Raw genomic sequence first — 1065419 nt, forward strand, 5'->3', positions numbered from 1 at the left:
AAGCTTAGCCGCGGCTAAGACGCTCGACACTTCTATGTTGAGCGTCTTCTCGGCCTCGTCTCGCGATCGACCTCCATACGAATGCCCCGCGTGACAGTAGAATCCGTAGATACTAATGGCAGGCGACTTCTGTGCGCGCTCTACCAAGCTGTTCAGTGCCGCACTGTTGGCCTCAACGCCTGCTCGGCGCGATCCCACATCGAGCTTGATAAAGACATCCCAGGGCTGCTTGCTTGAAGCCGACTCTTCGAGAAAATCAACCTGTTGCTCATTGTCGACCATGAGCATGATACGTAGTGATTTTCGCAACTCAATCAACCTTGGCAGGATACCAGGATAGACAGGTAGGCCGTACAGACACTGCGGAATATTCAGTACTTCTCATCTTCCTAAATCTTCGGCGAAACTCACCTCTTCCAAGATGCCCTCGTTCACCAGGGGTAAAGCACCTTGGATCTCAGGGATGGTGGAGGCAATGATTCCTCTGTATTTCCCATCCGCCATCATTAACCTTGTCACCTCAAGAGACTGCAGAACATCGGATCAGTTCATAATAAGTCAAATTTTATAGGCGCAACATACCTTCAAAGTCTTGACATGAGGTCTGAAGCCAATGCCGAGCTTCTCAACATCGCGATGTAACGTCTCCACATTCGTCTTGAGAACAGGCAGATTGACAACCAGGGATGGTGTAGGAAGCTCTGAGACGTGCTTTCCGATGTAAGCCTTATGATTCTCCAGTGAATAGTCCATCTTGAAGAGCTGTCTGAGTCGCTTTGGCTCAATGATCAATGTGTTCAACGTGGGGCAAATCCAGCAGTGCGGGGAGTGATGTCGAGCACACTGAGAAGCGTCTGCTCGACTTTATACTTCTTCTGCTTCAGTTGAATCACGGACCCGAGGTATTATTTCACTGATGAGCGGTATTTACAGTGATGACGACCTTACAATTTGAGTATAGATAGATAGTCAAGGTGGTTTCCGCGGCGGGCTCAAGTTCTAGCGCCGATAGTTTTCCGCGGGCAATTACTAACAATAACTGACGATATGCCTCAGCATCAACACAAAGCTTCACCACAAACCTCGAGACCTCGAAATCCTGTATCCTACGATGGAATTCCTTTCTCCCGTATCGATCGAAGTCACAGGTTCTGAGAATCATGCCGTATCTGATTATGAACGTACCCTCAACACCATCTGGCTTATCAAAGTGGAGCCCTGTGATCATCAAGAATGGGGCATCAGGGAGAATGAGACTTCTAACAGTCAACCAAGATGTCAAAGACGAGACTATAGTCCGAAGGCCCTCTAATTCTATCATGAATTTTGCTAATTTGTACTGCAATTGCCTAAATCTTGTGCTTTTCAGGATAGTAGTTAGACGTTTTGCCTCTCTCGAAGAAGTTCAGACCACCAATATCTCAGCTTTCCTAGATGATGGAAGTTCGAAGAATCTTGCGTCTTCGAATGGACATGAAGTCCTAGGTAACATACTCGGGGCGCTTCGTGATATGCTGTAACCCTCGAATTGTTGCAATGGTCACGCCCAGAACTTAGACTGAGGTTAGTTGTAGTCTGCCTCACTCGTTCCTAACTCCAATGCAGTGCCAAGTCCTGTTGGTCGAAACATCATCAAGATGCATAGAACCATTATCGACTTGAAGCAGGCTGAATAATTGGCTTCGTAGAAAGGTAAGATAGTGATTCGATCAGCTTGCTACACCGCCTGCATCGACCCAGCACGGTGAAGACCATGTATGACTTCAAGCTTGCCCAACAGTCTGGGATTTCCAGGAATAAGGCACTGTGTTTATGCCTTTTCTCAACAATTCAAACCTCTAAAAATATATCCACCTTCGATACTTATCCAACAAGTTGAGTCATCCCGCAGTCGGAGTCGGAGAAGAGTGCCGTCTTACAACCAGCCGCCAACTGACACAACTTATACCGGAAATAATATCGTCAGTCTCCATTAGCGAGTCTCCAGATCAATTTCTCCAACCAATCGTAAGGCAAGTTGTACTACAAAGTAGTGGTTGATTTGCTGCAGAGCACACCCTCAAGGGCTGGTGCCGAGTCGGCACCGAAAGATGTGGATTCTAGCACTTGCGATCCAAACAGAATCGAATTCTAGCATTCTACCCTGCTTCTCAGATCGTTATTTATTTCTTCTTAATGTCACTAATTCTTCTTTTTTCTCAATGACTAAAATGACATTGTTCTGCCTCTTCAGTAAAACTTGAAGAGTTATTGGAAGATGAGTGCACCGAAACAAGACGACGACCATATTGGCGATAGCGAGAGCACTCACACTCGTGTATCAGACCAAGATCCCGAAAAACAATCCAATGCGGAAATTGAAGTCCCAGATGCTCCTTATTCAAGCTTCTCACTATGGCAGAAGCGTCTCATTGTTCTGGCTGCTGCTTCGACAGCCCTCTTTTCACCAATGACAGCCCAGATATACTTCCCTGCCCTTCCAGCTATAGCCAACGACTTGGGCGTGACCACATCCCAGATCAACCTTACTGTCACGACTTACATGATCTTCCAGGGTATAACACCCATGTTCATTGGCTCACTAGCTGACAGTGGTGGAAGAAGACCTGCGTACCTGGTATGCTTTACCATTTACATAGCAGCCAACATTGGTCTTGCTCTGGCTCCTAGCTATGGTGCTCTGCTGGGTCTTCGATGTCTTCAATCTGCTGGATCTGCTAGCACTGTTGCTCTATGCTTCGCTGTTGTGGCTGATGTTGTCACCTCAGCCGAAAGAGGTCAGTACATTGGTCTGACAGCTGTTCCATCTGTGCTGGGTCCATCGCTAGGTCCAATTATAGGTGGCGTGCTCGCAGAGTTTCTAGGCTGGAGGTCAATTTTCTGGTTTCTCGCCATCTTCGCCGGTGTAGCCATCGTTCTTCTCGCTTTGTTTTACCCAGAAACATGCCGTGAGATCGTCGGAGATGGCAGTATGAAAGCGCCTTTGGTGTACCGTTCGGTATGGCAGATTCTTGTATCCCGACGGAAGCGGTCTGAGTCGGAGAAGAACGGTCTGAGTCGACAAGGCTCACGAGCTTCGACCGTCAAGAAGTTCAAGTTCAAGTTCCCCAATGTCCTCGACTCGATTTTGATGTTGTTTGAGAAAGAAACCGGTTTCCTTCTCGGCTTCAGCAGTATCTGCTTCGCAGGGTTCTACTGCATAGCCACCGCCATGCCTACCCTATTCAAGGAGATATATGGCTACAACGAACTTGAGATTGGACTAACATTCCTCCCCATGGCAGCTGGATCAGTCATTGCAGCATTCATCGTGGGTGCTTTTACAAATCGCAACTTTAAGCGGCATTGCGAGAAACAGGGCATCCCATACGAGCGAAGTAAGCAGCAAGACCTATCAGGCTTTCCAATTGAGCGTGCTCGTCTGGAAATCGGCTTTCCTCTCCTGATGCTCGCGGCTGCTACGCTCGTCTGTTGGGGATGGGCCGTTCACGCCCGGGCTCATATTGCTGTACCGTGCGTGCTGAGTGGAATCTTGGGCGTAGGAGTCGTTGGTTTTAACAATACAGTCAATTCGCTGCTGATTGACATCCATCCCAGGAAGGCTGGCACGGCAAGCGCTGCGAATAACCTGACGCGCTGCTTGATTGGGGCGGGAGCCAGTGCAGCGATTGTGCCCATGATTGATGCTATGGGTACTGGCTGGGCTTTCACCCTCGTTGGAGGACTCTATGTCCTAGGTTGTCCTATTTTGATCACTGTCATGGTACGTGGAGTTAAATGGCGCGACGAGTTGAGAGTGAAAGAAGAGAAGAAACAAAAGGCCGAGGATGCCCAAGAGTGAAGTTGAATAGAGTTTGCTAAGAAGCGACGAGCACCCAATGCAGGGATCTGATACATGGAATACAATGTAGAGAGTCTCGATCAGACTGGTTATCAACAGAGACAAATTTTAATAGAATAATTAATCTTTAATTTAAGGGTCAAATGATTTGTTGGTAATGAGAGTGTCGAGGTTATTATTGCTGAGAATGTGGGGATCACCTCTTTGACGCTCATCTTTTTACACCTGCAAAATTTGACCTTTCAACTGAATGGTAACACATTGGATCTTGTCAGTCCCGCCCGTTGTGATGATTCGCCCTTAACACAATGCCTTTCTCTTATTTTTTCACCGGGATCCAATCGCTCGGCAGTTTCTTGGCCCAGGTCCTCTCGCGAATAGTTTTTTCGTTATTCATCTTGACGATCACTATCGCCATCTACAGGGTATCTTTCCATCCTCTGGCCCGTGTTCCTGGACCAAGACTGGCGGCGATTTCAAGCTTCTGGCATGCATATAATGCTCGAATGGGGCGTATGGCATATCTTGGGAAGACGCTTCATAGAAAATACGGGCCTGTTGTGCGTGTTGGTCCTAATGAAGTATGGTTCAATAGCAAAGAGGCTTTTCATGCTATTTACAGTTCGTTTCTCACCTCGTGCACGACTGTCGACTGACAGTTTCACTAGGTAGTGGGAGTGGCTATGAAAAGTCCGACTTTTACTGTAATACCAAATTATTCACATAAAATAGCAAAGCGGGAACTGATATCTATCTATAGTGGCAACTGCCTTGAGCAAACCGAACATTGATTGGCATCTCAACCCTGAATTCCAAGATAATCTCGACCTTCTATCAGAGCGAGATGTGAGACGCTACCGTCTTCAGCGTCGACTCATTGGGCCTGTGTACCAGACTTCCAATCTGATTCAATATGAAGCTGCAATCGACGAGGTTCTTGCACGCTCTATCGCCAAGCTAAAGACATTGAACGGTGCTCAGGTTGAACTCAACGAGTGGATGCACATCATCGCTGTCGAATGCCTTGGTGCTGTCGTGCTATCCTGGTCGCCAGGGATGCTAAAGAATGGCACTGATAATGGCTCTGGTGCTCACGCATACCATGGCTGGAGACGAAAGAGTGTCTTTGGTTTGTTCCCGATGGCCGCTAAGTTGGAGTTCTTTTACAAGTCGATCGGGCGACTCTTCAGTACGATTTGGGGCGTAAACTTCCAACCGCCCAAGGACTTCCGGCCATTCTTCCCGGTGAGATAACCTCTCCAACCTCGTAAAATGTTGCGATGCTCATTAGCGTAGGATGTCGGCAAACGAGTCTCAAGACGTGTTAACGCAGCCACGAAGTCCAAGCTCAATAAAGATAATCGTAAAGATCTCCTAGCGGATCTGATCCAGCTGCATAGAACCAAGCCTAACTTTACAGAACTTTACCTGCGCAAGATGGCTGTGACCAACTTCGGTGCTGGGCATGAGACCATGGCATCAACACTTACCTCGATCTTTGCACTACTTGGCTCAAACGAAGAGGTTCAGGAACAAGTATCTCTTGAGATCCTTGGGACGAGTAATCCCGCCGAATACTCCACTGCACCACGCTTACCAGAGACGCAATCGCTCATCAAGGAAGCCAAGCGGCTGTATCCCGTCATCAGCATGTCATTGCCGCGCAAGGTTCCTTCAGAAGGTCTTCATCTCCATGACTACCATTTCCCACCAAACACAACTGTGGGCTGCAATCCCGTAGCTCTACATCGGAATCCAGATATTTTTGGGTCGGATTCGGATATGTTCAACCCAGCCCGTTGGTTGACTGCAGATCCTGACGCAGCACGTGCAATGGAACGTGTCAATCTCAGCTGGGGCGGCGGCTCTCGATCATGTCCGGGACGACATTTAGCAGAGCTGGTAGTATTTAAAGTCGTTCCAGCTTTGGTGAAGGAGTTTAAGATCGAGGTCGACTTGCCTCCCGAAGACAAGAATCGCTCGTATTTCTTGTCAATGCTGATAGGAGTCAAAGCCCGCTTCATTGAACGAGACGCGGAGTTAACATCAGTCGAAGAATGAGTGCTCAATCTTTGCGGTTTGTTTTTCACTATGATGCCCGTCTGGAAGGGTTGCTGGTGTGTCGGCTCCATCACATCTACCATCTGACTCCAGGTACGCCCTTCAGTCGACATACTCCGCATTATTAATGCATTTCTATAAGTACCCAAGAGATGGCTTTTGGATCGCTTTTCAAGCATACAAATTCATGGAACCACAATGGTGATACCAATCGTCACAGAGAACGCCCTGATCAAGGGAAGCCGTGTCGCTTATGGCGTTTACGGCACTGGAAAGCCAGTCGTTCTTATCCACGGCACACCGTCCTCATCCCTCATTTGGCGCAACGTTGTCCCAAAGCTTGTTGATGGTGGCTATAAGGTCCACGTCTTTGACCTTCTTGGCTTCGGCCTTTCAGAACGCCCATGGGACTCAGCCGTTGACACTTCAATGACAGGTCAAGTTGCAATCCTAGAGGGCCTGTTGGAGCTTTGGGGTTTGGAGAAGACTCATATCATTGCCCATGATATTGGGGGCGGTATCGCACAGCGCTTCTCTATATTCTCGCCTGAGAGGGTTTTGTCCCTAACTCTGATCGACGTCGTAAGCTTCGATAGCTACCCCTCGAAGCGAACCAAACAGCAAATGCAGAATGGCCTTGAAGCCCTGATTAAGACAGGCAGCGACCAACATCGAGCTCACTTCAGAGAATGGCTGTTATCCGCCGTCAAGAACCCAAATAAGCTTGAGAAGTCAAGTCTCAATACATATCTGGATTATATCTCGGGACCCATTGGGCAACCTAGTCTGTTTGAGCATCAAGTTCGACACTATGATCCGAAGCACACGTTAGAAGTGGCCCCCCGCCTCGGCGAACTGGAGAAACTATCTGTGCAGCTGATCTGGGGTGCCGATGATGCGTGGCAGGTGGTTGATTGGGCCCACAAGCTTCACAATGCTATTCCTGGATCAGAACTGATAATTGTGGAGGATGCTGGCCATTTCTCTCCTGAGGATCAACCAGAGAAAATATCAGAGCTCCTTATCAGCTATCTAGGGAAACATTGATGCCAACTCGCACTGATTAGACTAGATGGCTGAAATTAACATAATTGAAGGAGCCTTTTATTATCTCTATGTACCTATCTTTCCTCCACCTTAACTCAAACCCTTCTTAAGGCGTCATTTTGTGCTTCTTTAGCACGGTGATGCCATCTTGTACCAGGTGCAAGGAACTCAAATACGTGCGGCACTCCAGGCCAAAGATGAAACTCGACCTCAACATCGTCTTCCAATAGTCTTCTCACAAACTCAAGATCTTCATCCCTGAATAAGTCGAGCGTTCCGACGTCCACATATGTAGATGGTAGCCCGTTGTAGTTCTGAGACCTCGCTGGTGCTGCATACGGTGAAACATCTGCGTCTGGCTTCCCGGCCTTATCTTCACCAACATAAGCCTTCCATGCGAGCTGATTGTGTTGCGAAGTCCAAGTAGCGAGCTTAAGAAACTCGGTATCAGGAGGATGGCAGGTTCTGTCGTCAAGCTCAGGATATATGGCCATTAGCTTTGCAACTGGTGGATCGAGCTCCCTGTCCCTGGCCATGAGTACAGTACCGACAGCTATACCTCCGCCAGCACTATTGCCTTTCACGCATATCCGGGATGGGTCGATATTTAGCTCTTTCGCGTGATCTATGAGATACTTGAGACTTGCAAAGCTATCCTCCACAGCTGCAGGATAGGGATGCTCAGGGGCAAGGCGATAGTCAACCGCGAACACTGGCCTTTCAATTTCGAGCGCTATAGCGGCATTGGTTCCCCCACATATTTCCACAGTACCCGAGACAAAGCCACCGCCATGAATCACTAGAATTGAAGGTTGTGGTTCTTTCGCTCTCAGGACCTTTGGTGTTGCATACCGGCGAAGGAGTATTTGTACGCCATCATAGCTCTCAACCGTATAATCTGTCTGTTCAACGATATCATGAGATGGTGCTTTGGGAAACACTTTTAGAAATAGAGCGTGGTTGTTGTGACGCATTTCGAGGGCTGTCTCAGGAGGAGCTGGAGGTCGGCCGGATTTGATAAGAGCCAGCGCCTCGGCGAATTCAGTATCATATTGAACAGGCATGACAAAGTAGTAGGTATGTAATAATTGTGAGCTGCTGAGTTTTTTCTTTGGCTTGAGAGAACATTTAGGGTTCCTTAGGCCTTTATATACATATCTAGTCTACATGGTATACCGAGGCTGAAGGTTGAGCTGCTGTGAGGGGTACAAAGCAGTTCAACTCTGACACTGCCTGTCTAAGGTCGGCAATGGGGGAATAACATCACTCATCGGAACCATTGACCCGAGCGATTTTGTCATCACGAGCAAAATAAACTCACAGTACACATTAGGTTGAGGTTGAAGATGTCAGAGATTGGTTGTATGATTGGCTGGCTCGTACGGTTTCTCGTTTAGACAAGCTTACTGTAAGATCTCAGGGATGCCTGTAGCGCGCTGGGGTTATAGTTATTGGCTGCATAGACATAAGATTTGATAAGATTAGATCCAAGAGATTGAAAATAGTGCCCTGATTCAGGTTTGGGTCTGAGACATTTCTTTAAGTATCTTCCTTGTTACTGGGCTGTCCTCTGATGTCTCGATGGGATTCAACTGATGTTGCTGCGTTTTCAAAAACATTAATTCCTCATCGGCCTGAATCGTGCAGCATTAAGCCTAGATTAAGTCTCCCGCTGAAAAAGTGCTGAGGCAGCTACTGGTATTGTTGAGAAGGCAATGGAGACTTTTGGAAACAAATGGCGTGCCGTAAGGCCTCACGTGACGCTATCGGTGGATGACAAGCTCCGAGACGCCGGTCCATACCGTACTAAGCGTGGCGTGGGCCAAACCCATCGATTACCTCGACGAAAAGTACAGATCGCGACTTGCAGGTTGCAACCAAGAAATTGGGAAATTTAGCCACTCGGCGGGCAAACAACCGCAAAAACTCGAAGAGAGTCAAATATTCTATCTAATGATATAGTTGAAACTCGAAAATACTCCTCAGATCGAGATACGCCTATCTCGACCCCTTTCGCCCATCATGGCACCCCTCGTCGACAACCCCCAGATCAAGCACGCCGAGCTGCTGCGCCCGTTGTCATTCCATTTCCACGCATACATCTGGCCCTTTACTATTATCTGGCCCATCTTCTTCGCATTTTACTTGAGCCCCGAGCTCTACGAAAAGTACATCGGTGCGGAGGAATGGACTGTTGTCTGGGTTGGAACTATCATCACTCTGCAGTCTCTTGTCTGGCTCAGCACACATTGGAGTGTTGATCTTGAGGGCAAGTTCAAGGCCTCTAAGGCTAAGGATATCGAGAGTGCGGAGTTGATCAAGGTCATCCCTATCGCAAACGCCGGTTCCGCCGAGATTTGCAAGCTTGTTCGCGATAAGGTGGGGAGATTTTGATATTCAGAAACAACTCAAATTACTAACATCGTCGTTGCAGGCTGGTGGCAAGCTCAACACCTCGTTCCTCTTCCAGAAGCGGCGATTCCTCTACGATACCACTACCAAGTCTTTCACTACCCTCAAGTACGATATCGATGTCGAGCCTAAGCCTTCTATCGGCCACTTTCAGACTTCCAAGGGTATCCAAACCCAGACTGAGTTATCGCGAATTGAGCAACACTATGGCAAGAACGCTTTCGATATTCCCGTTCCCACCTTCACCGAGCTCTTCAAGGAGCACGCAGTCGCCCCATTCTTCGTCTTCCAGATCTTCTGTGTTGGGCTTTGGATGCTTGATGAGTACTGGTATTATTCGCTCTTTACTCTCTTCATGCTTGTCGTGTTCGAGAGCACTGTCGTCTGGCAGCGTCAGCGCACACTAAACGAGTTCCGTGGCATGAGCATCAAGCCCTACGATATGTGGGTGTTCCGTCTGGGCAAGTGGACCGAGGTACAGAGCGACGAGCTTCTCCCTGGTGACCTTGCCTCTGTCAACCGAACCAAGGAGGATAGTGGTGTTGCTTGTGATATGCTCTTGGTCGAAGGTACCGCTATTGTTAACGAGGCTATGCTTTCCGGCGAGAGTACTCCTCTCCTCAAGGACTCCATCCAGCTTCGACCCTCCGATGTTCCTCTGGACGCCGAAGGTCTTGACAAGAATGCTTTCTTGTGGGGTGGTACCAAGGTTCTCCAGATCACGCACGGAAACCCTGACCAGGAGAAGCCTAAGCTTTCCTCTGGTGTTCCACCTCCCCCGGATAACGGCGCCATGGCCATCGTCATGAAGACTGGTTTTGAGACTTCCCAGGGTAACCTGGTTCGAACTATGATCTATTCAACTGAACGAGTATCTGCCAACAACGCCGAGGCTCTCTTCTTCATTCTGTTCCTTCTGATCTTCGCCATTGCTGCCGCTTGGTATGTTTGGGATGAGGGTGTTCGCAAGGATCGCAAGCGCTCTAAGCTCATGCTCGACTGTGTCTTGATTGTTACCAGTGTCGTCCCCCCTGAGCTTCCCATGGAGCTTAGTCTTGCCGTCAACACCAGTTTGGCAGCTCTGGCTAAGCTGGCTATCTTCTGTACTGAACCCTTCCGAATCCCTTTCGCTGGCCGTGTTGATGTGGCCTGCTTTGACAAAACAGGTACCCTGACTGGCGAGGATCTTGTCGTAGAGGGTATCGCTGGTCTGGCTCTTGGACACGAAGATGAGATCAAGGACACCAAGGAGGAGGATGGTGCTCACTCTACCATGACTGCTGTCACAGAGGCTTCTCTCGAGACCAAGCTGGTTCTTGCAACCGCCCACGCCCTTGTCAAGCTTGACGAGGGAGACATCGTTGGTGACCCCATGGAGAAGGCTACTCTAACATCTCTTGGCTGGACTCTTGGTCGCAACGATACCCTTATGAGCACCAATAAGGCTGGAAGCACACATGGTACCGTTCAGATCAAGCGCCGATTCCAATTCTCTTCTGCCCTCAAGCGCCAAAGTTCTGTTGCTATGGTTCACGGAAACGATATCAAGACTGGACGCAAGATCAAGGGTACTTTTGCTGGCGTCAAGGGTGCGCCCGAGACCATCCAGAAGATGCTCAAGGTTATCCCCGATGACTATGAGGAGACTTATAAGTACTTCACTCGCAAGGGTTCCCGTGTTCTGGCTCTCGCCTACAAGCAACTTACCATCGATACTGAGCTTGGTTCTGGAAAGATCAATGATCTGAAGCGCGAGAAGGTTGAGTCTGATTTGACATTCGCCGGTTTCCTCGTCCTGCACTGCCCTCTCAAGGATGATGCCAAAGAGGCTGTCCAGATGTTGAACGAGAGCAGCCATCGCGTGGTCATGATTACTGGAGACAACCCCCTTACCGCCGTACATGTCGCTCGTGAGGTTGAGATCGTCGATCGTGACGTCCTTATCCTTGATGCCCCCGAAGATAACTCCAACGGTGACAAGCTCGTCTGGAAGAGTGTTGACGATAAGGTCAGCATCAAGGTCGACCCCACCAAGCCCATTGATCCCGAGATCATTCGCTCCAAGGATATCTGCGTTACCGGTTATGCTCTTGCCAAGTTCAAGGGACAAGTTGCCTGGAATGAGATTCTGCGTCATACCTGGGTCTACGCTCGTGTTTCCCCCAAGCAAAAGGAGGATATTCTTCTTGGTCTCAAGGATATGGGTTACTACACTCTGATGGCTGGTGACGGTACCAACGATGTCGGTGCTTTAAAGCAGGCTCACATTGGTATTGCTCTGTTGAACGGAACACCTGAAGATCTCACTCGTATTGCCGAACATTCCCGAAACACCAAGATGAAGGAGATGTATCAGAAGCAATGTGATCTCATGAAGCGCTTCAACCAACCTAATCCTCCTGTCCCTGCTTTGATTGCCCACCTTTACCCCCCTGGACCTCAGAACCCTCAGTTTCAGAAGGCTATTGAGCGTGAAGCTCAGAAGAAGAACGTCACCCCCGAGGAATACGCCAAGTCGCAAGGCTTCGATTACGAAACCATCACCTCTCCTGGCGCTCAGGCTCTTATGGATGCTGGTCCTCACGCCAACCGTCAAGGCGAGGCTGCTAAGAAGGCCGCCGGTTTCGCTGACAAGCTTGCGTCTGGTATGATGGAGGCTGAATTGGGAGATGACGAGCCCCCTACTCTCAAACTTGGCGATGCCTCAGTTGCTGCACCTTTCACATCCAAACTCCGAAACGTCGTTGCTGTCCCCAACATCATCCGCCAGGGCCGTTGCACTCTTGTTGCCACTATCCAGATGTACAAGATTCTCGCCCTCAACTGTCTTATTACCGCTTATTCCTTGTCCGTCTTGTATCTTGAGGGTATCAAATTTGGTGACACACAGTATACCATCAGTGGTATGCTCATGTCGGTTTGCTTCCTCAGTATTTCTCGCGCTCGTGTCGTCGAGGGCCTTAGCAAGGAACGTCCTCAGCCCAACATCTTCAACGTTTATATCATCGGCTCGATTCTGGGACAGTTTGCTGTTCACATCGTCACTCTGATCTACATCGCCCGACTCTGCGATAGACTTGCCCCGTAAGTTAACGCTCCATTCTACATGACTCTGATATAATAGCTAACATGTTATAGTCGCTCTGAGGATGTTGATCTTGAGGCTGAATTTGCTCCATCTCTGCTCAACTCTGCCGTCTACCTTCTCCAGCTTATCCAGCAAATCTCCACCTTCGCCATCAATTATCAAGGCCGTCCCTTCCGTGAATCTCTCTCCGAGAACAAGGGTATGTTCTATGGTATCGTTGGTGTCTCCGGACTTGCTTTTGCCTGTGCTCTTGAGCTCTTCCCCGACATCAACGAGGGTATGAAGCTTGTTCCTTTCTCGGACGAGTTCAAGACCAACATGACCGCTGTCATGGTCATCGACTACGCTGCTTGCTGGCTTATCGAGGTCAGCTTGAAGAAGTTCTTCAGTGATTACCGACCTCGCGATATTGCCGAGCGACGACCTGAGCAGCTGGAGAGGGAGGCTGTTCGCCGCGCCGCCGCCCAGAAGAAGAAGGACGAGGAAGAGGAGCAGAAGAGACTCGAGAAGGTTGCCGAGTTTGAGCGCAAAGTCGAGGAGCGACGAAGAAAGATTGAGGAGTGGCGAGCTGGAAGAACTTAATAGTCTTACTCAATCATAATGAGATGATTGAGATTTTGGTTTAGATCTCATGAGAGGCTTTAGAGTAAGCATACTATATCATAGACAGGAGGAAATTATTAGGGTTGGGCAGGCTGGGGAAGTTAGGAGCCGGCCAATTTGGAGGTGTATACTATTGATGGGTAGACTTGATCATGAACACAACCGATTATTTTAATTGCATTTGAGGCCTAAAGTGACCATTCGTTTAAACAGCCAAAGGCTATGATTCATTGTAACGATGCAGTTAGTACCACCAAGTCCAGGACTGGTTATTTCTGATTGTAGTACTGGCATTCGCTTGCTAGTCAAATTCAGTCACTAAGGATACAATCTCTTGGGGTATTTTTTTCATTCATTGCTATAGTACAGACACAGACCGGATTTCCAAGTCTATAGAGGTGGTAGAACAATAGGAAGAAAAGCATGGGTATATCAATCGCTCATACACCCCGCCTCTTATTCCCGATCCTCACACGAAAGACATCCGTACTGAGAGTTTACCTCTATCCTTTTTTCTCCTTTTCGCCACAATACCCAGTTCTCTTAATCTAGGTCGTTCTCTAAAAGCTCGAAATGAGCCCAGAGACCATTTATTTGGGAGGGTTGGAGGCAACGAAGGCAACGCCCTTCTCGATGTTCTTCTTGAGGTCGACGAGAGCAGCGTCAACGAGCTTCTCCTCGTTGGCATCGAGCTTGCCGAGAGGGTGAATCTTCTCAACACCCTCGGGGCCGAGCTCAACCTTGGAGCTGAAGAACTCAATACCCTGGTCCTTGTAGAGAGGAGACTCGACGAAAGAGGGCTCAATGACACCCTTCTCGCCCTGGACAGCGCGGAGGATGGAGTCAGCCATGCGGGCACCAGCCATGGCCATGGAAAGAGTGGCAGAGCCAGCGCCGTCCTTGGCCTTGACAACCTCGTCACCACCGAACTGGACACGCTTGACGAGCTCAGCGTTGGAAGAGAGGTCGGGGTGGTTGGACTGAGAGAAGAGAGGAACGATGGTGACACCGGAGTGGCCACCGACAACGGTGATGTTCTCGTCCTTGGGGTCGGTGCCCTTAATCTCGGAAACGAATCGGGAGGCACGGACAACATCGAGGGTGGTGACACCGAAGAGGGTCTTGGGGTTGTAGACACCCTCAGCCTTGAAAACCTCCTTGACGATTGGGACGGTAGAGTTGACGGGGTTGGAGATGATCAGGAGCTTGGCCTTGGGAGCAGCCTGAGCAGCGGCCTTGGCGAGGTCGCGGACGATGGAGGCGTTGGTGTTGAAGAGATCGTCACGGGTCATACCGGGCTTGCGGGGAACACCAGCGGGGATGAGGACAACCTCGGCACCAGAGAGAGCCTCCTTGAGTCCGGCAGCGTTGGGCTCGTAGCCCTTGACGGTGGACTTGGTGTTGACGTGAGAGATGTCAGCAGCAACACCTGCATTTCTCTTGTTAGCTGGTGGTCCAGATCTTGCGAGGTGGCAACAAAGGCGAATTGAGTTAGAGCGAACGTGGTCAACATGATCGTTGCTCGATTCTCGTTTGTGCCAATTTGCAATTGTTTTGACCCCGACCGAAAGAATCTGCTAATGTCGTTACGTACCGGGTCCGCCACGGATATCGTAGAGAGCGAGGTCAGTGACGCGGGGGTTCATCTTGAGCAGAAGAGAGAGAGGCTGGCCAATGCCACCGGCAGCACCGAGAACGGTGACCTTGGAGAGCTATAGAAGGCATGTCAGTACTTGATGGAAGTATTGAAACAATTTCGGCTTTTCTGAAGCTCAAATCTGATCTCATGATGGCCCCCCAACAGCCGGGCCGGTGTCGGTCGGTGAAGAGGAAAAAAACCACAAAAGGCACAAAACGCTGCGCTCATGAGTGAGGGCATTAAACTTACGTCACGGGCGGTGGCCGAGAAAGCACGGCGCTGGATACGAGAAGCGGCGAACATTTTTGCGATTGATTAACTCTTCAATTGGAGAAAAGGGTAAGAAAAGACGGGATGCGGGTGGAAAGAAGAAGAGGTTGGCGATGAGCACTTTAAATACGGGGAGGGAGACCCGGAAGGAGGAGGATGGGAAGCTCCAGTGCGACGCAATTCAAGGCATATTATGCCCCTTCAGGTTTAGCGCATCGAGCTGAGGGGCCGGAGCGGAGGAGGCTCGGAATTTCGATTTTTGAGAAGACACGGAAGACCAGACAAGAACCTCTTGCATGATGAAATACCAGCTATGATCATATAGCAAATCTCTTGAATTTTGAAATATCTGACGGCTACATATACTCTCAGTAAACATAGAGGTCCCAAGGTTATGGCGCTGCCAATCACTTTGTCTAGGCCATCTGATCACTAGATCTTAGGTGGAATATGTCAGTGAATCAAGCAAACCGAGACTGCATTAGTTGAGCATCCTGGTTGTCTGGTTGGCTCGCTTCGACATCATTCACTTATCCATTCATCCGGTACTGTAAGAAGCTTCCCTCGACTTGCACCGAATTGCTGCACTCATGGATCCATGCGCCATGAGCATCCAGCATAAAGCGGATCAATGGCTGTACGCTCGTAGAACCACATGATGGTTCATATCAGATTTCTACGGGTACCTCGGAAAGACAGAAAAGCTGTCATAAAACAATTGCACGTGTACGGTATACGACAAAGAGCCGAGCACTAATGCCATGTTGCATTCATGGTGAATTTATTTCTTAGCTGATTAACCCGGGTAGACAACTGTCAAAGCCAGTCAAAGTTAACTGAAAGGTTATTCCTCAAGGCACCAATGGGTCAAAAGAGAATCTCAAATGTTCAAACGCGGTTGATTTGTTATGAAATGGAAACTCCATCAAGACGGAGGGACTGAAGGGCAAAAGTCGGCGTGTGAGTCAGCAAACAGGACGCTCTTAAACCTCTTGAGGGGCTAAGAGGTTTGGTGGGGGAGCTTCAAGCTATCTTCTTCAACGACGTCAACATTCCGTTTTTAATAACTTTCGCTCTTCACTGTCAGCGAAAAGAAGCCAGTCGCTTAGCCACATTCAAGATCCAGAAAGCTTTAAGGAGCCCCTTATCTCACGAGAACAACGAGACATGTCGATCGCACAGCTGTCGCAGCTGTTACCGCTTCCCGACGAGGAGCTTAAACAGATACTAGATTACGCCTCGACTCTCTCCACAACAGAAGCTGCAGAGCATTTTGGAAACCTCCTAGGAGACTCTCCACAGGCCATCGAGTTTATATCGTCGTTTAACGCCCGACGGCAAACTTCGGCCCCTGGGAGCTCGTCGTACTCCAGTGCCGCTGCACCGCCTGAACCCGAATCACAGAATATCGAGGCTGTACCCAAGGCGAAACGGCAGCCAAAGAAGAAGAAGGCAAATATTCACACACCGCAAGCAAGACAGGTCAACGAATATGCTGCACCTGCGGGTACAACTTACAGCAAGAAGGATCTGAGCCTTGACTACATCCCTCAGCGTTCGAGCGCACCCAGCAGTAACAATGCTTCACGATCGAACACGCCGAAACCAGACCCTAAGCCTGTCGCAAAGCCTCCACCTAAGCAGCATGCATCAGCTGGCTATCTTATAGGGGAAGGGCCATCGAAACCCAAACCTAAATCTACGCCTGTATCAAGAAGTTCTACACCAAAGCCAGCTACAAGCACGAAGATATCTATAGCTGGAGGCATGCCGATGGCTGGAGCTTCGACTGCCATTTCTGATCTCGACGCAGCTATCAGGGCGCTGGAAATCTCAACAAATCCTACACTGGAGAATTCCAAGTCTAGGAAGTGCAACTGTGTCGCTACAAGACACCCTCTTCAAGGCGCTGCGCCAAATTGTCTCTCATGCGGCAAGGTTATATGCATGAAGGAAGGTCTCGGACCTTGCACGTTCTGCGGTAGCCCTCTGTTGACGCCAGATGACGTCCAAGCCATGGTCCGGGAGCTCAAGGATGAGCGAGGCCGCGAGCGAATGGCAGCCAACCGAGACGCCAATCGCCGTGCTGACGTTGCCAAGACTCCAGCGCCGTTTACTCAACCACGCGGCAACGACGGCGCTTCACTAAGCGACGCTGAAGCCAAGGCTCGTGCGCATCGTGACAAGCTTCTCAATTTCCAAGCACAAAATGCCAGGCGAACGACAGTCCGCGATGAGGCTGCTGACTTTGATGTTGGTGGAGCGCTTACAGGGACAGGCAGCATGTGGGCAACTCCTGAGGAGAGAGCGAGAGAATTGAAGCGTCAACAGAAAGTGCTTCGAGAAATGGAGTGGAACGCGCGGCCAGACTACGAGAAGCGAAAGCAGGTTGTGAGCATTGACGTGGTTGGCGGCAAGGTTGTTCGCAAGATGGCAGCTGTCGAAAGACCTGTGACTCCTGAGTCCGACGAGGACCCTGTCGACAACGGCGCACTTGGGGAGACATCAGCGAACAAGAACAGTGGAAGAGGCGGTGGAGCCTTCAGCGGCAATCCTCTCCTGGGAGCGCTGATCAAGCCTGTGTTTGATGCCAAGGGCAAGGGTGCGGAGGTCGAGGGAAGAGAATCGAGAAAGAAGAAGGGATGGCAGAGGGTCCAGCACGATCTGAATAATAATGAGGAAGTGATTTTGGATGGAGGCGTTCAAGGGCATGATAGAAGTGATGAGCCAGCTTGTGGATGATTATGCGGCCATGATGAAACTCATATCTGGGAAAGATAGACATTTTCCATACCATGATAGACGTTCAGTGCAAAGGGTGATCCGCTAAATTACGATAGAATTCATAATTGAAATAGAAGACCTAAAACCCTGATTTTCCAAGAATTCTCCCATTAATGTCGTGTCCCAGACTGTATCTAGGTACCGTTGTAAGTGGACGATCAATGTACTACATACTATCATAATGGTTCTCCGGGAGCAAGAAAACAGCGGACCTTGATACATGATGTCAAAATAAACTTGTCAAAAGTATCCTAAACTCAGGCAAAACTTATACTAAGTTCATGCTAAATTGTCTAAGCCTTTTTGTCATTTGGGGTCAAAGTCCTGAGTTTTCTTTTCACCTTTAGATGGCCTACTATTGCCACGTGATCTCGCGTCATCAACGTCTCTAGCTGGCCCGAGCGTGTCATGGGGTCCCATTGAATGAGGGGGACAGGCGAAGTTGGGGTTACAGGGGTGAGGTCATTGCTGTTGTACTCGTTCGTCTGGATTCAAGCTGAGGTATGATGTCGAAAATGATTTGCTACAGTGTCATGTGCTGCTCTACTCCAATAATCATGTCGTGGATGTTTATACTGATGCCTACGCGCGTTGCGCAAGCTCCTTATTCCATCAGTTCTCAAAAGCCCTCCCAAAACCTTGCAGCGCCACGCGGCTTTTTTGTATTTTCGAGGTGCATGAGTGGGAATGAGGTCTTTAATGGACACCTCAGATCATGGCCCTCCCATCGCACCGTTGAAGGACTCATTAGACTAAACGCTCCCGTGCCTACAGTATCATCCTATCTTCTGTTGTTACATGATTCTAGCACGCGACCTGACTGGCTTGTGCAACTGAAGAGAAGGTAAAGTCAGTGCTGTAACTTCAGCGGATGAACGCCTGCAAGTTGGCCGAGGACAACCCTGCAGCCACTAAAGTTTAGTGTATCTTTAGCAGATTTCGGGTCTGGGCTTGGCTTCTCGGGTCCCATGCAGCCGCACATTTTAAGGTATTTTCTGTGCTCGAGTCAAGTTCAAGTCGCGTATCAGACCGCGTTGAGACCATGCCAAACCGCAAACCACCAGTGGGCAGGTGTTATTAAATGGTAACTTAATTCAGTAGGTTGACTCGCTACAGCTCACATCTATCTTTTTTGGGCTTCTTGCTGAATTTTCACTTCATCACTTTCAAATTCATCTAATTACTGCTCCATGTCGAATCATCGTAAACAAACAAGACAACATTGGATATCGTATCAAATCGTCAAACCCCCAATTATTCCCTAGCTCCCTTGTTGGCCCGGATTTCCCGCCGCGTGGTCAGTCTCAGCATCTGTCTAGACCCTAGACCCTTCTCTCTGGGGCCCTCTAACGTGTACGTCGCCCTCCACTTCAGTTGTCGGTCTGCACTCTCCAGCACCTAACTAAAAGTGAGGGTTCACTTGTACAGCGGATCTACGTGCTAGGCTTACACGTTCTGGAATCCCTCCAATTGTGGTCCCTCTTCAGCGACTTTATCTTCGCCCTAACAACGTTCACAACTCCAAACCCGGAGGCTTCCTATTCCTGTCATGAGTCCAAATCAGCCTCTGGTTGAAATTGCGCTGGATAACAATCGCATTGCGCCTCCTCCCCCGTTCAAGGCGGCAGATACCCGACTGGACGCTCCCGCTGAGACAGTCCCAGCGACGGTTGCGAGAGCGCGACAAGGTGGGGATTTCGCGGTACCACCCCAGGCCGACGCGCTCTCGCGAGCCTCCCACTCAAATCCGATTGCATCGATATCGCCTACGCCTGCCAGCGATATTGCTGTTGATTCAACAGCGGGAACTACAACCGCCCATGCCGTCGTTGTCGCAGCTATCGCCAAAATGCAGCGCACCTCTGTCGACCGCGACGATGGCTCTACGCAGAGCCATCCGCACTCAAACACCGATTCGCAAGAGACCACCATGACCACTTCTACAGATCCCGCATTCACACCTCCAGCCAGCGATGCCAGCAACTGCGCACCCGGCCCGTCAAGTCAGGACAGTCAGTTGTTACAGCTGTCAGAGATTGCTGCTGCTCAGCACAGAATCGCAACAGATCCCACAAATTCACGGAAGCGAATGGCCGATGGAGAGGTTAAAAGCCGGACGGATAGCCAGAGTCCCGTGAAGGGCCATTCAAGAAACCCAAGCGCTGTGAGCAGGACATCAGCAGCAGGTGGCCATATTGGAGAGGTATGTCGAATGCGATCTCCCGAGAACCGCGTCTCCGTTCAAGGACGTGATCAATCGCTTGTGAACCCACGACTAACACGCTTGTTCTAGTTGTCCAACGAGTTAAAGACGCGTCTGTCATATGCCATGATCAAGGTTAACAAGGGTTGGCAATCAAACTCACTTGAAGAAGTCGAGAATATGGCGTCCCAGGCCGCATCTCCAGTTTCAACCACGTCGACAATACATAACCGACAGGGTTCCTCGGCAAGCCCTCGAATACCCATGAGCAACCCACCGTCCTCGTCAGCTCCTCTACCACATCCATACGGCGCTGCTAGCCAACGTCGAAAATCAAATACACCTCCAAGTTCATCTTGGAACAAGCCTGCACTGGCGCCTCCAGCACCCATCAGGCCGTCAGTCCTCGTGCCTAACTCCCATGCGAACCCACGCCGCAACTCCCACCCCAATCGAACTCCGAACATGTTGACACATTCTCATTCCGCTTCACCTCACACGCCTGGTCAACCCTCAACTGTGCCGCATGGGCCCAAATCACGCGTCATGGGCGACCCTGTTCTCATGTCACCGCATCAAAATGTTAGGGAACAAGATGCTATTGAGACTTTGTTGTTCATGAGTAGTCCAGGCAACTCTGCCAATCTGAAGCACGCTTTCTCTCCAGCGGGATCACCGGGGCCAAATGCTGGTATGGCTCGACCCCCTCCCCCGCGACACGCGTTGCCTTCAGGGCCGAGAAAACCGCTTCCCACATCACAGCGGCAACCTCAGCAAACGCGAAAAGCTCCTTATGATAAATCACCCATGGCCCCGCCACCTGGATCACCAATGGACCTGGATTCACCACAGCAACATTATGCTGCACAGAACAGGGCAGCACCTAGAAGGCGAACCATTGGTAGCCGAAGTCAATTAAGAGGGACTCTCTCTTTGCCAAGTGGTATCGGGCTAGGGAGCGGGAAAACAAGAAAACCACTGAGAGATGAGGATATAGAAAGGATGCTGGACAAGGCGAGCGTGGAGGCAGCCGACAGCTCTGATGATGAGGAGATTCTGATTCCAAGACGGGCTGTCGCGGGAGTCGTGCAGTCATAAGGGGACGATATATATGCGTGGCCATAATAGGCGCCGCTTGTTCGGGTTGCCTTACCACCTAGGGGTCTGTTTTTCAGGTATCTTCATGCCGCGTTTCTCGCGACTTGTCATATTATGCCCTTCTGAGAGCCAAGTTACGAAAGTGTAAAGAGCCTATCACTGTCGGTGCAGAATGGCATGAGAGGAGTTACGGCACGGGTGGGCATTTGTGGCCTTGGAGTATTATATCGGTCTGTGTTGCTACAGACCAGCTTGTTTAACTACGGTATGGTGCATCTGACCATGGTTGGATACTCATTTGTGTATAATGGGATAGCAGAGCTTCTTGCATGAAGGCATGAGACGAATCATGTGTCCCGCGATATCGCGAATATCGCCATGACAAAATTGGCGTTTGAGGCAATTGGTTTCATATATAGCGCTGTGGCATCTATCAATACCACACTGCATCCGTGGCCCGACTCCTTCACTGAAGACTTTGCCCAGTCATGCTCAGCATATACCGATTTTTGGCCGCTTGAACGAGGCCCAGTCACGATCGGACTGATCAAAAGAGAAGGTGGTTTATTTTGGTCTTAAGTGTGCGCAGTCGCGCTTGTGGTCAAAAGCCATTTGGGTTTCACCTGGATAACCCTAGCCAGATTTACACTCTGATATTGCATATAACGCCAGCCCAAGAACGCCTAACGAAGATTTCCACTCAGTCATATGTCACATCTCATACTTGGTTTTTGTACTCTGGGGACAGAACCATCACCAAACCCTGCCAGTCTGTGCTGGTCTGATATACTCGGTGATGCTCACAGCAACCGAGCTTGCTGGCCTGGAAGAGTCATATGCACTGCCAGGCAAGCCCAGATAACTATTCTGCGTGCGCCCTGGTCGACCCATGAGAAAATCCGTGCCGCTGATCCTTCGACTCGCAGCTGTTGCTCTGTGCTCGAGCTCAGCCCATGCAGCAGCAGACCTTCGTCGTCGCGCATCAGAGCCAGTCGCAGCGTCGGCCAAGAAAAGAGTATAGTCGTTGGTGCTCTCACTGCTTGATTCGCTCGAGAGGGCGATACTACGTCTGGCAGTAAGGGCATTGAGGGCTTGTTCCCGATGGTCCACGTCGAGCTCATCGTCTGTGCCGAAGCTTCTGGTAGTCCTGTTGGTGCGAAAGTTGTATGAACAGAGAGTTGTCTCATCTGCCTCTGCCATCATGGTGAGGCGGTTGGAAGCTGTCTTTGAGAAGTCGCTTGCAGCGTGTCGGGGAACATAAGCGCCCCCATAGGCGGGATATGTGGGCGATTGAGGCGAAGAGTCATCGTCGTCGAATTGATTGGCAGCTGAGGTAGACCAGAAGCGGGAGGCTCGTCTAGAAAAGCGAGATTGTGTGGGTGGCTGAATCTATGAAGATATGTCAGAAAGGACCGTTGAAAGGGGAACTGGGGGCTTATTACCTCTTGAGGAATCACTTGGACGGTGTCATCATCTTCACTGTCGTCATACAAGCGAACAGAGTCGGCGCGTCGTCTGGAGCTAAGAGAAAGTCGGCGAGAAATGATAGAAAAGAATGATCTCTTGGGCGATTGATTGTTAGGGAGAGACTTGGATCGTTGAGTTCGTCGAGACTTCATCATGGCGATGAATGATTGATGTTGAAGAAAAGGAGTGTGATGTGGTATACAAATTGAAAAAGAGAAAGAAAAATGAAAGAATGTTAAACGTGATGTGTATCAAAGTGAGACACTATCAACCGCGCTCCGTCTTCTCTTCTTCACTCTTGAGAATGGGTTGGGCAAGGCTCGAGTTTATATCCACAAGGCCCCTGTACTGTGCCCATATTCTACGAAGTACGCAACCCTCCCCCCCCATTTCAATAGTTGGTTCGAGAGGATATAAGCTTTAGGCTAGACTCTTTAGACGGGGGGGGATGTGATACGGCTTCGACCGACGCCATGGCCTGTTCTAGGGCGGCATGTTTGTTCGTGCCTGGTTTAGAGTTAAGGGTTTTATTAGGCGCTTTGAAGTGTGTATATTGTTTCTAATTATGAGGTGGTGTTAAACAGATGATTCTGCGTTACGTGCAGCGGTTCTATTGGTGACATGATTCGATGCAGGGCTGCTGATTGTTTCGGATACAGAAATGTCAGGCGTCTTTGGTTTGTTGGTTCGCTTAGACCCTGAGACTTCTGAGACATGTGTGACGCCTCATCCCGACGATCTGGAAGCAAGGGTATTCATCTGGTCGCTTGTATGACGATAATGCAAATTGTTCAGCATGGACCGTTAAACGTTGTATCTAATGCCTTCAATTCGGCGACAATACTCCTGAGTTCTTCTAGCTCCAAGCCTTCAAGGAGAAGAATACTCATCGGGCATAGAAAAGAGGCCCGGGGAGAACTATTCAGTGGGGATATCGAGTTTGACGCCGCATGGTCGAATGCGGAAGTGAACTATTGACGCTTTTGGCGTGGAGGCGGTCTGGGGACTGAAAGGGGAATAATGCGGTTCAAAAGAATGTGTTTTAGGAGACTATCAAGCTTTTTGACAGAATTGCCAATGCCCATCTTTCCGATGTATCGGTAAATCGTTCTATTCTGGAATGTTAGTTGGCCGTTGTGGTGATAATCCTCAAACAGCCATTATCCATCTCTATTCTCTTCCCCCTGTCTCTTCTGCCTCAGGAACCCCCAATAAACTGACTCAAATACACACTCACAGAGGCGTTTCACTTAAGCCCCATCCCTTATAAGCTTACCAGTAAGGCTGTATCCAGCGGCGTCAAAGATAAGACGTGCTGTCACTGCAGATCATATGACCTGTGCCTGGCGTTTAGTTACCGGTTGGTGTTTTACGCTAGGAAACCGGCTCACCCGTCCCTCATTCCTTGCATCTTCGATGGGTCTGCTATCGCCAAGTCGAGACTTTGTAACTTGCACTACTGGAGTTTATGGACTGTGGCTTATGAAATGGATGCAGGAACGGGAACTTTAACTGTTCGAACTTGTAACTAGGGGCTAAATAATGGATGTTGTTCTTCCGTTGCCTCTGATGTGTCAAAGTGAAGCAATGCCGGTGTTGGTGCTGTCGTAGATTGGTGATGATTCACTGATCTTCATCTTAACCGAATAAACTGGCTCTAAGGCACAATAAGCTGTGTATTTTGACACATGTCAGACTACCTTTCCAGGCCTTCCTCTATGTAAGAGTTCTGTTTGAGTCAATCTCCCGTCCGTCCGTCCGTCCGCCTGTAGGTTATTTGTTATGCTGAGACAAGCACTCTTACTTCCCTCTACATTCCTTCCAAACCACACTATCTTCAACACCCTCACTGACGGTATAAGCCTAGACGTTGGCTCGTCGGAGCTTGAATTACCTATTCCAGCCATGACTATGCCTGTGAGGAATGCATAAGTCATTATCGCCACACGTTTCGCGGGGCGCCAACAACATCCACGAAATCAGCCCATCTCTTCTAGAATTATTCCATAACCCTTCTAGAACTTCGCTAGAAGGATGGATGATCTCTCAAGCTGGGTCATATTGAATGCGATAGAGCCCATATACTGCCGCTCTCGGGAGTTTGCTGTCAGCATCGTGAACTTCACTGAAAACTTTGCTACAGAGGGCTCTTATTCACAGGGTCGAAGTTATGATAGCCATGGGTCTCTGCAATTTCGTATATTTCGTACTGAAGAAAATCCATCGCAAAACCCAGAAACCCACTGCACTTCTGGTTTTGACCTCTCCATTCGCATGGCGTTGTGGCGTTGAAGCTTGCACTAACCAGCGACTATACTCTTTTATATCTCGGTCATAAATCGTAATCAGGCAAAAAGAAAGAACAACTCCTGTACAGCTCAACTCCGATGTCTTGCTGACATCGGCCGGCCCCGGATGCCCACAGCACGTCCGGCCGGATCTCATGTGTGAAAGAAATGATGAATCCAAATACTAGCAAGCAGTTTGAAGATACTCCAGCTCAGACCTCAACAGAAACGGGAACAGACACAACCTCGCACGTGTCATTACATGGCATCTGCAACTTGGCGAGAGCGCTGTAGCCACCGCGGATGCACTCTGCCTCAACACCCTTGGCACGAAGGACGCTGTTGGCAACACGAGAGCTGTCACCATCGTAGCACAGTGTCAAGACTCTCTTTCCTCGAAGGATGGACATGAGAGCTGCAGCGCTAGCATTTCGGTTACCGGCCTTGTCCTTGACATTGAAGAGGCTCTCAAGCTCTAGCCAGAGCTCCTCGAGCATGGCGCAGTCATCGGCAGGATTGGCGAATGGACTACCGCTGGAAAGTCCATTTCGAAGTACATCGAGGGGCATATTGACTGAGTTCGGGAGATGGAAAGCATCATAATCTGAGGAACATCGGAAATCGAGAATCTGAGTATTGGCAGAAGGTGTCAAAGCCTTGTCGATCTGGTCTGCGAGTGACAGAACCGTGTCATGAGTACCCAGAGGGTGAATGGTGAAGTAGTTAGATAGAGCAGTCAAAGAGTCGAGCTCCCAGGCATCATCATAGCGGTAAAGATCAACGTTCCTCAAACGCTGAGTCTGTCAGCTTAATCCTCCCCATAATGAAACCATCTGACGTACCTCATTGCGAAGAGGGCTGAATTTCTCAGGACCCAAGTTCTGGAAATACTCATTCAAGTATTGAAAGGGTAGATCGCAACACATAAAAACGCAGTGAATCTCACCATCAGGGCCAGCGAGATTTGATAGTGTGCCCTCTTGCTTGTGCTTTTCAATACGTTGGAACAATCCCTTCAACGTGAAGCCCGATGAGGGGCCACAGACAATACCCTGTCGAGTAAGGTCCAATGAAAGCGAGTATGAGTCTGGCGCGCCAACCTCCTCGAGAGCATCGTGAGATGTGAGGTATGGGAACTCAACCTCACTCATTAACGAATATTCTCGAGGGCCAGGGACACGTTCTCCAGCGTTGGTACAGACGCTATGGACATTAGTTCTCATTCTTGTCCGCTCAGAGCAGTGGACTCACGCAATTCTGTACACAGAAGGCTTGGCTTGCTTGAAATAAGTACCTAGTCCGGTCATAGTGCCTGTACAGATGTTAACTAACGGACTGAATGGGGGGGAAATTGGCCTTACCAGCTGTGCCCATCGACGCGGCGATCACATTGATCTCGGGGAGCTGACGGTGAATCTGAGGACCAGTCCATCGCACATGAGCTTTCCAGTTCTACAAGCTGTTAGTTCTAGTTTTCCATGGCCCAAATTATAGCACAGAACTCACATCGTCGTTGATGTATTGGTTGGGACTGCACACAGACTCAGATTCTGCGTCCTTTCGAGCTGCAGCTCGGATACCACCTCGCTCATCAACAGGTGTAGGCTGAGCAGGTCCGCCGAACAGAGTCCTTCTTATGTGTTAGCAATTGTCTCCAAGGCCATATTTGCTAGGTTTCTTACACGTTGAGGCCAAAGAATTGCATCATGCGCAGCTTTGTCTCGCTTGTCTTGTTGCTGAGATAAGCGTGGACGTCGTCGATGCCATGAAAAGCGCGAGCAACCATGGCCATTGAGATGACAGTTGAACCCGAGCTGCTCTCGACGATTGTCTTTGTCTTACCGGGCTGCACACCCTTTTCTAACAAGTTCATAGCTGCGGGAATCAGTTACATACTCGGTGGTTTTGTGTGAGAATGAAGCACTAACCTGGCATCACCTTGACGTTTGTTGCAGGGTGCATGGTCATCATCTTGGCATATATTCGGACACCATCTTGACGGTATGGGTTGAGGCTATTAGGGATCTCAACAAGGGGCAAAGGTGGTGATTGTTCAGGATCGAAATAGTTGCGAACCGACTCAGGGCCCTTGAAAACATTCAGATGTTCAGAAGCAGTCATTATGGGAGGTCACGTATGGTCTGCAAGGAACAATAGTAACAAATAAACACTGTGAATATGAAGAGGTTACTCAAAGTTTGATGTTGAAAGACACAGAAACAGATGGGCAGATGGGTTGAGGGAGAAAGAAGAGAGAAAAGTTGGATCGAGAATCCGAGCATAGGCCCAAGTTTTTAAGCATACATGGCTCTCGAAACGAGCTGCTGAAATAAAACCCTGCTGGTTTTGCACCCACGCTTCTCTGGGTCTAACAGCGGAGATGTCACATCCACAGCTGACTTCTGGGTGAGCTGGATGCCTGAGCAACTCCGGGGAGAGCATGCACGATAGACAGACGTCCATCTTAATTGGCGTGAAGCCGTGGGTAACAATTAATCCCACGCACACAGCGTGTAAGCTCAAATGAAACGGCTGGGTTAAGATGCATAAGAATTGCGGTATGTAGTTTCTTTGACCAATTGCAAACCCCACGATGAAGCCACCAGTGACCCGAGACCAGGATGAAGAAACTTGTTGACCAATACAGTGAGAGTAGTCTCGACGAGAATCACTAGCGTCTTCGGGTCGTCGTCACTTTCTTCGGACCATCGGCTGTGGAGCTTGAAAGGCCAAAGAATCCTGCAACATGGTGGATATTGGTTGGTGGACTTGACTGCGCACAAATGGGTCTGAGGTGACTCGGGAACGATGAGTTGCACCCTTTGACAGCAAGAGAACAAATCACAGGTTCTTGAGCATCATCACTTGAAGCTAGCGGCGGATGGGGGCGAACAAGGCGGAGTTGATTGAGCGTTCTGAGTCTTGGCTCTCCTCGCCCTGTCAAGAAAGTTGAAGTCTCTGGGCTGAGATCAAAGCGGATAGTTGAGCCGGCCCCTACAGGTGCAGTAGTTTCTATTCATCCATGGTCGATCAAGACTGGTAGACGTCGGAGTTTGCAAGGCTATTAAGCCCGAAGTTATGCGGTATTTTTACGGAACATTGTGTTGGAAATACAAACGGGAGTCTCTGCACAACCTCGGCTTCTGTGGATAATAAGATATCATGACAAGAAGAGCGTGGCGTTGTGTAGCGGGGAGTTCATCGGTCCATCTGGAAATTTTGAGGCTCGATGGTACTCCCCGCTGTTGCTGCCCCGCCTGGAAACACCAGCGACTATCGTCAGGTGATCAGACACGTGAGATCCACTTCCACGAGTGGGGTCGAAAGAAACTCGGTGGAGCCGATACCGGAAGCCGTTAGCATCAACTCAGTCTGCTGAAAAGATCCATTTCATGGCATCATACTCCAGACTATTAACCCAACAACCTCCAAGATAAAGCTATAACTGGACAAACAAGTTGCCTGCACGACTCAGCTATAAACTCTCTTTCCTTCGCTTAGCAAAATTTCCGCTTTCAAATGCTCAATATGCGATTTAATTGCCCTGTTTGGAGTTCAAAGCTCCATATTGTGATGTGCAAGCAACACGAGAAAACGCCTCCCTTTATTATAAACCCGCTTTAATGTGAAGAGATGAAGTTTCAGATCCGCCATTTTTAGCTACTGGACCCCGTTATTATGACGGCATTGCAGCGATCCCCTTATGGTAGTGGAGTTGTTGGTAGCATACAAATTATAGACAATGCCGCGTCGTTTCACAGACCATGTTGTGTTTGTTTCGTCGATCGGAAGGAAGGGTTCTCGCATACAGTTGTTACTGGGAACTTGGAAGAAGGGATAACAATCACTTCATTCGACACACGGCACCTCCCGTCTTTACACCTACACAATAATCTTCTGATCAGTTTTTCACATTACAAGATCCAGTTCTTGCTTTAATACTTTTCTCACACACTGGTTGTGTTAAGTAGGACCATGGTTCCTATGATATTCTTGACAGCCTTGGCCCTGGCTGGTTTCAGTACGGCTAAATTTGTCAAAGTCGAAGATACTTCTGTCCTTCCAGTCGGATGGGAAAAGATCGACCAGGCTGTCGATCCTAGCCATACGTTGCGGCTCTCTATCGCTTTGCGACAGCCTGATATCGACAACCTGAAGACGAACCTACGAAGACGCGATTGTACATCTGGGAAATACACACAGGACCACCTCACCCAAAAAGAGGCACTCGCCCTCCGAGATCCGGATCAAAAAGATGTCGGCCAGGTACTGGGATGGCTGAAGAGTAAAGGAGTCGCAGCAAAGGCAACGTCGGACAAAGATTGGATTCATGTCAAGACAACTGTCAAAGCAGCGGAAGATCTACTCGATACCAAAATTGGCTTTTACAAGTTTGAGGACCAAAAGCCTGTTCTTCGGACAAACCAATATTCGGTACCTGAATCCGTTGCCGATGCCGTCATCTTCATTCACCCGATTGCCAACTTCATGCGACCCAAGAAGGAACTCACCACTCCGGATCCAGCTCTGACACCAAGCATGCTTGAAAGCCTACAGCTCGAGAAGCGTGCCACTCCTTGCAGTCGGGCTGTTACCCCCGACTGTCTCCGTGAGCAATACAACATCAGCTCCCCTGCTTATAATGGTAGCTCTCAAATTCGCTTCGGTATTGCTGGTTTCCTGGAGGAGAACGCCAACTACGAAGACAGCAACGACTTTCTCAGAATCTATGCAAAGCCCCTTTACGAAGCCCGTTACAACTTCTCGGTCCAGTTGATTAATGGTGCGAACAACTCGCAAGAACTTTTTGACTCAGGAAATGAGGCAGCTCTTGATGTTCAATATGGTATGGCCCTGGGCTATCCGACTAACATCACTTACTATCTTGCCGATGGCCGTGGGCCTACCTTGGGCGACGAAGGTGAAGAACTTCCCGAGGAGTATAACGACAATGAACCCTATCTTGAATTCCTCGATTATCTTCTTGATCTCTCTGATGATGAGATCCCTCACGTCCTCTCCATCTCTTATGGCGATAACGAAGTCTCAGTTCCTCGCAAGTACGCCGAGCGTGTTTGCTCCTTGCTCGGTCTTCTGACAGCACGTGGTACAACCATTGTGGCAGCTTCTGGTGATGGTGGTGCAAAGGGAGCAAGCAACTCAACCTGTCGAACCAATGACGGTAGCGACAAGGACGTTACCATGTCTGTATTCCCCGCAACTTGTCCATGGGTCACAAGCGTTGGCGGCGTCACTTCTGGGGTCGAACCCTTTGAAGGTGCTGAGTTCAGTGGAGGCGGCTTCTCTCAGTACTTCCCTCGCGAGAAGTGGCAGGATTCTTCCATCAAGAGCTATGTCAAGGCTCTTGATGGCCATCTCGACGGCCACTATAACGCCAGCAACCGAGGAGTGCCTGACATTTCGATTTCGGCCACTAGTTTCATCACTCGCTTGAAAGGACAGGCAGTTGGTCTTAGAGGCACCAGCGCAAGTGCGCCTGTCGTCGCAGCTATGCTTGCGCTTGTTAACGACGCGCGTGTTCGAAAAGGCAAAGAAGTGTTGGGCTGGCTCAATGAAGTTCTATATTCGGAGGAAGTGCAAGCAGCTCTCCAGGATGTTACCAAAGGAGAGAGCCGATCGTGCGATTTCAGAAAGGGTGGCAGCCCAGGAGGCTGGCCGGCAGCAAAGGGCTGGGATGCGATCACGGGCCTGGGAGTTCCATCTGATTTCCAGAAACTGTTTGACGTGCTGGTCGATATCTGAAGAGAGGTGAATTGTCCGTTTTCGATTCTAAATAGTGTGTTTTTAATAGAATTAGTAGCCCTTTTGAGATACAAGTTGGGTGCTTGCATTAGGTGCTTTAATCGATCTCGTCGCGTGTTTGTTCAGAGGCTCACTGTCAATCAAATCGGCCATCCAATGCTTGGATCAGTGGAACCACTGCCGTGTGATGGGCAGTTCAGCGGTCTAGCGGCAGTCCCGCGTCTACAGTACCGTCAGCAGTTCCCTAGGTAGGTAGGGCCCTTGAACTAAAGACCCATCGGCAGGTCCCTCAGCCCAGCCTTCTGGAAGAGCGCGTCACATAGCAGGGACTCGGACAAAAAGTCCTGAGCTCGCGTTGTGGCAGTTTTCTGGATATCTTTTTCTTTGCTCTGGCACTTGCGGATTGAACAAGCAGCACAAAAAGGCACGGTTCGGGTTCAAGTTAGCTCGTAATAATCTTGTTGTTATCATTGCTTATACCGGCCATTGACGATCGCTCGACTTCGGCGCGGTCCCCTCCCGGTCGCGACCCCGGCTCTGGACCTCTCTAACTCCAAGTCACTTGCCCGCCACAACCTTACTAAGTAAACTTGAACCTCACACCACAAACAACCTCACAGACAATCACGTTCCTGGCGAAACCACCGAACCCGTTACATAATGACGACAGGCTTCTCTCGAACTTCTCTGCTATAAGCTTCACCTGTGATTCTCGTCGTCGGCTTCACGCGATCGCGGCTTAGACCCGCCTGCAATTGTATCGCGACGCGGCCGACTTTCTCTGTTCACATTGCCCACAATGCCGACTATACACGTCTCCAGAGACTCCCAGGACGAACTACAAGACATCGCCAATGGCCTGCTAAAAGCCCGCAAGGTCATCGTAGTAACCGGTGCTGGGATCAGTACAAATTCGGGCATTCCTGTGAGCTCTATCAGACACTCCAGCGCTTGCCAGATGCGCTTTGGAGTGACTTCTTGGTACACTCAATTGTCGGTAATAGCTAATCGGACTAGGACTTTCGTTCTGAAAACGGTCTCTACTCCCTAATAAGCGCTCAATTCGACGCTGCAGCGCAACAAGCGCGTCTGAATGAAGGCTCGAGCGATGATAAATCCACCGACTTGGACATTCGCCGGCCAGCCAAGAGGAGAAGAATAGTTCACGATGTGTCTGCTAAGGTTGAGGAGGGCCCGGTCGTAATGAAGGAAGAAATAGAAGTTCAACTGGAAGATCCCGAACCGGAACAGGAAAAGATCGCAGACACAATCCAGGTCGAAGGCCACCCAGACGATGAAGAGCAGCAGGTCCGCTTAGATGGGATGCCCGTGGTCAATCCCAGGACGACCCGTTCAACAATAGCTGTGGCCCAGCCTCCGAGTTCTCCTCTATCTTCACCTCCGCCCGAGGGTCTAAATATCCCACCACCGTCAGTGTTCCGGAGGACACGGCGCAGTCACTTGGCCGATTCTACGATTCCACCAAGCTCTTCGCCTCTATCATCACCTCCGCCCGTTTTGTTTGATCCATTTTCTTCCGGCACATCCTCAGAAGACGCCCCAAGTCGGCGCAGCAGCACATCGCCATCAGAGGTCGACGATACCCCGCCCTCAAATCCAATCAACTTATCGCAAGCAAGTTTTGGCTCTGGCAAGAATACTTTGCCTAATATGAAAGGAAAGGATATGTTCGACGCGTCAATATGGTCAGATCCTCTCCGAACATCCGTTTTCTACACATTCGCGACCACACTACGCCAGAAGGTTAGGGACGTGGAACCTACAAGTTCACATCGTTTCATCAGTCATTTGAGAGATCGTGGCAAGCTCGTACGCTGCTACACTCAAAATATTGATCAGATCGAAGAAAAGGTTGGACTATCGACATGCCTCCACGATGGCCCTGGAAGCCGTGGGCGCTTTTCAAGAAAGTCGACAGCCAACATAAACCAGCTCAACAGGATGGTTGATGAGGTAAATGCAATGACGGACACAAATTCTTCAGACAAGTCCCAGCAGTCGTCGGATAACGAAGCTAGCCAGCAATCTCAATGCAGTCAGCCGAAATTTGAAAGCACGGTGCCTGCTTCGCAAGCAGAATCCGACCAATGTGCGACAGATGAAGCCCTGACCGCAGTAAAAAATCTGCGTCGCGACCTTCCAAAGTCAGGCGTGGAATGTGTTTTCCTCCACGGATCACTGGAGCTTCTGCGATGTTTCTTGTGCGGTCGAGTGTGCTCGTGGGATGACGACGAACGCCAGCTAGAGACAATGTCAGGCCAGCAGCCTGAATGCCCTCACTGTGTAGGCGCTACGGTTGCTCGAGAAGAACGCGGCAAACGAGCATTGGGTGTCGGAAAGTTAAGGCCCGACATTGTGCTCTACGGCGAGGAGCATCCCAATGCGCACCTGATCAGCCCCATTGTGACACACGACTTGGCTCTATGTCCTGACCTCCTATTAATCCTTGGTACTAGTTTGCGAGTCCATGGGTTGAAGGTTATGGTCAGAGAATTCGCCAAGGCAGTCCACGCAAAGGGTGGTAAAGTCGTCTTCGTTAACTACACCAAGCCCCCAGAGAGTTCATGGGGTGACGTTATTGACTATTGGGTTGAGTGGGACTGCGACGCCTGGGTATCTGATTTACAAGGCAAAATCCCCAAGCTATGGCAAACGCCCGAGCCTCCCAAACTTAAGAAGAAGCGGGAGTCTAGTGGTGTTGCTGAGGACGCTGAAAAGACGGAGACGAAACGCCCTGTTGCAGCTTACCCAGTTGCCCTCCGTGATACAAAAGCTACGGGGGCATATTGGAGCTCGAGAATAGTAAAGGAACTGCACAGAATAACTGGCCACGGCCCCCTAGAATCACCGGTTTTTACGCCACCCGCCATTGTCACCACAACAGAGACGCTACCACCTGCCGACGCGCCTCTGAAGCCACCCCAAGGCAAACCTGATAGAGTCAGAACTAGAGCCCAGCGGTCGCGCAAATCTGCACCAGGTGTTCTAGAGCGAGCCAGTATGCCTCCCTCGACACTCAATCCCAATCATGGGCGAACTCTGCGAAGTGCCGAGACAGGAGCACACCTCTTGGGTGATGAGATGGCGCCTCCGAATGAAATCATTACACCTGAAAGGGTACTTCTCCACGGAAGCTCGATCGCCAGTCTAGTCAAGTCTAGAGCACGAGAACGCAAGCGCAAGAAGATTGATGGTGAGGAAGTGTCTCTTCCCTCCAAGCGAACACTAGGTTCACTACGACTGGCTCCATTGAGGCCTCAGCCATCAGATCCCCGCGATATCATACCTTTCGACCGATTGCCAACAATGGAACTCCCTCCAGATACCCCGGAACCATTCACAGAAACTGGGCAATTGCAATCTATCTCACCGGTGATGCATCATACGGAACCGTTAATGCCTGTTTCGCATAACACGCGAAAGCAGACACATATCCGACGTAGCCAGGCATCTTTCATGCGCGGCCAGGATCTCGCTGCAAGTCCGGCGCCTATGCTGCCGCCAGAGATGTCGCATGGACTGTTGGTATCTTCGCATGACCGGTGCAACCTCGTTATGAAGCATGTTCGCTCACAGAGAGAGGCGGATGCAGCTCTGGCGCTATCTGCGCTGAGCCAGGGCGATGCACGTCCAGCCATCGCCAAAGAGTTCTCCATACCACCGTGTACGGGCGTCGGGATACGAAAGTCGGCAAGGTTGATTCACAGGTCTGGCACGCCTACGAGCACTTAGGGCAGAGGTTGTTGTCTTATGACGGACGATTGCAGAGTTCACATACAAAGAGTCGCAGATTAGCGAGAACATTGGGCCCAAATCCCTCGGAGCATTTATGACAAGGCGTTGGGGATGGCGGATAAGCCAAGTAGCATTACACTACAATTGATTGAATGAAAGTTGACTTTCTTTTTCCAAGACTCACTACTCACATGCTGATTAATTGTTCGCCGCGATCGGCGCATGCCAAGGTGACTCTTGAAGAATTGGAGACCCTCTCCAAGCTCTGGGTATCTCATTTAACTGGCGTTGAGCATTCTCAATGACTCCTGTTGCTCGCCGAAGAGCGCCTTACCACGCCCTGATGCGGGTACCCACGGGGTCGGTCTCGGGTCTGGCGACTAAGGGCGTCGTTGACGTTGAAGATGTGGGGTACTCAGCTCGTACTAGACAGTATCATTTGACTCATGATAGCATGAGCTGAGAATGTATAAGTTGTCGTGTCAAACCCGTTATAGACAACGTTCAGTGGGATGAGCATTCAACCATTGTTTAGCTTCTAACTATACAAAACACACATCATCATCATGGGTTCTATTGGTCAAGGATCTTCTCAGCAGCTTCCTGTGCGGGGCAAGACTAACACCTCAGTCTTTGGAAGCGCTATCAAGAAGGAGTTTCTGTTTGATCCAGAATGGAGAAATCTTAATCACGGTATGAAAGAGTCCAAGCGGGAGTGAGACCTCAAACTGACAGGAGTTATAGGTTCCTTCGGCACATATCCTCAGGCTGTCCGAACAAAATTCCGCGAGTATCAGGATGCGAGGTAAAGACACTCGATCGCCTGATCCTGGTCTTTGGTCTAATAATTGTTAGTGAAGCTCGTCCTGATCCATTCATTCGCTATGAATATCCAAAAATCCTCGATGAGAACCGCGCTGCTGTCGCAAAGCTTCTCAATGCCCCAGTGGACAGTGTTGTGTTTGTCTCCAACGCCACTACCGGCGTTAACACAGTGTATCGAAACATGAAGTGGAATGAAGACGGAAAGGACGTCATCATCAGCTTCTCGACCATCTACGAAGCTTGCGGCAAGGTCGCGGATTATTATGTTGACTACTACAACGAAAAAGTGACTCATCGTGAGATCGAGCTCACATACCCTCTCGATGACGACGAGATCATCAAGAAATTCGAAGATACTGTCAAGAAGATCGAGTCTGAGGGTAAGCGGGTTCGTATCTGTACGTTTGATGTCGTCTCCTCTCGACCAGGTGTTGTATTCCCTTGGGAAGAAATGATCAAGGCTTGTCGCCGTCTCAACGTGCTGAGCATGGTTGATGGCGCTCAGGGCATCGGGATGGTGAAGTTGGACATCTCCGCCGCTGACCCAGACTTCTTCGTGTCCAACTGTCACAAGTGGCTTCACGTACCACGTGGATGCGCCGTCTTCTCCGTACCTAAGCGCAATCAGGCACTTATTCAAACGACACTCGCGACCAGCCACGGGTACGTGCCCAAGCTGGTGAAACGCATCACACCGCTCCCTCCCAGCTCCAAATCTCCCTTCGTCATCAACTTTGAGTTTGTCGGCACGCTTGACAACTCGCCCTATCTTTGTGTAAAAGACGCTATCAAATGGCGAGAGGAAGTTCTCGGCGGAGAAGATGCCATCTTGGAGTATATCTGGGACTTGAACAAGAAAGGCAGCGAGCTGGTAGCTAAGAAGCTAGGCACGACATACATGGAGAACAGCACAGGCACGTTGCGAAATTGTGGAATGGCCAACATTGCGTTGCCCGTTTGGACTGCAGAGGGTAAAGAGGGTGAGGTTGTCATCTCAGCGGAGGAGACACAGACGGCGTTCCAGTGGATTCTGAATACGCTCATTGGTGATTACAAGACGTTTGTGGCGCTGTTTCTACATGGTGGAAGGTTTTGGATCAGGACGAGTGCACAGGTCTATTTGGAGATTGGGGATTATGAGTGGTTGGGTGGTGTGTTGAAGGAGGTTTGTGAGAGGGTCGGTAAGAAGGAGTATCTCAAGTAGAGTGATAGGAACTAGGTGCTTGGGGAAATGTTAGTGGCAGATGAGACTAATTCGGCAGGCTTTGATATCTCATGAGGCACTACAGATATAATCTAGGTGTATTCAGTACCAAGTTACAAATGATCAGGAATCTTCCCCGTGAAGCAGTTGCTTCTGTAAGCGTTGCAATGTTAAAGAGTCCCCAGGGAGAAAAGCTTCAGACTTTGCAAACAGATGCTAGAAGGACCTCATAAAAGAGCCCTGCATCGCACTTTTATCACTTAGGACGGTCTTTAATCCTATTGACTCGGCTAGAATGTTTTGGTGGTCTAGATGTGATGAAGGATGAAGAATCGAGGCGAAGCTTTGCTGAATCAGGATAGGATAACTCGATCTCGGCAATACTTTGCCTTGATCTTGTACGCCCTGCAGATATTCGCAGGCCAGATCGGGAATACGGAATGACAGGGCAGGGATCCTTAGGGGCTGAGGGTGTCAATCAATCGCCCTGTTTGTATGAATACGCTGTGCGCCTCGTGACGCTAGGCATTCAGCTTCCAACGGCCAATCGCCTCAGTAATTCTATAAATACGGATGTTCTAGAAGCTCACCTGCTAAGAAGTAATAATATTTACTACCCCACAGCAAGTCATCTTCACTGCAACGAACACTATCTCGAATAAATTCAGAAGCTTCCTTATCAGCAATACCAACATGGGCAATTCGTCGTCTTCATCATCAAATCCCTCCGAGGAAGCCAAGGACAAGAAGACGTTGTATGAGCGCTTCCAAGCCGGCAAAAAGAGTGTGCCACTCAGCGATGAAGATGTACTGAAGTACACGGGCAAGACTCGCGATGAACTCAGCGCATGGGCTGATACTCAACCCGGCGTCGGAAAGAATCAACTTGCGGGTAGCGTAACAGCTGGACCGATTTCTGGGCTTGGAGGAGTTGCCATGGCCGATGGCCTTGGAGGCTGGGGACCGAGTGCACACCCGAATGATAAGAACAGGGGAATGAAGTTCCCTCCAACAAGGGAGAATGAGGCCAAGGACACTACTGAGGTTACAGAGGTGGTGGAGGATAAGAAGTGATGGTATTGCCAGTGGACGGAATGACGATATCACGACAGCAAGATTAATGTCATTACAGGCAATTATTCAATTTAGTATTGCTTTACTTGGCTTCTCTTCTGAGTGACATTCGACTCTGGGTTCATGTTTTCCAAATTCCAGTCGCTCAGATTAAATGAATGACAAGGTTCCATGCCTCGAATGAGAGACGAGGTCCAGGATCCTGAATTCACATATTCCATTTCCCAGCTATGACCTTCAATGATGTTGCTTACAGATCATTCTGCTTCTTGCGAGTGTCGAAGATCTTGAGAGCTTCCTCGGCAGCCTTAAGACCACTGAGAGCCATGGCACCAAAAGTAGGACCTTATGTATGTTAGACGAGGCAAATACCAGAATTAACATATAAAACTCACCCATGCGGTTGGCACCGTCAACCTCGGAAAGTTCCATTCCACCGACGATAAGACCAGGAACAATCTCACGGGTTCCCTTGACAATGGCATCCTCGGCGAGGTTCATGTCAAGACCACGCATACCACCAAGCTTCTCAATGCGCTGCATGCTGACGAGACGCTTGACACAGAAGGCTCCCATGGGGCCATCGTGGCCAGTGGTGGAGATGATCAAAGGAGCGTTAATAGTGTTGGGGTCCATGCAAGACTGATCATCGTGGTGCATGGAAACAAGAGTCCAGTTGGTGACGACACCGGCAATGCGGACTCCCTCCTCGGAAGGTCGGGTGATGAGATCCTCAACGCAAGTGGCATTGAAGAGCTTGATGTTGGGCATCTGAAGAACCTTGGACATGATGGTCGAGGTGAAGAGGGCGGCGTGCTTGACAACGACGTAGTTACCCTCATCTTCATAAGGGACACCGACCTCGCGGAGGAAAGCATCAGCAGGCTTGCGCATGATCATGGCGGAGAAGAGCTGTCCACCAAGCCAAGCACCACCACCAGGAGACACAGAAGCCTCGATAATGGCGATCTTGAGATCGGGACGCTTCTTGCCAAGAATATAGGCAGCGCTCAGACCGCACGAACCAGCACCAATGATAACAATGTCAGACTCGGCATAGTTATCAAGGTCCTGGAAGTAGCGACGGGTCATGGCGCGGGAGACCTGGCTCTCACGGATGGGAGCAAACTTGAAGTCATCCCACTGACCGAGCATCTCCTCAACGGTCTTGGTGTTGATGTTCTTGCTCATGACTGGGAGCTTGGTAGATGTAGCAAGCTCTGCAGAGCGAGAGGGAGGGGAGACAGCAGCGGGAGGGGCCATTTTGATCTTGCGCCTGTTGTTGTTAGAGTCTGGTGGTCAATAGGGGAGATGACATGATCCTTTCGCTGGTATTATCCAGATCAAGTTTTGCCGTATAATCTCAGCCACATCCCCCTATCATCAACACGACCAGTCTGGACTGATCATGTTGATGAGAAAAGAATGGGCACCGGCTCATGCATGATACTTTACCTGAGAGGTCCCAATCAGGTCTGGACAAGACTACCGCTGAAAGGCTCCATGGCTGCTAAGGTAGCTTAGGAGGGCCGTACAGGTTATGATATCTAGCATGTCATATGTGTCAGAGCAGCCCTTTCATACAATTCAGATACAAACCTTGGGTTTTTTCGAGTTTCTTAGGTCGAGTTGATGAATTGATGAAGAGAAAAGGAAGAAGAGTTGAGAATGGAACGACCTTGATCTTTTTATGCGCGCAGGTGAGGGGTAAAAGTAGCCCGTTGATATCATGACGGAGCAAAGCGGCCGATGCTGGCCAACAGAATGCAATGCCGAGTATTACCTACTATAGACGCGTGTTTTTGATAGGTGAGTGTGTGGGGGTCTCTTGTTAAGTCGAAGATGACTGCCGGGGGGTTGTTGCACATCATGAGCAATATCCCCTCCATCATATCATGTATCATGATGTCAACTCAGTCACTTCAATTGGCCTTCGATTCATCCCCAATCACTCATCGCATACCTAGTAGCTAACAGAGTACCTCATACAATAGAAATATTGAGCAAAATACAAAGACAAGTCCATCTGTTGAGCATGTGAATGTCCTTCAAAGTGGGGGATCCTCATTTCCACTGGATGCGGCTTTTAACCGGCCATGACATGACAGAATGAACATGTCAACAACCCACTCTTTAACTTTGTTGCTGCATCGGAGGTGTAATGCCGAGTCGAATGGCTCTTTGATCAGCCAATCATCCAGTGTGTAATTATCTAGCTCATTGGCGAGGTTCAGGGTTTCGGTGCTGACACGGCACTGTGTTGCATCACCAAGTAATCTGGCAATACCTAGATGGCAGAGTTCATGATATGAAGTTGGGGTCAGCTGTATGAGCTGAGTACGTATTGAATAAGTGTAAAATATCACGATACATCGTAAGCATTCACAAGCAGTCTTGGCTTCTCTTTGAGTTGCACCGCTACATATATGAGCGATATGTATATCACCCATGAACTGCAGAGACATCGGCTGTATTCATTTGCCTCGCAACAGGTGGCATGATCTTTCTCTAAGCGAGCCGACTGCACTCATAACTATCTTAGCCTTGCAGCTTGAATGTCTAATAACATTCATAACCCAATACTGCATGGCGTCCAAATAAGAGTGCCATCGACATGGCTAATAGGAAATGTCGAAAGAGTAGTTATATCTGCCAATTACACTTTTCGACATGTAGTGTCCGCAGTAATCTGTTACCTTAATCGTCATCTTCTTGTTCTCCTCCTTCATTTCCATTTCGCAGTCGCACATTGCGAGTACCAGTGCGCACAGCTTGGCATCGTTTCGAACCCCCGTGAGGCTCAGCATTTCGTACTCCAATTGATGGGTGATGCTCAGATTGGAATTGCCGTATATTGGCAGAGTTCCTCTGGGAATAGATACAACAAGCTCGTGCTCGGGGAATTTGAGCAGTGGCGATATGGATCGTCTTTCGATCTCGAGGCTGTCGCCCTTGAAGCAGGCCAGGATTCTGTATTCCATGTAGTTGATGCCACCTTGAACGAGCAGTTCTCCACGACAATTATCAAGGTTCCGTCGCAGGCGGCTGTTTGAGTTCGGTCCTTGACGGGCTGCAAGACGCTGTGCGATATTGTATGCATCGTAGACTCCAGACAAGTCTTTCAACCAAACCGCAACAATCATGATTCCCTTGCCCCCTCTCTCAATAAGGCGTTTCCTCCAGTTCAAAGCCCTCTCCCATGATCTAAAGAATGAGACGAATGGTGTTCTAATATGCTTCCAAGATAGATGGTCCTCGGCGGCATGCCAGAAGTCGACGACAGATATGCCACAACGAGGCCGAATGCTGCCGAAGTTTATGGAGTGCTGGCTGGCAAAGTCACAGTTTTTGTCGTGGCATTCTACGCGAAATCCTATCAGTGCATCTACGGCCTCTGGCAATTTTCGCGGATAGCTCATGTTGAAGAAAGGAGTTTATTGCTTTGGTTTCGGTTGTGAGTGTTGATCGTTTCCAAGTTATCATTTATGGGGAGAAAAGAGAACTTCATCTGTTGGGTTAGGAGGTTCGCACAGCACAGGTGACTCTGCAGGACGTAATGACACAATCACGTGGTTTTTTTAATAAACAACAGGTCAATGAAATCAAGTTTATTTATAAGAACGAGCCTTTCAACGGTAATATATATATCAAGGAGTTGGATAAGTGACTTCATGAACCTCTAGTGAATATCAACGGTAAGGTAGAAACTCATGAACTTTGGCACCAGATTTGTAAAACACGTTAGAAGCTTTAATACAACGACAATTTGTTATCCAAGTGTTCCTTTCATTTGACAATTACATGTCGGATACCATGGGCTCCCGCAGCTAGGCGTTCTTATGTTTCTGAAGCTGGTGGCATCTTCATTTCCTCCATGTTTGGCATGGTTCAGGATTTCGATCCGGACAGAGCTGTCTCCTCATAAGCGACCAGGACCTGAATGACTCACCAGATGCTGGAATTAATGTAGTGGTCGGGAATGAATACAAAGATCTTCATTTATGACAATATGAGGGTCGGTTGCGTATTGCAGTTTCACTCAGTGATCCATGAGTTGTCTTGACTTGACATCAATTGCACTAGCGACTTTTCATCTCGTGTTTGCATGTAGCACAATCCTGCTTCCATCAATATAGCCGTCCACCACTATACAATATGTTCTTTATTGTTCCATCTTCTCAAAGTGTTGGCCGGCTGTGTCGAGTGATGTTGCATCATTCCATCCTCTAGTTCGAAATGGCACTCTTGATTACCGTTGCGAAAGATCATTTTCTGTTATCCCGTCTCTAAGAGGACGTCCACAGATTGCCCGAACAAGAAGGTAATATTGCCCGTAAGCCAGAACTCCGGTGCGGTGAAATAGCTCGGACGCCAGCCTTTTAGTAATTTCACCTTTTCCGATAACGTCTTCCAGCTCAACTTCTGCAGGCATCAACTCAGACAATAGCATTCGCTTCTCAATAGTAAGTTCTGATATCAGTACCGGCTCATCTTTGCTCTTCTTTCCTCCAAAAGCTGCAAGTATCCTATTCTCGGATGCTGAGATGCCATCCGTAATAAAGATCTCGTCATTATGGAAATACAGCTGTCTTGTTTCCTCGTCGGGTGTGGCTGGGCAGTCCACATAGCCCAGGGACATTGCCATATTTTCTGCATCATAAACTACTCGGTCTTTCAACCAGATTGCTATAATCAGGACGCCGTAAGCTCCCTTTTTGATCAAATAGTCTCGTTGTTAGATGGCACTCTCCCAGGATCGAAAAAGCGAGGTGAAGGGGCTCGGGACTTGTTTCCGGATGTTGCATTCGGTGGTTAAGCTACTACGGCCATTCGTTTCCAGCTGTATCTGCTGTTTGCTGGCATATTTAGGGTCGGAGTCGTGGCATTCCACACGAAAACCGATTAGCACCCTAATGGGCTCTATGGGGTCGAGGGGAGGCGTCATCATTAAAGTGTGAGGGCTTCCTTCTGTAGGTTGTCTCGTGTTTCTTCCCAGGCTGTCTGAGGAGACCCGGACTATTTATATGGCAGCTTGAATGCATTCACTTGATACAAAACAGGCAGCAAGAAGTGTTAACCTGCTAAAGGTCAAACTTGAACCTGGAAGTGACTGATGCATATGAACATGGAGGAGGCGAGAGTATAGTTTACCCAGCCTTTGTAGGTCATCTACTCACAGCTTGAAATGATGCACACTTAGTTCGCGGCAAGTACATATTAGTAAGGGAAACATAAATACACGCATCTCCTTTATAAGAGTTGAGTATTATAAAGAGGAAAATATGTAGTGCTGTTTGACAAAGGCTCCGGTTGTAAGTTAGGCAAAACAGCAGGGCTTTGATCTTGAGCTCCAGCCTATCAAACAGTGAGATAGTGACTTGCAGGTCTATCCGGAGGCCTTCTCTGTCTTTCCTCAAGACTTTTGGACAGTTTGAGTTACCATTTAGCTTTAAATCTCGTGTAATGTCCAGGCCAGGGGTCATGTGGAGGAGAGTTCCAAGAGGGACCAGACATTCACTCATAATTACATCGCAAGACCAAGCTCTACCTCTCATAGGCAACAATCTTATGAATAAGTCTAACTTAACACTGGTCATTTGTTGATACTTTATATGCCGCCTAGTTTAAGAATGGTAAAGGGACTTGTATTCACTCCGACCCAGACTTCAATCCTGTGAAGCAGTACCTGGAAGATTGCGGTGAAGTGTTTTTTATAGCTTCCGAAGGGCAACCCAGGATCACCTCTTTCTTTAATGATAACTCGTTCATCTCTGTTTGTGTCGCGTCATACCAGCCTCATTGCTTGTTCATTCGAGCTTCAGCTCATGGCTTCACAGATGTAAGGGTTGCAACAGAGGTTAAGTGAGAACACACAAAGTTTATTATACATAGGCCCAAGCGGAGTCTTTGAGTCATATCATCGAGTTAACTCTTTAGTTCACGCCCATTAAAGTGTTGCACGAAGTCTGTTGCGAGCCACAGCTTTTCACTTCAGGTGATTACCTTATCGTTATAGAGAGCAAACACGCAACAACGGGGCAAACTTTACACGTACAACCTGGATTATACTACGTCTCAAACAATGTTGAACTACATCTCTTTCTTGGTTTTTTTTGTCTCTCAAGAGTACTAACTACGCATAAAAAACGCTCTTATCGACGATGTCCTTCTTCAGGACTTACCCTATCGCAAGTGTAAGTCAGGCAAACGTAGCTCCGTATCGACAGCTATACTCAAATTCCTATACAATCCAGTCGCATTAAGATACTTAGACATATATGGAGGTCTATATCTTCTTCGTTGATGTTTGACGGAGCTGTCACCTGGCATTTGCCTTGTTCCTATCTATAACTGTGGTGTGCGGCCTATGTCAGGGACGCGCGATAATGGCTTTAGAAACAGGAGTTGAAAGGTAGCACGTCTTCAAACAAATCAGTCTATTAACCCTGGTTAACTCAAGATACAGCTTGTAAGTCTAAACCACTCTTGGGGGCTGTATTTCAAGTGGCTAGCATTCATGAGGATACCATCGGAGAAGGACACATTGAAAAGGAACGAAACTCGATGTTCACTGCATATTGTTCTTTTCATACCGCTAGATTGTTGTACATGCTCTTATGTATTCATTTAATTCGACTACAAGCTCTCTTATGTGATATCTCAAGCGTCTTCAACAGCGTCCTCTCAGCAGCTTCATCAAGCGGCGGAGCATCACAGCTTCACAACTTCACGGCCTCGTTTCCACTGCAAACAACAGACATACACATTATTCAAAGAGGCTTGAACTACCCTACGGTGTTCTCATCGTGTCTAGACAATTTCGATAACAGTCAGTGATGGTGATGTACCGGGTCCACAGTCACAGCCCCTTACTGTTCTCAATCTCACCAGCTTCACGCTCTCGCTCCCGTATTCACGTTCAAGGTTTGGCCTAAGTCAGACTATTGAGCAACACATTCCTGAGCATATGCTCGTCGACAGAAACAGCCACACCGCCAAAGAGCCTCAACATGACATCCAACTGTGCATGGTGACTGACGAATGATGCGCTCTACATCTGCAACAGATGCATGACACCTGCATAGCATGCTCTACGTTTCGTGCCTCATTTCTTCTGCTTAAGTGTCGATTCGAGACTCGTCAACTCTGTAGCGGTGAACAATTGAATGCCTCATGAACAGACGCTCACAAAACAACGTTCACCACGTCTTCCGCAGCGCAGATGCAGGTATCTCTGGTTTGGGAAGTTGACTGCAGACGCAGTAGCATCGTTCTCAAGAGAGGGGAATAGTCATGTGCGCATCAAGCAGAGTCCTCAACAAGAGTAAAAAACTTGCCCATTCGGTGATTGCGCATTTGCCTTCGTTCCATGTGTGAGGCTATAGAACGAACAGGATGCCCTCCTTTCCGCTGTTGAGATGGCGGTGAGCGAAGTCGTTGCATTGTGAATAATCCAATCACAACCGATAGCACGCAATGTCTCACACTGAGGTTAGATCTGCGAGGTTTGATCTTGGAGCATCCTCTTCTCATTTGCATATGGCGAGTGATGCACATGATACCTACCTACATTGAACGGAACCGGGTTTGAAGATTCGACGAGGGGTTAATCTGAGAGACTTGGAGTAACCCCATTGAGAAGTGCAGACTAATTGGGAGACTCGGCAGGCAAAGAATGCAAGTCTGACCATGCAGCCTCGTTCTGTAGATCAGGGCAGATCGAGCATTGCATCCGCCCCATTCGTGCAGTAACTTAGGGTAGCAACACATCCATCCAGTGATCTAATGATTTCGGTCATGTACATTAGATCGAGACTGTTTGGAGTCCATCACAGTACTAAACTCTGTTCAAAATTAGTTTCGACAGGCATACGACAATTAACGCATCGTAATGACCTGGAGGCTAGAGAAGCGAAATAACAGACCCGATCTCAGCGGATACCCCAGTTGACACTCCCGTGTCTCACCAGACTCCAGATGCCGCCCACAAGGCAAGGCAAGACAAGACAAGAGCAGAGTCAGGCAGGGTACTGTAGGTAGACAGGACCGGGAGGGGGCAGCACGGGTCACGGATAGATGATGCCAAGCAAGATTGACGGTCCTGTCGGCCTCTCTTCCTCATCCCCGTCCCCGTCAGCATCCCCTATATCCGTAACCAGCGGTGTCCCCTCCGTCGCCGCACAGCATAGCACAGTATGTACAGTAGGGGACAATATGCAGCAGCCTCAAAAGAGAAATACCGTCAATGCACTCTTCCCGCCCCGGACCAAGGACCTTAGTCCCGCGTAGCGGCATCCAATATCTCCGCTAGACCACATGGCCGTCCCCATTCAGAAGCCTCACCTGAGCCCAGCCTTGTCCATCAGAGCAGTAGCGTGCGGTGGGAGTTGTCTCTTCTCCACAGTCCGATGTGATATGGGTTTTTTTCTTAATACTGTAAGGGCGCGATGGCATTAAAACAAAAGAGACAACAACGGGCTTAGACTAACTGCGACAGATCGGCACGCCATGCGAAATTGCCGGGATCTTCAGACGGATGTAAGCCTATAGGCTTGGGTTTTAATATGCAGACCATACGTAGATGAACATGGTTCTTTTGCTGCAGCTTTTGCTTTTTCGAGAGCTAAAGGCTCATGATTGCTTTTTATTTTTTTTCTTACTGGGCGCGCTCAGGCCCCCCCAGCGGTCATTCAGGATGAGCAGTCTGTTTTCCATTTGCGTTTGACTCGCGTTGAATGTCGGTCTGAAGGATGCACTGTCAAAGCACGATTGAGTTCGTCCAGAAGGATGGCATCCTTGCCCTTGTAGAGCCTCAACATTTCGTTAACCAGCCTGTCAGGCAGTAGATACAATGATATTGCTCAAACTTGCCAAGACGAAAGACTACGGATCAGCCATGGCTACCTACCTTAGACTATCTTCCTGTTGGTGCCCAATCATTGACCGGGAGGCTCCTTGTCAACAGTTGGCAACTACAGAGCAAGGAAGCCCCTTACAGTAGATACTCTATAATTGGTCTTGACCGTTCAGGAATATCGTATTCGTCTTGCTGCCCTGTACCTGCGGGGAGTTGTCCAAAGGCCAGGACTACACCCACAACGTGCTTTGAAAACATCAAGATGATATCCATTGTAAAATTCACAGCAACTCGGTTTCAGATGAACCGGGTCGGTCTTGAGAGCCTGAGAACATTAAAACTTGATAGTCAGATCACCTGGCCGGGTTTGAGATACAGAGATATGGATGTAAGCGCGCATACATGCATACAGAAACAGTGTCAACGAGCCCCGTTAGAAGTCGGTGAATTCATTCAACGTTGGGTTTCATCACGTCAAGGTTTCCCTAGCCGTTCAATACATTACATATTGCCTTCAGGCGGTTCATGTCTAAGTATCACTTCTCAAAAGCATATCATATTCATCTTCATATACCACATGAAAAAGGATAAATCAAGATAGATCACCAAACTGCTACAGTGTCCACTATCAACGAAACAGTTCGAGATTACCGAGAATCAAGAGGTGGCAACCCTACACAATCTCCTGTGCTTGTCTCATCTGAGATTGGGATGCAAGTCAAGATCGTACCTTGCACCAAAGATAATAACTAAGATACGTCATTTCGGAAAATCTCCTGTTTGGAAACTACACAAGCAATTCGCAACGCCCGGAGAGAGCGATTGTTTGCTTTTGTCATTCTTATGATGAAGGACACATACTTGCCACAAGCAAATCCAAATTTGACTTCGTGAATCCTTAATTGTGACAGGTTATAGGTGTGCACTGTGGATATGTAATATTCGATATATCAGAATGACTCCTAGATGGACTGGAGCGATAGGGCCGGCGATCGATAGCCACGCGACATTAGACGTTTTGCGGTTCATCTGCCTGTGGTCAATTGGGTAATGGACGCGCTTCACAGTGGCTTAAGAGCCGGGTCCCATTAGCTTAACAGGGGTCGGCTTAACCACAGAGTTCGTAACCTGGCGCGATCAAGCCAGCTGAGGAACTTTGTCAGATCATTGTTGCCTACGGAGTACAGATCCCTTATCAAATCAGATCAGGTATCAATTCACTGAGGCGGACAGCTGCATACCCGACAACAGGGAGTTGAGGGCCTGGCTACCTGAACAGCTTTTCCCGAGGCTGTGGTTGCGTGAGTTCATCCCTTGTTAGCTCCTGCAAGGAGGCATTGTATCGCTGAGCTATTGAGTTCATTCTCCCTTCAATCTCCTGATATAGAAACTCGGTATAAGTATTCCTTTATCCTGGTTGCGTCTCGTCGGCAAGGGGGATGGTTGGAGTTAAGTCTGTCAACTAACGACTAGAGCTCGATGACTAAAAACAAGCTTGAATCACCAACGCCGAACTGGAAACACTCCCCTCGGATGTATGCTGTAAACCTCAATCCCAACGTTTCGCGGGAGGCTTCACAGGTCGTACAGTACGACATGGAAGACTGCTGAGTGACTGGCCATAGGAGGGGGGCGTGTGATAGACGTTGTAGTAGCGAGACTTTGCTCCAATGTGGGCTCTGGACAGAGCTAGGATCTGGATCTTGAACAGCATCGCCCCCCCACGGGAGGCTACATGTACATCCTATGTACCACCAATAGAGTTGTCGGGCATGGCCGGCTTTTGAAGGGATTAAGATGGGTTATCCAATCGCTTCTCGGTGCGAAGTCCAGTAGCTCAGTTCACTGCTTTTTCTTTTTCTTTCGCCGACTCTGTTGCGGGCTGGACCGTCACCGAAAAACGCGGGCAAGGTTGTTGCTTTTGGCTGCGGTCATCACGTCGAACTTCCAGATTTCGTGCCCCCCGTTTCACCAGCGGTCTAGTGTTTCTGGGTACCATTGACCGCAGTGCGGCACCAATTAGGTACTTTGACAGTATTGTCTCTCACGCACGCGTAAGTAACGAGCTTGGTGTTGGGGTCAGCTTCCGTGAATCAGTCCAGGGTAGCTCTGTAGAAGAAGGAGCTGCAAGAGGTTGTACAACCTTGGGGTTGAAGCAGTACCAATTGCATCAACATGACTTTGGGTGAGAGATTTGAGCAGGAATGGGTCAAAGACCCGAACACCTCTAGCATTCGCTCACGGGCCATCAGTGAGTTACAATAGATTGATAGATGCAACGGCCAAAAATACCAGCATCTGAGACACAATGATAAGTCAAACCCAACAACAAGAGCAAAAATGTAGTGCAAGTATGGTGCACGGGCTCCCTTTCTCTCCAACGTCTTCTGTCGCATCTGTGCTAGGTACCTCAGCAGGTCGAGTCCTTCGTGATGGAATACCACATTGGGAAAACGGAATTGATTGTGTGAAGGCCACAATCATAACCTTAAGCATTGGATGGCAGCAGTCTCAAGATTGATCCTACCTATTTCCCTACGTACTAACCTAGCCTCAGGCAGTCTGATCCTTGGTTTTATTGGATGAGGAAGCATTTTCTGTTGATATCCGGAATTGAGAAGGCGAGATGGAAATTTGGATGCAAATGGGAGAAAGTGGAGCAAGACCTTCCTCTCCCGGCAATACCTGACTCCTTCCAACATCACAACTCTAGTTCCTAAGGGCGAACTCCTTCCTTCCTTATCTTGACTTTAACGCTGAAGTAAAACGTCCTCCTTCAACTTCACAATCATTCTCAATGCCACGAAAACCCTTGCCAATATACCTACTAATTAAGGCCTCCAATTGATGTGAAGTCGCAAACGCGTCCGCAAATGGACCTGATTTGCGACGTTCAATCTCACCCCAGGTATTTACTGGGCTTATCAGCAAACGCCGAGCTTCAGTTCATACCTCCCTCAATTAATAAAAGCTAAAGCTCTATGGGCTTCCGAACTAATATCGGCCTGCAAAGTTGTACAACGCGAACAATGCCGTCCCATTGGTAGCTTGATCGACACACAAGCACGCACTTCTCTAGAGGCGCAGTCATGTACAACCACACCACGCTGTCCAGAACGAGGGAGGTCGCGCGATAGGTCAGGAAGAGGGGAAGAGACGACGTTAGGGAAAGTGCCAGATCTCTAATGTGCGATGTGCGATGCGTGTGCAACATGACCTGCATGATCTCAGAGAACCACCAACCTCATCTGCACCAGTCCTCGCTCGCTTGTTTTCCGCCTGCAATGCACACATCTTGCTCGATTCGCTGATCCAGTTTTACATCAGCCGGTCAACGGATTCTTTTTCTGCCCTACTTCCGAAGAACTTGGTGGTACGACATTGAGCTTGCAGTGCAGAGATGCGGGCATTTGCTTTTTCCTACAAGCAAGGAGTGTCAATGGCGAGGCATGGAGTTTCTGGAGGAATAATGGTACGCGCTTTGTTCCCCTGTATACCTGTCTCAGCTTTTACTACTCAAGCTTTGGCGTGGTTGTTGAGGATACCCTCGGCTTGAGCCGACCAGTTGCAACAAATCCATTGTGCAATACCGCCACCATGGCCCTGTCACTAGTCTGACTTCCCGCGGGCAGGACGAAATCAAATGCCCCTGACCAAGCGTACAACACGAGGTCTTTGTTGTTCCTCCAAAGGCTTTGAACGAGTTCGAAGCATAGCCACATAAGCCATGTATCACTTGGCTGCTTCGAATTTCACCAAAGCTTCGGTTGATGCTTATTCAACTCTGGACTGTCATGGTATACCAGGGCATTGCACCAATCTTGAGGAACGAACGTTAGATCATTGGCGAAGCAAAGAAGCATCCGAGCAATATACCTTACTCATTGTTCTGCAGACTTGACAATCCTTATCACGTGGCCCGAATGCGGCCCCATGCACCTCGAGCTCACTGAGACATGTCCCGGACCTGGAACAGTCTGTGCTGTAGCTGCCTAACCCTGGTCATCGGGATGGTTTCAACTGAGCAGCATGGCAAAATCTCAACACATGGAGCTGATCCCGCCAATGTGCCATCTTATATCAGACAGAGATGGTGAACAACTGGACCAAGAAGCCTCATCTTGCATGCTCGACTTAAAGGATGTGTGACTCAGACCGCGAGTTGGGACAAGCAAATCTGTGAAACGTCGCTGAAGATGTCTTACAGGTCCCCGTGCAACAACTGTGAAGCGAAGTCGTGAGCCATAACTCACTTTGCCCTATAAACTCGCCCGTCCGGGTCGACTTGGTACATGGAAGGCACTCAACCATTGTGACGGAGTGGAATCCGGAGGAACAAGGCGGGGTAGAGAACAAGATTTGTTTCGCCTCCGTGAGTGTCGGGTTGAACGATTCCCTCCCAGTTTTGCTTCGAATAACCGCCTCATGTCGTCAAAATCTAAGCCAAAGGGTTGTCAGCCTAGCTGCCGAGGGATTTTGGCCTTGTGTCTGGAAGTGCTGTCCGAAGATGGTTCTGGAAAGCATAGTCACAGACGACAGCATCTAAAATGATGTTTGAAAGCCAACATTATAACACAACGATGAAATGCCAAGGCATGTTCTCAGGTAATGGCCGATGAGATTCGGGTTCTTGGGCCCCAAAGGTGGGGTGGGGAGCGGGTGCGAGAATTTGACGCTAATCAAGTCCCAACTTCGTTACCTCAAGAGGGCTGTCGTTACAGTTGAGAGGCATGATTGGTCTCCTGAACCAATATTTGAATTGGTTCGCGTCGTCCACCAAGAGCTTGATGACTGCTGTAAGGCGGTTCCCTTGCGAGCGGCCCGCGCGCCATGTCTATCACTAGCATCCCAATAGTACATACATGCTGCAGGATCTCACGACCCAGTTAGGCCAGCCTTGCTTGCTCGCTTGGTCAATCAGTAGGTCTGAGTAAAGCTAGGCGCTACAAGCAAGGACGATCCCTACAGCTACTGTTGCACCCCTGAAGTGATGACCCCGGTTCCCTGTGCAGATCTCACACCCACACCTTTTCACAAGACCATGTCAAGCGTCTTGAGCTCTGAACCTTGATGCTGTAAGTTGTGGGAAACCTCAAGCAGAGGAACCAGTGCGATATTCCCTTGGGTTTTCCGTTGAATGTCTGAGAGCCTTTCAAGAGCCGAGGTGGCGTTCGTTCAAAGGCTTTTGTTCAACCTAGCCCTGGTAATGTCATGCTACATCAATAGCCCACCGGCAACTGGCAACTGGAGCAGAAACAATACTAGATGCTTGCTCTCCATTGCGAGATTGGCAACTGCAATTCGAGCCGCTCAGTTCTTTCATATTGAATCGTCGGGTTTTGGTTTACATGGCTCGCATGTTTGCCTTCCGCGATTCAGGTTATTGATCTGGCGTATGGCTCGCACAGGACACCCCTGCCTGTAGCGTTGCGCGCTTCTGACTGCGGGTATCAGGCAATTACTTGCATATGTGTGCAAATTGCCATGATGGGGACACAAAACCAGTGGCTCTTGTCGATGGCAAGTGACGAGGTTATATAAGATAAGTAGCACTCCCCTTCGATACTTCATGTGCATACTTGCCTTGTTCAGATAGTCAAAACAGTTCGACAGGCGGGAACCTATTATCCTACGAGTCTATTCAATCACCCGATCATATATCCGGCTCTAGTCTCTGCAAGAAATTCAGCCGGACAAGGATCCCATTACTACCAGGGCATACCGAAATAAGGAAGTTAACTTGGAATGGGCATGGCCACCGATGCCATACGCTTGGCTATAGTTATTGACATCTCTCTCAAACAAGGCCGAGTCAGCCATTGTATCTGTTGAAGAACAAGGGGCTATCGCCCTTATCTGGAACCTTCACCTATACTCAAGAGGTATGGCTCAATACGATCTTTCTGGGCTTCTGAGTCCACTACCCTAACCATCGCCATCCTCCTTGATTATTTCTCGTTGTTCTTCCCCGCTTTATAACTCGTATCAACGGTCCATGCCGCTCCTCAGCTTCGTCCAAGAGTCGACTCCAGTGGCGTTTGTGTGCCTCCAAAGTCTTTGGACTGTGAGAGACCGCGGCGCTTGAGTGAGAAACTTCAATGATCACGTCGGCCCATGTATCCCTTTGACTTTCCCATCCTTTTTCCCTTGCCCCACGCTTTCACTCCACCCGATCATATAATTAATTGCACAGTAATTGTTGACCATTTGGCGTCAATTCCTGAGGGTACCAATCTATGAAGAAATGAAATGCCTCCATTAAAACCAGGGGCTTTGACAGAATGTTCACATACGTACAAAAAGTACGGAGTACAAACGAGACTAATTGGAATGGGTTGACAGATTTGACTCAGAAGAGTGCCGACAAGGCGATCACTGATCATCCTACGCCAGCGGACCAGGGTCATATTTTGATCAAGTTTAATCCTTGTCCAGCGACACGGACTCCCAGCACCCCCGGCGAGCAAGAATTAAGCCCGTCCCAACTTCGCTGACGATTACACGCCTAGTCTGCCTGGTGCATCCTCACCTTGGGGTATTGACTGAAGTGGTGGTCGATAAAGTTGATCGCTGACGTGAATACGGTCAATTGATGTGTGGTGGTCAGTTGATTCAAAAGCTTTTGCTCCTTTGGCGACTGATCATCGGGACAGAATTGTTGGAGGCTAAGCTGAACAGCGAGCTCCATCGCAATTTCGCTCCGCGGTGATCTGAAAGATTGAAATTTCAGCGGTCCGCTTCCGAAGATCTCTCTTTCAAGCTTGCTTCCTAAGGTGAGTTGTGTTTGGCTCTGATCTGTTTCCGTATCAACCCTGGTCTGCCGGCTGCAACATCCTGTTCTCGCATGCTGTAAGAACTTTGGGGGTCTATTCTATTGAGGAATATGACCACCCAACGAGTAACTGGGAATTCACAAAGGAGAAAACAAATGGAGACGGGAAGACGGGAGCGGACCCAGTACGGTTAGGACCGCACCTTTCTGGGATAGGACCCTCTTGCTCTCCCTTGAGTCTTTCCTCCCTTGAGGCCCATGGGTTCCACGTCCATTACTGGACAGCGCCCATCAGCCCTTATAAATGATCTTGGCTGGCCCTTGATATCCAGCTGATGCCGCCTGCGCCGTGCACCATGCACTACCGACACCCTTGCACACCACTATCGATTCGCCCGTCCAAGCGTAACCAATCATCGTACCCTTGCTAACGACACTCCTAGGCTTCCCGATAGACTACCGGACGCATTACGCACACATTCCATCGTTCAGGCACGTTACAAACCGTTCTTTTATTTAATTTTGATTCTCAAATTCTTGCCTTTTCTTCTTTTCGGCGCTTTAGCTGAGATGCACAATACCAAGAAAACATATTCTTTTTTGAGGCTAGTGTGTCTCGTCTCCTTGCGTTCATTTGCTGCTTCCTACACCTTTTCTTGGGGTCTCGAGATCACAGAAGGTCACAACGTCTCATCAAAGGGGGTGTATCCAGGTTGTTCGTCGTCAACGCTGCCACGGGTTTGTGGTGTCCCCTTATTGCCGCCATGGTGTACCATGATAACATGGATCCTGGAGACCTCGGGATGCTTGTGGGTAGATGTTAAAACAGCAAAGGCCTTCTCGGGGCAGCACATGATGGATTATATGTGAGCACCAGTCAAGTATCTCAAGTCATGCCTCCTGAGGACTGGCACACAGAAGGAAACCCAGATCGAGCTTCTCCACCATTTCCCGAGCCCATGATACATCCCCTCCCCACCTGTTGACGCTGCCGTCACCCTTGCAGGAGGCTTTGAGACACTTGAGGATCTGGCATAACGGCCAAGGTGGTAGATTGCTAGCCTCCGCAGATGCCACAACCGCGGCGTTTCCTACCAGCATTTCCTAGCTCCTTTACTGTAACCAACGCTGCCGCTACTGCAGACTTGTTCTCTATGCAAGCTCATGGTTGTTCCCTCGTCTCCAAACGCTGCTTTCAAGATAGACGAGTGGGGTGCGGGATCGCCAGACAGGGTCCCGCAGACTCGAGTTAACAATGTCCAAGGCCAAAAGCAACCAGGCGGCGCCTTTTGCTGCTCCCTCCATCCCTTACCCTTGCACTTCGTCTCCATTTCTCATCTAGTCAGGTTGTTCCCCATCTCCATTGGCTTCCGTCAGGAAGGGATGGAATAGATACATCACTCCATAAGCTCAAACTACTCGTCTTGTTTCGCCCTTTCTTCCTTGCCTCCCCGCCCTTCGGCCCAATATCTTTTCGAAAAACATCTGAATCATCACTATCTCCCCTTGATGCAGGGCAATATCTTGCATGCACAAGTCCAACTTCCCACAAGAAATGCTCTCTCATGTTTCATCTCCCTCATCTGCCTCCGACACCTGCACCAACACTGTTTGTCAAGGCTCTTCAATTCCCAAATCTAAGTCAAGTCACTTACCCGCACTGAACCATCTACCCGTCTGTCTGTCTCTCTTCCACGCTCTAGCTTCAATCCGCGCAAGTCAGATACATAGGCTCGCGGGATCTGTCGTGAACACAGCTATGTTCTGAAGCTGAACTGACCAACAACAGCCTCGTACGCCCTTGCAGCTGAACGACGTTTATTACAATTTTGGAGACATTCTTTTGACCCTTAGTCTCAGTTTGTCCCTGTTGATCGCAATTGGAAACTTGTCTACAAGGTACGTAATATGTTAATGCTACGAAGCTGCGTTGCTTGAAGCACAACAACCAAGGCGGCAAGCCCATGCCATCATTCCTCATAATGCACAGCAAAAGACCAAACCTGACGAGTCTCCAGGAACATTCCCCCAACGACCGCCGTTAGCAAGCAGTCCTGGCACTATCTGTTTATTTGTTTTCTTCTATAAGGTGTCTAGACCAACATCGCCACGCATACCTGAGCACCCTGGCCTGAACTTCCCGCGTCAAAGAGTTCACTACCCCAGGTTGTTTATCATTCTCCCTCCACTGAAGGTTCTGCTGCTACTAAGGGCAAGTAAACCTGTCCTCTTGGAATGCCAGTGTCTTTGGACTGGATTGAAATCAAAATTACCCCTCTCACTTCCTCACAACTCTCCAGTAGGATCCCCTCCATTCACATTGACTGTCTCAAAGCGCCACCTCCAGGACGCCGAAGCAATTCAAGGGAGAGCCTGACCGACAACACTAAGCATTCAACGGCATCATCACTGCATATTGCTGCATGCCCTGTGCTAGATCAAATCTCCGAGAGTCAAGACTCGTACATCGATCGTTGTCTTGGTCGTCCCAAACCCACTGCATAAGACCTCGTCGAGACCTAATTTAAACTACGACCGAGACTACTTCTATCCAAGACAACTGGCCAACATTCTTAACTCGCCTCCCTGGACCAAGACTCATTTTCCATCATTCTCCCTTCACGACAGCTTGAATGTCTACTGTCAAGTTCCAGTGTCCTCCCTACAAGCTTTTTGAGGTGAGTCGCAACTTAGACCTTGTTCCAACCCTCTCATGACAACCGAATCCTTTTTGTTCTTGGACGCCGCCCATGAGTCTGCAAAGCGTTTCTCTTTTGTCTCCTCTTATCGGCTTCTGCTGTCTTTCAACGTCTCGCCTTAATAGTGTTTCAAGAGCTCAACACTGACCTCGACAATCCACAGCCTGACTACCATCCGCAAAAGCCCATTATCGTCGGAGTTGACGACAGGCTTGAATCGCCTGACACGATCGCGCTTCGTTACGAAGAAGCTGCTCGAGCAGAGACCGGGGGAGACCCACGAGGGGACTCCCCTCCTAGGCTCTTAGAGATGGCGACTTACACTAAGGCCCAGCTGCCTTCCATGCATGGTAAGTTAACATGCCCGAAGCTCGATAAGACAGCTCATGAGAGGCTGCACTCAATGAAGTGCTGTATTGGAGCCGTCTCAGGAGTGTTGGAGAAACTTTGACAGCGTCCCAACTGAATATTTGCTAACACAATATTAGCTGGTTACGATGTGGCCCGATACCAAGATGCAGGTTACGAGCAGTACTCTACGCAGGCCTACCCGACTCAGCAGCAATCTGACAAGTTTGCTCACTTGAACCAGCAATCTTTTGCATCCAATAGTGCTGCTGTGGCACAGTATATGCCGTCTGGCCCTACAGTTTTATCTTGCCAACCTGCAACGGGTATTTTTGGTACTAAGGTTTACGTCAAACTCTCTTCCCAATACGATTTGTTCTCGTTATCGACACCGATTCCAACGTGGTTCTTGGTGTTCGGGTCTGAGAAGTGCTCTGCCCAAGACGTTTCTCGAGATATACAAGAGGGGTCAGGGTTTATCTACACTTGCAGTGGAGATGCGCCTCAGTTTCTGGTCACAAACTGTGCAAGCAGTAATGTGCCATTGTCACTCGTCCTCGACGGTCCTTCTGGAGAAGAAATTTCTCGCATTCCCGTTGGTACTTTTCAGTATCTTGAAGGGTCCGGGGATGACATCACGAGGTCGACTAAGATGCCTAAGCATGAGGACGCGGCACCTGCCACCACGATCGATCAGCCGAGTACCTCACCCAAAGGTGAGCCTCAGCTACCATCAGAGCCTGGTACAAATACCTATGAATATCCACCTCAGCAAGGACAATATGCCAATACATTCCCACAAGCAAACAGCGACATGATTAGTACTTACAACAGAAGCACGAGCTTCACAGATCCTCACTACCATCGGCGTCCAACGACGGGATGGAGTCCTTATCCGAGCACGTTGGGCAGCACCGGGAGAGGCCCCGGTGGATTGGACACTTCCTTGGTTGGACGCCCGCCTTTGACACCCTTGGGAATGTCTTCTCCGTCTCACTCTAACGGCGCTCCTCAACTTGTCCGAACCAGCACCATCACTGCCAATGCTGGAAACAACACAAGTTACCATCCTATCTCGCTTTATTCTGGCAAGGCGGTTTTGAAGATCTCAGGCAAACTGGAATCAATGGCCGAGAACTGGACATCAGAGGAATGGGCCAACCGTCGTCGGATTGTCCTCTTCCGCAAGACACAAAAGGGATCTACAGTCAACGCTACCTGCCAACCGGTAAGCGTCAATGAGCGACCAACCAACAGCATCTGCATATCATGCATCTGGTGGGCCGAAAAAGGCGAGTGTTATGTCACATCGGTCGACACTATCCACCTTCTCGAGCAACTGGTCGCAGCGCCGAACCGTTTCAGTGTCGAGGAGAAGAACCGCATCCGCCGTAACTTGGAAGGCTTCCATCCGCAGACAGTCTCTAAAGCTAAGCCAGATAGTGAGGAGTTCTTCAAGATCATTATGGGCTTTCCCAACCCCAAACCCCGCAACATTGAGAAGGATGTTAAGGTATTCCCATGGAAAATTCTTGAGTCTGCCCTCAAGAAGATTATCGGCAAGTACAGCGTCAATCCCAGCACGCCAGTTCCTCCCTCAATGATGAGCCAGACCAACGGAGGGTATGCGCCTTTGCCTACGCCTCCTGGACAAAGCATGGCCCCAGCTCATCCTGATGCTCATACGCAATACTCGCTCCCTCAGCATCACGACTCGATACCTTCCCCACGATCACTTTCAGGCTCTCAACCGAGTTGGACACCGTACACTACAGCTCCGGGATACTCTACGGCTGCATCTCGAACGCTGAGCCCTGGTCTTCGTCATCACAGTCCGCAGCAACCGCCTCTGCGTATCAACACAACACCCCTGCCAGCGGTTTCGACTTACGACAGCCGAAGCGGAGGATATGGAACAAGCGGTTTGCATACCCCTCTGAGCCATCACCCACCAACTGCAACTCCTCCTCGATGGGACCCCACGCCTGCAACATACCCAGAAGGCTTTCCCAGCCTGACATCACAGACAGCTCAGCCAGTGTACGGTGCAGCGGGATATGCAGAGCCTCCACCAAGGGCATGAAAGGGCCGTGGCGCTCAGTCGCCTAGGTCATCATCGGATGACCATTGAGTGCCCCGCGGGCCTTCTACCTCGTGTTGATGGCTTGGTTGTGTCGGAAGGTTGTATCAAGCAGCCTCGTGAACCTGGAAGGAGGGTCGTGGGGGATAGTCAGGTGTTGTGGCGCACGCCAATGGCGGAGTTCAACGAGACACCACCTTGTCTCGAAGCAGCCCTCCCAGATCCATGCTCACTCTGAGGTTCCCGTTGATGATGGCGCCATTGGACGTGCAGGTTGTGGCTGGGTGATGTTATCCGCGCCAGGCCCTGCGCCTAAGCTTGACCTAGACCTCAGGTGAAAGAGCAACCAACAAGACGATCCACGGCTCGGGCGTCAACCTCGGGGAATATCGCAACTCTTTGACCCCGATTCCCATCCTCTTTCTTCTAGCGTGTGCCCGCAGGATGGTCATGCGGTCAAAGCACGGCACTCTATAGCACCATTCAATCACACCCTCTTGTTGGCCATGGATCAATGGAGCTAGAGACTGGAGACCCAACCATGACTTGGCGGGTAGATCCGTCGAGCGCAAAGCAGGGATCAGCTGTAGGCCTCTGGCCGCCAAACCAATCACATAACGCCGCACCGCACCATCGACGCCATGCGCCACCTTCACGATACAACATTACGCTAGCGCGACACTGCACTTCAATGCCCAGGCTTGCGCACGACGTTTCTAGGCGTCGTATTCTTTCTTATTCTTCCATCTTGATGCTGCTTGAGCCTTTTTGTCAATCTCGAGTCATGCTTTCTCGGCCTGATAGGCACACTATGACATTTCCTTATCTTTCATACCTTTATCGAGGCAGTGACCTCATTTACTAACATGGGGGGTCATGTATGGTAGCATAGACTTGTCGCCTATTTCATGCTTATCTTTTTCTTGTTTCTTTTTCTGCTATTGGACTGCGTTTGCTCTCAGGTATCTACACCATAGAGGCTCTTACTGGATTGTTTTTGACTGGATTGGATGGACATGGGATAGACGGAATAACGTGACTGGGATTATGGACACGAATGGAATGTTGAATGGAGGCACTATGATGGAATGTCAAGAGGGGATTTATATGGGTTGTTATTATTTATGTCGATTTACCCTAGTCGCAGGGGAATATGGTTTGGATGGACTTTGATCAATAGGCATTATACCCTTGTGTGCATTCCTATGGCCCTTGTTCTATATGGGTATCTCAATCTTCCCTTGTCGGCATCAGCATGGTATCGGTTATGTAGACTGGCGTTTTATAGTGACTGGCTGGGCAGAGGAATGGACATGGTTCTGTGGTCAAATTACCATTAGATAGTGGTTAATCATAATCTTAGATGAGTTTACACGGTCGTGTTGAAACTGGCGTGATTCGATTCCATGGGTATCGAAGGCATGGGAACGTAACATCTGCACGACATTCCCACGCGGAGGTTGCCAGGCCATCATGGGGCATTATTGGGATGTAAAGAATGCTGGGTCTGGGCCTATACGAGGCCAGGAAATGAATGAATCGTTGCTCTGGGAGAGTCGGTGATTCTCGACCGTTGACTAGGCAGATGGTGGTGGAGTAGATCTGTCGAATGGCATGTGTTAAAATTGCGCGTGGACGTTTCAACTGGGGCGTACGAGTGAGTGCCAGTCGGGCGTGTCACAAGGTCCCTGCATAAGAGTTGCATTCGGAGCCTGGAGGTACATATGGTTACTTAATGATAAGCAGTGACCAGTCGATCACTTGGATATGTGTGTCATTTTCCGGATGGTCGGTCTGCCATCAGATTGCTACAGTAGTATTTTATGACGGTGTATTGCATACTGAGGTGCATCTCTTCAGGTCTAGCGTCTTGTGAAACTCTCAACGGCCGGACGGGACGGAACACATTGGATCCATGATTTAGGTTTCGCCTGGCTTGAACGTTGAGTCAGGGACTTTTGGTAAAACGGTAACTTAGCTTTGACGGCTTTGTTCCTTGATTTGAGTTTGAATTACCAATGAGAATTCAGGGTGAATCTTGGTTTGTATTTCTTGCACCATTCATTGTGTTTCTTTGCCTATAACAACCGGCTGAAAGTATTAGATTGATATTCGAACAAAAGATTTAGTGCCCATGGGATTGGGCAAGAGATGTCAAGGTTGGTATATCCGCTTGGCATATGATCTGTTGATCATGACTCAGTTGTATGCGCATGGTAGACAAGTCAGAAGACCATTTGCGAGTGTAGGCATCGAAGCACTCATAGCCCGATATAGATTTACCGTCGCGAAACATATTTTGCAATGTCTAGTTTGTATCTTAACCTGACTTGGCTTGCAGAATACATCATGATATTATGGAAATGGTCTTCGAAATATAGGTGCATCAAACGATTCCATCTAGTGTAGGCCACGCAAATTGGAAGAGGAGCACTCTCATCTCTTCCAGTTGTCCGATTTACATTTGTATCCGGAGAAATTGACGACAAGAGCCTTTATGTGATTTGTAGAGTAGCTTTCTGAAGCCCCTGAATCTGGAGTTGTGCGACCATTGACTGTCAATAATAGTAACAGTGACTCTTGAGTCTCGACAACTGGAAATGGGCAAGCTGGATAACTTCACTTCAATGCATGACCACAACTGCTTCTACATTGAAATATTCTTGACATGCAATAGCCTCGTCTGTTATGTATTTTTATCATGGTAAACAAGAGAAAAATACAAGCAATTTTCAACAGGCTTGCACCACAGGGAAATGTCTTGAATTTCATGCCTCAACGCTATGCCCTACCGATTCCATCGCACAGTTCCATAGCAAGACATAATGTTACCTACTAGATGGCATTAGTATTAATGATGCACCGGGCTCAAACATATTGTTAAGATCACGTCTGTGTGTATGTACGCTTGATACCTTGATATTTGGCAACACAAGCTGCTGCGACTATGAGCCACGATATTAGCATGAATCTGGATAGCTTAGGCATTCTGCTATTATATAGACTCTAAGCACAAGAGTCTATAGATATAGAGATGCCTTAACCTCGTTATGATCTCTATCTATGATCGAGATACTTCATGATGCTACATGGATAGCGCGAGCCAATTGGTCAACTCTGGATGCAATCAATTAAAGCCGCGTCACGTAATTAGCCCCTCTACGCGTTCTGACGCGTCGCCCTGTAACAAGCTCAAGCGCCAGGGATAACCCCACACAGCATCCGTGCCTTTGCCCTGGCAACTAAAATCTCCCCTCGACATTCAACAATCAATTTATCTACCAAGACTCGGTCAATCAAACCATCGCGTGCATCGTCACTTGTCAACTGTCAACCCGGTACAGACGATCACTATAATTCAAGCGCCGCAATGGCTACTCCCTCGAGCGATGCCGGCTTCATGATGTCGGATGCCCCCTCGCGGGCTGCCCCGACCCCTAGACGCAATATGGGCTTCCCCTCGTCTTCCTCAGCACGCCCGCGGGGACCTCCTTCAGAGAATATGGGTGCCCCAAGCGATGATGAGGGCGATGGATTTGCGGATGATCAGGTTCCACGAAGCTCAAGGATCCCGAATTCTACTGAGATCAGTCGTGTTGAGGACAGAATTGGCCTGCTGGTTCAGGAACACTTTGAGTCCTTTATCGAGAAGTGAGTGCATCTACATAGACTCGTCATACCCATGGAACGTTTTCTAACCGTTCTGCGTGGAAAACAGCTTTGCCGAGGACCCTATCAGTGCCCCGACACCCAGCGCCCCGACACCCAGCGCTGTCACTACAGACAAGTACTATGTCGCCCAGATCAAAGGCATGCGCACATACTCGCTCTCGACATTCTACGTCGACTATAGACATTTGGCTGCATGGGAGAATGGCAGTTTGGCGGATGGTGTTATGCGCCAATACTATCGATTCCTCCCCTTTCTCACCGCTGCTTTACACAACATGATTGCAAAGTACGAGCCTATGTACTTCCGCGAGCATCGCCAGCCCACAGCCTCGAGCAATCTCACGACTTCTGCAGCCAGTCATCTCGGCTCTGCCAGCCAGTCCGAGTCGTCACACCGCAAGAATGAGCACCAACAAACCGACAAGCTCTTCTCCATCGCATTCTACAACTTGCCTCTAGTTTCCAGAGTCCGTGCCCTCCGAGCCGCCAACATTGGCCAGCTCCTTTCTATCTCTGGAACAGTCACTAGAACATCCGAAGTCCGTCCCGAGTTGTCTGTCGCCACTTTCAACTGCGAGGCTTGTCGCACAGTTGTGCCAAATGTTGAGCAGACCTTTCGATACACAGAACCTACGCAATGTCCCAACTCGACATGCCAGAACCGTGTGGCCTGGCAACTTGACATTCGTCGCAGTACCTTCGTCGATTGGCAGAAGGTTCGAATTCAGGAGAACAGTTCCGAGATTCCTACAGGCAGCATGCCTCGAACCATGGACGTTATTCTGCGTGGTGAAATTGTTGATCGCGCCAAGGCTGGAGAAAAGTGCATCTTCACTGGTGCTTTGATCGTCGTTCCCGATGTCAGCCAACTCGGCCTTCCAGGAATGCGACCGACTGCTATCCGTGACGACCGCAATGCGCCTAGAGGAGCCGATGCTGGTGGAAGTGGAATCAGCGGTCTCAAGGCTCTGGGTGTACGAGACTTGACATATCGTCTTGCCTTCCTTGCCTGTATGGTTAACCCAGACACTTCGACGTCTGGCCAGTCGGCTGCCAGTGGTGCTGCAGATGTTGTCAATGCTTTGACGCAGAACACAACCAACGAGGGAGAGCAGTCAGTCGAAGATGCCCAAGCTGCTGTTCTAGCATCCATGAACCCCTCTGAAATTGAGGACCTACGAGCAATGGTCCACGGTGATCATATCTATTCCCGTCTTGTGCAGTCTATTGCTCCCATGGTCTACGGCCATGAGGTCGTTAAGAAGGGTCTGCTTCTCCAGCTCATGTCTGGTGTCCCCAAGAGCACGGCTGAGGGTATGCAACTTCGTGGTGATATCAACATTTGCATTGTCGGTGATCCTTCTACTTCTAAGTCTCAGTTCTTGAAATACGTGTGCTCTTTTGCGCCCCGTGCTGTTTACACCAGCGGCAAGGCTTCGTCTGCTGCGGGTCTTACTGCTGCGGTGGTCAAGGACGAAGAAACAGGTGAATTTACCATCGAGGCTGGTGCGCTCATGTTGGCAGACAATGGCGTCTGTGCTATTGATGAGTTCGACAAGATGGATATCGCAGATCAAGTCGCCATCCACGAAGCTATGGAACAGCAGACCATCTCGATCGCAAAGGCCGGTATTCAAGCCACGCTGAATGCCCGAACTAGTATCCTTGCAGCGGCTAACCCTGTTGGTGGTCGTTACAACCGCAAGACGACCCTCCGCTCCAACATCAACATGTCCGCCCCTATCATGTCTCGGTTCGATCTCTTCTTTGTTGTCCTCGACGAGTGTAACGAACAAGTCGACCGCCACTTGGCAGAGCACATTGTTGGTATCCACCAGTTGCGTGACGAGGCTGTTGAGCCCGAGTTCAGCACAGAGCAACTTCAGCGATACATCCGTTTTGCAAAGACTTTCCGACCTGAGTTTACTGAAGAGGCCAAGGATGTCCTGGTGGAGAAGTACAAGGAACTTCGCGCCGACGATGCCCAAGGAGGTGTGGGCAAGAACTCGTACCGAATTACAGTCCGTCAGCTCGAGAGTATGATTCGTCTGTCCGAGGCTATTGCGAAGGTCAACTGTGTGGAAGAGATCAGCACTGAGATGGTTGTCGAGGCTTACAACCTCCTACGACAGAGTATCATTTCCGTTGAGCACGATGATGTTGAGGTGTACGACGAGGAACCCGAAGAAGATAGCGAGACACTTCTCCGAGCCGCCGATGCTGCTTCCGGCCGTGGCCAAGAACAAGACGCAGTCATGGAGGAAAATGACACACAGCCTGGTCGTAGCAGTGTTGCCCCTGAAAGAAGGAAGCAAACAATTACATACGACAACTACATCAAGATGGTGAATATGTTTGTTCAGCATATTACCAATGCTGAGGTCGGCAACCTCGAAGGTGTTAACGGCGATGAATTGGTCAACTGGTACCTGGAGCAGAAGGAGGATGAGCTCCAAGGTGAGGATGATTATCACCGAGAAAAGGCCCTCGCCAACATGGTGCTCAAAAAGATGGTCAAGGTAAGTTATTTACATCTGTTCCCCTTTCCAAGGCTTATACTAACTTGAAATTACAGGAAAACATTCTCATGGCTCTCCGCGGCGAAGGCCTTACCGATGGTGAAGCAAGCTCTTCAACAGATCCCTCACAAATCATGTATATTGTGCATCCCAACTGTGCAGTCGAGGAGGTCTAATTATCTGTCTAAAAATCAACGAGAGAGTATAAATGGAGGAAGGCTAATATGCACGTCATGACTTAACGCCTTGGAAGACGGGCGTTTTAGGAGTTTGTGATACTACATTGTCGACTTGTTTCATCTTATTGTGAGCGACTGTATATCATGCATGGGATGGGTGGAACTTTAGAAGAGGATCTTGTTACAAGGATGTTGAATATGATAGATACCATTAATGTACAAACAATATATGAACGTGGGAAATAAGTGTGGTAAACATGTAGCGATCACATCTCGTCTCACCATGACATCACCACATACAGTGATTTATCAGGGACATTCACTTCATGCACTTATAATTCGCGAAATATATATGATTGATCAATCGTCTGTCTGACAGAGCCTCGTACGCACTCGTTGATTTCATCAAGGCGTAGAAACGCTCATCGCTCCCATCATAATGATCTCTCCCCATAAGTCCGTTGCGGCTGTTTCTGATTTCCAGGTTTATCTGATCCAGCTCCTTCATACAAGAAGTACAAAAATAAGAAGGGGAAAAAACCTAGCACATTCGATTATCGCGAACCCAGTCCCAACCCAAAGTAAAGCAGGTCATCGAACTTGTTACTCAGACGCCGTCCTCCCTTCCCCTGTCATCGAGAACATGGCGCGTATCATTTGATTTGGGTTGTATTTGGCCCTTGAAGAGCCTGTCAAGTCCTCCCTTTCCAGGTGATCCTATCATTTTCACAAAAAGCAATGCCCGCCATGTATGCTTTTATGAAGACAAAACAGAGCCCCAGTGTTATAAAGGGAGATGAAGAAAAAACAGAAAAAAGGTATGGCGTCTTTAACATGTGCATAAGAAGCAAATGCTGGGACGTTGAGAAAGCCTGCAGTATATGGCTGTGCAGACAATGTATGTAGAAGCTCATTCCATGATATCCTGAAGACGGACATCGAAATGGTGGGGTCCGCTATGTACTGGGAAGTGAGACCAATGCATCAGCAGATAGAGCGATAAACACAAGATGCGCTGCGAGTATTATGTAGTAGGCTGAGGACGGTGTCATGCCGGTGTCTCGGGCGGTTTCCTCCAGCTTGCTTTGCTTTCCTAAGCAGCCAAAGAAGCAGGATTACTTGGTGTGCGACCCCAGTCAGAACCTCGACCGCGGTAGCTACCACGGCCTCCTCGACCTGAGCTTGTTGGGGGATGCTCTCCTCGTAAGCTCGACACATCTCGCTTGCCCCCTCTGCGTTCATAGCCGGAGCCCCGGCTTCTAGGACCACCTCGTCCTTGAGAGCCTCGACCACCTCGAGTTGCCGAGAAAGGTATAGTGACAGTTCTGGCTTCTTGCATATTAGGGAACATGATTCTCATAACATTGCCGCCACCAACAACTTCGGCAGAGAAGTAGTATGGTTCCATAACAGTTGGCTGAATTGCAAATTTCTTCGGCAGAGGCTTATTAGGTGCTAATGCCGGCTGCCAAGCGGCTTCGGGGGCCTTGTGTGGAAGTCGAATCTGGGGTAAGGACCCCATCTCTTGCTCTTCAAAACATTCTTCGGCCATAGGCTTGGTGACAGGTGACGAAAGGCCCTGGTCAAAATGGGCGGGAGCTGAAACATTGTTCCTAGGTAGAGAAACAGTGGCAGAGTCGTGGTGAGCAACATGGTCCAGAGCACTCTTGCTTGCAGGGTCGACGCCAATTGACCTTTGAGGTGGAGATCTTGAATTATTACCAAGCAAACTGTTGATTTTGTTCTGCCACTTCTCTTGAGAAGACTCTCCGGCCGTCAATGGTACACGATTAGGGCTCACAGGGCCCCGAACGACATCCTTGAAGGATGGTGGGTGGGCCCAGCCGAACTGTCCACGATTTGAGGAAGGTTGTGAGGCCATCATAGATGGAGGTAGCTTCACCACAGGGTGAGGCTTTGGAAGCGATACATGAGGTTTCATAACATCACCCTCGTAAGCTGGGTGGCCTTCCATTGTAGGTGGCGGGGGGGTTGGCGATTTGGATCGCGATGGCTCATTCTCGTTGGTTCTATCATGCGAGTCTCTCATAGGGAAGAATCGAGATGTGCGGTTCTGTGAAGCTCCGGCTTGGCCCGGCACTCCGCTTCCCACCACTCCAACGTTAGTAGGATCCTCCTTTGCATCATCATCATGGCTCCTCCAGGGGCCAGCTGGCTGTGCTTCTTGAGGACCAATAGCGCGTCTTGTACCATCACCTGGAGCATGAACCTGGCGCCATGTATCTTTGATGACCGGCTGGGCATCCTCAAGGCTAACACCACGTTCAGCAAGTAGGCGATCGCGCTCAACCCGCTCTGCTAATCGACTAGCGCTCAGTTGTTTGTCTTTTTCACCGACGGCAGTAATCCACTTGCTTGCTACATCAGATCCTGCCGGAGGGTGAGGACCAGAAGAGCCGTATCGTGAAGGTCCAGAACCGATTGGCGCTGGAGGTTGAGGTCGAGCTTGAGAAGATTGTCGTTGATTGTTGGGAGGGGCGATAGGGGATGGCCCCTTGTTTCCTTGAGAGCCTGGGCGATTATCCAGAGGCGCACGACCGATATCGGTATTGAATGTGCCGTTACCAAGGCCTCGATCATTATTAGGTGACCCCCAAACATTGTTTCGGGGCTGCGAACCTGTACCCCAATTTGACACGGCTCTATCCTGGCGTGATGCTGCAGCTGCTCCCCAAAGCTCACTAGGCTTTGCTTCTTGGCTGTGAGATACACGCCTCGCCGCTGGCGCTGTGCCTTGAGTGTGTCCAACTTTAGCATCAGAATCTTGAGGATGCTGTCGGGCTGGCGAAGCTGTTACAGAGTGATCACCATCCTGCTGCAATTGTGTAGGAATTTGGTTTGCCAAGCTACTATGCTCACGTTGTTGAATGTGTGTTGGGTGTGAAACATCGTAAGACTTCTCAGCGGGCTCCTTCTTCTCGGTCTTCTTCTCTGGCGCAGGTCCCATAGCATCCAGCTTTTTCTGAATGCGCTCCCGACGTTCAGCTTCCTCACGGGCTTCTTCTTCCTGACGTCGTTTCCTAGCTAACTCGACACGTTCTCGCATGAGCTTCTTCTGATATTCGACCTCCTCACTAGCAGGTTGAAGGGGAGGGGGTGGACCGGCAACTTGCTCAGGAAGAGGTGCAGGGTGGTGTGGTTGTGCAAAGGCAGGATTTGGAGAACTCCGAGGAGGCATCCAGCTAGAATGATGTTGGCCCCTTGTTGGGCCATGCACTGAGGCTGAAAGATTGGGGGAGACGAGGCCATCAACGGAACCAACAAAAGACGGTCTACGGCCTTCCTGTAATTCGTGAGGGGGCATGGGCACTTCGCCTCCCTTATTCATACGCTGCATAAATGAGCCACTTCCGCCACTAACATTAGATGATCCCCGTCTTCTAGCGAAAGGAGGTTCCTGAGAAACTCTATTGGTCTGGAAAGCACCCGAGGGTTCAGCTGGATAGTCTGGTTGGGGTGGTCGCTGTAATAGGGAAGGATGATGTCTTGGGTGCTGTTCCATTCTCATCGAGCCACGCCGATTGTCGTGCACAGGTTCGTAGCGGCCAGAATGGGAGTTAAACAATTCCCGGCCTCCGTGAGATGAACTGTCTTTCCAACGATTGAAATCATCCGCCGCAAATTCTTTTGGAGGCGGCGGAGTCATGCCCTTATGATGTGGCGGTCTAGCAAGACCGGCCGGTTCTGGAATAGGTGAAGCTTTCTCGACCGGAGGTAGAGGCGCCCACGGGGACTTGACGGGTGCCGGAGGAGCTGGAGGTTTGGCAACAAGAGTTGGTTTTTCCTGGGAGCCACTCTTCAAAATCAAACCCTTGCCCTGGGCCAGATTACTCGACTTCGTCAGGGGGGAGCTCACAGCTACAGGTGGAGCTGGAGACCGTGGTTTATCGAGGGGTTTGCCCTTAGACGCAACAGAACCACTGTCTGATGGCGGTGGTGGATGCTCGTCTGGGTGGGGGAGCGTCGTCTTTGTGCCATCTCCCCAAGTAATAGCTTCAGGGGCCCAGTCTTCATCGTCATCGTCGATGTCTGCCCATTTGTTTTGCCCCGGTGCATCATCTTCGTTCAATCGGCTGGCCATATGGATTCCATACTTCTTGAGCTCCTCATCGGTAAACTTTTTGGGTTCAGGCGGCGGCACAGCTACAGTTTCGTTAGTTCATTAAGTTGGCTGATTCAGGATGTTGCACATACGTCGGTTTTTGTTCCAAACTGCATTTGCATCAGGTGCACTACCAGGCTTTCCCCCATTCACACCACCAGAAAATCGAGGCGATGAATCGCGAGTACTGCTGCCGGTCTTTGCTATAAGGCGAGGTCTTGAAGAGGATAAGGCGGCTGATGTCGTCGGGGGCGTGCTGGAACCGGCAGGCTGTTTCTCGGCGGCTTTGGTCGCAGCACTGTTGGCAGTCGCCTTTGCTGCGAGAAATGTTTTATTGACCGAGACAGCCTTGAAGGCAGGCTTCTTGACTGTGGAGCCTGCGCGGCCATGAACTTTCTCTCCATCTTTCGTCTTTGAAGCATCAGCGCGTGATGCCTCTGTATCTGAACCTCCACTGGCACTAGCATCGGCGGAGGTGAGCTGATCTTCGACGTTTGTAATGTGCTTATTTTCATAGTCGTCGTTGCCGGCACTGCCATTCAAATTCGAGCGGACGGGGTCGACATTTTCGGCGTCGGGCGACTAAGTTCATGAGAAAGTCTGTTAGCAAAGCTAGCTGCAGCAGCTCAGCTAACTGAAGCAATAGGTTCAAACAGGCAATGAAGAAGGCCGCAGTGTGCCAATTTCGCCAAAAGCAAAACGGCTGGAATTTTACTTTCGCAAAGCAGGGAAGATGAAACGTACAGGCTGTGACTGAGAGGCAGTGGCATCGGCAGCTTTATCAACGGCAGCCTCTGTTGCCATCATACGTGGTAAGAATGCGCCGGTCGTGTGTTAAGCAAAAGAAGCCCTCTTGATGAGTTTCTCCGCCTAGTCTCGTCGATTTCTGGTCGGACTAGAGTTTAGAGGCAGACGAAACGTCGAATCTCGAGGTCGGATCAGTTGCGACGCCGCGGGGCGGGGAGGGCAAGAGTATCGGTAGTGGGGATCGGAGGATGTGACGGGTATAGAAAGGCGATCTTCGTTCGTCCGATTGTGAGGTATTTGATACGATGCTCGATCCAGGAGTCGGGGGTGGGATATGAGGAGGAGAAATCACCAAACTGCAAGGCGTGTCAGTTGCGAGGTGTAAGGTGAGGTTTCAATGAACCCGGAGTAACTGCGGCTGATGCACTGGTGTTTGTGATGTGGAAGGCCAGACAGACAGACGCCAGTTTTCAGAGACCCGAAAGGGATGCTGGAGGCTGGGCTAGGCTTAGCGGCCAAACGATAAGGGGCTGGGATTGGCCATCCGTACCCGGCCCCTGACTGCCAGTGGCAGGGCTGCCGGGACCAATTCCAGCTGCTAGCTACCAGCTACAAGGCCCGTACGCCCTGGAGCTTAGGGGCATCATCAAATGCCTTGCCATCATGGAGCCGAATGACTCTACCGGCCACTCAGCTGATCAGAAAGGATCTGATCCAATTTTGGATGCAAGGAACCTGATGGCAATATTCATGAGAGTCATTCAGTATCAGTAAATGTCATCCAGCATTTGCTTTTGCACGAAAATAGGTTAATAAGGCAAGCAAGCATCCTATGATAGGCTTTGGCACGCACACTAGGTGTCGTCTAATTGACTTCCTTTGGTGACTCCTCAAATTCTACAAACAATGCAGTTTATACATTATATTTGTCATTGTCCAAATCATCCTGCCAACTCATTCACCTGCTAAATGAGTACATATACGTCTATACCTTATCAAGACTGGATTTATGCTTACTACGGGGACCGGCTGAGTCAACACTGTGACATGATCTGTTGAAAGTTATTAGTGTACACTACAGTGTCGCAGCTTGTGTAGACTTTCAACCCGAAGGACAGCCAAGAGGAATTCTTGACGTGCAGCAACTCAAATATCGGTCGGTCTCTTTGTGCAGAATACGGAAGAGCTTGAGAACGCAGTACCACCCAAAAGCTTGCAATTCTAACAGAGCTACGGATGCACAGAAAGCTCCCGCTCCGGAGGCACAGCATTACGTAGAACCAAAGAACAGCTCATAACCAAAAACGTGATGGCATTGTCACATCACTTGCCTGTTAGAGATACATAGGGAAGCCAAGGCGCGTGCTCGACCGCGAAGTTTCCGGAGTTTATATGTACACGACCCTCGCTCCCTCTCACATAATGATCCATCTTAAGGTATCTAAACGCCATTTTAAGCTGCTTAGTGAGCGTTGTTCTTGTGGTGGCCTAATGATTCCAGCATTAGCAAACAGCTCCCCTTCAACCTTGTGACAGGGAGACTTACGAAGGTGGAAGTAGTAGTTCTGAACGTAACCGATGCTGACAAGGAAGACAATCAGGTGAATGATAGCTATAACACAATCACTGTCAGAATCCAACAACTAAATCCAATCTTGAGAGAGGGTGTCCGTACGCTTGCCAGTGGGGTTCTTGCCGAAGTGCTTGGCCTGGTATCGGCCGAGGAGACCCTTAGCCTTGACCTCGGGGGCAGAACCTCGGGGGAGCTTCTCGTAGAAGCTGACGACACGCTGCATGCGGATAGCATCAGGAGCAGCGCCAATGGCCTGTGGTGGATCGAATTCTGTCAGCCTTCTGAATCTCCATCATGACGGAATTTCCCCCCATTGTCGATCGTCCATAAAAGTCCTCATCCATCCAAAACTCGTCGAGATCGAAAACGAAGTTGCGTAGGATAATAGTTTCATCGTATTCTGCGTACCTTAGGAGAAGCGACCTGTTTTTGAAAACCTGGTGTTAGTACCGGAATCAATCGGAGCACCGGGGATTTGCGCCCATAACCGAAGGGGCTCTCTCTCACCTTGGGGGGGATGAGCGTCGAGAGCGCTCGGCGGGTGACGAAGCTCATGATGTTGGTATTTCGGGCGGTTCGAGTCTCGAGAATTGGTCCGTCGAGGGTCTGCGTGACACTCAATTGCAAGGGCTGGAGTTTGAGGTTCTGTCGAGATGAACGGTCCCGCCCAGGTTCAGGTTCTTGCCGAAAAGCACTCGTTCCGCGACTTCGGCAAAACAACTGATCCGCTCCACCCAATCAGAATCACGCCGTTCAAGCTTCCTTCAACCTCAGAATATCGCCGCAGCAGCCATCACTCACTCAAGAAACGACACGCCCTCATCGCCAATTGAAAGCTACCGCCTTGCACCATGGCCGCCCTCCGATCTCAGAGTGCGGCTCGTATGCTGCGAAGCGCTGCTGCGCCCAGAGTCGCCCTCTCCGCCGCACCCCGACGATTCCAGAGCAACGTCACCCAGGCCAGCGGCACCATCACTGGCCCTGTTACCAGCGAGCCTGACTACAATATCGAAGCTGACAAGGCCACCTCGTACGATTCCTCGAAGCGCGATTGAAAATTTTCAAAAGATAATATCAGTGCTGACTTGATGCCAGCACCTACACACCTGTCCCTCGATCCATCCAGAATGGCACCGAAGAGATCCTTCCCGCTGCTGTGATCTCAGGCGCTCCCATGGAACTCCAGGCCCGAACGGTTCGGTTCGTCTGCCCACATACATGAACTCGAATATCGTCGAAAGCTTCAGCAACTAACAATTACTACAGCATCTACCAGGAAGCTAAGCCTGCGACTCAGTCCGGCGACTGGCGCGGTCGACGCTGGCGAATGGATTGGGATATTCTTCCTAAGGGACATCGATGGGAGAACCCTTTGATCGGTTGGCAATCTTCGGGTGATTTTATGCAAGGCACCCACATCAACTTCTCGAGCAAGGAGGATGCTATTCACTTTGCTGAGAAGCAGGGCTACGAGTACTTTGTTCAGGAGCCAAACTCTCGCAAGTTTGCACCTAAGGCTTATGCCAACAACTTCCTGTACTCTGCCAGAAAGCTTAAGCATATCAGGACGAAATAGATGACTCGGGCCGATCGGCTCCAAGTAAATGTTATAAAGGCTCTTTTAAGTTCAGTGACTTTCAACTACAATAAACCCTTTTCAGACAATGTCACCCATGAACTGCCATGCATGATAAATGAATGATTAACATTGCCTCTAGGATGCTGTCGAGGTCTATAGCCTATTTATGACAGCCTTTTCAGAACGCCCAACAGCCAGCCTTTGTCTTATTCATAATCCTTACCATAAGGATGTCAATCTTATCCCAAACGCCATGCGCTACTTGGACAAACAGCGCCACACAATCAAAACTACTACTCTTCGAACATGCCTCCAGGTCAGGTATCAATGTCACGTTGTAATCATGGGATCATGGCCGTTTCCAGTGTGAGGTCTAGGGCTGTCGGATTCTTCTCCGTTCAAGCCAATATCCAGTCGGTCAGGCAAGTTTTTACGCTTATCCCGAGCAGTATTTTCGGCCCAGACACGCATTCTGACGAGCTGGCGAATAGCTGCTTCACGTCTTCGGGATTGTCTTTCAAGGATGGCCCGATTTACGCTGTCTGCAACTTCTCGTCGCAACTCTGGCTCTAGCAATGCTGCTAACTGGGGCTCGCGCGCGTCAGATGGAATCAAGAGCAATGCCATGGTCCTCTCCAAGTCTTCTAGAAACTTGGGGTTCATGGGTGCTTTGGGGCCCAGTTCCTCAGTGGCGAAAGTGAGGGCTGGTTGAATATCTCCAGTCGCATTACAAGCGCGAATGAGTTCAATGAGTTGAAGCCGTAGCAAGGTAAAATGCAGTGCCTTATCTCCATCTAAGATCTTTGTGTCGAGTTAGCGACAATACATTCCAAAATTTATGAAATGAAGAAGTGAAAAGAAAGACAATCATAAAAAGTGGTTGTTCCTCATCAAAGGCCCGAAGGCTCTATGAGTGGTGCATGTAAAACTCGTGTTCTAATCATATAAAAAATGTGTTCAAGGAAGTGGAAGCGCATACCTGTGGGTCAAACTCATTGAGTGTCGTTATCGCTGTCTTAATATCACCACTGTGAATGCAGTTCTGGATTTCCTGCCTCGCTATAATAAACTGCGTGTCCTGGTGAGGCTCAAGATTGGCTTCCTTGGAAAAGTTTGCTGCCGCATTTGGATAACCTTCCATAGTAAGATAGTCCAGTATTAGAGCGTTGATATCACTTCAAAGACGTTAGCAACTGCTGACAAGAAAGTGCGTACAACGAGATGTATTGTATGGTGGGTTCAGAAAAAGAAGATTGATATCGTGTTTCCGCATTATATGCTAGGAGAGATTCCCATTGATAGTGCGTTCATCACTTGACCAAGGTAGGTGGCATGCTGAAGGGGAAGAGGATCGTACCTTTTGGGGGACTTGACATCGTGGACACGCCGGTCAAAGGCGTGCTTGACGGGAGTAGCTGTAGAAGCAGATGACGTCTGATTCTCGAGTCAGCACCCAGCTATACAAAGCTTGGGCTGAAGCTCGGCTTGTCGACAACAAAGCTCACCATTTTGTCTAACTATCCCAGCACGGGGATCGCTGCGAGTCGAAGCTTGAACGGAGACAGGTTAATCGACGGCACGGTATAGAAGCAATAGCCGGAAGTAGGCGATTCAGCGCATCGAGAATCAGGCCACAATCCAGGCTCGTGATCTCTATGCTACTCGTAGGAAAACTTTCTGTGTTTACCGAACGATGTAAAGAAGAAAGAAGAAAGGAAAAAAGAGAAGAGGTTGACGAAAGATGGAGGAGAAGAAAATATGATTGGGGCTGGAGGAAAAGTAGCGCCGTGTTCGTGGGTCCAAAGCCTGTAGCCTCATTACTAGGCCTGAGAACCAATCATGTCGACGAAAATCTCCACTGAGCTCTGTTCTGTCTGCCTCAGGTCTCCATCAATGACAGCCCCGCCAAATCAAGCTAAGGTCCCTGAGAATGAGCTCCGTTGTATGCCGCGGCTATGCCACTGCTCTCGATGAATCGATTTGGGCTGTGCAAAAACATCCATGGTATGACCCTAATCACAATTTGAGATGTCGATTCGATATTTTCGGTATAGTCCTCCTATTGTAATACAGCTAATGGGCTCTAATCCGGGCATCAAGGAGGGTCATGGTACCCTAACTCATGAGATCGATGTCATGAGCCAAGCCACGAATTACATGCCACAGAGATTGCAGAGGTCGCCATGATCGAGCTAGAGGCGTGATACCTACCTACCTTATAGTAGAACAGGGCTAGACTTACGGAGTATTTACAGTAGCTTATCTCTCTTGATTGTGCGGAGAACGCAATGCGCCTTCGGCCATCGCCGTCTTTCGATATACAGATACGGTATGAGGAGAACCCTGACGAGGACAAGTCGATCGTTAAAACATGGGCAGGGCCAGGGCTGGGCTGCTTTATCTTCTTACACTTCTGCTTTCTGACTCAAACACCAGAATATATCAATATATCTGCTATCACTCTCACTCTCATCTTTTCCTCTGGCCTATAGCTACAGCTGCTAGCAATAGCCCATTTCTTCACTGAAGCTCTCGCCACTGTCCCGCTTCTTCTTGGCCCTCTGTGGATCACACACGCGACGGGACCGTGCTCACTGCTCCACCAACAACGAGCAAGCCAAACCCTCAAGTCGAAACTTTGAAGGCACCATATTCGTACAGCTCGTGGGCATTGCAGGGCTAGTTTTCGGAGAGGAAAGTTTGAGTTCTCCAGTCTCGCCATTCGTTCATTCAATCCTCGTCTTCTTCGCTCCAAATCTCAGGTGACGGTGACCTCATCTCGAGAACTAGCCCACCGCAATGTCCGTCTCTGCAATCCCTGAAGTCAATGGCGGGCTCGAGAGTCATGTCACGGTTCAGAAGCGAGCTTACTATTCACCTCCTTGGGCCGATGTCAGCATTATCGGCGTCGCGGGCAGCTCAGGTTCAGGCAAATCGACCTTGTCCCAGGCTATCGTCAAGAAGTTGAACCTACCCTGGGTCGTTATTTTGTCAATGGCATGAATTCCTGAAACTATACTTCGAACATAAGCTCATATATAACAGGACTCTTTTTATAAGACCTTGACACCTGAACAGTCTAAATTGGCTTTTGCAAATGAATACGACTTCGACTCGCCTGACGTATGCTTCTTGTGATATCGGGTGAACTCCAGAATGGCAACTGATGCTATTCTTATAGGCCATCGATTTCGATGTTCTGGTTGATAAGTTACGGGATCTTAAGGCTGGGTATGTGTAGTTGATGACGGCTCTGGGATTTACACCTCACTAACGTCTCACCATACTTATAGAAAACGGGCCGAAATTCCTGTTTATTCATTCGCCAAACATTCTCGACTGGACCATACAACATCCATCTACTCGCCTCATGTACTTGTCTTGGAGGGCATTTTTGCGCTTTACGACCCTCGAGTGCTCGAGCTACTTGATATGGGTGTATGTTAAAACCGATGCCCTGTTGAAGCGTATGGCTTGGAACCTAACGCTGAATTTAGATCTATTGTGAGGCAGATGCAGATACTTGCCTGTCAAGGAGACGTAAGTCTTAATGTTAGGAAGACCTATGGAAGGGATTTCTGACCAGGTTGGTATAGTTGTCCGTGATGTCCGAGAGCGTGGGCGAGATATCGAGGGCATCATCAAGCAGTGGTTTGGATTTGTCAAGCCAAACTTTGAGAAGGTAAGCTCTCGGTATCAGTCACAGGGAATTCCTTACGAAGGCTAATTGACAAATCCAAGTTCGTCGAGCCCCAACGGAAGGTCGCTGATTTGATCGTACCACGAGGAATCGAGAACAGAGTTGCCCTTGGTGAGTTGTCGTAAGAACTTGAATCCCCGATTAAAATGCTCATGTTTGCAGAAATGATGGTTCAGTTTGTTGAGAAGAAGCTGTTCGAGAAATCAAGACATCACCGAGAGGCACTGTCCCGCTTGGAAGCAGCCAGTAAGGATTCGCCGCTTTCTGAACGGGTCGTGGTCTTGGATGATACACGACAGCTCAAATTCATGAACACCATCCTTCAAGATATTGACACAGATCCTGAGGATTTCATCTTCTACTTTGACAGGCTTGCGAGTCTGATCATTGAACAGTAAGAGATTGAGAGACTGTGAGTATGAAAGACTGCTTGTTCGCTAACACTTTATAGAGCCCTCAACAATGCCCATTTCGAGGCCAAGAATATTGTGACACCCCAAGGATACGAATACAAGGGTCTTGTATCAACGGGTGAGGTCTGCGCCGTTATTGTACTCCGAGGAGGATCGGCGTTTGAGCCGGCGCTTCGAAAGACTATTCCCGATTGCCGAACGGGCCGTCTTCTCATCCAATCCGACTATTCCACGGGAGAGCCGGAACTTCATTACTTGCGACTACCTGACGATATTGCAGACCAAGAAAGCGTCCTACTTTTGGACACCCAGATGGCTACTGGAGGTGCAGCGTTGATGGCGGTGCAAGTCCTGGTCGATCACGGCGTGAAGCAGGATCGTATTGTTCTAGCAACATACTCGGCCGGCAAGGTTGGACTTCACAGACTGACATCTGTTTTCCCAGAGATTACAGTCGTGGTTTGCAACATGCTCGACTACCAACAAGAACGATGGGTCGAGAAGAGGTATTTCCGCTGCTGATGGACCACTCATATATAGCATAGTCTGTCATGATATATGATGGCAGAATCTTGGAAACAACGCAGTGATTGTGGTAGTCAAATCAAGATTGACGATAGGGATTATCGGAATGTCCGGTAATTATATCCGTAAAGGAAGCAAATATACGAATAGCGCTGCCTTTGATTGCTGCGTCAGCTCTTCACAATCTTGAGATCCACCACAATGGGCATCTCATCAGCATCTGTAACGTAACTGACTGGGATCCACGAACGGGACGTCCGAAACCAACAGGATACTTGGAAAAAAAGAGGAGCCACTGTGTGATATTTGACGCAAGCCAGCCAAAGTCATGGGCATGGCGGCCGACGTATCCGAGAGGTCGATATGGCTTCAAATGAATACATGGGTTCGTCTATGTATGGCCTATGGTTCAATGACGATGGAAAATAAGATATTGATGTTTGAAGTGCGATATTGCTGTACAGTAGTGGAGTCGCCGATCTTCGGTTGTCATGGATCGCCAAGAAATTGGTGGTGATGAAGGGGAGAGCTCTGGTAATGACGTAGCTGTACCGTGCTGTAGGTACCGCCTCTGGAAGACTCAGCTGCAACCACCTCACATCCAGCTCATCCCTGATTGAGCTCCGTAAACGGGAAGATCCTTTTTTAGATGCATGCATTACACAATACAATCGAAACTAGAAGACTCTGTTTTCCTCTGCTTCACTCTTGTTCTCTTCCTGCATCATCCATTGAGTGTTCTCTCACTGACATTCTGTGCTTCCGCTCGTGTCATGATCTAGAAAGCACCAAACGGTTTCTTTGACCTCGTTGGCTTATCATTGATTGACGTCGAACATCCCACCAACTCCGCAAAATAATGCCTGTCTCTTCTATGATGGCCGCGCGACTGGCTCGCGCCGGTCAAAACAGGGCCATTACCAGCTCTCGATGCTTCAAACCATCTCTCGCTCCTCGCCCACTATACTCGTCGCAATCGCGAAGCTTCGTCAAGCTCACAGGGGCTTCGCCATCAATCACAAAGGGCTCTCCAGCAACGAGCCGAACCACCCGCCAGCTACCCTCCCAATTCTTCGTGCGCGCCCTTTCAGGAAAACCACTTCCCCAAGGAAAGTCTAAAGTCGTTAATTTTTGCTATCGCCTAGCGGCTTGGGTTGGCATCTCAATATCAGTCATCGGCGTTGGTATTGTTGGCTTCTTCATATACGATGCCAGCACATATTGCGAGCACCCCACTCAGAGCGATATCGATGTCTCAAAGATTGCCCTGCAGCCTCGCAGTGGTGGTGAAAAGAACCTGCCAATCGCCGAGGTGTTCATTGATGATGACGACTCGGAGGAGAAGCGTCGCCTCAAAGACAAGCCACGACTGGTGATTCTTGGTGGCGGATGGGGAGGCGTTGCGCTCCTCAAAGAGCTGAACCCAGAAGATTATCACGTTACTGTTATTTCGCCAACCAATTACTTCCTCTTCACCCCTATGCTTCCCTCAGCTACAGTAGGTACTCTTGAACTGCGATCTCTTGTTGAGCCTATTCGACGAATCCTGAGCCGGGTTAACGGTCACTTCATTCGCGCCAAGGCTGAGGATATCGACTTTTCGCACAAGATGGTAGAAGTGTCACAAGTTGACGCAAACGGCAAGGATATCAAATTCTATGTGCCATACGATAAGCTTGTCGTTGCTGTCGGTTCGACAACCAACCCTCACGGTGTCAAGGGTCTGGAAAATGCCTACTTCCTCAAGGATATCAATGACGCACGCATGATTCGAAACCAGGTCATACAAAACTTCGAGTTGGCCAATTTGCCTACATGTCCAGATGAGGAACGAAAGCGTCTGCTTTCCTTCTGCGTCAGTGGTGGTGGCCCTACAGGTGTCGAGTTCGCTGCTGAGCTTTTTGACCTTCTCAACGAGGATCTGACGAGGCACTTCCCCCGACTTCTACGTAATGAGATCTCAGTCCATCTTATCCAAAGCCGTGGACACATCCTGAACACATACGATGAGACTGTGTCACGGTATGCTGAGGAACGCTTTGCTCGCGACCAAGTTGACGTCCTCACCAACTCTCGTGTCAAGGAGGTCCTCCCTGACAAGATCATCTTCACACAGAAACAGGACGATGGCACAATGATCACCAAGGAGCTGCCTATTGGCTTCTGCCTTTGGTCGACTGGCGTTTCGCAAACTCAGTTCTGTCAAACACTGGCTGCTAAACTGGGCAAATCTCAGACAAACCGGCATGCTCTGGAGACTGACACCCACCTTCGTCTTAATGGCTCCCCGCTGGGCGATGTATACGCCATCGGAGATTGTTCTACAGTCCAGAACAATGTTGCCGACCATGTAGTCACCTTCCTGCGATCCTTGGCCTGGAAGCGTGGCAAGGACCCCGAGACGCTTCAGCTCAGTTTCGCTGACTGGCGAGGTGTTGCTGAAGAAGTCAAGAAACGATTCCCCCAGTCTATCAACCATCTCAAGCGCGTGGACAAGCTATTTGAGGAATTCGATAAGGACAAATCCGGCACACTCGACTTTGATGAGTTGACACAATTGTTAAAACAAGTTGACAACAAGCTCACATCCTTGCCTGCTACTGCCCAGCGCGCTCATCAGCAAGGACAATATCTTGCTCGCAAGTTCAACAAGATGGCACGCATGCATGAGGGCCTGAACGCCAACGACATTCGCGAGGGTGATGTTGATGCTGCTGTTTACAAGGCCTTTGAGTACAAGCACCTAGGCAGCCTCGCTTATGTTGGTAACTCTGCCATCTTTGATCTTGGAGAGGGTCGAAGCTTGGCTGGTGGCCTCTGGGCTGTTTATGCTTGGCGCTCTGTCTACTTTGCGCAGAGCGTAAGTCTGCGAACACGACTATTGATGGCTATGGACTGGACCAAGCGAGGTCTATTTGGACGAGGTTCGTATCCCTTCCCATTCTCACGAACATCTCTGACAATAAACAGATTTAATGAGTTTCTAAATCTATTCTTATAAATGTTTAATATTTGTCATTTCTTTAGATCTTGAGGCGTTGGAGCTTAGTATAGAGGCATAGCAGGACTTGCGAAAAGCACGTTTGTAGACGCGATGTTGCAGAGGAATCGCAAGTCTAATTTGCTTGATGGAGTTATGCTCTATGAGTTACGCTTCTGGGGCCCTTTTTTTTCGCAGCAAAAGTCAAAATATTATTTTTCTCCCTAAAACACCTAGACGCCCATCTATCTTTTATTATATCATGAAGTCCTTGTATGTCCACTTCTCCGTAAACTTGCGCTTGGCCTGTTTGTGGAAAGCAATATGTCTTCTGCTCTCAACCTTGCCACGCACCAACATGCTTCGGTATCTGTCCCGGAGCATGTTGCCCTCGGGCTTGAGACGGCGCAGCGAACTTTCGAGCTCATCTGGAAGGACAAGCTCAAGATCCCGTTCAGGAAGCTTATACTTGCCAAGCTGCTTGCGGCGCAACTTCTCGGCACGAAGCTCATCAATGGGGTCGGATTCGTCGTCTTTTTGCAAGACAAGTGCCTTGTTGCGGTCTCTCTCTTCAATCTCCTCGGCGATCTCCTGAATGCGCTGGGCTTGGCGACGGTGGGCCTTAAGGGCAGCCTTGTGTTTCGCGAGACGCTCCTCTTCCTTGCGGCGCTTGATGCGATTGCGCTGAGCTTGGGTCTTTCTCTGTGGGCGCTTGGCGGATGGCTTATCATCTTCAGCACCACTCTGGAATCCTTCCCATTCGGAATCCTCCTCCCACTCTGAAAGGTTGGCACGAGCCTCTGCGGCCTCAGCCTCAGCCGCTGATCGGGCTGCAGCCTCCTGCTTAATGCGCTCCTGTTCCTCTTTCTCCAGGCGTTTGCGCTCAGCTTCAAGAGCCTTCTCACTCTCTTCTTCCAGACGTTGTGTGTACTCGTCGAAATCAGGGTTGTAGCTATATCCTCCCGTGGGCTTGAGGACAGCAGGAACTTGCTTGCCACTCTCCAACAAAGAAAGGGGCTCCTTCTTCATCGACTTTGGAGCCTTGGGCTTGACCTCCTCTTCCAAGAAGTTTTCGGGATCCTTCGCCTGTGGCTCTGCAGGCATGTCCCAGATATCATAGGTGGCATCTTGTACTTGGACAGTATTCTGATGTTCTCCATCGGCCACTCGCTTTAGTCGCGCCAGCTCCTTGTGTGACACCCAATCAGTCCTTTGGCGTTTCACAGGAAGAATTCCGTTTGTTGTCTTATCACCCGGTCGCTTGCGCATGGAAACGGCGGGCACGGGAGAACGGGCATTGATGATCTCGTCAGCCTTGAGGCCCTTCTTGATGTGCTTGTTGAACTTTTTGGGGAGACCGGCATCGCCCTTAGTATCGAGAGTGAACAAGTCTTCAGAGGACTTCTCCTTGATAACACCACTATATAGATATTAGCAGAGCGAGAAGGAAGTGCTTAGAGTTTAGCTTACCCAGCGATAATCTCCTTGTTCAATTCTTCAAGACCCTTCTGCACCTCGGTTACATCAACATTTTTCCTCCATGCCTTCTTTCCTTTTCGCGAAGGCTGGTTGAACTGTTTGGGAGCATCGCCCCCGGTGGCGTTCTTGGACTGTAACACTGGCATATTTGCGAGACCTCTCTGGAAAAGGATATCGCGTTGTCAATAATGAAGAACGAAAATGCTGCTTGTTGATAGAAGTGGTGGGGGACCGATTTCTTAATTTTTTAGTGGAGCCGGGAGTCTCGACCCGCTACGGATACCTCCATACAAAATACGGAAGCAAATCAATCAAACGCTTAACTTGATGGGGACTCCGTAATGGACGGCAACAGATATGTTCTTATCGGCACGTGCACCTTCCTCGGATTCGTTCAGGGTGGCCTCCATGTCATATGCTCCTGCCAAATCCAGGATCTAGACGCTCCTTTCTCCAGATTCCAGCTGGTAATTAGCCTTTTATCCCTACGATACAAATTGCCACTCTGAGGTTGCATCATTCTGCTGTTCTTCCTTTTCTTGCGTCGCCAAGAAAAGAATCTATTCCTTGAAGAAACCGAGATCGCATCCTATCCTTTCCAGCGGCCTCATATCCATTAGCTTGACAGCTGTCAAATCCACCGTCCCTTACAAGCCTCCGAACGAGACAACAGAACTGCAAAGATGTCGCAAGCTGGCGGATCATACAATAACCCCTTGAAGAAGTTCAAGTGTGTACATTGAGAATTTACGTTCAAATCATTCAGCTAACACATGCTCAGGTTGGTGTTTCTAGGAGAACAGAGCGGTATGTCAATGTCGGACTGCGGAAGCGTCCGAGTCAAAATCACTAACAACCATAACAACAGTCGGAAAGACCTCTTTAATCACACGATTCATGTATGATTCTTTCGACAACATGTATCAAGCGACAATTGGCATTGATTTCCTCTCCAAGGTCAGGACCGTGACAGCCGACCCCTAGGCCAAACTAACATCTGCCCACTTAGACCATGTACCTCGAGGACCGGACGGTGCGACTGCAGCTATGGGATACTGCTGGACAAGAACGATTCCGAAGCTTGATTCCTTCTTACATCCGCGATTCAAGCGTAGCTGTTGTTGTCTATGACATCTCTAGTATGTGCCCCTGATGACCCCACTACCCGGCTACCCCCTCGCCCTCAATGTGGCTATGCACGAGTCGTGCTAACACCGCTCTTCTTATAGACGCTAAGTCATTTCAAAACACCAAGAAGTGGATTGACGACGTACGAGCCGAGCGAGGTAACGATGTTATTATTGTGCTGGTTGGAAACAAGACGGATTTGAACGACAAGCGGGAAGTGACCACACAGCAGGGAGAAGAGGAGGCAAAGAAGAACAACCTCATGTTTGTCGAGACAAGCGCAAAGCTGGGCCACAACGTCAAGAACCTGTTCAAGAGGATAGCACAAGCCTTGCCTGGCATGGAGGGAAGCGATGCCGCGGCGCAAGCTTCCAACCAGAGTGAGTATCTATGCCCGGCAATTCCGAAGGTAACTAACACGATGCTTAGTGATTGATGTCAAGACGAACAACTCGCAGCAGTCGCAAGAAGGCTGCGCATGCTAAATATGCCAGTACCGATTCGGGAATGGAGTACAGGAGTACCTGGGAAAACGCAAGCCGTACTCAATATGCGAAAGAAGCCTGGCTACCTCGCACACAACATAGGATATCAAGCATAGCGTGTGGATCTGAGTGCAGGAGCTTGTATAATACAACCAGGACTACGAGCCTACGATCGTTATATAAGAAACTTTAATGTTGATTCGACTGGCTTGCGCTGGTCAATCATTTCGCTTCTATCTCGTTACACTTTCATCAGCCATGCCGCTTCAGAACATCTTATGAAATGGTAAACGATCCGTTCCCTTTACTTCATTGGAGGTGTTCTCCCCATTTTTTATCGGGCTTGGCAATTATGCGTCAAGAACTGTTGCATCCTCAATGCCCTGTTCCGGTTTGTATTATGAACCGTTCAAGCCGCATTTTGTACTTGCACTTCACCATTGGCGAGGCCGAAATAAGCAGCAATTGGCTTCTGTGCTTGAAGTCGCTTGCCCAAATTCACGGCTTCACTACCGTTAAAGCCATGGAACAGTCCAATTTCAACGATGCCAGGGGTTCGGACCAATTCCTCAGCGAGCGCATTAACTTCCCAGGCACCGTCCTTTCCACGACCATCCCCTTCCGACTTGACATCCTTGGGAAGAAGCAAGGGAGAAAATGGGGCGTCGATAAGCCACATACCGTTGTCTGTCACGCATTCTCCAGCCTTGCTAGGGAGGCCTGAACGCACAACAGGGTTGGCTGAGCCCATTGCTCGAAGACGTGTCAAAACATCAGGGGCAGATAGGGGAAGGACTTCGATGGGAATGGTCTTCCAGGTGGTACATAATCTAGGAGATTGCTTTCGGTAATCTGGTAATTGTCAGTCTGTTTCAAATTTTTCGGGGACAAAACTACTCAGTGCATACCAGCAACGGCAATGAACTTCTTTGCAGCAATTGCTACCAGTTTCTCTTGGAACAGACAAGCACCACCACCCTTGATAAGGTTGAGATCCTCATCAACCTCGTCAGCACCGTCGAAGGCAACATCAAGAGGAACAGGAAGCCCATCCACCACTGGTCTCTCATCAAGATTGACAAGGTTGAGACCAGCAGCGCGAATGAGACCCTTTGACTGGCTCCCAGTAGGAATAAAGGTCATTCCCTTGTAGAACTCAGGACCCTTGCTGACAATGGCGTCGACAACGTAAACAACAGTACTGCCAGAACCAATGCCGACGAATTTGTAAGAAGCATCGAGGTGATCATTGACTGCCTGGTAGGCGGCCAATTTCTTGGCCGATTCGACTAGGTTCGCTGCCGAAGACATGGCTCTCGAATTGGACCTGTAAGTGAGACTGAGACCTTGAGTCGGTTTATAGCTGCGTATGTGGGTTGGTGGGATGTGCAGGACCCCGCGGTGCGGATGACGAGGGGTGGTGGGGAGATATCGTGGAGAAGTGTAGGGTAATTGAGTTAATTGAGTTGAGAAGAACCTAGCACCTCGAGCCAATGTTGTAGTTGAGTGGAAAGTGTGATGTGTAGAAGCTGATGACAGTATGGGTGGTTTCGGGATAATATAGTGTTTCATGAGAGACTTTTTAGGAAGAAAAGATGCAGTTCCGACCAGAGCCGGTGACTCTCTGGTGGAGAGATGTGAAAGCCACTTCATGTAGGAAGACAAATGGACCCTTTTCGCCAAGGGCAATCAATAAGCAAGCTTGGAAAACTACGGCAAATTAGAAAGTCAGGATATCTACCAGGGCACGAATGGGCAGTCGAGAAGGATCACATGTGATCAACTTCCCTCAATCACCCCAACTCGATGGGAGTCAGATCAGGAAGATGTTCTGTCGTGTCTTACGAATCAAGAGCTGTGATTTAGTGGGTCAGCGAAACGAATATCTGAGAGGGATCAAGAGACCCAAATGGGTTTTTCTAAACCTACCGCACTTCACCTAGAAGAGGCAAGCCCAAGCGCAGAAAGATTATCTACAGCTTGGGCGGGTTTGGGGCGGGTTTGGGATTTGGGGTTGCAGCAAGTGACGTGATGGCTTGCTGTCACCACCCTAAAACTCAAAAAGATTAAAGATGATGAGTCAGCATCATGATTGGCTGACAAGTTTCTAACTCAGCCCAGCTTTGTCGGTCACCACGTGATTTAAGATTACACCGGCAGTCTCGGGCGCAAGTTCTTGAGGCAGACCCTGGTTGCATCATTCATTTGTCCCTGTAATTTCGTTCTTCTCCTTCGCGTTTCTTATTCAGTCTCGATATCAACAAACGACGAGGAATAGTTCATTGAGTTCGAAGGTCCCGGAAGGAAAAATCACATTTTCACAAGAGAACGCGCCGCCATGTCTCGGTTTACTCGATCCCTCCGGGTACCCCGGCCTAAGGTAAGGAGGAGCACGCGACTCGATCCTGATATCGTCTCACAAGGATGGCGATGAGGTCAACAAATGCTAACTGAAGTGTTTGCAGAGCCTATTCGGCATCACCAGCCTCCAGACCGGCGTCGAACTCATTGCTTTGGCTCTCGTCTTCAACAAGATCACTGGCGTTTACGGACTCCTGGCCATTCTCACTGGATATCAGCTATCTCTCCTCCAGCTCTCAACATACGTCTACTCTATTGCGGTTCTCGTCGGACTAGCAATTCTTATTCCTCACGTTCGGCGACAAAGCCCCTTTGAATGTTTGGCGCTCGCATGGCTTTACATCATCGACACCGTTATCAATGCAGCATACACCGCAGCCTTTGGCTTGGACTGGTACTTCTCTACTCAACTGAGCGAGACAACCGAATCCAAGAAGACGGATCTCCCTAATTTTGTGGCTGAGGGTATGCAAGGCCTGCGCAAGGAGGCTGCCATGCATGGAAAAGTCGTTCCTCAGGAAACGGCTGCCAGCATGTTGTTGATTGTTGGCGCGACGTTGATCCGTGTGTATTTCAGTTTCATCGTCATGGCGTATGCACAGCAGGTGTTGCAAAAGTATATGCAGCTGATGATTCTGGAAGGCCCTGGCGTTGATGACCAAGAAGGCCCTTTCGCTGAGGATCTTCCTGACGGTGAGGGCCGCCGGGGCCGCCTTGGCCGTTTGATGGTATCATGTGGCAGAGCTTACTGGCTTGACACCCGGGAGTCTGATGAATGGGCTCCCAGCCTGGGAGGACCCAACAAGCCCGTCTCAGCGGGCACGCTCTCTGGCGAGGTTTAAAACCGTTTCATGCGGAATCTGCCGCGCATCACTGGGCGACCCTGATGAATCATTCTCAGGGCTAGAAGTCGGATGAACAATAAGCGGACAGGCCGGGAGGGAGAGTATGTTCTCTTTTTTACATTTCGTGGTGCAACATAGGACCGGTGTTTCAGGTTCAGCAATTCGCATGTTCATGGTCAATGAACAAAGACGATAGACGGAGTTTGTTTAGTAAGAATGTGGCATCTTGAAGATCCAAGAGGAAACAAGCATATGTCCAGTCCAACACGGAAAGCATGCCGATGACTCGGCCGGCACGGAGGAAGGGCGGCATATGCGGCGAAATTGCGGCATGTTGTGGATTCATTGAACGGCCACTGCGGGCTGTCAGAGCGGATGAGCCGACACAAGATGTTGAGTTACGGATTGCGTGATAGGGCCATCCCAGTTCAATGCTGAAAGACGTGAGAGGCACATGATTTTATCTCGTCATTGCACACTGGGTCGTCATGGATCGATGAGCGCAAGGTTCTTCTCTTGTATACTAGAGTTGTTCTGGATTATGAAATGGGTGCATTGAGTACAAAATATTGGGATAATGATAATACTTGCTACGCAGCTTAGCATTTAATACACCTTTTTGTTAGACAATGAAATTGAATACCAAGATCTGTTCTTTCACAAATTGCTATTGTCATCACTGTTTACTTTCATTGTGATATGGTTGTTGATGAGACTGGCCAATGACATTTGAGCAGTTAATCAATCAGTAAGCCTCAGTATAAAATAGCTAGCCTCCGTGCTCGGACACTCCCGCCTACGGAGGCAGCGAGAGGGTATCTTCCGATCCAGATGGCTAATGTCTGTGCTTCTTTGGTGAATCTGATCTTTCCGATGCATGACCTCAGGCATCGTGGGATCGTGAACATAGCCGACAGGATTACCAACTGCCTCCGCCTCAGACATGAATGATGAAATCGTAAAGTAAGCTCATGAGCCTTCAGGGCCTAATGCCATTGGGAGAAGTGAGAAACATACGGACACCGGCCGGTAGTCGGAGTGATCCCTGCAATTCGCAAGTGAATTTTCGTTTCTGGGGTGGTCATGCAATTCTTCGCAGCGATACTGCAGAATCAATCTCTCATCATTTTGGTAATTCTTGCGCGGACCGTCGGTGGCCCAACAGCATCCCTCAGCAGGAACTCGGGGTGGGTCCAAGACGCCATGTACCCCTGTACGTATCTCCTGCCCAATGCCGGTGTTCGCGCGGGGAGCTTTATTGGTTGATCGCATTACATAAGGCCCAGCAGGCCAATTGAACATCAGCTCGAAGCAAATCCAAAGCTTCTCATTCGCTATCGGTGGGCGCGGAGTCGTGCACTGGCCCTTGTTCCAGCGGAAGACGCGACCCTGAGAGAGCACCCCCAAACTGTCGACAGGACGCAGTGAGCCCCGCCGTCCGGGGCATAGCATCCCGCTAATCGATCACGCAATCGAGGGCGAGGATTCATACAAGCCAATCTTGTGGCCATTGAGCGGCGTCTGGATGGAATTTGCAGCTGTTTTTGCAACTAGATTAATGGCGCGGGGAAAAAATCGGCGAATGGAAAAGAAAAAATAAGACGTGCGAATGAGCAAAAGCACAGCCGAGGGACCGGACCCAAAAGACAAGACAAGACCAGACCAGACCAGACGGAACGAGGGGCGTCTCTAAAGTTCAGGCAAAAGGGCGTGTCTCTGCTCGCTCCAGTTTACAAACTTCTTCTCTTTCCTTTGAGCGTTGAGCAGCGGGAAGAAACCTTCTTCTAATTCTATAGAAAAGGAAGAAAACCACTCACAATCCTCGGATCTTGCTTTGCTGAGCGAGCCCGTCATTGAGATTTCTTTCCTTTCTCTCCATCTCTGTCCTCCATCTTCCTCTTATACGCCACTCTCCCTTCTTCGAGTGAAGCGCAAGCAGCTTTGTCTGCTCTGTCTGTTTAAAAGACAGTTCGATCATAATACCCGACGAGCCGAACACGACGACGGAAAGCGACACAATGGACGCTGCTTCACAGCACCAGATCAAGACTCCTGAAGAGGCCGGTGAGTTTTCCTTATCCCATACGTTGGAGGCGGTACCGGGATGCTGCATGAGTTGGAGATAACCTGCTACTCTGCAAAGCAATTGAGCTTTGTCTGCGCAGATATAGTATCTGCAATTCAGAGTGAACAGGCAGTTCTCAATCTCAATCAATCTAGCCTGCCCCGCAACAAGACGAATCGATTGCTAATGCGCTTCTCATAGTGGCTCGAATTGCCTACCTCTCCAGCGATGTCGTTGTTTCTGTCCAACCCGCCATTGGCACCGACTCCGAATTCTCTTCTCACCTGAACCGATACGCCAGCCGCAGGGACAGCAGCTTGGTCGCTCAGAGTGCTGATACAGTTCCTGAGGTTAGTCTACTCAAGGGCCATTTACCCCTCCTAAATGGTCTCCGAAAAATCCCCGATCTCTTTTTTGGAGGATTCTATAAGCCATTCTACTCATAATCCATGAAATGGAAAAGTGAATTGAATGGCTTATGCATAGAATTCGCTGGCCGAGCCATTGCGATGTTGAATCACGTACTTGAATATAGCTGACCATCAAACCAGATCATCCCTGTACGACACAACACGGATCCTCTTCTCTCAGTATACACACCCATTCGAGCTGGCAAGCTCGTCTCAGTCACCACCACATCCAACATCCTTCTCCCATCCGTCTCACACCTATACAAATTGGCCAACTACCCTGTTGTCCTTCACGTCTCTCTTCAGCCCCGGACGTTCCCCGACTACTCGGTTATTACTGCCGTTCGTAACTCAGGATTCACATTTGTTCAGTCTGAGACCCTTCAGGAGGCCCAGGATTTGGCTCTGACTGCTCACGCTCTTGCTGTCCGAACTGGCAAGGGTGTCATTCACTTCTTTGCTCCTTCCACATCATCAAAGGATAAGTCTATTGCCATCGAGGATGCCGCTGTTGTTCGCGACGTTCTCGATATCGAGAGCGTTCGCCGATTTCAGGCTGGCTCTGCCCCCTCTTCACAGACCGGAATCTATGCGGACGATGGCCACATTGCCGTTTCTTCAGACCATGATGCGCCAGCAGTGAACGGTGCCGCCGCGAGTGGAAACCTCACTGTACCCCCTAGCGCGAACGCCTCCAAGGCTCCCTCAGCTGGAACATCGGTCAAGTCCAGCCAAGACAGCGAGGCCAGCACTCCTGTTGCTCCCTCATCAGTCGCCACCACCGTCGAGACTGCCCCCCCTCAGGTTACATCCGAGGATATCTATAAGTCGGCTGGACGTATCTGGGCTCAGCTCAAGGCATCAGTTGGCCGGGAGTACAGCGCCTTCGAGTATTCTGGCCCCCCTGATGCTGAGAACTGTCTCTTCATCTTCGGTTCCGATGCCGGTGCCTTCGCTCAAGCCATCGACGAGGCCCGGCCTGAGGAGATTTTCGCCAACACCGCCATCCTTACTCCCCGCCTCTACCGACCTTGGATCGGCTCTAGACTTGTCGAGGCCATTCCTCGATCGGTCAAGCGAATCGCCGTGTTGGAGCAAATCCACCGCAAGACTACCAAGTGGGGTCCTCTCCTCATTGACGTCTTGACTTCTGTGAAGAGCGGCCCTGGTGGCGTTGAGGCTATTGTTGGCCACCAGCTTGGCTACATTGCCCCCGATGTCGTCGTTCAGGCCCTGCGTGGTGTTCTGCAGAACCTCACTGCCGAGAAGCCTATCCAAAACCTCGAGGTCGGCAAGAAGGAGGTTTGGAAGGAGCCTACTGGTTATGACCTCCAGACTCCTCAGCTCGAGACCGCCTATACCAAGATTCTTGATCAGCTCTTTGGCAAGCGAGCCTACATTGCCAATGCTATCAAGTCTTCTACCACTGGCCTTTCTCCTAACGTTGCTGCTAGCCCTGAGTTTGGCTTCGGTTCCCTCCTGGCTCGCAAGCAACGCCGTGGCCAGTTCGTTTCTCAGGTTAAGGATGCTGCTACCAATGGTAGCTTCACTACCGATGCTCCTAAGAGCTGGTTGGCGCGATGGGCTATGAACGCTGATGATGCCACCAAGTCCACTGAGATTGCCGACGATGTCATTGCTAGACTTGAGACCGATGGCTCTTCGCTGGCTGCTGAGCTCCTCTCTGCCAAGGGTCTTTTCCGAAAGGAGTCCCTCTGGCTGACTGGCTCTGATGCCTGGTCATACGATCTTGGCAACTCCGGTGTTCACCACGTCCTTGCCTCTGGCGAGAATGTTAACATGCTCATCATTGACTCTACTCCTTATTCCGAGAGGGCTGCTGCTGATGCCAACCGCCGCAAGAAAGACATTGGTCTATATGCCATGAACTTTGGCAACGTCTATGTTGCTTCCACGGCTGTCTACAGCTCATACACCCAGGTTCTTCAGGCCCTTCTTGAGGCTGACAAGTTCGAGGGTCCTTCCGTCGTTCTTGCCTACCTCCCATACTTCGGTGAGACCGACTCTCCTCTCACTGTTCTCCAGGAGACCAAGAAGGCTGTTGACACTGGTTACTGGCCTCTGTATCGATGGAACCCCGATAACGAGCAGAAGGGTGAACCCAACTTCTCTCTCGACTCTGAACTGATCAAGCAAGAGCTCAAGAAGTTCCTTGCCCGTGACAACCAGCTCACTCAGTTGGCTGCCAAGGAGCCTAAGTTTGCCGCTGCCCTTGTCAAGGACTTCGGAAGTGAGGTGCGAGCTCAACAAAAGAGGAAGGCTAAGGATGCATACAACCAGCTCCTCGAAGGCCTGTTGGGCGCCCCTCTCACAATTCTATATGCTTCTGACAACGGCAATGCTACTACTCTGGCCAAGCGTTTGGCTAGCCGAGGTCGTGCTCGCGGCTTGAAGACTGCTGTTCTGGCTATGGAGGACTACCCAGTCGAAGATCTCCCTACTGAGGAGAATATCGTTTTCATCACTTCCACCGCTGGTCAGGGTGAGTTCCCCCAGAATGGTCTGCCTTTCTGGGACGCCATTAAGGACAACACTGGTCTCGACCTCGCTGCCGTCAACTACTCTATCTTTGGTCTCGGTGATAGCCACTACTGGCCTCGGAAGGAGGACAAGATCTACTACAACAAGCCTGCCAAGGATCTTGACCGTGTTTTGACCAACCTTGGTGGTAAGCATCTGATCGATATCGGCCTTGGTGATGACCAGGACCCCGATAGCTTCCAGACCGGTTACCAGGAGTGGGAGCCCAAGCTCTGGACCGCCCTCGGTGTCGATAAGGTCGATGGCCTTCCCGATGAGCCCCCGCCTATCACCAACGAGGACATCAAGCTGGCCTCCAACTACCTCCGTGGTACCATTGTTGAGGGCCTCAACGACCCCACAACTCTTGCTATCTCGGCCTCCGACCAGCAGCTCACCAAGTTCCACGGAACATACATGCAAGACGATCGTGATATCAGAGATGAACGAAAGGCCCAAGGTCTTGAGCCCGCCTACTCTTTCATGATTCGATGCCGTCTGCCTGGTGGTATCTCCACTCCCAAGCAGTGGGTTCAGATGGATGACATTGCCAATGAGCTTGGTAATGAGACTATGAAACTCACCACCCGACAAACCTTCCAGTTCCACGGCGTTGTCAAGAGCAAGCTCAAGCCTGCTATGCAAGCTATCAACCGAGCCCTCATGACCACCATTGCTGCCTGTGGTGACGTGAACCGAAACGTCATGTGCAGTTCGCTCCCTACCCAGTCTAAGTACCACCGTCAAGTCTTTGCCTGCTCGCAGCTTATCAGCGACCACCTCTTGCCATCAACCACTGCCTACCACGAGATTTGGTTGACTGATGATGACAACAAGAAGACGCAGGTTGCTGGTGATGCTGTCCAGGACTTCGAGCCTCTCTATGGCCCTACTTATCTGCCTCGAAAGTTCAAGATTACCATTGCGATCCCCCCTCATAACGACACTGATGTGTATGCTCACGACATTGGTCTGATTGCTATCAAGGGAGAGGACGGTAACCTTGCCGGTTTCAACGTTCTTGCTGGTGGTGGTATGGGTGCTACCCACAACAACAAGAAGACATATCCCCAGACCGGTCGCATGTTCGGCTTCTGTAAGACCGAGGATGTGCACATCGTCTGCGAGAAGATCATGCTTGTCCAACGTGACAACGGTGATCGCAAGAACCGAAAGCACGCTCGTCTCAAATATACTATTGACGACATGACTGTGCCTGTCTTCCGCAGCAAGGTTGAGGAGCTCTGGGGCAAGAAGTTCGAGAATGAGCGACCTTTCGAGTTCAAGAGCAATGTTGATACCTTTGGCTGGCAGAAGGATGAGCATGGCCTCAACCACTTCACGTTCTTCATCGAGAACGGTCGTATTGAGGATACCCCTGAGTTCCAGATGAAGACTGGTCTGCGTGAGATTGCCAAGTCTCTCAAGGGTCAGTCTGAGTTCCGTCTCACTGGTAACCAGCATCTCATCCTTAGCAATGTCGCTGATGAGGATCTTGATGATGTCAAGCAACTCATGAAGAAGTACAAGCTCGACAACATTCAATTCTCGGCTCTTCGTCTCAGCTCTTCTGCTTGTGTCGCTTTCCCCACCTGTGGCCTTGCCATGGCTGAGTCTGAGCGATACCTGCCTGTGCTCATTTCCAAGCTTGAGTCATGCCTTGAGGAGAACGGTCTTCGCCAGGACTCTATCGTTATGCGTATGACCGGTTGCCCCAACGGTTGTGCTCGTCCTTGGTTGGCCGAGGTTGCTTTCGTCGGTAAGGCTTATGGTGCTTATAACATGTACCTTGGTGGTGGTTACCACGGCCAGCGCCTCAACAAGCTATATCGTCAGAGCATCAAGGAGGATGAGATCCTCGCCATCATGAAGCCTCTCCTCAAGCGATATGCTCTTGAGCGCAACGAGGGTGAGCGCTTCGGTGACTTCTGTGTCCGCTCTGGTATCATTGTTGCTACCACTGATGGCCAGAACTTCCACGATAACGTAAGTCCCTTCGAGCCCATTATAAGTAACAATAACTAACAGCCATCCAGGTTGCCGAGGAAGAAGAGGACGAGGAGTAAATCACGACTAAAAAAGACTGAACGAAAATTGTGGTTGGCATCAACCGGGACACGAAAAGAATGAAGGATCCGTTGGACGAACCTTGATATCATGATTTGTTGCTTTATTTTGCATAGCTTGATGTGGTATTTACTTGGCCGGCGCAACTGATAGGAACGCATTTTTTCCATGTAGAAACACTTTCGCAATGATTTGAGACTTTGCGTGAATCATCTAGACTGTTGAATTACATAGACTTTTCTTTCAACTCCAAGCTTAAAACTTAAACCTTGCATCACATCCATGAACACGTATAAGATATTATTTTAACAAGCACCATCGTATTGAACCCGGGGTATACACATTTATCCTTTGCTATTTACGCAATTCATACCCCAGAAGCGAATTCCTGACATATGCCCATTAAACAAAACTTTCTGATCAAAACATTCGTTGCCTCGACAATCATGGCCGGCATCATATAATTTCCGAGAACTCATCTGCTCAATCGTCATCCTCCCAGCGAAAAGAGTTGGGGAGAGTTGTTCATTTCCATGCAGATGTAAATGCCAAAACGCCAAACCACGCCAATGCAGATGCCCATTTTCTAAATGCCTAACAAAAAATCAAGCGCAAATACTTCAAGATGATGTGTGCATCAACTGCGTAGGTTGCTCGACACACTGCTCATCTTGTCGTTGACTCTCTCCTTTAGACCGCCCATCCATCGAGGTGCCTTGAGACTCAAGCGGACGCGACCTTCCACTATCATGTTGATCACGTTGAGGACGGCAAACGTGGTGGAGCCGATCGCACGGAAGACGGCGAGAGCGGCGACTGACCAGAGGAGAAAGCGCAAGTAATAGTTGTCGCCAATGCCTCTAGCACTGTAAATCTCCGATACAGCCATACCAAGGATACCGTTGCCGATCATCCATGTGAGAACGAGGTAGGTTCGTACACTCTTGTAGTAATCCTCTTGCAGTTGAGATTCGCTAGGTGGCGACTCAGGAACTTCGAGACGATCACGGAGATTGCGAAGAGCCTCATCATATCCACTGTCAATATCGAGCTGTTCACTGGGCATGTCCAGCTCGACAGTCTCACCCTTACCCACAGCACCACCAAGATCTGTCTTCATGACATTGTCACCCTTGGTACCCCAGGTAACATCGTGTGTGTTACAGAAAGCGTAGACTTGTAAGGTGCAGATGTAGCTAGGAAGAAGGATGAAGTACTGGGCCGAAGATGTGATCATGTGCCATGGATCGAGATACATGATAGACATGATGAAGTACATGCCGATTGTAGACAGGATAGACACAATCATATTCGTAAAGACGTTATCACCCATCTGGATCTTGTCTTTGGACGTGAGTTGGTGAATAATGATGTAAAATGTAGCAAATGTCGTGTAAACCATGATGATACTGTAAATAATCATGCTGATCAGGTACAGCTTCTTGGAGCCTTGAGGTCGATTACCGAGCGAAAGGATGAACTGCGTTGATATGAGAAGCACACAGGCATACCGCAGAATGTGGAAGATGACGGTAGCGATGTTGTGTCCGAACGGGTCGACTTTGGGGTCTGTCAAACCGCCTGCAACGAAGTAGAAGGTGAGGTAGAAGTTGGCCAGCGAGAAGAAGGTGAACATGAGCTGAATGAACTGATACAAGAACTCCATGTGCAGAAGGATTTTACGGGCAAGGGTGTGGTCAGTGAACCAAATCTGCTTGAAGTGGACAAGGGAGTAGACAGCGGCAAAGAAGGCACCATTGAGCCATCGACGACGTTGAGAGATGAATTCGGGAACAGTATCTACACCGAGTTAGTATTGCTTTCATGATCCAAGTAGTGGAATATCTTACCAGGCACATCGGTTTCACCAGTACATCCCTTGACGTACTTGAGAACCCATCTTTCACCACGTTTAGCGACCAACTCCCAGCAAAGGATACGATCTTCAGCGAGGTACATGTTGGCTGTGAAGACATCGGCGTGTTGACCATGCAATGTCTCACCCTTGAAGTACTGACTGAGAGGACCGTGACCAGTCTCGTCATTCTGAAGCGCGTGGTACCGGTACGCACTCAGGGCTCCGGGAAGGACAGTGATGTATCCAAAGACGGATTCAAGAGGTTTATCAAGGATGTTGGACATTTTATACTCAAAGTTCTGAGACGCAACGAGAGGATTGAGCAGGTTAGCGCCCAGTCTGCCCTTCATCGCTTTAATCTCTCCACAAGCACCAGCAACGTTGGAGTCAGTATCGAAGGCCTTCCAGAGATGGTACAGTGAGGTGCCACTAGGACGAGTACCAACATCCAGCAAAATACAGACGTTCGGGTTAAGCGCCTTTCCAAAGGCATTGAAGAACCAACGGTGAGAGTTCAGCTTACGCTGGTTCTTTTCCTTGAGACAGAAAATCATCTGACAAGGAACAATGCCCTTCTCAGCACCCTTGAACTTGAGGTCGGAATCGAGGGAGACCTGGGTTGTGTACTCGTAGACGTGTGCTTGCACAGCGCGGTTGTTGACAAAGTTCTTTGCGATACCGTGCTGGTAGACACCCATGGCAGCGAGCGCATCCAGAGTACGAGGGTGGATCTTCTCTCGACCATCAGAGACAATACAGACGACAATCTTTTGCCATCCAGTCTCACCCCAGGTACGGGAGCGGGTTCGAGAGCAGAAGTGTGAGATGTTCTTCATGACCGCATGCATCGTTCGAGTGAATCCTATTTCATCTTCGTTGTACATGGTGACACAAATGAACAATTCCGTCTCTCGAACAGTCTTGCCAAAGGTTTGTCGCAATGTGTAGCCTCTTTCAACAAAATCATCAGGGTCGCACGTAACAGCGGTGTAGCGCATGTGAGTGAACTCAACCTCACCTCTTCGAGGCAAGAAACTGTACAGAATTGTCGGGATTTTACACTCCAGCACCAGTTCACCGTTGATGAGCTGGACCTCCTTTCTCACCATTTGAGGCGCGCGAACGCCTCTTCTTTCTTGTGCGCCAGTCGGGGCGGGCCCATAATGCTCAACCTTATCGTAGTCTTCCATGTCTCCCTCGTTCAGTGTGTCTTGCGACTCAGAGGACATATATGAGCTGCGGTCAACTGGATGAGGTCGTGCGTCACTCAGGTCGGATTCAGGTGCAAAGACATCGTCGTCATAAGTATCATGCAAAGGAATAGAGATAGTCGCATCATCTGCAATTGGCGGGACAGGTTGCCTTGAGTTTGAAAAGAGAGGTGCCGGAGGAAGTGGACGTCTTGGACTGCCGCCGTATCTCGAGGATGGTGTTCCTGGTCTGGGGCTCCCATTCAGGTCGGAGGGCTCATACATGCCATCTGAAGGAGGAGGCCTTGATAGGTCGGATCTTGTGAATCCGGATACTCGTGACGAGGGCGTCCAGGGTCGCTGGGGAGAGCCATCGTCATGCGTACCATAGGACACATAGGAACCCCCTGGGGGCGCCATTGATGGGGCATCGTCGAAGATGGAACCTGATCTCGATGATCGAACACTCGGCTGATAGTTGAGGTTTCGAGGACTTCGGATACTAGGAAGTTTGTCAGGTGAGTTTACATCCCTTAAGCGGCTCAATGGGCGCGGTGGTACGGGAGGTGTCGTGTCTAATCCAAGGTGCTGTTGTTCCCTGTGAACTCTTCGTCTGTCGCTGATACCGCCGGGAATCTCTGGTAGATCCCGAGGAAGATGCGCAAATGCGACATGGACACTAGTTCTATTCTTGTTCTGCAGCTTTGCAGTCTGGCCGCCGATAAATGGCCTCTTAGGCAATAGGGTCTGGGATTCGGCCATTGAAGAAGCGTATGAAGGGGGATTTGGTGAAGGATGTTCTTGATTCTGGTTGGAGATCTTTCCTCGGGTGTCATCTTGTTGGACAGGGCTGGACCTAAAGGTCCGTTCCCCCCTTTCTGAAGACATGGTGATGCTCACAGGTGAAATTGACAATGGAGGAGGAAACGCTACTGGCGGTTTGAGAGGGGAGGGTGTTGTCTTTGAAGGTGAGGTAGAAGGGGAAACAGAAGGAGATGAGGGAGGGCGTGCAGGAGGTGTCTGTGTGTGATTCTGGCTAGGTGATGAGGGTGGTACATACGTATGAGAGTCGTAGTGTTCTTCGGATGTCAACAGTCTCACAGCAGCGGGACTGTAACCGGTGGGTGTGTGAAGGTCCTCGTCATCATAGGGAGGGAGGCTGTAGTCGGGCGGGCGCGACATATTCGGATCCATAACTGGCGAGAAGAGGCTGGAATGGAATGCAGTGGACACGGGTACTTGCGACAATACGAGCTGAGCTATTCGAGTAACGGTTCAGGGTCTGAAAAGCGAAGGATACTTTGTATCTCGACGGCTGCTGCCGCTGAGACGATCCGAATCGCGTACTAGAGATGGTGAAAGCAGTGTTGGTGTTGATGTTGATTTGCGCCTCCTGTTGGTGGTTCAAACTCTGATATCAACGAGGCGTTGATTGTGTACGAGCTTGTGGTCGGTGTAGGTTTAGATCGTCGTAGAATGGCGGTGGGACAAGACAAAGACAGCAGAGACAAACAACGCGCAGATTGGTATCGCAATGCAAGACAGTGAATGATTCTTCGGAATGTCTCCTTTTTCGTTAGGATGTTGTAGTACAATAGGACAGGTAAAGTATAGTAGAATAAAGTAAAGTACGGAGCGAGCGGAGCTTTGGATCGGGTTTGGTTGCGGGTATGAGAGAGGTGAGGATCCAATGGTGGGGGAGGAGCTTAGCATGGTAAACCAAACAAATTACGTCGCACTGTTGGCATGGCAACGTAGCCCAATTCGGACAGCTCTGTCTTACACCAGGTCTCACAATTTCTGGCGGCCCGCTTTGTTTCAGTGACTGGGAGACCATCAGTGGAGGTTGATTAATTGCTTGCATTTCTTCAACATTCAATTCATTGCTTTTAGTCTCTCGCTTATATTCTCAGTTGCTCAATTGAGAACCATCATGACATTGAGAGCTCTTACTCGACTGTTTACTCTCCCCCCCGAGACACCCGTGGATGAACTACAGCAGGTGTGACGATCACCTAGCAACAGTGACACAGCCTTCCCTGAACCATGGATCATGGCGCTTAGCATCTGAGAGTGGATCCTCCATTCAACGGTCTCGATCCTACTCTGTACCTGATCGGTAAATAACAAGCAATCACAGACGTAAGCTCGGAGTATTTCAAATTCCAATTCATTGGTATAACTAACTTGAGGGCGAGAACAAGAGTAGAGCTAATAGCAGGACTATCAAAGTAGTTTCATCCCCTGATCTCAAGGGTCGAACCTTGGTCAAGCCTCTATGTACACCCTAACCTTGGAAACAAAGCTTTGTTTTCGGACAACCTCGATAACCTTTTCGACGCCACAAATACATGACCAATATTTTGACTTGGATGTGGTTCGTACTTCCAAGGTCAGGGTAGACACATTCTTCTTGAAGCTTGAGCGTCTTGAAGTGAGACTGTGCGTTGATTGACGAGCCATACCCTGGACACGTCAGCCACGAGGCGAGATCACGATCACAAAACAAGCATCCAGCTTAATATAGATACGCGGGCGGGTCACAGCATAAACGAGCTTTAGACTCAATGATGCGATTTTAGAACCGCCACGAGAATTCGAAGCAAGGTATTTATTAATGCGTATCCAGAAAGAACTCCATCACGAAAAAAAAGATTGACAATAAAACTGTGATACAAGACGGTGAGCTGCAGTTCCAAAAATTCCTTGTCATATATGAATAGGCGGTCTTCAAACGGCTCTTAATGAGGCCTTTCTTTTCATGAGTAACCAAGGCTGTTATCGCAACCCCGTTCAAGGTGAACGTTAAATAAACGACGTGGAAACTCTGCATCATCATAACCACTTGCAAATTGAGGGGGAGTCAACGTTCGTGAGCCAACGAAGCCAAGAGAGACGGTACCAAGCTGATGAGCCGACCCGATGCTTCTGATAGCCGAGATCATCAGAAAGAATGGCAAGACCAAAAGGCGAGTTTCTTGTCCTCTTATACCTCGGACCTTGACACGTCAATGGCTTTGAGGAGAAGGCAAAGTTGTCATCGATCCAACCACCACGCTGCATAACATGCTTTCCCCTCAAAGTATCCAGGAAGAACCCCCGAGATGCCACGTGAACTGTTCTTTTAAGAAGAGGTCTCATCCTCGAAAGGGGCTTGAGGAAGTTTGCTCAGTGCTTTTCGAGGTTCTGCTTCCAATGGGTTTGCAAAGTCTGTCATCTCATATCACTCGATCATTACTGCGCAGCCAAAATGGAAACGATTGAAGAAATTCAAGGTGAGCTTCGCTCCGACCCGACACCACAAGATGCCAGACCTCCTGAAGCCAAGATGAGATCAACAACTGCAGTGCTACAAAATCCACTAGCCAACATGACGCAGGACGAACTGGTCGCCGATGCAGAGAACTTCGCCCAGGATAAGGGATTGGACAGCTACAGGTCGTGGTTTTCCAAAGGCGCACTCATAGCCAAAGTCGTCAACACGCCCAAAGGATACGAGGCGATAGAGAAGTTGACAGAAGAGGACAAGCAGCTTCTGAGGGACGAAGATGAACATCGTTGGATGTCTCAGCCAAAGATGCTTTACTTCCTCTGCGCATTGTGTGCGGGCTGCGCTATTGTGCAGGGCATGGATCAGACAGTCATCAATGGTGCACAGGTAAGTCCTCCCTGAGTATCAAGAGGCAAACAGACTGATAATCCAGCACTTCTACTTCGAAGAGTACAACATCAAAGATAGAGCGCTGCAAGGTCTGACAAACGGCGCACCATATGCCTCTGCTGCCCTGATCGGATGCTGGCTCAACGCCCCCTTGAATAGATATTTTGGCCGTCGAGGAACCATCGCCTTTTCCTGTCTTTTGGCTTTCGTCACAGGAATATGGCAAGCTGCTGCTAACAGTTGGATATGTCTCCTCATTGCACGCTTCACCCTCGGACTCGCAGTCGGCGCCAAGTCAAGCACCACTCCCGTATATGCAGCCGAATGTGCACCAAAGGCAATCCGAGGCGCCTTGACCATGATGTGGCAGATGTGGACTGCCTTCGGCATCATGCTCGGCTTTGCTTCCTCTTTAGCTTTCCAGAATCTCAATTGGCCGAACCAGTACGCACCTTGGAGATGGATGGTTGGCTCAACGTCTCTTCCACCATTGATTGTTGGTCTTTTGGTCTTCCTTCTCCCCGAGAGTCCGCGTTGGTATATGGATAGGGGGGATTTTCAGAAGGCATACCTTTCGTTTAGGAAACTTCGTCGGGCTGACCTCCAAGCTGCTCGGGATCTCTATCTCGCTTGGAAGTTCTTGGAGGCTGAGAAAAAGTCCAAAGAAGGCCGGAAAACTTTGAAGGAGCTCTTTGCAGTACGGAGGAACTGGAGAGCTGCGCAATCTTCATGGTTCTGTATGCTCATGCAGCAATTCTGTGGCGGTATGCCCCCGAAAACACCCACGCCTTCAGTACTATGTAACTAACAAGTCTACAGTTAATGTAATCGCCTATTACAGCACAAAGATCTTCACAGATGCAGGATACACTCGATCTCAAGCCCTCCTGGCCTCATTCGGTGGCGGTGCCATCAACTGGATCTTTGCGCTGCCTGCAATTTGGACTATTGATACCTTTGGTCGCCGTAACCTCCTGTTAGTTACGTTCCCCATGATGAGTGCTTGCCTGTACTGGACCGGCTCATGCTTCGGGATTGAAGACAATGGGCTTCGTCTTCCTCTCATCGCCACCAGTATTTACATCTTCATGGCCGTTTACTCACCTGGTCTCGGTCCGGTTCCCTTTACATATAGCGCAGAGGCATTCCCCCTGCATATTCGGGCTCTTGGTATGGCCTCAGCAACATCAATTACCTGGGCATTTAACTTTTTACTCAGCTTTACTTGGCCTATGATGGAAAAAGCATTTAAACCATCGGGCGCCTTTTACTGGTATGCGACGTGGAACATGGTCGGATTCGTGTTTACGTATTTCCTGCTTCCAGAGACGAAGGCACTGTCGTTGGAGGAACTGGATATCGTGTTTAGCGTCCGGAATCGTGATCATGTTCGACACTACTCCAAGCGAATGGGATGGTACGCAAAGAGGCTCATGGGTCGGAGCCCGGATCCCATGCCACCGTTATATGAGTTGGAGAATTCCACGGTTGGATCAGTGTCCGAAGTGGCAGCCAAGCAGACCAATGGCTCATCTGCTTAAGAAGTAGTCATGAGTGATCGATGTAATGTATCAGGACATTCTCTCAGATTAAGGGCTGGGAGTTTCAATTAATGATTAGGGCGCAAGGCTTGGAAAAGGTTCAATTGATGTCTCTATAAAAATCAGGCTCTTTATGATGCGTTTTATGAGAAAGGCCCTAAATGCCGAATGTCATAAGTGTTACCTTTCAGAGCGTTCAACTTGTCTCGATATCCCACCCAGACTTTATTGCATATATCGTTTGAGTAGGAAGATTAAACGAAAGCTCCAAGCGATTATGAATCAATTCTCTTGATTACGGCTACAAACCCTATCGTTGTTCGGGAGGAAGACGATAAACAAAAGTTCCAGAGCACATTTGTCTAAAAGTGTAAGGTGACAATAAGATGAGCACTTCGCCATTGATGAAAGATCGTCAAACAAGACAGTATAGAGCTCAGGCACCGACTCCAAAGAAGCAACATATCAATTCAATTTGCCGTTGACTTCTACGTAGTAATTTCGCAAGATAACGTCGTATCTAGCAAGCTCACAACACCATGACTTTAGACCTACCTAGGCGTCATTCAGTCTGACTGTTGTGTATGAGTTTTATTTGAGGGCAGAGCTTGGGGTCCCCTGTAGCTGTGTTACCCACCGTAGATAGCTCGCCATAGTGGAGACCAATCACTGTGAGATCCCAGCCGAGGCTTGCGAAGCACCTCTTATCACTGAGCGACGAGACGGGATCTTCATTCCAAAGCTCCCATCTCCTCTTTTACCTCTCAAATCTTGTATAGCCCCATCCATTGACATTGCGAAGCTTCACGCCAAGAAGCAACAATGGATGAAAAGGCCCAACTTCCGCCTTACAGCTCCGTTTCGCTCCCAGCGCCAGTTGGCCTTCATCCTGGTCAACAGCGGAACAGACGGTTGTTGCGTCGCTCACGCGGTATCAGACTCTTTGCTCTAGCTTGTTTGACCTTTATTGTCTTTGCTCAATGGCGACAACTCGCACCGCGAAACAAGGCTACTTTGTCTATCGAGAAACTCAATGAAGATCTCGAGACGTGTAAGAAGTTCCGTGTCAAGCCGCAAGACCCGCCTGGTCTCGGCCGAGATAAGAATGCTCGTTATATCGACGGCGGCAAGCCCACTTTGATCAAGAACGCTACTATCTGGATTGGAGAGCCCACCGAGGGAACCAGCCAAGAGGATGCGTATGCCGGCAGGGGCTGGGAGTGGGTGCAGGGAGATGTCTTTCTCGAGAAGGGTCTCATTCAACGCGTTGAGAAGGACATTAAGACTGCTTCGCTACCTGATGACACAATTATCTACGAAGCTCATGGACGCCGCCTGACCAGCGGTATTGTTGACACTCACAGCCACGCTGGCGTCTATCCATTGCCCTCTCTGGAAGGTAACTCAGATGGCAATGAGATGTCAGATAATATCACACCTTGGGCTCGAGCTATCGACTCATTGCTTCCGCTTGATCCTCAAATCGAGGTCATCAAGTCAGGAGGTGTTACAACTTCACTTATCCTTCCTGGTTCCGGCAACAACATCGGCGGAGAGGCCTATGTCATCAAGCACGCAGTTGGCAAACCCGATGGCCGCAAAGAAATCAGTGCCGTGGACTTGCTTGCCGACCCAGACCGTAACTGGCGATACATGAAGATGGCATGTGGTGAAAACGCGAAGCGTGTCCATGGCCGGGTTGGAAACAGGCCGTTCAGCCGTATGGGTGAAAGCTATGAGTTCCGCCACGCCTTTGAGCAAGCAAGAGATTTGATCCAGAAGCAGGATGACTGGTGTGCCAAGGCTGAGTCTCAGGGTGTTGAGTCTTTGGATGAGTATCTTCCTGGAGAGATTGCTTGGGAGGCTCTCACTGCTGCGCTTCGTGGTCAGGTTCATATCAACACACATTGTTACACGATCCCCGACTTGGAGGCTATGGTGGACCACACCAACGAGTTCAAGTTCCCTGTCCGAGCCTTCCATCATGCTCACCAGACCTATCTGGTTCCAGAGGTAAGACCCTGCTGTATTGAAAGGCTTCTTTTACTAATATCTATTAGATCCTCAAGCGAACCTGGGGCGGACGTCCTCCTGCATCTGCTCTTTTCGCCGATAACATGTTCTACAAGACTGAAGCATACATTGGCTCAGAGTATGCTGGAAAGATCCTTCATGAGAATAACCTCACGGTAGTATATGTCAGCGACAACCCTGTGATCAACGCCCAGCATGTCCTTTTTGAAGCAGCCAAGGCTTACCACTACGGGCTTCCTTACCACGTCGCACTGGCCAGTGTGACATCTGCTCCCGCTGAACTGCTCGGTTTGGGCAAGCGTCTAGGAAAGGTCAAGCCTGGTTTTGATGCCGACGTTGCTGTCTGGGATAGTGACCCTCTTAGCGTTGGCGCAACTCCTGTACAAGTCTGGATTGACGGCACAGCTCAGTTCGAGGACCCTATTGAGCTGATGAAGTCACAAGAAGCAGCTGCATTCGTGGAGAAGCCTGCCGAGATTGTTGAGGAGCCAAGCAGGCTCGATACTCTACTCTTCACTGGCGTCAAGAAGGTGTTACTTGAAGATGAGAAGACTTACGAATCTCAAGACAAGCCCGTCAATGTGGTCGTTCAAAACGGCAAGATTTCTTGCATTGGCACTTGCGACCAGGAGTTCCAAGCTGTGGCTGCAACTGGCGCAAAGACCATTGCACTCAAGAATGGTTATTTGACCCGATCTTTCACAGCTGTGGGTGGTACTCTGGGTCTTAGCGAGATTGATGCTGAGGACGCAACTAACAACGGACCCAACCCATTGATCTTCTCTAGGGCTATCGATGGCCTTGCTCTTGACTCCAAGAAGTTGCATGTTGCCTCTCGATATGGAGTTACCAGAGCCGTCTCAGCACCAGTCTTTGTAGGTGGCGCAACCCATTTCGGCACCAGTGTCGGATTCTTGACTTCAGCATTGACGACCCTCGAAGAAGGTGCAGTTTTTGCTCCCGACCTGGCAGTTCACTACACTCTGGACCTGAATGTCAGAGGTTCAACCAGCTACTCAGCCGCTTTTGGTGGATTGAGGAACAAGTTACTCACTGCTGCTACAACACCGGAACCCGCGGGCAATCCGTTCTCAGAAGCGGCCTACCTAAAGAAGGTGATCAGTGGCGAGCAAGTTCTTGCCCTCACCATCAACAGTGCAGATGGCATTGCAACAGCTCTTCGAATCAAGTCCGAGATCGAGGGTGTCCTCACAGCAGCAGACTCAAGCAAGAGAGTCGCGGGTCTCAAACTGGCCATCATTGGTGGTGCTGAGGCTCACCTGGTGGCCAAGGAGCTTGGAGAGGCTGGCGTTGGAGTCATCCTGTCTCCACTGCAGGCAAAGGGTGAAAGCTGGGACTCACGTCGCGCCTTGACCGGTGCACCACTCACCAATGGCACAACCGTTGATGCCTTGGTTGACGCAGGTGTGGTTGCTGCGATTGGGCTGCAAGAAGACTGGGAGCTTCGTGACTTGGGATTTGCAGCTGGCACTGCATTCAAGAATGGTGGTGGACGATTGAATGAGAAGGAGGCTATTGATCTTGTGAGTAGCAACATTTACAAGATTCTTGGGGTAGACGAAAACTCAGCCAAGGATTCTGGTCACTTTATGGTGACAGAAGGTAGCCCTCTTGAGATTGGATCGAGAATTAAGGCTGTGGGACATGGCAGGGGTGATGTATCTGTGTTTATCTAGGGGTAGCTTTTGATAGGGACGAGTCTTCAAGTAATCGAGGAATAGTTGGATGAGTGATATGGGCCTATCTTCAATCCACTATTTGTATAGCCCACATGAAACTTGATACTATGTACAAGACGGTGATAAAATTCCAAGCCTATCTAGACCAGGTTACGCAAAGACGTCATTCTTGTTTCTCTGACCTTACCTAAAATTTACTAAGATCTTCATAATGCTGCAATTTGAGAGTTGAGTGAAGCATATGCTCTTGATAAACCCTTTCTCATCTCCTTTGATATGAATGTTGTTGTAGATTTATAATATGAGTGGCAATCTGCAAATGAGGCCATCGCCAACAGAAATACAGTGGGAGCCGAGCCTTCGGGAAGCGGGGATTACAAACAGTGACGCGCGGGAACAAAGTGGAGCATCGCGCGCGGGTAATGACCAAGAGCGACTCCATTGGCTGAAATCGTGAATCTTGTCGATTTCGGCAGAGGCTTTCGGAAGTAGCAAGCGGAAAACGGAAAATGCTCCACACGCCATGATGGCCCCCGTTATCATGGGACAAGAGGATAAATAGCTTGAGGACCCCGCCATGATGAATGAGCTAGGTACAGTAGAATCATATACAAGATAAAGCACAGTATAACTAGCAGTCAACAAATAGCAGTTCATGTGGAATTGGCCTCTTATTGCAAAACGAACTTTCTCGACCTCCTTATTCAAGTCATTTTCCTTTTCATCTCAGAGACATTCACATTCGTCCACCATGTCAAAGGTTGCCCCTGTAATTGCGCTATCCCATGGCGGTGGTAAGTCAACACCATGTGATCTGCCTCAATCATCGATATAGCTGACACGATTAGGCCCGATGCCTGTTCTTGGCGACCCTAGGCATGAAAGCATTGTCTACTCCCTAAAGAACCGCGTCCCCAAGATCCTCAAGCTTGGCACCCCAGATCAACCCCGAGCCATCATCCTTGTCACCGCCCATTGGTCAACTGCAAAGCCCACCATCTCCTCAGGCGCATCTCATAAGTTACTCTACGACTACTATGGGTTCCCTCGTGAATCATACTCTCTCAAGTACCCAGCACCTGGACATCCAGAGATCGCAAACGAGATCGCCGATGCTCTGCGCGGAGAAGGTCTTACACCTGAATTGGATGACGAGCGAGGATGGGACCACGGAGTCTTTATTCCTCTCTTGCTCGTCAATCCCAAAGCCGACATCCCCGTAGTCCAGGTCTCGGTTCTTGAGTCAGAAGATCCTGAAGAACATCTCCGCATGGGCGCAGCACTGCGAAAACTGCGAGCCAATAATATTGCCGTCGTTGGCTCAGGATTTGCAAGCTTTCATAACATTCGCGCCATGATGATGCTGGGGAGCTCGGGACCTGAACAGCAAGCGCAATTCCGAACCTTGTCTGATGAATGGAACAACACATTGACTGAGGCGGCACTCAAGAAGGATACAGATGAGCGGTGGAAGGCTCTCAAGGGGTGGAGGAAATTTCCATATGCTGATATGATGCACCCGCCTAATGGAGGAGAGCACTTTATGCCATTGCTTGTGTGCGCGGGAGCAGCAAGGGAGGGAGAAGAGACGAGAAAGTACAACGATGAGTATGTTGGAGTTGAAATTAGTACCTTCTATTGGGGATCGGAGGAAGAGAGCAAACTTTAAATGTTTATTGAATTTAGCATTGTTGAATAGAGTATCATGGTTATTTGGTATGCTTGTTGTGAGCCAAGCTTGAGTGTGGGTGCCCCCTCATGTCAGAACCTCAATTGGTAACTCCATCTCACTCCCATTGGAACAGAGACCCCTACCAATCCCCTGATTTACAGGTACAAATACCTCTGACAGCAGGTTACATGCAATAGGAAAGATGTGCATCCCTACCGCAGATGCAGGCAGAACATCAACATCTAAAAGCCGCCTCAAACCCACTATTCGTGACCCGCAGCCGTCATCACTGGCTTGGCTCGCCCAGTTCGCCGTTGCCAGGAGTCTTAGCTGACGTCAAGACGGGAAAAAGATCAAGTCTATAGAATATTAGAGTCCAAGAAAAATCTTGTTGCAATTACATGTGGTAATATTCTGAAAATGTTCAAAACTGGAATTCGGTCGTTGCCCTGCCGTTTAAATACATTCAACGCCGCAAAGCATCTCCCACGCTTCACTGCCCCTCCCAAATCCTGCATACAACATCACATTCGCACACTTACACCATCACCGCCACAAGAGCTCTATACAACAGCGAGCAGCATGGGTCAGCATTACAAGCCCACAATCGACGCAAAAGTCGTCAAAGTCTTTGTTCTCGAGACTGATACTCCTCATCCTCACACTCAGACCGAGCGCGGTTCGTTTGGTGAGATTCTGCATCGCCACTTTTCAGAGGCTGGAAGTAAGCATCATCCTCCGCTGGGCGTTGAGACAGAGCAGATCTTTGTCGTGACAGAAGAGGGCGGCCGCATGCCCAAGGTGGAGGAGTTTGAGGGCTACGATGGACTGCTCATCACGGGCAGTATGTATGACGCGCATGGCGACAACCAGTGGATTCATGACTTGCTCGATCTTTTGAAGCGTGAGTAGCCCGTTATTTCTCTCTTGGAATGTAAACTCAATGTTCCTAGAACTATGGATAAAGCGCCCAGACTTTCACTTCACAGGCGTTTGCTTTGGCCACCAGGTTCTTTCCCGTCTTTTAGGAGGCAAAGTTGGCCCTTCACCTACAAACGACTGGGAACTTGGTCACAATGCAATCACCCTCACACCCGTAGGAAAACGCCTCTTCCGTACACACGATGACAAAGTATACCTCCATCAAATGCACCAAGACCAAGTCCTCGAAGCCCCCACCGTTGAGTCATCAAACGGCCTTCTCGAGCCCGACACCGACGTTCATGTCTGGGGTACGAGTAATCACACATCCATTCAGGGATTGTATATCCCCAACCGACTATTCACAACACAGGCGCATCTGGCGTTTGACGAGGACATGGTCAAGAGACAGATTCAGATGAGAATTGATAGTGGTGGGATCAAGGATCTAGAGCATGCGGATCGGGCGGCTGAGACGGCGGATCTGGACCATGATGGAGAGCAAGTTGCGTCAGCGATTCTGAGGTTGTTTAGGTACGATGATGATGGTATGTCGTGGGACTGAGTTGGTTTAAATAGACCGGAAGATCGATGGAAATAATTGTGGTAGAATGTTCTAAAAGCAGGTCTAATATCATGGTCCTTTTGCCCTCGGCGTGTGAAAGACAAACCCTCAACTCGTTGGTTCTCTTCAGCTATGAGATCCGATAATCAATGTCACTGAATGAACCTTTTCTAATATTATCATCTATGTTTAAATTTACCCTGAATTAAGGAGTTTTCCTACCACGTAGATTAAAACATAGGTTATTAGTTGCCATATTGGCAGAATAAAATAGTGAATTAACAGTTCAAAGGCAAGGAAGGTACAATATATCACATTACTTCCTATAAAGAGTAATAATTCATTGCGTAGAAAGAGCACATGGAGACCAGTATAGGCTTAGCATTTATATCCCAAAATCTTCGTGCATGTTGCTGATACACGTCACTTTGAGTACAAGTCTGTGCTTGAGTCTACAATCTTGAGTCTGAAAACAGAGATCCCGCATAGTTTTACTCCAAGCTGTTCTAGATATCGTGTATCCCTTTCTTGAGAGGTTCAATCTTTTCAATTTCCTCTAGTCTGCTGGCCCAAAGCTATGCACTATGGAGGTCATGGAAACCAAGGCATGATACAAACTTGTAGAATCAAGACCAAGCTCTCAACCAAATGTATACAGGCTTGCTTGTAACATCCCCCTTTGCGGGGATAGATTACTTGGTCTTTGTGCTTTGCAGGGACATTGTTTGTTTTACTATCAGTTTGGCGGTACAAATGTATAAATGCGCATAACATGTGTGAAATATCCGATGGACACATGAACATTATTCACTGGTCACTTACAAGATTGCGAGTTCATGGCAATCGACCAGTTTCCAAGGTTATGATGAGTATAATTATGCATCAATTGGTATTAAGTAAATCTGATTTATGATCGATATAAACTAACGCCTTTCCCAAACTCGCTAATTCAGACTACCAATCCCATTTTTAGCATCAATCATGAAGCCGCAAGCTTCTTCAGCTCCGGCAACGCCCACTGTTTCATCCATCGTGACTCCAGCAGGTCTTTAGCTGTTATCCTATCCTCGGGGCGGAAAGTAATTATCTTCTTCATCATATCAATAAAAGCCTCCTTCTCATCCTTGGACATGGGTTTCATGCCGCTCTCCTTTCGTCCCTGTTGCACACAACGCTCAAAGCGGTCATCCCATGTGAAACCGCCCCGCGTAGTGGCTTGTGTCGACGCCTCTTCTTCGACATCCTCAACCCAGTACTCTGATCGCTTAGCGCCGTAGGCAGACCACTCTTCTGGGATTTCACCAAGAAGATCAATTTGGTCCTGAAGAATGTCATCCTCTGAGAGGGTCCAGGCGTCGAATAGCGGGCGTTGTCCGACGACGTTCCAGAGGAGACAGCCAAGGCTCCAAATATCGGAGCTGAACGAGAGAGGTTGACACACATCGGGGAATTGAGTTTCGGGTGCCCGGTAGCGAATCGGAGCGTTGGAATATTGGCGCTTTTCTTGACTTGGTAAATAGGACTCGCCGAAATCGCCCAGTAAGATCTTTGCATCTGCCAGAGCTACATCCTCGCTCTTTTGGCCCAGCCAGATTGGCAGCACTGCGTTTCGAGGTGCATTTTCGTCAAGAGGAAGTCCGTCGAGTCTTGTGATAGGAACTGTCGTTGGATGATTATGTCGCTCGTGAAGTTGATCAGGCGATAATCGCTTGATTCGGTCCGGAAGCTGGAGTAAGATGTTGTCGAGGTGGAGGTCGCCGTGTACTACACCGCCCTCATGGAGGTACGCGATGGACTGCACAACCTGAGCGGCGATAGCTCGGGCAGTCCGTGGTTGAAAGAGTCTTGTGAAAGAAGCGTCCTTTGCCAGACGCAGCGACATCATGGCTGGATCGTTAACCAGACAGGTGTGTCTTCCATTGGGACCATCGAAGTGAAAGTTATCGGTGACATGTCTAATGAGAGACCTTCCAGGATGTTTCTTCCCAGCTTTGGCTTCCAGACGCTGAAGGACATCGACTTCTGTTGAGTCTTCACCGAAATCTGCTAGTACAATCTTCAATGCGGCATACTTCTGTTTCAAGATGTCCCATGAGAGCCATACAGTTGAGTACCCACCGTGGCCGAGCTTGTTGAGGACCAGGTAGCGGTTGTTGATGGTTTCACCTAGGGACACGGGGTGGAAGCCTCCAAGGCGGTACTGTTCGAGGTTTTCGACATGTTCGATATAGTTGTAGTTGTAGCCCATGTTGATCAGTCTAGTGTTGTGGTCTTCCATCATCATAGCTGGCTGTGTTGGCTGAGCGGTGACGGTAGCCAAACCACGGGTGGCAGCTTTTGAGATGAGGCCATTGAAACGAAAAGACCTCTTCCTCGCTCCAGACATGAGGGTGAGTGATGGTCGCCGCAGCGACTTGAGACTGCAAGTAGCCATTTTCACGAAGAGGTTATCGTCTGTCGGTGTAGGTATTTCTTGTGTCCATGGGCGTATTCAGAAATGGGGCCATTCCGTTATGTTTGTTATTAGGTAGGTGTAGTAGGTATAATAGGTGAGATGCAATTTATTCGATAGGTCAAGAGAACGAGAGACAGAAGATAGATATAGGAAGGGGAGGAATGCAAGAGTTTATGAGTAACACGCAGAAGCCGAAATCCGGGGTAGAATGTGCTAAACTGTTACTCATAGCTCGGAGCTATCATGGGTCACTCTCGGCTCAAGGGAAGTGGATACGGGGGCCGGGCAGAGCCTGAGGCATCGTTTCGGCCAAGTTCCGTGTTACGGTGTGAGACTCTGTTGATATTGATATGATTGATTCCCTGGAACAGTCGCATTGAATCGCCAGTTTCACGCGTTAGCGTTGGCGCTCTCCCGGGATTGTTTGTCGTCCACGGGAGTTGACGGGAGGAAAGACTCTGAAGCTTCTTCTGTATCTTGACCTTGTTTGGTGGGCCGCGGCTAGGAATCGGGCAAGTTTAGTCGAGGAAGCTAGAAAAACCGTCGAGTCGTATGACTCTCTAGACGAGTATCAGGAGTAATTGATAGCCGGCATGTTTAACCAGGGGGGTAATTGGGTGCTTGAGGTGAAGAATTGGGCATTTGCAGCAGCATCGTGATATGATGCCTTACCAGTCATAAGAGCCATTCTTTTCTGTGCCTGATGATAGATGCCGGTTCCGGACACCCGGAGTCTCCACACTCCAGCTACAGCACAGCTACAGCTCCATCTATAGCAACAGCTTCAAAATCCGGGGTAAGCTATTGCTAGATCCTTCAGTTGCTTGGCAACTCCGTCTACAAGTGCCCCCAATAAGTTCATCACTGAGAACATCTTGAGCAATACAATGAAGACCAAGCATCTCCTAGTTAACTATCACATTTGATGTTGTAAGACTCGACTTTGATCAACCATGCCATTACCCAATCAGCATCAGTCACACTTTCTTGACCGCCATCATATGATGCATAAGATCAGCTATAACAACCATGCAACAACTGGCTTATTCGTAGCAAGAGACCATTCAAGTATGCATCGGGGAGCAAGAAAACACAAGACCTTTATTTAGGGTGTCAAAATAAACTCAGTAAAATATATCCTAAACTTAGTAAAGATATTCTAAATTTGTATAAAGTTACCCAAGTCTTTTTGTCATTTAGGATCAAGATCTCCAGTTTTCTTTCCTCCCCTAGGTATGTTACCTTGAGGGCTTTATCAGGAGATCACCTTCTAAAAATGTTCGATATTATGGGTCGACTTACGAGTCCTCGATTCTCAAACCATCCTCAAACAGCTTTTTTGATGCGACCGATGCTGAACCGATGTTCTATCAATAGCTTGCAATCAACTCTGATGATTTGCTACCCGCCCATAATACTACAGTGTTTTAGGCATTGAATTGATCTCGGCATATCTCGGTTTCCGGTTGCCCTGCCTCTTGTATCACATAAGGTAGTGACTTACTTGGAAATATGGGCGCTGGTTATTGTTGACTGAGTGAGCCGCAACCTTGACGATCGCTACTCAAATTATAAGCCTTAAATTCCTTCTGGTTCCTCTCTTCGGTGTAAATTCATTTGTTCTGGTCGATAATAGGAAGTCTTTTAAAACTGCGTCTCTGTAGCTGTGCTCCATGTCATCCACTTGACACAGCATTATTCTTCCCTCAAGATCCGTCTTGCTCTGTAGTCCATTTCCCGTTTCTCATTTTGTTGAACTTTCGGCTTACTCAGAACTGTAGATTGAAGTTGTAATAGGAAGTACAGTGCCATCCGCTAGTTCTCGCGAGTCCATTGTTGTAAAGCCCCCGGGTTCACCAGAAGCCGGAACCAATATAGTTGTCTTATCATAGCGTTTCCGTGCCCTTCTTTAGACATACTTAAATCAATGATGGTATAATAATAGCTCACTGACATGAGGGGGCCTAAGAGCTATAGCTGTATGGGAGATAGACTACTCGACATTTCTTAGCTGGCATTTTGTGTCTTGTATGATTGAGACGACTTACTCAATGTCTCACTCGAGCAGCAATTATATCATCACCTGTACTCTTCCGCAAATTTCCCGATGGCTGTTTACTATCGGCTCGTGTAAGCCTTAGATATCTTTTGTGGACATGATTGATGAACTCTTTCTTTGCGTTATCTTCATCGTATCATGTATCCGGGTGTTTTACAGACATTTCTAAGGCTCACAAGACGACCCTCATCTGTTGCAGCTTACAACATCTCAGTTCATGATCTTCTCAAGATAACTTAGTCGGAAAGTTCGACGAGTTATCCTTCGGCTTGTCAAAGCTATCACCAATTTGACACAGGTATGGTTAACTATCCTAATCGCGGGCTATCTTATGACGGAAACAACCATCCAGAGACTGATACTATAGAAGCTTATGATCTGGCCACATATATTACCATTGCAGAGGGGAGACATTGGCTGTAGAGGGATGCTCGGTGATGCCTTGAGGGGTCTGTCAGGTATATCAATCTCCACCCCGAGATAGTTCACAGATTGGAACTCAAAGTTCTATATTTACGACCCAAATTCACTTTTTATGTATTTACTGGCGCTCAAACCGTATATCAAACCTCTCATAACTATACAACATGGAATTCTACCCAAGTGTTGCAACTGGGCTCTACCCTCCAAATCACTATGTGACCATGTTAGTAACGGATAAATAGACGCCAAAGAACTCTCTTATACAGTTCTTGGCTGGTTAGCATCAACCTGAATGCAATTTTACCGTCTGGTATATGTTTAAATATGCAAAAGGCTATATGTTCCCCAAGCCAAGGTGGTCTAGTAAGAACAATTGTAATGCCAGCGTTTTGAGACGAAATACACAGCCAGTCACTTAAAGAGAAATATTCATATTGCATGGCGTCTTGTCGTATGCGGTATAGGAGAAAATACTTCTTCCAGTGCTTTACACTGAAAGCTAAGAACGAAACATACCTCTTTGTGTTCTTCAAGCTCATCCGATCACGACACCGGCAAATATCTCTGCAAGCAATCTCTAACTCCTAAACCAGTCAAGACAAGCCCCATCGAACAAGCATATTCTTCGCGGATGGCTTGGATAGCTAATCTAACCAAGCTTGTAATTTCTGTTCTTGAGCTTCCACCATCCCGCTAAACATGCACGCCATCACCTCACATGAGATGTGACACACAAGACCGGAAACAAGACCGGACCAAAGCCATAACGGATGCTGCATCCGGGCAATACTTTGAACAAGCCACTGCGCCCTCTTCTGGCAAGTTACACCGGGAGTCCAAGTCCGCACGCCAATGACACAATTGTTGTATGCAGAATCCTGTTGTCTCTGCACGTCGTGTGATCCGTCATGCATCACAGACTGACCACCACTTTTGATGATCAACACTGCATGTTCTTGGTCGACGCGAGAATTCACCCCGCCTTTCAGGCTTAAACTCACATACCAAACTATTCTGTGTAATGTATGCACCACTTTTGCTTGTGACACTGACCTCTTACCCGGCCTATCTTGGCTGAGTGCGGGTTGTTGTCCGCCCGCAAACCCCAGGTTTTTGCTAATCAGACTTCAAGATTGCTTCTGTTTTGGGTTGTAAAAGAGTGCCTCGGTTATCTAACCCCGGACGCCTCATGCTTGGCTGCATCTGACTCACACCACTTATCTTGTTCTAGACCAAGAATCCGGTTGACTACTCTATGCGAGTCAATGAGCAAACAGAAACTGGCTCGTTGCCAAGTAACCAGTAATTCACATGAGAGTATCGCGTCAAGCTTTGAGAGTTGAAATGGTTCATAATTATTCAATGTTTTTAAGCCTGCTTCTTTGGACGGCCTTTCTTCTCATAACTAGATACAGAAGCTTTGATAGCTATACAACACATGGGGCTCTTCCGTCCCTGATATCCAATCCACTGTAACTTTTTGTACTCCAAAACTCCGTTTCAAAAGTCATTTCCCATGTGTTCTGTATTCCCTTTCTTTATAAAGTAGAGGTGGAAGTTACTGAGCCTTCCTATCAACGCTTCTGGGGTATCTTCTTTTCGCAAATCGGATCGCCGCGTGTCTCATGCAGTTGGTAACAAAGGAAAAATGCAAGTATTAAGCAATAAAAGACAAATGTTGAAGCTCATCGATGGCAACTCTATTGGCTGCCATCATCTGATGAGTTGGAAAGACTGCTGAGTCGGTGGGCATCGAGGTGCTCCAGGCTCTCGTACTCAACTGGGGACTCAACGGCAGGGTAGGCAGGGGGGCTAGGAGGCACGTCTTGGTAGACCGGGGGAGCCTCGTTATCCCAGCTGACACCCATGCCAGCATGAGCAGTCATGACAACGCCGTAGTGCATTCGCAAAATGCGGCCGGTGCCGGTTTGGGTAGCCAGTTGAGGCTTACCCTCGGGAGCGTATTCTCGAGATACAACAAGCTCAATGAGGAGTGAATGTGTCACTTCGACGCCCTCAGCAGACTTGGTGTCACAGGCAAACTTGAGCTCCTTGGTGTGAGACTTGTACTGATTGGCAAAGTAATCGAATTCAAGCTCAACCTTGCCATCGGTGCCGCTGAAGTCAGACTTCCAGCCATCGTGGAGGTGCTTCTCGCCCAGGACGCGGACCTCGTTGCGGGGGAGGCTCTTCTTTTCGGTGTCTTCAGCCGCAGGAGCATGTCGGTCGCAAGCAGGGGCCACGGTCTTGATGGTCTCCTCGAGTCTCCATGTGACCTTCTTTAGTCGCCAGAAGTCAATGGTCTTCGCCTTGTCATTGCGGCTCATGAGACCGTCAAGTCGGAGACTGACAGTGTTGGATCCGGTAGGATGGATGATGTTGTTGTAGTGGGCGCTGGCCTTGATGTTGGTAGGAGGGAAGACGCGGACAGAGTGGTGAGGAATTTCGTTCTCGGGAAGAGATCGCTTAACAGGGACAGTTCGCTCGAATCGCACAGGTGTGACGGAGCCACTGGAAGAGTGCACGCTCTTGGTGACATAGGCATCAGCCTTGAACTCATATGAGATGGCGACGAGGGGAGTATCCATGGTAGCGGGGAGGTGGCCATCCAGGAGAATAGAGAAAGGGAATGGGTGACGACCCTTGCGAAGCGTGGTAGGCAGAGCCAGGAATTGCCAGCTCTTGAGCTCAGTGTACTGGTTCTGGCAATCTGTGCAGTGGCTCTGGTAGGGCCTCTTCTGGTAGATGTGAAGCTTGAGAGAAGCTGCAAAACTTCCAACCTCGACAACCTCCTCCTTGACATCGAGGAACATCTGGCCAGTGATGAGAGCGCCAGTGCTCTCCTCGGTGTTGCCGTGGAAAACCACAGGTGGGCTCTCGATGCTCCAGTCAATGGAAACATCTGAGGGCTGTTCCTTGTGGGACTTGCCAAAGGGCAGAGAAATTCGGTGATGCTTCTTGACGGCGTCTGCGAGTTCGGTCATCTTGACAGCGTGGATTTGAGGTCGATCCTCGCCGTCTGATGTGTAGGGGCTGTTTGTGCGTGATCGAGCAACCTTCTTGATCTGAGCAATGTTGCCAGAAGAGGTGCGGATGAAGTTAGCCACGCGGTGGGGCATGGCGGCGGTAGTGAGCGATCCTTTTGTAAGACGCCCTCTTTTGTGGTTGACTTTACGGGCTTTGGATGGTGGGGGTTGGCGGCTAAAAAAGCACTCCGCGTGAACGAGTCGAGTTTTCGCAAAAACTCTTCAGTGTGATGTAATACCGGAAATAGTGCTGTGATGTGGGTGTATGCGGCGGGAGATAGCCAGGGGCAACTGGTCTTCTGACTTTGCAAATGTTGCAAACTGCGTCAATGCGAAGTCGGTAATGACGATGCTGCCACTCAAACCTGTTCCGAGGTGGTGTGCAAGGATTTTTGAGTGCCGGCTGCTAGCTGCGGATGCCGCGAGTAAGTGGTAGATTTGTTTTTCGTTTTTCTCGTAACTTCTGTGAAGAGCGAGCGAGTGAATGAGATATCAATTGGTATCGAGTGTCTTTCTAGATAACCAATTGCTGTAGCTGTAGCTGTCGTTGATCGTTGTCTTGTTTCGTTCGTGTGTAAGTGAACTTTTTTGTAAGTCGATATATCTGGGGACTAACTTTAGTCAAGTGTTGTCAACCCGGGATAGATAGTAGATGTAGATGTGAGTCTGGGGAAGTTGAAGATAGACCAAGATGATTCTGGGGAAGATATGGAGAGTCCTTTCGAGTGGAAAGATCGAGGGCATCACCAAGACTAAATATCTGAACTCAGAGCCTTCGACTCGTGCTCAGTCCCTGGGGGAAACGATGTGTCATAGCCCAAAGATGCCCTGCTATGGCGAGCTTGTTAAGTGGCGCCTTGGTGGATATGCACTGACAGGCGGCTCCCGCCTGACTCTGCCATGGAGTTCTGCTCGCGCCCTGGAAGCCCTGTAACCCCTTTGGGCGTGTGGGTTATGGGTAGGTCTGAGGGCCTGGAGACCGCCGAAGGGCGTGCGACCAACAAGGTGGATTCAAAATCAGCATCAGCATCAGCACAGTCTACGTTAGCCCCTGGCACAGTCCATATGGGTGCAATGCGGTGTTACGGTTGGCCAAGAGAATGTTCCACGAACGGTACGCACCAGGCTAATGCTCCCTTGGCATGCTCCAACGTTTCTGATCTGATGCCCATCAGGGACATAAAGCACAGTGTCGCGCAACGTAGTACATTGCGGGTCATCGAGGAGCATGTTGGATCTTGCGAAGTTCGATCGTGGATCGTAGGACCAGGTTTATTCCCCCATGGGTGGAATAGACCAAGTAAACGACGACGGAGTCCTTTTGCAAAGACGCGTACCGACGCTGACCGGTTGTGGCCGCTGGAAAGTTGAAAAGAGCAATCTGCTACATATAGGAAATCTCTTCATATGAGTCCTGGAATGGAATTATGCTGTGCTGTGTCGTGAACTGTGTTAGTTGAACGAAGTGTAACTTCATGCAGCAACCTAGTCTAGCCAGCCATTGTTTTCTTCTGTCCATGCATGTCCTCCTGATCTGTCTCGGCAAAGCACCCGCAGCTCTTTACTGTCTAGACTGTGCACTGAAGATCAGACGGGCCATGTCTCCGAGTGAGTGAGTCTGTTTCTTTCTAGACGCACACTAGCCTCATGAGTTCTCACTCGTGAGAATCGGCGTAGCAGGCCGAAGACCGGCCCGGTAAGCCACAGGGCCTAGAGGGCGCACAGGGTTGATCAAGGGGGGACCCTTTGATGATTTGATCTCGCTAACCTACCTTGATTCTAAACGACAAAAAAGATGGAGGCAACCTAGCATAAGTTAGGATGTCTTTTGCTGAGATTATTTTGACACGCTTCATCCAGATCCGATGTTTTCTTGCTCCCCTAGCCCAGGTAGGCAGTGCCAGTGTTAGTTTTCCTCGGGAACAACTGACGGAAAGGATCGAAAAGACGAGCCGCAACATCAGAAACAGCATCAGCCCAGCAAAATATGATTCGATGTAGCGGCACATGACGCGGCAGAGCACATCACCAGCCTGTCTTGGGCTGCATACGTCTCGTCAGATGCTGATTCCCAGGCAAGCAATTTGTTGATAATCAATGCCGAACTATGCAATTGCCGCAAATCAACTAACACGATGGGATTTGCTAATGCTCATTTCGTGATGATGTGCTTTCCTCGGTGTTGAGGTCTAGGTATCCTCGGAAATCTGGAAATTTACCCAACCTCGGGAATGGCAAGCACAGTATACCATGGCCACGTGCGGCTGAGCAACAGCGCTGATGGAAGGATTGCCAAAGGGCGGTTAGTGGCCCATAGCGCTGCAAATTTCCAGTTCCAGCGCTAGATTCCACTAAAAAAACTTCTCCGGAGAGCCTTCGGGGAGATTGCACGCCTTAGAGTCGTAGAACCCGGCGGGAACAGGAACGGATGTTTTTTCCTACTCCAAGACTAGTAGGTAATGTGTTGGTTTCTTCTTCGGGATATTTCAAGTGGATGCAAACTTCAGCCAACATGACTCCCTCTGAAGCCTTTATCATAAGCGGTGTATGCGCTCGAATGCCCTGTCGAGAGGAACATCAGGTGCTGTTTTACAAGTAAGAACCCCTGTGGGTGACACTGCTAGCAGAGAGAGAAGAGAAGAGAACCAAACGAAACATATCATCCAATCCCTGTGAGTTGTATTGCCCAGAAAGGGCAATTATAGGCTGAGAGGCCTGGCAGGGCCAACTCCGAATGTCGGCCAACGGAAACGAGCGGCCATGGGCAAATTAACATACGAGTATGCATTGCCTACTTAACTTATTATGCCTGAGAGTTCAGTGAGATCAGCACGGGATCAAGCCTCAGTCGACTCAGAGTTCAAGCTTCGTAACTACCGGTAGATGGAATCGGTACAGTAGCAATAGTACATGATGGACTTATCTGATCAAACTCTAGCTATGTGGCTGATCTACTCGGAGATGCTCTCTCTGCACAGTGGGCTGTGAAATTGGAGCTGGATTGGGGTAAAGAATTGCATTCACTTTTGCATTATGAATCATGTGGACATCATCATTTAGCCATGAAAGTCACTAACCTCGATGTTGTCAGTCTCGTCAGTTACAGGCAAACCAAGGTGTGATGATTTCCATTCCATCTCCGGTCCCGGTCCCACTGAACAAAGCCAGGCCTAGAAGAGAGAAAAAGAGAACATTTTGGAGTTCTTTTGAGCTGGTTCCACAATAAGTCCGATCCATTAAGTAAAAAACGGTATGCGGGTGTCACTGATCAAAGATTTACGTATTGGACGCTGCAATTATTATATCATGAAGTTCCAATGCACACGGTGTGGGCCATCCCTGGAAGGGCTATTCCTACTGCAAAAGAACATCAAAGACACAGTGGGGAAATGTCTCCACAAGATGAAGAATTTTTTCTTACAGTCAAGTGGACGTCGTTGACCGTATGTTAAGGTAAGAGAAGCCAAGAGGTGACCGCGGCTGGAAGTTGGCCAATGAAAAACTTATACGCGACAGGTACGTATCCTAATGTGGATTCTTTCCATAAAGCAAATTCCTTCCGTTCAGCTTCCAACAAGTTCCAGGTTTAACGGTGTCATCGGTACCCCCAAGATCCTGGGAAAATCTCTGAGAGAGCTGACCATCTGCTCCCTGACTCCAAAACTAAACCAACTTGGGCTGTCGTTTCTTGATTCAAAACTTCGATCTGGAAAAGAGACCAAGCTTTTTTTCGGGGATGGGTCAAGCATTAGAAACGGATTTCCTTGGATCTTGTCCACCATGACGCCTAATTGGCTTGGGACCTTAGGGGAGATTCAGATCACACACCCCCAATCAAACCGCCTATTGCGGCATCGTGAAGCAATTTTGATCCATCATCAGGGTTCCTGAAAATGAGTCTTTCTCACCATTGCAGGGTTGGATTCACCTTGTTGGATGTCACCGTTACCTGGTGAGAAACGTTCCGTAATGAATGACTGTATCAGCATCAGTGACTGACTGGTCTTGGTCAATACACGTGGTTGAACCATATTGTTCAGTCTGATACACGGATTATACGGACCTATTTTGATACACCAGCGGCATACACATTGACTTCATCATGTTGAGGCAACTTGCGTCACCCACTGTGTCGATATCAAAATACTCGTAATCGAGAACCTAATCATATCGTGTCAAACTCAGACATGAAACGGAACGGCATCACAGCAATGAAATTACCGTGTAAACCGAGTTCAGGGGATCATATTCCATCTTCCTGAACCCTATTCTTCATCAACAACTCCCGAAATATGATGCATAGACGCATAACAAAGCTTCCGGCGCCCGCTTGTTAGCCGCGGCTACTCCCTGCCCCGAGGAAGCGCCAAAAGACTCCCCGCCTCCAGAATGGAACGCTCGCGGAAGTCTCTAGGGATTGATTCTAGATGCCCTCGTCAGCTCGTGTAGTTGAAAGTGGAGCAGCATCACCACCTTGGCATCAGTGTAAATCGCCACAGTTCGAAGTCCCACACACACTCAAGCTCTCTTACTTACGCAAGAGGTCACTGTTGATTCGTTAACTCGTCTTTCATGCCACGTTCTTGTCTAACACGAGATCACCAAGTGCCACTGTGCACACCACCAAAATCGTCGGCCGAGACCGAAGCAGGAGAGCCTCATCTCAGATGATGCGGCTCTTGACTAAAAATTGATTCGATTTGAGGAGCCTCGCTTCTATGCCAGGGTACAAACATATAACGCATTGCCCGTTCCTGAAGATCATGCATCGGTCTCTAGCCATACAGTGCCTCAGCCATTACCTAAAAGTTGGAGCCCCCCCTGAACAACAAGCCAACATTCAATTCGCAGCCCGTGCCCATCGTGGGAAGTCCTTGCGCGTTCACTACTCAGCCCTGTCAGTGACCATGGTACGTCGACATCTCGGGAAGGGCGCCGTCACGATGGTGCAATCACGGCTCAAACCAGCGCAACGTGTTTTCAGGCCTCAGCTTCCAGAATTTGCCGCTGGTCCTCGTTTCTCAATGGCTGGCCTGCAGCATTTTTCAGGTGCGAACAGTTTCGCGGTTAACCAGAAATATTCGCCATTGCTTGCACCATTTTCGATAGACCGTCGCATCATAGAAAACTATCCAATATCGTTTCTTGGCGACCCTTGAACTCAACTGGGAATAAACATTTGCGTGGTAGAAGTTTCGTGCACGACTGTCCTGCTAATTACACGCCTCTAGAAAATTTTCCTTCATTTGCACAGACAAACGCGTGGGCCAGTTTTGAGCCGCACTGGAACAAGGTGCAAATTTACGCTATAATTATACCATTGGATCCTCCTTTACAATGGGGCATGGAGCATCACAAGACGAGTTGAGACTTCAGGTGGATTCGGAACTCCCTTTACAAGGCCCTTTCCACTTCACGACGACCTGGCGGCCCGTCTTGTTCTCTCAGCGTTCCGATGTGAAGCGTCTCATTCCGACAAACGAAAATGCAAGGAGTGTTTAGTACCTAGCATCACGACTCCTGAAACCAATGAATCGAAGCGGTCAGGATTAGCAGAGTCACAAACATGCAATGGCCTTTAACAAAGACCCATCTGGCATCAACAAAGATAGAAAGTTGGGCTCTTGGGCTCCACGGCAGATGTTTTGACGAGATAATTGCAATAAAGCTTGAGCTTGGCTTCAGCACGGTTGCAACCAAAAGCTGCAACGGTGAGCGATCGACGCCCATTAGTCGATGAGGCTCAATTCGCATGAACTTACATCCAGATCGATCGTCACACTCCAAAATTTGTCTTTCGGCGTTGGTCTGAGCTCGGCCGGCAGGGCGGCAGATGCTGTAACTAAGGTAAGAGGTTCGGTACAGTACCCGACAACATTTTAATATGCGGAACACAACTCCGTGATGTCCACGCCTCGAGGCAGTTGGCTTAAACTTGTCTGCCTTGTGAAGTGCTCTCACTTGTCCTTCCTACAAGAAACCAAGCGATTTGGCGGGTTTGAGGCTCCTCTGTTTTCACACCGTGCTTACGGTACCTTGAACCGTATCCTCGCGATTACACGTACACCCAGGGTTGTTTCTCTGCCAACAGTGACCTCTCTGGATGCCAGGGGCCTGTGCGTCATGTGCCCAAAACCTTCGACCGGCCACGTCCGTGCATCAATCGACTGTTTCTTGGGACACTGATGAGAAACGTGCCATCACAAATAGACTTGTCATATAACACTTACATTTCAATGTCTAGCTTAGCCGACAAGATGATATGAGAACACATACGACTTTTCTATTCGCGATGTTACAGAGAGTGCTTAACTTTAGCCGTGATGCCATTTTAGCAATGGGAATTCACTTCATTGGACACCAGCTGGTTTCAATACAATTCTGATGCCACTGGTCTATTTGTCCGTCCGGGAATAAGGTTGGCCTGTTCTCCGAAAGCCACTTCTTTCTGAGCGTTGAACATGATTCCACATGACATGTTTTATGGCTGCTGTTGACCTGAATCGATACAATCACTTGCATTCGTTTATGCCAGACACCTCGATGGCCTCTGAATAGATGATGCGCATACAAAAACAAGCATGTAGTTGTTTCTACGGCGTGCGAAGCAGGACTCCGATCATGTGACCAACTCTACCTCGCAGGTCAATGTATTGTCTGTCATCTGTATCCCAGAAATGGTCTCAGATCCAAATAGACTATATGTAAGACATGTATGTAGGGATTCCAACAATTGCAGAGATAAGGCAAGTGTATGGCCCAATTGCAGAGCTGCCCGGATTTGAAGAGCATTAGCCTTATCTCTGATCATTCTACCGAGACTCAAACTCTGGGGATTCCGGGGTCGAGAGATAAGTTCCCACGCCGGGGAATGATAACGAGGCTTGGGAGATAAGGAATTGCCAGATCAGGCTGCACAAGAGACATTGATAGGTTGAAGCCATATTGGCACACCTTTGGCGCATGAATATCACGATGCTGAACTAGTGAAATGAATGAGTCAAAGTGAAAACCTCTTTCTCCGACAACGGCCTCATCCGTTCACGATGGTGTTTAGCAAATTTTCAAGCCGAAGATGAGAAAAAAAACCTGTGCCAAGCCCAGGTCCTAGTAAAGCGCCGGACTAACCTCCGGGAATAATGCACAGAGCAACAAATCCCTTCCCTACAAGGCAAGTGGGTAACATATCTTCGATCTTTTTCTACCCCAAACGTCATTTCCGCCAGGTCATTCTACGCCTCAAACCCAGAATGTTCTATTTTTGCTTGTGAGGGAACCTCTTTGAGTTGAGGGGTAGACCGTTTTTAGAAGGTCTAGGGGTATCGAGATCGTCAAAATCGGAATTGACCGGTGCACGGGTTGAACACTAGGAGAAGGTTGCCGTGATGGGATGGAAGCTCGAATTGGAGTTACTTGGGGGTTTGGGGAAACGTTACTACTAGAGATGAAGGGGGCTGTGAAGTTTCTAGCCGCCGCCATGCAATAGCCAGAGTCTGAGGTTCGAGGAAAATGAAGAGTAATACCTGCGTCAGATATCCAATGAATTGGATCTGAGCCTTGCAGTAACCTCCAAAGTTTATGACACCATGGCGATACTCATAATCCTCGGATTGCGTAGCCGTATTCTGTTACAAGGCCATATCATGGCGTTTTCCTTCGCTTGCTTGAGGATGAGGTGACGTTCTGTTTCCTGAGGAAACTAGAATGCTAAGATACCTAGTTATATTCATCTGGGAGATTCTACTTGTCAATCCCATGACGTGTCAAATCTGTTCTGTTCACAGCAGGAGTAGTATTTTAGGAAGAGCTGCATCATTAATGGTCTTTCTTAAGCTATATATGAGCTACACCTCGCAGTACAGCTATTGCTCCCTATCACCGGTTTCTCTGCAAACTTCTAGAAGTTCGGGCTTCTACCATTGGTCCTAATAATGGAGCAACCAAGCGGTATAGTAGCTATAGTACGAGGTATCACATGGTGCCTCTCCGGACTCTGTTTCAAATGATCATTGTCCTTGAACTGCGATTTTCTCTTTTGGGCACCAAACACATTGCTTGGGTTGATCTACTTATTGGTGCAGCTGGGTATGTCAAAGGCACAGGCGGAGGTTGATATGGATAACTTTGAAGGTTGGCATGGTACTATTGAAGGCTATATGGTGTCGCTGACGATTGATACGGCATTGTTGGACGTTGCTCTGATACTGCCGGAGGTGAAAATTCCATCGTAGGGGCTTGTAGAGGCTGATTGTGCTGGAACAGATTTGAATTCAGTGCAGCCCAGGCTGCTGTGTAACTCTGGGGGTCAGAACGATGAGGATAATGTCCCAAGCTCTTGGCTCTACGAAGTGTAGGCCTCTGAGGCGGAAATTTGGTGACAGAAGGAGAGATAAACTCCCCCTTGACTTTCGCTTGCTTGGTTTTGGGTGACGAAAGTGATGATGGCAGAGTCTCTGGATGATCTAGTTGTTAGATCGGATATGAAAGTCGAATGTACTGACCTGAGTGCCGCGCACCATCCCATGGCTTCGCTACTCTCCCCTGCTCCACGCCAAGTCTTGCTGTAAAGATTGCAGGACCAAGCTTGTTAGGCTTTATTGATTCTTGGTGTAGAGTCAATTTGGACGATGTTTATATTGAAGAATAGAGCTCGACCTGTCAATGCTAAGATATGGTCTCAGTTTGCAATGATAGAAGAACGTGACAAATATTGAGATATGGGAACCGCAGCTGCTGTTCTGATCTTGGTTCCCTGAGACACAACGGGAAGAGATTTTGCTCATATAGTTAGGTACCTAGGCTTTGTATCAGCTGGGAAGAGCAGATGCTACTATGTTGGCCAACAACGCTCTAGCAGTTCATGACAAGAGCATCTCTTTTATCCAAACCGCATAGGAGAAGCATTAACTCAAGCTTATAACCTCAATCTTAAATTTCATGAATATCTTACCTACCCACCTATAGAGATATCTCGAAATCTACTAAGTTGCCTATATCACTGACCAACGTCTTTTTGACGTGGAGGATGTGAGCACTAGGTTTTCTCAATCAGATTCCAGTCAACTTTCTTTTTGATCTAATAATGAGATACTTATCTGTCTAGGTACCTGGGTATTTCGATGAATGTTTCTTCTCGGACTGTCTATTTAACCTCCAAGTAGTGGCAAAGCATTTGCCAAGTGACAAGCACTGCCAACTTCGGCTTGAGGTTGTAGCAAACATTGACGCGTCACTACGACAGAAAAACAAAGAAGTGCGAGACTTGTTTCTGGATTTCTCCTCTTCCACCATCTTTTGCCCTGAAGGGGAAAATTGTCGTATTCGATTGATTTCTGAAGTGTTGTAACTTCCGACAGCTCTCGACTGGCCGCTATCCAGATGCAAGATGGAATCAACCCAGCAGGTATGATACATTCAGCTAGACCCAAGTTACTCATCTACACAACCCTATTAACTGCATCGTAAGGTCGAAAAGCAGAGCACACAAGAGACTTCTCCCTCTTCAACTCGCGAAAATGTCGCAGACTTGGTTTTCCCAAACTTGACCTCGCTTTGGCTATCGCAAGAGCCTGAAGATCAGGCGAGCCTCAAGCGACTCAAACAGGTTTGGGACATGTTCTCCTCAGGATGGAGCCCTCAAGACAAGATGCATATCTATCGTCTCCTCCCTGAGGTGCGAACTAACCCTACAAACCGAAAGGTCCCCAGTAAACACAAACTCTACAAACACGACATCACCTTCGGACTCTGGGTTATCCTCCGATGCATATACCCTGATCAGAAACTTCCAGCTCTCAGACTTGCTCTCATGGAAAGGTATCCAGGTATAGATCTCAGTGCCTTCACCGGTCCTATTCCCAAGGTTTCCTGCATGACTCCCCAGGAACGCATCCCCAGGAAGCGCGAGCTCAAGGTTGTGACTCCTTGCCTTGAGAAGAACATGCTTGAGGAAGATGATAAGATTAACCCTAGCGGCTTGTCCCTCAAAGAAGAGGATTGCGCTTTTGGTGAGATATGCCATCCAGGACATGGATAATTTGTTACTAATCTCACATTAGACGATACTGTAATCCTTATCCCGAAATTTGAGCCTCACCTGGACCAGATCCGCTCCTCTAAACCTGACAAACCTTCCGCCCAGCGTTTGAAGGAGGTCGAGTCGAAAATGCGAGGCATGGTTCTTGGAGAACCCCACAGTGCTTCTTACAACAACTTTCTGAAGTCAAAGTCCAGCACTGCGCCAGTAGACGTATCTAATTATGCTCCCGACATCACAAAGCTATGCATCAGTCCTAGCGCTATGCAAAAAGCGGACGTTGCATCTTTGGCGAGCGACGACTCTTCTCCTGAGGATGACTCTGCCCAGACTGTACTTTCAAATAAGCAGTTCCTCGAGTTGAAAAATCTCATCACCAATGTTACAACTGAATCGAAACGAGATGTTTTTAGTGAAATGCGCAAGATGCATACCGAGACGACGAAGCAGATTCAGAACATGCACACCGAGATGATTGACCAGTTCAAGAAGAATAGAAAGACATTGGTCGATATTGGTAAACAAGTTGCCGAGATACGAGCACATATCGAACTTGCACGTATGGATCGGAAGGATCTGGACGAAGTTGAGGCCAGAGCCATCAACCTTGAGCAGTTCATCTTGTCACTTTGAGTGTTTCTGTCAAGGCAGTTGGTGTGATCTCAAAACATTGATACATTCTCCGGCCCTATACTGTGGAGAGTGTCTGGGCTATAGAACCAGGGCAAATTGTCAGAAAACAGAGTTGTTTGTGTACATATATGGAAATTTGATCAATGGAGGGGCCTTTGCGGAATCACAGGAGCCCTGCAATGTAACATGTACGTACTCCATACTACCGGTTTTCTCTGAAGGGGTATCAAAAGGCATTGGGCAGCAAGAGAGCAAGAACGGGCGGGAAGTGAAGGCTCTTTGTTCTGGAACCCTGCAGGGCGTTGTTAATCACAGTGGCGTCTGCTAAAGAAAGCCACTGCCTCATGTCTGAGCTCTCATATTTTGAGTCCGGGGAACGGTGACAAGGCCGAGATTGTCGAATGCAAAGTATTTGCTTATCGCAGTCAATAGCTCTACCCCATCTTTTAATCATCCCAACTTGCTTAGTATATGCCATCTGTGGATAGCGTCATGGCCATGCCTTTTTGAGGCATCGTTCATCCCATCGTCCGGAAGCGGAACTAAGCTATGTTAGCGCGACGTTAGTCGAGAGGTTTAGAAACGGGTTCTCCTACGAAGCCTTATTGCCGGAAAGAGCCAGACAACAGGGACTCGGGACCGAGAAAACTATCGATGATGGGAAAAACCAAGTCTTTGGCATGTGAGGCTGTTGGTAGCCACCGTTGAGAGATGGGGTATGAGTCGTGCAGTTTCGAAAATGAGGATGAGTTGGCACTCGTATCAAACCCCCCGTAAACTAATCCTTGCACAGTCACAATCGGACAATGGGAACTCGTCAGCTGCAGGCGCCAGACGCGGAAGACGCCTTGGATACCCCAGAAAACCCCCCTGATCTGGTGGAGTTGCATCCCCTTCGTCCATCCATCCTTGTCAGGGCTTTGCGGGGACTGCATGAGATCCTCAAAGGGACCTGCAGATGGATGGGGCCAGCTGAAATCCTTCAACAGGGACTTGCCCTGCTCTCTCGCTGTCATAAGCAAGTCGTACATCATTAGTTTTGAAGAGTTTTCACGGTGCATCTGCGAGGTCCCATTAATTGCGTTATATTCTATCGTTGGTACACAGAGGATGAAGCTCCCTCTAATTATATAGGTATATGTTAAGTTCCCAGTATCCAGTGGTCAAATCGCTTATTTCGCATGTTCAATACTATAAGGCTCGTGACGAGCATTCGTAGAGCTCGCCTCGCTGACTGCTCTCTCGTGATGTTCCATGATTTCGTCATCTTCGCTGTTTGGTGATCGAACGACCTCTGTAACGATAGTCTTCTTGATTCCTTCAAGGTTCTCACGATGCTTGAGTTCGATCTCATCTTCTTCGCCAAGTTCGATATGCGTTCGTGTAAGACCGCCTCCAAATCGACTGGCTCCGGCAGGTCGGGTACCAGTTTTGACAGTAGTTCGAGAGCGAGAGCTGTAATCGTGCGTTCCATCTGCCTGGTTGTTGCCGGCTCGGACAACCTTGCCAATAAGGTCTGCCATGTTCATCTCAATGTGGAGTTTGCAGAGATAAACAAGAGGGTGAAACTGGACGTAAACGAAGCTGTTTGGTAAAGACATCATTCCAATAAGAAGAATCTTGAACAAAGTCAGTACAAGGTGGCAAATCGAGTCTGAGAGACGGTAACTTACATCCAAGGCAATCGAGATTGCGACCAGGAACATATTCATATGGTACAAGCGGGTGTACTTTTGAAGACCGTTTGCCACCAAACGCTGTTTAACAACCCAAATGAAATAAAAGTTGAGGGCTGCGTCCATAATGGCGAAGAGGACCTTTTCCATACGGTCCCAGATTTCGTTGACATGTATGTACTTCTCACTAATTTGAAGACGTGCAGGAATCCAGACACAGAAAACGCTGATGTTGATGGACAAGAGGATTCCAAAGCAAGTCCACTTGAGAATAGTTCCATTCCGACGGACAACCATGAGCAGACTGACTCGATTGATGATGATTTGAATTAAGCATTGAACCTGTATCGACCAAAAGACGACTAAGGAGTCAGTATGTGACAAGTGGAAAAGTGTGGATGGCGTACTGATAAAGAAGTAATATTGGAAGCTCGGTTTTATAATCCCACGAAGGTATAACCAGACCATTATTCCAAGAACAGTGCTGGAGCAGACCTCGAGCCAAATAAACATAATATAGAGAGTCAATCGATTCCGCCTTCTGATCGCTGCTTGAGTTTGACGCATGGCTTTTCCGCAGTTGAAGATGGTGACGCCCAGGGATAAACCCCAGATGATCGAAGCAAAATTCATATCGTCGTCAGAAGGAGGCTCCTCCTTGAAGTTTGGAGGGACGAGGAAGCCATTTTCGGTTGCCATAATGGCAATAGAACGAGCTCGAGTGACTTGATCTCGCCGATGTTGGTTGGTTCGTATGAAGAGAGTGAGATCAGGTTAGCCCAGAAAACGGGGACTGTAGAAGTCGATATGAAACACAACACAACATGAGAAATGACCTGTATGAGAGGGATGCAGTAGTTTATATCAATGTCCACTGGAGCAAGATTGAATTCTCAGCAGGAATTAGTCGTGCATCCAATGCTGGTCCAGGCTTGCCGGGTACAAGGGAAGAACCCTGGGGCCTCAGAAAAGCTAGTGGAAGGCGGTGATCCGAGTCGTACAGTACATACAGGCCAAAGCTAGTGGTAGAATGAATCTGCAGTGGCGGAATTTGCATCCGGTGCATTGGTACAATCAACAGGCATGATCCCTACTGACTCCGTCTCTCCACGTCCTTGTTCCATGAGTGATGATGCGCTAGGCACGAGGGCTTCAGTGGCGTTGGATGGCCGCTGAAACTGGACTGCAGAAAGCCACAAAAGCTTCTGTAAGCCAATTCGTCAGTTCAGTGGTAAATTCTGGGGCGCATCTAGAATACAGGGCCTTGCACTTGGTGCATCTAGTCCGGACGAAGAGGATTGTTGGCTGTCGATAGACTTTTCCTCTCCTTTCATTGCTTTTTTTTTTTTTTGGCCCATGATATTACTTACTTACATGCATCGAATCCGGGGAAGATCCCCGTAATTTCCATTTCCCCATGAAATGTCGATCTTTCTGGTGGTTTTTTCCCTCGTCTCCAGACTCAGTTTCAGCAAAGTCGTATCCTGAAGTGAATACTGGTCGTATATAAAACTTCCGTACGTCCGGATAAGATTGCGATGTTAGTTGCTTATGTAGGATCTAGTGCACGAGTCAAGGCCTTGAACAGGGCTGAGATCGACAACTAAAATCGCTTTAGTTAGTCAGTCGTTGGGTCCACAATTGACGGAAGAATGGCTCACATCCCGCTTTGACTTTTGGGTTGCAATTCTGTGCTTCTATCACATTTTGTTGTCTCAGTGACTCGAGAGCCATCCATTGCAAGTGACCCAACGACCTGGTTCAAGAAACAGGGGTACAATGAGGGGGAGAACGACAACATGGCTTTCTCCAGAATCTACAATAGTTCCCGGAACGATGAGACCCCGGATCCCCTAAACTCTATTGTCATGAATCTTTGTCTGTTATTTTGATGCAGGCAGACTCTTGGCGCAGGCTTGGGCTGGTATGCTTAGGTATATGGTTTGCCTTTGATAGTCTCTGAAGATCGATTAACTATTCAATTACGCTATCATCTATTTCTCATATCCCAAAGTTCTGACACTAGAGGCACCACAGGAGGACAGGCCGATATCGTCCAGACGGGCCGTCTTGCAAGCGCCCTACTATTCAAGAGAACAGATACAAACGTCTCGACTCACCGTTGGTCTCCTAGGCACTACGGTCACTTCGGCCAAAAATATATGATCTGCGGCGTGAAAAGCGAGAAGCATCTCATCCTACGGGTTTAGCTTGGCTGGTTATTGCACCTAGCTTCACGACCGTGCGGAACTAGAACCAGGGGCCAGATTGCGCTTCGTCGCCATCCCCAGTCGGAAGCGAGCCTGGGGTTGACAAGCCTTGTAGCAAGATAAGAAACCCGTTAACATTTCGTCGATCGCTAAAATTGCTCCCTCCAAGTGCGAGATTACTCATTACGAAGAGCTATGTTGAGAATCACACAAAGTGCTCCGGAGACGGATATCTATTATCCAGATTCGCCACCCCCTTAGACCAAATTCAAGTATGCGGCTGTAAACCTCCTATGGAGTATGGCCAATGAAGACTCTGGTCTTTAGCAGAATACACCCGAATCTCGTCAGCCTCGACTTCGTCCGACAGCAGCCGCAAGGCATTCCCACGTGGAACAACAGTCTATCAGGCAAGCCATGATTTCATCGTGTCAAAAGCACAGAAACTGAAACCGCTTCCTCTTCATTGAATGGAACAGCTTAGTCCGACATACCAGACGAATCCTTAGGCTCTGCAGGGCGAACTGGTCTACAGCCCGAGTGTAGGTTGGACTCAAGACACTTGATACATCCTTGGAACGAGTCATCTAGATCGGGGTCAGACTTTAGCTATCAGCTCATTGCAAATAAGGCTGAACGGAAGAAATACAACAAGAGTCCGAGCACATCACCATGATCCAATGACCCCTCGATTTGAAGCCAACTTGAAGCTTCAAATGCAGCATGACAGCTACGTCTTGTCTTCCATTGCTTAAAGACAAACGCCCCAAGAATCCGCCGTTGTCAACAGGCCCGTGCCATTCCCATTACAGTGCTATAAAAAGGATAGTAACGGAGAGTCATACGATATTGCCTCACGGGTGCACTAGTAGTTCTTCCCGGGAATTGTGTCGTAGTACTAAGCTAGTTCGTCTGAATATTGCACACCATCAGCGGAGGCTTTATTCCCCCTCATTCACTCCTAAAATCCGCATGATTAAGTCACCACGTGGAATGGCGTTTGGGACGTGAGACACTTCAGCCAAACTCAGGCGAAGCTAGTGATACTTTAGCCATTGCTGGGCGCTGGGGTGCTTCGGTTGGTTGTTCCCCCGAAATGTGCATATCGCTACAACATCAGTGTAGCATCATGCAGCAGAAGTCAGAGCCAAGCCTGTCGACCGTTGTTCTAGTTGATCTCCCGTCTCACACAGTTGTCAATCAGCCCCTATTCCAACCTAGCTGATTTGACATGAAATCTTCAACTTTTCGAGGTGTCCGTCCTACTTCAAGCGTCAACAGTTCCCTTCACCCGACGGACATATTCTTCCTGGTAACGGAAGAAAGCAGGGGAAATGCCGTTTCTACCCCTATATGTGACCTATTACGCCTCACCAAATTCAAGATGAATCATCTAAGCATCATGAATCAGTTATGTCGATCTCTGGGTCTGACCAAGGCATGGCCTAACATAATTGCATCTACCTGCCTCTTTGGATCGCTGCTTGCGAGACTGTCGTAAAATCTTGTTCACATATTTAGCGAAGGCTGAATCAGTCATTAAATGTGACAGATGAGAGATCAGAGTAGCTTCAAGCAGAAGTGGCTCCAGTTCACATGTGTCGTTCTAGTTGGGATAGATCTTGGGCGTCATCTTCATTGTTGCGAATTTCGTGATTCTGTAATAGCCTGGTGCAGTACCTCATCTTAAGGTAAGTAGGTCCCATTCGGATGTTTATTTTTCTTGTGTAATATCATCAATGGTTGGTGATTCCGGGTGTTGTAGCTACAACATTACGTCCAGTCTTGATGTAACTGTGGTGTAGCACGGCCAGAAGCCATTTCGAACTCGAAATCCGAATATCTGTAGACTCAATATGAGTTGGGATCACATTTCTGCTCTTTTCTTTTACCTTCACAAACTATTGGTGAAATATTTTACGATGCTGCTGCTCTCAGTGCTCGACGACAATGTGGTGGGCTGTTTTTCTGTGCTGAAGCAATCACCAGCCCTGCATTAGGGAACGTAAAGACATTATATAGTCAGAAATAACAATCAATATAAGCATATATCTCTGTTTTTGATCAGAATAATCCGAGCCCTTGGCTACAGATGTCATAAATGCTGTTGAGCTGATGGTCCTCAGAGAAGAGGGAGCTGAACCACATTCGCTACACACATTGACACGAGAGGATAACTAAAGATCGTATTTGCGATATTTCAGGTGACTCTGGGTCTCGGAATTACTCAGTAATTCACCTTACACAGCGGTTGCGTACGTTGCTCCGGGTGGTTTCCAGGCAGAGGGTTTTCCCATGACCCTGACACCTCACTTCAGTGTTCTCTGCTACTGATTTCGCAACGCCCTATCCTCCAAAGTAAGTTGTACCTGCGCGACGTCTGTATTAAAATATATATTTAGTTATTTGGCCCTGCTGCATGGAGTCATTTCATCATTCCATTACTCTAGGTATCCTTGATACAGGAGGTGGAGGGTAGGAGGATGCAAAGACGACCATCCAGAAAGAAGTGAGCCAATAAAGATGTATCTCTGGCAGCGATCAAAGGTCGAAGAAATCAGATTTTCCATCGTCCTAATTTCCTATTATTCCATCTGAGCTTCCACTTGGTGGGTAAAGTTGGTGCATTGCCAAGGCTGGCGCCAATAGCAGCAGATGCTTGGATATATACCAAGGCTACACAGTCCTTCTCAACAAATCACATCCGGTGTGGTGTATCGGTTTATCATTCCGCGTTTTCAATTACTTCGTAATCAAATCCGCGGCGAGCGGGGTTCGACTCCCCGCACCGGAGATTCTTTTGCCTTATGAATGATTTTTTTTTTGCAGTTTTTTATTGCTTAGCATCGTATCTGTTTTTAATCACAATACCGAGTCGCAAGCATTGTAGCGTTGTCAATTGGTTGGAGGTTGGCTAAGTACTTTTACTACTCTAGAACTAGCTGAGAGGTAGCTAGAGATTGACATACAATAATACGAGCAGATGGCGACAAGTCTCCGATTTTGTCTGCTTTATATTCTTTTTAAGTTCTGAAATGTTTTATGCCTGTAGTCTACAATCTGGTTTCTTTGTCTTTGCAGTGCAAGCCTGCAACGGTTTGCTGTACCTTGACTAGCTACATGACAAACCAGCTTGCTTTCATGGCATACAGAATAAGCATTGATTGAAATGACTCAAGCATCTCAATTGCGTGATCTAAAGTACCAAAATTGTAATATTCTACCGTGACTCGGAGTAATGTCCTCCAGGTCCAGCTCATTCAAGAGAAGTAGGAGTACAGGGTAGCGATGATGCCAGGTTGCCGACATTTTCCCGCCTCAAGTCAGCCAGACATCAACCTCCGTCATTCATACAATTGTTCAACATCCCGAGTACGTATCGAAACCTTTTGCTTCCGGAGTGACAAGTCGTCACTCTAGGGAGGCATGATAATCGACGCCTGAAATGCGCGAGTTTATGGACTATGTCCACAGCGCCTTCTACGAAGCTACAGGATGGAATCGCGACAACTCGTACGCAGCGTTGAATGTGACCAGTGATGGTATGGAGCCTTTCTCTTCAGTAGCGCTCGCGTCCGTGTATTGACGAGAGGGTTGCAGCTCTTCTGAATTTCGAGACCCCTCGTGGGCTACGACTCACCCTATCTGCCCTCGCGAGCCCCAACTTTGCAACATCCTACCAACTTGGCTCAGTCGGCATCGTTGATGGATCCATCTCGTACCTCTTCTCATCAGTCCCGCTTCGACTTCTTTTGACACCGCAGTCGGAGGCGGTCAATCTACCGGAGCTTCTGCGCTCGTACAGACCTCTCACCGAACTCCCCCACCGAACCAATCCTCTCCTCCAGGCACCAAAAGATAAACCGGAATCGTCACTCCTGTATGGTCGACTCTACCTACCCCAATCGCTACTGGAAGCTCTATTCGTCAAACGACTGTCTCCTGCGCTCCAGGTCCAGCTCAGTTCTGTATCTGCCCAGCACCTTAAGAACGGCGGCACTGTACTAGGCCTGGCGCAATATGACGTAGGGAAATATGCGCTCGAAGGATTGGCGTCTTCAGATGGAGGACTACTCGGGTTCCGGGGCGTGTATAATTTCGGCGGCGATGCCGAGAAGCCGGAGGACCAGGCTGCCAACGACAATGGAAACGCCGACAGGGAAAGGATCTATGGTCGATTCAGCACCGGTGGAGAAATCTATTACGGCACCCTGAACAAGTCGGGTGGAATCAGCGTGGGAACCCGATTTGCAACGTTACCCGCGCACAAGGGAACGCCTTTATCTGCGACATTGACACTGAATCCCTTGATGGGTAATATCAGTGCAAGTTATGCCGTGGTGGCAGGCCGGCATTGTAGTCTTGCTACGCGGATGGAGTTCAACGTGTTCAGCTACGAAAGCGCCTGGGCTATTGGTATGGAGCTCTGGCGGAAACCATTTACCCGACTGGTTCTCGAGGATGAGCCAGTCATTGATGATAAACTGGTTCTTGACGATAAACCAGAGGTGAAGCGGCCAAAGGAGCGCAGCTTTCAAGCCAAGTTGGAATGGCGTCTCGATGATCCCGAACCAGTTATCGTCAAGCCACCACCGCCTCCCCCTTCACCCCCAAAAGAGGAGATAGATCCTGAAAGGCCTGGTGAGGAGAGATATGCAGGCGTACTCAAGACTCGACTTGACCAAAACATGCGAATAGGGGTGTTGTGGGAAGGGCGGGTCAAATCTCTCCTATTCAGTCTCGGAAGTTCGATCGACTTGAATAAACTTGACAAGCCATTCCGAACGCTCGGGTTGGAAATCCAGTTTTCATCATGATCGGATATTAAACACAGGCCCTGTCATCTACGTTGACTACTGCAGGACGGCAATAGCCCACTACTGCAGTCGGCCCGTAGCATCATGTCAGCATGGCCTATGTGGTAGCTCATGTGTGTGATGCAACTGGATTAACGATGGTGCATGGTGCGTATCAACGGGAATAGCGACCCGGATGGTGGCTATAACACTGCAGATGTCGGTGTTTTGTATCGGCTAGGTTGGATGTATTATCATGAGCATCTCAATGGCGTTACCGGTTGGAGGCATTGCTTTTCAAGGGGCATAGATTTGGAATTGGCGATTGGTGGTATAGTACTTCTCCCATTACTACTGTTTATTTGTCAACTCTTCTCGGACAGCATCTAGCATCGGCTCTTGATGACTCTCATGTGACAATCCTTGTATGAATAACCGTTTATGCATAAGTGCAACCAACTCAAGACACACTCATCGTCCAGCTGAACGGTTTGGAGATGCCGTCAGAGCCGATTGCAAGACCTTTTGGCGTTTTTAATTGCGTGGGCGCTTTTGGCTTAGACATGGATCATGCCCGCGCTGCTTGAGAACCTTGATGGTCTCCGCGAGCTGTCCGGAATGTCAAGTGTGGCTGTTGGAGTTAGCGAGCCAATAAGATGTCTGCTGATTGATAACGGGTAATGACGCCACATCTTGAGATTGAGGCTCTTTTAAACATTGATTCCATTCGTGTGACGTTTATTGCAACCTAAAGTGACTCATGATCAGGGGCAGTCATATGGAGGCTGAAGCAATGCTTGACTATCATATGATGCTTTTACTCTAGCAAACACACTCGTGTCACCGTATGAATGTACCTGGAGAATCACTAGCCACAGCTCAGAAACTTCTACAGCCCGAAACGGTACTAGCCGAGTTTTACGAGGCTAACATGGCCATCAAGGTCCTCACCTTAATTCGACCCACTCCCACCTCAAACCACCACGTTCGTCTTTTCCCACGGCTCAAGATTCAACCAGAGACAGAATGTGCTATCACATCTCAGGTCACACATTTTGGTCACAGTGGATCATGGCGGTGATGCCAAGGAATGTGGCAGTTGCCGAGTTCCATGTTCCTGGGACGTGAATAACTAACTCTCCGAGTGTCACACAGAATCGGCCATTGGAGTGAATTATTGAGGAGAGTAGCGAGTGATTAAAACACGGTTTGTGTTAGAGTTCATCCAGCGGCCCTGGGGCCGAAGAGGGTATAATGTAAGACGTTATCAGTTGTGCTGAGTTTTCTAGTCTACTTTTGTTCCAGGACCAGAGTCTAGAAACTTCGCATATACGAATTCTATCGCTTGATGCAACAATGCTTCGCTTTTCTAAGGTCCTCTATTTCTTAACCTTATTACTTTAACTTTAACACTCATCATAAGCATCATAAGCATCATAAGCATATGTTCAAGAGATACCACACCTATCTCGTTAGCAGTAACTATATCTTGTCCCAAGAGACCCCTGTTCCAAGACAACCCACCCTTCACTATCAACCATCCCACGCGCTTGCGGCTCGAACAAATCTAGTCTACAGCCTTCGGCAACTCGCTTCCGTCCGCTGGACCCTCTGTCAAGCTAAACCTGGTCAGCCAGGCCGGTTTGCCCACTTTCTATAAGTCGAGTCTGCGCCATCAAGGTTCGTCGCGAATTTCGACTTCTCTCGTTATTTTGCAGGTCACGCAACGCTCGCAGTATTATAAAACATCGCAACTCGCAGGTATATCGAGAGTTGCAATCAGCTTCAGGCCAAGCAAACAGTTCAACAATTAGCGCGCGTCTTGGCGTTTCGACACCGTTCGAATCATACAGCGCGATTATCCTTGGTCGCTTCCTTTTTGGGGAACAACGCATCTATATAATCCTTGGCTTCGCATCTTTGCGCCTTGGCATTTGGCGACATATTTTCCGACTACAACCTCACATCACCTATCACCTATAGGCCCGCGCCTCTTTTCTGCTTCTCGCGCTTCCTATAAGACCCTGCTCTCTGCATCCTTACCTTTATCCTTCTCGACATCCATTAATTGTCAGAATGGCCGACGCTGATACCTGCAGCGGCGAGGCCGTCGATCTCGGCCGACGAGGTCTTCGAATTGGCTCCATCTTCATCATCATGGCCTCTTCGGCTATCGGCGCACTCCTGCCCATTTTCCTGGCACGCCAAAAGACAATCCCAGTTCCTAAGATGACCTTCTTTATTTGCAAGTTCATCGGTACTGGAGTCATTATAGCGACAGCTTTCATGCACCTGCTTGTTCCCGCTGTCGAGAACTTGACCGACCCCTGTCTCGAAGATAGATTGGGTGGTTACGATTGGGCTGAAGCCATCGCGCTCATGACTGTCATTGTCATGTTCTTTGTCGAAATGCTCGCCGCTCGTCTCAGCAACGCCGACATGGAGCACAACCACTCAATGGAGATTGACCACGAGCTCGATCCTGCTATGGACTTTATCGCCAAGAAGCAGCCCAGCAACCCTGACATCGAGAACGGTGACCGCAGGGGGTCTGGCTATGCCCCTGGTGGTGACAGCCACCTCGCCCACGGCCGTGAGCACAAGGAGGGTGATGCTCAGGGCGGGCTTGCTGGTCAGCTGCTCGCCATCTTCATTCTCGAATTCGGTGTCGTGTTCCACAGTGTCTTCATCGGTCTTACTCTCGGCACGATCGCCTCCGACGAGCTTACCGTTCTCTTGATTGTTCTCGTCTTCCATCAGATGTTCGAGGGTCTCGGTCTCGGTTCTCGTCTGGCCGTCGCTCCTTGGCCCAGTAACCGACAGTGGATGCCCTACCTGCTCGGCTGCATCTTTGCTCTGTCAACTCCCATTGGTATCGCGGCTGGCATAGGAGCCAAGCCCAACAACGCCAACGACCAGAAGCTTACAAACGGTATCTTCGACGCTATCAGTGCAGGTATCCTCATGTACACTGGTCTTGTAGAGCTCCTCGCCCACGAGTTCATGTTCAACCCTTACATGCGCAAGGCCCCTATCAGGATCCTGTTGCTCGCATTTGCATGCGTTGCTTTTGGTGTCACTGTCATGGCCATTCTTGCCAAGTGGGCTTAAAGGAGATTCGTGTGGAAGAAAGTGGTTAAAATGGATATTCTCGAGGTGTATACCCGAACAAGGTTGGGTCATAATAAACTCATTTGGCATTGCGTTAGACGGATAGAATTGATACCTGGTCTGCTTCTTCGACCCTGTTACTATTAGTTATGGCCAGGAAATAGAGCCTTTTTCTTCACTTGAAGTCGTGAATAGTGAATCAACTAGTGTTTGCCTTGTTGGAGATTGTGAACAGCAAGTGACATAGACGAAGTAAAAGTCCCGACGTGGAACCACGTGAGAGTGAATAGTTGCGCAGATGCCACAGATGATCAGGACCCAATCACTTACATGAATATGTGCCTAATTTGGACAGTGGTTCGACTTCAGTGGTGATGTTCAACAAGAGGGCTCCACTGTTATACAGTGCACAGATCTAGACACTGTAAGTCACACAGTACAAATAAATTGTGGGACCCACCAATCAATGCCGAAGATTTGAGAAAAATTCGTGTGTGCTTGCAAAATAGGGCCGTACCAAATTAAGCGACAATAGTTGAGATTTCGATCACGATTCTAGCAAAGTGAGATCTTTGAGCTCAACTATCGCGACGCTTCGACAACCACACCAACGACCAAACTCCCCTTTCACCCACCCAACCCCAACAATACCGCAAAAATGGCCGGCGGAGTTACCGTTCGCGATGTCGATGTAGGTACTCCCTGAAAAACAAAAACCCATCACAGGAAACGAAATACTCTTCGAAAATATCACACGATCTCTACTCGACGACTTGGCGACGCAATCTTCCAAGAGAACCGCTTGCCCGCCATGGCGCTGACGCAGCGCGATGATTATATATGTCTCAAATAATAATTGAAACGCTGTGTCGGCTGCTGTGTTCAAAGGGCTGGGTACGAATGGGATTGAGGAGCAGGCGCGAGGGAGTCGAAAGACTTCTGACGACGGAATCATGCTAATGGGTTTTGTGACTGCAGGCGCAGAAGTTCATCACTGCCTACTCTGCTTTCTTGAAGCGTCAGGGCAAGCTTCCCATCCCCGGTAAGACATTTTGAACTCTTCTGATATCTGCTAAATACTGACTTGTTCTCAGGTTGGGTCGATACCGTCAAGACTGGTCCTGCTAAGGAGCTCCCTCCCCAGGACATTGACTGGTTCTACGTCCGCGCCGCCTCCATCGCCCGCCACGTCTACCTCCGCAAGACCGTCGGTGTTGGCCGTCTCCGCAAGGTCCACGGCACTGCCAAGAACCGTGGCAGCCGCCCCTCCAAGCACGTCGATGCCTCCGGCTCCGTCGACCGAAAGGTCATGCAGGCTCTTGAGAAGATCGGTGTCCTTGAGCAGGACGAGGACAAGGGTGGCCGCCGCATCACCCAGGCCGGACAGCGTGATTTGGACCGAATTGCCCAGACCACCGCTGAGGCCGAGGAGGAGGAGGATGACGAGTAAACTAAAAAAACTGGCGGTTTCCGGTCAAAGTCAAAGGTAGCAATGGCAATGGAATTGGGCGTTGGGTCATAGATTTTGTCATGTATGAATGAGATTCCCCCGGCACTGGGTCATTCGGTTTGGTCAAATTGGACCCTCCCAACTTGTCGTTCATTTTATGGTCGATCTGCCCTTGTGAATGTGTAACTCTAATGTGCTTGTGTGTTTCATGGTCGCAACCTGAATTCGAGTTGTGAAAGAGTTTCCTTTACCCCTCTTTATCCTCTCTTCTCCTCATGATCTCTCCTTGATCTCTTTTCAACAACCACCTCCTGGAGATAGGGTCAAGCAAGGCACATCTTTGCATGCGCTTTTCTCTTTCCCCCCTTCTCTTCATGATTTCTGTTTTATCTCCAACATCTCATGAGATAGTCTCTGATCTCAGGGATCTCTCTTCTCTTAATCTTCGCCAAGTGAGGTTATTGTGAGTCCTCTGATTTTGGCTTCTTTTGAGGCGCCGAGCTTTCTATTTGCAACTCCATTTCTACGTGTTACGAGTCACGAATTACAAGATACGACTAAGCACTCATTCTCTGTTTGATCTCGAAGAATACTCTTATATTGTCAGTCATGGTCCGGCTTTGAAGAGTTGTGCGTGTTCCTCTTAAGAGCACAACTTGTGCAAACCAAATCATCAAATTTAAGTATCCACGTTCATTGAAGCATTCCTGAATCACGATGCATTTTACCCTTCACTCTCTTCACTAAAATCTGCTTCTGGAGTGGAGTGATCTGTAAGTGTGTTAAAACTTCAACTTCAAGTCCTCAACTCCTTCATGAAAGTCACACACCTTTCACTCACAGGCACAACTCCCCTTTCCGAATTTTTAAAATGAACACACCGCAATCAACAGCGTCAAGCTCGGATGAGGTTGAAGGGGTTCTTCCAGTCTTTGTGTCTGCTATCAGCACCCCATCACCCCTTATATACTTCCACCATGTCATCGATCCTGAAACCACAAAGCTTACAGTTCAAGTCCTCGGGGCTAATATCTCCTTCGCCTTTAGCCACCGTCGAGCAAAGACCGTTATAGGGAGATCCAGAATTGAAGCGCAACTCGAAAACAAAACCACAGGGTTCACTTCCATCGTATCTGCAACAACTCAGCGTGTTGTCTTAGCGGCAGCTGAATCAGGTCATGGTCTTGGGAAACACGGTGATTTATTGGACAAGAAGAAAGGCATTCTTCCAAATAGTATTTGGACCAGGCGAGTCGTGTCCATGGGTAAGACCCTTGGTTTGAACATGAGGAGACCGTTTGACAATCCTGGCCGAAGAGTGGGAAACACTGAGGGCATCTTTCTCGGGTCTCATGTTGAAGTCAAACTCGCAGTTCATGGTATTTGTGTTCTTCTTCAGACTTTCGAGATCACAAAGGACTTTAACAACGTCACGATGAACCAACTGAACCAACTTCGACAAGCTCGCTGGGAAGATGGATCGCGTCCAGTTCTCGAGTTGTATTTCTCTCGCAAGTATTGCAAACCTTGCAAGTCTCTTGTGCAGAAACTACAAGATGCCACTGGAGTTACCATCAGGCTTGTATGGAAGCCTCGCCTTGTGATGAAGAAATACATCCTCAGACCAATAGATCGAAACCGAAAACCTGGCGAGCCCCTGGAAGCACAGGAGTTTGAGCCTCAAGATTACGACTTTGGAGATATCCTGCCTGACGATTCTGACATAGAAGTCATATCCGACGACGAGGGTGCCAAAGAAGAGGTTGACAAGATTGACCTTACCCACATTCGATCGACATCACCAATTTCATGGAATCAAGAGATCGATGATTATCTGGATGGTCTCGCTTATAGAGTAGGCCAGATGGAAGACTGCCCAGAAGGTGCCAGATCAGCTATCGTCGAGTTTGCCAGTATCAGAGTCAATGCCAAGAAGTCTCTCGATGCTGCAAAAGTCAGCAAGCCCTTACCAGCGACGCCGGTTATAGAAGCACCAGCAGAATTCCTCGAGGGTGACAATCGACAGCGGCAACGGCATACGTTTCCTCGTGCGCAAAAGAGACTGTTTCGTGGACCACACGATAAGGATGGCTCGAGAGCAAGGAGTGCTTCTCCCAAGCGTCGGGCACAGTCAGTCAGAGACCGCTCACCACGACGATACAACTCGGGACCATTGGGACGCCATTCAACGGAAGCTCCTCAAGGGAGGTCCACGGCTAATGCCACTTCACGATCTCGCTCTATTCGCTGATTCAATGCCATCAATTAATCAAGAGGTGCTCTATGAGAATACTTACAAGATAAAGCACACGGAAACTATTTGAGTGCTGTTGAAGGGCACAGAAATTCTGTCAAGGCGCCACCAGTTTTTGGAAGGCTCAAGCCAACAAAGTCTGTGTGAGATCAAGAATCTACTATAATTCTCAGACCGCGAAACGGGAGGATACTGCATGGATCTATCACGAAAGGGGGAACATTTGTCAGAAGATCACAGCATCGGTGTATCATCACGTTCATGATTTCACAGCACTATCTTAGTTTTGGTAAAACTTGCTATCAACTGTTTACCTTGTATCCATGTGTATTCATTTCTTCTATTATTCATAAGACCTTCTTCGCTTGTGTGCCGCTTCAACCTGCATTACTTCATATCCTTTCCAGCGCTCTCCTGTAGCAGCTTTTTGAACCCATCTGCCAGCTCTTTTATCACCACATCTACATCGGGAGCTTCAGGTCCCTCCTCAGCTTCTTCGATCGCTGCTTGAAGGGCTTCCTCTCTCCCCTTTTCCGTGCCTTCAACTCCAATTTTGCCCATAGTAAGCGCATTCTTGACATCTTTTCCATGCCTGACAGGCCCCTTTGGCTTTTCTGGTGTTATAGCCGTGTCTTCGATTAAACTCTGCCATCGGGAGAGATACATGCCAGGGCCTGACATGTTGCCTGATTCTGAATCGTCTGAGTCAATGATGCGCTGTAGGCGGCAGAGAGAAAGGGCCTCGACTTGCGCAAGATATGCGGCGTGGTTATCCAATGAAATGAGAACATCCTTTTGGGACTTCTCAGGAACCGATTGAAATAGCTTATTCAGTTGGTCGTCCATGGTGCTCACATCAACAGTACCATTGCTCGCCTGATCTCCAGCATCGGCATTGCTCGTCTTTTGAACAGGCTTCCTTTCCTGGCGGAACTTTAGTACGGCATCGTTGGTCCATTTCTTCATCTCTTCCCAAACATCAGGACATGATGCTGCAAACGCATGGACCCATCTATACATGAGCTCTCGGTTTCTCATGAAAAGACCAACGTAATCGTCCACAGTTGGCATGCTACCGTCCTTCTTAGGCTTGCCAACCTTGATAAACTCATCGATGAACAATTGACCCGCTTCGACATGCTCCCGCAAATCTATCTGAGAGTGCACCATGCGGATCATGGGTTCATAGGCGGCAAAGAGATCCTTGATAGTCGCGGTAAAGAGATCAGGAGGTTGACGACAGAAGGCGGTTGTGATACTTTCACGATCGCGCACGGAGAGAAGAGCAGAATAATACTCGAGACACTGCGCGTGTTTCTGATCATCAAGCTGAGTTGCTAACGTGGGATTGGACCCGTTAAAAATAGCAGTGATGATAGACTGAGCATGTTCCTCGCTGGCATTACGAACCGTCTTATGCTCATCACGACTCATGGCGATATACTGACGAATAGCTTCGAGCATCTCGTCACTTGGTCGATCCTTAGCTCTCTCAACCTTGTCAGCACTCTTTCGGAACTCTCCAGCGTCCCACGACAACACTAATGAGATGATCCGCTGCAAGAGGTTCATGCCGTCGTCGGCATTGGCGGTCAAGCCGATCCAGTTGGTGACGCTCGTAACGCTCAACTTTGCAAGGAGTAGGCGCATCATGGCGCTAATCATACTAGCGGCATTGCCCATCCGTAGAGTCTGCTTGACCATCTTGTAGGGGATGAGGTTGTGGACATTTTCGAGGAGTTTGAGAAGATATTGGCCTTCTGGGGACAGGACAAAGATGTGGTGGATGAAGGTAGCGAGGCTTTGGTTTTGTTAGTGGGAGGTAGAGAATATCTCGTGTGGAACTCACTGGATGATGGCATATTCAGCAGCTGCTCCAATGACTGGAGAGTGACTCTCGAGATCTGAAGTTTTGCTGAAATGATCAAACATCTCATCTGCCAAACCTCCATAGACCAAGCCCTCAACAACATCATCCCACGCCTTTACCAGGTCTGCGGCCTTGGTCCGATCATACTCAACCTCTTTATCCGAAGACTTATCGTGTCGATTTGTTTTCTTGACACCGCCAAGAACTCCTCGACCAACCATCTCAAGAAGTCCACTCGACCCAGTCGCAAGCACCTTTCTCGTCCCTAAAGCACCCTTATCATAGCTCTCTGACAGTTCAGCCTCTCCGAGTCTCGTCAACAAGCCCTGCACTCTAACAGACCAAAACTCGCGTGGTAAATCTCGCACGCCCGGAAGTTTTAGAATGAACCGCGTTAACATGGTATGAAGAATAGGTGATGAAGAAGGCTTCTTATCGTCATCGTCGCTAGAAGTTTCTTTGGCGTCTGTCGCAGCTCCTTGCTTTGGCGTTCCTGGTCTTGAGCTCACAGGTGTTCCAGCCCAGCTCCTCCATCCTGTGCTCGGGGGTGCGCTTTGCGTAGTTTGAAGTTCAACCGTTGCTCCTGAGAAAGGATAGCCATAGCCTGTGACTGCATCTGGATACTTGAAGCTCTGTATTTCTGCGTATGTTTCGTGGTGCGTGAGGATATCAAACAAGGCATGCATCTGCTCAGGTGCGAGATTTGTAGACGTCATGATATCTCATGTCACATCGAGGGCGTACGGCGTAGAGAGGAAGAGAGATGGAATCCCAATAAATAGACGTGTGAGATGTGCCTTTTTCAACGGCCTTTGATGGGATGTGATGGGATGCTCCAGTGATCTCAGTGGATATAGTGTCTGCTATGAGCAAGATCCACTGGCTTTTAGTGGAGGATTTACTGTTAAACTTTAGATCAATGAACAAGTGAATGAGGCCTCAGAGGGCAAGAATCACGGAGTGCCTTACCTTCATGGTGTGGTGACGTAGTCTTGAGGCTGTACTCGCTAAACCTTTTCTGTACAACCCCCACTATGGTTGTTGACGTATGATTACGGCTTCATAGGTACCTAGGCATTTACCTCAGTCTCTACATATTGATCAACGGTGAAGTCTTCCATCGCTGATAGGGGCGCTTAAAGGGTTTCAGATGAAACACTCGTCAAAATGTTTGATCGTCGACACCCTTTCAACGCTTATGTTACGATATCACATGAAAGTGAAACAAACACATTAAAGGTAAAGCATCAATTTCAACTATCAACCAATCGTGTATACCCTCGTAACAAAGGAAACGGCCGTCAAATCACTAATTAATAAACCTGTAGTTTTCCCTAACCAAGCACAATCCTCGCATCGTGCTTTATCCACCCATCGTCATTGCTTCCAGTGTGGTATCAAAAACAAAGAGAATAAAGACAACTCAAGTACATGAGCATGGGTATAACGTCAACAATCCTCCACTACTATTTTTCCTGTGCCTAGCTGACAACTCTGTCACATTGGATTTAAACGGGATTGATCTGACCAGTGGTGAGAGGAGCCTGGCTAGTGGGCAGGCCGGTCTGACCATTGGTGTACCCAGCAGGGTGCTTGCCATTAACAGCACCGTTGCCAATCTGGAGACCGTTGCCACCGTTCAACGCACCATTACCGGTGTGGGTGTTGCCTCCAGTAGGGTAGAAGTCGTAGTCAGCGTTGGAAGTGTTCTTAGGTCCAAGATCTGACACGGGGTGAGCCTTGCGCTGGATCTTGGGAGCGGAAGGAATGTCAGTGCTCTTCTTGGCGGAGCCGATAGAGAAGACAGGACTCTCCCACTTGTCACCCTTACGGGCAAGTTCCTTGTACTCGGTAGCCTTGGTGCTGATGCCACCAGGGAGATCGATGTTGGGGAAGATGCTGTCCTCCTTGGTCATGGCGATGTTAGCCTTCTTATCAGAAGCAGCTGCCTCGGCCTTCTTCTTGCCCTTAGTAAACTGTTGCTGGGCAGCAGTGTAGTAACGGTTGTAGATGTTGGGGGCGTTCTCGGGGTTGCTCTTGGCCTCAGCAGCAGCACGATCAGCCTCCTGCTTCACCTGGAATAGCAGCTGGTCGAACTTGTTGCACTGGTCCTTGATAGCCTTCTCAACAGCCTTCTGCAGAGGAGGGCGAATAACCTTGAGCATGAAAGGCTTGAACAAGGAGAATAGCAGCTTATGGTTCGACTTCTTGACCTTGATTTGGAGCTTTTTGAAGTCGACATCAACCTTCTCAACCTTGAAGTAGTTCTGGCGGTCCTTCTTGTCGGCGGTAGACACCTTCATCTTGAAGGAGAAGCCATCACCGGGGAGGATGATGTCAGCAACACCAGTATCGGTGATGGTAGGAAAGCCCTGCTTGCGCTTGATGTGGAAGCTCACATCGCGAAGATCCATCTGGATGCCAGCAACCTTGACCTCAACGGTCTGGTGGTTCTTGTTGGCGATCTTCTTGCGGCCCCATCTGAAGTAGTGCTCGCTGGAGACCTCGAAGATGTTGGGGGCAAAGTTGTCACTCTCGAGGACTAGGTTCTCGATGATAGCATCAACCTGGGAGTCGGTGTACTCAATTCGGGGAATTGGGATGTAGGCAATGTTCTCAAGGGCGGCAGGGAGAATAACATCCCTCAAGTCCTTGAGCAGATGAGGCTTGAAGACAGGCTTGCCATCCTGGTCGTTGCCAAGGTCCTTGAACAGCTTCTGGAGAGATTCGGCAAAAGCGTGGTTCTGAGGGTCCTGGTCGAACTGGTCGGCGAGAAACTTGATCTCATCGACAACACGGTCGGTGTGACCGCGATATTTGTTGCGGAGGAGGTATCGTCCCTTGTCGTAGAGCTGATCCCACTCGCGAGTGGACTCATCCTCGAGGATATAGCCCTGCTGAAGGAGGCATCGGCGGATGTAAGAATCCATGGCCTTGAACCAGTCCTTGAGCTCACGATCGTTATCAGCGTCGCGGTAGATCTGGCCAATGGCCTCCCAAAGATCCTCAGTGGAGGTACCGTTGGCGAATCGCTCAATGATAGTACGGAGGTCACGCTCGGCAGCAGCAAGGCCACCGCGTGCGTCCTTAGCAGTATCGGTAGAGCCCTGGCCAAGAGTGCGGCCGTGGCGGCTGTAATTCTCAGCCAGGCGAAGAAGAGTCTGAATGGCCTGAGAATAGTCCTCGTGCTGCTGGCACTCCAGAATCATCTTCTTGAGACGCCAGATGGTCTGGTCCTTACGCTCCTGAGGCATCTTCTTGTCGAAGTAGTTGCGGGCCTTGCGGCGGTACTCCTCGTTGCGCTGCAGGATGTTCTCCTTGGTCTCGGGATCGACCTTGTTATCGAGCTTCGCCTCAGCAGCCTGCTTAGCGGCACTCTTACCAGCCTGGGGGTTGGTCTGACGAGCGGCATCACGAGCAGCGTCGGTTGAAGCAGGCACATTACCAGTCTCAGTACCGGTGGTGACCTGAGGGTAGGTGCTCTGCTGAGCATTGGACTGCTGGTTCTGCTGGAGTTGTCCGGGAGCGGCAGCGTTAATACCAGCGGAAGCGACGTCCTTGGCATCCTCCTTGGGGTTTCCACTGTAAAAGCCCTTAGCCTGCTGCTTCAGGTTATCCTTGGAAAAGTCGGGAGCCTCATGCCAAACGTTGTCTTGAGCAGGCTCGTCGATCTGTCGGAGCTGCTCCTGAGAGGGGCGGACACGGGCAGCGGCGTTGGTAGCAGCATCGCCAGCCATATCGCGGAAGAGGACTGTAGCATCAGAAAGAAGCTTTCGGAACTGTCCGTTGGTGATGAGAAGCTGGCCCAGAGTTCTCAAACCCTCAAGAGCTTGGTCACCATCCTGCTTGGCAGCGTCCTTGCTGATGGGGGCATTGGGTGTATTGACACTCTTGGGATCAAACTGAGTGGTCTGCCAGATGAAATCCTGAATCAGGTTGCCCTCGTTCTTGGAGAGAAGGAGGTACTTGGCTTGCTTGATGGCGTTGGCAGCATCCTTGACGAGCTCTTGGCCCTCGGCGGAGAGCTTCTCGTGGCGACCAGAGAGGGCGCGAGAGGCGAGGAAACTGCTCAGAGCAACATCGATTTGGTCGTTCTGGAGGAGAATGCATTAGGATGTGAGGAAGAACAGAATGGTGAAGTGAATACTCACTGAAGGAACCTTGCCGTTCTGGAAGGCAGAAATGATACCGTAGACTTGGAGCTTTCGGTTGACATCGGCCTCCTTCGTCTTGATGTCTGTAGGTTTGTTGACGTCTGGGGCACCGGGCATGATGGGCAAAAGTGTATGGGGTATCTCGTTATTAAGTCGTTATGCCACCGGAAAGTATGACGTTAAAAGATGTTAGGACGGTAACTCTTTTTTAGAGTTGAGGTGATGATGTAGTGGATAAGAGACGAAGTAGAAGTCGATCTTATTATGAGAGGGGCAGGAAGCGATGCGTTGCGAAGCGTAGCGTAGACGTAGGTAACAAATGAAGAAGCTGTTGTTTGGTATCCTCTGGTAAGAAGGGATGGGTATCACAAAGCAGTTGGGTATTGTATTAGGTAGGAATTGATATTGGACGGGATATGAAATAGAGAAAGAGCTCCTGGTACGAGGCAGGAGAGAGACAGGATTAGATATACTTTTCTAAGGGAGACCGCCCGTGACAGGTAGGTACGAGAGTTACACGGTAATGGCTGGATCCGGGCAGTGGTTGGCTTGTTCTTGGCTGGGCTGGGCTGGAGAAAGGGAGTGTGGTCAGTGACGTTGACGTTTGCTAAGGGCGACGATGTTGATCGAGGACGTCATCGGTCGATTCACACAAAGATACCCTTCACTGTGTTGACCAGGCCCAGCGCCAATGCACGCTACTGGCCAGGCTATAGACCAATTTTACAATACAGGCACCTCAATGCGCTATCGTTTCTCAACAAGGCACCCGACTCTTTCTGAGCACTGGCATTGGGACTGGCATCGGCATACATTCATTGAATCACTGATTTCTGCTACCCCCCCCTGCTTGGGTATGACACTGAAATCCGGAGCGGATCCTACGGCCAAGCAAGGTACCCTACCAACTTGAGCAGGGGTCGAGCAGATGATCGAGCTGCAAACAAGCGGAAAAAAGGGAAGGGAAAATGTACCAGGGCAGCAGCTGAAGATAACAGGGGTGGGCTCTAGACTCTTTTGCGTTGTGATGATGATGCTGTCTGATCTCCAATTAGAGGCGTTTCGCCGCGTCAGGCAGGGGAGACGGTTAAGCCTCGATGTTTATACCCTTCGCGATGCTATCTCGACGACGATCTAGACCTCTTGACCAGCAACAAGATGACAGCCGTTGATAATCGCAAGCCATGGCTTGCTGTTCGCTGTTGGTGATACTATTCATTGCATTCACTGTCTATATAATTGGCCCATAACGAAGGTTGCCCCAGGCAAATCCATCAAATGTTGCGACATGTCTCACATACCCCTGGCTGGTTCGCTGAATCAAAGCCTGGTAAGACAACACTACGGGCACCAGTCTAGTCAAATGCAAGGTGCATTTTTTTTTTCTCTCTTTCGTCTGCTTGCTCTGCCAAGGATTGGCCGGTGGTGCAGGTCTGACTCTGTACGTCTTGTCTTCCGGTATTCTTGTGTTTTGCGTGATGTTGCTGAATCGAAAAGAGTGACATGGCGTTGGCATTGACTTTGGCATTTGACTCTGACGTTGTATCTTCAAAAATTCGATATCCTCTTATTCCCGAAGTCCTCTCCGGATCGCCAATGTGGATTCCGTCAATGATCTGCCCTGTCCCATGATAATAATTCCCACCTTGCAGGCAGTTCGGAGCTGATGCTGAAGGAATCGACAAGGATGTCAATGAGCCTCCGATATCTTTTCTGCCCGTCAACTAAGAAACAAGGATGCCCATTCTTGGCTGGAATGATGAATTTTAAAACTGGCAGATGAAGCTGGACGAGCTGTTACTGTTTAGCTCGCTCCCCACATTCTCCACTGGCTTTTAACATGATGGCCTCATAGGTAAACCCCAGCTCATGAGCTGCAAATCGTCATAGCTCAATTGCCAGACCCAATGACACGTAATGGCCTAATTTGACGTTTTGTCGATTGAAGTCGACACATCGCGTGCCCTGATTTCCCCCTTCATTTCCTAATTCTCTACGGGTGCTGTACGAGACTGGGCATGGTAGGTTAGACTACTCCGTAATCTCCAGGTTAATTAACTGGCCGCGTGGGCTGATCTTGATCGTGGCCAATGCCGCGATCGTGTCAAAGCTTTCGTTAGCTCAACGTTAAAGTGAGCGCTTCATGACGTCACATCGTAGCTTGAGCTCCCAAGAAAAAAGAGAACCGACGTCAGGTCTGCTAGGGTTTCATCGCAACCCAAAACCGGACAGGATGCCATGAATTAGGAAAATTTCGAAGAGAAGATGGTGTAGAGCTACGGCAAGGATTGCATCGAATCTGGCTGGCATCTGGATACGGCATATCCAACAGCTGGCCCATATCGTCAGCAAGCATCCAATCCATGGAGCTCTTGTCTTCAGTCACATTGGCAGTGCATCAGCGCTGTCGAGGCAATTCCCGCGTAAAACAACCACAACCACAACATGTGATTGAGAGAGAGACTGAGACGTCGATCCGATGAGTTTCGTACCGAACTGTAACCAAGGGTGGCTGACGTCTTGGCCGTGTTTCGTCAGTCAGGTTTAGCTTTGAGCCACTGAACGCATCAATGTGTCCCTCCCATCACACTCTGCCCACACAAGCAGCGTCTCCTTTCAGCTACTTCAATTTACTACTTCGTGTTTCTTGACAGGAAAAAGGACCGACACACGGAAGGAAATGACTCTTTGAATTTGAATTTTATCCTACATAATACCGATTGATCTCCTCAGCCTAAATCACCACGCATCGCTTTTCCCTCTCGGGTTGTCGTGCGCTCGGCTGCTAGGCGATCGTTGCCCAGTCAAGCTCGAACCACAACGTGCTCAGTTCCACAAGCGTAGCATCTAGATTCCTGGAGACTCATCCTCTCCGTCTTTTTGAACTGCCATTGGTAACACTACCGATGGCTGGACGGCGGCACATGGCTACAGGCTATGCAAACTTCCATCTCTTACAGTGACAAAAAGTGTCATCTATAATGCAGTGTCTCATTGTGTTCCTGTCCGTAATATCGTCTGAGGGAGGTATCCCGTTCAGATGAACCATCGATCTCTAGGGTAATTCTCGTTGCTAAGTCGACGTGGTGTCGAATTCGTGACATGCTCTGGCTAGCAAGACTTTGTTTGTGGTCACAATGGATGGGGAATGCCCGAAATATATCTTTCTCCCCATTCTAGTTTTCTTTGATGCGTTAGATAGGTTTAACTGTAACGTGTAATGCGAAAATATCTAATCGTAACTATTGAACATAACCCCGACACCAAGATCAACGGGTATCAAGAAGCACAAACGAATAGCGCTATACTAACCTAATTCAATGAAAGGATCTCCCGGGGTCAACAACGTCACACGTTCTCATCATGATGTGCATGAGAGTATAACTGAAAGCCTAGCTCTTTGTGCTGCCGAGTTTTACCCTTATCCATAAAGTCGGCGATCCTCCACCCACTTATTTTATCCACCTTGCATAGATCTGTGTCTGGGTGAAGCGAAATTTATTAATTAGTGAATAATCAATTGAGGAGGCTATTGACTGGGTAGGCCGTGTTGTAATTTACTGAGTTCTAGGAAGTAGTCATGCCATCGGAAACCCTTTCTTCAGGACACTTGAAGAACAAACACCCAGCTTACCATACTGATTTAATACGGAGGAAGAATGCACTTAAGATTCTAAGCGCAGTTAAAAGTAAATATTGCTGATTTCACCTCTGAACGCCATCTATGCCGAGTCGTTGTGCTACATGCATTCCCATAATCCCATTGTCATTCCTTTTCACGATGTTGATTCTTCAGCCTTTGATCCAAGGTCGTTGAAAACGCTAGCCTTGACCTGATTAGCAACCAGACCAGACCTCTCCTTAGATGCAATGAGGCTGGCTTCCCTTGCCAGCTTGTCCACAGCCTTGTCGGAGCTCTTATGGCTTGTACCCATCATACCTTGTCCATTTCGGCTTCTTGTAATGCCTGTTGTCGCTTCCTTGATCTTGGAGCTCAAATCGAGCATCTGCTTGTTGCCATAGTCGCGGTTGGTGATCAGTGGGTTCTGGCTAAGAGTCTGTACCCAGTACTTATGCCAGAGGAGCTCAAGGAGATGCGAGTCGAGAGAGCTTTTGAAATGGGACACTTCAAGACTGTAGTAACGGTTCGCATGAGCACCAAATTCGGCAGCCTTGGCGAGCGGCACTGCCTGGAAGCCATCAGAGGTGGTTGTGCCATTACCGGCCTGGTGGTCCTCCGGATAGGTTCTGAAAGCGCCGATGTCGACTTTGCCTGAGTTGATAGTACGATCAGGGTCGATAACGACGGCAAGGAAAGGATCTTGCCACTTCTGCTGCATGGCCTCTGTATCGACATCGATACCGCTCAGCCAGCATCCGTAGCCTGGGTGACTGTGGTACCAGCCCACCACGTTCTCCTGTCGACCCTGCGCTCGACATAGATCAAGATACTCGACAAGATATTCATTCGCTTCGCCTTGAGCGTTGACACGAGTCTCTGTTCCTTCAACGGGCAGTCGGAATGCGTCGGTGACGATAAATGTGTCCTGGTGGGTGTAGCCTTGCATCAAGCCCATGACCTCGAGGTTGCCGCCGGATCGCGCGTGCATGGTCATTTTTATAAGAGCAGTAGCGCTTATTCGTACATGCTTGAAGTAATCTGGTGTTTGCTTCCATGCCTTGTCGTTGTTTATGGCCTTCTGAGCATCGGCGTCGAAGTTGTAGAGAGCATCGCGTTTGGGATCGACTAGCTGGACATTGTTGTCCAACTCTGGCACGTATGTTAGCTACAGACTTTTGCAGATTTCAATAGTAAGACATACCCCAGGCCTTCAAAGCAGACGCCTCCATCGTGAAGACTCCGGATGTTTGATAAGGTGCGAAGGTAGGGTGTGAGACACAGCTAGTTGACGTTGGTTCCAGGCAGACAGGATGCCCCGCCTCTTATCGATAAGAGCTCCGTAAAGGTACCTATGTACACTGATATGCATGGAGACGCCCTGGAGTCGATATTGAACAATCTTAGTTTAAAAGTCTTAGTCCCTTACTTAGGTAGGTAGTGAAGAGGTAGCATGATGTGTCTCTGATTTGCTACTTTGTTGTGCTTCATTTCTATATTATTGATGTTACTTGTTACCGCATATGCCTCTCCTCTTCTTTGTCAGGGAGGCAATAGAGAGATACTGCCACCTCATGTAAATGGTATAAATAGACCAGGCGTCTGAATTATGAAAATGAAGACACTTGCTTGCATGCACAACAACAAACGAAACGCAAAAGTCAAATGCGGACCTCAATACCCATCTAAGAGCGGGCAGCTTTGGAGACTTTGTTGTCATCCTGCTGAATGCATTCTATCGGTTCATCACTGGCGCGACTATGTTCAGTGGTAACAGTGATAAACAACTGCCAGCTCAGATGTGAGTGAAGGAGAAAAGTAAATCAAAAGATTTGTGAGTCGCATAGTAGTTATGTGTACACATAAAAAGTATATTTTATAAGGTGATACTACACTGTGCCAGGCAGCAATGTTCCCAAAAGCCTAAGAAGCAATGAGAGCTGATCCGTGGCACGGTATAGTTGACATGGTATTCATTGACTCTCGCTCGGGACGTACAATGAATCAAGAAGGACGGGTTATCCTACTTTCCCTTCTCCATGGCTTCTCCCATTTTCTCCCAGCATCTTGATATGTTCTCTTTACTCCCTGGCTGTTCCATTGCGAACAGGTCTCGCGAACTAATAGTAACAATGAGCTTGAGCACTTCGACTCTTTCGGTTGGCCCTGCTCTCTTGCTCGTTGACTTCACGCAAGGTGCCCGCCCAGGCTTTCCGCTTTCGAGCGAATATGTGAGCCGATTTACAGTGTTGTAAACATTACACGGAACTTCAACTCTCAGTTGAAGGCGGGTGATGATACAGACGATGATCATACTGAGGGTTCAGAGCCCAACGGGGAGATATTGCAAGCGACGGTGCCACTCACTCAGCACAAGCTGACCTGTACCTCTCTTAGGAATTTCCACAAATTTCGCCCAGGATCACTACGAAACCTAGCGAAAACGACATATAAAACACTACCATGACTTCGCGCCTATGTTGATCCAGGTCCCTCTTGATCTCTCAACCAAGCTGGGTACTGCACTAGCAGTGAATGGGTAAAAGATATTTGCAAATCGGTGCATTGGGGACAGGGGCTAAGAAGAAACTAAAAGGTAAGAACTGACTGAATTATTCGTGCCTCAGTGACCACACAAGCGGGCAGGATATAATCCCTCTGTTTTGCGAATCTATCCGTGGATAGGAAAGCTTCACCAGGGTCCCGTGGTCTCATCATAGGCGCAACTGAGTCGAGTGGTAACTATCTCTCGACAAACTACCCGCTTTGCTGGGACATGGAGAAGAAGAAGAAAAAGAAGAAGGAAGAGGGGGAGAGGGGAAAGGAGTAAGTAAGGCCTGAGGTATGGTTAAATGGGGTGTTGCATTTATGGGGGGTTAGAAAACCTGCAACAAGTCGGTGCTCTTGCAAGATATGATAACCTTTCCTCTGTAAAGACTAAATTGCATAAACAAATACAGTGAATGGAAGCAAATAATAATAGAAAATGCTTATTCGTGACGCTAATCTTAGGAAAAGCTGAAACCCTACGGCTCTCTGGAAAACACACCGATTGTCATTGAGTACCAACGAGGTGGGATGTTCCCAATGGAAGGCTCTATTCAATGGATGGATTACGACACCTAGGAATGTCAGACTGATTCTTGTAAATAGCATGAGAAGTATCAGGGCGAGGACAAGATGTGGATTCCCTTGAAGGGGGATGAGCAAGAAGAGAAATAAATAAATGACGTTCACCACAATGGTAACATGTATTATAATTCCTGTGCCTCGATTCCCAGTATAACAAACAGCCCACAGAGTGGGTTGCCTGCTTGGGCATCTCTACCTTGCAGGTTGGATAGCTCCATTGCCATGGGTTCATCATTGGCACGACTGTGTTTGTGTACAAAGGATATAGCCTTGCCTCCTGCTTCGCCAGGTCACTAAAGATGGAACTAAGGGAGAGAATAGCCTCCAAAGCGAGGGGCAGGGCTTTATAAAGGCTGGTGAAACTGTGTTTTGCTTTGCTTCACACCATATAAAGTTTGCGGAATTCGAAGAAATGGAGAGTAGATTAGATATAAACTGATTGCAGGATGATCCATCTTTGATGAATGACAGTGAAGAAAAAAAAGTATACAAGCCAGAATTCCATAATATCCAATTACAATACTTAGACAGCCCCGTTCAACGGAGCAGAAGGATACACAGGTCGTTGAATGCCCATGCGGAATCGAGGAACACGATCCATTCGGTTCAAGGCTGTTGTGGGCATTCTGAGGACAGTTTCGCGATACATAGTCTGAGTCTCCCACTCATAAGAGCACCCAATAGCTCGCTGCATGCCACCCTCGGAAGCACAGAACATGAGAGTGACAGGTGGCCTGACAGCCTCGAACAAGGTCAACTCCATGTTGTACGTATCTACAAGAGTGAAAATCTGTCATTGTTAGTCAACGATCGAAACGCCACAGAAGATAAAGTGACTCACCCTCATGTCGCCTGGGCGAGCTTGCTTGGCTGCCTCAACCTTCATCCTCACCTCGGGATCCTTGTAGGGATCGACGCCCACGCGCTCGCCATCATCGTTAACGACGCTTCGGCTGAGGGGGCTTCCATTGGTGCTCCAGGAGAAGCGACCAAAGTTACCTCCAAAGATGGATCTCTCAATAGTGGGCGCATTGAGATGTCCTTCAAAGCCAAACATCTCGGCTTGAGTATCAGCAAACTTGCCACCGTAGATGACTCGAACCAGGTTCGGTGTGATCAACCAGATCCAGACGAACAGGAGGAGGAAGATGACACCAGGAGCAATCATGGCAGTTCCAGAAGTAGCGGTGGCACCGGTGGAATAACCATACGGGCTGCTAGAGGAAGTACCAGAAGAGCTGCTAGCGGATGCACCACTTGCGATGAGTGCAATTGCAATGACGAAGAAGACTCCGTTCCATTCAACTGCCAATGCTGCGAAGTACCTCTTCCAAGACGGTCCAGTAGACCAGTACACGGGGTAGAAAGTCTTCCAGCGGATAGAGATGCCCCAGGCACCATCGATAATGATGGTATCATTATCGGCGATACCAGCTACCTGACAGTAAGGAGTGATGTCCCAGAGAGATGACTCATAGGCATCCTCCATGTCGTACCATGGCTGATCCTTGTCTCGAGGCAGTGTGCAGATGTACCTCTCGAGGAGCCTGTCAGAGTCGTTTGCCAAAGACAGTCTTGAGAAAGCCTGGAAGGCAGTGTCGGTTCGGTCAACTTGAGGTCGAAGTCTCAAGAGACCCATGAGGGCATAAGCCTGGTCACCAGGGAGATACTCCGTAGTATGTCGGCTGTAAAGACACTTGAGTGCCAGAACAGCTTGCTCCAGACGACTCAGGTTGATTGAGCCGAGATAATGATCAATCAGATGGCGAGCCATATCAGAGTCCATATATGTCCAAACCAGAGCAGCGAACTGGTTCTTGGCAACAACCAGGGGGGACTGGAGGTTTCCGTCACGAGTGTAAACTGAGATAGTTCGGCCTGGGCTCAGTAGAACCTCGGGGAAAGTCCACATTCGACTTCCCCACTCACGAAGAAGAGACTCAGTGTTGGCCTTGCCTGAGTGTCCAGCCTTGGAGCCTTTACCCCTTCCAACAGCAATTACCATCCTGTCTGAACCGCGGAGAACATCTGAGATGCGATAAACATCAGACTCAAGTTCATTCTCATCGCGCATGCAGCTACAAGCGATCCAGTAGGCAGGAAGCTTTGCAGCTCGACAAGCAGTCTCGGCGATGTGATGAAGAGCCATCATGTCCTGCTCAGAGCTATGGCTAAAATGCTCAGTAGAGTAGGCAACGAAGAGATAGGCGAGGTTTGTGTCTTGTCCATCATTGTTCTCCCACTCGACAACACTACGGACATCTACTCCTCTGTTCTCATCGTTGAATGGCTCACGAAGGAAGCAGAGATAGCGAGGTCGCAGCATGCGATAGATCTGGTTGTTGCGAGCCATGAGGGATAGACCCTTGCGGTTCTCGAGCAGGTTGCTCCAGACCTTGGCGTCACCGTGATACCTGTAAAGAACAGGAGCATAAGCGAGGTTTCGCTTGATGACATTAGGCTTGCCATCCCAGAACTGCTGATGTCAGTGTACTTGTCATAATATCTTGTCAATATGCAACTTACAACAAGAGCCATGGCAATAGCAGCCGGGAAAGTTCTCAGCACCATGATACCCCAATCTTCCCAACTCTTGGGGTCGTAGCTAAAGTCAATGATCCATGTAGCAATGCGCACCTTCATCGGAGCGACCTTGCGAACATAAGTTCTCTTCCAAGTCGAAGTCCCAGGGCCTTCATAGATGGAATCAACACATGCAACATACATGTTACGAAGGTAACCATCATTGTGGTGCAGATACCGATCTGAACGAGGCTTGAAGGAGACGCGACCCGCATAGTCTCTATGTCTCAACTTAACCTCACTGTTCGTGTAAGTGTAACCAGGCTTCTGGTACAATACAGGGTTGCGCCATCGGTAGATGGATCGCGAGTCAAAGAAGTGCTTGCTTCCTTTGAGCTTGACAGGAAACTCCTTTTCAGAAACCTGAAAGCATTGTCAGCAAGCACTTGTGATAAAATGGGAGAGTATTCACTTCTTTCTCATTTGGACTGGTCGAAGTCGTGAGAGGCGTGGTAGTTACGGGGACAATGGCACCTTTGTTCTGCTAAGAAATGTTCAATTTAGAGACTAGAAACAAAAACAACCACGGAAGAGCTTTACCATTGGTCCGTCCTGCTGACCACTGCTAGAACCCTGTTGATAGATGACACCCTGTTGACCATTGTAGGCCTGCTCTCTTGTTAGCGGGTGCAACAGTAGAGGATGTGTAGTTACTGACCATAGATGGTTGTTGGTACTGCATTGTATTGTGAGTCTGGGGTTGTCCAAGAGGAACAGACTGTTGGTATCCTAGTGACCCAGGAGAAGCAGGATAGCTGTGGGACTGGGCCGAGAGTGGGCTTGTAGAAGGCGATACAGCTTGTTGATATGGATGAGTGTACGGTTGGTTCTGGTAAGACTGTAAGGCATGAGAGACTGGGAGGGTCATCGAGATATATAGATACTTACAACGACCGAGCTGCCTGGAGTATACGCACCGCCGTGGGCTTGGTGAGGTACAGCAGGGGGTGGTGTCTGATTATACTTGGGCCTTGTTAATACCGGTTCTCTGCAGATGAAAGCGAAGCTGGCTTACATTTCCAACAGAGTTGGGATCCCAGTGCCCTCCGTGTGCCTGTGACAGGTGTCAATGACTGAATGAAGCAAGGGAGAAGACGAGCGGGAAATACCATGGTTCAAATATGCAGAGCTGTGATGGAGAGAAAGTGACAAAACGCAGATGAAGGAAATAGAAAGGGTCAAGTCCTTCAGACCGACAGGTGGTTCTTCTCCGCGCTAATAAACCACAAGCAAGCCCTACGGCATATGTCACAAAGAAGCCGCAGCCTGACTAAAAAGGAGCTGGACATCAAGCTGAAAGGCTGTAACACGAGCATCCTATGAGAACGCAGAGCCTAGGCTCCGATTTGCAACTATATCTTAATATATGTGCTTGATAGCGCCGTTCCTTTTGCCACCGGAGACCTAGACCTTTCAGGAAGTGCAGAGCCCCTTCATTCTTGAGTCCAGAGCCTGCGTCAGGGAGAAGGAAAACTTCTGACATTGAATCAGGGTACTAAAATAAACTGGTCTAAAGGCTCCCTAAGTTATACTAAGACTTACCTAAACTTTTTAATTACTTAGAAAAGAGGTCCTGAGTTTTCCCGCCTCCCCCCTGGCCTGGTATCAAGGGGTGTGAACGTGTGTGACTATTCTTGACCTCCTGCATGCAGCCTCACAATATTGCAACGGTGATAGGCCACTGGTGACAAGTCGAGAGACGGCATATTCCGTGGAGTTGAGGCTCGAGCAGCAAACTATTAGAAGCGGCTGAGTCTCGGTATGTCACTCGCAGCCTCTGCAACTGTGATATGGGCCGTTGGGGGCCGGGGGTTAGGACTATTCAGCCATGGCGTTACCCGCGGCTTTGAGAGTATCACAGCCCCTGACATATTGTCGCAAATGCAGTGTCAGGATAGGACGCCTTGTGAGGTTTGGCGCCATGGAGACGAGCCACAGGGGACCCCTTGACCAAAAGCGGCATGCTGGGCGAGTTGGAAGATGTCTCACCAGGGATTGCCATTGGGCTGTCTCTTCAAGGATTTATTTATCTATCCGAAAACCTCTCCAGGATCACTAATATTCCGTTTGGTTGTGAAACCCACATGATCAGAAGTGTGGGAGTTGTAAACGATAGCGTTGAGGCCGTAGCGAATAGCAACATTGATAACATGAGACCCCTGGTCAGCGAGACTTTCAGCCCTGGGGAACTAGACCGGTCTGAGTGTAACCCAACCCGGGAGGTCGGGAAGCTTGATAATCTAAACTATATTATTTTTACGCGAGAGATGGGCCAATGAGGTGTTGATCTTGTATCTAGACTCGTTGGTGGCCCATTTCCGTTCAGAGACGGGGATATGGCGTTTTGGTGGTTGAAACATGGCTTGGTCTGGACACACCTCAGGGCTGCAAGCTTGCGATATCCCTGAAATAGAAACTAATACATGAAATGATAATGCACAATCACGACGCCATGGTCCTAGATCAAAGGGTTCGGCGCTTGTGCTTAGGAGGAGCAAGGAATACAATTGAGGCCCCCCAGTGTTAGAGACTGAGACCCTGAGGAGGATTTCCCCATCATAAGACAAGCAAAGTAACAGTCCATTTACTCGGTCAAATTGATCTTGGGTCGCAGCTCACACGAGGTATTCACCATGTCCTGGACTCAGAGATCTAATCCTTATGATGCCTTTGCTCAAGAGGCGACGCAAACGCCGCTCGCAGTCGCTTTTCCACAATGGATGCTGAATATCTGGGAAGTAACCCACGGTAAGTGACTGGAATCCTCCCCTTGGAATCTCTCGCTGATCATTTGTAGATCACCCAGAAGGCCGTTGGTACCTGGAGCCTAACGCCCGTTGTCTGCGGCAGAGGGCCAACTTGAGGATTGTGTAAGTTGATCACATCACAGAACAAAACGAGGCCTTTTGTTTTGCATCATCAGAAAATGCAGAGACTTACAACCCCAGATTTGCACCTCTTGATCTTCCCCGTCGAGATGCTCTCTCCCAGTTTGTCGAGCTCTTCAACATCCTCAACATCCCCAGCGACTTCACCAAAGAACGTCTCCAATCTGTTAGTCACAGCTTCGGGCGCTCCACTGACGCTCATGGCTCCAGCTCGTGGTTTCACTTCCTCTGCAAGAACATCGACATCAAGCAAACTCACGGAAATGCCCCCGAAATTGACAACCGTGCTGCAACAATGGGTTATCACATCTCTACCCTCCCGCAGGCCGACTATAGTTGGCATCGCGCAGGCTTCTTTTTGAGAGTTGATAACAATGGTTGTGTTACACTTGTTTGCTTTGGAGTCATGCAGAAGGTGAGGGAGAGGATTAATGAGTTCGTTGCTGCCAAGGCCTGGCAGCATGTTGCGACTGACCCGTATATTCTGTTTGATCTTGTGTTTGAAGCTCTTTACTTTGAGGTTGATAACACTGTTTGGAAGATGAACACTGTTTTTGGTCCTTTGGAACATGTAAGTCACCTACCTCCAATACATCATGCACAACTGACTGATGGATCTAGTTAATCCTCGAGTACGCCAACTCTAAGAACATTCGCAAGATGAGCTCCAAAGTCCCATTCTCTGCAATGCACAATTGCGCCAAGCACATCATCCACATTGCAGAGGCAATTGACTCATGCATCTTGCTTGTTGACGCAACTCTCCACAATGTCGGGAATCACCAATATCCAGAGCAGCCAACTCTGCGAGAACCAATAATCAAACAGTTGCGCGAAACTCTCCAGTATCGGCGCTCGCTATTTATGTCTAGTCAACTCCGCCTCAGCAGTCTCCAGAAACGTATCGATAACGCCATCACGCTATCGTTCAACCTAGTCACTCAGCAAGACTCAATGGTGATGATCCAGGACTCCAACTCCATGAAGGTCATTGCAGCTATTACCATGATCTTTCTACCAACAACTGGTGTAGCCACTGTCGTTGGCTCCCAGCTGTTTACATCTGAGATTCTGAAGGACGGTACAAGCTGGGACGTTAGGCTCACACCGTTATTCTGGACCATGTTGTGGATTTCTATTCCTCTTACTGTATTTGTAGTTCTTTTGGCTATCATCTGGCATTGGTGGGTTCACACTGAGTCTCCCACAGGAGAGGTTGTGCAGGTGGTCAAGAGGGCGGCGACGTTCAGTTCTTCCGGTACGAGAACGCCACCCAATGGCAATGCCAAATAATTTGGCTTACATTCCATCACTTGAGCCTTTGTTTTCTATTATTTCGACTTCGTTATGGTCCTATCTTTTGATGGAAGTGTATTGTCTAGCGCCAAAACCACATGTATTTAATACGAATTGACATATACAGCTACATTGTCCTTGACCTCGGTACTACTGAATGATAAATTTGTGTCCTCGACTGACTCGCAGTCGCAATGATAAGCCCAACTTGTGGGAGGAACTTGACGCTCAGTACAAGTCAATATTTCATTTAGCACTTGAACACGGCAGGACCAGGGATCTTGTAGGTGGTGGCTGTTATCTCTATTAGCAAGACTTAAACTTCAGCTCAGACGGAAGGATACTCACCCTGGTAAGGGCTGTAGGTAACACCGGGGTCAGTGCTGGCATACGCTCCGGGGAAAGCAACAAGGTTTGAAGGAGTTGTGCTACCGGAGCCGGAGACCTTGAGCTGATGGCAGCCAGGGTAGAACTGGGCTCCGGGATATCCTGAGGCGGAGTGAAGAGCAATAAGCTCATGGCGGACAAGGTAATAACCAGGCTTGATGCACTCAGGAATGGTGTAGTTGACACCCGAGTTACCAGACTTCATCAAAGGGGTCTGGTATGACAGCGTTAGTAATCTTAGAACCTCGTATAATGAGGACTTATACTTACGGTAGCCCAGTTGTTGCTGGTTCCGTCACGTCCAGCCTCCTGAATCTTGAACCAGACCTTCTGGGTACCAGGCTCCCAAGTATCACAGCCTGAATCGGGGCAACGAGCCATGTAAGTAATGACGGGTCCAACATGAGACTCGGGCCAGAGGGTCCACTTCAGGTTGACAGTCGAGCCAGCCTTAGCATCGGCATGGAGAGCAGCAGGTGAGCTTCCCTTGATACCTCCAGCAGTGTAGCCGTTGCACTGCATGTCGATGGAGGTGACATCCTCAACAGGTCCGTTGCCTGGAATCGGACGGGAGATGCGCTTGGGAACAGGGTTCATGTAAGGGTCAGTGTAAGGATTGTAGAATTGATATGTCTGTCCATTAATAATGCCTGTTTCGACATATCCATGGGCAGCAGCCAGGCCAGCAGTGGCGAGAAGTGAGTAGAGGAAGTGCATGCTGAATATCTTTAAAGCTATAAGGGTGTATGGAAGAGCTACAAGGTAAAATGAAAGAATGATCTGAGATCTGGGGTGTAGAAGCTTGACGATCACATCCTATCGTGAAAGACCGCCATCTTATATAACGATGAGGACGATGTTGAATAGACACTAACTAACAAGAGCCGGTAGCATGTAGATGAAACACCCCCGAGTATTTCCACCATTCAAACAAATGTTTTCAATACTTTAGTTTTGGAGACTCTCATGATCTAAACGAAAGCCAGGGTGAATTCCCCAATTGGGGAGTGAAAGCTCGGAGCTTCGATGATCATCCCAATTAAGCATCATACCTTATTTTTACTCCGCGACCGAATTGACAGCCACTGGTTCACATCTCGCTAGCCAAGAATAGTTCAAGGATTTAGTTGCAGATTGTCAGCCTTCTTATCATGACCTGTCGATGGAGATATTGAGAAGTCGAGATAATTGTAGACGCCATCATGAGGAGCACGTGATATCAGGATGGCTTACGGGCAATCACTGCATTGAAACACCAAATAATCAACATCCCCATCACCATCACCATCAAAACCCTGCCTATAAATTCGTCCTTAAGCCTGCCAGATACTGTAACAAAATCTAATCGATCGGTTCTCAGCTACCATGCGTTTACCGCTGGAGGTCATGGGACTCATTGCCGAACATGCGGCTCAGCACTTCAGAAATGCATCCCCATTCATCCAACCCACGAATCAAGAAGAGGCAATAAAGGCGCAAGAACACCACCGTGACCTCTCAAACCTAGTCCTCTCATGCAAGACTGTTTACAATCATAGTCGACACCTCCTCTACACCTGTCTAATCCTGGGGAATGCTACCGACATAGTCGCCGCTCTGGCCAATATTGTCAAACATCCACAAGTCGGACCGTCTATCCGTCATATAAGGTGCTGCACGGAGCTTCACTCCGAAACAGAGCGGGATAAGGCTTTACAGCATTGGCTGTTGAACCACTCACACGATGGGGCACTACTCCAAGACACCCTCAAAGCAGAAGCTTTACATCCTCCTTGGTGGAATGAAACAGACATTCCTTGGACATGCTGGGAAGGATTTGTATACGATGACTGTACAGAGTTTGCACTCTTGGCCCTTCTGCATATGGTAACGGAGCTAGAGACGCTTTCTTTCCAACAGCTTGATGCAGACCTCATTACAAATTGGGAAGAAGAGCGAGATCTGCGAGTATCTTTCGCGGAGGCTCGGGCTGGAGCACGACCCTTCTTAGGTTCGTTACGAAGTCTTCACTTTGGTAGTGGGACGTTGGGTGGTATGGAGAACTTTCTTTCCAATCAGCCGCACGAAAATCTAGAAGTCCTGGTCCTCGATGGTATAGGTATTGAAGGCTTCAGCCGATGGTCCCGATACTTTGAGTTCAAAGGTACTCATCTGAAGGAGCTTTACTTGGGAAAAAGAAAAACATCTTCTAAAGCTATTATTGACCCTCTTCTTGCTCAAAGAGAATGGGTCAATGGCAGGTGGGTTACTCCAGGACCAAAAGAGCTGGAAACCCAGTCTGAGGTGTGTGTGGGAGGCGAAGAAGCATGGAGACTCTCGGTTCCAGAAGCCAGGGATACTATGGATTGCCTCAAATACTTCAAGAATCTCAGGGTGTTGGATGTTGTTTTTGACAGACCTCCTGATTGGCCATCTAGGTCGTTGATTGCAATCAAGAACATTGCTTCAGAGTCCTTGGAGGTTTTTAGAGTCGAAGGATACCCTTTCAAAGTTGTTCCAGGAGATTTTGGACCATGTAACACTGCGTATGAACGTGCTTTCGTTCCTAGATTTCATACGGTCGAGTAGGTTAGAGGCTACACTATCTAGCTAAGCACTTTTTCTTCAACTAAATGGCATCAATAACTTTTCTTCTTGAATAAGGTCATTGTACTCCAGTTACTTTAGAGAGATATCTTGAACTATTATATGGTAACTACTGCCATGTTACCATGCCCCTGCTGGATTTCCCACTCCTTGTTTAATTATCTATAAACTTGGGATAAACGCGACCTATTCTTAGTTCCTTTTACCTCCTTTTTAAATAATGTTTACTTTACCAACATCCATAACTCGATCTCAGTCATATATGCCATACAAAAAAATGCCGGATTTTATTAACCTATCTCAGCAGGAACCCACAACGTTCCCACTGAGATTCCCACTTCGGCATTCTAGTAGAATCGAAATCTCCTCTAAACACTCTCCTTAGAACTCTCGAATTTCTTGCAAGCAACTTTCAACTTTCTGTCAACTCGTCTGTAACCACAAGGCGATAAGGCCCCCCATCTTCCAAGATATCACTGGGCTTCTTGAACCAGGAGCAAAAATGTCAAAAAACATACAACAGCGGGGATTCGCTGGTCGTCACCGACCCAACTACTAATCCGCCCCTTATCAGCTTATCTATGGGAGAGCGGACGGGATCCCGAGTTCTCTGATAGGTATGGTCGTATGTGAAAGATCGTGGTGTTGAGTAGTCTCAAGACCAAGAACAACACAAGCACATAGCGTTAATACCAAGTGATTACATCACCAAATAGGATATGGATTTATTAGTGTTATATTAAAACATATTACAAACCTTGAGGCTTCTTCCGACTGAACGGACTATTTAGAAATGTCCACGGTGTTGTTGGTGGCGTCTTTGACCTTATGATATACAGCTGTCATATCGTTGAATCACAGCCGACTTTAACCCTTCTTGGAGAAATTGAGTATTACATACACAGGAAGTTCTGTGTGCATCAGCTGGTTTCTTTGTCTGCTGTTCAACATGGATAGTGTCTAAGTATATGATAATAAGCTTCATACTTGTCGAAATGTTTAAAGACGAGTGCTTATCGTCACCTGCCGAGCAACCAGTGAAGACAAGACGATTGGTTCAGTCCTTCTTACTTGCAGTTTTTTTGAGTTCCTGAACGAGAGACAATGTAGGTACTCAAGTTCATTCTCAGGTTCGTTGGAGAAAGTTGAGTCTTGGTGCTTGTTTCAGGTATTGCTTCTGGCAAGTCATATTCATAGCCGTAACACCGAAGGATGAAACGAATCTAAGGATGATCTATATTAACAATACCGCTGTAATTGTGCCTAAGAGATAGGCAGTTTGGTAAATTCTAGAAGACTGCCATACGTCTCTTTGCAGGCTGGCTATGAGAACCAAGTTGCAGCTCGACAAGGCAACCGGATGAAAAATAAGAAGATATAGAAATACGACTTACCCTGTGGCGATCTGGGGATCAACGAGTGAGTACTCGCCACTTTCGCTGCGGCAGTTGTCTCGCGTCTTCCGTCCTCTATGGAGTATCTTTCAATTCTGTGCGACAAACAACGTCGCTTGCTTCAACGCTCAATTGAGACTCAATGATCATTGCATCACGACAAAAATATGCCGACTCCAATGAATTCGTAAAATTTAAGTAATAGCGTACAATGAGCCTGCCAATGATGTTATACCCGCTCGATGACGGAGTTCGGTAAAGCCACGCCTCTATGATGAGTGTATGGGTCGGACTCGATGCCAATTACCCTGTACAAAAGAAACGATCGTGAGAAAGGAACAGGATAGCTTGGATCTTTGAGGTAACGCGCAAAGAATGATCTTGCAACGCTCGAGCTTGTCATATGACGTCAAGTTTTACTGGTGTCCCCAAGCTTAGGAGTTGTTGTATCAGCTATCAAAACATCTTGTAACCGTGGGTACAAGGCTTGAACTACCCTGTGTTCTGATATGTCGCAGCCTTTTGAAGTGATTTGAATAGTTTGTACGACACCTCAAACCTTGGTGTTGAACTCTTTTGCTCCCTCGGGCGAGATACCCTAGATCGTTAGAACCGTTGTTCACCAGGATCTGACAGAAACCCGAAACAGAAGCAGCCCTTCTGGAAGAATGCGACGGTTACGGCCAAGATGCAGCTTTTCATTCTTTAGGCATCCAGATGTTACCAATCTGCTCCAATACCTTGAAAAGGCCTCCCACCCTCGTCGAGTCGAGTGTAACCATACGTAGTATCAACTGAGATTCAAGATCACGCCACTTTGAAAGCAAGCTGTACCGGCCCATTCCCTTGGAATAATGCGTGCACCCAAGCATGTAACATAAAACATGAGATGTCAGTTTATATCTCATGCCTGATAACTTGGCGAGCAGCTTGAATTTGGTGACATGCACGGTACTGCCGGCAGCTCACCAATGTCGGCGAGATCATCGATATTTGGTTTGTTTTTGTCTCGATTGTTTTGAATTGAGTTCGAGACGAAAGATGGATTTGAGTAACCTAAAAAGTCACGCAGGCTTCCAGAGAAGAGCCTATGGGCATTCAATCATCTTAATGCATTGTGGATTCTTGGATATGGATGCATGCGATAATGCCGCGGCCTTTCCTGGAATAACTCGCTCACCAGGACAATCTGGGTGAAGGATCATAGGTCAATAATAACGGGCCTCACATCCAATGCATCCATGATTTGATGCCGACCGCCGTCAATGTTGATCGAAACGTGCTGATGAGGATGTCTCGGATGTTGTCTTGGTGCTTTTTGGCCGTCCCACAAAGATCAGAATTTCCTTTCAGTATGGCACTTTTGTTGTCAGCACTCGTTGTTTTATGCACCTCAATCGCAGATGAGGCTCGATCAAGTAACTCAATCTCGTTCTTCTTTCTCTTCTGTCTTCAAGGTGATGTCGCTTGGCCATCGTCATGAAGCAGCGGCTAACAGTGGGTTGGGCAACACACTACCTGCACGCTGAACTGCAAGCGGCAACTCAGCAAACTAGTGAAAGTACGTATTCGTTTGACGAAATAAACACCAACATTAGTTATTGGCGATCTGGCGCGGAATATCGCAGGTTGGGGTGAGGCACGGAAGCTGGCGGGCATTAGCCAGTCGAGCGGACTGCAGATCACCGACAGGGCAGTAGAGGGCATGAGAGGACATTAGTCTAGAGCCTAGAGGAAAGCGAGGAGAGGAGCAGCGGACGCTGCACAGCCCAATCTCAAACCTGACAGGTCGCCCAAGGGTCATCTCGTAACTGGTCCCGTGACGAAAACTGACAACGGCTGAGTGAAACATGGCTTCGCGGGAGCCTTAGCCAGGCCTCCGAGCGATCTATTTAGATTTTAGTCTGGTGAGCCTAGGCTGCTCACGAGTTGCGTGGACTAGTACGCGAGCTTTGAATAACACAGTAAGACAGGCCAGCCTCAACACGGCACCCTGGGCTGAATTGCCTATCCAGGAGCAAATGCGAAGAAGCTCAGCAGTTTGAGTTTTATGGCTGAAATCTCGATCTGAGCATCATCTAGATTGCTGGGCAGGACTGTCGCAGTAGCTGGCACACGAACATGCAATAGTTACCCCACAACTCTGCACCACGGCAAAGATGACCAACAAAGATAGATAACAAAGTCAGCGCAACCCCAGATTCACCTTCGAATCAACAAAATTACCAACAGACCCTGCAGCGTGTGGGGGAACAGACCCCGCGTTTTTGGCAAGCCAGTGGATGGGTGATGGGGGGCGCAGGGTCAAAATCTAAGCACGAATAGGGAGGCAGCGATAAGAAAGACACCCAGCGAACTGAGATGGGACTGAGAGCACGAGGGAAGCTCTGGGAGGGGGGGTATTAGAGTTTCGGCCCATGACCAAAACGAGTCGAGAACCACTTCAGCTGTGACAGCTCAATCCTGTTCTCGTGACTCGGTTGGGGCAAGATAGAGAAGACGTTGCCAGTGATGTCACGGCGATCAAGACCAGAGAAAATGGTAACCAAGGAAAAAAAGACAAACAATTTTCGAAACACTGATTATACCAAGGACGCGCAGGGAGATGACTCCGATCAGCAGTGCGAAAAACAGGAGTGCGGTGCTCTCTGCCCCGTAGGAATGAACACCTGGCGATCAACAATGGACTCTTCTCTGACTGAACACTGAGCTTAAGAGAAGGGTTGGGGTTGTGTTCTCGTTACTGTGCGTCACCACTAATCTTCACCCTCCCACCATCTGAAGAACACTGGAATTCAATCGCGGGGAGCAGACTGGCAGACTGGCCAGGCTCAAAAGGGGAGAGCTGACCCGTCGGCACCAAAGACATGGCGTCACTCAAGAAAGCGAATCAATGTCTTGCACAACTGGTCGTCATTCGTGCATCCAAGACCCTGCAGACAATGACAGGAGGAGGGCTTTGAGGCCCCCTGACTTTTGTTTCTTGTACAGCGTGATGCTCATCCCACAAAAAGTCAACCGCAAGAATGCCGTTTTGTACACGTGCTCACAACAATGCAACAAACGAAAAGTATCAGGAATGGCTGGTTCCGGGAAGTACTTACAACAAGCTGGGCTTGATTGATAGTGCAACCGCCGGACGCGGATGGAAATCACGCGGGAACACAAGGAATGGGAAAGTATAGATAAGAGATTCCCGCCCCGAGGCTCCGGCGGTGTTTTTCGGGCGAGGCCCGGAGTAGCTGCTGAAAGACCTCCGGTTCGGCCCTCTCTTCTCTCCACTGACTCGTGGATCGCCACGTTAAGGGCACTCCAAGTGCCGGACGAGTAAGTTGTAGTATCAGTGGTCGAGGCGATGATCAGAGTGAACTCATATAGACATTATTTCGTTCCGTCCTCAACACCGACCATTCCGATCGGGCAAAACAATCTAGATTGCTATCGCAGCTCTAACTGGTGGGTGGGTGGCTGGATGCTTGGTGAGGTGTCTTATCAGCTCGGGCACGCGATAGAGTTCCGAAACGTGACCCCCAACTTGCACTACGAATCATCAAGTACCTACTACCTCAAGTAGGCAGCTAGATTCAAATAGTCTTCGTATCTCGCCCATCAGTTGTGCTCCAGATACTGGCACGTATCTATCATATCATAGGCAGGTGAAGTTGCTGGGTTCTGAGTGGAACAAATCCAAACGGCTCGTTATCTGTTGCGCCAGCTGGCTCCTCTCTATTTGTCCTGTCCTTTCAAAAGGTCTGGTCAGTCCACTGTCACATTGATAAATTGTGCAGCTCATCAATCCCTTTGAGATCCTTGCATGCGACATTGCTCGACGGGACAACCAGCCTGACCAATTCTCACCCATTTTCCTTCCGTGTGGCCGATAAAAGCGTGAGCGAGGCTTTGACACGGTTACTGACTACTACAAGGGCTGTGCTCTTCGTTGGCGCTTCGAGCGGACCTTGGACCCCGAAACACAAGCTTCCTTGTGACTCGCCAGTTTGACCAATATTTGTGGTTTGGCTTTTGAACTGTCGAGCTCAATCTCAGACAATTGCTTGGCACGCTGCCCTGCCCAAGGTCCCGTTATTGCAGTCTGAACACGCCCCTCCCGTGGCCTCGTAGCCATGCGTCGATATTGAATAAATACATCCATTGTTGTCGTTATCACTCACCAGAATACGAAAAGGACCATATCTTTTGCGAACAACAACTTTGTGTTTCTTCTGTCTGCCTGGACGGCAGTTCTGTGTTATTGAAACAATATTGGAAGCCGATATGGACAGCAAGCAAGCTTCTCCGCGGCCCTAAGATCAGCAACCTTGTCTAATTTGATTTGTCAATAACAGACCCCTGCGGCATCTGGATGAAGACACACGAGCATTACACGACAGCAACAAAACCCTTTTCAGCGCTGCAAGGCACGACACGACCCGTTGTTCGCGGTAGCGTAATCCAAACGGCTCGTTCTTTCAACAAACTTCGATTCGAGGAGCCACTTGGCCATCAAAGACGTGATTCGTTCTTCACCTGAGCTCTAGGGCTTTAACGAATTCGCAAGCGTCACGCTTGATCGACGAACCAATCCTGAGCTTCGTGTTTACGTTACTGAAACTGCTCGTTACTGTGCACACAGTTCGCTGGGGACAAGACGGACACGCGGTCATCCCCGGACTGGTCTTCCTTGCTTTGCTTTGCTTTGCTTCACTTCTGCCGCTCCGGTTTCGCGGTGCGGATCTCATACCCGGCACTGGCTGGGCCTGGAATCGAAGCTTGTTGAGCCTAGGCAGGGTCACACAGCTTGATCCGAGAAAAAGGGTCCTTTTAGGGAGGAAAAATCATTAAAAGTCAGGGCAATCAAGATCAGGGGACTGATCGACAAACGAGGGAGGGCCTCAATTTTGGGAAAAAGAAAAGAAAAATAAGTGAGACCTGTGACAAAGCAATCCAGGGCCCAGAAGACAAAAAAAAAAAAGAAGTTCGGGAAACCTTTCAAATCTGCCCCGTCCTCAAGGAGCAAGAAAATATTGGACATTGATATAGGGTGTCAAAATAAACTCAGCAAAAGGTACCCTAAGCTTATGCTAAGTTACCTAAGTCTTTTTGTCATTTAGGATCAAGGTCCTGAGTTTTCTTTCCTCCCCGAGCCCGTCCGCAAAAGGCTGAGGCGTGGAAGTTGACTGCCGCTGCAACAAGGCCCACAGGGCAGTTTTGAAGAGGTGAGGACCTTCTGGCTCCTGCCAAAACCCCCAGGAAGCCAGAGAGCCACCAACAAGACCCACTCCGCTCCGCTATTGCCAGATTGATTGCAGCGCCTGCCCGCCTGCCACCATCCAATTCCCACTGTCCACTCCTGCCAGCACACCAAACCCCCCCTGGCTCTTAGCCCCGAGGGCAGGATCAAAGGTACCGACCCCAAGTCTCACCCTGTCGTGTCGCACTTGCCCTGTCTTGGATCCCGGAATTCGGACTGGGGGGTGGCCACTTCAGGCAGGATGATGACTCCACGCTCTTTCATGCTGGCGCAGCGTCAGAGGGAGAGCCACCATCAGCGCCCTCCTTCCCCTTGTACTACCGGTGCTAGTCATCATAATACTTTGTCTATTCCGACTCCCTCTTTATCTCCTGCCTTCACTCCCATTCCCACACGTTTATTCTCCTCCTCACCCTCACCTTTATCTTCTTCTGTTCTCTTAGATACTTCCTCTCCTCATCACCAAATATCAACACCGATAAACAGTGTACACTATCCATACCAGCCATCACCTACGTTCAATACCAAGTTGGCGACTTCAACAGCAGCGACTTCGAAGTCGACCACATTCCCACTTCCGCGCTGGTCGCCAAACTATGACGATAGCAACAAGAACATTACGGTCACCATATCTTCAGCTCAACCGAACTCCAATGCAACAATGGTTAAACGCAAGGATTGGCGGGAGACTTCAAGTCTTGCCCCTTCGAGCCCACCAAAGACAACAGTTAGTCTGACGATGAGATCAACGACACCTACAAGCCCGGTCAAGATTCCTACCACCAACAACCGATATGGCGCCCATCCTCAAAAGCGTCACTCATCACAGAGGAAACGAAGCAGTGACTCTCGATCTTCGGATAAGCTTTCACCGTCTCTTGTTGCACTCTTGGCTGTTACAGATATTCCTCGACATAAGCAACTTCAAAGGCGCCGCCGCCGTTCCGAGAAGACCCTGACAGTTCAGGAGGTTATTGACTGTCAGCATGCTTCGGAAAAGGAACTGAGCTGGACATTCGGTAGCCCTCTGGACATGCTTCTATCCCCACCCCAGGAAGTTGCCGACGATGATGATAGTGTGAGCGATTGCAACATTGGTTCCGGCATGTCAACAAGAACTTATTCCATCGATTCCATCCCATCACTGGACGAGTCATTCTCTAGCGAATGCCTCTCATCTCTCGGAAGCCCAAGGACACCTAGTCCATGCTCTCGCAGGACTAACTTAACGCCCATGCGAAAGTCGCTGGAGCCTGTCATCTCTCCACCTGGCTCCGTTGACGAACACCCACTGGCTGGGGATGATGTTGACGTCGACGAGCTGGACTTCAGCTCTCTCAGCCAGCCTGAGGAGGCTCAGCCCAAGTCTCAGTTCCTGGAACCGTTCAAACCCTTGAGGTCCGTCTTCAAGTCGAATCTTACCGCTTCACTCCGAGCTCTTCGATCAGCGGCCCGATCTTTCTCGGTTCTAAACCTTCCTTCTATCCCACCGGATGATTACTTGACTCGATCTATTCTCACCATCGACCCCAACGTTCCCTATGCTGATGAGCGTCGGCCACCCGTTTCCGAGGAAATGCCTTCTGCCGCAGTTCGCCGCTATCTGAATCCTACCACTAACGCAAGAATCGAACCGCCAACCAAGACTGTTTTTGCCGGAACTTTTGCTGCATCGATTCAGATGCGAACTTACAAGATCCAGCGCTCCCGAACAGCCCCGGGCTCTACCCGAAACTCTTATCCATCAACATCGCTCCAGTCGCAGCCAGCCCCTGTCCCTCAGCAGCCACAGCCGCAGGTCCCCACTCAATCGGTCCCAGGCATGCGACAGCGGGAAATGCGTGAGAACTCCGACTTCATCCGTATCGCTGTCATGGAAATGGCGATGCGCAAGCGCGGAAAGCTCGACGACCAGCGACCGGGCCGAGCTCGTTTCGCACTTCCCCCACGACAAACCTCAACGAAGCCCTACGAGATGGGAGCAAACGGTGTTCCGGCTCGCTGGATTCCTATCACAGCCTAGGTGTCCATCGCTGTGCCGTACCTAGAATCGACACCACAAATCAAAAGGCTTGAATTTCTCGATTTACGACATGCAACACGTCATGTACCTGGCCATGGTTTCTTTGCATTGCAACGAGGCCGGTTCAGGCAGGACAATCCACGGAAGTGCAGCCGATTTGGGACCCACTTCGTGGACTCATTATGGAGTTTCTGACGTTTAACCATGCCATTGGATGCGATGATGCAAATTTTTTGCCCCCCATCTCAATGGAAGGGTTTTAGAAGCATGCCCACGAGCGATGGTCCCACCACCCGACGATAGGCCCTGGAGAAAGTGCAACACGACTTTTGACGGAACCAGAGCAAAGCGATTGACCTGGTTCTGACTCGGGAAAACCGGGTCGAAATTAGCATCACTCAAGGGGATTGGCCACCGAACACGAACCCGAAACAGCCTGGGCCTCGGCACTCATGGTTATTTCACCATGAGGGCATCGGCCAAACACAACCTGACAACCAATCACAATTTCCATTAGACATGGGAATACTTCATCATTCTAGAAAGCGAGTGGCATTTTCAGGAGTTTCCCGTCATTACACGTTTTTTATTTACTTATTCCCCTTTCTTATCACCGCAAGGTGGAGAAAAAGCGCACAATCACCGGATTGCCAGGAACTTATTTGTCTCTTGTACATTGACCAAAATTTCTCATATTTCTTTTTTCAAACAGGATGTTTCGGCATTTGACCCCCGCCCAAGCGGGATCGGATGCAACTGAATAAAATCCCGCTCAAGGCCGGGCTTATGGACAGCCTTGGGACGCGGTCGGAGAAGACTCGGACAGAGAGGGAGTATTGCATCTGTTGAGAGGAGTTGGCACTTAGGACCGCAGGAACAGAGCATCGAGTCCGGCGAACTGGAAGATGATTTTTTCTTTCTTTTTTTCATAAGCAGGACTGTCATCGGTACATACATATCACATTCACAAAGCAATCGTCTTTTGAGACGAGGAGAGGCATAGGCGCAAGCGGCATGGCACGTCAAGGAAGACATTGAGCGGTGTATTTACTTGGATATCCATTTGTTAACATTTACATATTTTGATCAAGATATTACTCTTATTTTTCGTGTTGCACAATCCACTGGGAATATCCTCCTACATTGGACCCCTCGGCTATTTCTAGCCCGACTTTTTTTTTGTTTTTTTTTGGTAACCATTCAATTCGTGGACCTCTCATTACCTTCGCCAAAAGCGGCAAAGCGACATTTGGGCTGGGCAATGCACGAATGCCCAACCAACCACCTCATCAAAAAAATAATATTGCGCTGGACAGACTACCTTCCTGCACGTTGGGCTGTTGTCTCAGACACCGATTGTTGAGATTGCGTGGTCAACGGTAACTGGATCTCACGACAAGGCCTTGCTGGCAATGTCGGTTATCAAGCGTATTTCACTCCATCAGTCTATGTGCTCGGTTATGGACCTTCTCTTTATGCTTCTCATCCGGGCAAAACTGGAGCGATGATGCTAGCAACAGTGACAGGAGTTCCTCAGATGTGGGACAAAGAACAAAAGAACTTCTAGAAGACCCTTTCCTTCTTGTTGTGGGGGTAAAAGCCGCGACTTGGATTGAGTCAGACGCTAGTCAGGGGTTGGTGAAGAGCAGGGCTACAAGCGCTTTAATTGTCGATGTTTTGACCACGGGAAAAATCGACAACTCCCCGCTTGCGATAAGGGAAATAACGCCAAAAAGGCAAGATTTTCAACAGGGTTCTCTTTGCTGCACTGTCCTTTGTTGTGCAGTAGCTGGCTCCATAATGCCCTCAGGGCCTCAAGGGGCGTGTAGCGGAGACAAATCTCCTATGCCCAGGAGGGCAACAATGTTCTAGACCGCTTGTTACAACATGTTGTTTACTATCTCGTGACTGCAGAGTATATGAAGCCATTTGATCAGGCGGTGTATTAATTCCTATTCTGTGGGGAAACTCCTGTTTGTCCTTCGGATATGTACACCGAGCTGACCGCGATAGGGCATGGTGAGCCCTGATGACGATGGACAGGGTTAGCTCATCCAAGACCACGAGAAACCTACATCAACCTGCACATGTTGGACATATTTACTAGTCTTCGAGTATAAGGAGTATCCTGGATATGAATATGCGAGCATGTGGTCTTTTGTAGGATGCTTGGCAGGATAGTCGGGGGACTAGCCACGACGAGAAGGAGGCAAGACTTTCTGTAACAAGGGCAAAAGGTCCTACGATAGACACCCTCACATAAGTGCCTAGAGATACGAAATACCCTGACTGTGGTTTCTTGACCATGGGGGAGCTATGGGCAGGTGGATGATAGTGATAGTCGCATGTGCGCAGCATGCGAGTGCGATCCATAGATTGGCACTTGGTCCTGATATGACAGTACATATTTGATATGGGTGCACTACTATAAGCAAGAATCTTACAGTTGATTCATTCATTTGAACGAGCATGTTTAGTACATGGTCAGGGCCAAGGGAACCGAAAGTCTGTAGCTACAATAACAACTACTGATGCTAACTGTATGGGTTACCTTCAAAAGCCGAAGGAGCCATATTCCGGGACAAATGATTACTCGAGTTATAATGTGAGACTGCGGTCAGATCAGAAGCATGTCCGCGTGCAACAGTTTGTAGTCCAAGTTGCTGTCTGTCTGGAGAAACACACATCGAGATCGTTGTACCCACCCATACCTAAAGACATTTCAAAGAAGCACGAGAGAGTTGACGTTCCTTTCTGTTGAGCTGGGGATCGTAATGCGCTAACCTGAATGTTGACTTGTGTCAATTCAAGCTTTGTATATTGCGAGCGTTTGCCATATGATCCAACATGATGAACACCCAGAGTCCAATTCCTGTTGATTAAACTCGATTGTCGAGAGAACCTGATGTCGCTCTAGCAAGAGTTCCCAGGAAAGTCGTTGATTGATAATGCGCCGACTATTGGGTGACATTGACGTTGAGCTGGGGAACTCCATGTAGGCTTTATTCCACCACTGTCAATGGGCAAGATACGTTCATATTGAAAGCCTCATGATCATATAAACCAAAAGAATTCATCAAGAAACATTAATGCCGGAGGATAGCATTGGATCCTTCTCTTGAGACCAGCCTGATCTAACAGAACTACACTCGTCAACACTGAGTCTAAATGAATCTTGATATTTGGACAACTGAGCCAACTTAATTATATCCCGCTGGTTATAGAGTCTTATGATGGTGAGCATAAATACGCCCCAAATCTTAGGGATCTTTCGTTCTACAGTGGTCACCTTAGGACCATATCATCACCAGCATGGACGATGCATGTTGTCGGCATGTTTAAAGAAAGGGATGAGTGTATGATTAATACAGGTAGAATAAATAGATTTGAAAATTATGAGAGCGACTCGTGACAGGCAATGAAAACCGGACATCTGTGCCTAAGACCATGGTGTACTAACTGAGTAACTGCCATGACCCTGAGCAATCGGATTTGGAGGTTACTGTCAAGCCATTACCGAACGATTAGAGACGACTATGGTTAGAAGATTCTATACTAAGATGTCTGGTGGGATCAAGTCGAATTTATCGCAGCTCCATGTTTGAGAGGACTGACCGAGTATCATACGAATGAGGTCCAAGCCCTGACTCACGACAGCCAGTAGAGAGATGGTCTAAGGGATTGCATTGTACATGCTGCTTAGAGGGGGTAATGCCGTGACTTAGTGATCGGCTGTGATTTAAGATGAATGCGCAGTGTCGTATGTTCGCCCGGTCAAATGACCAAGCCCCTGAAACAGGTTATTCTCAGCAAGTAAATCAGGTAAGGTGTCACCGAATAACTGCAGTATATGTTATGAAGACATTGCAGGTAGCGTTGAAAGCCCGATAATGGTATCAGGAAATGTATTCTTCCTCCGAGTTGTGTCTGAAGTCTAGGGAGCCGCATGCAACACACCACGATAACTTGACTGAACAATCCCGTAGCTGGACCATGGCGAGCGCCAGATGAACATCATTAAAATCATTATTATGAATATGCTAACCAGCCATGCCAGTTCGTCAATCGCTCCGCCCTCGTCATGGACAGATACGCACTATCCTCAAGCCTATCCTGAAGCTCCTTGAACTTTGGCGTGGGTGCTTTTCTCTCAAACAAGATATCTAATTCGAGGTATGTCAAGTTTCTCGTCTCGGGTAATCTGATATAACACCATATCAGACAGAAGAAGCTCGTTCCTGCGTAGAGGAAACATGACGCGCCGCCAATGTTCCAAGCAGATGGGTTGAGCATCTTGGGCATGATGATGTTGTTGAATATTAAACAGAGGTTATATGTAACCCGTGCGAGAGCAACGGTTTTGACCCGCAGTCGGGTGGAAGGTATTTCGGCTACCACGATATAACAAACGGGGCCGATGGTCATGTCGTAAATAAAAGTCATGGCGATGATCAAACCGCCCAAGGTCCAGTTCGCACCAGTGCGATCGCTCAGCACCACCCATACCACGCCGCCAGCGGTCAACAAGCAGATGGGTGCGAGCAATCCGTATATGTATAGTTTCCGACGACCCACGAAGGGGAGTAGGATCCAGGCAATGATGCCGCCGATGATGCCAACGCCGTAGCAGGCGGTTGAGAGGTTGAAGGATATGGAGGCGCTGAAACCAGCCTGTTCGAAGAAATAAGGTGCATAGGATGTGAGTGACCAGCCGCTGAATGCTTGGCAGACCCAGGCAATACATGAAATCTCTGTTCGTCGACGATTGACTCCTTTGAAGAGATCTCGATAGCTGGCTCCTCCGTAGTTGGAGTCCTTCTCCATCTTGTTGGTGTGCTTCATTAGTGAGATAGTATCCTCTATATCGGTACTATTCTTATTAGTAAGACGAGTCAGAGATTTTCTCGCCTCGTCCGTTCGTTCATGGCGTATTAGCCACCCTGTTTGCCATGTTAGTGGCATTGTGATTAGCAGGGCGAGTTCTCTTACAAGGGCTGTCGGGCGCGAACCACACGCCGAACAACAACGGTATCGCCCACGCCCATTGAAGCGCAAAGGGAAGTCTATAAGACCATTGAGAGGTTTCATGAACGAGAGACCGGAGGATGCCGGTGCCGATGACTTGTCCGACCAGCCAGCACATGTTGATGCTGCTAAGGACAAACGGTCGCAAAGCATTTGGCACGACTTCAGCTGAATAAGTCGCAGCAAGAATTTCGATAACACCCCATGACAGCCCTGAAGACACAGTCAGTATTTTTCGTACGACCAGGGGGTTGTGAACATACCAGAGAGAGCTTGTGAGGTTAATAGGACACCGATACTGTCGGCGAAAAAGGCAGGAAACACAGCGATACACATCCAAAACAAACTGGCAAGCATCATCTTTCGGTACCCAATAAGATCCGTGATGTAGCCGTGTGCCAAAAGTCCAATGATTTCACATGCAATTGCGGCGTTCTGCAGACCCATCTGCCATGACGGCGAGATCTCGTACATCTGATCTTCAGCTGGGGTGTCCTTTGGTAGAATTGGCTCTCCATATTTCTCTCTGAATGCAGGAAAAGCAAAGAGGCCAGTAACAAGTGACTTGTCATAAGCTCTGAGAATGTTTTAGCTGTGCAGTCTGAATATGATATGATTCTAGGACTTACTCCATGACCACTGTCAGGAAGAGCAATAACGACCATCCCACTGCCTTTGGGTACTGCCGACAGCATGAAAAGAAGGTGGCTTCTTTCTCTTCTGCGAAACCGCGATAGACTCGCCTCGTTGTTGAATCAGAGGCATGAGAATGCGGTAGCCATAGTGAATTGGTGAGGTCGTTTGGTAGAGACTCCAGCTCGGGCTCGCTGCTCCTGGGCGAACCTGTCGCGAACTCTGGCAACTCTGGCAGAGGAATGGGGCGTGCATCAGTGGGGATGGGGATAGCTTCACTGGAAGGGCCCATCTTTGAGTTGGTGCTGGTGGATGGTGTTGAATTCCACCAGTGTAGTCTCATGTCGAATTACGCGGGTTTCCAAGGTCGTAAGCGAGTGAGACCATGACTCCCTCTCTCTGTCTCTCGCTCTTTTGATGTCCGGGGTGGGTTATTGACGATTCCCCAGGTGTTTCATGGTTGTAGTTTTGTTTTGTTGAGGGAGAGAGTTTCAGTCTCCAGATCCATCCAAGAGAAAGAGAGAACTCAATGTTGGAACGAACGAACATTACATTGCTTGCATTGCGGGGGCAGCAGATCGATTGGTCAATGGCGATGTAGAGAAGAATCAGCTAGAGGCGAAGATGAGAGCTAAACCTGGTGACCAACACGTCACTTTTGTGCTTGGGGTTCCTGTTCGGGCCGTGGGCCACGGAGTTTGGTGGATATTCAATGGTAATAGTTTGTATAGACTACTGGGGCTGGGTGGGCTGAATAATTGCCCATGGGGGACGGTTTAGAGTCTTTTTCCCCCCCCAGCAGAGGCCCTGTAAATAGGTACGCGATCATACCCAGCCAATGAGAGCTGAAAATTACATTGTCCCATTCAAGATAGTAGTCCATATGATAAACACTTCTTTTCTCTTCAACTCAGTAAATCCCTTGATTAGCAACCCAGGCTCCCCCATCTTATGATTCTCAACCAGGTTCAAGTAAGCTCAAATGTGGAACTGTAAAGAATTTCAACCCACCAACATTCGCGCAAAAATCTGGAGTCGGTCCGATCCCCTTACTCTACCTCGGTCTAGGTTCCCCAATAATTGAATGTTTGGTATCTAATAAAAAGTCTGGCGTGACGGCGGCAACGTTGCCTGTAAAAGTTTGGAGTTTCAGCAGAGTTCTTACAAGCCAAGCCACGAGGGGGAAACCTGAGGGAGAAGATTGGTGTTTCTTGCGAGAACTCCAATCGTACAGTCAGCTCGTGTATGGTCTAATAGTCGTAGTTCTGAGTAATATGCTTCTTTGTACCACCGCAATGTGTTGATAATCATTATTAGTCTGTAACAGCTGCTATATTCCTCTCTCGTTGATGTGAGTGGTTTCTATCTGGGTTTGACTCGGTTTAAGCTTATCAACCACGTTTTGTAGCAATTGACTACAGCCCGCTTATCTATCGCCGATCATCCGCCATTGAACCATTGGATATCCGCTTCCAAGTATCGATGACATCTACTAACATGCCAGGCGACATGAATCGACGTTTTGTGTAGCTTCAAGATATTTGCGATCATTGCGAAGAGTGACTTTGCAATAATGGAACTTAGCTACCTACCTAGGTATGCACAGCTTGTTTCCTCTGTACCACAGGCTGGCTGTAGGCAGGGTCACGTGCCAACTGTTGAATTCTCATCAATGGAACTCAACACCAAAGCACTCTGTGTCCTGTCCCGAGCCTCAACGAATCACAGTCCATCAGCCTTTAGCGGGAAAGCAACGCGGCATTCAAAGACATACTCATGTTCGAGGTCTATGCGAGGCGGTGGGCCTTGCCGAGCATGCTATCGCTAGCTCGGCATCACGCGATAAGGAGCTATTCAGTGAGGCCATCAATCATCATCAAAACCACCACAACCAAAGCCTTCATCAGAAGCGAAACCACCACAACCCACAAGATTCACGTTTGTCCCAGAATCACAGTGGAGACCACTAAGAGACCCAATACACAATTCACAGAAAGACAAGGCAGAAAGATCACGGAGGGGAAAATGGGTTCCCAAGAAACCACCAATATCAAAACAGGGACCGGAACCATCAGAAATGCACCTAAAACAGGACAAACCAGAGTGGGATCAACGGGTTTTGATTGCGAACCTGGAACAGGAAGAGGCTGAGTACAAGGCCAGACGAGCCAGCATGACTTGGAAAGATAGACAGAAGGCATTGGCTGATATGATGGGATGGTCACTCGACATGCCTTATTCAAGAGAGTTGTACCATGCGCCTCAGGATTTCAGGTTGGTCAGGAGGCGCAGAGCAATTGAGCTGATTCGGATGGTATTCGGCTATCAGCTCAGTCCACGCTTGAAAAGAGAGATAGCAGACAGGCTACCATACCGACTTCGAGGCAGTAATATGAGAGACGTCAGACTCATCTGTCTTGACACTGACAAATTCAGGAACCTGTCCGAGGGACAGAAGGGAGCCAAGTCGTTCCATCTCGGTGTGGCTATTCTGGACACCAGGGATCTTCGAGACGTCATCCAGAATGGCTTCAAATTTGATAATCCATCAGACCTCATTCAAACTTATCAGTTTGCCGTCCAGGACCGCGTGCCCAAAGTGGACCGTTTCTGCTTCGGTGACACAGAGGCCATATCTCGAGAGGACTTGAAGCGCAGATTCGTTGAGTGGCAGAAAGGAAGAGATGTGATCGGCGTTGCATACACGCTTCACAACGACCTGGCCCTCTTGAAAGAATTCGAGATCATCCTGACCGCAATCTGCTGGATCGATCTGGCCCTAGCACAATACATTCCACTTCAAAACGCAACTGCACCATCGCTGGCAGTTGTGATGAACAGACTGAGGATCCGCTACGCAGGCAAGCTGCACGAACCGGGAAACGACGCGCATTTCGCCATGAGGGCTCTCCTTGGACTCGCAGTTCTGGATTTCTGGCGCGAGTGGACTCACTGGGGAGATGGGCTCGGTGCTATCCCACGCTGGTACGACCTAGCTACAAAAATAGTTCGGGCTGAAGTCCCATGTCCAGAACGACATGGCTTCACGGATTGAAGTTACGTTGGTTGTGACTGCACATCCACATCAAGACCGGCTGGGTATTGTATTAAAGACAAGTCTCACCACAAGCGGCAACACAAGACTCATCAGAAAGCTCCACAAGGAACGGAGGAATGAGGATTAATGAGGTATGGAAGGAGTTACAATGGTTGATCGAGATGCGAACCATGATTGCAACTGGAGCGATATCACTCGTCGTCGTCGCTAATATGAGCCAGGGAATACTGGCTGACGTGTATGTTAACACCAAGAACGTCTTTCGCTCAGGATCATTTCACAGGACTGGAGGATGATCTGACGAGACCCAAAATATGGCAAAGTCAATTCTGAGCAAAACACCAACACAATCGTCAACTGCAAATCACATGCCGTGGATTACAGGTCCACAGAGACAGACAGAATCAGGCTTCCAAGTTGGTTCCCCATCGTCGGGACTGGGCGTCGCATTTTCGTCCTTGTTCGATGTTATCTGGGGTATGGCACCACTGAGCTGGGTTCAGCAGGTTTGCCACTGACAAGAGACAAGGCCAGGCTGAGCCAAAAGCTGTCACCTTGTGTTGGCTGCTGCTGGTGTTCGGTGGACCCCGCCTTGACGTGGTCAGATGTTCAGAGCCTGAAGACGGAGCATGAGGCCAGGGGTTGATAGAGGTCGACAGTTGCTGAAGGCTTCATTCCGGCAAGGGCCGAATTGCATAGACATATTGGCATAGCAGTCATATCCAGTGTCTGTAGTTGTAGTTGTATACTTTAAGATACATACTTATACAGTATTATATATAGTACAGAGCAGTAAGTCGCAGCCAATGCAAGGCTGTTGGTGCTCCACATAACAAATAAAACATCAACAAACTACAAATCATTAACCCGAATAAAAATGATAATAAGGCACATATTATTATTATTGTCATATTGAAAAATACGTTTCACAATGATCATATCCTCTCCATTCCCCAAGTTTCCAAATCTGGAATGCCCTGGTTCCCCGGAATCGCCCGAATAGGTCAGACAGCCCAGGGGCCAGCACCTACAATCATACCACCATCGACCGACTCTCAATTGGCAATTGAGAATCCTACGGCTCATGATCAACAGCGCAAAAAAAAGCTGACAACAATGTAAATTAGTATAAGAGACTTGGTCCAACTCGTCAAAATGGAGTGATTTCTCATCATCATCAATACAGTCCAGTCCAGTCAAGTCCTGTCTTCTCAGCTCACCATCATCTCAAAAAGTGTCTATATCTTCACTTACACTTACACCAACACCCACTTACACAATGGCCGCCATCGCTAGACCTGCTCTCGCTAAGCCTGCCGCTTACCCCAAGTAAGTCCCCATCCATATCCACCAATATCCCAAAGATCCTAACAATTATTAAAGGGCTCTCCCCGTTGTCGTTGCTGTCGGCAGCTTCGCTCTCGTCGCTAGCTACGTGACCTCCCAACTGGCCACCACATCAGCCAAGTTCGATCGCTCTTTTGCAAAGTACAACACTCCCGAGAGTGAAGCCAACCGGGCAAGGACCTTTGACGGTGCCATCGAGAACCCCAGGACAAGTCTGTTCAACATCCTCGGTCGACGACAGTAGATGGCCTTGTTTGTCTACAAAACTTCATCATAAAGGATCCTACAGATCTGCTTCTGCATACGCATATACAATTTCTTCACGTTAAGCGTTCTTTATTACGTCTACAGCATCGCCTGGTTATACAGGGCGCAGAGACGGACATAGCATTTGGTGGTTGGATAAACTGGAGGTGGCATATACCATGGAAGTCATATAATTTGATCAATGAATAAACAGTTAAAAACTTGACACAGAATCGACCATAATAAATGAGCACGATATATCAATTCTTTTGTATTACATATAAAAATTCCCGCCAGCCCGTCTTTTGCTGAGGTTGCCCTCGTTTCCATAAAGACTGGTCTAGGGCTCATCCCTATCCTGCTCCTAGAACAACACTTATTCCATCCAACTCGCTCACTATGCTATGATATATGTTCTCCATATTCCTCCTTCATATTGGACGTCAAATATGCAAAGGAATGAAAAATGCCACCTCTAGTCCTAGCCAATACGCCTTTTCTTTTACCTAGATTCTATATACTACGCCACCCAAATCAATGCCACTAACAAGTGACTTGGTATCTCCCTATTTTTACCCCGTTTTCATCCTGTTAGGAGTCCAGCTGAGTCGTGACCCCGTGTGGCTTGAAGACCGCCTAGATCTGCTTTTGGGCCCTGCGGGTGTCAGCTGGTCGTCAACGGCCTCCGAATCATCCTCTGGCTGCGACGGGCTGCTGCTCTCTCTGTTGCCAATACGGGATGTGAGCGCGCTAAGCTTGTCTTTGAGATTGCTTGCACCGTTCTTCCTTCGTACCCCAGAATCGTGATTGCTCATGCTCGAGGCAGGTCGTTCGATGCCTGTCGGAATTCTTCTGAATCCGGGCCTGTGCTGTTGGGCGACAGGCACTGGAATGCTGCTGTGAGTGCTGGCGCTGTTTACACTGCTAGCATGGGAATTGCTTGGCGTTATTCCAAATGTCTGGCCCTGCTGGCCATACATGCTGTTGCTCATGCTGTGTATGCTGCTTTGTGGACTTGCGGTAGCTGGCCGCAAAAGCTCCGCGCCGTGATGATGCCTGTCGTTACGATGATGATCATCAATGGGGGTTGGCGGCGTCATCATTAGGAAAGCGGGCACATTAGGGCCAAGGGGAGCTTGAGGGCCATGGCCTGTGCCGCCGTTACGATGTGACCTTCGACTCTTGACACTCGAGCTTCGACTGCGCCGTCGCATAGTAGACCCTGGCCGTACACTACTGTGTGTGCTTCCGGCCCGAATACTTCTAGGAGGTGATCGGGAGAAGTCCACAGGAGATGAGCCATATAGACTGGAGTCGTCGCTGTCGTTCAGACTGCCCGGGTAGTGTTGAGAGCCACCCGAAGAGGACGGCGCAATGAGGACTGAACTGTTGGCCAATACCCGTAGCTTGTCTCGCTGTTCGGCATTGGGTCGATGTTTTGAAAATTTGTTCCCAATAAGTGCACCTGTATGTGAGATCAAGGCCTTCATAACCGCTTTCTTAAGAGCCAGGGCTAGATCGAGATTGGACCATGTCTTATTCTCCCACTCAATGCTGGGCATTCTGAAGACAAAGTCGTGCACATCCTCGATGTTGCGATTGTCTTTGCCACGATAGCTCAGGCAAAGTACCACAGAAGGCATTTTGATTGACGAAAATGTCATGTACTGACTGGCACGGGTCATCATCTTGGTAAGGTCGTCTGACTGCTGCTTCTCGTTGTGATGTTTCTTTCCGAGTCCGAAGCGTGACTTTTTATCGCCGTCCCTTGACTCGCGACCTTCCCTGGAAGAAAGACCTGTGGGAGCACGTACAAGGCCAACTCTTGGACCCATGTTAGATCGGAGAGACTCATGGGATGCCTTCTTAAGCATCGTCTTGGAAGTTCCAGGAGTACGGAAGAGGCGGAAAGAATGACCTTCATTGCCCGTATTGACACTCAAGGCCTTCCCAGGAGGCGCTTCAGCCTTGGTGTTGGATGTCAAAGTAGGTCTAAGTCGAAGCTCAAGAGAACCTGAGCCTGCTGAGAAAGACGACGAGGATGATTGTCGTGTGTACGAAGGTGTCAGGCCGTTGCCGTCTTCGTAATCCTCGTCCTCCTCTCCATCAGCCGTGACCTGCTTCAGCATGAACGGGGAGTCATTCTTGGTGCCGGCCGACTTTTCTCCATTGATACCAGGGAAAATATACTCAAAAAGTCGCTTACCAACTTCTCGCTCTAATTGCACCTTGATTGGGAACAAATTGACCTCGAAGCGGTCCATCACTGGAATGCCTGCTATAGCCTCCAACATGTACCAATACACTCGTATCATCTCCTTGTGCTCACCCTCCTGGGCATGCGGCTTCTCAGGGTCGATGTATGGTGCAATCATCTCAGGGTATGTGGCATCCGGTAACAGGTTGAGGCCAAGGACCTTACCAACACGAATGAGGTTTACATGAGAACCATCGGAGTTGTCTGTGCGGTCATACTCAAGATCCTTGAGCTGCAGCTCCACTAAGGGTTCATTGGAATCTTGCATGAGATGCCAAACAATGTCTCGAATGGTGATGTTCCACTTGAGAAGACCAGTGCTGTCATCCGAATTGACATCATACTTTCTTTGCGACGAGGTAATGGCCTTCATCATGAAGAACAATTCGTCCTCACAAGCTGCCAGATCCTTCTCGAGGTGCATTCTGTCTTGCCAGCCCTTCTTATCGAGATGTTTTGCATAGATCTGGAAATGGTCCTTGATCTCCTCCATCTGCCTGATGCGTTGTTGCAGCTTCTGAACCATAGCCGGAGCACCACTTAAGTCGCTGAAGTCCGAGGCGAGGATGATCTTTTCCAAACGCTCACTACGCGTCTTCTCCATCGGTTCGTTGTACATGAGGAGATCAAGTACAATGACGTATAGTGCATAGTACTGCGATGAATTGCAGAGAGCTCTTGCGGTTGGGAACTCGACCCAAAGATTGTCCATGCGGTTTTCCATATTGACTTGAGAAGCGTTTTCGTTTCCGTCCGTATTCACCTCATCGTTGTACTTCAGGCGCAAGGTATTGAACTTATCATACCGAACCATGGCCGAAGTTTTCTGGACGACGCGCTTGAAACCGAAAGGATCCGCCTGGAAGTCAAAGACCACCTCGATAGGAACCCATGGAGGCCAAGCGGAACCGCTTGGTGCGCCATACTTGCTTCCAACATACATCGACACAAGGCTGGTTTGGAACCACTTGCGATGTGTGACAAAGAATTGGACGCTATCCATATTGACCAAGAACCGGCGCTGAACGAGACCACTGACATTGTCTGAGATTCTCTCCTTCTCCATGACTTCCATAACCTTCAGCTCCATACCCTTAGCAGTTGCAAGCACCACATTTTTTTTGTTCTTGTCGCTCTGGAGTTGGATTTGCGGAGCAATGATTCGAATGTGATAGCTACTTTGGGGAGTGAATTCTTCGGCAATTCCAGTCACCAGATCTTCAATCGATCCATCAACAACACCCTCGGCGTTGGTGCCCCAGGTAGCCGACGTAAACTTGCGACCGTCATTGAGAATGCGTTTAATGCGCTCTTCGATATCCAGAGGTGTTTCGTCATCATGAACGCTAGATGCGCGAGAACTCCTTCTGCCACCTTGGCGACTGTGTGTTGATTTGGCCTTGCCTGGCTTGTTGTTTGACTTGGCTTTGTTCTGCTCCTCGACAATGTCAAGGATAAACTTGATAGCCGGCCGCGAAAGGTAGTAGGTGAAACCACGTCTTTGGCTGTTTTGATGAAGGTATCGAAGGACGATATTTCGCAGGGTGTTGTTCCACTTGAGTTGCAAGTTGTGGATAACAAAGCGATTGTTGAACTCGCTTTCGAACTCGCTGGTGGCTGGGATTTCCATGGTCTCATCCTGGAAAGGGATGGAAGACTCGCCTGATTGCTTGCGGCCGTCATTGCTGCTCCTATTGGTACTTGACGGAGCACGAATCTTGGCCTGGTTCAGCATCGACTCAAGGAATTCCTTCTTCTCTTGCAGCACGTCGGTATGTTTCTGGAAAGCCTTGAATTCTTCCACGGCAACTCGATCCTTTGCATCGCATTTGATAACCCTCAACTCCGCTTCGCCCATCTCACGATCATGAGATTCCATTTGCCTACCCAGCTGGTCAAGGCGATCCTTAATAAGCTGGCCCTGGATTCGACGGGGATCGTCATCGTGTCTCATCACACAGAAATGTGTGGGTTCGCTTCCAAAAGGACTAGTTCGTGTTGGGTCTCCAGCAATAACACCACCAATATCTGTTTGTCGGAAATATGTCAGGCGAGGGGCGTATGCCAGGGGTAAGATCTTGGTGTCAGGGTGAGGCTCCGTGGGTGTTATCCAGTCAAGCTCGACAAAATCATCCATATCGATCCAACTGAAGTCATTGTCCGGAATAGTAAACCGAGACAAGTCAGGCTTCTCGTCAGATTCGCTCATCAATGTTGCGATAGATCCTTTCTTAATAGCCTCTGTGGTAGTTCCCTTCAAGCTTGCTGACACTGCTCGAACATCGGCGCTAACGAGGTCGAGCTGGGCTGCATGAATCTTGATACCTGACGTTTTACTGGTATCGTCACCGTGTTTGCCTTTGCCAAGGGTATTAAACTCTTCTCGGCGTTGATGAAGGTCAAGTGAAAAGCTGTCAAATCGCACCTTCAAACCAGTTGCAGAGACTGCATTTTCAGAATGATCTTCGACATCCTTGTGCTTGTAGATGTGACTGAGGAAAAGTGGCGCGAGCAAAATGTTGTACTTAACAGTTGCAAGATGTCGGCCAAATTTCTTGCTGTTCTTCTCACGGCCAGGGAAGAGACTACCTTGACGAATTGGCAATGACAGCGGCTGTCCGAACAAGCCCCACCAATTGAAGAAGTGGGTGAAGAAACGAGGGGTGAGATGGATAGTGTTGTAGCTTCGGGACGGCTCTGGAGTATCTGACAGCCAGTCACGATCAGCTGGTGCATGGATCGCAATAGAAAGATGGATGTGTCGGCTTCGAAAACCACGCATTGCGTCGTATGGAAGACCATTCGCATCAGGTTTAGCGAAGTGCGGATTTTTGAGGACGATGTCATAATGAGGGCGAAACTCAAAGCTTCTCTGGCCGTCCTCAATAGCTCGTTCGAATATGAGGCCAGCCATGACCTTGACCTTGCCTGACAGCTTCATGACAACCTTCTTAAAGCTCGCCTCGGATTTGTAGTTGTCTTCAGGCAGGTAACCTTCAGCATCGTAAAGTCGCCGGGCCTGGTCTCGAACTTCATGGCTATAATCAGGCACTGCGAGGATGTACTCGCCACTTTCGACTGAGATGAATCGTTTGGGGTCGTCGTCGGCGTTTATGTTCCATCTGATGTCATTTCGCCAGCACATGAGGAAACCGGCTCCATTGCCAGTCATTGCATACGGATCGCGTGTACCCTTGAGAGCCAGATGAACATCTCCATCCCCCTTCCAAGACATGTGTATCCTGGAGTGGAAGTTAAGTCGCAGTTTGTCCCAGAAACCGACACGTTCTGATAGATCGAATTGAGGTTTGGTAAACGATTCAATTACCATCATCATGTCCTGGATGGCAGGCTGGTAACAAGGACCCCAGGTGATCCGCGTAGGAAGAGCACTATTGACATCCATGTAAACATCTGAGTAAGACTTGACGGGCCCTATTGTACGCCTGACTTCGATGGCAAAACTGCCTTCATTTGAGGAACCTGGAAGCGAGCTCCTTGGTGGGACAACATTGACTCGAACCCTCCGCGTCGACTCAATACCCCTGAACTCCTCGGCGACGACGAAATTTGCCTTCAATGACACAGCTTGGATTTTTGCAGATTGTCCATATTTCATCGGTGGAATATGCACCAAAGGCAATGGGTAATCTCGTAGCGTCACCTTAGCCTCGCCCATGGCAATACTGAGATGCATTGGCACCAGTAAGCTATACTGCGTATCCTTTGGCATCCCTTTACCGATCTTATGAAGGAAGTCTGGAAGATCTTTTATGGGGAATGTAGGCTTGTCGATCATAAAGTGCAAGTCACTGATGACGGCGGCCATGAGCGCTGGTCTTGGGGGTACCTCCAGTAGATTTTCGGAGTCTTCCAGGTCTTCGGGGATTTGGTTGGCACCCCAGAACTGGCCCCGAGACTCTTTCATGCTGTCTTGAGACATCTGGTAAGCGCGATCAATCCGCTTCTTCCAGCTCTGGGCATTGAACATATCCAGATGGCTTCGGGCATAGTGTTCAGTAACCTTTGAAACACCGTTGACACGGAGGGATTCGATGTTGGGGTTGTATCGTGGAATTCTTCCATGTTGGGAGTTTGGTCGTGCATCTCTTCCTTCTTCGAAAGCGTCTGCACTCCGACTTCTGCTGCTTGGTCTATCGCCCATTTCAGGCCGTCCTCTGGGAAAGGTTGATCGAGATCGGAATTTGCTGCTGCCTCTTCTTATCTCCTCTTCGCGAACTCTCTTAAGCTTAACCTTGAAGGCATTTTCTCGAGCAAGTCGCTGTGTTTGTTCAACGAGGCCAGTGCGGTAAATCATGCCTAGTTTCCACTCAAATCCGCCATCTTCAAGCTCGAATAAAAAGTTTCGTGTGCGTACTGACACCTTGGGTACCGACTTTGGCCCTTCGGGCTTCTTCTCGAGGATATACTCATTGGTGCCCGTCTTGAAGCGATGGTGGAGCTGCTGAACTGCTTTAATCACATTGACGAAGTTGTCACTCACGCGGCTGACGATGACCTCGTGCGGAACAGCGATACGAACGGCCTCAGTCACAATGTCCACCATTTTCTCGTCAACAACACCCCCATAAGCTGTCTTTCGACGAGATTCTCGGAAATCAAGGCGTCCTGACTTAATGCTGACTAACCTCGCCCAAACGTTGCGCATGCGTGGTGGCTCTGTATAAAGTCGTACAAGCTTTGCTGCAATGTAGGGCGTAGACCATCTCTGGCGGCCTAACTCTAAACCATACATATGTAGCATCATGGCTGGATCGTGAGGCATGTCGGCCTTCAGCTGCACAAGCGCTGCCTTGAAATCGAGAGTAACCAATTCTGGTGTGATAGTGGACGAGCCAGGATCGAAATCAGGAGTTCCTGGAGGCGCCAGTCGGTTGGCGGTAGGAATGATATCAACATAGCTTCCATGTTGTTTCGTTCGCGGAATGTCACGTCCGCTTTGCATGAAAGCTTTGCGTAATGTCATGACAGCAACCCCAATGGCGTAATGCCGATAGAGGGAGTACTTAGCACGGATCGAACGGACACCAACTTGTATATTAAAGGTTGGACCACTGGCATCACTTGCCGCGCTGAGAGAAAGCTCAAGTCTTGGTACACTCAGGAAGGGTTCTGGCTCGAGTGTATCAACGGCATCCATAATCTGTGCCTCGATTCCACTGGCAAAGAGTGTAAGCTTTCGCCCATCACCAATGTTCTGCGGTTTCTTTTTGGGCCGTGGAGAGCTCGAAGGAGGAGTCCACTCCGAGTCGGACTGACTGATAGAACGACTGTTGGCGCGTCTCCTGGAAGCCCGGCGTTGAAGTCCGTCAAGTCGGTGGGCACGGTATTCGGTGGAGACAGTATCCCAATGGAGGAATACTCCACGAGTATCATCTGAGATCTCCTCGTCAATGCCTGCGATCTCCACGTTGAAATCCGACGCATCAAACTGTGCTCTCAATAGCCAGTTGGGCATAGATCGTAAGAAGTTCTGGCCACCCCTGGATCGTGAAACCGTGCCTTTTTCTGGTTCCACATCGATGCGCAACTCCTGAACTATTTGACGAAGTCCATCGATAATCTCGGGTCTGACCATACTGATGGAGGCAGACTGAAGGTTACCAGATACATCAACGTAAACATCTGGTCGAGCGCCTAAGTGTAGTTTCATGTCGAGTGACTCTGTGGTAATCAAGTTAAACCGCTCACCATTATTGGTCTGGTAGTAAAGATCGTGCGATTGAAGTCTGAAGGAGCCATCAAGGGAATAATGCATATCTGCCATAAGGCTATGCGAAGATTCAATGTCGAGTGAGATCGAGGAGATAGAGGAAATGATGAGATCGAAATCATCTGGATCCTCGGCTTTTTGCAAAGGCTGTAGCTTTATACGAACTACAGGTTCGTGCATAGAGAACTTGTAATTCGCTTTGGGTAGTAAGCGCGAGATCAGATGGTGGTTATCATTCTGCGCTCTTGGTGCTCTAGGTTTCGACTTGAATAAGGCGATAAGGAGCGGCAAATGGTGAGGGTCGAGATCTACCGAAGGCGACGTAACGACAGAGTTCGCAAACATGATGTTGGCGTTTCTCTCGTCCACAGTACTGGCCCGCAGAACTTCAACGGTCTTAGAGAGTAGCGTTGTCTTGATCGTCGTCGTGGCCATCGGGACGTATAGAAGGCGTTCAGGTTGACCATGTCCATCATCCAAGCCAACAGATATAGACAGAGCAGCAGCCAATGCCTCGTGCGCAATGGCCTCGGCGGGGAAATACATCCTGTGCGCTGGCGACTTGGAGTCTAGCCTGTGAAGATCTATTCCAACCTCTTTCATAGCTGCGTTCAGCTGGATTGGGGTAGACCCAGGCTTGATAGACTGGACCTTCTTGCTCATACCCAGGAAGCTCACAGCAAATTGAATCTCTTTGATGCCGCGTAGGATAGAACTGAAAAACTCTTTGGAATCGGAAACTGTCCTCATCAAGTCATCGTTCGTTGTTCCAGGTTCATCGATTTCCTGTGCTACCTTGCCCAAGAAGATATCCACGGGCTCCTCCTCTACCCCGGGAGTTTTGACCTCAGCTCTCCTTTGCTTGAGTCGACTCATGCACGTTTGCAGATCATCGAATGGAATATGTAGTCGACCCATCTTGATAGCCACGGCAGCTTCGCGCAAGCCATCCATGGACTTGTATAGATGTCCATGAACGTTGATAAACAATTGGTCAAGAACTTCCATGGATTCACTTCCATCAGCAGTGAACAAGACGCTACGCAACGAGACAGTCCATTCCGCTTGTTGGTCCTTGCCATGGCGATCAGCTAGACGGGCGAAAAAGCGTACACGATCGACCATCTTTCGGCGCGTATCGACCGCGAGAGTGAAGCTTCCAACCTGGACATTTCCCACATCCACGATATTCACTGCTGAGTTTGTCGCGACCACGTCGACCAGCTTGAGCCAGCTGATATTCCTATGCAACCGTTTGATCTTTTCTTTGATATTTGTAAGTTTCTTCCATGTTTCGCTGCGGACAACCGTGCTTGTAGCTCGTCGCGGTAGCTGTGGTTGCTGCCGGGCAGTAGTTTTAGAGTCCGGTTTCTTATCCTTCGACGTTTCGGCATCGCTGTCCTCGGGGCCTACGTCGACCTGCTTGTTTCCTTCCAACTCGTTGATATCCAATGTTACGACGAGCTCGCTCAGAACAACACTGAGCCATGTTGGCTGCGCGAAGGTTGGTCGATGAACGTGGAGCCCTAGGCCCCTAATCTCTATCCTACATCCATCTCGAGGTGTATATGCTAGTCGGCGCAAGGAGAAGTAGCCAATTCTTTGAATAGAGATACCGGTAATGATTCGAAAGATGGCTAGGAGGACGAAGGACGATAGATATAAGAGGACTAGACAGCCGAAGACGAAGGTCGGGTTGAGGAGAGCCATGTTGCGAAGGCCCCCACGAGCCTCTCCCACCAAGTCAACTGCGAAGAGACAAGGAATTAGCTACGAGCGGTGTAAGGTGGCGTGGTATCGCAACTTACGTTTCCTGCTTGTGGAAGAGATATCATGCCTTCACTTTGTATGCACCCGATTAATAGGCGGGCTATGCCATCGCCGCGGGCTTTTGACGAATTAGGTGTCGTTATTGCCGGATTTTGAGTTCCTTGCTGGTACTCCCGTGAGGCTTGACCGAACAGCAACGCGTAAAAGGATGCGCTGTGAGTAGAACGTTGAAAGGTTCAAGTATATATCCTCGCGTCCGGGGCAGGGATGGTTGGCGGAGAGCAGAGCGGAAAGTAAATTCAAAGCTGACTTATGTATTTATCGGGATCGACGGAAAGTATATCGAAACGCGATGCTCTAAGGGGATTCGGGGGAGATTTGTGACGTCAAGGGGGTCTGGATCCACGAGGATCGTAGGTTATTAGGAAAAGGAGTGTTACTCTGCTGCAGGAGTACAAGGCAGGGACGGATGCGAAAAACGGCGATTCCCTTGAAATCGTAACTTTTGGCGGGGGATATGCAAAGTTATTAGGTAGTAGGTAGGTAGGTTTTGAAAGGAAAGGAACGGCTATGGTCCGAGATACGTAGCGTTGAAGATGGACGGATATTGGATGGCGATGGACTAGATTGGTCGCTTAGACTCATGCGTCCGTCTTTGAACGAACTGCTTACATGGAACCCACGAAGCGATAACGAGTACGTACTGCTACCAACTACTGCATGCACCCAAGCTCAGGTTGGATAGATTCGAGAAGGCCTCCACTCAGAGGACTCCAAGCTGAAGCCACGAGCCTCACTTCGTTAGATCAGTTAGGGCAGAAGCACGGGCCTAGCTCATTAGCAGGGAACAAACGACGTCTGCTAGTAGCTATAGTAGGTAGTAATTAAGACATTTTATTTGTTGATGATCACCAATCTCAACAACTCCGCAGTGTTACGACTGTCGACATTAAAGGAGATATTACTTGATTACCAACTCTCATGAGACATTAAAAATGCATCCATCTCCCTTTGCGGCACCGGGTAATGCACCATGCTAAGGATCTCCATACCAGCCTTATCAACAACCGTCTGAGCCGATCTTCCGTTTGAACCGCGTGTACTCTGCTGTACCACATACGAGCGTTAGAATTTTCCCGTGCCTTATCGACAAATCACGACAGTGCTTTCTTTGTCATTGGTTACCCATTCTTCCAGTCAAAGTGCGGGGAATGCATGTCTCTTCGAGTTCCGTGGAGGATCGGACATTCATCTCCTTCAACGTTTTGTAATTGTTTTTATTTAAAGTTTCTCGTAGATATACATACGTACGCAATAAATTTCTCTTATGTGATTTAACCGCACAAGTCATTTTGCTGCACTGACATACTCGTTTGCAGCAAAGTTTCGAGTCTATCTGCAACGTTGTTAGAGTTACCCCGTACTTCGAACTCGGACCGCGTTATCAGACATGCACACATCCCAGAATGCTTTTACTGTAGCAATGGTAGCTTCGTTATCCTAGCGCCACCAAAACGTGCGCACCGCCAGGCATGAATCTCGACAGTCAGGTACAAGAAACAACATCTGACGCTGCCAAGTCACACAGCCTGTCGCTCCGTTGTTCCCCAGGGGAATTGTTGTTTCGTCTACCACAGATTTCGACTTAGTTCCTTCAAGCTGCGTCATTCTTGCTTCATTCCGCTGTGGCAGTGATCCAAGTCGTAATACAGTGGCGTGTCATAGCAGTGTCGTATCATCCCTCATCCCTCCCTAGCAGTTACTCGGTAACAATACTCGTTACGAGGTTGCATCGAACAGTGAAAGTTACTGTGTTATGCGTTGTCAGTCTGAGGGAGTCAAGATTAGTGAAGAATACAAACACGCGAAACTCGTGGTTTGCTCCCTCCAGCTTCTACAATTGATGTCTGGCATGTCAAGGCTCTGAAACAACAGAAATTCCACTGATGTTTGATTAGTCCATGGTTTCACTCAACAATTATCCGCATACCTTGTCAAGGAAGCCGATTAGCATGTTCTGCATCTTGCTAGCTGACTGCATGCCGCTTTCTGACAGTCGCTAGTCCTTTCAGGCCAGCAAGCAGAGGATGGGATTCAACAAGCCACGACAAAATCGGAGGGAATTGAATCAACTTAAACATGAGTATTATTATGTTGATGAGCCTTTGAGTTCTTCTTCTTCGGCCTGCTTTTTTAATTCAGCGATGCGATCATCAATAAGTGCAATATCAGCGTCTATCCTCAGCATCTTTTCTGACATCATATCCCTATACTCCTGATCCGTAAGCTTCTTAAGGGGAGACCATCGGCTCCAAAATGATTCTTTCTCGTCGTGAACCTTCGGTTTTCGAGTTGCCATTCTGTTTGCAATCATTTGGCCACCAGCTCCCACTATCGTGAAGACAAACATAGCGGGGAGAATGTTTTTCGGCCCTCCTGGTCACAGGGTCAGTAAGAGTAAAACCGCGACAGTGTGGTATGACTTACTGATCAAGCCACCCACCGAACCAGCTGCTGTGCCAGCTATTGCGCTGGCAATTGTCTTGTCGCCTTTCCTTAGTTTTTCTTCACCGCCCCATCCCTTAACAATAATACTCCTGGTGACTTGAGAGGTCAGTCCGATGGTAAATGTATGGTTTTAGTGAGAGCTTACACCAGAAGCTTGTTCCCAAAGTAAACCATTGGAATCCAGAAACTGTCCCCCAGATTATTGGATTTGCCTCTTGGAAGATTGAGCCTCCAACACCTGCCAAAACACCTACAGTCCCTGCTTGATGTCAATATGGGGTGTGCGAGGACGCATGAAGCAGCTTACCGGCGTAACCACCGAATTTCAATGGAGGTACCACGAGGTCAACAACCTCGGGAGAAAACAAACCACGAGAGGACTGCCGTTGGCGTACAGAAACCATTTGATTTCTATCGTTGGCCATGATGGCTGTGTCTGAGGCTGGATATGGAGGAGGCGGGCGAGGAGGAGGAGAGAATGGATGTTGGTTACTTCAAATGTGGCATATAATTACAATATTAAGAAGAAAAAAGAATAATGTTACATGGCTCGCTTCGCCGGCTGTTTGTCGAACTTGACTGTGAGGTTGATAAGGCTCTCACTGCATCTGAATCTCAAGTTTTCCTAAGCAGGCAAAGGTCAATCGTAGAGAGCCACCATAAAGTTGGGGATGAAAACCCGTGACATGACATGGGCCGTGGGCCAATTGGGTGGGCTTGAATCGGCACACATAAAAAATGTCTGTGAGGGTCGAGCTGGTATACTTTTTGGGGGGAGTTTGGCTCGTGAAAGGCAAGACATAGTTGAGATGAATATGAACCAATGTGATAACATGCAATGAATTATCCAATTTAGTAAGGACATGAGGGGAATAGCAATTAATAAAAGGCTATTCCATTAATACTGGTTGGCCATGTGTGGAAATTATGAGTCGTCTTGATCTTTACCAATGCATGTAATTGTATGTGCCGCATAAAATACCGTATGCAAGAGATCAGAGTATTTCTGGACTGCGTTCTACGGCTTGATATGTCAGGCCGAGATCTCATAAGCTCGGGCTGTTGAACAAAATCAACTGCTTGAACCACCTCAAAGTGTAACTACGGTTTCTGGGTCTTGTAGGGGCTGTTGTTACTGGTGCTTCTGAGAAGATGCAAGCGAGACATCAATCGAGTAGAGGGGTTGATTGGTGGATCCCGCACTAAAAAGGGCTAGCGCCCACTTCAGACCAGGACTGGAAAATTAAGGCAACCCTCAACTGGCGCCTCCATCATCATTTTTTCCCATACGCCGAGCAAATTTCAACTCGTCAACCCCAGACACGGCAACGTTAGTCGGGGCACATCAACACTCTACAACGCAAGTTTCTCGACAGAAATAATCGACATTCCGGTATTCGGTTCTTCCGTTCCCGGCTACAAAGCGATCCGATCTCGTTATCCTCTCTGAAGCGAAAGCTGAAACCCCGGTCGCCTTCGCCCTTTGCATTCGTGCGCGCATCGGTCCTAGAATCGTTGCGCGTGTTCGCCTAACCGCAATTATGGGTGAGCGCCCCTCTATGACAGTTCAGCATGTCCTGTAAGCAGATGCTAACCTCTCGCCAGCTCCTAAGAAGAAGGAACAGCAGAAGATGTCCCTTGGGGACTTTCTGGCTGACAGTATGTCCCGCCCCTCGCCTGTGCACCCCGCCGCACAGCGGACTTGGCTGCGATGCCCCTCGTTGACCCCATACTGACGACTCGGACTTATAGGTTTTGGTGGAGGCTCATCTTGGGCTGATGAGGTAGAGGAAACCTCTTACGGTAAGCACTTGCACTTTCACTTCAAATCTACATATGTGTCTCATCGCTAACTCATTTCCAGTCACTGGTATGTCCTGTCGCTTTCATACGATGGTTTCGACCCAGGTGGACTGACCATTCTTAGGCACTCAGGCTCTGCCCCCTTCCGACCGCCCTCGGTATAACAACAACGCTGCTTCCAGCTGGCAGGACCGGGGTATGTGTTTATATCGCCGTAATTTGGCTGTCAAAACTAACTGGCGCAGGTTTCTCCGTTCGCGAAGCTGCCCCTCAAACCCTTCCCGACAAGCCTCCTTATACCGCTCACTTGGGCAACCTTTCCTACGATGTTACCAACGATGCCGTGGGTGAATATCTCGCTGACTGCGGTGTCATCAACGTCCGCCTTATCGAGGACCGTGAGCTGCAGCGCCCCAAAGGTTTCGGTTATGTCGAATTCGAGACTCTGGATGGCCTCAAGAAGGCTCTTACCTTTGACGGCGAGAACTTTAATGGCCGAATGATCAAGATCAAGGTCGCCGATCCTCGTAAGATTGCATATCCCTGAACACTCAACCTTTATCTAACCGTCAATTACAGCTCGTGGCGGTGATCCTGGCCGAGGTGACTCTATCCGTGAGATGGGTAACTGGGACCGCAAGGGACCTCTGCCCGATGCCCCTTCAAGGGGTGGTGCTCGTGATTTCGGTGACCGTGAGCGACGGCCTCGTGATCCTGCTTTCGAGTCTCGTCCCCAACGTGAGTTCACTTGGGAGCGACATGGACCCCTGGCTCCTCTCTCTCCTCAAGAGGGTTCCGGATCCCGAGACGGAAGCCGCCCCCGTGCTTCTCCCGATGTGCTTGGTGACCGTAGTGAGTCTTACCGAGGAAACCGCCGGGACTCTCCTGCTTGGGGCGAGGCTCGCGAAGGTGGTTCTCGTCCTCGTCCTGAACGCCCTGAGCGACCTGAGCGAACTGCCACTGCTGCTGAGAAGGACATGCAGTGGCGCGAGAGAATGCGCCCCGATGCTGCTAAGGCTGCCTCTCCCGACGGCAGCGCACCCCCATCTCCCGCCCTTTCTAACGCCGCACCTGCCCAAGGCGGTCGTCCTCGCTTGAACCTCCAGAAGCGAACCGTCTCCGAGGCCCCCGATGCTTCATCAGCATCCCAGGGCTCTGATGCTAAGGCCAGCCCCTTCGGCGCCGCTCGTCCTATTGATACCGCAGCAAGGGAGAAGGAGATTGAGGTCAAGCGCCTGCAGGCTATTCAAGAGAAGAAGGAGGCTGATGAGAAGGCCAAGGAGGAGCGAAAATTGGCAAAGGAGGCTGCTGCCAAGGCTGAGGCTGAGGCTGCTGAAGCTGCTGAAGCCGCTGAAGCCAAGCAAGCTGCCGAAGCTGCCGAAGCTGCCGAGGCGAAAGAGGCCGCTGAGGCCACCCCTGAGGCAACAGAACCCAAGGCTGAAGCTGCTGAGGGCGCCAATGGCGAGCAAAAGGTTCCTATCCGAAACCGCGAGCCCCGAGAGGGTGCTCCCAAGTCAAGAGCAACCGAAGCTTCAAGCTGGCGCTCTGCCTCAAACGATCAGCGAGGACCCCGTGGAGGAGCTGGACCTCGAGGCGGTCGCGGTGGCCGTGGCGGCATTCGGGAGGCACGGGCTGGACCTCTCCGCTCCAACGGATCGGCTGCTCAACAACCCGCGTCTACTGATGCCGAGCCTGCTACACCCACAGCTGACGACGACGGTTGGACTACAGTGCCCAACAAGAAAGGTCGCCAGGGACGTGCGATGGCACCCTAGAATGTGTACCAATCGCCTCGTTTCTCTATGGTTTGACGACTGAGAATGCCTGTTTACAAGATGCGAGTCACCTAGCTCGTAGATAAGAGTAGTGATCATCTTGGACTTTGCTATTTTCTCGTAAATGACACCCATTTTGCACTCGATTGCAAGCGATGGTTTTGAAGCTGGTTCGAAACTTGCTGCCTGCTCTTTTCGTTATCCTCGACAATCTAGTATCACAGGTTGCTCAGGGCATGGAATTGAAATCTCTCCGCCGGTTCTAATCGACCACGGCATCCTGTTTTCCTCGTCTGACCGCCACACGTTGGACTTACTCATGATCAACCTCGACACCCGCTTCACTCGCTCAGGGGGTTTGGAGAGGGCATTTTTGAGCATTTGACCTTTGGCGTTTCGAGACAAAAGCAAAAGAATGGCGGCGAATGGATGGATGAACGGATGGATGAATGGACTGAAACGTGGCATGCATTTGAATGATCACAGCTCTTTTTTTTTTTATTATCTCTTTATGTTTCCCTTTTTGTTTTTTTACTCTTTTTGATTTCCCCCAAAAACGTCTAGGCCGCATGTTGACTTCCTTGATTGATGAATGTGAGGGAGAGGGTGAAAAGCAGGAGAGGGACTGAAAAAGTTTACTTGCTTTGGCTGAACGAACAATGAGGCAAGGCTACTATAGGCAGTTCGTTTTCTCTAGGCTCGGCAAAGATGATGAGACGTCGACTCTTACGATATGAACTCGGATCTGTATGCTAGACGGTTCATGGGATCAATGAAATGTCCTGTTATTTATTCATCTCCGATCGGCGTGGTGTGGTGTGGCGTGTTGTCTTTTGTGTGTCTTCCTGGTTTCTCAACGAGGTCTCGGTGTTTGTTCTTGATGCTTTTAGAAGGGGGTGAGGAATGTGTGTGTGTGACTATAGACGAGTAATGAGCGCATGAAGTCTCCTCTCATGCTGATTTATATCATCACCGCTGATGATTCTTGTTGCTGACCACCTTGGCTCATTTGCTTGCCTCGTTCTCCTCTTTCCACAGTCTGAAGCCTTCGAGGACGTTCCTCTTCACTCCCTCGCTCACAAACTCCAACTTGTTGCCATTCTTGAACTTGTTCTGCAGTGCTTCTTCCTCTGTCACCCACGCAAACTCGACATGTTCATTCTCATCGATCTTGACCTCGTCACAGCTCTCCACCTCGACCCAGACCGTCAACTTTCCCCAGACTCCATCATCTGCACGAAACACAAGCATGTCATACAGAACCTCCAAGTCCTTCTCTAGGGGATCATCAGGCATCGGCTCTGTGCTAGGTGCAATTCCTACCACGGCTTTCACGGCTTTTGCGCGCAGTCCAGCTTCTTCCCATAGTTCACGCACTGCTGCGGCAACGAGGCCATGGTCTGAGTCATCGACACAACCACCGGGGACTTCCCATAGTAGAGGCCAGGAGTCGTGAGCTGCACGGCGAAGAAGAAGGACTTGGCCTTGAGGGTTGGTGACTAGGGCGCCAGCTATGAGGTGCTCAATTGGGGGGTGGGCAGCTCGGAAGACATCTGGAGTAGAGGCGAAGGCCTTGAGAGATGCGGGTTGTGTGTAGGATAGTGGTGGCGAAGGTGAGGTCGGCATTGTGAGGGCTGGTGATGTATGTTGACCTTGTCCTGGTTGTGGTCTTTATAGTCTTGAAGATTTTATATGTTTGATAATCGATACCTGGTTTAGGCTGCGAGTTGAAGATGATTGGTTGGGAAAGAAATACCGCGCATGTATTAACTGTTAAGCACTGGACACTTCTTAAGTGTGAATAGAGCATGTGATAATAAAGCAAGTTCTGCGTAGAAGTACACTAGAGGAGATTGGCTCTTGGGCACTTTGTATCCTCCAAAGTGACTTGCAGTTGAGCCCGTAGCGTTCGTTAGATGTGTGAGTCAACCCCGTCTTATAGCTAACACTCGTGAGACAACCCAGCATCCAACTACTGAGGCTACTGCATATCCCTGCATAAATCACATTCTCAGTCAAGATTTACATGCGGCTGCCATTTTTCTTGGTAAAATTGCAATGTATTGCAGAGCCTGACAAGCCCCTCTACCTGTATCCTTTCTCAGTAGGTATAGTCCTAATCCCTGTGATATACCCAAATTGTACTCTATGTATCAATGCCTCTCATCTCTCAAGAGCCTTGTTGTCCAAACGCCAACCCAGACATGTATCACTCAATCAATCGTATCGTACAGAACATCCACCCGCTTCGCTTATTAAAAAGAATGCTTGCGTGCTAACCCGAACCTCAAAAAACATGGAAACGAACCACCCTCACCTTACTCAGGCAACTACGACATTTTGGCGCCCATCTCTTCCATGCCGTACTCATCCCACTCGTCATCACCTCCGAGTTTTCTGCCTATCCAGATACCAACGGCTGTTATAAGGCTGCCTACTAGGAACCAGCCCTCAAACCAACCATCCACAAATGCGGGACTCAAGGCACCTCGCAACACACTTCCGACTGCCGAGCCCAAGGCAGATGGCAATTGACTGCGGAGGAGAAGTGAAGCTGAGATGACATAGGTCGCAGCGATCTGCCCGACGACCAGCGCCAGATTCGCTTGCGCTTGGCGGAGCAGGCCTGGAGTCCATTTAGCAAACAGGTGGAACGTCTGGACCACACTGTTGGCGCTGGCGAGGAGAATGACACCGCTGAGAGCAAAGCTGATAAGGCGTGCCCATGCTAGTTGATCCAATTTGGGATCCCAATGACGCGCAAGAATACTAAGAAAGCGATTGATGGGATCCGTGTTGGCGAAACTGGATGTGGGTGAATATGCTCGGCGAATAGTTGTGATTGTAGTTGCGCCAATGCGGTACACACAGTACAAGCTGAAGAGCTGCGAGGGAATGAGAAGAATACGTCCAATGGATGTTGAAGCGCGAACTGTAGCAGCCCGGTGACTCTTGAGTAGAGAAACTCCTGAAGCCAGGTTGGCTTCCATCGTCTCGAGACCAGCAATTTCCAGGCGCAGCGATCGCATCTCTGCCTCATCGCCAGTTGGACCACGTAGGGAACCCATGACTTTGCCAACAAGGCCACTACCCTTGGCAGAGGCTCCATTCTGAGGACCAGATGTCTTGCGTTCAAGATATTGCAAGCGGTGACGCTTGGTAAGAAGCATTTCGTTGGCAGTATCCAGCCCAGCTTGCTTTCTCGCTACATCAGCATCTGTGACAGGCCGTTTGCGACGGGTTGTAAGATCCATGAATGCCTGCCACGGTGAAGACACAGCAGCGAAGCCAGACAGTAAAGCCATCAGTGAGATGCCGACGACACCAATACGTTCCAGGCATCCGCGCGTCAACATCTCGGAGAGGCTTCCACTCCCAACGCTCGTCCTGCGCATCGCGCCCTCGGGAACAGCCTGGCCAACGGACCAGAAGGCGAACAACCATCCCATAAACAGAGCAGTTTGTAATCCCCAAGCGACCCGAGGAAGCTTTCCTTTGGCGGTTCTCTGAAAACTCCATCCAGCACTCGAAACAACCGAGCGACACTCCAGCCAGGGCACCAACACGACCAGCAGGAACAGCAAGCTTGGCACCGTTATTCTCAAAGCCAAATTTCTCGAGTCGGTGTTGACAACCTCGATGATTTCGTCCATGATCAGCGCGCCCAATGTAGCAGCCAATCCCACAGTAAGACCAAACGTCCAGGCTGCGCCGCGCCGTCTCCAGCTCTTGGCACCATGTTCAGCGTGAACTTGTCGCAGACACGCTGGTGCATGTGTGGGTAGGACGTGATCTTCGCCGTCGCGAGAGTCGGCATCGCTGCTCAGACGAGGAAAGACATGTCGAACGACGAGGATTGATGTCGAGATGCAGATGAGGAGGAATGGGAGGGCGGCGATGGACGAGGCGAGCGTGACAGGGCGGGGTTGGATTTCGCAGGCGTCTTCGCCGCAGCGAGTAAAGGGCCACATTCTTTGTGAAATTTGAACTTGAATTTGAAATTGAAATTATATCGTTATCGAAGCAGTGCGAGTCGTGGTGATGATCATCGATGTTTGGCGCGGGGCCAGAGGAGTATATCGTTCGTTCTTTGCTCTCAGGTCGTAGGTCGTAGGAATGTCAGAGTCCCTTAGCCTCAGGTAGTTATTTTAATCGGGGTTTGGCGGCGGCGGCGCAGTAAATCCTCCCTTGAGTTTGTACCAGTATCATCAGAGGAGGGGAGACTCGGTACCTATCTAACTGAAATAGACTGAAACGTTGCCAGTAACTCAAAGTGATCCCTTGAGCTTGAGCCCCTCGTAGCGTAGCGAAAACGTAGCGCCGTTGCGACAACTCGTATCAAATAAGAGATGCTGCGCAACGTCACTTCCAGGGTCCTTTCGCCTTTTCCTTGACAACCTTACCTGGCTGAATTCAATCAACAAGTAAGTACAGTTGCTTTCAGCCGTTGTACAGCATTTGAGTTTTCAAGTCGAGGATTGTTTGTTAGACTCGACATATGGAATTAGCCCCTGGGTCTAGAACCTGAGCTGGTCGCACATATAACAGTACCTACAGTACATGAGTGACGTGTTGGTGCCTCAGGTTACATATCCTTATTTATGCCTGCTCAAGGGTCCTTGCTTGCATGCAGCATCATGGCACGACATGACATGCGACAGACCTGCATTACTAAGATATAAATAGTACGGATTCATTAGACACACGTACATGCATATCTACATAGTATCTGAATCACCAACCTCGGCGCACGGCCATTACTTATGATGTCCCAAACTTCATATGAATTTCAACCCTAATACGTATCAGATAGCTAAGAACTGAAACCAGTCTATCGCTGTGTAATCTCATTTCGAAGCGCTGTTAAATTCTACGAGAGCCACCGGATAATCACCAATGCACTTATCATGTCAGACCGTAGGCCTAGCATGGACATATGCATGCCCTGCAGCAACTTCTGAAGCGACTTGCCCACAATAACAACCTGCTGGGACGGGTCCTCGCTTCTGCCACGTTGGGTGGTTCGTTATCTCTTCATCGTTGTTGTTACTGGCGCCATCGCCATCACCATCACCATCGCCATCGCCATCGCTAACGCCATCGCTATCACCATCACTATCACCATCACTATCTCCATCACCATCTCCATCACCATCTCCATCACCATCTCCATCACCATCTCCATCACCATCTTCATCACCATCACTATTACCATCACCGTCACCATCACATCGCCATCACCGTCACCATCACCGTCGCCATCACTGTCGCCATCGCCATCGCCATCACCATCGCCATCACTATCGCCATCACTATTATGCTGGACCTCTTCTCCAGAGTCTCCACTTGAAATTCCATCCGGAGTCGGAGGAAATTCCATGCTCACTTGAGATCTGTAACCCTCCGACTCCTGCGACCCGGTAGATGGGCTTCCGACCAGGGTACTTGATGCTTGGTCTTCTGTGGACGACGTACAAATCTGGCAGCCTGAAGGTACCTGTAGAGTCTTCGTAGCGGCACCTGGCTTTTCGAAGGATAGACTAGAAGGTCCCTCATTGTCCTCAATTTTTGAATTGCTGGGAACTTTGGGATCCTTGTCTTGGATCCGAGAATCTATCGAAACCCCGTGCTTTTGGGGCGCTGTTTCCTACCAAGCTCCACGCGATAATTGAAACCCTATATCAAAGATGGCCATGCACTTTTGTAAATCATCCAGATGTTGCAGTTCGGTCGTGTCGTCCTCTGTTCCCAGAGATGAGAGACCTCCTTTTGCTTCTGAATCTGGCTGAGCAACTTGAGGAAGCTGGTTATTCTCCTGAGAGGATTTGCCGTTGCTTTCGGCAACTTCATCTCCCGTGCTATTCTCACCCTTGATATCGTCTGTTCCTTGTTTCTGCTTGCCCTTCATCTTCTATGATGTGGCTTTCGGGCCTGAGGGGGTATCGTCTTCTTCGTCGAGTTCCTCGTCCACCTTCATCTTGAGCGCTGCTGCCTCACCAACCTCCATCTTATGAAGCTGATCCATCTTCTGCCTGTCCAAAGCTTGTTGCCCGCTCATAACTTCGAACTCTCCAGAGTCATCGTCATCATCGTCATCGTCATCACTCTCAGCGGCGACACTGACATCGTCTTTGGCAGCTCTCTGGTTCTCCGAGGACTCATTGACAGGACCCGCAGTAGCAGTAGGGTCGGGGGACCTGCGACTCGGTATCTGGCTATGGTTGAGGGGCTTGATCGTAGGATCGAAAGATGCAGGCAGTCCTAAAGCACGTGCGACTTGGTGCGCTTCTTCATCGGGCGAGTTATGGACCTCGAGCTCATAGATGCTACTTGCCTCACTATCGGCCTCATGTTTCCCGGCGTTTGCAGCCAACATGCTCACGTAGGTCTGTCGGGCAGAGTCATTGGCACGTTTGGCCTTCTTTTTGATGCGCTTCTCGGTAGGTCGAACCACAACCACTGGGACTGGTGAATATTGGAGACAGTATTTGGAAAACGAGTTGCGGGTGTTAACCAGGCCTTGAAGGCCACCGAGGGTGCGTCCTCTAGTTCCCACAATGAGCATTGCAGGCTGGTACATTTGGATCTGTCATTTTGTCAGCACGAGAATCTGGCAGAGGTGTCTTCTCTGTTCACGTACTAGGACTTGAAAAGTCGTGTGTAACTTGCCCACAGCATATTCAAGGACAATGTTGATGGCTCTGTTATTACCATTCCGAGCAACGATTCCCTTCATAACCGAGTCTGCATCGTCCCTGTACTGCTTGTCCGTAAGTCGCAGTTCTTTGTCGACTACTCGCACGCAAACGACGTCGTCGCCGTCATCGACCAGTTCGTCAAGCAGCCACTGCAACGCATAATCGGAGTAGGTATGCTCGTCAACACCAACCATGAAACACCGCGATCTACGCCTAGCCTGGTAACCCTTGTGTCGAACATTGAGCGTAAATGAGATAGCATTGTTCTTAGTCGGTTCGCCGGTTGTAACATTGTCAAATGCGACATGCTTCTTAAACCTATCGGACGGGGTCTCGGTTAGCGTCGACATTGTCGTGAAAATACCACAAAATGGAGACTGAGAATAACGATGGTTTTGAGGCAATTGGAGGATGCGCGGGGAAGTGATAATGGGGATGAAGGTTAAGAATAGTCAATGACGCCTATGTCGACGGCAAGAGGAGAGTTCTGCGGGAATTTGGGGGCTGACGACTTGTCAGTGGCTGTGATGAAGGATGATGGCCTGACGATCCAGACCAAACGAGCAGGTAATCATAGGTGAAGAGCATTTCCCCACGTCTACTGGAAGCTTTGTCGCAAACGGCGGGGTAACCATAATTGATAGTGGGAGGCCAGTGGTGGAGTCGAAAGGTTATTGCGAGGAATGTTCCAGCCAAGCGACCCAGTTCCACCCAAAGTCCGAGCAGATTTCCATCAATACACCTCCGCAATGAGTTGTCTTCACGATAGGTATTTACTGGTAAACAGTCGATGCCGCTACCGCGATGCTCGTATTCGACCTGGATGGAAATGGCTGACCCATGTGGACCGAATTGATGATTTCGATGGTAACACACAGTCCACGCGACATGTAGCTTGACATGGCGTCACATAGGTTTCCAGCCGGACCAATTTGAACCCTTTTTCGCCGATGTTGGTGTGCAATACGCAGAATAAAATCCGTTGGTAAAATGAAGATTCTTCCAAAACAAAAACAAGAAGTTCCAGTTTGCACCACGGCGATCCACATGGAGACTTTTGGCAGTTTACATGTTGCCGTACCGCGTGTCAGGTTTAATCAGGGCGATAGAAAGTTGCAAGTGCAATCCATTATTGGGTTGGGGAAATTGGCATTCAATCACAGCAAAAGTTTGTGCAACGGGAAGGGGAAAGGATAAATAAAATTGCTACATACCTTGAGTGGTCCGGTGAGCTCGCACGAATGCGACTGTTGCTCATCTGTTGAGGATTTCCTTGGGGAAGTTGAGGGTTTGTCATTCTACGAAAAGAGACAGAGCCGGTGGACGATTTTCTTTGGATCGACGAGTCCTGGCCTGGCGCTGACGCTGCATTTTGGTTGCTTTCACAGCTTGAGCTACGTCGAGGATCTGGTGCGAATGAGATGCTTGACTTCCGAGCAGATGAATCGTCACCATCGCTGGCCCGGACACTAGTATTGGATCCATCGACTGTGTTGGAATCTGGGAAGTAATCGGCCTTTGCGTCTTCTGAAGCTGAGTTCTTGGGAGGGTTCACTGTTCTGGGGGAGACATCGGAGTCGGAACGCTTGGGCGGGTTTGGGTGATTCGTTGCGGTTGTTGCCATGTTGCCTATGATACTGTGTCACGGAAGACACGATCTGGTGGCAAACTGAGTTCAGCTTGTCGTTCGCGCCGGGTCGATATGTTCAATAATGATCGTGTATATCTGGGAACGAATGTGTGTAAGATCTAACGATAATCAAGTTTATCGATGATGAAGCTTGACGGGATAAAATGGACGGATGACGATGAAAAGTCAAGGTCAAAAGAGTTTGTTCTGTAAGGAGTTTCTGGTTGAGGAGAAGGGAAAGAAAGCTTGAGCTTGCACGGAGCTGAGCTTCAGTCAAATATCTTGGTAGTTCCTCCTCAAGGGTATGCGTATTGCCAAGATGCAACTGCCGCCAAGACGGAGAGGCTAACCAGTTAGTTGATAGGTAAGCTTGGCTTGGCTCTTGATCTAGGGAAACACCAAATCACAAGGAGGAGGGAGTGACCGCGGCTGAAGAAAGCGTGGGGCTTAGGAGAGTCAAGTTTGTGAGGTTGAATGACGCGGTTCCGAAGTCAAGAAGGAAGATGGGAGCTCAAGTTGAGATACAGATGCGGGCGCAAGTTGAGACGCGGATCTCGAGCTAAGATGCAACGCCGAGGTCGATCAGATCTGGCGGCGATAGGTAGTAGAAAGTGTGGAGAAGGACCTCTACAATTGATTCATCAATAGACCGAACCGGAGTGGCTGTGAATATAGAAGAAAGGCAAGTGGTCGTAATAACGGAGATGAAAGTTGGTGGTGGCTGTGGTGTTTGTAGTCTGGGCCTTTCTGAGCAAGCGGAGCTGATAGTGGCCGCAGATTACGAAAGGCAGTGGAGGACAGCGAATAAGTAAAAGCACTGAGCAAAGACTCTTGATCTTTGTAAGAGGGTCGAGTGAGTAAAGTCAGAAGACGGTGTGGGCGTTTGCGGTTTGTTTGCAATCAGTTTGTGGTGAAAGAGATGAAGCCACAATCAAGGCATAGGCCAGCCGAGATTCAGCCCAAAACAATAAGATTTTAAGGTTATTGCCAGGGAACGACGAGACCACGTTTTCAGATTGGTTTTTAGGTTTGGGAAAAACCAAGATCACCTAAAGACGGGGGGGTGGGAGAGTGGGAGGTCTAGGTATCCGTAGTTCTCACTATTGTTTCCTTAGGCAGAGAGAGATGTCATGATACAGTACAGTACCCAAGTTAGCGAGGAGGTCGGTAGCTGGATAATATGGGCTTGGTCACATTAAACGAGGGAGACAACGTGAGGAGGCCAAAAAGATGGATGGGATGGAATGAGGGACGGTGCCGAACGGATCGGCCCTTGGTCCACGTCAGGACTGACTGGGTGTAGGCCCGAAAAGGTCTGGGAGGGTTGAAATTAAACTGGGCAGCAACGTCGTCAACAGGAGTGATGTACGCATTATTATCAGCCGAGATTTGAAATTTATGATATATTACAGAAAGCTGCGTGAGAACGTGCGTCGGAAAACACGTCCAAGGGTTAGGATGGCGTGAATCTGCAGAGATCGCCAACAGCTAATAAAAAGAGACTTGAGGTGAAAACAAGGTTGATGATAACGAAAGTGCAAATCGTACAGCTGACGTAAATACGCCAAAGTACTGTAAGCCGTTGCAGTGCCGCTCTCCAGGGATTGGATGGATTACTGTGTGTCGGGTGTGACAATAACTGCAGGCCAAGACACAGCTCGATTTGCATGCGAGAAAGCATGTGTTGACTGGGCTGAACCATTGGCTCACCAGGATGAACCACGGGCAGGGTCTCTATCATTTCTGCAACACAGACACAGAGATAACAGAGAGACCAGAGGCCTCTTGAATTTATCCAGAGAAGAAGGGGAAATGAACGACACGCGAGCAAGGAGACTGGCCACAAGCCCACTCACACTGATACTGGCCCCAGGCTGGCCAGGCCAGGTAAGCAGCACAACTCAACTCAACACAACACAACGCTAGGTATTATGATCCCTGGGAGTTTTTGATCACATGGAAACCCTTTCAACACTCTTTGATGCCACTCCAGCAAGTAGGACAGCTTACCGGCGAATGGATATCCACTTAATAAGGGGCGCTTAGTTTGGCCGTCTTCCCCTCACTAATGCCACCTTGTTTGCTTGGGCAGCCAAAAACACACAATGATCTTCTTGTTGTGAAGGAAGTGAAGCTCGATACACAGCAATAGAAGGCAGCACAAATTTCAGGGAAAGTGTCAATGTCTTGGCCCCGGCAACAATGTCCCGAGTGTGACTCCCACCGGTGGCCGCCAAGAGCACAGGCGTATCACGTAGCAAACTGTATTTGTGCTATGATATGTACTATGGCGGCGTCGGAACCGGTTCTTTGGGCACGATTCGGTACAGGAAGCCCTCCTCTGATCCCGCTGCCCCCGGGCGGAGTCATCTCACGCTCGGGCTTCAGTGGAGAGACACGCACGCTAATGGTGGGGCCGAGCCGACTCAGGCTAGGGGAGGAAAGAAAACTCAAGACCTTGATCCTTGGTGATAAAAGTATTCAAGCACTATGGCCTGAACTGGTGATGACTTTTGCTGAGTTTATTTTGACATTATACATCAAGGTCTGATGTTTTCTTGTCCCCTGAGGGTCCGGACAGAGCCTCTGCAGATGAATTGAGATCCATCATGCCTCCCATACGACAAGCCGAATCAGCTTCGACAGCACTAACCAAACGGTTTTTACTATGGATCAATACCAAGAATTTCTCACTAGGCGGACAACAGACAGTTATCTTATGCAGGGAACCTCAAGCGAGGAACAGTCAGCTCGTCACTCGTCTTTCCTTCGTGCAACTCTTCACCGCATCGTTTCGTTGCACCAGATTAATTATTGAGCCACTACCAAGCACAACGTCTCAGCCAGTGAACTTCCTTATGGAGACCACATGAGGATCCCCTGTTCTTTCAGCTGTCAAAGTCAAATAATCCATCAGCCCTGCCGTTCTCCGACAGAGCATGGAAATGGCAGAGCACCTTGCGGATACTGGTACCTCTCCACACTAGGGCTACCAAAGAACCGGAATTTCGGAAGCTCTCCTGCGCACCATCATGGTGACATGGTCTGACTCGACCACGTATATGTCGTTAAAGACGGCGGTGAAGCTATCTTCATCAGCCACGAGAACACAATGTCTCATTGCTTTTGCCAGCTGAACTAACCTAGGCTCTGGGAATCACAAGCCAATACACCAAGTGGCACAGACTCGGGAACACAAATGCCGAGATACATCTTGAACGTCTCGAGACTTCATATAGCGAGCATACATGGACGCGCTAAAACATTATAGGCATCAGGCGGCAGACTGAGGAGTGTCATCATCAATACTATTCCAGAGCAGACTTGTCACCAACATTTCGTAGGACTTCCTACAAAGTGTTTCTTGAAATGTACATATTACAATAGAACGCTTAGTTGACATTTCTTGGTCTCCCAGAGCGTAACAGATTCTGTACATACGGGTAATAAGTATCCACGACAACTAAAAGTCGTATAACCGTTAGTTCACCAAGCCTACAATCGCTAACACGCCAGGCCTCAAAACTTGAAGGACTGTCCTCGTCGCAACACAACCTTGAATCCTTTTTCTGGCCCATGCCGCGCTAATCGATTATGCCGCTTATTCAACAGCCCTCATCAATGAATCAAAGTGTGCCTCCTTCTGTCCGATACTAGCTGATGACCGAACCTCACAGCCCCGGGAGGGAAGCATTTCGTATAGCTTCTGCCTATGAGTGAGCTACACTTTACGCAGTAAAAAAATCTGAGCCAAGAATAACGGAATATCTGTAAGCTAAGGTATTTGTCAACCAGATTAGGTACTTACGAAATGAGGATTGTTTTGGCATATCACTCTAAGTGGCACAACCCTGGAGCTGACATCAAAGCATAAGTAATATAGATATATAATTTGCTTTCTCCAAATATTCCAATGTCGTATTAATCCAAAGACCTTTGGGTGGTAAGGCATTACAGAGTGAGCTGAGTGGCTAGAGCAAGGTACACAAAGCCCATCACCAATGTTGTGTTAAACTTGAGGAACTGTACCTCACAAGCCCCAAAACAACAGAGGACTTTATGTGACTATGCTTCAAACCTTCGCCATTCGTCAAGGGTAGTGGCTTGATCGGCTTTTCTGGTTTTGTAACCGGTTACTCAATTTCGTCGTGGACCATCATATGATCTTCGCACTATTAGGGTTCCTCGAACATATTTCAAGGCCAGATTCTCACAAATAGACGCCAATTGTTATTTCCACGTTATTGTTAGGTGTGCAACAACGAACGATTCGCATCAAAATTATTCTCAGTTGTACGGGGAGCTCGATTCAAATGGTAACTGCGAAGCCTGTACAAGAACCGGTTTCCAGAACTGACATAATTCATAATGGTGATGTAGACTTTTAGGATCATGATATTTGATTAAACGACTTTTGATTCCTTTTATTCTTCATAGCCTTTTCACAGGCTCTCGTACCTCTAGGGGAAAGTACCATATCTCTGCCGCACATACAGCCAAACTTGAGAAATTCTCAAGCTCTTGCACGAGCATCACCAACTCCAAGACGCCTTTGCCATGCCATGCATCCTATCAAGTCGGCCTGCATAACCCCAGGTATTCTCCTGACCCTGGGTCGTTTGGAGGATTCAACCACAGCGCTCTATGCGCTTGTTTTTGGCTTGAATCGAAGACCCCATGAAATGTGAGAAAAACGACTAGTCAGTTCTCCCTATAGCACCTCAGTTATAGGTGCGGGACAGGTTTCGGAGATACCAGTCCACAAGCTTTCGTCCCACCTTAGCCTCAGAGATGTGAATGAGGTCCTGTAGAATTGTTAGTTTACGTCGAGATACTGGATTGGGCCATGAAACTTACGCCTTGGAGAGCATAGTCAAGGTCGCTGACGTTGACGAGCTCACCCTCAAGCAGACCCTGGTCCTGCCATCGCAATTGCTTAGTTCGCTGCTTGGTAACCAGGAGCCATGATCGAAGCTCCTCGGGCTTCACCTCAAGGAAACCAGCGAGCTTGTCAAGATCCATGGTGGTGTAGAGGCGGAGGTAAGACTTGATGGTGGGGCTCCACATGTTGGTCTTGACCTCGTCCATGAAGACGGCGAGGTGGTGCTCGACGGGGTCGATGTTGGCCTCGGGGTTCTCAAAGTCCGGAGGAACCGGGGAGATGAACTTGGGGCACGCTGCGCGGAAGAGCTCCTCGAAGATGGGGAGAGACTCGGGGCCACCACGCTGGAGCTTGAGGAGCTGATCGCCATACTTCTCACGGAGGGCGCTGTGGATGGTGTCGTCCAGACGAGTGGGCTGGAAAGCGACGCAGATGGCAATAAGAGCGTACATCTGCTCGTTCTTCTTAGTGATAGAGTCGTACTGAGCGCTCTTCTGGAAGTTCTTGGTCCTCGAGACGTAGATGAGGATGTGGCTGAACATGCGGATGGCATCGGCATAGCGGTGCTGCATCATGTAGGAGAAACCCACGTAGTAGTAGGTAGTGAAGTGAGCAGCCATGACGCGGGCGAACATGGCCTTCTTGTTGAGCTCGATATCATCAAGGGTCTTGAGAGCCAGGCTGAAATCTCCGAGGAGACAGTGGACTCGGAGAAGACCGATAATGGAGAAGTAACCCAGCATCTTATAGAGATTCTTTGAACCATATTCACCGGCAACGGCCAGAGGATCCTCGTTACGTTTCATGGCTGCGAGCTGCTCGGTGATCTGGGATCGCTGAATGAGGGAGTACAGGACGTTGAGAACACTGTAGCAGCCCCAGGTGTTGGGGTTCTCGCGGAGAGCCTGGCGCTCCTCCTCGTTGGTTGTTTGCCGGGCAATTCGCATACGGTACGAGGAGAAAGAGTTGAACTGGTAAATGAACTCATCGATAACATCCCAAGCCCAGTAGTACTGCGGAAATTTTTATTAGCCCTGTCCAAACTCAAAATCAAACTTGATGAGACCAACAGAAGGGGGCTCGAGATCGACGGGGCCCTCGGAGTTCAAGATAAAATGAAACAAGCTGCAGTAAGCATCGTAGCTCTGGAACTTGGCCTCGAGAGGCGCCTGGAAATCGAGGGGCTGGGCGGCCTGCACAAGTCGAGCCTGGATATCGTCGGTCTGCGCGGTGAGGTTCAAAGAAGTGGTGCGGCTGAGATCATCACCATCCTCATACTGAACATGCTCCTTGTACTCGGCCACCAGAGCCTCCTCCTCGACATCGCTGTCGTCATCGATGGCACGGGCCGGAGCCACGCCGTTTTGGTAAGTAGCCATCGTGTCTTGTAGAGTCGAGTCGCGCGTCGGTCTCGCTCGTCTCGTCTCGTCGTCGCGGTGAGGGGGGAAATTTTCGATGCAATTTTTGTGGTGGTAGGGCTTCCGTTTGGTTTGCGCGGGGTCACTGCTTAGTCATTCGGATTTAGTGGGGTGCTTCATCTTGTGAGGTGAGTTTGAGAATTCGGCCTTTCAAGGTGTAGCAGCTTTTGCTGGACAAAAAGGTTTGCCTTGATTTTTTTGGTGTCTCAGACTCTTTGAGTATGTACTGGTATGAGTCATTCTTAGTCGATTTGCAGATATACTGAGCCAAAAGTGCCTGATGAAGTCTAAAATTTGCTGACCATCGTGTGCAGTTAAGGATTAGATTAGTCACCACTATGGGTAACGGCCAGGCAAAGTATCACTCAAACAACTACCTACAAAGATCGATATAAGTTTGGGTGCGGAAGATTGAAATTAGAGGCTTTAGGAACTACTGCCTCGCTGGCACAGCAGATTCTTTCTCCCCATATTTACAAATTTTACTTGACATCTCAGACGGCCTCCATTTTGACCCCCACTATCACTTCAACCTACCCTACTCAAATCACTGTCGTCATAATGCCTGTCGTCACTCCAGATAAGCTGGCAAGTCTGCAAAGACAGTCCAGTGATATTCGAAATGTCAGTACAGTCTCTTGAACAAGAGATTACATAGTCTAACATCTTACAGATTTGCATTTTGGCCCACGTTGACCATGGCAAAACTTCACTTACGGATGCCCTCCTTGCCACAAATGGCATCATCTCACCAAAGCTGGCGGGCAAGATCCGATATCTTGACTCTAGACCTGATGAACAGATCCGAGGAATCACAATGGAGTCATCAGCCATCTCTCTCTACTTCGCCATGCGTCGGAAAGCAGCCCCCGATGCTGAGCCCGAGGACAAGGAGTACCTCGTCAACCTGATCGATTCACCTGGTCATATCGATTTCAGCTCAGAAGTCTCAACAGCCTCAAGGTTGTGTGACGGAGCTGTTGTGCTTGTTGATGCTGTCGAGGGAGTCTGCAGTCAAACAGTCACTGTTCTTCGTCAAACATGGACAGAGAAACTAAAGCCCCTGCTCGTCATTAACAAGATCGATCGACTTGTGACAGAACTCAAAATGACACCAGGAGAAGCATATATCCACTTGAATAAGTTACTAGAACAGGTAAACGCTGTGCTAGGAAGTTTCTTTCAGGGCGAGCGTATGGAGGAGGACCTCAACTGGAGGGAAAGAATGGAAGAGCGAGTCAATGCAGCCACAGCGGCCAAGGAATCAGCAATTGCCGATCAAGTCAGCGATACCGGCGAGGTACAATTCGAGGAGAGAGACGACGAAGATATCTACTTTGCCCCCGAGAAGAACAACGTTATTTTCAGCAGCGCCATTGATGGATGGGCTTTCACTTGCCGACAATTCGCTGCCATGTACGAGAAGAAGCTGGGCATTAAGCGAGGAATCATGGAAAAGGTTCTATGGGGCAATTTCTACCTGGACCCCAAGACGAAGAAGATCTTGGGCCCCAAGCACCTTAAGGGAAGAAATCTGAAGCCATTATTTGTGCAATTGGTATTGGAGCCAGTATGGACTGTCTACCAGGCGACAGTGGGAGGTGACAACGGGCAGGGTGATCGAGATCTGCTGGAAAAGGTCACCAAATCCCTCGGAATCAAGATCACCCCTCATATGCTCAAGTCGCGAGACCAGAAGCTTCTTATGACGACAATTTTCGCAAACTGGCTTCCCTTGTCGACAGCACTACTGGTGTCCGTCATTGAATCGTTGCCTTCGCCCCCGGCCGCTCAGGCTGCACGACTTCCCGAGCTGATCGAAGAATCCCCAGGATCTGAGCACATCGACCAGACTATCAAGGACGCCATGATCTCTTTCAAGCATGAAAAGTCTGACCCCGTGGTTGCCTATGTCAGTAAAATGGTTTCTATTCCTGAGAGTGAGCTTCCCGAAAACAAGCGACGTGCTGGAACCCAAATGAGTGGCGAAGAGGCTCGAGAGCTTGCACGCAAGAAGCGAGCTGAAGCCGCTCGAGCCCAGGCTGCGGCTGGTGAGAACGGTGTTGATAGCATGGCGGACTCGATGGATGCCATCAACCTTGACGATTACGCCCCTGAGTTGGAAGAGAAGAAGGTTGATCCTGAGCACCTTATCGGCTTCGCTCGTATTTACTCTGGGACTCTTTCAGTCGGCGGCAAGCTCTACGTCATTCCTCCAAAATGGTCACCTGCTGAGCCAAACGCCGACCCTGAGCCTCAAGAAGTCACAGTTACTGCGCTCTACATGCTCATGGGACGAAACCTCGAGGCTCTCGATTCAGTTCCTGCCGGCTGTGTCTTTGGCATTGGTGGTCTGGAGGGGAAAATTCTCAAATCCGGTACCTTGTGCAGTCGCCGTGACGGCGCCGTCAACCTCGCGGGTGTCACCATGCTAGGCAAGCCCATCGTTCGTGTTGCACTGGAACCTGTGAACCCCGCCGATCTTGACAAGATGATCCATGGCCTCAAGCTTCTCGTTCAGAGCGACCCTTGTGCTGAGTATGAGCTTCTAGACAGTGGTGAGCATGTGTTGTTGACTGCAGGTGAGCTGCATCTTGAGCGATGCTTGACTGATCTCAAGGAGCGATTTGCTCTGTGCGATATTCAACCTGGTGCACCTATTGTTCCCTACCGAGAGACAATTGTCCGAGCTGAAGAGATGCGACCTCCCGCAAACAAGGACCTCGGTCGTGGTGCGGTTGTAGCTACAACAAGCTCAAAGCAAGTGACTATTTCACTCCGTGTGCAGCCAATCCCCGAAAATGTAACAGACTTTTTGGTCAAGAATGGCGACGCTGTCAAGCGAGTCTACGACCGTGGAGCGAAGAAGGATGATGAGGACGAAGAAATCGTGGCTGAAGCTGATGTTGCAGCTGGAAACACTCTATCCGTGGAAGACTTCAAGAAGCAACTCAAGGAGAAGCTTGAAAGTGGAAAGGGTAGAGATATCTGGAAGGACTCTATTGATAAGATTGTGGCTTTCGGACCTCGACGTACTGGACCAAACCTCCTTATCGATGCTACTGCAGATGGTACCTTCTCCAAGGCTTTTGCTACTGAAAAGGCTGTGGAGACTGCACCTCGTGCTGATGAGTCTCTTCATCCTAGCCATCTTACCGACAAGATCTCATACGCCTTCCAACTTGCTACGGCTCAGGGTCCTCTGTGCAGCGAACCACTTCAGGGCGTTGCAGTCTTTATCGAGGATGTCACCCTGAACCTCGCCGAGGATGACTCCTCTGCACGCGACAAACTTGGCCGTCTCACTGGTGAGATCATCAGAACCTTCCAATCTTCTCTTCGCGCAGGTTTCATGGACTGGTCTTCCCGTCTCATGCTTGCCATGTACAGTGTCGAGATTCAAGCATCTACAGAAGTCCTCGGTCGTGTATACGATGTTCTTACCCGTCGTCGCGGTCGTGTCAATGCCGAACTCATGAAAGAGGGTACACCATTCTTCACAATTCAAGCACTAGTTCCCGTAGCGGAGAGTTTCGGTTTTGCCGACGAGATGCGTAAGCGTACCAGTGGTGCGGCCCAGCCACAGCTGATCTTTGCTGGCTTTGAGATTCTGGATGAGGATCCTTTCTGGGTACCTTTCACAGAAGATGACCTCGAGGATCTTGGTGAGTTGGCTGACAAGGAGAACGTGGCGAAGCGATATATGGATGGAGTGAGGAGAAAGAAGGGATTGCTTGTCGAAGGAAGAAATGTTGCCACAGACGCAGAGAAGCAAAAGACACTAAAGAGGTAGATGTGTTTGAGAAGCAATACAATTATGGATGTTATGATATAGGCTGTCGTGACAGGGTAGTTGTAGTGTGCATGCGTTCATCGGCCGCGGTGTAACATGGATTCTTCCACATTGCATAGAGATCAGATGAATCTGTTACAGGCACAACTCCATGGTTTTTCTTGACAGACGTAAGTTTTGAGATGGGTTTGTGGGGGAATTATGGATAGTATGGCTCCCGGCACCTAAGCTGTAACAGCCTTTTTCTACTATAACAAACCAACTGAGTGAACCGGAGACAGTCCTGTTGGTAAAGCCCTAGAGGTAGAACTGCAAAGTGTTCACCCAAGTACTAATTTTGGTAGTTCCTGTGGGCTAAGCTGAGATACTTCCAGGGCATTCCGTGACATTCGTCCCTGACAGACAATGCTGAAAGTCGCTCTCTCCTCCTCGTCCTTCTCTTCGTCTCTATTCTTTTCCTACGCGTATAGAAGTAGTCGATCGAGATCTTCTATTCATTTTTTCCTCTATTCTCATCGAGAATCATGATGACTTGCATCTACATCGTCATCACCTTGTGGTCAGAATCGTCAAAAGCACATCAGGCAGTCGACAGTCTGCAAGTTCCAAGGTTTTTCTCATGCAGGTCCCTGTAGGATTTCATCCACATAGCCATAGAACCCAAACTTCTTTTGGACACCATACCTTACTTAACCAACTATGATATCCCTCCTGCTTTATGTTTAAGACAGGCCAGCCCAATTTTATGTTGTGAGTACACGTTGTACACGGTTTGTTGTGTCTCACCCACAGATCGGATATCCTCCCCTCACATCAACTGGCCGGTGGCTGAGCTGAGCTTCCCTCATCCGATATGAGGTCTCTTATGCAGAGTGCCTGATTTGCCGATACGAGCTGAAACTTGGCGAGAGCCGCGGCTGAGTCTCTCTTCTCCACTACCCTCAGATCAAACGGTGACATGTCAACTGCGAAAAGAGAGACTATCACATTCTGACCCCTGACGGTCTTAACCCTTGCTCCCACACACTCGGCACTTTCTCCACGATTTCGGCAAGCTAACGTTTAGTTAACGAGAACCCGGGCGTCCCCGGTGGATGAACGTTGCTTTTTTGTCTCTGCCACGAAACACGACGGCCCGTTCGACTTTTCCTCGTTTGGTTTGAGGCCATCTGCAGAGACCGAGTTTTTCTTTTTGTAGTAATGATCTAGTAGGTCTTGATTTTTCCGTTGAGGCATGTGAGGGATGAAGAGGCTGGACTCAGAAACATGGAGCAGTTTTACGTGGAGTATTGGAGATGGACCCTAAAAGAAGTAAAAATTGAGGACTAGATTGTCCAGACGCACAAATTCGCCGCTGGCTTCAGAGCAGATATTTCTGATAATCTTATATCACGGGTTTCCTTCCCGAGGGGCTGGTTGTCGTTGCTCTACTACAGATACAAGCTGCAGTTCAATTCATCATGGATCCCCAGACGTCTATTGAAGAAAGTGCTGCAACAATGACAAATATCAATCTCAAAGCCTTCAATATAGAGGCCTTCACGCTACTTGGCATTGCGTTGCTTGTCACCGTGTTGAGGTCGTGTGTGCGGATCAGGACTGTGGGATGCAGGAGCCTCTGGGCAGATGATTATCTCGTCATTTTGGCCGCTGTAAGTGACAAATATCTGGTTCTGGATTCATTACACTAACCTCACTAGGGAATCTACGCTATAGAAACAGGACTGGCATACTCGGTCGGGAATATTGCTCAAGGGCTGGCGAACAACTCGATGACGGACGAGCAACGAGCCTCTTTGCAACCAGAAGATCATGAATATCAGCTTCGGTAGGCCAATGACTCTATATATCTGGTTCTGTGTGCTAATACTTGAAGTATCATTGGCTCAAAGATCCAAATCGTTCTATGGGCGACTTACTCATCCCTCCTCTGGATCCTCAAAGCAGCCATGTGCACTTTCTACTATCGACTTACCAAAGACCTTCAAGGCCACCGAGTTCGGGTCATCATCGGCTTTGGCTTCATCATTTCTTCTTTTGTTGTTGTGCAGATGAATCTTCTTCTCAGTTGTCGCCCATTCGGCCACTGGTGGCAGATCTTCCCTGACCCCGGAGCCTTCTGCCATGCTGCCATTTCGCCTGCTTTGATATGGGCTTGTCTCGCTTTCAACTTGGCCACTGACTTTTACCTCATCATGATTCCTATGCCCATGCTTTGGAAGGCTGCTATGCCTTGGCCTCAAAAAGTCGGACTCATTGCTCTGTTCAGCTGTGGGTTATTTGTCACCATGGCCGCTATCCTTCGAGTTGTGCTGCTTGTATCTGTAAGTGTAACTCAGCCCATAAGTCACACCACATGCATCTAACATCAACAAGGATCCAATCAATGGCCCTCAACTCGCAGCTTCTTGGGCGGTTCGTGAGACCTTTGTCGCCATCATGACAACAAACATCCCCATGTTATTCCCAACATTTAAGAAATGGGCTGTTCCCATTGTTGAAAGAGCTGGGTCCTCTCTGAGTATCTACAGAACTCCGCCAAACACTATCGTGGATTCCAGGCTGTCTGGAGCTCTGTCTCTAGGCAGTTTGCGAAAGAGCCGAGGGTCATCTCGCATTACTTGCATTAGCCCAATGTCGCCCACTGCCAGTGAGACTGAAGCACACATGAACTCAATTGGCCTCATTTATACTATCCCTGACTCAAGCATCAAGAAGCCGAAAGCTTCCAAGACTACACACAAGATTGCGGCCATACGTCTCCCACGCATCGACACCTCAGCCCCTGCTGATCCAGACCCTGCATATGGTCGACTGAGCACGAGAAGTGACAGTTCGGTTGTTTCCTGGTCAGAAACTCTGGTGAACTCGCCTCAATCTGAAGGAACAGAATCTTTGCTGTCAGCCCGTGTTCACCACGGATACAGCAAGCACGTTTAACGCCTTTGTTACGAACATCAATAATGCCTTTGTCTCCTGACACGAAATTACGACAAAGATGATCACATTTTCCATCAACCTACATGATTCATGATTCTACGTTAATTACCGAAAATAGAAAAAAGCTCATAGATTCGTTTCTGCGTTGGTTATGATATTTTATTGCTTTACTTATTATGAGTTCAACATGAGTAGCTTTGGAGGCCCTCCGTGTGTTAGCATGCAGACTACCACGCTTCCGAGTTTCATTCACTTCAACCATTAGAAACACTTAGATACTGTACTTATTACTTAAATATGTCCTTGTTCATCACTTATGAAACGCCATGGTGAAGTATTACCTTCGGTATTACTCCATCGGAACAACTACCAAACCGGCAATATACCCTCAAGAGCTTTAGAGCCTTAACACAACAGGCCTCTGTTGTTTGTTGGAGCTTATTCTCTTTACTATGAGCGCTGTTCTCTTCATTCAGGGGCCTATTTTCAATAAAAGAATGGCCAGCAGAGAGTCGTATTTGTTTGAACTGAATGGGCTCTTTCAATGACAGTGAACAACGTAGCAAAGGATCAAGGAATCACCAAGCCTTTGTTCATCGCTTTGAATATAAGAGGCTCAACATGCTGCATGTGGCAGTTCAACAACACAGAGTTCAAAACATCAACAATCTTATACACAAGTCATCATCATGGCTATCTCACCACCTCGTACTAGATCGAAGACCAAGGAAACTCGAACCGTTTCTGAAGCTTCACTGATGACACCCGCCAGATCAACAGCACCAGAATCACCCATTGCAACACCTATAAAAGCCAAGCCTAAATCTAGACGGACATTACTCCCTACACCACCCAAAAAGCGCAAAAACACATTTCGCGATAGCCCGATCCCACTCAAGCTGCGGAAAACAACCTCAACTTCCAGAGCCGTGACTCGCCCTGAAACTCTCAGCTGGTTGGCAGACCTTGAGGAGGAGGATTTTGAACCTCCTCAGTCTCCGACTCCTGCCGGTTCAGGGGCTGTCGAGGAAGATACCAGCGAAGATGAGGAAGAGAAGGTGTCCAAGCTTGGACCCAAGTCGTTCCAATGCGGAAGTTTTACAAAAAGCTGGGAAGAGATCGGACAGAAACGAAACTTTGAGTTCTTCCAGGCCTATCCTCACGATGAGTTCTCAACCCTCTGCACGGAGCATTTTATGCAACTTGCAGATAGATGGTACTCTCGGCGGAAATCCATGGTGAACCGTCAGATTCAAAAAGTTGTCAGGGGTGGCTTGGCCCAGAAGCCTGATTTCTCAAAACTGGCTCTCCCTGTTTGTGACGAGACCTGGAACGTCAAGAGCCTTGAAGACTTTAAGGCCGAGCTACACCAGCAGATCAATGATGCCAGTGATCGGGTGACGCTCAACCATCGACAAATCCTTGAGGCCACTGGAGAACGACCCATCTGTGAGCTTGGAAACCAGGACCGCCCTCTCAAGTGCTCGTTGTGTACCAACTATGAGTTACCATGTCAGGGTAAGTACATCGAGGTTGATAAGGCATATTGTCGTGTGGATGATCCACCCGATGTCCTGAACCCATATTATGCCACCTTAGACAAGGCTTCCAGCCCTGTCCCCGATTGCTGCCATGAAAAGGCTCTTACAATCCTTATGGGTGACAAAGGTAAAGATTACATGGAGTGCGAGGAATGTTGTTACAGCCAGGCACTCCCTCAGCCACCCCTTCAGAAGCCAAAGACGTATGCCATAAAAGTAGCTGGGATTCGGATCCCAGTCAAAGTTCGCCCCGAGCGGCTTTTTCTAAACAGCAAGCTCGGGCATGTCGATGTTGGAGGCATTCATGTCGTTGTTGACCACTGTGCTGGAGGGCTACGAATGATCAAGTTTCGGTAAGTTTTTATCCCAACCCTTTTGTCGATGATATGTATAGCTAATCTCTTTCCATAGATCAACCCAGTTCTCAAAGGCTCATGAGATGCATGCCTTGGACTTCCACCTGGAGGACGAGATCGACATGCTTGACTTTGAGCTGCCCGAAAAGCATACGTACGATGATCTTGAGTCCGGCGAGGTAGAAGCTGGGTTTCCCGAGCTATACTGGCAAGAGGGTGCTTTTAACGCAATTACTCATTGCTCTAACCTATTTGATAATTGTTCGTGCCACTAAGGGCTTTTTTTTGGAGTTGTTATGGAGAAGTAACATTCAAATTATATACTATTGCTTGAACAAAGAAATAAAAATGACATGCTTGTTATGGCGAATTTCAGTTCCAGACCATCATTATACACAACAAGCTTGATAGCAGTTAAAGAAGATACCTGGTAGTGGATAGACAGGAAAATGCAACGCATGTTAGAGATGACTCGATACCTAAAACGACTGAATGCCTCTATTCACATGACCACTGTAGGGTAGCTCTCCAGGCAACCGTCTGCGGCTGAAAGGAAACCCCCCACGTGCCCAACGTTACGTACCCACCTTGAAAATTCTGACCAGTCAAGATATTTCTTTCAACCTTGGAAAATCTAGGGCATTTATAGTGGGTCTAGCGGCCTCCTCCAGGGGACCTCCTGCAGCGCAAGATGGCCCCGGCTCCAGCTCCCTCCCAGCGCCAGCGCCAGCCCAACCCAGCTGATGTAAGGCTCTGCCGAGTGTCGCCTCGAAACTTGAACTCTGCATAGTTATCTTTAAAGTACCACGATGCGATACTGAATAGTCACGTTACAACAGAGCCTACCCAATACTTTGTCTAATACCGCTTATCTTTTGGAACTTCTCCCCGTACTTCACTTCTCACGTTCCTTTTCTCGTACTCTTCTCTCTTGTTTTTACCATCTTCTTTAATCTAGTCCCACCCCGTTGCGCGACATTGCCGACTCCGGGAGCGACACGCACACGCCACCGCGAACCCCTCCATCCCTGACCTGTGACCCAACTCGAGTCAGACCCCGTCGTCGCTCTACTTTGAAGGACATTTTTGGATTACTAGGACCGGCCTACTATTCACTCATACAGGATGCGTCTCTTCGGTGGAAAGAACAACAAGATCAAGGTCGACCCTCCCAAGATCAGGATCGAAAAGGTTGTCGTCGACCGACCTGCCCAGAAGCCCAAGCCTAAATCCACTTCCGCACTCAGCGGCTCAGCATCGCGCTCCTCCTCTTCTCACCGTCCCTCGCCGAAACCACTGGCACGACAGGCTAGTCACTCGCCGTACCCCTCATCTTCCGACGAGAAGCGACTCGAGCGTAAGCGCAAGGCACCCTCCGTCACCCGTCGATCACCAGCAAGCGACCGTATCGAGTTCGACAAAGACAGTGATGGCGAAGACGATGGGTGGATGACTCTCGATACCAAGAGACAACGCAAAGGCACGGAAGACGGCAGCTTTGTTGACCCTAACCGCAAACTGAGAAGCGTAAGAGCTTTTGAGGATCGGATGGACAGTCGAAGCTTCATCCATGCCGTAGACGTGGCCTCGCTTGAGCACAAGTGTGTGCCTGTGATGGGCGCACAGAAAGAGGATGTGGCTATCCGACTACAATACCCCAGCTTACAACCTCGAGAAAAGTGAGTCTTCCCGGCGACCCCGACCTTCAAAACAAATGCTGACATGATTACAGGTATGAGCTAGTATGGGGAAAAGACAAGATCGATGCCGTTGAAGCTAGCATCAAAGTAGTTCGCCACGTTGCCGAAACATACCTCACCGAAGAGGAAGCAGAGCCTTTCACAAATCCTAACGGTGGTATCATTCGAAGACTGGAAAAGGCCTCCAACCGGAACATCCAGGATTTGATGGGTTTCAAGGCAGCTCTGCGCGAATACAACGAAAAGCTTCGTGCTCTAGTCGAGGACGGTGTAATTGCCAAGAACCTCGATAAGATGCATGAACTCCCCCAGCACCTTGTGGCTTTCATTCTGGATCAAATTTATGACCGAACAGTGGCTCTCAAGGTGGAGCTTCTTTCAAAGTATGAGAACGGAACCGACTATGTCTATGGCGAACTACTCCACCCCTTCATTTCTAAGATCTTGGTAGAGCAGACACGAATGACCTCTGGTCAGGTCTTCGTCGATCTCGGTTCAGGTGTTGGTAATGTAGTTTTGCAAGCGGCCCTCGAGATTGGTTGTGAGAGTTGGGGTTGCGAGATGATGGAGAATGCTTGCAATCTTGCCGAGGAGCAAAAGAAGGAGTTTGATGCCCGATGCATGCTCTGGGGAGTCCGACCTGGTAAGGTTCACCTGGAACGGGGCGATTTCCGCAAGAACTTGCCCATCCATGAGGCCCTCAAGCGGGCAGATGTTGTGCTTGTAAACAACAAGGCCTTCACCTCGCAGCTAAACGATGACTTGGTCCGTATGTTCCTGGATCTTAAATCGGGCTGCAAGATTGTGTCGCTCAAATCCTTTGTCGCGGAAAAAAGCAACAACCACAACATCAACGACGTTGGCAGCACCATCCTGGAGGTGGAAGAGTGCACATACCCTGAGGGTTATGTGAGTTGGACTAATGCAGGAGGATCGTACTTCATTTCGACGCGTAAGTAGACTATAGAGCTTCATAAGCACTCAGTGGCAGAGATTATGGTGTTGGAGAAATAGGGATAGGGCAGACGGTTACATCAGCGTGGGGTATAAGGGTATGTTCGGACTTACAGGATACTCCATATAGCATTTGTTTTTTTCTCGTGACATCGTGGCTCGTTTCTGTTTGACCTGCTTCGTTTGACCTCATGGATCCTTAACTATCGACCCTTTTCGAATATGGGTTCGTTGGCGAGGTTCATAGCATCTGCTTCTTGTGCCATCCTCTTCATCCATCTGTCCACCAGCTCTTTGTTCTCTTTCTTCACCTTATCTCTTTCCTTTTCGGCCATGGACATTTGTAGATCCATCGCAATCATCTCATCTTGTACTTGCTGAATTTTATGAGTAACAATGACGATGAATCGCACCATTTGGGCCACACGTACCTCAAGAAGCTTGCGCTTTTCCCTCAACTCGTGTTCTCGATCCTTTAGTTTGGTGGTAAGGCTATTTCTATCGGCCGTGAGGTCCCGAATTGATTTCGTATCTGCCTTGTGCTTTGCGCGTAGCTGCATCAACTCTTCCTCACTCGTGCGTAATCGCTTTTCGGTAACACCCTTTGATCGAAGGGCTTCGGCGAGATCCTGTTTTAGTTGCGCAATACCAGGATCGTTTGTTGAGGATTCGGTGGGTTGCGCAGTTGGTGTCCCGCTACTTGCGACCAGCGATTCTAGCCCATTCTTCTCGGACTCAAGAGCAGATATGCGATCTGCCATCTGCGAGCCTTGAAATCATTGTCAGTCTGATGAACCTGTCGTATCCTCGCGTGATACTGTCGCATGCTGGAGGAGGGGTTATGTGGGGGTGCTGTTACGAACAAGCCTGAACAAGCTCCATGTTGACGGGATTACTGAGCTCTGCATCCTTAATGGATGAGAGATACTGGTCACGCCAGTTTGGCATTATGAGTGAGTATGGTGTGTGTGATGGTCGACAGATGAAGAAGGGTTGATGAGGATGAAATGAGGTTGAGTAAAAGTGATGGGAGAATGAGTTGGGTCGATAAAGTGACCTGCATGCACTTGCACCGCTCATTCTTTCCCGCCATGTGAGATGATGCAACCGCCGAAAGGAAACTAAAATTAGCGGGACAAGGTGCTACCCGACCGCTAATTCCAGCCGGAGAATAGCCGTGTGCCTGGCAACCTAACCTCCACTTACCTGAGCTACCTACTGTATGATGCAGCACCTAAAGCTCCCAGCTCTCATTCATACTGTACATTTGCCTAGCTGACGAATAACATTCAGCTACAGGCGCGTCTCTTCCCCAACAAATCCAAAAAGATTGGGTTACAATATGAGATAACGCGAGATGGACACACTTCACGCCAGAGCTGACTGGGAGAGTGTCGGGGACAGATGGTTCCGCAAGACACAGCAGTATACAGCTGTGTTTGACCAAGATCTTGACTTGGATAATTATATCGTTGCGGGAGCTCCATATGCAGGAGCCCTAGGTGAGTTCTAGGCCCCCCCAAAAAAACCCTAGGATCATTGAATCATAAGTGTATTGGAAACTTATGATTCACTCAGTGTTGATGTAATTGTAACTGACCACATCCTCAGCACTATGGCGCGACGACACAAAGCTTCTCGCATATCAACCAGGAAGATCAGCAAAACCAGCAATTGACATCTATAGTCTTGCTGGTAAGAAACTCCGAAGTATCCCCTGGGATAATGGTACCATTAAAGGCCTTGGGTGGTCTGAAGATGAGACTCTACTCATTGTTACCACTGACGGTACGGTCCGCTGTTATGATCTGCAAGGAGACTTTACACAATTCTCCCTTGGCCATGGTGCCGATAACTACAGTGTCGAGTCATGTCGGTAGGTGCTTCTTGGTGACATGGTCTACTTCCGCGGCTGACAAGTGGCAGTTTCTACGACCATGGCATGGTAGCACTACTTGGAAACAACTCACTCGTCACAGTCTCATCATATACCGAACCCCGACCCAAAGCTCTTGCTACGATACCAGAAAGCGAGATCCATGCTTGGTCAATCATTTCACCAAACCACACATTATCTAGGTCTGTCGAGGTACTATTAAGCGTCGATAAGACTGTGTACGTCGTCGATGCTACTGATTGCGAAGACCGCTTCCTCGATATTGGGCCTTTCAGCCATATTAGTGTCTCTCCGGATGGTCGCTACGTCAATCTTTATGCTGTGAATGGGAAAGCTCATGTCATATCAAGTGACTTCCAAGAACGGCTATTCGAACATGATTCCGACTCGCAAACACCTCCTCTATATGTTGAATGGTGCGGGTCCGATGCCCTCATTGCCTGGGAGGATGAAGTGCATATTATTGGACCTGGTGACTCTTCATCTTCATATATATACGACAGCACACGTGTGCATGTCATTTCTGGTATGTGCCTTGTTGAACTTCAATGCTAGACTACTAACATTCTTACAGAACACGATGGTGCCCGTCTAATTACAAACGACTTTTGCGAGTTCCTTGAAAGAGTGCCTAGGGACACCCTCGAAGTCTTTGGCCAGTCTTCAGATTCATCTCCTGCTTCAATTCTTCTCGACGCTGTAGGCCAACTGGAGCTTGAGTCTCCAAAAGCCGATGATTACATCCAACTAATACGACCTAATCTTACCGGGGCTGTGGACACTTGTGTCAATGCAGCTGGGCGCGAATTTGATACCCACTGGCAGAAGCGCTTGCTCAAAGCAGCTTCGTTTGGCAAATCTGTACTCGATATATATAACAGTGACGACTTTGTTGACATGTGCGAGACTCTACGCGTGCTCAACGCTGTGCGATATTATGAAGTTGGCATGCCACTGTCTTTTGAACAGTATCACCGCTTGACACCAGAGAGCCTCATTCGACGATTGCTCAATCGACACGAGTATCTTCTTGCCTTGAAGATCGCAGGCTATCTCAAGTTACCAACGGATCGAATCTACGTACACTGGGCGTCTAGCAAGGTCCGTGTAGGTGGCGAGGATGACGATACTATCTGCCGGTTGATCGTGGAGAGACTATCTGGCAAGCCTGGAATTTCCTTTGAGGAAATCGCTCGTGCAGCATATCAAGAAGGCAGGGGCCGACTTGCTACTGAACTGCTCAACCATGAGCCTCGCGGTGGTAGACAGGTTCCTCTTCTCTTGAGTATGGAGGAGGACGAGCTTGCTCTCGACAAAGCTGTTGAGAGTGGTGACACAGACTTAATACTGTCAGTTTTGTTGCAGCTCAAGAAGAAGTTGCCCCTCGCCGCTTTCTTCAGGGTCATCAACGCACGACCGACAGCAACAGCACTGGTGGAAGCTTTGGCCATGGAAGAGGGCGACAACACGCTGCTAAAGGACCTATATTATCAAGATGACCGACGAGAAGATGGTGCCAACGTTTTCATCCGCGAATCATTGAAACAACCTGATGCTCGAACAGCGTCTGACAAATTGGCACTGGCTGCAAAACTATTAGCTGACTCAAAGGAGTCGACGTTCGAGGTTCATGCGTTGAAGGAGGCTACGACACTTCTGCGCATGCAGGAAGCTTTCGACCGGGATTTGACAGACACCTTTACTGGCTTGAGCGTCAATGAAACCATGTTTAAGCTTATTCGACTGGGCTACCACGGACGGGCTAAGAAGATCCAAAGCGAGTTCAAAGTCCCCGAGAAAGTGGCGTGGTGGATTCGGTATGTGGAACTTTTGTCCAACAGGCCCTGGCTTCGGGACGACAACGTTGGACGACGGCTAACTTTTGTTCCTGCAGATTACGAGCACTAGTCGCGAAGCGAGACTGGAACGAGATCGAGGAGATCTCCAAGACAAGGAGGAGTCCCATTGGTTGGGAGGTGAGTTACAGAATGAGAACTCTATGAATCGAGATCTGAGACTGACAGTCGTAGCCCTTCTTCAACCTCACGCTCCAAGCAGGTAACCCACGATTAGCATCTGTATTTGTACCCAAATGCACATCAGTAGAAGCTGGAGAGACGATCACCATGTATGAGAAATGTGGGATGCGGGTGAAGGCCGCGCAAGAAGCCGTGAGACTCAAGGACAGTGAGTCTTGGGAGAGGCTCTTGGAGGCTGCAGGAAAGGGGTCACAAGAGGGAAGAGAGATCGAACGCCTGGGCCAATCCGTATTCAAGAAGTAGAGCCAGCTCTACTATAATTTCTTAAGAGACACATATAGCTCGTTTCACCGTACTTTCATAGCAATAATGTCCACAGACATGCAGCAGCCATGATCGATTATGACTCTCGTCAAGTTACACAATGATACGATCGGAACCGCGTTTAAGGCCAGTCAGCTATAAGCCAAGCCATCTACTGCAGTGGCTGCATAGTTGATGGGACATAAATTGATGAATGCATTTTACGACTGTGTATTGAGCCATGAGAAACAACGCCTCAATACAGCTCCGCACTTACCGACTGGAATGTGAGAGTCTGCAGTTGTTTCGGAAGATATCCTGGACATTCGCGTGATGGTTCCCAGGGTCTCGTGACGAGCCTAGTTGCAAGTCATGTTTCTGTTGGTGTCTCATGATCCGCGATAAAGTGTTTGGCACTCTGACATTAGTCGACATTAAGCGGAACTAGCGGGCATCTAGACGGGACGGAGGGTTTCGCGTGTGAGCTCAAGATAACGTTATGCTTGATCGGGATCTACCGAAACCGTTCCATGGCGAGCAAAGCAGATGATGCCTGTTGGTGGCATGACAGCCGAGGACCCTGTATCGTACTGTACGGTGCTGTAGGTCGAGAAGAGGGAGGGTAGGATGATGATATCATGGGTTACATTTTGGCTCCGATGTGGGGATGACCTCTCGGCATGTACAGAACCAACTGCAAGGTAAGGTAGGCAATAGCTGGGGAACTGTTCAGTGACACTAACTCGGAGACTTCATGTCAGTGAATTTTCATTATCGTGATACCTGAGAGAAACTTCAATCCACCGGTTTAACGTTACCCCCTTTTTCGCCCCCCGAGCATTTTTGTTTGCTTGCTTTGCATCGTAAGCTTAAGCCCTGTTCCTCTTTGGGCTATGGTCTAAGGTCTGGAAGAGTCTGGTGGTGGCGGGATCAGAAACACCAGCACCAAAAGTCCGGAGTGTAACTCAACTTGGGTTTAAGCCTCAACCGAAGGAACTTTGAGAAACGGTTGAGGGAGTCTTCTTTTTCTAGAAGCATGTGAGGCGTCTTGGTTGAGGTGGACTGTTTCTAGATGGGCAATGAGTGGGTATCAGAGATTGGGTAGCGGTTGGGAGATGTTAATTGTGGAAAATGGCCTTCTTTAAGCTGGGGATATCTTGAATGAAAGATGGAGAATGTATGTCATGATGGATCTAGACTGTGGAGCTGCTTGGGGACATGGAGGCATGAAATTCAGGGCAATCGACATTGCATCTTTTAAGGGTCTCTTACCGGCGACCTTTTCTTACCGACATTTGATGACGAAGAACATGTCGTGTAACTGAAGGATTACCACTGATAGTGTCAGCAGGGAGTCCAGAGACTGAGGTCCCAAAGTATTTGGCCACCTCCAAAAAAGGATCCGCGCTCCGTTTCCGATACTGAACCCCTGTTCTACGTATGTGCTATATTTTGCCAAGACGCCTTTTCTCGAGAGTCAGTGAAGCTGAGATGTTCTGGAGCGGCCACCCCGAATCACGTTCTGATTCTGACTGGCAGGCAGATTTGATCACTTGGCTGCGTGCGTGATGTTGCCTGCTTTTCTACTATGTAAGTTAGGGCACTGTTGATTGATATCGCCATGAACCAATTCGCTATTCGTAGATGATCCTTGTAATTGTCTGTTCTTGATGGGCCACTAATGCAATCTTTATTGAGACTAACATGAGTCCTACAGAGGGATTGCCAGCCTGGAGAGAATCAGGTTTCAATGGTTAATAGTGTTGAGTCAGCTACCAAGAATCTTCTCAATGATGAAAGATCCATGAGTTCAACCTTGCAAAATAGTAACCTTTGTTTGTAATTACGTCTGCCAAAACTGTTCGTTCCTTGGCAACCTAGAATTCATGGATCTCACTCTCTACTCGGGCGTTCTTGCTAGGGGACCCATATCCTGATCGATCCCCTCTCTTATTCTGGAGGAGGAGTGCCCCCCCCCTTCACTCGCCTCGGGGAGCAAGAAAACACAAGACCTTTATATAGGGTGCCAAAATAAACTCAGTGAAAGATATCCTAAATTTAGTGTAGATATTCTAAATTTATGTAAAGTTAACTAAGTCTTTTTGTCATTTAGGATCAAGGTCTCGAGTTTTCTTTCCTCCCCTAGACTCGCTAGAACAAATCAAGCTCGATGCCCCTGTCAGCTCAAGAACATGACACCCCCCTGTCTTGATCCCCGGTTCTTGAGGTATGGTGAAAGAAAGCACAGCAGGTTCCGTCACTGATTTAGTGGTCTTCTTTTCTTTCACCCGCTGAATGGGCTCTGTACGAAATACTGTACCGCCGCCACTGTTGTTTCTCTGATCCATCGTATCGCCAAGACCAGGCCGTAAATCAACTCACCAACCTCCCTCTTCCTTTTTCTTCCTCTGCCTCGTACTTCCTCGACTGCTTCTGGTCTTGTTTATTTGCTTTTCCGTTTGTCATCAATCAAGTCTTGCGTCGGAATCAATCCTCCCTCCTCATAGGACTACCTCCCTGCCTCTAACGGAATAACGAACCATCGACCCCAAGTCTAGAACTGATCTGCAAGGCGGAACTGAACCATACGGGACAACAGGAGAAGGCAATTCAACTTCAGCAATTCCCATCAGCGACTACAGTAGGCGAAACGATAAACCTGAGTGATATCGCCTGCTTCATATGCGCACGCCATCCATCATAAGACCCTGTTTCTCTTACCAACGCTCTCGTCATACCGAACACTCTGCAACACCAAAGCCAGCGTCTGTCTCAGTAGAGGTTTCAGTCACATCGCCGTCTGCAGCAAACACAACAAGAAACAAGACAAGACTCTCAAAGCAAGGGTTAGACTGGAAATTAAGCCTCGTCTCTTTCTGCAGTGCAATTCTCTTCACTTCTTGCCTGACCTGATAGTGTCCAAGTCCAGATTGCGCCGCATTCTACGTACTTCTTCTCCCCTTTTCGGTTGGCTCCGTCTGGCTCTGAATTAGAGTTGATCTGATCTGCTCAAATACCTACCAGCGCCTGGCCATTCATTGCATCTGCATTTGTACTTGCATTTGCTTCTGTCCCAGTTCATCCCTTTCCCGTCGTCTTGTCTTTCTTGTCACTCTGCTTGAAAGCTATACCCTTGCAGGCACCCACCTAATACAGGGCCCTGCTCCCTCTTACATACGCCCAGTTACATCTTTGTTTTCCTTTTTCTCAAATCCCCTCCTTCGGGTGCCTGATTTCCCTCCAAATATGTTTACTCAACCAGTGGTTTCCACGCCTACGGGCCCGCCACAATCGTCCTCAACATCCACCTCAAGACCGAGTCGTCTCCGAGGTTTGAGCTACTTGCGCAACTACACACAAAATCATTTATTGTCTCGCGACAACCACCATAACAGCTCCAGCACTGGATCAGCAGGCGGCACAGGCACAGGCACAGCAAGCGCACGAAGCACGTCCCCTAATCGACACGGCTCTAGCCTCACGCGATCCCTCAGCCATTCGCCTACTACAAGTGGACCATCCACTGGAACCCAGAACATCAACCACTTGACACTCGTCAGTTCGACACCCGATCCCGTGAGGAATTTGACATCGGCGACCACCACAACATCGATACCTGCGCTGCCTCCTACTTCTGTTCCTGCTTCCGCTTCCGTTTGCGCTGCTGCAGACGCTGCTACAACAAATTCTACTGAATCACCAAAAGCTTCCTCACAGCATTCTACCGACATCAACGACCCCGCTACCGCTGCAACAGAATTATCAATGGCTGTAGATACTGAGGCCGCAGCCGCAGCCACTGGCGCCGTCGACTCCAACCAGGACCAGCCTACCATGACGAGATCACGATCAGCCACCACTGGCGAAGGGGGCTCGTCGACTCCCGAAACTGTCCCATCAATTCGCTTCTCAGCCTACTACGACCCGCGCTCTACACGCCCGTCCCTGACATTCCCTCCTATTTCCAGAACTCTGCCGACGGGGTCTGAGAAGATTCGTGTTGGTCGTTACTCAGAACGCGATAGTCACTCCATGTCGAATATGCCTGGTAACCAGCCATCAGCTGCACCAGTGGGTTTTAAGAGCAAGGTCGTCAGTCGTCGCCACTGCGAGTTCTGGTACGAGGATGGAAAATGGTACATTAAGGACGTTAAAAGCTCTTCTGGTACATTCTTAAACCATATTCGCTTGAGCCCACCGTCTCAGGAAAGCAAAGCTTTCCCCGTCAACGATGGAGATATCGTTCAACTCGGAATTGACTTTAAAGGTGGAGAAGAGATGATCTTCCGCTGTGTCAAGATGCGACTAGAGTTGAACCGTGGCTGGCAGAACAAGCTTAACACATTTAAGTAAGTTTTTACCTGAGTCTTGAAGTTTTTGAATACTGACATGGTGATTAGCATGGCGGCGCACAAGAGGTTGCAGACCATGGCCTCTAGCGGAGCAGCTGGTACTAACTCTCAAGATTGCTCCATTTGCTTGAGCTCTATTGCTGTGAGCCTTACTTATAACTTTATTCTCCGCCTCATTTTACTGACGACCATATAGCCCTGCCAGTCTTTATTTGTAGCACCCTGCTCTCACACCTGGCATTTCAAGTGTGTAAGATCACTGCTCAACTCCCCGCAATACCCCATTTTCATCTGCCCCAACTGCCGAGCTGGTGCCGATTTAGAGGCCGATGTCGACGAACTGGCCGAAGAATGGCAGCAGCTTAAGAACGAAGCCGAGGCGGAAGCATCAACTCCAGCTCAAGCTGACACTGAGCCTGAGACGGATCCGGTGCCTGCTGCTGCTAACTCGGGAACTTCGACACCGGAGCGATCGCACACAGCCGACATAGACCACATGGATGTTACTGTCAACATCACACCAGAAACACCTCAGCGAAATGAAGTTAGCCATGCTATATCCGAGCCGTTGCCTATTCGAAATGCGGCCTCAGCTCCACGAAGAGTTGGCCAGCTGGGAGATAGTCGAACACCGTCACCTCCAGGCGGCACTGAAGGACCAATCACCCCACGAAATAATGTTGGACCATGGGTTTTTGATGGCAGTGCCGGCCGTACAGTGAGCGCCACAGAAGGCGAAATGACAAGTATAGATGCCGCAGCACAGCCAGATACGAGCGAACACGACATCACGGTTCGATAATGACTTCATTCGAAGCCTAGTTCAAATTACTACATATATACAGACCACTTGACCTTCAAGCGGGGCTTGGGAACGATTACATATATGGCGTTCTGTTGGTTTGTCCTGGCTTTCATGGCAGCAAAGGCGTTGGGGTTTTTTTTAAACTTAGTCATCTGTCGAAAAATACAGAATTGGTTTGCTTGGGCTGGTGCGGCACAGCGTTGTCCTGGTTCATTCGTCTAAGAGATATTTGAGCGAAATTTAGACGCAAGAGAGTGGACGTTTATAAGGGATAGGATGCGAACGGCCAAATATGGGCCTATGAGCAGGAGTTAATGGAATAGACTTGTTCTCATATCATTCCAACTGAGATGCTAAAGATGTCGTGTAGCTTCGCAAGATGGGATGCTGTTTTCATGAAGGCGTTCGTATAACGAACGCCACTGCATACGTAGGCAAATGGACCTTGATGTGCTATCTCCAGCGTCAACACTAGCCTTGGAAAATGGGAATTGTTAATTCATATCCTTTCGTTGATTTCGAAAAGCTTTCATTTGTCTTGTCTTTCTCGCATCTTAACATTATGTCATCACCGTCGTTCCCGGCACCGAGATGATCCGGGCTAATCGCCGAGTGCGGGCGGCCTGTCCGGGGTTGTGCTAAATTTCGACGGGCTTTAGTCGCAAACTCATCCGCCAGCGCCAATACTCTGCCCTTTGCACTTTGCTAGAATAGAATCGAGATTTGTCCTTCTCTTATTCTTGCTAGCAGGCGCATCACAATAATGCTTCGTCCATTTACTCAGTACCTGCCAACAAGGGCCCGGGCATCATGCTCAAGGGTCTTGGGGCAGGCTTCCAAGCTTTCGTTGGCGCGGAAGTCTATGGCTACCGTTCATGTGAAGGGAATTGAGAAGGTATTTTTCATGATGTATGTATTGAAAACACTCAGCTAATGTGTAATAGGATCCTACAGAACTTGACCGAGTCACAACACTTCCCAATGGCCTACGAGTTGCATCAGAAGCCCTCCCCGGATCCTTCGCCGGCGTAGGTGTCTATATCGAAGGCGGTTCTCGATTCGAAAATGACTCTCTCCGCGGTGTATCTCATATCATGGACCGTCTTGCTTTCAAATCGACATCGAAGCGCTCCGCAGACGATATGCTCGAGCAGGTCGAGGCCTTGGGTGGAAATATTCAGTGTGCCTCTTCAAGAGAGAGCATGATGTACCAAGCCGCTACCTTTAACAACGCTGTTCCCCCGACAATCGAACTTCTCGCCGAAACGATTCGCGACCCTCAAATTACGGAGGAGGAGGTAGCAGAGCAGATCGAGACCGCGCGGTATGAAATTCGAGAGATCTGGAGCAAGCCCGAGCTTATCTTGCCCGAGCTGGTGCACACTGCTGCATTTAAGGATAATACGCTTGGAAATCCATTACTGTGCCCGGAAGAGAGGTTAGGCGTTATTGACAGAAATACTGTTTTGGCATACCGAGACCTCTTTTACCGGCCTGAGAGAATGGTTGTAGCGTATGCTGGAGTTGAGCATGGAGAGGCTGTCCGATTAACCGAAAAGTTCTTCGGTGATATGAAGAAGGGTAGCGAACGGGTCCAAGAGATCACTGGCTCTGAGACAAGTGAGAGTGAACTATCAGATAGCGAAGCCAGCTCATCCTCAGCGTCTTCATCACCGAAGTCCTCCTCAGGCCTCCTCTCACGGTTCTTCAAGCACACCCCCTCCGCTTCTCAAAACCTTCAAAATCTCCCCTCTCAAAACGACATCACAAAGCCCTCTAAATACACTGGAGGCTTCCTCTCACTCCCCGCTCAACCAGCTAACCTGAGCGGTCTCCCTACTTTCACACATATTCACCTCGCTTTTGAGGGTCTGCCCGTGGCTTCGGATGATATCTATGCTCTTGCCACACTCCAGACGCTTCTTGGTGGCGGCGGATCTTTCTCCGCTGGTGGACCGGGCAAGGGCATGTACTCTCGTTTGTATACTAATGTGCTGAACCAGCATGGCTGGGTTGAGTCATGTATGGCATTTAACCACTCCTACACTGATTCTGGTCTCTTCGGTATCTCAGCAAGCTGTCTTCCTGGCCGTACCGCCAACATGCTCGACGTTATGTGCCAAGAGCTCCGTGCTCTGACCCTTACAACAGGTTTCTCACGCCTACAAGAGACAGAGGTTGCTCGTGCGAAGAACCAGCTGCGATCCAGTCTCCTAATGAATCTAGAGAGCCGTATGGTTGAGCTTGAAGATCTCGGCCGTTCCATCCAGGTCCATGGCCGCAAGATCCCTGTCAAGGATATGTGTCGTCGCATCGAGAACCTGACTGTTGATGACCTTCGCCGTGTGGCTAAGATGGTTGTTGGCGGCAAGGTGAAGAACCCTGGTGGTGGAAGCGGCGCCCCTACCGTGGTGCTTCAGGAAGCTCAGGCCTATGGCGTGAGCAGCCACTCAATGAGCTGGGACCAGATCCAAGATCGTATCGACAGCTGGAAGCTTGGCAGCACATAGATGCAGCGTACGATTATTCTAAAGAGGCGATGCATGAGATGCATGTCGTTGGTCACGTGCAAGAGATCCTCAAATGATGAACAGTTGTATAATAGAGAGGGTTTGTCAGGTATGTACAGGGCTTAACGGGCATCGGGATGGTTGTAGCATTATCCGGAGCATAGAGGTGATGACCTGGAAGATATGTATTATATGAGCCCACACGATTACTCTACTAGACTCAAAATTCAATGTATACCACTAGAAAAATGCAGACGAATCCGATGAATCTATAGAACTGTTATTCTAGGATTTATTATGAGAAAATATAGTGTTAGCAGATAACTCCTGACTGTATCGTCTTCCCATTCTGGGTATGTATTCGTGCCATCTTCGCAATACGCCATAATTCCTGTTATTCGCCGTCCAGAATTTCTATCAAACAAAATCACATTTTGCACAAATCTGTCAATCAAAGTTTAGATCGGACTGCCTCAAGTCGATACTTGACATCCTTAAGAGCTTTGTTGGTAGGCTTCCAGTCGTCAAATTGCCTAAGCAACTCATCTGCCTCGTTGCTCAACTCGGTTCGCACGAAGTTTTCTTCTAGTAGTCCACGCATGATCCATGGTAAGACGTACGGGTTTTGAGACGTTAGAGGCCCGCCGCGAGGTGAGATTGTGCAGGGTGGTGGTGATGGGCCAGCAGGTGCTGTCTCAAGTGCGTGTGCAATAGCAAGATCGTAAACTGCATCATCATAATAAAGGCGAGAGTGTCCAGCGCCAGAGTAAAGAGATCCGGCCAGAGGCACGGAGAGTTCGCGGATTAAGCCATGATCAGAAACGCCGAGGTTGCGAAGCTTAAGAGCAAAACCCACCAAGTGGGCGATGAAGTCAGGGGCATGGACACGCCCGTCGATGAAGACGGCCCGGTAAATGTAAGGGTGATTTGCTGGCGAATAAATAGCAGACTATTGACGTTAGCTGCCCCGGTCTGAATATGTGCGACGCTTAAGATAGACTTACCTCCATTGGCACGACTTGGTCATCGATGCTGCCAATGAATGTGATACGAGTTCCGTAGTCTACTACCCGCTTGAGAGCTTTCTCGAAACGCTTCGAATTGTCACTCTCTGGGTTACCAAATTCCCACAACTCAGCTGCCGAGCCCATCAACAGACCAGATTTGTAGTCAGGGAATGGTCCCAAAGCCACTCCAGCCATGGCACAGACACCAACTTTTGCATTTGTGATAATGCCAAGGTCAATGAGTTTCTCGAGTAGCATGATGCTCACAGGAACGCCCTGCGAGTGGCAAGCAATCAAAATGAAGTCAGCACTCCGAATGTGGTCAATCCAGTTGAGCATAAGATTCCACAAATTATCGACCCGGTCTCTGATTTTCCCTTCTCCTTCTAAGGCGACCTTTTCAATCTCGCAGTCACCACATCCATGAGACTCGGTCCATCTTCGGATCGCCTCAGCACCAAGCGCTGCGAAACGAAGAGATGTGCCTGTTGGTTGACCAATCATGGGACGTAGGTAAGTCGCAGGAAACAGGCCGTGGACGCCGATTGCAATGGCCTTTCGAATCTTGGGCGGACTGTCCACTCGGAAAACATGGTTCGGGGGAGCTTGTTGTGTACGAAGAAGGAACTGTGTCAATTGCTTTAGGATGGATGGGTTCTCTTTCATGCGGTAAGTACTGGAGAAAGATGGTAGAAGAAGATTTGTAGAAGTTTTCGATGAAGTTTCTGATTCGGCAATGGACGGGCTAGATGAAGCAGCCTTGACTGCCGCTTTGTCGATACCTTGTGTTGCGGGTGCTGTACTGGTAGGGGTTGAAGTGCCAGATACAGACGGTGATGGAGGGTCCAGATCCATCGACTGCGGTCTACCGCGCTTGTTCTTCTTCATCCACCCTGACTTCACCGTCGCCTGGGCCTCTTTCGGTTTCGCATCAGCTTTTGCGCGGTCCTTGGTTGGCGATACGTCGCATTCTGCCATAGGTCGAGGATGAGCCTCTGACCCCTCACCCATGATAGCCACTTCTCCTGACTCCGGCATAGGTGTACTATCCTTTGACTTTGGTGATTCCTTAGACCAAAACACCCAAGTCGATCCAGCCTTGGGCGGTGGCTCATGCTGATGTGGAGGCGGCGCATCCGTCATAGTGACATCCTCAGAGGGTGCATCTGTACTTGGTTGTGGTTGATTGTCCTGTTTATCTTCTGAAGTCTTGGGAGACTCAGCTGCTGTATACCAATAACTGAACCAAGAGGTTGACTGTGGAGCTTTTATGCTTTTAGGTGATGCGACTTGATCTGTAGATGCCGTTTGAGCTGGTGGAGTGACAGGCCTCGGTTCGTCCACTTCCTTGGTGGCCTCGGCTTCAGCTGTTGGTGTACCATTTAGATGGGGCGCTGGAGCAGCCTGTGTCTCTGTGAAAGGTGTTTTCGACCACCATCCAAGCCACCCTGATGATGTTGCTGGACGTTGAGGGTCCGTTTGTGACCCAGCAGCCTCAATACGAGTATCGGGTTGGCCTTGATTATCATCGGTCTTCGACTCGGGTGCCTTGGGTGGCGTCGGTTCTGCAATGACTGTATCTTTTAGTGACTCTCGAGTCTCCATGACCTTGGGCGACTCCCGGGATGGCTCGGGATCTGACTTTTTCTGAGTCTGCGATTCGGCTTGCGCGCTTTCTTCTGTCATAGTCACATCGGACTTCGTCTCGGAAACCTTGGGCATTGTCTTAATCGTTCCGGCCGTACTTCGAATACTAGCGTTGTCGTCGCCTTTCCTCGCTTCGTATCGACTTAGATCTGATGTTTTATTTAACTTGACGGACCCTCCAAAAATGTTTTCCTTTGCGACCGATGTAGATGCCGAGGCTTTGGAGGGTCGTTGCCAGGAACCGTACCAGCTCTTCGTTTTCCGAACCTAGATGTATTGTTAGATATGACGGAATGAACAAGAAAAGGTATCGTAATAGGCAAACCGACGTCTTTGCTCTTATTCTGCGCTGCGGAGCCTGGATCGCCCATGATCTGCTGCGTTGATGGTGCTTTTGCGTTGTTGTTATGATCCGCTTCTACTGCAGGTGATGCCTTTGATGCCTGTGATTGTGACGTAGGGGCCTCTGTTGTTGAGTTGCTGACCGGGGTCTGAGAGTCGTTGTTCGCGGCTGATTCGGCCGGATTGGGGCGTACCTTTTTACGTGGCAACATTATGTATCAAATATGGCGTGAGTATGCCATGGATAACTTAAATTGCGACAAGTTTTGTAGCTATATGTTTTGTTGTTGTTTTATCAGAGTGCTAATTTCCATAGTTTCGTCATGTGTTGATTCAGATGCCCGCGCCTAGACCCAACAGCTATGGCAGTTCTGGACAGCCGCTTGGCCCCCGCCAAAAAGGGTAACTGCACGGAAGTGGACCCGCCTACCTAGACAGCCCCATTATTCGTTATCGATAAGAAAAAGATTTCAGTCCATCCAGCTTCGATGGAGAAAAAGATCTTAAAGAGTGAGAAAGCACAGTTGGTGATGCGCCAACGTCTTTCACAATGAGCAACCTCAAACGAAAAGACGCCCCCGGCGGCAATCCGCCTGCCAAATCGGCAAAGAATACAAAAGAAGCCAGACCTACCAAAAAAGAAAATGTCGGCAAAGATGCGAAGCCCGCTCCCAAGAAGAGTGCTGAGACAGCCGAAAAGGCTCCCGTTGTGTCGCTCCTGAAGGAAGACGAGCCAATGTTCCCTCGAGGCGGTGCTAGCGTCCTCACTCCTCTCGAGCAGAAGAAGATTCAGCTCGAGGCCAAGGCTGATGCCATGCGCGACGAAGAATTCAACACTGGCAACAAGGTCCAAAAGAAGAAGAAGCGGAAGACTGTCCTAAAGGGTGATAAGAAGTCAGACAAGAAGACAGGAGAGGAGGAACAGGCAGTAAGAATTGAGAGCCTGAGCTTCAAGGTAATCTTTAATTATTACGTTCGTTTACGTTGCCTACTGACATTGATGTAGAATCTGGTCAAAGGCTCTCTTGTTCTTGCACAGGTCACACGGATCAATAACCTCGATCTCGAAGTCGCATTACCAAACAACCTTACCGGACACATCTCAATCGTCGCCATTTCTCAACAATTGACGGAACGTCTCGAGAACGAGACTGCAGAGAAGGAGGACGAGGAGGAGGACGAGGCAGAGGATGATGAGGGTATCGACCTCAAGTCTATCTTCTCTGTTGGTCAATACTTGAGAGTGTACGTGGCATCTACTGCCGAGGAGTCTATGGCTGGAAAGAGCAAACGACGCATTGAATTGTCCCTGCGGCCCAATGAGGCCAACGCGGGCCTGTCGAAGGATGATGTTGTTCCCAACACTACTGTCATGGCGTCTATTGTCAGTGTTGAGGATCGTGGTTTTGTGATGGACACCGGTATTGAAAATCTCGGTGCTTTCCTTGCCAAGAGTGAGGTTGATAAGAACATTGACGAGCAAAGATTGCAGCCAGGCGCTGTTTTCTTGTGTCAGGTCACTAGCAAGGGTGCCAATGGTAAGATCGCACAGCTCTCACTTCAACAGAAGAAGATTGGTAACCCCAAGAGCGTCCCCGTCGATGCCACTACCATCAATACCTTCCTCCCTGGTACCATGGCAGATGTTCTCATCTCCAACACCGATCGACGAGGTCTTTCTGGAAAGATCATGGGTCACCTAGACGTGACTGCAGATATCATCCAATCTGGGGCTGGTCCTGCTGGTGTGAGCTTGGACACAGCCTACAAGATTGGCTCAAGAGTCAAGGCCCGAGTAATTTGCAACTTCCCTGGTGCCAGAGAGCCCAAGCTTGGAATTTCCCTTCTTCCACATATTACCGCCCTCGAGAAGAAGCGACCTACCAAGTCAACTGACTCCAAGAAGAACCCAACTCAGGTTCTTCCAATCTCATCTCTTGTTGAGAAATGCACAGTCCGTCATGTTGAGCCTGATATTGGTCTGTTCGTCGATATTGGCATCCCTGGCTTGAGCGGATTTGTCCATATTTCTCGAGTCAAGGATGGCAAGGTGGAGGCTCTTTACGAAGCAAGTGGCCCTTATAAGGCTGGCTCAGAGCACAAGGGCCGTGTTATTGGCTACAATGAAATGGATGGCCTCTTCCAGATATCCTTTGAGAAGTCCGTGCTTGAGCAGCAATATCTCAGACTGGAAGATGTTCCTATTGGTGCCGTCGTAACATGCAATATAGAGAAGGTCCTTATTGATGAGAAGGGTGTCAGCGGTCTCGTCGTCAAGGTTGCTGAGGGAATCACTGGTTTCGTTCCCGAACAACACTTTTCCGATGTGAAACTACAACACCCCGAGAAGAAGTTCCGACAGGGCATGAAGGTCAAGGCTCGAGTTCTTTCAACCAACCTATCCAAGAAGCAAATGCGCCTTACTTTGAAGAAGACACTCGTCAACTCGGAAGCTCCTGTTATCAAGGCTTACGAAGAGGCTAGTGTTGGTATGCAGATTCCTGGTACCATTATCAAGATCCAGTCTTCCGGCGCTATCATCCAATTCTTTGGAGCTGTCCAAGGATTTCTGCCAATCTCAGAGATGAGTGAAGCCTACATCAAGGATCCCAAGGAGCATTTCCGAACTGGCCAAGTTGTCAGTGTACATGTCCTTGACGTCGAGCCTGAGTCTAAGAGACTCGTCGTATCCTGCAAGGACCCTTCTGCTTTTGGCCTGGATAAGCAGAATGCCCTCAAGAAGCTCCAGCTTGGTGACATCGTCTCTGCCAAGGTCACACAAAAGACCGAAGATCAGGTTTTTGTGGAATTGGCCGACGCGCAGCTCAAAGCTATCCTCCCTGTTGGACACCTTACTGATAAGTCAACATCCAAGAACCAATATGCACTCAAACGTATTGCTGTTGGCCAGACCCTCTCTGACTTGGTGATCATCGAGAAGAACGAGAACCGACGTGCTGTTATTCTTAGTCACAAGCCCAGTCTCGTCAGTGCTGGAAAGGACAAGACCTTGCTTACCAGCTTTGAGGATGCTAAGGAAGGCAAGGTTGTTGCTGGATTTGTGAGGAACATTACTGTTACAGCCGTCTTCGTTCAATTTGGCGGAGGCGTGAACGCTCTTCTTCCTAAGGCTCGCCTTGCTGCAGACATTCAGGACCTACCTGACTTTGGCATGCACAAGCACCAGTCAATCGAAGCCAAGATTGTCAACGTTATTCCCGATCACAAGCGTATCGTGGTGGCCCCTGCTGACTTCGATGAGTCTGCCGAGTTAGATAAGAAGGCCAAGGCCAGTGACAAGCCTGCTGCTTCAGACGATATTGAGTTTGGGACTGTGGCTAAGGCTAAGATTACATCCATCAAGGATACACAGCTTAACGTTCAGCTTGTCGACAGCAAGGTTCAGGGCCGAATTGATGTCTCTCAAATTTTCGACAAATGGGAGGATATACCCGACCCCAAGGACCCTCTTGACAAGTATAACAAGAAGCAGACTGTGTCAGTACGCGTGATGGGAGTCCACAGCGCCAAAGACCACCGATTCTTGCCGTTCTCTCACCGATCCCTCCACTCTGTGCTCGAACTTACCGCAAAGCCTAGCGAGCTGAAGGCCAAGACTCTCGAACCCCTTTCTCTTGAGAACCTCAAGGTTGGTGACACCTATGTCGCCTTCGTCAACAACTCTAGCCCCCAACATCTCTGGGTCAATCTTTCTCCCTCTGTTCGTGGCAGAATCTCTGCCATGGAAGCGTCGGATGACCTTTCTCAACTCAACGATCTCGAGGCAAACTTCCCTGTGGGCTCAGCCTTGAAGGTGAGAGTGACTGGTGTCGATGCTCGCAACAAGCGCCTGGACCTCTCTGCTCGCTCTTCCAACTCTTCTGAAACTGTTACTTGGAGTGCTCTCAAGCAAAATATGGTTCTTCCTGGACGAGTCACAAAGGTCAACGAACGCCAGGTTCTCGTCAAGCTGAGCGAGCTTGTGTCAGGACCCGTTCACCTCCCTGACATGGTCGATGACTTTGACACTGTCAACACTCTGAAGCAAAAGAAGGGTGACATTGTTCGCGTTTCTATCGTGGAACTTGACGCAAGCAACAAGAGACTCCGACTATCAACCCGCCCTTCTCGTATCATGAGCTCTACACTCCCAGTCAAGGATAAAGAGATCAGCGATGTTTCTCAATTGGATGCTGGTGATATTGTTCGAGGATTTGTCAAGAATGTTTCAGACAAGGGACTTTTCGTTCTCCTTGGTGGACAAGTCACTGCTCTAGTCAAGATTTCGAACTTGTCGGATCGGTATCTGAAGGAGTGGAAGGATCATTTCCAAATTGACCAGCTTGTCAAGGGCCGAGTCATTGCTGTTGACAAGCAGACTCGCCATGTAGAGTTGAGCTTGAAATCTTCTGTTGTTGACGAGGACTACACCCCTCCCATTACATACAATGATATCAAGGAAGGTCAGGTTGTGACCGGAAAGGTGCGAAAGGTTGAGGAGTTTGGTGCTTTCATCCTGATCGACAACTCCGACAATGTCAGCGGTCTATGCCATCGCAGTCAGATGGCCGAAAACCCTGTCAAGGACGCAACCAAGCTCTACAAGGAGGGTGACGCTGTCAAGGCTCGTGTTCTAGAAGTCGACACCAATAAGAGACGAGTCACCTTTGGACTTAAGCCTTCACTTTTCGAGGATGCTGATACTGATATGGATGACTCGGATGCCGGTGTTGAGCTCGATGACGACGACAGTGACGATGATGTGGACATGGATGATGCCGGAGCGCTTCTCAAAATCCTGGGAACAGATAATGCGGGAGACTCAGGCGAAGATGAAGATGACGAAGACGACGAGGATGAAGATGGGGATGAGGACGACGAGGACGACGACGATGAGGATGTGGAAATGGAGGACCAACCGACTAAGAAGAAGTCCAAGGGTCTCGGTGCAGGAAAGAAGTCTGAGTGGTCAGCCGACCCCTTCGATGAGCTAGAGTCAGAGTCAGAGGAGCAATCAAAGGACAATGAGAAGGCAAAGAAGAAGAGGCGGAACAGAGACGAGATCCAGGTCGACCGAACTGCTGAGCTGGATGCCAATGGCCCCCAGACCTCTAGCGATTACGAGCGATTACTGCTTGGACAGCCTGACTCGTCAGAGCTGTGGATTGCCTACATGGCTTTCCAGATGCAAGTGTCCGAGCTTTCCAAGGCCCGCGAGGTTGCTGAGCGAGCTATCAAGTCTATCAACATCCGTGAAGAGACCGAGAAGCTCAACGTCTGGGTTGCTTACCTCAACTTGGAGGTTGCCTACGGAACTAAGCAGACAGTAGAGGAGGTTTTCAAGCGGGCTTGTCAATACAACGACTCACAAGAGGTCCATGAGCGACTGGCCAGTATCTACATCCAGTCCGAGAAGCTCAAGGTAAGCTACTTCACAATGCATCACACAAGTCATCACGCGCTAACTACATCACAGGACGCCGACGCTTTGTTCGAAACAATGGTCAAGAAGTTCGGTGCCAAGTCTCCCAACGTCTGGCTTAACTATGCCCATTTCTTGCATGCTACCCGCAACACTCCTGACAGAGCTCGTGCTCTTCTGCCCCGAGCTACTCAGCAACTCGGCGACCGTCACAGTCAGACCCTCGTGAGCCGCTTCGCCGCTCTAGAATTCCGATCTCCCAACGGCGAGCCCGAACGTGGTCGCACTATGTTTGCGACTCTCCTGGCTGCCTACCCCAAGAAGGGTGATCTCTGGAGCCAGCTTCTCGATCTCGAGATTGGTCTCTCTGATGCTGACCCCACTGCTATCCGTGACGTTTTCGATAGAAGGACACGGGTTAAGGGCTTGAAGCCCAAGATGGCTGAGAAGTGGTTCAGGCGCTGGGCTGACTGGGAGGAGAAGCTTGACCCCAAGGGCAAGGACAAGGTGATGGCTAAGGCCCAGGAGTGGGCTGTTGCCTTTAAGGCGAAGAAGGAGGCTGATGCTGCGGCTGCGGCTGAGGACGAGGAGATGGAGGAGTAGAATACTCGCTCGTCTTTGTTTCAATAATTTGGGATACCATAGTATACTCCTGGCAGTCAAAAGTTAGTACTAACGATAGAATTATTTTCAGCATATATTGGCATCAACGATCTGTTCCAGGTAAAGGAGTCCAAGTGATAGAATCCCTCCACATACTTCGTGATTTTTGCCCACATCACGGACAAACATCAGCCAAGCATTAACACGAGGTGATCTTCATGGTTCGGGTATCGGCAAGCTATTGGTTGGGGGAATGACGAAGCCATAGCATGTAGTATCCGTACGTACAGTATGGATGTTCATATATGTGCCGGCGGTATAGCAGCCCTTCACAACCTTGTATAACTATAAATGCCTAGGATAATTTATAAAAAGTGGCACTATTCCCCCTGTAATATCTTTGAGCAGGCACTTATATCCGCACTCCAGTCTGGGCATTAACAGATAGTGCGTCATCGTGAGCTGACATAGCGCAAGATGGAAGCGGTAACTAGATTGGCTCATAGAAGCCTCCATCAACTCATACTCACTCATATGTCCACGTACAGCCCCCATTGGGCGGAGAATATAGCATGCACAGCGTCGATCAAGCTCGTATCGGCCTGTGCTAGCCCCCAGTTTCAGATACAGTGCAGCAACGTTGCCTTGGGATTTCAACGGTCAACGCCAAAGAAGATTCTGGCGCAGCCACAAAGAATGCATCAGTTCTAGGTGAGAAGCGGTCAGATCTGCTCCCCCCGAAAGATCCGGGGAAGCATCCAACTTGTTGAATTGCCGAGCTGAAGACCGCATTTTGACTTTGGAGTTGGTAGTGATCGGCACTGGAAATTGATTGGGGCGAGCTATGACGGATGCCATGTCCATGAGCTGTAAATAGATCTTGGCCTTGGATGGGTATGCAAGGGTTTGTGTTGTTTGTATCCATTCACGTTGGACATGCATGAATAATATGATATTAGAGTTGAGTGTTGTCTATGTATATAAAGGATCGCCGACTCTTCAACTGAATCCTTCCTGTTCTCCTATACTCAGCTCAACTCCATCCTACCTATACACAAACACTTCAACTACACAACTCTTGACAACCTTCAACATGCGTTTCTCTATCGCCGCCGCTTCCACCGCTCTCCTCGCTCTCGCTGAGGCCCGCATCACCGGTATCAAGGTCCCCAAGGAGATCGCAGTCGGTGAGCCGTTCGAGGCCATCATCGTTCGCGAGAACTACATCCAGAGCGTCTTCGACTCCTCCATCGTCTTTGGTTATGCTCCTGAGTCTCAATACCCCGGCACCATCGGCCAAGTCGCCGATTCCTTCGCCCTCGGAAAGGGTATGTTTCCCCTCCTTTTATCTTGATCTCATTGCTAATACAACAACCAGCCCAGTCTAACAAGGTCGAGCCTCTGAAGAAGAAGCTCACCATCCCCGAGGGCGCTACCAAGGGCAAGGGCCTCGTCACCGCTGCTCTTCTCAGCATCTACGGTGCTTCTGGAAGCCCTACCATCAGCGAGTACAATGTCACCGTCACTTTTGGTGACAAGACTAGCAAGGAGTATGCTAGCTCATCATGAGTTGTTAGAGTTTGATTACCTACCTGTGTCAGGGGATAAAACCTTGACGTGGTGGTGTTGAATATGGAGACTGGATGGGGGTTGTCTTGTGTAGACAAGTCGAATGTCGAATGTCCCTGGTCTACAAATGAACTGTTTATATCTTCTTGTCACACATTTTGCATATTAGAACATAGACGTTGCTTATAAAAGTATTTGAGGACATGAATCTTGACGCTTATTCTGTACTCTTCTGTGCTTCTTTCTTTGCATCAGCGATGTAATTCACATATTCATCAATGTCAGATTAGATATTAGGGACATAAACAATTGTTTATATAGGCAATAGGCAAGTAGTCTAAATAGGGTATCACTCTATAGAAAAGAACGAATTCGAATTAACCTCCCAGGGGTTCCAGATAAAAACCGGGACACTGTTACCTGTAATCCTCTGCTTAAGTTTCCCGATTTTTATCTGGCCCATCTGCCTCCCTAATGCTTGTGGCCATGTTTCTTGGTCTGTATACCGTTGGCGCTGCCCCAGACACTGTCACTCACTTTGGCTGGGATCTTACGTCCACGAAGGCGTTGGTCGATCAACCACATACCAACAACAAACTCTGCACGTCCCAGAACGCCTCGTCCCTTGCGGTCAACCAGGTCCCATACCTCGGCCAGCTCATCTGCCGGTAGACGGGACCGCTTCCAGATTTCTCGAACAACTGTGTTGAGAACATACTCTGAGGGGTCTCCGTTCATTGCATCCAGAGGCGCGTTGGGCAAGTCAAGGAACAAGCCACGGTTAGAAGCCCAAACTGCTTCATATCGTTTCCGCTCTCGTGGTGTTACTTCTTCTCTCCACTTCTTTCGCGAACCTTCGTGGTGCGCGTGCTTTCCTTTGTGAAGCTTCAACCCCTTCCTTTTGTGTCGATCTGCATCCTCTTCTAGAGGCTTGGGCGGCTGCCGTAAAGTCTGCATCAGACGAGGTGATTTTTGCCTTCGAGGCAATGGGTGCGCTAGACTGCCTCCCGTGTTGTGTGGTGTAAGACGAGCAGACGCGAGTGAACCAGCCACGATGGCGCTCGTGAGAGACTCGAGTGGGAGGCTTGTGGCTGATGAGCTTTGGAACTGGCTGCGTCGAAAATCTCGAGTCGGTGATGGCGGAACACTACCCGTAAAATGCCTCTTTACAGGCATCACCGGAGGAGATTCTCGTACCGGCGACTGAACAGATGATGCAGACACGAAGGTATCGTCCGAAGATACTGTCAGTGCGGATGTCGGCCGTGCTTCTGTAGGAGTAGGCGGCGTTGTCCTTGGACGAGATAGTCGAGGTTCGAGTGGAGGAGCGGCACGTTTTTGTGTGATAGTTGGGGACTTTTCATGTAAGACACTCTTAGACTCTACCTTTGGTTTGCTTGTCCCTCTGGGCTGCGGTGGTGTCGGGGGTCGCTGTTTTGGTTGTTCCCTAGGTTTGGGATTGTGCTTCTGAGGATCCGGCGATGGCGTCGGAATAAGGTTGGTCGCATGACGTGTAACAATCTGAGGAGATGTCTTTGGTCTCCTAAATGAGTTTGGACTCAAAGCTGGGTTTGGACTCAGAGCAGGATTCGGGCTCAGAACTGGCTTGGGAGGAAGTGTTGGCTTAGGTGACAATACCTCGGGAGCTGGTTTGGTGGGCGTCCGAGGCTCCGGTGTCAACGGTTTTGGTTTTGGCTTGGGCTTAGGTTTTGGTTTGGTTTCCAGTGAACGTCTCTCGTCTTGCGTTATCCCCTCTTCCGAGATGCTATCGACCTGTTCTTTAGGCACTTTGACAGGAGTCCTTTTGGGAGAGCTTCGCTTCACAGGGTCACCCGCGCGGCTTTGTTCAAACATTGAGATAAGTGATCCAGTAGGCGCAATAGGCCCTGAATCAACAATCTCACCACTGCTCGACGAACCTTCAATACTCGTCCTCCTCCGCGGTGTTCGAGCCTTGGGACTAGGACTAGCACTCCGACTTGCTGCCAGCGTGGCAGCTATGAAGCTTGCGCTCTTAGGATCTGTGCCTCCCCTAGCTGAACTCGGATGAAGCTGGCCCGGACTATGGCCCAGCTGTCTAAGCCTCGCCGCTATTGATCCCCCATTTTGTCCATATTGTTCGTTGTCGATTGTGCTTCCGCCTGTGCTCTGCGCGCCGAGGTTCTTAGTAGGGCTTCGAGGTCGTCCGGCTGATGTCGCAGCGGTTAAGGCGCCATTGTCCTTCTGCGGAGGTGGAGGAGCAGGTTTGGTCTTGTTGAAGGCGAGTGTTGCGCCCCTGAGGGCAGCGGCAGCATCGGAAGAGCCCGTCGTATGGGCAGCGACGGGAGTCATCACCGTCAAGGCGGCATTGACATTGAAGGTTTTAAGGAATGCGATATGAGGTCATCCAAGGGTTTGTGCAATAGGGGTCGTAATGAGAGGTCGGATATCTAGGATATACTGGAGATTTGAGGTTGATGATTGATGAGGAAAAGGTGAGATGATGGGTAGATCGGATAAGATGTTGTATAGATCACGAGTTGAAAGTTTTGGGTCCCGTTGGGGTCTGAGACTTGAGACTGGCAGGGTTCACGTCAACGTCTCACGTCTCGCTCGCGGCTGCAACGGAACCTCAGTAGAGTTCATTAAGAGCAGCCGCGAATTCCAGGGACCTTAAGCGGGATGTTCCACCTGTAGCACAGAAGTCTCGGGCCCCTCAAGGGCGCTAGAGCCTCTATTGGCTTAGGTTAGCCAACATAAACGGCCGGCAGCGCTGGCAGGACAAAACCCCTGGCTATTTTTGGCAGCGCAAGACCCAGATCACGGGGTCACCAAGGAGACGGACGGGATAGCTGCATGTCATTGAGTCGCTAAGATTCGTAATCGTGCCTACCTAGTAGGTAGGTACGGATAAGTCTAGGTACCTAGGTAGCTAATTCAACCTGTAGAGTACCGAGTAATACGCTGTCAATTCTAACTAAGCCTGCTATTTTTATTCAGCTTCTATTTGCTGTCGAAGAATGGTTTACAGGAATCAGCTCCTAGTTCGGCGTCTTCACTTTCGTAGAACACCGTCATCTTATTCCGATCCATGTAGCCATTGCCTGAGTCCAGTTTCCCCTTCACATTCAGCAATGTCTATTACTTAGAGTCCCAGGGAAGCTAGCAAAACTCAGGACCCATCCTAAGTGACAAAGAAGACCATCTAAAGCCTTCTAAGCCTATTTTGAGTTTACCTAAATCTTTTTATGACTTGGAATAAAGGTCCCGAGTCTTCCTGCTCCCTCAAGAGTCTTCACCTTGATCTGCGATATTGCCACTCAACCACCAGCATCTAGGCCGGGAGTTCTTCATCCAGAGATCTAGACCACTCATCTACAACCCTCCCTTCAAATTATGCTTTTATCTGATCCGAATAAGGCATGTCTATCAAACAACGTCACGAGCTTAACACACACAAGAGTTGAGAAGTGAAACTAGTCGCAGCCATTAATATGAGCTAGTCCAACACAGGACGATACAAGTAAGCACTTAAAACGCCTTCTATCGCTTTCCACCAATCCAAAACAATGCCCTCGCTTTTTCGTATGCTTATTTGTACTTGACGGTTCCATCGCCCATCTCATGAATCTGAGCAGTATTAGAATCAGGAGCTTCAACCAGCACTGGAGCTCCTCCTAGGATGGGAGGTGAAGGGCTCTGTTGCCAACCCTGAGGGGGCGGTGATCCAGTATGCCATTCCTGGTAAGGATGCATGTGTTGTTGTTGAGGGGCCATTCCGTACGGCATTTGTGGCTGCGTGTGTGCTTGGTCTGACATCAATGGCTGAGCTGCTGCTTTCTTCTTGTTGTCTCGTCGACGGATGAAGAAGATGATGAGGCCCACGGCAACGAGAATGGCGACACCTCCAACGACACCGCCAGCGATAGCGCCTACGGGTGTACTGCTTCCACTGTTGTCCTTGTTTTCTTCACCGTCGTCGTTCTGGGGTGCGCCTGTGACTGTTGTGGTCGATGCTGCGGTTGTCGACTTTGATGAGACTTCGGTGGTGGATTCTTCTGTGCTTGATGCCTCGGTGGTGGCCAGAGCTGGGAAGACGTCTACGCCTAGTGTTGACTGTTCGAAGTCGCTTACACCATCTGGGAAGTTCATGCTGCTGAAGCCTGATTGTGTATGGCAAGGGTATTTCTCGATGTTGTTGGGGAAGTAGATGGTGTAACACTCCGTCTTTGTATCGGCAGTACTGTTCAATTGGATCAGCGAATGCCTCATATTGTGAAACTCGGACTTGACTCACCATTTCTGAATGTTTGTGTTCCGTCTACAGTCCACATCACATTTGTCCGGGTTCAAGGCATCGGCACTGTTCATACAGGCCGTCTTGAAGTCCCTCTCACCACAAAACGCAACATTGTACTTGTCATTCTCGTACATACACCTCACACCGCCAGTGCATGTGAAGAAGAAAGATGTGTTTGGCGTGTAAAAACCACAAGTGTTGTCCGGGGCGACAGTGATGCTGAGAGTCTCAGTAGTTGCGTCTGCGCGAGCATATACATGACGGATAGCACGAAGTCTCGCCGGTGAAGTAGGTTCTGGTGCTGAAGGTGGCAGATCAAACTCAAGAGCGCTCGTCTTGTCAAGAGAGAAAGACACCAGAGCTGCCACAGCGAGCCATCTCATCGAGGAACCCATCTCTGAAGTCGATACACGGAGAATTGAACTGAAGCCAAGACTGGAGGGTGTAAGAGAGGAAGAGAGGGAGGTAGTGAGACAATTAGAGAAATTGGATGACAATCCTTAAGAAGGATTGCCTTTCGAATCGACTAGGAAACAGCCCTGCCACCATATCTAGCTCATAAAAGAGCCAATCATTCAAAGTCAGCCCATCTCTCGAAACACAGCCAGCCTTGGCCAACGCCCTTAGCTCATTACAAGTGTGAACGGCTGAGGAGCTAAGAAATTAACCATAAGCGCTTATTGGCGCCATCAACCCGAATTGGGTATGCAGCCCACCTATACCCAAAATATGCTAGTCAAAAGCCAAGTCTCGACCTCTTGATAGGGCTGTGTAGCTTGAGCCTTGGTCAAACATGACCGACCCTCTCATGTCTTGAGTTTTGTGGGTTAAGCTACTCCTTCAAACTCCATCAGTCTCTTGAGCTGAACTTCTAGAGTAGTTCTAAAGACGGGTATTTCTCAGAGATCAGTTCTTGGTCCTGGTCCTGGTGTTGAGGAGGATGTGCTTCAGTTGCAAGGGATGATATTTCTGGCCCCCAAATATCGTCACCGAGATAAATGACAGGCAAGGAAATCCTTCTGTCTCAATCAATCAATCAATCATCGCAGCGCTTCGGGTGGCAATTAGCCGACATCGTATCTTCTGCAGCTAGCTCAGAACTGAACACAAATGATTGTCTACTTGATCCTGATTATCTTGTTTTCGGTCAACTCTTGAAGCTGTTCTCTGACGACATAGACTCACTTCTCGTTACTTGTCACTACCCGTGTCGCTCACTATGCAAGAGACAAGGGGAAAGTCTGCTTGTGTATCACAGCTCACGTTCAAACGAATAAAAAAGGCATAATCATGAAAACACAAGTCTGCATGGGTCAACAAATGCGAGGAATATTTACCAGCCTGGAGATGGAACAAGATATCTCGGTCCCGTCCATCGCTAATTAGAGCTCCGGCGCCCGGTATAATGCTGAGCAATTGGGCTTCTCATCTCCCATTGCTGATCCGCATATTGTTTCAATCATGCTCTATGCCCAATCAGGGAAAATACCCGAATCTACGATCTCAGCCCTGCAAGGAGCGGATGCCATTACCCGTTCACAGCCACAAGTCAGGCCAAATCGACAATGAAAACTCATGAATCCCTCTTCGAGATAAGTATTTCAGTGCTATTTCTGGGTAGCACATTCACAGATGATGATTATTGAGAGACTTTTGAGGATGAATGAGTAGGGTTTATGGTACAGCATTACAGAACATGCGGAACCCAGTGCTACCTTTCTTAGGTAGTTCAACCTATCAGTTATATAACGCCGCTTTGGTAGATATGAAGCCATCTGTGGTGGACAGCGGCTGTATAATGAAATGACTTTGGTTTATAGATCTGGCTATCAACAAACCTCACATGCATCATATCACGGTTAATCATTCTAATTAAGACTACCTAGTTGTGACAAGTAGCGCTGAGCTAAAGTACAACGCCTGGTCTATATAGCATACAAATCATCTTCAGCTATAGTTATAGTTATATTTAGGTATCTCTCGCTCCTTACTACCACTCTCGTCTACACTCCCACATCATCATGAATACATTTCTGTTACATATTGTTTCAAGCCACAAGTCCACTGTATCTCAGTTGCAAAACAGAGGATAACAATTGTCAGCCATCTAGAGTGCACTTCTTTCTTTTTTTTCTTCATGTATAGCACCCTTTCCTAGTTCTTCTCGCGATCCTCCTTCAGTGAAACAATGCGATTGAGCACAATCTTGTCATCTGTGCTATCCGAGTCCATAGCCTGCAGGATTGTTAGTTATATATTTTTGTCCAGGGTGATAGATACTCACAAAGTAGGCAACACGCATGGCCTGGAATCGAACACTCTCGGGGCCGCTAGCCTCGCTCGTCTCTCCAGCAGTGACAGGCCAGGGAGCTCTCTCGCGCACCTCTTTGAAACCCTCCTCTACCAGGGCCTCGGGATAAACAACCTCACTGTTGGGGTTGACATCGTTCAAGAAGCCGCCCTCAACGGCTGTGGGGTCATCAGACTTGAACAGAGCGCTATGCACTCGGGCTTCCAGCTTGATGGAGCCCTCAGGTACCCACTGGATGTAAGTCTTGGGCTTGCTCTCCTTGTCGAACACGGCCTTGATGCTATTAACCTTGCCTGACTCGTCCTTCTCAAATGAAGTGGCCTTAATGGGGTGGGGAGCGTTGAGAAGACCAACAGTCTTCCCAGGGGCGAGTCGGAAGTAGCCCTTGATGTCCTCCTCTCGGAAATCGGAGCGGTCGATGTAAACGGTCTTGGTTAGGCGGACCTTATGTGTACCGAACTTGGGGTCCTTGGGTGAGTAGGGTACCTCGAGCTCCTGGGTCTCTTCCAAATCCTCAATGGTGATGGGGACGGGATCCAGGACAAGCATCAGTCTCGGTACTGTGTTCTCGAGGTATCGGCGGACGGTCTGCTCGAATCGAGCAATCTGGATGATTGTCTTGGCAGTGGTAACACCAAGCTCGTTGATAAAGGCCAAAAGAGCACCAGGAGGGATACCTCTGCGCTTGATGGCAATGAGTGTATACAGTCGAGGGTCATCCCAGCCGCGAACAATCCCACCCTCAACCAGCTTCTTGAGAGCTCGCTTGCTCATAATGGTTCCACTGACGTTAAGTCGGCCTGTTTTCCGTCAGCATTACACACAGACTCAACGCAACGGGGGACTCGTACCAAACTCTCGCTGCATAGGCTCGTAAACCTCGAGAGACTTGTTCAACCACTCGTAGCTTTCACGGGACAGAATGAACTCGGTCGTGCACAGACTGTGAGTGATACCCTCGAAGCTATCACAAAGGCAGTGTGTGAAATCGTAGGTAGGGAAGATCTTCCACTCGGGAGCTCGGTGGTGAGGCTTCTGCTTCTTGGGTATTCTGTAGGCCGCAAGATCCCACATCTGGGGGTTTCCGCTTGTGATGTCCTGCTTCATGCGGAGGAAAGCGGTTTGAGGCTCGTATTTTCCATCGTGCATGTCCTGGAACTTCTGAAGGTTCGTCTCAATATCTTGCTCGGCGTGTTTGCATCGGTAACGGGGTCCCTCCTTTCCTTCCTTTCCACCACGCTGGAGCTTAATCTCGGCCTCGTTACAGTGGCAGACATAGGCCTTCTCCTTCTTGATGAGCTCCTTGGCGAGATCGAAGAGCTTCTGGAAGTTATCACTTGAGTGAGTGATGGCACTGGGCTCGAATCCTGGATTAATATCAGGTTAGAATAAGTCGGTTTCCAAGATCACGAATATAAGGTACCCACCAAGCCATCGGATAATCTTGAGGATCCATTCAAAGTAAACTTCCTCCTCTTCATCGGGGTTCGTGTCGTCGAACCTTCTCTTGTTAGCTAGGGTAAAAGCACTTTTCAGACAGTATCATACCGAAGAATCTACCACATATTAGCACAATGAATCACAACAGCCCACTCCCGAGCTTACCGTCTTGCCACCATGATAGCGAGCAAAGCCAAAGTCAATGGCAATAGCCTTAGCGTGACCCAAATGAAGATATCCGTTCGGCTCGGGGGGGAATCGAGTAACTACAGGCTTCACAGGTCGCTCCTTGTAAACGTCGGCGAGGAAGCCCTGCTTGAACATAGCATCGGGGTCGAGCTGGGTAGGTTCCTGGGCCTTGGGCTTAGGCGCAGCAGGCTTAGGGTTAGCCTCCTGGTTCTTCGCTTTCTCCTCTCGAGAGGCCTGGGCAGCAGCCTTCTTGGCTCGCTTCTGGGTGCGCTTCTTCAACTCATTGCGCGTGACCTGCTCCCCCGTCACCTCGTCAAGCACAAGCTTGACGGTGCCCTCGGTGACCTCAGCGACAGGGTCGGACATGATGTCAATTGGTGTAATATCGTTAACGGGCTTCGTATGGTGTCGTCTCTATCCTTTCTATTTGCTTTAGAAAGTTCTCGGCTGTGTTCGATGTTGAAGCTCGTGGTGGGGTTATTTTTGAAGATGGAAAGTTATCGAGATGTTGGTGGGGGAGGGGTGGAGGGGTCTTTTGGAGGGCTGCAATTGGGCGGCATTGAGTCACAGGGGGAAAGATAAAAAGATAAGAGAGGTCCGATATAACAAAGTGACAAGCATCAACTATTCAAGTTGGAGAACTTGACTCATACTTCTATTTTTGTTCTCGATAATACTAGCCCTGAACAATAGGTCAGAGGATATTGGCCATGCCTAGGTAGGTAGGTTTTGTCGTTGAGCACCGCTCTCCATTGCCGTGCTTTAGGATAACAGGACTGGCCGACAAGCACGATCGTTGTAACTAGAGCTTGAGCATGTGTCTCTGTATATGACCAAAGAGTTCAAGGATGTAAGCGCAAGCGACATCGGGCATAGGGATCTATCATAGATCTTCCACGAGAACAGTTTTTAGTTGTCTTGTTCTTTCACGTACACTTGTTGCGAACATGCGGTTCTTTTCAATCAATGTATTAACCTTAACTTAGGTTCTGTAAATTTGTATCATCTTGAGAAGTTCTGAATGTCAGTTGGTGGAGTCTTCTATTATGAGAAAGCCATATCGTCGATATACTCGAGCAAATCAGCTACCCTGTAGCAACAGCGGAACGTCGATCGGCCATCAATGTTTATGATCGGATCGTCGCTGCTGGATGGGATACCCGATAATTTTTAACACTACATGTCATCCGAGAAACCTAAGGTTATTTAAGTCGTCGTGGCATAGAAGGGATTCATGCTTCCAAGTATGTTGGGGATCAGACTCTAATACGATTTATCACAGAGGCACCCCTGAGTGAACCTGAGTGAACCCAAGCAAGACCAAAAGAGACTGTCATGGTCGGAAAATGGGTGTTGATCCTGGGAAGATCGTGATGGTAACGTGCATGTTCCACTACTTCATCACGTAGGATTCAAGATTTCGAATTCGTGTCTGCCGTTCAGCTGTTGAAACGAACTTTTTCTTGGGAATTTGTAATTCGGCTCAGAGTCGTAGACGCAGTGCAGAGCAACGGGAATATTCATGTGAAAAACGAGTCGTCGCACCAAATTGGAGTGAGTCTGTATTGACGATATTCGTCATCAAGTAGTAGTCTCGCACACTAACTATGGCTCAACTGTGAGAGGCTAGAGAGGCTCAAAGTGTCACAGCGTTAAGTCACTATCACAGCTGCTGCGGGGAAAGTTGCAACGGTTCAATGGCGCAAAGCGGAGTTTGAGTTTCTGCTCAATATTCTCCGTGAGACAAGAAGCTGATGGTGGTTGTCATCATACCAAGAGGCGATGGTGTAGATCTGACGAGAGTGGGGGTTCAAGTATAGGAATCATGAGCAAGTCCAAACTCGAGAGAATTGAGCGGGCGCTTTTACGTATTTAATTACAAGGGACGTGGTAGTAGCCAAGGATTTCCGACATCCGAAGTCCCCGTTCACAGACGTGGGATGCCCTCACTCAGCTCAGCGAACCAAGGCCCATCGCCATCCTCAAGGCCAATGTCGTGATATGGCTGACAGCGGTTACAAGGGCTACTTAACCCACATAGCGCAAGCTTGACCGCAAACTAGGCTCTAACAGGACGCCTAAATCAATCTCCCCGAAGATTTACTGTGGCGTCAATCCACCTGCTGTCGCTGCAGAAGCACCTCCGCTCCACGGGCTGCTAGTGCTAGCCCAGCCCAGCCTCTGATAGCAGAGGGCCCTCGCACGCCATCGGCTGCTCGCCAGCTCGCCATGAGCAGGGCAGGGGAACAACCTGCAGAAGGGAACTCTACAGCGACGACCATGGATGATCTCAACTTGGTTCTTGGACGCAAGACCTCACGGAGTCTTGCTGATAGTGAGAGCCTCGCCAGCGCCAACCGAAGCAGCAGCATGGGTTGTCGAGTCTGTCGCGCGAGAAAGGTAAGTGCCGTATTTTTTTTCTTTCATTTTCAGTGTCTGTCTGATAAGAGATTCATTCAACTCACATGCGATAAACCTCAGGTCAAATGCGACGGTCGGCCCAACGGCTGTCGCAATTGTGAACGTCTCCAACTCGAGTGTGTTGACGATGACGGTTCAAAGCCTGGCAGCCGGCGTGGATCAATTCCTGTGTCCCTCAGGAAGATCAGGACTTATCGATCATGTACCAGTTGTCGCATATCAAAGACTAAATGCGACGGCGACCGCCCGAGATGTTCACGATGTAGCGCCCGCAATCTCGAGTGCCAATATGACGGAGGCTCGGCTCCTCGCTGGGCACGCAACCTCAGCAAGGCACCAACTTCAGGCTCGACTGAAGAAGATTTTGAGTCTTCTCTGGATGCTTCCTCAGTTGCTGGGGAGAGTCTAAGGTCACACAGTCTCATCCAGTCACGGGAGAACGATGTCGCAACGTCTCATCGGTCAAGCACCAGAGATACCAGCAGCATCAATCCACCCATAGATTTTTCCGATGATACCGAGTTGTCTATTCATTCATGGTAAACCGATGCTTCATTCCCGAGGATCCGGGTCAATTCCCAGCTGACTTATTCCTCCTAGGCTTATATCACCAGATCTCCCATCTGGGAACAACATCCGTACCGTAGTCGACCACTATTTTGCCAACATCCATCCTCTCCGATGTTTTGCTTTTGTACATAGACCATCATTTGCTCGTCTGTTAGATAAGGGCTTTGAGTCCGATGACGAAAAGGCACTGCTGCACATTATTTGTGCACAGGGAGCCAAGTATGTCCCCCAATCTGAACTATGTGAACATGGCACTAATTATCCAGATTCTATGCACTGTCTATCAATTTGGAGGATCAAGATGCCAAAGCGAGTTTGATCCGAGCTGCGGGCAACAACTGGGCAAAAAAGGCTGAAATGCTGGTACTCACCAACTTTGGCAAGATTTCAGTCCAAAGACTCATGGTAAATTCTCACGCAATGCTCGAGCTCGCAAATGACTGACACAATGTATTCAGACATGCATATTACTTTACGACTTCCATTTTAGACTAGGCGAATACACCCAAGCTCTGATGCTGAGTGGTCTCGCAGTCCGAATGGCTCACGCACTACAGCTCAACGTCGAGTTCTCACCCGACATTCTCTGCGCAGAGGCCAACGAGTCCTCCCCACCAGCCGTTGAGAAGGAGAGTCGCCGTAGACTCATGTGGGCCTGCTACATCCTAGATGCCTGGACGGGCAGTGGTGTTGATCAATTAACACTACTGCGAGAAGCAGATATCAAAATCCAGTTGCCATGTAACGAACGTAACTTCAGACTTCGGATCCCTTGTGTAACAGAGACGCTCGGCGTAGGACATGTTCTGCAATTCCTCCCTCCTGCGATTGTTCCACGAAGGCCGGCTGCCAACATGGGCATCATGGCTTACTACATCCGAATTGTCACCCTATGGAAACGGGTAGTCAGGTTCGTTTGAAACCCAGAATGCCCTTTAGACGGACACCAGTGTCTAACTGAATACAGATATGTAAAGCATCTGAATACGAGCCCCCCTCCGTGGCTTCCCGAGTCCGACTTTGCAGCTCTTGATGCAGATTTGCGATCATGGGGACGACATCTCCCCGAGTTCATCTCATACTCCACTGACACCATTTACGCACGCCTCGAATCCGATCAGCTCGGATCGCTTGTCTTACTCCATTGCACATATCACCACAATCTCCTGGATCTTTACAGAATATCTATGCCTGACCTTTTCAAGTTGATCAAGCCTTTCTACTTCCCACCTAATCAGCAAGAGTTCCTGCAATCTTTGCAAGCCGATTGCTTTTACCACGCCAAGCAGATCTCTACTATCTTGGCTGAGGCGGTACAACATGGTGCACGATATCTTGCCGACAGTCTCCTCCCCTGCTTTGCTTATGATAGTAGCCGCGTGATGCTGTACTACATTGCAAGGCTGCTTGATTTGAGTAGACCTGATGCAGAAACGATTGTTGTGGACGCAATCAATGCCGTCGAAAGTAATAGCAAGATCCTACGGACAATGGCGGCTCTGTTTCCACTCGCGGATTCTCTAGTATGTGAAATGATAAGTGTGATATTTGTCGTGGATTTTGCTAACTACGGTACTAGGCAACGACGACTGAGAGATGGCTAGCCAAGATTCGCAAGACTTTTGCCCAGGATGAACATATGAGCGACCGTCCTCTACATGGTGACGAGGAAAGGTGCGTAATACAAATCCCTCAATGTAGTTCGATATTAACAAGCATTTTCTAGGTCGCCCATTTTGACTGGGAGCCCTGTCACAAGCAGTCCTGACGAGGCCATGGGAGCTCTTGGCCTGGCTCGTCTTGCGCAAGGCCAAAGCAGTGATATGAAGCCGATAGACCGCGATGCTTGGAACAAGGTGGAAAGCGGCAGCTCAAGTGCAAGCAAAAGAGGAGCTGGATCCGTCTCTGGGGCAAGCAGTCAGCCCGAAGTAACGCCCGCACGATCCAAACTACAGCACGAGCAGCCAGTATCTCAACGGACACCCCCAGGAGCTACGACTTCACACATGGACCACCAGGCAGTAGATCTCAGCGATTTGCAGAACTACCTATCGTGGGATATGTATGGAATCATGGAGATGAACGACAATGGATTGAAGGCTGGTATAGAAGACAACGGCATGCCATCCTGGAGTACCATGTGATCACGGAGCCCGTATACCAAGGACGCTATGATTGCACCAAGCGAACCAGATTCCGACGGTCATTTGAATGACCCGGATGTGGTTTTTATCGATTTACGATGGAAGGAAAATGGTGACACGAGAGACTCCGGACCATCGGTCTCGGAACATCGCCCAATGATTGCAATGACACCAGATGTAATGAGTATCACGCAATGCAGCGACAACCAAATGAGCTCGACAATATGGCAACGGAACATCACGTATTGTCTTTGGCTTCAGCGTCCATTCCAGGAATTTCAAATGCGCAGGGCGTCCTGAAAAGAGCCGATGACTCTAAAGAGCACTTTCGGGTCACCGATGGCCACCACTCTATGCTATTTGCTGCATTGAGGTTTATGGGATCTCCAGCACCTGATTGGAACTCTTTGGATATCCTCGGGGAGCAAGAAAACATACGACCTTAATATAGGGTGTTGAAATAAACTCATCAAAAGGTGTCCTAAACTTAGGCTAAACTTATGCCAGGTTGTTCACCTAAGTCTTTTTGTCATTTAGGATCAAGGTCCTGAGTTTTCTTTCCTCCCCTAGGATATGTCTGTTTAACTTTTCTACAATGTATATGGGGGTTTCTTGTTGGTGTTTGTGCTGCCTGTTCATTGTCAATATGGGGGAAACTTGGCATCGGAGCATTGGAGCATTGGGCACACAGGATGGATGCTTTAATAGATTTTCGATACCCGGTAGATATCAAGGTTGTTCTCAGGTCTTGCTAAAGATCGACAAAGAAATGTGGACAGGATCCAGTGCCTTCAAGGCATCGCGTCTTTTCCCTGGGCGAGCTGAACTTCCCGTTTACGGTACAAATTCGGAGCGAGCGACAGTGAAATACAAGGATTAGATCGATCGACCACGATCTGGACGCACTCCGCTCAAGATGTGGACTCGTGAGAATGACGCAGAAGCACTTTAGCAACTGACAGACTAGCCTGTTTCACTAAATGGTGCGAAAAGCTAACTTAGCGAACAGCTGCTGTACCGTGGGTAATGGTAAGAGTTTTTATGAAGGGAGGAATAGGCGACTCAATGATACGGACGGTTTGATTACAAGAGACAGCCTCGAGCGTTGGCTTAGAGCACGCACCAGGTAATACGTCAAGCGCTGGGACTGGAGGGGGAAGAAGCAATGGCAGATGTCATGGGGAGCTTGGGCCTTACGATAAATGATAGGTAAACAACCTAATCAATTAAACCTCGGAGATCGATTACGGTAAGGTTCGTGGGGCCTCGGCGATGTCTGAGATGTGCTGCAGACGATGGGTAGCTATGGCAATGCCAGGGAACCCGCTGTTATGCTTCTTTGTTTACATGCGGAGTGAGTGGTAGTTTAGGATGTTCAGTGGTGAGATATAACGTCGGAAAGGATTCGAGGTACATAAGCCGGGCTGTAACAAACATCGACTATAGCTGCAGCTGCAGGTGCTCTTCGCCAATCGTAGGCTGAGTTTTGAAACGATTGTTTACGAAAACCATGATTTTTACAAGACCAATCCATGGAAGAAATGGATGGTAACAACAGGTAACCCGGGTAGCTGCTGTGTGTGAACATTAACTTTTTTGTTTTTCTTACCCCGTTACGGCATGGAAAAAAAAACTCTGCTTGCGGCTCAGCTTTTGTTACTTTTCTTGTGATACCAACATCCATGGCCGTTTCGTCTTGTTTTTCTGCTGCTTGCGGAGTCTTGATTCGCTTATCCTGTGAACTAGATATCGCTTCTGCACATGCATGTCAACTCAACTGAACTACTGTATGCAAGGAGTTGGAGTAAGACGCCGAACACACTTGCGTAAGGATGATATACGGACCACTGCGGGTTCATGCTTGTCTTGCTAAGACCTTATGTTTGTGTGATATTGGACCCATGGGGTAAAAACAAGGAACCAACTTTACCTGGGTACATGGACGGAAGCTTTATTACTCCTCAAGGCTTAGTTAGTTAGATAGGCTAGACCGCTGGTTCAGATATTTAAGCGAGAATAGGTACATTTGCTTGCACGTAACACTTTGATCATTCGATCTCTCCGGTGGAAACCGTCCTCAATTAAATGCCATCTTTTTTCCTGGTTCTCGCATCGCGGACGGGCCAAAAGCTGCCCGTCCGTCCCTGGAAATCAGAGGGGCCAAGGGTGCTAGATGGGATTCCCACTCCAGGCCAATCACGGGCACTGACAACTGGAGCTCAGCAGCAACAGGTGATCAGCCCGCGCTTCTACCAAGCTTTCAGTGGCCTCACAGCCCTGGAACATCCCTGCCAAAAGCGAGCTTCAGCGGGGTAAGCTTGCTTGAAACACTGGGGCGCCCCGAAATAGCCCGCCAATTACACATTCCCTGTACCGGAAGGGAGGTTGCTGTAGCAACTCGCCGCTTCCTATCGTTTACCATATTGCGCCAGATGCCGCCGTGAATACTTTCATGTTATGTCGCTAGATCCTCCGTCTTGACCTTGGACTCTCTCTTGTCTCAGCCGCTTTCAAAGTCTCTCTTTTTTTTCTCCAACTCGTAAAACCGACCATCACGAATCCGCTTTTGCGGTGCATGGCATTTGTACTCAATTTTCGCAAACCTACCTCCCCCAACTTCGCTTTGCGCATAGGATGCTATTCCCGCCTCGACGAACTTCACTGCTCGATGACCACATGTGAGAGAAAGTAAACACCAACTGGACACACACGATTGCATTGCACACAACCCAATAAAACCGAGACTGCGAATCACGCTGCACGCATTTTTAAATACATTTTACATACGTTTATTCGCAAGCGCCTTTGTTCACCCCATTGCTTGTATATAGCATCGTTACCGATCACGTTATCCCCTGAACGGCGAAAGTCGCGATACCAAGCAAAATGGTGGACACAAGTTACCTTGCGCAGCAGGTTAACAATAGCATTGCCCAGCTGCACGGTCTCTTCGATGAGATCGGTGTCCCTGATCATGACCGCGAAGCTCGGGAATCTGAGGTATGTTTACTTGGTCGCAAAGCATATCGCAGCTCACTAACTTGAGCAGTTGTTCTCAGCATTGTCTGAAGCACTCAATAGCCAAGTGCGGCTGGTCAATTCGGAAAAGAAGGAGATGGTCGACGAGGCAAAGAAGATCATCACCATGATTCACCAAATGGAGGCATCGTTGGACGATTCAAAACGTCGCCGCGACTACGAAGACGACGACGACTTGACCATCACATATCCTCTGACACAATGTCTCCAACAACTGAAGGAGAAACATATACAAATCAGTCGCCTCCACAAGGAGCGCTTCGATCAAGTCAAGAGTGCGTTTGCAGCTACAACGTTTGTCTTTCACTCACTAATATCTCTTAGAACTCGTCGTGGCCCTTGAATCCTATTCCTCTCACCTTGAGCCCACCTTTGTTCAAATCCCCTTACCGCCCACAGGGCCTAACCAGTCCATCCCTCCCAACTTTGACCTTTCTTCCACCTACGTCGACAAGCTTGACAATGAGTTCACACGAGTATATGAGGAGTATTCTCGTCGCATCGCTACTGTTCAAGCCCTTGCCGACCAGACCATTGGCCTGTGGGCTGAGCTTGGCATTCCCCAAGCGCAACAAGATGGTGCTATCGTCAAGTACTATCGCGATGCTCCTGAGCAACTTGGTCTGCATGAGGAAGACATCAGCCGACTCCGCTCCAAGCGCGACAGACTCTCAGATGAGAAGAAGAACCGCGAGAAGAAGCTCAAGGAGCTCAGATCTTCCGTCGAAGCTCTATGGATCAAGCTTGGTGTCGACGAGAGCGAGACCAAGCCATTCCTTAACGCGAACCGTGGCTGCGGTGTCCGACAGATCAATGAGTTTGAAGACGAGCTCGCACGATTAAACGAGCTCAAGCGTCAAAACCTCCACCTTTTCGTCGAAGATTCCCGCATCAAGCTTCAAGAACTCTGGGATGCGCTATACTTTTGCGAGGATGAGATGCTTGAGTTCACCCCTGCCTTTTCCGATGTCTACAGTGACGCTCTCCTGGAGGCCCATGAGCGTGAAATTGCCCGCCTGGAAGCTCTCAAGGAACAGCGGGCGCCCACATTGGCACTCATCGATAGACACAAGAGTTTGATCCAGGAGCGTGATGATCTCGCTGCCTCCAGTCAGGACGCATCGCGACTCATGGCACGTGGTCAGAAGGGCGAGAAGCGAGATCCTGGCAAACTGCTCCGCGAGGAAAAGATGCGAAAGCGTATCGCCAAAGAACTCCCCAAGATCACTGCCGATTTACGCAAGATACTTTCTAAATGGGAAGACGAATATGGGCGACCTTTCCTCGTGTATGGTGAGAGTTACTTGGACGAGATTGAGGCTTCTGACGGGCCAAAGAAGGGTGCACTACCGCCCCGTTCTAAGACACCCGCTGGTCCGCCTCCCTCGACCATCAAACCACCCAAGTCTGTACCAAACCGAGCTGCAACTAAGTCTGCTCCTCCTCGATCTATGACCAAAACCCCAACCGCTGGCATGCCTCCCAAGCGGCCTGGACACCAAGCTACGGGTTCCATTTCTAGTATACCTGGAAGCCCTGCAAGGAGTCCATCGCGAATTCCTGCTCGAGTTCCGCTGTCAAACATGAAGCACGGAAACAACTCTCCCGAACGGCCTCGTGCTGAGTCGCGAGCTGATACCTTCCGGCCTGGTCCTCCTTTGATGCGGGCACCTCCTCCCAAGATGCGTGACCTGATGGCTCGGGGTGATCTTGAAGCTCCTATGAATCCCTACAAGTCCATGGGCCTCAATTCCAGCATTGTTCGCCATGTTGAGCCTGAGGACGTGTATGATGATCGCCCTAGAACAGCGAGATCCAACTCCAACAATTCTCAGTATAGCAGCCATCCCAGCAACAATTCTCAGTTCAGCAGCCACCCAAGCAATAACTCTCAATACTATAGCGAAGAGAGCTTCCATGACCCATATTCCACCATCCGCTCACAAGGCTATCGTCCGATGGCTCCGCCGAGACAGATCTCTGGCAACTCAATGGCATCAACCAACATCTCTGGATCTGAAAACTGGGAGACATACGACGATAACAGCGAGCCTGAGCTTGACGTTTCAGATGCCTACTACGCCAAGTTAAGGGCGACTCGCAATAAACGGTTCTCACCCGAGCCAGGTCGACCCACGAGCAGTCAATCCAAGCGCATACGCGGCATACCTCCTACGGCATCATACAATGGGCCAGTGATGATTGACCAAGACGGTAACCGCATCATTTCAGGCAGTGAATGGACAGATGAGGATGCCTACTGAGCACTCCCCTGATTAACCTTCACTCAACGTTTACCCATGAATGATGTCAAACGATCGTACCATTCTGAACGATGATGGATTCACGCAAGCTTTTTTCATGATGATGCAGGCATCTCGCGACGATCTTGAGTGAGCAAGCGAACAACAGAACGCCGCAGGACCACGGCCTGTCTAGTCGCAACGTTGATGCACGACTGAATGCCTCTACGATGACGCCAGACAGGTGTCTTGTCACAGTTTCACCTCCTTTGGACATCTTTTGCCAACGAGCTCTTCTTTTCTTTTTTCCTTCCAACTTTGACTTTTCTCGATAGTCACTCCTGACTAAGTTACATCTCGCCGGGCCCGACGCCAGGATTTTTTGTATTCTTTCTTCCTCTTTTCTTTTCTTCTTCTAGCTTGAGCGGGATATCGTACACAGGCTCCCCGCCTACAGAGTGAGGGCTTTCCAAGTGAGTACTTGCTGGCCCTAGGATAATGTGGGATGTGCATAAGGGGGTCGAGGGCGCTGGAAAACTGGATTAGGTAGGGATGGCAGGCGTCCAGGATCATTGGCGTTTAATGTATATCCTGAGTAGGTCGAGCTGCTCGACTATATTCTCAACAATGCTATTTGTCTTGATTTTGAAAGATTGTTCTTTGATGTGTGAAGTTTTAGTATCTGTGATTTTTGTCAAATTGTAGAACTCTCGTCAAGACGTACCGGCACTGGAACCCCTCTCTGATGCCAACTAGGGGCAAAGATACAATCTTGATTTTGATATCTTCTTAGACGTCAGCCTTATTTAAAGCATTCTACCAGCAGCTACGATTTGAAACTTCGTCTTGAGAATCCTAGTGTGCATGCTAGGTGCAGGGAAGCCAGTCCCAACTTCTTACCCTGTAGCAAACGACTTCAGCGAGCTCATAAAGGAACCGGCTTAGAGCATTATTGACACTTACGTCTAGCAGCGCATAGAAACGTATACACAGTAACGATCAGGCTTCTATAGGCCCGTCGCTTCTGTCTAGGAACACGCTAGTCTTCGCCGTCACTGGATAGCTTCCCGGACGTGAAGCGTTGTCACAACAAACCTCGATGTAGGTAGTAAGTAAGGCCTTATTGTCGTTCGCTATAGCCCAAGTTAGTAGGTATCTTGATTTATTATAGGTAGGTACCTAGGTAGGTACCTAGGCTGTTCGTTCTCAACTTAGAGACGTACATTCGCTAGGAGAGGAAAGAGAACCCAGGACCTTGATCCTAAGTGATAAAAAGACTTAGGTAAATTTACATAAATTTAGGATATCCTTTGCTGAGTTTATTTTGATACCCTAAATAAAGGTCCGGTGTTTTCTTGCTCCCCGAGTATTCCTTCTTGACAGACAAGATTAACCTTGATCAGCACGTTAAGTATCCGCCGCTAACTAACGTACCTTACATGTAACGTTGGCGATGATATACCTTCCATCCAGCATCAGATATGGGATCTATATTTACCAACAGGTTATGGACAAAAGGTCCGGATAAGGCAAGTGATATATGATCTGTCTGGTACAAGAGCTGCATCTGGAGAAGTAGCATGGATCTATTTGTTTCAGATTCCGCTGCGAGGTTGAATTCTTCAGCTCTCCATGCCTCAACTCACCGTTTATCTACGGTGGACGAACTATTCCAACAACGGAAGAGCTCGTTTGGTTTGGATGCCACAACTGCGTTTTAGCGCCAGGGGTAAATTTCCGAATTGCCATTACTTTTCACAGCATCCTGATTGGACGTCTCCTTTTTACTGCGTCTTGTTGGTAGGTAGTGGTGAGTGAAGCCTGAATTTAGTGAAGCGTAATGGTTTAATGATAGTATTGTTTAGATCAAGAATAGCCTTCGTCTTACTGTTAATTAATAGAGTAAATAGTCTTGTCAATTAAGCATAATAAGATGCAAGCCAAGTGCTGTTGAGTCATGTGATTGATGGTCGCTGACCTAACAATTCATCGTTCTCCTACCGTCCTCCCTCAACAAGTCAACTTTTCAACAATGATCTAAAACTATTGCTTTAAAAAAATCGAGACTCTCGAAAATCTCGAAATTGCCAAGAGATAGAGAAGTTCTCCCGTTCGATCCAAGCAGATTCATTCTCGGCCGCTTCTTCGGATTTGTTCGTTTCCACCTGAAAAAGGATAATTTCCATCATGTCCCTTCGATCCACCGCAATTCGAGACTTGGCGCCAGGCGCTTGCCTTTGCCTAGCGGGCAATGTTCGCCTCGGTTAACCTTGGACGTCCAATGGGAACAATGTGATTCTCAGCTGAAAGCTTCTCCAGCCTGATCTTGTGGTTGTGCTGTGCGTGCTGTGCTCGCTCGGGTAACCACCAAAAGGAGGCAGAGCATGTTTGTTTGTTGGTGATCGACCTGTATGTGGATACACACGGACGTATCATCTTACACGCAGCTGCATGTACCCCTGGAACTACTGCAGGCGACGAATCGTACATTCACGAGCCAAAGGTTGAACGTTGGATTCAACGGTGAGAGAGAGAGAACAATAACTCGAGACCTCGATGTAAAGCTCTCGTCACAATGGTCAACGTTCCCTACATTTGACAGATGAGCGTGGCATTACACTACCAAGCCCATCTGGTGACATACAATCTCGGGCTCATCCGTCCTAAACCCGCTACCAAGAGATTTGGCCCATCCGGTTTCCGATAGTCTCGCAAGAAAACCAAGTGGTTCAGCCGACGTGAAACTTTTAGACCATTGTTTAATGGGACGAGGCGTCCTGCGTCAACGCCTCAACGCTCTCCACGCACCCGAGGATCCACATACGACCGTGGCATCGACACTACTGACACTGCAAAGATGTTTTCTCTAATTAGATGCAGAGAAAAGAGACAAGTCAGCTTCTCACCGGGAAGAGATTACAACGTCGAGTGGTGTGTGAGCAATTACTACGCACTGACGGTCATATCTACAGGGGACCCCATATTGAGGAGTTCTAGACACATGCCGTCCCGTTGATGAACTGCAGGGTTTATTTAAGCGTCCTTTGTTGGTTTTTGTTTCTCGATCGAGCCCTTCATAGTCTCAGGGCTAGAAAGAAAGCTCTATGGGGAGACCAGGGGCCTGGAATTATCGTGCCGAGAGTTCTCGGCGTCTGGTCAAAGCGACTTGATAGAGGCAATGGAGACTATAGAGGCCTCTGGCATATATATATATACATGATGCTCCCCTCCTGTCTGCTGAGTTCTGTAAGAGGTGAGCTACCATCACTCTACGTTCATTTCTCCTGTCATTCTTTTCATTACACACTCGTTCTTAATCTGCTTCTCATACACTCGCTAGAAGCACCATTCACTCTTTTATCCAAACTTGAATCACTCATTAATATTTCTCACTACCATCGAACTATCTTTCATCGCAACTATGAAGTTTACCGTTCTCATTGCAGCTGCTCTGGCTGCTGCGCCTATCCCAGAGGCTGCTGCTCACCCTGGCATGGGTGAGACCATCAAGGAGATCGAACGAATTGCTGCTCGTAGCTGGGGCAGTGGATGGGGTGGAAACAAGTGGCCAGGACAAGGCAACGGCGGCGGTTCAAGCTCCTGGCCTGGCCAAAGCAATGGCAATGGAGGTGGTTCCAGTTCTTGGCCTGGACAGACCAACAGTGGCGGTTCAAGCTCCTGGCCTGGACAGAGCAGTGGAAATGGAGGAGGATCTAGCTCATGGCCCGGCCAGAGTAGTGGAGGTAGTGGCAGCGGCAGCAACAGTGGCAGTGGCAGTGGCTGGTCCGGAGACAGCTTCGATGCCCACTCCCTCATCGGCGACCTTGCCACCCTCAGCGACAAGTCCCTCACTTCGGTCGGCAGTGACATCAAGAAGATCCTCCAAGGCAATGGTAACCCCACCAGCCGCGAGCGCTACTTTGGCTGCCCTTCCATGAACTCTCAACGTTGCAAGCGTGATACCTGCTGTGTCTGGCAATACATCTCCAACGAACTCGAGGACAAGTTCCGGGGCGAGGCTGGCCGTTGCACACGATGGGCTCGATATGCTGTGCGCATTGGCTTCCACGATGCCGGTACCTGGTCTCTCAAGACCGCTTCCCAAGGCGGTGGTGCCGATGGCTCCATCATTCTCTCCAACGAGCTCACCCGTGGTGAGAACATGGGTCTTCAGCAGATCGGCGAGTACTACCAGACCATCTACGACAAGTACCACACACAGTATGGTTTCGCCCAGGTCACCATGGCTGATCTGATCCAAATGGGCTCCAACATTGCTGCCGTTACCTGTCCTCTCGGCCCCCGTGTCCGCTCTTTCGTTGGACGCAAGGATAGCACCAAGGCCAACCTCGGCGGTCTTCTGCCTAGCGTTCACTCTGATGCTCTCACTCTGATCAACCTCTTCAAGGACAAGACAATTGGCCCCGATGACCTTGTTGCTCTTATCGGCGCGCACACAACCTCTCAGCAGCATCACACCAACATTGATCGTGATGGCGATCCTCAGGACAGCACTCCCGGTGTCTGGGATATTCTCTTCTACCAGCAAACCATTGACCAGAACGCCCCCAAGCGTGTCTACAAGTTCCCCAGTGATGTGGCACTCGCCAACCACCCCCTTACCCAACCTGCCTTTGAGGCCTTTGCCAGCGGCAGCACTGGCCAAGCCGCCTGGAACGTGGTGAGTATTGTTCAAAAATATTTCGTGAAGCAAGCACTGACTTTTCCCAGGACTATGCCCGCGCCTATGTCCGTCTCAGTCTCTTGGGCGTCAACAATATCAACAGCCTCACCGAGTGCACAAAGGTCCTCCCTCAACCCGTCGAGTCCTACCGCCACAAGGACAAGGGCCGATTCAACAAGTGGCTCCAGACCGATGACAACTCGTGGACCTCCAAGAGTGTCTCCAAGGATGTCGATGATGGTTACGAGATCTCTGTCCCTGAAAACAAGATTCCTTCCAGGCGCGGTCCATGGAAGACATGGGCCAGTGGTACATTCAAGTGGTGGTAAGCATGGCTCAACAGCACATCTTCTATATAACAATGGCCACTCGACAATAATATGTTGTTACGTATAAATAGTGAGTCGAAAAGGGGCGTTTTGGGTTCATGAGACAGCGCAAGGGAGACAGGACTTCATCATAGCAGCCAATGCCATTCCCGTGGCCCTTTTAATTTTTAATTCTTTGACTTTAGATTTTATTGTCGAACGAGCTCTTGTGCTAATTATTTCTGCGAATAATGATTCGTTGAAGCCTCATTTTCTCATAAAGACATGCATCTATCATCTTTTCTTTGCGCCCTGACCTCGCTTATAAAAAAGTCCCTTCACGATTCCGCCCAAAGTAGAGAAGTCTTCCAGACCTTAGCTTCCACTCTCGGTAATAATGCACCTGGTCAACTGTCTCCTTCTCTCGGTTTCGCAGAAATATGGCGCCCAAACTGCCTGGAAACCATTTAGGAGAGGAAAGCCTTAGGGTGCAGGTAACGCCTACCAAAAGAAGCACTCTGGGTAGATACCTACCTAGGTAGATCTATGATAACTGGTATCTCTTTCCATCGGTGAAAGGCTTGAGATCTTACCAAATTAGGTAGGTAGTAGGTAGGTAGACGTCCCATACCTAGGTAGGTACTTAGGTAGATTGCTCTGGGTTATCCGACCTTTGAAATATGGCAATAGAAGGAACGTAGAAAGCCTTCAAAACAGCACCCGCTCTACCTAGGTACCTAGTTTTAGTAATAAAGGCACCTCGGATATCTAGACTTTAGAGGTGATGATCTTGAAAGTAGAAAAAGCACTCCGTATCGCCGATCTAGTAGGTAGATAACTTAGTACTCATCATCGTTACATTATGTTTTTGATACAACGGTATATCATGTGCCTAACCCATCTATTCTTAACGTCCATCACATGGAGAATCTTCTCAACGAGCTCACGCCCGCAGGATCTGCAGACCCATAATCATTCATGTGCAGCTCTGGGCCATCTGCCTCTCCGTCCTTCTCGCCCCTGACAAATATCGCGATGCTTGTCCCTTCACGTGTCCGACAAACACCACTTCCCACGGCGGCCTGAATCGCTCGGATCGCGTACGAGTGGACTGTCAACGATATAAAGTCGTCGTCTTTGGCCGTCTCATTAAAGATATCCTCCAAAGCCCTCTGTTTCCTCACAACATGCTCCTCGTCAGTCTCAGGCTCAACTCTGTTGGTGAACTGGTCCTCCTCCTCGAACCCATCTTCGATCTTGTAGCTGGGATAGTTTTGGGCTATCCATGTGCGATCCCTCCTGTAGTCGCAGGTGTGGCGAGTGATGCGCTCTCTGAGGAGTTCTTTGACGATGGGTTGTTGGGGCGGTGATTGTGAGGTCATGAGTGGTGAGAAGACGATGTCCGTTGTCTGAAGACATCTCGCTAGAGGGCTTGTGTAGAAGATTTTGGGCTGTGGTGCGCCTTGCTTTTCGATGAGATCGGTCCAGAAGGAGTTGAGATCATGAGCTTGCTTTTCACCGACTTCGGTGAGAAACGCGTCAAACCAGGTTTCTTCGCCGTCCCCATTTTGGAATGACACTCTTGTCTTCTCATGTTAGTAAATGAAGCAATATTGATATGGCTCAAACGATAATACATACATTCCACGCTTCGGAGCCTACTTGGGCGTGCATCTTATTGTGTACCCCAAGGCCATGTCGCGTGAGGTACAAGACTTTGTATGAGACATTGTCGGAGCTATTCTCATTGAGCCATCTCACATATGCCGCGAGACGAGCCCAGTCCCTTTGATCGGGTGCATCTGGATCATCAGAAGGGTATTTCTGATCTGGAATGAGGCCCAGATTTGGTTGCGTCGTGACTTTTTCTCCAGGATATTCATGGGCAATGTCAGCGAGTTCAACAAAGATGCCAGGTTGGGCCTTGAAGGTCCATTTAGAGGACATGATAGGGTATGAATGTGATGTCCGATGTCCGACGTAGGGGGGGCCCGCTAAATTGATTGATGTACGCGAGTTATAGTATTTGCATGAATTGATTGAGTTGGGTTAAGCTTGAAGATGGTCGGTCTGGTCTGGTCTGGTTTAGGCATGAGTTCGCATGCTAGCGAGTGAGCGAGCGCATAAGTTACCTATAACTTAAGCACTCAAATAATAAAGTTTGGTCAGGCCATGACGTAGTTGGCATAGAAATGGGGCATCTAAATCAACATCATAAAAAAAATAAAAAAAACAATTATTCAACGTCAAATCCACTCTGCTTGTGATGAAAAAATTGAAGCAAATTATTATGGAGTATCTTTGATATAATCGTCTCTACTCGTTTCCCATTGTTTCGCAGCAAGTATCAAGGCTGTGGTTGCATTCAGCCCTGATAGTGGATCTGTTTGCATAACGTATTCTCGTGACGTCAAGATAATGAAGAGGACATTTACAGATTAAGATATAAGGACTGAACCGTCTCAGCTTACAGTAGGCACAAAACTCGAGCCTCTACAACGCTGAATCCAAACACTCAAGCAAGCTCTGCCGGCTTCTTTTCCCCAGGTCCACTATCTGGAAGCTCTTGAGGGATGCTCCCCACGGCCTCACCACCCGCTTCATGAATAGCAGGCTGTTGATGCCCAGCAGGATAGCCTCCAGCTTGTTGATATCCATACTGACCACTTGGGCTTCCATCATAACCCGTGGACGGTGAATTTGGATCGTAGTAGTAGCCACCCTGTTGCTGTTGCTGCTGCTGGTTCCATCCCGTTTTGTCACCTCCAGGTGCTTGTTGGTAGTTCGATGAACTTGAAGCTTTGCTCTTCTTTCTTCGGCGGAGGAAGAAGAACACTGCCACGCCTATGAGAGCGAGTGCTGCTGCACCGCCAACTGTTCCTCCAGCGATTGCGCCTACCGGAGTTCCTGAGCTGCCACTATCTTTGTTTGTCTCGATAGCGGCAGATTGGGATGTTGCTGTTCCTGTCGCTTCGGCATTGACACTGCGTTCAGTTTGCGCCTCCGTCATTTGAGAAAGTAGAGAGCTGTAGTCTCGCTCATTAATGGTGCCGAAATCTCGTGATGTTTGGCCCTTGTAGGTGAGAGCGGCGCTTTGTGCTGTAGAGATATCGAGGTCGTTGCACCAATAATCGAATGTGCTTCCCTCCCATGATACAGTGTTACAGTAAGGAGATGCTGAGTCTGTACTATGGCGTTCGTGAGTATCTATGTCTGATGATATATGATAAGAAGGGAGAGTTACCATTTCAGAGTGTAGTTGTCAACCTCGCAACCACCATCGCATTTACTCGACACAAAGTACTCCTCCGAGTTGATACATGTTGCGTGGTACTGACAAGATGTCTCTCCGCAGCATAAAACACCGCCGTTTGTGAATGATTGGGCTGGCACGGGTGGGAAGAAGTAGCACCAGTCGTTGAGTGGACACGCTCTGCTGGCTCCAAGTCGTTCTGAGATGTATCCACAAGTGTTATCTGGGGCGATTGTGATGGTGATCTCTTCCGTTGTTGTTTGGCTACTAGTTACTGCTCGTTGTTTGAGCGTTCTCGTAGCTGGAGGAGCCGTAGGCCTGGGAATAAGATCGTCGAGGATGCCCATGATGATGCCGCACGGAGTATACTGAGTTTATATGTTGTTTCCCAATAAGTTGAGTTACTTACACTGACAAGCCAAGACTGGGTATCTGGTAGCCTTTGTCGATCTCAAGAGTAACGAGCGTAGGTAGTGAGAGGGTATACAACTTTGTTAGGATGATGCCAACAGCAGCAGTACTTAAAAAGAAAGGGCAGAGCCAAAAGAGCCAAAATCAAGAGAACTCTTCTCAAGGGAAAGTCAGGAGTTCACAGATATATACGACTATAACTGCGCCTTGACAACGCTCGGTCCAGCAAAACTCCACATTCAGCCCTGATTTCCACTTCAGATTCACTCAACCAAGACCTTCGTTTAATCCTTCAAACCCAGACAGGAACCTATTGAATCCTCCAAAGCATCTCTTGGTTTTTCTGATTTTCGTGTAAAAAGCCTGACTTGTATCCATAGTCAGGGGTCAGCTCCCATCAAACTTACCGGTTCTGGTCTGATCCTCCGCAGATGGAGGATCAACCTTGTAGATTTCTGCTTGGCATATCCGCTCGTCAGTCTATTTTCTTACCGCCCTGACATGGAAGGAATATACTAATAAAGCAGTACTTTTTATTCACTGTTGGGTATTGCATTGAGCAATTTGCTTCTTGAGACCATGCACTGGGTGACTTGAGAAGCCCACGGTTATACTGAAGCTATCCCTGTGTGCCTTGACAATGGATGCTCAGGGTTCAAGGTTAATTTGTACCTGTAAAACTTCAATCAAAACTAAACTAATTATCAGGCTTGGGCTTAAACCAGATCATGGAACATGCACAGATCGGCACCAACAAGTCCAATCTCGCATGTTGGTGTTTGGAAGCTGACTCACACAACTCGTTGACCTATGGCATATCTGAGCTAATGGCACACTAATGAATCAAGATTAATCTTATACGGGAATCTACTAATTAATGTAGTATTCTGTATCTTTGCGTAAATAGCTTTGACATATACTGTGACTAGATAGACCCCAGAGCAACTCCGCCTAAAGAGGTTTCATCAAGTGCACAACTCTGTTCCAGATACCTTGAGCTCGGTATGACGAAAAGCTAGAACAGACCGTTCATACAGACTCGCTACCTAGTGCTCACAGAAATTCCACTCAAGATTCTTGAGGTTGGTGTTAAGGGTACCCTGCATACCAGTCCTTTCCGCCATGAGTTCCCCTCGGATCTTCTTAGCATCCTCCAGATCAATAGGGAAATCCAAGTTATCCACCACCATCCGTGTCAGCTCGGGGGGCAAGTTATTGAAGCGATCATTCCTGAGCAACCCCTCCGCCCACCAGTCGCGCTGCTGGGGAGGAACATTGGCAGTTGATATGATAGGAATCTGAGGGTCGACCAAGAAAAGGGCTAGAATCTTGCGGTGGCCGGGACGAGACTTATCAACCAGCTCAAAGGGGCTGACGTGATGCTGATATACGTTGGGGAAGAAGAGCATTCTATCCTGGCGTGTGAGAACGCTGCCAATGTTCTGGAGTGTGTCTGCGCCGGGATCAATCGCGAAAACTCGTTCGATGCTGTCGAAATCGCCCTGCTCGTAACTCAGGTCTAAAGTTTGGTCTTCTCTGTTGGCAACTGTGCGGAAATCAAGGCGAGAATCAGTGATGTTATCGCAGTCATAGTAGTAGAGTGCAGTTGCACATATGTGCTCATTCAACTGGCCTTCGACATGCCATGAACCACCATCGTAGGTTGGCTTCTCAGGGGTGAGGTGAATGTTCGCAAGCTTGACAATGACCTGTACTCGAGAAGCGTTGCCAAAAAAGCCAGAGGTCTTTACGTCTCTAGGGTCGATCTTGACGAGCTCTTCCAATTCAGTCTTAGGGTCCGGAAGTTCTGGAACATGGGTCTCCCTGAACCATTCCTCATCGCGTTTGTTGCGATCAGATTCCTCGTAATCTTCTTCATAGTCCTCGTCTTCTCTACGAGGCTCCTCATCGTCGTCCAGTGGCCGATTTTGGGCTGAACACCACTCATCTCCGCAGATCTCGGGAACTTTACAATCTGGTCGAACATTGTTCGTGAAGACACGTTGGACTTCGAAGTCCTTATGCCATCGATAGATGACATCCCAAGCCGGCAGCGATTTCTCTACGAATTTCTCAATGACGGGATAGAGCTCGGCATGTTTGACCGGGTGCACATTGTTGATGTAGCTGTCGATGCGAGGGTGCTCGCCAGTCAGGTCAACATCGCAAGGGAGCCACTGGAAGCGTTTAGAAAAGGCACTAGGATGCCGCTTGCTGACATCACTGTCGTCGACAGGGATAACGACGCCTTTCCCGCAATGCGGCAGCGCTTCTTCGAGATTAATGCGCTTGTCGGGGAGGATGAGAGATCGCCCATAGACAAGCGGCCACAGCGAAGGGTGGACGATGTCAAGCACCTTGCCATCACTGCCAGGATGCCAGTCTTTGTGTTTCTCGGGAACATTTTCCAAAGGGGAAACGGCAGCTATGAGGGCATCTCGGAGGTCTTTGGGGACCAAGTTATCTGATTTGATGGCTGCAGAAGCGTAATCCATGACCGGAATGAGGCCGGTCTTTTGGTAAATATCTGCCTTTTTGCGCAATTCCCTGATACACTATCGTGGTTTAGCGAGACCATTGTATTTTGGCTGAGAGATGTCACTCACAGCATCGGCCATGGCCTGGGTGAAATCACCGTATACTCGATACTCTCCCCATGGCATCTCCATAGCCTCCTTCTTCCACTTGGCAGTAATTTCATCATCATTGACTTTGATCCACCACTCGGGCTTGTTTGTGAGGTCCTCGATGACTTTGATCATGCAGACTTCTCGAATTGTCAAAGTGCTGGCTCTCCAGTCCCCTTCTCCCTCCCCGTCTTCTGTCCCAAGGACAACTGGAAAATGAGCCCCAGCGTAGCTGATGGGAAGGCCGAAGCCAGGGAGCTGGATTTCTTGAGGCGTTGACATGTTGCTTCTTGTGAAGCGTGCGATGGATGTCGTTATACTCCGAGTGAAAGACTTGAACATGGCCTTATATAGACTGAGGCAGGTTGTTACATAGTAAAGGAAAGAGAGGCAGAATATCGACCCTTGCCAAGCCAATAAGGCACCAGCCTCCGCTAACCTCGTTCAGCTCAGCTTTGGCTGAATAAGGACTTCAGCTGAAAGGTTCAGGCCCACGTGGGCTCTGAAGCGATACCGAGTTCGGTTGAAGTGAAGCATTTGACTCTCGTAAACTCAAGGCAGCAACGCGATGGAGGAAGAAAGAGTGTACGCGAACGTCCACATTCTGTACACGGGTTGGACACGAGGTCACGTTACTCGAAAACTGCCGATATGGAGGTTGTCATGAATACATGAAGTATGTTTAGCAGGTCATCAACTTATCACAAGATGAAAAGTCTAGGAATCTGAGAACAAAACATCCATAATTGTAAGTTGTTGTCGGTCTGACGCAACCACGCAGTGTAATCCATAGTTTGGGTCGGTTCACGACCCGTAGCTCTTGTTTTCTCAAGATTGCATTGCATGTGTTTTACTCGGAAATAGACCCGACAAGTCTCAAACGTTAAGGAAAAGTCAAATTTTGCCTAGTCTATATTATTCTATTATTCCAACTGAAGAATAACTCTCAAGAAAGAATGTCGTAATGCCTCATTTTGGTCACAAAGGAAAGCTTCGGGAGAAAATTGCCTAATCTGGACATTCCACATATCCGGGGCGTTCCGTCGGAGTTCAACGATGAGCCATACTGGGTTTTATTCAAGGCTCAACAGTATAATCAGATATTCGAAAGACCTTCAACAAAGATAATCGAAATACGTACATCGAATACGATAGCTACATTTATCACAATATAGGGAGTATATAAGCGAACGAGCTCTATCCTTTGCTTCATCATCCTTGCCTGTACCGAGCAAATATCTCGGGCCTACGCACGAATCACATTCACCCAACTCCACTACCGAGGCACGGGTCCTTTAAGGATTACGGAGTTTTCACCTGCGGCCTCGGTCAACTCAGCGAAAAGGATAAAGGTACATGGTAGATGTACTGATTGATAAAAATTCATGTCCCCACGTCGTCCCTGAGACCGCTAATAACCTAGGTAAGGCCATACCTACCATACCATGCTTGGTTCTTCATTACATTACTAGTACTTACCTTGACCTCCATTTGCCAAGTTTTTTGTCTTCGGTTATTTTTATTCTATTTTTGTTCTATTTTCTTTTGATATTCTCGATGCTCACCGTGAGCTTCTCCCTCCCTAATCACCCGCCGCCATGACAGAAACAGAAACAGCTGTAGTTGAGTCCCCCGCCGAGGCCATCGTCATTCCCTCAGCGGAGCCCGTCGTCGCCGATGCACCTCCGGCCGAGCCTATCGAAAGGAGCCTCAACTCCAACTCCAACTCCAACTCCAACTCCAACATCAACATCAACATCAACAGCAAAAGCAAAAATGTCGCACAAAAATCTAGTCCTCTCGCGCGACTCCTCAAGTCGCCATCTGCCGTAGATGACTTCGTCGAACATCTCAACCGCGTCATTCAGACGCGAAGAGGCACAGATACTGTCCTCCTCTTCACAACTTATACCGCCCGCTTGATCGGTGCTATTCTCAACATCCTGGGTCGGACTACTCTTCGTCACTCCGCTCGCAAGGTCGTCGAGATGGCTTTCAAGCTACCGCCCTCGACCTCGGTCGTCCTCTCTACCGCGACTGCGCCGCCTCTTGCTACTCTAGCCCTCAACCTGTCCAAGTACATCCAGGGCTTCACCAACATGTTGGGTGAGTGGCGCACCATGAATCGTATGTGGGGTATAATCGGCACATATCTCGAGGCCAAGGATCTGATCCTTCGTCTACGTGGTCAAAAACTCGACGCGAATGGTGCAAAGGTGCCTGCTCCGAACCGAGTCAACACGGCTTTCATGACTGCACAGATCATTTGTAACCTGGTCTACAACGTCGGCGAAGGCGCTTGCTGGCTGACCTGTAAGGGTGCTACCAACCTATCGCCAAAGACGAGCGCCAAGCTAGGTATCATGGCCGCTCGCTCATGGTGCGCGTGGGTTGCCCTCGAGCTCGTCCGTTTGCTGGTTGAACGTGCGCGCCGAGCGACAAGCAGCGATGCCGCCAATGAAGAGGAGTGGAAGAATAACTGGAAAGCTGAGGTCCTTGGTACACTTCCATGGATGCCTCTGTCGGCTCACTGGAGCACTGAAGAAGGGCTGATGCCAGAGCTGATGGTCGCAGCTATTGCTACATGGCCCGCTACCAACATGATGAAGAGTGTGTGGCGCCAGACAGCCTAGAGGGATACGAGACTCAGGGCTGCTAGCGAGTTGCCATGGAGCTGCCCAACACTTAAATCGATTCTGTACTACTGGGTATACAGGGGCTCACTTGTCAGGATTACAAGGCTTAAGGTGATTGATTGCATAGCAGAGTTCACATCTAGAAACACGGCATTGATTGGTATGGGATGTCAAAATATACTCAGCAAAGGTATTTAATTTTAAACTTATGCTAAGATATCTAAGTCTTTTTTGTCATTCAGGATCGGCGTCCTGAGTGTTCCTACCACCACGTTGAAGGCGCGTTAGGCTGACCAGCATAGGTCTGTTGGTAACCATGTGTTGGGTGCAACGTCTGTGACTGGTACTGCATTGGTGAGTACGGCACCTGTGACTGGTATACCTGTTGTTGGTGTACCTGTGGTTGGTGTGCTTGTGGCTGATGCACTTGAGGCGGATGCACTTGCGGCTGATGCACTTGTGGTTGGTGCACTTGTGGCTGGTGCATCTGTGGCTGGTGCATCTGTGACTGGTGCATCTGTGGTTGGTGCATCTGTGGTTGGTGCATCTGTGACTGATGCATCTGTGACTGGTGTTGGAGTGTCGGATAGCCGATAGAGGCAACCATGCTTGGCATGTAGCTGCCGCCCATTGCTTCCTCAACCGGGGCGCGGAAGTTCTGGCCATTCATGAGCTCGGTGCGAGGGACAACGCCGCGGAGTCTGGGGTCGTCCGAAGGACCAGACAACAGACCTGCCTTGACGTCCTCCACATTATAATAGCTAACGAGGTGGTGAGGCACGCCTTGGTAGGTAATGCTGATTGTCTTCTTGACCAGTCCTTGTTCCTTGAAGTCGTACGAGTCGACTAGCGAGCCGACCAGATGGCGCTCATCATCACTGGGCACAGAAGGATACTCATTACCATGTTCGAGGCCTTGTGGGAAAGGGACAGTGTTCCGTTGTCGGGCTTTTGAGATGCCTCCGGATTGCGTGGTTGACTTGCCGTTCCTCCCCCTGGCGCGCTTCTTTTCTCCGGGTGGGAAGGGCTTTTCAAGCTCGCGGTAGAGGAGGTAGTTGCCCAGGATGCGGCTAGGGCTCCATGAGATGCTGTCGGTCCAGCGCTTGATTCCAGAAGCATGCTCTTCGTAGACGAAGATATTGCCACTCTTGATGAGATCCTGACGCTCACGGTCATGTGGTCGCCGAGGAACATGAGAGAGTGTGCCAGAGAGACATGCCTCAAAAATGAGGAGGGCATCAGTAGTGTCCCGGACGAAACCGACGTACGTCGGTCGAAGTGGCATAGTTCCAGCCATGTTGGAAGAGATGCCCTTCAAGGCTAGAGAGGTAGATGGAGAAGGCAGGGATAGTGGAAGGGTGGTTTGAGTGTATGTGAGTGATCTTAAACCCTTGGACTTTAAGTCAGTCTTTAAAGAAGAAAGTTCCAAGTCTTAAGTCTTAAGTCGAGGATGGCCTGGGTTTTATGTACCAGTCTCGAGCCTCCTCCTGGCGAACACTGCCTTATAACAGGTCGCTGCAGCGAATGAGGCGGAAAGCAATTGAACGCCTGATCGAGCGTTGATTCCAGCCACGAAAGGTGATAGGTCCTTTTCTCTTATCGTGAAAGAAGCCGCACCGAACAATGGGGGGGCAGAGTCGACAGCGTAAAATTGCACCGAACAGTGCGTGCAAATGGGTATCACGAGGGCCTTCAACAAAAGGCTATTTGCAAAAGACGAAAGTATTCCAGTTGTGGCAAAAGGGCGGGCGTATTGGAGAGCGTGAGCTGTTTCTTTATTTCACCATAAACTTTCTGGGTGAAGAATATCTGAGAAAATGAGGGCACGACGTAATTGGTTCGAAGCGTGTGTGTATCCTGTTCAAGCGCCAGGTGGCAATGATTGTAAAAGCCAGTTCGTCAAAGTCAACAATAGATGGTCGGCAAAACGAAGAAGAAAATTATAAAGAATAAGAGAGCAATGTGGATGAAATGTGGTGAAGTGAAGTTGAGGTGTAAGTGGATGGCTTGGATGTAATGTAGTCGAATGCAATGCAATGCACTTACCCAAGTAGGCAATCTACACTACAGGGCAGGCTAAAGGCTAGTTGCACTTGCGCTTCCATGGCATAGATGGATGGACTCAAGCTTGGATTTAGGAGAGAGCAGGTAGGTACCTAGTAATTCCCTGGGCTTGAATCTGGGGCCCGGCTGGCCTGGCACTTAGGTTGTTGGCTGGCTCCCGTCTGCGTCAACCACATCCTGGGTAGTGTCTGTATCCGGCCTTTCCCTCAGCTTAGATGCCGTTCCATATCCACGCGTGTCATTCATTCACATTGCCATTGCCATCCATGTCGTTTGGACCTCCTAGGAAGGAGGAAGAGAGAAATGGAACTGCAAGCAGGTAAGGTGTACCTGGTCCTAACCTCCCTACGGTACCCGCGGCCATCTTTCCAGGGATATTGGGGACAGGTCGGGTCAGTGTCAGTCAGTACGGCAGTCCATACAGGTGGTATTGAGTCGGTAGGGCAGCAAAAAGATGTACGGCAGGGTATGAGAAAGGTACGTACCCGCCCGCCCGCCTACGAGGTAGGTGCCTGCCTCCTCCTCGACTCTACCTTACCTTACTAACTTCAGGTACCTAGGGGTCAGGCCCATTGGAAACGTCCTGAATTCACCATTGGGCAGGTACTTCCGCTGACTGAACAGATACCCCAGTAAAGCCCCTACATCGCGCTGTCGGAGCATGTGCCGAAGTACCTCAAGAGCCTGCCTCCCGTATCGGTACGTGCTTGTGGTGGTGGTGTCTCACACCTGCTGTTGAAGTGGGTGGTGGCTTTCCGGATCTACTCTAGAGGTAGTTGCGGGCTGTTTGTATGCGGCCGAGAGACCGCGAGCTGTGTCGAGGTCACTTAGGTACCTTACCTGCCATCATCTTTGGGGTTCCCTCCAGGTCTGTCTGTGTCTCACTCTAGAAGAATTCGATCGCTATTTGTGCAAGGGCTTGGGCGAATCATTCTCTCAAGATGCTTTCTTCAATTCAAAAGAAGCTCTTCACTATCTAAATTCTAAGATTCAGATCTAGCTAGAGCTGTTCAGCCTTTCTCCAAATCGACGGGAAGCTTAATGCAGTGAAAACTTACATCCCCATCCCCCCGTCCCCCCGTCCCATCCCAGCTGGAACTACCTCACCTCGTCCCTGAAGACGGTACCTCTCCTCATGAGAAGTGCTTTGGAGGTGGATCCAGCTTTGATAGAGACACGCCTGGGGACACATCCCTCACCCCTTGCACCCCTCCTCCCTTCTCCCTTCACCCTCCTTAATGCATCAGTGACGCACTATGCCGTTCTGTCTTGAGAATATTCCATCACAATGCCTCTAGCTATGATTTTCGTCTATCTCGATATGTGTGTGGCATGTATGTGATGTGTCTGATTTGGCGCTGCAGAATAATTCAATCCTCCCTCTCTAACAATACCATTATATTCTTTGTTATCATCTTGGACGACATTCTACACCATCATATGCGAACTCGTTTGAGCCGCCTTGTCATTGGATGTTCATCATCACTTTTCGTCTGTGCTGTTTTTGACACTCATTGACCCCTCTTCTTTCTTTTTTGGATGATTTCTGTTATCCACATTGGAGAAGAAGGGCCAAAGCACCACAGCCCCCATAGACAACCATCACAGCTCAATCACATCACTTCTGGGCTGAGCTCCTCTCCTCTCTACAGTCCATGACAGTATCACTCACTCTTGAGTCGGCTCTTCTATTGTTTGGGGGTGTAAGGCAAAAGGCCCCTGACACGAGGTCCGATTTATCCATTTCTCTTGGCTTTGCCCCAATCTTGAGTAGGTAGGTCTGTATCAAAATGAAATCACAGGAAGATGCCGAAGTAGTAGAGGATTAGTTAGTGCGATTAGTTAGTCGGTTCGTGGTTTAGTTGGTGATTCCAGATTTTCTCCTTCGCCCGTTGGATATGCAAATCTCGCTGGTGTTGGGTTGGCTTGGGCTTGGTGTTGGTGTGTGCCTGGCTGATCCCTGTGTTTTGGCCTTGCTCATCTAGTCTTAGACGAGCTGTCTGGATGTCTGGGTCTGGTTGTCTTGCTCGCCTTGCCTTAGCTTAACGTGCCTTATCCTGCCGCGCGTCAATTGAGTTACGGAGTCTGATGCGGACGGATATCATGGCGTATTCCATGTAAAGTCATCTCACATCATGTCACCTCAACTGCCATGCCATGGATGCCCGTGTTTGATGCTCTGCTGTGCCTTATCGGCATTTAGACTAAACACCGTCTCCCGTGTCATGTCGAATCTGCGACGCGACGCTGCTGCCCAGATTGATTAATTGATTCCATAACTGTGGAACGCGCGCGCGCAAGCAGCTCCCCGGACCGACACTGCTACCTTACTCCCGCAAACAGGAACAGAAAAAATAGCAGGAGCCCATGTCTTAGGCATGGACATGGACCTGAAAAATGATGAAAATGAAAACGAACAAGGTCAAGTCCATGGACATGGTATGCAGCGACCTCCGGCATTGGCTTTGGTGCCTGTCTTATGGGTCTCTGGGGCGCTCTTAGTGCTCTCCACCCGTTCCTCTTCCCAGGTACCTTTTGGGGGCTTCTGATTGGCTGTCGCACCTGCCGTACTGCAGGCCATCTCTGCCTTTTACCGTGATTGGCTACTCCGCCCATCACTCTTTCTCCTCTGGGCTGCCACACCCTGGCTACCTGGCCATTTGTCCCTTGTCCTTGCTCTTTGTTCTCTGCTGCTTTTGTCTGGAGGGGGGAAAGGCGACTGGGACTGGGAAAGAACGCACGCACAGGTGGGAGAGCCGACTGACGAGGCGGCACTCAGCCTCCCATTGGGTGGGATCCCCCAATTGGCTTTTGTAATCGTGTGTCATCGCTTGAGACCATTCGCATGGGTTTTACTGTCAGCCCGCCAAGTACCGAGATACCTGGTCCTGGCCTTGATGATTTGATTTGCAAATTCGACCCCAAACCCACAGTTTGAGATACTGATGCTCGTCGTGCTTCCGTCTTCCGTTTGAAATGATCCAACTCCCATCTTGGCATCGGCTGTGCCCTGTCGCATCCCAATCGCATCCCATCGCATCGCCACGATACTAACACTCAGAGAATCAACTCATTACGTCTCCTCATCTCCATCTGTATTCCTGGACCTGGCAAACACCTGGGTCATTAATCCCTAGAGCCATTTGATAGTAATTAAACTAACCACCTTACGGGATATATGGTGGTATCACTATCATCGGTAAACGGGCGTGACCTTGCTATCAACCGGTTCTGTTCACATGCCCGCATCGCAATACCGTTGCGTCGACTGATCAATGATGCCGAATCCGAAACGTGAGCATCTGCAGATTGCCAGATATGTACATACGGCTGATACGGTACTGCGCAGAGGCCAACGCCCATCCAATCCATCTTACAATACCGTAATATCAAACTGAGATGACAGGGTTATTCACAACTGCCGTCCTCAACATCTATCACCTGTTCAGTGCATCTTCTGCCCTTCTTCTTCATCTTTGATCGCTTAGTGCCCCAAAAATGGCTAACAAACGCGCCCTGGTCGATCAGCCCTGCACACTGTAAAACCAGGGCTCTTCACCCTCACCATAGCGTCGACCTGGTCGTCGCATTGGTATTGGGACTGTGCCCTCGAAAACAGCGCCGCTCATCATGTCTGAATCTGCGTGTGCATCTGTGTCCGTGAGCCCTTCCTCCTGTTTCTGTTTCTGATTCTGCTTCTGCATCTGGTAGTGGTGATGATTGTGTTGGCTCGTATCACATCCCTTGTCCGGCTCCGCCGATATCTTCCCCGCCCGCACCGATGACCGTGCCTGGCCCTCTGCCGCCTTGACCTTGGTACTGGAACTGGCACCGGCGCTCGCGCTGGCGCTGGTGCTGAAGCTGGCGGAGACGGTGCTGCTGTTTTTGGGGTTGCTAATTCGCACTACAACACCGCTCTCCCAATTGCGACAACTCATCTTTGGCTGTCCTGTCGCTCGGTCCTTGACAATGCGGCCCCTGTATGGCACAACGTAGCCGCAACCGTCAGCGTTAGATTCATGAGATCGTCACAGTTTCGTGCCAGTCATGCTGAAATTCTCCTCAAGAGGCAGCTAGTAGCGCGCTACACTACCTAAACAACCGCACCATCCCGTTGATGTTCGCTCGCTTGCTGCCTTGTCTCAAGTTTCCCCCATGTCTTACAGAAAAGAGGGGGTTCGATGGGGGCAGGGTCAGGGTCTCACTCACCATGCGCTTTCTGACAGATTTGCGCTGCCAATGTAGACCCAGCCAAGAGACATCTCTTCCGTTTTCGGCTCCGCGGCAGCCGGCCCTGAATCGTGGTGTCGCGGCTCCGGTCGCGTTTGCGGACGCGTTTGCAATTGACTTCCCGCTTGCGTCTGTGATACCATGATCATCTTGCTGTGCATCAGGAGCCCATCTCTGGTGTTAACACAGTCCCGCACCAGCTCAGTGGGGAAGGTTGGCGAGCGCCACCATTTGGGCTGGACACAGATGGTGCCCGCAGCCTGCATCAGCGCGCTCACAAGTTAGCGTTGGCTTTTCATTGCGTCTTTCTTGTCGCATGTGAGGATTCTCCAGTTTATCCAAGATCATCCATCCATGCAATGCCATGCTCCAGGTAAACTTACGTTATGCCCACCACGACTTCTGCCAACTGTCTCATCCGTCGGAAAATATATTCGGAAACGGTCCTTTAGCTTCTTCTGCCACGGGTTTGACGCCTTGCTTTTGGACGCTGCGCCCGTTCGGCCTATTCTCGACTTGTATTCGGCCATGCCATCATCTCCTGCAATTCACCACTCGTCAGTCCACATCTATTACAGGTGAATGACTATGTGTGTGGTAAACAGCAGAGGGGGGTACACAGTATCGACGTCTCCTCACCTTGACATGCATTGTAGATTGCGCCCACCAAGTCGTAGTTTAGCGATCCAAGAGAGGCGCACTGCAGTAAGGCTCATCCGTGGTTAGAATCAATGCTCTTTAGACTGGTATGCGACTTTAATGGTACCCACGATAAAATCCACTTCGATTGGTTCGTCAGTGGCTAGCCCGAGAGCAGCCACAGTGGTGCCCAGCCCGCTGTATCCTACATGACATGAGCCGTTGTTGCACAACATTCATCGAAACTTGCGTCCACTGACCTATTCGCTTCAAGGAATCTCCTTGATGTCCACCAGGGCTAGAATCTAGTATCAGTGCATCGTTCATGCGGGTCAAGCATGATGATCATCAGGCCATGCATGACCCAATCTTCAAGGTCTTGATAGGCTTACATGGTGTACACAAAGCCAAGGTGCTTTGTCTGTGAGAAGTCGTAGTTTGCGAGGCTGCTGACCATGCCCTCACCAACACCAGTTGCTGACAAGAATCGGCCGAGCTCGGTGCTGAATGCGGTTTGCCGATAATTCGCGGGGTCCTTTAAACGAGGGAGGTCGATCACGAAGACCATCTGGAGAACTCATTAGCAATCCCGTCACGGACGGCATCAAATCGCCTCGGTTCAGCTACAGACGTTCTCCATGACGCCAGTCTCCCCCCAATCATAGGGGACGAGATTGGCAGTTGGGACCACAACTCGAAGATACTCAGGGTACTTTAGCAACTGCAGCTTGGAATGCATAGCCCCAGGCCCATTCATTGCCGGAAAGACGAACTTGATTCCCGGTGGCGCATTTGATAGCATCTCTGATTTCTGCGGCAGGTTTCGGCGTCAGCCTCTTAGTCTTGTCTATTTGAGGGGCCCAGCGAGGGATATCCCGAACGAGTCAGGACTGGTCATTGATACACACCTGGGCTTCACTATCGGCGAATGCCAGGAGCAACAGCTTGGTCTTTCTCGGGTCGATTTTGGACATGAGCCATTCATCATCCCACTGATACGAGCTTAGAAGAGCAAGCTCTAACTTGTCCTTCTGAAACACTTCTTCGATCTTGATATCATCGGAAGTCCGCGGATACCCTTTGGCCCAAGTTCTTTTGATAGCACCTTTGGGATAGGGAACGAAGCTCGGTAATACATGTGCCGTTGCCGGTGCGGTTACAGGCCTGGAAGGTTCGGATGGTGTCATCCTCTTTGCCGGCGGGACCTCGTCAACACTTCTTTCGTCCTCTGGCGAGCGGCGCCGCTTGGCTAACCTCTGCAACCTTTCCTCTTCCATCTTCTTGCGATCAAGCGAGAGCAAACCCAAGGAGGCCCCGCCCGAGCCAGTCCCGTTCCGGTGGGATGTCGAGGTTGAGGCGCTCGGGATCTGCGAACTCTGGTCTCCCTGTCCCTCTTGTTCCTGGAGTGAAAGGGCGATAGCATAGCGTAGCGCTTCATCTTCGTCCATGTCGCTCCCCAATTCGACGGGATCCTCTCGGGACCCAGCCATCTTTGCCTTTTGACTCCAGCGGTTTTGAGAACAAGAGTTTGGCCAGATCGACTGAGTTTCGGGTGACGGTTTGAAGTTGATTTCTAAAAATCTGGAGTTATGGTTTAATGTTTTGGGCGTCGTCTGAGTTAAGTTATCGATTTGGTATCCCTGTCTATGATCCTTGTCTCTCCAAGGGACGTGGAAGGTGACAACGCGGGGTCACGTGGGACCGCGTCACATTCTTCGGATTGATCTGCCAGTTCCTCAGCGCTAGCGCTACGCCCTAAACAGTCCGGTCCAGTCCTGTCAATTCGATCTCGACCTTGACTATCAATTCTTTCACGCCGGAGCCATTTTTTGGCAGACGATCCATATCAGTCCCTTCGGCATCTGCGTAGTTCCTTTTGATTTTAGCGGCCAGTCTACGGTCTAATGATTTCGAATAGCTAAGAAGTGGGAACATAGTGACGTCTGTGAAACAGCCACCAGCTTTCCCAGTTGCGCCTCTGGTCAACCCCAACCACCTAGGTACGCTGCGCTATTGTACTACGACGCTGCAGTGCGGGGGACGCCATAATGGTCATGATACGAATTGTACGCCGCCTGCCCGCGACGACTGTAAGTGTTGTGAATAGTCACCGTGGTAATGATCATAGTCGTATTGTAATCTGGAGCGCTCTTCTGAGAAGCCACCGACACGTCTTCATCCAGATTTGGCTGTCCGTACTTACCACGTATTACGGCTATACTCTCTGACCAATCTTCGGGGAGTTCACAATGCCCCCCCCCCCCCCCCCAAAATGTCCAAGTATGAGGACCTCTCGATCCAGCTTTCTATCTCCCGAGAACTGGGCAGTTGGCATGCTCTGTGTCAGCATACACTGGCACTTTAGGGTAGGCCCATGTTTTCCATTCTCTGAACATCTTGAACTGCGCTGCTGTCAATCTCAACTTAAGTTTACAGATGTATCAAGTAAACCCTTAATATGACCTGTGAAACTCTGATTCAGACAGAAAATGCTTAGATACGTTAATTATCCGATTTGCCTTTACTCGTCGCAACCTACAAGTATACTGAAGAGTCTCACAACCAATGATACCGGCTTCGTTACCAACAGGGTTTGAGACAAACTCAAAAACAAGAGGGCCTTGGGATAGTAGCAGACGCTTTAAATATTCATGATATATGATGGTCTGAAATTCATAAAGTCGAATGAATAGATAATTGAGAGTATGAGACTCAACTATATATCATGAGACTCAAGATCGCGAAGTTGGTGGCATCTCGATATTGCCAAATCGTGACATGAGATAAGCGGGGTCCGGGGTTCTAAACGGGGTTTCCCAACTTTGCTCCAACTGCATCGCCAGAATAACCAAGCAAGATTATACCTTCCCGGGAGCAATTGAGCGACTGACGAGAGGGTTTGGGCAGCGCCCGTTTTCGAAAAGGACAAGACAAGCGCAGAGATGAGTCTCTCCGCCAGATTGGCTTGGCGGGCGACGACGAGGTGTACCGCGAGGTCAATACCTGCTCTCGTGAGGTCCGCGCCCAGACCCACGATAGCATCAACCCCACGGTGTCTCTTCTTCACAAAGGCCCAGTCATGGTCGGATCACAAGCCCCAACAGAAAAAGCCAGAGGAGAATCCTACCGGGTGAGTACAGGGTCCAGCTGTACCGATTGACTGCATTGTACTGACCCATTGTACATAGGACTCAACCTGTACACGATAACGATACCAAGCCCTCACGCCCCGCTGCCGTCCTGCACGAAGACATTTACACGCTGCCCAACATATTAACCTTCACACGTCTCGTCGCTGCCCCGGTCATTGGATACCTCGTTCTTCACGATCAGCACGCATGGGCAGTTGGCCTCTTTGCCTATGCCGGTGTAACAGATCTCCTCGATGGATGGATTGCGCGTCGCTGGGACAGCAAGACAGTCGTGGGCACAGTCATTGATCCAATGGCAGATAAAACTCTCATGACGATCCTGACCATTTGTCTGGCAGCCAAGGGCGCATTGCCGAGTGCGTGCATGCTCCCTGTTGACCCGTGATAACTCAAAAGCTAATGTGTAAAAGTTTGGTGCGCTGGCATCATCCTGGGTCGTGATGTCGGCCTCGCTATTTCTGCAATTTACTACCGATGGATTTCTCTCCCTCCACCAAAGACATTTGCCCGCTATTGGGACTTTTCACTTCCATCAGCTGAAGTTCGCCCCACGACTATTAGCAAGTACAACACCTTCTTGCAACTTGCGCTCGTCGGAGTCACGACTGCTGCGCCCCTTTTGAGCACCGACTTGTCATCTGCCCTGACAGTCATGCAGTAAGTTATACCATACTGGCTTTCCATAACTCTCATTCTAAATGTACCCAGATACGTCGTTGCTGCTACCACCATTTGGAGTGGTGCAAGCTACATCTACACAAAGGATGCAGTAAAAATCCTTAATAAGCAGAACTCTAAAAGAGATTGATTTGACATCGCCGTTCAAAGTCTATCAAGCTGCAGACCACGATAGTAACAGAAAAGGCCACAAATTTGGCTTCACCTAACGCGGCCCGAGCCTAGGGTCATACAGAAAGCAGGAAACGCAAGGTTTGAACGAAAAGACAAAATTCGAACAAGACAAAGTTCAGCAAGGCTCCAACAGAACTTTGAGCTTGAGCTTGAGCTAGAACATCCTGCATATACCCCCTTGATGTACAACACTAGCGTCGATGATGATAGAACAAATCTTAAACTGCATATTCGAACTTTCAGTCTCGAATTCTCAATTAGACGATAATGCTGAGAGTGTGGCAGAAATCTTTGACTTTTAAAAGATCTATTTAAAACCTCTCTTGTTCCCCCCCAGATACCTTATTCAATGAAACGCCAGTTATATGCGATTGATCCCAATTAACCTATACACTACCTCGATTCTTATTCGTCCTTTCTGTCTTGCGCCCACGTGAAGCATCATTCTCCAACAAGTATGCTTCAGGCCTTCGACGAACGTGAGCGAGCAAACGTAAACTGCCCGACGGAGTCACGCCTTCGACATGCCTCGCCTGTGCGAGGTTCTCTGGCTTCGCTGCCTTGAGTGCCTCCTTCTCTGACATTGCAAGCCCAGGGATATTGTCATAGTTGAGATCGAGAGGTATCTTGACGCGCTCATCGTTTGTTAGCTGCTTGCGCTCTGACTCGGCGATTTTGATGTACGGGGCATAAAAGGACTCGATTTCAACACGTCGGCGTACGCGAGGCGGAAAGTCCATTACGCCTGGGATGACTGGTGCAAGCCGATCGACGTCGACACGTGTTTCAGGGTTTGAGAGACGGAGGACATTTATACCATCGCGACGCTGAGTGTTGCGCTTCATATGGTACCCCTTCTCGATCCACTGTAGGGGGCTCAATGACACCGACTGTAAGAGTTTGGTAAGGTCATCAATCTGCTGTCTCTCATCACGGAAACGACTCCAGCGCTTCTCCGATATGACGCCCCACCCATAGCCCTTGGATGTCAGTCGAACATCAGCGTTGTCAGCACGTGATGCCATGCGGAATTCACTTCGAGAGGTAAACATCCGATAGGGTTCAGTGACACCTTTCGTGATAAGGTCATCCACCATGATGCCAATGTACCCATCCCCTCTTGAGAGAAAAACCTGTGGAAAGCCCTGAGACGAACGACCGGCGTTAATGCCCGCAAGGACACCTTGGCCAGCAGCCTCCTCATACCCAGTTGTGCCATTAATTTGACCAGCCAAGTAGAGACCGCTGATGGCTTTTGTCTCGAGGGTCGACTTCAGACCACGTGGATCGATGTAGTCATATTCAACACCGTACCCGGGCTGAAGCATTTTTGAGTTCTCGAGACCTGGGATTGTGCGCAAGACCTCCTCCTGCGCCTCAGCAGGAATTGTCATGGACAGGCCATTGGGGTAGATGACAGGGCTGTCCAAACCTTCGGGCTCGAGCCAAACTATGTGTCGTTCCTTGTCGGCGAAGCGAATGACTTTTGACTCGAGAGAGGGGCAGTAGCGTGGGCCTTTGACTGTCTCTCGAATGTGTATGGTCTTATCAAGGTTTTCACGTACTATCCGGTGAGTATCCTCCGTCGTGTACGTAACACTGCAAGTCATCTGCTCCTGAATGGCCACAGTTTCGTTGAGGTAACTGAATGGTGTTGGTGGGTCATCGCCATACTGCTTCTCCAGCACATCATAGTTTATGCTCGCTGCGTCGATTCGGGGGGGTGTGCCAGTCTTGAGGCGTCCCAGCTCGAAGCCCGCATCACGCAGTGACTTGCTCAGCCCGAATGTCGCCGCCTCACCGAGTCGACCAGCTGGATATGCCGTCAGCCCGATGTGTATTTCGCCTCCGAGAAATGTCCCTGTGGCTATGATGACCTTTTTTGTTGGGAGAGTTTGACCGGACTCCAGGCGCACGCCGGCAATGCGACTTGACGCGCCTTCGAACAATTCCTGAGGCTCAGTGACGATATCGGACACGCTGTCGAGTACGATCGACAGATTGGGATACGAAGAGAGTTCGGCCTTCATGTGTTTCTTGTAGAGTTCTCGGTCGATTTGAGCGCGGGGTCCCTGTCGCCGGGTTCATTAGTCACTGATTATTCCAACAACGATTCCCAAGAGTCGACGAACCCAGACAGCAGCGCCTTTTCGCCGATTCAGAGTATGAAACTGTACACCTGATTTGTCTATAATTCTCCCCGCCAATCCATCGAGCGCATCGATCTCTCGGATTATCGTGCCCTTGCCGATGCCGCCGAAACTCGGGTTACAGGAACACGTTCCCAAGTTGTCGATTTTCGGCGTTACCAAGGCTGTTCTTGCGCCAGATCGTGCAGCAGCAGCACATGCTTCAGCGCCCGCATGACCGCCTCCGATTACGACGACATCGTAAGGTCTAGAGCGGGGTGTCAGTGATGGTTTGCGATGCGATGGGTGTCATGACGACGAGATATTGTTTGCTGAGACGTACTGTAAATCACCGGAAACACTCGCAAGGTACCGCCGTCTCGTAATTGTCCATTGATGCCGTAGTGCGGCTGCCCTAGGTCTTAGTAGCGCACGCATTTCATGTTGTTGTCGTCGTAAAATTTGCCCTCATGACGGGATCAAGCTCCAAATTTTGGGTGTTGGCACCAGAAAGTACGGGTTTAGTCAAGGCATTTCATCCAATCAGGTTACAAATTGGCGTTCCCTCACCCACATCAGTACTTCATCATGATACATCCTTGCAACAGACAGGAAGTTTAGGTACAATTCACTGGTAGATCTGTAATTGATCTAAAATGGCTCAAAATAGTCGCTGCAATTGATACTATCTCTCATGTGACTGTAATCTCTACCTCCTACCACGGCTCTCTGGCCATGAACTGACAGCATCATCCACCTCTTCCAAGAATGTCGCCGAGTTGTGAATTGTTGTCCCTCCTAAAACTACTCTGACGCCCGGACTCGACGCGTTCAATTCCGCAATCATCTTGGCTTCCTCATAAGTCGCACCCCCGACGATGAATACTATTATATCCTGAGGTTTGTCCTTGGTCGTGCCACCACCTTCGACGAAGGGGTATTGCTGATCCTTGAGTCGCCCTTTGATCAAGTTCTGGAGGGTAGTCTCCAACAATGGGCTGTGTTGTGTATAGACGTTTTCTACTCCCTTCAGGCCCTTGAAGCGGCTGCCAGTACCGGAGAAAATGCCGGCCGATTCGAAGATTTCTGAAATTCCGCCCTGAGACTGTGACGCTTGAAGGGAGTTGTGATACGCCGTCACCTTGCTGACCAGATCCGCCTCTCGCGGAGATACGTTTCCGGCAGCGACAAGGAGGTCCTGAAGCATGGGCAAAGTGTTGGAAGGATGCTTATGATAGCGGAGAGCATACAAAGCCACAAGGCCAACCTTACTTTCTGGTGTGACGTTCGGTGATTGAATGAGTCGCTGAATATTCTATGAATTGTATTAGCTCATGCCCAAGGTTCATACAAGAGGACAAGTAATACCTTTACGTCAGTCCCGTGGTTGTCGTTGCAAGCCAGACTTTGTTCCAGCTCACTAACCTCTAGGAGGTTATCGGCAGCCACACGCCTGCTAAGTTCTGATACCAGGGTAACATGTTTGCTGACATTGCCGGAGAGTTTTCTGAATTCTGGATATTCTTCAATAAATCGCTTCATATCCGATATTGACTCGATGTTCTCATTGTTCTTGGTTTTCGACTGGAATTGGCCAACGTATTCCTTGATGTTGCCTCCAAGGTCGCCAAAGTTCAGAAACATGTTCTTTTTGAAGAATGGGTCCTGGTCCTGTGATAGAACGATCTCCTTTTGCTCTGGGCTAATATCTGGAACATCGCTTAGATCGACACGCCCATTCTGAATACCCAAGAGATGGTGAACCATGGCCTGATATGTCCACTGTGTGAGCAGTGGCGTCACCGGATCTTCCCGGCGATCCAACACAAGCAGAATGGGAGGAGTATCAACTTTTCGGAAGTCAAACAGTGAATCCTCTTGGGTCATCAAGTACCGGACCTCTGACGCGAGCTTCTTCGCCAGGGGGCTTGTCTTCTGATATCTAATGAGAGGCTTTTTCTTGAGTGAGAGTAATACGGCAACCAAGCCCTCTGAGCATCGCTGTAAAGAGTCGGGATTCCATGTATCAGGACTCCCTGCCCAAATTCTCTGTTGCGGAAGGGTAAAACTGAAAGAAAAGAGATCAGGGTTGATGACATTGTAATCAGCAAAGTGCTCTTGGACCAGTTTGACCACCTCGTGGTCATCAGCCTCAGCCAAGCGTTCCAAGGACGACTTCTTGACAACATTTGTGAAGTACAAGTGATACTCGCCATATTTGGGATCACGAAGCTCATCTATGAGTAGCTGAATTGATTCCGGCGATGGCCGCACAAATGATAGACATCGTAGGTGTCGCATCTTCTCACGCGCAGCATTGTCCAAACGGTCGATGAGATAGACCTCATGGTTGAGAAGAGAAGACTGTGTGACCGCAGTCGAGACGATAGAGACTGTTTCTCTATCGAGTAAGAGAATTTTCATCTTGGCGGACGACGTATCGCTCGTCGTAACCACCTTATTGATGTACCCTGATACTGCTTGGGCGACGTCCATATTGATGGCTGGGGCTCACCGGCGCCGCGTAACGTATTATTCCCGGGCTGCTATATGAGGTCTTTATGAGTGTACGTGTCATGCAGTGAGAGACACCAGGTATTCCAGTAGTATTCAGGGCCGCGATTCAGAGAACTTCTTGTTGTTAATGATTGATGTTGTGAACAGGGAGACCTCTAAGATGCCACTGCCACTGTAGTCTATGTGTTGTAGGTGAGCGCCCCACAGCCTTGGAAGTCTGGCCTGGATGCCTTACATAATACAAGAGCTATCCGCGCTACCAGCCTCAACCTTCATCATGGTAGCTCTTCGTGACATCAATGAGATCATTGCCCACAAGAGCTGAAATGGTATCCATGTCTTCTTAACCATCTAAGCTTGGAGCTTCCAGTATAAACAGAGCGCAGTGGCTTTGAGTAGCATCTAACACCTTATTCTGCTACCATGGAAGCAGATACTTGTCCCCGGCTGATAGAGCCGACGTAAGTGAATCAAAGAACCCTGCATCATGAGAAGTCCTTACCAAAGCTGACTGATGCTCTGATAGTCTATCCTTTACGCAAGGCCTCATAGTCGGACAGCTCTCCGTGGTTCTGGTATTGGCCGCATTCATCAAATTCTTCATCTTCGGCGATCCTCCTTCAGCAGACGTCACAGCTTCGCTACGAGCTACTGAGAGACGGTCAAGAACTCTTGCTCACAAGCGCTCATTACTAAGTGTCAGGAGCCCGGCAAACCGTGGAGATAGATCTCAAGACAGATCTCTTAGCCGTAAGAAGTCCACTGTCCTCAGGAACCCTCCAACACTCACCATTGGATCGATCCTGAGTAAAGCGTACTACAATGTCGACAGCCATCAGCCCGAAAGTCTCGATTGGTTCAATGTTCTTATTGCGCAAACGATTGCTCAGTTTCGAAGTGATGCTCAGCATGACGATGCCATTCTTGATTCACTTACTAAGGCATTGAATGGAGATTCAAGGCCGGATTTCATTGACGAGATTCGGGTTACCGAGTTGAGTCTGGGAGAAGACTTTCCGATCCTGAGCAATTGCCGTATTATCCCTGTCGATGAAGATGGAGTGAGCCTTGCTCCTGGAAAGAAGTTCGATCCGGCAACGGCAGCGAGAGATGGCTTACGTCTCCAGGCGCGTATGGACGTCGATCTGAGCGACATGCTTACTCTGGCCGTGAGGACAAAACTTATCCTTAACTATCCAAAGAAGCTATCTGCGGTTCTACCCGTGGAACTCGCTGTTTCTGTGATCAGATTCAGTGGCACCCTTTCCATCTCCTTCATTCCCAGCAACCCCTCTCAATCGACACCCACGAGGATGATCTTCAATTTCCTGGACGACTACAGACTGGATTTTGAGATTCGGAGCCTTCTCGGTAGTCGCTCCAAACTGCACAACGTACCCAAGATTGCTCAACTTGTCGAAGCTCGCCTTCACCGTTGGTTTGATGAGCGAGCTGTTGAGCCTCGATTCCAGGAAATTGCCCTTCCAAGTCTCTGGCCGAGAAAGAAGAACACAAGAGGTCCCGAGGATGCTTCAACTGAGAGAAGCGAATCTATCGGTCGATCACGGGGTAATGATGCTGGCCGGGATCATCGAGAAGAGGTACGTGGGCGAGGAGGCGACGCAGAGATTAGAGACAGAGGAGCCGGAGGGACGGTTCGGCATCGACGAGGGACGAGAAGCAATGACAGCGATGACTTCTCGATGCCAGGGTCACTGCCTGATTTTCAGGTCGCGGCCTCATAATTAGATACCTACGTATAGTCAGGCTTTGTAAACGAAATAAAAGCTCTACTCATTCCATCCTGAAACAATTTTCGGTCCTCCCGGACTTTAGTAGACCAGATGACGATCTAATTCTGTTGGCTATTCCTTCACCTGACTACTATTTCCATGCACAGACAACGAGGCTACTGTTAGCCCCAGTGCTCATGTAGGTCATTTAGCTTGACATTTCATATGGGGCCGGAGCGTGGTCTGTGAGAGGACCATCTCATTTGTGCATACGATATTCAACAATTCGATTGCGAAATGCATGAATTAGATAATCTTAGAACTTGGCCAGCGCCATCGGTGTCTCGGTCAACAAGTACAAATTCTGCCACCAAGTAACTAAGCCGCCCACCAAAAGTACGTAATAAACCACAGTCCACATCTTTCTAGACGAGGCTACGGACGGATCACCCTCTGGCAGCCAGTGAGGATCAAGCTGGCCCCAAAGACGTGGGAGGCCCATGCAGTTGCAAAAGGTGTGCACGAGCACAACGGCCAGCAAGCTGCCAGTTCTTAGAAATAAGAAAGTGGCATATGCTCCGAACAAGGACGTGTACGACAGCTGGAGCAATGACCGTGCGATAGCCACAGGGAGAGGAGTCCGTGGGTGAGTGACACGGAACTCATAAAAGTGATGAAGGTGAGCCAGGCCGAAGATGAGCGGCGACATGAAGATAGTGCCGGCCAGGCTGGCTCCAGAACGGAGAAGCAGTGGGACACCAGCAGAGCGGAACAAGCATTCTTCGGTAATAGGACCCTTCAGAATAATTAGTCAACATGGATTGCGGAGCGGTGAGATGACGAGGAGGCTCAAGACGAGATGACTGTGGGGATAAGAGATTGACAAGGGGGAATATGAAGGAATCGACAGCGAGATCAAACAGTTTCAGGATGAACGTACCGCTACCATGTTTCTCCAGGTTGGCCAGTCAGTCCACAGATGCCTCAGAGGCTGAAGACGAAGCCATTGATGAGCCGCGCCATCGATGACGAGAGACTCATACAAGGGCCCTGCAAACAGCAGGGCCGTGAGCCAAAGCGCACGCACAGCATCGACGAACCCTGGTGGCCAGTAGCCCATGAAATGCAAGGGCTTCTCAACGGCAATTGCACCGTGAGATGAGAGCAGGTACAGCGTCACGAGGGAGCATGCTGCCGTTGAGAGTGAGACGACAAAGATGCGTGCGCGGATAGCCTCAGGGGCATCTCTGGAGCGAGTGGGCGAAGGCCTTGTCGCGGCTGAGAAGTAGAGAGGGATGACGTAGACGAGACAATAGACAACCTTTGGATACGTATGTTAGCAAATCTCGATGAACTCATGACACGAGGCTGAGTATGAGTTTTATGGAGGTTGTGATGTGATGTGAGGCTCACCAGCAAGGCTACGGCTTGAGGCGGTGCGAACCCCGCAGAGCTCAAGATAGACATGGCAACGATGTCAGAATCGATGGTTCGAGTTTGGGAAAGGATACGAATGCGAATTATCTCACTCGCAAGGGTGAAGAGGTGAGGAAGTCAAGAGCTAAAAAGACACTTGCGGGAATGTTCCATGGGGCAGAGCAAGATGGTGGCTCTTGTCAGAGAAAGAAAGAAGTCATTCGAGGAGTTAACCAAGTAAGACTGCTTTGCTGCTTAAGGAAATAAAAGCCGAAAAAAATGAAGCCCTCACCAGCCACAAACTGGGTAACTCCTATTGTTCAAAACCATTGTTTGTCCTTGTTGGTTGCGTCTTCAGTTTCGCTTACTCAGTAACAATCCAAGAATAGCTGTTTCTTTTACTGGTTGGCTTGGGCACTGAGAAACATCACAAAAACAGAAAAAATTGTGCTGGGCACTTCTCCTCCACAAGGCCTTGCTCGCCTTCATTTTACTCTGTATATCGCTTCATGGGTCGCATGCACTATTACATGCGGTGAGCTGCACGGCACAAGAGTTATTGAACGAAGCGAAATGATGTGGAGATGGTATAAAACATCTCATAACCTTAGAACAAGACACAAATGCAGGGTCAGAACTAGCTCAAACGAACAGACTAAAATGCTGGAGCAATGTTATTTGCTGTGAAAATACAAAATATTCATCGACACTCGTGCATGACTAGAATGCATCAAAGTCTTGAATATCTCGGCCAGTTAAACCTGACTTTTTCCCATGCTCAGCCACGCTCTGGGTAGACACTCCAGGATATATCCCTTTTGTTTGCAGGGCAATGTCATGAATCAAGAGGACCCCCAATGAGCAACGGTACCTGCATTAGCTAGGTCCAGCGGTACTTGGATGCCAAAAACAGAGGAGAGGCGGTGATGGCTCTGGTTGGATCCCCAAGAACGGATGATCGTCTGAAGACGCGATGATCAGAGCTAACATCTACCCGTACCGACTACGAGTGAGCCGGTGACATTGCAGAGGCACATGGAAAAGGAGATGAACCTGCTTTCGCTATCGCAGAAGGGGTCATGGTGAGACCATGGTAACGTTGGCAGTCTCAACTTTTGTTCTCCTTGGACGATAAGAGAAGGTGAAAATGATGAGTATCTCGAAAGTTGACTGCAGTTGTTCGGAAGAGCAACCTCATGCGACCCTCCGAAACTTCAGGAGCCAGTGGCTTCAACCCCTTGTCCCGGAACAGATCGAAGCGGCTCAAAAAGCCCATGTAAGCCGAATGCTAAAGATAACATACATGCACGCGATTCAATAAGCAGACAACGCGAGTTTGACACGTTGAAAAAGGCACATGTGAGATTGCGCGCGCCAACAGCTCAAAGCTTAAAAGGATGTCTGGTTATATTACCGACTGTCTTTGAGGAATGGCTTTCGCTGCCCGAAACGCACGAGTCAAAGAGTTCCGTAGACCTCAAGGCGACCAAGTGGAGAGAACTTGCATGTTTTGACCTTTCTGCGGGTCTTGGTTTCGAGAAGCGCTGTTTCTCTGCTGGTAAACTGGAACTGGCCCAAAGACAGAGCTCCGATCCAGATGAAGGTACACCGACATACACTCAGCTTGTTAGACGAGGGATGTATCTTGCCAGCTCAGAGCAAGTGGAACACTTTAGGTAAAACAAGCGCCTGGAAGAAAACATCATAGGCCGCCGGAATAGTGGCCTTCAAGGACAGCTGTACTTGAGTAACTGCGGTTTTCAGGCGGCACGCTTGATTCCTCCAGAATTTTTATCGGATTGAATGGCTGATGAGAGCCGAACCCGTCCATCAATTCCCAATCGTCTCATATGGAATCTGTACGGAGTACGTGCTTCATCCTATCCAGGATAAACACCACTGATGGCCTGCCACCTGGCAGAGGTGGTCCAGTAATTTCTCCAGGCCATGTCTCTTCCGCAGTGGAGGAGAAAAAGCTGAAGATACTGATCCTAAGCGACAGAAAGCTTGATGTAGATTCATCGTAAGTTAAGGAAACTCCTTGAAGAGTTAATTTTGGCATCTTGTGTCGAGGTACAAAGTTTCCCTGCTGCCCAAAAGCTTGCTCAAGGTATCCAAGTCCTGTCTTGCAGCAAGACAGATACCATTGGTATCTTACGATACAACATAGCCGGAGCTATTGCCAATTGGGCACACAGGAAGAGGCTCCCCGCAATAGCGTCGATAGTGCAGTCCAACCAGTTCCAGTTCACAGATCCGATCCACAACGGCACAACCCCAAGTGCAGTTCTAAAAGTTGAAGGTGTGTTGAGGAGGACAAATCAGAGCTCAGAATAGGTCCTGAAGACAAGTCTCGAGATTGCTCCTTATTCTCACAGATATGGTTCGTCCTTTTCTCTCTTGCTTGAATTATGCTCAAGTTGTGAAAACCTCTGTACATAGGTACTCACTCAACCTTGCTTCGTCAAAGTTGCGGTGTCGTTCCATGCCCTGTTCTTCTTTTTTTTCAGTCCTCAGCGTCAGTCAGAGCGCCCCTATCTCCCTCAGGTCTCCTAGCTTGACCAACAGCCCCTGTCCTCCAACGGTCCCATCGTCGCCGCGCCCCGTCTGCAGGGGCAACCCTGCTGCAGCGAAGGTAATATCCCAAGGCCGCTAGTTGCAGAATGGCGCTTGCAACCACTGGCTGATGTGGTTTTGCCCAGTACACGTCTATGATCCAATACCAATTGCTTGTGTCAAGAGCCTCTGTAAGGGTGAGAGGCTGTGAGGTCTGTGTGCTCGGGTCGTTCCATACCCTCGTTGTTCGTCTGGTCCTGGGCTTTTTAGTCATTATTACCACGAGAGTTAGGCTGTGTCTTGGACAAGGTAGTACTGTTGCTACTGTAAGACCAACAGAACGAGAAGCTGGAATACCCACAGTACAGCTTGTCCACCTTCCAAGGTTCAGGGCAGCCTCCAGGTCAAGTCGGTTTAGCAGGAAGCAGGCACGTAGGCCGCTGCTCCTGCCGCCGTTGGTCGCATGTGGAGGGACCGTTGCTTCCCTTTTAGCTTACTTACCCGCCGTCCCTTCCCCATGATCTTGTCTTTCTCTTTCCGCCTCTCGTTTCGTGCTTTTCCAACCAAACTACATACACTCGCTATAATCGGCCACTGGCCAGTCACTCATTCAAGCCTTTGATATTCAACACACTCTTTATCTGGACTCGTTAGTCGTTAATCGTTAATCGTTGTTCTTGTCTTGCTCTTCTTCTTTTGGTTTCTTTCAATTTTGGTAATTAATCCTTCAATTGCTATATCGAACGAGTCTTTTTTCCTCCCACGGCCGAAACACCAACGATCCACCGCGCGACAACTCGATCTACCCCGGCTCGTTTCGCATTGAATTGCTTGGTCTCTGCTTGGTCCTATTCCTTGGAACATTGGACGCTTCAATAATATCGTCGCTTTTATTTTGGTGGTTTTTAATATCTTTGCTATTGTCCGAGTCCCCCGGCCGTGGCCCTTGTGACGACCTCCGAGTTCATTGACCCACCTCCGGCCCCGACTGAGCTCGACTTCGCCAGCCCGATATTATTCAAGATCGAGATCGTGGACTCAATTGCATTGCATTGCCAATTTCGAGGGCAATCGCTTTTCTTTTGGAAGTTATTCTTGGTCTCCTGATGTCCTGGAAATCACGGTCATTATCGCCTTGTGCATAGAGCATGTCGGTCTCACCGTCGAGCTCTCTGCCGCGCAAGGCATTACATGAGCGTAGTAACTCTCAGAACAACTCTCAGAATAACCGTCTCGGAATTCGGGTCGTCCCTTACAGCCCTCCACGGGTTGCCTCAGATGGTACCGTCACATCAAAGACAATTACTTACGCTGATGCGAGTACCGAGACCGATTCAGAGCTTGCTCAGACACATGGTTCCCCGACACATTCCTCCGACTCTCAGTTTGAAACGCCATCACCATCCCTGCAGCGGGCCCGGACTCGAAGTACAGTGCTTTCTCCATCGCCATTAAAGCGCCCTACTCGATATCCATCCTCCGAATTTGACCAAAACCCTGCACCCTGGTTGCCCCATTATGATACCGATGGTGATGATCATACTTCTTATGCTTCACGCCCACCTTCCCGGGAACCCTCAACTTCACCAAGACCTCCTTCTCGCAAAAGGGTCATTAATGTTCACGCCGATAAGACCTTCTCCATACTTCCTCAAGATGCTTCTATGTCGTCAAGGGTCGAATCTCTCTGGTCTCTCCCCCCATCTTTCACCACCGGTAACACATCTTATGGTCGAGGATCAATGGGTACATACAGTGACGATCGCCAGAGCCGTCCAGCCTCGCCTATGACTCCTCTCACGGAACGAAACGCCAGTTCTCCAGTTATTTCACCTCGGCCTCGAGATCCGTCCACCCCGGACAACTCAAACTCATCTCCATGGAACTATCGTTTGTTTGGGGGTCTCCGTAAAGTACCTAAAACGCCTGACGTGAAGCAAAAACAGCCGCAGACTCAAGACGCTCCACCCGAGTTGCCTCTGCCTACGCTGCCAGAAGCTGATCTGCCTGATCATGAGGCTGGCCCTTCTTCTCAGTGGCTCACTCAAAAGACATCCTTTCAATCTTCGTTATCCGAACAAACCAGATCAACATATTCTGAGAGAACGAATGTGAAAACATACGGATTCAGCTCTCCCATGAACGTAGCAGACCTAAATAGTCTGCCACCCTCATCGATCCATTCCAATATTGAGCTACTCGGGGATCCTTCCTCAGCTGAGGCTTCTTTGCATATCAGCACTCGTCCACATACCGAGGACAGCAACGTTAACGTCGTAACATATGGTGGCCACTCAGCTTCTTCCTCTGTCGTCGCTGTTAGGAACCGCGTGAGACCTGAATTTTCGCAAGAAAGCTTGATTGTTCCCCCATTGCAACCAAGGAAAAGGAGATCCTCAGACAGCTTTGCTCTGGCCAAATCCCGCTCTCGTGAAACTTTACGATCCCGATCTGCATCAATTACCTCGTTATCGACCATCTTCACCCAAGAGGCTACTAGGGCCCTTTTTGTTGGACCCCCAACAATTTTGCAACACGCTGGTCCATCTTGGCCAGACCTTCAGAACCGACCTCAAGCACGCCCTCATCAATGGAGTGGACAGTTGTCAACAGTGATGTCAGAAAGCGAAGGAGGCAGTGAGCCTGCGTCTCGAGCCCTCTCACTCTCTTCCGTCCCAGGTCGACGTGGTAGTGGGGTTGGAAGCAGTCACAGCAAGCATGTGCTAAGTATGGCATCCTCACTTTTCGGTCTTGAGGAGCATATCGAAACCCCGTCCCACTCAAGAAGCAATTCACTCGAAGCTCCTGCAGCGACCTTCGCGCGAAGCATGCCTCGCGATCCAGCAACCGGTACTATTCGACTAGTTCGCGACCACGACGAGGATGGCGATGGTCTGGCTGATTTGGAAGTCTACCATCATCCCTCGTCTCGGTCGCGAATGGGAAGGTTTTTGTCAAGTTATTCTTCTGACCGGAGTCTGCGATCGACTGCTAGCTTCAATGCTGCTGTTCCTGCCTGGGCTAGGTGAGTAAACAAATAAAACCGGCCTGAGATTGTTGTCTAATTGATTGATTGCAGGGTCTACTATGGCAGTGGCGAGCGAAAGTGGCTGGCTGCCCAACCCTCTATGGAGTCCATGTACTCTGAATACAGCCAGAGTCAGCCTCCCGACGGTCAGCTCAGCCGATCGCCGAGTCAGGATGCCAATGCTCCCAACATACGCAACCCTCGACGCCGGCCTCGTGAAGCCTTACCTCCCCAACGTTCAAATACAGGCTCCATGGACATCAGCGCAGCTCCAGCTCACCCCGTGCTTGCTGTCGTGCGTAACATCAAGAAGCAAACCTCTAGCATCTGGTCACCTCACCTGGCTCGAGACCGACGCCCTGTTTCACAAAGCATTTGGCAACCTCCCGCCTCGCAATGGGAAGCACGCAGCGAACTGACTGGCCGACGCAACGCTCAAGTCACTATGTTTGTAGTGGGATTTGTTTTCCCATTAGGTAAGTGCCTGAAATTGAGCATCGAGACTCGGTTCTAACGGAGTTACAGCCTGGATGTTTGCCGCACTCATTCCTATTCAACGGAATAACCAGACAGAAGACATTGAACGGAACAACAGTACATCTGAGCTGGGCAAACGCAACGAAGCCTCAGCTCGGGCAAGCGGCGAAGAGGATGCCGTTTTCACGAGCGCAATTTGGTGGAGGAAGGTCAACCGAGGAATGTCCCTCATCGGTTTACTCATCCTCGGCGCCATCATCACACTCATCGTGGTCGGTGTTAAACAACGTTGGGGACATTGATACCACTTACCAAAAAAGATGATGATGACCCTGGGATCAGAAGGACAGTCCTGATTCCGAAACCTATCATGGAACTTGACGTCATCTCATCAATTTACGACGCATTACGAATTCTTTCCATTTTTGCTCAAACCAATTTGAACTTTGCAAAACTCACGATCTTTATGCACCTTGTCAAAAAGACCTTCAACGACCAACGATTTCTTCTTTCTGAGCGTACCTTTTTCAACGAGACACGATGTTTTGCCTTTACACTTTTCTGTCTCAATATTTCGACGACGTACGACTTTTTTTTCTTCCGGGGCTTCTCATGCAACTACACGCTCTACTGTTCTCTCGAACGTCTTGCAAGTTTGGCCTGAAAGCCTGTAATGGACCTTTGTATAATCAGGAATTGTGGATGATATATACACTTGTACAACTATGTTTGGATTTGGCAGCAATGCTGAGACGAGAAAAAAAGGCCGTCAGCATAGACACTCACTTCACGATACCATGTAATTAATCAGATTAAGGGACATAAACTGGACCTGCAAACCACTACAGATTATCCCAGACATAGATAGATTAATGAACTGATGTATAATCTGCTAAAGATATTGTATAGTTTTGCCAATGAATTCGCCATTACTCCGTATATGACAGAGAATCAGCTCTAAACTCTTTGTCTCCAGACACCTGAAACACACCATCATAACACCGGATGCGTCTTTCACGTTTGAGACTAGAGCTCTCCGTGATGAGTACGACGCTATGGTTAATGACAGACCCGCAGCACATGAAGTCTTAATTAGCCTGTCTGGGCCTTTGCCTTATGCGCCTCAATCTCCGCCTTGACCTTTCGCTGTCTCATCTCCATCTCGGCTTTGATTTCTTCCACAGCCTCGTTGAAGTCACCCTCGATATCCTTGGAAATACCCAAAATGGGCTCCTTGCCCGTTAGACTGTCCGTTGAGATTGAGCGCACCAACTTAGCGCTAGCTCGGCCCTGACGCTTCTCCAGCTGCTGCTTCAGGGCGGCCTTTCCGGGGGAAGAGAAGAAAACGAGTGACAAAAAGGTCCAGATGACAGCGTAGAAGTAGACGCGGGACCAGGCTAGTAGTGAGCCCTGAAGTGTGAGGACTAGGAAAGGTGCTGTGGCAAAGGTGAAGGTGAGTTGTGTGGCGAGATAAGATACGAAATCGTAGTACTTCTTCTTGGGCGAGGGGTTGCCAGTGATGGGTTCTAGGAAGAATGGGCGAACATGACGGCGGTAATCTGGAAACCATTGTCAGTATCATCTATACGTTTCAGCGTAACCAACTTTTAAGATAGACTCACGCTTTGCAGCTGTCTGAATGAAGCTTGCAAGGACAAAGCTAAGGTAGTATCCGGGATAGAAGCCATGCCAAAGAGCACTTGTACCAAAGGTCATGAGACTAGCGCGAAAACCAGGCTTCTTGCCTCTAGGCGTGACACGCAAATAGACGTAGTTCCTCAACCAGTTGCTCGTGTTGATGTTCCAGCCTCCAAGATATCCTCGGGGATTCTGCGCAGTCTCAACAGCCCAGGGATCAATGTTCTGCAATCGGTTCCAGAAGACCTTGCCCGTAACAGGATCAACACCGTTGTAGCCCATGCCCGCGAGGATGCAAGATCCCTCTGTAAGGTACCAGACACCATAGTATTTGAGTCGTGCAGTGAAGCTAACCATGTGCATGATCCAGACACGGCGGAGGAAACCATACTTGATATAAATATCAGAAGTGAGCAGGCTAGGATAGTATGAACCACCTAGAGCCATGAACATCCCAATAAGGAAGAGGCCACTCGCTGCCTTCCAAGCTGCGGGACCACCACTTCGGGGAATCTTTCTCTTCTTCCTCACAGGAGGCTTCTTTGCTGGATCGACATTGGGTGCGTCAAACATGGTTGTGTCAAGCCATTTACGATAGTCGGTGAAGTCGAAAGACGGGCCGGCGAAGAGCGCAGGGAAGAAGAGGACCCAGCCAGCATAGTTGAGAATGGGAGGCAGGTCCTTGAGCATATTCCTCTTCTGGAAATCAGACAGATACTCCTCAGGGAGTTGGCCGTCAGCAACGTTCCAGCAGAATGCACTCAGCTTCATGAGAAGCACCATCTGGGCGCCTGTGACATCAGCCCTTGTTGGGTCGTCGGCGGCTTGACGAGCGATATGGCTTAGGGACATGTGGCCCATGACGAAAGCGAAGCCAATCCATGGCATGTAGGGACTCGTTCGAAGGAATTTGGCGATGCAGTATGTTCCTCCTGCGCTGATGAAGAGGGTTCGGACACCATCCCATAGGTCAAAGAGGCCGACGAGGTAGAAGATTGATACGCTTGGTTGAACATGTTAGTGCGACTGAACATGGATGGGCTGAGAGATCGTTGATGTTGTACCTGATGGCAAAGAGGTTCTTAAGATCTGGTCTAGAGTCGGGGATTCGCTTGAGGAGAGCGGCGAGGGGGAATGATATCAGGAATGAGGTGACGAGTTTGACTGCGGTCGTGTTAGGTAGAGGTCTATTGAGCTTGAGGAAGCTCTAGGGCAGGGGGAGTAACCCACGATCGTCTGGGGCAGCACCAACAGTGTCTGCTAAGGCCACAAAAGCTATGCAAGCAAAATTAGTTAGAAAAACAGAGTCGCCGTTACAAGAAGAATGCAGCTTGAAACTTACGCCTATGCAGAAAGTACAGCATCTTGCTAGCGATTGAGGTAGCTCGGGACACAATCAATACCTGTGGAGTCCAAGTGCTTCCAAACTATAGGCTATACAATCCAAGAGGAAATAAAAGGGAGATAATAGGAATTGTGCGTCGGCCTCAGCTATATCATGGCGTGAGAGAGGCCAGAAGAGACAGCTCTTTTGGGTTGATTGATCAATAGGTGAAGGACGTCATTTCCATCCCTTGCTTTATCTAGAATAGAGTGGAAGACAAGATCCCCAACATTTTTTGGAGAAGAAGCAAAAAAAGCTTGGACATTCCATGGTAGCAGGCACCTAAACTTAGCACCTACCTTACAGAGTGACGTCCTAGGGACCCACGTGGGGCACTTCACGTGTCGATCTTCAAAACTGGACATGACCTTGAGGCTGATCATGAGCCTCGGACTTTATAAGTATTATGTGCCAATGAGGCAGAAGCGTGCTTATGTAGAGCTTTGGTATAGGGCAGTATCGTCTCTAAGCGACTCAAGTTGTGGAAAATTGCCTGTCAACTGGCGTAATCACCAACGCGTCCATCATGACTGAGCTCAGTCAATTATAGGATTCGGACTCAAAAGAAGAATGCATTCAGCGAATAATAACCCCTGCCCGAAACTCCTTCGTCTATTCTCACTAGAAAACAAGTCACCGTCGTGCTCATTACAATAATATACACACCCAAAAACCCTATCCCGGGTTCTGTTCTATAAATCACCCGGGGCCTTTTTATCCCTTGATTCGCAGGAGCCATGTTTATCCACATCATCAACGCCATGCACAGTAGCCTAACCTCTAAAGTTGCGCCTTGCATCGTATCATCTAAGAGTTGGCATCGCGGTTGCTCTTGGCGCTCGCGCTCATCGTAGGCCGCACCGTAGGCAGTGATCCTCCCGAGGACATCGATTGTCGTACACGGGACCAGGCATAGACCAGACCGCTAATGAAGCCGAGGAAGATGGCAGACACACTGCCGAAAGTGACTGGGGCTGAGAAAAAGACCAGGCCGCTAATTGCAATAGGAAGCTTGTTGAGGGCTCCAACCATAGAATATGTTGTCGAGGAGGTGACGCGGATGCACCAAGCAGAGCAGTATGAGATAAAGATAGCTGCAAGGCCAGAGTAGATCATGCCGATAATGATCTTGTTACGGGTATCGTCGGGGAAGTTGCGAGAGAAATTGTAGACGGACCAGTCCTCTGTAAGAAGCGAGCAGACAACTAGAACAGGAATCGTGAGGAGGTTGTTGTAGTACATGGCTACACAATGTTAGCAACAGAGACATTCACACCGACAGTGCATGACTTACTATCCCAGTCCTTAAAGTTCATCTTCTTGATGACCTTGCGCATGCCCAGCACGTAGGCAGCACTGCAGAAAACGTTCATTCCCATCCAGGCATAACCAGCGTTGAGTGTAGAGACAGCAGCAGCCGAGTCGGCAGTACCAAAGTCACCGTTGATGGCACTCTGGATGTCTGCCCACGCTGCGACGATCGAGCTCAGCACCATGAGACCGAAAGAGAGCAGGGCCAGTGGTGTAACACTGCCGCCGAACCAAAGGACCTCGCCGTACGCGATGACAATAATGGTCAAGTTCTTGAAGATCGTATAAACGGGGACCGAGAGGAACTGAAGCGACTTTGTACTGGTGTAAATCATGCCGACGAGGAGAAGAGAGATAGGGAACCCTTTTTTCGTGTTAGCATTAGAAGGTCACAACTTGAGCCTCAATAACGTACATTTTCTTGCTCGATCAGAGTCGAAAGGAGCAAGAACCTTGATCAAGCCCAGTTGTTTGCACAGAGTGATTGCGCCAATACACACGACAGCCTACACGGTCCAATGTCAAAAACGGGTACAATGCCTCGTCATGGAGATTTCCTTGCCTGGACAGTCAAGTAGAAGAAGTTGAGATTCCAGAAACTACCCGACACAACATACTTGTTGACAACTGTCATACTGATTGACGACAAACAATACGCCAAGATAGACAAGGGTGGGCTCTTTTCCAACTGTTCAAGGCCACTGACTGGACTTGATCCATACGCAGCGGGAGGCGGTGATCGCGCCTGGAAAGAAGGCTTCTCATTCTTATCATAGTTGTCATTGCCCATCTGGACGACGTAGTCCTCGTTCTTCTTGTCGGTCATTATGGCAGCGGACGAAACGAAACGAAACGATCGTGGAAGTAAAACGTCGAGATCAGCGCTGGGATGCGGCGGAAGTACCGGGTTTCGCTATCGAGAATCGAAACGAGACGCTATTTGATCGATTCGTTCTAACGTTGGGTGCTATCGTGGTCGCAGATTGTGTAAGAAAAGGAAATTACAGCGCGTTGGACAAAGTGTTCAGCTCTTTAACCCCCGTTGGAGTCCTTTCTCCCTTAAACTAAAGAGCCCTGTAAAAGAAAGTACGAGGTACGAGCCACAGGGTCGAGGGGCTCAAAGGGAGACGTGGAGCTCAAAGGGAGACGTGGAGCAAATGGAACTTGACTTGGATTTGGGGCGCGTTCCTGCTGAGTCATCCAGAAGGACAGGGGTAAACTTTATGGTGTTGAATGGTATGTGACTTGGAGAGTAAGAGAAAGTAAGAGAGTAGAATGTTCAGCCTTTTTCCGGTCCAGATCCGTCTCGATCACACGGCATCTCCTTTCAGGGTCCAGAAATAATGGGTAGTAAGCTCGTAAAAGAATTTGTGTTGTCCTGTATCATAGAATTAGCGTTTAATAGTCACTCCACCCGGTACGAGAAATCCAATTGCGCCTGCGCCTCAGAAGTGCCTCAGCACAGCACCCATAACTAACGACAATGTTCATTTTTCAGGAAGCAGAAGCAGCAGCCTCATTGGTTTCAGGGGCTGCTGCTGCTGCTGCTGTCTCTTCTCCAGCTTCTCTGTCATCGTCTGGTCCAGCTGGAAAGTTGAGGTGTTTCCAATCCTCCAACTCTTCTGTCACAGACCGCATGCGGTCGCGAATGCTCTCAATTGCATAGCTTCCCAATAATAATCGTAGCGGCGGGTACGAGCAGTGTCCGAGTTGCCATACGAGTTCAGCACACTTGATAGCGCTCGTGGGTCGATACTTGTCACCGAGCCACTGAACAATTCTTCGTGCATGTAGGGCTGGGGATGTTGGATGCCCGTATGTCTCGCTGGGTGGCTTCACAAGAAAATGACCCCATGACGTTGGAAGCGACGTATCTTGCATCTCTGGTTCTTCGGGTCTCACATGGCCTGGCTCGATGAGTGTAGCTTTGATGTTGAACGCATCCGTCTCATAGAGCATGGCCTCGATTAGGCCCTCCACCGCATATTTGGTCGCGCAGTAAGGGCCCAGGCCAGGGACGCCCAAAGCGCCAGACGTTGAGCTGAAGATGAGATAGCGGCCTGCATTCTGCCTGCGGAAATACGGCAGCGTAGCGTGAATGATGTGAAGCGTGCCCATGAAGTTGGTCTCGAACTGGTTACGTATGTCATGCTCATCCTGGTCCTCGCAGGCGCCTATGACACCGTAGCCAGAACAATTGACGACAATATCGATACGGCCAAAGCGCTGGAGCGTACGCTCGATGACACGATTCACAGATTCGCGAGCGCGGACGTCGCACAAGGCGCCGAGACAGTTCTCATGGATATTCTCCATGTCTTTAAGACTTGTCTCGAATACGCGGCCAACCGACGTTACCAAATCTCCATGTGAAAGTGCACATTTGACAAGGGAGTGCCCCATCTGACCCGTACCTCCAAAGATCTGTATGTGCATCCAATGGTGAGCATATCGAACGAATGAAAGAGCGTTGTGCTGTGCAGGAGATGAATCATACCACCCAGACTAACTGCTTCACTGGGGTGTTGGGCTGTGGAGGATCACAGCTCGCAGGAAGCTGCGCTATTCGCGGCCTCGACGATGCCTCAGTAACATCCGAGACTTCGGTTCTGGTGTCCATCGTGTGCGTTGAGTCTTGGTATCCCCAATTGAGCTGCAGATTCCCGTTATTCAAGTTTGTTGTTGTTGTTTTTGGCTGAATTGAAGAGAAGGTTTACTTTGAAAGCTGTAAACCATAAAACTCCAGGGTCTCGTGTTATGCTCTGGCGGGGTCCAAAACTGTACGTATCAGTGCTAATCATTAGTTAGTAGGTAATCACAATGCCTCCAATCTGACTGAGAATAAAGCATTATCAGAAGTATCTGAGAAGAGCAACAGTCTTTATCCTGAATTGTAAATTATGCTCTCAGAGAATGAATCTGTGCATGTTATGCCCCGGATATCCCGTTCATGCTCGCTTTCACAGCATTAAAGCTTGCCTGGTCCAGGTCGCTCAAGGCATCTTGAGAATATTCTAGATGCCTCAGACTTGAGCCCAACAAGACAGCTCAAGGTTTGATTCGTCGAGGCACAACTAGATCTTAAGGAGCTGCGCCTTTGCTGCATGCTCTAACTACTACTGCAAGATACTCCCACTTACACGCCCCGCAACGATCCATGAAATACGCTGGAGCCAATGCTATGAGCGGTATTCTTTGCTGACCGTATGATGCGCTCACTCGTAAAAAGTTTGGGACCCTCACATAGAAGAGACATGCACTGCAAATGTTGTAGGAGCTCACAAGCATTTCTGTGAAAACTTCAGTTTGGAACAAGGATGAATAGATATGATATATTCGTATGCTATATGGAACCGGGTTTCTCCAAACTCCCGCTAACTCACCCCCTCAAGAAATAGATCGTAATAAGATACCATATCTGAACGATTGGCAATCGACTTGCTTAGACTGTCACCAATTTGCGACTGAGTTGTTTTCGGTTCAGATCTCACAAAACCGCTCACAAGTCGTATGTTTGTGGTCTGCAACAGACAGACCATGCAAAATGACGTAAAATAGCTCCCAGATCACGTCAACCCTATGCTTTTCCATCACAGCTTCAAGCGGCGCCGTTCATGCTTGACGGTTCTTCAGTTGGACTGGTAATTCGGTCGGTCTCCTGGTACTTAGCACCCTCCACTACTATCAAATACTGGCTTGACTCCCACGTGGGCCTCTTACTGGTTGGGCTCACCCAGGAACTGCTTCACATATTCCTGTCGGTGCTCGTTCTTGTCGACATCGGGGCCTCGGTTCAGAGGCGTCCACTTGGGGTCCTCCTTGAACAGTCTCATGGCATGAACATACTGTGATCGTCAGCCTTTTTGGTTTGCAGCAGAGTACTTCTGTTGACTTACGTTGCTCTCATCAGTAGTGAAGCGGTGGTAAATGCCAGGAGGTAGGATAAGAAGGTCATCCTTCTCGAGCAACACGCGCACCCAGTCGTCATCCTTGCTTCGGACATCAAAGTATCCACGGCCACCACGAATGTATCGAATCTCCTCGTCCTCGTGCAAGTGCTCGGCGAAGAAGGACTTGACCTTGGTTTCGTAGATGTCACCCATGGCTTGGGGAGAGACAGTGATCTCGTCACGGTTCTTGTAGCCACGCTCCTTGGCAAGGTTATCGACCGACTCGAGCTCAGGGAGGTGGTAGTAGTAGACACCGATGTTCATGAGATCGTCAACACTGACGGGCATGCCCGAGTTATGAGGGAGGCGCTGGTCGCCCTGTAATTTTTTGTTAGTGGGATCGTGCAGCAAAAAGAGGTTATACTCACGGGAAGGCCATCATAGAAGTAAGCTCGCATAGTTGTTAATTGATTCGACGTATATAGAGATTATCCGGGAGAGAGAAAAGTACAGTAGGAATGGTATTGCAAGATCAAAAGTGTCAGGAGGTGGAAGCTCTTTTTGAAGCTTTGAAATGGCCGGGGCTCCAAGCTGTTTATGTACCTACCTACATTTTACAGCGTCCCAATGGTTCCATGGCGGGGTCAACCATGGAATGTCCGGCGAAGGCTAGCGACGTCAGCGCATCAGCGCTACACCAAAACGCAAAAGGTAAAGGTCCCTGCTGCGCTGACATCACAAGCACACGCCTTCAAAGGCCGGGCCCTCAATGGACCAGCTCGTAAATCAACCCAGAGGTTGTGCAGGCAGGACTTGTGTCTTATTTGGTGTCCACCCGAACTACAGTGGACGAACGGCACTAGGTACCTTAGCGCTTCCTTGCACTGATACAAATTTACTAACATATCATGAGACAGCATCATGATGCCTAGGTACCTACTTTACCTTATATATCACAAATAACCACCAGTTTTACCAAATGTTCAAAGGCTATTGTTCATTCCAATCTGACAACGCCATAGTAAATCAACGCTATCGGCAATACATCTGTCCAGTGCCATGCTTCCGAAACATACCAATCCTGAACGCCAATTCATAGCAAATATTGAGCATAATGGCTCTATCGTTCCTTGCTGAAACGGATATCCTTCTCTGCAATTGACCCTTCAAAGCTCTCGGGGCGCAGCTTCTCGAGCCCCGGCAACCATGATGTCGTTTGTACTATCATCCGCATCAACTCGAGGTCGAGCCTCAAACAGACGCCTCCACCAGTTAGGAGGGTCGAGGGGGCGAGAACCGTTGTGCAGAGGAGGGTAAACGTCAGAAAAGAAATACCAAACATGTCCAATAACGACACCCATGATCTCATCCTTGGGAACAGTGCCGTGCAGTACAAGGCTGAAACCCATCAATACCCAGGGCAAATAAGGGGCGGTGAACACAAGTAAGCCAAGGAAGCTCAGTCTAGTCTCTGGGTTACGTCGGGACCATATGTAGACCAGCGTCGAGGAAAGCGGGTGACCGAGAAATGGCATGGAAACGAGGGGCGAGAGAGCGATCAAGGAGGCCATTGAATAAAGTAGTAGCCACGAGAAATGAGCAGGCGATCGACCCGATGACTCCTCTAGCAGGCGCGCATAACGTTGAAGGAAGTAGACATGGAAGAGGAGATCGAGCGAGAAGGGGCCAAAGTAGAGAAACGTCGTCAATAGTCGCCAGTACTGTAGGAGATGCAATGTCAGCATAAGCGTTCGCATTTCAACCATTTGTCATAAAATCAAGAAAACAAATGGTTAGGAAGATTACGAACCTGTGATTTCACAAATACCGCGCGAAAGCTGTAGAATAGTTGGAAAGGAGTGACCATCTGGCATTGAACCAGGGCACTAGTCAGAATTGTAGCGGTTGTCCACCAACGAGTGCATGTTGGCATCTCCCAGAACCATTGTTCAAGAGGCAGTCGGCCTCCATCCATGACTTGATCCATCGATGAGAGCTTTGCGCAGTGCTATGTTGATTGGAATATCTTCCTTTCGGTGGTGCTGAGTGGGAACAGCTAAGTGAGCGATGATCGGATATGAACAAGGTAGTCGAGTAATGGATTTATTTTAGGAACGGAAGGAGTAGAGATCGAGTTTAGGTATCAGGCAACACCAACGACTCTTGTTGAGAGCAAGGCGTCAGATGCTGTAAAAGTTCAAGCATGTAAAGTTTTGTTGTTGAACTGAAAGATGACGGAATAGGACGAGCCACGTTGAGAGACTGACGGGTACAGGTAACTTAGGTGTGTCCAGGACCCCCACCATTCCGTCCGGGAATACGTACCTCGCTTGGCCAGTTCATGCTAGATGTGGCCGTGCAGATATGTGGCCGTGCATCAGTTTCGCGACAGAGTGGCTGGAAATCAATTAAATAAAATCGCGGGGCTGGGGGAAGGCGCGCTCGCTCACACGCTCCCCATACTCGCGGTGGTCCTTCCCACCTTGCGATTCCACCACCAACACTCTCGCTTCTCTCCTACAAACTCCTTTTAACGAGAATAGCATTGATCGAACTCGAGCGTTTTGTGCAAGACATTTTGCTTCACTCCTTTTCCGCATGTCACTTCCTTTGCTGTAAAGCTCTTCTCGCAAACCCACAACACACTCTTTGTCCTTTCTCCACGCTCCTTTCAATGCCTCCCAGGAAATCTAAAGCTTCCGGCGCGGGCAAATCGCGGCCGAGTGACGTTCAAGGTATGAATTCCCAGAAACTCAGACTTGTCCTAGTAGCTGTTTTTTACTTACAATGTCATTAGCTGGCGATCCTGTTCCCGTTCGCGCAAAGCGTAGATACCGTCCTGGCACAGTCGCTCTTCGCGAAATTCGACATTACCAAAGTGGCACGAAACTGCTCCTCCGAAAGCTCCCATTTGCGCGCCTTGTCAGTTCCTCGGTGCCTTGGATTCGCTTAGTTGGAAACTAACACTAGGTCAACAGGTTCGAGAAATCGCTTTGACAATGCGCCCACGAGACGAAGGCTTGCGCTGGCAGAGCCAAGCCATCATGGCACTACAAGAAGCTGCTGAAGCTTACATGGTGCATCTGTTCGAAGATACCAACCTATGCGCAATTCACGCCAAGCGTGTTACAATCATGCAGAAGGATATTCAACTAGCAAGGAGGATACGCGGTATCTGGGGTGGGCTGGGTTAGAGAAGGGGATTACGGAAACAAAATGTGAAAAACAAATCAAAAAGAGTCTAGAATCTGCACGGGAACTCACGAGACTTTGGTTTTGGGATTATGGATGGCGTCGGGGCGCTTCGAGATATACCTGCTGGCCTTCTGTGTTGGCTGATTTACTTTGGTTTCTTCTTACCTGCTACTTTGAGGATCTCATCGGCTTCGATACCCGAAGCTGGCAAAAGGAGCCCTTTTCTGTAAATATAATATTTGCGGTCAATCAATTATCATCTTCAAATTTGTTACCGAGGTACCACCAGCTCTTCGTGTCATGTTCAGGGGAGCTGGGATATTCTTTGTTCTCCCCACGCTGAGCAGTCATTGGCTGAGAGCTCATGACTGTTAGACTGTCACTGACGTAATAAGCAATTCAGACTCGAGCTCCCTCTAGCTCTCGACCTACACTTAAAACTTTCCTTTCCCAGTTACATATCACCAATTGGCTCTATCGTTCTCAAAACGAGGTATTTCCACGAACATGTATAGAGCCTTCAACTCTCGAGTAGCCTTGCGGGCCATGGGCCGAGGCATTGCCCCCGCAACTTGCGTAGGAGCTTTCATTGCAACTCGACCCGTCATCCGTTGTGATGCCCCGACACTTGCTACAGGGCCTCCTTCACGCCGACGTCCTCTGGATATTTCCCCTGACACGGTTCGTCAGCTTTCTAGTGGAAGTGTTGCTGGTTGGTCATCCTCACCTTTTGTCATGCGAATTTAAGCTTACAGTCTGTCTTAAGGATTTGGAATTGGTGTTGTAGTAGCCCTCTTTTCCCGCACCCTTGCACTTCTCACTGGATTAATTGCCTTTTCCATCCATGTAAGTCACCCTCTACCAATAGGCTCACCCAGTATCGTCTCACATATTCAGGTCGCGTCTCGCTGGGGTTTGGATATTCCTCGGACTCTTGGTATCGAGAAGCTCCTGAAGAAGAGCTCGGTATGGAACAAGAGCAAGGAACGGCCATTATTCACTGCGTCGTTTCTTGTAACATTTATCCTAGCTACCTTCGTACGTCTATAGTATTGCTCAGGCCGGTTTCGTTACTTCACTCGATGTGCTGGGTCTCCCTCTTGAGCCAGGCCAATGTCACATTGTCTCCCTCAAAATATTCTTGCGTCTTCTCCAGAACCTTGGCGTTGTAAGTGTTGAGCCACTCCTTCTCTTCAGACGTGAGTAGCGTTGTGTCGATCAGGTTCCGGCAGTATGGCACAAGCGTTACGTACTCGAAGCCCAAGAACGGCTTGTCACCAAAGGAGTGCTTGGCTTTAACCTCCTTGACGAGGACCATGTTTTCTATGCGGATGCCGTACTTCCCATCTTCGTAATAGCCTGGCTCGTTTGACAGCACATTTCCTGGAGCCAATGCTACTTCAGCATACTGGACACGAGTGCCAATACCAATGGGTCCTTCGTGGACGTTCAGGAATGAACCAACTCCGTGTCCGGTACCATGTCTGTAGTCCAATCCGTTTTTCTATAGTATATGTTAGAGGCCAAACTTCATAAGTTGCTGCTAATAACATACCCAAAGATGTTGTCTTGCCAGGCTATCGAGTGCAAAGCCTGTGGTTCCCTTAGGGAAAATGGCTTGATCCAAAGAGATGTGACCTTTCAAAACTAAAGTGTACGCCTCCCTCTCTGCTTCTGTGGGCTTTCCAAAGTGCAAGGTACGAGTGGTATCCGTGGTGCCATCGCGGTATTGTGCTCCTGAATCACAAAGGTAAATAGCTTCAGGGTCGATAGTGGCACAGTTGCCACGCTCAGGGCCGTAGTGAATGATTGCAGCGCTGCATTTGATCGTCAGCGAAAGCTTACAACACTTAATGGTCAAGTATCATGAATCTCTCTCATGTCGCTTTATATCGAACTTACTTTGCACCCGTAGAGGAGATGGTGGGGAATGAGAGGCCAACGAAGTCCTTCTTTTCTTTTCGAAGCTCTTCAAGCTTGTCGGCTGCTTGCACTTCGTCAAGTTTAACTTTCTTGTTTACAAGCTGGTCCTCAAGCCAGGCAAAATACTGGATGAGTGCAGCGCCATCTCTCACATGACAGTCTCTCATACCCTTCAATTCAGCCTCAGTCTTGATGGCTTTGGCATCGCCAATTAGACTTCTGATTTCATCGACCGAAGAGTCTCCTCCCAGAGCACGCTTTAGTGCCCATGAGCCCTTGTTAGAAATGAGGAAGTTTCCAGTAGGAACCTTGTCGCCTGACTTGCTCTTTTCAGCATGAGCGGCGTGCAGTGCCTGGGCATCGTCGAAGATAGCTTCGTATGGCTTGATGTCGACTTTGTTCGAGGTGAGGTGCGAGCGGCATTTGTCGTCCAGCTTGGCTCCGTCGATGTAAAGCTTAGCAGCATCAGGGGTAACAGTAGCATACGCGAAGAAGACGGGGTTGTAAGGGATATCGTTACCGCGCAAATTGAACAGCCAGGCGATCTCATCCAGCATGGACACTAAGAAACCAGGAGAGTGCTTCTTTTCCAGCTCCTGGCGGACCTTGGTGAGCTTGTTCAGGACAGACTCTCCTGCAAGCTCGTCAGGCTGGATGATGACTTGTTCCGAGGGACGAGAGGGACGCTCATCTCCCCATACCAGATCGACAAGGTTTCCATCAACAGGTACAAGCTCAGCTCCGCCATTCTTTCGGATTTTCTCGGCAAGGTTCTTGGCCGTTGAACCGGAGATGAGTGTTGGGTCAACGCCAACATTCTTTCCACCAGAAGACTGCTCAGCAGACCAGTCTTGCCATGTAGGAACGTCTTGAAGGCCTTGTTTCAGAAGTGTCCAGTTGCTATCGAGTTGAGATGTGGCCTGGTTGAAGTAACGACCGTCAGTAGCAAGAGCAGCAGACTCGAGTGTAACAACAGCACATCCAGCAGAACCAGTGAACCCAGAGATATAAGCACGTCTGGCATCACAATCTGCGATATATTCAGACGAGTGACTATCCTCAGAAGGGACAACTACAAGCCATTGTTAGTACTGCAGCAGTGAATAGCAAGCGTATATCATGAAATCTCACTGTAAATATGAACATTGCGCTCCTTCATCAAGCCTCTCAGGCGGGTGAGCCTGGAGGTAGTATCGAGCTTGGTCATTGTTTCAGATGAGGCCCAACGGCGAGAGGATATTCGTGAAGCTGCGGCTAATCGTCGTGGAGCTGAACGGAGGAGTGAAGTAGCAGTCTGGAAAAGCATTGACAATCAGACGCAGGCAACAAGACACCTCGGCTGGGGACAAATACACTCGAGGCTTGGAGATAAGCAATAGAGCGAACTGGGAGCTCAGGACTCAAGGTCTTTACAGATAAGAGTCAGTACGGGATCGGTGACAAGAGATATCTTGATGTCTGAGAGGCGGCTGGTGAGATATGGTGAGAGCAGTCTGAGAACTCAGAAGGACATTTCAACAGAGGCTGGAAACATTCACACAAGGGTGAGGTTTGAATATCATGGGGAAGCGTAATTATGAGGACAGCTAATGAGGGGCTTGGAGATGGAGTCATGACCCAGATAAGTTGCATGCTTTGGACGATCTTTTGTTGGTTTGGCTCACTTACCTTGATAGTACAAGTTGGATTGATGGTGCACAGGGAGGAAATACCGCGAACAGAACCACCCACGAACAGAAAGAAACGACGCTGAGGAGGCTAATTCAGTTGTAGCGAATCGAGCTATGAAATCAAAGGTCGATGAGTTCCTCGTCACGAGAGCAGGGAACCTGAGTGAGGTGTTCCATTAGTGCAAGTACGTACCCGCCCTGGCACCTTCCTCCATGAGTGTGGGCAAGCGTGCAAGCGTGGGATGGCGGGGCAGGAGCGGATCTTTGGAATGACCGCTACCCCGAAGCAAGCCGCACCCCAGACTTTGAAGGCATTCAGTTCGTCCCTATTAATATGTTGGCGCTGTTGGGAGGGGATATGTTCCAGGCGAAAGTACCTGTCAATGGATCTGGGAACAACCAGAGACAGGAAATGGTTCCTATGCTGTATGAAAGCTTGACCCAACTACGTCGATCTGTTTCAGTTCTTTAAGTGGTATGGCCCTACAAAAGATGATTGTATCTATTCCTAAGGATATATCATTCACTCTTCCCAAATCAAGAATCAATTGATGCGTTGAATCAACGCTCAACATTGTATTTAGGTCTAATCTCGCGTATGATATACGTTCCAAAGAAACAGGAGGGAATTCTCTCTTCTCCTTCGCCAAACCCCATTCGATCAAGGCTGTTCCATTTTGATACAGGCGCCATAGATACGGCGAGATCAATCTGTCTCTAGATCAGAGGTGCCTCTGTTTGATTCGACTGTATACGTCAAGCTATGATCCCATCATCTGCTGTCAGACCATTCGTCCGTTCAATATATCTTCAATCCTCTCTCTGATAACGCCAAAACTTAGACACAATGCCGCTATACCTTAACCCCTAGACAATGAAAACCGTCCCGCCAAATATCACGTTCCGTTGATGCCGCCTGGGAATTGATGGCAGTTAAAAAGCTATGCAGAAGAGATGCAGGAAAAACGCCGAACGAATAATCACTCCATGACATCAAGTCTTATGAGAACAAACGCTGGTCCGCTCCTGGCGATCCAGTGCTCAAGTCCAGCTTGAGAATACGCCGAAGATCGTTTTCCATAGCTTGGAGGTTGTTTGAGCGGCCATCGCAAGAAGCCGGGACACTAGGGCCACTCCTAACATAGTTGTAGTGTTGAGCAGGGAGAGCGGGTGCGGGTGCAGGTGCAGGTGCAGGTGCAGGTGCAAATCCATTAGGGGCAGATTGAGAGACATTTGTTCCGTTTCCGATAAATAGGAATTTCTTTAGGGCCTCAGTAGGATCTTCAGGTACAACGTTGGGTTTCGGCTGGATGGCGGATAGATCAGCAGGAGATCGAGCAGAGTTAGAGCGAGCAGCCTTAATGCGCTCTTGATAGGGTGTCGAAAATGCCGGCCCCATGGGACGGCCTGGAGTTCCGTCCAGCTCAACACTGTCGATACCACCAGACTGGAAGCGTGTTGGGTTGCGGGCTGTCTGGGGGAGTGTTGCTGGCTTTGGGATACTACCAGGCCCAAAGGGAGACTGGGCAGAGGGTGATTCAGTGACGAGGCCTGAAGGGCGGAAGCTGCTAGTGCTTTCGCTGCGCTGACGTTCCTTCTCTTGACGGTGGGCGCGAAACATGAAATCGAGCGGAGATTCCTGGACATCCGATGCACTCTGGCGCAAAGGAGTTGGCGCTTCAGTATCGGTAGGCGGCGAGGGTTCCTGTAGGATGTTTCGAGATGTCTTGCTTACGCTAGGCGACTCGGTTACCGAACGAGAGACAAAACTGGGAAGAGGTAGGGCAGATGGCGCAGGAGATGCATGGAAAGTGGCTCCGGCAAAGGCAGAGACCGACTTCAGAGATGAAGATTGATGCGGTGGAGTGTGACGACCAGGCCGAGCAGATTCGGGTGAGTGAGGACCATTCTTCCCACGATGTTTGTTGTTGTTGTTGTTATTGTTACTATTGTTTGCATTCCTGGGTCGCTGTTTCGAATTGGTATGGCTCAGCTGCGCATGAGGAGAATCGGTGCCAGCTCCCTTCTGAGGAGTTCGTGGAGCGCGATCGTAACGTGCGGGATCAATTGAGGCGACATCGTTCTCGGAGGCATAAGCCTTCTGAGCAGCAGGACGGCCATTGCCGCGACCGTTACGACGGCGGGCTGGAGTAGTTGTAGGCTGAGATGGGGTCTCACTCATTTCGTCTGTGGCAACAAGTTGAATCGATCAAACACGAGGGAAAAGACAGGACGAGTGTCGGCTGAGGCTAAGACTGAGACTTAGACAACAGTCAAGTCGAATATGCGATGTCCCGTACTTGTTTGGTGTGCAGCTGGCTGGCTGGCTGGTTGATTGATGAGGCGTTCGTTGGTATCTGGCTATGCGACAGGACCAAAGAGGACTCCAAAAGATCGAGCCGGATTAAGATGGTGGTGGGGTGTATGAAAGAGAATATAAAATCGAGGCAGGTGTTACGATTGAGCATAAAGCAACTACTATTCTGGTGAAGAGAGAGTCGACTAATCTGACCATGGCTGTACTGTAGGAGAAAGTGTGATGTGGGTGATTCAAGATCAAGTAATGAGGGGAACAACAAAAGAAGTGAAGGGCGGAAGCGTCTGGGTTAATAAGAGTCAGTCAGGTCAGTCCCGTCAGGTTAAGCGCAAAGCATGGCCAGTCCAAGCAATGACGCGGGCGGATTCCAGGCATTGCCAGCACAAAGAGTGGGTCAGGCCAGCGTTTAGCTCCAGCGCCCGAAGCGGCGGGCGGATCAGATGTCGCATCTCACAGCCTTAGGTTGCTTTCGAGCAAGAGAACCTTATTAATATCCGAGTCACGTATTCCAAGAAACTAAGAGCTTTCGAGATACGTTTAGAATTCAAATTAAATAATGCAAAACTAAAGCAATATAAGAAAAGTATATCATGTGTGTAAGACTCATATGTTTCGTTTCTAGCGAACGGAAGTCCCATCACGACTGATAAGCGATAGGACGTCTGTGATCGACCCCGCCCCGCCACTGTCCCGCCAGACGCAGCCTGAATTAGGTGAGGTGACCTAAGGCTTGAACTCCTCCAGCTGCCTGTCCGCCTACCTAGAGGAGCTCTGTGGCATCCGAAGCCTTTAGAGCAGACGTTCAGAGCCGCATCATCACTTGCTAGGAACCAAATTCACTGTAAGTCCCCTCGCCTTCCTCCCAAATGCACCATCAAGGTACATTTGTTAACAAAATCAACCCATGCCCAAAGCTTCTATTCATTCTCTTCTCATTGCTGACAATTACAAGCATTCACAACTCTGTAGATATTGATCTATCGAGCAGGGAATCCGTACGTCCTCTTACCTTCAACCCGAATCTGCGCGCTACATGTCCCTTTTTCCCGTCCGTGAAGATTACCGGCAAATGGGTAATTCTGACTGCTTCTAGCCAACCAGTGTACCTCGATATCAGTCAACGAAATCAACCATAGCGTGGTCTTGCAGGTTGACCCGCACCGTACGAAACATGGCCGACGTTGAGATGAGCGATGCGCCCGTCGCTAAGAAGGGCGAGGGCTCCGGCAGCAAGAGTGTCGAGGGAAAGAAGAAATTCGAGGTCAAGAAGGTACAGACTTACCAGTCTTGAGCCCCCCAGAGTCATGCTGACCGAAACAAACAGTGGAATGCGGTCGCTCTTTGGGCATGGGACATCGTTGTTGACAACTGTGCCATCTGCCGAAACCACATCATGGATCTATGTACGTTTACTCGGATTCTTATTGGATGTATGTCACCAAGTGCTCACAAATTATTAGGCATCGAATGCCAGGCAAACCAAGCATCTGCGACAAGCGAAGAGTGCACCGTGGCATGGGGAATATGCAACGTGAGACTGCTACACGCCCTTTCTTTTCGTGGCATTCGGCTAACAGAGACACAGCATGCGTTCCACTTTCACTGTATTTCGAGATGGCTCAAGGCTCGATCTGTTTGTCCTTTGGACAACAGGGACTGGGAGTTCCAGAAGTACGGTCGATAAAGATAATGCGGTCGATATCCGAATTTGATGGATTATGAAGAAAAGAACAAGACAACTGCAAGGAAATAGTAGTATTTCGGTGTCATAATCAGCCTCGAGAGCTGCAGAGGTCATGACACAGCGAGGCCTAGTGCACGGCACACAATCTATTGATTTCCTTTGCTTGCAAGATCGTATGCGTACCCGGCTGGAAGCCACTTGACGGGATGTTTGTTGTAGAAGGGCCAGGCCGGCACCACGACGAGGAAGGTTAACGCCGTGCCTCCTAGACCTAGGTAGACCGCGAGCTTGATATCTTGGAGGAAGTAGCCGACAACGAAGGAGATCAGCTAGTTGCAGTCATCAGCCAAACAATCCAGCGAGTTATCAGGCATAGGTTGGAGAGGAAGAAGACGTACGCCAGAAACGACAAGGAGAACTGTCGCGAGGAGCTCGGCAAGCTTCTGTCCTTCAAAGTCCTACAGTGGAGCTTCAGTCAGCTGTTGGTCAGGTAAATCGACGGGCGGGATCATGTACAATTTGGCCATCGACGACGTCTCGGATCTGATCAAGAGCTTGTTCAGCCATAATGGATGATGATCGGGTGGGAGTATTCGTCGTGTGTTTGTACTGTGTCTGGAGATGTTGTTCCGTCGGATTGAGATCGATGTGAATGCGATCGCCAATAGTGTCAAGTTCGGAATTGGTCTCGACACCTGGCTGTTAGGAAACTCATAGACTAGTCCGCTTTCGGTAAACAAGCTTTTGCAGGCTGGAGAAGATTCGATGTCTGAGCGAATGAGGATCAAGATGCCGTAACCATGAATAGATGTGAGTAAGTAATATCCTAATGATCAAATTGTGATATGATCTTCTGAGTGCATTCATCTGGCGCTCTACGAAAGGACAACGTTTACAGTTATTTACCGGGATTAATGCAGTGGTGCTCTGGGGAATCAGTCATTCTGCTGGTCAATCAGCTGAGATGATCAATGTTCCTGATAGCCCCTACCCTACACCACCCGACAGTGGCGAATCGGCTCTCAAAGCTGGACAGGCACAACAGGGAGTTCCTAGGTTCTAAACTAGGCCTGACCAAGGACAAGCCTGATATCTAACACGGACACGGACACCGATGGTCCAGGCCAAGCTCATTCTGCAGAAGCAAGTGTCCCAAGACAGGAAAAGTGGCGGCCTCTCCCCATCTTGTCTGGCCTGTAAGAACCAACGAGTCAACCAGGATGACCTATTTTTTGCTTGTGATAGCACACGGCGATTCGGTACCCGACACTTGATACCACCAAAGACAATTTTTTTCTTCCTAGCCCTTCGGTTCCCACTTATAGTATATTAAGTTCCTCAAACTCCTCTTAAACCCAACTTCACCCTGACATCGTCGCTCTCGACACTAAGACCTCCTTTTGTACCCAACATTACTTGGTTTTCTTATTCATTCATGCTTGTTTTGCCCGTGCACTATTAACCGGGTCTCTGTTCTGTCCAGTAACGAGAAAATTTCTCGTCTGGCTAACCGTGCCAGTATCGAAATTGGCCCTTGACCTTAGTTCCCTCAGACGATAGGCCCTGGCATCGTCACCCTGCCTTTATTCCCTGCCAAGGCCCAAAACAAATTCTGGTTACTACAAATAAACCAGCCTGACTCAACTCCTGAGATCGAAATCCACTTGCACCAACCGAGTACTTTATCGCGAAGCTTCCTTTATCGAACCTTGACCGGCTTCTATTTCAATTGCCTTCAGTACTGTTGGCACCTTCGAGCAACCGCTTACTCTACGCCATCATCCAGTATCGGCGTCTCGCCATTATCCCATACAAGTTTTCAAGTTGGCTCAACTCGCCTTCTCAAACGTTTCCCTCCCTTCGCTCTTCGGTCCCAGCTTCTGGGTCTACAGCGGAGTAAACAAGAAGCCCCCGTAACTGGTCTTTAGATCGCATTACCCGTTCTTCGTCTCCCGCTAGTACATATTTACCCTTAACAATCAGCAGCCATTGGCGACAACCGCCGAGCAGAGCTCAGTTTTGAACAAACTCCAACTCGGCGCGCCCATGCCGCGCCGGGTGCGACGTCTATAACCGCCTATATCAGACGACACTGATTGGAACAACAACAAGCTATGGGACTATAATACCGAGTCCGTAATACACCTTCCGCCCTCCTCGAGACGTATCCATCTACTCTACACGGCCACCGTTAGAGCCAATATAGTCAATATCAAGCTACAAACCTAGCCAAAAGCCAAAAGCCAAAAGCCAAAATGTCAGACCACGAGGAATCCGCTGCCCAGTCTGGGTACGACACTCCCGTCCCGGAGCTCGATGACCACCGTCACCAGTCGGGTTCAACCAGAGTTGAGCGCCCTCGTCGTGGCACATTCGACAGTCTGTATGGTGCCCGACAGCTCGAACCTGAGCCCCCCGCCCCTCCTGCGATTGTAGTTCGCGACTTCGAGGAGGCCATCATCGATGAGGAAGTAGGTGATCTTTCACCCACTGCTCGTCGCAGTCGCCGACCTACTGTGGATTCCACGGATCGATCTGTCTCGCCACCTAACTCGGTCAAGGCGTTCGCCCAGGCTCGCCGTCGAGAGCGTGACATGTCATTCTCGGAACCCAACAAGCCTGATATCGAAGATGTAGCCAGCCGAGCCATGTCTGTCTCAAGCAAGCGCAGCTACCGAAGCAAGCCTCGCACCATCGACAATGATGCTGCTAGCCTCTCAACCAACACAACTGCAGAGGAGGATGTCTGCTTCCCTGTCAAGGAGAGCTATCACAAGGACCACCTGTATATTGACTTTGACTATCTCGAGAACTTCATCAATGAGCAGGCGGCTGAACGCGCGGCTGAGCGAGCGGCTGAGCGTAACGCTGCCGCTGCCGAGAAGCAGAGCTTTGAGGATATGCGAACTCAGCAGAATGAATCGCGCCTTCAGCGGATGGTCACTGTTGATGGTGATATCCTAGAACCCGTCTCGGATGACTCGATGACCCGTGAGAAGACGAACCAGACAGCGCAGACTCATGCCGAGGGGTCAATTGCTGAAAAGCAGCCTGCGCCTATCGACCCTAACCGGTTCAGTTTCTTCTCTTCAGCATGGGAGTCAACTATCCACGCAGCTGATTTTGGCGATTTGGTTCTCCCAGGAGAAGACCTTCGAGGCCTCTTCGAGCTTCCTGATGAAGACGAAGATGGTGTTTGGTGGCTCAATGTTAATGCGGCTTCCAAGGAGGAGGTCCAGAGCATTTGCAAAGCTTTCGGAATCCATCCTCTGACAATTGAGGATATCATCACTCAGGAGGCTCGCGAGAAGATTGAACTCTTCCCGTCGTACTACTTTGCCTGTTTCCGTTCCTTCTCAGTTGTCCAGGAGCCTGATGGCATTGAGTATGAGCCTTTCAACACCTACGTCATCGTGTTTCGTGAGGGCACACTGAGCTTCAGCTTTGAGCCCAACTCGCACGCGGCTCAGGTTCGTAAGCGAATCACTGCCCTCAAGGATTATGTCTCTCTCAGCAGCGACTGGATTTGCTATGCTTTGATGTAAGTTTACCTGTGAATACGACCTGTAGAGTCATACTAATTGCCCACAGTGACGACATTGTTGATTCCTTCGGACCTGTCATTCGCCAGATTGAGCTTGAAGCGGATGCTATTGAAGACGAGGTGTTCGTCATGCGTGAGGATGATTCCAACTCGTTTCTCCGTCGCATTGGCCGGGTTCGCAAGAATTGCCTGGCCCTGCTTCGCCTCCTCGGTGGCAAGGCAGATGTTCTCCGTGGTTTCACGAAGCGATGCAACGAGAACTACAAGGTCACGCCACGGATGGACATCGGCATGTACCTTGGTGACATCCAGGATCACGTTGTGACAATGGCCACCAACTTGGGACACTTCGAAAAGATTTTGTCTCGCGCACACAGCAACTATCTTGCTACGGTTTCCATCAACAGCATCGCCCAAGGAACACACACTAACGAGGTTCTGAGCAAAATCACTTTCTTGGCCTCGATCCTGGTCCCCCTCAACTTGGTCAGTGGTGTGTTTGGAATGAACGTACCAGTTCCGTTTGCAACCGTTGCCGGAAACAACTTGGCTCCTTTCTTCAGTATCATCAGCTTCATGGTTTTCCTATGCATCATTTTTATGGCCTTGGCCCGTTGGAAGCGTTACATCTAGCGAAAGCGATGCATGGATGCTACCTCCGTACATGCATATGTTAGTTCTGAGAACCCAATCGGTCGTTACTATTGTTTCTTTTCCAGTATAGATGGGTGTTACTCGGTGGCATATTCTGGTTAGAGTTGTTACATGAGAATTGTTTTAGAGCGGTATTATGACTACTTATTTGGTATTTATAAATTAGATACTGTTTACAGAGAGCTTCATGGCGCTGAGTTGTCTGTCTTGAGCTGTATGTGATGGTGAAAAGACTCTCAGTATACCTTAGCTATTATAATGCGTCGGATTAATAATTCTTTCTCTGAGTAATCTACAGGGCTGGCAGCGACAGCCATATAAATCAAAACTGCTTGTATCTCTTGGTGAAAAAATGGTAGCGTAAGGCAATAGACACTTATTGTTACTCTCCTGGTGAAAGCTGAGAGTGGGACTACAAGCCCATCCGTGGCCAATTATTGGTCAGTTGATTAGAGTTGCGCATCATCAAAAATCTTGAACTTGTGAGCAGAACCTACACTACTACAACAAACCAACTTCAACCCGCCACCAATCACGACCAATCTCTTGACGATCGCCAAAATGAGTGCTCAACAATTGTCCATCGATAACGCCGACCTCGAGAAGCTCAACGACAAGGATCGCCTCGAGCTCCGCCAGTTCCTCGCCAATGAGCAGCAGCGCTCTCAGATCCAAGCCCGTACGTATAATACCGAGGAAGACATAATGGGATACGGAATCGCTGACGAAATGTCTTTAGAAACACATAGCTTGACCCAAATGTGCTGGACCAAGTGCGTTCCTGGAAACATCAAGAACCCCAAGCTCGACAAGTCCGAGGAGACATGTCTCGCCAACTGCGTCGAGCGATTTCTTGACGTCAACTACCTTACGATGAAGCACCTCAACGGTATGCGCAACTAAGAAACTGATTTCTGAATGGGATCAAGGTTATTTCAGCTATGTATTACGAGATTTTTTTGTATGAATAGACGGGCCGTGGTCATGGTGGAAAATTCAGGCTGTGACCAGGACGGACGACCGAGACTCTGTTGGTCAAAGAGACTGGCAATTGGGCTATGTATATCACGAACGATTTAGAAGAAGAAAAAACAGATCTCAACCTTGATTGTTTAGGAATGGCTCATCTAAAATGGTGATGACTTGTCTTGACTTAACCGGCACATTATTCATGACATGCCACCAAGTCTATTAGCCGTAGTTTCTACGAAACCCAAGACTTGTTAGAAACAAACGCAAAAATTACTTGCGACCCCAAACTACAAATCACATTCACGCATTATCACTCAAATCATATAAAGGCAGCATCTTGGACGACTAAGCGGAGCCGTGTCCCGGGTGGTATTGAATTCATGATCATTTGCACTCTCAACGAGAAGTTCTTTTTACGCCTATTCCGATGCCCATGCCTTGCATTTTCAGCAGGCCAAAAACCAACCCAAAGACACGCCAGAGAAGCCAGAAACCCACAAGCCCGGTGATATTTTTAGACGAGAGAGAGCTTGTTGGCAGCAATGTCGAGAGCATCGACATCGGGGGTCAGGCGGGCGTAAGCCTTCTTGGTGCCATCAGGGCGGATAAGAGTGTTGACCTTGACACAGTCAATGTCGTAGAGCTTCTTGAGAGCAAGCTTGATCTGGGCCCTGTATCGATGTTAGATTCTGATCTGATATCGTTCTTGGAAATACTGACTTGTTGCTCTTGATGTCGACAATGAAGACGAGAGTGTTGTTCTCCTCCATCTTCTTCATCGCGCTCTCAGTGTTGAGAGGGTGGACGATGATCTTGAATGTGGTTAATACAATCGTTTCCCCAGCAGATCTGACTTCAGGTGGGACTAACCTTGTGCTCATCGAGGCGAGGCTGGTGAGGGATGGATCGGCGAGGGTACTTGGGGGCTCGTGAGGTGATCAGGGTCTTGGGGCGGTGGAAGGAGGTGCTGAAGCGAGCCTTGACCTTCTTGTGGGAGTTGGACTATTGACATCAAGTTAGCATATTGGGACGGTGGTCTTGAGCAAAATGTTTTCAACTTACGCCCTTGAGAGCGGCCTTGGCGGCATCCTGGGCCTTCTTGTTACCCTTGCCCTTAGGCTGAACTGTTATTGAAAGCATCAGCATTCGCTCTTATTCAGAACTCGCAAAATCTGCTGTAGCATGATGCGGTAGAGTATGAACTCGGAGGGTGAGAGTCGAAGAGGAGAATCAGAAGATGGATCGAGTCGAAAGGTCGGCGATGTCGAAGCGAACAAGAAGATAACTCAGAAGCGAAGCAGACCGGTCATAGCAGTTGTCGCAATGTATGTAGTTACATCGAGGCGATATAATGATTTGATCTCTCGAGAGTCGCCATATCATTGTCGTTCAATATCTTGCTCAATTTCGCTTTCGCCCGTCCGATTTTCCTCTTTTTCCCTTTCTTCTCTTCCCTCTTTGTTGTTTCATATCATGTCGTACCTTTCTTGTTGGCGGCCATTGCGTCGGTGTTGTCGAGGGCACAAGATTGTCGGGTGTGCTGGTTGTCGTCGGAGTGGTCAAAGGTTCACAAAAAGGTTCGCGGATTTAAAATCTATTTATTTTTGTGATTTTTTGCAATTAGGGCAGGTGCCGGTCCCACTCTTCTACATGATGTGGTTGGTCAGTTCTTAAACCAATCTATCTACCTTAGGTAAGCCAACTGCAAAAAGTCATCGAGAGAATGAATGTCGCACTCAATCACACGGAACTTTTGGGCAATTCGATCGATAAATAGGAATCAAAATGCTCTCCGAGGCCTTATAGATCACTGTAATCTCCTGGGTCTCCCCTGAGGAATTGCTCGATTTGAGAACCGGTGAGTTTCAATGTTAGCCTCCTCTTTACCAAGACTAACATGAAAATCTTCAGATTTCAATGCATTAAGGGGTCAAGAGGTCAACACGCAAGGGTCATTCTCATTGCACTCAGAAAATGGTTTCCAAGAAGCAAATAAGGCTGAAGAGCCTTTCAAGTGGCCGCCCGCCAACTGTCAAGTCCTCACGGTCAATGTCTAGGAAAGCCAGCAGGAGTCTCATCAACACTCATCACCAACTGGAGAAACAACGTCGGCAAGCTGCAGCCAAGGGCGACACGGTCACCGAAACTCGCCTTGCCTCGGAGATTGCCAAGCTGGGTGGTCTTGACCACTATCAGAAGGCCAGTTTGCAAGGTCAGAGTCTCGATAGAGGAGGTGACACGTCAAGAGTGCTTCTGGAATGGCTCCCTGTGGCAGAGCTCAAGAAGCGTGCTCGGCCGTTTCATATGCTGGAGGTTGGGGCATTGAGTACTCGTAACGCATGCTCAACAAGCGGTATCTTTACTATGAAGCATATCGATCTCAACAGCCAGGAGCCAGGCATCACAAAGCAAGATTTTATGGAGCGCCCCCTACCCAAACACGATTCTGAGGTGTTCGATATCATCTCTCTGAGTCTAGTGCTCAACTTCGTGCCCGAGGCCGAGGGGCGTGGACAGATGCTTCTTCGGACTCTCTCCTTTCTTCGGCCTGCAGCTGAACCTGCAATTGGTTCTGACGAACCCTTTCCTTGCCTTTTTGTGGTTCTACCTCGCAGCTGTGTTGACAACTCACGATACTTTACAGAAACTCGCTTCGAGGAGTTGATGACGATTCTCGGCTATGTATGCACCAAGACCAAGATGACTCAGAAATTGGCATATACTCTTTGGAAGAGGATCGGGACCGTCTCCGAAAAGCGGCCGGACTTTACCAAGAAGGAAGTCAATCCAGGACGGACGCGGAACAATTTTGTCATGACGCTCAAAGCTTCAACGAGTCATTCAAACTGAAACGATGAGGGGAGACACGACAACGCGTGGGGCCTCGACGAGCTGCATATGCGGAACTGCCCAACAAACTATCAGCACAGCAAAACATACGGAGTTTTGAGCACGCGACAATAAGCTGGCACGGTACGAATGTTGAACTCTCGATAAGAGGATCCTATCTACACAGTTCTTGGAGAGCGCGTACTGTGCTGTATCGTCTGGATCGACTATCTGCAACTTGCTACGTCGCACGACTGATAAGGTGCATGGTGACACTTATGCAGCTTGGGGACACCAGATCACCAGTAGACAGGATCAGCTGGACGGTGGTCTCAGTTTTTGAGGGGACTAGAATTCCCTAGCGAGCTACTACTCTTGTATCTCCGCACAAAGGTCCCACGCTATTCGACGATTATCATTTCCCCACACCCTGAGCGACCTTTTGCTACAGCCGTCTATCATACTCCCAAAGAAGCGACCTCTGAGTGCTTGAACTCGGTAATGGCGAGCTTGGACAGAGGTTCGTCTGGCGGCAAGGGCGCATTACCAGGACGAACAACGGGCACACTGCGCATACCAGCCCCAACAGCAGCTTTGACCTCGTTGATATTGTCGCTCAGGAAAAGCCATCGGTCGGCGTCCTTGTGCTCCGGGTGCTCAGAAATGATCTTCGCGTAGCTATCAACCTCGGTTTTGGGCCCCGCATTAGTGGTATCAAAGTAGTCTGCGATAAGAGGCGTCATATCTGACTTCCTGGAGTTGGTATGTGAAAAGAGCAACTTCTGCGCAGGGACTGAACCAGATGAATAGATGATGGTCTTCTTTCCAGCTTGGGTGGCCTCGTTGAAGAAGGGCTCAACATCTGGGAAGAGGGGCGCCACGATGTTACCGGACTTGTAGCCTTGCAGCCACAGGTAACCCTGGAGCGACTTGAGATAGGCGATCTTGACATCACGCTTCACGAGGTCGCGGACGTGCGCTTCAAAGTCAGAGCGCGAGTTGCGATACTCCTCGGGGAAGGCATCGCGGTACTTTGCGAACTCTGGGCTATCCCACTCTCGATCCAACACCTTGGGAAGTGCCTCGAGTGCATACGGAAACTAATGACAACAAACAGACCTTGGTCAGCAGGCTGCAGTGTTGTCGACATCGTGCATGCTGTCACGAAACGGGCAAAGTCGGTGAAGAGTGCAAAGGGGGGGCTGGGAAAGAAGTGCTCGGCTTGAATTTTTCAGCTGCACGCGCCCGAGACTTGCACAACTTGGCAGAACTTGGTTCGGCAGCGTGGACACCCGGGATCTGGGTACAAAGGCCGGCAGCTGGACGGAGGACGTCCGGAAGAGGAGGCTGGGACGAAATTTGGTGGTATCCATACGGAGGTCCGGGCCCGGAGGCGGTAAGGGGGACGGACGGAGGTGGTGGTATGTGGGTAAAGGGAGTAAAATCGGAAGGGTTGCGAAGTGAGACAAACAAGAAAACGGGACGACTCACGAGAACGTCCTTGACAAAGGAAATGGGACAAACGGTTCCTTCTGTTATATGTGTTATTCTGGCTATTCTGAGTGTATGATATCCAAGCAAAGCGTGAGTATAAAGTAAGGTACAAAAATATGCCAATACAATAAATGACAACTCAGTCCAAAACAGTCCTTGCAGTCAACAAAACATGCAGTCGCTAACAGCAACTGCGGAGCCAGTTTAATCTTACCAATATCAAACACTAGGACGTCGAATTCATTGAGGTTGAGCGTCATCGTGAAAATGAGTTCTTTTTCGTGAGAAAGCGGTCAAGCCTGAATATTGACACGTCCAATGCGAGAGATGAAACGGGTGAATTAGACCGAAAGTAAGAAAGAAGAGATGACAAGAAAATTCTGTCAGACACCAATTCCGATTCGGGATCCCTGCTACGATCTTGAAGTGTGAGGAAGAGAGCGTGGGAAAAAAACCCAATATCGGCGGTGGCAGCAGAAGGTCCTTGTTCCTGGATCCAAGAGCGGGCCGCTATCTAACTTGGCGCCTTTTGGTGAGGTGATTTCCTTGGAGGTTTAAGATCCTGGACGAGGTATCCGTGTTAAGCTTGATGCAGCTGGGAACGTGGGTTGATAAGATGCAATAGTAGATCGAATCTAATGCGAATGGAGGGTTGGTTTGCAGCCATGTGAGCATTAGAGGAAAGGCGGTCAAGAGGTGAGGTTGGCTGGTTCGAGGTGAACCGACCAATGACGTGTTAGTATTTATTGACTGCAGGGTAAGGAGGACAGCGAAGAGGTCTGCTGTGAAGGAACTAGATAGAAGGACTTGGCTGTGTTACAGGGGTCGGCGGCCAGATCCGAATGAATTGGCTCTGAGAAATACAATGGATCTCTAATTAGAAACCTGTTCACGAAAATGACAACTGGCAGTTCATCTGTCACAGGTCGTGAACTAGATCTCTTCGTATCCAAGGTCTGGTCTGCTCAGCATTGTACACGCCTGGCCTAGTCTATGCCGGCTGTCGCCAAACCCCGTGTCACTGCAGGCTGTGGTCCCGAGGCAAAGCAACCCAAGCTGCAGCTCGATACGGAGCTTTCAACAGATCCCCTGCTGTTCCCGAGCTGAAGTGGCCAGTTCATGCAGCTTCCGGAACGCAGCAGTGAGACAGCCCCTGGCAACGGTGAAAGAAAAAAACATGTGTTGTCCACAGTCACAGCAGGACCCTTTTTCTCTCATCATGTCTGATGGAGTCTCAATTCTTGGCCTCATGGTATGGGGATCCAGTGAGGGTACTTGTGATTGGGCGGCCCCTCCTACCGCTGCACATGTCACTCTGTCGTCCAGTCACTTCAAGATGAATGAAGGGTCTGACCCATCACCTCACTTCAGCTGATGGGTCACAATTTGCTGGAGCTTCAATTCAATCCCATGACTGACAGTACTGTAGCTACCCTGGACAAGAGCTGCAACTCTCACGCGATATCTAGAGAGCGAATCTATTGAGTCAGGAGATCATCTTGGATGATGAGATTCAATCCCTTCAGCGTCTCGGTTTTCCCCTCAATATCCCTTGTTGCCCTCCCCCTCTCCACCCTTGTTGACAAGATCCGCGCATAATAGCATGTTATGTTGTCAATGTAAGTAAATATTGTGTTTCCGATATGACAACGAATCAGAACCGAGGACGACGTGACTTGAGACAACTATACCACGTCCAACCGAAATAGGGAGTCATGTCTAGAACCATTTCAACGTGCAATTGTGCAACATGTAGGCTTAGAGCAAGAGACTTACTCACCTGTGACCATCGTGACATGACCAATGTTCATCATCTCATCTCCGTATTTCATCTTCACTGAGTCACGACTCTAGTAAGTCTCCTGTCCTTGGAACGCCGATATCGAATTCCGTCTCCATATTTGTCCGGACTCCACAAGGGAACAACAAACATCAGATCTCACGAGGCCCGGGGACCCGCACCGAGTGTCAAGTCCGTCCAAACAAACCAGTACACACAGGTACATACGTACATACATACATACGGCACAGTATCTGTCTTGGCTTGAATAATGGAGACTGGAGACTGGAGACTGGAGCAGGTGAGTAATCTCGAAGAATTCCATCATCCGAGATTCGTAATCCCATATTCCCTGAATAATCTCGTGTCCACGTATATTTTGCACCCCGCTCTGATGGAGACGAAATGCCGTCATTTCGTCTGTCGAGTTGAAATTCAAGGTTCGTTGCTCTTTGTTGTCTTTCTTCCCAAAAGGGTATGTAGCATCACAGTGTCCTGGGCAGGCCATTCAGTTGTGCACAGCTGTTTCGTGTCATGGTGATATTTTTGTGAAGATTTGCATAGATTTGTGCATGGCTGAGCAACACGGACCCTTGAAAATCCATCCAGTCACGTTTGATGATTGACGACAGATCGTTACATACACGCAATTCCTGCCTGCCCAGCCCAACAGCCAGCCTTGGAAGCATAGCCTGTTCTGACGCACGCCCCTTTTCTATTTACGGGTGTAAACACCAACACAGCAAGATCTCCTTGGACAATCCCAGTCCCTGACCAATATTTGGAAGCTTCTGGCGTTTGTTGGATGACACATTCACACTCGGCGGCTGAAGAAACCATCTGTTTACTTTTGGCGGCCGAGTCTTATTGTCTGTCTATTAGTTCATCTGGTCCCTGAGACGAAAGGGTCCTCATGGCACCGCAGGCACGCCCACTGGAATGCAGGATCCAGGAGTGCATGACCTAGTGACCACGCTGGGCTAATTCACTGATAACTTAGATTAGCAGACGAGCAAGGGTGTAAGCGTTAAGGCGTTAGAAGGGTGATCGACAAGAGACTGGCGGCAAAAGTTGGAGACTTGGAACTTGATAACCAGCGATAACAAGGGTCTTCTGCAATCGAAGAATTGGCAGGCTTCCAGTCCAGGAACGAGAGAAACATGGCACAAGATCCAATCAGTTTTCTGAATAGTCTAATTGCGTAGTCGCTGATAGCCATTGCCTCAATTCCCCGACTGCAATGTTGGCTGCGCACCGTCCGTCCGTCACTCGGACTGTGACTGTGCCGTGGCGCCGACTATCTATGTAAGAAAAAGCCCGAATTGCGTTTGAGACGGATCAAAACTGTAGACCGAAATAACGATAGAGAAAACGAGACCCTGATTTCGGATTCGGGATAGTCAAGAATGGGCTCACTTTTCCTGTCCACGAGACAGTTCAGTTCAGATTGAGTAGGACATCAGAAGCTGGATTTCCCAGGTTGGATTTCGTTGGGGACAGAGAAGAACCCTTGCAACTGACAGCTCGTTCTCGTCTTGTTTGCGCTGCCGAGCCAAGCCAGTAAAACCTGGGGATAGCATCCCATCGTCGTTGCATGGGATGGATTAACTAGCCCATGGACTACTCTACACTGGTGCCACGCGCACTATGCGCACTATGTGCATTGCTACGCTCCGTCGCTGCAGCCAGTGAACAAGTGCTCCATTCATGCCTCGAGGCCGTACACCATCTTGTCTACGCCCAGCGGTAGCTTGGTTAGCAGTCTGTTGGGATCTACATCAGGCAATACACATGAGCACTGTCCTTGAAACACCAGAGTACAGCGTAAAAGTTACTTTGCTGAAGGGTAGCGGGCGGTGAAGCCGCTATCAGCGTTGCATGGACGGAGGTCCAGATTGCGCGAATCCCATTTCCCAGTGTCTGAGCCCGGCGCTGGAGGGGATTGCTGTAGGTGTACTGTTTGATGAGAGGGGCGCACACTGTATGATCACGCTGACCAACATGTCATTTCCCGCCGACCACCGATAAAAGTAAAAGAAAAAGGCAATGGTGAGTTGGGCTGGCAGCGTCCAGCGGGAGGGACGCCGGCAGAAGCTACTCGAATCGCCACCAAGATTCGGCGCTGGGGCCCCGTACTCGTCCGTATGACTGATGCTGAGCCCCGGCACCGGCCTCTGGATGACTCCCCTATTCCCCCGGTTGACTTTCCAGTCACTGAGTGAGTGATCTGGCTTCTGCTGAGTTTGCCCTGGTTCTGGTTAATGCTCTCCACCCTCAGTGCGCGTGAGGTCTTGTTGACACTGAGCTAGACAGCGCCGGCTCCCTGATAGCACAGTGCTAGATCTGCATTTGGTAAGTCGTCATGTCAGTAGGTATTCCGTCATGTTGCTATTGTGATGTCCGGGGAACGGATAACTTTGATAACGCGGCAATACATGGAAAGTGAACCAGTTATACAAGTTATACAACGAATTGGCTGCTTCCAGTATACAGTATGTCGCAACAGTGTCTTGATAACGCTGTATGTATTCATTATTGACCTCATTTCATTTCTGCCGTCATGTTTTGGATTGAACTTGTCTGTCTGGCGTTGCAATGCTTCCTAATCCTGAGACGAAGGGGTATCATCATCACCAATCCTGGGCCATCAATGTTTCTGATCGCTGCTTCTGTTTGATTGACTTCTTTATGCCGCCATTCCCTCCCTTGCCCGTCGTGGTATCGTCCCACAGTAGCGCCATTCCTTCTTTGCTGGCGTCCAAGCCTCCCCCAACATTTGAGGCACCTGAATGGATCGAACGGGACACAGGGTCACAGTGCATCTTGTAATTCCGTGTACCTGACCTGTCCTCTTTGCCGTCGTTGTCGTAGTTGTCGTTACGTTGCCATGTGTGCCGTCTGCATCCATTGCTGTGTACAGTCGGTACAGTGCAGCACAGTAATTGGCTTGCATATCCCCTGTGCCTATGTACCTCCTCCTGCGTCCTGCTAACCCCGGCTAGCCCGGTACAAGCAACAACGCAGCACGCAAGGTACGACAGCATGTCTTTAGCTAGTGGGTCCGGCCCTCTCTAATCCTGGGGCCTGGGCAGGTGGAGCTGCAGCGCTGTAGCAGGCAACTCCAAGTACACCCCCGTCAATTCTAGACCTGGCCCTCAGTCGCTGTCTCGCCTGCCTTGGAAGGGGTCGGCCTTGGAAATGGGTGTGCTGGACAGTATGAACAATCATCCACCCTCACTAATCCAACCTGTCCTGGCCCTCCACCATCCACCATCCGCCATCTATCCATCCCTCTCCACTTGGTTCCATCACCGCCTTTCCCTTCTCACTCACCCTCTCTCTTCTCTTGTCTTCTTTCCCCTGCTTTCTTATCATCATCTCTCCACCTCTCTTTCCCTTCATTTGTACGCTTTCCGCATCTTCAAAGGCCTTCTTTCTTCTCGAGCTTGCCACTCTTCTCTCACTATCTCATCTCTTCTGTCTATTCCTATCTAATCCAACGCATCCCAACTCACATCACACCACGTCAGTCACCGTTCTTCTCACTGAACGAATCCGCTCCGCCTCGCCTCGCCATCGCCACCTTATCTCCCGAAGCAAGCACTCAATCCCAACGCTTATCGCGGTGATTCATCAACAGCCAACCACTCAATCACCAACCGATCACGCAAAGCTTGAGCTATACAATCCATAACGAGAAGAAGAAGCGTCCTTGACTTGTGTTGTCTGCCGCTGCATTAGACCAAGTCCTTGTTCGCCTAGACCTCCTATTACATTGCTCCGTTACCGCATCCCTTGAGCTGCATACCACGAGCCTCGGTTAGCAATCAAAAGCGCTTATACAGTCGGTCACGTCACATAGAAGGATCCTCTTGTGCTGCATTGAGTCGACGAGGGTTTCCTCATTGACTTGCGTTTTACTTTCCGGTCTTTCACTCAACACCGCAACTCGGCCTAGTTGGCCCTCGTGACTCAACCGTTACCGGCCGAGCATTAGGAACTCCGCCCCGGGCGAGTTCGCTCCCCTATCCCCCGGTGCCAGTCTGACTGGTCCGACACGTCGTTATATCGGCATCGTCGAATCCGGTTCCCTCTCTATTAATACGACTTCACCTGGTCTTGACCAAAACTCAATTCTCCGGTCGACCTCGTCCCAAGTCGACTTCATCACCTCTCATCGTCAGAGTCATTCTTTTTTCAAGTTACAAAAAAACGTACCCATGTTACTATAACGAATTTCATTTTCCTTGTCTTTAACTTCTTCGGCCGCTTCGGTCTTCGAAACTCACCGTAACGACAATTCGATAATCATTTCTTTTGTTAAGCCTATCGAATACCCTCAAATGAGCCTCTGAATACCAACGAACAACTACATCACCATCAACAACTCGAATTTGCTCAACTCTGCTTTCATCATTACGACACTGTACATTGCTTATATACCGCGAACATCAATTTTCTTCCATCGGCTCAAGCGTTTTTAACGAGCTTCAACATCGTTCTCTGGACTTCCTACATTCCCGGCTATTGACAAACACCAAAAAATCGTTTGTACGACTATTCCCATTTTATTTCTATTCTTTTTTTGAACATTTTATTTCTTCTTCGCCATGGAATGCCTCAAGGACAAGTTCGTTGGCGGTGCCCTTCTCAAGGGACGTTATCAGACCATCTCCCCTCTCAATCATGGATCTTTTGGTATGGTGTTTAAGGCCCAGGATCTTGTAACCAATGAGCCTGTTGCTATCAAGTGCCTCACCAAGAGAAGTGCCTGCCCCGATGCCGATTCCGATTTTGCTATCGATGAGAAGTCGGAGGAACAGGCCCTCCACAGCCGCCTCGGAACCCACAGAAACATCGTCAACCTCATTGATTCGTTCGAGACCGATTCTCACATCTATCTTGTCCTCGAGTTTTGTGGTCAGGGCGATCTTTACGAAGCAATCCGAAAAGGTCACGGTCCTCTCGAGACGGAGCATGTTCGCCAATTCATGATCGAGCTCATCGATGCCGTTGATTACATGCACTCTAAGGGGGTCTACCATCGCGATATCAAGCCCGAGAACATCTTCCTCACCCAGGATGGTGCCATGAAGCTTGGCGATTTCGGTCTGGCAACTACAGAGAAGTGGTCTTACGAGATGACTGTTGGCAGTGATCGTTACATGGCTCCTGAACAGTTCGACTCGGCCGGCGCCGGTTACTCGCCTGCCGAAGCGGATATCTGGGCCATTGGTATCTGCCTTCTCAACATCCTTTTCTCTCGCAACCCTTTCACCACCCCTACCGAGGCTGATCCTCTGTTCCTCGACTACTCTCGGGACAAGCAGTCCTTGTTCGACGTCTTCCCCTCCATGTCTCAGGACACGTATGAGGTCCTCGTGCAGTGCATGAACCTTGACCCCAGGCGACGCTCACTAGAGGGTGCCCGTGAAGCTCTGCTCCGCGTGGTCACTTTCACCACCGATGACGAGGATGATGATGAGTACTGTGGTGCCGAGTCCCCCAACGTGGCCACCGCCAACCGCGAGCCCCTCCGTACCCCATCAATTCAGTCTCCCGCCGTCGATACCGGTGCTTTTCCCTGGGCCAAGGCTCTCCATGGTACCACTCATCTTGGTCGCCAACTCAGTGTCATCCCCGATGACGAGAGCTACACCGAGGAGCTGTTCCCTAAGTCAGAGGCGACTACCACCGACTGGTGCTCTGCCAACATGCAGACCCCCATGTCGTCTGTTTACGACTCTCACCTGGGCGCATCCATGAAGTCTCTTGCCATCAAGCCCACTGCCCGATTCAATCGATCTTCGGCAACTGCTGGCTCCCTCCCAATCAACATGGCCAAGCCAATGCCAGCTATGTCCATGGTCTTTGGTCGACGCCAGGAAACTGTGTCTAAGAGCTGGAGTGACATGTGGGACGAGGATGAGGAAGAGGAGGAAATGGAACAACAGCGACAGATGCTCCAGGAGCTCAATGCCAGGACTTGGAGCCAGGAGAGTAAGGAGGAGAAGAAGGTAGTGGAGGAGGAGGAGGAACAGGTCATGAAGGTCGACACTGTACAGCCTGAGTCCGAGCCGGCGTCGCACACTCACGACATCAAGGGTGATGTGGATGATGACTTGGTCGCTGATGGCTTCTTCTTCCAGGAAGCCCCAACCCCCAAGCCTCAACAAATCACCATCACTCCTCACTATTCGCACTCGCCCATGAGCAAACCGAAAAGTTCTCTGGACAAATGGGCGGCATTGGGTGAGCGACGCCGCGGTCAAACCGCTGCTTTGGATTCTATTAAGTCGGTGGACTTTTCTAAGCCACGACGACACAATTTTGGTTTTGGATACAACAAATCTTATGAAGCGGGCGTTTGGGATCATTCTAATTATCACCACAAATTTGGGGCCGCTAAAGAACGGTCTAACAGCAAGGAATGTCCCTGGAACAAGGGCAGAGATTGGAACTGGCGTCGGGATCGACGCACCGATCTTGGAGACGTTGAGTGGGTTGGAGGTTGGTAAATGGGATTGATTCCCATCAGCCTTCAAATGTAGTTTGGCCGTCTTGAGTCCCTGGCGCGATACTCGAAGATATTTCGGGCGTTGCTTGGATTATGATGAGAGCCTTACTCGCTTTCTGTGTATAGGATATTCTATAATAATGCAAATACCAGAAGTACCTACTCAAACACCATTTGTTTATCTTGTCTATGTGAAGTCTTTGTTCCTTTTCACCATACTAATTCACATCTACCATCTGCTGGACTTGGTTACCTCAATTCTCAGTTGTCTGATGCTTTACTGAGTAGAGACAATACGTGCCATCTCACTCAACACTCGGCACAACGTCATGCCCAGCTTTTGCCTCCTGAACCTGCGCAACGCAGCATGGCACGATACTAATGCCGCTCCAGAACCAAGACAGGTTTACTACTCCCTAAGTTATTAACTAATAGTGATTAAGATGAAGCTACGCTCAACACATTTCTAAACCAAAATAGGTATACGACTCGCAACCCACCCCCAGACGGCCCGATCGGCCTGTTTCCTCGGGACTTGTCAATTTCTCCTATCCATTGTTACCGCTTCTCTCGTTTCTCGGAAGGTCGGATTGGATGAGAGCGAACGAAACCATGGCGTGACGAAACAAGTTGAGAGAGGGGTCGGGGCTGGGGTATGGCATGTCATGGGAGCGGCAGTTGGGGGATCAGCGGCGGGGTGAAGCACTGCAGAGATGAACTTGGGAGAGACAGGAGACATTGACGAGGTGGTCTTGATTGTACTTGGAAGTATGTATCGACAATGATGGTTAGGTACGCTCATTACGTCTCGAGAGACTCAATTCTCAAGTATTGTCTGACCATCAGGAATATGAGTAGGTTCACTGATGACGCTGCCACTCACACAAGCCAAGATATGGATAAAAAGGACATGAAAGTAAATGGATATGCACACTGTGGTGCCGCCATGCGTGATGTAAGTGTGTGAAGTTAATAGCGGTGAAACATCACATATGTATCTCACAACAAAAAGGTCGAGGGGTCAAAGGCGCATTTTGCGACAAAAAGTGTTGGTAAAGTAGCCAGAACAAATAGAGCTAGGAAGCTCATTGGTAACGTGTTATTCATAGTCCTATATCCTTTCTCGTAAACAACGATTCGATTCCTTGGGACATAGCCCACAAATGCTTGACAACTCCAGTAGATGCCTTTCATACTCAAACAAACACAGTCTAGTCAGCGCCAATCAGATGCTTGGGCAAGAATGTCCAGATTGTTCCCAAAGTGCCAAGGATGGCAAATACAACCAGTAGAATAGCAGAAACAATCCTTTCGCGCACTGTTACGTCCTGCCAGTATAATTTCAAGTAGAATGAGATGGGCAGGATGATAGAAATAAGTGTGCAAAGGGCCGCACCGAGGAATGCACACACAGAGTCGAATGCCGGGAAGACAATAGAGATGAACAATAAAAGAATGACCACGAAAACGCGCACGAGACCTCGTACTGCCTTTGTGACCAGAACCGAGGAACGAGTGGGCTGGCTGTGAGGCTGGTCATGATGGTGATGGTGTTGATCGTGAACTCCACAGATGACGTCCAAAGTTGTGATGATAGGGCGAGCGTTGAGAGGGATCTTTGTCAAAGGAATGATAGCAATGAAGATTGACATGATGATCTTCAGAGCGTCAGGATAGCCCTTCGATTTGAGAATGTTGGAGGTGATGGCATCCTTGATACCATCGCCAAACATTAGGAGACCAATGACAGCCAGGCATGTGTCCACAATGTACTAAACATGTCAGAGAAGCTTCCAAAATATGAATGTACTATATATACTCACGGAGAAGGAAAAGGTAACATTGACAGCCTTGCCCCATTTGTAAGGGTGACGCATGTCACGATAGATCTGAATTTCTTTAGCTCAAGGGTGTTCAACTTGACTTGACATCAGTATAACTTACGGATGGAAAAACAGAGTGCGCACCCCAAGGGCTTGCGAGGAGACCGTAGGCAAGAGGTACAGCAAGCCAGTTCTCGGGGAAAAGATAGGTTGTTGCTGGCTCTCGCAGTGAACCAGGATAGTGAGGTTTGTACAGGCCGTCAATAATGACAATCACGACAACTATATCATATTTAGCAAATGGATATTGGCGACTGAGAAATGATGATGTACTCACTGCAGAAGGTTGAGAAAATACCAACGACGCTGGTGTAACTTAACAGGCGCAGAGGCAATGCATTCAGGACCAGCACCATGACAGAAGCTACAACCTTCCATGTGTTGACGCTCGCAAGACCCGGAAGCAACAGACTGAGCGAGTCGGCAAAGAGAATAACCAAAGCGACACAGGCTGCTATCAACTCAAGACTGAAAAGGGCAGAGACAATGACCCGCGCTCGGGTTCCAAACGAGATGTACGCCAGGTCGGAATACGTAATGAGACTGGGATCAAAATCCATGCACTTGGCCAGCAGTTTGCCGGTGTACGACGTAACAGCCGCTGTCAGAGTGAGAAGAAACAGGCCAGGGATCCAACCTGTCATCTGCAGGGCCAGTGGGAGACTGAGCAGTCCGACACCGATCAAGGCATTGATCGAGTTAAAGACGGACTGGGGAAGAGTGCTCTGGCCCTCAACAGCAAGTACAACCTTATTGCCCTGCTTAACCTCTTTGACCAGGATGGGCTGGTGTTCGCCATGCGCTGCACCCTCGCCCTCTTCTTCTTCCTCGTCAGCTACGCCCCAGCCGCTGCCCTCACTGAACGAAATGCGATGGCGCGAACTCCTGTCCATAGTTCCAAAAGGAGAAGAGTCTCGGAACGAGCCATAGCTTCCAACGATATCGGGAGCTGCGAGGTGAGGGGGGACGGCGAAGATACTTGATCGGGGTGACCCAACAGGGGATGAGCCAGCTTCGACATCAAGGAGAGGCTTCGTCTCGCCATCACGATGGGGAATCCTCATTGACCTCGGCGAGGACCCAATGGCCGAACTTGACTCGCCATTCGCATGCGAAGACGAGGCATCAAGATGTTGGCGCAAAAGACCCGATTGTTGTTGCGACAATCCTTGGACATGACTGCGACCATACTGAAGGTCTTCTGTATCTTGCTCTGGCGCAAGAACAAAGCTCGGTCGGCGAGGAATAACCTCAGGAAATCCTGCTGCTCGCTGCCAACTCCTGGCGAAAGATCGGAAACTGTTTACACCACCAATGTCTGCGATTGCTGCCAACTGGTAGGTGACGGAAGACCTTAAAGTTATTAGCAACAAGAACCGGTTGATGAATTCTCATAGATTAGACATACCGCCTTCGCGGCCTCGAAAATCCTTCACCATTTTCTTGGTCGCCAGTTTCGTCGCCTTCGTCGTCCACAAGAGCTTGTTCGCGCTCAAGCATGCTGTCGGTCACGCTTCCCCGAGGCGAGGCCCCCCCTTGGTAGTCATCCCAGCTCGTAGGATTCCGCGCCGGAGACATTGTAATTGTGTATCGCCGCCAACTTCACGTTTGTTTATTGGTATGTCCTTCTCGTCGTGTTTCGCGTTGCCTGATTAGATCCAAGAAGTAACTCCGTGGTTCTTAACAATCGTCCTGGACCGCCAAGTGAAGCGTCGGGGTGGCGAAGGCTGCAGAAAAAACTAGAAAGTTGGAAGGATGGTTGCAATCAAGGTCTGCAACGCAACGGCGAGCAGGGTCTGCAGACTCGGCCAAATTGACGAGGTTTCACCAACTGCCGACGAACAGTTGGAAGAGGTGCAGAGGAAAAAAGGAATTGAAAGGAAGCAGACAAGCGGACAAACAAAACAAGAAAGAGGGCAGACTCGGCTCAGGGTCATATGGCACGCGGCTCAACTTGGACCATAGTGGAAGTGGGCGCGCCAACAGACGAAGGACATGACGCTTATCGCAGCCAAGGATAGTTCAAGAACGCCTGTGCCCTGTGCTCACGATAGCCGATGGTCAGCGTCTCCTCGTTTTGGGCTTTGGTTTTGGATTTGAGCTTGTAATTGGGTTGGCAGGGTTGGATGGAACCAACAGGGGGTCAGGTTACTGATAGTACCAAAAAAAACAGTTCAACCAGGCATGATAAGACGTTTATTTGACTAAAGATGCTGTCGTCTCAATCTTCAGGATCCTCGATAGCTGCAGTTGAGCGCCACTAGGTTGATTAGCCTGTTCTCGGGGGTTTGATGGAGGGTCACGTTTGGTAGCAGCACCATAACTGCCGGAAAATACGTCTGAATGATACGACAACGTCCCAAGCGTACAGGCGACAAGCGACAAGCGGCCAATGGCTGAGTAGAATGAGCAACGTCAACACCAAAGGAATGTCTCGTTGTTTCGTAGGACAGCAACGCTCAAAGTCTCACTCATGAGCGCTCTATCATGACTGACTGACGACCTGAGTCAGCAGCTAGGGTTGGCGGTTGTACCCGCTTGAGTGCAGACGCAGAGACATCGTCGTTGCACTGAACCCCACCTGTAATTCAACTTCTGCGCAGCTCTAACAGGCTTGACGGGATATGGCTTCGTTTTGGGTATGGGGTGGTGGACGCTCGACGCTCCATGGTGGAGAAATGTGCTAGGGGCTCACGAGACCAGATGCAAGGCAGTAACTAATATGTAAGAGACTTTCTGCAAGTAACGCGTTGTTTGCGGGCGCAGATGTTATAAGGTAATGTCATGTTTTGCTGATTGTTGATGTTATTAAAAGAGGAGTAATAAAGACCACAGCGTCAATCTTGTTCTGATGTTACATTACGTCCATGCATTGACAACCTGCCTATGCAAACCACAGCAGGAACCAGGTTGAATGCACCTCCCATACAAACATACACCTAACCCATCAACTGGCCTCACCTTGTTCCAACCTACAGCATGCGTGGCCTACTACCTACTAAGGTACGCAAGTCAGAGCAACAAAACTATGCGCAAGAATAAGATTAAGATTCAAGCATATACAATTGAGAAATGACGTTTGTTTAGACTCTTTTTCTCGAAATCATAATTCCAACACCGATCAAATCACTACCGACCTAAGGTAGGTATTTATTCCGCGGTGCTGCTACCTAGCTACCTAGGTACTATAGGTAGGTGAACTCAGATCTTTTCTTATCTTATCACAACTAAGTTGCTGCGACCTCTAAACTTCATCCATCCATCTCCAACAAATTCAACGTCACTCTCCATATTCGGAATCAAATCAGTGAATCTTTCGGCCGAATCTCGGACTTACACAATCTCTCTCCTGGACCTATTATCAATAATGCTCACACATCATCTACCTCCACCATGACAACTCCTCCCGATGCCGCCCTCTTAGCAACGACCAGCGACTCCCTCGCGCCGCTCATCCCCATCCTCAATGGTTTCGCCCATCGTCACAAGAACCAGCATTCTTCCTCGCACTGGTGGTCTTCCTTCTCTGTGCTGCGCCGCGCAGTCCGTAACCTCGTCGACGACCTCAACTCCCGGCCTAGAAAGGTCAAATCTGGCAATGTCAAGCGTGATGTCCATCCTGCTCTCGCGCGTGCAAAATGGATGATGCGCCATGTAGTCCCTGGCGCCTTTGTGTAGGTCAATGACTTTGCTACCATGTCTTCCCGCCATGTAGATAGCTAATTGCATGTTTTTTTTTCCTACCTACAGCACTTTCTCACAACTTGCAGCTGATAACCAGCATGCGCCTCTCGGACTGCTCCTCCTCTCAGTTCTTGCTCGAACCAACACTATACTCTCCCAACTCGTCCCTGACCACGACCACAACCCTCAAATCTCGACTAGTACAAAGACAATGCCTTCGGAGCCAAGCAAGCTTAAGACTTCCGATTCAAGAGCGGAAGACGCACCTGATGCCGGAGTAGACATGGGCGTAGCCATTTCGCGTGACGAGCTTCTGTCAACTCAGTCAACTCAGAGGAAAACGAAAACAGTACCGAGAGTAGACTCCCACTCGAAAGACCTCAAGCTGAAAGAATATGAGACCAAAACGACACATACAGACACCAAGAACATTCCGTCCAAAAGCGACACCATAGACAAATCAAGAAAGAAAACCAAGAACAGTGATGAATTGTCTAGTCTCTTCGGCTCTCTTTCATCGAAAAATGGCACTGCAGATAAGCCCAAAAAGAAAAAGAAGAAAGGCGATGCATTTTCCAGCCTCTTCGACTCTCTATAACGATATTTGCCATTTACTATACATACACAGTTCGAGTTGACCAACAATAACCATGTCAGCAACCACTACAGATACAGCAAACTGTTTCAAGGACTGGTGATTTTCATTATAACACACTGCAAAATTAGAAACAAAAAAATTGCAAACGAGTAGGTATGGTCCACTCTACGTTCATCCTGCTCTCCAAATTCCCCGTATCCCTGTGCGCCTCTTTGGAAGATCATGCTTCGCGCCGTAAGTTGAGCGTATGGAGCTTGATTCCTGTATCCGATATCCAAGTAACAAGAATTTCTGTCGCTCACTCTGTTTAGCCACCACGTGAAAAGCAGAATGCTTCCCCTCAAAGATATCCGTCCCAGTACAGCCACCGCCGCCAAGCACATCACTTTTTCTCCGTCGTGTATCAGTTCGCCCATGTTCGTACCCTATGACCTTCTCTAGGCACAGCATCTAAAAAGCAACCCATTGAGTCGGTTCCTTGTTTAGTCAGGAATAGGGACGGTAAGACCAGATACGAGCCTTCATGTCGCCAGAGCCAGTGGCAAAGTATCTTCCTTGTGGGCTAGGTGCAACACTGATAACGGAGTTCTTATGTCCCTGCAGCATAAGTTGCGTCGTACCCGTTCTAGGGTCCCAGAACTGCACGCCCCGGTCCTTGGAACCAGACAGTACCCAGTTGGCCTCGGGGGTGAGAGCAACTGATAAAACAAAATCGCGGTGGCCCTCGAAGGTTTTGACACACTTGCCACCCTTAGGACCAGGCTGGTTTCCTTGACGAGGGGCGCTGAGCTCCCACATCTTGATAGTCCTATCGAGACTGCCGGAAACAAGGTCCTTACCACTGGGCGAGAAGGCAACCGAGTAGACGCTATCCTTGTGGCCATCAGGTCCTTCCAAACGCTCGACGAGGAAGCCGGAATGGATGTCCCATACACGTACACTCTTGTCGAGTGAGCCTGCAGCAACGAATTGGGTATCGGGAGAGATGGCGACAGTCGTGACGCCATCCTCTATTGTCAGAGTGAGAGTGTTTGTGCCTTGTTCAATATCCCACAGGCGTACAGTTCTATCGCCACTGCCTGAGGCAATTGTTCGACCATCACGAGCAAAGTCGAGCGAGTAAATATCTTGCTCGTGACCAGAAAAGTGATTTCGAATGGTTCGAGTTTGAATATCCCATACCTATCCAATATTAGTAGGATAAACATTTTTGCGTTTCTGATACAACTTACTCGAATCAACTTGTCTTCAGCACCAGTAGCCAGGTAGCGGCCATCGGGACTAAAGCAGACACTGCGAATGTAGAGATCGGCGCTCATATCAGAGGCATTATGGTCCTCGAGCACGCAAACCTTTTCACCAGTTTGAACATCAAAGATCTGGGCAGATCGATTGCAACCAGTTGCAACATATTTGCCATCATGACTGAACCTGACACAGCATACGACACTTTCGTGGTTTAGAGAGTGGACAAGGTCCACATCCAGGACACGCTGGACCTGAGGGTTGAAAATCGCATACCAATCCTGCCCAGTCTTCTTATTATGAGGGGCCACAGAGTCAACTTCAAGGTCTCCAAGAGCGTTGCCAACGGCGGGGGCATGTGGGCCTCCCATTCGACCGTGTTCGGGAGTTGGATGGCTGACTTGAGGGGAGGCTGCACTTCCAGGGTAAGGCACGGGGGTGTTAACCTGGGGTGTAGCAGGTCCGACGGCACCTGGTGGACGACCGATACCCCTTCTACCGGGGCCAGGAGAGGCGGTGCTCTGCGGCTGGGGGCCCATCCCATTGGAAACAGGGCCCGGAGGATAGTTCTGAGAGTAAGGTGCTTGCTGCGCGTTAGGGTGAGGAGGGGGAACGGGAAGTCCAGGAGGCCCTTGGCCCATTTGGTGCTGAGGTCCCAGCGGCTGCTCCTGGGGAGGAGCATGTCCCTGCTGCGTTTGCTGCTGCTGTTGCGCACCCTGAGGCTGGCCCTGCTGACCCTGCTGCTGGCCTGGCTGGGGAGGAACGAGACCTCCCTGGCTACCGCCAGCCATGATGCCACTGAAAAGACCATTGCCAGGAGCGATAGAAGGAGGCTGCTGGGAGGGCGCGGCATGTTGAGGCGGGCCGGGAATGCCAGGTTGGATGCCTCCCTTTCGAGCAGCCTCGAGTTGGTGTCGCAGAGCACTGATCTCATCTTCGTACCTGTGATTCGGGAGGTTAACAGGGACATAAGAAATTAATGGGGCCAAGAGATCGGCTTACTTCTGCTTAAGGCTGAGATGAGTTTGCTCCATCTGATAGACCTTTTCACGGACCAGTTGCATTTCACTGACTTGCGCGGCAACTAAAGATACACATGTGTTAGCTGGGTTGAAGGGGAAAACGCGATATGAGCTATCGCCGTACGAGTAGTGGACATACTCTGATGCTCGTAGTTTTCCGTCGCGCGCATCTGAGTATCAAACTCGACCCTAATCTGTTCGAGCAACTCGTTCAGCCGAGTGGAATTGCCTTGGGGGCCGCCCCCCATGGCGCGATGCGGATACATCGACATTGCGCAAGGCGGGTCTCAGCGATGAGTAAGTAAGTTCGAGAACGGGGCCCTTTAAGACGAAAGTCAATTGCGGCGAGGTCGACGATAAATGAAAGTGTTTATCGCGATATGCTTCGTGTATTCGGCGTCGTCGAGGAGTTGGCGCGCGAGGCTGGGTGCCAAGTCAAGATTGATTAATGATGTTGGCGTTTGCTACCGACGCCAGGCAACTAATTGCAGACGCGAACCAAGGAACGCGAGCTGGACAGATGCCGATAAAATCGAAGCGTGTGGACGCCCTTGAGGAGCAAGGGCCAGCTCAGATAGTCGTAGTATATGATATGCGCCGACGGGTTGGGCAGTTGTCGACGTTTCGGGGAAGATATGATTAATTGTGATGATGTTTTGATGGAAGAGTAAGAGGGAGAAAAAAAGACGAGGCCTGGCCGAGGAGGAAACGGAAGCGAGTGGTGCTGAAGCAAGAACCCGACCCAAAGCATGGACGTAGTGCATGGGTACGGGACCTTAGTAGATATCAGCCTCTAGCGGCTAGCCTCCAAGTGGGTCCCCACCCTCTGAGCCAGGTGGGTGCTAGGCGGTCCGGGGCAATCTGCTGGCTCCATTTGGGCGGGGCTGCCCTGTGGCTGCATTGGTTGGTTTGCTAGGAATACACCTTGCAGCGCCTCAAAGCCTCAACGCCTCCCCTTGAAGTCCCCCTTCTTCTGTCTTGTCATTGCAGTTTTTGGCCCTTTCGCCTGACGCTGTGACACCCTTTTCTCTTTTTCTTCTGACGACAGTCTAAGACGGGTAGTTAGCGCACGCCCGTATCCCTCGTGCTCCCCTCCCTGTCACAAACCTAACCTTGGCACTTTGAGAAGTGCCAAGCTGCAGCAGAACGAACACTACACTACGCCACAGATCACAGAGTGTTTACTGGAAGCGGACTCCTCCAGTCTCACGAGAAACTCGATTGCTGTTGGGGATGTGTGAAAGGATGGGCAAAGAGTTGTTTGTTTGGCTTTTATGCATGGGTATTACGTGAATTCCTACTCGGACCATGATTGGTATCATTCTCGGATCTTTGGCCGAGACTACCTAACCACCCTTGCCCTGATCGTTGACTTTGCGGATCGTTCATATCAACGTCTATTCTCCATCATAAACTGAGTTTATGATAGTGAAGCCGGAGAGTTTATCGTGGCGCAGTTCATACATACTGTTGCCAAAGGTCCGAGTTTCTGGTGTTAAAAGTCAACTAGGTATTGTTTATGGCAACAGATGGAGAACCATGCAGGTTAAAATAAGTTTAGCTCTCTCCTCACAACAACCCTTTCCCACCACATACATGCTGTCCATTTAGCTCGAAGATGCTTCCTCCGAGCCAATTGAGTTGCGAGGAATGGACTGTACTTCTGTGTCTAATAACGTCTGCAGACCTTGCTTGCATCTGTGACAACACAACACAACACAGCGCAGCGCAGCACCACTGAACACAACAGAGCCGCGCCACCTTCAAGTACATAAAACGGATGTGACAGGCAAGTCTCGTCGGTTTTGACCAGTTTTGTGTGACATTCTGTGCGACATTTAATGGAAAGTGACTGGTGCCACATGCCTCATCCTTTCGCGAACATCATGTATCGTTAGTCATTTTCAGAAATGATGAGTTGCGAGTGGGTGATAGAGAACCGTGAGTGGCATCAAGATTCATATTTGAAGACTCATTCGTTCCATTTAATCGAGTAACGTCACCATATTCGGGCATTTTCGATTCTGGCCAGAAAAATTGGTGGGCGATACACGACTCACAATAGCTGAGAAAATGGTGACAAGGCTTAAGTATCTGACTCGGAACATGTTGATAAGTATCGCGCAGCCGGCCTTTGTCATCATACTCGCTCACCTGCGGGGTAGGATGCCTAGGGTAGGAACTCACATAAATCCGATAGTTCGGTGGTTTTCTTTCCGGTTCTCGAAATTGAAACTCTGAGTTTTGTTACCGTTACGCTCTTAATCATAGGTATCAAAATAAAGTTGCCCAACCGAATTCAGATAAAAGTCACTGACGTGGAGCAAACTTCTGAGGCAACAGAATTATGCGTAGATACAGTTCAAAGGGTTGACCCAATGAATCATGATCATAGAATTAGGGTAACCAGAAAGCATGATCCCATTGAAACAAGGGCTGTCAAGGCAGTCAGTTTGAGGACAGCTATTCCCTCTTATAACCGAAATTCCGTAGGTTATTAGGGGTCCAAAGTCAGCATACCACAAGACGTCAGTTCATAACGGTTCCTCGTGTGAGATTTCCAGGGTTTCCCCGACGTATTCGTTTCCGTATCTCCACGCTGTATAGATGAATCGACCATGCATTGTCGAACCATGATATTGACTTCAAGTATTTGGATAAAAAAGAACAAAGTACAATACACACTATGGATATAATTACAATGTGGAATGTGACATGTTGACTGCAAAAACCCTCTTACTGCAGGGCTATGAGGCAATTCATAGTAAACCCTAGAATCATTGCGCAGAATGTCACAGTATATCGATTCACCCAGTATATCACGCTCTCGCAGTATCAGCACGTTCTCGTGACGTAGTGTTGCGGTGAAGATGTACTTTGACAATTTCCCCTTTTAAGGCTGAATTACCCAGAGCTGAATCGTTCGATATCTCGTCTTCGTGATATCGGAAAATAAATGGTCCTCGATTCAGAGTGGAACGTCAATTCCAATTGTAAAAGCCAATTGGTTGACAAGCATTCGGGGCTCTGAGAAGCCGGAACAGACCACTTCAAACAACACAAGAAATGATATTAACCCTTGTTATTTTGTTTCCTGGTGGTTGATGAGGCACTGAAATGGCGCTGAACAGAGCTCTTACTCGCCCGGGCTCGTTCGGAGCTCATCATGCGATTCTCATTCAAAGACGACCGTTACTGGCTCCGGTACTTGACGAATCTAATCTCGAGCATAGGAATTCTCCAATGAGAGCTGTAGAGGTTTCTGTATTCGTATTTACGTTCTGGCGAGAATTCCATCTTTTGAATATCCTTTCACATGCATACAGCGCCTCAATTGACTTGAATGGCAAAGACTCGTCTTGTTCGTCCAAGTCACCAGGAGCTCCTCTTCTCGTACGTCCTACATCATAAGATAAATCTAGAAGCTCTCACTTCCAAGCTCCCCAATTGGCTCAATCGGGCTCTAAAGGCCCTTCCCAGAACTCCACTTGTCTCTGCATCCTTGACAGAAACAACGGCCCCGCCTCGCAAGCCGCCGATGGACCCTTGTAGTATCAGACAATGCGATATCCTTCCCCTTGGTCGATTCATTGATAAAGAAGGCGAGGCCCCTCTGTGAATAGGTTTGGTTTTACAAGTCATTGCATTGCGTCTTGCAGGGGGTTCTCAGTGATTCTTTGTTCCGTTTGGTTGACTCTTAACCTGAGTTCGTGGTGTTTCTCTTGGTCACTTACACCAGTCTTCGCCCCGTCACTTCTACAAGCCCACTCATTTATCTACCCGCGGCTTTATAACTTTGCAACAAACCCAATTGCCGACCATGGACGTCGTCCTCGAGGTTGTCGATACATTCATCGCTGATTACGCATACGCCTACTTTCACCCAAAGCCTCCAGCTCCTTATGATTTCCCGTCGCCCTCAAACTCGACAGATACGTCGGCCAAGGCCTTCTCAACATGGACTTACAAGCCGGCCACTCAATTCATCACACTTGAGCCAGCAGAGGAGGCATACATGAGCGCTTGGGATCGTGACAACCCTCTTCGGCAAGCCCTGACTCTATACCTCATCACTTGGTCAGTTCCATTCTGAGATTCACGGATTTAGCTAACAAGCTTTAGGATCTTTGGGCTTCTCGTCTACTTCATCGTCGCGACACTCTCATACATCTTCATCTTCGACAAGCGAACATTTGACCATCCTCGCTTCATAAAAAACCAAGTCCGTCTTGAAATCATTGCAGCCAACAAGGCCATGCCCGTCATGGCTATCATCACGGCACCCTTCTTCCTCCTCGAAGTACGCGGATACGGCAAGCTCTACGACACCACCGAAGACGGACCCGGGCTCTGGTACGACTTCTTCCAGTTCCCGCTCTTCCTCCTCTTCACCGACTTCTGCATCTACTGGGCTCATCGCTGGCTTCACCACCGCCTGGTCTACAAGTACCTGCACAAGCTTCACCACAAGTGGATCATGCCTACGCCCTTTGCTAGCCATGCTTTCCACCCTCTCGATGGCTTCACCCAGTCATTGCCATACCACATCTTCCCCTTTATCTTCCCGCTCCAGAAAATGGCATATGTGGCGCTCTTCGTGTTCGTGAACCTCTGGTCTGTCATGATTCACGATGGCGAATATCTCACCAACAATCCCGTTGTCAACGGCGCTGCTTGCCACTCCCTCCACCATTCTCGCTTTGAGGTCAATTACGGCCAGTTCTTCACTGGCTTTGACCGCATGGGTGGCACATATCTCATGCCTGAGCAGTGGATGTTCGAGCGTAATATGAAGATGTCAGAGGGTCGATGGAAGAAGGAGATTGAGAAGGTCGATGAGCTTATTGAAGAGATTGAGGGTAAAGACAACCGCACATACGGTTCGTCTAGCACCAAGAAGACTCAATAGATGTGCTTCTGGCTAGTCCTCAAGTCCATTGCCAGTCTGGCAAACTGGGTTCGGTCAATTTCTTGCATTAGGACCCAATCTTGGGCGTTCTCATCAGCAGAACAGGCCCTTGTCAGTAAACGACACTACCAGTTGACAATGTTACCCATCCCCCAGTCTAGCGTTGGGCATTCTCTGTATATAGATTTGACCCTTGTATGTGTATTCACTCACTCACGGCGTTTGGCGGACATCACGATGACATGGAGAATTCATCGATTGCATATGTAGTACTAGCAGATAAGAAAAGTACAATAGTTGACTGGGCAGACAGAGTCTGCTCAGTTAATAATAACCATTTCGCATCCCACCCTAACTCCTTGCCTTGCATATCATAAATGAGTGCAGGCTGCTGATATCAAGTCCTTTATTGAGCAATCCAACAAACGCTGCCGAAACATAGAGGAATAAAAAAAACGAACAAATCAGGGAAACCAAAAAGACTTGAAAGGTATAGGAAATTGCATCTGGTGTGCCAACGTAAAAAGGGTTTCGCGCGTCAAGCAATCTATCGCTTCGACATAGTGTAGTTTTTGGATGATGCGGAAGCATCGAAATTGGTAAAGTAGGAATAGTAATAATAATCTGAGAGTAGAATTCGTAGTCGAATGGCGTCGTAATGCGCTACGTTTCTCGTCGGGTACTTCGCATGCTCACGCAACTCTTATGAAAAGCTCACGAACTTCGGATCCCTCGGTAATCCATCAGCGCCAATACCGTTGGCCTTGAAACGGTTCTCCATGTAGACCTTCCTCGCCTGGTCAAAGTTCATCCGTCTCTTCTTCATGATAGCGAGGACCTCAGCCTTGGCCGCATCGTCAAGACCAGCGCGCGAATCGCCTGACTCGACATTTCCGGAGAGATCGAATGTATTGCTGGAAAGACCGGCCTCGATATCGCCTGCGAAACTGTTCGGGAGTCGCGAGTAGATGTAGTCTGCGCCAGGGAGTCTGGGTCGTAGATGTTGGACGTGGGGGATCCAGTGGGCGCGGGTGAAGAAGAGAACTGTGCCGAGGACGAGGGCGAAGAAGGAGATCGAGTAGAGAAGATACGACATGTTGGGCGAGTTTGTATTAAAGAGAAAGATGGTTGGAAGTAGAGGTCGATCGACAGATTTATGTGCAACGCAGCGATACGATACGATACGATCGGGGTACAAAAGAAAGGAACGGCCAAGTCGCAGGCGTATAAAAGAGGATAGAAGTTCAAAGTTGCATGATAAATAAATAGCCCGTCTCTGGTAAAAGACGGACTATAAAAAGTCGCAAGTGCAGAGTTTATTAGCCGTGGTTGATATTTCTCGCCCTCCGCAAGGCAAAGCAAGGTCCGGATTTGAATAAGTGCAAGTGGAAGTCCAGCAATAAAAGTGAAGAGACGAGCCTCCTTCTCTTTGTCTCAGGAATGAAAGTGCTGACGTGACTCTGTTTGCGAGGCCTCGGGCTCCCTCTCCCAATCAATTAAGCCACGCGTTTTCTGGCTTGGCACAGCCGCTACAGGCACAAGGACACGCAAGTTGGTTCTGAAGCTGTTGTTTGTTGAGAGATGGAGATATATGCTGTAATATAGATTTTTGATCCCTACACCGAGCAATGTGCCCCCCTTCTGTATAGTAGATTATAGACAGGAATGAGCTTTGAATGTCTTATTGTATGACATCAGGGGTCGGTCGTATCAACCATTCGTCTCTCAACTCTGTTCCAATGAATTTACCCACTGACACTCTGGCCCAGTCTTTCGATGCTCCCGCCCCTCGGCCCCCTTTGGTTTGGCCAGTAAAGTCAGCATCGGTGTCTAGCCCTGTTTGGCATGCTAGGCGAGCCCCATAATTTCTCTACGCACAATTCTCGCCGACTTTGGTGAATAGTCTTTGGAACTGGATATCTCGACGACGACAACCTCAAGCTTCACTCTCCCCGGTCAATTTTCACGCCAAAACCTCCATTCACAATGTCTGCCGCCCAGGAGCTCTCCAACATTTCCTCGGATCTGATCTGGGAGATCGTCCGTGAGTCTCCCTTCGACAAATTTCTCATCTGCTATGATATGAATTTTGGCCTACGATATGCGCCTTGATATTTAAGAAGTCAATTACTGAAACGTTTTTGCGATCGCGCAGGTGACAACAACTGCTTCTCCGCCAAGAGCAAGAAGAACGGCGGTGTCCAGTTCTCCCGAGACCCCCTTAACCTGACCAACAAGACTTCCCGCAAGGTACGATTCCGTTCCCGAGTTTTGATACCCTCTTGGATAGTCGTAGGGTCATGGTAGATCGTGTGCGCTAACTCACCTCACAGCACGCTGGTTTCGTCAACGACAAGGTACGGCTACAGCAGCCCCGATGAAGACGCCTCGACTCGATGAACGTACGATGCTAAACAAATCGAATTAACAGGCTCTCGGTATCTCCTCTGGCGAGAAGGGTGCTATTGTTGTCACCTCCAAGAAGGCTCTGCCCAACAAGCCCGCCCAGAACCTTGTCAAGACCTCTTACAGCGGATCCAAGAGCAACCGCAAGTGAGTATTCGACTGCCCACACCGTCGTTGTTATTCGACATTGAGCATTTGCGGAACGGGGCTGACCGTGATTCTTTCGCACAGGACCTACCAGGCTGTTGCCAACCAGGCTGCCAAGAACGGTTACCGTGCTGATCTCCGCTCCGCTGCCGTTGAGCGTGCCTCCGCCCTCAAGAAGTCCAACAAGCCCGTCAAGCCCGAGCCCGAGCAGAAGCTCCGTGGCAACAAGGCCAAGAAGGCCGCCGCTGCTGCTGAGGAGAACTAAGCTGTCTAATACCAAGATAGAAATGTATTGTGAATAAGGCTGGGGCATGAAGCTAAGGGAGGCACGCTGCGTAGCCCACAACTGATAAAAAAGCGATCAGTGTGGGAATAGCACATGGACCGAGGTCTCTGGGTCATTCACTGTTGGAGTTAGTGAGCTCAAAATGAATGAATATCTCGCTGGCAATATCGTCGGCAACCCAAAATTTGTGTCTCAGTATAAGAAAGAAAGTGTATGTTCGTGATTGTATGATGCAGATCATGTCAAGAACCCTCGATGGTCAACTACTCTTTCATGTACCTTCAGTGACGTAGCACAACAAGAGTCTCAGCAACAATTAAATCGTGATTGGCATGGCCGGTCTGGACAAAGCCTGCACCAACCAGTTCTCTGATCATCGGTGGAAGCTCACGATGTTGTCTGGATGTATAAGTGCGAAGCGGTAGAATTCGGGTCATGACTTCGGTACCACGGGATACCGAGGATCATGCCGAGTGTCAAGGCGTCGAGGATCCTCATGAATACGATTCAAGACGTCACTATCCCGGATAAGATCGGAGCAATATTTTGAACAACAAGATCATAAGTCGGAATGTTTTGATGCTCAAGGGCTCATGTAACCACAATCCGGAGTTAGTTTTCTTGAGTTAGACGCACGTTGATTTCCAGACGCTGACCAAGGTGAAGGGCACGAAACATGGTTGGTGCAATAGACGCAAATCATCCACCGAAATCAGTCTCTGAACGACAAATATCCGGCTGCTATACGATTTGAGACATATCAACATCCGGATGCTGGAGGCTACCACCCACGGAGGTATCGGAAAAAGACGAAACTTGTTTGACAAGATATCAATGAAGATTCGTGATGATGTTTCAAATGACTTGGCTCATACTCAAAGTGAGCTAATAACAGCCAACCACCAAGGCTGCAGAGATACATTTGCAAAACTTCCAAATTTGGTAACGGGGAGGGATCAGCCGCCCCCTCATCTTGGTGGCTTGAACACCTGGTTTGTTGATTTTCTGCAAACAGTGAATTCTTGTAACGAGAGGGCATTGTCCACTTATAAGTCACATAACCAGCAAGGCGAGAAACAGATTCAGTAATACACAAGGTGGGGTTTACACGATAGGATTACCAACACTTTTACATGAGCGACTTGTTTGATCGTGCTCGTAGAGCTTGGTTGGACAATTGAGTTTGGATCTGGTGTGCTCACCGGAGTTGGGTCGGGGTAAAGATCGCTCCCAACTCGGGGTTGCGACGGTCAGGCCCGGTGAGTTGTCCAGAGCTGTCGAGTTGGAGGTGCAGGGGAACATCGGTCCCTTGACAGCCTTCCCCACGGGACGCTGGATGTGAGGGTTCAGGTTCCAGAAGCTAACCAGACTCAGGTCCGTGATCGTTAGCATAGTCTGTCAAAACAAGATTGACATCTCGTTGATGTTGGTTTGGTATGAGACCCAATCGAATGTAGCGGACGAGAGGGAATCTGATGCGTGAAGTGGTCAGGGCTTGTCCGTTGCTCCGTTGCTATCGTATGTCGTTCTCCATCGGAATTTATAGTCTATCGTGAGGATCCCCCAAAAAGAGAAAGGGAAGCAGTGTAGGGGGAGGAAGGAAAACTCAGAATCTTGATCATACAGGACAAAAAGACTTAAGTGGCTTAGTATGAGATTAGGATTTCCTTTGCTGAATTTATTTTGACACCCTATATCAAGGTCTGATGTTTTCTTGCTCCCCGACGGCAGCATAGGGCGCTTGCGCACCAGTCTCAGCTCAAGGCCTCGCGCCAAGTATTGCGCCAGGTCTCTGACAACTGGAGCGGATCGCCGTTGCGAGTCAAAGTGGGCGGGCGAGAGGGGAAGAACATCAATGGGTGAAGGGAAAGAAGAAATCCATGATGGTGGAGGCATGAAAGATAGGTACGTAAGAATGTAGGTAGTCTGAGATAATATCATGAGTATTAGCAAAAGCCCATCAGAGGTCTCCGAAACTGTGGGTGATATCAGGACAGCTACGTAATTGTTCGAGATTCAAACTCGTGATAGATGGTAACAAGCAATCAAGAGCTGGCGAAAGAGAGGCGAGATGATGATGCCGCTCCTCTTGGTTCGACTATTCAATAGGCCTGGCAATGGGCAGTGGGTTCTGGACTGTGGATGATGCCCTGCCCCTCAATTGTCGATGATAGCCACTGACCCTTGCAAGGAGGGGTTTCCTCCTGGAACCCCCACTAGAGCTCATAGAGTTGCACAGCTCTTTTCTGCTGCTTTCCCCGCTCGACATCTGGCACCTAGGTAGGCTGTCGCACATGTCTGCGGCAGAAAAGATGGAGGCAAATATAGACGCCTGTGATAATCTCGGACATGTAAATTTGCCAGCCCAGCCCAGCCCAGCCCAGCTCCGTGAATCGCCGTAAAGGTTCCCGGTCAGCTCGGAGAGAATAACTCGGGCACTGTAGTAATGCAATGGATGCAATAGAGCAGTGCTATGATGCCTTAGCAAGGGACTAGGTGACCTTGAGGTACATCCATTAGAATACATACGTCGGGAGTCGGGAGGGTCTAAGCCGGCTTGAAGGGTACCCGTATGGAGAGGCGTACCTACCTTAAGGTACCTTACTGTATGGAGAGCTGCCCTGTACACAATGGATCTGGAACTAACTCACCTTAGTAGAGTACAGCAGGTATCGCCGTGGTGGTTGCCAGTAGCAGCCCAGTCATCGCTTGTTCTCCTCCGTCCCGTCGTGTCGCATTAACAACCCTCGAGGCTCTTCCTCTACATTACTTATTTGAACCCTCTCCCACTTCTTGACCCTCCTCCCACTCTCCTCATTCTTCCCACATCTTGACTCTTCCATCCAAACTCTTCGTCTCTTACCATCTTTTCGCTTTTCTACAAAGTCTCAACAGAGCAACTACCCCTCCTTCAATCCCAATATACCTGTAAAATCAGTCAAAATGGTTAAGGCTGGTACGTACGACCGTCGTCTCACTCACTCCTTCACCTTGATGTCTGCCTATTATATTCGCGCTCTTCGCAGCTCGCTATCGTCTCTCAGCACCTATCAGAGCAATAATTGACGTTTTGTTTAGTTGTTGCTGGCGCCTCTGGTGGCATTGGTCAGGTACGTTGAAACTTGCTCACTCAAATCTTAAAATTACACCAGCTGACAATGATCGTTATACAGCCTCTTTCTCTTCTCCTCAAGACATCTCCTCATATCGATGAGCTCGCTCTTTACGATGTCGTCAACACCCCCGGCGTTGCCACCGATCTCTCCCATATCTCTTCCCGCGCCGTGAGTCGACCCCAGATTTCCCCCAGTCGAACATGCATAATTCCCTTCCACCGAAACACACTATTTGCTCACACCCTCTGCAGAAGACAACTGGCTACCTTCCCGCCAACGATGGCGCTAAGGCTGCTTTCAAGGACGCCGACATTATTGTCATCCCCGCTGGCATTCCCCGTATGTAAAGCTCTTACCCCGGATGTCCGGCGTTGGTCCCCGCGTGTCCGACAGACCCCGGAGCCCCTCCCCCAGGTTTTACTCTACTGACCACATCCCCCGCACAGGCAAGCCTGGTATGACTCGTGACGATCTCTTCAACATCAATGCTGGCATTGTGAAGGGTCTCATCGAGGTTGTCGCCGAGGTCGCCCCCAAGGCCTTCATCCTCGTCATCTCCAACCCCGTCAACTCTACCGTCCCTATCGCTGCTGAGGTCCTCAAGGCCAAGGGCGTCTTCAACCCCCAGCGTCTCTTTGGTGTCACCACCCTCGACATCGTCCGTGCCGAGACCTTCGTTGCCGAGATCACTGGCAGGGCTAACCCCCAAGAGCTGACCATCCCCGTCATTGGTGGGCACTCTGGAGAGACCATCGTCCCTCTTTTCAGCAAGGCCACGCCTGCTGTTGACATCCCCAAGGACAAGTACGATGCTCTCGTGAACCGCGTCCAGTTCGGCGGTGACGAGGTCGTCAAGGCCAAGGATGGTGCTGGCAGCGCCACCCTTTCAATGGCTTACGCTGGTTTCCGGTGGGTTGCCTAACCACTTCATGTTGCTCCACTCAGTAACTAATATGACTGTAGATTTGCCGAGAAGGTCCTCCGTGCCGTGAAGGGAGAGAAGGGACTCGTTGAGCCTAGTTACGTCTACCTTCCAAAAGTCTCTGAAGGTGGTATCCCTGGAGGCGAGGCTATCGCCAAGGTGACTGGCACCGACTTCTTCTCTGTTCCCATTCAGCTCGGCGTAAGTGACAGATTTTTTCGTTTCTAGATGGGATATGTGCTAATATTACATAGCCCGACGGTGCCGAGCAGGCCAACAACCCACTGGAGGGCATTACCGAGCAGGAGAAGGCTCTTCTGGCCAAGGCCACCGAGGGCCTCAAGGGCAACATCTCCAAGGGTGTCAGCTTTGTCCACAACCCTCCCCAAAAGTGAATACCCCCAATTTGATATCTTCCCTAATACCCAGTAAGAGGCTTCCAGAGCAGGCAAGGACACTCCTGAGGATGCCCATAGCTATGGCATTAGACATAGTAATATGAGTCATGAGCACGATCGCTGATGATATGACTTTGCGCAGGCTGTGAAATGTTCCGGGCGATGATTTACGGTCGATGTCTTTATAGCCCCGATGTTGATGAATCTTGGGGACTGCTGCAGGTATGATTGGAGTTTTGGTCAAGAATTGGTCTAAACCATGGCGAAATTTAGCTCTTGCGCGTTCATGGCACTCGTTGGTTGGATGTTTGGTGTGGTGTGCCTAGGCTTGGTAGAAGGGTATCGTGGTATTATAGCTAGACAGACAAATCCCTCAGGGCTTGTTTGGTATGGTTTTAATCTGAAACACGGCACCCGGCAACTCGTTGATTTCAGCTTGGACACTGGTGTTTATTCCAAGGGCAGCCAATGCACCCCGTACGACACCGCATGGGAACCATAAGAACTGCGGGGTATAGCAAGTCAATATAAGAACATATCATGAAGAGACTGATGCTTTCTGGGACAATACCGGTTGTGCGCGAACGATTGCTTGGCCGCCAGCTTCTGTGCTCATGCGCGAGAAGGGTCGGAATAGGTTGTCAGTCAATACGTATACTCCCTGGCTCAATATTAGCGTAATGTTCTCATACCGAACAGAGAAAGAAAACGGACTCTATGATTTGTCTTGAGATTGTCAATATTCTTGCCAAACACTAGCGTCCAAAGATCTTTGCAGAGGAATTTGATAACGTCGAGTGTGTCGTTGAATCGTGGCCGGTCTCTTGAGAATCTGTTACGATGTAAGCCATGACGGCGTAGGGAACTCCAGACATTGATGCGCACCTCTCTACAAGACCCTGCCCTACTCTGTACCCCAACATCTCAAGACGATAGTGCACTGCGTCCATATCCTCTTCCTCATCTTTCCTTGTTGCTGTACCAGCCATTATTCCGGCTGCGCTGGAGCTTACTGCATGGCTAGTTGAGGCGGTATCTGCGGGTGCGCCATTTGATTCTGATGCGATGGAATCTCGCTCATGAGTTACGCGGTAGGCCATAGGAACGAGCTCAATAAGGAGAAAGTCGAGACAGGAGGAGCTGAGGAAGTTGGCAGATGGATCGCTCGAGTTAAAGGGAGGCATGACGGGGTCGAAAGACATGATGGGCGACTTGGTAGATTTCACTTTAGATCATCAATATTAGAGAATGGCCGGAGCTATGAGTGATCTGGAGTATGATTTAATATTCGTGGGTGTGATAAGTGAAGGACGTCGTTTGCGTCAAACTCAAAGGGATACGTACTTCCAAGCTCACCGAAGTGCTCTCCTGGTTGGATTGGACGGGAGCTTCAAGCTCGCTGAGTCAGCGTTATCGATAACGATAAGGTAATGAAAGGCTGGAGGGTCCATACAACGCGGGGCTCAATTGAGGGAAAGAGCAGAGCGCGGGGCAGTTGAAAAGTTAGAAAAAGTTTAGTGTAGGTGCAGAGTCAGTTCGATTCTAGTTCAGTCCACCACCAACTTTTGTCTCTTTACGGAGCTGGTTCCTCTCAAAGGAATCAATTAAGGTAGGTGTCATTTCGAATTCAAGTGTCTGCACGAGATACTGACTATTTGTTCTCTTAGCATCTACAACGATCTTGAGTTGAGAACCTCTGTGGACCGATTCTCGCCCGAATCTCGGAATCGCATTCGTGCCGATTCTTCTCCTCGCACATATTCTCACGAACCAACATGGCGGACCTTCGAATTCTGCTCATCGGCAACGGTGGCCGTGAGCATGCCCTAGCTTGGAAGCTCAGTCAGTCTCCTCGAGTCGAGCAGATCTTTGCTGTCCCCGGTAACGGAGGAACTGCTGGATGCCCCAAGACCTCAAATGTTTCTTCAGTCAAGGCTGAGGATTTCGCTGGTCTTGTCAAGTTCTCTCAGGAGAACGGCGTCAACCTTGTTGTTCCTGGCCCTGAGGCTCCCCTCGTCGACGGCGTTGAGGGATGGTTCCGAAAGGCTGGCATTCCCTGCTTCGGTCCCTCCAAGGAAGCTGCGCGACTTGAGGGCAGCAAGACCTACTCCAAGGATTTCATGAAGAAGTACAACGTTCCTACTGCCGCTTATGAGAATTTCTCCGACTACAACAAGGCCGTTGCATACATCGATAGCGTTGACCATGACGTCGTTATCAAAGCCACTGGTCTCGCTGCTGGAAAGGGTGTTATCCTTCCCCAGACCAAGGAGGAGGCCAAGGCTGCTTTGAAGCAAATTATGGTTGATAAGGAGTTCGGCGACGCTGGCGACGAGGTTGTTATTGAGGAGCTTCTCATTGGTGATGAGCTCAGTGTCCTGACTTTCTGCGACGGCTACGCCATCCGATCTCTGCCTCTTGCTCAGGACCACAAGCGTATCTTCGATGGAGACCAGGGCCCAAACACTGGTGGCATGGGATGCTATGCGCCTACAAACATTGCTACTAAGGAGCTTACTGAGCTCATCGACCGTGAGATTCTCGAGCCCACCATTTCCGGTATGCGACGGGAGCAGCAGCCTTTCCGTGGTGTTCTCTTCACTGGTCTCATGATCACCAGCAAGGGACCTAAGGTTCTTGAGTACAACGTCCGATTCGGTGACCCTGAAACACAAACCGTCCTTCCTCTTCTCTCTGCCGATACTGATTTGGCTGAGATCATGCTTGCTTGTGCCAACGGCTACCTCGACAACTGCAAGCTTACCATTGAGAACAAGTTCAGCGCCACTGTTGTCCTTGCTTCCGGCGGTTACCCCGGTTCTTACCCCAAGGGCAAGGCTATGTCTGTCCAGACGCCTCCTGCTGGCTGCAACATCTTCCACGCTGGTACCATACTCGACAGCACTGGTCTCAAGACTTCTGGTGGCCGTGTCATTGCTATCAACGCTGTTGGCGACTCGCTCCGAGCTGCTGTTGATGCTGCCTATGCCGCTCTTGACAAGAAGGTCATTGATTTTGAGGGTGCTTTCTACCGAAAGGATATCGCTCACCGAGCTTTCCGCTCAACTGCTCAGACCTCCATGACTTATGCCCAGGCTGGTGTCGATATTCAAGCCGGCAACGACTTTGTCGAGAAGATCAAGAAGGCTGTTGCCAGCACCAAGCGACCTGGCGCCGATGCTGAGATTGGTGGCTTTGGTGGCGAGGTTGATCTGTCTCAAGCTGGCTACCCTCAAGCTCCCATTATCGTGGGTGCCATTGATGGTGTTGGCACCAAGCTCATGATTGCCCAGGCAATGAAGAAGCACGACACCGTTGGCATCGATCTGGTTGCCATGAACGTTAATGATCTGGTTGTTCAGGGTGCTACCCCTGTTATGTTCCTCGATTACTACGGCTGCAGCAAGTTGGATCTCTCTACTGCTGCTGACTTCGTTCAGGGCGTTGCTGATGGTTGTCGACAAGCTGGCTGTGCCCTTGTTGGTGGCGAGACTGCTGAGATGCCTGGCATGTACCAGAATGATGATTATGACGCCGCTGGTTGCGCTGTCGGTACCGTTACTGCTGATATCAAGCTTCCTCGCAAGGATGACATGGCTCAAGACGATGTCCTCCTCGGTCTTGGCTCCGCTGGTGTCCACTCCAATGGCTTCTCTCTGGCTCGTCGCATTGTCTCTCGCGCTGGCCTCAGCTACACCGACCCTGCTCCTTGGGACCAGTCCACCACCGTTGGCGAGTCCCTTCTCACCCCTACACGAATCTACGTCAAGTCTCTTTTGCCAGTCCTCTCTCACATCAAGGGTCTTGCTCACATCACCGGTGGTGGCCTCGTAGAGAACGTTCCTCGTATGATCCCCGAGTCTCTCGCTGCTGAGATCGAGTTCGGCTCATGGGAGATCCCTCCTGTATTCAAGTGGATGCGTGAGGCTGGCAACGTCGAGCCCATCGAGATGTGCCGCACCTTCAATTCTGGTGTCGGTATGGTCATTGCTGTCGACCCTGCAAAGGCCGACAGCGTTTCTCAGGCTCTTACCGATGCTGGTGAGAAGGTGTACCGCATCGGTCGTCTCACCCGTCGTGACCAAGGCGAGGCTTGCCTGATCCACAACGTTGACTCGTGGAAGGCTGATACCGCGGTGCCGAGCAAGAGAAAGGACATTGGAGCATAATTGGGTAAAGCGATAAGAAAAAGTATGTGTGATTTACGGAGTCAATTGGGTCATGATGGGATAGGAATTTGGTTTAAAATTAGGGTTGAATGTGATGATTTGAGGGCGAGATAGAAGGCATGCTCGAGATGATATTTCTCTTTGAAGCCAATACATATGAATGAAAATTGATTCGTGCGTTTCTATACTCGCATTTTCCTGTGAAAATACTTTGCAGTCCGCCATGTGACTTCATCGTCATAACATTGGTTCGTGACATGGACAGTCGGCAGACTTTGTACTATTTTCTTTCCATGACGTCCCTATTTGGAATGAGAACATGTAGAAGAGGCTACTTGTCTTTCTATTGCCTCCTTTCATGTTTGAGACTGGACCCTGTCTCACATCTTAAAGTACGTACCGCCTGAACGATCGATCCCCTTTCTTTTGAATACTCCCTTACACCTCGCGAAAAACAACCGTGATAGCAATGCCGGTAATTAGCAGGGGAATCATTTTCCGTCTCCTCCAACGCCGGATCAGAACATGCCAAAGTAAAAGTCATCAACCAACACCCCTAATACCAAGCAGTTATATAGACTGCCCCCCTGGGACATATTTCACTGCCACCAGACTCGTTCTAGAGAGTCTTACGATTCCGTTTATGTTTCTTGCGTCCCTGAGGACGAGCATCCCCCTAAAGATACCCGAGATCACCTGGCGAGATTGGAGAGTTGTTAGGTAGGTTGCCTGAGTATCCGTTCATCGACGTGTTTTGCCTTTTTGGGGGCGGGGGCAGATCATCATCGTCATCGTCAGATAGCGTTAGGTCGATGATAGCGGCCATTGGGCGCTTGGCGCTGGTAGATGCTATGCCCCTTGGTCCAGCAGAAGATGATACATCGCGACCTGCTGTTACTGGCGTACTAATGGTCGGTGTAGAGATTTTGGGCGTCTCTAAACGGCGGTGACCAATAGAATTGACCTCTGATATTACCAGATCGTCATCGTCATCGTCAAAGGCATTTGCGTAAGATGAGTTTCCATTTGTGTGCCCCTGACTACTGTCGTCGGTGCTCTTGAGATGCCATTCGCCATTGGGCTCAATGGTCACAGTTTCCTGACTCTTTGGTGTATTTTCCAGGATGTCTTTGACATATCTGCTCGAGGTTAGAAAAGAAAGACCCTTCATAATCATTGCCTATAAACTCACGCATCAACAGCCAACTGCTCGAAAGTGGCGGACTTGTTGCAAATAGGACATTGCCATTGCGGGCCTTGTTCTTGCAGCTGGAGATAAGAAGTGGCATCAAAACATTGCAAGTGTGTGCAGCTCAACCCACGACAAGGGAGTGCTAGTCGCATGTATGACAATGGACATTTGAGAGATAGCACCTGTGAAGTTGCTACTACATCCGGATCTTGTGCTTTGGCGTTGACTAATTGCATGTCAGTGATAACTCAGGAGCACTGGACGAATAGTGAGTGGCACTTACGTTCTTGCTTTACAGAATCAATCGATATCTTCTTGCCATTGGCAATGCGCTCCGCAAGTTGTTCGACAGATGTTATCTTGCAAACATTTATCACAAGGTAGAAATTCTGTATTCGGTGTCAGACCATGTTTGTAACAACGCTTGTGCACAGTGCTCACCTTGGATGTCAGCGCGTATGTGAACTCAACGTTGTTGGTATATTTCGGACGAAGGCGAAGCGCTTTTGTGATGTCAACCGGTCTAGTAGATCCAGGTTTGTTCTTCAAGCCACGCAAATTGGCCTTGACCTCGCCACCGTTGACCTTGAGTTCTGACTGGTGAGGAAATGCGACATCTTGAATTCCTAAAGTGTCTCCGGCGCAAAAGACCATCACTCGGTACGAAGGGTCGTTAACGCACTTCTGTAAAACAGGATGATCGTCTAGTCTGATGGGATAGGTTATCGTGTTACGGTGCTGCGACATGACTTGACAGGGGTGTTAGTATGAGCAAGTTGGGCAGGGTACACAGAACGACGCGCAAAACGTACCATCGCAAGTCTTTATATCACCAGCAACCGCCTCGATCTGATAAAACGGGCTCGGTTTGAAGGTGAGTGCCACTGACGAGCTGAAGTTAACCACAGGCCGCTGACCATTAGACAGGCTGGCGTGGGTGCTAGGGAACGACATGCTGTGCAACCCAAAAGGTGTTGAGGAAGCATGACCATGTGAAATCGGGTAGTTCGACCGAGAGGGCGAAGATCCGGGTTGAGAGCTCGAGATGGAATTGTGCACGCTCTGGCGAATCTGCTGCAGGCGCACGGGATCGTTGGCGTTGACGGCTTCTTGGATGACTGGTGGCGAAGCGGGCATGATTAGCTATGGTACTGAGGAATTTGGAAGCAGTGATTCACAGCCAAAGAAGCATGCGAAAGAGAGATGAAGCCATCGCGCAGTGCAGACGAAAACAAGAGTGAAATTGTGCATGAGCAGGCCCTAAACTCACGATTATGTATGCGACGCTGTAGCTCAGCCTTGATGCCAGTACTCTTGACTCCGTTCACCTGGCACACAGAAGAGAGTTGGCGATTTAACAAGCGGTTAACTTGTCGCGCAAGAGAACTCGCTTCTGATCGAAGATTTGCGTGAGCACTTGTTGAGTGCGAGGGTGCGGCCGTAGCGGACCCAAAACCTGCGGAAGCCATGTCGAATGGTCGGTCGGTCGTTCCTTCCGTTTATCGGTCGCTAATGTTTGCGTTTTTGGGCCGAGGGAAGGTGTCGTTATCGTTATCGAGGGAGATTATGTGTGGAGGAAGGTGCTGCCAGTGTTGGGCGCGAACAGTGGTTGTGGAAGGCGCGCAACGGCATCCAAGGCAGATGCGCAGGCTGATCGGGTGCAGCCTGTAGGAATGGAATTGGTTGTATCAGACTGAATGGTACCGTGAGAAAGAGTACCTAAGGTAGGTAGGTTGGCAAGGTACGAGTGAGTGGCCGAGTGAATGAACGGAAGCGATATAAAGGTTATATCTAGAAGATGAATGTACAATCGGATTATAAAAGGTAAGGTAATGGGCCCTCCACTCTGACTGACACTGAATATGAGAATCGATCGAACTATCTCTACCACCACGCGTGCTCTAAACTCGTCGTCGTCCTCTCACGCTAGGTATGTCATATTTGCCCAGTCTTTAGAGTGTAGTCGCACCAGAGTCCAAGAGTAGAAGGCGGTCATCCCTGGCACACCCAGGGAGTGGACTAGGATCCCAGCGTCTCCCTCTGTTGATCTTTGCTTTACTAGCCACACACCGCCACAGTTAAACTCACCACTGCCCCTCGGTAGCTTGTCCCAACTTTTTTTTCTTAGCAGCAGGGGACTTTGATAACGACTTTTACTCAAGCATCCATCTTCAACCATATCGACAAAAATGGCAAAGAGCGCACGAGCGAGCACCAGAAAGGCCAACAACAGGCGCCTTGTTAAAAATGTTTTTGGTCCCGCCGAGGCCGCTCGAAATGAGCGTCTCTCTGCTAAGCTCCTTGAGTTGGCCAAGCAGCCCAAGCCTGAGTCTTCAGATGTGAACATGAACAGTGAGTGGCATGGTATAACCACCTCAAAGACGATTAAGCGCTAACATACCTATTCTCAGCACAAGAAGAGGATGCCAACGGCGATGCCAAGGAGGATGTTCAAGACAATGAAGCCACATGTGAGTTTTGAGAAAACCGCCTGTCTCATTCATTTTCACTAACCAGCCATGTCTAGCAATGGATGTGGACTCAAAGAAGCCTTCAAGTGGTCGCATTGAGAAGAAGCGAGTCGACAAGCGCAAGCAAAAGGCTTCCAAGATTGTCTTCAAGTCTTACGGTAGCCGATCCAAGGGCAAGAAGAAGAGCTCTTGAAACTGAACTTGGCGTAAAATTGTTTTCTGGTCTTTATTATGGGGGTTTTTCATCCATTCATCGGCGTTTAGCAGCAAATCTAAATCAATCTGAATCTGTGATACCCAAAATTTCCATCTAGATTTGCCCCTCAGCCTTGTGTGGCTCAACATTCAATTTGAGTTGAGCAGCCAATCACACTACCGCCTTCAACCACCACCTCTTTGGTTCGTCTTGGCAAGGCTATCGTATAGGTTGTCGCGCTCATCTCGACACGTCCATCACTTCCACTCCGTACAGCTGACACATTTTTAACTGTTCCATATAATGATGGCGCATAATTGACGGGTTATTTTCTGTATCAATACGATATCCTGCCTCGTCTTAGTCATTCCTTTGTCCTATTCTATAATTGTCTTTTATAATGGTGTCCTCTCACAATGGCTCGTTACTGCGCACTCTGTTGCTTGTCGCAGCCAATCTTCTAATCCCGGTCTCAATTGTCGTCTTTGCGCTGGGCTTCTTCCCATATAAACCGTTTCTTCCTGGATTGGCTGAATTCGAGTCTCTTGACTTTGGATCGCCTCCCGCTGCGCCATTTGATCGTTTAATCTTTATGGTTGTCGATGCCCTCAGAAGGTAGAGCTTTGATGAACCCCAGATATCTCATTCTGAACTCTCAATTGACATTTCTTGTAGCGACTTTGTGTACTCGGACGCCTCGGGATTTGATTATGTTCAAAGGTATTACATGCCAATTGTATTTAATCTCATCAATACTTGTGCTTATCAAATTCCAGTCTCATCCGAGATGGCAGCGCAATGCCTTTCACAGCCAATGCTCGATCACCCACAGTTACTATGCCGAGAATCAAGTCCATGACAACCGGTTCAATTCCTTCTTTTGTTGATCTTATCTTGAACTTTGACGAGGCAGATACTTCGTCCACACTCGCTTCTCAAGATACTTGGTTAGCTCAGATTAAGGCCAAAGGGATGGGCAAGCTTCTCATGTACGGTGATGACACTTGGCTGAAGTTGTTTCCCAACACTTTCGATCGCGAAGATGGAACATCCAGCTTCTTTGTGGCGGTTTGTGACTCAAAACATGGTTCTCATGTTCAAACCGACTGACATCTTACCAGGACTTCACAGAGGTTGATAACAATGTCACTAGAAACATCGCCCCTGAACTTGAGAACAATGATTGGGGTCTTATGGTGCTTCATTATCTTGGTCTAGATCATATCGGGCATAAGGCTGGACCAAAAAGGTTTGTTTGACTGGCGGTTATTTCTCTCATCATTTCACTAACACGTCAAAAGCTCGAATATGTTTCCCAAGCAGCGGGAAATGGACGGTATTGTCAAGACTCTTTTCGAAGCTATGGAGTCCAAGCCTCATCTGGACTCGACACTTCTCGTCCTTTGTGGTGATCATGGCATGAATGATGCTGGCAACCATGGTGCTTCTTCTCCTGGCGAAACCTCACCAGCCTTGGTTTTCATGTCGCCAAAGCTGAAGAAGGTCTCCCATAAGCTCTCTGCTCCAGCTCAGCCCAAGGATGAATTTGATTATTACTCCATGGTCGAGCAATCTGACTTGGCGCCTACTATTGCCGCCCTTTTGGGTTTCCCCGTTTCCAAGAACAACCTTGGAGCCTTCATCCCTGATTTCCTCCCCTTCTGGCACAAGACCAGTGATCAGATTCAGATTCTAGTTCGAAATGCTAGACAAATCCTCAACATTGTCACAGCCGCTTTTGGAAGTGAGCTCTTTGACGCACAGGGTAGCATTGACCCCTGTGCTCTTGAGCAGACCGAGATCAACGAACTGGCATGTCAATGGCGAAGGATCAACAAGGAGGCACATGTCCTCGCAGCTGGTAACAAGCTGGACCAAAAGTGGCTTGATGACATGTCACAGTGGCTCCGCCGAGCCCAAGATCTCATGAGCAGCATGGCTTCAAACTACGCCATGCCCAAGCTTTACATTGGCCAAGCGATTGCTGCTGTTGCCGCTATTGCAAGCACAGTTGTTCTTGTCAGTCTTGGGACTCATCGAGATGGGCAAATTCTTCCATTCAGCCTGATGACATTATCTTATGGTGCCATGATGTATGCGAGTAGCTATGTTGAGGAGGAACAGCACTTTTGGTACTGGTCTTCTAGCATTTGGCTTGTAATACAAGGAGTGCTTCATATCCGAAGGTATGTGATTGCCGAGTACATAAATGCCTTCTCATACTGACCAAGATACTAGAAGAAACAGCCTTGCTGGCATTGCTTGGGTTTTCATTGCGCTTGTGGCTTTGAGGCTCACCAGGGGCTGGAATCAAACTGGCCAGAAGTTTGCAGGAAGTCCTGACATCGTGAAGAGCTTCATCAACACGCATCCTCAACTCCTCTGGGCTATTGTCACTTTTGGATACATTCTCATGTCATTCCGCTTGCTTGCCCGTCTCAAGAGTCTCCCTTCTCTGGCTAGCACAAGCGCTACCTCAGTTCTGCTCATGTCTGCGTATAGCTTCAAGCTTGACTTCACGAGCGAGGATGCCCCGGAGCTCGTTGTTGGTTTCGCTAGAAGCTTGAACGACATGTTCGTGGGACAGTCATTGCTTTGGAGGGCCAGGACTGCCTTTATTCTTCTCAGCATCTTGTTTGGGTATGGCATCTATCGGTCGTTCACTGGCGGTCGAAATGGCCAGTTACAGTCAGGTAACGTCTCTCATACACACACCATGGGTGCACTATAGCCACTGACACATTACAGCATATCTTTTCCATCATCTCTATACCATCTTTGGCATGACCCAGTCTCGTGCTACAAACATCCCCCTCTTTCTATTATCTGATATCCTCTTCCACGCACTCCAAGCCACCGATCTCTCCGTAACTGGAATCACCATCACGGCTGTTCTTCTTCAACACACCACATTCTTCGCCTTTGGTGGCTCAAATGCCATCTCCTCCGTCGATCTTTCCAGCGCATACAACGGTATCAGTGGCTTCAACTTCTTTGCCGTTGGTATTCTCACCTTAGTCAGCAACTGGGCTGGGCCAATCTTTTGGACATCTGCCGCCAACCTTCTCCTACTGCGCAAATACCACGACGGCCAGCGCAATGTCTTCTGGCAGTACATTACTCTGCAGACTGTCTTTGTCTCTGCGACAGTTGCATTAGTCATGGCGGCTTGCACTTCACTGAGAACTCATCTGTTTATTTGGACAGTTTTCTCACCCAAGTATCTCTACTGTATGGCCTGGAGTCTCGGTCAACACTTGTTGATCAACATTGGCTTTGGTGGTCTCCTATTTTGGTTGGGGACGCATGACTAGCATCATTTAGCTTCTCAGAGATGGGTATCTTCATGTATGAGTATCTGAGAACTTTGTGTAAGCATGACTCCTTGTATCTAAGCAGGAATTCATGGAATAAGCACATCATAATTAGAAACAATAGTAAATCGAGAACACGTCGCCAAAACCAAGATCCCTCCCATAATCGAACCCAAGGTATCCGTCCAACCATCACGATACACCAAATCATCCCAGGTCCCATGTCATTACTTCATCAATCTTTGTCTCTTACACGTCTGTCATCTCTACATCGTCGCCATCTGACAAGAGGTCGTCCACAAGAGATTCTCGTTCATCCTTTTCCTCCTTAGGAACCACAGTGCCATCACTTTCTTCATCCTCCTCCTTGATGCTTGGCTCCTCCATGACCGTCTTCTCCTCCTCAGGTGATTGATGATCTAGGATCACAGAGGTACTTCTGCTGGTACGTCGGTGGGCTGGTTGTTGTTCATCAAGGGCATTCACGATCTTGCCCAAACTGACATGAAGCTTGAAGAGAGCGCTGCGGCTAGTGGCATCAGACAACAAGCCTTCTTCCACTGCGATGCTGACCTCATTATAGGCCTCACGCAGCTTCTCCTCGCTTGATCCAGGGGAAATGTGGAGCTTTCCGAGAAGAGTGCCGATGAGTTTCTTTTCTTCTTCTGTGGATGGGTCAGTATGCGTCGTTGTCAATGCAAATTGTTCACTCACTCGTAATGTTGCCTTGTAATTTCTCCAGGATATCCATGGCAAAATCAAGATGCACGTCACCATTAACCGCCTTCTTGTCAGATTCCAGCAGATTTGTAGATCTGTAGCATTTTCGGGGATCGGTCCAGTCGACGAGGCAAGCTCCGATGGTAGTCATGCTGACCATATCCTCGTCAACATCCACATCATCATCTTCCAGGCTTTCCCGGACATTGAATAGAGCATGGATTGCGTCAAGGGCGATGGACCGCATGAGGTTTTGGTTCTCTTCTCGGGAAAAGCAGAAGACAGGGAGAAAGTAGTTGAGTGCCTGTCGAACAGTCTGGTTGGATGCAGACGAGGGGTCAAAGTACGCAACGACGAGTGACTTGAGCAGATCCTGGCAGGCTTCCTCCTCACTGACGACACGACCGAGCAGCAGCTTTGAGGCAGCAACAGTAGCAGCCGCCTGGACCTCAGGTGACTTGCCACCACCCTTGACAGCTTTGACGTAAATCTTCAGCAGGCCAGGTGTTGACGATAAGAGCTGGGCGCCATGGACATTGAGAATATCGGTGAGAATGTGCAGAGCTGTGATCTGGAGTGCTGTGTGACCCTTGGTGAAAAAATGCATGAACAAGCTAAGGTTCTCCTCGGCAAGTGAGCGATCCTGGAGGGCACAAAGGCCAAGACAAACTAAGCCTCGCTCGCGTACGGGTGCCTCGTGACTTCGGACTGCTGGAACAACGAGGTTATTCAGCATCGCCACAAGATCGGTATTGTCCTGGAGGTTGCTTGCCACATGGGTGAGCATGCACTGGACGATATGCAAGCACTTCATGTTGACAACAATTTCTCTGACTGCCTTCTCACGCGCTTCTTCCTCGCTCAGTTCAGGGGTGCCGCCTCGCTTGCTTCCCTTAGTTGGCGTGCTCTGACCGCTAACCTCTGATCTGGCTGAATGGAAGCTGTCTTCTGCATCATCTGCTGGAAGGTCGTCGACAATTGTGTCATGAACATCTGCCACTGACTCTAAGACAATGCTTATGAATTCTCGCTCTCCAGCAGCATCTGGCGAACAGATACTCTGAAGTGTCTCAACGGCGAGCTTTGTGACCTCGTCTGGTAAATCAGGAATCGAAATAGCCTGTCGAAGCAGGGTGAACATCTTACGTCGTCCAACTTCGTCAGAGTAATCGAGGGTCAGTGCAATTTGGAGTAGTTGTTCAACAATAAACTCCTGCTCTACCGTGTCTTCTTCTTCGTCTTCGTCGTCTGCCTCTGCTACCCTCTTAACGGCAGCCGTTAGGACGTGAAGGTATCGTTCCAAGAAGAAAGCGAGCTTGGTGACCTCGGGGAGTTTCTCTTCCAAGAGGTTCAAGTACTTGCCATCGCCTTCAAGGCGGCAGAAATCATTGAAACTCCTGGCCATGAAGACAGACTCGGCAGATAGGGTCTCCCAAAAGTTGTCATTGAATTCTACTGTTTCACGGTAGTCCGGGCGCCCTTCCCAGAAGCCTTTCATGGCCTCTAGTGCAACGCCGTTCTCAACGCCAGTGTTGATCACGTCAATTCGCTCTAGCAGTTCAAGGAGGCCGTCAAAGTTGGGAGGTGCTGGTTCTGCAGGCACGCCATCCTCTTGAGGTGGTACACCTGCGCAATCCTCAATCCATCGCTCGCGGAACAGTCTACTTGCAGCCTTTCGGACGTTCTCGTCTCTGTCACGAATGCCCCAGCGAAGGAGCTTCTCTCGCATTTTAACAGACAAGTGACGGAAATCACCTAGGGCAGGGAGGAGTCTGGAATAAACAGCCCTTCGAGTTGCTGCATCCTGATCGCGCGCTCGCTCAAGAAGGACTGACAAAGTCTCGGGTAAGATGGGAAGATTGACGAGGAGCGATCTTCGCACATCAGCATTGGGGTCGTTCTGTAGAACTTCCAACAGCTTCTCGAGCAGTCCGGTATCGTCGTCGTCGCTATCATCAGAGTTGGTGCAACCCTCCGTCTGATTTCCTGCAAGACGGCCAAGACCCAGCACCGCTTGAGAGCGGACCATGGCCTCCTTGTCTCGGATCCTCTTAAGTAGCCCATGGCGCAGTTTCTGGAAGAGATCGTCGTCTATCGCGTCGAGCGAGTTAATAATGTGAGAAATGAGCTGCGTCGACCTGAAGCGGACCACCTTATCCTTGGCGGTCAGAAGAGGAAGAATGGCTTCCAGAAGTTGTGAGGTTAGGCGAGTGCTCGGAGTCTCCGGCATGACACTCGCATCTTGGTCAATCTCTCCAAGAAGTTCATTGTCTTTTGCACTTGCGTGCTGTAGAAAGAGGCCGGTGAATTTGATTGACTTTTCTCCCACACTCTCCGACTTCTTGATTGGCATGATTTTGCTAACGCAACGTATAAATTCGTGATTAAAAGCATCCTCGTCGAAATCATCTGCATGAGATTGGTCGGGGTTTGTTGGCTCGTAAGCACAAGACTCCTGGATCTTTCGTAGATTCACAACAAGCTTGCGGTGTGTTGCCGTGGTTCTCTGTGCATCACGAAAGACAGCACATACTTTGGTTCGTAGAGCGTTGTCGGGGGTATCAACTGGTTCGGCGACCGGTGAGACACGAGACGCAGCAGAGCTTCGCGTAGCTGACGTCCTCGAAGAACGGGCGGTTGTTCTTGCAGGCATTTTACGTGTGTCGTTCTATTCCATTGACTGTTGTTAAGAGAGCAATGTTGATAGTTGCTCAAGGAGGTTTCGCATTGTTTGTTTACCAGTATTCCCTTTACGGCCTAGTCGCGACGAGGGACTGAGGGGCTGAGCCGCTCCACTTTAACGGACCACCAGGTGCGGTACGTACCTCCCCAGGTCTTTCCATCGATAAGACCTTATCGAACTTTTTTTTCGCTCTGGTCGCAAAACCGTTCTGTTCTACTTTATTAAACCCCATTTTGCACGACCATATAGCAAGAATGGGCGCATCAAAGAATGACCGAAAGCGTCCTCATACCGAGGCAGAGGAGCTCGATCCCGCTTCTTTCGAAGATCGCGACAATGGAGCGGTAAAGGCCTCCAAGAGAGCCCGAGTCGAAGATCGAAGATCGCTCTTCGTTCGATCACTACCTCCCGGTGCCACAAGCGAAAGTCTTACCGATTTCTTCTCTCAGCATTACCCAGTGAAGCACGCTACTGTTGTTGTCGACCAAAAGACCAAGGAGTCAAGAGGTTACGGGTTCGTCACATTGGCCGACGCTGAGGACGCCGTAGAGGCCAAGAAAGCTCTGAACAACCAAGATTGGAATGGACGCCGAATCCGCATTGATGTTGCTGAGCCAAGACAAAGAAACAATACTACCGGCGAATTGCCTGCTCACAAGATTCGCAAGGAGGAGCTTCAGCGACCCCCTAAGCTCATCGTGCGCAACCTGCCTTGGAGCATTAAGACATCAGAACAATTGAGCCATCTTTTCAGAAGCTTTGGAAAAGTCAAGTTTGCCGATCTCCCTCAAGACAAGGGCAAGCTCAAAGGATTCGGTTTCGTTACCCTCAGGGGAAGGCCGAACGCCGAACGTGCTTTGGAAGCCATCAACGGCAAGGAGATTGACGGAAGAACCCTGGCTGTTGACTGGGCTGTTGACAAGGATACTTGGGAGAAGCAACAACCAAAGGAGGAGGCTAAGCCTAAGAAGGCACCCAAGAAGCAGGAAGTTGATGAGGAAGACGAGGATGACCAAACCTCTTCAGAGGGAAGCGATGATGAGGATGAAGAGGAGGGTGGCGCAGAGGTTAATAGGGATGATCAATTGGATGCTGATCTGAAGAACTTCTTCAAAAATCACATGGAGAACCTCGAGGATGAGGAGGATGATGATGAAGAGGACGACGAAGATGATGAAGCCGACAAGCAGGCTGAGAAGGAGGTGCAGAGCCTGGCTCCGAAAAGGATGACAGATAACACTTCAACTGTCTTTATTCGCAACCTACCATTTACTACCACAGATGAGCAACTCAAAGATTTCTTTGATCATTTTGGCAAGGTTCGATACGCACGAGTGGTCATGGACAAGGTCACAGAGAAACCTGCAGGTACTGGTTTCGTCTGCTTCTACGACGTCGACGACGCCAAAAAGTGCATCAAAGGCGCTCCTCGTCCTGACCCATCTGTTGCAGCTGCCAAGAACTCAATTCTCCAAGACGAGAGTGCTGATCCTGATGGCAAGTACACACTCGACGGACGTCTTCTCCAGGTTGCACAGGCAGTCAACAAGCAAGAGGCAACCAACCTCGCTGACAGCTCCCTCGCCAAGCGTAACGAGAAGGACAAGCGCAAGCTTTTCTTGCTGAACGAGGGTGTGATCGACCGAAGCTCGCCTCTATTTAATCTCCTCACACCCTCAGAAATGCAAGTGCGACAAGCCAGTGCCGCTCAACGAAAGAAGCTTGTGCAGGGTAACCCCAGTCTGCACTTGAGTCTGACTCGGTTGGCTATACGCAACATTCCCCGAAACATGGATTCTAAAGATCTTAAGGAGCTTGCGCGAAAGGCTGTTGTTGAGTTTGCAAAGGAGGTCAAGGCAGGCCGCCGGCAGCCGTTATCAAAGGAAGAGAACGCACGAGATGGAAAGGATGCTAAGGAGAAGGAACACGAGCGCAAGGCGAAGGGCAAGGGTATCATTCGTCAAGCCAAGATCGTGTTTGAGAGTGGACAGGGACAAAAGATGCCAGAGAAGGATGGTGGCAAGAGTCGTGGTTATGGTTTCATTGAGTACACCTCACACCACTGGGCCTTGATGGGACTGCGTTATCTCAACGGCCATCAGCTCGAGAACGAAGCTGGTAAGAAACAGAGACTGGTCGTGGAGTTCGCTATCGAGAATGCCCAAGTTGTTCAACGACGACGTGCCAACGAGGAGAGGTCTAGGCAACTCAACCCAGAACATAACAAGGCTGCAAAGGCTGAGGCTCAGCCCAAGACAAATGCTCAGCATACCAGGGATGATAAGAAGCGCGGACGCAAGGGCGATAGGGGTGATAAGGTCCATAAGGGTGGCAAGGACAGAGGCAGTAAGCAGGCCGAGGAAGAGGATGGCCGGAAGCCAGAGACAGATGCCGAGATGAAGCACAGACTGATTGCGCGGACCAGAGTGATGCGCAAGAAGAAGGCTCTGAGTCGGGGAAAGAAATGAGTGCTAGAGTGTTGATACCTATCTACTTAAAAGTGTTTACATTGAAATCCATGGTTAGGGCTGTATTGCAATTTGAGATCAGCCTATCACTCGATTGACTGGAAGAGCTTGATCTCGAAGCTTCTTTTGTCGTTATAATATTACATTTACCAAATCATACATCATTGAGCTGGGAGCAAATTCTACCTCAAGTTCTCCGTCAAATTCAGAGTACGAAGTCCTTATTTCCAGAGCCAGCCAGTCTTTACCTTTACACTTCCTTCCACCTTGGTGCCAGACTCCTGGCCATCCTTATCCTCGATCTGTGCAAGTTCGTCATCCTTTGGGGCTGGTCGAACAGTGTAATGGCTGTGGCTGCCAATCTCGTTACCATTGTCATCCAGTGTCTTGACCAATGTCTTTGTGTGTAGGTAGCCGAATCGATCCACGTATTCGTCCTTAGTAACGACCTGCTTCTCATCCCTTCCAGGCTTCTGCAGCTGTTTCTCTTCACTGTTAGAAGGTGCCGCGGAATGGTCCTCGGTAATCAGCTTCATAAATGAATCCCAGGGCGATCGGTCGCTAGCAAAGGATGACTGAACTGCAGAGAATAGTTCATCAAAGTCGTTAGGTGCTCTGCACAGGTTGCGGTGCCCATGAAGCTCTGCACGGAGATCCTCCATGTCATACTCAGATTGACTTTCTCTATCCAGACGACTTCTCTCTTCATTGCGTTCTTCACCAGTCGGGACATGATCTCTCGAGGTATTGTTCCTGTCATCCACGCCAAAAGCAGCGCGCCATACTTCTTGACCTCTGCGATCTAATTCTTCGTGCAGTTGGTCCCAATTATTGTTCGCAAGCGATTTCATGAGCTTGGCGGGTCCAGAGTCTTCCAGGAGACCCTGGGATCTCAACCTGTGCAACCAAAAGTACGCAGGCTCACCATTTGGGTACATAGATCGGAGGAGTTTCCGTTGCTCATATCGGGATTTGAGGTCTGGTAGTTCCTTTCCCTGTGACTCAGCAAGGAGATCCTCGAAGGCGTCTTCGAAGGTGAAGATGGAAGTGTCTATGTCGGAGGGTGCATCATTTGGTCTAGGCTGGGGCATATCTCGAAGGGCCAGCGGGGAATAAGAGGAGAAAGCAATGGAGGTCATGCTCTGTTCAGATGGCCAGGCGAAGCCAAGATCCAAAGGTCCCAGCATAGTGGATATGTTTGTGTGTTGTTTGTAGTAGTGAGTTGTGAGTCGGGATGCAGTTGAGACTCAATCAAGTTAGAGCCCAGCTGTTGATGTAGCTTCTGTTCGCAATCAGGTTTCCGTGAGGTATCAGAAACGGCGGAAGATGACTTCGCTGAGAAGCGCCTTTTAGCAGGTCGCGTACATGGACAAGTTTTATTAACTAGATGAGTGATGGTAAGGAACTCTTGGAGAAAGTGCCAGAATTGATGCGAGATTCGTCGTGATTCCAGAATTGGACTGGACTGAGAAAACCATGTGACAATCGAAAGCTCTCGTTCCATTGCGAGTTATGACGGCAAAGTCCAACGCTAGTGGGGGTAGCGGGCAACAACGGGCATCCCCAAGGCATCGAACCAGTGGCTTACAGTCGATCTTTTGATTTTATTGGTCTATTTCAGCGACAAGACCCTGAGCCAGAGACAGGGCTCCACTTTGACACCTCAGTTTCTGCTTAGGTTCTGCCTCGCCTAAAAATGCGAGATGACATTGGATCCCCAGGCTCGCCAAGGCCGTGCCAACCGCGGGCATACATCACCTCCATTACTAACTTGACTCTCGCAAGGCAAGCTTCTTGTCTTGTCTTTTTGAGACATTATTCTTTTGTTTCTTGGTAAATTCTTCCTAGAAAACCTACCGCCATAATCATAAACGCATCATCATCCTCTCCGTCTGCGACGGCTGGCCATGTACTGCACGACGCAGCTTGATACTGACCATACGCTGCCCCCATGATACTCTTAATTACTGACTACCAACAAACCGACACTATCGATTCCTCCACCACGACGTCAATCACGCTTTATCCGTCCAAGCTCGGTCATCTTACTATCCGTTCCTGGTGACCGATCCTCCGAATTTCCCGACGTTTGTCTGAGTGTTGCGCCTTTAATTTCGTTATCGACCGTTGCGAATTTATCCAAAACCTGTTGTTCACCTCTCCCGCCAGATGATGCGGTTGGCCAATGTCGAATCGCCATGGCCATCAATGGTGGTCGATTCTTGGGCGCAAGGCGCCTCCAACAACTCCTCTCATCACGGCCATTCCGGCAAACCCGGCGATAAAATACAGGAGTGGTCCTCACTTATCGGTATCGTCACAGCCATTGTAGGCAACGTACTCATCGCTCTTGCGCTCAATGTTCAGAGATACGCACATATTCGACTTCACAAACAACGGAGTAGGAACCGGAAGAGGGCGAAAGAAGCATTGAAGCACCCTCACCCTGGAGATCATGGTGGCTCATACGGCACAATTGGAGGAGGTAGCGATAGAGCTGGGTATCAAAATGGTCACGGAACAAGTACAAATGATGGAGATCGCATGGACGAGAGCCGTGAAACTGATCCGCTGACCGGGTCCTTTCACTCCGAGGCTTCGCAGAGCACCGATAGCAAAGAGGATGATACGTCGTCATCATACCTCAAGTCTCCGTACTGGTGGTTGGGTCAGGTTCTTATTACTCTTGGTGAGATGGGCAACTTCCTCGCATATGGCTTCGCCCCCGCTTCGATTGTCTCTCCTCTTGGAGTTGTCGCCTTGATATCAAACTGCATCATTGCGCCTGCCATGTTCCACGAGAAGTTCCGACAGCGCGATTTCTGGGGTGTAGTTATCGCTGTTGGAGGTGTTGTTACTGTTGTTCTGAGCGCAAAGCAAGAGGAGACCAAGTTGAACCCCCATGATGTATGGGACGCGATCACTACGTTGGCTTTTGAGATCTATCTCGGCGTGACCATATTCCTTATCCTGGTCTTGATGTGGGCAAGTCCTAGGTACGGAAGACGCACGATTCTTATCGACCTGGGGCTTGTTGGTTTGTTTGGTATGTAACACGGTAGAGAAGCTCGCTGTGCAGACACTGACTATAGCTCTAGGCGGCTACACTGCCCTTGCGACAAAAGGCGTTTCGTCGATGTTGTCTTCCACTCTTTGGCGCGCTTTTGCAACTCCTGTCACTTATGTTCTCATCGTTATTCTCCTTGGGACAGCAGTCATGCAGATTCGCTACGTCAACAAGGCGTTGCAACGTTTCGATTCGACCCAGGTTATTCCAATCCAGTTCGTAATGTTTACGCTGTGTGTGATCATCGGAAGCGCCGTCCTTTACCGCGATTTCGAACGAACGAACGCTGAACAGGCGGCCAAGTTTGTTGGAGGTTGTCTCCTTACCTTCTTCGGCGTTTTTCTCATTACTAGCGGCCGTGAGCAAAGCCATGATGACGATGAGGTCCTGTCTGAAGACGATGATTTTGAGGATACGATAGGCCTTGCGAGCCAGGAAGGGAATGGTACAGCGTCCTACCAAGACGGTCAGGGGTTCTCTACCCCCAAGTCACAGTCACGACGGTCCAGTCACCTATCAGGTCTTAACTACCCTGATACACAGAGAGTCTTGAAAGCAGCGGTTACACCTCATCAGGACAACAACAATCTCCCATCAGCCAAGGCTCTGAGTTCTCAAATGTCCCCTGGTCAGGAGACTATGGCTTCTGGTTTCCCCTGGAACGATTTCGGAGGGCCGTCAACACCACCGGGAAGAGGCGTTAGGGCGTACTCTACAGACTCTGTTCTTGCACCACCGGGGACCGCGGGCTCAGCGGCGTTTGCCTCTCACCCAACAACACCGATGAGAGATGCCCTAGCTGCTGATGGCTCGCTTCTCCCACGGCCTCAAGCTAGTCCTTCGAAGCCCGGGGGTACCGGAAGCCGATCCAGGACCTTCATCTCTCCGTCCCCTCTATCGTCTACGGTTACGGCTGTGGTCAAGGACGCCTTTCTGCGCGCATCTGACGACCCGAGTGTGCGCCAGTCCTCGATGCGTCGTATACGTTCCACCATCCGAGCCGGGCTGTTCTTTAACGAAGACGATGAGAATGCTGATCCCGAGAACAACTCCCGGTCAAACACGCTCCCCGCACAATCAGCAGCGCCGGTATCAGTGGAAAATCTTCCTGGCGCCTTAGACGAGGCTGAGGGGCCTGTAGGTGAGGACGATCTGGTGCGTCGGCGGTCACGTAGTGTTAGTGATACACTAGGCGATTTTTTTGGCGTCCGGCGCAAGAAGCGCCATGATGGCTATTTTGCGAGCGACGTCGAAGATGTGACAATAGGAGGAGCTACCCCAGGTCAAGATCGGACAGATCGTCAAGGGGATTGCCGAGAAGTATAATACGCGGAGCATCTAATAATCATGTTTATGCAAACACATACACATTGCGAGCCGGTGTTGGTTAGCACGTTACTCTTCTTACTGGCACCGGAGTCATTTCGTTGTCCAGGCTTCTAGCGTTGGCGTTTGGGGTCTTGGAGTAGGGGGTGATGAGATTAGCTCAGTTCTGGGATAGCATATGTTTAGCAGCATTTGATTGCTTCCATGTTTAGAATCCAATGGATATTCGCTCGCCTTGCAGTTACAAGCCGGAACCGGAGCTGGACAGGGGAATTTGGTAGCCTCGGGGTGATCAGTGGCGGGGCCTCTCTTCTCTCCCGTCTCTTATCTTGAACCATCGCTTTGCTTGGTGTCTTTAAGCTTGAGGTTCAGTGAGTTAGCGACTGGACGCCTAGTCCTGAAACGAAACAGTCGAGTGCTGCTCTTGTCGATCGTGATGGAAGATGTGACAAGTGCCGTAATTGGCTGAAACATTAGAACTCGCTTCTCGCGTCGCATTGAAAAAGATCGTAAGACTGTGCACTGTGCTATCATGGTACCCTGCTTCAGCTTCGCTTAGGGGTCTCGAGGAGGAACGTCGCGGAGCGAGTGTCCGAGAACAGCGTATATTCAACGCATCTATGCATGCATGTAGCCGTAGCATCTATCTCATATGTAGGTGAGTATAGGCACTGCAGTAGGCAGGTATAATGGGTTGGTTGGTAGCTCTGGTATAGGCAGTGTAGTTCGTGTAACTAGGCGTAATACAAACTGGCGGATATTCGCCGAATGGTGTCTTGTAAGTTGCAAAAGTGTCAAACATTAAGGCCAAGCCACGAGAAGAAAAGGCCCCTTTCCCATTTGGCCTGACAGGGGGAGGTGTTGTATTCTCCGAGGCTACAAGACCCCAATTGGGATACGATCAGCTCCTGTGGCCTGTAGGTTACTCGCAAGCTAAGCTAAGTCGTAGTGCTTCCGAGCTTGTGAACCATGAACGTTGGGCTGCGGTGCCCGGTGGGAGGGAGCACAAGAGCGAGGGGATAGCATGTGTCTGGCTCCAACGTCTTGCGCAACCTCGGAATTGAGTTTGTTAGCGAATGGTTAGCTGTCTGATGTCTGTCTACAAAGAGCTCTAAATCGGGACTGGGGCATATCCGCCGTATGTATGTATGTACATACATACATACTGTGCTTGCTATGTAAATACAGGCATTCATGGATGGGAGACCCAAGAGACTGATTGTTCATTTACCGACAGGTAGGTAGCTCTGATGCCATGCAGCATAGACAGTTAGACTGGCCTGTTTTCAAGGCCCAGACAGATCCCATTATCTTGGACTTGGAGGACCAGGGAAGTAGGTGAGATCCCTGTCCTTGGATTTTTGGGACGTGGCACTTTGAGTTCAGGAACAGACAGGTACAGACTAGCAAAGTTACTAGAGATTGAGCTGCTGGGTACAGGGCCTGAGTATCAGTAGCCAGAGTTGACAAGATCGTCTTCCTTGCAGAATTGGCTTGCAAAGATGCATTGCCAAGATAATGTGACAGCTCCTTTCAAGTGCGGCAATTGAAGCGACCAACATGAGATGCAGTAAAGACACTGAAGGAGCCTAGGTACCCAGGTAGGGAAGAAGAAGAAACAGATTGAGTGAGGCCGATAGACAGACAAAGACCCAGCGACGGAACACGAGAATTGATTCCGCGGCGCTAGACCTCCAACAACCAACAACCGACAGGCCTCTCTAGCGGCGGGAAGGAAGGGCCAGAGGCCCGAGGAGACGACGGGCAGACCAGGAATAAGAGAAATCTCCAGTGAATCCTCCACTGAATATCAACGCCTAGACCTGGAATGCAAGGGTCGAGAGGCTCAACACCCGCCCAACTCTCGTGGAAAGAACTGGGTAATCGGTATCGGATGGGTGAGTGAGCTTAGGTTCCCGATCCCCGCGAAGAGATCGGTGATAATTTGTACAGTCTGTCTACCTACATATTCGCTATTCCCTACTGTAGGCGGGCGGAGGCTGGAGAGATGTCACACTGTATCAAGGTTTGCCGATGGAGGGTTGATGCTTGTTTCCCTTGAGCTCCTCTGTATCCGTACCTACATATGTATTGTTCCACAGTTCTGCATGTTGTATCCGCTTCCACGTACACCAGGTCGTGTTCTGTCGTATCGATATCCATAACACGAACCCTAATGACATCCCTTAGAAGGGAAGGGAAAAATCGCCAATGAGCCGCCCTTACCTGTGTCCCAAGGTTTGACTACGTCTTCAGCTGCAAGGACCGAGGATTCACACGCAGGCATGCGCATGGTCAACAGAGATAGTCACACCGACTTATTATAGAGTCCGGGGTTTGCATGAATTTCGACGTCGTACATTCCGTGGCCGCATATGTACAGCAGCTAAGTTGACTTTGTGTCTGTCTGTCTAGCCGTTGTAAGAGTAGGTGTAGGTATAGGTGTTGGCTGTTGGCTCTGAGAGAATGGATGAATTCGGCCCTTGGAACTGCAACATGCGCATACCCGCGCTGATGTACCGCATGCTCGTGTGCGGTACAGCAAGAGTCCAGCCAGTCTGTACAGCTTTCATTCATCTCGAACCCAGGCTTGAGCCCAAGTCTGTGGGTGGCCGTTGTAAATGGGCAAGGGAGGGTAGTTATCCGCAGTTTTCGGTGGTCTGGTTGGTTCAGTAAAGGTTGTCACAGGGGCTTCTGATGCCGTAAAAGGCACCGCGCGCGAGCTTCCGCAGGGCAGAACAGGGCCAGGGTCGGGTGTAAGACTGCAAGTGATGAAGGTGTCGTAGGCGGCCCATCGCGGCCCTTTCTGCGCCGATTGGCTGCTTTACTTATTGACAGGTACAGTACAGTCAGCAATCCAAGCCAAGCCAGCAAGCATTTCCTCTTTGGACAATGAAGTAATAATTATTCAAAAGCAAAGACCATATGTATGTAGTATTCAGGATGGACTGTTAATATGGGAACCCTTAGTATCAGGAGATTCAAGAGCATAAGCAAGACGTTGTGTTACTGCATCAGGTAGGTATCTCCATCAACAACAACCAACAAATACAAGAATTCGCCGGGGACGTATTCCTTCAGAAGCACGTCTCCTCATCGGTGTACCTTAGTCTATGGGACTGGTGTAGATTTTAGCCAAGTGTGGTAGGTCGGTGATCGTCAGAGAAAGACCTCAATCTCCCCGCGCTGCAGATTCTGTCATTCCGAACTCAATGCTTGACATCCATGATGCCAATGTCAACGAAACCCGGGTCCCTGGTCTGCCAGGTTGAATGTATGTAGGAGACCGCCAAAGCAGTAAAGCTCCCGCCTGCCAGTGAGCGAATTCGTCAATCTCACCAACGATCACTAGAAGAACCTACCTCGTTAGGTAAGGCATCGGGTTGACTTGTTAAGTGGAGGGTAAGCAGCAGCAGAGAATTGTGTTCCTGTTCCTGGCCTTGATCCTGCCACCGTTCCTGACAGCCATCGGCTAAAGTGAAGCAATTGGTTGTGTCAGTGGCGTCAATCTGCTCCGATTATCCGGTGCATGAGGTGTCAAGATGAAATCCCTAACATTCTTCATCGAAGCATGAAGGAATACGGCGCAGTTTAATTTGCCTACTCGGTAATAGGTTAGAGTGTGACTGGTGATTTCAACGCTCGTGACCAATCACTATACTTGTCCTGGCCTGTATGCTTACCTTATACTGAGATGCAGCTTGAGCGCAATTGTCGCAGGGAACTTTTGGGGTCAGTGAGATTCGTTCGAATTATCGTATGCACATGGAAAAGTGTACCCGGAGTCAAAATATCGGGACCAACCGCGTATAGCGATGGGAGACACGACTGCCTCATTGAACATCTCACTGACAGGTACCCAGCTTAACGAGAGATAAGCTCAAACGCACCTTCTCGAATAGTCAGGTAGTTGAGTTGATTAATAGGTACAGGTAGTTTAACAGGTACCTTCCCTTACCTATATGCCTGCGTTAATCGGAAACCCGTAGGGTAGGTACTTACCTTAGAAATTGGGTTGGGCGTGCAGGGGAGGTGAAAGCAAAGTGAGTGGTATAATGGAGGGAAGGAAGGTCCATCTTCGGCATCTACACAGACAGGAACACCTGGGCATGGGCAACTTTTATCAACTCCCCAGTTATCGCATCTCGCCAATGGTTCTCATAATTCCCTTCATCATCAATTAAAATCACTCTACCGTTTTGATCATCGCGTCATTCTGATCGTAATCTACATATTAACTTTCAACAGCAAAACCATATCGTGACGACGTCGAGAATCGAAGGTTCCATCGCGGCTTCTGGCGCCACCTGGCCTCCATCTAGCAGCCTCTAACAGTCTCGAAGCTACCCAAGCCCAGCCTTAGTGTCTCGGGTCATCAAGCCCCCAAAGCAGCTCCTGCAGCCCCAGGGTCAGTGGCGGCAAACATCCGTCTGCCGTTGCCTAGGACGCTCTGTACGTATTTCCTTAGCTCAACAGCTGGCGCAGCTTCTTATGGAGCTCGGGACAGGGGCAAGATGCCACTTGGGTCATCAGCGTGATCAGTTCCTAGGCCCGTGATGAACTAATCGAGACAGAGGGGGCCATATCGCTCCCTACGCACCAACGCGCGATTCAAGCAGGAGTTGGGAAATCAAAGCTCTCCCAAGCCCCAGCTGAGTTCTGTTACACGCACGTTCTTGATGGCCTCAGTGTGTTCGCTCAAGGCCCGGCACTCCACCCCTGACCGCTAACCACAAACGGTAAAGGAATTCTGACCCTGGCGCTACTGCACGTTACTGCAGGGCCCTGGTTCCCTCCGTTATTGACCCCTCCCAGATTGGAACACTAACTCGCAAGCAATTGGAAGAGCCAACAAGGTCGCGGCAATGTCCCAGAAAAAGATTCACCGCGTCTGTTTCGTCGCATCGGCATCAAGCTTTTTGTCTCATCATATTCGCTCATCCGGCTGCCCTTCCGCGTCATCCACGAGCCGATCTTCTTTTCCAAACCCGGATTCTTGGACTGCCCAATGTCTTGCAAAGCCCACCACGCGTCCGTCGTCCCACAGCCCGTCCCAGCGCAGCGGGTCAGGGCAGAACCAAGACGTCTGAGCAACCACTGGTTCCCTTTCTTGTTGATGTTCCTGTTTTACTTACCGTAGGCGTCGGTGCCATTTGTGCACAAAGCTCACCTCAATGCTCAGGCTGGGTGCCACGCCGTCTGTGTGCTGCAACAGCCAGTCTAGCTCAGCCCCTAACCTTGCTTAGCTCCCAGACTCATGATTCTCTCTCCATCTGGCCCTTATCTCTCGTGGGGTAGTTGAGATTTCCACGACATGAGAAAATCTCGTTCCCTGGTCTCATAGGCGTCTAAAAACAGTCCATGAGTATTCTGCCGTCCCTTCCAACAAGGAAATGAAGATGTAGTTTATCAAGACCAAGACTCGTCTTGGCAACACTATGGCGCCTCCAATGAAATGAAATGAGCCAGCAATCTCCTCGTATCGATAGTCTGTGATTCAAGCAACTCAATGGATCTCATGGCTTGGAGAGCATGCTTCGAACTGAAATAATGGCTGCATCGCCAAACGTTATCTGGTCCATGATCACGGAAGTAGGCATTACACACGTTTCAAAGCAGGCTTTATCGTCCAGATCCCACGTGTTTTCTGGGCTGATTACGATAGACATGCTTATACCATGCCTTTAGCTAGATCTTGTTCCATACCATCAGTGGTTATCCTCCACAGCAAGGAAACTCCTTAAACTAGGAGAAGATGAAGCAATCTGCAGATGTGGTCATTGCTCAACCTTGGCCACGGTCTGTATCATCCTCGCCATCCCCGACGCTAAAACGAACCACAAGATGTTTAGTGGGCTTCCAGAGCTCCAGAGCTTGCAACGCCGGACGCGTTCCTTCTGATGACCCACAAAAAAGGGCCTTGAACTAGCCCGTCATCTGTTGCCCTGCTTTCAAGTTCAGTCCTCTCAGTCAAGTTAGGACCATAGCATGGTTCATGAAAGAGCACGCAGCTACTGTGGCATCATTGAGATTGCAAGTCTCGCAGATGAAGGACTATTATTCGAAGGCATGGAAACGGCGCAGCGTAAATGAGAATGAAGAGAATCATCAAACCATGCATGGGAAAGCACGAAGCGAGAGTCCCAAGGGCTCCGAATATACGGATGGAAATGCAGTGGGGTAGAAGGGCTGGGTGAGAAGACCCTTGCAGTTTTCACCGATCCCCTCTCGTCTGGGTCTAATGCATGTCTTTTGTGAAGTGTTGCCATGTCAAGGTCTCAGTAACTAATTTCGAATTTTCATTAGATCCCTCCGATTTTGATGGAAAGGATTCCCCGGTTGCATTCTGTCCATGTCCATTTCTAGATAACGAATCGTTTGATCATAGAGGCGGTTCACTGTGTTCATGTCACACCTCCAGTCTCCGGAACTCCCCACGATGTCAATGGCCGAGTACGTAACCTGCTCTGTGGGTTCATTCGTCATCCGAGCCAAGCGAAGTGGCTATGGCTTCGTTCCTGCATTGCTCATGGAGCTGGCTCCTCCAAAGCTACTGATAAAGCAGAGCTAACAGGGAACAGGCTTTGGTTCTCTGTCGAGCATCGCACTGAGGCCAGCAGGCTTGACGCGGTCTGTCAGTTGTGTGTCACTCTGAAGCTTTGCTAGTATATCTTGAAGAGAAAGTCTATCAAACCGGGCGCCGGAATCCAGTGTCATTATCTGCCACGAGCTCAGTGTGCTGAACTGCAAGTATCGTGTATTGAACGACGCACAGCCGAGAAAGAAATAGAGTCCAGATTCCACGACTTGTTGCTGCGTTGTCATTCCTAACTAACGCAACTGCAGAGACCGACTTTTCCTTCTTTCTTTTTTTGTGCTTTGGCTTTGAGCTCTTGTCGTTGTTTCAAGCTGCATGCAGAGAAAGAAAAACTTGCCCATTGACGCACGCATAACGACCCATCGCATCGTTGTGTCAACATCCACTTATTTATAGTTGCTTCTGTGGATGTGAAAAGTTTTGCAGGTCATTTTTGACTGTTTGGATCTCTTCATTCTCTGCTTGACGGCGTTTCGTCGTGTCTGTGTAACGGCTTGTGTTGTTTCCTCTTGTCTTAACCTGACATACAAGATAACACTCACTTATGGTCAAACATCTTGCACCCACTTGGTCTCTGTCTGGGTAGGCGGTTAGGGCGTCCATGGCACCACCACGGACCTCATGTCGCCTTACGACGAGTCCAGCATCGTCTGAGGTTACGGTTAGGGAAATGGACTCGCACTCACAGACACAGGCACATACACTCAAACTCGCACAGTACGCATTGCGGTACCGACACTCAAGTCTCCCTGATCGATGTATCCTTGCATATATCCAACCTGGACTATCCCGGCCAGAATGGGCCTTGCAGAGAAGGAAAACCCCCCCAGATTCCCGGGGCTTGTGTCCGTCGAGACGGGCCAGGGACAGCCCAACGCAACCCACTCGAAGCCCTGTCGAGGGTCCCCCCTTACCACCGCCCTAGTCTCCCTTAGCCCCAGTTCCTAGGGCCTGTCTAATCTTTGGGAGGGTACAAGCTGCCTTGCCCCAAGATTGCATCAATCTCTCGCTCATCTTGTTAACTTATATGTACATTGCATCCTCGTTGTTATAATCTTGCTGTTTGATCTCCCGATGACCTTTCCCACCCCTCATTTCGATACGTTTTTGAAACCTCGTGGCATCTGATCTGCCCTATCCCAAGTCTCTCTTTAAGGTCTCACTTACTCCATTCCTTACTCTATCCCACTGCCCTGCCTGGTCTAAATCAAGAACAAGAATTTGTGGAATAGTCCAGTTTCGCAAGTCATTGTTTACATACAGGGCACGCTCCGCCGTCGCCCTCCTCTTGGAGGACTTGTGTAATCATGTGGGCTGCTACAATGCCTTATTACTCAGAATACCAGTCGGATCGTTCCAGGCGCGATACAAACCAGAATGCTCAAGCCAGTGCCAGTAATGATGCACATGGCTACCGCGATGTATCCCCCCACACCCGGCACTCGCCCATCGATCTGGATGAATACATGGTGCCAGCCATAGAGGGCCCTCCATCACCCGAGAGAATTCGCCAATTGAGCAAGCAGATGAAACATGCGTCTCACCTTAATCGAGGTCACCGGGCTGTATCGTCTGGGTCTTCGTCGTTTGTGAATAGTGAGCGAGGATGGGAGCAGGGATTCGAAAACATGAGCATTACTCGGCACTCATCCCAACGATCTACGACTAGCGGAACTTCTTCCTCTCGAGACCGACCCGACAGTGTGCAAGTATTGGGCAAGAACATCTTCCATCGCCGTGCAAAGTCGAGCAAGTCAGGACGCTCGAGACGTGAGAGCAGCGCCCAGAGCTCATCGGGAAGTTCATTGTACTCGACTGAATTGAGCAGCGAAACTTCCTTGACCACCTTCAAGGAGGCCATCATGCCCACTATCTTTGCCCGCCGGAAATCATCTCGCGATGAGACGGCCCTCCAGAAGAAGCTTCAGATTTCTGGGCCTTTCAACTTTCAGCATGTGACGCATACTCCACGCGAACAGGTAGCCAACTCAGCATCTCGTACTCCGGGACAGGAGCAACCTCAACCCAACTTCTACTCAGACCGCGTCGTCGAACATGAAGTATCACCCCGTAGTTCAAGAGCCTCTAACCTTCCACGTCGATTGATCAAGCACGCTCGATCCCAGGAGCAGCTCCGTACCAGCCCACCTCGGCCGGTCCGACCCCCAAGACCTCCTCCGCTTGAGCCGCTTCACTCTCCTACTTTGGGTGCCCCTATTCCTCCCCCAAGAGGCTCAAGCCGACAGTCCAGCCTGCAAGATGGTGACCGACTTGCAGTGGCAAGGTTTGATCGTCCGCTGACGAGTGGTGGGTTCCGACACCCTCAGCCTTTTAGCCCTAGTGAGATCATGGAGCGACCTCCAGCAACATCTCATGGTTACGCCATAGCCCCTGAGCAGGCAGTATTGCCAGTAGACGATCACCGATTCTCGCATGCGATCACCACCCCCGATGATGCAGCCTGGCCACTTCCGGTAGCCGCAACTTATGAGCCACCGCTGCCAGATGTGCCAGAGGAGGAAGAACATACAGTAAACATTGGACGATCACCAAAGAGTATCATCAGCACCAGGTCTTCATTGCGTGCTAGCCAATCTGTCCCTCTTCTTCGGGGCTCCCAGACCCTCGAGAATGATGCTGCCCAACACAGTGCTGGACACTACGACGGCCAAGCTCACTCCTTTAGAGAGAGTTGGGAGGATGATATCGACTACTGCTACGAACACGAGGCGGATGCCAACTTCGATTACGAGTGGGAGAGACCGTCGTTGGAAGGTGGACGAGAGCATGCACCTGGAGTTCAAGTGGCTTTGTTTGAAGACGATGAGTTGAGGGAGCTACCGACCATCGGCACCGCTGAGTCGTCTCCCGGTATGCTTTCCGCGTCCCGTTTTGATATGCCGGCTCTAAGCCCAGCTAGTCAAGCTTCGCCGGAGAGTGCCTTCGAGGCCGTCACCCCAAGCACGGGAGTCGCCGTGACCAATAACTTCTCGCTCCCACGCGGTGACAAGGTCCACCGACCGTCCAATCTTGGCCATTGTCGAAACGACTCTCGAGCATCCAGCTTCAAGGAGTCGTATGGCTTCACCCTGTCCCCGTCGCTACTCATCCCTGGTGACTACCATCAACAGATGCTCCTCAATGAGACTGAGAGACAGAGCTATTCGGGTGAGGATGACGTGGTTCATGGTATCGTTGACCCCAGCCACCCCTATGAGGATGTCAGCAACGCTGCCAGTCACACCTCTCTTCAGATGTCTCATCAACGCGCAAGCACTTCCACTACCGCTACCAACTCTACATCTCTCTCTGACTCTACTGGAGAGCGCCATGTCTCTACCAACTCCACCTGGACTAACCTGACTCGTCTCACCAGCAGCACGTCACTGAACAAGTGGGTTGAGTCAAACAACACAATCCGCGAGTCACAGATCATCAAATCACACGATGATAGCGAGGAAGAAGACACTACTCCCCCTGCCTCCACCGAGAAGGACACGGTCCCTGAGCTCACACCATTCCCCTCTGTCCCCGTCACCAAGAAGCCTCACCACAAGAGCCATGCAAGCGAGTCTATCGTCAGGGATGATATCCCTAGCAACACTAAGTCTGTCGAGCTTCCTAGGACCCGACGTCCTCGTGCTAGAACTACAAGTCTCAGCACTCAGGCCCCTCCTGTGGGTCAATATGCCCTATTTCCTCGTACATATGCCAAGGGCAATGGCGATCGTATCTAAAGTGATTTGATCCCTCCGTGTTGATTAGTTACCTGTTGTCGACCTCAACACTTGAGGCAGCTTTCTTTTATTTCTGTCTCATCTCTCTCTCTCTCTCTCCCCCCCCTCCCACACACACACACACACACACACACACATGCGGCATATGTCGCCTTGACACTGCTTTTACACAAGACACTGTGCTCCTGGGCGTGTCAGCCCATGGTTGGATTTCTTTTGTATGGGTTTGAGCTTCGCTGTGAAAGGCATTCTATACTTGGGTCTCTGGTCCTACGGTCCGGCTTTCAGGCCTTGACCTTCAGCGTCGGGCAACCAGGTCATTTAAGGCGTACTTTTGATCTGCAGAAAGCAGTTCAGGGCATTGGGGGAGGTACTCAAAAGCTAAACAAGGCATTGGGTGTGTTTTTATTTTTTCATCTTTACTGCAATGTCTTTTTCGGAGTCGACCACTTGGGGGTCGGCCAATGGGTGAGAACAAGGTCCAGCTCTATGCGAGAGACCTTTGGGAACCAACTGGCGCAATATTTCCAGTTATGATGAGTGATGGATTTATGAACATTTAGACAAAAATCAGCGGCACATAGCAGTAAGCTATCTTGTACAACATACCGGCACCACAGCCAAAAAATGCATTTCTGCCAAGCGCGCTGACTTTGAGACATTTACTTGCTCTTTGTATATATACTAAGTTAAAAATGACTAAAAAAAAATGTTAAAGTTTAACAACCAAGCATTCAATAATTCGCATGCTAAGTGACCAACTTATTTTATTGAACAACTGAAAATTATGATGCATTCTTTGAGATGATGTCTGCCTCTGAATCCCTGCATTGCATGTCATGTCATGCATCAGGGGTCGCGTTGAATGCAATGGTTCACGCAACGCAAGGCGATTCGGGAACCAAGAGTATACGACCACGTCTTGTTCATGCCATCGGCTGATGTAGCTCTCCAGGATAAATTTCGAACTCTTGGATAGTTTCTTCAAGGTAGAGCCAACGTACACTAAAATTAAGGAGGTCAAGCTAAGATGCTTGCCATGCATAATTGTGGAATGAATTTCAAACCGCAACCATAAGTCTATTTCATGAACTTGATTATAGACAGACATGTCTCTGATAAGCCAGTGTCATATAACCCATGCTCAAAAGCCATGTCTATCCATTTCCCATTTTCTAAAGTCTTTCTTTGTTCCTTCTGCCCTCCCGTGCTTGCTCCATGTAAAACACTAAACCGTAGAGCTCCCTCATAGAATGCTTATGCTCCACACCAATGTAGACGAAGAAGATTCAAGTAAGGAGGCGCGGCAACATGATGTAACACAGAACATATGTCCAGTCCAATCAAGTCAAGCCCATGTCTCTATGTGTTGTGTGGGGTGTTGAGGCTTTTGTGTCATGTGAGTCGTAAGTCCATAGAAAGGATGGCACAGGTAATGAGGCAAGGAGGTGTAACAAGGACAATCAAACAACATGTCTAAGTGAGGGAATGTAAAAGGAATATCAAAAACAAACATACAAGGCCAAACAAACCTGCAAGCAAGTACCCATGAAAGGACATAGTCGCTTCCATTCGTGATACTGCCTGAGCGCCACGCCCCTTTTGAATCTGCCACAACTTGAGAACCAAAGCATGAAAACGAATATTAGCAGGGCGTCTGGTAATAGCTCGCATGGGTAAGGAGTGTCCACGTCAAAAAAATCGTCATGGGACCAACATGCTGTGCGAACAAATGAAGCAAGCCAAAGGATAATCAAACAGCAATAGGAATATGAAAAGCGCACGAAGCGGTTAAAGAGAGATGCAAACTTATCAAACATATCTTCGTTTATGAACATGTCGTTTGAGAAGCCTGACTCCTAAAAACTTTGGATGCAGTGTGCCACGCTTGCCTCCCTATACCCATAATATGTTGTTTGTTATGAATCTTCTTTCCCATCCTCCTCCTCCTCATCATCATCCCGCTCCCTCTTGGGATCCTTATTTGTGTCGGGTTCGACAGAGTTCTCTTGTCCTGATGAGGATGTTGCGCTTTCGGAGTTTGATTCTTTGAGTCGTCGTAGGCTGCCATGAAGCTCAAGGTTCTCGAGTTCGAGTTGATTTCTCTCACGTTCTAGTGCTTGAATATGCTTGCGAGCCATTTCAAGCACCTCGCCCTTACTGACACGTCTGTCAGCATCATTTGCATGGTCGGATTCGTTATCCTCGTTTCCATTGCCGGTGCTACTTTCCCCATGGCGGACTTGATCGGGCAGCGCACTGAGGAGAGATTCGAACTGAGCGTTGAGGCGATTTCGATATTGCTTCTCGACAAGATTATGAGAGGCTCGTGTTCGACGGTCTTCGGGAGTATCGTTGGGCTTGTCTCGACTGTTTTTGGATGTCCGAGAAGCACTGCGGAGCTTGCTTTGGCGGCTAGATGCTGTCGATGCCGTCGAGGCCATGGTCACGGATTTGGAGCCAATACTGGCACGGCTGTTCTGCGACGCAGAGCTGGGGCTGGCAGCATCGGATATCGAAGGTGCTGTCCCACCAGTACTGCTACTCATAGCCCCCTGAGAAGCGTCCGATAGTTTGCGAGCCTCTTTCTTTTGTCGTCTCGGTCGAGGAGTCTTTCGTGGACGAGAAGCAGGTGCTGCATTATTGTCTCCTGTATGCTCATCTATCTCGGCCCAGGGGTTGCTGGCAACATGATGAACGGGGGTCCGCACTTTTGGAGTGTTGGCATCATGGCTCATAGAATCGTCCCATTGATTTGGAATGCCGGTATCGAAGTGGGCACTATTTGGGTGAATGCTCGAAGGTGAAACGAGATTGCTTCCGTACGAAAACGAGGCTGGATCTGTCGGCGCATGCGAAAGATGATTCGGATGCCCAACAACGCTCATATGCCCTGAGATATCAAAATCAAACTGAGGGTGATTTAGCTGCAAGTTTGGAGGAACATGGTACATGCTCCAATCCATCGACATTGGGCCAGAAGAGGCGGGAGGGATGTGACTTGCAAACTCAGCGGGCGGAAGGCTCGCTGAACTCTGAGCTGAATGAGCTCCATGGCCATGGCTGTGACCATGAATTCCATGCGCCTGGGGATGCGCACCATGAGAAAGATGGGAACCATGGGGGTGTTGCTGCGCGTGTAAGTCGATATCAAGGTCAATTTCAAGATGAGCGCGTGATTGTGCACGTGACGATTCAGGAACGGTGCCCGGCAGTTGCATTCCGAGTACCGGGCCCGGTAAGGTCACCGGACTCGAGTGATGATTTGCGTTTGGATTCGCGTGGTGGTGGGTCTCGATTTCGGTCGGTTCTGGCCGCGGCGGCGCATCGCGGCTGGTTCGATTCGGCGACGAAATGGGCTGTTGATGTGGAAAATGACCGGGTGGCGCCGGCGCTATCATCTGCTCCAACGGAAACGCCAAATGTTAGACTTTATTCCATCTTCACTGATTGTTCACTCTTCTCTTTCTCCTGTTTTCTGTCTCAAAATTGCCGCTCTGTCTCTTCCTGGTCTCGACTCGCTTCAGCTCTTTTCCCCCGTCGGTTCTTTTGCCCCTGAGCTATTGAATTGCATGCGTCTCGTTTGACGAGGAAACTTTTGCGAAAAATGGCCTCTTCTAAACGAGTTTTTCTGTGGTACCATTGAAAACCAGGGCGCGAGAATAAACCATGATTCAATAGCTCGAGTCATTCTTCGGGAGAGGCGGAATCGAGATAGACACCAGTTGGGTCGAGACTTAGCCACTGGCCTGATGCATGGTGTTGACATGTCTCAGCTGCTTTGCTGCAGCCATGACATGCTATTGAGCATTGACCTCGACAGGATATCTCCAACTGGCCAAACTTACCTCTTCAACTTTAATTCACATCGCACAAGGGGGCAGCTGTACACTCTCCATCCGTCGCCTCGTCGTCAACTAACGTACCTCTGGCTCTTCTATGAGAAAGTCATAGAATGACTGGTCCTCGTTATGATCCCCCGCCATGGTGGGATTGGAGGTCGAAGGCTGCAGCAAATTCAGGATCTGCGTAGCCACTCGAGTGTTCGTCCGGCTCTTGTGTTTAGGTGTCTGGAGGAGTGGGCCGGGTATCGTTTTTGCCTATGCAACTAGGCGTGCCCTGGCTTTCACTTTAATAGCAACTGGTCGTCGATTGTGATCCAAGGATCAAGGTATGATGTTGAGTGAAACTGCGATCGAGCTTCGATCAGTGAACGTCTTGATAAACAACTTCCGTTGATTCAGTCGGCCTGGGCCCGTGGCCGGCACCGTACTTCACCACGGAGGTTGGTAGTTTAAGGGACCCGACAGCTTATACAGCAATCTGAAGCCGCAGACTCCGACGTCACTAGAACCTGCTCAATAGTTCTAGCACCACGGACGCCGATTTGCATCTAACAAGCAAATTAGAAGATCGAGGGCCCTATTCCCATTCCAGAAGGGGCGATGCTGTACGGTAGTCTCGTGCTCCCACCGAACACAAGATAAATGTCACCCCACCGAAGAGATTTCTCGGCACCACGAGACAATCGGTCACCTATTAGGTGACGGATCGAATGTCTTTCCCTGCCCTTAATTCTTTCTTAGATGATGAGCGAATGAGTGGCCGTACCTTTCGTTTCCACTAACGGCATTCGAGGTCTTCCTCACTGCCGCTCCGCGTACCTGCTTCACACCATTGTTAACGTCAGAGCACATGCTGGGTTGGGTGACATTTGCCCAGATCGTCACATCTTTACTCACAGGTTCCCTCTTCAGCCGCACTATCGACTGCGTATCCTCGTGGTGGTCTTTCCTTTTCTCGTACTTCGGCCTCCGGCCCCTTTCCTTCTCCTCCTCCGTCTGTCGCCTCTTCCCCTGAGGCTTTGAGAGTCGAGTGACTAGTCACGGGGACATCCAACGTTGTCCCGAGGCCTGACCGGTATTATGGTTCGAGGCCCTTGATGACTACACTCTGGCGTGCTCACGCATTCGCCCTAGTTATAGGATGTGGTGAGATCTGTTTTGTCAAAAATAACATAGGGCAACCTGATGGTGTTGTGTCAAAGCAGGACAAGCTTCTCGTCCCTTCCCCACGTGAACTATTAGGCTTCCAATAGGAAGATGTGGCTGGTATGAATCCGTGGCCGTGGGAAAGCCAATGCTGAATGATGGAGGAGCCATGTGTGGGTTCAAGTCGACGCCCTGATTGTGTTTGCATTAACTCGACAATCGAATTGGCCAGTGCCCCCGCCTTTACCGCCCAAAGGGGGATTTGGGGACAGCTTCTGGGAAACATGAGCTGGAATTGGACCTGGGAAATAGGTGGACTCCTTTGGGGGGAGGAGACAGGAAACCGGGGCTGGGATTAGGCCCGGGAAGGGGACGGGGACCGACTGTAAGTGGTACTTCGGGCATTCGTGCTCTGTAAAGTGATCGGCATATCGAGACCTTGCCCATCCAGCCTTTATTGGACATCTTGGCTTGAAAAGCCCTACCGCTCACATGTCAAGCGCGGAAGAGTGCATGTTTGAAGCGCCTATATCTTCCCTGTCAGTGTCGTTCTCCAAGTTCTGTCAGTTTGGCGCGATGCCGAATCATGTTGTAGCAACAATTGTGAGCGGTCAGATCTGGATCTTCTTAAACTAGGCTATCCGGCCACTCCACAAGGCTCTTGCCCGTTCTAAACTGGAGAGAGAAGGACGTTATTCATCCGTTATCTCTCATAAAAGCCAAGAGTCCGTTCTGTCAAGTGCCACAGCTCGACTAGTCTAGGTATTCAGGTGGCTCATCGAAAGAAGGACCACTCGTAAGTTGAGAAGCTCACTGGGCATGCTGGGAATAACGACCAGGTGACTGAGGTAAGGCCATCGTGATAGTAGATGATACCACAAGCTTCTTCATTTTGCTATGACTTCGTACGGTGGCCCGGTTGTTTCGGATCCAGCAGCACGGAGATGATAACTGTAACTAGATGGTTCCATTGATTTGGTAATTTTGACAGGAACACTCCAACCAGGTACGGATGGCTTCTGGTCCAAATCAGACCGCGTACTGACCACACAATTCTGTATGTATATGTCTGTATTATGGTGGTCTGATCCAAGTTCGCAACCGAGGAGCGGGGGGGTGGCTGGCTACAACCAGGGGGCAGGGGGCCGCAAGCCTGTAGTCCACCCAACGAAAATGTATGCCATGCCAGGGAAAAGAGGACCCTGGGCTAAAGGGATTCACGTTGGATGATGAAGCTAACACGTTTCGAGTGGAATTGGGGACCAATGGAGCCGGATGTGGTTGTTGGCCGTTGAGCTGATATGTCGTTTTGGGGGGGGCGTCGTTAGGATTGAACATGACGGACGGGAAAGACAACGGTTTTTTGTGGGCTAAACCATGTACATCTATCGCTGCCGTCTTCGTGGCGGTAGTCTTTTTTAGCCCTTTTGTTCGACGTCACTGTTTCTAGGTCTTGTTTCCTCTTTTCGGTGGTGACATCTCTTTTTTTTAAATTTTTTTTTATGGCGCTGAGTTTGCTGCAGAGTGTGAACAAGTTATTGCTCTTCGACCGAGACAGTGCAGACCAGTCGTTGGCCGAAAGCCAACGTTACTTCGGAAAGCAAGAGGAATACATCCCTCTTCACCCTATGCAAGGTGCAGTTAGCCCGGAGCTGCTTCTCCTCTTGTGAAACAGACAATCGATTATGTAGTGGTAGGGTTTGCATAATGGTTTGTGTGGCTTGCTCAGCCCTGGCAATTCATATCGAAAATGTTGTATAGCTCATATTCAGCCCTGATCTACATTTGCAAGTTGGCTGTGAGTACGTTGCCTTGTGAGGGGAGGTTCTTGGGATAGATCAAATAAAGGCGGAATTAGTCAACCATATGAAACAGAGAAAAGAGTCCTTTCGGAAGGCAACCGCACTTTCCTAGGACAATGGAACGAATGGATTGGATGCCACATACACCTCAGATACTTGCTGTGCCTAGGTAACTGCCAACCCTGCGCCTGTCCTGTCCTGCACGGGGAGTAAGGTGTTTGGGAAGGTGCGACGCAGAACGGGTACCTTCTTCATGCCAGCCAGGTATTACACGATGTGCGCGTTGTGTGTGGAGCTGATGAGGAGGAAAGTTGGATGTAGTATAAAGCAAGGTAACGGACAAGAGAATTGTGGTGTTAGTTTCGTTACTCGATGGGAAACCGAAGGAATTGCTCGAAAAGACGAAGGATTTATAGAGATCGTGACAGGTCAACTTCCCTGCCACTTACACAGATTCAGTTCAGGTCCAGCGAGTCATAGTTACGTCTTGAACTCGTGTAAGAAAACGTTTTCTATAACTCAAAAGCTTGTTCTGCAGAAGACAGCGATAGCGAGCGCTCCTAAGAACCCTGGAAGGATCAGATCATGGATATTCGACTCGAACGGACTCCCCCTTCGACTGACGGGGCCTTCTGTTATAGGACCCAGGCATTATTTGTGATACCCTCCAGGCTCCATGCTCAAGGTACCCCTGATCCTCGGTTCTGCAGGCCGAGTAGCCGGTCGTTCAGGTTGTCAGAACCCTCTCGTGCATTATCGTTGATGGGACACAAATATTCATCTGCAGGCTCCCATCCTTCACACGACAATTAGCTAGGCATTTCCAAGGTGACCCTACCAACGGCCCGGCCAATTCAATGCGCTGACTCGGATACGGCCCCCCTCCTGTGAACCCACGTCGGAGCCGGAGTGTGTGAGCTGTCACATACTAATGCGGTAATACATGAAAAATGTTTTCTTCTTCTTCTTTTTCATTAACTGCGCTCCATGTTACGCTGAACTTCGGCAGAAGCAAAACTTCGCTTACACCCCTGGCCCCGGCTGATCTGATCTTTGTCCAAACCTTAAACGACAAGGTCTTGGACCTTTGAATGGCACCTTTTTTCTCCAAATATACCCAATAATACGAGACTTGAATTTTACCCCTCGGATCTCGTTATTATTACCAGAAAGGGCAATTTCTATGACACCAAATCTTGGTGCACTGAGCTGATCAACATCACCACGAGGCTTTGGTATCAGATCACCTTCAAGTATTGCAAGAGTTCTACGTACCTCAGCTTTGCAGTATGTATCTTAGTCTCTTAACCTGCCATCGCTGATCAAGGGCCACCCCTGATCGTCGGAGCCAAACCGAGAGCGTTCAGCAACTCTCCGTCTCCACCTATAGAATCAGCAAGACTCACATTGGGTGTACAGGAACGCACACGAGAGTGCAGGATCGTGATCTACAGTAAGCAGCCAGCCTTCCGGAGAATATCCATCCATGTTTTCTTTTCTTCAACAGAACTGTTAGCTAGGTAGCGTACCTATTTACGCATTTGCCTTGGCGCTCGTACGTTGTTTGCGACTCGTGAGCGCACCATGACAGAGACTGATACGATGGTAATTAGACTGTTCGTTGTAAAGCCGACGATAAGATTTTATGGGGGGCTCTCTTAATAGTCGTCACTAGCTCTTTGCGGCTGACAACTGACGGGCGATCCAAATGTACCCCTCTCCAGGTGTCGAGGACAAGGAATACCCCAGATGGCTTGATCAATTACGAGCCTGCAGTAGATAGGTATGTTACAGGCTAAAGGACATCCCGAGGCTCTTTCAACTCGATGACTTATTATTATTATAGTTTGTTGATGAATAATGTTCCATAATAAGAAACTCAGCGTAAAGCAAGCTTAATTTCATCTAGCCTCAATCGATCTAGTCTGGTCTACTACATGTCAATGCCATGGATGTCATGACCAATGCTCACCGCAAAGTTGTTCTCAACATGAGTCGTGCAGAAAGGCAACTTGCTGGCCAAACTATCAAAGCGGAAATAATTGTAATTGGAAAAATTTACGACTACATGAACCCAGGTGGAAGTGTCAAATCGTCTTTCTAGCCCAAACGCCTTTGGTATCTCAGTCCCCAAGACCAAGAGTTTTCCTAGTCCCGCTCCCATTAAACTGCTCACGCGTCTCACTTCAAAGACACACACGCACTCCGTAACCACATGCCTAGGTATGCTACGTTTAGCCTGTCTTCTTCTTCTTCTTAGGACGCTCCTCTTCAGCGTCCTCGTCATCATCATCCCTTTCTTCATCTTCATCCACATTGCTCTCGTCACTGCCTGAGCCAGAGCTCTCGTGGGCACTATCGTACTCCTCTGCTACATCGCTTTCGCTATCAGTTCGGAAGTCCTCATCCACGCTCTCCTCATCCTCATCAGCGGAGCCACGGTCAGCCTTGGCGGCAACTTCGTCCTCGGAGTCGTCCATCTGCTGATCGAGGGCGGCAGCAAGGAGGTTGGCATCCTCGTCAATCTCGTTCTTGACCCGCAGTCCTTTGAGCTTGAAGAAGCTTTCAAGGGCCTTGAGGTCCTCACGACTGATATTGCTGAACTGGGACGAGCCGGCACCATTCTTTAGAAGAACTGTGATGTCAAATGTCGATAGTGCTGAAACAGCTCCGCTGACACGAGAGAAAGTAACCGATTGTGTCTGTTCGTAAGCGATGTAGACAGCGGGCTTGGGCACAAACATAAAGGCCTTCTCCAGACAGTAGAGGAAACCCTCGCTTGCCTTGATAGAGCACTTGATGCCGTATTGGCTGCGGTGTCTACACGCGGGTCAGTAATCTCATGGCGCAGCAGAAAACAGGGGACATACGTGATGAAGTCCTTAGCAGGGGATGAAATCTTCCTGTTACCCAGACCACGGAAGATCTTGGCGACAACTTGGTGGAGGGGTTCCTCGTAATGAGGTTCCAGCTTGTCTTGATACTTGCTCTTAAGCTCGTCCTCGTTCAAGTTAAGGTCAATAGTGACTTCCTCGTCCTTCTTAAACTGCATCACAACGAAGGGGTATCGCGTTTGACCTTGACGCAGGGGCGGATCCAGACCCATAACAAGCATGTAGTGCACCTCGTCAGGCTTTGGAAGTACCATGAACTTCTTGATGGCCTCGTATTGAATCTTGTAGTCGTAGGTTTTGCCTCGGAGTCGGAAAGAGGCTTCGTACATGTCGATATCGAAACGACCTCTATAGATAATGTATTAGCGTGGGCACAAAACTGGCAGAAAACTGGACATACCTGGGCGTGAGATGTAGGACATCCAGGAAAGTGGCGATAGTATCGCCAGCAGTCTCGCCAATCTCAGCCTTGTCAATGAGAGTCTCATAAAACAGAGTAGCGGCATTCTTTTCCTGCTCGTCGTTACCGGCATCGCTGCCTGCGTCCTCTCCTTCAGCCTCCTTGCGAGTCGTAACACCAGGAATGTAGAATCGCATCTCGACAAGCTGGTCCCGACCAGCGGCAGCCTTGGATCCTTTCGACCTGGCACCACCGAGCTGGGCATTAGCACCTGTATCAGGGAGTGCCATCTCTACTGCCACCTCATTGCGGCCAGCGAGGTTGGTGTTTCCAATTTCCGAGTAGGCCAATTCGAATGCGGGCCGGTTTTGGACGCTGAATGTGAGTTCGGACTTGGAAAATTCGGCTTTGCCCCAGTTCCAGCCTCGCAGTGCATGCTCCTTGCTCTCAAGGACAGTGCTGTACCAGTTCTTGAAGACCTTGGCAAGGCGGTCGTAATCTTCTTGTTGGAAGCCATCGAGCTGGATTATGCCGGATTTGGCGCGCTGTACAATCTTGATCTCATAGCCCTTGGCAGCGCGACTCCATTGTGCAGAGGCGATGTTGTTGTGATCGAGGGTGAAGGTATCGCCGCCGCCCACAGGCTTCCATCCGAAACCGGTCTCTGCGAACCTGCACTTTCCGCTCTCCTTGGAGAGATCCAAGTAGATGTTATCGAAGCTCTCGCTGTGATTTTGATGGCTTTGTTAGCTAGCTGTTGCTGCGGCAATGCTTATGAGGGCCATCAAAGGATCGAGCAACCTCAAGTTCTGTGGCGAGAGAAAAGGGGGAATTATGAGAAATCACATACATAGCAGTCATTTTGGCGACTGATAGAAAGCTTTAGATGCGCGGAAATATGCTGTGACAAGAAGATGCTGTCGTCCTTGTGAGGTGACGATGTGTTACGATTGGATGCAAGGCACGGTTTAGTCTGAAATTTGAGTGCACCCTCAGCTTACTGGTAAGGGTTCAGGTCGCGGTCGGCGCGCGTCTTCACGCGGCCACTCTAAGATGCCCCACTTTAGTTATATGCTACTCCATGTCTCACTGGTTGGGGGCATTAACACAATATCATAGATGCCGAGACTTGAAACCTGATAACGCGGTAACTTATAAGGTAGACAGACAGCTTAAGAGGCCCAGAATTGAATATCGAATGGGGAAGCTGGAATTCAATCTATGTTGTGACATCCAAGTCTCTGTGCATCCTCTTAGCTGTCTGCTCTTGGTAACAGAAGCTAAATTGCTGATGACCTAACCACCCATTGCATGGAACCTTAACTGTCGCTAATGACACCACGAGTAGCTGCAATATCTCTGGATATGGCGTAGAAATCCATAGAATGAGGTAAACAATGCAAGGTAGGTAGGTAGCATGTGAATTCAACCAAATCGACAAAATAGCAAGTCATCGCCGAGTCCTTAGGCCCCGTGCACTATTAGTTCCCCAACATTGCCTATGTCGGCCCTCCATGTGACCCTTTCTCCGGTCTCCAGTCTCCACTTCCAGCGATAAGGTGCATAACATCATAGGCTTGATAACTGTCGCCGCCTTCATCAATCCATCTTCATGATCTACTACTATCAATACCTTTCTCTACTTTCCATCAACCTACTCAACAAACTTCAACTCAAATCGTATATGCGTCTTTTCTTCTGCTCAGTAGGATGGTCAATACCCTCATGACAACAAATCGCCGCTCCCGACTGTCGGGCTCTCGATGCGCCTCGACTGGCCGCGTAACCGCTGCCTTGTTGCTATCATTCCTCGCCTTCTCGCCATCGTCTGCTCACAATAACATCGGCGACCGATTTCACGACGACGTCCTACTACCTCCTGGGCCAGCACTTCCAGTATCGCCAGAAGTTCCTGCACCCGCTGAGCATACCTTCAGCCTCCGGCACATCTACCATCATGGCACACATCTCCACCCAGGCCTCCATCGGAAGCGAGATGTTGTTCATGACGAGTCAAGAGTCTACCTAGCTGCAGAAGACGAATATGGCGAATATGATGTCTCTCAATTAAAAGCCAAGAGCCATCCCCAGACAATCCAGCGTCTAGTAGACCGGAGGCCATCCGTCGTCGACCCTATGGTCGCTGAGTCTCGGCAGAGAGGATACGCGGCTGTGCTTGATGCATCAGCATGGACTATGGATCAGGTTTCTTCACCCGACATCAAAGATAAGGACACTGTTTTGACCTTGGCTATTATGACGGCCAACGCGTACGTCAAAGATGAAACAGAAACCGATTGGGAGGATGTTGGAGAAAGATGGAACCGCAGCGCCGATTTCGGATGGGAGTCTGATGGTCTCCGCGGCCATATTTTTGTTGACGATACGAACTCGACTATTGTCATCGGATTGAAAGGCACGTCGATGGCTGTTTTTGATGGAGAAGGCACCACAACCAATGACAAGGTCAACGACAACCTGTTCTTCAGCTGCTGTTGTGCCCAACAAGGTCAGTGGACCTGGCATCAAGTCTGTGATTGTGCCACAGGCACGTATTCATGTAACAACACTTGTGTTGTCCAGGCTCTAAGGGAAGAGAACCGCTACTATGGCGCTGCCCGCGAGCTATACTCGAATGTCACAGAACTCTATCCTGATGCCCAAGTCTGGCTGACAGGGCACTCGCTTGGTGGCGCCGTCACCTCGATGCTGGGTATGACATATGGTCTTCCCGTCGTTACATTTGAAGCCGTCCCAGAGGCGCTTCCAGCTTCCAGACTAGGTCTGCCTGTCCCTCCTGGTGCTAGTGCCGACTATCCCCAAATGCGCGAGAACACAGGCACATTCCATTTTGGTCACACTGCAGACCCTGTCTATATCGGAACATGCAACGGCGCAACAGCTTCTTGTACCTATGGTGGCTATGCTATGGAAAGCGCATGCCATGCTGGCTACGAATGTGTATACGACGTTGTCGCCGATAAGGGATGGAGGGTCGGAATTGGTACACATCGGATCCGTTCTGTCATTGACGATGTCATCAAGAAATACGATGGTGTTCCCGAGTGCAGACGAACTCCTGAATGTAGGGACTGCGCTCAGTGGAAGATGTACGAAAGTAATGGCACCGAAACCACCACAACCTCATCCTCACCAACCTCGACCTCCATGACTACCCGTACTAGGACCCGCACCTCAACTTGTGAGACGCCCGGCTGGTGGGGTTGTCTTGACAAGACCACACCCGCTTCGACCACGACTTCGACTACGTCGACCTCCACGTCGACCTGCAAGACGCCTGGCTGGTTTGGGTGCAAGGATAAAACGACTACCGAGAGCAGCACTACAACGACCGTAGATGCTACTCCTACGACGACTTGCCATACTCCTGGAAGGTTCTGGGGCTGCCGCGACGAAGTTGAGGCCACAACAACAGCTGAACCTGGCCAGGTTACGAACGTGCCTGTCACAGCTGCGCCCACAGGTACAATGGAAGACGTTCCTAGCACGAGCGTGCCAGAAAGTCAGAGATGTCTCACTCGTAACTGGTTTGGGTTATGCAAGGAGTCGGCTGTTGAAGACATGGAATTTGCCCCAGATGAGATGTAGAGGTCGGCACTGAGGGGTCCAATCCTAGCAGCAATGTGCAGGCCATCTCTCGTATCTCATACATCGATCATTGGTCGAAGCAACACGCACCTCTGCCTGCTACAGCGGCTTGATTTCCGTTTTTCTGTCTCTTGACCGGGCACCTGGCCTGCGATATAGAGGGACCCGCTCAGCGTTTAGCCATGATAAGTTTAGCGTTTTAGATACACTCATGAAAATCATGAGGATGGAGTTTTTGTTTTGTATACTGGAGGATACGGCGTTTGATTAGGTACAAATGACCGGACTACAGTCTTGAACACATGCGATCTACATATGAGACTCGCACATTTAGACGAATGGGATCTATTGAATATCAGAATAAATTTTATTATTAAATCATTCACAATTTATTACTGTTCAACACGTCGCGAACATTGTGTCGCTGGAATGCGCCTATCGTATTACACCGTTCTCATGGAGCAAGAAAACATGAGACCTTAGAGGAGGATGTTAAAAAAAAATGAACTTATTAAAGATTCTCCTAAACTTAGAATAAATTGCCCAAGTCTTTTCATCACTTAGGATCAAGGTCTCAAGTTTTCTTGCCTCTCCCTGACCGTCTGTCGTGATGTCAGCAACCTACTAAAAAAAAAACCCATCCCCAAGTCTACTAGTCTTCTCCCCACCAAAAAACGCGTTCGTCAACCTTGCATCTTCTATCTTTAGCTTCAATCCCACCAGGCGACGAGCCACGGCACAACACCGCTCCATTATATCAACTTGGATATCGTTCAACATACGCAATGTGATAACTTTACGCCCATTTCGTCCCGACAATCGATAACTCGCGATGGAAACGGAATCCAAACCGTCCGATATGGGGACTCCCTTGTCTTCCACGTTATCTAGCCTCAGCGACAGCGACAGTGACGCTGAAGTTTCGAAGGCTGCTGGCCCCAACAACGACACCGATAGCCAGAACAATAACGAAGACACGGTAGAATGGCTGGCTACAACTCGAAAGCGCCGTTCTACCGCGGGCAACAGAATGAAGTCGATGCTCGCCAATGAGGAACCTGATTCAGATCTCGAACTGCTTTTCGCCGAAGACGAGAACGACCAGGGCTTTTCCGATGCTGAAGAGAACGGTTCGGATGTCCAGATGGACTCTTCAGACGATGAAGACGAGAACGACCATAATGATGATGACCTCGAGGGCGAGAAAGAATTGGAAAAGCAGGCCAAGGAACATCGCGCTGCTCAGCGCAAACGAAAGGCGCAAGAAGCCATCCCTGCCAAATTCCGCAAGAAAGTCCGTATAGATCCTACAACGAGAACGCCTGCACCTGTGAAGCCCGCGCCACGACCTAAGAAGAAATCTGAGCGCACTTCATGGCTGCCGTCTGCCGCGGACCTACCGACACGAGCCTCTTCCCGCCAAACGACTCGACTCTCCAAGGAGCAACTGCATCAGCAAATGGTTGAGCGAGAGGCGCGCCGGATAAAACAGCTGGCTCAAATGCAGAAGAAAGCTGCCAAGCTGGAGGCGATGAAGAAACCACCAATGACCCAGGAGGAGCGATTACGAGAGGCAGCCATTGTCGAGAAGCGCAATAGCAAGAGTTTGAATCGCTGGGAAGAGGCTGAGAAACAGCGTGAGGAAGAACGTCGAGCGAAATTGGCGGCACTGCACAACAGAACGTTGAAGGGACCTGTTATTACTTTTTGGAGTGGGATTGGTGAATGGATGGGAAGGCATATGGTGATTGAGGAGCCTGCCAAGGAGAAGAGGAAGAGAGGCGAGAAGGCAAAGGGTAAGGATAAAGACAAAAACAAGGAGAAAGCTGGCCCAATAGAGGACAAGAAGGAGGACGGTCAGAATGGCACGCCAGCTACAAATGGTGAAATCGTCAACGCCAAAGAGGGATCGCAACCTTCACAGGCCATACCACCAAGCATAGCGTCAGCAGAGCCTACAGCAGCATCTGACTCCAAAGACACAAAACCAGCTACTCCTACTAAACCTGTTAAAGATGTCACGAAACCCACAGATGCACCTTCAACTTCAGAGACGAACGGTGCTCCTCCAGCGGTTCCCAAGACTGAAGACATCCCTCCTCCGATGACTATGCCACCACCACCTCAACCGCCGCCTACACCTCCAAGCAGTTTGGCTGCTCCAGCTCATCTACCATCGACCTTCGTGCCAGCTCCAAGCCCTCCTCGATCCCAGCATCCTCCACCAAGTGGTCTCGCTGCACCACCACCGCCTCCACCTACCCCCGCTGAGTCAGTGTCAACGACAAATTCCTTCGTGGCTCCTCCATCAGGGCTATCTCGTCCACCGGATTCTAAACCGTCTGGCGTTCTAGCAGCGCCCATTCTTGCTCCTCCTCCAGGTATTGGTATCAGCGGAAATGCACCCCCCATGATGGGCTTCGGCAATCCCAAATCCAATGTCCTGGCACCACCAAATACGTCTCAAGGGGCCATGCCTCCTACACTCACTGCAGCTGCTCCTCTTCATAACACTCCTCCGTCAACTATCTCACCCCCTCCGTCAAACCCTTCAACAGGAGTCACACCCATATCCTCTACAACGAATATTCAACCCAAAACTATCACGCCCGTTCCCCTAACCAAGTCTACCAGTCCCAACACTCCCGCTATAGCCCAAGCCCCTGACTCTCAAACGCAACCTCCTCAGCCCTCAACCGGAGCCCGCAATGCCATCGTCTTCCAGAACTTCGACGACAACGCCCTCAAGGATCGTAGTATTCAAACGCAGATCATCTTTGGCCGCAAGATGAATAAGCCTTCCAGTAAGTTTGCACGGATGATCTTCAATAAACGTCACGTTCTCTAACCCTGGTCAGAACCTTCTCCTGCGCCTCTTTGCGTAATCACAAATCATCCCGCTCGGTATCGGGATCCGCGTACCGGCCTTCCTTATTACAATGCCTACGCGTATCGGGAGATCCAACGCCTTACCCGAGGCGAGTACCGATGGAGCCACATCCTTGGTGCTTGGGTCGGTAGCGGCACATATGCTGCACGAGGCGTCCCCGAACGCTTCCTGAACCCTGACAAGAAGGGGCCTGAGAAGAAATCTACGCCTGACGAGGGCCTCAAAGGCAAAGATGCTGTCAAGGCCCCGGATCAAGCCCAGGACCCGCAAACAAAAACCCCTGATGTTCCGTCGGGTATCCCGACTACGGGGGACAGGATGACTGGGGTCGAACAAGGGGCTTCCGCACCACCAAACTCTGAGCCTAATCAGACGATACAAACCAAGATGGCGCCGCCGGCAGTCACTCAGCCTACAGAGGCTACGAATGCAACGGCCGCAACACCAGAAGTGCCAAATATTACTCCTGCTCCAATAGCTCAAGCTCCGACAAACCCCCTACCAACTACCGCAGAAAAGCCCCCATCACCACTTCAGACAGCTCAATAATATTCGAGACGAATTGCATGGATCGCTATTATGGTACTTTCGCTGGATAGATAAAGAGCTGTTGAATCGCAGGAATTGGCATGATAACATGACGGCAACTACAATATGTACCACTATGTATGAATACAAAGCATTTTGACAGCATAAAAGCATGGCTGAGATTATTCACCATTTGTCGTGTCAACAGAAGTGTGTAACTGGTAAAACCAGTGTTGTAGGTTGGTTATAATTGTGTCTTATCTCATCTATCAAGATCGCTATGTCATCTACATACGCATGCAGATAAGAGCAAATCACTCCAACCCATAATCCTCGTCTTAGGCCCAAGATTCGTGTTTCGATAACTGCCATGTCGTCCTTCTCGTGAACCATACCACCCTTCCCTCACATACTCCTTTGGAATTCCATTGTTACACGGCCGTCTATTTCGATTCGCCCAGATCCTTTTCTTATTACCCCTTGGGGATTGTTGTACGTTTGACATCTCGTTGAGCTGCCTATGCTTGCGCCATCCCCTCTTATTCCTTTTAAAACTCCAAATGCAAATCCCGCTGTGTTATGTTCATTAAATGTTGAACCCAAATTTTTGAAATCCAGTATTGAACGCCGCCGGAACAATGTTAATCATAGAGTGTGGTAGGCGCTGAAGCCCAAAATTAAGCTGTATCGTATCAGATACTATGTGAGTATGTTGTAGCTGACTAGTTGGCCTTGGAGCCAATAACGTCAACCATCCAGCCCAGCTCGGCCGCAAACTCGTCCAGGCCGGTATCGATAGGCGCACCGAGGAAGTTTCCGCTGTCGCCGCGAGAAAGAAGCGATGTAGAGTTAACCTTGGCGTATGCCGATTGGGACTCGACAATTTTCCGTCCTTGTTCCCGAGACTCCGGGAGACTGTAGCACTCGAAGGAGTCGGTAGTAGGGGCCATGCCAGGAACAGGCTGAAATGCGAGGATGTCACTGTTGCTGCTTGATACAACGTCGTCCTCATCATCGGTAAGATCAAAGAAGTTGTTTCCTTCGTCTTCAGGAAAGTTTGGCGTGGCCGGCGACAAGAAGAAGCTCGTGGCAGGGTTGATTCGAGAGTTAGGAGCCCGAAGAGTCTCCAGCCTAGGTCGCGAAGGAAGCACAGCCGATGCAGGCACACCGCTGACCTCTAATAAGCCCTTCCTAGATGGTTTTGAAGGGATCAGAGGCAGCGTGCTTGAATGAGCGGCATCACTCCTGACTGACTCGGAGGAAATAGTTCGCTTGAAGGGAGGGGGTGAGAGACGAGTGACGTAGGGCTGTCCATCAGATGCTGCTGAAGTAGCGAAGTTATCGTCGTCATCGTTCTCGTTATCCTCTACAACATCTTCAGGGATGACTAGCGATGGTCTTTCACTGAGGTTAGAACCAGGGCGAGGAGGAAGGTCATCCGATAAGAAGCGTCGAAGAGATTCAGGTGAGATATCTCTTGTTCGAGTGCCCTCTGATGGCGTCGTGCAACGTTCGTCCATATCCTCGGCGGGACCGGACAAGTCGTTGCGGATGGGAGATCGCCCACGCTCGCCCTCAGAGTTCACCTTTCGACCAAACAAGCGCTTCCATGCCGCCGGGGCAGGTGATAATGATCGGGACGAAGACTTGTGATTTAGTGATGGAGATGAGCCAACCCGGTAGGGAATGTGGTTGGCTGGTACTGAAGGTGCAGGTCGAGGTGTGATGTACTTGGATCCGGGATTCATGGTCTTGAGATCGGTGGCACGCATAGAGGTGAGAGAAGCACTTCGCTGCCTGAGAGCCTGCTCGACAGGAACGATTAAAGTATTGACAGTTTGACCAGGTAGGTATGGACATGCTGTGGTTGAAGGGAGGCTAGGGTCGTGTGTCTCGACCGAGCCATCTAGCTCATACTGGAAACCCATTGTTAATATAAATGAATGACTGGATTAAATAATAAACAAATAGTGAATGAATGAGTGAATGAAGAATTGAAATAAGTGAGAGAGGCGATGTTGATTAAATGTGTTTAGGTGGTTGGGTAAACGAGTGTTGATGTATGTAGTCGGGTTCACTAGTTTAAGGCAAGGGAGAGGAATGGGTTTGTTATGAGGTGATGTGCAATGCAATGCAATAAGATGGCATATACCGAAAGGGATAGAACAACATACGTAGTAATAATAGGTATGACCCATCTTAAGACCACCGTGCCTCTTGTTGGGATACGAAGGTGCTGTGCCAGTACCTGAGCCTGAGCTTGAGCTTGTTCCAGCGCCTACGCCAGCGCACGTCGCAGAAGCCGAGACGGAAACGTCGTCACAGACAATGTCACGGAAAGAATAGCAACCTCTCCACTGATCACGGCCCCGCCGGATGTCTCGTTGCATGGGGTGAGATTGGCTGAAATTGTCCCACGACCCAATAAGCTGCACGGACTGTGTCGAAGGGGGAGTTTGACTGGGGTGCTTGTCAGCGGCCGTCGTTAAAAGCCATCGGGTGACGGCATGGAAGGGGAATAGAAGCAAAGGAAAAAGGGCAGGGAAATTGCACCAAGCTGCACTGCAGTACGTTACAGCCAGCCACACGCTTTGGAGCCAAGGGGTAGAAGCTGAGAAACAAACTGGTACGATAGCTGGCAATCGTGGGGAGACAAGGGAACCCTTGGATCGATCCCAAGGTAGCTGCAGATAGAGACTGCCATCTGCAATCAAACCCAGCTGTCTTCCCCATTTTGATGCATACAGCATATTAGCAGTACCAAGCACTGCAGCTAGAGGCTGGCCGGACGCTGACTTCAGCTCCGACTTTTTACGCCCTCAATACAAAAGAAAAAGATGCGACTCAAACATTTTGTTTTTTTCCTAAACACGGCGTCCGTCTATGTCTTGAGGCACAGGCCGGGGGGCTGGTCGGGGACGGAGCCAGATTCAGATGATTTTCATGCGAGGGTACAAAAATAAGACAATTGAAGCATACCACGGCAAATAAGACACTTCTAGGTAATGTGTACCGATCCGGGGTAGAGAATGGAATGACAGCGTTCGATAATTGAAACACAAAGGGAATGCTGAGAGATGAAGCTGACGCAGTCGGAGTGAAAGTGGTCCAATTGCTGAAGAGAACGATTGTTGTAAAGATGGATTGGATTGGATATAATGAACCGACTCAACGGTTCCGTAGGAGGCGATCCGCAGAAGTAGCGGATCAATAATCGACCAGCGAGAGGCGAAGTAAGGGAGCAAACAAGCAAATAAACGAAAAGAAAGTAACAAAAGAAAGAAGAAATGGTCCGAACTCACAACAAGAAAGTGAAGAGAGTCGTTGATGGATCCATGACAGGCGACGGGCGACGGGCTCTTACTACAGTTAATATGTAGGCACCCGTTACACAGGTCGCCGTGGGGATAAATGATGAGATTGGTACTAATCTGGGAAACCAGCCAAGATCCACGACAGCGCCTATAGGCTTTGATGCCGGGGATTCGGACAGGTCGAGATTAAGCAATAATAGGAGGCTGATGAAACACCATGAGGTGTTCGTCGCATGTTCAGACAGGCGCGAAGTGGTGTTAGAGACTCTATACTGGTTGTCAACGATTGGATGTGAGTCTCTCAAATTAGAGCGAATTTAGTTGTAGGTGGTTGACAGCCAATGACCTGACGAGGAGCCCTGAAAGGTGATGGGCAGTAAGCGCCGTAATGGTGTCTTGGAACAGCCCTCGAGGAATGTTGACGTGTACCAAGAACTGGGTAAGTAAGGTACGGAATGCGGCACAGGACGGGCGCTTAAGCGCAGGGCGTCAAAGGCAGCGCAAAATGCTAAAGCAAGGCAAGACGAGGATGCTCGGCTATGAGACGAAGCAATGCAACAGTCGGGCACAGCGAAGTACCGTATAGCAAAGGCAGGGCAAGGCCGTACACGAAGAGCCGAGGGCGGCTAGTGAAGCTCTTGCTTGCTTGTTTGCTTGCGACGCTTGAGCAAAAGTCGTGACCTACGAGTGGTCGATGCTGTAAAGCAAAGGTGCGCGCGGACAGTTTGGATAGTACGGTCCCACTAACAAGACAACACAATACGGATGGACGCAAGTCGTGGATAGAACGGACTCTTGCTAGTTTGCTTTTCGGTGGTCTCAGTCGCAGTCGCAGTCGCAGTCTTAGATGAGGAATGAACGGGGGAAAGTAAAGAAGGGAGCCCAAAGATGCAGAATGTTAGATCGAAGAAGAAAAGAGGGTGAGACTTTTCGGAAGGAGAGGAGGACTATTGGATTCGAGATTGCGGAAAGAGCGGGAGAGGACCCAATTCTGACCAAGATGGGGAAATAATGCTCCTTCCTTTCTTCACATTAATTACCCCTAGTCAAAAAGCCAAAGGCCTCGCCAATCTAAGGCCAGCTTTGAATAAGAAATGCCACTGTCATTGGAGAAGACAGGTAATATTTCAGCCGTGGCTGTCAAGTGACAGGTCTGGTTCAGCCCAGCTCAGCCAGGTTTGAATATCGGCCTTTCCAGTTGCGATATCGTTCCGGTTCGCCAGTGAGACTAACCAAACCATGCACGAGGGCGTCAAGGGGGGCGCTCTATGCATCTGGGGGTAGTATTGGCCTATTGGTCTGTTTGAGCATGCGCTATGGAGTATTGCCTTGCTCCTTGAAGTTTCCCGCCTGTTGATCATCGCCAATGAATAGCACAGGCCGCATGCGTCTTGTAAGGATCGGCATCTTCATGTCTCGGTTTGATGGTTGTTGATCAACAACTTGCAGATATCTTAAACACAGTCAAGACAAAGAAAAGGGTAGAGACATTCTGCACATTGTACCACAATCAACAAAGACATAAAGAGACAAAGAATTCAGGGGAACAAGGGCGATCATCTGCACGAGCACGGCATCGCCAAAGACAAGGAACCCAAGTCTCTGGAACATTGATCAGCTGTGATTGGTCCACTAGCCATTCTCTGATCGAACCGAACCTGATCCCCTTAACTCGAATAGGCTCTAGTTCTCAGCCTGAGACCTGGTGGGTCAGCTTGTGGCAGGGGTCTTCGTGGAGCTCCGCCAGGGTTCTGGGAACTCCTTAGCACGAAAGAAGGGCGTCATAAAAGATGGGCCATTTTGTGTCTGACAAAGCTGATGGCTTTGCACGATTTATTCCTGACTGTGAGCTTCGCTAATTATCCTGTCTTGGCAAATCAAAAGGGGAGGGACGGGTGCTGTCAGGATTGGCCAGACACATCTGCACTACAGCTCAGCAAGTTGCCAATAGCCTCCTGCAAGAGATCAGCTGGGATAAACAAACACAGTCTCTGCGTCGCGACATGATGAAGAAATCAAGTCAGGATGTATCATTCTTCAGACAGAATCAAGAAAATGCAGGCTCCAAAACCAATGCTACTCAGCTGTGACCAAGGGGGCGGACAGAGAGGGTGAGCTCCATTCCCGGCCCCCGGGCACTAATACATACTTTGAGTGGAAATTCAGGGTCCTCTTAGCTACGGCCAGTGAAAACCTGCGCTCTGAAACTCGCCTGAGCTGTCTTGAGAAGCGAGCGTTTAGTGCTCAAAGCTCAAGGGAGAGACAAAAAGTCGGCGGGTTCTTGACGAAAAACAGACCAGAACCGGAGAGAATGGGCCGCATGCATCAATTATCCTAGGGAAAGACGAGACAACAAGACGAGACAACGCTGGTTGCGGCTTGCATTGCAGTAGGAATGGCATCAACCACATGATATCTAAGGTATCTATTGGTATCTGGATCAACCACGTCAGTCATCACCGTTGACAACAGCCACAAAATATCGTCAACGTTGAAAACGCCTTCTACGTGCATATGCACAATTAATTACACAACTGACTGACAGAATGCATGCTATCAACTCTATTTGCTTTTTTCTGTCTTATCTTTTGTCTTGTCTCGGATGCATCAAGCCTACATCCGCCCTGCATCATCGTCCCCCCAACCGTATTCATTGTTTTCTTTTTTATCAGTAAATCACGTCACCAAGTTCTCATGTCTGGATCTTTCCAGGGAAGTACCATCGCCAAGTCATGCCCTTTCTTGCTTCTCATCCCGATCTCTACGGATATCTCAGCCTCAATTTCAAGAGACCCGGTTTCTGGTGGGGGAAAGTCTCCCTTCCCACCTCATCAAGCTTCTCCCTGGCCGTGGGTGTGGATACGTCAATATGCCGAGAAAGAAAACATTTAATCAAGAAAATTGACACTTCATCGTGACAGAACGCCAAGACGGAAAACAACAAAGGATCTTCCCTGATTGTGGCTTCGGATGTTGTGAAATTCTCTCTTCCCTCCAACATATGTGTGGCTACCTGTGCAACCACGTACAGAATTTAAGGCCGAAACAATCGTTGAAAATCTCTCCCGGGTTCGCAGGAACTCATCCCGTCCTGTCAATGTGAAGCGTGTCGCAAGAAGACAGACATGCTAAACATCTAATGAACTACCCCAAGCGAATATCGTCATCTCCGATGCCAGCTTCATCAACCGAACCTATCGGTCCGGAACTTGACTTTAGTCCTGGATTCCAAACAAACCAAAAGCGGTGCTTGGTGATCTTCAATGTTTCTAGATTGCCCCCAGCCGCTGTTAGCACTTCGAATCTACTTTCGAGGCTGGTGATTTTGTCATTTCCCCCGCGTAGAGAGCCTCCATCTGATCAAAGCGTTTGTTTCGTTGTTTCGTCGTTAATTGGAAAACACCGCCGTTTGTTACGAGTTATTCCCCTGGCCTATACTAAATTTCCATCAAAGTCTTAGGACTTATTAAGACTGTTTATCGTAGAGCTGAAGTGTGGAGTTTATTTCTGTCGGAGGAAATGATGCTCGTCACGAATTCTCATCACCCTTTCAGTTCGCTGGCTCAGTGCGTATTCTTACACGCCACAAACCCTCAACTAATTTTAACATATCACGTATCACTTGATAGTGAGCAACGATATGCCTTTCTCATCTTGACATGTAAAATTTGGGTCTACGATACATGGCATGCATATGGTTTATCTCTTCATAATATCGGAGACGTCTTTCTTCCTCAACAGGGTTGTTTCTATAGGGTAGGCCGACTGACATGAAGATGGAGCTGGGCAGTCTCGATTTTTGACTATTGCCGAGTGACGCATTACACATCTAGATTCACATGATAACTGGCGCTAATATATGTGATATGGGAAGAGTCCTCCTGCAGCCATAAGTCGAGATCCTGACTGTGGTCTTGCCTCTGTAGTACCTCTCAAATGCTAGATGTTAAAGTACCGTGGCCAATTACTTGCCCAATGACCCTGAATTAATGAATCATTGACCCATCTGCCAATCTAACAATGACCGCAAGAATCGATACTTGATGCCCAAAATATCTAGATGGTTTCATTGATGTCATTCTAGTATTGCCTATAGGCTATAGGCCTCGCCACAGGGGGCTCCCAACCCCATCTCAAACCACACATACAGACTCAGAGTAACCACCAGTGGATAGGATCACGTTGGCATCCAATAGTTATCGACATGGTTACAGAAAGAACTGTTAATATTCCGTTACTGGGGGCTATCCTGAGAACCAAACCGAAATACAGCGTCGTACATCTGCGCAGTTATTCATCTTCTCACTCGGTTTCTTCCTCCTTCTGGCCATACCCGTTTCCGATACACAGGAACAGGGACCCGAGGCCTATCATATCACATACTAATTGTGCGCCGTTAACCAACCCGACTCTGTATCTCATTCTTGACAATAATGTTACAAATCCAGATGAAAAGAAAATAGGCTGGAAGACCCTCGTTTACCCAACACCGCCGTTCTCGGAAGGCCAGCCCTGGCACTGCACTACCAGACCCTTGGATTGTGGCGATGGGGCTGGTGGCAGGATAAGAATGGGAGTTTGTAAGAATAACGAAAGTAGGAAGAACGTATTAGGCCCAAGGAGTTGGTCCATCAGGCGCCTCATTAAAGCCATGAATTAAAGGTTGATAAAAATTACGGCAAGCTTCGAGCCGCGATGATAAGTGTCGATGTTGAAATTGCCGTCATGCCCAAACCGATCCAAAACCATAACAAAAAGCGCCCCCCTTGATAAGATTAAACAACCATATCGCAATCCGGCGATTCCCAATTAATCAAATACTGATGCTTGGTTTTCTTGTTTTGTTGGGACTGTACAATCATGTGCTCCTTATGCTGAAATCCAAAAGTTCATATGCCAATGCCTCAAAATCAAAATCTACTGAGCCTTTTCCTCGACCTTGGCCTTCCTTTGGCTAGGCTTGTTGGTCTTGGAACCCCTGTACTTGGTATCGAGAAGAGTGTCCCAGAAAGTGAAGAAGGGTTGAGCAAAGTTGGTCTTGATGCCCCAGTGTTGGTGGTGAATATCGTGATATTCAGCGTTGTTGCTGGTGACGATCTGGAGAGGGTCCCATGGGAACGCGTAGCCGCAGTGGTCGTCGACTGTCTTGATTGTGGACATTGAGAAGAAGAGGATGCCCTGGCGCAGAGTCATGCGGGTGACCTTGAATGCGGCGGCGGCACCGAGGGTGTCGAGCAGGAATCCCTCAACCGGGTGGTTGTAGAGAGCACCATAAGCATAAGGGACATAAAGACGGTGGTGGCGAGAGTGGAAATGAACTATTGAACAGAGTTAGCGATCGCGTTATTGAAATGAAGCAGCTTTGTTGTGTGGATGGAGCTTACCATACAACCACTTGTTGACATGCATCAATCGGTGGAGGAAGTATTGCCAAGTGTCGATGATAGCAGCGCCAATAAAGTACTGAACAGCAGGGATCAGGAAGTAGTAGATGGTCTTGGCCAATGTCATCTCCCAAGAGGCGAAAGCAGGTTCATTGTTCGCGCCCACCAGCGATGGGTAGTAGCCGCCAGCAACAGCCCCGGCCAGCAGGGGATGAGTGTCAAGGAGACTCTTGGAGATTGCTGTAGCATTGAGGCCGACGAGGCCGAGCACAGTTGGCAGAGCTCGTTGCGCGATACGGATGCGAGTAGCCCAGACTGCAACGTCGAATTCACTCTTTCCAATCATCTCCGGAGGCTCGGACAAGGCGAGAAGAGCGCCGGTGACGACCTGGATGATCTGCTGCAGGATAACATCGCGGGCGACCTCAAAGCGGGAGACGTGGTTGCGTTTGGTGATTTCTTCGGGCGTGTGTAGTCGATATTGGGGGAACCAGTCGTTGACGTCGATTGCATGGAATGTCAGGGACAGGACCCAGTACACAACAACAGGGAGTAACAAATTGAGCCAAAAGTCGGAGACCCAAGGAAAGAGATCAGGCTGGACCTCTAGACTAAATGTTGGCAGCGGTGGCAAAGCTGTTTCGAAGAGCGTATGGTTGAATGAGGTGCCGGGCACGGCCATGGCGGAGCCGTCGGCGAGAATAGAGCTGTCGTTGCCCATGACGGGTTCAGGAATTAAGTTGGCTAAGGTATCGATGCTGCGGTCGCGTTATAACGTTTTAGTTGGTGATGATGTGAAAGAGTGAAAGGAGACAATTTATTCAGTTCCGTACGTGAGGCGAAACTGTAGGCGACAAAACGAAACAAACAATTAATAGAGTCTCGATCAACAAATGAAGGTAGGAAGAGTTGGAGGCTAGACCTGGAGGATACAAGAGATTTAGGAAAAGGGAGCGTCGATGTCGATTGCGATGGCAATGGCAAGTTAATAAAACCCGACTCCAAGGCAAATCGAGGCAAGGCAAGGCAAGGTACATACAGTACCCAAGGTACCTACCTAGGTAGCTAGCTAACTTGATTTGGGGCCAGAAGATTAGATTAAGGCTCGTGTCGTCCAATCGCTCGCACCGCTGGGTCACTTAAAGTGGCAACCCACCTCAGGTACAAGCGAAAAAACACTGATGATACAGTATCTGCAGACACGGAGGCAGCCCTGCGCCCTGCTTTGGTCCGGGAGCTTCGGAGTGCAAAGTAGAATCAATCAGCGGACAGACTCTAGGACTGTACTGTGCAGCTGGGAAGAGGTCCAATTATTCCAAACCCACGCCAAGAGACTAATCAATCTCCTTTTTGTAGACGATACTTTACGAATGCGACATTATCATGCGTTATTTCATGTACAAGTGTCTTTACAGTTCTCACAATCGTCATCTCCTGAAGAGCAATTCCATGAGGTCGCATCATGCCCATGACCGTGGCCGGGAGTGGCGGATCAGCCCACGCGTTAGACAGTCAGTGACTCTGTCAAATCACATGTGTTAATCTAACATCACACTCATCAGCTCTGTGATATCTCTGTTATTAAAGGGGCTTCACGTTCTGTCATTGCTCAATGGACTCAGAAAACGTACGAATATCTTACGCCTGCCCTCCCTGTCAATTCATGTTGGCCTTCCATCGCCTGCTCATTCCTCTAGACACAGGGCAAGCCTTGCGAAGCCTCTCCTGGCTCATACCACTGAAACGTCACCAACAGGTCATATGTCTGCTGTCAAGGCAGAGTGGCTTCTTACAGCTCGTCTGCATGTTGAGATTAACTGAACCGAGAGGCAGATGGATCATGCCAGCCCAGCCAGCCCACCCGTTCTTTCGTAGATTCCCTTTCCCTGAGCATGGCATCGCATGAAGCCGTTCGGTTCCAAATCCGCGTATAAATCCGGGGCAAACACGGAACCCCTGGTTGATCTTGTCAGGCCTTGAAGATCATAGGTCCTCTCGGACTCCGGGTGCAAAGCCTGATTTCGGCTGCTTGGGACTCGGGAAAAATACTCGTTATGGGACATGCAATGCTGGTAATCGGCAGTACATGTATTTTCCATGACGCATGAGATGCAGCTCAGCATTGCCGTCCGCGGTGTAATTCTATTGGGTTAGTGCTGGCCTATTATATTACAGTGTCGTCCGCGGATCAGTCAAAGTTCGCTTCCACCACTCGTCAGCGCATAGCCAATTTGGTGGTCAGCTCAGGTGTAGTTTTCGCTACCGTAGCCAGAGGATCAAAACAAGTACAATCCTTCGTTGCTTACAACTACACCGAAAAGTTTTTTTTTGTTTTGTTTTTCTTAGCTTAATAGCCTCTCGCTAAGAAGCCCACAATGCTAAGATCTATGCTCTGATTTAGCATTTCCCATTTGGCAGTTTAACTCTTCATCCAAAACGTGATATGAGCAGAGAGACCGATTTGGTGTTTTCGAGGCCCACTCCATGAATCTAATTGGTTGACAAGAACCGGCCACGGAAAAATTTTACGGCGTTGTTCAGTGAGCTTTTTCAGTTTGCGTGCCGCTAAGGTACTCGAGCCCCACTACCCCGCCACTGGCTCTAGATTTTTATTATCATCAGGCTCTGTTTCTCCCTTTGGCTTTTGCTCCTCTTTGCCAGTCTCATCAGCTTCATTTTCTCCTCTTCTCCATCCCATCTCATCCTCAAAGGTCTAATCGACTCCAACCGCCAAAATGCTTATCTACAAGGTACGACCACGAACAAATCCGTCTCATCACCTTGAGTAGTACCCCGCCTACTCTTACCCCGCGCTCGATTCTTGTCTTGTTTTGTCTTATTCGCATGATCTGTCGCTGAACCCCGCAACAATAGGATATCCTCACCGGTGACGAGCTCATCTCCGACTCCTACGATCTCAAGGAGGTCGATGGTATCGTCTACGAGGCCGACTGTGCCATGATCGAGGAGGGCGGCGTTAACGTCGGTACGTGACGACCAGCATCAAAGCCCCAGGCTGGTGTAAAACAAGGTTCAATTTTGCCCTAACAACATTATCCACAGACATTGGTGCCAACGCTTCCGCCGAGGAGGCCGCCGAGGATCTCGAGGACCAGGTCGTCAAGGTCAACAACATCGTCAGCTCTTTCCGTCTCCAGGAGACCTCTTTCGACAAGAAGAGCTACCTCACCTACCTCAAGGGTACATAGAAGCCAATCCATCGAAATCCACTATATCAGAAATTGACAATTCCAGGTTACATGAAGGCTGTCAAGGCTGCTCTCCAGGAGAAGGGTGCTTCCGCCGAGGAGATCACTGCCTTCGAGAAGGGTGCCCAGAACTATGTGAAGAACGTCGTCCTTGCCAAGTTCAAGGACTTCGAGTTCCTTACTGGCGAGTCCATGAACCCCGACGGCATGTAAGTTTGCCACTTATTACCGAGTCTGTGGTTTCTAGGAGACTAATTATCTACAGGGTTGTCCTCCTCAACTACCGTGATGATGGTGTCACCCCCTACATCACCGTCTGGAAGCACGGTCTTACCGAGATGAAGGTCTAAAGCGGATGTAGTGACGTGGTGATGTTTTTGGTCTGCCTTGTTTGTGACGACAGACGGACGAGCAGTTATTTAGATTACGAGCCACACGAATCTCGTTCTCGGCGCTTGGTATATCCCCGAGATATTGCGATGAGATGAACAAAAAGAAAGCAGTCATGAGTTCCAACCAATTTGTATTTTTGACCCTTTTGTGTGCAGTGATGAAGGCGATTCTCGATGCAAAGAGAGCAAGAAACATCAAAAACTCCCCTATATGCGCGCCTGGCAATGCTGTGCGTATAACACGGATTCTTGTAACTTAGAATTGTGGCCTGGTTGCCATAGGAATGGGAGGTGGTTCATCGTTGGCGGGAGCAGCTGAAGCACCCAAAAGAGCCGGCTTCTTCTTTGGCGGGGGTGGAGGAGGCTTCTTCTTTCCAACAACGCTGGCCAATCCGGGCGATGCTGGTGCAGAGGGAGTCTCTTCATTTTGACTTTGTGTTTGGTTGCCTTGGAACCTAGAATAAGAATTCTGCGCCTTGTCGAGAAGTCCATACTTTTGATTCAGGTTGTTTGCTGTTTTGGCTCCAGCAGCAACTTGTTCGCCATGACGTTGGCGGAAGTTGTTGGCTGTACTGGCAGCAGCTCGAGCATCGGAGAGAGAGACCGAAGAAGGATCCTTTTGGAATGACGAGGCGGTCTTGAGGGCCGCTTGCTTTTGAGCCCACGTGGTGCCCTCGCTAGGCGGTGGAGGTGGTGCTGTGCTAGCGCTAGATGATGTTCCAAGCTTCGAGAATCGGTTCTGCAGTTCACTCATGTGTGATGCAGCAGGTGCTGGAGGTGGTGACGCGACACCAGGTCGTGGAGGTTGAGGTGGGCTAGGCGAGGCTTCGGCTGCCGGACTGGAACGGCCAATACCAAAGCCAGGAACTGATATCCCCGCTGCACCTAGGCGATTGACTGCTCCTTGGTTCAATAGACCGTTGCCTGTGGGCGCAGGACTAGCAGCGGGTGAGCTTGCAATGGTGCTTCCAGAATTTGTCCTTGGGGGTAGTCGTGGTGGTAAGCTCGGAGGTGCAGCTCTTCCTCCGCCTCCTACACCCGCCATTGCAGATTGATACGAAGGCGGTTGCCCCGAACGTCCGTCAGCGCCATCTCTGCGGCCGGGAGGCTTCGGTAGATTATCTGTTGAAAGACCTGTAGTATTTGTGCGATAAGGACCACGATGTTGGGGTTGTTCCTCATATTCCTCCTCAGGCTCGGCATACACGGGTTCTTGAGGGGCCGGTGCTCTCGGATCCTGGTATTTCGAAGGAGCGGTGATAACCTTTCTAGGTGCCGACTCGGCCTTTGGAGGTGGTGGAAGAAGACCGGAACCGGTACGTTTGGGAGGTGGTGCAAAGCTTGAAGGATCCTTTAGTTGGGACAGCGGAACAGAAACGTGACTACCTCGGTCCTCGTCCTCAGACTTTCCTCTGCCAACGAGTCCTTTCTGCGAGTATGTCAGCCATTGATTTCAGAAGCAGGTAAGAAAGAGAGCGGAGAGGCTGCTTACAACTTGACCTTTCAAGCTGCTGCCGGGCTTTTCAGGATGCCACCCATTTTTCATAATATCCTTGTATTTGGACATGGCGAAGACCTAAAGGTATCGGATTGCTATAGGAATGAAGGAGTGAGGTGAGGTTGGGATAGACGAGCCGCTGAAGGTTTACCCGCAGTTCCATTTGGGTTGGGCCTGAGTCCACTGAGCACGGGAGAGTGACGTACAGTTCGGCCGAGCCACTGAAGCTCCGTCAGTCAGTCAAGCCACAATGTTCGCGGGGTTGTTTTTCTTGACAGCTGAGATTCAGTGCTGACGCCTTGCGATTTAGGTGTCAATTATTTAGACTTGACTTCTCATGATGGGATAGAGAGTCCATGAGTTTACAGCACATCATATCAATTGATATGTGGAAACATTACACAATATTACTGATTCAATTCATGTGCCCTGTTTAAGGAGGACGAGATAGCATTTTAGCAGGCAATTAATTACTGGCGCAGGAATTGAGCATTTCTCAGACGCGTCTCTTCCATTTACGCGTCTAGTCATTTATTGAACTAAAGCACTTCAACACTACAAACTTTGTACACATAGCGGCAAATCGAAATGGCAGCGCAACAAAACTCAGACTATGAGCTCTTAACAGAGCATTTTGGGTACCCTCCAGCTGTAAGTTGGCACTGATAATACACAATATCACCCAACCAGCACTAACGCCTCCCAGTCCCTCCTCGACGACATCATCAACACTGTCAATGTCCTCGCCGACCGTGCCCTCGACTCAGTCGAACGTCTTCTTCTCTCCATTCCACCGCAATCATTAGGCTTCTCCAGTAAACATGCCTCGAAAGATGGAACGCCGGCTCTACCGCCTGGCGAGGCAGCCAAGCTAGAGATTGAACACGGCACACACCAGCTCGAGACTCTTCTCAACGCGTCCATCGACAAGAACTTCGATTTGTTCGAGCTATACACGATGCGCAATATCCTAACTGTGCGACCAGATGACCAACCGTATATGCGTCTGGCACACTACGAGGGCCTGGATTTCTCTGGGTCAGAAGGTCCGGATCGGCCAACGACAGAGTCTGTGACTGCGCTACGGAGGAGATTACATGCTAGCCAGCGACTGCACACAGCGCTCGAATCTGAGAGGGCCCGGAATGATGCGCTGCTTGGCAAACTAAGGTCTGTGCTGGGTGTTGTGCCTGGCAATGTGAAAGCAGAGGAGGGACAGGCTCAGGCGCCAGATGGTTCAGCCTTTGGATTCTTGCGCGACAAGGCGAGTCTTCAGGCCGCTGGAGCCGATAAGCCCATTGCGACGACAACAGAATTCACCCTCTCACAATTACAAGCCCTCCGCGCTCTATCAACATCACTACGCACGCTGCTTCCAGACCTTGGTCCCACGGACGCAGACACCTCAATGGAGGATGCCTCGAGTAGCTCACGTACTTGGAGACGTGAGCGTGTGGAATACGTCGAGGGTGCCTCGCGGAAATATCTCGAGACAGCTAGAGGTCTAGAGCTGGGAGATCAGGGCGAGGTACGCGATGGGGAGTGGCAGGGAGAAGGACGCAAAATCACGAGGAGCGATGTTGAGGGGTTGGAACAAGTGGCTGCTATGCTTGGGCAGAAATCAACGACGACAGACGAAGCTTCTGGTGAAGGAGAACCGATGGATCAGTCATAGGTTGAGAACTGCATCTTTGATATGTCAAGTTGAGTTGGTGATATTGAAAGGCGCTGGGCGAACAAAGAAAACAGTCTATATCATAGTCTTGGCGATGAAAACTTTTGTCATTCAATATACAGAACAGATGCTTCAAGGCATAGTCAGCACAACATCTATCCCAGCGAGGTACATACCTCTAGTACATGTCTAACCCTTGACTGCTAAGTGGTACAATTCTCATCCCATCATGCCTCCTCCTTTTCCCTATGAACGCGCATACTGTCTCAACTTCTGGCTGTCTATCAAACCATTATGCTGAGCCAAATACCAGAAATGATGTCTCCAGTATCTCTCATTCGCACTCTTGCTCTCCCTATCATGAAGCTTATACTTGAGAACAACATCCACGACTCTCTTGGCCGACTCCGTGTCTCCATTCTCGAGAAGCGCTTGCATCAGGTCCTTGAGACACGAGAGCGAGGTGACAGGGCGACCGGAATTAGCGAGATCGTCAAAGATTGACATGGCTTCTCGAACATCACCACCGATGGCGTGGGCGGTCATCACTCGCTCCCACAGGGTCTGGTCGCCGCTGGACACCTTTGTCAGATTGTTGTCTTTGAGCAGAGTGCGGATCTTGTTGATATCAGGAGGATCATGACGAAGGGCGCGCTCAACCAGAATAGTGATCATGTGAGGTGTCAAAACAGAACCAAAGCCGTTGCTGCGCATGTGTTGCTGCAAGGCTGAAATAACGTCATCGGAGCAGTTGGGAAGACCATCAAGAGCGTAAAGCATCTTGCCATATGTCTCGAGATTAGGCTTGAGTCCAGCTTGTTCAATATGGCTGAAGACTTCTTTGATAGCGACAACTTGCTCCTCAGCACTGGCATCTTCCATGCGCCCAATAACAGACTCCAGTAGAATGGTAAACGTAGCAGAGTCAGGCTCGATGCCCTCCTTCTGCATGGACTGTAAGAGCTCGCCGACGTTCTTATGATAGCCCATGCGAATCGTCTCACGGATCAGGATGTTGTAGGTGCGAGTATTTGGAGCGAGACCCTGTCTTCCAGCCCACGCCAACAAATCGTGCGCGGCCTTGGGGTCTGCATTTAACAGACTCTTGAAGGCAGCGTTAACGGCTTCGATAGTAGGCTCAACAGCTTGAGATTGTGTTCCTTGCTTGACTGCACGTTGCCAGTTTTCTACCAACTCCGCGAGTGCCTGTAGACCCATCTGATGCTGACCAAGCTCGATAAGCGCCGACACACGCTCAGTCCAGATGACAGCGTCGAGCTTCATGCCGGACTTGACGAGTTGACCCCATAATGCCTCGATCTTGCCAATATCCTTGCACATCTTCCATCCGTGCATCATGCTTGTGTAAGTTCTGACTGTTGGCTCAACGTCAAGCGAGCGCATTAGGTCTAGAGTCTCCTGAACTCTTGGATAACGGCGGATCGCACACCACACAAAGATCCAAAAATCGAGGAATTCGCGATCGTGAGCCAGCTGGGGTTTGATGCCCGGGTTGTCGCGCAAGGCCCCTAACATGGCGTCCCAGACGGATCCAATGGCACTTTTGTTGCGTGCCCTATAAGCTGCTCGCAATTGCTTATGAAAGTTGTTGAGATTATTTCTTGCCCCCGGATATGGACCCTGAGATGAGGCTTTCACCCAGGCGTGAGATTCACCCATGATCATATCCAATGCAAGAGTCCATTGTTGTGTGACATACTCCTTGAGTGTGGTCAGTGTCTCGGGAGAAATCTTTGAGGATTCTGACACGATAGTATCGATATCAGCCTGTTTGATTTTGTGGTTGGATAGCACCGCTCGGACAAGTATTAGTAAGGGCGACAACTGTGTCTTGTATTCAGAGCCAGAATATCTGTTATCTGAAGTGATAGCGAGGGTAGCCAGTAGTGAAGGGATGACTTCAATGGCTTGGGGCGGCGGCAGCTGAAGAAACAAAGAGGCCAGCGCTCGAGACGCCTGTGTCCCTGCTTGTGCTGGGGCGCCACCCCTGCTATACTCTGCATCCTTCAACACCTCTGTGACGCTGGGTAGTGCGAAGCGTGTCTCCTTGTTGGCTTCACTGGGTCGCTTGAGCTGAGAAATATGCTGCCACATTTTGAGAATCTCCACCCTCATTGCGGTGCGGTCACCGGACGCATTCTTGGGTTGTAAGAACTTAGCGCACATGTTGAGAATGAGATCGTTTCGTAGGCGGAGGCTGTAGTCCCCAAATGCCCGGTACTTCTCAGCTATATCGTGGCTGTTCTTGTATAGACCATTTTGAAACATGTGATTACACTCAGTGCCGAGTAGTTGGGTTACAGCTGTGTAGATATTCTTGGGGAGCTGGCCTTCAAGTCCAACGATACTCGGCCAGATCTCGTCGCGGAAGATGCCGTAGCGCTCATCTGGGTTGAATCCTCTAGACATGACTTCCTTGAGTCTTGCGCTGATTTCGAGCTCAGTGAGGACAGGCATAGGCTCACTGACAGCCTCTTCATGATCGGCGCGGCTCACGATCTCCTTGAAAAGTGCCAATGCCGGGTCCTGGTCTGGCTTCTGTTTGTGTTTGAATGCATTGAATCCTACTCTTGGTCCATTGTGTGACTGCTTTGGCTCTCTGCTGGTGTTGGCTGACTGTGAAGCTGCCCTTGGCCTGGTTCTGGGTGTATCAGGAATATCAGCTGTGGTTGAATACGAAGCTACACTCCCAAGCCGCTTGGCTGAGGCCGGAACTGATCGCAACTGTGATGAGCACCTTGAACAGGCTGTCCGAGATGCGTACATGGCGTAAAGGCCCCAGGAGGGTTTTGGTGAATGACTTGTGATATGTAACTCAGTTGAGGGTCACTTAGTAGGTACTATTTTCATCAAGTTGATGGACCAGAGGTGAGGAGCCAATCAAATGCCTTTTTGCATCCCACCTCGGTAAATTTCGGTGTGGCATGTACCGGGTAAGTCGCTACCTCACCAAGAAGTTACCTTATGCTTGAGAGGTGAGATATAATGCTATTTTCTATATGTCACTTTTGAGATTACCATACTTTGAAAGTACAAAACCATATCTCAATTTATACTTGTTATCTAGTATATCAATACCTCGTTTCTGCCCGGCTGCTCCAAGCTTATTGTCCTGGCCGAAGAGTAGCAGAAAACTCTCCATCAATCTCAACAATCTTCTCTACACTCTTCTTGTAGCCCTCTTCATTCTCAATCAAGTCAATATACTCGGCCACCTTTGGAAACTCTGACTTCCAAGAGCCATTCTCGAAGCTTCCAAATTCGTCAAGATCTTCTTTGGCAGCAATCAATGGGAAGCTCAAGAGAATATCCGCGGCAGTGAGTTGCGGTCCACAGATGTACTTGCCACCTGATGTAGAGAGATGGCCTTCAATCATTTTGAGGTTAATATGCGCATTGGGGAAGATGAAGGCCGAGAAGATGCGGTTGGCGAGGATTGTTGATATGGGGCGGATGAAGAAGGGAACTTGAGGGGACTTGAGGGCTGTATATCGAGTTAGTGATCATAGGTTGAAGAGAGAGAGAGAATGTCAACATACCGCTGACAACGAGGGCCATGACCAGAGGAGGCATGAGAGTACCCTCACAATAGTGAAGATAGTACTGATATCTCATCCAAGCCTCAGTCTCGCCACCAATCTTGCCCTCCATACCCTCTTTCCATCGCTGAGGCACCAGCTTCTTACCCCCAGGCACGTTCTCTGCAAGATACTGAGTAATGAAGCCACTCTCAGCCAGGGTGATGGGCTCAGCGTCTTCAGCGGCACCGGCAGGTTTGATCTGGATCACAGGCGACTTGCCCAGTGGATGCACCTTTTGCAGCTCTGGGGGAGCCATCATGGTCTTCTTGTTGCGGTGGAAGATTTCAAGCTCATAGGGCAGATTGAGCTCCTGGAGCAGCCAGAGGATGCGCTGGGAGCGCGACTTCTCGAGCCTGAATTGGTTAGCATTTGAAGACACAGCACATTGGTGTATATATAAATGAGACATACCAGAAGAGCTTGACGTGGGGTAGTTCGTTTGAAGCCATGGTTAGATACTACAAACGGTGTGAAACGGTGTATCAAGGTGAATCAATTGACAACAATAGGAATTGAGTCTATGACATCTTCACAAAACATCCGGGAGCCTCAAATTTATATGGCCCATTAGTCTCGGCCAAGGTTCCAAATATGGCCGTCCTAAATATGATATGCGACCGTGATGCATCGCTTTTGGTTGGCTAGTCGATGTCGATCCATAAATTAAATAGAGGACCGGGAGCATCACATGTGCCGAGTCCTCGGGTCGATCTATTTATTAGCAAGTATTCATTGATTGTATGTATGTATCTTCTCATTTGTCTTGCCCTTGTCTCATACAAGGCAGAGCCCAGTTTCAGAGCCTCTAATCTAGTTACAGTATTTCTTTCTCTCTATGCTACTCACTCCCAAATGCTGCCGTTTGCCATGTGATGTGATACCATTGGATGCGTTCCGTTCCTCTCCCTCCCCGAACCCCTTCCACAAAAGCAAATATAGGGAACCAAACGCCTTTTGCTCTAAGACTCCTCCAATCCAGGGCTTCGCGCCAAAATCAACACGCTGTGACCATCGCCAAATCCGCTGTAAAAAATCCATCAAGATCCTCTTTCTGGATGCTTTCCTTGTTCCTTTGCTATGCAGTCAATTCGCACATCAGACACCGTTTTGATACGAGACGGATATTACTTCATAAGCAATACACAACTTTCTTCATCGTCGGCGAGACTTTGCTGCTGGGGCTGGAGCGTCGTTAACGGCCTCCCGCTTTCGAGTCTGCTTTCGAGATCTGGGAGGTGGCGGGGGATCACTGTGTAAGTGTCCCAATTCTTCCAGCGCGGTCGTGTTCTCCCACTGGAGGCTGCGGTAGTTGGGTGTCTCCGGCGACTTGTCCCGGATGCGAGTGCTCATTCGCTTGTGGGTCTCCTCTTTCTTATCGCCATCTTCCTCCTTGGAGAGGTAGGCCTTGCGGCTCTCCATATGTTTGGCGATCTTGTCCTTGAAACTTAAGAGCTCCTTTCGAAGCTTGAGTTCGTTGAAACCACGAGGGTCCAGCCATTTGATGAGCTCATCTACATGCGCCGGCTCCGAGATGTAACCCCACTGGTGTGCATTGAAGACGCTGGTGTTGGCTTCTTCCATAGCCTTTCGCTCAGGAACAGTCATATTGAACTTTTCCTTGTACTCTTCCTGGAGTTCAGCAGGCAGGTCGATGTATCCTTCTCGCTCAAGCTCGTCGGGTCCTTGAACCCAGATCAGGCCGTTGGCGTAATCGGCTGATGCGGTCGAGCTATCGGGAAGCCCACCATACGGCATGCCATTTCGTTCGAACCAATAGTACCGGTTCCAGAAGCGATCTTTTCCAAGTACTCGGGTTCGAGGGCAGTCAGCCTCGCGCAGATCGTTTTCGATGACGGCAATCTCCTCCTCACACTTTTTGACGACTTCCTCTTTCTTCTGAATATCTTTCAAAAGTTTGGTGAACTGCTTTGACTGGGCAGGCGGCTTGGGCGTCTTAGTAATCTTGGCAGCCTTCTCCTTCTTGCGAGCCTCTTCTTCCTCTTGTTTACGCTGCTTGGCCGTCTGAGGCCGTCGGCGCTTGCGAGCCGATGGGTCATCTTCCGTCTCTTCGCCGTCTCCTCCTCGCGAGATAATGGAATCTTCGGGATCAGCCATTTTCACGTCTCCATCCTCTTCCTTTGGTGGGGAAGGAGGCATGTTATCTGGTAGGAGGATCTTTTTCTGCTCATTGAGTTGGCGTAGATCTTCAATGCTGCATAGATTGTTAGCATTCGCTGCCAAATGGGAAAGTTTGGCTCTTGACTTACGCTTGCTTACGTTGCCGCTGCCATTCGATCCTCTCCTTGCGGTACGTGGTCATGGTTTCGCTGCAATCTTCCATGTAGCCTCGCATGGCCTTGGTCTCAGTGGTCAGCATGCAGATTATCTGCAAAGCTTTGACACGCTGGTTGACATCGAGTTGGGCGTATCGTTGCTTGACAGTTTCTTGAGTAGCGTCAACTCCAGCAGGCACAAGGAGGTGCAAGAGCTCCTCGCAGACCTCATGTCGACGTTCGTTCTTTGATAACTGATGGAGAAGGCCAACCATGATTCGCTCCCATCCCCCGTTAGTAAAGTCTCGCTTCCGAAGGTGCTCGATCCAGTCGTAATCCTTAAGAAGTTGCTCGGCACGATGCTTAGTCTCCTCCTCGCTTTCCTTCTCGGCGGCCGCAGCCTCAGCTGCCAAACGTTCTGCCTCTGCCTTGGCAAGACTACTGCGGGTAGCTCGTCCAACTGGCCGAGCCTCAGGTTCAGGAGTTGGCAGAGCGCTGGCATCCTCATCGCTGTCTTCGTCGCTATCTTCTTCGTCGACTTCGGGTAAAGTGATGCGAACCTTGCCACCATCGGCTTCGGAGTCCACCAGAATCTTCAATACTGAGCAATGGATCTCGTCAAGCAATTGAATCGGAACATCCTCTGATGCAACGCAGAGGGTCTCAACATAATCGTCAAATGTGAACGAGTCCAGCTTGAACACCTCGCAGTACACATTGAGGGTGTCCCAAGTCTCCAGCAATGGGCCAATCGATTCCATCTCAATCTTGTCGCAATACTCACTCTGAGGCATGTCGTCGTTTTCAATCTTGACAGGTGGGTTTCTGCAGAGAAATTTAAGTGGCGGACGCTTGCGATCATCTCGGGGCTCAAGCTGCAAATCTTCGATGGGATATTTTGGGGGAGGTGGTGGAGGAGGTGGCGGCGTAGGTTCACGCTGGATTGGTGTCTGGATGCCATATTCCGAAGGAGAGCTGAATGGGTTGCTGCCATGAACCGGCATGTTAAGAGGCCACTTGAGACCTTTGGAACCAGAACCCGGCTGACCAGGCTTCGCCTTACTCTTGGGGGCCGGCTTGAGTTCCGGCAGACGCACTGGACCAGAATGAAGTGCAGAAGTCAGATCATGTCCGTTGGTGTCATGGTTGAGGTGGGCTCGCTTCTGGGCCTGGAGCTGTTTACGCTCCATAACCTTGGTGTCGTATCGAAGGTGAGGAGGGACACGAGTATCGATATGATACTGGCTCGCATAGTCATGCTTAACTAACCACGGTGCCCCGTTCCATGCATCGCGGGTGACAGTCTTCTTAATGAAAGATCTGAGCATCGCCTTGGTGAAGATACCCCGGTCGCGACAGATGTGCTCATCGGTTACAATCGTGTCCTGTTCTGTGTCCTTGAGATCCACCAGATAGCGGGTTGTAGGTAAAGAGTGAGTTCCATCAGGAAGAGCGCGGGGACCAAAAGTTGTCTTGTCGCGGACCAATCCGTGAGCGCGATCACCCCCCTTCATGGTCACCGTGACCTCTTCACCAGGGTAATAGTCATGCTTGAACTCGTCGTAGATTTGATCAACGAGGTTATCCAGGCGAGAAACGGTCTGAAACTGCACCTTACGCAGTATAGGACCTTTCAACGCCTCAGGAAACGAAGCTTCGACTTCTTTGCCGCCAGCAAGCTAAGCCATTGTTAGCCGTTGAACGATGAATGAAAGTTTACAAAACAAACCTCGCTCTTTAGAGCTTCAAAGAAAGTCAGACCGGAATGGCCTGTAATCTGATCATTAAAGCGACGCTGCAGGATGGGTAAGCAAGGGATGTCGAGGTGTAAACCAGATATCATGGCTAACCTGTTTATAGAAATCCATTCTAAAAGGTGTGTGAGTAAGGTGTAATATTGAACTCGGGTGGTACATGGCACTTACCGATCAAGATAGTCCTCATATGAGGTAAAGATCTCCCCTGTTTGAGGAATGTGCCAGACCTATTACTGTTCAGCCATTGCGCAAAACCTATAGCTATGTTAAGTTAGCCGTACCTCAGTATTCTCATCTTCAATTTCCTGTGCCGGCAAGAAGCGGACCGGTTTACGTTTGAAGAGGACCTGGTGATACTTATTTAGCAAAGGCGAAGTGGCCGAGAAGCAAGCAAGAGAAGCGCGTACCATGGTCAAGTAATCGAGGCGCAAGCGGCCGAGTCGGATGTGCAATAGAAACCACCTGCAAGGCTAAGGTATAGCCTGCCCCCACTAACAAGATTGAAGGTTGAAAGCGATGCTATATTGCAGCATGAGCACGAGGGTGATTGTGGTGGAAGACGCGACGTTGAAGAACGGTGCTAAGACGAAATTTGGGGTCGCTTCGCTTTGCGTGGGCGGATCGAGGAGAGCGCGGGCGCGTAGGTGGGAAATAGAAATCGGGGGTGGGCTCCTCGAGAGACGGAGTCCGGAGTTGAACGACTTACACGCTCGCAGGCAACGGAGGTCGAGGAAGGGTGAAGAAGCAAGGTATAAGACGCGAAAAAAGATGATATATGAGATATCTCTTGCAATGCGCAGACGTTGTCGAGGCAGAGACAAGCTGCGGGCGTGACTAGAGCGAGGAGAATGATGTAGGAAGAAAAGAAGAATCCAAAGAAGGAAAAGAAGCGGGCTACAAGTACGCGACCTGGGCTGGCGGGAGGGAGTTTAACGGGCAGGTCAGGTCCCGGTAGTACGGTGGGTCACTGGGAGCTGAGAGATACCCGGGCCGCCACTAAGATATGCGCCATGATTCAGTAACTTGCAAGTACAGGTACTTAGAGTCAATGCCGTCCCTGAGGTGCCCTCCACGGCTGGCACCTCATTAGGGTCCGATCCAATGCTTTGATGAAGAATGCGGCTGCAGATACCCGAGGATGAGACTAATACGGTACTAAAAGTGAGAGAAGTGACACATCGACAAGTGTATATATGATATATTACTACATACAATTTACTTGTGTACTGTCCATTACATTATATCCATACTTTGTTGGAGTCAACGTTCTAGGCGCGTCAAAATGTCTTGTCATATCCCAGCTTTTTTTTTTTTAGCTTAGCTCCTCATGGATCCATTCCATCCTCTCCACCTCCAACCCCTGTCGGCCCGTGGCCCTCCTCCTCCTCGTCCAAGATCCATCATTCAACTTTGCCCGCCTATAAAACAAGCCTAACTTAACTTTTTGCCCACGTTCTTGGACTCTTTATAATCCTCACGTCACTCTGCACCCAGAAAACATGGATTCAGAAACAGATAATGCAGATTCTGGAAGCTGTACCTAATATAGCTTAATCTTGAAATTCTCCTGGAGACACTCCAGACCGTCATCTCGGGACGCCAAGTAAGCTTCTGATACCACAATCACTCACGATAATCACCAGCAAAGAGAAGTTCAGAGTCACAGAGCCTCTGGAGATGGCACTCTGTCACTGTAGTAAGATTATATCTAGACTGCCCGGAATTAACGGAGCATCATGACATAGAACAAGAGCCTCTTCAGCCTCTCTGTAAATCGCGTCGTGTAAGTCATATTGGAATTATATACAGCCATACCACTTCATAAATGCCCCCAAACGAAGCTCGGCAGTCAGGCGTAATCTATTTAGACTACATGCAATATCTTTGCACTTTTAGGCACCGGCAAAAGAGCCCTTATGCCACTGCAAGAGCTGGAGCCACAACCTCCTCCAGGGACATAACCTAGCGTTGTGCTCTATGAAGCTCCACATTTGGTATCGCATGCTATTGTGTACTTGCCTGCCACTGCTTCCGCACGCGCGAGGATAAAAAGCACAATAGAATGACAAACTATCGTGAATAGACCCCAAGAAGCCAGCCAGCTTGATTGTGCCCCTGGATAGACTCAGGGTCTCTGAAGCACAGGTCGAGCAGCGATTATTCCTGCTATCAAACTACCAACAGAATGCTACGTTTTACTCAGAAAACATCATGTCAGAGTCTATTATTTTTAGAAGAGATATGAAATCTATTGGGTATCTATCATCAACACTTCATGCTGTGAAATACACAACCATATAACCCAACCAGCTTCCAACCACGCCAATCGCAGTATACGAGCTCGTAAACATCAAAGGAAGGAATTCGTAGCTCTTGCCAAATATGATCTGGTGGAGGAGTGAGCAGTATAAAATGAGTGGGATGCTCACGGCAATGTACAGTGTGCTGAACCGGTCTAGTAGGAAGATCCTGGGCTTGTTGGAAGCAGGGGCAAGGCGGTCAAACGCCATGAGGAAGACAACAAGCCAGGTGATAGTATAGAGTGTCTTGATGGGAAATTCTGCCGGCGTGAATAGCAGGGGGAAGAGTGATACATGACCGGCAACAGCCAGCGGCCGGAAGGCTCCGAGATGACGTCTGTCTCGGAGGGCAATAAGACTAAAGGGGATGATGACAAGAAGAATGGCCTTCTCATGAACATGCCAGCCAAAGAGAAAGGAGGCATAGCCGCACAGGGTGACAGCACCGATGAACGTCTCCCAGGTTGGTTGAGAGAATAGCTTGATCAAAGGTAGGACCTGGAAGAACAGTGTGAGAACGAAACATGTCCTGGGGCTGATTTCAGGCAGAACGGCAAAAGCTGTATCTCCAACTAAGCCACGAGTGACACTCTGCAAGGCGTTCTTGTCGACAGTCCAGCCCACGCGTGGGGCAACTAGATAATGTTAGACCAATGGCTGAGGTAGCTGTTCTGAATCCAGGTAGAACTTACTGTGAATCAAGAGTCGATCCGCAAAAGAGTAAAGAGCCCAGACATTAGGCGCCCAGTAAGCGTGGCATAGACCACGAGAGAAAGGGAATAATCGACTCAGAAGCTGAGGAATCTGATTCATAGCTGCAAATGGTCCAAAAGCAGCTCCAAAGATGGTTCCAATACCCAAACCCAGCTTGATGGAATTCAAGAAGCGAATTCGGAAGATGGATTTAGACGACAGGCAATATGCTCGCAGGAGATACACGAAATAAGCCGGCGCCAAGTACAAGTAAATGTGCTTGAAGCATAGGAGGGCAGCAAAGATGAGCCCACTGGTTAGTAGCTCATTCTTGTCGCGAGCAAGAACAAGAGACATGACAAGAATTCCGTACATGAAGCCATTGTACTGGAAGTGAATATGGTCGATAATGAGAAGTCCAGGAGAAAGGATGATAGATAGAGCCGCGACCTGAGCGGCGCGACGGGACTTTAGAGGCGCATTGTCGATGAAGGTCTGAAGGGCCCAGACCAACACAAGCTCTGTGATGATGACAGAAGTTCGCTGGAAGTAGACCGTTTGCCAGCTCTCGTAATCGAGGTTGTAGACTTTGACCATGAGGGGATCAATCAGACGAGCGACGTGTGCGAGGATCCATTCGAAGTAGGCGAAGAAGGGGGGATAATCCAAGGTCCATTCCGACGTCTTTTCGAAGTACCATTTCTCTAGAGGAAGACTGCTGGTGATAGCGAGCCAATTGCGATGGACTTCGAAGTCGGTCGATTTGCTTTTCGGTGGTGGTGAGCGGCGGCACGCGACGGATATGATGGAACAAGACTCACTATGCGGGGAACAGGAGGATTTTGAAGGCGGCAGCCACAAGCGCAGTCTGCGCAAGTGTTGGGTAATGTTCGCTCATGATGCGCGGTCACTATTTGTGTTGTCGCGGAGCTGGGTATGGCCTCATGACCTTGTTGCTGTGGGATTAATTGAAGTAGATCTTGATACAAGTCATGACAAGAAGGAGATAGGCTCGTGTTCTTTTTTGGACATGAGGTGCTTCGTTCAAGCACACGTCCCCACTAAAACACCCTAGCATGAGTTGACAGCTAAGGGACCGGTACAACAGAGCTTCAAACATTCAGCCCATTTCACCATGTGAGTTGACAGAATTTATAGGCTAATCTCTCAGAGGGCCAATTAACCTTAAACCAAGACTTCTAGGCCGTCAAAGTAACCCAGGCAAGTCTAAAGACGCACAATGGTCTCTATCCAATCTGGGGTCCAGTCAGCGGTAGGTAGAGTTACTTACAGGGGTGTAGCTTTGACTTTATTCTGGCCACAGGCGTCAAAGTCCGAGCAACAGAGGCAGCTCCCAAACTGCCAGTCTTTGCTTTACTTATTACTCAATTCAATTCTTTTACACAATCTCTAAACACCTCGAAAGGGGTTCACCGTATCCTCTTTGAAGCTACCGACGGCCCGAGCTCTTTTCCCCAGTTTCCATCTCGTTACCCAGCTAGCAAATCCACCAATGATGCTCTTTACTGGGCATCATCAAGCCACGCCGCTCCAGTTAGGTTGCGCCACAGAACCCTTTTCAAAGGCTGAGTTTGATGATAGCATGTGGCTTCATTAAGCCAATGCCTGATTCTCTTGTGAGACTTTCCTCTCTCCCTTGTTGGGTTTGTGTGTCAATTGATAGATTCTTTGTTCTTTCATAATCTTAATGCTTAAATTACAGGCCTCGTTATTGTATCCCAGCGTGAATTCTTGGTCTACAGTGAACCCCCGCTCTAAACTCCAACCACCAAGTACGATACGGTATACGCTTGTTCCAGGGGCTGCATAGTGCAAAGTGTCCTTAGACTTCAGCCTTGCCTCCACCAACTCGGCTCATTCCATTCAACTTCCCGAGCTCGTTTTTTCCGTGGCCCGAACTTGGGAAAAAGGAGCGAGCCCGTCTTTGCTTGTCTTGTCTTGTCTGCGGTTGGAATATTGTTCTAACCTTGTTCTTATTTCGTCTTTTGGTCCCATTGGAAGCTCTCTATTCGCATCCATCTTTACGCTGCTATGAAGGTCTCTTTCTCTTTGGCTGCGCTGCTGGCAGCAAGCCTGTCGCAGGCTCAGTATCTCATCAGTGAACTGAGTTTTGGTCATGCTGGAAGGTTTGTTCTACCTTTTTGGTACTTTTGTGGTACTGCACTGTCCGGGATCCCAATGATGCTAACTCACCCTGCGTCTACAGGATAAGCCCAGCCGAAGCCCGTGGACAGATCCCCAACTTTGCTGTCCAAGGCAACCCCAACACGCCCGAGGTTCTCTCAAACCGAATTATCTTGACACCTCTTGCTCCTGGTAATCAACGAGGTGCCGTCTGGGGCCAGCAACCTTTACTTCGAAACCAATGGATCGCCGACGTTGACTTCCGAGCCAACGGCCCTGATCGTGGCCGTGGTAACCTCAACATCTGGCTTGTTCGCAACGGTCCTGCTACGATCGGCTCTGGGAGCATCTACACTGTCGGAAAGTTCGACGGTTTGGCTCTTGTTATTGACACTTCTGGCGGTTCCAGCGGCATGGTTCGAGGTTTCTTGAACGACGGAAACACCGATTACTCGAGGCAAAGCAATGTTGATGAGCTCTCATTCGGACACTGCCCTTACAACTATCGCAACCTTGGTCGACCTTCGCAGGTCAAGCTTCGACAGACCGCCAGGACATTCCGTGTTGAGTTGGATGGCAACCTGTGCTTCGAGTCAGACAAGTTCAGCATTCCCACAGGCTATCAGTTTGGTGTTACTGCTGCTACCCCTGATAACCCTGATTCTTTTGAGATCTTTAAGATGGTTGTTATGGCTGATAACAGCGACAGCGGTCCTGTTCGTGACCCCCCTAAGCAGAACCAAAATCAGGGCCAGAGCCAGAACCAACGTGTTCCACCCGTCAGGGACGCCTCCAACAGTAACAACAAGCGAAACGATGGCGAGTACGCAGATGAAGATCCCGATATCTTCCAGACTTCCAAGGCTCAGTTCATGGATCTGCACAATCGCCTCCAGAACACCAACCACCAGCTCGCCTCCCTGCAGCGCACCTCCTCACGCCACCAGCAGCAGGATGAGAAGCGCCACGAGGACTTGACTGCCCTGATCGGCCAGCTCCGTGCCGATATGCGTAAGCTCGACGATATCACTGCTCTACACAGCCGTGTCTTAGAGCTCGAGAAGGATATCCAGGGTCTCCGAAAGGAACTCAACCGCAAGCTGCAATCCACCGAGCGTACCTTCAAGGACACTCTCTCTGACCACCACAACTCTTTGTCAGAAACCGTCATGGCCAAGACTCCTGGCCACCGCTTCCTTATCTTTGTTTTCCTTGGTACACAAGGTCTTCTCGTTGCGGCTTATGTGGTTTACAAGAAACGGCGTTCATCCATGCCCAAGAAGTATCTGTAGTTTCATGAAGGAGGACTAAAAAGAGGGGGATATGGATTTAAGGGAGAACTTGTGTTTGGATAGTGAGTGTTGACCTCACGCCTTGTTCCTTGGTATTGCAGTGCTTTGTAAATTAGATGCATGAGCCGTGTGTACATGGGAGAGTTTTTATGTTAGCAAAAGAAATGAGTATGATGATTAGAGAAAATCATAAATCAATATTGCAAATCTGAAAGACTATGTATCCGAAACTCATTCTCATTACTTGGACCAGATCCTCAATGTCATTAGACCACTCCTGGACCACCCATAACCATCCACGCACTCAAACACTAAACATTCCAGACTCGCTTGCCTTGCTCACCGACAGTTCCATAGCCAAATGCAAGCATTCATATCGTCATTAAATCTTCTCAAAGCTGCCGTTGATCACATCAAGCATCTCGTCACCCTTGGGGGCAGCAGAGGTCAAGTTCTCATAGCCACCGGGTGTGACAAGGATGTCATCTTCGATGCGAACACCACCAACTGGGTAGTATGTTTCGAGGAGGTCTTTGTTAATGAACTTGGCGTGTGACGGGTTGTTCAGGAAGTACCCCTCAATAAAAGGGCGGCAGAAGTAGCTTCGGTAAATTAGCTCATGGACCTCGGTTTCAGAGAAGGTATAGTACTCACATTCCTGGCTCAATTGTCACAATCATATTGGGTTGAAGAGATTGTCTTGGTTTTGTAGGCGGGGAAGATGAAGCCATACGATGCATGGCCACCAGAGCCGTGGCGGTCACCATCTCACGCTTACCACCCTCGACGTGGAAGTTATCTCTCATCAAGAGACGCTCATAGCCAGTGACATCGTGAACCTCAAGACCAACATGATGACCGAGACCGTGGGGGAAGAAAGCAGCGACGGTTCCCGCCTTTTGGATCTCCTCAAAGTTGCCTTTCAGAAGACCCAACTTGCGCAGGCCTTGGAGAGCTACATCACTAGCATGGAGCTGAAGTTCGTAGTAGACAGTGCCGGGTCGAACGCGTGCTATACACTCTTCTTGCATACGCTGCACAATGGAGTAGATCGCGGAGGCCTCCTTAGAAAAGGAACCACTGACAGGAAGAGTACGGGTGATGTCGCTGGCGTAACATTGGTACTCACAACCAGCGTCGACAACGATTAGTTGCTTACCCTCTAGAGGCTGGTTGTTGGCTCCGTAATGTAGAATCGAAGCATTGACGCCAGCGCCAGCAATAATAGGATAGGCCTGGGCATGAGCACCACGTGAAGTACAAGCGGCAAGGAGAACTGCCTCGACATCTTGCTCATTGCGCATAGTGAGGAGACGTTCGGCCACGGCACGATGAGCAGCGGCAGAGATACGTGAAGCGCGACGGATGAGTGCAACTTCATATTCCGTCTTGATCACACGGGCCTCATCCATGGCAGGTCGCAGCTTGGAGCAGTTGATCTGGGTCTGTCCACGTGGTCGATCAGTCAACTTGGGGGCCTGATCGGAGTGGAGGACATAGAGGGTCTTCTCGGGACGCAGTTGGCCATGAAGGAATTTCGACAGCTGAGCAGTGTATCGAACATCATCGACGTCGTATTTGCGCATAGCCTCTGCTGCGTCAGGAGTTGGGCCGTGATACAAGACCTGTCGCGGCTCAGCGTAAGGGATCCAGAGGGTGAGACGATCCATGGCGATTTCGTAAGTGACGGCACAGTCGGGAAAGTCAACGCCAGTCATGTAATAGAAGCTGTGTTTTTATCAGCAGGGTTTCTTTCATGGGAACTGGGTAGCATACTATCTGCGTTGCTTGAAAGGAGGCGACTGGTCTGAGTCCTCATAGAGGCGTGTAGGCTCCCCAGGAAGATAGATGAGTCCATCAGTAACACCGAGCTCTTTGACGACCTTGCGCGCATGGAGTTTGGCTTCATGGTATGTCAGTACTCGTTTGAATATCGATAACGGGCGAGACAGAGCTTCTTTTAACATACCGGGATACTTGTTACCGCTGCTGCTTTTACCGCCACAGTCATCGTCACTCTTCTTTACCTCAACACATCTACCACGAAGCTCGAGTCAGTGATCTGAGTATTACACCACATCAACAGGGGCATGAGAGTCCAAGATCAACTCACAGCGCATCAAATTCATCCTCAAGCACAAACTCGTAGCTCATCGACCTTCTTTCACGTGCTTGAGGCCTCTGCTCCCCGCAGACGGGCTTCGGCGGCGTTATCGGCGGTGCCATCTGCGTGCACTATAAATACAGTACAGTACAGCCTTGTTTACTCGTACGTAGGATCGAATGAGCGTGTTAAATAGGGCCGAGATGGACAAGGAGAGTTGCTCAAGAATATGTGATGCTTATTGAAAAGAGAGGAAGCTTCAAGTTTCATGTGATAACACATACACTAAAGCCAGGTACTAAGCTACCTCACCTATAGTTACAGTTACAGTTGGAGTTACAGTATCCGTCCGTAATCAGTCAGCCACAGTCTTCCCCGTATCGCTTCCTTGCGGTGCGCATCGGGAGTGGTCACAGCGTATCGTAACCCCCCGATAACGCCCTTACAAGCCTTCTGAGCCCAACTGCACTAATTCATCCATTTCATGACGCAACCAGATCGATAATGAGACGCTTTTAGTCCGCCGCGTGGAATTGTTGAGGAGAAGGTAGGTGGATTAGATTACGGGACGATCCGATCTTGTATCCGCAAATGATTGCTTCAGTGGCTGAGAGATCTCGTATCTCCGAGCCAAGCAGTATATATTGCACAATACTCAGGTCAGCCACTTTCAACATGATATTTCATATGCCTTATGACGAGTCTCATTACAATTGAATGAATCTATACTCAAAGCTGAATTCATTGCAGTGCTAACGAGTAGTCTTCTTCTCCATGATCCTACACCTTTCATTCAGCTTCCCTCCTTTGTTCACATCCACTTCAACTTGAACCTCAACAGACAATCCAATGTTTGTCCAAGTGTACACCAGTCCCAGCCGCCGTCTATGTGCTTTGGCCATATCTAAAAACGCGATCATTCCTTTGCCATCTTCTTCAACCGTGGTATCCTAGCCCCTTTAACAGTCCAAGCACTCCGTTCCAAATCAAAATCGCTCTTCCCATGAAATAAAAATCAAGATCAAAATCACTAGCCGACGCCTCGCGCGCTTGCCGTCCTCCCGTATCATGAGTGGGTATCAAATGTAGCGACCGTTACATTCCTTGGAATCCTCCTCTTCCAGAGCCAAAGAAGCCTCCCCAATCCGCCTGCATGCCCTGTTCCGTAAACATTTGTTGTATTTGCCTTTCTTGATGCCGTTGTGCGTGCGCTCGTCGGTTTGACATGGCGTGCCCTTGGTGAATCGCGTGCGTTTGTGACACTGGTCGCCGTTGTTGCATCATCGGTTGACCGGGCTGCATTCCCATTATGGCTGATGGACTGGCGAACATCGGTTGGTGGCTCGGTGCACTCATCATGGGCTGGCCCTGCTGGTGCATCATGTAGGGCGGTGGTTGTCCAAAGATCTGACTTTCCACGTCGTCGAAAGTTCCAGTCAAGAAGAGTTGCATATCTTGATTTTGGTCTCCCATGGTGGTGGGTTGATCTGTCTTGCCCGGGAATCCCAATTCCATCATAGGTTGGTTTGGATAGGCAAAAGGATCCTCAGACGGGAACATGAGCGAGTCCAGTTTGTTGACAGGGTTGTGCATACCCATTTGCTGTCCTGCGTAGGGGTAGCGCTGAGTACTTGTCGCTGCGCTGCTGGTCGACTCTGGGGTGCTTCGCTGCAAATCGGGAGACATGAAATCACCGAAGTTGGCTGAGAAAGTGTTATCTTGGAAGGCTGTCATGCCTCCTCCGGGCAGATCCATTGTTCCTTGGGACAAAGTTGTAGGATACGAGCTTGTTGACATCTGGCTAGCACGAGTGAAGTCTGTCGTTCCTATTGAGGACATGCTTGCGGGAATTGGAGTATGATGAGATGAAACAGAGGAAGGCCGTCCTGTAGGGGCAGGTCTCTTCTTTGAAGGCGCTTGTCGTATCGCTCCAGCATCCAATTGCTCTGGTAATTGATCAAATAGAGCCTGTTTCAATAATGTCAGTAAAGATTACTAGAGTTCGAATGTAGAGCCATACCTTGAGGGCACCGGTAACTCGCTCAGCCGACATGCTCTTCTCCGCCAGGGCTGCAATCATTTGTCTACCAGCTCGAGCATCTGCTAGAACCTCACCAGAACCGGGTTTCTCGGGGTTTTCTGTAGCATAGAACACAAGTGACAGGACGGCAAAGAACTCAGTGTACAACATGAACCAGTACGGTCCACTGAGAACCCGCTGTTTGCGGATTTCCAATCCAATGTGCACAATGTTACGAGAGACGCTGATGGCTGCGGCTGCACAAGCATATGATAGCTCATCGACCTTGCTTCCTTGACTCAGACGAGGAGAGACGTAGTGCAAGAATGGTCGGTACAGCACAAGTTGAACATGTGCATAGGCAAATCTTAACAAATGACGGATTCTGTCACCTTGGTTAGTAATGCTCTTACAACATCTTCAAATACTTCATTGCCGCACTTACCGAACCGTCTCAATTGGCCCCTCACCGCTTGGGCGCCAATGCTGGGGTAGCCTTTCAAACCAAGAATGAAGCTCAGCTTCTATTTCCTTGATACGGCCATAACTAATTAGATAGGTAGAGGCAGGTTTGTTGTCTTTTGCAGCGGTCTGGCCCAATCCCTTCGTTGGATAGACGTATTTCGTGACCTTTGCTAAGATTTCCATGAGTTCTGAATGGGCGTTGAACGCTTGGAAAAAAGATGGTGATCCAGGCGGTGGTCGTAAAATGCCGGTGTGTGTGATAAATTCGTCATCAACTTCCAAGGGGAATGGCTGATCGATATCGTCCACGTTGAGGAGGAGCGGAAAGCCAAGTAATGTAGAGACGTAGATATCCATTTGTCGAACCACGTAGAATACGCGTTTTCTGACTTCCTGCTCAATCGGATCGATTTTCTCGTGCTGCAAGTGTCGATGAAGGCCTATTCGGAGTGACGAGCGCAGTGCAATACCAACGAAGGAATAGCAGCTGCTGAGATTCGAGGTGGCTTGGAGGAAAAGAATAATGAATAGAAGAGCTTGTAGTGAAATGAGGTCGCGACAATCGGTCACATCGTGTAATACAGATCGCGCAGCATTGTAATATTTGAGGCCCTCTTCCGTCGCATCTTGATAGGGCATGCTTCCTGGGTCATTATCGTCGAGATTGTTGTACATACACCCAAGAGACATGACGGAGAATAATAGTCCAAGATATTGCGTTTCGTCCTTGGTTAGATTGTCCAGTGGTCGTTCGTAGATCTTGTCCATTTGCTCGTAGAAAGTGGGAACGTGAAGGATTCGAACGAGACATGTCGCGCAGCTAAGGGAATAATAACACAGCTTCCGGGCAACATCCTTTGGCGGGAGCTCTGGGTAGCTTGGAGCTGCTGAGAAGGGTGTTCCGACTGAAGATAATGAGGGGGACTCCAGACCAGCCGGTCGTTCGGCACGAGGCAGAAACGGAGCTTTTGAGGACGAACCAAGCATTCCTCGGAAATGATCCTTCATACGTTTCAAGAACACAGCGCCTGAGGAGTTACCGTGAAATTCCAAACTTCCCTTCTCGTCGATATCAAGTTGACCAACGGAGTCGATCATCGAGGTCAGATGGGCTTCATTCTGCTCAGGCTGGGGTGGTGGTGGAGGAGGCTGTCGAGCCTTGGAGGCTTGGGCACGAGCATTTTCGCGATTGCGGAATTCTTGCTGAATTGCTGGATCAAGATTCGGGTCGGCCAGGTCGACATCGGGCATAAATTTGTGAAGTAGAGACTCGGCGCGTTGCAGTCGACTTTCCAGGGCTTCGATGTACTGTGGGGCCGGATTTCTTCTCCTGTTTGAAGGTTTATCGTACGTGCATTCTGCATGTAACGGTCAGCCACCGTGCCGATTTCCAGTATGAGGGTTAAAGTGTATGAGAACAAGCGATTGAGTGATAAATTAGATAGAAGCCGCGTACCATAACTATAGACGGAGCAGTGCGTGCATGGTTGCTTGCCGTCACACTTAATCTTCTTCCGTCGACATTCATCGCATGCGCGCGTTACTCGTCGTCGCTTCTGAATCGGTTGGGATGACGCGCCGGGTTGTGGGTTGCCGTCTTCGTCAAGATCGTTGTCGGACTTGATGCTCGCTGATGGCGACGGAGCGTCATCGTGCCAGTCGTGAGCCGACTGGCCAGCTTCGTTGTCACCGACGTCCGGAGGCATGTCGAACTTGGTTGAATTAGCAAAGGACTATGGAGTTAACTGCTCGACATTGGTGACTTGAGGGGATAAGGCGATCGGGGTATGAAATTTGGAGGGTCTTGGCAAAGGCTAGGGCCCCATCGCCGATTGAACTCGCAGATGGGATGGTTTCCTTGTAAGGATACAGGGCAACGGACAATGTTGATGCGAATGCCAGGTAGAGAAGAGGAGGTGAGTTCGGGGGCACAACGCTGAGGCGCCAAGGAGCAACGAGGGGAGCCGAGGGGCGGGTGATTGATGTTGCAGGTTTTCACTCACCAGTTAATAGGCCTCTTGGCCACGATGAAAAGGGAATAACGAGCTAGGTATTATGATGAGAGAAAAAGAAGAAGGGAAATGTCGTCGTCGTTGTCGCCGCCGCCGTGCGGCAGAACTGGGAATTGATTGAAGCGGGCAGTCAAGAATAGTCGAAGAGAGTCAAAGGGACTACAGAGTGAATGAATTGTAGATGCAGGGTCGCAAGCGTAAGTTGTGAGGCAAGTGGTAGCCCATATCCCAATCGCCCCCAAGACTCACGGCCTAGGCCATCAGCGTTCAAGAGAGTTCAGTTTAAGTTCCCGCGCAGAAAGTGGCAGGGTCAAGAATAGAAATAGAAGAGTAAGGTAAGGTAGGTAGGTAGGTATCCAAGACTGAAATGAGTTGGTGGTGATGGGGGAAGCGCCCTGGTAGAGAGAGTCTGAGAGTGAGTGCCCTGGTGCTGGCACTGGTGTTGGGCAATAGACGGGGGATAGCCTGTCGTAGCAAGTACCGCTCCGTAGCGTGCTGCACTGCACTGACTTGACTTGACGGAGCCTAACTGAACTAAAATGGGTATGGCCTGAGCCAGAAGGGACTAAACTGTTCCAAGTCAAAGAGAAAGGGATGAGTGAGGGAAAGCCCAGTTGTAGCGGGCGGGTTTCGCGACCGAGGCGGGTACAGATGATTCGGTTTGGTTTGGCTTGAGCAACAACAGGAGAGTAACAAGCTTAGTACAAGCAACAATACTACAGCAGCGCACAACAACAGGTACTTAGTTAAACGGGGTGAGCGAACGAGAGAGGGCAGAACAACGAAAGAGTGGAGGTGGAGATGCAGAGACGGTAACTCGAACGGGCTCTCCAAAAGGACCTGAGTCTCAGTCCAGTCTGAGTCTGAGCCTGCCCGAGCCTGGGCTGGTCTTTTGGGGCTTTGGATCGGGGTCCTTCCATGGGCGGAGCCAACTACTACGGTACTTGATACCGTATTATCAGCACGGTACAGTCTGGTACCTCGGGCTTTCGCGCTCATGTCTCAATCTTAGGTGACTAGGGACTTACCTAGTGAGAGGATGCAGATACGACAGGTGAGGCCACCTTTGAGGGTAATATTCAGGTCTCCAAAGAGACGGTAGCAGATGCTAAGATTCTACCAAGACCCAGGGCTGGCAAACAAGAGTTGCCAAAGGGATGATGAGACACAAAGGCTAGGAAATTCTAATGCCAAGCAATACCAAGGCACAAAACATGTCGAGCCAAGAGTTGAAGCCAAGTAAAATCAAACGCCAGTGGATGAATGAGTGGCATGGCTAGCATGGGCACCTGAGGGAGCAGCCCAGCACGAGACGCGCAATGTCATTTCGCCGGACCTCCAATGGCCCAAGAATGACTGTCGCTGTGAAACCGCTGCGCTCTAAGCGATCAGTATGAAAAGGAAGAACGGCAATTGGAGAGATTGCGGACGCGTCAAGAGACTGAAAGCTTGATGTTTTGAATGCGACGTAGAGCAAGGGATAATTGAGTTAAGGTTGCGGGTGTAACAGCCGTGAAATAACCCGTACAGTTAGGCCAGCCAAGAAACAGAAAGCAAGAGAGGTTATTCAGCCATTTCAAAATTTAAAAATACGAATATTAATCTCAGTCGCCATCAACTCACGATGTCGGGTTGAGGAACCTCATTTTGGTGCATCACACATTGCGGCGTTGCGCAATTCTTTCAAGGGGAAATGACCGAGACGGAAGGGTTCAAGGAAAAGACGGTTTCTGAGATGTCACACTGTCCTCTAAAAGTCCTTTTGTTACTGCAGGGGGGATCGTCCTTCAAGTTTACCAGGGCAGGGAGGTGAGGTGACTTTGGATCCAGCGTATACCTTTTAGACAGGTACCAGTTTTTTGAGTTGCTCATTATCACTGACTTACAAAAGAACCCCCCTCGTCTTGAGATAACTACAGTATCTCCATATCTCCATGCCTCGTGTGTTGTTCTGTTTTGTGTTGTGCTGTGCCGTGCTGTGGGCTTCCTTGAGAAACCACGCGCGCAACGTCAATAGTGTCCCATTGCGTCGGTGAAGACTTACAGATGTCGTTGATGGTGCTTGACTACTTACCCAGATTCTCTAGAGACTATCACTTGGCGCATTGCCCAGGTGAGTCAGGTACATGCCCCCAAATAGACTATCATCTCGTAAAACGCGTCGGTGGCTGGTCTACCAGGGCTTTTCTTCGACAATGCTTCTTCTCATCAAACAAGAAGGGATTGGAAACACGAATAACACATTGCAGTACCAACTCGTGCGCAACTACAGCGGGATCACGGCTATGACGGGACGGCGACCTCTAGAAAAGAGAAGCCATCTCCACTACTCAGGGCCCTGCCAGTGGACGGATACATCCATCAACCCCAAAGCCGCGCGGCCGCAAAATAAACTCGCAGTCAGTCTCAGGGACAAACCCCCTTTGCATTTTGGGACCAACCGGCCGCTCAGCGCCGTCGTATGCACAAGCACAAGCTGTTGCACCGGCGGATTCAAGATGGCCAGCGAGTCTTTTCTTTAATGGATGCCGTTAATTGAAGCATTGAAATGAGACCGATACAACTTTCAGGGACTGCGGGCTGCTGGCTGCTGTGGACAACCACTACGCCATTGATTACGCTCTGGTACTGTACCGTTCCAACGCCTCGAGTCGCGAGTACCGGTACCCAGAAGTAATTTTAAGCACCCGCTAATTGGGGGTCGAAGACACTCACTAACTACCTAGGGGCAATGAATGAACCGCCCAAAAACGCAAAACGCTCTGGACCAACCTTGTCGTCAGCTAGATCGCATCCAATCCAATCCACTCTGACGAGACTTGCATGGCCTAGCCCGGGCAGGCTTGTGAGTGGCTGCCCTAGGCAAACCTAAGCCTCAGCGGCATAAACTTGTGGGGATTGATCTTGTTTCCGTGTTATCTGCGCTGGTCAAGCCGTGGCAAGAGTCTCTGGGGGAGAGGCCAAGAGGGTCTCGGAATCGCGAGATAAAGCCTTTGAAGATGGTGTTGACGACAGGAACCAAACGTCATTGCTTGTATCTTGTTTGGGGGTCGATTGACAGCGTTGAAGTTTGCGTGTTGATCAATGAAAATCAGAGTCAACTCTATTCGCAACAGCAGTAGACCGCTCCAACTTTGTTCATACCTTATTGAGAGTCTAGTCTAATGCACCGGCTGAAGTGTGACCCAGGCTGCAGCAACGGAGACAAGCATAAGATAAACCAAACACTAATAGAGGTGCTTTAATCCGTAGCGTTTACGATAAGAAGCAGGGTCCAAAATCAAAATGGTCAGATGCAGAGCGAGTGTTGGTTCTGTCTTGGTAGGTATGTACAGTACCTCCAGTACAAATTGATATTGACTGGATTTAGAAACCACCATTGCATCGGCTCCGGGAGTCACGGAAGCTGACGGACGGGATGATCCCCATTCATGTGGCTTCTGGCCCGCCACGCATGAGAACAAGGCGCCACATGCATGTTGGGTAGTGACCATTATGCAATGTGATTCGAATCCTCTTCACGTACCCGAGAATCGAATTGGGAAGATGATCACGACGACCAGATGAAGAATCTGTGCGTTAGACATGACATCACCCAACTAAAACGAACTTGACACAGAATGTATGGAGATGGATGTATGGATCCTAACCTCAATCTCCGGCTCTCATCCGGGTTTCCTCCGTGCCCTGTCCTGCCTGGGCTCTAGCTCTAAACGGCGCAGCCGAATCAGACAGCACGCCCTCTCGCGTCTTCGCGGTTCTGATTCACTTCAGCTTCGTGGTCTATTGGTGGAAAAGGTGCCGGTGGTTCTATATCGCTCTATGGACCCATCGCTAAGCCGGAATTGTCGTGGCTCTTTGGTCCAAAAATATGCATCTCCTTCGGCCGATAAAGTCGGGTCAGAGAGCGATGAAAATTGTCTGCCGTAGATTTGTGTTGCGACAAGTCTTGGCATTGGTCTTGGCGTTCAAGCTTTGTTTTGACCTCGTCTACAAAGTTTCAATCAAACTTGATCAGGCCTTGCTTGAACCTAATAAACAACGTCTGTTTTTCCAGAAACATCAACTCCTGGACAAAACCAACCTAACTCAACTATAATTGAATAGAGTTAACATGTCCGGAACTAGCATTACCCTGCCAGTCACAGTATCTGCAGCCATGTTCCAGCACATTGTCTAGATTCTCTGATAATTCAGGGTCTGTTGATCGTCGTAACGTTAACTCAATGGTGAAAAGGGCTCACATTGTTCGCAACTAGGCAGGTAGTTATTTCTTGCCCGGGCCTGAATGTCGTATTCACTTTGTCCTCGTGGAGGAGCGGAAATGCTGCATTGGGACACCCATCCATGTGCTCAGCTTCAGAATATTGCTGATGTGCCAACATGCATCTGTGCCTCTGCCATGGCAAGAGAAAACTGTACGTAAAGTCCCCAGTTGAAAGTTACATGATACGTATTAATTGCCAGGAAAAGTCGCAGAACGTCATCACCAAGTCCTGAGTCAAACCTAGGGCTAGCCTTGCTGTAGTCAGAAAAGCTTCTTTTTAATCGTCAGCACTCAGCACCCCAGATGTGATGCTGAGTGTCGTGGGAGACTCGGGACCGAATCGGCTTCCCACACCCAAATCCTCACCTTGGCTCACCGAAATTGACCCATGCTGTCCCGGTCTGGGTCGCCCCTCACCGAGCCTCCCCCACCTTGTCTTACCCCACTGTAGCCTAGCCTAGCAGCAACTGATTGCTATCCACCAAACTACATGTCAAGTTACAGATAGCTCTTTGTAACCATCCCTCATTGTTTAATAGGTGTGTCTGGGTGTGTGTGAGCTATGCGCAGCTTTGAAATGTCCGAATCAAGTCCCTTGGCGGCTTACTTTGCCCACATGAGAAACTCGGGTGGCATCATTGTCCAAGGTTCGTTGAGCTGCTGTCGTCGGCAAAGCCGTGAACATGGGCTTGAACATGCGATTAGAATCATGTGCTGACTTGCATTTTCAGAACAACCAAAGCTCGACCTCGATCTCTATATTCAGAATTACACCGGTCAGTCAATTTGATCCCACTGGTGCCCTCTCGATGTGCCCGCTGACAGCTCATCTAGGGCGAACAAAAATCGATCGCCTCATCCACATCGGAAAGTCCTCCGTATCACTTTGTGTCGACGCGCTCAAGACTGCTATCGCTGAGATCAAGAAAGGCTCAGATGTGGCCCTATACATCGACGCTTGGGGCTGCATTCGCCTTGCCGCTCCTGACGAACCCGACGCCCAGAAAGATCAAGCATGGATCGATAGAGTCGAGCGCGAGAACAAGACGGAAGCTGCACGGCTCGAAACCCAGCTTAAGCAATACAAACACAATTTGATCAAAGAGAGCATTCGAGTGCGTGAAAATCTCAAACCTCTGTGAAAATACAACCTTCTAACTATATTAGATGGGAAACGAAGACTTGGGTTTGCATTTTGAAAAGACAGGATATTTAGAGGCAGCAGCCGAGGCGTACACCCGCATGCGCCAGGACGTAACCACCACCAAACACATTATCGATTGCGGCGTCCACCTCGTGAACGTCTACATCGCTAGACGAGACTGGACCATGGTTCTGAACAATCTGGGTAAAATCGTCGGTGTTCAGAGTGGTGAGGAGGAACGTTTATATCAGCCATACACAAAGCTTGTCTCCGGTATTGCGCTCCTTGGTCTCAAGCACTACAAGGATGCAGCCAACAACTTTCTCCAAGTCGACTTCACCATACCGCCGGCGCAATACAACCACATCGCTAGCCCAAACGACATTGCCGTTTACGGAGGTCTCCTTGCCCTGGCGACTATGGATAGACAGGAACTTCAAAGTCGAGTCTTGGACAACCAGTCGTTCCGCTCGTTCCTAGAACACGAGTCGCACGTTCGCAAGGCCATCAGTCTTTTTGTCAATGGTAGATACTCAAGCTGTCTTGCTATTCTCGAGTCCATTCGAAACGACTGTCTCCTAGACATCTACCTACAGCGCCACGTTCTATCTCTCTACTCACAGATCCGACGAAAATGCATTGTCCAGTACTTCATACCATTCTCATGTGTTACCCTTGAGAGCTTGAACCAAGCATTTGCACAAGATGGAGAGTCAGTTGAGATGGAGCTCGTATCTATGATCCGCGAAGGAATACTCAAGGCCCGTCTAGATATCAAGGAACAGGTAGGCAACTCTTTCTTTTACCACTTGGCCACTTACTGATTCTGTATAGTTGCTCATTGCAGACCAACCCAACCCGAGACTTGATATGCAGAAGCAGGCACTTGAGGTAGCTACCAAGTACGAGGAGGAGGCCAAGGAGAGACTCCGTCGCATCAGCCTCATTGCCGCTGGTCTTGAGGCTGCAGGAAGGGCAAAGGGACCCGGCCTTGGTGGTCGTGGAATAGATGAGCAGTGGTACGGTGAGGGTAGCGCACCGGGACAACCAGGCGCCGTCGAGGCCTAGAAATTTCGGTGTATAATGGTAAAAGATTGTCCGCCTTGGCCCTTGTCAACTGACCCAGTGAAGGAGCAGGGCGAGCGAGCTAGGCATCACAACCTTAACCAAGGGACTGCATATCGCATTACAACCCAGGCGTTAGGAATTCCTAATCACGGTTATCTACTAACGGGTATGGAACTACACTACGGTAGATTAGATGAGGCGTCAGGAGCATTCTTCGAAATCAATCATTCTATCTAATGCTGTTTTTGTGCATGTGTTTCAATTGTTCCTATTCAAGGGGGGTATCATTATTAAGTTCGAGCCCTTGCCTCCGGCTACATACTATTCTTTAGCCCATCAGCTGTCGCAAGTCTGTGGGCGGCCATCGAACTTGCGCAAAGGTCAGGCAGCGTTTGATGCTCTGAAGGTACTTGCGGGTAACCTCATCTCCCATGACATGGCCCTTCTCTCCATCATGCAGCTTCTCACGAGCGCTACGCTCGTGGATGCCTACCATGGTAACACCAATAGGCCACGCTGCCTTGCCGATACTCAGACGTAGATACCCGTCGTTGGCGTCCACGTAACGACGCTCTTGGAGAGCTTGAACGATTTCTGTAACAGGCTTGAGAATGTCGTCATCGAGTTCACCTTGCTCAAATTTGCGGAATAGCTGCAGATTGTTAGTACGCATCTTGTCTGTGGGCAATAAGGATGACTTACTGGTTTCATGTTCTCTCGCGTTTGTACCATAACATTATATGCCGTTTTACTGGCACTTGTATCCCGCTTCTCAGCCTCCATAGCTCGCTCGTACTCTGTAAGAACCATCGTAAAGTAGCTTGCCAGTTGTCGAAACAGCCACTTCCTGCCTTCCTTATCTTTTGGTAACTCGGTGGTCACCTTCATATCCTTCTCGTCTACGAGTTCTAGCGTTGTCGGAATAGGGCCCTTGGTCATGACTGTCGTCAACTTGCGATATCTTCTCAGTTTCGCAGAGTGATTCTCCCCAAACAATACAGCTGGCTCACCCAGCCCCCTCAACTTTTCAACGAGCTCCTCCTCTGGTATATCCTCGCTGGCATGCACACCATCCTCAACGTCTTCGCTCTTGGCCTTGACCAGCTCTGGCAAACCAAGTCGCTTCCTTCGGGCGCGTTCTTCTTCAGCTTCTTGCTCTTCGCGCCTTTTGCGCATGTCCTCAGCAAGTTTGCGACGCTTCTCCTCGCGGGCGGCGTTCTCGGCGGCGGCATCTTCCTCTCGTTTGCGCTTTGCGGCTGCTTTGGCTTCTCGCTCGGCCTCAAGGGCTTTTTGTTCGGCAAGGTATGCTTCTCTTCTTTGCGCTTCTATTTCTGAACGTTTCAGATACTTCTTTTCCTCGCTACCGGAGCTCTTCTTGCTCTTTGAGAGCTCTTTGTTCATGAGCGCTGCGAAATCCATGGCGTGGATTGGATGGCGTTTTTATCGGCGTGTTGATGTTTCCTATAGGAGCGTTGATCCAATGTTCGAATTGGTCTGTTTTTATATCGGGAGATTGCCAAGATTGCGTTGCTCATCAAAATTTGTTGTCGCAGTCTGTAAGTGGTCAGGTCAGAGTTCACAAATTATTGACGGAGCGCGAAGTCATGATGGTTTCAGCGGATATAGATCGGTTAATTTGGATACTTTAGTGATGCCTCTCATCATTCGTAACTTAAACAACAAAGCCTCACCATAATAACAGAGATTCCCAATTTTTCTTTTTCCCTTCTTGTCAGTCTTATAAAATGTCTTCCTCTCCAGAAAAGTCACTACGCGAAGATACAACACCTTTTTTGCTGCATCTCTTCTATCGTACAGGATCTCTTCACAGGTATACATGACCCCATTCAATATAGATGGCCTTAGATCCCAAGAAGTTAACGTTTTACTTATAGGCCAGATGAATTTGAGTCGCATAGTTTGCCGCCACATATACCTGTGTATACATGGTCAGACTGTACTCTGAATGAGTTGGCTCTGGAACTTGCAGGCGCCAAAAAGTCAGCGTTGCCTTCGCCCTCTGTGGGATGTCGTCTCGTATTCCAGTTGGTATTTCCAAACCTTCGAAACACCGCCGCAGTCACAAATGCTCCCCCCAAATACGGGGTTAAGGACCTCGGCAGCATTGTACTGGGTGGTGGTTCCGTAGCAGACACATCTGGTGACATTTCCATGGATGGCACAACAAGAGGCAGTGACGACAAAACCAAGACACTAAGCGATTGTCGATTTGTAGTTGGCGACTACATCACTTGCGCAATATTACCACCACTCTCGGATGGCTCAGTGGCGCCCGCTTCAAGCGTGCGAAGGGAGCAGGCTTCGGGTCCACGTGAAGTTCGAGGAGGTCGAGATAACGGTTCTGGGCGCAGGAACTCGAGAGGAGGACGGGTTGGCCGGAGGGATGATGTCGGGGGAGATTTTCCTATGGGCGATTGGAGAAGAGGCGAAAGATTACCGGACACCTCTGGTGGGCGATCAAGAGGCAGAGGGAGGTGGTAACAGACATCCAGTGCTTGATTTGATGGCGTCACGTCGATGATACCCATTTTCCATTCAATTCATCAGACATGTCACAATCTCGGCGACCATTCGTTCATTGTTGACCTCGGTTCAATTGAATCACCACCATGGGCTCTATCCCAATCAGGGTGCTTTATATGTACACAACTCAACCCTCCAATGCCTGGCAGGTTTATTTCTCGTAAATGAGGTCGCCCTTTCGCTTCGCTCGGAAATCCCAGAGTCCCTTCACTTGTCAGCATTTCGGTCGTCGTCGCGGTTCCTACTTCTTGACTTACGTCGGTCTTGTAGGCGATGTAGCCCATGATGGCGGGGACCACGGCCACGTAAATGAAGGTGAGCCGGGCAGTTCGGGGCGTCCATCGGAAGTAGTGATGGCGCGTCTTCATCATAGCTATTCACATTGTCAGGATGGGCTCGAGTCGAAAGTGTTGCCGTCGAGGACGGGGAGAAGTCACGCACCGGCATATTTGAGGTAGGCCGGGTCCGGCTTGACATCTGCAGGGCAGTGGTTAGCATAGTTCGGAATTATTGGTATCCATTTGACCTACTGAGGTGCGCCATTTTGATCGACGGTGATCTGTGTCGTGCTAAAGTGGTTTGCGGGACGAATTGGCCGTCGTGATGTTCAGTTGAATGATGATAACCTTGGACGATGATTGTAGCTTTGGTGATTACCTAAGTCAGTGTCTGAATTATGGCTGCTATCATTGGACAGTTCCCATCGGGATGGGGCTACCCTGTATCTTGGCCATATCTCGCATGGTAAACTACGGTCTTCTACAAGTACGACTTATTTCAATTTATAAATGATGCATCTATTTGTTTTAAGCTTTTAGAATTCATAGGTTTAATTCTATGTGTCCATTTCTGCTGGCTGTAACAAACCTGTTGGACGCCACAATCATGGCTCATCTGAATGCGAAAAGCAAAGACGACTTATATATGGGTAACATTCGACAAATCTTCACTCATAGAAATCATCGCATAGGTTATTTTTATGAATGACTTGGTATCGAAGTTGAAGCTGTAGGGTTTTCTGACTTCATAATTTTCGCTATAAACTATAAAACAAGTTGGCCTTCCAACTGGAAGCGATAGTTTGGTCGTTTAAACAGAGATAGCGGCATATACAAATAGACAGAAGAATAGATGTGATTGACTCTGAACAGTAAATACTATTACAGCCCAATGGTAGAATACTAGCTAAAATTGCAAATAAGTTGCAGGCACCATGGATTGTATTCAGTATAAACTTCGATCTTCACACCCAAGGTGCGAGAGTCACGTGAATAGACCCACATTGGAGCGCGTCTCAAGACCATGGCCCAGAATTTATCGTGATGAAGGCAACTTTCTCAAAAGCTCCTTACCATCTACCCCTGGTCGTGCTCGCTCAAAATCTGCGCGACCAGCATCAATTTCATCACCAAGCAACCGCGACAAAGCAGCTACTACTAATATTAATACTGATAGCGCTTTGGAACCGGTAGCGTGACTAATCACGCGCAACGGCGCTCAGCCTAATAGCGACAGCTTCACGATTCATTCCTTTCTCCCCAGCGCATCAAGAAACAATCATGTCGCAGCTTCCTCCGCCTCCTCCCCCAGGGTGGGGACCTCCTCCTCCTCCTCCTCCGCCGTCTTCTTCGCTGCCTCCTCCTCCTTCAACCCCAGCTCCGCCTCCTCCAGGTTTTCGGCCTCCAACAGACACCCAGATGGCTAAATTCGCCCAGAAAAAGAACGAATGGGTGAGGTCGCGCCGAAACCGCTTTGGGGAGAAACGCAAGGGTGGGTTTGTGCAGACTCAAAAGGCTGATATGCCTCCCGAACATCTCCGAAAAATCGTCAAGGATATTGGTGATGTCTCACAGAAGAGATTCACAAACGATAAAAGAAGCTATTTAGGGGCACTGAAGTTCATGCCACACGCAGTTTTGAAGCTCCTCGAGAACATGCCGATGCCCTGGGAATCGGCGCGAGAAGTCAAGGTGCTCTATCATGTAAACGGATGCTTGACTTTGGTCAACGAGATCCCGCGTGTTATCGAGCCTGTCTTCTTTGCGCAGTGGGCTATGATGTGGACATTTATGCGCAAAGAAAAGGCCGACAGACGACTATTTAAGCGTATGCGATTCCCACCTTTCGACGACGAAGAGCCTCCCCTGTCGTGGGCCGAAAATTTGGAGGATGTTGAGCCCCTTGAGCCCATTCAAATGGAGTTGGACGAAGAAGATGACGAGGCCGTATATGAATGGTTCTACGATCACAGACCCCTTCTGGACACACCGCACGTCAACGGCCCAAGCTACAAGGCCTGGAACCTCACACTACCTCAGATGGCGACATTATTCCGTCTGAGTCGACCACTTGTTTCTGATGTCGTTGACAAGAACTACTTCTATCTCTTCGACCTTAAGAGCTTGTTAACAGCCAAGGCTCTCAATGTCGCCCTTCCTGGTGGCCCTCGTTTCGAACCACTGTACAAGGATATCGACCCTAACGACGAAGACTTCGGCGAGTTTAATGCGATTGATCGTATCATTTTCCGAAACCCCATTCGAACCGAGTTCAGGGTCGCCTACCCGTACCTCTATAATTCACTACCAAGAAGCGTTCATTTGTCGTGGCACTCACATCCTCAGGTCGTATTCAATCGTGCGGATGACCCTGATCTTCCGACGTTCCATTTCGATCGTCGCATCAACCCCATCTCGTCGCGAACCGTCGCACCCAAGAATGTGGAGATTTCCCACGAGGACGAGATATTTGGCGCTGGTAACATTGAGGAGTCCGAAGACGATGCCTTTGAGCTGCCTGCTGGAGTCGAGCCGTTCCTTGCCGACGAGGATATCGAGAATGAGAACACATCATCTGCTGTCGAACTTTGGTGGGCACCTTACCCATTTGACCGACGATCCGGACGCATGGTTCGAGCACAAGATGTGCCTCTCGTCAAACAGTGGTACCTCGAGCATCCTCCCTCGGATCGACCTCCAGTCAAGGTCCGAGTCTCGTACCAGAAACTCCTCAAAAATTTTGTATTGAATGAATTGCACAAGAAGAAGCCCAAGGCGCAAAACAAGCAGAACTTGATGCGATCACTCAAGCAAACTAAGTTCTTCCAGCAGACAACCATCGATTGGGTCGAGGCTGGTCTGCAGGTTTGTCGCCAGGGTTTCAACATGCTGAACCTCCTTATCCACCGCAAGAACCTGACGTATCTTCACCTCGATTACAATTTTAATTTGAAGCCTGTCAAGACCTTGACTACCAAGGAGCGAAAGAAGTCACGTTTCGGAAACGCTTTCCATCTCATGCGAGAGATCTTGAGACTTACAAAGCTTATCGTTGATGCCCAAGTTCAGTATAGACTTGGAAACATTGACGCCTTCCAACTTGCAGATGGGATCCTGTACGCCTTCAACCACGTTGGTCAGCTGACGGGCATGTACCGATACAAATACAAGCTGATGCATCAGATTCGAACCTGCAAGGATCTGAAGCATCTTATTTACTATCGGTTCAATTCTGGACCTGTCGGTAAGGGTCCTGGATGTGGTTTCTGGGCTCCCGCTTGGAGGGTCTGGCTTTTCTTCATGCGAGGAATTATTCCTTTGCTTGAGAGATGGTTAGGGAACCTTTTGTCTCGTCAATTTGAGGGTCGACACAGTAAGGGAGTTGCAAAGACCGTCACCAAGCAACGTGTGGAGTCTCATTTCGATTTGGAGCTCCGCGCGTCCGTTATGGCTGATCTTATGGACATGATGCCCGAGGGTATCAAGCAGAACAAGGTCAATACCGTGCTTCAGCATTTGTCCGAGGCCTGGAGATGTTGGAAGAGTAACATCCCCTGGAAGGTTCCAGGCTTGCCTGCACCCATTGAGAACATCATTCTTCGATACGTCAAATCCAAGGCCGATTGGTGGATCTCAGTTGCCCACTACAACCGTGAGCGTATTCGACGCGGAGCTACCGTTGATAAGACTGTCGCCAAGAAGAACGTTGGTCGTTTGACTCGACTTTGGCTCAAGGCTGAGCAAGAACGCCAGCATAACCACATGAAGGATGGCCCTTACGTATCCTCCGAAGAAGCCATTGCCATCTACACAACTACCGTGCATTGGCTTGAGTCTCGCAAGTTCTCTCCTATTCCCTTCCCAAGTGTTTCTTATAAGCACGACACCAAGATCCTCATTCTTGCACTTGAGCGCCTCAGGGAGGCATATTCAGTTAAGGGCCGTCTCAACCAGAGTCAACGAGAGGAATTAGCTTTGATTGAGCAAGCATATGATAGCCCTGGAACCACATTGGAGCGAATCAAGCGATTCTTGCTTACCCAGCGAGCTTTCAAGGAAGTCAACATCGATATGAATGACAACTACAGCACCATCAACCCTGTCTATGATATTGAGCCTATCGAGAAGATTAGCGATGCTTACCTGGATCAATATCTGTGGTATCAAGCAGATCAGCGACACCTTTTCCCTGCCTGGATCAAGCCATCAGATTCCGAGGTCCCGCCTTTGCTTGTTTACAAGTGGGCACAGGGTATCAACAACCTCGACCGTGTATGGCAGACTGAGAACGGTGAATGCAATGTCATGATTGAGACGGAACTATCCAAGGTTTACGAAAAGATGGAGCTCACGCTTCTGAACTCTCTTCTCAGACTGATTATGGACCACAATTTGGCGGATTATATCACAGCCAAGAACAATGTCCAGCTCACCTACAAGGACATGAACCATGTCAACAGTTATGGCATGATCCGTGGCTTACAGTTCTCTGCATTCGTGTTCCAATTCTATGGTCTTGTGCTGGATCTTCTGCTTCTGGGTCCTCAGCGAGCCAGCGAGATTGCTGGACCTCCTCAAAGCCCCAACGACTTCTTGCAGTTCCGCGACCGCGAGACTGAGTCCAGTCATCCTATCCGACTCTATACTCGATATATCGACAAGGTTTGGATCTTCCTCCGATTTACTGCTGAGGAGTCTCGAGACCTCATCCAAAGATTCCTTACCGAACAACCCGACCCTAACTTTGAGAACGTTATCGGATACAAGAGTAAGAAGTGCTGGCCAAGAGATTCTCGCATGCGTCTGATGCGTCATGATGTGAACCTCGGACGAGCTGTCTTCTGGGATATGAAGAACCGTCTGCCCCGATCCGTAACAACGATTGAGTGGGATGAAAGCTTTGTCAGCGTTTACAGTCGTGATAACCCGAACTTGCTCTTCTCTATGTGTGGTTTCGAAGTCCGCATTCTCCCCAAGATTCGCAACCAGAATGAAGAATTCCCGGTAAAGGACAGTGTGTGGTCCCTCGTCGACAACACCACAAAGGAGAGGACGGCGCACGCTTTCCTGCAAGTCACCGAGGAGGATATTCAAAAGTTCAACAATCGTATTCGACAGATTCTCATGTCGTCGGGCTCTACAACTTTCACCAAGATTGCGAACAAGTGGAACACGGCGCTGATTGCACTCTTCACTTATTATCGTGAGGCGGCCGTATCGACCGTCGACCTGCTTGATACGATTGTCAAGTGCGAGACCAAGATCCAAACTCGAGTCAAGATTGGTCTGAACTCCAAGATGCCTTCTCGTTTCCCTCCTGCCGTCTTCTACACCCCCAAGGAGCTTGGTGGTCTTGGTATGATTTCGGGCTCACATATTCTTATTCCTGCCAGTGATAAGCGTTGGTCAAAGCAAACCGACACTGGCGTTACTCATTACAGGGCAGGAATGACCCACGATGAGGAGACCCTCATCCCGAATATTTTCCGATACATCATTCCTTGGGAGGCTGAGTTCATCGACTCTCAACGAGTCTGGACAGAATATTCTCAGAAACGTCTTGAAGCCAATCAACAGAACCGTCGTCTTACTCTCGAGGATCTCGAAGATAGTTGGGACCGCGGTCTTCCTCGAATCAACACCCTGTTCCAAAAGGACCGAAGCACCCTGAGCTTCGATAAGGGTTTCCGAGCTCGAGCTGAATTCAAGATCTATCAATTGATGAAGAATAATCCTTTCTGGTGGACTAGTCAACGTCATGATGGAAAATTGTGGAACCTGAATGCTTATCGTACCGATGTGATCCAGGCATTGGGTGGAGTTGAGACCATCCTTGAACACACCCTTTTCAAGGCAACAGGTTTCCCATCATGGGAAGGCCTCTTCTGGGAAAAGGCGAGCGGTTTTGAAGAATCAATGAAGTTCAAGAAGCTCACAAATGCACAAAGAAGCGGTTTGAATCAAATTCCCAACCGTCGCTTCACTTTGTGGTGGTCACCCACCATCAACCGAGCCAACGTCTATGTGGGTTTCCAGGTCCAGCTTGATTTAACGGGCATTTTCTTGCACGGAAAGATTCCTACTCTGAAGATCTCGCTTATCCAGATCTTCCGAGCTCATTTGTGGCAGAAGATCCATGAGTCTGTTGTTATGGATCTTTGCCAGGTATTCGACCAGGAACTGGAATCTCTCGGCATCGAAACAGTTCAGAAAGAGACTATTCATCCTCGAAAATCTTACAAGATGAACAGTTCATGTGCCGATATCCTTCTTTTCTCTAATCACAAGTGGAATGTGACCAGACCTTCACTTCTTTACGATACCAAGGATGTTATTGAACAGACCACTACCAACAAATTCTGGATTGATGTTCAGCTCCGATATGGCGATTACGACTCACACGATATTGAACGGTACACACGTGCCAAGTATCTCGACTATACGACAGATAGTGCCAGTATTTACCCCTCAGCTACTGGTCTCATGATTGGTATTGATCTTGCCTACAACCTCTACTCTGCTTATGGCATGTACTTTCCCGGTCTCAAGGTTCTTGTGCAGCAGGCTATGGCCAAGATCATGAAGGCCAACCCCGCTTTGTACGTTTTGCGCGAGCGTATCCGAAAGGGTCTACAGCTCTACGCTTCTGAGAGTAACCAGGAGTTCTTGAACTCCCAGAACTACTCGGAGTTGTTTAGCAACCAGACACAGTTGTTTATCGATGACACAAACGTCTACCGTGTCACCATTCACAAGACCTTTGAGGGCAACTTGACAACCAAGCCTATCAACGGTGCTATTTTCATCTTCAACCCAAGAACCGGACAGCTCTTCCTGAAGATCATTCACACTAGTGTCTGGGCTGGACAAAAGCGTCTTGGTCAGCTCGCCAAATGGAAGACAGCCGAAGAAGTCGCTGCTCTGATCCGATCATTGCCTGTGGAAGAACAACCCAAGCAGCTCATTGTGACAAGAAAGGGTCTTTTGGACCCTCTCGAGGTCCACTTGCTTGACTTCCCCAATATTTCTATTCGGGCTTCAGAGCTTCAGCTTCCCTTCCAGGCAGCTATGAAGGTGGAGAAGCTTGGAGACATGATTCTGCGTGCCACTGAACCTCAGATGGTGCTTTTCAACCTGTACGACGAGTGGCTGAAGAGTATTTCATCTTACACTGCCTTCTCTCGTCTTGTTCTTATTCTGCGCGCGCTCCACGTCAACCCCGACAAGACCAAGCTCATCCTCCGACCTGACAAGACTGTCATTACACATGAGCACCACATTTGGCCATCACTGTCAGATGAGGATTGGATCAAGGTTGAAACGCAGCTTCGAGATCTTATCCTGAATGATTACGGCAAGAAGAACAATGTCAATGTCTCCAGTTTGACAACCAGTGAAGTGCGAGACATTATCTTGGGTATGGAAATCTCAGCCCCGTCAATGCAACGTCAACAAGCCGCCGAGATTGAGAAGCAACAACAAGAGCAGGCACAGTTGACGGCTGTGACTACCAAGACCCAGAACGTCCATGGCGAAGAGATCATTGTTACTACAACTTCGCAGTTTGAGCAGCAAACGTTTGCCTCCAAGACCGAATGGCGAACACGAGCTATTGCTACATCCAACTTGCGCACACGAGCAAAGAACATTTACGTCTCGTCGGTCGATAATGATCTTGACGATATCACATACGTCATGCCAAACAACATTCTGAAGCGCTTCATCACCATTGCTGACCTCAGAGTTCAAGTGGCCGGCTACCTGTACGGTTCCTCAGCCCCCGACAACGACCAGGTCAAGGAGATCAAGTGTATTGTCATGATCCCCCAGATTGGCGGCCTCCGCAACGTCCAATTACCCCAGCAACTTCCTCAGAGCGAGTTCCTTGAAGGAATGGAGCCTCTGGGTGTGATCCACACCGTCTCTGGCAGCGAACTACCTTACATGTCTGCCATGGATGTGACAGAACACTCAAAGCTCCTCGATGCGCATAATGAGTGGGACAAGACCAACACGGTCACGGTCTCGGTTGCATTCACACCAGGCAGTGTATCTCTATCGGCGTGGGGCCTTACACCAGCAGGCTACAAGTGGGGAGCTGAGAACAAGGACACACAGAGTGATCAACCTCAAGGATTTACTACAACAATGGGCGAGAAGCGAAAGCTGTTGCTGAGCCCAAGGTTCAGGGGATTCTTCTTGGTACCGGATGATGGCAAGTGGAACTACAGCTTTATGGGTAACGCGTTCGCTGGAATGGAGAAGAGGCCTGTCCACGTCAAGCTGGATACGCCACTCCCGTTCTATAGCGACCAGCACAGACCAGTGCATTTCGTTAACTTTGCGGAACTGGAGGATATTTGGGTGGACCGATCGGATAACTTTGCTTAAAGTAGTGGGTAGACGGGCGTTGTTTTATCAAAGAAGGGAGCATTTCATTTTGTAATCAATTAGTTGACCTGGGCAGACTGGGTGTATTCTTTATGCATGTTGTAAAATAGCTATGGTAAAAATGACAAGATGGAGAGATTGAAGCCGAGATAACGCATCACTTGATTTGATTAGTGACGGGATGATTTCCTGGTATGGATGGTGTTGATGACATTGGCAGAGGATTTGGATACACCATCCTCCTGATGAGCTGAACATACTTACCTTGGGTACTCTAACATGGTCGAAATTTAGGATATGTTATCATAAACCCTAAAATTAGATAAAATTAGACTACATTTATTTCTCGTCATAAAGTCATCTAAATAATGTATGTAGAGTTCTCTTGAGATCTAGATCGCACACTTGCACGGGATCTAGTATAGACAGAAATTGGTTTCCTTTCTTTTTTCTTTTTCTCTCTAGGGGGTGCAAAGTCTAAAAAGAAGTCATCGACATCGACCAGCAAAGATGCATGCGGATGTAGATGACGGATGACGGATGGCGACAGGGGTTCGCATAGATGACCCACGTCGATAGCCGGATAATTGACCGTGTCGTTGGGAAGGGAGATGGAATATGGGACATGTTGAACTGTAGGTGGCAGAATTGGGAATAGATTTGTGCAAGGGCCTGTACTGTACCTAAAAGGCGGCTTGACCGAAGGCGTGGAAGCGCGCTGAGCTGTCAGTCAGCTGCGTGGGGTAGTAAAATTGGTCATTTATGCATTCATGCGAATATTCGAAGCGAGGTTATGAAATTCGAAAGCTTGGATAGTTTGATAGTCTGAGTGGCGGAGCAAGTTAAGTTAAGTTGAGTTAGTTGATAGAAGATCTCATGGTAGTTTCGGTAAAGATTTTTCAAATACATAGATAGATCAGCAGAGATTTCCCCCCTCCTATTTAGGTTTTTCGTTTACCTATAGTCACCTATGTTATAACGATATCTTTGGAAATTCAGTGAAGATCTTTTCTCTCTACGTTGTGGGGCGAATGGCATTAGGACGGGCGTATCTTGTTATTTTTGGCCGTTGGGTTTTCAGGGGTTGAGGGCTGGAGATCTACGCGAATTTCGCTGACGTCGATTACTATTCTTGTCAACCCAGGCAAGGTCAGGCCCGGCCATGTCAGGCGAACCCATGTCATTTTACCTCCTTGACAAGTGAAGTGACCCGCATGCCTACATGCCTTAATCTAGGCATTCTGTACCTGCAGTAAGAAGCCTGTAAGGTGAGGTAAGATTTGACTAGGGATGGTTACAAGGTGGTTCGAGCCAAAGATGGCGTCAAAGACCAGGCCCTGGGCTGCCATTGCTCGGTAAGATGGACGATCCCTCCCCAGAATTGGGTCTTGAGGGTTCACGGCAGGCAGACCAGACACGGACGGCCATTCTAGTTTCCGGGCCGTTGAGCTGAGCTAGACTATCACTTGATGAGACAATGCTCCGGCCATGGCTGGCTTATTCAACATCACGTAAAGTGAGCTTTGTTCAATAGTCTTGTCTCATTGTTTAGGGTACCCTAGGTTTGCAGCTGCAGTGTATTGCGTTGTGCTGGTTCAAGCTTGACTGCCAAATCGTCAGCTTGAAATCAGTTGGTTAACCACCAAAAGCTTCATTTATTGAGAATGAACATCATGAGCAAGGAGATTAGATAAGATCAACAGAACAAGACCCGTTCGTGTCAATGTTTCCAATTAATGCTATTAAATCTCGGTATATATCACTGACCTATAGACAATCCTGCCTATATCGATCTGTCAAATCACTATATCTAGTGTATTTAGCGTTTCAAATAGATGATGCAGAACGGCTTGGATTAGCTGCCAACCTAGCTAGAACAATACTATTCGTAGACTAAAAACCTCGATCTATCCATTGACCCACGATCTAGCTTGTCATTTTGGCACCATTTGGCTGTGATGGATTTGTTGATAAAAGTAATATTGAGCTCGGGATATAGCTGAGATTAGGTTGCTGTCATCGTGGGGAAGCGATACTGTTGCATTCTCTAGACCAACCGCTACCTACCATCGCCCGCCGCTTGACATTGATCGATGACATTCGTTCTTTAGTGCCCGCGTACTACGTAAAGCCTCAAGACATTTTCCTGGAAGGCACAGTGACACTTGCTCTTTCTTCGGGTTTGATCCTCAGTCTGCCTTGGTGGCTCTTTCCAAATCTTCAAACAGGTCACATCATGCTCGGGCAACTTCCCCCTGTTCCAACTCCCCCCTCTCAGCCAAGCCTCCATTTTTGCTACTCATCATCCGCCCCCTTTGACAGTATCATCACCTCTTCATTCCAACTTCGAGTAAGCATCACCACTCAAAATTGAGCCCATCCATCGCCGGATACCCCTAAGGAGTTACCGTCCGACAACTTACATCCACTATTGCCCATCTTCAATCACACTCAGAGCGGCGCGTGCTCATTCCGCTCCACCAGCAACTAGGGTCCTCTGCGCTAGCCAAGGTCCCGACTCCCAACAAGGCCCTGTACGCGCTAGAAGGTCCTTCTAGAAGGCCATCCCCGACCTCCTGTTCCTGTTCCTGAACCAGGGCCCTGGAATCCGATCCCCCCATTGACGTCTCTTTCATGACGACAATGGCAGTGACAGAACCCTCGACTCGACTCGACTTGTCACACTCGCACATCAGGAGATGCTTGCTAATGCGCCCCTGCCGCCGGAACACCATCTTGCCGGAATCTCAGGCTGCTTTCGGCCTCAACATCATGCGTGTTTCGACTTCAAAACGCCTGTTACCCTACGCGGTGCACGCCTTCCAAGGGCCGTCTGATTGATTGGCATGAGGCATTGAGCAGCGCAATCTTGGCCACTCCGAACGGAATGTCAATGCCCGCTCAATAGGGCTGTTCCGGCCACACGCACCAGCACCAGCCACTGTCGATAGCGGCTTCGATATGGGGCGTTCGTCCCTTTGACATATCGTCAGGTTTCAAGCCAAGACACATTTTCTATCTTGGTCCCGGCTCAGAACCGGGTAGGTCCAGCCTGATGCAGTATCGCATCGCATACAGCTCCATGCTTCTCAGACAAGCAAGCTGCGCATACGTCTGAGTTCCCATCTTTTTCGGCGTCATGGCCTTTACCAGAAGCTCTCATTTGCATCCATTATCTTGCCAAGGCAGTCACTAACAGACTCATCTCGGTCACCAATTCTGATGTGGATGTCGCTGCCCGTTACCGTTCCTCTCAGCCCTCCCCTATTGAGCGATCCAGATAATCGGTTCGCAGGGTCGATTTTCCCGTTGGCTGGACTAGCCCCATGGTCACGTACCCAGGTGTGCCCTGTCCATGAGCCGCGAGGCCACTTCTGGCTCTAGGCAGTTGTTAGTTGACTGTTGCACGTATCTGGTCCCTGACTTTAGTGCGGGAGCTTGTTCAATCCAGCCACCGTTAACCAGGATGTCGATCTAGCTTGTGCGGAACAACATCATGGCGTGCGCTCACATTGATCAAATCTGGACCAACCCCGACAACCCGGCGTGTACACTCATCCATCCATGATGGGTTTCTCCCTGCTTTACCATCCAGATTTGCCAAACGGAGGTTCCCGGACAGTGGAGAATGGTTCTGCTTGCGATCTAGTCCAATTGATAGACACGATCCCGGTTGAGCCATCTACTATAGCAAACCCTGGGTTTGTTATAACCCTCCGCTCCACACCGTTACTCCTGTCCTGCACCAAGCACCATAACTGTTTTCTCCCTTGTTGCCACGCCATCAGCTCGGCACCCACTCTCTGTGGCTCTTTCTTTGGAAAGGCGGCGAAAAATCTGACAATGGCCGTTTTGCTGCTGTGTTTGTACGGCTGTTCTTGGCCACCTCAGTGTGGTCTAGTCTCACGCTCTTCAAGCGAAGCGCGTTTCAAGTTGGCATTGTGCCCCAATAAGCACCTCCGCCCACCGTCCTTTCTGTGTCATCTTTTCCAGCAGAGGCACATTTCCCTAATTGTTCTATGCGCAGGGGCTTTACAATGGCAAATTGCCATCTAATCGGGAGAGCTTGTCTTCAAAGCAATGCTATTGCATTGTGCTCTTATCCTTGCTAGTCATGATGGATGCCAGGGGTGGCTCTTGTTTCTATATCAGGCACCCTGGAGACCTTGCAATGGACATAAGATCGTCAAATTGACCACCCTCCAGACCCTGGCCTTGGTTAACAGGTAGTCTCCGCAGCCCAGCACTTGTCGGACGGGGATTGTTCTCATACCGGACTGGGCAAAATCTCCAAGTGCTTTAACCTGCAGCATGAACGCAGAGAGGCCAGTGATCCACTCCCTCTGCGACCCTGCTCTAGCTACTCCGTCATCAGACGATATAGGCCTGCCCTGGTACTGGCAACGCTTGCCAGGTTACTAGCCCTTGTGTTAAATACGTTTACTGACCCCAGGCCGGGAGCTAAAAGAGATCTTGTGAGGGGACGAATCCTATCATACAAAACAAAGCATTACCGCTTCCACAAACTCGCCTTCTTATCGACTGCCTTACTCGGTGTAGTAGTGGTATGTCCTGATAGTACTCATCCTAATCAAGTCCTTCTCTTATACCTTCTCTCCAAGACAGCAGCTACGGATTGAATGCGCATTCAACACACTCCTTTGGACTACTCACAACCGTTACGCTATTATAACTCCTGCCTGAACTCACCCCCCCAACACGGCCCTCCAACGCCAGTCACCAGCGTCTCACTCAACTACGGAAACGGGAAAGCCTCTGGCCCGGTACCAATCAGTGAAAATTCAGACAATATATGTGGCAAGCTGCTTAGTAGCTAGTAACGCTATCGACTTACACTTCAGACGCAAAATACAATACCCAGAAGCCTAGCTCGACGCACACAAATCACACCGTTTTGGACACCACTAAATAACCCTTTCTCTTTCTCGCCGTAGCCCGCAAGGGCTTCATCCTGTCAAATTCTTTCCATTCAGAGCCCAGCGGCCGTCCAGAGCGGTTCGCTCTGGAGGACCTCATGTATCGGAGGCACGCTGGCGGGCACCTATCGAGTGGGGGATTATACCGTGGACTACTCGGGTCAGGGCTCACAATCAGGACAGCAAAATCAACATCAGCAAGCGTATGATACGTCACTTCATCAGCGTTCACGACACCAGCAGCCTCGGGCCTCTATTCACCATCCTGGAGGCCCGGCTGCTGGTATTCATGGTACTCCCGACCCGCATCACGGAAACCCTCATGTCCAGCACGCAGCAATGGCTCAACACCATCAGCATCCATCGCCACAGATGGTCATGGACCCGTCTCATCTAGGACATCATCGTCTGGGGCCGCCTCAGTTTGGAGCCCCAGGACAAGTGATGGCCCCTATGTACCAGACTCTTTCGACCCCAACACCACCGAATCACCCTCAGCATTCTGTGCCTCCACCTGGCTCTAAGCGGCCACGACCCAGTGATCTTGATCTATCTGTTACAGGAATGACTGACTTGGACCATTCGGATCTCAGTGGCATGCAACAGACACCTTTAGGAGCAGCATATGCTCACGCTGCCGCCGTGGCAGTTTCACAGCCTCAACACCAACCTATACATCACCACCACCACCTCCCCGACTCGGAGCCACCATCCAAGATGATGCGCCGCGACGACGGCTTAGGGGGAGCCCCAAGCGTTGTGGGACAAATTGGAATGCCGGATCCAGCACCTCGCCCCCGAGGTCCTAAACTGAAGTTCACACCAGAAGATGACCAACTGTTGATCGAACTGAAGGAAAACAAGAACTTGACGTGGAAGCAAATAGCAGACTTCTTTCCAGGACGATCTTCAGGGACATTACAAGTTCGATACTGTACGAAGCTCAAAGCCAAAACAACGAACTGGACCGACGAGACGGTACGTTAACCAGCACTAACCATTGATTACCTTGGTGGTGTGATTGAAGAGTTTTCTGACTTTCTCCCTAGGACCAAAAGCTCCGAACTGCCCTTCAAGACTACGAGAACGAGAAATGGAGAATCGTCGCCAATAAAGTTGGCACGGGCTTTACTCCTGCAGCGTGTCGAGAACGGGCTGAGCAGCTAATGGTTGAGGATCCAGCAACTTTGGCGGCTTTGTCACAGTCATTATCACCAGCTGTAGCCTCAAACGCAGAATCCGAAGAGCCCTTATATTCCCATCATCAGCTTCAATAATAAAAGAAAAATAATTATGCCAGCGGAGGGTTCATTCTATAATCGCGACGCATCAAAAACACCACATTCCCCTTTCAGAACGCTCCTTATTTCTTTACGATCATTCGACCTACGCCTAAACACATTCGCTTTTGCATTTGGCTGCTCTCAGCCAACATAATAACCATTACGACAACTTTATCAACGACCCCAAGGCCTTCTTCCTAGAGTTGTCGACTTGAGCACACCGGTTTCAGCCCAGGTAGGGCACAACGCACCCACGACTTGTTTCTTTTATCCCTGTATTAATTTCTTTTGTTCTGTGCTTACAGGCCTTTCATTATTCTGTCGTATTCGAGACTGGCCTTTTATTGTCACAAACCCTTTTTTTAACATTAATCATACTTCACTTCCCCATTCCCCTTCTCAAAAGATTGTCTTGTATTCCGTTTTGTTACGTCTATGATCTCCTATGTCGTTTTACGAAAAAACTATAGACCTGGGAGCCCCGGAAAAGGAGAAAGAATTATTTACATGCACTTAATATTCCCCATCCTTCAGCCAGGGGAAACCGTCCAATCGCTTGGGATATGTGGCTGATCACACTTTCTTGTCACTTATCACCCTTATCTTATAACTATATTCTACCTCTTAATCATTTATGTACGGGAGCAAAAGCAGGATCATGGGCGGAGCAGGTTTCCTTTTTTGGCGCAGCGTATTTTTCGGGTTTGTGTATGTAGAACGACGGACGAACAGGAGCATATTCTGATGTTTCTTGATACCACAGAAGAGGAAACGGAGCATGTAAGCGTAGAGCACGAAAGGAGAGGCTGGGGCTGGGGTGGCTGGATTCGGGTTCGGGAGACGAAGTCCATTATAGCTATCGGGGTGCCATGATTCAGGAACACTTGGAAGACGAAGGCGCTAGATAATAGAAGACAAGATCTGCTTGATCATCATCAGAATCACGCCATGAGGCTCCTCTCTCTCAGGTCCAGAGTCGTGACGCTAGAAAGACGAGAAAATGGAGCCGGTTCACTTCGACTCCGAACATTGTGATGCCCTATAATTGAAGCCTTGAAACAATATATAACGCCCAAACTGCAAAGGTTCCCTCGGATCTGGCTCAGAGCACCCCCCCTGTATCCTTTGTCTCACCGGAACCGGTCTCCACAGTTGAGCTAGACGAAACGAAAGTGTTTATGCTTTAAATCCCTGCCACACTCCGCGCATCTCGTCTGCCCATGAGATGTAGGCATGTATGTGTATCTATGCATGTATAGGGGGGGGGGGGGGCGCTGCGATCAGTTATGATATAGGTAGGGTAAGGCGGGACCTTGCCACGTAGCTATCTGTACAGACAGTACTGCTGCGGCACAATCGCCATGATTGCCGACTGGCGGGGGCCAACCCTGAAGAAAAGGCTGCCAGTGAGCGGATGGAGCCGATGAAACGGAGGGCAAAGGGCCCTTTGGGTGTCATGTCACCTGTGGCTTTAAGGCGGTCGAGTCCATCCCACCGGTGTCCTCGTGATGTTAATACTTTGTTGACAGGCTATATGACCAGAAGAGTGCAGAAGGCCCGATCTTGGCTGTGATGGGATGGAATGGATTGATGGCGCTTTGCTGTTTGCCTGACTTTGAGAGAGAGACCCGCCTGGTTCTGATTAACTTGCTGCATTACACCGCATGGGATGCGAGTCACGGCGCTAAACGATGGCGTTTTTTGAGCTGGAGCTACGAAGAGTAACGGTTATTTCAAATATGCGGGTGCGCATGCGTACTGGCTCTGTGACGAGCTGCGTGGTGTCTCATTGTGACGTGTTGGGAGGTGAGCAGGAATGGGACAGTACATAAGTATGTATGCATGTGCGAGCGCGCGTCTGTAAGAGACGCGTTGAGCGGTCACACGACGCCAAGTGCAGTCGCACAGCGGTCAAGAGGAGGTAACACAAGATGTAGGTCGCGTAGCTTGCTGTGTTTGGATGATCTTCATGCTCCGGGGTTGAGGTTGTGTCGAGCCACGGCTATCGAGGTCATCTCAGAGCTGAGAGCATGAAAGAGCAGCAGCTGTGCCACATCTCATCACAGGTAGCTAGCTAGGAGGCAAGCAAGCAAGCAAGACAACAGTACCTACATGTCGGAGAGCCGGGGAAGGTAGAGGGTTACCGCCGCTGAAACATGTCTTTCGAAATCTCCGATGTGCAGTCTCTAAGCGAGGCATTATGGCTGGCTGATGTTGTTGACTTGATGTAGGTACTGCATAATATCATAAAGCAGACTGCCCGATCTGTGAAAAACTAGGCCTGAAACTGGCTTCAAGTCCCGGTTGCTACACTGACGATGCGTGATAAAACTTGGGGCACAACACCCCCTTCCAGTCTTGGTCATGGATTTGTCAACCCCCGTCGACCGAGACTTTTTGACCCATCCCAGGGCTATAACGGTCTGAGTTTTCAGGTCACATCGGCGGCCAGAGATGGATAGGAAAGAGAGGAGAGGAGAGGGACTCAGGGAGGTTGGGTCGATGACGGCGGTGTTTGGTGATGATGCATTGCGACGCTGAACTTGGTTAAGATGCCTGCATGTTTCTTTTTCGCCCCACGAGAGAGATGGGCTTTAAAACGTTTGTTTCATCTGGTTGGCAGAGCGGTTTTCGAGAGGGTTAGCGCGAGTCGATAACCACCTGTCTTATGGCCTATATAACTCGGTCTTATAAGTTGGGTTGAGTTTAGACCCTGGTAATCGAGACCGAGGAAGAAACAAACGCAGCCAAACAAAACGAAACGAAACACGCCACTTCCGGGAATTCCCAGTCGCCTTGTCAAATGCGACAGGACATATCCCCCAATGCGGATGTGAGCCTTGTTAATTCATTATCTCGTGCTGGCTTCTTTTGCAAGGATGCAGACGTTGGCCCGGAGCCGATCACAACCCTGGTCAGCCAAAATCTGCCAGGTGCCTATTTGGACAACACTTATGGCCCATGCTCATCCAATGTGTGGAGGGAAGTTGGATTGACCACAACCGATGGCAGGGCACGTCCCCGGATCTCCAGTAGCCATGACTCTGTCATCATTTTCCTGCATCTGTCCCGGAACCGTCGAAGCAACTTCCGAGTTGATCCACATCTAGGGTTCTGCCAGCCTCCACCAGCTCGACCAAGGTGCCGTGGCCCGTAACGTCTAGTCCCGGGTCTAGGAACGCTGCCATCTCAACTAGCCAGCCGTTGAAGTCCCTGATCTCGGTTGATCTGCCGGCACGCACGTCTTGCAGCATGGAGCTTGTGTTCTCCCTAACTTTGTGACCCACTCGATAGATCATGTCCTTCAGCTGAGGATGGGAGAATCTTTCCTGCAGGCTCTTGGGGGAGAGATCGATGATCGTCTCTGGTTCGCCTGGTAAACGTCCTTCCTGCCGTCCAATGATTTCTGCGCTGCTCTCGTGGGCCACTAGAAGTTGGAGCACTTGACTTGCTTCGCTTAGAAGTTGGTCAATGACTCGTGCGAGCACTCCATCTGATTCAGTGAATAGAGCTCCATTTTTGCACCCCAGAATAGCTGTCAAAGGGTTGATTACCGCGTTAACGACGAGCTTTTCCAATTGCAGAATCCATAGTTCTCCCCTAGGCACAGACCTAGCCTCTAGGTAGGGGGCCTCCAGTAGCTGCTTGACTAAGTAAGCTGTTTTCCCGAGCGAAATGGAGTTCGGGAGAACTGCTCCGACGACAACATCAGCTTGGGAGGCATGAAAACTTTTGAATGTTCCCTGGGATGTCACTCCATGTGTTGTAACACAAGCTAAAAAGTTGGGCTCATGGCTGCTATGATAGCGGTGGGAAACGTATAAGGATCCATGAGGAGGCCACAATTTTGACATTCCGTTTTGAGCGAATAACACAGTGCTGTTCCGGTCCAAGTATCCTCGAACTCGATCAACCTGCGGAAGGGCAGCTGAAGCCTTGGTCAAGACGATGAGGTTCTTGAGCTTTTCGCCATCGGCAACCTCTCGCACTGGGCCGAAATCTGGCTCATTCTCTGTCCACCATTCAATATCGAAGTCTTTGTTCTTCTCCAGTTTGCCCTGACGCAAGATTTCAATGCCGTCACTCTCGATCCATTGCTCCAAGAGCTCCTTTCTGTGAACAACCAATGTGATTGGAGGCCTGTCTGGCGCTTGGGCCAGTGAACTTGCGAAGAGGCGGCCTAAGTTACCTACTCCTAGGACGTAGATGCGCTGGTCGGAATCACCAGAAGCAGACGAGGTGGAAGGGTCAGAACCATGGTAAGAAGCAAGGTTTGACAGGTTCCACGCAAAGAGCGTAGGGGTCGGTCTTACGTCATTGCAACAAACTTCCAGCCATGAGGGACTCTGAGAATACATTCTGACTGAAGCGACTGAAGCGAGAGGCCAAATCCGGCGTGGACGGGTAGCAATCTTGAGGCGGTGAGGCTGGTTAAATTTGAAGAGGATAGACCGCATTTTGAACCCTAATAGATTGGAAAGTCTGACTGTATTATACGAGGACCGGTAGTGCCGGCACTTGCAGGAAAAGACGGACTCGTCGTCAGTCGATCAGAGACGCTAGATGTGTCGTATGTTCCTGATGGAGTCGGGCTGTCTGTCATTGGGAAGCTGAAGACGGGACCCAATTGGGAGATATTTATCGGACCGATAGAGAAGACATGGCTTCTATTGAGTTTGGAGAGTGGAATAACCCAGAAAATGATGATTTGTTATGGTTCGACTACATGCAGCTCATTGTGGGTGTAGTTGAAAATAAGGAAGGTGGTGATCTGAACTCAATGCTGGGGCGGGTGGAGTTGGTCTCACAGTGTAGATAACAAAAGTTGGAGATGATTGTACTGTATTTCCAAGACAGCAAGGCACTACCTACCTAACTGGGTAGTAATTGTAATTCAGACTCGGGATCTTCACATACCTAACATGCCTACCTCAGTACCTATAGTAAGTACTAACATAATGTTTGCTATTAAATTAAGAACAAATCACGATCCGAAGTGGCTTTGCAAAACGCTTGAAGCCGTGAAGTGGTCTCAACAGCTCATGCCTGCCTAAGCTGGGCTTAGACTGACTAGAAGAGCCCAACTATGGCTGAAACAAATTTCAGTGTGAGTGAAGGATATAAGAAAAAAGATGTATAACAGTAAGCATATTATAAGGTATATAATTAACTTGGCTGCCTTTCCGCCAATGAAGTTCCTGGGTATCTAGTTATTGCTAGTACATATCTCAGTTGAGATGAGTCGCACATCGATTTCCAATTAACAGTGACCCGCTTGGTGCCTGGATTCCTGTGCGCACCAATCAGCACATGTTTCTCTCGAATTTTAGTGCGCCCTGCAGCCTAGACTCATCTGTCATCTTCACTTCCTCGACGTCATTACAGCCTATTATTTGCGTACAAGGGCGAATTCAACTTTTCGCAACTGATTGATATTATCGTCTCCTCACTTTTCTCTCCAGAAGTTCAGAGTCAGATAAATTTCAGATCTGCTTAGATCCTTCAGCGAAGCTGGAAGCTCTTAATCCAGTGCAACGTAATCCATACAAATTCGGTCCATTCTCATTCACGCACATTTTCAACCTCCTGTCATTATCCCGAAGTTTCAACCCATCTCAGGCTTGCGCTGAATCATGAGGATGAGGACTCACCAGTGCTAACTCACCATACCCGGCTATCTTCTCATTTTGTAAAGCGCAGAGTCGACTGCTCAATTTCTCCTTACCCGAGAGCACAAGAAGCGCACCTTCGTGAACCCCGTAACCAACACGTCGTTCATCATGGCATCTGAAGATACGGTCTCAGATAATCGAGAAGTCGACAAAGCAGCACTTCTTGATCGAATGGTTGCTGCTGCACAACAAAGCGCATCTCAGGATGAAGAAGACAAAGAGGAGCAGCCCAACACCGAAGGTCTCAATGAAGAAGATGCGCTGCGCAATCTGACTGGCACCGTAAGAGATCAGAATGACCTGGAACGCGACATCACACTCCAAGCCAATGCTGCACTAAACGAAGCTGAGGACAAGAAGGATCAAAATCGCATCGAAAAGTTGGAAGCCACCAAGCATCGGCTTCAGCTTCAACTGGACAAAGAGAAGAAGCGCCTAGAGAAAGTTGCTCACAGCAATGTCTACCAAACTCGAAACATCCAAAAGGAAATCGCAAAACTCGATGAAGAAATCAGACAAGTGAGCAATGACATATCTGATTTCCAGGCACGAATAAAGAAGCGTCATGAAGAAAGCTCTGTGGACGATTCAATCAAGTCCAAATCTACTAGGCTTCCTGGTGAAAGCCACCGTGACTTTCTGATTCGGACCGGAAAGATTACACCATTTGCCAGGATTGGAGGACCACGACCTGCCGGAATTCAAGGCCAACTCGCCGATACGATTCTGGATGCAGAAGAAGAGGCAGCAGCTGAACAACTTGGAGGGGAACTTGAAGGACCTGCTTCGCATCAACGACTTCGCAGACCTGGATTTGCTGACGAGCTTGATTCGGAACCCGAACCCCCTCAACCAGCCCCAGCTGTTGAGAGTGAGTTCTCACTAAGGCCAAGGAAAAAACGTCGGATTCAAAAGGAACGTAGCCCGTCTGCGGACTTTGAGCCCGAAGCATCCGGTTCTGAATCTCACGACGATGATGTCTGGAAGCAAGGGAACGAGGATGATCTAATTAGAGAGCAACGCCGTCAGACAAAAGCCAAGACCAAGGCTGCCGATCAAGAGCAGATCGATCTCAGTAAGATCGACGATGGCAATGAAGCCCATTTCAAGGCCCGGTTAAACGACTGGGTGACTCGAAGAAGTCGTGCACGGAGGGCTCGGAAGCAAGCGGTCGACGTGTCTGCTGATACAGGAGAGAGTGATGAAGAAGAGGAAGAATGGTTCAAACCGGCTCCTGACTTTCCCGACTACAACTTTGGTGACGATCTGAAGCTGCCTGGAGATATTCATCCTTCGCTTTTCGGATACCAAAAAACAGGCGTGCAGTGGCTTGCCGAACTTTATAAGCAAAATGTCGGAGGCATCATTGGTGATGAAATGGGCCTGGGAAAGACCGTACAGCTTATTGCCTTCATCGCGGCTCTCCACTACAGCAAAAAGCTACGCCGTCCTGTCATTGTTGTTGCGCCTGCTACACTTCTGCGACAATGGGTGAGTGAATTTCACCGCTGGTGGCCACCACTTCGCGTGTCCATCTTGCACGCTTCTGGTAGTGGTATGATGAACCCCAAGTTCGAAGACGAGTATGATCTGGATCATTTCCAGCCCTTGGCCACCAAGTCAGAAAAGGCTGCTCAAAGAATCGTCAACGGAGTCGTCAAGAGTGGGCATGTCTTGGTAACGACGTACACTGGCCTTCAGACATACGCCGAGACTTTGCTGCCAGTTCAATGGGACTACGCAGTTTTGGATGAAGGACACAAAATCCGCAACCCAAACGCCGAGATTACTGTTACTTGCAAGGAACTCAACACGCCGAACCGTGTTATTCTCTCGGGAACACCAGTCCAGAATAACTTGACCGAACTGTGGTCACTCTTCGACTTTATTTATCCTATGCGGTTGGGAACCCTCGTCAACTTCAGAGCCCAATTCGAGATTCCGATTCGTCAAGGTGGCTATGCCAACGCATCTAATCTGCAGGTCATGACGGCAGAGAAATGCGCAGAAGCATTGAAAGAAACAATCGGAGAATATCTACTTCAGCGTTTGAAGATCGATGTCGCATCCGATCTCCCGGAAAAAACAGAGCAAGTGTTGTTTTGCAAATTGACTGATGGCCAGCATAAGGCGTATGAGACTTTCATCAAATCGGATGAGGTCTCGGCCATCTTGAATCGAAGACGACAATCACTTTACGGCATTGACATATTGCGCAAGATCTGTAACCACCCAGATCTGCTCGACAAGACTCTTGCAAAGAAGGCTGGCTACGATTTTGGGAACCCCAAGCTATCTGCGAAACTGCAGCTCACAAAAGATCTCTTACAAAAGGTCATGATTCCTAACGGACACAAGACGCTCCTCTTCTCGCAAGGTAAACAAATGTTGAACATTATTGAGAAGTGCATTAGCGAATGTGGAATCTCTTACGTGCGAATGGATGGAGAGACACCCGTTGACCAGCGTCAGCCAATGATTGATAGATTCAACGAAAGTCCGGATATTCATGTCTTCCTCATGACAACTCGTACTGGAGGATTGGGAACAAATCTCACTGGTGCTGATCGCATCATCATCTTTGACCCTGACTGGAATCCTTCAACAGATCTCCAAGCTCGAGAAAGAGCATGGAGACTCGGTCAGAAGAAGCCGGTAAAAATCTACAGACTTATGACGGAAGGGACCATCGAAGAGAAGATCTATCATCGCCAGATTTTCAAGCAGTTCATGACGAACAAAGTTCTGAAGGATCCAAAGCAGCGCAGCAGTTATGACCTGTCAGACCTCTACGATCTCTTTAGCTACAACACAGGGGAAGATGCGAGTGCCAACCGAAGCGAGCTCTTCAAGAAAGCAGAAGTTGAACTTCCTTCCGGCGATGGCGAACAGGGGCAAACGTCAGAACCAGCTCAGAATATAGCAGCCAGAGCAGACGTGGAGAGCAAAGAGCTCCGGCAGATGGGCCTGGTAGCTGCTATGGAAGACTTCCGGGAAGACAAGTCTGTCCACGATGAGAAGCGCATGCTGGACGGTATCTTCGCCAAGTCAGTCAACAATGCGTACGACCACGAGGCTATTGTGAACGGGCCCCAGAAAGCAAAGGCGGACATATCTGTTCTGCAACAAGAAGCAAATATGGTAGCCCGCCAGGCTGCAGCACACCTTCGCCAAGCTGGCGCAGAGGCGCGAAGAGTTCCCATAGGCACTGTTACATGGACTGGCGAGGTCGGCCAGGCTGGTCGCCCTGGAGCTAATCGTCGCCGCGGAGGGCCAAGCTCAGCAGCCATCATGAGTAACCTGGCAGATCGCCAGGGTCTTGATACAGGGAGTGGGGGAAGTTCTCGTTCCGGAACTCCTGGCGCAGACAAGAATCTAAAGTCCAAAGACTTTGTGGCCATGATCAAAACATTCATCAACCGCCACAATGGTCGAGTCCCCAGCAAGATGTTGGTAGACCACTTCAACCCCTACTGCCCCGGCAAGAAACAGAGCGACGAGTTCAAAGCTGCTCTGGATAAGGTTGCAGTATTGAACAAAACTGGAGGTGCTGGTAGAGGAATATGGACACTCAAGCCAGGCGTAAAATAAATAACTGGGATGAACAAGGCATGATTTGGCGAGGAGTTCAGGAGACATCAAGATCACATATAGTAGACATAGCGGCTTATAAATGTATACAATTGCTTTTATCTCATGTCATCGAATATGGTCAAGCGTACGGCTGCAAGGTATCACGTCATGGAACAAATCTGACAAGCAGGATGATTCATAGGCCTTCTTCGGGCGAATTCATAACTGTCTACTGCGTCCTAACCCATAACCTGACCAGGCTCTGCAGTGTAGACTGGAGACCAGGCGAAAAAGCCGTTCTCCTCGTGATTCTCAACGCCACAGAGAAACCAGATAGCGAATCTCCTGTCCAATCCAAGCCACCCATGTGCGAGCAGCTTAGAGACGACGACCACGGCGACCACCCTTTCTGCGGGTAGAGTCGGAGGGGGTAGGGGTAACGTCCTCAATTCGGCCAATCTTCATGCCAGCACGGGCGAGGGCACGGAGAGCAGACTGGGCACCGGGACCGGGGGTCTTGGTACCGTTACCTGCATGTGAATTAGAATGACTGTGTAAGTGAGGGGCAGCGGCAATTGAACTTACCACCAGTGGCACGGATCTTGATGTGAAGAGCGTTGATGCCAAGCTCCTTGCAGCGGGCAGCGACGTCCTGGGCAGCCAACATGGCAGCGTAGGGGGAGGACTCGTCACGGTCGGCCTTGACCTTCATACCACCAGTAACACGGGTGATGGTCTCACGGCCACTGGAATCACCCAAGTTAGCCTCAATGAACCATATAACATAGCAAATTTCTCCTCCAAATTTCATGTTCCTTATTCACGGGCTGACCAACCTCAGATCGGTGACATGGACGAAGGTATCGTTGAAGGAGGCAAAGATACGGGCAACGCCGAAGACCAGCTCGCCTGTTGTAATAATTTCGTTAGTCCATGATCTCTCTCTTCCTCGATCTTCAATCTACTCGAAGTTCGTGCAAGGGTGGTCGCATACCATCGCGAACGGAGGGTCCGAGGGAGATGTTCTCCTGGGGAGCGCGGGTGGTGGTCTTCTTGGGAGCCATTTTGAAGGGATGGGCGACTGCTGGTTATTTCGTCACTTGGCGGTTGAGAATGAGGATCTCCAAATGTTATTTGGGTTCGGTGGGTAGAATTGGAAAACCCTACGACCCACCGGCTAGATTGGGTAGGCGGTGCAGTGGGGCAGGAAGGTTTGCCAAACCCTACGCGAAATTTCGGCTGAAAATTTCTGTTAGCAAAAAGGCTGGCGGCTCCTCTCCTCAATCCACGCTTCCGACCGACAACCACTAACCGACCTCTCCAACAGCCGTCGCCGACAAAATGGGTGCTACGTATGTGAATCCTCCCTGAGGACGTGGACAATATGGGCAGATGCCCTGGTTCTCGAGATTTCTTTTGCTTTGCGGATTGCCGTGGTCCTCTCGCTGGAAAGTCACGGTCTCTGAATTGAGTCGTTGACCGCCAGCTCGATCTTTCTCGAGCTTCTCCCTCAATTGTTCTAGGCTTGAAATACAGCTTGGGCATTGAGAGATGTTGCTTGGGGTGTTGGAGATGAAGATGAAATACTCTTCTTTCCCAAAATCATTATCGTCGAATTGCGCGCGGTCGCTGAAATACGCACCACAGACCAATTCTTCGAATATCTTTCTTGAACTTTGTGTTTGAGGCGTTGTCGGATGAGCGGTCAAGGAAATCACCTCGATCCTCGTATCATGGTCTTCCAGCTCACCGATTAAAAACATCTTTCGAGTTAGCCAAGCAGAGAATGCTGCATTGCAACAGTTCTCGCACCGGCGCTCTGTTCCATACCACGTCCTGTGGTATCGTGGACTGCGAGCTAATCTGATTCAATAGCGTTCCTACCAACGACCAGATCCTGGTCCCCGAGACCCTTCTCAAGAAGCGCAAGTCTCAGGAGAAGGCCCGCGCTGAGCGCACCGACGCCGTTGAGAAGAAGAAGGCTGTAAGTACTATCCTCTATTTACTCTGGCACTATGATGGAAAACATACATTCATCAACTAGACTCCGGTCGATGCTGTTGATAGTTAACCTTCTTTCGGGTCTGACATTGCCTGACTGATTCCAATCATTTCTTCATCTACTTGCAAGACATGGACTGACCAGTTTGAAATAGGCCAACAAGGAGAAGCGTCAGGTCATCTTCAAGCGTGCTGAGAAGTACGTCCAGGAGTACCGTGATGCTGAGCGTGAGAAGATCCGTCTTCACCGCGTCGCCAAGGCCGAGGACTCTGCTTTCGTCCCTGCCGAGTCTAAGCTGATCTTCGTTGTCCGCATCAAGGGTATCAACAAGATGCCCCCTAAGCCCCGCAAGATCCTCCAGCTCCTCCGTCTCCTTCAGATTAACAACGGTGTCTTCGTCAAGGTCACCAAGGCCATCACTGAGATGCTCAAGGTCGTCGAGCCCTGGATCGCCTACGGTTACCCCAACCTGAAGACCGTCAAGGAGCTCGTCTACAAGCGCGGTTACGGAAAGGTCAACAAGCAGCGTGTTGCCCTCACCGACAACGCCATCGTTGAGGAGAACCTCGGCAAGTACGGCATTGTCTGTGTTGAGGATCTCATCCACGAGATCTTCACCGTCGGCCCCAACTTCAAGCAGGCCTCCAACTTCCTCTGGCCCTTCAAGCTCTCCAACCCCACTGGTGGCTTCCGCCCCCGCAAGTTCAAGCACTTCATCGAGGGTGGTGACCTTGGCAACCGTGAGGAGGCTATCAACGCTCTCGTCCGCCAGATGAACTAAGCGTTGGTTTCTAATAAAAAATGGCTTTTAAGGGATCGGTCGTTAGGACCTAACGGATTCAAAAAAGATTTGCATTTGACTGCTCGGCGTTCTTATCATGACAGGGGAAATGGCAATTGATACCGTGATTAATGACACCCGAGTTTTCAAATTATTCTATCAGTGATATCCTGTGATGTGAAGCAGCTGTGAAGAGTTTTCTCACGTGCCGTATGCATTCTCGCCATACATGGGAGGGGTATTATTAATGCCAATTATACATGTGGAGAACCACTTTTAAATCTATGGATCTTGAATCTTCATGTCCAAAGATCGGATAGGTATTCTACATCTTGATATCAAAGCTTGTGCCACAACCACAGCTACTGGTAGCAAGTGGGTTATCAATGATCTTGAACTGCGAGCCGATCAACTCCATTGTAAAGTCGACTTTGCTGCCCTTGAGGAGGTCGAGAGACGGCTCGTCGAGAATGATCTTGGGGCCTTCTTCCGAGGTTGTGGCCGGATCAGCATCATCGGGGATGTACTGAAAAATTGTATCGTCCTCGTTCACGATAGATGACCACTCGGCGGCGTCCTTGGCTGGTAAAGTAACAAGGCTCATGAGATATTGGAAGCCATGGCAACCACCACTCTCGACTTGAATCCTTAGGGCAAGGTTCGGGTTGCCATCCTTTTCCATGATCTTGTTTAGACGCTTTGAGAGTCAGCAGTGTCTCCATGGGATCTTTGCTTCTTGTAATTACCTTGGCAGCTCGTTCAGTAATCTCCAGCATCATCTCATTGCCATCCTCATCTTGTTGGGGATTCAGTATAGCCCGCGTCTTCTCTCGGATAGCAGTAGTCGAGAATTGCCTCGTAGCTGTTTCCCTTGATTTGAAGTCCCACGACCGTCTGGGATGAGCATATGTTCTGGATTGCGCAACAGTTATATGAGGGGTTCGTAGTCGAGATGGGGGAGTGCATCGTGGAATTAGGAACTCGAGAGGCGTTGAGGTCTGAGGCGTCGTTGTGTAGCTTCGTCGTGCGAGTTGAATAAAAGAATTGGCAGTCGATTGCGCATTAGCGCAGTGAATACGAGCCATGGTGTAAGTGACAATTTCAAGGGATTGAGGTTGTAAAGATGATGTTGGAGGGAAGTGGAATTACGTAGCGCATCTTTGCTGAGAAATCCATGTCACAGACCGATTCCGCTTGCCTCCCGGAGCTCGAAATTCTTCTACGGGCCGGAGACCGAGAGAACCTGGAGGGCAAGGTCCGGCTCAACGACGGATAAGACTCTTCTACCGCCGTTGTATTCCGAGGCTCAGCGATGAAGACATCTTTATATGACAACATTACGAGAATAGAATACTGTGATACCCTGAATTTTATTACCCTTATGAAGGCTCTGTTAATCCATCATCTCCTCTTGTTAATGATTCATTTTCCTTATGCTGCGGAAAGTTTGTCAAAGAATTTATACCGTTGACAGGTATGAAGGCGGGAGGGCACAGAAGATGGCTGCATACTTTCGGCTGGTTACGCATAACTCTATTCAACAATGTAGCCGCTATTCTCTGATCATAGATAATTCATACCAGATGACATGATGACTATATAGAATACAGTCTCTACTCAGAATTCGTGTCTGTAACTCAGCTTGAAGCTCGTGACTCATGCTATCTCAGCCACTTATACCCAACCTGTGGCTGTGCGCCTATCAGCTCGGTTGCCCCAGCCCCACCCTAACATCCCACACTGAATGAATTTTGTTTTTGGAAGGAACAACCCCGCCCACTGACTTGACTTGAGCCAGGCCAGCCCAACAGACAAGTTTCAGTGTCAAATAATTTGCCCAGCATGTCTCGATTTTTCCGCGGCGGCGACGACAGCTCTAGCGACAGCTCCAGCGACGAGGAGGAGCTCTACTCCGAGGAGGAGGAGGAGGAGGAGCAGCAAGACTCCCAGGAGGATTCTTCCGAGGCCGACAGCGACGACTCGAGCAGCGATGACGAGGGCGGCCGAGGAATCAACAAGTTCTTGAAGGACGCATCCTCCGATAGCGAAGACAGCGACGATGAAGTACGAGCCAAAGTCAAGTCCGCCAAGGACAAGCGCCTGGATGAGTTAGAATCATCCATCAAGCAAATCGAGAACGGTCAAAAGAACGGCGACTGGACACTCATCTCTGCCGGTACGAGAAACACTGTCGAATTCTTTTGTCAATTCTTTGTTCAAAAATACTAATAAAAACGCTCAGAATATGAGAAGCTCAACCGTCAGGTCGCTAAGCTGCCTGGCAGCAGACCCCCCAAGCTTTACATCCGTATCCTCGCCGAGCTAGAGGACTTTATGAATGAGTCTCTCGCTAAGCAGAAGGTTACACCCAAGAAGATGAACGCCATCCAAGCCCGATCTCTCAACGCCGTTAAGCAAAAGGTCAAGAAGACCAACAAGGAGTACCAGACCCAAATCGATGCCTACCGAGCGGACAAGGATGGTTTCATGGAGTCGTCGGACAACGAGCCCGTTGCCCCTGCCCCCAAGCCCAAGAAGGTTTCTCTCCAGGTCGACGCTGCTCCTACTGAGGAGGGCGACGACGATGGTTTCGCTACCGTTGGCAAGGGTGGACGCACACTCCAGTACACCCCCGAGAGCATCTTCAAGCACCTGCGAACCATCATGGAGTCCCGAGGAAAGAAGAACACCGACCGAACAGAGCAGATCAAGACTATGGAGAAGCTCCACGAGATCGCCAACACACCCTACCAAAAGATCCGTGTTCTCCTTACCCTGGTTTCTACTCGCTTCGATGTTGGCTCTGGCGGCGCTGCCGCCATGTCTGTTGAGCACTGGAAGGCTGCTGAGAAGGAGCTCTCAAGCCTTCTCCAAGTTCTCGAGGACAACCACGACTATGTCGTTGTCGAGAACGCTGAGGAGTGGGATGACGACGAGAAGCCCCCTACCCTGCAGGAGGGTGAGAAGCACATCAAGGTCCCTGGCAGCATTGTCTCCTACATCGAGCGTCTTGATGACGAGCTCGTCCGCTCCCTCCAGAGCATCGACCCTCACACCTCCGAGTACATCGAGCGATTGCAAGACGAGGGTGCTCTCTACAACATCATCTTCCGCGGCCTCCTCTACTATGAGTACCTCCGAAAGGATGACTCGCTTGAGATTCCCCAGGATAGTGTGAACCGAATTGTTATGCGCCGCTTGGAACACGTCTACTTCAAGGTAATTTCCCAGTCTTTCCTTCTACCTGTTTTCGCAGTAACTAACATTTCTTCAGCCCGCCCAAGTTGTCAAGACCTTTGAGGAGAACTGCTGGAAGGTCGTTGGCGAGACCGTCGAGTCTGTCATCACCCCCCGCGACCAAGCTCAGAACGCTGGCAACCTCGTCAATGTTCTCTGCAACTACCTCTTCAGCAACAGCGACGGTATTATCCGTGCCCGAGCCATGCTGTGCCAGGTTTACTTCCTCGCCCTCCACGGCGAGTACTACAAGGCTCGTGATATGATGTTGATGTCCCATCTTCAGGAGAACATCCCCAACTTTGATGTGCAGAGCCAAATTCTTTACAACCGTACTCTGGTGCAAGTTGGTCTTTGTGCTTTCCGCAAGGGTCTCGTTTACGAGGCCCAGAACACTCTCCAGGAGATCTGCGGCAGTGGTCGCCAGAAGGAGTTGCTCGCTCAGGGTGTCATGATGCAGCGATACAACCAAGTGTCTCCTGAGCAGGAGCGTCTTGAGAAGCAGCGACAACTGCCCTTCCACATGCACATCAACCTCGAGCTCCTTGAGTGTGTGTACTTGACATGCAGCATGCTCCTCGAGATTCCTCTGCTGGCCCAGACTGGATCATCTCCTGATGTCAAGAAGCGAGTGATCAGCAAGACCTACCGTCGCATGTTGGAGTACCATGAGAGACAAATCTTCACTGGTCCTCCTGAGAACACCCGTGACCACGTGATGCAAGCGTCCAAGGCCTTGGCTGCGGGTGAGTGGAAGAAGTCGATTGACTTCATCCACAGCATCAAGATCTGGGACTTGATGCCCAGCGCTGAGGAGATCAAGACCATGCTCTCCAAGCAGATCCAGGAGGAGGGTCTGCGAACATACCTCTTCACCTACGCCCCCTTCTACGACACCCTCTCCATCGAGACCCTCAGCGCCATGTTCGAGCTTGACTCGACCAAGGTTGCGGCAGTGATCAGCAAGATGATCAGCCACGAGGAGCTCGCTGCCTCGCTGGACCAAGTCACATCCACCGTCATCTTCCGCAAGGGTGTCGAGCTCAGCCGTCTCCAATCGCTTGCCCTCGCGCTATCAGACAAGGCCAGCGCGCTCATCGAGAGCAACGAGCGAACTCTGGAGCAAAAGACACAGGGAACTTCAAATGCATTCGAGAGACAAGGAGGCCGAGGCCGGGGAGGACAGAGACGGGGTGGTGGACAAGGCCGAGGAGGAGCTCGAGCAGGTGGCAACACGCAGCGACAAGCTGGTGGAACACAGTTCACGGGTGGTGCGCTGGGAGCGGCTGTCCGGGGTTAAGAATTGGGGAATGAACGAGATGAGGCGTCTTAGTCGTTTGCATTTTGCATGGGATGGTTTCTTTTAATGAAAAGGGGCGAAGATGCGGAAGCACTCGCTACGTGTCACTAGGTCGAAACGGAATATGGATACATAGAACTCGTCAACATTGCTTGTGCTTGTGCTGGTGCTATGCTGTGAGATGAGATGAGAGATGACAGGAAGAGTAGATCAAAGTCTTTACTGTAGCGAACGAATCCATGAGATGAAAGTTATTTTGAGCTGCATGACCGACTGGTACCGTCTGAAGGTCACAGATAGTAAGGATATGATGTTGAGGTGCTTGACTACCAAACATGTCCACACCAATCATAACCATGAAGGGATGGGGACAAGACCTGATGTATCTGGATGCAATACACCAGTTCCACCTCCGAAACTAGCAACTCTTGCCCGGAGTTTCGGGCTTTGGAGGTTGAGCGAAGCGCGCACTTCAACGAGAGACAGGCGTGATGACTAAGTTGGCGCGCGGATAAGGACCGAGTCCATCAGTCAGCGATTTCCAATCTTGTCGACTTTTTCCATTGCGGATATGGGCGGCTTGTGAGTGGTCCAAAGGGTTCCCAATCTGGAGACATCATGAGATAGACTCTTCTGTTTTTGTGTATTTTAGTGAGATTTTCCATGTCTTTGTTCTTTTTTCCCCTTATGACATTTTGTGTCAATAATGAGAACTATTTGGCGTTTGCAACACTGTAAAAACGTTAAACCTGTAAGCAAGATCAATTCTCAGACGTTGCCACTTGGACTGTCTTCGATACCCTCTTTTCGGTTGGCTATATCCGCGAAATCTCGTATTTCGACTGCTTCTTTCACATCTTCACGTAATCACCAGCAAACAGTCATGTCTGAATCAAAACCTCAAGAAGAGGCAAAGCCTGTCGAGAATGTTGAGACAAAGACGGAGGAGGAGTTACCGCCGCTGTCAGACCATGAGTTTAAGATCTATAACCGAGCGGCCGACCACATGGAATATTTTGTAAGTCTGACTTCATATCTATCATATAAGTCACTTGTCTAATGTGATGCAGCACAACAACTTTCGAAGATCATGGAATCTCCTATGGAATGCCTGTACCAACAACCGTCGACCTCAAGGCATGTCCCTAAAGCAGTTCATCATGGAAGGTCTCCAATTCGCTGAGCATCTCACCATGCACCACAACATCGAGGAGACGTACATCTTCCCCGTGCTAGCCAAGAAGATGCCCGAGTTCAGAGGAGGACGCGCTGAACTTCTCCGCCAGCACAAGCAGATCCACGCGGGATTGGACCACTTTGAGGAGTACCTCAAGAAATGCAGGACAGGGGACGAGGAGTTTGAGCTCAGCGTGCTCAAGACAAAGATGGAGACTTGGGGTGAGGTGCTGTGGAAGCATCTTGACCAAGAGGTTGAGACTTTGGGGGCGAACAACATGAGGAAATATTGGACCAAGGAGGAGGTGATGAGATTGCCCATGTGAGAGAAGCGCATGGCTTATTATTTAGCTGTGCTCTTGATATACGTACCTACATATAAAGAGCAGAATGTGACTTGTGTAGAGGAATGGGGATGTCTATATGAGTGAGATACGAAGATTTTGACACTGAGCCCCTGGAGTCAGGCCAAAGGTATAAGAAGCGACTCGGAAGAAATGTATAAATTAAAGTATTTATTAAAACATTTTAAAATTGACAAGTTGAGAGGATTTCTTTGTTAGTTGTATACACGCGCGCTTAGAGTGTGGATCTTACGACTTTGTACGTGAGTGGGGATAATTGATATTCCATCCGTACACATCTCGAACCAATTTTTGAGCATCATCGTTATCGATCGACGCCCAGCGACAGGCAGGCAAGATGATGCGCCAAAGTATTAGACCCTTGCGGGCTTTCTCGGTATGAAATATACGACAGAACCACTCTCAATTGGTTCTTCAACTAACATTTGTGCCAGTCCGAGGTGTCATGGATTGCCCGCCGAACACAGGCCTCACTGTACGTCCTCCTCGCCGAATATCAACTCGCTAAGACGATCGATTGCACGACCACAGATGTTGACTGATTTAGGGCTAAGCCGGAAGATCTGACCCCAAACAAAGTGGAGGAGTCACAACCAGAAAAAGCTCCTGAACTTCGATACCCTCGCTCCATCCAGGCTCTACACCTCAAGCCTCTAAAGCGCGAGGCCGAGCACGGCATCCCCTCATGCGACCTTCAGCTCCGATCCTACAGCGTCCAGCCTCTCGAATTCTTCTCCGACTTTGCCCTCCGCGCCGCCTACTACCTCGGCCTGCCCGCCTACGGCCCCGTGCCTCTCCCCCGCATCACAGAGCGTTGGACCGTCCCCCGAGACAACTTCATCTTCAAGAAGTCGCAGGAGAACTTTGAGCGAAAGACGCTACGACGGCTTATACAGATCCGCGACGGTAACCCCGAGACGGTGCAGCTGTGGCTGGCGTACCTGCGCAAGCACCAGCTCTACGGCGTGGGAATGAAAGCCAACATGTGGGAGTTTAGCGAGCTGGGCGTCGGTAAGAAGATGGATGCGCTGCCGGAGGCGGAGAAGGGTGAGATTGATGCCAAGTGGTCGCATCTTGGACAGACGAAGACGATTGGCACGGTGGAAAAGGTTGAGGAGTTGCTTAACCAGCGGAGGTTCCGTGAGGCTGCTGGCTTGAGGGTCCCTCCTACGACGAGCGTGTAAGGAGGATTTGGAGACATTGAGAATGAGTTTGAAGTCCTCGTACTGTGGTCCTGAGAAGTGGCCAGCTTGTTTGGCATAGACGGGAGGAGGACTTTATGTGTACAATAGCCCATAGAAGGCTCCAATTATGTAAAATCAACGTTTTGGAATGACAAAAGTAATCTCTTATGATCGAAGGAAGTGGAAGCTTTATCAAGTTCATTGTTTCTCATTTCCATTAGAACATCATTCTGGTGCTTCCGAAAGTCAGATTTGGTGATGTACTTACTGAGGCTATAACCTCACAACACCAGGAGATAAATAATTAATTCAGAACTCCAACCGCACCCTTAAACAGTAACGGATGAAATAATTACTATGTCTCGTATCTTTCGGTAGTTGCCGACAATCTTGAGCCTTTTCACGACATGAAGAAAGACGCCCCGGTAGATGCATATACAATCTCGTACTACTCACGACTCAACCTCAGTCTCAGTCTCAATCTCAGCTTGACTTAGACTCTCTCGACCCGCAGACTCAACTCCTCTCATTAAGCATCACACCAAACATGCTAAAATCAGCAATCACAAAACCTCGAGTGATTTTCTCGGGCATCCAACCAACGGGCATACCTCACCTCGGAAATTATGCAGGCGCACTTCGGCAATGGGTTAAGCTGCAAGAAGGTCATAAAGAAGACAAGCTCATCTACTCTATCGTAGATCTCCACGCTATCACAACACCTCAACCGGCGGATGTGTTAAGGAAGAGTAAGAGGGAGGCATTGGCTGCCTTGTTGGCCATTGGTATTGATCCCGAGAAAGTGACTTTGTTCTATCAGTCTTCTGTGAGAGATCCTACACCACTAACTCGTAATATCGTTACTGATGATGAGGGCAAAGGTGCCCGCTCATTCAGAACTCATGTGGATTCTCAGCTGTACAGCATCCGTTGGATATCTGTCAAGAATGACACAGTGGAAGGTCAGTGTATGTGCCAAAAGATGCCAACGTCAAGGCTAACTCTCATTCAGAGCAAGCTCAATATCAGTGACAAGTCGAACATGAACGATAAAGCAGCCAGCAATCTCAAACTCGGCCTGTTCTCATATCCCGTTCTTCAAGCTGCCGATATTCTTGTACACAGGTTCGTTGTGTAGTTACTCCCAGCACAGCACAGGAAAAGCTGACACTCATCTCTTCAGAGCAACTCATGTTCCCGTTGGTGAAGATCAGAGACAACATCTCGAGTTTGCGCGAGAGTGTGTGACAAACTTCAACGCAGCTTATGGCAACCATCTGGTATCCCCCCAAACTACCACCTGTAAGCCCAGGCTCTCACCATTGATCCTCTGACCTAGACTAATATGCCATGTACAGCTCCTGTGCAACGGGTGATGTCTCTCCAGAACCCAACGGAGAAAATGTCAAAGTCGAGTAAGTCACCGAAATCGCGAATCAGCATCATCGACTCGCCTCAAGAGATCAAGGCCAAAATCAAAGCCGCAACAACAGACTCCATCCCGGGGATAAGTTACAACAGAGAAGAACGACCAGGAATCTCGAATCTGCTTGATATCATGGCTATTTTTGATCCCGAATGTAGAAAGGCCCAAGAGCTTGGAGAGCAATATAGCGACCTTTCACCCAAACAGCTCAAGGAGATGGTTAGCGATACTGTCATTGGTGGTTTAGATGGGATTCGTAATCGGTATATGGAGCTGCTGGACAAGGGGGATGAGTACCTCGATTCGATTGAGGCAATTGGCGCTGAAAAGGCACGAAAAAGTGCAGAGGAAACCATGCAAGTTGTCCGAGGTGCTGTTGGGCTTTAAAAGAATTCATGTAAATCATTTGTACATTAGAAACCGCCTTCTCGGAAACCATGGTTAGGAAATGACGGGTGCTGGTTTTCACAACTCTCGCATAAAGTTTCACATAGATGGGAAAGGACAAGGGCATTTAATGTCATATCAAATCATACTTGGGGAATCGCTGCTAAGAAGAATGAAGTTCGTAGTCCTTGCACACCCATATCCATATCGTTACCGCTTCCAATGCTCCTCCAACTCTTCACTGTACCATTTTCTTTTACCGAATTGTGGAGGAGGTCCGCGGAGCGAATATAACAGCTGTCGAAAAGACAAAGAGTTTTACTGCTCAAATTCTTCGTTGGGCATGTTTGTCTGTTGTGGTGGCATGGCTGAGTAGGGATACATGTCGCCCATGTTGCCGTAGGGATTCATAGTCGGAGGCTGGGCCTGACCGTATGCGGCCTGGGGGTTAGGCACTGATTGGTCGGGATACATATTGGGCTGATTGCGGTAATCTTGATCGGGAGCGAGGCCATGGCCAGCCATGTAATCACCACCCATTGGATGGCCTTGGTTGGGTGCCTGGGCCATCGTGTGTTGTCCTGACATTGGAGCCTGACCAGCAGGTGCCGGCTGAGCAACTGCGGTCTGAGTTCGCTTGGCATGGCTGGATGCTTCTTCGCGGGGGACAATATCAATCAGAAAGTCGAACATGTCGGACTTTGCGAGAGCGGATGCAATGTCTGAACGTTGCAGAGTACGGCGCTTGTTCTCCTCGGCGTGAATCCATGCCCTCATGGTCAACTCTGTGATGAAGATCTCGCAACCCTTAGCGAACAAGATCGGGGCCTCGGCGGATATCATCTTGACCTCGGGATCGGCTTTCATAACTTTCTTGATGCGCGCTAGCGGTAGTTGATGGAGCTTGTAGTCGTGGTTGTCATTTTCGAGGTGGGAGATGGTGTGCTGCCAGTATGTAGTCAAGATGTCCTTGTACTGCCCGGTAAGGCCTTGATGCGCCTGGAGGAGTATCACTCGGTTAGCGCAATCATTACCACCTACAATGGCATGACATGATATGAGATTGTTGACTTACATTTGCCCAAGGACCGGTGTAAAGCTCACTGGGCGCAAAGCCTTGGGTTGCGAGCTGAACAAGTGATTAGCGCCATGTCAAACAGAGGTTGAAGCTATCGCGTCGCGTCGCGACACATCATGAGCAAGCAGGACCAAGGCAAGGAAGGGAGTTGATTTACCAAAGCACTGGCGCCATAATGTCCGCCTTGAGAGGCATCATAAACTGGCCTTGTGCGGCCTGCTGCTGGGTTATCCATGATTGAATGTGGTAGATGATGTGTGAAGAGAGAGAGTGAGCGTACACTACTGTGACGAAAGGTAGGTATATATGTGGGGCTTGGCTTAAGTATCCTAGAAGAAAACTCAGGAACTTGACCTTACGTGATAAAAATGCCTGAGTAAACCTAGCCTAAGCTCACGAGACTCTTTACGAAGTTTATTTTGACACCCCATATACAGGTCTGATGTTTTCTTGCTCCCTGAGGGTACCTTACCTAGGCGTTGATTGGTCAATGATTAATTCATACGCCACACAACGAACTGAGGAGGCAGAATGTCCTACTTACGTGTAAGGCCAGAGGTCATAATTAGAGATGCCTGAATCTTAATACCTGAGTACCTATCTACTATACCTAGGTAACCCTATCATGAAAGCTTGTGGGCAGAAGCTTATACTGGGAAAAAAACACATCGTGTCCTACCAGTAATCATCACATGTGTCCACAGCCCAAAGCTTAACCTTGTCTGTAAGCCAGCAATCAACCACTAGGTACTAAGGTACCTACCTACTAACTTACTAAGGTAGCTCAGTACCACTCAGGGAACAAGAAAACATAAGACTGCTGGCAAAAGAAGATGCTGAAAGAAACTTGATAAAGAGCCCCCTAAGCTTAGGTAGATCATCTAAGTCTATTACTCGGAATAAACAGAGGCCTTAATGGTTTCTTTGCTTTCCCCTATAGTTACGGTATAATCTAGAGCAAATGGAAGCGGCTGGAGTGGGGCTCTTGATCTGTCTCCACTGCATTTTTTCTGCCGTCTCTCAACTATTTCTACGCGCTCGTTTCTCATTCCCTTCACTTCTCTTCTTTTTTCCCTCTCGGTCGACAGCAGACCATGACAGACATCTCAGATGATCAGGTCGATGAGCTGCTGCGCAAGGCTGAGCAGCGTCTGAAAGATGGCTCTGCTTCTGCTTCTGCTTCTGCTATCGTCTCTTACACAACCTCAAATGCTGTAGTCGCTGGCGACGCCGCGACAACAAACCATGTCAAGCAGCAAAACTCTTCCAACAGCAGCAGCAAGAAAGATGGCCTGACTGTTCGAGCACCACCTCAACCGCAATTGGGACTCAAGGCCAAGGAAAAGGTAAGAAGACAAACTCTCTCCAAGCCTATTTCGTTTGCCACTTGCATGAAGAAAATTTATCCCAAACCTTTGTGACATGGGACAGTATCCGTTTTGGATCAAAGGACCATGACAACGTGATCTCTTTATATCATAGTTACTCTGACTTTTACCTCGCGCAAACACTTTAGCCCCAATGCAGGACACCCGCTGCTGAACAAACGTGGCTAACAAGTTTCGCAATAGTCTACCGCAGGCCCTGAGTGGTTCGATCTCCCCAAGACGAACATGACCCCCGAGTTCAAGCGAGAGTGGCAAGTCCTCCGCATGCGAGGCATCCTGGACCCCAAGCACCAGAAGAAGAACCTCCGTGCGACCGCCCCCGAATACTCCCAGGTCGGCGAGATCATCGCCGGACCGACTGAGTTCTTCAGCGCGAGACTAACGCGCAAGGAGAGGAAGAACACTCTCCTCGAGGAGGTCACAAGGGATCTTGATAGTCACAAGTTCACCGACAAGTACGCTGGCATCCAGAAGCAAAAGACCAGCGGAAAGAAGGCATTCTACAAGAACGTTGTAGCGCAACGTCGTAAACGTAATTAAATAATAATACTGTCAAACAATGATGCTTGTCTGAGTGATGTCCCTATTCTTTAACCGTGCCTTGGTGGTGAATGTTGAAGTAATGGCCTAACAATTAAGGATAAAGATGCTGGTAACTCAACTCTGCTTCCTTTCATGGTCATTGTGGCTGCCATTTTTCAACCCCCACCAGCCTTCACTCTTTGGCGGGGCATGCCTCTGGAAGCCCAGTGATCGCATCGCATGCTAGAGCGACCTCCATACACAATCCTTCCAACGATGACCGAAGACCCAGCAGAAGTCGAGAGAGTATGTATAATCGATTCTATTCTGTTCTACGCCTGAACCAATAAAGGAGAAGCTTCTGCTGTCGTGGTGCGCAGCAAATCGCATCGTCTTGACTAACTTTTCTCTCTCTCTGTGTAGCTCATTCTCTCACTGTACCAGCCGAATCCTCCCGAAGTGATCGCTCAGACACAGGCAACTTTATCTCGTCTTCAAGGCACTCCTGAAGCTTGGGGTCTTGCTCGTATCCTATTGGAGAAGCCTGATCAGCAGGTCAGGTTCTTTGGCGCCCTCACCATCGTCATCAAACTCAATAACGAGAGGTACTCATGTCTTTGTTGTTGTTACTGGCCTCTCGCTAACCTTCTCTGAAGTTCATCCCTCTCACCCGAAGATGCCTCTGAGCTGTTATTGTTATTGATAAATCACTACCTGGATACGCTGCGCAGTCGAAGCTCGCCGTTGGTTGCCCGGAAACTCGCATCAGCCCTTGCGACCTTTTACATCAACTTTCACCAACTATGGAGTCGTTTCATCCGCCATCTCCTATTCTGCTTAGTCTCAGGCCAGTCGTGTCTACCAAGTGCCCTCGATGAAGGACCCGATACAGTTTCGCTTATGGAGCGTATGGAACCATCACAGGCACAGGCTGCTCTTTGGGTACTGACCAACGTCTTCGATGAGGTTGCTAAGATCAACTTGAACTCCGTGCAAAAGTATGTACCTGCCGCGCCGCTTCATGATCGACTGTTCTGTCCGCTCGCGGCTAACCTAACGGCAGTATTGGTATCTATGGCTCCATCTTGGAGAATAGCTCTGATGCAGTGGCTTTGATGAGTCGCAGCATGTCACCGCAAACGACAACGGAAGAAGCCCATGAAGACTCAATTCGATGCCTACAGGTAAACAAACACAGCTATCTCCCCTGAAGTTCACTGACGAAACATACAGTCGTGGGTATGGTTCGCTCAAAAGTCATCCTCCAAGGATACAAGGCTCTCGGAACCCATCGGACCCTTGATCACGGCAGTAATCACCTCCTTGACAGTCGACCAACTTTACAGCGTGTCAGTCGAACTAATGGTCGATCTGTTATCCAACTGCCTGATGTTTCTGAGCGATACCCATTTTGACCATCTTGCTCAGCTCTTTGACTCCTCCTGGTCTCAGCGTCGTTATGAGAAATTGGTGCAAGGAGATTTTGAGTTTGACTCTCTACAATATGGCCTACTCTTATTGGCCTTTGGAGAGGCCAAGATTGAGAGATTCATGCAAAGCGGTGACGACAGGAGTGAGAAACTGCTCTCGAATCTATGCGGTCTACTCGCTGCTCGAGGTTATGTTATTGAGGAAGACAAGATCTTTGTCCCAGCTCTCGAGTTCTGGCTGACGTATGCTGAGACCTTGACTGATCTAACGTATTCAGACGAGGAGTCAACTGAAACCTGGGTTCCTCGAGCTCGTGCTCATCTTCTGCAAGCTGTTTCGAACGCATGGCAGAAAATCATATACCCGCCTGCTGAGGAATTCCACTCGTGGGACTCAAGCGAACGGATAAGCTTCCATGACGCAAGAAAGGATGTAGTCGATCTTCTTCAGTCTGTCTTTACATTGGTGGGACCGCAGCTCGTGTCTACCTTTGCGAACTTTGTTCTGAAATCTTTGTCTGACTCGTCGTGGTCTCAGCTCGAAGCGGCGGCCTTCTGTCTGGGTGGACTTGCCGATTGTATCAGCGAGACAAACAGGGGTGACGATGCGCTGTCCGTGGTTTTCAAGTCATCTCTGTTCGCCATCTTGCGTTCAGGCCAGTCCGAAATTCCTCCCAAGGTTCAGCAAACGTGCGTCTCTCTCATTGCCCGCTACACAGAGTACTTCGAGCGCAATGTTTCTGAGCTGCATCCAGTGCTCAACTTCATCTTTGGCGTGGTCGGAGAATATGCAATGGCCAACGCAGCAGCAAAGTCCATTCACAGATTATGCGGTTCCTGTCGCGGATATCTTCATACAGAAGCCAACAGCTTTCTCAACGAGTATCAGAGCCTAGTATCCGGAAGACGACTTGACTGCGGAGCAAGCGAGAAGGTAGTCGGTGGTATTGCATCAGTCATTCAGGCGATGCCTGATTCAAACCAGAAGTATCTAGCGTGCGGTCGCCTTCTCGAGTTTGTTCAGACTGATGTCCAACATTGTCTGGACCTTCTAAGATCCTACGACGGCAGCCCTATGCCATGCTGTATTGTTTACACCTGCTCATATGCTGCCCCCGATGAGACTCCTGCCCTTCACACCGCACTGAAGTCTCTGAGATGTCTGGCCAGCATTGGGAAAGGTCTCCAAGCCCCAGCAGAGTTGTCGATTGATCTGGAGAGTAGCAGGGCCAGCACTCGAGTCGTGGATCCTCATCTTGCTCAGCTCCAAGGAAGCATCATGTCGATGATCAGCCAGATTCAAGAGGCCTTCAACACCAGCGGTGAGGTTGTTGAGCTCATCTGCAGTGTCCTGCGCAGTGGGTTCTCAGAATCTGAACCTGGTCCATTTGTACTGCCACCACAGAGTGTTGCACAGTATTTGACGAACCAGAACCTTCAGACACCAAGAGTTGGCCTGCTCGTCAAGACTGCCTGCTCTTTCGTCAGCTCCCTCGAACATGATGGACTCGACAACCAGCAAGACATGCTCAACTCTGTGCTCCTCTGGGTAATTGGATTGCTTAAACAGCTGCCTAGTAAGTTCTGCCACCAACGCTCAGTACTCGTCTAACCATCAACTTCACAATAGACTGCGAGGTAGACACCGAACTTACACAAAACGGCATTGACTTTGTAACACGCCTTTTGAACAAGCGCCCCATTACTTTACTTCGTCTCCAGCCTTCCGACGCTGCCGAGTTCTTCTTTCTCTTCACCCTTCAGGTATTGGACGGAAAGGAGCCACTCCCGAAAGCAAGCGCCGCAGAGTTCTGGGTAAGACCGGCTGTTGAAAGTTAGACGCCATCACCAAAGCTAACATCAGCAAACAGGCTACCTTTGTCAGCATCAAGTATGAGTCTCAGGAACTCAATGATGTTGCCCAGCAGGCGATGCAAATGCTGGGACCTCTGCTCTCGCGGACTCTTGCTAGGAACCTCGGAGGCAATGCTTCCAGAAGTGAGCTTGACAAGTTGAGTGAGCCCCTGAAGAAGCTGGTATATCGGTACCCCATGGCCAAGAGCTGGCTTGAGGCTGGTCTCGCACATGAGACCTTTCCCAGTACAAAGGTTACTCCTCAGGATAAATCGATGTTCTTGAAGAAGATTATTAGGTACAGCACCCCTCTTTTCTTTCCAAAACGCCCTGCATTAAACCACCCCCACAATTGCCATCTGAACGTCATCCAATTCCGTTATACGGTACTGACCACGTCACAGTCTCAGGGGAGCCAAGGCCACAAATCAGGTCGTTAGAGACTTCTGGCAGTCGGCGCGAGGCTCGAATTTTGCTTACGCCTCATGAATAAAACAGGAGTTAAAATAGGTCAATAGAAGGACAGTTTAAATCAAGCACTAGGATGGTTAGACCAAAATGAGCACATGAAGATACCTTGGGCATGAGAGTTTGGGGACATTGCTTATCCTGCAAATACATATCATAATATGGAACGATGAATCTTCACCAAAGGATGTTATTAACTTCATAACGACCATGGCGTGATCGGTTGGGTCTGTAGATTTATCAGTAGCCTTCTATCTTCTCTTCTGAGTGACACAGCCCGTCTTTTCTTGTTGCTCTGGCTATCATCATTCCCCGTGCCCAAGAACCTCAATGATCTCATCATCGTCGCATTGCTACATCATGTTCGGTTAATACCAAATCGTGAGGAAAAGTTGGCCAGCGGCGCGCTTCTAACGGGGCTCGCGGTAATGGGCGTTAACCTGCAGTTCGTTAGCAACATGAAAGACTGATCGCAATCTGATTTGACTTACTTCTCCAATAACATTGGTCCGTTGAGGGCATCTACACGTCCGTATTTCTTGTTGCGCGTAGAAATGTCAAAGAACTCGTCCTGGTTATCTGTCTGGAGGAGAGCAATGGTCTGTGCCAGCTCATCCAAGTTCTCTCGAAGCATCTGACCGTTCTCTAGACTGCTGACAAACTGGACAAGATAATCTACGTCTTGTGCAAGCGCGGCTACGCCGTTGGGGTTGATGTGCTTTACGTCAGGAGAAAGGGGGAGGGCCTAGAGTGGTCAACAAGTGCATATTTGCAGGAAGAGTAGGGCATACAAGAATCTTTTCAGCTGTGTGACTCAGAGCGTCAAAGTAAATAAGCTCCTTGATCTCTCGGGGTAAACCAAGAAGAGTAGAGTTCATAATGTTGGACAGGTACCGCGTCAAAGTTTGCATATAGTTGCTTGGTTCCTTTTCCACTGTCGATGCGGTCCTAAGACTAGTCAGACCTGCCGCAAAGGATCGGCTCATGAACGTACCATTCATATTCGGCTGTTTCAATCAGATCATCGATCTTGGAGTTGACAAGCTCAAAGATTCGCTTCTCCGCGGTCTTCTTGTTGTTGCGGAACGAGTCAGTGGCTTTAAGCTTGACTGGGCCGCCAGCTGAAGTTGATGAGCGTGCACGAATGAGTAGTTGCTCGAGCTCTTGACAGGCAATCTCAAAGTGCTCCAGGTTAATGAGAATTTGGACGATCTGGCCCAGGTATTGAGAGCTCAGACGCTCTACTAACGACTTACAGACCTTTTCTGTAAGAAGTTCGTCAAGCGACTGTCGAAGTTGTGAGCAATGAACTTTGTGCCAGAAAAGGGCGTCGTACCTTTTTGAGCGTTTCATCAATGACATTGGGATGCTGGAAGTGGTCATCCGAAAAGAAGTAGAACTGATTAAGGAAGTTCCGGATGTCTATACAGCATAAAGGATACATCTGTGAGAATGGGAGTACGCATGGGTACCTGTTTCGTTAGCAGGGGTTGGCTGCAGTCAGGATGAGAGAACCTACGTGAGTTGATCTGTTGGCTTCTCTTGGGTGAACCAACTGACGTTGACAACCTTTTCGTACTCTTCTGGTGTATTGATGGCCATTGGCATGTAGTCATCCGTGGACACTATCTGGTGGCTCGTCAGCGAATGGCAACGATAGGGTTTGTGCAACACTCACCTCCTGGAAGTCTAGGCTAAAGCGATTCTTCAATAGCTCAGCATACTTGTCGAACAGCTTCAGGAGGAAGTTGTCCAGCATTGTTACTGTATATCCCCAGCCCTGTATACGTTAGCAAGACTATGGAAAATTGCGGTTGCCCGCCGAGCATCAAGATTATCGTACCTCCATCGTTTGAATGAAAAGAGCAATGATGGTCTTGATCTTAATCAAGGCCTCAGCATTCTCGATATCACTTAAAGCTTTTGAGGTGAGGTTTATCACAGCAGTGCACATGGATTCCCACAGTTCCTCAACCTTTGTGTCCTGTTAATTCAAGCAACCACATCCAAGACTGTCTCGACTCACATCGTTCGCTGAGCGCAAATGTGGAACCCTCTGCATGGTCGCCTTTTCGATGATGGCGAATCCTGCTATTCCTTCCAGCAAACTACTCAAAGACTGCTCGTCTTCCGCTAAGAGTTCAACAAACCCAGGAAGTAATAGGTCCTTTTGTTGACGTCGAGTCGCACCGTATTCTGATCTGAACTTCTCGAGCTGGCCAAGGGCCTCATGGATATGAAGCGCTTCGAGCAAAGGAGTGAAGTCTACTTGCAACTCCTCGTTATTTAACACATCGAAGTCTTCGTTTTCATCACTGACAAGCTCAATGGCCGAGTTGAGCTTGAAATTGGCTAAGAATGGGTCTTCTTCTATTCTCTTCTTTTGTCGAGTCCTCCTCATTTCAGTATGGTAGAATGCAACCTCGCCCAAGAATTGAGATGTCTCTCGAATACGAAATAGCCATGTATTTAAGTCTGTCATAACAGCTTCCGATATCGCTTTCTGGGACGCGGGTATAGATTTTTGGATGACATCGGCCAGCCGATGCTGTGTAGAATAGCGATTTTGGATGATGGGTACAAGATGTTCATTTTGAAGATCGTCAAGTGATTTGAGGGCAGCATAGTAGTTCTTGCGACGAACTAGTTCGTGGGCATTGTTGACGGCGCGGAGGATGGTAAGGGAGTCGTTCAGGGCGTTGGTCGCATCGGCGATGTTTTGCCTCACAGCTGAAGTGTTGACCAGAGCTTCCTTTTGTATAGCCAGCTTCTTCGTGCTTTCAGCGATGGACTCGTTCAGACTCAAGATCTCTTGCGTCAAGGTCACTGTTTCCGCTCGGACGGTTTGAAGGTGATTGATGGAATCAAGGAACTCCTCATGCCTGGTCAGACCAATGCGCTCGATTTCAGCTTCCCGCTCTTCGTAGTACCGGCTTAAGCATTGAGTCAGAAGAGGTGTTCGGTTCGAGTGTGTGGCGTCTTTAAGGACAGGTATCAACTGGTCGAGGAACTCGGCATCAGAGGATGCGAGGATGACCTGGAGAGGTGGCAGGTTAGCGCATGGTTCTGCTACGATCGTGGGGAGGCGGGAGTTGTACATGCGGAACAGCGGACGCATAATCGTCCACGGCAGGCGGACGTCGCGGCATGCCTATAGCCTTCGTTCGTATGGTTAAAGCTATTAGCGATGAGGGTATCGTCTTAGTCGTCGCGTGTCGCAAGCTGCCCTGAAGCTCCCTCCCACTAAGACCAAGTGACGCTTAGGCTTCAGGATAAGATAAGATAACAACTATCACTGCCACAGCGCCTCACAAGCCCCGTTCCCATTTAAGTAGGCTTACTTAAGCCGACACTCCACTCAGAACTACATGGGATCAGGAGAGCGTATTCGATATGTAGAAGTAGATCATTATCGAAATAACATGTTTCGTACTCATCATGGTACAGCAGAGTTCTGATGTATGTTTTCAAGTCTGTTATTACTCGCAAGAATCATATGTGAGGGTTGTTGATGGAAGTGATTGCACATGCCTGCATATCGAAACATGTTCTTTCACAAAGTCCAGCAAGAATTTGGCTACCCAGCACCAAAACGCAGCTAAATCAGTTTTAAATAATATAAGTAATCCAAAAGCGATAAGAGACAGTATATTTATTATCAAAATAAGGAATGCTTAGAGAAGCGCAGTGTTGACGGAGTTCAGGAAGAAAAGGGTCCAGGGTAAGCCGTATCGTGAAGGAAGTATATTTGCCTGTAATGTTCGAGACGAACTCTTCATCACAATAAGCAAGTTGTTCAACGGTCGAATTTATTTACCATTTTTGCTTTAAGATCATAGGTATAGAAGAGTAGAAATACTATTATTATATTGGTAGAGCATACAACAACTGCACGTTAAGATGATCCTAAGCCGGGAATAATGGGCAGGACAGGGCCATTGAGTGACCTCTTCCTCAAAAGTAATGTCGCAACGATAGGGGAGTTACTTGAACTGTATGTGAGAAGAGACGACTGAAATGTTCGTGTAAGTATGCTTTTAGAATGTGTATGGTAGGAAAACTGATCCGGGGATACAGCAGATTACCTGTCAGTGTTTTGGCACGACCCAAGGAACTTGATGGCCCAGTGTCACAAGCTGAACGGCATTTTCCCATTACTACAGAAGGACATTATCTCATGCCAAGGCCCTGAAGGAACAGATGGTATTCGCGTGTATTAGCAAGCTATAATGTTCTTATAGAGAAAGGTGGAGAGAAACCTGGCGGTAGGTAGCGTGTATATGGTCATCGTCATCTGTTAAATATGCTCCTGGTCAGAGTATGGCACCGGGGACTTGCGCAGATCATCCAAAACCCCCTGGAGCCATCCATCATACAAGTCGAAAGGTGTATTCCCCTTAGAAACGCTGCTGTGACAAAATCAAGAACTAAAAGCCGTCCCTGAGGACACACATCGATGCTAGACCTGCCGTATCCCCTTGCTCTTTCGAATCCCATCACGGATGACCATACTTTGAATCGTTATCATTTTGCAGTACTCAGTTATCCAGAGTGATCCCTGGTGACTGGAAAGATGGATCATGGAGGAAGAACCAAAAGGTTTCGATAGGAACCTTGGCCAAGATTCGCAGGTATTGACCGCTCCGACTGTTCAGAAGGGAGATTAGGGTGACGCAGAGTTCGTACATGAGATAAAGCCTGGATATCTTGAGAAATTATGTTAGTGAAAGAAGATGGCGAGGGATAAGGGAGGCAACGAAACAGGGCAACCCCTTTTCAGGTTTGAAGAGACTCTAGCTCATCTAGATGAAACGAAACACTCCTGAAAAGAAAGACAATCTTCTTAGATATGAATGCACTCAGATATCGAGGAACAAGAAATTCGTAACGACAGGAGCCGGGGGTTATCCTAATCCTACAGCTAGGATAGGCTTTCCAGAGCACAACCCCTGCCCAGCCAACATGAGGCATCTAGGCAAACACAGAAACTAGTCAAATATGAGGCGAAACATCCATCCAGACAGGCGACCGACTAGTGCTCGGTTGAAGGAAGATACCATATCTGCAGTACCGTGTGCTGGCTCTCGTCCAAGGCCGAGCCTGGACAGCCGGTACCGGTGGTGGAAACATTAACAGCAGATTCATCCTCAGATGAGCTTTTCTTAGTTCTTTCCGGAAAAGAAACCGACCTAGCGTCGGAAGAAGCCATGGCGAGGGTTCGTCGTTGCTGCTTATCGAGTCTCGTCCTTTGCCCCTGAGGTAGGCTGGTAGTCTTCACTCACTCTGCATTAGTCAAGGTTCGTGCCAGTAAGCTGATGTGTGGCATGCTTGATCAATAACAGCGCTAGAGATCCTGTGATGGAAAGACCTGGCGTAACCACAGCTTCATTCAGGATGGCGCGGTGTGGTTGCCAAAGATCATGACCCATGAGTGGAAGGTAATACAATAGGAGTGTCGTTGGCAAGCGGCCTTAGAAGACAAGATGACAAGATGGAGAACTGACAAGGTTGAAAGCCCCTGGATGCGTGCCAGCATGTTACAAGGGTCGGAACATGGCCAAAACTTGCGGCGCCACGAGCCCCAGGACAGAAAACACAATGAGCAAAGGTATCAAGGGCCCGGAAGTCGAGTTGCTACCAGGGGTAGAACTCTAGTCGGAAATAGAACAACGTTCGAGAACTTTTGAGCTCAGGGGAAGCTGTTGAGGCGGTTTGAAACACCGATGGACTAATCTGGTGACTAGAGTTATCAGCTACGACTGGAGAATATGAAGAGGAGACAAGAAATGACCAGTATACCTTGAGAAGCCTCAAATCGTGTCAAGGAGCGTGGATCAGTTCCAAGCACGCGAGAATCTATTACATCTAGATACCAGGAATGTGCTCTGACATTGAAGCTGAGCCCCAATATTGAAGGCACGGGAACTTCGCAGATGCAGAATTCGGAGACAGGTAAAGCGTTAAGAGTCTCAAGCCTGTGTGGGAAGTGATGGTTAATTGTGTCAGGCATCGAGTTCCAGGATCCGTGTGGCTACTTTTTCTCTGAGATGAGAGTCTGCTTGTGTTGCTAAGAGGCTGCAAGTAACCAGAAATTGCTTTCTTCGTGCAAGATGAGTGCGGCTAGCGTACGAATTGTGTTGTTTTGCTGGAGTTGGCCACGAACCATCTGGCGAGGCTGGGATAATGTTGGCCAAGCTCGATCACCTATGTATATGATATATTAGAACGGGAGCAAAAGTTGGAGTGGCCTTTCCCGAGGAGTGGCCTTTGACCAAGGCCATTGGCGCTGAAGAGAACGTACCGGGGCTTGCAAGTATCTGAGATTGTTGGATTGACTGCTATGATTGCCTGACCACATCTCACAAAGACTGGCCGGCCACAGGCTGCTGGCCAGGTACTTATAAACAGGCTAGCAAATAAGCCTGGGCCTCGGATGGGCCACCGTTTGTAGGTGGGTAGCTCCGTGTAACAGAAGCAAGTTAGGTGGCCCCGCGGGAGGGACAGGGGATATCCGCTACCGTACCTATGCAGCCAGCCCTGGAACAGTTCTGCCCGGATTGCTGCAGTTCCTGCTCATCTTTGAGTCTTCCATTGATGAAAGACCCACTTGTGACTGCTGAAAACATGGTCTTGCCCAAGAAATCATCGAGTTGTAAACTGCAGGCTTCACTTTGCCATTCCTGGAGTTCTCTTCTTTTGCCTCGCCCATACCATCAGAAACACCAGCCATGCCCCAAGGAAAAATCATCCAATCTTATTATGCTCGGCAGTCTATATCTCACCCTTAGTCTTTCATCGGATCCTGTCCCCGATATCTCATTCCGTTACATTTCGACCCCCCTCACGCTGTCACACATTCCGACTACGCCGACTTCTTGAACTCCCTTTCGTCCTCTCAAGTAAGCCTAACGCGCATTTTGCTTGGGACGAAACACTGAACTGACCTGCCGTAGGCCTCACTTCACTCGCTGCTGCCAACACATCACATCAAGCTCTCATCACTCCTACATGTAAATGTCGAATATTACACCACAAAGCCAATCAGGTGAGAAGAACGCGGATGATCTGAGCTCGTCTCGTCTTCTTCTCAATCTAATCTGAGCAGTATTAGCGGTTACTGACATCTGCCGTGGCACTGAACCAAGCCTCTGCATCGCCAGAAACAGATCAGCACACGAACAGACGAGCCAGGCTTCAAGATGCCCAAGATCCTGATGTTTGGGATCCAACCTGCAGGCACACATACTGTGCAGAAAGCCTTAAAACCATACACTACACACCTCACCTTTAACAGCCCCGAATTCAACGCCACCTTCCTCAACGACAGCCACCCACTGTGCCAATAGTGCTTCCATCCTGAATTCACTACCCAGAAAGCTGCAGCTTCAAGACCCTCCGCTAGCTGTCGGGCTTGGGCACGCCCTGTGTTCGGTACGAGGAAGACATCCTGGTATTCATCCCGCAGGCCGCTAACGTCACTCGCCTAGTAACAGGGACTCGTCTTTCCTCCTGGAAAGGCAAATGTGGCGCCTCAAAGGCCAAGGGGGTCCCTCTTGGCCGGCGAGCCCGGACATGTTCAAGAGCAATGATTATCTGAGCGTCGACCTGGAGCATCCTAAAAAGGCAGCATTAGTACGAGTCTTCGTCGAGTATGCCCTAGCCAGCACTGGAACTGCGTTCAAGTTCGACTGTGTGGATTTTCGAGACTCAGCCGCTGCTAGGAAGTATGTTGCCAATATCAAGCTCAACTGCATTGAGTTGTCGATACCAGCGGACGATTATTTGACATCACATTTGAGCTGCTGTCTACGAATACAACGGCCGCATGATGCAGGAAGGCGGAGATGATACCGTTGCAAGCATGAAGAAAAGTTGAGAGCATTTCGGCGCGATGGGGCGAGCAGACCCCAAGCAGAAACAAATCGACGACACCCGCCAGCGGAGCAGACAAGGTCATTAGCCCCCGGGATGTTCCAAACAAACGACTTCCTCCGTTTCGATCTCGAATATCTCGAACAGGCTGTCACCATATATGAGCCCCCACTACCCCCTGACCACGAAGATGTTCGATACCGACTTTCTTCGGTTCGATCTTGAACATCCTGAGCAGGTTATCCTCATCCCGACCAAATACAACAGTCAGATTCTAATGGAGAGAGATGCCGAAGGAGTTGTTGCAAAGATGAAAGAGAGCTGTGAGTGTTTCGTGGAGATGAGGACAGACAAGATCCTTAACTATGGACACGTTTGAGAAGAATGGTCATCTTCGGTTTGGTCCGGGATATCCACGGCGGGCTGTCAATATCCCAATCAAGAACTGCTGTACTTGGTTGGGATCAGCGCAGACTGTCGTGGGTGTTCCATATCAAACTACAACAGTCGGATCCGCATGGAGAGAGACGTCAAAGAAGTTGTGGCCAAGATGAAAGAGAGCCGCGAGCGTTTTGGGGAAATGGAAAGAGACAAAACTATTTCACATGGACAAGTACGATCCACCATTCTCATACAACTTAAATCGTGGAGTCCAGAAACGTAATCGTCAAACGGCACTGGACATGTTTGAGTTGAACGACTATCTTCGGTTCGACGTAGAGAACCCATGGTAGGCAGCCATTATCATGACTAAATACCACGACCCCTCTATCTTCTCTATACTACTTGGTTTGGATAATGACTGTCTGTCATGGGCTCTAGAGGTCGAACAGCAGCCATCCCGAACCAGATCAAGGCGTACCTCAACCCCAAGCCACGAAAGGTGGTCTCAACCGCTGAGGGCCCTAACAACTAGTAAATCTACACAAAGACCCTTCAGCAATAACTACACAGGAAGGTTGATCAAGGATATATCAGGAGCATTCAATGGAGCACATCCGTGACAGTTCAAGGCATTAACGAAATAGTCACCAAGATGAAAGAAAGCCGTGAGAGCTTTGGTGCATGGCTGAAGGGACGACGACAGGGTTCTGGTATCAACTGCAAGTAACACATCTAGTTCTCAATTCAAACCTGCCCCAAATACTTTGACGGTTTCTGCAATGCCTGTTTCACGAAAACTGGAAGATTGTGAGATGTCCCTAACCTAGGTGAGATGACAAGATAGCAGTGGATAGTGACCCACCTCATGAACTGCTATTCCACAAACAGAGGTCTTTGGAAACTCGCATGTTAAATACCACATTCAATGTCTGAGGAGTCAGTGTCTGAGGAGCCTGATTCTTATGATAGCCAGAATAGTCAAATATTTCAATACACCGCGCTGCTGAAGGTGTCAAGAACAATTCCAAGGCTACAAGAACAGTTTTGATCTTTTTTATCGCAAATTGTTATAAATATGATTGAGATGTTTTTATCATGCTAGAGTCAACAAATTTAGGTGCAGTAGTGATATGCTCGCTATCCGATCGGACTTGTAGTCCGTGGACAAGTATGAGCCTCCGTGTGACTGCCTATGATCCTGCATCTGATGAATAGCGAAGGGAAGGAGGACTGGCCAATTTCAAGTCTGTAAGCACGAGGTCATCCTCTAAGTGTCTTTAACTACTCCTGAATATTAATCTTGGATCGGAGGACAAGCCAGGGTATTACATGTACACTACGCTCAACCCTGGAGAAGTCAGGAGTTTTGAGGGAACATAAACGACAATATATAGAATGTATATGAATGCTTGGATTCCCAGCCCGTCTTCTCTCTCAGCAGCTATTCCAGCATCACCAGATAAAGTGACAATTTCTCAGAAACGCGAATTCTGAATTTTAAGACATGAAAGTTCTGATACTTCTGATTTCAACAACCTGTATGCTTTGTGAAGCCCAACAGAGTCCTGCGCACTTTTGCGTGACAGGGTCTACTAAAGGACCATCCACCTCCTATTACACCCAAGGGTAGCGCTCAACCCCAGTTCCAGAGATATTCGATGTTCTTCTTGTTCATATAAGTATCGATGATAGGGGAAAGCCTTTTGTAAGGTCGACTGCGATACTTGGCGTGTCTTGCGATCGGTGGTGGGTGGGCTCAGGGGTTCAGCGGAAACAGAACCTTGGAATCAACGATGGAAGTCAGCACACTGCATAATTCTTGATGAAATATAAAGTGAAGATAGATATTTGTAATGTGATCATGATTGAACACAAGTCATCCGCATAGGAAATCCCAGAAAAAAAAGCGTCGCGTTTGACGATTCGATGAATCTCAACCAAAAGCTCAAATTCAAACGCCAGACAGCATCCTGTGTGCGAATCAGTTGGCTCCAGGTTTTCAAGCAGCAATCGGTTACCCATAATAATGATTACTTAGAGTCATTGGTGCCCTTGTTCATGGTCAGCCATTGGGGTGTGGGATCTGTGAGCAGCACCAACTTACCCCTTTGAATCTAACACTTGAGTGGGAGCACCTAGTCACTCCTTAATACAGCAGATTACTGTTGAAGCATATAGGACCTCGGGTTTGTCGCTATCAGGCGCGCAACTGTTCGTGGTGGAAGAGGATTTGGCTGTCGGTTCCTGCACTCCGAGTTACCCCTGAACGCCCCTGTAGCCACTTCAGGACCAGCACACTTGATTAGACTGCGAAGGACAAATAAGGACAGACTGAAACAGCTCAAGAAATCTTGGTAAGAGTCATTGAAGGCCAAGGAGTCGAAGAGCCTCCTGGGTCATCTGGTGGCAGCTCTTCACGTCCTTTGGTCGCAGTGTCGTGATTGGTCTCTGGGCAAGGGAAGGAGAGCCAGACGGAAAGAAACAGTTCTGAGTTTCTGAAGAAATCCCTATATATCTCTGAAGGTTTGAGGAGCCGAGCTATCAGTGTGATACCATCTCTCGTGTCTTCGTGGACTTGCCTTCTCATAGACCATACAGGCGCTCAACACAAGCGAGACACTTACGAGCCAAACACCTAGCGGCTTCTTGTCTTGATGCTCTCATTATCTCAGAAAGAATATTGGGAAAGCATAGAAGCGTCCTGTTCCACTCTCTCCGCTTCCTGAGGAGCTCGAGCTGGCCGTCTGGCTCAAGAGCGCCGCGCCCCTGGGCATATTAGCCCTTGTTCCTACATCATCCAATAACTCTGGAGACAGAGAGAAAAGATTGTTTAGAACTCATGATGGCGCTACTGCTGTGATATGTAGGGTTGAGGGTCCGCTGCCGCTGAGGTTGCTGCTTGATCGTTCGTTGGATGTCGTCTCTTGTACCGTCTCACATGGTTTGTTACAAATATCTGCATCTCATGACGGTCAGTACGAGGGAGAAGCTCAGAAAATATGACAGAAGTCTCTCCAGTATGTACCTGAGTTGTTGAGGGCCTCTGTACAGCGTGGGATATGCACGAACGCTGAGACATCAGTCACCACCATCACCGCCAAACATGAATTCCATTATGCGGAAGAAGGACAAGGTAAAGGGAAGTTGTTAGCCGTCGTGCTAGGAAAGTTTGGCTCGTTGGAAAGGTCAGGCATCGTTGATTGTTGCAAGTATCAAAGGAGTACCGGAAATCAGGGACCATAACCCAAAGACTGGGGCAAACACTTTGATATTAGACAAAGACTACAATCCCTGAATAGCATCAAACTTAATGGCATTAGGGCGAAATGGAATGTTATAGGGGGCCTGTACTGGAAATGACGTACGGGCTGCATGGACTTAGTGGAGGGGTAGTTCTGGCGAGTCCCAGGGGCCCAGCGTTGTGAATAACCTCGCTCGCACCGCCAGACACTCGACAACCGAAACATCAGCACAACGTATCTACAATGCAAATATCAGTTTTCAGTATACAATAGAGGTCAGATAACGAGCGAGGATAGTTTATTTCAAAAGTGCACGCATGTTGGAAGCATCATCGTGGAGTAACAGACGAGCATATCTACATGTACAGTATACAGATCACCATCACGAATAGCCCCAACACCACGGAGACATCATGATCAATAGATAGATACGACCTCAAGAGATGCACCAAGGTACCTAGTCAAAGCTTCGGAGTCACGAGCGGGGTTGGCGGGCCCAAGGACCGATCATCGGTCTCAACTTGGGAGTTCAACATCGTGATATCACGAGACCTCATGAGACCAGGCGAAGTACACAACTCGCACACATATTAATTCAGTAAAGGAGAAAGAAATTAGATATGCAGGAATGGCCTCGTGAATCAAGGAGAGGAGAGAAGCCGTTGCCGGGGCAGCAAGAGGTTGAGACGCGTTCGTCGTTGAGATTTAGGTACCGAGCCGCATATATATCAGACGCAATAGGGGGCTAGATGAGTTTACTAGGGGAAATACACTCTTGATATGTCTCTATTACACGTGGGTCCCATCTGCTGAGTCTCTGTAAACCAATAAGTTCGCCTACTACGTCCCTGCAACTTAGGTCCCTGAGGCTAGCTTCTCCTCTACCTTGGCCTGCAACCCACCCGTCTGCTCCTGCCATTATTCCTACCTGCACCCCGCCTATTCTCAACTTGCCCTGAGGCAGCCCCACTCACGCATCTCCCTCCTACTCAAGTCGCTCCCAGCTTTCCTTCCCCTCCTCCCTCTCTTCCTTTCTTCTTCACCCACCTCAACATCATTCCGACTTCACTATCCAACTTGGATGTGGGACAGGATCTTTGGGTTTTGATCTCGGTCGCATTTCTTCTTTCCTTTCAGCTTCTTGAGAAGCACGCATACAAGTCAAACTTCAGATTTCATCTACTCATCATTTTGTTGTGACATCTTGTCTTCCTCCATCGACAACATGTCTTCTCGTGCGGACCATCGTGTCTACGCAAACATGTCTTCTCCTGCTGAGGGAGCTGCTGACTCGATCCAGGGTACCCCCAACACCCAGATCACCGTCTTCTCTCCTGCCGAGAGCTCCCAGGGCACTTCTGTCCAGGGCAACAACTATCTTGGTCAAAGCCAGGCCCCGGAAGACCCGTTCGTTGATAGCAGTGTTTCCCATGGGAGTACTCTGTCTGCTACGGCTTCTTCCTTCGAGCCCCTTGGTCAGAGGTTCAAGGGCAAGAACGCACTCGTATTCTACCCAGAGGGTAGTCCCACTGTCGCTGGAGCTCTAAGCCACGATATGGACATCTCACACCGCATCGAGGTCTGTGACACTCCTGCGCCTTCCATCGTCGAACTCGGCAATTACATCACTGTAAGTACCATTTGTGATCTAGTGAAACGCAAAATGTCCTGACGAGTTTATAGGAGCTTACCCAAAAGGGAGTCAGGTTCCACGGCGGACGCAACCTGGAGACTGACGGAGGACATGTGTACGTCGTCTTCGAAGACCTCCGTGATGCCGCCTGGGCCTTCTACGCCATTCGAAAGGCCCCCAAAGGCTGGTTCACGGCGTACGTGAAGATCCGACCTGAGCGCGTAAGTTTCTTTCCTCATCTCACCTCTTCATTCTTTTGCTAACTACATTGTACAGCTGGACCTTGGCCTTGTACGATTCTCCGAGCTTAGACAGCTCAGCATCGAGGTCAACGTTCTTAACTTTTCCATCATCGATCCAGCTCATGTTGATGAGATCGCCCAGCGAGCCCTGAATGTCTACGGCCAGCTCTTTGCGCTGCTCAGACACTTGAGTTACCCCAACGGAGCCTTCCGCGGTGTCGCCCAGTTCTGCAAGGCTGCCGACGCCTTCATCGCTTTCAAGGCCTTCGGTAACGGCGTTACCACCGGCGTAAGTCTTCTCTCATCAATTTCTCTTCCCATTTTCTAGTATCTCTTCCTCTTGATCTCTTCTCATACATCGCCCCCCTCCTCTCCCAACAAGCTCCGTCTTCAGATCCTTCTTCCTAAGTTGTATTCTCTAACCTGGTCAGGGCGTCGTCATTACCCTGTCTAAGCCAGAGGACGTTGGCAATGCAGCCTCTGTCGACAACCAACTCGCTGGTGCCTTCGGGAATATGACCATCCAGCAAGGTACCCGCGGTGTCGACCGAAGTCGTCACCAAAGCTTCTTCGCGCTCAACGCTCCACAGGGAAACCCATTTGCAGCAGCTGGCGCTGCCAGCATTCCATTTCCCCCGACCCTTCAGCAACAGCCCTTTACTGGGCAGCAGTTTGGGCCCCCCGGCGCGTCCAACACCCTGGCGCTTACTAACCCAAACGGCTTCGGGAGGTTCGACCCGCGTCGAGGTGCTGGCCGGTATGGTCGTGGCTCTCGTGGGCTGAACAACATTGTTGACCTCAACGAGCTCATCGCCGGACGTGACGTGCGAACCACCGCAAGTCCTACTGCCCTCTCTTGCATCACCATCAGCCCTGACATCTCGATAGATAATGCTTCGCAACATTCCGAACAAGGTGGACCAGCCTCTTTTGAAGAAGATCGTGGATGTTTCCTCTTTTGGCCGGTACGACTTTATGTACCTGCGAATTGACTTTGCCAACGATTGCAAGTAAGTACAAACCCCAGTGATACCTGACTCCAATACTGACCATTCCCCAGCGTCGGCTATGCCTTCATCAACTTCGTCAAAGCGGAGTACATCATCGACGTCAGTTACCGCTGAGAATATTCCCACCTTGTTGATATTCTAACTTGAGGGTAGTTCTTCCAGGCACGAGCTAACAAACGCTGGAACTGCTTCCGCTCGGACAAGGTCGCTGAGATCTCCTATGCGAGTAAGCTTTCCTTTCTCTCCTATTGTGCCGCAGTCACTGACATACAGCAGCTATCCAGGGAAAGGACTGCCTTGTGCAGAAGTTTCGCAACTCGTCCGTGATGCTCGAGGCAGAGCACTATCGTCCGAAGGTCAGTGGCCGATGGCTTACTATTCACCTTCAACAACTAATAGATAAAGCTGTTCTATACTATTCACAGTGATGATCCCAGCCTCGTGGGTCGAGAGGAACCGTTCCCTGGCCCGGATAATCAGTCCAAAATGAAGCGCTCGGTTGAGAACGCTGAACACGTTGGTAAGCAGTTCTTCATGATCAACCGCAATGACAAGTCACTGACATACTATAGGACTCTTCACGCCTACAGCTGGGCAATACTTCCGTGACGAGCAGCGTCGTCGTCACTCCCAGTACGATCGCGGCACTCGCTTGGCTGAACTGGAGGAAATCTCCTATGGGTCAGGTGTCATCCCCTACCACGGTCGTGGTCGCTACTAAGCGAGCGCCGGACATCACCCGGAGACTATCTTGATTTTTGATCGTTTTGTTTTCAAAAGTCATCTTGAGCTTTGGAGTGGTTGATCTCTTTTGATTCTCTTTTGAGATCTTGAGGTCTTGGGCATGGCCGTAATTAAATTTTCGAAGACCTTTGAATGGTCTGACTATTCTGCAGGATCTCCTTTGGTACAATCTCCATTGGACTCTACCCCTAAGTAGCAGCAACTGGTAGCATCTTGATGCACGTAGATACCTAGTACTTGGCAAGCGCAGAATAGATTTCATCAGCCAAACCTCGTGATGTGCTTTGTGACAGTAACATTGTAGCAAAGGTCACCAAGCAGACGCTAGATCACGCTAGACACAGATGTTTAGATTTTAACTGCAGTGCTATGACGCTTTTCGTTTATTGATTCTATTTAAGACGTAGCTAACAGTCAACAGTCATGGAGAAGATGGATTCTCGGGTAGCGCTGGTAATGGTTTTCGCGAATTGGTTGGTTGCACGATCGGGCGACGCAACACATTCGGCTTCGCGTCGTGGGAAGGGGGCGATAGATCAGACGACGAAGAAAAGCCTCCAGATGATCTTGGCGTTGGAGGAGGTGAAAGCTGCTCGCATTCAACACGATCATGATGTATCTCGTCGGCAAAAGGCCCTCGTTGTAGTTCAGTAGCACCATCGTCTGCTCTTGATGTAAGAGCATATTGGCTTCTCTGACGGGCTGCCAGTAACGCTGTATCTTCTCCGCCGTATGCACCTCCATGCATGGCTCGAACGCGAGCCGCCGATGATGCACCGTCGTAGGAAGCAAGACCAGCCTGATCCGAAAATGGTGCTAGGTGATGTAGTGGCACGCCTCGGGAGAAGATGACGAGGATCAGACATGACATGAGTAACACGGCTTGTACTATGGCCATGCGTTTCTGAAAGACGACCTCGTCGGCCAGGAGGTTGAGGCGAGCGCTGAGAGCAACTATCTCTCGGTTGGACTGCTCGCGCTGACTCTCCAGAGCCAGGACCGTTGACTGCCAGATCTGATCGTACTGCTCACGAACGGAGCGCAGCTCGGCGAGGACGGTCTTGTTGAGGTTCTCGAGGAACAGTGTCGTTTTTGAAAGTTGCTTCTGCTCTGTGCGGTGCAGAGTCTCGGACATGTGGCGGGCTTGGTCCTCGACGTATTTGAGGGAGAGTGTGAGGTTGGTTTCAACGATTGTAAGGCGCTTGGAGATGGACTTGAAGAACCCTTCTTGAACAGTTGGCGAGGCCGGTGAGCCAGAGGCCGTTCCCGTGGAGCCCTTCTTGGCATTAACAGTATTGGCAGGGGAGGGCTTCTGAGTAGATGATGACGTCGAGGAAGATGGTGTTGCTGTCGTCTTTGTGCCTGCTGCAGAAGTGGTGGAGTTCGAAGGGGATTCGACGTTGGAGGATGAGATGGAGGATGGGCTGGTCGGGGACACAGCGGGCGTGGCGCTTGGAGATGCAGTGGTGGAAGATGATGAGGCCGTGGGCTCTTCACTTGCAGGGTGCTCTGACCGGGGAATGTGTGGTGTTGAAGTCCCCTTTTGTGCCCTCTCGTCAGGGGAGTTGGTTGTGGATGCAGCACTGGTGACTTCAGCAGAGCTGCTGGGGTTTGAGATTGGTTGTGCAGTTTGATTGAGGGAGGCAGAGCAGAACAACGGCTCAAAAAGTAGTTGCGAAGCGGTGTTGACCTCACAGAATGGCATTAATCCCATCGAGCTGGGCTTAGCAGGCTCAGGAGGACTCTCGAGCTCTTGGGATTTGGCAGGCTCTTCTCCTGAAGGGAGAGCTTGAGGAGTCACTTTGGCCTCCTCAGCCTCATTCGTATCATCGTTACGATCTTCGTTGAATGCAGCGAAGAAGCGCGAGCCATGGATTCGCAGTAATGAAACGGGGCAGTAGTACTGTTTTCCGTAATGAGTGAGATAGTCGATGCGGACATACTTGGAGAAGATCTGGGCATTCTCTACCAAGAAGGGCTGAATAGCTCGTGAGTTCTCTGCCTGAAAGACTCCGATCTGTTTCCACTCGTCCCTCTTGACTGGGTACCGGTCACTAACGCTGACAGTAAAAGTTTGGATCATACTAGAAAAGAACTCGAAGTTGGCGAGGACAACGGTATCGATGTAGACATCATCGCTCAGTTCGACAATAAACCACTTCTCCTTGGCACTACACTCGAAGAGTAGGTAAGAGTCTTTGTTCTCGACGAGAATTGCCTTTGCATTCCTTGCGCCGGGGCTCGTCTTGAGAATGGTGGCGCCGGCATCGAAGGACGAGTACGAGAAGCGTTCCTTGCAAGTCTTGCCAGCATCTTTGTTTCTATGGATTGCAACACCACGGCCATCCTTTCCTGATCCCTCGTTCTTAGCTTGTTCGAGATCTGAAGGGCGCTCTTGTTGCTCCCCCGTGTCATCCATGTAGCTGCCAAAGTTCAGGGATATCTCATCTTCCTCGCCGAGACCACCGTAGCCCATATCCGGGGGTGTCCTGTCGCGGGGCTTGGCGTTTCTGTGTAGGTTTTGAGGGTCCTGCCCTGTCTGTTTCAACATCATGGCCTTCCAGTCCTCGAAAGACATGAAAGGCTTTGCATCTACATCTGCAGCGGCGTCTTCCGGGTCATCTTTGGCGGCAGTGGCGGTGGACGCTGACGGTTGGGACTGGGATTGGGAAGGGGACTCGCTTTGTGTGTTTGGGGGTGGCGCATCGCTTTGTGTCGAGTCGGGGGAGGCGTCGGAGGTCGAATTGGCATCTGAAGGGGTTGCGCTAACAGAAGTGCTCGTCCAGGAGCTTGTGAGGCAAGCTTGGGGCAGCGTGTGGGTAATGTAGTTGATGGTTCGGGCATCGCAGGTCAAGTCGATTTGGTCAGGGATGACATTGGGTTCGTGGGACTGGGCCTTGGTCTGGGCTTGTGTCCAGGCTGCGATGAGTGCCAGGGATCGTAGAAGGGCTGAGCCTAGCGAAGGCATCGTGACCTCGAGTGTTGGCGGCACATTGAAGCGTCGCTGAGGTCGAATTAATGGAAATGATGTTGAATTATGGATGGAGGTTGGGTTTGTGTCGTGTCGTTGATCAGCGTCGGACTAGACACGAAGTAGGTGTAGCGTATCCCGTGTACCTTACCCCGTAGCCCAGGCTCGTTTAACTTCAGCGTGGCCCACTGACGTTGTCAGATGCTGATTGGTGCACCAACAGTAAAGTGTGTCTTGTTGATTAGATCCATTTCTTAGATCGAGGTAAAAATAGAAATTGGGCGTTGATGACTTACACACGGAAACACTCGTTCACTATGGCCTCTATAATTCGTAAAAGACTCGAAACTGGGGGCCTGACTAAAGACGCGACCTCGTTGTTGAGGCCAATGCCATGAAACAGGGTGGATTGACATTGGACGAAGTAGATTTGAGAAGAGAGATACCAAGCTGGTGGGCATTCAGCTAATCATGAACTGTGTGTTTGTTGATACTAGGCCCAAAATCTCAGGACAAGAGATACAGAAGCTTAGTAGAGTATACCTTGATTAATGATGGGCATCTGCGGATAATGCGAGTTCTTCACTATACGGTCCTGTGCTTTAGAAAAATGGCTTGGAGGAATAGCATCGCCTTTAGATGACTTGATTTCAGTGTGTTTTGAGGTTCAGAAAAATTACAAAGAATAACCAAGGTATATAGACTCGGGTATCTAGTGTTTGATGAGTCCAGATTGAGACGGTGACTCCCCTTAGGTAGATAGAAGGGCGATGTGAGAATTGACATCCATGTAAATGCCTTTGCTTGATACCGATGAAACGGTTTGCTTTAGAGCAACCTGTGGGGTGACTAAATTGTTTTATTTATTATCAAGTTCATTTCAAGATGTTTTCTATATAAATTTCCCTTCATTTGAGTCACACTTTGTTGCTTACATGGATGCCTACCTCCTTTGTTAGTTACACTTGGCGGTTGTGGCCAAACCTCTACTTTACATAGACCTTTCATCACAATCCAATCCAACATCGCAAACACAACAGGGACCAGCCTAATCGAAGCTCGGATACCCTTAATGCCAGATTTATGTAATATTTCTATTTTCTGCCGTCTGCCTCATCCCTGCGCCGCCGCATGCATTGCGACTTTTGAGGGGGCGCTGGCGTGTATAGCCAGATCCCGGCCTCGTTGCCATTGAACGTCCAAGAGCTCGTTGCTGTTGCTTCCCTGTGAGTAATGAAAGAAGATAATGCGCATAACTTATTGACCAATTGTTTCATTCACCAGCCTTTTCTTCCGTATCCTATCCTCCACGTTCTCGCGCGCGGATCCGTGTCATATCGCGACTTGGCATGAGAAACAAAAATACCTGCCTTTCTACGACAACGGATACGCACCTTTCGGCTCATGATCTCATCCATATTCCCTTCCATATGGAGTCATAACGAAGAAATTATCGACAAGATGTTACATGAAGAATCAAAATCAACATCAACATCGCAAAGACCGCCCCACAAAACCCTCCGGCCTACAGAATTCTCCATCGGGTGCCTGCTTTCCAACCAATTCATACTTCTCATTCCTCGAGGTCGACAATCATGATATTATATGTCATCTTTCGCGATTCACGTCCGGGGCCCAAACCCGTACCGATGGAAACCTTACTCAACGTTGGCTGATCCGAGCCACGCCGCAGTGTTGCGTGTGACAATTTGGCCTGCCAAGAACAAAAGTACCAGAGCCAATTTCATCCTCATTTCTAGGTACTTTCAAATAGCCGTGAGGTCTTGATGAGAAACTCCAAGCCAATTAGGAGATAGGAATTTCCTTGGAAGCATGCACAAACAAAACACCCCTGGCTAAAGGCAACACCCAACTCGCCATCATCTGATCTTGTGCAGCGACTTTTAATTAACGTGGGATTGCCAAGAAGGCTCAACCCTCGTTCAATCCCGTCTTTGCCGCCGCCTAAGATCACCATGAACAGCAATGTGAGGCTGGGCGAGAACCCCCTGATTCTTTTTAATGTTTGGTATATATGATACGTCCGCGCTGAAAAGAAGCCACGATCCCGTCGATCATCAGCCTTACTTACCAGCTAATTATGCGCGCCCTTGACTCATTATGGGTCCCCAAGAGTTTGAACTCAGGTCGGTGGTTACACTCACCAATGATCCAGATCGTGAGCCTCATCGACCACGGCAGTCTTCGAGCTTAGCAAAAGATAAGCAAGTCGTTCGCTACTACAAACGCTCGTTATGGATCTTTGGGTTCTATCTCCTTATTCTCGTCCTACCGTGGATATTCACTTGTGTTTTGATGATCAGGCCCATCAACAAGGAATCATACTTCAACCAGGCGGGATCAATAACCCCCGGAGACATAAATAATTGGCACAGATCGCGTGTTGCTCTCAGGTCTCTCAATGCACTCTCAAGTGTTGTTGGACTCCCGATAGTTTCTGGCCTCCTTGCCCATGGAGCGGTCGTCTACACGCAGCGTCGAAGCCCAGCTCAGAAATTGAGCGTCTTGCAGCTATTTGCGCTGGCAGATAGAGAATGGCTAGACCCGCGATATCTGGTTAAACCTCCAAGCAAGCTTAAAATCACGGAACGGTCACTCTACCTTTGGCTGGCGACTTTCCTCATCCTGATCAGTAAGTCCGGGAACGCCCCCTAATCCTGCACCATATGCCCCCTATACTGACCGTTTCTGAACAGCCGCTATCCAACCACCTATACAAGCCATCCTAGTCCGAGACGAAGAGATTGACGTTTTGACGTGCAAAGGGCATCCCGCGGCGTACCGAGATTACGGTTCGGGAGCTTGCAAGTTTCCTTTCAAGGATTTAAATACTCAGATCATTGCGCGGGACGCGGAGCCCATCGATCTGAACTTCTGCCCACAAGACGTTGTTGTCATGAAGACCAGCCAGAAGCTACTCGGCTCCACTAATAGTGATATCCAAACCAACCTGTGGTCTGATGAGGTTTCTCTTGGAGAGAGCCCAAATTACTATACGGACAACAGACGGACTTTCGACTGGTACTACCAGGAGTCGTCGTACGGTAAGGGCAAACGGCGATATTATGCGTCTTCCGTCCCTAACGGCACCACCACCGGAGTTTATCGACATCACGCAGCCAGGATGGATTCTACAGCAAATTGTTACTTGACCAAAAGCTTTCCGAAACAGTGCAAGGGGGACAAACCATTCGCGCCATCTTTCACAGAAGAGTGGCTGAATGTCGATATTTGTGCTGAGGGAAGTTATGACACTGTGGCTTGGAACACAAGTCGAAACAAACAAGAGCACAACGAGGCTTTGTGGTTGTCTATGAAATGGGATATTCCTGAAGGTCAAGACAGCTCCGGACAATTTCGAAATAATGATAGCTACGTCCTCAGATGCGACAGTGTCTCAAGGAGAGGATGGTTCCAGCTCCCGAACAACGCAAACGGCGGAAAGCCTGGGTCCTTGCGTGACGAGTGGCCTTCATGGCGAGAACTCAAGCATAAGTTCAACGATTATTATATCAATAGCCCTCAGTGGGATCAAACATTTCCAGGTGACAGATATCCAGCAGCAGAGTATGCAGCCCATTCAGTCATGATATCTCTTTGACAGCCCCTGGCTAACCTTTACCGCTGACTAGAATCCCAGACGAAGAACTGCAAAAGTATCGCGGTAAATCGAGCAACACCTACCAAGGGCCCCCTGTGCCAGGTCCACTCATGACCGTGGCTCTGGCTATGTTTGGAAATTCCTCTTTCTTTCAAGCAGCTAGGGTTGCTGATCGTGACACTTACAATCAGACCATCGAAAACATCTGTGACAACTCGTTGTTTCCACTGCTTGGAATGATGCCGCGCGAGTACAACCTGGGCTGGTGCAGTCCATCTGTGAGAAATCCGAAGCATAGTCTGAAAATGCAGGATTTGATTTACTATTATTTCAATGGCCTCAAGAATGAAGAGGCCACCACACAAGCACTCGAAAAGGCCATGTTCTTTGCAAACGAAGCCCTTCTCACCACCGCCGCCTCGCTATTTGAGAAGCGCCCCATCTTCTATAGCCCGGGAACTGCAGTCATAAAGCCCAAAAAGGATTCAGCAGCGGTGATAACTGTCACTGTACTGATATGTCTTCAAGTTATGGGGCTTTTTGCGTTGATGTGGTTCATTCTACGTGCCCCTACGTGGACGGAGACTCTTGATGCTGATGCTTTGGCGCATATAGGAAGTCAGCTTAAGGAGTGGGGGGAGCCCAGACCGGATATGAGGCAGATAAATGGTATTGTGGGAGTTGATGAGATGAGACATCAAGCCGAGGTGGCATCGGTGAGACTGCCGTCAGAGCAGAATACCGCTTCGCAGCCAGGGCCTCTTCATCTGACTCTTGGAGGAGAGGGGTTGATCAACAAAGGTGTGATGAGGAGAATGCAAGCAGATGCGACTACTGTAGTCCAAGCATGATGAATCTATTTGGCAAGCAAGTTTGAAGCGACTTTGACGTTGGGACTCCTTTTCGAAAATCCTATGTTATTCCTAATATCAATAAATTTGATATTACCATGTGCGGTTGGCGTTTGAGAAAGCCGATACACCCAACCATTGTTGAGCTTCGCGCACCATCTGATGAGACTAATCTGCAGAATGGTAGGCAGCATATATTGAAGCTGGGAAATTGGAGGGAAAGCACTTGGTTTGGCACTTGGTCCCCGGGTTGGAGCCAGGTCTTTGGGGAGCAAGAAAACTTCTGATATTGAATCAAGGTGTTGGAATAGAATAGACTGGCCTCAAATCCTACCAAGCTTATCCTAGACTTACTTGAGTTCTGTCATAACTTAGAAAAGAGGTCACAAGTATTCTTGCTTCCTGGACCTCAACTTTGTGTTGAGGTCGAGAAGATTTGGACTTGTCTTGTCTGATGTCCCGTTGCTCTCCTAAGATAGATATAACTGGGGAAGTATCGTTCTCTCCTCGAAGGACAATGACGTTTCTTTTGAAAACGAAGAGGATAATTATGGGTCGTGACTTTGAATGAAAAGGGGTTGCCTTGTTCGGAGGTTATATTGAGAGCCCAGACATGATTTTTCGCTTCCGGGGGCTGGAGGCTCTGTGATGATATTGCCGTGTGTCCAGGATGCCTGAGGTGTTACTTATGAACCTGGAAGGCAGAATAAAAAGTCAGTCGTAAATAGAGAACAAGGAACAGGGTACATAAAGATACTACCGTGGTCCGTCGGGCGTCGTATGCTGTACTGAGCCTTCTTTCCTGTTCGGCCATGGGAAGCCGTTACGGGTCTTGTAAGAGTTGATGCTCTGATAATGAGAAGATCCAATATGAAATCAGAAGTTGAGAGCAGCCAGATAGTTCCTCATCGTCAACAAAACTTGGTAGGGGAGACACAAACCTTTCAACCAACTCAGTAGCCGGGACTGATCATTGAATTCTTCCCAGCCAAGAGGTTGCAGAAGCATATCCCACCTCTTATCGGCTGATGGTCGGCAGTAGCTTGGCAGGACATGAATTGATTTCTTCCATTTGCTGTGCAGTTCCTCAGACGCCGTGGCCAAAGTCCTCGGCATCGTCGCCAAGGCGCCACTTTGATTTTCAACAAAAGATAAAAGAATTCGAAGCTCTCTCAGAGACTGGGAGAGATATTCAGGCCGGTTACTGAGCTTCGACGGGCGGTTGCGGCGGTCTGCAGTGCTGGGAGCGATGAGGGAGTCCGATATCGCTGACGAGTTGGGACGAATCAAGCAGGCAGCTTTGATATCAACACCAGACGAAGAATAAGCATAGTCTTGCAACAGAAACCGTGAGAGATGTCTCAGAATATCAACTAGGCTTTGGCCAAGAAAGAGCAATTGGCTGAGTTACCCAATGGAATAGCTACCACACCAAGTGAGTCCAAGGTCACTCACTTTGCTTCGCAGACGCTGACATTGAGTTAGGCCGGTCAAATGACCCAGCGATTGTCTGTCTTATTTTTGAAACTCAACCCAACCCAAGCCCGAGGAGAGACAAACTTGGCCGGGCACCTTGCGATACTTGCCAAGAAAGGATATTCATTTGTCCCCGGTCAATATTCAAGCCTGTCATATTCTCGACTGCAACGCAAAAAGGCTCTCAGTATCCTGAAGCGAGTTACCTGAAGCACTATGGCCTGGGTGTTTCAATATTCTTCGTCTGATGGCTGCCAAGATGGTTTGTGCAAGTTCACAACTTTGGACGAGTGTCTCACAGCCAAGATTTCAGTCGAGTCGGATATGACATGGACAAATTATCAGATGAAAAATGAGTCCTACGAGATACAGCGAACCTACCGAGAAGGGCCAATTGTCGAAAGCCGCTCTCAGTCTCGATTTACACATCACTCCAGATGTTGATCGGCTGCAAGAGCTTCGTTGAACCCTTGAGATTCAAAAGAGCTCAACACGACTTGATATTCACGGCCGGTTACCCTATGGCAACTTTACTACTCTAGTCCAACTTTTCGGCAGTTCCTCTGAGCAATCCCAACTCGCCGTCTGGTTCTCTGATTCGGTCAAGTGCAAAGTCAAGGATCGGCAATGACAGTTTCCCGTCATCCGTTCGACTAAGGTTCTGAAAGTGTTTCGACGAACTACATCCAATGAGCGACTCTGTATCTTTCGGTGATGGCTCTTCCGTCACAAACCTGAGACGTTTGTTCATCTAGCCGTGTTAATGCCTGCTGACTGATTGACAGGTTGAGACGCCAACCATCCACGCTCTGACAGGGCATGCACCAGACCCCTGTCGATCCAAGAAGCATAAACCCAACCTTAACTTTTTGGAGACAGGAATCTGCAGTGCAAAGTCGAGATCTGAAACTCAGCCTTGGGCTTTATCTGATGTCTCGTATAGTCTCATCGGCTCCGCTCTCTCGTGCAGTCCCCGAAGCTCTGACACTTTCATCCCTGCAAGACCTGAGCGGATGAAAAAGAGCCCAGCTTGGCGTTCCCACTTCCGGGGACATGTTGCATTCTACCACGCCAGATCGATACCATGAGACATTGTATTACGCTTCCGTACGATATCGTCATAGGGCTAGCTCCGGCCTCTGGTGTTGCCGGTGACAAGGAGCCTTTCATGGCGGTTTTGACGTGCTCGGCCAGCACGGCTCCGGGGATGGAATGCTTCCGATCAAGAAACAACGTTGAATCTGAGCTGACAATGTTTGTCAGTAGTTTACCTATAAAGATGGGGAAGAACTCCCGCTGAAATAATTCGAATCTTCATCTCACAATCATCTCCCAGTCCATCCTTCCAAACACCAGTCATTTCCTAAAGAGGTGAGCCATTAACACTATTCCCGACTACAAATATCAAGTTTACTAACACTGAACTCTCCAGCTGTGCTCTTGTCGGCTTTCATTCCTTCCACCGTTTCGCCTTTAGAGCTGTGCTCACAACATTCATATACCCATTTGATATTTACAGTCCAACTCCAACACTCACTCACTCACTCACTCAACACACAACCAAAACCACCTTCTCAATCCTTTCAAGATGAAGTTCTCAGCTTTCTTCGTTATCGCCTCTGCCGCGTTCGCTGCCGCCGCCCCCGGTGTCGCCACTTTCTCTCAAGAACGCGCTGCTCTCAACGAGAGTGCTCCTAGCCGAGACCGCGAGGACGGCCGTGCTGATCTCCGCGAGCCTGGACGAAAGGAGGGCCGTGAGGGCGAGCGCGAGGATGACCGAGAGGACCGTGCTGGCCGTGGTCGCCAGGATGATCGTCTCAACCGAGGCGGCCTCGCCTTTAGCCAAGTCGATCTCAACTACCTTCTCCGGGTCAACCAGCTCAACCTCGGCAAGCTCCAGGTCCTCAGCCAGCGAAACAACTTCAACGTCGTCGTCTTCCAAGATCTCTTCGCCTCTCGGGACTTCAGCCTCCAGTCTCTTCTCCAGCTCCAGCAGCTCTCCACCATGCTTGCTATTGCCGAGACTGGTATCTTTGACCAGTTTGAGCTGTCTCGACTGGACCTTGGCAACCTGAACCTCGGGCTCATCAACGGCATTGCTGGCCTGAATTTGGCTCAGTTCATCGATGCTGCTTTGAAGCCCCAGATCACTATTATCTCTAAAGAGGGTAAGTGATCAAATCGAATCGATTGTTTTCAACAAGTGCTAACTCTTCACTAGTCAACAACAACATCATCATTGCCAAGTAAAGAGGCTGGGAGTCTACTTGATGAGGGGGCAGGTACTCCTGAATATGGGCAGGCTTCGGGTCAAGCCATACCCTTCACGTGTAATGAACTATCAACCCTGGGAATGGATTAGGACTGGGCTCGCTTTCTCATGGTCACTGGATGGCTTGAAGGCGAGGGTTACTATATAATGAATGAATCTAATATTTCAATTATCTCAACTTGCCTAGATCTATCTTGAGACCTTGCATCACTAGAGTGATCAGTGACCCTTCCCTGTTACACATCTCTTTTCCATTCCACCTGAAGTCATAGCTGATGTGACTGACAAACCAGTCTTTGAGACTTGAAAATACGGTTTCTTCACTCCCCAATCGTTGATGCTAAGCAAATGACAAGATGTGCAAGTTGGTGTCGAACAAACACTCACAGCCTATCATACGCTCAATCAAGAGTTGGAAACACAAAGTATACGCGACCTAGCTTCCTCGGAAACCTCGGATAGTCGTATAAATTACGACGCTTTTGTTAATAAGCGCTGTGATAGCATAATCATCGACTCCGAGTTGTCCGCTAAGCGAAAGATAGAGTTTGCAACGGCGTCGAAAAGTTCTATGGACATACTATCCACCAAGCAGAACACAGTATTTCGACTAGGATATCCTAGCATAGCGTCTTTCTAAGGGAAATTACTATGCTCCCTGGATTAGAGTTTCTATTCACAGCCGTGCTCGCCGGCAGTTGAGCATTGACTGGGATGTATTAGCCCATCTCGTATTACAGCTTAGACCACCAGTTGGAATATATAATGCCTCTACAGCCCCTGAAACGTGACTGAAGAAACCAGCAATCGATTCAAAATGTTGTTCAAGCAATTGCTCGCTTTCGGAGCTCTCGCCAACGGTCTGGCTACCCGTCAGGAGAAGCCAATCTGGCTGACTCTCCCACCCACGCCAGACCTACCAGCACCCATCACCCACAAAACAACCCACATCAACAATGTTTCTCTCTGGATGCAGGAGTACAACAAGAAAGCGGATGCTATCCCTATTGTTATGGACCATGGCGGTCTAGGTTACTCTGCATACTTTGGATCCGTCATCTCCCGTCTTATCAAGCACGGATACTATGTCATTGCTGTTGATCGCCGAGGCCACGGTCGTTCAACCTTCAACAAGAACGATATCTTCACTTATGAAGGGTTCGCTCAAGATACGAACGATCTGCTGAAGAGCCATGGCATCTCCGAGTACAACGTCGTTGGCTGGTCCGATGGTGCCATCACAACTCTCGCTGCACTCATCGACCCTGTCATGTCAGAACCCATCAAGAAGGCTTTCATCTTTGGAGGATCAGCCAACCCCGAGCAGACCAACGCCACGTTCTCAAGTACAGATATCTTCTCGGAGTTTGTATCTCGCTGCCGTACTGAGTACGCTGAACTACAGCCTCACGCCAACTTCACCCTCTTCGGCACCAAAGTTGCCACGATGGAGGCTACACTTCCCCAGTTCACGGATGAGCAGCTTGGATCTATCGATGGACCGAGGGTTATCATTGTTGGGGCTGAGCATGAGGAGGCTGTGAATAGAGATGTGCCGGAGAAGTTGCACAAGGCTATCAATGGGAGCCACGTCGAGATTTTGACTGGGGTGAGTCACTTTGCGCCGCTTCAGGATCCTGATCAGTTCACCAAGGCTATCGAGGAATGGTTTGAAGCACCAATCCCTTGAGTCTATGGGTCAGTTGTACTGCAGCAAGAGTTTAGAAATAGAAAAGCTGTGTGAGAAGACTTCTCTTCATCCATATTCACGATAGGAGCTCCTGTTACATAGGAATATGAAATTTTTTCATTCTGATTGTCAAGATGTATCCTTGATTACAGCCTTTTACTATCTTTGAGGTTTACCACGATCTTGCTAACAGAGCTACGATTTAGGGGAAGATCAGACTGGGTACAGTCACATATTCATAACATTTGCTGGAAATACAAGGGCATTTTGTTTGATACAGCAGAAATTGTTTTACCACTTTTTTTTCTTTCTTTTCTGTTTTCTATCTGTCATGTATATGGGCTTGCCGGCTTCACATAATGCCACCTTTGTCATGCTGATATTTCTGATAATTGTGTTAGCAAGCCAACTTACGATGCAGTCCCAGGAGAGGGCTCCAAGTGAATGGTGCAATATTGATTTAGCCAGCAACATTATACTCACTCGGACAAGGCACCTGACCTCGAAATACAATGTAGTTGTTCACGGGTCGAACCACATAGCAAGTAGGTCATGGAACCCAAATAAACCGCAAATGGTACCCCAAAGCCTCTCAGTAACCATCAACACCAGAGCCAGGAAGAAGTAGAACACCACGTAAGCCAACGATCCAACCAGTGTTCCCAGAAACTGACCACTAGTGACAAGAGTGTGCAGAGCGATTATGAGCTTGGTCCACCAAAGACCGAAATAGATATCCCACACGCGACTGTGTATGTGCGTATCATATCATGCATTCATGTTGGCAAAATATCGTCGGGTGTCTTCTCTCCGGTCTCGAGTGGGTTGAAAGTCCCGGGGTTTGTGGAAGATATGCTGTGGGGGTGCTGTGCCGATGATTTTGACAATGAGGAAGAGAAGAGCAGTGAATGCGATAAAGGAATCCATGGTGGTTGTCGATGGGTAGTTCGTTTGGCAGATAAAGGTATTTCTTTGTTGAGATAAGATTGCTGAGATGGAATGTCTTGAAGGAAAAAAGGTGAAGTCAACAGATGAGTCGATGCCTATTTATTGCCTGAAGAGCCCTTTCATCGACCAAGTGTTCTGGTCCAGCTCAAGCTGCAGTTCGAAAAGGGCCGCTGCGCCTTTCTGATACTGGCATTGGTCATATAAAGCGTTGTTGTTCTTTCACCATGAGTCCTGTGAGTTCTGGAAACGACCAGCTAGGTCTGAGGTCTGAGGTAAAATGCGAACACTCGTTGTGCTTCGCGAACAAGACCATGATATAGAAACTGGCATGACGAAAAGAGCAATTCTGCGAACACGGAATGATCCGCACGTTGTGATGGTGTATTTTGATCTCATGATACATTAAATCTACATGCGAGGTATTCTCAACTCAATCATACAAGCCGTCATTGCAAAGCTGATATCCATTCCAAACCTCTTCGCCAAAACACCCGTCCTCATTACAACATCACAGACGCACTACCCGTTTTAACCAACAACACCAGTCTGCCGCCTCGCTTGGCTGTTGCCGCCGGTCTTCTTCTGAGTACCAGGCCGCGCGAGCGTGTATTTGGCGAATGCCCTCGCGAGAGCCTTCTTGCAACTAACTTTCTGGCTGCCCACGAAGCTGTCCACTGTGACGGCGATCGCTCGGTCCATGTCTTGTGATGAGCAGTATTCTGAGAGGCGCATGCGGCAGAAGGCTTCGCTGATACGGATGATGGCTTCAAGATGTCGCACCTAAGTTTGTCAGTTTGAGATGCCACGGTTTTCATGATGTAGGAAGAACTTACTGTGATGGGGTAGGCACCGGTGGCAAGAGACTCTCGTCTCATGTCGGCAAACAGTCGTGCAATCTTGTCCTCGTCGACATGGTACAGCTTTGGGGAACAGTGCTCGCGCGCGTAGAGGATATACTTTCTTAACAACTCCTGAGGAATATCACCCTCGGCCTTGCGGCCACCATTCGTGGCTTGTGTCTCAGCTTGTGTGTCATGTTCAACTTCCATCGAGTCCTGCTGAGCTTGGCTGAGAGGGTGGCTTCGGCTATGTGATCCGACGATGAATCGTGCCAGACGCTCATCCTCCTCGGGCTCAACGGTGTCTCGCACCACACACAGGATATCAAAACGAGACAAGATAGGCTCTGTCAACTCAACATTGGCAGAGAAGGGGGCGGTGGAGTTGTATCGTCCACCGATGGGATTGGCGGCAGCAATGACACCACATCGAGCTTGTAGGGTGGTGACAATACCGGCTTTGGAGATGGAGATGGTCTGCTGTTCCATTGCTTCGTGGATAGACGTTCGATCTTGGTCGTTCATCTTGTCAAACTCGTCAATGAGACAAGTTCCACGGTCAGCCAACACCAGAGCACCACCTTCCAGAGTCCATTCACTGGTGAGAGGATCTCTTCGGACACTGGCCGTCAAACCGACAGCACTGGCACCTTGACCTGTAGCAAACACAGCTCGGTGAGCTGTCTTCTCAGCATACTTGAGAACCTGGGACTTGGCTGTACCTGGATCACCAAGGAGGAGTACGTTGATGTCACCTCGGAGGTGATGAGCACCCTTGGTAACCTTGGCAACACCACCGAAGAGCGACAAAGCCACGGCGGTTTTGATGTCAGTATGGCCGTAGATACTAGGTGCTATCGAGTTGATAATCTTGTCCACAATATTGGGGTCGCGAGACAGCTTGCGGATTGTGTGCTCATCCTCTTCAGTCATTCGGAAACCAGCCAGCTGGTCATGAGACTTGACAACATTGTTTGCTTCGAGGATAGTAGCAAACACAGGGAAGCCGTTGCGGTTGTTGAGCTGAGCATCATAGTTGTTGCGGTAGATTCCAGTCACTTCAATCTCCTCACCAGGCTTTGCCTTGTCGATCAGATCCCAGAGAAGAATAACCTCGCGCGATCGTGGCAATCGACCAGCGGGTACTGTTCCAGGAGATTCTTGGAGGGTGAGTTTTTGGTAGTTTCGGTAGACAGTTTTCTCCGAGTTGAGAGTGAAGGGGCCTCTCGACTGGCAGCTTTGGCAGAATGTGATCTTGACTTCGACGTTTGACTCTTGTTGGAAAGGTCCGAGAGTAACACCGCACTTGCTGCAGTCGAACTTGACGTACTTGAGCTGAGGAAAGACGCCCGATCGTCGGGTAACGACACCGCTGACTCGAACAAGGCAGTTGAGGTGAGACTGGCGGAGTTGTCGTAGTGTGTAGTGCACAGGCAGATCGAAGATACGAACGTGGATCTCGGCGTGAATGCGCTCGTAATCGGGGTAGTGAAGCAGAACAACGTCCATGGCAACCTCGTCGAACAACTTGATCATCTCTTGAGGCGCATTGGCCAAGAAGTAAGCCAGAATGGCCTTGCTTTCGGAGAGGTGTTCGTATGAGACCTCAAGAGACTCGGCGTTGATCTCACCGAGTGTTCGGATTCGGTTACCGTAGACGGATGAACCAGAGCTGTCAGTGTAGGATGTGAGGAAAGCTTTGAACTCGCGTCTGATGGTTCGCTGGACTGAGGGTTGCGACACCCACTCGGTGACGTTGGTAGCCTTTACATCAGCAAGTGCTTCGAGGGAGAGTTCCTCGGCCATGATGTCGGTGTCCATGAAATCGTCGGGATCTTCATCGTAATGGTGACGGCGACGTCGGGGCTGGGCTGTGAGATCAATGTCGCCATCATCTTCATCGCCATCGAGATAGATATTGGGAATTTCCCGTCTGACTGCCTGATCTCTTCGGTTGAGCTGGGCTTCTAGCCGACGTCGATCGGCAAGGTTCATCTCGTCATAATCGCCCTCGTCGTCAATGCCAATGCCTTCGTACATGTCATTCTCTCGTTCTTGGTAATCGGCCTCGTAGCCTTCACGGAACAGATCAACGTCGTCTTCTGCCATTTCGTCGAGCTCATCGATATCGTCTTGGATCTGGGCCTCTTCCTCGATGTCATCGTCGTCCTCAACACCGTGCGCCATGTTGAACTCGGCAGGGGGCGAAGAAGGCATAGGGCTTGAGCCGAAGCCTGCTGGTGAAGGGCCATCGCTTCCTCCTGTTCGCGATCGCTTTCTGTTCGGACGAGCCGAAGAAGGATGTAGCGGGGAACTTCAAGTGGCTGTTAGCTAATTTTCTTTTGCTTGAATGGTGGTGAAGAACACCCTGGAGAGACAAACCTCATGGTTGCAACTCTTCAAAGATATCGATAATTGGTGATATCGTGATAGAGTATCTGAGTAATTCTGGAGACCAAAAGTTTGGTTTGAACTGAAAGTGTCAAGATTGAGGGGCTCAATTCGTGGTCATGGTTGGAAGGGAAACGACAGCATGAAAGTGGGTGCAGTTGACAAGGGGTAATTTCGCGTATCAAGGCGCGGCTCGACGCGTTAATTGATTGGTACTGACGTGCCACGCGTAAAGTGGTTTGCCTCTGCTGACAGAATTACTTGGCCTAAACCTTACAACAAGCTCCCCTATAGATGCCCGCGTTATTATAGCACCCTACGAGCTTCGCAACCTCCAACTCGAGCTGTAGTTAAGGAACTGTCGCACTGTCGATAAGGTAGGACCTTAGCTGACCATTCTCCTCATCTTGTACTTGTACAAGTATCAAACCTTGCATCACCCATCAATTCTGACAAACCTGTCATCCGATCCTTTAATAGTCATCTTTCATCTTTCATCTGTTTCTTTCTTTTCCACATTTATCTTCAATATTCGACAGCCTCTCTCTGATCTCATCAATCGCACTCATGTCTGCAGACGCTGCCTCGGCCTCTGCGCCCGTGCAAGATGCGCCTCAACAACAATCTCGAGAACGCAAGGATAGCTTTTCTGGAAAGTCGCAAACTTCCGAGACATCGCAAACAGCTGCCGAGTAGGATGCCAGTTTCTCTGAACATGTAGTAGCTCTCTAACACCAACTAGGTTTATTCGATCTCAAGAAGCTCTTGAAGCCGATGCCCGCGAGGCACTTCCTTACGTATGTTTCCACTCCACTCTTCTTCCGGTCGCGGCATTGACTTACGATTCTGTAGAGCATTGATACATGCACCAAAATTCTCGGCCCTCTGCGACAAGCTGTCTTTGCTTGCCTGACCTGCAACCCCCCACCAGCGAAAGAAGGCGACGACTGGACCCCCGCAGGTGTCTGCTATGCTTGTTCTATCCAATGTCACGGCGAACATACACTCGTCGAGATTTTCCAGAAGCGCAACTTCACATGCGACTGCGGTACCAAGCGCATCCCATCGACAAGCCCATGTACTCTCCGCCTGAACGAGGCCACCAACACTCGAGGTGGGGTTCACTCCGAAGAGCCCGATGTGAACAACAAGTACAATCACAACTTCCGCAATAGATTCTGCGGCTGCGAGTGCGACTATGATCCGTTCCAACAGAAGGGCACAATGTTCCAGTGTCTTGGTCTGGGAACTACTGAAACAGGTGGATGCGGCGAAGACTGGTATCATCCAGGTTGTCTTGTTGGCATGGGGCCTAACTGGTTCGAGAAGATGGAGAAGCCTAAGAAGGCAGCTAAAGCGAATGCTGACGAAGGCAAGTTGACGACGATCACCGAGGGTAACGAAGAGCAGCAGAATCCGGCCGAGAAGTCTGGGGAGACGAACGGTACTGCCCAGCCTACTACCGAGGAAGAGGAAGAGGATGAAGATGTCCCCATGCCCCCAGGATTTCCAGAGGAGGATGCCTTCGAGGCCTTCCTATGCTACAAGTGTGTCGATGCGCATCCCTGGATCAAGCGCTACGCTGGTACTTCGGGCTTTCTTCCCGCAGTCTTTGTCAACCAGGCCGACTCGGAAGCAAAAGTTGAGGCACCCTCGGTCAAAGAGGAATCTTCTACTGCTACTGAGCAAGCACCTACAGACGGGTCCGCATCAGCCTCGCGAAAGCGCAAGGCCGAAGATGATACCGAGGAGTCTACAGAAGTTAAGCGTGTCAAGAGCGAGTCCCTATCCGAAGATTCGAAGCCCGCAGAGACGTCATTCACCGATACGCTCCCCTGCAAACTGAAGAATTTTCCCCCTGCCCCTCAGGGACAGTTCTCGCTCTTCATGAAGGAAGACTTTCGCGAAGCATTCTGCCGCTGCTCATCCTGCTATCCCAACCTCAACCCCCACCCTCAGCTCCTCGAAGAGGAAGAAGTCTACGAACCACCCCTGTCCGACGATGGCTCCCAAGCAGGCGGCAATGGCGGTGGTTCTCACGGCAGTGGCAGTCTCCTTGAGCGTGGTGAGAGCGCACTTCGCAATGTCGACCGCGTACGAGCCATCGAGGGTGTCATGGCTTACAACCACCTCAAGGAACGACTCAAACCATTCTTCCAGCAGTTTGCCGAGAGCGGACAAGCCATTGGCGCTGAGGATATCAAAGCATATTTTGCCAAGCTTCGAGGTGATGAGCAGGGTATTCAGGAGGCAGCTGCTGGAGCCAAGGATGGTGAGGGTGGTGGTAGTGGCGATGGAGGTTCGCGAAAGGAGCAAAGTGGTTATTAATCATTAAAATGTGAGACATGAACATGAAATCGATGCTATAAGGGTGAGCGGGGAGTTGACCGGACTAGATACACGGTTGGGTTGTTTGGTGTAAGAGTAGTGTACAGTAAAGGCGGCATGCCATAGTTTGATACCGGAAATGGGGATACAAGATAGTGCAAGACGATACTTCATACAATTCTTGATCAGTTTTTCTCTTAATGGCTTCCCTTCATCATCATAAACACTGAATTGGCTAGGCAAGCTACTGCTTCATTCTTCGTGGCTCCTGATGCTTGAGGAACTGAGCAATAGCATGTTTCTTAACACATATAATCCATTTATTCCTATGGTACATATCCATTCATGTCTTGGGTATCGCTAAATCAAAACATTCCCATTTTTCAAGTCGTCTCCCTGCCCTTCAAACACTCCCCCCTACTGTCCCGTCGACCCTGTACTTGACGCCGCGCTCGACGGCCGAGGTGGCAACGCAGGTACACCATGCGAAGCCCCAGAATCTTCCCTTTGCATCGGAATACCTCCCATCATCCCCATCCCGATACCCATACCCGGTAGAGGCAGCTGAGGCGGCGGACCTTGTCCATCACTATCCTCTGCCTGACTGTCCAACTGCTCCTGTGCCGCCTTGAGGTCCAGTTCATGCAACCTTTGCTTTTCAGCCGGGTCGATAATATCATCATCGTCACTCCAGTAAGGATCATCATCGTCGAGTTCAGGCATAGCCATGCGCTTCCAGAATCGCAACTCCTGACGATGCGCTTTCTCATCAACGAGTTTGTTCCAGCGCCCTTCGTCTTCGTCGTACTTGCGCCGGTACTCGCGAAGGCTCTCGTTCGCGCGACCTGCGTGCGCTTGCATCTGCCAGATTTGTTCGCGAAGACGGGCGTTCTCGTCGCGTGCGTCGGCGAGTTGCTTGCGGTAGGAGCGGTGCCAGGCGGCTACATCACTGACGTGCTTGGTCTTGTACTCGTGGAATTGTCGAAGGAGGTTTGCCATGGCGTTGGCGTATTGCGAGAGGAGTTTGGCATTGGAGTCACGGCTGAACTTTGCTTTTTCTAGAGATTCTGTGAGGAGCGATACCAGAGCGTCGATGTTTTGTTCTTGGCCTGGGATAGGTTAGCTGTGGTTCAGTGAGTGTAAGATAGAAGACATACCATTTATATCATCGGCAGCATTTTCAATAACTTGTGAATTGCTAACCCCCTGTGCCCTCGCCCTGTTCCTCACTCTTCCCAACCCATTGACAATATCCTCTGTAACCCTTCGGTTCTCTGCAAGTTGGCGGCTGAGCTCCTCAACCATACCATAGATGTAGTTAAGTTCAGCTTGGTGGCCTGCAGGTGTAGGAACAGGCATCCCGGCAGCCATGTTCGTCCCATTCATACCATTCATCATAGCGATCTGCTGCTGCTGCCACTGATGTTGCGGCTGCGGGGAGTACTGCTGCTGTTGGTACTGTTGTTGTTGTTGTTGCTGCTGCTGGTAATGACGCGCCGTGGATGTTGGAGATGGCGCAGGCGCGGGAGAAGAAGGTGAGGATAGTGATGGGTCGTGGGGGCTCGGGCTTGGAGGCGCTTGAAAGCTCATGTCTTGTCCACTCGGGAACCTGGGCCTCGAGCGTTTGGAGGATGGTGTTGGTTGTCTTAGCCTTGTTTGTGGATGGAGCTGGATGCTTGATTTGGTATAGCCTAGCGGTTCCCCCCTCAGTGTTGCGACACTTCACCGGTGCTCGGAGGGGCGCAAAATTATTTTGCCGACGACAGTGGACCTTGATTGGCAACGATTGAAGAAACCCCCTGAACAAAATGCTCATAGAAGGATCTTTACTCCGTAGTTCTGATAGAAGTAATGGTTCATTGAAGCTTGCTAATTATTTAGCACTTCCAGACAAACTCCAATTGGTCATATCTCTTAACATAGATACTTATATTCAGGAACAAGCTAATACCTGTATAATACAAAAGATGGATCACTTATACCAGCAAGCTCATTTGATTGTCTCTTATTTTGATCATTGACTTTTTGTATCCTTTTACATTTCTCATAACTCCAGTCGGATTGAACTCAATCCGTCCCGTCAGGGTAGTCTTTATGAGAAGTCATCTAAGCGAGTGACTGCTGAGTAAGGTAGCGACTGTCACTACTATAAGAAAGGAAAGCTGTATAAAATCTCAGGTCATTTACTTCGTTTCGTCATATCGTTGAGTGCATTGCACTGATTCGTAACATGGGTCCTGTAGTCAGTCACCAAGCGCCAAATTTTTTCTTTCACTCTGGAGTGTCAACCTCCATCCTGTCTTCTGAAGGCTTTGTGTCCATGATCAGGGATTCTTCCGCCGGCTGTGAGGGTTCAAGTGTCGATGTTGATGTCATAGTCGACTCTTTCTGTTCAAAGACAGGGGGAACAGCTGCGCTGCTGCCACTCGTACCCCCAGTAGCTCCGCCGCTTCCCATACCGTTGCTTGCCGACAACCGGTACTCGCCATCAGGCTTGCGCTCGATGATGCCCTCATCCAGTGCCCACTGGGCCAGAAGGCCATCCACTCCAAGCCTGCCACCTTCGCCCTTCTCCATGTGCCGACCGACATGCTCGGTCCACTCGTCCCAGGACGATGGGCCTTCGAAGACGCTCTGGCAGCCTTGCTTCGGGCATGCTGAGCGCTGAGGTGGTAAGCGACGCTGAACAAGGCACGACACTTGCATCTCCTTCACATGCGTATCCCACTCAGATTGGAGTTTACTATCACCCTTAGCAATCGCTCTCTTGATCTGGAAGGGTGCATGCATGCGTCGCAAGTGTTGGGTGAACAGATCTTTGCGGTTGAACTCGTTGCCCTTGCCCTCGGCCGTGCTCTGAGGGCAGGATGAACAACGATAGTACTGCAGACACAGATGTTGAGATGCAATATGTCGTTTCCATTCGTTCTTGGATCCAAAAGTGCTGGTACATCCAGCGAATGAAAACGCACATGGGAACGGCCTGGTATGGGCCGCAGCAATGTGTTTCCTCAACGAAGACGAGTCCTTAAAAGGGGCATGACTGCAATGGTTGCAGCGAGTGTCCTGCTTGGGGAGGGACCGTCGTGGTGGCTTGGCTGCCGCGTTGGTATTGCGAAGTGTTGCCAAAGGATCATCGTTACCATGCTCCTCAGTCTCGCCATCTGGCCTTATGTCAGGCATCCCGTCAGGAAGGATCGTGCGCGGCCTGTTGATATTTTGGGTCTCGTCGCTGCGATGCCGCACATGGCTCAAGGCCTTCAACTGTTCAGCAGCTTCTTGCATCTCCGCAGAGTCCTCCACTTCGTCTTTGGGCTTGCCATGTCCACCTGCTGGGTTCGCATACGATGGGGCTGAAGGACTTGTTTGTGGAAGATGTTCGTTTCGTTCTACGGAGTTGGGAGTTTCCCTCACGGCCGGGGAATGGAAAGAGATATCGTGACCCTCGTCTCGTCGAACACGTGCAGGTGTCCCATATGCGTGGTCCCTTGCCTCCAGGAGAATTCGGCCATCTTCGACTTCTCTTGCAGAAGGCTTAATACCAGAAGAACCTACAAGTCTGTGATACAAGTGAATCATGTTGTGAGAGCTTATATACCCCAAGAAACAACAAACTTTGTCGTGCTGTACCACGTTCCAGATGGAGTGGGGCATGGAGATAAGAAGCATCGTAGGTGGTCCAAGGAACATGCCTTCCACCGCAATTTTATCGCCCAGGGGAGGCGTGCTTTGTAGCCATTGAGAGAAAAAGGACATATCTGGGCTAGCATCACCAACAAAGGTCGTACAAACGAGGACACGGTGCTCTTCAAACCTAAGGTCAACAACTGACTCTGGGTCAATGAGCTGTTCTTCGCGGTTCCCTTGGCCCTCTGCGTCGACTCCATTCTGTGATTCTGAACGAGATCTTGAGGGCATTGGCGCAAGAGCAATACTATGACCCTTTCCTGGTGTCAATGGCATAAAAACCGGATGATTTGGAGATGAATGTGTATTCGAGGTACTGCCATTCGTTTGCCGGGGAGTCTGAACCAGTTGCTGTTGCTGCTTCAGCGATAACAGTTCCTCGTGGAGCTTCTGTGTCGTAAAGGGACGCCCGCTACTGAGCTTCTGTAAAACCTCAACCAAATTTGACGTAAAGGAGCGTTCTGTACTGTCTGGGCTACGGTCGGATGTGCAGGCTGCTATGGCTTGCTTCACGCCGTGACTACCGGCCATGGGAGGATCCGGTAACGCACATGTGTCCAGCAACAAGAGGATATCGGACTGGGCATCCTCGAACAGGCAACGGACGCCATCCCACTTGAGTTTTGCAGCATCTTCTCGTGCATTACTATGGGAAGGCTGTCAGAGGCAGGAGGAAGAGGACATTTGAGAAATGTTCGACTCACCAAGCCCAGAAAAGCTGGCCATCAGAGCTTACGTAGCCCTGGCCAGCATAGTAGATAATGAGCAGATGATTGGCTCTTGCATTCTCGAGAAAAGAAGCAATCTGAACTCCGAGCTTTATGCTAGGGTTCGGTACCGTGGGAATATGCCATCGCTCAGTTCGGTATTTGTAGTGCTTCTGGAACACTTGCTCGAGTGCAGCCAGGTCTTCATCAACAGACTTGTCTTCTTCCCACCTTAATAGTAACACAGAAACGTCAGTGTAAGGGTGACGTTCGGTCTGTCTCTGGATCAGCATAGCAGCATCCTGTAGATGCCGCGCAAAAGACTCAAAATCATGTCTTTCGGAAAGAGGAGCTGCGACCTCCTGAGCTGGATAATGTTGCTGGGGCTATATCCGAGCCTGGGTTAGCAAGGACACGCAGAAAGCTGGAAAACAAGGCTGACCGATTCGTGAGGGAATTGTGTTGGCGGCGGCGGCTTGCTGGGAGTCGTGTTGACCTTAGGGGCCAGCTTTCGCTTTTTACTCGAAGGTTCCATCGGGCAAGGCTGTGAGTCGATGTAGATGCAGTCGTCAGCAGGTTAAGCCGGAGGAGGTCATTGATCAATCGAGGACGAATCGGCCACGGGATCGAGCACGAAATTTCCTGCTACCTAGTCGGTGGTTAAGAGTCAATATCGTCGCAGTTTCGGTAGTTTCGGTATAATTGACGTCGAAGAGAAGTGAATAGAGACGGCGAAACAAAAATATACGGGCAGGCGAGGGGAATTGAAGTCGAAATCGAACGATGTGCGAACAAAGTCTCGGCTGATGAGGTCAGAAGGAGGGACAAGGTAGAGGCCAATGGCTACAAAAATGTGGAAAGTCAAAGCGCGTCCAGGAGCAAAGAGACACCCAAAGTCGCAAGAGGTAAAAGAAGAAGGAAATGGCAGAGGGAAACAGGTGAGGCTGCCTCGGCGAGGCTATCGTGGCCGACCTAGACCCAGGTCATGGAAGATGGGTACAGTTGGTGCTAGGGGTTCTCCATTGGCTATTAGCCGAGCAGAAATGCCACAGAAGAGGAGAGCCAAACTGAAAGTGGCGGCCTCCGCCTCCACTTCGTCAGCCTCTCACTCGCCAAGAGCAAGGTCAAGTCAACGCGTGCGTGCACCTCAGCGAGAGCTGGGTAAGATGTGGCTGTTTCGCCTTGTACGAGCAACAAGAGCATACTGATTGATTGTCTGATCATGTACTCACTTCTGAACAATTTCCCCAGTATCGGGTTATTTCACCTTCACTTCGCTCAGCAGCAAACTCAGCTGCCTGTCTCAGCAACTCCTGTGAGAAGAGAGAGAAACAAAAGGTAGCTGGAACTACCATGGAGGGGTTGAATGTTGAACTGAGGGGGTTTGGCGAATAGAACCAAAGATGGAAGGCTTCACAAAAGTTCTCAGCTGATAAAAGAAGGAGGAGGAGGCAGGAGAGGAAAAGCCTAGATCAGCATTATTTCCAGCGCCTTACCTACCTTGAGCTTGACCTGCACAAATCATCCATGGCCAGCATAGCTAAAGTTCTCACACAACTTTGAACAACTCCCCCAGCCAATCCGAGCCTCATGCCCCATCCCCCTCTATTCTCACTACACGCTACAGATTCACTGAGACGCCGGGTGGGCTGCGATAAGATTGACACATTGGGGGACGGTCGAGTCAAATCTGGAGTCTTTTTTTTTTGTAGTGAATCACTCTCATTCAGTTGACTTCTCCAAACTCTGATAACGGCCTCTACTAACAACACCCTCATTACCTGACCTACTTTACTTATCTCACCTGCGTCGAGGTACTACAGTGTGTGAATTTATCCCAGTCCGCCTGAACGCTAACTACGACGAGACCAAGAGCACCGAGGGCTGGTCTGGGGTCTGTCCTTTGTGGGCCGCTTGTTGAGACCCTGAGATGTGTTTTGCAGTTGCAGCGTTTTAGCTCAAGCTGATCAGCTTTCAGAGTTTCAACGGCGCAAGCCCCCCTCAATCGTCTACACCCAAACACTTGCTATCGTCCTCGGTTATCATTCGATTCATACTTTAATGTCACCATGGCATAACCAAATCGAAAGTATTGCAGCAATGAGCTCTCGGGGTGGAGAAATGGCGCACCCAACTCAAGCCCCGGACGAGCCGTGTCGACTTGTCAACACGGCTGTGGACAGCCAGCAACAGCTTGCTGCGCCGTGGAGGACGAGTAGGAGAACAGGACACGAAACAGCCGGGTCTCCAACGAATGAATGCAGCAGACGGCGAGAGGGCCGCTCGGCAACCTTGTCCTAAGCATGCACGACGGTAACACTGAGTGCAGAAGCACAGCCTGTGTCGCCAGTCGTTGTAGACCTTGAGCTTGCCGCATTGTGCTCTCTGGCACGGGATCATGCAACCCGAAGCCTCCAGCGTAGATAGTAGATGTCTTGAAACTCAATGGATTGGTCGCTCACATATGAGGCCATTGAGCTGCATAAATGATAAGAATCACTTGCCTCGCAGCCTAGCATCCTGAGGTACGTCTGCAGATAGCAACCACAAAAGCAGAGCCTCGGTGTGGGCAGGGCTGACGCATCCAAACAATCCTATTGTTTGAGATGCAGCACATATCCCTGTTGAGTTCGGCAAAACTCAACTGCTCAAGTTGGATGTGGAGGAGGTTTCGTCTAAACATCGTCTAAGATTAGGTAGTAAAGAATGGAGAAGCCACCATCTATATCACTGAATGCGCGATGCATCCTTCACTTCCTTTCGAATATAATTATACCAACTGGTATAATGAAAGTGGAAGGATGCTGACAGCTTCAGTTGATACTCTGTAGCTGAAATAGATTCAGGTGGGTGTAAGTGGAGGCTGGTAGACTGGAGGGAATCCAGAGCCTGCTGCAGTAAGCGGAGACATTGTATCTCCTCATTCTACCTTAATCAGATCAGTTTGCATTCTTGACATTCCATTCCATCTTTGGGGGTTACAAATACTTACTTAAGGAACATAAGGCTAGAAGGGTTTATTAATATACTTCTATTGTAAGTAACACCTCGCCAATAGGTTGACGAGTACAGTAAACGCGCATTTGATCGGACTTCGTCAGCAAAACTGTTAGCCCAAAGGTTGATTACGAGGTTGAATCCTTAATCCTCGTATCTCAGTCAGAAGATTCCTGACGAAAAGAAAGACCGCGCGTCTCATCAAGAGCTCGTGTAAAGTAAAGATACAGCCTTGGTGCCGTGTGCCGAAGATTGGGAGTAGCGTTCAACTAATCCGTGGATTCCCGTCGAAGCCCAAGAAATCCAGGTACTCCATGTAACTCGATGGAGGCAATTGTGGTTCTCTTGGGTATCACTTGGCTGCCTCATGGAGATTTCAAGAATCGGTATCGAGAAACCCAGCATTCCCAATATGGAGACGAAATCGTTAACGTCCCTGATTCTAATGAGAAACCCTGAAGATAGCGACAACTGACAGCCAAGTGGGTGAGGCTCGGTAGGGGAGGAAAGAAAACTCAGAACCTTGATCCTAAGTGACAAAGGAATTTAGGTAATATAGCCTAAGCTTACGGCGACATTTGCTGAGTTTATTTTGACACCTTCTCTCAAGCTTTGATGTTTTCTCCCCCCAAGGGCTCGGTTGCGGGAGTGTGGCGAGCACAGCCACAGCCTGGAGATCTACACAGCCAATTATAGTTCACAACGGACTAACAATTTCCAACTTCGGTCGTTCTATTTCCGTGACTGTAAATCCCATCCCTTCTTGTGGAAAATGCCACTGATGGGATATGGGCTTTCCGACGGAGCTGCTCATTCCCGTTCATTCGTTTCGTAGATCAAACGCAGGCGATTCATCTCTACGAACCACAGGCCAAGATCATCGAGGCAAAAAAAGCCAAAGCTTTTGGAACCCGCCAAGAACAATCGATGGACCCGTGAACGGGCGGGAGAGCATGGATGGTCGAAAAGAGAAGAGCCAAGCTTACACAGCCACTCTCTAGCCGTCTCGTGTCTGCGAACCACATGGGACGGACGGGATGTAGAGTTTATATGGTATCATCGTTTCAGCCCAGACAACTGGACCTCATGATTTCTACGCGTACTGGACGAGCAGAGAGGGATTCAGCGATCATCATCTGCATCCCCCATGTCCTCTATTAAACGTGCAGTAGCCAGGAGAAATGCCCTGTGTCCAACCACAAGACAAGCCGCTGTCAGGATGTCAAGTGGCGCGTGAGTTTCCAGGCCTGGGCAAGTTCCCGTCGCCTCTGCAGTCAAAGACTCAAAATTTACAGGGGTCGAGGGGCACCATCTCGCTGTTCCCAGCAGAGGCTTCCAAGATTCCTCCACTGACGAGCCTGGCTCCCGCGCAAATCCGAGAGGTCCGCTCACTGTTGCGTCAGGGCTTCCAGGGATGATGGATCCAAAAATGGCTGAGGAGAGGTGCCCTGGGCTTCCCATGAGGCGGGGCGACCTGCGTTACGTTACGTAGTGCCGACTCTTTAGTCTTAGGTTGTTGCTCACTGCCAGCCAAGAACTGCTCTGCTGGGAACTATGACTATGACTGCCTGGGCTGCCCACAATCTGCCTTACTGTACCTACCTCGATCAATCAAATCTTGACGTGAGCTTTCAACTCTTCCAAAACATCAAAGACCACTCATCTTAGCCCACGCGGCGTGATCAGCTTCAACCCTCTCTGAACACAGCCGCCCACCTGATCTCGATAAGCGACAAGAGCCAAGACCTTCTACAGCTCACCAACAGCTTTGCGCGACAGTGACACCTTTACAAACACCCAAATCGCCTGTATCTCAACTTTCTTCACTCGATTGAAGCGCAAGCCACAACACAACTACGCACTCTGCGCCCATGGACTCCGGCGGAGTCAGGAGAAAGGATACCACCAAAGGCCCGCCTCTTCGAGTTCTATCACTCGGTAAGCGCCCGCCAAGATGACGTCTGCTTCATTTGATCCAATGCTAATACGCGCCAGATGGAGGAGGTGTCCGCGGTTACTCCATATTTATTATTATCCAGGAGCTTATGCACCGAACTTTTGTCGAGATCGAAGGCCGCGCTCCCAAGCGACACGAAATTCCCAAGCCATGCGATCATTTCGACCTAATCGTCGGTACTGGCACAGGCGGCTTGATTGCCTTGATGCTGGGTCGATTGCGTCTTGACATCGAGACGTGTAAGGAGCTCTACGTTCGTCTTACGCGCATGGTTTTCCAGACCGACAAGACTATTGCGGGCATTCCTTATAGATCGACTTTGTTCAAGGCCAGCAAACTCGAGGAGGCTATCAAGGCGGCTGTCCAAGAACACACGGTGAAGGAGAGGGAAGGCAACGATGGCTCAGATTCTCCCCTCACCAATCCCCTCAACGCTGCGATGTACTCAAGCGCCGGTGCCCCTCGCCGAAACCAGAGCAACGCAAGCACCGTTAGCTTTAGCGCTCGCAGCCCTGCTTCGCAAATGGCGTATCGACCTGCGTATAACTCAAGATACGGCGATCCTAATGCGCGCCTATACGATCATCGAGAAAACCGCACCAAAACGTGAGTCATACCTCAATTGCTTTCCACCCATGACAGCATCACTAACATATCTTCTAGTGCGGTGACGGCAGTTTATAAGGGTTCTCCTCGAGGCTCACCCGCTGCTCTTTTGCGATCCTACGATTCTCGAAAAGAACCTCCTCCCGAGTTCGACTGCAAGATTTGGCAGGCTGGTCGAGCCACTTGTGCGATCGGATTGGCCTTCAAGCCCATCACCATTGGTCAATCAGTTTTTCACGATGATGGTGTCGGCACTTTCAACCCTAGTCCAGAAGCCCTGGACGAAGCTGTGGTCAACGAGTGGCCCGGTCGCGAAGTGGGTGTTTTTGTTAGCGTCGGTACTGGCAGACGGCCTAAGGGCAGCGATTCGAACTCGCAGATGTGGTATGAAGGCTTCTTGGGCGATTTTGCCGACGCGCGTAGGAAGTTGATCGCCAAGATCGAAGGCTGCGAGAAGATTCACGAGTACATGATGCGCGAGCACCTTGGAAGGCGAAATGTCAGTATTGACGCCTACTACCGTCTTAATGTGGAAGTTGGTGTTGGTGAGTTTGGAATGAATGAGTGGAACCGGCTGGGCGAAATCAGCACTGGTACTCGACGGTATATGTCAAGGGAGGCCGAGCAAAGGATGATCCAGGGCATTTCTTCCAAGCTTGCCAAAATTCACCGAGCCAGGATCCGTCATGCACGAGCTCCGGAAGGAATCCCAGAACTTGTCAAGTCAACTTCAACCACATGGGAGATGCCTATGGCATTTGAGCTTGCAGGCGATATTCCAACTACTGTTCCACTTCCTCACAGTCCCGCGAGCCGGTCTTCGTTCGAGTCGGGCTCGGATAGTTTGCATATCCGCAACAACAACCATAACGGTTCGCCACGAAGCTCAAACGAACGAATGCACGCAGAAACGCATAACGTTCCCAACTCTCCTCCCCTAGGACCCCGAGGTCCTAGCGCCAGCGCTCCCTCTTTACATCCAGAGGATCGTTTGGCAGTATCATCACCTACACCTGCGCAGTATCGCGAAGGTGTGTCGGGCCAAGACTTGATCGCTATTGTGAGCCCAGATGAGTATCCTAGGCCGCCTCCCAACATGGCCGCGCCGCCACCGACACGGATTGAACCGCCGCCGCTGCCCCCCAAGACGCCTCTCCCGGAGAGCCAGCAGCATCAAGGTCGAAGAGTGCCTACAGCCGCGCCTCCTTATCCGTTAGACGATGACGAGCCCCCGCCTGTGAACATGGCCCGAAAGCCGGACTACCGGGGAAGATAAGCATATTTTGATGCCGCTTCGTCATGAGACAATCCTTGCAATTTGAGTTTGGCTATGAAAAATGACGTCTCGAGCTTGACCATGAGCTCGAATCCACGAAAAATCCATGAAACGAGAACTAGAACGATTATAAGACTGGCGTTGAGCGTGGAGGAATCGGTGATGATGATTCTTGTTTCTTTTGCTTCTGCTTCTTCACGACTAGATACCACCTGGTTTTACTTGGATGCGAACCTTTGAATGTACTTGATGCTATGAAATTGATGGAAAGATTCTGGGTTAATAACTATATATCTGTTGGTCAAAGTGGCTGTACTTGTATAATGGAAATTAGCTTTTTATCTATAACGGCTGCCTATCCTCTTCGGAGATATGAAGGTTAATTAAAGCGAAAAATGGGATGTATTGGAATTTTACCGTCTCATTGTTCGATCAGCCTGGGGCTCGGAGGATTTGGGAGCTCTAAGATCGCGGGTAAGCAGATCTTCGATACGACGGACTCGCGGAAGGGTCCGGCCCCCCCACTGATTGTTCCCTGCTGAGGCCTAGGCCTTGATAGATCGTACGGTAGGTAAGAACGTCGTAAATAATCCCTGTTTGCCTCTGGTCCACGGAGACGACGAATATTCATTCCTTCAAGGGATGTCGTAGGACTCTTATACGTTCTCTTAAGATGTAACGCACGGTTCGCTCTTTTCATTATCAGCAACCATCAACTGAGACAATGGACTGATCGAGTCTTAAACACGAGGCAGCTGAAGGCTCGCCTTGGAGCCAAAAATGAGACTCCATTCCCCCGTCCGTCGGTATTCGCGACTATGCTTGACCGGTTTAGGATAGCTTCACGATTTAACCTTCGATTCAGGTTGAGCTCGTCGTCTTTAATTGGAGAGTTTGTAGCAAACGTTTCTGGCTAGGGCATGTTAATCCAAGTTCGAGACTCAGTACGATTAGGCATCACCAAGACAAGAGGTGCATAACAGTTTCAGCACGGCTTCGTTCTCTCTTCCAGGCAACTTCTTCTCTTTTTCCATCACATCCGCTAGAAGGGAGGGAAGAAGAAAAAGCAAGCAAGCGTATCGTCACTGTGATCGGCACCCACGGAGAGACACGCGGGCCCTGGTTCGACATTTCTTTGTTCTGGTTTTGCTTGGCATATTGTTAAACGCCTCTGAAGAATTGGGGGTTTCTGTCATCTTCAACGACGGGGGAAAACAAAATAGGTCTTTTTTATTTTTCTCTTTCGATACTGTGCTGGGGTGACATTGCATCGATATTGGATCCTTCTATCTACAACCCGCATATCCCAAGGAAGAGAAGACAAGAGAAGAGGCGACAGGAAGAGACTCCCTGCGCCCGCGGAACTTTGCGCCAGAGACACGCATACTGCGCTGCAACCAAACAGTCCCTCCCCGGACCAGGCCTTGGAAGAAGGACGCAGGCTACAGCCTACAGCCGCCCGTTGCCGCGTTTGGTCAACAGGCGAAGGACGCTCGGCCTCGCGCTTCAATTGAGATCAGATATATCCCCATCTGCTCTTCTTCTCCCTGGCTCTGTCTCTGTTCCTCTTTGAGGAACAAACATGGCTCTCAATTGAACCCCTACAACATCAGGGCATTTCAGTCATTAAGCCCAAAAACAGAAAAAGACAAGACAGACACACCCATCTTTCTTTTCTCTCCCTGCAGTTTGCACACGCAAACTTGCATCTTCGATTTAGAACCAACAACCACCCGCCGCTGCAATCCTGGTTAACCCCTGGCCTGTCGTTGAACCAACAACCTCACTCAGTGTCTCTGACGGGTTCTCATTTGGGAGTGCTGAGCCAATCAATCGCTTGAGCGACGTCAAGGGGACACCGAGTATTACCGACATAGATCGCCTGTCATTCTCGATTTGGTCATTTTTGGGGGTATTGCAAAGTGAGAGGGGAAAATAGTGAAATCGCTAAAGTTGTTGGTGGAACGATGATGCCGGTACTTGGAGCCACGCCGATGCAAGTCGCACCTCGACAACGAGCTCCGCGACAAACGTCATCGTGCCTTGAATGCCGTCGTCGCAAGCAAAAGGTGAGTTTTATTCATTGACAACTTGTCAATCGAATCGGTATATCTTTGGTCTTTTCAGCCTAATTGTTTGCCACTGTTATATTCAACTACCTACCTACGACCGGCTAAAACCCGACTAACACTCAATGCTTGTAGTGCTCTCAAAGTCAACCATGTACAAATTGCTTTCGTCGGTTTCCCTCACCTGAATGTATATATGAAGTCAAGTCTTCCAAAAGGTCAGTGTATCTGTACTACCGTGGGTGAACTCTTCATCATCGCCCTTCCAGGAGACCTCGTCTACAGCGACTAACATGCCCTAGACATCATCCAATAGCTTCACGGCCTAAACCGCCTCTGGTGGTAGATGTACGAGAAGGTCCTTACTCACATCTCAACCCTGCGTCCATCCAAGACGCTCTCTATTATCTCGAGGATGAAAAATCACCATCTTCCTCGGCAACTAGTCCTAGCACATCCGTCGCCACTTCAGCTACACAACCACGAACTGATCTCTGGTTACCTTACAAGATTCATTCATCAGCAAATGGTGACGACGACGACACGATAGCTCAGTCCGTCCGGATCATCACGGAAAAGAGCACCATAAAAGCCAAACTCAATTATTCCAAGGAACGTGTCACAGAGATCTTGGGGTCTCAAGATCACGATGAGCGGTACAATATCCTTCCGCCAGTTGATGGCTCTGCAGTGCAGCTAGAGTATCTTCCTATGAAACCTACCAAGTTAAACAAGGAGTTAGTACGCATTCGTAAGTCGCGTTTATCATTTCTGTCTACTTGTTCACTAATGCCTGTGGTCTAGACTTGCAATTACTCTCACGCTTCAAATGCGCAGTAGACGGCAATCCAGACCCTGCCAACGAGTTCATGAACTTCTGGATTCCCTGCACATTGCAAGATCCTCTCCTTCTGCAAATCGTCTTATTTACATCGTCATGCTGGCTGTCCGAAACTCGTCATTTTTCCAAGGCTTTACAATACGCACACAAGCACCAGGTTTATCGGATGCTGAATTCTCAGCTCACGGATCAGCAAGCACAGACGAGCGATACTTTAGTTCTTGGTGTTGTCCAGATGATTGCGGACTCTTGGTACTGGGGCGCTACACATGATTTGAAAGCACACCTTAGTGGTCTCCGAGGGATGATCAACCTGAGAGGTGGACTGTCACAGCTAGGTTTGCGTGGTTACTTGGCCAAGATGGTTCTCATGTAAGTTGTTGCATAGCAGCTGCCAATAGAATGTTGCAGCTGCGGTACCTTGACCTTTATTGCACAAGAATCTGACGTGTTACAGTCACGACATCGTCATGGCGCTCGCACATGAGATCAAGCCCTCCATGTATGGGCATCCCGGCTTTGAGTTCCGGGATTCTCGAGCCATGCCTTTCAACACGGCCTTCAACACCCCCTTTATTAGCAACTGGCAATCCTTCAAAGAATGTTCAAATTCTCTACAATTACACCCAAGCACTGCTCAAATACTCGATGACATGAGGGGCTTATTTTCAGCAGTTCTAGCTTTACCGAGAAATCCAAGTTCTGAACACGTCCAAAGGGTTCTCTCAACGGCTCAGTGGTTTCACAAGAGGATCCTGGATTTACCGGAGGACACACCACCTCTTCAATCTCCAAGACCTTCCCAGTCATCTCGAGCAAGCTCGGTCGAGAGCCCAGGCAGCTCTGCGGGATCACTTAGAAGTGACAAGTCTTCATCACCCTCCCTACTTCCAGACATCATGTATCGCGTCATCCGCAAAGTGGCCTTGATCTACTGCCAAGCAATCCTTAATCGTTCCCCAATCAGCTCTGCTTGTTCTGAATCAGACATTCAAGCGATCTGGCTATCGATTTGGCATTCCGGTCTGGCAACTTGGAAATCAGTCCTCGGTATCTTCGCATGGGTCATGATTGCCCTTGTAACAAATTGTCACAAAATTGGTCCTGGCCGCCTCATCAAGACCTTGACCATGTCTACAATGATGTCTATCGGGATGGAGAACTGGGACGTCTTCAATCATATAGCGAAAACAGCCTTCAGACTGCAAAGATGGCTGGCAGGAGGACGAGATCATACAAATGACCTTATGGGAGGAGAGAAAGTGGTGGACAAATACGGCTTTGGGATGATAGGCGCATTACCACCTGTCGATGTACCAGCTGATTCCACATCAGCAGAAGATATTTAAATACGCAGGCCTCGGCTCTGAAAAGTACAAGGCTCCGTCTTCGGTCACATGCAGATACGAGCAATGAATTGTCTCTGAACGCGGAGATCATATCCGTTTACATGCTCAATGACGACATGTCTCAACTGGGAACAACTGTGAGACAATAAAAAATTGTCAAATACTCGCTTTCTCCTCGAATTATGTACAGGCTGCTACTCCCTCTCATGCCGTTTCTTACTACTTAAAGAGGGCAGTCCACAAAGTTGCACGGCATTGAATCTGGTTGTTACGCGGTACCATGTACGACTTCACACCGCTTAGAGACGATATACCTTACGGTAGTGTTCTCTTGCCTGGAGATGAGGGCTATGAGGAAGGGCTGCAAAGATGGAGCGCGGCTTGCGTGAAGAGAGCAGTATGTCAAACGCATCGACTTCCCTCACGATACTCACATAGCGTAGGCAGCTATCGTCTTACCGATTAACTCGCAAGAGGTGTCCACTGCAGTCACATTTGCAGTTTCGAATCAAATACCAATGACTGTATGCGGTGGTGGCCACTCATCCAGTGGTGCCTCATCATCCGAGGGTATGATCATTGACTTGAGAAAGATGCGAAAGGTCAAAGTTAACGCAGAAGCTATGACCGTCGAGTTCGAAGGGGGCTGTCTATGGAAAGATGTTGATACAGCCCTCGAGCGACATGGTCTGGCGACAGTTGGAGGTGTCGTCAATCACACAGGGGTTGGAGGACTTACGCTCGGGGGAGGCCATGGTTTTCTCACACCTAGACACGGTCTTACCATCGACAACCTGTTGAAGGCGGAAGTTGTTCTTGCAGATGGGAAGATCGTCGAAGCGTCTGAAGACACGAATCGGGATCTGTTCTGGGCTATTCGAGGTGCTGGTGCACAGTTTGGAGTCGTAACCCGTTTCTTATCTCGATCTCATCGACAAGACAAAGTCTGGAGTGGAACTTTGGCGTACTCGGCTGATAAGCTACCTGATTTGCTTCGCTTTGCGAATGTGTTGTATAGAGGACCGAACCCAGATGGGCATTGCTTCGCATTGGGCATTGGCTTTGGACCTGATGAGGCAACCCGTGTCGTGTCCGCTATTCCTCTGTTTCACGGCTCAGAAGTTGATGCGAAGCGATACTTCTCTGGTCTCCTCGAGATAGAGGCAATAGCTAATAATACGGAGATGATGACGACGGCGAAGACGAACACGCTCCTCAACTCCGTCATGGACCATGGCATTCGACGACTCATGGGCTCAGGCAACATCACAATGCCCCTTGATATCGAGCCAATGCTACAAACAGCAGAAAATTTCTGGAAATTCTGCGAATCACGCGACGGAATGGGAAAATCTGTCTTGGCTATTGAGTTCTTCCCAACAGACAAGATTCGAGAAGTCCCCCAAGATGCAACAGCCTACGCCAATCGAGGCGATTACTACGACGCCATGACTTCGTTTGCATGGGTGAACCCAGACTACGATTCAGAGATACGGCAATTCAATAGGAGCCTGTGTAAGAGGATCCGAAAGACGAACGGGTATTCAGCTACGGCGGGTGGACACTGGAGCAAGGGGCCTGTGGGGGTTTATATCAATATCGAGGCTGATAGTATATCGCCCAAAGATGCTTGGGGGGTGAATCTGCCGAGGTTGAGGGAGTTGAAGAGGAAGTGTGATCCGGATAATGTGTTTAACAAGTGGCATGGTATTGCTGAAGATGGTGCTGGGACGGTGTAATGAGATTGCAGGGAAGCAATTCGAGACATCATGATTGACGAAATTCAACTACCTTCTAACAATCTGATCTTGAGATTTATTCACATAAGCTGGAAGATAAACTGCATTGCAATCCCTAGAGGAGGTAATCTCTGTTTACAAGGTTGTGTACGTGTGTCGTAATTCTTCAAAAGCTATCGTTTAGTCCATTCGTTGTCGTTATTAACAGAGCCGCACAACACTTATAGCTGTCCGTGCGTGAACAATAGCACTGATATTATATCTGACCAGGCCTGATATCATTATCATTTTGCTTCACTTGCACACACCAAGCTGGTGCCATGGTTGAACATGTCCGTCTCCAGAAAGCTTACCCTAGGCTCCCTCTGTCTCTCAGAAGATGAGTAGTTCGGTGTTGTCTCGTAGTACATTCATACTGTGAACAACATACTATGTACGATGAAAGGAGATATACTATGATTCATAATCATTTAAACAGACTTCAGTTTATTAATCGGAAAACATGCAAAGATTCCGAATTCCATCACAGTACAGGGTAAGTTCCGAGACACGATACGATAATAACACCACCCATGGTGTTTGTAAGACAAGGGATGATTGCGCTGACGGGACGCTGCCGAGAGAACGGAGGCCATTGCCTTCCACATCGGCTGTTTCAACTATGGACGACTCACTTATTGCGCTGCGGAATAGAACCTTGGTTGGAACCAACCGAACGCCCTGCACCGGGCGGCAGCTTGATAGAGTCCGAAAGTCTCACACCTGAAGCGCACCAACCAATAACCAACGTAAGCGAAGTGAAGTGAAGCAAACCTGAAGGGGTTGGATTACAATTGAGTTTCGGCTACGACTTGGAATTTCAAGAATCACTCGGTCACGTTGGTGATGATGGAGGGGACTTTGCTTGGCGACCATTGAGAAACGGGAGACGGCATGCCAGTTCTAGCACCGTACCGTGGGCACGTCGATGATGCCAGTGACGCTAGCGAGTGCGTTCCTGGGCCCGAGTCCCGGAGATAGGAGGGTTTCAAGGTTTAGTTAGTTAGGTCAATGGCACTAGTGAGCGACATACATATGTTATGGCGCGACAAAACGTACGGAAGATGCCGCACAAGTTTACGATATGTCATATCTGTCTGTGAGCTTGGCTTGGAACAAGAGACGCTCTAGGCGATGGAAAATGCCCAAGGGCTGGTATTTTGTGGGGGTTCGTTGAGCAATGCAGAGGGATCTACAGGGGATTTGGTGGAGGTTGAATGTAACGGTATCGCGATGTTGAACCTTGTCTTACAAGTGGTGCCATGTCATGGGAGTGAGTGCATACCTGAGGGTTTGAGTTATTGATCAAGGTGTAGGGAGATGGGATGATGAGGCTCACCGTATACCGAGCCCTAGAAGGAAAAAGCAAAGTGATGAACAGGTACGAAGCAACATGCTACAGATAAGTCGAAGTTAATGCACTGACTGCATCGCATCACATCGCATCCATCACGCACAGGTCCTGCCTGTAGGTGTAAGGAGGCTGTAGCTAGCCTACCTGGATACCTAGTAGGTAGCTGCAGTCTGTAAGGTAAGCCTGGTTGCCTGGCAAGGTAGTGTAGTGTAATAGTGTAGTGTAGCGGATATAGTTGCATGTTACGGTTGTAGTCGATTAGTTAGCTGACAGCCACATAGGCTCTGCGAAGTGAGATCCGCGGCACAGAAGAGGCCAACGGTTGCGATGCTTATGCATACCCGATCAGTACAAGTGCATCGCGGTAGTTGAGCAGGGTCCTCTTCTTTATCTTGTTCTTGTTTTATTGTGTTTCATGGCAGTTGGAGCCAATAATTATGTATGTACGTATGTACTGACAGCCCAGCACATACAACAGAGGAGATTGCAGATGCGGCCGATGCATGCACACGCCCTGCCACACCTGAGCTGCTTTGGGCAGTTATAGCAGGGTTGGATTTTCAGCTTCTCTCATGCGTCTTTTCCCCTTCTATGCATGTTGGCTTGGCACCGGCGGTCAATTCAACTCACTCAGACTTGGCGGACAAGAGTCGGGGGTGGAGTTACATCCCATACAGTAGGTTACAGTATACCGAAAGTGTCCGACGGAATATTTATATTCAGTGACGTCAGGGGTCTGTAGCGGCGGTGAGAGATGCGAGCCATGTTACCATGATGCATGCATTTTTGGTGGGTGAGTTATTTCCGTGGTGGTTTGGACTAGTAACGGTTTCAAGGAGCACAGGGCATTTTCTAGGTTCTGAAGGACAGGGGAGATGGTAACCTCACTTGTATATCATCATGACAATATGATAGAGTTGAAGAGATTTCAACGACATCACGTACATAGAGAGAGAATTGTACATATGGTTATGCTAAACTGAATATGCACCTTGGCCAACATGATTGACAAATCTCTACGTAGACGGGACAGAACAAGGTGGAATCGACAGTGGGGGTTCCATGATGGAGGGGAAACCCCGCCCTTCAAGACATCATAACTCTTGTTCTCTCTATCCTCTCAAGAGAACTGCCGACATATGATAGCAACTCATTACCCCCAGAGATAACAAACAACAACCTCAAAATAGCTCTACCTACAGTACAGTATCAACAATGGCTCCCATCGGCGTAGCATTGATCGGCGGAGGCCTGTTCGCTAAACAGGCACACATGGTGCGAAACCCCCAATACAACCGCCCGCCCAATTACGTATGCAGGATGCTGAACAGAGGCCCGGCAGCCTGCTATCATGAAGGCAGATAACCTCGCCCTCAAGGCCATCTACTCCCGTTCTCTCAAGTCGGCCAAGGAGACGGCTGCCCTGAACACCCGCTCCGGCCAAGACCCGGACTTGTACTCGGCCGATTCGGGATCCGGCAAGTCGTTTGACGACCTTCTTGCTCGCCAGGACATTGAAGCTGTTATCATCGCGTTGCCCATCCCGAGCCAGCCCGAGCACATCAGAGCTGCTCTCGCTGCTGGCAAGCATGTCCTTGCCGAGAAGCCGCTTGCTCCCACCGTAGCTGATGGCAAGAAGTTGATCGAGTACTACCGTGGTCTGGGAGGCAAAGCTACCTTCTCGATTGCAGAGAACTTTCGCTACAAGCCATCGTTCGACTATGCCGCTGCAGAGGCCTCCAAGCTCGGAAAGCTGCAGCACTTCAGTGTACGTGTGTTCTTCTACATGAGCGAGGATTCTCAATGGTACGGCACCGCTTGGCGCGCAAAGCCCGAGTTTCAGGGTGGTTTCCTGCTCGACGGCGGAGTGCACTTCTCTGCAGCGACACGACAGCTCCTCACAGACCCAGCAGTCGATGTGACAGCCTTCACGACTCAGACACAACCTCACCTGGCACCAATCGACACCGTGAACGCAGTGATCCGACTCAAGAGCGGTGTAAGTGGCACGTACCAGCAGTCCTGCGGCTCCAAGATGAGCACCTCAGTATTCCAATTCGGCTACGAGAAGGGCTCCGTGGTGGTCGACGGAGATAAGGTAACCGTTACGCCGTGGGATGGTGAGCCTGCTGTCAAAGAGTTTGAGAGGACCAGCGGTGTGACGGAGGAGGTTGAGGCGTGGGCGAAGGCGTTGGCTGAGGGAAAGCCGGATAAAAGGCAGAGCGTTGAGGAGGCGTTGGCGGATCTCGAGTTTTTGGAGTTGATGTTTGAGAGTGGCCTTAATGGAGGGCAGGCTAAGAAGTATGAGTGTCAGTTGTGAAGGTGAGATTTTGGTGCAAGCAATAGGTCGGTGTGTAAGCCAATGAATAGTAGTAATATTGCGCCAGGAATATGAACAGGCATCATATACAGCAGCTAACAATGATATAAACGAAACATTAGCCGAATAATGCAACTGAATTTTACTGGGTTCGCAAGCCAAGTTTGTGACTTTCTAAATTCGCCGTACTGAGCCTCTTGGCCCTGATGATCCTGGTCTGCAATACTGGCTGGTAGGTGAGTAGCACTAAAGCATTAATTCTCTATTATAGTGGCCCATGTAGGCCAGTTATATGCTTACGTATATCCTTAAAGCTTAGCCTTTCCTTTAATTGCATCGTCACCAACAACCAGCTCCTGTAGTTTCTCACGAAGCGTTGAAGCCATACCGTCCTTTAGCGGTCTATTCGTCTCACGATCAACATACACCTGTATAAACTCCCCTACCGCCTTCACCTCTTCCTTGCCCTTCTCAAAGAGCGCAGTCTCATAGGTGACGCTAGATTTACCTAGCTTGTTGACACGTAGGGCAAGCTCCGCGACGGCAGGGTACGCGATAGACGAGAAATAGTCTGTGTGGGTGTGCACGCACATGCCAAACTGTGGTGCTGTAGGAGGATGGAGACCACAATTCTCAATGAGGTATGCGTTGATGATAGAGTCGAATCTGAGAATTGAGGGTTACTCGCTGGATCTCGAGATCTTAGAGAGATCGTCGCTTTTGATCACACTTACAAAAAGTTGTAAACGGAATTGTTCATGTGGTCATACATATCATTGTCGTTCCTGTTAACAAGGGAGTCAGTCTATCGGAGCGATAAATCATATCCCTTTGACACGTGAGAAATGTCACTGTGACAGTAGACGCATTCCGCAAATCGCAAGGATAAGGTAGGGTCAAAGGATGAGCAATGGTAATAATCCGGAGCAAAGGATACTACTAAGTTAAAGCATCAATGAGGCGCAAACTCACCATCGCGTGCGGTAGTCGAGGAAGAAACGATAGTCTTCTCTCTTGCGGGTCTTAAGCTCCGCTGGTGAAGCCTTGTTACCCATTCCGCGGTTCGATTCTCTGGGGTAGTTAATGGATCCGTAGCGTTCTCGACCGTGGCTTTTTGCTTATGCCCTTTTCACTTTACGAAGGACTTGTTTTGTTGTAGTAAGCAACCGGTAGCGCCGGTCTGCGTGGGTAGAGAGACGTGAAGTCTATTAGGCGAATTGCCAAGAAAATAAAACAAATCAAGCAAGAAATGCGACCGAGGTCAATGAGTCTAGACTAAAGGGACTGAGACTGGTGATATGATCCTTCGACAGTTGCGCGATATGTGAAATACCTTAGTTATGGGGTAGCTTTGTAGTCTGGACCCCTTGTGTCTCCTCGATGGTGTTTATGTTTTCGATGAGGAAACAGCCCCAATGTTTGAGAATCGGGAGCCAAGGGCAAAATCTCAATCTCACGATGAGGCAGAATTGAAATGAATTGAAATGAAATGGAATAAGATGAGATCCGAGAAACAGTGAATTCCTGGGTATTCACTTTTGGATGTGTTTCCGAGGTTCTGGGTTGCCTAATCTCAAAATGGAAAAGCCGAGGTTCGATCCAACTCTTTCTTAGATGTGTTGTCTGAATTGTTTGTTCCCAGCCCCGGGAATTGATGAGGCATTCCCGTCTTCAACAGCGGCGGTTTGTCCGCGCGCGGGGCTGACTTTAGTGGACGGTTGACCTAGATTCCGCGGTCGTGGCAGATAAGGCCGGGCACTCAAATCCCCTAGAGCGCCCGAGAGACAGTGGGTGACGGGGAGGCCTGGCCTGGACTGGGCTGGACGCCTGCAGGCCAGTGCCCCCCAAGCCCTGTTCGTCAGTGGACTCTAGATTGACCTTTTGGGCTTTTGGCGGGGGAATCTTGAAACCATCTGCTAACACGGGCAAATCACGGCTTTGCCTCTGCCCTGGAGAGGAGTCGACTCATCCAAAAAAAGGCCCAGACCGCCCGGGGATTAATTACCTAGAACAGGCGAGGGGTCCATTCCTGCCGTATGTCACCGCTCGTTTCTGCCGTTACCTCAACCCACAGAAAAAGATATCATCAGAATTTCAAAGACAGTGTTTGCCAAGGGAGTATCGCCAATCCCTGGGCCCACGCATACAACGTAGACATCAGTGATAATTTGTCACTGCACATTCTTTCAACCCTTTGTGAAAAAAACGCCCTTCTCTTTCATGCATACCGTTGCCTACCGCACACAAGTTTAAAAAAGCGCCACAAAAAGCGCCGCATCTACTCCTCGACTGCTACTGAGGAATGAGGGCTGCTGCTCTTCGCCTCGGCCCGCACTCCTCCGCATTACGAAGATCTAGGTCCCTGTCCAGGGCCACAGTCAGAGCATCCTCGCTACCCCCTCGTGAAAGGCGCCCCTTTGCAATGGCTACGTCGTCACCGAAGCTCGAGGCTTCGTCTTCCGAAGACAATATCTTTGCGAATTCTTTCCAGGATCTTGATATTCAGAGTGACAAGGGTCTTACACCAAGCCCTGTCCCGAACCAACCAAGCTCCGATCCACCACAAACCGCCACCAACAACAATAAACAACAAAATCAAAGACGTCCAAAGCAAAAGAAGAAGCAAGATCCGCCAAAGGTCTCGGAGTCAGACGAGCCCCTCATTACACCGGTTGGGGACCCCTGGCCTCGGCCGTATCACTTTGAGGGAGATGGATTGCGTCGGGTAGTTCCATACCATTATACTTACAACACACATTGCAAAGAAAGATGGCGGAACAGGCCCCTCCTTGAGATCTATGAATCTGAATTCAGGGACCGACCGCTAGAGTACTATCGGCAGTCGATGATACGGGGAACTATTTTTGTTAACGGTCGGCGAGTCGGCCCCGATTATATTCTTCGGAATGGCGACCTCATTTCTCACACTCTGCACCGTCATGAACCTCCAGTAACAGAAGACCCTGTGCAGATCATCCACGAGGATGAAGATATGATCGTTATCAACAAGCCTGCGGGAGTTCCTGTGCATCCTGCCGGCAGGTACAACTTCAACTCGGTTGTTGAGATTATGAAATCAGACCGCGGCCCAGCATTCTTGCCATACCTTTGCAACCGCCTGGACCGTCTCACAAGTGGTATCATGTTCATTGCAAAGAACCCACCGGCTGCAGAAGCATTGGGTATCAAGATCAAGGACCGCACAGTAAGAAAAGAATACATCGCTCGAGTGATGGGCGAGTTTCCTGATGGAGAGGTCGTTTGCGACCAGCCCATTCTACAAATATCTCCCAAGCTTGGCCTTAACAGGGTGCGCGCGAATGGCAAAACAGCCCGAACTGTGTTTAAGAAGTTGGCCTACTATCCTGCTGAAGGAGAGAACGATGTAAACGAGCGCCCTAAAACTCCCGAACAGGTTCAAGAGGAGAAGCTTCGCCCTTGGGTAAACAAGAAGGGGTATTCCATTGTTCGATGTCTCCCTGTTACCGGTCGCACTCATCAGTTGCGGGTTCACCTTCAACATCTCGGCCATCCTATTCAAAATGATCCTATCTATGCTAACCGGCGGGTCTGGGGCGTTGATCTGGGACAAAACGACGCCGATGCGACTCAGAACACAGACGAAGACATCGTCAGCCGGCTGTCTCGGATGGGCAAAGACGAAGTGGCGGAAGCTGTTGCTTACTACGATGCCATGGTGGACAGATATGAAGAGAAGAGGGCCGAGAAGCTTACGGGCGAGCTCTGCGACATTTGCGAGACACCTCTATACTCAGACCCTGGTGAACATGAGCTATCGCTATGGCTCCACAGTCTTCGGTATGAAGATGCAGGCGGTGCCTGGTCATATGTTAGCCCGTTGCCTCGATGGGCTCTTCCACCGAAGGGAATGAGTGGCCCAACATCGGTGGGTGGGATGGAGGAGTTGGTGGAGGCGGTTAAGGACGAGAACCCTGAGATATCATGATAACTGCCATTCCGTACAACAAGCACCAAGCAACTTTAGATGCCTACACTACATACATATTACGACCATCGCGTGGACAACGCCACCAAATAGAACGAGATGGCAACTCGTAGATACACATGAGCAGCTGAACCATAGCACATCTCGGATGAGAGCTGCAAAGCCGCCGAACCTATCAGACAGGACCAGCTTGATCCCCCGGCGCCAGGGTGAGGATCCGATATCCGGGTCATCATCCTGTGGATCTACTATTCGTGACCAGGGTCGGCCTATCCCCGTCAGTAATACAGGCAGACTATGACTATTTAGCTTATGCATGAGGTTCCTAGCCCGTATACACTGGAGGCTGAGCCAAGATAGGGCTTGGCTTCGAAACCCTTGAACATTCTTCGAAATTGCAAGCCTGGGGTTCGTGTTGTTGTGATGCGAGGCATGCGACCGATATCTGTCTAAGCTATGGCGCTCGGGATACCCTTCACCCGGGAGCGCGGATTTACAACAGATAAGCCCAAAGTTTAAGACAAAGTCAGTGGTTCACGGTGGCTAACAACGGGCACTTACTAGAGGCTTCGTCGACGCCAGAGGCGCAACATGAAGCAACCAGTACGGAAGCCACTGACAGACTAAACTCATCCCTCACCCTCGGAACCCAGTTCTCTGGAGCGGAACCGGGAGGAATCAAGGCCAATGGTTCTCGGAGGGTTGGGTCAATCTAAGCGAAGTACCGTAAGTCTCTAATGGGGCAGCAATCAGCCAATATGGGGCACTCAAAGCTCAAGCTCTCAACGCATTCCACAGTGAACACAAGATCAGAACATACGAAAAGATGGACCCCAGAGTAGAACGCAATGCCCTTGCCAAGAGCTATACCAACCGACAAAGTCCGCCTTGGCTACGAGACTTGCGAGGTAGCTCGAGATAGGGTCGATGATGAGACAGGTCTAGGATTGCTCGACGCTCCGGGGCCGGAGCCAGAGAGTTCACTGGGTTGATAGATGCCAATAGATGGAGAAACAGAACTCCGACTAGGCATCATGGGCCTGGTGTTCGATGTATGGGGTAGAGAGTCATGGGGCCATTGTAGATCCTCACGGGGATCTTGGGTCGAGCATTGATTACGTGCAATTATACGGATTGAAGCCTCACCAGACAACTGCTGGCGACCTTATCCATCACGAGAATGTCAAGACGAGACAAGGCCCCTGACAGGGTTTTGATGAAGTTCATTCAATTGCTTTACCCACTGGACTGGCTAAAACAAAAAAGCCCCAGTCAAGGCGAATCACATCATTATGTATGTACTCCGTATCAACATCGTGAGCTCCACGAAGCATGGGTTTAATCATCGCTGGCAAGGGGTCCATCCTCTAGCACAGCAACGGAATTGTGGCTGGCGAGATATGGATCATAGCACGCAAGCAAGCCATGATCGAAGCCTGCGCTGCGGGTGACCATTTGCGGCTGTTTCTCTTTTTCCCCTATTTTCTGGGGTAAAGAAGACAAGTTCATGATTGGGAATTGCTTGCTTTTTTCTGCGTTGCCCATTCTTTCTCCACGGGTTCGGTTCTCTTCACCCTTGCCAGCAGCAGTTACCAAGTCCCCGGGTCTTGGTTCTTGGTCACAGTTGGGAATGGCAATCAATTCGCGCTGCTAAAGTCTAGTCAAACTGTCAAAGGTCCATCCCGCTCGAGCTGCGCGGGATGAACCTCACGATCAGAGTTTTTCTCATCGTGAATGCAACGCTGAGCAAGATCGAAAAGCAAGATTTGTGTTTGGCGGCGGGAGAAAGATGGCTCTAGTCGGGGGGAGGCCCTGCTGGGATGGGAGCAAGGAACACTTTCAGTGAGACGTCATTGATGCAACGCGGCGTTGGAGAGAGATGCTGAAAACGGTTGAGAATTATGGATTGCTGACGATTTCAGCTGACGGACGCGGATCAAGATCAGCTTAGCTTTTCAACTGCCGAGACACGTTGGTTCATCATTGTCAAGAATAGAATACAATGGAACTTGGTGAAGCAATTGTGAGTTTGAAGGATCTTCGACACACGCAATACAGTACAAACGAACAAACAAAATTCTCAGCAAGCTTACGTTCGAGGTGCCTCACACCACAGAATGACGCCATGCAGGATGTTGTCTGTCGGTCTGTCTCTGTCTAGGTCCCGTGGGACCATGCTCGGGGAACCTGGCAGAGAAGATTCTTTTTTTCCTTCCAAAGTCTCAAAGAGGGAGCTCACCTGCAAGCCCCAAAAACTCAAAGCAGCACAGATGAGCTGTCAGCAGCGGCTCACCACGGCCTTGAGTTTTAGGGGGCCACATCCTTAAAACCGCCCTGTGCTGCTATTCCTCCTGGGGGAGTTACTCCTGGCTGCGCCGCAGCATAGACTTTCAGCCCCGAATTGCGACCGTGGTTTATTAGGTTGTCTTGCTTTTTCCTACGGCGACTGCGAAATGTGCAGCCCATTTGTCCGAGTCTATCAGTGCTTTACGAATTGCCACGCTGAAAAGTGACAGACTGGATGCATGCAGTGGAAATGGCTTTTGCACTTTGAGGGCCGACAACTCCTCAAAGGGGGCATCTTGTCCGCTGGGCACTGAATGCTGGCTCCGTGCGCTGCAGCCAAGTATTTCCTGTACTGTACTGTACCTAGGGGAGGAAAGAAAAACTCAGGACCTTAATCCTAAATGACAAAAGACTTAGGTAACTTGGTACAAGTTTAGGATGCCTTTAGGATACCTTTTGGTGAGTTTATTTTGACACCTCATATCAAGGTCCGGTGTTTTCTTGCCCCCCCGAGGTGTACTTACACGGGGGATCTGCATGGAGTGGATTTCTGTATTGTTTCTTATTAAATGTTGGCGGGGAATCCGAAGACTGCAGAAGAGATATCATTGATACATACAGAGGACCGCAGCGTGGCTCCATCTCCATTGCCATGTGCCCCGGCACCTGATCTGGGGATTGGTTCTTGGCTTTGGACTTGACCGCAAGATGGTCGACGGTACTGTACTCACAGATCAAACGAGCGGCCGTGATGATGCCATATGGGGGCGGGTTTGGATCGACGCCGTCGAGTACAGTAGAGTCAGCATGAAAGGGAGGATCAGTGATACGACTCGGGATAGGCATGGCTTGTGCCGTTTCCACTCCATGGTAACGCTCCACGTTTTGTCCAACTTCTGATACTGTACTAAAGTCAAGGACGAGCGTCTGGTGGTGGTTTACTTTGGCTTACAGTACATACACTCACTTACTGATGGCCCCCCTGGTTCCACGTGCTCCACCACTACACTACGATCCTTGGATCAACTGTGGAAGAGTCCCAGAGTCCTCAGAGAGGTTAGAACCGCGAAGCGCGCTAACTAGGGAGCCGTCACTGGCGACCGACTGGGTCCCCTCACACCCTGACCCCGACTCCGACTACGCCGGATATCGGCTAGGTTAGAGGGATGAAAGTCTAATCCTGCAGGGGTCATAGGCTACGACAGTGCATAGTGGGTAGTGGGGGGAGCGCGGTAGGGATGGGCTCTCGATTCAGTGCTGCAGAGTGTCATCTTGGTGCCCTAGGACTTGTCCATTTTCCACGCTTCTGGGGGAGCTTCCCTGGGGGCCACGCTACGCTACAGTGCACTACACCATGAGTTACAGTACCTTGCTCTATGTTCAGGTTCAAGTTCAAGTTCAAGGTCATGGCCAACAGTAGACTTCCTTCAGGGCCCAATCATCTAAAGGCACCCCGGGCATATAGGCTCTGAGACAACAAAGTACACCCTTGTTTTATCAGGATGGGAGATACTGAGGCACACACAATAGACATGGCCATCGATATTCCATGATTAATCGAGGATGGCATAGCAGAGCACAGCACAAGCCTCGAAGCAAGGCATGGTTGGGAATAATACGCCCGCCGAATGACTCCACCGCTAATTGCAGTGACATTTTACTGCATAGCAAGACAGATGATTGGATTCATCAATTCTCTGGCTCATCTGTAACATGGGCACGGCTATCGGAGATGGCACTGTAGAATCGAAAGCCGCGGCGAACTGGAATACTTCTGACGTGCTAAATGAAATGCAAAAAGACATTCGTTGAAATGTTTCGATGCATCGGAGCCAAAAAGCTAACCGTCCAAGGGAACGGCGACTCTAACTGCTAACGTGCTGTCAAGCGAGGAGCATATTACGATACTTGCCTTACAGTCAGCCGCAGAGCCCACATCGATAACGATTGATGGTTCAGGACACACGGGGGCTCTTCCTGTTGCAGACAATAGAGGCGAGACACGAATTAACTTGACGGTAGAAGCGGCCCTCGAGCGAAGCTCTGTTCAGCTCAGCGCAAGAGAAAGGGTCCGAGAGCTTGCAGTGGAGCGTCAATCAATCTTGGAACCACGACCACGAGGAAGATGGGGACCCGCCGAGTTTACTTGCTGTAGTGTGTTGTGGTGTTATTATCCATTCATTGAAGAATTCATTGCAGACAATTGAGAGGGGGGGGGGGAGGAGGAGGAGGAATTGGTTATTGCGTCAAATCAAGGTCAGGCCAGGTCAGGCCAGACGAGAGCATGCCATTGAATGTCTACGGTCATGTCTAGTTTGTGGATATGAAAAACTGGACATTCTTGCAAATGTTATTCTGAAAGTCTGCCTATCGACGACGTACGTTGAAGAAGAATTGGGTTGGCCGAAGGAGATAATCTGGAAGCAAGAAACGCTCGAGAAGCAGGGATAAGCCACCCCAGACTGAAGAAGAAGACGAAGAAGAGTCTCTCGAAGGAGGATGTACACATTCGATGTCCTCAGTACAAGCTCAAAGTACACTCTCATTCAAACTCAGCCAACCTAACAAGAAGCGTGGCGCACCGGACCGCGCACCAGGGCCAGTACCAGCACCAGCAACAGGGCCAGCTCCATCTATCTCCAGCACGTACCAGAAGGACCCACGCCCTACCAGCCTTGTTGTTGCTGTTCCATTTCCATTGCTCACCCATGGCCCATGAGCCGGACAGACCAACGCTAACACTAATACCAACAGGGAGCATGATGGCCTCCCACTCTAGGGGGTGTGCCTAGCCATGCCTGAAGGGTCCGTCACGACAGTACATACTGTACGTACACGTTGGAGCACGCCTCCTCGTTGGAGATACACCTTCTCCAAGGCGAAAAAAAGAAAAAAGAGGATGGGTTCGTTCGTTGTTCTACGCCAGAGACGCTATAGGGAAAATGGTTATAAACAACACCCCTTGTCCCCTCGTCGATCAAATCTAGTACAGTAGTACGGTAGCTGGGCCGATCTCCATGCGAACACTTACTTGCACGACCTTGACCTTGACCTTGACTTAAGACTACAAGGACTCCACAGACTTCAACAGCATCTACCTACTACGTTGCTACCATCTCATCTCATCCTAACTTTCACCACACCTCACCTCACTTACATATATACACCATCCAGGGACCCTTCCTTTCCTCACCTTGACTTGGAGTTTCATCCTTCATACTTGTATAACATATCCGTCACATACAAGTCTTGGCCTTCTATATATATATACCCACTTCACATCCACATACACACTCTATCTTGTCAACTCACCTCGACTTGACTTGACTTGACTTGACTTGACTTGACATGATCGCATCGCCCACCTCGTCGCCGTCGTCTATGCCTTACTCTTCTTCACCCGACTCTCACACAATCACCTACTCCTCACAAAACAACAACACCGACAACATGGTCCGCTCATCATCAGCCGAGCCCGCAAAGAGCTCTAAGCGAAAGGGTAAGTAAACAAAACCTAACCAGCCACGCGGGACAGAAAAAGCAAAAAACACACATACACTTGCATACATCGCGCCCAGGCAGCAAAGTCAATTCGATTCATACACATACCCATGATCAACACTGACTGACACGCAACAACAACAGGCACACGAAGCGTCTCTACCCTCACACCTTCACAACTCGCGCGCAAGAGAGCCAACGACCGAGAGGCTCAAAGAGCTATCCGGGCGCGAACCAAGGAGCACATTGACCGCCTGGAGCGCGAGCTGGAGGACCTCAAGAGCAAGCAAAGCCGTGATCAGACAGTCCAGGAGCTTCTGCGACGGAACCAGGCGCTTGAGGAGGAGCTTATGCGACTCAAGGAGAACATGGGCGTCTCAATGACCTCGTCGCCTTACTCTGCACCTGGTACGGCTCTCTTAGTCTCCATCCCGACGTCCTCGTCACCGCACAACAGCATTCTGACAAGCCCCTCAGTATACGATGATAACCTCAGCACAGGCAGCGGTGCCATCCCTAGTCCTCGCGGCTCCCCCTTCCCTTCTGGCGACTACAGCCCCATCCCCGACTATGGACAGCAATATGTCCCCCTCCCTAACAACTGCGAGTCATGGGCCAGCACAGTCCCCTGCCCCGTCCCCTCCAACGTCTCAAGCCCTTCCTCATCTGCCGACGACTACAGCGCCGGCTACATTCCCACAAGCGTGCCTACCTCGCTGATGCCCTCAAACAACACAAGCTCCTCCAGCATCAGCGTGGGCCACGCCCACAAGGACGTGATCAAGATGGAGTATGAAGATGTTGACTCTCACGGTACGGTCATCCAGCAGCACCCAGCAATCTCGCTCTCGCTCTCAAGACAGGAGACTAATCACACTCAGTGTCTAGACGCCGGATTCCGCCTCAGCAACCCCTCGCTTCATCCCGTGTCCCATACTTACATGGCTCAACAGCAGCAGCCCGCCTGGAACATGTATCCCGTCTACTACCCCCAGGCTCAGTCCTCGGTCCATTGAAGGGCCAAACTCAACCGGGCTCATCCTGGCCGGGATCTGGGCCCGTTCTCACCACTCCGCCGGCCTGTCGCTTCGATGAGCTCTTAGTCGGCTTCCTCCAGGACTGCCGTCGCATGATCACCACAGAGTCTCTAGCTCACACTCTGGGTCCTCCCCAGATAGACGTGCGCTCACTGTTTCGCGGCCATGATAGCCACGGTCAAATCGCCTGCTCACCTCATCCCATCACCGACCTCATCCGCAGCCTCATCGACACAGCAGGAATGGCACGACTGACTGAGCGCATCGCCATCTTTGCGCCTCTGCAAACCATGATCTGTTGGCTTGCGCAGCCTACTCCAGAGAGACGCGCGCGACTATGCGAAGACTACGTGCCGCGAGAGCGCCAACTGACAACTGCGCACCCCCAATGGCTCGATCTACTCCTCTGGGGCAGTCTGCGCGAGGCCGCCATCGAGCGGCAGGATCTGTACGCTACAGACGAGTTTCAAAGGGTCTACTTCGACGCGCTGCGCCTTGTCAATTGGCCTTATCAGCCGCTAGACGGCCTAGTCACAGATCCGCAGACGGGCCACGTTGGGCTCACGGATACCCTCATGGCCCATGCTATGAACGGTTCCAACTGGCGTCTGGCTGAGACCTTTGCCCAAAGATACCCTGAGCTTTGCGGGCTAGTGGCTCTGGAGTAGAAAGTCTGTCTGATGGGGATCGACCACACCTTTGACTCTGACATGACTCTTCACCTTACCTCACCTTTACTTCACATGATTCGACTCCTGTATCATGGATCACATGCTGCAAGGCATGTCATGACATCGTGGTTAACACGGCACCACAGAACATCGATCCAAAAACTAACCGTGTGCTGGGATCATCCGCCGCGGCAAGTCTCTATCCTACTCCAACCCACGTCGATCATGCCCCATCCCACACATCCACATACATACCTACGTACCTATCTATCTATCTATCTATCAACTACCACTACTACATCGTCATCATCTTCTCACAAAAAAAACAAAAAAAAACACAAAAACACAAATCATGACGTAACATGACAGGAAACTTTTAGAGGAGGAATCAAAGTACCCCACAAGATCTCTAACGGCCATACTATACTTCTTACTGTACTGTTAACATTACATTATGGGAAAACCAATACTGTTATTAGACATGTATACTTGAACATGAAAGGAACGGGACGGAGGCGTGCAATTTGGAACACACACACAAACAAACAAGCATTGGGACAAATCTAAGGAAATTCACCATTGGCGATATGGGGTTCTTGTTTTTAGAGGTGTTTTTGACATACATTACTGGGTGTAAGGATGGTATTACCCATGTTCTTACTAGGCACATTTTTTACGAATCAAGATACACACGTTGGAATCTTCACACTCTGGCCTCAATTCTTCGTCTCATGGATCGTGATTGCAACTTCTACTATGAGTATCTATCTTTCGACTAGCAGGCGGGTCCGATGATGAAAATCCTCTGGTTTCATTTTACCCCATACACTTACATGGTCGATGACATTCCAAAACCCTGCATGGACCCTTGTCCAATTTCGACCTGTAATTGATGGCATATTCCCATATCTACAAGGGTGTGTACGTGTTGCTGTACTGCTGTGTGTATGTATGTATGTAGTGTTGTTGTTGTTATAATTATCCTTCTCTTTTCTTTACTGGTAAGCGTCTTCTACATACGTAGGAGAGTTACATCGACAATGCATCTCCACCGCCATGTTCCCGTCACGCACATGGCTCAGAGTCCCAAAGAGGGAGGGGGAGTGTCGAGCATTGGGCAGTCTGAGGGTCCCCCACTTACAGTGTACGGTTAAACCCATAGACCAGGGAGAGGATATCTGATATGTATCGGTCCAACGCTTATACTGCTAATGGTCTAGTTGATTATCCCCCTATGCACCAAGGGGTAAAAGCTGTCCCAGCGACGACAGGCATGCATGCTGCTGTGCTGTGCTGTTAGTGTTAGTTGGTATCGCACCTTGGAGTTTTGGAGCAGATATACCTGATACCGATGCTAAGTAAGAAATACTCACCGCGTAGCTTACTTTTGTTCTGCCCAAAGACGTCAGTTGTCCACCTTGGCTACAACTACATCATTTCTCAGTTGCGTTGCATCGCACATGTCACTGCTCGAGCCCCTTGCGGTTGCGGGAGATCTCGAGCAGGGAAAATTCGCAACATTGAGCCGCAACAATACCAAGTACAGTGACTTGAGATACCTGCTTTTGCCTCCCACGTTCTCAAGTACAAAGTTTTTCCAATCTTGTAAAAGATCGTGGCGAAACTGCATGGACACGCACGTGGCCCATCCATACCATATGGCCCTTGTCTCGCAATGACAGCTTGACACAATCTCATACGGCCACATGCGTATTCTAAACATGGACTTTTGCGATCCCGAGGGAGCAAGCACAAAGTTTAGTCTCAGGTTAGGCTTGAACGAACTGAGCTCCGAGGTACAGTAAATGTTCCATCCTGTGCTGTGCTGTGCCGTTTCTCTTGTCTCTCTTCTCAAGAGCCGGGGTGGCGTCACGGTCTTGTATGCCCAAAACGGTGATTTCCATATTGTCTATCGGTGCGACACCAATACCGACACACTCAATGAGAGAGAGACACTGAGACAGGCAGACACAGGCTGAGAAGCAGTCGCACACGCACACACACACACACACACACAGCGAGAGAGAGAGAGACAGAGTCTCAGCCCTCCGGAGCTACGTAATGGACATTCTTCGCGGAAGTTCCGTCTAGATTCCGTGAAAAAGGGCGTAAAACAGCCTCAAACGTTATGTTTCGCGGAAACTCTATTTGTTTCCGTGATCCCGTCGAGTCGGACGTTTTTCTCGATTAGCAACACGCAAAAGCAAAGAAGCGATTGTACAACATTGCGGCTCGAGCCTCAATTCGTCAACGGCGGTTTGTACCACCGACCATCGGAAGAAGACGACGGCTGGTCGGAGAGGGCGAAACAGAGGCCTCGTCACGCAATTGCTTGGCTCAAAGTAAAGAAAAGTACCTTGCAGTAATAGACAAACCCAAAAGATACCGACCCGACCGGGTTGTTCCCGCGGGAAACAATGGGCATGGGTGGCACTAAAAAGTTCCCTTCGCATCTGCATCTGACTTTCACCTGAAGCCTCCAGGTAAGGCCTGCACTGACGTTGGGAGTGAAACTGGTGACACTGAAGATCGGCCACTAAACATCCCCCAACTTTCGGTTGGCTATTACCTATCCTCCTCTTCTGAACTGTATTTTTATCATACTGTACTGTACGTAGAATCGCGACTTTTCCCTTCCGAGTATGCACTTCGCCAGCAGAAGGGACGCACAGGCATTTCCCAACCTAGCGGTGCAACGAAGCAACAGTCCCGTGAGACACTGACAGCAGCAACTCAGGGCTTCATTGCGTAGGTGGCTTGGCCTGTTTGAGTCTGAGCCATTCTTCACGCAAAGCGCGGGCATTTAATTGTTTTGTTTCAATTTTCCATCGCAATTCAGACCCCGATGCCGTTAAGGCCGCAAGATCCTGTATGTACAACAATGACCTGCATCTGACGTCTGACGCCCAGTTTGCGGTGAAGACGCCCAGATGTGTGGGATGCACAATGTACAATGCGTTGTGCTGTGCTGTGCTGTATTGTATGTACTGTAATGTCCTGTACACCGCAATATGGGAGCAAATCAGCTCCAGGGCTAGAAAACCTAGAAGGGGCCTGGAAGACTGCTCAGAAGGGTGATCGAAGCCAATGCAAGGCCAATCTGCAGGCGAGAATGGCATCGGCATGTGTTGTGTGGATGCAGAGCCATTCGGGAGGGAGGGTGAAGAGGCTACAGTCCCCCAAAGCGCTTCAAAGTCCTGTACGTACTGTCCTGCTTCCAACTTCATCTGCTGCAAAGCCGTTTCTTCGTGACTGAAAGGTGAAGATGGTTGCGTTGAGTTGGGGAAAATGCGTCTAACTGAAGAGGGCGAAGCGGTCCGAGGTGTGGAGAACTGTTAGACAAATAACGGTATATGACAGGCTGAATTTATCGAGGACCCTAGAGTTGCAGAATCAAGGGGTTCTGTAGGGTCATAGAGTTTGCGCTAGAAGGTTGCTGCAGCTTCTATTCCATGGAAGTCAGAGGTTGAAGTGTGGTGCTGCTGGCTGTGATTGAGGAATCATCGACGCTCCCAAGGGGGGCCTTGGAACTGCAGGATGGGGGCTCTCATGCAGGAGTAACCAACAGTGAGACATGCTACGTCAAAAGAAGATGGAAAGAAGTCCTGCCGAATAAAGGCGTCAGCCTGTTGTCTCCATCTCTTCTCTAATGGTGTCCTCGTCAGCGTCGATTTCCGTCCTGTTACCGTTTCTGTCGTGTCGGCCATGCGACCACACAGACACACATGGCTCAAAACGGACTAACATCAGCCAAATTCTCTTGGGGCTGACTTGAGAGATGCCACAGTCTGTCGAGATTAATCACCGTAATTATACCCTCATATCAATCTGTTGGCTCGTTCGTTACTAGGGGGGGCCTGAGTTGAAGGCTCAAGATTGGGTTTGCCGCGCCAGGGGTTGTTACGGTTCCCCGATCAAGTATAGAGTTGCATTATTTGTGGTTGTCTTCTGCAATGATGACATTCTCCCCTTGAGAACTGGCAAATGCGAGGACAGGAAAAGGGCCTATACCGCTGATTGATCGTCATTCTTATATGTACTGTCTTTTGTACACTGTCATATGCAAAGATACGGCCCTGCTTTTGCCAGCACATCATAAAAAAGTCATTTGACTAATATCGTGGTGTAGAATTGAATATGGCGATCCGCCTCGAGCCGTTGGGATAATCCTGGCTGCAAATTACAGGCCTTGCAACGACCCCTGGGTCGTTCGCCATGGACCCCCGTTCACACTGAGGGGACGTGGCTTGCATGGATTTGTTGACAGGGATTTGGGAGATCATGACGCTAGTAGGGGCCCTAGAATATCTCATTCAATCCATCAGCAAATAACGTCTCGGCATATAACTCATGCGCGGCTGCTTAAAATTGCTAGACGGTGAAGTGATGTGCGGTTAGAAAAAGAAACAACCGTGTGAATAGTTGCGCCAAGACGTATGAGCCGGATATCCATAGAGCCCATGATCTTCAATTAGGCCCAAAGCCAGGGATTAGTCGAGTAGCGGCACGATTTGCGAGTAGAGATGAGGTTGGACGCAGGTGGATCTCCCAACTTCCCATCTCCCTTCCTGAGAAGAACCAAGAGACCAGATCAGTTAGCTCCATCTGTGTACCTAAAAACCACGAGGCAAGCATGGATGGTGCCTCAAGGGACTGAGGTGACAGGAGACACAAGCAGAGTCTGAAGAATGCCCCCTGCGTTGCACAGACATGATGGCTGCAGGAAAAGAGACCGACTGCCGTAAGGAGTACTCATTACTCAATGAAAGGAGAATCCATCGCTTTCGTTCAAGAGGCCCGAGGAGGTGTTGCATTCTCTGTTCATATCTCATACGTAAAAACTTCGATGTTTTATCAAACCCTCATCATGAAATATGTACTTGCTGTGGCTGAGTGTGGCTCACAGCAAGGTTCTTCTCGAACCAAGTGCAGAAGACAATAGAGTTTGTTCTTGCAGCATCTGAAATCTTTGATGCACGCCCTCACTGCTACCAGGCACGTGGCGAGGCGCCAACCATGCGATGCAATGGGGTCGCTCGAATGTAAAAAAGGGGGTCAAGGACAAAGTATCTCAAGTACTCGATACTGGTGTGTCAAAAATCCTCCGTGTCTCCATCTCATCTGCCAAAAGATACGGGGCATTTCGCGAGCTAGACCGACAGAGTTTGACGGTTGTTGCTTGCACAGCGGCAAGCCATGTGGACGTGGTGATACGCGTGCGCGGCAAGGTTCGACGGAACGTACAGAAGCTTCCATTTGCCCTCATCTTGTTTCCGTACACATTTTGACTTTCATCTTATTCTGTTTCCAGTAAGCACCTCGGATGAGGCGTCCACAATCATATTCTCACACGCCGTGACGGTGAGGATAGAACTATGTGGCTGATGACGTTCTTCGAAACGGGTACAGGGTTCACTCGGGGCTTGGTACCCAACGGTATGAATTTGCGCTGGGAGACTGTCTCACCTTGCAACCTCCTTGAGAATTAGTCTTGGCAGTGTTCTTTCCAAACGGATGAACCGCCAAGACATGTGCCATAGTCCTTTTGCAATGTTCTTCGGCCGTAAGGATGAGATTTTCTTTTCCCGTGAGATGATTGTATTCTTCTAGGATGCGCTATTGCCTGTAGGATATGCAAGCTTCCTTGGAAGTGTTGCAATGATAAGCATGCCAGCAAATGAAACCCATGAGTTGGAGGGCTTCATTCTGGTAAGCCGGGATTGGACAGGAAACACGAGCTTTCACACAGGTGTGACTTGGTGGACTGTTGTATCAATTCTGGAAGCGGTCTGAAGGACTCAAGTGTGTACCGTATCCATGACCAAGAATGCATGTCTGTGAAGATCATCGTCAACGCGGTAAGAAACCCAACTGGTCGTGACCCGCGCGACTGAGCCTATCCTCATTATGCTTTACTCATTCAGCTGTGGCTGAAACCTGGCTTCTGTGAGGCTTGCAGAGACAGGAAGGAGCCTGTGCTCTATGAGCTTGTAGCTCAGCCTTGATCAAAGACGGGTTGGTGGTGCTGCCCGTTTCATTCCCAGTCTCCCCGTTCAGGGCACTTCTCTCAGTGATTGGACCTGGGGATACCGAGCAAAGTGTCCGAATACTGGGAAGCGCGCTCCGACTGCAACCCGCCATTTGGGGTCTCCCGGTAGTCTCTGCAACCCTCGAACATGAAGCTCTCGTCGCCAATCATTGTTAGCGGGATAATGATCTATCATGTCCATTCACGGTCTATGGCTTCGACCAAAGACTCTTGGCGTGGGACGGACTCGGTCGTGAGGAACACCGGACTCAAGAGCTATTCGGCGGCCTTGTGGGACTTTATCGTGGGTCTCAGCGCCCGATGTCAAATCAACGGGAGCCGTCGATGATTTGAGCAAGGGTTGTTTCGGGGAGGAGAGATGCCGATATCCAAGCTCCATAACTTCATTCCACGACCCGCTTTAACCATCCATCTCGAATTCGTTCTCATCTTGTCCTGCTCGCTTTCCTAATTTCAGACCCTTTCACTTATTGATAACTAGTCTTATCACTAGACGCCGGCACTCAGGCCAAGAAACGTGCAAGGCGTTGGGGTCACGGATGCATGTAAACATACTTTCGATCCCACAGGGCGGTCCGCATGCCACCCTCGTGGGACAGCGCCAAAAGCGTGTATCAAGGCAGCCCATTGGTGGCAGAACACCCCTAGTCATCAACTGCAACATCAGCCTAGAGACCGTTGCCGTCATTTCGTCGCAGACCCATAGGCCTCACTTTCCAGCTATGCATGTCACTTTAGACCAGATCCTCGAGGCCCGGCCGAGTTTGATCTTCTTCGACAACGAACCCCAGCGAACAGCAACCCTAGCACGACGCGAGATCAAATCGAGTGAGCAATTCGTGATAGAGTGTTGCTGTTTATGCACACCCGTGATACTCTGCAGAGTCATCTGTTTGCTTCAAACTTTATATTCATGACAAGAGTCAAACGAAATCTTGATACCATTGGTACCCTGGGTAACAGCAAGGCAGCCACAAGCGCAACAAATGCCGCTTGTAGCACAAATGGCGGTAGTAATTTAACTCTGTCGCGGCAGGCAGGGCATCCGTCCATTGGTGGTTTTGCGAGAAGGTTTGTCGTGTCAGTCGTCAGTGTCATTGACCCTGAAGCCATGATGCATCACGGTCGGAGCGAAAGCCGAGAAATCATGAGATTGAGACCGGTACTTGGTTTGATCCAGGGTATCCATCCTGCAAGTTGAAAGCAAACCAAGGTTTTAGTTCCACGTTAGTGAATGCCGCGGGGTGATCTGGACTCAGCCTAGTCCCAGGAAACAGGAACCCAAAACTCTGCCACGGCTGGTCTGATCCGGTTTGCACAGCGTAGCAATGGTGTTGGATACACGTGAATGCAGTGAAGCATAAGTCTTGGCATTTCATACGAATCATGATGACAATTCGATCTGCAAAATACGTGATAGTTGGTCAAGATAATCGAGAAGCAATCGAGATGGGGGATGAGAATTCGATTGCCGTGTATGATATGATGGCTGAAGAAGTTTCTTCGTCTCATCTGCTACCATTTACTCGTCATACATAGCGCAGTCGCCGGAAGACACCCGTAACCGGGTATCTTCCGGCCCGAGTCCGAAAAGTTCGGGCCGGGTGCAATCGGCGCCGTCTCTTTCGGATATTCTTCGGGACGGAGAAGCTCTAGCTATTCCCAAAGCTCTCAACTACTGTGGTTCTTTTGTTGAGAGCTCTGTGGACCTGCTACGATTAGGCTCAGCGGAACCACCGCCCCTCCGTTCGTGCCTGGGCCTTGGGGCGGCGACGATACCATGGACTTGGGAGCGAGACAAAGTAAACATGTTGGTCCATTTGCCGGATCGTAACGGACCGCTACGATTAGTGATCGGGTCTTGGCCTGTATCTCTTCTTTGCTGCTAAATCTCGGCCCGTTTAATTTGTTGGTAGTAAGCGTGGAAAAGTACCGTAAAGTAGTCGGATCTTGAAGGATCCATCGGAAAAGGCACGATCTTCGGTGCCGGATTCATCAGGGTCCCTTTGTTAATCCGAGTTTGAGAGGTGGAAATCTCGGGTATTGATCGAGACGAGAATTGCCCCTACCGAGGTGAAGACAAGCTCACCCCCGAGCAGTTCCCCACTTTCCACGAACCTTCCAAAGCCAGCTCCACGTGACTCTTCACATGACCAGTCCATTCGATTCCTTCCATTCATCTATTCAACTCTGGCATCGCGTATCTCATGATATTGAAGACGCAATACGCTGATATCCCCCGCTTCGTATTGTTTTCGCCCGAGGTTTATGAGACGGAATTTCGTCCCGACGAAGCGATAACCTGGAATGAGTTCCTGTCGATACGCTCTATGATTGGAGGAAATTTCGGCTAAACCACGGGTAGAATCTAGAAGCTCATCATCCGTGGGGCTCACCACCAGCTAGATGCTCATCTGGCATCATGAGAATGAATTGGTCTGTTGGACTGGCAAATGATAGAGGAGAACGAGCTTCTTTCTCGCCCGACGGATGCATATGTATCAGGCAGAATAGACACCTGAGTTGCTGCGGGGTTGTCATTTACCCAGGCAGGTTCCCAGCTTGTTCAGGGCCCGAGTATTTATCTGACGATTAGAGGAGCTAATTTCTGTCAATTGATCTACTTTCTCATTATTTTTGCTTTTACCGTGACTCAGGCTCTCTGGAAGTGACGAAAATGGCTGATATAAACGTCGAAGAGGTCCTGAAAAAGCTGTCTCTCGCTGAGAAGGTCTCTCTTCTGGCAGGTTAGTAGCATCACATGAGGGAAACAACAGCACCTAACATTTCCATAGGAATTGACTTCTGGCACACAAAGTCACTCCCAGAGCATGGAGTCCCATCTCTACGCCTATCAGATGGCCCCAACGGTGTGAGAGGCACCAGGTTCTTCAACGGAATCCCAGCAGCATGTTTTCCCTGTGGCACTGGTCTCGGTGCAACATTCAACCAGGAACTGCTCGAGGAAGCAGGAAGGAAGATGGGCGAAGAGGCCATTGGAAAGAGTGCTCATGTAATCCTCGGCCCTACCATCAACATGCAGCGTTCACCTCTTGGAGGACGTGGTTTTGAGTCTATAGGCGAGGACCCCTTTCTCGCTGGTCTGGGTGCCGCTGCGCTTGTCCGTGGAATCCAGAGCACAGGTGTGCAGTCAACAATCAAGCATTTCGTATGCAACGATCAAGAACACAAGCGTATGAGTGTTCAGGCTATTATCACTGAGCGTGCACTCCGAGAGATCTACGCTCTCCCCTTCCAGCTGGTTGTACGAGACTCACAGCCCGGTGCGTTCATGACATCTTACAACGGTGTCAACGGAACTGCTTGCAGCGAGAACAAGAAGCTACTGAACGACATGCTACGCGAAGAATGGGGTTGGGAGGGGCTGATCATGAGTGATTGGTACGGTACGTACAGCGTTACGGATGCCATCAAAGCTGGTCTTGATCTAGAGATGCCTGGTCCTACTCGCTGGCGAGGCGATGTCCTCAACTTTGCAGCTGCTTGTGAGAAGGTTTGGGGGCATGTTATTGATGATCGCGCCCGAGAGGTCCTCAAGTTTGTCAAGAAGTGCGCTGCCTCTGGTGTCGAGGAAAACGGCCCCGAGAAAACACTTGATACACCTGAGACAGCCGCTCTTCTCCGCAAGATAGGAAACGAGAGCATCGTCCTCCTCAAAAATGAGAAGAGCCTGCTTCCATTGGCGAAGGACAAGAAGACCTTGGTCATTGGACCTAACGCCAAGGTTGCGACTTACCATGGTGGTGGCTCTGCCTCTCTAGCCGCCTACTACGCTGTGACACCTTACGATGGTATCGCTGAAAAGCTCGGTAGCCAGCCTGCTTACACTATCGGCGCATACACCCATAAGCTGAGTCCTTTACTGGGAAGCCAGACCAAGGGTGAAGATGGAAAGGCTGGTATGAGCTGGAAGGTGTACAACAAGCCACCCAGCGACTCATCCCGCAAGCCCGTCGACGAGCTGTGGCTCGCCAAGTCGGAAATGCACCTCGTTGACTACTACAACTCTGAGCTCGAAGATCTCTGGTTCGCAAACCTAGAAGGCATTCTAGAAGTCGAGGAAGATTCCACGTACGAGTTTGGCGTCATCGTATGCGGGACTGCCAACCTCTACGTCAACGACGAGCTTGTCGTCGACAACTCGACCAAGCAAATCGCCGGCGACGCATTCTTCGGCACCGCGACACGGGAGGAGCTCGGCTGCAAGGACCTAAAGAAAGGCGAGAAGTACAAGGTCAGAATTGAGTTTGCCTCGGCCCCAAGCTTCACCCTCAAGCTGGACAACCCCGTCGTCGGCCACGGATCGCTTCGCGTCGGCGCATCGAAGGTCATCGATGCGAAGCAGGAAATCGAGCGATCTGTCGCTCTCGCTAAGAAGCATGATCAGGTCATTATCTGTGCTGGTCTCAACTCTGACTGGGAGACGGAGGGCTCCGACCGTGAGAGCATGAAGCTTCCCGGAGCTCTGGATGAGCTCATTTCCGCTGTCGCAGCCGCGAATCCGCAGACGACTGTTGTTATGCAGACCGGTACGCCGGAGGAGATGCCCTGGCTGGATGAAGTCCCTGCTGTGATCCAGGCATGGTATGGTGGTAACGAGACAGGTAACTGCATTGCGGATATTCTCTTCGGTGATGCAAACCCATCTGGCAAGCTATCACTGAGCTTCCCCAAGCGCTTAACCGATGTGCCAGCATTCCTTAATTTCCGAACTGAAGCCGGGCGAACACTTTACGGTGAGGATGTGTATATGGGATACCGATACTACGAGTTTGCCAACCGTGAGGTCAACTTTCCCTTCGGCCACGGTCTCTCATACACCACTTTTGCCTTCTCAGACCTGAATATCTCTTCCAAGGAGGGCAAGCTTACCACAAGTGTTACCATTAAAAACACAGGCTCCATACGTGGTGCAGAAGTTGCGCAGCTTTACGTGCGCCCAATGCAAGCCGCCAAGGTGAACCGTCCCGTCAAGGAGCTCAAGGGTTTCACAAAAGTTGAGCTGGATGCTGGCGAGTCCAAGACAGTGAATATCACTGAGTTGGAGAAATATGCCGCTGCATACTTTGATGAGGAGAAGGACAAGTGGTGTGTTGAGGCTGGTGAGTACGAGGTGATTATTAGTGATAGCAGTGCTGTGACCGATAAGGCGCTCAAGGGCTCGTTCAAGGTCGATGAGACATACTGGTGGTCTGGTATTTGATGTATGAATCATAAACCGTTGGGCAATAACTCGATATAATTTGACCTGTTGATTCACTCGGCTCATTTTGTCAATAGCAGCTTGTGCTTCGTATTAACTACTATAAAGTTGTATGTGATAAGATCGTGTCCTCTCCCTTTCCATGAATTACTGTTCATTCACCTAAAACTATCTCCATCACCATAGAGCGTCTGGTCATCATCAGGGCATACCCACGGCTCCGCATCACCAAGTCTCTGCGCCGTCAACCCAGCATTCCCCGGATCCTTCATGCCGGCATTTTGCTGCCACCTATAAGATACCTTTCGTAATCTCTCGCTCTCAGCAGATGTAAGTCGAAGATACAACTCCGCAGCGATGGTGTGAATGAGCAGAGCAAGCCAGGCACTCGCCCCAAAAGCACTATTGAGACTGGCCGCAATCTCATCGGGGCGTCCACCCGATGTTCCCTTGATGATGACGCGCTGGTCTGGAGTTACACCCGTGTAGAATCCAATGCAGTCGGGGTATAGTGCTTCTACGGCAGGTTTGTTGTGATAGAACATTGAGTCCAACACTGCACATGGTGTAGTAGTATAGTAAGGGTCCATTCGGCTGGTAATCTGGGCCATTATAATCCCGATGAGCCTCATGGTGATAACATGAGTGGCCTTCAAAGTGTTAGCAAGCCAGCTATTGAAGTTCTGTATGAAGACTCACAATAATCCACCCTCGGATCATCCATGCTCGGTGTTGCTCAAGTTGGAGCTTCTTGATGTTGATATAAGCCAACAACATGCATGTAACAAACAATATGCTCGCAGCACCAGTGACAGTCTGCATTTCCAACGTTCCACCAAAAGTGTGTCTAGCGATCATAAAGACTCCAATCATTCCAACTGTTGACAGTAGGAGAACAATATAGCCATTTATTCGATGAACGACGAGTGCTCTATGTCGAATAACCGGCAGAAACTGAAAGACCACCAGGACAGCTGCCGGGAGAATACCTGCTAGATGCATGATTATACCAGCCTTGCCAACACCATGTCGATAATAGTAACATTCTCCGGGAACAGCTCCTCTTGAGCCGTATGGTCTGTTGGTTGGTGGTTCGCTAGGACATAGTCGCCCGTCAAAGTCGAGATATATAAAACGAGATAGTGTAAAAGCAAGAAAGGCTCCGCCGAAGAGGAACCAAAGAACAAAGCTGTACCCCTTGGTGAAGCCAAAGGCGCGGTATATACGCTGTAAGCGGGTAGTGTAAGGTAAAGTTTGAGGCTTGTTAGGGTCCATGTTGTTGAAGTTATATATAAGTGTGTGTGTAAGAATGAGCCTATAGGTAGTAAGATGTTCCATATCCAACCTACCCTCGCGCCGGTATTTATGACCGAGCACGAAGACCCATTCGTGTCTTCTCTGGTAGCATACTTAGATTCACTATCGATATTTACCGTGCACTAGCTCAATGTATTCCCAATCTACAGTGTTTCGACCAAATCATTGATGATTGACGCCGCCATTGTGTGATGAGTAACTGGTAGTTTCTCACACAAACGCAGCACAATAGATCGCCATCAAGCCACTGATACACATCAAGATATCCGTTAGATTCGTCAGAAAGCTGATTGGTTAGAACTAGACGTCTGTTTTGGTTCTCTCTTGAGCTTGTACACTCTCGGGTATTCGACCACGGCTAATCCTTCAACTGGGCACGATATCGTGCGGCAGACGACACTGGAGGAGCACTTGACTAACAAGGACTCTGAATGGACAGTCCGTATGATTCGCTACCGACGAGAGTAGTGATGCAGCAAGGCTAAACAGCGTCTCACGCATTGTCTACACGTGTACGCGAGATGAAAGCTTAGGCTAATGTGTGAGTCAAGGGTAGCACAGGGCACAATTCATTGGGATATATCACTGTAAACCGTATCAGAAGGACAATTCAGTGCCAGAATGGGTACAGAGATCCTGTATTAGCCTCGGCAGTGAGGCCGTTGGTGGTACACAAGCCAAGAGCTCAGTGACTGCGACGTACTAAGAGCACCAAATTCTTAATTATTGACGCTGACCGTCATTGAAGCTCGATATATGACTACGATTATGTCAATGGCTTGGACCACTACCGTTCGTAGGTCTCACCAACTACAAATACCAGCAAGCATCTTAATCATCACCATAAGCGAGAAGGGTCTCTAAAGAACAACCTTTCATGCAATATGAGTGGCTATTTCTTGGACATTGAACCTCGGCGACAATATCCCTTTGTCCAACAACCAGTCGTTTATGAATACATGAGACGTTTTGAAGACTGACTGGCGTCAGTTCCCCTGATCGTAGCCGCTGATTGCGTACTCTTGGTTGCCGCAATTCAAGCCCGACAGTCACTCACTGCCCCGGACGTTCAGCCCGACGGCAGATATAGAAAACCACCCATATCCGAAGCTAGCTACTCTCGTAGTTGGGGGACACTCTGCTTGTCATCATTCTTCCGTGTGATGAGTGGTTCTCACGTGAGGCACCTGGCATCACTTCAGACGGGCGATGACCAGCCAGACCCGACAATGCGAGGTGCGAACTAGTGGGCAAGACTTATCGCGTGGCCTGAGAGTCGCATTCCTCACAGCTCCATATAGCAAGTGAGGCCGATTATCGCTCATCAGCTTGAGAGATTTAGTGTCAATCGTGACCAGATCTCATTCTACACTCATGACGGAAACACTTTATCATCAGCAAGAAACTGATCAACACGTCTCTTCCGTCCTTGTGCAACCATCTCAGTCAAGCTGACTTCCTTCGCCTCACCATTCGGAGCTTCCTCAGGCAGCGACAGCACACGGCCACCAACCCTCGCCAACAAGATTCTCATTCTCTCGAGCTCCTTCTCAACTGGTCCATTTCGAGTGAGTAGATTCTCTTGGATTCCGGCGCCATTTTCATCTGTTTGAAGTGGCTCAACGATAGTCTGAAGGCGCTTTAAGCGCGCAACTTTGTCCCGAAGTTGCTTGCGCTGGTCGTTGAGTTCAGTGAGTTGCTGTACAGCGTCTGCGTAGCGCTTAGCTTCCATGGGATAGTCGTTGATGTCTTTTTCCAAGTGCCATGAAGCGGGCAATGCTTCTATAGACTTATCTTCGGCTACCAAAATCAGTCTCAAGATCTAACATCTGTAGTTGAAGTACTCACTCAAATCAAGCTCTCTGCCGATACCGCCCTCAGTATCAGCTGGACCCCCCACCTTGCGCTCAGCGTCCTTAGTGTAAACATCGTTGATCTGCTCAGCAATACTGCGACTAGCTTGCGGAGGGTACACGCGACGACAGTGCTGCTGGATGGTGTGGTTGAGATTATATAAGACTTCTTGAACGACGCGCTCGGGGATAGCTTCATCTGACGCGTCGTTGGTTTCTTGCCATGAGGGGGATGGAGCGATAGGCTGAGAGAGAAGTGTTGTTTGGCTGGTGATGAAAGACTGCTTCAACGAAGGGATCGTCGGTGCTGCTGGACGAGATGACATGGTGATATTTCTCTGTAGTCTGGATTCTGACAATCGTGAGAGCACTTGGTATTGACGAATTACTGATGTTGATGATGCTTGACCAATCACGTGTAAAGAGATGGACGCTCAGAAGGGTGTCCACTAAGATCAGCACCGATTTAGTGGGTGAGCCCCTAACGGCCCCCACCTAAATGTTTGGTTTCTTCATCCATCAGGTTGGATGATCATAAAGATTAGAGGTCTTGAACAGAATACTCAACATGAGTCAAGTTTCAATGTTTTGTCAGATGTTTTCATGAAAGCAATTAATGAAACTATGGAATCAGTGATTGTTTGGTTGCTAAGACGATAAAAGCCGTAAAGAGAACGGAGTCAGCCATGAATTGAACATCCAATCCGAGAGCCCATCTGGCTATTATGAATGATTTGCTTGGTTATTCAGACGAAAGGCTGGTATTTATGAAATCTGCACCTGAGCAACAATGATTCTTTCGATTTTGCCCATTCCAGAGAATTTCTCATATGTTCTCATCTCATTCGATAGGGCTAGTGTCTTGATTAGATCGACCAGGACAGGTGCTCATCATGACCAACTTCTCTCACCGACATCGATATCCCCATCACCAATAGTCTAAACCATCACTGCCTGATAGTATGTGCTACATCGGAATCAAATAGCTTACTCTAAATCTAGCACAACAAGCAATAAACGCCAGGATCCAGCCAAGAGTCACACACCGGAATCTCGAGTCGCCAATCCCCCGCCTGCCGTATAACAAGAGCTCCACGATGCCCATGCCAACGAAGCACACTCTCGTCAAGCCATGCTCGCTTTCGCTAAGGCAGTATTGCAAGTACACGCAGATGCATCCCCTTAAACGCCAACGTCCAAACTAACCACCTTTCCCTCGTCGTCTTCAGCCGTTGATAGGTTCCCCAAGCGACGAGCGGAACAATACCGCACACGCGAAGGCGCACAAAGTATTGAGCCACTAGTGAGTAAGTAAAATCAACTTGACAACCTCAGCTTCGGGTGCCGACATCTCAAGGATGAGTTGTTTTGTGGTGATTTCTTCGATGCGGAAGTTTCGGGGCTCGGTATTTTCGTTTTCTGGCGCGGAATCCGGTTTCATTTTCTGATGGTAGCGTCATTGACTTTACACAGCCCATGCGTGGGAGTACAACGGGGCGGGTTTTTGTACTTAATAAGTTTGAGGTCCATATTAAAAATACCCTATTATCATGATGCGTTTTGTAAGGAGCCGTGTTTTATTGTTTTGAAGTTGAATGACGACAGTGAAGCTTTAAAGTGGTTATCTTCACTTGCAAGTTCATCATCGGTGCTAACACTGCATTGCGTTGCAAACACCCAACAACACACACAGACAACAGGGTGCACTTTGTTGTGTGTGTAGAGCCAACGCTTTGTTTCTCACTTGGCACATGAGCTGAAATTCATTTCGCGCTTGTTTTATAGACACATCTCTAGAGCATGCCTCTTGTTCTTGCATCTTTGTTTCCCACAAGTCAAACGATACTGTCGCAAACGAAACGAGACACTTTGAGCAAGCAACTGTTTCTCACTTATTAGACATTTTCCTAATAGACTTTAATATGGCGCTCAACGGCCCGGGTGTCTATCATCGCACCCGAGAGCATGAACAAGAAGACTCCTCAAACATCACCAAGAACATCCTCGCCGAATCATGGAAATCGTGGCCCAACGAAGCCGCTGTAATCTCTTTCCTCTCTGATCCAACTACTCCAACTAACATGTCCAGTTTGATCGCCTAGAAGAGCATCGCGGTCCTCTCCTCCTAACCCTCAAAGGCACCATCCCCTCATGGGCCGCTGGTTCTCTCTACCGCACTGGTCCTGGCCAAAGTCGCGTCGAAGACACAGCGCGCGGCACACACTTCACAACTCATTGGTTCGACGGCTTTGCACAGACTCATCGCTTTGATATCATTCCTTCTGAAGATGGCGAGACACAAGTGTGGTACTCATCAAGACGACAGGCTGATGAGTGGATTGCCGATGTGAAGAAGAAAGGATGGCGATCAGGAATGACGTTTGGACAGAAAGCTGATCCTTGTGTTGGGATCTTTGCAAAGGTCATGACTGTCTTTGAACCAAAGTTGGGGAATCATAATGTTGCGCTTTTGGCCAACGTTCCTGGTGTACCGAAGGATGAGAAGACAGAGGTATCAAATGGAGTGACGAGACCTCTTGGGCATCGTGTGAACACGAGCAATCTGTTTGTTTCTACAGACTACACTGGAATACGTCGCATCGACCCTTCAACGCTCCAACCCCTGGCCGAGACCACGCAGTACGATCTACACCCCTCTCTCAGCGGTCCCTGTTCTTGTTCACACGCCCAACGCGACCCCGACTCAGGAGACCTTTTCAACTTCAACCTTGCATTCGGCCGAGTTCCAACATATCGAATCTTCAGAGTCGACGCTACTTCAGGCGAAACAGAGATTCTCGCTACCATCTCCGATCTCAATGTTCCACCGGCCTACATGCACAGTTTTTTCCTCACAGAAAACCACGTTGTGATATGCATACCCGCATCACACTACGCATGGAGAGGACTAAAGACACAATGGGAGGGAAATATTATTGATTCAATGAAGCCATTCGATAAAGAGAGGAAATGCAAGTGGCTAGTTGTCGATCGCCGACACGGAAAGGGGCTTGTCACTACCTTTTCAACGCCGGCTGCTTTCTTCTTCCATAGCATCAATGCATTTGAGAAGAAGGTTAAAGATGAAGATGGCACTGAGTGGACAGATCTGTTCTTCGATTTGGCCAAGTATGACAATATGGATATCATCAAGGGCTTTTACTATGATGTTCTGATGGATCGCGACGACGCTACGAAGAAATACTGGTTCAAGAATGACCGCTACAAGAACTGTGCACCAACTCTCACAAGATACCGCTTCAGACTACCCTCAGAACCGACACCAGACACAACATTCTCCGCCAGCGCAGACCAAGTCCTCGCCATTCCTAGTCCACACGCCGGCGAGCTCCCAACTATCCACCCACTTCGCAACGGCAAATCCTATCGCTACGTCTACAGCGCCTCACTACGCGGTCTAACAACCTCAGTTGATGCTCTGGTAAAGACGGACTTAGATACCAGTGAAGCGTTCATATGGACAGGACCTGAAGGACATACCCCTGGCGAGCCGGTGTTTGTGCCAAGGCCTGGGGCTGTGGAAGAAGATGATGGTATCGTCTTCAGTCTGGTCGTCGATGGAGTTTATGAGAAGGCATATATACTATGCTTAAATGGAAAGACTATGGAGGAGCTGGGGAGGGCAGAGGCTGATTTTGCGATTGGACAGGGATTCCATGGCATTCATTTGCCAGCTGCTTAATTGAGGGTTGCGAATCGAGCGATGCATGCATATAGATACCTAGACATGGGTTTACCAAGAGCGGACGTTTAATCTGATAGAGAGAGACTATCCCCCTTCGCAAATTATAGCACATTGAAGTGATCAAGACCTGCCTTGGTCTCGAATCGTGCTCTTCACCTCAAACCCTCACTTACACCACCGCCCAAATCCTCACCACCTTAAAATTCGATACGGAAACCCCCACAGGCACTCAATTTCCCTCTCCCAGACCCTCGGAACCCAATATCTCAATTCGATCGAGCTACCCCGCGAAATGCAACGGTGGCTTTACTTTTTTGGTGGAAAATGGCCTGATGCTGACGCGCTACGGAGGATTTTTTTTTTCGAGCAGCAACCGGACCTTGCATGAGTTGCGGCAGGGATGAGAGATCTCTTTTTTCTAGATTGGGTGTATATGATGCTGGTACTAGAAGTAACTGGGTTTGCATTCGCGAATTTGAGACTTGGAAGCGAAGTTATTGTACTTGTTGTTTATATGCTGTGGTGGGGTGATTGATAAGGAGTTTTGAGGGTGAATCACGAGATTGGGACTGGGATTGCTTGCTACCGATTGGACGGGGTCTCAGGAATTGGGTTTATGGAGAGATCATCTGGAGATGAGCACAAGTTGAATCAGTTAATCGTGGTGAGCGCTCACTGAACCGATGATGACCCTTATAGACTCCAGACGCAGAAAGCGAGGAGCCTCGGTGACCGAGGCAGGGACCCTGAAAATTGTACGATTGATAACACGAGCCGCATCACAACGACAGCCCATCTCCGCGGAGGCCGATATTCATCACCCCATCAGATAACGGCTTATCAATCTTCACCGACTCACGAACAAACAACAAGACTCGTTCAATCGAAAGCATATGACATTTCGCGCTTGCGCTATTTGATACAGTTGTTCATCTCATTCTACCGACCCCGCTCCAATGTAGACAGACCCCTTCTTCGCCTCATCCCCTGTAAGCCAATCACAACCATAGTGATTTCAGGCAGAAAATAAATAAAGAACCCCTGACTCCCAAATACTGATCCCATAGTGTGTGGATAAAGAAGGGAAAGACTAGTCAGACGTGTTGCGTCAGACAATCCTACTCCAGACCAGATCCAAAGATGACTCCCCCCCTCCTTCGTTGGTGTTCCGAACGACTTTCTTTTTTTCATCCTGCCTCAAAGAGGGTATCATTTCCTAGTTTCCCAAGTATTGTGACATGGCGTAAAAGCAATGCAATATTCGTGTTTTTTTAATGCTGAGATTTTCTTGATGAATTACCACGTTTAAGCAGCAGCGGCGTCGGCCTCGGGGAGCTTCATGCCGGTACCGCTAAGGTTGCTGACCTTGGCGTTGGGGTTCTTGGTGTAGTAATCTGAGATGGCAGACTTGATAGCATCCTCAGCAAGCATGGAGCAGTGCACTATCGAAGATAGTTAGCATCACAGTGTGCAATATACCGCAACTGAGCAAACAGTAAGCGAAATATCAGGGTAGTAAACTTACGCTTGACGGGGGGTAAGCAGAGCTCCTTAGCAATCTCAGTGTTCTTGACCTTGCCGGCATCATCCAGGCTCATGCCGCGCACAAGCTCGGTGAGATAGCTGCTGGAGGCGATGGCGGAGCCGCATCCGAATGTCTTGAACTTGACCTCGGAGATCTTCTGGGTTTCAGGGTCGACGCGGATCTGGAGCTTCATGACATCGCCGCATGCAGGGGCGCCGACGAGACCGGTTCCGACATCACTGTCCTTCTTGTTCATGGAGCCGACATTTCGGGGTCGTGAGTAATGGTCGAGGACCTTCTCGTGGTAGGAGCGGGTAGCGTTGACGGCGACGGCGGGAGAGATCTGGCGGGCAGGGAGGATGGTAGGACGGGCGAGGGGGGCAGCGACAGCAGCTCGCCGCGAGACAGCGCGAATTCCTCTAGCGAACATTGTGATATGTGTAGTAGGTTTTGGTGATATATCGAGGTTTGCCGAATATCAGGTTGTGCGTAGGTCGTGTTGTCAGGATTGTTGTAAGATGCAAGATTGGAAAAGTGATGTGATGCAAAGATCGAGAGTTGAGTTGAGTTGAATGGGAGGCGAAAAGCGATGACGGAGGGAGGATCAAGTCTGGGGGTTTGGCTAAAAAAAAAGATGCTCTTCCTCTTGTTGCGGGCGGGACTTGAGGAGATGGCGATTTCGGGCAATGGCTTGCGGTGGTGTGGAGTAGACCGGGGCCAATCAGTGAGCTTCGATTGCTCGGCCATTACGTCTTTATTAGCTCGGTACTCCTCGGAGAAGAGAGACACAGATTCAAGACCCGCCTATTTCCCACTTCTTTTTTATATTGACGTTTATCTGACTTTGTCTTTACTGTCAACATTTATTTGTGTCTCTAACTGGTCATCTAATTTATTTATTTATTGTTGACCATCATGCTCTCCCGTCCTCAGGAGCAAAGTCAGTCAGTCCGATTGGATTCACAGGTGAGGAGTAAACCGACAGCTTAGGTGTAGGTTGTGGCCGGGGACCCGGACTAGTCTGCATCTGATAAGATGCCAGCCATTGACACCAAAAACATTCATTACTAATGACATGCCGAGGCGAATCACACATCGTCATGGAACATGGAGCGGCAATTTATCCGTTTGATTCTCGATCCTTCAAGCGGTCCATCGGTATTCTTCTCCGTACAGACACTGTAGTCTCAACCCTAAAGTGCAGATCGATTTATTACTGGCCAAATAAGAAGATGCTGATAGTTAATAAAGTCGTGACCTTCGGTGTAAACCCGGCGACATCGGCGTTGGCGTACCGGCACTGGAAATGATTTGTCAACGTGCATGGCTTTGTCCATCTGATAAGGCCAACATCAGATTGATAACTCGACACAGCTTCTCCGTGCACAGTCCGCGGGGTCATAAATTGAGGATGCCTACCTTCGGGTAAGAATGCTATCAATTGGCCCGAGACCGAAAGTAAAATGTCCATTGTCAATGCATGATTCTAATTTGCGACTTTGACTGTCAGATCAAAGACGAATTGCAAGTTGGTGGATCTCGGTCGTTGAAATCCCCGCTCGCTTTTTACACGGAGTCGGGGATATGCTCCCGGGCATTTGGCACCAACGGAAATCACTGAATATGGAAAATAGGTTACATCGATCTGTATGCCGCTACAACAGTGTGACGTTGGCTTAAAATATCACATGTGGCATATTATTATTCACTACAGTCATTTCGTGATGCTTCGGTAATGCGATGGAAGTCTAAAGGTATTGGACCCTGCCCAAATCTCCGGGGCCAACCTCCGACGGTCCGGCGTCGACTATCATAGAAGCTGCTAAGCCATTCCACGAACTAGAACGAGACTATATACAAGTAAATAGATATAATTTCAGACAATGCATTCCGTGAACTACCACAGTGTAGTATAGGGCCTAGCTTAGGTATGCTTTCTTTTACTAATACGGGGACTTTCCTCTACACCTATGAATCAGGGAGCAAGAAAACCTGGGAGCTCTGTCCTAAGGCATGGAAGAAAGCATTTAGGCAAACTTAGTCAATATCTTAAGATCTCTTCAGATTAGCTGCTTCTAAGGTTGGGGTCTGAAGTCTTTTTTGCCCACCCTTCAGGTGGATCTTGTCTCAAATTGCAGGTGCAGATATGGCTGACAATTTGTGGTACAACAAAAAGACATCTATAAGGATGACGAGGAGCTATTGTATTCACAAAGAGGATGATTTCTGATATGTCACGCCGTTAGGTGCTGCAAGATTGAGCTTCCATGTGTTACAGGTCGATCTATGTTGAACACCAGCATTTGCAATTTGATAACACTTTACAGCCGCCTATTATCCAACAATATGCATGCTCATATCCTCCCCGTAGCAGTCTGCCCGTATGATCAGGGTTCTAAGACCTCTGGTTCTTCGGCAAGCAGGATGTCCGTCAATTGGGTCAGTAGTGGAATCCAGCTCTCAAACTGATCACCTCCGCATCGATAAAGCCCAACCCCAAGCTCGATCACCGCCACTTCAAGGTCATGGCGCACCCACCACTGATTAGATTCCATTTTCTTCCGAAGTATGTGATTCCAAGAGCTTGAGAAAGGTTCTGGAATACTGGGATAACTCGACGCCTATCGCTTCATCAGAACAATGCTTGAGGTTAGGAACTTTTAGTGGCAAAGTAGACCTACTCGAATTACCTTCAACAATTCTTTCAGATCATTCGCCCGGTGCCTTGAAATACTTTGTATCAGGCTACGTGAGAGCTTGGGAGGCCCTGCTTCCGCACATGCTTTCCTCCGCTTACCTCGAAGGCGAGCCATGACCTCGATCTTCAACTCCGGGTACGGCTTGGTAGCCAGGTCTTCCATCTCTTTCTTAAGTTCATCGATGCTGATTTGCTCAGCAATATCCCAAAATCGATCGTTGTCGACATCAGAGACTAAATCAGAGTGGCATTTTGTATCGCAAATGTGATGTAGACCAGCTTGATCAAAAGCCATTCGTCGTAGAAGGGCGAGGGAAACTTTCCTAGCCTCTTGTATACCTCTCTGCCTTTCTAATACCTCAAGCCATGCAAATAAACATAGATTTGGTTCTCTCGATAACCATTTAGAACCCGGAACGCATCCACCAACCAAACAATTGCACGCCCGTTCATCATGGGACGAAACTTCGACTCCACTGTCAAGGAGGGCCTGCAATAATTCCAAGATCTTTGGAAAGCTAACTGAGTTACTTAATGCAAGATCTCGAAGCAGCATGTCAAGGATGCGCCAACCCCAGTGTTTGTGCAAATGCATATCACCACCATTCGCAATAGCAAACCGGAACAACGGCAAATCATGCAACGAAGCGATGTGCTCAAGTAAGTCTCCTTCCGTTTGCTTGAATTTGGTGAAGCCCAATTTTATCAACGCTCTCGCCGATCTGACACCGTGGGTCATATGCATCAAGGTCTTGCCATCCTGGAAGGAGAAGTTGGGGCTGCCAAGTTTTGAGATCGCTCGGGACCAGAAGTCTACTAAATCATGTTGACCGTCTACGACGCCGTAAGCTTCTTCGAAATCCCATTCCAATAGGTCTCGAATTAGGCGAGGGGTAAGATCGGGATGGGATGCTGCTGCAAAATCGATGATCCGCCATACCAAAGTCCAGTTCTGCCGTGCAGCAACTGTGCAGATAATCGGAAGGCAATCAACTAGAGTGCTAAATAAGCTGGCACCATTCTCGACAAGCATCATAGCTGTGTCTGGAATATTCATCGCTGCGGCATACAATAAAGGGCTCCTGCCATACTCATCGCTCTGATCAACTGGATGCCCAGCAGCTAGAAGTTGAGCCACACGTGAAGGCTGTTGTACTGCCATGTGAAGTGCCGATTGACCCAAGAAGTTGACAATCGTATCGAATGGTTGTGTGTTTCTCTTAAGGCAAAGCATGAAACTTTCATCCGAGTCAAACAATGTTGAGCTGTGAAGCGGAGGACTGTCTCCAAAATCTTGGACAGGCTCTTATTAGACTGGCCGAACCTTATAATTGTATGCCAGACTCACCTGTATCCATTCTGATAAATGCCTTCATACGCTGGAAATGAAAAGGGTCATCTTCGTAAATGAAGGGTTTTGGCCAAGAGGACAAAGTGGGCACCACATTCTTGAAATCGCATCCAAGAGCAGCGAGAGAGTCAACAGAACCCACATACCCTATTTCCATCAGATCCAGTAGTTGTCTCAAGAGACTGCTACATGTTAACGGCCGCGAACCGGCATAGCAGTGAGAGGGAAGGGGGACCAACCCGGCGCTGTGAGATGTTTCTTTGGTACGGAACGATGAAACGAAAAGCTGGATCAGATTCGTGATAGTTTTAGAGTCTTCACCATTCCTATCAGTATATTCGAAATTACCAGCAGCCACCTACAGCTCACGTTAGCAATACTCCAAACTTGTGTAAGGGGGGACCATCCTCAAGATAGCCACGACCTAAAGGATCAACCTGGTTCACAAATCCAGGGCAAGACTTATATAGACCTTTCAACTCAGTCTCGGCTGTTACCCAGTCTATTTCTTCCAAGGCCAGCTTTTCCAGAATCACAAAGCCAGGTGCATCGAAGTCAACGACAGTTTCGATTTGTAGACATGGTTGAAGAGAATATCGTCCTGGCTCAGTGATGAGATCAAGTCCAAGAGCTGCTTTTAATGGGATCCCGTAGTGATACAACGTCAATCGAAGATCAAAACGGTAACGCCTCACAGAACAGTCCGGATTATCGCAACCTTGGAATATCTCAGCCAGTGGGGAGTATTGCAGACGCCAGAAGGTGCCACTTATTGTGCGCTTCTTGTGGCATGAGCAATCACAGTTACATGACGAATATTGAATGATATCATTTTGATAAGTCGCAGTAGTGCCTAAAGTGTTATCGTGTGGAGAAATCTCTGTTGACAGACCGAAGATTGGGGTCATTGACGATGTACCGTCCGCTGTAACTAAGGAACTTCGGCTGTTACGCATGTATAAGTGTTGCTGAATAATGTAAAGTCTGTAAGTTTGATTGTCAGTTTTACTTCTCACCGCGGATGGAGGAATAGCGTACTGTGATATGTCTTGCTTGAGACCAGTGACAAGGGCCTGAAGTTCGTCAAGCTCACCCTTCCATTGACCCGACCTGAATGTAGTTCGTATGATCTGCCTCCTTGAAGAGTTGACTGGTATATCACCAGCCAGGTTTGCTAAGCGATCTGCCACTCTTGCAGAGCGGTCTCGACATCTCCCATCATGATCGGACCAAGTTGCTCTTGCATGATGTCGTCTGCGCTAGTTTCGAGTTGGATGAGCTGCTTTCCGATGAGTTCGATATCCTCACTCAGCCATAAAATGTTACCTCCAAGGCCTTTGACGTTCTTGTAGCGCTGTCGCAGTTTCTGGCCGCCATCGACTAACTGGAGTGCCAGAGAGGCAAGTCCAGCTCCGCCAGCGACGATGCCCAGAAGCTCTGCCATTTAGTAGAAATATCGGCGATTGTGCTGATGGAGATGTTGTAGGAGAGTTGAAAAGATGACACAGAGCTCGGTTTCTGATGATTGATGGTACATTCTGCACAGCCTGATCAGGCTCTCAGCTGCAAGCTGTTATTGGACGGCAAGGCTTTCTGGGTCCCTCTGCAGGAATACTCAGGAAACTTTCAACAACAATACACACCTAAATCACAAGAGAAAAGCACAAAAATAAGGCAATGACAAGGCATTTTGGGCATGCTGAGTCAACGTGAGGCGTTCTCATGTTATCGGACCCTCCCTCTACTCTACCATACCCGGATAGGACCTTCAGATGATTTTGCGACCAGTATAAAATTCCAATACTCTCGAATACCTTTAATTTTAGGAATGAGAACTCTGAGACTTGAAGCGTCGCCACATACTGAACAGCACAGCGTCATGAGGCCAAGCCAAATTCACAGTTCCCAATAGGAGGCGGGTTCGAGCGAGCGATGCAGGCCATTGCAACACATCTATTAACCTAGACAGCTATCTCCCTGATATATCGGCTTTAGAGTTGAATGCCAGCCTCCCTAAAACATCACTGTCACGCCTGAGTGGCATTCTTATCAATCAGCGACGAGTACTCCTGCAGCGCAACTTCATCCAGTGCACCACGCCACTCAACGACCTTCTCCCCATTAACGCCCCTCCGTCCCTTTTCCATAGCCCGGCGCATAACCAGCGGATCAAAGAACAAAGGTTCATCAGCGCGACCAAGAATGGGCACCACTTCAGCCAGCTTGCCGCGCCAGAAGCCAAAGCGCGCATGAATCCCAACACGCATACGGAAGCGACGGGACCGGTGTCTGATGATGAAAGGCACTACCAAATAGTCTGGCACTCCAGCTTTGTCCACGGAGCTCTCTTCGACCCGGACATGCAACTTGTTCTGTCCCGGACCTTTGTGTGCTACCTTGACCTTGACGGCTCCGGTCTTGGTCCAGGTGCGTGATTCGCCGATGTTGTAGGAAACAGAAGCGGGATTGTAGCCTACTTGCATGCCGATTCCGTGCGTTAATGACACCTCAGCGGATTGTGGTGTACCCTCCCAACCACTGGGACTAGGGAATGCTTTGACGATTGCTGGGTGCGGAAGTTCCTCCTCTTCGAAATCACTGTCACTGCTATCAGAATTCTCCGAAGCATTCTGTGCATCATCTCTCGGTGCGTCTTCTACATGAACATGAATATCAACCGTTTGGATACGGCTGAGCCAGCTTCGATTTCCGCTTGACAGTGACAAGTGCAATCGCAGCTGGACGAGATACGCAGGCTCGTTGAAGTAGGTTCCTGCGAAAACAGGTCGCCCAAGCTCAGCCTGGAGAAATTTGGAAGGGTCTCCAGACGATATAATCTGTCGCGGCTCTGAGAGCTCAGCCGTGGTATTCGTCTGCGGTGCTGAGAGCTGTCCTGCACCATCATCATCGATCGACACAGTCAACGGTAGAAGGACTGGAGACGAATTGGGGTCATCAACATCGCTATCAAACACAGATGACGGGATTGGTGAATTCGATTTGTCAGGGAGTTCCGACATCATGCCCAGACTAATGGAGGCGCTTGTTGTGTGTAAGTGGGATTGAAGTCCTTGATAGAGGGCTAGTGTATGTTGAGCAGTGTTACTGAACAAAATGCCTCTAGGTTCGCATAGCATCAGCCGTGGGATCAGGTGCTGGATCAACACGCATGCACCATGATATATACTATCAGCACTCAGCCTCACTGCAACACATCCATTTTCATTGCGCGCTCTAGAATCAGACTTCCGAATCTAGACCACCACGCCACCGGCGCGTAACAGCTGTTGTAACGTATCTTCAGAAATTTAAGTCGTCCCGAACATCCTTGTCATGCACCTTTATTGCTTTATCTCGCGCATCACACTGGACGCTATCGATTGATACGGTCCAATAGGATCAATGTGACTTCCCCTCAACTCCCAAATTTGAAAGAAGCTGAAACGAGCTGAAAAAGAGCATGTTGGACAAGACGGTAAGTTCGAAGAGCAAAAGAGGAGGAGAGATAATATGAAAGGGATGGTATAATAAGACCGGGTTGGGACTTGTTGTAAGAAGCGATACAGCATTTACAAATACTCAAAGCATCATCTCGATTCTCATGTTATACACTGTTCTCGCTTGCTCTGATCCAAATTGAGCATTTCTAGCATTATTCAAACGTCAGAACTTCAAAATGGATGTTCCATTAGAACAATTGAGTGAGATGTCGATATCTCCTTGCTACTGGGGGATATATACATCCCTGTACAGTTCATTGCCCCCGGAGGCTGTCAAACAGCTCGAGCGTGCCATCTGGCTCAAGATGTCAGGACTCGCCAACGAAGCCAGAGCAATATTCGACAATGAGCTTGGATCTTTTGCAGCAGTTCCGGTTGTCGCTATTGAGCACGCCGACCTCGAGTTGGAGGCGGGCAAATGGGGCCGGGCATGGGGCATCCTAAACTCGGAGCTTTTACGGCTGCGAGAAGCCAAAGACGACCTTGGATCACCCGAACATCGACTCATGCTTTTGACATGGGCCATGCTCGGGACTAGACATCGAGGTGATGTGACGTCGTCAGCTATAGAGATTGAAAGAACCCAGCATTGGCTTGCTGGAGTACCTGTAGAGGAGTATACTGACATCCAGGTATGACTGCTGCCCCCAAACCGTCGAACTTGATATGGTGACTGATCTAACATCGTGTTTAGGCGGGCTGCATTCGCCGATATGTCATCGCAAGTCTGTTCACCAGGCTCTATTCGGGATACAATAATCCAGAGTCAGAGCACATCCCGTTACATGGCAGGGCAGACGCTTCAGGTGAAAGGATACCCTGGGGTGGGCTACAACTACTGCGGCGCTCCCTGACGCAGCGAGGCATGTTCAACGAGGCCAATGCCCTGTTCCGCGCGGAGCTGAATCGCACGCCACCAGAATACCGAGGCCCTGTGGTCAACGAGTTTCTGGAGGCTGTAGCAAGTATTCCTGCGAGCCTGGGCCGGGACTACATCGAGGCGGTGGTTCGTCTTCAGTGGGCAACCACACATATTCAGCTACAAGCGCCAGAAAGCGCCGTTGAGGAGTTCGACAAATCTGAGGCGGCTTTCCAGAGGTTCTGTGATGAATTTGGCATCGGAAATAAGGAGGCTACACCGCATATGCAAGCAATGGCCTACGAGAGGCTGTCATGCATCAACGACCCGATCGACAAATTAGAGCGGACAGAGGAGCTAGCCGCTCATATGGAAGCTGTCGACGGCACGAAGACTGGCTATTGCTTAGCGGCAGCTGCTGATCTCTCGAGGAAATATTACGAAGTCACTGGAATGGAATTGTTCAGGACCACGTATTTTGATGTGCAGAGGCGCCTCGATACGTATGATCAGACTGTATCGGAGGACATTTGCGATCTGGTGCACCATCATGTTGACCTCAATTCTGTTGCGCTCGCGAGCCTAATTGATCGCGATAAGGCTCTCGACTGGATTGATGACTTCTTTAAACAGTATCCGCACTTCGACGCCCCAGTGGTGCGGGCGTTGCTCCTTAGGAGTCAGGCATCACTCCTGCGAAGTCTTCGTCGGCAGGATGAGGCTGGGAGGATCGACGAGGAGGCCAGTCGATTGGAGACATCCACACCATCCGTGGGCAATTGGATGCATTCGAGACAGAGCCGCCGCGATACAACGAAAAGGGGCACCACTCCTTCTGTACAACAAGATACCCAGAATCAGGTTCAGGACGATGATGGGGAGGAGACATTCTATTGGGGCTGGAGCGATGTCATTGGAGACCAGGCAAAAATACAAGAAATGTCCATTCAGCTGGTACTGACATGGCTGCTTAAAGACATCGCCACTGGGAACTCTGCCCTTGAAGAGTTCAAGGATATGAAAGAAGCCGCATTGAAAGCTATCGTCTTCCCCAAAGCCACCGACATCGATGAGCCCACAGAAGAACGGTATACACGTCTCTGTGCATGGCTCGGTAAACCCCCTGTGCATCAAAAGAACCGTCGACTGTTCTGTTTGGTCATGCTCAGATTCGGGAGGCAGATGCACTTTTCTGATCTTCAGCTCTGGGACCTTCGCCTCTCTGAGCTCAAGAGTCTACTCGAGCTCGAAGAAAGCCTCCCCCAGATCATCCGGGACAAGTTTCCAGGTAGCAAGGGCAGTTGGCTGTCCCAAATAGCACTCACTTACATGGCACCGCTAGATTACTCGGCGGATTTCACCAGTGCTGAATCAGGAGAACGATTGTCAAATGCCCAAACATACAACGACCGTGCTCTGGCTGAGTTTCGTCGAAACAAGGACCTCGTTCGGGTGGCTCTTCACCAGCGATCTGGAGCGCAAATCTGCATGTTCATGATCAGGCGGATAAGACAATTGGAGCAGCAAGCAGCGAGCTCCAACGATACCAAAGGCAGAACAGCAGAAAATAGGCCTAAAGAGGCAGAGAACGATACTTATTGCCTTTCAGACTATGCCAAGGCTCAAATCCACGACCTCCGCAACAGAGGGATCAGTCAGGCTGAAGAGGCTGATGAGATATTTTCGATGAGCGAGCTCCATGCGTCCACAAGTTCAGGCCTAGAAGGAATCACACACCGGCAGAGTATCACCGCGGGCAATGCCAATGCATTCACGGTCCTCACAGCCATCGAGCTGCTCCTCGCGGCTCCAGGTGAGCCATCTGATGAGACTATCACCAAGGTATGGCAATGGGTGCAGAAGTTCAAAGCACGGTCACTAGCGCGGACCATCGGAGTGCGTATGTCCGCTCCACCGGAGCTTGTGAGTAAGATCGAGGCATGTCCTGAAACTGCGCGCGGTTACGACGAAATGCTGGAGCTAGAACAGCGTATCGAGAAGGCTGAGGGGATGGCCAAATTCAATCTGCGTCGACAGCTGGACACGCATCGTCGAACCATGAGAGACACACACGACTTGCTGAGGCAACTCCTCGACTTGAAAGAGGCCCAGCCATTCGACTTGTCTGATGTGGCCAGAGTCACAGCCCAGAGTGGTACAAGCATTGTCCTGGTTGACTGGTTCTACCTCCCTCCGTATTTCACGGGCGACTTCGGTAGATTGTTTCTGTTCACAATTAAGGATAGATCCGAACAAAATTTGGGTATAAAACCAACCATGGATGTTCTGAGTACAAAAGTAGGAGATGTGGTTGATTGGCTGAAAACATATCTTATCCCAGAAAAGTTCGAAGTCATACAAGAGGAGAATCTCAACAGGTCAGAGGCACGTGAAGCATTCGACAGCATGTTGGGTGGCCTCATTGCGCCGCTTGCACGCCATATCGAGCCTCATGAGCTAATTGTCCTGTGCCCGTCCTCTTATCTCCATCGACTTCCGCTCCATGCGCTTGCGATCGGAGAGTATGAGGCGCTGATCCACCGGAATCCTGTCGTTTATACACATAGCCAGTCGCTGCTACGCTCCTGCTTCGCGGCTACAGAGTTAGCTCGAGAATCTCCGGAGCTCATCAATGCAAAGTTCATATCAGGCATTCCAGAATCAGAATCCGAGAGGTATGGAGCTGGCCGCACCAGCATCAAGACACTGGCCCGTCGGTTCCGCACAGATCCAATGATCGACCAGACCGCTTCCAAGAAGGAGTTCATGGATGTGGCTGTCAAGTCTCGTCTGCTTCATTTGCATACTCATTGTGGCTGGGGATCGACAGACCCTCTGGATCACCAGGTCGAGTTCCCCATGCCATGTGCGCTATCAGAAGGGCAAACCAAAGTTGAGAGCGTGACAGCCCGAGAAATCTTCGACATCCGTGTCTTGCCAGGCACTCACGTCAACATGATAGCATGTCAAGGGGGCGTCGTGAATGTACCGATCGGAGACGAGGTCTTGGGACTTGTCCCTGCACTGATGTGCTCTGGGGCCAGTTCAACTGTATCGACGTTGTGGAAAATTAGCGATATGCACGGTGCGAAGTTTGAGAAGGTCTTCTTCGACTCATTCCTTAAACAGAGCGCTTCTACCGGTGAAAATACATTAAAAGTCAGTAGCAGTCACTTGGTGAATCTTGCGAAGGCGATGCAGCGAGCCGCCAGGAAGATGGACAAGTTCCCGGCGCATCTCTACGAATGGGCAGGATATGTGCTCCACGGCTGTTGGCAGTTCCCATTTTCGGAACAGGACATCGAGTTGTTGCAAAATAGGTAGTGATAAGGTGAAGGCTCCGGCGGCACTTCATCTCAAGCCAGACGGACTCTTGTCTCACGACAATTTCGAGTATCGATAGGCTAGGCACCTACTACATACGTGATAGGACAGGCCATGGTGGTGAGACCTTTCAAGAGTTGTTTGGACTTGTTCGAATGGTCCAGACGGGCTGATCTATCGTATCGGTATTGCTGGTTGCTGCTTTCAAACCGAGGGAAAAGTGATGAGTTGGGACCGTTCACAAGATACTCAGACTACAAAATCTGCCATTTTAGCTTCGCTGGCGAAGTTGTGACCGTGTCGAAAGCCATAGAGAACTCGGTAAGAGCAGTTTGTAAGGAGAGATAGTGTTTACCAGCATTCCCATTTGAGGCGAATTTAAATCTCATACAACTTAATTGCATCACTGTTAGCAAGACAGAATTTGCAAAGCGACTTGATTATTGGTGAATTCTATGCCGGGTGCTTGTCAGATGTAGATCAATCAGTGTCTTTAGGGTAGGCCATCTGATGTGTTACCCCCCGATGCGAATGAATGAATGCCTTAGACGCACTGCCCACCTTGAAATCCAGGTTGTGGGAATACTAAAGTTCAAGCCCCTGGTTTGCAGTGTTGGCACATAAGTCGAGATCATGTTGTATAACCTCAGGCGGCCTTGTTGGAGTTGCGCGGCTTACAAAGCGATTCAAGATTGTAATGTTTCACCCAGCCAGTGTCAATCGGGGAATATTACAGCCGAATACAGCGTTTTGACCTGTCAACATGCCATTTTCCGACAAAAAGGTCGAAACAGATACTAAACAGCTAAGACTCAACACAACTAAATTACCAATACCACATGGAATCATCACAAGTCTGGACGTGGATATTGAATGGAATCATGAAAGGATTAACGCCACAGCGCCACCAAGCGGGATGAGTGGCTGGTGGAATGCCCCGCCGCCTTACCCCAGTGACGTGTGCCGCCTAAGGTATCACTAAAGCACCTGAAGCTTCCAACTCCAGGCAGTGCTGATTTCAGCTCAAGCTTAATTCCACATCCACTTCTACACATATCACTTCAATCTTCTCTTTTACTTATCCTGACCAAACCTTGGCTTGTAAAAGAGGAAGCCAAACGAAAGCTTCCCCATCATGGCTTGCCAGCATCTCGACTTGATCGGTACGTGAATCTTCAAAATCGACCCCGCCATTTGATCGACCACCAGTCATGATAGTTGCGACAAGCTCGCGGTCGACCTTAGGAGGACTTTGTAGACTGACTATACCGTAGGGCTGACACCCCCTAACCCTTCTCAATCCGTCTATCGCGAAGATTGTACTCAATGTTTCGACTCCATCGTAAGACTCCCGCTTGCTGAGCGCCAAGCCCTCGAAATCCTTGAAGCTTAGCTTACTGACCAAGTTAAACAGGATGATCCTGCTGGGCTCGATGTCTGCCTTCAGTGCTTCAACGGAGGATGCGCTGGCGAACGTAGCCATGATAAACTTCACTATGCGCTGACCCAGCATCCCCTCGCTCTCAACATCCGCCGCACAAGAAAGATTGTCGAACGAGACGAACCACCCGCCAAGATGTCCAAGCTGGCTATCGCTGCTGAAACTGAGGAGGACCGATATGATACAGCGCTGACTGTCAAGTGCCTCGACTGTAACACCGAACTCGACCGATCGCATCCCAAGCTCGCACCGATGGTCGACGGTATTCTCAAGGCGAACACATTTTCTCGAAAGGAAGAGGTTAAGGCATGGGAACAGGAGCTGACCAGCTGCGAGCATATCTTGATGCTTCAGCAAGCGCCTGCTAAGAAGATCGAGCAAAACGACCTGAGCCATTGCTATGCTTGTGACCTAGCAGAGAACCTTTGGCTGTGTATCGAGTGTGGCAACCTGGGATGTGGCCGTAAGCAGATGGGTGGCGTAGACGGAAATTCGCATGCTCTGGCTCATGCCAACGAGTCCGGTCATGGCGTCGCCGTGAAGCTCGGATCTATCACTCCTGAGGGAACCGCCGATATTTACTGCTACAAGTGTGACGACGAACGAGTGGACGATAACCTGGGTGAGCACTTGAACCACTGGGGCATCGTATTGGCGGAGCGTCAGAAGACGGAAAAGAGCTTGACCGAGATGCAGATCGAGCAGAATCTCAAATGGGACTTCAGTATGACGACGGAAGACGGAAAGGAGCTCAAGCCCCTGTTTGGTCCTGGTCTCACTGGTCTGAAGAACCTCGGAAACAGCTGCTACCTTGCCAGTATCATCCAGTGTCTGTTTGACATGCCATCATTCCAGGAGCGATACTTCCGACCCAATGACGACCTACCCATCGTTTCCGAACCAGCTGCGGATATTGAGACCCAGCTCCGAAAGACAGCCGATGGACTGTTGTCTGGACGATACTCTAAACCTGACGCTGATGTTGCTGCAGAGGGAATCACACACCAGAAGGGTCTTGCCCCAGCCATGCTCAAGCACCTCATCGGCCGAGGACATGAAGAGTTTTCTACAATGCGACAGCAGGATGCCCTCGAATTCCTTCAGCACCTATTCAAACTCGTCACTCGATCTCCCCATCCCGATGGAAAGGACCCTACACAACCCTTCCGATTTGTCCTAGAGCAAAGACTTCAATGTTTGGGATGCCACAAGGTGCGGTACAGCAGTAACGAGCAAGACAATATTTTCATCGACGTCCCCCTAGAAAAGTTACCTCGGGAGGAGGGTTCCGAGGGCCCAGATGCTTACAAGCCTGTGTCACTCAAAGAGTGTCTCGATAACTTCACAGGAGCGGAGAAGGTTGAGCTGACTTGCTCAGCTTGCGGAAGCAAGGATGGCTTCACCAAGCGATCGTTGTTCAAGACATTCCCCGATACCCTGGTTGTCAACGCACGAAAGATGACTGTGGTCAACTGGGTTCCTATTAAGGTTGATGTTCCTGTTCTTGTACCGGACGAGCCCTTTAACTTGGACGAATATATGTCCAAGGGACTGCAGCCTGGGGAGGAACAACTGCCAGACGAGCCTGAGGTCAAAGCCCCTGCTTTTGAACCTGATGCTGCCGCTCTCGCTCAGCTCGAAGCCATGGGCTTCCCTCGCAACCGCTGCGAGCGTGCTCTTCATGCCACCGGAAACTCCGATGCCAACGCCGCGATGGAATGGTTGTTCGGACACATGGAGGACCCCGACATTGATGCGCCCCTTGATCTTGGTGCTCAAAGTGGTGGTGCCAACACCGCTGACCCTGAGAAAATTGAGATGCTCGGAGCTATGGGTTTCGGTGCCCCTCAGGCCAAGAAGGCCCTGAAAGAGACAGGTGGCGATGTCGAGCGGGCTGTCGAGTGGCTGTTCAGCCATCCTGACGACCAAGGCACTTTTGATGATGATGCTCCCACCGAAGCAGCTGCTCCTAAGGAACCTGCTGGAAGTGCTGACTTGCCCGCTACTTTCCAACTTCGATCAATCGTGTGCCACAAGGGCACAAGTATCCATGCTGGGTAAGTATTTCTACGCAATTACAGCACACAGCATGCTAATTAGTTATAGACATTACGTTGCTTTCATCCGCAAGGCTCTGGGAGATGCTAATGTTCCAACTTGGGTTCTCTTCAACGATGAGAAGGTCGTTGAAGCCCATGATGTTGATGAGATGCGCAAGTTTGCGTATGTGTACTTTTTCAAGCGAGTTTAGGTCCAGGCTATCGATTGTATAGCAATGGGTGAGGCGCATTTGATTTGAAGACAGGCCGGTTGCATGAGACGGTGAATGGCGCGAGGTTGAAGAGGCGATGGCAGCTATGTCTACGCTGTCATGATTTGGTACCTGGACATTAGAAAAGCAGATGAGACACGCATGTAGAAGTGACTGGGATATTATGCCTGCGAAGATTAGATAACAAGACATCCTGATACGTATCGTACAAATCCATCGCGGTCGTTGAATATTGAATATGGACAAGCAAAGTCCCCAAGGCGCCTTGTAACGCCCCTCAAGATAAATCATTCCTGAGTTATGCCGAAATCCACCAAAAGCAACTCATCCATCACTTTCCCTCCATATACACTCGAGATCCTCCAGCTCAGTCAGTAAATCGATAGCTGACCAAGGTATCAACACGGTGATTCGCCGTGCTGAATCCCCTCAGTTGCACCTTTTCTCCATTCTCAATCTCCTTCGCGTCCGAGTCACCCCACTCAACAGGGACCTCACTATCCGCATCAGCGTAAACGAGGACGTTAAATGTGCAATCGCCGCTGAGCTGAGGTAGAAACGTAACAGATGCGGTGATTTGTCGGAAGATAGCTGCGATTTCGGCTTGGATTTCTGTTTCTGTCTTTTCGGGGGCTGTGGGCGCGGAACCAGCGGGAGCGGCGTTTTCTTGGTCTTTGGAGGAGGATTTGGAGGACTTGGACTTCTTGACGGGTTGGAAGATTTGGACCTGTTTAAGTTAGGGAGTTTGTACAGATAGGGGGAGTGGAAAGGCGTACGTCGAATTGCCAGCGCTCGACGTGCTCGCCTGTGTCTTTGTCTGTGATGACGATGACGAGCTTGGAGATCTTGCCGCCGACCATCCATTTGTCGAGCTGGGACATGATCTTTTTGATGTAGGCTTTTACTTGGTCATCAGCCGAGACTGGATGGTGTTAGTCGCAAGAGTCGCAGAGGGGTGGTTGTGGAGTCAAGGATTGCGGGCTTACCCAGCATGTTGAGGCCATATTTCTTAACGCTGGATTCTGTCAGTTGGTGTTTAGAGACATCGGTTGCAACGAACGTACACTGTAAAGTCCTCAGCGGGATAGACACCTCGTTGAAAGCTATCAAATCGTTAACCAAAATCGCCGACCGATAAAGTGTAGGCTCGCGTACAGAATGCTGTGAATAGAATATTGAAACTGTAAATCCCAACGGTTAGCAAACTCTCGCCCAAGTAGGAAATCAGCTTGTTTCAACGTACAAATTCAGCGACAAGACGAGCGCTGCCCTTGAGGGAGAGCTTATGGACCTTGGACTTATCCTTGTCCTTACTCTTGGAAGCTTCCTTTGAGGACATTTTCGGCGCTACTGGGATATCAATTGGAATGAAGCGTATCTGTGGGCGATTGTGACGGGTTGAGTTTGGGAATTGGTGGTGGTTTTGTTTACTTGCGGTTGCGGGGTGGAAGGGGTCTCAGGGGTCTGTGCGGCGGGGTTCACCGAGGTCACCGAGCTTCACCTTGTTTTGGTGATAAAGATGTATTTATTGCCAATTTACCAACGTGAGAAATGAACTCCCTGTGGCCACTGAATCTGGGCTTGATCACCTTCTGCTGTATTTGAGTAATTGTAGTTATTGTAATCGTTATAATAATCATAGTAATCATCGTAGTCGTACTGGGGATCTTCCTGATCATTTTGGTAAGTAGGGTACGTGTGATAATAGCCAACGACTGGGGAAGAGTTGCTGCTTAATGTGGTCGATGTGGTCGATATATGTGTAGATATAGATGTTGATGAAGAGGACCTTGAAGGAGATCTGCGATGCCTTCGTCCTCCCGACGTATCGTTGGCTCTGCTGGCATAAACAGCCCAAGATCGAAGAAATACTCCAATAGTGAGCATAAGGGGCAATAATTGTGCCACTGTAGTAAATTCGTAAACGCCTTGGATACGGTTCCACTGTATAGGAAGTTCGATCGAGAGAACCAAAAGTGTAAATACTATTAAGCCAGATGTTGCGCGGAGTATTCTGAGTCGCCAGATATTTCTCGACCTGAATATGTTCAGTACTGAAATTGAGTAGCTTGGAACGATCTCACCTCGCTCTCCTATGTCGTGAACTCGACTTGGTGATAGTGCGACAAGCGTTTAAAAAGATGAACCCGCCAATGCCTACAAGAACCCCAATGAAGAATATGGAGCCACCCATGCTATATCCCTGATTTTCCAGACTGACCTTACCAAATAGAAATACCAGGTCACGGCAATCACGGTCCAGTTGAGGGAGAAAGGTCGTGAAGCACCATGTTCCAATAGACACGTTAGCTGAGAGTACTGTAAGACTCATGAGATGATAGAAGTGCCCATGGCTCTCCTTCGAGAGTTGGAACGGGTCAAGGTGAGCTTGACACCTGGTGAGAATACGCCAGATGTATAATGGCATCTGAAATATGTGGAAACCCATGGCTAGAAGAAGCAAGAAGTATATGTCGAGTGGCTCAAGGGAGTTGTAAGCGACTCCAATGACGAGAGATATGGAAGCGGCTGCTGAAGAAAACAGACTGATAAACCGCAAATCTGTAAGGTTCTCCTAAGAGAGGTATTCCATGAGAAGAGAGCCAAGCCATTGTGCGTAAAATGCGGCTCGAATACCGACTCCGTATACGTCAGAACGACCCTCGAGAGAACAAAGCGGCTCGCTCCTAGTATTCATGGTGAAGTCTCATGGGCCGCTGAAGAGACCAATGCGAAACGTGGGGAACACAGTTCATCCTCCATGGTGACTGGGGGCCGGCGTACACTTGTATGCCATCTCTTATTCAAAAACCTATTTGGGACTCTCGAATAGTCATCTAGAGAATGAGACAGACATGCTAGTCAAGCTCTCACAACAGACGCCCAAGGAGATCATGAAGTAGTCCAACAGAGACTATGAAGCTTTTGGCAAAGAGGAGGACAAGCGATGCTTCATGACTTCCCTAGGACTAAATATAACAAACCAAATGTCATATAAACCAGGGCGATCAAATGAAAACCAGAATTGACCCAATCATGACTCTGTTACATCGCCCGGTAAGTGAGGCATCAACGTAACTCCATCCCCAGCTTGACAGAACTGAACGGCAACTTGCATTTTGATAGGTCTTGTGACAGGACTGTAGGGTATGACACCTTAGCATTCGGATACCGACTTGAACGGGAGCATACACGATCGTTACGCATATGAGACTTCAAATGTTGTATATCGTCTAAACCTGAAGGGTTGAAAAGCGAAGACACAACAGGGCACACGTGTCGCCGACTGCTTGAACTGTGGACATAGCTTGGTGTATACGAAGCGACGCATTGCATCGTACAAGACTTAGTTCAATGTCACAACATGAAATGCTATTAAGGCATAATATAGTGATTGTGAAGCGACTTAGAAGCACCTCATGAAATGGTTCAAGAAAGGAATTTGGGTACGTACCTTTTACCGGGGACAGCGGAATGTGGGTCTAAACTGGAAGGCGAACGGTTTTTGTCTTATCGATAAGAGATTTTTTGCGCTCGCTCTGTAAAACATCCCACCCATTTTTACGTCGCAATTTGTTCCCAGCCATTCTGCGATACCCTCGATTGCCATTCGTACGACCGTCCCTTCGGTCGAATACCACATATAATCTTTCACAATGGCTGCTACAAAGCATCTCCTCGCTGATAGCGAGGATGCCGTCGTCGACCGACCTTCCAAGAAGACCAAGGTCACCGACGACGAGAAGGCTCGTTTGAAGAAGGAGCGCAAGGATAAGAAGAAGGACAAGAAGCGCAAGACCGAAGAGCAGGAGACACCTGCTGAAAAGACTGGCGATTCTGAGGCTGAGCGTGCCGAGCGCAAGAAGGCTAAGAAGGAAAAGAAGAAGGCGAAGAAGGCCAAGGCCGCTGAGGAGTCTGCTGAGACTACCGAAGCCACGGAGGAGGCCCCCAAGGAGAAGAAGACTAAGAAGGAGAAGAAAGCCAAGGTCACTTACGAATCTTCTGACGACGGATCCTCCGATGCTGCTTACGTCCAGACCGCAAGCCTCTCCAACGTCCCTCAAGCCCAGATTGACGAATTCCTTTCCAAGAACCAGATCACCATCACCGACCCCAAGACCGAGACCGTCACTCTTCGCCCTGTTTTGGAATTCCACCAGCTCCCTGCCACAAACCTCCTCGAGAAGAAGCCCTCGCCATTCGCCAACTACAAGGCCCCTACACCTATCCAGTCCGCTTCATGGCCTTTCACTCTCTCTGGTCGCGATGTCATCGGTGTCGCTGAGACAGGATCCGGAAAGACCATGGCTTTCGCTCTTCCCTGCGTTGAGGCTGTTTCTGAAATCAAATACAAGGGCACCAAGGCCGTTATTGTTTCGCCTACACGAGAACTCGCCATGCAGACCTATGAGCAGATGGCTTCCGTCGCTGCGCTCAACAAGCTCAAGTGTGTGTGTCTGTACGGTGGTGCTTCCAAGGACGATCAGCGAAACCTTCTCCGATGTGGTGCTGACATTATTGTTGCTACCCCCGGTCGTCTTAAGGACTTCATGTCTGATGGAACCGTTGATCTGAGCCAAGTTACTTTCGCCGTTCTCGACGAGGCTGATCGTATGCTTGACAAGGGTTTCGAGGAGGATATTAAGCAGATCCTTGGTGCTTGCCAACCTCGCGAGAAGCGCCAGACACTCATGTTTACAGCTACATGGCCTCAATCCGTCCAGTCCCTCGCCTCTTCCTTCATGGTCAGCCCTGTCAAGATCGCCATTGGATCTGGCGGTAAGGAGACAGCTGATGGATCCGTTGAGCTGCAAGCCAACTCAAGAATTACACAGCGAGTTGAGGTTCTTGAGCCCAGAGAGAAGGAATTCCGCCTGTTTCAGCTTCTGAAGGAGCACCAGCAGGGCAAGCAGAAGAACGACCGTATCTTGGTCTTCTGTCTGTACAAGAAGGAGGCTACACGTGTGGAGAATACCTTGGCCCGCAAGGGTATTCGTGTTGGTGGTATTCACGGTGATCTGCGACAGGAGCAGCGAACAAGGAGTCTTGAGGCTTTCAAGTCTGGAGCCACTCCTGTTCTTGTTGCCACTGATGTCGCTGCTCGTGGTCTTGATATCCCCGAGGTTAAGCTCGTTATCAACGTTACAGTATGTTCAACCCAAGTTGCCACCCAACATCCGCTAATTTGCCTAGTTCCCTTTGACCATTGAAGATTACGTCCACCGCATTGGCCGAACTGGCCGTGCCGGCAAGACTGGTGAGGCTATCACCTTCTTTACCGTTGAGGATAAGTCGCATTCCGGCTCGTAAGTACCCGACACTTACGCAACTGAATATATACTTACACTCTCAGGCTCGTCAACATTCTCCGAGGTGCCAACCAGCCCGTACCCGAAGATCTCCTCAAGTTCGGCACCACCGTTAAGAAGAAGGCTCACGACATGTACGGCGCTTTCTTCAAGGATGTCGACATGAACGCCAAGTCGACCAAGATCACATTTGATTAAGAGAATTACAACTATTATGTGGAGCACTATTGTTTTGCGGCTTTGCGACCGCGGACCGAGTTTAGACACTCGAGGATAAAATGGCGCTCGAGGACCAGGCTGCGATGATTAGATGCTGTTTTCAAAAAGTTTGCTTTTGGAATTTTGTAGACGTACATTAGAAGCAATAATGGGATAGCGGAGCCAGCGATCTTGACGAGAGATTTGATCGGTTGATCTGCGTTGTCTACGACTTTTAGTTGCTTGAGGAGGATAGCTGTAGCGATTGAGACGCCGAGTGTGCTCTCGGGAATAAGTGATTTGATCTTGAAGTCGGTTCCGTGTGTTTTGAAAAAGCGCTTGATGAATGCTCCGCTCCAGATGATGCGACATCCCATGTTGATGATGTTGGCTAGTACGAGACCGATAGCACCAAGAGGGTAGATTCTCATGAAGAGGAAGGCTGAAGCAGCGAAAATGACAGAGAATGCACCCATCCAAACAGACTGGATATGGACTTCGGCTTCAGTAGCGACTGACGCCACGAATGATTCTGTGAGACCATTAAGACCCATGAAGGGAATGTAGAAACAGTACGCTGCAAGCACATCACCTGCCCCTGAGCCAGCCCATTGCTTGCCTGCCACAATAGCCAGAAGAGGCGGAGCAGCAAAAGGGCCAAGACTGATTATGATTGAAGCCAAAAGGATGTACAGGCGAAGAAGAGTTTGTAGGTTCTGCTTCGCTTCTGACACTTCCTGAACCGGCTTGCCGCCTTGTTTGACGGGTGTTACAGATGACAGCAAGCGAGAGAAGTAACTTCGGCTACTCTCTTCAACAGGCTGGAAGAGAAGACGAGCAAGGAGACTTCCGTAGTTGTTTGCGAGAGCGTATGCGCCTTGCACGCTGGCAGATGCGAGAAAGGAGATGAGGAATGTGTCGCCTTGGGTAAGGAGGTGCTTGACCACGCTCTGGGCCATCATGCTCCCTGCGAGACCAATTGTTGATCGGTCAAACATGGAGGCCCAGAAGCGATTTTCTTTTGAGGCAATTGTTTTGGGGAGCAGTGAGAAGCCGATTGATGAGGCGAGGCGATATCCTGAGATCAAGTAGACGAGGAGTAGTGAGACACCATAGGTAATCTGTCCAAGGGCGAAAGGCAGCACCCCGATATCATTGTGTTTGGATGCCCAGACAGCAGAACCAAACACAATGATACATCTCAGAAACGTAGCAATCGACTCAGCAGCAGCTCGTGTCCCAAACTGCAGCCTTGTCTGCATGAGAACAAAGCACGGCTCTGACAACAACTCCACCATAGCCGCAAACCCATAGAGATACAACGACTCAACCAAATACGGCGTAGCAAGCGTGATCTCATTCGCATACACAAGGTACATCCACCCCAGCCCAAGACTGACGAAACTTCCCAGTCCAATAGCGAGATATCCTAGATTTACCACAGCTTGACTCTCCTCTTTGGCCTGCGATCCCGAGTCTCGGCGTTGAATAGCAACACGAAGACTTTCGCGAGCAAAGAAGAGAACTGAGAGGTAGTAAACCTCAAGTTGTGTTGATAGACCTAGAAGCGGTGCTGTGAGATACCGCAGGAGTAGCTGGTTGGCGATGAAAGTTATGAGGCGCGAGGCGAGCTGGAGGATGATGAGGAGGGAAGCGCCTTTGATCATTGAGGGCGCCGGAGGGCTTTCTTTTTCAGAGGACGGGGGCATTTTGGCGGTTGGGGAAGAAATGAGCGACTGTGGGTGGCGGGAGGATGAGATGAGGTTGAAGATGAAGATATCTCGGGTTGTTTGACACGTGTTGATGGGAAATGCGGATGTCTCAGTGCTCCAGTGGATTACAGTGGGTGCTGGGGGCGCGGGAATGCTAATGCAGGGCGGTCCCGCCAGGTATAGGGTGGAAGAAAACAGACTAATATCAGATATGCTGATATAGAATCATCCGACAGCCCTGAAGTTATGAGAATTTACCTCCTTTTTTTTTTTTAAAGAACCCGAGTTCCATTTCAGCCCTTACATAGCCTTATGTATTTGTTCCTGAATGGAAAGAAGACTTAGGTTAGTAACTTGGCATAAGTTTGGATATCTTTTGCCGAGTTTATCTTGCTTGCCCCCTGAGGGCTGGAGCCGTCAAAAGGCAAGAGACATTCTAATACTACCTACCCTACACTTGGATGTTGAGAAAAGCCTATCAAAGGTTGTCTCGCGTCGTGGTCGAGGGCACTTACCTGTATCTTGAGGCCATGGAGGTCGGGGACTTCTATAAGGTAAGGTCTACCTGTGCCTACCTAGGGGGTGAAAAGAACCCTGGACTTTCCAGGTTGATCTCACATGAGAAAAAGATTTAGGTAACATAGGTAAATTGGCAGGCATGAGTCTAGGATACCTCTTCCCATATTAAGATCTATTGTTTCTTTGCTCCCCTAGGGGAAGACAGAAAATACAGGACCTTGATCCTAAATGATAAAAATATTTAAGTAATTTAGTATAAATTTAAGATATTTCTATTAAATTTAAGGCATTTTCATTAAGCTTAGGATAACCTTTATTAAGTTTATTTTAACACCCTACAGTAAGGTTTGCTGTTTTTTCGCCCCCCAAGGCTCCCTAACGCCCGCAGAGGCTCTACTCACCTCGTGGACTGAGCCTGCCGAATATCAATCATGCTTCCAGTTACTACTTCATTTAGGTATGAGCCAGTTGGGTCATAAATCAGTCCATACAACAACCAAATGTCTTCATTCATCTTCATCTCCATCATCTCCATCTTCATCCACATCCACAACATTCGTTACACACTGCATCCCTTACATCGGCAAATATGGCCAACAGGAACGAGAAAGAAAATGGCGAGCAGCAAGGAGAGAGCAGCAAGAGTGCTGCAGCTTCATCCCAAAAAGACATACAAACAACTCCTGACAGGGTTCCATATCCATTCCCTACCCCATCACCTCCAACGATCACGAGGGCAATGCAAAATCACAAACGAATGGTTTACCATCAACTGAAAGCAAATCTCATCAGCACTGAAGATCAAGAAAGAAGCGTCTCCGAGTTTTTTGTCAGTGCACCAAATGCCTCTGAGCAAGCCGCTATAGCAAGAATCTCTGCCTTCTTCGGTCAAGCTCCCGACAGTAGACCACGTTACGTGTTCTACGACACTATCCGTAGTGAAGACAACGATGACAACATCCGAGCATTGATCCGCAAGGGCCTGCGATCTGGGCGCATTACAGACCATGATTTGAGAGAATTCGTTACCGAGCGAATGGTGCCTCTTGGAGATGCAGGCCTAACAAGCTCCCTTGCTCTTATTTGCATACAGAATTACCTTTTCGAGTGCATGGTACCTTTCTTTTATACCATTGTTGGTCCGGATGGTTCAGACCCTGGGCCTGACGCAACACGCATCATGGCACGGAGGGACACTACCGGTTTGGTCAACTTTGATGAGGCTTCCAGCAAGCACGGATCCAAGACTACCAACGCCAGCAGGGATGGTTCTCAAGCCGGGAGTATGGTCGACTGCCCTGTTCACAAGAACGAAAAGTCTTTTGAGGGGAAAGTTGAAGCTAAAGTTGCAGAGCCTGATCAGCCACAAAAATATCTCACAGTCCCGAAATTCATTCATGCCACTTGCGGCAAATCTCAGGCTCAGAAAAAGGTTGGCCATATACCACCTGTGAGTGGCGTGCTTTCTGAGGAGAAGCCTGATGAGGGCGAGCATGACAAGTCGCCTGTGAGTGGCGAGCCTTCTGAGAATGTTGATGAGGGTGATGGCCATAGATCGCCTGTAGGCGGTGAGCCCTCTGACGAGACGGCTGATGAGGACGATGGCCAAGGTTCTCATGCCCCAGAAACCCCCCAGTTGGACGACCTGAATGATCAAGATACAGACCCTACATCCTGTGGTAGCGAGAACAGGTCGGACACTAACGGCGAGTTGGACTTCGCTGCGTACGAACAGACGACCCTAGCATTGTACGAGGCAGCAGTACAACGATCCAGCCTTGTTAGGCAACGCTCTCGAAATCAGCAACAGCTTGCGACGTTGAAGATTACCCAATGCAACGAGCTTGATCAACTTGTGACAGATCTTAAAAGCTTGGCAAAGCAGATAAGGGAGAAGATGGACCAAATGGTTTAGCACAAACGGAAAATCGAGGATATGGAGGTCGCGATTCCAGAGGACTAGCAGACGCCACACACATATACGGGGTGACAGAGCTCTCGCTCGGGAGGAAAGCGTATATCGATTTCAAGTCTATCATTCATGTGTATATCAGCGGAAGAGGTCATGGGAACTTTCCTTGAGTTGTAATTATAGATTAGTCACATAGACGATACAGAGACGAAGCGATTCAATTCACTCTATCCCGTTTCGCTGGTTGCACATCTGAAAGTGACTGATAATATCTGAAGCGTCAGAGATTTCCATGGGAGGGCCAGTGAGTTGCAATGAAGGATTTGTTTCATGTAAGCGGCGGAGGAAGTTCCCCAGATCCTACGGTGACATGGCCACCCCCGCATACCCAACCACAGAAGGGTAGCGTTATCAAAAAAGTACGGAGTAGGCAGAGCCAATCTACAAATGTTGGAGACGATATGGGGTGCCCATGGAGAAGGATGCAGTCATACAACCTGGGGGTTGTAGTCAAACAATAGCGGGAGGTGTTAAGCATTCAACGGTCCGATAAAAGAGACTAGACTAACGTTAGGAAGGTCGCAGTGATAAACGGACATTGGTTATATTGGTCCAACGGTGATCAGGTATCCCCCTCCCCCGCGGGGATTGTCATGAACCCACGGACGTTGGGGATGGAGAGACATATAGGGATCGACTCCATAATACCGCCGATTCGAAAAAAAGATGAAAGGATTGCACGAGTCGAGTTATCCCTGTTCGCAGCTCGAGGTCTCCATATCGTGATGCCGGTATCCGTGAGAAACGGTGCAGATCTCGGTGCTTCTGTTAACAAGACTTGGCGCTAGGTGGCATTACCGGTCCGACAAGCTAGTGACCAGGGTTGTGTTATTGGGGTGGAGGATTGAGTTTTGGAAATGGACATGATCATCAACTGACAGGCTGGTCTCGCCCCAATATGCGGGGTTTTGGGTGCTAAGCGATGCTGATGCTGATGGCCCCATGGAGTGAGGGTCTGGGGAATCGAGGCATGTGGGAGTCGAGTGGTTTGCTAGTCGAGACGGGACTGTTGAGTTGGTGTTGAAGAATCAGCCGCTGATCAGTCGAGTCGTTGAACGATACCGATACAGCCTTTGACACTAGGAATGGTTCTCAATATATTGTGATTCTTTAACTGAGCTTCTCAAGACCCGTAGCATACTTGAGATCGTGTTCAGTACAACCGAGACCATCAATTGCATATTGCGAGGCTGCAAATCTATGATAGGAACAACAAACAACTCTCTGCATGTATATTGTTGAATACCAGTATAAAGTTAAGGTTAGGGCCTGAACAAGGGTTTCCCATCCTCTTCTCCAACCACAACAACAGCCACTACAAGCTACAGCTCTGCCGCCTCACGCACACACACATCTTCAGCCTTGTAGCGCCAAGCGCCTCATTCTAAGCGAGGCGCGACGCCATTCCGCAATCACAATAACGCATGAGACATGTTTCCACATTCAATGCAGATTTTTATGATATGACAGTGTCGTTATGGTAACTCGTAAACGTGAGCTGAGCTGAACTGAGCTAGAGTTTGGGGTTATTATTAGAGTACTGCGTAGGTAGTCAGTAGATGTGAAAAAAAAAGTGTTGGGCCTGAATGCCCTCATGAAAAGAAAAGAGGCTCTTCCACAATAGGGCCGAAGTGGTTGATGGTCTTTGCGCGCGCTACTCGTGAAGCCGCCGGCTCCGAAAGCGTCACCAGCGAAATTGGACGTCAGCTGCTTCAACACCTTTCTCACAGACTGCTGCAAGCACCATCAGCGAGGTAACACCTTTACTATTGAAAATTACTCTCTCTTTTAGCTGGATATCTCTAGTTTCTACTCCGTAGTCGTGGCAAAAGGATATCGTCAACTAGGCTCGTTCACCAAAGTTAAATTTACTTACCAGAAATGGTAATAGACTCTTCGGCATCTGCGTCGCCGAGCCGGCCTGTCCCGGCTCTTGGCTCGGGGGGAAAGGGTATCCACTCTTTAACTTACAACCCCAGGCCATGGGATATTAGAGTGCATGTACTCCAAATAAACCTGGATGTGGAGATGAGTCCGTTAAGCACGAGGGCGCCGAGGAAAAAAGACCTGGGGAAGATGGAGTTTGTTTGGGGAAGCTTGTTTGCTCTGACGGGTTCTGCAGCGCAAGACGACGAGATAGTTTTACATAGTTGTAATACACTATATATTCTGCCATAGCTATATCATCATATAGAAAAGATCAAAACGCCACCATCTACCCGTCGTTTTAGTACAAGCCGCTCTCCACGGCGAAGGCGTTATATCTCCCTCGCCAGTGACGACACTCGTTGAGGGGGAGGGAAGTATTGCAGAAAACCACCACCACACCAAATCTTTGCTGAACCAATGAAGCGCATGACCTCCTCACCCCCAGCTTAGTCCTTTTTAAACTACACCATCGTAAGTTGATGGTGCGGCTGCTCCGCACTCCACTAGCTCGGACAGGCCGTGGGATATCTAGCTTAGCTTTTTAGCTTCTGGAGGTGGAGGGGAGAGGTCATGTTACGCAAGGTGGTTTCTGGTTATGCAGGCTTTAGTTAAGTATAACAACACAGAAGTTTATGATGCTCGTTTGGGGTTTAAAAGAGACAATCTCCCGCCTTGGTTTTTGGGTTTCGTTCCTCATCTCACACACACATCGCACTTGTTTATACACTATTAGTTCTTATTGCACACTCTTATTTGAGTGTCGATCTTCATTATGAACGCAATTCGAAGGGCATCCCTCAGCAAGCCCGAGGAGGCTGGCAAGGCATGGCCTGCTATCGCCATCGGCTTGTTTGTCGCCTTTGGTGGTGTTCTCTACGGGTAAGTCACTCTGCTTCTCACCTGGAGATTCATCATGAGGCTAACAATCGCAGTTATGACACAGGTACCATCTCTGGTATTTTGGCCATGCCCTACTGGCAGCGACTCTTCAGCACCGGCTACACAGACGCCAAGGGCAACCCCAACATCACAACTGGCCAAGAGTCCAGCATCGTCTCCATCCTCTCAGCCGGCACATTCTTCGGCGCCCTCTCCTCCCCCTTCATGAGTGACTACATCGGTCGTCGTCCCGGTCTCATGATCGCCACTTGGGTCTTCAATCTCGGCGTCGCTCTCCAAACTGCTGCTACTTCTATCCCCATGTTCCTGGCTGGTCGATTCTTCGCCGGTTTTGGTGTCGGTCAAATTTCTGCTATTAGTAAGTTCAAGCTCACCACCACATGAAGTCTTCAGAGTTTCGGTCTCACTAACACGCTTTCTTTTAGTCCCTCTGTACCAGTCTGAGACAGCACCAAAGTGGATTCGAGGTGCCATCGTCGGTGCATACCAATGGGCCATTACAATTGGTCTCCTCCTCGCTGCAATCGTAAACAACGCGACAGGCAAGCGCAATGACACAGGATCATACCGTATCCCCATCGCCGTTCAGTTCGCCTACTCTCTCGTCCTCTTCGGTGGCATGCTCATCCTCCCCGAAACACCTCGATTCCTCATCAAGAAAGACCGTCACGATGATGCTTCCAAAGCTCTCTCCAAAATCCGCCGTCTAAGTCCTGACCACCCTGCTATTCAGGCTGAGCTCAGCGAGATCAAGGCGAACCACGACCATGAGATGAGCCTCGGAACATCTTCGTACCTTGACTGCTTCAAGCCTCCTATTCTTAAGCGCCAGTTCACTGGTTGTGCTCTCCAGGCTCTTCAGCAGCTCACTGGTATCAACTTCATCGTACGTTCCTGTTTCACTATCTCGTGGTTATGAGACATAACTAACATGCTCTAGTTCTACTATGGTACCAAGTACTTCGAGAACTCCGGTATTTCCAGCGGTTTCATCATTTCCATGATTACATCAGCCATCAACGTCGCTTCCACTATCCCTGGAATGTACGCCATTGACAAGTGGGGTCGTCGCCCACTTCTCCTCTGGGGTGCTGTCGGCATGTGTGTCTCCCAGTTCATCGTCGCCATGTCCGGTACCTTCTCCACCGGCCAAGACAGCAATGGAGTCATCTTCGTCAAGAGCTTGGCTGGCCAGAAGGCTGCCGTCTCTTTCGTCTGTATCTACATCTTCTTCTTCGCCTCAACCTGGGGTCCCCTTGCCTGGGTCGTCACTGGCGAGATCTTCCCTCTCCAGACCCGTGCCAAGTCCCTCAGTATGACCACTGCCACCAACTGGCTCTTCAACTGGGCCATCGCCTACTCCACTCCCTACCTCGTCGACTACGGTTCCGGCAAGGCCAACCTCCAGTCCAAGATCTTCTTCATCTGGTTCGGCTGCTGTTTCCTGTGCATCGCCTTCGTCTACTTTTTCATCTACGAGACCAAGGGTCTGACCCTCGAGGAGGTCGACCAGCTCTACGACGAGGTCAGCGTTGCTCGAAAGTCCCTTGACTGGAAGCCCCATGACACCTGGCAGCACCGCAACAGCGTTGCCGGAGCTGGTGGCAAGATGTTCAACGAGGGCCACGAGCAGGGCGAGGTTTCTCACACCGAGAAGAATGATGTCTAAAGAATAGAATCTTGTAAAATATCGATTGAGGAACATGTTGGTTGGGTTACCGAATTTGGAAGTTCTGCTGCCGGTAGACTATGATTATGAGATGAGAAAAATAACTAGCTGATATCCATGAATTTATTACTTTCTTCATTTGATCTCTCTTGATAAGTGACATGAAATGAGATACAAAAATGTGTCGCCCAGAGTGATTTGCCCCGCTAACACTCACATTTGTTCTTAAGAAGAAAGGTTGAAGCACAAACTTTGAGACAAACCAAACACTGTATGTCTCTACCAGTCATTACATATGGTTGTGTCGTAGGTCAAGCAGTCCATTAGGTATAGCACGACGCCCCTCATGTGAGGCCATCTAGCCCTCACGTGCAACGATGAGCTGGGGACTTGTAAAGTGGCAAGGGCAGGCAAGAAAACATAGTGCCTCTCATCTAAGCGACAAAGAGACTTGGGTAAACATGGTAAATGTCATGAGCACTTGAATTTGGTTTACTGTGGTACTCTGAATCAATTTCAGAAGGACCGAAGCTTCTGAGCGGTGGATGGTCATCAAGAAATGCTCACGTTAAAAGGCTTCTGGAGACTGAAACTTATGATAACAATTTCTATGGATACTCCGGGCTTTCGCGAAGCTCAAATATCACGATGTTTGGGGCTACTGACTCAAAACCTATGACCAAAGGATATATTCTAAGATTATGCCCATGCCGAATCTTGCACTCGATATAACACTATCAATAAGCCATGTATCTAAATGCCATTTAATACAACTAGCTGATTTCTACTCTGGGCCGCGAGGCAATATCTGCAATGAAAGTAAATCTAGTCTGGTCCATCTGAACAGATTCATCTCCGACGAGGACTAACATGTCTCTCGTCAAATATAGTAAGCGTCGAGGTAAAAGCAACCAAGGCCGGTTTGTGTGCAGCTCCCAGCTTCTTAGCCTTCTTCTCGGGTGCGGTAGGTTTATAGGTCCTCTCATCCCCATCGTTGTCTTCCGCAATGTCACTCCAATCAGCAGCATCAGATGGATCCTCCTGCGACTTCTATAATCCCCCTTCAGAGAATTTATTAAGTACTAGGGTATTCCAACAGCAGATGATATCCACTTCGTAGTGAGAATCAAGATGATTCCAAGAGAATAAGTCCAAGGGGATATAAGATGAAGAAAATGAAGGTCCGAGAACATGTAGGTCAAAGAAGATAAAGGATCAAGAAGACCTATCACTACTCATGCACCCTTACATTCAACTGCTTCATATGTTAGATAAATGAAGCAGATGGACTGTGTTACAAACTTACCCAAGGGGCTCTTGTCAATCCTGCGACGGAAACTCAGTCTCTGAAAGAGCATGAGATGCATCTGGTCGTAGATTTCATCCACCATGCCGCAAAATTCCTCCTGTTCTTTAACCTGCAAGAATATCGCGTTTTCCCAAGGAATTTATTGTTTCTTCCTCTCTATATAGGCAAGTAATGTGAATTGCAGAATTCAGTGAGCCATCGAATCTTTGGACGCACATTACGTCCGCTAGTATATAGGGAACGTTGTTTATTAGGGCCTGGAGGGAAAGGAGGCGGGAGTACCAAGTGTTGGTGATGGCAGCAGAGTCAGGTTCTGGGTGAGCATCATGGTAGTGGGCATCGTAGTCAGGGGTGATGATTTAAGAGACCCGCAAGGGTCAATGTTGGGCATAAACTCTGGTTGCGGCCATGGATCGAAGATATGTCTAGCCTTATTATCTTTTATACAAGTCCCTGGCACCAAGCCATTAAGGAACTTGTTGACTGATATTAGAGATTTTCTCGTATCCCAAGAATCCTGAGGCGCGCTTATCATCATGAGTAGTTGGTCGAACGTCTACCAATCTTGATTATATAGGCCAAAAGTCGCTTCCTGTCTGCTTCCGACTGGTATTCTGATGGCTTAAGCAGGCTGGACGTGGATCAGCCTTTGAAGTCAAATTATGAGCTCGTTCGACCAGTTGCTTCTCGGAAGTTGTTCGCTCAGATCCTTCGAAACAGGTAAGCCATGACTTACTGTTGCCAGCGTCATGAGCTGCGAAGCCTCAGGGAAGAAGTCTCTTCCAATAAGGGTAAGACGAGATCTGAGCATCGGATGAATATATGCGGAGGAAGTCTGCCTGGGTCATTATCTCGCCCGACGCATCCCAATATCGAAAAGAGGAGTAACGAAGAAAATACTCATAAGGGCTTACTTGAGAACTAGGGAGCGTTTGAGTTGTATGGAGACGCTTTTGTTTGCTTTTGAATGTGGTGAAATGTGAAATGAAAATCTTTGGTGGTATGTGAGCAAAGGAAGTGATGAAGGTTGCAAACAGACGCGACGTAAGGCAGCGAACTTATCTGCCCGGTTATATATTCTTGTTCCGCAATCAGCAGTCTGTATCCTGCGATGTTTTCTATATTACTTCTGCCTTCCTATACGAAGGTCGGTAGATCTGTGATGAATATTGGAGGATGAGAGACATGTCCCTTGTCTCGGGATTATTAGAGAAGATTGGAACCTATCGATTATGCGTTCTCAAAGATCAATGCCAGGTTCTTCGCTTTGGGGAGACGAGAGAAGACCGGCAGGTCCTTCTCCAACGGCATACTGTAGTAGGTTGGAGGGATAGGAGCATTGGATGGCCCAGACTCATCTGATCCGTGGCCGGAACCATCGCTCTGGTTATCTTCATCGGGAGCTAAATACGTTGGCATGCCATTTCAAGATCTCAACTAAGCAGGAATGGGGCATACTGAGGAGCTTGGCTTCGTGGGAGCCAAACAGCGCGTGAGACACTGAGCGCATTCTTCACAGGGAGAGCATGTCGGTTGAGAGACCTGATGGTGGCTTCGGGGGCGGGGATAGAACAGTGAGTTCTTTGTTTTCCGACTCTTTGCTGAGGTGGCCACAGAGATCAGATTCTTTCTGACCAGAACCAATCATGGTATAATTTGAAATGATTCCAAACGAACACGCGGCAAAATCCATGCGGTGTCGATTGGTCCCGCGATCACAGAGAACCCGGACTTCATGCTGTTGTCTGACAATTGCCTAATGCAAAAAGCGGTGTCCCTTCCATCTCAACTAATCCTTTAAGGACTTGCCAATAAGGTGTTTTCGTCAGCCCATTCCTGACTCGCTGCCTCCTCAGCTGCTTTGCGAGCTGCCACTCTGGCTTTGCGTGCCGCTTCTCGAGCCTCCCAATCCGCCAACCAGGATGTTTCGTTTATATAATGTACGTATAGATAATCACAAGACTGAGAGGCCGGATATTATAGATTGTATGCGGCTTTCTTCAACTCTGTCCCGTAAAATCCAAGGACGACAAACTGCGGACCAGCTCCAAGAGGGAGAGATAAATCACTCCTGAACCAGGCTTCTCATTCATGGTATGGCGCGTCCGCGCAAGTTTACGAGCCCATGAGTGCCGTTGCAGCTAGGAGATTGAAATATGGCGAAGAAGAATCAGGAGAAATTTCAGCATTGCGCTTCTTTTCGCTTTTATATGTAGCCTAGGTGGTAACAGGCAGCTCGACGCCTGATACAATAGGCAACGAATCCATCCTCTGTATCCGTCCAAGTGCAGAGGCGAACAATGACCCATATACTTTGGTGAGACTTGTCATCATCAGTTGGTCTTCGATGCTGAGAGGAAACCGGGGGTTATGGTTCTGATATATAATAGAAGTGTGATATTCCGGAGAGTCTCTCGAGAACATATATGTAAATCGAGTAGTATTCTGGAATGAACCTCATCGGCCGATTCTCAAGAGCTGGAGATTCGCGCGATTCATTCCTCCGCAAGAGCCAGGTTTTTCTTCAGCTCGTCGTTTTCGATCGTGAGCTCGCTGTTTCTGTCACAGAGTGGTCATTCGGATCGTTTGCATACTGATTCTCGGTCTCGGTCTGCTCGAAATGGCTCTACTTTAGCCTTGTTCAACCCTGAAGTCCGAAAGCCACATTTAAAGATGGCTGGTGTAGAGACAACCCTACCTCCCCATCCTTCTTTGGCTTGCCTTGCTAACCAGGATAGCCAGAAGCTCTGTGTCGGCTTCGTTCTCCATATTGGTTGACCGGAGGCTATTCCATACAGGCAGTTCCGCGCACCTATCGCGCAACTCATCTCTCTGGAAGCTTGTAAGCCACCAGAGGTCCAGCTGGATCCCCTGAAGGTTTTTCATGACCCAAAACTTCGCCCATGGAACCGGAAAAGGTATTCCAACACCCTCAAATTCCTGCTTCTCCCCCAGCCAAGACAGCAGTCTAAATTCATTTGTCTTACTGGCAACCCAGAGCTGGAATCCGGTCCACTGGCCGCCGAGGAAAACAGAGCCTCGTATATAGCTCTACCAACCATGCTGTGATAAGGTTGAGGGGTCATGGCAGTCAGACATGAGTCGTCATGTCGAAATCACCATGCTCATCATATGTTGACAATGGCAAGGATATATATAAGCACACAAGATCGCCCTTCAACTGTTTTGTTCTGTGTAGAAGACATGCGTGAAGAGAGATGTTGTTGGGGAGGGGGATCGTTGTGTCTTTTCTGAATGCGACTGTAAACGCCTAGCGGCTGTGATGTCGTCCAGGCTGTGACATTCTAGAATCTTTTCGCCCTGCAAGATTGGGGGAAACCTTTCAGGTTCTAAAATTATAACAAAGAAACGGCCAAGATCGGTAACCCTCTCGGTGCTGTTTCATTCTTCTTTTCTCTCCGATTCGCTATGCCATCTTGCTGGCTTTTCAGAGTAAGTTAAAGTGAGCAATTGCTTTAACATATGCTATATCCTACGCAGGCTGACGGTGCGAGACTCAGGGCGCAGTGCCAACTTGAAACAATCGTAAATACACTTACTGGTATGGCAGGCACAAATTCCATTCTGGTGGGCCATTGGAGATGATCAGATGAAGTCCAAAGTATGAATTGATGCTGTTCATAGTCATCCTCGGCAGTATTACTATGTGAATGCCATCGTAACGGGCAGTAAGGATACCGACAGACACGATGAGATCGCTGTCCAGATCCAGAATTTGTCGGGAGGAGAACAACTCAAGTGGTGAAGCGAAAAGTCTTTTTAATAGTTTTGTCGACATCGTGGTAGACAAGGAGCGCCTTCAAGGTGGCACAGGCTGTGAAGTTGTTTACCTGAAGTTGATTTATCATGGAAACTCTGGGCATATGCTTTCGCGAGCATGTCAAACTTGCTGAGAGCGATGGTCTTTAATCCCGGAATCCCGTACTTTTCCTGAATCTGCACGAGTGAGTTGACTGTAATTGTATACTGTTATAAAAACCTATCAGAAGTTGGAAATTGCATTGGTAGTCCATTTGGCTATTAGTCCCTGTCTCATGAGCTGGTGTCCACGGTGCTCGTGTGTGAGACGGTGTCAATGTCCATGGGCTGACTCGTGGCCTGAAGACTAACGGTTAGCTCCTATATTACCTCAAGAATCATTGCCGAGAAATTTCCTCATAATGTCTAAACTTACCAGTTGAATGGCTGACACAGATGCGTCTTAATGATCTCCAACACGCAGATCTCCCGCAGCTCGTCCTGCATCCAATCGGGAAGACCGATTTCAGCAGAGAGTTATGGGATTCACTTGGTGATTGCCAGTCTCTCCATGTTGTCGTGATACGAATCCATAACCTTCAAGAACACCCACTCGACTTGATACATTTGACCAATTCGAACAAGTCGACCGCAGCACTGCATGTTCACCTTCATGTTCAAGTGCCAACAGACAGAGATGCCCTTATGACGGCATTCATGCATGTTCACACCTGCATTCAAATTCGTTGATATCGGCCACGAAGACCTGGATTCCCGAGTGGGGATTATTCTGGGCTTCAAGAATCTCATCCTTATCGCCTTGTTTGGTGGAGAGACGGATTGTGATAACGCCGAGGCCAACAACACTGAGGATGTCCATGACATGCCTGTCAGATTCGCCGGCGTTGCGTGTTGTGGTGCTCTCAGGAATAAGACGCCCCTGGTGATACCTACGGCCAGGATGACCATGTCACGCTGGGCTGTTGTTGGCATTCACCCACCCATATCATCCAACGGGCCAGTATGATGTCTCTTTTCTGTTTTCGATGCTCTTTTGAACGCTGCGGTATACAGGTTATTCCGCGACTGTCACTTGGTTCTCTGGCTGCTGCACTGGAGGATCTCGTCGAGGGCCCGACTCGGCCTCTCCCTCTTTCACTGTCTCCAGTGTTGCCAGGCATTTTCCCCAAGCCTTGTGGGTGAACTGTTCCCTAGTGCTAAGAACCCCAATGATATGTGGCCAATTTTCCAAGTTTAGAGGGCGTTCAGTGAGCTTCGATCACATGGGATATATACTATTGAGTTTCTCTGACTATCGGGCAATCATAACGTGTCGTTGTTCGAGATCCATCTCAGAGGGATCGGAATTGTGTATACTATAACTATGACCAGTCCAAGGCATGGCTAGCGAACACTAGGTCTGAGGGGAACGGCGAGAGTAGCGCCAGTCGAGGCGACGGATGAGTTGAGAGTCTTCAGACCCCACAACATCATTCATCTCTACTTTGAGGAGAGTAATGCTCATCTTCAAGCGTCGCCATGCGAGACCGCGGCGGTCTCTCCATTCCTTGGGTACCGAAACCACAAGATCAGCGCCATTGCCTTCGGCAACATTCCTTCAGAGGCTCGGTCGCAATGGCTCCTGTTAGAAGACCCCGAGCTATTCTTATATATAGGCCTCATGGAGCAGAAGAAATCAGAGGCTCTACTCTAGAATATAAAAATCTAGGTAAGTTTATGATAGACTGAGACAGTTTTGAGATTAGTCATTTTTGATACTCAAGGACAAATATCTCAAGCTCGTTTGCTAACTTGAAAGGTATGTGAGATGCTTTTGTGAGGAAAGAAACTGCGTATTATCCACCCGTCAGACATCAGCAAAGGTCCTTGAGCCATAGGAGTCTTTTGTTTGTCATGGAGTAAGATGTGTATACACCATAGCGTATGGGCGGATGAAGAAGGGATAGTTGAAATACTCATGCATTAACTTGAGATAATATCGCATAATAAAGAAGTCAACAGGAAGAGAAATTCTGGGTAATGCCATCTTGTGCTGCTGTATGACTTGTGGTCTTGTATATAGGCATATTGATGCGTAGACCTGGGATGTTAATTGTCCGCTGTTCGTAGGGGAAACCGAAGCTCATTGTGAACAAGATCGAGGTTTTCGGGTCTATATATAAATTCATGTTCTTGCCAAACACCTCAACTCCAGCTAGAAGAGCTTCACGTACTCAACACGACCAAGATCGTCATCTCTGTCGCTTTCTCGTCGTCAGAGGAAGACAATGCGTAGGGGTTGCCGAACTCTCCGACGCAGTAGCCAATGTCATCATCATAGGTTAGGTCGTACACGCGAATATGCTTATAGCGTAGCCACCAAGTGGGATAAGGTTGACGGTGTAGACTGAATAGCGGGGTGTTCCGTCGGCATTTTGGAGTCCTTTTAGGAAGAGGAGATGGATGTTGAACTCAATATCTTCCATGCCTTGGCTGGTTTATAAAGCTCTGGTACAGACAGACACATATATCGTGTCTGCTGGTAATCGGCCAATGCTTCGTGGTTTGTTCCCACGAGTTTATGCCCTGGGTAGAATACCGGGAAAATGATCTCTAAGCGTAAGGGAAACTTCTTATCTGGTCTAATCCTGGGTAATGTCTGTCGAAATGTTTGGCAAAGCGGAATGCATTGCTCATCACGAGGCAAGACTCCCTTATAGACATCTCATCAGAGTGGCATAGTTGCCCTCAGGTATACCACGCCGAGTCTGAGATTGCTCATCATCTCAGAGGAAGAAGTGCGTCTCGTGGCAGTGTTTGGAAACATAAGTTGGCCATGGTGACTTGGTCATCCCAATTGAGGGAGTTTGGGGCTGTATACATATATGTATTGCTTTCTGGCAGCTGGGAGCTGAGGATGATCTCTCCGTTTTCCGGTCGTCTCTGTGTGTGACAAGGAGCCGGACCTGGAAGATATTATTTTAGTAAAAGTGTTGATAAACAGAAGAGAAGTTGTGTTAACTTACTATGTATAGACGAGGCTGCTCAGTGTTTTCAGGTCGCCGCTGGACATGTGCCAGGCTTAAAAGAATACAAACGAGATACGGAGTGCCTTATCTCATTGAGACGTCTCGGGCTCTATCACCAATCGAGCCCCTCGGATCTTCCATTCTGGGTGCTAGTAGCCTCGTTGGTGAGTTCATGAATCTCAGCCTCGTAGCGCTTCCAAGACTTGAACATCTTGAAGACTGTGCCAGTGCGGATGTGAATGCCGAATTTGGTGCGGTGCATGTGTTGGTTGACGGTTACATCAAAGTTGTGCGTGACCTGTCTTCTGGCCTCTTTTTGGTCATCACATACTCACCCTCATCAACGTCATCGGCGCGGATGGCACGCAAATCCCTCAATATCTATACAAGCGCATAGACGAGCATGTGGTGTTCTTGGCCCTGCTGCTGTAACAACACCGTCTGGCTGCTTAGCTTTTGTCCTCGAGGTGGTCGTAAGGCTTCTACAGAGCGACTCAACAATTGTGAGGGCATGAGAGGACGTGATGGTCTGGATTCGCTATGACGTTGCGGTGCTGTATCAACTTGACACTGCAATGTTCGAAGTTCTGGGTGACCAACTTGTTTATATAGCCCATAATCTCCACAGCCGTATCAGCTGCTGCTCAGATAACAACGGGTAAGTAAATACTCCTTAGTATTCTGGTGTGAGACCTCCTATATTTTGGTTGGCCTTGTGATGCAGCCAGTCGCCGGCATGAAACTGTCGAACAGTTTCTGGTTCACCAGTGATAACTGCTCCATGGTGTCGCGGATTTACTGGTAGCTCTTCTCGGGATATGATCTCTCGGATGATATCTTCCATTCCCTTTCTGCCAGGTTGAGTAAGTCTAGCACCAGATAGCTTCTGCAAATCCTCGAGTTAAATGGTCGATGGGCATTAGCCACTTGAGAAAGGCTATCAGAGTTCGCCACTGGATATTCATAAATGGACTGGGGGTGGTGAAATACTCCAAAGCTAGGTCCCAAACTATGTCCTAATTGTAGAGGGCTGAGGCAACGGCAAACGGGCGGATCCTGGGACACGCTACAGAAGCTGTCAATGTAATTGAATCCACCAAAACACCGCTGGTAAAGATTCTGCCATTGAAGACAAAGCCCACAACCTCGCGGGTGATTGTGAAGAGAGTAACAATGCTGCCTTTGACTGCGAGAAGTGCACTATGGCTGCTTGCTGTTACGCAATCTAGGTAGACTTTCAGCTGTTGATACATCTTGAGGCCTTAACCGGCTTCAACTTCGAGTATGCCGCGGCTCGGGCTGGTGCCAGGCTTGCATATCGCAGTAGTTACTCGCCTTAGAATCCATAGCTCTAGGTTCGCAGTCGAAGGGGCTCTTTGAGCTATATGCGCTCAATGTGGCCGTAGTAGTTTGTCACTTTATACTTCGGAAGGAACAAGTTGATCAATCGACAATGTGTCTTTCCACGATCCGATCGTGTGCAGACCTCTTGAAGTGCCGGGTAGAGCAGTAGTGAGTCTCAGCGTGAATAGTCTCAAGGTCCGGGCAAAGGAACAGAGCTCCTTCGACGCTGCCGTCGGGGTCCATTCGATGGCAAGAATAAACCGTACAAACCCCGGTTACTTGGAGGATTATAGACTTAGAGTCGGTTTCTACGATAGATTATCCGCTTGCGCTTTTGTGTAGCTTCCATGGCGAACCAGTCCCTTAAGGACTGACCTTGCTCTTCTGGCTGCTCCGTCAGGTGAACACCGGGTAAATATAAGGGGCCTGGAGTAACGGAGTATCACATGAGATCTACTTTAGGATTCGGTTGAGCGCAGACTCCATGCGACGTGCATATTCTTTTCCATGCTCTCCCGACGATGTTGTAGGATCCTCGTCCTCCCATTCCTCCCTGACACTGGAATAAGATGGAATTGGTTTGTAGACTCTGCACATTCCTAGATGTCAGGTTGTTTGTTGTGACCGATTGTCAAGAAGACCCCTTTATATCTTGGTGAGGTGGGCGTTTGATTTTGTCTATCCAAATACGTTGGCAGCTATTTTTGGTTATGTCTGGCGCTATACCGTCTGGTGTCGCGTATAGCCGGGCGGCGTAGTCAGCGCCGCGCTGGGAAACGATCGTTGCCAGGGGTCCCTCTTTATGCTCCACCTCTTCGACGGTGATCAAGGCCGGTAACGGGCTGGTTGTTGGAAACTCCGTGGTGCCATCTGGAAGTATCGCCGGGTCTTCATAGTCCGGCGTGTCTGGAGCTGCCTTAGCAGAGGCTTTATAACCTGCTTTCCCAGGTCAACCCCCCACTTGAGGGTCTGAGCGGCTTGTTTAAGTAGGTCCGGGGAAAGAAGCCATGGCTTGAATGTCTTATTGCTTTAGACCCAGGTTTTCCTCATGACTTGAAGAGCCTCCTTGAGAGCTATAGCACGCTTGCGCGCCCCGTCTGCCGGGATTTACCACTTGTTTACCCAGGTCGATGCCCCATTAACTGAGAAAGGGGAAAAGACGTAGGTTGCGTCGCCGATGAGGATTGTACAACCACCACTGAGACCATCCCTAAGAAGCTAGGTTGGTCAAAGCCGTATCATATTATATAGACTTATTATTGAAAGGCGATCTGTAAGGGCGGTGATGCGGTGATGCGGTGCTGCTACCTCTCTTGGTGCTCAAGGCCTGTTTATGTTGACCAGAAAGGCTGACTGGGAAGACAACCACGAGTAGTTGAGGGGACCGTCTAAGAGGACTGGTAAGAGACAAGGGGGCTTGGTCGAAGACGCAGGTTCGCGGGTTTAGAAAATGAGTGTTGAAACTGAAATCGGAGCGTCGAGTGTCGGTATTCTCCAAGGGGCCACCCGGCATGTTCTGAGGAAACACCCATCTCAGTTGGGCATACCTAATATATATACATGTTTCCATGGCTCTTACTGTTGAACCACCCTTTGACTTGTCAGTAATACTAAGTTTATTGTTGGCGGTAAACGCAAGGATATTTAACATATCTTTCCAATATCCATGGATAACACCATTCTTGGTATCGAACTGCTTTCTTGAGTCACCATCGATATCGAGGATATATAAGTTAGTCATGGATGGTATGATGTCTATCGCTTCTGAGACCTGCCATTTCTAGGTGATGGTTGACAGTGCGGGTTGGGGATTGACTTGGTCTTTCCTTGGCAGCAACTGGGGGGTTTTGTGGAACATCGTGACCTCTTGGTTCCCCTCATAGTGGTCGTGTATAGGACTGCCATTGATAGCTTGTTGTTGCTCCAAGTCTTTGGGTTGTCTTAGTCCTTCCGAGCCGATGAACGCGTTGTTTGGTCTTCTTGCTGGTTCATATGTAAGCAGTGTCGCTTAAGCACTGGTTGAGTGAGACATGACTCTGGACATAGTTTTCGGCATTGAGTTGCTCCACTGTCAAGCTGGAGCTGCTTGCTTGGACGTTTGCGGGGTGTTGTCGAACTCCTCGAACACATGATGTGGCATCGTAATGTGAGGTTGAAATACCCAGACGTTGACAACTCCTTTCACATCGTCTTTCCTTCTCCTTCCTGGAGGGGGTCTTTGGTCCATGTAGCAAGGTTCATTCGTGAAGGTCGAGCCTTGGATGATGACTGAACACAATTTCCACAGAGTGCTGGCAGTATGGAAATGTAATGACCAACAGAAAGCTGCCGAATACATATATAAAAGCAGGTACAAATGAGGTCAGGGGCTGACAGGAGCAGGAGAAAGCCCAGAAGTGAAGAAGGCAACCTGCAGCGACAGGCGATTTGACTGAAACGATACTAGGATGGACAGGGTAGGTTGATCGAAAATACTGTATGCTTCTGTTGGTGACAAGACGGTATATAATAATGCCTAGGGTTCGACTGGCTCAGATTTTCCGACTTGAAAGAACTTGTAAACGGTCCATGCCAGAGCAATGATGGTCAAAACCGATAGGATCACTTCGATCCCCGCGGGCGACTCGATAGCAATGTTCACCATATATAGGTACTAGAAAGAAACTCAGCAAAAGTTGTCCTAGACTCATCTTAAGCTCGGGCTAGACTTACCTGATTATTTTCATTGCTTAAGGTCAAGATCCCAAATTTCCTTGACTTCCCAAGTTGACATCTCGCAGTCTTTGTTCAAACAGGAGTTCTCTCTACTGAGACGTTAGCACTGCAAGTAGGCCATTGACAAAGTAATATAGATACCTTGCTATATCCACGAAGTCCGATCATTATGGTGTCGAGGACTATCATGGTCACTTCTTATACTGATACCCTCGTCGGGTGCCAGTTTGAAGGGTCATTCCGGGCAGATATATATGTTTCGAGACCAATCACAACCACTGAGGCGCTGGGAGATCTCAAACAAGAGAAAGAAAAAGGAATATATACACATATATGTTGAAGATGTTGTCTGATGTAACTGAGCTGAGTTGTGGGTTGACTGAGTTCTAGCCCGGGGATATCGGGGTATTTATACTTTTCAGAGACAGGCTTTACATAATCGTGTTTTCACTTGCCCTCATTCCATTTATGTGATGGTCGTGGTGTTTTCAACGATTTGTCCAAGTTTGCTTGCTGCCTAAGCAAAGACCAAGCATTTACTACGGACAAGCTGTTGCGCAATCACTTCTCAGCAAGTCACATTTCAGTGTATTAAAACGAAAACTTTTGTATCAACGATTGGCGACTTGTTGCCTATTGCGTATAGCAATCTATGTCTCACCTGCCTGTTCCATGAAGTCCAAATGCAATGCATTTTCATTCTCCCCACAAACCAAACCAAAACCAAGCATGACGATTCCTGTCTCACCAATCCTGCACCATTTCTCTTTGCTCTTAGCCAAAGGTAAATTCTACCCATGAGGCATCCTCCGTGTCGTTTTCTGGTCAGGTTCACCCAGATTCCTGGTCAACAACCCGTCGTCGTTTCTTAGGACATTCAGTCCCCTTTTCCGGGGATGGGTAAGGAGTGGCTGAAGATTTCTCGAGTTCCTGAGTCAACTCCTTTTCCTTGGAGGCCCAGATCTCATATATTCTCCGCGCTTTGAGAGTCTGTGCATGTAACCGCTGTGCAGCCTTCTTGGAGTCGTTTGATCTTTTCCTGTAGTAGTCTCGCTCGCGTTCCTGAACTTGACGAATTTGTTCATTTGCTTCCTGGAGCTGATTCACAAGATTTTTCTTTACTTCTTCGAGCGAATCCTTCAGCCTTTTTAGTTGTGTCATGTCGGTAATGGTGTCTATGTCTCGAATATTGGGAATTGTGTCCCTCCCTTGCTCCTCTTCATTGTCCTTTTCTCCATTGCCTGCATCATCCTCTGCCGATCTTTCACCATCCCCTTTTGCGTACTCAATCTGTTTCGTTCCCATGAAAAGATCCATTTCTCGCTCTTTGTCATTGAGAATGGGATAATGCCCTGGGCCAAGTGCCATATCAGGGACACCCCAGTACCTGGCAAACGCTTTGGCAATGGATTTGACATGGTTGTTATCGGGCCAGATAGCCTGAAGCACTAGCAGATAGGGATAGAAGTAGAATTCCGGGTCGTCAGTTCGGCCTTTTCCTTTTATCTTGTTGTAGAAGGGATGCATGCTTGGGTACAGGTAACCTCCCCATCGGCGGTGCTTTTCCAAGACCTCAATTGTCTTCTTTGCAGCTTGTCCGCACATACGATCCTTGGCTTTGTGGAAAGCTTTCCAGACCAGGTCATCTTCGTAAGACATCTTGTGATAGTTTATGTTGGCATACGCCCGTAAGAAAGCATCCCTGTTTGGGACGAGGCCGCTTCTCTCACTCATCTTTCATGAGTAAGGGTTTGCGATGGGAACTTTAGGGCTTGGTCGGAGTCGTGTTTAAGTTGCAGAACTTATCGCCGATAGTTTCCACGCATCTCTGGGGGTGTTTGAAAGAGAGAAGTGAGAGGTTGAGACGATGATGAGAAAACGAGAAAGGTTTTAAAAGTGCGAGAGAGATGTTGCCCTGTGTCGAGTGCAAGCAGTGAATCAGAGGCGAGCGGCTCACAGCTCTGTTGATTTATGCATGCGCATTCCCATGCCGAGCTAAAGAGTTAAGCTTGGGTAGAAACTCCCATTCTTCCAAGCTTTTCAAGGGCGATAGAAACAGCACTTCAGACAAAGGTTTAAAGTAGCATCAACAGGATTCTACCTAATTATCCACTACAGTGTCCTGAATATACAACAAAAACTTGCAGATATCATTATTCAACTTGGTGTTTACACCATGAATCTGTATCAATTATACTTCTTGACTTTATTGTAGCTTTCTGAGAAGGTGTTCAGCATCCAATGTCTCACTCTCTCCAAGTCAGAGTACAGTTGATGTTGCAAAGAAAGTATGGACGTTCATTTGCATATTAAGGTCTTTACAAGTCTCCCATCTTCTATTCATTAAGGCTCCAGCTAACATGCACTCACTCGACGAGGCTCTGATCAAACCTCTCAGTATCAAGAGATGTAGACGGGTATATCACTCCCAAACAGACTCCCCTTCTGAACCTGAACATCATCCCGGTGAAAATCATGCAACATGAGCCAACAAATCATCCGCAGAACAAAAGTACACCAAACTTCCTTCGCAGCACGAAGATACGCTGCATACTCAGCCGTCTGGGCCGCTTCCCCCTTGACGACCTGAAACTCAGAATCTGCGTTCTTGAGATTGAAGAATGTCATTGATGCTGACCTCAACACGGCGGGAAGTATTTGCTGGAAGTATGCTTTCATCAGGGTGTCTTCTTTATTACTTGCGTTTGCAGGTGGGAATGCTGAGGCGCTGTTCATCTGGGAGAGAAGTTCTTCAAAATGTGCGCCAATAATTTCCTGCCCGAGAGATGCTCTTTGACTTCCATGCTTTAGCGAATAGTAGTCTTTGAGTGAGTCGTCGAGCTCGTCGAGAACAGAGTGCAGTGCATCCTGTGCTTGCCAACTGTAGTTCTGCGGGGTGTCATCTCCCGGTCGAACACCTGTCTTCTGAGCGAAAATGGTGTTCGCATGAAGTGGTAGCTTTCCGTTTGCCATGTCGGGGTCGTCTTGGATATATCGTTGAAACGAAGCCAGTAATCTAGGGGGGGAGAAGCCTCTTGTGCTCCAGATGCAGTAGCATGGGTTGGGAATATATCTGAAGCAGAGGTCCTTGATGTGAAAGACTTGGCCGATCATGCCTATGAGCTCAAAGGTGACTAGATATGTTAGTACTGTCAGTTTAAAGTGCGAGACGAAAACTTACCTGGAAAGATGTGAGACGTCACAGCTCCATCTCTCAGGAAGTAATTGACTGCCTTGCGTCCACATCCAAACGAAGACAACGTTTCCGCAATCTCCGTCCTACTTCCCAATCCAACATTCGGCCACTCAAATAACGTGTTACCGCCCTTATACCCAGGATGTCCTTCAGTAAATATCGTAGGAAGTTGTCCAAAAGCAAGTCTTGTCACCGCTTCCGTCGGAATCGTTCTATTCCCTTCAAATACAGCCTTCTCCAACGCTTGAAAGTGAAACATGATCCCAAGTCCACTGATCTTGCGACCTTTGACGAGAAATCCGTTTCCTTCAGCTTGATACACGTTGTGGAAGGTGTTGAAGTCTTTCCAGTAGATTCCAAGCATAGCGAGCATTTCTATCAAGCTGCTCATGGTAGTTGTAGCGTATGGGCGGTTAATTGATGGGGGCATGTCATCCCAGCTTTTCTTCTCGCGTTGCAGAGCGGCGTTGAGGGTGTGTTTACCGGCGATGGAAGTGAGTATGGCTGTGGCGCTTGCTGGTCGAGGCCTCAAGCCCATGATCTGCTGCCTCGTCCAATTCTGCGATTCGTTTTCCATCTTTTGCAAGCTCGATAATAACGCAAGCCAAGTCGCGCGCTCATTCTTAATAAAACGCCCTGTCTTGGTGAATGTACCGGTCGATGGTGGCTCGAGATCAGTCCACGTATCATCAAGACTCTTTCTCGTCCCATCAATGAAAAACACATCCGCTCCAACTATAGGTCCCTTCGCAGTCTTCGAAGTAGTTACAAAGATAATGGGAACTTCGAATTGAATCTCTGTTCGAAACTCTTTGGGTCGCCAGGCTTTGGTCCGGGATTGATGCCATCGACCCATGACATTCTCACCACAATTCGGAGGCGATCTGAACTGCTTCAGCGAGAATGGTGCTCCTGGAGGTGGTTCCACTGGAGACTTGACAACACTTCGAGTTGTGATGGTTCTCATGAGATCTCTGGATATGCGTTGATTGCCACTCATTTGTGTGTAAAACTCGGGGTGTTGAAGTTCTGTCCTGCTCATGATTGGAAAAGCTGACAGAATGGATGAGTCGTCGGCAAGACTGAAACTTGTCATCACTGAGCCTGTTATGGAGCGACCATGAGTAGAGTGAATTGAGAAAGCGTCTGTCGAGTTGTACACGCGCTTGTAGACGTCTGTCTTCTCAAGGGTAACTTCAAACTCTCGACGTGGTGGTGAAGTCGCGCCGTTGCTCTCACTCTTCGTCGAAGTTTCCGCTGAAATTGAGCGCTTGAGTTTCGGCATTCCTAATTCTGGGACACTCGATGTCGGGAAGCTGAGTGATCGCTCTGCGCTTGCGTGAAAGCCACCCCATTCGTCTTGGTCGTACTTCCGTGATGTAGCGACTGAATCAGTTTCTGTGGTGTCATCTTCTTTCCAATGATGCAATGTCGGAGCCATAGATGATCGATTCGAGGGGATCAGAGTGGAGTTGTCGGCGATGAACTTATTGAACAGCGCTTCGAGACTTTCGATTCGTCTCTGGGTTGCTTCGCTGCTGTTGAGGACAGCATCAATCTTGAGTTCCAGCGCGCGCTGTGATTCCACGATAACCACGTCAGACTCGCTATCTCTTGTTAGCGCCTTCAATACCAAGGATGAATGAGACCTGCCATTGCAGAATGTTCAAGATGAGAGTAACAGAGCCCTTGTGCGCCTGAAGCTGTCGAATATACTTGACAACATCATCCTGCACCCTCAACCACTTGACCCGATCCCATCTCGTCAGAACAACTTTCCCATCCTTATCCAACGGCTTCAGCGTGGTGATAAGATGATCACACGTCTTGATCAATTCACTGATCGTGACAGTCGCATCGTGAATGCCAACCGACATCTTCGCCGCTTTCGGCACCGAATCTGGATCATCGATCAAACTCTTCAGACGTCTAATCGCCCAATTGATCTCCTTTGTTTCAGCGTGTGCCCAGAATACTGTTCGGGGGCAGTTCTCTATGCTGGTTTTGACGGTGTCGAAGGTTTTGATCACGGCGGCTGAGACTGTGAGAAGGCCTGCTACGCCGCTGGCGATGCTGAGGGGATCCATGGCCGAGTGAGCGAGTTGATGATGAACGACATTGTGAAAATCGTTGCGGAGGTTGGGGGCTATAGATATGGTAGAAGGGTTCAGCTCAAAATCAGGCTGTGGTTGCTTAGCTGCGACAGGGTAGCTGATATGCAGCTGTTGAGCGATATTGTCTTGATGATGTAGTCATTTGCATCTTTGGCTTGGCGAAAAACTGGAGGGTCAGTCTGTCCGGCTGACAAATGAGGGACAGTGAGATCGATCATCGGAAATGTACTTAGCATGGGTCGATTCTCATGCATCTCGTCAGAGTAGGGTAGTGTCTTGTGCGTCTTGTCCTCAGTTTGCTCTCGTCTGTGTGACACTGGCAGAGGATGACAGCAGATGGGTCAAATGAGGGCAAACAGATTATGCGTTACGTACTCACCTGAAATACAAGACGTGTCACATATTGAGGTTAGGAACATGCATGGTCTACAGTAGTTTCATTAGTTTGTCTATGTTTGTGATTGTGCATGTGAATAGTCTAGGGTGGCTTGTTACACCTCATCAACATCCTCAGCTCAACCACAACCTTGAGAGTTGTGATACTACAAAGCAGCTACCCATGTTTACAGACTGAAACATCAAGAGGAAGCCTAAACTCATCGACAATCCTTCAAGATGCACCTTTCACTTGGCATCATCCCAAGACCTTCCAATACAGTATTAACGCCCCGTGCATGCATCCAGCCGCAAAGCACAGGGATCCTCAAGCGTAATCACCAACAACCACTCACAATTCACCTCCCCCTCTTCCCCAGCCCTACAAGCCTAGGTGGGCTGACATGCGGGCACGCTACAGGGGTACTACGGCCCGTGAAAATGGGACTTTTGGGGGCCAAGCTCTATCGTCGTTGGACGCTCACACAGCTACAGAGACGGGCGGGTAACGAGCGACGCCCGTTTCGGTTACATCTTTCTTCTTACCACTCACTCTGTTGCATGGATGAGCGTTGCATCTAGGGGTCTCTTTGATGAGTTGTCCGCTTACAGGGCTGAGAGCTGAGATGTCGTTAAGCGCTGTGTGTTCTAGGCGTGCATGATTGCGTGAGGATAAAAGGTCAGCAAGTTCTCCTCTCCTCCTGTCCTTCTCTTCATTCTCTTTTCATGTCTTTTATGATTGTCGTTGGCTTACTAGTCAAGCAAGATGCCTTCATCTTCTTCCTCTAGTTCTTCCTCCGCAAGCCCGTCGTTTGCCGAGATTGCATCTGGTGTCGCTGATCTCGGCGACAGATCAAAAGTCACGCCTCAGCAAGCGATTGACAAGTTTTGGAAGCAATTCACTACCAAGAATCCCGGCAAAGGTGCTCAATCCCTAGGTAGTCCCCAAATCAAACCAAACATGTACTAACAGACACAGCAACTACTGTCATTCCCTCAAACACTTACACTGATCTCGCCGCCAAGAGAGGCAACCAAGTAACCACCACAACAACCCAAGCATCCTACGAAGACGCCGCAGCAACATGCCGCGCCAAAGTCGAAAAGATCGTCAAGGAGTGCCGTCGCATCAACAAGAAGTATCGTGATCCTCACTTTGACATTGAGGTTGATCTCAAGCTCTACCGCAACGACTGTCTGCACTCTCTCTCTAATGTTGAGAACTACCAGCCTGGTGAAGATCTCCGTCCGCAGAGCGTGAAGCGCGTTGGTGATATCTTTGAAAAGCCTTGTTTTTACATTGATGGCCCTACTGCGAATGATGTTAGGCAGGGACGAGATGGTGATTGCTGGCTCATGGCTGCTCTGTGTACGCTTAGTGAAAAGCCTGGTCTGATTGAACGCCTTTGTGTTGCGCATGATCAAGATGTTGGTGTTTACGGGTTTGTATTTTATCGGGACGGAGCTTGGATTTCCGAGATTGTTGACGATTTCGTAAGTTTCCCGCCTGTTTGTGTGTCGTGATGCAGAACTGACAAACCTTTAGCTGTACCTCATCAAGCCGGACTATGACGAGGGGTACTTTGACAGGATCCTCTTTGACGACGTTGAGCGCGTTGATCCGGATGAAGCATACCGTCGCATCTTCCAGTCAAACAGCAGTGCGCTATACTTTGCCCAGTGTCAGCATCCTCAGGAGACTTGGCTGCCTCTTCTTGAGAAGTGTTACGCCAAGGCTCACGGAGATTACGGTGCGATTGAGGGCGGCTTCGGAGGCGAGGGTATTGAGGATCTTACCGGTGGTGTCACCTCGGAGCTTCTGACAACCGACATTCTTGACAAGGTATGTTCCACAATGTCAATACGTATCACCGTATTAACGAGAGTGTAGGAGTACTTCTGGAAGGAAGAGTTGCTCAAAGTCAACCAAGAGTTCCTCTTTGGCTGTAACACCGGCATCTGGGGCCGTGGCTGGGGTGAGCGCAAGGGTATTGTTGAACTTCACGCCTACTCCATTCAGAAAGCCGTCGAGATTGATGGCAAGCGACTCCTCAAGCTCAAGAACCCTTGGGGCAAGGGTGAATGGACTGGTCCATGGAGTAAGTTATCCTAAATCTTACCACAATGAACAAATGCTGACCAACTACAGGCGATGGCTCAAAGGAATGGACTGCCGAGTGGCTTCAAAAGCTCGACCACCGCTTCGGCGACGACGGAGATTTCTGGATCTCGTATGAAGACCTACTTAGAAAGTACCAGGCCTTTGAGAGAACCCGTCTCTTCACCGACGACTGGCGCGTCAGCCAGCTCTGGACTACACTCTCTGTCCCTTGGGCATTGGACTACCACGACACGCACTTCTCTTTCACCCTCTCCAAGCCTGGTCCCGTCGTTCTTGTCCTCGCTCAGCTCGATGATCGCTACTTTAGAGGTCTCGAGGGCCAGTACATGTTTGAGCTGGGCTTCCGTCTTCACAAGGCTGGTCACTCTGACTACGTCGTACGAAGTCAGACACCATACCGAATGACGCGCTCCGTCAACGTTGAGCTGGAGCTTGAGGCTGGCGACTACGAAGTCCGTGTCAAGATTAACGCCACCCGCAACCAGGATATCTTGCCCATCGAAAAGGTCATCAAAGATAACGCCAAGTCTCGTCGCGAGAAGCTTCTCCGCATCGGTCTCGCCTACGATCTCGGCCACTGCAAGGGCCGTTTCGTCGAGACGCCAGAAGAAAAGGCCGCCCGCAAAGAGCATGAGGCCAAGATCAAGCAGAAGAAGAGAGATAAGATCAAGGCAAAGCTTCTCAAGGAGCGCGAAGAGGCTCACTACCTTGCTACACGACAGTTTGAGCGGGATGAGCATAAGCGACTGAAGAGAAAGGAGAAGCTTGCTCTCAAGAAGGCTGCTAAGAAGGCGAGACAGGAAGCTCGCAAGGCTGAGAGGGCTGCAATTAAAGCTGAAAAGGCGGCGAAGAAGGCTGCTGAAGCTGAAGCCAAGGCTAAGCTTGAGGCAGAAGAGGCTGCGAAGAAAGAGAAGGAGGAAGAGACTGAGGCCGGGAAAGAAGAAAAGGTTGAGGGAGGTGAGGAGAAGGTCGATTCCAAGCCTGAAGAGCCCATGACTCCCGAGTCTACCGCAGACGAGGACTCGAATGAGAAGGAGGAGGCCAAGGAAGCTGAAGCAGCTGAGCCCAAGGCCGATGAGAAGGAAGCTGAAGCCGACGCCGAAGAAGAGGAGGAAGAGCAAGACATCGAGAGCGAACCCGAAACCGACGTCGAAAGCGTCGGCACACTCGCCAACCTCGCCGACCGCGAACTCTGGATCCACGTCGACAACTACACGGGCACCATCTCCTCCGACAGCGACTCGGACAACGAATCGACCACCTCCTCATCCTCATCCGCCTCCGAAGCCGAGAAAGACCCCTGGAACGCCGTCGTAGTAGCCGGCATCCGCATCTTCCACACGGGGCTCGGCGAGGGCGAAGACGACAGCGACATCAACCTGAAAGTGATCCGGCCGATCCCCTTCGGAAAGGATGACGAGGAAGTTGATGTTGAGAAGAAGTGCAGTACCAAGGTGCTAGATGTTGATGATAGTGCCAAGGATGCTACGCTTGTGGGGGATGCGAGTGAGAAGATCCGGTTTATTAAGGGGGATGGGGCGAAGAGAAGGACTGCTACGTCTTTGTTCTGATGAGAATTGGATGGTTTGGATAGGTTATGATAGCGAATGAAACGGATTTGGTACTAAGAATGTGTTTCTATGTGGTGGTCAAGAGTCGCGTGTCAAGTTAAGCTTGAATCTACGCTTACCTCTTTGAGATTATAAGGCTGAAACGACGACGACCGTTTTCTATTCTTTCCACTTGATCAATTACCTAGCTATTGCAAAAGGGCTTTAGAGTTCCTAGTGAGACCGCAAACTTGTCATATGCAGCTCTGCTTACAGGCAAGCTCTAACCACCCAGACACATTTCTCACCAAGCCTGAAAAGAAACATGATACCGATCAATTATTAATTAGTGATCACATCAATCCGATCTCGTACTTCCTCATCTCCATCTAAGGGGAAGAACTTTAGAAGCCAATCCCGTCAGCTCTCAAGCTTATGTATTTATCCTCGAAAGCGTCCTTGATCATCGTCTAAGCCACGATAGTGGACAACACTAACAAGCCTGGGGGGGCCAAGCATCTCAAAATAGCTCCCTAGCTCCCGCGAATTCTCACCTCTACATACAACAGCAGTAATAAAGTCTCCGAAATTATGCTGTAGCATCATCAACAGATCATCAGTTCATCTTTGTAGCACACGACGCAAAGCCTTGGCATGCTGACGGCATTCAAGGCAGGTGCCAGAAATACCCAGTCCAAAGAACCGTTACATTTACCCAAGCCTTTTTGTCACTTGGAACTACCATGTAATAAAAAAGGATCATCTGTGGATACCTCTGTCAGCAACGTCAGGTCCACAATTTAGGGAATCAGAGGCGAGGTGCAGACAGTTACACAGCCCTACCTACCTCTGTCGGTGTCCGGGAGTGAAAGCATGACTTGGATCTGTTCGCGAGGTATCAAATTGAAGCGTTCATCATGATATAACGACGTTGAGATGTGAAACACGCGTGCCGTTCTTTGACGTGGCTGACAATGCCGAGCTAAGATAAGATCTGCAAGCATGATTCGCATTGCATTGCATTCATCTGGGACATTTTTTAAGGGACGGTAACACAACGACGGATACAGACGAAAAGAATTGAGAGACTATTTTTACTGGGAGACTCAGACTTACGGTAACCGAGCCTTGCGATCGATCGTAACTTATCCACTCAGACTTCAGTCAGCCTCCCTTTTAAACCTGAACAAAGCTCAGCCTTACTGCAGCTAAGCTATACACCCTTGTATAGTAAATTGGGTCTGCATCATCTTCTCAGCAATCCTTCATAGCCAACAGTCTTGGCAATTCATTCTTATTTTTCCTCGATGAAGAGCAGAGCTTGACTTGTTTCTTCACTGTAGAGTAGGCTAGCTGAGGCCCAACCGCGCACGAACACGTCCGCAATCCAAGATCATCACTCCTTGCCGATCTCAAACTTGGTGTCTCTCTTTGTGTCTTACATCCCTCAATCTCTATACCGCTTGCGCCACCCTTCGCCCAGCGATCCCTGCCGAAGGAATTGACCCAACCCAACAACACGCATCACAATCTGACAGGATTTAGCATGGGTCCCTCATCCCAGCTTCTCCAGGTCCAATTTTGCAATCCCCTTCCATAAACAAAAACACACAAAAAGAAAAAGGGAACCTCTCTTCTCGCCATGGCCGAGCCAGAGGACATACACGCCCGCAAGCCCTCCGGTATAAACATATTCGGAATCTCTGGCAGCGGCTATCGTCATCTAATGCCCCACGAAATGGCCGATCTTCACAACCCCTCGCCGGAAGCAAAAACGGGGAGCAGTCCTCCCGAGACACCGCATTCCTTTCATAACCTGCTTGGAGGGCACCCGGCGGGGAGTTCTTCTTCCAGTCCCAGAGTCGCTGATTCTCAAGGAACGCCTGAGCCGTACTCTCAGATTTGGGCCCCGTCTATGCCGCGTGGTGATGAGAAGAAGATCGATATGCCTAGGACCATGGAGCGAGAAGTCAAGATGAGTGAGGGCGGGAAACTTCCTAAGATTGTGGAACCGAGGGGGGATGCGATGGATGATGACTTTGATGATGAGATCTTTTATAAAAAGTTTGGTAAGTTTTCTCATTTTGTTGTTGAGGGTGTGAGACTTACTTGAACAGCGGAACCACCAAAGGGTTGTTCAACAACGCGAGATATTCACCAGCCAAGATCAAGCTGGCTCTCAATTACCATTTACGTCCTCTCTGTCTACTCAACAGTCGGCAGTGGAATATGGCTCGTCACAGCCATTCTACAACCAAGATGGGGACACAAAATCGCCTCTGGCGCATCCCTCTCACCATCAACAGCAACAACCCTCGCAGCACTACTAGCAAAGACGATCGAAATGTCCTTCGTCACCGTCTTCGTCTCATGTCTAGGCCAAGTTCTCACTCGCAGGGCATTTATTCGAAAAGCCCATGGCATGTCCCTTGCTGAGATGACGATGAGGAACTGGGTTATTCAGCCTGGATCACTCATCACTCACTTCGAAACACTGCCTTCTTCGTCGTTGACGCTTCTGGGCATGTTGTCGCTTACCGCTACTATTGCAGCTGCGTTTTACACGACTGCTTCTGATGCGATGGTCTCGCCCAAGTTGAAGTCTGGGAGCTGGGAGCATAAGGAGCTTGTTGGATATGTGCGTGCGTCGTATGCTAATGCAGCTTATGTGCGTGAGGATTGCCCGTATCTTTTTAACATCACTGAAGATATCCATGCCGCCGAGTCTTGCATGAATGTTCAATTTTCGGGTCAATCTTACAGGAATTTACTTAACTATATGAACATGTGGACGAACCTCAATCAGAATGGAACCGAAATCTCATCGGATTTGAAGAAGAGACCTGGTGGAACGACACTACTCCACGACAACACCACGATGTATTCTTCCTGGATCGAGACAGAACATGGCGACGTTGAAGCGCACTTTGAGGAAACAGGGCGTATTATCAATAATGTCACTCTGGCCCTTCCTCACCCAGGCGTCTACGGTGCTTCTAAACTCAAAGTGAACGGAATTCTTCAACCTGACGATCTCGCTGGAGTCGGAGAGTACACAGTCCGAGCAGGCGTTGTCTCACCATCTGTCAATGTTTTGTGCGTCGATATGGACAAGAAAGAACTTGCGCCTCTTGTTTATACGACGTGGCCTAATGCCAAGGTCAATGACACTGATATCCCTGGTCAAAAGACTGGCTGGTCTGGTTGGACGGGCGAAGTCCCTCAGCCACTTGATGGCAAGAACAAGGACTATTATCTCAACCGGACTGATGTGGATGATATATTCAGATGGGGACCAAAGTACGAGCGTCGGCCGCCTGTCTTCCAGATGGTAAGTCATCCACACACTTCCCAATGTCGTAGCTAACATGTCGCAGTACCCTTTTGACTTCAATCTTCTCACCAACGCAACCGTCTATGCTGCCGACGCCATCTACACCCTCGGCAAATCAGCCGAGAGCAAAAACTACACCGTCTGCCAACTGCGATCATGGGTATCTCCCAACTGTTCGACCGAATTCAACATCTCCGGTATCGCCGGTGCCAGCATGAAAGCTCACTGCGAAGACAACGCCGACGAGAATGCTTATCGACGATCATTCCCTTCAGACCAAGGCTGGTCTGCTCCCTCTCTTGACTGGAAGGTAAGTTTCACCTCGTCCATTGTATGAACAAGACTGACAACAATAGTGGCTCGCTGATCAATGGCGTTTGTCTATGGATCTTAATGGTGGCTCTGTTAACAACAATGCTTCCAACGCTCGTATCCTTACTCAACTTGCCCTTCATGAACCCAAGATGCCTGCTTCTTATCCTTCGCTTGCCGAAGCTCTCGCTGTGTATTCCAGCTCTCTCATCATGATCAGCGCCATCGATACACCTTTCCGTCACTACTGGGACCAGGACCCTAAAGCATACCCCGAAAACCTCATCCCAGCACCTGGTTTTCCTCAACCCTTTAACGCATCCCTCATCACACAGGAGTACACATCCGGACACACTCAATCATGGCAGAACATCTTTTACGTCGTCCTCGTCCTTGTCTTCGCCATCAATTTGTTCTGTCTGGGCTACTTCATCATGCGCTCCGGGCTAGTAACAGACTTCACCGAACCACAGAATTTATTCTCTCTGGCGATCAACAGTCCGCCAAGTAATTCGTTCCACGGCAGTTGTGGCGGAGGTCCCGAGAAGAGACATCTTGTTGTCCCGTGGAAGGTTGCGTATGCGCCGAGTGCGAACCATTACTTCTTCCAGGACAACTCGCCTGGAAAGGAGAATGAGGGGTTGAGTACGGCGAGGGAGTATGGGGAACCGAGGGTCAGCAGTTACAAGAGACTCAGCATGAGTAGGACTTGGCTGTAGATGGATCTTTGTGGCTCGTTGTTGTATCAGCGAGCGTTCCAAAATGCATGGTTGGGGAGTTATCATATTCAGCAGGGGGTATTACACTACCGCCGCACATACATACATACATATATCTTGAATACCATCTCATCAGATACTCTTTTAATTCCCTGGCTTCTTATATGGTGATCTCATACCAACTGGATGTTCAGTACACCAGCCGCCACTGTCCTAACAGTTTACGGGCTTAATCACACAAGGACATCCTTGGCTCCTGTAACTGCTTATTCTCTGAGATCCGGCAGTGATGTCTTTCAGTGCAGGCTGCATATCCGATATCGGCTAGGCTTTTGCATTAAGTATTCCCAAATCTCAGTGATTCACCTTCAATATAAGCCAGCATATCATATGCAGGCAACATAAATTCAGCAGCTACTCCTTCCAAACGATCTCCTCCTTCTCTCACAACACATTTCAAATTGAAGTCTCTCTTCTGATCTCTTCATTCTCGTCTTCCTTTCATTCCAAACGGCGTGGCCATTTAACAGTAAGGGCATAGGGCATAGCGCTTAACCGCAGAGAGTTCGCTGCCCGATATCTTTAACCAGTAAGTTATATTTATTTTATTTCTTTTCTACAGCCTTAATACTAATAGATACTGCTTCTAAGGTACCCCTTTTCACTATCATCCATCTGATCAAATGCTATGGAGCCTACTGGTGCTGCTTACGTCCTTACTGCCGCCCAGTTTGAGCGGGAGGTCACCCAGCATGGCGGCGATGTTACCTGGCGTCGATTCCAGGTCCAGCTTGTCATTGCTTCTTTTGAAGAGGCAAAAGGGCTTATGTCGAGATATGTGGCAGGAGAAGTCCACAGATACATTGAAAGTGGTAAATGGATTCAGAATTGTACCAGTCTGGGCCAGCACCCGGCCTACAGGAGGTTCGTCGGCACTGATAAACACTACCTAAAATCACTCTACTATCCACACTTTTTCGACGTCCAGGCTATCTTTGTCCTGGGTGGTAGACGAATCGGCAGTGCTGTTGACCGACTTTACGAAGAGCTGTCAGCACATTGGGGGATAACCATCAATCCGGACGAACCCTTTTATCCGCCTCGTCTCGCAGACTCGGAGAAAGAGCGTCGACTTATCTTGGGAAACATTCAAGGACCGAGTGCCCCGAGTGAAAGACAAGCCCCCTCTGAGGACAAACACAGAGAGTTGGGCATCCACCTCAAAGCTGCGGCCCAGCTCTCGGAAAAAATACAGAATGAGGACACCGTCAATCAACGACGCTCTATGGATTTTCAAAAAATCAGAGGTGAGCTGAGACATGCTCAGCAGAGAAACTTGTACCTCGAACGAAAAGCCGAGGAGGAGACTCAGAATCGGCAGAACGCAGAGCGTCAAAAGCAGGCATTGCAGAATCGGCTGGAGGAAAGAGTAGACCAGCTGCAAGATGCACATGCGCAATTACAAGAAACACATCGCCAACTTACTGAGTCCCGACAACATGCTAAGGGGCTCCAAGATCAGCTAAATCAGATGCAAGCCTACGTCACGCATCATCGGCAAATCTCAATGCAAATTGCAGAGATTGAAAAGCAACACAAAGCCTTAAGTGCTAAGAGGCAGCAGTGTATTGACATTATGGCTCAGCAAACCGTTTCCCGGGTCGAGGGGTCTAGGTCGGCGATCAAGCGTCCCGCAGATGGAATCGCACATGGTGAAGAGCCCAAGCGGCCTCGTCAGAATTAAGTTGGCAGAGAGCCAGTTTAGGGGGCCGAGACATGGGGGAAATGTTTTATTGGTGATAAGAATGATCAGCAATAGGTATTAGAAACTGCTGCGTGGGACACAGAATGACCGTTAGGCCCAGTCCCAGGTGAGGCGTCTTAGAGAAAAGCATGAATATATGAGTTTTGTTTACAATTTCTCTTGATAATCCATAGATATCATATCCCTTCTCCTAATAATTATAATATCATTTCAGTACCATTGGTCCCTGGTTAAAGGCATCCTAGTCAGTCAAGAAGTAGACAAGGGCCATGTCTGATAATTTGTTTACTTGCCAGGCGGAAGGAAGTCCTATATTGCTTGGTTCTGGGCCGACCTTAATTACGGCTTACTGCAGCACTAATCGTTTCCAACTGGTAGGCAGACGTTTGCTTCTGCTGGGCTTCAGAATATCACCAGCAAACAGTGCAGACTCTCTAGGCACTCAACCGCAACAGCATCTTTGCTATGTATTGTAAGCGCTATACATGGATGTTATAAGCCTTCTTTTGCTTTGAATTTTGTTTGCCTCTTGGAAGACACTCCCTTCTTTAGGCTGAGTACCTGATTGCAAGAGAGGTCGGCATCCGGATTGCTATCTGCAAGTAGCCGAGAGCTGTTACCTTCTTTTTCCAATTTTTCCCCCAATTTTAATCTCTCTTTTCTTCCTAAATTAAATTCCAGTATTATCTACTTTCTTAAATCATTTCTCTTCGGTCTTTACTCTGATTACCAAAACTTGGCTGATACTATGGCGTCTTACCGTCCCGCTGGGGATGTTGAGTACGCCCTCCCCTATTCATTTCCCGATGAAGAGGACCGGTGTGAGGATCCTGATCAACTCCGAGATCAGATTGCGAGGGTCCGGAATTCATTTGATCAGGCAAAGGCCGTCATGTCTCGACAAGCCATCGCTGAAATTTTCGAGTACCTGAAACAGGGTGAATGGATTCACGAATCAAAGCTTGCCAGCGGCCACCCTGCGTACGCGCGCTTCATGGGGAAAGGCAAATACGAAAAGTCGCTCTACTATCCACAGTTTTTTGCCATTCAGGCAATTTTCATCCCTGATCCTAAAGGCAGAGGTATCCTTGAGTCAGTGGTCAACCTGTATGCGGAGGTGTCTAAGCACTGGGGTATGCAGGCTACTCCGGGTGTCCCATTCTTCCCCCGCCTGGATGATTCTGAGCAAGAGCTCCGACTACTACTGGGCAACCATCGCATGCTCTCTTGGAAGGCGAGGAGATCTACTGTCCCTATTCACCCATCTCCTGCCGCGCCCGTCGTCGCCGACGTATCCCCAGGACCTGGAAGACAAACCGCCGCGTCCCCAACCACCCAGGGCAGCATCACCGCTGCTACACCCGGCCCCAGCACATCCAGCTACAGTCAAGTATCCCTTACGAACACCCCCAGTGTGATGAGCCGCCACGTGGCAGGTATCAACATGAAGTTTCTAGAATACGAGCAACGTGTTGGGGATCTTGAGCGCATGCTTCAGGAGAAAGAACAGCAGCTCAAGGACAAAGACTTCCAGATGAACAATCTCGGGTACAAACAGCGATATGAGCAGGCTGTGGAACAACTGCTAGAGACTCGACGAGAACTTCGCGATACGCAGCAACAATGCCGTGAGTCCCAGATTCTCCTGAGCAAGTACGAAGAGAAGGAGAAGCAGGCCCATCATCACCTCTCACAGTCTCAATCATTCTCCAACCAAGCGCACGAGGCTGCCCACAAGATCCAGAGTCTTCTGACCCTCGGCCAGCAGCAAAAGAGCAAGGTCTTGAATCTCCTAATCGAGCCCATCGAGGAGTTCAATGCTACTGCTGAGAGTCCCAGTCACGCAGCCCAGAATGGTCAACGAGCCAACAAGAGAGCTCGTGAGGACTGAGCTACCTTAAGGATATAAAAAGACTTTTGGATCTAGGAGTAGTTACTGAGGGAGTTTGGGATCAAAGAGAACATCGCCTTTGGCGGAAGGAAGGGCAACCGAACGTAAGAGCTGTTGGTAAAGGGCAAATAAGACGAGACGAATTATGAATTCAGCCATAGAAGAGCTACTTACGGAGAGACTAATGATGTATGAGTTGTGTCAATTTTTAATAACCGAGAGATAATAAACTTGGCAAAAGTTATCCTAAGCTTAGACTATATTACCTAAGTCTTTTTGTCATCTAGGATCGAGGACCTGTGTTTTCTTTCCTCCCCTAGTCTGTGTACTGAAGTCTTTCCTCCCCTAGTCTGTGTACTGAAGCAAATGACGCAGTAGAATTTTATATGGAAATGTAGTACATATTCACTTTGATAGATAACTAAGTATCAATGCTATTCTGGCAGGAATATTGAAAGACATCTGCCATTTGCTGCCATCGACCATTCTTAACATGGATGTACTGGCAGTCAGTGTCAACTCTGCAGGCGCACACGCGTTGGACCTTCTCCTGTCTATCGCGTATGGCAGGCGCGAACCCAAACAGCCTTCTCCTCCTTTATTAGCCCGTGCCTTTTTCTTCTTCTTTCCAACAGAACCAGAAAGAAGACAAACCTCTGGAGTCTCGATTGCCGCCCTTTCACTCCTCGTCTTTGCGCTTTCACTCGCAAGTTACACTCCTCTTCTTTCTCTGCAGCATCTGATACTACTTCAGTTTCTTCCTCTCGCGACGATTATCGCGCTGCCATCAACATGGTGAACACTGATTCCCGCCGAGCGGCCAGTGATGAATACAACCTCACTCGAGATTATTTCTCTTACGAAATTTCAAAGGGAGATCTAGACTGGCGCTCTTCTTAGGTCGATAGTGTCTTGTCATCTTTCGAGGAAGCCAAGAAGGTCATGTCAGCACAAGCCATCCATGAGATCCATAAGTATCTCAAAGCAGGCAGATGGATCAACGATGCCCCCTCTGCCAGTAGACACCCTGCATACAAGCATATAAAAGGACAGTCAAGTGGCCCTAAAAGAGGGGTGCGTCTACTCTACTATCCTCATTTCTTCGTCCTACATGCAATCTTTCCACCCATCTGAGTCTCTCAGAATTGTCTGTGAGGAATTCGGCCGTCACTGGGATCTTCAAGTTGACGTCCATGAACCTTTTTACCCCCGTCTGCAAGACACCGAGAGGGAGATGGAACTCATCATGGGCAAGAATCCACGTCCTCGGGGACAAGTCGGGCGCTCTTCACGGAGCCAGTTTTCCACCGCACTCTTCACTGTAACTCATGGCGGTAACTCGGAGACGGAAGATCAGAAGGACAGCATTCAAGTGGCCACCGACACCGCTCATACCCCCCAGCCAGTACCTGCCAGTGCCCCCGATACCCTTCGTAACTACGACGAACAGCTAGCCAGTATCCGAAGTGACTTTGAGCAACGCCTTGCCGAGTTCCAAGCTCAGATGCAGCAAGACGCTATTAAACCCTAGGAGGATTCAGAGCGACGCGTTCGGGAAGTGCAGGAGAAGGCACAAGAAATCCACCAGCACACGATGATGGCCCAAGAAGCTTTCAAATGGGGTCAGGAGCACGCACTCGCTGCTATCGAGGTCGCCGAAAGTATTGTTGATACTTTCAACGCAGCCAAGCGTCATGTCGTTGTTGTTCCTAATGATGAGGAACGGCCCAGCAAGCGTCTTCGCGAGAACTAAGTCCAGAAGACAAGAAGGATAGCGACTACTGGCTTAGCAGGAACTGCCGCACGGCTATTAAGTGTCTCAGTATTCTTGTCCCCGATGAGTAGCAATCAAACAACCGAGTTTGTGGGAACGGATATGCTTTAGTACAAGGAACGGAGTTACTTTGGTGGAAATCGTGAGATCCTCTTCAGAACATGGGTTTTCCTTCGATTATCCGAGAAATAGGAAGGTGTCAATAAACCTGTCCAGTAATAGCTACGGGAGAGCGGCATATGAGACCCGAAAAGATGTACGGAGATGTTCGACATAGCTATCAATAAGCCAGAAGTCATGTGTAAATGCTCCGAACGACCGTGTGCCGCGTTTGTCTGTATGTATTTGTCAGTCAATCCATGAAAAGTGACATCCTCCACGTAAAGATATTTGAGATGTAGACTCTAAACACCCCTCGTAATCGACCGAAGGAAGGCAAGAAGCCTCCAGATATCGACCCATCCGATGCGATCAAAAGATTTGGGTAAATTTTTGATGCATTCAGACCAGCTTTGGTACTTTGACCCTCGAAGCCATCGCATAACCATCCACCCAGCAACAGCCAAACCTACACCAAACCTACACACAAGCCACATCACATTTCTCAAATATCGAACAAGACAAAGGGACGTTTTATTGCACCACCTGAGAGACAGTAACTATGATAGTATGTTGATCTTTGACAAATGACACCATGTCAACTCGTAAGATAATAAAAAAAGAGTAGTAACCGCAGATAACCAAACCACCATAAAGGGAAAAAGGAAAAGGATGTGACGTCTGTCTTAACAGTAAAAGCAACAACAAAAGACGGCAACAATAAGCGTGGTATGTAATTTTTCGCCGTGAGCTTTAAGGATACACCGGATGAATAAACTTCGACACTTTACACAGATGGGATATCAGCCGCCCTCCCCCCTTTCGTCTCTCATCCTCCATCCTTAAATAAAATCTCCTGAAACTCTTCCAGGATTTTTTCCACCCATGTACCCCAGGTCCGCAAGCAAAATGACGAAGTGTGGTAACAAAAACAAACAACAACAAAAAGACAAGAGAGGAAAGAGACCAAGTAGGACAATGTGAAGTTTCCAAGGAAAGAACCATGTCAGTTGTGTCGAACCTGTTTCAGTCAAACACCGCGAAAGCGTCGGTAACATAAACAAAAAACAAAAAGTGCTCTTTTCCCCTGAAGCCACCACATGAGGGAATTTCACCTCCAGGACCAGATCGCCGAATGACCATGATATAGTTTCCACTCAGAACGCCGTGACAAATGATGCCTGATTAAGTCTGACCCAAGATCGTGTGTGTAATGCCAGCCAACCCAAAGTTTCTCGCAAGTCATTAATCTGCTCCTATCTCATCTCCCATGGGGAATGCTTCCGTAAAATTGAAGGCTGAGTTATCACCATCTTGGTCGTGGAGGAACGAATCAAAGTCAAAGTCATTGAGCACGTCACCCGAGTTGAGGGGGTTGGCCAACTCCATGCCGCCGCCATCAAACTGTAAGCAGAGTTAGTATCTAGTTTCACCACTAAGGAGATTGCACGTACCAATGGGCCAAAGCTGTTATCCATACCCATCATTTGATTGGGGTCGTGCTGAGGAGCTGGTGGCTGAGGAGGAGGAGCGGTTGTTGCAGCTGCGGGAGCATTAGCAGCTGGGCCAGTCGTTGGTTGACCATTCTGACCGGTGTTGCCAGCTTGCCCATTCTTATTGAAGTTGGCAGCATTGGCGTTTTGAATGGGTGTCGCAGGAGCTGGAGTCTCCTGTGATTCATTATTCTCGTTTGAAGGAGTTGCACCAGCATTGTTGAGGTTCTGGTTCGCCTTCTTATTGGCAGCAGCGCGCTTGAACTTGTTAGTACATGCAGAGTATAGTTCACCAGTTAGACCTACCTTATCCTTGGCGGTCTCGCCCTTCTTCTTCTTGGGCGCGGCCTTGTTAGTTTGGCTAGGAGTTGGCGGTGCAGCTGCTGCTTGTTGAGGGGATGCGGTCGTCCTGCTGTTGGCTCCATTTGCGCCAGCGGGCGGTGCTTGGGGAGGAGGCATCGATCGTTGCTGGGGAGTTCCCTGGATCTGAGGACTTTGCTGCTGCATCTGCTGAGGTACCATCTGTCCATTAGGTCCTTGCTGCCACTGCTGAGGATTTCCTTGAGGCCCTTGGCCTGGCTGGCCTTGCTGTTGTCGTGCGGCGGCCATCATCTGTTGCTGGTTCATCTGTCCATTGAAAGGTGCACCAGGGTGAGAGCTAGGGGGTCGCATGCCGCCGTTCATCGGAGGTTGGCCTCCCATGTTGCCATCCATCTGCTGCTTGAAGAAGTGAGGTGCCATGTTGGGATCCATCTGGTTGCCCATGAAGTTCATGGCCGGGTTGGGAGAGCCACGGGATTGACCACCCTCGGGGACCGGTGAAGGAATGCCAGAGTTGTTCATCTGGGGTGTGCCGCGCTTCATCTGCTCAGCAGGGTTGGGCGAGGCACCTGGTCGCATGGCCTGGGGCGAAGTATCCGGGAACTGGCCGTTGGGTCCAGGAGGGCCACCTGGTTGTCCGGGTTGGCCTTCTCGGGGCATGCCATTGCCGCCGACGGTATCTTGCTCTTGGCGGGCCATCATGAGTCGCTTCTTGTTCTGCTGCTCTAGAAGCATTAGCTGCATTTGATAGTCTTGGAGGGCATGGTTGCTTCCCCCTCCGTTTTGGGGACCTCCAGGTCCCGCCCGGATGCCGCCTGGGCCTCCCATCTCGCCTGGGTTGTAGAACGCATTGAGAGCAGTTCCATCGGGACCCTGGGCCATCATTGGGGATCCTTGGCCTTGAGGAACGGCATTGGGCATCTGCTTGCCTCCCATCTGAGTACCATGGTGTTGCTGCAGATTCTGCGAGTAGGTCGCGATCGACTTTTGCTGAGCGGCGGGCGGGGCGGCGGCAAAGTTCTGCAGCTGCTGAGGATGTAACGAGTGAGGATTGATACCATTGGCAAGTAAGGTTTGTTGAGCGGCGGCAGTATTGGCTCCTCCGGGCATCTGCTGGCCTGGCATGCCTTGACCGGGGCGGCCATTAGGCATCATGCCAGGCTGGTTAGGGTTGAACGGTGCGCCGTCGATGCGCTGTCGCTTGGAAGGCGAGGGAGCGTTCTCCCCAGACGCTGGTGAAGAAGGTCTGTTTTGGCCATCCATACCGGAGGGATCTCGCTGCATCTGGTTCTGCTTGGCCTGCTGTAGCATCATTTGAGGGCTGGATATCACTGTTAGGCGAGGGGCTTGTAGTACGATGAGAAATAAGATACTCACTTATTTTGGTTGTTAGCCATGGCGGCGCGGGCAAGATTGCCCTGCTTCATATTCATCATGCCGCCGTTCTGCATGTTGCGCATCATCTGATATTGCTGCGCAGCCATGTCTGGTCTCATCCCTCGCAGAAGTTCCTGCTGTTGATTCTGCTTTAGCCGGGATTGCTGCTACATTGCCACCGAGGGTCAGCATTGGTCACCAGCCAAAGTGGTTACCAAATGTTAGGGGTATGGCAGTCAATCTGACACCATCATCCATTGAGTGGGTGAGATGCCGAATTGGAGTACCCTGGGTGGCAGCATGACAGAAAAAAAAAGATGGCTTACCTGAGTATGTTGAACATATTGATTAATGGTATTGTTTCCGCTCTTGGCGCGCTGCGCGTAGTAAATGTCCCAAAAGACGGAGAACCACTCGTAGAGAAAAGAGGTGTCGGAAGCAGGCATGGGAAGCTTTGGCGGCGGCAAGTCTTCAGGGAGTTTGGAGTCGATGTCGTCCTTCGAATCGGTATCCATGGGGTCGTCGCCAACACCGTTGATGATATTTCCGTTCTCGTCGCGACGACGGTTCGCGCCATCCTTACCGAGGACATTGACCTGTTGATCGCTGGAAAGGAGAGATCGGGCGCAATCGTACATTCCCATGCGGATAAAGTATTCGTAGATGTAGGTGTTGAGAATGCTGCGCTGGTTCTCGTTTGCCTGTTGGCGAGACGCGGCGGCGGCAGCCGCAGCGGCCTGGGGGTTGACGACGCCGTTGTTCATCATGGGCATGGGGGCACCTCCAACAGGGCCACCCATGGGGTTCATGTTGGCCATGTTGACGTTTGGATTCATGGCCATGACAGTTCAGAAGTAACCGGAGAGAAGACAGAGAGAGGCCTATAGGCTCTGCTGCAGCGACGACAGCAGTCGGGGGCTCGTGTAGCCACGGGGGCGTGCCACCAGGCGGAGCAGCGCTGGATAGCGTCCCAACGTGGACGTGACGGGCAGTGAAGCCAAAGGTCGCGAGCGAGGGGATCACCAGCGAAGGAGGCGTGGACGCGGTCCAAGTTGCCAGGCGCGCAGTCGGGCGGGGGGCGAGGATCGCGAGAGCCACGAGACCAGGAGACCAGAATGGGAGGCGAGCCCGAGTAGAGGGAATTGGAGGATCGTGTCAGGCGTCGGCAATCGGCGGAAAGGAATATCGCAGGAAATCAAAAGTGATAAAAGCGTAGCGTGCACTGCAGTGCGATAGTACGCGATGCGATAGTCGACCGATAGTCGATGTCGCGGTGATGAGTTGGAGATAAGAGGTATGGAGGATGAATATGGTGTGGTTGGTTTGGTGTAGGTTGGATTTGGCGGAGTGTCGAGGTAACTGGGAGTGGAAAGTGGGCGCTGGGCTTGTGCTTTCCTGAGGTGATGGACGCTGCCTCAGTTGCTAAGTGTAAAAAAACGAGTGCCTGGGGTTGGGCATTCGCCAGGGGTGGGAGGGTACTTGTGGTTCTGCGGGCAGCTCAGGCAAAGGCCAAGTACCTTGGAGAATTCAACGGAACGCCTCCAAGGACAAGCGGGTACCTCCAGATTATATGCTGAGTGCCCTTCTATCCAAGTACCGACAGCAAACGGAAACGATCCAAACGCCAGACGGACGGGAACAGTGGAGGACGGGGAGAGACCCAGTATAAGGTAGATGCAGTAGGTTGATCAACGTATGTCAAACTCTGGCTGCAATTATCAAACGCGACGGATACCCGCCGTTTGGAGCTCTTCAAAGCAGATGGCACAACGGCCGAGGAGGAATGAGGTGCTTTGTTTGATGGAGGAGGAAAAGGTGTGAGGGCGAGTAAAAGGGAGCAAGACAGAGGTTGTGGGTGAAAAAACGTGGTCGGTCCTTGATTTGGGCGGTGGGAATCCCTCCAGTCAGTGAGTGAAGGAAAAGGAGGAGGACGGTCAAACTTTTCTTCTTCCTTCTTCCCTGTGAATCGCTCCCTGAAACTTTGTCAATTGACAGAGTCTATGAACAACGGCCAATTAATCATGTGAAATGTTTATTTATTTTTACCAAACGTTTCCCAACTACAGCATTGTGATGTAGCCCTCTCTCCGCATATCAGAATTGGTACCAACAGTCAGTGATGCGCCTCCGATGGTTAGATGCATGCAATTTACAAGCACAGCAGACCTTGCTCCAAAACGGTAAAACACAAATTACAAGGCTGGCCGTCTGTCAAAAGCTTAGGTTTCCCTGGGACCTGGAGACAGATCCACCAAATTGGGATGCCTTGACTCCTTGCAGCTAAAAGAAATCGGGACGGTCGATCATAAGAACGAAGGGACGCATATAAGCGAATCCAACGTAAACATTGAAGTCAATTGCGAGACGTTGAAACCCCCTCGAGATTCTGTCAGAATTGACTATTTTAGTCCCTCATTGTTCTCCGTGATCCTCTTCAAAGACATTCGACTTGGCCACAAACTGCCGAGACCGGTTTGATACACATGGAACATGTACAGAAGGGAGGCTGGCTTCTAACCGGGGTTAAGCACAGGGCTGCCAACGTGCCCTGTGAGGCTCAGTAGGCTCAGCGCGTCTCAGCGACGCTCAGCGGCCTAGACCGCAGCTGTAGTGGATGCTCTTCAGGGGCTCTCAACCAAGGTTCGCACGTTAGCGGACCCGAATGATCATAGGTCGCGTCACCCCACACAATGGACCCTTGATCTGAGGGACGCGCCCTGGGGCTAGACGGCCATCCTCGCCATTGGCGCGCTGAGTTTGTCGCGTTACATTCTGGTACGTAAATCTCAGACCAAGGTGCGTAATTTTTGGACTGTTAGTCAAAATGTCGCCAGTCTTGAGACCTCAGGCATGATATCGGAGAAGGCAGCCCCTTTGCCTCAGGCATATGTGTTACCGTCATTATGGTCTGAGCCTGTACCCCATGGAGCAAGAAAACTTCTGACGCTCAGCTAGGATGCCAAAATTATTTGAGCGGAAGCCTGCCGAGAATTACCTGAACTTGCCTGAATCTTTTTATTACCCATGTACAAGGCCCTAGATTTTCTTACCTCCCTTAGGCACTCCACTAACAAATCCCGTTTGACTGTCAATTGATCGTCCGTCGTTTCGCGGGGATTTGACGTTATCAATCTACTAAAATCTGTCCCTTGTGGGATGGAGCTTCAACTGTTCAATGTCCGGCGGGGTTGAGATATCTGCCAACAATCTACGTCGCGTTTGTGGATAGTTGACATTGTGTTTGTGTCGGTTGCTGATTAACTCATAATATAGGTTTGTGGAAGCCGCGAGAAATTAAAAACCAATATCCATGATGCCTCTATACGAAATGAGACGAGGGCCTGGTTGTCTTGGTGCTCTCGCTCTCATTTATTACTGCAGTTGCTCGTAATAAAACAAACTTCAGCTCGCAATATACCAGTTCTCATTGCCCAGTAAAACGAATGCAAAATGTTTCATCCTAATATTCTGGCTCTATCACTATGACATGAGCTCAATCAACCGGCATTTCCAGCCTAGCACGTGGCTGACAGCTGTCTTCCATGGGTATCTACACGTGCCATGATCCCAAGCCAACTCTCGCAAGATTGCTAAAACGAAGTTTGTTCCATAAGTAAGTTTGCTTCCATGCCAATCGTCCTGATCGGCACAATCTTGCCGTCTATGCCGTCGACGATCATTTGGGGGCATCTTCCCCTGAAAATCTAGAATTTCTCATAGCCACCCATCCATCCATCTGTGTCCTGCAATTGCTAAATCGTCGTCACATAATCACATTCATAGGCCCCCCCCTTTGTATCTCTTAGTCATCCTCGGGGGGCAGTTCATCGTCGATGTATCGAATTAGCGATACCCTCATCTCTGTGCTGTCATTGCCTCGCAACACGTCACTGACGAAGTGAGCTTCAACTTGCATTTGCACCATCTCCAGAGCTCCTCGTAGCACTCCGCACAGAATGTTGGAGTACCAAAGTTGATCTTGCGCTCGACCATCGTCGGGGAGCTCGACGAAGTCGGCCAAGGGATTCTCTTCAAATACCAGTGAGAACTGGTCATTTTCGCTTGTCCAATTCATCACCTGGGGCGTAATGTTGAGGAATATCTTGAATCCAACCTGGTTCTCTCGTTAGTCATTGTCTGACGCTGCGCATTATGTCTCCCTACCCTGGAGATCATTTCTGCCGTCTCGCGGAAGTTGGCGCATCGCTTCATGGTGTTGGATTTGGCGAGGTAGTCTTCAATAAGTCGCAGACCAATGTTGTAACCCATCTTGTCGAGCTGCTTGTTCACCTCGGCATAGTCGCTCTCGTAGTCCTTGCATAGCTGTGCGACGATAGTTCCGTAGGTCAAAGTGACGAGCTCAGCGTTGACTTTGTCGATTCGAGTTCTGTTGCTCTGTTAGAGAGGCGTCCCATTGCGGTCTCAAGCGGCAATCGCTTACTTCCAGATTCTAGAACCGGGTTAGTCTTTAGCAATAATTTGGGGACCGAATAGTTGTCATGATGAACTTACTCCTCGCCCACGCGGGACGCTTTGTTGGCCGCCATTATTGCGGCTGTAAGGGAGGGGTTGTGGAGGAGTTCAAACAGCGACCGAGCTCTACAATCAAGATGGCGAGGAGTGAAAAGATCGTAGAAATGGAAGAGACTCCAAAATCATACGCAAACAGAGCTATGTCGATGTAGCTTGAACCAGGGAGGTGAAGCAGTAGCGCCAACACCGCTCTGGAATGTCGGTGCACGGAGGGTTGAAACACCGACCTCAGGAACAATCATCGGCCCGGCCACCAATCAATCGCAGGAGCTCGATTTACTTTGCATGAAGCCCACCACCGCCGTCGTCAAAAAGTGAAGCAACAGGAAGCTCTAAGCTCACTTGACAACCCTCGAACTCGACAAAAGCTGGCGCATTCACATAATCAGCGTCGCATACGATCTTTGTCTTCCTTGATACCCTTTCAACTTCGCCATGTCCGCCGAAAAACGTCCTGCCGATGGGGATCCCAGCTCTTCTCAGTCGCTCGTGAAGCGACAAAATGTCAACCCTTCTACGGGCGCTCTCGCGCGTCTGAACGCGTCAAGCAATGCACTGGTGCAATCTGTACGTTGGAAACTGTCTAATTTCTCAGGTCGCTGTACTGACTGATGCAGGCACCAAGGACAAGCGGGCTTCAAGCTCCTGTCATGCAACTCTCAGGACACTCGGGCGAGATTTTTGCAGCAAAGTTCGATCCTACAGGCAACCTGATTGCTTCTGGTGGAATGGATAGATCACTAAGTGAGCCAAGAACAATACCTTCTAGGCGACAACGAACTGACTGTGGTAGTGCTTTGGAGAACGTATGGCGACTGCGAAAACTACGGAATATTAAATGGTCACCGCGGTGCCATTCTGGACTTACAATGGTCGCGCGACTCGGAAATTCTATACAGTGCTTCGGCCGATATGCACCTTGCGAGCTGGGATTTGACATCGGGCACACGAATCCGCAGATATGTTGGACATGAGGAGGTTATCAACACTGTGGGCATCAGCAGACGAGGAGAGGACATACTCGTCAGTGGTAGCGACGACTCGACAATTGGAATTTGGGACCCCCGATCGAAGAACGCCGTCGACTATATCGATACCATGCTCCCTGTCACCGCCATTGCTGTATCCGAGGCTGGTAACGAGATATACGCTGGCGGCATCGACAACGATATTCGAGTATGGGACTTGCGCAAGAAGTCGGTGATATACTCGATGCTCGGCCATTCAGACACCATCACCTCATTAAGAGTTTCGCCAGATTCTCAGTCACTTGTCTCGTACGCCATGGACTCTACAGTTCGAACATGGGATATCCGACCTTTTGCACCAACAGAACGACAGATTCGAACCTTTGACGGTGCGACAGCGGGCACGGAGAAGAATCTTCTCGGAGCAAGCTGGGACTCAGAAGGCAAGAGAATTGCAGCAGCATCAGGAGATGGAACAGTCATGGTCTGGTCAAGCGAGACAGGCAAGCTCGCTTACAAGCTGCCCGGTCACAAGGGCACAGTCAACTGCGCAGAGTTCTCGCCAAACAAGGAGCCTATTCGTAAGTATTCTGCTGATCCTCTGCGAGGCGGTGAACTAATAAGTTACAGTACTTTCTGCATCGTCAGACCGCACAATGCTACTTGGCGAGTTGAAATGAGGAGGTTAAGCAATAACTCGATATTTAAATCTACTACCCGTACTCTCCCTGACATATTGAACCACGAGATGCGCGCTCCCGTGTCAGGGCTCAGTATTCTGGTAACCTTTATGCCATTGAAGCTTACCATTGAGGGCGTACCAAGGGAGGGGCATCCCCCTCACCCTCACCGTGGCTGAATAGTGTAGCCGTTAGGATGACGCAGGGAGCTTTTTGTAACTAAGTCTCTCCAATATTGCTAGGGAGCATGAATATTCAATCTGGGGAAGCTCTGGAGACGGTTAGAAAAGCGGATTACAGCATGCACAAAGTTCTTGAGATAACATTGGGAAGGGTGAAGGAGGCGTTTATGGCTTGTATCAAAAGATGAGACATGAGCTAGGGGCATGCATAGATGTTTATACTATATGTGCAAATAGTCGATTAATAGTAAGCCCTTGAAGAAACAAGCCACATCAAACACGATCAAAACTCGAGGGAGATGTTATCTTCCAATGAAGTTAGTTGTATGTAACCCTTCCTCAGACACTATCCAATGATTGTGAGGTTACAGCTGCATATAGCCAGAATACTTGGGTTTCAGGTTCATACCCCTGGTTGGCTGTGAGGCGCTCCAAGCAAAATGCGGCGTACTTCAACCCGAGACGTTTAGATGCAACAAGGCAAAAAGGCTCTGAAACTTATAAGTTCATGACATAATAGTTGCAGTTTAAGCATAACACAAAGTAATTGTGAAAATATGTGATAGCATCATCTTGAGCTGAAGGCCGACGGTCGACCTCCAGAGATAAGCCGCATCTCGACTAGCTCTGAAGCTGGTTACCCCTGGATAGAGCTCGGACTGGGTAGCAATTTGTAGATCTCCACTTCCCACGTTTTTCCAACACGCACGGGACGTCCAATCTATTTTGCTAGAGCAACTTATCAACTGTAGCAGGTTAATTTCGTGGAAGCCAACCAAAATCCATCGCCGAAAACAGCCGTAAATTGTACAGCAATCACATCCTCAATCCCTGTTGTTTATGTACATCCTTCAACAGCTGAACCTGGGCTCCTCCTTGTAGAGGGGGGATATCCCTGACGCGGTTTGTCCCTTTCGGAGGACCCGTAGGCTAAGGTTTATGAACATGGGTCCTTGAACCTTTCAGTTCAATCAAGGGGTCGAAAAAGGGAACCTCGTGTGAAAACGACAAGACAAACGACGGGCCATCTGCCCACTAACATAATTAGATCATGACTGAAGCCGGGGCCATTTTTTGCTTTATCGAAACCTGACCCTCTTTTATTGTCTCTCGCTGCCGTCTTCGTTCGGTCCCTTTTGGCGTTTGTTGTCTCAGAAAAAGTCAAGACAGGTTCTTGAACCCTTTTGTTATTTACTTGTTGTATATCTTGTTCCTTCTCTACTAATAATGACCGAGATGGTACAAATTTTCATGTTGAGCGTGTAGTTTTATCGTATGTTCTTTTTTATGTTCTCCCGTGGACTCTGTTGAAAATTCACGATAGCGCCGCCTTAGTCGCTTTTACCTGAGTCGTAACGGATCTATATACTGCCTCGGGTGCCCCCGTCGAAATATGGACTTGAACCGTTCTGACATGGAGAGGCTTCGTGCTGATCTCATACAACGATCAAGGATGGAGCGAGGTGGTAGTCCGAATGGAGGCGACGTCAACCTCGACGTCAATGTTGATGTCGAAGCTCAGCACAATATACAAGAACCTCGTTCGAGTCCTCCGCCCCTGTCACGGTTGCTGAGTCGGAGAGAACCTGCTTCAATGACGGGACAAGCTCATCTCGCCGAGATCGAGAGCGTCAAGTCTCAAGACTCGAATACGAATCGCCCTGGGGGCTCTCGAAGATTTGCTGTACCGGGGTTCCTGCGAATATGGGGACGTAACAACACCACACCACAATCCGACGATATTCGCATTGCCACAGCTTCTCCCGCGCCGCTTCTACCCATCGCTGAACCTCAGTCGCCGACGAGACCGGATCCTGTGGCTGCACCTTCAGAATCGCATCGATCGCGACGTCAAAGACGACAACGAAACCCTCCTCAAGACCCATTGGAAGCACATCTCTCTGAAATCCTGGGTGGATCAACTATTAGAAGGCATCGAAGACGGAGGGAATACCATGAAAGAGAACGTGATCGCCACAGGTCGCGAAGAAGTCATCAGCGACATCCCAAGTTCTTCCTGGGCTGTATACCATGGGTTCGATCGAGGCGCATGAGAGCGCAGATCCTGAGATGTTTGACTTCAGGTCTGTTTCTTATAATTCTCGTCACTGTCTGTAAGTCAAGACCCAATCGTGCCGCCTGTGTAATTGCGATACTGATCAGGAATAGATCTCGCCCTTTCCATGACACACAAGGTCAACACGCGCGAAATGAACATCATGCTCATTCTTGTCGTCTTGTTCGCCGCCGCCTTCTTCTTCCACGGTCTTATTAGACTGTGTCTCCTAATAATAAAAAGTAATCGCGAAGCCGCTGAGCGGGCAAATCGACCTCCTCGGTATCGTGCGCCTCGATATGCCGTACCTCCTGTTCCCATTCCTGTTGTTCTTGCGCAGGATGAGGAAGCTGTCGGTATGGAGAGTGAAGCAACAAAGACACTACCACCAGCCTATGGACGATGGCGTGAGACAGTGGTATGTATCTAGCCTGCAACTTTTGACAGGATGACGCTAACAATTTGCAGCGAGTTGATCCCGATCGTTTGTTCTGGCAGCGCAACGAGGCCGTGGACCTTTCTCAAATAAGACCTAATACTCGAGCTGGTCCCAGGCCACCGTCGTATGTGTCTGAAGATGGTATATCATATGTAGTCGAGGCGCAACCTCGATCAACTGCACCTACAACTGAAGTGCCTCTACCAACACATCCATCGGAGCTTGGTAGAGTGGCTAGGGTACCAACAGAGTAGGAATCATCAAGGGACAATTTCACAGGGCATCATAGCGAGCAATATGCATGGTTTATATGAAAGCGAAGACACATTTGAAGACCCAGAGCCTCTCAGAGGCATTGCCAAATCAGCGTACACGAGTATCTGCACCATTGATATCACATATTAGTGAAGTTTTGCATAGTATTGCTTTTGAAAGGAATTGAGGTTCAGGCTATGAGATACCAGATACCAGATAGGAAAGGCAATACTATAGGCTTGCCCTCAGGTGAAGTTGCTCGTGCCTGTTTATCGGTAATTAGAGACCCAGTCGCAGTGATACTCAGCAGGTGGTGGTTGCTCAATCTCGCGATCAGGTTATCCCTCTCGTCTGAGCACTGAGCAGGGAGTAATTGTCTCGCGGCGAGTCTCGGAAGAGGCGTGGGGTTGCCATGGCCAGGGTTTGACATCACGCGGTTATATCCCATCCCCTGCCAACTGCAGCTGGGCCAGGAAATCAAACTTCCCAAAAGAAGGGTTCAACCAAATTCCAGCTTGGAACAAAGACCGTATTAGAGAGAGCATTCTGTGGGAGCCATCTGCATTTTGCGTTTGCATGATAGGCCAGTTGGAGAATAAGGTTGGTTGTCAGGTTGTCTGTATCACGTGAACACCTTAAGGTGAATCAGTGCTTCATCAATTCGCTTGGCAGGCACAGCGAGGCCAGATGGGAAAGCATCGCTTCCTCCCTAGTGAACTCCCATTCTTTCCTAAAGCAGAGAGGTTCGAGGTGAGATGTGAAGGGCAAGGGTTAGTCCTGATTGGAGCGTGGACTCGACCCCCAGTCAGTGGCTTCTCTGCCCTTTGTCCTTTTAGTTCAGCGCGTTTAGAGCGTGTGTGATGATGGTAAGCGAGGGTTAAGGGAGATTCTGCAGTTGACTGAGTGAGTTTATGAGAATGAGTTGATCTTGGACAGTGACTGAGTTATTCTTAAGCTACTTTATCTGATGCGTATAATCACAAGTCACGCTCTACACTTATTCAGAGCTCATTCAGGCTTGAGGTTCAGCAACTGTTACGCAGCTATATCCATTCCACCGAGGCAATTCAATATGTACCAACTCCATTTCCCCTCCCCCTCCCTGGACTAAAAGTCCGTCCACTTGGCTAACTAATCCCACTTCAGTCGCGCCGCTGGGTGAGCCAACCTGAGCGAGCCTGAGTCGAGGTCGCCCCCTCCCCACATCCCAAACATCCACAATCATCATAATGGATCCCGTTTCCGTTCTGATTCGACTCGTTTGTGGGTGGTAACTCGACTTAGGCCTCGTTAGTGTCAGTCTCGGGGGTCGGGGGTTGTCCAGTCGTATGGTGAAGAAATGGCAGGCAGTGCGTGTCATTCGCTCCTTGCGCTGTGTGTGCCCGCGGTTGGGTGCTCCCCTCATTTTGAAAAAATTTTAATTCGAAAAATTATTCCCATTTTCCCATTCCATTTAGGACAAAACAAAGAACCGAATACTGTTTCTCTTTGGTGTTGAAGTGCCATTTTTCGGTGTCTCGATACCTCTCTACCTATTCATTATTTTTGTTCAACAAAATCCACTTATTGGATCATCGTTATTTTTTACTTTTCCATTTTCCTACTATACCTACCCATCAAGCTCCCTCCGAGTCCATAAAGGTATGTTGATGCTAGAGCGTGCGTTGCTGCATTGCGGTTTTTGGTTTTGTGCTGCTGCTGTGTTTTGCTGCCCCTCCTTTGCGCGACAACAACGCCCATATTCGACATGCCTCGCCTATCGCAAATAGCGAAATACTTGTGGCCCCCGTTCTCGAATTTATCGAATACAAAATCAATATCGAATTTTTGTTGCGATTCAAACCCCGTTTTCTGCTCTCAAATCCGTCGATGCAAGAAATCCCTCGTTTGAAGCTTCGGCCTCACAACAACCCACTTCCAAAAGCCTTCCGTATTTGGCCTCCGTGTACGACCCGATATTCCGGCGCAAGCTCCGGTCTTCAACGGTCCGCGTCCGAACTATATCGCCTTTTATCTCCCGGTTCTCTCGAGAGCTCTGGTCTTGGTGTTGCCCCTCGGCACACTCGAAGTGCGGGGTTGACGATCTGGGATTGTCAGAGCTTATCATATGACTACCAATTGGACAATCACATTGTCCCGGCCTTCAGTATTGGAACCGAGCTCAACAAGAGCTGCGGTAGCCTCAACGGCATTTGCGCCACTACGAAGCTTGTGCGACTTGGAATAAGCCCATGTCGCCGTCGACCTTGGGTCCTCGACGCCTACAAGGGCATATTCGACCTCAATCAATGGACGGATTACCTATCATTCCATGTTGGACCAAAGACACGATGGACCATGCCGCTCTGGTGTACCCTGGAGTTGCGACAAAATATCCATACTGGCGACTAGGCGACAGCAGATACACAGCAGCAGCAGCACCATAATGCACAACTAAACACTGCATTGAATACTGTAACTAACTTTGTTGATTCAGACCTATCTTCAAAATGTCTTCTCTTTCTCGACGTGCTTGCTACAAGTGTGGCAATGTTGGCCACTACGCTGAGGTCTGCTCTTCTGCTGAGCGTCTCTGCTACAACTGCAAGCAGCCTGGTACGTGCCAATGATGTGTCAAGACAGACTTGATCTAATTTCCAAAAGGCCACGAGTCCAACGGATGCCCTCTTCCCCGAACCACTGAGGCCAAGCAGTGCTACCACTGCCAGGGTCTTGGTCACGTCCAGGCTGACTGCCCTACCCTCCGCCTGAGCGGTACCGGCACCAGCGGCCGCTGCTACAACTGTGGCCAGCCCGGTCACCTTGCTGTATGTGATGGCATTACCCTGAATTATGGACATAACTGACTGATATAGCGCGCCTGCCCCAACCCTGTTGGTCCTACTATGGGCCGTGGTGCTCCCATGGGTCGTGGTGGCTTCCCCGGTGGTTACGGCCGGGGTGGTTTCGCCGGTGGTCCTCGCCCTGCCACTTGCTACAAGTGTGGTGGTCCCAACCACTTTGCTCGTGATTGCCAGGCTCAGGCCATGAAGTGCTATGCCTGCGGCAAGCTCGGTCACATTTCTCGGGATTGCACTGCTCCTAACGGCGGTCCTCTCAACACTGCTGGCAAGACTTGCTATCAGTGCGGTGAGGCTGGACACATCTCTCGTGACTGCCCTCAGAAGAACGCTCCCGGTGTTGGCGAGATTCCTCAGGAGGTTGATATCAGCAGCGTTCCTGCTCCTCCCGTTGCTTCTATCGCTCCCGTGGCTTAAACAAACCCTGGAGTTGGCTGTTGGTGTATGCCCCTGGTGGCGTATGTCCCAACAGCGGTTCAGAGCGTCGTTCTGGGATGGCCGACACTTTTGCTTTTCAACAGTTGTTCTTTTTGATGCCGACACGTGAACATATCACTACATCCTTACTCTCAAATTATTTCTTTGTTTTGGTTCTTGTTCTTTGATCCGAAGCATGCATTTGCCAGCATCACTTATCTGGCCTCGACTTGCATGTCATTTTCGGTCCGTCCGAATTCATCTTTCACTTGAGCGATGCCACATTGTTCCAGCGGTGGTACATAGTCGATGCAGCATTGTTGCTATCACGACCCGCGAGGAAATGTCGGTACTTGACAAGGAAAGATTTCTAGCAACGAATTTCCTTTTTCCAACATTCACCTAGACTTGTTTGCGTGGATCCTTGGTTACTAGGGGGTCTCTGAACGGCTTGTCCGTTATCTGGCACCTTTCCTCAGATACAACCTTGGATCATTCACCCAAGGACTACTACTACGATTTGAACGACAGACGCTGTCACGTAGCTCTTAACGACTTTCGAAAATTACGGCACCCTGCGAAGGATATACCCCGCGAGGCGATGTGTTGGTTGTTGAGCTTGGAAAAGAAAAGCGCAGAGACTCAGGCTTTGATCAGTGAAGATGTCCCCGCTAGGATGCGGGTGAGATTAAGCCTCGGGAGAGCTTGTGTTGTCGCCTGGCGGCAGAAAAGACCAGTGGATGCGTGCGTGAGAGTGGTGGGCTGAAGGCCAGATGATCAATGATCATAGGGGATAGGATGCTGTTTCTTGTGGGCAACGGGTTTCTGATTGCGCTGATGCATGAAGAGCTCGTTCGATGCGGAAGATGGCATTCTACAGAACGGCAAACAAACAGACAAGCAACACAGTTTGTGAGGACAGAAGCCTTTGAAGTACTTGAGGCTTCCTTACTAATGGCTGTTTGCTTGTGCTCATTGTTTTGGCGTGGCTGATGGATGAGGAGTGGAGGCTGCAGTGGTGGTTAGTGACAGACGCGCAAGATGCGGCGAGAAGAGTTGTAAATGATTTGATACGCACCCATAACCCCCAATGAAGCGAAGTGGCATCAACGAAGCAGAATGTGTGCGGCGAGATGTGTTGATGACTGAAGATTGTATTGTATGAGTATGAGCATGAGTACTACGACTGGCTTTGTGTTTGTCACGGCAATGCCCTTGTATTGGTACATGGGACAAGAGCATAATGTCTCGGCGTTTGGGATCATCATTTTGGACGGTTGGTACACGATATGTATAACTCGGTAACTAATCCTGTCAGAGTCAGGACTCGACAGGTTGTTTTTGTTAGGTATGGTTTGGTGTAAGGTATATTGATCTGGCACAGATCAGAGGCGTACGCAAAGACAAATTCATCGAGGGCATGGAATGGCAACACTGGTAAGGCTAAAAAGAAGGGAAATTGTCCTTCTAATTAACATTGCTCAAGATTATGAGTATCAACTTAATAGTAAAAAGGCGATTGCAGTTCACTGTAGTATTGTTCATCTATTCCCAACGCTTGCAATGAGTTGATCATATGCATTTACCCTAAATTATCCAATTACTCCCTTACCCAGCCCATCTAATTTGCCTATCAATCATCATTTTCGTCGGTATGAGGTCCTCCTCTAATACTGGCAAATACCACCAATCTCATCGTCCATGGTCCACGACCCAGCAAGACCTTTAATCTCCACATCCTCCGTCAGACTAACATCATCCTGCAACGTCTTCCCCAAGAAGAAATCATTTCTCCCCTCCGTCTGCATCTTCCTCTTCATAAACCGCCTCGTCCACTCCTCAACCGCCGGCTCGCCCGTCTCATCCCTCGCCTGCTTCAAGAACGGAATAAGCGCCGTGCCGCCCGTGCCCTTCTGGTTCTCCTTGTTCTTGCGCGATGCGACTGCGAGGTTGAGCTTGTTGCGGGTTACTTCGGGGCTGCGGGAGCGGCTGCGCGCGCGGACTTGCTTGGAGGGGTTGATGATGTAGCGTGTCACGATGGCGATGTGCTTGTCGCGGAATGCGCTTAGCATGGCGAGACAGGCGTCGTAGGCGAGGCAGAGTTGTTTGTCTGAGTGGTGAGATTCGACGTATTCGCGGATGTTGGCGACGTTGGATACGTCGTTGAGGAAGCGGGCGTGAGGGCCGGGCATGTAGCGTCTCATCTCCATGATGAAGTTGTGTCGGTTTGCAGCACGGCCTCGATCGCTGTCTGAAGAGGGATCGCGAGGCTCGCCTGTCGGACGGTGCTCAATTCCAAGAATGATATCAAAAAATTGAATCAGACTGCTCTGAGCGTTGCTGCCACCGCTGTATTGTCGATATTCCTCAGTGCCGGAACCGTCTTCGTAAATGACACCATTAGGGAGGCCAGCCTCCGCCATGTTCTTGCTTCCAGCAAGGAAAGGTCTAATTCGGTGATAAAAGATGGTAGGATCGCAACTCTCGTGCATCCGCTGAAGAATATTCGTCAAGTCTGTGAGACGCTCTGCGAAAGTGCGCAGACAGCGCGTAACGGCAGCACTGTCTCCATGACGAGCAGCAGCAATGGCCGTCAGCATTAAAGGAATAATTGGCGCGCCACGAGCCTCGATGGCTACTGAAACAAGGTAGAACCATGATTCATCAAGAGCTCCAGTATATGTGTTTAGAGTGGCGAGATTCTCAAGGTTATCGATATCCTCGTCAACAAAGAGGGGTTTAAAGTTCCAGAGACAAACAGCAGCATACGTCGCAACAGGCGGCACTTCCAGATGCTCAGAGATCTCCAGCAGCGGAACGGAAATAGATGCAGGAAGTCTATCTGATGGTGAATCACCACCCCAGATATATCCATGGGCCATGAAGCCTAGTAGTGAATAGGCACGTCGCCACTCAGCGTCATGCTCGAGACCGATTGTCGACAGAACTGGTAATCTGTCGATAACACCACGCAGTCTGCGGCTGAGGATAAGAGCCTGGAGGTTTGCGGCGATGGCCTCCCATTTGTTGTAGTATGGATCCGGGAGACGGGTCAAGGGAAGAGTATCCGGGAGGAAGCCGTGAGTTGGCGAGATGCCGTACTCGGCTAGGACTGGGATAGAGGGAAGCATTTTATGTGAATATTCCCTCTAAAAGTTGTTGAAGGTTGTAAAGAGGAGAAGTCGCAGGCTGAAACAGAGAATCAGCAGATGCGAAAGAGCCGTGTTCCGGGAACCGGAGACGGAATAGTGGGGCCGCTCCGGAAGGATCAGATCAGAGAAGAAATAACAACGGTGCTTTCAAAACTCTGGGGTAGTTGAAGCCAAGGCCGGTAGTTGTGGAATAATGGATATGATGGAGAAACAAAGAAAGAACCAGCTTAAAAAAAAATTAGTTCTGGGGATAGACTACAAGGCCTAATAAATGACTCTTCCTATGTTTTCTCGTGCTAGTTTCTGCGGCGAAACGGTCGAGCAGAGAGCATGATTGGCCGATTCGGATGAGTGGACAGTTACGAGAACCACTGTAAAGAGGGAGGGTTCTAGAACGCCACATGGATGCAGAAAAAAGGTTTAATTAGCGCGCATAATGTGTTTTTCCCTGGTTGTGAACTTGTAAGTGCCAAAGAGGTTGCGGAGGGACCGGGTTGTCTGCGGACGTGAAGCCGGATCTTGCTCCGTCTTCGGCCGATGTGATGGTGCTTGGATTTGTAATTTACATTTACATGTGATGTTTTGTGGCTTGGGATCTGGGGTTTTGATAACGTTGATGGGAGGGCATTATTAATTGATGTTATTGCGAAGGGTGTTGTTGAGTTAGAGTTGAGTCTCTGAATGGTTGGTTTTTGTTACCCTACAGCTAGAGGGAAATGTCTCGGTTTTATTTCCGGCGCGCAGATCACATAACTAGATAGTATTCGATAGAGAATTTGGCTGTTGATGGTTGAGTCACCAACGGCCAAGCGATCTTTTTTTTTTCACTTATGTTTCAGTCATGTTGGTGGAAAGCGACAGGCAAATGGCTTCAACCACCCGAAACTCAATCGTTGTGAGACAGAGGTTATCCAGATTATGCATGGCTCCGATGATGTGGCCTCCTCAGCCTTGTTTAAGAAGTAATTAACTCGGGCAACATAACCATTGATAGCCACTGATACCAGAGTTCGTCTCTTACATATATAACGATAACGAAGACAAATGTGTACTCACTCACCATCTCCCACTTCAATTGCTTCAGTTGGTGTTGAAGTCTTAAAAACCCCCACCCCCACTATCCGCGGCTCGGGTCGATTTTAGGAAGGTGCACGGTACGTACCCCATTACGTCGATTGCATGAGGTCCAACATGGAAGACGCACGAACCACCAACACCGAACCAAGCTACCTCACGACGACCTTCAAGGTCAACCTCAGATGTGAAGAGGCCCATCTTCCTTGATATCTCCATAAAAAACTTGGGTTACTTGGCAAATAACACGATGCCTGTCCAGCAACATGTGCTGAACTGGCTCTACAGCGTTCTCACAAGCGTACGTATCTCCTCCTCCATACTTCCCCCGCTCGTTCAAAAGAGCTGACTTGAACGCGCTACAGGAGTATCACGATGTGAATCGTGCCTACAACGATGTCGCGCAGGCTCTCGACCGATTCCCCTCGCTATCGCCGCGAACCGATGTGCACAGTACGTTCGCATAGAGCTACCAACCAGCTTGCGCTCTAAACTCCAGCTTTGTCGCATTCGGATATTGACCCTCACCAGCGTTCTCGAATGGCGCCAATGCCTTGTTGCTTCATCTCTCGGGGACTCTCCCTGTTAATTTTCGCGGGACGACGTACCGTTTCCCCATTTCGATATGGGTGCCACACGCTTATCCGCGAGAATCACCCATGATATACGTTGTGCCGACTGAGACCATGATGATTCGACCGGGACAGCATATCGATCCGCAGGGTCTGGTGTATCATCCATACTTGGTGGGATGGGCTGAATTCTGGGATGTACGTTGCCCCCAAGCCACAGCTACAATGTGATGTTTTGTTGCTGACAAGATGACCAGAAATCTAACCTAAGGGACTTCCTCAACATCCTAACCGACATCTTCGCAAAAGAACCTCCAGTCGTAGCTCGGCAACCACAGGCCCGACCACCTCCAGCTCAAGCTAACCCGACACCTCCTCCTGTGCCGCCTCTGCCTCCTGGCATGGGATCAACCTCGCGGCCTGCAACACAGGATCCGCATCCCTCAGAACAGCCACGCCCTCCTCCACCACCCCCGAAGGGCCCTCAGACTACATCGCCTGCGCAGACACAATCTCAAAACGGACCGCCTTTGCCCCCAATCCCTGGACGCTCCCCGGCGCAGTCCAACCGCATGTCACGGCACGACTCAGCTCCTCCTCTGCCACCTCAAGTTGGAAGTCCAAATGCACAGGACCCAAGATTGCCTCGCCCTCAGGAGCAGTATGCGACTCGTCATATACCGCCTGCTGGACCGCCAATGGCTGCACAACCTGGATACATGAAAGATACCCAGTCGTTTGCGTCTCCGTCACAACAACAATGGCAAATGCCACCACAGCATCAGCAATATCAACAGCCTCCACAACCTCCGGCATGGACGGCCCAGGCAGCTCCACCACCACAAAGCCCTGCAAAACCACCACCACCTCCTGATCTGCTTGATGAGCCATTGGAGTTAAGTTTGCCAAATAGTACCGTAGCGGCTCCTCCTATCCCGCCCAATCCCGAAAAGGATGCGTTGTTGCGACAGTTAGCTCAGACACTGTATTCGATCAGGATGCGCAGCCGGCAGCAGAACGACTCAAGCATGGCTGGTTTGCAGGCACAAAGAACAGCAATGCTGTCAGCGATACCAGCCTTCCAGGCCGAAGGTGGCCAGTTGACACAATTGTCGAATGTCTTAACGTCAAACTCTAACATTCTACACGATGCTCTTCATAAAGCGGATGCAGTAATCGAAGGATCCAAGAGCCACCCTGTTCCAGATGTTGATGAGCTCCTTGTAGCTCCTACAGTAGTCGCAAACCAGCTATACACACTAGTGGCAGAGGAGAGAGCTATAGGTGACGCCATATTCATGCTTGGACGGGCTGTCGAGCGCGGCCGCATTACACCAGCAGTGTTTGCCAAGACGACAAGAACTCTTGCTAGAGAATGGTATCTGAAAAAAGCACTTGTGCGAAAGATTGGGCAAGGAATGGGCCTGGCCTCATGATGGGATACCATACGAAATTTGGACTGACGCAGCTCCCTTGCCAAGCGGGGGTTTAGTATTATTCTTGCAGCTGGCAGCCAGGAAGAGCTCCAGGATTGGCATCGTGCATGGAGTAGCAGTTACGTGGCGAGGCACTGGGCAAACTACGACAAGTAAGAGGGGGATTGCAACATACTTTTGAAACGAAGCCAAACGATTGAGTCGACCGGCTAGCTGGATGCCCGTGAAGTCTATCTTGCGATCTCAAGCCATCGATACGGCGAACAGCTCCCGATACGGTTGAAAAAGACTGGGCAGATTAAGAGTCAACGATCAACACCAAAGCGGGTAATTAAACTCTTGATATCAAAACGGATCCCATATCAAATCCATTCCCCTTCCCCCCATCCATGACGGCAATTGGCGTGCACGGAGTCAGGAACACGGGGGAAAAGAAACGAATCCGTCGCCTGGACCGTTAGCTCTCGGCCTGTCAAGATATGCACGGATCGATCTTCTGCACCGAACGAGTCTAGCGGGCTCAAAGAACAATACTAAGCCTCAAAACGCCACGAAATGCAAGAACAATACTAAGGCCAACCTCACCCCCACCGACCTTGGCATTCTTGGTTGAATGTGATAACACCCTTTGAATACAAATCCTGTTCCTGGACTACATTATTCCTTGCCGCTGACAATATCTAATTATTGCTTGCCAAGTTAGCTTAACTGTTTGTTCTTCAAGACCGTTCTCGCCTGGTGTGATCTGTTTAACCATGTTGCCACTTTCTCAATTCTCTTCAGCGTTATACAAGACTTCTCTTCTCACTTCACTTCCATTCTACCCTCTCTTATATATATCTTGAAGAGCTCAGACCTCTTAGTTCTCCGTTCGCTCGTGAACTGTATCCATCCATCTTTGCCACGTTGAGATCCGATCAACATCTACCAACAGCCAACTCCCCTTTCACTTACACTTCACTCCTTTCACTGCTGCTTATCAGATCGCAAGCAATGTCGACCTTTGATCCGTTCACGCAGAACGTCACGTTCTTAGCAGCTGATGGAAACACCACCATCAGCATCCCCGTGATGCTCGTTGACGAGATGCGTCGCATGATGGTCAACACCGTCATCAACTATGCCACACAGCTCGGCGCCTGTCTCGTCATGCTCGTCGTTCTCCTCGTAATGGTGCCCTTTTCCAAGTTCAAGAGACCGTTCAACGCTCTTCAGATCCTCAGTCTCGTCATCTGCTCGGTCAGAATGGTGCTGCTTTGTATCTGGAACATCTCCAAGTTTGCCGACTTTTACCCCTTCTGGTCTCATGACTTTAGCCATATTCCTACCAGTGGGTATGCACCTGCCATTGCCGCCAATATCATCTCGCTCTTGCTCGTCATCTCGATCGAGACGATGCTCATGAGCCAGGCTTGGACGATGGTTAAGCTGTGGCCGAATCTGTGGAAGTATATCATCACTGGTCTTTCACTCGTCATTTCTCTCATGACGATTTGTGTGAGGATTGCTTTCACGGCTGTTCAGATCGAGGCAAATCTCGATACCATTCCGCCGTGGCACATGCTCTGGCTCATCAAGTGGACGGTCATCATGAACGTGTCTTCAATCTCATGGTGGTGTGCCATCTTCAACATCAAGCTCATCTGGCATCTCATCTCCAACCGTGGTATCCTGCCATCTTACAAGACACTCAACCCCATGGAGGTCCTTGTCATGACCAACGGTCTCCTGATGATCATCCCAGGCAAGTCTCTCCCTCACAGCCACTCGAATTCCTCACTAACACTCCACAGTCATCTTCGCCTCTCTTGAATGGGCTCACTTCGTCGACTTCGAAGCAGCATCTCTCACCCTCACCTCCGTCGCCGTCATCCTCCCCCTCGGCACCCTCGCCGCACAGCGCATCGCCGCCAGCAACGCCAACAGCGCCAACTCCTCCGGCGCCTCCAGTGGCATCCGCTACGGCGTCAGCGGGCCTAGCTCCTTCACTGGCTTCAAGGCACCCAGCTTCAGCACCAACCGCAGCGGCGCCACCGACAGACCTCACGTCTCAGTGTACGCCCGCTGTGAGGCTGGGACTTCGTCTCGCGATCACATCAACCCCGAGGATGTTGAGCTCGGTAAGATGGACGGTGACCATGTCCGGGTTGACAAAGCCTTCTTGCAACGTGAAGAGCGGATCTAGGCCACCCTCTTCAATTTCAGCTTCCACGAAAAGACTGCTTTTGGGAAATGGTATTACATGTTCATGTTTTCGACCAAAACAAAACTTCTAGCGCGGCGTATCGGCACAAGTTGCTTTCTTCATTTACTGCTTTTCTTAGCAAACAGCTTTCATACCCAATGCGGTGGATGATGCTTGAGATAACTCGCATCCTACATTCTTTAGTTTATGATATCTCTTTTGAATCGACGGCTTTTAATCATGGACGATGCTATCCATGCCTTGCTTCTTTAGTTAAAAGATGGATAAGCGCTCAAGCGCACAATAGCGATGAATACATTCAGATTGCCAACCCTGCCTTACCCACTGTGATGTCCAGTGTTAGTTTCAGAGTGCTATGTTATCAGCTGCAAGGTAAGACAGTCAGAATGTGATGTGAGTGATTGACACTAAATACTGTATAACAGCTACCATCCAGGCCCGAGTCGCACCAAGATGACATAACCAAGCCTACTCCTTCATCTGGAACTCGTGCGATGAGGCATTTATCTACTCGCTGCGGCCTCCTGAAATCCTTCTGACCTTTTCCTTGCACAAACTAACAAGTCGCTTCAGCTCATTTGCGCGTACCGGTCGAGGTTGCTCCAACTCACAGAATACCTTGGAGACAAATGTGTTGTACGCGGGTGCAGTCTGACGATCATTCTCAAGAAGCTCGATGAGTTCCAGTTCCTTTCCAATGTCGGGCAGAGAAAACCGGTTTGCCGCTCGGGAGAGGGCATGCTTGGTGCGAGAGAACCGCCTTTGAGGTTCTGCGAACAAAGGAGGCGGCGCTACACTAAGTCCAGCCTCTCCATCAATGTTGAAGCCTGCCTGGGTGATGGAACTTCTAGGGAGGGACGATGGCTTTCCCAGCGAAAGAGGCGAGATGATTTCGTTGGTGAGAAAAGTTTGACCGAGAACGGGCTGACTGGGGATCGCATCAATTGAATGGGGTGATAGGGGTTCGTCATTTGCAAACTCAGCAGCCTGGCCAAACTGCACCACAGTATCATCATCAGAGCCCCTAAGTGCCTTCTCTTGGGATGGGGTGATATCTCTCGAACTTGTAGTGCTCCATTCTGAGGGTATCCTTCGATAAGATGTAGAAATCTGTCGAAGGGTGCCCTTGAAGGTCCTCAGAGCACCAACAACAGAACTTTTTCGCTTGCTGATTTTGAACATAGGCTGCTTACCAGTATCGATCGGACGGGGAGAATCAAGTAGAGGAACCTGGCGATCAAGGGACTCAAAAAGGTCGATCTTTTGCTTCAACGGTGAAATGTACTTCTCTGTGTTACGCCGACCGACAGGAGTTTGTGGACTTTCCACTGTAGCACGGCTCCCACGAGGAGCATAACTTTTGGACCTGAATTTTGGCGTATTCAATATTTCGGACTCCGAAGAATCGGAATATCCCAAAAGAGGATGCTTCGATGGCGAATAAGGCGCCTTGTTCTTGGTAAGGATTGACTCGCGCTTTTTGGTGTCAAGAGGAGCGACAGGGGCCACTGGCTGATCCTTCAACTGATCAAACTGCTTCCTGAGACTGGAAATCCTAGAACGTGGTAGGCTTGAGCGACTTGGGGTACTTGCTCTCGCGGACCTGAAAGACATGAGACCGCTGTTGTTACTCGCAGGTTGGCTGGGGACATCATGGGATCCACGAGATTTCCTTCGAAGGCTTGAGCCTCCTGCAGCGACTGTATTTGACAATGAAGATGCTATCTTGCGAGCATTTCGCACCCAGCCATTCTGCCGGGTTTCTTCGATTGTGACTTCGTTCTTGTCAACAAAAACATCATTGCGAGTATCATCAAGCTTGAATCGAGTCGTAGATACCGCCTGCACAGATGATGGTGTCATTTCGGTGTACTGAGACTTGATGTAGCTTGGACTCGCATCAGGCGCACTCATGACGAGACTGTTACGCTTGAAAGAGGTCCATGAGTCATCTGGTCGATTCAAAGGAGATCGCCATGTGCCAAAAGGGTCATCAGAAGCCAGGAGTGTCCGCGGTGAGGGGACAATACGAGACGTAGGCGAGAATGGCTTTGCAACGTGCACTGAATTCGGCGTAGTGGGAACATCGTCTGCTCGTGGTTCTGCGGCTGACCGTCTTGTCTTGATCGATTGCCAACTTTTGGAATGAGCCAGCTTTGATGGCGAACGAGGAATAGAGGTACGGGTGGGACTGGAGGCTTCTATTTCTATCAGAGAGTCAATGCTTTCCTACAGAAGATACACCCGAAACACATACGCGCCTGTTGGTCTGCAGCCTCAAACATTATTCGTCTCTCTGCCACAGACTTTTGCCTTGCCTTTGAGTCCGCATTTCTAGTCGATATCACAGGCGACTGGGCACCAAAAGTTTTTACTCGACGGGTACGAGAGGGTTCGTGGCTTGAAGGAACGAAACGACCAGACGAGACATGGCTAGAACCGGTGGAGCCTCTTTCTCGTCTCTTTGTCGATGAATGAGATGATGGCTTCGAGGCGCTTGATGAAGTTTGCTCAATTGTCGAGGTGACCTTGATAACAGAAGTGGGCTTCGTCTTTGATGAAGGAAGAGGAGGGCTGCCAAAGGAGGAGACTGCTTCAAGAACCTCAAACTTTGAGAGAAGCTGGGCGAACTTGCTGTTGGCCAAGCTGCGGGTATCTGAGCTTTCGGAGACGAACTTGCGTGGTGAATTCTTGCGGGAAGACGAATGCGTGCTCATGTTGGCGGCCTCCAAAGACGGGCGAGGCTGTGATATTGATGAAGATCACGTCTTGATGGTATAATATCACGAGAAAGTGTCGAATGTCGATGCCGTCAAAGTCTGTTCAAAAGATGAGGATGAATCTGCCTGGAACAACATTGTAGAATCGACAGAGATGTCATGAGTTTGGCAGCTGGAGACGGCAAGGCCATGATTGCAGATGGAAGGAGCACCCTCGCCCGATCGCATCGCATCTAGAAGGAAGCGCGATATAGATGATGCACATGCCTACCGAGCTACCTAGCACTGGAACCTACGGCAAGGTACATATGCACCGCAAGCCGTATCCTCAGAAATAAATGTCTCCAGTCTGTTGTGGTTAGCATAACAAAGGCGAGTCTTCAGTATTCGACGTAGCCTTAGGAGCCAAACAGGAGTAGGGGAGACGTCTTATCATTTCCAACCCCAGCCATAACGGCCATGTCGATTTCTATACAGCCCATATCATAATGCCCAAGTCAGGCACAGGCCAACCTTGAAATCCCATCGTGCCTAAACGTACACTGGACGCCAACTAATGTACAAAGTATTTCGATTATGTAGTTCATGAGGGATGCGCAATCCCTACTAATAACTTTTTTCCCCTCCTCCAAATTCTTGATCGCGTATCGTTGCGGCGTCATTTACTGGCTGTCGAGGGATCAGTTCATGTTCGTCGAAACTCGCATGCCGGGTCAACTTACGGAGGCAGAAGGATCTCGCCCCAAGAGCTAGACAAGAATGTCACAACAGCCTAATTCCTTCATCAGCACTGGTTCATCTTCAAATTCAAGATCGCAAGACCAAACTTACACCAAAGATGGCAATGCTGCGGACGACAGCGGCGTTGTCGGGAGAGGTAAGAGCGTCATAGGTGGAGCCGATGAAGCCCTTGGGGGCGCGGCGACCACGAGGCTCAACTTGGATGCGCTTGGGAGGCATTGCGATTATATGGTCGGGTATGCGAGGTTTATGAGTTCGTGATGACTCTAAGTCGATAGAAGAAGCGGGCGCGTGGTTGTCGTTGATCTGGTCGTCGAATTGGAGCAAAAATTTCCGGTACAGCTCGCAATGAAGCTTTTCCACTGATAGCGCGATAGCGGCTAAAGTCACATGACGCGCGCTTGTGAGATGCAACTTGGAAGTTCAAAGCCTACAGAAAAGATGGAATGAGTATTATTCCAATCAAGTTCAGTTGGAAGCAGTATTATAGGAAGTCAAACTTATCCCATTTGCTCAAAAGTCTCGACTTGTTATCTCAATCGTACTTGTACTCGTTGATGCTGGTCCAGCTCCCGGGCACTGCAAGAACTGAGTACGTACCGAATCCGGCAGTTACCCCACCATGACTGAGTATCGCCAACACCTTCGTCATCTTTATCGCGGCTTATCTTATTAATTGTGCTTGGAACCGTCGTATATACTTCATCAAATTCACCCACAAAGGATTATACCTGTTTTTTCTAAGTCTTAAACATAATCTCTTGGAGACCCTCTTGATAATAAATAAGTTTCCGTTCTGGCAAAGACAGAGGCAGCAACAGTGCTTCACTTTCACTCTCGGCATTCACCCTTGTGCTCACTCTTCTTTCATCAACCTACCTCAAAACGAACTTTATCGCGCAAAAGAAAAACATCTAAAAATGGAATCGCCAGGCCCTGGTGGCTTCTTGCCAGCACCTGCTGGTGCAAGTCTTCCTTCACCTGCACCCTCATCAGCTTCATCATTCTCAAACATCCAAGGTCTTCCTACACCAAGAACGAAGGCCCTGAAACCCAACTCAAGTAAAGAGTTCATGGTGCGAAGATATGCCGAGGAACAACTTCTACTAGTAACACGGCGATATGTCAAGAAGTTTGGCAATCCAGAACCCGGCGATACAGTGGTGGGATATACTAGATTTGGTGAAGTATGCCGAGATCTCGATAGCATCACCAATATCTTGTGGAAATCAGGCACTCGTAAGTCACTTAAATCCATGGATCGAAGCCTGACACTAATAATGGACAGCATCCCTCCAAATACCCTTCTTGTTACGTCTCACAAGTGACTTCACACGCTATGTCCGCTCATTCCCTCCCGCACCAAAGGCTTCATTCGCAATACTCCGCAAACTAGATCACTGCTTTGCAAGTCTTCTTTCCGGCCAAGACATCGAAACTCACGAGACATTACCTGGATTTGAGAACGGACTACGCGGTGGCATGACAACGACAGAAATGATCCGCTGCCGAAGTTTAGTTGATCAATGTCGCGTTTTGATGGTGGAAGTAATGCGAGATCCAGCTGAAGAGGACGAAGAGGATGAAGAGGCAGAGACGGATACCGACACAGACGCGGAAGAACCGGGGATCAAGGGATGGGGAGGCGTGGAGGACGATGATGAGATGATGCTCCAGCTTGATGCGGCACGGGTCTTTGAGAAGACAATTGTGCAGCTCAACGAGAGACTCGGTGATCTGGAGCCATTGCAGATGTCTGCTGATTGAGGTGTTCTAAATACAGAAGCACTATATTCTGGAGATTCAGGTGCCGCGTTCAATGAGCTGAAGTGACTAGTTTCAGGCGTGATCATGCACAGATATGAGCTGAACCTTTAGACTGGTCACCGTGTGGGGTGAGCATTGATCGTGGTGCTTGGCTGCAGGACCGTCTTGGGACATGCTTTGCGAAGAGAGATGAACCGGCTCTTCTATAACATGGGGATACATAGGGTTTGATAAGGCTGGTAGATCAGTGGGGGATAAAGTGAATGACACCAGCACAGACGGATAGTTGATTGTCGAGATCACGCATGGTGTTAGATATCCGAGAATCGTGGCAAATCTGCGACGGATCAATCTACAATTAACCACGACTCGAGAATTGTTTCTGATCGACTTGCTCAAGCACAGTAATAACGAGACGGCCATTTACTTGACTACACGTTGCTGGGCCGGGAGCTGTCAATTGAGGCTGTGACTGGCCTCACCTGTCAAATCGTGAAACACAAGGCGTCGGAAATTTAATTACCAGTTCTAGACACTACCAAAAAGCCAAGCCTCAGTCAAAACCCCGCTGCTCAATAGATTTGACTTTCCGAATCGTAGATCGTCTTAATGATTGACAGTAGCATAAACTCTAACTGATTGTCTCACGGTAGCCGAGATGCACTTTTCTCAAAATGGCAGTGAACCATTACGACACAAAGAAGCACCTCTCAAAATACAATGACTGAGATGTTCAATATTGAACTATATGCATAATATTGTGTCTTCATGATAAAGATCAGACCGTAGCATGTCCTTGTTAGTCACTCTTCATCCCTGACACCTCCTTTCTTGAGCCGCGTAGGCTGCTTTTCCTCGTTGGTTAATGATTCACACGGTTTTGTTTCATGTACCTGCCAAGATCCAAGCACCATCCATGCCCACCACCAGTAACCGCTCACCAAGTCATTACCTTATTTTCAGAAACAATTTCACAGAATAAAAGGCCTCTTTTCTTTTCGGAGATGAATTTCTTGTCTGGTATGAATGGTCTGGGGTTCATATTGGTCGGCGAAAGCGAAAATGATATCCATATTTTCTCTGACCCCCTGGTTTTATTTCCGATGGCACTAGTTAGCCCCGGTTCATACGCTGCCACGCACGTTTTCTGTGAAGAGAGTTATCTTGAGGTTGTTGAGAATGCATTATCTTGGTCAATGTTAGGCATGAATGCGCTGTACAAGACGAACTTGGCACATCGTGGTTGGTGGTGTACACTAAAGAGAGCATCAACTCCAGACTTGGCTTCTGTAGCTCCATACATATCAAAACTCCTCTCAACAACGAATCAACTCCAGAACAAATCTTCAAAACATAGCGTCTTCTAACCCCTGCCCTCTCGTTTTGTGGCGTACCTATCCCGAAGTGCTAGCTCCATTCCCATAAACCCATCAAGTCAAACCATCCAGTCATGCTCCTCCCGTCCCTGAACATCACCCGCCCGCCCAGCCTTTGATTCATGCAACACAATTCTACCCCATGTTCTCCGTGCCCCTTTGGGCAACTGAGCCCCGAGGTGAACAGGAAACATCCGGTCCTCACATCTCGTTTCTGTCTCCCCTAACATGGAGGACTCCACTCATAAGAGCCGTATATATAGAACAATGCGCTTGTAAACTCGTCTTGTCTTCCTCTCCACACCGGTCTTTCTTTCTGTGTCTTGACGTTCTTTTCTGACCTCTTTGCTTTCGAGATACGTGTATCTCAAGCTTCTTTCGTTCCTTTCATATACATCGCCTTCTCCGGTTTCATTCCTTTAGCCCTGGAGGCATAACATTCCTTACCTGTGACATTTGTTCTCGTCCACTCCTTTAGAATTCAGTATCAAAGACACATTATACAGTTCCGATCAGTTCAACGCCGACTTACACGATGCTCAACTTCATTCCCATCATCGCAGGCCTCGCCTCCCTGGTCTCAGCTACCAGCGCCCCAACCCGCCCCGATCTCAAACTCATCTGGAAAGACGAGTTCACCGGGTGTCAAGGCTGCTCACCCAAGACGAACAACTGGAACACTGCTCTCAACATCAACTCCAACAACGAACTCCAGGTGTACTCCACCTCCAACAAGAACATCCAACTTTCCGGCGGTGACACCCTCCAGCTCGTTCCCTGGAAGGACGGGAAGGGCGAATGGACCTCTGGACGTCTTGAGTCCAAGAAGGCTTTCCACGCAGACAAGAACAAAGCTCTTCGTGTAGAGGCTAGTATTCGCATGGGTGATTCAGCTCGTAAGCAGGGTATCTGGCCTGCGTTTTGGATGCTTGGCGATGCACTCCGCCACGGAACTGGATGGCCCCTTTGTGGCGAGATCGACATCTTCGAGAGAGTTAATGGTGACTTGACTGGTTTCGGTACTGTTCACTGTGGTCATGAGGGCGGCGGTCCCTGCAATGAGCCCGAGGGTCTCGGACAGCGAGTCACTATTCCAGACAACGAATTCCATGCTTGGTCTGTGGTTATCGACCGTCGTGCTAGCAGCTGGCAGGATGAAAAGATCACCTGGCTGCTTGACGGACAGCCCTTCCACAGCATCACGGGCAAGACACTAAATGATGAGGGAACTTGGGCTACTCTGGCTCATTCTCCCATGTACATTCTCCTCAACGTCGCTGTTGGCGGAACCTGGCCTGTAAGTTCCAGCAATTTTAGTGTTTAAAAGTAGCATAAAACTGATCGTATTATGCAGGGCAACCCTAACAAGGCCACCGAAGCCGGCTACAAGAACATGATGGAAGTCGCCTACGTCGCCGTCTACGAAACCACAAACTAGCTACCCTCATAACTCGCAATTCTTTAAAACTCGTTTCAAACTTCTTCTGCCAGTCCTTGCCTGGAACTTTCTTCATTTTCTTCCCACCCTCATCTATCTGAGGGTGTGCGACCATCGAGTCCCTTTGAGACTGGTCTCTCTGTTCGGCTCGACGGTTGTTTGCTGGATTAAACCCAGCTTTGTCTTGTTCCATTTCCGCTGTATAACTTGCGGATACCTGAAGTTCATCATCTGTGCAGCGGATCGGTGTAGATAGATACTTGGATACAAAAACAAGACTCACGACGTTATGACACAAACTTACGCCCAACTCTGCAATGTGACTTCTGTGCTTTTGGCCCGAATGAGACAATCTTTCCTAATCATTTAAACTCTGCAGCTTATTTAGTTCTGTGAATGTATACACTCTAGCAGTTGGCACGATAAGCATCCTGAAAACAAGCTTGTGGGGGAGTTATCGATGGGTTCCAGTGGCATGAAGTCCAGATCCATGTCAACCATGGAATACCATGGAACTGCGTACCCCCCAAGGAGCATGAAAACTCATAGTATTAAGTCGGGGCTGCTAGTGACTGCTAAGATATATTAAACTTATCCAAGTGTTTTCTTACCTCCCTTAACTACCTTTGCTTAAGTGATCGATAGTGCCGAAAAGATCAACCTGATATACTCTCGAGTTCTTTTTATCATCGTCTTTCACGAACGGATGACATCCTTTATGCTCAATCAACTCTACAGCTTACTCGCTTACTCACGTTGGAAGGACATTACGACCGGGACCATGTCATGGAGGAAACTATGTCAATATTGAACAAGCCTGCCAAGTCTTTATAGCCAGTTGTCGCTGACAAGAGGCTATCTATGTGTCTAAATATATACAATGAAGATCTAATATGTACAACAAGGGTCGAACACCTGGTCCAGGATGCCATGCTATACAATGACAAGCCTGCTCATGAGAGGATCCCTTCTGAGACGTTTTATGGTCTCTCCCACAACCGATGGATCTACCATTTAGTTGGGGACGCATTGGGAGTAGTACTCATTCTGCTTGACACACTTGCTTCCAGTAGCGCAAGCGAGGTTGCCGTTGGGATAAGCGGACTTGGAACCACCACACTGGTAATAGGCCGGGACAACGGAGGCCTTTGCGGTAGCGTCAGTCTTGGCCGGGCAGCTTCCCCGGGTTTTGGTTCCACGGACCTTCTGGGTTGTCTTGGGCTTGTTGACGGGTTGAGCGGGCTTGGTAGCAGCAGGCTTGGTGGCGACAGGCTTGTCGGTCTGGGGCTTCTCGGCAGGCTTAGTGGGCTCAGGCTGAGCGGCGGGCTTGGTGGAGGACTTCTGGACAACAGGAGCGGAATCCTTGGTCTTCTGAGGCTGAGCGGCAGCAGCAGCGGAGGTGGTCTTCTTAGCGGAGCTGGAGGGCTGGGGCTTGCTGGCCGAGGTATCACCCTTGAAGGCAGGGAAGCTGGAGTCGTCGTCACGCTTGCATCCACTGATGTCGAGGAGAGCCTTGGGGCACTGGACCTGCTCAAAGGTGAAGTCAGGGTTGTCGGCGTTCTCGAACCAGTCGAATCGCCAGTGGCAACCGTCCTTGAGAAGCTCGGGGAAGCTATCACACTCGCTTCGAGAGGAGATACCGCCGTATTGGGCACCGCCGAGGGCCTTGCCGAACTCAGAGGTGCAGCCGTCGAAGATACCGACACCACCGCCGGGCATCATGAGATCGAAGTGGTTGTCGCCAAGATCACCTCCAGTGTTGGTAGACTGGACGATCATCTTCTTGCCCTTGACGGGACCAGTAGTGAAGGTCAAACTAGAAAGAGTCAGCATGTTGTTAAGATCTATGTGCGAGAGACTGACGCATAGCAAGCACAGCACCAGCTGGCCTCGGAGCCACCGGAGATCTTGGTGGCAGCGAAACCGTAGGCAAGCTCATCGTTGACAGCCCAGGGAGAGTAGTTGGTGCAGGCATAAGCAGAGCCACCACCCTCACAGCCGTTGACAGCGTTGGTGTTGGAGATGGGGTTGTCGTTCTTATCACAGGTCAAAGCAGGGGCGTTGACAGCAGCCTTTCCACTCCAAGAGCAAGAAGGCTTGCAGCAATCCCAGTATCGAGTAGAGTGACCACTTCCAGAAGCAGCACTCACGGCGAGAGGGCCAGCCAGGGCGAGGAGAGTATAAGATCGCATTGTTGCAAAAGTTGTTTTGGTTAAAGAGTGACTTTTTTGAAAGAGAGTGTATGTAATTCTAAAGAATGAATGAAATGAATGAATGAATGAGAAGGCAGTGCTCGAGTGTCCAGCAACCAGAACGTCGGGACGCAGGCTTCATCTTATATACAACCGCCCAACCCGAACTCCCGCGTATTCAGCCTATGCTGCGCCGTGAACAGTCAGATATCATGAGCACATTTCGTCCAAGTGGTCAGTTAGTCTAGGTCAAACTAGCGCAGGTACAAATTCAAGGATCACGAAAAGTCAAGATGACAAGCTGATGGTGGTGCAATGATTGGACCTAGTCAGCATATCGATGCAGGTCGGGAACGGGAAACAGATCCTCCACTAATAAGACGTCTAGGAGCTGGTCTGACGGACAAGGGACGGCAAGGCTGGACCGAACGAGTGAGAAATGAAGTCTAGGAGACTTTGGTTTCAGGAACAGTTGTGGGGAAATTGACAACCGTTGTCCTTTCTCTCGGCCGCCTCTCCCGAGATTGGGCCCGAGTGGCAGGGATAGAGATTGGAGGCTGAACGGAGCAGACAAAGGCGATGGTTCTAGAAGTGGTAAAGACTGCCTGCACGATACAGGTGGTTCATAAGAAGCGATGCCGTTTATACCGTAGACGCTGGAAATAAGATGAGACTCCTTCTAGAATGCTCTGGTGGTTTAGCACTGGGGGGGGCGCCGTTGGTGTAAGTGCCCCTGTGATGGGTGAGCTACTGTAGCGTTGCCGGATGCAACGTTGACGCGAATCGCGCGCCAAGAGGTGAAACAGATAGACTTTGAGATGGCGGATGCGACGGAATGTCGGCACCTTTAAGCACTTATTATGAAGCCGCGATGGCTTCAAGTTGCGGTGCAGTGAAAGTATGTACGGAGCATATCATCTTAGCTCCGGGGTCAAGATTGATTAGCACTGATTTGTAAATACTGAGTGTGGTGGAAGAGCATATACCGATATGCTTCTGGGCTAATCTATGTAAGTTCACAGTGAGGTTCTGATTGACTCTGCTGGGTGTATCATAAGCTTAGTGCATTAGTTTATCTGTTTAGGCTGAACTCTATGTGTTATCGTAGTGCTTAGAGTACACTTAACTCTATCTTCTCAATGTTGGACCTGGTAAATGAACTCGGTATTTCTGTTGTACTTATTCCATGGATTACAACGACTCACCCTGTGTGGCGGAGATTAACCTCGCGATTACCAAGAGGCTATTTAACAGGTTACCGTAATTGAGCTGATGCCGAGGTTGATACTTGAACTGAATAACACCGCAAAAGCGTGCAACTTCTCCTTTCTGTTCATGCACAAGGCAATGGCAGAGTCGGTTCAAGAGAATATGAGCTGTTTTGACCAGGAGTCTGGCTACCCTAGACCAAATGGATCGAGGATTGTCTTTTTATCATGGGGGCATGGGGTCAAAAGTTGATTGAAATTCAGCCACAGATTATGGGGTGGTGAACGCCACACCTCACCCGCTCTTGAACTCAGGATTATTCATCAACGTGGCGCTCTTCACATGACGCTAACCATACCAAGACTAGCTCATTCTGGGCGCGTCTCGTCGCCTCAACCTCAGGCTCCTGAATGCTTAGTGAGGATTCATTGTAACAAATTCATCACCTCTCCACCACGACCCTTCACCTCGCGCATTCCTCAACATCGCTCTATCTCCTGGCTTGAGATTCCTGTCGACCTGTCCAACTCATCGGCAGATGCTCACGGGGTGCATCAGGCGCCAGGTCCAAAACTGACCGCCCTGACTTCGCTGTCGTAGCTCCTTTGTCCTTCTTTGAATAATTTCGACGCAACTGCCTAACGGGCGCATTCCATCGATTTGAGCCGCAACACCTTATCGCCAACCTTTTAATTCCCTGAGAACTCGATCACTGTATTTATAGCGACAAATACCGACATCATGGACGACTACGAGAACGAATCCGACTACGATTATGGCTACGACGAGGGTATCACCCCCGAGGACTGCTGGACCGTAATCTCGTCCTTCTTCGAGACAAAGGGTCTTGCATCGCAACAGACCGACTCCTTTGATGAGTTCACCCAGACAATGGTGCAGGATCTCGTCAATGAGTACTCCACAATCACCCTCGACCAGCACAACCCTCCTGCGCCCCCTGGAGTCAACATCGCTTTGCGACGATATGAAATCAAGTTCGGGAGCGTCATGGTGTCACGTCCCTCTATGAGCGAGACTGATGGAACTGTGACTAACCTCCTACCTTACGAATGTCGTGACCGCAACCTCACCTACGCCGCGCCGACCTACCTCAAAATCACCAAGAAAGTCTCCGTCGCAGTCGACAAGGAGATCCCTCTGCACGAAATGGACGACGAGCAGCAGGCCGAGTACAAGCGAACCGGTGAAAACCCCACAAAGCTGGTATGGGAAGTTGAGGAGGATGCTGGAAGCATAAAAACTGAGGATGAGCCTTCGGAGATGATTTTCATCGGAAAGATGCCCATCATGGTCAAGTCCAAGATTTGCCATCTGAGCAGCCATTCCGACGAAGACCTCTTCATGCTCAATGAATGTCCTTATGATCAGGGCGGTTACTTCGTTATCAACGGTAGTGAGAAGGTCCTGATCGCCCAGGAACGTTCTGCGGCCAACATCGTTCAAGTCTTCAAGAAGGCCCAGCCTAGTCCTTTCACCTACACTGCTGAAATCCGCAGTGCTCTTGAGAAGGGTTCTCGTCTTATCTCGAGTCTTACGATGAAGCTCTACGGCAAGGGAGATTCTGCGCGCGGTGGCTTTGGTCAGACTATCCAGGCTACCTTGCCTTTTGTCAAGGCAGATCTTCCTGTCGCCATCGTCTTCCGAGCTCTTGGTGTTGTGTCTGATGAGGATATTCTGAACCACATTTGCTACGACCGCAACGATAGCCAGATGCTGGAAATGCTTCGCCCTTGTATTGAGGAGGCTTTCTGTGTCCAGGACCGAGAAGTTGCTCTTGACTTTATTGGAAAGCGTGGAAACAGAGACCAGGCTAGTCTGGGTCGTGAGAAGCGTGTTCGTGTTGCAAAGGATATTCTCCAAAAAGAGACCCTGCCCCATATCTCCCAATCAGAGGGTAGCGAGACACGCAAGGCTTTCTTCTTGGGCTACATGGTGCACAAGCTTCTGCAGTGTGCTCTTGGACGTCGTGAGCCCGATGATCGTGATCACTTCGGCAAGAAGCGACTTGATTTGGCCGGTCCTTTACTGGCGAAGCTCTTCCGCGGTATTATTCGAAGGATAAACACTGAACTCTCCAACTACCTCAAGCGATGTGTTGAGAGCAACCGAAACTTCAACCTGACTGTCGCTATCAAGCCATCAACACTTTCCAACGGTCTCAAGTACTCTTTGGCCACTGGTAACTGGGGTGATCAGAAGAAGGCAGCAAGCTCGACAGCTGGTGTCTCTCAGGTGTTGAACAGATATACCTTCGCCTCTACTCTTTCACATTTGCGCCGAACCAATACTCCCATTGGACGAGATGGTAAATTGGCCAAGCCCCGACAGCTTCACAATACTCACTGGGGTTTGGTGTGTCCCGCCGAAACGCCTGAGGGTCAAGCTTGTGGTCTGGTCAAAAACTTGTCTCTGATGTGTTATGTCAGTGTCGGCTCTCCAGCCGATCCTCTCATTGAATTCATGATCAACAGAGGTATGGAAGTCGTTGAGGAGTACGAGCCGACAAGATATCCCCACGCTACAAAGATTTTCGTCAACGGTAGCTGGGTTGGTGTTCACGCCGACCCCAAGCATCTCGTGAATCAGGTTTTGGACACAAGACGAAAGTCGTACGTCCAGTTCGAAGTATCACTTGTTCGTGATATTCGAGACCGTGAATTCAAGATCTTCTCAGATGCTGGTCGTGTCATGAGACCTGTCTTCACAGTCCATCAGGAGGATGACTACGAGAACAACATCACCAAGGGACAACTAGTGTTGACAAAGGAACATGTCAACAGGCTAGCGCAAGAGCAGGCAGAGCCACCTGCCAACCCCGCTGACAAGTTTGGATGGGATGGCTTGATTCGCGAAGGAGCTGTCGAGTATCTCGACGCCGAGGAAGAAGAGACAGCCATGATTTGCATGACGCCAGAGGATCTCGAACTTTACCGTGAGCAAAAGAATGATGAAGCTACACTCACGGAAGAGGAGAAACGGGCCAAGGCTGAGGCAGAGAAGAGGGAACAGGAGGAGGACCGCAACAAGCGATTGAAGACAAAGGTCAACCCCACAACTCACATGTACACACATTGCGAGATTCACCCCAGTATGATTCTCGGTATCTGTGCCAGTATCATTCCTTTCCCCGATCACAACCAGGTATGTATGTCCTATGACCATGCATGGACTCAACTAACAGCAATAGTCTCCTCGTAACACCTACCAATCTGCTATGGGTAAACAAGCCATGGGTTTCTTCTTGACAAATTACTCTCGCCGCATGGACACCATGGCCAACATTCTATACTATCCTCAAAAGCCTCTCGCCACTACCCGATCCATGGAGTTCCTCAAGTTCCGTGAATTGCCAGCTGGTCAAAATGCCATTGTCGCAATTGCTTGCTACTCAGGTTATAACCAGGAAGATTCCGTCATTATGAACCAGAGTAGTATTGATCGAGGTCTGTTCCGAAGTCTGTTCTTCCGATCGTACTCAGATCAAGAGAAGAAGGTCGGTCTCAACTACACTGAGATCTTCGAGAAGCCTTTCCAGCAGACAACACTTCGAATGAAGCATGGAACATACGACAAGCTTGATGAGGACGGTATCGTGGCGCCTGGTGTCCGTGTGTCAGGTGAAGATATCATTATCGGCAAGACTGCACCCATCGACCAAGAAAACCAAGACCTTGGCACAAGAACTCAATCGCACCAGCGTCGTGATATCTCGACACCACTGCGAAGTACTGAGAACGGTATCGTTGATCAGGTCATTCTGACAGTCAACGCCGACAACGTCAAGTACGTCAAGGTTCGAGTACGAACTACCAAGATTCCTCAAATTGGTGACAAGTTTGCTTCTCGTCACGGTCAAAAGGGTACAATCGGTGTTACATATCGACAGGAGGATATGCCTTTCAGCCGAGAAGGTCTCACTCCCGATATCATTATCAACCCTCACGCCATTCCATCGCGAATGACAATTGCCCATTTAATTGAGTGTCTTCTTAGCAAGGTTTCAACGCTGGAAGGTATGGAGGGTGATGCTACACCGTTCACTGATGTCACAGTCGATTCAGTCTCTGAACTTCTGAGGAAGCACGGTTACCAATCTCGAGGTTTCGAGGTCATGTACAATGGTCACACGGGACGAAAGCTCCGTGCCCAGGTTTTCTTCGGACCTACCTACTACCAGCGTCTTCGTCACATGGTAGACGACAAGATTCACGCTCGTGCTCGCGGTCCAGTCCAGATCATGACCCGACAGCCTGTCGAGGGTCGTGCTCGTGATGGTGGTCTCCGATTCGGAGAAATGGAACGTGATTGTATGATTGCTCATGGTGCCGCTGCTTTCCTGAAGGAGCGTCTGTTTGAGGTGTCGGATGCTTTCCGTGTCCACGTCTGCGAGATTTGTGGACTCATGACACCAATTGCGTAAGTTATCCCTATAAACACTGATGAATAAGAGCTAACATGTTTCAGAAACCTGTCCAAACAGTCATTTGAATGCCGACCCTGCAAGAACAAGACCAAGATCGCGCAAATCCATATTCCTTACGCTGCCAAGCTGCTCTTCCAGGAGCTGCAGGCCATGAACATCGCCGCAAGAATGTTTACTAACAGATCTGGAGTTTCAAACCGATAATTTAGATTGCTTACGAAAAAAGATTGATAATGCATAAAATATTGGAGAGGGAAAGCTTTGGCAGCGCTGCAAGCCAGGATCAGCTTGCCTGAGCTTTGTAATGTTTGGGGAGGTTCATGTATAAAATAGCCGATTCGTGAGGAAATACAGCAGAAACAACGAAATGCATTGATGCAACAAAAATCTTTGATGGCGCCGTAGTCGCTAGAGAGGAGTATGCTGATAGTACACTTTTTCCAATTCACTTTTCCGTCCGCTCTTGGTGTTATCGATTCGGAAGACCCTTCTCCGCTGCTTCTATCGAGTCGTGCACTGTTTGCTCGCGCTTGTATTCTGCTTCAAGCTGCTTCTGCAAGTCAAAGTCCAATTGTCTTTCTCGCTTGATTCGTTGCTGTTCCATATCTCGAACGACGCCCTCGTGCATGGCCTGTGATCATGGTTAGTTCGGAGATGTTGGTGATGGATTGGAGGATCAATTGAGCAGTGGAAAACGTACGGCTTGCTCGAACTTTTGCTGGAAATGTACGCCGACGACTGTGCAGACTGTGAGGAGCGATGTACCCAGTAGGGTGAGCTTTGATGCTCGAGACATGGTGACCTCAAGGTCTTCTTCGGGGTTGGAAATGGTGGGTTTATAGATCGCTGGGGGAATTGATCGGTTTGCGACAGGTCAATTGACTCAACTAAAGACAATTTGAGTACAATATTTCTTGTGAAAGATTATGATCAAGTCGCCAAAAGAAGGGACTTTGTCAGCCCATGACGTTTCAAGCGCACAGCGTCTCTGGCGGTTCTCACACGCGCTAAGCGCTGTAGCCCCCCCCAAACAAGTAACGTACCTTACCTAGCGGTACCTGCGAATCAGCTGCCTGAGCTCAGCACCCGACGTAATCCTCCATCAAGTGCTTGTATGCAACCATTCGCAACATCAACTCGCATCAACAACGACGCCATCACGAACACCCCTCGAACCTGATAACACAATAATATCCCCCACCGAGTCGATCGCTTTATCATCACGTTTGATACTACGACATCATGGTTAGATGCTTCGCGAATAGGATGGAGGATGATGGCTAATGATTCGTAGTCTGCCCAGAACTCAGCTGGTATTCAACAGCTGCTCAACGTATGCTGCATCGAGCGCTTTTACTACCATCGAACGGGAAACTAATCTGTGCTGTCAGGCTGAGCAAGATGCCTCTAAGATTGTCCAGAAAGGTGCGCTACAATCTCATCTCCCCGCCTTGTTTATAGCTAAACTGACAACGATTCACAGCCCGAGAATGTAAGCGCCATTTCCTCACGAACCGATGAACCACCTATCTAATAGTACCGAACGATAGATCGTACCAAGCGCGTCAGGGAAGCTCGCGATGAGGCCAAGCAAGAGATAACCGACTACAAGGCCAAGAAGGAAGACGAATATAAGAAATTCGAGGCCGAGGTACGATGCTTCCACCCAAAAGACATACCGTCCATCTGCGTGAGATACGGTCCACGACGATGGAATAATACTGATGGTTGTACAGCACAGCAAGGGCAACGAGCAAGCCGAGGCCGAGGCCAACCAGGAAGCCGAGAAGCAAATCAAGAGCATCCAGGAGGCTGGCAAGAAGGGACAAGCTCAGGTCATCAAGAACCTCCTCAGCGCCGTCTTCGACGTCAACCCCGTCGCCCCCGCCAAGTCCTGAACGACGGAGCACCCGCGCACATGTTTATAATTACGAGCGTTTCAGCTTGACACACGAGGAGAGGAGATGCAAATAGACGAGGAGGATTTGTGTTACAAAGACCAAATTGCGTGGTCCGCCCTGCCAGCGTTTTCCCTTTCTAAAAGGAAACGCACGTTTTGAATTATTAAGTTATTTTTCACTGGACAAACTCGACTAGAGTGCTCAACATGTCCCTCAGATCCTGGTTCTCCTCCGTTGTGTCCAGAGCGTCCAGCTGCTCCTTTAGTGTACGACCGATTACAGAGACCTTTTCGTCGCGCTCGGCGAGGATTTGTCTAATCTTGCGTGCTGCTCCTGTGTCTTCTGCTACTAACCATGCGAGAACTGTGTCGATAGTCTGTAGTGTGAAGAGGCCGGCATCGATTCTACGCGAAAGCCATTCTAGCTCTGCTGCTTCCCGGTCATCTTCTGACGTAGTGGCTTTCTCAGCGTCGTTTTGCTGCTCTGCTAGTGAGACGCGAGCGATGTAGTCTCGTCGGAATTTGACGAGTTTGGAGATCTTTTCGTAGTCCTTTTCCACAAACTTGGCTAGTGTTCGTATCCTCTCCGCGGAATTGGCTGGTAGAAGGCGCAGCATTGAAGCGAAGATCTCAACGAGATGTTCAGCTAATCGATGATCTTGCGTCTTCATGAAGAGCGTAAAAAGACCCTTGAGGCCACCAGCCTCGACAATCTTTTGACAGACGTCCACACCAGCGATACCGCCTGCAGCGTGGTTGAGAAGACGAAGAGCCGGTGGTTTACTCTTCTTTCCCTCCTTCAGCATGATAAGACAGAGCTCTACACCCTCTGCGTCGATGAATTTTGCCTTTCCTGCAGCTTCGTCTGCTAGGCATGTCAGAGATGCAAATATGTTCTCCATATACTCTTCTTCATCGCCGCCCTTGTCGGGATCGCGTCGTCTGTAGGGGGCAATGAGCTGAAGAAGCAAATCAACAGCATCGAGGTTTATCAGTTTCGTGCGATTTGCGACGGAAATTTGGGCGAGAATGGCCAAGATTTCTGCTGCGTATTGCTTATTCTGGGAGACAGTACCTTCCTTTCGTTGAATGCGTTGGAGGAGCCATTGTAGCAGCTTTTCATCCTCTCCTACGCGCTCAGCAACTGATTGTCGAGAGCACAAGTTCTCAATAAGTCCCAAAGCATGGTAGATCCCGTTTCGATCTGACTCATCGTCCTCGTTCAAGCGGGAGAAGTTGGAGACCAGTAAGCTGAGGAGATCTGCCTCCATCATGGCATCTACCAACACATTCCACTGCTCATCCTCCGCCGCGACGTCTTCGTCTGTCAACTCGCCCATAATCTCGATCGCATCGATGGCAATATCGGTATTCTCGTGCGCCAGCAGACCGACAACACTGGCTACGCATTCTAGCCTGACGAACTCTGGGTACAGTTCAGGATGTTCAGACAGCAGCGACAGCCCCTTGATGTCGGCATCTAGATCAGCCTCACTGCCGATAAACTTCTGCGGTTGGTCTTCGAATTTGGCGCGAAGCTCGGCGTTCTTGTTGATGTGCCTCTCCAAGTTGGTCAGCGTTTTTCGCAACCATGCTGCATCGATCTTTTCAGGTGCTCGGCCAGCGTCGGCTTCCTCTACGTAGTCGAGGATCTCCGATTCTTGTTTTGTGATGCCACCGCCGAAGAAGCGACCTTCGTCATCGTCGGGAGGGAGTTCGGGACCGAAGTCTTCGTCGTCGGCGGGTGGAGGCGCTGGGCCAGCCTCCATGTCTTCATCTTCGTCTGGCGCATCGTTGACCTGGGCATGGCGGTTCGAGCCGTTGGCGTTTAATTTTGCTGATTTGTAGATTTCATCTGAAGAATGTAAGTAGACGTTCGCGACAAGGAACGGCTTAGTTGAGGCTTACTTGGGTCTCGAATGGGATCAAGCTTGCGCTTCCCTGAGATCCCTGAGCTCTAGAATTTGTTAGACGGTATTGAACATGGATATTGAAGGCAACAAACCTTGAAAATATCATCAACGCTCGCCATGGCAGAAGAACAGATGGGATTCGTGGACGAAAGAAATAATACAACCGTCTTCGATATCTGTAGGTGATCAAATTATCCGTTCGCGATCGGCGATACCTTTCAGCGACGCGCTCAAGCTGATGATGTCTGATGTCGGTTACTATTATTACATAAGGCAACGAAACGCGCTAAAACTGAAGCACGACAGCGTCGTCCAGGGGGTCCAGGGAGATTCCGCACAGTGCTCCCGCTAGAGGCAAGGCAAGGCAAGGGAACCTAAGGGTCAGACACGCGGCACACACAGGATCCCTAGGATCAGCCGATACCATGGAATACTTGGCCGAAGGGCTGGGGTAGGGAGATGCACAGGTCAACTGCCGGTCACTCGGCATAATGCGCTATCTTGTCACAGATTAGAGACAGAGAGGAACGCATCCCTACAGTAGCCTCGGGGGGCAAGAAAACAGCGAACCTTACTGTGCGGTGTCAAAATAAACTTGGCAAAAGTCATCCTAAACTTAGGCTGTACTACCCTAAGTCTTTTTGTCATCTAGGATCAAGGTCCTGTGTTTTCTTTCCTCCCCTAGAGTAGGTACCTGTACCTTGGGGTGCCGATGGCTCCAAACCACCAACCAAAACCCCGAGATGCAGGTACGGCTCGTCCCCTGACATGGATGGGCTGGGTTATCTGTTTCCTGAGCTGAGCTGACTGGTCGGCTGTCTTCTGGCACGAACTTGAGTTGTTTAATGTTTGACTTGTGTCTTTTTAACTTCTACAACATCCCCTTTTTGTTTCGACAGCGAGTGTTGCATTTTGCATTGCGAATACGAACGATAGAGCGAGATAGAGAGAGAGGCTTATCGACATGAGAAAGCGAATCTGCGACCACATTCAACTTGGGATCTACAACTTTTACGACGAGCAACTTGTACTGTTCTGTTCTGTACCTGAACTAAGTTAATTACGCCGGAAGCGGACCCCATCTCCACGACACCCGACCTCTCACTGAAGCACGAGTCTGTCACTGTCCGCTGTTGCCAATCGCGAGGTGAGGTGGGAAAGGCCCGGGCTTCCACTAACCTCCACTAACCTAAGCCTTAGCAGTCCAAGGTCCCCTAAAATCGCCAACAACTGGAGTACAAGGGAAAGGGGGGAAATTGTTGGCTTTTTGGTGAGGATCCAGTAGTATCGCTGGACTGGACTGGTTCGGATCGGATTGGATTCGTTCGTCTTGGCTTGGCTCCTTTTTAGAAGATCGATTTCATTTTCAAAGAGGATGCACGACGGTCAGATCTCGTCTTCTCCTCAATTTCTCAATCACAATCACCACCACCACCAACGTCCGAGCGCGTCTCCCTCTGGTGCTGCTACCGCCTCCGCAACCGCTACAGTTCCGCCGCCTTGGGCTTTGTCTGCCTATGCGTCCTCCGCTTCCGTATCGACCGACTCTAGACCAGCGACTGGTAGATCACATTATTATCCTCATCGCGACCCGTCGAGATCTGCGCTTTCGCCCTCACCCTCCACCTCGCTAAACGCCAATCCTCATCACAGGGCCCCGGGTCCCCGTCTGCCACGAACTTCCTCACTTCTCCCTCCGCCCCATATCGAACCATCGCCGAGAGCTGTAACTTTCCAGAGATCGGATCGCTTATCGCCCACTCCCACACCTGGCAGCAGCAACGGAAACGGGAACGGCAACGGAATCCCCCACAACGCCGCCGAGAGCTCATGGTTATTGAATCGTCTCTCGTCTTCGACTGTGTCCACGAATTTCAGTCGTGTTTCGGCGCTACCCCCCCGCGCCAACCATACCAATTCGCGACTCGGTAAAAGCCCCAGTATCGATGCGACCACTTTCATTGACAACTCTCCACCGCCTTCCAAACCATCCCCTCGGAAACTCCAGAAGAATCACCGACCAAGTACATCAGTCTCCAACCCCGACTCCTTTGTTTTTAGGCCCTCAGAGGAACGAATCCAGCTACCGCAATCCCTGCCGCTAATCGTAACATTATCGCCCTTGGAGGCGCCCGCTGCGCTAAGCGATATACTCAACGTAAAATCCAAAGGGGCTGGCCCTGGCTCTGGTTCGAGTGAGCCTGGGCGATCAACAGGCGCCCGCCAGGAGGGACAGTCCCTGAAGCAATCCGACAATTCAGACTCTCCAGCGCGATCCGTTACTTCAACGCCGGGCAGTGCACGTTCAATGGCTGCATACCGACCCAATATGCAGTACGATCAGGACCAAGAGGCTTACCCACCTCAAAGGGGGCACTCAAGGAGTCGTTCTGGAAAGGGAAGCAATGATAGGGGGCGCGCCAAACCGCCATCTCAAAAGGCCATGTTACATCGTGCCTTGCAGAAGGCGAATACAGCGGTCCAGTTGGATAATGCACAGAATTTTAAGGGCGCACGAGAAGCTTATGCGGAGGCTTGCGACCTCCTGCAGCAGGTACTACAAAAGACAACTGCCGATGAGGATAAACGCAAGCTCGAAGCAATTGTAAGAACATGTCCAGCCATCGACATCTCATACTAACCTGCATAGCGACGAACTTATACGAGTCGAATTGATGAGTTAGATCAAATGGCACCCTGGCAAGAAGAAGAGACCAAAGCGCTGCCCGCCCGCCCTGAGAGTTTAGCACAGCATTCCGAGTCAGAGTCTGTATTACGATTGGATGATGATGATGATGATGAACCTAATGATACCGCTGTCTTTGACACCGCTACAGCTGCCAGAATAGATAGTCACAGCCCTCAACCTCGAATTGTCAATTCACCGCCACGAGATGATAGCCAAGGTTATAAGAGACGAAGTGCTCAGAACAAGCCGAAACCTATCGTCACAAGTCTTACACCTGAGCCTGGACTTCTTCAGTCATCCTTTTCACGATCACCAGTTCGACTTCGCACTCCTGAGCATTTTCTCCCACAACGGCCCGCGGACCCATACATGCCAGCTCCGCTCTCCCCCAGACGCCCACTATCTCCAGCAAAAGAAGTCAATGACATGGACGAGCCTGTGCGAACCGATTTCTCCATGAGCCATGACCAGCAGAACGACCATGCGCAAGAGCATAACGTGCCGCAAACACATTTCCGGGAAGACAGCATGAACTCTTGGTTGGATCCCATTGACGAATCAGGAGGCTCGACGACATCATCTGTTCATTCGCGCACTTCATCGCTTGGTTTCAGAAGGAAGCACATTCGGGGCGTTAGTGGAGAAACCGAGGCTGAATTCGATACCGCATTGGACGCAGCTATTGAGGCCGCCTATGATGATGGGTATGAGCCAATGAGTCCAATGGACCACAGACGAATGGTGTCAGTGGATGCTGGCGAGGAAGTAGTAGCCAATGCTATGCGCAAGGTTGAACTTGCTCGTCAAAAAGTTAGAGAGACTGAGCAAGAGCTTTATGAGATGGAGAGGGATAACCATTCTCAACAGCAATACCAGTCTTATGAGTACCAAGGGACACCCAACGACTTTTATAACGATAACTCATCCGACGAAGAAGAGAGGATTTTGGATGAGATTGCTCGAGATTACGGTCTCGAATCATATAGACATCGCCCACCACCGCCCCGAGAGTCTGACTCCAGCGGCGTAACCTCACGTACATGGCACAGCTCACAAGGATCGAATCCCCCAACGGGAGCCACTTCGCTCTCTACTGTTACAGAATTACCACCACCTCTAACGCATCTTACCCAGGGCCCAGCTGCCCCTCCACCGACACAGTCTTTACCTGAACTACCTCAACGACCTGGATCTTCTGCTCAAAGTGTGCGAAATAGACGACTGTCAGGACAGAATCCGAAGCAGCTCAAGATCGAAACCTCGAAACTCGCTCTTCCTATGCAGAGTTATGCCGATGCCAACCAGGCCAAGTCTGCTCCTCTGAGCAGTCAGAACGTTGACGCCACAGTTGAGCCGGATACGAAGGCCGCGAGTGCGAATCATAGACAACCCTCACCACCCTTGTTCGAAGCCAGCCCGACGGATATGACAGGATCTCGGCCTACACCATCGCCGTTTGGACAGTTGGGTTCAGAGAAGGGCGATGACGACATCACTGGCTCTCCGAATACACGAAAACTGAGGAAGAACTTTTCGTCCTCGAGTCTTCGAAGTATGAAGAGTCGCAATATGTCATTGACACATCTTGAAGAAGGCTCGGATTTATCTCCTGGAACCCCAGGAAGTAACCCTTTTGGATCTCTCAATGCTCCATCAGTCCCAGCTCTGCCTACACCTCTTGCCACGAGCTTCCGCGAGCGATCGGAAACAAACGCGGCTGGGCTGTCATTGTTCGATGATCATTTCTATTCCCCAACAAGCCCTGGCTCGCCTAACCCACTCATCTCTGATCCTCCGGCTCCTCTTGAGCCCTGCCCTACTGACTTTATGCTGCGACCTTTCTGGCTGATGCGATGTCTTTACCAGACATTGGCTCACCCACGTGGCGGTTACATCAGCAGCAAGCTCTTTGTTTCTAGAGATGTTTGGAGGGTGAAGGGAGTGAAGCTCAAGAACATCGAAGACAAGGTGGCCAACTGCGATTTCCTCACAGCCGCTTTACTCAAGATTGCGAGAGTGGATACCTATGATGCCGATGCAGTCTTGGAAGAGATGCAATCCCTGGAGGGAATTCTAGAACAAGTCCAAACAGCATTGAGTCGCAAGCTTGGCAATGAAGTTGGTGTCCATGGGTCTGGGGCACTGTTCAAGGACGCATCCACCGGCGATGGGGATGCCGCTGCAGGCGTGCCGCGATCAGCGAGTGTTTCTGGGAAATCCTCCTTCTCATGGCGACGTCTTCGTTCGAAGAACTCCGCAGTCGGACTCGGCGGCTCTTACATGAGCCGTGTTAACACGGAAACGTCTAAAGATATACCCAGCATTGCCAGTCTGCCAATGACGCCTACCCCAACGAACCGTCCCCCCAAGCGGGATCTGGCACAGGTCCAATTCACAGGTCCGAACGCAATGTACATGAGCTCATTGGCACGCTTGTTTGATGCAGCTCAAGCCATTGGTAAGCTCACCAGCCCTAGATTATACTTAGTATGCTAACCGGAAGTAGATCAAATAGCCAGACAAGTCGAGGATCCTGGATTGCGACACGCCGACAAGACACAGGTTGGTCTTGAATTATGCACACGACATGCAGCGGAGTTCTTTGGGTTCTACGTGTGTCGATTTGTTCTGTCGGATCTGGGATTGTTGCTAGACAAGTATCTCAAGCGCGGTAGTGAATGGGTTCTGACATGATTGGGACGGGAGATGGACTGGACTCCGTACGTACGAAGCACTTGCACCACAAGAGATGGATGAACCTGCGATGCAGAAGCATGAACCTTGGAACGATGGAGACGGAACAAACTTGAACTTTTGGAATGGGAATGAAATGGGATGGAACGAATGGGTCGTTATAATGCATGGGCAAGGCGTGATGCATTCGGTTTTCTTGTTGGCCAAGTACTTAGATGTATCCCGCGTGACGGGAAAAAGGCTCGATACCCAAGCGATCTATATGTTTCACTGTTGAAGATTAGTTTTATGAAATGGGATTGGATGAATAGCATTGTGATAGGTCCCTTTGGAAGTGTGTATTGACGGGCAGGCATACAATTTGGTGATGTGTGCAGTTGGTGTTTTGTGTGTCCTGCACTATGGCTTGTGTTTGAGTAGACAGCTTGTTAATGACCAAGGACTTAACCTTACTTTTAAGTCTATGAGTTTTCTGCTAAATATTTCCGAAGTAACAATTGTGAGTATGTTTATTTCTGAATCCGAAATCTTAAGATGCTATCCGGCAATATCACGGAAATGGAGTGCGGGACGAGCACACGGGTACGTACCTCTACCACTTCAGAAGGATTTCGTGCATCATGGGGAAATCTTCAATCTCGAATTGCGCCTCAACGACTCCACCATTGACTCTCCCTCAGCCATTGAATTGGCCTGAACCACCGCCTACCTCAAAACCTTGGCCAAATGCGCCCTAGAAAAGTCTAGATGAGCCTGGCTTGGAGCGCTGGCCGTGCCTGGAGTCGGCGATGCCTCTCACAAGCGCCCAGCTTCCTCACACCGAGGGTATACGCAAACCTCCGCCGATACGCTGCGAAGCCTACGCCCGCTGAACTCGAAGCCCGAATTGCCGCCATCCCCATCGAACGGTACCGTAATTTCTGTATCGTGGCGCATATCGATCATGGGAAGAGTACGCTGAGTGATCGGCTGTTGGAGTATACTGGTACGATATCTGCTAGCGATGCGAATAAGCAGATTCTGGATAAGCTCGATGTTGAGCGGGAGCGAGGTATTACCGTCAAGGCGCAGACGTGTACTATGATTCACAAGCACAACGGGCAAGATTATCTGCTTCATTTGGTTGATACACCAGGGCATGTGGACTTTAGAGCTGAAGTTACGAGATCGTATGCTAGTTGTGGTGGAGCATTGCTTCTCGTGGATGCATCGCAGGGTATTCAGGCACAGACTGTGTCAAACTTCCATCTCGCGTTTGCGCAGGATCTGGCTCTTGTTCCAGTGGTCAACAAGATTGACATGCCGGCTGCAGATGTACCGCGGGTGCTACAGCAGATGAAGGACAGTTTTGAGCTTGATCCCAAAGACGCTATTATGCTGAGCGCGAAGACGGGAAAGGGCGTACCGGATGTTTTGCCCGCTGTGATTGAGAGGATCCCTCATCCTGTTGGAGACGAGAAGAAGCCGCTCAAGATGATGTTGGTGGACTCATGGTACGATAACTTCCGCGGTGTAGTGCTGCTGGTGCGGTTATTCGACGGCACGATCAAAGCAGGCGATAATGTTGTTTCTTTGGGGACGGGGATGAAGTACACTGTTGGACAGGTTGGCATTCAGTACCCGCATGCCATACCCCAGGCGACTCTCAGCGCAGGACAAGTCGGCTACGTGTACTTCAACCCGGGCATGAAGAAGATTCAAGACGCCAAACTGGGCGACACATTCACATTCGTCGGGTCCGAAGAAAAAGTCGAGCCGTATCCTGGCTTCGAGGAGCCCAAGCCCATGGTCTTCGTGGCAGCGTTCCCCACTGACCAGAGCGATTACAGCCGTCTGGCAGATAGTATTGGGCAGCTCGTGCTTAACGACCGAAGTGTGACGCTGCAGAAGGATCACTCTGAAGCGCTCGGTGCGGGCTGGCGCTTAGGGTTCTTGGGGAGTCTGCACTGTTCTGTGTTCCAGGATCGGTTGAGGCAGGAACATGGCAAGAGTGTTATTTTGACGGAGCCAACTGTGCCGTCGAAGATTATTTGGCCTGATGGGTCGGAGGAGATAGTGTCGAATCCGGCGCTGTTTCCGGAGACGAGCAATCCCAAGGTGAAGCAGTCGCAGCTATTCGAGCCGTAAGTCTGTCGAGATTATTGTGTTGAGCGTTACTGATTGTATCTGCTAGATATGTCACTGCTACAGTCACCATGCCAGAGGAATATCTCGGCCGTGTGATTGAGCTATGCGAAGCGAATCGTGGAGAACAAAAGAGTCTAGAGTTCTTCCATACAACACAGGTTATTCTACAATATGAGATCCCAACGGCTCAATTAGTCGATGACTTGTTTGGCAAGCTCAAGAGCGTAACGTATGTTTGTATCTCAGGTGTTTTGAGATTGTGCTAATGTGTTTGTAGCAAGGGATATGCGACGCTGGATTATGAAGATGCAGGTTGGCGGGAGAGTAACCTCGTCAAGCTGCAGCTGTTGGTGAACAGACAGCCTGTCGATGCGATCTGCAAGGTCGTTCATTCATCGCAGGTTGACAGGCTTGGAAGACAGTGGGTTACCAAGTTCAAGGAGCATGTTGATCGTCAACATTTCGGTACGTCTTTCCCTTCCCAAGCTCACCCTAGGCTCAGTACTGATGCTCTTCTACAGAGGTCGTGATCCAAGCTACAGCAGGTAATCGAATCGTAGCGCGAGAAACCATCAAGCCCTTCCGTAAGGATGTTCTTGCCAAGTTACATGCTGCTGATGTATCGAGAAGAAGAAAGCTGCTCGAGAAACAAAAGGAGGGTAGGAAGAGGTTACGTGCTGTGGGCAATGTCATTATTGATCAGTCGGCTTTCCAGAGCTTCATGTCGAGATGAGTCTTGGATATAGTGTACTATAGTGTAACATCATGACTGGATGATAGATAAAAGATGAACCGTTCTATGACTCGAGTCCATGTATATGATCTACGTGAAGGCCTTTGACTCAACACCAAGAGCACATTCCATCTACACCTTGACCTCAGCATCATACCCCGGATCCTCCTCCGGCAAATCAAGCCCCAGCTCAACCGGCTCCGTAAACGACAAGCCCATACCTCCCGCGGCCGTCGCCTCCCGTTGTTTAATCCCCTCGTCCTCAAAGTCAAAGACACGATAATCACTATTAAAGAACCAATATCCCGCAACGCCCAATCTCAGGAACCCAGCGTGCGATACCACAAAGATGAGCTTCTCAGGTCTTTTCTTCAGATCCTCTAGTGCGCGCTGACCGCGAGCGAGGATGGATTTCTTGGTGTACCAGTATCGCTCTGCGGATGGGGATGTCTTGTCTGGCCAGAGGGGATCGACGGAGGAGAGGTTTACCTTTGGGAAGGATGGAGAGACGGAGGAGAGGGGACTTCCTGTGTCACAAGGCTTTGAAGAGTTTTCTAATAATCGTGAGTGAGTTTGGGTGTGAGAGGGGAGGATTGGGGAATTACCCTGCCAGTCTGCGTTGCCCTCAATCTTAACACCCCGCTCAACAAGCCAGCCCAACGCAAGCGTAGCAGTCTGCATCGTACGCCGCATGGGGCTGACAACGATAGCTACATCGTCTACATTATCAATCTTATCCGAGAATGTAGAGATGAGGTTCTCTCTTAGGAGAGCGCATTGCTCTTCGCCCTTTTCCGTGAGCGGAGGATCAGGCAGTGACCATTCTTGTACACATTGTCAGTGATGTTCTAGAGATTGTGTAAAGGGAGACTTATGAGCTACATTGTGAAGAGCCTGAGCGTGGCGGATGAGCACAATAGTAGGAGCCATTGCAACTGTAAGTGATGATGTTGAGGTGAAGACGGGAGCGGTGATGGGGTCCGCTTTCGGAGAGGGCGATTGGTCATGACGACGTGAAGCTCAATTGACTTTACAACGTGCATACACCGCAACAACAGCAACAGCTCAGTATATCATAGCATGGAGATAATAATTAGAGATTTATTATTATAATTACTCGTCTTCTATATCCAATTGCAAATGTCTATCGCTTTTTATATGCATTAGATTGCCAAAAGAGCTGCGACGCCGATTATCATGCCCATTAGAGATGCGCCCTTTGACGTGGCTGCGTTGTCTGTTGATGATGGCGCAGCGGCATCTGATGATGCTTCACCAGCTGTAGCTCGACCTTCGGCTAAGGTTGCGTCTGTGGTAGAGCTTGGATCGACCGTGGTGGACGCAGCAGCGGTGGTAGTGGTAGTGTCCTTTGTTGTTGAGACTGTTGAAGCATCCTTTATTGTTGACGCAGCTTCAGTGGTTGACTCAACCTCCTCCTTTGTACTCGTCTCCTTGGCTGTACTCTTCGCCTTTGTACTCGTCTTTGTCGCAGCCGTCGTGGTAGTCGTATCCTCTCCAACCCTCTCCTTCACCCACTCCGCAACATCATCAGTAAACACATCAAAGTAATTAAGATGCGTCTCGACCTCATCACCCTTTGCACAAATTGGATCCGTCTCAACACAGTAATTCCTAAACACATCCCCATAACTCGCCAGATTCTCCAACATGCCCGCCGGTCTAGGAAACAGTCCATCCTTTCCCTTGCCAGAGAGCACATTGTAAGGCTGATCCTTGGTATGTCGCGTATCCCCAAACACCATCGCCGCGACAATCTTGCTCCCCGGTAGTGTCTTTGGACTCAGGCCCTGGAGATCAGGCTCCACGCAGTTCTGGAAGAACACGCCGCCTCCGCCGCCGAGGATGTCGCCGACGACCTGGCCGCCCTGTGAGTAGCCGCTCACGACGAGTTTGGAGTCTGGGCATTTCTTGTTGTACGCTGTGATCTGCTTGATACCATTCTTGACGCCCTCCGTGACAGAATCGCAGAACGGGTCTTCAAGAGCGTTCTGGAACTGGATATCCTCATAGTCGCAGCTCTTTAAGCCACTGCAGATGGCACCGGCGAGTTTTCCCTGTCGTCCTGGGTAGGGTTCATTGTTGCCCTTTGCAAGAAAGATGTGCACGTCTTTACAGTCGTCGCGTATGCCAATGGCACTGACTGTAGTAGCAGCGATGAGTAGAAGTGTAGTAGGGCTGTGCATTTTGATGATGATGTTGAGGGAAAGAAAGTAAACAAAGAAGTAAAAAATTGTCACGATAGAAGAGACAGAATGATAACACGAACCGAGACAAGGAACGAGGTTGCCGGTCACAGAACCTGTTTCATCAGCTGAACAAGGATCCCCTGAAGACGCCCCGGGTTTTAATCTATCTCGCCCACAGCAAGAAAAATATGGGACGAGATCGACTTTGGGCAAATTTGTGCTGCGATAACGGGCTAATCAGGCTAATCACGACACGTCAAAAAGAATGGGGACTCGTTCGTATACTCCGTAAACGAGTCTAATTAATTGTTTTATCCACTTGAGATGTCATTCAGAGACAGTTCAGCTAGAATGATCTGATTCGATGGTGCAGAAAATGTCTCTTAAGCGAGTGTTGACTGAGTCAGTTGAGCGAGAAGCGAGGACTAGGCCAGGCCAACTTCTCACTAGACGGTCTGGGTCTCGTTTAGCGATCAGAGTCTGCCGAGCATGTCTTGGATCATCGCTGCCAAGTTTGATCCCAAATGGAGATGGACTCACCGTGGCCTCGGGTGTCGGAAGACATTAGACACTTGGCTCTGTCTAACCAAATAGCCCGCTGAGTTTATACAGAATTGTCAATTATTGTTTTCTTCAAGGCCAATGGTTAAGCTCTTCCACTTACACTACTCCGGATAGAGTATCTCGCAATCTGTTATTCAGCATTGTGGCTCGAGTAAGTTGTCACAACCCCAGCTGTACGAGTAAAATATACCTGACGTTGACGTTACTTTATGAGTCGTGCGTGCCTTGGCTCCTGTATCAGAAGGCCTCCTCGCTCCTCAACGTCTCCAAGATGTCGTTCTGGGTCTAGTTATTAAGCATCTCATCGCTGTCACCTCAATCACCGAGACTGTCATCGAGTCCCTTCTCTGCTTCGTGAATGCCTGCCCTTACTTACCTTCATCTTATCGCCATACCAGCGAAGCCACTCAACTACTCTTCAAGCTTCCTTAGAATCTCTGCCAAACTGCTAGTGGTTGCTTCGTAGCTGTATAGTGACTACTCGAGGTTAGTGTGGACCGCGACCTTCGTTCTTCCTTCACCGAATGGACCTCGATCTCTACTCTAGACTTTCTTACTCAATGATTAAAGGCTGAGAGATTGACGTAGACTCGTTGCTGAGTTAAATGGCTGAGAGCCGGCATCTTCGTGGTCTCCGAGTGGTCAGTGGGAACTGGTCTGTAGAGACATGCATAAGGGGATGACAACCCAGCACATTCAATGAGTCATGTTATAAGGTTGTGAGGGAATTTAAAGACTTGGGTGAGCTTCGCCGGTCATGGTGGCTAGTGTTGAATCGGGTAGCTTCGAAGTTTCTGAGTGTACCTGGTATTCTTTGATCATAGACAACGAGTATATTGTGCCCAAGAACTGATTGGAAAGACCCCTCTTGGTCAAAACGTATGTCATAGGCCGCCAATTTGCTGTTAGTAAAACTTGCAGCTGGCTTTCAACTTCATATCAAGCTGTACTGGCGTTACTCGGGTCGTAGCAATGCCGAGCGATGGAAAGGAAGACGCATTGGTAGTGATGTTGATATGCGAGAGACTGTTAACTCATTTGAGGTAAACAAGAAAGGGGATTTTTAACAGTCCGATCTGTGTTAAACTCATCCAATGCCTGGGCTATAACTTGGTCTCGTTCGTGGTCTGCATCTGCATCGCCAGCATCCAGTGCCACCGGATCAAAAGGAACTGGATTGATAGGCTTCCAATTGCCCCGATCCTTAGCGAACTAGAGGATATAAATGAGTGCCTTACAGGCTCCAAAATGCCCTCGAAAAGAGGTGGCGCGCTCGTCCATTAGGGGTATCATGCTTGACATCGTCTGCGGTGCGAGGAGCCTGGTCTCTTGGGCATCATGTGGGCTACTCAACGAGAGTTTGAGTAGCCATATGGAGTTTCGGATGTGAATCTTGGTTGAATGTACAGCTCCGTTTCGTTGATAGATGACTCGGAGGTGTCCTGAAGCATCAATGAAGCACAGAGGGAGCCTCCAAGAAGGTAGCGGGGGCGTTCAGAAGCAGGAGTCAAGACCAAACTAGAGTCACGTCTGGTCGGACTGGATCCAGAATAACATAAAAGAGCCATGATCGCTGATAGGCGGCTCAAATTGGTCTTCCGAAGAAGCAATGGCCCCAGGAGAGAACCCCTGAGTCTCATTATACAACGAGGTGGAGGAGGCGCTGAGATGCTAGAGATCAGATCAACTCATGCCAGATTAGCTAAGTCACACAAAATAGAAGTATGCACAAAGATAACAGGCTCAGTGACAGTCAGCAGACCCCAGTCTCCTAGAGAAGCCTCGAGAGGTGAGGGAGCACCGACCCTTCAAGCTAAGGAGGCAGCGCGCTCCTTGGAGATGCAGGTATCGGAACTCTACAACGGCTATGACTTGGTGATGCTAATTTAACTCGGTGCTCTGTTGAACTTTGTTAAGCGGATGAGAACAAGGTGGCGACAGTCGGTGACCGAGTGACGACTAACGTTTCATATGTCACTCAGGGATAACAGGTAACTGAGTTCCATAACTGATTCATAACGATCGTTAATCATTCAAGACTTCTCTGACTAAAGGAAATAAAGCCTATTTCCCCAAAATCTCATCCTTCCTCTTCTGAAGCAAGTAATAATACTCCTGAATAGGGGTACTCTTCGTCGGAACCCTCTCCCCCTCAAACTGGCCCCTTCCATGCCCATTGAAGTGAACCTTCCAAGCTACACATGATTAGCACCCTTACTACACACACGGGGAATCAAAAACTTACTGCTTGCGTCAAAGCCGAGGTATGACCAGCTATCGTTGAGGTAAGCCTTCTCGGTGCCAACCTGGATAGTCTTGACAGTTCCCATCTGTCCAGGCGCAGGTCGAAGCTCCTTGAGGTCGGCGACGAGCTTGATGAGGCCTGTGACGAAGGCGAGGGCGACGTCTTTGGCGATGCATTCGTGTTGGCCGTAGCTGAAGGCTGAGACGTCTTCTTTCTTGCGCTGGGGGTTGAACTTGCCCGCGTCGGGAACTTCCTTAGGATTACGGCCAGCCTCGCCCTGTTCATTGTTAGACATGATACGATTGTGAGGTGAGAGTGTAACTTACGAGCATGAGAACGACGGCGGTGCCAGGTTGGATGGCTTGGCCTTGTACCTCGCCTGGTGCTGTCGCAACACGGACGTTGCGCTGAGAGCTAGTCATGCGCTGAGCTTCAGCGACGTAGGCGTGAAGAGCAGCATCATCGCCCTTCTGAGCAATGGCCTGGACCTCACCCCAGATAGCTTCATTCTCGGGGCGAAGGAAGAACGACAGGACCTCGTAGAACTACACATAATCAGCACATGATCTTCAATCTTGTCACTCAACTTACAGCAGTGACAGGGACACCAATACCACCAAAGGCAGTAAGCCAGAGGTTATCCGTGACCTGATCAACATTATTTCCCTGAGCAAGCAACTCCTCCACAAGCTTGAGACCGCACGATCGCAGTGAGTCCTTCTTGAGGTACGATCTGGCGCCGATCCTGTTAGCAACGGCAGATACCAGTCCAATACCCCGAGGACGTCCAGCGTCAGCCTCCGCGACGATAGTCTTTGTCGTCTCAATCATTCTCTTCGCACCCTCTTGAGCGCGACGACGACGGTTCCATGCCTGTGCGGGATCATTGTTGTTGACGCCCCAGATACGAATGTCGAGAAGACTGCGGTACAGCTCTGCAACACCAAGTTTACCATCTGGATTCTCGTCCGTTCGAAGATCAAAGTAGAACAGGTCAGCGAGAAGCTGTGTGTTGAGAGGGATAGCGACATCGCGAATAATGTCGATCTGGTCAAGACCCTTCTTGAGAGTAAAGGTCTCCTTGTTGATGAGCTTGGTACCCTCGCGCTCAATAAACGCGTGGACTGCATTGTGCATGTTGGGAATCTTGCTCATCGCCTTGGAAAAGTTGGCGCGGTGAGTGTAGTTCTGAGGCTGATCGCCCGCAAGCATGAACCAGCCAAAGTCCTTCTTCCCTGGGAACAGAGTGTTGAGAGGCTTGAGCCAGGGGACGACGTATTGCTTTGTGTTGCTGAGGATCTGCTTGATAGCGGGCCCTGATGTGAGAACGGCGACCTTGGGGGGTGCCTTGGGGTCATCGAGAGTGTACTGGTCAAAAGTACCGATCTCCTTGGCGATCTGCTCGTTGGCCTTCTTGGTGTACATGGGCTGCATGACTGCGACGGAGTTGAAGGGGAACCAGTTTGGTACACCGCGCTGGATGAGCTTGTAGAGCATTGAACCACCGAGAGTCTTGTAGTCCTGCTGGACTTCGTTGTAGCCCCAGGCAGTGAGGTTCGACACGGTGTAGTCAATGGTGTTGAACCTGTCTGAACGAACGAGGGTAACAGCGTCAGACAGAACAGCTCGGCCAACAGAGTAAGTTGGCATGATACCAGAACCAGGGTTGCGCTGGGGCTTGATGTCCTCGATCATGAGACCGGGATACAACTCAACCATATCAGGATCAGTGTACAACTTCTCCAGAATATTCGCAATATCAGGGTTCGAGTTGATCTCGCTGAACGAGTCATAGCGCTTAAGACCAAAGAACTCTCTGAACTCATTCAGCGAAGCACACTGCCACTTGCGGCCCTGAATGATGCCCAGAACCTCAACGACCTTGAGAGCCTTGGGAACCATACGAGCACCGAAAGTTCCAGCAGGATCCTCCATAGCGTCCTTGAGAATGCGGACAAGATCTTCATCCTTGAACGTGCCATCAGCCTGACGCTCAAGACCGTCAAAGGTACGAACGCTAGGATCCTTGGGAGTGTTTTGCTCAAACGTGAGCAGAGCCTGTCCAAGTTCAGTCCAGCTGACGTCTTGGAGATCCTCAGCCTTGCGGCCGGGGAAGAGCTTGAGGAAGAAGTTGTTGATCCATTTCTCGTCTCGCTTGGAGATGCAAGAGTGGAAGCGGTAGAGGAGATTGAACTCAACGCTGACTTGGTTACCAACACCTCGAGGGACACCGTCGCCGTCGAATTGCTTGTCAATCGCAACACGAGGATCGAGAGTCCAGTCACTCGCGGAGTGGTGAGTGTTGGTGATGGCACGAAGATAGTCGTGCAAGCAGATGTTGATGTACAAGCCACCAGTGATCAGACGAGCTACATTGAAGAGATCGTGATCTTGCTTTGCAATAGCCTTTGCCTTTTCTTCTTCAGAAGCGTTAGGTGGCACTGACATTGAGAAGCGCCCATTCTCGTTGATCTTGAGCAGAATGTCAGCCACGTAATTGTGGAAACGACTGTACAGCACAAGCATGACGTTGACACCAGCTGGTTGACCAAGGAGACGCTTCTCGTGAAAGGTATCAGGCTTGAGCTTGCCCTTCTCCATGGTACGGATCTCAAGCTGATCCTTCAGTGAAGAACCATATAGCGGCGCAAGATCAAGATACGACGAGGTATCAGACTTGTTCATATCTGTACGGTTCGTACGGAAGATATCGTGAATGATAATCGCAGCGTGGTAAAACAGCATTGACGAGATGCCCGCTGGATTCTCCTGAAACGTCGTCTCATCTCTCGCCATGAGAAGATCAAACAACAAACCAGGGTCAGGCTTAACACCGTGAAGTCTCTTCTCTGACTTGACAGACTTGGCATACGGTGTACCAGCCCTACCTAGATTGGGCTCAAGGATGTTGTTGAAGCTGCCGTCAGGCATACGGTACTGATGCAGACCATCTGGAGCTTGGGGCACTTGCTCGCGAAGAAGAACATCAGTGCCTGGGACTTTGAACTCAATTGTATCGTAGAGGTCGCAATTGTGCTTGTGGGCTGGTTTATCAGAGTTGACGACATCGTACTTGACATCGCCGCCGACGTAGCTCAATGGCGGGTGCTGAAGATTGCCCCAGAGGGTGTCGATGAGTTTGTTTGTGAGAGCTGTGCGAGCTTTGGAGGATGCAGGAAGGGCAGTGAGGATACCGATGAGGAGTTCAGTAGTTCTACGCTTGTTAGTCGTGCTCTGGGATATGATGTAGATGAGTGACTTACCCCTTCTTGTCATCAAGAGGCTGGCCCTTTTGGAGAAGTTCCTTGACAAGGCCGAGGAGTTGGGCAGGACTAGCTTGGCTTCGAACACCAGCGAAGTCCTTCATGAGGTCCGCAACGAGTTTCTCAGGGTTATTCAGCAGACTCGCCGGATCCTCCTTGGAGTCCCCGTACGACTCACCAGCCTGAAACTTTTCATTGAACGACATGATGAAGAAAAAAGAAGCGTGTGCAAAGAGGAGAAACCAGTTCCAACAATCTCCATGGGCATCTTCATCCCCCCATGCTTTATACCAAACATGTCACTTGTAGCTTCTTTCACGAGGGGTAACCACATCGCGGACCCTGGAGTGTAAGTGGCGTTTGGTACAACGAGAGCTGATAACACAGTCTGTCCAATGCAAGCTCTCGTATTGCCAACGCGGGATGCGAGCTGAGACAATGACGGAAGGTGATAAGCTGGCGTACAGCTGTACCGGGATGAAGCTCTGAGATGAGGGGTTGGCGAGAAGCAATGTATCACAGGCTGTTGTCTTTTGTGAGACCTCTATGCGAGATCTTTCAAGTTTGGAAAAGAGGGTGTGCAGCGGCCTCAAAGATGATCTGACATTTCAATTACCAAGCCTGTACTCTACATTCCTTTGATTTTCTCATGATTCATCAACTGTCCCGTATTCCTCTCTATAAGCGTTCAAGTTGAATTAAGCTACGTTTCCGATCTACGTGACATCTCACCTCATCTAGATAACCTTCTTCCCACCAAAAATCTCCTAGCTTTACCGCCAATGCAGGCGGTCCGTTCCGGCCAACCAGCGCGTCCACAATTGGCTGGAGCTGGATCTGCCGAAGCTAGACATTTGCTGACGGGCGTTTATGCCGTGCAACGCTACGAATGATCGCCATCGGGCCGTCCGGCAAATAGCAGGTGCCGGAGTGAGCTAATGTCTCAGCTGGGGGGATGTTGTCAAGTGAGGGGTTGTGAGACCTGCAGTTCGTGGGTTGTTTGATTTGCTGGGGCTTGGAAATACATGGAGACGAGAAAAAAGGAAAGGGAATCTAGATCTGAATGTTTATGCTGTGAGCTGGGAATCGGAAGACATTGAGAGATATGGGCGAGACAAGTTGTGTACTGATGGTCGAGCTGGGATCATATCATGACATATCTTCAGGCTATTATCGGCTGAATCAAATCAATTGCTTATTTCAAGTTACACAGACCAGAGAAGCTCAAGATCGTCTTGGTATCAACCCCTCACGTCAATCTCTTCTCATCTCAGCTCTCCAGACTCTATCTAACACCGCTTATCTGCACTCTGCAATAACACTCCTTTTATTACATGAATCTCAGTGAGACAAAAGAAGAAGAATCAACCAATACATAACCTCTCTCCAAAACATCAGGGTCCGAGCCAAGTACCTCCATGCAGCTACAACAGTCACCGACTTTCACAAGACCGGAGTCGTGCATATCTCCCCGCCTTTCGACCTCCAACCAACAACAATGGAATTGTGGCGTGTCGAGCATCAACTGCAACAGACCCCAAACAGAAATCAAGTCTCAGCCGCACCGTATCACAACATGCTCACTCAGTTCTCCTCTCTTCCCCCTCCCCGAGCTGTCCCTTGACCTGAAAATTCACCCAACTGAGGAAAAATCGGCATTCTTGTGGCTGGCTGAACCGAAATGCCAAGGACGAATCAATATTCTCCGATTAGCATCCCTTCATTCATTCTCGTAAGGGAGGAGACAACAATGCATGTGAATATCTCACTCTCCGTACCGTATACATCTCTCCCCCCGTTGCAGGTGTGCTATGCTACACGGGCCGGTAACCCAGTGGCACAATCAAAAGCCACGCAAGGAACTTGGTTGTCTCCGCATAAAGGAAGCTTAGCCGGCCCCCAGACACTGAGTTCCCGTCTCGCCTTGGAAACTCCCCCATCATTCTTCTTCCAAAGATGCCTCATGCTGAGAACGAAAGCACCGACTCTACTGAGCCCAAGAAGCTCATCCTGTGCTTTGACGGCACGGGAAACACGTTCAGTGGCTCCAATGCTGATACCAATGTTGTCAAGATCCTTCGAAAGTTGGATCGAAACAACAAGAACCAGTTCCACTACTACCAGAGTAAGATGCTAGCCATTGAGTTGAGATATGGTTATTAACTGTGCATAGCTGGAATTGGTACATATGACATCAATGAGACGTCTGTGAACAAGGGCATCCTTGGTGAATTTGGAAGTAACATCTCAAAGACTATCGACCAAGGCTTTGGCACCACTTTTGACGCTCACGTCATTGCTGGCTATCGTTTTCTCATGCGTTACTATGAAACTGTAAGTCACACCTCCCAATTTCACGCTCGTCAATTGACGTCGTGAAGAACGCAAAAATCTACGTCTTTGGCTTCAGCCGAGGTGCCTACACAGCCAAGTTCCTCGCCAGAATGGTCAACAAGGTCGGCCTTCTCTGCAAAGGCAACGAGGAGATGGTCCCCTTCGCCTACCGTCTTTATCAGCGCTACCTCCAAGGTGAGATAAAAGACAGCGAGCATGCGCAGTGCGCTTCCAAGCACGGCAGCTCAGACACAGAAGAGCCAGCAAATTTCGACACGACACAGCTTCTGGGCACAAAGCCTGAAGATGTCAGTGAAGAGACCCAGGATGCCTCCAACGAGATTGAGGCGTTCAGCCAGACATTCTGTCGCAAGGAGACGAACCGCGCCGGCGAAGAGGAGAACATCAAGGTGTTCTTCCTCGGAATCTGGGACTGCGTCGCATCCGTCGCTGTTCTCGAGCGTAAAGCAAAGATGCCCGTTCCTGTTACAGGTACAGCGACGCATGTTCGTCACGCTGTAGCCGTTGACGAGCGTCGCGTCAAGTTCAAGCCCGCTCTGTTGGCGCAGGACATCAGAGCCGCAGTGCACAGCCACGATGATGAAGAAGACATTAAAGAAGTCTGGTTTCCTGGCAATCACGGCGATGTCGGCGGCGGATGGCCCGCACAGCCTGATGAGCAGGAAGACGAAGCTGAGAAGCCGTCTTTCTGGGGCCGGATCAAGAACGCGTGGCTGACGAGGAAAGCTGGCAAGGCGAGTCAGAATCTGAACAAAGATAGGTTCCAGATGAGTGATATCCCCCTTGAGTGGATGATTCGTGAGGTCAAGAAGTGTGGCGAGATGGATAAGTCGCTGCAGGCGGGAGTGCATTGGTGCCATAGTCTCAAGCCATTTGAGAGGAGTATGGAAGATCCTGCGAAGCGGAGAGAAGCGACGCATGGATTCATGCACGACTGTCTCGCTTTTGGCTACGGAACAGCCTTCTTCAAAGTCCTCATGTGGAAGTTCATGGGTAAGTCTCTCCCAAAGCATCTCAATGCCAGCTAACACGTCCCAGAATGGCTCCCTTTCTTAACGCGCTGGGAACTCGACGACACAACAGACGCCAACGTGAAGCTCCTCGGCTGGAAACCCGTGACATTCCCTCCCAACAAAGGTTCATATCGTGACATTCCGCGCGGCGCAGTCCTCCATCAATCTCTTCTGGACCGACTGCAGGAGTTCTCAAGCTACACGCCTGGAAACAACCATGGCGACAAGTCGAATGCCTGTTTCAAGGGTCGTAACAAGGCTTTGGTGTATAACGAGAAGGAGATTGAGGGTCTGTCTGAGGATGCGAAGGCGCAGAAGTTGGCTGAATCGCACTTCAAGATCCATTCCGAGGGGGATACGTTGATCTGGGAGGATGATAAGAGACATCAGACGTATGACTTCAACCCTCATTTCAAGGGCGCTCTGCATCCTGCAATTGTTCAGTAGTAGAGCTTTGTACGGGACGGGAAAGTTGGCGATACGGTTGCTTGGATGTACGGTATTGAGGGTAATTTGGTTGACAGATGTAACAAGAAGGGAAGATTTTACAATTTCTAGGCTAATATTGTACCAATTTGGGGGATTTCTGTCTTCAATCATCTCGAGAAAAGTGCTAGCCAGCCGTGTCCTTCACCGAATCTCATCTGCGCGTTCTCTTCGTCACTCCAGAGTAGAAGATATCTGGTCAAGGACCTTTCTCGCCACCTTCGTGATGGTTAAGCAGAGCGGCGGTTCATCCGAAGACGAGCAAGCAGACTGATCCGTTGGCGGGCAGTCAGACGCCGTAGGCAGGGTATGCCATCTCGTCTGTCGCTCTTCCAGCCGCTCAATGAACGCGACGAACGACTTGTCGCGATGGTTCTCAATGCCGAATATCTCCGATTTGACAACATTGTACATGAGACTCTTCCACTGTTCGGGCGACACTTCAATCGGCACCAACACTGCATCGACCACGGTGAGTGACTGACCCAGAGGATTGAGCGCGACCTTTAACTCTTCTCCCTTGCGGGTCGCTTCAATTACTCTTGCATCAATCGCCTTGATGAGCCTAACGTAGGACTCGGCGATGCAGACGCATAGAATGCCCAAGATGCCCGCATTTTGCAGCACAGATGCGAAGCGCATTGGGCACTTTGAGCATTCTAGAACATCTGTTGCGCGCTCGAATGTATTTCGAAGAGCAGTTAGATCATCGGGGACAATTAGTTCGGTACGGACTCCGAGGCGATTGAGGAGAAGATAGAGGATCGACAGGCATGCGCATGAAGCGTTGATGTCTGTCTGTGTGAGGATGTCGCTGTGAGATTGCGCACTGCGGAGGGTTAGAAAGCGAAAAGGGCGGCTCTTTCGACAGGTTCTCACGGCGCAAAGCTCTCAAAGTCCGCGAGATATGGCGGTATATCTGTATTAGCTTCGTCGGGGGTCGGTCGCTCTTCTGTAGCGATCGTTATTCGGGGGGTATTCGACTGCACTGGTGACGGCCCGCGATCGTCCTCCCGAGCAGGACTGAACGGCGCGCGCGCTATCACGCTGGGCCTCTTTGGTCTGCCAGCGCGTTTCTGCAAAGAGTAGATACATCCTCGGTTAGAAACGGTGCATTTCGAACACACCGGGTATTCTCCTGAGCATCGGACCTTTCGCGATCCTACGGGTTTGGGTACGGATAAGCCAGCTGGAACCGGCGCTCGACGTCTTGTCACTTACTACAGGGCTCGCAAGAAGCTCTGGCCCGACCAGGAGTAGAAGCTGTAGAGGATATCGCCGGGGATAGCATTTTTGTAAGGAATTCTCGCGATAGACTCGGGGTTATAGACTGCGATGGAGGGAATGATGTATTCCAGGAATGGACCGAGCGGGGATTTAATGTTCCGGGCTAAACCCGCCTCCGGACCATTTACGCCGGTGATCGGTGGTCTTACAAGGACGGTTTCCAGCAGTACTCTCGGGATCATCATTTATTGCTCTTGAGATGCTGTAAAAAATATTTCAGGGTTATAATTAACTATTTTAAATGAATACAATGGTCTAATGATCTGAGTGAACAAAACGCGTGCGTGAGCCTCAACTCTAAAGCGAGGCACACCAAGAACAGAATCGCAACACCAACGTAAAACACCGAAACTAAAACACCAAAATAAATTACGTCAAAACACATTTCCGCTACTCAACGCATATTCAAGAAGCGACAATAGAGTTGCGTGAGAAGTCTATCGTTTCCCCCTCTTGCTGTTTGCCCCTCCTGGCCTGTCGGGCTTTTCTGGCGGCAGTGGACTTTCGCTTCATCGAGACACGACCGGCAGGCTTCTTAAGGGTACGGCCAATGGACTCCTCCTTGCTCGGCTTCGGGGCTTTCCTCCATTTGAAGAGCCCCGGGTCATGTGAAGGATAGTAGTCCAAGTTCCAGGTGCCGCCTTCATCATAGTTGACCAGAGGGAGGAAAGGTCCCTGCATGCCTGGACGAGGACGAAGACTTCTATAGCGCGCTTCGTTGCGCTTTGCAACCAATTCAGTTCCTTTGAGCGGTGGGTTGGCCCGGGCCGCGGAGAGGTTTACCTCTTCGATGATATCCTGGAAACACTTCACGTCCCAAGCTGCCATACTTGTAAAGGTCCAGCTCGGCCGAATCCTGTCCTCGGGGCCGAAAATATGTGGAATCGTCCAGGCGTGGCTCAAGTCACACAGCTGGCCTTCGTAATACTGCTGAGACTTGAGGTCGCGTACGACGATGCCGCATTTGTGGAGCTGGCGAAGATTGCGAAGCATACGTGGTAAATGCTTGATCTGTCTCTGTTCCGCTTCTCGTGTCATTCCACCTGTAGGCGTTCGGTGGTTGGGGATCCAGTCTTTGACGATAGCCATGATGGGTAGATCGACTTCATCGTCCTCCATTTCCATCACTTCTTCTGAAGGGAATATGGCTTCCGGTAAGGAGTTGCGGACCGCCGCTTGGATCTGCTCGTCGATCTGGTGTAAATAGAGGCGCAGGTAGCCGTGCACTTTGACGGCAAGATGCTCCTGACCGAGCTCCTTGAGGCGACCGAAGGCCCGGCACTCGTTGTGGAAGGAAGTTGCATGAAGACGTAGACTGTCGACCACATACTGGGGCATCTTTTCGCTGGCGGTCAGTCGCTCTTTCTCCTCTCTTCCGACGAAATAGCCTTTGTCAATGGGGTCTAGTTCGAAGTTGGGCTCGTGTACATAAACGGGGAAGAACTGAAGGTGAGTTAGCAGCTGGCATGGTGATTCTGTTCACGGTACCTACAAGTTTGATGACGTAGATCTTGCCATCGATCTCGGCCTTAACGACCGCTGAGTGACAGCCAGAGCCGAGATATTCCAGGAACTTGAAGTCGTGCTTGGTGAGATCATCGGTGAAACACTCAAGCTTTGGGCCCTCACAATCCGGTAGCGGTTTCAGTGTAGGCATTGTTAAAGATACAGTGGTGGCGGATGTTGAAACGAAATCGAATAATGAGCAAAGGACAGTTTTTGAAGAGTTCTTGACGTTTGTTTTTTTGTTTTTTTGTTTGGAGGTAAGGATGTTTTGCTGTCTGGTATAGCTGTCATAGTTTCAGGTAGAGGAGGCTTGAAGGGCTTCCTTAGGGTGTTTATTAACTAGGAGCCGACAACACCAAAACACAGGGCGAAAAGTGTGTTCAGGCAGAACAAGCTTCTATCTTTGTTGTTTTCTTTCTGTCGCCAGTTTCGAACATCATCCCGAAAAGGAAAGGAATCCGGAAATAGCATCTCAAAAGGGGGAGGGGGGGTTAGCAACAAACAACTGAACACACAAATCGCGACGCAACGTAGATACCGACCGTGAATTTCTTTGTCGGTGCCAGGGTATTTGCGTTAGGCGGTTTTTCTAATGTCAATAGTGTATTAGCCGTCAGCATGGACCCCCGATCACTGACGGTTCTGCCAGTAGAAAGAGGGTTTCTTTGTTACACCAACTAACATGCCGCAGCAACGCTCCCCTCTCATCAAAATACAGCGCATCTTCGCTTTCTGCAGCAGCCCGTCCCCTGCTTTTCATGCCACAAACTGATGAGCTTGGCGCACCTCAAGCAATCAAGCCGCGGCGCCAGAGCAGCAGGTCTGAGTCTCATATCAAACGTTCGTTGCCTAGCCGTTGTGGCGGTCAGGGTTATTTACGGTAGCTTTTAATGGCGTACATAGCTGATTGCCAGCTGTCCACTGTACTTCTTGGCACTTCCAATACCTCCCAGTAGTCTATCACCAAGTGTTAGGTTCACGGGCTGATGAGTCTGGCAAGAAGAATTCCACGACATTACACCAACAGGCATGGAGTCGTTATCTTAAACCAAACCCTCAAAGATGAGCCGCCTGAATCTATCTCTTCTAAGTAGCGATGGCACGCAGACCTGCTTGCCGTTTGGCAGTGCCCTGTCCTGACTCCCGTTCCGCAATGTCCTGTGTTTGCTCCCGGCTCCGGGGACTGCGGCTCATGGGCTGCCTAATTTCTTCTGAACTTATATGAGAACTGATATTCTGAATTTCGTGGTGTCTCTCTAGGTATCGACGCAGAACTGAGGACGCGTAGGTCAGATAACAGGGCATGTCACATTTCGCTAGCGCTTTTATTGAGAAAACTGCGAAGGGTTCTTCAGGGCCTGTGAACTGTGTCCATCAGTTAAGTATCAAGACCATTTGGACACTTATAAATCCGTCCTGCCCCCAGCTGTGTTGGAACATTCATTTTTCCTTTCGCATCTAAATCTAGACATACTTTCTGGTTCTCACATTATTGCATCTCGTTATTTATCCATACTACATCATCTATCTATTCACGATCTCACGAACTCAACGGGAAACATGAGCCTCCGACCTTTCAAGGCACTCCCGTGCCCGACTTTTCTGTACACATCAAGCGGAGTGTTTCAATCCGATATGCTCTCTCGCAACCAAACCCCGCGCTCCTCGGCGCTGAGCACGCTCCATCATCTACCAGAGGCGACACGACCCGCCATGCTGTCAAGGCCTTGTCCATCTTGAAATGGACCGACTTCAATATTGGGGTCCTAGAAGACCTCTACAAGGACATGCTGAGCCAAATGGTTCAGTCCCCCAGCGGCGCCAAGAGCGGCCCTTTTCATCTCGACAACATCGAAGAAGCCAAAATGATGTTCCTTGAACACCTGGGTCCACGGCTTGAAGACCCCATCGAGCAAGGCGCGGCCCTTCTGGGCAGTCGGTTCGGTCATCAATTCCCTGCGGTCGTGGTCAAGCCCGGACGATCATTCGATAGACAGACTCCTACCCTTTCCTACGTGGCCGGCAACGAGCCTGATGCTCGTACCTTGGTCGTCAACATTTGTTTGCATGCCAACGCATGGCACTCAAGTATGATTGGCGGCAACAAGGCTACGATAGCTAGACGGCCCCTTGATCGTCTTGCTAAATACTGTCTCCTTGCCCGAACTCGTTATGGGTTCCTTATGAGCCCGAAGGAAATCGTTGTCATGCGCATTCGAGGCACAGTGTTCGACACTAGTATGTCTTGCCATGGCGAATGGCAAGCTATTCCATGGTCCGTAAATGGCCCGTACGAACTCACCGCGTGTCTGTCTATCTGGTTTCTGGTAATGCTGAGCCTTGATGACCTGCGCCTGTCAGGCTCTCCCCCACACTACCTCCCACCTCCATACTACCTGCCTGCACCCCGATCTCTGAACGTTTGGACGCGTTACCAGGTCCCTAAAGGGTTCTTCTACCGCCACCCTTCTTCTGGACAACGCGGGGCCGAGCTTCCTGAAGGGGCCGAGTTCGAGGACTCCCCCAATGGGTCTTCCTCTTGAACATCTTGAGCGTCTTTTCGTTGTCGCAGGATTTGCCGACGTCGAACTCAGCATTCCTCCAACGTCGACACCTGGTACAGGCCTCGTCCTCCCGACCTAGGCGCGACCATACAGTGGAGAGGGATGGCGCTTGTTTTTCCATTTCCTTTTTATTTATTTATTTGTCGTGCTGTCTGTCTCTTCCTTCTCTTTTCTTTTCCTTGCGTCTGGCGGGTTAATTGTCGTGGTGCAGCCTTTTCCTTGCTTGTGGTGAGAATCGCCGTAATATGTCAGTCTTTACCTTGGATCCTTGTTGTTTGTCTCTTGTTTTTGTCGCGCACTTTAGAACTTTAGACTAGATACCATAGAAGCAATTTCTCTCTCTCTCTCTCTCTCTCTCTCTCTCACCATTCGCTCAACGATTGTGAGTGTTCGCATTGCACTGGTAAGCTTATGATTCTTCTTTTTTTCTTCCTTCCTGGGCCAATGTAGATTAGCGTCTGTCGCATCTCATCTCATCTCATCTCATAAACTCCATGTCCAAGATTCCGCCGTCCATAAAGCTCATCCCGTCTCCGAAGCCCCGCTCAAGCTCCCCACTCAATCCGACAAACGGTCCGTCCAACCCCACAAACGGCCCCTCAAGCCCCTCAAACATGTCTCCCGCTGGTAAGAAATCCACCTCGTGCACAGCCACATCATCCACGTTCAGCGCCTCAAAGACATCCTTTCCTGATCCTTTCAGCTCCTCTCTATACACCGCCACAGCCGTTTGCGCCCTCTGGCTGAGTTCGCCAACAACGCTTCGCAATGCTCTGAACGCTTCGTCGTCGATTATCTTTAGAAGCTTGTCGAAGAGATCGAGGGCTTTTACTGAGAGGTGCTGATCAATGTGGATTGAGTTGTGGCCGGGGTTGAGGATCATGTTGGCGAGGAGGACGATGAGCGCTGAGAAATGAGAGCAGCTGCATTGCCTGCGCTGGTCAGTAGTCTCCCGAGGCGTTCTGCAACTGACATACCAAATTAGACACTCTGTTGGTGTAGCTTCCTGGAATAACTTCATGCACCCTCTGCTCACTTCCACGCAATGATTCCATCCCTCAGCTAAAGGCGGTGCTTGGTCCTGACACTTTCCAGCACCATCAAACCCCTTATTCTCCAAGTTTCCAACAGAAGTTATCGTAGCTCTACTAAAAGAGCTGATCCTCTTGACCCATTCTGCATTATGGCTGTAAATACCGTGAATCATCACTTCCGTCAGCAGAAAAGCGTGATGCATCTTTGTCATCTGCACAAGCTGGCTTGGTCCCACCGTGGCAGCGACATGCTCGATATGGAAGACGGTTGGAATACGCTCATACCACTGATCGAGCATGGTTTGAAGCCGAGATACCCGTCGTTGTCGCTCTTGGGCTGTCACCTTGCTGGAGCGGTTGGAGTACAAAAGATCGTACACTTTGCCTTGTATGTAAGCTAGTTCCACGCGCCTTCGATGGTAGTTGAAGTGTACTTGGCCGTTTTGCGTCCATATCAAACCAACGCTATCTGGTGGTGCAAGTACAGGGAGACTAATGTCGATGTCTTCATCAAACTGGCATGAAGGTGTTTGCGCACGAAGACAGATGTCCTACTAACATAAGCATTTGAATTTACGCACTCGAACAACTTACCTTGTCAAGAGTGTACGCAATCCAAAACACTCGCGATCTCTGCTCTGCCTCCGCAGCCGGAAACTGCATCGCCGCTTCTTGCGAGTGCAACTTGAGTCTATGCGCCAGCCTAACCGCTGTTCCAATCAAAACACTCGCGGGTTTCGGATCACGACTATTCTGGAACAGCATCACAATACCTAGTAAGATCTGAACGCCGAGTAAATCCTCATCGCGCGTGACAAGTTCCGAAACAACAGTCTGTGCATTCCTCAAACATTGATCTGCCTTTTCAATATGCACTGATTGGCTGTCTCGTAATGAGAGCTGCGGAGTGCGATATCCAATGGCCATGACGGTTTGGATAGCAGCCCACGAAGCTCTGTCGCGAGTTTCGGGTTGTTTATACCATGTCGCTAAAAGCTTCATGAATTCTGGCTGCTGAAAGAGAGGAATGACGCTATTGAATGTTGTGAAGTAGTGGTCTACTATAGGTAGAATCTCATCAAGGGGGGGCAATTCCAAAATGTTTGGTTGAGGTCCTTGGTAAACTGCTGGGTTAACTGGGTCAAATTTCCAAGCAAATCCCCGTTTGGCCATCTCTTCGAAATTTACGGAGTTGTTGAGAACTGATTCCGCTGAGTCACTTGGGCTGGAATGGTCATCTGACTGCGGCCTGGCGTTTTGAGCATCTTTGGCAGCGTTGAGAACAATTTGGAGCTGCTCCTCAATACGAGCTAATCTTGCTTCAAGGCCCTCTTGGCGATTGTTCCTGAAGCAGTTACTAATTTGAACAGCAAAACCAGGAATAGGGGCGTACTCTTCTTGTTGCTTAGCCCCTGATCTAACTCTCGCAGAATTAGGCTTCCTTCTAATGATGCTAGTTCGACAGCTCGTATTATAGAGGATGCAATTCGAACAATCTGGTTTTAGCATGTCACATTTGATCTTTTTTGTGAAGCACAAATCGCATGCTGAGAATTTGTCAGCTGGGACCATATTCATAATTCGAGTTGCTGACCTTTGCGACGATTAGACGGTGTAGGATCTGTCTCAGCAGTAGACATGGCTATAACTGGCGAAATATTTAGCTGTAGACTTGTTTTCGTAAGTTTCAGAGGTTAAAAATGACGGGTACAGCTGATGAAGGTAATGTTGAGAGTTTTGTTGCAGATGCGCAGTGAGATGAAGTGAGGTTGAAGGGCTGACAAATCCTCCGAACGCAGGGTTCCACATAGCCTCATCAGGCTGTCGATCATCAGCCCTAAATTTAGAACCGTTGAATCGCCATGCATGACATGAGTTTGTTTCAGAAAACACAATCAACGACTCGGAATGGATACCCTACACTCTAATAATCATGTCTAAGCTCAATCAACCCATGATCTATCAGGCCTTAACAGTGCCATATGGAACTTGAGGTCCCGAATACTGAATGGCACGAACAAACTCATTCTTGTCCCCATCCTGTACGAGCTTCTCGTACCACGCGCCCATATCCTGGCCAAATGTCTGCACGACTTCAGTATCGCTCGCGTCAAGTGGTTCAAAGCCCTTTGCAATCTGCGCGAACTGAGCCCCAGCGACGCCCATACCCATCCCAAGATCATTCTCAACCATCTCAGTCGGTCGGATGGCGCCCTTGATGCGTCCCTCAATAATATCACCAGCCAAACGCGGTTCTGCTGCCGCAGGCCGTCCAATACTAACGCCATCAACAACATCAAGCGCGTCCACCATGGCGCCCACCGTTCTCAGCCCACCAGCGATAAAGATCTTCATTTTATGCGCTGAATCAAGCGCTTTGGTGATGGTCTCGGCCCACTCAAGAAAGAAACCCTCGCGCTGCTTGGTCGACTCTTTCTCCCACGACAATGCCATGCGCTCATAGGTCCCGCCGCTGAGTTCAACAAAGTCGAATCCCAGTGCTTCAAGCCTTTCGCAGAGCTCCCTCGCCTCGTCGGCTGTCACGCCGCCGTCCTGGAACTCTACGCTGTTGAGCTTTGCGCTGACGATAAATGTCGATGAGACGCGCGCCTTGATGGCGTTTGCTATTTCGGAAATGAGGCGGAGTCTGTTTTCAACCGTCTGAGTGCCGTATTCGTCGGTGCGCTTGTTGGTGGTTCGAGAGAGGAATTGAGAGAGCAGGTAGCCGTGAGCTGCGTGCAGTTCAATGCCGTCGAACCCGGCCTTCTCGAGATACTCGGCGGCGTGGGCGAAGCCGTCGATGATCTGGGCGATTTCCTCCTTTGTTGCGGCGTGCGGCTTGCCAAAGGTCATTCCCATCTTGGGGTCTGTAACAGTCAGTACGTGTTGTTGAAGCGCAGTGAGCGACTCACCGAGTTGAACGTCAGAGGCTGAGATGGCGACTGGGTTGAACTTGTAGGGAACTTGTCGCCCGGGATGGTTCACCTGAGCGAGGAACAGAGAGCCGTCCTTCTTGGCTGCTGCGGCCAATTGCCTGAACTTTTCGAAGCGCTCGCCCTCAAAGGGAGCATCGACAGGAATTCCGGGAGACGCAGCGCCGCCGACGGAGGTGAGATCAATGTCTACATTGCCAGTGACGACGATGCCAAAATTGTTCTTGCCCTCGCCCCATCTAAAACTGTCAGTCTGGGCCATCTATCGACGCCGTTGAACTCACCGTCTGTACAGCTCAATCAGCTCGTCGGTCGGGATTCCTCTCTTGGAGACGATCTCGGGATCCCAGCTCGCAAGCGATTCCGCCATGGGTGACTTGAGAAATCTGTTCTTTGCAACTCGGCCAGAGGGATGGAGGTGAAGCTCTTGGGCCAAGGGCTCAGGGCTGACGTCTTTGGAGGTGTAGCGGACAGGCATTTTGACGATTGTTATTGAAGTAGTGATTGTAATTGAAGTCGTGTAATTAATGAGCTCTTTTACGACGTCTTTCAGTCGCCACTTATATACAGCGACATCCTGAGTACCATGATCTCAATTCCGCATCATTACAAAGCTGAGTACGCAACACCGCGCTGTGGACAGACTCTGTTCCAGTTTGTGCGTATCCGATCCGAGAAGCAGAGTCCGAGCCAAAATAAATGCTCCACGGGCTTTCGATAGCAGGGGATAGCCCCAAGATAATCCATCGTTGTATCCATGGCGTTCCGTAACAGCATGTCTCTATGCGATAAGCGTATAAGCCCGCCCGGATTTGCGGTCCACGGCGTTCCACGGAGTTGAGTCCACTGGGTCGGACCGTTATTCAGCATCCAGCGCGCGCGAATTACAAATGCAACATTAGCAACTAGCAACTAGCAACCTTGAAAATAACAAATTATCAATTTATGGAGTTCTAATACATTTGTATCACTATTTTCTCGGGAAAAAGAGTGCCCCGTGGACTCGAACTTCCTGGCCCCCTTTCGTCTGCTGCCTCGAATCTTAAGATACAACTGAACAATCGACGGCCAGATTAGTAGTACATCAGATCAGGTCACAAGACAAAAGAGCTATAATGAATACAGTCAATGGAAATCCGTTCCAGATTGAGGTTTGGGAAACAGAACTGGTATAGAAACTTCAGGTTGAAAAGGCTGAAGTGAGGTATCGGGCTAAGAGCAAGGAGACTCGCACGCGCCGGCCTGCTCCGGCTAACCACGGCCCCACTCTCCGGATGTCTGTTCAACGCGACGCGAGATGAGCGATTACGAGCCACGCAAGAATACATTTCAACAGCAAAGAAGAACGTTAGAACGAGACTAACAGAAGAGGATAAAAAAGGAAAAGAAAAAAAATTGGTAGCTTCTCTTTGATTGAGCGTGTCATCCTTAGTGCAGGGGCCATGCTAATCTTCTCTAGAGTGATGTTAGTTGGAGTCGAACGAGGATGTTTCGGAATAATTACCTGTATCGTTTCAAATTGACCTGATGGTAGCGGCAGAACCGCTACCGACAGCTTGCGTTAATTTGTAGCTTATATACCCTTAGTTTGTTACAAGCTTTATGACAGGGATCCTGCTCCCACTGACAACAGCAGGCCCCGACCAACGCTCTTTGGTATGTAACCAAAGGCTCTGAACAGAATTCTTTTCTCTATGTTAATTCTGGAGAGTGTTCTCGTCGCTTTTCAGCATTGTAGGGGCCCAACAAAGCCGACCTAGTCCAAGATATCTGGCAATGCCCAAGCGGCAGGGCATTCCACTGAGACAGACTTAACCAACCAAGTCATTCTGCATAATACAGCAATTGAGATATTGCTTCTGCGGTATGCTTGACTCATTTTGCAATTTTTTTGAGGTAAAGTTCTTGTGGCTGTAAAGAATGGCTGGTTTGAGTTTGTGTGCCCTACTGTTGAAGGATGGCGGGGCGCTTGTGACAAAGACTCACCAATTGGAGTTGCTCACGCCAGTCTTGCTGAACTCGTACTCTAGACCATTGGATGGAATGCTATAATAGTTGGCGTTAAGAGAAAGAAAGAGAGGGGGGAAAGAAATAAACACAATCTCATGCGAAGAACACGATATTCCCTTTTTACTAAACTCCTTTGTTACTGCTATTAACAGCAAGCGACCCTGAGGTCGGCAAATACGTCATTTCACTGGGCACAGGGTAATCAACTTCTTCATACTGTTCAACGAGTTGAACTGCCGGAAAATCCGTGGTCCCGGGCGATGCTTATCTTATCGCGCGGTTCCTTATTCGAAGCAAATCCCCTGAATCTGTTGTCTTGCTTCAGTCTTCTCATCAGAACCAATTCAGATTTAAAGTCTCCTAACTCTGAATCTCAAGCAGCTGATCTCATTCCGGCGCACCGAGCTAGTTGTGATATGTACCGCCAAAATGAGCGATTTTAAGAAAGCTCTTATGCGCAAAAGTTATTCATATTGAAGGCGTCAAAACGATCACTCGGGAAGGATGATGGATATTGACAAGTACGAAAGCTCATTGGCTTTCCGGATTCAATTTCTACCTGTCTGAGATTTTGTTGTCGCGGGAAACCGTGTGGCTGCCAGATGGCTTCTAGCCCCCAGCCGGATGAAACCATACGACCCAAACACCCTCCCATAAGACAACCAGAACAGCAACGAAACCAAGAACAAATGAAAACAAGAAGCAATATCGTTCTCTCGGTCACAGTGACCGATGATTCCTCCCTCGAAACAATCACATAAGAAAAAAACACAGCGCGATATCATTACCCGAAACTAAGCCTCACCATCGCCCTCAGGAATCGCCTCTTCGTTCAACTTCTCCCGAATTTCGAGGTATTGGAACACATTGGGTGGAGGTGCAATGGTTTCCACCTCATAATTGATCGGTCGACGGTACAACATGTCGCGTAAATCTTCCCGAGTCTCAACGTTCTCCGTGAATGTGCAATACCACCCCAGCGCAGCTGAAAACGGACATTGGAACAGATCAATGCCATCAATGTTTTTGACTACCCGCCTTTGGGCCACGCAACTTTTGGCCATGCGTACATTGCGATCTGCCACCTAAAAAGCCAAGTATTAATAGACTATAACTTCAGGGAGGTTAGAATCGTATGACTTACCCAGCAAAGATCACATTTTTGCCGTGTTCCAGCTCCCGGAGTTACAATTAAGGCCTGGTCTGGAAGGCTGCCAATATGAACATCCTCACCAAATACTTGTTCAATCAGGTCAGCTGTCTCATCCAGTGTCAATATCTTAGGGCGCGGCTTTGACACATATGGCACGTCAGCCACAACGAGCTGTTGCTTGAAGAAGTCGAATTCGATTGCACGAAGTCGGCAACGATAAGGAACCCAGACTCTCTGAACCAGGATATCCTCGTCTTGCTGCCACCGCCAGTTTAGCAAAGCTCCGATGGTCTTGATAGAATGGAGCCAGCTCAGCTCGAGGAGGTCAATCTCCTCACCGAATTCTCGCGCCTTCATCGATTTAACCCTTGCAGTAAAGGCCATGAAGTGCTCCTGTTTGATGTAACGGGTTTTCCATACACCATCTTCTTCGAATTCAATTCGTATACCCAACCGGAAAGCTTCCTCCCAGCAGTCGAAGGGCCCAGGCTTTGGTAGCTGTATATAAGGAAATGGGTGTCGAGAAGTTGGATCAACGGTGATCTCCATTACAACATTGACAAGAGATCCAGGTCTGAGATTAGTTCCCTCAAAGGGGATATGTGGCCGAAACTTCGGCGGTTGTGTGTTGTTTCCAAGACCTCCGAGTACCGCAATGCGCTTATCTACCATTACTCGCCGGGGATGGGTCCGGAACGTCCACATAGCTGGCATTCCAGTACTAACATCCCCTGAAGTTGTAGTTCGAACAAATAGATTTGTATCGTGAATGATGCCTTCGGCTAAAGGCACAGACCAATTTAAGCCAATGGCAGGGTCCGGAAGACGGAGTCTTCTCAAAGGAGCGTTAGAGCTCTTGATACCGCTTGCTACATCCTGAAGCAGATTTGCGAGAGGTGTACCCGACGTTTGCAGGAGAGAATCCCGCTCGGGTGACCTACCCCATGGAGGGATATCACCAGCAAGAAGTTCCAATGACCCGGACTTATGTAACATCAAGGGATTGAAGGTCTCAAAAAGAACGACTAAGATGGTCTCAGCCCACGACCTGAACAATCTTGAGTTCGGTAGTGTATTCGAAATATATGCAATAGGAAAGAGGCGATAGCTTGCGCCTTGTTCTAACCGTTTCCGAGCCATATGATAGTGAAGTGTTGAATGGCGTTTTGATAGGCCATCAGAGTGTTGCCTATACCGGCGCCAAAGATTGAAGGTTCTCCCGATATAGCACGCAATGTTCATTTCATTGTTCTCATCGTAGTACAGCAACAAGTAGTAATACGTGCCAGCTTTGTTAAACTGAGCGTTCGAAGCAGCAGAGTCGATGTATATGCACTTGGACCAGATCTCCTCAAGCTTAGGCAAGCCATTTTCGAACATAGGCAGTGTTCCACAGTGATCCATACCTGTAAACACATGTTAGATTGAGCAACGGAAAGTCTGTATTAGTGTACTAGGCCACTCACCAATCAAGAGCTCCTTGACAAAAGTGCCGCGCTTGTCCGCCTCGCCCATAATGTCGACAACTCCCTCGGGAACACCGTACAACTTGAGTTGCTTCTGGATGTCTAGGTCGGCCATGGAATTCACGAAGCTCTCGAAAAATCTCTGCAAAGGTGAGGCGTTTTGCTGGAGTTGCAGTTTCAGAGATGGGTTCGCCAGGTTTGCAGCATCGACCAGGTTCACCTCTTCTTTAACAAGAACTCCAATCTCAATGATGGATGAGGGAACTAGGCAAACTCCATTTGGAAAAGGTGTGTCCTTGCGCGGCTTGGGCCCGTTGGGTCCATCTTGGAGAAGCTGAACCTGAGGATAGTGGGCCAGCTCTTCACCGATGAAATTCTTTGTGATATTCGGAATGACCCCAAAGTCTCCAATCTTCAGCGGAATGAATCCTTGGACACCACCGCGGGTTCTGAGAAACTCAATATCTGATGCAGTAAGCTCTTTGGTCACCCGGAAAGTCTTGTATAGAAGCTTTGGTGGCTTGGAGGGTGTTCCGTGCGAGCTCGATGTTGTAGTAGCACGAGGTCGAGACGGGATTCCGCCTCCAGATGCTGGAGAGCCACTCAGAGGTCGGTTAGAAGGACTTCCCGATCCAGGAGTGCCTCTACCGAGGGAGGGAGATCCGGGTAGAGGTCTAGCAGGGGTGCTTGGACTTGCTGATGCGAACTGCGCCGGTCGCGACAAGGGAGAAGCAGGAAGGGCCCCAGAAGAGCTGGTTCTCAATCCAGTAAACTGCCCTGGTGGACTTCTCCCAAGACTCGGACTTGGACCACCTACAGAGCCGATAGTTGGGGCCCGTGGACGAGCAGGTTGTGATTGTGCACCAGATAGGGGAGACCCAGGGAGAGGGCCAGAAGAACTGGTTCTTAGTCCAGTAAAGTGTTCGGATGGACTCTGAGGAGTTGACTGGCCTGGAGGACCAATGGTAGGGGCACGTGGGCGAATGCCTGAGAGGTAACCCGGGGTTGATGGTGAACCAGAATGAAAGCTGGCGGGGCCTCCTTGTGTTGTTCTGGGCGGTCCAGAGGGGCTTCCTCTTCCCGGAGGCGGCGGAGGTACAGAAGGGCTACCTCTTCCCGGAGGCGGCGGAGGTCCTTGTTGATATCCTCTCGCGGTAGGTGGCGGTCCGGCAATGGGAGCAAAATAGCTCCGGATACTTGGGGTACCTTGTCCGGAAAACGTCGTGGCTGGGCGGCCAGGCCTCTGAGGAAAAGATTGAGGATTGGGTGGCTGGTTGGGGTTGGGAGCACTGCCGCGCCCAGCTGAGGGACGGTTTGCGGAGTCTCTCTGGCGGTCAGAAGATCCTCCTCTTCCTGGACCAGACGAGTCTGAAGGACCGGGAGGCCGGTTTGGCGTCGTCATGGTGACGGCGAAGAAGCACTTGCTATTCTTGTCGTTGCAGCGCTGTCTATGAACAGTTAGTGAAAGATCAGTGAAGGTGAGGAGGAGGAGGAGGAGGAGGAGGAAGGATGATTTGAGACTTCCCTATTGGTATGATGGTTGGTTGGTTAAAGGTAAAAGGTCAAAGTCGGTTGTTGATGAAGGTAGTGAAGGTGTGTGAGTGTTGAGAGGTTGAAGAAGAAAGGTTGAAGGGGAAATGGCGAGTTTAAATAGTTAGAGAATCAGGTAGCAGAACGAAAATTCTCTGGTTGTGGGTGTGAAGGAGCAAAGAATAAACAACTCACGGCAGAAGTCTTACAAGCTGTTTCAACAACAGGAAGAAATCCACTTTAACAAGCAATGAATCACAGCTACGGGCAAAGGTGGTGGCCACTGCCGGCTAGCGTTAACAGTCTAGCAGTGAATAATAGACCAATAATACAAACTAAACTTGATTCTTGCGTTCCCAACTCATTGAATGCCATATCAGGCCATTTACTTGGTCACATAAGCGAGTTTGTAGATAGGTAGCATCATAGTAGATTGTTTGGCCGGAAGAAAACACTCTACACAAACACAAACGACAAAAATGTATCGCACTTCCAAACAGTTTGTCTGACTGATTTAAACCAAATACAATTTGATGTCAGAAGCAATTACAATCAGTCTCAATCAAGTTTGCTGTTTATTGTAAACATATTGGTGCTTGTCCATGATTACCATGCAAGCGCAAACACTCACAAGATTTCCGCAAACCCGAGGAAATTGCAGCATATTGGCCAAGTTTATCTCCGTCCACATGGATTTTCCTCTGCTCGTCGAGGTCTCTGAACTTGTTGACAATGTCGGCATGCATTTCACAGAGACTGATGTCATACCTATTTCAGGGTTGTTTTAGTGTAGAGGCCGGTGGTTATACTCACCCAACAGCAGGACTAAAAAAGCTTGGGAATTGATCCTTGATGTGAGTGGTAATTACTTGTGCAAGCTCATCTCAATTGGTCGGGTTTGGTGAGGAATTGATTCCAAATGCCGAAGGTTCACCCATAGCTAAGCTACCAATGCTATGATAAACTCAGTCTGTCGTTACGATGCAACACATTCTAAAGGCTCAATTCCAAAGTGAAGTCCAAGAAAAGCCAGCTTCTTTCAGTACAAAACTCATCAGCGTCAAAAACTGACATGACTGTAAGCATCGAAGACGTCAAGCGGGATCAGAAACATTCAGATATTCATCTCATATGGTTAAATCAGCACATCTAAATACCTCATAAGGTTTTAATTCAGTCTTTCTTTTACTGAAAGAGCGTCCTGAATTGACTTGCTCTGCTGGAACGTGTTCTGTGTGTTGAGCTTCAAGTCAGTGAGGCTGCCAGTGCCAACATCCGTCAGCATGGATGCATCAGCGACCAGCCATGTAGATGAACAAGATGTCTCTCTTTTAGACGCGTCATGCAGAAGACGCGCCGGGCCGCGTTAGGTTCATGCACGCGTGTAAGTCCAGCTTCCCAGTTGGGAAGTCAAGTAGTAAATCTGGATGTGTCGTATCGTGAGGTTCTCCTCAGCCCAACATCATACTACCATTGCCGTTTCGTCGCCGTCCCCGTTCCCATCAATCCTTTTTTTTTTAAAAAAAAAAAAATCTTATTTTTTTTTTATTATATATCAGTGAATCACGGCGCTCGTCTCCCTTTTTTTCGTTTTTTTTTTCGTCCAGTATGTGGGAAGATGAATGGGCTGCCGACATGGGGAGTGATGCCCCCAAGATCAAATGGGGCTGGAACTTTGTTCCAGACGAGGTCTGGCTTCCTCCCGGTAAGTAATCATACTCATAATATATCTCTTGAGCTTGAATGGATACTGATTTCGAGTTCTCTCACTTAGAAACCCCAAGTTCCCTCACTTGTAAGTTCATCCACGTTCCCGTCGCGAAACACCAGCATCCTGACGCGTAACTTAGCAAAGCGTAAGCGAGAAGAAGAAGAGGAGGAGGAGAAGAAGGAAGAGAAGAAGAAGCTCAAGTCCGTGAAGGACTTCTTCGCGCCTCTGGCGCCAGCTACCTTTGGTGCCGTCCCGGCTGCTGTTGCTGCCGCCGCAACTCCGGTATGCTGAACCTCTTTTGGTCTCCTCAACTCCAACTCCAACTCCATTTTCACCTTCACCTTACCTTTGAGCCCCAACGACTTGATTTCTTGCTGTGGGCAATCTTGTTTGACTCTGCAAGCCCATCTTCCCGTTCTTGTCTGAAGCCAGCTTCCGAATACCCCTTTCCCGACAGTCTTTTCCCCATCAGTCTTCTCACTTCCTACACGCCGAGCCTTGGACATTTTACCAATGTCATGAACGCACCCGCTGTACCACCGAAAGAACCTTTTGAAGTATTCCCAATCTTGTTCTTCAACATCCAGACCCCACGTCTTGGTATCTTCCCTAAGAGTTCCGTCCGGCCGTCAACCCCCTGGCTTCAATTGCCCTACCTCTCTCACATCCCACGCCTGTACATCTGTATACAACAGTCACGAAATCTTGGAGTATTGCGGGCCACTCATGTCAAGTTCTTTGGACAATCTTGTCACACCCCGTCCAATCGATCTACCCCTTTTATGAGTATCCCATCTTGTGGCATGGTCACATATCACTGCCTTACCCTTTTCAGGCCCCAACTCATTACAGTTTACGTTCATCACTAACGTATCATATAGCGTCGTAGAACCTAGGAAGAACGGATTGCGGCCGCTGTCGCGGCCTGCCTCAAGAAACGGGCCACCATGCCCAAGTCCAAGTCCAAGCCCAGGCCCAAGAAGCCCAAGACCAAGAAATAATTTTTGATGATTTTATGAGGAGTTTAGGTTCGGGGTGGAGTTTCTTTTTTCGATGGTGAATCACTGGGCCCCGAGGAGTTATTTCTTTCTTTTTTTCCCTTTTTTTGTTACGAATTTTATGAGGAGTTTATGAACCCTGGGATGGGAAGGAATTGACAATTTTTGACACAAACTTAAACACTTGAACTTTACTTGAACGTGAATTTCTTAATTGGATCTGATAAACTGATACTATAGTAGTTACTTGGTCGGATTCTTGTAGATACTTGACATCATGTCATTGTGACCATTCGATGCAATGTCACCATGGCCAGACAAAAGGCAATTTACGAGAGAAACAAACGGTTTCAAGTAAGAGATATGTGTCAGGTCTTCTGGCTGCTCTCATTCTTGAATGAATTGATTGCTACCGACACTATGAGGAAGAGATTCAGTTTGTCAAAGCACGCACAGGTTCCAGAAGTATTCAAGACTACGGCATTCAACTTATCTGTAGAATGGTTGGGCAAGGTTTTGGCGGTGTGACAATTATCTCGGCGACACCAGAATGTTAGACAACTGGCAAAAATGACAGATGGGGCCCCTTTTCGTGAAGATTGGAATCGCCCGCCAATTTTCAGTCATCCACAGCATCATATCCCATTCTCACGAGGATTGTACCAAAATGTTGGTGTTCTAGGGCAGGCCAATCAGGAGTTGAATGCCATCTCGCTTACCATCTCCCCTCTTAGGACTAGTCTTGCCGTAAGCGGTACTGATTGTCGCTGGAAAATGGAGGAAGAGTCAGGTTGATGCTGGGTAATGTTTGGCAAACTGATTGGCTGTTGGGCTGTGATGATGGGTACATTTGCGCAAAGAATTGGGGTTTGTGGGGATAACGGTGGGTGCTTTGCTTCAATTGATGCGATGCCTCGCTTGACGCGACAAGCTCCGCTTCACGACAACAAGTTGAGTCATCGCGGCTGGCGCGGCCAAATTTAATGACAAACTGGTGAGCATCAGGCGAAGCAAGCCATTGTTCCAGAGGCTGTATGTGTTGTTGTGGCAAAAACAAATTGAATATGGAATATTCACTAAAGAATGCCTCATGCGGTCGTCACCAGAGATGGATGTGATGTGTTCAACACGAATTGACGCGATATCCTAAGTGGCAAGCTGACTCTCCCCTCTGCAGTACTCTGTACCGTAACGATAAATCGGAGATACTAGGAGCGGTTCTGAGCAAAGGTATCAGAGGAAATGAGCCATGATTTCGGGTGGTGTCGATGTGCCAATTGAAGCTATCACAGCATATGGTATTGGGCCACCACATATCTGACGGATTGACTGCTCTATGGACAGAATCCTCCCTTGTTGGATACTCTGGCGTAGGGTAATCACTCAATGTGCAGAACCACCATGAATCCAGTACTTACACCATAAATGAATGAGCACTCATCGCCACCACCAAAAGCTTGTTCCTCATTCATCAAATCTCATTAAATGATCATGAAATACCCTCGCCCTAAGCTCATCCTAAATTAATCATAAAATCGTCATAAACTCATCAAAACTCATCAATGCTTGCAGTCCCCGCTCCTATCACAAACCTGCATCTCTTCTTCTTTATAAGCAAAGTCGCCCGCCTCTCGACGGTTGAGCGCGACATCGTGAGCTACAAGCTCATTTACCTGCTAGATTGTAGTACCGCCTCTCCCGAGACGAAGAAGGAATGTATTTGTGAGCGATGATGACAGGCGCAGCTTCAGTGGGAAACGGCAGATGCAGTACTCATCAAACGCGACTTGACGCGACTTGCTTCATAGTATGGAGACTTTTGCGACTTTGAGTATTTTCCGTGGCATGGACCAAGGCGTGTAATTGATGCGAGCATAATATCATATAAGTCATTGCTTCGGAGGGCTTGTGTGCTGTGATGATACGTCACTGTAAAGTGAAGCTATTCAGAGAGGATACCGCGCGTCAACAAGCGGCCATCTCATCCAGGTTTGAGTAAGACTGCTCAATCCGTCTGCAAATAATCTCATATAAAAATTAAACAATTGCTCGAGTGAATCAGCAGTGCGTGCTGCCTTTTGAGATTGCCATCGCGTTCTCTCATGAGTATGTACTCATCCTTCGGATTGAACCACGTCGCTGCAATCCCCAGCTTCTTATCAACACCAAATACCTCTTAATAAACAATAGATCGACATCAACACATAGCAGATAAATTACAACGAAGCACCACCGTGCCTCTCTTTGTTCACTCGTGCATTACAAATACACTTCCCCCGTCCGGACGCCGACACCATAAGCCGGGCTAATCCTCCCGCTGCACCCCACAAAACCTCACCTCTTCGTCCGCTCTTCGTCCGAATTTCGTCCGTGTACATCATCAACACCCTCTCAGATTCTCACCCATCAAACCCCTTCATATTCACACTCTCTACCATCTCATTCCTCTTCGGCCGAATAATTGACTTACAGCCATGTCCGAACCACCCGCCAAGCGCCGCAAAGTTCGAAAGGGAACACGAAGCTGCTGGGAATGTAAATCTCCCCTCCACTCACACAACGTGAGGTGCTTACATGCCCAGGCCGCCGCCGCAAGATAAAATGCCAGTTCTCAAAGGAAGACGATCCAATCTGCATAGGCTGCACACAGCGCGAGACAAGCTGTATATCGCAGGAATATGTCCCCACGCCGCCCGCCGCGCCCCAAGACAAGCGTCTTGCCCAGCGCCTCGGCCGTTTGGAGGAGCTGATGGAGAAGCTGGTCGACAAGCCGCTGCCGTCGCCTGAATCAGAAGACCCCGCGCTGGAGCGGTTCACGCAGCACACGGCTGATGTGTTTGAGTCGTCGGTCGTGGATAATGCGCAGCAGATCCTGGATCAGCCTGACGCTGCGATCGTGACGCACAGGTTCCCAAGCCGCTCTGCAAAGGCGACGCATGTGTCTGCGCAGCTGCACGCGCTTTTCCCGTCGCAGCAGATTCTGTATGCTATTTCGCAGCAGAGTCCGGGGGCGCGTTTTGTCCTGGCCATGTTTTACTCGCAGCAGGATCAGATTGATGGGAAGCCTGAGCCTATATCGTCGCTGGCGCAGATACCGTCCGTTACAAGCCATCCCGCCATTCTCGCCAAGCGTCTTCTACAACTTGCTGTTTGTCTGCAGCAGATGCCTCCATTCTTCGATGGGAGTACCCTCGGGTTGAGTAAATCGCCCCGCGAGACGATGGAAGAGTGGATTGCTGTTACTGGACGTCTAGTCACGTCAGACGACGACTTTGTCGGGTGCTTAGAAGGTCTCGAGTGTCTCATCTTACAGAGCTTCTACCAAAGCGATGCAGGCCATTTGCGAAAAGCGTGGTTGACGGGTCGCCGCGCTCTGAACATGGCGCAGCTCATGGGCATTGATCGCAAGAGTGCCAAGTCAATCAAATCCGTAGACCCATCATTCAGCAACAAGCATCGCCCTTCTCCACCAGTCATTTGGTTCCGCATCAACTGCAACGATCGCTACGTCTCTCTCATTCTCGGGCTGCCTATCGGCTCGCGCGATAATAGCTTCGCAGAAGACAATGCTCTCGTGTCGGATGCACCGAGCGACAAGCTTGGCAAAGTGTATGCGATGATGGCGGGTAAGATCGCGGATAGGAATGAGCTCAAGGGAAGCGAGGCATATGTCCTCACGCAGTCCATTGACATGGAGCTTGAAAAGGCGTACAAGATGATGGATGATGGTCTGTGGTGGAAATTACCCGACATGGCCATATGCTGTGGTACATCCGACGCGTCAGGCGACGGAATGAGCGTGATAAAGCTTCAAATTCGGCACTTCTCGCTTCTCATTCTTCTCCATCTTCCCTATCTTCTTCGCGATCGCGGCCAACGACGATACGAGTACAACCGCGCAACATGCATGCAAGCAAGTCGCGACGTGCTCGATCGATTCCTCGAGTACCGCAATTGCTTTACTACATCTGTATCAGGCCGTCACGTCGATTACTCCGCCCTTGTAGCGGCCATGACACTCCTGCTGGGATACCTCGGGTGGCGCTGGCCAGGCTACGAGACAGAAAAAGAGCACGACAGAGACCTTGCCGAAAGGACACAAGAACGGATGCAAGAAATGGGAGCGCTAAATAATGACCGGCTCTGCATTGAAGCGGCGGAAACAATCCGGCAGCTTCTGCCCATCGTGCAGAGACAATCAGGCACGAGCGGAGAAAATGTCCATCTCAACGTCCCGTTCCTGGGTACGGTGAACATCAACCCCGGCCCAACGCCGCCCGCCTCCACAGCGAGCATGATAGCGTCCAACAGCACCACGCCCAGTGGCAACGTCGACATGTCACAGTTCCCGCTGTCATTCAACTCGCCAAGCTTTGGCTCCGAAAACTGCGACCTATCCACAACGTGCGCCTTCGCGCCTGATGTGTTGGACTCCAACTGGCCCTGCTTCACGGCCGACCCTGAGGATTGGGCACTGCAAGGTGTAGACACTACGTACTGGACTATGCTCAACAGCAGTATAGCATGAGGATAAAGATATGTATGATTATGATATTTATACCCAAGATGAACCAATAAAACACCAAGCGAATGCATACCAACGTGTAAAACAAAGGGACTAGGCTTGTCTAGCCAGGGTATCTCCATCAGGTAACCTCCTCACAAACGCCACAAATGAGATCAACTCCAGTATCTAGGTGAATGTATGTTTGAGCGCATAGGTAGTATTCAGTCCTGTAAGCCTTCTACCAGGGCCTCACGGTCAACATCAACAGTGGTGACCTGAGCGGGCGCGCCCTTTCGTTTCTGAGCAGCCCAGTATTGATGAAAGCCAGGAATCGACCCGGGTTGGTTGATACCCGGAGTCCGGTTAATATTCCTGTCCCTTTCCTTCTCCGCAGGTTTTGGGGGGCCATTTTCACTATTGCCTGAAGCCCAAGGCCTCCAGCCAACCCATTTTCCTATTCCTCCTGCGGGGCTTCCTTGGGGGGTATCCGAAGGAGCTGGAGACGCAGATCTGTTTGACCCAGGCCTGTTAAGTGGGTTGGACACAGTTCTACTAGTGGGAAGACCAGCGAAAGTGTCTCGGAGGGCAGCGGTGCTTCGCTTAGCTGCACCTCTGTAAAGTGTGGGCTGCGCTGTGACGCCCGTAACGACAGCTTCAGCACCACCAAGTGGTCGAAGGGTGAGCTGACTAGGTCGAGCCTTGAGCGTGTGAATGTCAAGGCCGCCTGTAAGAGACATGATGGATTCATGAGAGATAGCTCGATGAATCCTCGGACGCGGCATGTAGTCGTCTCTATTGTCCTCAGAGCTCTCAACGATTGAGCTCTCGTCAATTGACGGGGTGTTGCCGAGATCGGGTGTCTCAGTTCGAGACATGACCTCCTCGCCCTCATCTTCGTCCTCCTCATGTATCACATCATCGTTGAACTGACGCGAATTTTGAGGTGGCGTGCCTGGATCAAGCTGGAGGGAAGGTGCTTGAAGGCTGAAAGCCGAAATGTCAGACGGGCCTTTACGGTGTGTCCGCCAGGTGGGCGACATGGGGTCAAAGCTCGTAGCTGGTGACATTGGATAATCGCTGTCGCCAAAATTCGAGTCAAACATCGAGTTGCGTAGATTCGATCGTGGTGAACTTGGAACGGACGACGCGATTTCAGAGGGTTGCTCTGAGAGCATGGACCACCTCTGTTTGGGCATCGATATAACAGAGTTGGGTTCTTTGGTGCTGATGGAAGCGAGGGCGGGCAGGGCAGGTCCCAAACTCCAGCGAGCAGAAGATTTCGGGGTGGATGTGCCAGAACTTGTCGATGCCGAAAAGATACTAGAGTTCAAGCTCGCACGCTTCCGCCTCATTTTTTGTTTATCGGCCTTGGCTGTAACGTGATAATGGTGGTGGATGTGAAGCTCTTGCGAAATTCGAGGAGTCGTCGGCGGCTCATAAGCCTCGAGTTCGTCTTTGAGAGTCGTACTGCTATCGGTGATGGGCTGGTGGGTGACAAGTTGTTCTCGCAGAGACTGAATCTCGTCGTTCGAATTGAGAAGCATCTCTCGCAACTCAGCCATGCCAAGTTGTAGATTGGCATTGTCTTGAAGAAGATCCCGAACAAAATGATTGACGACGGGATTCCCTGGCTTCGGTTCTTGCAGTGTTTTTGATGCAGCTGCACCTTTTAGACGACCGGCGGCTGTATTGAGCTGTTTCTCAACTTGTCGTTGACGTTCCATTCGCCCAATAACCTCGGCATGTCTTTGCCGCTCCTCTCGAGCTTCCTCTTCCATCCTCTCCAGCTGATCCTGCATGTCCATGATACCGCGTTGCGCCTCCTTGCAACGCTGTGCATGTGTTCGAGCATCTTCTTTCGTAGACCTCAATTCGTGATAAAGATCATCCTGTTCCAATTCCAAGAGGGAAATATGCCTCTCAGCATCTTCGGCTCGCAGGGCAGCAGACTCGAGTCTTCGGACGGCTTGTTGAGACGACAGCAGACTTGCTTCGAGCGCTTTGATCTTTGTATCGGATTCGGAGACGGTGTTGTTGAGCAGTTCAAGCTGGTCGAGGAGGTTACGATTTTCCTCAATTTTCAGGGCATTCTCAGCCTCTAATTCCTGCTTGGCCATTTCCAGACGCTCTATCCTGGAGGAAAGATCAAGACGATCTCTCTCCGCGTCGGCCATATATGCTTCATGTCTGGCGAGTAGAGCCTACAAGGGAGACAGACAAGTCAGCAGTCTGATGGGGCATTGACGTGTCTAGCGGGGACTGGCATGCGGGACACGCGGGTGTTTAGGCGGTGGAAGAAGTGGCAGGCGTATAAAAACAGAGGAATGCCCCAAGATTGAGGATTGGTACCTGACTAACCTGACCAAGTTGTGCCGCGGTATGGACATCTTTTTCGACTGTCTCTAGAATGGAGCAATTTTTCTTGAGGAGAGCGCAGTCGATTCGCCCACAGCAGCAAGTCATCTCAGAGATATGCGGCTCCGGCCCAAAATCCGGCCTCTCCATGATGGGCGGAGCGAAATCGGAGATGGAGAGGCCTTTTGAAGATTTGATTATTGTACAGATAATAGGATAACGAGTTGGCGAAGGGTAACGAGGGCGGCGGAAGATAAGGGATCGGTCGGCAACATGATAATACTGTAGATCGGAGGGGATGAGGAATGATCGAAGGGCGAGATTAGAACATGGTCCGTCGGCAGCGGATATTAAACTCGTGACAAGCCGGAGTCCAGGCGAGGCAAGAAGATGATGGTCGTCTCGTCGGGTTCGAGTCGTTTTGATGGGAACGGCTGGTGTTTACTGTTGAGCCAAACAAAGAGGGTCTTTGTTGTGTATAATTGGCTGAGGTTGTAATTGGTATGTGGGCTCCCGCGCGAGTCTAAGTTGGGTAGGAGTGGAGTTTTGTTCCTGACTTAGCGAGATCGCCGACAGTTGAAGTTTTGGAGTAAACAAAGAGAGTGAAGCAGATAAATATGGACAGACTACAGTGACGACGTGTTTGTATTCGTAGGTGTTGCATTGAGAGAATAAACAAGGCAGATGAGGCCTCAAAAGAGACCAACCTCAGCCACTTGCACAAGCCATGTGATGCAGAGACGGCCAGGGTAATAGGCTGCGAACAGTTCGTACAGGGGATCTCTTTAGGCACTCATCAGGGACGGAGACTCTGGACTTGGTTAGCGCGATAGAGTTGCAGGGAAGACGTGTTGAACGCTCGCGATTCCCTCATTTCCTTTTCGCGTGTGATTGGATGTGGAATTCAAGGCTGTCACACCTCGCTGAATCCGCCATGACGCAGAGTTAGCGCTCAGAGATAAGACGATAAGGCACGTGATGAGTGAACTGACATGGTCCAGGGTAGTCTATCTGATTTGACGAACTCTAAATGCCCTCTAAGCAATCATTACCCTATCATTTTTCGCTTTCATGCTTTTACACCGCCTGCATTCGTTCAATGCCTCGTAAGCCGGCAGTTAATAGTGGCATCATGCTCTATGCGGGGCATTGCTTACGGATACAAATGCAAATCGGAAACGGCTGGATTGTGGTGCAGCCTTAACAAGAGAACGGCTTACAACGTCGGCATGTCGTCATACACAACGTCGCCCGTAAAGCTTCGACCAGTCACATCACTCCCATTGTCATCCCCCACATCATCGTGGGCATGGATGATACGGAGCCTCCGGTGGTGATGCTTGCGTTTTGTTAGGGAGGGACCTTTGCGTGCACTTGCACTTCTCTGCAGCTGCCGTCGAATTGATGGCGCCATGTCCACGTTTCTTCGTTTCCCCCAATTTCGGTCTCCCACTGCTACCTGCCATACCATCCCACAGCTCTCTGTCTCTCTCTCTCTCCCTCTTCTTTAATAAGACGTCTTGATGCGTCCACATCCTAGATTACTTCAAAGCTTTCGCTCAGCTCGGATACAAACACCTCGATTATTTCTAGCAAGGCCTTTCTCCACATACAGACCAATGGCGCAAGAGTACAAGCTCAAGGGCGTTTCATCGCTCGACCTCTCCGCAGGCTCCAAGCAGGAGGTTGAAGTTGAGGGTATTGAGAACGGCAAGGTTCTACTCGTCAACACTGGGGGAAAGACTCAAGCTCTAGGTTCCAAGTGCACTCATTATGGTGCACCTCTCGCAAAAGGTGTATTGACTAGCGATGGCCGCATCACATGCCCATGGCACGGAGGTATGTCCGAATGCAGTCACCCATTTATGCTTGTACTAATTGATCGTAGCTTGCTTCAACGCAAAGACTGGCGATATTGAAGATGCACCCGCCCTCGATCATCTTCCCGTCTTCCAAGTCGCCGAACGTGACGGCGCAGTATACCTCACCGGAGAGGAGAGCGCAATCAAGTCATCCAAGCGACAGCCCAATGTCAAGTGCGCCGAATTTGGAAGTGTCCAGGATGACCATGTCGTTGTCGTCGGTGGTGGTTCGGGAACACTGGGTGTCGTCGAGAGCCTCCGCGAGAATGGATACAAGGGTGGCATCACCGTCATCTCCAACGAGGGCTACTACCCCATCGACCGAACAAAGCTGAGCAAGGCTCTCATGACCGACCTCAGCAAACTGCAATGGCGAAACAAGGATTTCTACGAAGGTGGCTCTATCAAGTTTGTCCAAGGCGAGGTCAACAATGTTGACTTTTCGGGTCACTTCGTTACTACCAGCGAAGGCGAGAAGATTGACTACACCAAGTTGGTCCTTGCTACTGGTGGCACTCCCAGACGACTTCCGCTCGAGGGATTCAAGACCCTCGACAACATCTTTACTCTCCGAAGTGTTCACGACACAAAAAAGATTGTCGACCAGATTGGCGAGAAGGGCAAGAAGATTGTTGTGGTCGGATCTTCATTCATCGGAATTGAATTGGCGGTCGCGACAGCCGGCGATAACGATGTGACCGTCATTGGTATGGAGAATGTTCCTCTTGAGCGCGTCCTCGGCGAAAAGGTTGGTTCGGGCCTCCAGAAGGCGCTTGAAGGTAAAGGTGTCAAGTTTTACATGGGAGCAAGTGTCGACAAGGCTGAGCCCTCTACATCTGACGCTTCCAAGGTTGGCTCAGTATCCCTCAAGGATGGTACCAAGCTGGAGGCGGACCTCGTCGTTCTTGGCGTCGGTGTCGCACCTGCTACTCAGTTCCTCAAGAACAACAGCGGCATCAAACTGGAGGATGATGGTTCTATCAAGACAAACGACGACTACTCTGTTCAAGGTCTGAAGGATGTTTATGCCATCGGCGACATTGCTACTTTCCCGTACCACGGCCCCGGAGGTGAAGGTAAGCACGTGCGAATTGAGCACTGGAACGTTGCTCAAAAGGCGGGCCGCATCGCTGCGAACCACATTGTCAACCCAGGCGGCAAGACTGAGCACTTTATTCCCATTTTCTGGTCTGCCCTGGGAGCTCAACTACGCTACTGCGGCAACACCATGGCCTCTGGCTGGGACGATCTTGTCCTGGACGGTAGTCCGGCCGAGAATAAGTTTGTGGCCTACTACTGCAAGGGCGAAACGGTCGTTGCCATGGCCAGCATGGGAAGGGATCCAGCTATGGCGCAGAGTGCAGAATTAATGCGGGTTAACAAGATGCCCACCAAGACGGAGCTCCAAGAGGGGATTAGTGTAGTGTAAAGCTTGGCGCGGGAGCGATGCGACGGGTCGAACTATGATGAGGCTATGAGCTAAGATCGAGATGACAGGCACAAAATAGGAAATTGTTTCATCGGCATGAAGCTTAGTTGAGCAGATAATTCCGAGCGTCCACTTACATGTCGCGGTGGAAGATAATCCCCGGGTTCGAGAAGTCAATGACGTACAGAGCAGGGATCGTCATGATGGCATCAACTCCACAACAACACACAGTCATGGTGACGATACTACGTATGACGGGTAGAAGATTGTTATATGAAGTCATGATAGATGAATAAATGTTGATAAATACCGCCTTTCGTCGTGCCATCAAGGTTGTTCCAGTCAACAGTACATCACATCAGAACTCTTAAAATGACTACTCAAGCAGCTTACCAGGCCGAAAAGGTCATTGGACACGGCGACAATGCCGTCACAGCACAAGATGTCACTTCATACCGTGAGCCAGGCGCCGGCGAGTCCGGCGAGACTATGAAGGCTCTCGCATGGATTAGCAAGAACAAAGTCCAGATGGGTATGTCAACTCCATTGCACTTACACAATCACCACTAACACAAACAGTCGACGCCCCCAAGCCCAAGATCATTGAGGACCGCGATGTGATCCTCAAAGTAACAGGCAGCACCGTCTGCGGCTCAGACCTGCATCTCCTGCACGGCACAGTCGTGCAGCTCAGCGAGGGCGACATTCTCGGGCATGAGTTCTGCGGCGTGGTCGACCAGGTCGGTTCAGCCGTCAAGGGGATTGACGTTGGAAAGCGCTACGTCGCATCGTTCCAGATCGCGTGTGGCGATTGCTTCTTTTGCAAGCAGAAGCTCTCGTCGCAGTGTGAGAAGACTAACTCGAATACTACTGAGAGGGCCATGTATGGTGGTCGCACGGCGGGTATGTTTGGGTATTCGCATTTCACGGGTGGCTTTGCGGGCGGGCAGGCGGAGTATGTGCGTGTTCCGCTGGGGGATGTGAATCTTTTGGAGATTCCCGATGATGTTCCCGATGAGAAGGGTGAGTACTTGTCTCTGTTGAGCGAGCTATGCTAACACATCTAGCGTTGTACTTGTCTGATGTACTGGCTACATCCTACAACGCTGTCAAGGACACAGCCGTTTATCCCAAGGACTCGGTCGCCATTTTCGGCGCCGGGCCAATCGGTCAAATGGCCGGTGTCTTTGCCATCAAAGAGGGCGCAAGCCAGATCATCTTTGTCGACACTGAACCACGACTGTCGTTCATTCGAGACCACTGGCCCGCTGAGCACAAGGACAAGCTTGAGCTGGTGGATTACAAGCACTTGTCGCACGGCGTAACTAACAAGCCTACTGTCGTCAGCCGTCTCAAGGAACTCACTGGCAACCGCGGACCTGATTGTGCGATCGAGTGCGCGGCCGGTGAGTATGCCAAGGGCTGGATGCACTGGCTTGAGATGGCTGTTGGGATTGAGACGGACACGAGTGAGATTATCAATGAGATGATTGAGGGTGTGCGAAACTATGGACGATGCGGCGTTACTGGTGTTTACGTCGGCTACGTGAGTCTTCCCAATCACTCTCACTGCACGCGACTAACATGGACTAGACCAACCACTTCAACATCGGCTCCCTCATGGAGCGAGGCATTCGCCTCATCGGCAACGGCCAAGCGCCCGTTCACAAATACTGGCATGAGCTTCTCGAGATGATTCAAAAGGGCGAGCTTGATCCCGCTCAGATGCTGTCGCACCGTGTCAGACTCGAGGATCTGGATAAGGTGTACTACAAGTTTGAGAAGCGGGAGGATGGGATGCAGAAGATCTTTGTGGAGACCAAGTTCTCGTTCCCTCAGGACCCTAGCACGCCTAGTCTTACGACTTATTGATGAGATGGACGGATGAAGATAGTGATGAGTTATGAATTGAGTAAATGAATGAGAATGTTACTTTTGGTCAAATTGCCGTGGTGTTTTGTTTTGTCGCGTGGGGAGACGTCACGCACGGACTCATCTGTGGTGATAAGATAAGACGGTCGGAAGAATGTTTTCCTTAATAGTAGGGTCACCTGGTATAAATTAAAGGTTACAAGGTGCTTATTACACTGAATCCCATGTAGGTACGTACGTACCTGTACTCCGTATGTTCCCCGGTTTTCTCATTGGGTTATCTAATCTTATCTGATCATCAGACATCAGCCGCATCTCCATCTCCATCACCTGATTCTCACATCAACAACGTAACCATGACTCTTGTCCCAGTCCCTCTCGAAAGCGCCAGCGCGCATAACTCATGCCAATTCTTATTCCCCACCCGACGAGGCGATTATCTCATTCAAGTATCCTGGCCTCTTTGTTGGAATCATCGCGCACCAGTAAATGATGATACTGTCGTCTCCACTGTGTAAGAAAAGCCTCACCGAGAATACAAACCAGGGATTAATGTGGATTAGGTATGTTGTCGATGGAAATGCGTACTTTTTTACCGCGACGGATATCGCAAGGAGATTGGAGTTTACGCATCAGACGAGAACTGTAATCGTGGCTGTTGGGTATCCTAACAAGACTGGTGTTTTTGACAAGCGGAGGAATGGAGACTTGACGCCGGAGTCTTCGGATGGAGTTTATGATATCCCCCCTGGACCAGATGGGAAACCATCGCTTGGTCCTTTTGGCGGCGCGTCGGACTTTCTGGATATCATCAAGAATGATATCCAGCCGTATATCGAAAACACGCTCTTCCCGAATGTACCTCTCGGATCAGGTCCCAAAGCGCTCTTTGGCCATTCCTACGGCGGCCTCTTCACCCTCAATGCTCTGTTCACCAAGCCAGAGTCTTTCGATACATTCATCGCAGCGAGTCCGTCTATCTGGTTCAACAATTGCAGTATTGTTCGCGACCAGGAACAGCGCTTCAATGAGCGAGAGCCTCTAACTGGACGCGCGCCAAGATTGCTGGTCATGTTTGGTGGAGCGGAGCAGACGTTGATTCAATTGCCTGGCGAGTCGGATGAGAAGTTTGAGAAGAAACAAAAGGGCGCGACGCAGCGAAAGATGAGGGACAATGCTCTAGCGTTGATGGCGAGGATGAAAGAGTCGCGTCATCTGAGAAATGTTTGGTGCTGGGAGTTTGAGGGTGAGGATCATGGTTGCGCGGCACCGTGTGCGCTGCAGAGAGGGCTGTTGAGGTTTCTCATGGATCAACGTGCAGGGCAGTAAGTTCAGAGCATGTTTATTCTATCTACATCAAACATCAAGTGGTACTAAAACATTGCAAGTAGCTAGCAGAATTGAAAACGCAATCATGTCTATCGAGGTGTCTGCACGGCGTGTCACTTCGTCCCTCTCTTCTTTGACGCTTTTCTTGGCGCTCTTCTTTGAGGCGCCTTTGTCTTGGTGACGCGCACGCGCCCGGCGGCACACTTCTTTGTTGTCTTCTGGACAGCCTGCCAGTTGAACTTGGCGGGATCGAAGGGCGGGCGATGCACCATGGGTTGGGGCTTGCTGTCGTAGATGAGCATGGGCAGGAAGGGGCCGTACATCTGAGGTCTGGGCCGGAGGTGATCGTAAACGTCGTCCTTTCTCCATGCGACTTGATTGTGTTTTCGCATACGCGGCACCGTATCGTCGGCCTTTTGATCGAAGAAATCGAGCATGTCCTGAAAGCATTTGAGGTCCCACGCCGCCATGCTCTCAAAGCTCCAACGGGGCCGGAGGCCGCTCTCTGGACCAAAGATGTGCGGGATGGTCCAGGCGAAGCTGAAGTCTGCCAGCTTCCCGTCTAGGTACTGCTGCACCTTGAGATCTCGTACCACGATGCCTGACTTGTGCAGCTCGTGGAGATTTCGGAGGAGTCGGGGCAGGGAGCGCATCTGTTTCTGGGTCAACACAAATGGCATCGACTGGTCTCTGCGAACAGGTATCCATTCTTTGACAATGGCCATCAGCGGTATTTTGAGGTCATAGTGTTGAAAGAGGGTTCGGATCGTGTCTGCAGTGGTGAAATCTTTCTTTCCCTGCGAGAAAAGAGATGGGAGCTCGTTTTCTTCCAGAAAAGGGAGGAATTTCTGCTGCACCCTTTCATCATCGAGATTAAACTCGAGGTAGCCATAGGCTTTGATGGCAAGATGCTCGCGATCTAGCTCCTTCAGTCTCCCAAAGACACGGCATTCGTTGTAGAAGGAGGTCGCGTGGAGCCGGAGGCTATCGATGGTCGACTGGGATAGTTCATCATTTGGCACAAGAGGCTCGGGGTCGTCTTCGCTTTCGGGCATCTTGTCCAAGGCTGTCATGGCAAACCATGGCTCCGTTGCCCCCCAATGGGAGAACTAAATCATGGTTAGACGGCAAAGAAAGTTCGCGGGGGCATTGATCGAATGAAGCACTTACTACCTTGATGGCATAGACTTCCCCATGAATCTCGGCCTTCAAGACTTGTGAATGACATCCACCGCCTGAAATCCCGAGTATCTTAAAGTCGTCGGTAGTGATATCATCGAGGAAGCACTCAAGCTTAGGGCCATCACAGTCCGGGAGCGGCTTTGGACGTGGCATTTTGCAGCGGTGTGTGTAGTTCCAGAGAATTGAGCAAGTGATTGCAGGTATTTGTTCGAATGAATTGACTCGAGTAGAAGAGACGGGGGTCGTTTTATATGCTTCGATTTGTGTGCTGAAACATTGAGCGTGAGTGACCGTGCATCAATTGTTGAGGAAGGAGAGTCTGCGAACCTTGCGGCAATAGACAAAGAAGACAAGTCCCAGGAAGAGTGCAGCAATTCTCAAAGGCGAGAGACTGGGGGCTGTTCCGTGACTGTCAAAGGGGAGAGTGTGCGAAACGTACGGTAATAGACAAAGAAGAACAGTCCAGGAATGGCTCAGCAATTCTCAAAGGGGAGAGCTTGCGGACTGGAGACAATGTTGTGACTGTAAAAGGGAACTGAAAGAGGAACATGCAAGAAATAGCATCGCTGTTCACACAAAGGGAAAGTCTGCCAGCAGTCCTGTAGTGCTGTTGATGAAGAGGGAGAGCTTGGGAACAGCACCGCCACAGCCAAACGGTAGACTCTGGGGACAGAACAGCACCGCGATGGATGAAAGAGGAGAGCCCAGGAACCGAACGAGCAGGAATTCCCCGAGAGGGCGGAGGACGAGTCTGCCCTGCCAGCCGCGCGGTAACTCTGGAAAAGGGGATGGTGACGACACGGTCATGAGACCGATACCCAAGAAGAAGTGAAATATGACAGAGTCCCGCCATGATTGCGTGCCCGCGCAAAATGAGATGCGAGGAGGTGAGAAAAATTGGCGGGATGGCCAGTTGGCTGGGGTCTGGCGGACATTGCCCTCTCCGGTCTGTCTGCGCTTTGTTCAACTACTGTGTTTTACTTTCTATTCGTATTAAGGGTAGGAAGACTGTTCAGCTTGATATTCATTCAAACAAGTAAGTCGAAAGGTGGTGGTCCGTTTCGGTTTGACGCGGAGCTCTGCATATCTTGCTCGTTTCTTCGCCCATCTTTGTGTTTGTCCCTTCCGGGGTCTTGCTATTGCTTGAGTGTGTCGATGACAGCATCATGTCCCTTGAGTCTCCGCACGTTATCCATTTCTTGCTCACCGATTGCATTGCCACCCCTTCTTGATTGGCCATTCAGCCAGAACGGGCTGTTGTGCTACCACATAACACTGGGCGTCCAGGTAGGCTATGGCCGGCCACTAATCAGGGTCTCCGTAGCAGCGGGCAACTGGGAGGGATAGCTGTTTGCAAATTACCGTGAATAAGCCACGGTTTCCGCGATCATTAGCCAATTCGCGTCCGCTATTGCTGGTCACAGGCTTTAGTTTACGACAGAACTGACCTTGGAGCCGATCATCTATCCCCTTGCAGAGCGAGGAACCAGTAGGTGGTTTCCAACGAATGACCAGCTTGTAAAACGTCACTGGTGCACAATTTCATAATTATATTGGCGTTGTCTTGTTTCAGGCACTGGTGAATTCGTTTGGCAATTACTCACGGGACAGGGAGACGGATAGATCATGTCTGCTGGCTTCTGGCCCAATTTTGATCTCCTGGGTCTCGGCTTATGAGGCTGAAAGTACCGTTCTTCATCGTGTACTATCAAATATACCTTGTTTTGGGTTGGTGCCCCACTTCAGCCTATATACATCTGCTATTGCGACTTCTGTTCGGCATAATCCATGCTCAGCACAAACCATCTGCTTCCGCGCCACGTTGAGAACGGGAAGTCCATCATATTGCTCAACGGGGAGCCTTGCAGCCAGCCATCAGTGCCCAATATCGCGGGAAAATTGGCACTAGGCTGCGCAAGAGCCATGCACTACGTTCGCTGGTAGAAGGGGTCCCGGCGCTTGATATCGTCAGCAGTTAAGGTAGTTGACATAAGCTTGACCTAGAACCATGTACTGCGCTTGGCAGTATGGGAGAGTCTTGCGGGTAGCCGCCGGTGCTTTGAATCATAAGCACATTAACGTTGACTTGTCCAACAACCAGGGACTGCATTTAACATCATGGCAGAGCCATGCAGCAAACTGTTCGCCAGGGAGGCCTTTCGCAAAGCCACTGGTCCCCAATGCCATGGCCATATCGCCGTTTGATAATAGGGAGTAGCCTTGCCGTTAACGGCCATTATCTCGTTCCGTGCAGGGTTTCATAAGGTACCTAGTTAGATTGACTTTAGCTTGCTGATGGGGCCAGAGACTGCGTTTGTTGGCTGGCTACACGTCATGCAACGTCTTTCAAAAGTTCATCGATGTTTCTTTTTTGTCAGAATGGCAACTTTAGCTTGCGCACGAACCCATAACCTGCGATCAAGCGATATGGAGGACTTTTACAACTTGCCGCGTGTCCCGGTCGCCGTGACGCACCAATCGTACAGCTCGGCATCCGCCAAGCGAGACATTCAGGAAGCCAGAGATACTAGTTATCATGAGTATATTGACATTAGCTTGTGCAAGAGCCATTCGCTACGTTCGACAATAGGTAGTAGTCCTGTAACTAGCCTGCTTGGCGACGATTGAACAGGGATTGATCTTCTGGACCGCCGTCGCTGCTCTTAGGTTATGCGAGGCTGGCTGTCATGATAGATCAGATTCGCTGCTTTTAGGGTTCTCTCCTGTTTATAAGCTGAACCAGAAACCCAAGCTGGAAAGGGATATATTCCAGAACCTTTCCAAATTACCTCGTTTTTCTCAACTCAAGCTGAAGATTTTGAGCCTCCCTCCTTGATACTTACCGACAAGTGCTTGCCGCACCCCAAACACCTTGCCAATACTATCTACTGCCTTTCCATCCCTCACGTTGTATTTGCAATGACAATTCCGCCCTTTACGGTACCCCAGACTTGGGCGACCCGATCTGTCATGGATACATTGGCGGATCACAATCCGACACTGAACGTCACTGCCAATCCAGCACATATTGTGCCGACCAATGCCGCTGATCTGGCCGTTACCCAGATCGTGCGATGGCAGACTTTCAACCTGGATTGTCTTCGTCAAGCTTACGGCGATATTCTCGACGATTACCCCGTCCCAACTGTCGTTAGTCACCTTGGCCCTCACATGGTCAACGGACTAAATCAATTCAAACAAGTAGTCATAGACTACCTTTTCCCTCGCCTTACCCACCCTCTCCAAACCGGCGCAACCGTGCTCGGGGCCCGCCTCGGAGCTGGGCTACCTAATGTGTCCCTCAAGAAGGATACAATTGTGGACTGGCCTCGTCGCTCTGGGCTATCTCTCATCTCCGATGACGGAACCCATTTTCTCGTCGGTTGTGTTTTGATGGGGTCTCAGTGGGATTCTGCATGGCTCGAAAGATCATACGTCCTGGGAGATGTGAGCCAACCGCTCCGGCGTGTAGCCGCCTATTGCTTGGCTACAGACACCCGCTACGGGTTTGTTCTGACCCCCAAGGAGGTCGTTGTTGTCCGGGTGAGCGGTACAGCCTATGACGCCCGTCAGCCTTGCCGCATCGAGTGGCAGGCAGTCCCTTGGGATGCATCAGGGCCGGACACCCTCACGGTCAATCTATCTTTGTGGTTCATCTCTATGATGAGTCTCAACCCGAACCATCACGGGCTGTGCCCCCCCGGAGCGGCACCGAGTCTTAACCTCTGGTTGAGATACCAAGATCCGGCGGGCTCAATTGCCTATAAGCATCACCTGTCTTTACGACAGGCGTTTTGCCTTCCTACTGGCGCCGAAGCTGAGGGCGCCCATTAAATATACTCACCATCACCTTCGTCATGATTACGGTACATTGAGCGACTCATGAGCCCCCTTTGCGCCTCCTAACCCCTCACGCCTCGCTGTCGCTGTGATAGGAAAGGACGAGTTGTTTGGTTATTGGTCTTTGGAGCTTCTTCTTTCCTTTCCTTTCCTTTCCATTCCTTTTGTCTTTCCTTTTATGTTGAGGTAATCGTCGCGGTGTGTGCTTCACAGTCTCAACCTGGAATCCTTGTTGTTTTTCTTATGTTTTTCTCTTGGTTTTACTGCGCAGATATTATCCAGCATCTCAACGATGCAATTTGACTGGGTGCAAGACTCCCCCACATCAACTCTTAGCGTCGAATCATTTCACCAGACAAGTTGGTGCCTGTTGTCAACACTCGGACTATTCTAGACGGATGATTTCCCAGCTATGTTCAGTAAAGATATCATCAGAAAATGAGCTAGCGTATAAAGGAATGTAACTAAATGGCTCTGAATTGATGTTCTCTAACTATTGCAAAAACCTTTTACTGAAAACGAGGACGAATGCTTTTACGACGGTCCTCATGTCAGCAGGTGTCGTCTCTACAAAAAGATTTCTCATGATATGGCAGAAAGGGCCCAATAATCCGACAAGAAAGTAGACAATCAGGGCGACTCGATGAGTTGCAGTGAAGAGAAAAGCCAACACGTTGTAGCGAAATATGGGTAACTCTAATGTGAAAAACACTGATCTGTCCCAGGATGAGGGACAGATATCTAGCTACAGGGAGGCCTCTCAGTCTTGGATTGTGTTCCGGAACCTCCCCCTGACGATGTGTTATTTGCAGCTGAGACTTGTGGCTGAGATCTTAAATCAGCAGAGAGAGCTTAGTCTACCGGCCTCTGAACGCGCCAGGTACGTCAACACCCCGTCGAATGTCCTCGCCGCCATCGACGTAGTAATGTTTGGCCGATCGTAATCAGTGTATGTATTGTCCGGGATAAAGCCTTTCTGTCCTTACCTGGAGATCCGAGCATTCGCTGTTCATATATGCATCCCAGGGAGCGAGCTCGTGTCCAGCCAGCTGCCTCGAGCTTTTGGGCAGAGTTCTTTGAATAATCTTTCGATCGAAGGATGTGGTCTCGCGATCCCATCATCTAGCACGGAGCCAATCACCAGTTTCTTCTCCGAGTAGCGTTGGAATTTGTCTTCTTTTCAGAGCGCAGGGACAAACTGGGGGTCCAGTGTCTAACACTCAGCCTTGATCACTGCTTTAGAGACCAGAGTCAGTGTGTTGAGTGTTCTTGTCATGGGACCAATAGAGGAAGGTATCTGGTGCTGCCCTTCCTGGGAGATAGGGACATCTTCGTATGAAAAGCTGCCGCTCTGCGATAGTGTAAGCAATCACACATGAAGACAGAAAGGAATAAAATACGCTCGGTTCGAACCGCCACAAGCCATTCATGTTTGCTGGCTCATGGATAGAGCCGCCAATGCTTGCCACAAGAGTTGGGGGTCTTACTTGGCGATGTGAGCGAGGACAATGGCTTCTGCTGTAACTTGTCGGGCTTCCACTAGCTTGGCCAAGTCTGGGATATCTTTTGCGGCAAGAATGCGAGGTCGGCTGGTGCCTCTCCGCCACGAGACTTTGCTCGTTTTCTCATTGCATATCGCCCGCTTCCCTCTCCGCGACAACTAGAATGCCGAATGATACAAAATAGATCCAAGAATCGCTTCTCGTGCTCCTCTCTACCCAGTGCTCGGTGCTATATTCTGGAGGCCGACGGATCTGCTTCCAGGCTCAGCCGATCAGAGCTATGGAACGAGAGATGCCGCGTACGTTGGCTATTATTATCTCAGAGGTCCAAGAAGGACGATCTGGAAGTCAAGCAATTTGTGTCTTCCAGGAAAGGATCAAGCTTTTGATACCATTGTCCAACTCGCACATCACTCCAGCTCGTTCGTCGCTTTAACCTCGTGATTGGCGTCGATCATAGGAGTCAGTTGCCACTGAAACGATACGTGATATTGTCTCCTTTTCTTTTTAGGACAGATGTTTGCTAACACGGTTGATTGAGTGAAAACAGGATGATGCGACAAGTTACACCCTGACTCCGCTCAACGATCCCACCGCAGGTTGACCTGAAAGCCTGGTCCACCAAGCACCTCAAGCCTTCGGAGAAGGTTTGGCAAGAGTGGCCAAACAACGTCAAGGCCAAGTTTGCTGCTGTCGGCTATTGGTGAGACCGCCCTCCCTTAACATCTCCATCTACCCAATATCGCAGAACGAAGCGTAAATTTCATTCCTCGCGGTTTGCCTATACTATCACGAGGAACCAGAACTATCAGCGCAACCGAACACATGGGCGATCATGCCAGTTTCGAAGGCGCATTTGATATCAACAAGGGAAGAATAACTGGAGACACAGGAATTCAATCCACGACCTTATGCGACAAAAGTGATTTGAGAAGGTAACCGAAGACTGACGGTCATGTAGCAACCTAAGAGGATGATCAGGACATGGATATCGAGACTTCCGAGCGAGAGTGTCAGTCTTATGGCCCTTCACCACCTTGAACTACTGTAAGTCATGCAGCCTGCGCCCTTGGCCCTGTATAGGGCTCTGCTCGGACGCTTGACACTAGTAGATGCTCCCACGGTTACAGTATGGCCTTGTGAACAGATCCATCATCAAGTAGTCGAATATTCATGACTACAAGCCAACTACGAAGTGACAGTGGTGATATAGGTTGAAACAAGGATCAAGGTAATGTACCTAGGTGGCCACCACTTTTGGTTAGATTGAATATTATGGCTCCCAGGCTTGGCCTGATATCTCTGCTTGAAGTATTCACTACCTCATGCGAACGCCACCACTAGGTGAGGGGGAGCTTGCAGCGGCGTTATCAGGAGCCTCGAGACGTTTCGGTTAACAGCTCCGGCTAGTAACTGTCCGTGCCAGGGTCGCTCGAGTCTGTTGCCACTGCCGGACTGCAAGTGATCAAGGCCACGCCACGAGCCTAGCCATTCCGACACAATTGCAGACGGGGCTTTATAAGTGTTGAAGCATTCGACAAAGTTGGGCCGATCGCTCTGCCTCTAGCCGACCATTGCTGTCTACTCATGGAACCGGCTTGCCGGGCGAAACCGCCTTGATCTGGTGTAAGTATGCTCCACTGTCAATAATTTGCTAGAGATATAGTTTTCAGGTGAACGGTGGGTCCATCAATGATGATGAACAGATTACACGGCCATTCGCAGGCGAAATAGTCTGGAACAGTTGCAGTAATGTATAGTTTGAGTCAAGAGAGAAAGAGAACAAAGACGGTGATGCTCCACCACAGCGACGACTCTCCGTCTTGGGTCGTGTCTTGAGTCGGACTTCGGCTATTGACAGTGACCCTGGACCTCCGCCTGATGGTGAATTTTGGGCCTGGGCGTCAGGTAAGTTCTTTTATAAATAGGGTTGTATGCAGGAATGACCTATTTGTAGCCATCGCCGGGCATACAGTCACGCTGAACTCATGGTATGTCAAACTTGGATCTTCTGTGCACTATGAGGACTGACGTTCTGTTAGGGGTTACAAAAGCTCCTTTGGCGTCTTCCAGACCCATTACACGGCAAACCTCCATAATTCAGCAAGCCAAATATCCTGGATAGGATCATTCCAAACATCTGCACTGTTCTTTATAGGAACCCTCTCTGGTCGTCTCACAGACGCTGGCTACTTCCGTATCACATTCGCTGCTGGCACGCTACTCACCTGTCTCGGTGTATTCATGACTTCTCTCAGTACGACATTCTGGCAACTCCTCCTCTCACAGGGTCTCTGCACAGGGCTAGGTAACGGTCTGATGTTTACTCCCAGCCTTGCTGTTGTTTCGATCTACTTTAAGCGGGGCCCTCGCCTTTGGTATCACTGCTACTGGAAGTGCCACGGGAGGTCTTAAGTTTCCATCCATGGCTCGTCCGCTTCTTGGGAGTATTGGTTTTGCTTGGACGGTTAGAGCCATGGGGTTGGTGCAGCTTATCACACTGGTCATGGCGAATTTACTTCTCAGACCTCGAATACCACCGAGGCAATCGGGTCCGTGGATTGATCTAGCGCAATTGGGATCTTCTTTGTAAGTATGTGCTATTGGTAAGGCATATGGGCATACTAACGGGAATAGATATTCTAGGCAACATTCTTCCCGTTCTACTACCTCGCCTCTTTTGCAGTTTCACAACTGGGCAAACCCTTGAAGTGCTCAGCCGCATTGAATATCCTTCTCGTCGTCAACAGTGTCGGAATTATCGACCGTTCACTACCAAACGCCATCGCACATCATTTCGGAAGCATCGCAGTCCTCATACCCGTCGTGTTCATCTCATCTACGTGTTTATTCACGTGGTCTGCAGTATCCACAGAAGCTGGCTCGTACGCATGGGCTAGCGTTTACGGCGGTATTGTCGCTGGAGCATCCATGAGTTTGTTCCCTCCAGCTTTGCCAGATTTGACAACGGGTGTGCACAAGACAGGTGTCAGGATGGGCATGATCTTTACGACGAACAGCATTGCAACTCTCACTGGGCCGCCTATCGCTGGTATGATTATTAGGCGGCGTTCTGGTGGTCACTACCTAAGTGCACAGATCTTTGCTGGTGCATCGCTTCCTTTGGGTGAGGTGTCTATCTTTATGGCCAAGCGTTTCAGGAGAGTTGGAGGTCAGTATCGAGCTACATGAAATCAAGGAAAAACTTTAGAAGTAAAGCAACCGATATGATTTGCCACGTAACAGTGATAGAGAGAGATTGTCACCAATGGAATGGGCTTCATGATCAGTCGCATCCAGTAACTAGCCAGTGGTTTCACATCAACAGCAACTATAAATCTCAATTATCGATTCAATGACTTGAAGAGTTATGATCTCAGAGTTAAATATAATAGAACCCGATTAGAACAAGTTTAGTCTGCCGGGGATGATACAAGTTTATTGCTAACTGATCATATTAATATGCTTCTGCGTAACTGCCCAGGGTCAGCCAATAGCCGTTCTAGTTTTACAATTAAGGAATTCATGGCCATGAAGTTGGCGATCGCCCGAAATACCTCAGCCTTGAGTGAGAGTACCCCGTGCTGCCTCAATTACCGCACCTCACGTCCACCGACCCCCCTGTATCACCCAAGACCACCAAAGGAAGCACCGGCATGGTCACCGGAACCCAAAAGCTCAAGCGGGACATGCAAGTGGTGTCAGAAACCATGCTGTCAAGGATACCAGAGCCAGAAGGGCCAAGGCCATCATTAAAACGATGCCAGCAGCGCCTACTTTCAATGAGACGTCTATTGTCACAGTGGACCAGGTGGCCTCGAAGTGGAAAATAGCGGATTCGGTTGAGTTGTCGGTCTTGGCTTCGCCAAAAGAGTTTTGCACAGGCTTCTCGACGCCTTGGTCGTTGGGTGGAGATAGTGCATGACCTTTAGTTGAAGAATTCCCGTTGAAGGTAATAGCCATTTTTGTGTTTCTGAGAAAGGTGACCAAGTATTGGAGTGGATGATGAAAGAGATCAAGTTTGATGGTGTAAGGAAGAGGGGTGCAGGAGTCTTTTATAGATTTTTCCCTGGGAAACCTTGCTCAAGTTCCGGGAGAGGCCATATAAACGGAACACGAAAGTTTGTCTTTAAAATTCTGTTTGCATTACCTTTCTCTAAAACACAAATAGTAAAACGTTGCCGTGAACCCTATACAGCTCTATAGGCGCAAGTGACTCCAAATAAAGTCTTCTGAAGCAATAAGTTTCCTCGTTCCAAGAATAAATCTTCTATGAGAATTAAGCAACATACGCGATTTACAGTAAGGGCCATTGCCTCCTGACTACACAGAACTCAGAGAACTTGAGAGAACATTATTTCCAAAGTAATTACAAGAGCAAGCCACAATGAGCACAAATCCAGGCCATTTAATGAAATCGTTATTATTGACTCGCTCCTCCATGCAACGTATAACGACCGCGGCACTGAATGATCACTTGGCAAAGAGGAATAAGGAATCAAGGCTATAAGTGAAAATGATTTTCCACTCTGGCATCCAATAGGAAGCCGTTACTAAAAACTTCGGTTTCGTGGTCTAGTTGGTTATGGCATCTCGCTCACACCGAGAAGGTCCCCGGTTCGAGCCCGGGCGGAACCATTATTTTGCTCTTTTTAACAACTTTCATCGACTGCATATTATTCTCACGTTCGGGGATGCTGATATGGCCAACTGGATAACATATAATAATTGCTCTGGTGTTCACTTGCTTATAGAAGGCATTTCATGACCTGAATACTTAAGTATAAAAGCAATCAACGAGCAACTAATTGCCAAACAGTTACCTCCTTTTGCTTCTTCTTCTTCTTCTTCTTCTTCTGCTTTTTGTTTGAGGTCCAGAACAAATAGACGTCCTAATCGTTCTATTGGAAATCAGGTCCAAACTCATTGGCATACCTCCCCGCAACCTCCAACTCATTTGTATGGCACCGATCAACCACAACATCGTGAGTCTTGGTAGCCGTTCTCCAAGCCTCCAAAACTTCGTAATTCAAATTAGCCACTCTTTCACGGGTCTCTTGTCGTTGATGATCTTCCTCTTCTGCTGACAAAGGATTTTCCTTTGTCACTACCCTCTCATAGGACTGAAGGACGTTGCAAAATGCGAATGTGAAACTCTTGAGGATCGGCCAGCAAGGATTTTCAATTGTAGGTTGGAACATGGCGATGTCGATGTTTGCAAGAAGGGTGATTTCTTGAATACCGTGTCTCTGGGCAAGTGGTCGCATCGCTTCGGCAAAAGCCTCTCTATTTGACCCAATGGGGATGATGATTGGAGGATTATAAGTCTGGTCTAGAACAATCTCCCGCTGGTAGTCAATAAGCAACGTTTGCACAGACATGGGTATCAAATCCAAAGACTTTACAAGGCCTACAATGCTGTTAGCTGGGACAGGCATCAGTGATAAAGCACTCTTACTGTTTGTGATTAGAGCTTCCCCATAGCCATAATCCCGTATGTTCTCTATTGCCCTCACCCCAAACTTCTCCAACCGTGGCCTTACTCGTAAGTCGACACATATCCCCAGGCGTAAAGGTAGGTGTATCAGTAGATCCGCATGCTCTAAAGACTGATATCATGGGGAGTTCTGGAAAATCCTTCCACGTGTCATAAAGCTGCATATACTGCATCCTTTCTGCGTGAACGTCACGCTAAAATCGCTCCGTGATATCTCAAAGATCATGTCCACGTAGGGCTTCTCTCGACGTGGAAGATCTTTGAGGATCCCAAAAGTCTTGTATACGAAGTCATTGAATTCGATTTCGTTTTTCAGGTGATGTTGACGAAAGTCGCAGTCTCCAGGGCCATGTGTGCCGCTTCAGTCGCTAACATATATGGCTGGCAAGAACGCCTTTGACCTTGACCGTAACTTTTCGAACATATGAGAGCCTTTGTGGTGTCAGGCATGTGACCTGTTTGGATCCAAGGACTTTTTCTATTCTCAAGCGTATGTCTTTAAACAGGATTGGTTCGATGAGCTGCCGCCAGCGCCGTGATACAGTGGCAAGGGCGCTGAGCCTCAGTGTTTTTCCCTATTGTAGTCCACCGTTGCAAGTCGAAGGCTTCAGAGGCCGACATAAGATTTGATATTGAGTGCTGGGTTTGGCAGGGATAGAGCAAACGTGTAAGAGGTTAATGAAATAATCTGCCAATAGATTTGCTTTCATTTTTCTATTTGTGAGAGCCGATTGCCTTTTACGTTAAGTCCCAACGCGTGGATTGGCTCATTAATATGAGGGCTAGATTCGGTTGGTGCGCCAACTCTGTCTGTAGCAGTTTCTTGACCCTCCCTGTCATACTGGAGCCTCCCAATGCTAGTGAAACTTTGCTTATCGCGCTGTTCGGATAGCTCAGCCATTTGTTCAAGCCATGGTCCATCGATATCGAAATTAGCTTGATCAGAAACAAACAATCTTAGTTGTGTCCCGCGCAACGTGCGAGCATGGAGGGTCAATGAGCGAGCCGACGCCATTGTCAGCGAGAAAGAGCGATGATACCGTACAGTACGGGGACTCGACTGCTTGCCATTTGTTGTTTGCGCTATGAGTACCAAGTACTGAGTGACTAGGTGACTTTGTGTGGTCAGCGTCCCTAGGCCTGTCTCTATACTTAAAGTGGCTCTTACGTATCATAGCTAGCCGTGTGAGATGTAGAGGGGAGATGGTCTTAGTTGAAGTTGGCCTATTTATGCATTGGTTCCCCTCTTTGACGAAAAACGAGATAAGCATCCGCCTGGCTTGCAAACAAAGAGAACAACCTGGAGCAAATCCAAGGAATAAAGCCTAGTGCGAAAGGCAGATTCTATTCACACCTTAAGAGCATGATTTAATCATCTGCACATTAGTTGCGATTAACTGACGTTACAATATACAGCTGGTTAAGCCGATTGCGAGCAAAGGGTGAGGATTGCACAGAGTGGATGCGATTCATCCAAGGAAAATAATTCGACACTAATTAGTGAGGAGCATATCGGTGCGATGGAGCGATCTCTGCATGCTCGGCATGTGTCAAGAGGAGCGTTAAGTGTCCCGGCTACCGACAACCAGTCAAATGGTCCGACAAGTACTAGAGGCGGGCGGGAAATGATTCAAAGCCGCAACCAGGGTTGGAGAGCTTTTGGCTGACCTTGGAACAAGAGGCTGCGAAGCTATAAGCTGCGAAGCTATAAGCTGCGATTGCTTCAAACACATCACCATCACCCTAGAGTGTAACAGTTTCGATACCAAGCAACGACTATCCTAATACAGCGTCGCCGGGCGGCACGGACAAGAACATTAACATCCAGGCAACCCCAAACTCATGGCATTGTATGTCTGTGTTTCTATATACTAAATCTTTAATAAAAGAATGCAAAATCTTTCTATCTTATCTCGAAGCGAAACGAAAGCCATTAAGGACTTGCGGATTCAAGGTAGGTTGGTTCAAAGTAGCTGGGGAAAAAGATCAGATAAGATTAGATGCGCCAGAGAGTATCGTGAGTGGAGTCGGATCATAATTTGTGGACGGAAAAAAAGTGGTGTGGCTGATTAGTGATTATGATTGGGTCAATTGAGCCTCAATTGACATTTGAGTTATTCGCTGCTCGTTGGGGAAATACCCCAGATCTTCATTGATCACCATAAAACAACTGCAGTAGTTCGCGAGAATACGGAGTAGTTAACGTGCTTAATTGATCTTGGGTATTCCAGCAATTCGGCCCCTCACAAATACATACCAAACCCTCCCAGCCGCTAGATTAATTACTTGTACTGAACTGCGTCATCCAGCACCCGCCCACCACACGGCTCACGAAGCCGAGTCTCGCCCACATGGTATAAGTGATTGGTGCCTTTTAGTTCCCTGCCTCGAGGCATGTACCTTGCATGTGACGCAGCCATTTGTCTACGGGATGTGTGCAGTGTCGGATAGAGGAATAATTCCCACCATATCCAATCGTCTTGCACATGTGCTTCATCCCTCCCGTGCACGTGGGCCCTTGTTTATCTGCCGTGGGGGCCTTCGTCGATCCTTGTTGTTTTCCCCCTCTAACCCGTATTCAACTAGACCACGACTCGAGGGGGGACCGTGTAGTCTATGAATGCATGCAGCTTCCCGTAGGTGGGCGGGCCTTTTTGGTTCTTAAAAGCCAGGCCATCTGCACCCTGCTGATCTCTGTCTCTTCTCCCCCAGGTCCTATACGTTATTTATTTGCTATACATTATTGCTCAAGTCTCAGGGCTTGGATTCACGACAGTTTTTGTTTTATCGGCAAAGCGGGGAGTCGGGACAGCATGGATCACAAAACATCCCACTTGCCGACATGGCAGGATAACAAAACCGCGAGCGAGAAGGACGGTTTCGCTGGACATGATGAGAAATCGACGCTTTTGAACGACAATACGAAAAATCAACAAATGATGGATATGCAACAAGTCTTCAACAATCGCCTTATGCCCGTCGCGTTCGCTCTCCCGTGGGTGATGGGGATGTTAATTTCGTGGATCCCATTCACCAAGATCTCTCTTTACAACGCCCCCGATTTCCTGTACGTTCATCACCAACGCCTCATCTGACCGTGTCTAACGATTGCAGTATTCTCGCCGCTCTCATCAGCACCCTTGAGGCCCTCAGCATCGTCGCAGTCTTTATCTTCACATCCCTCCGCCCCTCAGCGCTCGACACCGAACCCAGCCCCAGCACGACGACTCTCAAAGAGAAATTCTTCCGCGCCTGGTTCTGGTTTCTGTTCATTAGTCCATTTATCACAGGAACTATGGTCGTTTTGATGGCGAGCGACATTTCATGCGATCCGGAAGATGATCTGGATATGCATCAGCCAATCTGCCAAGTTGGCATTCGTCTCATTAAAGCGACTGCTTTATGTCGCGCTGGAATTATGTACGTCCCCTTCGACTCAATTAAACCTCTTCCGATAAGCTAACATGTCATCAGCGCGACATTTCTCTTTGCTACATCTTCATATTTAGAACAACGACCTACGAAGCGCTGCACCGACTCGGACTCTGCATGATGTTTTGGAAAAATCTATGGCGTCATGATCTTTTGTACAACGATACCCCAGAAAAGCATCAAATACACTGAATAAAAGCCAACCACTTATTAAACAAATAAACTTTATCCCAGTTTCAAGATTCCTCAACCGAAAACTTTCGGCGCCACTTGGTGTTGTTTCTGATGACGTTCTGGTCTGTGTTTAGTGCTGCTTGAGTGCTTTTTAGTGCTATCGTAAGTGCTTGTTTTTTGGTGCTCGGATGTCGCTCATGCGTTATCATTGAATGACGCCACGTCCATGGGGCTTCCAAGCATTCTCCCCTCCCGAGATACCCGCCTCCCGAATCAATTCCCCTTATCGAGCGAATGCGTTGCTTGCATGCGTCGAGAATGAAAATCGCTTGCGTTGCGTTGCGTGCGTGGTGATACAATCCGCATCTCCCACTTTCCGGCAGTTGTCGTAAGCATTTCGCGTCGCACTGCAATCCAATCCAATCCAAACTCTGTTTTAAGCATAGCCAACTTTTCAGCCCTCCGATTTTCATCACGTTACAGTGAGTGCCCGAGCTTTGGCATGCAGCCAGAAAGAATTGATTGCAAGCGGGTGGCTCGCGTGCACTTTTTCTCTACCGAGCTAGACCGATAAAAAAAAGAGAACCCAGCATTGAGCTGTGCCTCTTTGTGACATGTTGAAAATGTCCCTTGACCTTTGCTAACCTCGTTCAAGATGCGAATTCCTCGTCTTGTCTCGTTCGGTTGCTTCCGTGGGCGTAGCCGGCAGGGCGCTACGCCCGATTGAATGTTATCTTCCGTCTTCCGAGGTTAATGCCTTGGCTCGAATCCCTGCCGCACGTCTCATTTTATCAGGGACTGGGGATTGGTTAGACTTTGCAGTCAGCGCTGAATCAGCGCAACTCGGCGTCAATCGACTATACTGTATACAAACATAACCTTGCAGTACGTGAATAAACCCGAACCATGATACCCTATGCCCAGGCTTGAATGAGAACATCATTGCGTTATTTGGTCGTGTCTTACACTTGGCCTACGTAGAACTCACCGTCAATAACTGAATAATTTCTTGTCATGTGCATGGCGATTCCACAAATAATTTACTCGGCGTTATCTGCCTGATTACGAGGACGAATGGGCAATCAAGGAAATACACGTCGCAAGCCAAGAATACTTCTGATAAGGATTCTTTGGTATATGACTGAAAGGCCCCCAATGCGACATGTACGGTCGTCAGAATAGGCATTTCGGGCCGCTCGGTTATGAAATGTCGTTTGTTGAATTTGTACAGAGTATATTGCTTGTGTAACCAGGCTGACCAAATTGGCACTTTAAAAAATAGTGAACTGGAAAGAATTGCCATCCTTGTACTCCATTCTGTATGCAGGTATACGTCCAATCATTGCTTTTATAACAAAGTCGAAAAAGCAAAAAAGACAATACAATCATTTCCCTGGGCCTTTGTAGCATACCATACGCAAATGTAGTTCCCTCTTTATCGCCCCCAATCTTTCATCCAATCACAAAAAACATATCCAGTCGAAACAATGCCCTTCCTACTCCTCACCAACGAACTCTTTTCGTCTGGTCTCGACAACCGTCAAAAACTCTTCAAACGCCTTCCTATCATTCTCCTTCTCCCAGGAACTAACATTCATAAACTCCTTCCCATCACCAGGGCTATCAGTGTAGGTATAGCCTCTACCTTCAACATATTCGATGTACTGGAAGACGGTACCATAATCCCAAATGGCTTCAGATCCATACCGTCGAATACCAGTGCCCGTGGTACAGGGCAAGGGACACTCAAAGTGCTGGTGGCTGGTGTCATGGAAGGGCTGGAAAATAGCCTCGTGGTCTTCTTCGACGTGTTCGTAAAAGTCCCCCTCATAGGTCGGGTCTATTGCTTTCCAAGCACTGCCGGAGTCTAAACCCCAGCCTTGTCCAATTTTGAAGACGCGGAGGTTGGGCATGGTATTTGCCCAGTGCTTAAAGATGTGGTACCAGCGGGTATGTGTATGGTAAGTTGAGTCCTCACGCCAGGCATGATTCCTTATCCGCTGGGCCTCCTCTTGAGAGACCTCAACCGTAGCCCGATTCCATTCCGAGTGCAGAACTGTGCAGTCATCGAGATAAAGCCTCTCCATGCCAAGGGATCCGATCCACTCAACCTGCCACCAATCAGTGAACTCAAAGTGTCCCAAAGCGAGAACCTTGAGATTGCGCAGATCGTCGGCACCGATCAGGTGGCAGTCCTTGTTGGGAGCCCATCCCCAAAACGTTGAAGAATACAAGGACAGGACTTGGAGATTGCTGGCGATGCTAGGGGTGAGCACTGTATCGCGAAGATCGTGGTTGATACCATGTTTTGTAGGGTGGGCTTTGAGGTTATCAAGGTCAGCTATGCTGATGCGCAGGTCCTTCAGAGCTCCCGAGTTCATGACGGCCAAGAAGGCAGGACGCTCTTCGATGCCACTGATATCAGAAATATTCGAGATTGTCAGGGTCTTGATAGGAAGTGTAGCCTCAGCCTGAGCCGCAGCCATGGCATCCCTTTGAAAATAATCATCTATGTTCCAGGTCCCCTCGAGACTGCGAAACAAGGTCTCCAAAAGTCGGGATTGCGTATTATGTGTGATATGAAAGTCATCAGACTCTAGACGTATGTTGAGAGTGTCGAGTCTAGGAAACATAGAGATGAAAGGAACAGCTCGGAGAAACTTGTCTATGTGTTCCCGGCGTTTATATCCGTCACAACGTCCTATCCACGTATCGCAAGTGACTTCTCGAACATGACATCTCAGATGTTCCGCCATGGCGATGTCAGTGAAGCGCTGTGGCTCATCTCTATAAGCGCGGACGCGAATGGCGCGGAAGATGATTGGTGTGATGAGGCGGCAGAAAGTATGACTGACGAGACGAAGGTCGATCAGGGAATATTTGTACATATATCCAAGGATCTGAACCTGAAGCTCCTCAGGGAGGGTAGAGAGAGAAGGTGTTGACATGATGATGACAATGTGAGAGAAGTCAAGATGTGAATTGAAGTTGAGAGTGAGACTGAAATTGAAACTGATGAGTGGTCCGCGGAGATGAGATGACTGAAGTTGGCGTTGAGAGATAAGGCGATTGGTGGGGTCAACTCGAGTCAGGTCCTCGGAAATATAAAAGAGGAAAGGAAAATCTGGGACAACTTCAGAAAGAACACGGGATTTTATAGTCAAGGGAATGACAGAAACTGGCATCTGAGAAAAAGTTTGATTTCTGAGTTCGTGAACGAATGGGAAGATTAAAAGCTTGACAGGCTATGATACGGCCAGTCAACGAGGCGAGCCACAAGGTTTCAAAATCCAAGAGTTATATTTTGAGCAGGATATGAGATACTTAGAGCATGATCATATAGACTTTCATATTGGTGTAGTCATCTGTGAGAGTGGAAGCTTAAAGGTCTCAAGGTTCAGAATAGAGGCTCGGGAGTGGGGTGAGGCTATGAGCCAACCAATAAATTTAACAAGGCCAACCAAAGAAAAGAATAAGAAAATAAACAGAAAACGATAGGCTTCCCTAAAATATAGTTTATAAATATCTGACTTAATGCATGTTTTTAAAACTTTTTATTCGATGACATGTCATGTCCTCATGCAACGATTCTATCATTTCTGATTGGCTTAATCATCTTTCGTCCAATGATACTTAGCAGCAGGATGATCAGCAGGCGGTCTAGCAACACCCTTCTTCCCATAGACATTCTCTCTATACGTGCCTCCATCCACAGCATAATCATCCCAAAACAATCCCCTCTCTCTCAAAACAGGCAACAAATCAGAGATGACCTCCTCAAAACTCGCTGGCATGAGAGCATACGCCAGATTGAATCCATCAACGTCAGCTTCATTGACCCATCGCTCCATCTCATCTGCAATACGCTCTGGTGTTCCTGCGACTGTGGCTCCTAGACCACCGACCTTGATATGATTTGCGACAGTGTGCTTCGTCCATTTCGGAACACCTGGAATCGACTTGGACCATGACTCCACAGCTGAGCGAATCGCATTTGACTCGACATACCGTAATTCCTCATCATCACCATACTGCGCGAGATCAATGCCCGTCCAGCCCCCAAACAGCGCCAACGCACCATCCTCAGAACCATAGCTCACAAGCTCCTTATACTTCGCCTCAGCCTCCTCCTGCGTCTTTCCAATGATCGGACAGAACAGAGCCAAAAACTTGATCGCTTTAGGATCACGGCCGAATTGTTCCTTTGCTAGGGTTCTGATCTCAGCTATGTTCTTCGCCACCGTGACGGGGCTGTGGCCAGCGACGAAAATGGCCTCGGCGTGCTTGGCGGCAAAGTTCTTTCCAGCTTTGGAAGTCCCGGCTTGGAGGATCACGGGGGTGCGTTGAGGGGAGGGCTGGCAGATGTGAGGGCCGGGGACGGTGTAGTATTTTCCTTCGTGGTTGATTAGGCGGACTAGGGAGGGGTCTGTGTAGATGCCCTTTTCACGGTCGAGTTTGACTGCGTCGTCTCGCCATGATGATTGCCTGGATTTGTGAGTGAAAAGTCAAATGACGATGGCGAGTCACGTACCAAAGCTTGTAAGTGACATCGACGTATTCTTCCGCAATGGCATATCTTTCATCGTGGCTCGGCTGCTCAGTGTGTCCGAGATTTCGAGCAGCAGAGTCAAGATATCCAGTCACGATGTTCCAGCCCAGTCTTCCACCAGTGAGATGGTCCACAGTGCTGAGTCTGCGGGCAAGATGATAAGGCTGTTCATAAGTGGTCGCCACGGTTACACCGAAACCGATATTTTTAGTAGCTGCTGCCATGGCTGGCACAGTAGCGAGGGGTTCATTGACAGGCCACTGCGCGCCTGAAATGATGGCGGGATCTGGATTGCGAGGGCCTTTGTATACATCATAAGAACCCTGAAAATGTGAGCGACATGATGTACAATGCAATGAGAGTAACTCACAAGAACATCAGCGATAAAAATACCGTGAAACTTTCCCTTCTCAAGAAGTTGAGCCAATTTCACCCAGTGACTAATATTATTAAAATCCCATGATTTATCATCTGGATGTCTCCAAAGACCAGGCGATTGATGACCACTGCATGATTCAACAAAGGCGTTGATAATGAGCTGCTTCTTAGCCTTGGGGGCGTCTTGTGATTCAGACATTTTGGCTGCAAGTTATCACTCAAAATTGAGTGAATGAGGGGTAAATAATGAGGCAATATTAGTGAATGAGATTTTAGGTGAGTATACTACTCATATAAGTGAATGCGACATATTAAAGTGTTGCGCAATCGACCGACCAGAATCGCGTGCTTGCGGAGATGGTGGGGCATTCGCGTGTACCTTGAGATCTACTTACATCACTTGCCGATATCAGATGGTGTGACGAGACTAAACACTATTTCTCGGATAAATGGATGTGATCAGAAATGCTACTCATATTTCATTTTGTGGCTTAATCGTGTAACCTGACAGCTGTTCAGCTTACTTGAGACAACCGCTGACTTCCACTTTAGAAAATTCTCATGTTCTACCACAGAAACGGGCCAGTGCTTCTTTTATTTTTCCTTTTTCTATGCGAAGTACCGAGGACCGGAGAGTTGGTGGGTGAGTATTTGCCGAGATAAGCGTTGTAGATCACGTCAGTTTGTAGCTGCAGGGTTTGGATATCATATTTCATCATTTTAGGGCGGAACACGCCACAAATTGATACCCCAAACTAACTAGGATCCTGAAGATGAAGCAAGAGAGACAAAAATGTCGATATATATTTGTGTCCAGAGACTATGCCCTACAGCTGTGTAACACAAAGTAAGCACAAGGCTGAGTTTACCTTAGAAAGAAAGTAGGCCACCTCCAAATCCTACCATATACAGCCCATTTATAGGCTGTAGAAAGTAAAAGGGGTCAAATCTTTATTAAGGTCATCAAATGACTAATTAAATAATATTTTGAATTTATAGTCAACGTTGCTAAATATCTTAATCACATCTCTTGGGATACAGCGTCATGGGTTTTGCTCCTATTGAAATTCCTCCGCCTAACCAGTCGCCGACTTTGGGGTCTCCAAATTCATTGTAATTAGACCCGATGTTGAATCTCTCGTCGCTGAAGATGACCCCAGTCCTATGAAACCGCCCGCGAATGCTGCCGTGGGAAACTCGGCGATGCACTCTGAGAAAATATCAGTCTCTAGCGCGTCGTGTTAGTAGATATACTCAAAGGCCGAATCGGATAAAAAGGATGCTGTCACAAGAGACCAGAAATATTATTCACTTGGATGACTTGCCTTCGTATATGTCCCAAGTAAACTGATCAAGTGACATATCTGTATCCCGAGGCGCGTCGGAGGTAGAAGCAGCCAGAGGTTCATCAGTTTCTTGTTCCTGTAACCCTAGTCTGAGGCTCAGATACTCAATCGCCCGCCTAGCTTCTATAGATACTGTGGCAGAGTGCAGCCAGTGGGGATAAGCGTTGCGCAGCAGATCGTGAATCTTTGTCCCTGTGCTGTCTTCTAGCGAAACATCCGGTCGTGACCTGGCCAGCTGTACATAGTAACACAGAATACTCACGCCCAGCAAGAAAACCGCCCTCGGCCGGGAGGACAGGAGCATCCACCTGGCCCACCTTGCAGGATACAGCAGGCCATCTCCTTGTGTCTCATCGAGCACTATCTGCTGAAACTCGAGAATCTTGATCGCCGCTTGGACGCAAGCATTGCGTGAGTATTGAAAGCATGCCTGGGTATACGGTGGTGCGAGATACTTCCGGTGAAGCCAGATTGTTAGTCTTTGTATGGCGAGCTGGAGCAACACGCGGTGCATAACGATCTCGGGTGCCACCATGAAAGCTTGACTAAGGGGCTGCCATTTGAAAATGGGCGGTAGTGATGCCTCAGCTTGTTGCAGCTTCTGGTCCAGGTCCATGATTTCTGTGTACGGATGCTCTTTGGTGTCGTTGACAAGATCGTTGACCAGTCCCATTACCTTATCTATCCTCCCCTTAGCCAAGCTGTATAGCACAGGTGTTACTTCCGTCTCGGGTCGCGAAGGAGGTATTTCAGGGGTATTCTCATCGAAATCCGAGTCTAACAAGTTACGCGGCTCAGCCGTGTCATACTGCTGTGACTTAAGAACACACGGCAATGCCATCTGGTTCGAGAGACGAAGATCCAACTGCACAATGACAGCCCACACGCGCCGCCGCATCTCGCCAGCAAATGGGGAAATGCTTGGGAAGTTGTTGGGGTCCCGATGGTAGCCCTGACTCAGGGCGAGCTGAACAATGAGGCCTTGCACAAGCCACAGCCCAGTCTCATCATTCTGGGACATGAACGACTCAAAGATGAGATAATTAATCAAGGTTTCTATTACGTATTCCCCGCCTTTGGTGTACTGGCCCAATATTAGGCTGTGAAGAGTCTGTTCTCGAAACAAGCGCACTCGTTCTTGAATTTCTGGATCTGTTGGGTCGTCGATCGAGTGTTGACATAGTGTAGCGACGCACATTACGCTGAAAAGGAGTCCAATCCAAGTGCAAGACACTGCTGAGGGGTCCTGCCAGAACTTCTCATACTATTCAAGTGGATCAAACTGTCAGCCAACCTACAAAGAACTCAGGGAATCCATTTCAAAAGGGGGGGGCAGGTGTAGGCTTCGTATTGAACCATAAGATACGACCCGATGCGTAGCAAATTTCATACCTCTTGAAGAAAATGCCCACAGTGAAGTATGCTTGGCACAACGCCTTGTGTGTTGAAATACCTCGCGACCATACGATCCACAACAGGCCGGGGCGGAATAGAGGTAAGAAGATCAGCTTTTGTGGTATGAACCGGCTCATATAGTAGTCTGGGCCCAGGGTTTTGGAGAAGGTCATGATCGTTGGTGGCGAGCATGCGGGCCTCCTCTTCCTCCTCGTAATGGTCTCTAAGCTCTGAAATGCTGTCGAGCACAGCGGCCCAGTGAACGTTTCCGACGTAGCTGGCACCGACACCATGTGAGCTGAGACGCATGCTGCCGGGCTGTGAGGGTGATAGTGCAGAGGCGGGGGATTCAGCACTGCCATTTCTCTGCGGTGGCTTGGTTTGGGATGAATGCCCTCGAATGAGACCATCAGGATCAACATCGGGCGTATTTTGTTGCTGCTGCGCCAGTAGGGAACGAACAAGCTCTTCGAGCTGCTGGATGCGATCACCAACACTAACTTTGCCTTTGCTCTTACTTGGCCCGCCTAACTCATAGGTGCATGATAACCCGATTCCTCTATTCGTGCAGGTTTTACATGGCAGCTGACGGTCACATCGCACTCTGATTAACTACCAATTAGTCTAAAATATGGTGAGAACGATAGCTGGGTGACTCTACTTTCGGTTCCTACAGAAGGTACATGACAACAGCGGCTTTTCCCTCCGACGATCTCGAAGCTGAGGCAGCGAGTCTTTGATTACAGTGCTGGGCTGCTGATGCGGCTGGTTCGGTATATCGGTGTAAGCGGTGGTCTCAAAAGTATCCATGAAATGCAAGCTTTAGCTTTTTGCTATGGAGAATGAGAGTCAGTTGAAAACAAGACTGAAAATTGGCATATGGAGCAATCGACGGAGCAAAGTGATGGTCGGTGTTGAGGAAAGGCGGGGCTATGGCCGGAGCATTTGACGGAGCATTTAATGAACCAGTCAGAGGACCGTAATTGTCGACGCCCCACCTTTTTGCTTCCGGCTTTACATACCAGACAGTTAAGTAGGGCTGATATGTACATAGTAAGGAATATCGTCTGAAAATCACAATTACTTATGTCATGCCTCCTATCGAAGCACTCTAAGATCATTATCGAGAGTTTAATATGTACTACAGATTATTTGAGATTGATAACAGGTATAGTAGGTGTTTATCCTGGTATCCTTTCCTTTGATTTTGATTCGCTGGATGCTCTGTTGCTAATAATACCCAACGGAGCAAATCCGGGGCAAACAGGTTCACGCGGCATGGTCAACTGGCACTTGAGTTTGACCTTAAAAGAACCATGTTTCTTCTCATATGCCAATACGTAACCTGTTTTTCAACACGGTTGCCATAAAAAAAGAGGCAACAAAGCACAAAATCCAAAGATTTCAAAGAGCTTCCCTAGCCATTACACCACACGACCACGGGTATCTGGCAACAATGGCGAAAGGTCAAGCCGAGAGCGGTAACACCGTTTGCAATAATAAAGCAAGCACGGCAGCCGGGGTCGATGCAACGGTTCAAGGCAATACTGGCCATGAAAGGGATTTAAATATCAACAACCAAGAAGAAGCGAGGTGTCATGATACCCTGTCTGAAACTTTAAGCAAAGACACCAAGAAAAGTCCTATTGCATCTCCTACACCAGATCCAAATATCGTCGACTGGTCTGGTCCCAACGACCCCGCAAACCCACGCAACTGGTCCAAAGCCTACAAGTTGACCAACATTATAATCATTAGCTTATCCGTCCTATACACTAATCTCGCAACTACCATGTTCGCCCCCGGCGCCGCTACCATGAAACGAGAATTCGGCTACAAGAGCAACACAGTTGAAGTCCTTACCATCACCATGGCATCACTCGGTTTCGCCCTCGGCCAGTTGTTCATACCCCCTATGTCTGAAGTCTTTGGCCGTATGCCCATCTACCGGACAAGTTCAATTTTTTACATGGGGTTTACGGCTGGTTGTGCGCGTAGCACGAATGTTGCAGAGTTCCTGGTGTTTCGGCTGTTGACGGGCATGGCTGCTGCGTCGTATATGTCTACGGGAGGCGGAACGGTGGCTGACCTTTTGCCGAAGGAGGAGAGAGGTGTTGCCATGGCTATTTTCACGGCTGGACCACTTTTCGGTCCCGTATGTTTCCTTTCGGTGTTCTGGGGAATTGAGTAGGCTGATAGTGAAAACAGGTCCTTGGTCCTATCGTGGGAGGACTCGTTGTTGAGCAGCTCGGATGGAGGTGGTGTTTCTACCTCATTTTGATCCTTGTAAGTCTAAAGCCGTCTACTATTTATCAGAAACATGCTAACAGATGAAATTCCTAATAGGCCGGCGCAGTCACCCTAGTCACCTTCTTATTCATGCACGAAACAAGCTCTATTAACATCCTCAAATCTAAAGCTGCTCGACTTCGTAAAGAAACTGGCAATCCGAACCTCCGCGCCGTTGGTGATAAGCAAACTCCAGTCAAGCAGCTTGTGCTACACGCCCTAACCCGACCGATGAAGTTCCTCGTCACATCACCCATCGTCGCTTTGATTTCACTATATATCGCCTTCAACTTCGGTGTAACCATGCTTCTTTTCGCCACATTTCCTACCGTCTACGAAAATACCTACCACTGGAGCGTCAGTGTTTCCGGGCTGGCGTACATTGGTGTTGGAGTTGGCTGCGCAATAGGCGTCATCACCTTTGCCAAGCTGAGTGATCGCCTTTTGAATGCTAAAGAAGCACAATGCCGCCCTGAACGACGGCTTATCATGATGATGTTTGTATCTCCAATGTTTCCAATCGGTCTGTTTATCTACGGTTGGACCACTGAGTACAAAGTACACTGGGTCGTGCCCATTATCGGTACCGCTATCTGCGGACCTGGAGCCGTCATCATCAATTCATCGTCGCAGACGTACATAATCGACATCTTTGGGCCTCAAGCAGCGGCGTCGGCACTTGCAGCGATTACTCTTCTTCGCAATCTTACGGGTGCTTTTCTGCCCCTTGCCGCTCCGACACTCTATGCCAACCTTGGATTGGGTTGGGGGAATAGTATACTGGCCTTTATCACGGTCGCTTTTATCCCCGTGCCGATTTACTTCTACTTGTACGGTGCTTCCCTTCGAAAAAGGTTTCCTGTCGAGATCTGACGTAGAGGCTTGTGCTGCTGCTACCTTATATGGGAATTTTATTATCTGAGAGGAACCAAATGATCCTGAATCTTTTATAATTCTATCTACAAATGGTTTTAATATGTTATATTCTTTCCTTTTTACTGTATTTGTTTCCTGTCTTTGGTTATTTTGTTTTAGATTGGATTATGGTATAGAACAAGCTGAAGAGATAAAATCATATATTTATTCTAAAATGTCGTATAATGTAAACAGTCATTTCGTCATTGAGTACCCCAAGACATTAACAAACAATCAAGAATAATTGAAATACCTTCATCAAAATGGTGACCATTGAAGTATAGTGCTTAGTCATGCTGGATGGCATGCTCTGTGCCGCTCATCTCATCATTTTAGACCAAAACACGCCAATACCCCAGTCGAACCTTGATGACGCCAATCACGCAATAGAAGATCAGCTCATGGGTGCAAACCTCAGATAACCGCTTTGACATTGACACAATTACTGGAGAATGATCGCCATAGATAAATTGCTCAACTGCCGAGGTTAGCTGGAGCTGCATACAATGTTACCCGTTTGTCCCTGCAGCCATGATAACGACATACCCGAAGCTGTACACGCAATATGAGGAGCCGTGTGCCTATATAGACAGCATGTTTCTCAGACACTATTCTCAGTTTATTATTCTCCATAGAGTGATATTGTCATTATACCAAAACATTTCTCATCATGGCCACCACTTTTGAGAGTTCTGACCCAGCTGTCTACAAGGAGTATGAGGCTCAGTGGTCCACTCTCCCTACGAATGCCGAAGGCTGGATCAAGCGTGCCAAAGATGTCGCTCAAGTCCTAGCAAAAGACGCTCCTGCTCGAGAACGCGCAAACAAGTCTCCCAAGGCCGAAGTCGCTCTTCTCAAGCACTCTGGTCTTCTCAAGATCCTGGGTCCAGCTAAATATGGCGGTGGTGAACAGCCGTGGAGTGTTGGTTTCAGAGCAATTCGCGAGGTTGCCAAGACGGATGGGTGAGTTTTTACCTACATGATAATGAAGGATGGACGCTGATTGATGGTAGATCTGTTGGCATGCTTCTCGGCTACCATCTTGTCTGGTCCACAACCGCCAATGTAGTCGGAACGCCTGAGCAAGCAGACCGCACGCACAAACTAATCATCTCAAACAACTACTTTGTCGGCGGTGCTGTGAACCCTCGCGACAACGATCTGAAGATCACTTCCAATGGAGATAAGCTTGTCTTCAACGGTTTCAAGAACTTTAGCACCGGTGGTGTTATCTCAGACTTGACTGTTCTCGAGGGTGTCTATGGTGAGAAGGAAGAGCACATCTTTGCTATTGTCCCGACGCAGCAGCCTGGAATTCAGTTCAAGCATAACTGGGATAATGTTGGGCTGAGACTTACAGAGTCGGGAGGTGTTAATATTGAGAATGTTGAGGCGCCATGGAGTGATGCCTTGGGATGGGATGTTGAGGCGAAGAAGCCCGATCCTAATATTCTGGCGATCCCCTTCACAAGTCTGTTCTTGCCAACGTAAGTTGTTACTTTTTGTTATTATTCTTCGAATCTTCTAACGTGAGACACAGAATTCAACTCAACTTTGCCAACCTCTATCTCGGAATCGCAGCTGGTGCTCTTGAGTTTGCGAAGGAGTATACTCTCAAGAACACTCGCGCCTGGCCCTTTGGCGGTGATGTAAGTACCAAAGTCTCCCATAACAACATTCTCTAACAAATTTTTAGAACAAGGAGAAAGCAACGGACGAGTTCTACATCCTCTCCACCTACGGCAACTTCTTCGCCCACCTCCGAGCCGCCGAAGCTCTCGCCGAGAAAGCCAACGCTGAAGCTGACTCCCTCTACGCCAAGTACTCACAAGATCGCTCCGCGGTTACAGCCGAGCAACGCGGCGAGTTTGCTGAATGGGTCGCTAGTCTCAAGGTCGTCACTACAGACACTGGTCTCAAGATCACTTCTGGAGTATTTGAAGTTACGGGCTCGAGGTCTACGGCTGCGAAGGTTGGCTTGGATAGATTCTGGAGGGATTTGAGAACGCATACGCTGCATGATCCTGTGGCGTATAAGAACCGGGAGTTGGGAAGATATCTTTTGTTGGGGGAGTATCCCGAGCCTACTTGGTATACTTAATTAGTTTTGGCTATTAGATAGGTCGAATTATATTAAATGAGACTGCTATACCCCGAATAGGACTTGAGACAAAGGACTATTGTATACGAAGGGTTCAATTCGCTGATACTTGGCTCTCTACAGCCAAATCTCTGATACATGGGGACACGAGCCAACAAAAGGCCAGGCCTCGCGTCGCGTAGAATTCCAAATTACCTCCAGATATCTCCGACGTACTATTTCCTAAAAAGATCCCTAGAATAAAAGAGGTCCTTACTTTCGTGAACCAGAAGCTCAGTTCTTTGCCTTGTTAGTCTCTGGACCCGCGTATGCCGCAGTCTGACTAATCTTGGTCCAAGGAGCGAAAGCCTGTTATTTTGGTTAGTTTCTGAGTTATCATTGACTAGGAAGAATACTCACATTCTTAACATTGTGCAGCGTCGCAGCAAGTTCAGGAAAGTGTCGACATAAAACATCCTTCATTGTATTGTTCTGCACCCAATTGATGCCCTCGCGAGTATAAACCTCGGGACACCAGCCATCACCGGCGAGGAAGCGATCGGACTTGATGCGGCGAGTGGCCATGAGGATAAACACACGGAAGGCAGTGTCGCTAAAGCCAAAGCCCTTGGGCAGAGGCTCGCTGAGCGTACCAACTAGAAGATCTACGGCTTCGAGATCGCCGTCGTAAACTTCCTTCAACTCAGCAGCTAGCTTGGCATCACCGCCTGTGAGATCAAGGAAGCTCTTTGCGGGTGCCATGTGAAATAGGCGGCGGAAAGCGTTGTAGCGAGGAACGCCGCGCTCACGATCACGAAGAATGTCAATGGTTCCCAAGTCCAAGTGTCGACCGTGAGGAAAGTCTTTGTCGCCTGGGATATTTAGGTCTCGTAAGAAATTGGGCATGTTGTGGGCTCGAATAGCACCTGGATGGTTGACGCCGAAGGAGTAAAAGACATCAGCGAAAGAGAGACCCAAGCCTGATTTATCTTCGTTGAAGGGCTTGCGGGCTGACTCGAACGCAACCTCTTTGATAGGTAGTGTGCCCTTGTGTTGACCATCTTTAATGCTAAAAAATGCTACGTTGTCGGGGATGAGAGGATGAAGACGGTAGACGGAGACGAATTCTTCTGTGAGGCAGTATGGGACATTGTCGTGATCAACACCTGATCCGGGAATACCAGAAATGACTTCTGACTTGTTATCAAAGACACGGCCAAAGACATGCCAAAGCTATTAAATCCAGTCAGAAATCGATCATAGTAAACAAGGCTAGAAGACATACCTTGTCGCCCAAAAGTCCCCACCAGTTCGCATTCATTCCAATCTGCAGCGCCGGGTGCTGCAGAATACCAGGTGTCCACTCAACAGTATGAATCTTAGCCATAAGCGCACAATTGATCAGTCGAGCAGTATCAAAGATCTGATCACTCGACCAGCTCGGATTCGAAAGATGAAGCTGCGTAGCAATGGCGTTATGCTCAAGCGCGAATAGCGTATGAAGAAGTTCAAGTCCCAACCACCAGTTCTGTCTGAACCCAGTCTCGGGAATGCCATCATTCGATCGAGGGAGGAACTGAACGCCATCTTCGCGCGTAACATGGAGTTGACCGGGATATGATTTATCACACTTCGCTCGGAGAGCTTTCGTCTCAGCTTCAGTGGATCCGTAGATCTGAGAGGCGTCCCACCAATGGGTGCACTCGTTGGTATAAGCTGGTGTCTCGATATCCTGCTGCGAAAGGGCATCGTCTCTCTTTGTTCGAGGGATTTTCATGATGCGCTCAGACCATCTGTCGGCTTTGTCTAGAGGAATCTCGACGTCTTTGTCGCCGTTTGTGACGAGGAAGTGCTGTGCCCAATCATGGACTTGGAACTGGATCCACGCTGCGGCGAGAAGATTGACGATCTCAGCGGGTTTGAACTCGCCTTCCGGTCTAGCCAGAATCTTTTCTGAAATAACTCTGGGGTTGGGAGTGAGCAGCTCCTGTTGAGTTGGCGGTGTGGTGTACTTTCTTGGGACATTTCGACCGAATCTCATACCAGCACAACCCATCTTTGGTTGCGCTAGATCATTGAAATCACCATCTGAGTTCCTGTTCGCGATGAATTTGGAGTTCTTCATGGGGCAATCAGCTGCAGTGCCCTGAAACTCGGCATTGGGGTAGGTGTCGTAAAGGTTCTTTTCGCGGAGTTCATATCGAAGGGCGAGGAGATTGAAAACACCAAGCCACGTGGGGAGTTTGTGCCAGTGGACAAAGATGTTGACAAATTTCCAAAGACGGATGTAAACAGACTTGAAGATGGATTTGAGAGAGATCATGTTGAAATGGGAGAGTCCAATGATTAGTGTAACAATGGATAAAGTAATGGCGAGAGACTCTTTACTGAGTACTGAAGCCATGGTGTGTGTGTCTCTTACATTTCAGCAGGGGATTATGGTCGCTTTATACCCGTAATCACGGGCTGCAAGCTAGGCAGAATACAGGCACATGCAAGTCATCCCTCCTTGTGATCTATCACCCGTTGGGCGAGAGGTGTCGTGCTAGGTATCACAGTATGTGACGAAGCTAGTTTGCTGACTCACGGAGCTGTAACCCCCTCCATTCCATATTCCTCCGAGCCATTTGCCTATCATAAGCAAGATAGGCGGCGGTGCCTAGTAGAAGAGGGAAATGGCGTTCCACAAAGTGTAATATCGGTCACTGCCGAAGCTCAATGTAGGCAGTCACAAGAGTCTCGTCACACACCGTTTGGGCTGTGCATTGCATGTGTTACTCACTGCAAGTGGCCAAATGAGTGCATGAGTATTACGAACATGTGAAATGTGAAGAGGGGAGGCCAGGTCCGTGTGGCGTTTATTCAGCCCTCAATAGTTCAGCCCTGTGGCGGGAGCTAAGCGCGTATAGAACATGCACCATACCAAATCCACAACAGAATATGTGATAGTGTCCCGTAAGATCAATAGCCTATCGGTCTAGAACCAGAAATGGCCTTGTAGCGTCATATTATATCTCGTGGCTGCGGCTGAAGATACCTTAGGTATTTGGTGGTTGAAGCTTGTTTCTCCCGTTACGAAAACGTCGTGTTTGATTGGTTGATAAGGGTTCGAAGGTGAGACATGGCTATGCAGCTGAAAGCTGGACTACGTTTTCGGTAACGGTTCTCCGATTCCTCGTTAGCATCCATGGGCAAGAAGCTAAAAAGGTGTAGTGACACGGATGTAGCTGTTTGATACACCAGTTGATAGTAATATCATCAAATCGCGCATACTCTGCCACAAACTTTACCTTCGAGAGGGGTCTTGGGGTATTTTTATTCAAGAGGTTGCCGGATATCTGGCCAATAGTGGGACAGATTATTAGAACTAAGCAGTGCTGAGTCCTATCGATGCATGTTTCATAAATCTGAACTTTCAATCTCGAGCCGCTGGTGACTCGTTTCGGCTTGCCCTGTCTCTAAGTCTCTAGGTTGAGATGAGGTTAGAACGTCAGTCTCACTACGGCCTGGAAAGGCCAATCCATAATCCCATAAAACAATATTAAGATAGAAACCGCACAAAGAGTTTCGGCCATGTTGGGAGCAACAAGTGCCATAGAGCGAGCACTGCCCAAAGATGACCGCTATAGACTAGGGGAAACGAATTAAATCTCTCTGACTGGGACGCCTGGCAACCGACCGGCTCGTGGCAGGGACCGTAGTAAAGTCAGAAAAAGTAAAACGGGCGGTGTGAGACCTCTGTACTCTGTATAATAGTCAATTTCTTTCTAAGCCCGGCAAGAACCCTATAATGCATGTCTGATTCTAATCATAGCTTGCTTGGCTCGCTCACTCCTAATGAGGAAAATTTCCCGACGAGATCTTTATTATGCTTCTCCTTTATAGTCATGCGAACAACATTAGGGTCCACGAAAGCAACAAGCAGTTTCTCGTCGCCCTTATTGTTTCGCAGTCTATCGTAATAAAACTTGCTTCTTTCTAGGTCGCGAGGCCAGTATCTCTGATCGTCAATATCCTTCATGATCACTCGACCTTCAGGCCAATCGTTGGATCCTTTGAAAACAAAGGTATTTTCCTCAAAAGTGGCATGTGGAGAGATCAGAAAGCGTCAGCGATTGCGGTCGATTTCCTTTGCAATGCGAAGATGAGTCTGGTTTAGCTCTTTGTGCTCTATAGAAGGGAATCCGTTGATTGTGTATATCGATGTGTGGACGAGAGAGCTAATCACCTCTGCCAGCGTCGTTACCTAGAAGCTCTCTGGGAACTTGTCGAGCAGCTGAAATATAAGGTGATTGAACATAATCTGCTTCAAACCAGTCGAGCGACGATGCGAAGGGTGAACCATTGTGAGCCCAGTATGAATGATAGGGTCGTCTGAGCCTGGGATGGGGATAGAGAGAGTGGAAATGAACCCAATGAGATTGTTATCGAGGTGGGCGAGGACAACAATCTTATTCACGAGCCAGTTTGTACCACGAGGATTTTTCGGGACCTGATAATTCGGTATTTCGGGTAGACATTGACTGCATAGATTGCGTAATGATGCTTGGAGGGTTTCTTGCTGAACATCGGAGAGGAGAGTGTCCCGGTGATCAGCTCGAAATGATATTTAGAGCTCATCTTTCCAAACTGAACTAGGCCTGAGCAGCAGCGTTGTGAAGAAATTAAGTGCGTGGAATCAGAAATGTGACCCAGAAAAAAGGCTTGAGCAAGTTAGAGAATGCAGATTTGAGACTGAAAGACGCCAGTATTTATCATTTTAAGACTTCTCTTAGCTTATACCAGTATTATATTATATAGCGATTTAAATGCTAAATTGACAGTGTTCAAAGGTGGAAACTTGGCCTGATGACCCCCAAGCCCCAATCCTCTCTAGATGCCCTAAAACAACAGCCTCAATAATGTCAAAACATGCCCCTTATTACCATCGCGTTGACACACTGACTATTAGCTCTTATATGTTAATATACTTTAGCCTAGAAAGATAAGTTTCTTGCTAAAAACCCTCACTTGTTCTTAATAGGTAAAAGTGAGGCGCAATTATTTACTCCAGAAAGCATAGCATCAAGCCAGTACCAGTCTCGGTCGTTCTGCTCTTAGGTGAATGTCCGGTCCATAAAAGTAAGCAATACAAGTATCAAGATCGGGAACGTGTTTAAGACCTCCTCCACTAACAAAAGTCAAGTAGTCACCATCTTTCAAAGGTGAAGAACTCTTCGTCGCCAACATCATAACAGACAGCGACATCATGAGTCGCTTGTGTTGTTGCATTAGTACCTACCCAAGGTTTCATCCTTGACAACCCAGCTGGGAAAGGGGACGTTTTCCACGCAGCCAACCCGCGCCACGCTTCTTGGGAAACTGCCATATCTCTTCTACTTCGTCGATTTCCTAATCCTAGGGTTTCCTCCGATGATAGCAAAGTCCTCGGGGGATAGACCTGGGTTGTTCTCTTGTCCTTGATACTACACGTGAAAGATGTCGGTTTTCACCAGTGGAGTTACTGGAGACAGACTCAGAAGAGACATCTGATTTCTATTAGTTGTGCTAACACTGCTTGCTCTATTACCCACCTCTCAGCCCGATCATACATCACACAGGACTTTGCATATAGGGCATCTACTATTTACACCATGGCCTTTTGCTCCTTACTCACATCAAAGTTCTATTATTCTTGTTTGCTGTAATAATCACCATAAAGTTATCCCATGGACATCATACACACGCTGTAGCGTAAGCGATAAGCACTGGCATCCTCCTTGTCAACCAAACAGTCCCTGACCAAGACCAGTCTCCCCACCGTTGTCGAGTTTTAATCGAGGATCTACAAGACAGATCCCCATTTGATTCAAGGTTAGTCTTGGACCGCTTCTTGCTTTTGTGTGTATACTCCTGACTCTGCTTTTCCAACAATGGGTTTGTCGACGGCAGGGCTTTGTGTGTGGGTGGAGCGAATGATGTTTGGAATTGGCTGTATTGACTTTATTATGGGCTGTCGCATGGGAATAATCGATCGTACCAATATAGACGTATTTGTTCCTGGATGTATAATGTTTGTCGTTGGTTAAATAGAATTGAAAATGTTAATGTAAAGGAGAGAAGGGAGGAGGTAGCTGACAGCAATAACATTTATTCCACTTAGTGTATCAGTGTAATATTCACTAGTCTTTTAGAGTTGGTTGCTCAATTGTTAAAAGACTAGAACATTACTACTCGTCGGACTCATTAGGATTTTTATCCTTTAGATTTACTCAGAAGATGAGTTGGTCGCTACTCAAGTTCACGATATACGTATTGTTGAGCCCTAGATCACCGATCAGATCCTGCAAATAGCTGTAGTTAAGGCTCTTAAGAATGTTGCCAGAAAATTCTATGAGTCAATTGCACTTGACAGTCGGTTGTGCTATAGTCTGCTCCATTCAATATGTGCTGCGATCACCTGCGGTGCTATACCTTACCTCTCTTCACATTCCGTATAACAATGATAAGTCCGCAACAAAGATCATTTCCCAATAGCATACAAACTTAGTCTGACTCACCTACAGCATGCATTACACCATATTTAAGATAGTCTAGCTGGCAACCTTGTTGTTGGACTCGTGGCTCCTTCCACGACCATCAAACTTTGGCCCATCCCTGGCGGCCCGATGTCCCTGGACCTTCACTCAGATTTTGGTTCAGTTTGTTAGTGCAAGAACACCACACTAGCACTGCAACCACAGATTTAGGATACAATGCGCCACAGTCGCTAGCGAATTGGGGACACATCGCGTAAGAGTCCCTTTGACAAACACAGATCGCGATTTGATAATAACCTAGAGCTGTATCATACTTTTTAATCTACAGTTTATCAGGCATCGGAGTTCTTTCACGCGTGTTTTGCTATTTCGTAATGAGTTTAGTAAATACAACTATCTACCTTATCCGAATTAATTTACTTTGAATGTAAACGGCGAACCCCATATAACTAACATCACTTACGGCCAGGATTGTAGAACGTAGCCTTGTCACCCTCGCAACATCGTATTGCATTCGCCCTCCTACACTACAATGAAAGCCAAGGGTTGGGGGCAACTAAGCTAGGTCTCAACAGTAGCATGGGCAGACTAGACATAGACAGTCTCGGTAGGTTCATATCCACAGGCTCGGTCGAAGTAGTAGAAGCTCATGGGCGAAGAGACAGTGTAAAGCTGCATGCTCGAGACCTCGGCAGTGTAGAAGTAGCAAGTCTTGTACTTGACGTCAAAGCTGACAGCCTTGCATCCACCACGGCAAGCATCAAGACAGTTCTTCATGTTACCCTCAGCCTGGGACTTCTTGTACCAAGGGGTATTCGTGGCTCCGACGTAGCCAGTAGCTCCGCAGGTCTTGCCTACAGCGTCCGCGACGCAAGCTCGGTCGAAGTAGTGGAATGTCATGGGCGAGTTGGTGACCTGGTAAAGGTGCATCTTGGAGACTTCGGCTGTGTAGAAGTAGCAGGTCTTGTACTGGGTGTCGAAGCTGATGGCTTTGCAGCCGCCAGTGCAGGAGTTGAAGCAGCCCTCGATGGTGCCCTCGGCCTGGGACTTCTTGTACCAAGGGGTATTCGTGGCACCGACGTAGCCGTTTCCGCCGCAGATGACGGGTTCAGGTGCACCCGCGAGGCAAGGGGAGGCATTGGAGAAAGCCGCGAGGGCGGTAGCAACGACGGTTGAGAAGCGCATAGTGATGGTTGTTATAGTAGTTGTGTGGATGTTTGTGAAGTTGTTCGAGAGGATGCAGCACCATAAAGCCGGCTCTTGTGGTGCCTTATATAGGAGACTCTGCTTGACCCTCTGACGATTTTTACATCTTTTAAACGCCCTCGCATCCGTTTAGCGATTTCACCGTATGATCCGGAGCGACTCCCACCAACTTCCGAAAGCTGAAAGGCTGAATCAAACTATTGATCCGCCTGCATGATTTTCTAATAGCTTTTGCTTGGCTGCTACGCTGTTTGCTGCTAATTGTGTTTTCATCCTTGGCTTTAACAATCAGAGATATCAGCATGGTATCCCATTGGGCCTGGTCAGCTCTTGGCTGGGGGGTAAAGATAAGCACCAAAATAGCAGGAGTAAAAAGCCACAACTGATGGACTAACGGCTTTTAGCCGGGCAGAGCATGTGTTGTTCTTCGAACATTTGGTAGGCTGTCGTTTTGCCCACAACAGGTGTAACGGTGAATGCAGGAGGGTTTGGAACGCAGAGATGATCGCCAAAATCCGGGGTACTCGAAATGCAGATCTGGCAGAATGATCAGCAGCACCCTCTAATATTGAACGTTGTACATATGTTTCAAAGGCTGCCCATATTCATAATTCCTATGAAGATTTGGCCGCGTCACCCCAAGTGAGATGAGAATTACGAGGTTCGTTTAGAGTTGACAGTCGCCCGAGGCTTTCAATAGTCCAAAGCCACTTTTCTAAGCGAGCATGCGGTTGGATCATGGCGACTTGATAGCCCCGTGTACAGTACCCAATTAATCCTCCGACAACACTCCGGCCTTCTCTTCGTCCCATCAATCTTGGTGTGCTGTTTGAACCAGAGGTCGGCCGCTGTTGACAACGCACTGTATAGCCGCCAATAACTTTGGGACCATCAAGGTCGTAGCAATGTGTCATTGGCTTAGGCTGTCGGCCTTACCAGGATCTTGGGTCCCAGCAGCGGAAGGGTCGGGGAGATGTGCGGAATTGTGTTTCCTGTGCCTTGATGGCTGTGTATCATCGAACAGGTCTAATTGGATGAACTGAATTGCCAAGAAATGGTAGATCCATATTGGGTTGTCAGCTCGCCACGCTTTCTTTGATCAGAACCAACCATGCGATAAGATAGCCGAGTGATAGGATGCAACGTCGGGTTTTGACACCGCTGGACACGGTGAATGAGTGTTTATTTGACCTCTTAGCTCCTCTACTTTCAATAGCCTGATGCTAAGAAACGAGGTGGTTGCATGTAATGTAGAGTTGAGCGACTTCATCCGCAGCGATTGTGAAAGTAAACTCACAGTTTTGATATCATTATTTCCTGCATCTGAAGTAATGATTTGAGCAATTGAGTTGTCAATCTCCTACCTTGCCCAGCCATACTTCATCGTCTAGATCATATGAAGAAACAAGTCACCAGCGCTCAGGGATGGCAAAATAAGCATACGTCATTGGCAAAGGCGCTAACATAAGGAATCCACTCTTAGCTGGGCACCTCTTTTCATATCCTTGTCATATGTATAAAAGTACTCTCCTTGAAGAAAAAGTAGAGTGCTTGTTCTTTAGAGCTGCTGGGGAAGAAACAAGAGGAAAAGGCATTGATGAAACTTGTCTATGAAACGCTGTAGGTTGCACGCGCGTTATGTAGACCATATTCTTTTTATAGCTGGTAAGCAAGCATGCAGAGTCCGCTGATCTCAACGATAATGGTGAACAAGGAGCCTGGGCACGCAGTTTGATCCCACGCACGGGGTACCTAGCCAGCATTGGAAAGCGGATAACATTCACTGACAGGTACGTCGGGAGTACAAAGTTAACCCCCTACATGCAACAAGGCCTGTTGAGCATCCTGTTGGCCCTGTCGATCCTAGCAGGGATGATCTTAGCTCTGACACAAGCTTTGTTATTTCGTGAGGAGCAACAGAGATTGGAACTTCGTGAACACAACTGTCGTGAATGGCCTCCGTATCTTTCATATCAAATGCAACTGAAAGTGTTTTTTGTTTTTTTCTTCATTTGGAGATTAGAAAGCTTCGAGCCCGATTCTCCCAACCTGATCTGTTAAAGGCGAATGTGTAAGGGGGGTGACAAGGACTTGGCTTATGGTCAATGGTGTAAGGGGATGAGCCCCTAATTAGCGCAAGTACCTAATCACAACCCCATTGACAAGACAACTTCGGTATTTTCCTGATGAGTGACGACTAATCCCAGTCATTCGATGTAATCAGTATGTTTTTGTGTTGGAGTGCTCTGCTCTGCTCGCGACTTATTGTCATTGTGCACTGCAGACGACACGTATCGAACCAGGTGTTGTCTGACGGCAAGGCTCAGCGTCCTTTGAATGTATTGGCTAGAAATCCAAGATTTCCCGTACCTCATTTGACGTCCATTCTTATCCAACACCCTAGAACCCCTCATTTTGCTTCCTGTCGCACAGCCACCCTGGAGGTTGAAAATGAACAGACCAAGTCAGCACTCAACAGGCCGGCTGCATCGGGTGAGCAGTATTCTTTGAAAACCCAGCAATCTCGACTTGATCAGACCATAATTATCTGTTTCGAACCCTACAGACGGATCCCAGATGTTGAATGGATCCTCTCAGCATCACCAGCGCCTCAGTCGCGTTGGCCGCCGCTGCCTATAAATGCACGATTGAGGTAAGAAAGATCGTTGGCACGATCGCCGACGCGACCGACTCGCTCTCGGATCTAGCAGAAGAGGCTCAATTAATTCAAGGGGCTCTCCAGGGTGTTGAGGACGCCTTGCGGGACAATCATGAGGTATTCTCGCGATACAAGGTCGAAGAGGTTTTCTCCATTGCAGTCAAGGGCTGCCGCGCGACGTTAGCGTGTATCAAACAGGAGTTTGAGCTGCTTTTTAATCGCAGTGACTGGAAAGCTCGATTCCTGTTTCTGTGGAAGGAGGAGGACATGAAAAGGCTGCTTGGACGACTTGATCGCAAATGAGAAAGCATCCTCCTGTTACTTCAACTTCTGAGCCTCTGAGCCTACCCCAAAGGTCCAATGCGAAACTGTAATACGTAGCTAATTGTATCGATAAAGGAGCTTAGTACGAGAAGTTCAGGCGCTGGTCGCCAAGAAACATAGTGCTTTAACGAATGCGAAAGAAGACATAACGGCTCTTATACCAACCTACTGGACTGACCGTGATATACTTATTGAATCCCTTGATAAGGAAACGGTTGATAGCGTGTGAGGCGCATGATGCAAGCTATCAGCTGTAGGGTCTATTAACTCAAAATAACACTCTAATTAAAGTCAGTCTAGGCAATATACTAGCTACCTAATATAATTACCTAAAATAAGCTTTATAAGCCTATTTAAGAATGATTATTTCTAATATATAAAGAGAACTCTAAATACATTCCTTAGGGGATAAAGTGGCTGCCTTAGTCCCCTATTGTAGCTCTATAACTTAATATTAGCAGAAATACTTGTCAAGATGCAAGCTTCTATCACAAGAACAATCAAAACGGTTGATATCATCTATGCGGTCCGGGAGGATCGAGAGAGCAAGCTGAGTATAACTCAGTTTGACTTTGACTACGAACCTATCAAAACGCAGCCATGAGTTACCACGCAGAGAGCTTGACACAGCGGCCCAGGAATCTAACGTTATTATCATGGAGCCAGTTGAGGATATCACTGACTTGAGCTGTGAACCGAGTGAACAAGCCACCTTGATGCCGCCATTTATCGGCCCTCAGTCCATAGACCTACTAGGTCTGCAGTTCATGCCGATAGCTTCAGACGAGGAGGTAGATAGCCTAGGAGCCTATGAATACAGGATGGATAACCGGCTATTTGAGAGAATCCAGCTTGCCACCTGAAGTCCATCCTGCGGTTGCAGAGGCGAGTCGTATTGTCCTGGCTTCTGACAAGGTTTCGGAGGAGCTACTCGACGGCAGCCCCATGGGGAGTTCCCAAGCCCCAAACATTGGAGAGTTCGGTCTCCAAAAAAGCCTTGCTGACCTTGAAGCTAAGCACGGTCATGCACAGTAACAACGGGCAAGTCCGCGAGGATCCGTTGAGATCTCCGATGAGATACGGAAAGGCAGCGTGACAACAAAAGTACCAGGAAAGAATGCAAACGATTCAAGGTATCAATTTTATGATTCGGTACATATACCCGACGATGAAACAAGACCAAACACGGCCAGAAGATCACGCCCTAGAGCCAAACAAAGCGACTGCAGCAAAAGCACCGATTCCACCAAATTCAATCCAGGGACAGCGCCAGATGAAAAAGGCCCTATGCTGCTCAAAACTGTGGAAGATGCTATACAACGGTTGATTGTACCTGAACTCAATGTAAAACACGAGAAAGCTCAGCTAGGACGCCGTTTCACTGGAGAAGAAGTCTCTCGCTACATGAGCTCTTGCTAAGGCAGATAAAGAAGAGCAAGAGAAGGAACCTGAAAGGCAAGCAAGATGTTCATTACATCGCCAAACAGAATTAATGAGAAATTAAGGGATAGGTTGAATAGAGTATATGAATTGAGGAGATGGAGTTAATATAGTAAACACGACAACACAGAGACTGGGAGAGACGGATCATCAAACGACCGAAAGAAACATACTCATTCTTCACTTAATATGCGACTATTTATGCTTAGTTTCGTTACATGCTAAGAATTTGGATATCCAGCCGTACTCCCCTGCGTCTTTAGATGGTATATCTTATTTAATACATAAGTAATAAACAACTTATGAATGGACCTTTGGGAGAAAGGGACAGTTGTAGAAACAGCTTTAGCCATCTATGCATCGCGCGATGTGTACGAGGTGCTAGTTGTTGGCAGAACTGACTCAATTTATCCTAGCAAATAGCGATGACTTTATCCGAGTCATATCTTGCTGGGCATTGAAACAAATTATGTCATTCCACACCATCAGAGCATTATCGGTAAATAGGCCCGAGGAGCATCAGACTATCTTCCTTTTCTGGAAATCTGGGGTATCGGCCGGAAACGGACTTGAGAGACACTCCGTGGGTAGGATTCACGAAGTGGTGTGTTGTTGGTGAGGTGACATTGTGGAAGGTGGATATTTAGCCGCCGTTGAAGAAATGGGTCGAGGGATCGAATTAAGCATTTCTATTTGCGTATATCCGTATAACCGCCTCGCCTGCAAACATGTCAACTGTTGATCCAAGGATACTGTCTTGTGTTATTTTCTGGCTGGGCATGAAGTAGGTAGACAAGACAGGCACTTAGATTGACAAATTATCTACATATGAGAACCACCTTCCAAGACTCTCGTCGTGTCAACATATTCAAGTCAATCTCACCTAATGCTGAGCAAATACCACCTCACCCATCCTAGCACCCATACACATCACCCAATCTGAAGCTATTCGGGAAGCGGAGACTCGAAAACCCCGTAGACCACTGCACTGACATTAAGCTCACGCCACCAATCCCCTCAAGACAACGCTATGGTTGGCCTGATCTCCTCACGTCAATTGATCACCTGCAACCCTTGAAAAGCGGGCTACTGTATGATTGGGTTCTGGCGGGTGATCCCTGTAAATCACCCCTGTAATGGCTTTGCTGATGGAGGGTCAGATCTGACCGAATAACTCAAAGGCCCCAGGTTTTTTACGTTTTCGCATTTCGGTTTCGCTATGCTAAACGAGAAGACGGGCGTTTGAACAAGTAGGTTTGGATAGAGATTTTATAAGTATCTGATGGTCTTGTATAAAGAGGGATTGAGAGTAGTAATTATCTCTTACCTCAGTAACTGAGACATTGAAAAAGAGAATTGGGTATCGTCATGAATGCAGGCGAGTCGTCCATCAATAACTGCCAAAAGGTCCATCCCCCAAGAAAGACCTCAACGCCCATAAAGACAAAGCCCAATTGCAAAAGAACTGGTCTCAGAAAACCTGAAACTTCATACCAGGAAGACTTCAATGTCAAACAAAGACCGCCCGACCATCCGTGTTTTCATAAAAAATTGATTCGCGAAGAGAATGACTCCCAGGTATCCATCAATTTTCTCTAGTAGGCGACGGCTCTCTGCTTCTCTTCCTTTTCAAATCCTCGCCGTCGTGTAAACTCAAGGGTGACTGCTCGCGCTGATTTGGCGGACTATGCTCTGGCGTTGGAAGTCTTATGCAAGTGCAATGCCTAAGAAGTTCTTCGCATCTCGCAAGCCTTTCCAGAAGATCTTGATTCGGACGCCTGCGCTTCCTTGGCGGAGCTGGCGAACTTGGAGTGCAGACTGTTTTGAGCTGTTGAGCAGTCAGTATCAGGACTATTGGGACTTGTTAGAGCGGGTTACCCTTATGCAATTCGAACACGGACTCTTCCGATCGCATTTCTTTTTCCGCTGTTGGCAGAGCACACACGACAGCACTCTCTTGCCCGCCTTCTTTGGTTCCGAGTCCATCGACGTGTTTGTGACTGTAGGGCTCAAGTCCGTAGGCTCATCTCGATGCGAAGCAGGACTCGACATTTTCGTATGAAATTTACGACAATTATCTTTCTTACAATATTTCAACTTCCATCTCATGAGACGTAGATGTCGACTTTAAAAGCATATAGCTCAAATTCTAACCCTAAAGGACTAGGGTAAAGACGATTGGGTAGCAGATCATGCAACAAATCCATGGCGGGAAATGGGGTGCCACACTCGGGCAGTCGGGCTCGAGACTCATCCCGAGAGCTCCCCACAACTTCCCGAGGTCAGGGGTTGACATACCAGGATATTGGAACCTGGAGATGCGGATAATTCTGGTCAACATGCGACTCGGAAGACGCAATCTGTCAAGAGTCCGCTTGGCCGACTTAAAAGGACTGTGCGGTTGATGTGTTCATTATCACGATACTGAAGTTTTATTCCCAGCAGTTCGTTTCAGTTTGTCGTATTAGAAATTCTTTTGATATGAGAGGCTGCAGCATTGGAGATCAGATCATTATGAGTCCACTCGCATGCAAGTCGCTTGTACTCAATCTCTAGATTTCGGAAGCTCAGCACACTCAACTTATACTGTCTCTATTAAGGAGTCACTGATCGAATACCCATAGCACTCCAGAAAATACACAGTTCAAGCAAATCGATCATGGCATCAACTTATATGGGCGGTACCTCCGTCCAGCCAGCGCCACTACCTGGACTAGGATCAAATGTGACAGCAAACAATCAGACTACTTCTTCAACTCATGAGCCTCATACACCCGTGAATCCAAGTTCAGATACAACCCCTACCAACTATTCTGAAGACCGCGTGGCTTCCAAGGACGAAACACCAGCCAAGTCCACCACAGAAGATGAAGAAGACTCGGAACTCGAGCGCAGACACAGTATTGTCCGCGACTTGGCACGCCAGTATACCAACCAGAGTCAGATGTCTGCTATAAGTGGCAACCCCTTTACAGCCGATGAAAACAGCCCCTTGAACCCCAGAAGCGACAAGTTCAGAGCTTTGGCTTGGGCAAAAGCCATTTCGAAATTGCACAGTGAGACTGGCTTTACTAATCGGAAAGCTGGTGTTTGTTATCAGAACCTCAATGTGTTTGGATATGGTCAGCCAACAGATTATCAGAAGAACGTGGCCAATATCTGGCTTGACGCTGCTTCACTCCCGCGTCAACTGATGGGGTATGGAAAGACGAGGATCGACATCATTCGAGACTTTGATGGAGTTGTAAAGAATGGAGAGATGCTCGTGGTATTAGGACCGCCTGGATCTGGCTGTTCAACATATCTCAAGACGATTTCCGGCGAGACAAGCGGTATCTACATCAACGATGATGCATACTTCAACTACAGGGGTAAGTCACCAAACTCTCCAGATTCTGGACTGGCTGAACATCACCAGGCATAACGGCCCATGAGATGCACACCCGCCATCGCGGAGAAGCAATCTACACCGCAGAAGTAGACGTGCACTTCCCCCACCTCACAGTCGGCGACACCCTCGACTTCGCCGCCCACGCCCGCGCCCCACGCTCTATCCCTGGCGACATCGATCGCGAGACCTTCATCTCGCACTCCCGCGACGTGGTCATGGCCATGTTCGGCATAAGCCACACGGTAAACACAAAAGTTGGAAACGAGTACGTGCGCGGCGTGTCCGGCGGCGAGCGCAAACGCGTCACCATCGCCGAAGCATCCCTCAGCGGCGCACCGCTGCAGTGCTGGGATAATAGCACGAGAGGTCTTGATTCAGCGAATGCGGTCGAGTTTTGTAAGACGTTGAGGCTGCAGACGCAGATGTCTGATACGGCGGCCATGGTCTCGATATATCAGGCTCCACAAGCTGCTTATGATATTTTTGACAAGGTTCTTGTGTTGTATGAGGGCAGGCAGATTTTCTTTGGCGGGACGAAAATGGCGAAGCGGTATTTTGAAGATCTGGGGTTTGAGTGTCCTGCACGACAGACGGTGCCTGACTTTCTGACCTCGATGACAAGTCCGCAAGAGCGAATTACACGAAAGGGGTTTGAAGATCGCGCACCGAGAACTCCAGATGAATTCGCAGCAGCGTGGAAAGCCTCCCACGCCAACGCCCTCCTCCAACGAGAAATCGAAGAGTATAAACGCGACTTTCCGATAAATGGACCTGAAGCAGAAGAGTTTCGAGCGAACCGACGCGCAGCACAGGCTAAGAACCAGCGGAAGAAGAGCCCATACACGTTGAGCTACTGGCAGCAGACAAAGCTCTGTGTCTGGCGGGGCTTTAAGCGCTTGGTTACGGATCCGACTATAACGCTGACGCAGTTGTTTGGGAATTTCATCATGGCGCTGATTGTGGGGAGTGTGTTTTACAATATCAATCAGACGACTTCTAGCTTTTTCCAGAGGGGGGCTTTGCTGTTTCTGGCTTGTTTGTCTAATGCGTTTTCTAGTGCTCTTGAGGTACGCTCATCAATCTCTATCATAATCACAGCCTTGGCTAACAGTTTTAGATTCTTACGTTGTATGCTCAACGACCCATCGTTGAGAAGCACGATCGCTACGCCCTGTATCATCCCTCGTCTGAAGCAGTGGCCTCTATGCTCTGCGACATGCCCTACAAGATCCTGAACGCCTTCACGTACAACCTCACACTCTACTTCATGACCAACCTCCGCCGAGAACCCGGTCCCTTTTTCTTCTTCCTTTTCATCACATTCCTCGTCACGCTCTGCATGTCCATGATTTTCAGAACAATTGCTTCTGCGTCGCGAACACTCTCGCAAGCTATGGTCCCAGCTGCTCTGCTCATCCTCGCATTGGTCACCTTCACAGGCTTCGTTATCCAGATTGATTATATGCTCGGTTGGTGCCGATGGATCAACTACGTCAATCCGCTTGCGTATGCGTTCGAGTCGCTTATGGTGAATGAGTTTCATAACCGCAAGTTTGAGTGCAACTTGTTTATCCCTACGTATCCGGATGCAGCGCCTGAGAACCGCGTTTGTTCGACGGTTGGGGCTGTACAGGGCGAACCTATGGTTTCAGGGGATAGGTATATCAACTTGTCGTTCTCATACTACCATGCGCATAAGTGGCGAAACGTTGGGATCGTCATTGCTTTTACGCTGCTTTTCCTTGCGACTTACATGTTCTTTGCCGAAACTGTCAGCGCAAAGAAGTCAAAGGGAGAAGTTCTTGTTTTCCGTCGAGGACACAGACTTGCCAGGAATAGAGTCGATGCTGAGTCTAGCCCAGCGGGTCGCGTGGCCATTACGGAGAAAGAAGGCTATGGAGAAGGACAGCCGTCAAACTTCAAGTCAACGAGTGTTTTTCACTGGAATAATGTTTGCTACGATGTCAAGATCAAGAGTGAAAACAGGCGTATTCTTGATAACGTAGCCGGATGGGTCAAGCCCGGTACAATGACAGCTCTAATGGTAGGTCCGCAGTCCAACTCATTTCGTCCCATGCTAACAAGCCCAGGGCGTCTCAGGAGCCGGCAAAACAACGCTCCTCGACTGCCTCGCGGACCGCACAAGCATGGGCGTGATCCACGGCGACATCCTCGTCGACGACAAACTCCGCGACGCCTCCTTCCAGCGCAAAACAGGTTACGTTCAGCAACAAGACCTACACCTATCCACAACAACAGTCCGGGAAGCCCTCAACTTCTCCGCTATAATGCGGCAGCCGAAACACATACCGGTGAAGCAGAAGATCGCATACGTTGATGAAGTCATCAAAATGCTGGACATGCAGGACTATTCCGAAGCAGTCGTTGGTGTTTTGGGCGAGGGCTTAAATGTGGAACAGAGAAAACGCTTGACGATCGGTGTTGAACTCGCTGCAAAACCGCCTGTTTTGTTATTCGTCGATGAACCGACTTCGGGATTGGATTCACAGACTTCATGGGCTATTCTGGACCTGTTGGAAAAGCTGGCTCGTAGCGGGCAAGCTATCCTCTGCACTATCCACCAACCATCAGCCATGCTCTTCCAGCGCTTCGATCGCCTACTCTTCCTAGCGAGTGGAGGGAAAACGGTATATTTCGGAGACGTCGGCGATCATTCCCGCACAATGACTCAATATTTCGAATCTCACGGCGCAGAACCATGCCCCCCTGAAGCAAACCCCGCAGAATGGATGCTCGAAGTAATCGGCGCAGCACCCGGCTCCGAGACGGATCTCGACTGGCCGCAGATCTGGAGAGATTCCTCCGAGTTCGCTGAGGTTCAGAAACACTTGAAGGAACTATCTCATCATAGGGTTGAGAAGAGCCAGGATGAAGATCCGCACTTGTACGATGAGTTTGCTGCTACGTTCACGACGCAGTTGAAGTATGTGACCACGCGAGTCTTCGAGCAGTATTGGAGAACGCCTTCGTATATTTACTCCAAGGCGGCTCTGTGTACGCTCGTGGCCTTGTTCATTGGCTTTTCGTTTTATCAAGCGCCTAACACAGCGCTTGGGCTGCAGAATCAGATGTTTGCGATTTTCCAGGTATTGACTGTCTTTGGACAGCTCACACAGCAACAGGTAAGTCAAACTGTCTCAAATCTCACCTGACATGAGTGAGACTAACTGTTTAGATGCCGCACTTTGTCATTCAACGAGATCTGTACGAAGTCAGAGAACGGCCCTCGAAAACGTACAGTTGGCAGGTTTTCATCCTAAGTCAGATCATCGTCGAAATCCCATGGAACACCCTCATGGCTGCGATTATGTACTTCTGCTGGTACTACCCCATCGGTCTTTACCGCAACGCCGAACCCACCGACGCCGTAGCTGAGCGCGGCGCCCTGATGTTTCTTCTGTTCCTCGTCTTCATGCTCTTCACCTGCACCTTCACCGATTTCATAATCGCGGGTTGCAGTTCAGCTGAAACAGGAGGAAACATCGCCAACCTGCTTTTCATGATGTGTCTCATCTTCTGCGGTGTTCTCGCGCCACCGGATAGTTTCCCCAAGTTCTGGATCTGGATGTATCGCGTCAGTCCGTTTACATACCTTATATCAGCCATTTTATCTACCGCTGTGGCGAATACAGAAGCTATCTGTGCACAGAACGAATATGTTGTTTTTCCACCGCCAGAGGGCAAGACATGCGGGGAGTACATGCAGGCGTATATCAAGAGCGCGGGGGGATATCTTGTGGATGAGAGCAGTAACAGTACATGCACGTATTGTACCATTGGGGATAGTAATGTGTTTTTGGCGCGGGTTCAGTCGCACTATGATGAGCGATGGAGGAATTTTGGGTTAATGTGGGTTTATATCATCTTTAATGTTTTTGCGGCTTTGGCGTTGTACTGGCTTGTTAGAGTCCCGAAGAACAAGAAGGGAGAGAAGGAGAAGAAAGAGTGAGAGGCGTTGTTAGGGGATCGACTTTCTTGTTTCTTTGTATCATATGATTACTATTTGAAAGGTTACGGATAGCGCACTTGTCGTAATCGCTACTCCTTCATAATACCAATGTCGGTGGCCTTGTTTAGGTGGTCCTTGATTTCACTCCATACGGTTCACCAGGTACTTGCATCAAGGATTATGCGCCTGTACCTAAGTACGTGTCCGAAGCTCCACGCCCTCCTGAGATACTTGCAGGATGCCATGAAACCGCATTCCGTCAATTCCCGTATGAGGACGCCATTGCTGACGCTGACGAGGTAGTTCAGAGTCGGGTCAAGGTACTGGTACCACTAGAATCCTAGTTGAGAATTGTCGACAGGACAGTCGGGATCATGGCTCGCTGTAGCATCTAGGACTGTCTTGTCACCGGATTTGACATACCGCCGGATGTAATCGTGCCCTCTGTGGCCATTGGCAATGGGAACTGGAGGATAACTCGCGCTAGCAAAACCATGCATGAATGCTCAGTATGTACGGGTATAAGCAGTTTGATTCACCGATAAGCGCTAGCTACCGAGGAATACCACTGACTCTGCCCAGAAACAGTTGGTGGTGGTGCCCTGGCAAAGGCGAGAGCCTCCTAGAACAATGCACGCGGCACTTGATTAAACATGGCGGGGACAGGACAAATGTCTCGGTCATGGTTCAATTCATGGCACTACTACATACGGGTAAATGTGCCCAACTCCATCTACCATGGCAAGATTCTCGATCTTAGCTATCTAGCAACACTTGCCTGTTGTTCATCAACGCAATCTTCACGCGAGAGCATTCCAACATCAGGTTCGCTCCGCCTTGTTGCCAGTAGCAGGCATGACAGCCCACATCGAATCCCCCTCACCAACAATGATCGAGTACGCTACCTGAGCATAATGCTCAGCGACAGGCACCAAGTGCGGGTTGATCTCTTCGTAGCACTCAATCAACTGGAAGAAGAGCCACGGGATGTGATGTTCCATCATTCCCCACTGCTTGACTTCAAAACGAGCCTGTGCACTACCGTCACCTGGCGGAGTTGCGAGAATGACAAAGCCCATGGTCTCAAGAGCCTTGATGAGCATTTCAGCAGCCCCGACAAAATCTTCATCCTGACGGCAGCGAATTCCGACGTAGGCATAAAGTTGGGCGATGCACCAGCGGATCTGCTTGGCGGGTTTGCCAGAGTAGGTCTTCTCGACAACACGCAGAAGCTTAGTGGCCTTGTCAAGGTCGAATTCCTGATCGGAAGGCAGGTGCCTGTAGAATTCTTTGCTGAGCTCTTTACGCTGAACGCGAACAGCCTCGGTGGTCTTAAGTCGGTCCTTGCACAGTTCACAATCACATTTGAATCCCCATTTGGCCAAGCCCTTCTGAACATCCTGGTATGACTCCGAGTCAGTAGATGGGCGGTAAGGGAACGTCAACTCGGTGTCGGCCGGTATATCTCGCGCCGCGCGGATGATGGCCATGTCGCCGATGAATGAGCGGCGGCAGTTGCCAACACAAGAGTGGTTGATGCGAGCGACGAGAAGCCAGACACCGACGGAGGTGAAGAGAGGCCTCTCACGGGTGGAGGCGCAGACTTCGGGGGCTGGGTTGCCGCTCCAGACGTTGTTGCCACAGAAGTCCCGAGTGGATCGTGGGGCACCGAAGGAATTGAGAGAAAGGATCTTCTCGACAAGGAAGCTGCGACACCAGATTAACAAGTGTTCCATCGGGAACTAAAGGAAAATCAACTTACGCATCAACAACAGGACGTCCATCCGTCTCGGTAGCTGTTACCGGTTTGTACTTCCCATGGTGTAGCTCGGTAAAGGCAGAGAGAGCTTCCGGGTCATGGTACAACTTCTGAACAACCTTGGGCCAGAGATTCGCCGATGCACCAGACGTCAGGCGCTTGGTGTTGAAGTTGACCATGTGGGTGCATTTGTCCATCACTCGGGTCTCGTCGATGAATGAATACTCAAAGGCCTTCTCAACGAGGAGTAAGTCGCCCGCCTTGACAGCCTTGGTGGTGAACAGACCGCGACCGCGACCAGGCGACTCCCGAATCTCAACAGGCTTCGAGTAGGTGGCGCAATCAATCAAGGGAGCTCTCTTGGCTGCCTTGGCAGTCTCATACATCTTGTTGAAGTTGTATTTACCCGTGTGCTGCTCTGTCAGTCGTGTCTTGACAGAAAGAAGAGTTGTCTCGGCCGCTTTGCTGTCAGGAAACTTGTCCAGGAGGCCGATGAGCATGGCTTCGCAATCTTCGAACCGGTTCAGTTTGTAGAGGGCGGTGGCATGACGGAACAAAGCCTTCTCGGTAGGCGCCTCGGGGTCATAAGCCTGGGTTGCATCTAGCAGTGCTTGGGCGGGTCGACCAAGCTTGAGGTTGGTGAGGGAGCGGTTGAGGTGGGCCAGCTGCTTGTCTTGGGGAGTCTCGGCGACATCGAGGGCTTCGGAGTACCTGCAGTTCACAATATTAGCTATGAGTGAGTTGAAGGAGGATGGGGAACTAACGAGTGATGAGCTTCTGCCCAATTCTTGTTGCGAAAGGCCTTGTTGCCGTGATCGCGGTGGCCATGACTGGTCTTACCGTCTCGGCATGGGTCAACTTTCCATGCCTCGGGGATTCGCCCATCGCCATGGCGCACGGGAATGATGTCGCCCGGGTGGTCGACTCTCAGCGAGTAGTAAAGCTGGGGGATCTGAGAGAAATTCGGGGAGATGGTGTCATTGACCCGCTGAAAGAAAGGGTTCTTGACGATGCACACGTGATAGTCCAACATGGTCCAGTTGCAGGAGATTTCCTTCTCCAAGGGCTGGTGATACAGCTTGAGCAAGACAGCTGTACCCGCCTGATCCTCAACGATGAACATGATAGCCTCATGACGGTCGATAGTCGACAACTTGTGGAGGAGAACCTTTGATCCCCAATGATGAGTTTCAAGACGCATCTCGGAGATGCTGATCGGCTTGAGATCCTTCTCAGGGATGGTACAAGGTGGATAAGGGGCTTCAACAGTGGTGATGGGGAGAACCTCCATTTGGTCTTCAACAAGCTTGGAGTTGGGGAAAGGGTAGTCACCTCCGCAGACCATTCGGATAAATCCGCCAGAGGGGGATAAGCCAGGCGTGATCAGGGCCTTGCCGAGTGCTCGGATCATGAAGGTTTTGTTGACGGTATCCTTGTCAGGATGGTCGGTCATAAGCTGGCCCTTGTTCTTTTGGGCCTCGGCGAGGGCCGTTTCGGTAGTCTTGACCCATTTGACCAAAGTCGGGTCGAATGAACCGTCGAGGAGATCCATCGTGGCTGCGACGTGATTCCGTGAACAGTATTGGTGATGCGAGGTAAAGAGCAATCGTAGAGGTGAAAGGATAAGAACGAAATTGCTGGTGACGAAAAGAGATGAGGACGGAGAGGTTGCGAGGGAGAGCAAGAGGTGGGGGGGATTAGGTGGTGAAGAGACCTTAGGTGAGGTTAGGAAAGTCGCGGGCTGGGGTTGGACAGAATGGAAGGAGCGCTGAGGTGGTTGTCGGGTGGCAAGGCAACAATCTCTATTCAGGTTGCAATGAATTCTCGCATCTTCCAGGGCAGGTGCATTGTAAGGCCGCAGCTTCTGGCAAACAAACAGCAACTGCCCGCACCAACAAACAGTGTCCGCAACTGCAAGCTGAATGCTTGGTTTTTGGCGTTACACAAACAGGAAGAGTGGAGTCAATCTGGCTGCTGTGTTACTGCTTACCTACAATAGAATAGATGTGCTTGCCCGATTAGACCCATTTTTGCTGCTGTCTCGCCTATGCTTAATTCCTCACGTTGCATCCAATGTTTCATCTGCCACATCCAATCCTGCCCGCTGCATCTCGCTACGGCTATCCGTACACTGCCCAAGAACCATCCAATCCGACTGCATGTGCACCTAGATACTTAGTTATTGTAGAACAAATCAAGCAAGGTGATGGCTGAGGTTGTTCTGGATTGCAGACGTCCTTTGTTATTGTATACGTATTTTGGAGTTATCCAACTACAAACACAGTGATCTGAGCAAACGCAATTGGAAGTAAACTATCATGGTGCATACAGGAACCCAGCGAGTCCATTGCGGTCCGTCCATTGTACATGTCTCCGTAGCCGTAATCAGATGACCCTTGACAATTCAATCTCTGCGGTGAACGCGAACCATGAGCTCAGACTGTGAGAAAATACCGCAATTAAACACAGTCCAAGGCTTGGTTGGATCACAAATCGTAAAGTCAAACCGTCTCAACAACTACACAAAATTAGCCTCATCCTCCCTCATCATCAAAATACTTACCTCAACATAGATCTTGTTCAGCTCCATCAAAGCAACCGGTCTCCCCAAACACTGCCATCTTCCATAACTAAAGATCAACTCCAGCGCACTCTCCATCTCCTTCAACTTCTCACCCTTACTCTCCAGCCATCTCTCCGGCCTAAACTCTCCAGCATCAGAACCCCAGATATCCTCACGGCGGAATATTCCCCACGCGCAGTATCCTATTTTGGTGCCGCCAGGTATGAACTTTCCTTTCCAGGTGTCGCCTTGGGGAGGGACTTGTTTGGACATTAGCCCTGCGACGGGGGGGAATATGCGGAGACCTTCTTTTATGACGGCTTGGAGATAGGGAAGATCACGGCCGATGGAGTCGGGGATGATGGGTTCTGAGAAGTGGGTTTTTGAGATTTCGGAGCGGAGGGTGGTGTATACGAGGGGATTGGTGATGATGTGAAGCATGGTTGAGCGAATGGCTGTAGCTGTGGTATCTGAGCCCGCGACGCTGCGACTGTTAGCCAAGACACCAATTGACTCGAAGCACTTACATCTGCAACAGAATCTCCGACTCTGCTTCTTTCTGTGTAAGGCCATGAGCAACAAAAGACCCAAGCATATCTTTCTGAACCTTTTTATCTGGTCCAAATCGCTCAGCCGTGACCTGTTTCGCAATTCTTCAATCCGTCAGCACCTTCACCCAATTCAATTAAACGTCATCATACTCACCCCATCAACTTTCCAAACCCAAGCCTATCCTTCTCCGACGGCAAAAGGCTTTTGAATAGCGGCGAACTCAAAATCTTGACCAGCCACGGAATCACCGTTGTCACCATGACAGCTGGCAGCGTCTCCTCCGTGATCTGGATATACTTGTACACATCCGAATCCGTCTCCAGAAACCCAAACGGCTCACCAAACGCCAGGTCCGAAATGACATCTAGAGTGAAAAACTGCGCTCGCCGACCAAAATCAACGGGTTTTTTCTCATCGGCGTATGTTCCCAACAAGTTCATGAAGGAGAGTATGTTCTTGTCGATCTTGGGCTCGAGATTCTCTACTTCGCGACCGCCGTAGCCAGCTGACATTTTAGAGCGCAGCTTGAAATGCTCGTCTTCGTTGCGCCATGAGAGAATGTTGTTGTTGCCGGGATCGAAGCGCATGCCGTCGTACCAATCTGATCGACGATACTCGGTTCGTACGTTGAGGATGTGGCGCATTAGTTCTGGATCGTCGGTGAGAAGATCATTGGGTCCGACTCGGGCGATTGAACCTGTTGAGATTGTGAGCTTGCGATGGCGATGCGATTACTGGATAATTTGCCGTATTGTTTTGTCACCTCCCAGAAGTCGAGGTATGCTCTTCCACCACCGACTTTCTTGATTAACCACCATTTTGAGAGGGCTACTAGGCGAGGGCCTTTAAATTCGCGCAGGCGGTTGTACTGTCGCCATGTTGAGAGGGCGGACCAGAGTGTCAGGAAGACTAGAAGCAGCCCTGCGATTGCGACCGATGGGCGAACATCACCAGCCATTTCGCGCAAATGGACCAGAAAAGAATCTGCAGCCATGATGGCACTGCCAAGAACAATCTTCAACAATTCGCGGTGGTTATATCACCAAGCGTTGAAGCTGTTGGTTGGGGCGAACACTTTGGATCAGGGACCAGCGGGCCGAACCCGTGGGGACTTGGCTTTACAAAAAGAAACAATTCTACAGGTCAAGGGGATCATTAATATTCCCTTCCTTTCACTAGCATATGATCGTGCATTACATTGCATCCATCCCCTCGGTAAGACAACGAATGTGAACGAAGCTGTCTTGTGTTCCAGCCCCTCCACAGCAGACTAAACTCAGCGCTAGACCTTCTAGACCACTAAACCCATCCTCTATCGTGCTAGTTTACACGCCATCGACCGCGGAACCCGGGACCTTGATCGCTGGAATCGGAGAGAGGGCATCGTTTAGGGTTGATGATCCGATGATCAAGGTTAGCTGTTGCCCTGAAGGAGAAATATTCCGCAGTCAGTCGAGAAAGTGACTTGTAACATGCCAGCCACAAGCCACGTCAGTTGTGCTTACTGGCTCTGCGCCCGCGACGTTTTATTGCAGTAACGAGGCGCGGCTCAGCACGTTATCTTGTTTATTCAGATGAGGGGACATTCATAATCTTCTTCGTTCACCTTTAATGTCTCCTTGCCGAATTGCAACTCGCAGCGCAACGTCGCATTTCAACTTAGTGGAACCATGACGACCGATACAGAGGCTGAGAAGCAGGCGGGCGATGATGCTGCGGATCTCAAGACCGCTGTAACCCCTTCCGTGACAGAAGCAGAGAGACATGCGCCCACGACTGATGAGAGCGCGCTGCAAGCCGAGGTTCGCGATTGAGGCTGCTGAGGGGAGATTGAATTGAATTGACGAGATTTAGAGTGAGCAGGATTTTCCTGATAATGATTCAGCGATAGGGGTAGGGAACATCCAGGATTGTTTGTAACGTGAGCTGATGTTTGCAGGATGATGCTGCGAGCAGTACAGCGTCAATCAATTCAAGCATCATGGCCTATCGCACCGAGAACGGACGAACATACCACGCTTTCAGAGAATCCAGTACGTAGCCCTCGCTCATGTGAAGCATCATACTAATTACCATAGTCAATTATGTACTCCCAAACGATTCGGTATGAAATTCACGTGTCTTGAATTACCTAGCCAACTAACATCTCGCCTCATCAGTCTGAGCAAGAACGTTTAGGTGAGTGAGCTATACGGGTATTATGAGCATCGGCTGATTGGAGTAGATCTGCAACATCATTTGTTCACGCTCACTCTTGGCGGAAAGCTTTTTCTCAGCCCGATTGGAGATACCAAGCATTTGAGCCGCGTTCTTGATGCAGGAACCGGTACTGGCGTCTGGGCGATTGACTTTGCCGACGCCCATCCCGAAACCGAAGTACAACACCGCATCTCACGTTTCACATCAATACTAACATTCTAGGTCATCGGCATCGATCTCAGCCCCATCCAGCCAAATTTGTACGCCTACAATCTTCAAAGTCCAGCTCATTCTCACTGACAACTACAGCCTCCCCACAAATCTCCAATTCCAAGTCGACGACCTCGAAGACGAATGGACCTTCTCCTACAACTTCGACTTCATCTTCGCCCGCATGATGACCGGCTCAATCGGCGACTTTCCCAAATTCTTTGCCCAATCTTTCAACGCGCTGAGTCCCGGCGGCTGGGTTGAATGTCAGGACATAACATTTCCCGCGCAATGCGACGACGACACTCTCAAGAAGGATTCTTACATCGAGCAGTGGTCCAGCCTCATGATCGAAGCGACGAATAAATTCGGTCGCACGGCGGAGAGTGCGAAATTTTACAAGCAGCAGATGATTGATGCGGGGTTTGTGAATGTTACAGAGGTTGTGTATAAGTGGCCTTCTAATAAATGGCCTGCTGATCCTTATTACAAGGAACTTGGTATGTTTTTTCTGTCACTGTGGGAGAGTTGAGCTGACGATTTAGGGTTTTGGTGTAATCATAATATCGCGGGTGAGCTGTCGGGTCTTTCTATGGTGCTCTTTACGAAAGGGCTTGGGTGGAGTCCTGAGGAGGTAGAGGTGTTTTTGGCAAAGGTTAGGACTGATATGAAGGATAGGCGCATTCACGCTTGGTGGCCTATGTAAGTGATCTTCAAGGTTTTGGAGAGTAGAGTACTAACAGGTTCTAGACACGTTGTGTATGGCCAAAAGCCCAAGGCCCAAGTATGACGGGATGGTTTCTCACAATAACGAATTTAAATGATTTAAGATTGAATTCTAGCGTTCTTTCCTTTCTTGGCCAAGCATTTACTATTCGGCCGTCAAGCCGAATCCTATGGGGAAATGGCCGTCATTTGAGGCTGTGAAATATAGAGGTTGCTACAAAATACTCTTGCTACCCAGATTGAACCAGAGGATTCGCGGTACTGCTGTTTAGTCGTCGGTGTTAGGAACCGGTAGCGGCTTATAAAGATCACAGACAGTCAAACTGAACAAGCCTTGAGACAATAATTGATAAGTATTTGCTGGTCACGAGGTTATATAGTTAACTGCCACCTATAAGGCTATACTTTAGGCTGCTATACGTAATAAAGATACGATACAGATACGTCCTATGATATGGGTCAGATTCACAATTAAGCATTCCAACCCAATATTCCAAGCATGGCGTCATATTCGGTTTAAACTTCGCCCCAGCTGATATTCGTGACAGGGGTATGAGATCACGTTACACCTTGGGAAGAATTTTCTCTCCGTCATACGTTCAATGGGATAGAGCTCGACACTTCTAACATTGCGCTTATTAAGTCCTGCATGTCTCACGTAATGACACCCAAAAACATACTTCCCCCCACTAACTATAGTGCAAGACTTGTTTAGTCCCCATCTGTCGGTGAGTTCAGACCAAAGTCTGGACCTCGCTTCCTCCCAAGTGGAGTATATTTAGTCACCCTGCCTCAGGCATTTTAAACCTCTGCTATTTTTAGCCCGGTTTAATCGGCGGTATGAGAAAAGCCTCCCTCGAAATACTGTAATTTTTTCGACGACAGACAACAACATTCAGACATGGTACAACATCCACTGCCCGATTCATTGATATCAATGGATGAGGCGATGAATTACTGGCAGAACGTCTCCGCTAGCGTCGACGGCATGCTGGGCGGTTTTCCCTCCGTGTCGAGGATCGACTTACAGGGCTCGCGGTCGTTCCTAGCTAAGCTGGGGATTAGCAAGCCCCGGATTTTGAGAGCGCTAGAAGGCGGAGCTGGGTTAGTAGATCTCTTGAAATAGAAGTATATTGACACTAATCATTTTTATGTAGAATTGGTAGAGTCACTAAAGGCTTGCTCCTTGATGTCGCTGAGACGGTGGATATCATTGAACCTGTTGCTAAGTTCACCGCTGGTTTGGTAGATACACCCGGTGTAGGCCAGATTTACAACATTGGATTGCAGGACTGGCAGCCGCAAGACGTCCAGTATGATTTGATCTGGGCGCAATGGTGTGCCTGTCAGATATCCGATGCTCTCCTCGTCAAATACCTCCAGCGCTGCGCTGCTTGTTTGAGTGCCGATGGCGTCGTTGTTTTGAAGGAGAACTTGAGTGATTGTGGGGAGTATACGTATGACGAGGTTGACAGCACGGTAACAAGGTACGTTTTCGAATTCCAGTTTAACTTAAAGATTCATGCTGACGGTAAGATTAGAACGGATGAGGGCTTTAGAGCAGTTTTTGAAAAGGCGGGTTTAGAAATTATACAAGCTGAGTTGCAAAAAGGATTTCCAAAATCTTTGCTCCCAGTTAAAATGTATGCCTTGAAGCCAAAAGGACAATGAACGTTGTGCTGAAACAGCTGTTGGTTGGTTGCGCTTCACATGTAGCCAATCGCTGGTCTAGAAACGCGGTTGTCGCGTTTATGATGTTGGCTTGGCAGAATCTTTGTGGCTTCAGGAACATGGCAAATCAACGTTTGAGACTTGGCCAGCCAATAAAATGCATTCTCAGTTTGCCTTGTGTACCTTAAGTACTCGATTCTGCTCTGGTAGACGCCGACTCCGTGCGCTGAACTGATGTAACCGAGACTTTGCTTTATTGCTCCGGGCGAAGAGCATACATCTTCAACGGGAGTAGTTGACGGTTCTTGACAACCGGGAATCCACGCTGCATATCTGATTTCACCAACTTCAGCCCCGCTCTCTTGAAAAGCTGCTGGAACTTCTCATCCTCCCTGTGACTCGTCAGTTTCTAACCCAAGAACTTCAGCTACAATTCTTACCTTGTGACACTGCCATCAAGCTCATCAAACTTATCCTGACCCCATGTACTCAAGTTCTCCTTAAACACGAGAATACCGTGTTCCTTCTCCAAAACAGATTTGCACCTCTCCAAGAACTGCAGTAGCTGCTCGTCGTTGAGATGTCCTATGCACCATTGGATCCAGATAAGATCGTATACAGCTCCTTCGCTAGGCTCCCATTTTTCAAGACCGACGCTGTGAATTTCTCCTACGCCGGGCTTGCCGCGGAGTGCATCTGTGAATTTCACCACCGGCTCAACGACATCAACCTGATCTGCGAGCTTCAGGAGAAGACCCTCGGTTATCCTGCCAATTCTATAGTCATCCGTTAGCAATTTTGTCCACGGGTATCTTACAGAGACTCACCCCGCTCCACCCTCGAGAACTCTCGGTATCCTCTGTCTACCACTCTTGATTCCTATACCTAATCTGGCAAGGAAGGTTCGCGAGCCTTGGAGATCGATGCGGGAAACGGAGGGCATGACGGATAAAACACCGCCAAGCATTCCATTATTGTCAGAGTCAACGGACTCCCAGTATTCTTTGCATTTTTCTGCTTGTATTAAGCTATCCGGTTGTGAGTTTGCAGGGTTCGACATGATGAGAGAGCTGTGAGTTGGTGTGCACATGAAGAAAACCCGGCTCTGAATTTTGCCTGCATAAAACATTTGTGCTTGATGCTGCGCCACACGTGGCTTGTTCCTACGAGACGTTGGACAATGAATTTCTTCATTATGGAAATTAGCTAGTAGCCTCTAGAAACTTGCAAGGAGAATAATAGTATAAAATCGAGACTTCAATCCTAAGCTTAATTTGCGTTATTGCTTGCTATAGTTAAATACTGCCATGTTGTTGATGGAAAGCCAAGACGCCACAGTAGATGTGCAGGGTAAGTAAATACTCAAGACAACAAAAATTGATATCCCATGGCTACGACAGAAACAGAATGCTCAACTGTAATCCTAGGTTCTTATTGGGCGTGATTTTTATCCCAATCTGGGATAAAAATACATTGGTCAATGCTTTTATTCAGTTGAGCTATTGAAAGTTGCCCACTTGCTGAAATGCACCCTTCCCTGAACCACGCGCTGCAAGAATTCACTTTTATGACAGGATGATTAGATAAGGAGCTTACTTACGAAGCCAACAAGTCTGCTTGACACTCCTTCTTAGCGGAATATGCAGTCCCTAATGCCTAGAAAAAGTGATCTCGGCATGGGAAGTTAAGTGCCGGCTTGGCAATACGCGATTCTTGGTATTGTTTTGTCAATAGAAGGCGCCGAGGCAGTGCACCTTGGCATCTCCTCCCTCTTTGTCATTTAATGATATGATTCCTCTGCCATTGCGGTTTGCAGGAGTAAAAGAAAGGCTGTGATCTTGACCTACAAGAATAGCAATTTTTTTACTATACAATTCGACTTAATCCACTTAGACAGAGCCCATTAACAATATCTTGCCCAGACTAGTCCACGTACGCACCGTCCGTGCACTCTTCTTGGCGAAGCAATTCAGAGCCGAAATCGCCGGATCCTAATTTCTTCTCTCTCAGCCCAGACAATTTTCGCACCGAAGAATAGTGGGGCCATCCAGCACGTCATCCCGATTAAAGGAGTGACTCTTTGTTTTCTTCTCTCCCTTCAAAATAACTTTTCGAGGCGTCAACTAAGAAAACATTTTCAATCTGCCAAAGACGTCATCACGCCCACGGCCGTTGGATTAAAAAGAACCCCGTTATCGACGTTGAAAACGACTTTTTGGAGAGGGAATACCTTTCGGCAACACTTCCGAATCTCGGTCAATATGCCCGACTCTGGTAGCGATAGCCCCGAAGCTGGGGTGAAGGGAGAGACGAAGAGCCCTGTGGCCAGCAGATTCACGACGGAGATTGACACGCGATGGGGTGATATTCTGCTGCTCATTTGTTTCTTCGTGGCTGGTCTCGTTGACAGCGCTGCATTTAACATGTACGGCTGTTTCGTCAGTATGCAAACAGGTCAGTTCATCTCAATTGATACGTCGAAACTCAAACTCACATCCTGTAGGAAACACAATCTTTGTTGGTCTAGGCGTCAGCCATCAGCCTGAAAACCTACCTGGAAAAGCGTGGTCTCGCTGTTTTCTCGCTATTGTCTGCTTCGCTTTTGGAGCGCTCTTCTTCTCCAGCTTCCACCGATTTTTCGGACCTCAGAAGCGCTGGGTCCTTATCACGTCATTCCTTATCCAGGCTCTTCTCACTGGTCTGGTAGCTATCCTCGCTACAACCGGCGCAGTCTATAACCATCCCCATGGTCGGGAAACAGTGCACGAGAATGGCTGGATTATTGAACGAGTCCAGGATTCATTCCCGGCCACCGACTACGCAGCCATCATCATCCTCGCTTTCCAGAGTGCAGGCCAGATTGTCGCCAGTCGTGTCCTCAAGTACAACGCCATGCCGACTATTGTCCTGACAAGTCTGTACTGCGACATGATGAGCGACGCAAAGCTCTTCACTGCGCCCATCAACGACAACGCCGATCGAAACCGAAGAGCCACTGGAGCTGTGCTTCTCTTCGCCGGTGCTGTTTCCGGTGGTTTCCTGTCCAAGTCTTGGGTTGGATTTGCTGGAGCTCTTTGGATCGCTGCGTTCCTCAAGCTGTGCATCACTTTCGCTTGGGTCTTCTGGAAGCCCAAGCCCTCCAACAAATAAACGAATGTAATCTGAGATGGAAGAAAACAGGTCGAATTATGCTTTGCGTTAGAGGGGCGCACTCAGTTCTTAGCGTTGATATCCAATGTCTAAATGTGTTAGATGGTTAGAGGTTTATAGAATTGAATAGAATAGTAATAAATTGGAGATTCTGATATCTGCTTTTGGAAATCGATCCTCGCTCACTGAGTCTATGTACTCTGTTTTTATCCTGCTGCCTAACATTTACGCTGCTGTTCATGTCTCTCTCTGTTGAGTCCTGGGTTGTGTATCAAATTCCACATATTTTGCTATCCAAGCGATGCTCAGGCACTTGATAAAATGGCCGCGAGTCGTCGCAATCAGTATGATTTTACCGAATCATAGAGGCCTTCGGTTAACTTCCTTTCCGGACCACACGACCATGAAGCTCAACGCCATATTCTCAATACAAAATCCTTCAGGCTATAATACTGATGCCTCATCGCCAAATCATGCCATACCAACATGAAAGCTATGTCTCCGATAGCGATGGAGTGAGGCTGCATCGATGTGTCAGTAAACAGCAGGCAGCTATGGGGGCCATTGGGGCTATTATCAATATCAATCAAGAAACACTGCATCATTTGTCTCGGTTAATTGAGTGAGGCTTCATTTTTGAGAAGCGACGCTGACATGGTGTTCCGATCAGCCAATGAGTTTAATCCATGCATCTGTAGGATTCTCAGCTCGTGACCAAAGAAGCAGCTGAATTAACGTTTCTCCAACCTCTCAGTTATCAATCTGTATTTTCAGGCTGTCAAGCGGCACAGCAGCATTGCTGACCCGATCACGTCTTACGTGGACAGCCATTCGACCTGTAGGATTCCGCCTTGCTTACCTATATACATGGTTTATTTGTCTTTACGAAACAACAGCCAATAAGAGCGATTGTACCTCGTGAGGCTCTGGAGACCGTCAGCAGTAAGCATGATATGGTAAAACCTTCCTAATATGGAATACGGTGAAAAATCAGTTCTTTTCTTCTGTTCCGGAGAATCGATTCCGAAACAGTAACCGTGAGCAGTCAGATTCGCGACTTCTGGTGTGATGGTTGTACTGTATTGCACTTCAGACATCCCTTTCAAACCCCTTGTTTCTTGACTCTGCAGTGTAGTCAACAGATTGGCCAGAGTCAATCAGGTGTGACACTGTGCTGCTAGAGTCGTTGGGCTTGGCTTCACATGCGACGCGCAGCTTGCGACATAGATAACAAGGCTCAGTTCCTCGCGTCCATCCGTCTTGATTGTTGCTTCTCATCCTTCAAGCTTTTCAGAGCGACACCAATGATACTTCACTTCTCGGCGATATAGACAATAGTTTCGTCTGTCTATTGCCTTTTATTACAACCTGCGCCGCTGTCGGCGATTCTACCCTCTTCGCATACCTCATCAGTCAGCTTTTACCCTTCCAACCAGACTTCACACAAAACTTACAATGTGCGTCTGGATCATGAACACGAACCACTTTCTATGTGGTCACACAACCCTGACCCGCGCATTCTCGATGAAGACCGGCTGCTGGTTCACCTGTAACGTCATTACCGCCGAGGTTGTAGGTCAGGGCGTTCACAACTGGTCGAAGCCTTGTTCTTCTTGCATCTCGGCTGGGACTTACTGGAAGAGGGGAACTAGATGGTACCATAGAGCATGATCTGGCAAGCCAAAAAGGCTTTCGACAGAGCTCTGTCTTCAAGACAACGGCGGCACTTGTCGCAGTGCTTGCGGTTTATTATGGTCGTGAGAGAGACTGGCCTGCTGTGCTGTTATCTCGTGGCAGCCTTGGGAGTATCGTTGGGCAGAGCGTGTATATTGGTTACGGAAGCTCAGGCTGAATGAGGTGTTTGCCGTATTAACGAAGGTATAGTGTCAAGGACGTGAATAATCCTGAGTATTGAGGAATCTTCGTGTTATCCGAAAGCATGGTTGATCAATGGTTCTATCTGAATACCTTTATGGATTCTTGTAAATAGCTTCTGGAGTTCCCGTAACGGAGGGTAATCGTTATGATCTAAGTATATCATCAGTGCTCCCATTATGACGTGAAGCTTCTTTATCCAAGTCACCAAAAGCAGCCTCCTCCACTGACGGCTCCTTTCTAAACCTCTTATGATGAGGATCCTCATGCTCTAGACTATTCAGTTGATAGCTGTGCGAGGGTCTGGCCCTCCAGTTCCCGCTGGACTTGGATGGACTGTCTCCTTGATGCTTAGACTTGGCTGTGAGACCGAGAAAAGTCAAGACTCTGGGAAGGTATGTTCTGAGAAACGGCTTCAGGCGCATCAGGTTGTTGCATACAATGCCCATGTTGGGTTCGACCAAGGACCATACACCAGCCTCGGCTTGTTTCCGGGTGAAGTCGGGATTTGTGGCCATGATGTGGACGTAAGGAGCTCGGACGATGGACGCGATTAGGACACTGCAGGGGCGGTTAGTATTTTGTTATCTCTTAATCAACCAGTAGATACCTACGCAGAACCAATGGACAGAATACAGCCCACAACAACTTTTTGTCGAAATGGTATTTTAAGATTATGTAACGTGGGAAGCGGTAAAATGATGATGGACAAATCAGTCGCAATGTTCAAGACGACTTGGGAGATGGCGAGATTGTTTAAGCAGACTCCCGACCCAACATCCTTCGGATTGCAAGGCCCTGAAAGTAATACGGTGAAGGTGATGGTATAAACTAATAACGCAATTGCAATGACATAGACCGAGATCTGATAGGCCTCGTGCTGGGCTTATGCGGTAAAGAACGGACAGGATCGAGAGCTTCGCAAGTACTATCATTGTCAGCGGATAACGACTATCTCTAAAAGATCATTATATGTACCTTGTTATACTGAACCATATCTGCGAGAGAGACATCCCAAGCATGCGAGCCCCATCCGTACTTCATCATGAAGCAAACAGAGGTAAAGTATCCCAGCGCGGCGCCCCATGCAAGCGTGATGAGAACGACATCAAGTTCCCATTCCTTGACGACCAGTACGCTTGTGGCATATCGAAGAGCGAGGGAGACCGTGGCGAGGAAGTACGTGACTGCAAAGACCGTGATTGTCGCGAGTTGCACGTCCGAGAGAGGTCTGTCAAAATTGGACTCCTGGCCGATTGGCGGCGGCACAACTGACGTATTGTAGATGTTGGCCCCAGGATCGAGAGTAGCCATGATGCTGAAGACTCGAACTCAGGGTAGAGTGCATTGAGAGAAATGGGAGGGAAGTCACATTAAAGCTGGTCGAGGCATTCACCTCAGCTGGGTTGAATGTTGCATTGTAAGGATTTTTCGTAAAGCCAAGCCCATACAAAGATTCAAGGTCCTCACGCGAGTCAAGTCCATGGATGCATGGTCGTCAGTGCCAAGCCAACACCAATCAGGGGGCAATTTCTTAAGGATATATCGGCATTAGAATGGACATGTTGGGGATGAGTGACTCCTGGATCAGCTGTTGCATTACTGGTATCATGCATCAGCCCTAGCGAGCTGTACTCTGCATGGAGTTAGTTCACTGGCGATCAATAACGGGATCTGGCCACCGTTGAGCCTAATACCCTCCGGGCCAACCCAATCTATTCCCGCGGGCCAACTCTACTGGGGAGGAGATTCAGGTCAATTACCAGATACATGGCTGTCGCTGGAGGTATTTCGAGAATTCCTTAGAAGCTAGGTGTAGGTAGTCACTTAGGTCAAGTCTTGTGAAGCAAATAGCTCAATCGGTGTTAATGACCTGACCTTCCCAAAAGCCAGTCAACGAAAGAGAAATGCAGAAAATCGCATGACTTGATTTCCTGAGCTGACGACAAAGGATTTAGCGTGAACTTAATACCTCGGGCGATGAAACATACTCCATTGAGGAGCTGGCGGATGTAACTCCCAGCCGCATCTTACAAGGGTGAACCAACAATTGTCTGACATACGAGTTACAACAGACCATGTCTCTCACTGGACGGGAAATCTACTTGGCAAGGAGTTGATACCATCATTTATAAGCGAGTTATTGCCCTGCAGATAAGCTTGCTCAAAGCGGGTTGTATGAGGGCCCGACAAGGGCATATAACCTACGTTACTGGCTGGTGCAACAAAAAAAGCAACACCATACATTCTCCCTGTCTCCTCACTCCAAACATAGATCATGATATTCAACTCCCTTGTCACGGGATCTAAAGCCCCGAGGTGTAATCTCAACAGCGAAAGGCCGCTGCCGTTAACCCCGGACGAGGTTACTTCTGAGTGGCTATCGGAAGCTCTTGGCGTTGCTGTGAAGGACTTTAAGATCAGTTCTGTTATACACGGCACCTCGTCCAGAGTCTTTGTGGACCTCGTCTTTGGTGATGGTGTCAAGACTGAGATTCCTAGTAGGGTTGTGCTCAAGGGAGGATTCAATCCAGTGATTCGCGAGACGGTTCCTCAGATGTTACCGACTTACCGCCGTGAGGCTGAGTTTCACTATCATGTCGCTCCGCAGACAACGATGCTTCTCCCAAGGATCTGGTTCGCTGGCACAGATACCGTCAACGGCCAAGGCATATTCATAATGTCAGATGTATCAAGCGAAGCTACCTTTGGCACACCATTGGAGCCCTGGGCACCTGAGCGAGTCGGCGAAGCATTGAAGCAACTCGCTAGTCTGCACGCAAAGACATGGAATACCAAGGAGGAGGAATATCCCTGGCTCTTTGGCAAAGACGGATCAAAGCTGGAGAACCCTGTTCGAAGCATTATCCTTGCGCTGTTGGCGCCTGCACCATGGGGAGCACGCTTCGATGAAAAGGTTCGGCCGCCTGTAGCGAAGGAATTGCTAGATCCTGATCGTATACGCCAGGCTTTCCAAGCTCTGTGGAAACACGGCGATGCGGATCAAAAGTATTACTCGCTGATTCATGGTGACGACCATGTCGGTAATACCCTGATTGCGAATGACGGGACTCCTGGGTTCATCGATTGGCAGGGCCTGCAGTATGGACCGTCGGTTCTTGACTTGGTTTATTTCCTCACGGGTGCTTTGATGGTTGAGGATAGACGGAAGCACGAAGCAAGTCTTGTTGATACATATTTGGAGGCTTTGAATAACGAGGGAGGACCGAAGTTGACAAGGGAGGATCTATGGGATGATTATCGGCGATACAGTTTGCAGGGATTCCTTTGGGCGATAACGCCTCAGACTATGCAGCCGGATGAGGTGGTGTTTGCTATGGCGGAAAGATACTCTGCTTGTATCATTGACCATGGGATTCTTGAGTTACTTGGCGTTTGAGTTAGCAATCGAGAGCAGATATGAATTACTAAAGAACAAACCGTATTTATGTTTGTTGGATGTTCAGGAATCAGATGAGTGACAAATGACAAATCTGGCGGACAAGCTGCATAGTATGGTGAAGGGTAATACATAGAGCCGGCGTAGGACCGTTGAATATGAGTGCCGAAGAAGTTGCTAGATGAATCGACGCTAATTAAAACGGAAAAGACCTATACATATTGTCACAATGGTAAGAGCTTGGATACCCCAAAAATCATTTTATATTTCATCTTTTCTAGACAAATAATCACTAAACCACGACTCAAGCAAATTCCCAAAACCTGTTTACAAAAAACCTAAAGTAAAATCAAGAAATCAATCGCAAACATCAAAATTACTCAGCAGCGATAGCACCGTCAATGCACTTAGTACCCTCAGCGACCTTGGACACAAAAGCCCAGCCTCCATTACAGATACCCCAAGAAGTCTCAGAGAAACAGTGCATCATGCCAGACTTGACATCAGAGGGACAGGCCTGGAACTCACCAGACCAAGCTGGAGCTCCGGCTTCGGGCTTGGCTGAGTCGATTGGGGCGGGAGAATCGGTGGGCTGAGCGGGAGTGCTGGGCATGGTGACCATGCTAGAGGGAGATGCAGGAGCTGAAGGTTGAGCGGGGGCTGAGGGCTGTTCAGGTGCAGGTACAGGGGCAGAGGGTTGTTCGGGAGCGGGTGCAGGGACGCTAGGCTGAACAGGAGCCGAAGGGGCAGCGGGAGCACCCTCTACAGGAGCAGAAGGCTGTTCAGGCGCCGGAGCGGGAGCACTAGGTTGAGCGGGAGCAGGGGAACCAGACTCAGCTGGCTTCTCTGGCCCAGGAGCAGCAGTATCATCCTTGAAGTTGGGCTCAACACCCTTGGCACAAGTACCCTCACTTCCAGGTGTACCCTGCTCGTAAATCTTACCGAAGTCGCCAGGCTCAGGGAAGTTGATGACACTTCCACTAGCACCAGTGGTACACTCCCCAGGAATGTTAGCTCGGAAGATAGCAGGTAGCGTATCAACGTAGCTACTATCATCCTTTCCGCCTACTACTTCAATAGGAGAACAGACCATGTACATCTCGCGATTACCGATCTTGTTGAACCAAGTCCAAGCAAACGTCGCCGGCCCATTCTGCATATCCTTAGGAATAGGAATGTTGAACTGCTTAGTACACTCCTTGCCTGTATTATTCCCACACTCCTTACCGTTCTCCCGGCCATGCGGATCCGTCCCGGTAGAAGCGATGTTACCCTCTGCCTCAGCGGGACAACCGCCGATGATGCTGTAGATGGTGTGCCACTTCTTAGGGTCCTTGGGGGGTTCCTTTCCGTAGGCGACGCTGAACTGGCATGATCCGCCGCCGTGGACGGCGCTGCCCCAGAACTTGACGAGCTGGGTTGTGCCGGCTGTTACCTTTGTGACTTGCTCGGGGTGCTGGGTGCGGCCTTGACAGGGGAAGGGGAGATCTTCGCTGAGAGGCCAGGTTTGGTAGAGGGGTTCGGTGTCGAGGTTGAAGGGGTGGGGTTCAACCATGATGACGTGGGAGGAGACTTGGGTAGCTGTGAGAGCTAGGATGCTGAGGGTTGACAAGAGAGAAGGCATTTTGATGTTGGTAGATGATACTTCTCTATAGAGTGTTGTGTTGTGTGCGTTGATTGTTGAGTTGTGAAAGTTGGTTGTTGTTGTGTTGCAAGATGCAAGATGCAAGATATAAGTGTTTGATGGGATGAAGTAAGAAGAGCGTTGAGAGATATTCTGGTTCATTATATACCGGGTGTTTGACAGTCACATATTTCGATGTTCTTGGCAACAAAGACTAGTAGTAAGTCACCGAACACAATGCTTGTTGCCTGTAGGATAGTGAACGTACTGCAATCAACACCCGAAACCAGAACAAAGAACAATCGACTCACATTAAATGTTCACTATTCACCAAACTGTCTTTGACTTCACCAGTCCTTGGCCAAAAAGCTGACAGGAGACAAGTAAATAAAATCTTCAGCTGATCAAAGACTTAAACAGTGCTAGGATACCTCGGAGAACTCTATGAAAATGTTGATGGGTTCTTGAATCAGTTCACCTTTTTACCCGCCCTGAGACCTGGCGTTTCCCAACGCTCGTACGATCTGAGATGTCTCAAGATACTCATGCGCACACAGCTACACAACTCGATAAACACGTTACGAATGTCGACCTCTTGTTTGTCCTGCCATTTTATACTTTATTTCACTAAGACAAGATTGTTCTGAGAGGAGGTTTCAGAAAGTCAGGAGAACTATGAAGTTAAACCACGTTACAAAACTGACCAGTCTAAAGACTTTGGTGACATGGTGAACTTGTCTACAACATTTTCATACATTTGATAGGTGTCTCCATCCTAAGGGATGACAGGCTTAGCTCCGTTGCCATAAACTTAGGAGACTATTTGACGAGTTTGGGATGAGTTTAGAAGGACCTTTGATGAGTTGACAGTGACGTTTTGCATCAGATCCTGGAGCTTTCATGCTCGCCTCCGCCATCCTTTTCAATTTCGCCACCTTCGCTTTCTGTATCCCAATAGCCCCAACCAACATATGACCCTTCGTCATCCTCGAAATCCCAAGGATAGCCATCAACCTGTCTCCAGAGTGAACACTCAATAAACTCCCAGCTGTGAATCGGACAACCCTCGTTTTCCGGCTCGAGGGTATTGTTCTTCCGCAGCCCCGGCAGGGCGCATGGTCATAGGCACCGATGACCTGCCCATCGTCAATGTTCAGAATTCCTTCATCTTGCATGTCGCGGATCTCTTCCATAATCTCCACCCACGTCTCATCACATATGTCTGGATCTATAGAACAGTATCGGATAATGAGGGTCTTGAGGGTCAGGGAGTGATATAGGAGAAAGCTGAGGAGGAGCTTAGAACTCAGCTCGCTGCAGCTGAACTCGACACTTCGAAGTCGGCTGAATTTGATAGGTGGCATCGCAAAAAATATCGGCACGCCATGTAGCTCGAGGAGAAGATCCTCTAGTTGAGGCATAGATTTAAGAATAGTGGCGACGTGACCCTGGTCCAGTATTCGCATTGCCTCATCACTATCGAAATCATCCTCGTTCTCTTTATGGTCACTCAGGACAAGATGAAACTTGGTCAGGTTGGAGAAAGATGATGTCAGCTTCGGCACAAGCGGCGAGGAGTTACTGTCGAAGAGCAGAACTGAGAGACCCGGCAGGCATAAAGGTTCGTTCTCATCAAGAGGGTCAACGACCTGCAGAGAGGCATCAACCCGGAATTCAGTGAGTCGTATACGCGGGTCCCCGAGGACCTCGAGGGCGACAGATACAGCCCGAGCTTGTCGCCCGATTGTTCGACAGTAATAACCTGGTTCCAGCCAATTGAGGTCAGACCAATCGAATGATTCGGCATGTACTCTCTGATAATTCATGCGATTTCCTGTCTGAAACTTTGTTAGTGATTGGCGCGACATGAGGGAAATGGCTTCCAAGATGTTCGCATCCGTCTGACGCGTGAGTCTGCACTGAAGGCCAAAAGAAAACCTACACTTCACTTTGGACGTTTCTTTTGGCGCACCATATTGACTTACCGCTGGGTATCGGCCGTCTCGGTTGTCTATCAGATGGACTTGACCCTTGGGAGCTGGTAGACCATATCGGTTGATCAGAATGTCCAATCTGTCATGATACCAATCCGGCTGCATCATTTCCGCCCTGACACTGGGGCTATGCTCGTTCCATGGGGTTAACCAATCGCATCTGGGTGGGAAAGGAGGTCGCTCTTGCTTGGAGTCTCCAAGGCGCCTCCACATCTTGACAACTGGGCTGCTCGACTCTTCACTCTGTGCGCCTTCGAAAATACCCTCACAATCATCGGCCGTGCGGTTGCTGATTACGACGCTTCGCAGTGATTTGAAGAGAGGTAGGGCTCGTGTGAGGGCATTGATGTCGGCATGTCTTCGGCGGTTCGTGTGATGGCCTCGGAGAACAGACTTGTAGAGAGCGTGGAAGTCTTTGTCTGGTTCGGTAGACCAGACTCGATCCTCGTTTTCGAATTCATCTCCCCAGCAATACGACATCTTGCGGTCAGGCCAGTTTTCGGGGTACGAGGCTACAGTCTTGTAGACCTCCCAGTTGGCGAGACGAGGAGACAAGGTGGTATCATCGACCACGAGTTCTTTGACGCCACCAATAAGGAGGGGGTTGTTTGCGACAAGTCGGAAGACATCGAGATCGAGCTGGTGGCATGAGAGGTATAGCACAGGGTAGAGGTAGGGTGATGCGATGCTGTTAAGCTTTCGGCAAGTTGCGCGGGTAGCTTTGAGTGCGTCGCCGGGAAGAAGCTCAATCACAGCAACTTGCAACTCGTCGGGTAATCTGAGAATATGACAGGAGTCCATGCTTGCGAGATGCGGCGAGGATGGAGACTTGGTTGGTATGAAAGAGGAGATGAGGATAAGGATGAGGATGAGGATGAAGCGGCCGATGTGGTAGGCAGATGTGGCTGCCTGGATGCCTTAGACAAGTGAATCTGGCACTGTCACTGCCACTGGCAACCGCAATGCTTTTGTGTAACCTCACGATGTGGGCTGCCTCTCTACAGTTGTGGAAGATAACGTGACATGAATCTGTGACATAAACTTAGGTAAGGCTTATGGTTGTGATCTAAGTTTTTTACAACCTTGACAAATAAGTCTAACCTATGAAAACATCATAGAATCTCATCTAAGCTTTAGGATTACAACCTGAGCTCGTCGCTACACAAACAGTAGAATCACCATAGCTGCCGAATCATCGCAAACTGTTCCCTCACGGATCAGGGCCGAAAGCACCACTCAGCAGCATCTCATTGACTGCCTCTTCCTGCGCATTCAGCCAGCGAACCCATTTTCCGCTCTCGTCCTCATCATACTTCCAGATCTGCCCGAGATCCTGCAGTGTCTCATTCCTTCCGCAGTCAGTAATAGGCCCACCATGGAACACGTTGTCAAAGGACCCTGCCTCCAGCTGTAAGATGGCTTGGTCGTGGAACTCGGTCAAATCATCGGTAATCTTCCACCACGGTAGCTCTGAATCATAGGGCCTGAGGCTGCAGTGCTCGATGATAAGGGTTTTTAACGTGAGGCCGTGACGTCGGACGAAGTCGAGGAACATCTGGGGGTGCAAGTGCCCGCAGCTGAACTGAACAGATCGCAGGCGAGCGAATGTCACCTCAGTAGGAAGAATGGAAAAGATGGACATTCCATGTGGCTCCAGGTACAATTCCTCTAGGTGGATCATAGATTCAAAGATGCGGCGGACTCTGCCTTCCTCCACAATCACGTCGCCAACGGTACCGTACGGCAAGTTGCTAAGCGTAAGGTCGAGCTTGGTGATGTTTGTTGCTGCAGAAAATCCGCTTCCAAGTCGTGCGGCGAATGGGGACTGTCGGTCGAAGAGCGTGATGGCCAGGCCGGGTTGATGCCCTCGGGACTGTATGTCGTAAGTCGCATCGACTCGGAACTCAGTCAGTTGAGACTGAAGCTTGGGATCTTCGAGAACGAGGAGCGCGAGAAAGATCGCCCGCGCCTCGCGTGCCAAGACGAGAAGTTCGGAGCTGTCACAATCAAACAGGAATTCGGCGCGGCCTTGTTTGAATGCTTCCTAGTCATCCAACTCATCCTCGCTCTGCTATAAATCAGCGACAGTGGCAGAGGGGGATCAAAGATAGACTTACATCGTCTTGCTGCTCAAGGTAGAGGTCATACGTAGACTGAACTGCAGTCATGTTTGAGACGCTATTTTTCGTGATATCCATCACCAGTCGGTCATCGAGCCAGTCCATAGTGTTGACTGGTGACCTGTCCTGGAGGCCTTGGGTGGTCGGATGCCAATCACACCTCGGGACCAAAGGCAAATATCCCTCTCTTTCGAAGCGCCTCCACACCTTGACCACGGGGCTCGATGAGACGCTGCTTTGAGCGCCTTCCGAGAACCGGTCGTCTGCCATGCGGTTGGTAAGCACGAGGGTCTTGAGATTCTTCAGTCCTGGAAGTGCTTTCTTGAGCGCGTCGAAATCTGCGTGGGCCAGGCGGTTCTCATGATGACCTTGGGCGGTGCTGCTGAAGAGCTCCCAGGCCTCTTCACAGGGTTTGACCTTGGAAGGCTCCCGGTTCATAAAATCAGGGTCAAGGGTCTCGCCTTCGTCAAGTTCCAAATGGTGGCGTCGGTCATCTGCATCCTCTGGGAAGGTGACCACCTTCTGGTACGTTGGCCAGTCGCGGACCGACGGCGGAACAGTGGTATCATCGATAACCAGCTCACGTACACCGCCGATGAGAAGAGGGTTCTTGGAGACCATGCGAAAGACATCGAGATCCAGCTGGTGACAAGAAATATACAAGACCGGGAATAGGTAACGCGATGCGATGCGGTTAAGTCGCTTGGAGGTCAGTCGTGAGGCTTTTATGGCGTTTCCTGGGAGGAGCTTGATGATGCTGTCGACTACCTCGTCTGGGCAGTCAAACAAGCTGACTGGCGCCATATTGTGTCGACAGACGGTGGGCGGTTGTAGGCACAAAACGTGAGACTCTTGTGTGATGGTTTGAAAAGAAATTCTCAGCAGTGAGGAGGGGGAAAAAGGATCGCGATGGCCTCGCCACACGTGACACGCGCAGCTTCGCGTCCGGCTGTGTAACCTCAAATTGCAGTATCTCCTGGCGCCTATCTGACATCCTGAACTAGATGCTATAGTAATGCTAGCGCTTCCTTGTAGTAATATTCTCTAATAAACTTTAAGGTATAAGTTAACTATATAATTACTTAAAGTCTATCTCTTATTAATAATATTTATAAATATATATTATACTTTAGTGCTAGACTAGCCTATTTATACTACCAATTTTATATAAGTTTTATATAAATAAACTGCCTTTATTAAGAACTTTAGTATTACTTAGCATTAGAGGATAAGTGCTAAAATTGGTATATTAAATCCTAAATTGCAATAAAGTACACTATCACCAAAAGGGTAGCAGTATTGGAGGAACCTTTTTGCCAGCTAGATAACATTAAATACAGGTTAGTCACTTCTAGGGGGAACCTTACATAACTTAAGGTTGCTAGAGCCTAAAGCATGTTAATACAACAATTAAGGGACAAATCTGACTAGAAAGACACTAGAATAAACTAATATAGATTTTCTGGTTAGATGACTTCTACGGCCACAATAAGGACTACGCAACCCAAAACTAATATGCCCTAATACGTAAGCAACTCGGCGGCATATCAGGCCAACTTGAATCAATTTCTGTCAAAGTAGGGTCAGGGTACCTGTTTTTACATTAAATGAACGCTCCTGAAGCTCAAAGGAGTCTGGCATGTATCACTGGTAATAGAAAATTGGGGAAAACCTTGGGGCAAAAAATCCCTCTATATTGTATGCCAGAACCCGGCAAAAACCACGTAGCAGCTTCTCTCAACCAATAATGGACGAAGGATGAGTCAGCTTGATGCCGAACTCAGGTCCGTCCCTCTCAATCAGAAGCAGGTGCCCTGAGGGAACTTGTTCACTCCACACATGCACTGCCCCTTTGCATCACGAGGCTCCGAGCTGTACCTAAGACAGCAACGCTGTTGAAAACCGCAACCTTGGCAGTCGGAATAAGTACAGCATGGGCTCCCACCAAAGACCTGGCGCTCTCGACACCTCTTTTCATCAGCTGGATTCATTGACACAGTATCGTTTGCCATTGCAATGCCAGCAACAAGCGTAAGGGCAAGAATCGTGAGCTTCATGGTCTATATAGTGTCAGTGCGCCTTCGTGCAATGCGACCCGGGTAAGTGATTGGATAACTGACGAGCAATTTGTTTCAACTACTTTAATGTATTAGCTCAAAATACTTATTTCTGTCGAGCTTTGTCTAGAAAGCATATATAAAGGGACCAGAGTGACTTACTGGTGACTAGAAGAAGGGTTGGATAAAGATTGCTGGATGAAGGTTGAAGCTTTCCGTGTTTGATGAGGAACAAGTTCCTTATATAGGTACATTAGAAAAAACAATTTTAATTTCCTCAAATAAGGGGTAGCACCAAGGCAACTTACTGATTAATATTTTCAAGACAAACATAACTTGCCTGTCTCATTAACAGAAATGCAGAGGTAAGCCCAATTCCTACTGTTATCTTCCTCAAAATACTTCTAACATGTATAGTAAAGGCCAAGGAAATCTAAAGTACCTCTTTATTCGAGGGAGGACGGTGTCTAAGACTTGTAGTCGGCCCGGACCCACACGGTCAATGTATTTATGAACATTGTCTCAGCCCTGGGACTCTCGACTGCCAGCTATTCCGGAGTCAACTTTCGGTCCGTTTCAGTCCTAGAAACAATACTCTATAGTCTATTATCGGCCCGAATGTCTTCGGAAATTAGTTATACAATTAAGTGTCAGAGCTAGCATTGTCAGATGCTAGTTACCCCAGATTTGATACGCCAGCTTATCTCAGCCATAGAAATAGTTCAAGATACTGTTAATAAATATGAAACGAACTACTTAGTCTCATAAGGGGGAGGCTTCAAAATATTCCAATATCTCAGAAAAGGACAAAGCAAGTGGCTTGTGGAAAAGTGGGAAGTTCTTTTCTACGTGCAAATGCAAGCAGTACCACTGAGCAATGCAGCTCCCTAGTTATCAAGAGGCAATACCAGAAAGTCAATTGGGGCTGTGGGATACCGAGAGGTCGTTAGGATGAAGCATTAAGAGATGCCCTTTAGTTCCAGAGTCATAACCTTGGAGCTACACTTCCTCATTCGTTGTCCCGTCTAATATTTCTATCAACCGGGCTTGCCTGTCCCTTTTTCCTCTAGACATATCTCTGTCCATGGCCAAATCAACCATCTCTCAAGATCCTCACAATCTGGTTCCAAGAGGCCCTGTAAGATTCTGTCTAAGGAGGTTCCAGGTGTAAGTCATGACCTCCTTAGATTACTAGATGAGATACTACATCGACGTATGAATGTATCCAGAAGAAACCCGGCACGTATTTATCCAGCCATGGAGGCGCCGTTTTGTCACACGCTCAGTCAAGGCGTGCACAGCCGCAGGCAGACACCAATGAAAGCCCTTTTTGCAAACGAAGGTCTCGGTAAATTTCTTTCCCTCCCTTGTTCAAAAATCTTCCGTGTGCTTCCCCCTTCTTTTTCGTCCTTTGATCCATACCAGACCCAAAACCAATATAGCCGAGAACCAGACCCTAGTCCCTGACAACGGCATAGTTGTGAAGCCATGCCCCGACTACCTGCTTCGGGGCGACGCTAACGTCCTCGCATTTAGTCAACATATAGCCTCTTACTGAGCTTCGTCGTACTGACTGCCTGTGATCCAGCCTATCGTACACTCTCCATGGCCGAGACAGCAGTGGCTGCACGACACCGCGCAAAAGCCACCACTCTTGATGTTACGTCCTCTAAGCTCGACCGCTACATCGCTGGACACCACCTCGTCATCTTGCTCGTCACATTTACCTACTATGCCGGCATTATTCGCTTTGCGATTGGGGAATTCCTATTTCGTTACTAGGAATGATATGTCTCCCGCTATGCAAGAGCTGAGAGAGGCAGCAAAGGAGGCTGGAATTATCGTCTTGAACAAAGTTGGCATGGATCCAATCATCGATCACCTCTACGCTATCATCACCATCGGAGAATTCACGACAAAGATGGAAAGGTAAGTCGTCGGCACCCTTTGGCCCATGTCGGTCGGGGTAACATGCGGGATTGGCACGCGGGTATTTTTCTCAATAAATTCTCCCCTCTGAACAACCCTGGTGTTTGGGTAACCTACTCCAGCGAAATCTGCAATGCCATCCCAGTCTAGGTCGACGCAGAGGGTGTCAGCCTTGTCGAGAAAATGTATTGACAGTATCGTACGCGATGTCATCAAGCGGGAAGGCACGGAAAGGAAATCTCCATTTGCACCATAACATGCACAGACTGGGTCATATCCATATGAATGGTTCTTTGGCAATTATTTACGTAGTGGATGACTCCTCAGCAGCAGCAGTCGTGGTGGTCTCCTCAACGATGACTTCAGTGGTATGTCATAATGGATTATTAATTGCAGCGAATACGGTATCGAGATGTTTGGGAAAATTGATAGTGCTGACTGGCGAGGCCTGGAATGAGCTGGATAGAGCGTGATGGACTGTAGTTAGTGAGATTGTAGTGGCGGACCACATTATGTGCCTGGTTACAACACTCAGGAAGTTGCCTATAGAAAACCAGGCTTCATTGAATAGATGCGTATCTGTAAAACGTTCCAAGTGGGTAGAACTAAATAATAGACAATCATACAATCTCTACACTGACCTGGAAGTTATCCCAAAAGCTCAGTTCTTGAAATCCCTTGAATCCAGCCATGTAAAAAAGTGAAGTATAGCCGACACGCTCATACATACTCCCTTTGGCACGAAGTAAGATACCCTTCTGATCACTTCCGAGAAGAATGAGGAGAATAAAAAGATCACTATGATCAGTCGGTTCCAGTTCCGGTGCATCATAAGTGAAAAAGGCGCTGAACCGTACCCCTGCGGTTTCAAACTCGTACGAGATGTTGCTATCTCGCCGATACTGGCAAGGCTCGAATTTCAGAAGCGGAGCATTAACATGGAGCGCCCTCTTTTCAAGACCTTGAAAGTCGAGAGGGTTTTGGAAAGCTGGGAACCCTTCCAACCTAACGCACTCCACCCAAGGTTTAGACTGGTCAGCAATAGTAACGCCGCGATCAGATTGGCAAGATGCCCACGACCAGCTTGGGAAGCAATCCAACTTCTTCCGGGCGTCGTCTTCTGGATCAGCCTGCCACATCAGCCCCCAAGAAATATGGCTGCCGAATATCCCACCAAAGTACTCATCCCCGCCTAGGGTTGCAAGCCGGGTTCCAAGTCCATGGACAGCGACGAGACGATCTGTCGCGAATGAGAGGCCTTTAGAACTATACTCTTGTACGTAATGCATCCATGGACTCCAGGGCTGTTTTAATTCCCCCGGAACGGAAATGCCGTGGAAAATGCCCGAGTTAGAAATTCTGGGATCAGTTGAAAAAGTGTCACATCGGCTAGAGAACTCGGACCTGGCTGCCTTATCGCCGACACAGATCCAGAACACGCCGTTTCTAGACCAGTGGAGGGTTCGACGAGCTAGGAGTCGTTCTTGAAAACACCAACCTCGTTTGAGAAGCGGCGCCGCGTCGAATTCATCGACCAGAGCTCTCCGTGGTGCGGGGAGGTGAACATATTCATTGGTGCGTTTGTCGAAGCTGATAACACAGCTGGTAGTGGGATATCGATGTGCTGGACGGGGAGCAAATAATCCCGTGCTGCTGTCCGAGGCGCCGAGCGCCGAGATCAGGCATACCGCGTTGGTATAGTACGCGCCCATCTTGGGCGCTTCAGCTTTGAAGTCGTCTTGGTAGTTGTCTCCAGGGTGAGATTGTACAATGCAGAGGGCGTCAACCCAAAGATATCGAAACCCGAGAAGCCGGGTGAGCTTGATGGTGTCTTGTATGGTCTTTGGTAACACTTTTTCATCGATGTGCTTCAGGCGAGCTGAGAGATTCGCCCGAGTTGTCTTTGCTGGATCATTGCCAGTGCCCCAGCAATAGCTGAGTATCAAGTACTTGATCTGGTCGGCTTGAGAAGGAATTTGACCGAATTCCTCGGACGATATGATGAGCCTAGCATTTGGACCTTGATCATCTCCGACGTCGATCAACCGCTTGGGCATGGCACCTATTCTGTCCATTTTGAACCCTTGCTTGCATTTGCGATGAATTCGATTACCGTTGATACAGTCGTTGAACCATGGTTTTATCGAGTCCTGTACGAGGTTTTTCACATCCTCGTTTACCGTTTCTGGCGAGAAGGCTAAATATCCATTTCATCAGCCAGAATCGACCTAATTGTGATTGGCATTTCATACACCTTGGTGAGGGCGCGGGTCCAGGCGTGCCATCCCACTCTTGAAGCCATGTAGCCGATTTTGACCAAGCCAAGTCTTGGAAGAACTCTTGACGATAGTCGTCACCAATCTGGAAGAAAAGCTCTTTTCCTCTAAAGAACCAGAGCTTGCACAGACCACTGGGTAGCTCGTCCAGGTTTGGTAACCAGTGGAGGACTCGGGCTCTCAGATTGATGCAGAGACCACATCCAGCGGCAGCCGATTCCTCCAAATCAACCGAGGAGTCGTAGTGATTAAGGTGAAGCGACGTGTCGCGCTCCAAGACCGCTTTGCTACGATTTAGAACCCACTCTTCACAATTCCATGGAATGGATCGGCATTTGAGGCATCTCCATTCGCAGGTTTGAATCGGATTCGCATGGTTAGTCATGCTGGCCAGTGTTTTAATTCTCTATGAAGAAACAAACGCTAGAGTGCGAAAGACCCTGCTTATGAACATACCTAACATTTCGATTCAGGCTAGGAGTAGAATTAGTTAAGCGCAACTAAGACCAATAACCGTGGCCAAGTGGGAGCATGTATCAGCGCTAACTCAGCTAATAGGAGGCCTCGGAGGCTCGTAAGCGCTTTGCCTCCAGAAATGAAGCCAATACAAAGTCTCGATATCAGCCTTCTCTCCACTCAGCTGACGTGCATACATCACGGTTAGTTCCTCGTAATAACTGATTGGATGCCAGAATTGTAGGGGTGGTGAATATGCAATGTAAATTGCATATGGCATCTCAGCCTCAAAACGCCAAGGCCAGATTGCACAACTCAAGGACGTCAACAGCGACAACGATTGCGTAGGTAGACCAGTATTTAGGCGGATCAATATCTCTCAGAGAATGTTTCTTTTTTCTCTTTCTTCGATTATACAATCAGAGACTTGAGGCTTTTCAAAAGCTCATTGACAATGGAAGCCACAGCTTGGGATGATGGATACCCAAAGCATAAAGGCTGGGTCCGTTGCGGCTGCGACTACGTTCCACCTGCCGTAAGTTAGCATCCACCATCAGCGAGTAATTGATCAATACTAACCTGATGGTTTCTGTAAACTAACAGTGGGGAGAAGAAAGAGGAGTAAGCATAGCGAACTCTGCAGCGATACGCTCATGACCTGCTAACCAGGTCGCAGTGCGGGTATAATGATTGCGAAGGGGGGTTTCACGGCAGTGATGGAGGTGTTTGGATTGACTGGGAGTTCAAAGGAGGGGCGACAAAGAGGAGATGGTATTGTGACTGGGATTGTGCTACGTGGACAGCTGAACAATTGGTAAGCGCTTCTTTATTGCTTTTGCGAATCTTACTGACTGATTAGTGTGAATGCGACGATTCAGATTGTCTTTGCGGCGGCTAAGCGCCTGAAGGTTCCTGCGTGCTTTCGTTACACTAGGTTGACTGTCGTTTGAGGACCATTTTATGCTACTATACGAATAGACTGGCGAGTTATTTCCATGTCAGAGGCCAGGCCGGGTCATGAAGTCACGGTGTTTGAAACTTATCGACGTCACGCAGTCATATACCTCAAAATTCGTGTATTTGCACGGTATGATAATTATACCAGTAGACCCAAATAAAATTGAACATCATCTTACTTGAGGTAGCCGACTTGAGTACAGCATATTTTGAGCCAGAAATCTGACAGGTGGCGCACCACCTCATTATTCCACCAGAGGCCCGCGTTTGCCGCCAGCCTGATTGTAATTCGTCCACCTCTCAGCTCAGCCCATTTCTGACGTAATAGATCCAGATTTCTATAAGCGCAGTGGAAGCGGAGCTGTTTCAGCTGCTCCAAGAAGGACTGTCCTTGGAAGGCTGACAGTTCTGAGTTAGAAGCCGTGGTTGGACTATGGCTATCGGCGTTTAGGGAGCCGAGTAAGAAGCACGCCGAGGTAGACTTTGACATCAAGAGAGTCGATTCACGCATAAGCCGGATTGCTTTGGTCACCCCAACCACACTCAATTATGATGATGTCTTTGATCCAACCATGCAGTTGAATCTGTGGCGCCAAGTGAGAGCCAATAGCTTGCAATGGCATCGATTAGGAGCAAACTAGTTAAACTCGGGGGGTAAGTTGTGGACTGTAGTTGGTAAGATCAACTAAGCTTTAGGTGGCTTACTTGCTTTTTCGTGACTGGCAAGTATACTGGCAAGACAATACCTTCAATAGACGTCTTCGGAGCTTAAAATAAGGTTAAGTGCACTGGATACTGGCCTACTCCCCCCTCATTACGAACCACGTACTAACAAGTCCTGAAGTCAACTAGCTGTCGTAAGGAATGTGAATCGTTTCTACAATTGTCTTAAGGTTACAGAACCGCCAGAGCTAACCGCCCCAGAGTAAGTAATGCATCCGTCTGACTACAGTAGGAGCGCAAGCCATTGAGCTTAATACAGATGATTATATTAGGCCACTAACAAACTTACTCAATTGAGCAAACTATTCTAAGCATATCTGGTATGATCAGCTACTGCCACAATTCCTGAGTGAACTTTTGTGCGAGTTATCTCCTTCCGACTGAGTTTGCATAAGTGGTACTCGATTACGAGGATCTACAACGACATGGGTGGGCGCTTTGTCGCTTGCCGAGGGATGAAAAGCGACTTTCACGTGCGTATAGATGTCAGGTTCTCTGCATCAAGGGTGCTCTGCGGAGAAGAGAAAGAATTACTTATAAGAGGGGAGAACTCACATTGTCCGCAGTAAGAGCTCCTTAGTCTACAGCAACATCTTCACCCTACCACTGTTTCTCTCACCATATCTTCCTTGCTACAATTACTACTATCATTGCTATATCATATCATTCAAAAGTTGATCTTGCTACCATGCATATCACAAAGTACCTCGGCAAATTTCTCATGGTGGCACTTGTCCCCATTCTAAGCATCCATGTTCAGGCTAGGCCAAACATGATCAACCAAGATCTTACCCGGCCCCAGTATCCTCTTGACCCTGGGGCCAACAGTCTCACTCCAACTCAGTCTCTGGGCCCTCTTGACGGCGGCCCTGATGATCCCGTCCCAAGGCAAAGCTTCGGAGACGCCAAGCCGTTTTATGCAATTGCGCATCGCGTCTTGATGTCCTACGGTGCCAGGTCTGCTGTTATTCATGGTGCCAATGCTTTAGAGATTGATATGTACGCCTGGAAGAAAGGATGGTGGGCAGACCATGATGGATCGCCTTCAAGTTCGGGAGACACAGCTGAGAAAATGTTTCAGACAATTGCTGAACTTCGCGGTGAGGGTATGGCCATCAACTTCGTGTGGTTAGACATCAAGAATCCCGATTGGTGCGACCCTGATGATAACACTTGGAAACATTGCTCTATTGATGCACTTCGCGATCTTGCAAGAAAGTACCTCGAGCCAGTGGGCGTACGCATTCTATATGGATTTTATGGCGCGACCGTCTCAGGAAAGGCATACAAGAGGATTCTCTCGGGTTTGAAGGGCAGTGAAGGCCTCAACATCAATGGGAAGGCAGCTGATGTAGCCAAAGCTTTTCAGGATTACGGATCACCAAGCAAAGCTCGCCGTATTATGTCCTATGGCTACTTTAACCTCCCCTTCCAATTCGGCGATTGTCACGAAGAATCCTTCTATACCTGCACAGAGTTGCGCCAGGGTACCGAGTCGCGCAATTATGGTCAGGTTTATGGGTGGACTCTTGCAACTGGGCAAATCTGGCAGGCTGAGAAGCTCATTGGTACAGCTGGAGTTGACGGTATAATCTACGGCTTCAAGCAGACGCATTACTACGATCACGAGCACACGCGTAATGGGATTAAACTTATTCGTGCCTTGTTGGAAAAGCACTCGGGTGAGCGTTATCTTGCGCGACAGGAAGATCAGCCATGGTAGACTCATAGGAGACTGTAACGTTGAAAGAGAGAAACAAGATGGGCTTGGGGGGAGCGAGCTGATAGGGGCTGCTCTCAAGGAAGAACAAAGGAAGCCGAACTAAGCGCCATGACTACCTGGCCTCCATAGGGAAAACTTTCCAAGATATGTTGGGCTTCAAGTAAATGTCAGGAATAAAGAATCAGTCTTTACAAACCTCAGACCAAGCACACCAGGGCCTTACCATATCTCCAGGCGGGCCTCGAGAATTCTGCCTTGTTGGATACTTCCTGTTTTGGGGTAACTTTTGAATAGCCCGAAGCCTGACTCTTTAACTCTTTTCCTTTGGAAGAGAATTCCTGTTACATCATTTCTTTCATTACCAGCACAATAGGACATACAATGCTTCAGAGATGGTATCACAGCTTCAATCGGAAAACCACAACTCCCCCCAAAGCTAATTCCTGGCCAGGACTTAAGTAACTGCCTGCATTCGGTTATTAAGGTTAGGCTATTAGCCACGGTAGAGTCACGGATAATTGATAAAGCGGGGTGTCAGTATGGATTTCGAGAGATTCTGGTTCCATTCAATAAGTACATTGCAGATAAGGCCTGTCAAGTAAGCGAGCCCATGACATACAATTGGACCGAAACGAAAGACTTGGATTATTTCTCTACACTGCCTCTCATGAACAAATATTCGAGCCCAAGGGCAGAACCGGGAAGTGGAACGAAAGGCTCGTTTATACTTTGCCGATTTCGTTGACAAACACATCAATGCCAATATACTGGATGGTTCTGCTTCCGAGTTTGGCAATAAGCTTGCCGGTTTGGTCGATAGGTTGAAGATACATATGCTGAGCTTTGCGGAATCTCAGAACGGAACTCGGGCCTGATGGTTATACTTCTATACAGGTTTTGAATTACCTTGAGATAGTGATTTAGAAATATGCCAATTTGCTGGCGTGATGTCTCGGAGCTCAATGACAAATTGGGGCTAGATAATTACATGCATGTAAACCTTGGCAGAAGATATCTAAAGAATGAGTCTCATGTGATGTACCAGTCAATACTGGCCATCTAAGATATAAATAAAATCGTAGTACTGTCCATAGCTAGTGATTTGAAAACTGGCTTTGACCAGGGCGGTGCCAAAGAACTGATCGCAGATATTGAGACTGGCAAGAAGGATAGAGTTTCAAGTCTCATAGGTGAACTAGTGACATGTCTGTGTGTAAGATAAGAGATGAGAGAATGTATCTATATAAGTATAAATGTAATTATGAACTATCAAGTGGATGCATATAATATTTAACATATTCTACAAATAAAGGTGGTCGATAGTTTTCGCCCTTTAATGTCTTTTTAATAGTTCGCCTAATAAGAAACCCACATTCTACTTCAGCTAAAATAGGATTGAAAATTGTATCAAAAGATCAGGCTGTCGATGTCCATATGTGTCTTGAGCAACGATGCCTTTCTGGATGTTACTTTCGGCGTATTTGCTTTGCCTATCAGTCCTTGTTATCTGCTTCGCCTATCAGCTCTTTTTCAAGAGCTTCCAGATTGAGAAAAGTACAGAACCTCAAAGTTTCACTGCTTTGTCTCATGACCATGCTCAGTGCTGTTGGTTGTTGTGTTGTTGGTTGTGGTTGTCCCACTTTTGCATGCAGCTAGACAAATCAGGAAACATATCACCAGGCAGGAAATAGGGGGCAGGTTTGGAACAGGTCCTTTGGTGAGCCAAACAAGATTCTCCCACTTAAGATCCATAAAGAAATAGCCGGGCACGCTTTATCTAGTGTGAAATGGCTTGATAGCTTTGTGATAAGTTGCTTGGTTAAGTCTCCCTCCCCCTTAGACTGGTCCAGTTAAATTTAAATTTACCCCAATCAATAAGTAGGCAGCTGGGCCGCAACTAACCCATTTCTGGGCTACTACTGCATGACGATGGAGATGACGATACTGATTAATCTCAACATCCATGCCAGTGTTGGCTCGGACTTTCGAGTCACGAAAGCCATATATGGAGACCATGTGCTGCGGGTACACGCAAAGCTGTTCTTCTTTTGTCGGGGGCAAGGGAAGAATATTCCCTCTGGTCAATACAATTGAATTCGACTTCCAGGCAGGGGCCCGCCTTGAACAGCAACAAGATTGCTCCTAGAACTATTCATATTGCAATCAGCGCAGAGAACTACCCGGATTTTATGCAATGACTCTCCTGACAATGATTGGTCTAGTGCTTACTCTGCTCGCTGCCCTGGGGTCTTGCTACTCCAAATTCGCCCGTCCTCCAGAGTGGGACTCAGAACAAGATGCCGATGGAGACATGTTACTCAACCAACACTACAGCACAGGAGATAAGATTCCGATTCTCTACGAGACAAATTTGAAAAACACCCAACTCTGGATTTGGCAAGTTCTGGACGACTTCCAAGCTGGTGCTCAGCTAGAAAGTACGCTATGAAAGTCTTATTCCACTATTGATTTACTGACTCCACAATACAGTAACAAAAGATTATTGGGAGGCTCAGTACGATATTGCAGATGCATTAAGCAGCGATGAGGACTCTGTTTACTATTTCAGCTTATATGAGCCTGATGATGAAGCTCAACTGGCCAAATCCCAATATGTCAATGTTAGCGCGCCGAAGAGAGACAAAACTGTCACCGCACCAGCATCTCCGTCCAAAACCTTTCCATTCTCGACGCAGGCATCTACACTGCAAACATCGACAATTTCATCTAGTGACAGCAATACTGCACCAACGGATTCAACCTCGAGCGATGAAACCGATTCGTCGTCAGAAACAAAGTCAGGCGCTGGACTCTCTTCGGCAGCGACCGGAGGTGTGGCTGCTGGTGCCGCTATCGGTGGACTTTTGATCTTTGGAGGCATTGGATGGCTGGCTTGGAGAAGGCTTACGAGGGAGAAGAAAGATAGGCCAGTTTCTGAACTTCCTGCTGATCTTCCTCAACAACAACAGCATGAACCTTCTCAGACCAAAGCTGAGCTAACAGGAGACCCCAGCACATATCCTACTGGCTATGCGAGAAGCCCCCCGGGGATCCACGAAGCACCTTAAACAAAGGCCTAATGCGGTAACTCTATACAAGAATCAAGTCTGGGGAGCATTAAGAAATATTTGATTAATATTTAATGAATGTCATAAGAGACGGGCAGGAAATATGATGTACAGGCGCTATAGAAGGCTGCAGAAGACTAATATGACCTGGCGGCTGGAAAGTGCCCATACTACATTTATACGAGCATGAGAGAAAGGCATAATATATCATGATGTATTGCCAGGGCTTTTTGAGGCTGAGATGATTATCCTTGGAAAGATTCTCTTCTCGTATTTCGAAGAACAGACAACGGTGCAATATTGTTCGTCTTAATCAGTCTGGCTGCCGTCATCCGATCATTTGATATTTTGCCACAAGTCCGTCATTGTATTCAGTGCAGAGACAGAATGATAATCAAGCTGGACAGTAAAGTCGCCGAGGGCAATATCGAGATCTTGGTGACGATACAGCACCGCGTCTTGAAATTATTATCGCTGATCAATAACCATACCAGATTCGTCAGCTCGGTGAGTTGGTAGCTGCGTTATAAGTGGATTACATACTACCTAACACCAGTTGGCAAAGTGAGATCTGATCCTTTTTTACCGTTGTCCCTTGTGAATTTGGATACGAGAACCAGTAGCCAGTATTGACTATGTCGATGTCGATGAAAACACGGGTCCAATGCCTGTAGAACAGGCACCATCGGGATGTTTTGATTTATTCCTGTATAGGACCATGCTCTCATAGAAGCTGAGGAAGTCTACCTTGAGCATAAAACTTTCCTCTAAAATCCTGGACAGAGCAGCGGCCATATGGATGACAGAATTGGACAAACGCCCGTGATCCCGAATTGGGTGCAACCAACCCCCTTTCTTACCCAATAGGACGTAGCCAACAAAGCGGTAGGCCTCCCCTAGCGTATGGCTTTCCCCATCAAACCAATGCAGCCAATCAAGCCACCACAAAACCATTAATTACATTTCACAATGCGGCCATCTTGATCAAGCTGAAATGCAAGGGCGACCCACCAAGCCAATGTTCGCCAGTCGCCGGTTTTGGGTCCTGTTTGAAAGTGTAAATATGAATTGCTTCAGAGCCCTGATTCGATCATGGGTAAGACATGCTTATCTGCAGAAATGAGGAAAAACCAGATACAAAAGCCATCGACTGTCATTGAATTCCGATCAAAGATTATCCAACAACATCCTTCCTCTTTACCGTCACAGCAGCTTAGTTGATGAACAACATCGAAAACCTTACTCAGATTGAGGACGAGTCCACAGAAGTAAATTTCGTGGACTCGGACTATCTCCTCGATCGTAAGTACAAAGCCCAAGTTATGATACAGTAGCCACTTGACTGACGTTGTATCTATCGAAATTTCAGTCTCGCCGGCACAGTTCCCGGACTCGTCCATGATGCTGCCTTCTTATGACCCGAATCAGTGGCCCCATCTGGAACACTCGCCACTTGAAAATGCTCCTCCTGTTTCTTCCATGGATCATCTAGACATGTTTGGTCTGGACATGGCCATGGACTCTATGCCCCAGGCCGTCAACAATCTTGATCTCTCACCATCAACGGTAGAAGGCGATTTTCTTTTCAGTTACCCTGATACCTCTTCCTTTGTCATCGCAAGTTCTTCGAATTCGCTGCTCAACTTTCCTGAAACCCAGGACGAAGTATGTCTAGGGGATATGTTGCTTTCTGGTTCACTGGATCTCGACTTCACTCTGTAGAGCGGAGATCCCACGTACAACCAGACAAGTGATTCTGTCTCTGATACATCCTGTCCTCCGTTTGTTGAAACCGGAGCTACAAAAACACACTCATTTTGCAGTACTGTATCTGATCCCCACCATTCCCCCGACGACACGTCTGCGAGTGAAAGTCTAAGCTTGGAGACTATGGATGATCAAAAGTTCAAAGAGTATCCTGTTACTCGTTTGAAAAAGAACGAGTGTATTGAGAATGGAAAGTTCCTTTGCAACAATGCGGCCTGTCAAAAGATCTTTGACAAAAACCGCGACAGGAAGTAAGCCACGACAAGTTCCCAAATTTGCTCTTGCTAATCAATATTGAAAGTAATCATCTTAGAACGCATGAAAAGCCTTTTCATTGTTCCTGGCCGGGGTGTCAGGCCAGGGCTTCATGGAGGAAAGATATCATTCGGCATTATGATAGTCATTCTTTGCAAAAGATCATTCCATGCCTACAATGTGACGAGACTTTCACAAGGCCTGACAACCTCAAGAGACATGTCGAGGAAATCCACGAGGGGAAAAGAAGAAAGCAGAGGTTTTAGCTACGAACTTTCCTTAATAATGCCTATTAAGATAACTATGTGCCTCACTCGTCCATTGATTCATCATTAGCAGCCTTGAGTAGACAGCCCCTTCACTGATCGAGTTCATCCGGGGTATGAGGCAGCAATCATGATAGCCGCTTTGGTTGATACCCTCCCCAGTCAAGTCAGTCAGCCAAACCTACACCTCCATCTGATTCCTCATCACTATCTCCAGACTCATCATCAGTGTTACCAACAGTCTCGCCATCATTGAGATGTGCCAGTGATTCAGAATCTGTGACTGCTTTCTTCGTTAGGATATACTTGAATGCAAATGTGACGGTGATTTTGTGTGAACTAACCGTTACTTTCTCCATCACCGCTTTCAAGCGCTTCTCCAATTTCAGAAAGTGAGACAGATGGCATAGCCGCAGTGATATTTGTCACCGAGTCCGGCTGCCATGGATTTGGTTGTTGTTGGGATATAATTTGCTCCTGTACAAGATTGCTCAGCTCTTTGCTAACATTTGCCAAAACCCGACGCTGGTCTAGCCAGTGTTGACTGTCCCCACCCTCAGGTAGATCGATAGGACGCCAAGTGAGATATGACTTTTGGTGAGATTCAGGCTCAATAAATTTGCCTGGATGCCATTTGAAGTAAAATTTGCAGCACAAGCAAGCAAGCTTGCTACAGGCTATGTAACGATCATTACCCACAAATTTGCGTCGATTGCGATGAAAGTCCTCGAGCATTTGGATCTCTGCATGGACACCATGGTTTGTTTGATCGTCGTCATGCATAGCCCTGATCGCATCTTCAAGCCGTATTGAGCTGTCCAGTTGCCCAAGATACGCTTGCATGTCTTTCAGGCGAGAATCGCCTGCTGGAAGCATTCTCCTGAGTATAGAATCCAGATTTCTCAAGCCATCTGCCATAGGCATCTTCGCTGCAACTGGGGCTTCTACTCTTCTGATTTCGTAGGAGTCCAGAAGAGGTCTCAGTAGACGGGAGTCATTGACGAGATTGATAGGTATACGAATCTTCTCAGCCAGACGGCCAATGAGATGCTTGACAGAGCGAAATGCCTCTGCTGTTCCTTGTGGAGCTACTATCAGCTCCTGTCGCAAAGCCTCTAGGGTTACCATCTGAGGATCGTGGCGAGCATTGTAAGCAGCCTGGCACAGGATCAAAGGGTCGGCTGTAGCAGAGAATTGGGTGAACCAGTCCAGTAAAGCGGTAACTCCTAGTTGCTTATCAGCTAAATGTCTCTTTGCGATCACTTCTGTCTCACCAGGTGTCTCAATAGTGCCTAGATTGGCTGCTAAGTAAGTCTCACAGACACGTATAGACCGATGTAAGATTGCACGTTCTTTTCTCAATCTTGGGGCAGCAAATTCGATGTATCTGGCTGTTAACATCGCTGTTAGTGTTTCTCTTTCTGTGTCCGTCGAGTTTGGTTCTCTTCGTAAAGTCTCTAGGACAGTAGAGAGAAACGCGAGGACGCGGTCATTTGGCGACACGTTGGATGCAATCCAAAATACGACAACACCGTTGTCCAGAAACTCAAGAGCCATTGAAGTTGTTGTTTTGCCGCCTTTTTGGTAATCGCAAATAAAGCACAAACTTGAAAGAAACCTTCGTCTTGTGCTTTGCAGGTCTGTAGGGGGTTGCGAGACGGTATGGGGACCATTGGCTCGTTTGAGGATATGAAAGAGGGCAAGGAACTCAAAGAGTCGAGAGAGAAGTCTCATGTACTTGTCTACACGTGGTGGTCCGACACCCATGTTGATGGCAGGTTTTGTCGTAATAGCCACTGGCAAATCAGGTTATCTTCAAAATGTAAACGTTGTTATAAAAGGAATGAAACCAGCGGGAAGAGAATGTCGAGGAAAGGGCTGCTTTTATACATTTATGAATCTTTTCTACTTCGAGTCTTTGAAGCCCGGTCATGGTTTCTCGCCTGGTTTGGTAGGCTTCCCGCATATGTGGGTAGTCTTACAAGGCGGAGGCTTGAAAATAAAAAATCGGCTAGGGTGGAGAACAAGGGCTTGATGGATGCCTAACCACGTTTTCATTAAGTTTACGACATGGCATCGAGGCAATTGAAATCACGTGCTTTAACATGGCAGGCTTCTACATAGAGGTAATAGTAAGAATATTTCTTTATGAAGTCAGATATCGAAAGATGAGCACAATAAAAAGAGGCTATGATAATAGAGTATTGCCATAAGCAGAGTCGGGAAATAGCCATAGTAAGTCTTGGTAAGAAACTATCGTTCCCTCTTCCATGTTCTCGAAAACACCAGTCCGCCCATTCAGCGTTAGATTCAGTGCGGGGTTGGCCCTTAAAAATGAGTCAGGCATACCTGCAGTGTCCAAGAGGAACTGAAGCAAAGCCATCTATATCATCAAGCCTAATTATGCAGATACAATCCTCAGAGCCTGAATTTTCGTGCCGGGTTAGTTGCTCATTTTCCCCGTAATTTTACAAGTTGGTAGCTAAATGACAGGGATCGGTCGTTAGATATGTCGGAAGACATCTGTCGCCGCCAAGAGATGCTTTGTGATAGGGCATAACGTCAGCGTTTGGAATGTGGAAGTAAATTGGCCTTTGCTCAAAAATGCTTCGCAGAGGCCCCATTTCCAGTCGTCTTGCCAATCTCACACTATGGTGAATTTATTCTCATCCAAACCACCTTCCTTACTAAAGAAACCTTGTCTCAGGAGATTCTGGTGCATATAATGAAGGGATGCATCTGCCGGGATGAAACCTGGTAATCTCCCTTGTGTATTAGTGATTAGTCTATAAGCATAATTTAATGTTGCTCCGTGAGCCGGGCTTTCGCCCCCTTAGACTCTTATATCATACCTGATGGCGTCTAGATGGCATCTCTGGCTCGGTCGTCTCCCCACATTCTTTGTGAGTGCCCGAACACTCTTGTAGCCAAAGATTTGCCATCTTTAGATCAGCCTTGGTTTGCAACGGTCTGTTCGCTCTACGATTGCTGAGACAGCTTCCTAGAGGATGTGAGACTACTGTCACATAGGTTGTGGTGGTGGAGTTGAAGTTGCATACCATATGCAGCTCCGCAAATCTCGCACAGTAGCCCAGACATCGAAAAGAAATAGACGTTTTGGATCCGAGGTGGCCCATGAGCTGTAGAGAAAACATCACACAGCCGCTATTGACAAGTTCGCATACTTGCTTTAGGGTGTACGTCCGCCGAATGTGTGGATTATTGCCTTCTTCTTTGTCTTCAGTATCCTTTACATCGTCAATCATAACGAAATTGCGGCATAGTCTACAATAATGAGACTGAATGCTTCTTGGTAGCTGTAGAATTTGCTACTGAATCTCATTCATTAGGGCAAGCTCAAGGAGGAACCGAAATTATATCGAGCCTTGTATAAAGTGGCGGTTCTCAAGAATATCACATTGGTTCCAGGCATCAAAACAGATGATGTGGCATCTAACTGGCAATCTCGATGCAAATCCTCATATGTGATTGGATTACGCAACATTTGTCACCTCTCTATCTCAACCTGACATGAGGAAGCTGCACGTGAGTTTCATCGGCCAATTGTCTTCTACAGCCCCCGCATCAGTTTCTTCAACTTCAAAAACCTCTCCTCTTCATGATTTGGCGCTGTAATGCATGCTATCATCTATTGATGCTCCGACATGCCTTCCACGACTGGTATCCGCTGTGATAGGTGTAACAAGGGCTTTCGATCACAGCATGCCAAACAGCAACACGTTCAGGACTCTGAAAACCACCATCTTTGTGGTTATTGCCCCAGCCCTACAGACTATGAGACATTGGAAGACCTAGATACCCACTTGGAGGAAGATCACCATATATGCACTACTTGCAATTATCGGCAATTTAGGGACGGCCATCGACTGGCTCAGCATGATATGGACAAGCACAATATATGCAATGTGTGTCGGAGAAGATTCCAAACCGCGCAAAACTTGAAAATGGTTCGCTTTTGCTCCGTCCCGAACTAATTAACCATAAAAGAAGCTGACATGTATGCCGCAGCACAAGCTTGTCCATGCTGAAAGGACCGTTGAATGCGCAGGCTGTAGCAGGATGTTTGTTACTGAATCTGCCATGCTGCTACATCTGGAAACTGGAACATGTACTTCGGGTGCTGATAGATATTCTGTCTTGGATGCAGGGCGACAGTGCTACCGAGCATTTTACTACGTTTCTGACACTCGAGGTTATCCGTTTCAGTGTCCAACCTGTGAGACACCGTTTAGTCTCATGAGTGGCTTGGTCCAGCACGTTGAGAGCGACCATTGTGATGAGTGCCTAGATGAAGATAGACCATTGAGGGTATTTTTAGATCAGTTGAGGTTGAGATTAAGTTGATCACTTCTGCTTGTTGTCGTTGGAAGTGACCGTGGTGGCATTCTTCAACGCTAAGGAGTGGCTGAAGTGTTATAAATGTAGCTGTCGGTGTTTAAATTTATCGAATTATGAATGTCATATATGCTGTTGTCTCGAAAACTTGAAGCCGTCCCTGAAACTGTTTTCTCGGACCCTTTCATATTTACAGTCCTAGTCATTCTATCAAGATGTTCCTTGTGGCAAGTCGCTCATAGAAAAAAGCTTTAGAGGATTTTAAGTCTCAATGATTTTAGAGATTCTTTTCTTGCTTCTCAAATACCCAACTCAGCATATGTCGCTCTCAATGGCCGCACCTCAGGGAGCCATAATCACCCTTCAGAGGGCCCCTCAACTAATTCTGATAACGACTCCTATCACATCCTTGCACTTATGACACTTTTTAGTAGCACCATACCAAGGCCCTAAGCACCTCTTAGGTGGAACCACGCCCGAGAAGTTGGCTAGCGGGTCTGAAGTCTGTGGAGATAAAAGGTCTTTCTTCCATTACAATCCCAAAGCGTGATAGAACCGCGAGCACCTATAAGACCAAATGCTTTCAGCCCAGCTCTTCTCAGGAAATAGTAGGTATATCTGGCAGCCTAGATATTGAAACAACAGGCTTGTCGGGCTTAATGAACGACCGGCTGAGTGTGATGCAAGTCTCGTATTTTACAGTCACGATAACGAAGCAGCTAGACAAAAGAACATAGCCCCCAGTGATATCTGTTATTTTAGGCATCAAGGATTCATTTTTCATGGCCCTTACCCGTGTTGGTGCTTTGGTGCTGTTAATTCCAATATTTAAATTGTCACTTTGGAGCCAGACGCAGCAGATGGGTTCGAGCATGACCGGAGAGCCATATGTGAAAACTTTTTGGCATTATCATAGCCATCGACCGTGATCCTGAGGCTTTGCGAGGTTGCATTTTGCTCAAGCTTGACAAGGACAACAGAAATATCTCTTATAATAAGAGTCTTTGATATTAGTAAGCTCGGCTTCTGTCAATATGGAGAGGTATAACAGCGTATGCCACTCAGTATTACGCTTGATGCAATCAACTAATATAAACCGTGTTTATTAACTGCTTATCACGATTGTGATATCAACGCTGCTTTTCATCATGCTTGAATCATACGACGTGGATCTACAATATACTGAACCCTTTTCTGAACAACATCAAAACGCATATACCCACAACTCTCACTTTCCAGGTGGTTGATCATGGCGGCTAGAGTGGTGAATTCCTTTCTGCAAGAGACTCCCGGGCAATGATAGAGTTTTGACTGATGAGTAGGAGAGCCCAAGTGTTGGTTCAAAGACCCCAGTTTTTCGAAGAGACGATGGCAAAGATAGCATTCATAGGCCTCAGCCTGGTCGTTCCATGCTTTCTTTGTGGCGGCATAGGTTACATTACCTGACCAAGTGAGTAATTTGTTCGAAATAATACCGCCCGGATCCCGCTGGCGGATGGCGGCATATAGTTTATCACGGTTGAGAGGAGCTTTAGAGCAGCTCCCCCTCTCGAGATGATGGGCCAGTCCGGTGGCGGTTCCTAGCATAACTTTGCAGAAGGGACACTGGACTGTAGTTGTGCGATGAGCTTTGCCGCGTAGGTGCTTAGGATTGTAAGTCAAACGGTATAAGAAAACAGGATATCAAGGTCACAAACCTGGCTGATACTATGCCAATCCTGGAATGGGCGATCGCAGACGACACAGTAGAAATGGTCCCGAGCTTCATGGTCGTGTAGCTCATTTTCTTCATCAAACTCGTCGTCGCAATGATCACATTCGTAGACGATGTCCTCCGATTCCTCTGATTCCTCCGATTCGTCCCAGTGATCCAGATCGTTCATGTGCTGTTCAACTGCATTCCGGCTACCGAAGTAGCAGTCGCACGTGTCACACTCAAATGCAGGAGCCTCGTGGCCAGTGGCATTCATATGCTGCTCCCGCGATTGCCAGCCGGCCGGAAACTGTCGCCAGCATGTTCCACAGGTAAACATTATGAGGTCAAAGGTTCTAGTGATCACCGATGAGATTGGTTTGTAGCTGAGAACTAGAAATCAGTAAACTAGCAGGAGGGCAAGAAAGGATCCCAACAAATGCGGGAGGCCCACCAGGGATAAGGCAACAATGTAGACGCTGGTCTCGCGCCATTGCAGCCTAATCTAATGATTGGTTACTTCTTTGCCTGGTTGGTCTGGGACCTCCACAGGTCTGTCTTGTCTCACTGATTTATGCTTTGGTTGGCTGTTCTAAGAGAGAAGAGGAAACAAGAATTGAGGGGAAGAGATAAGGCTGCAAGGGGTTGCAGTGATGATTTCTAGGGGATACCTTCAGCAAAAAGGAGTCGATCCGCATATTGACTTCGAAAAGGAATGTTGTAATTATTTGGAATACGCCTAGATCTAGGTCCTTCTATCAGAAGAGGGAGAGAATCATTTATGGGTAGAAACCACAATACGAGAATTCCTACAAGGAAAGGACTGACTACTATTTGCTAACGCTGCTAGATAGCACTCTCGGAAGTTCCATATAGAATCTGCCCACGACTGCAAAGCCTCAATGTCCCTCTTAAAGATAGTCTAGCGTTGGCTTATGATAGAACATCTAACGAAATCCACTTTTTCTTCTTGTTCTTGTGACAACCCTTTTTAATCTCCTCAATTGGTTCTGGCGCGATTTGATTGCCCCCGGAAGTTTGTGGCGAAAGCGAGCTCCAGAACTTTGCCGAACCCGACGTTGAAAAGGCCACCTGCACGTTCTCTACAGCTTCTGGTCCCTTTTGCTTCCTGTTCACCTTTCCAGCCAAGGGGCTTCCCGCCAACGGTATCTGCCTAGCAGCAGCATCACGAAGGCCCGAAAGTGATGGCTTGGCGGTAAAGAGTCGTTCTATTACCGGCTTGTCGAACCACACAACTCGAGGCTTATTGAAGTCTGCATCACTGCACTGGGCCTTCGAGGCATTTCCTAGGCTGGGAAATGGATCGTTACTGTCAACATCCAGTAGAGTATTGTGCTGTTTCGTTAGGTTTCCACCAGCACTTGTAGTTTTCGGAATTGGTGATGTGAGTTTAGAAGCTCTGAGACGATTACGAGGAGCTGGAGCCTTTTCGAGGCCGGGGGGCGTAAACACCTCACGAACTCGTGAAAGGAGACACATCTTACCAATATCGCGAGCCGTCTCGTGCCGTTCTGATTTGATATCAGCTGACGCACCGTAGTCTGACAGTAACTGTAAGGTTTGAACAATGCGATCTTCTAGCTCAGGGCAGTTTTGATAGACAGCTTCGTGGAGGGGTGTTTTGCCATGAGAGTCAAAGACGTTTGGATCGGCACCGCGCTCTAGTAAGAACCTCACCACTTGTGGCGAAGCAAATCGACAGGCCACATGAAGAGCTGTGCTCTGGCTTGCCTGTATAACGACTAGGTGCTCCGGCTTGACATTGCCTTGTAACAGGCATATGGAGATCTCGGCGTGGTCTTGACTCAAAGCAGAGAATAAAGGGAGATAGCCTTCATCATCGTATAACCCTGAATCTGCTCTATTATTGAGCAGTAGCTCACACATATTCTTGTTGCCACTACTGCAGGAAAAATGAAGGACTCTTGCCCCGCGGTGACTGCAATCTGCTGAGCGCCAGCAGGTATGTTGACAATGATGCATGCGGGACACCGCCGATTTGAGGTTTGGATCCCCTCCGTAGCGGAGCAGATGATGTATAGTGTTGTTCAACATTGATTCCCAGATGGTGTTTGAGTCGTCTCGCATATTTAGGAGATAACAAATTCCCATAAAACCTCGCCATGGGGCCTTTTTCATGGCTGCGAGATGAATAGCAGCCAGCCCGAAACGACTCAACCTATTCGGATCAGCTCCCCTAGCCAGAAGATACTCTGTTGTTCTTGGCAGAGAGTAACCGGAAGCGATTCGAAGGCCAGCATCAAGCAATGCTTTATTCTGTGGTTGCGCTACGGCAAGGCACAGAGGCGTCAGGTCTGGCAAACCTTGTCCAGGCTCCCAAATGTCGGTGCCAAGCTTGATAAGATGACTTGCCACATGGGGGGCATCTCCGGTGATAGACAGGTGAAGATACGTGATGTGTTTGCGCTTAAGCTGAGGCACAAAACTTGACATGTTTGATGTCAGCGAGAGGTACTGAGATAAGAAGAGGGACGAGAGAACTAACCCATTCAGTTGGCTACTCAGTTCATGGTAGATCAGCCATTGCATCATACGCTGCGAATCAAGGCTGATAGCCCGTATTGTGAACTTCTGGTACACCAGTTCACGACGTCGAACTTTACAACGCTCCTCAAAGGTAAAATCGAAGAGCCATTGGGAGGCCCGCCAACAGATGTAGCGAGCGCAACGAGTAAAGGAGCTTAAGTCTCTCGACGGCCCGAGATATTCTAAAATCTGAAGGAAAATCTCCAGCGGGAGGCTTGCAATGTAATCCATCAGGAGATGCTTGCAATATTTGTCGTTTATTTCGAGATGAAATGGCATCTTGGGCATAATGACAATGCTTACCTTGCCCCGCAATGTTGTTGTAGCACGTGATTGGGGTATTTTCAACCCCGAGGCTTTCAAGATACATCAAGATTATTATCGACCAACAGAGGCACGAAGTCCCTCAATATTCTCGTTCAATTCATATGGTGGACGCCCCTTCAATGGTTTACATAACAGCCATGATGTGCTGTCGTTCTACAGTCACAAGGTAATGAGATACTCTCGAACGTGAAGCTGGGCATTCTTCTGAGCTTCCGCCAATCACTGCAGCTTCACTTAATAAGAGCACTTTTTTATTAAGGTATCTATGAAATTGAACCTATGTCCCTTCTGCCTGCCTAACACGGTAAAGATATCCAGGCCTAGGTTCCGTATCCATTCTAATATTGTAACAGACCCAAGAGGGTAATTTGAGTGAGTGTATGTAGATCTCAATAAGACATAAAGAGCGAGACTCTAGCCAGAGTAACCCCAGCGAGGGGCGTTGATGATGATACCACAGATGACACCGGAGATGACACCAGCGACGGGAAGAGTAATGATCCATCCCATGTAGATCCAGGCAACCATGCGCCAGTTGATAGAGCGCCAAGTACCAGAGCAGAGGCCAACACCAACAGTGGCACCAGTAATGCACTGAGTGGTAGACACAGGGAGTTCTGAAGAATCCGTTAGTTACTGGAATGAGTGGTAAGGGTAGAGCAAGCAGGCTTACTAAGACGTGTAGCAAGGATGATGGTGATGGCGGCACCCAACTCCATGGAGAAACCTCGAGAAGGAGAGTGGAGAGTGAGACGGTTACCAAGGTTGCGCATAATGTTGTATCCATAAGTCCAGATACCGAGAGCAATACCGGCACCGCCAAAGCAGCTACTCAAGTTAGTCAATGATCAAAGGGGCATCAAGTAAAGACTTACAGAATCCAAACAGGGACAGAAGACTTGCTACCCTCAAGCCCACCAGTTCTCCAGATCTGGTAGATAGTGGCATAAGGACCAATAGCGTTGGCAACATCGTTGGCACCGTGGGTGAAAGAAGCAGTACAAGCAGTCATGACTTGCATAAAGGTATAGAGGTACTCAGCTCGGTTGTCGTAGTGAGCAACGTGAGCGTGAATCTCATCCAAGTCACCGGTAAGCATGCTCTTCTTTTTCTGCATTGCAATAATATCCTGATCAACACCAGAGAGAAAAGCCTTCTTGAGATACCAGTAGAGGACAGCACCGCTAAACCACTTTCCATCGGGCTTAGGACCGACGAGGCTGCGAGGTGCCTTGGGCTCAACGCGCTCCTCAATGTCAGGAGTGCCCTCGGAAGAGGTCTTCTTGTTCTCAGTAGTGGCCTCCTTACCCTCATTGATGGTCTGGTCTTGAGCGCGCTCGAACTCATCACTACCAGTGCGGCCGGCACGTCGAAGACCATCAAGCTCCTCGCGGGTGAGATGACCCTCGTAGAAATCCTTGATACCGCCAGCAGCACCCTCAGGCTGAGCGGGAGGAGGAGGGCGGCGGAGGAGAAGAGGACCCTGGAAGATGTTCCACCAGCGAAGCTCCCAGTCGTCACAGATGACGAGACGGTAGAGCCAGGGGACGAGGAAGATGGTGATGAGGAGGGCCCAAGCGGCACCGACACCGATGATCATACCAGCGGTCTCAGCATCGTTGAAGGTAACCTTGATGCTACCGCCCTTCCAGACGATAAGCATGGTAAGAAGAGAGGCAGTGATGCCGAAGTAAACGGGAGTGAGGAAAAGACCCTTCCAGACAGGCTTGCTTCGCAGCATGACACCATACTTGGTAATAAGGAAGATGATAGCAGCGAAAGCACCAGACAGACCAGGAGCAATGATCCAAGCAAGAAAGACCGAAACGACACCAGAGCTGATACCCTTATCGAACTCAGCCCAGTGAATACCATCAGCACCGACGAGTGCAATACCCATGCCGATAACACCGCCCATGATGGAGTGAGTCGTGGAGACGGGGAGACCGATGCGGGTACAGAAGGTGAGGTACAGCGAGGATGAGACGATGGCGCACATCATGCCGAGCATGAGGAGGGCAGGGTCGGACTCGAACTGGTCAATGTCGACGACCTTGGTGCGGATGGTGTCTGCGACACGGGCGCCGACACCGACGGAACCAGCGAATTCGAGGATGGAGCCGAGGGTCATGGCTTGGATGTAGCTGATGGATCGGGATGAAACCGACGTAGCCCATGAGTTGGCGACATCGTTGGCACCTAAACTGTCAGTATCTTATCACAAGTTAAGTGCGTGGGAAACTTACCGATGTTCCAGGCATCGAGGAACGAAAAGATGGTGCCTATGGCAAAGATGTAATCATACTGATGAAGCACCATGATCAAGGCAGACCGAAGACTCGGGTTTCTTTTAGTATTCTAAAAGAGAGTGAATTGAAGTGATGTCGAACATTGCAGAAACAGCCCGCTCCCCGACTCCTTATATCACCGTGTCCCTCACCATGGTGTGGAGCGGGTAAGGCTTGGCGAACAAGCTTAATCTTATGCTTGATGGTGCATGCGTCTTTAGTGGCAAGGTCCCTCGGTGAGTCCTTTGGTAGATTTATCGTCTTGGCGGGTGTGCTTGGCACGCGAGCAGGGAGAAGTCGTAACTCGTGCGTGGTTCGTTGGGCAGGGGGAGATCTGGGCGGGGAGAAGGTTGTGGGGGTTGTGATGGTAGGGTCTTGGTATCATGGCGATGAGATCGATATGTCTTGTGATTGAGATCTTCAAGGTAATTCTTTTTACATGAGGATGCTGAAGTTGTTGTTTAGAGGTTGACTGTAAGAGTGACAGGAGTTGATGCTCGTACGCTAAGACCAGAAGAGTTGCTTGCCTGCAGATGGGCTTGCGACATGGCCTCAAAGTTCAAAACAAGGGTGGACAGCACGACCGGACGTATTGAAATCATCAGACTTCGCCGACAATAGCATCAAACAGATCCCCAAAGAAGAATGCACCACCTTAACTGCCAACATCGGAAATAGAGTCTTTACTCGAGCCACTTGACAGAAATACTCAAGCGCATGAAGACTGTATCACTGTGTAATTATTTCCTGCATCTAAAAGGACACTCTTCTCCGTGAAATTCGTTATAGCCGCTCATGAACCCACGTGCATCAACGATTGTCGTTGAGAGCTTAAAAAGAGGCTCTTTGGAACAGGGGGCGGGAGCCAATTAAATGGCTCAGAGCTCCACGTGGAGAAGCTCGTTCGCCCAGAGATAACCTCCCCGGATGCCAAGACATATCAATTACAGGGTTTATCGTGTCACTGCTTGAGACAGGTTTCTGAAGATCAAAAGGTTAACATGAATAAAGTTATTAGACTTGTTCTTTTTCTGCTTCTTTTTATATCCGTACAACGGTTGCGAATATCATCCAGGACTAAGAACGCGTGTATAGATGTCCCGGTGGCTACAGTGATCATGCTTAATCGCCATCTCGAAATTGCAAAGACAAATTGACCTGTATCAGCGAGACTAAAAAGCCAATATTTCACATCGTCTCATCCATCTCAACCCGTCTCTCGCCAAGCACTCGCCAAGAACCGCGCCACGACTCCTTCTCCCTCCCGCTGCAACATGGGCTTCTCGTACAGGCACGTTTCCTCCCCGCCAAGTCTACCGCTGACGATTCGAAGCTTTTTCCATCCTGTTCCTCGGTGCATGTGGTTCTTGGCTTTGAGAGCGGGAAAGTATCCGTGATTCCCATCGCCTGCTTCGCCGACACTCGTTGGGGGTTGGTAGGAAAGGGCCAGTAAAGTTCCAGGACTGACGACTCTGTCTTGGCTGTTAACCTACTTTTGTAATGGTGGTTCAGCTTCCTCGGTGATCGCCCTTTGTGGCCTGTCTGTTCTAGAAGTATCCCCGTCTTGGCTGGTGATATTGAGTTTATTGGGATGGGCTGAGGTTTGGAAAATTCTGCTAGTGTCAGGTTCTGGGAAGATGGCAAAAGATTCTCGATGAAATTCCGAACTTTGGTTATCTGGGTGATTTGCCAACCGTACATCTAACTATTCATGCATGATCCGTTGCTATGGGGCCAGTGTATAGAGTAGTGAAGCGTGATGTATCTTCCAGACACTTTTGTTTGGCTTCCAGTGTAGCAGTCGCCTGTCACCTTCCATAATTCCAGCCCAGTCCGATGGAGACGACGTCAAAGCTTCCTTGTCATTACTCCCCGTTGCTAGTCTGCTACCCAACCACAGGCTTCACTTTTTGGTCCTTACTCATTATCAAGATACCACTCAAAATCCATAAGTTCGTTCGGTCTCTTCAAAAAATACCGGACCATCTTCCACGTTGTTGCCACCTGCTCTACCCAAGAATCGTCGCCTTCTTCGGGAGCCTTCACCTCAATCCAACCGTATTGTGATTGCTCAGCATCTATCGATTCTCCCGGTCGATTGATCCATAGTCGAGCAACAAATTCGTGAGGGATGAATTCAGGAGAGGTAAGGCTTGCCCACCCACTTGATGGGAACATTGTCGTCCAAGGCTGAACCTCTGGCCACGATAATGGCCTAAATTCGATCTTCCTCGTCTCGGTCCAGTATCTAAACCCAGGCCATTTGCCTACACGCTGCAGACCACTTTGACTACTGTATCCATGGGTGCTAATCCAAGGCGTATATCGCCAGTCTTTTGGGCTGACTTCTGGCCCATATTGCTGAAAGCTATCGATATGCCAGTCTGGACCACATACAGCTGAGGTCAAGGTAAACTCCTTGAGCATTGGGGTGCGCGGCCATATAGGTAACGAAGAATCGAATGGCATCTCAGCGAACGTCTGTTCCCTATCCTCTGGGAGAGCGTTACTTGTTTGAAGCACTGTAGTGATGTCAATATCTCTAGTCGGTTTTTGATCCAAGCGCGGGGGACGAACCTGGGGCTCCTCTTGGGTGACTAGGGTCTCCCATCTCGTAGAACATGCGCCGGATAGGAGGGCCTCCTGTTTCAGAGGATTCTGGCCCTTGCTCGAGGGAATAACCAACCCAGGGCTCCATTATCACGAGTATGTCGCGTAGAGGGTCAAATCGACATACTTCTTGTCCACGTGTACATACCACCAAGCATCGTATTCTATCGCATATTGTCTTGATTTCCAAACATGAAGCGCGAACTCGGTTTAAATCTTCCTCATTTACTTGCATAAAGCCATTGTTCAAGATCCATCCGCCAAAACTCTTTTCAAAGCATGCTGGGAGCAAGGGGATAGCAAATCTGATGATCATGATCTTCAGCTCGGTGGGCAATCGTTCAAAAGGGAAAGGATTCATGCCTGGGGTTATATGGCACTCCAATCACAATCTGAAGCGTAGAGAAAGGAAGAAAGGACGACGCAGGTCAAGAAGAGCGGTCAAATGAAGAAAAGCAAAATACTCTCGCTTCCGTTACATAGACTTTTTGAGATTGTGCCTGAAAGTATACTGAAAGCATCGACGCCATTGTCATCAAATTGAACGAAATTTACGTTTCTGGTCCCTAACTGGCTTGTAAATATTTGTATGCTATATGATTCGATCAAAGCCAGTGTCATGAAGTGTAAACAGGGAGCCACATGTATTATTTGCCGTTGAGATTTGTGGCCGGGAGTTTAAAACTATTACACTGAACTCAGCTACTCAAGCTTCCAGAACAAAGTTTAAAGACAAACCCGAATTCTCAAAGCCTCTTACGAATAGGCCCGGGGGAGCCGATTGGTCCGCTTCTGTAGCAACTAAAGTCCGACAGGATAAGGATCGCTATTGGAATATCCCTCTGTGATAGGGTTGAGGGGTCAAAAAGAGGCTTCAGCCTTAAAGCCACAAAGGTAAAGAACACCGAAAAAACACATACGGGCGAAATACTCGTCGCCCTCACTGTTGCCTAGGAGGAATATCCCCCAAACTCCACAATATGCCCCAAAGAAAGCTCAGATGACATCACATGAAGGTGTCACTTTTGCTATAGAACTAGAATAATATATTCTTACTACTTTCTTGTATCTCTAAAGGTTTACCCATGGACTAACAGCTCTAATCTAGATTGTCCACGCTGAAGCCCGGGACAGGCCAGAGGCGACACATCGTTTACCAAGCCAACTTAGCTAATATTCCATGAGGCCATCTTCTGACACCAAACTTGCGAGCCTCATCTAACAAAAGCTGAAAAATACCAAAGGCAAAGGGAAGAAACCAGTGCTCAACTGGTACAGGAGTAGTTCCCAGAACGGGCTGCAGAGGAGGGATGTACAGCCAGAAGATAGCCATGGCAAGCGAAAAGATGATAGCAGGGAACAGGTACCAGTTCTGCGTGTTCGGGTTGAACAAGGGAGGATGCTGGAAGATACTGAGTCGGCGAGTTCTAGTCGCCATCAGATTGAACCACTGCATCACAACAAGGTTGACAAAGTAGATAGACGAGGCCTCATTTGTCTTGGCGAGGTAGTAGTCTGGATCAATACCAGTAGGGAGCTTTCCAAAGCTGAACCAGAGCTCGCTGAAGGGAATACCTTGACGCTGGAGGTACCAGAATGCCATAGCGAAGGAGGCGACTGTTTGGAGGACGCCGTTGACTCCGTAGGCTTGGAGGATGAGCTGCCAGTTCACGAGACGATCTTTCTTGATGTTGCGTGGGGGACGTGTAAGAACGTCGGCTTCGGGCTTTTCGTAGGATAGCATTGTCGCGGCGGCGCAGTCGGTGAAGCAGCTAGCGAAGGTTAGTGCGTGTCTGGATACAGGTAGCAGGGGTACTTACCAGATGATGATCATAAGGAATGAGGACAGGGCTTGGGGCAAGCCAAAGGCGACAAAGGCCATGACGGGCCAGAACTCTGAGAAAGAGCCGGCAGGTAGGAGGTAGGAGATGACCTAGAATCAATGTCAGTCTGTCATCCTTCATGTAGATCTCGCTCGATGCATACCTTCTTGAGATTGTCAAATACAACACGACCATACTGCACAGCAATGATGATAGAAGAGAAAGTATCCAGCAGAACCATATCAGCCGCCTCCATAGCAATATCGGAGCCACTGCCCATCGAGATACCAACATCAGCAGCTCTGAGTGACGGAGCATCATTGACTCCATCACCCGTCATGGCTACAACATTACCCTTCTGGAACTCACGAACAATGCGAAGCTTTTGTTCCGGCGTTGTTCGCGCAAACACAATCTCCTCGTAGTGAGTAAGCGTCGTCCACTGATGCTCGTTGAGAGACATGAGCTCTGGACCGCTGAGGACGATGGCGCCGAGGTGGGAAACAGGTGAATCCTTGGTGTCATCGGGGCTGTAGCGCTGTAGGGCTGTGCTGTCATCGACCGTCTGGGAGGTGACGATGCCGGCTTCGCGGGCGATGGCTAGGGCTGTAAGGGCAAAATCGCCCGTGACCTAGTAACTGTCAGCTTATTTCACAATCGCCAGCGAGAGAGGACTTACCATGGCAATCCGGATACCAGCGCCGCGCAACGTGCTCACAACATGAGGAATGTCATGTCTCAATGGGTCAACGATGGCGACCATTCCAACCAAGGTGAGGCCTGTGTTTGACTCCCGAGTGACTGCATGCTCAAACTCACTCGTGTCCCGATTCTTAGGAAGGTCGCTGCCCTTGACGATCTTGCGAGCAAGCAACAAGCATCGTTTACCTTGTGAAGAGTAAGTGTTCTTCAGCTGCTCCACCGTAGCTCGCATAGCAGCATTGAGAGGAATAGTTTCTCCATGTTCAGAGACATAGTGAGAGCAGCGACCGATAAGAACATCAGGAGCGCCCTTGATGGTCAGGAGGCTAGATACCATCGTTAGAAGGTTCATAATAAGTGTTGCGGTGATTACTCACATATCGTCTGTGTTGAAAGCAGTCTCCTTACTAAGCGTAGCAGCTACAGCCTCTGTTCTGGTGCAGGAAAAGCAACGAATCATGAACTTGTTCTTACTGTTGAAAGCAAGATCATAGATCTTGTTCCAGCAAGCACGCAGGTAATCAACACTGCTGGGATCCACAAACTCTGCGAATCGGAGGACAGCTTGATCAGTCGCATCACCAAAGATCCTTCTGTCTGCCAGTGGGGCGTCCTTTGTAGCAGCATCAAACTCAGATGCGTTACAAAGAGCAGCCAAAGCACGAAGTTGGATGATCGGGTGGGTAGAGGATTTAGACTGGCCAAACTTGCCGCGAGCATTCTCGACGGTCATGTTGAGTCCTCCGACTGCGCAGTCAGAGACAGCCATCTTTGCCTGTAACGTGTTAGCCCAGCTCAGATATGAAGTACAAAGGAGACTTACAGTGGTAAGAGTACCGGTCTTGTCAGAGCAAATTACAGAAACCGATCCCAGTGTCTCTACAGTCTTGAGGGACTTGCAGAGGATCTTGTTCTTCTTCATGAGGTTGGCGGTAATGGTGAGGCCAGCGGTTATGGAGATGGGAAGACCTTCGGGGATGAATGCAATGGCGACGCTGACGCAGTTGACGATGAGGGTTGGTACGTTGATGAAGTCGGGGTGTTTCTTTTTCAGGAATGCGCCCCTGTTGAAGAACGTTAGTGTTGCCATGGGAGGATAGGGTGGTGGATGGGACGTACCAAATTATGCAGACAACAGCGATCATACTAATCATGATACTGGCAATGATGATGACAAAGTACAGAACCTCCTTCTCAAGCGTCGTCATCTGTACCTTGGGCTCGTTCGTCAAACTCGCAATACGTCCAAAGACAGTTCTATCACCAGTAGCAACGACAATACCAGTGCACGAACCAAGGATACAGTGTGTACCTTGCAGACCAATGTTGTGCGTCTCAAGATAGTTGGTATCAGTGTGATCCACAGTACCCGCCACAGGCTTTGACTCTCCTGTAAGAACAGAGCGGTCGAACTTGACGTCGGAAGAAGCCTCGATCAAGCGAATATCAGCAGGGAGCTTGTTCCCCGCTTTGACCTTGATGACATCGCCTGGAACGATATCTGCAGCGTTGAGGTCGACGAGATTACCATCGCGAATAACATGACCCTCCTCAGGGAGCATGTTCTTGATGGAAGACATGGTGCGTGATGTAGACCAGTCTTGAAACATGTTGAAAAGTGCCTGGATGAAGAACACGGCGAGGAGCACAATAGCGAGGGCCTTTTAAAATTAGCAAGTTCAAAAGATAGAGAATGGGAGACTTACAAGATTGGCAACAGCAGGGGGATCACCCAGTGGTTTCCACGAGACAAAGACGAGGATACAGCCAGTGAGAAGAATACTTCCAAAACCACCAAAGAAGTAGAGAAAGATTGTTCTGAACCAGTGTGTCTTGGCGGGAGATGGTGCGTTTCTGCCATATTCACGCTGTCTTCGCTGAGCTTGTTCGGTCGATAGGCCAGCGGTGGACGAAGTAGTAAGGCGTTTCTCAACGTCGAAGGGGGCGATGGTATGCCACTCGAGGTCCGTCAAAGCTACATGCGCAATGGACATTAGTACAAGTCAACTTAGGAGAGCTAAATAAGGATGTCTTGCCTTTTGTAGTGACGTCCTTCGCCTTGGCCAGCTCAGCTTGCTCCTTGCCCTTGGACTCCTCGATGTTGAATGAGCTGTCCAGACATCAGTACAATTGCATCCTTTGTTCTCATTGCGACTTACACTGTGCGATAGGTGACAGGTAGAACAAGCGACGGATCAGCGCGATTCCTCGAGCCCGCTCGATGAATACTCAACGAATCCCTCGAGCGAGAGCGAGACCGTCTACGAGAGCGTCGCTCACCATGACGCGAAACGCGACCAGCTTCGTCGTCATCGTTCCAGTGAATGCGCTCACCGACAAGCGCGGCGTCCTTTTTCTCGTCTTCAATCATGTTGAAGGTGAGAGGACAGGACAGGTTAACCAAGTGAGAACAGAAGAGATGTCAAGGGCAGTAACAGAGTAGAATAAGTGGTAAAACGAGAGGAGAAGCTGGGAGAATGCGAGCCTTGATATTTGTTTTGGTATGTGGGTAGCAGGATAATCGCTCATCATTTCCAGGACGGTTCGCGTTAAGCGACGTCGTAAAGGCTGGTTGAAGTATTTCGTATAAGTGAATCCATAGTAAAGGTACAATCCTCAGCTCCGCCTTTAATCCCACGTTCAAAGCAGGATTAGCGACTTTTCTCTTTTCTCGATCCCTTTTCTCCACAGGACCTGAATCAAGAGGCGTAGGGAACTTAAAAACCGGTGTCGATAAACGAGAAGGATGTGGAGTGCGCCCTCCTTGGTGTCATGATGTTAGACCAGCCCTGGGAGTGTACCAATACGGTGGTTAAGATATCAGTAACTTGGTGTTTCATGCGTATACGATTGACCATTCTAGAGCATGTGGTTGGTCACCATGTGCACTGCCTCGATGGCAACAAGCAAGCTGTTTACGCTTAAACGAGTAATCCATGAGCTATGACGCGAAGGAATCGTGGGGAGTCTCTGTTCCTCGTGCACGAACATGCAGGGTGCGAGTGAGGGAATATCGAGGCACGTTTGACATTGGACGGAATCCTTAGCTGAGGAGGCGCAGCGTCGATCGGTCTAGGTAATCCGGTTCGGCATGTGCCTGAACTGGGCAGTCTCACTAATGATGCAGCACAGACACAATGTGATCAATGCACTCCCACTGACAGAAATAAGCATCGACACACAAAGAGCTAAGAGAAAACAAGCCTTTTCTTTCCGAGCAAGTGGGTGTACGGATATGGATATGGGTTGCAGCAAATGCAGGTTTTTGTCAATGGACCCCTCCCTCTAGCCGGAATCTGGCAGCTCGCTAGCAGTGAGGAAACAAAGCCTGGATGAAATGAGGTATCCGAGATTTGAGACGCTAACAACGGGCGCAGCTGGCAGCCCACTCATGTTGGGACAGGCAGCCCTCATGCCAGATGGACGGATGAAAAGATGGATTGGAGCTTTTTAGAGGCTCGATTTACGACGTCTTGGCTGTGCGAGACAAGCTTTTTAGCGCCGGGTCCTAGCGTTCAGGGTCCCCGCCAGTGCAACGCTGTCACGGTCGTTTCGCAAGCCACTCGATTTTGGATGAGAGATTGCTATTTTATCTTCTGTGTCATATCATATCATGATAAGACTTATCGCGAGATTGAAACCTTAGCCTTGGTTTGCTCGGGGTGCGCTGGTGAACAGGAACAGATGTAATCTTTTGGTAAAGCGCGATTAGCTTCTCGATGACCCAAGACAAACCAGACCAGTGCTTTCAATGCAAACTCCCTGGGGTGCTTCAGAAACCCTCATTTCTTGCTCCTTTTCACAAGTCCTGGAAAAGAAAAGGGTCATCTGGCACATAGCAAAGAGGGGAGTTTCGGCCGTTGGTGGAGGATGAGGCATTTATCTTAGTCGTTGGTTTCTTTACGAGGGCTCGTCAGGTACCATCTTGTCATTTCTGAGCTTTAAGAATAGGGCTGTAGACTACCCCAGTACAAGGCGCTGTTTAGCTCGCGTGGGCTATTTAATCCCCGACTCCATCGCGCTATCCAGATTCAGAGTGTCAGATTTGGCTGGCGGCCTCCAGCAAGCTCCATCCTGCGCAGAAATTACAAACAAAGACCAGTTTCTGACGAGTTTTCTTTCGCAAATCTTGAGTTTGAGAGCGTAATGGTTATGTAATGTGAGTTTTTAGAGGGCATTGAAGCCTGTAAGGCCAGGCAGAGACAATCTCCACGCGAGGTAATGGATCTTTTGGTGCTTGACTAAAAAACCAGAAGGTCGAACTCCCCAGGAGTCGGTGAGCACGGGTAGTGTTCCAAGCATGACTCGATTCGGTGTCAGCTAAGTCCTTTAGAAACAGCTCTTGGATGGAACTCATGCACAGCAAATGGTTTTGCTACCCTAATTGTCCAAAAAAATATATGCTATTAAGTGGCTGCTTTGTATCCCCCCCTTGCTAGGTCTAGGGTAATGCGTTGTAAGGTTTTGAACTGTTCTAGAAAACGAGACCATCAATCAGTTATTCTTTAAATAGTCAAAAAGGACAATATTCTCAGTTCTCCCTATCGTATTTTAGCTAACATTATGCTAGCTCCTCCTGTGAGCAGCCTCGATCAGCTCGCGAAGGTGTCACACGCATTGCCAACTTCGTCTGGGGTTTTTGTGTTGCACTGGACTTCATTATCGATAAGCCTATCTTATCATCAAAATCCCATGCGTGACGTCACATCATAAGGCCCAATCCTCCATCACCAGCTTCACATGATGAGAATACAAAAGGTGCACTCTCGCCCTCATCGTTTCCGTTGAACTCTGCCATCCCGCGGGATTTGGGGTCCGTCCAAGATCCAGCCAATCCCAACTCCCAATTCCTCACTAGATCACCCCCAAAACTCCTCCCTCCCCCACGGCGGGGCTCCTCCGGCCTCGGCTTCAACGTACAAGACGAGCTGTGATTGGCCCTTTTTCTACAAAACGGTCTTCTTTCCGATGTCATCATGTTGCCCATCATGCGCTCATCTCCACGCTTCGGCATCCGTACATATACCTCCCGCTCCCTGCAAACTCCCCTCTCACGTAGATTCATCTCCAATTCCTATTCACAACTGCCCGCCATGAAGCTCCTCTACCCAACATCCCTCAAACTCGACGTCCAGAGCCTCGAGGGCTTCTCCGTCGACCTCTTCCCCTACGACGTCAAGAAGACCATCCCCGAAGAGCACGTCGACGCCGAGATCCTCGTCACCTGGACAAACACACCCGAGAACCTAAAAGACGCGGCAAAGCGCCTCACAAAGCTCCAATGGATCCAATCCCTCGCCGCTGGGCCAAATGATGTTCTGGGTGCTGGGTTCGACGCCTCCAAGATTAAAATCACAACGGGCTCGGGTCTGCACGATCACACTGTCGCTGAGCATGCGCTGGGTCTGCTGCTCAACGCCGCGCGCCGCTTCTACGAGATGCGCGATTATCAACTTCAAGGAAAATGGCCCGGTCATTTAGGCGGTCCTCAGCCCGATAGACCCAAGAATGCATTCACGACACTGCGCGATGCGCGTGTTCTCATCTGGGGCTTCGGCAACATTGCAAAGACCCTCACCCCGCAGCTCGTCGGCCTCGGCGCCGAAGTTCGGGGCATTGCGCGCCGAAAGGGTGTCCGCAACGGAATTGAAGTCTACAGCGAAGACGACCTCGACGCACTCCTCCCCGAGACCGACGCTCTCGTCATGATTCTGCCTGGCTCTGACTCCACGCGCCACGTCCTCAACGCTCAGCGCCTGAAGCAATTGCCCAACCACGCGTGGGTCGTCAACGTGGGGCGCGGTACATCTGTGGACGAGGATGCTCTTGTCGATGCGCTTGAGAAGGGAGAGATTGGCGGTGCGGCGCTGGATGTTTTCGAGACTGAGCCTCTTCCTGAGCCGAGCAGGATCTGGAAGGCTCCTAATACTATTGTGTCACCGCACGCGGCTGGTGGAAGACCTCAGGGTGCCGAGGGGCTTATCGCTGATAACCTAAGACGGTTTAGGGCGAAGCAGGAGCTGAAGAACCTCATTTAAAATAGAATAGAAAATAAAACAAATACTTTGAGTTAATAGCGATTGGTTCTTTAGTGAAGATTTGGTGATCGGAACGTGCATTCTGTAGACAAAGTCCATGATCCAATTGATGAGGGCATTCGCGACAAATCCGCGACCCCACTTTTCTACCATGATGAAGCAATTCTCAGACATTCTTGGCATTACTGGCTGAACATCACTCGACGAGATATTACAAGCTTAATGGGATGTAAAGATTAGCCTTCAAAGTGTCTCGAACTAGGTAGGATAGAATGCAAAAAAAGGTTTGAAGGAGGCTTCAGCATAGCTTGAAGAGGAAAGGTTCAATGAGTGATAGAGAAGAAGACCGTCAGGGTACTTTGGCTCTAATCGCCGTGATACAGGCTGAGTATGAGAACACCAGAGCAATTCAAGCTAGCGTCACATCAAGGTCGGAAGGAAAGGGAATTGAGTGATCGGCCGATCTATTGACTATCGAAAAAAGAATTCAAAGCAAACTGCAAGTCCGAACGAAACGAATGTCTAGTACATGTTCAAATCTCCATCATGATATCCCAGGCTGAGTTATCATGCTCCCCCTATTACTTTTCGTGCTGTGTCATGCCCAGCTCAGATTCTACCATCCAAAGCTGAAACTCGAGCACCCTCCAGTGCTCCTTATACAAGTGCCGGTGAGGAGTTGCCGCTTAGTTGTTCTTGTGTCCGTTGTCGCCAGAGTTCTTGTCCTTGGGGGGTAGGGGAGCCTTGGGCTTGTCACCAACACGGGGCTTGTCCTCAGGCTTGATGCCGCGCTTGTTGTTGGGAGGGTTGACGGGGGCCTTGTTCTTAGGTGGCTTATCACCAGCGTGGTCCTGATCTTTGACTGGAGGCTTGCCCTCAGGCTTGTCGTCCCTCTTGTTGTTGGGAGGGTTGACGGGAGCTTTGCCCTTAGGTGGCTTATCATCAGCAGGGGGTTGGTCCTCGGCAGGAGGCTTTCCCTCAGGCTTGTTGTCCCTCTTGTTGTGAGGGGGGTTCTGAGGAGCCTTGTTCTTAGGCTTGTCACCAGCATGGGGCTCATCCTTGACAGGAGGCTTGCCCTCAAGCTTAACATCCCTCTCAACCCTGACCTTCACCTCACCACGCGGCTTATCCTGCGTAGGCTTGGTGTTTGGTACAGCCTTGTCGGAGCAAGCCTTGTCAAAGACATACAGGTTGTTTCCCTGGTTGGGGACCTGGGCAGCAGGGACAGAGTAGAGCTTGCAGGTAGGAGCCTTGGCGTCAGCGGGGAGACCGAAGAGGAAGCTCTTGCAGGAGGAGTGCTCGGTGCAGAGCTTCTGGCAGGCCTGGGCGGTAGAGGCAGTTGGAGTGGAAAGGGGTTGGATATCGGTGGAGGGAGTGGCGGAGGGAGCGATGTTGCACTGCTGGGAGCGGGTGTCGAAGGGATGGGCGAGGATGGCGGTGGCCATTGAGGCGGTGAGCATGGCGATGGTGGTCTTCATGATGAAAGATGGTTGAAGTTGAAGTTGAAGTTGAAGTGAGTTGAAAGAATGTTGAGAGTGTAAAGATGCTTGATTGAAGTGATTGTGTTGGTGAGGAAAGGTCAGTCTTTGTCGAGATTTCATGATCCCTTTATACCTGCTGAGTCGATCATATTCAAGGATCTCATAGACAGTATTGTTCCGCAACTCATCATGACCGCGTCAGCTATTTCCGTCACGTCGTGAAGATCAGAAGCTTTGGCCTGCTGGAGTTTACAGCATAGCAGTCTCAATGGCAATGCAACTCGAAGTTGGAGCCAGGTCCACACCATGCATGCAAGCAGTGCCGTTGTTGATAGTCCCGAGCTTACGTGCCCCATTATGAGTTCACTAAGGTAAATCTTCTAGAGTTACATGATCATCATACCTACGTGGTACAGAAATCATGATCTTGGGCACCAAGCCAGTAGGACCGTACGGAGTAGGAGTGACCTTACTCACAGCATGACGAATTTCCTGTAATAGTACCAATGCCGTTGCTATGTTTACTACCAGCTCCATTCGTTCAGTCATTAGTGGCCGGCCATTCACTGGACGGAAAGTTCCGTCGTTCATTACGGCTGGGATGAAATGATCGCTGATTGTTGACCAGCATTAGGCCGATCCCCCACATGCCGTTGAAACAAATCGACGTTTCCCTTCGGGACCTTGGTAGGTTTGCGCTAAAAAAAATTGTTTGTAGGTTCAAGGCTTGCAGTAGCCGCGTGGAGTCAACGGCTGAGGCTCCATTGAGGCTCTGCATAAGGAAATGTTCAAGTTATGAATATAACTTGGATACCAGTCACGGTCCAATAATTATCATACTCGAGATATGCAGTTTTCCAAGTTTTTAACAGTTGACTAATTGCTGGTTGTTGATCGCACTCAGCCTGTCAAGTTCACATATACAAGGTATTAGAGCTAGACATCACGCATAGATAATACCCAACCTATTCCAATCTTAATCTCGTTCGCAATACAGCCCAAACTTGATGAACCTCAACCATTAATCAACGGCTCCCGGGTAGTTTTCAACTAATCTTTTAATATTATTATCCCTATTCTATGTGGCTGTGCATTTCCGCTTCCTCGATCCACTCGACGTGAAACATCCAGCGTCTTAACTACTGCGTACAGTGCGCCCCAGAAAACGTTTCTACCGCATAAAAACATCCACGTAATCGGTACCAAAGCTCACCACCTGGTCCGATCTGCCGACACTAGGGGAGGAAAGAAAACTCAGGACCTTGACCCTAATCGATGAAGATCTTTAGGTAAAGTTAGCCTAAACTTAGGGGATTCTTTACTAAATTTATTTTGACACCCCATATCAAGGTCTGACGTTTTCTTGCTCCCTGAGGCGACACTGATACCTACAGTTACTGTTCTTACTTATAACTTAAGCACGCCAATTGGTTTCAAAAACAAAGAGCAGGTCGCATTCTACTACTATTTACTCAAATGAGTCCTCGGCTTCCTTAAATCTGGCTATAATCTCCCTGACGGCTTGCAATGGCAGGGCCTCTACCGTCCGGCCCATATTGCCCGTCATAGTCTCAGCCATACAAAGCGCATTGTATATAGCCTCTTCTGTAGCATCCGCTGCTGCTTCAAACAAGCCGTTGATAGTCTTGTTGTCAGTCGCCTCTACATCAATCAGCTCAGGCTTAAAAGGATCAATGGTCCTCTCCTCGCCAGCGGCTGTCTGCACGGGTATCTCAGCAGCTGTGGAAAACGCAAGAAATAGATCTCCCGAAGGGTTGTGAGCATAGCTGCCCACGCGCGCAAGGCCCATGGTCGCTCGCTTGGCCAGCCGCTTGAGCTGGCCAGGAAGAAGCGGTGCGTCCGTGGCAAGTATGACGATGATGGACCCGTCCTTTTTATCCTTTGCATCGTTGTACGCTTTATCGTGAGCAGCGGCGGCTTCGTCTTTTGCCCTTCTCTTTTGTAGGATCCGTCCGACGGGGACGCCTGAGATGTGCAGATGCTGGAGTCTTCCATAGTTTGCCTGGACAAGGGCGGCCACTGTGTACGACGTGTCGTTTTGCCCAGGCACGATTCTACTGCTGGTCCCGGTGCCACCTTTCCCTCCGTGGCACAGCATACCTGTACCGCCGCCCACGTTGCCCTCGGCAATGGGCCCATCGGAAGCGTTGGTGATAGCGTGCACAACGTGCTCCGGCGTAACTGCGAACTGCCTCAGATCGTTGAGATGCCCGTCAAACGTCTCAGCGACAACTGGCAGTAGGAACCAATCGATTCCCTCCTCGCCTTTTCCGTAATGCTCAATTGCGTACTTGTAGATACCGGTATAACATGGCCCAACGGCAAAGCTATTGGTGATGAGAATGGGCGAGTGCAAGAGACCGCTTTCTTCGATCCAGTGTGTCCCAGTCATTTCTCCAGATCCGTTGAGACGGAAGACGCCGGCATGGCAGGCCTTGTGGAACCAGTCTTTGCGAGGGAGGATGGTGGTTAATCCCGTGTTAATTTGCCCACTCTCATCACGGATAGTGGTCGTATGGGCAAGGACACCGGGAACGTCTGTGATGCCATTTTTCGGACCAGGTGACCAAAACCCAAGATGTGCCTCTGGAATGACATCGCGGAGCCTGCCGCGGGGTTGCTGCTGGGATGTATTGGCTGCCATTATTTTAGACATACGTATTCTGGCGCTTTTATGTAATAATCCACTGAGCCACTATGGAAGTCTTGATACAGGAGTGTAACTGTTTCCCTCTATTTATAAGCTGGATGAAAAAGATATAGAGGTTTTGCTGCGGTGTTTTCTGAATTTCGGCATGAGTCACATCGATCCATTAATCTCCTGCTAACCTTACTTACAGTCCAAAAGAGAAGGTACTAAGGTGTATAATACTACATAGAACCTGGAGCCGGATCACGTGGAGGTTCGTTATTGCGCAGGATTTATTCACCACCACTTTTATTAGAATGTAGGGTGCTAATTAGCAGGGCATTGTGCTCGAAGGAGCTGCCTTTTCTCAAAATGGAAGAGTCATATGATATTTTACCCCTCTTTGAGAGATAAGCTAGATTGCATCGGAAATGCCTCAGCTAGACAGATCAATCAGTCGATCAACGGTTAAACAACTCTTACTCTAACCACCAAGGGAGAGGGGTCTTGACATTCAGCGAACAAGCCGGTCAATGATCATAGCTTTGCTGTTTCCATCCGGCCGGCGGATCATCCCACTTCCCGCTCCAGCATTAGCTTCAGTGACAAGCTTTCGGGATATAAATAGATTTCGGCATTTATCACCAATAGACGCTCTTGAATTGTTTTCGGATGAAACGGAAGAAAGGTTTTACCGAGCTGACTTGTTTAATGTTTCTGTTGGGAGAAATGGATATCAAGATGCAGGGGTTGAGCACGAAGGCCTCAATATTGAGACTAAGAGTGGCTGAATGTTTCAAAACCCGAGTTAAACCATTTATTTTGGGGGAGCATGGAAAAGTGCTTACGAATTCGAAGAGTGGAAGCTGCATATGGCGGAGTAGAAGCCTGCATGAATCTGAATCAATAGTTCACAAGAGAGCCCTTGATGAGTCCACAATGGGTTTGAGAATCTGGGAGAATGAGCTATCGGGAGTGTAGGTGAAGGGGAAATACGTGTGTGTTGGCCGACGAAATGACCAATTTCGGGATCGAGACTAACCTCTCTGGATGAATGATGAGACCATCGAAAGAGCACTCCCGAAGTACTTCTGAGTAACACCAGTCGATACAGGATCTCACGGAAATCAAGCCAAGAGGGTTATCCAGCTGAATGAAGAATATGAGGAGGAGCATCTCATAGTTGGCCCTGAACTCGAGAGTCACTTATCACAAAGAGCGAGTGACACGAGATTGAATTGCAGACCTCATCCTTTCCCATCGGGTCGAGGGGGAAGCTAGCTGTTCCATAAGTCGTCGAGACCCTCATTGACAACGACACTCGAGTCTCAAGGAGCGAATGCAGATTAGATTTCTTCCCATTCGCCGCCATGACCTCTGGTATGATTCCAAAAGATTAGCTAGCCACAAGACTTTTCCATCTTCATCGAAGCTAGATGACGGAACTCCTAAGCCTGGGTCTGCCGACAAGATGCTTTTTCCCACATCACGATTCTCAATCTGAAAAGTTTGGGCCTTAGCTCCCAGACTATCGATTTCGAATTCATGCAGACCTCCATGTTGAAGGTCTTTGTACACAGAATAGCGCGACAAACGCGTCACTCAGAAAGGACTCCTCTCAACTGCATTAACAAACTGCACTAGATGTTCGAATGCTTCGAGGATAAATACTTGACTTCTCTCCCATCAACTTCAAGTTTTCTCATCACAGCATCAAAAATTCTAACACTCTCGTTCATCTTCACTACACTCTTTCAAACACATTCTTTTACCTTTCTCAATCTCTTCAACACTCAGCTCAAAATGAAGTACTCTCTCACTCTCCTTTCCCTCTCCATGGCCTCCGCCATGGCAACCCCCTTTGCCTCCACCACCCCAAAGTGCAACATCGCCCCCAGCGCCTCTTCCAACCGCAAGGTTCAGCCTTACCATACCGGTAAAGCTGACACCGCCATCGACTGCCAGACCTTCTGTGCCTCCGATGACCACTGCAAGAGCTTCGCCTTTGGTCTCGTCAAGGGACACTCGCAGCCTAGCTGTCTCCTCTTCAAGGTCTCGGCTTCCGAGGTTCCTGCTCGCGCGGACGGTCTTCACGTCTTTGATAAGCAGTGTGCTGCTGATCGCGTTCCTACTTCTGCGCCTACTACCTCTGAGCCTTGGGGTACCGTGCACAAGAAGGTTCTTGTTCGCCGATCTTTGAAGTGCAACTGTGCTACTTCTGGCTCTGCTAGCAGTGATGTTGAGCCGTTCAAGACTACCACTGCTGCTACTGCGAAGGACTGCCAGGCTCTTGCTGAGGCGGACTCTTCTTGCCAGAGCTTCTTGTATGGTCTTCCTAGCGGATCAAGCACTCCTGTCTGCAAGCTTTACAAGGTTGCTGCTGCCAAGGTTCCTGCTCGTGCCGACACTCTCTTTGTCTTTGATAAGGGCTGCTCTTCTAAGCAGGTCCCTACTACTCCTCCCACTGAGGACGCTCCCCGCGGTCTCGTCGGTACTGCCAAGGCTACCAAGGTTCAGAAATCTGCGCCCAAGGTCACCAAGGCTGCTAAGGTGAAGGCTGAGAAGCAGACCAACGACGCTTACGAGGTTTCTAACCCCAAGCCAAAGAGCACCAAGGTGCAGAAGCCCAAGGTTAAGGCTACCAAGGTCGCCAAGGTTGAGGACGACAACACCCAGTACGCTCAGGTTGAGGATGACTCTGTTAAGCACCAGGCCAAGGCTACCGAGGTTAAGAACAAGCAACCAAAGGCCACCAAGGTCGCAAAGGTCCAGAAGAACGAGGACAAGGCTGGCAAGACGGAGGCTAAGGTCACCAAGGTTGAGAACAAGCAGCCCAAGGCTACCAAGGTCCAGAACAAGGACGAGACCAAGAACACCAATGACAAGGACTCCACCAACGAGAACAAGAACGTCAAGGCCGACAGCCCCAAGACCCTCGCCACCAAGGTCCGCAACAACGAGCACCAAGCCACCAAGGTCCAGGCCGTTGAGCACCAGGCTACCCAGGCCGAGGGTAAGAAGTCTGCTTGCAAGACCACCAAGGGCTCTGTTACCCAGCCCAAGATCACCCAGGCTTAGGGGGAACCTCTTTGAGGAGGAAGTGGCTATGTCAAGTTTGCTCTAATGAAGAGCCTTCATTTCTTTCTCTGTCTTGATCACATGGTCTCCATTGCTCTGTCTGTTCGTCATTCCCGGTTTCTCGAGCGACGACAGGCTCTGTCTCTGTTGACCATCATTTTCCTTTCGTATCTATCTGCTTCATCTTCTGTACTCTTATAATGGTTACATAGATTCGAGCTATATAGTCTTTCAATAACATACATTTCCTTTTCAACCTTGTCGCGCGCTTTTGATAACAAATTTTGATCATTAGACATTAATTAGGGATGAAGATGCATTTGCATAATGGGCAGTCGACGTGTTGTTCTTTGAACCAAGAGTCCAAGCATCTGGTATGGAATACGTGCTCGCATGTTAAACGACGTACATCTTCCTCGTCCCCTAGAGTCTCAAGACATACGGCACTGCATAGCAATGACTGTTAGAATTACTCCAACTTTGTAGCGTTTTGACGTACCATATCTCTGCTAAGCTGATTTCTGTTGAGCTCACGCTTGATTGCTTTCTAACATCCTTGTACTTGATGGATGGATTCGCTCGGTTTAGTGTCTGTAGGTTATGTCGCTCTATGGGCGTTCGCTGTCTTGGCGGTACGCGAATGACGGTCATCCGAGGATTTCGACGGGGATTACAGCTTCGGAACTTTAATAGGATACTTGAGCAGGTCAACCTCAACTGGCTTGAAAGCTGGTCAGTGTGACCTACATGATAATGGTGAGTATGGCGAGAGTTCCACCAAACAAGAACCAGGGTAGGTGCACGCCCGAAGCCCTGCCATAGTAGTCTTTAGCCCCAAAACCGTACTCCCAGATATGTTTCGCGGATGGAGAGTTCATCAGAGGACTTACATCGAGGGCTCTTTACATGTGAATATCTGCAAAGGTCGACCGCATTCACGATCCGAAACGGGTAGACATGCCTCGGTTAAACAATTTTCGAGCTTTTGACTGATTGTCGGATAAATCTAGAGCGGATATCAAAAGCTAAGGTGTTTCATAAAACAATTGTCTGATGACAGTCCAGACCAGCAAGAGATATGAACAATAAGAACAAGATAACAGTGATGAAAAAGGGCGAGTATGAAGAGAGAGATGCTGTTCAAATCATGCTCAATTGATATGGACATTGCCCATCTTTCAAGGGATGCCGAGAATAAGATCCAACTGACAAGACCAGCCAAGCACAGTAGCACTCTTTTGCACTGCCACTCTCCCACCCTCGCTAAACCCAACCCGGACACTAATCACCAGCCAAGAGCCCATAACCCACGTCGTCATCATCCATCGTAACCCTTCAAAACAGGCCGAAAATAAAGGGTACAGACCCTGAGATCATTCCTTGACGCGTATATTCCAGTTTGTCTAGAACACAAAGTATTGTTTCAGGATTCCATCGTGTGCTCATCGTATGGACTGTTAATATACATATACAAAACATGACTGGGTTCGTCGTATAAATGTGGATCGCCAAGTTCACTCCTGATGATGCCAAGTCGGCTTTGTTCAAGTTATCCGGTAGTTGCGTGTACGCGGTGAACAAATTTTCTCTTTCTCCCTGCTCAATTAGCAAATCAATTGCATACCTTAGAATATGGTTAAGGTTTAAGCATACTGTTCAAACTCTAGGGGCTGGCCGACTTTATCTGACACTGAATTTCAGCTCTGCCCCATTCCCCTCCCCCCTCTCTTTTCCCTTGTCACCATCATCATGGGTCTTGACTTTGGTCAGGCGATTGGCACTGCCTGTGCGACATTCGCCGTCACCAACGTCGACGACATTTTTGTTCTTGTCGCATTCTTCGCTGAGGCTACGACGAGTCGGTCGCTCACGCCTGTCAAGATTGCCATCGGACAATATGTCGGCTTTACGGTAATTGTTGCCATGAGCATGATTGGGTATGGCGCGTCTCTACTCATTCCCGCCGAACCAATTGGATTTCTTGGCCTTTTGCCAATATTGTTGGGTATATGGCGGATTCTGAGCTATATCTTCAGCAAGGATGAGGACGAAGAGGAGGCTCTAGATCAAGAGCTGACGACTGCCGATGGGTTCAAGAGTGTTTTCAAGGTCGCTTCTATTACTGTCATGAACGGCGCCGACAATATCAGCACGTACATTCCGCTCTTTGCAGAAGCAAAAGCTGGAGAGCTGGCGATATATATCGTCGTTTATTACATCATGCTTGGGGTATGGTGCTGCGCAGCATACCTCATCATGCGGCAAAAGCATATTCTACACATTGCTCAGAAATACGCCCGCAGGTTGGTGCCGTTCCTGTATGTTGGCCTCGGAATCTTCATCATCGTCAACTCGGAGTGTTATCCATGGGCTATTGAGGAGATTGACGATGGCATTGCTTCACATCCTGGCAAGATCGTCATGGGAGTCACGACTGCTGGTTTGTTGGCGATCTGCATTAGCGCCATGCTTTGGAGGAAGTTGAGCCAGAGATCGGAGGAAGTTATGGTCGAAGATGTATCATCTGCTGTCGATGGTCAACGGGAAACACAAGAAGGAGGACAAGATACCGCGCAGCAAGTTGGAGAGCAATCTGAAGCTTCCAGAGACACAGGTAAGGCTTAAGACTCTCCTTGTACGCCGGTACTAGAAGTTGACTAACAGGGAACTAGGCGACGTCGACGATCCTACGAACAAAGCCGGAACGCAAGTAAGGAATGTCCCCATCGACGATCCCAGAGAGGGAGGCTCGGCGGTATAAAGACCATTGCAGATAAAGAGATGACTCTAGCGGGAGGTAGCACCTGGTCTGGCATCAAGTTATCCTTAATGATATTTTTTCCCTTCGGGACATCATCATTTACGAAAGCCACTACAAAACGTCCAATCCACCGAACTACCGAGGGTGAACAAGCTCAGCAAAGCTACCGTTATTGTGCAGATTTTCTGCCCTCAAGTGCATTCGCAGAACGCCCCCGTTCGACGCCATGTCGGGCCATATTTCTAGCTTCAGTTTCATCCCGCTTACCATGTCTTAGTGTCAACCTTTGACGAGACTCCCTGTTTTAGATGTCAATGCAATAGGACGGCAACGATGCAAGTTCTGGACATCGCATCAACGCTTATCTGATACACAAACCACCCGGGCACTTGCATTAACAACATACAGTCCGACGCAAACAATTGTATCGATAAGTCACCTCCAAAGTTTGTAATAGTAAGGGTCTAGATTCCGACACCTGACGGGCGTCTGACTCGCCGATCAGCCGGGTTCATCATACTCAGACGACATTGACGAATCGGAATTGATCCTAATATGTCGTTGGACAGAGATACCACTTCAAATCACCGGACTATGCTGAAACGATAAACAAGCTTTGAGGCCCGATTGATAGTGTGCGGCACAACATCCGTCGTCGATCAATCGTCTTTCAGGCTGAATCATGACATAATGCCCCGTGCTTACTCCGCTTTTCAACCAAATTCTTCGACTCCAAATTCCCAAGGCGCCACTGAAACTAACAGCCAACCTTTCCGACATATCAGAATCTCATTTATTAGATACACAAAATGGCTGCATCAAGTAAGAACCCCGAACGTATCGCTGAACTCCGACAGAGTGAGGTGCCAATCCCATGGTGTGACGAGTTTGAGAAGATGATAAGCGGAATGAAGTCAGTCTCATCCACTTCACTCAAGGAATTATCTAACGTGGTTCATGCAGCTTCAACACGGGCAACTCGCTGGAAATGATGGATTACAAATTAGCTACAAAGAAGAAACTGCTCTCTTTTAACGATGAGAGTATTCCAGATGGCAACACCCTCAAATCGTTAAAATCAAGACGCATGGCAATAGCAAAAGAAATCTTTGGAAAGCTAGGCCAAGACGTCACCATCGAGCCCCCCTTCTTTCTCCTCTGGGGCTGCAACATCTTCATCGGAAACGGCGTCTACATGAACAGAGAGTAAGCCTCACAGCCCCCACAAGAACCCCTTTCGCTCAGAACTAAACAGGGTATCGATCCACGACAACGCACTTGTTACTATAGGAGACGGTGTACTTATAGGTCCTGGAGTTTGTATCTGCCCAGGAACTCACGCTGCAGATATGCAAAGCCGGAGAGAAGCGCAGGGTACTTCGTTTGCGCTGCCGATACGTATTGAGGCGGATTGCTGGATAGGAGCTCGGGCTACGATATTGCCAGGTGTTACCATAGGGAGAGGAGCGACTGTTGCAGCGGGGGCGGTTGTTATTAAAGATGTTGAGGCGGAGACATTGGTGGGAGGAGTTCCGGCGAGGCTTATTCGGAGTTTGAAGGTGGATCCAGCATGAAGAGCGACGAATTGGTAGATTTCCCTTTGAGGTTCAGGCTGTCGCGACGTGTCAAAAGAAACCGATCGCATTGATGTCACTAGACCTATCTTGTTTGACCCAAACGCCATGCTTATCTACATCAACCTCCTCCACTCACAGACTATGCACCCGCCACAGCACCTGCTACCTCCCCAACAACCTCATCAATAATCTTCTTCAACTCCTTCGACACCACTGCAGAAAACAACACCATGACCACAAAGAACTCATCCCCCTGCACATAAACACTAAGCTCCTTCTCCCCAAACCTCTTCCAGCCAGCACTCCCATACTTAGCCAGCTTCTTCCCACTCTGATCATACAACTCAAACCCAGTGCCTGTCATCTGATTCACCTTCCACTTGAACTTGCCCATGTGCGTATGAAACCCCCAACTCCCCGTCATGCTGCTGTTCTTGATCACCATTGGCTGGTTGAACACTGACACGTCGATGCGTGATGTGCTGAGATGCATTGTCGCCGATGCTATTATGTTTTCGGGGGCCGCGTGGCCGCGGTGCATGAGGAGGGTTGAGCTGCTGGGACGTTTGTAGATTGTGTACAGGGGAGGAGAGTCTTTGGGTGCGGTTGAGGGGAGGATGGAGAGAAGGTTGTCGTCTTGGGGGTGTGGACGGATGGTGAAGACTTGAGAGCCATTGGAAGAGGAGCCTTGGGGTCCAGATGATCCGTATAATACTGTTTTCAGTAGTTTCTCCATGAGGGCGACTCTTGAGGTGATGGTTGGTTTGTATTGACTGCTGTGTTTTATTATAGGAGAGCTGAACAGGCCAAAAAGGTCGGTGAGGGATCCATTGTCAATTTATATCTGTTTTGCCAAGTGGCGTCAATATATAAGCTCATGTCATTTCCCGTAAAGGGAACTATGCTGCGACAGTGGTTGTCATCAGCAGGTTAGTGCACAGCCCTGTTGGGTTGGTGGCAAGTCAAGATGATTGGTCGGTTCGTTCAAGCGGCGGTTTTACGTGCATGAAACTCCAACGCGGAACTGAGACAAGTGACGACGATTCCGCTGCCATCGCGCATGTTTTGTCAATGCATTTGAATCATTCTAGATACTAGTCGGTCCGAAATTCGGTTCAAGTCTTTGCACCTCGAGGCTTGTAGCTATTCTAGTGCCCAGAAGCAGATACCGTTCAGTTCGTCGATATTACCCACTGTGTTAGATGAAAGCATCATCCAATCAAAACTTGCGGACATTGAGAGAGGCGAAAGATCTTCACTATAGCTCATCGTACAAGGCTGAGTAAGTCTGTTAGAAGTACTGATCCCAGGATAACAAAGGCTTATATACTTTAGATTAATAACTATCTGCCATTTAATTTAATATTGAATAAGTAATGTTAGACTTGATACATTTCAGAGTAAATAAATAAATTGAATATGTTTACTGCTTATATAGATCCCCGATCCAGTCCGCAATCATTGCCACCATCTCCTTGGTACAGCTATGGCCCGTGTTATCCTGTATGAAAATCCTCGCCTTGCTTTTTGCCGCAAACTCCCCATTCATCGCCATCTTCCTCCTCGTGAGCCATGACTCAGAAAAGCTTGTTGGCACAAGCGCATCATGCTTGCCATTGCACATTAGCAACGGAACCGTCCTGGGGAACTCATCTCTGGCCATCCTGTCACCTTCTCTCACCAATTCCGCGAGAGCCCTTGGCCACCTTCGTCTCTGCTCCTCACTCATGACTTTCTCTAGCTCATCATACGGGACCTTGTCAAGCTCGTCTTGATCGACCCCAAAAGCGACTGCATTGAGGCCGAGTCGGGAGAGAAGAAGAGAGGTTAGATTGGGGCAGCCGACCACGATTGCAAATGCTTCAAATTGGCGGGGTGCTACTGAGGCCATGCGCCAGGCTGTATGGCCTCCCAGTGATACACCTAACATGATATTGTGAAAGTTGCGAAATCGAGGCAAATATGCTGGCAAATAGTCCAGGATGAGCTTGAAGTCCTGAGCAGAGCCTGATATCATGGACATCAAATCTATTCTAAGCATAGACAGTTAAACGAATACTTCAACTTGGTGAACGGGTAAATAGACGAATAAATTCGTGCGTTTCACTTACCCGTGATTCTTATTACCATCCGACCAAGTCTGATTCGCTCGTTGATCGATCTGAAGTCTGTTTAGCGGATACCCAGAGTAGATCCATGCACCACAACTTCGTACCTCTCGATCACCATGGTTTCTCATGTTCATTGTCACCGCAATCATGGGCATCCTTTTCCGTCTCCGATCCGTTCTGTAAATGTGCAAGATCTCATGAGCAATGCCCTCAGTGACGAGGTACGTTCTTGTTCGGTTATGAGCAAGATATAAGACAGCTATATCATCGCTAGGCAAGTCATCCAAATCCTCGAGTCCGTACAGGTAGATCTGAACGCCACCTACGACAAGGCAGGATTTGCTGGAGCGCGGAGTGGTAGGTGGTAGTGAAAACCGCGGCTCTAGTCCATCATATGCAGCAGACGATTCCGTAGGCATGTTGTGCTCTGATCGTAGAATAATTTATTTGACCGGCGACAGGGCAGGAAATGGGAGTATTTAGGTGGCATAGACCAGGGACAGGAAATATGACATCAAACTGCCCATATGTAATGCACAAGACTCGTTGTGCAAGCCAACGGCAGCGGGCAGTAATATTGCCTATAGGTGATGAGGCCGAGAGACGGAAAACCGGCACAAAAGGTCATGCTAGGGCCTTTTGATTTTGACTTTTTTTACCGGCGTCAGCATCATTCGGTGAATCGTTTTCGGCTGCTTCTTAGTTCTATTCAAGGGTTCTCGTGTTCCGGTCAGATAATAATTCATAATTTGTGCCGAGAGCATGAATGCCATTGATGCAAGGGAGTAAGTAAAGTCAACTTATCCCTGCATAGTTTAGTCAAGATTTGCCGCATGTGTAAGCGTAGAAAGATGGCGTAACCATTTCGGCAAATTCGGTAAATATGGATGTGTAAGCGGGCTCTTCAACGATCTCCTCCCCACTGGGCACGCTTTGACTCCAGCCGTCTGGGTTCGTTTGTAGAGGTTAGAGAATGAGATATCTTAAATAGGGAGCACGTGGAGCGAGGACTAATTACGCATGTAAGATTCCCGTATGCTCGATTTAAATACACCTATTATTCCATGTTTCTATTTTTTATAATTTGTTCTTAAGTTCCAGTATCTGTCAAACTAGTATTCTATCCAGTGTCTTTGTCGAAGGGTAGCATCCCTAGAATCTCTTAAATAATGAAGCTGCTTAATGTTATGCTTCTCTCAGCGTTGTCCGCCTGTATTGAGGCCGGGCTGGTTCATGGACGTTGTCAAACCCTACCCTCAGGCCAATCCCCGGGCCATGTCTCCAACGTCAGCATCACCAGTAGCGGCAAGGAACGCAGTTTTCTCGTTTTCATTCCCCCAGGTTATAGCAAAGACCAACCAACACCTGCCATACTTTCCTACCATGGGGGCGTTAGGGATGCAGAAGACCAGCTGCACCTCGATCAGCTTACCAGCCCGGACTTCAACCCGGGATCACTTGTCATCTATCCTCAGGGTATCCAGGTAAGATCCCGCTACAAGGTTACACAGAGACTACAGAATATATACTAAGACTCCAGTAGGACACATGGCAAGGTGTTCCTGGTGTCAAGACAGACGATATCAAATTCACCGCAGATATCCTAGATTACGTCGAGTCTCATTACACGGTAGACAAACTTCGCATCTATGCTACAGGAAAGTCTGACGGCGGTGGCTTCACCAACGTCCTAGCCTGTGACGCCGACATGTCTCTCCGCTTTGCAGCGTTCGCACCCGTATCGGGAGCCTTCTACATCGACGCTCCATCATGTAACCCAGATACGGTCTCTGTTCCATGCAATGCACAACGCGATAACATACCCTTCATAGAGTTCCACGGCGGTAACGACACGACCATCCACTATGACGGCGGAGCGCGCAAGAAGGAGTGTTTACCTAGTATTCCCCATTTCATTCAGCAATGGGCTTTGCGTGACGATCTCGGGAGCAGTAACCAAGAAACCCACATCGCACCCAACACGGTTCGTTACCGTTTTGGCAGCGGCTCGACGGCGGGTTTGGTTGAGCACTATTTTGAGTCGGATATTGGCCATGATTGGCCAAGCACGGCGCCAAACGACGACAATCAACGCTCTGGCCACCATGTTGCCAGCTACAACGCTACACCTATCATCGTCGATTTCTTCTCACGGCATTCCTTGTGATTCAGTCTCCAGTTGAGTAGCTTGAAACTGACTTTAGCAGGTTCAGGTCATCTGCACTCATTTATGTATAACCGAGATAAGTGAGATGATCCATGACCTAAGAAGCTGCGTGGTGTGAAATGGACGGGAGTTTTTCTTGGTTTGTCAAATTACGTTGTACAACTTGGTTAAAGTGGCAAGGCTCTTGCTAAATAGAACTCCGAGTAGTTGGTTGAAGAGTATGTAACTATAGGGATGACTGCCGCCTATAAGGTTAACCTTGAGGCTGCAAACACAGGTGATGTATGAGAACACGGTATTTCTTTCCTCAATAAAGAGTATGTAACAAATGAACAATACGGTGGGCCAATTATACATACATACGCGTCTTGGTGAACGAAACAACATGACCAGTAATACATAGGGGCAGCTTGAACTAGTCTGCAGCTGCGCTGGATAACAGGCGAGACTGCTAAATGGGCTGCACCGAGTCTAGCTAGAATGAAATAGTATTGTACAACATGTCATCTACAGGCTCACTCGCTATTAATGACATGTGTTGGCCGTGTACCTCGGCATCGAAATTAGAGAAGAAATGCTGGAAGATATCTTCAGAGAGTGAAAATTTGGGACTAAGGAGCTGGTCCACGTTGCTGAATTGCGGGGAAACCGAGTACCACAGCTGTTCAGTATCTTGGGGCATTGAATTCAAGTCTGTCATCAGAAGGCCGTCTGACTGGCACTGATTGTCCATCAAAGTATGGGCCTGAGGCTCAACTAGACCCGCGTTGGTGCTTTGCTGGGCCGAAGCTGCTAAATGTGGCTGGGGATCCGAAAGGTCAGATGAGCTCGATTGTGAGGCTCTTGTCTTGCCCAGGATTTTTTGAGCCCGATCGAATAACTTGTACATTACATCGGCGCTCCAATATGTCATTCTGAGGTTAGAGAGTACAAGCATGCATAGCTGCATCTTATGGGTTGCAAGAGCATGTATCAGAGCCGTGGTCGACTTGCAGTCCGACAGGTGAATCTGCATGGCGGGGATGATGGCGGTGATTCTGCAGGGCAAGCGAGAAATATGTCAGTGTAACAGTCAGCCAACGATTATATGACAACATACATCATTGGTTTCAAGTACTTTATGGCGTCAAGCTCTATTAGCCTCTGTAACAGGGAATTTGTATTTGCCGCAGCCTCACGAGCACGACGCAAAGCCACTTTGTGCCAGTCTAGAGGCGTCCCTGTAGGTGGAGGCGCAGACTCATTAAGCGCATACGGCCGGTACAGAATCGCTACCGTCGCTCTACTTATTCATTAGCGCTTGAACTAACTAGCCAACACCATGTACGAAGGGAATGTACGAAGGGAATGACGGACTGATAAAACAAGTCGATCTGGTAGGCGTGAATGCTAAGAGTGTCGCACCACTCATCCATAATCCCCGAGTTTGTGGCTGACAATGATTCTATTTGCTGAGCATACTTGTCGATATCATCCATGGTTGGGTCTGGTCCGCTTAAGCGGTAATGAAGTCGCAGTATACCACCGAGAACGTCGCTGATACGGACGAGTCGGAGCCAGAGACTCGTCAAGGCCGCAGAGTCAGCCGGAATGAACCGTCTCTTTGCATCATGGGTGACAGAATCCAGTTCTTGGAGGACATCCTGGGAGGTAGGAAATGGGAGGTCGCAGTCCTCACTATGGATTCGCATGGGGTGCCCCTTGGCCAACGAGACCCAGCGATCTCTAACCACGCACGACCACCAGATACGGCGCCTCAATGCTTGTTCCCGCGGATACATCTGTCCGGCGCGACTACTAGATCGAGGGTTCCGGTGGAGACCGATGCCCTGTGCCAGGGATATGGCGATACCAATCCAGTACCATGCTCCTGTGTGGTCCTGCGGGTCTGTGTACCAGAAGCTTAACAACATAACTGACTGGATCAGTTTCAGCTTCTCGGTGGATCGATCGAGGTCATATAAACACTGGAGATACTCCTTGTCAGTGGTTCACGGCGTTTCCAACAAACGAACGACAACTTTGTCACTGACCTTGGCACGTTCATACATGGCAGTCTTCATAGCTTTCCTGGATGGGAAGTTGAATCGTCTCAGAAGATCGGCATCTGCAAACTACGGCAAATCCAGCAAGTCAGATCTGAGTACCATTCCCCCAAATTGAGCATTGGAAACTTACATTCGTTGCTGCCAACATCATACTCCAGAACAGAAGATCGTGCTTTTTGTGCGGTCCCTGTTGGTGATAGTCATTGAGAAAACCTTCAGCATCCACTATTGGTAGGAAGAAGTGGACATGCTTAAAGTAGGTCCAGATCATGTCATCACAGACATCTGCAGGCAATGTGGTCAAGGCTCCTTCTGAGCGCATGTATTCCACCTGATGTGGCTTGTGCAAAGTATGGAGGGCGTCTTTCGGCGGCAGGTATGGTACGGAGTCCTGTGGGGAGACTGCGTCACATATATCGTACACGGTACAGCGTGGTCCACGTTTGTCTCCTGTAAGTGGTAGGGTGAGCTGATGGGTGTTTTCGCAGCGATTTGAATGGCCTTACCTAGATACGTATCTGGGCTATCATCAGGCAATTTAGGGTCATCCACCACCCCCTTCTCAGCGAACTGGTCATGGTTGTCTTCGCTTCTGGTCAGGCTGTTCACCGGTCTGGATTTCAAGGCAACGCTCAACTCCTCACGTGTGGAACGCGTATCGTATCCAGCATCTCCTATCGCAGAATTGTTACAAGTCTCGTCTGTTGACAAGGCTAGTGGACATACAATCACAGAATCGAGAGGCTGGGTACCCACCTCTGTCTGGAGAAGAAGTCGACTTGGTACGTGGTTGACGAGGTCTAGTATCAGCATCGAATGCACCGTCAGCCGCATGCATCAGCCACGTAGGTAAGCGAGGATGAGTCGTTTTACCGATATTTCTTGCGCGGGAGGACTATGCAGTCTTGGCCGCCACGCTGGCAGTTGGAACAGGGACGGCTGGTTTCAGCGACATCGCACTTGACCTTTCGCTTATTGCAGGCCTGACAGGCAACTCGCGAGCGAATTCGCCGTATGCCAAGTCGTGCCGAGAATGGCATACTGCTGTTATGGTCGCGCGATGTATCCCCGGGCAGAATGCGTTCGGTCAATGTTCTTTTGTCGGCAGGCTGAGCGACAGTAGCATCGGTAAAAAAGATTCACAAGAAGGAGAGGATTGCGAGGCGAGATCATCTCCAATTTGCCGTTCTTTTCGGTTGAAATAATACCAGGCCAAAAGAAGGTAGTCAGTTGACGTTAGTACGAAGTCAGCATGGTCATCACAGGTCATCCATCACAGTCCCCGCTTACAGGATTCCAGACTAACAGATCCGAGACCCGATAGGTACGATTATTGACATCATCAGCATGGCTCTCGGTAAATTCGGCAACAATCCCTCGCATTCTGGAGGGCAGCAGAAACAACGTACCTAGTTAGTAACCCAGATTACCCAGCTAGCAGAGGCGACTCACGCCTCGCATCTGGCATTTCCCCAGAAAAGCGAATATTTAGGTTTCCCCGCAAAGAGCCAAAGCTTCTCCAGGATAACGCAGTCAAGGTTCGTATGCTGGTATTATGTACAGCGTTGCAACGTCAGGTTTTGTTACCGAATTGCCGTTTTATCCAGCGACCTCTAGCGAGCTATAAGAACATCCATATGTACATCCATTAGCAGGACCGTTGCCAACACTCCAGTCGGTTACCAGCAGCTCCAAGCCCAGACCAACACTACCACCTTGTCGAAAATGAGTTCAGCCGACATCAGAGTCCAACAGTCCAAGGCTAGCCTTGCTGGCGATGTTGAAAGGGTTGAAGACATTGATGGCAAGGCGGCCACGACGACTCCCTTTACACCTGAGGAAGAGAAGAAGTATCTCCGGAAGATCGACCTCTGGTAAGAAAGAAAGAGCAATCTCCTTTCTGACTCGTGACTTCTTTTCTGCGAGCCATTGCTGACAGGTCGCACAAAGGATCGTCCCCCTCATGATGATGACCTACACTCTCCAAAGTTATGATAAGGGCGTCATGAGCGCTGCCACGCAATTTGGCTTCAGCACAGACCTGAAGCTGACAGAAATCATAGGCCACGAGAAGAACGGCACTCCCATCACCGACAACAAGAAGTACGCCAACGCCTCCATGATGTTCTACATTGGCTACTTGATCGGCACCTACCCAATGATGTACCTAACGCAGCGCTTTTCCATCTCTCGTGTTGTTGCCTCTGCGACCTTGTTGTGGGGAGCTGTGCTCATGTCTACTGCCGCATGCTACAATTACCCGGGCATCATGGTCAACCGACTATTCCTCGGCATTCTGGAGTCAGCCGTCGCTCCATCGTTCACCGTTCTGGTTACCTTCTGGTGGACTCGGGAGGAGCAGGCTTTGCGAACATCGCTCTGGTATGCCTGCGTCGGTATTGCAACCATGGTCTCGCCCCTCATAAATTACGGCCTTGGCCAGACACATGGATCTCTTCCTTCCTGGAAGCCCATGTTTCTCATTCTCGGCGCCGTTACTATCTTGTGGTCCGCTGTTCTATTCTTTTGCCTCCCTGACAACCCGATGACGTCCAGGCGCTTGACCGACGCCGAGAAAGAGATAGCAAAGTACCGCCTCCAGAGAAACAATGCTGGAGCCATCAGCCACGAATTCAACAAGGCTCAGTTCTTCGAGGCCTTTCGTGATTACAAGGTCTATAGCAGCGCTCTCATTGTTATGCTTACCGGTGTGCCATCTGGCGCCCTTGGAACTTTTGGCACCATGGTCATCAATGGCTTTGGTTTCAATCACTTCGAGTCTCTGGCTTTGACATGCCCTATTGGGGCGGTCACTGCCCTTAGCATTCTTATTGTTGGTACTATCACCCGCAGGTGGCGCAACACCCGATACATATGCATCGTTATCTGCGCCTCTATCTCGATCGGCGGAGCTCTAATCTGCTGGCTGGGACCGAGGGACAATAAGGGTCTCTTATTTGCTGGGATCTTCCTCGTTGCCATTCAAGTCGCTTCCGGTGGTCTGGCCGTTAGTCTGTCGGCATCCAACATTTCAGGTCACACCAGTAAGTCTCCCCATCTCATATCGTGCAAAGGGACCCCTTATTCTAACGCAATCTGCAGAAAAGTCAACTGCCAGTGCTTCGACCTTTGTTGGATATTGTGTTGGAAACGTCATCGGCCCTGTCATCTTTGGCGCATCTCCCGGCCCCGGATATCGTGCAGGGTTTACTGGCAGCTGTATCTGCCTATGTGGCGTGGTTGTCATTGCAGCGGCTACATGCTTTTTGCTGCGCAGGGAGAACACGAAGAGGGACAAGAGAACCGGCCGTCATTCTGATATTCTGCATGATGTTGACGAGGATACTACGGATATGCAGAAGATGGATTTCAGATACGTCCTGTAAAGCTAGTTTTCCTAAGGTTTAAATCTTTGTAGGGTTTTTTTTCTCTCTCTTCTTGTTATCGGGTCAACAGCATCCGTGAGCGAGGTGTTACTCTGATGAACGACCATTCAAAGTCTCATTTCAGTCTATAATTAGGAACTTTTCTGATATAGTAATTAAACTAATAGAGAGGCAAAAGATCTTCACTGCAGCTTATCGTACAAGGAGGCTGAGCAGGTCTGTTAGATGCGCTGATCTCGGGATAATAAAGGCCTGTATGCCTTGGATCAACAGCCCTCAACCATTTAATTCGCCAAGACACCAAATAAGCAAATTTAGAGTCACTAGAATTCGGCGCGAACGAGCAAATCATGTCCAAGTACTTGAGTTAAATCTCGCTCAATTGCTTCCTTTTTTAAAACATGCCAATCCCGTGGCTCATCCAAAGCCCACTATTCCAAATCAGGCAAAATGGCGCGCTCCGTCATCGTTCAAGTGGAGACGAAAACATGTGAGATCCATTTCCAAGGCTGAGACCAACCCAAGCTTACTCCGTGCTTCTCGTCCTTCTCAACGAGCGAGTCTGCGGGGCCTTTAACTATCTCGGGCACTCCCAGCTCGCCTTTCTTGGTCCCATCAATCTTGTCTCTTTTGGGTGAGATATACCGCTCTGGTCAACAATGCCTGGCGTTCCATCTTACAAAGGCTGCGATGCGTGTCGGAAGCAGAAGAAAAAGGTAAGTTGGTGCGATATTGGCATTGGAAGATTGTTGAGGCTAACGAGGGTATAGTGTGATAAAGCTCAGCCCAAGTGCGCGAGGTGTGAAAGGCTTGATATTCCGTGTATCAACGTTGGGAAACAGCGCTACAAGTTCAAAGTCCAGACGCTCGAACCGGGAGACAGTATAAGTCTTCAGAGCATCGACACAGAAGATGACACTACGAGTTCAAGTTCGCGGTCTTCAAAATCGCCTATTTCTTTCACCCAAGCGCTGATCAAAGTCCCGTACAACAAAACAACAATGGTCACCCAAACACTTGTTTCACGGTTAGAGATTACAGATCTGCGATATGACATCACATGCTACGGAGACTTTCTTCGACATATTCCTGCGCGGCTAGGGAGGAACGAAGCTCTCGATGCGTCTGCTGATGCGTTAGCTACAACTTTTTCAACGTTGCATCGACCGCAGGGGTATCAGACTGTTGATGCGCTTACAAAGTATGTGAAAGCGATAAGTTCATTGAGATTATGCTTGGAGGATCCTGCGAAGGCGAGGATGCCGGAGACTATGTGCTCGGTGTACTTGATTATGATCTGTCAGGTGAGTGAATCGTATTGTAGGTTTGATCAAGACTGACAGCTTCAGGGCTGGTTGGGAAGAGATGATGACCCGACTACAAGTCACGGCCAAGGTTTGGCATATCTCCTCAAAGCGGCTGCAAGAGAGAACTGGAAAGCCGGTTTTGAAACAGACATGCTCTTGACGTTCTGCGTTCCAGTGGTATGTCCCCCGACCTCGCTTTCTTTCCAAAAGGTTCATCAGATCAGGCGAGCTAACAATCCCAGATCATAGAAAGTATATCAAACCCCAAGGTCAGGCTAGAAAAATGGTTCTGGGACATGCTCGACAACTTCAAAAAGAACAACCCGCCCTCAACTCCCGAAAGCGCAAAAGCCCAGAAAGACGGCCAAGACGCCGGTGGAATCCCCAGTCTGTCCATCCGAAATCTAGGTCGCTTGCCAGACTTCATAAACGACCCCGAACTCCACCGCATGGAGATAACATGTGCGTACCACAGGCTCTGCCGCGACCTACGCAAGGTCTCCGAGATCGTCAAGGCAGTAACATGGGCGCCCGGCTTCTTCCCAACGCCCATGCAACTCCGCCTCTCACGCTCCTACAACTCAGCCTACTCCGTCCTCCTCACCGTGCTCGTAATAATCGGCCAACTCATGCAAGCCTTCGACCCATACAACCTCGCTCTCGTGGGAGAAGCAGCTTTATGTTCATCAGAGGTCGTGTCCCTCGCACACCGAATAAGCCAGTACAGACCGCTAGGTGCAAGCCATGTTCCGTTGACGCTGGCTATTGCGTGGGCTGCTACGGATGAGCCGGGGATGAAGAGGCAGCTGGAGGAGACGTTGGAGGAGTATCAGCAGGACTGGACTGTGACGCAGTGGATGAAGGTTGGGTATTGGTGGACGGATAAGTTTGCGGAGTTGAGGGGGAGGTTGGCGCCGAGGGTGTCGCAGGAGGAGGAGGAGATGTTGATTAGGAGGGGGGAGGGGTTGGAGCTGAAAGGGAAGCAGCCTGCTGATGAGTGTTGTGTTATGTAGAAACTGGTCTTGTCAACTCACGCAGAGAATTAGTTAAGAAGAGAGCAGGTTCTTTCTCAAGCCTACGGAGTACATGAAAGATCTCCTCAGCGTTACGACGAAGTGTTAGGTCTACTACTGGGCAAACAATCGAAAGCGACCTCGGTCCAGTTGATCTGCAACGAATCGGATGTCTGGGAATGTGTACGGGGCTATCTATCTGACCATAATGCTCACTTTGGAGTACCGTTAAAGGGTTACGCTATCTATTGTGATTACTCGTATTGCCCTGAAACAAAAGAAACAGCCCGCATCTGAGGTTCTCGGTCAGCTCCCAGTGCATGTCAATCAGAAGAGTGCACCTCTTGGTTTCTAAGTTCAGCCCATGTATAATTCACGCCAGGCCATCACATGAAAGCAGCAGCAGTGGTAGCGGCGAACAAATCTAGAACCGACAGCCTATCGCTCGAGTCAGACAACAACCGCTATCAATCAAGAGCACGTGGTCACGGACAGTTATCTGAACTACTCCCGGGCCGACAACCTGTCAGTCCGAAATCAGACTAACTCCGACACTTCAAGAGCCCCTTTCCATCCGGGTCCGCAAGATATCATCCCAATCTCAACTAGCCACTCGCAAACCCCACAGATACAGATAGTCGCGGACAACTCTGGCGTTCTGAAGCGGTTGTATTCATCCACCAAGAGCACGCCGATCAACGGAATTGTGCCGGGGGCGCGGACATCAAAGCTTACCCGTTTGAGGAGTGCGGAATAAACGCATTGATAACCTGTTCGAAGCTATTCTTTGTTGGTGTAAGTTAAGTTTGGGGGGCCTGACTCGTCTAGCCTTGGCACGTCAAAGATGTCATACGACAAGAGCGGTAGGCTAAGCCCAAGACAGGCTGCTTAAGCTTAGCATGAGAACCCCTCAGACGTGCATTGACTGAAGTGAAGCATGGCTGGAAGAAGAATAGTTATTTGTGACGAAAGCTTGTTGATATCGCTTCTGGTGCTATAGGCACGATTCTATCTATACGGGTAAATTATACATCGCTGGGTATTCAGATCCAGGCGTTACCCAAATCATCAAACATTAAATAACAAAAAATGACACAAAATGGTCGCCCATCAAATCTATACGCCGTGATAGACCTTGACAACACCGGCAGCCGATCTTTCAGAGTTGGTCTCTACATCGTCGGTCCGTATGCTATCCTTGCTATGGCTCATCAACTCATCAGGGATGCACCCCACAGGTCCCCTCCTATCCTCAGGACCAGCATCTTCACTCGTGATTTGAATCTCGTGCTTAGCGTAGATCTTGAGCGGTAGAGCGTAAGTGGCGTTGATCTCTTCCTCGCTGTCGACCTGATGCAGGTTATGATCCGCGCGGACCTGGGAGCGCACGACGGAGCGATGGTTGGTGAAGTTGGAGCGGTATGCTTTGGAAGGGTTGTTTGTGCTCTTTCCGTATGTCGAGCCGCTGAACGAGCCGAGCTTGAAGATGCGGCGGAGCAGAGTCCAGATGTAGGGAAGGTTGGCGGTGATGATAGCGGTGGAGGATTCGCGGATGTACCAGAATGTCCAGTTTGAGCCAAAGGGTTCGTTGAAACTGTAGAACTTGTTGAGGATGGCGGAGAGGATCTGTGCGGTGTGAGTTTGGGTTTCAGGTGGGTTGATGTGAGGTTGGAGCTTACAGTGAAGGCACCCAATGCAAAGACGCCGATGAGGACAGCCTTGCGCTTCAATGGCAGCTGGGACTTGAGGAAAATTGGCATTGGGATGAGAATGATCATAATGTCGGACGTAATGTTGATGACGGCGTTGGTGATGAGATGGTTCGTCGCAGCAGAACATTGAGCTGCAACGGTTAGCTTGACTCAATTGAGCACTGACGTAACATACTGTTCTTTGGGGGAACAGCCCAGTACTGGTTAAATGGACGGCACCAAACACCAAGGTACAAGATCTCCATGATGACGAAACCAGCAGTGACATAGGCGGCGACAAACTTGACAGCGAGGTTCTGACTCAAGCTCATCCTGCGACCGTTAGAACCGTAATTGGGCATCGGGGTAAGGCGACATACGTGAGGCGGTTGTACATGAGCAGCAAGCAGTACTTCATGGTCCAAATAGTGACAATCTGCATCTGTTCGACGACCAAGACCCATTTCGATCCGTACTCTCTCGTTCTGATCTCTTGGGCATCGAGGACGACGTGTTCGCTGGGATCGATGAGGTTACTGCTCGTTTGCGAAATAATCGACATTCCGACCATCAACACGGTATCGGTAAACTGCAGCAAGAATAATTAGATTAGGCAATTGTACCGTGGATTGTTGGTGGTGATGATGACGCACCATTGCTACTATCATCAGGTAATCCTCGACTTGTAGCTTCTTGACTGAACCCAGTAACATCCGTCGTGATATCCTGTACCAGGGTCAGCTTCAAACCCAAATGATCCTTGATGAAAATGCCATGTCTTACATTCTCGCAATGACAATTACCCACGATAGACTGTACCAAGTCCATATCTCAGCCTCAAACGCCGTCATGTTGTCGGTCGCACGTAATTAAATTCGTCTACAAATCGGCTTTTCGTGGGGATCGATCGACGACGGGCGATTTCGGAGGTGGGTGCAGTGTCTAATTCGACGTGGAAGGGCTGTCGAGGATGCAACGGCGCATGACTTGAGTTTACTCTGCAACAACAAAAAACGACACTGGAAATAAAAAGAAAGACAACAAGCAACGCGGGGGTGGGTTAAAGGGGGAGGGGATGGAAACCAAGAGCTTGGGTTTAGTATTTTATTATTTCCTCCGAAGGTGGAGTTTTTCGAGATTTGGGAATGAAGACCGTCTCAGGGGATCGGGGGGGGAGGATACGGATAAACCAGTTTTCTTTAGCTTGGGTCTAGAGCTGACATTAGTCCCGTTTTTACGCCGCCACTGATTCTTCAAGCACCGAAGGAAAAGGCGCGGGTGTCGTCGGTTGGAGAAGAGGTGCACATTAGCTGGGACGAGGATCTGATTCGCTCATCATCCTTGTCTCAGTTCGCTGCACGATCGAAGGAATGGCAATGCAGTCTTGCCACGTTTTGCAGGCCATTTGTGATGCAGCCATGGGTGACTGACTGACATCCTTGATGCAAGCTGAGCCAGTAGATCATGTTCCGTCTAGAACACTACTATACCCTGCCCTGAACAAAGCCCTGGAAGGATGGAAGCCCTCTTTTTTCTCCTTCGGTGGCGAACTAATACTGAACTGCGACGGTGGCGCCTCAGCCTTCGCGTAACGTCTTCCCATATCCATTCCTCGGGTGCCTCGCTCAGCGGATCATGCCCGCCGACCCTGTTTTTTATCCCCCCGAATAAGCTAGGCGCTGATTTACAGTGGGCTCATAGTCGCCAATAGACTTTGCTAGTTTCCTGCGCCAAGCGACCGATCGCGTGGGCACCAGGGGACTTGACTCGGTGATCACTCCATGAAAGCCCTCCGCCCCCCCTCCCCAAAAGGCCAAGGGAAGATTGAGCCGGATCGTCAGTAACAGAAGTGTCTCAGCTCCCCTCCTTCTTGTCACTGTTTGCGCTTATCTTGAAGTTGAGACCGAGTTATCCGGGGCACCCAAGATTAGCACACAATTGATGGTCGCGTTAATTACTGCTTCTAGTCCTGTCAAAGAGGAGCACAGATGCCTCCCCACTTACCGAATGAGGCATCTCGAATTACGTGACTCGCGGGAGGCTTTTATCACGCTCGTTTCTTTTTATTTCAAGAGTGACATGTCTCTTTTTACGATTCGATTCAGCTTCCTTTGCATCAAAGCGTTCGCTTCTATGCAAGCCTCTTTTTCTTAGCTATCGATTCTGGGTCACTGTTACCTGCTCTTTATCTCTTAGACCTGGCTTCTCGGCTGCAGTCTTGGCTTTTTAACACGTGGGTATCGGTAAACGATAACCGACCAATCTTTTCAAGTTCCCCGATATTATTCCCCTGAACTATTGCATTAATCACCCTCTCTCGATAGCTTGTGCTTATTCCATCCGGGGCAGAATTCATGGTCTCCGCGATAGCCAAGCAATGGAGCTGTGTACTGTACCCTTATATGGTGGGTTATAAGGTGATTCGGTCTCCGGAGATGATTCCGGATTTACCTTAGCGAATGGCCCCCGTATAACATTGCTCTCTCTCCACTGCGGGAGGCAGCCTTAAGAGGGAGGTGATAATTGACCAAGGGCCGAGACTGGTAACATGTAACATGTTATGCGACGATTGCTGATTGATATTACGTACAGTAGCCCGTGATCGTTGCAGGGTAGTTTTGAGTCTGGTGCATGGTATGCAAGACACCAAAAAAGCAATGCCTAATATCACTTCCTTCTAGAATAATAAGCGGCGCAGTAGAAACCCAGTCAAACGCAAAATGTCAGCTGCAACGTATAATTAACTTCTCTTATATCCGTGGTTGGGGTCATTTGTCAGATGTTACAGCGTCAGGGACGGAGCCTTGATGATTTGCATTTGAGTTATTTTTCTGTCTCGCTAAAACGTTTCTTTGATCTTAATTTGTCCAAGCTCTGCAGCCTCAAATCATGACATAATCTGCTGTGGCTTACACGTGGCTCAGTAATCAACCTTGATGAGGAATCACCAAATTGCGCAACATCACGTGATGTGATTCCCATTTCAAAGCGGCTCTCTGTGATTCTCTCGAGATCCATAAGAAAGCGGAGGCAAAGAGAGAAAAATAACGATATAAACACATCGCTGCCTCAAACAACGCCAGGATTACTCACTTCAACTGCCGAAACTAAATCGAGTCTCATCTCACCGCATCTTAAAAACTCTCTGCCGATCTCTGTAGATCAATACCAGCAAAAAAACACAAAAAATGGTGCATCACATCACTTCAAACGACGAGCTTCAAAAGCTGCTCTCGTCAACAACATACGTCGCCGTCGACTTCTTCGCAGACTGGTGTCCGCCCTGCAAAGCCATCGCCCCCGTCTACGAGCAACTAGCCACCAAGCACAGCGTCGACAACGTCCTCGCCTTTGCAAAAGTCAACGTGGACCACGTCCAAGACGCCGCGCGCCAGTACGGCATCACAGCCATGCCGACGTTCCTCTTCTTCAAGGAGGGGAAGCAGGTCGCTGTCAACGGGCAGGTTGAGATCAAGGGCGCTGACCCACGGAGTCTCGGGGCTGCTGCTGAGAAGTTGGGGGGACTAGCGCAGAAGAGGGTTTCTGGAGCGTAGAAGGGAAAAGGGTTCGGGGATTTTACTCCTGGGGATCGGCCCGTGGAGTTTGGAATTGTTCTTTGGTCTTGACTTTAGCGTGTTGGATTGGAATGCGGCCATTGTGGAGGGAGGGAAAGTTATACTGTGATGCTTTGAGTATGGTTAGCGACGGGACAAGGGAATAACAAACATGTCTGTTTCCGGATATGATGAAACGCGACTACACGTGTATAGCGTCATTCGAGGTTTTTCTGACTCGACGACTTTGAGAACAATGGATAGAGGAATGCTATGAATCAATGTATGACGATGAATTATTATTCGTTGGTTACTAATGTTTCAAGTTACACCGTGATATTGCGATCGTCATGTCAAGACCCGGGGATCAGCACCGGTGTCACACGCAATGACAATTGACAGCGGTTAGTGACCCAATCGCATCCACAAACTCCAGCTAAGAGTCTTTTAACCTTGCAATCCGTTAAGATCAGCGAGATATTTCGAGGGTCTTCCAAGGGTTTGATTTACCGAGTCACCGACAGAATTGTGTCATTTGCTGGGGCTTTTTGTCAATGTTCAGGGTAGGAGGGCTTATGAGACTTGTCTCCATACCGCTCAACTTCATGAGAGAACTATGATGGAATCACAATGAGAACTCAAAAGTAATTAATCAAGATGTAATGAGACACCTAAAATAGAAGTGTTCACTTTGGATTGCCATTTCTAGATATTGAGGAAGGTCGAGGTGATTCATTTATGTTGCTTCGATACATTGGGTTGAAATGGAGGAATATCTTTTCAAAGAGACCATCAAGCCAAGTGGAACCATGCACTGAAGGGCGTCTGGCCACGCAAGATAACTTGCCAACGAGCAATGAAGGAGAAGGACAGTAGGAGGTATTATCCTCTTGGCATGCTATCGCACGAAGCGAACACACTGTATCGAAGAACAGCCTTGGTGAAAAGGACCAAGTTGAATATTGCGCCGACTTTATGCCGCCGGCACCAGAGATGCAGGGCGCCAGTTCGAGGAAGATAGCAAAGGACTTTTATGGTATGGCAATGAGCCGTTCCAAATCAAGTGGATGTAATATCTGCTGTATTGTTTGAAATCGGAGTTGCAGACATGGAGGGTCATGCGCTGATTTCTGTCTTTTTGTGATAAGCCTTTAAAATCTTGAGCCCCTTATGCCCTTGCCTGGACACACTTCATCTATCCCGTCGACAAATATTACCCAAGCAACTTAATGTTGGTTGTTGGGGATAGGATGGAATTGTTGCCACTCAACATTGCATTTCACACGGGGTTAGCCATGGGAACAATTGAACTCGACGCGTGGTGTAAGGGAGTCTGCTTTGATGCCATAATAGTTCTTGCTGTTGTAGTGACTGTCGAAGAATCTTTTCCGACCTCGGCGGATTCTCTGAAGGTTTGTGTCAGTTGAAAAGGGTATAGATATAGCTTTCGGCTACCTCGGCTCACATTTGGCGGATTCTCGAGTCTTTCGTGGAGTCAAGTTGCGTGGGTACCAAGTGCACGCCTTTGCTGTATCGAAGCCGTCAGCAACGATCGTTCCTGTTACGTTCTGATGGAAGTCATAGGCACCCATGAGCTGTAACATATGAAATCGAAGTTTGGATGATGGGGCTAAGTGTCTAGTATTGGGATAATCCCCTTGGGTATCGAGGCCAGGTTCGGAGACTCCAAGGCCACTCGGGCTAACTTCGCTTCCGGTGTTAAGTGTATGCCCAAGAAGGACCCTGTCGTGGTTGAATTTAATGAGTTGCTACTGTCATTGTCGGGGATATTCAGCCTTGTCTTGGTTTCTTTGCTGAAGGGCGGTTGAAAGGTCTTGCATACGACGGTCGAGAATCGATTGGGCCTCGCATTCTAAGAGGCATAGAAATCAACGTTCGTGTCTGAGTAGATAGAGATGAGTCAGAGGGAAACAGACTGTCATACCTGCCTATGTAGATAAAGTCAGCCATTGAGTTACTCCATGTAGGGTTATCTCAAAGATACCCTTTGGCTCAAAAAGAAGAGGTAAAGGCTTGGGAAGTAAAGGATAAGGAGCCACAGACTTGCGGATGGGGACATTGCAGCATGAATACAGTGATGTCAAGGGTGACAGTAGCTCCAATGCCATTGTTGCGTAAGTACAAGAGAACACAAGAATATGGAGTTGACAGGATGTCATCTCTTTCGAGCTCGTCGGGGCCATTGAAGAGTAGAGTGAATGGTCAGGCAACACTTGAGACTGATCGATGGATCAATCACAACGAGACATATTGAGCCAACACTGGGAAGCGGGATGGAGATAGAAACGGCGTAGAGCATGATACCTACCACTGCAGACGAGTTGCACTACTGCGAGCTGACTGTCCAAGTATGCCATCTAGCAACGCGTCCACTGCAAACGCCGCGAAGTTACGCGTTAAGCCCGCCAGTCAGCCATGGGAACAGCCCAGTCACCTAGCTCCTCACTGGTAGCCGCGTCACGACCGTCGACCGTTGGTATGGACAAATGAACAAGACTGCCTATGGCTCACCTTGACCGCTGGAACAGAAACTTCACGGTGCACCTTGCTTACTAGTTTGAACATACGCCTGCTCTTTGGCTTCTGGTTTGGGGCTGGCACTGGCAATCAAGGTCTCCATGTTTCACCTACGTTGTGCCAGTGGCAGTGACGGCGAATGCTCACTCTTCACAACAGCTGTCTACCTCAGCAACCACACCTTTTCCTACCTTGATCATCCCTCCATCTTCCAACCTCAACTCTCAACCTCTCTCAACCTTTCTTCCCTCCAACTCTCCAACTCTCTCTCATCTATCTTCCAAGCCATCAACAAATCTTCCATCCCTCTTCACAACTTGCCTTCTACCAGAACACCGACCATTCTCTCAGGACACTCACTCCTGATATTAATAACGAGGCCCATCACTCACGTCAACTCAAGTCAATCACGTCTACGGAAGGACACATCACCCATTCTACATTTTCTACAGCTGTACTGACTGTCAAACAAGAGAATGCCAACCTTCCCGTTCAATGATCTCCCAACGGAGATGTGCAAGAAGATTGTCTTGCACGCACTCCCATGCGTGACAGTGCCTTTTCGGTACTTGCACAGCAATATCGCACGGGTCCATGACCACCACGAAGAACAAGCCTTCAAGGCTCTGCAGGAGTCGACCGGCGAAATTGCCTCGCTTTCCAATCAAATCCGGTGCTTGGAAGCCATACGCAATAACGGAACCCTAATCATGTCGAGCATTGGGGGGGTTCCTTTCCGAATGGACCCCATCCACGATACGTTCCAGGCGGTTGATATGCGCCTCCCTGCTGTCCGTCCCTCCGCAGCTTGGGACCCTCAATCGACCCCGGCCTACCATCGTCACGCCTTGCCGATTGAAAACGTTGTCAGTCTGTCTCGCACTGTGTGGCTCCCCCGGGGTCAAGCTCGTAAGTATGCCCCATACACTTTGACATAGGATATCTTTTGCTAACAGATCTAGCTCCTGAAGACGACCATAGCGATAGTTCCAGTCACGTATCTGATGAGGCCGGGCCATCAGATGCTCTCCCCCCTGCTACTTACTATGACATGCCGCTGGAGAAAAACCTACCGATCTTCTCTCGCCTCCCCCAGGCGAAGAATCTGTCCATCATCATCGAGAATGCTGGGCGCGAATGGAGCATTGAAGGTTTCCAGATGTTCGGGCCAGATGTCATCGGTCCTCGATTCCACGGCAATGACTGGGGCATGCGACGCGCCGGCGATCACTCTCTTGAAGCTCAGAACCATTTCCTGAGCCGGGGAACACAAGCAGACACACGGACACAATGGAACTTCCAGAATGGATGGGACTACTTGAGTAGTCCCGAAGACGCCTCGCAATATCCTCCTACCGATTCGCGATTCTCACTGCCCAATATCGGGTTCCAGGGCTACAGCCGCGGCAACGTTTCCCTTGGAGGTCATTGGGCCGGATTTCGACTTTGGCTGGCAGAAAAGAAGGTAGAATTCAGCCCCCTATCGTGGTGGGAGGTTGAGCCGCTTATCGGGGATTACTTCTCCATCGAGGAGCGAGGTTACCATACCTGTCACCCAGGCTTTGTGGCACGGGTCTGGGTTATACGATCCGAGAAAGATCTTGCGCCGACCCAACGACCGCACCACCACTGGGAGGAGGTTCGTGAGACTGAGATCGGGGATCCTGCGTCCGTTGAACAGATCTCCACGACGTGGAAGATGGTTCGGCAAATGCTTTCTCGTGTTCGTGGCGCTGTCAGCATCGAAGATGACAACGACCTCAACCTGGCCGACGGAAACTATGCTTTCCAGATGGAACATGTCTAGGGACGGGACGATGATGAGACGAAGGTCTTTAAATGCAAGCTGTCGAAGCAACGTTATGTAGTGAAAGACGACTCGGGAACAGGCGTGGATGAGTGGATTTTGAAGTGGACTCTTCCAGGACATCGACCGTGAGAAAATGTAGCTCTGATGGAGAAGATAGTGAAGACCTGTTTCCCCTAACCCATATCCTCTGAAATTCAGTTGGAAACTTTACAGGTGACCTAGACTGCGCTCTAGGAGCTAATAAGAACTCCATTCATTCGTACCTTTGACGTTCAGAATCCAAGCAATTTCTGCGACTGTCCAGACCAAGTCCTGCATGAGTGATTTTAAGCTCTAGTCACAGCTATATATTCAAAGAACATGAGGGTACCTCGCAGTATTACAACTTGAACAGAGGGGAACGGAATATGCCAAGAATTAGCAAATTGTGTTTGTGTTTGGCAAGGGCCGAAGGATCAGTTTCATTGCATTGTTCGTAGCAAGGGCAAACGATTCAGGTCAGTGATGACATCGGGTTGGAGACTTCAAGCAGACAAGAAGGCTCTTGGTACCTGCTGCAATACGATGTCGGGCCTCAGACCAAGTTACGGGTTCTCTTCCGGTGCACTCCAAATCTAGCCATGCCGCTGAATCAATCCAAGCACACCAAGGAGTAAAAAGATGTCGAAAAGGATTCGTGCCCCGATAAGTATCAGTCAAGGCTTCTCAGCAAAGGAGGCTATGACTTTAGCCCATCTGACCCGTGTACATTTGATCACAATGCGGAAGAGAGGAGAGCATTCTTCCAGGATATTTGAGATAAGGGAGGGTTTCACTTCTGGGCCGAGGCGTATGGAGACCCCCTGGCGAATATTGATGCCAATAGCGAGGCTCATAGCTTCTGGGTGAACAAGATTCGAAGCATGATTAGAGATTTTGTCAAGAGGTAGATGCTTGCGCCAATATCGATGGATGCCGAGGGAAGCGCTGAACTTTCCTGGCGGAATTCCACTGTATGGAGAGTTGTTGACAAGGCTGCTGAGAAGGGATACGATGGAGTTGTATTTGCGTAGGCAGTTCCGTTGACTTGGACAAAATCTCGTATTTTCGTATCTACGGTACCCACTCGCGAGATGATTGACCAATTCCTTTGCGACATTTTGTGAGCACAGCCCTGAATCCTTCATGCAGGATGGCGGCACGACACCCCTGCAGCATTGTCTGCCTGCGCTTAGGCTGATGCCCAAACCAGGAACATATAATAAGCAGTCAGCCCATTCCCATCGTTTCAACTTCAAGCCATCTCATCTGCAACATGAGAAGTAAGGGGGACTTACACAAACTCGTCAATCCCTGAACGAAGATGACTGACACCTTCACAACGACTTTTCCGACTACGCCAAATCCGACATGGACTTTACCGCGTTTCACACCGCCTCCAGAATGTCTTGATACAAAGAGCGTATGGAAATTGGATACGGATTGCTATTCTGGCACGGCGCAGGGGCTTTACAGAACGACACGGACGTGTGATTACCTCTGGCTGGGGTATACCGATTATCCTCACACTACCGGCGGTCTTGGCCATGGATTGAATGGCTTTTGTGGTCCAGGCTGGAGCCATCCAGCAACGGAGTGTCCTGTTGGATATACACCTGCTCATACCGTCGACTACACGCCTGATGCGACCACTTCGAGGGAGATATTGTGTTGCCTAGCGTCCGTAGATCCTCGAGATTTTGTCCGTGCAGAAAGTTGACTGATTCGCAGCGCATATGACTTTGAATGGAGAAGACCGACTTTAACAGATCAAAGCGGCAGTTCAGCGACACCATACGACAGATTCTGCGTTGCATCCACTCTCAAACCATCAGGTACTTCGCCCTTGACTCTAACAGCCTTTGACCTCTCATCAGAGAGCTCTTTACAGACAGATATCCGAGTCTCAACAGCAATAAAGTTCGATCCAGGAAAAGACTTGCTTCTAGCATCAGCAGTCACCATATCTTATCAGATAAACTCAGGCGGAACCACGTGCGTTCCTGACTGTGATGATCCGTATACTGGCGGGCCTTGGCCACGACCTGAACAAACAGTTACTCCAGCTCCCCCGTCACCAAACGATTCTGGTCTGGTAGGACTAGAGAAACTTGCCTGGGTAGGAATTGGGTTTGGAATTGTGGCTGGGCTGGGCATCATAGCTTGTATCGGATGTTGTATACATCGTAGAAGGAAGAGGAAGAGGGTAGTTGCTGCGGAGGGGCCTGCAGCGAACCCAGGAGTAGAAGAGGGTCACAATCAGATGTCGGTAGAGCTGCAAGTATCGAAGGGACAGAAGTCGGAATAACTCTTAATATTAATATATAATTTCTTGAGCTTGTTGTTTCGGTCTGCACTGCCACTCTGCAGATACCTCAATTCGGCAGAGTCTTGGAGTTGAAGCGATATCTATCCTAGCTCGTAGTAAAACCACAACCGGCTAACAACTCCTCTAATGCAGTTACGAAATCCCAAGAGGCCATGAAGAGCGTTCGAACTCATTGTATGACGATTACATTCATGATGCTCCCAATGGAATGCGGTGGTGGCACAGCCTCGTTGAAGATCGGGGCTGTGCTGACAATTTGGCGGTGGACACGGCCAATTTTGACCGAAGAGGCCCAGGGTTGCAGTTGAATGTCACAGCTTCTTATTGGACGTCTAGGCTCACGCGGTCGGTGCTATCACATCTGCTAAACCAGCTTGAGAGAGGTTTGGACATTTTGGCTTACTCTGGCATACCTTTTACAGTGGCTATGCTGCATGTGCCGTGAAGGAATGCATCGTCGGTGAGAATGCAGCACAAAGCTTGATATCACGGATTGTTAGGATAATCGGTATTTGGACTGGCGACATAATATGTTGATTCCCTGACCTATAGAGAACTGATCAGTAGCCTCATCTTACAACTTTCATTGTAAAGCCCTATGACCATTCTTGCATTCATTATTCTACCTCGACTTCAAGATGGGAAGCAGCCGCCTTGACACCTATAGTCGTTTCTCTTCGCTCAATCGAACCAATCCCTCTTCGCAAAATCCCTATGAAGAAAATGACCGAGAGTCGCTTTCCGAGCCGTTCAGTCCGACGGGTTTGCTTGGGGAAAAATATGATCTGCTTAAACAGCAGATGGAGGCTAGATCGCAGATGACCAAACCCAACGACAGTCCATTCAAAAGAGGTCTTTTGGGATCTCTCGCTGAGTCCGAAGGTAGGGGCTGCCGCGCTTCATACGACACCAATAGAGCCCCACGAGGATTGTCTAGGTCAGCATCAACAGCAAGCTCCTCGAACCGTTGCGGTCCAAGACGAACGCCGAATGTCTCATCCGTTAGGACCGACTCGATCTATTGCGCTCAGTCTGGTGTTACACCACCTCCTCTGCTGGATATCTCACCGACACTTCCGCAGCGGCGAGCATCACAGCGGGACCGAAACTCTCAAAGTTTCAGATCACCAACTGGTTGGCCACTGCTGAGTTTGCCCGAGACCTCAAACACACAGTGGAGCAGCCCTCACCTGTCATCACTGGGTCGTAGCCATTCTGTTGCTGTTCGGTCTTCGAGTGGTTCTTGGGGTCCTTCAGGGAGCGGATCTAGCTCACATACAACGCCTGTGTCCTCGACACCAAGCCGCCGTGTTTCCACAGCTACCGCTCCAGCTCGTGCTGAGACATGGTATCAAGGTGATCAAGCTGAACCGAAGCGTCGTGGTACGTTACGGAGGTGCTGAGCCTCATATCAGGGCTCTGTTGTTAGAAGAACAATAACAATTTCACAATAACTTAGTTGTTGGAATATGAATCATGGGGAAATATCATGTTAATATTAATAAATATAATCGACGCGCCACTTGTCTCTCTGCCATGTACGTCTAGACTCAGCTTATCTCTTGTCCACGACACAGTAAACAAACAACCCAGTGGCCACAAAACCAATTAAGGAAAGCAGAGGGGAAGGCCAAAATGCAAAATGCAGCCGCGCATCAGGGGTATCAGAAGAGAGAAAAAGAACAAAATTTGGTCAAGGAGAAGAAGCCGATCGTACGGTTGATGGAGTCGTCTTGGCAATAGGAAATGTGCTGGCGTTGACGTTTGTGCGTAACATCTTCGGATCTTGGCTTTCACTTACTCAAAGATCTAGAAAAAAGCGTAAGTAGACATATTCCCCGCAGAATTATGATTCACTTACCATAAGGCCTCGAAACCTTTACTTCTTTTGATGGTGATGGCCCGTGAACCATTTCTTGAAGTGGAGAGCCAAACTTCCAAAAGGTCTAGAAGACTTCTTTTCAGGTTCTTCTTCGTCAGAGGGCGTTTCATTTTCGGAGAATTCATCTTCGGATGATTCATCGTCGAAGGTAGTTGCCTCTTGCTTGAGCCATTCGATAAGGCGCTCGTTGACTTCGTCGAGGATTTCGGAGGACATCGCTTGCGGGTTATTGCCTGACGGCGTTGGACATTCTTTAGTAGGGCAAGGCATTTTCGCTTGCCTGAACTTGTCGCGATTTAGTCGTGGTTGTTGTTGTCTTGAGTGCCAAGTTGAGTGAGTTTGAGCTGAGATGAGTTTTGCTGTGTTGGGTTGCGTCGAATGAGATAGCTCAGAATCAGGATGTGGGAATAAAGAACAAGTTATCGTCTTTAACTCTAGCAGACATGAATATTAGTTACATCAACTCGTCAGACTCAGTTGTAAGCTTCATGGCACTGGTACCTTTGTGAGCTTTGTTCTTTGTCCAAAATGGCTTGTTCAAGACTTTGAATGCCCTTGTTCAGTGAAACTGAGAGTTCTAGGGGTGTGTTCCGTTTAGCTCGCATGGTTCCAGCCTCAGGCTCCAGCGCCATGCCTACGATGAGTTTGCCAGTGGCAGTGACCGCTCATATACAGGCGTGCGGCTGTATATGGTAGCTCCATTCCTGTGAGCCGTTTCCAATTTTGCGGTATATTGGGCGCCTAGATAAGGTCGAAATCAGCATAAGCTCTCGGTCGTCGACGACAAGCTGCAGAATATTGTATCAGAATGATGAATACATTGGGAGTGAGAGTGACTGGTTTATTTATTGAGAGCATTCGATGTTGAGAACCGTTCGGATGTTCCCCGTCTTCTTCGAACTCGTTTGTGTCGAAACCAGTATTGATAACATTCATAAAGACGAATTCGGGTTGGGGACTTGCGAGAGATCAGCCGTGGATTAGATCCGCCGAACACCTGGACCTCGTCATCTATGGACCGAATTGCCCCACGGTGATCGTGCAAGTCTTCCTTGTTACCACTTTGAGTGCTCCACTGCACCGTAGGCCACAGATTGCTCAGCCTGTTGACTTCCACGGCGATATGATTCATTGGTCCATCCACGACGTATGAGTGAGATCTCTCAATTAATCACGTCAAAGAGCGAACTCCTCGACCGAGGACTCATACTGGAAAGTACAGTGTGATGCTATCGGTAACAGAAATTGGAATCAGTATCCATTCTATCAAGCCTCGCCGTCAAAACCCCTGGAGAAAACTCAGTTATGCATAATTGACATTGGTTTCGACAGATGCCGAGACTAAATGTTGAACTTGTAGGTGGAATGACTCTGAAATTATCGAAAAGCAAGCATTGTTGTCGTTCATGGACGGATACTCTGATCGCTATACCTTGACCCTTATCATATAGTTCCTGCGGTGGAAATTCCACGGTGTCAGGTTGACTTGTGGATACATGGAGTCGACTACCTATATATTCTCGATGATCGATAATATGCTGTAGTCGAAAGTGGTACTGATGCGCTCTACCGTCAGTGGAGGACAGTGGCTCGAAGTTATGCACCCTGCTGAGTTGAAAGCGAAAGCAACGCTCCTTTTGGGTTAGCACTTTCACTCTAATTACACTTTTCAATGTGCTCTGGTTGAGGACTGATGTGCCTTGACTCACAGAGTCACTCCAGCTTGGATTAGGTCCACTGCAAGCATCTTTGCCAAAGCCTGATAGGAAGGCAGGCAAGGAACCTGAGGCAAGCTGCGAGAAACAGGGGAATGCATGAGATCTCGAACTCATGATCCTGTGGGTTAGCCACAGACTACAGTATAGGGGACCTTTGCCCTCGACTATCCATCCTCCAATCTCTCGGCCAAAGGTAGGCCCGGTAGTGGTTTCTTTACCCTCACCTTGCATACTGACCTTCCGATACCGAAGCTCTTCACCTCGAGGAGGATGAATCACATCACGTGACCACCCTCTGCCTATAAAAGAGATCTCTTCAACCGCAACATCTCTTCTTTTTCATTTCCTTTTCATCTACAATCGGCTTGACTGGTTCAATCAGCAGCTTCGTTGCACATTATCCATTCAATTGACTTGTCAACCTTCCATCTCAATCTCATTCAGCCAACGCAACATAAATTACTGCGACCCTGCCCCCCTTTTCTTCCACCTCGCTCATACCTGCCTTGTCACTCAAAGCATAGACGCTTTACTTGACAGCACGGTGCACAGCTAATAGCACTATTCCACAACTAGTTCGTATCGTCCGCTTTTGCCTACGAGTCTGACTTGTCGGCGAAGGACGATAACCCCCTATCTTCGGGCTGTCCATCGTCTTCTGCACGGTCCGCAACCTTAGCATATTCGTCCTCCCTATTCCCTTATTCAGCAACGACTGACTCTCAATCCGCGCCCTTCAAGCCAGTTATTTCGTTATTATCACAAGTTTTCGACCTTCATTCTTACAATTTCGCGCATTATCTTACGATTCATCCCGTCGACCAGCGTCCCAGTGCGATAAAACCAATTCCCAGTCACAGTTTCGCAGGACGATAAACACAATCGTCTGTTCAGCCATTTCACTTCAATCCACCAAATCTCCCCTGTCAGCGAACTTAGGTCTTTCATATCTCAGCTTACGGTCGAAGCCATCGTGCTCTTCTCTATTTTCGGCAATCGTTTCGCTAGGCTGTTCAAGAAACGTACGAATTCTTCATCATGAACTCTAATTTCATTGCACACCAGCCTGAGGCTCCCTTGAGTCCAGAATCAATGCTCTCGGATGTTACTTCAATCCCAATCGCTACGCCAAGCTCAACCGGCCAAAAGCGTAGCCCATCCCCGACCAACGATGAGCCTTCAAAGCGTGCGAAGACAGATGGGGATTCCGCTGAATCTAGCGATGAGGACCGGCAGCTGGACAACGAGAATGAGGAACCTGTAGCCGATGTCGCGGGCCAGGCTGAAGAAGACCTGGAGGTCATCGAGTCCCCCGACAACAACACAGAAGATGCCCCAAGAATCTATCTGCCGTATGGCTTTCCACCTATAGACCCTGCCAAGATGCAGGAGCTTAGGGACTGGCTCGAAAGCCGTGCCAATGTTGAAGGCGACAACCAGGTTGCGGCTGGGCTTCACACACAGCTCTTGAAGTCAATGGAACCTGGACACCAAGACCTGGAAGAGATCTGCCGCATGATGGGCATTGATACCAATGGTATTAACTGGAAAGACGGTATTCATGTTCCGGGAGTCATTGAGTATGGGCTCAAAGCAAGACCTCATCAGATTTCTGGTAAGTTTCAATCTACATCAGTCGCGAGGTTTGGTATTCATTGCTAACACCGGCTGTTTCAGGTGCAAACTGGATCTCGACGACTCTTGAATCGCCCCTTCGGGCTGCACTCTTCGCGGATGAGTGTGGCACTGGAAAGACAGTGCAAATTGGTCTTGCACTGGCCATTCATTATCACCGCATCAAAGCAGAAGTGGAGGCTGGAACTTTCAGGCCTCGGGATGAGAACAGAAGGTTCAAGCCTAGTATCATCCTGTGTCCCGCCGACCTTGCGTACCAAACCTTCAAAGAATGGTCTCGCTGGTTTCCCAGTTTCTTCAAAATCCGGATTTGCCATCGTACAAGGTTTCTCACGCGTGACTACTTCACCAGAATGCACATCATGCCTCACAAGAATGGTCTACAAGATTGGGTCAATGAGAATGCTGCGTCGCATGAAGACATCGAGGTAAGTGATTGTTTCCAGACTCTGATATTTGTTTACTAACATGCATTCACCAGACCCTTCGAAGCATCGCGATCGTCCCCTACTATACAGCAATGCGGCGAATGTTATGGCGCAGAAGACGAGACTGTGATGGCAATGATGAAAATGGCGAGGCCAATGACGAAGATGACGACACCAATGGAGAATATCGCGAGGCCAATAGCGATGACTCTGACGATGAACCAGACACGCAAGCGCAAGTCGGACCTAGGAAAAAGGGACGCAAGACCACCGCAAAGGAGAAGATCAACTTCAAAATTACTGGACAGAGCTACAACTGGGTCATTTGTGACGACGTCTATCCCATTCGGGGACCTCGTCCCTTGACGCATAAGCTGATCCACCAGCTTGAGCATGAGGCGACGCTTGTCTCCTCGGCGACGCCACTCCTCAACCAGCAGGACGACATGTAGGGATATGTCACACTGCTGTGGAAGCGACAGTGGCCGTTTGTCTTTGCCGATACCGAAGGTGGTATCGGTGCTGAGGTGTATTTCACAAGGACGCCTGGCCTACTATCAAAGAAGGGGGAGAGTACGGGGACTTGTCCGTCGATCACATCATTCAACAAGGCCATGAACTTGAACCACCCTCCGCCCGTAACGAGCTCATCAGGGACGAGTATATCAGGTATATACGCGAAAAGACAGGGCCATTATTTCTAATGAATCCCGACCTCTTCCAGAAATTCCGCGAATTCAAGTTCGAGCGACCTGAGCTCGCACGCGAAGCAATTCGACCTCTGTTGGAAATGTTCTGTCTTCGGCGCGGGATGTTGACGCCGGCGATCATGCCCAACGGTACCTCCGTTGTGCCAGGCGAGGGCATCCCCCAGATGCGTATTAGAACAGTGATCCTTCGGTCCTACGATGACCACGACCAGCAGGATCTGTACCAGATTGCCAAGCATCATTATCCAGATCTGACCTCAGCCTCGAACGAAGATGATGAGCACATTGGACATGGCACTATCGACAAGGCTAAACTCACGTGGGTGAACCCAGCTGTCCTACGAACGCTGGCTCTGTCAACAACTAACGTGGAGTTCTGGCCTCTCACCCAGAAGAGAGGCTCGGATGGGAAGACAACGTTCCTCAATTCCAAGCCCATTCAGAAGTTACTCAACAAGCCACCTCACTTCGACAGATTGCAGTCCTTTAGTCTCCCTGGAGCAGCCGCTCCCACCGCTGCTGCTGACTCGGAAAACGTCGAAGAGGTTCTTTGGCGAGATGGAGTGGGCGGCTTGAAATGGTACTTCGGGCAACTTCAGCTTGCCTATGGCGATGACATTGAGTTCCCTCTGGTCCGTGAAGACATCCCAAGGACGTTCTGTTCACGAAGTCCCAAGCTTTGTTGGACAATTAACAGGGTTCTAGAGCTCAAAGCACAGCGGCAGCGAGTTCTGATCTTTGTCAACCATCCTTTGACTTCGATGTAAGTTTCACGATATCATGAAATGCTGAGTTGTTTACTGACTTAACCTTGGATAGGATCTTAACAGCGCTGCTGACAAGCCTTTGTGTCGAGACTCTGAATATCCGCAGTAGCCACACCGTTGATCAGCGCGCTAAGATGGTTCGGGAGTTCAATAATCCTCAGAACCGAGCCGAAGCCTTAGTCCTGTCGTTCCAGCTTGGTGGTTTCGGTCTAAACCTCCACGGAGCCTGTCATCACGGCATTATCGTCGAGTATCCAGACAACTTGCCTACCATGCTTCATGGCTTTGGTCGTCTCTGGCGAATGGGACAGGAACACGAGGTCCGCTGGGACGTTCTCTACCTCGAGAAGTCATTCGATGGCTGGGCTGATTCGCGTATGGCATCGAAATACGCTGATATCCTCGCGGCAGAAGGAGATATTCCTGATTTGATTGTGGGAGAGTACCGTATTATCTGCGGTTTTGAGCTGATCAAGCGCTATCTGGGACAAGATAGCAATCGATACCCCAGAACCCGGGTCACCTGGTCTGAGCAGGACCATCCCCTCGTGGCTCGCGAAGGCCACTTCTACTCGGCAGTCGCGCAGTATCTCATGCAGCACCCCGAACACATTACGAAGTTTCAAGGCAGACACCTCTATGAGATCGCTTGTCGCTGGACTCCAGAGCACGGAGACCTGACCCTTGACATGATTGAAGGGAGGTCTCCGGTCTTGGTGGATGGAGTCATCTTGGACTCGCGAAACCCTCTCACTCCTGGCTATGTTGCAGTTGAGGAAACTAGAGATCGCTATCGTGATGTCTTACAGCTTGATGAGATTCAGTCGAACTTGGCGACTGATCAAAATCGATTGGAGAGGGAACGGCGGCGACGAGTGGGAAGCTTGGGGTACATGAATGGTTAGTCTTGGTACGGAGATGCATGAAATGATGGAACTTGGGTGCTTTGATCATAAATATGGACGCCTTAATGGGGGATTGGGCCATTCACACTGGGACTCTGGGAATAATGGGCTGGGAGGACTGGGTGTTATATGGCGAATCTGAGGTTTGGAGTTTTCTGGGCTGATGGTTACGGCATAAAGGTTCATGATGTGCGATATTAGCTTGCTATACTGGGTTGCTATTTCAATGCGATAATTTTGGTGATATTCGTTTCCTCAAGTATGCTCAGTGAAGGGCGGCAAGCAGTGACGTACAATCACACGCTTCAAGACAGAAATTCTCACCCTCGATTTCACAGCTGATTTGCGGACCGATAAATGGAAGATCTCAAAAATTGCTCGATTTACAAGCTCGCTGATCGGACGATGTCAAGCGACCACTATTTGCAGTCACAGCCACTGCATCCGTTACACTATCAGATCAATTGCGAACAGTGCTCCCTGAATCGATCACCCTACAGCCACCAACGGGAGCCAATCACAATCGCCCGAGCCCAAATTTCTATAGCGGATTTAGCGCATCAGCCTAGCTCTTCCCCGCCATCATCTCTCACCCCCATGTCGTCCACCCCAGATTCAATTCCACCTCTTACAATATCCCAGCCAGAAACGGTCAACGTCATGAAGCGAGTAAAGTGCTGCACCGCTTGTCGCCGCCGACACAGAAAATGCGTCACACAACCCGGCGCCTCTCAATGCGGCACTTGTCTGGAGTCGGGGCAGGAATGTCGGTTTGAGAATGACATTCGGTTCAAACACACTCATTCAGAAAGTCAGAAGGAATCTGGACGGAAATGGGCGAAGGTTCCTCAGAAGAGTGAGTCACCAATGAGAAGTTCTCTTGCTGAGATTCATAATGACGTGTTGCAGTTTCTTTCACGGCCCCTCGTGGGATTGATGGCAAGGTGTCTGAGGAAGCGGACACGAGACCGGAGACGAATGAGTCGGCAACGCAGCCGATATCAGATGGGATGATGGAAATATCGATAGACGACCCCATGCAGTCCCAAACAGAAGCTGGCCCTTTAGAACAGGTGTTCAGCTATTGGGAATCGCCCTCAAATCTCATCACCGACTCTCCAATCGATCAGAACATGACACCAGCATATCAAGCAGATCACGCAGAGACTTCATCACTCCCACGAGCATCCATTCCATTTATTCTCGACCCGCAAATGTCTTCGCCCCATGCCGTCGCCCAAGTGACCGATCAAGATCACACCCAAGACCCCTTTGAGTTGACGGAACGTGAGGCCTTTCTCTTCATGACCTACATCCACAAGCTCGCACCTCTTGTAAGAACTTACACCGCAACCAATTCAGAGAACTAACTCTTCAAGTCCGACGCATGTGACGACGCCCGCCATTTCGCCCTCGAAGTCCCCCGTCTGGCCCTCCATCAACCGATGATAATGAACGGCCTCCTCGCGCTCGCAAGCCGCTACGACTCTCGCTGTACCAACAGCTCCGACGACATCGAGAGCACATTCTATCACAACAAGTGTATAAAACTCCTCATCGAAGCGTTCGCTCAACCGCCTGAGACCTGGGACTCGACGCTCCTCACGGCTGTTGTGATCGCGCGGTTGTACGAGGAGAACGATAACGAGACGGATTCTTACTATCATCATCTCAGCGGAACGCAAAACCTCTTAAATCATGAAGTAATCGCGAGGTTTGTTATGCAAGGTGGGCTGGCTGAAGCGGCGAGTTGGGTTCACCTTCGACAAGCTATCTACGTCTATGTTGTTCGCAGGGAGCCGCTTGAGATATGTCTTGAGAATTTTGAGAGATCAACGGTATTTCGGAGATCTGATGACTCCGCATATGCGAACAGGGCAGTTTATAACTTTGCGAAACTGATGAGGCTATCTCTGCCAATGGAAAGTCCAGTTGGTGATTTTGGGGAGTGGGGAGCAGCCGAGAGGGAGATCGAGGAATGGTATGATGCCAGACCAGTTTCATTCAAGCCAATATTTCACAAGATGGCGGACATCTCAAGCGACAGACCGTTTCCAGTCATTTGCTTTGCTGCGTCGGTGCCTGGTGAGTACCCAAACACCTTTGCCTTTATTGTTTGCTAACATGCTCGAGTCGTGGCGATGCAGCATTACTACGCAGCCAAGGCCGTTTTGTGCTTACGCGACAGCAAACAGACGACAGACAATTATAGCAGGCAAGATTTTGAAGTACGTCCTCCTGCTTGTGTTGGGAGAAGGCTGACTGGTTGTTAGAACAACATATCTTCGCACCTTTGCATGCTGATGGGCCTTGCTTTGTCCAATTCGCACGTGGCCAACGCATTCTATCTACCAGCACATATGTTGTCGCTCTGTATGTTCATCCGGGAGTCCTAGCGTTGAGAATGATTGCTGATGTGGGTTTGTTGTAGGTGGATACTGCATAAGGGATCCTTGCGCGCAAACACATACGATACAGTATCTGACGAAGGTCGACGAGGTGATCAAATGGAAGACAAAGGCACTTATTGGAACACTGAGAAGAGAGTGGGACAACCAAAACTGACTTGATGCAAACTCTGTCTCAACTAAAGTAGGTACAAATAATATACAGGCTAGGGGAGGAAAGAAAACACAGGACCTTAATCCTAAATGATAAAAAAGACTTATGGGATATAGCCTAAGCTTAGGATAACTTTTATTAAGTTTATTTTGATACCCCTATATTAAGGACCGGTGTTTTCTTGCTCTCTGACGTCAGGCCCCGTCAAGTCAACCACAACACCTGTATCATTCTCCACCAGTGATGTCTATACTCTCTAAGGATGAGGTGCCACTCTTCAGCCCTTCATGGTCTCAACTGGTACTTGAATTGGTCTAGGACGTAGTTGTACAAGACGACGCCATCCTGAATCGCTGGAAGCCGAAGGTTAACGTGCTCCATAGTCACGAAAACTCCAGGCTTCTAGCTCTTGGCGATCTTGGCTATGGTCCTTTGATCTTTAAACTTGTCGGCATAGGCGAGATTTTCTTTCAGAAACAAGCCGACGCGATAGTAGAACTGGCCTATAATCGTTAAACGAAGCTTCACACCAGATTGACGCTGAAACTCACCTTCGCGCTTGATCTCTTCACTGTCCATGTTGCTCCAATGGACACGTTCCCTCGGATAGCGGCTTACATCTTGACTCATCCGGAGCGCAACCGCATGGTGGCAGAGAATAGTTCGCATATGACCCCACAATCCGGGATAAAAATTGATATCCGCTACCATTGCATCCACCTCCCTTTTCACCATGTGTAGATCGCACAACGTATCGAGCGAATTCGCAACGTGCTAGGTCGTCCACTAAGCCATCGCCGACTTGTCGCGCAGGATCAACACACTCCTTGCGTGACCCTGTTCCTAAACCTCATTTGAAGTCTCGAGCAAGAAGCCTCGGTGGCACTCGCCGTGGTATTCAGGGCCCGGGATTCTGAGCGTTGCGTATGTCGTTATGAGGGCGTCGGTGCTGCCCATGTTGAAATCGTGGACGATGCGATGGCATTCGGGATCCGCGCCCCAGATTGTGGCGACTTGGTGGGAGTTGATCCCTTTGGCGCGCATCTTTTCGTTCAAATTACTGTTGATCTTTTAGCTTTTTTTCTCAAGAGCTTGGCGATGCATGACTTGCATTGCGGTCGCGTTTGCCAACGTCTCTAAGTGCTCTCTGCTGATTCAAGCTCTCAGCCACAAATCTCAACTGCAAATAACACTTCTAGCTCACAACTTATTACACATCTGCAGCTCCGTCACTATCGCATCGAACTTATTCCCCGCCCATTGAGGCACCAACCCAAACTCATACCAATCATAATTGTGCTTGTTCCTGAAGTTCCCAGCGCACACCGACCCATTTCCCCCAGGAAGACCCCACTCCCTAGCCCATTTCCTCGACCCACGGGTTCAGTCGAGTCCAGGTAGCCGTAGTTGCAGAGACTGAAGTATTTCCCCATGCGGAGCGACTGGTAGCAGTGTCTGGGTTTAACGGTTAGGGGTTCGAGGCCGAAGGCTAGACCAAAGTCGTCGATGGCGTTCTGGAGATCTTGGTTCGTTGCGCCACTGCTCTTCTTGCAGGTCCAGCCTTTTTCTTGTTGGCGTTTGACAATGAGAGGAGGCCAGTTATCATGGCGGGGGGGAGAGCCTCTGTTCAGTTTATTCTTAGCGCTGCGTTGATGCTTGATTTGGAGCTTGTTTCTTATCATCTTGAGTTTGGCTTGTAGAGAAGTGGTTGGTATTGAGATAGCTTTGGGTGAATGTGAAGGAAAGATAAATGGGAGAGGTCAAGAGGATTGAATACTTTTTCGCCTTGGGCTTAAGACCTGGCCAGTTGTTAACCTTTATGGCCCAATGATGAAACTTACAGTAGGGCTTGCTGCAGAGTTCTCACTTTTGGTCAATAAGCCTTGAGGCTGAAGCGTGTTACGGTGACCCTCAAGCGAAAGGCTATCTTCCGGATCGTGACGCCAAACAGTGGCTTTCTCATCGACATGCTTATGATGAGTGTCACACTGTCCGGAAGTTTAATGCCTATTCAAGCATCTTCCACCAACCTTGAGCTGCCAGGTGAGGTGAAACTCTCCACATTCATTCTTTCGAGTGGATAAGCGCATATCGGCGGGAGAATGACCAACTATTTGAGTTAACCGTTGGCTTGACCTTTGAACCAACCAGGAAAAATCTCACGTAATTCTTCAAGACTTCGAATTTGATGTCTGAAGGCTGGTTCTTTGGCAATGCCTTTTTCCACTAAATGCACCGCGGTCCAGCCAAATGACTCTGCACCCTGACAATTACGATAAGAATCATCTGCTACAATATAGCTTAGTGTCGTGAAGGATTCAAAGGCACCTGGTACTCACCAATCAGATAGCAATCGCTACATCGTTTGGGGCCTGCTACTCTCATAGCTGTTTCAAACATGGCAGACTGTGGTTTGCACACCAAAGGCTCTTTGGAGTAGTCACAGTATATTGCGCCCTCGAACAGATCTTCAACACCCAAAAGGCAGACCACTCTCTTGACATGCGTGATATGGGCATTACTGAACAGCCAAAGCTTAAACTTCCCCTTGTCGATCTCCTCCCGTAACTGGCGGAGTTCCGGGTTGAGCTTGATGAGGGAATCAAATGGAAGGGCATCGTCGACCATGCTGTTGAATTCTAGCGGATCAACCTGATAATTGGAGACTAGACCCTCCATGATCAAACCGTAGCTTCTGAAGTATTCGTTTCGAAGTAGAATTGTCTCTTCCTTGCTGAAGCCGAGACGGCTCTGGAAGTAGGCGTTGATGAGGCGGGAGAAAACGTCCTTGACACCAATACCTATCATGGCTGCTGTTAGTAAATGGTGACCTTAAAATAACAAGGCCTTGCAGGCGACTCACTTCCTGGATAAAGACAGTCGTCTACGTCGCTAAATTGTATGTGAAGGAGACCGAACAGTGGGAGTTATAATTAAATGAAAGGACATACAAGAACAGAACTGGCTTGGGAGACACTGCACTGGTATATTTCTCCATCTTTCCTTTGGGGCCGAATTTCACAAAATAACGCTGTACTCAATTGCTGGAAGCTTGAGATTAAATGGGATCCGTAGTTAGGTCCCCTTTAGGTTTCCAGCTCTTGGCGATCTGAGCTATGGTACTATTCTTGAACTTGCTGATGTCTTTAAGGGTCCTCCTTGAGAAACTTGGGGATGGCGTAGCTATAAAGGTTATTTAGAGTACGATCTTGGTATTCTGACTTGCCTTCTTGCTTAATCTCTTGTTTCCATACGGCTACGATTTCTCAGATATCGGCTTGCAATATTACCTAATCCAACAGAGACTTCATAAAAAGCAAGTACGCTTCTCGAACCGCCCTTGATCTTGGGATATATGCGCGTATTGGTAGTTCTCTCTGCTGATTTAAGCTCTCAGCCACAAGTCTCAATTGCAAATAACACATCTAGCTCACAACTTAGACGTCATTGGTAGATTGGGTCCACAATTCACAAGGGACTGAAGAGATTTCGCAAATCATGGGAAATAAGCTGGTTTCGGGATGTAACCAAGCCTCCTTTAGGCCCATGCCTTAGCCTTTGCGCAAAGTCTGGGGTTATGGCGATAGGCTGACGGAAGGATGGATATTACGTGTCGTTATAATAGCCGAAGGATATAGCTATTACAAGCTCAGATTCGCGGGAGTAGAAATCACTGTCAACAATTCCGTATAGAAAATAGAGCCAGAACAAAACACTGAGGACAAAAGATTCAAAGTATAATCGCATATCGAGATATAATTAGCAATGAAAAGAGTTAATGGGCAACACCAAAAGTATCAGTGTGTATTTCCGTCACGTAATCGTCATCATCCATGACCGAGGGTGGCATATAGTGTCCGCCAGTTGGAGTTCTACTATCCGCACCCTCTCGAATATCTGTACAGCCTCGCGAGTCTGTACGAGAATCATTTCGTTTCCACTGAGGGAACTTCTCTTGTAAAACATTCAGTATACTGTCCTGCATGTGCTCGAATATATCCTCTATCAGCTCCTCACGATGTCCAATGCTTGCTTCATCGTTAGAATCAACAATATCGGGGAGCCGCCATCGAGGGTAAAGGTTCATGTGGGACGACTGTACTTGAAAATCATTGTCGCCGTCCTGAAAATAGCAATAGCAGAGCCTACAAGGAGGCTTGCTAGTAGCGATAAACATGACATCGTTCCAGAAGTCGCAAGGTCGAGTTTTGCCAGCTGTGATAAGATGACTGTGCAAATTCGCTTCGCAGTGAACCAGACTCTTCGATGGAAATTTAAGCTCCTGCTTCTGGATTTGTTCATATAGGCCGTACGTGCGAAGCTCCGCGATGTCGTCCTCGTAATATGATAGATCTTGATCTGGAAAAGCAGCCTTAATAGTGTCCGTTGGGGAAGCGTTCATTCTGTGGATTCGAGGGAACTTTCGAGGACGGGATGATGGAATGTAATTGACCGTGAAGTTTTTGAATAACAAGGGCCACTTTGTGGAAGCATCGATTATGGCCTCGGAAGCTTGACGAAATGAATGAAGACGACCAAGATGATGGCGCAGCTGACTCCATTGATATGAAATTTCTGGCTCGGTAGTGCCAATGTACTTGTGCAAGACTTTATCTATTCCGGTATTTTGGCTGTTATGTATAGCTTTGATGAGATCTTCGCAGTCACGGAAAACTATTTCCAAATCTCGTTTAGTCCCTAGTGTTTTTGCAAATGTGGGAGATGAAGGTGGTGGGGCTGGCCTCTTACATTTGTTTTTGGAATCAGTAGAAGAAGTCATGTCGCGAGGAAAAAGGGACTTTTGTTTGATGACTTGCAACTGAGCCATATCGCTGGAGCCTGTCATTGTTAGATGAGAGAACTGTTTGTGTTCATTTAAAAGCTTACTGCTAGGCTCCTGTGATCTCTCGCAGTTATCGATGCAAGACTGCAAAGCAGTGTCCAGTCCGTTTAGGTATGCATCAAATCTGAGAAAATTGAACTCAAGAATACGATCCAAGACTTGCTTTTGCAGTGCCTTAGGAGCCAATTCATCAGGGTTGCTTCCCACGTACTCGAGGAGGTCAGAGAGAAACGACTTGGCTCTTTCGAGTTCAGGTGTTTTCTTCGAGTTTGAAGCAAAAACGTAGTCTGGTCCACGCAGCCCCTTCGCAACAATAAGCGCTGTGGCAGAATCGCCACCCTTCTCATTATCGAGAATTTGTGCGATTTTACAAATTGCCTTCTGATAATCGGTCAAGAGGGCGTAGCCGCGATTCTTTCCGGAGGAGTATCTGATATCGCTCCTATGCTTGCAAGTCTCGTTGACAGCTTGGAGCAAAATACAAAGACACTGGTACTGTCTCTGCTGCTTGCTGTTGAGAGCCTCGGATGCTTGGTTGTTGGAAGAGCTCATTTTTTTGTTATGAAATAATTCACAAAGGGATGATAGATTTGATATAAAGAGTAAAGTAAAGTTACTAGTTGTGCTGTGTTCACTTGGTACTGACTATTCAAGTTTGCGTAGTGGGCCTCCTTAATATAGTAAATTCCAGTTGGAGACATCTCTTTGTGGGCCTCTGGTAGATTTCTTGCGTTCCAGCTCTGATCCAACAGATTTCTGCGCAAATCCTTCTCTGTTGCCTCTATCCCTAAGCCCTTTGCTTATCTTTTGCTAAGTGCTTTAGAGAACGTCAGAGGCTGAAATGCAGATGTGTAGAAATGTCTTAGCTAGTCAGGAATTATCTTATCTTTCAAGCCGCTTGCAATAGCTGTGCCGTGTTGTGTCATCTTCGACGAATCAAGTGCAGCCGTGATGGTTCCGATGCAATGCAAATGCAGGCTGATGAGCAACCTGTAAATTGTTAAGTGTATACGAATGCAAGGTGATCTGTAGCTTTTTAACTGAAATCATTTGCTGGTTTTCCGTCTTGTTTTCAAAGCCCTTGCACAACGCTGACCGGTGAGCTTCAAGGTAGAAGCTGATGGAGGGCAGAGTAAGTCAGACAAATCATAAGCAAGTAGAGTATGCACTTCTTTACCAACTGCGGTTAGTTGACTTCGAAGGGGTTTGGGGGCTGCGATAGTTGTTGGTCCGATAACTCACATAAACATCAATGATAAGTCACATTTCACACCAATGACGATGTTCCACGTGCGGAAGTCATAAGAGATGAATCACTCAAGTTCAGATAGTCGGTCATCTGCATTAGCTGGCCACCCGCATTAGCTGGCCGTCTGCATTAGCTGGCCGTCTGCATTAGCTGGCCATCTGCATTAGCTGGCCGTCAACATACATATGACGCACCAACCAATCAGCCTTGGCACAATGGTCTGTGTTCTCGAAAACCCTCAACATCTCCCAAGTCTCTCCTTGTTAACGCTTGGATAGTGCTCGGGGACTTTTTATAACAGTCACAAACTCGCTCCTTGGATAGGCCATTTGCTTTGGTTCATTCAGATATCGGTTTACAGTTTTATCAGGTTGTTCCACAATAGTAACTTCGTTTAACCATGTCATCTGGGGAACAATTTGTAACGTCATCTCCTCCCATTGTGTATCCCACCATCTCCATGGCGGGAGTGAATGAGGACTCGGAAAATACCCACTTAGCCACTTCCAACTTCGACGGCGGCGGCGGCGACATTGAATTAACTCATGACGAAACAGAGACGCTTCGTCGCATCGGAAACATCATTGGTCGCGGCTACCTCGCTAATGGCTTTATGCCGGCACTCTCTGGGACTAGCTACAGCACAGAGGCACCTATTGAAGAGCAGTCTGTTGTCTCACCTAACGTATCTGGAGAATATATTTCGGCTCGTTAGAGACCTAATATACCGCCTGACCCTTCCTACGAGATTCAACACTCTCTGCCTTTTCCGTTCGATTTTGGCCCACGCAGTAACATGGCTTCATATCATGAGATGTCCACCCCGCACCAAGTTGATATGGAAACCCCAGATTTATTTACGCAATACTCAACGTCCCAGCCTCTGTCTATTGCAACAACAGAGGCTGTCAGAGCTCGTATGGGACTTATTTCCCCGGATCATACCTATAGTTCTTCAGGACAAACGTACGACACAGAGTATGTGAACAGGTAGCGAAAGTGACAAATTAGAGTTTCTGATTTACTCTCCTAGATCCCGTCACTATACCCCTACAGCTTTCAGGTCTTGTCATTTTTGTGGCCAAATGTTCCAGGAAAGAGAGCTGGCGAGGCATTTGGAAACGCACCAGCCGAAAGAGCATAGAAAGCGTTACTATTGCTCTGAATGTCCAAAAACGAGCTTTGCCAGACAAGACGGCCTTCTAAAACACCAGAGTAATTTTCATGGCCGAGAGCGGAAATTTTCGTCGAAGAGATAACTTTATATAGCATTATGCACTACTTTGAATCGAACCATCTTTTGAAACTATAATCCTTGACTGTATGACCCTATTCGAAACTTAGGCCTTCAAACTTGTCTGCCAGCTTGTAATATCAGTTTTCGATAGATCTTGAGAATAATATGTGTGAGTCGTTCTAGAACAAATGGTGCGTTGTCTTGATAATTGAACAAGGCCCGATTCTTCTTCTTCCTTTCTAGGGAATAATAGGCGGCAGAACCATTTGACCTTTTTTTTTCTTCCTTTTGAGTGGCTCAATCACAATTATCTCGCCCAGGTTTTACTATTTTTTTTTCTTTGGTTATATTGACCATCTAGGGACCAGCGTCCATTCTCTGGACTCCGTCGCCAATGCGTTCCATGATATGACTATCCCACATGACTCGAAAAATGCAACCATGCCTCCTTATCCAAAAGGGTTATCTTGCGTTGTCCACGGAAATATACCGAGACTCTTGTTCTGCTCTTCTTCTGGTGGTCATTTGATACACAAACCTGGAACACGGGCCGCATTCCCTACCGAATATTTCTCCACCAAGTCTAGCGCCCCAAAATAAGCATAACACCCCGCGTCACCACAAGCATTCCGCTGGCCCTCTTTCCCATTGAGGCTCTACAACGCACTCGCGGTATTTATCCGCAGCGCAGATCCCGCCCTCACATAAAACCTCCTCCCATCTCACCTCTCACGTCCAGTTTATTCTCACACTCTCATCCTCATCATGTCGAGCACAGCGACACAGACCCAAGAGCCCATTGAGCTCACGACTTTAGAAGGATGTCACGTCCGCGGTAAAGAACTCGAGGAGCAACCTTCGCTCCCACCGGATGATATACCCCCGCCGTATGCGTCGGCGCAGGTTCAGAGATGGAATTATCCCAGGGGAAATATAGCGAAGCTTGCTTTTGCGTTTTTGTCGTTTATCATTGCGGGGATGAATGATGCGGCTGTTGGAGTATGTTCCTCCCATCGAATCTAATTGACTTTGCTAATGAGTCCAGGCTTTGATCCCATATGTACGTTGATCAACCCAATCATAGCACTCCCCTAACAATCACAGCTCGAAACATACTACGATCTCAGCTACACCATCATCTCTCTCATCTTCCTCACTCCCTTCGCAGGCTACTCCGTCGCCGCATTCACCAACGCCCGCATCCACATGAAATTCGGCCAACGTGGCGTCGCCATCATGGCGCCAATCTGCCACCTCATAACCTTCATCGCCCTCGCCCTGCACCCTCCCTACCCCGTCCTCGTAGTCTGCAACATCATGAGCGGTTTCGGAAACGGACTCACAGATGCGTGTTTCTGCGCTTGGGTCGGAGCCATGGATAAAGCGAATACCGTGCAGGGCTTCTTACACGCCTTTTACTCGTTTGGCGCGTTGTTCTCGCCACTTATTGCGACGAGTATGGTCGTTTCGGCGGGGTTGCCTTGGTATACGTTTTATTACGTTATGGTGAGTCATCGTGTACGTGTTATGCTTTGCGCTGGCTGACGGTGTAGATTGGCATTTCTGTGGTGGAGTGGGTTGGTTTGACTGTTTCGTTCTGGCAGCAGACTGGTGCTGTGTATCAAGCTGAACATGCTGCGAACAACTCGGAGGGTAGTGGCGCTGGAACAAGAGAGGCGCTCAAGTCCAAGGTTACGTGGCTTTGTGCATTGTTCTTCTTCGCATACATGGGTGTTGAAGGTATGTCTGCACGTCACTGATCTCCATTCAAAGCTCATTCTTCTAGTCGGTCTTGGTGGATGGGTTGTCACATTCATGCTCCGCGTCCGAAAAGCTTCAGCATATGCCTCGGGTGCTTCAGGAACCGGCTTCTGGGCCGGTATGGCTCTTGGGCGCGCATGTCTTGGCTTCGTAACTGAGCGGTTCGGCGAGCGGCTCTGTCTTACGATCTATCTTCTCATCTGCATTGGTCTCCAACTCCTCTTCTGGCTCGTACCCAAGTTCATCGTATCAGCCGTTGCGGTTGCTTTTCTCGGCTTCTTCCTCGGCCCTCTATTTCCTGGAGCCGTCATGGTCACAGCCAAACTTCTGCCCGCAAAGATCCACGTTTCTGCTATCGGATTTGCGATGGCGATCGGCGGTACTGGCGGAACGGTGTTTCCGTTCGCCATCGGTGCTATAGCTAACCATAAGGGTGTTGGTGTTTTGCAGCCCATCATTCTTGCGTTGATTACTGTTGTTGCCGGTGTTTGGTTGAGCTTCCCCAGGATCAAGAAGAAGGATTAGGAGCCAGAAGCTGGTGACGCTGTCGCAGCTCAATGGTCAAACAGTGACTGCTGTTTGGCTGTTCAGTCATGATACATGAAATAATGTCATAGGCATATGTGAGACCAAGTTGAAGGGATAGTCAAGGCTCAGTCGATGAGTGGTCTTCTAAGAAATATCTCATTGCATACGTGACTAGAAGAAAGATATCACCAATTTTACCTATCTCAAAGCATTGAAATATTTCCCTTTCATTCCGTTTGACCAGTATTTTATCATTCATGCTTTTCGTAATGGGACGTCTTTAATGTTTCCGTCTCATCTACCCCAGATTTCCATTTCACCGACGATCTCTCGTGACAACGGCTGCTCGGGAAGAACCCCGATTTCAATATCCGGGGTATTCACCCCAACCAATCCAACCCCTTCGACCCGTCTTTTCTATGGATCTTTACGGCCAAAGTTCCCCCAAACTGTCAATCATGAACAGTCCATCGGCCTGAATTACCCACTCAAGAGCCGGCATTCTCTCAACATGCCCCATCGGCCGAATGCCCGTGTTCACCCTCCAGCAACTGCGTTACACTCAAACTCGTATCATTATAATACCCTGACACTTCCATTCTCATACACAATTCTCTTTCCTACCGCTATCACAATCTCAACATCTCAAACGCCAAAATGTCCAAACCAATCGTTCTTCATCTCGGCGACGACATAAAATGGAACCATGATCTCTACAAGACCTTCACATCTCACTTCGAGATCAAGCGCTCGCACAGCATGTCCCGCACAGACTTCATCAACGCCCTCAAGCAAAAGACCTTTGGCGATTTCTTCGCTATCTACAGACCGTTCTGGAACACAGGCGGTGAGATGGGAAATTGGGACGATGAATTGATATCTCTTCTTCCTGCATCGTGTAAGATTTATGCTAGTGCGGGAGCAGGCTTTGACTGGGTTGATACAGCTGCACTTGCAAAGCGAGGTACATTCACCACTCCCTTGCTTGAATCACAGTTATTGATGATATTGTTTAGGCGTCACGTATTGCAACGCAGCAGCTGCTTGCACAGAATCTGTAGCAGACGCCGCGATCTGGCTCATCATCTCCGTCTTCCGGAACCTCAGCTGGTCCAGCACAGCAGCCCGCTCAGGCGACAAGGACAAATTCATCGATGCCAACAAGAACTTAGCCCCTGTATCCCGCAACCCCAGCGGCTTCACCCTCGGAATCATCGGGTTCGGTCGCATTGGCCGCCGCATCGCCGAGAAGGCCTACAAGGCACTGGACATGAAGATCATCTACAACGACGTCGCCCAAATGCCCTTGTCAATCGAAGAGCCCCTCAGCGCTACCTTTAAATCTTCAGATGCTCTCCTCGCTGAAGCAGACTGCGTCGTTGTCGCCACACCCTTCGCCGGCGAAACGCTTCTCAACAAAGCGGGCTTATCAAAGATGAAGCGTGGCGCAAAGCTAGTCAACATTGCGCGTGGAAAACTCATCAACGAAGCTGATCTGGTTGAAGCTCTTTCCAGCGGTCATTTATCAGGTGCTGGACTAGACGTCTTTGAGAATGAGCCGTACATCAGCCCTGAGCTGCTAAAGATGAACAACGTGGAGTTGTTGTCGCATAACGCGGGTGCGAGTCTAGATTCGCATATTGGTTTTGAGAATTTGGGGATGGAAAACATTATGGAGTTTTGGAAAACGGGGAAGGCGATATCGCCTGTTAATGCTCATTTGATCAAGCAGAGCAAGTTGTAATTCTTGGTGTTAAAAATGATATGTTGTTAGTTTGAAGGATGGTTGGTTACTCAATGTGATACACTTCTGGTTCCCTTTCATTAGGAATTGTCTTTTGGGTGATTGATCTACAGAATGATCGGGGCACAGATCAGGAAGTGTCGTGATTCTCGTCAGGTCGTCCTTTGGGTGAATGCATAAAGACGTGCGTTTAGCGGCTGACGGATGAAACGTAACATCTCTCAGGTCAGATCCTTCACCAACACCAGGATTAACCAATCCTTCAACACTACACTTACTTCCCTACTCACACATTAAACAATTCTCAATTCACTAATGCCTTGAAACATTCTCAGTCTCCGTTCGGATCTCAGCTTCCCAATTAAGCCTCCTAACTGGCCATCTATCCGCCATCTCAACACCTTAATCTCATCACCGCATCAAACACCCCAGAAACAATCTCAATTAAACGCTCCAACAAATCACAATCCCCAACTCACCTCTTCGGAGCATTTTCACCAAATCGGCCCGTTACTGGCCCTCTCGAGATGAAAGGAGCATGGACTTCATCCCCCTCTCGAACCCTTGTTTCAAACACCCGCACTAGTCCAGCAAATCACATCGCCCAGCAGCACATCTCCCATCAGATGAAACCCCGTTTCATCCTTTCCCTCAGATATATATTAAAACCTGTTTCTGAATACCCCGGTTTATAATGCATCTCGAATGTTTCCGACCTGCCATCCCTGGGAATATCACCACTGAGTCTTTTTCATGTGCTGAAACATATGATGCGTTGTAGTATATAGATGTAGTAATTGACCGTAATTAATCGTGCTCTGTAGCCTTCTGTATCACATTCCTTTTAAGTCATTCTTTGATAGAATGCGTTCATTCCTTATTTTAGCTTGCCTTCTTGGCACAGCTCTATCCGCTCCTTTCAAGACATCTTCCCTCGACACCACCCGCGAAGGCTTTCTTAAAGCTCATCCGGGCGGTACAAATAATGTTGAAGTGACAGATAACAATCTCCTAAACGGCACGTACGCCAGAAACAAAACTCGCGTTCTAACACACCGCGCTGAACAAGCGACCTTGCCTCTGAAGCTAGTGAACAACTTCAGCGGCGGAAACGTCAGAGCGTACATCTCAGGGCTGGACTCTGACGGCACTGTCGTCTTCATCGGCGCGAGTGGAAATCTTGTGTATCCTAAATCAGGAGGTTCGAAAGTCCCTGTTGAGATTAAAGATAACATCGCTATTCCTCTCCCAGCACAAGGTCAGACTCTTGAGTTTACTGTTCCAATCTCCATGAGTTCAGGCCGTGTTTATTTCGCCAATGAAGATCTTCACTTTTTTGTCGTTGACATTGGAACTGGTGATGGTTTAGTCCAGCCTTCTGTTACGAATCTTCAAGATCCTAGTGCTGGTGTGGACTGGGGTTTTGTGGAATTCACCTACACGAACGGCGTTCTGTACGCCAACATCAGTTATGTCGACTTTGTGGGTATTCCTCTCGGCATGGGTCTTTCTCTCAAAGATGGAAGTACTCAATCATGTGCTGGACTTGAGTCTGGCGCTGTCAGTAAGATCTGCGATGATCTTGTTAAGCAGAAAGATAAAGATGGGAGGGCGTGGACGTTTATGTGCATTGCGAATGCGCAGGGTAAACCAGTCCGTGTGCTTTCGCCTGGCAATCAGTACGATCTTGAACCGATTACCTTTGGAGATTACTGGGACACTTACGTCAATAACGTGTGGAGTAAATACTCTTCTCAAGACCTCATCATCAACACGCAGTCTGAAGCAGGCAACGTCAAGTGCCGCGTCACAGGGGATCAACTGACCTGCGACGGCGATAACAGAGGATACGGCAAACCCAACACCAAAGACATCTGGGGTTGCAACAGCGGTCCCTTCACGGTGATGGAAGGCGATAATGCGGTACATGCAGCAGTCGTCCCTCGTCTCTGCGCTGCGTTTGTTCGAAGTACACTCCTTGTTGACGGAGGCGATACACAGCCCAAGTTGGGACAGGAAGCGTACTACAAGAATGATCCGACGAACCACTATAGTCGGATTGTACATTCTTATGAGGTCGATGGCAAGGGATACGCGTTTCCGTATGATGATGTCAACCCGGATGGGAATGAGAATGCTTCGGGTGTTGTTTCGGGTGTACCGGAGACTTTGACGATTTTTGTTGGTGGACCTTCTGCATAGTGGTATCTGTATACTATTCACTTCTTGTAACAACATTGAAGCTTCATACTTAACCTTGCCTGTTGTGCGTCTGTTTCGTGTGAGCAAGCGTAGATATTGCAGTCTTTGAAGTGGTCTAAATTGATGCGTATCATCAAGAGAGCTTCATGCGCATATCGCTTCAATGGCCATTGCATAGACACGCCTCTCACTGGTACATGCTAAAATGAATTCAAGTATCCACGGTACATGAAATGTCCCAGATGAATAAGTTGCTTCCTAGACTATACTCTGCAGACCAAGGTTTGAGCTTACCATCACATCACCAGAACATCACAACCAATCATCATTACTCGGTTGTAAATAATCCTTCTATGCAATTTAACGCTATGACTAACTATACAAACTCAATCCCCCTTACAATCTCGCAGCAGCATTACCACCCGAACAACAACTCTTACCCCCAAAAGCCAACTGACTAACCTTATCACTCTGATCCAGCGCCCCCTTCTTCTCCGCAACCTGCGTAGGCGTAATAGAGTAACTAGGCGGCACATCCATACAAGGGTTGTTCGTGAAGAAGTTTCTAGGTCGGAGCAACAACGTCATTGGCTCGACGGGCATGATGGGGAAGTCCTCGGGTGCAGGGATGTGTGTCACGCCGAAAGTGTGCCAGAGAACAATGTCGGTGTTTTCAGTGGATGCTGTGCCCTCGGCGATCCACTCAGGAAGACCTTGGGATGGCTCGCCGGATGTTTGGGGGACGTGACGACCCGCTGCCCAGAGCTCATCATCACGATCTGTACATTGTTAGTATCATACTGTATACTGAGAGGTAAAAGACTTACATGGTGTGACGTGAACAGCGTGGCGGGCGAAGCCAGCACGCTTCCAGACCAGCGATCCCTCCTTCGGCAAAAGACCTGGAACCTCTCTGCTAACAAGCTTATAAGACGCAGGCTTCTTGGAATAAGGATGCAGCTTATTCTCATTAACCATCTCCCACGTCCTGCTCGTCGCACCATTGTAATCCGTCTTGGCCTGCCCACTCGTCCTCAACTTTGTCTTCTTGGCGTAAAACGCATTGCCGTATTTGTTCTGGGGACTTCCGACGGGTGCCTCGCTAGCAACAGTATCGACCATGTTGACAGTGTTGTTCACACCGTCGATCATGGGGTTCACGCGCAGACAGAACAAGTGCTGATGGTTGTGAGCGTTGACCTGGGGATAAACCTCTGTGCCCCACGGTCCAGCATCTTCACCCTCGTTGAGGGCGTATGTGTTGAGAATACCGGTGAGTTTGATCTCAGGCTGGATTGTGCCGTCTTGGTGGAACACCCACTGGCATGCGTACTCGTAGTTCGCCGCTGTGAAGATCTGCTGCACGATGAGTTTGCGCGCGCGTGTGACGGTGACGGAATCATCGCGGAAGTCAGTATGCTTGAAGAGAATACCGTTATCCTCCTCGTGAATACAGATGGCGTTCTTGATGGTGCGGATAGAACCGTCGCGAGCGGCGAATTCGGCGTCGAGGTAGTGGATCACACCCTTGCAGTCGCAGCCCAGAGCGAGAGAGTTGGCCATGTATCCTGCGCCGTATTCACCCAGATCAAAAGCGTGCTTTCGCTGATGAGGATGCTCGGGCGCACCGTACGGGACCACCATCTCCGAGAGGGAGAGACGGTAGAAGATAGGTCGCTCGATACCCTTGTCGGTGAAGGTGATGTGGTTCAGCACAATACCCTCCTTGTAGTTGAAACCAATATGGAACTTGAAGTTCTGCCATGACAAAACGCGTCCATTCATGGTGAACGAAACACCCTCTGGCTGCGTGATGTTGATGGGCTTGATATCCTTTCGGTAACCACCGTTCTCATTGATGTAGCGAGGAGTGTAGTCAATGGCCTTCTGCTTGCTCAATGGACGGCGCACGCTGGGGATGTCAATGTGGATAATGGCCTTCTTGGCGCCGTCGTAGATGGGGCAGAAGTCAAGAGGGTACTGATACTGGAAGGTATCGGGGTCAGGACGGTAGTACATGAGTGCCTGCTGCAGACGAATGTTGCTGCCGAAGCGCTCGTCGTAGCCGATTGTCCAGGGGTCGCAGTAGACCTTGTGCATCTCTGACCTGGGGATGCCAGAGATTTCGCACTGCTCTATGACCTTTGGGTCTTTGCGCGCAATCTCCTCGACCTGGCAGAGTTCCTCTGGTGTGATCTATTTCATCAGCCATTACTCAGTGTAGTCAGTTGAGAGGTGATGACTTACAATAGGCTGAAGACCATCGAGCTTCTCCCACTTCTGAACCTTCCTCGTCTTAAGATCCACAAGACCATCGTAAACCGCTCCATCAGGAAGAATGACAGTGACATCCGCGATTCTCGCAGGCTTGTTCCCGTCAGAAGGATGCTCAAGCCATCTCAACATCTCCTTCTTACGGGGCTCATGTAGAGTGACCGCATTGAAGAGGAGTTGACCGGACTGATACTTGCGGATAGTGTCAACGGCAGCGGTGATCTCATCTCCGGAGAGAGGATCAAAAGGATGATGTTGTGTGAGACCCATGATGACTGACTGTGTTGAGGATTAATGGTTAGGTGAAGACTGTATGGTATGAGGGAGGAGGGGAGGGATATATAGTTTTCGGGGACATGATGATAAGAGCGTCTCGAGTTGGAAATAGACGACTCTTTTTTCCGTATCGGGATTGATGTGTGACAGCTCCTCTATAGGCTAGCTCTCGTGGTGGGGAGGCGATATCGCGGGGTAAATCGTGAGCCTCACGGAAAGATAAACTGGATTGGGGTTAGTTATCAGTTGATAAGATAAGTTGACCTCCCAACTTGAATTAATTACAAAACAGGTAATTATAACCTGTTTGTCCCGCCGGTTATTGAGTGCCGTTGAGTGCCGTTGAGTCCTGTACGTAACAAGATCATGATGGAGAGGAATATCTCTGTTTTGGTACTTATTACACCTCGTGACACTTACCAAAGAAGCTGTTTTATCCAGAATTAACCTTTTCCATCATGATTGCCAGCCTAGAATTGCGGTTCCGAGTTCCGGAGTGGATAAAAGTCGATTGAGTCCAGATTTTATTTCGTTTTGTTTCCTTTAGGTAAGAATATGAGCTTTCCCCAGATTTTGGGATCTGCTTGTCTGCTTGGTGCAGCTGGTCCAAATGTCGCTGCGAGTGGAGTTGAGTTGCAACAAGTTGTTCCCAGTTGCAATGACAAGACCATTCTCTTGTCATCGCTGACATGATGCATGCTCTGTCAATTGCACGATGCGATACTGTCAGGATGAGTCTCGGTCTTGCTCGCTGACGGATGACACTGTGTGGCGACTGATGCTTGTCTCAGCGCCATCATCAGCACTCCAAGCGCTATCTCAACTCCCTGCACCAAGCAGCAGAAGAGATCCCAGCAATTGTGTCGCGACAGCCTCACGCCTCATAATAACCCTGGGCTGAGCGACACCCTCGCGATGGATCAATCTGCGCGTAGCTGCGATATTCCATGTTGGCCACAATTGTGTGTCTTTGCTTCTGTGTCACCCCCTGAGTCCTGCGTGCTCATAGTAGGACTCGTGCCAAAAGTGAAACGCGCAATTGCGCGCTGCGCCAACCAAACATGACTGAGGTCACATATTTTAGACCACAATTTCTACGAGGCCATCATTTACAACCTTCTCTCTTCTTTTCCGATATCACCAAAAGCCTGTATACTGAATAGCCATCAATATTACTGCATTCATCATCTCGTTTTGTTCCCGCGACTTCATCCTACGGGGCCTTCGCCTACGTCATCTCCACAATGGAACATCGTCCGCTCCCCCACCACTCTCCTGCGATACGCCGCTACCTCAACGAACCAGCTGATGCGATCAATCTATTACAAGCAGCCAACGCTCCCGAGCGTGCTCACTTCGAATACTACGGTGACCATACGCCTCAGCTCTCGACTGTCCAAGAAGATATCTCCCGTCGAAAACCCAGCGAAGCCAGTCACTTTCCCTTCCTCTGCGTCTTCCACTTCGCCGGCTGCGATCAGGAGTTCGCGAGTAAAAGAGACTGGAAGAATCACGTGGTGTCCCGGCATTTGAACCTTGACCGCGTGTTTTGGGAGTGTTCTGAAGGCGATTGCGCACATTCAAAGCATCTTTTGGATCAATGCAAGTTTCCGCAGATCAACTACCCATCCGACCAGGATGGGTTTGAGGCACGGCTGAATAGCGCCGGTGGATGGAATTCACGGCATTTCGTGAATAAACACGACTTTCGAATCCATCTTCTCGGTCATCATCTATCGACCAAGTCGTACAGTAAAGAAACGGAAATAGCATTGCTTCCCAATACAGAGGTGCAATGGCTTGTGGACCGTTCAGACTCGTCGATGCGAATGACGTGTGGACTGCCTCAAGATCTTGGCTGCCCCATGCCCCAATGTGCATCAGTCCGATTCACTGGTCCTGCAGCGTGGGATCAACGCCTCAACCACGCTGCCGAACACTTTATTGCCAGTCCGCAATGCCTAGGTGTATTCGGAGGTGAAAAGGATGCTGAGCTTGTACAATGGGCCACCTGCAATGCGGTCAGCATTCTTGAACAGACGCCAAACGCTCGCCTTCAACATGATTGCAATAAGTCGGTCGCAGACAGTGGCTATAGCAGCAGACCTGATATGCCCCGGCAACTAAACATGTCGCAGCACGGTGATGCGTCCCCCGTGGTGCCTCGTAAGATACCAGAGTGGACGAACGATGCCATGGCCTGTTACCGCCCTCTGGAAAATATGGACACATTGCTTCGTGGTATTGGTGCCTGGGTCCAAGATCATGAATTTTTGATGCCTCTGATGGATGACGAGACAATGTCCTCCGCATATCGACCTTTTAAACAAATTTGCTCGCAAGACGAGTCCAAACGGGACCATCATACCCTCGAGGCCTCCCAAGACTCGGACTATGGTGATGAGTCTGATGGAACGTCCAATGGCGACCCGGAGAGTGTGGTCGTTAAGCAATGGTTCCATGGATGGCTTCAACAATGGCTGGCGCCGTTGACACAAGAGAGGCCTAGCGGAAATGAAGGTCGTCAAGGTACCGCTTCTCAAAGCCAGAACTTGGCATCCAGCTCCGGCTCCAGTGCACAGAAGAAGGGGACATCTCAGCATCGCCGTCTCCCCAAGCGTAAGCGCACCAACGGCGACGATGATGGTGATGAGGAGAGCTCCAAACCCCAGCGTATCGATCGAGGTCTGGAGATACGAATGCTTGCCTGTCCCTTCTTCAAGCGCAATCCTCTCAAGTACGGACATCGCAAGTGGAAGAGCTGTGCATATCCTGGCTACGAATCCATGCATCGATTGAAGTAAGTGTCCCCTCGGCAATATGAAACAAAGTTTCCAGTTCTCACAACGATGGATAGAGAACATATTGAGCGTAGACATTCGTTGCCCGAGTACCAATGTCGGCGTTGTCGTGTGGATCTCAAGACCTCGGAGGCTCTCGAGGCGCACTCGCAGCAATTGCAGGCATGCACACCTTGTATCGTTGCGCAAGATGGACTAAACCAGGATCAATTAAAGAGAATAAAGAGTAAGAAAGGTACGAGGAAGAACAAGAGCGATGTAGACAGATGGAATGACGTCTACGTAATTGCATTCCCGCATGACCAAGATAGACCAAACCCTTGTATGTCAGCATTCCCTTTCCATCGCTTCTTTACAAACCAACTAACGCTTCAGATCTTGACGAAACGGACCAAGATAAGAATGCTAGGGAGTTTAATCTCTGCCATAAGCTCGGCCGTTTTTTAGAGCGGGAGATGCCTCCGCTTGTTGGGGGGTACTTGAGCACGGTCGGGTGTCCACTGCCCGAGACCATAAAAGAGGATATTGAGCAGTACGTGAAAGGATTAGTTCCTCAGCTGAAAGTCTCGTTTTTGGAGGAGATGGGCTTCACGATGAGTGATCCCAGCGGGCAACTGGATGCTGCATCAACGACAAACGATGGATACAGCTTCGTGGAGTCTGCGATGACAAGACGCACTTCTGAAGATTCGGCGACAACGGTTCAGCAAGACAGCACCTCGGAATATCCGACGACAACGTTGCCGAAAGGAAGCACCTCGCAAGAGGCTATGTCCATGTTTCCGACAAGTCATGGCTCTAAAAAATTCACAATGATGCCTCAAGTTGGATACGACACCGCAGACTCGACGACGTTTCAAGATGGGTATTTCTCTGGACAGGATATGATGTTTCCAGTATCACAGATGATGCCGCCATACTTTTCGACGACAAATGAGGATTGGCAGGCATTTTTGCAGTTTGGCCATAACCCAAATCTTCCCTAAGGGTTTAGTGCTTAAGCTACCCTGCTGGTGAATTGGCCAGTAACTACAGAATACGATGACCCCTCACTCGGCCGTCGCGTTTTGGCCATAGATAAACAACATTTGAGCTCTCCGTCTCTTGTGCTCAGAATACTTATCATACGCTGCTAGTCGCGCATTTATGTTCCATGATTCTCCGCCTTGTAGCCGTACCCGAATTATGGGATATCATTGCTCAATGTCTTGCGCCAATTGACCTGCTCCACCTGTCATCTGTCTCACGAGCATTCAACGCCATCACAGAGAAATATCTTTACCGAAAGATAACATGGACCTGGGACCACAGCAAACCGGATGCATCTACGCCCATCCAGCAGTTGTTACTCAACCTACTTCACCGACCGGAATTGGCGTCATTTATCCGTGAATTCAGCGTTCAAGAGATCGGATATGGCCCGAAACCGCGCATGCATGCAGACTCGATTTCTCTTCGAGACGCCAATGTTGCGATAAGCAGCCTGATACGGGAAGCAGGATTATCGCCTTCAGAAGATTGGCTCAAGAGGCTTTATGACCTGGACGTGGAGACAATTGTCGCGCTTATTATTCTGCAGTTGCGGAATGTAGAGATACTGGTGATTGACATGTTTCACCGTGATGATGGATATGGCTCACCGACACCGAATTTCAGTCCCATAGGGGATGTGCTACGCCTGGCGTGCGAGTCTCATTCGATGACGAGAGCGACCAGACTCGAACGTCTGGAAGCATTTAGTTGGCCCTCTGGAGATTTTGACTGCCATACAGACTTGATGAGAAGGGGGGAGGTCTTGGACATGCTGCCAGTCTTTCGGGCGTCTTGGCTCAGAGAAGTCGCGCTAAAACTCAGCTGTCCAGAGCCGCCACTTGACGCCGCGATGCCTACAGTGTCGCCTTCGGAATCCCTCACGAGTCTCACTTTGCGATACACCACCGTTGCAGAAAGCTTTTTAAAGCAATTGCTATCCCAGATGAAGAATCTAGAGTTCTTTCGACTAGACTTGTATCGGTCAGGGGAGGCGCATATCTTTGATGGCCAATCCATCAGCCAAGGATTGATGCCATGCCGCAAGGTTCTCCGTCATCTGACCATTCATTGGGAAGCATGCGACGACTACATCGAAGTCGATGTGCCCTCTTCGACACCTTTGGGCCCTTTGAAGGGATTCTCTGCCCTCGAAAGCATTGATGCGACAAGCACCGCAGTGATAGATGATGATCTTACACTGGGGGATGTCCTCCCGTCGACCTTGAAAGCTCTTGTGCTTCGACAAGGGCTAGATGATTTCAATGTTTCTTGGGAGGAGGGGTTCAGTTCGACATTGGAAGAGTTTGTCGATTTGTCTCCTGTGCCGACACCGTGTTTGACAGAGTTGCGGATTGGTGTGTGGCAGTTATTGGAAGGTGAACGAGCAGAACAAGATCTGAGAGAGAAATATCAGCAGAATCATGGGGTCGAGGTGTCCTTCTTCGAGCTTTAACACCAAGCAAGGGTATGATGCCACCGTGAGCGCGCCCCGAGGACAACAGGGCTCTGGGCAACGGATCGATGGTTGACTTTAGATTTTGTCCCGTTGTTTGTTGTTAGACTTGAGCGTGGTAACAAACTGTTACTCCAGGTCTGCCCGCCTTGGAACGCTGTGCCTCCAGTCATCACCTGCACTGAGCCGCCTACTGGTTAGTGATAATGGAGCAACTAAAAACAATGAGATTTAGTGGCTGACCGCGCTAAATATTAGTGAGCAGGCGTCGCAAGCTCTCCCCAATTCTCACCACCAAGAAATGATCACCATCAATGCAAGATACACTCAATAATCTCTTTGTTGCTCAAACTTTTATTAATAGATAGATCATTCGCTCAGACTTGTATATATAACATGACATATCGACCGCCAACTCCAGACATCTATGATTTGCTTTGCTTTGGTGACTTTCCTTTCCGTTCCTATAAATAAATGATTGCTCTGATCGAACTCGTACACTTAAAACAGATGCAGCACTCGTTCAATCTCTAAATAATGCAACATAACATAACCCAAAATTAACACAAGTATCCAGTATATCATGCTCGCTCTCACGCCTGTCGCGCCTCAAGGTTCTCGTTACTGGTACCCTGTCCAGGCTGTAATCCTGCTACACTAGCAGCTACAATACCCGGCATGCCAACGACAGACATCATCGGTGAGATGGGCGGTCTGTTTGAGGATCTTGATGAACCGCGACGACTGCGGAGCTTGCTTCTGGGTCGAGACTCGGATCTCTTGCGTCGAAGCATCTTCTCGCGTGAGCGCGCCATGGCATCGCTCAACGCTGTCATGCGGCCGCCGCGAACACGCTTCAAGAACTCGAGATCATCGCGAATGCCGAGAAGTGCGGTATCCATATCATATCCCTCCAGCTTCTCCTTAGGAAACGGCTCAGTGCCGTCTTCCTCAGAGGTATCCTTCTTCTTGCGCGAGAAGCGGATCCAGCTTGGCCACAGCTTAGCAAGAACCTTGACAAAAGCATGGAACCACTCATCGGGGAATAAACGAATGAGAACACCGATAGGAATAGAGAAGAAGCCAAGAACGAGAGAAATTCCCCACTGGGTACCGTTCAGACGTGTGACGACAAAGGCGTCGCTGCCGAAGAAGATGATGATGATCTGTCCAGCTGCCATGATGGTCATCATGAGCATGAACAAATGGTTGCGGTGGAGACCCTCGAAGATGTTGAGCTTGTTATCGATGCGTCGACTGTTGACGAGCTTGAAGATCTGCATAAAGACAAAGATGTTGAAGATGAGGGAGCGGACTTCGCGTTCGTCATAGCCGAGGATTGCATCGCGACCGAACCAGAGGACGAAACAGACGATGAGCTGGTAGATCGATTGCCCAATGATCATCTTCCACATGGTGATTGTGATGAGCGGTGCAGTTCGAGCTTCGGGTTCGCGGTGAAGGAGACTTCCGGTGGGGGGATCAGTAGCGAGAGCGAGAGCGGCAAAGGTATCCATAATAAGGTTGACCCAGAGGAGTTGAACAGCGTTGAGAACGGATTTCTGCTCGTCGTCTGAAACAGCTGAGATGAAGGTCACGCCGACGGCTGTAATGTTAACGGTGAGTTGGAACTGCAAGAACTTCTTGACCGAGTCGTTAATAGCACGACCCCAGCCTAACGCAACAACAATAGACGAGAAGTTATCATCCATAAGGATAATATCCGATGCTTCCTTCGCGACTTCCGTGCCAGTAATACCCATAGAGAAACCAACATCCGCTGCCTTGAGCGCAGGCGCATCGTTGGTTCCATCACCTGTAACAGCGACAATCTCACCCAGCGATCGCAGCGTCTTGACCAGGATGCGTTTATCCTCTGGACTCGATCTTGCGAGCACACGGAGCTTCTTGACAACTGCTGTGCGGTCTGATTCAGAGAGCTTGCGGAAGTCAGAGCCTTGCATCACGGCGTTGGGCTCGTTTATTGTGCTTTCGGTGAGGATGCCACAGTTGAGAGCGATGGCGCGAGCGGTCTCGACGTTGTCGCCTGTAACCATCTTTACATTCACAGAGGCGATGCCGCAGTCGGTTACAGCTTCGGGAACACCCTTGCGCACGGGATCTTGGATGCCGACTACGCCCATCCAGGTAAGGTTGTGCACCAAATCAGTGAGGTCGATATCAGCGTTGTCGTCTTCGGGACGGAGGGTGAGGACAGGAGGCCAGTTCTCAAAGTCGCGGTAGGCAAGACCCAGAGTTCGAAGAGAGTTGGTCGCGTAGTTGAAGATGATGGATCGCAGTTCCTCTTTTCCATCGTCGGAGAGGGCCTCGGTGGTAGGTGATGTAGTAGGATCGCCGAGAATGGTGGTGCATTCGCCGAGAACGATTTCGGAAGCGCCCTTGATGTAGAGTCTGTACTTTGGCTTATCCTTCGTGGGACCGGGAATTTGCACAACGGCACCCATGCACTTACGCTGGGAGTTGAAGGGGAAGAGACGGGTGATGGGATGGTTGGCGCGTTCGATTGCGAGGGGACCGAGACCGAGATAGCGACGGGCCCAGTCGAGAAGAGCAGTCTCGGTCTTTGTGCCGACGAAGCCTTGCTTTCCTTCTTCGTCTGACTCGAAAGCAGTGGTGTTGACGGTGATGGCAGTCTTGAGAAGTTCCTTGTACTCAGGATCAAGCTTAGTCGCGAACTGAGCGAGCGCAATGGTCTCTCTCTTCTCAGCACCAGCGGATTCCTGCTCAAACGACGAGTCGCCAAAGGAAAATAGTCCACGAATGCCCAATGAGCCAGCGACGACGGTCATGATGTTCTCGGTGAGCGTACCAGTCTTGTCGGAGCAGATGACCGTGGCGTTACCCATAGTTTCGCACGATTGAAGATGTCGCACCAGGTTATTCTCGCGCGTCATCTTCTTTGTCGCGAAGGCGAGGGAAAGTGTTACTGCGAGGGGAAGACCTTCAGGTACGGCGACGACGATGACGGTGATGGAAGTGATGAGGATCTGGAGAAAATCTTGGCCCTTCTGCTCGCCTGATTCGCGGTTGTTGGGCAGTTTGGCGAGGAATTCGATGAGGAGGACGAAGAAGAGAAGAAGACCAGCTGCGCTACCAAGCTTTGCAATGTATCCTGACCTGTTAGTATGCATCTTGTGTAATTGGGATGGTTGACTTACCTGCGAGGAGATTGAGCTTTGCTTGGAGAGGCGTCAGTCCCGGATCGTCACGAAGCGACATCATTGTCTTTCCATGACTGCTCTGCTCTCCCACCGCGGTGACAAGAAACGTTCCCACGCCATCAAGGACCTTTGCACCTGAGATAATAAACGGATCAAGCTTCTTCAACTGCGGCGCCTGCTCATGCAGCAGCGCATGAAGAACCTGCTCAGCAGGAACCTTCTTAATAAGATCCGACTCTCCCGTCGCCGAACTCTCATCACAGCTGAGATTATGGCCCTCGATAAAAACACCATCCACGGGGATGACATCACCCGGTTCAAGAAGCATGACATCGCCGACGAGCACATCGTGAATAGAGATGTTTTGCGGTTTTCCGGAGCGCGTGATCTTGACGATGCGGTCTTCCTTCTTCTGGTTGAGTTTCTGGAACTGTCGCTCTTTTTGCCAATCGTTTGCTGCGCCGACGACGACCACGATGGTGATGGCAACGATAATGGCGACACCTTCAACCCATTCCACTTTTGCACCGCCGTCTTCATGCGATCCTCCAAAGGTTTGGTAGAGACCTAGGGCGAGTGATACAACGGCTGCGATGCAGAGAAGGATAAGCACGCGGTCTTGTAGAGCGATCCATGCTAGTTCAAGAAATGACTTTGACTTTGGTTCCGGGAGGCGATTCGCGCCGTATACTCGTTTCCGATCAGGAAATGCATCTTTTCCTGAAGCGTGCGCATCGCTGTGTGTCGCCTTCTCAACCTTTGAAGAAGTCGCTTCTTCGAATGATACTGCACCCGAGAGCTTTCCCTCATCCACGCTCAATCCAGCCTTTGCATCAGTCCTCAAGCCCTTCTGCAGACCGGGCAGACCACCGAGCGCAACAAAAGCAGCCAAGTTCTTTGGGTTAATGAGTTTCGCCAATTGACCGGGCGAAAAAGCGAATGGGTTGTTTTCCACGTGGAACAGGTCTTCCTCGCCGGGGTCGGGCTTTAGGATTTCGGCTTGGTCGCCTTTTCTTAGGGCTTCTACCTCGCGAGACATTTGTTCATGATCGGTGCCGACTTTTGTAGACGGCGACGAGGACCATGATTCGGCTCTGGATTTAGCTGTCGGTACTGCAAGAGTATTTGTGTCGTCTAGCGGAGATGGAGAGATTGAATCTGCTGGTGCTGGTTCTACCATGTTAGTTTTACCTGGTCGTATGATGTGAGGAAGTCATCGCACTGGAGAATTACCGGGTTCGTTTGAGTCGACAGCCGCAGTGTCGACGGTGATTGTAGGAGCGCGCGGACGTCGTGGAGTGCTAGAGTCCATGCTGAACGACGGCCTGTGAGATGGAATGTGTGGTTCATGAGAGGAAGGGGGAAAAAGGTGGAAAGAGGAGAAGCCAAGATATTGAGACTTGAAAGCGCTGGGGATGAAGGCAGGGGGTGAAAATACACTTCCGACACAGCCACAGCCACGAGGCATGCCAAGATCCTGGGCGGGCTGTGTGATTGGTGATGCCGAGGGCTAAGATGGTATTGCTTGGAGCTGCGAATCTTGGCACTTGCAGGGGTGTTTTTTGTTTAATCTGGACTGTTCCGTGCAAAGACATGGTAAACAAACTGTGGCAATACTTGTATCTTGATGAGAATAATGTACCGCTTGACATTATGGCTTTACCCTTTACCCTAGGTACTCACAACCATCTTCATAGAGATACTCTGTTCAGATGAGTCCGTCGTATTCCAACCGCCAGCCAAGATCTAAACGCCCACTAACCGTCCAGGCCGTCCCCACTCCAAATCACAAATCCAAGGTCCCCATAAATCGCCCCACAACGTCATTGTCTAAGCCTCGTTTTTTAAGCTTAATAGCGCCCATCACGCTAGATCTCATTCACTCCTTCCCTCCCCGGCAACCTTCATCTCTTTCTGTTGCAAATGAAAAGGGGGCGATTTCATAAATCCAGTTTTTAGAGTTAAAAGTCCCTCTAGTGGTAGCTTTTGTATCTTTTAGTCGGCGAGAACTACTTAATCCTGTTATGTGCAGTTTTATACACAGCCCGGTATTGGTCCACTTAGGTCATGCAGAGGGAACTTTTTGGAAAGATGGTGATGTTTGGGGCGAGGGGATTGGTTGCGGCGCGAGAAAATCTCGAATCGAATACATCATGCAGTGAATGGCATGAGATGCCCGATTCGGCAGTTCGTTGGACATAACGTGTTCAAGGCACGTTAGACGGTGAATAAACACCGTTGGCAAGTATCGTACGTGGCACTCGAGACTTTGCACACATGACAGACCCGCCAGTGACATCTCACCCTCTTGTCAAGGTCCCAACGGGACTTGGTAGCGCCGATTCACACCAACGATCCGATACAGTGTCATCGCGCATAAACAACACAAAAAACCAGAAACCTGCACGTAAAACAAGGAGGCCACCCGTAATTTGAATGCCGGGGCAACCCCTGTCTTTGGTTAAGCTTAATTTCGCTGCATATTTTTCCTGCTTGGCCTTCCATGACGTCAGTGAAGGCGGCGCGCACAATTGGGGATTGAGATGAGACACCGGGATATTCATCTCGGGAGGTTCTGAATGGAGAAGGACGGTGTTAAGCTTTCAGCTAGACGGTTTTCTGATCGGGGCGGTGCTGGGGCGATGCTGAGGCTATGGAGGGACGCGTAGATTTTTTTTGTGTATTTTGTTGAGAGAGAGGCAGCCGGGAGAGATGGGAAACATGAGGTTTGAGCTTGTCATGATGAGGTGAGGACGTGTTGAGGAGGCAAATGGAGGCGGAGGTATTGCGGTTGATTGACGCGTTTATGGTGACGACGTGACTCTGAGGAGGCGAGAAGATAGCTTCAACGCCTGCGATATCAGGAAAAATAATTCCTGAGGATGAATTTATTGCCTGATTATCACGGTTGCTCGTCACGAGTCTGGTCATCATTTGCGTTGTCGTGGTGTCGCGTCTCGAGTTTGTGAGTCGAGATTGCATGACAAACTTGGGGCGATGAGCACACGGGATTCTTCGCGACGTACATCGCAATAACAGAAATCTCGGAAATGATAGATCAGCCTTGAATCGCCAATGTCTTTAATTGCGCAACTCTTACAGAATGACATGGCTCAGGATTAATGGATTGAGTATAACCGTCAAATGCGCATTGCTACCCGGGACCTTTAATTTTAATCCTTGCGCAACCATATTTGACAGGAATTGCTGTAAATTACGACATATCTACCACGAGATGTTACCGAAGTTGACAACACAAGATGGGTGAACTAAGAATTTACAGTCTACAGGCAATTCCAAATCTTTTGCCTTGTCTGCAATTGTAGTCGGTCATCGATATTGCGGTAATCGGATGATGCAAAAACACTGTAGACCACGCTACAGAGCGCAGTGGCTCGACACAAAAATACTGCGACATATGCTTAAAACGGACGTGCAGTGGGATCATCGAGACTACTTTACGTATTGTCTCCAAGCACGATTAATGTCAATATTCTTTCTCGGGTGTCAAACACCTTGCAACTGTGATGGCTTCATAAAACCCAAGTCTACAATACTTACGCTTAGAGTCCGGTTGTTGTATGTCATCTTAGAGGCTCCCACGACTTTACTACGTGTAGAGGTAGGGAGACAGCTTCGTAGTGATCTGTCGCTGTTCACGTCTCCCAGCAGAGCTACAAGGGTTCTCGTAGCCATAGTGCGACATACGGCCTCTCCCCAAGTGTAGACTCACAGCTGCATCGACAAATGGCAGTATGTAGTCTACGTCCTGAAGTTCAACAACAAGCTGAGGACAGTCGCGACGATGAGTCTATCGAAGAGAACAAGAGTTGAGGCAGTCATCTTGCATCTTCCATCAGTTCTAGCTGAATGAGAGCAATCTTGCCGGTGAATCCCAGTTCGTCCAACGCGACACCACCCGATCCAGACATCTCTGAAGAGAAAGAAGATCGAGCGTATCAAGTCGAATGGAAGACCGGGTATTGGAATCGATCGTATCGTCGGGCTAGGTTCTCGCCGGGTTTGCTGTTCGAGAATGCATGCGGGGTCGTGAACGATGGTGGGAGAATGAGTCGCAGAGAAAGGGAGGACGATCAAGGCTGTCGGCGGACGCTAGAGATGGGACTTGAGTCGTTTGACGTTCCGTGCGACGTTTGTTGGTGCGCGCCTCTTGAAACAGTAGGTATCTCTTTGTTCTCGGAGCTCAGTCGTTGTCGTGGAGCAACTGGATCTATTTTATGCTGTCGTAGGAAAGCAACGCCGGCGATTGCGGGCCAGTCATGGTTCAGGCGGCGAGTCGTCGGCTGCGGAGAGGATGTAGGAATCAGGAATATGTTCTCGTCGACTTCCAGCTCTTTGGGGTCAACGGTATTGGGACCTCACAGCGCTCCGGGCCCACGCATCGCGGTCGCGGAATCGGTCCTTGCAGCGGGGAAGGCATCTCGGAGTGTCGCATGGAGCGGATGATGTGAAACAATGAAGGAAGATCAGGCGAGGACGTCCGACTCGAAAGCGACAGCGGGGAAATGAACGATCACGGGGACCAGGCGCGGCCAGAGATTCTTGGGCGCGAAATCGATTCAGTCTGGGATCGAGGCGTCGAACGCGAAATCTTGAGTGTTCAGATGTTGAGGCAAGTGACGAGGGTAGAAAGACCGTGATGCGGGCCAACAATCACACCGTCAACAGAATGGCCCTGGACTCGAGCGCAGCAGGCGCAGACAGGAGCGTCAGTTCGATGGCTCTTGCGAAAATGGTGAGCTTGTGCCACAGAGAGCGCCACACTCATACCAGTGGCGCGCCCAGAGCCCAACTTCAAACGACCACCACGAGCTCAAATAAAGAGATAAAAAGATAAAACCAAGTGCAATCGATTCCTGTGGATTTAAGGATTGATTTGCACATACGGAATTGTCGAAAAAAGAAACTCCTCGTGAGGGACTCGAACCCTCAACTTTCAGATCTCACTCACTTAATTAGGTGTAAAAGTCTGACACGCTAACCAATTGCGTCAACGAGGACTTTAATTTAATGTGCTATTCCCTGTTCAAATATTGATTTATAACCATCAGCACATCAGAAGAAACAGTAAATTATTCCACTTACCTCTTTATCTATCTCGCCTTCATTAAAATATTCTAAATTATTAAACTTAAGGATACTATTTATTTCTTACTTTAAGTATACTTAATATAAATATAAACTATCTTATACTGTCTTATTTAATATTTCTTAACTCCAGATCACACTACCCTGTAGTCTCAGTACGTCTTACAATCGAACTTTAAACTGGCAAACAATGCTGAAGGAACAAGATCCATGATAACGTCAACTAAAGTTAAAGATACCAATATTTGAGAAGAGAAATCAATTGTGGCGGCTGGAGCTTAGCATGTAAAGTCGCAACCTAGTTCATTGGCTTATTGGCTCCTTATCACAAACTGTCATCATGAGATATCCACAGACCATGAGTACTTCACGGCCACGCTTGCGCTCAAAAACCCGAGTCAGTACATTGAACTCAGCAGTAACGGGCATACTCAAAATACCGGAAAAACCAGACAGCCCGAGCTGTACACATAGACTTGTAGATGATACCACGCGCCTTCAACTCCTCCCTGAGATCAACCCTGCTTCCCACCTTGATGACGAGATTATCTCCATCGTACTCGACAACCCAATCATCCGAGCCAAAGATATCTCCAAGCGCATCTCGGAGCTTTTCCATCCTGCAGAACCGCTTGACCGGGAACTCGTGTCTGAAGACGAGCTTCTCAGCGTCGACAGCATTTGTGCTGGCCCATCTTTTGATGATAGGCATTGTGGCGTGATGCTGTTTGTTGTATTTGGTGGACTTGTGGACTTGCATAGAGGGTATGGGGATGATAATCGGGGTCCTTGGGGCCTTTTATAGGCGGTCCTTGAGATGTAGGCAGTCAACGTTGATGAAAGTGCGGTTCACTTGTCGAAGGGATTGATGACAAGAGCATCGATGTCTGTGCTGATACGAGAGCTTCGAGATTCACAAGATACAGCTGTCGCTGAATGCGCCTGATAACTCATGACTAATCAGCAGTGCTAGCCATCAGATGAACAATGATAAGCTCCCAGGAAGTGGCTGCAAATATCTGAAGTACTTCCACGAGATCAATTTATGGCAGTGCCTGAAGAAAGGGACCACGTTGACGTCACTCATGACCGAAATGACCTCTGTGAATAGATTGCTGTCAGTGGTCCCGTAGACGCGATCAAGATTAGCTCTGAAAGGCATCCATCTGCTTTCGTTTGACGTGGCTCGTCACGGATAGAGGAATGTACACACAGTCACGATGAAAAACAGATATACGGGCGATCACACCCGCAGTCAAGGCAATGCTCGATTCAGCGCAAAGATTAAAACGAAAAGACTCTAAGATCAAGTATAAATAGATCGTCAACCCCCAACATTTCCCATGCCAAAAACCTCAGCACAACCAAACCTCCACATATTCAACACTAAAGAAATCATGCCTTCTGAATCTTGCACCAGAACTAATCAGGGCGCCGCTGAGTGGTCTTGCAAACAGGACATCAAACTTGAGCTCATCAACGACAAGGGAAAGTTTGAAGACGCACTGAGAGTCATTTATCCTTTTGGGTTTAAGGTCAACTACAAGTACAGCCCCAGTACCTGTCGTGTTACTGCGCTTGCGAAGACTAAAGAGCCAACCGACCTGCAGAGAAAGCTCCAAGATGTCGGTGCTATTCTCCAGGGTCGATTCGGTCGAAGACGATGAGATCTGAAATGGATGGTCCAGCCGCGTGGGGGGGAGAGAGGCGTATATCGAGTGTCATTTTGGGATGCCGAGGGTAATGAGCTACCTGTAGTTGTTCACATGTGAATCGAATAAGTTAAGCAACCATCAATGATAAGTGACAGAAGTGATGTTGTGAGTATGTTGAGTCGATGGTCAAACCAAGACCTCCATTGTCACGACAAACCTGAAATAAGATGTGAATTGAGAAGCGAAGAAACCCGAAAGGTCGAGGAAGTGTGAGTTTATATGGATATTTTGAGTCCATCCACGTTTCGAAGCTCGGGGACGGTGATGACGAGGTCCCTAAAGGTCAGACAACTTGGAACTGAAGACAGCACTGAGAATGCCACAGGATTAGTCTTTTGGGCATGGTGGAAGTAATCTTGAGAGTCTTATCTTGAGTCGACAGATTTGCTTCTAATGGGCATCTTACCTTATGTGTATTTTGTGTGCTTTACGCTGGATTGTCTTCACGGAAGAGCAGCAGGCAGCACTTATTTATTTATACACCTTTAGAGTCAGTTGTTAAGATATTTAGCTTTTCAGCTAAAAGTAAGATCTTAAGTAACAGTAATAGTAAGGGCAATAAATATTTTATCTATATGCCTTTTTTTAGTGTTCTTTACCTTCATGGCCTGGAGGCTGAAGCCTCTTTTGACCCCTCAACCTTATCAGAAACTCGCTCTGTACGCTGACAATGCGGAGCGGCATTGTACAGCCTTGGGCAGACAAAAATCTGCCTGCCTTTGAACAAAGATTCAGGCGTCAATGTCTCAGTTTGGGATGAAAATAAATCAACTACTGTAGGGCTATTGGCTGTTGATGCTTTCAGCTCTAGCTGTGGCTTGCTGACTTGCATTTTCAAAATCAGGCTGGCGGTTAAGAACGAGGGGAACGAAAACTTCGCTCCTTGCGATTTTAACTCTTTCATCTTTCTTTCCTTGCAATCAGAGAGGTTAAAATGGCTACATACTACAGTCCAAGACCGAGCCCCGTCAACTTGAACGCGCCGAATGACGAATATAATTTGGAGGTTGACACCTCCAAGATCGTCGTTGAGGGTCCCACGTTCAACAACCTCCCCGAGAGCTGCGACAAGTTTCGCATCCTGGTCATTGGTAAAGCCGGCGTTGGAAAGTCGACGATATGCTCGGTCGTGTTTGGTGTCCCTCCTGAGAAGGTAAGTTATATCTCCAACGTGAAAGGCGCATGCGAGTGACGGTGAATACAGACAGGAGTCAGTCACCGTACTGTCGGGACAAAGAGGGAAAAGGTCTGGCAACCTATTACCTTTCCTGGTGAGAATGAGAACCTTGTTCTGCACGACTCGGGAGGCTTCGAAGCAGGTGACCTGAAATGTGTCGACGAGATCAACAGTTTTATCAGGTATCGTCGACAGCAGCCGAACTTGGCAGATCAGCTGCACTGCATCTGGCGAGTCAGCTCTTAGCCTACCCAGATCGCATTGGCTAACTGTCACGTCTCCAGGTACTGTATCAGCTGTCGTTCGAATCGACCGATTGAGAGTGCCGAAAAGGAATTCTTCCTCAACGCCGACGTCGGCGACATACCTGTCGTCGTCGTCTTTACGCAGTTCGATACCTTGGTCGATGACCACTTCTGCCAGCTGCGTCGACGCCAGCGTAATCGTACAAAGGCAGTCGATATGGATCAGCTTGAAAAGGATGCAATGAACTTTGCCATTGCAGACTACGACTCCAACTATCGCGGCCAGTTTGAGAGGGAGTTTGGACGGCGGTTGCGCGTGGCCATTATCCGGCTCAGCATGCCACAGCCGGAAGACGGTAGGAGAATATTGTAACCTTTATACATGTAATGTAGCTGATGTTTTGTAGGTGAGCCAATGGAGACGTCAGGTGTTGATTCCTTGGTAAAGGAAACAAGAGGAATGCTGCTAGCAGACGGTCTCAAACTTCTTTGGACAGCAGCACAGTGCCACTCGGCAGACATGAAGCTGAAAGGTAAAAATTATCCATCCTTTCCCATATAACCCGTTGCTAACACTCCTAAGAGTCAATCAATCTGGGCATGGACGTCTTTTGGAAAGCGGTTGGTACTTCTTCAATCCCCTTCATCCCCTTCGTAGGCGCCACAGCCCTCTACAGCGCCTTTATCAAGATCCTGAAAATCATCAACACTATCTGGGGCATTCCAAGCTGCACGCCCCTCCTCCACGACTCCAAGGTCCGCAACCTCTTCCTTCAAGGATGTTTTGATGCTTCAGCAGGAGACATTCTGACCTCCAAGTTCCTGGTGGCTCTGAATTTCTTTGGGCCTTTGACAGCTACCCAAACATCCACCGTTATTCTCAAGATGATTGCTGGCATATCTCTACTCTATGAGAAGCTGTTTTGGTATATCAAGAACCACCCTGAGAGGGTTGTAAGCCCTGCTACTATTGGTCGCATGGTGATGGAGTTCAGGAGGAGTCAGGGACAGAGAAACATGTCTGCCCGTCTAACGTATCGTATTAATATTACGAACTGCTACGACAAGGCGGCGTGCTTGGCCGAGTTGGAAGAAGCTGTCGAGGCTGGTCGTAGTGTGATGGGTAAGGAAGGGATGAGAAGGAAGACTATCGTTGATAAATAACTGGTTCTCTTTATTTGGCTTTTTGCTTGGTAGTAAGTCTCACTATTTAATATATAGTACTTTACCTTTTTTTTGACTGGGAATTGATGTCACATTTGAGAAGGAAACTGCAGACCATGTAGCGCAGAAGAATATTAGGCTTCGGGACGGCTCCGACAACATCAATCTACAGAAATTCCTCACGGACGGTGAATATGTTTCTCGGGATTGAGCGCGGAGGGAAGGACGGGGGAGGCAACCGCGAAGTTTGTAGGCCATCGTAAGACAAATCCTGTTATCTTTAGATTTAGTGTCTTGAAAGAGCAGCTGACCACAGGAAGCGTGAGAGGAAGAGATACGAGTAATGGAGAAGGCATGAAAGCGCACCATATTTAGGTTACTAATCTTATACTTCCTAATAAGGTATGAGACTGTATTTACCAAGAGTAGGACAAGTGACCACAGCTGAGTGGCTGTGTATAGAGCACGTCTTCACATCCTGAATGGACCTTTAGGACTGTGTAAAGAAGCTTGTCGGCTTTTGAACTGGAAGACAGCTCATTTTCAAAAAAGGAGGCTGATAGCCTGACGTTCACGCCTTGTTCATAGTGACAGTGTGCCTGATGCAACGTGAGTGACAACGAACAGGCAGAGCGCATTGAGTATATATAGAAGCGACCAATCGGTAGAACGGCTGACCAAGAAGGAAGAAAATTGATCACATACCCGTTAAAGAGTCACACCGCGAATAACTGTGAATTATATCCTCCGCAGCCAAAATGTCCGGAGACTCAAATATCGGAGACAAAACTGAATACAGTGCACGCACAATTTACATCCCTTATAGGCTCGTTAGAGAAGAAAATCTAGAGGCTATAGACAAGAAGTTGCCCGATTCCTTTCCTGGTGGAGTATGCATGACAACAACGACGGAGGCTATGGTACATTATAAGGTTGAGGGACTCGTGGTAAAGGGTTCAGGGGATTTCAATCTACTCCAAGAACTGCAGGAACTTGAGCTCGTCATGAAGGATTGAGAAAGGGTGAACAAGGATGGAAATACTGGGAGGGGAGTGTCATGATGGATAACCAGGAAAGAGGAAGACCGTGTTCATAAACCCAATAGCTGCATCTGAACAGAAGGGAAAGCTTCAGCTTGGTTACAAGGAAAAGAAAAGCCATGATTTTAATTTGAGAAGATCATTCTGCTGATAGAACTGTGAACACTTCTTCATCAAAGTTGTTTATCGCGTAGGTATGCCTGACATAGGTATTCAGCAATGAATTTACGTCTTGCGTGATCCAGTAAATTTTCTGCCCAAGCAACTCGGGCAGCGAGCAAATGAATCTTGTGAATCAGATTGGCTGAGAGGGTACTAGGAAACGATTTACTCGAGAAGTGAATAGGCCGCAACCACCGAGCTGTTGAGAGTGATGATGTGTCCGATAGACCTGTGAAAGGACTCCAGGTTGAAGGTTGTTCATTGACAGAGGGCTGATGATCACGCTACCTGATGACTGTGACAAGTGTCTGCTGCAATGATAGTTAAATCACTAAGAGGTGAAGATTGACTATAGAAAGAGGCGATTCGCCAGCAGTCAATAGCCAGACCAACGGACAACATCAACAGCACATCCAACTCACCACAAACTTCATTTTCACATTCATTACCTGCAACAATGCCTGAAAACCAAGAACCCGAGACTTGGGGAAGTCAAATCACATATGTCCCCGTCCGTCTTATCAAGGACGTAAACACCTTCAAAACCGCATTGAGGAGACACTATGGTGAAGGAGTGACGCATCCTATCAAGAGCTCACATGGGGAAGAAGCCAAGTATGAGGTTACGGCACCTCAAGCAAGTACAGGGCCGGCAAATCTGGTGGAGACTCTTCAAGACGAGGGTGTTCTAAAGAAGGAGGGCGAGGAGTGAGAGGAAGACGTCCGGCATCATGGGTTCCGTCGCTGAGGAGGAGAGATATAGAAAACGTTTCGGCTGCTATCTCAGATACAATGAGATAATGAGATCAATTCATTGACCATTGTCGCTTCACAGTCACAGGCTTCAGTTTAAGTGATGACGAAAGGTGATTTGCTTGCACCGACAATCACAAAGGGTGACGCTGTTCATATCCGATTCAACAACTTATTCTCTGTCAAGAAGTGTGGGTAATCGTGCGCTGTATATTGTGATGTCAGTGAAACCACCATAGCTGGCTATAAATTACATCGTCGCATTAGAAAAACGAAATAACAACCAACATCAAAACTCATTGATAGTATAGCCACTTCTAAGGCGTAACTTTAAATTAGGACAAGCATAAACAATGGCTACGTACGGAACTCAAATGCACGATATCCCCATTCGACTTATTGGGGACGAGACTGCTTTCGAGAGAGCCGTAGAGGCCATATATCCCAATGGTGTCACGTTTATGTATCGTAGAACAGTTAACACGACTTCACCATGGCCGGTCTGTAACGTTCAAGCGAATGCAAGCACTGGACCTGCTGATCTCGTAAAACATCTCCAGGATGCTGAGGTTATCATGAAAGAGTGATAGAGACAGGAACAAAAGTACGTGCGAGGAGAAATATGCGAAACAACGTCCTGTTGCTATTCTGACGAGCTGAAAGAGCTCTTAGTAGTTGATTCAATTAATCTAGCTACTGTTTGTCAACATGAAGGTTAACAAGTGGCATACCAAAAAGATTTGAGATTTGTGAGTAGGATGTCATCCTGAAACGATTTCCAACTCGTGCATGAAAGTGAAGCGAACTAAGATAACCTTGATGCTTAAAACTTATTAGAAACTTATTAGAAATCGCATTGCTCTGAGGGCTACGTAACCATGAGGGTTATGTAGATCAGTAGAGTTTCGCATGTTAGGGCACGGCTGGCAAACTCTATATAAATGGTACGATGCAAGCTCTTCGTGTGATCGGAGCGACCGTTTCGAGGTCAATTACACGTCATTCAACAGCCAAAGGTTTCCCAGAATGTATACTGGCCCGCAATGAATAAAGCGGAAATGATACAGAGCTCACCAGAAAGCGCATATTCGGAACACGATCAAGTGCTGTTCTGGGTCACCAATCTGGCATATGAAGCAGATTCATGGTTCATGCCATATAACCGACAAAGAGGGGTTCTAGGTTCTGCTTCTTCCTCATAGAGAAGAACGGGCTTGCGGCAGATTTTGCCATTTGTGGTTCATAACTGTGGCTGGAAGCCTGTCTTGGCCCCGCGTCTCTGAGTTGCAGGATTGTGGAAGCCGTTGAGGAACATAAAGCAGCTGGAGGGGAGATTTGGGTACTGGATAAATGAAATTAGTCAAAAAGGGTTCCCAGTTTGATAGGGAATGTGCCAAATGTATCAGTGGAATGGAAGATGGCACACTGCCTGCACACGTAAGGCCGCCAGGCTGTGCCCTAGATCTAAGTTGCCAAGATAACGATATGGTTTACTTCGTCAAACTTAATGGCCTTATCGGTTCCTGATATGACGAGTGCTTGCTTCTATGAGTCCATTTGTATGACGGCCATAATGCTCACAAGGTTTACAACTTCAAAATGAACTATGCTTGCAATACAAGTTCGAAAACGACGTAACTTAATTATGAAGGGAATAAATATGCGTGTACTCGCTGATCAAAAGGCGCCACAGAAAGACCCCCTCTTTCCGAAGACATTCGCTACAGGATGTTGATCCTCAACTTGATCACCATCGCCATCTTGGCCCTCAGCAACCAGGTATTCGCTTCACCTGTCCTGGGCGACAACATACTTCAGGCTCGCAATCACCCTCCTCCACCACCACCACCGCCTCCCGTTCCTCCACCTGTTCCCCCACATCCTCCGCCCCCTCTTCCCACAACAACCACCGCAAACAAGTCAACTGTACAAGTTCACCGACGTATTGTCCCACAAACTGGCCCTATCCCAAGAATCCACCTCGTCCCAAGGCACCAGCTCGACAACTTCGCCGGCAAACCCGTTCCTCCACATCGACCACTTCCGCGGCGCGACATTCCAGGCATTGTTAAGGTGATCGGCAAAATACCAGACTTTGTAAAAGACGACAGGTACGAATGGAATAACACACAATACCCCGCCTATTCCCTCGGGAGGATCCTCCTGGGCGCAAAGTCATTTGCGAACGCCAAGGGGAGAACTTGCAGTGGCTCATTGGTTGGTCCACGACATGTCTTGATAGCGAGGCATTGCTTCGGAGATAAACTAGCCGACAGTGTTACATTCGAATCCAACTTTTTCGAGGGTCGGAGCGGAGGAATTTCGTACGTGACGGACATCATCGCTGTAGACGGCCTAGAATGTCACAAAAACCCCAAAAATGGACAAGAGATTTTTGATTGCGCACTCAGTAACGATTGGGCTATCTTGATTCTCGCGGATCGAATGGGTGAGACGCACGGGTACCTCGGGGTAAAAGAATCTAACACAAATACACTGATTAACAAGAAAGCTTTTGTAAGTACAAGAGGATAGAACAAAGGAATAGACAAAGGAATAGACACTGACGTGAGATAGTCACACGTGGGATATCCTACCAACTCTTTGTATCATATAGCAAAGCCTATGCGGCAGGATGGAATCACCGTGGAGAAATGTTATCACTCCTGCGATATTCCCGGCGATCGGCTGATCACGGATGCAGATTGCCAGAGCGGAGCATCAGGAGGGCCGTTGTTTAGGATGGAAGATGGACTGGCTTGGCAATATGGCGTGGCGAGTTCACGGTTTGGGGACCTCACCAAAAGCGTGGCTCCTCCGGATAGGTGTGCTTTTGTATCGAGCACCAAGTTTATCAGTGCAGTTGCTATGGTGCGAGAGCAATTCCCTTAGTATCTCTAGCATTTGGTATGCTATTAGTAAGATGGTACACGAGAAGTAAATTGCGTCGAGTGGCCAACGAAATTGCCTCCCTACTTTAGTCCGTGATCTCGATGCAGCGGTTCAGTGGGCCTCATGGCCGCCCAATCAAGACAGTAACAATAAAGATACATGATAGTAAGAGAATATGATAATGAGAACGGGAGATGAACCTTCTTTCACACCTTCACGCATCTTCAGAACGAGCCAGCGGTCGTCGCGAGCTGGACTAGACGTATTTAGCCCCCCTTGAACAGGTGAACAGGCCTAGAACAACCACTGAAAGTGACGGAACACCACAATACTAGCACTAAGACGGTGATCACATCATGCAACCAGGTTTCAGTCACTGCAGAGATCTCTGACGTCCAATAAGCACGAGTGGCCTAACATCTAGCTCTCTACGATGGAGGGATGCTGGACACCTACGGTCACAAGGTCTGAGCATCCAGGATCGCAGCAAGCCACTGAACAAGGTTGAAGAATGAACTTCAGTACAGCGTGTGCTAGCCAACTCCCAAAGGAGATGAGAGCATTTCCAGCCCATCATTGATGTCGTCGAAGGTGCTCGCCACGAAGCCCTTCGTCATTATGACTTGACGAAACGCACACTACCATTCAGGAAGACTGCCTTCAGAAATGAAGGGACTGGCCACTATGAAAGATAGCTGCATTACTGGATACAGGCTTCTGTATGGTGAAAGCTACGCCTTGGGAATGGCGAAGGATTGTGCGACCACTAGAACCCAGTCTGCATCTAGGATGGCCACAAGCCACTGAGCAAGGGTCAAACGCGAGCTACAGCACCAGTACCTCTTAGCAACATGGCGAGAGCGTCCTCAGGACATCATTGATGTCGTTAAAGGGCATTTCGACAATGAACCCTTGGCCATTGTGACTTGACGTATCTCCGGCGACCATCCAAGGAGACTGGCTTTTGCACGCAAAAGCCAAAACCCAAGAAGGATAGATGTAAAACTGGCTTTGGGCTTCTGTCGTGGAAACTGATCGTTAGTGGCGGTAAAGGATTCCACAGCTAAACGATTGGTAGCCCCTGAACACCATCGTGAACACCATCACATGTTGACGGGCGCTCCGGCCTACCATCGAGCTCAGTGAGGGTAGGGAAGACTTTGTGGCTGGCATGGGATACAAGTTCTGATTGTGCTATAACATGGAGGGTGACATGTACTGCTTCGACAGCTCGTAGTCACGAACACGGAACTTGCGTTGGGCAGCGCCACTTGAGTGACCCTGGAGAATCTCCCGAGTTGCATTCGAATTTGGGTACCAAGCGAGACTGTGCGGTTCGTATTGAAAGATGGTTGAATTGAAGAGGGTCTTTCTTGAGATGATGTGAGCTGCTCAAGTGATGATAATGACCGACTCCTAGACACGAGAGGTCGCTGTATTTATAATATGAGAGTTGAGTAAGGAGAACCTGATTTAGGAGACGATCTGAGAGAACGGGGTAATGCATACCACGTCTATCCACCGGTGGACGATCTCGGATGCAACCGCTATACCTTTGCTCCATTGATGTACATCCTCAGACGAGAAGTGTCTCCAGTTGAGCTACAGACCCAAGGGAGGGGACACAAAACTTGAGACTCGGATTGATCGTAGATTATTGGGTTTTAGTGGAGGCCAGTCTCGCGTTTTCTGTCCCCCAAACGCCGTCAACCGTCAGTAATCTGCTTCCAAGCTAGTTTCTTGGTGCCTTCTGGCTCTGCCATCTGCCTGATAGTTCATTGGAGTTTCTACATCACCATGACTTCCGACAAGGCTTTTGCTTGGCAACCACGAGTATCGGAATACTGAGCCGTGTTATTATCTTGGCCTGAATCCAGGACAGGCTTGATAAGACTGAAATGAGGCCAGCCTATCATATCATCTGAGTCAGAATGAGCTTCATCAGCCTTCATCGGGAAGAGTAGGATGGGGAGGTTCCCCAAGTTCAAGCCAAGCCTTGATTCCCCAACGTCAGAGTGATACCATGCATTATTGTTGGCGCAATCTCCCCTTGCTTCTTGGCCTCGGTTCCGACCCCATCCGGACCACATGAGCCGAGTCCCCCAAGCACTGACGGGATCCCAATAGTAGCCTCCGAGACTCTTTCCCCAAGAAGCCAAGCGAAACCTACGCCATACGACGCTGAATCTCACTACAGAGCCTCATCGGATGAAATAGGAACCCAAGCGCATTCCAAACACCTTCCAGTAACCCATCAACGGAAATGTACATTTCTCTAAGGTCGCATTGCGTCTTCCAACCCTGGGGCCTCAGAGTTTCGTCTCAAGGATGACGTGCCAAGAATACGAGCCCCCGTAAGCATCCGACCTTCAACCAACAACATCCTCAAACCAATCCAGTAATTGCGCCGATGCCTTCGCTTAGAAACACCATTAGTAAACCGTCTGTGCTCATCGTCCCCAGTTATCACAGTGAGATACCCTTGCGGGGAAACGCAACCACTCCCCGTTCTAGCTGAAATAGCTGATGTTTAGCCAAAGCCAAGACCAAACCCCAGACTACCAACACCGTAAAGTGGAACAACGTCACAGCGCATTTGGAGCTGGTGCAGATCTGTAAGACGCCAGCGGTGAATCCTTCGAGAACACGCCTAGAGGGAGATCCTGTCGAAAAGAATCCGGGAAGGCGGGCTGTCTTGAGCCTATCATTTGACACTGAGCGGGCGTCGAGTCGATAGTGCAGGCGGCTACTGGAATGTGCGTCTGAATAGGGCTAAACACATGCATCACTAGAATGCACGATTAAGAAGCGGCAATTCTTCTAGAAAGCAACTTGGTTGCAAGATCAGCGAGCTTAAAACTAACCCTAGCATCATTTCACCGGCATATCACTGGATAATTGCTGTGGCGGAGCATCGTTAGTGGAATGCTAGTGCACAGTTCGCGGAGTAAACAGCCCCCAACCCCCTCAGTGAGATGCGGGCACCGAACCGCTAGATCCCCCGCAGATATCACATTTTAGTTATTGGACTAGAGCGGGAATCTTCGGAACGGTCTGGACTCGCCAAGAAGGGGTTCTGATACAGGCGCTATGATATTGTGATGCAATGCTCCGAAGTTCAAGCTGCGAGTTTGGTACGAGGGATTAGGGTGGTATTCGTGACCCAATGTCTAGCACATCCCTGTTGATGCTGCGAGATGGGCTTACGGTTGCATTGACCTGCCCACACGCCGTACTTAAGGTAGTCGGATCATTGTCATTGCGTAGGTTTGATAGCGTAAACTGGGGGAGATTAACAGTTCAATCGATGATTCAATTGCAACAGCCTTATCTCTTGGAGGTGATGCCAATGATGAGGAGAGAAGCCAAGCTGACTCCTCTCCTTGGCCAAAAGGGTGCGGAGGCACTGAGGCAGCCTAGTCAGTTAGCGGAGTAGCCAAGCCAAACTCTCCCTTTAACATGCGGAGACAACTACTACCCTCACTCTTGGCCAGCACCTAATGAATCATGCAAAACTATATATATTACAAAAATAATCATCTAACAACTTACTCTCTTCCCATCGTGAGCTGTAATGACGCGGGGGAAACAGTGCTCACATCTCAATCCCTGCTGCTTTATACCCCATGTCTACTCCGCAACCTTAATCGTTAAGCTTAATCTCCTTCCCTGTTCGGTATGGTATGGCCTTGTTGCTGCGGGCGTACAGTTCTGGAAATCCCGCAGTGGGGAAATGACTTGGAGTTCTCGTCTAAGTTAGCTGGCTAGCTTGGTTGTACATTAATGGGAGGGCTGTTTTGGAGGTAGGCAGTGCAACACGATATTCTCCAATCAATGATGAGACACACGGCTCGTGATGATAACGCCACTGAGGTTGACCATTCTTCTAGAAGAAAAGAAGCACTCTCTAGCTGAACATCCCAAAGCTTGACGCTCTCGTATGGAAATCCAACCTGTTAAACGCTGGAACTAGTTTCTATAACGGTTTAACTCATCTTGGCGCCGTTTTCTAGCGCTGTGATAAAACCTGCTCGTGGACTAGAAGCGCAGACCATCTGTTGATCAAAGACACACAACACCATGACAGCCAGTTCATCCCTGTTTTCGCAAGACGAGTACTACCCCAAGTTTCTTGGCGAGGTTCCACACGGTCTAGACCAACCTAATCTCTACATCCCAGATCTGCCCTCCGAATGTCACGGTCTACGGCTTTGCCGACTCCTACTCTGCACCCCGCAATGCGGGGGATGGTCAAGGACCATGGGGAACTTGGGGGATGATCGGTAGCATCCCCAGGTTTTGTCGCTGTCAAGAAATGTCTATATAACTGTCCGTGGAGCGCCCACTATTTTGTTCTCATCAAGGCAGTCGATCGCTTTGACTACCCAACTACTTCTCTATCTTAAACACTTCTGCTTGACTTGTACTGTGCTTCATCATGGCTCAGCGTGACGAAAAGACCGACATCAGGGACGTCGAGCCCCAGATCTTTCAGAATGAGTATCCGGAGAAGGCAATCCCTCGTGTTGACAAGATTGATTACTCTGGTGCTCACGAGAAGACTGATCCTAAGGAGATTGCTCTTGTGAAGAAGCTTGACCGATGGATGATGGTGAGTAACTGATCACTGATAGAAAGAAGATGAGTGAGCTGACGATTGTAGCCCATGCTTTGGAGTATGTACTGGCTCAACTATCTTGACCGCAATGCTATTGCCCTTGCGCGTCTGAATGATCTCGAGGAGGATCTTAACCTCAAGGGAACTGGTAAGTTTTACCTTCACATCAACAATTCTTGACTAACAATCTGCAGAGTATCAGACATGTGTCTCTATCCTCTTCGTCGGTTACATCCTCGGCCAAATCCCCTCCAACATGTTCCTCACCCGCACCCGCCCCTCTCGCTACATGGTAAGCTCACTCTTCCCCATCCACTCACAAGTGAACCAATACTAACATCTCAGGGTATCATGATGATGCTCTGGGCCATCGTCAGCGCCCTCACTGCCGTCGCAAAGGACTTCAAGGGTCTCCTCCTCACCCGCTTCTTCCTCGGTCTCACCGAAGCCCCCTACTACCCCGGCGCCGTCTATCTCCTCTCCATCTTCTACACCCGCAAGGAGGTTGCAACCCGCATCGCCATCCTGTATACCGGAAACATCTTGGCCACTGCTTTCGCTGGTCTCATCGCCGCTGGTATCTTCCACGGTCTTGATGACGTCGCTGGCCTTGCTGGCTGGAAGTGGCTCTTCATCCTCCAGGGTGCCGTCACTTTTGTGATTGCTGTTGCCGGCTACTTTATCCTCCCTGATTTCCCTCTTACCACTCGATGGTTGACTGAGGAGGAGAGACAGTTGGCGCATAACCGTATGGAGCTTGATACTGTGGGTAACGAGGGTGAGACCAGCACATGGAAGGGTCTTAAGCAGGCTGCTAGTGATCCTATGGTTTGGATCTTCTGTGCTATGGCTCATCTCCACTTGGCTGCCAACGGTTTCAAGAACTTTGTAAGTTTTTCAATTCCTCAATTGGTTCTAAATGCTAACAGATTAGTTCCCCTCTGTCGTCAAGACTCTCGGCTTCAACACCACCATCACCCTCGTCCTCACCTGCCCTCCCTACCTCATCGCCGGCGCCAGCACCATCCTCGTCTCATGGATGTCGGGCAAATACAACGAGCGAACCTGGCACATCACCGCCTCCAAGACCGTCGCAGTCATCGGTTTCGCCTCCGCCGCTGCTACTCTCAACACAGCCGGTCGTTACGTCTGCATGGTCATCTTCACCATCGGAACCTACGCCGTCAACAGTCTTATCCTCGGTTGGTGCGGCTCTGTCTGCGGTCAGACTAAGGAGAAGAAGGCTGTTGCCATCAGCATGGTTACCATGATTATGAACATCAGCTTTATCTGGACTCCTTATCTCTGGCCCAAGAGCGACGAGCCCAGATATGCTATTGCCATGGCCAGCAGTGCTGCTTTCAGTATTGGCACTGCAGCTCTTGCTTGGCTTGCTAAGATCATTCTTAAGAGGCGAAACCAGAAGCTCCGTGCTCAAGATAGCGAGACTGAGATCTTTTATGTCTACTAAAAGACATTGGGTGATGAATTGATGATTTGGACTTGACTAGAGTTTCTGGAAGGATGGTTGGATTTGAGCAGGAATTAAGGGATATAGAGATGGCAGAGTAGATATGTCAATACTTGGTCTCTTTTGCAATATCAGACTGCTTCATATAACTATGTCCCTCAGTTCAAACGTGCATGTTAATTGACTTCTTGAGACAAATCCAATTATCTACTCGACATCAATTGAATAGCGTAAGCAACGTCAAGCAAAATTAATACCACTGTCGCTGATGATGTAGACAAAAGAAATCGCGAAAAACTGCAAAAGGAAACTCCGGTACAGGGAATCGAACCCTGGGCTCCGCGGAACTGATCTCTCAGGTTATGAGAGCGCGAAATGTTAGCCACTACACCATACCGGATGATGCTGCTTATACTTCGGAACTTAGTATTTCGGTTTAGGTAGTCGAAGTTGGTTGGGGGACGTGTCCGGTCATGGCTTCGTAGCTCTTGGCCAGCCCCAAATTTGATCAGGACTCTCGATGGATTCATTCTTGCAAGCGGAGACGCGTAACCTGTACCCAAGTCAACATCCGTTCGAACTCGGGATTGGCAGTAGCTCGAGAAACAACCATCAGGGCTTTCTATGTTCTTGATCAACTCACCCATGGTGTTCAATCAAGAGTGACTGCGCTAGCAAGCCAGTGATAGAAGTCATGCCTCGACTGTTTAGTTGCTGTGCTGACGTTCTGTCGGATGGTGACCCGTTGGGACCAAGGACGTAAAAATCGCGACATGGTAGTTTATAGGCAACTGGATAAGTACTAAAAGATGCATCGGGCCAACTTGGACGTGAGAGGGATGCCAGCTTCATAGGTCTTCTTATCGCATGTTGGAAATTTACAAGATTGATCAGGTTCGTCATTCGTGCCATGTCTGAGACTACCTATCCAACGACCAAAGTATGAGATGATATGTCGCATGTTCTTCCCCAGGATGCTCATGGTAATGTCCCCGACTCCGGTTCGAGCCTCAATATTTATCTGAGGTGTCCGGCGAGAAGCTTTACGGAACTTGTTACTACAAGTGAACGGCACCAAGGTCCCTCCTCACTGTCATAAGCTGCATTGAACCTGCTCTCAGAAGCAAGTGCTGCATCTTCGATAGGGGATGATTCATCATCAAAACGAATCAAACGGCATGAGACTGACTAGCAGCCCAGGCAGCACCCGCAGCTTTGCCCTCTGTCTACTGCCACTAGCAGTCTCGCGCACCGACCAGGAAAATAAACTGTCGAGCACTGCCAGTGGCATGCCCGCGTTCCCTTTTTGATCTCTTACCTCACGCTGCGCTTCCGATCAACTCTTTCTTCTTCCTTCTTCATACACCAACATCATCCCAAACATATCTCACAAAACCTTACATTTTCCTTCCATCAACAACTTAACTCTTTACTCTTCTATCATCACAAGTCGTAGACTATTCTGTACAACTCACCCCTGAGAGTTCTCACATATCACAGGCCTAAGAATTATCATCTCAACCGACACTTTCATCCATCCTCTTCGACCGTAGCGATTGCGCATGTTTCTTATCCACCACAGCACAACGTTGAAGACTTCTATCATACTCTATCAAAGACGTCAGCTGTTGGCATCACGACAACTGTCCATCAATTTCCTTAACTCGAGAAGGAAAAAGTCCCTCAGAGTACCAACCATCAACAACTCTCTTGCTTTACGCAGCATCTAATATTTAATCTGAACACTCCTACCACACCCCACATTGCTCCAGACTGTGGAGAGCAGGTATCAACATCGCATTGATCACCACAATCTGAAAGCCAACCATATCCCCCAGAGTTGACTGAAAACACAACATCTTCAACAGCGCGCCAAACGTTTGACACAAAATTATCACAAACCCCGCTACCTTTCTCATATCTTCTCGTCTCAGGACCCTACGGCGAAATATTCTCAAACAAAATCTTTGTCTATCCTTCGACCTTGGATCTACATCAACATGAAAGACACCATTACGGTAAGCCATCATTCTTTATCAGTTAACACCCTATTCTTCCCCGTTTTATATCTCATACTGACTCTATCAGATGTCATCTCCCTTTGACAAACTCCCTATGGAGGTTAAGGTGGCGATCCTGGGTTACCTGATCCCTCCCATGTGCAACCCCATGAACTACGGGGTCCACCCTCAGGCAGCTTACGCCACCGTAGGAAACTTCAAGCGTGTGTCCAAGGGTTTCGAGGAAGTAGTTGATGCGATCCACTACATCAAGGCCATCGCAATCGCTGATGGGGAAATCAAGTTCACGATGAATCCTATCCAGGACGATCTCGTGGTGTTCTGGATGGCCATACCAAAGCCACTTCCCAACAGTTCCTGGATTCGATCCATGAAGGCGGCTAATTTTGAGGTGGATGACGATGCGCTTCCCATTCGTCGCCTGATCGTTTCCAACCACTATCCCATGCAGCCCCAGTCTCAGGACCCCCTAGGATATGGTAAGTATTCTCAAAACGTTTGATGGCAGTCGCTAATCTTATCAGTCTCCCGAACCAGCCGATCTCAATCCGTCAAGAACACTCTTCGCTGGAAGAACGAGCCTTTCGAGACCGACCTTCCTATGTTCGCTCGCTTCCCACTACTCAAGGAAGCCGTCGTTTCGGTATCCATGATGTCCCGATTGTGGCACATCTCCGGTTTCCAAATGGAGGGGCCAGATGTTGAGGCACCGCGCCCGAACGGCGAGACCTGGGGATTCAACCGCGTTGGGTCTTACAACGCCGCTGCGGCACGATATTTTGAGGCCAAGGACATCCAGGCCGACACTGGCATCACCTGGGAGTTCCCAACCCCAGTTTTTAGAGCCCACCATGCGACTATTGTCTCGGAGCCAGAAGATCTCCATCCGCGTGTTGGTGAGTATGGCGCCTTCATTCAACCTAATGACCTACCATTCATTGGGCTGCATGGGTATAGTCGTGGAACCCGCTCACTTGGAGGAAAGTGGGCTGGCTTCCGATACCATACCAGAACCGAAAAGGTTCAATTTTCACCACTCGCGTGGCATGAAGTTGAACCGATCATCGATCAGCTTGGGGACGGCCCGTCGGCTGGTCGGTCACTGCCCAATGGGCATCCACAGTTTATCGCGCGTGTGTGGATGATTCGCGAGGGAGACGAACCCAAGGATGAACCCCACCATTGTTGGATCGATGTGAAGGAGCCCAAGAAGAACGACGTGGACGAGCCCTGGGAGCAGGAGGAGCCATATGTGGAGGAGATCGCCAACACTTAGAAGATGGTGCGCGATACTCTGCTTCGCCGACACGAGCATGCAGGCTACACTCTAGACCTGAACTGAGAGAATGCCAGGGCCGAGGATCATATGGCCACGTGAGAGGTGACGAAACCGGGTGGCATTGACTGTTGGGGTACACTGACATCGGACGGACGCTCAAGAGAGGCTGAGCTAGGAGCTATGGGCTGACTCAAAACCTATATGCCAAGGAGATTTGCCGAAGAGAGATAAAGGTACTGATGTTGGCGTCAGGGTTAAAATTTGGGAATGTTGCAGTTCTTGTGTGTTTGGACTTTTTAGTTGCACGGTTACCTTATGTTTATTGTACGACTTGTAATAGTAGCTGTTTGCAGGTTACCACCCAAAAGCCAGTTGGGCATTAGTCTAGATCACAGGATACTGGAATTCATGGAAGATGGGATTTCCTATGAACGATTGAGAGAATATGTGTTGTTTGCTGACCCCTTCTAGTGACTCTCTTGAGGCAAACTAGACCAGTGATCGAGAGGAAAAGGAGTTCCACGAGCCCATGAGAATTCTAATTCGTGTGAGGCGCGTGATGCAAGTATCAGCTATCAGGTCTATCAACTCAAAGTTACATATTAGTGATCAAATTTGAGGCTGAAAAAGGTTGTTTCAGAAGTCGCGTCGTCCTGGAACCCACCACCAGGGTTCGAGTAAATCCCAAATAAACCTCTTTACTATCATGATTATGAACTCCTTTGGATCCTGGACGCAACACGACACGGGTCCCAAACAGCAGAAAAGTTGGACTTTGAAGGAGTCATTTGGCCCACTGTTAAAGATGAAATGCGACACCATGAACTCTTAAATGGCCTTTTCGATCGATACATAGGCAGGCATCGCAACTCTGGCGTCGCGGTTCGGAAGCGGGCTGACTTGACGATAAGCAAATTCCCCAGAGACGATCTTTTCGTTGAATAGTAGGCAGTGACTTGAAAAAGTCGATGGTGGGCGTATTGGGAGACAGTGCAGCTTCGAGGACACCATGGGAAAAGGTGAGACGGTATGGTGAAACGCCTCTATAGAGTACCTCTTCTCTGGGGAAAATGTAATGTTGTATCGCTGCGTGAGCAGGAGCGACGTCGCGCTACAAATGAACAGCTTTTGACACAACAGCAGCGACATTCGCTTCTAAGATGGCTTAAGCCCCTTGATCCAAAGTTCAAGTAGGCCTTGTATGGAATTATATGCACCGAAAGTCATCTCGCTCCGGTAATTCTCGACCCCCTTGAGGTTCGTTTCCATCAGTGCATGTGGGCCTGAATTAAAATCCAAGGGTATTCTCGAACTTTGTCCGTGTTAAAGAACGTTTGGGAAAGATCGTGTCGTGTTACCTGGTCTTAGCCCATGTCCTACCAGGAACATCGTGCATAGGCCAGAACGGATGGGAATGAGAGCAGTGAGAGCAAACGTCATATCCTTCAGGGTCTGGGCGCATATGATGGATTGTTGATGGCCTGGTGATGTTGAAAGATCTCGGAAATAATAACATGCTAGAGTTATTGCGCGAGATCTTCTAGGCTGCCGGACAGAATAGCTTATGAACGTCGACAACAGCAACAGCAAAAACAACATCCGTCTCCAACTCGGCTTAAGGCCTTGAGACATCGACCATGTACTTGCTTAAAATCGAGAATCTGGCTTGTATTAAAACCAATATCTTTACAGGAGATGGCATAAGATTAGACATTAATGTCAATACTATGGACTGATCTACATACTTATCTTTCTTCTTTGCTTACGTCTTCTTCTTGTGCCAAGTCTCTCCGCTCTCTCACAGTCCATGCAAGTAACGCTTCAGGCCAAATCTTCTCATATCCATTATAGTTGCTACTCGCACCATAAATTGTGAGCCACCCCAAAGAGTAATCCGAGTCAAGAGAAGTGATTCATTACCAGGGACAAAAGTCTGTCACTGTTGATAAGTGTTTAAATCTTCGTGGATTCTTTCCATCGACTCCAAACTCTCGCAGTCCTCATTTCCGTTGTCCTTTCCACGCCTTCTCTGTAGGTACGATCCTCCCCCCACCGTACGACTCACACTTACACCTAGAGAAACTCCAGTCCGTCAATGGGGACCGATAGTAAAATGGAGAGGTGTAGTCCCACGGCGATGAAGGGTAGCACGGACCATCTTCCACGTGGTGGCGAGTTGCTTTACCCAAGTTTCATCAGTCTGCACGTCGTATTCCTTGACCTTCACCCAGCCGTAAGCACCACCAGGAAGCTCCTTCTTCTTGTCCCGAATAATCTAAACTCGGGACACGAATTCTGGGTCCTGGTTACCCAGAAATTGGCGTCCATTTTGAGGCTGCTGTTGTCGATGGATGATAGGCTCAACTTCATCCCAAGTAAGTGGTCGGAATTCAACCTCCTCGGACTCGAGGTAAACACGAAAACCAGCCCATTGTCCGCCCTGAGAAAACTCCTGGCTGCGCTGGCTGCGCCAGTCACGGCGAGTCTTGCTGTAACCGTGTAGGCCAATCATTGGGATCTCTTCAATATCGTCGTAGCCATCCAACCGAAGATTAGTCCAGCGGAGTCCTGTATGATGAACAGGATGGTTGAGGTCTCACAATACTGGGACAGCACGTCGATGTTCCGGCTGGGGGCCATATTGCTGGAATGAGGAGATGTACCAGCCAGGAGCAGTCTTAATCACAACATCCATCTCACAAAGAGATCCTAGCTCTTGGGCGATGGGAAAACTTGTTTCGAATGGTAGATTCTCCTCATAAGCAGTATCGCGTGGGTGATGATCCGTTACATTGATGGCCCATGGCTGCCGGCAACGTAGAATTAATCTCTGCATGTAGGTGTATGAAGCCCACCCAATTGGGAAAGGGTGAAGGGTCACGAGCCGACGAACGGCACGAAGGCTGGGAGTCCGAGGGGTTTTGAGGAAAGCTGGCATGTCCATACCCATGACCAAAAGCGCGTCACGTTCACTGTCAAAGGTGAATACTTGACAAGTGGAGTTACGGCCGGTAAGAGGTCTGGCACTAAGAAGGAGATTTCGGAATTTGTGGCATATCGCCATGATAGCGCGGGTTGCGTCGCGCTCGTTGCTCATCCCAATCTTTCCGTCCATGAAGAGATATTCTGGTAGGATCATTGGAGGAATCGCCAACTGGATTATTTTGATCTGAATCTTCGCGGGGAGATCCATAAATTCAGGGCCTGCCATCTTGTGCGCTGATGTGTGCTGAGAGCGAAGATCTGTGGCTTGCTTGTCACGGCTCTCTGACTCTGAACTTGTGAAAGCCTGTCGAAAGATGACGCGGGTTGATGGGGAGGGATTTGGGATAAGATTGGTCTACTGAGGATGTTGACATCAGAAAGGTTCTGAAAGTAACGGACAATAGTTAAATCTCGTTGCTTACTATTAATATCGAGATCTTGCAACGACGGCTCAAAAGTCGGGCTTGGTAGATGTAAAAAGGGTGACGGGGGAGACAACGGCGAGGAGTTGAGGCTGAAGAGTACAGGCAAGAGACGAGGGGATGGTGGAAGACGTCTCTTTGTGTGTTAAGAAAATGGGCGTTAAAAAGAAGTCTTCAGGCTGAAACCTTCTCGTGCGAGAACCTTTTGAGATGAGGTGATGAGGAAAGAAGAGTTCTCGAGAAGTTCAAAGCTGAGATAGGATAAAAAACGCCAGAGACTTTGGCAGTGGATTTGGAGACTACTGACACTGGCATGGACTGATCCCTTTCCCAGTGGCACACAGGTCTCGTGACGGGAGGGCCAGTGACAGGAATGAGCTGTTGGCAAACACAATCCCAAGTCCTAGTCCATTTTGGGGTTAGAGAAGAGAGGATTCAATATTATGACTGGCTTTGAAGGACAGACAACGATATTGAAGAGGTACTGTTTGTTCAGTTGCGACCAACTAGAATTTGCAGCTGTTCTGAACATCAAACAAGAGCAACGAGTCACAACGCGTACGAAAACATGGCAAGGCCCCAGGTTAAGATTCAGATACCCCATCAAATGATTTTGACTTCAAAACGACTTCTCCGAGCTGACGCCTAGCTACTCAGTAGATCTCGAAGTTCTCGACCAAATGCTCCGCATCATGAAACAACATATCCAAGTCAAGCCCATACAAGTAACAATCACTCACCAACAACCATCCCTCTCCCTCCCTCTTCCTCAACAAAAACGGTTCAGTTGAACCAGGGAAATAAATAACCCGATCCCCCGCTTTCGCTCTCGGACTCGCAAGTCCCAAAGACCCCTTCTCACTAGTGAAAAGACACCGCCCATAGCTCGCAAAGGTGAACTTTTCGAAGAATTCTCTGAGATCATACCCAATAGCTTCAGGTTCTTCGTCTGATTTCTCCTCAGAACTTGAGTCGGGGTCCTTTTCTTCTGTGTCTTTCCCGACGCTTAACCACCAGAGGTAGAACTCGCGGTCGCGAAGAAACATGGACGCATCTGCTGACTCGAGAATACCGGCGCCGCAGTGACGATACCACTGGGTGAAGCCCACACCAACGCTGAAGAGCTCAGAACCATGAGTTGCCGTGAGTGTCGTTGCAAAAGCCTGGCTCAATGAAGATTCAGAATCCTTCCACTCGGGAACGAGTTTGACAGCAAGACTTTCCCAATCTTTCATCACCCTTGCAAAGCCCTCACTTCCTGGTGCATGGCCAACACCATCTTCAAGTTCCGGCCCAACCTCCCGAATCGTATCAACCATCTTGCCCCTGATCGTCAAACTCCCATATTTCGAAAACTTCAAGCCTGGAAGATACTCTCTGCCTAGCTGTTCCCTGGGAAAACTAAGCTGCGTTCCATCTGCACACCGAACATCGTAGTTCTCCTCAGCGTCTTTGCGATACGGTGCGTACCAGTTATCCCCTGCGAGACTGTTGGTCGAAGTATCCGTGAAGTCAGGTACCCAAGATGGAAGGTTTGGATAACTGCGCTTTGCGCCGATATCCCCCAGGATGCTGAGATCTTTGGTGAGTTTGATCACAGCCTCTGCAAACTGACGAAAGATATCTTCCACGGGCAGATCATAGTCAACAGGTATGAAACCCGGTTCAAACAGACCCAAGATGCCATAAATCTTGTCCCGTATCTCAGTAGTCTGACAAACGCGGCTATACCTCAGAATACTCATCGGATCACTACCAACCCCCAGCATCCTCAGACTCCAAACATGACTATCCGGATCGAATCCCTTGATCGGATGATCCCCTTCACCGCCACGTGAAGACGACAGTCCCTTCGCACCATTCGAAAAGTCTGCTTTCCAACTGATCTCCATGTCCCTCCACGCTGTCGCCTCGTCTCCACACATCATGACCGCTCTTTTCGCAAGAGCTATCTCTTGGATGACCCATGTGCGGAAGAACCAAGGTCTTTTGACAAGCGCGTTCCAGGCACGGCGCTTTTCTTCTGGTGGTGTTGAACCGTTGTGGAAGGAGTCGGGAATGCTTTCGTCGTTAATATGTTGGAATACGAGGTGTGAATCATCGGCTTCGTCGCCGAGCCATACTATGACTTGACTCGCTGACTTGTAGATGTCGCCCATGATGCGGACTTGTTGGTTTCGTTCGCCGTGGACGGATTGGTTGATACACAGGGCGTCGACCCAGAGTGTGCGGACGGTGTTGGGAGAGCGGAGGTGGACGAGTGCTGAGTGGAGGTTTGGTGTGATTGAGATTTCTTGATCGCCGAGGTTGATGTACCTGAGTGGTGTTATGTCTCCCCAGACGTAGGACAAAGCTTCATAGTCTGGTTGGAAAGTGATATCGCTGTCTACCAAGCGTCCGACAAGAGGGTCTGTCCGGTTGCTCGATGGAAGGAGTTCAAGAAGTCGAAAGGAGCTACTGCTCCTCAGAGGCTGATACAAATCTGCCGAGGAGGCAATTCCCAAAGGAGAAGATGGCACTGGGTCATCTGACCGCTCTGGAGTTGCATGAGGAACCTCCTGTCTGCTTTCGACCATACTCTCAATCTTCTCATCCCAAGCTCGTCTCTCAAGTGCCACAGTTTCAACAACGCGCTTCCTCACCTCACCATACGAAGGCATAGTCCACCCCTCATTACCAGACATCTTCTTCTCCAGCATTGTAACTATCTCCAGCCACTCCTCGATGTCTCGAAACGACCCTCGGCCACCTTTCCTTACCACAGTACGTGCATCAGCACGTAATCCAGGACAGTTAACATCAGCCCCGGCTTCCAACAACATCTTGACAACCGGTAAATTATGTTTTATAATAGCCGTATGAAGCCAACTTGTCTTCTTTGCTTTAAGATTCTCTCGATGAAGACGTCGCCTTGAAACAAGAACCGTGTCGATATGTGGACCGGGGTACTCGGTGATGAGGTATATCGTCTGCTCGCGGTACATATTACCAGAGCAGAGAAGCCACGTCACCGTCTCTCCCCACGACTTGAGATCATCGGGTAGTTTGGCACCGTACTCATCAACACACCAGCGCAAAAGGCTTAACCGTCCTCTCTTCAGTGCTCTCTCTTGCAACGCCACTGGATCAAGCTTGATACCATGAGAAACAAGCAGCTTCGCCATATCGACGCTCGAAACTGAGGTTGGTACTTCTTCGAGACGTATTCCTCTGCCAAGAAGCCGGTTGGCTGCTTCAAGCTTATTGTTCTGCGCGCAATATCTCAGCACGGCCTGGTAGTCCGAATCTTCGAGATCGCTCGCGTGTGCCATGAAGGCTTCCAGAAACTCGAGGAGGTTCTCATCGCTTCCATAAGGGTCTGCAGCTATCGCGACTTCGATGGGTGTCAGATCCCCGTTGGTGCTTCCGCGGTTGAAGATACAGTTTCGACGACATCTGGCACTTTCGCCATGCTCTATGAGAGCCAAAGAGATATCGATATTGCGGCCTGCGGCTGCAGCATGCATCGCTGTCCCAAAGGTCGATCCCTCGCCTTGCCCACCATCAACCATTCTTGGTCCAGCGGCATCAGCAGCGGCCTTATAAGCCAGTAACTTCATTACAACGTCCAGCGCTCCTTTGCGGCAAGCAATATGAAGCATCATGACTAACCCCGAATCATCTTTAGGACATGAAAGACCCTGCTTCAGCAAATACATAATGATGCCTCCCCAGGTATATTCGATGTCAAGATCCCATAAGGGCACGTCAAAGTTCACACCAGGAGGCCAACCGACCCACGTCATGTCAACAATCTCCTGCGGTGAGATTAGAGCGTCGAGGGTGACCTGAAGAAGGTTTGCCTGTTCCTTGGGCTCATCTTCCACAGTCTCTCCATTTTTAGCAGCCTTTCGTATCTTGGCGAGCTGCTCTGGAGATCGGCGTGGCTGGAGTGTAGAAATGTCCGCTCCAGACTTGATCAAGAAGCAAAAGAGCTCTTCGTAACCCAGCATACAAGTATAAACAAGCGGTGAGTACCCCTCATCATCCAAGCAATTCACGGCTGCCCCATGAGCCATAAGCAACTTGACCATCCCCAAAAGCTCAGGATTCGACTTCCTCGGGTCCTCACCCAGATACCCTGGGTCAATCTTTGCCCTCTTAATCGCAACTTGCAATATATCCCTCTCCCCGACGAACAAGTCCCCCAAGTCATCTTTCTCCAGCAGCGCACGCGCCAGTGGATAATCCACTCTCAGCTCTTTGGCGAGGCACTTCCGTACGGCTTCGATATGGTACGTCTTGAAAACGGGTGATGTTCCATGAAGCGTGAAGAATTCGTCGAATTTTATTTTCTCGAGATGGGTCAGGAGTTCATCTCTTTCTGCAGAAGGCTTTCGACTGCAGATGCTGAGGAGCCATTTGCCTGCGATTTCTTCTGGTGAGGCCATTTTGGTGATTACGGTGAGTAAGACGTTGTCAGCCTGGCTGACGATGTTGGGACTCTGCCTTGCAAGCGGGGCAAATGGATCCTGGTTATAATAATTTAGCGCTATATCCATAATCTCCTGGCCTTTGTGCTAGCCGTGGTCTTGGTAAACATTCTGCATGACAAGCTCAGAATTGGAAATTTAGAATTGCCCGGTTCTCCAGCAGACAGCATTGAAAATTTCCGCTATTTCGCAGCCCTGCAGCATTGGAATGGTCAACATCCAACCTTTGGCTCTGTGGCTTGTCACGCAGCTAAACTCGGTCTTATGCCCCAGCAATTCCACCACCAAGATCTCAATAAGAAAGTTACCTTGATGCCAACATACGTAATATCAGAATTTGGCCCCGGTAAGCTAAAAGCCGTCAAAGTTCAGCCGTCGACCACAATCCTTACGTAGATCTGAGGGAACCCTAAAGCCACGCCCAACTGAGTGCTGGTCTCAGCGCCACGATCCGTTTCTGTCTCCGATCTGTCAATTACCTTTATCCGAATAGGCCAAACTGTATGGAGTATTACGTTCTTTGGTCATTGTAGTGGGCGCATGATACGCGTGGAGGGTTGGGCGAGTGATGTCTTTCCAGCGAGCCTTGTGGCTAAAGCTAGACTTTTGCTATTTACCTTAGCTAAGGTAGTTCTCCAGTACGGAGGGAGTCCAGCACGACATTATAGTTCAGTTACATAGATTGGATGTATTATAATTTACAATATGCAGAGACAGGTCTCTCAAAGGGACTTCTTGTATGGGCTTGCAAATTATTTGGCTATTTACTCAATAAACCTACAACTTCACATTTTCTCAACAGAAGCAAGGTTTAAGATATTTTGCGGTTCAGTCTTTCGAAACCATGATGAATTAAGAAGTTAATATCGTGAAATTGATACAAGTCTGGTGTAATCAGCTGGAGTCATTCACATGCTCCTGTCGAATCCTTTCCGTCTGTACCCTAACAGCCACATAACTTGCAATGATCTCTCCCAAGAAATCGTCAGCAATATCAATGTAGACACGCATCTCCCACCATTTTCCACCTTCATTTCCAGGCTTCTTTGTTTTCCATACCAACGCTACCAGCCTATCGTAAGGGTCAAGGAGACACAGTATGCGACCCTTGGCACCATCGCTGTCTGATGAAATCTTGCGCATTTGCCACAGTAGCACGCCTTGTGAGCTATGCCATAAAGTCCCAGCACCATAGAGATCCCAAGCAAGTTCTTCCTCTGCCTCCATCTTGTAAGTGCTCCATGATCTGTGCGATGTGACTTCGCGGTTTAGAACCTTGATATCCGCATCCCAGATTGTATTGGCGCGGAGATGGATCTGCGCGATCTCCGTTGATAAGCTAGGAGATCGCATGAGAACTTGAAAATGAGGGCCTGATTGATGCCGATTCCAACTACAAGAGCTTGATTGGAGGTATTGGTTCTCTTTTTTGTCTCTGGGTTGAGGAACAGCCATTCCTGGTGTTTCTATAGTGTAGTTGGTTGAAAATTCGGGTGCGAGGCTGGTAAACGAAAAAGGAATATTATACCGGCCCTTTTCAATTCCAAACTTTCGCTTTGGTTTTAGATCGGTGAAGCGCTTCTGGGGATTTACGACCCAAGCTTTGTTCATGTCACCCGGGACGCCAACGGGACTCTTAGCCGTTTTGGCACCCGTCTTGTCGCTCACTACCACCAAATCTGATTCGTCGTACTTGACTTTCGAGTGCGCATTCTTCTCAGAAACGAGGCGTAGACCGTAGTTCCGACAGAAGAAAGCGAGCGAGCTGTCCATCCTGCCAGCGATGCAGCAACATGCACAAACCATAACAGACAAGCAAAACATGAAGGCCCTAGAGATTATAAGTCACCAATCATGGAATAAAGCAATGATGTTTTCCTTACTCAACGCCTGTCGAGCTGCTGGAAGTCGGGACGTTCAAGGGCTCGCCCAAGTGGACCAATTAGTGTAAGAGAAATAGCCACGGGGCCCTTCACGCTATTGCCAAATGGAGTTTGTTTGGAATTAGTACGTGAAGCTATTTACATCTTACTTTGTTTATTTTACTTTTCACGTATAATTATTCTAATTGTCTTTGGTCTCCCCTCTGTTCGACTCTATCCGTTATAGAGCGCGCGAGGCGCAAAAGGCAAAGACAACTACCACCAGTCCAGTGCCAACTATGTAAGAAGCATGGCAACAAATACCATAACCAAGCCGTCGGTCACCCGTTCCCATTCAGGTGTCCATGGAACCTTGGTCGGAACCAACACAACCCATAGCGAGGCTGGCGACCGCGATAGCTCCATTGAGATGGAACTTAAAGAGCGCATGAGTATGAGTCAAAGTGGGATCGTGACAACAGTTGAGACGACGGTTGCGACTTCACCTGCTCAGATTCACGATTATCATCGTCCAAGCAGCATAACGAGCTCAACGGCAGGATTGGCCTTTTAGTAGAAGCGCTAGCCACTAGTAATCCTTACTATCTAATCCGTTAACTCAATTTACGTCAATGCTATCGAGATCGCCAAAGATCAACACTCAAAACTCAAAGATTAATAATCCTCACTCCCGTGTATACACAAGCTTCCCGCCACTTACCCTGCCCTCCCTCATGTCGACCAGTCCCTTCAAAATGCCCTTCAATCCACTCCCTCCTCGATTTAGAAAGACACGCGGCGGCTTGATCAGCCCCTCTTCGAGGAACTTCTCAGCCAACTTGACAAACTTCTTCTGGAATGCAAAGTCTGCTGGTACAGCCTCGTAATACTTATTCTCGTACATCCACGGATTACCCGTGGCTGAGTATGCGAGGATAGATTCGGCGGTCACGTCAGGACTGAGGCGTTTTACTTCGTGTTCAGGCCCGGGGTTGAGGGAGATGTAGATCGCGGAAGGCGACTTTTGGAGAATTGCTGCGGAGGTGGTGATGCTGATAGTGTTGGGATGGGTGTCGAAGATGTGGAGGAGAGGACCGCCTGATAGTCTGAGTATGTCGTCGACGAGAGTTTCGGACTTGTAGTCAAGGACGTGATAGGCACCCAGAGACTTGACATAATCCGCGTTACTGGGTGACGAAGTTGTAATCACCGTGGCGCCAGCAAGCTTTGCAAATTGGATTGCTGATATCCCCATGGCTGTACTGCCACCATAGATGAAGACAGGAAAAGGCTCCTTTGACGGGCCATCTGGAAGAGGAAGATGCAAATGCTGGTATAAGCCAACGCCCTGTCAAAACTATCATTAGCATTAGCCATCAACATGTAGAGACCCAGTGTACCATAGTGACGAGTGCAACACCCTGAGTGGCAGCATCTTGGTCACTCATGTTATCCGGGATCTTCATCTGAATATCCCCCTTGACGTGAATCAAGTGCGCAAAAGCACCATCATGCTTCCGCAGAATATTCCTAAAAGATGTCAATATAGGCCATACACCAATATCACAAAGGCTTTGCATACTGCCCGACGACACCACCAGCAATGCGATCCCCAACTTTAAAGTCCCTCTCCACTCCAGGTCCAACTTCTACAACAACACCTGCATAGTCTGTTCCAACAACAGCACCGGCACAGCTCTCATCACCTTCTAGGCCAAGGTGGTAAGCATCGTCTGGGTTGATAGCCCATGCGGTGGGTTTGACTCTGATATAACCTGGCTCAAGTGCTGGCACAGGAATGTCCTGAACTTCAGCATGGCCCGGGCGAATATTAACGAGAGCTTTTGTAGTGGTCATGATGTGTCTAGTACCGAAATGCTGTGTTGTTGATAGAGGCACTGAGTTCTTGGTCTGCATATAAGTACAGTTCCAGGTTGAGGATTACGTGATGTGATACGATATGCCTGACTAATTGTCGTATCACAGCATATGTCAGCCGTCAAGTCGCAACGTTATGCTAATCTGCTTATCGATAGTCATACCTCCTTAACTTATCAGCTTATGTTTGAGTAACTGCAGAACTGCATTAGAAGGCTCTTTTGCAAAATGAACTAAGAACCTACCGTCATAACTACATCAACTACATCAGGCTATAGATTGTGTTGTCTTTTTCTTTTTTTTTAAAGAATTTAATATTATTTACATTATATAAAATAAAAAAATTAAGTAAGGCAAGAAATATACTTGTATATTATATAAGTAATGAATATATAGTAATTATATTTTTCCTTTCCTTAATAAAAAAAGCGGATATAAACTCTACTTAATCCTTTTTTCCAGTAGCTTGTTGGTTAGAATATCTGTCCCTCTACCCTGCAAGCCTCGGTTTGTTTTACTCGGCCACCAATCAAGTCCGGGGTATTAACACTGGGCCCCCTTCCCCACACCCCGCAAACCTCGGTTGATTTCACTTTAAGATATAGTTCCACCTCTCCTCTTTATTCACTTCTCAATCATTCTTCCACACACTCACATACATAACCCCAAAATAACTCATCATGTCAGGTCCCGGCGTTGGCTTTGAGTACCCGCCTGTTAAGGTGACGTGGCTGCAGCGCGATGTCCTCCTCTTCGCCAACACCATCGGCGCTACCGTTGATGAGCTGCACTTCCTCTACGTTCGTTGTGATCCTGTTCAGAAATTCTGAACTCGTACTGACAAGATACAGGAGTTTCATCCGAAATTCGCCGTATTCCCTACTTACCCCGTCATCCTTCGTAAGTCCCGCTCCTTCAACCCTACCCCGCAATCATTAACCCATCAACAGCCTTCAAGAAGGATTCTCAGGAAGTAGTCGACTACTACAAGGAAAGCAAAGCTGTTCAAATCCCCGGTGTCCCCAAGCTCGACTACACACGCGTTGTTGACGGCCAGCGGAAGATTGAATTCCTAAAGCCTCTACCAACTACTTCTGCCGGCCGCAATTTCGAAACCCGCCAGAAGGTCGTCGGCGTCTACGACAAGGGTCGCCCTGGCACTGTCCTCGAGACGCAGACTGACCTTGTCGACGTAGATTCTGGTGAGGTGCACGCCCGCATTACCAGCAGCGGCTTCTTCATCGGCCAGGGCAATTGGGGAGGCCCCAAGGGTCCAGCGACGGAGAACTATCCTCCACCGAAAGACAAGGCCCCTGATGCTACGATTGAGGTGCAGACTAGTGCTGAGTCGGCGATGTTGTACAGGCTGAATGGTGACTACAACCCGTTGCATGCTGATCCTGAGCCTGGGAAGAAGATGGGTTTCGGAGGAACAATTATGCATGGGCTGTATTCGTGGAACTCGACGGCTCATGCGCTCTTGAAGGAGCTGGGTGGTGGGGACCCTGCCAACATTAAGGAGTATCAGGCGAGGTTTGCCAGTCCCGTGAGGCCAGGCGACAAACTGGTTACGCAGGCGTGGGTTATGGGAGTCAACCAGGACGGTTGGTCCGAGGTGAGATTTGCTACGCAAGTCGCCGGTGGCAAGGTTGTTTTGAGTAATGGACTGGCCTTAATCAAGGTTACTGGCCAGGGTAAGAGTAAACTGTGAATAGTCCTACTTGATACAGAAATCTTCACTAATCAATCCGCCCTTATCTTTTTAATTCGAGTAAAGTATAAAAAGGAGAGATACATTACAAGCGTACTTGTCTCCTATCTATACTGAACTTTGAAACCTTGAAAGTTATCTTCAAGAGCACTGTAGCAAGTCCTTCGATACAAAGGGAAACCATCCATAAAGGCCGAGGGCTCAACCCTCTTGCCAGGAATATTAGATCCGTCATACTGTTGCTATGTGTACGACAAAGTTCCTCGGTCCACCTCTTCTCTGCTTCCAGTGTGGGCTCAACCGACTCGATCCCTTCTTCCCGTATCTTGACCATTTGATCTTGTCATTAAAGCACGTTCGCTACCCACTGCCGGGCTTCACTTCAGATCAATCAGCAATCCCTACGTGTAGATCAAGCCTGCTGCGACATAAGTTTTTCCGTGTTTAGGTCACGGTCCCTATATCCGATAAACTCAAAAACTTATGATAATCTGCAATAAAAATCACGGTTATAACGGATTGGTCGAGGTGGTAACAGAATTTGACATGGTTCACCTTGGGAATGGAACCTCGCCGATTATGAGGCCCTTCTGGTGTGAGTAGCTTTCAATGCGGGTTGTCAGCGGCAGGGGTTTAATTGGCTCGTTCCGGCACTTCGAGAGCGGCTATGGGAAGCGGCGTTTGATCCTCGACCACGTCGCCATGTGAAAGCTTGCAGCGAAGGCCTGATATTTGTTCTTATTCTGCCGGTTTGTTTCATTCAAGTACATCAAGCTCTAGAATGTTTTGGAATACACGCAGTGTGATAGGTGAAAATGATATATCGTAATGCTGCCATGTCATGTAACGCTGTGCTTTCGGCACTCATCTGTCCCAATCAGGTAGTGACTAATCCCATTCCAGCTCACCCATCCGCGAATAACGATGATCACTACTGCCTAGGCAGCCGATGACATCCTCAGCCGTCGTTGCAACCCGCAGAATAGTAGCATCCTCTGTGCCAACAAACCCTGCCTGTGCAGCTTGACGAACCCAGTCCATTAAACCCTTGTAAAATCCGCATACGTCAAACACACAGATTCCACATTGATGAATACCAAGCTGGTACCAAGTCGTTGTCTCGAGGAGTTCCTCCAAGGTACCGTATCCCCCACTGAGAGCTACAAAGCCACTCCCTGGAGCGCCACCAATGACTGCCTCGATCATGAGTCTCTTGCGTGTATGCATGTCTTTGACGACAGTCCTGTTCCCGAACTTTGAAGGGTCGGCCCTTTTCTTGGTGAGTCTTTCTTCGTACTTGGCGAGTGCAACGGGAATGATGCCCTGGACGGCACTTGGTCCCGAGAGTTGCACGAGAGTGCTGGCAATGGCGCCCATGATCCCAGTTGTTCCGCCGCCGTAGACGAGCTTGTAGCTATGTTGGTGTAGAGCAAACGCAAGCCTTTTAGCCGCATCGATGTGACCCGGATCATTCCCCGGAGAAGATCCGCCACTAGCGCAGGTTAGCTTAATGTTAGTAAGTAGGAGAGAAGGGAGATCTACAATAGACCAACGACTCGAGACTTGGGGCTAGAGTTCAGTGTTCCGTTGGTGGAGACTTTGATCGTTCGCAAACTGTAGCACAGGTCGTTGAGCATTGAGATAGCAGGTATCTCGACATCTGACATCCACGAAGCCTTGTTAGTGACAGGGAGGCTCATGCATACGACGCCGGCTTGGTGCAGAAAAGGGTTCAGGATAGAACGAATCCACTCGAGTTGATGGAAGCCGTACTGCAGAGTGTTTGCATTCATCAGTGCGAGACCCCTCTGGAATGACGACTGACGGGCGTTGCATGACGAGTCTGCCTCGAGAAAGGGATAGAACTCTTGATACCCAATGGCCTTCCATACTCCCTTGTGGAAGCATGCGTTATCATCGAGGAGACTCTGCTGCAGGTCTCTCAACTCCTCTAGTTCGGCCAGAAGACCCCTCTCGAGCATCTCGCTGGCTCTAACTTGGATGGACTGCCAGTATGTTGACTGACGCGGGATCAGAGTTGCAGCCACGAACCGATACTGCCGCTTCAGTGCCTCGTGCAGCAAAGGTATCGCGAGAGAAGTCGAACCGCCGACAAGAATGGGGAGTTTTCCTCGATTTGTGATATCTTCCATCTTGTCAGCAGCTTGGGCCACAAAGTCATTGGGCTCCTCATTAGCCTCGAGGTAGTCAATCAGATGATGAGGAACATCAGCTATCTCATGAGCAGTAGGTTTAGCTGTGATAATGCTTCCCGCTTTGTAGCACTGTAGACTGTCGACGGAGATAACCTCGCTCGGAAAGGCTTTTGCAATGGCGACCCCCAGTTTGGTCTTCCCCGAGGCGGTAGGGCCAAAGATAGCGATGCAGAGCTTTTGATTGGATTGCATGACTGCAAAACTCAAACGATGATAGGAAAATGCTGGGTGGTGAGCTGATAAGCAGACCACGAAAGAAGCAAAACAGATTTCCTTTATGTTTAAATAGTCTACGCCTAGTTCATACAGTCTGGTTAATAGCGCATCTCTTGCAGAAGTGAAAACGCTCATGATGAAGTTCGTACCGATACTCTCGTTCCGGTCCGAGACCCGATAGGAAATACAGATACTCTTCTTGTCACAGCATTCCGGGGTAAGCACGGAGTACTTCCGTAAACCATCATATGCATAACACCGAATAGGGAAAGTTTGTCACGGCTTCATAAGCTGGCTAACAGGGGTATTCGCAATTAAGATTTGACGAGGTCGATCAGAGAAAAGATGGACAGGGGTCTTGATAGCAATGCATGTCAGTGTCGGTATATCGATCGGAATGGGCTTCCGTGCTCAACTGCCGTTATTTGTATATCGTCTGAGGGCAACTTGAGCCTATGGATGCCACGTCTCTTTGATGAAGGCATGAGGATGAGTTGGTCAAGTTCCAATATGATTTGCTCTTATTCACTCTCTATACCTCTTACGTCTAAACATTAAGTTCTCTGACATGGATTCGAGACCAGGAAATTGGTAGGTTGTAATGACGTGAAGTGACACTGGAGTAACCAAGAGTAAGAGGCAGGTCAACTTGGAAATATGAACTTAAAATGCCGAAGTTCCTTGATATCATGCTATGTCAGATGAATTCCGTCACCAGTCTTGATTTCATCCCTGTTGCTTTGTTTCACCAGCTCGTTCCTCGCTTACAGAAGGCAGATCTAGCCCGATCTATACCATCGCATCAGACTAGCTCCCGATTTGTTCCTACGGGGGACGAATCAGCCGCCCTGAGTAGTAATACCCTAGACGTCAGACCAGTGTGCTCGGGTCTCTCATCTATTCTGCACTTCTGCCATCTCCCAAGGAACAGGCCTACTTTTCGAAATACTGATGAACCCACCGGAAAGGACTGCTTGATCGCACAGTCAGTGCTCTTATCTATCGGAATCCTATGATTCCGGAATCCAAAAAGTCTTCTATAATTTCCCCGTTGGTCTTATCCCAAGCCTTTCCGACGTTGTTTGCGATCTCATACTGCCCTGAAAATGTATCCCACTTCATTGGCCATCGGAACGGGGTTATTGTCCGGAACATTTGCCCACGTTCTAATGTTTCGAAAGGGGGAATGGGATCTTTACACTATCAAGATACTACAAGGACTTCTCATAGTCTTTAGTCTCCTAGCACTGAGCTTCAAGAGGCTGGGAGCTACTGAGGCTGGAACTCCGTACAGCTTCTTGGAATCCATCACAGCATCCATATATATGGTTTCTTTTATGCTCTCAGGGACCTTCTCCAACATACTCCTTTACCGTATCAGCTTTTTTCACCGCCTGTACAAGTTTCCGGGTCCTTTCATGGCCAGAGTCTCCAACCTTTATCTCACCAAGCGTTCCGTTGCTAGCTTTCAACTCTACCGAGAGATTCAGGATCTTCATAGGAAATATGGGGATATTGTGCGCGTGGGCAAGTAGCAACGTCCTCGCCACCTAACAATGGTGCTAACCTAATGTTGTATAGGACCCTCGGCACTATCGATCCTCGATGCCAAGGTCTTCCATGCAATACATTCGAACAGTTCGCCCTGCAGTAAGGGACCCTGGTACAATATCGAACAGCCGGCCATCTCTCTCCACATGTCGCGGGACAAGAACGAGCATTCCCGTAGGCGACGAGCCTGGGACAGGGCGTTTAGCTCAAAGGGTATTTTTCGAAAAGCCAACATCAAGATTAAAGAAGGCTGACTACTTCCCATAGCTCTCCGTAATTACGAGCCCCGCGTGGTCAAATATACCGGCCAGCTACTCGATCGATTAGAAGATACCCAAGATATGCCTGTCGACATTGCAAAGTGGTTCAAGTTCTACAGCTTCGATACCATGGGTGACCTAGCCTTTGGTCAGAGCTTCAACATGCTAACAGGTGGCGTTAAGCATCCGTTCATGGCACTTGTTGAGTCGCACATGGCAATGGCGGGGACCCTCAGTCAACTGATATGGATGTTTCCCCTGTTCAGGGCAATGCCTTTTCTTGGTCGGGAAGATGCTATCTTCCAGAAGTGGCTGGAGACTCAAGTTCGCCATCAAGAACAGGTATGTCACGACAATGTTTAGCCTTTGGGGCAAAGGCTAATGTGATGATGTAGAACAAGCCAGACCTTCCGAATATTTTCTCGTGGCTCCTTGAAGATTATAAAACCCAGTTATATCCCAAAGAGCAAGACTGGTTAAACTTGCAAGCTGACATGCAGCTTATAGCCGTTGCTGGAAGGTGAGGTGATGCTCTTCACGTGGCAGAGCCTGTTGGCTAATCTTATATCCAGCGATACCACTTCTGTAACACTTACTTGCCTGTTTTACTTGTTGGCTACCAACAAAGATGAGTGCAAGAAGCTACAAGAGGAGATTGACAACTTGTTTTCCAGCTCTTCACACCTTAATCACTCGAGCTTTGCCAAGTTGACATACCTCCAAGCTTGTATTGACGAGACACTGCGACTCTTTCCTCCAGTGCCCTCTGGATTGCAGCGTATGACACCTCCAGAAGGGCTACGAGTCGGTGACATCTTCATTCCCGGGGATACCATAGTGACTGTTCCATCCTATACACTATATCGAGGTATGCAGCACCATATGATGAGTAAACTACCGTTCGATGTACCTTGTCAAATTAACCTGGCTAATAGATGAACGGTACTTCACCGCTCCTGACGACTTCGTCCCAGAGCGCTGGACGACAAGACCAGAGATGGTGAAGAACGATTCAGTATTTGCACCATTCTCAGTTGGTAGGTCTTGACCATCCACAAAATAATATTTCTTTGATCCTTGAGGCTAATAGCATTATTCAGGTCGTTATGCATGTGTGGGTAAGCAATTAGGTCTTATGGAAGTTGGCTATGCTGCTTGTATGATCTTACATCGCTTTGACATCTACCTTTCTGGTGAGGGGACTACAAGCAAGTCGGTGTTTCTTAAGGGTCTGAAAGACCATTTTACACTAGATGCGCCTCGGCTTGATGTTGTACTTACAGCTAGGAAGCACTGAGCTGTTTTACCCATATAGCCTTGTTTTCTCAACAATTTTTTGATTGCTATAAATAGAACTATCATACTGATTTCCATGAATATATATTATATAGTACTACTCGAGTAACGTGTCTTGCGAGTACTCTTCGTATAGCAATTCAGTATAGGTTAACTCGCTGTCACAAGCACAGGGATCATGAACAAACAACTTGACTTGTTTAAGATTAGACCCATACGGCCAGGCCACTAACCCACCAATCTCGCTTCTCGGAGACTCCTAAATTTTACACCATCACATTTCAACATCACCATCTACTGCCCAACAGAGCCAGCACCTCCGTACTTTGTTCTTGATCAGTAGTTTACATTCAATATCCAACTATACCATGTACTCCTTCAGCTGTCAAATCTGCGGCGTCGACATGGCCACCGCCCGCATCCGCACTCCAGATGAGCCACTTAGCGCAGCCTGGAACTTGGAGGGTGCCGATTACGTCGGCTTCCGTAAATGGCCGCATCAAGATGAGTTTGAGGACAGAGATAGTCCACAATGCGCAACAGAGGATCGGGGCCCAACTAGACCTCCAGAAATTAACGCATGGCCGGACCAGGATGATGAGGACGACCCAGATTGGACGCCAGATGCACAGATTTTCAGTGATGAAGAGCCTCTGGAGTATGATTCCGGATGGGAGACTGAGAGCGACGGTATCGAACCTGATGTCTCATATATGTCTGGTGAGGAGGACAGCGACTATTCAAATGCTGCGCCTGACGAGTACCCTCTTGCGGATCTTTATGAAACCACATTTCCTGATCGTTTACCGCACGGCACATGGCACAACACTCTAGCCTACTACACAGGTGATCGCCAACATTCGCAGAAATGGTCTCTATTAAGCCCCGACCATTCGAATGTCCCCCCAGAACACATCGCATCACCCTCATGTCAAAGTCTGCAAGGTATCAACGGCCATGTCCTCAGCGTTGCACAAATGAAGAACTGTCGAAATATTCGATATCTCGTCCCCAAGTCGTCAAGCTGGAAAGCTGATTCCAGCGATCAACTTCTCGAGGCAAGCCGTGATAATCTGTTCTACGTATCTGGAGAGTCAAACGGCTCAAATATGATTGAGAGTCGAAATTTCAGAGGAACTCATTCGTTTTATCCACCACGACATGGATTGAAGGAAATAAGCACAAGCTGGGTGTATGTTAGCGAAGGTTGCATGGTAAGCTTATTTGATGGGCTTTGGTGGTAATAGTTGCTAACAGGTAGGCCAGGAGCTTGAAGAGTTGCTGGTACCACTTCCAGTACATTCATATTGTCTCGATATATATGCGAAAACCTCAATGCGCCGCCTGGGATATGTTGATTTGAATGGATTGTGGCACTGGCGTGAGATGCGAAACATGCCAGCTTCATACGGCCTTGAAGATCGTATTCCAGAACGTATACGGAAACAGACACACTTGGTAGAACTGCAACGAGCCCGCACGCAGTGGGACTTCCCTTGGCTCCATATTCCCGGCGATGAGTGGCTTGTCGCAAACCCTGTTGAGATCCCCGGTATATCTCGAGTATTGGAGTCATGCATGGAAGACCTGGAAATCAGGAGGCACAACCAGCACACGACAGGGTTCTTGGCCCTGCCCTCTGAGGTTATTCAACATACTCTGTCGTATCTTGACATAACTGACGTCGACAACGCGGCCAAGACATGCAGGGCGATATTCACTCTTGTGCAGCCAGTATTCAGAGAAAGTGTACTGAAAGACATGCCTTGGCTTTGGGAGGTTCTTGAGAATAATGAATATCCTGCATCTCGTGACTGCCTACCGACATGGGATCCTCTTTGTCCTTTGGGTATACCGCCGCCAACACTCCCCATCGGCTTAGAGCCTGAAGAAGAAGAGGAAGATCGATGGGCACTAATTCTCTCTGAGGAGCCTGAGATGGAACAAGCCCGTAATGTGACCAAGGCCGCTAACCGTCAGCGCCGGGGGGAAATTATTGCAACGTATCATGAAAAGCTAAAGGCCTTACTTAAGGATTGGCACAGCTTTCGCAGACACGTGGAGGCTTGGATACGTGGAAAAGGCGAGCGACATGATATGAATTGGAGGCGAGTATGGCTTCTGTTCAGCCCTACGACGAGCCCGTTGCTAGGGATTAGAAACAGGGCAAGGATCTGGGAGGATTGTCAGAGTATTATGGACTTTGTTGCTTTGGCTCGTGGGGGAGGGGATATGGCAGAAAGGCATAAGGAGTTGAAGGCCAAGATATCAGAGCTGATTGATGAGAGCTCATATGGGTTGCCTGATACAGACCCAGATGTTCCTAGTTGGTTGCAAGCATATTAGTATCAGTTCAATTAGATTTCACAAATAGTTAGCGCAGAGGGAAATTATAGAGACATCAGAATTCCCTGTATATCGTGACACAACAAATAGTAGCCATCATCAAGGCCCTTGTGGTCAGTCTCTCCTTCAAAGTCGAAAGCATGTTAGAAACTCAGGTTGAATGAATTATGGGGATGACACTCCAAGTCTTGAAAGATATCATATTCCAGATATGGCCAGATGATCAGGATCATTTTGAAGCACCAGAGATGAACGGGCATTCCCTTGTCTCCACCACCCAAATACGGAAAGATTCGTCATACCAGACAGTGAGCTTGTCAGATTATGTAACAGAGTATGAGCTGCACTACAGCAGTCATGATATCTCATGAATGGTCGTCAATGATGCGGCGCCCGTAGAATCTGCATGAAGGGGCCAGATAGTATCTCTGAACTTACAGATGGGTGCGCACCAAGTTGTAAGCTGCATATGCAGTACCTCAGTAGTTCTGTGGAGTCATGAGGACCGAATCTCCGATAAACAGCCGAATATGCATATACATGCACCAATAGACGGTGCTGTGATGTGCTTCGTCGGGCGGTCATGCAGGGTACATCGGGTTCCAATATGCTCGTCACCTTGTCCGATGAAAACTCTTTTGCAAGCCATATCGTCCGGACAATGCCATCACGAAATCATTCTTGTGGTAAATAATGCTTTATGGTAAGCCAGGCTTAAAAAAATAGCAGTTCTCGACCCAGCCTCAAAATAGCTGATTGGTACATCGCGGGGATGTTTGTTGGTGGCTTTCACATCAGTGTTACACCAGCCGTTGGCAACCAACAGCATTGATATCCCCAGCCCTATCGCGATTCGACAACTTCTTCTGTTGGTTCCGGACCCCGGACCCCGGGCAGGCAGACGCGTCACCTGTTTGATGCAAGCTGCATGAGGAATTGGTTGGTTGGTCCGGGAGTGAGCAAACATGCACTGGAATGGATATAAGGCTGCCCGTCGTTACATCGTCTCTGGCCATAGCGTATAATCGTCCACTTTTATACCCTCTGCTTGACCAGTCTCACATTATTGATAGAACGCATCCCCGCATTTCATATTAGTATTTCGCCAACTTTGCAAACTTCGTATTGTCAGAAAATGGGAGCTAGTAAGTCAATTGCACCGATAGTCACTCCCTCTGATGATGACCTGAAAGACAATTTTTCTGAGCCCTACCCCCCAGCTGCAAGTCTGCTTCAGCTCTTCGATGAACGGCCTATCCCTGTCCTTTCACCGAAAATTGTCGAAAAGATATCCTTTGCAGACGTCGATCCATCAGACCAAGCCACGGTCGTTGTCAAGGCATTCCACGATGCTCTGAGAGAAAACGATGTCCAAGCTCTTCACGACTGCTTCTTCGCTGATCAAGCCTACTGGAAAGATGCATTGGCATTTACTTATCATCTGCGAACCTTTTACACTCCTTCGGTTATAATCGCCAATCTGGTGGAAACGAACAAGATGAGAGGTCCCTCTATGAGATGGAACATGGAGAGTGCGGTTTTCGTCGCTGCGACACCGGTACTAGTAGGTTTGAAGAGTATCAATTTTATTGTTGAGTAAAAGACTAACATTGCCTTTTTCTACTCTAGCAATTCATTGACGTCGCGTTGTCGTTTAGAACGGTATCGCCCGCAGCTTCATGCAGTGCAAGAATCGTACTCCTCCCGGTCGAGAGCGACCAGGGCAAGCTTGAGTGGAGGATCTGGATTCTGAGCACCAAACTTGAGAACCTCGATGTTCATCCAGAAGACGAATCTCTACTTCAAACACCCGGTCGCAACCTGAATGGTATGACAGAGATTGATACCGACGTCTTCATTATTGGTGGCGGCAACGCGTTAGTCAATTAATCAGTGCCAACTTCTTCTCTGACTAACTGTTCAGTAGTGCTGCAGCTCTCGCCGCTCGGCTCAAGACCTTTGGTGTCGAGGGTATCATGACTGAACGGAATGCCCGTGTTGGCGATAACTGGGCCAAACGCTACGACTACATGAAGTTTCACGTGCCAACTTCATTCTGCGACATGCCGTACATGAGTGAGCTAAACGGGGCCTCCATAGAGACGGGGATACAGCTAACACGTACAGGCTACCCAGAGGAACTCCGGGGCCTTCACCGTCTGAGCAAGGATGAACTGGCCAATCACCTGGCACAGTATGTCGCGTCATTTAATCTCAACGTCATTACGTCGACAACGATTCAGTCGACGGTCTACGATAGGTCAAGTAAGAAATGGACGATTGAACTGCAAATTCCTGCTGGAGTGGTTACAGTGACTGCTAAGCAACTAGTCCAGGCCACGGGTGTTTCCTCGCAAAAGCCGTATGTTCCCACTATTGCAAGTGCAGAGGTCTACAAAGGGATCAACATCCACTCGTCGGATTACAAAAACGCAAGAGCACTGGTCGAACAAGGCGTCAAGGTTGGTGGACAAGCTTCGCCACAGTCATACAGTCTAACATATACAGTCCGTCCTCATCAAAGGATCAGCAAACACGGCTTTCGATATCCTCGGAGACTGCCATGCAGCTGGTCTCGAACCAACAATGGTCGTGCGATCGCCAACATACATCTGCCCGTTCGAGTATATCTGCAACGACGTCAGTCTAGGCGCGTACAACTTTGACGTCGCACGCGGCGACAGGATGTTTCTCATGCTTCCATCCGCGGTGGAAGGTCAACTTGCGCGAAACCTCTTCAGAGTGCTCGCGTCTAAAGAGCCAGATCGCTATACTGCTCTTAGACGAGCTGGATTTCCTGTACTCGATAGTACAGACCCTAAGCAAGCGCTTTTTTCTAATCTGATTGAGAGAGCTGGTGGGCACTACGTTGATGTCGGTGGAACTGACATTGTAGCCCAGGGCAAAGCCAGCGCCAAAGCAGGAGTCGAACCAATCGCGTTTACTGAGAGCGGTCTTCAGTTCTCGGATGGAAGCTCGGCCGCCGCGGATGCCGTGATTTGGTGTACCGGTTTCGCAGATCGTGACGTTCGGTCCGTAGTCGCTGAGATTCTGGGAGGTGAAAAGCACACAGCCAGTGATGAAAAGATCCTTGGGCCTCGTGGAATTGCTGATCGTCTCGACGCAACATGGGGGATTGACGCTGAGGGCGAAATACGAGGAATGTGGAAGAGACACCTGAGACTGGACAATTATTGGGTCATGGGAGGTTATACGCAGCAACATCGGTGGCACTCGCGGACGTTGGCTTTGCAGATCAAGGCTGCTCTGGAGGGGATTCTTCCTCCGGCTTATCGGGACACTCTTGGGAGAGGTTAGCTGTTAGCTCGGATAGCCCCCGACTTCCGAGGTGGTGATTATTGATCAAGTCCGACCGCGTCCTTGAGAATCTTCTGCTCATCTGAATGGTCTACAAGGCTTTGCCTGCTGATGTTCCGGTAGTCCTATAGTCCACGAATAGGGATGTATGATCCCCTGCATCAATATATTTGTCTTTGGGGTCTGTCACCCACCTTAGTGGACATCCAATACGGCAAACACGTTACCTTGCAGCTTCGGATATAAACTTTCTGCAGTCTGGACGACTGGAAGAAAAGTACTGCAGTAATGTGAGACATATCACCGTCTTCTTGCGCTTCTACACTTTGGCACGGAGTTGTAAAACTTGCCATATCGATCTTAAGAATTATAACCAAATAATGCATTCAAACATCACCAACTTCGCCTAACCTCCACTTATTCTGCGTTCTCGTCTCGATTTACGCCGAGAGCAGCGAGCGAAACACCCGACTCCCCGAAGATCCATGTCTCCACCCGTAAACCATCGATCGATTGAATAACACGTCCGGGACAAGACGGTAAGTTCCGTGAGTGTGCGGATGGCTAGCCAAGTCCAGTCAGCGTGAACAAGGGATGATGTTATGGCGTGTTTCAAGCTTGGGGGCTAATTTGTCCATAATTCTCGGTCTATGGGTCTACCACGTCGCCCCGACAAAGCAAGAACAGCCCTCTACTTTTGATGAGGGGCACAGATTGATTAGATGAGAGGTCGTATAGAAGAGGCACAGCAATGGATATCTTGCCTTCTGGGGTCTAATCACTACTATGTGCCGTGGAGCTTGTCATGTTGCCTGCGTCAGCAGCCCATCAGTATGGATGTTATTATTGGGGTTCATCAACGTAGTCAGTCTCATGGGGCGTGGGTTCTTAAGCAATTGTCCTGTAAAGTGTGATATGCAATTGTCAAAAGTGCCATCTCTTCTCTCACGGCCTGTTGAAGTAACAATGGGGAAAGAATTGTATACTTTTAGTAATAATATTCTAAGGAAAAGCATAAGTTAAATTGAATAATTATATAATATCTATATTTTCCCTCCGTACCACATGACTTCTTAGACATTACTTAGAAAATTCCATCTAACTTCTAACTATGACTGGCTCTAGGGTAATGGTCATAACCAAATTTTTAAGAGCTCAGCTCCTAACGACCATTGCCAATTGACCCACGCAGCACCACTTTTCTCAATCCCGTCGGCAAAGGAAAACCTTAGAATTTTGTTCTGTTCTGTGGAGATAAAACAGTGACATGCCCTCGTAAATTGAAGGGCCGAAATATGGGCTCCCACCACAAAATCCATAGGGTTATATGGAGTCATCACCAAACAACTGTCTATTATACCCATGCATATCGGAACTCGGGATGAATAAACAAGCCGAGTGCTTCAGATTTCCCATTCAAGCCTCTGGAGCAAATTCACCTGGCAGACAGACCCCTTAATTTGTAGCACGCGCACAGACTAGTAGCTGAACACGATGTCTGCGTTTCAGTTATGGTATTTGGAACCTAAAAAGCTTAGCCCCCTTCACAAACAAGAGCCACAATTGTCTGTCAGTGCCATTGAAGCTTGTTTTTAAGCATTAAAAATTAAAGGGAGTTAAACTCAAGTTACATGGGCAGCGTAAAATTGGTGTATCGTATCCTGACCACTGTTGGGCTAGCCATGTCCGAAAAAAAAGAATATCCACCTGTCATGATTCCACTCTAATTTCCGGCGAACGAGAATTGGGGTTAGCTCCTGTTCCTTTTCAGCCCTGTCCATCGGACGATGTCACTGTTTAGGTTTACTGCGATTGAGCGTTTGGTCTTATCGTGATCAGATGTCTCGATTTAGTATGCTGGTAGTTAGTGGCATCGGGGTTGATGCAAAACAACTACTGTCCGCGCACCGAATACGCGTTGACTGACACAAAGAACTGGGGATTTATTGTATACAATCCTTGCTAGTATGTTTTTCTCCCTGCGGCTCCATCCGAGAAACAGGTAGATGGATTTCAGGGTGACACGTTCTAGATTAGGTCGATGGGTGACATGCTCTCGCTGTGCGAATAATATTCCTCCAATCAGAGGACGTCTCCTGTCAATAACACCCTTGAATGAGATCTGAAACATGAAGCTTACAAGGTCATGACATTGTGCTATAAAGACTTCAGATCCTCCCTTCAAGTTTATGCCTTTCGTTCTGCAGTTCAATAGTCTCTCTTTACAATCTAACTTTCTACACTCTTTAGCCCTGGTGGTTATCCTCTCTTTTACAATCTCACAAGAAATCTAAACACCCTCTTTTTTAAACCAACAACCAACCAATCCATCAAAATGAAGTTCTCCATCGTCTTCGCCGGCCTCTTCGCCTCCGCCACCATGGCCTCTCCCCAGGGCAACATCACCCCCAACACCATGGGCGCCCTCGAGCGACGCGCCTCTTTCCCCATCCCCGCCTCCAAGGGCTCCGTCACCTACAAGAGTGCCCAGACCATCTCCGGCGTCTTCGACGGCGGCATGAAGACCTACGGCCGTGGCGTCAAGTGCACTGGCCAGGTCGAGGGCACCGACGCCGACGCTGTCTTCATTCTCAAGAACGGTGCTACTCTCAAGAACGTCATCATTGGCGCTGATCAGATCGAGGGTGTTCACTGCGAGGGTTCTTGCACCATCGAGAACGTCTGGTGGAAGAAGGTCTGCGAGGATGCTCTCTCCCTCAAGGGCGATGGTAACGCTCTCATCAAGGGCGGTGGTGCTACCGGTGCTGAGGACAAGGTCATCCAGCACAACGGTCTCGGAACGGTCACCATCGATGGCTTCACTGTTGTCGACTTCGGTAAGCTCTACCGATCTTGCGGTAACTGCAAGAAGATGGGCACCCGCAACGTTGTCGTCAAGAACGTCAAGGCCTTCAACGGAAAGGTTCTCACTGGCATCAACTCCAACAAGGGTGACATCTCCACCATCACTGGAACTTGCGCTTCTTCCGTTAAGGAGATTTGCGTTGAGTACGAGGGTACCGTTCCCGGCAAGGAGCCCAAGAAGATTGGCTCTGGTCCCAGCAAGGCTTGCAAGTACTCTTCCGTCAAGTCTTGCTAAGCGCTTTACGATCGAGGCCTCGAATTTACACTGAGGCAGTAATACTGTGGAGAATGGGTGGATGTTGGATAAGGTGTTAATAAGGTGCTTGAAGCACCTCTTGTTGAGGTTGGGAAAGCTACCAGTTCTGTACTTTCAACGTATATATCTCTTAACTATAAATACACTTCGTTGAACGAGAACTGTTATCAGTGATTTCATAAACAGTTGAGCATTACAAACATTGACCTGAACTGACTGTGATAAGGTTGAGGGGTCAAAAGAGGCTTCAGCCTCCAGGCCATAAAAGTAAAGAACACTAAAAAAAAACACATACGGGCAAAATACTCGTCGCCATCACTGTTGCCTAGGGGCCTGAACTGACAGAGACATAATATACTACTGGCACTGGCCCATGCTTCTATCTTGCAATGTGTATCATCACTTTGAGTTGATAGATCTTACAGCAGATGTTTGCGACGCGCGCCTCACACGCGTATCCAATCAGAACTTCTTGTATCCTTGCCCAGAGACAAAAGTCTGCTGCCAAACCTGCTGCTCCTTACCCTCAGCGAGCTCAACATAGAACTGAGCATGACCTTCCGCAGTTGCTCCACTATACATAGGCGTTCCATCCTCCTTTCTCTCATCAGCATAGTAGAACCTATTGACTATTAGCATTCTTTCTCACAGCAGACTCATCAATAAACCCACTTGAAGCCTTGATCCTTGTATGAAGCAGCAGCGACCTCAATGAACCAAGCAGCCGCAGTCTTTCCAACACCCAGCGACATCATTGACGCAATGCGCATCTCATTCTCAATGTTTCCAGTGTAAATGTAGGTCGGGCTACTATCTTTAGAGAAGTCTTTCCAGCCTTTGACAGCCTCTTGGGCTGCGGCGTAAGCGCTAAAAATGTTGACTGTACCGCTTATCTTGAAGCTGTCTAAAGGAACTTGGAAAATGTCGTTGGGGTCGTTTGGTGCGCCATGATAAGCTATTAACCAATTAGATGAAGTATTAGTAACGAATGCGATTCACTAACCGTTGTATATGACGACGTGAGGATGACCAAACTCGCTTCTGACCTTTGTGAAGGCCTTGACGACCGAGTCTGTGTCGCTCAGGTCTGTGGGGATATGGAGCTCTTTGTCGGTCGAAGTAGCTGGGTCTTGAGATCGGGAGGCTAGGGCGAGTCTGTAGCCTTTTGCGCTGAAGGCTTGGGCGACACTTTTGCCGACCTTGGCACCAGCGCCGAAGATGAGAACGATGGGAGAAGACATGATGATGGTGAGTAGTTAGTGTGAGATTGAATGATGTGATGTTAGAATGTGGAATGATGGTATTGATGGCTGAAGTCGTTTGGGAAAAAAGGTGTTATATATATCAGCATCCGTCATTACCAATACTGCAGCTTGACCAAGTGCATTTCATGGTGTTTCATTGCATATCATATTGGTCAGCCATGCTCAGGTAATCGTCGAGCCATAAGCAGGGGGACCATTTGCTTATTCTGGTTAGACTCGAGCATGAATAAGCATCATCTTGTCACCTTACTAAATACCCGCGCGCACGGCATTCATGACTTTGTCATAGATGATTAAAAATCTGGGTTCACACCAAGCTGTACAGTGCTCTGCGACACCCTTTGTAAAATCGGTCAGATGTGTGGTGAAACCAGTCCTGGCAAGAGCAAGGTAAAAGGCCTGTAAGTAGATCTCGATCCTCGAAACACAAACCACCAATATTCTAGGGAGCCACCAACGATCTGAACATACCATAAGAGACAAAAGCCTCTCAAAAGAAACATTTATCGACCACATAAAAAAGTCTAGCGTATATGTCATGTCGCGAGACAAAATCCTCGCAAGCCTTTACCGTATCGCGACTATCCTCACACCAGACGAAGTCATCCATTTTTCCAAAGATAGTAACCACCTCGAAAACGAGGGTTGAGTATCGGCCAGTGACAGCCTGGCTGTGCTAGAAACTCCAGATCAACATTAACTATCCCATACCTAGTCTTGTTTTACCACTCGCCGTGATCGTTGGCCTTATGGATCTCATCATGGAAGGTTTCCGCCATGGCCCTCTGCTTCTTTTCGGACAAGCTCATATTATCCCAGCCCATGTTGTAGATAATCCGGTCTTGTCGAAGCTTCTGATCCTCCGTGTACGAGCTGATGTTTGGCGTGCGTGAGCGTGGAGGGATGGCGGACAGCTTGGACGTGGGATCCTTTCTGCCACAGCACATTTTGATATGAAATAGGGATTATGTCGATGAGATTGTGAAGAAATCTGAGTAGAAGGTGAGGAGAGTGATAAGTTGGAAGAGCAGATCAAGGGGATATGAAGCTAAATTATAGAGAGAATTATATAACGTTCAGAGAATACTTTTTAATGCTCGTCTCGTGTGCGATTGATTGAGAGTTAAAGCTTATGATATCTCAACGAGATATATCAAGCCAACACACTGAAAAATACCAATTAACTTTTCGTGTGCGATTGAAACCCAACTTTAAATACACAGATGTCGAAGTAGCAATGGAGAAATAATTTAAAGAAATATGACTGGCTGACATACTTTGCTGCGCTAGAGAAAGTCCAGTTCCTCAAAAGCATAAATGAGACTGGCTTTAGTTTGTTTGGCCAAAACTAAGAGACCAGGACGCCTGACCGAGCAAAACCATTAAAATGATATCGAGTCCCCATCCATCACCTGCATTCGAAACCTAAAGCTTAATCTTATATGCAGCAATCGACTACTAGTCCACACATATTCACTTGATGGTATTTAATTTCGCAACCTTTGCAGTTTGGTGACATTCTAATTTGCCGGAGAAATTCTCTCCAGAGCTATCAGTCTTTACGCTGCCATCTCGGAAATGCAACAAGTCACAATGAAAGAACAGACATTGGAAGTGTTCAATTTTCTGGCAATTCTCATCAAACTTCCCTTTATAAAGCAGATACTCATATCGAGTGCTTCGCCAGAACTTCCTCTAGCTCCCTTCTCATCTCCTCCTTCAACACATCCTCAGCCCAGCACATATCGATAGCACTCTTGGCCAAAGCCCCCATGTCACTGTTGCTGAACTCGCACATCTTCTTAACCAGAAGCCAGTCATGCAAGATCCAGGTATCTTCCATATAAGCTGGATCATCACTTCCAATAGCAATCGGAATACCGGCGTCGAACAAGGTTCGAATTCTGGGAAAGATCTCGTCAACTGGCTCGTGGCGAAGATATCCCCATGGCGTGAGTGTCATTCCAATGCCTCTTTCTTTGATGCGACGCATGATTTCGGGGTCTTGTGCAGCGTTGATGCCGTGGTCTAAACGGTCTGCACCAGTTTCACCAATGTCATTGATGACTTGACGGATATGTTTATGCGCGTCCTTGTTGCCAACGTCGCAGTGGGCAGTGATGCGGAAGCCATCCTTCCTGGCCTTTCTATATACGTCTTCGAACATCAGAGGAGGGCGATCGTTTTCATCTGAGTCAAGACCGATCCCGACGACCATATCACGATGGGGAAGAACAGCCTCATAGGTCTCCATGGCTGACTCTGGTGACATGTCACGCAGAAAGCACATGATCCACTTCGACTTAACCTATGGTTTGTTAGCATTTATGATATATAACACCGTATTTACTTACGTTTAGTCTCTTCTCGGCCTCCTCTTGTGCGCGACGGAAGCCTTCCATCACAGTCTTGAACGTCACTCCACGGCGCGTATGGCCCTGCGGATCAAAGAATGGCTCACAGTACCGCACATTCATACCCGCAACATGCTCAAAGTAATTCATGGCAAGGTCATAAAAGTCATCTTCGGTAACAAGAACTTCAAATCCCCCATAGTAAGCCTCAAAAAAAGTAAAGCTCTCCTCAGCGTTGTCAATCTGATGACCTGGACGAGCCTCCATGATGTAGTATGAAGCTCTGAGCTGCTCAAGATTGGTGTACACGGTTCCAGTGCGCTCGAGCTTCAGAGTCTGCTTATTGCGCTTAGCGAGTTTCCAGCGAAGTTCGGGGGTCAGAGTGCCCTCAATATGGACGTGGAGTTCAACTTTGGGAAGATCAAGGATGAACTTATCGTCTGAGTCTATGAGTTCCTGGCGGAGCGACAGACGCTCTTCAAGGGGCATGGCGAACTCCATTGTAAAAGGCTTAAGAACAATTGATTTTGATGAAAGACTTGAGAGATGTTTGGTTGATGGGATAGCAGGAGTCGAGGATAATAGATCACCATTTTATACTTGATGAGGTTGTAACAGCCAAGGAAACTAGTCCCAAACAAGGTCCCACGATCTCACCCGCAGCAGGAATGGCGAGACTAGACCTAAATAGGCTGCTCTGCAAGCAAAATACCTCCGATCATTCGGGGTAAACTTGGTCAATGAATCAGAAACTCATGGTGTGACTCACCTTCGGTTCATGATGCCCCGAGGCGTATTCGTGGATCCCATTCAGAGAAACAAGGTATGAGATTAAGGGTTGGAATACGCCTTGTGCGGCTGCCGATTGAGAATATTGTTGACTTTATACAACTCACAATGCCTCTTGACCAATGCATGTGTGTTCTCGTATATATGTAGTCGTGTGACAGTAGAACAGCAGCCTTTGGACTTGAGTTGTTGACGGGATTGCATTAAACATGGCTCTTGGGTATTAATTTTAATTTTCTCTCGTGGAAAGGGCTGTTATTACCCTCCCCACATTTTAACCGCAATATAAATATTATTTTTTACCATATTAGCCTAGTAAATATAGAAAATAGTTATTTTATTTATTTTAACATAAAAACAAAATAAGAAGATATCAATCTGTTACTAGGTAAAGTGAAGCTATATTATCCATCTGACTGCTAGTCTCTTACATACTATAGACTATACTATTCAGTCATCAGCAGTATCGTGAACCACCTCAATGACAATCTCTGCCGTTTGTGTTGAGCATATCTTGCCCTGATATACAAGCGAGCATGAGACAGTGTAAGTGGTAGCTGCCATTACCGGTGCTGTCTTTCCGGAAACTTGTTGAATAGTGCCTTCATTCAGTTCATCAGCATCAGAACTTGTGACGAGCTCAAGAACGCCAGCTGGCAAAGCAGGGGTGATAGTCCACTGTAAGCCACTGCTGGATGTGCCGACCTGGGAGAAATGCGGGACATCAGTGGTATCCTGAATCGCTGGTCAGTATGGCGGTTCATCTACGGCTTGAATAGGTGCTTGATGATAGACATACCGTATCAGTATCGTAAATCGTCCAGTGAGGTCTCAAGTACTTGAACGGTGGCGGTCCAATGGGCTCCATCTTAAAAAGCCAGTTTTCGCAAAACTGTTTGCCCGCTGAGTTGACGGCATTGCCATCAGTCACCAGGGATAGCCCTGCATCCATTTGCATCGTCTGGGGATCTATCCAGCGACCTAACTGCGCCCCACCCTGTGATATACTGACCTGGGCACTGAGTACATTTCCGGGCTTTGTTACGACGCCCTGACCGTTAACGACGTCTGGCACGTCTTGGGTTGGCGTGGTGAGCACATCAATCGTCCACTGGACATGCGGTAGTACCTGTTTATGCTGATCTGCCGACTGATCCTCAGAAGGCAGCTGGCGGAAGACAACCTGCGTACTGTCATCTGAAGTACCTAAGTACCATAGAGTTTGAGTGGTAATGGCCTGTCCAGCAGGATCAGTGGTGTTGGAATATGCCGCAGTGTAGATCTTGCTATTGCCGTAAGGGTCTGTTTCCAAGCTCCAAATTGTGTCCAGACTGTAGTCGGGTTGGCCAACTAGAGCAGGAGCCATGGCATCGGTGTCGAGTTTGAGATATTGCTGCTGAGTTTCTGGGGCTGATGTTAGTGGGCCAGAAATTGCAAGTCCAACGAGGGCTGCATCGCTGGAGGTGGCAGGTACAATTCCAAAGTACTCCGGTGCTTGCTTTTCACCCGGCATCCGAAGATTGGCTGGGCCAGCGTCATCGTCTAGGAACGCAGTGAGAGGATCGACAGTGGTCTGTTTGGACTCCCAGATGAGGTACACAATCAAGCCAGCAATGGCAAACACGATAGCCACAGGACCCCCCCATGTCGCGCACAAGGTCACAGCGGCCACTAGAAAGGGTCAGCAACTCTTATGAGAATTGGCACAAGGCTAAGCTTACAGGTGGTTCCTGTAGTAAATGCAGCGACCATGCCTGCAGCTACAGCAAGGATCTGTATGGCGGACGATATGATCATCAGAATGTCCATAGCTCTGAGCGCTGGGACGCCCTGACGCTCAAGGTCGATGATCGACGAGTAAATAGAGGCAGCTGCGAGTGCCAAGCTGAGCTAGTTAGCTTATAGTGTATGAACACGTGCAGGAAACAATACATACCCAGCGACAGTTCCAATGACTTCACCCACGTTCCGACCAATCACGCGCTCAACTTTAGTAAATCCCTCACCTTCAGCGACAAGTCCGTTGTCAGTATTCTCTTGTAACCGGAGGGTCTGCTTCCAGGTTCGAGTAAAGAACTTGGTAAAGCCCCCTTGTATCTGTAGGCAATCATACTCAGCTACAGTGGTCATCGATAGGTATCAGGACTCTGGACTCACCTTCTCTGCGGCATTTGGGATTGCATCAACCACCGATTCAAACCCAAGGCAGCACTTCAAGCTTGGCCAGAAACCAGAAATATCACCATAAAGGTAGTAGAATCGGAGTAGACCTTGCATAATGCCGATTACAATCGTACCGCAGAGGCCTGCCAATGCTCTTTATGGGGTTAGTTCTTGCATATGCGGATATCCTTTGGCGAATGAGTACTTACAGCTTCCAAGCCAACTTCTGTGAGCTATCCATCTTATCCCACATACCTGGGATCAGAGGCAATAGGAGTAGAACCGCACCAGTTGCTGCTTCAAAGACAGCTAAGAGCCTCCCACCAGCAGCCAATCTCTTGAACCAGTTGGCTTGCACAATTGTCTTCTCCCACAAATACATAGTGTTTCTCCATGAGCTAGCAGCGACGCCGACACGAGAGGCGCTTGCAAGAGAATCCCAGAACTTTTGCTGCAGCTGTTTGTCTCCATACAGCTGCTCAGCCGCTGCGAGTGCTGCAACATGATCTGGGTTGGTCGAAACTTTGAAGTTCTCGATGTAGTCGGCCAGACACTCGTCGATCAAGGTAGTGATCTCAACCGAGTTTCCGCGAATGTCAACAAGCGTTGGAATGATTGAAGTCATCTGGAAAAGACGCATGTCGTCGTTATATGCTTCCATGAAGTTGGGCCCAGATGGGTTGACACGGTTGTTCTCCAGCATTCCAAACAATGTATTGAGCTGTTTCTGCATCATGCTCAAACTGCTAGTGTTCGTGCCAGTGGTGTACTGCGTGTACCAGTTTGTCAAAGCGGAGTTCTCAACGTAGTAGAGCAACTGGAGTGCCCAGTATAGTGATTGGTCCTTTGCCCATGTAATCAAGTTGCTGACATCGTTTTGAGCTGCCGCTAGCTGCTTAGAGTAATCGGGGTTGCTGGGGTCGTTCACATTGGCACTCTTGGCAGCAATGTCGCTTTTCATCTGATTCCCGATCACGTCGATCTGGCTCGTGTAGTCGGTATTGTTTTGATCTTGCAGAAACTGGTTCATGGCAGGGAAATGTTGGAGATAATGTATTCGATAAAGTTTGGCTGAGTGTCGTTTGTAGACATCGGAATGTGTGGGAATATCTTTCAGCTGATTGTTAGCTCGTAAGCCATTGCAATATTTGCCTTGGGAAACTGTGCCTAGAAACATAGTCAGTAGAATGAAAAGCGCAACAGTTCTAAATCTCAGACGTACCCGCCGCCAGCATGGACACAATATAAGGGACCTGCAGACTTTGATAGAAGGTCTTGTTTTCACCATTTCCAGATGCTGCATCGTCAGTCGCGACAGCCAAGACATCCGGCGTTAGAACAGGCGCTGTAGCCTGAATGAATGTTGTGCGAAGGTCCGAATCCATGAAATAGATGATTAGTTCATGGAAGTCTTGCATTGCCAGCTCGGCGACGGAATCCCGATAGTTCGAGGCGCTGGTAGAGTCTGGGACCATGGGGTTCATGTTCAAAAGTTCCAGGTAAGTCAAGGGAGGTTGGCTTGAAACAGTAGTGGTCATCATGGAAAACGATGGTTCCATGGAGCCTTCTCCGATCAACTTGCCATTGATGTTGTTTGAAGCCGGTTCGTTCGCTCCAGGCAATGGTGCGGGTTGAGAGGTGCTGGCGCTTGGTCCTGGTTCCGCGGCAGTGACAGGGTTGATGTTCTTGACAGGAACTCCTTCCGGCACAGTAGACAGGATATTAACGAGGGATTCGGTATCATCCAATTTGACTGTGCCGGACACGGCATAAACGTCCCCATTGGCGTCTTTGTAAGCCCCATTGAAGCTATCTCCAAAAGGTGAGAAGGTTATTTCCCACAGAGTTGGGAACACGGATTTGATGGGCATGTTAGCTCTGCTTGCAGGTGCAGCAGGAGGAGGAATGATGACATCGGTTACCATTGTGGCATCAGGGCCACTACCAGTTGACATGGTACAAGTGTAAATGGATCCATAAGTAGCCGCTGAAGCCGCAAGATCAAATTTCGTTGGCGGAGTACTAGCTAGTGTGCTTCAGTATAGGATACAGCTCATTGATGGAGTCAGAACCTACCATTATCGATGAAGGTGTTCTCGGTCGCCCATCGAGCCTGTATGTCATCGCCAATATTCTTGGTGTCGTACCCAAAGGTCAAACCAGCTGTTTCCCAGGTTGCTCCTTTCCATGCGGAACTGGTTATGTCCCATTTCAAAGTGCTATCTCCGGTACTGAAGTATGCTCCAGCGTTGGCAGAGATATTCACGTTGAACCATACCTTGCGTGGGTCAAGCCTGATGTTGAATGTCCTGTTACCCACAGAAAGGACACCACTCGGCTCTTGTCCTATAAGACTCACGAACCCAGCGACATCAGAATTCTGCTGGCCTTCGGTAGCTGGGATTGTGGCCTTGAAAGAGTAGCTGCTGGTGGCAGGCGAAAATGCGGTATGGCTTGGGGAGATTCTGTGTCCATTCAAGAGCATACCTGTATTATTGGAGCCATGTTCACCAATGATGAGGGTTTGACCATTAAGCTTCTTCAGCTCTGGATGGTCCTGGTCGACTGTAGGATCAGCGAACTGAATGGAATAGGCTCGTGGAAGGCCTTGTGCCTCTCTGTTGTCTTTGTGATAGGCCTTTGCACCTATAATGCCATGAGCGGGAGCCTGAATAACTCATGATTGTTTCAACTTGTACCTTCAGGAAGAGAGTTGAGAAACTGCGCATGCCTATACAGAGCATTCCTTGTTGCGCGGCCCTTGTTCACAGCTACCTTCGCAACGTGATTGAGCGTGGAAGACGTCAAGGATGGAACGTCTCCTGGCAAGCGAGGCATCTCAATAGTGGAAGTCATGATTTCAATTCTTGCTTTCAGTAGTTTGTTGGGACGGTGGAAAGATGCACGCTGGAGATGTCCTGGGCGACGTTATTAACGGCAGAATGATGAGGCCTCAGATCTCAATTCGCGGTCCAGAACGTCATCAACATGCGTCTCCTTTTTTTGTCACATTCCACAGCGATGGGCGGTGGATGATTATGGCCTGATTCGACAAAAGGCTGCTCAACAATGTCACATAGTTTCATGCTGTCTCATCACAGCTTCAGTTGAGCCTTGCATATGTAGGCGGTGATGAGGATCTATGAGGAACCTTGAGGAGCAACGCAGCCAGCCACAAACCAACAGGTCCTTATAGACCGCTGTCAATCATTCCAATGGCTACAAGCGAGCTGATCTTATTTGCTCCTCGTCATTCCAGGTCGCTTACTGAGGGCTGCTGATTTGATGGGTTTAGAAGTGGCTGTAGCGGCGTTTCCAAGTAACGCCGGTTAATCTGTTTCTTGCATGCATGAGAGTAAGTATTGATTGATAGCTCTACCTGTAATGTGAAACATGCATCTAAGATTATTGATCAACTATACTCTATGAGGCCGCAAACAGTCACAAGACCGAGTCAACAAGGCCTGGATTCCTGCAAGCCTTTATCAGTACCCAAAAGCGGCAAAGCGAATGTTTCTCAGCGCCTCGATTATACAGTGGGGGGCAAAAAGTATTCGCATTCCTCGTTGCTGGCCTGGAGCAAGCCTGATTTAGACCGCCATTTCACCCCGCTTTTACACACAGCTTTCTTCCTTCCTTCACACCATTACATACAATGCCCTAAGGCAAGGAGTTTCATTCCAATCTCATTCTTACAAGGTATAATGTGCTATCTATAGTAAAAGGGAGGTTTGTTGTTAATTTTAGAGATTAAATTTTACAACATTTTAAAAAAAGGAATTGGAAGATTTTCTTTTAATTTACTGATAACTTCCAGCTTATTGTTAAAAAGCTATAATAATATCTGCTGTGATATAGAGCCAGTTCTCTTACTTAATTTCAATACATTTCTTTTCCCCTGTCTCTTACCTACTATTCAACATGTCGTTTGAACCTTTTCAAGGATTCCAGGATATCCAACAAGAGCTCTTGGCCCAGAACTTAATCGCTGCTCCCCCACCTCTATCAGGGAGCATCGTTATGGTCGATGGACTACCTCCCCCTGAGGAGACGACATCGCAGCAACTCACGCCTCTGCAACTCATCTATAATCTTTTCAGTACAACCCAGCAGGGCGCTAGCGCTTACAACTCCCACCCAGCTATTGTCTTGCTCATCCAATGGATGAAGGCCCAGCTTACTGATCCTTCATGGCAAGGGTCAAATTTGAACAGTGTTATCTTCAGTAACATTGGAGAAACGCCTTCTTCCTACAGTGCGGTCCAACTCGATGACAGTTCTTTGAAGAATGGCGGAATAGCGCTTCTCATCAAGTCCATTTACAACGCGTGTACAAGATGGGATGACAACATCAATTTGGATCAATGTGTCGCCAACATTGCCACGCTGAACACCTATATCTGGAACAACAAGACTGATATCTTGATCATGTGGTATCGGGAGTATTTCAACATCTGGCCAACTGATAACACAACCTACGTGGATATGTACAAGGCGGTTCTGTGCTCTAATGCATATAAGTCCTTGAAACAGGCGGAGGCCAGTGATGGTACATGGATAGACGCCAATCTTGAGATGTTTCACCACTTTGCCAAGCTGGCTGCCTGTGGAGCAACAGATGATCAAATCAACGACATATATACGGAGTTGACCACGGCAGCCCCCATTGTCAATGCTAGCACGTTTGGTATGATTTATACCAACCACTGGCGTGACTATGAAGGATGGCTCAATAAGGGCAACCTTGATTTTGGGGATCTAGGCGCCACAAATTTGGATGACGTATATGAGATATGGTTTGCGAATCCACCAGCTGAACCTGTCCCCTCATTCGAATATCTTGCCGAAGATATCATACAGCATTACGACTACTGGAAAGATTCGCCCTCGCCCTCGTGTTTATCTGCACCAAGTCAAGTTCTAATGGCTTCGGGAGAGATCCTGGCAATTAGCGAAGTCAAGCCCGGAGACTGCGTTGTATCTGGTCTTTTGGGGACTGCGGGTGCCAGAAATACCCGCACTGTCGCATTTGTAAGTAAGTCTGAGCGGGCTGGCAGACAGCTTTACGAGTTGAAGTCTCTCCCTGGTATCCAATTTACCGCAACTCATCCCTTGATTATGGATTCCATTGATCAAAGAGGCCGTGACCTGCTACCAAAGCTAGAATTCGCCAATCACCACTTGGCAGCAGCTTTAAACCCGACCTGGCAATCATTGGAATCATCGGCCATTAATCCTCGCAATATAATCACTCATGATGGCTCAAAAGACCAAAATCCGGAATTTCTTTATGATATCGTTTTCGAGCCAATTTCATCGACGGGGGAGTCCAGCTCATCTGAAGTTCTTCCTATTTACATCGTAGAGGCTTCAAATGGAAAGCAACTGAATGTACTTTCTGAGGCGCCTATCATTCAATGGTTTCCCATGGAAATGATCTTCATGGATAATGCCATGCACGCACTTCTCGAGAGTCAAGCAGACATGGAAAAGGTTATGAGGACTGTCCACATGCATAAAGGGTCTTTACAGGGCCTACTGCGAGTATTAGCTGGGACGGATGTCTCACAACATCTCATTCATGCAAGTATGGATGCGACTCTTGAATCAGTTCTGTCACTTGGGAATGACACTGAAGATAGTCAACGAGTAAGCGATTTGATCGAGAAGCTTATCATGCGCCTCGGCAGAACAATCGGGAAAGAGATCAGTACAGGATGGTTGAACAATTCTCAATCCTCCGTGTCGGAGAAGGGTCTCACCGACATTGTTCTGGTGCATTACCTCCGTCGTCTTAACAATTCAGATGGTAACCGTCAACCTGTACCGGCTGAATGGACAGCGGAAATCAGTACACCACATTCCCGATCTGCACGCGTTCACCTTCAAGGTCAGGTTCAGGGACACAACACTTTGCTGTTGCATGAAGCTATTCTTTTACCGCCAATCCACCAACAGGCAACGGCAAATTCAGAAACAACGACTCGACTCGTCCAAGTTGAACTCACAGATGGGGCCGGGAATGCCACCTTGGTCGGCGGTGGACCGCTTACCTACGGCTCACAAGGTATTCTTAACATCAGTAATCTTAGCACCCAGGGAAGTTGTACACATGCGGTGCTAGAGGTTGAGTTACGTCAAGTGCCATATGATTATTTTGAGCAGAGGCAGAAGTGGAATAGCAAGAGACAAATCAATTATGCTGCATGTTTGGGCTATGCCTTTGGACTGAGGCTTTTGGAACTCGATGAATAAGGGAGGAAAGGTTACCTAGATGTTGGAGGGATCATTCTGTTTGAGGAGCCACCAAAGGATTGTTAGGTAATTTGAAAGACTGCTTTTGTTATGGAGCGAATATTGAATCAGAAAGACACCGCAGAAGAGAGTTTAATTGTTACAAATTTGATGCTTGCTCGTATCTGCTCAGAATAATTACAGACCGATTAGCTTCAACGTCAAGAATGGACTCCCAGATGTCCCTATAGATTGACTGGTTGATTCACTTCGGATCAAATCTTGGAACAAATCTCATCTATGTCATAGTTTCTTACAGGGGCATCGGGGACGATTTCAAGAATTCAGAGAGGGAGCTGAAGTTGCCTTGAATACCTCTGGGAGAGCGCTGTATATTGTAGCTAAGCTAGGTAGCCTAAATTTCACCTTTTAATTATCAGTTAGAGATGTATCAACAACCTCGTGCAACAGATAATTTCCTCTTTAAAACCACAGAGTATGTAGAGTCCAACGCCATAAGGTCTCTCCGGAGTATCCGCAGGCACAGGAGTATTTAAGGTCGTAATTTCCCGATGCATAAAGCTAGTGAACAAATGGCACGTGTGGCGTTGACTATTGGGCGCTACTACAGAAATCAACCCTAACACCGTTAGCCCGCTTGGATGACAATCGATAGTTCTGTCTCGGCTATGGAAATGACAGGGTTTAGTGACAGCTGAGATCAATAGGTTCGCAGACGCCAAGCCCCTGACGGTATAAGAAACACTTCGACCGCCACCGATTCATTATCTCTCTTTTGAACCTGTAGGCGATTTAATTCTCACCTTAGTCTTTCGTTAGCAATGCGCTTCTACGCCTCGTTTTCTCTAGCCTTTGGGCTTGTGGCTGCCAGCCCATGTAAGCCGTTGACTTCAGGTATATTAGCCTCTAGTATTTTGTCGGAGTACAGGTCAATTGAGATAAAATAGGTTCACTTGCTGTTTCTGCGACTTTCTCTTCCTCGGTAACAGAGAACTCTAGCACGTTCGCTGAGTCCGCGACTTCAACAGTCGAAACTCTCGGTACTGAAACCTCAACTGGAGTTGAATCTGAGACATCGACTGCGATCGACACCACTGTTACTGGCGCCTCAACTTTTGTTGGTTCTGCCACCACCGAAACTACCGATGTCACTATCTCGGCTTCTGAGGCGTCGTCTCAAGCGACCTCTGGCTCGACGATATTCACGTTAGTGACTTCTGCTGGCGCGACCACCGCCGCGTCCACCGAGACAACCGCTGTTCAGACGTCTGCAGCTACGACTACCACTCTTGAGACTTCTACTACAGCTATGGCAACTACCACCACATCAGAAGAACCTGCTCCCACTGACCATCTCCTCATCGCCGGTCAAGGCGCCGCCCAAGGCCTTCCCCTAAAATCGACGAATACAAATGGCGACTACATCATCTTCGGTGATCGTACCTCAAGATGGACCGTCGGCCGCTTCGTCGTCGATCCCACAACAGGATACCTGACCCGAGACGGCATTCCTGTCTGCGCCAAGTACCGTTACATGAATCGAAGCGCCTCCTTGACTCCTTGCTCGACCGAGTACTACCAGTACGGCACGTCCCGTCTTGTCTGTGCGAGAAACCCAGCAGCAGGTACTGCTCTTCAGTGCTCTGCCGTTAAGTTGGACTGCGTAGCGAATGGACCCGGTGACAGCCAGGCTTGTACTGTTTCGACTGAGGCTGGTTGGACCAAGTTCTTTATCAGTACCACCAGCGACTACACTGTGTACCTCGGTGCCGACGACTTGGCATCGCCGTACTTCGCGTCTGTCGACATTTTCGTTGATCGGGCTCCCACTCCCGCTACTCCAACAGCGCCTTAGTTGAAGACTTGAGGTGAACAGCCAACTGTATAGAATCCTAGATGCGGTTTTACCTCTCCGTATTTACATACAATTAGTAGATAGAAAATATTATATCATATTGCCTTCTTAATTAAGTACTAGGCCTCTTATATATATCTAAATGTCATAATTATAATTTAAATTGCCATTAATTAAATTCGCAACATTTTAATATTAATCGGGATCATCCTTTCATTGCTTACTGTAGGCCCCATCTAACCATAGACTTGATGGGGTCACTACGAAGGAGGTCAATACAACGGCGGGGAATTTGGGCCAACTACGTGCCCAGGGACGATGCATCATCCTTCAGTTTCTTCCCGGCAACCACGGAAGCTTTTGCCGGAAGCAAGACAAACAGTAAACAAACCCTTTCATCTGGAGGGTTGTCCCATCGATGCACAGTTCCTTGCTGCACAATGACGTCTCCTTCACCAACCAGTGTTTTGCTTCCATGGTCGAGAACAAAAACGGCCCTTCCTTTCTGGACGATGGCATAGTCTATAGAAACTGTGCGGTGGACATGGCCGGAGCTCCTAAGCGGAAAGTCAACAATTCGAAAGATAGAACCATTGTTGACAACTCCAACCTCGGCATTGGCATTATCGACAGAAGAGAGATCGGCGGGAGAGGTATCAGTAGTCCACAAACTCCTCAGAGCAATGTTGTGGGGCACGATTTTGTTAGTAACTGTGTCGTCGTACTTGATAATCGCTTGGCCTGCGTCGTTATGACCTGTGACAATGCGGCGGAGAGGGGGCAGGGGAGAAGTCATAACGAGACCAAATGGAACAATGACGTGTTTTAGAAATTTTGAAAATAAGGATATCCTCTAAAATGTGTGGTCTAAATCCCCCAACATTAAAAGGCATCTTCTATACACTAAGGTAGTCTCAGACTTTATATACGCTGGTCACTCCAAGTAGGTGACTTTATGGGCCAGCCCGAGATTTAGATTAACAGGTCCTTGTATTTCCAATAGAATCGAGCTTTAGAAACTAAAATCCAAGCGGTACCGTATCACCAGGACGCGAAAAAGAACAGATCGGATCTAGTATCCCCTGAAGCTTTGCCATCGCAAATTGGGTTCGCATTCGCCTTCTGTAAGGAAAGCCGAGAGCCATGAAGAATCAACAATGCCCGGGATCAGCTTCTGCCGCCACTCAGATATAGCTGGGACAGAACATGGTACGAGCACAGAGACAGGATTGTTACCTATGGGACCCAGTAAATACCCTCAAGATACGTTATCCATGGCTGGACATACTAAAGATTACACATCATCGAGGTTCTAGGCTCAGTAGAAACAACACAGACGAGAGAGGAGCAAGCCCAACATCAATTTGATACGCCCTAGACACCAAATGCAGCTCACATCGTTAGGAACCTCTTCGGGAAAATCAGACAGACGTGTCTAAGTATCCTTCTACTACCTCACGCCCCAATTCTCAACAAAGGCAGGCCCTGTCTGTCAAAAATGGAGTTACGAGTATTGGTTAAGTGAGGATGCGATTCTCTCGCTAAGAGAGGCGCAGATTTGCACAACTACAGCTATCATGTGCATTAATTCTCCGGCTTTGCCTGAATGGGGCCTGTTCTAGCTTCTATGAATTACCTGGAATGTAAAAAGCTTTATATAAAGTTATATTGTAGGTAAATAGCTTGAGGGGAACCATTTTATAGTGCTCCGATTGTCTCAGTCAGCCGAAGGAGGGGGAACATCTCCATTGGCGTTGACATGAACTCCATCATCCAAACCCGGAACTAGCTCACTTCCTACCACTGTGATCTCCGTGTACGGCGGCGGCACAACCCAAATCAAGTCGAACCTATCGCCAGGATATTTTACCTCCCCAGTCCACCCAGTCTGTGCTGCATAGCCCTGAATACCAATCGCCTTAGCAATGCCTTCAAGGGACTTATGCTCCCAGCAAAGCAGCACATTCCCCGGACCATCAAAGGATAAAGCTTCATTTTTGGCTCCGACGTAATCATCTCTCTGAATATCTTTATGGACCTTCAGCCCAAGTGCATGTGCCAACGGCTTCACAGTCTTATAAGGGCGATCGCGACTGCCGTCTACTTAAATTAGAACTATGAAAGGAAGATATGATTGGGGGCACTAACCATGGTGGGGATGCTCTGCCATAATGTATCCGATATTATAGGACGAATTCTCTCCAAAGACGTTGGGGAGATCATCTGCGCGTTTTTTACCTTGAGCAGACAGCCCATCTGGTTCTTTCCCGTCGACTTCGGCGGGCTTCTCTCCATGCCGGATCATATAGATGATAGGTTTTGTCTGCTAATGCATAAGTATTAATTCCAACTAGTCGAATGTAAAAGTACTAACTGATGATTCGGAAGACATCTTATCAAGATAAAGTATCTTGGATGATTATGTATAATTGTTAAAGATGTTCGATGGAGCTAAAACGGTCTAAGAGAAGATAAGGTGGAAGAGTCCAAGAATCCGAATGACTAGTTTAAGAAGAAGATGAGAGCGACGATGGGGTTATATATTTGGAGAGAGTTGAAAAACGCCATTTATTGTTACGGTCTAGACTTGGCTGCAAAAGGGCCTGAGCGACATGACACGAATGAGAGACGTGGATGAGCTGAACTTGTCTCAGCCAGCCTACATATCCGTGTGGGGATGTGGCTGGCTGACGACCTCCATAGGAAGCTAGTTGCGGCAGCCCGGCATTCCTCCCGCCAGCCGATCAGCCGATCTATTCGTGGATGAGGGGTCGAGAACTACGCAGATAGCTAGTTTGGGCTGTCTGGTCATAAGCATTGAATATCAAGATGAGAGCTGAACAATGACCATTCCAGAGATGTGACCGGGAAACGAATGAGCTCGGTTTGCGGGACTCAAAATGCATGACTCTTTGGTGAGGGTTTAATCTTGAAGTCAATGAAACGTCAATTTGGTAGCTCCATCCGCGTATACGAGCTGACGTGGACTACACGCCTTACCTGATACGTACCATTGAAGTTTTATTAGTAAACACACACCAGTAAAATAATTATAGTTACCTGTTGTGTTATGTTAGAAGAGAATGGCAGCTTGTCGCGTGCCCTCCCCTCGTTGCGGGGTATACAGGAATTCCCTACCCTATCACACTGGAAGATTATAGACATTGCCACCAAGCCTCTATAAGTATGGCCCTGGATCTAGATTCTTTGATAAGACATGTGCATAGATATTGGCAATAGTCTGTATGCAGTGCGCAAAAAACAGATAAGGGAATCGCTCGCCTTAATATACCGCAAGAGACCTCAAAATTATGAGCTGGATGCGTTGCCTGAAAGAGTTTTGGCGCCAAGTCTGAATCAGCAGAAATAATCTCGCAAAAGACCTAGGATTCAATGTCTGGCAATTGTAATATTCTTGTTATCCTATAACAACTTCCTTCAGCATAAAAATACTCCAGGGCATGACCATCTAATTAAAGAAGTTATATAACAGCTTCTACGGAGTCGCTATTTGCAATTTGTGAGATTGGTTAAGTTTAGGGTAGACAAGTTGCAATCTTGACTCTTCCCATTACTGTTTACAGCCAAATCAAAAGGATAGAGATTATGAGCCTAGTGGTATTCAGTCTGATTAATATAAATCACATAAGAAATTTACTTAAAACCCGAAACCATTTAGGAGTTAGCTCTTAAACCCGCTACTTTCACCTATTGACCTGCCGGTTCAACTTGGCCACCTGTTGTACGTCGGAGCTGAGCACGCCACATCCCCACTATTAGGGAGCCTCAACTCCGAACTCCGGGGGTCTTTATAGTTGCGTCATGACCTCAATTGGGTATCCAACAATATAAAACCAGTGGCTTTAACTTCACTTCCTCAAATATGTCAATAACAGATAATCTCCATTAATGACGAATTATATATCAAACATCGTAAACAATGAGTGGAAGAGAATCAGTCGCAGCGGCTCCTTTGCCTGAGCCAGAGCCCTATAGCATCTTCGACAAACGACAAACTGCCTTGATCGTGACAATTGTCTCCATCGCAGCAACATGTAAGTTCCCATCTGATCCTCAATCTCAACCTCTCCCATTAATAAAACCGTAGTCTCAGGTTTCGCGTCAAACATTTATTTCCCCGCCCTCCCAACCATCGCCCGAGACCTCGATGTCTCGATTGAATTGATCAATCTCACTGTGACTTCGTATCTCATCTTCCAAGGGCTTGCTCCCAGTCTCTGGGGCCCGATATCAGATGTAAAAGGACGTCGGGTCGCATACTCGCTCACTTTCATTGTCTTCTTGGGAGCATGTATCGGCCTGGCAGAGGCTAAGAACTACGCCACTATGGTTGTGCTGAGATGTGTTCAGAGCACTGGCAGTGCTAGTACAATTGCTATAGGATCAGGTGTTATCGGGGATATCACAACCCGAGATAATCGCGGTGGCCTCATGGGAATATTCCAGGCAGGGCTGTTGGTGCCCGTGGCAGTTGGCCCGATTATCGGAGGTGCGCTGGCTGGATCCCTTGGTTGGAGATCCATCTTTTGGTTCTTGACCATCTACAGCGGCGTGTTCCTAATTTTCTTGGTTCTCCTATTGCCCGAAACTCTGCGGTCTATCGTTGGCAACGGGAGCCGAGAACCCAAGCATGTCATAGCCAAATATCCTCTACGCGTTTATCAGAAAACGACCAAAGTCAAATGGATTCACGACGCAGCCTCTCCATCGCCTATGGAGAAGAAACGCATCGATATCACAGGACCCTTCCGCATCCTCGTCAGCAAACAGGCCGCTCCCATCATTGTCTTCCTAGCAGTCTATTATGCGGTTTGGCAAATGAGCATCACGGCTATGTCTAGTCTTTTCGAAGATAAATATGGTCTCACAGAAACTGAGATCGGCCTGACATTCATCGCCAACGGCGTGGGATCCATGGTGGGAACACTGATCACCGGCAAGATACTAAACATGGACTACCGCCGTTTCAAAGCTCGGCATGATGCACGCATTGCGAGCGGTAGCACAGAGAATGATGTTGAAACTGTCAATACGCGAAAGGACCAGGAGAATGACTTCCCACTGGAGACAGCACGCCTTCGTCTCGTCCCCGTCTTTTCCCTCCTTCAATGTGCGTCCATCCTGCTCTTCGGCTGGACCATACAGTATCCCCACCGCGTTCACATTGCCGTTCCAATTATATCGACTTTCATCACAGGTTGGTCTGCCGTTTCCATGCAGTCCGTCATCATGACCTATCTTGTCGATGTATTTCATGACCGCAGCGCCGCTGCCAGCGCGAGCCTGAACCTTGCAAGATGCTTATTCGCCGCAGGAGGCACGAGCTTCGTCATGCCAATGATCAACTCTATTGGCGTAGGCTTAGCCTTTACAGTCTGTGTTACGGTGCAGGGTGTTGCAGTGGTGAGCTTGGCTGTACAGTGGAAGTTTGGCGCAAAATGGAGACGGGAAGCTGAAGATGAGAGGGCGAGGCCTTAGGTGTCTCTGTACAGCGAAGTCGATATATATCAGAGTCAAGAAGGCTGCAGATAAATCTACATATGGTCTCTAGATAAATACACATCCGTCGCTCTGCTTCGCCTCCAAGATCATATTCCCTGTAAGTTGGCTTCGATTTTGCACTCATTGGTAGATCCATGCCAGATCGTGAACACGTTCGTTGGCGTCATTCGCTGTCACTGTCTTCTAAAGTTTCCATCTCGGGAGCATTTTTTCGTGCCAATGGCCACCTTTGACGAACAGATGGCTGGCGTACCCGTCCTGTAGCCTCATCTCCGCGTCCTATAGTCGTGGGTTCATGCTTTACCTCTCGCGTCGAGAGGTTCAGCCCAGGTCGCCTTCTGTCCTGGTTCTCTGGCGCTACGCTATTTTGATATGCCATGACGCTCTCATAAGTAACGCCTGCGGGAGACTTTCTATACCAGCTCGAGATTGGTGCATTATTATCGCCAGCAGCACGGTCTCCGTACAGATTTTCACTTTCATCATCTTCAACCTCGTTTCCAAGCCCTGTATTCAGTCTGATTAGTAGGGGAAAAGAAGAAGAAGAAGAATATTATCAACGATAACTTACCTGCCCCTCTCTTGCGGATAAACCCCCTGATAACGTCCTTGTCCTCAAGATCCTGGTCTTCAAGATCGAGCTTTCGAAAGTGGCAGACTGGAAGCCAATCGACCTTGTGCGGGATTTTCCCAGCCAGGCACATAATTGGATATTCCCTATTATTGGCGTATTTGCCATGTTTCTCATAGCCCTCAGCCCAGTCGTACCTACCGGTGGTCTCGTTCAACTTGTAACAAGCGGGAATATCGACATTGAGGTCTGACTTGGTAACAGATTGTATGTCCATACCATCGCCAGGCCGCGGGAAGAACGGGATGACCAAAAAGGCGTGCAGGCAATAGCCCTTGTCATCGTCACCCCACCAAGCCATGTATATCTCACCAGTCCTGGGAGCTTGTGCCAAGTCCTTGGTAGAAGCATTGCGACGCTCCTTTTTCTTCTCCTGCTCTGCCAAGTAACAATCTGCAGCTTTGTTGTTCAGGGCGAGATCTGCGTCGGTGCACTCCAAGACTTGAGTCCCAAGGGATCTAAGCGCCTGAGTGGCATTCGACTTCTTAGTAGAATGTCCTTTGCCTTTGAGATGACTCATGGCAGCTTGAAGCGGGTTCTCTTTGCAGAAATGTTTCTCATGCTTCTTGCATCCAAAAATATAGAAAATCCCATGGATCTTGACAATTCTGTATTTCCATCGAGCTTTTCCACCTTGATAAACCTCCTCAAAGGTGATTGTTCTTTCCGTAACAGTCTCACTTGAGGCGCTCTGTCGCTGGCGCTTCGCAGGTCGAGACATGGAAGCATTGTCACGTCTCTGATTTGACGGGGTTGTTTGACCAGCCGGTTCAATTCCCACTTGCAGATCGACGTCTGTCGAGAAGCCCCTTGATGGAGTTGCGCTGTGTGTATGCGAAGGGGTCGATCTGGGCTCAATTGTTTTTCGAATGACGGTGGCTCGGGGAAGATTGCCCGGCGATTCGTTAGTCTCATGTGCTCGGTCGTTGGAGATGCCCGATGATTGACTACACCTGGGATCTGAAGTTTGGATAAGATTTTCTGGCGTTTCAGAGGTCTGGTTCGTTCCTCGATCATTCTCGAGGTCAGTATTGGTAGCGAGCTTCTGATAGCCTTCTCTGAATAATCTGGAGTTAAAGAGGTCCAGCTGTTCCTTGCGCTTTGCTTCGGCTGCTTTGTGCTGCTCTTGCACCTCTTCTAAACGATCTCCATACTGGACCAGTTCCCTGCATAGTGCCCTTTTCCTCTCTGGATTCTGTTCACGGCTGTGTCGCTCTTCTGCAGCATCGTAATCGGCCTGAGCACGCGAAATATCCCCCGACGGCGGCACGTCATTGAGCAACGATGCCAAATCATGGATGATCTTTAGGGCAGCGGAGTGTCTTTCGACCAGAGAGTCTCCCATGTTGATCGCGCTTCACGACTAACTTGGTGTAAGTGTGGCAGGTCTCTGGGGCTAGTAGGATAAAACAAATTTATCCCGAACAATACAAGAAAGAACGAGAAGTGAAAGAGGGGAAACGAAATTGAGGGGAACTGATAAAATTGTGATTGACAGGAACTGCACAACCAACAGCAAGAGAAAAGAGATTTAGGTCGCAGCCTGATTCATGTCTTATCCAATCAAGATGTTGTTAGACCAGGGTCGTTCCCGTTTGTCGTCCAACATGTCAAGCAAATAGCCAATGACGAGCCGACTTTCATCCCCCATGCAGCCGCGTATCTATGCCGGTGGCTTGCCCAGGCTTGTTTCCCTGCTGACAGAGAGTTGCCAGTTACTGTACTACACCGTACTTAGAAAGTAAACAGAAAGGAAATAAGGCGGGTATGAGCCTCCTAGGCTCCCGATTGCTTCCGTCACGGATCTTATAGCCGTCTCTCACCCAATTGCCAAACTCTCAAACCAGGTTATCCCCCATCGACCCTCCACCAGATCAAACACCGAATGATAAATTCTTGCAATGGCGTGTTATGGCTTGCCTGGCAACGTCTTAGACTAAGGTTCCTCATTTGTTCACCTGGCTGTTGGTAATGGCCAACCTATCTCAGCGTAGATACGGCTTTACAGCGATTAAACCATGCACTGACAACTTGACAGGGATTATCCATATCTTCTCTTTCCTCTTCGATCTTCCCGCAACAACCAACAAACCGTTTTGGCCTCTACTTAACAGCGAACAACTCCTCCATAAGCCAGTACAAAATCTGTCACTACTGAGGGCCTTTTTTCAAATGATTGGAGCGATATGCTGCATCGGCCGGGAGACGTCCTCCTCCGTTTGCCAACAAGGACCAGAACTCTAATCGTGCCGATTGTAAAAAATAGAACGGTTACTTGCACGGGCATTTTTTGCACGGAGACAGAGTTGCGGTTGGTATTATTAACCGCCAATCCCAGTGTTTGTAGACACAGTGCAAGCTTCAGCATATTGTTCACACGCAATTGGGCTGGCTGCTCTATGCGTTCAACCTTGGACGTTTGGCCTGATGGTGAAGACATTTTGTTCTCCCAAACCCCCTCCAACCTCGAACACCCTGGCTACCTAGATCTGATCTGAGATCGACCGATATGTTATATCCAAAGAGAGAGCGCATTGCGTAACCGACAAGTGTCTATTCCTCTGCTATACTCTTGCGAAAACTACCCTATAAGTTCACTGCTCCTCCACTTAGTGACCCTGCTCTTGCGATAAACGCCCTACAAGTTTACTAGCCCGCAGGTCAATGGCCCCTGTCGTATAGCGAGGTGCGACGCTATCTAGCCACCTAGTAGTTATTAATTATAACCTAATTGCTCTGCCACCAACAGTTACGACTTGGGTAAAACCATCGTAAACTGATAAAAACGACCTAGTCACCTTGCGGCTTATTTTCGCGACCATTTGTGATCTTTGTTGGTCGCCTAGGCCAACTGTCTGCGTTGATGCTGGCAAATGTCCGGGCCCTTCGCTTCCTAAGGCAGCGTGAGGTGGTCGCGAGGACATTCGTCCTGTCCTCTCTGGAACAAGCGTCATCAAATCACCGTCACTCGCCTGCGATGACGAACCTTGGAATTGCGGTTTATTATCGGCGCAGATTTGATGTCAAAATACCGTGACTGACCATTTAGGTAGACTTGTTCCAAGTTCTAATTCGATGGTTCTATCGCCTGTGAGCTGCCCTTGGGTTGTATCCGACAGAATGCGCTTTTGTTAGACTGGTCGGACAGGATCTGGGGATCCGGGGAAGTACCGGTGGTCATACAGAGTTATTAGAATAAGCCTGCGGCCATGAGGCTGAATACCAAACACTTCAGTATCGCAAAGCGGGGTAAGGCATTATCTCACCCCTTCATATCACAGATATGCGCAGAAGCGATATGCCTTGTCAGAGGCAGTGGTCTGCATTGTTATTTATGTCCTTGAAAAATCCCCGTAAAAAAAACCAACTCTCATTCTACACAAGTAAACAAGCAGCTCTCATTGACCCGAGCCACTGAGCCAGCCTGGAACTTATACATATTATATAGCCAGGTGGAATAGCTAATCAGAAGAGTGTCTAAGCAGGTCTATCACCATGTCATCTCGGTCTGCATCTCAAAGAGAGCCTATCAGCGCATCGGAGATCTTCCCAAGCGTGGACACTCAAGCTCTTGAAGTACCTCCTGGTATACCAAAATTAGCATACCAGAGTCTCACAAACCCCACCGGCTTTCGCCTGCTGCAGATTCTATCTGACGGAGGCCAAGATATCCTTCGCTGCAAGATGTTCGATGCTGATCTCGCTGCCCAAGAACCACCCCGCTATATCGCATTGTCCTATACATGGCATGAGGAGAGCCTGCCCAAGACATTCCGGCCTGTATTGATCAACGACAAGTATCTCAACGTCAGCCTGAATCTCTGGAACTTTCTTCAAAATTACCGCGAAACAGCCGGCGAGCGCATCATCTGGATTGATCAGATATGCATCAACCAAGACGACACGGACGAGTGCGTTCAGCAGATAGGACAGATGTGTGAGATTTATCAGCGTGCTTCTATGGATCTCTTTTGGATTGGTGAGCCGGGAGAGAATGCGGAGGCAGTGTTGGATCTTCTGTCATCGTTGAATCGCCTGGAGACGTATCTCCTTGAGTCTGAAGGTTCTCGCCCTGGGATAAGCGCTTTACTCGACCCGACTTTCATGAGGGCAGTCGGCCTACCAGAGTATGATAATCCAGTATGGGGCTCTGTCATGCAATTCATCTCACGAACAGCCTTCCAGCGAGCCTGGATAATCCAGGAAGTCGCAGTCTCACGGAAGACAGCTATATTCTGTGGTCTCTTGATGCTACCATTTGATGTTGTAGGGAGAGCTGCGGCCTTCCTCGTTGAGAGCTCATGGATTAAAGTCTTCCACGAGATGTACCACGTCTCCGGTGCAGCGGGTTTTATTACGGGCATGATGAATTGTCGTGTGCGACATCAGGATGGAGAACATCAGAGCCTAGATCTTTTACTAGCATCGACTCGACGGTTCAAAGCTACGAAGCCAGTGGACAAGATATTCGCATTGATAAATCTAGCTGAGAGCGGTAGAAAAGAAAGGTTACCACCGGCCCTTAGACCAGACTATCGAAAGTCTGTTGTCGAAGTCTTTCGAGACGTTACTCTTTATCTCATCCGCCAAGGCTCTCTCGACATCCTTTCTGGTGTCGAAGATGTGAAGTTTCGGCAGATTCATCAGCTTCCAAGTTGGGTTCCAGACTATAGCGTGCATCAGGTTGCCTCCATTCTCTGTATGCCACCGCGCCCTGGATGGATGACCTTGTACGCCGCTGCGGTACGACGAGACGTCAGTGTTCAGCATTCCCCTACGGACCCGAACATCCTGACGTTGTCAGCGTACAAAGTTGACACGATATCCAAGATAGGTTTAATAGCAGAGGAGTCCATCTATCTTACTCTGGAGAAGTGGGCGAGTATGGTCGATTTTAGTGCCGCATACCCAATCGTCAATGGAAAGGCCTGTTCAATGATTGACGCCTTCTGGCGCACGCTAATCGGGAATATCGGCCTGGGAATAGACCGCTACCCAGTCAGTGAAGATTGGTTACACAAGTTTGCTGCGTTTTCCTTGCAAGCTCGGGAGGAACTCCAGCAAAACATGTCGACTTCCTCCGTTGTTCCGAAGGCAGCTGGGGAGAGTCCGAGTTTTACACCAGGTATTGACTCGATTCTTCGCCTATTAAAGGATCAATATCACGGGAATGACTATCCGGATCAAGATGGTGGTCTCTACGAGAGTACTATGCACCATGTGTCTTGGTACAGAAGACTATTTCGTACGAATGAGGGATACTTTGGTCTCGCGCATCCGTCCTCTCAACCAGGCGACGAAGTGGTTCTTCTTTCTGGCGGTCGCGTACCTTTCGTGGTAAGGAGAGTGATCGCGGAAAGACGAGAGTGTTACTCCGTCGTTGGGGAAACTTATGTGCATGGAATCATGGATGGGGAACTCTTAGGTGCGACAGATGGAAAGTGGGAAGACTTACATTTCGAGTAACGAGAAACATCGCTCTAAGAATTCAATGCTCTTATCTATCTCTGTTGGGCGCACTCCTCAGCCTCATTTTGTAATATCAGCACTACCGTAGAGAGTGGCGGTGTGCACCTGCATAAGACCTGCGGGTCACTGTCACTAAGAATTGCAGTCGGGAATAACTCTTGGTTGCTTATTACCTGACCGCCATGTTTATATAATCGCGTTGAATTCATCCTACAGGCCATTCAGCAAATGCAACTTCGACCTTTAAAATTCCAACAACACACGCTGCCAAACTGTTTATCGCCACTCTTCTACTTTTGTGTCGGTGTCGTTGGCGATCAGATAAAAATGGAATGCCGAACACTGGATATCTGGGACCAAATAGCACCAAGAGCATATATACGCCTATGGTATTGTCTACCTTACCGAGAAACCACGGAACTCGATTGCCTCAAGCAACATTTCACGGCAACCTTATCAGAATTATCGAAAAGGTTTCCGGATTTGAAGGGTAGAATATTTCTCCTGGCGGACCCACCCGGCCATCTGGCCATTAGCACGAGTGGTGTAAACGATATTCCTTTCAAGTTCGAACAGAGGGCTTTGTTCAACTGGACGTACAGTCAGCTCAAGAGTCAAGGCTTTCCAGCCGAAGCATTCGTCGATACATCTTTCGACCTCAGCTATCGACTTGAAGAAGGGGGAGAGGGTATTCCGGCTTTTGAAGTACATGTCCGTCTTATACATGGGGGATTGCTTCTTGGCATCTACGGCCACCATTCTATCTTCGATGCTGACCGTATGGATATTGTCATTAGGTGCTTTGCCGAACTTACCAAGATTACGAAAAAGACGTCGGATATTATAGTTCTAGCCCGTTTGAGTTGCGAATCGCCTGCAGCTGCCCCCAGCCCGCCAGTTGCAGACTTGACCGAGCTACTTTCTCATTGCCCTGAGTATCGCCTGCTTCCATCTCCTCTCGGCCCAACGCAGTTTCGCGCTCTGAAAACAGACCCAGCACCAGAGAACACGGGCTGTATCTTTGTGGTTCGGGAGAAGACTATTCGTGATCTCAAGGACAAACTCGGATACACACGACCCACCGACACGAAACAACAGCCTTCAACATTTACATGTCTCGCTGCCCTTACATGGGCTCATGTCACCAAAGCCCGTATAGACAGCTTGTCATCCGAGACGACTCTTGCCGAAGATGCACGACTTATGGTTTCTGTCGATTGGCGCCGACGTATATCCACCGATGCCATTGGCCCCAGTTCTGGCAACGCCATAGCTCTTCCGATTGCCTCTATTAACAAGTCAACTATTTTAGCCGCATGTAGCGAAGACCATGGAATTGCCTACTCTAGTCTAGCAACTATAGCACGTGCCATCGATGAGGCTATTCGCAGCGTCAACGACGACTTCGTGGCTTGTCGCACTGCTCTGTTTCGCAGGGTCCCAGACCCGCGATTCATAGGGCTTGACTTTGACCTCAGCGATCCACTGGACTTTTACCTCAATACTTGGCGGCACTTTGGTGCTCGGACTCACTGGGACCTACCGGGTCTTGACAAACAAGATGTTGCGATGGGCGTCGCTCCAGATGCTGTGCGCAGAGCACAAGCGGGCTTTGGAACTGGTTCTGGACTGGTGTTGCCAGAAACAGATAGCAGCAAATTTGAGGTGCTGATCACACTGGATGTTGAAGCAATGAAGCACTTGTCTAATAGTCCCAGCTGGCAGCGCTGGGCTGAGACACCAGGGCTTTAGATAATATTGGGGTACTTGCACTTGTTTCAATATCGTTATGTCTCTTTGAAGTTGATGTTTAAAGTACATAGCCACTTCGAAAGCCCTGTTTAACTATCTTGGTGACTATCTAATCTACCCCTTCGGCTTTTCTCTACTGGGTTCTTCTAGGCCACTACGTAGTCTCTTCCAGTATTCCCTCTCAGAGTAAAAGCCCATTTCGTAGTGTCTTCCTATTCATCTCCTTCTTATCTCGAGACAAGCTTTAGTATCTAGTCGAGTCTCCGTCCCGGTACGAAAAAGCTCAGGCCCTGGATCTCCATCTGCGAGTTTGAAGTCATACTTCGTCAACAGTTCTATGAGTATCATCTTGATTTCACATATGGCAAAGAACCTTCCAGGGCATGCATGCTTTCCATGGTTGAAGATCAGATAGTCTGGACCTGTGGTGGCTGCCTGGTGTTGCGACTCCTGTCCCTTGACAGATCGGAGATTCGAGTACCGGAACCCGTCGAATATGAGAGGGGAAGGGTTCTTGAAGTCAGAGCTAAAGCTTGGCGAGAATGTTGGTATCTCTTCTGACATGCTATTGTACAGTCAGTACAGGGACGGAAGGCCAAAGAAAGGGCAAGGAAGTACTGAATTGCGTGGGCGGGGAACGCTATGGACGTCCCTTTCTGTAACTTGATACCGTTTGATAGCGTCATTGACTTCATGACACGTCTACTTGGGGTGACTGAACCCTTCAGTTAGTATCTCATGTATTAACTCGGATGTGTGTTTGAGACCTACCAAAAGATGAAGGGCACCAGCGCTGGACCTCTCTAATGAAGCTATCCAATTTATGGAGCCTAGAAAGAGCCTCTTTGTTGACGCATATGTCTACTGCACCGGCATAAGGTCCAAAGATATCGTGTATCTCGGCCCTCAACGGTTCGATGTATTCCGGCCGCTTAACAAGCTCCCATACTACTTTGGTGAGGGCCATGGCTACCAAGGTAACAAGATCAGAAAAGTAAAACGAATATTGCGGTTTCAATACTTACTAGTAGTGTGGATTGCAGCGAACGAGACCAGCATTTGATCCAGCCCGACTTGCTCGGGGGTTCTAAGTTCCGTAGGTAAATGTCGAAGAAGCCACGAAATAAAGATACCTCGCCCATTAGTCTGATCTGCCAGTGGTGCATCTGCCAAATCTTGCCTTCCATCTTGTAAAACTTGCGAGATCAGAGGAGCCATGATCTCTGATGCGAAGCGTAAATGTCTTCGCACCGAACGGACGCTGGGTAAAAACGGGCCAATAATTGGTCTCAGCACGGGACTCCAGGTGAACAGCTGATCTCGAATTGAGACACATTGAACAGTGTAGCCTATGGTGGCTTGTAGCCAGCCTTCATCGCGACACAAGGGCAGACCAACAAACGCTCTGCCACTCAAAAGTGCCACGGTCCTGAGCATCATCTCGTACAAGCGGACTGAGGACCAATTGCTTGTCCAGGACCACTGCTTGGAGGCATATGCTAGCTCATCCTGGAAGTCCAGTATGATATTGGGCATATTGCGAGTTAAGTCCTGACGAATAGTGGCGGGTATCTCAGGTCTGATGGTAGTGATGTGGGTATACTTGCCCTGAAACTTGTCTTCATGCTCAGCAATGATGGAAATGTATTCATTTGGCTTGTTATGTATTTCATGAAAGACAGACATTGGCAGGATGAGTAGTGGTGGGCGTGATCCAGCCAAGACGAAGGGTGAGTCGCGATACTGCGCTAGTTAGAGACAAGAGAGGCTGGAAATCATGCAACTTACCTGCTGCACCCCCTTGATGAGGTTCTCCTCAAACGAATGTACTTGAGGATCGCCTACCACGGGATACGGTAAGGCCCGTTTACTCAACGACTGCTTGCAGATCCACCAGGCGAGTGCTAGCAGTCCCGTAGCGCTCCAGAGCACGACGAACATGATGACGAAACGCAAAGCGCGTGAGCCAGCGAGCTCCAGGGGATCGATTAACGTGACCAAAGCATTTATCATAGTGTTATGAAATCTCAGAATAGGTTAGATAAAGCTTCAATCGTTGAAAAGTTAGTGACGGGACAATCTTGTTCTCCTATCGAAGGTATGTAGCACAAATGACAAAGGTATTTCCCAGTCCCGGAAACCTGCTATCTTCGCGCCTCACGAACCCGCGTCACGAGGTCCCAGAAGTTCCATGCATTAGTGTTAAGATTCCGCCGCTGTGATGCTAAGGAGATAGGCTGGTTACCCCGAAACGGAATGTAGCTACTAGGTGTGGATGTAGTGGCGTCTAGACCAATGGATATCAGATCATGGAGCGTAGCAAGGATGTACGGACTGTCCTCCGTCCGTGCGAATGTCACCTTGCGTGATGCATAAGAGGACATGACTCGTATACGCGACCCTACACTACGGACACAGATAGCGACTGAAATTTAGTGGTACAATGGCACATGAAGGTCAGATCGGGTTCCCTCACTTGCCGAAAAAAAAGGTGTCATACAGAATGTTGGATCTCTTTACGAGAGGGATAATTACGTATTCGAAGCTTCAAGTATGTCGCTTAGAAAAGGCCTCAATGGATTTCCAGTCTGTTGAGCACTAACTAAACTACGTGAAATCGAGTAAACTCAAGTAAAATCATAGAAACAGGAAAGGTTATGCTTCCAATACTCTTCCATCATTTCATGCTGCTTGAAAGGTCTTTGATCACATAAAGTTGGTCATACAAGTCCGTGACTTCACAGAACAGTTTCACAATCTTGATCTTCCTCACATCCTTGGAACCAGCAGAATCTCCTGCATCATCTCGAGACTGTCTTTCTAGAGCTTCCAGAGCACGATCAAGACAACCCTGCTCATACATAGCTATCTGTGAAAGTCTCTTCTTCCTGTCGTCAATGGTCTGTGATATTCCTTTACACAGCGCGAACTCGGGGAAGTGCATCGAGTTCACATTGCGCTCAACGTTATCGCGAGCTATGGACCCAAAGTCATTGTACATACGACACATATTCGTCGCGTGGCGCATGACAGATGAAATCAGATACTTTTGAGTTGCAGAGGGAAATGCTTCTTTGCCTTGAGGCAGGTTCGCTGACATTAGACAGTTGGAGAAAGCGAATGAGTATGCACAGGCGACATGGCTGCCTCCTATGCTATTCACCCATTGGAAGTATGATTGCTCTGGGGAAGGGAAAACGTTGCTGGAGGCCTGTTGGGAGAAGCGGTTGTTGTCCTCTAGTTGCGTGGCATGGGCGTGCATGAACGTTCTGAACTCTTGGCGAAGAGTGTCTTGATCGGAAGAGCTTGACTTCAGGACATCTTTGTGGTTGAGGACACTCTTGGTAAAGCGAGTAAGAGTGTCCTCGACTTGTTTAATGTTGATGTTGGGTGGCTCGTTCATATGGCCATTTCCATTATGCACAGCACCATTGATCCCGACTGGGTTCACCCTGGTGTCGTCTATGATCTTGTCGATGGTCTGGTGAAGCAATGAGATATCCCCAAATACCGGCCCGGCAATAGCTTCCATGTACTCGTCGGTCTGGTAGCCTAGGAGGGACAAAAACATCATGTCGTACAGCCATCTATTCGATGCAAATGTATGACTTCTGTTGTTGCACCCTACCCAGGTAAACGGTATTATGCTCAAGTACTTGTCTTCCTCTATATTGATGTTGTCCCTTGGGTAAATTGCAACGCGTTGAGTTTTTAAGAGGGGCACAAAGAACGAAGACTCAATGATCGACGCCCTGAGCTCCCAGCCATCCAGTGGTGAGAACAAAGCAGTCTTACGCACAAGCCTTGTGTACTGCTCCAAGTCAGACGATGGAACTGCTGAGGTGATGCTATGGCCAATAGTAGCGGCGGGTACCTCTAGACTTGCTGAACGAAGGGCCGCTAGCTTGTACGCTTCAGCAACAAACCCAACCTCATATGCCGTCTTGGACGTCCAAGTGAGGTCTTGAGAATGGAGGCTGTAGGACTTGAGCCATGAAACGCCACGGCTGATGCAAGTTTGTAGCTTCCCCACCATTTCACTGAAGAAACAGACATGTCGGGCCTGTGCAAGAGCGAGAATGGCGTAGCATGTTTGCTCACGGTATCCTCTCCAAGATCCGTCCTCATCTTGGCTGAGAATGATACGTAGGACAGCCTGGAAGACGGAAAGGCCGATCTTGCACTTGAGGTTCTCATCGAAGAGACTGGAAAGCTCGCCACCATCAATCAGACGAAGTACCTCGGTGAAGGCTTCCACTAGAAGCATAGTTGGGTATAGGTGACTCAAGTTCTAAAAGTGTTAGTGAGTGCTTCTACTAGGTGCGAGGCTAAACACACCCATTTGTCCTTGACGTGATGATCGCTGTCCCACCACCATTGGCATATAAACAAGGTGGTTTTCAGGATTTGGGAATTGTAATCGGATAGTTCTGGCTGCTTCAAGAGACACAGCAACACATGGAGATTGGAAGTCAAGCTGGGGTCACGTTCTGATCCGAACGTGGTGAAGTGGTCTTTGCTTTCAAAGACCTTGATCATGATATCTGGACTGACATGTTGATTAACGAGGCTCAACGCCAGAAGAGCTTTCGCCGTGTCGTCAACATCAGCTGTATGGGGTGCTACATCGTAGTTAGTCTCCATCGTACGCTGATGAAATTGGGGGCATTCTGACCAAAGCCAATTACTCCATTCTCGTCCCTCAATGCGTCGGCAAGGATAGTTGCCAACCCGCGCAAGCCATTGCTATCGATTTGCTTCATAGTGAAGCCACCCTGCAGGAGTGTCGCCAGGATCTATAACCAAACTTAGCAGCTAAACTGTGGAATGAACTACGTTACTCACCCAGCTGCACTCAAAATGTGTTGTAGGAAAGGTGCCCGAGATACCGCCATCTCCATGGCCCGCACCATTTCTCACAATATGTCTCAGATAATCTTCAGCCTCATCGTCCCACTTGGTTGCACCAATTAGGTAGGCAGCTGTCGAGGAAGGTGAAGCCATCATAGAGCCACGGTAAAGATGGTGGGAAAGACGATCAAAGTCAATCTGGCCAAGAAAGGCTTCAAGAGAATGAAGCAGTGAAGACGGCTTGCCGTACACCTTCTTCAGGTCAAAGTTGCCGAGCTTCTCTTCATACATCTTTTCCAAGATGCCTTTGCAAGGGAACTCGAATGATGACTCGCCGAGCTCTTTCTCAAGCGTGGAAAGTAAAGCTGGGACAATCAGCTCGACACCAATGTGGTTAGTCTCCTCAACGTCCCTCCAGACCGCTAGCTGTCGCTTCAGAGAAGCAACTCCGTGCTCGATCCTGGGACCTATCTCGTCTGGGGAGACATCCAGTATCTGCAGTGGCTTTCGTACATGGGACAGGAGCGCAAGCACAGCCGAAGCAGTGTCTAGAATGCCGGCAGTCTGGGTCGTTGGGAGGGCGCCCCAACTACCATCAGCGGCCTGAGTCTTGAGGAGATAGTGGAAGCACTCGGGAAATAGCCAATGCTTGACATTTTCTGTCGTCTTGCGTATCATGGCCACCCAAGCTGTGTCATATACCTGACAGCTGGTGGAACACAGACCGTAGTAGCTATGATGGCTCTTGAAGGCACGGTCCAGTAACGACTTTGCTGCTGAGACCAAGTCATCTCCTGTCTTGAGATACTTGGGGGTACCGTTCTCTATTTTGCCACTTTTATGCGTTAGAATATGCAATAGCAAAAGGTATCTTTCATACATACGGCATCTTGTGTGCTATTCTAGATAAACCTAGAGTGTAAATATATGAAAGAAGATTGTGATTGTTATGTTTGTCTTGCGAGATATCCTCGATTTGTCTCAAACAACTTTACTTTAAGCGAGGAACAAGACCTAGCGGAAAAATAACGACATTTCTCTTCTCTCCAAGGGACACGGCGGAGCCCGTTAGCTTCCATCTTCCCCCGCTGGGATAGAAGTAAGTTTGCAGATTGAAGTCGATTGCGGGCGCCTAGTACATCAGATGTGATATGCTGCAGCCATAGGATGCATATGAATGGCCCTACCCCTGGGGTGACGACAAGTCTGCGAGGTGTATCTTTAAGTCATCCCCCTGTTAACTGGGTGGGTATCTATACATATGCATGCCGAACACCCTTGATATCCTGCAGTAGTGCCAAGGAAAAGATAATACCATAAGTTCGTTCTAATCAAGGTAGTGTTTGCGAGCCCTTGTATCATTCTTTCCACCCGGAGTTATGGACAGATCCGGGGCCGAAAACAAAGTTGATATGACCGCTAATGCTCGAGAATATGCATGTGCCTCTTGAAGGGAAATCCAGCATGCAGTTATAAGACACGAGGACACGGAATGGAATATCCATGTAGGAAAAATAAAGCTTTCTCCATAATATTTTGTATCAGGATATCTCTATATTTCCTTGTCTTGAATGTACCCCCTAGATATTCATGTCACTCTTCGCTCCTGTATCCTTCCTCATAGTCGAATCCTTTTGATATTGCCATACAAACGTATACATCCCAAATATCATCATGGCTGAGCAACAGATCTCCAACCTTCTCTCAATGTTTGATGCTTTCCATACAAACCAAAAGTTGGAGATTTCCGTTCAGGTGACGGATTCCTTCCAGTACAGAGACACTCCTCCAGACTCCTCCTCTTCAGAGGGCGGTTCTTTATCTCGCTATGAGGAACGACGTGTCTCCCTTCCTCTCGCTCGCAATTCACCTTCCCCAGATATAGTGTTCCAGCTATGCTTTTCAACAGCTACGATCTCTGAGCTCAACCACAGATGGAAGTCACAGCGCCTAAAGGTAGGACCAGATTGCCCTCATACCTTGACTAATACTTTCTGACTTGCCCAGGTTGCTGATTCTCCTTACAACTACATCCTGACCCTTCCCTCCAAAGGTATTCGTGGGGCGTTCATTGACTCGCTGAATGTTTGGCTCGATGTCCCGGAAGACAAGGCGCAGGTGATCAAAGATGTGATTGACATGCTCCATAACTCCTCTCTCATGTTTGTATACAAATCCACCGTTGCTGGAGACTCTACTGATATTTCAGAATCGATGACTTCCAAGATGGCTCCCCCCTTCGGCGGGGTAAGCCATCTACACATACTGTTTTCGGCCCAGCCCAAGCAATCAACACAGCAACATACATCATCGTGAAGGCGATCGAGAGAATACAAGAGATAGTCAGTCACGATGCATTGGCAGATATAACCGGCACTATAACCACAATCTTCCAGGGTCAGGCAATGGACCTGTGGTGGACGGCTAACACCATTCTTCAGTCTATCCAAGAGTATCTGCTGATGGTTAATGACAGTGAGGAGCCCCAGTACTTTCTTGTGGATTATTAACCAATTCAACTTTTTGCAGAAACTGGTGCCCTGTTCAGATTGTCACTTGAGCTACTGGCACTTAACTCTGAAGCGCCTATTAGTGACAGCACGCTTGAGTCTCTCAGCAGCGTTGTTTCACTGCTAGGCCAGTATTTCCAGATCAGAGATGATTACATGAATCTGATTGACAACAAGGTTCGATCCCCACAGCCCACTTCTCTTCTCTGGGTTCCAGTAAAGGAGGGCCACCCCTCGGCACTTGACCTATTCTCCACTATGGCCCAGACCCTTTGCTAACCACTCTCAGTATACTGACCAGAAAGGATTTTGCGAGGATCTGGACGAGGGGAAATACTCGTTGACTCTAATCCATGCTCTGCAGACTGACTCCAGCGACCTTCTCATCAACGTCTTATCAATGAGAAGAGTTCAGGGAAAGCTAACGACACAGCAAAAGATGCTGGTTTTGGAAGTGATGAAAACAAACGGGAGCTTAGACTGGACGAGTAAGCTGCTTGGCATGCTGCACACAAGAGTTGTGGCCGAAATTGATAGCCTGGAAATTAGCATGAAGAGGGATAACCCTGCATTGAGGGCCTTGGTGGAACGCCTGAAGCCGGAAACCTAGATTGCCCATATTTGCAGAAGAAGTCTACAGGCCATCTGGGGTCATTTCCTTTCTACAAAGCACAATTTCCAATTCATTTTATGGTGTGTAACTGCTAAACTAGATCATACACTGGGTTTCTGCAACAAACATTCGATGTGATCATTAGCCGAGATGTCAATGAACCTAATTTATTAATTACGTACCTCTAATTCCCAATAGATGGTCTCCTAGCAACAGAACACATAAGTTGCCTTGGCCTCTTTTGGCACACTAAGCTCATCTTGGAGACGTAAACCAAGGCGGTCGGGATTTCGGCAATTGTACCAATCATGACACGTCTTGTAAATACTCACCGGCTCAATGAGAACACCTGAAAGCTAGGAAAGGAGATAATGCAAGCCGGCACATCAGGTGCCGAACTTGGCGCCCATTAATTCGGCACCCATTTCTCTGGAGGTCATGGTGTAGACTCTGCAACGTCAGTCTGCTGCAGCTCTAAACTCTACTGTGCTACATCAACCAACATGCCGCTGTATTCAGACGCGGTAGCGGGTGTGCTAGAGGTGCAGGACGTAAAGGTTGCAAATCCGAATGCAAGCTGAAGTGTGCCATCCCCTGTTCAGCGCGTGGCTGCGTTGCGTCACGCTTGGTTCCCAGAGCGGGAGTTGTCCGAGCACGGAATGATTGCCGCGGGATCTGAGCAGCCGGAGTAACTATGAGGACAGGATTGTGGATCCAGGAGTCCAATAGTATGCGACAATTAATGTAGGTAACTGTGCAAAAGGGAGAGGGGTGGCTTTAAGGCAATGGCTTGAGAGTGTTGCAAGAGGCGCCCTCATCCGGGTGCAGCATATCAATACGAGGAAAATACGAGGGAAATCGCATAGCAAAATAGCATGGTCTCTGTGAGGTCGCGGGATAGGCACAGAGAATTGAACGACTTGATTTCTGAGCTACGTGGGACTTGGGAATCTCAGCAACTTGACATCAATTGGGTACTAACTCAGTAGCTAAAGTAATACGCAAAAGGTTACATTGGCTTCTCGGTTCAAACCGCTTCCAGATCCAACTCAACTGACTGCCGGCGCTTGATCAAAATATCCGTGACTGGACTAGACTTGGCAATCATACCCCTGGTATCAGGCTTCGTCTCCGTGTCAGGGCACAGCTTCCAATCATACTTGACCAAGATGTGGCACAGCGCTACTTTGATCTCATTCGCAGCGAAGAAGCGCCCTGGGCACGAATGCTGACCGTGGCCAAAGCCCATATGGTTTGAGCCAGTTGATACGAGTTGTGCCCCGTGATCTTTACCGGCTTCTGAGCGCATGTTGTAGAAGCGATAGGGATTGTAGACGTCGGGGTTTTCATAGATTTTGGGATCATCTAGTCGTCTATTGTCAACGTTGAGGCGGGTACCCTTTTTTAAGACTAGTTGAAGGAATGGTCAGTCGGACATGTCCATTGAGGCCAGTGGGTAGTTGACTAACTCAAGCCGCTGGAGAGGGTGATGTCTTCGGTCACGTAGCGCCGCATTGTAACTACATTGCGAGTGTCAGTGGTAGTAGATACGATGACGGAGAGAGGTTCGTACCTATGCTACCAGGCTTCATACGCTGAGATTCCTTGATGGCACTGTCAAGGAGCTTCATCTTGAAAAGTGTTGTCTTCTTCCAGCCTTCTTCACGAAGAAGTTGAACAACTTCCTGTCTCAGAGGCTCGATGTATTCAGGGTGGCGACCTAAGTCAATCATTGTTTGCTGAAGGAGGTCATACGTGGTATGGATTGCAAGCAGAGAGAGCGTAAGCTGGAAGATTACCGGGTCGAACGCGGACCCCGAGCCTGCAGCTTCTGCCTCCTGTTCTGACCAGTCAATAGCGTCATGAAACACAGGCAAAGGCTGACCAGCTGCGATGGCGGCTCTTCGAAGCTCACGACGGCGCTCAATCAGGGGCGTAATGATACCGACGGCATCCTTGCGTTCCTGGCGGAGCTTTCTGCATTCAGGGACAAACCAGTGGGCGAGGGGACGGATCGATCGGGGAAACATTCGTAGATTGGTAGATGCAGTGTAGAAGTTTGTGGTGTAGGTCTTTGTGATCTTCAACCACGCTTCGTTGCGGCATAGTTGGTCGCCGAGATAGATTCTGGATGAGATCCGGGCGATGATGTCTAGAATTGCTGGCTTGAGGCGCATCGCTCGCCATTCTGTGTTTTTTTTGGAGGGTAAGTGATGGTTCTGGGGCTCATGTGCGTCGGGGAAGTGACTTACCTGTTGTTTCTCCAAAGTTGAGCGACACCGCGAGGGTCGATTCTCTAGAAAGTGGCTCTATGACAGCGGCTCCCAGTTGTGAGTAGGCTGTCTTGACTCGTTCGCGGTGGAAGAACTTACAGAGATGCTTGGTCAACTGCTTCCGGGCAACTTTCTGTATGAGCTGGTCCTCACGACCTACAAGGGCAACAGTCTCGAATCCAGGTATTCCAGCATGGTTATCCTGTAGCGCAAGGAGGTTCGTTCAGAGGTCAAGAAATCCAGGGTGTTGCTAGTGGTACTTACCTGCATCGCCGCCTTGGAAAAGCTAAGCCTCGGGTCATTCCGAATCTCATCTGCAAACTCAGGAGGGAGGATGAGAACCTCACCCCAGTCTGTGATCAATCTGAAGGGCTCATTAGGGAAGAGGTCTCTCGCTTTGGCGAGGATCTCTCGACTAAGCTTCACAAAACTCCTCTTTGCAAAAGGTCAGTTTCCGTTTAGTTGTCTCGTCAACAGATGGTCAGACCCTGGTTTTACCGGTACCGAACAGTGATTTGGGCGGGTTAGCAAGTGGCACCACTGAGCCCTTGCGCAATTCTGGCCAAGAAAAGCGGATTGCCCATGGGACTAAAGTGCAGATGAATACAGCGATATAGAAGGGCAAAAGCTGGCTACCAGCGTAGCTGGTAATGATGCTAAGGAGACCCATCCTGAGTAGAATGTCTGATTTGTTGAAGAAGGCGTTCACAAACAGGAGTCAAGTCTGATACTCTGTCAGAGGAGGTTGTAATCTCAGTAGAAGACTGGGAGAAATGGATGGACATCAAGAGAGCCCTCACAAGTGAACATTGAAGAGCAGCGATCGACCACCGAGTTCATGGAGCGACGTATAGCATGTCGGCGATATCGCGCAATAGTCCGTCACCTTCTCTATCCGCTTCGGAAGTATGATCCGGACTTAAGAATGACACGGAAGCTGTACTTTCGGCTTTCAGGGAGTGCCCCTCCACAGATAGAAACAGAGCAGGTTACGAGCAAACCCGATGTGCCACGTATCAGATGCTGATGACACAGACAAGTGCCGAAAGTCAATTTATTTCCAAGTTCGATCAAGAAAGATCAGCGAATTGTTGCAGCCAACTTCCAAGAAGAAGGTCTAGGTCACCAATCGATCATGCAAGTTGAAGTGTACTAGTCCCAGGTGTGCCAGCCCCTGGTATGCCAAGCACAGCCTACGGTACTAAGTTTGCGTAATTGAACTCGCTAGGAACAAAGATGCGGAGAAATAATTGTGGTGGAGACGCCGAGCAGAATTCCGCAATGGGGATAGAATACCGGTGTTGTGCCCGACAGATATTACTGTGATAAGGTTGAGGTTTTTTCGACACGTCGATTGCATGCTACGTGATAGTAGCTACAGATCACAAGACATGTACAGCTCTGAAAAGGTGATGGGGCCCTGGGACCTAAACGAGCTGAAACAAGGAAGTGAACGAGATCATAGACGAATCACTTTTGTCGGATTAGAATCGTACTAATATCATTCCTTGTATTTAGGTTACGATTGGCAGATGCAAAATGTCAAAAAGAGAATGATGGCCGATGCACAGGAGAGGCGTGCAGTGCTTAAGTCACATTCCTCATTGGCCTATACAGAGTGGCCTTGCCCGCGGATATGCATAACACCCCCCATCTAGAGATAAGGTTTTGGATAAATGCAGGGTAGGCATGTACATACGTCGTGTGAGCCATCAACTATGGGGTCTTGCTGTAGCATCGGATGCAACATATCCCGCACAAGTCTCCCCAGATAGATAAGATGTTGTGTGACTGTGATGAGATAGCATATCAATGATATATCGAGATAAATAAAGTACGCGTAATTGGTTCGATTGACGGACTATTGATTGATTGATTCATTGATCTGAAACCATCGCTTCTCGCCACTTGGTAAGAAAGATCTCGGCCTACTCGTGGTAACACATTGGTTTTCTCTTTGCTTCTGGACAAGAGAGACTCTATTTGCCTTCTATTCAATATGTCTGATGGACTGTCGTTGCTGTTCTGCCCATATGCACTCGGCACTTAGGGTTCGGACCAGGCGTCAATCATACCCGACCATTGAGGCCTGGGTCTTGATACGGGGAAGCCAGTGGCCTGTTCTATTGGGCCGGCTATGGGCAACGCACTCTAGAGGCGCTACGCTACCGGCCCGTCCCAGGGTCGCATAGACACCTGTCACAGAATGATCAGCGGATCCCGTCGCTTAAGGGGATCCAGAACCGATACTGCACTCTAACTAGACAGGGTAGCGGCTGCAGATGTTTCGGTAGATACGTTTGTGCCGTCACAGCCATAGAATCTCAATAATGCATCCAAAGTCTTCATCCATAGCTCTTACTACAATCTGAACCCTACTCATTCCATCTTATGTACCTAAATCGTATTCTCCTCCTTTCTGCGACGAATGGACAACTTTGCAGTTGGGTTGGCATTCAGGTTGAGGCCATACTTCCTCGGCTCCATGCTCGACCCCTCAACAGGCTTAAAGTCGTACTTGAGCAGAATGTGAGACAGCGCAATCTTGATCTCCTCAGACGCAAAGAACCGGCCGGGACAGGCATGAAGCCCGTACCCAAAACCCATGTGATCCGGGGTTGCGCTCACGAGCTGTGCTTTGCTCTCTTTTCCTGGCTCGCGCCGCATGTTGTAGAAACGGTATCCATCGAACTTCAGAGGATCCTTGTAGTACTCTGGATCCCAGTGCTGGTGGGCTGATACGAGCGTCAGTTTGTTTTTGGGGAGGATGACGCCATCGGATAATTTCACGTCGTGGGTTGTGAAGCGACGCATGCTTGCTGGCAGTATCCGTTAGCGCGTGCTATCACCCCAGGTCAGGGCCGTAATACGTACCAAGGGCTATGGGCTTCAGCCGCTGACTCTCCTTTAAGACGCTATCCATGAGCTTGAGGTTGTACAGCGAGTTCTTTGACCATCCCTGCTTCCCTAAAACCGCAATGACTTCCTCGCGCAAGGGCTCGACCAGCTCCGGGTTCTGTGCAATGTCAAACATGACCTGCGTGAAGAAATCAGTAGTACTATGCAAAGCCGCCACAGAGAGCGAGAGCTGCGCACAAGCAGGGTCGTACACAGCGCCCTTCTCAGTCGCGATGTCATCTAGCCACTGAACAGCATCATTGTAAGTGACTTTCTCTCCAGTTCTCTCAGCCTCGGCCTTCTCTGCGCGTCGCCGCTCAAGAAGCGGGTTGATCAGGTCTTTTGCTTCTTGCACTAGCGCCCGGGACTCTGTGCAGTGCGGCAGAAACCACTGGACTACAGGCCGGAGCCACGCTGGCCAGAGGCGCAGTTCCTCTACTGCGTAGAAGGCGATGACGGCGTAAGTAGACGTAATTCGAAGCCATTGGGGGTTTCGACACATTTCCTCGCCGAGAAATACGCGAGAGGTGACGCGGGCCATGAGCTTTATGTTTGCATCTTTGGCGGTGATGTCGTGCCATTCTGTGACGCTGGTTTAGTTGTTGACTCGCTTGCAAGCAGCGCATGGATCCTACCTGGGCTGTCTGTGTACACGTCTTTCAAAACCAAGGCACACTCTTCAGAGACTGCTCCCGTCACCAGAGTCAACTGATGAGTCAGTTGATGTCGCGCGACGAGCTTCATGATGTGGCTCTCGTTAGTACCCTCTCTGAAACCCTCAAAGCCCGGAAGGTGAGCATAAAACCACTATTCCCAACTGTCAGCTATAATTTCTATTCATGGATTACCAACTCCTCACCTTGAATGCCGCCATGGTGAAGCTAAGCTGTTCGTTATTGCGAACCTCGTAGGCGTACTTTGGCGGCAGAATGTGCAGCTCGCCAACATCGCCCATGATACGGAATGGCTTATCAGGACTCATCTTGAGGCCTTTCTCTAGAAGCTGTCGAGCCCCAAAGGCAAAGTCCCTTTTGGCGCGGACGTCTGAGAGTTCGCCAAACTTTCTGCCGTTGACCATGATCAACGGCTGAGGTTTAAACCATTGGATGCATAGAAGGATGGCGCATGATGCCAACACGAGACATGATGATATGAGGGTTCTTCCACTCATGAAGTCAAGAACAGCATGAGAATGCCTATGGTAGAACTCATGGTAGTAAGGAGAAGAATGGTTCGTCATTTTGTGATAACAGTTCTACGCAAAGTGTGTCAAGGTTGGCGATGAGTTGATGCTCAATGGTGGAGGACTATTCTAAATAGCACATAATTTGTATATCAATCGCTCCAAAAGTAGGTGACTTGGGTCCTTTCGCTTTGGGACCAGGTCCTCTGGAACAAAAGATAAGTCCGCGTGCCAGATGCCGGCACGAATTCCCAAAATAGACCAGATAGTCCGTGTGTCTCCGAGAGCAATTGCACAATCTAGCGTTTGTCGAATGCTGCGTCTCGGCGTTCACATGGATCAGCGCTATGGCCTCGGGCTCGTATAGACGGCACACGCACCCGGCATGACACTCATGCATGCACCTTACTGACATAGCCTCTAGGCGAGTATGCAACCGCATTATCATGAGCGACGAGTCGCAGATGTCTCAGTTTAGTGAGCCGCTAAAGGAGAGGGTGTATAAACACGAACACATTCCCGCTTGAGGAGGGCGTGAAGTAATCGTGGGAACTTTTGGAGGCTTGTGCAGATATATGATACGCGCGAGAGGTGGAAGCAGTTCTGATGGTCTGGAACGTCTGGAAAGCCTGGATTGTTCAACGAGGATATTGATACCGATGCACGGCGGCGAAATGATTGCTGACGATCACTGTCCATGGCCGCATCTGCGAAGACCTTTTGCAACCAATTAGTCAATGCTTCACAGTAACCACCCTGTACAAGGCTGCCCATGATGAACAGGAGAGGATAAGCAAGACTTGCTCGAGTGTCAGTGTGTCGAACCCACATTAACTGAGCAAACTCATACCCCATAGCCTTTCCCCTTGGCTCTAATCAACTACCGACACAAATCTATATTCCATCTCATCTATTCTCAACATAACACAATGAACCAGTCCAACAGTATGAACAATACCATCCGTGAAACGTTGCTCCAGCAGCTCGTCTTGGGTCTTGATGGAATACCGCTCATGGACGTTCACTGGTTGGTCTACGTGGTCTTTGGGGCTTGGGTATTCTCTTACCTCATCGAAGCCCTATCTTCCAGTACAGTCAAAGTGCCCTTCGTAGGATACCGCAGCGTCTTTGAGCCTACATGGCTTCTCCGTTTGCGCTTTGTCTGGGAAGGGGGATCCATCATCAGCCAAGGCTACAACAAAGTAAGCGATCCCTCTTCCCTTCTTTCCGATATCTCATCTATTCTATAGTTTAAAGACTCCATCTTCCAGGTGAGGAAGCTTGGTACCGACATCGTAATTATCCCGCCAAAATACATCGATGAAGTCAGAAAGCTGTCTCAGGACAAAACTCGCTCAGTAGAGCCCTTCATCAATGACTTTGCGGGACAGTATGTACGGGGTATGGTGTTTCTTCAAAGTGATTTGCAGAACACTGTGATTCAGCAGCGGTTGACGCCAAAACTTGTCACGTTGACAAAGGTGATGAAGGAAGAACTTGACTATGCATTGAAAAAAGAGATGCCTGATATGAAATGTGAGGCTCTCTTAGCGCCTTGAGCTGGATCTTTAAGTGCTGATGGTTCTTAGATGACGAATGGGTTGAGGTTGACATTTCTTCCATCCTGATCAGGATCATATCACGCATCTCAGCCAGGGTGTTTCTCGGTCCAGAACACTGTCGCAACCTAGAATGGTTGACAACCACAGCAGAGTACAGCGAGAACCTGTTTATAACTGGCTTCATTCTCCGCGTTGTTCCTCATGTCCTGAGACCATTCGTAGCTCCGCTGCTGCCTTCTTATAGAACACTACTTCGCAACGTCTCGTCTGGTCGCAGAGTCATAGGCGACATCATTCGGTCCCAGCACGGTGATAGCAACGAGGATATCCTGTCATGGATGAGGGATGCTGCGACAGGGGAAGAGAAGCAAGTTGACAACATTGCCCAGCGGATGCTTATCCTGAGTCTCGCTTCTATCCACACCACGGCAATGACGATGACGCATGCTATGTATGACTTGTGTGCTCACCCTGAGTATATCGAGCCTCTTAGAAATGAGGTCAAAGGTGTCGTTGATGCCAGTGGATGGGACAAGACGGCGTTGAATCGACTCCACAAACTCGACAGCTTCCTCAAAGAGTCGCAGCGTTTCAATCCCGTGTTCCTCTGTAAGTTTCTCCTCGCCCTGCTTATCTGCATCTTGGCTCAAACCTTCAGTAACATTCAATCGCATCTATCACCAATCCATGACACTCTCAGACGGTACCAATCTCCCCTCGGGGACTCGCATCGCAGTTCCCTCCCACGCGATGCTTCAAGATTCAGCTCATGTCCCAGGCCCGGCCCCACCAACCGAGTTTGATGGATTTAGATACTCAAAGATCCGATCAGACTCAAACTATGCACAGAAATATCTCTTCTCCATGACTGATTCAAGTAACATGGCGTTCGGGTACGGGAAATATGCTTGCCCGGGGCGGTTCTATGCATCTAATGAGATGAAGCTGACTTTGGCAATCCTCCTATTACAATTTGAGTTCAAATTGCCAGATGGTAAAGGAAGACCGCGGAACATCACTATTGACAGTGACATGATACCTGATCCGAGAGCGAGGCTGTGCGTCAGGAAGCGGTCACCGAGAGATGAATGATAAACAGTATCATAAATACGGTTGAGATAGTTTTCGATTCCAAATTGACCTTTATTATCCAAACTCGTTCCAGAATGTTTCAAAGTGACTTCCGAGGAGTTCGGGATCAAGTCTACCAACTTTGGGCGAGCACTATTCTTCCTAAGTTTCTTAAAAGTGTCCATCCTGAGTCAAGCTCAGTCGCACATTTTCGTTACTGAGTAACATCCAATTATTCTCTTACTTGAATCTCAATATCAGAAAAGAGAAGTGAAAGAGCAACAGAAAATGTTCACATTCTTAGTCCGGGGACGCGGTTGACCCCGAATCGTGGCTATCACAAAGCGCCGCGGAGGGTTTAACAGCACACCCCTGCAATCCCGAATGAATCCAGTCTCATGAATCATCAATTCCAAATCGACTCCCCCCTCATGGAAAATGGTTTGAGGGTTCTGCATACGTGGCGTTGGTCATGTGCCGAGGTAAACATAGAATATTCAACTGCCACTTCGGGCATTCCCAGTATTGATTACGAATAAGCTTGGCACTCATAATTACTCCGGCGATCTGGGCCGGCCCGCCGTAGTAGTGAACCTTGAAAAGAGGAGGTCTTATGTCGCAATCTGTGAGGTTACATGCATGTGCCATGGGTATAGCCAGGGGTCGGAATTGCAACCACACGGCTGGCTATCAATCAACCGCTTCCACAACCACATGAGGGACACGTCAATCTATCGGTCTGTCGGCAGACAAAATTATCACATTTTTGGTTCTCAATTCACAGACGCAAATGTGGCATGACAAAGTTCCGTGCCGGACAAGCGGAAGATGTTGGCCGGCGAAATGTTTGTCTGCGGTCAAGGTCGCGATATGAACGGCGCAGCAGATACCTGACAGCTTAGGCTAAATATTATACATTTATATAGTCTCACTAGTGTTGGAGTCAGATGCAACATATCACCGTTACATTCTTTTGTTACGTGCGTCTTCATACACCATCATCTGACAATTATCTCTCGAATCAAATTATTCTATCACAGTTATCAACCTTGTCACGATGCCTCATCAACATACTCCTCTTGAATCGCCAGTTGGCAAAAATGTCACTGCTACCATAGCCTACCACAGCGGACCGGCTCTTCCAACCTCCCCAATCGCTGGTGTCACTACGCTCCAAGACTGCACCCAGCAGGTCGTAGCAGTGACTGATATCCGCCCTTCAGTCTCTTCCTTCACTCTAGATGGCAACGGGTTCCAGGTGGTCAAGCATACATCGGCGGTAAGCTCTCCGTCGTATGGTCACTCGTCGTGGACAGACCCAGTCGTTCGCAAGGAAGTGTATGACCCTGAGATCATTGAGCTGGCAAAGTCTCTCACTGGGGCCAAAAAGGTCATGATTCTGCTTGCTTCGTCTCGGAATGTCCCGTTCAAGGAGCCGGAGCTCGCCCCTCCCTACCCCATGCCCACCAAGTCGAACAGAGGCTGCAAGGAAGAGGGAGTCAATCCAGCTCATGAGCTCCCTACTACAAGAGCCAAAGGATTCCACAAAGGCGAAGAGGAAGGCCCAGTGCGAAAACCCCATAAGGACTGGGGTCCCTCCGGTGCGTGGAACACTCTTAGAAACTGGAGCCAAGAGCTCATTGAAGAGGCTGGCGATATCATCAAGGCTGGCGACGAGGCTGCAAAGCTGCCAGGGGGCAGAGCGAAGAACTACCAAGGCAGACGATGGGCCCTCTACACTACCTGGCGTCCACTGAGACCTGTCAAGCGGGATCCCATGGCTTATGTAGACTACTGGACAGCTGATGAGGAGGATGGCGTGAGCTTCTGGCGTAACCCGCCAGGAGTGCATGGGACGTTTGAGTCCGATGTACTGCTGACTAAGGCTAATCCAAGGCATAAGTGGTACTGGATCAGTGATCAGACTCCAGATGAGGTTCTCCTTATGAAGATCATGGACACCGAGAGTGAGAAGGATGGGAGTGACATAGCGGGAGGGGTTCACCACTGTTCGTTTCATCTCCCGGGAACGGAGAATGAAGAAGTGAGGGAGAGTATCGAGACCAAGTTTATTGCATTCTGGTAGTTACCGTTTGTCTATATAATTGCTGTCTTATAATTAATTCTACGTGGTTATTATGAGATGACTCTGAGGTTCAATTATCACTTACTATAACCTACGTTGGTGCCTAATGCCATGTAATAATATTCTATTTCAGTTACATACTCCTCTGAATCTTCCTATGTTCCAGGTGCTGATTCGCGAATCAGCCTCTTCCGTTTCCCCCTGACATATCGGCGAGCCTCACTCCATTTAAAACATTATCGCTGTTCCAAATGCGCTCCTCATCATCATCAGTGACCGAAGCATCTGGCACCGAGCTGGGACTCAGGTCGACAGTACGTTCTGGTCTTTCGGCAAGACTACTCCTACCAAGAATGAACCGACCGAACCATGGTAAAACCTCAAACAGTTGGAAGTGGATTAGACCCTTCTTCGGCTGGTTGAATACATATCCCAGAGATTCAAGAGGCACGCCGCTCGTTTCCTCCATCAGGAGAAAGATGAGAACAAAGGCAACGACGTTCAAGCCAGCAAACACCCCAAGCGTTCCCCCAAACCTAATGCCAGCGACCAGTAGGGGTTGCAGCCATGCCAGGAGGCCAGCGAATAGAAGGTTGATGGATATTGCAAGCGACGCGCCCTGTTCTGGATGTTGGTTGTCTGTCTTCGTTTACACCACAAAGCCAACTTACAGTGTCACGAAAGGCCAAAGGAAAGCTTTCCGCAGCTAACACGAACGGCACTGGCCCCATTCCTGGGCTATAAAATACTGTGTGAACTGTTATAAGTGTAAGCGATACTCTCTCAGGCACAAGACTTTTATAGCATACAGTAAATCCAGAAGGCTACCAGTCCGTTTCTCACATCCTCATTTGCCGTATTGAAGCTTATAGCCGCTGCCATCAAGGTTAAGGCCATACCTGGGATTGTGAAGAGTAGAACCTTCCTTCTTCCCAGAACGTCTATGGAGTGGATAGCGGGTAAGCAGAATAAGAAGTTCAACAGACCAAAGATCAAGTTATACAGCATAGCCTTGGAGATTTCATCTTCTGTTGGCTGATTGCCTGGACTAATACCTGCAAGTGTTGTCCCACCGTAGAACGCCATGATGTTAACTAAATAGTGTCAATGAAGTCACGATGTTCAGACAGGTCGATCGACTTACTTCCAGAAAATTGCTGCGACAAAGCCACAATCCCTGTTGTAATAGCTGCATTCCGAAGCCGATCGACTTTCAGGATTTTCCAGTACTGTCGCACGTAGTGACTTAAAGCCCCAACTACTGGCGTTCGAGGTTTTGGGGCGGCCTTGGTACTATCGCATCCTTCGTTTTCGAACTCGCTATCTATTCCCTTGTATGTCAAGTACAAGTCTCTGACTGCTTGTAGCTGTGACCTCTTGTATCAGATCTTGTTCAATGGTGCAGGTCATGAAGGGGGACGAAGGGGTGAACCAAAAGAGATGTGCACAAGTGTTGTGACCGACCTTAGTGTTGCGCAATCGCAGCAACGAGGCATATGCCTTTTCAGGGCTATACTTTCTCGACCCTGGCATCAAGTAGTAGCGGAATGACTCGGGGCATTTGGCCACAGTATACATGAGCATAAGCGCAAACACTGCTGGAGAGGCCAGAATCAAGCGGAGCTTTAGATTCTTGTCGTCAATCTGGTTCAAACAAATATTGACAATAAAAGACATCATGATGCCAAAAGAGACCCTAACAAGCAAGCCTATCAGTCATCATATGAACGAGATGTTGGAGACGGTAGACCTACCATAGCTGCCATAACAGAACTGAAGAGCCTCTCCACGAGCCAACTGCCGTTTCCGCTGCGAGGATGGGGGTGCTAGTAGCCTTCAAGCCCATGCCGACACCGCCGATCAATCTGATGCTCCCAAGAACGAGCCACGCATCGTCATTGAGTGTAATGCAAGCCGAGCCAACGGATGCCGCAAAAATGAGAAACGAGGCAACAATGATGACGCCACGGCGACCAAACAGTGAACTCATCGGTGCAGCAAGGGGACATCCTCTGTTACTGTTAGCTACCAAGACAAGAATTGCGAGAGAACTCTACCTACATAACAGCAGCGCTGAAGTAAACAGCTGCGTTGGCATAAGCGAACTGGGAGTTGACAGGGTGCTGCCCAGACTTAAGCCACTGATCAGCAAACAGATTTGCACCGTTCTGACTACTCTGTACAAAGCCTTGGAGAAAAGCACTCAGGCTGACAGTGAAGATGACCATCCACATCCCGTTCTCAGAGAACGAATGGTCAATCTCGTTGATCAGAGCGCGTTTCTCGGCGGCATTGAGGGGTATGACGGTGTCTGTAGTGCCGCCGCTATCTGGGCTGCCCTTTCGAACCGCTTCGCGGATGGCATTCTCGATGTTGTCCTTTTGCTGCCACGCCGCGGCTGCATCTTGGACTTCTCGCTCGGTGGGATAAGGTCGCAGGCCGGTTAGAGTTTGAGAAGTATCTTGATAGAACTTTCGGACATCCGCGTGGAGCTCCCTCTCTGTCATATTGGCTGTTACAGTCAGCGATGGTCAGTCCAAGAATCGTAATGAGATGGACAATGGCCATGTTTACCTAGAGCATTGTGATAGCGAGGTGGCCGCCTTAGAGATACCATGCCGGGCCGTGAGCTCAACGGTATGGTGAAGTAAGTAAAGGTGCTCGTGATGTCAAGGGTGGGAAAACAAAAGTTGTGGTGTCGATGAATTGCTTCACACACAGAGAGAAGGACAGTGAGTGATTAGACCTTGCCTTCGATTTGGGAGGCTTCTTCTTTTAAGCTCAATGCTTCATCCCAGTTTCAAGCCGACAGATCTTGTTGGTTCCTGTCGTCGGCACAGATGCAATGAGGCTCTGCCTTGCCGCTTCTCCTCTAAGCGCTCTCCTCTAAGCGCTCTCCTATCTGCCTTAGATGGCATGGGTTTCACCGCGACCGCCACAGCTGAGAGCTGGAAGCTGAAAGCTGAAAACCTGACCGGTGAAAGCAAAGCCTCGATAGTTTAGAAGTGAAATTACAATAATGGCCAATAAGGACCCCTCACGAGCCGCGGTGGATACAACCTGAAACGAGGCTCTGGCGTTGTGCAACCCCAACGAGTCATCCAGACGACTGGTCGCATACCAAGACGGTCTAGAGAGCTATTTCTGGGGTCTTGGCCTTTGAAAACCAGGCTCTGAGCAAGCAAACATTTCAGCCACAGAAGAATTCTCGTGTCGCCTTGTACGCCTTGTTTATTTTGAGAGCAATCTATATGTCATAGCATCCCCGCGTTTTGTGTGCAAGGCCTGTGCTTCCGACCCGCTTTCGTCCCCAGGATTTCCCCGGTTTCTCATCTCATCTCATCTCATCCCTCTCACCTTCTCTTCCATCTACTAGACCGCTCTTGCTCTATTCTCCCGATTCCAAATTTCTCCACTAGTCTGCATAAACACTATACTCGGTTCAAATCCCCATCAGCAAAGCACTTCCGATCAGGCAATCTCCATGTCGTCGGGTTTGGATGCAGCGGGACTGGCCCTTGCCGCTACCCAGCTCTGCGGTGCCTTGGCAACTGGGATTTACTCTCTCATCCAGGAAATTAGAGACGCCAGTAAAGATGCTAGTAAGTTCCCATAAGACGATCACTGGAGCACTGTAAGAAGGTTGAGAGTCATGATTAAACTAATGATTGCGCTATAGAGATAATGCAAGACACTCTTTCTGCGCTCCATACACGCCTCGACCAGGTCCGGGCATTATTTGATGCAAACGTACCAGAATCACCGTTAGAGAAAGACTATCGTGCTTCAATTGACAAAGCTCTTGATACCATCCACCGAGACCTCCTATTACTGACTGACAAGCTCCATATTAACGTAATACTCGAGGCAACGGGATCCAAAAGGCTGGAGGCTTGGTATGTTCTTCAAAGAAAATTCCAGAGCGATGATATTAGGACTATTAAAGAACGACTTGCTAGGTCCGAAGACCTTCTGCAGTCACACTTCGAGATGCTGTCAATGTGGGTTTGGATACTATCCTCTAAAGGAAAGTAGATGCTGACCTTAGGCAGCTACATCAATTATAGGACGCTAGATGAAGTCACCCATCTTAAGGCATCCATGAGACCCATTCTCGAAAAGTTACTTTTTCACGCGAGACTCACGGAGCAGCGCCAAAGGGACCAAGCCGCCGAATCACGTTCCATTAGACGCCTTCGACATGTCACAGATGCACATGCCGCCAGCAACAGTGTTCCTCCTGAAGATGAGTCCGACCGGGATTATCATGATGCATTCAAGACTTGGGAGGACAGATCTGAGGACATGATCATGTCCATTGCCGATCTCCCATGGCACCAGGTGTCAAACTCAGACTACGTCCCATCTATTCTGAACGAGAGCCGCGATGGTGCAAGCGTTGTGCCGACCGTTCGCGATTTGGGAGAACCGAATGGAGCATCCTCTTGGTCGAGGCGTTTCCCGAATCTTTTGCACATCGAAGAGATACCGGATGAGTCTCCCCAACAAGACGTGACAGAAGACATTTTCGATTGGTGCAAAGAACAAGGTTTTCCTGTCAAGGGTTCCAGTTTCAGGTACGATCTCATCTGTGAGACGGCTCCCGTCGCGCTGAAGGGCACTCCACCTCTGCACCAAGCTATCAAGACAAACAACATGGCTGTGTTGGAGAAGATGTTATCGCAGGATTGCAATATCGAGGTCCGTTTGGAAGACGGGAGCCAGGACCTAACGCCCTTTCTCCTGGCATGTTCTGAGCTGAACGCCGCCGCGGTCAAGCTCCTTCTTACCAAAGGTGCGAAGGCTGATGCGACCGATCGTTCGGGTAAGACAGGTCTTCACCTGTGCCAGAGTTCGAAATTTGAGGGAAGACGCGTCGCAAAGCTTCTTCTCGGGGACTCAAGGGCCGAGGCCCTGGATGTCAATGCCCAAGATCAATTTGGCATGACTGCCGCACACATAGCTGCTCGAGTTGGAGATGTGAAAATGCTGGAGTACCTGTTGCTAGATCAATATGGCAAAAAGGTTGCCGACGCAAACGCACAGCAGCAAGATGGGTCGACGCCACTAATGGTCGCCCTGAAATCCAACATAGCCAACAAGAAACAGGTCATCGATGTGCTATCGAGATGTAGCGACCTGAGGGTCAAGAACAAGAACGGCGAAGATGCTAAGGAAGTGGCTGCGAAGCATAGCCCAAAAGACGTTCGCAAGCACTTGCTCGCTCGCATGGATCAAGACAGCACAAGGTCTCGGCGGATAAGCGAATCTACAACGGTTGTCTCGGGGATTTCAGTACAAATGAGCGAGGAGTCGTGCAGTGGCTGTAGGCGACACTGTCCTCAATTGAAGGACTGCAAGCTCAGTATCGGGGATTCGGCGTTTTCGCAGGATTGGAAAAGGTCACTGAGGAAGTACTCGAATGATCAGTCTAGTATAGCAATGGGCAGTAGTTCAAGTATACGGCAGGCTCGATAATGTTACTTGTCTTTCTGCTCTCATTTATTCAACAGTCGATAAAGTTGATGCCCGTCGAATCTTAATTGTAGCCATTACTATGACACTCACACCCTGGCCAGACTCAGAAAGCCACTTGAGGGTCAGTTCTTGGACCACATCGTGCTTTATCACATCAAACTAGTTAGTCGCGAGCTTCCCTACACCACTACCAAATCAATTCTGTATGGCATTAGAGGTCCGGTTATTAACCTCGCGTTTTGAGTTATTACCAAGCCGAGCGCGAGCTGACAAACACGCGATAGTGCTTCTCCGAGGACAATTTCGTGGTATGTGATTGGCCCGGATGCCGCTGATGCCGCAATGGCCAGGTTTTTTGGTGTTGCTTTATATGCAGGCTGACATCGGGTATCCGGGTAATCGACACACGGGAAACCGTTGAGGGGCGTTTTTCGCTGACTGGCTTCGGGTATGACACTTGCAGAGATACAGGTTCCGGAACCAGACGGAGATGGTATAATTCTGGCTGTTAATTCTTGTAAGCCACTATAGTATTTATATACTGCTTCCTCGCAGTCGCTTTCCTCAAACATCTGATCAAATATCAGCTCCAGTATCCAACAACATCGCAATATATCCGATAACACCAATTTTCTGTGCTGATTGGAACTCTCCGTCAGAAGTCTCAACTTAAAATATCACGTCTACACTATATCCTTATTACAAAATGACATCATCTAATCTACCAGCTACAATGAAGACTGTTCTTCAGCCAGATAAGCATTCCCACAAACTCATCCTCTCATCTCAGCAACCCGTCCCTACCCCCAGCCATCCTCAAGACGTCCTCGTCAAAGTTCACGCTACCTGTCCCTGCAAGGGCGAACTCGACTGGGCCCTCTGGGCACCCGAGTTCATCGGTGACAAGATCCCCATTCCCGGCCAAGACCTTGCAGGGACAGTCGTCTCAGCCCCAGAGAACAGCGGCTTCAAGCCCGACGACGAAGTCTACGCTCGTATTGAAGCAAACCGCCCTGGTGCAGCTGCAGAATATGTCCTCGCCCGGGTCTCTGAGCTTGCGATTAGACCTAAGAACTTGACTTGGGCTGAAACTGCGGCGAGTCCTATCAGTGCACTTACTGCATATCAGGGATTGTTCACTAGGGGAGGTTTGGATTCCAAGGCACTTGCGGGAGATGAAGCTGCGCGGGAGAAGAACGGCAAGGTCCGAGTTCTTATCAACGGTGCTGCTGGGGGAGTGGGCAGCTGGGCCGTACAGCTCGCTCGCCTGGCTGGAGTCAAGACTATTGCGGGAGTTGTTGGAACACAGAATATCGACTTCGTTCGGCAACTTGGCGCGACTGAGACCATCGACTACAAGAAGCAGAGTATTGGGGAGCGGGCTACCCAAGATCCCTCATCTCGACAATTCGACCTTGTCTTTGATTGTATTGGCTTGCCTTCTCTATCTCAGACGTGGTATGCAGTTCGGGAGGGAGGAACACTTGTCAGTGTCTGTGCTCCACCGGAGCAGAATCGTCCGGAAGATGTCAAGAAGGAGGTCAACAGCATCTTCTTTGTCATTGACCCGGTCGGCAAGGATCTAGAAGTCATCACCAAACTTCTGGAGGCTGGCCAGATTAAGCCGCACATTGATAGCGTGGTTGGTCTCGACGACTTTGAGGAGGCTTGGGAGAAGGTTGAGTCGGGTAGAACTAGGGGAAAGGTTGTCGTTATGGTGATGAAGGACGAATAGTAGGATGGTCATTGGTGTTGCATTTCATCGTGTACTTAGCTATAGATCTCTTCTCATAATATCTATTTCCATCACCCAGAGTGCTTCACCCAGTAAGCCTGAGGATTGCACCACCCCTTAAGACCTACCTCTCCCCAATCCATTCCGATACCGCTCTGCTTATGCCCCCCAAACGGAACGTTCGGCGCAACTTCGAAATGCGTGTTGACCCAAACGCTTCCCGCTTCCAACAGTTCGGCCATTCGTCGAGCACGAGCGACGTCTTTACCCCAAACAGACGCTCCAAGACCATAGTCTGATGCATTAGCCCTGGCTATGACATCGTCTTCCGACTGCCACTTCATAACAGGTACTACCGGACCAAACGGTTCCATTTGTACGATTTCTGAGTCCTCGGGTGGGTTATCAACAAGAACAGGTGGTACAAAGTATCCCTTTTCCGATGGTGCAGGTGATGCGCTTCCAAAGGCACACTTCCAGCCTTTCTTGTCGATCTGCTCATAGAGACGCTGGAGCTTCTCATACTGCATCTTATTCTGGATAGGTCCGAAGAAGGCTTCAGGGTCAGAGAAGTCGCCAGTTTTGAGGGCTTGTAGAAACTTGATAACTTCGGAAACAAATCTGTCGTAGATACTTTCATGGACGTAGATACGCTTGATGTTCATGCAGATTTGGCCGCTGTGGACATAAGCCAGAAATGCGACCTATCAACTGGTTAGTAAACCTTTTGTCATCGGGTAAGCTGTAGAGAAACACGCCTTTCCAGCCACCCCAGGGATGTCAACATCCTCGCAAACAATCGCAGCATCGTTGCCGCCCAACTCAAGAGTGACGCGCTTCAATGTAGCAGCACAAGCCGCCATGATCTTCTTACCCGTCTCGGTGGAGCCCGTAAAGCTGACCTTGGCTACATCTGGATGAGCAGTCAGCATAGGTCCAAGGTCATCACCGCCGCTCAGAGCCTGGAATACGCCGGGAGGCAGGACTTTGGCTCCGATCTCTGCAAGCTTAAGGGCAGAGTAGGGAGTATATGGCGAGGGCTTCCATATAAACGTGTTGCCGGCCAGCATGGCAGGGTATGCTTTCCCAATGCCGAGCAACATGGGGAAGTTCCATGGAACGATGCCGACGCCGACTCCGAGAGGAACGTAGCGCACAACGGCTGTTCTCTGCGCATACTATTAGTCTCCCTTTTCCAATGATGAATAATCTGGGAACTTACATCTTCATTATCCTCAGGCTTATCCTCCCCGATCCTAAGCTTCGGAGTCTCTCGAACATGTTCCATAACAAGCATAAGCTCAAAGCCACCAGCCTGCGGAGGTTTACCAGCTTCACGGCCTAGAAGGTCAATGAACTCTTGCTTATGTGCTTCGATAGCATCTGCGAATTTTACGAGGTAGTTGGCGCGCTCATCCCATGATAGCTTTCGCCATGCTGGATAAGCTGCTTTCGCAGCGCTTACAGCTCGATCAACGTCATCTTGGGTCGATACGGGTGACTCCCAGAGAGGCTCTTCTGTGCTAGGGCAGATACCATGTCGGGTTTCTGAAGTGAGGCTTAACTGGTTGTTTATGACGTTCTGGAAAGCCTTTGATAAGAGTCAGAGAGCTGTGGATTTATCTAGAGGGAACCATGCGTACCTGAAAGTCAACTTTTTGCTCATCGGGAAAACTCATGGTCACAAGTTGAGGTCAATGCAAGGTAACTGATGAGAAGCAACTGTCATCACTCAGCGAGCGACCATGTCGAATATTTATCCCTCAGACTCTCAGTCAGGCAGTCATCTTCCTTCTGGGTAGACTTAACTCCATCACGAGCGGGATTACAACAACTTAGCCAATGCTTACTGCTCATGAGCCTGAACCCATCTTGTTGTAATAAGCATAATGTCAGATGTGTTGCATTTTCAGTGCCAATGTGGATTAGGGCTGACGATATGACAGGAATAGCTCCACAACATACAGATGGCTCGCCAATGGGTGTTGTTCGACCAAAGTACCTAGTTGAGTAAGCGACTGATTTGGTAATGTCGCCCGACCCAACATTGTCCTGAGACCATGGATGGGAATCACATCTGCTACGGGTCAAGGTCCTAGCTCAAGTTCAACGGTGACTAGCCAGTATAGGGACTAACGAACTTGAAACTCATCAAGTCACTCTCTGATCCAGTCTTCACAATCATCACAACCCAAATATTATATGGCGCAAGTCGTAAGTGCACCAGGGAAGACATATTTATTATAGTACTAAACAAGTCCATTGACCTCACACCCCAGCTATTATTCTATGAGTCTATGATCTGGCCCCGAGAGCCCAGCTACCAGCCATCTAAGCGTTGACACGGTCGAAACCCTGCTGCATGGCCTTGAGGTGGCTCCAGTCATGGCTGTCAAGAGCCAGGGCCCAGGCCATGACGCTCTTGATGCCGCGGGTCTTGGCAAGAAGGTTGATCTTCTCAGCGATGAGCTCGGGAGTGTCCCAAGACCAGAAGATGCGGTTAGGGGCATCCCAGTACCATTGTCCTCCGTTGGCCTTGTCAGTCTTGCCCTTCTCGAGAGCTTCGTGGAACGAAGCGGAGATATCGACGCCGTCACACTTGCCGTAGGCAGACTGGCAGCCAGCACCGCAGTGAGCAGCAGTGTCACCACTGTTACATGTCAGCTATTGTTTAGTAACGATTTCAGAAAGACACTTACCACCAGCCGGAAGCAGCACAGCAAGATCCGGTGGCGCACTTGAAGAAAGTGCCAGCACCGCAGGTAGCATCAGGAGTAGCAGTCAAGTTGGTAGGGGCAGAGACAAAGTTGGCAGCCTCGAAAGTCATAGAGCCAGACTTGCCGGTGTCGCTACCATCGGGGTTCTCGAGGAGCTCGGTAGGGCAGCCGATAGGGTTAGTGCACTTATAGCCCTGCTTGGTGATAAAATACTTGGCATAGAATGGAATGCCGAGGACGAGCTTGTGGGCGGGGAAGCCGAGGGAGAGATACTTGTCGATGGCACGGGCGGCACCCTTGACGGAGACGTGGTGGGTGGTGTAGTGATCACGGCGGTTCATGAGATCATAGGTCATGACCTGAAGAGGTTAGTGGGGCGGTTTCATAAGGCTGAGAGGGCATGCTTACGTTGACAAAGTCGACGGACTTCTCGATGAGGGGGGTCTCGCTGGGGATGTAGGCAATCATGTCACGCTCAAGACCGGGGACAGCGATGGAGAGCTCCTTGGAGCCGATGAACTTCTTGATCTCCTTGAGGAGCTTGGGGAAGGCCTTGATCTCGTAGGTCTTCTTGGAGTTGACGACCTGCTTGTAGTCGGCACCGTTACCACCAGGGTACTCCATGTCGATATCTGAAACTATTAGCAAACTTGCCATTAAATTTCATATACGGAGCACTCACCAACACAGTCGAAACCGAGTCTATCAAGAGTAGAAGCAACGTTGCGAGCGAACCTCTCCCGGGTACGATCGGTCTTGAGACCCGCATCGAAACCAGCATTGTCGCCCCAACCACCAACAGCAAGACAAACCTTGATGTCGTGATCGAATAGAGCGCGAACCTCCTTAAGAGGCTGGAAAGGCTCGTACTTGCCAGAAGGCTCAGTGGTGAAGAGCGAAGAGTTGGCAAAGGACATCATGACGTGGGTGACGCTGTGGGTGACATCCTTGGAGGGCAGATCCTTGGTGTGCCACTGGTCGTAGTAGATGATGTTACGCGAACAGCTCGCCTCGGCGACGGCGTAGGCGCTCAGGCCCAGGAGGGTAGTAACGCGCATGATTAGCGAAGAAGAAAAGAGTGACGTTGTTTAAAGGAGTGTATGTATTTGCAAAACAGGGAAAAACGAAAGAATGAAGACCGTTGGAGGTTGATGAGCCAAATACAGAAAAATAGCGCGGTGCAGCGGTTTAAATGCGCCGTAATGCAGTGCCGCCGTCCCTTTTTTGTGAATTAAGTTTAATTAGAAGCTAAAAGTGCATTTTCTAGAAGGGAGAGCGCGTCAGCGTTTCACCGCGTGTTACTCTGCATAGAGTTTAATTACCCTTTGGACGCCCCCAGATTTCAAATTTCCACCAGTGAGAGCGCATAGGTCCGGGTTACATAGCCTTAAAGTCTAAAGCGCACAGATCACGGCAATTCTGTAGCGTTGGGCTTTTTGGTGGTGAGATTGTGTTCGGCATTTGTGAAGCGGTTGGCGTTGACTCGGCGAGCATCCGATCGTTCCGGTGTTTCGGGTCTCGGTGGGATGGGCTGGGGAGTGAGCCTTATGGCCGTGCTGAATGATGCTTGTTGACGCGACTTATCGAATTTTGAGTGGTACACTTGGCTAGATAAGCATTTCAGAAGCCACACTCAATGCTCTATTTCGTGTTTACGCAAATAACTCTCTTAAAAGTATATTCTATTCTAAGCAACACTTCGTTCAAGAGCTGAGTCAACATGGGTTGGTTAAGCTAGTTAGACACGCAACAATGTAGGGTAGTGGTAGACGTACCCGATCCGATGTTTCGATCAAAGCCCCTTCCAATAAGATTGTCATGCCATGTCACGTATTGCACACCGAATCGTAGTGTATAGAATTGAGTTAGGGTTAAATACGAGTTCAAGATGAGATGCTACTCTGTCAATGTCTAATTGGTGGTCCTGCGACGCTAAGATATTGGACAGACTTACGCCGTGATCAATGCTAACATGTCAGTGGCACGTAAAACTAGCGGCCAATATATTATTATGCTACCTAAATCAAATATTTCTCATTACTCATGAACCACAAGCCTCATGTTCCTCAGAGCCTGCTTGAAATGCCATTCTCCCTCTGAATAAACCAGTCAACCGTCGAAGCTACTCCCTCTTCCAACGACACCCTGGGCTTCCAACCCAAAACCCTCTCAGCAAGACTCGTATCTGGCTTCCGCCTGATAGGATCATCTTCCCTCTTTGGCAATAACTTAACAGCAACAGGATCCTCATATCCTGTTTTCTCTGCCACGACGCGAGATATAATATTCGCAATCTCACTAATCTCCATCTCTAAATCACTGCCGATATTAACCGGTCCATGATAATCACTATTCATCAGAGCCTCTAAACCTCGAACACAATCCTTGGCGTGTTGGAAGCATCGTGTTGCGTGTCCATCGCCGAATATCGTAATTGGTTCTCTCTTTAGGGCTGCCATGATGAAGTTGGGAACTGCGCGGCCGTCTTCGGGCTCCATGAATGGGCCGTAGGCGTTGAAGATTCGTGCGATGCGGACCTCGAGACCGTGTTCGGCTTGGTAAGCGTATCCAAGTGCTTCCATGACTCTCTTGCCTTCGTCGTAGCAGGCGCGTGGGCCGAAGCAGTTGACGTTGCCTCGATAGTCTTCGCGCTGGCAAGCGATTTGGGAGTCGCCATAAACTTCTACAAGGCTATCCGTCAGCATACATATATTTACTCGCGAAGGGAGAGCTCGTACCTGATGTACTAGCAAGTAGCACTCGAGCGTTATGTTTCAGCGCATAGTCCAAGACATTAGATGCGCCATTGAAGCAAGTTTGCAAGATATCAATCGGCTGAGTCTCAAAATGTACGGGACTCGCAGGGCACGCGAGATGATAGATTTGTTCAACGTTGTCTATCCACGGCAACGGATCTCGTACATCAGCTCTATAAAATATTAGCACTGTAATAGGGTGTCGGAGTGAACTAATCGCACTGAATATATCGCACTCGCTTGTCCGATCGGAAATTGTCGAGGGTACTTTGAGATCCCGTCCATAGCGAATCAATCACGACGACTTCGTGGTTCTTCTCGAGAAGCAGCTGGATTAAATTGCAGCCCAGGAACCCAGCGCCCTGCGGATGAGGTTAGCTTCATTTCTGTGTCGCTGCTATAGGCTCGCTTACACCAGTGACGATGATGACCATGCTGAGTATTCGGTAGTTTACACGACAAAAAAGTAGTATATGGAATCGGTCAATTGGTGATAGCGTCTGGCCCGAGAAGGTATAGCAAATCCGAGTCTGAGATTTAGGAAATTATTGAGACGCAGGCATAAGATATTATCTGTTTCCAAGTCAGACGGGCATCATCGATCCGCCAAAGGTGAGACATCAGCTCTCAGCTAGCAAGGCGTAAGCGAAAATCTTGCCCTTATAAGTTGCCAAGATCATTTTAGCTCGGTATCTGCCGAGCTGATCCGGCACTATCTACGTCATGTTCACCCTCTTGTGTTCCTCATTGGGAAATCTCTTGTCGCATCCCCGTGTTGCACAGAGCTTCTGACGTATGCGGCGTTGCTCTCTGGGCCAAAAGTGGTTGGGCTGTGACGAAAGAGAAAATGACAGCTGGCGAGGCCTGGTGGGTATATAAGAAGAAAGAATGGGCTACATGCCAATCAAATGGTGCCTGGGTTTGCATAAATGCTGCAGTGCACGCGCGAGGAACTAAGTGATCTTGCTTCTTATCGTTCTGTGCTTATCAATCCGGGACTTGGACATCACTCCCGTAGCACAAGGTCAGAGGCCATATGACTGACCCGATTGATATTAGAAATCGACTCAATTATGCGATCATCTATCACAAACCCTCTCGGGGAAGAATGTCTAACAACAAAGCTATCATCTATATCTAGTCTCTTATGTCCTCTACAAAGCCAGAGCAAGAACAAGGAGACCAAGAACCCCAGAGACAAACGTCTTGGTACCAGCGCTAGTAGGAGTAGCAACCGGGGCCTTGGTACCGCTCGCACCTCCAGACGAAGCAGAGTTTCCGGAAGCAGCGCACTTGGAAGCACTCTCCTTCAAGACAGTCAGCTCATCACCGACAACACCACCGTCGCCGTGGATAAAGTTCCAAGAGAGCGCAGTCTCGTTATGAACGGTCAACTTGGCAAAGCCAAAGTGAGTCTGGTCAAGGAACATGGTCATGTTGAGACGAGGCTCGCCGTCGAGAACACTGTGGCTCTCGATGTTGCCTGCGGCTCCGTTGACGAGATGGACCATAGACTTGCCGGGGTTGGACTTGTAGGTGTTATTGTTGATGACGGAGTCAGAGTCAAGGGTGCCGTTGTGGCCCATGGGCTGAAGACGTTCATACCAGTGAACGTGGCTGCCTAATATTAGTACACAGATCTTCATCGTTGTCGGTTGAGGCATTGACTCACCCGGCAATATAGACATCGACGTTGTTCTTCAACATCAAATCCTCAAATGCAGCACGGAGGTTAACCTGGTACTTAGCCACCTCAGAGCTATACATAGGACGATGGCCCATGACGATAACCCAAGGGGTCTTGCATCGATCAACGCTCTCAAGATCCTTAGCCAACCACTGATACTGCTCGTAGTTCTTGGTATCGTTGTAAGAACCGTGCACAGCACCAAAAGGACCAGCATCAGTGACATAAGTCTCATTCGCCTTAGGATGCGTCTCGTCACCCTTAAGATCCGCAGCAAACGGCTTCGCAGGACTGTTGGCGTAATCGGTCTCCGTGTTGATGGACACAAAGTGAGCTAGACCGTAGTCAAACGAGTACCAGAAGTTGCCAACACCGCCAGACTTGTCACCAGCCATGTGGAAGCGGTTCTGGAAAGCGGTGAAGTTGCGCTGTGACGGAGGGCAGGAGTAGTAGTTAAGCGTCATGTTAGCCTGGGTAGCATTGCTCTTGTCGTTGTCGAGATACGCAGAGAGGGTGTTGTTGCCACCGTCGAACTCAGCGCAGGTGGTTTCGTGGTTACCGGGGAGAACCATGTAGGGAATCTTGAGGGTGACGCTGTTGAGCCACTGCTGCCAGAGATCCCAGTTCGACTCATACAAAACGCTCATGTCACCGCCACGGGGACTTCCCTGGTTCGCGACCTCGCCCTTGGGGAGAGGAGTCTTGTAATCATCGGGGATAGGACCGCCGCCGGGAAGACTAGTTGAAGTTCCGTTGTAGCAAACAGGCCAGTCATCCTCGCAGGGTAGAATGCCCGAGAACCAATCATCAGCATAGCTCAGATCACCACCGTGCCAGGCAAACGCAGCGCCGTCAGAAACAGCCTTGTTGAGATACTTGTAAGTACCAGCGGCGTTAGTATAGCCCATATCGTTAAGAACAGCGAGGGTGAACTCTGACTTGTCACCTGCTTCACGAGCGGTAGTGAAGCTCAGAACATCAGATTTGGTGGTGCCATTGGCAGCGGGGATCTGATAGTAGTAAGTCTTGCCAGGCTTAAGGTCACTGATCTGAACATCGTGGAAGAACTGATTACACTGCGTAACAGCCTTGACAGCAGAACAAGGAGGAGTGCGATCGTAGCTAGAGAAACGTAAGCCAATGACGATCCGACGCGCAGACAAATCGGGTAAACCCCTGCGCCAAGACGCGGGAACTTACGTAGTAGTCGAACCAGTAGCTTTGTTCTTCAACTCAGACGCGCTCGTTCCCCAATGAACAGCGGGCGCAGCACCGAGGCCGAAGGGCGTCTGGAAGTGAATGTTGATGCCGCCGGGAGTATACGACGTCGAAATAACATTGATGTTGTTGCTGGGATTTGAAGAGCTGGGCTTCACGGCTGGAGGTTCAACGAGACGAGGGAAGCCTTTTCCATTGCCGTTGACGGTGGGATCGACCCAATCGCCGACAGGGACTGCTGGGCCCTTGTAGGGATACTTTTCATCGACGACTGGCTTTGAGAGAGCGGGTGTCGTGAGAAAAGCGGCCAGGAGGCTGGGTGCAGCAAGGGACTTCATGATGAACCGAGGATACCTAGCGAGTCGGTAATGAAAACAGTAAAGAATCTACACCTGTCATATTTACTGAATTTAAAATGCAACCTTGGTATATATAATTCCTATCATCGCGGAACTCCCCATCTGATCGGAACTCAGCTGCCGGATCGTCATCTCAAACCCATCACCTCCTCCAAAACCATTAACAACAATCGGATCTGACGGCTCTCGCCGGTAGCAGTAACAAGTTTAGCTTCACCCTCACCCCTGTGAATCTACGCTTTGATCCAATCAAGGCTGATTGCGATGAAACGTGATAAGCAAGCTAAGATAAGCTTCTAGCAAAAAGACTCGGCCGACGATAACAGATTCAGCTTAAAGCCTCGCATTAATGTATTGAATGCGATAAAGCCAATGTGTTGGAGGGCCGCTTCCACGTGGTAAAGAGCATTGTTGGGTTTTCTCATTTGTTGATGCGATGGACTCCATAAATCACGGCTTTTCGGCAGACGAGATGTTGGTAATTTACGGGTGTTTATTGGTTGGTTGCATAAAGTCCCCCGCATTTGTGTTCAGATCCCTGTTTGGTTCGTTCAAAAGTGCCAACCAGGTTTCCTGCAGGCTGAAAGAAAGCGCTAACATACATCTACTATTAGTCCCGCCTCTGAGGTTAAGACCTTTCTGTCACCACTCTTCAATTATCAACCACGTTCTTTATGACCTGCCAGAACTGTTTCTAGAGAGAAGCTAAGATATGTATCTTATCAGGGTGATATCGCACTATCGAGATGTACGTTCCTTACAAGATTGCGGACAGATCCCTGTTTAGTGCCAAAGGACGATGCTTTCTAAAGATAGTCAGCTACCCTGCACCCAGCACCACAAATAGCCTTGATTGACATATTAATAACGTGCCACCATATCTCAATATGACGTTTAGTACAGAGTATTACTCATTTCGTTGTCAGATAGAAAAGTATTTAGTCTCCGAAAGAAATATCTGTCACGATTTCGTGGTGAAGCGATCAATTTAGATTTAACAATTGGAAATTCAGCCAAGACTGCCTGCATATACAGCCATATAGATGAACATACCCAAATGATCGAGGCTTACAAACAGACGACAGACAGTGCACCATCGAGGCTGCAAACCTTCTGGCGGATGTCGTAACTGCTCTCTCTTCTACAAACCTCCATCCTCAGCCATGCAGACTAATAAGCTAAGCGATTTCAAGACCGGACCGACGGGAACGCACAGATCTGTCCACGGAAAATATTCTTCCGTGCCAATTACAGCTCCCCTCTGAAAGCTTCACTCTATGATCTGCATGCCGCAATCATGGCATCTCCTGCGATCCCCCAGTCCAAAAATGTTATACCCCGCCTCGGACCACCTCCGTCTATCCCTTTCCAGACATTATGCTTAAACAAGATCTTCCGTTGACGTTCCTCAGTCACAAGATCGGCTCCTGATTTGTGGGATGAGGAAACAAGGTTGCGTCTAGGATCTGAAACGTGGATTTGAGTAGATATAAGTAGTCCGTTCTTCACGTTGTGAAACTTGCAAGACTGAATAAATTGTCTTGGCAGGCGATTCAGCCCATAGTGTTTTCCTGTTGAGTCTTGTATCATGCTGTCCAAACTTCTTGTTGCTGCCATGGGTAGCGTCTTGGTTCAGAGCGCTGCAGTGCACGCAGCGTCAAGCATAAGCTATCTCTTCACCTTGTGAGTCAGCAAACGATGCATCTGCGAAATACAATTGACATTGACATATCTTAGTGGCGACTCATACTCACAGACAGGATTCGACCCCAACGGCGCAAAGCCCTCTGCCGCAAACCCACTCGGCAATCCCCCATTCCCCGGATGGACAGCAGCCGGCGGAGCAAACTGGGTTGGCGACATTGTCAAAGAACAAAACAACTCGCTCGTTCTGTCATACAACTTTGCGTATGGAGGCGCTACAGTCGATGCTAATATCGTCAAGCCCTATGCTAGCACTGTCTTAAGCTTTGTCGACCAGGTCAACCAGTTCTCCAACTCTGTTGGCAAGCATCCAGCTGGGACCTCATGGACAGCGCAGAATACTATTGCAGGAGTTTGGATCGGCGTTAATGACGTTGGAAACTCTTTCTATCTGCAAGATTCAGATGCAGTGGTTGAGAAGGCTACTACGAGATACTTTGAGTTGCTGCAGGTTCTATACAAGGCTGGCCTCCGTAAATTCGTCCTGCTCAGCGTTCCACGTAAGTCATTTGAGACTAGTGTTCAGAAGCTTCGTTACTAACGATGTATGTAGCAACCGAGTTGACACCACTGATGATCCAACAAGGCGCCGACTCAAACGCTCTTCTCGTTAAGGCAATTGAGCTCTACAACAGCAAGTTGGCCTTAAAGCTCAGTGCTTTCAAGAAAGCCAACTCTGGTGTCAAGACGCTTCTCGTTGATACATCTGTTTCCTTCAAGAAGGCCATCAACAACCCCAAGGTCTACGGCGCTCCTGATGCGACTTGCTACAACAGCGATGGGAAGTCATGCGTGAGTAACCTCCCTCGAGTGAAGACTCTTTATACTGATATTTTATAGCTATGGTTCAATGACTATCACCCTGGAATTGCTATCAACCAGCTGGTGGCTGAACAGGTAGCGAATGAACTCAAGTCTAATGGCTTCGGATGGTAAATTGACCAAGACTGAGGCTGGTTCCCGTCAGGCAGATGCTGTTCTGAAGTTTATCTGTGAAAATGGGTTATTAGTTTAAGAGATACTAATTAAGTGCATTTTAACTATTCTATCAGAAGAATGAGGTTTAAATCACAAGTCATAAGCTAAAAGCCCATGATTTGAAGCAACTTGACGTGATGTGCGCAAGAACCCTCCCAGCTAATGATTATTTGCCTTCCTCCTGTGCCTACTAATTATTACTTGGGCTCATAGTAATGGAAATTGCAGTCATGCACCGAATACCAATTTCATTCCAGAGGAATCATTTCCATTATTCAATATGAATTACTACTGTAACTTAGAAGATTTATACATTTCTCTCTCTATTGGCGTCCCCCCCAACCGTTTAAAGGGCTCACCAGTCCTGCCTAATGACTCCTCTATTTGGCGCAGATGGTGGCAGTAATGGTAGCAGGCTGAGGGCAGCCGTAGACCTTCTTCATGCTGGGGGTGCTGTAGCAAGAAGCATCACCAGCAGCGCAGTCGAACTGCTTGCATCCCTTACCGGTGGTGAGGATGTTGTGCTTGTTGGCGAAGGGGTTGCCCCATTGACTAGACATGTCAGTATAATTTCATGAAGCGGTGAACAGGTACTTGAACTTACGTGCTGAACTCGTAGTAAACGTAGTTAGGCTTGGAGGTGGAGGAGTAGCCGAAGAAGAGAGGGTTGGAAAGAGTCTTGGTAGTGGCAATCTTGACGGTCTTGAGGGTTTTGTTAGCTTCATATGTCCAGCTTGGAAACAATAAAGAAGGGGTACGAACAGAGCCAGTAGAGCGAAGGTTCTCAGAGAAGGTCTTTCCGGGTTTGAGGGCCACAAGAGGTCCAGGAGCACCACCGTTGTAAGGCCAAGACTGAACATAGATGGTGCCAGAGCAGTCGTTCTTGACAACAGCCTGGTTAGCGGCGGCAGCGCTGCCGACAATGGCGGTAAGGGCAGTGAGGATGCTGAACTTCATTTTGAAGATTGAGAAGATATCTTTTGAGATGTGAGAGTCTTGTAGATGAGAGAAAGTGATGTAGAATGATGATTGAGAATAAGCTGAATAACAGCCATTATTTATACAAAATGGGTAAACGTTGGACATTGCGGTGAAAACCAACAAAGTTGAATACGAGCCGGCATAGACTTGTGGCGTTCTACTAAAGGCTATACGGGCGATTATCTGTTCGTATCGAATCATCTTGTGACGAGAATAGACCAGAGCTAGATCGCGTAGCTATCCCGAAAGCGTCGACCTGAGCTAACCGTGCCGAGGGCCCGAGGCTTCCGCCCTAACACTAACTTCCCCAATCCGGAGAGCTACAGCTGAAATGCTAGATTTTGGGGTAAGCTTTGAGAGTCTAGAACATACGGTGAAGAGCTAAAAATAAATCAAAGTGTATTAAGATTACATTAAAGGGCTAGGTAATAGTATGCATGTCTCATAAAGAAGCGGCAGAATGGCATTTTCTGTATGTATCTCATTCTCTTAGAGTTGCATCGCTGTCACTTGGTCTGCCGTGGCTCCATTCATCGTCTGCACGTCTCTCTACCACGATCTCTTGTGTAACAACAGTCGTGGCTTTGATACCTCGACTCGGCGAGCTTGGCTCCAACGGACTCTGCGATGCTGCCTCATCGCCACGATTCTGTCCCTGCTCAGCTTTAATACTGACACTAACACCAGGGTATGTTCGGTAGTGTTTCTGAGTGATTGATGGAAGAGGTACTTCATCTTTTCGCAACGTAGATGTATCTTCCATGGAGTCATGACTAATGTCTTGAGTTCGTCTTCGAGACATGCTACGCAGATTCTGACTACTGCGTGTTCGAGTATAGCCGTACCTCGAAGCAGGGTTGCTTCGGCCGAATGAAGACGCAAAGAGCTTGGGCATGAGCTTGGAGAATAGTGGTCGGAGAGTAGGGAGGCATGAGGAAATAATGGCGAGGGTGACTTCTAGGAATGACCATATCGCGGCGTCGACATTATCCCAATTGGGATCTTTTGTTGAAGCGGCTGTCTTTAGTGTTCGGATGCGAATAATGGAGATGATGCAAGTCCTGGTCGTGTTAGTAACGCGCGATACAAGTGATTGAGCTACTTACAGGAAACCGATACTGAAGATGGCCAACAGCATAATCTTTTGTTTCTTCGGAAGGTTCAAGCTTCCAATGACTGGCAATGGCATGCAGAATACTGTGATGTCTGTGACAAGGTTGAAGCCGGCCATGACGTACCAGACCGTGAGAGGGTCGGTGCAATGTCCGTCGAGAGCCGAGTTCCAGAACTTTGCGACAGGTACACAGATGAGAGTATTGAGGAAAGCGATTGTGATAGTCCATGCGACCATGATGACTAGTCCGTAGAACGTCAAGGCCTGTAAGATGGGTATGGCAAAGACTCGTCGGTATTGAAGAAGGATGCCGATTTTGACGAGACACATGGCGACATTGTATACGATGACGGAAGCATAGAACGCCTAGTAAATATTAGCATAACTCAATACCACGGAAGAGAAAAAAACCGACCTTCATGTAAGCAACGTAATTCTCCTTCGACTGCTCCCAAGTATGATGTCCAAGACCATAATTATTCTCTACATCCGCGTCAGCACTCATTCACCCTTCCAACCATTAATCAAAGCTTACCTAGACCAATGGCCACCGCTGCTGCAATTGTAAGGACCTGGGCAGCAGCCATAACTCTATCATCCCAGCCGAGAGAATGGAGAACTTTGTATCGCACATAGAGTCGCAATGCGACGGTGATCGTAGAAAGAATGGAGAAAGTGATGAGAATAGCTTGAATCTCGACCGAGCGAGATGAACTATCCGCCGGCATCGAGCGGGTATCCATAGTTAGATGACTCTCGTCAGCCCAACGGAGATACATTGTGCACTCACGATCAAGACAAATTTTAGCATATGTTTAGAGTCATCAGAAACACATTTCTCTCGCGCGGGGGGACCCCAAGGTCTAGTTAAGTATATCACCTCACGAGAGGGGCTCACAGTTCAGCTCTCACAGATTCCGTCTCACTACTGTAAGAGATCGACGAGCTTGAGCTTATAATGCATATCCAATCATCAATATGTCTCGGCGCAACGTCCCCTGTACAGTGGTGATCTAATCGTGCATCTCTTTCCTCAAGCTGTAATCTCTCGGGCCTGATCTGCGGAGGCAATGATACCCTGGACCTGAAGATTACCGCTGATCGTTGTTTTACTGCGCGGTGGTGCACCAACCAGATCGAGGCGTCAACTGCCGCAGCGTGTTGCGGGCGACGTGAGTGTCGGTGCGGCTTGGATTTGCTAACTGCCGATCACAATATGCCATGTGGTTGGAGTGGGGGAGGGCAGGGGTTTGGTGTTGACACTGACAGGCTTACCGAATGTTCCGAGGTTAAAGAGGAGGGGTTTGTAAGGAATTTGTAACGATGAAGACCTTTTTGTTTCGTCGATCAATTGTTAAAATCTCCACTGGTGATATTGCTCTGCTTAGCCTACTCTGTACGGGCCCAGCAGGTTGGAAAAGACTGATTGCCAAGCCTTATCCTTGTTGAAATATTGAAATGACCTGCATATCAGATCTCATTTTTGCTTTTTCTTTTGGGCTCACCGCTTCGACTGATTCCTGCCTGACAATCGAGCGACATCCAAATGTCGTGATTATCCGTAATTCCGCGGCGTGTCTTTGGTTTCGAGTTAGATCTGTAACATGGCCGGTGACGAACGAAGATCCCGCTGCAGAATGTGAGCATATGATCTCAGCCTGACGGGGGACCCTGGTCGATTAATGGTTTGGGCCCGTCAATATGGCACTGAGATGTCAGTCCGCCTCGACGCTATCGTGACATTTGGCATTGACGTAGTAAATAGTCCAATTAGCGTAGGAAGCGATTACTCACGCTATGAGGTATTTGTTCATGACGGCGCGTTGGCCCTCTCGTGACTCGGTTTGAGCTCAGACATACCCTGATAGAGAGTCATGGCAACTCAAATCATCTGAGGGTACCCCACTAAAACATTTCTTGGTTTCATGGACTCAAAACATTACATGAAACATTTGGTGATGTTTGGGGTGTAATACACTACCCTATATGTCGTATAATATACGTTCGCTTGCACGATATTTTCTGCAGAGGATTTACCGGGGCCTCTACGCGACGTTGTATTACTTCCAAACTACTCCATAAATTTAACTAAGTACAGGCGATCTCACATATGCCTGCTCACCGCGTGAATTGCCAATGCGACTCTATATTGCTCCATTTTACAATTAAAAGGCTCCAGTTGAACGTTACATGGTAGTTTTCCCTCGACTGTCGATCCTATGAGGTCACCTTTGGTCTCCTTAAGTCCCCCAAGAAACAGTTTCCGAGCAACACCGTTAAGCGATTGAACCTCCCTCGTCATGATGAAACAGTCTCGAACTGGCAACGTTTGGAGTCTTGGCGAAATGCAGCTCTTTGTGAATAGAGTTGGTCGATCAGCGAGTCGCTTGACACGATGCAGATCAGCGACATTTTCGTCGGCGCCACTTACATTGGACATCGACAAAAGCACCATTGTCTATAACGCTGCTGCCGTAGATCCGTTGAGTTCTTGGGCGTGAGATGACGCATTCGATGGTCATGTAATAACGCCTCTACTTATGATGCATGTCTCGGACCAACGGCTTTTGCTTCGGGGACTGGTAGCTGGCATGAGGTATGCAGAGTGAGGTTCTCTGATCTTTGGAGGAATTCTTCGGATATATGGTGGCTGATTGTAGGATTATGATCAGATGGAAGCCCAAGATAATTGGCATTGAGTGCAAGCCAAAGCTCTGGGCGACACTGTCAAGCCACGAGTTTACCCACCCCAATAGCTGGCTTTGACGTTGGATCTGCATAAGCACAATTGGATATTTACTAATCATGCGTTCAAATGCTGGAACAGGTCCTGGACCTAATAGCTTCCTCAGAAACTTACTGCTTCAGTATAGCAGGTCTATAATAGACACCGTTAAACCCTCGATTCATAGCCATGTCGGTCTAGACATTGTCCAACTTGCTCAATCTGGCAATCCCTTCGCCAAGACATACGCCAAATCACCTCATCATCACTCCCAACAATCCGTTTTCTCAATGATGCCTTTGCCACGTGCCGACCTCAACCTTCATTTCCCAGCCTCACCAACTAAGCGAGCATATCTGCGTAAGCGTCACGACGTCTTTACTCTCATACCAAATCGCTACACCCAACTGACTTTGCATAACATACCAGCACTGTCCATCACCAACAACAGGCTCGACTCTTGTAGTCTCACTACCCAGTTATTTTAGCTTTGTGGTTGCTCAGACTCCCGTCTAGCCCTTGCATACGGAATGCGCCACGTCCCGTCCGCTAAGAGATTCCGGATAGCGTATGAAAACGGAAAGGCAAACTTTATTCTCTTGCTCGCGAAAGAGCGAGGATGGTATTTAGAGAGGGTGTCATCACATTCGTGGACGGATGCATTTGCTGGTTTTTTTCTTCCATGGTTTACATATAGCGTTGCTCGTACGTGCGTACAGTATTAAGCAGCCCTTTCTACGACGACGCTCTCATACAAGATTGAAGGCATAATAACACCGCAGCCATGGCGATAGGACCGTCAACCCTTCTGGTCAGCATTATTGTTTCCGTCTTGTGAGTTAGCTAATAGGGTGCAGATCACAGAATGGACGCTTATAGCCTTGTCGACACTCGTCATCATCGCGCGAATTTACCTCCGACTCGTCATCCAAAAACGAAGGCTCATCGATAGCGACATATGGATGATTCTAGCATGGGCAGCTGGTATCACCGTGGCGTCGTTCTGCGTCACGTATGTTCACATGGGGGTGATGGAGCCATGGGTCGACGGCACTTTGAACGACTATGCTGGAACTCGCGAGGATAAAGAATTCGTTCTCAAGGTACGACATGCTTATATGGTGTATGAGGTGGACTAACATTTGGTAGTTACTTTGGATCTGTGCTCTGCCTTTCTTCACGGCGTTTTATCTCTGCAAGGCTGCTCTGCTTGCTGTTTACCGCCAGGTCATTCCTGTTCATATGCACAAGAGGAGAATGTTTCTGTGGGCCACTGTTCTTTACGTCGCTCTATCTTATATCGTCACAATGGTTCTTCCATTTTGTGTCTGTATCCCGGTCACTCGATTCTGGTAAGTCATCGTTACCGGTAAAATATTCCAACTTGCTAATAGTTATAGGTCGTTGGAACCTGGCAACAAATGTCCTCACAATGCTGCAATGATGTTCTTGAAGACTTCTTGGGCTCTGCATTTTGCTGGCGATGTGTTCAGTAAGCGCTTCCCTTTGAAGATGGCATAACCTAAGCTAACAGACTCAGTCTTCATTCTTCCCTGGCTTATCGTACCTGATCTCATGATCAAAGGATGGCTGCGAGTTGGTGTTTACTTGACCTTCCTTCTCGGCATCATCAACATGGTCATCAGCATCGTCCGCTTCCATGAACTATTCATACTCGGAGCCAACCGCAAAGTCTCCATCGTCGAAGCCCGTAAGTCCCTCACTCAAACCCACCCAAAAGCATACTAAGAAACCCATAGACTTCTGGAATACCCTGGATCTGTATCTCGGTCTGGTCATCGCCTGTCTCCCCTCATTACGGCCATACTTCGACCTCGCTGCCAACTCACGCGCATTCAACAGCATTCGAGGAAAGGGAACAAGCCAAAGCAGTCGCTACACCACTGATTCCATCCAGAAACCTGAGGCAGCGAGACTTGCGCAGGATCAATCGGGTATTTCGCCTAGTCGGCCTATCAGACGCTTATCACAATCATCTCAAGACTTTGACCTAGAGTCTTGTCCTGACTCGTCAGATTCACACGAGGATGCAAAGAATAAGGCTTTTGAGATTGAATTGGCTCGGGTTCGTACTCGTGTGAAGGAGTCATCTGATGAGTAAAATATACACACGGGGAAGAGTATATCAGCGCGACTTGCAAGGACACTATCTATCACAAGTATGGAACGAGGACTAATACGTTCATTCGTTTTGGGATGGTCTGCTACAACCCATACTGTAAAGAAATTGATAACAATCACTGTTTTCAACTTCACAAAGTGCTAAAGTATTACATATTACATATTACACATTCACAACTGGCACTAATACACTTCCGGCCATGAAGCCACTCAAGTTTACTTCCAAAGGCAGAATTCTTCAAAGAACAGTCCATTGTATTGGTATGCTGTGGCGCAATCTATGCTATTGTAGATCAAGTACCAAACCGAGGCTAGACTCGGGCCCAATCTAGACCTGAGAGATCCAACTGTCCTTATTTCCCCCCACCACGGAGAACTTTGCCGAGTCGAGAGCTTGCAAGAGGAATGAAGATTACCGGTAGGTGCTGGCTGAATTGGAAGCAATTTAATTGTGTGTCTGGTCTCTGGGTACCTTACGTCTTAGTCCCGAGATCCTTTCACTCTTTATGTCGGTATGATGGATCCATTACGCCTAGGATTTCTGTCCTTCAACATGGGATGGTTGGGATATTTCTCCCTAAGCTTCGCCTTAAGCACGGGATTTTTCTCCAAAAGCATCCGAAGATATCTTTCTCGTGCCCGTTGCCGTCGAAGTTTTCTCAAATAGGTGAACACGGCCTCGTAATCTGGAATCGGATGTCCAGTCGGCCTCCGGGGTGTAAGGGACTCCTCACCCTGATCAGAATGCTTATCCTTGGAGCTTTTCAAGTCCTTCTGACTTTCTACCTTTGGTTCCTTGTTGATCTCCTTGTCTTTTTCTTGATGGGGCGTCTTGTAGGTCTTCACAGACTCCTTGGTCTTCTCATTCGTCTCCTCAGTTTCGATGGATAGCTTGGCCTTGTCAAGGTTCTCGGTTTTCCCAGGCGCAATGTAAAGCTTATCCTGGTTTTTCTCTTTGTGGCCAATTTTAGAAATGGTTAGCTTCGATTTCAGGCTGTCAAAATGGCTGGAAACAGGTTCTTTCGCTGTGAAGTTGTTAATCTCGATGGCCACCGCGTTGTCAAACAAACTAGAGCGCGTAGGCATGGGGCGTTCCGAGGCCGTGTTTGTTTTCGTCTCTGGTTTCTTTTTGCTGTCCTTATTCTCCGTTTGAAGCTTTGCTTTAGAATCTTGCTTCTTGTTAGGGTCGTTTTTGAGCTTTTCTTGCTCCTCCCTTCTCCTGCCCTCGGCGAAGACATTATCATAAGGCTTTTTGAGTCTGGTCATGCTGTCCTCGCCGACCATAGGATGCGGTGTCTTGTTGACCCTGTTTTCCCGCTGAGGTTTGACGTATTTATGGTCCGTAGGCTTAATCTGCTGCTTTTCCCCGAACTTTTCGTATGACTCGCTGTTCTTGATCTTGTCGATAGAATTATCCTTCCACTGTTTTGTGGTTTCAGACTTCTTATTATCGTAGGCAGACGTGCGGTTTGAACGATATGGCTTAAATAAATCAGGCTGCACTTTCGATTTGTTCTTATACTTTATGTTTTCGTCCTCATGTTTCTTGTGTTCGTGTCTCTCCAAATCCATGTGTTTGTGGGTTGCGCCCATGTTCTCGTCATGTTTTGAAGAAAACTCCGCTGGTTGTTCGGTCTTGGTCGATTCTTCTTGTACATTCTCGTCAGGCTTGTCCTTTGATACGTCCTTGCCATCAGTCGTCGCCGTGAGTTTATGATAGACGATGGTGGTGGAGTCCTTGCTGCCGTGCTGGGCGTGAGTTTGAAGGTGGTCGTGCTTTTCACTTTTGGGCTTCCACTTGAGGTCTGGTGATCCCTTAACGTTGACGCTGCCCAACTCTGCTGAGTCGTCCTTGTTGACAGGATGAGCAATGACATGAGTAAGGCCCACCAGGAAGATAAGGAGGAGTCGGGGGAGGCATGGAGGTGCCATCTTGAAGGATGATGGGGAGAGAGTATGGGGGTGTGTAAGGACAGAGTGCCCCCTTTGAGACGGGAGCAGGATGTGGTGTCTGTTGAGGAGTGTCTGAATGGGGGAGGAAGCGCTGAATTTATAGACAAATGGTCTTGGCAGGAAGATACGTATTACTACATATTACAACTTGGCTTATGGGCTGCTCAATTACGGCGTCTACTCAAACTTTTGAGGTATTTTGTTTGCAGTGCTGAGGCTGACACGCAAAACCTTAACTCCGCAATCAACATGTCGTGAGTGTTGACATCACCATTCAAGGAATACTTCTCAGTGGATTATTTTCATCGTGCAATTTAGAAACCTTGATTGAAACATCACCGATGTATTCCAAGGAACTATCTCTTAGTCGATGTGTCTTCGATCGTTGACTCAATAGATAGTCCCAAAACTGCATAACAGACCACGAGGCTGAGGTCAGATCTGATCAAGTGTTATTCCTCGTACTTTGAACCGAATTTGAACTCAAGATATAATCATAGATAAGTCTGTTGATATCCTGAGGTGCTTTCGTTCAACATGTTGCCAACCCTGCCCCCCCTAGGATACGTCTCTCATTGTTAGCAGAGGCCTTTCCTTGACGCGTTTTCCTGGCTCTCAAAATGTCTCATTTCCCTCACTGGTCTCTGTCTCGGTTACACTTTTGCCGAAAAATATGCCAATAGCCACCGGCCACTTTAAGGATCCCGACACAAAACTCGCCGACCTATCGGAGACTTCGCATAAATAAAACAATCCGCAAAGTCTCCTCACAAACACATATAAAAAGTCCATTCTGAGCCAACCTTATAGCCACAACTCATTCAGTCATCCAAAACATCGATCAATTGCCCTCACAATGTCAACCCCTCTTGAACTCTTCTCCCTCTCATGGGGCATGTATCCCCGCCGCGTCCTCATCTATCTCGCCGAGAAAAACCTACTCAGATCACCACTCATTAAAGTTACAGAAGTAACCGTTTCTCCCAATAGCAATAGCCTGACCGCGCCCGGAAAGCCCAAGGGCACAGCGCCAATCTTACGACTTCCAGATGGAGTGTTCATCAAGCAGTCAATCGCCATTTTGGAGTACTTTGAAGACATTTGCGATAATCCTCAGCTGCCATGGCAAGTTGAACTTGCTAAGGATGCTGGTGGCAGTATGCTTGGAAGGACGGCGGAGGAGAAAGCACGCGTCAGGGAGGTTTTGGGTCTTGCGGATGAAGTCACCAGCCAGTTTGGCTTTGCGTGCCACAAGGGGACAGCGCTGTTCAAAATGCTTGAGGAGACGCACCCGTTCACAGCGAAACTTGCTCTTGAGTACTGCACCAAGAATCTCAAATTGCTGGAGAAATACTATGAGGGGGATACTCGCTTTGATGGAGATGGACAGGTCACTATTGCTGATTGTGTCTTGTACTCGACTCTGCACTTTGCCAAAGACCTCTACTCCCTCGATCTTCTGGCAGACCCTGAGTTGGTTAGTCTTCGGGCATTTTACTCTTGGTTCAGTGGAAGAGAAAGTGTCCAGGTTCCGGAAAACCATTTCCCTGCTCAGATCAAGGAATTGGCGAGTCAATGGCTTCCTGTGGAGTAACTTTGAGTGGCAACAAGAATAAACTCTTTACACGTTCACAGAATCAACGACTCCAGATACAGATATAGAATTGTTTTATGTATAATGATATAGAATTATGGATAAATACTCTCATTAGCTCTGCCAGATCCACTCCACCACGATCATCATCTCGGGCCGTTGATAGCGCCGCGTCTCGGCTGCATTGTTTCACGGCTGTTCCCCCTCCCGAAATATTGCGGGGGTGGCGCATCAACTTCTCGGATGTTTTGCCTATCAAGTTCGTGGTTGATGTCATGTGAAACAATCTCGTCATTGATAAATTGAGACATTTCTCAATACTCAAACTCACACAAATACCAAACACTCACCATTCAAAATGAGCTCGACGAATGGAAACGAGGCAATCAAGCCTCTTATGCTAATTGATGGCCAAGTAAAAGCCAGATCCCTGCTCGTTGATTAAACTGAACTGACTGTATCAGTTGATCGGCGCCTCTGATGGCAACACTTTTCCCCTCTTTAACCCAGCGACGGGCGATAAAGTCGCAGATGGTAAAACACACGATCCCCGCTCAAAGTCTCAGCTAAAAGTCTACCGCTCAAGTCCCCGAAGCCACAAAAGACGATGTCAACAACGCCGTCGCAGCTGCACAGCGCGCCTTTCCTGTATGGTCTGCATTAGATCCCGCCATACGTGGCGGCTACATGAAGAAACTCGCGGGTCTGATCCGACAACATAACGACGAACTGGCTTTACTCGAGGCAAAGTCAATGGGTCGTCCACTACCTGAGTTCTTTGAAGGGTACGCCGCTGCTGCGAGTTATGAGTACTACGCTGAGGCTTGGCCTCATATCCAAGGCCAGGCGAGTCTCAACACGCCGGGCTATGTCACCATGACCCTACGTCAGCCATTTGGCGTTGTCGGTGCTATTATTCCCTGGAACGCCGCTCTCCTCTTCTTCGCGGGGAAGACGGCGCCCGCACTTATCACTGGAAATACAGTCGTGCTCAAGTCAAGCGAGAAAGCACCGCTCGGCGCAGCCAAGTTCGCCGAGCTAATCCACAAGGCGGGCTTTCCACCTGGTGTCTTCAACGTCATATCCGGCCACGGCAACCCCTCAGGAGCAGCCCTCTCATCACACATGGACGTACGCGCAATCTCCTTCACTGGCTCGGGACGAACAGGACGGGCGATTCAGGAAGCAGCTGCCAAGTCCAACCTGAAGAAAGTCATCCTCGAACTCGGTGGCAAATCGCCTGTTATTATTTTCGATGATGCGGACATTGAACAGGCTGCTAAGGACACTATGCACAGTATTCAGTGGAACAGTGGACAGGTCTGCATGGCGAATTCTCGCGTTTACGTGCAGGACAACATTGCCGAGGCCTTCATTGAAGCTAGTAAGAAGGCACTTGCAGCTGCGAAGCCAGGTGATCCGAGGCAAAAGGGCGTTGATCACGGCCCGCAAGCGGACAAGACTCAGTACGAGACAGTTCTGTCTTATATAGATGAGGGTAAAAAGTCAGGAAAGCTAGTTCAAGGTGGGAAGGGGAGTTATGACAAGACGGGAGGCTTCTTCATTGAGCCGACCATCTTTTTGGACACGGCTGAAAATGCGAAGATAATGAAGGAAGAGATCTTCGGGCCTGTCGTGAACATCAACGTCATAAAAACAGAGGAAGAGGCTATCCAGAAGGCGAATGATACAGAGTATGGTCTGTATGCTGCAGTTTACACCAAGAACATTGATCGGGCTATGAGGGTCACACAGCAGCTCAACTCGGGCTATGTTGGCATCAACTGCACTAGTCCTACGACTGCGCGAGATCTTCCATTTGGGGGTTACAAGTCTTCGGGGCAGGGTAGAGAGGGCTGGCTTTATAGTATGGATAACTTCTTGGAGGTCAAGAGTGTGATGATGAAGGTGGACACGGGTAGTCCCAAAGTGTAACTAGAGCCCTGGAGGTTTTCTGTTCAATATACTCATATCTGGCCATAATAGGGTTTTCTGCCAACTATCATATCCGCGAACGACCAATATTTCTCGCAGCTCAGACTCCTAGTCCATCCAAAAGGCATCCAAATCGGAAGAAACTCAACGTCCACATTGATGAAGCTCTTCCAGAGATTAATCTCCCTCAACCACGGCTTCGTCTGCATCGCAAACGTGACAGCCGTACAGTACCTCAACAAATCATCCTCATCAACCCCCATCACCAATATCAAATCCGCCCTATGCACAACCCTATCCCCAAACTTATCCTTCAGCACATCCAGCCTCTTCCCCGTAGTTTGATGCGCACTAAACTCTGTGCCAAAGGATAAACTTCCACTCCCACGACCGGCCGCGACTGTCGAGGAAGCTTGTGTTTCTGCGGTTGAAGATGCCCACCATGAAGGGGTAGTAGTGCGGTGCAGACCAGAGACGGAGTAGGGCGAAATGTGCGGTGGGGTGCTTTTGGGAGAATGAGCGTGCGGTGGGGATTACTTGGGGCCATTTGGAGGGGTCGACGAAGGTTGGGGGGTAGGTCATGGGGAAGTTACCGTATTGGTCTTGGTAGTTGATGAAGAGGTCGAGTTTGGTTGGGCGGTGGTGTTCTGTGTTGGCTGTTGCGATGCCGAGAACGACTTCGGGATGGTTTTGCATGTATGCTGGGGCTATGACACCAGCTTGGTACACTGTGACTTGTTAGTCAAGTCTCGTAGCAGCGGGGGATGACGAACGATGAGCGATAATAGGACGGACCGTGAGACTCCATTCCACAGGGTACACGTCCCCAAAGTATCTCTCCGTCTTATAAAACTCCTTCCACTCCTTCCAGAACTCCTTATCACGAAACTTATAGCTCGTTCTCGTCCTTCGATCAGGCCGCACTTTACTTCGCTCCCTAGGGTCAAAAACTCCCGACTTTCGAAACTCATCGCACTGGCTTGAGTTGACAAACATGGTTGGTAACTTTGCAACATCCGAGTTAGGGAAGAACATGGCGATCATGGCGAATGCTTGCACAATGTCCTGCACGATGAAGCTATGCGGCCAGGGATACTGAGGATCTTGAACGTAGTCGTCGTAGTCGCCGCGGAGCTCAAGCCACTCGAGAATCTCAGCTATGAAAAATATCCAATCTATTGAGCCCACGTGAGGTGTCTTGAGCATGGCGCGGAGTGTTTCTTGGAGCAGTTTGTATTTGGTGTTATACTCTGGCTCGAGGTCTCCAGCGTGGAAAGACTCCTTGAAGCCTGCGCTTGTTAGCATTGATCATGTTGGCCAAGTGAAGTACTTACTAAAAGCCCTGTCTCGCTCCATCATCTCCATGGGATCAGACTCCTCAAGCCGTCGATCATATGACAGTGTCTTGTACGCGTTCAGCAACCCCGTCCGCTGTAGAAGTGCCTTTTGCGATTTCTTCAACTTATCACTCCTCGCCTGCAAAAGAGCCGTCTCCCAAACCTTGGGCGGACCCCAAATATTATCCTGATCATCATGCTTCACCATTCGCATCGCCTTCATCGGATCCTTGCCCTTATTAATAGCTTCCAGCCCCTTGACGAAATGTCTAGCGGTACTGGGCAAAATCCCATCTTCGGTACTCGCAACACCATTCCTAATCTGGCAGAACGCAGCACTCTTCTTATCAGAGGTGAGTTCATCCGGGAAGAGGATCGCGTCTTCGACCTCGTTGGCTTTGTTGTAAAACATGTATGGTGATTTAGCTATTTCGGTGTCTTTGCGCATGGTGACCTTTTTGTTGCTCACGTCGAAGAGCCGGAATTCTGATCTTTCGTCGGCGATGGTGTCCCAGAGGCTTTTGAGGTTCTCGCCGGGCTTGATCTGGCGGGTGCGCATGGTCTTTTCGTTACGGTAGAGGCTGCGGAGGAGGGATTTCATGTGAATGTACATGTCGCGAGGTGTTCTCATACGCCAGGCGTTGCGGAGTTGCTATCACTGGTCAGTTGACTTATGAAGATTTTACAGGGGACTTACCATGCTGACAATGTTGCACAAGTCCATGTGTGGTTCGCCTGGCACAAGTCCCAGATATACACATTATAGTCATCCGGGAAACCAAACATATACTTTCAAAGATTACCAGTTAGCTTCATGAGATCCGGCCCAAGCTCTGGAATATTAAACCAATCTTTCTTCGAAGCCCTTTCAAATCTTTGTTTATTCCGATACGCCTAGAGCTGCCCGTGAGGAGTCGCATTGATAACACGACCAGTCTTACCATTTCGTACCATATTAAGTTCTGCCCTCTGTATAGGTGGGACAGGGTGGCTCTTAATAGGTAAACTAGTCTACACTACAATTATTTATTTAGATTATATAGGGTATAGTAATTCTAAACAATATTTAAGTATTATAACTCTAATAAAAGGAGATTTAATATGTGTTAGGGTTAAATTAACATAATGAAGTTCTACTAACAGTTAATAAGTCTAATTAGTTGCTCATAATCAGAACATTCAGCTTGGCAGACACCTCGAACCTATCAGCTCCCTCCGAGCACGCTGTTGCTAGGTCTCAACTGGGAGCTGCTGTTGGTATGCCTTAATTTTCAGGAGTTTATGGAGGGGTAATGTAATTGAACCACCATCAAAAAAGCTCAAAAAGTCTGAAAGGTGTAACTTCATTCAATTATCTCGCCTACCCTTCCAGGCTCTGTCTCCACACTACTTCAAAACCATCGCTACCTCGCCCTGCATGGAAACCAGTATTAGATACCAGGAAAACCTTTGCCCCATTTGTCAGGGCATCCTTCTTGTCAGAACTTCTGATGCGTCCAAAGGCTGGGTGAAAGCCACGGGGCAAACCCTTCAAATATTTAGGGAAGCTGTGGAGAATAAGTGTATTATCTGCTCAGTTGTATGGTATCTGAGCCGTCAGTATCGCCACCTTTGGTCCGAATCGCCTGAACTATGGGAGCCTATGAACTTTTGGGCTCATATAGACTCATGTGAACAAAATATTATTAAGCTTCATGTTCTGTACAATAACCCTCTTAAGAATCAGACTACTGAGGCCAAATTTCGTCTCATTTCCACAAACGGTATGTTCCAACTTCAAGCGATCTGAAAACATTTCTGATACCTTCATATTCAGATTTTGAACATCGTCTGAATCTTGACTTCCCCGCCCTCGAAGCCACTGTGGCGCAAACTTCTCAGTTAATGACCGGACTACAATGGCTCAATAATTGCCGCTCTTCCCATCTCCGTTGTTGCGAGTCACGCCCTTCAGCTGCGAGCTGGCTACCGACGCGGCTGCTTGATGTTGGAAACGAAGGATGTACAAGCTGGAGACTCTGCATCACATCAGAAGACGCGATCTTACCACCATCAGCTCCGTACATGACGCTTAGTTACCGTTGGGGCCCAGACCCTCATCTACGTCTCTTATCATCAAACATCGCAAGCTTTCGGCAAGGTCAACCTATTATGAACCTTCCTGTTCTGTTTAAGGATGTCATTAAGGTCTCTCACCATTTTTCTATCCGGTATCTCTGGATTGATTCCTTATGCATCATCCAAGACTCGGAAGAAGATTGGGAAAAGGAATCCTTGACAATGCAATATGTTTATTCCAACTCTACATGCAACCTCGCCGCATCGGCATCTGAAAGTCCAGAAAGTAGGCTTACCTATAAAAGAAACTTGGACTTCATCCGCCCTGGTAAGGTTCAAAGCTCACTATTTTCTGATAGGCTCCGGAGTTTCTATATTTATGATAAAACGTACTGGAACCGGCAGATCTTCGCTGGCCCCCTACATAATCGAGGCTGGGTCTTTCAAGAGTGGTTCCTTTCACCGCGTGTCCTGTACTTCGGCAAAAATCAACTCCTCTGGGAGTGTCGGACTAATCATCGATGCGAGGTATTTCCCGAAGGCATACCGTCACATTACTCCGACAAGGCAATGGATTCATTCATGGAGCACCGACTGGGCATGAATCCAGTGCAGGCGAAGAGAATGACTTTGGGGACATTCAATCTTTGGAGTGATCTTGTCCAACAATACTCTCGATGCAATCTTACCAGACATTCCGATAAACTTCACGCCATAGCAGGCATTGCTAAGCTGTTTGAGGAATTCACTGGCGACGAATATGTAGCAGGACTATGGAAGTCATACTTCACCGCCATGTTGGACTGGAGAGTATTCGAACCCAAGTCGTGTGACTCTACGGGTTATCGTGCCCCTTCATGGTCTTGGGCATCTGTGGATAGTCCTGTTCGGACTTTTGGTCTCTCAGCCAAGGCAGAGTTTCTCGTGGAACTGGCCAAATTGGTCATCGAAACTCGGACACCTGATAAAATGTCCGCCATTGTTGGCGCCTCTGCCGTGCTCAAAGCTCGGGTCATACCGGTTGTTTGCCAGTCAATCCGTATGCCGTTTGCTACTTTCCAGGCTCCTGCTGGCAAGTTCAAAGTACAAATTTACCCAGACACTATCGATCTGAAATTGACGGACGGCGACAAAATTTCATACATGCCCTTGAAACTTGATTATCAATATGGGGAGAGTGGCGAAAGAATCCCCTACGTGGTTTGCTTAATGCTAGAGGAAAATGCCCAATCACTTGCGCTCCAAAGTCAATATCGTCGACTAGGATGCTTCGTCCTTAGGCAGGAGTATGGTGATGAGATGACAGCGCTCTGCTTCGGATCTGAAACCAGGAAGGTTGAGATTATTTAACTACCTCACTATTTTAGCTCCAAATTCAAGCGAAAGGGGACCTTTACACATCTTGATTAGGCTATTCCCTTTGTTTTTGTCTTTTACTCGAAAGAGGGTACGTAGCGAGGTTTCCACTGCACCACTCTCGCTGACGAAGTGGGCGCTTAATCACCTGAGTGATAGTCACTTCTAGCCCTACACGATTCTCACAGTTTTGCAGCGACACGTTCGCATACCCTGGACAAGATCTGGTAAAAGACTTATCCGACTTGTGACCTGCAATGCAAACATTGGACTTGTTGAAAAGAATTAAATGTTAAATGTCATTTGAATAATCATTTTTACTCTAAAAGTATGTTTCTTTCTACCTTGGTGCTCATGTGGTTTCTAATGTATGCGTCGGAAGCAAACTGTGACCTTTCGGACGTGAATAAGCCTCTTTCGAGCTCAACCACATATATCAGATGTAAAATAAGCACAAATATATATACCCAGACACCCCGGAGACTCCGTGTTCATACAGTTACTGGGTCCCACGCCCTTTTCTTACCATTACGATCATACAGGTTAATACACACCCGGCAAGATTCTGTACCTAACCTTGCTTTTGTACTCATCCCAATCCTTGCCATACTTCTCAATGCATGCAGCATCGTCTCTTCTCTCCCGATGAATAAGCAGGAACCCAAACCAAGCTGAGTAAAAGTACGTAAACAGCATACCCCAAGGCGCAGCGCCATCCGGAGTCACCAAGCGACCATCCAGCATCTTGACGACCTCGTTTCCAGCTACAGCACTACCAGCTGGGAGAATCACATAACCAGCAAATTTTGTCGGTAGCGAAAAAGGAAGAGACTGAAGCCAATCACCAAAGTAGTTGATGTGACGGGCCATTCCCCACCATCCGCCTGTCAAAAGCTTGGTTCCGCGCTTGGTCTGGATGAAGGTCATGTTTGCGAAAGCAGGATGGTTGGGATCCTTGCGGAAGAGAGCCTTTTGGTTGTTGGAGGATCGGAAGATGTACAGCCCGATGGCAAAGACAGTGGCGATAGCGGATACACCGATAGGTCCCAGGTGAACGGGGTAGACCGAGAGGTAGCGGCACTGAGTCGAGTAGAGGAAAGGGACCCAGACCATGTTACCCCAAACAAGCATGAATCCAAGACCATCTTGGGTGATATCCATCATACCTAGGAGTCCAAGCTCTGAATACTGACCCTCAAGCACGTAGTAAGCTTGCACCGTAGCGATGACCAAGATGCTATCAGAAACATAGCCATAGTTGCGATACTGCTGAGCGATGAAAGCGCAGTTTAACAAGATCCAGCCTGTAAGAGCAGTGCGCATCTCTAACCAAGACTTGATGTCGATCTCGCCGAAGATGAGAAGCGTGACGCGAGGGTTGAGTTCACGGCCGATGAAGAAGTCGTAAATGATGCGGCCAGTGTGTCCACCTCTGGCCAGCTCGCGCAACTCGGGATTGCCCTTCTTGACGGAGAAACTGCCGATGTAAACGTAGAGTGAGACGATAAAGGTTAGGACCGTGCTGGTAGTGAGGAGTTGGAGATAGTTGGTGGTCATGAAAGTCCAGACGGGGAATTCAGCGCCGTAGATGTACGTTCCAACAGCGCAGGCGACCAATTGCGCAACGCTTGAGGAAAAGGCTACAGTTCTGTCAGCTTCACTGCCCAAGCGGGTGCGATCAAAACAAAACCTACAATTGAAGCGATACTTCAGCGCCTTACCCGACTCCCTCAACTTGGTCCCATAAACCTCCTGGGCCGGCAAAACTCGATAAAGCACCAGACTCAGAAAATAATAAGCAAACAGCCAGCCCGTGACCTCCCAGCTCATGAATCCCCGGATGCCCTCCTTCGGCCAGGGCGTTTGCTCCTTGAATTTCTGCCACGTCAATGTCTTAGGCTCTAGAAGAGCTGGCGCGGGACATCCTGAAACATCGTTGCAGCCGAGATAGAGAAGCTGCATGAGAATTGGAAGACCAAAGACGATGCCTGTGGCGCCGATGCTGTTGAGAGTTAGTGATGAAAGGGGAGAGTAAGGGAGGGCGCTTACGGGCCGCCGAATTCGTATTCTGGTGTTTTTGGGGCCTTCATTTTGAGGGAGAGGCTGATGCACAGCCGATAAACTGAATGAGAGAGTACAATGAGAGAGTTGACTTGGAATATGTGATGAATGAGTGAGAGTGATGATGTTGATGCTTTTATTGATGTAGAAATGCATTCAATTGATATCGACCCATTCTCGAGTCAACGGAAGAGCTCAACCCGGCCCACAGCGATTAAAAATACCCGAAACATGTCATCTGTGATTGGTTATTGGAGCTACTTAGTGGAGTACATTTCCGCTCCCCATACGAATACGGACGCGAAAGAGGCTCAAAAATAACACAGACATTTCTCACTATAAGCTTGCACCAACAATCTATCAATATTGTCAACCTCGGAGCCCGAGGAAGCCTTGAGCTTCTGCACCTCCCCCAAAAACTGTGGGTCAACTTCATGCCTTATTTAAATTGCCGAGCCCAATCAAAACATTCCATTTGCAATTGACTTTCTACCGTTCCATTCTCCCCTCACGACTTTTACAGGGTTTTCTTCCCCAAGATCTCATTGATCTCATCAAGGTGCTCGGAAAAGTTATCGACCAAGTTATCCCACATCTTGGGCTCGTGCTCGTGCTTCTTCTCGCTGTTCCACGCCCAGTCCGTGATGGTCAGTTGTCTGCAGCTCTCGAACATGAATGCCACTGCGCCCTTGGAGATTTGCATCTGCGGCGGGGGTTGCGCTGACGCTGCCTTGAATTCCTATAGCTTGTTAGTATATGAGGGTGATGGGAGGTGATGAGGGGACGCACTTCGTAGGCTACACCGTGAGGAACCCAGCCGCACTCAAACGAAACACCACCAGGTTGAAACTCATCAGACCGTCCCGCATACTCTCCATAAATAAGACCCATCAACTCAGAAGCTGCATTGCGATGATAATACGGTGGTCGGTATGTATGCGACGCGACGTCCCAGCGAGGTGAAAAGATGAGAAAGTCCGCCAGCGGAGCATTTGCATCTCGTGAAGCAGCCGTCAAAACGCAAAAGATAGATGGATCAATATGGTCAACAGAGATAGATCCCACGTTGACGAACTTGGTGAGATCATACTTGTAAGGCGCGTAGTTCCCATGCCAGGCGACAACGTCAAACGGGCAGTGGTTCTGCGTGCTCTTGAAGAAGCGTCCGCCAAGCTTATACACGATCTCCCACGGATCATCGCGCGTAACAGTGTAATTGGCCTTGGGATACAAAAAGTCCCTTGCGTTGGCAAGACCGTTTGAGCCCAGAGGTCCCAGCTCAGGAAGTTCAAAGTGCGAACCCCAGACTTCGAGGATATAGCCCCTAGTCGGACCTTCAACAGCGACTTTGAAGCGTTGACCGCGCTGGATGACGCAAATCTCGCCGGGCTGGACGTAGAGATTGCCGAATTCAGTTTGGATGTCGAGATTGCCTTGTTGAGCGATGATGAGAAAGTCGCCGTCGGAGTTTACGAAGGCGCGCTTTTCCATGCTCTTTGTGGCGGAGAAGATGTGTGTTGCGAGACCTTCGCGGAGGGTAGGGTCGCCTGGGGGATGTTAGAGAGTAAAGGTGAGGAGGGGTGAGGGGGAGTACCTGAGCCGGCGATTGTGCGGAGGCCAGAGATGAAGTCGGTGCCTTCGGAGATGTCAAATGGGAGCTTGGGGTGTTAGCCGATGGTAGTAGAGTTGGGTTGTTGGTTCACATACCCAGGCTAACTGAGTTGGTGAGATTCTGACGGCAGGGTTCAGAGGCAGAAAGCAGCTCTCTGTCCCTTCAACCTTGGGCATATCCGTCTACCTACGTCAGCAAAGAAATCTCCCATGAGTTGTGACACTTACGAATCCCTGGTGAGCAACAGCAGGTCTTGCTCGGTAGAGCCACGAATTCTTATTAGCCTGGCGAGAAGCACCAAACGACGTGGTCATCTGCTCAGCATAAAGCCCAAACCTAACACATCGCGGACTGTTCTGTCCCTGGGGAATAGTCCCAGGAATAGCCTCTGATTCATGGTGGTTATTGAAGCCAGAGAGGTATGTATACGGGTCATTCTTTCGAGTCGCAAAGGACGGAATACTTCCATCCTTCTGGGTCTCAGCCCAGTGAAAGATGTTTTGATAATCCTCTGACGGGGCCATGATGAAGACTGATAAAAGAGGCGGGCCGTGGTTGATTCTGAGCTTATAGTCACAGCACAGAGCGTAGAGAGAGGTGAAGGAGATCCGGGAATGGCGGAAACGGTTGAGGCTGTATTTATATAGATCAGTCGACAAGGTGCACTTGCCGACGATAAGAATGAATTTCACCCCGCTCCTTGGCTACCCCATCGGCGGCAGTTGGCCCGAGGCTTAGCTAGCGTTAGGTTCACAAAAGCCAGGAAATAAGTGGGAATTTGGGATCCACGATCTACGTAATGTATGCTTACTATTCGATCAGTCAGACGAACTTTATGGTTGCAAGTGGAGACGTCGGATATAGCTGTGTTAAGTTGAGGGTGAGTTGAAGGTGTGCCGGAAATACAGAATGTTGATACGTCATTTTTATAGGATGGCTTTAATGATATTGTCCGTGGTTTGGATGTCAGCTGATGCCAAGCCACAATTCTTAGCATCAACTGACTGCTTTAGTCGGATGCATACCGCCGATCAAATCATTGTCAACTTTAAATTGCTGCTGACTCGCCTTTAGGATCTGATATTCCCCGCCCGGATTACAGGATGCTGATACGTCAGTTTCTTAGACCGGCTGTTATAATAGTGTCTGCTATTCAGGGTCAGATAAATCTAGTTCCCTCTATACCCCGACATGTTGTATCTCAAGTCGCTTTAGTCATCATCATAGTGCCCAGTAAGGAAATCATAGTGCGTGCTCAACGACATCTCGCTCGCCTCCAGAATCCAATACCCAGCACCAGGACTCTCCAAATGATACGGAGGCCTGGGGTAGCTATCAACGAAAGGTAGCTGTATGACATCAAGCCCGCCCTCATACCCATCCTTATCTCCCTCGGCATTACCGAGCGTGCGCCAGAACTGGCTGTACGTGATCTGTCTGCCTGTCGTTGCGCTTCGCATCTGACCCCATGAGATACGCGAGAACCACTCCATGGGGATAGCGAAAGCGCACTCTTTTGTTGTTCGCGCCAGGGTGTCGAATGATGCGATTAGCTCATCTGGGTCGGGATCGCGGATACCCGCGCCGCACCATTCTATTGAGATATAGAGACGCTTGAGATTTGGGAATCGGGCGGGAAGAATGAGGTTGGTGACATCCTCGAGGACGTTGTCTTTGGTAATGGGGGCCTTGATCTCGAGGGAGGTGATCTTGGTGAGATGGTGGTGCGGTATGAGCGATGGAAGTTCAGTAATTGTTGCTTCACCGGAGATAATGACGGTGTTTGTAGAGTAGAGAACATCAACTGTCTCTGCGTAGCTGCCCGCAACGTCAGTCAGTGCTCATTAGTAGGTAGATAGATGCTGACGTACTTTTGCCGACAGGACTGCAACCAGCCCATTATCCCGATGTTCTGAGGCGGTGGCTTTGGGACATTGATCGAATCGCAGCAGCGATCAATCCAGGGCCCTGGGTTGAGGCCACCGCGTGTCATTGGACCCAGCTCTGGATCATGCTTTCGAGCGCAGATACATCCATTCCACGACCAGAGTTTTCTTCTTAAGCCTGGAGCATCTGGGTCATCTGGGTCACCCAGCTCATACGCTTCAAGGTCATCTGGATCCTCTGGGGTACAGCGAGCAGCATCAAAAGCGAGATGCATATGGAGACGCCTATCCCCAAACGCCAAGCGAAGAATATCGCGTCTCAGATTAGCAGGGACTTTGAACCAGAGCGATTGTTGAAACGCTGCAGCTGGTCGCTGCAGACTCTTATCATCATCTTCATCGCTGAAGCCAGGCGGCGTAAGTGCACGATGTCGTGTGGATGGTAGCTTTGGGATAAGATGTCTCCAGCCTTGCCAATCGCGATCATATACTCCCCAATCTGGCGAAATGGGTGGACTTGGTGCTATTAATTATTAGCATATGGGTGACTACTGAAGTGATGGAGAGCATACAGTGTGAGCCTGGTGAGTTGCCTCCACTGAAGGAAAAGTCTGGTGAGGGGAAATCGACGGGGGGTAGTGGACTTGAGGGTGCCATGTTGGAGTGAGATGTTGAGAATGAGTGAGTAACAGAGGTAGGCGAATGAGATTAATTTGCTTGTGATCACGTGAGAGATGAGATTCCTTCAGATTCCACTTTACCAAGAGACAGAATCTGCCTGGCTAGTGTAGTAAGAGAAATAAATGAAATTATACAATATTAATCTATTCTATTATACTAGACTATCATATTCTCTATTAATATGCTTAAGATCAGGTATATCCCTTAATATTATTGTAGGCTATATATTATCTAATTAATATTTATCCTTACTGTTATATACTGTAAATTATTTAATAGGTTCTGTAAAGATACAATATCGTTAAGATTTACTTAATCTTCGTAATAACTAATAGAAAACTAAGCTCAGTGCTTGTATATTAATATGACTAGGAATAGTCTCCGTCTAGGAGGTCCAAACAATAACAAGGCTTGTATCCCAGACACTTTAGTAGAGAATTTAGTTCCGTTCCTAAAGAGGCTAGAATTCAACTTAATCACTGAGCTCCCGTTCCCAAAGAGGCATAGCATGATGTTTCCCGCCTTTCAATAATACACCAACCGAGGGGTTTGCTTACAGTAGTGCTGCTCAACCTCTAATTTATAATGATTTCGGCGGCTTTCTTATCGCTTATCTGTCTGTTGGTTGGTGGAGTGATTAACTCTAAACTCTATTACTTCGGCCCGATCGGGATTTCTCTTGCAAACAATAGGAAGTTCTTGCGTTCCTCCATTGAGTCTTGTATGTATTACGTGTTTCAGGTAGCATTTTAACATCATACTCTACGGATTCATAAGTGTGTTTCCAATTTGGGTCCGGATGAGTCGGGAGCAGCTATTTGGAGTGGTTTAAGTTTATTTCTCCGGTAGGTAATAACTGAAATTAATATATAAAGCGTCCGTCTAGCTGTCTTGATGTCCATTGCTCTATAGCAA

At 49.1% G+C, this 1065419-nt stretch overlaps 369 protein-coding genes and 5 non-coding genes across 374 annotated transcripts in view; 193 read left to right on the plus strand and 181 right to left on the minus strand.

The window, feature by feature from the left end:
- Positions 1–753, minus strand: part of FPRO_08361 (uncharacterized protein) — a gene marked incomplete at both ends in the record, with an annotated part of 1266 nt that extends 513 nt beyond the window's left edge. Inside the window, 3 exons of the mRNA XM_031222021.1 lie at positions 1–360; positions 412–528; positions 583–753. The exon at positions 1–360 is cut by the window's left edge and continues 513 nt beyond it. Coding sequence (XP_031087521.1) covers positions 1–360; positions 412–528; positions 583–753 — 648 coding nt within the window. The remainder of the gene's footprint in view (positions 361–411; positions 529–582) is intronic.
- Positions 754–2257: 1504 nt separating this feature from the next.
- Positions 2258–3841, plus strand: FPRO_08362 (putative dityrosine transporter; the record flags this gene model as incomplete). Its single annotated transcript, XM_031222022.1, has 1 exon — positions 2258–3841. One exon carries the CDS (start codon positions 2258–2260, stop codon positions 3839–3841), a length of 1584 nt encoding a protein of 527 aa, XP_031087522.1.
- Positions 3842–4149: 308 nt separating this feature from the next.
- Positions 4150–5902, plus strand: FPRO_08363 (uncharacterized protein; the record flags this gene model as incomplete). The annotated part of the gene is made up of 4 exons (XM_031222023.1): positions 4150–4462; positions 4510–4545; positions 4602–5086; positions 5138–5902. The coding sequence occupies 4 exons, from the start codon at positions 4150–4152 to the stop codon at positions 5900–5902; spliced, it is 1599 nt and encodes a 532-aa protein (XP_031087523.1).
- Positions 5903–6100: 198 nt separating this feature from the next.
- Positions 6101–6949, plus strand: FPRO_08364 (uncharacterized protein; the record flags this gene model as incomplete). Its single annotated transcript, XM_031222024.1, has 1 exon — positions 6101–6949. The coding sequence occupies one exon, from the start codon at positions 6101–6103 to the stop codon at positions 6947–6949; it is 849 nt and encodes a 282-aa protein (XP_031087524.1).
- A 95-nt stretch (positions 6950–7044) lies between these two features.
- FPRO_08365 (uncharacterized protein) lies at positions 7045–8013 on the minus strand (the record flags this gene model as incomplete). Its single annotated transcript, XM_031222025.1, has 1 exon — positions 7045–8013. The coding sequence occupies one exon, from the start codon at positions 8011–8013 to the stop codon at positions 7045–7047; it is 969 nt and encodes a 322-aa protein (XP_031087525.1).
- A 958-nt stretch (positions 8014–8971) lies between these two features.
- FPRO_08366 (putative SPF1-P-type ATPase-unknown function) lies at positions 8972–13031 on the plus strand (the record flags this gene model as incomplete). Its single annotated transcript, XM_031222027.1, has 3 exons — positions 8972–9328; positions 9384–12445; positions 12500–13031. 3 exons carry the CDS (start codon positions 8972–8974, stop codon positions 13029–13031), a joined length of 3951 nt encoding a protein of 1316 aa, XP_031087526.1.
- A 611-nt stretch (positions 13032–13642) lies between these two features.
- On the minus strand, positions 13643–14994 carry FPRO_08367 (putative MDH1-malate dehydrogenase precursor, mitochondrial; the record flags this gene model as incomplete). The annotated part of the gene is made up of 3 exons (XM_031222028.1): positions 13643–14481; positions 14647–14764; positions 14941–14994. 3 exons carry the CDS (start codon positions 14992–14994, stop codon positions 13643–13645), a joined length of 1011 nt encoding a protein of 336 aa, XP_031087527.1.
- Positions 14995–16128: 1134 nt separating this feature from the next.
- On the plus strand, positions 16129–17703 carry FPRO_08368 (uncharacterized protein; the record flags this gene model as incomplete). The annotated part of the gene is made up of 1 exon (XM_031222029.1): positions 16129–17703. The coding sequence occupies one exon, from the start codon at positions 16129–16131 to the stop codon at positions 17701–17703; it is 1575 nt and encodes a 524-aa protein (XP_031087528.1).
- A 1591-nt stretch (positions 17704–19294) lies between these two features.
- Positions 19295–21046, plus strand: FPRO_08369 (uncharacterized protein; the record flags this gene model as incomplete). The annotated part of the gene is made up of 2 exons (XM_031222030.1): positions 19295–19948; positions 20039–21046. The coding sequence occupies 2 exons, from the start codon at positions 19295–19297 to the stop codon at positions 21044–21046; spliced, it is 1662 nt and encodes a 553-aa protein (XP_031087529.1).
- Positions 21047–21799: 753 nt separating this feature from the next.
- On the minus strand, positions 21800–22665 carry FPRO_08370 (uncharacterized protein; the record flags this gene model as incomplete). Its single annotated transcript, XM_031222031.1, has 2 exons — positions 21800–22435; positions 22489–22665. 2 exons carry the CDS (start codon positions 22663–22665, stop codon positions 21800–21802), a joined length of 813 nt encoding a protein of 270 aa, XP_031087530.1.
- A 2348-nt stretch (positions 22666–25013) lies between these two features.
- Positions 25014–26922, minus strand: FPRO_08371 (uncharacterized protein; the record flags this gene model as incomplete). The annotated part of the gene is made up of 7 exons (XM_031222032.1): positions 25014–25595; positions 25644–26004; positions 26053–26113; positions 26163–26253; positions 26308–26431; positions 26484–26676; positions 26730–26922. 7 exons carry the CDS (start codon positions 26920–26922, stop codon positions 25014–25016), a joined length of 1605 nt encoding a protein of 534 aa, XP_031087531.1.
- Positions 26923–28776: 1854 nt separating this feature from the next.
- Positions 28777–30564, plus strand: FPRO_08372 (uncharacterized protein; the record flags this gene model as incomplete). The annotated part of the gene is made up of 1 exon (XM_031222033.1): positions 28777–30564. The coding sequence occupies one exon, from the start codon at positions 28777–28779 to the stop codon at positions 30562–30564; it is 1788 nt and encodes a 595-aa protein (XP_031087532.1).
- A 799-nt stretch (positions 30565–31363) lies between these two features.
- On the plus strand, positions 31364–34317 carry FPRO_08373 (uncharacterized protein; the record flags this gene model as incomplete). The annotated part of the gene is made up of 2 exons (XM_031222034.1): positions 31364–31534; positions 31582–34317. The coding sequence occupies 2 exons, from the start codon at positions 31364–31366 to the stop codon at positions 34315–34317; spliced, it is 2907 nt and encodes a 968-aa protein (XP_031087533.1).
- Positions 34318–34886: 569 nt separating this feature from the next.
- On the plus strand, positions 34887–36349 carry FPRO_08374 (uncharacterized protein; the record flags this gene model as incomplete). The annotated part of the gene is made up of 3 exons (XM_031222035.1): positions 34887–35013; positions 35065–35125; positions 35176–36349. 3 exons carry the CDS (start codon positions 34887–34889, stop codon positions 36347–36349), a joined length of 1362 nt encoding a protein of 453 aa, XP_031087534.1.
- Positions 36350–37042: 693 nt separating this feature from the next.
- FPRO_08375 (uncharacterized protein) lies at positions 37043–37423 on the plus strand (the record flags this gene model as incomplete). Its single annotated transcript, XM_031222036.1, has 1 exon — positions 37043–37423. The coding sequence occupies one exon, from the start codon at positions 37043–37045 to the stop codon at positions 37421–37423; it is 381 nt and encodes a 126-aa protein (XP_031087535.1).
- A 250-nt stretch (positions 37424–37673) lies between these two features.
- Positions 37674–38686, minus strand: FPRO_08376 (Thiamine thiazole synthase; the record flags this gene model as incomplete). The annotated part of the gene is made up of 2 exons (XM_031222038.1): positions 37674–37768; positions 37819–38686. 2 exons carry the CDS (start codon positions 38684–38686, stop codon positions 37674–37676), a joined length of 963 nt encoding a protein of 320 aa, XP_031087536.1.
- Positions 38687–40041: 1355 nt separating this feature from the next.
- Positions 40042–40842, minus strand: FPRO_08377 (uncharacterized protein; the record flags this gene model as incomplete). Its single annotated transcript, XM_031222039.1, has 1 exon — positions 40042–40842. The coding sequence occupies one exon, from the start codon at positions 40840–40842 to the stop codon at positions 40042–40044; it is 801 nt and encodes a 266-aa protein (XP_031087537.1).
- An 830-nt stretch (positions 40843–41672) lies between these two features.
- Positions 41673–42068, minus strand: FPRO_08378 (uncharacterized protein; the record flags this gene model as incomplete). Its single annotated transcript, XM_031222040.1, has 1 exon — positions 41673–42068. One exon carries the CDS (start codon positions 42066–42068, stop codon positions 41673–41675), a length of 396 nt encoding a protein of 131 aa, XP_031087538.1.
- Positions 42069–46113: 4045 nt separating this feature from the next.
- FPRO_08379 (uncharacterized protein) lies at positions 46114–46553 on the minus strand (the record flags this gene model as incomplete). Its single annotated transcript, XM_031222041.1, has 2 exons — positions 46114–46255; positions 46420–46553. 2 exons carry the CDS (start codon positions 46551–46553, stop codon positions 46114–46116), a joined length of 276 nt encoding a protein of 91 aa, XP_031087539.1.
- Positions 46554–48455: 1902 nt separating this feature from the next.
- On the plus strand, positions 48456–48866 carry FPRO_08380 (uncharacterized protein; the record flags this gene model as incomplete). Its single annotated transcript, XM_031222042.1, has 2 exons — positions 48456–48531; positions 48838–48866. The coding sequence occupies 2 exons, from the start codon at positions 48456–48458 to the stop codon at positions 48864–48866; spliced, it is 105 nt and encodes a 34-aa protein (XP_031087540.1).
- Positions 48867–55685: 6819 nt separating this feature from the next.
- Positions 55686–58182, plus strand: FPRO_08381 (uncharacterized protein; the record flags this gene model as incomplete). The annotated part of the gene is made up of 3 exons (XM_031222043.1): positions 55686–55730; positions 55915–56101; positions 56240–58182. The coding sequence occupies 3 exons, from the start codon at positions 55686–55688 to the stop codon at positions 58180–58182; spliced, it is 2175 nt and encodes a 724-aa protein (XP_031087541.1).
- A 3367-nt stretch (positions 58183–61549) lies between these two features.
- Positions 61550–64546, plus strand: FPRO_08382 (putative replication licensing factor; the record flags this gene model as incomplete). Its single annotated transcript, XM_031222044.1, has 3 exons — positions 61550–61830; positions 61898–64370; positions 64427–64546. The coding sequence occupies 3 exons, from the start codon at positions 61550–61552 to the stop codon at positions 64544–64546; spliced, it is 2874 nt and encodes a 957-aa protein (XP_031087542.1).
- Positions 64547–65642: 1096 nt separating this feature from the next.
- Positions 65643–69476, minus strand: FPRO_08383 (uncharacterized protein; the record flags this gene model as incomplete). Its single annotated transcript, XM_031222045.1, has 3 exons — positions 65643–68713; positions 68765–69254; positions 69417–69476. The coding sequence occupies 3 exons, from the start codon at positions 69474–69476 to the stop codon at positions 65643–65645; spliced, it is 3621 nt and encodes a 1206-aa protein (XP_031087543.1).
- Positions 69477–70881: 1405 nt separating this feature from the next.
- On the minus strand, positions 70882–71547 carry FPRO_08384 (putative mitochondrial ATP synthase subunit f; the record flags this gene model as incomplete). The annotated part of the gene is made up of 5 exons (XM_031222046.1): positions 70882–70907; positions 70966–71031; positions 71095–71245; positions 71401–71415; positions 71500–71547. 5 exons carry the CDS (start codon positions 71545–71547, stop codon positions 70882–70884), a joined length of 306 nt encoding a protein of 101 aa, XP_031087544.1.
- Positions 71548–71843: 296 nt separating this feature from the next.
- FPRO_08385 (putative NADH-ubiquinone oxidoreductase 21 kDa subunit, mitochondrial precursor) lies at positions 71844–72568 on the plus strand (the record flags this gene model as incomplete). The annotated part of the gene is made up of 3 exons (XM_031222047.1): positions 71844–72022; positions 72088–72192; positions 72259–72568. 3 exons carry the CDS (start codon positions 71844–71846, stop codon positions 72566–72568), a joined length of 594 nt encoding a protein of 197 aa, XP_031087545.1.
- Positions 72569–72901: 333 nt separating this feature from the next.
- Positions 72902–74079, minus strand: FPRO_08386 (uncharacterized protein; the record flags this gene model as incomplete). The annotated part of the gene is made up of 4 exons (XM_031222049.1): positions 72902–73372; positions 73551–73746; positions 73929–74005; positions 74077–74079. 4 exons carry the CDS (start codon positions 74077–74079, stop codon positions 72902–72904), a joined length of 747 nt encoding a protein of 248 aa, XP_031087546.1.
- Positions 74080–75370: 1291 nt separating this feature from the next.
- On the plus strand, positions 75371–77206 carry FPRO_08387 (putative uridine kinase; the record flags this gene model as incomplete). The annotated part of the gene is made up of 9 exons (XM_031222050.1): positions 75371–75550; positions 75617–75694; positions 75753–75802; positions 75865–76009; positions 76069–76111; positions 76168–76253; positions 76313–76382; positions 76434–76665; positions 76723–77206. The coding sequence occupies 9 exons, from the start codon at positions 75371–75373 to the stop codon at positions 77204–77206; spliced, it is 1368 nt and encodes a 455-aa protein (XP_031087547.1).
- An 862-nt stretch (positions 77207–78068) lies between these two features.
- Positions 78069–80196, plus strand: FPRO_08388 (putative NADH dehydrogenase (ubiquinone), 64 kD subunit, mitochondrial; the record flags this gene model as incomplete). The annotated part of the gene is made up of 2 exons (XM_031222051.1): positions 78069–80133; positions 80180–80196. The coding sequence occupies 2 exons, from the start codon at positions 78069–78071 to the stop codon at positions 80194–80196; spliced, it is 2082 nt and encodes a 693-aa protein (XP_031087548.1).
- A 248-nt stretch (positions 80197–80444) lies between these two features.
- Positions 80445–81814, minus strand: FPRO_08389 (related to myosin heavy chain proteins; the record flags this gene model as incomplete). The annotated part of the gene is made up of 2 exons (XM_031222052.1): positions 80445–81609; positions 81660–81814. 2 exons carry the CDS (start codon positions 81812–81814, stop codon positions 80445–80447), a joined length of 1320 nt encoding a protein of 439 aa, XP_031087549.1.
- A 537-nt stretch (positions 81815–82351) lies between these two features.
- FPRO_08390 (putative Ras-related protein Rab-6A) lies at positions 82352–83281 on the plus strand (the record flags this gene model as incomplete). Its single annotated transcript, XM_031222053.1, has 6 exons — positions 82352–82398; positions 82450–82475; positions 82537–82625; positions 82678–82807; positions 82898–83176; positions 83226–83281. The coding sequence occupies 6 exons, from the start codon at positions 82352–82354 to the stop codon at positions 83279–83281; spliced, it is 627 nt and encodes a 208-aa protein (XP_031087550.1).
- A 409-nt stretch (positions 83282–83690) lies between these two features.
- FPRO_08391 (uncharacterized protein) lies at positions 83691–84592 on the minus strand (the record flags this gene model as incomplete). Its single annotated transcript, XM_031222054.1, has 2 exons — positions 83691–84133; positions 84190–84592. 2 exons carry the CDS (start codon positions 84590–84592, stop codon positions 83691–83693), a joined length of 846 nt encoding a protein of 281 aa, XP_031087551.1.
- A 1027-nt stretch (positions 84593–85619) lies between these two features.
- On the plus strand, positions 85620–86484 carry FPRO_08392 (uncharacterized protein; the record flags this gene model as incomplete). The annotated part of the gene is made up of 2 exons (XM_031222055.1): positions 85620–85661; positions 85747–86484. 2 exons carry the CDS (start codon positions 85620–85622, stop codon positions 86482–86484), a joined length of 780 nt encoding a protein of 259 aa, XP_031087552.1.
- Positions 86485–88505: 2021 nt separating this feature from the next.
- On the plus strand, positions 88506–93569 carry FPRO_08393 (putative sulfite reductase (NADPH); the record flags this gene model as incomplete). Its single annotated transcript, XM_031222056.1, has 4 exons — positions 88506–88551; positions 88754–88902; positions 89104–93489; positions 93540–93569. The coding sequence occupies 4 exons, from the start codon at positions 88506–88508 to the stop codon at positions 93567–93569; spliced, it is 4611 nt and encodes a 1536-aa protein (XP_031087553.1).
- A 638-nt stretch (positions 93570–94207) lies between these two features.
- FPRO_08394 (chitin synthase class II) lies at positions 94208–97800 on the minus strand (the record flags this gene model as incomplete). The annotated part of the gene is made up of 2 exons (XM_031222057.1): positions 94208–95370; positions 95421–97800. 2 exons carry the CDS (start codon positions 97798–97800, stop codon positions 94208–94210), a joined length of 3543 nt encoding a protein of 1180 aa, XP_031087554.1.
- Positions 97801–99868: 2068 nt separating this feature from the next.
- On the plus strand, positions 99869–101820 carry FPRO_08395 (uncharacterized protein; the record flags this gene model as incomplete). The annotated part of the gene is made up of 3 exons (XM_031222058.1): positions 99869–100276; positions 100323–101043; positions 101099–101820. The coding sequence occupies 3 exons, from the start codon at positions 99869–99871 to the stop codon at positions 101818–101820; spliced, it is 1851 nt and encodes a 616-aa protein (XP_031087555.1).
- An 822-nt stretch (positions 101821–102642) lies between these two features.
- On the plus strand, positions 102643–105551 carry FPRO_08396 (uncharacterized protein; the record flags this gene model as incomplete). Its single annotated transcript, XM_031222060.1, has 2 exons — positions 102643–103833; positions 103881–105551. 2 exons carry the CDS (start codon positions 102643–102645, stop codon positions 105549–105551), a joined length of 2862 nt encoding a protein of 953 aa, XP_031087556.1.
- A 754-nt stretch (positions 105552–106305) lies between these two features.
- On the plus strand, positions 106306–107223 carry FPRO_08397 (uncharacterized protein; the record flags this gene model as incomplete). Its single annotated transcript, XM_031222061.1, has 2 exons — positions 106306–106348; positions 106403–107223. 2 exons carry the CDS (start codon positions 106306–106308, stop codon positions 107221–107223), a joined length of 864 nt encoding a protein of 287 aa, XP_031087557.1.
- A 585-nt stretch (positions 107224–107808) lies between these two features.
- Positions 107809–108712, plus strand: FPRO_08398 (uncharacterized protein; the record flags this gene model as incomplete). Its single annotated transcript, XM_031222062.1, has 2 exons — positions 107809–108130; positions 108180–108712. The coding sequence occupies 2 exons, from the start codon at positions 107809–107811 to the stop codon at positions 108710–108712; spliced, it is 855 nt and encodes a 284-aa protein (XP_031087558.1).
- Positions 108713–109691: 979 nt separating this feature from the next.
- On the minus strand, positions 109692–111146 carry FPRO_08399 (uncharacterized protein; the record flags this gene model as incomplete). The annotated part of the gene is made up of 1 exon (XM_031222063.1): positions 109692–111146. The coding sequence occupies one exon, from the start codon at positions 111144–111146 to the stop codon at positions 109692–109694; it is 1455 nt and encodes a 484-aa protein (XP_031087559.1).
- A 4203-nt stretch (positions 111147–115349) lies between these two features.
- FPRO_08400 (uncharacterized protein) lies at positions 115350–116768 on the minus strand (the record flags this gene model as incomplete). The annotated part of the gene is made up of 1 exon (XM_031222064.1): positions 115350–116768. The coding sequence occupies one exon, from the start codon at positions 116766–116768 to the stop codon at positions 115350–115352; it is 1419 nt and encodes a 472-aa protein (XP_031087560.1).
- A 5506-nt stretch (positions 116769–122274) lies between these two features.
- On the minus strand, positions 122275–123005 carry FPRO_08401 (uncharacterized protein; the record flags this gene model as incomplete). The annotated part of the gene is made up of 4 exons (XM_031222065.1): positions 122275–122378; positions 122438–122511; positions 122706–122857; positions 122952–123005. 4 exons carry the CDS (start codon positions 123003–123005, stop codon positions 122275–122277), a joined length of 384 nt encoding a protein of 127 aa, XP_031087561.1.
- Positions 123006–126060: 3055 nt separating this feature from the next.
- On the plus strand, positions 126061–127344 carry FPRO_08402 (uncharacterized protein; the record flags this gene model as incomplete). Its single annotated transcript, XM_031222066.1, has 3 exons — positions 126061–126078; positions 126142–126682; positions 126734–127344. 3 exons carry the CDS (start codon positions 126061–126063, stop codon positions 127342–127344), a joined length of 1170 nt encoding a protein of 389 aa, XP_031087562.1.
- A 1172-nt stretch (positions 127345–128516) lies between these two features.
- Positions 128517–129719, minus strand: FPRO_08403 (uncharacterized protein; the record flags this gene model as incomplete). Its single annotated transcript, XM_031222067.1, has 3 exons — positions 128517–128963; positions 129018–129382; positions 129428–129719. The coding sequence occupies 3 exons, from the start codon at positions 129717–129719 to the stop codon at positions 128517–128519; spliced, it is 1104 nt and encodes a 367-aa protein (XP_031087563.1).
- A 4214-nt stretch (positions 129720–133933) lies between these two features.
- Positions 133934–134024, plus strand: tRNA. Its single transcript is given in 2 exon segments — positions 133934–133971; positions 133990–134024. It is a non-coding gene; the product is annotated as a tRNA-Glu (tRNA).
- A 651-nt stretch (positions 134025–134675) lies between these two features.
- FPRO_08404 (putative mitochondrial inheritance component MDM10) lies at positions 134676–136047 on the plus strand (the record flags this gene model as incomplete). Its single annotated transcript, XM_031222068.1, has 2 exons — positions 134676–134772; positions 134831–136047. 2 exons carry the CDS (start codon positions 134676–134678, stop codon positions 136045–136047), a joined length of 1314 nt encoding a protein of 437 aa, XP_031087564.1.
- A 2055-nt stretch (positions 136048–138102) lies between these two features.
- Positions 138103–139137, plus strand: FPRO_08405 (putative ZRT2-Zinc transporter II; the record flags this gene model as incomplete). The annotated part of the gene is made up of 1 exon (XM_031222069.1): positions 138103–139137. One exon carries the CDS (start codon positions 138103–138105, stop codon positions 139135–139137), a length of 1035 nt encoding a protein of 344 aa, XP_031087565.1.
- A 658-nt stretch (positions 139138–139795) lies between these two features.
- FPRO_08406 (putative ribosomal protein S19.e, cytosolic) lies at positions 139796–140587 on the plus strand (the record flags this gene model as incomplete). The annotated part of the gene is made up of 3 exons (XM_031222071.1): positions 139796–139828; positions 140116–140179; positions 140232–140587. The coding sequence occupies 3 exons, from the start codon at positions 139796–139798 to the stop codon at positions 140585–140587; spliced, it is 453 nt and encodes a 150-aa protein (XP_031087566.1).
- An 871-nt stretch (positions 140588–141458) lies between these two features.
- On the plus strand, positions 141459–142838 carry FPRO_08407 (uncharacterized protein; the record flags this gene model as incomplete). The annotated part of the gene is made up of 1 exon (XM_031222072.1): positions 141459–142838. The coding sequence occupies one exon, from the start codon at positions 141459–141461 to the stop codon at positions 142836–142838; it is 1380 nt and encodes a 459-aa protein (XP_031087567.1).
- A 390-nt stretch (positions 142839–143228) lies between these two features.
- On the minus strand, positions 143229–145427 carry FPRO_08408 (uncharacterized protein; the record flags this gene model as incomplete). The annotated part of the gene is made up of 2 exons (XM_031222073.1): positions 143229–144642; positions 144691–145427. 2 exons carry the CDS (start codon positions 145425–145427, stop codon positions 143229–143231), a joined length of 2151 nt encoding a protein of 716 aa, XP_031087568.1.
- A 792-nt stretch (positions 145428–146219) lies between these two features.
- FPRO_08409 (uncharacterized protein) lies at positions 146220–148982 on the minus strand (the record flags this gene model as incomplete). Its single annotated transcript, XM_031222074.1, has 2 exons — positions 146220–148805; positions 148863–148982. The coding sequence occupies 2 exons, from the start codon at positions 148980–148982 to the stop codon at positions 146220–146222; spliced, it is 2706 nt and encodes a 901-aa protein (XP_031087569.1).
- Positions 148983–152641: 3659 nt separating this feature from the next.
- On the minus strand, positions 152642–153716 carry FPRO_08410 (putative COP9 signalosome subunit 5 CSN5; the record flags this gene model as incomplete). Its single annotated transcript, XM_031222075.1, has 2 exons — positions 152642–153636; positions 153689–153716. 2 exons carry the CDS (start codon positions 153714–153716, stop codon positions 152642–152644), a joined length of 1023 nt encoding a protein of 340 aa, XP_031087570.1.
- Positions 153717–156139: 2423 nt separating this feature from the next.
- On the minus strand, positions 156140–159311 carry FPRO_08411 (uncharacterized protein; the record flags this gene model as incomplete). The annotated part of the gene is made up of 8 exons (XM_031222076.1): positions 156140–156406; positions 156458–158092; positions 158143–158562; positions 158612–158683; positions 158740–158808; positions 158858–159037; positions 159088–159125; positions 159215–159311. The coding sequence occupies 8 exons, from the start codon at positions 159309–159311 to the stop codon at positions 156140–156142; spliced, it is 2778 nt and encodes a 925-aa protein (XP_031087571.1).
- Positions 159312–160832: 1521 nt separating this feature from the next.
- On the plus strand, positions 160833–162380 carry FPRO_08412 (uncharacterized protein; the record flags this gene model as incomplete). Its single annotated transcript, XM_031222077.1, has 4 exons — positions 160833–160947; positions 160997–161069; positions 161148–161658; positions 161709–162380. The coding sequence occupies 4 exons, from the start codon at positions 160833–160835 to the stop codon at positions 162378–162380; spliced, it is 1371 nt and encodes a 456-aa protein (XP_031087572.1).
- A 253-nt stretch (positions 162381–162633) lies between these two features.
- Positions 162634–163487, minus strand: FPRO_08413 (uncharacterized protein; the record flags this gene model as incomplete). The annotated part of the gene is made up of 3 exons (XM_031222078.1): positions 162634–162677; positions 162732–162984; positions 163041–163487. The coding sequence occupies 3 exons, from the start codon at positions 163485–163487 to the stop codon at positions 162634–162636; spliced, it is 744 nt and encodes a 247-aa protein (XP_031087573.1).
- A 648-nt stretch (positions 163488–164135) lies between these two features.
- FPRO_08414 (uncharacterized protein) lies at positions 164136–165338 on the plus strand (the record flags this gene model as incomplete). Its single annotated transcript, XM_031222079.1, has 1 exon — positions 164136–165338. The coding sequence occupies one exon, from the start codon at positions 164136–164138 to the stop codon at positions 165336–165338; it is 1203 nt and encodes a 400-aa protein (XP_031087574.1).
- A 529-nt stretch (positions 165339–165867) lies between these two features.
- On the minus strand, positions 165868–165983 carry rrna9. Its single transcript, XR_004093523.1, has one exon. It is a non-coding gene; the product is annotated as a ribosomal RNA (ribosomal RNA).
- Positions 165984–172245: 6262 nt separating this feature from the next.
- Positions 172246–174024, plus strand: FPRO_08415 (uncharacterized protein; the record flags this gene model as incomplete). Its single annotated transcript, XM_031222080.1, has 1 exon — positions 172246–174024. One exon carries the CDS (start codon positions 172246–172248, stop codon positions 174022–174024), a length of 1779 nt encoding a protein of 592 aa, XP_031087575.1.
- Positions 174025–178053: 4029 nt separating this feature from the next.
- FPRO_08416 (uncharacterized protein) lies at positions 178054–180025 on the minus strand (the record flags this gene model as incomplete). Its single annotated transcript, XM_031222082.1, has 4 exons — positions 178054–178964; positions 179014–179262; positions 179313–179626; positions 179679–180025. 4 exons carry the CDS (start codon positions 180023–180025, stop codon positions 178054–178056), a joined length of 1821 nt encoding a protein of 606 aa, XP_031087576.1.
- Positions 180026–181759: 1734 nt separating this feature from the next.
- On the plus strand, positions 181760–182737 carry FPRO_08417 (uncharacterized protein; the record flags this gene model as incomplete). Its single annotated transcript, XM_031222083.1, has 2 exons — positions 181760–181956; positions 182119–182737. 2 exons carry the CDS (start codon positions 181760–181762, stop codon positions 182735–182737), a joined length of 816 nt encoding a protein of 271 aa, XP_031087577.1.
- Positions 182738–184019: 1282 nt separating this feature from the next.
- Positions 184020–184331, plus strand: FPRO_08418 (uncharacterized protein; the record flags this gene model as incomplete). Its single annotated transcript, XM_031222084.1, has 2 exons — positions 184020–184069; positions 184124–184331. The coding sequence occupies 2 exons, from the start codon at positions 184020–184022 to the stop codon at positions 184329–184331; spliced, it is 258 nt and encodes an 85-aa protein (XP_031087578.1).
- A 574-nt stretch (positions 184332–184905) lies between these two features.
- FPRO_08419 (uncharacterized protein) lies at positions 184906–194034 on the minus strand (the record flags this gene model as incomplete). Its single annotated transcript, XM_031222085.1, has 1 exon — positions 184906–194034. The coding sequence occupies one exon, from the start codon at positions 194032–194034 to the stop codon at positions 184906–184908; it is 9129 nt and encodes a 3042-aa protein (XP_031087579.1).
- Positions 194035–196243: 2209 nt separating this feature from the next.
- Positions 196244–197027, minus strand: FPRO_08420 (uncharacterized protein; the record flags this gene model as incomplete). Its single annotated transcript, XM_031222086.1, has 4 exons — positions 196244–196530; positions 196582–196698; positions 196748–196861; positions 196910–197027. The coding sequence occupies 4 exons, from the start codon at positions 197025–197027 to the stop codon at positions 196244–196246; spliced, it is 636 nt and encodes a 211-aa protein (XP_031087580.1).
- Positions 197028–198143: 1116 nt separating this feature from the next.
- On the plus strand, positions 198144–200180 carry FPRO_08421 (uncharacterized protein; the record flags this gene model as incomplete). The annotated part of the gene is made up of 7 exons (XM_031222087.1): positions 198144–198147; positions 198208–198261; positions 198355–198405; positions 198467–198472; positions 198530–198601; positions 198651–198932; positions 198985–200180. 7 exons carry the CDS (start codon positions 198144–198146, stop codon positions 200178–200180), a joined length of 1665 nt encoding a protein of 554 aa, XP_031087581.1.
- Positions 200181–201185: 1005 nt separating this feature from the next.
- On the minus strand, positions 201186–201806 carry FPRO_08422 (uncharacterized protein; the record flags this gene model as incomplete). The annotated part of the gene is made up of 1 exon (XM_031222088.1): positions 201186–201806. The coding sequence occupies one exon, from the start codon at positions 201804–201806 to the stop codon at positions 201186–201188; it is 621 nt and encodes a 206-aa protein (XP_031087582.1).
- A 704-nt stretch (positions 201807–202510) lies between these two features.
- On the minus strand, positions 202511–204151 carry FPRO_08423 (uncharacterized protein; the record flags this gene model as incomplete). Its single annotated transcript, XM_031222089.1, has 1 exon — positions 202511–204151. One exon carries the CDS (start codon positions 204149–204151, stop codon positions 202511–202513), a length of 1641 nt encoding a protein of 546 aa, XP_031087583.1.
- Positions 204152–206091: 1940 nt separating this feature from the next.
- On the minus strand, positions 206092–208502 carry FPRO_08424 (uncharacterized protein; the record flags this gene model as incomplete). The annotated part of the gene is made up of 3 exons (XM_031222090.1): positions 206092–206766; positions 206821–207196; positions 208093–208502. 3 exons carry the CDS (start codon positions 208500–208502, stop codon positions 206092–206094), a joined length of 1461 nt encoding a protein of 486 aa, XP_031087584.1.
- A 4727-nt stretch (positions 208503–213229) lies between these two features.
- On the minus strand, positions 213230–214769 carry FPRO_08425 (putative eukaryotic translation initiation factor 3 subunit 6 interacting protein; the record flags this gene model as incomplete). The annotated part of the gene is made up of 3 exons (XM_031222091.1): positions 213230–213313; positions 213366–214403; positions 214461–214769. The coding sequence occupies 3 exons, from the start codon at positions 214767–214769 to the stop codon at positions 213230–213232; spliced, it is 1431 nt and encodes a 476-aa protein (XP_031087585.1).
- Positions 214770–215369: 600 nt separating this feature from the next.
- Positions 215370–218601, plus strand: FPRO_08426 (putative translation elongation factor eEF4; the record flags this gene model as incomplete). The annotated part of the gene is made up of 2 exons (XM_031222093.1): positions 215370–215432; positions 215482–218601. The coding sequence occupies 2 exons, from the start codon at positions 215370–215372 to the stop codon at positions 218599–218601; spliced, it is 3183 nt and encodes a 1060-aa protein (XP_031087586.1).
- Positions 218602–220061: 1460 nt separating this feature from the next.
- On the plus strand, positions 220062–221541 carry FPRO_08427 (uncharacterized protein; the record flags this gene model as incomplete). The annotated part of the gene is made up of 4 exons (XM_031222094.1): positions 220062–220253; positions 220302–220429; positions 220478–220925; positions 220978–221541. The coding sequence occupies 4 exons, from the start codon at positions 220062–220064 to the stop codon at positions 221539–221541; spliced, it is 1332 nt and encodes a 443-aa protein (XP_031087587.1).
- Positions 221542–222230: 689 nt separating this feature from the next.
- On the plus strand, positions 222231–223713 carry FPRO_08428 (uncharacterized protein; the record flags this gene model as incomplete). Its single annotated transcript, XM_031222095.1, has 2 exons — positions 222231–223435; positions 223494–223713. 2 exons carry the CDS (start codon positions 222231–222233, stop codon positions 223711–223713), a joined length of 1425 nt encoding a protein of 474 aa, XP_031087588.1.
- Positions 223714–224563: 850 nt separating this feature from the next.
- Positions 224564–226098, plus strand: FPRO_08429 (uncharacterized protein; the record flags this gene model as incomplete). Its single annotated transcript, XM_031222096.1, has 2 exons — positions 224564–225117; positions 225171–226098. 2 exons carry the CDS (start codon positions 224564–224566, stop codon positions 226096–226098), a joined length of 1482 nt encoding a protein of 493 aa, XP_031087589.1.
- A 197-nt stretch (positions 226099–226295) lies between these two features.
- On the minus strand, positions 226296–227040 carry FPRO_08430 (uncharacterized protein; the record flags this gene model as incomplete). Its single annotated transcript, XM_031222097.1, has 3 exons — positions 226296–226469; positions 226524–226861; positions 226956–227040. The coding sequence occupies 3 exons, from the start codon at positions 227038–227040 to the stop codon at positions 226296–226298; spliced, it is 597 nt and encodes a 198-aa protein (XP_031087590.1).
- A 409-nt stretch (positions 227041–227449) lies between these two features.
- Positions 227450–230271, plus strand: FPRO_08431 (uncharacterized protein; the record flags this gene model as incomplete). Its single annotated transcript, XM_031222098.1, has 6 exons — positions 227450–227594; positions 227704–227968; positions 228019–228515; positions 228564–229806; positions 229884–229965; positions 230020–230271. 6 exons carry the CDS (start codon positions 227450–227452, stop codon positions 230269–230271), a joined length of 2484 nt encoding a protein of 827 aa, XP_031087591.1.
- Positions 230272–233517: 3246 nt separating this feature from the next.
- On the plus strand, positions 233518–235425 carry FPRO_08432 (uncharacterized protein; the record flags this gene model as incomplete). Its single annotated transcript, XM_031222099.1, has 3 exons — positions 233518–234620; positions 234672–234765; positions 234820–235425. 3 exons carry the CDS (start codon positions 233518–233520, stop codon positions 235423–235425), a joined length of 1803 nt encoding a protein of 600 aa, XP_031087592.1.
- Positions 235426–236191: 766 nt separating this feature from the next.
- Positions 236192–237938, plus strand: FPRO_08433 (putative mitochondrial processing peptidase alpha chain precursor MPP; the record flags this gene model as incomplete). Its single annotated transcript, XM_031222100.1, has 2 exons — positions 236192–236323; positions 236373–237938. 2 exons carry the CDS (start codon positions 236192–236194, stop codon positions 237936–237938), a joined length of 1698 nt encoding a protein of 565 aa, XP_031087593.1.
- Positions 237939–238389: 451 nt separating this feature from the next.
- FPRO_08434 (related to Rotein of unknown function) lies at positions 238390–241146 on the minus strand (the record flags this gene model as incomplete). The annotated part of the gene is made up of 3 exons (XM_031222101.1): positions 238390–238887; positions 238943–240859; positions 240922–241146. The coding sequence occupies 3 exons, from the start codon at positions 241144–241146 to the stop codon at positions 238390–238392; spliced, it is 2640 nt and encodes an 879-aa protein (XP_031087594.1).
- A 338-nt stretch (positions 241147–241484) lies between these two features.
- On the plus strand, positions 241485–246959 carry FPRO_08435 (uncharacterized protein; the record flags this gene model as incomplete). Its single annotated transcript, XM_031222102.1, has 3 exons — positions 241485–241889; positions 241941–246356; positions 246411–246959. The coding sequence occupies 3 exons, from the start codon at positions 241485–241487 to the stop codon at positions 246957–246959; spliced, it is 5370 nt and encodes a 1789-aa protein (XP_031087595.1).
- A 1093-nt stretch (positions 246960–248052) lies between these two features.
- On the plus strand, positions 248053–248528 carry FPRO_08436 (uncharacterized protein; the record flags this gene model as incomplete). The annotated part of the gene is made up of 2 exons (XM_031222104.1): positions 248053–248287; positions 248338–248528. 2 exons carry the CDS (start codon positions 248053–248055, stop codon positions 248526–248528), a joined length of 426 nt encoding a protein of 141 aa, XP_031087596.1.
- Positions 248529–248999: 471 nt separating this feature from the next.
- FPRO_08437 (uncharacterized protein) lies at positions 249000–250859 on the minus strand (the record flags this gene model as incomplete). The annotated part of the gene is made up of 1 exon (XM_031222105.1): positions 249000–250859. One exon carries the CDS (start codon positions 250857–250859, stop codon positions 249000–249002), a length of 1860 nt encoding a protein of 619 aa, XP_031087597.1.
- A 1239-nt stretch (positions 250860–252098) lies between these two features.
- Positions 252099–253202, minus strand: FPRO_08438 (uncharacterized protein; the record flags this gene model as incomplete). The annotated part of the gene is made up of 2 exons (XM_031222106.1): positions 252099–252750; positions 252805–253202. 2 exons carry the CDS (start codon positions 253200–253202, stop codon positions 252099–252101), a joined length of 1050 nt encoding a protein of 349 aa, XP_031087598.1.
- A 1759-nt stretch (positions 253203–254961) lies between these two features.
- On the minus strand, positions 254962–257113 carry FPRO_08439 (putative glutamine-tRNA ligase; the record flags this gene model as incomplete). Its single annotated transcript, XM_031222107.1, has 6 exons — positions 254962–255042; positions 255092–255918; positions 255970–256485; positions 256546–256619; positions 256667–256674; positions 256724–257113. 6 exons carry the CDS (start codon positions 257111–257113, stop codon positions 254962–254964), a joined length of 1896 nt encoding a protein of 631 aa, XP_031087599.1.
- A 1863-nt stretch (positions 257114–258976) lies between these two features.
- Positions 258977–261882, plus strand: FPRO_08440 (uncharacterized protein; the record flags this gene model as incomplete). Its single annotated transcript, XM_031222108.1, has 8 exons — positions 258977–259147; positions 259229–259707; positions 259769–259957; positions 260005–260143; positions 260197–260648; positions 260706–261261; positions 261318–261412; positions 261465–261882. 8 exons carry the CDS (start codon positions 258977–258979, stop codon positions 261880–261882), a joined length of 2499 nt encoding a protein of 832 aa, XP_031087600.1.
- A 2886-nt stretch (positions 261883–264768) lies between these two features.
- FPRO_08441 (uncharacterized protein) lies at positions 264769–267185 on the plus strand (the record flags this gene model as incomplete). Its single annotated transcript, XM_031222109.1, has 3 exons — positions 264769–264882; positions 264932–265196; positions 265246–267185. 3 exons carry the CDS (start codon positions 264769–264771, stop codon positions 267183–267185), a joined length of 2319 nt encoding a protein of 772 aa, XP_031087601.1.
- Positions 267186–270585: 3400 nt separating this feature from the next.
- FPRO_08442 (uncharacterized protein) lies at positions 270586–272177 on the plus strand (the record flags this gene model as incomplete). Its single annotated transcript, XM_031222110.1, has 2 exons — positions 270586–271845; positions 271896–272177. The coding sequence occupies 2 exons, from the start codon at positions 270586–270588 to the stop codon at positions 272175–272177; spliced, it is 1542 nt and encodes a 513-aa protein (XP_031087602.1).
- Positions 272178–273073: 896 nt separating this feature from the next.
- On the minus strand, positions 273074–274103 carry FPRO_08443 (uncharacterized protein; the record flags this gene model as incomplete). Its single annotated transcript, XM_031222111.1, has 2 exons — positions 273074–273742; positions 273798–274103. 2 exons carry the CDS (start codon positions 274101–274103, stop codon positions 273074–273076), a joined length of 975 nt encoding a protein of 324 aa, XP_031087603.1.
- A 568-nt stretch (positions 274104–274671) lies between these two features.
- On the minus strand, positions 274672–275756 carry FPRO_08444 (uncharacterized protein; the record flags this gene model as incomplete). The annotated part of the gene is made up of 2 exons (XM_031222112.1): positions 274672–275344; positions 275401–275756. 2 exons carry the CDS (start codon positions 275754–275756, stop codon positions 274672–274674), a joined length of 1029 nt encoding a protein of 342 aa, XP_031087604.1.
- Positions 275757–276866: 1110 nt separating this feature from the next.
- Positions 276867–278729, minus strand: FPRO_08445 (uncharacterized protein; the record flags this gene model as incomplete). Its single annotated transcript, XM_031222113.1, has 2 exons — positions 276867–278375; positions 278427–278729. 2 exons carry the CDS (start codon positions 278727–278729, stop codon positions 276867–276869), a joined length of 1812 nt encoding a protein of 603 aa, XP_031087605.1.
- A 1316-nt stretch (positions 278730–280045) lies between these two features.
- On the plus strand, positions 280046–281080 carry FPRO_08446 (uncharacterized protein; the record flags this gene model as incomplete). Its single annotated transcript, XM_031222115.1, has 1 exon — positions 280046–281080. One exon carries the CDS (start codon positions 280046–280048, stop codon positions 281078–281080), a length of 1035 nt encoding a protein of 344 aa, XP_031087606.1.
- A 265-nt stretch (positions 281081–281345) lies between these two features.
- FPRO_08447 (uncharacterized protein) lies at positions 281346–282380 on the minus strand (the record flags this gene model as incomplete). Its single annotated transcript, XM_031222116.1, has 1 exon — positions 281346–282380. One exon carries the CDS (start codon positions 282378–282380, stop codon positions 281346–281348), a length of 1035 nt encoding a protein of 344 aa, XP_031087607.1.
- Positions 282381–286671: 4291 nt separating this feature from the next.
- On the minus strand, positions 286672–289506 carry FPRO_08448 (uncharacterized protein; the record flags this gene model as incomplete). Its single annotated transcript, XM_031222117.1, has 9 exons — positions 286672–287125; positions 287357–287637; positions 287761–287918; positions 288017–288077; positions 288148–288221; positions 288277–288314; positions 288409–288584; positions 288648–288827; positions 288925–289506. The coding sequence occupies 9 exons, from the start codon at positions 289504–289506 to the stop codon at positions 286672–286674; spliced, it is 2004 nt and encodes a 667-aa protein (XP_031087608.1).
- Positions 289507–290958: 1452 nt separating this feature from the next.
- On the plus strand, positions 290959–291976 carry FPRO_08449 (uncharacterized protein; the record flags this gene model as incomplete). The annotated part of the gene is made up of 4 exons (XM_031222118.1): positions 290959–291146; positions 291205–291524; positions 291579–291825; positions 291877–291976. 4 exons carry the CDS (start codon positions 290959–290961, stop codon positions 291974–291976), a joined length of 855 nt encoding a protein of 284 aa, XP_031087609.1.
- Positions 291977–292406: 430 nt separating this feature from the next.
- On the minus strand, positions 292407–294587 carry FPRO_08450 (putative MTO1 protein; the record flags this gene model as incomplete). The annotated part of the gene is made up of 3 exons (XM_031222119.1): positions 292407–294092; positions 294153–294417; positions 294493–294587. 3 exons carry the CDS (start codon positions 294585–294587, stop codon positions 292407–292409), a joined length of 2046 nt encoding a protein of 681 aa, XP_031087610.1.
- Positions 294588–294858: 271 nt separating this feature from the next.
- FPRO_08451 (putative vacuolar protein sorting protein VpsB) lies at positions 294859–296645 on the minus strand (the record flags this gene model as incomplete). The annotated part of the gene is made up of 2 exons (XM_031222120.1): positions 294859–295464; positions 295518–296645. 2 exons carry the CDS (start codon positions 296643–296645, stop codon positions 294859–294861), a joined length of 1734 nt encoding a protein of 577 aa, XP_031087611.1.
- A 444-nt stretch (positions 296646–297089) lies between these two features.
- On the plus strand, positions 297090–298411 carry FPRO_08452 (putative maintaining mitochondrial morphology protein mmm1; the record flags this gene model as incomplete). The annotated part of the gene is made up of 2 exons (XM_031222121.1): positions 297090–297127; positions 297193–298411. The coding sequence occupies 2 exons, from the start codon at positions 297090–297092 to the stop codon at positions 298409–298411; spliced, it is 1257 nt and encodes a 418-aa protein (XP_031087612.1).
- Positions 298412–298715: 304 nt separating this feature from the next.
- FPRO_08453 (uncharacterized protein) lies at positions 298716–299866 on the minus strand (the record flags this gene model as incomplete). The annotated part of the gene is made up of 3 exons (XM_031222122.1): positions 298716–299195; positions 299340–299720; positions 299813–299866. 3 exons carry the CDS (start codon positions 299864–299866, stop codon positions 298716–298718), a joined length of 915 nt encoding a protein of 304 aa, XP_031087613.1.
- Positions 299867–303519: 3653 nt separating this feature from the next.
- Positions 303520–306178, plus strand: FPRO_08454 (uncharacterized protein; the record flags this gene model as incomplete). The annotated part of the gene is made up of 3 exons (XM_031222123.1): positions 303520–305396; positions 305451–305875; positions 305925–306178. 3 exons carry the CDS (start codon positions 303520–303522, stop codon positions 306176–306178), a joined length of 2556 nt encoding a protein of 851 aa, XP_031087614.1.
- A 790-nt stretch (positions 306179–306968) lies between these two features.
- Positions 306969–308878, minus strand: FPRO_08455 (putative membrane-bound O-acyltransferase domain-containing protein 5; the record flags this gene model as incomplete). Its single annotated transcript, XM_031222124.1, has 5 exons — positions 306969–307435; positions 307499–308517; positions 308579–308678; positions 308745–308789; positions 308857–308878. The coding sequence occupies 5 exons, from the start codon at positions 308876–308878 to the stop codon at positions 306969–306971; spliced, it is 1653 nt and encodes a 550-aa protein (XP_031087615.1).
- An 827-nt stretch (positions 308879–309705) lies between these two features.
- FPRO_08456 (putative Golgi GDP-mannose transporter) lies at positions 309706–311035 on the minus strand (the record flags this gene model as incomplete). The annotated part of the gene is made up of 4 exons (XM_031222127.1): positions 309706–310142; positions 310193–310573; positions 310625–310715; positions 310778–311035. 4 exons carry the CDS (start codon positions 311033–311035, stop codon positions 309706–309708), a joined length of 1167 nt encoding a protein of 388 aa, XP_031087616.1.
- A 668-nt stretch (positions 311036–311703) lies between these two features.
- FPRO_08457 (related to ketoreductases) lies at positions 311704–312829 on the minus strand (the record flags this gene model as incomplete). The annotated part of the gene is made up of 2 exons (XM_031222128.1): positions 311704–312633; positions 312707–312829. The coding sequence occupies 2 exons, from the start codon at positions 312827–312829 to the stop codon at positions 311704–311706; spliced, it is 1053 nt and encodes a 350-aa protein (XP_031087617.1).
- Positions 312830–313925: 1096 nt separating this feature from the next.
- On the minus strand, positions 313926–314557 carry FPRO_08458 (uncharacterized protein; the record flags this gene model as incomplete). Its single annotated transcript, XM_031222129.1, has 3 exons — positions 313926–314054; positions 314106–314477; positions 314528–314557. 3 exons carry the CDS (start codon positions 314555–314557, stop codon positions 313926–313928), a joined length of 531 nt encoding a protein of 176 aa, XP_031087618.1.
- Positions 314558–315265: 708 nt separating this feature from the next.
- On the minus strand, positions 315266–316074 carry FPRO_08459 (uncharacterized protein; the record flags this gene model as incomplete). The annotated part of the gene is made up of 2 exons (XM_031222130.1): positions 315266–315820; positions 315910–316074. The coding sequence occupies 2 exons, from the start codon at positions 316072–316074 to the stop codon at positions 315266–315268; spliced, it is 720 nt and encodes a 239-aa protein (XP_031087619.1).
- A 699-nt stretch (positions 316075–316773) lies between these two features.
- FPRO_08460 (putative histone 3) lies at positions 316774–317293 on the plus strand (the record flags this gene model as incomplete). Its single annotated transcript, XM_031222131.1, has 3 exons — positions 316774–316834; positions 316897–317021; positions 317078–317293. 3 exons carry the CDS (start codon positions 316774–316776, stop codon positions 317291–317293), a joined length of 402 nt encoding a protein of 133 aa, XP_031087620.1.
- Positions 317294–317801: 508 nt separating this feature from the next.
- On the plus strand, positions 317802–318344 carry FPRO_08461 (uncharacterized protein; the record flags this gene model as incomplete). The annotated part of the gene is made up of 3 exons (XM_031222132.1): positions 317802–318006; positions 318061–318140; positions 318192–318344. The coding sequence occupies 3 exons, from the start codon at positions 317802–317804 to the stop codon at positions 318342–318344; spliced, it is 438 nt and encodes a 145-aa protein (XP_031087621.1).
- A 25-nt stretch (positions 318345–318369) lies between these two features.
- On the minus strand, positions 318370–320424 carry FPRO_08462 (putative aminopeptidase P, cytoplasmic; the record flags this gene model as incomplete). Its single annotated transcript, XM_031222133.1, has 4 exons — positions 318370–318798; positions 318850–319111; positions 319197–320289; positions 320349–320424. The coding sequence occupies 4 exons, from the start codon at positions 320422–320424 to the stop codon at positions 318370–318372; spliced, it is 1860 nt and encodes a 619-aa protein (XP_031087622.1).
- Positions 320425–321887: 1463 nt separating this feature from the next.
- FPRO_08463 (uncharacterized protein) lies at positions 321888–323069 on the minus strand (the record flags this gene model as incomplete). Its single annotated transcript, XM_031222134.1, has 1 exon — positions 321888–323069. One exon carries the CDS (start codon positions 323067–323069, stop codon positions 321888–321890), a length of 1182 nt encoding a protein of 393 aa, XP_031087623.1.
- Positions 323070–324375: 1306 nt separating this feature from the next.
- On the plus strand, positions 324376–324888 carry FPRO_08464 (putative ring-box protein 1; the record flags this gene model as incomplete). Its single annotated transcript, XM_031222135.1, has 4 exons — positions 324376–324474; positions 324529–324607; positions 324665–324735; positions 324790–324888. The coding sequence occupies 4 exons, from the start codon at positions 324376–324378 to the stop codon at positions 324886–324888; spliced, it is 348 nt and encodes a 115-aa protein (XP_031087624.1).
- A 146-nt stretch (positions 324889–325034) lies between these two features.
- FPRO_08465 (uncharacterized protein) lies at positions 325035–325455 on the minus strand (the record flags this gene model as incomplete). The annotated part of the gene is made up of 3 exons (XM_031222136.1): positions 325035–325217; positions 325287–325346; positions 325405–325455. The coding sequence occupies 3 exons, from the start codon at positions 325453–325455 to the stop codon at positions 325035–325037; spliced, it is 294 nt and encodes a 97-aa protein (XP_031087625.1).
- A 1688-nt stretch (positions 325456–327143) lies between these two features.
- On the plus strand, positions 327144–329065 carry FPRO_08466 (uncharacterized protein; the record flags this gene model as incomplete). Its single annotated transcript, XM_031222138.1, has 2 exons — positions 327144–328429; positions 328480–329065. The coding sequence occupies 2 exons, from the start codon at positions 327144–327146 to the stop codon at positions 329063–329065; spliced, it is 1872 nt and encodes a 623-aa protein (XP_031087626.1).
- A 582-nt stretch (positions 329066–329647) lies between these two features.
- On the plus strand, positions 329648–329989 carry FPRO_08467 (Mitochondrial import inner membrane translocase subunit TIM8; the record flags this gene model as incomplete). Its single annotated transcript, XM_031222139.1, has 2 exons — positions 329648–329765; positions 329826–329989. The coding sequence occupies 2 exons, from the start codon at positions 329648–329650 to the stop codon at positions 329987–329989; spliced, it is 282 nt and encodes a 93-aa protein (XP_031087627.1).
- A 583-nt stretch (positions 329990–330572) lies between these two features.
- Positions 330573–331559, minus strand: FPRO_08468 (putative ribosomal protein L23a, cytosolic; the record flags this gene model as incomplete). Its single annotated transcript, XM_031222140.1, has 5 exons — positions 330573–330729; positions 330779–330870; positions 330929–331060; positions 331121–331182; positions 331541–331559. 5 exons carry the CDS (start codon positions 331557–331559, stop codon positions 330573–330575), a joined length of 462 nt encoding a protein of 153 aa, XP_031087628.1.
- Positions 331560–332032: 473 nt separating this feature from the next.
- On the plus strand, positions 332033–332908 carry FPRO_08469 (related to UPF0657 nucleolar protein C630.10; the record flags this gene model as incomplete). The annotated part of the gene is made up of 1 exon (XM_031222141.1): positions 332033–332908. The coding sequence occupies one exon, from the start codon at positions 332033–332035 to the stop codon at positions 332906–332908; it is 876 nt and encodes a 291-aa protein (XP_031087629.1).
- Positions 332909–333345: 437 nt separating this feature from the next.
- FPRO_08470 (uncharacterized protein) lies at positions 333346–334641 on the minus strand (the record flags this gene model as incomplete). Its single annotated transcript, XM_031222142.1, has 3 exons — positions 333346–333987; positions 334379–334419; positions 334596–334641. The coding sequence occupies 3 exons, from the start codon at positions 334639–334641 to the stop codon at positions 333346–333348; spliced, it is 729 nt and encodes a 242-aa protein (XP_031087630.1).
- A 6130-nt stretch (positions 334642–340771) lies between these two features.
- Positions 340772–342679, plus strand: FPRO_08471 (uncharacterized protein; the record flags this gene model as incomplete). The annotated part of the gene is made up of 1 exon (XM_031222143.1): positions 340772–342679. The coding sequence occupies one exon, from the start codon at positions 340772–340774 to the stop codon at positions 342677–342679; it is 1908 nt and encodes a 635-aa protein (XP_031087631.1).
- Positions 342680–343889: 1210 nt separating this feature from the next.
- Positions 343890–346139, minus strand: FPRO_08472 (uncharacterized protein; the record flags this gene model as incomplete). The annotated part of the gene is made up of 5 exons (XM_031222144.1): positions 343890–344450; positions 344502–344567; positions 344623–344783; positions 344839–345914; positions 345970–346139. The coding sequence occupies 5 exons, from the start codon at positions 346137–346139 to the stop codon at positions 343890–343892; spliced, it is 2034 nt and encodes a 677-aa protein (XP_031087632.1).
- A 1815-nt stretch (positions 346140–347954) lies between these two features.
- FPRO_08473 (uncharacterized protein) lies at positions 347955–348843 on the plus strand (the record flags this gene model as incomplete). The annotated part of the gene is made up of 2 exons (XM_031222145.1): positions 347955–348235; positions 348312–348843. The coding sequence occupies 2 exons, from the start codon at positions 347955–347957 to the stop codon at positions 348841–348843; spliced, it is 813 nt and encodes a 270-aa protein (XP_031087633.1).
- Positions 348844–349329: 486 nt separating this feature from the next.
- On the minus strand, positions 349330–351358 carry FPRO_08474 (putative transcriptional repressor rco-1; the record flags this gene model as incomplete). Its single annotated transcript, XM_031222146.1, has 4 exons — positions 349330–350025; positions 350076–351030; positions 351091–351172; positions 351250–351358. 4 exons carry the CDS (start codon positions 351356–351358, stop codon positions 349330–349332), a joined length of 1842 nt encoding a protein of 613 aa, XP_031087634.1.
- A 3572-nt stretch (positions 351359–354930) lies between these two features.
- FPRO_08475 (putative sterol delta 5,6-desaturase) lies at positions 354931–356019 on the plus strand (the record flags this gene model as incomplete). The annotated part of the gene is made up of 2 exons (XM_031222147.1): positions 354931–355187; positions 355233–356019. 2 exons carry the CDS (start codon positions 354931–354933, stop codon positions 356017–356019), a joined length of 1044 nt encoding a protein of 347 aa, XP_031087635.1.
- Positions 356020–356722: 703 nt separating this feature from the next.
- On the minus strand, positions 356723–357115 carry FPRO_08476 (putative protein precursor; the record flags this gene model as incomplete). The annotated part of the gene is made up of 1 exon (XM_031222149.1): positions 356723–357115. The coding sequence occupies one exon, from the start codon at positions 357113–357115 to the stop codon at positions 356723–356725; it is 393 nt and encodes a 130-aa protein (XP_031087636.1).
- An 890-nt stretch (positions 357116–358005) lies between these two features.
- FPRO_08477 (uncharacterized protein) lies at positions 358006–358837 on the plus strand (the record flags this gene model as incomplete). The annotated part of the gene is made up of 5 exons (XM_031222150.1): positions 358006–358063; positions 358175–358269; positions 358353–358376; positions 358451–358572; positions 358657–358837. 5 exons carry the CDS (start codon positions 358006–358008, stop codon positions 358835–358837), a joined length of 480 nt encoding a protein of 159 aa, XP_031087637.1.
- A 2964-nt stretch (positions 358838–361801) lies between these two features.
- FPRO_08478 (putative malate dehydrogenase) lies at positions 361802–363291 on the plus strand (the record flags this gene model as incomplete). The annotated part of the gene is made up of 7 exons (XM_031222151.1): positions 361802–361814; positions 361937–361968; positions 362032–362142; positions 362226–362313; positions 362421–362883; positions 362938–363097; positions 363151–363291. The coding sequence occupies 7 exons, from the start codon at positions 361802–361804 to the stop codon at positions 363289–363291; spliced, it is 1008 nt and encodes a 335-aa protein (XP_031087638.1).
- Positions 363292–363667: 376 nt separating this feature from the next.
- On the minus strand, positions 363668–364496 carry FPRO_08479 (uncharacterized protein; the record flags this gene model as incomplete). The annotated part of the gene is made up of 4 exons (XM_031222152.1): positions 363668–363799; positions 363866–363955; positions 364009–364126; positions 364180–364496. The coding sequence occupies 4 exons, from the start codon at positions 364494–364496 to the stop codon at positions 363668–363670; spliced, it is 657 nt and encodes a 218-aa protein (XP_031087639.1).
- A 573-nt stretch (positions 364497–365069) lies between these two features.
- Positions 365070–367463, plus strand: FPRO_08480 (putative bifunctional purine biosynthetic protein; the record flags this gene model as incomplete). Its single annotated transcript, XM_031222153.1, has 1 exon — positions 365070–367463. The coding sequence occupies one exon, from the start codon at positions 365070–365072 to the stop codon at positions 367461–367463; it is 2394 nt and encodes a 797-aa protein (XP_031087640.1).
- A 676-nt stretch (positions 367464–368139) lies between these two features.
- On the minus strand, positions 368140–369792 carry FPRO_08481 (putative relatd to E3-like factor in the SUMO pathway; the record flags this gene model as incomplete). Its single annotated transcript, XM_031222154.1, has 5 exons — positions 368140–368602; positions 368656–368881; positions 368939–369044; positions 369097–369404; positions 369468–369792. 5 exons carry the CDS (start codon positions 369790–369792, stop codon positions 368140–368142), a joined length of 1428 nt encoding a protein of 475 aa, XP_031087641.1.
- Positions 369793–370844: 1052 nt separating this feature from the next.
- On the plus strand, positions 370845–371319 carry FPRO_08482 (uncharacterized protein; the record flags this gene model as incomplete). Its single annotated transcript, XM_031222155.1, has 3 exons — positions 370845–371007; positions 371067–371126; positions 371183–371319. The coding sequence occupies 3 exons, from the start codon at positions 370845–370847 to the stop codon at positions 371317–371319; spliced, it is 360 nt and encodes a 119-aa protein (XP_031087642.1).
- Positions 371320–371722: 403 nt separating this feature from the next.
- Positions 371723–374636, plus strand: FPRO_08483 (uncharacterized protein; the record flags this gene model as incomplete). The annotated part of the gene is made up of 7 exons (XM_031222156.1): positions 371723–371937; positions 371998–372042; positions 372099–372390; positions 372444–372571; positions 372624–373508; positions 373561–374015; positions 374071–374636. 7 exons carry the CDS (start codon positions 371723–371725, stop codon positions 374634–374636), a joined length of 2586 nt encoding a protein of 861 aa, XP_031087643.1.
- Positions 374637–374885: 249 nt separating this feature from the next.
- On the minus strand, positions 374886–378009 carry FPRO_08484 (uncharacterized protein; the record flags this gene model as incomplete). Its single annotated transcript, XM_031222157.1, has 2 exons — positions 374886–375301; positions 375351–378009. 2 exons carry the CDS (start codon positions 378007–378009, stop codon positions 374886–374888), a joined length of 3075 nt encoding a protein of 1024 aa, XP_031087644.1.
- A 284-nt stretch (positions 378010–378293) lies between these two features.
- FPRO_08485 (uncharacterized protein) lies at positions 378294–380507 on the plus strand (the record flags this gene model as incomplete). Its single annotated transcript, XM_031222158.1, has 1 exon — positions 378294–380507. The coding sequence occupies one exon, from the start codon at positions 378294–378296 to the stop codon at positions 380505–380507; it is 2214 nt and encodes a 737-aa protein (XP_031087645.1).
- A 221-nt stretch (positions 380508–380728) lies between these two features.
- On the minus strand, positions 380729–381694 carry FPRO_08486 (uncharacterized protein; the record flags this gene model as incomplete). The annotated part of the gene is made up of 1 exon (XM_031222160.1): positions 380729–381694. The coding sequence occupies one exon, from the start codon at positions 381692–381694 to the stop codon at positions 380729–380731; it is 966 nt and encodes a 321-aa protein (XP_031087646.1).
- A 1021-nt stretch (positions 381695–382715) lies between these two features.
- FPRO_08487 (uncharacterized protein) lies at positions 382716–384900 on the plus strand (the record flags this gene model as incomplete). Its single annotated transcript, XM_031222161.1, has 2 exons — positions 382716–383553; positions 383606–384900. 2 exons carry the CDS (start codon positions 382716–382718, stop codon positions 384898–384900), a joined length of 2133 nt encoding a protein of 710 aa, XP_031087647.1.
- A 7905-nt stretch (positions 384901–392805) lies between these two features.
- FPRO_08488 (uncharacterized protein) lies at positions 392806–395235 on the plus strand (the record flags this gene model as incomplete). The annotated part of the gene is made up of 1 exon (XM_031222162.1): positions 392806–395235. The coding sequence occupies one exon, from the start codon at positions 392806–392808 to the stop codon at positions 395233–395235; it is 2430 nt and encodes an 809-aa protein (XP_031087648.1).
- A 1919-nt stretch (positions 395236–397154) lies between these two features.
- On the minus strand, positions 397155–399221 carry FPRO_08489 (uncharacterized protein; the record flags this gene model as incomplete). Its single annotated transcript, XM_031222163.1, has 2 exons — positions 397155–398636; positions 399162–399221. 2 exons carry the CDS (start codon positions 399219–399221, stop codon positions 397155–397157), a joined length of 1542 nt encoding a protein of 513 aa, XP_031087649.1.
- A 5041-nt stretch (positions 399222–404262) lies between these two features.
- Positions 404263–406183, minus strand: FPRO_08490 (putative POB3 protein, that binds to DNA polymerase I; the record flags this gene model as incomplete). The annotated part of the gene is made up of 4 exons (XM_031222164.1): positions 404263–404848; positions 404899–405270; positions 405323–406048; positions 406173–406183. The coding sequence occupies 4 exons, from the start codon at positions 406181–406183 to the stop codon at positions 404263–404265; spliced, it is 1695 nt and encodes a 564-aa protein (XP_031087650.1).
- An 864-nt stretch (positions 406184–407047) lies between these two features.
- On the plus strand, positions 407048–408931 carry FPRO_08491 (uncharacterized protein; the record flags this gene model as incomplete). The annotated part of the gene is made up of 1 exon (XM_031222165.1): positions 407048–408931. One exon carries the CDS (start codon positions 407048–407050, stop codon positions 408929–408931), a length of 1884 nt encoding a protein of 627 aa, XP_031087651.1.
- An 832-nt stretch (positions 408932–409763) lies between these two features.
- Positions 409764–412370, plus strand: FPRO_08492 (uncharacterized protein; the record flags this gene model as incomplete). The annotated part of the gene is made up of 2 exons (XM_031222166.1): positions 409764–411735; positions 411790–412370. The coding sequence occupies 2 exons, from the start codon at positions 409764–409766 to the stop codon at positions 412368–412370; spliced, it is 2553 nt and encodes an 850-aa protein (XP_031087652.1).
- Positions 412371–413071: 701 nt separating this feature from the next.
- On the minus strand, positions 413072–414277 carry FPRO_08493 (uncharacterized protein; the record flags this gene model as incomplete). The annotated part of the gene is made up of 1 exon (XM_031222167.1): positions 413072–414277. One exon carries the CDS (start codon positions 414275–414277, stop codon positions 413072–413074), a length of 1206 nt encoding a protein of 401 aa, XP_031087653.1.
- Positions 414278–420580: 6303 nt separating this feature from the next.
- Positions 420581–421768, minus strand: FPRO_08494 (uncharacterized protein; the record flags this gene model as incomplete). Its single annotated transcript, XM_031222168.1, has 2 exons — positions 420581–420981; positions 421048–421768. The coding sequence occupies 2 exons, from the start codon at positions 421766–421768 to the stop codon at positions 420581–420583; spliced, it is 1122 nt and encodes a 373-aa protein (XP_031087654.1).
- Positions 421769–423782: 2014 nt separating this feature from the next.
- Positions 423783–424606, plus strand: FPRO_08495 (putative IgE-dependent histamine-releasing factor; the record flags this gene model as incomplete). The annotated part of the gene is made up of 5 exons (XM_031222169.1): positions 423783–423797; positions 423922–424033; positions 424111–424248; positions 424303–424465; positions 424522–424606. 5 exons carry the CDS (start codon positions 423783–423785, stop codon positions 424604–424606), a joined length of 513 nt encoding a protein of 170 aa, XP_031087655.1.
- Positions 424607–424904: 298 nt separating this feature from the next.
- FPRO_08496 (uncharacterized protein) lies at positions 424905–426215 on the minus strand (the record flags this gene model as incomplete). Its single annotated transcript, XM_031222171.1, has 2 exons — positions 424905–426077; positions 426141–426215. 2 exons carry the CDS (start codon positions 426213–426215, stop codon positions 424905–424907), a joined length of 1248 nt encoding a protein of 415 aa, XP_031087656.1.
- A 519-nt stretch (positions 426216–426734) lies between these two features.
- On the plus strand, positions 426735–427821 carry FPRO_08497 (uncharacterized protein; the record flags this gene model as incomplete). Its single annotated transcript, XM_031222172.1, has 2 exons — positions 426735–426797; positions 426853–427821. The coding sequence occupies 2 exons, from the start codon at positions 426735–426737 to the stop codon at positions 427819–427821; spliced, it is 1032 nt and encodes a 343-aa protein (XP_031087657.1).
- A 246-nt stretch (positions 427822–428067) lies between these two features.
- Positions 428068–430608, minus strand: FPRO_08498 (uncharacterized protein; the record flags this gene model as incomplete). The annotated part of the gene is made up of 1 exon (XM_031222173.1): positions 428068–430608. One exon carries the CDS (start codon positions 430606–430608, stop codon positions 428068–428070), a length of 2541 nt encoding a protein of 846 aa, XP_031087658.1.
- Positions 430609–430946: 338 nt separating this feature from the next.
- FPRO_08499 (uncharacterized protein) lies at positions 430947–431872 on the minus strand (the record flags this gene model as incomplete). Its single annotated transcript, XM_031222174.1, has 3 exons — positions 430947–431326; positions 431382–431776; positions 431835–431872. The coding sequence occupies 3 exons, from the start codon at positions 431870–431872 to the stop codon at positions 430947–430949; spliced, it is 813 nt and encodes a 270-aa protein (XP_031087659.1).
- Positions 431873–432575: 703 nt separating this feature from the next.
- Positions 432576–435863, minus strand: FPRO_08500 (putative ITC1-subunit of Isw2 chromatin remodelling complex; the record flags this gene model as incomplete). The annotated part of the gene is made up of 6 exons (XM_031222175.1): positions 432576–433635; positions 433691–435375; positions 435426–435491; positions 435547–435565; positions 435622–435680; positions 435735–435863. The coding sequence occupies 6 exons, from the start codon at positions 435861–435863 to the stop codon at positions 432576–432578; spliced, it is 3018 nt and encodes a 1005-aa protein (XP_031087660.1).
- A 1863-nt stretch (positions 435864–437726) lies between these two features.
- On the minus strand, positions 437727–439344 carry FPRO_08501 (uncharacterized protein; the record flags this gene model as incomplete). The annotated part of the gene is made up of 3 exons (XM_031222176.1): positions 437727–438388; positions 438446–439212; positions 439268–439344. The coding sequence occupies 3 exons, from the start codon at positions 439342–439344 to the stop codon at positions 437727–437729; spliced, it is 1506 nt and encodes a 501-aa protein (XP_031087661.1).
- A 1154-nt stretch (positions 439345–440498) lies between these two features.
- FPRO_08502 (uncharacterized protein) lies at positions 440499–441883 on the plus strand (the record flags this gene model as incomplete). Its single annotated transcript, XM_031222177.1, has 2 exons — positions 440499–440593; positions 440674–441883. The coding sequence occupies 2 exons, from the start codon at positions 440499–440501 to the stop codon at positions 441881–441883; spliced, it is 1305 nt and encodes a 434-aa protein (XP_031087662.1).
- A 382-nt stretch (positions 441884–442265) lies between these two features.
- FPRO_08503 (putative prolidase) lies at positions 442266–444109 on the minus strand (the record flags this gene model as incomplete). Its single annotated transcript, XM_031222178.1, has 5 exons — positions 442266–442485; positions 442538–443611; positions 443660–443786; positions 443853–443920; positions 443997–444109. The coding sequence occupies 5 exons, from the start codon at positions 444107–444109 to the stop codon at positions 442266–442268; spliced, it is 1602 nt and encodes a 533-aa protein (XP_031087663.1).
- A 973-nt stretch (positions 444110–445082) lies between these two features.
- On the minus strand, positions 445083–448178 carry FPRO_08504 (uncharacterized protein; the record flags this gene model as incomplete). Its single annotated transcript, XM_031222179.1, has 4 exons — positions 445083–445955; positions 446008–446392; positions 446453–447830; positions 447929–448178. 4 exons carry the CDS (start codon positions 448176–448178, stop codon positions 445083–445085), a joined length of 2886 nt encoding a protein of 961 aa, XP_031087664.1.
- A 5150-nt stretch (positions 448179–453328) lies between these two features.
- Positions 453329–454963, plus strand: FPRO_08505 (uncharacterized protein; the record flags this gene model as incomplete). The annotated part of the gene is made up of 5 exons (XM_031222180.1): positions 453329–453398; positions 453483–453527; positions 453586–453866; positions 453919–454680; positions 454730–454963. 5 exons carry the CDS (start codon positions 453329–453331, stop codon positions 454961–454963), a joined length of 1392 nt encoding a protein of 463 aa, XP_031087665.1.
- A 328-nt stretch (positions 454964–455291) lies between these two features.
- On the minus strand, positions 455292–456382 carry FPRO_08506 (uncharacterized protein; the record flags this gene model as incomplete). The annotated part of the gene is made up of 2 exons (XM_031222182.1): positions 455292–455615; positions 455666–456382. 2 exons carry the CDS (start codon positions 456380–456382, stop codon positions 455292–455294), a joined length of 1041 nt encoding a protein of 346 aa, XP_031087666.1.
- A 326-nt stretch (positions 456383–456708) lies between these two features.
- Positions 456709–457465, plus strand: FPRO_08507 (uncharacterized protein; the record flags this gene model as incomplete). Its single annotated transcript, XM_031222183.1, has 2 exons — positions 456709–456794; positions 456859–457465. The coding sequence occupies 2 exons, from the start codon at positions 456709–456711 to the stop codon at positions 457463–457465; spliced, it is 693 nt and encodes a 230-aa protein (XP_031087667.1).
- A 193-nt stretch (positions 457466–457658) lies between these two features.
- FPRO_08508 (uncharacterized protein) lies at positions 457659–458050 on the minus strand (the record flags this gene model as incomplete). The annotated part of the gene is made up of 4 exons (XM_031222184.1): positions 457659–457712; positions 457765–457880; positions 457949–457984; positions 458038–458050. The coding sequence occupies 4 exons, from the start codon at positions 458048–458050 to the stop codon at positions 457659–457661; spliced, it is 219 nt and encodes a 72-aa protein (XP_031087668.1).
- A 1016-nt stretch (positions 458051–459066) lies between these two features.
- On the plus strand, positions 459067–466176 carry FPRO_08509 (putative splicing factor PRP8 (U5 snRNP); the record flags this gene model as incomplete). The annotated part of the gene is made up of 1 exon (XM_031222185.1): positions 459067–466176. The coding sequence occupies one exon, from the start codon at positions 459067–459069 to the stop codon at positions 466174–466176; it is 7110 nt and encodes a 2369-aa protein (XP_031087669.1).
- Positions 466177–471452: 5276 nt separating this feature from the next.
- Positions 471453–472390, plus strand: FPRO_08510 (uncharacterized protein; the record flags this gene model as incomplete). The annotated part of the gene is made up of 2 exons (XM_031222186.1): positions 471453–472091; positions 472163–472390. The coding sequence occupies 2 exons, from the start codon at positions 471453–471455 to the stop codon at positions 472388–472390; spliced, it is 867 nt and encodes a 288-aa protein (XP_031087670.1).
- Positions 472391–475446: 3056 nt separating this feature from the next.
- FPRO_08511 (uncharacterized protein) lies at positions 475447–476853 on the minus strand (the record flags this gene model as incomplete). The annotated part of the gene is made up of 1 exon (XM_031222187.1): positions 475447–476853. The coding sequence occupies one exon, from the start codon at positions 476851–476853 to the stop codon at positions 475447–475449; it is 1407 nt and encodes a 468-aa protein (XP_031087671.1).
- Positions 476854–478176: 1323 nt separating this feature from the next.
- FPRO_08512 (uncharacterized protein) lies at positions 478177–481659 on the plus strand (the record flags this gene model as incomplete). The annotated part of the gene is made up of 1 exon (XM_031222188.1): positions 478177–481659. One exon carries the CDS (start codon positions 478177–478179, stop codon positions 481657–481659), a length of 3483 nt encoding a protein of 1160 aa, XP_031087672.1.
- A 360-nt stretch (positions 481660–482019) lies between these two features.
- FPRO_08513 (putative 40S ribosomal protein S14) lies at positions 482020–482705 on the minus strand (the record flags this gene model as incomplete). The annotated part of the gene is made up of 4 exons (XM_031222189.1): positions 482020–482171; positions 482227–482387; positions 482478–482550; positions 482636–482705. 4 exons carry the CDS (start codon positions 482703–482705, stop codon positions 482020–482022), a joined length of 456 nt encoding a protein of 151 aa, XP_031087673.1.
- Positions 482706–482982: 277 nt separating this feature from the next.
- FPRO_08514 (putative 60s ribosomal protein L7 subunit) lies at positions 482983–484424 on the plus strand (the record flags this gene model as incomplete). The annotated part of the gene is made up of 3 exons (XM_031222190.1): positions 482983–482993; positions 483517–483625; positions 483798–484424. 3 exons carry the CDS (start codon positions 482983–482985, stop codon positions 484422–484424), a joined length of 747 nt encoding a protein of 248 aa, XP_031087674.1.
- A 325-nt stretch (positions 484425–484749) lies between these two features.
- On the minus strand, positions 484750–485509 carry FPRO_08515 (uncharacterized protein; the record flags this gene model as incomplete). The annotated part of the gene is made up of 2 exons (XM_031222191.1): positions 484750–485121; positions 485171–485509. The coding sequence occupies 2 exons, from the start codon at positions 485507–485509 to the stop codon at positions 484750–484752; spliced, it is 711 nt and encodes a 236-aa protein (XP_031087675.1).
- A 757-nt stretch (positions 485510–486266) lies between these two features.
- Positions 486267–488961, plus strand: FPRO_08516 (uncharacterized protein; the record flags this gene model as incomplete). The annotated part of the gene is made up of 3 exons (XM_031222193.1): positions 486267–486600; positions 486667–487643; positions 487699–488961. 3 exons carry the CDS (start codon positions 486267–486269, stop codon positions 488959–488961), a joined length of 2574 nt encoding a protein of 857 aa, XP_031087676.1.
- Positions 488962–489844: 883 nt separating this feature from the next.
- Positions 489845–490463, plus strand: FPRO_08517 (uncharacterized protein; the record flags this gene model as incomplete). The annotated part of the gene is made up of 2 exons (XM_031222194.1): positions 489845–489979; positions 490032–490463. 2 exons carry the CDS (start codon positions 489845–489847, stop codon positions 490461–490463), a joined length of 567 nt encoding a protein of 188 aa, XP_031087677.1.
- A 376-nt stretch (positions 490464–490839) lies between these two features.
- On the plus strand, positions 490840–491686 carry FPRO_08518 (37S ribosomal protein S10, mitochondrial; the record flags this gene model as incomplete). The annotated part of the gene is made up of 3 exons (XM_031222195.1): positions 490840–490878; positions 490937–490977; positions 491050–491686. 3 exons carry the CDS (start codon positions 490840–490842, stop codon positions 491684–491686), a joined length of 717 nt encoding a protein of 238 aa, XP_031087678.1.
- A 547-nt stretch (positions 491687–492233) lies between these two features.
- Positions 492234–493499, plus strand: FPRO_08519 (uncharacterized protein; the record flags this gene model as incomplete). The annotated part of the gene is made up of 5 exons (XM_031222196.1): positions 492234–492512; positions 492568–492648; positions 492699–492811; positions 492870–492988; positions 493045–493499. 5 exons carry the CDS (start codon positions 492234–492236, stop codon positions 493497–493499), a joined length of 1047 nt encoding a protein of 348 aa, XP_031087679.1.
- Positions 493500–493817: 318 nt separating this feature from the next.
- On the minus strand, positions 493818–494812 carry FPRO_08520 (putative CCAAT-binding transcription factor subunit aab-1; the record flags this gene model as incomplete). The annotated part of the gene is made up of 3 exons (XM_031222197.1): positions 493818–494498; positions 494575–494628; positions 494735–494812. 3 exons carry the CDS (start codon positions 494810–494812, stop codon positions 493818–493820), a joined length of 813 nt encoding a protein of 270 aa, XP_031087680.1.
- Positions 494813–495671: 859 nt separating this feature from the next.
- FPRO_08521 (uncharacterized protein) lies at positions 495672–496505 on the plus strand (the record flags this gene model as incomplete). Its single annotated transcript, XM_031222198.1, has 2 exons — positions 495672–495923; positions 496149–496505. The coding sequence occupies 2 exons, from the start codon at positions 495672–495674 to the stop codon at positions 496503–496505; spliced, it is 609 nt and encodes a 202-aa protein (XP_031087681.1).
- A 258-nt stretch (positions 496506–496763) lies between these two features.
- Positions 496764–500260, plus strand: FPRO_08522 (related to KAP122 Member of the karyopherin-beta family, nuclear import; the record flags this gene model as incomplete). Its single annotated transcript, XM_031222199.1, has 8 exons — positions 496764–496793; positions 496932–497092; positions 497144–497485; positions 497551–497671; positions 497721–499494; positions 499548–499732; positions 499789–500069; positions 500176–500260. The coding sequence occupies 8 exons, from the start codon at positions 496764–496766 to the stop codon at positions 500258–500260; spliced, it is 2979 nt and encodes a 992-aa protein (XP_031087682.1).
- Positions 500261–500597: 337 nt separating this feature from the next.
- On the minus strand, positions 500598–503357 carry FPRO_08523 (uncharacterized protein; the record flags this gene model as incomplete). Its single annotated transcript, XM_031222200.1, has 9 exons — positions 500598–500679; positions 500731–500984; positions 501031–501187; positions 501234–501526; positions 501576–501711; positions 501759–501868; positions 501918–502019; positions 502083–502214; positions 502266–503357. 9 exons carry the CDS (start codon positions 503355–503357, stop codon positions 500598–500600), a joined length of 2358 nt encoding a protein of 785 aa, XP_031087683.1.
- Positions 503358–512962: 9605 nt separating this feature from the next.
- FPRO_08524 (uncharacterized protein) lies at positions 512963–515343 on the plus strand (the record flags this gene model as incomplete). Its single annotated transcript, XM_031222201.1, has 10 exons — positions 512963–513367; positions 513421–513591; positions 513647–513901; positions 514044–514436; positions 514501–514622; positions 514673–514721; positions 514776–514848; positions 514899–514978; positions 515028–515142; positions 515195–515343. The coding sequence occupies 10 exons, from the start codon at positions 512963–512965 to the stop codon at positions 515341–515343; spliced, it is 1812 nt and encodes a 603-aa protein (XP_031087684.1).
- Positions 515344–515787: 444 nt separating this feature from the next.
- On the minus strand, positions 515788–518334 carry FPRO_08525 (uncharacterized protein; the record flags this gene model as incomplete). The annotated part of the gene is made up of 1 exon (XM_031222202.1): positions 515788–518334. The coding sequence occupies one exon, from the start codon at positions 518332–518334 to the stop codon at positions 515788–515790; it is 2547 nt and encodes an 848-aa protein (XP_031087685.1).
- Positions 518335–520458: 2124 nt separating this feature from the next.
- FPRO_08526 (uncharacterized protein) lies at positions 520459–522810 on the plus strand (the record flags this gene model as incomplete). The annotated part of the gene is made up of 3 exons (XM_031222204.1): positions 520459–520990; positions 521055–521925; positions 521991–522810. The coding sequence occupies 3 exons, from the start codon at positions 520459–520461 to the stop codon at positions 522808–522810; spliced, it is 2223 nt and encodes a 740-aa protein (XP_031087686.1).
- Positions 522811–525874: 3064 nt separating this feature from the next.
- FPRO_08527 (uncharacterized protein) lies at positions 525875–526536 on the plus strand (the record flags this gene model as incomplete). Its single annotated transcript, XM_031222205.1, has 2 exons — positions 525875–526454; positions 526508–526536. The coding sequence occupies 2 exons, from the start codon at positions 525875–525877 to the stop codon at positions 526534–526536; spliced, it is 609 nt and encodes a 202-aa protein (XP_031087687.1).
- An 839-nt stretch (positions 526537–527375) lies between these two features.
- FPRO_08528 (putative alpha/beta fold family hydrolase) lies at positions 527376–528248 on the plus strand (the record flags this gene model as incomplete). Its single annotated transcript, XM_031222206.1, has 1 exon — positions 527376–528248. One exon carries the CDS (start codon positions 527376–527378, stop codon positions 528246–528248), a length of 873 nt encoding a protein of 290 aa, XP_031087688.1.
- A 1476-nt stretch (positions 528249–529724) lies between these two features.
- Positions 529725–532222, minus strand: FPRO_08529 (putative DNA replication licensing factor (nimQ); the record flags this gene model as incomplete). Its single annotated transcript, XM_031222207.1, has 2 exons — positions 529725–529976; positions 530030–532222. The coding sequence occupies 2 exons, from the start codon at positions 532220–532222 to the stop codon at positions 529725–529727; spliced, it is 2445 nt and encodes an 814-aa protein (XP_031087689.1).
- Positions 532223–532993: 771 nt separating this feature from the next.
- On the plus strand, positions 532994–534754 carry FPRO_08530 (uncharacterized protein; the record flags this gene model as incomplete). The annotated part of the gene is made up of 3 exons (XM_031222208.1): positions 532994–533118; positions 533169–533223; positions 533279–534754. 3 exons carry the CDS (start codon positions 532994–532996, stop codon positions 534752–534754), a joined length of 1656 nt encoding a protein of 551 aa, XP_031087690.1.
- Positions 534755–535171: 417 nt separating this feature from the next.
- On the minus strand, positions 535172–536344 carry FPRO_08531 (uncharacterized protein; the record flags this gene model as incomplete). Its single annotated transcript, XM_031222209.1, has 2 exons — positions 535172–535863; positions 535912–536344. 2 exons carry the CDS (start codon positions 536342–536344, stop codon positions 535172–535174), a joined length of 1125 nt encoding a protein of 374 aa, XP_031087691.1.
- A 681-nt stretch (positions 536345–537025) lies between these two features.
- Positions 537026–539683, minus strand: FPRO_08532 (uncharacterized protein; the record flags this gene model as incomplete). The annotated part of the gene is made up of 3 exons (XM_031222210.1): positions 537026–539087; positions 539146–539534; positions 539591–539683. 3 exons carry the CDS (start codon positions 539681–539683, stop codon positions 537026–537028), a joined length of 2544 nt encoding a protein of 847 aa, XP_031087692.1.
- A 4333-nt stretch (positions 539684–544016) lies between these two features.
- FPRO_08533 (uncharacterized protein) lies at positions 544017–545984 on the plus strand (the record flags this gene model as incomplete). Its single annotated transcript, XM_031222211.1, has 3 exons — positions 544017–544083; positions 544141–544708; positions 544766–545984. 3 exons carry the CDS (start codon positions 544017–544019, stop codon positions 545982–545984), a joined length of 1854 nt encoding a protein of 617 aa, XP_031087693.1.
- Positions 545985–547954: 1970 nt separating this feature from the next.
- FPRO_08534 (uncharacterized protein) lies at positions 547955–550243 on the plus strand (the record flags this gene model as incomplete). Its single annotated transcript, XM_031222212.1, has 5 exons — positions 547955–548053; positions 548189–548271; positions 548356–548804; positions 548858–549266; positions 549352–550243. 5 exons carry the CDS (start codon positions 547955–547957, stop codon positions 550241–550243), a joined length of 1932 nt encoding a protein of 643 aa, XP_031087694.1.
- Positions 550244–550523: 280 nt separating this feature from the next.
- On the plus strand, positions 550524–551982 carry FPRO_08535 (uncharacterized protein; the record flags this gene model as incomplete). The annotated part of the gene is made up of 2 exons (XM_031222213.1): positions 550524–550640; positions 550687–551982. The coding sequence occupies 2 exons, from the start codon at positions 550524–550526 to the stop codon at positions 551980–551982; spliced, it is 1413 nt and encodes a 470-aa protein (XP_031087695.1).
- A 2744-nt stretch (positions 551983–554726) lies between these two features.
- On the plus strand, positions 554727–555695 carry FPRO_08536 (related to dehydrogenases and related proteins; the record flags this gene model as incomplete). The annotated part of the gene is made up of 1 exon (XM_031222215.1): positions 554727–555695. One exon carries the CDS (start codon positions 554727–554729, stop codon positions 555693–555695), a length of 969 nt encoding a protein of 322 aa, XP_031087696.1.
- A 308-nt stretch (positions 555696–556003) lies between these two features.
- FPRO_08537 (uncharacterized protein) lies at positions 556004–556750 on the minus strand (the record flags this gene model as incomplete). Its single annotated transcript, XM_031222216.1, has 3 exons — positions 556004–556361; positions 556430–556480; positions 556668–556750. The coding sequence occupies 3 exons, from the start codon at positions 556748–556750 to the stop codon at positions 556004–556006; spliced, it is 492 nt and encodes a 163-aa protein (XP_031087697.1).
- Positions 556751–558117: 1367 nt separating this feature from the next.
- Positions 558118–559662, plus strand: FPRO_08538 (putative RIB2-DRAP deaminase; the record flags this gene model as incomplete). Its single annotated transcript, XM_031222217.1, has 1 exon — positions 558118–559662. The coding sequence occupies one exon, from the start codon at positions 558118–558120 to the stop codon at positions 559660–559662; it is 1545 nt and encodes a 514-aa protein (XP_031087698.1).
- A 4543-nt stretch (positions 559663–564205) lies between these two features.
- Positions 564206–564709, minus strand: FPRO_08539 (uncharacterized protein; the record flags this gene model as incomplete). Its single annotated transcript, XM_031222218.1, has 3 exons — positions 564206–564246; positions 564331–564436; positions 564599–564709. The coding sequence occupies 3 exons, from the start codon at positions 564707–564709 to the stop codon at positions 564206–564208; spliced, it is 258 nt and encodes an 85-aa protein (XP_031087699.1).
- Positions 564710–565296: 587 nt separating this feature from the next.
- FPRO_08540 (uncharacterized protein) lies at positions 565297–567154 on the plus strand (the record flags this gene model as incomplete). The annotated part of the gene is made up of 4 exons (XM_031222219.1): positions 565297–565447; positions 565594–565857; positions 565927–566262; positions 566331–567154. 4 exons carry the CDS (start codon positions 565297–565299, stop codon positions 567152–567154), a joined length of 1575 nt encoding a protein of 524 aa, XP_031087700.1.
- An 8729-nt stretch (positions 567155–575883) lies between these two features.
- FPRO_08541 (uncharacterized protein) lies at positions 575884–578430 on the plus strand (the record flags this gene model as incomplete). The annotated part of the gene is made up of 2 exons (XM_031222220.1): positions 575884–575953; positions 576002–578430. The coding sequence occupies 2 exons, from the start codon at positions 575884–575886 to the stop codon at positions 578428–578430; spliced, it is 2499 nt and encodes an 832-aa protein (XP_031087701.1).
- Positions 578431–578588: 158 nt separating this feature from the next.
- Positions 578589–579705, minus strand: FPRO_08542 (uncharacterized protein; the record flags this gene model as incomplete). The annotated part of the gene is made up of 2 exons (XM_031222221.1): positions 578589–579080; positions 579130–579705. The coding sequence occupies 2 exons, from the start codon at positions 579703–579705 to the stop codon at positions 578589–578591; spliced, it is 1068 nt and encodes a 355-aa protein (XP_031087702.1).
- A 1414-nt stretch (positions 579706–581119) lies between these two features.
- Positions 581120–581926, minus strand: FPRO_08543 (uncharacterized protein; the record flags this gene model as incomplete). Its single annotated transcript, XM_031222222.1, has 2 exons — positions 581120–581547; positions 581596–581926. The coding sequence occupies 2 exons, from the start codon at positions 581924–581926 to the stop codon at positions 581120–581122; spliced, it is 759 nt and encodes a 252-aa protein (XP_031087703.1).
- Positions 581927–583522: 1596 nt separating this feature from the next.
- Positions 583523–585303, plus strand: FPRO_08544 (related to beta-carotene 15,15`-dioxygenase; the record flags this gene model as incomplete). Its single annotated transcript, XM_031222223.1, has 2 exons — positions 583523–583642; positions 583690–585303. 2 exons carry the CDS (start codon positions 583523–583525, stop codon positions 585301–585303), a joined length of 1734 nt encoding a protein of 577 aa, XP_031087704.1.
- Positions 585304–586611: 1308 nt separating this feature from the next.
- Positions 586612–587261, minus strand: FPRO_08545 (putative ISU1 protein; the record flags this gene model as incomplete). Its single annotated transcript, XM_031222224.1, has 2 exons — positions 586612–586748; positions 586832–587261. 2 exons carry the CDS (start codon positions 587259–587261, stop codon positions 586612–586614), a joined length of 567 nt encoding a protein of 188 aa, XP_031087705.1.
- Positions 587262–589375: 2114 nt separating this feature from the next.
- FPRO_08546 (uncharacterized protein) lies at positions 589376–592324 on the minus strand (the record flags this gene model as incomplete). The annotated part of the gene is made up of 7 exons (XM_031222226.1): positions 589376–589452; positions 589629–590822; positions 590878–591062; positions 591120–591238; positions 591378–591864; positions 591919–591990; positions 592071–592324. 7 exons carry the CDS (start codon positions 592322–592324, stop codon positions 589376–589378), a joined length of 2388 nt encoding a protein of 795 aa, XP_031087706.1.
- A 583-nt stretch (positions 592325–592907) lies between these two features.
- Positions 592908–593900, minus strand: FPRO_08547 (uncharacterized protein; the record flags this gene model as incomplete). Its single annotated transcript, XM_031222227.1, has 1 exon — positions 592908–593900. One exon carries the CDS (start codon positions 593898–593900, stop codon positions 592908–592910), a length of 993 nt encoding a protein of 330 aa, XP_031087707.1.
- A 656-nt stretch (positions 593901–594556) lies between these two features.
- On the plus strand, positions 594557–598563 carry FPRO_08548 (uncharacterized protein; the record flags this gene model as incomplete). Its single annotated transcript, XM_031222228.1, has 2 exons — positions 594557–595012; positions 595075–598563. 2 exons carry the CDS (start codon positions 594557–594559, stop codon positions 598561–598563), a joined length of 3945 nt encoding a protein of 1314 aa, XP_031087708.1.
- A 1135-nt stretch (positions 598564–599698) lies between these two features.
- FPRO_08549 (uncharacterized protein) lies at positions 599699–602255 on the plus strand (the record flags this gene model as incomplete). Its single annotated transcript, XM_031222229.1, has 4 exons — positions 599699–599726; positions 599838–599905; positions 599978–602061; positions 602111–602255. 4 exons carry the CDS (start codon positions 599699–599701, stop codon positions 602253–602255), a joined length of 2325 nt encoding a protein of 774 aa, XP_031087709.1.
- Positions 602256–602643: 388 nt separating this feature from the next.
- On the minus strand, positions 602644–603615 carry FPRO_08550 (putative mitotic spindle assembly checkpoint protein mad2p; the record flags this gene model as incomplete). The annotated part of the gene is made up of 6 exons (XM_031222230.1): positions 602644–603003; positions 603053–603198; positions 603263–603291; positions 603341–603379; positions 603432–603457; positions 603520–603615. 6 exons carry the CDS (start codon positions 603613–603615, stop codon positions 602644–602646), a joined length of 696 nt encoding a protein of 231 aa, XP_031087710.1.
- A 2317-nt stretch (positions 603616–605932) lies between these two features.
- Positions 605933–607783, plus strand: FPRO_08551 (putative ATP dependent RNA helicase; the record flags this gene model as incomplete). The annotated part of the gene is made up of 3 exons (XM_031222231.1): positions 605933–607423; positions 607489–607582; positions 607650–607783. 3 exons carry the CDS (start codon positions 605933–605935, stop codon positions 607781–607783), a joined length of 1719 nt encoding a protein of 572 aa, XP_031087711.1.
- Positions 607784–607809: 26 nt separating this feature from the next.
- On the minus strand, positions 607810–609450 carry FPRO_08552 (uncharacterized protein; the record flags this gene model as incomplete). The annotated part of the gene is made up of 1 exon (XM_031222232.1): positions 607810–609450. The coding sequence occupies one exon, from the start codon at positions 609448–609450 to the stop codon at positions 607810–607812; it is 1641 nt and encodes a 546-aa protein (XP_031087712.1).
- Positions 609451–610603: 1153 nt separating this feature from the next.
- On the plus strand, positions 610604–611929 carry FPRO_08553 (uncharacterized protein; the record flags this gene model as incomplete). The annotated part of the gene is made up of 1 exon (XM_031222233.1): positions 610604–611929. One exon carries the CDS (start codon positions 610604–610606, stop codon positions 611927–611929), a length of 1326 nt encoding a protein of 441 aa, XP_031087713.1.
- Positions 611930–614687: 2758 nt separating this feature from the next.
- On the plus strand, positions 614688–616484 carry FPRO_08554 (putative RCO3-glucose transporter; the record flags this gene model as incomplete). The annotated part of the gene is made up of 4 exons (XM_031222234.1): positions 614688–614794; positions 614848–615173; positions 615241–615701; positions 615756–616484. 4 exons carry the CDS (start codon positions 614688–614690, stop codon positions 616482–616484), a joined length of 1623 nt encoding a protein of 540 aa, XP_031087714.1.
- A 784-nt stretch (positions 616485–617268) lies between these two features.
- FPRO_08555 (uncharacterized protein) lies at positions 617269–618133 on the minus strand (the record flags this gene model as incomplete). Its single annotated transcript, XM_031222235.1, has 4 exons — positions 617269–617292; positions 617355–617534; positions 617791–617810; positions 618076–618133. 4 exons carry the CDS (start codon positions 618131–618133, stop codon positions 617269–617271), a joined length of 282 nt encoding a protein of 93 aa, XP_031087715.1.
- Positions 618134–619023: 890 nt separating this feature from the next.
- Positions 619024–619303, minus strand: FPRO_08556 (uncharacterized protein; the record flags this gene model as incomplete). The annotated part of the gene is made up of 2 exons (XM_031222238.1): positions 619024–619196; positions 619252–619303. 2 exons carry the CDS (start codon positions 619301–619303, stop codon positions 619024–619026), a joined length of 225 nt encoding a protein of 74 aa, XP_031087716.1.
- Positions 619304–629471: 10168 nt separating this feature from the next.
- On the minus strand, positions 629472–630299 carry FPRO_08557 (uncharacterized protein; the record flags this gene model as incomplete). The annotated part of the gene is made up of 1 exon (XM_031222239.1): positions 629472–630299. One exon carries the CDS (start codon positions 630297–630299, stop codon positions 629472–629474), a length of 828 nt encoding a protein of 275 aa, XP_031087717.1.
- A 741-nt stretch (positions 630300–631040) lies between these two features.
- FPRO_08558 (uncharacterized protein) lies at positions 631041–633923 on the minus strand (the record flags this gene model as incomplete). Its single annotated transcript, XM_031222240.1, has 3 exons — positions 631041–631774; positions 631822–633443; positions 633553–633923. 3 exons carry the CDS (start codon positions 633921–633923, stop codon positions 631041–631043), a joined length of 2727 nt encoding a protein of 908 aa, XP_031087718.1.
- Positions 633924–635091: 1168 nt separating this feature from the next.
- On the plus strand, positions 635092–638018 carry FPRO_08559 (uncharacterized protein; the record flags this gene model as incomplete). Its single annotated transcript, XM_031222241.1, has 5 exons — positions 635092–635248; positions 635305–635819; positions 635872–636168; positions 636217–636424; positions 636475–638018. 5 exons carry the CDS (start codon positions 635092–635094, stop codon positions 638016–638018), a joined length of 2721 nt encoding a protein of 906 aa, XP_031087719.1.
- Positions 638019–639639: 1621 nt separating this feature from the next.
- FPRO_08560 (uncharacterized protein) lies at positions 639640–642362 on the plus strand (the record flags this gene model as incomplete). Its single annotated transcript, XM_031222242.1, has 4 exons — positions 639640–640066; positions 640115–641328; positions 641375–641641; positions 641688–642362. 4 exons carry the CDS (start codon positions 639640–639642, stop codon positions 642360–642362), a joined length of 2583 nt encoding a protein of 860 aa, XP_031087720.1.
- Positions 642363–643050: 688 nt separating this feature from the next.
- FPRO_08561 (uncharacterized protein) lies at positions 643051–644106 on the plus strand (the record flags this gene model as incomplete). Its single annotated transcript, XM_031222243.1, has 1 exon — positions 643051–644106. One exon carries the CDS (start codon positions 643051–643053, stop codon positions 644104–644106), a length of 1056 nt encoding a protein of 351 aa, XP_031087721.1.
- A 769-nt stretch (positions 644107–644875) lies between these two features.
- On the plus strand, positions 644876–646018 carry FPRO_08562 (uncharacterized protein; the record flags this gene model as incomplete). Its single annotated transcript, XM_031222244.1, has 1 exon — positions 644876–646018. The coding sequence occupies one exon, from the start codon at positions 644876–644878 to the stop codon at positions 646016–646018; it is 1143 nt and encodes a 380-aa protein (XP_031087722.1).
- A 1111-nt stretch (positions 646019–647129) lies between these two features.
- Positions 647130–647771, plus strand: FPRO_08563 (uncharacterized protein; the record flags this gene model as incomplete). The annotated part of the gene is made up of 2 exons (XM_031222245.1): positions 647130–647484; positions 647560–647771. 2 exons carry the CDS (start codon positions 647130–647132, stop codon positions 647769–647771), a joined length of 567 nt encoding a protein of 188 aa, XP_031087723.1.
- Positions 647772–649136: 1365 nt separating this feature from the next.
- Positions 649137–651900, minus strand: FPRO_08564 (uncharacterized protein; the record flags this gene model as incomplete). Its single annotated transcript, XM_031222246.1, has 5 exons — positions 649137–649295; positions 649346–649642; positions 649691–651026; positions 651083–651249; positions 651409–651900. 5 exons carry the CDS (start codon positions 651898–651900, stop codon positions 649137–649139), a joined length of 2451 nt encoding a protein of 816 aa, XP_031087724.1.
- A 2984-nt stretch (positions 651901–654884) lies between these two features.
- Positions 654885–655629, minus strand: FPRO_08565 (putative BET3; the record flags this gene model as incomplete). Its single annotated transcript, XM_031222247.1, has 4 exons — positions 654885–655196; positions 655247–655469; positions 655524–655532; positions 655595–655629. 4 exons carry the CDS (start codon positions 655627–655629, stop codon positions 654885–654887), a joined length of 579 nt encoding a protein of 192 aa, XP_031087725.1.
- A 421-nt stretch (positions 655630–656050) lies between these two features.
- On the plus strand, positions 656051–657263 carry FPRO_08566 (putative U5 snRNP-specific 40 kD protein (novel WD-40 repeat protein); the record flags this gene model as incomplete). The annotated part of the gene is made up of 4 exons (XM_031222249.1): positions 656051–656182; positions 656233–656359; positions 656409–657164; positions 657214–657263. The coding sequence occupies 4 exons, from the start codon at positions 656051–656053 to the stop codon at positions 657261–657263; spliced, it is 1065 nt and encodes a 354-aa protein (XP_031087726.1).
- A 1575-nt stretch (positions 657264–658838) lies between these two features.
- Positions 658839–660194, plus strand: FPRO_08567 (uncharacterized protein; the record flags this gene model as incomplete). The annotated part of the gene is made up of 3 exons (XM_031222250.1): positions 658839–659559; positions 659615–659919; positions 659970–660194. 3 exons carry the CDS (start codon positions 658839–658841, stop codon positions 660192–660194), a joined length of 1251 nt encoding a protein of 416 aa, XP_031087727.1.
- Positions 660195–662064: 1870 nt separating this feature from the next.
- Positions 662065–662586, plus strand: FPRO_08568 (uncharacterized protein; the record flags this gene model as incomplete). Its single annotated transcript, XM_031222251.1, has 1 exon — positions 662065–662586. The coding sequence occupies one exon, from the start codon at positions 662065–662067 to the stop codon at positions 662584–662586; it is 522 nt and encodes a 173-aa protein (XP_031087728.1).
- Positions 662587–662684: 98 nt separating this feature from the next.
- FPRO_08569 (uncharacterized protein) lies at positions 662685–663452 on the plus strand (the record flags this gene model as incomplete). Its single annotated transcript, XM_031222252.1, has 3 exons — positions 662685–662790; positions 662839–663002; positions 663051–663452. The coding sequence occupies 3 exons, from the start codon at positions 662685–662687 to the stop codon at positions 663450–663452; spliced, it is 672 nt and encodes a 223-aa protein (XP_031087729.1).
- Positions 663453–665119: 1667 nt separating this feature from the next.
- On the minus strand, positions 665120–666583 carry FPRO_08570 (uncharacterized protein; the record flags this gene model as incomplete). Its single annotated transcript, XM_031222253.1, has 1 exon — positions 665120–666583. One exon carries the CDS (start codon positions 666581–666583, stop codon positions 665120–665122), a length of 1464 nt encoding a protein of 487 aa, XP_031087730.1.
- A 1345-nt stretch (positions 666584–667928) lies between these two features.
- On the plus strand, positions 667929–669686 carry FPRO_08571 (uncharacterized protein; the record flags this gene model as incomplete). The annotated part of the gene is made up of 4 exons (XM_031222254.1): positions 667929–667979; positions 668044–668131; positions 668210–668448; positions 668508–669686. 4 exons carry the CDS (start codon positions 667929–667931, stop codon positions 669684–669686), a joined length of 1557 nt encoding a protein of 518 aa, XP_031087731.1.
- Positions 669687–670679: 993 nt separating this feature from the next.
- FPRO_08572 (putative pheromone receptor) lies at positions 670680–671871 on the plus strand (the record flags this gene model as incomplete). The annotated part of the gene is made up of 2 exons (XM_031222255.1): positions 670680–671409; positions 671480–671871. 2 exons carry the CDS (start codon positions 670680–670682, stop codon positions 671869–671871), a joined length of 1122 nt encoding a protein of 373 aa, XP_031087732.1.
- Positions 671872–672399: 528 nt separating this feature from the next.
- Positions 672400–674609, minus strand: FPRO_08573 (uncharacterized protein; the record flags this gene model as incomplete). Its single annotated transcript, XM_031222256.1, has 2 exons — positions 672400–674099; positions 674150–674609. 2 exons carry the CDS (start codon positions 674607–674609, stop codon positions 672400–672402), a joined length of 2160 nt encoding a protein of 719 aa, XP_031087733.1.
- A 721-nt stretch (positions 674610–675330) lies between these two features.
- On the minus strand, positions 675331–675572 carry FPRO_08574 (putative TOM-6 tom6 protein (translocase of the outer mitochondrial membrane (TOM) complex); the record flags this gene model as incomplete). The annotated part of the gene is made up of 2 exons (XM_031222257.1): positions 675331–675384; positions 675444–675572. The coding sequence occupies 2 exons, from the start codon at positions 675570–675572 to the stop codon at positions 675331–675333; spliced, it is 183 nt and encodes a 60-aa protein (XP_031087734.1).
- A 701-nt stretch (positions 675573–676273) lies between these two features.
- FPRO_08575 (uncharacterized protein) lies at positions 676274–677120 on the plus strand (the record flags this gene model as incomplete). The annotated part of the gene is made up of 2 exons (XM_031222258.1): positions 676274–676592; positions 676642–677120. 2 exons carry the CDS (start codon positions 676274–676276, stop codon positions 677118–677120), a joined length of 798 nt encoding a protein of 265 aa, XP_031087735.1.
- A 1911-nt stretch (positions 677121–679031) lies between these two features.
- FPRO_08576 (uncharacterized protein) lies at positions 679032–679934 on the plus strand (the record flags this gene model as incomplete). The annotated part of the gene is made up of 2 exons (XM_031222260.1): positions 679032–679793; positions 679851–679934. 2 exons carry the CDS (start codon positions 679032–679034, stop codon positions 679932–679934), a joined length of 846 nt encoding a protein of 281 aa, XP_031087736.1.
- Positions 679935–680948: 1014 nt separating this feature from the next.
- Positions 680949–682126, minus strand: FPRO_08577 (Putative endoglucanase type K; the record flags this gene model as incomplete). Its single annotated transcript, XM_031222261.1, has 2 exons — positions 680949–681750; positions 681798–682126. The coding sequence occupies 2 exons, from the start codon at positions 682124–682126 to the stop codon at positions 680949–680951; spliced, it is 1131 nt and encodes a 376-aa protein (XP_031087737.1).
- Positions 682127–684076: 1950 nt separating this feature from the next.
- Positions 684077–687983, plus strand: FPRO_08578 (putative DNA-dependent RNA polymerase II RPB140 (RPB2); the record flags this gene model as incomplete). Its single annotated transcript, XM_031222262.1, has 3 exons — positions 684077–686497; positions 686544–687772; positions 687821–687983. The coding sequence occupies 3 exons, from the start codon at positions 684077–684079 to the stop codon at positions 687981–687983; spliced, it is 3813 nt and encodes a 1270-aa protein (XP_031087738.1).
- A 265-nt stretch (positions 687984–688248) lies between these two features.
- FPRO_08579 (uncharacterized protein) lies at positions 688249–688575 on the minus strand (the record flags this gene model as incomplete). Its single annotated transcript, XM_031222263.1, has 2 exons — positions 688249–688410; positions 688480–688575. 2 exons carry the CDS (start codon positions 688573–688575, stop codon positions 688249–688251), a joined length of 258 nt encoding a protein of 85 aa, XP_031087739.1.
- A 446-nt stretch (positions 688576–689021) lies between these two features.
- FPRO_08580 (putative VACUOLAR ATP SYNTHASE SUBUNIT G (VMA-10)) lies at positions 689022–689677 on the plus strand (the record flags this gene model as incomplete). Its single annotated transcript, XM_031222264.1, has 6 exons — positions 689022–689024; positions 689074–689112; positions 689171–689204; positions 689263–689271; positions 689330–689430; positions 689516–689677. The coding sequence occupies 6 exons, from the start codon at positions 689022–689024 to the stop codon at positions 689675–689677; spliced, it is 348 nt and encodes a 115-aa protein (XP_031087740.1).
- A 178-nt stretch (positions 689678–689855) lies between these two features.
- On the minus strand, positions 689856–691711 carry FPRO_08581 (uncharacterized protein; the record flags this gene model as incomplete). Its single annotated transcript, XM_031222265.1, has 3 exons — positions 689856–691534; positions 691588–691636; positions 691685–691711. The coding sequence occupies 3 exons, from the start codon at positions 691709–691711 to the stop codon at positions 689856–689858; spliced, it is 1755 nt and encodes a 584-aa protein (XP_031087741.1).
- A 1256-nt stretch (positions 691712–692967) lies between these two features.
- On the plus strand, positions 692968–696975 carry FPRO_08582 (uncharacterized protein; the record flags this gene model as incomplete). The annotated part of the gene is made up of 3 exons (XM_031222266.1): positions 692968–694197; positions 694243–696739; positions 696788–696975. 3 exons carry the CDS (start codon positions 692968–692970, stop codon positions 696973–696975), a joined length of 3915 nt encoding a protein of 1304 aa, XP_031087742.1.
- Positions 696976–697722: 747 nt separating this feature from the next.
- FPRO_08583 (uncharacterized protein) lies at positions 697723–699835 on the plus strand (the record flags this gene model as incomplete). Its single annotated transcript, XM_031222267.1, has 4 exons — positions 697723–699098; positions 699149–699331; positions 699380–699567; positions 699624–699835. 4 exons carry the CDS (start codon positions 697723–697725, stop codon positions 699833–699835), a joined length of 1959 nt encoding a protein of 652 aa, XP_031087743.1.
- Positions 699836–699967: 132 nt separating this feature from the next.
- On the minus strand, positions 699968–700765 carry FPRO_08584 (uncharacterized protein; the record flags this gene model as incomplete). Its single annotated transcript, XM_031222268.1, has 3 exons — positions 699968–700389; positions 700441–700624; positions 700718–700765. The coding sequence occupies 3 exons, from the start codon at positions 700763–700765 to the stop codon at positions 699968–699970; spliced, it is 654 nt and encodes a 217-aa protein (XP_031087744.1).
- Positions 700766–700998: 233 nt separating this feature from the next.
- On the minus strand, positions 700999–702039 carry FPRO_08585 (uncharacterized protein; the record flags this gene model as incomplete). The annotated part of the gene is made up of 1 exon (XM_031222269.1): positions 700999–702039. One exon carries the CDS (start codon positions 702037–702039, stop codon positions 700999–701001), a length of 1041 nt encoding a protein of 346 aa, XP_031087745.1.
- Positions 702040–704670: 2631 nt separating this feature from the next.
- Positions 704671–708320, minus strand: FPRO_08586 (uncharacterized protein; the record flags this gene model as incomplete). Its single annotated transcript, XM_031222271.1, has 5 exons — positions 704671–704801; positions 704852–705128; positions 705178–705396; positions 705443–708065; positions 708115–708320. 5 exons carry the CDS (start codon positions 708318–708320, stop codon positions 704671–704673), a joined length of 3456 nt encoding a protein of 1151 aa, XP_031087746.1.
- A 1750-nt stretch (positions 708321–710070) lies between these two features.
- On the plus strand, positions 710071–711929 carry FPRO_08587 (uncharacterized protein; the record flags this gene model as incomplete). The annotated part of the gene is made up of 4 exons (XM_031222272.1): positions 710071–710239; positions 710288–710448; positions 710496–711462; positions 711508–711929. 4 exons carry the CDS (start codon positions 710071–710073, stop codon positions 711927–711929), a joined length of 1719 nt encoding a protein of 572 aa, XP_031087747.1.
- A 213-nt stretch (positions 711930–712142) lies between these two features.
- Positions 712143–713259, minus strand: FPRO_08588 (uncharacterized protein; the record flags this gene model as incomplete). The annotated part of the gene is made up of 3 exons (XM_031222273.1): positions 712143–712797; positions 712848–713130; positions 713190–713259. The coding sequence occupies 3 exons, from the start codon at positions 713257–713259 to the stop codon at positions 712143–712145; spliced, it is 1008 nt and encodes a 335-aa protein (XP_031087748.1).
- Positions 713260–713660: 401 nt separating this feature from the next.
- Positions 713661–714912, minus strand: FPRO_08589 (uncharacterized protein; the record flags this gene model as incomplete). Its single annotated transcript, XM_031222274.1, has 2 exons — positions 713661–714698; positions 714748–714912. The coding sequence occupies 2 exons, from the start codon at positions 714910–714912 to the stop codon at positions 713661–713663; spliced, it is 1203 nt and encodes a 400-aa protein (XP_031087749.1).
- A 1648-nt stretch (positions 714913–716560) lies between these two features.
- FPRO_08590 (uncharacterized protein) lies at positions 716561–717304 on the plus strand (the record flags this gene model as incomplete). The annotated part of the gene is made up of 1 exon (XM_031222275.1): positions 716561–717304. One exon carries the CDS (start codon positions 716561–716563, stop codon positions 717302–717304), a length of 744 nt encoding a protein of 247 aa, XP_031087750.1.
- Positions 717305–717803: 499 nt separating this feature from the next.
- On the minus strand, positions 717804–719999 carry FPRO_08591 (uncharacterized protein; the record flags this gene model as incomplete). The annotated part of the gene is made up of 4 exons (XM_031222276.1): positions 717804–718257; positions 718303–718910; positions 718954–719906; positions 719954–719999. 4 exons carry the CDS (start codon positions 719997–719999, stop codon positions 717804–717806), a joined length of 2061 nt encoding a protein of 686 aa, XP_031087751.1.
- A 322-nt stretch (positions 720000–720321) lies between these two features.
- Positions 720322–721770, minus strand: FPRO_08592 (uncharacterized protein; the record flags this gene model as incomplete). The annotated part of the gene is made up of 3 exons (XM_031222277.1): positions 720322–721226; positions 721272–721531; positions 721577–721770. The coding sequence occupies 3 exons, from the start codon at positions 721768–721770 to the stop codon at positions 720322–720324; spliced, it is 1359 nt and encodes a 452-aa protein (XP_031087752.1).
- A 2326-nt stretch (positions 721771–724096) lies between these two features.
- On the minus strand, positions 724097–727323 carry FPRO_08593 (uncharacterized protein; the record flags this gene model as incomplete). The annotated part of the gene is made up of 3 exons (XM_031222278.1): positions 724097–724387; positions 724447–725861; positions 725922–727323. 3 exons carry the CDS (start codon positions 727321–727323, stop codon positions 724097–724099), a joined length of 3108 nt encoding a protein of 1035 aa, XP_031087753.1.
- A 1736-nt stretch (positions 727324–729059) lies between these two features.
- Positions 729060–730163, plus strand: FPRO_08594 (uncharacterized protein; the record flags this gene model as incomplete). Its single annotated transcript, XM_031222279.1, has 4 exons — positions 729060–729156; positions 729226–729246; positions 729302–729444; positions 730059–730163. The coding sequence occupies 4 exons, from the start codon at positions 729060–729062 to the stop codon at positions 730161–730163; spliced, it is 366 nt and encodes a 121-aa protein (XP_031087754.1).
- Positions 730164–732634: 2471 nt separating this feature from the next.
- On the plus strand, positions 732635–734688 carry FPRO_08595 (uncharacterized protein; the record flags this gene model as incomplete). Its single annotated transcript, XM_031222280.1, has 2 exons — positions 732635–732695; positions 732743–734688. 2 exons carry the CDS (start codon positions 732635–732637, stop codon positions 734686–734688), a joined length of 2007 nt encoding a protein of 668 aa, XP_031087755.1.
- Positions 734689–734888: 200 nt separating this feature from the next.
- On the minus strand, positions 734889–737172 carry FPRO_08596 (uncharacterized protein; the record flags this gene model as incomplete). Its single annotated transcript, XM_031222282.1, has 2 exons — positions 734889–736868; positions 737026–737172. 2 exons carry the CDS (start codon positions 737170–737172, stop codon positions 734889–734891), a joined length of 2127 nt encoding a protein of 708 aa, XP_031087756.1.
- Positions 737173–738641: 1469 nt separating this feature from the next.
- FPRO_08597 (uncharacterized protein) lies at positions 738642–740313 on the plus strand (the record flags this gene model as incomplete). The annotated part of the gene is made up of 2 exons (XM_031222283.1): positions 738642–738861; positions 738911–740313. The coding sequence occupies 2 exons, from the start codon at positions 738642–738644 to the stop codon at positions 740311–740313; spliced, it is 1623 nt and encodes a 540-aa protein (XP_031087757.1).
- A 372-nt stretch (positions 740314–740685) lies between these two features.
- On the plus strand, positions 740686–742185 carry FPRO_08598 (uncharacterized protein; the record flags this gene model as incomplete). The annotated part of the gene is made up of 4 exons (XM_031222284.1): positions 740686–740845; positions 740893–741336; positions 741381–741859; positions 741907–742185. The coding sequence occupies 4 exons, from the start codon at positions 740686–740688 to the stop codon at positions 742183–742185; spliced, it is 1362 nt and encodes a 453-aa protein (XP_031087758.1).
- A 356-nt stretch (positions 742186–742541) lies between these two features.
- FPRO_08599 (uncharacterized protein) lies at positions 742542–743514 on the plus strand (the record flags this gene model as incomplete). The annotated part of the gene is made up of 2 exons (XM_031222285.1): positions 742542–742699; positions 742749–743514. The coding sequence occupies 2 exons, from the start codon at positions 742542–742544 to the stop codon at positions 743512–743514; spliced, it is 924 nt and encodes a 307-aa protein (XP_031087759.1).
- A 113-nt stretch (positions 743515–743627) lies between these two features.
- FPRO_08600 (uncharacterized protein) lies at positions 743628–744849 on the minus strand (the record flags this gene model as incomplete). The annotated part of the gene is made up of 2 exons (XM_031222286.1): positions 743628–744623; positions 744685–744849. The coding sequence occupies 2 exons, from the start codon at positions 744847–744849 to the stop codon at positions 743628–743630; spliced, it is 1161 nt and encodes a 386-aa protein (XP_031087760.1).
- Positions 744850–747615: 2766 nt separating this feature from the next.
- Positions 747616–748530, plus strand: FPRO_08601 (uncharacterized protein; the record flags this gene model as incomplete). Its single annotated transcript, XM_031222287.1, has 1 exon — positions 747616–748530. One exon carries the CDS (start codon positions 747616–747618, stop codon positions 748528–748530), a length of 915 nt encoding a protein of 304 aa, XP_031087761.1.
- Positions 748531–751092: 2562 nt separating this feature from the next.
- FPRO_08602 (uncharacterized protein) lies at positions 751093–753230 on the plus strand (the record flags this gene model as incomplete). Its single annotated transcript, XM_031222288.1, has 6 exons — positions 751093–751167; positions 751799–751946; positions 751996–752029; positions 752081–752295; positions 752372–752505; positions 752685–753230. 6 exons carry the CDS (start codon positions 751093–751095, stop codon positions 753228–753230), a joined length of 1152 nt encoding a protein of 383 aa, XP_031087762.1.
- A 434-nt stretch (positions 753231–753664) lies between these two features.
- On the minus strand, positions 753665–754001 carry FPRO_08603 (uncharacterized protein; the record flags this gene model as incomplete). Its single annotated transcript, XM_031222289.1, has 2 exons — positions 753665–753715; positions 753765–754001. The coding sequence occupies 2 exons, from the start codon at positions 753999–754001 to the stop codon at positions 753665–753667; spliced, it is 288 nt and encodes a 95-aa protein (XP_031087763.1).
- A 601-nt stretch (positions 754002–754602) lies between these two features.
- Positions 754603–754676, plus strand: tRNA. The gene has a single exon. It is a non-coding gene; the product is annotated as a tRNA-Val (tRNA).
- A 263-nt stretch (positions 754677–754939) lies between these two features.
- Positions 754940–755419, minus strand: FPRO_08604 (uncharacterized protein; the record flags this gene model as incomplete). The annotated part of the gene is made up of 1 exon (XM_031222290.1): positions 754940–755419. One exon carries the CDS (start codon positions 755417–755419, stop codon positions 754940–754942), a length of 480 nt encoding a protein of 159 aa, XP_031087764.1.
- Positions 755420–758348: 2929 nt separating this feature from the next.
- Positions 758349–759088, plus strand: FPRO_08605 (uncharacterized protein; the record flags this gene model as incomplete). Its single annotated transcript, XM_031222291.1, has 3 exons — positions 758349–758602; positions 758650–758955; positions 759010–759088. 3 exons carry the CDS (start codon positions 758349–758351, stop codon positions 759086–759088), a joined length of 639 nt encoding a protein of 212 aa, XP_031087765.1.
- A 1549-nt stretch (positions 759089–760637) lies between these two features.
- On the minus strand, positions 760638–762089 carry FPRO_08606 (uncharacterized protein; the record flags this gene model as incomplete). Its single annotated transcript, XM_031222293.1, has 1 exon — positions 760638–762089. The coding sequence occupies one exon, from the start codon at positions 762087–762089 to the stop codon at positions 760638–760640; it is 1452 nt and encodes a 483-aa protein (XP_031087766.1).
- A 660-nt stretch (positions 762090–762749) lies between these two features.
- On the minus strand, positions 762750–764267 carry FPRO_08607 (uncharacterized protein; the record flags this gene model as incomplete). Its single annotated transcript, XM_031222294.1, has 3 exons — positions 762750–763626; positions 763673–764013; positions 764061–764267. The coding sequence occupies 3 exons, from the start codon at positions 764265–764267 to the stop codon at positions 762750–762752; spliced, it is 1425 nt and encodes a 474-aa protein (XP_031087767.1).
- A 1109-nt stretch (positions 764268–765376) lies between these two features.
- On the minus strand, positions 765377–767619 carry FPRO_08608 (uncharacterized protein; the record flags this gene model as incomplete). The annotated part of the gene is made up of 3 exons (XM_031222295.1): positions 765377–766678; positions 766807–767413; positions 767471–767619. 3 exons carry the CDS (start codon positions 767617–767619, stop codon positions 765377–765379), a joined length of 2058 nt encoding a protein of 685 aa, XP_031087768.1.
- Positions 767620–768265: 646 nt separating this feature from the next.
- Positions 768266–769971, plus strand: FPRO_08609 (uncharacterized protein; the record flags this gene model as incomplete). The annotated part of the gene is made up of 3 exons (XM_031222296.1): positions 768266–768964; positions 769018–769095; positions 769156–769971. 3 exons carry the CDS (start codon positions 768266–768268, stop codon positions 769969–769971), a joined length of 1593 nt encoding a protein of 530 aa, XP_031087769.1.
- A 712-nt stretch (positions 769972–770683) lies between these two features.
- Positions 770684–772114, plus strand: FPRO_08610 (uncharacterized protein; the record flags this gene model as incomplete). The annotated part of the gene is made up of 4 exons (XM_031222297.1): positions 770684–770976; positions 771027–771500; positions 771554–771662; positions 771710–772114. The coding sequence occupies 4 exons, from the start codon at positions 770684–770686 to the stop codon at positions 772112–772114; spliced, it is 1281 nt and encodes a 426-aa protein (XP_031087770.1).
- Positions 772115–772387: 273 nt separating this feature from the next.
- On the minus strand, positions 772388–774497 carry FPRO_08611 (uncharacterized protein; the record flags this gene model as incomplete). Its single annotated transcript, XM_031222298.1, has 3 exons — positions 772388–772462; positions 772514–773326; positions 773379–774497. The coding sequence occupies 3 exons, from the start codon at positions 774495–774497 to the stop codon at positions 772388–772390; spliced, it is 2007 nt and encodes a 668-aa protein (XP_031087771.1).
- A 4702-nt stretch (positions 774498–779199) lies between these two features.
- Positions 779200–779796, minus strand: FPRO_08612 (uncharacterized protein; the record flags this gene model as incomplete). Its single annotated transcript, XM_031222299.1, has 1 exon — positions 779200–779796. The coding sequence occupies one exon, from the start codon at positions 779794–779796 to the stop codon at positions 779200–779202; it is 597 nt and encodes a 198-aa protein (XP_031087772.1).
- Positions 779797–782401: 2605 nt separating this feature from the next.
- Positions 782402–782779, plus strand: FPRO_08613 (uncharacterized protein; the record flags this gene model as incomplete). Its single annotated transcript, XM_031222300.1, has 1 exon — positions 782402–782779. The coding sequence occupies one exon, from the start codon at positions 782402–782404 to the stop codon at positions 782777–782779; it is 378 nt and encodes a 125-aa protein (XP_031087773.1).
- Positions 782780–783456: 677 nt separating this feature from the next.
- FPRO_08614 (uncharacterized protein) lies at positions 783457–784219 on the plus strand (the record flags this gene model as incomplete). Its single annotated transcript, XM_031222301.1, has 3 exons — positions 783457–783556; positions 783621–783821; positions 783912–784219. 3 exons carry the CDS (start codon positions 783457–783459, stop codon positions 784217–784219), a joined length of 609 nt encoding a protein of 202 aa, XP_031087774.1.
- A 1745-nt stretch (positions 784220–785964) lies between these two features.
- FPRO_08615 (uncharacterized protein) lies at positions 785965–786292 on the minus strand (the record flags this gene model as incomplete). Its single annotated transcript, XM_031222302.1, has 2 exons — positions 785965–786068; positions 786142–786292. 2 exons carry the CDS (start codon positions 786290–786292, stop codon positions 785965–785967), a joined length of 255 nt encoding a protein of 84 aa, XP_031087775.1.
- Positions 786293–786899: 607 nt separating this feature from the next.
- FPRO_08616 (putative ABC1 transport protein) lies at positions 786900–791601 on the plus strand (the record flags this gene model as incomplete). Its single annotated transcript, XM_031222304.1, has 5 exons — positions 786900–787611; positions 787659–788698; positions 788749–789675; positions 789722–790774; positions 790828–791601. The coding sequence occupies 5 exons, from the start codon at positions 786900–786902 to the stop codon at positions 791599–791601; spliced, it is 4506 nt and encodes a 1501-aa protein (XP_031087776.1).
- An 821-nt stretch (positions 791602–792422) lies between these two features.
- FPRO_08617 (uncharacterized protein) lies at positions 792423–794912 on the minus strand (the record flags this gene model as incomplete). The annotated part of the gene is made up of 3 exons (XM_031222305.1): positions 792423–793308; positions 793364–794071; positions 794125–794912. The coding sequence occupies 3 exons, from the start codon at positions 794910–794912 to the stop codon at positions 792423–792425; spliced, it is 2382 nt and encodes a 793-aa protein (XP_031087777.1).
- An 852-nt stretch (positions 794913–795764) lies between these two features.
- Positions 795765–797469, minus strand: FPRO_08618 (uncharacterized protein; the record flags this gene model as incomplete). The annotated part of the gene is made up of 5 exons (XM_031222306.1): positions 795765–795878; positions 795924–796407; positions 796451–796576; positions 796629–797172; positions 797211–797469. The coding sequence occupies 5 exons, from the start codon at positions 797467–797469 to the stop codon at positions 795765–795767; spliced, it is 1527 nt and encodes a 508-aa protein (XP_031087778.1).
- A 676-nt stretch (positions 797470–798145) lies between these two features.
- Positions 798146–799674, plus strand: FPRO_08619 (uncharacterized protein; the record flags this gene model as incomplete). Its single annotated transcript, XM_031222307.1, has 10 exons — positions 798146–798277; positions 798330–798368; positions 798415–798508; positions 798554–798579; positions 798635–798653; positions 798700–798851; positions 798897–798934; positions 798984–799384; positions 799430–799586; positions 799635–799674. 10 exons carry the CDS (start codon positions 798146–798148, stop codon positions 799672–799674), a joined length of 1098 nt encoding a protein of 365 aa, XP_031087779.1.
- An 837-nt stretch (positions 799675–800511) lies between these two features.
- Positions 800512–801281, plus strand: FPRO_08620 (putative methyltransferase family protein; the record flags this gene model as incomplete). Its single annotated transcript, XM_031222308.1, has 2 exons — positions 800512–800714; positions 800768–801281. 2 exons carry the CDS (start codon positions 800512–800514, stop codon positions 801279–801281), a joined length of 717 nt encoding a protein of 238 aa, XP_031087780.1.
- A 253-nt stretch (positions 801282–801534) lies between these two features.
- FPRO_08621 (uncharacterized protein) lies at positions 801535–802341 on the minus strand (the record flags this gene model as incomplete). Its single annotated transcript, XM_031222309.1, has 3 exons — positions 801535–801673; positions 801722–802057; positions 802109–802341. The coding sequence occupies 3 exons, from the start codon at positions 802339–802341 to the stop codon at positions 801535–801537; spliced, it is 708 nt and encodes a 235-aa protein (XP_031087781.1).
- Positions 802342–803542: 1201 nt separating this feature from the next.
- On the plus strand, positions 803543–804431 carry FPRO_08622 (uncharacterized protein; the record flags this gene model as incomplete). The annotated part of the gene is made up of 2 exons (XM_031222310.1): positions 803543–803735; positions 803785–804431. 2 exons carry the CDS (start codon positions 803543–803545, stop codon positions 804429–804431), a joined length of 840 nt encoding a protein of 279 aa, XP_031087782.1.
- Positions 804432–806452: 2021 nt separating this feature from the next.
- Positions 806453–807620, minus strand: FPRO_08623 (uncharacterized protein; the record flags this gene model as incomplete). The annotated part of the gene is made up of 4 exons (XM_031222311.1): positions 806453–806867; positions 806921–807104; positions 807213–807234; positions 807285–807620. 4 exons carry the CDS (start codon positions 807618–807620, stop codon positions 806453–806455), a joined length of 957 nt encoding a protein of 318 aa, XP_031087783.1.
- A 964-nt stretch (positions 807621–808584) lies between these two features.
- On the plus strand, positions 808585–809706 carry FPRO_08624 (uncharacterized protein; the record flags this gene model as incomplete). Its single annotated transcript, XM_031222312.1, has 1 exon — positions 808585–809706. The coding sequence occupies one exon, from the start codon at positions 808585–808587 to the stop codon at positions 809704–809706; it is 1122 nt and encodes a 373-aa protein (XP_031087784.1).
- A 376-nt stretch (positions 809707–810082) lies between these two features.
- FPRO_08625 (uncharacterized protein) lies at positions 810083–811330 on the minus strand (the record flags this gene model as incomplete). Its single annotated transcript, XM_031222313.1, has 1 exon — positions 810083–811330. The coding sequence occupies one exon, from the start codon at positions 811328–811330 to the stop codon at positions 810083–810085; it is 1248 nt and encodes a 415-aa protein (XP_031087785.1).
- Positions 811331–812212: 882 nt separating this feature from the next.
- FPRO_08626 (uncharacterized protein) lies at positions 812213–814125 on the minus strand (the record flags this gene model as incomplete). Its single annotated transcript, XM_031222315.1, has 3 exons — positions 812213–812344; positions 812395–813168; positions 813316–814125. 3 exons carry the CDS (start codon positions 814123–814125, stop codon positions 812213–812215), a joined length of 1716 nt encoding a protein of 571 aa, XP_031087786.1.
- Positions 814126–814534: 409 nt separating this feature from the next.
- On the minus strand, positions 814535–816248 carry FPRO_08627 (uncharacterized protein; the record flags this gene model as incomplete). Its single annotated transcript, XM_031222316.1, has 3 exons — positions 814535–815321; positions 815382–815392; positions 815442–816248. 3 exons carry the CDS (start codon positions 816246–816248, stop codon positions 814535–814537), a joined length of 1605 nt encoding a protein of 534 aa, XP_031087787.1.
- Positions 816249–820050: 3802 nt separating this feature from the next.
- FPRO_08629 (uncharacterized protein) lies at positions 820051–822091 on the minus strand (the record flags this gene model as incomplete). Its single annotated transcript, XM_031222317.1, has 2 exons — positions 820051–821627; positions 821683–822091. 2 exons carry the CDS (start codon positions 822089–822091, stop codon positions 820051–820053), a joined length of 1986 nt encoding a protein of 661 aa, XP_031087788.1.
- A 525-nt stretch (positions 822092–822616) lies between these two features.
- Positions 822617–823060, plus strand: FPRO_08630 (uncharacterized protein; the record flags this gene model as incomplete). The annotated part of the gene is made up of 4 exons (XM_031222318.1): positions 822617–822697; positions 822766–822783; positions 822839–822976; positions 823022–823060. 4 exons carry the CDS (start codon positions 822617–822619, stop codon positions 823058–823060), a joined length of 276 nt encoding a protein of 91 aa, XP_031087789.1.
- Positions 823061–824530: 1470 nt separating this feature from the next.
- FPRO_08631 (uncharacterized protein) lies at positions 824531–825565 on the plus strand (the record flags this gene model as incomplete). Its single annotated transcript, XM_031222319.1, has 1 exon — positions 824531–825565. One exon carries the CDS (start codon positions 824531–824533, stop codon positions 825563–825565), a length of 1035 nt encoding a protein of 344 aa, XP_031087790.1.
- A 2194-nt stretch (positions 825566–827759) lies between these two features.
- FPRO_08632 (uncharacterized protein) lies at positions 827760–828633 on the plus strand (the record flags this gene model as incomplete). Its single annotated transcript, XM_031222320.1, has 2 exons — positions 827760–828003; positions 828056–828633. The coding sequence occupies 2 exons, from the start codon at positions 827760–827762 to the stop codon at positions 828631–828633; spliced, it is 822 nt and encodes a 273-aa protein (XP_031087791.1).
- A 1220-nt stretch (positions 828634–829853) lies between these two features.
- Positions 829854–830355, plus strand: FPRO_08633 (uncharacterized protein; the record flags this gene model as incomplete). Its single annotated transcript, XM_031222321.1, has 2 exons — positions 829854–829935; positions 830003–830355. The coding sequence occupies 2 exons, from the start codon at positions 829854–829856 to the stop codon at positions 830353–830355; spliced, it is 435 nt and encodes a 144-aa protein (XP_031087792.1).
- Positions 830356–830523: 168 nt separating this feature from the next.
- On the plus strand, positions 830524–830921 carry FPRO_16164 (uncharacterized protein; the record flags this gene model as incomplete). The annotated part of the gene is made up of 2 exons (XM_031222322.1): positions 830524–830651; positions 830702–830921. 2 exons carry the CDS (start codon positions 830524–830526, stop codon positions 830919–830921), a joined length of 348 nt encoding a protein of 115 aa, XP_031087793.1.
- Positions 830922–831088: 167 nt separating this feature from the next.
- FPRO_08634 (uncharacterized protein) lies at positions 831089–832688 on the minus strand (the record flags this gene model as incomplete). The annotated part of the gene is made up of 3 exons (XM_031222323.1): positions 831089–831204; positions 831266–832147; positions 832196–832688. The coding sequence occupies 3 exons, from the start codon at positions 832686–832688 to the stop codon at positions 831089–831091; spliced, it is 1491 nt and encodes a 496-aa protein (XP_031087794.1).
- A 1898-nt stretch (positions 832689–834586) lies between these two features.
- FPRO_08635 (uncharacterized protein) lies at positions 834587–835286 on the plus strand (the record flags this gene model as incomplete). Its single annotated transcript, XM_031222324.1, has 2 exons — positions 834587–834847; positions 834951–835286. The coding sequence occupies 2 exons, from the start codon at positions 834587–834589 to the stop codon at positions 835284–835286; spliced, it is 597 nt and encodes a 198-aa protein (XP_031087795.1).
- A 1137-nt stretch (positions 835287–836423) lies between these two features.
- On the minus strand, positions 836424–837310 carry FPRO_08636 (uncharacterized protein; the record flags this gene model as incomplete). The annotated part of the gene is made up of 2 exons (XM_031222326.1): positions 836424–836921; positions 836975–837310. The coding sequence occupies 2 exons, from the start codon at positions 837308–837310 to the stop codon at positions 836424–836426; spliced, it is 834 nt and encodes a 277-aa protein (XP_031087796.1).
- Positions 837311–837903: 593 nt separating this feature from the next.
- On the minus strand, positions 837904–839445 carry FPRO_08637 (uncharacterized protein; the record flags this gene model as incomplete). Its single annotated transcript, XM_031222327.1, has 1 exon — positions 837904–839445. One exon carries the CDS (start codon positions 839443–839445, stop codon positions 837904–837906), a length of 1542 nt encoding a protein of 513 aa, XP_031087797.1.
- Positions 839446–840279: 834 nt separating this feature from the next.
- Positions 840280–842184, minus strand: FPRO_08638 (putative PHO89-Na+/phosphate co-transporter; the record flags this gene model as incomplete). The annotated part of the gene is made up of 4 exons (XM_031222328.1): positions 840280–840482; positions 840539–840693; positions 840741–842064; positions 842112–842184. The coding sequence occupies 4 exons, from the start codon at positions 842182–842184 to the stop codon at positions 840280–840282; spliced, it is 1755 nt and encodes a 584-aa protein (XP_031087798.1).
- Positions 842185–844070: 1886 nt separating this feature from the next.
- FPRO_08639 (uncharacterized protein) lies at positions 844071–844851 on the minus strand (the record flags this gene model as incomplete). Its single annotated transcript, XM_031222329.1, has 2 exons — positions 844071–844675; positions 844731–844851. 2 exons carry the CDS (start codon positions 844849–844851, stop codon positions 844071–844073), a joined length of 726 nt encoding a protein of 241 aa, XP_031087799.1.
- Positions 844852–845916: 1065 nt separating this feature from the next.
- FPRO_08640 (K, P-type ATPase (mediates high-affinity potassium or sodium uptake)) lies at positions 845917–849659 on the minus strand (the record flags this gene model as incomplete). The annotated part of the gene is made up of 10 exons (XM_031222330.1): positions 845917–846535; positions 846584–846696; positions 846750–847217; positions 847266–847614; positions 847666–848063; positions 848112–848352; positions 848408–848949; positions 848995–849246; positions 849338–849398; positions 849448–849659. 10 exons carry the CDS (start codon positions 849657–849659, stop codon positions 845917–845919), a joined length of 3255 nt encoding a protein of 1084 aa, XP_031087800.1.
- Positions 849660–852264: 2605 nt separating this feature from the next.
- FPRO_08641 (uncharacterized protein) lies at positions 852265–853326 on the plus strand (the record flags this gene model as incomplete). The annotated part of the gene is made up of 1 exon (XM_031222331.1): positions 852265–853326. The coding sequence occupies one exon, from the start codon at positions 852265–852267 to the stop codon at positions 853324–853326; it is 1062 nt and encodes a 353-aa protein (XP_031087801.1).
- A 686-nt stretch (positions 853327–854012) lies between these two features.
- Positions 854013–854804, minus strand: FPRO_08642 (uncharacterized protein; the record flags this gene model as incomplete). Its single annotated transcript, XM_031222332.1, has 1 exon — positions 854013–854804. One exon carries the CDS (start codon positions 854802–854804, stop codon positions 854013–854015), a length of 792 nt encoding a protein of 263 aa, XP_031087802.1.
- A 1471-nt stretch (positions 854805–856275) lies between these two features.
- On the minus strand, positions 856276–857472 carry FPRO_08643 (uncharacterized protein; the record flags this gene model as incomplete). The annotated part of the gene is made up of 1 exon (XM_031222333.1): positions 856276–857472. The coding sequence occupies one exon, from the start codon at positions 857470–857472 to the stop codon at positions 856276–856278; it is 1197 nt and encodes a 398-aa protein (XP_031087803.1).
- A 1788-nt stretch (positions 857473–859260) lies between these two features.
- On the plus strand, positions 859261–860535 carry FPRO_08644 (uncharacterized protein; the record flags this gene model as incomplete). The annotated part of the gene is made up of 1 exon (XM_031222334.1): positions 859261–860535. The coding sequence occupies one exon, from the start codon at positions 859261–859263 to the stop codon at positions 860533–860535; it is 1275 nt and encodes a 424-aa protein (XP_031087804.1).
- A 1749-nt stretch (positions 860536–862284) lies between these two features.
- FPRO_08645 (uncharacterized protein) lies at positions 862285–863296 on the plus strand (the record flags this gene model as incomplete). Its single annotated transcript, XM_031222335.1, has 2 exons — positions 862285–863149; positions 863208–863296. The coding sequence occupies 2 exons, from the start codon at positions 862285–862287 to the stop codon at positions 863294–863296; spliced, it is 954 nt and encodes a 317-aa protein (XP_031087805.1).
- Positions 863297–864105: 809 nt separating this feature from the next.
- Positions 864106–864870, plus strand: FPRO_08646 (uncharacterized protein; the record flags this gene model as incomplete). Its single annotated transcript, XM_031222337.1, has 3 exons — positions 864106–864209; positions 864260–864502; positions 864552–864870. The coding sequence occupies 3 exons, from the start codon at positions 864106–864108 to the stop codon at positions 864868–864870; spliced, it is 666 nt and encodes a 221-aa protein (XP_031087806.1).
- A 142-nt stretch (positions 864871–865012) lies between these two features.
- FPRO_08647 (uncharacterized protein) lies at positions 865013–865609 on the minus strand (the record flags this gene model as incomplete). Its single annotated transcript, XM_031222338.1, has 1 exon — positions 865013–865609. One exon carries the CDS (start codon positions 865607–865609, stop codon positions 865013–865015), a length of 597 nt encoding a protein of 198 aa, XP_031087807.1.
- Positions 865610–866296: 687 nt separating this feature from the next.
- Positions 866297–867403, minus strand: FPRO_08648 (uncharacterized protein; the record flags this gene model as incomplete). The annotated part of the gene is made up of 3 exons (XM_031222339.1): positions 866297–866906; positions 866985–867034; positions 867089–867403. The coding sequence occupies 3 exons, from the start codon at positions 867401–867403 to the stop codon at positions 866297–866299; spliced, it is 975 nt and encodes a 324-aa protein (XP_031087808.1).
- Positions 867404–868153: 750 nt separating this feature from the next.
- FPRO_08649 (uncharacterized protein) lies at positions 868154–869151 on the plus strand (the record flags this gene model as incomplete). Its single annotated transcript, XM_031222340.1, has 2 exons — positions 868154–868468; positions 868528–869151. The coding sequence occupies 2 exons, from the start codon at positions 868154–868156 to the stop codon at positions 869149–869151; spliced, it is 939 nt and encodes a 312-aa protein (XP_031087809.1).
- Positions 869152–869626: 475 nt separating this feature from the next.
- Positions 869627–872012, minus strand: FPRO_08650 (putative cutinase transcription factor 1 beta; the record flags this gene model as incomplete). The annotated part of the gene is made up of 6 exons (XM_031222341.1): positions 869627–870188; positions 870251–870433; positions 870508–871118; positions 871185–871265; positions 871330–871649; positions 871706–872012. 6 exons carry the CDS (start codon positions 872010–872012, stop codon positions 869627–869629), a joined length of 2064 nt encoding a protein of 687 aa, XP_031087810.1.
- Positions 872013–872924: 912 nt separating this feature from the next.
- On the plus strand, positions 872925–874585 carry FPRO_08651 (uncharacterized protein; the record flags this gene model as incomplete). The annotated part of the gene is made up of 3 exons (XM_031222342.1): positions 872925–873073; positions 873150–874243; positions 874302–874585. The coding sequence occupies 3 exons, from the start codon at positions 872925–872927 to the stop codon at positions 874583–874585; spliced, it is 1527 nt and encodes a 508-aa protein (XP_031087811.1).
- Positions 874586–875244: 659 nt separating this feature from the next.
- On the plus strand, positions 875245–876905 carry FPRO_08652 (uncharacterized protein; the record flags this gene model as incomplete). Its single annotated transcript, XM_031222343.1, has 4 exons — positions 875245–875301; positions 875356–875889; positions 875935–876069; positions 876135–876905. The coding sequence occupies 4 exons, from the start codon at positions 875245–875247 to the stop codon at positions 876903–876905; spliced, it is 1497 nt and encodes a 498-aa protein (XP_031087812.1).
- Positions 876906–878021: 1116 nt separating this feature from the next.
- Positions 878022–879447, minus strand: FPRO_08653 (uncharacterized protein; the record flags this gene model as incomplete). Its single annotated transcript, XM_031222344.1, has 6 exons — positions 878022–878531; positions 878585–878748; positions 878793–878929; positions 878977–879185; positions 879250–879322; positions 879380–879447. The coding sequence occupies 6 exons, from the start codon at positions 879445–879447 to the stop codon at positions 878022–878024; spliced, it is 1161 nt and encodes a 386-aa protein (XP_031087813.1).
- Positions 879448–881784: 2337 nt separating this feature from the next.
- Positions 881785–882150, plus strand: FPRO_08654 (putative thioredoxin; the record flags this gene model as incomplete). The annotated part of the gene is made up of 1 exon (XM_031222345.1): positions 881785–882150. The coding sequence occupies one exon, from the start codon at positions 881785–881787 to the stop codon at positions 882148–882150; it is 366 nt and encodes a 121-aa protein (XP_031087814.1).
- A 3014-nt stretch (positions 882151–885164) lies between these two features.
- FPRO_08655 (uncharacterized protein) lies at positions 885165–886495 on the plus strand (the record flags this gene model as incomplete). The annotated part of the gene is made up of 2 exons (XM_031222346.1): positions 885165–885597; positions 885651–886495. 2 exons carry the CDS (start codon positions 885165–885167, stop codon positions 886493–886495), a joined length of 1278 nt encoding a protein of 425 aa, XP_031087815.1.
- A 1345-nt stretch (positions 886496–887840) lies between these two features.
- On the plus strand, positions 887841–888824 carry FPRO_08656 (uncharacterized protein; the record flags this gene model as incomplete). The annotated part of the gene is made up of 2 exons (XM_031222349.1): positions 887841–888196; positions 888248–888824. 2 exons carry the CDS (start codon positions 887841–887843, stop codon positions 888822–888824), a joined length of 933 nt encoding a protein of 310 aa, XP_031087816.1.
- A 659-nt stretch (positions 888825–889483) lies between these two features.
- On the plus strand, positions 889484–890248 carry FPRO_08657 (uncharacterized protein; the record flags this gene model as incomplete). The annotated part of the gene is made up of 1 exon (XM_031222350.1): positions 889484–890248. One exon carries the CDS (start codon positions 889484–889486, stop codon positions 890246–890248), a length of 765 nt encoding a protein of 254 aa, XP_031087817.1.
- Positions 890249–890638: 390 nt separating this feature from the next.
- On the minus strand, positions 890639–890943 carry FPRO_08658 (uncharacterized protein; the record flags this gene model as incomplete). Its single annotated transcript, XM_031222351.1, has 2 exons — positions 890639–890654; positions 890729–890943. 2 exons carry the CDS (start codon positions 890941–890943, stop codon positions 890639–890641), a joined length of 231 nt encoding a protein of 76 aa, XP_031087818.1.
- A 2540-nt stretch (positions 890944–893483) lies between these two features.
- Positions 893484–894960, plus strand: FPRO_08659 (uncharacterized protein; the record flags this gene model as incomplete). Its single annotated transcript, XM_031222352.1, has 3 exons — positions 893484–894060; positions 894123–894508; positions 894562–894960. The coding sequence occupies 3 exons, from the start codon at positions 893484–893486 to the stop codon at positions 894958–894960; spliced, it is 1362 nt and encodes a 453-aa protein (XP_031087819.1).
- A 251-nt stretch (positions 894961–895211) lies between these two features.
- FPRO_08660 (uncharacterized protein) lies at positions 895212–896890 on the plus strand (the record flags this gene model as incomplete). Its single annotated transcript, XM_031222353.1, has 2 exons — positions 895212–895981; positions 896038–896890. The coding sequence occupies 2 exons, from the start codon at positions 895212–895214 to the stop codon at positions 896888–896890; spliced, it is 1623 nt and encodes a 540-aa protein (XP_031087820.1).
- A 597-nt stretch (positions 896891–897487) lies between these two features.
- On the plus strand, positions 897488–899455 carry FPRO_08661 (uncharacterized protein; the record flags this gene model as incomplete). Its single annotated transcript, XM_031222354.1, has 6 exons — positions 897488–897746; positions 897800–898224; positions 898270–898975; positions 899024–899118; positions 899164–899263; positions 899322–899455. 6 exons carry the CDS (start codon positions 897488–897490, stop codon positions 899453–899455), a joined length of 1719 nt encoding a protein of 572 aa, XP_031087821.1.
- A 399-nt stretch (positions 899456–899854) lies between these two features.
- On the minus strand, positions 899855–900031 carry FPRO_08662 (uncharacterized protein; the record flags this gene model as incomplete). Its single annotated transcript, XM_031222355.1, has 2 exons — positions 899855–899955; positions 900004–900031. 2 exons carry the CDS (start codon positions 900029–900031, stop codon positions 899855–899857), a joined length of 129 nt encoding a protein of 42 aa, XP_031087822.1.
- Positions 900032–900295: 264 nt separating this feature from the next.
- FPRO_08663 (uncharacterized protein) lies at positions 900296–901134 on the minus strand (the record flags this gene model as incomplete). The annotated part of the gene is made up of 2 exons (XM_031222356.1): positions 900296–900512; positions 900779–901134. 2 exons carry the CDS (start codon positions 901132–901134, stop codon positions 900296–900298), a joined length of 573 nt encoding a protein of 190 aa, XP_031087823.1.
- Positions 901135–901571: 437 nt separating this feature from the next.
- On the minus strand, positions 901572–902260 carry FPRO_08664 (related to pyrimidine 5`-nucleotidase; the record flags this gene model as incomplete). Its single annotated transcript, XM_031222357.1, has 2 exons — positions 901572–901741; positions 901792–902260. The coding sequence occupies 2 exons, from the start codon at positions 902258–902260 to the stop codon at positions 901572–901574; spliced, it is 639 nt and encodes a 212-aa protein (XP_031087824.1).
- Positions 902261–903227: 967 nt separating this feature from the next.
- FPRO_08665 (uncharacterized protein) lies at positions 903228–904847 on the minus strand (the record flags this gene model as incomplete). Its single annotated transcript, XM_031222358.1, has 3 exons — positions 903228–904126; positions 904202–904291; positions 904340–904847. The coding sequence occupies 3 exons, from the start codon at positions 904845–904847 to the stop codon at positions 903228–903230; spliced, it is 1497 nt and encodes a 498-aa protein (XP_031087825.1).
- A 1097-nt stretch (positions 904848–905944) lies between these two features.
- On the plus strand, positions 905945–906259 carry FPRO_08666 (uncharacterized protein; the record flags this gene model as incomplete). The annotated part of the gene is made up of 1 exon (XM_031222360.1): positions 905945–906259. The coding sequence occupies one exon, from the start codon at positions 905945–905947 to the stop codon at positions 906257–906259; it is 315 nt and encodes a 104-aa protein (XP_031087826.1).
- A 1287-nt stretch (positions 906260–907546) lies between these two features.
- FPRO_08667 (related to tetracycline resistance proteins) lies at positions 907547–909067 on the plus strand (the record flags this gene model as incomplete). The annotated part of the gene is made up of 5 exons (XM_031222361.1): positions 907547–907780; positions 907827–907841; positions 907886–908287; positions 908335–908521; positions 908568–909067. 5 exons carry the CDS (start codon positions 907547–907549, stop codon positions 909065–909067), a joined length of 1338 nt encoding a protein of 445 aa, XP_031087827.1.
- Positions 909068–909727: 660 nt separating this feature from the next.
- On the plus strand, positions 909728–910814 carry FPRO_08668 (uncharacterized protein; the record flags this gene model as incomplete). The annotated part of the gene is made up of 2 exons (XM_031222362.1): positions 909728–910034; positions 910087–910814. 2 exons carry the CDS (start codon positions 909728–909730, stop codon positions 910812–910814), a joined length of 1035 nt encoding a protein of 344 aa, XP_031087828.1.
- An 864-nt stretch (positions 910815–911678) lies between these two features.
- Positions 911679–913016, plus strand: FPRO_08669 (uncharacterized protein; the record flags this gene model as incomplete). The annotated part of the gene is made up of 1 exon (XM_031222363.1): positions 911679–913016. One exon carries the CDS (start codon positions 911679–911681, stop codon positions 913014–913016), a length of 1338 nt encoding a protein of 445 aa, XP_031087829.1.
- Positions 913017–913412: 396 nt separating this feature from the next.
- On the minus strand, positions 913413–915560 carry FPRO_08670 (putative peroxisomal amine oxidase; the record flags this gene model as incomplete). The annotated part of the gene is made up of 3 exons (XM_031222364.1): positions 913413–913795; positions 913844–915212; positions 915264–915560. The coding sequence occupies 3 exons, from the start codon at positions 915558–915560 to the stop codon at positions 913413–913415; spliced, it is 2049 nt and encodes a 682-aa protein (XP_031087830.1).
- Positions 915561–916810: 1250 nt separating this feature from the next.
- On the plus strand, positions 916811–919353 carry FPRO_08671 (uncharacterized protein; the record flags this gene model as incomplete). The annotated part of the gene is made up of 3 exons (XM_031222365.1): positions 916811–918366; positions 918424–918689; positions 918743–919353. 3 exons carry the CDS (start codon positions 916811–916813, stop codon positions 919351–919353), a joined length of 2433 nt encoding a protein of 810 aa, XP_031087831.1.
- A 167-nt stretch (positions 919354–919520) lies between these two features.
- On the plus strand, positions 919521–920852 carry FPRO_08672 (uncharacterized protein; the record flags this gene model as incomplete). The annotated part of the gene is made up of 1 exon (XM_031222366.1): positions 919521–920852. The coding sequence occupies one exon, from the start codon at positions 919521–919523 to the stop codon at positions 920850–920852; it is 1332 nt and encodes a 443-aa protein (XP_031087832.1).
- A 593-nt stretch (positions 920853–921445) lies between these two features.
- FPRO_08673 (putative calcium P-type ATPase NCA-3) lies at positions 921446–925346 on the minus strand (the record flags this gene model as incomplete). The annotated part of the gene is made up of 3 exons (XM_031222367.1): positions 921446–923985; positions 924032–925225; positions 925268–925346. The coding sequence occupies 3 exons, from the start codon at positions 925344–925346 to the stop codon at positions 921446–921448; spliced, it is 3813 nt and encodes a 1270-aa protein (XP_031087833.1).
- Positions 925347–928961: 3615 nt separating this feature from the next.
- Positions 928962–929055, minus strand: tRNA. The gene is made up of 2 exons: positions 929018–929055; positions 928962–928997 (listed from the first exon to the last, which is right to left on the minus strand). It is a non-coding gene; the product is annotated as a tRNA-Lys (tRNA).
- Positions 929056–929555: 500 nt separating this feature from the next.
- On the minus strand, positions 929556–929855 carry FPRO_08674 (uncharacterized protein; the record flags this gene model as incomplete). Its single annotated transcript, XM_031222368.1, has 1 exon — positions 929556–929855. One exon carries the CDS (start codon positions 929853–929855, stop codon positions 929556–929558), a length of 300 nt encoding a protein of 99 aa, XP_031087834.1.
- Positions 929856–930486: 631 nt separating this feature from the next.
- On the plus strand, positions 930487–930810 carry FPRO_08675 (uncharacterized protein; the record flags this gene model as incomplete). The annotated part of the gene is made up of 1 exon (XM_031222369.1): positions 930487–930810. One exon carries the CDS (start codon positions 930487–930489, stop codon positions 930808–930810), a length of 324 nt encoding a protein of 107 aa, XP_031087835.1.
- A 982-nt stretch (positions 930811–931792) lies between these two features.
- On the plus strand, positions 931793–933444 carry FPRO_08676 (uncharacterized protein; the record flags this gene model as incomplete). Its single annotated transcript, XM_031222371.1, has 5 exons — positions 931793–932011; positions 932063–932217; positions 932320–932636; positions 932688–932813; positions 932864–933444. 5 exons carry the CDS (start codon positions 931793–931795, stop codon positions 933442–933444), a joined length of 1398 nt encoding a protein of 465 aa, XP_031087836.1.
- Positions 933445–934202: 758 nt separating this feature from the next.
- Positions 934203–934460, plus strand: FPRO_08677 (uncharacterized protein; the record flags this gene model as incomplete). The annotated part of the gene is made up of 1 exon (XM_031222372.1): positions 934203–934460. One exon carries the CDS (start codon positions 934203–934205, stop codon positions 934458–934460), a length of 258 nt encoding a protein of 85 aa, XP_031087837.1.
- Positions 934461–935752: 1292 nt separating this feature from the next.
- On the plus strand, positions 935753–935986 carry FPRO_08678 (uncharacterized protein; the record flags this gene model as incomplete). Its single annotated transcript, XM_031222373.1, has 1 exon — positions 935753–935986. One exon carries the CDS (start codon positions 935753–935755, stop codon positions 935984–935986), a length of 234 nt encoding a protein of 77 aa, XP_031087838.1.
- A 1141-nt stretch (positions 935987–937127) lies between these two features.
- Positions 937128–938291, plus strand: FPRO_08679 (uncharacterized protein; the record flags this gene model as incomplete). Its single annotated transcript, XM_031222374.1, has 2 exons — positions 937128–937916; positions 937977–938291. 2 exons carry the CDS (start codon positions 937128–937130, stop codon positions 938289–938291), a joined length of 1104 nt encoding a protein of 367 aa, XP_031087839.1.
- Positions 938292–942729: 4438 nt separating this feature from the next.
- On the plus strand, positions 942730–944380 carry FPRO_08680 (uncharacterized protein; the record flags this gene model as incomplete). The annotated part of the gene is made up of 5 exons (XM_031222375.1): positions 942730–942903; positions 942955–943057; positions 943104–943201; positions 943255–943797; positions 943844–944380. 5 exons carry the CDS (start codon positions 942730–942732, stop codon positions 944378–944380), a joined length of 1455 nt encoding a protein of 484 aa, XP_031087840.1.
- A 310-nt stretch (positions 944381–944690) lies between these two features.
- On the minus strand, positions 944691–944780 carry tRNA. Its single transcript is given in 2 exon segments — positions 944691–944725; positions 944744–944780. It is a non-coding gene; the product is annotated as a tRNA-Glu (tRNA).
- Positions 944781–946380: 1600 nt separating this feature from the next.
- On the plus strand, positions 946381–947677 carry FPRO_08681 (uncharacterized protein; the record flags this gene model as incomplete). Its single annotated transcript, XM_031222376.1, has 3 exons — positions 946381–946398; positions 946469–946880; positions 946926–947677. 3 exons carry the CDS (start codon positions 946381–946383, stop codon positions 947675–947677), a joined length of 1182 nt encoding a protein of 393 aa, XP_031087841.1.
- A 2278-nt stretch (positions 947678–949955) lies between these two features.
- Positions 949956–950891, minus strand: FPRO_08682 (uncharacterized protein; the record flags this gene model as incomplete). Its single annotated transcript, XM_031222377.1, has 2 exons — positions 949956–950248; positions 950297–950891. 2 exons carry the CDS (start codon positions 950889–950891, stop codon positions 949956–949958), a joined length of 888 nt encoding a protein of 295 aa, XP_031087842.1.
- An 849-nt stretch (positions 950892–951740) lies between these two features.
- On the minus strand, positions 951741–955517 carry FPRO_08683 (uncharacterized protein; the record flags this gene model as incomplete). Its single annotated transcript, XM_031222378.1, has 1 exon — positions 951741–955517. One exon carries the CDS (start codon positions 955515–955517, stop codon positions 951741–951743), a length of 3777 nt encoding a protein of 1258 aa, XP_031087843.1.
- A 936-nt stretch (positions 955518–956453) lies between these two features.
- On the minus strand, positions 956454–957332 carry FPRO_08684 (uncharacterized protein; the record flags this gene model as incomplete). Its single annotated transcript, XM_031222379.1, has 1 exon — positions 956454–957332. The coding sequence occupies one exon, from the start codon at positions 957330–957332 to the stop codon at positions 956454–956456; it is 879 nt and encodes a 292-aa protein (XP_031087844.1).
- Positions 957333–957946: 614 nt separating this feature from the next.
- Positions 957947–959278, minus strand: FPRO_08685 (uncharacterized protein; the record flags this gene model as incomplete). Its single annotated transcript, XM_031222380.1, has 4 exons — positions 957947–957988; positions 958143–958769; positions 958822–958951; positions 959004–959278. The coding sequence occupies 4 exons, from the start codon at positions 959276–959278 to the stop codon at positions 957947–957949; spliced, it is 1074 nt and encodes a 357-aa protein (XP_031087845.1).
- Positions 959279–959979: 701 nt separating this feature from the next.
- On the plus strand, positions 959980–961010 carry FPRO_08686 (uncharacterized protein; the record flags this gene model as incomplete). Its single annotated transcript, XM_031222382.1, has 3 exons — positions 959980–960099; positions 960151–960199; positions 960250–961010. The coding sequence occupies 3 exons, from the start codon at positions 959980–959982 to the stop codon at positions 961008–961010; spliced, it is 930 nt and encodes a 309-aa protein (XP_031087846.1).
- An 888-nt stretch (positions 961011–961898) lies between these two features.
- Positions 961899–963418, minus strand: FPRO_08687 (uncharacterized protein; the record flags this gene model as incomplete). Its single annotated transcript, XM_031222383.1, has 2 exons — positions 961899–962502; positions 962553–963418. 2 exons carry the CDS (start codon positions 963416–963418, stop codon positions 961899–961901), a joined length of 1470 nt encoding a protein of 489 aa, XP_031087847.1.
- Positions 963419–964548: 1130 nt separating this feature from the next.
- Positions 964549–966550, plus strand: FPRO_08688 (uncharacterized protein; the record flags this gene model as incomplete). The annotated part of the gene is made up of 7 exons (XM_031222384.1): positions 964549–964969; positions 965024–965206; positions 965261–965595; positions 965649–965773; positions 965826–966121; positions 966189–966290; positions 966354–966550. The coding sequence occupies 7 exons, from the start codon at positions 964549–964551 to the stop codon at positions 966548–966550; spliced, it is 1659 nt and encodes a 552-aa protein (XP_031087848.1).
- Positions 966551–966953: 403 nt separating this feature from the next.
- FPRO_08689 (uncharacterized protein) lies at positions 966954–968895 on the plus strand (the record flags this gene model as incomplete). Its single annotated transcript, XM_031222385.1, has 2 exons — positions 966954–967763; positions 967816–968895. 2 exons carry the CDS (start codon positions 966954–966956, stop codon positions 968893–968895), a joined length of 1890 nt encoding a protein of 629 aa, XP_031087849.1.
- Positions 968896–970030: 1135 nt separating this feature from the next.
- On the plus strand, positions 970031–972213 carry FPRO_08690 (putative flavoprotein involved in K+ transport; the record flags this gene model as incomplete). Its single annotated transcript, XM_031222386.1, has 5 exons — positions 970031–970459; positions 970525–970772; positions 970823–970971; positions 971023–971357; positions 971404–972213. 5 exons carry the CDS (start codon positions 970031–970033, stop codon positions 972211–972213), a joined length of 1971 nt encoding a protein of 656 aa, XP_031087850.1.
- A 2335-nt stretch (positions 972214–974548) lies between these two features.
- On the plus strand, positions 974549–975313 carry FPRO_08691 (putative pectate lyase; the record flags this gene model as incomplete). The annotated part of the gene is made up of 1 exon (XM_031222387.1): positions 974549–975313. One exon carries the CDS (start codon positions 974549–974551, stop codon positions 975311–975313), a length of 765 nt encoding a protein of 254 aa, XP_031087851.1.
- Positions 975314–975796: 483 nt separating this feature from the next.
- Positions 975797–976575, minus strand: FPRO_08692 (uncharacterized protein; the record flags this gene model as incomplete). Its single annotated transcript, XM_031222388.1, has 3 exons — positions 975797–975956; positions 976007–976289; positions 976338–976575. 3 exons carry the CDS (start codon positions 976573–976575, stop codon positions 975797–975799), a joined length of 681 nt encoding a protein of 226 aa, XP_031087852.1.
- Positions 976576–977321: 746 nt separating this feature from the next.
- Positions 977322–977546, minus strand: FPRO_08693 (uncharacterized protein; the record flags this gene model as incomplete). Its single annotated transcript, XM_031222389.1, has 1 exon — positions 977322–977546. One exon carries the CDS (start codon positions 977544–977546, stop codon positions 977322–977324), a length of 225 nt encoding a protein of 74 aa, XP_031087853.1.
- Positions 977547–978265: 719 nt separating this feature from the next.
- On the minus strand, positions 978266–979454 carry FPRO_08694 (uncharacterized protein; the record flags this gene model as incomplete). The annotated part of the gene is made up of 2 exons (XM_031222390.1): positions 978266–978907; positions 978954–979454. The coding sequence occupies 2 exons, from the start codon at positions 979452–979454 to the stop codon at positions 978266–978268; spliced, it is 1143 nt and encodes a 380-aa protein (XP_031087854.1).
- Positions 979455–980192: 738 nt separating this feature from the next.
- Positions 980193–984761, minus strand: FPRO_08695 (uncharacterized protein; the record flags this gene model as incomplete). Its single annotated transcript, XM_031222391.1, has 9 exons — positions 980193–980477; positions 980542–981413; positions 981464–981627; positions 981679–981839; positions 981900–982059; positions 982115–983072; positions 983128–983931; positions 983982–984551; positions 984605–984761. The coding sequence occupies 9 exons, from the start codon at positions 984759–984761 to the stop codon at positions 980193–980195; spliced, it is 4131 nt and encodes a 1376-aa protein (XP_031087855.1).
- A 1065-nt stretch (positions 984762–985826) lies between these two features.
- FPRO_08696 (uncharacterized protein) lies at positions 985827–988160 on the plus strand (the record flags this gene model as incomplete). Its single annotated transcript, XM_031222393.1, has 1 exon — positions 985827–988160. One exon carries the CDS (start codon positions 985827–985829, stop codon positions 988158–988160), a length of 2334 nt encoding a protein of 777 aa, XP_031087856.1.
- Positions 988161–988981: 821 nt separating this feature from the next.
- FPRO_08697 (uncharacterized protein) lies at positions 988982–990015 on the plus strand (the record flags this gene model as incomplete). Its single annotated transcript, XM_031222394.1, has 2 exons — positions 988982–989054; positions 989108–990015. The coding sequence occupies 2 exons, from the start codon at positions 988982–988984 to the stop codon at positions 990013–990015; spliced, it is 981 nt and encodes a 326-aa protein (XP_031087857.1).
- Positions 990016–990316: 301 nt separating this feature from the next.
- FPRO_08698 (uncharacterized protein) lies at positions 990317–990811 on the minus strand (the record flags this gene model as incomplete). Its single annotated transcript, XM_031222395.1, has 1 exon — positions 990317–990811. The coding sequence occupies one exon, from the start codon at positions 990809–990811 to the stop codon at positions 990317–990319; it is 495 nt and encodes a 164-aa protein (XP_031087858.1).
- Positions 990812–991732: 921 nt separating this feature from the next.
- FPRO_08699 (uncharacterized protein) lies at positions 991733–992407 on the minus strand (the record flags this gene model as incomplete). Its single annotated transcript, XM_031222396.1, has 3 exons — positions 991733–992115; positions 992164–992338; positions 992390–992407. 3 exons carry the CDS (start codon positions 992405–992407, stop codon positions 991733–991735), a joined length of 576 nt encoding a protein of 191 aa, XP_031087859.1.
- A 1548-nt stretch (positions 992408–993955) lies between these two features.
- On the plus strand, positions 993956–995514 carry FPRO_08700 (uncharacterized protein; the record flags this gene model as incomplete). The annotated part of the gene is made up of 2 exons (XM_031222397.1): positions 993956–994070; positions 994124–995514. The coding sequence occupies 2 exons, from the start codon at positions 993956–993958 to the stop codon at positions 995512–995514; spliced, it is 1506 nt and encodes a 501-aa protein (XP_031087860.1).
- A 187-nt stretch (positions 995515–995701) lies between these two features.
- Positions 995702–997514, minus strand: FPRO_08701 (uncharacterized protein; the record flags this gene model as incomplete). The annotated part of the gene is made up of 2 exons (XM_031222398.1): positions 995702–996045; positions 996110–997514. The coding sequence occupies 2 exons, from the start codon at positions 997512–997514 to the stop codon at positions 995702–995704; spliced, it is 1749 nt and encodes a 582-aa protein (XP_031087861.1).
- Positions 997515–999664: 2150 nt separating this feature from the next.
- Positions 999665–1001635, plus strand: FPRO_08702 (uncharacterized protein; the record flags this gene model as incomplete). The annotated part of the gene is made up of 1 exon (XM_031222399.1): positions 999665–1001635. The coding sequence occupies one exon, from the start codon at positions 999665–999667 to the stop codon at positions 1001633–1001635; it is 1971 nt and encodes a 656-aa protein (XP_031087862.1).
- Positions 1001636–1001965: 330 nt separating this feature from the next.
- FPRO_08703 (uncharacterized protein) lies at positions 1001966–1003390 on the plus strand (the record flags this gene model as incomplete). Its single annotated transcript, XM_031222400.1, has 1 exon — positions 1001966–1003390. One exon carries the CDS (start codon positions 1001966–1001968, stop codon positions 1003388–1003390), a length of 1425 nt encoding a protein of 474 aa, XP_031087863.1.
- A 216-nt stretch (positions 1003391–1003606) lies between these two features.
- FPRO_08704 (gibberellin cluster-C13-oxidase) lies at positions 1003607–1005331 on the minus strand (the record flags this gene model as incomplete). Its single annotated transcript, XM_031222401.1, has 5 exons — positions 1003607–1003955; positions 1004009–1004105; positions 1004162–1004359; positions 1004416–1005133; positions 1005179–1005331. 5 exons carry the CDS (start codon positions 1005329–1005331, stop codon positions 1003607–1003609), a joined length of 1515 nt encoding a protein of 504 aa, XP_031087864.1.
- Positions 1005332–1006067: 736 nt separating this feature from the next.
- FPRO_08705 (gibberellin cluster-kaurensynthase) lies at positions 1006068–1009130 on the minus strand (the record flags this gene model as incomplete). The annotated part of the gene is made up of 5 exons (XM_031222402.1): positions 1006068–1007681; positions 1007729–1008012; positions 1008066–1008186; positions 1008236–1009076; positions 1009126–1009130. The coding sequence occupies 5 exons, from the start codon at positions 1009128–1009130 to the stop codon at positions 1006068–1006070; spliced, it is 2865 nt and encodes a 954-aa protein (XP_031087865.1).
- A 785-nt stretch (positions 1009131–1009915) lies between these two features.
- FPRO_08706 (gibberellin cluster-GGPP-synthase) lies at positions 1009916–1011361 on the plus strand (the record flags this gene model as incomplete). The annotated part of the gene is made up of 5 exons (XM_031222404.1): positions 1009916–1010197; positions 1010249–1010403; positions 1010451–1010716; positions 1010771–1010928; positions 1011041–1011361. 5 exons carry the CDS (start codon positions 1009916–1009918, stop codon positions 1011359–1011361), a joined length of 1182 nt encoding a protein of 393 aa, XP_031087866.1.
- A 1030-nt stretch (positions 1011362–1012391) lies between these two features.
- On the minus strand, positions 1012392–1014307 carry FPRO_08707 (putative gibberellin cluster-C20-oxidase; the record flags this gene model as incomplete). Its single annotated transcript, XM_031222405.1, has 6 exons — positions 1012392–1012774; positions 1012834–1012884; positions 1012938–1013552; positions 1013617–1013839; positions 1013902–1014072; positions 1014125–1014307. The coding sequence occupies 6 exons, from the start codon at positions 1014305–1014307 to the stop codon at positions 1012392–1012394; spliced, it is 1626 nt and encodes a 541-aa protein (XP_031087867.1).
- A 1727-nt stretch (positions 1014308–1016034) lies between these two features.
- Positions 1016035–1017775, minus strand: FPRO_08708 (putative gibberellin cluster-GA14-synthase; the record flags this gene model as incomplete). Its single annotated transcript, XM_031222406.1, has 4 exons — positions 1016035–1016456; positions 1016512–1017117; positions 1017171–1017342; positions 1017395–1017775. 4 exons carry the CDS (start codon positions 1017773–1017775, stop codon positions 1016035–1016037), a joined length of 1581 nt encoding a protein of 526 aa, XP_031087868.1.
- Positions 1017776–1018647: 872 nt separating this feature from the next.
- Positions 1018648–1020372, plus strand: FPRO_08709 (Ent-kaurene oxidase; the record flags this gene model as incomplete). The annotated part of the gene is made up of 4 exons (XM_031222407.1): positions 1018648–1018920; positions 1018969–1019254; positions 1019308–1019889; positions 1019939–1020372. 4 exons carry the CDS (start codon positions 1018648–1018650, stop codon positions 1020370–1020372), a joined length of 1575 nt encoding a protein of 524 aa, XP_031087869.1.
- A 1036-nt stretch (positions 1020373–1021408) lies between these two features.
- Positions 1021409–1022437, plus strand: FPRO_08710 (gibberellin cluster-GA4-Desaturase; the record flags this gene model as incomplete). Its single annotated transcript, XM_031222408.1, has 1 exon — positions 1021409–1022437. The coding sequence occupies one exon, from the start codon at positions 1021409–1021411 to the stop codon at positions 1022435–1022437; it is 1029 nt and encodes a 342-aa protein (XP_031087870.1).
- Positions 1022438–1022618: 181 nt separating this feature from the next.
- On the minus strand, positions 1022619–1024944 carry FPRO_08711 (uncharacterized protein; the record flags this gene model as incomplete). Its single annotated transcript, XM_031222409.1, has 7 exons — positions 1022619–1023056; positions 1023109–1023194; positions 1023247–1023531; positions 1023582–1023804; positions 1023902–1024133; positions 1024192–1024449; positions 1024499–1024944. The coding sequence occupies 7 exons, from the start codon at positions 1024942–1024944 to the stop codon at positions 1022619–1022621; spliced, it is 1968 nt and encodes a 655-aa protein (XP_031087871.1).
- A 977-nt stretch (positions 1024945–1025921) lies between these two features.
- FPRO_08712 (uncharacterized protein) lies at positions 1025922–1027915 on the plus strand (the record flags this gene model as incomplete). Its single annotated transcript, XM_031222410.1, has 4 exons — positions 1025922–1026039; positions 1026117–1026333; positions 1026397–1026438; positions 1026490–1027915. The coding sequence occupies 4 exons, from the start codon at positions 1025922–1025924 to the stop codon at positions 1027913–1027915; spliced, it is 1803 nt and encodes a 600-aa protein (XP_031087872.1).
- Positions 1027916–1028648: 733 nt separating this feature from the next.
- Positions 1028649–1029650, plus strand: FPRO_08713 (uncharacterized protein; the record flags this gene model as incomplete). The annotated part of the gene is made up of 1 exon (XM_031222411.1): positions 1028649–1029650. The coding sequence occupies one exon, from the start codon at positions 1028649–1028651 to the stop codon at positions 1029648–1029650; it is 1002 nt and encodes a 333-aa protein (XP_031087873.1).
- A 71-nt stretch (positions 1029651–1029721) lies between these two features.
- On the minus strand, positions 1029722–1031329 carry FPRO_08714 (uncharacterized protein; the record flags this gene model as incomplete). Its single annotated transcript, XM_031222412.1, has 4 exons — positions 1029722–1030354; positions 1030421–1030819; positions 1030873–1031241; positions 1031294–1031329. The coding sequence occupies 4 exons, from the start codon at positions 1031327–1031329 to the stop codon at positions 1029722–1029724; spliced, it is 1437 nt and encodes a 478-aa protein (XP_031087874.1).
- Positions 1031330–1031981: 652 nt separating this feature from the next.
- FPRO_08715 (uncharacterized protein) lies at positions 1031982–1033425 on the minus strand (the record flags this gene model as incomplete). The annotated part of the gene is made up of 4 exons (XM_031222413.1): positions 1031982–1032300; positions 1032350–1032726; positions 1032776–1032999; positions 1033050–1033425. The coding sequence occupies 4 exons, from the start codon at positions 1033423–1033425 to the stop codon at positions 1031982–1031984; spliced, it is 1296 nt and encodes a 431-aa protein (XP_031087875.1).
- A 1008-nt stretch (positions 1033426–1034433) lies between these two features.
- On the minus strand, positions 1034434–1035557 carry FPRO_08716 (uncharacterized protein; the record flags this gene model as incomplete). Its single annotated transcript, XM_031222415.1, has 4 exons — positions 1034434–1035050; positions 1035106–1035296; positions 1035346–1035485; positions 1035537–1035557. 4 exons carry the CDS (start codon positions 1035555–1035557, stop codon positions 1034434–1034436), a joined length of 969 nt encoding a protein of 322 aa, XP_031087876.1.
- A 720-nt stretch (positions 1035558–1036277) lies between these two features.
- FPRO_08717 (uncharacterized protein) lies at positions 1036278–1038366 on the minus strand (the record flags this gene model as incomplete). Its single annotated transcript, XM_031222416.1, has 3 exons — positions 1036278–1036740; positions 1036796–1037932; positions 1038011–1038366. The coding sequence occupies 3 exons, from the start codon at positions 1038364–1038366 to the stop codon at positions 1036278–1036280; spliced, it is 1956 nt and encodes a 651-aa protein (XP_031087877.1).
- Positions 1038367–1039975: 1609 nt separating this feature from the next.
- Positions 1039976–1041027, plus strand: FPRO_08718 (uncharacterized protein; the record flags this gene model as incomplete). Its single annotated transcript, XM_031222417.1, has 4 exons — positions 1039976–1040070; positions 1040125–1040591; positions 1040645–1040883; positions 1040932–1041027. 4 exons carry the CDS (start codon positions 1039976–1039978, stop codon positions 1041025–1041027), a joined length of 897 nt encoding a protein of 298 aa, XP_031087878.1.
- A 422-nt stretch (positions 1041028–1041449) lies between these two features.
- FPRO_08719 (uncharacterized protein) lies at positions 1041450–1042026 on the minus strand (the record flags this gene model as incomplete). The annotated part of the gene is made up of 3 exons (XM_031222418.1): positions 1041450–1041621; positions 1041674–1041771; positions 1041832–1042026. The coding sequence occupies 3 exons, from the start codon at positions 1042024–1042026 to the stop codon at positions 1041450–1041452; spliced, it is 465 nt and encodes a 154-aa protein (XP_031087879.1).
- Positions 1042027–1042531: 505 nt separating this feature from the next.
- On the minus strand, positions 1042532–1043907 carry FPRO_08720 (uncharacterized protein; the record flags this gene model as incomplete). Its single annotated transcript, XM_031222419.1, has 4 exons — positions 1042532–1043111; positions 1043157–1043530; positions 1043580–1043647; positions 1043700–1043907. The coding sequence occupies 4 exons, from the start codon at positions 1043905–1043907 to the stop codon at positions 1042532–1042534; spliced, it is 1230 nt and encodes a 409-aa protein (XP_031087880.1).
- A 2766-nt stretch (positions 1043908–1046673) lies between these two features.
- Positions 1046674–1048011, plus strand: FPRO_08721 (uncharacterized protein; the record flags this gene model as incomplete). Its single annotated transcript, XM_031222420.1, has 6 exons — positions 1046674–1046700; positions 1046747–1046992; positions 1047039–1047241; positions 1047290–1047381; positions 1047430–1047600; positions 1047650–1048011. 6 exons carry the CDS (start codon positions 1046674–1046676, stop codon positions 1048009–1048011), a joined length of 1101 nt encoding a protein of 366 aa, XP_031087881.1.
- Positions 1048012–1048535: 524 nt separating this feature from the next.
- Positions 1048536–1049963, minus strand: FPRO_08722 (uncharacterized protein; the record flags this gene model as incomplete). The annotated part of the gene is made up of 1 exon (XM_031222421.1): positions 1048536–1049963. The coding sequence occupies one exon, from the start codon at positions 1049961–1049963 to the stop codon at positions 1048536–1048538; it is 1428 nt and encodes a 475-aa protein (XP_031087882.1).
- Positions 1049964–1050840: 877 nt separating this feature from the next.
- FPRO_08723 (uncharacterized protein) lies at positions 1050841–1051578 on the plus strand (the record flags this gene model as incomplete). Its single annotated transcript, XM_031222422.1, has 1 exon — positions 1050841–1051578. One exon carries the CDS (start codon positions 1050841–1050843, stop codon positions 1051576–1051578), a length of 738 nt encoding a protein of 245 aa, XP_031087883.1.
- A 358-nt stretch (positions 1051579–1051936) lies between these two features.
- Positions 1051937–1053513, plus strand: FPRO_08724 (putative aldehyde dehydrogenase; the record flags this gene model as incomplete). Its single annotated transcript, XM_031222423.1, has 3 exons — positions 1051937–1051993; positions 1052043–1052112; positions 1052165–1053513. 3 exons carry the CDS (start codon positions 1051937–1051939, stop codon positions 1053511–1053513), a joined length of 1476 nt encoding a protein of 491 aa, XP_031087884.1.
- A 351-nt stretch (positions 1053514–1053864) lies between these two features.
- Positions 1053865–1055463, minus strand: FPRO_08725 (uncharacterized protein; the record flags this gene model as incomplete). The annotated part of the gene is made up of 3 exons (XM_031222424.1): positions 1053865–1054241; positions 1054287–1054802; positions 1054848–1055463. The coding sequence occupies 3 exons, from the start codon at positions 1055461–1055463 to the stop codon at positions 1053865–1053867; spliced, it is 1509 nt and encodes a 502-aa protein (XP_031087885.1).
- An 804-nt stretch (positions 1055464–1056267) lies between these two features.
- Positions 1056268–1058258, plus strand: FPRO_08726 (uncharacterized protein; the record flags this gene model as incomplete). The annotated part of the gene is made up of 2 exons (XM_031222426.1): positions 1056268–1056613; positions 1056667–1058258. The coding sequence occupies 2 exons, from the start codon at positions 1056268–1056270 to the stop codon at positions 1058256–1058258; spliced, it is 1938 nt and encodes a 645-aa protein (XP_031087886.1).
- A 549-nt stretch (positions 1058259–1058807) lies between these two features.
- Positions 1058808–1060354, minus strand: FPRO_08727 (putative c-14 sterol reductase ERG-3; the record flags this gene model as incomplete). Its single annotated transcript, XM_031222427.1, has 3 exons — positions 1058808–1059904; positions 1059959–1060266; positions 1060314–1060354. 3 exons carry the CDS (start codon positions 1060352–1060354, stop codon positions 1058808–1058810), a joined length of 1446 nt encoding a protein of 481 aa, XP_031087887.1.
- Positions 1060355–1060842: 488 nt separating this feature from the next.
- On the minus strand, positions 1060843–1062461 carry FPRO_08728 (putative homogentisate 1,2-dioxygenase; the record flags this gene model as incomplete). Its single annotated transcript, XM_031222428.1, has 5 exons — positions 1060843–1061064; positions 1061115–1061872; positions 1061920–1061983; positions 1062033–1062119; positions 1062165–1062461. The coding sequence occupies 5 exons, from the start codon at positions 1062459–1062461 to the stop codon at positions 1060843–1060845; spliced, it is 1428 nt and encodes a 475-aa protein (XP_031087888.1).
- Positions 1062462–1063148: 687 nt separating this feature from the next.
- On the minus strand, positions 1063149–1064480 carry FPRO_08729 (uncharacterized protein; the record flags this gene model as incomplete). Its single annotated transcript, XM_031222429.1, has 3 exons — positions 1063149–1063755; positions 1063809–1064346; positions 1064396–1064480. The coding sequence occupies 3 exons, from the start codon at positions 1064478–1064480 to the stop codon at positions 1063149–1063151; spliced, it is 1230 nt and encodes a 409-aa protein (XP_031087889.1).
- Positions 1064481–1065419: the final 939 nt, after the last annotated feature.

The sequence above is a fragment of the Fusarium proliferatum genome, assembly GCF_900067095.1.
Source record: "Fusarium proliferatum ET1 genome assembly, contig: FPRO_scaffold011, whole genome shotgun sequence".
Taxonomy (NCBI): Eukaryota; Fungi; Ascomycota; class Sordariomycetes; order Hypocreales; family Nectriaceae; genus Fusarium; species Fusarium proliferatum.